The sequence below is a fragment of the Tamandua tetradactyla genome, chromosome 22 (genome assembly GCF_023851605.1).
Source record: "Tamandua tetradactyla isolate mTamTet1 chromosome 22, mTamTet1.pri, whole genome shotgun sequence".
NCBI lineage: Eukaryota > Metazoa > Chordata > Mammalia > Pilosa > Myrmecophagidae > Tamandua > Tamandua tetradactyla.
Window position 1 is genome coordinate 4,979,196 of NC_135348.1, and position 1,153,433 is coordinate 6,132,628.

Genomic DNA, 1,153,433 nt, shown 5'->3' on the forward strand with positions numbered 1-1,153,433 from the left:
TGCAGTTTGATTTGGCATTGTTCTAGTTTGCTAGTGGCCTGAATGCCATATACTAGAAATGGAGTGGCTTTTTAAAAAAAGGAAGATTTAATAAGCTGCTAGTGTACAGTTCTAAGGCCGAAAAAAGTCCCAATTACACAAGTCTATAGAAATGTCCAGTCTAAGGCATCCAGAAAGGAATACCTTGGTTCAAGAAGGCGATGAAGTTCAGGGTTTCTCTCTCAAGTGAAAAGGCACATGGCGAACACAGTCAGGATTTCTCTCTCATGGTTGCAAGGGCACATGACAAACATGGCATCATCTGCTAGCTTTCTCTCCTGGCTTCCTTTCATGAAGCTCCCCAGGAGGCATTTTCCTTCTTCATCTCCAAAGGTCGCTGGCTGGCGGACTCTGCTTCGTGGTGCTGTGGTGTTCTCTGCTCTTTTGGAATCTCCAACTTTCTCCAAAATATTTCCTCTTTTATAGGATCCCAGTAAACTAATCAAGACCCATCTCCACTTAATGCAGTTTAACAACCACTCTTGATTGAGTCACATCTCCAGGGAGATGTTCTAATTACAGTTTCAAACATGCAGTACTGAATAGGGATTAGAAGAAATGGCTGCCTTTACAAAATGGGATTAGGATTAAAACATGGCTTTTCTAAGGTACATACATCCTTCACACCAGCACATTTCACTCTCTGGACCCTAAAAAAAGACATGTTTTTCCCATACATAAAATACATGAATTCCATCACAATATAAGAAATTCTTAAACCGTTTTAGTAGCATTACAAATACAATACAAGGTTAAAACCCGTACAAAATCTCAAAGTTAGTTACAGGCATGGTCTGTCCTAAAGCAAAGTTCTCCTCTGACTCGGGGCTTGTGAAACTCAGGAAGGAACACAGGGGCCACTGGACCCATACATTTTCAAAAACCTGCAGGGCAAAGTCCGTTAGATTTTGAAGTCTGAGAGTCATTTATCTTTGGGGCTTTAGAAAGTGGCAGTCCCACCCTTTCCAAAGACCTACGCAAAGGCCTGCCTCTCTCTGAATGCAAACTTGGGGGATATTGGGGAGACCACTTTTTTCTCAGCTCCACCCTCTCCAAGCATCAGGGCTGCACCCGGGCTCTCTGCCATCTCCAGGGCACATGCTCAACCCCTCCATATGAAGGCAGTCAGGCTCTCCCCAAACCTCAAGGAATGTGCTTCACCCTCTCCAAGGCCTGAGGCCGCATGACACTTCCACTGCAACCAGGTGGAAGGCCCATCTTCTGCCTTTGGGGCAAACTCACCCTCTCCACGGGCTTGGGTGGGTGATGCTCTCCTGGCCCAAGGCATCTTGCCTTCAGACCTTCGTCTCCATGGTTTTGCCCCTGAAGTTATTTTTCCTCCAATGCATCCCTTCCCTGAACCCCCTAGTCCAGACTGGCAGTGCCTCTGTTTATACAGGTCCCACAACATTTCGTTGGCTTTCTATGCAGGAGCCTGGGATCATGCCCATCAGACATAAGGAGTTTCCACAAATCCTTCCTGGATAACTCCATGTCCGAGCCTGGCTTTCTCTGAAATGGCTGGCTGGTTCCATATTTGACCAAATCCTCACATGGGACACCACTCTTTTCAGTCTTCCCACCTGGAAGGCCAGAATTTTCCAGAACATCAGTTTCTGCTTTCTTAGTACCCAAAAGTTCAGTTCTCAGCTTATCTCTGTCACATTTCACTATGAGCTGTGAGGAGAAACCAGGCTTTGCTTTCCACATTTAATTTGGAGATCTCTTCTGCTAAATATCCAAGTTTATGGCTTTTAAACTTACCTTCCAGCAAAGCCACTAGTCATGTATGTAGCACATACATTCTTTCAAACCAGCACAGTTATTAAGAGAAAAAGTTCTCCTATAAGATAATGAGAAATGTTTAAGAATTATAACACATGATGTAATTTAAATTAATGTTATATTGAGAAGGAGTGCTGCTAAATTGACTCTTCTGGGGAAAAACTGACTGATTTTGTGGCATTTGTCAATTTTTGCATTGTAATGCTTCCATTTTGGCCAATATCAGGCTAACATGCCATCACTGAAGTCACACTTGCAGAGAGAAGCAAATACTTGATTCTCACAAGTCAGAATTAACCAGTTTCAGTTCACCAGTCATTTATGATATATAATTCTACCTCAGTGTTTCCTAAAAAGTAAGTCTTATCACTTCTATACATTGATACACTGTTGGAGGTAAGGATGATTGGAAAAATTTGTGAAAATTTGTGAAATTTTTGATTGAATTTATCTTTATTTACAGTCTCTCTTTAGTTTATTCCCAGGATTGATTTTTCTTCCTTCACACTGGGGATACATTTTACATCACAAACTCATTTCACAAATCAAATCAGAAAAAAAAAATGAAATCAGTAAATATTATATTATCAATGAATTTTAGTCTATCTGTAGCCTTTCTTTACTTTTTCTCTATTTCTAATCTTCTAAATAATTTAAGGGTCTTCAACAGATTATAAATATCTTGAGTGTAAAACTTTGTTCTTTATTCAGATGCATTGGACACTGATGTTGAAAGGAGAAAAGCCAGAAACAACTACAACTCACATACTCATAGACACACTCACACAAACATGTACATTTCAGAAATTTTATTCTGTTTGGAACAAGCATTTAGCAATCAATTATCTTATTCTAGGTCCTGGAAACTTGATTTGATAAATTTTCAACCATTCTCTTCCATCGTTGGTTGTTATAGTTGCAAATGGCAAAACTGCTACTCAAACTAGCTTAAGGAAAAAGAGAATTATTCATTTATGTTAGACTTTGCTTTTTCTCTAAATGATGGTATGTCAATTCTGGAGACATGTAAGTGAAGAAGAGTATAATCATAATTCATCATGTTTAGAATTCACAAGCTCTTCTAATATATTATATTCTCCCTTTCATTACTCAACTTTTATCTTTATCCTTTTTTTCTGCTCCATTATTTTATGTATGTCATTAATTTAATCATTTTAACGCTATTTCATATCTAGTTTACATAAAATACACTTTTCTGATGTATTGGGATGCATTTGCACACTTTGTGTTTATATCTACTTCTGCTTTAAGAAAAGTTATTTATTTGAAAGCAAGTGTAATTTAGAATTTAGTTTCATCAAGAAAGCTCTTTCCAATATTTTGAATAAATATCTTCATAGAATATAAACAAACTATCAAGTTTAATTTGTTATTGGAGATCAGAATGAATTTATCAATATAACTGATCTATCTGCTACTGAATCAAAATTGCTCTCTTTCAATTCAATGTCTCAGTTTGGTATTTGATGTAAAGGATTCCAATGATAATTAGGCATCAAAATGATTATTTAATTAAAATGAGACTCTTTCAGTAAGTTTCAGTGTAATGTTCAACATCACATTGGCTGCGACAATAGACTTTCAGTTCCTATCTGCAAGGTTTGGATTCATTTAACTTATCTCAGCCTCAGTTTCCTTGTTTGCAAAATGGAAACAATAAGACTTCCTTCAAAGAGTTGCTGTAAAAATAGAATGAAATGCTGCATGTAAATGACTTGGAACATGTTGACACATATTTCAGCTTAATAAAGGTTAGCCATTATTGCTTTCATGGAGATCTCCAAAAAGGAAATGTGTAAGTATTAAAGCAAGGATTACAGATTTTAAGTAACGTGAGCAAAACTTACTTTTCTATTAAAAAATGGAAATTGCAGGAAAGTACTTTCTTCTAGGAGGGAACAAGAGGGCTATTACCAAGCAGGGGCACCTGGGACTTCTATAGTGCAGGTAATACTCTATTCTTTACTGGGGGGATTCAATTTGTAATTATTTGCTAAACTATACACATAAGATGCAGCATAAGATGCATGGCTCTTTCTACATGTGTATTTCACTGCAAAATGAATACATATACATATTCATCTTAGTGATGCATTGGAAAATATGCACTATTTACAGAATTATATTATACCATTAGTTTAAAATACAATTCCTTGAGAATATTTGCCTGACGTTTGAAAATCCCAGATGTACAACTAAAGTATATTAACTGATTTGCAGAAATTTCAGGCATTGATATTAGGAAGTCTGAGTTATTTTCACTTTAATCAGATGACATTGATGCTCCAGGGACTTTTGCCAATAGGAGAATAAAAGAAAGCACAGTCCATTAAAAAGAAATAAAGTCAATGTGGAATTTTAAAAGTATAAGTGGCCATTTGCAGCAGCACGACAATGCTGAGAAGAGAAAAATGAATTTCAAAAAATTATATGGAATATCATCCTAGTAATATTTAATAACTGGCAGTGCTATTGCTTACCCTTTTAAGCTTCAGAGATTTAAAATTGGCAATGTGGAGTTCAAGCGACAATCTAATTGTCTAGCCTACTTAGCAAATCATTCTGGTGAAGGTCTGTATTTGCCAAAATACTGTATATAATTTTAGCTCCATTCCATTTGTTTTGATCCCTTTAAGTAATTAAACTCAATTTTAGATGACATTAGTGTTAAATTATGTTGGTAATTATAGCAATGATAAAACTCCAAGCTATTGATCTTAAGGATATTTGTACTTATCTTTTATTCAGTGTACTGTTTGAAAAGAATTTATTGCTGCCTGAGGCCAAAGTTGGTTAAATGAAAATTTTGAAGTTGGAATATCTGTCAATACCCTTTCAGAATCAGAAAAAGCTACTTTCAGTCTATAGTTAGACTGAAGCTCTTCGATGTTTTAATTTCCAAACTGTCAAACAAATACCATTCAAAGGGTTGTTTTAAACAATGGACATTTACTGGCTCACACTTTTGAGTCTAGAATTACAAAATCAAGGTGTCAGCAGGGTAATGTTTTCTCCACGAAGACCATGGCATGCTGAGGTTGGCTACTGGGGAACCTTGTCCCTGGTTTTTCTGACCCTGGCAATGCATGTGTTTGTCTTCCCCTCTCTTTTCTGGGTTCCCTTGACTTCCAGGTTCTGGCTGCTCGCCATGACTTCTCTCTCTGTGGCCTTCTCTATAAGGCCTCTATTAAAAGGACGAAGACTCATCCTAATTCAAATGGGTCACATCTCAACTGAGCTTACTTTCAAAATGTTTCGTTCGTAATGAGCCCACATCCACAGAAATGGATTAAGACTAAGAACATATTTTTTTCCGGGGTACATAACTTCAAAGCACCCCAATATTATGCATGCTAATGAGAAAGAATGGATACTCTTTTCATGTATATCCAAATGTAAATGTTTTTCATATAAATTAAAATAACTACTAGTGGAAAAAGGAGGAGCAGAGAAAAGAAGAGGAAAAGTAAATGAAGGAATGGAAAAGAAGGAGAAAGAAAATGAAGAAGGAAAAAAGGGGAAGTTAAGAAAGAGGAAGAAGAGTATAAATTGAAGAAACCAATGAAATAAAAGCAAAAACAGGAAAATAAGGAGAAGGAGAATGAGAAAGCAGGAAGGGGGTGGGAAGAAGGGAAAGAGAAAGAGAAGGAAGAGAGAGAAGAAAAGGTAAAAGGAGAATTTGAACTTTTTATTGAAGACAAAAATTCAGTTTAAAAGGATTTTGGAATTTATTAAAACTATTCAGAGGAATAATTTATTGAAAAAATATGATTTACCTAGCCATGTAAATGGCCATTTAAATAGAGAAATTTTAAATATCTATTTTCAAGTGGCATGCACATTTTCAATAAAGTTTGACTATTAAAAACTCCCACTCTTTCTGATTATATTGAAAGTAGAGCCATATATTATATTGCTCTAATTATTCACATACTAGTCAAACTCAAGTCTATTTTCAAGCTTGTTTTAATTCATCTGTTTTATTGGCTGATGCCGACTATTTGGATGAATGCAACTTGTTTTACAAAATGTATCAAAACATGTATTTCTGTAAACATACCCACAAATCTTTAAATTATTGGTTCGGTTCTGCAAACCTCTACTGGATCCAATCACTAGAATCCAAGTTTATCCTACAATATGAGCCCACAATTCCTAGGGCCTTGAATACACAAATGCTTGAATACTGACACATAGTAGTAACTCAGTTAACATTTGTTGAAGAAATGAATCAAAGGGAAAAAGAAAAAAAGGAAGGAATATGAAATCTGTGTTCTTTTAAATGTAGGGTATAATACATTGGTTATATATTAATTTAGGATAGATATATCAACTGTATGGAGTCATTGTTATCTGTATGCATATTGATTTTATAACCTTTACTAAAATAAGGTTTAATGTATTAAAACTGAAGGTAGAGAAAATTAGAACTGTAGAATCTGAATATCATCCAATTCCTATATTTTTCTGATGTGAGATAACTTAGAATCCGGGATCACATATTTCTCATGATTAATAATTAGTTATAGATAATGAATAAGTTGGAAGAACATAGAAATTGAATTGCTCAGTTGATAAATCAAAATGTTGCTTAATCTGTACAAACTCACAAGGTCAGTAGACTATGAAGCAGAATTCGAATCATTATGCAATATATTGCCACTGACACAATTTCCACTAAAAATTCAGTTTTGGCCTACATGTAAAATGCAAAATTATGTTTTAAATCATTAGAATGTTTTAAGGATAAAAGCTTTTATATAAAGTATTTGTTTTTCTCTGCAACAGACTATTTCTTTAAAATTTTGAACCAAATAAACATTTTTTGGTTTAGTCTCGCACGGAAGTTGAAGTTTTAAAATATGAATGACCATCTATTTTCAACACCCCCTGCAGTATTGACCTTCCTTTGTGCAACAGACTATTTAACTGAAGATGCCAGTAGATGATATTTTATTCAGCCCAATATCCTTGCAAACCACTGAATTTAACCTCAGTAATTTTCTTCTCATTACAAAGTTATGGAGTGCATTAAATGCCACTTTTAATCAATGTCTTTTCTAACTGGCAAAATTGGCAGATAATGGCATCTAACATAGAAATCACAGGCAACTATTGCAAGGATCAATTTTGAATTCTCTCATTAACACATTTATGTCATGTAACATATGCACCCATGCTTTAATTTAATGAAATAAACATATATGAGAAAATAAAGCACTAAGATTTTTTTGTTGTTTTGTTTTGTTTTGTTCTGTTTCGTTTTAACCAATACAAGGACAAAGCAACAAGGTAATTCAATGCATCTGCATTACACAGGAGTCCCACTCAGGTATATTCTAAGTTCTTTCCACATGAATTCTTCTTCTAAATATCTTTATGCAAATCATCCATTACCAATTACTAAAGACCATCCAGAAAAAACCACGGATGCCATCTTTTCTGAAAATCACCCTTGCTCCCAACACGTCTGCTACCAATACTCTCAGTTTTTCCAGCTGGAATATTACCTTGCAGGGGAGGGAATTAAAAACAATGATCTGTCACTCAAAAGAGTAGCTCTCAGAGTGATACATAATTATGATTTCTCTGCCTTGGGAGTCCTTAGATGTCCTCATTGAAGGACAGGCTCTTCTATGGGTGAGACCTGAGACAGTTGACATTTGTTTCTAGAAATGATTCCTGTCACTATTTCTCAACGTTTCAAAGCTGGAGGAAGAAGATGCCTGGTTCTCAGAGAGGAACCCTCTCCCCTAAATTGGTGTCCCCTCATTTCCCTGAAGAGGTAAATCAGAATAAACTGTACCACAAGGTTTACTGAAGTGGGCATGATTTATTTGAAAAAAGGTAAAACCAGGTGGGAAAAAAAATAGCCCCACATTATTTATGAAATTTTACACCAGAAAGGGATGAGATTGTGATTATAAGCTAAAAAGAATGGGATGAGACACAGTAGTTTTTAATCCCCTTTTAAATAGCATTAATCCATGTGGGAGACCCAGGACTGATTTTAGACCCATGCACCTACCCCCTCCCCCACCCAAAAAATGGTGTGATCAAAATTCTATGATATATATATCACATATATGCCTCTGTGTAAGTATACATATAGAAATACATATATGCAGAGAGACACATTAAAAAAAGAACATTAATAAAAATTATCAGAAAAGAGACAACCATGCATTGTGTAGGAAAAAACGATGTGAAAGAAGGTATGAGTTAAATTTCTCAATATATAATTTTTATTTCTGTTTGCTGTTGAACCAGGTGAGTGCATTATATGGTAAAGGTAACTCTAAATTTAAATGAACAAAAAGTTACATTAAATTGGTCCTATACTGAAAAGACATAGATGGTCCCCACCTGAAGGCATGCTTATTTAATTATGCTATAATTCATTTATTTTACTACTCTTAGGAAGTATTTCTTGGGAGACTTGATTCATGGTTTGCTTTATTCAGAAAGCAATCCAAACGTGATATTTCCTGTAATGATGGTACTTTTTTATTTTTTGCAGTACTAAATTTATATTTTACTTGTTGTAGTAAAAATTTTACATGCATACCTTATATTTTCCTAAAATAAACTGGGATTGACAACAGTGTGTTCTGAATGTGGAGTGACCAGAATTTTTTAAATAGTGAATGTATGATATATGTATGACAGGTGGCTCAGAGAAATTGAAGGGATAGCCAATTGGCATTGATTTGGACACTAAAGAGAACCCAAGATCCAAGTGTCAGGGACTAAATCATGCACCTACAAAAGGCATATTTGGATCCCAACCCCTAACCCTGTAGGTGTGATTCCTTCCCAGTCTGCAAATAGGACCTTTGAAGATGTTATTTGTTGCAGTCTACCCAAACTGAAAGAAAATGAGCCTCAATCTAATATCATTGAAGTCCTAATTATTGCAAAAGGAATTGCACACAGAAAGAGAAGGCACAAGGAGCGGCCAAAAGCTGAAAGTCAAAGGAACGCAGAAAAGGACGGAAAAGACACTGCCATGTGCATTACCTATGATGAAAAAGCCAGGGAACCCCAAAGATTGCTGGCCAGCTAGAAGATACCAACCCCCAGAGGAAACAAGCCTTGTAACCTGAAACACTGAGCCAATAAATGCCTGTTGTTAAGCCAACGCACTGTATATAATTGTTTTAGCAGTCTGGAAACTAAAATGTCAAGTAATGCCTGGTGCAACACCTTCTCGTTTTGTTTCCTGCTATTTGCCTTTTTCACAAATTTCTCAAAAATTGGTTCACATAATTATTGTCTCAGTAGCGTGTTTTCCTCAATCTCATGTATGCTTACAAAATAGCTTTCTATCAATGAGATCACTGTAAAATACCTCTCCAAAGTGCTGGAGAGGTAGCGGTTGCTAACTATAAACAGAATACTCTGTAGAAAGCGTCTTCAGGCATTTACATGATTCCCCCCTTTCGTTTGGATAATTTGCTAAGTACTATATTCCACTTTTTAAGTTATATGTCCTTTTGCCTTTTTACAAAGGCCAAGCCTGGTTTCAAACTACCAGCGATATTACAACCCTGCTGAGCAAGAGACACTAAAATAGAGAAGACCTCTCAGAGACATGTTCAATATTGTTCCATGAAAATCCAGAAGAATTCAGTTCACCGTAAAGAAACATGTTTCTTCAGCTCATTGACCAATGCATTGAGATTAAATTAATATTTAATTGTAGTGATATTAAAAATGAATATTGTGATATTTTCTTCCCACATTATTTTTCTCCAATGTTGAATGTGACTTAAGCAAACACAAAATATTTAACAGATACTACCAACTGGAGACACTTTGTGCAGCAGTAGCCTTAGCATTAAATTTTTATTTTGGACTGAATTTGATGACATATTTTAGCAACAAGTGAGATGATACATTTTAACGGTTCTTTCTGAGTCTGATATGACTATGAGTAGAACCAAATACATCCAGAATTTGTAAGGAAGTCTGATAGGAACAATGTATTACTATGGTTCTGATTCACTGTTCCTAAAGCAGTTCTCAGGCTTATATTATTCTATGCATAGAAAATGACAATTAATTATTTCCTGCAGTGGTGATGTCATAGCTTGTCCTATATGTTAGCTCACATGAGTAATAAAAAGCATATTATTTTTGTTCACATTAAATAAAAAAGGATATTTTCAGATCACGGAAATTATTTTTCAAAATCCTTCCAAAATTAGTTGATGTTATTCTCAGTCCTTCTTTAACCGATCGTTTTATTTATTTTTGGAGAGCATAAAAATCTAAGAGATTTCTGAATATCAATCTCCCAAATTGTTAAAAAGCAATTGAAAACCATACTTTGACTTTAGTAAGAATGTGGAGTGACAGAAATGTGCCACTAAGAAGATTTAATAAATAAGAAAAAGACAAATACAGGTTTATACACATATATATTCACATGATTCTATGTCAATGTATCACTTAAAAGAGAATTAAGGATTAGAATAATTCTGTTACCTTTAAAGGTCTTTGCTCATCTAGCTATTCTTTCATAATTGAATATTTATTGAGAAATGTAAAAATTGGTGGTAAGAAAGAGATGAATAAAGGAATGCAAAAGGCTCAACTGACAAGAGGATATAAAATATATATACCAAGTTATCTGTAATACAAGTTTAAACAGAGGTGTGCTATAAAAGGCAGAAAAAAAAATGCATACCACGAAGTGAGAGACCAGGGTGTAATTTTCTGCGCAATACAAGAAGTAATTATTTTCTTGTATCCATACTGCTTTTATTGACATCTTGCCCTCTGTTTTGATTAGTGCCTAAACTTTGGATTTTAAGCTTTGATTTGGATAACTGTGATTACAAATTTCTTTTTCCTTTTTTTTTTTTTTTACCTATTTTGTCACTGTTCATTATTTTATCTATTGTCTTGGAGCAATAGACATTGTGAAATGTTGAAAAAATATAGTTCAAAGAAAATATTATGATAATTATATAATCAACAGGCTTCATTTGCGTTAAAATAATAGCATCTCTACATAAAACATATTTTATAAATGCCCAATATGCAATGCACTATAGGAAATCATATGTATGTTTTCTAATAGGGGAGTAGAGAAATAAGTGCAAATTATTACAATGATTTAACTGAGAATACAATAAGCAGACTTTTAAAAAAGGCATAGAAGAAGTTTATTGAGCTAAAGTAGCATGCATGCAGAGCAGCACCAAAGGAGATTTCTGCTCAAAAGGTGGGGCAGGTGAAGCAGCTTATATGGCTGTTTAAAGGAAAAGGGGAGTGAGGGAAGGGAGGAGTGAAGGAAAAAGGAGAGTGAGGATGTGTATGGGTTAACTTGTTTGGAAAGTCCTTGAGGAAAGGTCAGTTAATCAGCATCTTGCTGGAGCAGAATGTTTGTGTAAACTTGGGGACATCTGGTGAAGATCAGCAGACCCTCTGGTGCCAGCTTGGCTTATTCATCACAATTCCTCTTTCTTACCAGGGCAGATGCCTCTGTCAACACCTCAAAGGATCACTGGGATGTCAGCCTGGCTCAGTTAGCCTCTGTTCCTTCTTTGTAGGTCTATGGCTAAAATGGAAGCTCAAGCAGATCAAGAGAGTAAAATTATTTATGAGTCCAATTTCACACAATGCAGCATATGTGTTCTGCTTTCTGTTCTTGAATTTTTTAGAATTTCTAATCATGGTATTTGGGTCTTCCATAAAGAGAATGAAAATTCAAAATGCTTTGAGGTTGTGTAACATAATGATAAAATATATTTAGATCATGTAGATTGTTCAGATAAATTGCAATTAGTACTCTTGAATAAACTTATAAGAATTTGATTATTCGATATAACTGCTCTAGGTGTTGCTTTCAACATTTTTAAACTGGGGATAATTCTTCAGAGAACTGAAGTTAAGGGTGGATGGGATAATGAATGTGGAGTTAATGATCCTATAGTAAGCACCTTTAAATATATGTGTGAAAAATTTTAGTTTAGAGAAAGGAGATATTAAAACAGAAGTCTATACCAAATCACTATGATTTATAAATTTAAATAAATAAAAATTTGGAGAAATATTAATATCCATGGATTAATTGACTTGACAAGGTATATACACAAACCCAAATAATTTAACATTCACTTTTTTTCTTTTTTTGTCATGGGCAGGGACCAGGAATCGAACCCAGGTCTCCAGTATGGCAGGCAAGAATTCTACCACTGAGCCACCTTCACACCGCCCGACCCCAAATTATTTAGTATAGTACATGAAATTAATAAAGCTGCCAATTGATGAAAGTCTACATTATCTGCGCTTTTTAGGGCATTTTCAGCATTCATTAGAACAGTAGTTTTTTCTGTGTGTGTGCCTCTGTTGACCCATAATTGGAATCTTTGCTAAAACTGCAATGCTCGTGACTCACCCCACACTTGTAGAAGCATATTTTCGAGGTAGAGCCCGGAAATTTGCATTTTTAACTGACATCTCAGTAAATTCTTATGCACAGTAATGGTTGAAAACTATTTTTTAAATGCTATCTTTAAGAACTGTAACAGAACCACTTAAAGCAGATATTTAAAAAAATAAAATGCATGTATTCTTGATTACATCTCTAAGATTATTAAAAAATTAGATTCAGTGGGTACTACTAGATTTTGAACATCTCCATATCCATTCGTACTTTCTAAAGCACCATGCTATCCTTTAAAAGATATCTTTTATTCTCCTTTGAATTCAGGCTACTGTATTTATAAATGTGACCAAAGTGAGAACTATCATGTTTCCTTGTTAATTTAAATCTTGAGCAGAACGAAACAGCAAGAAAACTGAAAATGCTTAAGACATTTTGCCCTGTTGGTGGTGGAATTTTGACAGGATGAGTCCTGCTGTGAGACTATTGTTGCAGTTCCTATTTCTCAGCCTCTGGAGCTAAAGTGAGTGTACATTATTTTCAAACCTGCTCTTCAGTTATATATAAAGTCTGTAAGTCTTCGATATATAGACAGCATTGATTTCTGCCAAAAACAAATGAATGAGTAAGAACAACACAACAATGTTGAACAACAAAATGAATTCCTGTAAGAAGTGCGTGCACACAGGGATGTATGGAGTAAATTTCAATGATAGGGCTGAATGTGGTACAGCTATTTTCAAATTCAGAAAAAGGTTTCCTGGCAATTGTGGTATCCTGTAGCAAAATAGCTGATGAAATTATTGCTTAAGGTTACCTGCTAAGCAAGGAGGGTAAAGATCTGGGGCATTACACTTTCAAGAGAAAGTGTTCCAGGGGGACCACTGGGAAAAGAGTTCTACTGCTCAATCTTTATGACTTCCCAGTGGGCATTAGAATGCCTGTGGGGTTCTGCATAGTCCACAGGAATCCACAATAGAGTAATCATAATGGCAACCTCTCGGTTTTTGGAGTAATGCCATTTCTTTTCAACAATGAAGAAGACTCATTCTGAGAAAAAGCTTGTGATGGCTGCATTCACATGTCAACTTGGCTCATTATGGCGCTCTCTTGTTTGGCGGAGCACTCCTGGTCTGATTTTTACTGTAAGGGTACTTGATTAGGTGGATTTAAACCATTAGTGGGCTGATTCTTTCTATGGTTGATCACATCAACAATCAAGAAAGGAGGTAGGAGATTGGCTTCAGCAAGACGAGTATTCTCCTCTTTCAACCAAGAATTTCTGTATTGACTTAAAACAGCCTGCTTCTCCTGCAGAATTCAACATTACTTTCATTATAGTTTCTAATGGCTTCCCCTGGGGAATTTAACTTCATCTTCACTGGGCTTCTAACTTGTGGTGTTCCCTATGGAATTCAGGCTTGCCTGTCCCCATGATAGTGTGAGTCAATTCCTAAAATAAATTCCTTGAAATTTATATACAAATACATATATTCATATATTTATATACACAAATACATATAAATATATTTACAAATGTGTACATATGCAAATACACATATAGATCCTGTTATTTTTGTTTTCTGACTAATGCAGATTTTCATACCAGAAAATGGGGTGCTTGTTATTGGAAATATCTAAAACAAAAAATGTAGACATGTTTTGGAATTGGGTAATAGAAAGGGGCCAGAAGAATTGTGAGTTTCTTGGTAGAAAAAGCCTAGATTACTTTGAAGAGATCATCAATAGAAATATGGGTGTTAAAGATAATTCTGATGAGGAATTAGAAGGAAATGGTAAACATACTATTAGAAACTGGGGGAAAGGTGATCCTTGTTATAAAGCAGCATAGAACTTGACTGAATTATGTCCTATTGTATGGCTGAAACTGGAACTTGTAAGTAATGAACTTAGATATCCAATTTAGGAGATTTCCAAGCTAAATGTGGTTTTTCTTTGCAGCTTGTAGTAAAATGTGAGAATAAATGGATAAACTTAAAATTAAATCTTAAGCACAAAGTAATCAGAAATGGATGATTTGGAAAATTCTCTGCCAATCCAGATAGGATGCTCTGAGACTCAGACCAGAGACACCTCTATCAGAGCACTCCCTGACCACTGGAGAAGGGATTCCCCCAGGAACAGGGTTCCAAATGAGAGTCTAGCTGAACAACCCTTTGCTTATGAGGTGTGGCTGAACATGGAGCCAGTCGGCCATTTCAGTGGAAGTGAGGACTGGAATTGCAGTTAGGCACGAAATATCTGTAGAAAGTCTTTATCTAATGGTTTGGACTCCCCTGAACTGGAATCAGAGCCCATGAGATATTGCAAAATTTTGTGATCACAAGCACTGCCAGCCTGACTGAAAGGGACAGAAAAGGGATGAATTGAAGGAAGAACAAATTCAAGGGCAGAACTATGGAAACTGATATCTGGACCAAAGAGAACCCCTTGGCCAAGTGAGCCAGGTTCACTCCTGTGCTTGAAGGGGGCAGACCATCTGTACTGGTGCTTGGAGAAAGTAGGACTTCTGCCCTGATGATCCATGCTCAATATTGGGAAAAGGCCCCTCACCCCTCAATGTTCAGAAATGGTGGGGGCCTCCACTCCAGTTTTTGGACAGAGTCCCGCAGCCACTTTAGTGCTGAGAGAAGGTGAAGGCTAGACACCCAGATTCAAGGAGAACATGGCTACTGTGCCTCCCTTGAAAAGCCTGTAATTGCTGCTCCAGCAGGCCCAGGAGGCAAAGCTTTAATCCAGAGCTGACTCCAAGACCTTGGAATCTAATGGAGCTTGCCTGCTAAGGTTTGGACTTGTTTGGGTTATGTGACCTCTGTTTTTCTTCTAATTTATCCCTTCTGAAATAGGAATGCCTATCCTATGCTTGTCCTACCATTATAATTGAGAAGCATATAAGCTGTTTTCTATGTTTGACAGGTCCTCAGGCACAGAGGAATTTTGCTCGGGGACAGAACACAGGTATAAGTGATTTTTGTTTTAAATTAATAAATTACCAGCTTTTTTTATGGGTAGAAGCAAGAGATTCAAAAGGTTGTGGTGAGGAACAATATCTGAAGTTCCCACATTTCAACTGATTCAAAATTATAGATTCCGATATCTTTTCTTTTAACTCAGGATTACACAGATAACAAATACAAATTGAAATCTCTCTTGTAATATATTTCCTTCTTTACGGTATTCAGTAAATCTTATCTTCTGATTGTTCATCAAAGACCTGAGTTTAAATCTAAGGTGGTAGTTAAATTATAATTTAGTGAAAACATTTTATTAAACAATTATTTATCCACTCAGTTTAAGAGCATTTTTTATCCTCTTTTCTGACATTAGTTTATAAATTATGAAGTAGGTGCAGCCATGTTATATCATAGCAGAGAGAAAAATTTACAGATATTATCAATACAATGAGAGAATGTGTATGTTTGACAGATTTTTGTTTGCTTTAGAGATGCACATTTTTCTGCCAGTGTATTGGCTCCAATCATATGATAATACCCAGATTAATGTTCACACATCTCAACCTCATGCATTATTGAGATGCACATCTCAATAATTAATCTGAGAAGGATCTATAAGATAATTTTTAAGGTGTTCATTCTGAACCGGTTTTCTTTTGTCTTATAAGCATATGTAAATTTTTATCCCACTTGACTTTGGATTTAGAGGTGTTCTAAAATGACTTGCATCTTTTGGAATGCTGTAATGGAATGAATGCATTTTGCATGTCAGAAGAACATGTGTTTTTGTGATGCAGAGAGTGAACTATAGTATATTGACTTTGTATCCTAGAAAATACCGTTCTCTTGGTCTTATTTCCATTCTTGTTGATACGAACTCACTGTAAATAGGACTTTGGAAAATATTATTTATGGTAAGGTGCAGCCAATTGTATTAGTGAGGATTCTCTATGGAAAAAGAATCAGCAGGAAATATCTGTAAATAATATGAGATTTTATAAAGGTTGTCTTATGCAACATGGGGATGCATGAGTACAAATTATATAGAGCAGGCTCGAGCTGGAACTCTGATGAAAGTCTTTTATGAATTCCCCAGGAGAGGCTGGCTAGTGAAGTAAAGGCAAAAGTTCTCTCTTCTGACTGCTGAAGTTGTCCCTTAAAAGCCTTCAACTGATTGGATTATTCATCTCTCATTGTAGAAGACACTTTTAGCTGATTGGAGATACAATCAGCCATAGATGCTATCAATGACTGATTATTTAAGTCCATGAAATTTCCTCACAGTAACACATAGGCCAGTGCTTGGTTGACCAGACAACTGGGAACCATCATCTGGTCAATTTGACATATGAACTTAACCATCACAGTCCAGCCCTTGACAACTTGACAGCTATACACTTTACTCTAAACCATGCTTAATCTCTAAATAAAAAATAATAACACCTATTTTTCACTTAACAATATTAAGTTATCCTGTGTACAACTGGAAATGCAATAAATCTCTCCAGAATAGAGTGCAAGTCCTTGGGTAATATTTATGCTTAAATTTGATATCTTATAACTTGAATCCTATAACATGTACACTACAAAATATGTCAAATGATAAGGAGATAAGATAGAGAGCGAAACAAACATATTTTCTTTATGTACAAATACCAACATACCCATAATGAAACAAGGAAGAAATATTCATGCCATTACAGTACTCATTTCTGTAACTGGTCACATGGTTATAGTTCATATTTATCACTACCTTCTTCTGGTACTCATTCCATTTTCCCTTTACCCTCAGTGAGTACCTCAGCTGGCCATGGTTGTTTGCCTGGTGGGGTGACCCAGACCTTCATTCCTGAAGTTTCTGGGCCAATGGTAGTCTTGGATGGATTGGGTTGTTGCAACTTTTCCTTGACTTTAGTGACAGGACATGGTAGTACTAAGAGAGGCACTAGAGGATCTCTTGTATTCCAGGAAAACTCATATGTACCTCCATCATGTAGTTGCAGTACTAGTTCCCCCTTGGTGGTCAGAATCAATCACCCCAGCCTGTAGAGTATCCCTTTCTTGCCTGTTGATTCAGTAGCATAAGAAACCCAAAGTGACCAGGTGGCAATCTTAACTTCTAGTTCAAGGGAATTACTGTTGGGTCTCCTGATAAGAGCCCTCCTTCTTTTGGAACTAAGATCTGTAGACCAGCAGAGCTTAAGGTGGCAGAGACAGGAAGCAAGAAATTTTCTAGTGGATCATATGGGTAACAGTGAGTAGTGTCACTTCCATTTCCACCCCATGATTCCTGGACCCATGAATCCTGGCTATGGGAGAAACAGTACCATAGAGTGGACACTGATTCAGAGCATACACAGACTCCTATAGAACACTTTCCCCTCCTGCAAAATATTGCCACCTGTTGGCATCATAACTAAGTACAAAAGAACATTCTACTATTCTATCAACCCAGCTGCATCTGGATGAAGAGGAACATGGAAAGACCAGAGAATTACATGAACATGTGCCCATTCTCACACTTCATTTTTAATGCAATTTTATTGAAATATGTTCATAAACCATATAATAATTCAAAGTGTAAAATCAGTGTTTAACAGCATCAACATATAGTTGTGCATTTATCACATCGATTTTTGAACATTTTCATTTCTCCAAAAATAAATAAATAAATAAAAATGAAAATATATAAGAATACCTGAAGCATCCAATACCCTTTATCACATCCTTTTATATTTATTTATTTTTGTTCTTAAAAACATAAGGTTTTTCACAATCACATGGTTACACTGTGAAAGCTATATAGCTATGTGCTAATGTTCAAGAATCAGGGCTACCAGATTACAGTTCAACAATTTCAGGTATTTCCTTATAGCTATTTTAATATACTAAAAATTAAAGAGGGCTATCTGTATAATGTGTAAGAAAAACTTCCAGAATGACATCTCAAGTATTTTTGAAATCTCTTAGGCACTGAAACTTTATTTTGACTCATTTCTCTTCCTCCTTTTGGTCAATAAGGCTTACTCACTCCCACAATGCCAGGACCAGGCTCATCCCTAGGAGTCATGTCTCACATTGCCACAGAGATTTACATCCCTGAGAGTAATGTCCCACATAGTGGGAAGGGCAGTGAATTTATCTGCTGAGTTGGCTAGAGAAAGAGGTCACATATGAGCAAAAAAAGAGGTTCTCTGAGAGTGACTCTTAGGCATAATTATAATTAAGCTTGGCTTCTCCTTTGCAGGAATAAGTTTCATAAGGCAAGCCCTAGACTGAGGGCTCAGCCTATTAAACTGGTAGTCCTCAATACATGTAAGAATAACAGGAATTCACCAGGTGAGGAAATTTAATATTTCCAAATTTTCCCAGTCCTTCAAATAAGTTAAAAGAAATGGCTGCTCCCACAAGATTGGATCAGGATTAAAACATACCCTTTCTAAGGAATGTAATCTTTCAAACTGGTACATGGGCTTTGCAAATACTTTTTATTCTCTGCTCAAATTTCTCTGGGATGTATCAGGGCATCACACTAATCTATACAAATGAACAAGAACTCACTCGCTATTCAAGGTTCCATGCAGTTATGGTGTTTAAATAAACTGACCATAAAATTTAAATTAGATAGTGTCCTACACTTCATTTGCTGTGAAGTTGGTTATTTTCTCAGAAACAATGCTGTGTGGAATACCATGAACATGGATAAAGCATTTCAAAAGCACATGGATGGTAATTTTGGCAGAAACATTTCTTGCAGGGAAGGCAAAACTATATTTAGAATACCTGTCTATACCAGTTAGAACAAATTGTGGCCTCTTCCATGATGGAAGGGATCCAATGTAATCAATCTGCCACCAGGTAGCAGGATGATCACCTCAGGGAATGGTGCTATATAGCTGAGTGCGTATAGGTCTCTTCTGCTGGTAGACTAGGCACTCAGCAGTGACTATAGCCATGTTGGCCTTGGTGAGTGGAAGTCCACATTTATGAGCCCCTGCATAGCCCTTAGTCCTACCACCATGCCCACTTTCTTCAAGAACCACTGAGCAATGCCAAGAATGGCTGGGGAAGGAGGCTGACTGGTAGCAATGGAACAGGTCATCTTATCCACTTGATTATTTAAAACCTTCCCGTGCTGAAGTCACTCTCTGGTAAGGATTCACTTGGGACACAAATAACTATATATTTTTTTGCCCACTCAGGAAGGTCTACCCACATACATCTTCTCCAGACTTCTTCGTCACAAATTTGCTAATCATGCTCCTTCAAAATCCTTGACCACTCCAGCCAAAGCATCAGCCACAGGCCATGAGTCAGTATACAAACACACCTCTGGTCAGTTCTCCTTCCAAGAAAAAAGAATAACCAGGTGCATTGTTAGAAGTTCATCCACTGGGAGGATTTCTCCTTACCATTGTCATTCAGGGGCTTCCCAGTAAGGGGCTGCTGTTCTGCAGCTGTCCACTTTTGGGTGGTACCTGCATATTGTGCAGAACTATCTGTAAACCACACCCGTGTTTTCTCTTCTTCAGTCAACTGATTATAAGGAACCCTCCAAGAAACCATACCTCTGGGATGGGAACGAGAAAGTAATGTGGCAGGAGTGGGCACCATGGGCATTTGGGCCACTTACCTGTGCCTTCAAGAGCCCCTCAAGCCCTATCTTGAATATACCATTTCCATTTTATGATGCAGTGCTGCTGTACATGCTCAACTTCATGGTATGGCAGGTCAGGCAACACCCAGCTCATTGTAGGCAATTCAGGTCTCATGGTCACTTGGTGGCCATGGTTAAGCATTTCATCTCTACAAAGGCCCAGTAGCAGACCAAAAGCTGTTTCTCAAGAGGAGAATAGTTATATGCAGAGAATGGCAAGGCATTACTCTCAAGTCCTAAGGGCCTGACTTTCCTAAGATGGCCTGCAAAAGGCTCCAGACAGCATCACTATTTGACTCTGACACTTGCAGCACCATTCTATCTGCTGGATCATAAGTGATCAAGAAGCTTGCCCAGCAGCCTGGATTTGTCACAGAGCCTCCTCCTATTTCAGTTCCCACTCAAAACTAGCAACTCTTCTCGTCCCTTGGTAAATGGAATGTAGTAGCACACATAAATGAGGAATATATTGCCTCCAAAGAGTTGAGCTAGTCATTGCATCTCTTTTTTGATCATTGGAGGGTCAGATGCAGCAGTTTATCCTTCACCTTAGAAGGGATACCTCAACATGTCCCACATCACTAGATCCCTGAAAATTTCACAGAGGTGGAAGGCTCCTGTATTTTTGTTGGATTTATTTCCTATCCTTGGACTCACAAATGCCTTACCAATAAGTCTAGTTGCTATTTCTTGCTTATCAGGTCCAATCAACATGATATCATCAAAATAATGGACCCAATATGATGCCTTGTGGGAGAGATATGATCCATTTCTCTGCAAACAAGATTATTACATAGTGCTAGAGTGTTGATCTGCCCCTGAGTTGAGGCAGTGAAAGTATATTGCTGGCCTTGCCAGTGAAAGCTAACTGTTTCTGGTGGTCCTTACTAACATCTATTGAAAAAGAAGTATTTTGCCAGATCAATAGCTGCATACCAGGTACCAGGCAAAGTGTGGAATCACCACCCCTGCATCCTTTAAGTCCTTAAGACTAGCATTAATCTCTGCAATCCCTCCAAGAATCTGGCATTGCTTCTGATTTATGATTTTGCAAGGTAGGGGCAGTTGTAGTGGCTTCCACTTGGCCTTTCCTACCATAACAGCCCTCACTCCATGAGTTGTGGATTCAATGTGGTGATTATGCAAGTTCCTGAGTATGTCTATTCAAATTATGCACTCTGTAACTGGTAAAATAATCCAACTGTGAGATGGACCTGAGCTAAAATTCCATTGATATATAAGTGCCCACTCTGACTGGTGGACCAGAGTGATGTTTTGGGTCTCCTGGATTTAGTGTCACTTCAGAGCCAGTGTCAAATCCCAGAAATTCCTGATCATTTCCTTTACCCCAATGCATAGTTACCATGGTAAATGGCCATAGTTCTCCTTGGGGAAGGCTGGGAGGGAAATTAACAGTATAAATTTTTGGCAATATAACAGGGTCCTTCCCCAAGTGTATTTGGTCTTCCCTCATTCAAAGGGCACTGTGTCTGTAAATTATCTCAAGTCTGGGAACTTATTAAGGGCTATGACTCCTTGTTTTTATAATTCAAGTTAGACTTTTGCTCACTTGACCTAGAACTCTTCTGTTTATGCAAATCAAACAAGAATTTTGGATATTGCTCATCTATTTTACTTCTAGGTACCCCAAGATCTACTAGCCAATGCCATAAGTCTCTGGGAGTCAGATTATTTTGACTGCTTTGAGTCTGTTGTCCATTATGATAGTCACATGCAGCTTGTCTTTGGTGATTAAGTGCTGCCACATGGCTTCTGACCACCCATCATTTCCATCGCATTCAAGGATTCCTGGTCAGTGATGGCAGTTCTTACAGTGCTTTTATCTTAGAGATTTCTTTTCAGCCATCCCAAGAATTTCGTAAATAATTTGAAGTATTAAAATAAACCCCTTTTTGTTCAAGTTGTCTACATTGGAACCTAGTCTCTTCAAGAGAACATTGACCAATACAAGATCCCAAAAGGGAATATAAAAAACACACAAAGGATGTGATTTTAAAGGTTGAGACTTTTGTAGTAAATCAGGTGTCATATTGAATAATAACTGACTGTGATAATGTATCTCCGATTGTGTTTCTTGTGCACTGAGTTATTTTCTGCCCCATTTTACCTATTTATAACCCATTGGGAAAGTAAGATAGCTACAACACCTGTGATAAAGTTTCTTTTGAAATGCAATGTTGTATTTTCGATTTTCTTTGTTTGATTCTCCCTCAGTTGGCTGCAGAGATTTTAATTCAAACCAAACTCAGCCGTCACCTGATCCTCCTGTGCACAATATATTACTTTCCTCTGCCTCCTTTTCTTCATTCCTCTCCTCCTCCTCTTTATCTTCCTCCTCCTCTTTTTTCTTCTTCATCTTAGTCTTATTCTTTTCTTCTTTTAAATTTTCTTACCCCTCAACGTTCTTCCTGTTTCCCTTTATTTCCTTGTTCTTTCCCTCTGACAGATTACATTCTTCATATTAAGCACTTTGTTATTGTCAAATCTAATGCTAAGGTCCCATTTTTGTTGTTTTCTTTATTTTTATAAGAAAATGAAATATGTAAAAGAGTTTAAAACATTTTTCTGAGCTATCTTGCTTATAAAAGATCTTGTCTGCTTATTACTTTTCAATGCATCATACAAATCATACTTTTAGCTTATTGAAACATTTTCCTTGTAACTGAATTTATAGAGCTGAATTTACTTCAGTATATACATCTAAATGTTTTATTTAAAAAATCAAGACTCATTTGGTTTAACTATGCTAATCATTAATATATAAACCATGATTTCTATCAGAAAACTGGGTAAATACCTTATTAAGAGTCAAAATCTTGGTCAAAACTCTGGAGGCAATACTTATCTTCTCTCTACCTCAGTTTTATCCTCTCTAAAGTGAATCAATAATTGTATCTACTTCACAGAATTTCTGTGATTTAAATGAATACATATACAAACACAGGTGCACACACGAAGGTTCCTGTCACACAGCATATGCTATTCCTACAGTAGTGTATTAATATAAGCAGTATTATATTTACACACTTACTACTAATTATATCACATTATATGTTATACTATGTTATATGATATGATATTACTACTGCTACTGTGATTTTGGGGGACTTTCTTTGAATGAATTTAAAAGATAATTACTAACTGGAAAAATGCATAGTTTAGTAGCACTAAATAATCAATAAACATATGCAAGCATGATTTATGATGCCTGGAGCTCTATCTTTATCACATCCTTTTTTCTTTCCCTTTAAATTCAAAGATTATAATAAATTTAGAGCATGTGCTTGGGCTGTGTCACCAACATCATTGCTTGAGAGGGAGGCTGTTAACTCCAGAGAAAGATGAGCTGACCCGTGATGATAACTGCCATAATATAAAGACAAGAGGTGAAAAAGAGCATCAAACAAAACATAATTGTTGGAGCAGACATAAAGAGATTATTTTTCATAAAGCAAAAAAAATAACTGAAGAAATAAGGGAGGATCTGACAATATAAGAATGGATTTTCAAAAAAATATGAGCTGTATAGGAGAATTTGGAGAAGTATACAAATCATAAATTATATGATAATAGAACGAATGTATTGGAAGATATGTTAGTCAGCTAAGAGTTAAATTGATGAACTCTCACAAAGCACGTTAAAAGTTTTTTTAAATAAAAGAAATTTTTTAAGAAAAGGAGAAGAAACGTGGAGATTTTAAGTACCAATAACAATATTTGGAGAATAGGAATCCCAGAGGTAAAGGGAAACAAAGAGAAGGGAAAAATATCAGTGATGGTACATTTTACATAATAAAGCTAGATAACATGATGATTGACAGGACTCACAGTTTGCCAAGCAGGTAGAAACATCCACACTTATACTTTATTGAGAAATCGGAAATAACTATGGAAAAAATCATATTGGGAAAAATAAAATGCAAAGCAGAAAATGAAAGAAGAAAAATAACTTTTTAACAGCAACATCGGATAAAAGAGAAAAATGGAGATATAGTATATTAATACTTTACTCTGTATTCAAATTATTATTTAATGGAAGATATAATGAAGATATTATTAGTTAAGTTCTCCTGTATTTTTACCAAAAAAAATCTATTTGAAGAAAATTTTAAAATTAGAAAAAGAAGATTGTAAACAATGCTGAAGGAAATATGTGAATTAAACATTGTCAAAGAAGCAAAAAATATCGTGTGTATGTGTGATCATATATAAAAACTGTGTGTGTGTGTGTGTGTGTATGTGTATCATATATAAAACCTGATATAAAATTGTAGGAAATAACAGTATGGTATTGGAGGGATAAAACAGAAGAAAATAAGGTGATATCATGCTAAATTTATTTTCTTCAGTTGAAAAGTTTTATATTTTGAAAAAGTATCATTAATCAACAGGGATAATAATAACTTAAATATAGGCTTTAACATTAAACTAATCACACAAGAATTGCAAAATATATAACTTTATATTAGCAGGAATAAAGTAACATATACTATTGAATGCAAGTAAGAAAAATACAGAAAAAAATACCATTACCAGTAAATGTTAAATGGAAATATGAAATAGCATTCTAGAAACAAGTCCTAAAATCACCATAATTATTATGAATGTAACTGCTCAAGCATATCCATTAAAGGAAAGAAACTTTCAAATTAAAAAAAACAATTAGTGCCACCAATTTGTTCTTTACAAGAGAGGCATTTAAAAGAGATGCATACACCAAATATGAAAAAAAAAAACTTGGAAAAGTATAAATATGGAAAAAATAATTTTTAAACAGGATATGAAAAAACAAGTAGGAGAGTACTGGACTGATTTTCCTTCTTCCCTAAACACAATGGGACTTGACCAGAGCCTCAGACTTCACCAACTGCCTCAACATCTAAGGTCACCAGGATCCCTTCCTCCAACACACTAAGGCCTGCCTTTTATTTGGCCTCTGCCAGAACTGCTACAGCTGTCTTTTCAGTTGCTCTGGCACCCAGTTCTTATCAACTGGACCCCCTGAGTGTCTGCATTCTCTATCCATTCCTGATACTTACAAGCACCACATGATGAGAATGAGATATGGCTACTCCAGAAGCTCTTGTTTGTGTGTTACACACAATGAGTCTCCAACATGTGGAAGTGCTAACACACTAGGGTAGATGAATTATGTGCACCAATGAGAGAAAGGCTCTTAATCTTAATCTTCATTTCTATTGGTGCGAGCCCATATATATATATAAAGGACTTTTGAGGATTTTATTTTTAGTTAAGGGGTAGTCTAACTGAATCAGAGAAGACCTTTACTTGTATTACTGGGGTCTTTCATAAGTAGAAGAAATTGGGGATTAGTTAGAGAAAGCCACAGGAGGACCAGGAGTAAGGAGCCAGAAGCTGGAAGTCAGTAGAAACCAGAAGAGAAGCACAGAAGTTCTAGGATATCATAATATGATGGGAGTCAGTAATAAAAGCCGAGGACTCCAGCAAGCCTGTGCCCGAACACTGCATGCTTCAGGGAAAAAACTAAGATCTTAATTTTGGACTTCTCGTCTTCCAAACTGTGAGCCAGTATATTCCTGTTGCTGAGCCAATCCTTTTGTGGTATTTGTCATAGTAGCCTGGCAGACTAAGATGCACCTTATGGCAAAATTGGAATATGAGAGGCAGGAGAAATGGAAGAAGAAACCAGATAAACGCTTCTCATTTCCCTTACTAATGGACTGCTTCAATCCATTGGTTCACTTACTTTGTGTTTCCTTGTGATGCTCCAGTCAGCTCACTAAGGTGACATCTTGTAGTTGCTTCTCTTACTTCTCTGTCTCATTTCATTTTCTTCTGATCTAGGATTGTACCTCCAAATTAAACTTTAGTAAACATCTTCCGTTTCAGCTCTCTTTTCTGAGAATTCTTAGCTATAACTCGATAGCAGAAATAACAGGAATATCAAGATTACATTTTGGAGCTAGATTTACCACTTGTCAGAAAGAAATGCAAGCCACCAATTCTGGTCGTAATTAGTGTGGGCATAACCTTTGATTACATAGCCTAACTATCACCTGTTGGTCAATTGAAGTAATGCTCATGTAAATATACTGGGTGGAAAATGGTTACTGCACTTGAATGAGAGAGTGTAGAGAGGATGCTTTTGATGGAAACTGGAGCTCTTCAAAAAGAAGATGCTAGATTCAGAAGTGCCAATTTGCAATTTGTCATGCTATGAAAAATAAAAATGTCTTTATTTTCCTTCAATGGAAACTCTTATCTTCTACAGATAATGGGTAAACCCCACTGAACATAAGCTCCAGGAACTAATTCTAACTGATGGGGAGGTAATCATCAGTCATCTAAATCACATTACATCAAATTCAGATCCATGATATGATAAGGGAGGGACCTTTGGTTTTGCGATAAGAGCTTCTGTGTGGAGAAATCTAAGAAACTTGAATATCCAAATCCCCTTCTCTTGGCTAGCAGCATCATCCTGCCTCCCTTTGCAGAAGAAAATAAATTTCCTTATTTGCAGACTATATAGAAACCTCAGCTGAAGAAGAGGCCTCACATGAAAAAGTTTGCTTTCCACAAAACCTGTCAGACCAGCACTCATTTGTTTTTTTCCTGATAACCAAGATGAGGACTCAGAACGACCCAAATTGGGAAATATAGGCCCCATCTAGAAATGAGAGTCTCTCTATCTTCTCACCATAAATGGAAAAAAAAAGAGAATGATAAGTTGTTTAATATATCTTAGAAGAATCCTAGATAATATGTACTTAGGAAGGTATTTTTAGGGAATTAGACCAGTGTAGGAATAATAGAAGGCAAAATAAGGGAGAATGCATTGCCTGGCTGATGCCCAAGCTTTGGACTTCTCCTAGCCTTAAAACTGTGAGCCAGTAAATGCCAGTTGTTAAGTCAACCCATTGTATGGTATTTGTTTTAGCAACTGGAGAATTAGTGGGTTTTGTTCTTATGGGCAGCAAGGCTAGAGGGCTATCAGTCTGCTTTGACTCATATGACAACAGGTTGACTTCTAATAGTTCACGGTGTTTGCCATAGAGGTCTAATTGTTAGATAGCTAACTAGGAAATTGCTTGATCAGTATAAACAAAATACATTTGATAGCCAATAAAGGCCAGCCACCGACTGGGTGGTGGCTATGTAGCCAGCAAAATGGAAAATAACGATTCTTCAACCAGTTCCGACCAGCAAACTAATTCACAAAACCAGAGCCCAATGATTGAAGGGTAGGTAAGATTATCTTGAAGAAGGACATTGCTTCTAATTATTGCACTGTAATTACATGGAGAAAATATTTGTCTGACATTATGATAAAGGGAGCCATGGCTATTTCCCATGGTCACAGAGATTTCACATGTAACCTGATAATGACAGTTGAACCACAGAAGCTACAAGAAATAATGCAAATCCACAGCTTTTAAAACTATATGGATTCCAGAAAAACAGAAAAATAGAGCCAAATCTGAGTTTATACTCAAAATATTTATCTAGATAGAGACTTGGAATTTAGGTGTTATATGAGGGGAAGAAAAAGTAAGGCTTTGGAGCTCATGCGAGGTGGGGAGCTGGGAATCAGTTGAAGAAGCAACACCCACACACCCTCACATAAGGTCAAGACATCTGAAGACATAAAGCTCTGGTAACAAAAATAGGCCAAAAAATTATATATGTACATATTTCCAGCAAAACAGGAAACATGCATAGACAAACATGTCTGCTGAGTTTCGAGATTAGGATTTTCTTTGCCTATAAGAATGTGTGAACAAAATCTTGCCCTTGTAATCATGTGGGTTCCAAAATTATCCACTGGTAAAGGCCATCAGAGTTAGATAGACCAAATAGAACAGAAAAAAAAAAAGGCAGTCTTAACCTATGACCATGGATGTATTAGCTTGTAAAATGCTTCCAGAAAGCAATATTCCAGAAATGGTGTGGCTCTTCAACAAGGAATTTATAAACTACAGGTTTACAGTTCTAAAGCTATAAAAATGTCCAAACTAAAGCATCCAGATAAAGATACCTTAATTCAAGAAAGGCCGGTGGGTCTGGAGCACCTCTGTCAGCTAGGAAAGCATTGGCTGGTATCTCCTGGGGTCTTGGACTTCTTGTTCCAAACAGTTTTCCCAGGGACATTTTCTTTCTTCATCTTAGAAGCTCTCTGGCCGTGTGAGCTCTGTCAGCACTGAAGCAACTGAACCAAGCATCTACATCTACTCTGACCTTTCTCAAACTGTTTCCTCTTTTAGAGGACTCCAATAAAAGATTCCAGTTCAGACTCATGCTCAATGGGCAAGTCACATCTGCATCTAACCAAAAAACCACACCCACAATTGGTACTGCCATCTCCACATCTATAAACTGGAAACACTACATCTCCTTGGAGACAATCTAATTAAAATGGTTTCCACCCTGCTCTATTGAATCAGGATTAAAAGACCAGCTTTTCTGGGGTACACAACACATTCAAACAGTGCAGATTTATTTAAAGACAAATATAAATTAATTAACTCTATCAATGTCATACTACAGAAAAGATAAAGCATTTAAAATGAATTATCTTCTTATTTTTATTTTTAAAATTTATTTTATTATTTATTGTTTTGTATGCTGCATGGGGAGGGTCACATTTCATTTTATTTCTATGTGACTATCTTTTTATTGCAGCAGCACTTGTTGAATTTTTGGGGAGTTGAGGGAAATGGATGGGCAGGGAATTGAACTTGGGTCTTGTGCATGGCAGGTAAGAATTCTACCAATGAACTACACTTGCACCCCCTAAAATGAATTATCTTAATTAATAAAAGAGCCTTCTGCTCTAGTTTTCTAGCTGCCAGAATGCAATATACCAGAAACAGAATGGCTTTTAAAAAGGGGAATTTAATAAGTTGCTAGTTTACAGCTCTAAGGCCAAGAAAATGTCCCAATTGAAGCAAGTCTATAGAAATGTCCAATCTAAGGCATCCAGGGAAAGAGACCTTGGTTCAAGAAGGCCAATGGAATTCAAGGTTTCTTTCTCAAGCTGAAGGGCACATGGTGAACACAGTCAGAGTTTCTCTCATGTGGAAATGCACATGGTGAATGCGGTAGTTAGATTCAGTTGTCAATTTGGCCAGGTGAAGACACCTGGTTCTGTTGCTGTGGACATAAGCCAATGGTACGTGAACCTCATCTGTTGCTCGTTACATCCACAGTCAGCTAGGAGGTGTGCCTGCTGCAATGACTGATGTTTGACTTAATTGGCTGGTGCTTAAGTGAGAGAGCACAGTGTAGCACAGCTACACTCAGCATACCTCATCTCAGCACTTGCAGCTCAGCCCAGGCCTTTGGAGATGCAGAAAGAAATCACCCTGGGGAAAGTTGTTGGAACCCAGAGGCCTGGAGAGAATGCCAGCAGAGACCATCTTGTGCTTTACCATGTAAGAAAGAACCTCAGTTGAAAGTTAGCTAACTTTCCTCTGAAGAGCTAGCAAAATAAATCCCCTTTTATTAAAAGCTAATCCATTTCTGGTGTGCTGCATTCTGGCAGCTAGCAAACTAGAACAGTGAACATGATCAAGGTTCCTCTCTCATCTGGAAGGGCACATGGTGAACACAGGATCATCTGCTAACTTCTTCTCCTGGCTTCCTATTTCATGAAGCTCCCAGGAGGTATCTTCCTTCTTCATCTCCAAAGGTCGCTGACTGGTGGCCTCTACTTCTCATGGCAATGTCATTCTGCTTTGCTCTCTCTGAATATCTCTCATTTTCCAAAATGTTTCCTCTTTTACAGGACTTCAGAAACTAATCAAAACTCACCCAAATGGGTGGAGACATGCCTCTACCTAATCCAGTTAACAACGGCTATTGATGAAATCACCCTCCAGGGAGATGATCTAATTGCGCTTTCAAACATACAATGCAGAATAGGGATTAGAAGGAGCAGCTGCATTTACAAAATGGGATTAGGATTAAAACATGGCTTTTCTAGGGGATGTACATCCTTTCAAACCAGCACACCTTCATAATGTCATCTCCTAATCAGAAATAAAGGGTCTTAATAGGATTCACCTACTGAAAGGCGGCTATCAAAATCTTACAACAACCATCTCTTCTGAGGCTGAAATATTAGAACATTTTCTTTAAATTATAAAGTAGACAAGTCCTTGAACTTAATTAAGCACATTACTTTTCAAAAATTTTGAGAATTCAGTTGAGTGAAGAAAGTGATATATACTAAAGAGCACATTTTTAAACAATATTCTTTATGCACCCATGTAAACATATTTGCCACATATTTCAGCTATCAAATTACATAAAATTCAGCTTTCAGAATTTGTTCCAAACAGCAAATATTTCAAAAACACTTTGGATTTTATGTAACTGCTAAGCCTAACTTTGTCCTTGTTCACCATAAATCTAAATAATTCTCAATAATTATGGTCACATGATACATCATGATTTGCTTAATTAATTCCAGGCCCCATCTTGGAAATGCTTTGTTATTTAAAGTAGCACCTGACTACCTATTTTACCAATGGTAGTTCAAGAAATGTGTACACAGAAGAATAATACAAAATATGTATAACTAAGCACAGGAATATTATCTCATTATCATAGTCTCTTGCAATCTGGTTTGGTTTTTTTCTGCAATGCATTTTACATTATATTAATCATTATTTCTTTGGGGAGTTGTATAAACTAGTTGCTAGAGCAATAAATAACTACATTTTCCCACTTAGTTTTAATCACTGAGATATAATCTCCTTAATATAGCAACAGATACATATTTTAGAAAATCTATTTCTTCTCTGCTTTCTGGTAAAATAATACATAATTTCTTTGCTATTACAAATCAATTTCAAAAGTATAATATATGGGTTTATAGTTTCAATGAAACTATTTTTACAGGAGCAGGACCAGAAAAAAATCTGTAAATCTGATTCACACATGGATTTAATCCACTTATTTTTAAGTTTCACTGATTCATGCTCAGAAAAATTTTCCTTAAACTAATGGTTGAGGTAAAGCTAGCCCATAAAATCAATCCTTCATATGATGGTTTCTAAACATTGTGCCTTCTCAATGGATACATAGAAAAACATTTTAATAATTTAAAAATATGAGTTGTTTAATAAAACAGAAATGTTTACATTGAATAGTGAGACATTTCGAATTTTATCCTGAATATTGTTTCTTAAGGGAAAGCAGTTGCTGAGTAGAATAATTGAAACTAAAAATTTTCACAAACCACCCAGATCATTCGAGAGTTTTGTCGGTTGATGATACTTGTTGTGCCAGTTTCAAGCTGTTATGTAACCTGGAAAAGCCAGATACTTTTTCTGATGCAATCTTATGGGGGCAGCCATGTTTCTTTTAATACGATCCAACATTATGGTGTGGAAACTTTAACTGGATTTTGTTGATGGAGACACACAACACACAATTGTGGATATGACCTTTTGATTAGATGGAGTGGTTGGTAACTTCACTCATTCAAGGTAAGTCTTGATTCATTTATTGGAATCCTTTAATAGCAGAAACATTGTGTTGTTGCTTAAGAGCTGAGAGACATGCAGACATTTGGAGATGCCTGGAGTGCTGACAGATAGAGAAGATGCCTAGATGTGAGTGCAGAGTGCAGCAGACATTTTCATGCCCCTTCCTATGACATATTAGCAAACCAGAACCAGGGCTGTGGCCTGGAGGAGTTAAGTGAAGGTCCACAGAAGCTTAAGAGAGGAAACCATTGGCATTAGAAGCTGGAAGCAATGGAACTGGGAACCAGGACCAGCAGCCACGTCCTTTCCCATGTGACAGACACTGGCCTTTATTGAGTCTAGGTATCTATCTCTGGATACCTTAGTTTGGACATTTTTATGTCCTTATAACTTAATAAATTCCCTTTATAAAAGACGTTCCTTTTCTGGTATATTGCATTCTGGCAGCGTTTAACAAACTAAACACTTGTTTTATAGCATGCCTAATTTTTTTCTTAACAATTGTCATTTAATAGAAAAACTCATTGTTTAGGTTGTAGATTGTTATGTAAATATTTCATTGGGTTAGTAATGAAATAAAGTTAGAACTAAAAGCAAAGTTTTTTCCTTAAGTAATTGAGGAAAAATATGGAAAGACTGGGTAGAGGACTAAAATGATTAAATAAAGTATTTATAAACATTTGAAAAACAAATAAACTGAAACTAAATTAGCTGACTCAGGAATAACAAAGAAAAGGGGAAACCTTTTTATGTGTTAATTGAAAATGTAATTTCCCTTTATTTATGAATAATAATAAGGTTAAAAACAGGAGAATAAAAATTGAAAGAATTTATTACCTTCCTTACCCTGATCCTGCCTCCTTCACCACAGATAACCACTTGTAAACATTTCCAATTTTTAGTCATTTGATGATTAATTGCTTAACTTTGAATCATGTACACTTCCTCTCTATTACTTGATTTAAAAATTCTATAGATAAATGCATTGACTTATCACCAAAAAAAATAACAAAGAATGCAATACATTCTCCTACCTTCCTTGTCTGTACTCCATTCCTGGTTTGAGTTAATTTAATTTTATTATATTTTTACATTTTACAACATTCACACTCTTTTTTCTTATACTTATGATCATGTCTTCTGTGCTTTTATTACAGGTTCATACTGAAAACTTAACTCCCTATGGCAATACTTTAACTATTATAAAAATATAGTCAATATTGTAGCAAGTATTGTGAATCATCCACTAAGGAAGGAGAAGAAAATCTATTCCTTAAACCTCTGCTGCACAGAGGGGAGTGTTCTCTTTTTCTAGTCAAATGGATTTGCTTTTAATTTTTTTCAACTATTATCTTCTTTTAGGTCATTTTCACACCAATTCCTTATTTTCAAATTTTATATTCTTTCTTACATGATTTTTCATTTTGCTGAAGTAGCTCCTTGAATAATTTTTTCATATGCATTATTTAATTGTTAGTGTTCATAATTATGGCCCATTGAAGTATTCCAATTAATTTTATGTGAAAATTTGATAATGTGCCTATTTGCAGAATAATGAATTCCAATTGCTATTTTGATAAAGCTTGGAGGCAGTGATTTGCTATTTTTATCCTCCAGTGTTGTTGATTAGAGGATGATGTTAGTCTAATTCTCTTCACTTTTTAATTCTGTTGTTTTTTTCTCCCTGGTATCTTAGAAGATTCTCTTTTCATTTTTGGGTCTCTGATATTTTCCCATTATCTATCTAACCATGATCTTTTATCACACGTCTTGTTCCTCAGTTAGTGGATCTCATCAATCTGGTTATTTGTGTCCTCTCCCGTTCATGAAGAGACCTTTATAAAGTACTTCATCAAATTTGATGAAACTGTGACATGTCCGTGATTTGAAGATGCATGTCAACTTCAGAGATGCTAAAATGTGAAATAAAAGCATGTTATAGAATCAATAAAAAATAGTATCACTTCTTCACGTTTGTCCCTGTTCATGTCCTCTCTACCTTCAATTACATAGACACTAGACTTCATTCCCCACTCTAAACTTTTCTTGACCCAACTCACCTATCCTTACACTTAGTTTTGAGAATACTTTATCATTATAATATAACATTCTTATGCCTTTTCTGTATTGACATTTTATTAAGTTCTTTACATGTTACACTCACAACAATCCATGGACAAAATAAATTCTTGGTATATTTAAGGCCTAAGTGTGCAAAGTGAAGCAAAACAATTTTAGAAAAGCATTCAAAAAGACTGTACTAATTAATCTCAGTATAATTTATTTAAAAAGTTATAGGAAATAGAAATAAGAAAGAAAAAGTGGCAAATAAAACTTCCTTAAAGTCGACAAATAAGTAAACAAAAGATATTTTGGATTAATACGTATATCAAAAATTGAATTAAAATACAAGGATCAGTATGGAATTATTATATCCAAAAAAACCCAATTAAGATTTAATATTCAGAATATATAAAATAACTTTTTTAATGGGAAAAAAGAAACTTACACACCAATCAAATACTGGGCATAGTATATGATCAAAAAATTCACGTGTAAATTGGGATTAAATATGTATAAATCTGATCATCTTATGTAATATTAGAAGACATAAAAGCAAAAGCAACTTCTATAGATTTTTGACACTGTCATGTTGGTAAAAACTAAAAGGTCAGACAATATGGATTTTTGCCCAGAATGTAGGAGTATGAGAAATCTCTAGCATTGCTGTTGGCAAGATTAAATGGTAAAAGTAATTAGGAAAGTGATTTGAAAATACTTATAAAATTTGACTATGAATCATTTTACCAGTCATCAATTCGAGTTGTAGGGAAATAAAACCTATATTAACACAAGGAGATTAAATATAAGGACATTCATTCCAGCATTCTTATGCTAAATACTATTTTCTTCCTATTATTGAGACTAGATTATATTTGCTCGTTGTGTTTTCCACTGTTCTTTTCTCCCGTATCATTACCCATTGAACACTGTTATTTAAGTTTATCATTTCATTTCCCCACATTAGTAAGTCATGGTCAAGCAAACTTTCACAAATCTTTAACAATATTTTAGTAATCATCAAATACAATTGTCATAATTCAATCTTGATTCAATACTGCATTAATTCATTGTCAAATTTTAATTACATATGACACATGCTATCTCCTCTCCACTGGGTTGCATAAAGACATGCACAGATTTCAAAATGTATTAACACAGCTTTACTTAGAGAGTCTGGTATGGTTCATTTAGGCTTTCTGAAAGACAGTGTGGGTAATTTCTTTTTTCTTAAATACTACTAGTGAACTTCAGTTAACATTGGCTCCTGCTACAAACTGAACCAGTTAAAATTAAATCTTAACAACCAGTGGATGAAAGAGTAAATAATTTCATGGCTAACACACTCTGGAAACATTTTTCACACCCATTTTTGTAGTTTATGAGAAAACAATTTTTTTTATCATACTATACTATGGAACTAATCTAAAACTTATGTCTAAACCCATCACTAATTTTAGGTTTAAACAAATTGTGCTGTAAATGCATATTTATTTAGGTAAGAATGGATATTGTTACTAATAAATAGCTTTATCTAAAATCTCTCCCAACTATGCCTGAAATTGAAAAATATAACTACGATTGACAAATCTCTAATTCCTTTAATTATCACATCCTGGTTTTATTTGATCATAATTATTCCTCAAAGGAGTCTGCATTCATTGACTGCAAATCAGTAGTTTCAATTTTGATGAAGTCCAAATTATCTTTTTTTTTAATTGATCATGCATTTGTTGTTGTACCTAAAAAAATTTTGCCTAAATCATGGTCATTATTTTTTCCTATGTTTTCTTCTGGAAATTTTGTAGTACTAGGTTTACATTTAGGTGTAGGGTCCATTTTGAGCTAATTTTTCTATGTGGTGTGAGGTACAGATCAAAGTTTTTTTTTTGTCATATGGATAGCTAATATTTTCTGCAGTATTTACTGAAAAAACTTACCTTTCTCCCCTGAGTCGCCTCCGTTCTTTTTCAAAAAACAAGTTTACTATATTTTATGCCTCTATTTCTATACTCTGTATGATATTCTGTTGATCCATGCATCTATTTTGATTCCAGTTTCTAAATTCCTCTAGCGCTATAATAATCTTAAGAGCAGATGCAACAACTCTGTTGCTCTTTTCAAAGTTGTTTTGGCTCTTTTAAGTCCTTTGCATTTCTCTATAAAGCTTAGAATTTAGAATCAGCTTGACAATTTCTACAAAAAGGGCCTACTGAACTTTTGATCTAGATTGCTTTAATCTGTTGATTGATTTGCAGAAAGCTGCCATGTTACCAATTCTGTAGCTCTCTTCTCTTCATTTTTCTGTACTTTGAACTGTAACACCATTAGCCTTTTTGATACTTCCAGCTCATCTCCTCAATTCAGAGAGGCGATGAGTTCTAGTTGGATTTGTCCTAAGCATTCCATTGACTGGAAACTCTCTGGTTGTAAATGAAGGCAATTTTGGACTGGCTTTCTTTTTATCTCTCTCAAGATACACAATCCTTTTTTTTGTCTGATGTTTTGAGCATATTTGTTTTGCATGTTTTGTTTGCTTTGTGGTTGTTGCTTCAGGTGATAGGCAAAATTTGATACTCTATATTGATCCATCATACATACTTTTCTTTCAAACATTTATTATTGTGATTTTATATTTCTGTAATATGACATCTATTGCACCTATTTCTAGGAGCTCTCGATATCTTTTATTCACTAAGCATTCATATTCTATTGCTTCAGAAAAGTTATATAAATCTAAATATATATATTTCTTGTTAATATCATACATTTCACTTGGAAAGGGAGAACAGAGCTGTATTCTCACCCTACCAGGTCAAAATAACATTTCACATGTATTTTATTACTCAGAATTACAGAGGTAAAATAAAGGCCTGCAAATCTAAGCGTTTCATGCAAGATTCAAGGCCAGAATTCCATTCAGGCTTTTTCAGATATCATAACTCAAGGCATGAAAATGTGAATTATATTTCACAGCATTCTGCCTTTGTGAGTTCATTATGTCTTATTGCTGTCATTTGCTTGGGAAAAAATTGAATAAAGTGCATGACTTTTTACCGTTGTTAGAAAGTACCTGAAATAGAGCAAACACTCATCTAGTTGTGGAGAAGAAAATAATTTATTCATGAACTTGCAAGAATGGGTGCACAACTAAAAAATGATGGCTGGCTGGCACCCCAAATAATCAAAAGAAGTAGTATTTATACCCTCAGCCTAGCATGCCGGTTCCTCCTCCATTTCTCCACTGATTGGATGCTCCAGAGGTTACAGCCTAGCTGAGCAGCTTAACTATTTCAATTTTTCCACAGAGAGTCCCTGCTTTTGTTAACACTTTACATTCCAGCGACCCTGATCGTCATTTATTTAAACTTGTCTTTACCTATATAAGGATTCAGCACCAATTCTAGGCTTGTGTCTGAGGCCCTCTCCTTTCCCTTCCTGAAAGACCTGTTTGAGATGTCTTGTTGCCTTTTGTTTAGTGAGTTCTGTTTATTTTGTCCTGCACCATCTTGTGTGAAAGTTAAACTTAATTTTATTCTTACGCTAGATAACACAAAATCAAATTTTTATAAAGATTATTAGTCAGAATGTTGATATTTTAATTTGATATGTGGTATTAATTATTAAAGGAATTTAAATAAAAGTGAGAGAAAAAAAGAGTTGCTTTGGAATGAGAGCATCTTCACAGAGACCAGTGAAATCAGGTAATACAAACAAGTATCACTTTACTAATGAACACTGTGGTTGTTTTCCATTATTAATGCAGAAATTAGTGCTTGCATTACAATATTATACTATAAAGTGATAACTACCAGTCATAAATATTAAGCAAATCAATAGAGAGTAGAAATCTAGAGAGGAACTTGATGATATCAAAAGTAGCACCTCAGGAAACAGAAAAACCAACATACTTTAAGTTTATAAATTGGAAAAGTGAGAAATCTGGATTCACCAGGAGTTACTTAAACTGTAGCAGAAAATGAAGCTCTGCTCTGGCATGTAAAAGTGTCTGGAAGAGTCACTCCCATTCTTACAACAAAAAAGTAGGTAAACTAAAAAATCAATGACTTTTCTTGGATCTATCAGACAAATGATGGTTTAGGGAAAATGGACAATTCAAAATGTGGAAAAATAAGAGCATCCAGAGAAATAGAAGTCTGTGGAGGCTTGAACAGTGGGAACATTTAAATGGTAGTTGTGATGAAATGCAGGCGACTGTGTGGAATACAATGACCGTGAAAAACTTCTGGGGACCATAATTCTAGGGGACCTCTTTTTATCTCTGCGATCCCAACAAGATTCTTATAATTGAACGCCTTTGAATGATTCCATCTTGGCTCTGGCAGGGGAATGGGAAAAGTAACCATGGTGAAATATATCAAGACCCTTCTCCATAAACGTAGGCCTGTACCCCAGGAAAATGACTATCAAAGCTTTATCCAAGCTGGAGGAAGAAAATACTATGTACTTCCATCCTTGCTGTGTTAACTAATGGTGAAAAAGCATAGTAAGCAGGAGGAAGGTTTTGAACAAAGAGATTGGGAGTGCTGCAATCATGGAACAGAATAAGGGATGGGGAATCAAAGCTCTAATAGAAAAAAAAATACTTGTGAACATCTAAGCCCTAAGACACTGGGCCATTAAAACACTCAGACATTAATTGGAAGATTATAGAAGATTATACCTTCTCTAGCACACCTAACAATACACCAACAGAGCGTCATTACAGTAAAAGTGGGTTACAGCAGAAAGGACTGCAAAACACAGACTTTCTGTCCAAGAATACTTGGGGAAGACAAAAGGCAAAAGCATAAAACAAAAATGAGGCCACTAGAGGAACTTTCAGCTTTTAGCAATTTAGATACTGGAAACATTAACTACAACCCAACTATTAACCAGGTTAACAAAAATCCTCTCATTACAGTCCTATTTGTCTCAGTTTCTATTACCCAAAATAACATATAAGATTTAAACAAAAATGACAATATGCTAAAAAGCATGACATATGCTCGGAAGAGGAAAAGAAATAATCAGTACTAATGTTAGATATGAAACAAATGTAGGAATTACGAGACAGAGAAATTAAAATAACTATGATTAGTATGATAAAAGCTCTAATGGGAAAAGTAGATGACACTTCTACAAGAAATAAGAAAACATACTGTAATAGAATGAAGAGTGCCTGGGATAGACCCACCAACAGAATTTATATGGCCAAGGAAAGAATCAGTGAACTTGAAGAAAGGTCAATAGAAACACGTCAAACGTAAATCCAAAGAGGAAAAAAAAATAAAAGTAAAGAATAATGAAAGTGAACAGCCAGGAACTATAGAGCAATATCACATAGCATACTGTACACATAACTGGAATGCAAGAAGGAGAAGAAAGAGAAAATGGAGCAAAAGAAATAAACCATGACAACACCAAACTGCAGATCTGGGAAGCATAGAGAGTATGGAGTGGAATAAATACTAATAGAAACAAAAAAATGACAAAAACAACTTGTGCATAGTATATTCAACCGAATTAAACCAAGGGCAAAGAGAAAAGTTGAAAGAAGTCAGAGTAAAACAACTATGGCAGAAGGGGGATAGGCATTAGAGTAGGCGTCTCATCAGAAACCATGCAAGCATGAAAACAGTGAACTGAAACATTTAAAGTGTTGCAAGAAAAAAATCGTCCTCCTAGAACTCTCTATCCAGCAAAATCATCCTTGAAATTGGAGGGGAAGTAAGTCTTTCTCAGAACAACAAAAATGGAGCACACATTTCCTGAAAAAAATGTTAACAATCCTTGAGTCAGAAAGAATTGATTTGGATGTACATATAAAAATGGAAGTGCATTGGGGAAAGCATAAATTAAAGTAAATAAAATATTTTATTTCCTTATTATTATTTGATCTAAATAATAACTCTGCTTAAAGGAATAGTAGTAGCAATGGATTTTGTGATTATAGAATGTGGATACATGAAATGAATGACAACAATGTTATCAGGGATGGAAGGAAGTAATTGGGATTACTTTGTTGAAATGTAGCTGCACTACATATGAAGCAATATAGATGCATTATCAGTATTAAAGAGGGCCATTAAATAATGACAAAGAAGTAGAGTCTCTGAATTGACATAAGAATCTTAAAAATTTATACACGTAACAGAGCAACAAAATGCATGAGGCAAAAATTAATAACTGAAATATACAAATTCACTATACAATATAGAGACTTCAATTCTCCTCTGTCAGACAGTATCAAGTAGTCAGAAAATCAGTGAACATATAGATGATCTGAACAGCACTATTGTATTAAATTCCTAGGGCTGTTTTGACAAATTACACAAACCTGCTAGCTTAAAACAATAGAAATGTATTGTCTCACAGTTCTGGAGACTACAAGTCTGAAATCAAGGTATCAGCAGGGCTGTTCTCCCTTTGTGCACCCATGGACCTTCTCCTTTTATTATAAGAACACCAGTCCTACTTGATTAAGTGCCTATCCTAGTCCAATATGAACTCATCTTAACTTAACTAATTTAATTCTATTTGTGTTTGGACTGTTATGTGGAAATTCTTCAGGTGATAAAATGCAAACATAGCTAACCAATCAGTACAGAATTTATGAAAGGGCAGCTTTGTTTGCTCAAAGGACATGGAGGGTGTTAAGGGAAAATGGGGATACCTGATGGGGTATGGTGGTTTGCAGCCATATTCACCCCAGGAATCAAACATGTTCCTAAACCTAATCTAATCCTGTGGGTGTGAACCCATTGTACAGTAGGACCTTTCGATGAAGTGGCTTCAGTTAAGGTGTGACCTACCTCAGTCAGGATGGGCCTTACTCCTATTTTCAGGCATAGAGAGAGAAAGCCACAGGTAGAAGGAAACTGAGCATCAGTGGAACCTGTAAGAGAAGGGAGAGACTAGGAGACGCTGACATGTGCCTTGCCACGTGATAAGTTATGGACTAAGGGCTGCAAGCACTCAAACCCCATAATGTCAGTCTTTTGGAGAAAGCCTTGCCTTTATGACACCTTTATGTGGACTTTCTTTCAGCCTCAAAAGAGTGAGCAAATAAATTCCAATTGTTTAAGCTAAACTATTGCACTGGTATTTGCTTGAGCAATGAGGGAAACTAAAGTGGGTGGGGAGGGGCTGGAAGCATGCCTAGGTGCTGGATTCTTGCCTTAATTTTGACCCAGATGGGAGGGGTAGGGCTTTCCCAGCAATACCATGGGTTGGCAATTTTAAACCATGTGGCACAAAAGACAGAAGTGGCAAGGGCCATTTGGAAACCCAAACTAACAATACTTCCACGAGAAAAGTTGATGAATTGAATTGGTCTATATGAAGTAATTGAATCAATATTTAATAATTTTATAGAAAAGAAAGCACTAGGTCCAGTTGGTTTCATTCAGCCATTTAAATCCTTTCAGACATTAAAAAAAGAAATAATGCCAATTTTCAACAATCTCTTCCAGAAAGTAGATGAAATGAAACACTGTCTAACTCATTCTGTGATGTCAACATTACCTTAATACCCACACTAGATGAAGACATTACAAAATAAGAAAACTGTAGTCCAACATGTCTCATAAACAGACATGAAAATCTTAAATAAAATAATAGGAAATTGAATTGAACAAAGCACAAAAACAAGTAGGATTTATTACAGGAATACAAGATTCAATATTTGGAAATCAATAATGTAATATATAATATCAACAGGCTAAATAAGAAAAACCCACATGATTATATCAATTGATACAAGAGAAACATTTGGCATATCTAAGACCCATTTGAGGAAAAAGATCTCAGTAAAGAAGGAACAGAGGAGAAATTTCCAACATGATAAAGAATATCTAAATAAAACCTATGGCTAACATCATAATTAATGGTGAGAAACTAAATGTTTTCCCACTAAGATCAGGAAGAAGGTAAAGACAGCTTCTCTTACAATTCTTATTCAGCCTCATAGGAGGATTCCTTGCTAGTGTAATGAGAGAATAAAAGGGAATAAAATGTATACTGTTTGTGAGGGAAGAAAGTAAACTGCCTTTGCCATTGATAGAATCATTGTTTATATAGTAAATCTCAATATTAAAAAAAACAACTTCTGGAAATAATAAATGCCTATAGAAAAATGACAGAATACAAGATTAATGTAAAAAAGTCAATTGTTCTTGTATCTAAGCAATGAAAAATTGGAATTTGGAAATACAAAAACAACACCATTTATAATTACATCAAAAATATTCAGATATATTGTGAAAACCTTGTGTCTGATGCTTTTTTAATTTATGGTATGGACAAATGAGTAAAAAATATGGATAAAATAAACAAATAATGGGAGAAGAAAGGTTAAAATAAATTGAGTAGAATGAAATGCCAGTGGTCAATGAGACAGAGGGTTAAGGGGTATGGTATGTATGAGTTTTCTTTTTTTTTTTTTATTTCTTTTGCTGGAGAGATGCAAATGTTAAAAAAAAATGATCATGGTGATGAATACACAACCATGTGATGATATTTTGAGCCACTGATTGTACACCATGTAGAAATGTTTGTAATCAAGAATGTTTGCATGTTTGTTAAGCTTTACAATAAAAAATGTATATTTTAAAATATCCAAGGATAAATATCATAAAGCATACAGGATCTATATGCAGAAATCTATGAAAAATGACAGCAGAAATCAAAGATGATCTAAATAAATGGATAAATAGTCCATGTTCATGAACTGGAATATTTAATATTCTTAAGATGTCAATTCTTTCCAATTTGATTTATATATTTAACATAATTATGGTCAATTTTCAAGCAGGTTATTTTGCAGACAATTAAATGATTCACAATTTTTTATGAAAAGGTAAAAGATATTGAGTAGCCAAAACAATACTGCAAAAGAAAGATGAAGAACTCATAAGATTGTGAGATTAAATGTAAAGTTACTTTAATTAATACAGCATGGAATGAATGAAAGAATAGATACATGATTCAAAGGAACAGAATACAGACCCCCAAAATTGACCTATATAATGATTCAACTAGTTTTTGACTAAGGTGCAAAGGAAATTCAATGTAGGAAGAATAATCTTTTCAACCTAAACCTAAATATTACACCTTGCACAAACATTAATTCAAATGGATCACGGTCTACATGCAAAACGTAAAACTATGCAGTAGATGAAAACATAGAAGAAAAGCTTCATGACCTTGGCTTTGTTGATTCGTTTTTATATAATACCAACAGCACAAGCTATGAAAGAAATCATTGCTAATTTAGACTGCATTGAAATAAAAATTGTCTGTTCTTTGAAAGATTCTACTGAATAAAGGTAAAAATAAACAATCCACAGTCTAGGAGAAAATATTTCCAAAATTAATTTCTGAAAATAGATTTTTATCTAAATATACAAACCATTCTTTTTTGTGCTTTTATTTTTTATAGTTGTTTATTTATTAATTGAAAAAACTTAACAACAAACGAACAAAAACATTCCTAACATGTGATCATTCCGTTCTACATATATAATCAATAATTCCAATATCATCACTCCATAGTTGCAAATTCATCCTCATGATCATTTCTTAGAACATTTGCACCAATTCAGAAAAAGAAATAAAAAGACAACAGAAAAGGAAATAAAACAAAAATAGAAAAAAAAGATTATACGTACCATACCCCTTACCCCTTACAAAGTATTCTTAAGCACATCTATAGTTAAATAAACAGAAAAATTCAAAAACAAGCAAAAGATCTGAAGAGACACTGCCCCAAAAAGATATCCTGACAGTAAACACATAAAAAGTGGTTCAACTGCATTTGTTATTTGAAAAAGGCAAATTAAAACAATGAGATGTTAATAACCACCTAATAGATTGGCCAAATGCTGACAAAGACAATACCAGTTGCTGGCAAAGTAGTGGAGCAAGAGGGTCTCTATTTCACTGCTGATAGGAATGCAAATGGTACAGCCACTGTGTAACACAGTTTGACAGTTTTTATCAAATCATTCTTACTGTCTCATCCAGCAGTGACTCTCCTAGGTAATTATCCACATGTTCTGAATCTCATATCTTAGACACATTTACTAAAACTGGATGCAATCAAGATGTTCTTCAGTCAGTGAATGCATAAACAAAACTGTGCAGTGGAATACTATCCCGTGAAAAAAAAGAACACACTATCAAACCATACAAAGCTGTGAATGAAATTTAAACGCATATTGCTAATTGAAAGAAGCCATTCTCCAAAGGCTACATACTCTGTTACTCCATATGTATAACATTCTAGAAAATGCAAAACTATAAATTTGGTAAGCAGATCTGTGGTTGCCAGGAATTAAGGGAGAAAATCATTGATTTGGTACAGCACAAATTATATTTCTAATAAGCTTTTAGTTTTAGAACATTTTCATATTTACAAAAATTGGATGAAGTCATTAGTAATAGTTCCCATATACTTAACACCCCGATTCCTAATGTTATTTAGAGTTTACACTAGTATGGGAAATTTTTTTACTATTAATGAACAAATATTGGTGCATTATTAATTAAAGTCCATATTTAGTGACGTTTTCTTATTTTTTACCTAACGTCCTCTTTATATTCTAGGAATCAATCCTGGTGACCGTAATAAATTTTATTGTCATGTTTCATTAGATTTCTCTTGGCAGTTGTAGTTTTACAGAATTTTTTTCTTTCTCATGACCTTGCAATTACCTGGTCAGGTATTTTGTAGAATGCTGCTCAGTTGGGACTTTTCTAATGTTTTTCTCATGATTAGACTGGACTTGGGGGTTTTGCGCTATTTTCATCACACTTTATCAAGACTATATATGAACAAAATGTCCTGTCATTACTGGTGTTGACCTTGATAACTTGGTTGAGGTAAGGTTTGTCAGGTTTCCATACCATAAATTTACTCTTTTTTACCCCCTTTCCATATTGTACTTTTTGAAAGGAAATCACTACATGCAATCCACACTTAGGCAATGAGTTATGTTCTACCTCCGTAAGGATGGAGTATCTATATAGGTTATTTGGAATCTTCTGCATGGGAGATTCATTTCTTTTTTCTCTACTTGTATATTTATTCAATAATTTATTTATATCAACATGGACTCAAGTATATTCATTTTATACTGTGGGACATAATCCAATACCATGTTATGTATTTAGATGCTCAAATTGTTTCAGCTTTGACATTGGGAACTCTTTTGATTGGTTCCTGTGTCCCTTTGATATGACCCCATCATATTGTATTTTTCTTGAGCACTTACTTATTTTCTGGCATTGCAAAAGGCTCCATGCTCAACTTAAATATTTACTTCTCCAATCCTAGAGTCAGCCATTTTTCCAAAGAGCCTTGATTCTTTTATTGGTGAATAATATGAACACATGATCTGATTTTTTTCTTTGCTTATTGCTTGGGTATTGTTGTTTTTAGGATCTCCAGGCTAACAAAGTAAGGAAATATATATGTGCATATAATAACCTGATTATATATTTATATATAAAATATATATATATATATATATATATATATATATATATATATATATATATGTACATGTGTTAGTTTTCCAACTGCCAGAATGTGATATACCAGAACCGGAAAGGCATTTGTAAAGGGGAATTTAATACATTAAAAGTTTACAGTTCTAAAGAAGTGAAAATGTCCACCAACAAGAGGTTACCTTCACTTAAGAAAGGTCAATGAGTCAGAAAAAAACTCTGTTAGGTGGGTAGTTATGTGGCTGACATCTGCTGGTCCCTGCTCCTGGGTTCCATTGCTTTCACCTCTGTTCCTGTAGGGATTTCTTACTTTAGTTCTCCAGTGCTGGCTTTTATCTCTTGGCTTCCTTCGGCTCACTCCAGATTGTGGCTTGCTTAACATTTTATGGCAATGTGTGCCAGGCATCAAGCATCTCCAAACATCCATGTCTCTATTCTCCACGTGACTGCATCTGTGTTAGCTCTGCTATAAAGTTTCTGTCAGCTCTGATGCTTCTGTCTTTTCTCCAAAATGTTTCCTCCTTTAAAGGACTCCAGTAAACTAATCAAGACCCATAAGGAATGGGTGAAGTCAAGTCATCTAATGAAAAGTTCATGCCCACAATTGGACATGCCACATCTCTGCAGATAATCTAATCAAATGTTTCTACCTATAGCATTGAACCAGGTTTAAAAGAAACGGCTGCTCCCATAAGATTGTATGAGGATTAAAACATGGCTTTTCTGGGATACACAATACCTTCAAACTGACACACTGTATATGTTTATTAAGCTAATATGAATTCATAGTGATTTCTACAACTCTAATTCATTTCCACATGGAGCATTCTTTGTTCCTTTCTTGCTTTAACGTACACTCCCACTCAAACATTGAGAAACCTGGCTCCCACTATCCACCATCTGTATCGGTAAAGGTTCTGCTAAGAAACTGAACCAGCAGGAGCATATATCTATATTAAAACATTTATTTTAAAGATTTGGCTCATGAGATTGTGGGAGATGACAAATCTGAAACTTGTAGGATGAAACAGCAGACTGGAGATTACTGTAAGCGTTGACATTTCAGTCTTGAGTCTGAAATCCAGAGGACAGCCCACCTGCTGGAAACTCAAAGAAGAATTTTGCCTGAAGCAAATTACTTCTTCATCTGGAAACCTCAGTTCTTCATTCTTAAGGCCTTACCTGATTGGGTGAAGTCCATAGACAATTTTGCGGGTGATCTTTACGTAATGACAACTGATTGTAGATGCCAATCACATTGACATCTAGGTTAGTGTTTGACCACACTACTGAACACCATAGCCTAGTCAAGTTGACAGTTAAAATTAACTATCCTGACATCCACTTACTTGATATTTTTACTCCCAGTATTCATGTTTGTAGGACCAGAATTGTTAACCTTTCAATCTTTTAAAATTTAATCAGCATCTTTACCATGTAGGGAACATTGCTATTTACAGATTTTTTTCTTTAGTTTTACAATCTCTGTTCATTTTCAAAGTTATTTAATCAGGATCTTTTTCTGCCATCCCCTTTGGTTGGAGAGTTTCATAAATCTGAAATATGCTTTAATTGTTTTGTAATTTTCTGTATGCTATCCTGGGATCCACTGATTTTACAAATGAATATTAAAAAAAACAAACATTAGAGTTTACTTTGTATAATACAAAGTTCTATGAGTTTTGATAAATGTATAGTGTCATGTGTCCTCCATTAGATTATTATGCAGCATCAGATTTTTAGGGTTATGCTCTCATAGGGGAATCTTACTGGGGGAAAATTGGGAACTTTCTGTTGTACTTTCTCAGCTTTTCTACAAATTGAAAACTCTCCTATAATAAAACATATTTAAGAAAAGAACATAGGATGATTATGGATTTTTTATTCTTGTTTTTATATTTATCAATTTAAACATATTCCAAGTGTGATGGCTAATTTAACGCATCAACTTGTCTACGTTAGGGTGTCCAATTGTTTGGTGCAGCAAGCATCGTCCTGATTGTTTCTGTGAAGCTGTCTCACTGATGAATTAGCTTCTGAAGCCAGTTGATTGCATCTGTGGCTGATTGCATCAGCAATGAGGTTAGTGTCCGTATCCAACCAGTTACAGGTCTTAAAGCCAGACAAACTGATGATTTCAGAAATCAGAAAGAAGAATTTCTATCTCTACTTCAACCAGGCTACTTCTGCTGGGGAATTTAATGTCGACTTCATTGGAGATAACAATTTGCAGTTTCTCCTGGGAATTCAACTTCAGTGTTTTGGTTTCCAACTTGCAGGCACCCTGTAGATCATATTCACCAATTCTTGTGGTTATATGATCCAATTCCTATAAAAAATTTCTTAATATTTACAAATGTAAATATATCTCTGCAGAACACTAATCCACCAAGTTTTGTTACATATCTTTAGAAAGTTGTTCTTGGATGGAAGTATAACATGTTGTTTGAAAACTATGATATAATTTATTTCACCATTCCCACATTAAAAATATTTGGTTGTTAAATATGTTTGGATTATGAAGTTTTGTATACATACATCTTTGAACGTATCTCATTATTTTATTTCATTTAACTAAATTTCTGGGGATTGCAATGACTGGAACAAATATTTGAGCATTATAAATATGTTATTATATTTATTATTTTTAAAGAAGTTTGGGCTTATTTAAAGTTTTTTCTGACTTTAGTGAAAATTTATATCTGTTCTGTTCTGAAAAAGACTACATAGCCTCCTTCGTAAGTGTTTGTATATTCATAGTCCAAAAGCAATGTATTTATGTATATAAATATCCATTTATTTGATTATATTGACAAAGTTGACCAAGTTTTTATCTACATTCATCAGTCATTTCTAGTCATATCATTGTGTCATTTAAATCATTTTTTGTACTCTATAAGTCTTTTTAATGGAAATTGCTTTATTGCTTCTTTAAAAATTTCCCAGGGCTCTTATTTTATGAATATTTTATTTTTTGTTCTAATTTTCTCAAGATTTTCAAATTGACTGACATTGTTAAACATAAACTCTTTTCAAAAATAAGAAAGAAAAGGAAAGTTAATCTAATACATCTTATTGTCAAATTGCAATAGTTTAACAACATACTATTAAGTATAATGTTTTATATTTGTTATATTTTACAACTTAAAAAGGGTTTTCAAATCTTTTGTATGCAAAGGATAGCATGATATTTTAAGCCAGATCAAATTCCCAAACTAAACTTTACCAAAAATTAACCATGAAACCTTCAGCAATTTCCTTACATTAGGGGACACAATTTGCTCAGATTAAAAAAAAAAAAGGGATATTGCCAATACCTTTCCCATAGGTGTATTGAAGAGATTAAATTTAAAACACTTCTTCCCATATATAAAAACTCAATAAATGATATTTTTGTCACTGATGTTAACAATGATGATAATGATGACACCAAAAATAAGAGTTGAGGCTATTGGGTGAGAATGCACATGCCATGCCAATAATATGTTTGTAAGACAGTTATTGTATAATTTCTCTTAGAGTTTGAGTGGTTGCCTCCTCTCACAGCTTGCAAGCATCAGATTGAAAGGGAAAACACTCTTAATGTCTATTCAGTAACCACTTCCTCCACCACAGTTCCATCTAATATATGTCTGAGAAAGTATTATGTTTGAAGATAGTGAGCGCATTGGATATTCACATCATTGCTTGAATAGGAAGATCTGAAAAATGGGCATATCTTCACTTCTGGGTCATAGTATTATGACAAGATTGAAGACTTGGAGGTCTAGATTGAAACCGTAAATGTGAATTGCAGCAAAGGTATAGAAATAATCTGCAAAATTATAAAGTATATTAGTAAGTAAATGAAAATGAGGTAGAGAGAGATCAGTAGTGACAACCGATGGTAGGACAAAAACAGCCTCAAGTTCATATATTAAATCTATCATGATTCAGACTGACAGAACTGCATGAAGTGCTGCTAAAACTCAAGGCAAAATTACTGGCTATATACTTTTAAAAGTTGTATAAAATCTATGTCAAAGAAAGTAGTAGAGCTGAAGGTGATCATAGCACTTGTAAAATAGATTTTTTATTCTTACGCACTAATAGTTAGGGTTCTCTAGAGAAACAGAATCGACAGGAAATATTTATAAATATAAAATTTATAAAAGTGTCTCATAAATATTCGGTTGTTTTGGATTATTGTTTTAAATATGTTTGGATTATGAAGTTTTGTATACATACATCTTAGAACATATCTCATTATTTTATTTCATTTAACTAAATTTCTGGAGATAGAAATGATGGGAACAAATATTTGAGCATTATAAATACGTTATTATATTTATTATTTTTAAAGAAGATTGGGCTTATTTAAAGTTTTTTTCTGACTTTAGTGAAAATTTATGTCTGTTCTGTTCTGAAAGTGTAGAGTCCAAAATCTGTAGGACAGGCTGTGAAGCTGACGATTCCAATAGGGGGTCTGGATGAACTCTATAGGAGAGGCTCTTCGGCTGAAGCAGGAAGAGAGCCTATCTCTTCTGAATCTTCCTTAACAGGCTCCCGGTGACTAGATTAAGCATCACTCATTGAAACAGACACTCCCCTTGGCTGACTATAAATCAAATCAGCTGTGGATGTAGCTGACGTGATCATGACTTAATTCTATAAAATGTCCTCATAGCAAAAAACAGGCCAGCACTTGCCCAACCAGACAAACAGGTACCACCACCTGGCCAAATTGACACATGAACCTGACCATGACAGTCCACCCCTTGTCAACTTGGCAGCTGCACCCATCACCTTAAACCATACCTAATTTCTAAATAGAAAACAATAAAAGACACATTTTTTTTTTTACCTAACAATATTCAAGTGTCCTGCATATAACTAGAAACACATTAAATCTCTCCAGAATAGGGTGCAAGTCCTTGGGTAATATTCATTCTTAAACTTGATATCTTGCAACTTAAATAGTACAACATGAAAAAAACAGCATTACAGCCCTTGTTTCTGTAACTGATCATGTGGTCATAGTTCATATTTATCATGACCTTCTTTCACTACCCATTCTATGTTCCCTTTACCCTCAGCAAGCACTTCAGCTGGTCGTGGTTCTTTGCCTGGTGGAGTGACCCAAACCTTCATTCCTGAAGTCTCAGAGCCATTGGTAGCCCTGCCTGGATTGGGTTGTTGCAGTTTTCCATTGATTTTAATCACAGGGCATGGTTGTACTAAAAGACACTTTAGGGGATCTCCTATACTCCAGGAAAACTCTTCTTTACCTCCATTGTTTGGTTGCAGTCCTATTTCCCCCTGAAAGTCAGGGTCAATCACCCCAGCCAGTAATCACCCCAGTCCCTTCTTGGCTTGTGGATTCAGGGGCCTGAGTAGCCCAAAGTGACCAGGTGGCAGTCTTAGGTTCCAGTTCAATGGAAACATTGCTATTTCTCCTGGTAGAAGCACTCTCACTTTTGGAACTAAAACCTACAGACCAGTAGAGCTCAGAGTCACAGGGATAGGAAGCAAAAATTTTCCTAGTGGATCACTGGGGGTTATAGTGAGTGGTACCACTCCCATTTCCACCCCTTGGTTACTGTACCCGTGTATCCTGGCTATGGGAGAAACAGTACCATACAGTGGATGCTGATTCAGAGCATACACAGCTTCCTCAAGAACATCGCACCAGCCCTTTAAGGTACAGCCACCTAGTTAGCACTGTAATTGAGTTTTCAAAAGGCCATTCCACCATTCTATCAATCTAGCTGCTTCAGGATGATGAAGAACATGGTAAGAAGAGAGAATTCCATGAGCATGTGCCCATTCCTGCACTTCATTTGCTGTGAAGTGTGTTCCCTGATCAGAAGCAATGCTGTGTGGAGTACCATGACAATGGAAAATGCATTCTGTAAGCCCACAGATGGTAGTTTTGGCAGAAGCATTGCATGCAGGGAGAACAAACTCATATCCAGAGTACGTGTTTATTCCAGTAGGAACAAATCACTGCCTCTTTCATGAAGGGAGTGGTCTAATATAATCAAACCGCCATCATGAAGCCAGTTGGTCATCTTGGGGAATGATGACCTATCAGGGACTGAGTGTGGGTCTTTGCTGCTGACAGATTGGGCACTCAGCAGTGGTTGTAGCCAGGTCAGCCTTGGTGAGTGGAAGTCCATATTGTTGAGCCCATGCATAACCTACATCCCTACCACAATGGTCACTTTGTTCATGAGCCCATTGTGCAATGACAAGAGTTGCTAAGGAAAGACGCTGACTGGTATCCACAGAATGGGTCATCTTATCCACTTGATTATTAAAACCTTCCTCTGCTGAAGTCACCCTCTGGTGCGCATTCACATCGGACACAAATATCTTCATGTTTTTAGCCCACTTAGGAAGATCTATCCACATACTTCTTCCCCAGACCTCTTTGCCACTAATTTTCCAATTATGGTCTTCCCAAGTCCCTGACCATCCATCCACACCATTAGCACCAGCCCGTGAGTCAGTACACAAACAAACCTCTGGCCAGTTCTCCTTCCAAGCAAAATGAACAACCAGGTGCACTGCTCAAAGTTCTGCCCACTGGGAGGATTTCCCCTTACCACTATCCTCCATGGACACTCCAGAAAGGGACTATAGTGCTGCAGATGTCCACTTTCAGGTGGTATCTGCATATTCTGCTGAACTGTCTGTAAACCAGACCCAAGTTTTCTCTTCCTGAGTCAACTTACTTTCAGGAACTCCCCAATAGGCCATAGCTCTGGTCTGGGAAAGAAAAAGTAATGTGGCAGGAGTGGAGATCATGGGCATTTGGGCCACTTCTTCTTGTAACTTACTTGTGTTTTCAGGACCTGCTTTGGCCCTATCTCATGCATACCATTTCCATTTTATGATGGAATGCTGCTGTACATGCCCAAGTTTATGGCATGGTGGGACAGACAATACCCACTCGTGATAGGCAACTCAGGTCTCCTGGTAACTTGGTGGCCCAAGGTTAAGTGTTCAGTCTCTACTAAGGCCCAGTAGCAGGCCAACAGCTGTTTCTGAAAAGAAGAGTAGTTATCTGCAGCAGATGGTAAGGTTTTGCTCCAAAATCCTAAGGATCTGCATTGTGATGCTCCTATGGGGCCTGCCAGAGGTTCCAAACAGCATCTCCATTTGCCATTGACACTATCAGCACCAGTGGATCTGCTGCATCATATGGTCCCAGTGGCAGAGCAGCTTGTACAGCAGCCTGGACCTGTCACAGAGCCTCCTCTTGGTCAGGTCCCCACTCAAAATTAGCAGCTTTTCTGGTCACTCGATAAATAGGCTGGAGTAGCACACCCAAATGAGGAATATGTTGTCACCAAAATACAAAAAGACCAACTAGGCATTGTGCCTCTTTTTCGGTTGTAGGAGGGGCCAGATGCAGCAACTTATCCTTCACCTTAGGGATATCATGACATGCCCTACACCACTGGACACGTAGAAATTTCACTGAGGTAGAAGGCCCCTAGTTCTAGTTTGCTAGCTGCCAGAATGCAACACACCAGAGATGGATTGGCTTTTAATAAAAGGGGATTTATTTTGTTACTTCTTCAGAGGAAAGGCAGCTAACTTTCCACTGAGGTTCTTTCATACATGGGAAGTCACAGGATGGTCTCTGCTGGCCTTCTCTCCAGGTCTCTGGGTTCTAACAACTTTCCCCAGGGTGATTCCTTTTTGTACCTCCAAAGGCCTGGGCTGAGCTGTGAGTGCTGAGATGAGGTATGCTGAGCTGCTTTGGCTGTGCTATGTTGTGCTCTCTCATTTAAGCACCAGCCAATTAAATCAAATGTCATTCATTGCAGCAGGCACACCTCCTAGCTGACTGCAGAGGTGATTAGCAACAGATGAGGATCACATAACATTGGCTCATGTCCACAGCAACAGAACTAGGCACACTCTCCTGGCCAAGTTGACAACTGGATCTAACTACCACACCCCTGTATTTTTGTTGAATTTATCTTGCATTCTCTGACATGCGAATGCCTTACCAGTAAGTCTAGAGTAGTTGCTACTTCTTGATCACTAGGTTCAATCAACATGATATCATCAATATAATGGACCAGTGTGATGTCTTGTGGGAGGGAGAAATGATCAAGGTCCCTGTGGACAAAATTATGACATAGGTCTGGAGAGTTGATATGCCCCTGAGGTAGGACAGTGAAAGTATATTGCTGACCTTGCCAGCTGAAAACAAACTGTTTCTGGCGGTCCTTACTAACAGCTATTGAGAAAAAAATCATTTGCCAGATCAATAGGTACATCCCAGGTAGCAGGGGATGTATTGATTTACTCAAGCAATGATACCACATCTGGAACAGCAGCTGCAATTTGAGTTACCACCTGATTGAGCTTACAATAATCCACCGACATCTTGCAAGACCCATTTGTTTTCTGCACAGGCCAAATAGGAAAGTTGAATGGGAATGTGGTGGGAATTACCACCCCTGCATCCTTCAAGTCTTTAAGAGTGGCAGTAATCTCTGCAATCCCTCCAGGAATCCAGTGTTGCTTCTGATTTACTATTTTGCTAGGCAGGGGCAGTTCTAGTGGTTTCCACTTGGCTTTTCCCACCATAATAGCCCTCATTGCACAAGTTAGAGAGCCAATGTGGGGATTCTGCCAGTTGCTCAGTATGTCTATTCCAATTACGCATTCTGGAGCTGGGGAAATAACTACAGAATGCATCTGGGAGCCCGCTGGATCCACTGTGAGATGGAACTGAGGTAAAACTCCATCAATCACCTGACCTCCATCAGTCCCCACTCTGGCGGACCAGAGTGACATTTTGTGTGCCCTGGAATTAAAGTAGTTTCTGAACCAGTTTTTGCCTGATAATCCCCAAAATATCTGATCATTTCCTTTTCCCCAATTCACAGTTACCCTGGTAAAAGACCATCAGTCTCCCTGGGGAAGGCTTGGAGGAAGATTAAAAGTATAGATTTGTGGCAGTGTAACAGGGTTCTCCCCAAAAAAGACCAGACCTGCCCTTCATTCTAGGGGCACTGGGTCTGTAAACTGTTTCAAGTCTGGAAATTGATTAAGGGGCCGTGACTCTGTGTTTTTGTAATTCAAGTTAGACTTCTGTTTACTTGACTTAGAACTCTTGTTTATACAGCTCCAACAAGAATTTAGTAGACTGCCCATCTATTGTGTTTTTAGGTATCCCATGATTTACTAGCCAATACCACAAATCTCTGTGAGTCAGATTATTTTGACTCCTGCTTTGTGCTTGCTGTCTATTATAAACCATGTCCATCCTGTCTTTGGTGATTAAGTGCTGCCACCTGACTTCTGCTAACTTGGGATCCTGTCATCCCCATTGTGTTTAAGGATTCCAGCTCAGTGACAGCAGTTTCCACTATAATATCTGACCTACAGAGAAGTGCAAACACAGAGATCTTCAGGGATGATGGTGGTAGTCTCACAACTTTATTTCTCACTGTTCTGGTAAAATGTGCATCCCCAGACATTCCTGGGCTATAAGAGCAGACTTTGTATGATAAATCCACTCTAACATTCCAATGTCTCTAAGCCTCTGGATCCCCTCATCTACATTATACCAGGGCAATTCTGTCATTTCAACCTCAGGTGATGTAGGCCACCTTTTGCTCTATGTTTCAACCAATCATCCAAACAAACTGTTAATACCTTTTCTAACCCCTCAAACTATACCATTAACTGCAGAATCTCTGCTTAGTGGGCTCATATCAATAAATCCAGCCTGATCCAGCCTTATATTCCTCCCACCATTATCCCACACCCTTAAAATCCACTGCCACACATTCTCCTGATTTCTGTCTCTATAAATTGGAAAACTCACACAGTTCTTTTTGTCATATAATGTGCCTCCTCAGGTCTGAAACTTTGTACCTCACTTTTAGGGGCCTATTGGGACTTTAGTCCAGTAAAATTCTGGAAGAAATTAGGGGTGGTGGGGGTGGGTCATGAAAATAATTAGAAGCATCTTCCAAACCATTTGCTTCAGGGCCTTCATTTGCAGTTTCATCTGGTGAAACAGGATTAATCACTCTAGGGCTAATTCCTTCAAGTGGAGGTTGGGTGGTCAACTCCTCAAGGCAGACTGGAGGTGGGGTGGCTATGTCCTCAGGGCAGACTATTACAGGGTTATCTAGAGAAGACTCAGCATGGCTTAGGGTTTCAACCTCACCCCAACATCATTATCAATCCATATGTCACCATCCCATTTTTCAGGGTCCCACTCCTTTCCAATCAATGCCCTTATTTTAATGGCAGACACCATGCAAGATTGAGATATCAGTCTATGTTGTAAAGTTGTCACTCTAACAATAAGATTCTGAGTCTGATTTTCAGAGTTCTCAAGTCTATGGCTATAGGAAATAAGATTTTCCTTCAGGATACTCATAGAAACTACTACATCTGTCAGACGGTGCTTAAGCTTCTTGTTTGAAGACTTAAACCCACCCCTTTCACTCATTAATGTATACAGTGTATCTAACAATAACCAGACAATATCTCTATATTTCCTATTTCCACAAAACTCTGTAAGGGTGTCAAAACATTATCCCCCAGAGCCTGGCTTCATACAAGCAAATCAAATGGTGATATTTTGACTATCTCCTTTGCCAACTCACTCCACGGGTTGGCTATGTCATTCTGATTATGGGAATCAGGTCCTTAGTGCCTTTGAGTCCAGTCAGTTTAGAAAACCATTTATAAAAACCCATTTTTAAGATTCTTTTTCTTAAGAACCACTTTTGGTACCAAGTTGTATTAGTTAGGGTTCTCTAGAGAAACAAAATCAACAGGAAATATTTGTAAATATAAAATTTATAAAAGTGCCTCACATAACCGTGGGAAGGTAGGGTCCAAAATCTGTAGGGCAGGCTGTGAAGCTATCAATTCCAATGGAGGGTTTGGAAAAACTCCACCAGAGAGGCTCGCCAGCTGAAGGAGGTAGAGAGCCTGTCTCTTCTGAATCCTTAAAAGGCTTCCAGTGATTCAATTAAGCATCACTCACTGCAGAAGACACTTTCCTTGGCAGATTACAAATGGAATCAGCTGTGGATAAAGCTGTCTTGATCATGATTTAATTCTATGAAATGTCCTCATTGCAACAGATAGGCAAGCACTTGCCCAGCCAGATAAACACTTGGGCAAGTTGACACACGAACCTGATCATGAGAGACACTATGAAATAGTGTGAAATTCATAAAGTAGAATGAAATTGAGATTGCATATGATCTAAAAACCTTTTCGTATATGTACACTAGAAAATAAACTAGGTGTTTTCAATATAAATATTCTGCTTATTATGGTATACCAGACATATTAACATACAAATATGATTAAATAAGAATAATTGTCCCTTAAAGTGATTATAATTTGGAAGGTTAAGAGAAAAGTAAGTCTGGGTAAGAGTCACAGATTCTGGGCCACACATTCTAGGTTTGAATACATATCATCTACTTACTAACAATCCCACAACTGGTGAGTTATACTTTTAGAAATTGGGAGTGGCCTAAAGTCAAATAAAGAAGAGATTCATTACATTTTTGAGAGGGCTATAATCTTTAAAGATTCTCAAGAAAATGTAACAATTTAAGTACTAAAGCAACCCCTGTATCATCAGATATCTATGTGAAGATATGAGATAAAAATTTAGAACACCGTGAGTGGTTATTACACAACTCCCTTTCAGATAGAGCAAAGTAAGATAAAAGGAAGAGCCTCTGGGATGCCAGAGCAAGAAGCTTTGGAGAGCAATGGATAAGTTACTCCCAGGGAGAAGAAACAAAGCCCTATAAAGGAAAGTTCTCTACTTCCATCCTCATTCAATTGTCTGCTAAGAGGCATTCAATTGTCTGCTGGGAGAATTGTTCTCAGCATTCAATTGTCTGCTGAGAGAATTGCTATAGACCACAATTACTCTGTTTCCTCCTACTCAGTTTTCTGAAAGAAGGTACTTATTGTAGTTATTTTGTGCCTGTTCCACCAATGCCAATTGAATATAAGAGGACCAATTAAACCCATTCTTACATTTCAGAAGTTTCTGGATAAGGGGTTATCCACCTGGACCTAATGAAAACACAACTACATTTCCAGAAGTTTGTGATCTTTCAATTTGATGCCATGGTTTTGTTATTGGAATTGGATTTTAAGTTATCTTCTTTGGGGGTGGGGAAGATATATTTTGTCTATGAAACGGAGAGTACCTGAATATTTGGTAATGAAAGGATGGATTTTTGTACTAATTAGTACAGTTTACCAGATATTTTTAACTGCTTTTTGGACATATGAATGCACTTTCTGGCTTCCTTAACCTGGAGTTGTGCCCAAGACATGATATGTGCATTAAGATATGTATATCATTTCTGGGCTCAAACATTGATTTCTGGTGTGAGATCTTCCAGAAATCTCTGTTGCTCTGGCCCAAGCACCAGCAACATTCAAGAAGGTGGATGCTTCATCAGCCTGAAAGACTTCAATGAGTGTCAACCCCTAACAACTTTTAGCAGGCACTCAATGTGTGCTCCCCAAAAGAGAATTTCTTGTTGTAAGTCACTCAATGAGATTTTGACATTCTCTTTACCACATCATAACTTAGTTATTCTTACTAGGATGCAGGAAAGATTGTTCAACTGATGAACCAGTAGATAGAAATACATACATACATACATATACATATATACATACACATACATACATATATATATATAATATACATATATACATATATACATACATGCATATATATATATATGGGAGAGAGAGAAAGAGAGAGAGATTTAGATATTATATATGGCTATTTAAATATATATGTCTATATCTATATTTATATATATATCATGTCTTTTGAAAAAGTGATATACATCTAAGTGATGTATATCTAAGAAGGAGAATGCAAAATATTTGTAAACTAGTCAGAATTATCTATCAAAAAAAAGAACAGCAAACTGTACAGGAGAAAGTCCATAACATTGCTAGAGTTATGCCTTTGTGTAGGAGAGAGGGAAAAGAATTTAAAATGCAAGTGTAGATGCACTGTATAGAAGTTTGGCCATTTTATTTACATAACAGAATGAAATTGCAGGGAAAGATACATGTAATGCATATTCAGCAAGATGACAATTACAGAGAACGTATGTTGGTCTTAATAAGAACAGTGAATAGAGAATGTAAAAAAAATTGTTCAAGTAAAACTATATTAAAGAAAACTGTCTTAGAAGTTTCAGAATTTTTCTTTTTTTTAGAAACTGATCCTATGTTGAGTTTATAAATGCTCAAAAATGTCTCTAAATTTCTTGTATAAGTGACTGAGAAGTTATAACATTACCAATTTGATAAAACCTGAAGGAGAAAAAAGGCAAGGTGGGAGACAGTGAAGATAAATAGGTATATGGACATTGTAATTAGCAGTATGAGATGCTCCTGGTTGAGTAAAACAAAATAATCAGGATATTATGAAGGTGAACTAAATTACTAACATGATTCATTATCAGTAAAGGAATTAAAATAATTTCCCATGATATAGTCAATTGAATGAATACTTTTTTCTTTTCTCAGTTTTGCTTCTTTAAATTCATTGTATGATCATTCAAATGGTAAAATAGATTTGCCTTTTACCAACTATTTAATTTAAATGATAGAAGGATTTATTTAAATGATAAAAGGATTTTATTTAAATGATAAAACAGCAATGTTTTGTCTTTAAATTGTGATTTTAAAATACTATTCAAAGTATTATTATGTCCTATTTCTATGAACTCTTTAAAGCTATTGTAACAATTTGCATTCTAACCTGAAATGAGTGGGAGTTATGAGTTATAAGTACTTTAAATTTAAGCCATACTGATTATAGCAAGCAGCCCCTGTTTGCCCAAGCCATTTCTTCTCACAGCAGGCAGTCCCTGTTTACTCAGGTCATTTTCCCTTTGAGTGTTGGGGCAGCCCCTGCTTGTTAAAGCCACTTCCTGTTGCAGCAGGCAGGCCCCCATTTACTCAGGCCATTTCCTCCTTAAAAAGTCTCCCAGGCCCCAAGAACAGTCAAAACTGCATGAAGGCAGGATAAGAAAAGTCCCCGTGAAGCCCCCTCCCTCATAACCACTCATCTGCTTCTGTAAACTCAGCTTTGCAATCCTTCCAGGTCTGATCACTGGCATGTTGCTGAGAACTTCTCTTAAAACCCTGTAACAACCTGTGTTCAGGGCTCAGACTTTCAGAGGCTACTTGGCTGAGTCCTATGGCTATAGATGAATAAAATCTACTTCCTGAAACTTTGGAGCCTCGATCCCAGTTTGTTCTGCTTCCATGTAATGTTCCTGGAAGCTTGCAGCCTTGTTCTTGGTTTCATGCAACATGAGAAGTCTCCCTCAGCTCAGGAATCATTGAAACTGCACATAGGCAGGATAAGAAAATTCCTGTAAAGACCCCTCCCCTTCTGTACATCAGCACATAGCCAAGCACTTCCCTTAAAACCCTGCGACAACACTTTTTGGGGGCTCAGACTTTCAGAAGTTACTCAACTGAGCCCTGCAGCCATAGACAATAAAACCTACTTCCTGAAACTTTGGAGCCTTGACCGTGGTTTGTCCTGTTTCTGCGTAAGACTCCTGGAGGCTTGCAGCTGTGTTCCTGGTTTCATGAAACATTTCTGGGGACTCTTCCAGGATCGAGAGGCCACTAATATTCTCACCTCCCCCATCTCACCTCCAGATGCTTCAGTGTGGCCTGGACTGGAGACTGGACAGAATCCAGTGCCAGCAATGGGGTTTTTCCCCATCTTTCAGATTCCTGACCTCCCCAGCTTGGGCACTCATTACTGCCAGAGCAGTGATGGCTCCAGGACAGTTTCTGGAACCAGGTTTCTGGGAGTAGGTAAGTGCCCAAGTGCATTAGTTTCAGCCCACTCGTAAAAGGCTAGAGGAACTTGACTGGAAGGGGAGCCCAATCCTCTCCCAGAGACTTTCTGACTGGTCTCCAGTTGGAGGACCAGGGGAAATGGAAGTCTTCAGGTCTGATTTCAGGAAGGGCAGTGCACTGGGTGTGTTGGGTGTGTGCATGTGCTTGTGCAAGTGAAAGGAAGTCCTGGGCCACAGGATCCTTGCACCAGGCCATGATTGAGTTCAGACCCTGTGGTTCCTGCAACCCTAAGGGCCAGGCCAGACTGAATGAAGTGACTGGTTTTCAAAACCCTTTGCTGTCTGTCTGTAAGCCTTCTCCCTAAACATTGGCACCACTGATATGGGAGTGGAAGTCAGTAAGGCACCATTGTGGTGCATGATGCCCAACTTTAAGAAAGCTTTTACTGATGACTGGAGCATCAAGCTGACCCCCAGCTGACTTAGGAAAATGTGTGAATTATGGTGGACCACTTTTGGGAAGGGTAAAAAGAAATTCTCTTGTAGCATGGCTTATCATTGCTCTATCTCATAAATTAAAATTTTAACATTTCAGAGTAAGAGAATATCTGTGTAGGGATTTAAAATTTATCTCATTAAGAAAACAGGACTGTAACAGTGTTGACACAAGATTTTGTTACACACAGTAACAATTGCATAGTCTACCAAGGAAGTGTTAAGACTACCCTGTTACACAACCATTAAAAGTATGAGGCATTACATATATGCATCATTTCACTCATGTATGCATTTAGAAAACTGTGTACCTACTATATGCAAGGTACTGCTTAAACACTAGTAAGAAAACAAAGATTAATAAGCCATCATTCCTGCCCTAAGGAAATTATAGCCTAGTAAGGAAAAGAAATTCCTAGAATCTGTTCTGTTGCCATTGCATGGCCTTGGTAAGAAACAGTAAAAATGTGTGCTCTAGCTGGGAGTTCTGGCTATCCCCCCAGAAGGAGGTGTACTTTGATAAAGATATCTAGGTCCCAGGAAACTCCTCTTGGTCCCTAGCCAGTTCCCAGATGACTCAACTGGGGCCAGTCACATAAGCTAATTAGAATTTGGCCACTATTGTGTGAAAATATTATTAAAAAACTGTATGCAAGTAGTTAGAGAAAGAAAAAGTCTTACAAGAGAGGGAGCACCTCATCAGAATCTTATGCTCTGCCATTATATGTTAACTAAGGAATGCTGTCTCCAAGATTGCTGTGGGGTTTTGCTAATGAGAGTAGGAATGCCACTTCTGAAACTCTCCAGCACTTCTCTTCAGGTGTTGGTGCCATCTTATCTGGTGATTAACTATGCTTTATTTTTGAAGACTCTTTTAATTGCTAACTTTTAATTATTTTCTTTAATTACTTTCCAAATAAAATCTGTTTCTATATCACTGAAGTACATGTTTTCCATGAGTCTGAACCTATAAATTAAGTGGCCACAAATATCACATTGCCATTCATGTGACAAAATAGTAGCTGTGAGCAAGATTCACATTTCAGCATAGCTTCAGAGTGGTGAAAGACAGTAAGACATGCTTTAGAAAATTTGTGCTGAAAATATGGACTGTTCTTCTGAATATCAAAATGCTTTATTAGGACCATTCTTGATAAATTTGAAGTTGCCAGGTTCTTATCCTTTTTGTATGCAAAATGTTTGGGATGTGAATGTTTTGTCTCCCTGGTTTGTACTTTCTAATGCTATAAGACATTTGGGAATTTTTAAGTCAATAACCCCTCTTCAACATTTATTTGAGATAAATTAATAGTGGACCATAAGCTTTGGACATAGATTAGGAGATAATGTCATTTTTGAAAAAATCCTCTGAGCTCAAAGAAAAAAACCAAGAAATCCCAGAATGGGATGATTTACCTTACTCCTCACTTGCAAAAGAATGGGCAAAATGCACAGAACCCTATAAAAATTGGGGAATAGAATTAAATAGGGAGAACCTATTCAGGTTACTCTGTGTCTAGAAAACATCCCATTAAAAAGAAAAATGAAAGAAATGATTGGAGTGTGTAAAGAGGATGGGCTTTGTTAAGGGGATACAAAAAAAGTGTAAACAAAGAGATTAAGCAATCTCTGAAAAAATGAATTATGAAAAGGAATTGGCAGAATTACAGGAAAAACTGTCCACGCTGCAGAATCAAAATTTTGTTTTGGAAAATCAAATTTGAAATTATCAGTCATTCACTCAGAGGGCTGCAATCCATGTGGGCCAATATAAATACAAAAAGAGATGAGGGAAAATGAGCAAAGGCAAAGTACAGAAAAAAGAAAAGTACATAAAACACATGGTACTAGTCACTGCCACTGCTGATTGGGACCCTGAGAAGTGGGGCAGTAATATGGGGAACGAGGCAGATGATGAAAAAGATGGTACTATTTTAGATGAGAAAGTCTGTCAAAAAGGAAAGAGTAAATATCCTCCGGAAATAGGAGCTCACCTAATACAAAGGCAAAAAGAAGAGAAACAGGGCAATCAGGTTACTTTCAAAACTACTACAAAAGAACAAAAAATAACTGACATTCTTCGACATTTTACTTAGAAAACTTGTGAGCCATTAATTGCCTGGATGGTCAGAATTGCTGATGTAGGGGCTGGAGGAGCGGTGCTGGACTATGCTGATTGCATAAAGCTTGTAGGAATCAGCACCAATCCCTTTGTACAGACTGTCGTTCAGGAGTTTAAGTCGGCAAACTGGGAAAAGTTCTAACTTGCTGGCATTGGCTGCACAAAGGTGTCATGAGCAATGTCCCACTGACACTGTGTGGCCATGAAATGACTGACTCTGGTACACTTTGCAGGATGCTACACAGTGATTGAAAAAGGAAGTTCTAAAGTCAACAATTGTATTAAGAGAAGCTGACACATACCACCTCCTCCCTGTCATTACTTCACAAAAAAATCCTGTCATTAAGGCAGCACCTCTAGCATACAAGCACTTGATAATGACATTATTCTTAGGAGAAACAGGAAATCCACTTAATGTCTTAAATAAAATGACAAAGCTGGGAGATATGGGAGACTGAAATACAAGGGAAAGAAAAACCAAGAGGTGTAACTGGAGATGGTCCCCTAATACCAGTAACAAAGTTTCCCACAGGGACATGTTCCAAGACCTGCTGGAAGCTGGGGTCAACTGAAAAAGTATTAACGTTTTGTCAAATAATGAAATAAAAAAAGAACATAAGAAAAAAATGTAAACCAAGTTATAATCATAAAGTAAATAGTGCTCTTGCTTCTGGCAAGGCAGAAGACCTGTGTTCAGCTCCCTTGGTACCTCTGTACCCTCATTTAGTCCTTTTCTTCCAGACAAAGGGATTAGGCCAAACTCATTATCTTTGATTCCAAATTTGTGGCTCCCCTTTGATTTTATGCTTCACATTTTTGAATTGGGGAAGCTGTTTAATATTAAGAAACTCCTTGCTTGCAAGTTTTAACCTTACAGTTTTTTTTTTTTAAGTCTTGATATGGGCCATTCATTCTTATTAAAAAATGTATGCTAATGTTTCAAATATGCATTGACTAAGGCATTTTAAGCATTTAACATCATTCTAACAAATTTGATTTTGATAGTAATTGTATGTGGTGAAATGTTTGCTGGAAGTAATGACTCAAGTATGAAAGATAGTAAGGATGTGCTTTTACTAAAAGGAAAAAGAAAGTAGTTTAGGTCCTAAGATAAAATAAATGGCTGTTACAGGATGAGGAAAATGTAAGACAAAGCCTGAACAGATATTGCAAGTTGCTAAAGGTTTGTGAAAAAGGAAATTATGTTCAAAGTTGGGAAAAATTTTAGGTGAACTAAAAAGGGAAGGTGCTGGAAGCAGAATCTGAACCTTTTAGCATCTATCCTCCCTTACATGAATTTGAGCCAGGGAACTTAGTGTGGATAAAAGACTGAAAAAAAAAAAGGCTCCCTCCAGCCTCAATGGAGAGGTTCTTACCATGCTGTTTTAGTAACCCCAACAGCTGTCAGAGTCTCAGAGATCATCCCGTGGATTCACTACTCTTGGGTGAAAAGAGCCACCAAAGATGACCCCAGGGAGTGCACCTCTGTTCCTGAACACCCGATGTACATCATTCGCCAGAAGCCACTTGCCCTTCTCCATCGCAGCCAAGATCAGCTGACCAGCCCACGACTGAGGCCTGAATGACCGTGGTTGCCCTGCTCTAAGCACACTGGAAGCAGCTAGTCAATGCACAGCGGAAGCCTGAGGAGACCTCCAGGCCCTGCTTCAGTCACCCCAGAAGCTGACTGATCTATACATGGCCAAAGATTGAGGAATCAATGCATGGACATCCTGGCCTGCCAGGTCTGTGCACTAATTGTCTTTTCTTGCTCTTTGCATTTGTCTTTTGTTTAGGAGTTTTAGCCCTCCTGGAAATAGGTCACCTGGAGTTCTTCCTGAAAACCAACTTTAATTTGGTAACTTCCCCCTCCTAGCCACTGCCCAGAGTGTGTGTCTCCACTCCTTCCCTGAGGCTAATCGTACGTTCATGTGGTGGCACTCCCCATAGCCAGCACCATGCACCTCACTCCTCTGTTTCTGCTCGGCATGGTCATAAACACTTCCACGGGGAATGACGCATGCCAGGCATGCCTCAAGACCACCTATATTGGGAAAAAGGTAGAACCTACCATAGCTTTCTATAACCAGTATTCATGTCAAGGCAGTTCTCAGACCTGCATTCCATACACACCCTAAAGGAAGGTCCCCGAGTATGCTGTAATCCCACCTCACCAGAGTCAGTAGTGCTGTTTTTGCTACTCTAGGGCAGCAAGGCTATCACCATACCCCCTAGAAAGGGAGACGGTTCACAAGTCCACCTGACCTTCCACACATGTACATTTTACCCCCCACCGAATCTGACACTTTCCTGGTGCAGTCCTCCTGGTAATGCAATGTGTATGAGATTAGTGGGGAGCTCTTAGCTGTGCTGGAGGTAGAGGCCTCCTGGGAGCTGGTGCCATGCAGTTTGTCTGTTGCCCAAAGCTATGAACTGGGCCCTCACTGGAGGTAAAAAAAAACCTGGGTTCCCCAAAACATGTGGCCAGAGCTGCGGAATCCCAAGGCAGGTGCTGGGCATGGAGGCCAAGGGGCATAGGCTGTTGAGGAGACAGATTGGACCCTCTTGGGGGACATTGCCCCTCCCTCACTTGCACATCTCACATCACCCTACTTGGCCCTGGAGGATAGCTGGTTAGCCAAAGACGGGTAAGATTCCTCAGGGAAGGAACAACCTAAGGCAGACACATTCACAAAGGGGCCATCAGGAGAAAACTTGAGGCCAACAGTGGTGGGGCACAGACCCTTCCCCTCAACTTTGGAGGGGCCTAAATCCTGCATGGCTACTTTGTTTCCCATGCCCAGCTCAGATCGGGTCATAACAACACCTGCAGCAAGAAGATGAGATGTAGGTGACGCTATTGCCCACTGGCATTGCGTGAGCATCAAAGGGTGGAATGTAGCAGGCAACCCCTGTTTGCCCAAGCCATTTCCTCTTACAGCAGGTAGGTTCCTGTTTACTCAGGCCATTTCCTCTTACAGCAGGTAGGCTCCTGTTTACTCAGGCCATTTCCTCTTACAGCAGGTAGGCTCCTGTTTACTCAGGCCATTTCCTCTTACAGCAGGTAGGCTCCTGTTTACTCAGGCCATTTCCTCTTACAGCAGGTAGGCTCCTGTTTACTCAGGCCATTTCCTCTTACAGCAGGTAGGCTCCTGTTTACTCAGGCCATTTCCTCTTACAGCAGGTAGGCTCCTGTTTACTCAGGTCATTTCCTCTTACAGCAGGTAGGCTCCTGTTTACTCAGGCCACTTCCTCTTACAGCAGGTAGGCTCCTGTTTACTCAGGCCACTTCCTCTTACAGCAGGTAGGCTCCTGTTTACTCAGGCCACTTCCTCTTACAGCAGGTAGGCTCCTGTTTACTCAGGCCATTTCCTCTTACAGCAGGTAGGCTCCTGTTTACTCAGGCCACTTCCTCTTACAGCAGGTAGGCTCCTGTTTACTCAGGCCATTTCCTCTTACAGCAGGTAGGCTCCTGTTTACTCAAGCCACTTCCTCTTACAGCAGGTAGGCTCCTGTTTACTCAGGCCATTTCCTCTTTGAGAAGTCTCCCTTGCCCCAGGAACAGTTGAAACTGCACATAGGCAGGATAAGAAAAATTCCTGTAAAGACCCCTCACCTTCTGTACTTCGGCACGTAGCCAAGTGCTTCCCTTAAAACCCTGTGACAACCCCTGTTGGGAACCTAGACTTACAGAGGCTGCTCAGCTGAGCCCTATGGCCATGAACTAATAAAACCTATTTCCTAAAACTTCAGAGGCACAACCCCGGTTTGTTTTGTTTCCACTTAACATTCCTGGAGGCTTGCAGCCTTGTTCCTGGTTTCATGCAACATAATAGGTAAATGTCTTCCTAGTACATAATTCACATTCACCTGATGATTAAAAAGAGTGAGCATCTTTTCATATGCTCATTGGCCATCTGGATACTCTTCTTTGTCATATGTAAACTCAACTCCTTTACCCAATTTTTAAATTGATTTGTTTGTCTTTTTCTTATTGACATGCAGGAGGGCTCTAGAAGATCTGAATGAGTCATTTGCTTGATATATATAGTGTAAAAATTATCATTCTATTTATTCATTCATTTTTTATTCTCTCAATTGTCTCTATTGAAGAAAAATATTTTTAATATTAGTGAAATCTAACTTATCAACTTTTTCATTTTATGGTAATGCTTTATGCATCTTAAAATCGGACTACCCCAAAGTGGTATGTGTGTGTGTTTTCTAGAAGCTTTATGTGATTGTATTACTTTTATGTTTATAATTCATAACAAAACAATTTTTCTATTAACATGAGGTAGAGGTCAGATATTATTTGTTTTCTCAATAGATTGGTTCAACACCACTATAGCATAGATCATTTTTTTTTCTATCTGAAATTTTTTATTTCTGCACTATCTATTCTTACATAGGTCTATTTGTTGATTTGTGAAATAATAACATATGATTGTGATTATTGTAGCTTCATAGTGCATCTTGAACTCTAGTAGTAAAAGACACCAATTTTGTTTTCATCCCAATTGTCTTAGGTATGCCAGGTCTTTTGTGTTTTATTGGAATTTTAAAAACAGCTTGTCCATTTCTTTATAAAATTGAATTTTTATTTGGATTGTTGTGATTCAATATATCAATTTGGAAAGCAAACATCTTCAAAATACTGATTGCTCAAACCACTGTGGTATAGCTCTCCATTTATTCATGTTATTTCTGTTATCACAGAAATGTTTCATTTTAAATTTAGAGGTAATACACACATTAAATACATGTTTGCCTAAATAATTTATGTTTATTAATGCTATTTATACATTTTAGAAATTATTTTCAATTGATTTGCTTAGATATTTGGAATGTTAGGTATAAATAATTTCATCAAATACTATGTATATCATTTGCCAATGTTCTTGCACTGTCAGTTAAACTTTTTTCCTACCAAATAATGGGATATATTTTGAAGAAAATGAGGTATTTAATATAGAAATATGAGTATATTTAAAATGAATTCAAAATCTTTGTATATTTTGTAGATTTTCTACCTGAGCAGTAAAACCTTCCAGCATAGTATGGCTATATATCAAGGCTAATATCCTTTAGCCACCATAAATCTTTTCAGTTTCCAGATATATATGAATACATTTTGCTAAACATGTATTTAGAATCCCTAGTGAATATGTTTCAATGAAAAAAAAAGGTAATGGAACATTCTTTAAAAAGTTTTTAGGACTCCTTTAAGGTTGCTTATGGTCTTACATGTTTACCTGCTTGCTTGCTTGCTTGCTTACTGGTTTGCTGGTATGCTTCCTCCCTCTTTATTTTATTTCAGTTTCTTAGAATGGAGTTTTGACACTAATCTATTACAAGAAACACTTATTCATTATAAAGACATTAAACCACCCACTCATACCTTCATGTCAAATTATGGAAACGATGAAAGGTTCTTATTAATATTAACATGATAATAATAATAATACTATAAGTCAATGTCTTAGTTAACTCAGGCTGTGTTAGGAAACTAATATAGTTTTTGGTACCAGGAAGTAGGGTGCTGCAGTAACAATACCTGAAAAATGAGGAAGTGACTTTAGAATTGTGTAATGTATAGAAGCTGCAAGAATTTTAAAGCACCTGATATTGTAAAAACCTGGATTACCTTGAAGAAACTGTTGGTACAAATATGGAAGTTATATGTGATTATGTAAATGGCTCTGAAGAAGTGAGGAGAGCTGTTAGAGAACCTTCTATTTCCTTAGATAACCTATGTCATCATGTATAGAATATTGCTAGAAATATGAATGACTGTATTACTTCTACAGAAGCCTTAGAAAAATATAGTGAATATTATTGGAAACTGGAAAAAGGGTGTTCCTTGATATAAAATAACAAAAAACTTGGCTGAATTAAGTCCTGGTGTTGGATGGAAAGTAGAACTTCTAAAAGAGGTACTGGGATATTTAGTTGGGGAGACTTCCAAACAAAGTTAGGAAGGTTCAGCCTGATTCCTACTTGTGGCTGATAGTAAAATGTGAGAGGAAAAGATAAATTGATGAATGAACTAATAAACAGAAAGGAAAAAACAATTAATGATTTGGAAGATTTTCTGCCTATAGGAGAGTGTGGTCTGGACTCAGTATGGCTGGACAACCCTTTGTTAAAGAAATGAACGTGTAACCCATAGATCCGATCAACCACCAGCCGGATCCGGGAATGGAGATACGGTTTATCCAGGAAGACCTGCAGGGGACCCACTTGTCTGACGGCTTGGACCTCCATGAACTGTTTGGAAAACCAACAAAGTTTAAGAGAATTTTCTATCAGTCAATTACTACCAGTCTGGAATGAAAGGGGCAAAGACTGAATGAACTGTGGAAAGAATGATACCAAGGCTGGAGCTATGGAGACAAGCATCTGAGCTAAAAGGACCTCCTCCAGCCAAGATGGTACAGTCTCTGCCTCAATGTTCGCAGTGGGCAGGGCCTCTGCCCTGGTGTTCAGTGAGAGTATGCATGCTTCCCCAGAAGGCCCAGAAAACAAAGCATCATGCAAGTAATCAAGAAGATTATTCTCAGGTCTTACAATCTAATGGAATTTGCCTTGTTGGGTTTCAGACTTTCTTAGGACCTGTAACCTCTTTTTCATGGCCAAATTTTTTCTTTTGGAATTAGGATGTCTATCTTATTCCAGTATCATAGATCCACAGATGGAGAGGAATTTTGCACCTGGATAGACCTTAAACATAACTGATTTAGATGACATTTTGGCCTTAGAATTGGTATGGGATGGCTTAAGGCTTTAGAAATGTTGGGACCAGGTGAAAGAATTTTGCATATGGGAAGGACATGAATTTTATGGGACAAGTGGGTAAATCGATATCGGCAAATTATGCTCCCTGCTCTAAGAGATATATCCTAATCCCCAGTACCTCCCAACAAGGATTTATTTGGACACTGAATTGTTACAAATGGAATTAGGCTAGTAAAAATGAGGTGACACTGACATATGTTGAGCCTGTAATCCAGTATGACTATTTCCTAATAAGAAGAGGAAATTTGAGGAAAGAGACAAAGAGACCAAGGGGAGAATACGATGTTCTAACTGAAGCAGAAAACTGCATGGATTGCCAGAAAACCAGCAGAAGCAAAAGAATAATGGAGAATCTTCTTCCCTACAGACTTCAAAGGAAGCATGGCCCTGCCAACATTTGACTTCAGACTTCTTCCTTCCAGAATTGTGAGATCATTCATTTCTGTGGTTTTAAGCCTCCTGGTTTGAATATTTTCTTATGTTAGCCCTAGGGAACTAAAACAGTTTTTTGTTTTTGTTTTACCTAAAATTGGGAAGACTCTTATTTTTATATATTTTTAAATTCACTAGGTTATGTAAGTGTTAACTTAAGTCTTCGGTGGGAGCTACCTTCTGTCTGTAACAGTGGACATTTTAGTAGTTACAATATTATCCCCTTGATAAGCTGTTAAATCTTCAAAGGCAAAAGTGCCTTTTCTTTTAGAATATAGTTATTATTTTCTGATACTATTGTCAGGATCAGAATAAATCTGTCAGAAATGAAGAAATCATACTTGCTACAAATCAAATTGAAAGTCTTATTTGAAATAAGTTGTAAAATAGACAGTGGGGAGGAGTTTGATTTCCCCATCAAGGAGGTGATACACTTTAAATCACATTTTATTCTTAGACAAAAGTCAAAAAACCATTCTAAGCAATACTTAGAAAACCTTTTTCTGTTATTTTGGTGGAGAGCGTTATGCAGCTTATAAATCATATATAAACTTAGTGCACTAAGGCAGGCCATATACCCTTTTTGTGTATCCAGTGTGCTGTACAAGGTGAACAAAATGCCATCAATCTTCAAAATCTACAGTACAGTAAAGTAAATTGCCAGTACTTCATTCCCTGGTTTAGATTTTTCAACTTGGTTGCAAGAAGAGTAAAGTCTATAAAGAAAACCTTAATCAAAGTCTCTTGTTCCTATTTTTTGTCAGTCCTTGATAACTTTTATTCAAAATTTCACTACCGTTTTCCTCCCAGTGTCTACAGCTATATTCGTTATCTCTGCTTACCAAGTAAGGGACAAAAAAATCTATAGTTAAGAACAGCGAATGGAGCTCTCAGAAATATCTGAGACAGGAGACAGCAAATATAGAACTAAGGCAACTGTGAGTCCCAGTTTGCTAGAGAAAATTCTGTTTCATGCCTCATGTCCCAGTGTCTCATCTGGTTACTATTGCTTCCACTATTTTTTAAGTGTAATTTTATTGATAGAGATTATATTACCGCACAGCATATTATCATCCAAAGTATACAATCAGTGGTTCACAGTATCTTCATATAGCTGTTAATTCATCATCACAATCAATTTTTGAACATTTTCATTATTCAAAAGAAAGAATAAAATTAAAAATAAAAGAGAACACCCAAAACATCTCATCCTTCCAATCCCCCACATTATTTTTTTCTTTATTTTCTTACTCATCTGTCAATACACTAGATAAAGGGAGAGTCAGTCACAAGATTTTCATAGTCACATGGTCATGCCTTAAAAGCTATATAGTTATGTAGTTATACAGTCATTTTCAAGAATCAAAGCTATTGGTTTATAGTTCAACAGTATCAGGTATTACCCTCTAACTATTCTAATACACCAAAAACTGCAAAGGCATATCAATATACTTCATAAGAATAACCTCCACAATGACTTCTCAGCTCTATTTAAAATCTCTCAGTCACCAAAATTTTATTTTGTTTCATTACCCTTCCTCCTTTTGGTCAAGAAGCCATTCTCAACCTCACAATGCCAGGGCTAGGCTCATCTCCAGGAGTTCTGTCCCACATTGCCAGGGAAATTGATACTCCTGGGAGTCACGTCCCACATAGGGAAGAGGGCGGTGAGTTCGCCTGCTGAGTCAGCACAGAGAGAGAGAGAGCAGCCACATCCCAGCAACAGAAGAGTTTCTCTGGGGTGAGTCGTAGGTATAATCACGAGTAGGCTTAACTTCTCCTTTGCCCTCACTACTTCTGAGTCTGAAAAGTGTTGTGGTTTGGGTGAGGGATTATTTAGACACCCCAGCTATCCTAACCTGCAATCCAAACTCTTACAAAAGGAATAGATACCATGTTTCAGGACAATTTCTGAGTGTAACATAGAACTTAATAACTGCTTAATGAAAGCAGGATATGACCAACAATTTTTCATATAAAAAACAAATAATTAGTTTTAATTAAATCCTTTTATTTCCAACTGTTTCTGTTTCCATTGAAAGAAAAATGAGAAATGGAGAAAGTTTTCCTTTGTATTATATATACAGTTGGTATAATTTTGAAATTAAAAAAAACCCTTTAAACTTCATAGGGACTCATTTCTAGTAAATTTTGATTATTTTACATTCTTATATAATACATTCTTATATTCAGAAGTTTAAATAATATCATAAAATAGCATATATCTCATTTCATATTATATTATATTGCATTTTATTATATTGTATTATGTTATGTTATAGTATATTAATGATTTAAACCATCTAAGATGTTGAAAAATATTAAAATTATGAAGAATTTTGGATAAGTACATTTGAACTTTAGGTTTGAAATACTGATATTCCAAAAAATGGCCATCATTTTCTTAAATTAATGATGATTCATTTTCATTTTCAAAATTGATTATCATTTTATTTCAAATTTATATGTTTTTTAATTTACATAATTGGTTGTGTGTGAATTCGTATATACACATATAAACTGCATAGTGCCATATAAATGATACATCTATGGCATGGTGTTAAATGAGAAAAACTATAGTCAACTCTATCTATATAAAAATATTTAAACAAAAACACCACAAAATAAGACTAAAATTCCCCAGATCGGATAGTTTTCCTATGGGTCTTTAATAAAATACATTTTTCATGGCCTTAGGAATCAAATGATATATATAAGATAAGAATGTTATTGGTGAAAAGTTTCACCATCAATATTCAATTACATTGAATTGAATATCTTTTGTAGCCATCCCTAAAACATATTTTTAATATCATTGAGTTTTTGTTGAATAATACATTTTTCTTGTCCCCTACAATGTTTTTTATTTGATTACTTATATTCACTGTCAAAATCTGAGTAACCAATGAGGCCTGAAGGCATGAGAGCATGAAAGGGCCGTTTGCTAAGTGACAGTCAAAGAGTTAGTGGAGTTGCCAAGCTGAAGATGGGCTTAATTGGCCAAATCTTGCCCTCAATTAAAATCATGCTGAAGTCAATGGAAATTGCTTGTAGCTTAGGTCAACGTTAAATACAGTGTATATTGATGGACTTGTTCAATGCCGTGATTCTGACTTTAGTCCCTGAAAGTACAAGGGAACATTTCCCCACACTGCATGTACACACTAAACTTCAGAAATCAAAGCTGTTTTGATATATGAGTCAGGGGCCTAAAAACTTACCTCTGAATATATAAGATCTTCCAATTCCCAAAACACATTTTTCTGAATATTATAAATGCTCTCCTCATTAATCTACAATTCTCTATCAGCTGTGTGTGTATGTGTGGGCATACTCAGCTTTTACTTATCTTATTGAACATATTAGTGTTTTTCCTGAATTTCCTTAAAGTCATTCCTCTTTTCTACCTAACTGCTTACACCTTACCACATTTCTTTTTTGGCCATTTTTGGCATTCAAATCTTTTGGATTTTGCTTTTACCAATTAAGAGTGCTCCTGAACACAGGAAGTCATTTTTAACTTAATGTCTTTGCAGTGAGGTTTTACCCTCACTTTCAGAAAATGCTCAGGTGCTTAGTGTGGAATAATGGATAATCAAAGTCCTTACTGAATATTATTTTTCATATTATATATGTTTTTATTCAAGAGGTGTACTCACCAATCAATTATTCAGATATATACTAAAATGTTTAATTAATAAAATATATTGTAAAAGGAATAAAGAAATATAAAAATGCTTTTGAGGTATTTAGCACATAATAGAGACATTTCAAAAAGACTTATCTTATGCTTTCGAGGAGTTCACAGCTAAAAAATCCCTGTAAAAACTAAGCAATCAACAATGTTTGTTGAATTTAAATGGTAGTATTATTGGAAAAGTAAAACACTATGTGATTTACATTTTAATAGTTATGAGATTGATATAAAGGCCTAACTAAAATTTCTAGAGTAATATGGAAGACAGAGGAATACAACACCTTGAGTAAGTTTTTAAATTAGGATTTCTGAGAGTTAAGAAGTGAAGTAGGAGAAATGGACATTCTAGGTAGGGGGATCTGAAAGGAAAAAGGCTGACTAGGGCTATGATAGAATATGTAGAGTTTGTGGAAAAGCAAGGAGCTAGGGGTGGACAGAAAATAAGTGAACAGAGAAAAGAGGGTTAATAATGGGAACTGAGTCCTGAGCTCAGGCTGCTGCTAGCCTGAGGAGCTTTGATGATATCTGCAGAACCAGATATTTTTTTACATGGGCATTTGAGAAAAAGATACTACTGGCATAATTAATAATAAAATTTAGTAGCAAATCTCTCTGTAAAGAGTGAGTGATTCACTCTTGGATGTCATGAATTGATATATGTGCTGGTTTTAAAGGATTTATTTACCCTAGAAAAGCCATATTTTAATCCCTATCAATCTTGTGGAAGCAATTGCTTCTTCTAATCCTTATTCAGTACTATAGTTTGGAAACTTGATTAGGTTATCCCATGGAGATGTGACTCAAACAATTGTGAGATTATATGGAGAGTGTCTTCACCCATTCTACGTAGTCTTGATTAGTTTACTGGAATCCTATAAAAGAAGACGTATTTTGGAGAAAGCTTCAGAATGATGCAGAATCATGAAGCAGAGAATCCACCTGCCAGTGACCTTTGGAGATGAAGAAGGAAAGCACCTCCTGGGTTATTTCTGGAAGCAAGGGGCCTAGAGAGAAAGCTAGCAGATGTCGCCATGTTCACCATATGCCCTTCCGGCTGAGAGAGAAACACTGAACAGCATTGGCCTTCTTGAACCAAGTTACCTTTCCCTAGATGCCTTAGATCAGACATTTCTATAGATTTGCCTTAATTGGGATGTTTCCATGGCTTTAAAACTGCAAACTTACAACTTATTAATTTTCTCTTTTTAAAAGCCATTCCATTTCTGGTTTATGGCATTCTGACAACTAGCAAACTAGAACATATGGTTATTATAGAATTACATAGTCCCATTTGAAAAGTAAAAAGAAGGAAAATGAAGAAGAAAAAAGAAAATAAGAGTGGCAGAAAATGAGGAAGGAAGGATTCTGGGAAGGAGGAAGGCAGGCAGTTTAACCTCATTTATCCCCACATTACCCAATTTTCATAACTGCTTCTATAGGAAGATTATAGTATTTATCAGAAACTTGCTACAAAATAAAGAACCTCGAGCTGTCACAGAATTCTCCTTTGGCAAGTAAAGCAATAAATGTTCATACATCCCAAATTTTAAGAAATATCTCTATTCTATATTTCTAAAAAAGAAAGTCTGCCTCATAATCTGCCTGTCACAATATGTAAAGAAACAAACAGGTACACGCACATATTCCCCTATCCTAAAGGAAATATTGATTCTCTTTGAGGAGAAAAGACATGTAGACAAGATCATAATTTTGTCCTTAATATATTTGACATTCATGCTGAAGGATGCATAGATAGAAAACAAGTGTCCTATATTTAGCGGTTATTACTGTGCCTCATATCTTCACCAAGAAATCCACAATTTCAAGTATTTAAAAAAATGTCAACAAGTAGAGTAATCCCACATACAGCCATTTTCCCAGTTCAACTGTTGGATCTGGGACAAAAAAATCAATGATCTGTAAAGTATCACCATCCTCGCCCCATTTGCCTTCCTTTAATATCTTTGTTTTCTTCTGTGTTGTTGGGAAGTGGTGTGTGTGATGAACCACTTAGATGTGGAGAGAGTCACCTATACGGGGAAGTTGTGCACATGGCAAAGACTCCCCCTGTGATCATTTGTGGCATTCCAGAGCTGCATTAGCCTTTGTTCACATTACCCATGGGAGTGGATCCAATTTTCTCCCTCTTCATTTTTGGTGAAGGCCAAGCAGAGTGAGGAAGTCTCAGATACCACATTTCCCATCAAAGACTCACACTGGTTTTCGGCACACACACACCTTCTCCGCATATATACACACACATAAAAAAAAATAACAAGAAAGCCTGGATTTTAAAGACATCAGCTTTGGGGCCTGGGCACTTACAAGAATTTTCAAGGCAGACACATATTAGTGTTCTCTGTTGATGTCATTTGTATCCTAGTTTTGGGTGTCCTGTTGCATCAGGATAGTGAAACCATTCATTTCCCTGGAGAGCTGTAGCAATAGATTTGCCTGCCACAAAGTGGATGCACTTCCATTTTGCGATATAGCCTTGGAGAGGCCGGCCTACTTACTGCCTGTTGGGTTTCTTTTTAAGAGTTTGCAGTCTCTGCATAGGAATAATTTCAGTATTCTCTTTACTGATGTGGATCTTGCCATTTTTGGGTGGCTCCAAACCATGAAAGATGCCACAGGTACTTACAACAAGGCAACTTTTTCCATCTTGTAGAGACGTAAGAAACCAACTTTTGAACACTGACTTACAAAAAACAACCTGATGCCTGAAAAGATAAAGTCATATCTTTTGTGTAAGTTCATTTGCTTCCTAAGTAGACCAGAATATTTATATGTGAAATCAAAACTCCCTCTACTTTGTAAAACACTGCATCACACTGACCTCTTGTTTTTTGTAATTCAGTACTCTTGACTTCATGTTGTGTTTTTCTTTTTATCACCACAGCTTAGCTTTCTTTTATGTATTCTCTGTGAAGGTATTTTAAAGAATGCAGATTTCAGTCAGATTTCACTTTAATCTGGTCCTGGCATTTACTTGCTAAATTATCTTTAAAGTTGATTTATTTCTCTTATCACCTTACATCAACAGTATAAATATATGGATTATGATGCTTATCTTGCAGGATTGTTAGGACTTGCCTAAATATGTTCATAATGTCTAGTATATTGACTGGTAATTGATAGCCGCTCACATACTTATAGTAATATACAGCTATAGATTCCTGTTATGAATATTGATTAAGCTAGCCAATGAGTCATTGATGAGATTTTACATAGCTCTTTCTGTGTTCATGACATACACATACCTATTTGATCTTATTTTAAATGAGGATTTTTCTTGGGTGCTAATTTCATCTTACATAAGAAGATTTCATTTTGAAAAATACACTGACACCAATGCTTATAAAGCCCCCAGTGTACTCCCTACAGGAATAACTGTAAAATAAGGAACATAAGATATAATTGTGACAACTTTCATGTACCATAATAAATGTACATCTAACATTGGCCATCATTAGATCCACATATTTCTAAAGATTCTGGATTTATAGCCCAAGCACTATGCTAGGGGGACCTCATTGCCCTTATCTCTTTCCCGTATCTTGTATTACAGAGCTCTGATTTCTGTAGGTTACACTTACCAAGCTCTCTTATCAGAGGGATTCTTGCTTAAATTCTCCTGCTGTGTATCACTGTTAGGATACTGGAGGATGAGTTGGTAGAGTGGCCAGAATATATTTTCTTACTCCTATACCTTAGCCAAGGTTTCCAAGCAGCAGTAAAATATCCCTTACATTCCAGCTCCACAAATAAGCACACCAGGTCTTCATCTTCTCGCAGGTGAACCCAACTCTGAGGATGTGGTAATATCATCTCCTTGCTTTGTCCCTCCAACCTGATTTCTGGCTAGTTTCTCATATTCTAATTCCTTCTATTAAATCCCTTCTGCTTTAAGTACTACAATTGCTACAACTAATTATTTGGTGTGACTTTAATGCCTCTGTCATTCAGCTTCATCATTTATAAAACAGACAATTTTGCAATATTGTAAAACACCAAGACTAGTCCCTGAATATAGTAAGTATCCAATAAGTGCTTGCTATTATTGTTGATGATGAAATTGAACTAATGAACTAAAAACATACACACATACTTTCTGTATCTCGACTAAACTTACATTGACTTTAAGTAAATTGAGACAAAAATTGGTTCAGGCAAGTGAACAATGCAAAAATGATCATGTAATATTTATTAAAATTATAATTGAATACTTACATATTAGTGCATACATAACTACAAATATAACATTGCATGTTTTAGCAACATCCACACCCCAGCAGTGAATGTGAGAGGAAATTGCAATGTGGCAGGTGGGTAGTTACAAATGATAAGATTGAGTCTGATAATGTTTTACTTATATCAATTATCTACTCTCCTCACATATGGAATCTTAAAATCCTCTAGGCATAAGGATTGCTGATTTATCATTTTGTAGTTCTTACCTTGCCCTACATGATGCTTTATACATAGTAGGAATCCAATACACATCTGCTTAATTTTCCATAGTAATAACTACATATAGGTAAAACAAAAGAGTGTAGAAGATAAAATGTACATGAGAGGAAGAAACTGTAAGAATAACTTCTGGTTAAGTATTGAGGTAAAATAACCCCCAAGTTGTTCATTAATCACAAGTCAGTATTTTCTTAAAGATTGTATTAATCCTTTAATACGTCCTTTCAAACTACTCCCTTATGGTTTGATCAACACAAAGTGCTGCATTATGCTTCAATCAGATGCTGGCTTTTGACACAGTTAACATTGCAGGTCTTCAGAAGTACAGAATGAAAAATTTAAGACTGCCCCACGTAATAACCTCAGTGTGGTAAAGTGGGGAACTAAAAATTTTAGTGAGGAATACTTTAATGAAGGATAATACTTTTCTTTCATTCACTGAACTAGACAAGATATTTGAAATAGTGATGCCTCTGTGAAAGTTCTGATATTATATAGATTAATTCAGTATTGTTGAAATAGACATGACAGCATTCAATTCATTTTATGAAGACTGGATAAAGGGCACAGTTGTTTTTTTGCCATGCAACATATTTCTCAGCTGTTTTCAGAGTTACAACATTCATTGGATATATTCTGAATTCATGTGTGTGATACACATAGCGATGATGAAATCATGCCACCCAGAGTTATATAGTGACTATCTTACAGAAACTTTTGTTCTGATCCTAGATTTTTAGTACTTATTTTCAATATGGTCAAGTATTGGTTAAATTCCAATATGAGCTGTTTGATTCTCAAATTCTCTCATTTATAATGCAAGTTATACTTCTGTGTGTGGGGTGGGGGGGCTTGGTGGTGGAAAGCGTGTAAGAAAAGTTATCAAATTTATGAAAAATTAACCAATATGCTTGTTCTCTTGTGGGAATCATGTTCATATGTTATGGATAGTTGAAAACGACAATAGATTTTTGGGAGATCATGATCTTACTGTTTGTGCTGGTTTGAAATGGTGTATATACCCTAGAAAAGCCATGTTTTAATCCTAATCCCATTTTGTAAAGGCAGTCGTTTCTTCTAATCCCTATTCAATACTGAATGTTTGAAGCAATAATCAGATCATCTCCCTGGAGATGTGATTTAATCTAGAGTGGTTGTTAAACTGGATCAGGTGATGACATGTCTCCACCCATTCGGGTGGGTCTTGATTAGTTACTGAAGCCCTATAAAAGAAGAAACACTTTGGAGAATGCAAGAGATTTCTGAGAGAGCAGAGAATGTCATAGCCATGAGAAGCAGAGAGTCCATCAGCTAGTGACCTTTGGAGATGAAGAAGGAAAACACCTCCCAGGGAGCTTCATGAAAGGAAGCCAGGAGAGAAAGCTAGCAGATGATGCTGTGCTCGCCACAAGCCTTTCCAGACAAGAGAGAAACCCTGACCATGTTCCCATGTGCCTTTCCACTTGAGAGAGAAACCCTGAACTTCATCAGCATTCTTGAACCAAGGTATCTTTCCCTGGATGCCTGTGATTGGACATTTCTATAGACTTGTTTAATTGGGATATTTTCTCGGTCTTAGAACTGTACACTAGCAACTTATTAAATTCCCCTTTTTAAAGGCCAGTCATTTCTGGTATATTGCATTCTGGCAGCTAGCAAAGTAGAACACCGTTAAAATGTCCATACTTGTCATTAAAAAGAATATTATAATTGTTAATATAGGTTTGAGAAACTATAATTACTTGCAGAATATTAAAGAAAGTTAGGATATTTTTTCATATGTACATACAGTTTAATGAAAAGCCTTCCATAGTTCTTTCCTTTGTTCCTCTGTGTAATGTGTCTTTTTTCTTGGCAGCCTTCAAGATTTGATCTTTCATGGTTGTGTTCAGCAGCTGGAATAAAATATATCGTGTTTGTCCATTTGTTTGTTTTTGTACTTATCCTGCTTGGCACTCTGATCTCGGTTCTGTGGTTTCATGTCTGCCATGAGTTTTGGAAAAGTCCTTGCTTCTCATTTTCCAAATAATTATTTGTTTTGCTTTCACTCCTTTCTTCTTCTTCTGGGATTCAAATAGCATCTCTGTCCATCCATTTGATATTGTCCCACAATTCTCAGATACTCTTCTTTGTTAATCACATTTCTTTCTCTCTTTCGTTTCAGTGTGAGAAATCACTGTCAACCTATATTAAAGTTCACTGTTTGTTTTTTCCCTCCTTGGCTGTGTTAAGTTTACTGATGAGCCCACTCTTAATCTTGGTTACTGGGGTTTTCACTGTGATAAATGGGTTGATTTATTTCCTAGTCATTACCTTTCTGATGGAATTACCCAATCTTATCTTTCATATTGCTCATATTTTTCATTGGACCTTTAACATATGAATCATATTTTAAGTTCCTTGATGGATAATTCCAAAAACTGTGTTATATTTGAGTTTCACTCTTCATGATTGCTTCGTCTCTCCAGAGTTGTTTCGTCTGACTTTCTAGAGGTTTTGGTTTTTTTTTCCCTAAAGTCTGTGCTACCCTCAATTTTAGGTCTTCCATTTGTGTGGTGCATTTTCAAAGGTCTTTTTTGATATTCTTGCCATGCTCCTGTCCCTCTTCAAGCAGTATTCTGCTCTTACTTGATACTTGGTGTTTTTTAAGCCTGGATATGAATGCCAGTGGGGAGAAACTTTTCTGTTATTCTCTACAGCAAACAGAGATTTTCTTCTCACTCACCAATGCACATTTGCTCTCCTTGAATTCGTCTACCTCTGCAGTGAACTTCTCTGAGTTCATTTGTGTCTACACCAGAAAAACCAGTGCTCGCCTCCCTTAGAAGCTCCTGTCTACTTAGGCTTGGGTTAGTTGCTTGACCTGTGACAACAGTTTTATGATTTGTTCAAGAAAACTCATGAATTTGAAATTCGGTTGGGATGTGATTTTTTTCTTAATTTTTAAACGTTTTATTCTAAATGTAAGAGTGATGCTGTTTCCAGCTTTGTGTATTTCCTCAGTAGATCCAGAAGTCTAGATATGGCTTGTAATGTGAGTAGTTGTGCTTAAAAATTGAAGGAATTAACTCTAGCTTTGCATCCCAAATTAGAAATTCTGTTCACATTTGAAATGAAGGCACCAATTAGTGACCCATCAAAGACAGTCATCAAATAAGTAGAGGACTAATATTAGTACTGTGTCAAGATAAAGAATCCAAAAGCATTATTTAATTGAAAGATAATGGATTTATTTTCTCAGAACACTCTATTAAAAAATTATTATGAGGAATCAGAAAATATGACTTGTAGGCTAAAATAGGTTACGTGCTTTGAGAACTTAATTATATGGAAAGTAAAACAGTGATAACAATGCTAAGCCTTCTGTCATTTATCAAAAACATGTTTTTATAAATAAAATATTTAATTTTTCTGTATGAAATAGGCTCATTAACCGACATGTATAGAACACTTCACCCAACAGCAGCAAAATACACTGTTTTTTCTGCATAAAGGTCATTCATCATGATACACCATATGCTATGCCACAAATTTCTAAATAAACTTAAAAAGCATGAAATCATATGAAGTAGCTTCTCTGACCACATGGGATCAAACTACGAATCAATAACAAAGGGAGAACTGGAAAATGCACAAATATGTGGAAATTAAAATACATTCCCTTCAATAGCAAATTGGTTAGAGAAGAATTCACAAGGGGAATTAGAAGACATTTTAGAACATTGAAAACAAAGACACAACATACCAAACCTTAAAGGACGCAGCAAAAGTAGTCTTCAAGGAGGAAAGTATAGCTGATAATGCTTACATTAAGAAAGAAACAATCTCAAATCAGTACCCTATTTTCACACCAAGAAGAACTAAAAAGAAGAATAGCAAACTAAAATGAAAGTCAGCAGAAGGAACAAAATAATAAAGATTTAATAGAGATACAAGAATGAGAGAGAAAAAACAAACCAGGGAATTAACAAACAATCTTTAAAAAGATCTGATCTTTAGGATATTTAAAAATCTCTTAAAGATATTTAAAAAGATCAGTAAAATCAATGAACTTTTAGCTATACTGAGAAGGAAAAAAAGGAAAAGGCAAAAATAACACAAATAAAAAATTATGGGGTGGTCATTACCACCAACTTTAGAGAAATATAAAGGATTACAAAGGGATGCCAGTTGTATACCAACAAACTAGGTAAACTACAAGAAATGGACAAATTCTTGGAAACAGAAATCTACTATAATGATGTGAAAATAATTAAAAGGACTCAAGAGACCAATAACAAATAAGGAAATTGAGTTGATAATCAAAAACCTGCAAACAAAAATCATAACAAGGCCAGATGATTTCACTGGTGAATTTTACCAAACACGCAAAGAAGAATTATCACCTCTTCCAAAAGCTTGAAGAGGAAGAAGCACTTCTTGTTTCATTCTGTGAGACCAGCAGACCATAATGCAAAAGCCAGAAAAAGATATCACAAAGAAATAAAATTACAGAACAATATCCCTTATTGATATAGATGCAAAAATCCTAAACAATATACTAGCAAACCAAATCTGACAGTACTTTTGAGGGATTACATCCAAGTAAGATTTATCCAACCCAGGATTGCAAGAGTTGATCAACAGAAGAAAATCAATCAATGTAACATACCACATTAATAAAATGAAGGGATAAAACCATATGTACATGGAAGGTGTGCCAGTTTGAAAATATCGTATACCCCAGAAAAGCTATGCTTTAATCCTGATTCTATCTCGTGGGACAGCCATTTCTTTTAATCTTGATTCATCAAAGGTGTGAAATTTTGATTGGATTTTGTCCACGGAGAGGTGACATTCACAATTGTGGGTATGACTTTTGGTTAGATGGAGATGTGACTCCACCCATTCCAGGTAGATCTTGATTAGTTTACTGGAATCCTTTAAGGGAGGAAACATTTTGGAGAAACTACAGAAAACTTGGAACCTACAAAGAGAGCAGATGTATATGCTTGGAGAACAGTTGCTTGAGAGAACATAGACACAGATGGTTGGAGATACTTGACCCCAGCAGACATTGCCATGAGTTGTTAAGCAAGCCAGAACCTGGAGAGAGCCAAGGGAAGCCAAGAGAAAAAAGCCAGCCCTGGAGAAGCAAAGTGAGGAACTCCCACAGGAACAGAGGCTGAAAGCAACGGAGCCCAGGAGCAAGGGACCAACAGATGTCAGTCATGTCACTAGTCAATAGGGGTGTTCCTGACACACAGACCTTTCTTGAGTGAAGGTAACCTCTTGCTGGTGCCTTAATTTGGACACTTTCACTTCCTTAGAAATGTAAACTTGTAACTTTTTAAATTCCCTTTTTAAAAGCTGTTACTTTTCTGATATATCGCATTCTAGCACCTTACAAACTAATACAGAAGGGTAGTGGATTCCAAATATCTAAAGTGAGCTTGGAAAAGAAAAATGAAGTTGGAGGGCTCATACTTATCAATTTTAAAGCTTATGACAAAGCCACAGTAATCAAAAAATGATGGTACTGGCACAAAGACAGGCATGTAAACCAATGAAACAGAATTGCGAGCTCAGAAATCAACCCTCAGTTTTAGCTAAAGGCATAAAAAGGGGGCAGAGACAATTCAATTCTGGAAAAAATAGTCTCTTCAATAAATGGTGCTGGAAATTCTGGATCTCCATTTGCCAAAAAAGAAAGAGAAAAAAAAAGAGAGAATGAAAGAGGACCCCTACCTCACACTTTACACAAAAGTGAAATCAAATAGGATCAATCACCTATTAAATTCCCAGAAGAAACCGTAGAGAAGCATCTTCAGGACACTGCATTGGTCAATGCTTTCTTAGATTTTATACCCAAAACACAAGCAGCAAAAATAAAAGTAGACAAATCAGACCTCAACAAAACTAAAATCGTTTGCACCTCAAAGGACTTTATCATGAAAGTAAAATAAACTACACAACAAAAGAAAATATTTGCAAACCCAATATCCGGTAGTGTTTTAATATTCAAAATATACAAAGGAAGGCTTCAACTTAACAACAAGAAGACAAACAAACCAATAAAAAATGGGCAAAAGACTTGAACAGGGTGCATGGGTGGTTCAGTGGTAGAATGCCTGCCTTCCATATGGGAAACTGGGTTTGATTCCTGGAGGACCATTGCACCCCCTCCCCCCAAAAAGAGTTGAACAGACTCTCTCCAAAGAATATATAAGAATGTCCAGAAAACATGAAAAGATGTTCAACATGGTTAGCCATTAGGAAGATGCAACTGAAAACCACAGTGATTTATCATTTCAAACTAATTAGAATGGCTGTTATTTAACAAAGAGAAAATCACAAGTGTTGGGGAAGATGCAAAGAACTGGGAACACTCATTCCTTGCTGGAGGGAATGTACAGCTGTGGAAAACAGATTGGTCATTTCTCAGAAAACTAATTATTTTTTTACCACTTGGCCCAGCAATCCTACTACTCAATATATGCTCAAAAGAACTGAAAGCAGGAACTTGAACAGATGTTTGCACACTGATGTTCATGACAGCATTATTCATAACTGCCAAAAGGTGGAAGCAACCCACTTGTTCACCAACCAATGACTAGATAAATAAAATGTGGCACATACATACAAGGGGATATTATTCAGCTGCAAAAAAGAAATGAAATCTTGATACATACAACAACCTAGATGAATCTTGAAGATATCATTTTGAGTGAAATAAGGCAGACACACACAAAAATGATATCACTGATTTGAAGCAATTAGAATAAGCAAAATCATGAGTCAGAATCTATAGGTCAGAATATAGGCAACCAGGGGACAGGATGGGGACAGTGAGTGGGAAGCTAAGGCTTAAAATATGCAGGGTTCTTAATTGGAATGATCAAAATGGCTTGGTAATGGATGGTGGTAGTGATGGCACAACATTGTGACTGTAATTGACAGCACTGAAATGTATATTTGAATATGCTTAAAAGGGGAAATGTTAGATTGTATACGTTGTAATAGAATAAATATTATAAAAAAAATCCATGGAACTGCATTCTGCAAACAGTGAACCCTAAATTAAATCATGGACTGTGGTTAATAGTATAATTATTAAAACGTGCTATCACCAGTTGGAGCAATTGTCCACACCAATGTAAGATGCTGATGGTGGAGAGGTATAAAGGAATTCTGTATTTTATGCATGATTGTTTTGTGAACCCACAATTCCTCTAATAAAGAAAAACATATGATCATTCCAATTGACAACCAAAGGGCATTTGATGAAATCCAAAAACTTTTGATGAAAACACACAGAAAACTAAGAGCAAAAGGGAACATACTCAACATGATATGGGTGATGTGTGAAAAATACACAGCTAACATCAAACCCAAATGTGAAAGACTGAAACTTCCCCCTAAGATCAGAAACAAGAAAAGGATGCCCACTTTCATGATTGATACTAAAAATTGGAAGTTCTAGCCAAATAAATTATGAAAGAAAAAGAAATAAAAGCCCTCCAAACTGGGAAGGAAGAATTACTCTATCTCTATTCATTGATGATATGGTCCTACATAGACAAAATCCAGAAGAACCTGCAAGAAAGCAGGTTAATAAATGAATTAAGCAATGTCCTGAGTACAAGGTCAACATGCAAAAATCAATGTTTTGATATGCCAGTAATAAACAATACAAAATGATAATCAAGGAAACATTTCCATTTACAATGTCAACTAAAAGAATAAAATATCTAGGAAAAAATTCTGACCAGGGTGTAAATGAATTGTACATGGAAAACTACAGCTCACTACTGAAAGAAATTAAAGATGTAAGTAAATGGAAAGATATTCCATGTAAATAGATTGGAAGACAATATCATTTAGATAACATACTATCCAAAGTGATTTACAGATTCAATATAATCCCAATCAATATTCCAGTAGCATTCTTTGCAAAAATGGCAAAATAATCACAAACTCACATGAACTGGTGTGTAGACTCAAACAGCCAAAACTATTTTGAAAAAGTAGAACAAAGTTGGAAGGCTTACATTTCCCAATTCCAAAATTTATTACAAAGTTAAAAAAAAAGCTATTTAGTACTGTAGCAAGGGGAAATACATAATCAATAGAATAGAATTGAGGGTTGAAAAATAAACCTACATATCTATTGCTAATTTTTGACAGGGTTACCAAACCCATTCAATGGTAAAAGACTAGCCTCTTCCATAACTGGAGCTTGGACAGTTGAATTTACACATGCAAAAGAATGATGTCATACCTCAAACTCACACCATTTACAAAAATTAACTCAAAATGAAGCAATGTCCTAAATAGAATAGGTAAAACCATAAAATTCTCAGGATACAACATAGAAGCAAACCTTCATAACCTTTGATTTGGCAAGGGATTCTTTGATATGACACCAAAAGGATGATCAACAAAAGGAAAAATATCAATATAATTAACTTGAGCAATATTAAAAACTGTTGTGATTCAACGGACATTATCAAGAATGTAAAAATACAACCCACAACCTACATAATGGGAGAAAATATTTGCAAATCATATCTCTGATAAGGGTATAATATCAAGAATATATAAAGAACTTTATAACATCAAAGAGAAAAGAACCCAATTAAAATGCGGGCAAAGTACTTTAATAGACATTTACCTAAAGAAGATATACAAATGCCTAGTGGGCACATGAAAAGATACTTAGCATCATTAGTCAACACAGAAATGCAAATCAAATCCACAATGAGGTACAATTTCACACCCAATAGAATGGCTATTATTTTTTTTTTAAAGGAGAACAAATGCTGGTGAAGATGCAGAAAATATGAATTCTCATACACTGTTTGGAAATATAAAATTGTGCTGCTGCCATGGAATGCAGTTTGACAGTTCCTCACATAGTTACCTATAGAAATATCATATGACCTGGCAATCCTACCTCTAGGTATATACCCAAAGATTAAAAACAGGGGTCTCAAACAGATATTTGCAAACCAGTGTTCATATTAGCATTATTCACATAGTCATAAGGTGAAAATTAACCCAAGTCTTCACCAATATATGAATGAAGGAACAAAATGCAGTATATATATGCAATCGAATATAACTCAGCCTTTAAAAGTAAAAGAGTTCTGATATATGTTACTACATATGTGGATATTGAACAGAACTTGTTGAGTGAAATGTCAGACACAAAATACAAACATTTATGATTGCAGTTATATGAAATATCTAGAACATATATATATACACAAATTCATAGAAACAGACAGTAGGGTACAGGTTACTAGTGGTGCATGGAGAGGGAAAGGGGAGTTAATACAATACATAATGGGTACAGGGGCTCAGTTTGGGTTGATGGAAAAGTTTTGGTATTAGACAGTAGTAATGGTGGACAAAATTGTGAACATGATGTATAGCACTGTATTTTATGCTTCAGAGTTGTTGAGAAATTTTATATTGCATATATTTTACCACAATTAAAAAACGAACAACTACATGCACTTTCCAAAAAAAAAAACAACAAATAAAAATTCAATAAATTGTGCTACTCACATGGAAAAATAATGAAATGTGATCCCGCCATACAGTATACAAAAAATGCAAAAACAAACAACAACAGAGAGACTAAAGAGACAATGGCAGCTAAATGTAATACATGAGTGTGGACCAGTCTAATAATGGAGGAGAAGATGCCAAAGGGACATTATGAGGAAAAATTTAAAAATTGGAATATAGGCTATATGTTTCATATCAATGGTAAATTTCCTGAACTTAATATTATACTTAATATGGTTACATATGTGAATATCTTTGTTCTTAGGGAATATTCAGTGTCCAAGGAACATGGTGTATGCAAACTGCTATCAAAAGTTTAGAAATTAGGCATATAGATAGATGATAGATTTGATAAGTTATTAGACAGATAGATAAATAGATAGGTAGATAGATAGATTGACAGACAGACAGACAGACAATTTGGTAGTATGGAGCTGTAAATAACACCAGAAAATCAAATTCTTAAAGCTAATCCATTTCTAGGTATAAATTTTTTGTAAGTAGGACTTCTTGATGAGGTTATTTCAGTTGAGGTATGAACCATTTAAATCAGGATGAATCACAATTCTATTACTGTACTCCTTTATAAGCAGAATGAAATTCAGATACACATAGAGAAAGACTTAGGGAACAAAAAGCTAAGAATCAAATGGGACCTGGAAGAGAAGTTAGAGACCAGGAGCTGCCACCACCTGCTTTGCCATCTGACAAACTAAGGACCAAAGATCACCAGCAGCCAACTGAAGAACACCAGTATTTGGGAAGAAAGAATTGTCTTGATGATGTTTTTATTTGAATATTCTCATATCTTCAAATTGTAAGCTAATAAATTCCCACTGGTAAAAGACAACCCATTTCATGGTATTTGCTTTGAGTGGCCTAGCAAAATAAGAGGGAAGGAAGGGAGGGAGGGGAGGAAGGGAGGGAGGGAGGGAGGGAGGGAGGGAGGGAAGGAAGGAAGGAAGGAAGGAAGGAAGGAAGGAAGGAAGGAAGGAAGGAAGGAAGGAAGGAAGGAAGGAAGGAAGGAAGAAAGGAAGAAAGGAAGGAAGGAAGGAAGGGAAAAAAGTAAGAAAGGGAAAGAAAAAAAAGAGGGAAAGAATAATGTCAAATGTGGCAAATGTTAAAATTTGGCAAGTCTGGGTATCATGGTAGGGTGTATATTGGAGTTTTTAACATTTTTTTATTATTTGTGCAATGTTTCTTAAAGTTTAAAATTGCTACAAATTAAAATGATTTTTTTAAGCAAGAGAAATTTTATTAAGAAAAAAAATATTGAGGCATGCTTTTACCATATTCAATAATGAGGGGTTGATAAGGCTATGGCCAAGGGGAGATAGAAAAGACAAGTTCAAAAAACTCAGGCAGTGAAAGAATCTACAGGTCTTACATATATTTTAAACTACATTTCAAGGTAAGGTGGGGAACAAAAGCTGATGTGTATGTTTCCATGTTAGGCACAGAAAAGAAAAATAATTTGAAAGTCTCAACCTGATTATTTTTTTCATCCTTTCACACGCTGTTTTAATCCAAGAGTTTGGCTCCCTGGCTGTATTACTTTCTAAAACTACCAAATATAAATATCCTTTGCATTAATCATATTACCTTAGAAAAGTTAATGTAGAGATCTAATGAAATGTCTTTGTAGTGGCAATAAGAAGATAAAACATAATACATTAACAAAGGAATTTTTATTACATTTTTCTAAAACTATTTATAGTTAGTAGTTGTTTTAGTTTCCTAGGTTGCTTAAAGCAGATACCATGAAATATGCTGGCTTAAAAAATGGGCACTTATCAGATTACAGTTTGAGTCTATGAAAATATCCAAATCAAGGTATCATTAAGGCAATGCTTTCTTCCTGAAGACCAGCTACCAGAAATTCTTGGCTCCTCCAGAAATCCTTGGCTCCAAAGCAAATGGTGGCATCTACTGGACTCTCCCTTCTTTTCCAGGTTTTATTGATTTCGGCTTCTTGTTTCCATGGCTTCCTCCCTCTCTCTCTCTCTCTCCCTCTCTCTCTCTCTCTCTCTCTCTCTCTCTCTCTCTCTCTCTCTCTCTCTCTCTCTCTCTCTCTCTCTCTCTCCCTCCCTCCCTCCCTCCCTCCCTCCCTCTCTCTCTCTCTCTCTCTCTCTCTCTCTCTCTCTCTCTTTCTCTCTGTATTCATTCTGTTTATAAAGGATTCCAGTAGTAGAATTAAGACCCATCCTGACTGAGGTGGGTTATACCTTATCCAAAGTAGCCTCATCAAAATATTCTACTTACAGTGGGTTTACAGGGAATGGATTAAATATAAGAATGTGTTTTTCTGGGGTCCATACAGCTCCAAAACATCACAGTAGGCAGCAGTTATTGGGGGCTTGCTAAAAGTAAGATGAGGGTTGGCTTTGCTGAGCTTATCTGTGCTTTATCTCACGCTGATGTGAATGTGGGGACTGGTTCTCCTCCATCTAGTCTCTCAGCTTCCAGGAGGCTTAGTCTGATCTTGTTTGTTTCGAGGTTTTAGTGGTCTAAGAAAATGAGCAAAAATGTGAAAGGACCCTTGTGTCTTAGGGTAGGAAGTAACACAGCATCACTTCTGCCACACTCTGTTTGCTAAAGCAGGTCACCAGAGCAGCTGAGATTCACCTCTTCAGGAAAGGAGCTGCAAAGTCATTCTGCAAAGAACATGGATATAGTGAAGCATGAATCATTTCAGCCGCTTGTCCAATCTGCTGTGAGTAGTCTTGCATATTTATAGAGAAATATGCATCAGCAACTCACCCAGGCAACTTGCAGCTGCTCTGAGATTTCCTTAAAGTATCAAGGGCCTTTTATTTAAATCATTATATTGGAAACATTTCATTACTTGAAGCTTCAAATCGCTTACATATAATTTTACTCTTTTCTTTCTGTTATCTCTGTGACATCCTTAACAACTTATACCTTTGGGCCTTATCTACTTTGGATGTTACCAACCTGCAATAAAGAGTGTTCATTACTACCTTAATAAAGCAGTTAATTGAATTTCAGTACTAGTCAACGTCAACCAAGGTCATTTTAAGTCTGCTTCTATTTTGACAGGAATCTATTAGCATCAGGAAACACCAAGCAGTTAATAGCTATATTTTAACAAGTTCATTATTTTCATTTTTTTCTCCCATGACATCTTAATAAATGGAGGCACATATCAAACCTTACAGTTATGAATCAGAATGTCTTTCCTAATTAACGACTTATTGATGCTAAAGTGATTAACCTTTCATTAAAACTTGATATAAATTCTCCCTTCTATATATCTATGTTTATTACTCAAGCCCCAAAGGAAAATACATCAAATATAGGAAAGCTTCGTTTTTTTAAAGCACTCTTGTAACTCATAAAATCTAGGATTTTCTAATTTCTCCTCCACACTATCTACTTCATGATAAAAGGGTGCAGGCTACACAAATGAACACACATGTTTCTGAAATGTATACTATTATGTGACTTCAGAGTTGTTACATGAAATTAACTAACGTGCTGGTGCATCATTTCCATGTAACAACTGAATAGGAAGGTGTTAATAAAGCTTACATTTTTTAAAAGATTATTTTTTCTTTCTGTTCAATGTGGCACATAGCTTTATGTTCTTCTTCAAAACAGCTCTGTGACAGTTGACATACATTATATAAGGAACCCAGTTTTTGTGTTTTTTTTAAGGACACAGCAGTCTACACAGAAATCTAGTGTCATGAGTTCTGTAACCAAGAAGAGTTATCTGCCTCTACCCAGAGCACCCTATCAAAGCATCTATCCTATTTATTCCTGCAAATCCACAGGGGTCATGATTGTAGGATCACAACACAGCTGTCAGCTAATACAGAGATATCACCTTTTACCTTGTCTTCTGTTTGATTCTGCTACTCTGATAGAATTCACTTTCCCAGGCCTCTAAAGGCCAACCAGTTCTTGAACTAAAATAACAGTGTACTAAACCTGCTCAGAGTTGCCTGCCAATCCCTCTACACTGCTACTATATCTATTGCCATTGCAGGGCCAGAGATACCTGACAATGACCAACAAAGTGCTATTGGGTCAACATCAGGTCTTCGGAAGTTGCTTCAGGAATAGGTATAGAATTCCCTTTTCTGTGCCACAATCTGTTATGTTAATAAAAACAAACTTGTCTTTTGTTCACCAGTCTTCAGAGGGTTGCCAAATGATATCAAATAAAAACACACAAAAAAGACAATTGCAACTGTTGTCATCCCCCATTACTAGACCCCTATCTTAATAGGAATAAGGTAGGGCCTGGGAACAATCTGAGTTTCAGACATTCTGTTCTACTCAAAGTCTGATGACTGATGATCACTGTTAAATGAAGAAATTTACTAAATTTATTAAAAGCAGGTGCACCTTTCTCTTTCCTGGGTGATTTACTAGACTTTGTCAGTTGTAAAATTTAAATGACTTGAGACAATTCACATGCACTTTGGGAACACATTAACTTTTTCTTTTTTTCTTTGGCATGGGCAGTGTTCTAGTTGGCTAGCTGCTGGAATGCAACACAGCAAAGATAGATTGGCTTTTGATAAAATGAGATTTATTTCATTAGTTCTTCAGAGGAAAGGCAGCTAACTTTCAACTGAGGTTCTCTCTTACACAAGAAGGCACAGGGCGATCTCTGCTGGCCTTCTCTTCAGGTCCTTGGGTTCCAACAACTGTCCCCAGGGTGATTTCTTTCTGCATCTCCACAGACCTGGGTTGAGCTGCGAGTGCTGAGATGAGGTATGCTGAGATGCTTGGGCTGTGCTACATTGAGCTCTCTCATCTAAGCACCAGCCAATTAAATCAAACATCATTTATTACAGCAGGCACGTCTCCTAGCTGACTGCAGATGTAATCAGCGACAGATGAGGTTCATGTACCATTGGCTTATGTACACAACAACAGAAGTACGCATGTTCACCTGGCCAGGTTGACAACTGAATCTAACTACCACAGACAGACTCCGGGAATCGAACCTGGGTCTCCAGTATGGTAGGCGAGAATTCTGCCACTGAGCCACTGTTGCAATGAGCCCTACATTAACTTTTTATTGGTAATGAAAATTAGTTTAAATATTATATTAACTCTTGATTAAAAAAAACCCATTAGAAATTTTTTGAGTTGCTGCCACCTGTACCAGAAATTCCCTCTAACCAGTAAAGTAAAGAATGAGGCTACAAGTATTCATCTCTCATTATTTGAAAAGAGCAGAAATAGTATAAGAGTAGTTGAGCAAGTTGCCATTCCTGGTTAGGGAATGCATTTGATAATATATAACACCATTTGGATTCTGATTTTTCAGTATGTACTAAATAAGGAAAGACATAATTCACTCTCAATAGTTAAGGACCAGTTACAAGCCCAGCAATGTACCAGGTAATGAGGGCATAATAAGGAACAAAACTAATGAGGTATCTGTTGCTTTGTGTACCTACAAATTAATAACAAAGACAGATATTAATGAAGATAGAATGAAATACTTATTATAAATAAAAACACAGTTACATTTAATAGGAATTAAATGTAGTCTGTGGAGTCAGGGAAGATGTAGTGGGAATCTGTTATTGGTGTTTGTTCAGTACTACTTTCTGGGAACAGGTCTTATTTCCAAAACACAGTGAATACTTAAGTATTTGGACATGTGACCTGAAGAGGGCTTCTCAGAAACTTTTCTGAAATTTTTCAAATAGTACTAAAGTGTAATTAAAATTTTTTATCTTTGATAGTGAATTTCTGAGTGTATAAACCAAGAAAATCAGTGTTGTGGTCCCTTGAAATACAGAAAACAATAATATATATAAGAATAGAAAGAAATTGACATGAAGAGACAGGTCGGGATAGAAGGCTGGAATAATGGAATCTTACTGGTTCTGAATCCCTTCTTTCAAAGTAAGAGTCAATAATTTCATGAGTCAATACCTTCCCTCATTACAGTTCAAATTGGCTTTCTGTCACTGTGTATCAAAAAGTTCTACATAAGAACGACTGGTAACTACAGGTATTGCAGGTGATATTATGAAATGTGAGAGTGATGGCGGAAAGTGGGGTTGAGACAATAAATGCTTCTTTAACGTGACTATGCAAAGCTGCTAGTGTTTGCTATGCTATAGTGAAGACTATAAACACAATATATTGGCCTCAAATCATTTACCTATTGATAAATGCACTTGACAATAATTAATAGAAGTATATTAGTGAATGATTTTGTTTGTTAATTCTTCAGATGTTGTTAAGGTAAAATGAAAGAGAAACAAAAATTCGCCCAAAGCATTTGGTCTGAATACCAATTTGGAAGAGCATCTCTTTCTCTTCTAACTCTTCAGTTTATTCATTCTTCTTCAGGGAAGAAGGATTTACTTCTTTGATGAAATGGGAAAAGGAAGCATTGCACAAGAAGAACTTCAGTTGTCCTCTCTTACAGTTCTGTTTTTGCATCTATTTATAGGTCACAGACTTCAATTTATTTATAGTTCTATTTGCTTACATTATCTATTTATTCTTCTATTTACTGGTCACAGACATCCATCTGATGAACCTGAAGTTTAGCTTTTTAAAGACACGGAGAATTTTATACCCTCCTTCCAAGCAATTGAGCTTCAATTCTTGGACAATGTGATGAAAGTAATTATTAACGCATGTAGGATATGGCAGACCATGGGTACTCTTAAAAGCCTTTTTTAGGGAAGGCAATGGTGGCTCAGTGGCAGAGTTCTCTCTGCGATGCCGGAGAGCTGGATTTGATTCCTGGTGCCTGCCTATCTTAAAAAAAAAAAAGCATTAGCTCATTTAACACTCACAAAATACTGATAAAGTAAATATTATTATTATTTCTACTTTTCAGGTGAGTAAACCAAGTTCAAACAGGTTAAATCAGCTGCACAAAGGTAGAACCAATATGTGAAGGTGCCAGGATTTATGCCAGGTAGTTGTCAAAACTCCATGCCTATATCCTCTACCTCACATAACAATTCAACACATAAGTGTAAGTGATAAAGTCTAAAATTTCCAATGAATCACCCCTATTCCTTCCAATTTCTGAGTCAACTGAGAATAAACACAGCCATTAACTAAAAACCTGAATATACATTCTGTTCTTCAGAAAGTACTGGAGTACTTCAACTTGATGCCTGCAAATACAAATGGTCTGCATGTTTTGTTCTCCCTTAAATTGAACCTACTTACCCAGACAAAGAGTAGGTGGAAAATTGAAGGCTTTTCTGAGCAGAGAGCAGAGTTGGTAAGCCACTTGTTTTATTACTGTTAATTATTATTTTTATGGATATTTTCTTTTTTCATTGTTGTTAAAACCATGAGGATATATTAATTGTACTTCCCCTTCATTGATTATTCTGGGCACTCAATGGACCTATTCAAAATGAAGATCGATTTTCTCCTTTTTTCATTATTAATGTATGCGTTTTTTTCAGGTATAGCTTTCTAAGACTTTTAATTAGATATTTAACCTTCTCAATTTATCCTCTAGGTGGCTTATCTTTTCTCTCCTGTGTGTTATCCTTTATATTCTAGAAAAGCTCCTAGGTAATATAATACAATTTTTCTTGGATTTTTTCCTTTTATTATTATTTCATTGTTAAACAAGCATACTTTAATCTCTGAGTATTTAGGGATCCTCTTTGCTTTAGAAGCTTAACATTTAGGCTAGCTAAAAAGAGTGTGGTGCATCCATAACAAGACCTGAAATCTGTGGTACTGATTTAGTGTCAAAAAATGAGAGCCAAAGAAAGATATTGCAGTCTAGAATTCTCTTGTCCTTTTCAATGTTATGGTAAAATGTTTGGCAATTTGCCACATGTGATAACTTTACAGAACATTCACATACCTATAGGTTGGCAGCTTTCTGGTAAGCTTTTGCAATGACCCAGAATATTGATGTATATAAATCATTCTTAGCTGCTTTTAACAAATTATTACAAGAAAAAGATGATCTCAAACAAAATTTGGAAAGTCTAAAAGTTGAGAATAAAAGACGTGAAAACACTGCTACCCATGGCCATTCTCAAAGGCCTCACACTGAGAGTTCTCACTTCAAATAGGAGTCCCAGGATTTTCAGGAAGATGGTCAAATAGAGTAAGCTCGAAATTAGCCCTGCTCCATGGAAAAGTATGAAAAGGGCAGGAGGGCAACTGAGGCAGAGATTCAGGAATGCGTCTGACCTGGGAGAGCCTTCTCACCACCTGGGGCAGCCTTGGTTGCAGAGGTCAAGGAACTGAGAGACAAAAAGCTGGAGCTTGGTGTGGAGGCACAGAGCCACAGAGTCTGCAGGAGTGCACGGACAGGAGTGCGGGACTAGGAAGTAAGCCAGGTCGTGTTCCTTGGGCATGCTACCCTCACCAGTGCAGCCCCATGATCGGGAACTCACCCCACATCCCATGCACCTGAACCCCCTCAGCCACTTCCATTCCCCACATTCCAGGCAACCTCACCCCACCAGCCTCCAGTGCACATTCCTGCCTCCCACCCCCACCCCGAGTGCAACTCAACCCACCTCTCCTGCATCCCTCCCAAGCACTACCTCCCCTTCTTTGTTCGCTGTTGCCAGCAAATAAAGACTGCGGGCACTGATCTCCACACCTAGGCTACCACTACCCCCCACCCATAGTGTCACACAGTCTCACCCCACCTCTCTGAATCATGTCATTCAGCTCTGGGAACTGCACTTTACAGTTCAGTTCAGGCCCAGCTCATGTGCAGGGCCCTCAGCCACACATCCCAGCTCTGAGAAAGTGCTGACCTGTGCAGCTGGATCACATCCGCTTTCAAGACACAAAGGCATAATGCCAACCTGCTGCCACAGATCTATGCATGCACACAAGTGTCCCATGCCTTAGACCAGCACACATCAGGGTTATGCCCCCAGACTGGTGCACTCACACAGCCACATCCTCTCTGGCCACTGGATGCCCATGTTCACAAGCATCAGTGTAACATTTCCAACCTGTGCCTATATCTACCCTGAAACAAATCATTGCACTGAGTGCTCCACCCCATGCCCTGCTCCCTGCTGTACATCCCATAAACACAAGGCCTTAACTACTGAAAGAAATCAACTCCCCAAGTAAATCAATCAAGATATTTACATACCATGAAGACAGCAGTAGATCACTAAGCATATCACAATGCAGACAGGTATAGTCCTGCCTAATGACCAAACTAAAACACCAGAGGAGACACAGATGTTGGAACAACTGATCAAATATGCTCATACAACTCTACTTAATAAAATAAGTGACAAATGATGTAAAGGAGATCAAGAAGACAGTGGACGAGCATAAAGAGGAATTTGAAAGAATAAATAGAAAAATAGCAGCTATCACAGAGATTAAAGACTCTGTTGCCAAATAAAAAACATACTAGAGTCATACAACACCAGAGCTGAAGAGACAGAAGAAAGAATAAGTGATATAGAGGACAGGAAAACTGTCTTTGAAGACTCAAAATGCAAATGGCAAAAACCATAGAAAAATTGAATTAGATTTCAGGGAATGATAGACAAAACAAAATGCACAAATAAAAGAATCATTGGTGTCCCAGGAGAAGAGAGGAGTAAAGGTCTAGGAAGAGTAGTTGAGGATGTAATCCAGGAAAACTTCCCAACCTGTATAAAAGACATACATATACAAGTCAAAGAAGTTCAATGAACACCAAACAGAATAAATCCAAATAGGCCTACTCCAACACACATCCTAATGAGTCTATCAAATTTTGAAGAGAAGCAGAAAATCCTGAAAGTGGCAAGAGAAAAACATTCTACTACATACAAGGGAAACCAAATAAGACTGAATTCAGACTACTCAACTAGCACCCTGGAGGTGAGAAGGCAATAGTATGATATGTGCAAGATCCTGAAAGAGAAAGACTTCCAGTCAAGAATTCTGCATCCAGGGCAGGCCACAGTGGCTCAACAGGCAAGAATGCTTGCCTGCCATGCCAGAGGACCTGGGTTGGATTCCCAGTGCCTGCCCATGTATAAAAAAAAAAAAAGAATTCTGTATCCAGCCAAATTGTCCTTCAAAATTGAGGGAGAGATTAAAGTTTTCACAGACAAAGTAGTCCAGAAAAAATTTGTCAACAGGAGACTGGCCCTACAAGAAATACTAAAAGGATTTCTGCCAGCTGAAAAAAAATGGCAGGAGAAGGTCTGGAGGAGGGCACAGAATTGAAGAGTACTACAAAGGGTAATTTAAAGAATACAAAGAGAAATAAGGAAAAGAATATATAAATCTGCCAAATAAAATAAAAAAGATAAGATGGTGGATTCAAGAAATGCCTTTTCAGTAATAACTTTGAATGTTAATGGACTAAACCTATCAATTGACAGAACGGATTAAAAACATAATCCAGCTATATGGCACTTACAAGAGACTCATTTTAGACACAAGGATACAATAAATTGAAAGGATGGAAAAAAATTTTCCACACAAGTTGTAACCAAAAGAAAATAGGAGTAGCAATACCAATATCAGACAAAATAGACTCTAAATGTAAAGACATTATAAGAGACAAAGAAGGACACAATGTACTAATCAAAGGGTCAATTCACCAAGAAGCTATAACAGTCATAAATGTTTATGCTCCCAATCAAGGAACTCCAAAGTACATGAGACAGACATTGACAAAACTGAAAAGAGTGATAGATGTTTCAACAATAATAGTAGGAAACTTCAATACACCACTCTTCTCTATAGATAGAACAATCAGACAGAAGCTCAACAAGAGAAGTTAAATAACTCAATAAATGAATTAGCCCTAACAGACATATAAGTCATTGCACCCCAAAACACAAGGATATACATTCTTCTCTAGTGCTCATGGAACATCCTCCAGTATAGATGTGCTGGGGCACAAAACAGGTCTTTATAAACTTAAAAACATTGAAATTATTCAAAGCACTTTCTCAGATCATAATGGGATGAAGCTGGATCTCAATAACCACCAAAGAATGAGAATATTCACAAATATGTGGAGATTAAATAGCACTCTTAAACAACAAGTGAATCAAAGAAGAAATTGCTAGAGAAATCAGTAGCTATCTGGAGATGAACAAAAATGAGTATACAACTTATCAGAACCTATGGGAGGTGGCAAAGTCTGTGCTGAGAGGGGAATTTATTGCCCTAAATGCCTATATTAAAAAAACAAGAAAGAGCAAAAATCAAGGACTTAACAGCACACCTGGAGGAACTTAAGAAAGAACAGCAAACTAACCCCAAAGCAAATAGGAGAAGAGAAATAACAAATATTAAAGCAGAGATAAATGAATGGGAGAACGAAAGAATAGGAAGAATCAATAATACCAAAAATTAGGGTGGGCCATGATGCCTCAGCAGGCAGAGGTCTTGTCTGCCATGCCAGAGAACCAGGTTCAATTCCTGTTGCCTGTCTATGCAAAAACCAAACCAAACAAACAAAAAACAACAAAAAAGTTGTTTCTTTGATAAAATTCAATAGAATTGATGAGCCACCAGCAAGACTGACAAGGAAATAGAGAGGATGCAAATTAATAAAATCAGAAATGAGAAGGGGTGCATTACCACAGACCTTGAAGAAATAAAATAAATCATAAGAGGATACTATGCGCAACTATACACCAACAAACGAGACAACTTAGATGAAATGGACAAATTCTTGGAGACACATAAATAAGCTACACTGACTCAGGAAGAAATAGAAGATCTTTACAAACCAATCACAAGTAAAGAGATTCAATCAGTCATCAAAAATCTTCCTACAAAGTAAAGCCTAGGGTCAGACGGCTTCACAGGGAAATTTTCTCATACATTCCAGAGAGAACTAACACCAATCCTGCTCAAACTTTTCCAAAAAATTGAGGGAAAAGAAACTCTACTTAACTCATTTTATGAAGCTAATATCATTTTAATACCAAAAATGGGTAAAGATGCTATAAGAAAGGAAACTACAGGCCAATCTCCTCAATGAGCATAGATGCAAAAATCCTCAATAAAATATTAGCAAATTGAATCCAACAACACATTAAAAGAATTATACACCATGACCAAGTGGGGTTTACATCGGGAATGCAAGGATGGTTCAACACAAGGAAAGCAATTAATGTAATACAGCACATTAACAAATTGAAATTTTCTGTAGTGCAAAATCTAACTCAACCTATTTGTATAGCTCATTTGAACAACTGAAACACAGGGAGCACAGAATAAGAAAGAGGCCCTTTAATACTGTATAGATTATTTTAATGCCTGGATACATTCTAGAATATATCAAGCAGATAATCAAAAAGTATTGGCAGGGTGGGCCACGGTGGCTCAGTGCAGAGTTCTCGCCTGCCATGCCAGAGACCCAGTTTCATTTTTCAGTGCTTGCCCTTGTATATAAAAAAAGTATTGGCAAAGTTCCCTGAGGGATGGGAGAAAGACTATGGAACTATTAAACCTTACCATCAGAGAATCCCCTGATAGTGTGTCAAACTTTAGGGTCACCCAAATCAATAGGCAATGCCTTCAATCGTGAGTCTTACTCTTGTGAAGCTTATGTAGGTTGTGTAGAAGCTTAGACTACTTATAGGCAAGCCTAAGAATTACTTCTGGAGGACCTCTTTTGTTGCTCAGGTGTGGCCTCAGTCTCTCTAAGCTCATCTCTGCAAGTGAAATCATTGCCCTCCCCCTTATGTGGGATTTGACATCCAGGGGTAAAAGTCTCCCTGGCAACATGGGAGATGACTCTCAAGGATGAATCCAGACTTGGCACCGTGGGATCAACAATTCCATCCTGATTGAAAGGGGGGAAAATTAGAGTAATTAATAAACTATTAATGGCAGAGAGAGTTCAAATAGAGTCAAGAGGCTACTCTGAAGGCTCTTACGCAAACTTCAGTTAGACTTTGCTACTTATCATGACCTGCCAACCCCCAGCCAGGACCATTCCAGCCAATCCTAAAGAACACCTAGGGCAATATATAAGATTTCACAAGGGTTCCATGCACTAGAGTAACTTTCCAGAAACCTACAACCTCCAGATGGGTCCCTGGTCCAGATAAGTCCTGAAACCTAGACCAGCCCCTCTGGAACATCAGATAGTTCCATCTCCCTACCCCATATTAGTGACAGACCCTTCAATATCAAAACTTTAGAATTGCCATAGCCCAAACACCCCTGAAGAGAGGGATATAAAGATCAAAGGTGTTGGTGGAGTTATACAGAGAAGATAGATTTAACAAATGAATATGAATGCTGAATCATTAAATTGAGCTCTTTTAGTCTCCAGTACTTCAGAGTAGCTAGAAGTAAAGCATAAAGGTGTGAAATTGTAACCCATGTCAAATTCTGAAATATGTTCTACAACTAATTGTGGTGCTGTGCTTTGAAATTTATAGCTTTTTTGTATATATGTTATTTTTCACAAAAAAGATGGAAAAAAAAGTCAATTGTGATGATAAAAAATATCTAAGCCCTCTATCCTCATATTCTGGAGCAGCTAGAAGAAAAAATACAAGAGAATCATATGGTACTTTATGACTAGACTCTGGGTTCTGTCCTGTAACTATTTGTTGAAGAGTGTTTTGAAAACTATTGCCTTTTTATTACTCTGCTTTGTGTATATGTTATACTATACAATAAAAAAGTGAAAAAAAATGAGTCCCAGTTCTACAGCAATGATCATATTAAACAAAAGTACCACTTTATGACCCAAGCCTATTATTTCAGACGTTTTCCTTGTACCTACGAATATAATAAGAGAAAAATGCTGGAACGTAGGGCAATTAATAAGGGAGGCTTAAGAATTCTGTCCAGAAAACAACATAGTACTTAATTACTGGTCCATAGTATTAGACCCTATTACAATTTTTAGAGAATGTTAAGGTTAATGCCAATAAGCCTTATCTATAAAAAAGGATGCAAGATCCCAAACATGCATCAAAAGTACAGCCTATGAAAAGAGCAGCCGAAAGAAGAGTTCCCAAATACTAAGGCCATGGAAGAAAATGTACAAGGAAGAAAGTCTAAGAGGACATATATGACAACGGGGAAGGGAAGGTTCCCAGAGAACACAAGTAGCATCTTATTAAGTGTAGTAGGCTGAATAGTGTCACTCCAACGAAGCACTCATCTTAATCTCCAGTACCTGTGAATATGTCACCTTACATGATAAAAGAGATTTTTGAGGCTTTGTTTAAGGAGAGATTATCCTGCATTATCTAGGTAGGCCCCATGCAGACACAAGGACCTTTATAAGAAGCAGGCAGGATGATAAGATACTGTGATCGGGGATTTGTTGAAGGAAACTGTGGTGGTTAGGGTCATGTATCAGTTTGAACAGGGGTAGTATCTGATTGTTTGGTTAAGTAAGCATTGGCCGACTGTTATGTGAGTATATTTCATCAACTTATATCATCAGTAAGTTAATTGCATTTATTTCTAATTGCATCTACAATCAACTGAGGAGAATACCTTCAACAATGAGAGAAGGGCCGTCCAGACATTTGAGGGCTTTCAAAGGAAAAATGATGATTTCAGCAGTCAAAAGGAAGAATTTCCATCTCTACTGCAGTGAGCAAACTTCTCCTGCGGAGTTCATTGAAAACCTTGAGTGGAGTTGCCATGTGCAATCTGCCCTATGGAACTTGGACTTGTGTATTCTTACAGTCACATGAGACAATTCTTATAAAATATCCCAATATTTACAGACATCCCCTGTCAGTTCTGTTTCCCTAGAGAACACTGACTAATATAGAAAAAGAAGGAGAAAATGCTATTTGAGAGCCTGCCACAGGCCAACGAATGAGGACAGTCATAAGAAGTAGGAAAAGCCAAATAAATGAATCTTTCCCTAGTGCCGCAGAAAGAACCAGACATGCTGACACCTGGGTTTCAGCCCCAGAAGACTGAAAAGATTTTGATTTCCAGAACTGTAATAGAATCAATCTGTGCCATTTTAAACTGCTGTTTAGGGTAATTTTTTTTTTACAGCAATAGTAAAGTAATACATAAAGGAACTCATCCTATGCTAGGTTGAGGAAGCTTTCAAAATCCTACCCAGATAGATTTTAACATTCCTATGGACTAAGAGGTGGTACGTGATTTCAATTCTTCCTTTTGTCAATGTTTTTGTAACCTCTCTTGAGTCCACCATTTCATATTTGATGTCATGGGAACAATTACCTTGTCTTTCTGTCTGGATATCTCAAGACAATAAGTGATAGTGTGGAGGAGAGCACATCATGCAGAGATTCCAAACTTTTGCTGGATAAAGTAAATTATGGGACTTCTGGAAACAGAGAAGTTGGTTTAATGTGTGAAAAGATTATATTCCCATTAATTTCTGCATATGTAGCAGAGTACTATCCTCCCCTCTTTACAGGGCATATAAATTCCAAGCAGGAGATTCTACCTTAACCAACCCACCCTATCTCTGTTTGGAATGCCTTTAATTGGATATTTAAACCATGAGAGTAAGCTGCCTAAAGTTCCATTCTTTCTGGACTACAGGACTAAGTTTTTCCACTGAAACATTTATAGCATGATTTTAAAATAACATATAATGAGTAGAGTGCTTCTGAAGTGCTGGACTACTTGATAAATACATCAAAATTTTAAAGATGTATGAAGTTAGATTTTCCTAACTACACTGTGTGTATAGTTAGGGAAATCTAACCACACAGCCACTGTCAGTATCTCCACTGAATGATCTACTTTGCACAAATGCTGTGAGGAACACACTTTACAGAATTTGTTGACACATTTGCATAAACATATTTACTTTGTTTTATTTAAACAGTTTGTCAGCCACCTGAGAATCTACTTAGAATGAGGAAAGGTAGAAATAAACACCCATATTAATTATATATTTATATAATCTTCATTCCAATCTAGGACTTGCCACTTTGCAGGCAAGACATAAATTTGGCACAACTGATTATTTCCTGTGGTAAGCATTAACCAAACCTTTGGAGACTATGATTAAATATACATTAGATACAGGGTGTTTTTTTTTAATAAGGAACATTCTATTTTCTGAAGTTATAAAGAATATCAGAATCAAATAAAGAAAAGAGCCCTACGTTTGACATCAGCAAAATTGATACTTACTTCCAAGACAACAATCTCTAATGATTATCTAACTATATTACAAAAGTTGTAAAGTTTTTACATATCCCAACATCTCCATTTGTTAATCTATGCCAAGTACAAATATGGAAATCCAACGAAGAAATGCATGGCCTTTAAATTGAAAATACTGAAAATATAGCTCCACAGCTCTCTCTCTATATATAAAATAAAAGAAAGAATATATAAAAATGTGTTACATATTTTTAAATGTTTGGCATATAATTAGATCCTGTTTTATCAAGCATAATAAAGTTAATGTTTAAGTAAAATATTTTGAAATTAAATTCACATTGCAACATATAATGATATAACAATACATAAACCATTAGAACAATTTCTTATCTTCTATATCATCATCTACTTTTGAAAATAATTTAATCAGATTTACTAATAAAATGACGGTTTTAGTTTAAATGACTCAAATATCAATCAGTAAATATAACATAATATGGTATGGAATAGTGATTTATAATTTCTTCACGTTTTTTAATAAAAGTCTTGCTGATACGTTGTGGGGATCTTTAAAATTTTTCTACAAATGTTACAAGATGATTTATAGGTACAAATATTAGTTGGAATATTTAGAAGTATTTTTAAAAAGGGATAATCTTTAGGTTTTATATTTTCTTCACTTAATCGGACTCTATGTATTTGAAATAAAATCAAGCATTTTATTACAGAAAGGGAAGAGTTCTAATAGGGTTGCTAGTGTCATTTACAGGAAAAAAAATTTTAAAAATTCTTTATTCATAAAATAATTTTAAAACATGATGAATTGTTTTGATTATAGATTTAAAATAGCTTGTCCCATTTAGATTCTTTATATTGGAAGCTGAAATTTCAGATGGTTGCATAGTACTCCATGTACAGCTGTGATTTTAATCCGTGGTTGATGGGCATTGGTGATGACTTCATATTGTAGCGATTACGAATAAACCTGCTAAACACATTTGCATCTTGATTTTTGTGCAATTGTATGGGTTCATTCCTTTCATACAAATCCTCATAATGGGGTTGATGAGTCTTTTTTATGAAAGTTTTAAGTTTATATAAAACTGAAAACTGTTTTCCAAAGTGCTTGTATGATCTTGCATTTCCACCAACAACAAATGAGAGTACCAGTTACTTTGTCTCCTTATCAATATTTGGCATTATTAGTCTTTTTAATTTTAACTATTCTGTCAAATATGCAGTGGTATCTCAATGCATAATTTCAATGTGTATTTTTTTAGGGACTAATGATCTTGAGCATTTTTTTTCATAATCTTATGAAAACTCTGGCTATCCATAACTTTTATTGTATCTGTTCAAACATTTGACCATTTTCTTTTGACTTGTTTTTCCTTTTATTTTGAATAAAAATAATTTTTTTAGATTGTATACTCAAATCCTTTGTGAAATATATGATGTACAAACATTCAGTTTCATACAGTGAATTAAAAAAACAGGTTATTTTAATTTTGATGAAGTCCAATTTGTCTTTTTTTCTTTTTGTATTGTACTTTTTTAATCCTATCTAAGAGTTCTTTACCTAATCTTTCTTACTAAAAGTTTGAAATTTTTAGCTCTTATATTTTGCTATAAAACCCAGTTTGATACAAGTGCAGGAGAAGATGCGGAGAGATATTCCTATTCACTGATGGTAGGAAAGTAGATTGGTGCACCCACTTTTTGTATCTTTTTGTTTAATCATTTCTTGTTTAAGTAACACGCAATTGAATTTCTTTTTAATATCCAGTTGAATCTTCTTTTTCTTTGGTTGTAGAATTTACTCTACATACATTTTAAATATTTGCATATATGTTTGGACATGTAATCTTATTTTTTTCCTATATGAGGGAATTTGTGAGTTAACAGAACAATCACAGAAGGAGCAGTGGGTTGAGGTTTTAATTGTGCTAGTAATAGAATTAATTAGAAGGAATTAGGTGAAGTAAATAGGATAAAATACTAACATTTGAGGGTCGATGTAGAGTGTTTCTGTTATAATATTTAATGCACTTTTCTGGATGAGTCAAATGTTTTAAAATATTAACCTTATGAAAAGCAAATCAACTGATAAATTGAAAACACAAGTTTCACTGTAAGAAGTGACAATTTGCTTAAAAGAACTAAGATCTGAAAGAATATGGTGAATGTGCATAAAAAGGGCTAGGGCATATATTTATTACTGTTTTCCAATATGGAACTGGAAAAAAATTGGAGGCACAGGGATTGGAGGGTAGGTGGGGAGGTATAAATGGCTCCAAAATATCTCAGAGGATATGCTGGAATGATTTTTTGAGACACTTTTCTAAAAAGGAAACTATTATGTGTGCTTTTATCTTATAGGCGGTCGATAATATAGGCTGTTGGTATTTTCCTCATCAACCACTTTGTCCGTCTTTTCCCATATTTGAGCAATATTTACTGGTTCTCACAAATCAGGTCAGAAATACTGGGAGAAGACTGAAATTTCCAACATAAAAATAATTCACATGTTATTAGGAGGGCTGCAAATCTAAACACTTGATGTAGGTGGCAAAGCCAGTAATATCTGTACCCTGAGGGAAATTTATGGATTTAGAAATATAAGGCATGTCTTCATGAAGATGAAACATACTTTGGGGAAGGAAGGCAGAACAACAATAGATTGATTCTATGCAAGGGAGAGATATTAATAGAGAAATGATAGTTCTTGAGTGGAACTATCCAACTTGGGAGGAGAAGATAGAAAATATTTATTTGAAAAATGGATGTTTTTATCAAAACCAGAATTTGTACAATCCATGAGTCTGCCTCACTGTGAGACATGCCTGATAAAAAGTACTGAAAAATGATGCTAGCAAAAACCAATGTCTGTGCCTGCATTCAGAGGGATAGAAAAATGAAAGAAGACCCACAAATTTAGAAAACAAAAGGAGAACTCTTAAGGAAGATTTGAAAGTTTAATAACTTGAAGGGCTTTCCATAAAGAAATTGGTGAAAAATAAAATGGGAAATGAAAAATAAGTAGTGCATTCCACTTCTGAACAGAAATCAATGCCTCTTCTGTGCCTCTAGATACCCAAGTTGCTTGAAGTCTGGAAGTTTCAAAGTTTAGAAAGGCAATGTCTGCAGATAACACTTGGGAAGGAATTGGACACCTGGGCACACCACTGAGTGTGTCAAGAGCACTTTCAGTTCAAAAGTAGCTAATATGTTGTGAGTCTGATAATCCAGCTTGATTACCTAACAGATGATTCACTAAACTAATTTCACTTTATGTATCTCTTCTTCGAGTTGGTTGTTATTTGTATCATTTCACCATAATAAAACTATAATCATTAAGTATGGCACATTTGCAGTTAATATCATGGATCATCCCAGCAAATTACTGAACCCTGATGGAGTGGGAGAGAAAACCCACATTTGTAGACAGCTGGTCAGCAGTGGGCTGTGCAGCCCATCTCTCAAGGGCAGTTTAATAAAGAATGGCCCTTAACCTGTAGAGTCTGATCTAACTCTGGTAGTTAAGTCTGAGTTACTGTTGGAAGTGATTGAACAGATTGCATAAGTTTTCTTGTAGTTTACTTAAGGAATCTCAAAAAGGTACAAATGATAAAGAAAGATAATTGAAGCTGGCAATTATGGTTAGAGAGAAAGGGCTATTATAGACATTAACAGACATAAAATTCCAGGAGTGAAATACAAATGGTGAGAAGACAGCTAATGAGAGAACTTGCAAGTTGTATGCTGTGGTTTGCAAAATATCCAAATGGGTAAGAGAATGTTTCCCCTGGATATGAGCTGTACAGCAATTATTCTGATACCCAGTGATTCATATTCCTAGGAATATACTTTTGTTATAAACCAGAGGTTGCCAATTCACTTCATTCACGAAAGCTCTTCTTATCACTAAGGGCTGTTTCATGGTGCCCCTTATCCAAAATAAATACCAATTGGTTTCATTTATTAAGCAGTAAACACAAACTTAGAATAAGCATTTGAAAAATAATCCACATAAATTATAAGGAAAACAAAACCTGTTTTTACTTCATTCTTAGCCATAGTTTCTTTCCAAATGGATGCTTTAGTTTCATAGGCTGCTTAAGCAAATACCACGAAATGAGTTAGGTTCAACAGTGGGAATTTATTTGGTCACGGTTTTGAGGCTAGGAAAATGCCTAAAACAAAGCATCCTCAAGGCGATGCCTTCTCCCTAAAGACAGCGGCATTCTGGGTCTAACCAGTGATCATTGGTTCCTCTATCATATGGCAAGGGATATGGGTGGTGTCTCCCAGTCTCTTATTCTTTTCTGGGTGCCATTTAAGCTTCTTAGTTCCTGTGGCTCTCTCTCTCATGTCTGAATTCATTCCAGTTATAAAAGACAGCTGGAATGATAGTAAGTCGGTACCTGACTGGGCTGGACCACACACACATATGAACCGAAGTCTTACTTAAAATTGGTTCATACCCGCAGAAGTGGATTTAGATTTAAGAAGATGTTTTCTGGGGTACATACAGTTTCAAACCACTGCAGTGGGTATGTGCATCTTTTGTTCAATGCAGAACTTCTCAAATCTTGGATTAAATTCAACACTATGGCCCTCAATATCTGCCCCATGCGTGATTTTCACACGGTACCTCTGTCTTGCCTACAATAGATATGTTACATGTAACTATGAAGTTGAAAGACAGAATCATTTCTTAATTCTTAATTAATTATTATAATGAATTTAATTGTTCAGTTTAACCTTATAGAAGTAATTCATGTCAGTAGTTAACATGTTTTAAAAAAATTGCTTGAATTATATTTATTTGTAGACATATCCCCTTTTAAATTATCTCATACAGTTTTATAGTTCTGAATCACATACATACACACATACATATATATTTGGTCAAATAGCTAAGCATTTTGCAACCTAACAATCTACAGTATGATTAATGCATGATGGTTTATTATTTTATTTAATAAACACATATAATGCTTGCTCTGTGCCAGACAGTGTTTTATGTACTTCACAAATATTAACTTTTCTCTCATAAGATATATTATTAAGTACACTTAAAACAGTTGAGTACACAAGGATAAATTACAGCCATTTCTTTCTAGAAGAGGCAAAGATCCAGAGCATGAAAAATAAAACTATTATTGTTGTTTTGCTGTATGTGAGACACTGTCTTAAAGGTTTAAATGCGTCAAATAATTTAATCCTTATAAAATCCATGTAAGGAAACTGAGACAGAGAAAATAATTGTTTCCTAAGACTATAAAACCAGGTAGATCAAGAAAACAAAAACAAAAACAAAGACAAGTAGATCTAAGAGAAGAGAAAAGAGAAAGAAATATATATATATACATATACATATATATATGTATATATATGTATATATATAAGAGTCTCCTATAAGAATGCATCTAATTACAAATGTTTGAGGGAAAATTCAAGGTCACATATCATGACAAGAAAATGAGAAAACTTAATGTTTTGATTATTCAATTTTACACTGGATCAGTTTTCTTTACATAGGATGTACTTGCCAAACTTTACCATGTTTTGGGGATTGAATCACGGTTCCCACAAGTCACATGCAGTTCATAATTCACATTACTTGAGTGTGAACCATTTTGTAAATAAGAATGTTGAAGATCTTAATTAAGGGGTGCATTAATTTGTTAATAAGATCTTCAAAGATGCAATTTCATGGAGGCAAAATTTAACCTGGATGGGCCTTAATCCAGATGACTTGATTCCATAAAAGGAGAAGAAAACTAGACAGAGACACAGGTGATGAAGCAGAAGTAGGAGCCAAAAGGAGAAGCCCTGTAGCAGAGGCAGAAATGCAAGCCAAGGAGTTCCAAGGATTATAACAAGCCAGCACCAGAATGTTACACACTTCAGAAAAAAACCGTGGTCTGTCAAGACCTTGATTTTGGACTTTTCAAGCCTCCAAAACCATGAGACAATAAATTTGTACTATTTAAGTTAACCCATCATGTGATATTTGTCATAGCAGCCATGGCAAACTCAGACACCATGGATTATCCAGTCTTACTTCTCTCTTGCTTTTATTTGTTTTTACAGTTCAGAAATTTGATTAAGAGAAATGTATATTTATTGAGGAAAAATACATCAATGGCATGGTGATAATTTCATTCATACCAGTTTATTAAATTCTTAGCTCAAGAATGAGAACAGCGAAGTACTGGAAGTTTAATTAAATAATGTCGGAATGTAATGAGCAGCATTACCTTGAAACAAAGCAATTTCTTAAAATACCAAAGCTCATATTTTCTATGATTTGTTAGTAAAACTCAAATTACTGTATAAGAAAAAACTTTTTTTCTTTGTCTGAGCGGGGAAGGAGAGGAAACAATTGGGATGTATTAGTTGAAGCCATTTTGCTCTTGGAATTCAGATATAATTTTGTGGCCTAGAAAATTAGAATTAAAGGATTGAAAGAATGCTCAAGAAGTCAACTAATCTTTCTTCTATCTTCTATAATGTCCCTAAACTATCTCAATATATGCCTATCCATCATGTTTTAATACTGTATCAGAAAGGAACAAGCACAACTTTCCCTAATTTGATATTTTATTTTTAACACCACATACACTCAGAAAACTTTTCTACAGGGCCAATCCAAATCTTTTCCACTTAAAATTAGCTCATGACCTCTTGTTTCTCTCTCAAAAAGCAAGCATGAAGAGTAACTCTCTGAATTGTACTTCTTCACATGTGGCAGCATCATTGTATCACCTGTTTAAAATAATTCCATTTCATTATTTTCTCTTGTGTCTGCTTAAAGCTGCTGTGTTCCCCTGAAAAGGCCGTATTTTTTAATACACTCCTGTGGGTGTAGACCTATTGCAGGTTGGGACCGGGTTATTTCATTAGTTTGCAAAAGCTGCCAGAATGCAATATACCAGAAATGTAATGGCTTTTATAAAAGGAATTTATTATGCTACAAGTTTATAGATCTAAAGCCAGAAAAATGTCCAACCTAAAGTATCCAGGAAATGACACCTTGACTCAAGAAGGGCTGATGTCTGTCACACAGAAAGGCACATAGCTGGTATCTGCCGGTCCTTGTTCCTGGTTCATTTGCTTCCCGCTTCTGATGCCAGTGATTTCCTCACTAAGTGTCTGTGGGAATTCACTTGGCTTTCCCAGGACACAATTCTGGGTTCTGGCGTGCTTAACATCTAATGGGAAGGTACTTGGCGATGTCTGCTGGGCACTACCCATGTCTGGACATCTGCTCTCTCTACTGGCATTCCAAGCATCTCCAAATATCCATGTCTCTGTCAGCTCTGAAGCAACTGTTCCTCAAGCATCTGTGTCAGAGGTTCCTCCAAAATGTTTCCCCATTTAAAGGACTCCAGTAAACTAACTTAGACCCACCTTGAATATGTAGTCACATCTCCATCTAATCAAAATGTTACACCCACAATTGGGTGTGTCACATTGTTGTGGAGATAGCGTAATAAAAAATCACAACCACAAACATCATAGAAATACCAATCACATGAAGTAAAGAAAAATCATAACAGAAATTGAAAAATATTTGTATTAAAATATGATGAAAATACCATCTCTTAGCTTCTTGTTTTTTCTGTGTTGGCTACTTTATCAGTCAGACTGATAAAACTGAAGAATTCCGAGGTGGGAAATTAAAAAAGAAATTAAAAATTCTGAATAATACAAACAGCAATCTGTTTACAGGGTGTAGCTGAAGAAAGTTTCCACAAGCAAGGGCAGAGTTACATTGTGAACCTCTGCCTGGAGATTGCCTGAAGTTCTGAAGACACCAACACTTTAATAGCAAACACTAACAGTAAAATTCGAAGAAAAGACAAATATAGATGCTTCTGCCTCACAGATTGACAAGCCCTTTCTGTTTAAGGCAATGCAGGTGTGATGGTTAGATTCTGGTGTCAACTTGGCCAAGTGATGATACCCAGTTGTCTGGTCAGGCAAGCACTGGCCTGACCAGTGCAACAAGGATATTTCATGGCTGGTGGATAAACTGGAAGGCTGATGTATTAAATCATCAATCAGTTGATTGCATCTGTGGCTAATTACATCTGTGATCAACTAAGGCATGTCTCCTACCAATGAGGTAGTCCAATCAGGTGAAGGTTTTGAAGAAGAAGAGAGATTCTTTCACAGCTTCTTCAGCCAGCGAGCCTCTCTTGTGAATTTCATCCAGACCATTCCTCAGAGTCGCCAGCTTCACATCCTGCCCTATGGATTTCAGACTGTTCCATTCCCATGGTTGCATGAGACACCTTTATAAGTCTCATATTTACAGATCTCTTCTGTTGGTTCTGTTTCTCTAATGAACCCTGACTATTAGAGCAGGCATGTGGTCCCAGTTGCAATAATTCATCTCTGCTGCTGAATCACGAAAGTAGCCAAGACAACACATAAGCAAATGAGTGTGGCTGCATTTCGATATAGCTCTATTTACAAAAACAGACAGCATGTTGAATTAGGCTCATGAGGTGAATTAAGACCACAGGCTGCTGAATGGTGAGATTTTGACTAAAAGAGATTGGTCATCAATGAAGAAGGGGAAGATTTTAGAAGATTAAGCTTATTAGGAATTCAGTTTTTGACATGCTGAACAAAATACAGCTATTCAAAATCTTAATAGAGATATTCAGTAGGCTCTTGAATAAAGGATTATGTAATTCTGGAGAGAGATCTAGCTGGATATATAAATTTGTGAACATTAGTTAAAAAAAATGCAATATAATGCCAGGAAAAAAGTAGTTAAACAACCGATCTGCACTCCATTCAGTTCCTTTACCAGAGAAAATAAAGAAGACAAATCCTTCAGTTAAATCTCCTTATAAATATACTAATAGCAATCTACTGACAGATAAATAAATTGTATTTACTAGCAGAATATTCCTTATCTTTGCAATGGTTTAAAAATATGTACCTGTTCCAGAATTGCTTCTGGTAAACTTATAATCTATGAATTTATGTAAGTGGTCCATGGAATATCTTATAGAAGTCATTTAATTTTCTGAGTATAAAATGCTTCTTTTTTTTAGCAAAATTACTCCTCAGTATTAATATGAACCACACGTATAACTTAGAACCACAAATGGTAATATGGGCTCAGAGCAGATCCAATGTGGAAAAAAAGAACCAAAAAACCAGAATTAAGTCTTAGCCCCATCCCCCAACTTCAGTGCCACAAGATATATTTGTAAAGCTTGATGCTTTACTACTTTGAGTCTAATTTTACAATGTGATCATTGGTATTATATCTAATGCCATTTCATATATTGCAGACTAAGAGGCATTGATCAGAAAGTGTTATTCTTGAAATTGGCATTATATAAAGGGGTTGTATTTATTGGTAATGACAATATCTCAGAGGTGACTCTGTTGGTGAGTAGGGGAATTCACAGAATTGAGTTCTAGTTGTTGAAGAGAGTATCTACATGTATACTGAAACAGACAAATAATGGAATGTAGTTAGAGGTGGTACATTGAGAAAAGTCAAAATATAGAAATTCCAGGGAATGACAATTGGTGTGGTTGATAACTTATTTATGTATAGCAGAGATTTATGTAATATGATGTTATGAGAACCAAAGGTGGTTTTTATTTTTAAGGTGGGCAGAAGAAAAGTTATCAGAAAAAGGTAATCAGAAGGAAAGAAAATGACTATCTCCAGGCCTAGAGGCAGAAAAAAGATTTGTAGGCAAAGAAAAAGCAAGCATTCTAGAACTTGGAAGGTGTCTTATGTTTCAGGAGAAAGGAATGTTCTGAGAGGATACTGAGAATATGGAAGATGGATGGTGAATGCCAAAGGACACAGAGTAAGATTTCTACATGGTGGAAAATGGTAAGAAAAAGGAGGCAATTATACACCAGGGAACCAAAATTAAAATATCAAGTACTGCTATTTTTGGTGAGAATGTTAAGGGATAAGTATTATCAAATACTGCTAATGGGAATCTAAATTGGTAAAGCCACTCTGGAAAATAGTTAGATGTTATTGTTAATCTAGTAAGGTTAGAGATATGCATAACCAATGTGCAAGCAATCCCACTCCTAAACATATGCCCTAGAGAAATGCATGCACAGCTGTTCAGAAATATACATGTCAGCATTATCATAATCATGCCCAACTAGAAATTAGACACATGTCTATCAAGAGTAGAAAGAACTAAAAGTTTTGGACATAGTATAACATAATAATATGCAGCAAACAAAAAGCACAAACTACAGCTAGAAGCAAAAACAGGAAGGCACTGGCAATCAAAATACCAAATGAAAGAATTTAGATACTGATGATTACATAATGTATTAGATTTCTATTCGTATATAATCAGATACCAGCTATTCGTATATAATCACATACCAGATAAACTAAGCTGCATTGTTTGGGAGACATGGACACTTGGTGTTTTAATTTCCCAGGGCTGTTATAATAAATACCATATTGTTTAGGATACATGGATATGTGGTTGGCTTACACAATGGGAATTTATTGGCTTTCAGTTTGGAGGCTAGAAAACCAGCATCAAGTTACTGCTAGGGCTTCCTTTCTTCCAGTCCTTAACATTTCAAACCTTGGTTCCATAGCGCTCTCTCTGGCTCCTACTGGTATTCACTTAGGATTAAGGATTAAGGAACACCAGATTCACTTGGTCACCATCTAAATAGGACCTCCAAAGATCTTATTCACAAATGACTTCACACCATGACTAATAATGTCTACACAGGTGCTGTTTAAAAATTCGGCTATGTTCTAGTTTGCTCGCTGCCGGAATGCAACACACCAGAGATGGATTGGCTTTTAATAAAAGGGGATTTATTTCATTAGTTCCTCAGAGGAAAGGCAGCTAACTTTCAATTGAGGTTCTTTCTTACATGGGAAAGCACAGGGTGATCTCTGCTGGCCTTCTCTCCAGGCCTCTGGGTTCCAACAACTTCCCCCAGAGTGAGTCCTTTCTGCATCTCCAAAGGCCTGGGCTGAGATGAGGTATGCTGAGCTGCTTGGGCTGTGCTGTGTTGCACTCTCTCATTTAAGCACCAGCCAATTAAATCAAACATCATTCACTGCAGCAGGCACGCCTCCTAGCCAAGTACAGATGTAATCAGCAACAGATGAGGTTCATGTACCATTGGCTCATGTCTACCTCAACAGAACTAGGCATGTTCTCCTGGACAAGTTGACAACTGAATCTAACTACCACAGGTCACTACCGCAGGATCATATCTCTTGTTGGGGTATGATCTAGGACTGGTAGTCTATTTAACACACATATCTCTTGTTGGGGTACGATCTAGGACTGGTAGTCTATTTAACACACATATCTCTTGTTGGGGTACGATCTAGGACTGGTAGTCTATTTAACACACATATAGACACACATCAATGGTGTATTTGTCCTGTATATTAAGTTGTTCTATCTTACTCAAAATTTTTCATACTGAAAAGTTGTTTTGCTAAGTAAACACTTAGATGAAGATTTTATGGAATTAGTCCCATTCTTAATTTATTCTATTTTTCCATGGATAAAAGGAGGAATATTGAAACAATTCTAGTCTCAATACTTTCACGTATACTAAGGTAAGAACTTCTAACAAAGATGCCTGCTTTGCTATTTTAAGAACAAACTCACTGAGCAAGGAGGCTTAGTAAAGAGTTAACAGTTTAGTTCAAGTTTGATAAAATCTTATTTTTCAACCAGAACAGGGGCATCCTACCTCTCTTGGCTAGGTGTCTCAGGCAAGTCAAGTTCAGTTTCTGAGTATGTATTCCATGAAAAGTTGCTTTCATACTTGATGATATCCATATATTTTTGTCTCCTTTAGCATGACTCTGTGTGTGTGTGTGTGTGTGTGTGTGTGAAACAGAGAGAGGGAGAGAGAGAGAGAAGACAGTGGTAGTTACTGGACATATGGAAAGAACCTAGACACTGAGGTATTTATTTCCAAGTAATTTTAAGTTTTCAATAGTACAACAAATCACAGAATAAGGTTAGGTAGATCTGAAATGAAATTCAAAAACCTCACTCCATTTCACAGATGAGTAAACTAAGCCACAGGGATATTATATAATATGTTCAAATTTTAACAGCTATTTCTCAATAGTACCAGGGGTGGGAGGAAATAAGAATTATGAACTTGTTTCATCATTTTGTAAACATTTTAGCAGAGTTCATTTGCATACAAACCATGTGATAATTGCATCGTTCATATTTATTTATTACAGGTCCAGGAGGAATTATACTTGGCACCAATTTCCCAACCTAATTTTGAGACTGACAAGAAAAAGAGCTTTTCCTTTCCACTACTTAAAGTAATGAGTGTTTACTCTAAGTTTACAACTAAATTTCAAAATAAATTTATGAACAGCCTTCCTTTAAGAATAACTTTCATTTTTTATGTCCTTTAGATAAAATTACACCTTAAAATCATTCAAAGACCAATAACTTAATTATCTCCTTTATTTCACTGTAGGTGACTAATACTCACTGATACACAATGTTGATTTGCAGAAAAGTGGATGAGTTACAAGAGTCACTAAAGTTCAATTAAATACCATCTCGCTAGGCATGTATCCACGTCACAGAGCATCTGACTGCTCCTCCTCTACCCCGCCTTCTCATCGTCACCATCATCACCATCAGTCCCAGTGAAATAAACACAGGTAATTATCTTTTGGTGTTATATATACAATGTTTTTCAAATTGCTGAAAAAAATGAGTATTTTTTTCTGTCTTTTTTGTGGGGGAGGGGGCAGTTGGGGGGATTGACTTCAAAATTCAAAACTGAAACTAAACCCTAAGAAATGGACAGTGAATATACTTTCAACAAAAACTGTTAGAATACTTGAGTAAAAGTAACCTGCCCGATAAGAATTATTATTATTATTTTTTAGCCATGAACGAGCTATCTGAGATAGATGGCTTGGGACTGGGTAATTCAGCAGCTTGATGATGAGCATTCTCTGTGCAGTTTCTCTGAGATTCCCTTGGCTTTTCCTTCGAGGTCTAGTGCTCGAAGACCTTTTGCTGCCAAAAGCTTTGTGTTCTTCCACGATCATACCTTAGGCAGAGTGGAAAGAGGTAGCACCTCTTTTTAAATTCTGTTCACTTCTAGCAGAAATTATCAGGCACCATCATTGCAAATTTCCACTCAGGACTGCCTAGTAAAGATGAGGTCAATTACAGGATTCTAGCCATGAAGTAGAATGAGCAAGCAAGAGTGACTGTCACAATGCCTTTAAGAAATTTCATACATGAGCCTGGATTCAGGGCACAGTAAAAGAATCTGCACCCCAGAAAATGTTAACTTAAATTCTTTATCCTTAAATCTATGTAAATGTTTTATTATCTATTACTAAACAAATGCCATATATTCATTTTATAAGCAACTTTTCTAAGTATACTGTGGTGTTGCAGGTAAGATAGTAGCAACTTTTTTTTTTTTTTGGCAGGCACCAGAAATTGAACCCAGGTCTCTGGCATGGCAGGCAAGAACTCTGCCTCTGAGCCACCATTGCCTGCCCACTAGCAATCATTTTTATGCTGATGTTGGCGCTAACAACAGGAAAAAGAAACAGCAGAAAATGACTTTCATTTGGGACACATTTATGTCTTTAAAATTAATGTGTTGCTAATGATTGAATAGATTATAGTCATTAAATATTTATAAGTGCTTTAGCTTTATCAGTGAATTACTCTTTACCACAACCCAATGATACAGGGACAGTTCTTATCCTCATTTTACAGGCATTCAAACTGGGTCTCACAGAAAGTAGACACTTGCTCAAGATCCTAGCATTAGCAAAAATTGGAGACTACTCTTCCACGAGTTATAAGAAACAAGGCAAATGCACACAGATAGGCTAGTTCTAATCTTGTCACTACATTGTGAGATGTAAATGTAATATGTCTATGCATATATGTAGGGATTTATTGCCAACAAGATAGCATATATTTGCAATAGTAATAATGGCAATGTGGTAGTTTGGAGATTATGTACCCCAGAAAAGGCCATGTTTTTAATGCAATCTTGTGGGTGCAGACCTACTGTGGGTGGGACCTTTTGATTAGGTTATTTAAATTGAGAAGTGACCCACCCTAGGTCTTAATCTTTTATTGGAGTCCTTTATGAGAGGATTAAAGACAGAAAAGCTGGGAAAGCACAGAGGGAGGCAATGTGGATATGCTAACAGTGGGCCCAGAGAGGTTCAGAGAGAAAGTCACTAGAATCAGAAACTGAAAACAGTGAGACCTAGGAGTAAAGGACCAGCAGATACATGTCACCACGGATGCCAGCAGCCTTTTCTCAGAGAAGGTATCTTCCTCTTGATGCCTTAATGTGGACATTTTCATGGTCCTAGGACTGTAAATTTTAAGTCAATAAATACCCATTGTAAAAAGCCAATCATTTCTACGATATTAGATTCCAGCAAATTTAGCAAATTGAAACATTGTTCCAGTATAGGAATAGATGGTACTATTTTTCTCTATATATTCTGGGATCTTGTAAGAGATGAAATATTTAACAAACTGCTTTATTTAACAAGTATAAATAGTTTAATTATGTCCCAGGCATAATATATGTACTAAATGCTCTATGTAGTCTGCCCATTTAAACATTCTAAAGACACACTAAGAGGGTATTACAGTTTTCCTCATTTCTTTTTACAGCCTGGAAGATATCTAAGCAACTTGACTAAATAAGGTGACTGGGAATCCTAACCACACAATCAGGCTACAGTTTCTGTATCTTTACCAACATATTATAATGATTTTACTTTGCTAACATGCTTTAAAAAGCATTACCTTCCCAGACATCGACTAATAACTAGCTGGTGCATTCTGTTTCTCCCTGATTTTGGACTCACACTGGATGTCAGCTTCATAAATGTGAGCTTTATATACAGTTCTAAGTGATTCTTTATATTTACATTATTCCACTATTGTTGTTGGGGATTGTTCTATTTTGCAAGCTGCCAGAATGCGATATACCAGAACTGGAACGGCTTTTAAAAACAGGAATTTAGTAAGTTACAAGTTAATAGTTCTAAGGAAGTGAAAGTTCCCAAATTAAGGCACCAACAAGAGGTTACCTTCACCCAAGAAAGGCTGATTGGTCAGGTGTTCCTGAAGTCACATGGCTGGCATCTGCTGGTCCCTTGCTTCTGGGCTCTGTTGCTTTCAGCCTCTGTTCCTGTGGGGGTTTCTCACTTTGCTTCTCTGGGGCTGGCTTTCATCTCTTGACTTCCCTTGGTTCGATCCAGGTTCTGGCTTGCTTAACAACTCATGATGGCTCCTGCTGGGCTCCAATCATCTCCAAACATCCGTGTCTCTGTTCTATGAGATAACTGTTCTCCAAGCTTCTACATCTGCTCTGTTGGCTCTGCAGCTTCTGTCATTTCTGACTCTCTCCAAAGTGTGTCCTTTTAAAGGATTTGAGTAAACTAATCCAACCCCACTTGGAATGGGTGGAGTCACATCTCCATCTAATCAAAAGATAACACCCACAATTGAGTGAGATGTGAATGAAGCTGATCTGCATCTGACTGGGGTAGATCAGAATACAGGGGAAAGGATAATATCATCCATATTTAAAAACTTCAACTACTGTGTGAGACCAAAGGGAGAGATATTTAGTTGGTGCACAATTTATATTTTGGGTATCACATTGCCTATTTTAACTTATATGGTCAGTTTAGTTGAACACCATTAAGTACATGGAATCTTGAATAGGGTGTGAGATTGTGCTAGTTTGTCCAGATTAGTGTGATGCTTGGATATGTCTCAGAGTAATTTGGGCAGTGAATAAAAGAGTATTTGCAAAATCTCCTTGAGGGACTGGGGAGAAAGGAGGAAATATTCAACTTCCCTGTTTGGAGAATTCCTGATATTCTCACAAGCGGTACGGACAACCAAATCAACAGACCAACCCCCTGATCTTGAAACTCATTCCTGTAAAGGCTAAGGCTATTTAAAGTTATGCTTAAGAGTCACCTCCAGAGAACCTCTTTTGTTGCTTAGATGTGACCTCTCTCTCTAAGTCAACTCAGCCAGTGAACTCACTGCCGTCTCCACTACATGGGACCTGTCTCCTAGGGGTATAAATCCCCCTGGCAATGTGGAATCTGACTCCCAGGATGAGCTGGGACCCAGCATCAAGGAATTGAGAAAGCCTTCTTGACCAAAAAGGGAAGGAGGGAAGTGAGACAAAATAAAGTTTCAGGAGCTGAGAGATTTCAGAGTCTTGAGGTTATCCTGAAGGTTACTCTTATGCACTATATAGATATCCCTTTTCAATTTTGGCATATTGGAGTGGCTGGAGGGAAGTACCTGCTGAGCTGTGTTCCAGTAGCCTTGGTTCTTGCAGATGACTATATAAAGATGAAAGTTTTACAATGTGACTGTGTGATTCTGAAAACCTTGTGCTGATGCACGTTTTATCCAGATGGACAGATGAGTAAAAGATAAAAAACAAATAAATAATAGGAGGGCCAAATGGTAAAATAAATTAGGTAGATGAAATACTAGTGTTCAATGAGAGGAAGGGGTAAGGGATATGGTATGGATGAGTTTTTTTTTTTCCTTTTTACTTCTTTTTCTGAAATGATACAAATGTTCTAAAAAATTATCATAGTGATGAACACACAACTATGTGTTGATATTGTGAGTTATTGGTTTTACACCACATATGGAACGCACGTCTGTGAGGATTTATCAATAAAAATATTAAAAATAAATAATACCCACAATTGGGTGTTTCACATCTCCATGGAGATAATCTAATCAAAATATTCCACCCTATATTATTGAATCAGGATTAAAAGAAACGGCTGCCTCCACGAGATTGAATCAGGATTAAAACATGGCTTTTCTAGTGTACATAATATTTTCAAACTGGCACAGAGATTGAATTAGGTGCCCCATAAAATTCATGTTCAGGCCTCAACCTCAACCTTATAAATGTTGTGAAACCATTTATAAGATCTTTGATGTTGCCATTTGTTAAGGTGTGCCCACACTGAATAACGATGAGCCTTAGTCCAATATGGTTGAAATTCTCATCAACAAAAGAAATTGGATATGGAAGGAGAGAGCATGAACAGCAGCCAGAAGCTGGAAGTCAGGAAAACCAGAGGAGAAAAGAGATGACCTTGTCATGTGAACTCCATGTGACAAAAGGCCAAGGACCAAGGAATATTGGCAGCCAATATTCCTTAAAACCACTCGTTTAAGGAGAAATCATCACTGTAGGTTGAACTTCTCCTAACCTCAAAACCATAAGACAATAAATTACCATTGTTTAAGCCAACCCATTGTATACTGTATTTGTTTTCACAGCTGGGAAATTGAAAATCTTTCGCAGCACAGCATTTTTACTGAAAGCAAGTTTTAATAAAACAAATGCAAGAATAAGCGGTAAATATCTGGCATTTTGTTTTGCATGTGAGAAAAACTTTTGGCAGTTTAATTGCCATCCATGCTCAGTCCAGTTTGTTTTTTTGAATTTCTTAAAAATTTTGAAGGGTTACTTAACGTACATCATTTTGGGTATTATAGTATATATGATGATTGTTGATTACTGGTGTAGAGAACAACAGAGCCATGCAGATTAGAACCACCAAATAAAACTGTGCTCTTCATTCCCAACTGAATCAATGTACTTTTTTCATCCGTTTATTTTCTCATTTCTCCCTGAGGCTATTTCAAATTTATTCCATTCTTGCAAATCCAAGGAAAGCCCCCTTGTTTCTATGTCTATTGTTTTAGTTCTCCCGGCTGAGTAAAGGCTATAATCTACATTTTGGGCCCATGTTTTTGCTTAACCAGCAAAACAAAAAAAAAGCAAAAGCAGAAAAAAAAAAGACTGACCATGTTTTAGAATAATAATTGTTTCTCATATCACAATGGAAATGTTGAAGTCTGCATATTCACGTTCCTTCTCCCTTTTAAAATACGGAGGAGTCTAGAAGAACTCTATTGGGAATTTTAGAGTCCATAATTGCAAATTACTCTGGGAAATACAAAATTTCAGGGAACTGTAGAGTGCATCATAGAAATTCTTTAAAAGGATGACTGTTATTCTCTCTGTATACCCGTAATCCATACCCTCCATTTCTATAAACGCTTCATGAGCAGCTCGTCTGGACTTGCACATGGAATTATGACATTTCACTTTTTTCCATGCCCCTTAAGAATGTGTTAGGTATCACTGAGTTTAAACTCTTGCACCACAAACCTAAAGTGAAGAGAGTTTAATGCTATTTGTTTCATGATTACTACACTGGAAACTCAATTGTAGCTGGCTTGCTCACAGATTTCTGCTACATTTGCAAGCAGCATTCCTAGTAATAGAACTCACATCATGTTCCTTCATTCTATCCTATTTCCATATACGTTTTTTACGCCTTAATCTATAGACCAGTAGCTTATTCAAATAAGTCTCTCCAATATGTTGCCCCTAGAACTGTTCATCTTACTAAAGTATCTTGAAAATCCATGCTGTAAACAAAGGTACTGATTTTAGTTCTAGAGGCCTTTTTGTGCATGTAGAAATAGATATTTATTATATGAGAAGACAGACCTGAATAAACAACAGGAAAGGAAACATTTTATAATAAATACGGTGGAAGCAAATAGAAAGTAACATGAGAAACCACTACAGCAATCCGTAGGAATTAAGAAGCCATTACAAAAAATAATAGGCAAAAACGGTAAACTTCAGAAAAAAATTTTCTGAAAACATTATAGAATATTTATCCCAAATGCAGAGAATACTTTCTAAGGACCGAAGGGAATGAACACGTTATAAGATGAAAGTTTAACAAGTTGGGAAAATTAAGTTTCTGGATAATACCAAATAACAGCAAGGAATACTAGCTCAGGCAAATCTCTGCCACAAACCCAAACCTCTGGGATTTACTCAGGTGAGCCCACACGGGTTTTCCCGGGAGAAGCAGCGGGAAAGGTCGCACCAGGAAAGAGGGAGAAAGACAAAGAGGAGCGACTCCCGGGTAGGAAGCCAGAGACCCGCAGTTAGGACCTGAGGGAGCAGGGGACACTCCCCCGGGCCAGAAGCGGGGTGGCTGCGGGGGTCTGGCACCTGGGACGGCCATCCTGGGGTCCAGGCCTGACCCGGCTGTGCTGGCTCCCTGCGCGGGGAGGGGGAGCCTCGGCCTCGGACCCTGGCTCAGCGGGTCTTGGCGCCCTGAGCTCGGGTCTGGACTTCAGGGGTATCCGCGTCCAGGAGCGCACGCTCTGTTCCCTGAACAGGAGGCTGTTCGGAGCCTGCCTTGGCCTCGCCCCACCCCTCTGCGCCCCTGGGTACCTCGCAGACACCACTGTTACCCCTTTCCCTGTTCTCCTGGGTCACGATGTCCTCGAGGCTCCCGGCACCTGGGGCTCTCCAGCAGGCCACGCGAAGTGTATTTGTGCGGGTGGGGGCTGGTGAGGGGTGTGGTGGTAGGGAAAAGGCAGGCAGGCCCTCAGGATGCAATTCCCCTTCCCCATTCCTGTCCTTCCTTTGCAGCATGTCTTCCTGTCTCAGCTCAAGTGAGAGGCAACAAGTGATCACAGCTCGGAGCCACAGCTTTGGGGACTCATGCAGACAGACGCAGAGGTCACTAGAAAGAGAAAACAGGGATCCCCAGCGGCTGGGAAGCCTTGGGATGCCTCGGGGGATCACAGTTTACCGGGAAGTGCAGTCAGAACTAAGGGAGGGTAAACGGGACTCCAGTCTCTGGCCCAGCCCCACACCTAACTGTCCCTCTGGATGAGTTATTTTGCTGGACGAGGGGAAACAGCCCTGACACGGCCGTGTCTGACCCAGCAGAGCCTGCGGGAACGTGTTTGGCAGCTTGACTCCAATCTGCCGCTCGTCCGCACCAGGCACCTCTCCTGCAGGGCTGTTCTCGGGGTGACAGGCGTTTAGACGCTCACCTGGTACTGCACGTCCGGCAGCATCCAGGTAACCGAAAGGCGGCCCACCCTGCCCCGGGGTCTTGAGCCCACAGTTCTGTAGACAGGAAATGCCTTTTGCCACACTTGGGTGTCCCCATATTAGCAGGGTTGATGCTCCTGGCATCGCTGGGGGGTGGGGGGGGGGGGGTGGTGGTGGTGAATGAGGACCAGGCCCCCGGCAAAAGCTTTGGGATGAGAACCCCGTGGGCACAAACCGGTGCTGGTTAATGCTTGACTCTTGACCCACGGCTTTCCCACCCGCAGTGCTGCTTCCGTGCTGGTGTTTGCCACGACGGATGAGGTGTGAACTGCAGGCGAAGGGTCCCCCACCCTCCTGCCATTCATGAAGCTTCTCCCGGGTGTGAATTGTCTGATCTCTTAAGAGATTGGATCCGCAGTTGAAGGCTGTCCCGCATCCATCACGTGTCAAGGGCTTTTCTCCAGTGTGGATTCCTGATGTTTGCTGACATCTGAGCTGTGCCCGAATGCTTTCCCGCACTGAGCGCACTTACAGGGCTGCTCTCCGGGGTGAACTTGCCCACGTGGAATATGGTCTGTCTTGTGTTTAAAGATTCACCTGCATTTGTGGCATTGGCAGGTTTCTTTTTCTCAAAAGGAATGAACTCCAGAACCCCCTGCGAAGTCATCTTTGAGTGAAGCACTGAAGGCATCGAATAGATGTCCCTCGGGTTCCAGACTCAGGCCTGGCCCTTTACTATGCTTTCCGGCCAAAGTGGACCTTTTATTTGGCTTCATTTCTGACACATTTTCTTCTGGCAGAGTGTCCTTCTGCACATCTACTTCTTCCTCTGAAGTCTGTCTTTTCTTTTTCTTGTCTGGAGTCTTTTCCAACATGTTCTGTCTCTAGGAAGGAGGAAGGGACACGTGGAATCCAGTAAGGACTGAGCGTCCCCCGCCGCTCTCTGCAGAGGGAGGCCAGAGACAAGGCTCTCGAATCTTACCAACCCATTTCTTCAGAAATGTCTCCCTTATGGCACAATGGTGGGCGACGTGGAGCTGAGGCCAGGACATTCAGTGCCCTCTACTCACCCAGCGCACCGCTCTAGAGGGCTTTTAGTGCACATTTCATAATAGTCTCATATAGCTTCTGTAGTTAGGTCCACTTGAACTTGAGGCTCACCTCTGTTTTCACAGTGCAGGTGCATATATGAGTAGAGTAATAGCGTCCATGGGTGTGTCACTGTATTGAATTTGGAAGACACTTTTATGATAAGCTCTTGTTTATTCAGGCTGCACTGCTTGCTTTTGAGAAGATTTTATTAAACAAGTTAGTTATAAAGAGGTGTAGGTACAAAAGGGTATATATCAAAGCTTATGGGATACATCATGCTGAATACAAATGTGCTGTTGGAAATGCATGCTATCACAAAATAATAAGATGCAGGGAGAATTTGCTGGCAAATATTCACTAGCAAATAGTAGAGTCCAGGTTTGGACTGAATCAATTAACCCCATGTGTGACCAGACGGTGAACAATTTGCAAACACAAAGATCGTTTTTTGTTATTTGCATTGAGTTTTTCATTATATTTAGTAGAAATCTATTTGTGCCCTTTGCTTAAAATGGAACGGTTGCACAGTAAGCACAGCAGTGATTAAGGGGAAATGAGATTAACTATTACTACTAGGGTTTTTATCTTTGAGAATGTAATCATATTTGCATTCAGATAGAAAAACGGAGAATAATAACTAAATGTTTAATGCTATTATAAGTTGATAGACTCTCTTAGCATAAACATTTTATAAGCATGAAAATGCTGTGCCATTTTTGTGTTCCTTCATATATTTATGCTGAAGGGCATATGTGTGTATATATATATATATATATATATATATATATATATATATATATACACACACGTAATTGTTTCTTTTTTTCTGTATTTGTGCTGAATAGTGTTCTAATGTTCAGAGACAATCTGAACTATTTGACCCTACAGGAGACAAATCAGATGCACTTATTCAGTCAACTAAAAGTCTGAACTTTTGTGCATCTTTTAAATAAAACCATAAGAGTCTGGTACTGTTTTTCCATGGTGAGTATATGCAGTTGGTGTAGTGTGAATAGAGACACACTCTGCTTCCCACAGCATGCAAGCAGCAGTTGGCTTCAGGCAAGGCCTCCTCTAAAGTCACTTATAAATCTGAAAGAAAGAACAAAGAAATGAAGCAGAAGTTCCTCTCATTCAAGTCTTTAGTGCATTTGGGCATTTGGGGAAAGAAACGCCTTTACTGAAGTTTAACATCTCAGTCTGATTTAAAAAGACCAGAAATATAGAGGCTGAGCTTTTATTATATAAACACAAAATATTTCTTCGAATACACATTCCTTCTAAGCCAAGTCTATGTCTACTTTCTTTGTTTCTAAATCCCTAAAAGTACATAGATAAAGCGCTACAGCATAAAATGATTTTTGATTAGGAATAAAGAGGCATTTAGTTTGTCGTGATAATTGGAGAACAATAAAAAAGAAAGAAGACTCCCAGGAATAATTCCAAATTATATAACCATAATGTACTATAAAACAAAAACAGTATTTCCAACATTCTAATATTTCTGATAGTTAACTCTGTAAGAATAATTGTTTCCAGAATCATGACTTTCAAATCAAATATTTGAAGCTTGCTGTTCACTTCAAAACCTATTTCTTGATTTGTGATGTGCCCCGTCTGCAATGTAAGAACACTGTTCTGTCCATTCCCGCTTTTGTCTGCAGAGGCATATGTAACACCTGCAGACTCACCAGACAAGACGCTCTGTGGATGTTCTTTAACGGTAGACACTTGCATTTAGAATTGAAATTTGTATAGAACATTGGATTAAAATGTCTTAATGTAGCTAATGTTGGTTCAAAAATCTAAACTTGGTCCTCCTTTTAAAAATCAAGTATATATAACGGTGACATTACATTAAACATGATACTCTTTAGAAGTGAATTCTTGAAAAGGAACAGGTTCATCTAATTTGTATGCATAAGCACCAGATTTTATTTTATATTTTAATCCCTTAGCCATATATTTGCTGTTTTAGTTGGAAAAGTATGTTTCGAGAGCATGGAATTCTTCCTACTGATAGATCTATCAAAATTGATCTTGATCACAGTTTGGTTTTTGCCATCAATGATGAAATCTAATACACCAAACAATATTTATGAAAACAATGCATTTGACCAAGCATGAGTGAAAACATGGTTTATAATATGGTGTCAATATTAGGAAAGAAATGGTGCCATACTAATAACAGTTCACAGCTCGGCTATTATTAAGCCTATTGCAAACAGTAATCTATCTTGACTGTGTATTAAGCAATTTTATTTTTATACTGCAATTTTCTTGTCTTATAAAGTGGCTGTAGCTTTTATATGTGTATTTTATATGTATATTGTATCTTTATATGATACCCGATACATACTGATTTGAAATTCTTTACAAGTCATGTCTATTAATTTTTTAACAAATGTACTCCATTCTAAGCTTTCAGTAGTTAACCATAGTCCTGAAATAACTGTTCCTTATTTTATTATTTTTTCAGGGTGAGGGAGTAGATACAACTACATTTCAGGGACTTATCATTGCAAAACTGTTTTCTTGGTTTATGACAGGCATTTTGGGGAATGGTAAGGTGCTTTCCTTTTAAATAATCATGTGAATTGAAAGTGGTAGCTCTCATTCTGGAAATTTGAATGTGAGAAGTTGCCTGGAGAAGCCATTCCTGACAAATACTTGAAATAACAAAGTTAGATAGACAAAAAAGGGTGGGAAGTAAAATAATTTAATTAACTATTTGTCATGTTCAGGTTCATGTGTCAACTTGGCCAGGTGGTGTTGCCCCATTGTCTGGCCAGGCAAGCACTGGCCTGTCTGATGCTATGAGGACATTTCATGGACTTAAATCATGATCACATTGGCTGCATCCACAGCTGATTGCATTTGTAAACAGCTAAGAGGGGTGTCTTCTGCAGTGAGTGGTGTTTAATCTAATCACCAGAAGGCTTTTAAGGAAGATTCAAAAGAGATAGTCACTCTTCCTGCTTCAGCCAGCGAGCCTCATGAGAGTTTGTCCAGATCCTTTATCACACTTGCCAGCTTCACAGCCTGACCTGTGGATTTTGTACTTTTCCATCCCTATGGTTGTCCAGCCAGCTTCTCTTGAGAGTTTGTTGAGGAACTTCATCGGAGTTGCTAGCTTGCATCCTGAGTCTTGTTTGTTATCAGAATTAACCAGACAAATCACTCCACCAACTAAGAACAGCCATGTACCACCCTGAATGTGCCAGATTTCATCTGATCTCAGAAGCTAAGCAGGGTCAGGTCTGGTTAGTACTTGTATGAGAGCCCACCTGGGAATACCAGGTGCTATAGGGCAGGCCAACCAGACCCCACCACCTGTCCAAGTTGACACAAGAACCTGACCATGACACTTTTCAACTCATTTCATCCTCAAGTTTTGTATAAATTGCCCATTCTTCACAATACAAATAACCTAAGCATTATAATTTTGAAAGTTGTAGCATGTCAGAAAACATATTTTGAAATTTAAAATAAGAAATCTCTCAATGAAATAATTTAAAATTTCTACACAATGTCAAAGCAGCCAGTTGGGAAACGAATGCAAAACATTTTAGAAATACTTCTTTCAACTGGTTTTTCTGCCAAGAACAGAATATCCTTGGTGGTTTAGGAGTAACATTTGTTTGGTTACCACATGTATCTTTGCCTTGTCCAGGGAATCAGAATCATTTAGTGGAGTTTATCAATATACAGGTTCCAAGTTAGGGCTGGAGTAGAAGTATTTTTAAGAACTCCCCAGGGATTCTTACTTGGGAGATGTGATAACCAGTGGAGATGGAATGCCAATTATGAGTGTTCAAACTCAAGAAGTCCCACTAATGGTTTAAATAGTGGGACGTTATTGGATGATATTAGGTCTAAGGATGGAAATGGACTGAATAATCCCAGAAGTCAATAAGCAGAAATGGGTTAAAATATACCCAATTTTTTCAATAAATTTAAAGATTTAGTCTAAAGTAGGACTCAAAACTATGGAGAGATCAACATGGGAAGACATAGGATTGACCAAAGATTGTGACTGTAATATAGTGCAGGCTTCGATCGAATAATATGAACATGGTATATCTGCCAAGATATATCTTTTAAGCGTATCTCTGCATTTACAGGTGGAGATGGGGAGCCATTACAAGCACTAATGCAGAAATTGAATAATGAACTTTCTAATTTACCTTTAGGAAATTATCTAGTCTCATTTAATTCTCTAGACTATCTAGTTAGAAACCTCTAACTAGAGGTTTCTTTAATGTAGAATAATTTAAAGTGAGCACTGTGAACTGTTTTTAATATCAACAAAAATAAGAGCTTCAGTGTAAATTGTATTTATCTACCATAAATCTGCACAGTTTGAATAAAATTTCACTTAATTTTTTATACACATATATAAAATATAAAAATTATATATATAATTTTAAAAATTATATAAATGCTTTTATTTATACATTATACATTTTTTGTTTTTTATTATACATTATACATCATCCTACATTATACATATAAAAATTAAAAAAAAATTTAATTCCATTTTATGTGAATTTTTATCCATTCAATCTGGTAATGATAGAATTTTTGCTGTTCAAAAATTCTGACAGGCAGACTTTCAGAATGTGAACTATATTGTGAAGAGGGGGCAAGAAAAAATACAAATCTATTCACAAATAAAAGAGATATCTACAAAAATGTGAGTTTTATTACAGAAGAAAAATGGATTAAACATGAGAACACTAACTTGAAGGAAGAATAATGTGTCAGTGGGTCACCTATTAGAACCAACAGCATTTGTGTTAAGTTCTAGAAAGAGCAATGATGGAGCAAAGAAAGCTGTGTCACTAATAGGAGTTGCTTTCTTTTCCTCCTTGAGATCATTCCCAGGTGAACACTAACATGTAGTTTCGAGTTAACATAATTAGATTTAGAACTATCAAAATGAAGTCAAGAATAATAGTATGTGGAAGTGAAATGCATAGTACACGAGGGCATCTCATTTACTAAAGCCCTTACTGTTTCTGTGTAGCCCATCCTTTATCCCATCTTTTTATCAGCTCCCTAAATTCATTTGGAGAAACCCAACAACTCTGTAGGTTGAGAGGAATGCTGAATTAAGTTGCCTGCCCTTCCTCTGTGGAAGTCAGGGGGTTTCCTGGAGACTACTTCTGTGATGTTTCCTCTCCCTCCTGGTACACTCAAAGGGAAGGCAAATACACTGGTTCCTGGACACTATTCTTGAAAGGAACACAAATATATATTTTCCCGGCAACAATTCTTGTTAGAAAGGACGATCTAACTTCATGAGGTGGCTCAATTCCTTCTAGTTTCCAAGTCTCATTGCTCAGCCTTATCGTTGACTTTTAGGTTTTTAAATAGCTTTACAATAAAATTCATTTTATTAAGATAGAAGCATTTTTTTCCTTGCTTGTAAACACATCATCATCATTGATACACCTGTCTTACACACTCTCCATGTACTATGAGAAATGCCACTTGAATGCTACCTGAAAATTTACTGATTTACAGAAAAAAGGAGAGTGTCTTTTGTATGTAATACTGAAAAATGAAATTATTGGATCAAACTTGGGGTTGGGGAAATGCTAATTTTTATTTAATATAGCAAAGGAGTCGTTCCTAGATAGATGACTAGATAATCAACTCTAGATTGTCTAAGAGAGCAGATATACTCCAAAAGGCATTGCCGGAGTTAACATTTAAAATATAAATATTCATTTTGTCCTAGGGTGTTAATAGGGTATCAAGTTTTCCAATAATAAAAGTAAAAAAGAGTTTCTAATAAACACTGTCAACCAGTATTTACTGTTGAATTTAATTTGCATATAAATCATATTTAAAGCAGTGAGGTACACACAAACTATAGTCCATCTTGGCAAGAATAGTAATGGTCAGTCAGGGAAATAACTTTATAATATTATAATCTTGTAAAAAGTGTTTTATGATTTAATAGAAGAAACAAGTCCTTTCCTTCTTTTTTCACTGCTGTCTCATTTGTCCTTTCTTCTTTCATCATTATTATTTACAATATTTGTTATGTCTTAGCTCTCTGGAAAGTTCTTGTGGGAGGATTTTCCCTATATTATTATCCTACATTATTGCTTTATTACATTTAAAAATAAAAACATAAAATGTTAAGTGTGGAACATGAAATTAAAACATCTGCAAATCATGTAGAAAAAAAGACATTTTAGGAGCATTAAAAAAAGTTTTCTTTTGGTATTAAGTGGTCAGAGAGGTTACAGCCTTACACTTTAAAAGCATTTAATTCAAAGCTGAAGTGAAATGGTATTAGTGAAAGGATTAACACCAAAATGGCAAAGCTTACTTCTACGTGCTGCCTGTCCTGGGAATGTTTTCAGATAAAAATGATAGATGACAATCAGATTGTGGAAAGTTTGAGCACTAGGCAAAGTGACTTTGATTTTATAATGTAAGCAAGGGAAACTCATTTAATCATTTTCTTCCTTTTCTACTTTTTTTTTTGGCCATATGGGTAATACCAACTAAATCCAAATATCTTTAATTTTCTCACTGAAAACCAGAAGAGAGATGAGAAGAAGAGATCTTCCAGTCTGAAGGGAGTTTGACTTCTCCTTGGTTCCATTCTGACGTGACGCTCTGGAAAAGCCAATCTAAATACTTCTTGTATTTGTCATAGTATAGCATGCAACTTTTTTTTACCTATATATCTGGACAACACTGCATGCAAATAATTTCATCATTAAAATAACAGGCCAGGAATGGATATGTGTGTGTGTGCAAAATGTCAATCAACTAGTTTTAGCTGCTACCTGCACAATTGATTTTTCTGTCCTATTGGATGACATCCATAAAGAAAATAAATATATTTTAATAGTATTAAGCTACATGCCTGATCCTATTTCCATAAATCACTTTCATCAATATTTATAGCTCTGCATTTAAATGAATTGGCCATGTTCTAGTAAAAGAAAATGTAGAACATTGCTACCTAATAAGGTGCTTTAATTTTATAATTGGGTCCCTTTTTTTAAAGATTTTTACCATAAAGTATTCAATTTTATTATGTGCTTTTTTAAAAAATAAATTAGGCTACTTAGAATGGGATAGCCAGATAATGGCTTCTATATACTCATTTGTTTATTCATGAGGTATTTTAGACCTATTATATGTAAAATACTGCCTAAGAGCTGTGAATGCATGCTGCATAGAACAAGCTCAGTTTCTATCCTCATGGATTCCTTTTATTCTATAAACTGCTCTCTTATACTTCTATTGTTCTGAATATGTATGTATTGAATTATTATATTTTTCAGGAAAAATAACTTGGGTTTCAATGTGATTTTTCTTCTTTTCACTTAGAGATTGTTAAAAATTCTGCTGTTAGCTATAATGTAAATCAAAAATAGAAAAAATCTTTTAAATAATCACTTCTCAATCAATATATCTCTACATTAAGAGTTCTGGGTAGTAGTTTATATCTTTAATTTTCTTCTTTTATGCCTATTAGTTCCCTGGATTTCCATGTATTGTAGTTCTACTATAAAATTATAAAATATTTTCTGTGTCAGCTTTTTTCCTACTTTTCTCCTCCTACAAAGTAACACAACAATTACAATAAATATCCTGCTATTACTACTATTAAATTCCCTAATCTTTTCCATCAAAGTCTCTAGTTTGTTAAATTGAAAGAGTATTTTCCAACAACTTATGGAGTGATCATAAACTGTTTGACAGAAATTACTTATTCTAGGTTTTAAAGAAGCTGCCAACCTTAACCAGTGATTCCCTAATTCTATCCAGGATGCTCTTGTACAGAAATCCAATCTTACTTGGGCATGAATGAATGTGATAAGTCATTGAGGATTAGGGCAACAAAGTGACTCATCTGTCAAGTGAACTCTCTTATGGTTCCTCTTCATTTCTTCATATAATGTGACATTACTTTTCTAACTATGTGTCCAAATATTTACATCATAGACCAAAGGGCTTTTTGTTTTAATTCACAGAATTTTTGCTTAACCTACTTCTACTCTGTCAACTCTATGGATTTCATTGTTGAATCTCTATTTGGACTAATATGATTTTATAATGATTTTCTCCCAATTATATATTCTTTGGTATCAAAGAAGAGGTGAAGTCCTCATCTGGGAAATTAGTGATCCCATGAGCTTCTTCATACCTCTCATTGCTCAACTCGTAACTGTGGATGATATATGTAATTTATGCCCCAACTCAGTAGTTCTCAAAACACATCTAGTTCCTCAGATCTTCCACAGATCATGGAATCCTTTGCAATGCCCCATGAATGGTATAAAATCTCAAAATAATGCTCCTTGAGTTAATACTAATTTGAATGGGTTAGCATTTGTTGATAACAACCCTTCTCTGTGGGCTGGATCCCATCAGATCTAAATATCGAATCTACTTTATGGGGAGGGAGATGGTGAGGAAGGGAAGACTGAGCCAAATTTGGCAGGGAAATCCCTCTTAGGAGTATAGAAGTGGAAGATGAATTTTTGCATCAACATTATTCTTCTCAGTTTCCCTAGATCCAAATAACTAGGTGATTCCTATAACTACTGACTTAATGTTACAGAGTAATTCCTGAAATGATAGCTGCTGTTTTGGAAATCTCAGCTAGTCATAGGACCAGAATCTTCTACATGAATATTTTTGCACTACAGACCACCTGACTTTGGGAGCAGACAAGATTTGGATTAGTGAGCCTGATTCAATAATCACACAGCTTAGAGAGAGCCACCTAAAATCATGGGAATATCTGAAAACTTGCAGAGCAAGAAATATTTCTTTTATTTCTGAATATACTGGAAGGTGGAGGAGAATAAGCTTGAAGATCTGAGAGCAGACTATAAGTGGGATGCCTTTATACATTCTGCAATTTAGAGAAAAGGCAGTCTTCCAAGACAAACTACATCAGAATTTATTAACTCCATAAAGTGAAAATGGAAGCAAAAGAAGTCCAGTATCTAAATAAAATCTGAGACAGGCCTTTGTGGCTACAGAGAAATTCTGAGATGGGAGTATAATGGCAAAAAAGTAATTATATTTGGTGCCTCATGATTTTGCCTGGTCTTAAATTCCCTTCTGAGTGAACAAATCAGCTTTGACCTGAGCATAACCACCAGTATGCATCTCCACATAGCTTGGTTGATAAGAGTTGACCCCATCATGTCCAAAGAGCCTTTGCCATTTCTCTCGTTTTTATAGCATAATTTACTGGCAAGCTGTGTGTCGCCATACAACTTGGATATAAGAGCTGCCCTCAGTTTTGCTAAACAGCCCTTGCTGCTTCTTTTTTTACTCCATATTGTTTAAAACTGTTAATCTCCACTATTTCTGAGAAAGCCTTATGCTTTCCTTCCTAGTCACAATAAAGGCAAGAGCTAGGACCCACATATACTCTTCTCCATCCTCCACCTCAGACCCTTGCTGGAGCATGGTTTAGATAAGCTCAGGGCCCCTGGGCTGCCCTCATTCTCTTCTCTTTCCCTCCAGGGCCTCTGATGTAACAGAGTTGTCTTTTCATGCATTACTGGCTTGCAGACTATGTGGTTGGACTGGATTACCTGAAGAAATTCCACATAGCATCCAAACACAGGGAGATGATTCAGAGATTTTTGTGCTTCATATTTTCATTACCCACTTCAAAATGCTGGTTTAATATTGGCTATTCTTTCTTAGGTTCAGATGAGCTGGATACCCAACAAATGGAAGCCAAAGTGGGACTACAAGCCCAAATCTAGGTGAAAGGGAAACAGATGGCAATATCCTAAAGATAAAGCCCAGGCAGGGGAGCCATGAAGGTTGGAATATAAGCTCCTAGGAAATTAAATAACACAGAATGTCAAGATTAGAGTGAGGAGAAGAAGACAGTAATCTTGAACTCACCAGACATTTATGCCATACAGATATATTAAACTCAATTGAATTTTTTAAAAAAAATCTTCATAATTGGAGTGAGGAAGCACATACAAATCAGTACATTAAATTATCTTGCTGGTGAACATGAGTTCTCTTATAGAACTATGAAAAAAATACATCCTTTTTTTGCACACCTGAGTTTTGACTGTGGATTGTACACCATGTTTTCCACAATTTGGCCTGGGGTAAGTATTTTCTTTTGAATTTTCCCTCCAATTGCTTTTCATTTAATTTCCATAGAAACTCAGCATCTTCAGGTCTCATGTTATGTTGGCTATAGCACTGCAGCTTGGCCCGGTTCCTCTCAAAAAAAAAATAAGCAAATATATTCTAGACCTGTCTCGTCCTTTATAATGATTACATTCAATTATGTGGCTCTTGAGAATTTTAAAGGTCTCTAATAAGGACAAGGAGCCAAAGTAATTTTATTTAATATCTCACATTTCCAATTTCATTTAAAAATTGAGGCAGCTTAAAATAATTTCATTACTCACAAATTAATTCTTTGGATAGGACTACATTTTCTTTTCACAGTTGCATTTTTCATGACAATGATTGTTGTATTGTGGCGTGAGCCTGTGGTACTGTGTGTAGTAAGTATCAATGGGTTGATTCCATTCAAATATTGATGTCTATGCACTAATGTTTGCATCATTACAAAAGGTATTGTGATATGTTTATTTTAATCTTTTATGTACACAGTATGAGTTGCTATGGAACTTTTTAAATTGTAATTTTAAATGGAATCAAAATATCAAAATTCTAGTTATAGATGAGGGGCACATTAATTTTTAAATGAGGGCATACTACTGTTTCAGAATGAACTGAAGATGCAGAAGCTATTACTATGATGAGAACAGTATAGAAAAAAGATATCAAGATATATATACTATTAATTTCACAATGAGTAGCAAATGTAATATATTAGGCAGGGTAAAATGAAACAGCTGCTTGCTTACTGCCTAAAGTAACTTTACAGATAATGAAGTAGACACTGTTGAGACATTTCTTGTAAATAAATATTAATTTGAAAAATATTTCCTTCCAAAAGTAAAAAATAATTGACCAAATTAGACACCTGCAATCAGAATTAAATTTTAAACAAAGATTTTTAAATGATATTTAACAAGAGTTGACTGTGTAACTTCAGCTAATTACTAAGTGGTTTGATCCTTACATAAAATAAAACTATTTTTGGTGGAAGGTGATAAAATAAATTATTATTTTATTATTTTAGTTTATGTATTTTACAATAGGGAAAAAAATCTTCAATTAAGCTGCAGACAATTGTCCATATAATAAAAGATCTTTCCAACAACATCTGTGACCAATTGATTCAAAAGATTTGCAACTACTTTTATTTAGCTTCAGATTAATTATCGAAGAGGCATTGCTCAATTAATTCTTTGCATACACATTGTCTCAAATTTCATCCAAAAATGAAAAAACGTCAGCTTTCAGCCTGAAAATTGAGTTCATGGCATAGATATTTTAGTTATCTATTACAGTTTTCAAATAAAACTCATGCGGATAAGAAAAAAGTGTTTTTTATATTATGATAGGTGGGACTTCAGCTATCCTATATTTTAAATATCTGGATTATTGTGATTTTAGTACAAACAAGTGTCTAGGATACAAACTGAAATTTTTCCTGTGCAGTTTTCTGAAGCAGATTCTCTGGAAAGTGTCATGGGTACAGTTTTCAAAAGCAGTTACAAATGCAGTACATATTCATGTATACTGTAAATCACCACTAGTTTATGGAACTGTTGAAAGCAATTGAACGTAATGATGTTCTTTGCCAAATCTCTTTGGTTTACTTATAGAAGAGTATTACAATGATATACTGTAGTGTTAACTATGATTCTAGATTTTCTTGGGGAAAAAAAAAGATGCTTACTAAATATTTAGCAATCATGGATAAAATTAAGTATTTATATTTTCTCATAATATCTTTTAGCTTGGATTATAAACAAGCTAAGTTTAAAGTTCCAAAGAAAAGCAAAAATTATTTATTAGCATCTAAAATAATTCCACTATGTAATTTACAAAGTCCAGTGCAAAATTAAAATGTGCGCTTACTTGCTAAAAAATTATGAAGAATTTCAACATTAACAACAGACAATTAAACCAGGTAGGCCATTGCCCTCGGGCAACTGCACAGGTCCCACACCTACAAAGTTGGATCTCCTGGGGAGGAATAAGAAGTTATGTTGGAATTTTCACAATATAAATCAATAATAATGATTTTTCCCATTTTTCTAACACGAATTGATCAGCAGATGATACTCACTGTCATCAATATTATGTACATTATACACAATGTTATGTAGCTGCAAAAACTACAAAAAAATTTGTATCATACTTTTTTGATGTTGATAATTCATAATTGTTTTGCATTTTATCCAATATTCTTATATATGATGTTAATCATACTGAGTTGACACATGACAATGCATTTCCTTACTCTGTGTAGAAGACATTTTGAAACTTATATTCTTTTGCTTCAAAGTTAAACGAGTTTTTTCAAAAAAGATGAACCAGTTTTTCAAACAGAGATCATTGAAGGAAAATGATATTTCTACACTTAATTTAATTATTGGAGAATATCTTGGTATATAAATGAGACTGTGTATCTACTTTTTAAACTATGACCCCTGTACTAGATAACATATAGTATTTTCAAGTATCTCAGGTGAAAAGTGTATGTGCTTATGGAAATGTGGCATAAATGTAAAAAGTTCACCAGATTTCAAATATGTATGAAAAAACCAATGAATATAAATTATCTCATCAATAAGTTTATAGTGATTATAATTTGAAAAGACATTTAAAATTTATTGAATTAAATAATCATAACATTAAATTTAGTCAAACTTGTTCTTCTTACTTTTTTAAATGGAGCTTTCTTGAAAAGTTAAATTTGCATATCCAGCCCACATTATATTTCTTTTGTGCAACACTGCTGTAATGTTTTCATTTTTGTAGCAGTCACATAATGATTATTTATGATAACTGTATTATATTTCCTTTTTTTCCTCAAATTAAGTGTTGGAAAACTATGGTCCATGAAACATCCATTCCACCACCTCTTTTTGTAAGTAAGGTTTCATTAGAACACCATTACATCATCCATTTGCTTATGCATTGTCAATGGCTCCTTTTGCAATAAAATGACATAGTTAACTCATTGCCATGGGGATCTATGGCACACAAAGCAAATATTCACGTGTGACTTTTTAAAGAAAAAGGGTTTCTTGACTTCTGATCTAGATGATATATAGTACTTTTCTTTAGGGTATTTTGTCATTGATAGCGAACTTAGAGGAAGAACATAGGCATGGAAGCATTCAATAGCATAAGATCTTGAAAGTTCATAAAGAACATGAGATTGTACCAAAAACCTTTTGTATTAACAGAAATCCTTGTGAATATAGCAGTGACAAGATGGTAACACAACTTTCCAAAACTCCGCTAATTAACACAGAATCAGAGAATGCTACGATTGAAGGAAAAAATGTGATTTCTGAAAAGAAAAAGGGCAGTGCATCCTTTTCTCTATGTAAGTTTTATTCAGAATGTCCATTTCAAAACTGAATTTGAGATAGTAGTAATCTTAATTAGTCCCACGATGTTACAGCTAAGTGTCACAATATCAATAAAAGTTTTCTAACAGTCAAAAAACAAACTGGTCTAAATAAGATCCCAGAAGTCCTGGTTATAGAAAAGGGCATCCTGAAATAATAATATTATAATTGACTTTCTGTGTGACCCTAAAAGTGAGTTAGAAACCAATAGTCACAAAGTGTAGCAATTTAGAATATGACTCAACAAAGCACTAAAACTCTTTTAATTGCCTTTAAAAAATGGGTTATTAGAAGGGTTAGTAAAGTCCTGAAAGCAATTGCCAATATGTTGTTAATGGCTTGAAATATCTGCTAACAATTTTATATCATGACATCTTAAAATCACTTAGCAACTAGACATTTAAAAAAATTCTGACCTATTACTTCAAAAAGTTGTTTTTTATTTTTACCCATTTAGTGTGCTAAATATGATGGCTACCCAATTTTGAGACTATTAAATGATGTATGGGAAAGTACTTTGTTGAAATGATTATGTTAATATACACAATCAATAATTTACTGTTATGGGTAAGGTATTGTCAAAGGTTATTGCTTAAAAGTAGCAGTTTATTTCTGGAGAATTTACTGGCTTTAATTCAACTAAATAGTTGGTAATTATGCCCAGGTGGTTGACTGCTCATGGTATCATTTATTAGTTAGTTTCTGATGTGTATGGAACAAATAACTTTTATTGTAGATTTTGTGATATGTGTGGAATTGTTTTTTCTTAAAAAAGAGCATTAAATTCCTGAGTTAATGTTTGGAAAAAGTGGGGATGGTTAAGATGGATAAAGGAGATATTTAAGAATTTCACAAGAATATTTTGCTGGTGTCTTTGCATTAGGGACCGGGAACTGGGGAAAATCAGTTCAAGTTATTTCCAACATGGGCCGAGAATGTGTAATGAATTCTCAATAAGAAGCCTGGTTAAAACTTAAAAGAAAATATTTCCAGTTGTTGCTGAAAAATATGAATTCAGAATTCTCAAAAATTCCTGTTTAGCTTCATCTTAATATCATTAATAATTATGATGATAATGATGATTCAACTTGCTAGAATGTGAACTGAATAATAAAAATTATCTGTGCTAGTTTGAAAGGATGTATGTCCCTTAGAAAAGCCATGTTTTAATCTAAATCCCATTTCATATAGGCAGAATAACTCCTATTCAATACTGCATGTTTGAAACTGTAATCAGATCATCTCCCTGAAGATATGATTTAATCAAGAGTGGTTGTTAAACTGAATTAGGTGACGACATGTCTCCACCCATTTGGGTGGGTCTTGATAAGTTTCTGGAGTCCTATAAAAAAGGAAACATTTTGGAGAATGAAGGAAATTTGGAGAGAGCAGAGAATGCTGCAGCACCACCAAGCAGAGAGTCCATGAGACAGTGACCTATGTAGATGAAGAAGGAGCTTCATGAAACTGGAAGCCAGGAGAGAAAGCTAACAAATGATGCCATATTTGCCATGTGCCCTTCCAGATGACAGAGGAACCCTGACCATGTTCACCATGTGCCCTTCCAGATGAGAAGCCCTGACTATGTTCGCCATGTGCCTTCTCACTTGAGAGAGAAACCCTGAACTTGATCAGCCTTCTTGAACCAAGGTATCTTTCCCTGGATGGATGCCTTTAATTGGGCATGTCTATAGACTTGTTTTAATTGGGACGTTTTCTTGGCCTTAGAACTGTAAACTAGCAACTTATTAAATTCCCCCTTTTAGAAGCCATTTTGTTTCTGGTGTATTGCATTCCAGCAGCTAACAAACTAGAACAATATCTATAGTTATAGCCATTTAAAAGTAGCTATGCTGGATGGAACCTATTAAATATCACAATTAAGATTATGTGTCCATTGGGATACTCAGATTTCTATGAAGATTTCTTATTGCACAATCCAGATCTTTTGAGCAAAGGACCTGACAATCTTCTCAAGGATACTTGAATAGCAAATGTGCTATTTCCTTACTAAACTATACTGAAGTTAAGAAACAGGTTTAATTTGTCTTTGGGACTCATAACATTGCTGGGCATAGCAAATACATCAAAAATATCTTTGGACGAGAACAACAGCACCTCTCTTTATGGCAGAGGGCAGATATATTTGTAGCACAGATAGAGAACTTCTCCATTCTGAAAACATTATATGATTGTAAAATCATGCACCTTTCTGGAGAAGATGTTCTCATATTCCAGAGTAACTCTCTCTCTCTTTCTCCCATCTTCCCCCTTAACTTTCCAATAATGTCTCAGTTCTATGGCATCTTTATATAATTCAAAGAGTAGAAAACAATCAATGAACAAAGGGGATCCTTTCATTACCTGGGCTCAAAGTGGGGAATTCAGATTTTAAGACAGCCTGAAGACCTGAAGAGTGATGAGACAAGCTAAAATTATCCCAAAACCTAGCTATTATGGGAGAAAGTATGGAAAATGTGCAACCCTTTCAGTGAACCTGATAGTACATTTGGAAGCTACTTAAGTATTTGCTGATTTTCAGGGATGATTCAATATAAACCATCAGCTCAAAAAATGATAAAAGTTAGAAAAAATGCACTTTGTCATTCATTTTTGTCTCTTCAGTGTTTGCTACCCTTATTGAGTGTGTTTTTTTAATTCTTTATATATATATATATATATATATATATATATATATATATATATATATTGCATGAAGGGCAATGTCTATATAAAGTACTAATTGTGGAAATAAAGATTTTAGTTAAGATTTTTTGTTGAATGATACAATTTTAAATCAATATAATTTTTCTTTCATCTTCTGTTTTTTTTGCACTTAAATGAAAGTAGTTATCACAATATTTTTAACTTACAGAAAGCTCTTACACTCTGAAGACAAAATTGAAAAGTAAACTGTCTTGGAAACTAAAGAATTTCATAGTATTCTGAACATATTAATACATTTTTCATAAGCACTAATATAAAAAATTTGATTTCATTATAGTATTATTTGCTATGCAGGTTTATATTAAGCATATTAATTTAACTCTACTTATCCTTTGAAACACATGTAAAAATTTTTTATACACTATTAGAAGTTACTTATTCTTCTATGTAAAAATATGTAAAAGGTTGTTAGATATTTTTATTTACATTATTTTGTAAGTGTGCACATTAAGTTATAATTATTTTGCAGGAAACTATTTGCACCTCCTTTTAAAGTTATTTTTAAAATTTTCCTGAAATGAAATGCACTTCACTGCTGATCATAATTGGTTGATTTACCCTTCCCAGTACTTCTGTGATTCAACAGATGGTTAATATGGATACAAATCATTGTACCCTGAAACCTATGCGTCATCTCTATTAGTGGGGATTAATTTCAGAAGTTAGTAGCATAAATATTTCAAATTAAAGTTGCTTAAAAATATATTTATTTTCTCTTAACTACAAGAAATCCTCTTACAGTATATCTACAAATGGCATGACGTTTTCTGGAGTTAGAGCACAAAGGTATGTTCATTTCATGCTCCATGACTTTTACTCATGACTTCCATTGCCCAAGTCACCTCATGAACAAAGATGGTGATGGAACTACAGGTATGAAGTCTACATTTTAATAAGGAGGAAAGAAGATAGGAGAAGGAAGGAAATCACTTTTTAAAAGACATTGCTGAAAGTTTTACACAATACTGTACTTATAAACTATCAGCCTAAATATATAAATATGGCTTAGCTAGCTGTATGGAGGATTTGGAAAGTACATGATTTCTTTCAGGCAGTAGTGTGTCCTGATAAATCTCAGATGCTTGAAGGAGAGTTACAGAGAGGTAATAGAGATAGAAAAATAAACACTGTGAGGAAAAAAAGAAGATTCTAGAACAGTAAACTTTTTTGGCCACTTCATGTCCATATGCAACTTTCTTTCCTATAATAGTACACACTAAAAACATAATTCAAAAGAACTATCTCACCAAAAACATAATTCAAAAGAATTATCCAATTACTTTATATATCACAAAGTTTATTCCCTTTGGTGACATACAGACCTCTCTATCAGCTCCAGATATAACTGATTATTCATGGTCCTGCACTATCTGACAAAAGATTCACTCAAGTAACAGTAATTAATATGATGTAATATCAACCAGAGACAGACAAATAGAAAAGCAAAGACATGTTAAAAGACCTTAGTATGTTGTTTTGGTTTACTAAGCTGCTCAAAGCAAATGCCATGAAATGGATTTGCTTAAACAATGGGAATTTCTTGGGATATAAATTTTAGGTTAGGAAAAATATCAAAATTAAGGCATCATCAGGGTGATGTTTTCTTCCCAAAGTCTGGCTGCTAGTATTCTTTGGCTCCTCTGCCACCGGGCAAGGCACGTGGCAGGGTCTTCTAATCTCTCCTTTCTCTTCCAGGATTTAAAAAATTTCAACTTCTTGCTGGTATCGTTTTTTCTCTCTCTGAATTCATTCTGTTTATGAACGACTCCAGTAATAGGATTAAGACCCATCCTGAATGAGGTCAGTTCTTTATTGAAGTAACCTTATAAAAAGGTCCTACTTACCTTTACAATGGGTTCACACCCATAAGGAAGAATTAGATTTAAAAAGATGTTTTTTCTGGTGTGCATACAACTTCAAAGCACCACAGATATGAACCCTCAATGTTTGACAGTGGTATCAAAAGATATCTATTGGGGAAATCACAATTATTTTTAAATTAATTTTGCTAGGTTATTTTTGTATCCATGCAGAAAAGGTGTGGCATTGCAGCTTTGTATCATATGATACACAGAAATAAATCTTCAATTAATGTAGATCTAAGTGTGAAAGATCTAACATTATATTTATACAAATGCCAATCTTCTGACTAACCAAGTTTGATTGATCAAAAGGAGGGTCAGAGAACTGTAGTGGATCAAAATTCTGCCATAGCCAGCATATAATGGATGTCTTACACCACTAATGTAGATGATTCTTTTTTAGAATACTATAACTTCAGACATTTGGTAAATTCTAAGCAAAAGTTCAAGAATTCCTTAGCTCCAAATCCAAACATTAACACTGCTGCCAGATTTAACTATTTCAGAAAAGGTGGGTCACTTTCCTCCCAAGTTGTACTTTTTTATTGCTTTGGCTTTGCAACAGAAAAATCTGTCTCTCTATGGTGACATTATAAATTGAAAGTTTAGGAAGCAGAATATTTTTGATACTATGGTAATTTAAAATTGAAGTATTATGTGGTCAGTATTTGGGAAAAAAATCTCTTTTTTCCAAATAATTTAATAATTGCCAGCAAGTGATTATTAACTACAGATTTTCCAGTATTGCTTTTAATCTTACTTCTTTAGATTATTTGATAGTCTCAATAATAAATTGATTTTGATTCAAGTTCCTTTCACATTTTGTTTGTGCTACCTTTATTATTACTGTTGCTACTTTGAAGTTATTTAATAATCTAAAAATATATGCTAAAATGACATTTTTTATGCTCATTTATTTCAAGTGAATTGTATACCCTTCGTATTATTAACTAACAGCACAATTAGATTGATAAGAAAACCATTATTGAGATTAGCTTCCAGCAGAACAGCATAAAGAAATCTGATGAACCACTTCTCATTGAAGCAGGTAAAAATTGTTTTTGAAACAACCATTGACCGTCTCAGGAAATGAACAACTTCCACCACCGCCTTTTCCAGCTTAGCAAGGCAGGCACTCCACTCCAGAGTGCTGCAGCCAAGAACCTGGGGATTCCTCTCTCCACCAGTCCACAGTTGGAGAGCTTTCTTCTTCAGAAGAGCCAGACAGCAGTGGTCCCATTCTGCTCCCAGAAACCTGTCAATTCCAGTCACGTGTAGTTGAACAGTGAAGATTTTTTTCTTCCGCCCAGCTCCCTCTCATGTAAGGGGCTCTACTTGTGTGCATCATATTGGGGATACTGATACCCCAGGCTCTTGTCCCCAGACTCCTGTGGTAATACTAGTTCTATGCCAGGATAAACAAGCCAGGAGATTCTCTTGATGCAGCTTTTCCCTCCATTGAGTGATCAGCAACTAGAACAGGGTTTTCTCAGAGAGATATTTGCCATTGTCTCCACTCCCAGTTCTAAGCCTTGGCTGAAAGATTTAGCCTGCAGGGAGAAGCAGGTTGCAATTCAGATCTTAATCTCTTGCTAAAGCAACCAAGTTCATTTGCAACAGACCAAGGAAACATTCCGAACTCAAGGCGCTCTCAAGAAGAGTGGAGATTGTAATGAAAAGTAATTCAAAAGAGTTAGTGGAATTAATGTAGCCTATATGGAACAGTTACTTTGCAAGAGAAAACTGGGGTATAAGAAATCTTGGAGGAGCCCTCTGGAGTTAGAGCAAACACTGTCCTCAGAAACCATTCCTTCAAAGGAGCCATGGTTTAATTTAATTAGTTTGTAGAGTAGTTTTGCCCCCTGACATCATTGAAAATATTAGAACAACCAGTAAACAACAGATGTAGTTTAAAAGCTGGTTTTGTCAGGGAAAGAGAGGAAGAGAGCCCAACAATATCCTGCCATTGCTAGATGACTACGGGTGTACTCCAGCTACACCACAACAAGGAGCAACATTAAAGGAATGATGCTGGGTGGGGAGGACCTCACTAAAATAAACCAGTCACTAAGCAAGTAAACAGGCAAATAGCAGCAACACGCCCCACAATGGGGCATTATCCAGAAGTTCTGCAGTATATTATGAAGCATGCAAAGAAAAAGGAAAGTATGATGTATACACCAGGAAAAAACAACAAGAAGACAATAGAAACCACATGTTAAAGTAGCTGGGTGTCAGATTTAATAGCAAAAGACTTCAAGACAGACATTATAAATACACTCAAATAACTAATAGAAAGTACATTTTAAAAAGTAAAGAAAATATGATGACAACGTCACATCAAATAGAGAATATCAATAAAAAGAAAGACATCAGAAAATGACACAAAATGGAAATTTGAGAATTGAAAAATTACAATAACTGAAATGAAAAATTTACCAGAAGAGCACAGAAATAGATTTGAGTTGGTAGAAGAAATTATGAACAAAAACTTAAAGATAGATCAATTGAAATTATTCAAGCCAAACAATAGAAAGCAGTATGAAGATTGAAAATTAAAAGTGTACAAGCCTCAGTAAAATATAGAGTATCATGAAATGCACCAACAAATGCACAATAGGAGAAGAGGAGAGGAGAGAGAAAAAGGAGAAAAATTTTTGAAGAAATAATGTCTGAAAACTTCCAAAATTTATTGAAAAACTGACATAACCAGAAAGGTCAGCAAACTCCAAATAGGATAAACCAAAGAGATTAACAAAAAAATACATCATAGTAAAAATGCTGCAAGTCAAAGACAAGGTCAAAAGCTTTAAAGTGGTAAGAGAAAAATGACTCGTAACTTGAAAGGGAACTTCAATAAGATTAACAGCTAACTTCTCAAACAGAAATAATGGAATCTAGAAGGCAATGGGTTAATATATCCAAAATGCTCAAAGAAAACAACTGCCAACCAAGAATCCTATATAAAGCAAAGTTATCATATAAACATGAAATTGAAATACTTTCTCAGAAAAGCAAAAACAGAAACAATTTGTTGCTAGCAGACCTAACTTGAAAAAAAATACTAAAGGAAGTTCCTCAGGCTGAAAGAAAGTCAGCACAGATGCTAAATCAAATTTAGAGCTAAAAAACAAAAAGCAGTGGTAATGGGAGCTGGCCAATTATAAAAGATAATATCAATGCATACTTTTCTCTTTCCTTCTTTTAACTGATTTAAAAACAAATTTCAGAAACTTGTATATAGATACAGATATAGATGATATTGATATTTATAGATAGAGATACAAACATAAATTGTTGGGCCAATAACATATACAAATTAATGCATATGTCATATTTTTGCAAATAACAGTACAGAGGATATGAGTAGAATCAAGTTGTATTTTCCCAGGAAGATGACTAAAAATGGCAAAATAATCATTACAGCATGTTTTGTTTGGTTTGTAACATAAATAGATCTTAAAAAATACCACAAAAGGGGAGAAGGGCATAGAGTTATATGGGAGCAGTACTTCTACATAACACTGGAATTATACTGGTATAAGTATAAAGCTGATTCTGATGAGATAACATGTATAGGGTAAGCCCTACAGCAAACCATTGAAAATCATCATTAAAGAATTTAAAAATATACATTAGAAAATATTCACTCAAACAAAATAAAGCAATAAAGGAAGAAGAAAACAATAAAAACATGAGACACATAAAAACAAAAAGTAAAATTGCAGCTGAAAATCCAGTTCTATCAATAAAAACATTAAATATGAATGGATGAAAAAACAAATCAAAAGGTAAAGATTCTCAAACTGGTTCAGGGGTCCCAAATAATTCACAAATACACAGGGTAAACCCCAATTGATTTCAAGATCCCGGAGTCATCTATAGATTGGTTGGGTTAAACAATGTGAATTTATCTGCTCACAGTTTTGAGTTTAAAAAAGGTCCAAATCAAGACATCATCAAGGCAATATTTTATTTCTGAAGACCAGCATTCTGAGGCTGGCTGCCAATGAAGCTTGGTTCCTCTGTCAGCTGGCAAGGCACATGGTCATGACCCCTAGTATCTCTCTCCTCTGTGGTATTCCACTGTTTGAATTTCATTCTGCTAATAAAGATCTCCAATAATAAGATTAAGATCCATCCTGACTGATTTGGGCCACATTTTAGCTGAAGCAACCTCAGCAAAAGGTCTTACATACAATAGCTCCCACTTACAGGAATGGATTAAAGAAAAGAATGTTTTTCTGAGATGCATACAGCTTCACACCACCACAAAGACTTAAAGACCAACTTTCAATAACAGATAGAACCAGGTAGATGATCAAAAAGAAAATAAAGGACTTGAAAAACACTATGATCCAACTAGACATAACATCTCTAGAACATTCTACCCCAAAATAACAGAATATATTTTCTTCTCAAGTGTACATGGAACATTTTCCAGACAATATGCTAGGCAATAAAACAAAACTTGTTATATTTGAAATAATGAAAATAATACAAAATATGTTCTCCAACTGTAGTGGGAAAAATGAAAAATCAACAGCAGGAAATAATTTGGGAAACTCACAAAAAGTGGAAATTAAACACAGACTCCTAAATAACGAATAGGTCAAAGAAAAAATCAAAAGATAAATTACAAAATGCCTTGAGATGAATGAAAATGAAGACACAACACGCCAAAACTTATGAATTAAGCTAATGCAATGCTTACTTGTGAAATTTATTATTGTAATTGCCTATACTAAGAAAGAATAAAGATCTCAAATCAATAATCTAACTTTATACCTTAAGACACTGATAAAAAAGAGAACGCTGAAACTAAGGTACACAAAAGGAAAGAAATAAAGAAAACTCCAGGAGAAATTAATGAAATAGAAAACAGAAAACAATAGAGAAAAATCAATGAAACCATGAGATGGTTCTTTGAATTGATCAAGAAAATTGACAAACATTTGGCTAGATTAATCAAGAAAAAAAGACAAAAGACTCAAATTTATAGAGTTAGAAGAAAAAGGGGATATTACCACTGACCTTTCAGAAATTAAAAAGAATTATAAGGGAATAATATGAACAATTGTGTGCCAATTAATTAAATAACTTAGATGAAATGGACAAATCCTTAGAAAGATAAATTACTGAAACTGACTCAAGAAGAAATAGACAGTCTGAATAGACCTATAATAAGTGAAATGATTGATGCAATGATAAAGAAACTACTGCTTAAGAAACCTAGGCTCTGGTGACTTCACATCTGAATTCTTGCAAACCTTTAAAGAAGAAATAATGCCAACTTTCAAATATTTGAATGACCAATAAGCACAAGAAAAGATGCTCAACACCATCAGTCACAAGGGAAATACAAATAAAAAACACAAAGTTATGCAATTTCATGTCTAGTAAGATGTTCAATCTAGAATTTAAAATACTAAATTTGAAAAGAATGTGAAGAACCCTTGTACCCTGATGTGAAATGATACAACCACCTTGGAAAATATTTTGATAGTTCCTCAAACATTAACCACAAAGATGGGATGGGCCATGGTGGCCCAGCAGGCAGAGTTCTCACCTGCCATGCCAGAGACCTGGGTTCAATTCCCAGTGCCTGCCCATGTTTAAAAAAAAAATTGAAAAAGCATTTTCCTTAAATTTGAACATTTCTAGTTTTTAATGTCATTTTGCTTATTAAATATTGCTTGCCCAAATGACTTCCAAATTGCATGAAAGTGTCTGCATGTTTCTTTTTTAAAAGTTCTTTATTAAAAGTGGTTAAGCACAAAAAAAATGCACAGAGATGCCATATAATGCAGCTATCCCATCTCTAGGTATATATCTTATGGATATATTATATCAAGAAAAATGAAAATATGTGTCCATGCAGAAACTTTTACATGAATGTTTAGCAGCATTAGTTATAATAGCCAAAAGATGGAAATAACCAAAACACCCAACAATGGACAGATGAAAAAAGAAAATGGGGCATATCCATTCAATGGAATATTATTTAACCATAATACCAAATGCAATACTGATTCAAGCTATAATTTGGATGAACCTTAAAAACATTATGATGACTAAAGGCAGCCAGTCACATAATAACATATATTCTATTATTCCCTTTATATAAACGTCCAGAATAGGGAAATATAGAGAAATAAAAAACATGCTTGGGTTGAGTATGAGGTATATGGGATTATGGAAGCAATAGGTAAAGGGTATGAGGTTTATTTTGAGGTGATTGAAATGTTCTAAAATTGTAAATTATCTAAAATTGATTGTGGTGTTGCTTGCACATATCTATGTACAGACTAATCAATGATGAATTATATAATTGAAATCAGTGTATTGAATGCTATGTGAAATTATATCCCAATAAAGATGATAAAAATAAGTGATTATTTTCCTGATTTTTCTCTGGAAGGTGTCAAAACAGTGTGCTAAGTTGCAACAGATGCTTCTTTGGAGTAGAGACCTACAACCAAATGACCCTGATGCTGGATTTAGGGTATTTGTACTTAAAAGTGGTGATTTTAAATATATGATTTATAATTGAAATATATTCAAATTACTAATGAAAAATAATATCATGAATTAAAGGAAACCACAGATTATGTTAAGAATAAAAGCAAGGTATAAAATAGCACATACTATATTATTCAACATATAACAAGTTTTAGAACTGGCAATACTAATTTATAAGGTCAGTGGTTGCCTGGTACAAGTGGGGAGTGATCAACACTACTAATGGGCACATAGAGACTTTATTAAGTGATTGAAGAAAATATTCTTTATCTTTGTTGGGGTGGTTGTTACATTGGCATATTTATTTTTAAATTTAAAAGCTTCAATAAAAGTTAGAAAAATACACTTGTCAAAGTGATTTTCTAACTTTATATTTTGTGGTTAACAATTCTGGTGAAATGCTTTTTGTCTATAATCAATAATGTGGAAAATCTTAAGAAAGGCACATCTCATGTTTCGATCCAGACAGTGGAGCACACAAACTTTAAAGAACCAGCACTACTGATCCCCAGGAAGAAATTTTGTGTCACAGCAGGTATCTGAAAACAGTCATCTTCCTCTGCTGTGAGCTACTGTTTAAAATGCGCAGGGGTGTGTTTGCAGAGTTTCAACAAGTCTAAGAATCACAAAATATGGCTATGTTAACACTTAGAAAAATGCCCCTAGCCAGCAAAAGATCTCATCTCCATATAGACATTACTCAAAATATGCCAAAATACCTATATGCACTTAATGTTTTCTGAAAGTGATAGAAAAGAAAGTACTTTTTATTTTAACAATATTTGAATATTTCAGTTGTAATGACTAAGCAACAAAAATAAAATATTAATTAAAGACTCCATGTTGAAAGATTGGCTACACTATTTGAAGGATGATTTTTTTTTAAGATGCTGACTCACTCTGTAAATATGTTTGTTTGGGTTCTTAATTTATTTTTCTACAGATAAGAAATAGATTTCTTTATAAGTTCTCTTCAAATTTTTATGTTATGAAATCCAGCCAGTCAATATTTTACTATTTCATATTGATTCCCTTCTAGGGACTTAATGATACTAACTTTGTGACAGAAGACAAACAGTAAAAAGAAGCATTTTACCCTATGATTTTTCAAGTCATTATTATGTTATCTCCAAATGAAAGTATTGTGATACTCATGTCAGATATGTATATTTCCAGGTAATAGAGACTGGTTAACACAAGTGACTTTGGATAAAATGAATGTAAATTCATATTTTCTTTCTTAGGACTGTGAGTAAAAATGGTTTCTTGTTTATGTTGTAAAGTTTACGTCAGTCTTTTTTTTTTTTTTTTTTTTTTAAAGTGAGAGGGAGGAAGGGAAGGAAAGACAGAGAGAAGGAAGGAAGGATGGAAGAAAGGGAAACATCTTTAAACATTTTCTTGTTTTATTATATTTTGTTTGTTTGTTTGTTTTTTACATGGGCTGGGGCCGGGAATCGAACCGAGGTCCTCCGGCATGGCAGGCAAGCACTCTTGCCCGCTGAGCCACCGCGGCCCGCCCACGTCAGTCTTTTTTTTACTGACATATTTTTCAGCGTCTTTCTCTCCAGGGGTAACAGTATTCCCTGTCATCAGTGAATATCATTGAAACCCATTAAAATATCTCTTCTCCTACAACTTTCAACATTTGCAGAAGATAGCCATCAGGATAAGTTGTTCTGTGGCCTGCAATGAAACGGAGTCAGCTTCTGTCTTCCTGAACTATAAAAGGACCTTACAAAGACATTATCAACAAAGAACTAAGTCTTCTTGCTTACAAGTTTGTGCAAAATAGTGTCATAGACATAAATTCAACATATCATTTTGACTATATTTATTTTTAAGAGATATAACACATTTTCAAAGAACCACACCAAATATCAAAAGTATAATATTTATTTACATGTAAACTAATATATATATATATACACATACATATACACACATATATATATACATTTATGTTAGGATGTAATGGAGGGGCATTCCATGATTTTTTTCTATCTATCTGTGTATTAATAGCTAGCTCTATCAACCTATTTATCTACCTATCTAGTGTTTAATTTAATGCTGTTGATATTTATCCTATATCTCACCTCCTCATAGTTTCCTTTTCAAAGAAGCAAATATTTCAAATTCGTTCAGTAGTTTATTCTATTTCCTTACATATTTTAAGGCAACATCTTTATATTGCCATTTCTTTTTTGTTTATTTTTAATTCTAGATATTATCCATTGATTTTCTATCACACAACTTGAAAATTTAGCTTTTTACAGTGCCCCTCCATTACATCCTAACATAAATGTATCCTTCCACAATTTGCCCATTGCTATCTTGTAATTTTATGTTCAATCAGTATTGTGGTATTTAGAAAGATTGGCTTTTTTTTTTTTGAAAACTGAAGTGTGTAATGCACTATAGTTCTCTCTTTCTTTTATAGCAAGATTTTTTGCTGGCGTCATAATTTTCTGTTTCTTAGATTTCCATAAATGTCTTAATTTCAACCTCAAATTTTAAAATAAAATTGAAATTATATCCCCTAAAATTAACAAACATAGGATAATTTATCAATTTAATTTTTGTTTCCAACTGTTACCTAGATCACTTCTAGTTTTGAAATTTGACAGCCCTTTCCTTGATCTTAGAACTTTCTTTTTTCTTCTGAGATTAAACTTCCCTGTGTTTACTCCCTTGTCTTCTTCTAAATTTGCTTACCCCATATTTTAGTTGATGCTATTTCCAGTAATTGGAATATTAATATTTTGAGAGGGCCTGTGATATTTAATTTCATGTGTCAGTTTGACTAGGTTAATAGTGCCCAATTGTTTAATCATGAAACACTACTGTAAGGACATTTCATACATCATTTTCATCTACAATTGAATGAATCTACATTTAACACAGGAGGTTGCCCTCAGCAATGAAGTGAGTCTTCTTATCCAATCAGTTGGAGATCTTAAAGCCAGAACTGATTATTTCAGCAGCAGTTAGAAGCTTTTCTGTCTCTATTTCAACCAGCCACCATCTTCTGAAGACTTCAATTTCAATTTCAGTGGAGTTTCCAACTAATGACCTTTCCTACAGAATTTGAATTCATAATCCCAATTGTTGTATGTGTCAATTCTTATTATAAATTTCTTCATATAAATTTCTCTCTCTCTCCAGATATATATGCATAATATTATCTATAATATAATATTATTAATTAATACAAAATGTTATTTATTATATATATATTTATATAATCAGTATTGTTTCTCTGAATAACTGCAATACAGGGCTCTTCTGAAAATGTCTTTGGTTTACTTTCACCCTTGGACAATAGATTGTTGGATACAGTTATCTAGATTAAATACATTTTCCCTGAGAATTATGAAAGCCTTAATCATTTATCTTCTAGATCCCTGCTGCTATTGTTGAGAGGTACGATGCCACTTCTTATCCTTTTCATGAGATCTCTTTCCTTTCACACCAGTCCTCAAAAGCCTTTGGAATCTTTCATTTATCTGTGTCTTTTAAAAAATTTTGTAATATTATGTATCCACATAAACCTTCATTTTATCTGTTTTTCAGGTGTTTCTCTCTGCAAACATATATTCTTTGTTTCTGGGAAATATGCTTGCATTAATTCTATGATTAACTTCTCTCCTCAAATGAATGCTCTGAAATTTTTATTGTCCATTTTACATTCTAGCTGTATTTCCTCTGTCTTCTACCTTCTGAAGGGTCTTGGAACTCTTCTATGTTCTCTGAATTTTTTATTTTTATGTGATATTGTTTTTTTTTTCATGAAAGTAATATCTTTGACTTATCTTTCTTAAGGTGTCATTATCCGATTTTTTCCTTTTGTGTTTTTTCCTATTCCACACATCACTCATTTAATCTTTCATTTTCTTAGTTAAATCTTTGGCTTTAGTAATTTATTTTGCTTGTTAGTTATTGGATGGGTAGATGTTTTGGTCTCTTTCTCATATTAGAGGATATCCTCAAATGTACAGTTATACTTGACTTTTTTATATACATATATATATATATTTAAGAGAGAGGCACTGAAACATTATTGGGAAGCTGTGAACATATTGACTAGAGGACATAAGTATAAGATTATAAACAGGTATTCAGCCATTGTAAGATTCTCAAAATTTGTATTCTTTTTGGACTATTCAGTTATACCAGAGAGAAATCTTCATCTTCTTAACGGTTGGTTAGTAGTGAAGGTGAGGGCAGAGTGTGAGGTAAGCTAAAAGAATGATTGTGCATATTCTGGCAGCCAAGTGAGAGAAATGGAGGCAATTCAGAAATATATCAAGGGACATAAATCTCATAAGACAGGTTATATGGAAGTGTGGATGGTAAATTCCTAATTTTGTTTATACAGCTCTTTTGCATTTATGTCTTCCATGCTTACACTGGCTCTCTCCCAGCCTTTATTCTTGCAAGTTCATGCATTTTTTTTTTTTTCTTTTGCATGGGCAGGCACCAGAGGTCAAACTTGGGTCTCCAGCATGGCAATGGAGAATTCTACCACTGAGCCACCATTGCACCACCCTTTTTCTTGTTTTTTAATATAGACATTCAGGGCAATAAATTTTCCTCTCAGCACAGCCTTTGCTGCATCCCATTAGTTCTGATATGTTATATTCTCATTTTCATTCATCTCCAGATAGCTACTGATTTCTCTAGTAAATTTTTTATTTGACCCACTGATTGTTTAAGCGTGTGTTATTTAATCTACATATATTTGTGAAAGTTCTCATTCTTTGGTGGTTATTGAGATCCAGCTTGATTCCATTGTGATCAAATATTTTGAATAATGTCAATGTTTTTAAATTTATAAACCCTGTTTTGTGCCTCAGCATATGATCTATCCTGGAGACTGTTTCATGAGCACTACAGAAGAATGAATATGCTGGTGTTTTGGGGTATAATGACCTATATATGTCTGTTGGGTCTAATTTATTTATCAAGATGTTTCACTTCTATATTTCCTTGTTGATCCTCTGGTTGTCCTGTCTATAGAGGAGAGAAGTATATTGAAGTCTCCTGTTATTATTGTTGAAACATCTATCACTCCCTTCAGTTTTGCCAATATCTGTCCCATGTACTTTGCAGCTCCTTAATTGGGAGCATAAACATTTATTATTGTTCTTTCTTCTTAGTGAATTGATCTTTTTGTTAATATATAGTGTCCTTCTTTGTCTCTTATGATGTGTTTACATTTTATGTCTATTTTGTCTGATATTAGTATAGTTACTCCTGCTTTCTTTTCATTACCTCTTGTATAGAACATCTTTTTCCATCCTATTACTTTCAATCTTTTTGTATCCTTGTCTCTTATAAGCAGCATATAACTGGATTATATTTCTTAATCTATTCTGCCACTCTGTGTCTTTTAATTGGTAAGTTTAGTCCATTAACACGCAAACTTATTACTGAAAAGGAGTTTCTTAATTCACCATCTTATCCTTTGGATTTTGCTTGTCAGATCGATACATTCTTTTCCCTCCATCTCTTTTTATCCTGTAAACTATCTTTACTGGTACTCTTCAATTCTGTGCTCTCCTCCAGACCTCCCTCTCCTGTCTTTTTCTCAACTAGCAGATCTCCAGTTAGTATTTCTTGTAGAGCTGGTCTCTTGTTGACAATTCTTACAGGATTTGTTCATCTGTGAATATTTTTATTTCTCCCTCAGTTTTGAAGGACAATTTGCCTTGGTACAGAATTCTTGGCTGGGAGTCTTTCTCTTTCAGGATCTTAAATATGTCATACCACTGCCTTCTCACCTCCATTGTTCCTGTTGAGTAGTCTGAACTTAGTGGTTACGTGTTTTCCCTTGTGTGCTGTAGATTGTTTCTCTCTTGCCACTTTAAGGATTTTCTGCTTCTCTTCAACATTTGACAGATTAATATGTGCTTGGGGAAGGCCTATTTGCATTTATTCTATTTGGGGTTTGATGGGGTCATTTTATTTGCATATTTATGTCCTTTATAAAGGCTAGGTAGTTTTCCCCCATTATATCCTCAACTGATCTTCCCAGCCCTTTACTCTTCTGTTCTCTTGGAATACCAGTGATTCTTATATTTGAGTGCTTTATTTTGTCCATCATTTCCCTGAGATTCAATTCAAAATTTTCCATCTTTTTGGCCATTTGCTGTTTTGACTGTTCTAAGTCAGTTGTCCTGTCCTCTAGTTCACTTATTCTTTCTTCTGCCTCTTCAAATCTGCTGTTATGTGTCTCCAGTATATTTTTTATTTGGTCTATAGCATCTTTAATATCTGTGATATCTGCTTTTTCTCTCTTTATTCTTTCAAATTCCTCTTTATGCTCTTACAATGTCTTCTTGATCTGCCTTATGTTATTAGCCATCCCATTTATTTTATTTAATAGAGTTATATGAACATCTTTGATTAGTTGTTCCAATGTCTGTGTCTCCTCGGGTGGTTTAATTTGGTCATTAGGCAGGGTTATATGTGTCTGCATGTTGATATGCTTAGTGATCTTCTGTTTTGTTGTTTTTTTTTTGCAGCATATAAATATCTTGGTAGGTTTGCTTTGGATGTTGATTTCCTTCAGTTGTCTAAAGGTTTGTATTTTGGGGATGGATGTGGGCCAGGAAGTAGGATGTGGGGTGGGACACAACAGTGTAGTGTGATACATTGTGGTGCAAGGTATAAACACAGGTTGGGGGTGCTACGTTGGTGCTTGTGAGCATGGGGTGTGGGTTGCAGGGTGCAGATGTGCTGCGTGAGGCCCACGGGTATTTGGTGCAGCTAAAGCAGACCTTGGAGTGCAAATGCAGGGAGCATCATGGCAGGCACAGAGGGAGAGTGCTCTGAGAGGTAGATAGGGAGATTGTGTGAATGCATGGGGGCTGGTGTGCCTCAGCATATGATGTATCCTGGAGAATGTTCCATGAGCACTACAGAAGAATGAATATGGTGGTGTTTTGGGGTGTAATGACCTATATATGTCTGTTGGGTCTAATTCATTTAGATGGGATGTGGGTGGATGCATGGAGCATGGGGGTTGTGGTATCAGGGTGTAGGGTAGGTGCTTCAGAGGTTAGAGCATGGGGGAGACTGGGCTTGGGTGTGTCCCTGTGCAGGGGGTTCCAGAGGGCCCTGAATTCATATGTTGTAGTGTGTAGGGATGGGCACATGTCACAGGGTTTGAGGGACATGGCTGGGTGGGTGGTGTCAGGTGGGCAGTGCCTGGTGTGGATATGCAGGTGTGGAGGGAGTTGGAGCAGGTGTGTACATGTGTGAAGGGCAGGAGCTATATAGCACAGATGTTCAAGGGAGCATCTGCCAGGTGTAGCAACAGGATGCTTGTCCTGGAGGGGTGGGATAAGTGTGCATGTTTGTAGAGAAGGGTGCCAAGAAGTTAGTGCATGAATGTGTGGGTGCCCGGAGATAGAGAGGATATGGCTGTGCTGGTGTACAGATCTGGGAAGTAGGGCCCTGGTGTGTGCTGATCTAGGGAATGGGGCCTTTGTGTGCACGTGCACAGAGCTCAGTGACAATGAGCTGGAGTTGTGCCTGCAGGTATGGCCCAGATGCGCAGGTCAACACTTGCCCAGAGCTGGGGGCATGGCTGGGGTCATGCATTTGTGTGAATCTAAGAGGGTCATAAACTGATGTACATGTGCCCAGAGCTCAGGGTGGGCAGAGTGAGGTTGCACTACTGTGTGGGCTGGGGGCAGGTGTAGCCTGGGTATGGAGTTAAGGGCCTGTAGTCTTTATTCACTGGTGACCACCTGCAGGCAGCCAGGATGGGGAGGTTCGTCTCAGGAGGGGTGCAGCGAAACTGCACTTACACAAGAGAGATGGGTTGGGCTGGAGCAGGTGTGCATGCATTTTGGGTGGGGGTGTGGGATGGATACGTGTGAGGCGGGTGGCAGGGCAGGGACGCTCGGAGTGCAGTGAAGCGGGGGCAGGTGACGGGGTTCAGGTGTGTGTGGTGTGGAGTGAGTTGCAGGTCTTAGGGCTGCACAGTTGAGGGTAGTGCATTCAAGGAATGCAGCTGGGCTTACTTTCTAGTCCCTATATCTGCCCATCCTCCACTCCTGAGGGTTCCAGGCTGCCATTTGGAAAGGGGCACATAGGGCTGCTTGCACCAGCCAGACAGTCTCTGGTCCTCTGCATCCCAATTCTTCAGCTTTTGTAACCAGAGTCTCCTTACGTGGTGTAGGCGACCCTCCCAGGTCACTTACTCCCTGGAATCGCCATGTCTCAGTCGCCTTTCTCCCTTCTCTAGCTGTTCCTTGGAGCAGGGGGAACTCGACCTATCATCTTGTAGAAACTCTCATGGTAAAGATCTTTTCATGCAAAAACATTTCAAGCAACTATTCTTCAGCACAAATCTGGCAACTGAGTAAAAGCATATACTTGCAAGTAAAAGCAAATCCTTGAAAGGTGTTGAACATAAAATCTCTTCACTTTTGTAGCTTTTCTATAGAAAGCTTATATTAGTATATTAATTTTCTCTATCTCATGGAATATACATGTCTTTAAAATTATTCTAAGCTAAACCTTATTTTTACCTTTAACAAAACATTAGCTTTGATTATAGTATTTTAGGTTGGTAATTTAAATGGAATAGTCTCTACTTAAAGATTGTAAATAATCAATCAATATTTTCAAAAATCATTTACTCCAGAAGTTTTGTGCAGAAAACTCAGTACTTGGAGTTCTTATTAAGACTTAGGAAGACATTTTTCAATGTAGATGTACATCATTTTCACGTTTGCTTTCAGTACATGATGGTGATATTAAAAATAATTTGCTAAAATGAAATTGTTCAATGGTATCATTTTTATCTGGAAATATTATTACAAGTGAGAGAATTTATAAAGATTTTACTTTAAGGTCTCCATGTATTATGGATGTTTTATACTAACTATAAATTATGCAAATATAATATAAAAGTTATACACTTTACAAAGGCCTGACACAAGTTCTTCTATCAACTACTACAGAGTTGTTTCAGACAAGATTTCCTAGTGTAAAAACAGATCATTATCGGAGTTTATGCATTATAGGTGTGGTCAATGTGAAAGTGTTACTAAGAGACATATATCATATTCTTTTGTTTAAAGAAGATGCTGATATGAAAACTTGATAGAAGTTTTCTCTTGGCAGAACCCTTTTTTAGTTCTATCTAATTGCCAATGAAGTTGTTGAAATTCTTTAAATTGTGGGAAATTTTCACAAATAATTTCTCTCATAAGATCTCCATCTAAACCTTCTCTATTCTCTGTTCTGCATCTCCTTTTATTTATTCTGACATTGGATCTTTTGGATGATCTATTTTTAAAAATTATTTTTCTCTTACTTTATATCTTTTTATTGTGTTTTTCTACATTCTGAGATAAGCTTGTTAAATTTATCCTTTTCCTTTTTTGGCATAGGCAGGCTCCAGGAATTAAATGTATCTTTTAATTCTTCTACTGAGTTTTTTGTTGTTGTTGTTCCTGAAGGTATGTTATTTTAATATGTAAGAGTCTTTTTTTTTTTTTTTTGGTTAGTTTAGTTAGTTTTCTAACTAATCCTTTCATGTAAATTTCTGGACACAATTTATCCTCTTTCTCAAATGATATTAATACCAGTATTTTACGCCACCATATCGCTATATAACTTAATTTCCTTCCTATTTTGTTTCATTTGTGTATTTCTTGTCAACTAATTATTTACTTCAGATATCTCATAACCCCTTGTTGCCTGATCATATTTATGAATGAATATTGATTGGATGCTTAAGTATGAATGAGGCATGCCGACTGTGGGCTTCGTTTATGGAAAGATAAAAGGACTGTTTTGTTGAGAACACTTCAAAACAATGTTTTTAGATCTTTATGCTCAGGCCAGTCAGAAATCCTAGGAAATGTATTCTAATATTCTGTCTATAGATTATTCTAGTAATAAGTTGGCTGGAAGTATCAACATTCACCAACACACTCTTATTTAATTTCCTACTTTCTGTAAGCTTTCATATCCCTCAACTCTACCACTCTACTGACACTCTCTTATACCCTTTGTAAAGAATAAATATGCATTCTCCCTGGGTAAGATGGATATTATATTCTTTTGTTGTTGTTGAAACTGCTTATATTAATCAAGAACATTTTGACTCTCAAATGCATCCATAATGATTTATGTGTTTTGGAAAATGATGGAAGAAAAATCTATATTATAATATAAAGAATTTTTTCTGTTTTCAATCTTGTAATCAATTGTCCATGAACTTACTTTTTAGATTTCTTAGAATTAAAAAATTAGATTAAATTGGAAAGGGAAAGGATATTGCCATGTAACTAGTTAATCCCATTTAACTACTTTGTGTGTTTCTGAAGTAAAAAATATTTATATTAACATTTTAGTGATATAATAAAGTGCAAGTAAATATGCAACCAGGGAAATTATTATTGATTTTTATACATGACTCAATTTATATCTTCTCAGTATAATTTTTAGTTAAACTGAACTCAATTTTATCAAAGTTGTTCAAAATCGGAAGATATATTAAGTGCACATGGCTCTTGAAACAAATACATGTCTGTTCTGGGAGAGAGGAAAAATAAGTAATATTGAATCTATTCAACTTATGAAATGTACTCAATTCTTGGGCATTTAACAGAAGCTCTGTTATCTGGACATTGGCCATGGCACTAGTTTATATAATTTCAAAGAGAAATTTTTATCTAAATTTTCTGTACGACATCATCCTGAATATAATTCAGTGGATTTAGAGCTACTTTAATCTATTAGGTATCACTGAAAATTCCTTCTTCCATTTGATGATATTCCCGGTCGTATTTTTCTCCTTTGTAGCTATGCCGTCATGTTCAGCTTTCTTACTGCCTATACAGTTAGTTTGCATATAATATGGTGATTAACATCTGTGCGCCCTGATCATGACATGAATAGGAGATTTATAACTCATGTTATGAAATGGAAAGGAGCTTCTTTGATGCTCTGCTTTGGTGTTATAAATCCTTATCTATAGATGAAAGTATTAAATTAGGTACAATTTGGAGCATTTGGATTGCTTATAAAGTAGGTTAAGTTTAAAGCCAATGAATGCAATCTGTTGTCATATAGACATAGTTTAGAGAAAGTCCATAAGTTTTATACTACTCAGCCATTTATTGTTTGAAGAGTGTCAAATTAATCTTCCTTTCTTACTCTTTTCTCACTCTCTCTACATTTACAGGATATCATCAATTTAAAAATGATTGTATGCATGTATGATAAGCAATCATGGCTGGATTTCAACCATGGCCCACATTTCTAAGTAAAAATAAATAAATAAAATTTATCAGAATGAACTATGGTTTTTGTGTTTATATACTAAAATATGATGAATGATGTGTTTTCTGTGTGTACTGACTCCTGTTATTTTCTTCTTGCAGTTAGGTAAAGTGTTTTCTGTTTTATTTATTTTTTTGTTTTTTTAAGTTTCTTAGAACTTCCTTATCACTGCAATTTGATGCATTCTTTAATCTTAGAATGCTTTAATAGTTTCTTCGGTGAGTTCATTTCTCCAGTCAATATCTTTTGTGTATCACTTTTCCCCAAACTTCACCAATCGAACTTATCTAATATTATCTGGACAGTGTTGTCTAATTTAAACTGAATAAGAGATAGTTAGTAGGATCTTTCAAGAGGGAGAAAAACAGCCAAGATCGAGTGCTGGATAGCATAACTGAAAGTAAACATAATAACTCAAAGATGAGATTTTTCAAATACTCATTTGATGTTATTTTATTTGCTTCAAGCAATGACTTTTTATTCCAGTTGGAAACAGAACAAAGTCAAGAAAGATTTTTGTTTTCTCTAAAAGAAATGTTTAGTTTCTCTGTATTAGCTAGAAGGCATGCTAATCTCATAAAATATGCTAGACAGTTACTGAACACAATCAATTTTTAAAGCCATTGAGACATAGAAAGAGTGCTAAATTTTAAGTCTTCGTATCCATTGACTGTCAACTGAAGAGGTTACTAGATAAAAATTCAAGTTTATGAAGGACATGAGTTGAACACAGGCACGTGTCTACTCCCTCTCCTAACACCACTAAGATAGGTATAAAGTTGTTTTTCAAAGAAGGCATAAATCTGTAAGTTTAAAGAGAGCAGATTATTAAAATAGTAGAACCTGGGAAACAGAATGAATACTCTGGACTGATATTCAGGTTCTAAGAAAACTAATTCTTAACCCAGGATTAGGAAACTCCTAGATGCAACTAGATTTAACCCCCCTAATTTCAACAGATACCAGGGACTTCTTAAATCGAAAGTGAAGATCAGAATTAAAACTGAATAATTGGATAAAAGTCTGTCTAAATAAATATTTAGAACATTTCTACTCAAACCTAAACAGTCAGTAAACAATCCATCTTAGCCAGGGAGAATGTATATTTATTCTTTGCAAAGGTATAAGAGAGTGTCTGTAGAGTGGTAGAGTTGAGGGATATGAAAGCTCACAGAAAGTAGGAAATTAAATAAGTGTCATGGTGAATGTTGAGACTTCTAGCCAACTTATTACTAGAATAATCTATAGAAAGACAATTAGAGTGCATTTCTCTGGCCTGACAGAAAAAATTTAAAAACATTGTTTTGAAGTGTTCTCAACAAACAGTCCTGATATCTTTCCATAAATGAAGCCCACAGTCAACAAACCTCATTTATACATAAGCATCCAAACAATATTGAGAACCTCACTCATAAATACGATCAGGCAACAAAGGATTGCTAGGTATCTGAGGTAAATAATTAATGGATAGAAAATACACAAGTTAAACAAAATAGGAAGGAAACTGAATTATATAGAGTATGGTAGCTTAAAATACTGCTATTAACATCATTTGAGAAAGAGGATATATTGGGTCCAGGAAACTAAAAGCAGAAAATTATATGAAAGGAATAGTCAGAAAGCAAAAAAAAAAAGACTCAAACAATTAAAAAAAAATTACTAAAAACTAAAAAAACAAAAATCAGTAGAACAATTCAAAGAAAATAGGTCACTGAAGAGATCCGATGTCAGAATAAAAGGAGATGCAGAACAGTGAACAGAGAAGGTTTAGAGGGAGAGCTTATGATTCTTTCAGCCAATTTGGGAAATTTTCCCACAATATAAAGAAATTCCACACTAAAATTTTTATTGGTCCCATTGACTACCCAGCAGAATAAATTGATATATATCCATAACAAATGTTGTGGCTTAAGTTCACGCAGAAACATGTCCTGAAAAAGAGATGAATGCAAGAAGTCTATTTAGCAAGGGCTCTCAGGAAAGGTTTGTTGGGAACTAGAAAAGTGAAGTAGGGATGGGAAGGGTACCAGTAAGAGTACACTAATTAGTAGGTTACTGCTTTGGAAAATTTGGCTAAGGAATTCTGGGAGCTGATGAAAAACCTAAGAGTTATTTCTACTGAGTTGTGAGGTAGCTGGATTCTGACATCCAGGGGAAAAAACAAAAACAAAAACAAAAACCACGGGCAGAGAGATGCAGGTATTCATATTATAAGCAGTCTTCAACCTGTGTAAAACGATATGGGCAAGGGCTCTACTGTGTCAGCAAGTGTGCCACATGCAATACTCATTCTCTTATGCCCCAGATTAAGCCTACCACAGTTATGAATAATTCTTCAACTTGGTGGCTGGACATAGTTTCTGAAAAAATAATCATAATTTGAAAAAACACCTAGAAGAGGGGCGGGCCTTGGTGGCTCAGCAGGCAGAGTTCTGACCTGCCATACCTGAGACCCGGGTTCAATTGCCAGTGCCTGTATATGTTAAAAAAAAAAAAAAAAAAAAAAAAACCTGGAAGAGGGTTTTTGAGGCAGAAGTTTATGCAGTAGGTTCCAGGATCATAATTCATATCCACTATGTCTTTTTTCAACCAATTCTATATTTTTCTGATCCTTAGTCAGCACTTCTGCTCATGTAGTTTGCTTGCTTGGCCAATACGGTGACGCAGACATTCAAACCTCGGGGGCAAGGGAGGGGGTCTCTGTGACCTAATCAGAGAGTGGGTGCTGCAATGCCTCATTCACATATATCAGAGGGCATGAAAGCACCAAAATTGATTTTTGCTCAGTAAATCTCTTGTATTCCTGACATGCTTCTCCCAGACTCCACCATTTAGTAGCATTCATCTCTCTCCTCACAATATGCAGAGTGAATTACCCCTAATGATAGGGTAACTCCTTTATCTGCCAGCTGGTTTATTTTCAAGAAGACTCAAGAGGACCAAACTGCTGTAGCTGTGGGTTTATTGTAACTCTGACCGTGTCCTTTGCTACAAGTAAATACTGCCATGTTAGCTGGACTCAAAACCAATAGAGGCTAAAATTGTAGGTTTAGGAAGCAGACATTTCCCAAGTGAGCCCTTGGAAATAGTGGTAAGAAGAACCACTTCTACTGACATCACTTGCTCTCTGGAGATCCATATATTTCAGAACTAAGGAATACAGACCTACATATAGTCCTCTGATTAAAAATATACAGCACATCTTGAAAGAGGTCACCTAAGTCTTACAGAATGTTGTTCACAAGCCAGCATATTAACTTCACCTTGAAAAGTCATTCCAATATTCTAATGAACTGGAAGCATTCAGAAATATATGCTAGGATCAAGGGATCCGATGGTCATGTGCCAATTATTATTCCTCTTTTATGATTAAATAAATTTTTGATCCATACCAATGCCATGCATGATCCCATAAAATTATATCACATACTCTATGAGTTTCAGATGTTAATGCTGGCTGAGGTATTATAGGTAGGGAAGCCAAAGTCATACCCTGAATAAAGATGAATTCTAGTGGGATGGATTATGCCTCCTCCATGAAGTAAGAAGCCTAAAATGATTAACCTGCTACCAGTGACTGGATAGTATTGCATTTGAGGCACAATATTGGTCTTGACTGCTTGTTGATTGGGCATTTCCCAATGGCAGTAGCTAAAACAGACTTGTAAAGAGGTATAACAATGTGTTGGGCTCATGCAAACTTTCCAGGTATGTCATATGGCTGCTTTTTACAAAAGTAACAAGGTATTGGGTGACTTAACGACAGCACCTAGATGACCTTCATATTATGTGGTTAAAAATAAGTATGGATTGCTTAGCAATTAAAAAGTAACAAAAATCGTAAAATTATGACACAAATATTCAGACTGCAATATTTTAGATCCTCTAGAATATCTATAACAGAGTTCACAAATATTACTGTACATGTGAACCAGACAAAAGGAAATTGTGAAGCAGCAATTTTTACTGCAAATGCATTCCTTATTTTTTGTATTTTAGGACCTATAATGGATTGAAGGAATTTAAGACCTGTGTTTCCAGATCTGCTGGATTTTCAAGATAAATTAGAAGTCGGTAACTTGGACATATTTTAAAAATAATATGCTAGATAAAACAAGATATAATAATAGACATGGAACATAGCTCTCAGACCATTGCAACTTCATAAAACCATGTAGCATTTAAATATACTGGCATCTCCTAGCAAAAGGAAATTAGGTTTCCTCAAGGTAGAGACACTTCCTAATGACTATTTGGGTGGGTTTTTGCTATCGATAATGGGAGTCCAGAGTTTTAGGGTTATTCATCTCCTTAATATGACTTTTATCTTAAGTGAAATAAAAGATGATTTGGCTAACAAACTCATTTCAAGCTTGCAAGGGACTCATGTGAAAGGACCTTTACTTCAAGTTCTGTTCTAATTTCTTGGTACACATGATTGATTTGTTTTCATCTTTCCTGTTACCACATCACTTGTTCTGTGTTTGAACATGCATAGTTCTATTTTGTGATTGTTAAAATGTTTATCTATGTCCTTTCAGTTTCATTCATTGATCCTTGGATACCTGGATGCTAGAAACAGTGGAAAGTTCATAAGGGTTCTACTTGGAGCTATTGTAGAAATGAGATTCCTCTTAGTAATTCTGAATAGGACAAGGTAAATTCTGAAAAGCATGATAAATTTGTTGGAAACAGTAACTTTCTTTCTACTCTGGAGACTAGCCTAATACATTGCAAATAGTTATCCTTAACACTGATAAATAACAGAAAATATAATCTGAACTATGTACAGAAGAATAGTTTCATTTTTTTTTTTTTAATATTCGGTAAAGCTGTCTCAGAGCTCAGCAGCATAAAACCATTGAACTGACAAAATTAATCACCTGAAAAATTAACATGGACAAAGGAGCCCTTAAATGGTCTTAGTATCCTGTTGATATTTTAATATCACTTAAAGCATCACCTCAGGTCCCACAAGGGAAACATTTATATAATTACCATCTGTATTAGTTTGTATTTGTGCATAATCAATTGCCACAAAATTAGTGACTTAAAACAAAACACACTTACGATCTCACAGATTCTGAGACTCTGAAATCTGGGCATGGCTTCTGCTTCAGGGTCTCTCATAGGACTTTAAACAGGTTGTCAGCCAGTTCTGGGGTTTTATCCTAAGTTTGGTGGAGAAGAAATGTTTTAGCCTGCCAAAGCTGTCATAATGCAACACACCAGAGATGGATTGGCTTTTAATAAAAGGGGATTTATTTAGTTAAAAACATATAGTTCTTCAGAGGAAATGCAGCTAACTTTCATCTGAGGTCCTCTGTTACATGAGAAGGCACAGGGCTATCTCTGATGGCCTTCTCTCCAGGCCTCTGGGCTCCAACAGCTTTCCTAGGAGCAATTTCTTTCTACATCTCCAAAAGTCTGGGCTGAGCAGCCAGTGCTGAGATAAGGTATGCTGAGCTGCTCAGGTTGTGCTGTGTTCTCTTCTGACCTCTCTTCTGCCCTCTCTCTTTAAACCTCCAGCTAATTAAATTAAACATTACTCTTTGTGGAAGGCACTCCCTTAGCTGACTGCAGATGTAATCAGCCATAGATGAGTTTTACATGCTAATGTTTCAAGTCCACAGCAACAGAACTCAACACCATCCCCTGCCCAGGTTGACACCTGAACCTAACTACTATAGGAAAACTTCTTCCAAGCTCACTTATATGGTTTTTGGTGGGATCCAATTACATTTTACTCAATTGTACTGAGGAACTGCCAATAGCCAGTCCTCCTAAAGCAAAAGAGGAAAACCTGTGGTTTCTAGCACTCCCCTGAACAGGAACAAGTGGTGATGGGTGACACCCATGCTGAGCAACACTGACACATAAAGAGGTCTTCTTGGGTTCCCATAGGAGGAGCTGCAAGTGGGAGAAGAGCACCCCTTGACTCAAGCTGTGACTCTCAAGTGAGAAGGCTACAGGTAAATGCATGTGGGCCAAGAGCACTCGACCTCTCAGTGCCTGGAACACTTCAGCTGGGACATCACTGGGAGAGACCCAACCCCTGTGTCTGTAGATCATATGCCTGCATCTTAAACCTGCCGCTGGCTTCATCCATGGGAAGCTTAGTGGCACCCAGCAAGCAGCAGTGCTACCAGGGTCTGCAATCCTTATTTTGCTGCTGTCTCACTACTGTTTGTGATTCTTTGTCCTCAACCTCATGGGGTATAGAAGATCTAGTTCATGGTATGAGGTGGCCAAGGCAAAAAAAAAAAAGAAGAAAAAACCAAGATAAAGGGTGTGAGCAGAATGTGCCAGCATCCCATGAGACACCAGGAGTTTCTAAGTTGCTTAATAAGCATCATAGTCATGTGTAATATGCATGGGCCTCACATAGTGTGGTTGCTTATAAGCATGCCTAATGATCTCGCCACTATCATGCTAAGTGAAAACAAACCCCAACCCCCATAAATTTGATTGGCGCACCCTAGAAAGACAAACAATTGCCTATAAATCTGGTCAATAGGAACTACAAATCTTCCCTATCACCACACAAAAGTCAAGCAGGGCCCCAAAGGGGAACCCAAATAAAAAATAAGACAAAACATTTTATGTAATTAAAGAATCAAACCATACTTTAAAAATTCAGTCAAGGGAACAAGAAGAAAGGATAAGATTAGTTGCTGAGAGTCTTCAATATGTGGTCTGAGTTGCTACTCTCATTCAAACAATAATGGATCAGTTGGCTTGTATCACTATTTCCTATTGACTTTTTTTTTTTTTTTAAGGGTCACAAAGACATGCTATTCTTAGAAGGAATACAGCTTCTGGCAAACAATGAGGCTCCATCATTACTAAAAAAGCTTAAGACAATGCAATGGATATACAAGATCACATGAACATCTGCTGCTTTTTACTGGAGGAATCCTGACGTTGTGCCTTAGAATTGGTCAGTTGGTCATTCTCCATGCCCTGCCTCTTGGTTCACTAGGAGTGGATTTTAAATGGGAGGTTTTGTTCACCTCTTTTTGCCATCCTTGCAATAAGCATGGCAAAGCTGGGCTGCTTATTGGACTCTTCGAAAAATGGAGGTGCTTCCAGAGCCACAATTCTGCAGTCTGCACTCTCAGGCTCTCATAATGCCATTGGTGAGAGATCATTTCCAACAGGATCTCAGTCTGGCCATTGAAGCGTCACTGAAAAAAATGGATGTATGAGTTTTTGTTGATGTTTCTTTTTCTGAAGTGATGCAGATGTTCTAAAAACAATCATGATGATGAATACACAACTATGTGATGACATTGTGAGCCATTGATTATATACTGTGTAGGGACTATATGTATGTGAAGATTTATTAATAAAAATATTTTACAAAATAATGCGTGGCTAGCATTATTCACCCTAGCCCACCGAACATACTATTCTAAGACAACAGGTTAGATTGCAAAGAAGGCTACAAAAAATTAACATCCAATTGGCGTTTAATGAGTAAAACATATTCTTCCTGAGAAAGGACATGCAGGCACCATGTGGAAACATGCAGCCAAAGCCTTTGGTAGGTGAGTCTGAGAGGATACCCTAAAAGTTGCAGAGTTCTGTGACAGTAACAATTTTACAGAAACCTACAGAGATATCATGACTAGAACTGCTCAGTGGTATTTAAAAGCCCATGACAAAATTTCCCATCCTTTGTGAGTTACTACTTGGGATCCCCACCTGGTACGGTTTTGCCCCCAGAAATCATCAGGTAGCATCAGATGACATGGCTTTTGCTCACAAGTTCGCCATTGGAGATGACCTTGTCTCAGATGATATCACCCAGCCCACGACTTTGCTAATGGAGAAGAAACCACCCAAGTTCACCCCAAGGATTGCCCACACTGCTTCTGTCACTCCAATAAGCCAGAGCCTTCCCTACATTTGAGCCATCTGATTAACCCAGATGCTACCTTGAGAAGTGGAAACAAATTAGATCACTATCTGGCTTAAATGACAGAGTGACTAACCATGGACCCCTCTTCCTTATGTGATGTTTATCATGCCCCCACAATTATAAAACCATCTTGCACATTGCTACCAAATTGCTGGCATGCTAAACATTATATCTGCAATCACACAGCTGGGACCACCTTCCAACATCTAGAGGGACATATTTGACATTTACCCTCAGTTCCTTTGCTAAGCATTGGTCCCTCTATATGCTAAGGACTAACACAGCAACAGATTCCCTAGCCCAGGTAGTCATGGAAAACTACCTAGCTTTAACTCCAAAAAGGGGAGATGTGTCAGCACCATAAGAAACACCTCATGCTGTATGTGTTTTAATAAACTAGGACATGTCAAAACCAGCTTACAAAAGCTAGCTCCGGAAATCGACATGTTTCACAATATAATCAAAGTTTTTATTTTTTTAAACTTCAGACCCTAAAACCTACCATTTCCTCTTAGCTATCCCCTGAAGGGTGGGAAGAATGGCTATGCAAAGGTTTCCAGCTACGGTTTTGCTATTTATTGGCATTTTGATAATAACCAGCATCCTCAAATGCCTAATGTGCTGGCGTGATAATACTTGCCCCTGGCAGTACATTTATTAACCACCCAGTTGCCACTACCCTCCAAATAAATGATGCCAAGGTATTAAGGGATGGATTATCGAAAATATCACATTTTTTGTATGCTGTTTTCACATCCATCTTACTTTGGCTGAGCCTCTTGCCACAACACTGAACAACAAGCCCAGTTAATAAACAGATTTTGAGCCGTGGGGTTTAAACTCCCCTAGAACCCAAATCTGCATCCTTGGCTTCTACTCCCACTACCTGCACACCTCACCCAAAATCCAAAGCAGGTCCCAAGAGACTGTAAACATCTCCATCACCTTTGGAACTCCATTCCTTTTCCCTTTTTGCATGTTTGTTTTAAACTGGTAAATCCTTGAATCCCACAGGAAATCGACTATATATTTATATGGATTTTATTTATTTTGCCTTGGCTTGTTACATGAGATGGAATTTCCCATAAAATATTAGATAAGAATAACTGTGAGTTGACCTATATACCTTATAACCCATCATGGTGGGGGTGGGCGGGAAATTGTACGATGTTATCTTAAGGTTTTTATTTTTATTTTTTATTTTGTTGGTTTGATTTGCTTTTGAGTAGATGCCTTGTATTAAGTTAAGGAAGTTCCAATCTATACCTAGTATTCTGAGAGTCTTTGCCAAGCAAGGATACTGAATTTTGTCACATCTATTTCTGAATCAGCTGAGATGATCATATTTTTTCTCATTTTATCTGTTACTATGGTGATTGCAGATTTTGTTTTCAAATTTTGAAGCTCACATGGTTGTGATATAGTGCCATTTTTATATATTGTTGGAGTCGATACACTAAAATTGTATTCAGGATTTTTGCTTTCATTTTCATGATAGGTATTGGGCTGTATATATCCTTCGTTTTAAAATTTAGTCTGTTTTTCAGTATTGGGTAATGGTTCTTCCATATTATGAGCTGAGAAAAGTCCGATCTTCTTTGGTTTTGTGGATGTGATTGCATAGAATTGGTATTTCTTCCTTAAATATTTTGCAGAATTTTTTCGTTAAAATAATCTGGGCTGGAATTTCCTGTTATGAATTATTTATTTTTGTAACTATAAATTCAGGTTTTTTTTGTTTTAATTATGAAGGCTTATTCAGTCAATCTATTTCTACTTTAGTAAGTTCTGGTAATTTGTGTCTTTGAAAGATTTGGCTGATTTACCTAAGATCTTGAATTTATTTTTGCCTTTAATGTCTACTGTTTCAACAGCAATATCTCTGGTTTTGTTTTCAATCTGGGACTTTTTGTTACCCCTACTCTTTTCTATCCGGTAAGAAGTTTATATTTTTTATTGATCTCAAAGATTCAGGCTTTTGTTTAATTGGTTTTAACTATTGTGTCTTTTATTTTTATATGCTAATAACTTCGGTAATTTTGTTGCATATGGGTCAAATTGTTTTAGCAGCATTTGCTGAAAGATATTTTTCTCTAATGAACTGCTTTTACACCATTGTTGAAATTCAGTCGTGCATATATGTCTTTGCTCTTTTTCTAGACTGTATATACCCTTTCACTTATATATTTGAATTTCGTATTGCCAATACAACACTGCCTTGACTGAAGCTCTATGAAAATACTTGAAATCAGATAGTGTAGTTTTTCAAAGTCATTCTTCTTTTTCAATTTTATGTTTGGTGTGGTTCTTTAAGATTCTTTGCATTTAAATTTGAATTCTAGAAGCAGTTTGCCAGGTTTTAAAATAAAACCAGATCAGATTTTGATAGGGATTGAGATGAACCTCTAGATTACTTAGGATGAATTGGCACATCTATATTGTAATTTAGCTGTTTTATATTTCATATGCTTAGTGTACAGTTCTTACTGTATTTATATTTTTACTCTATTGGAAATGGTATTTTATATTTTTTGTTCGACTTTTACATATAGAAATATAATAAATTTTATATATTGGTTTTATATCCTGAAACTTTTATGAGCTCATGTTTGAATTCTGATAGTGTTTTAGAGATTATACTGTGTGTCTACATGGATAATGAAATATTCTGCTAGTAAAAACCATGATTTTTTTTCTTTTCATTTGGATGATTTTTTTTCTTTCTTTTTCCTTTACTGCTTTGCCTTCATTCTCCTACCCTCCTCATCCTCCTCCTCCTTCTTCTTCTTTTGATTTATTGCACAGGCTACAACTTCCAGGACAAAGCTACATAGAAGTGGTGATAATGTGCATACTATTTTTTCTTTTGAAGTCACAGGAAAAAAACTGAAAAATACACAATGTAATAAATAATTTGGTAATTAGACCATTTATCCTTAATGATTTTTCATGTGATTGCCATTTGTTTTCTATTCATCCCATTTGTTAACCTCCCTTGCCTATTTTCTAAATTCTTTTCATAAATTAAATTTTATTAATAATATATCCTTGAGTCTTTTTTACTTAAGGCTTATTAGCTATAACTATTTATTTGGTAACTTAGTGTTGACTTTATAGCTTATAATATGTGCTTAACTTATCAAAGTCAAACTTTAAGTGATAGTATAACAAGTATATACTAGCATAAAAATATACTAGTATATATATATATACATATATATACATATATATATACATATATATATATATATAAGTAGCATAAAAATAGTTCTCTTCCATTTCTCTACTCCTGAATTCTGCCCTATTGTTGTCATGTATTTAGTGATCATTAGTTAAATAATAATCTCAATGCTATTAGTTTTGTTTAGACAATCAATTATCTTTTAAAGAAATGTGTCCATGTAGTTACGCCTTCCTGTGTTTTCTTTATGGAGATCCATTTATTCATCTGAGTTTTTTCAATCTGAAACATGTCTTGTTCATGTGTCTGCAGGTGAATTCTTTCAGCTTTTGCATCTGAAAAGTCTTTAGTCACCTTCATTTTGAGATATTATTTTGTTTACTGTGGAATTGTACCTGCAGTTTTGTACTTTTTACTTTCGTGATATTGCTTCACTGTCTTCTCACTTGTTTTTGTTTTAAAAGAAATGTACATCATCACTACCTTTACTCCTCTGTTATTATCATGACTTCTCCCATATTCTGGCTTTTGCTTTTTAAAATAATTTATTGCAGTACATTTCAGAAAATGCAAAATTAAGCATTTCAGAATGAAAAATCCAGTAGCTTTTAGCACACCTAAAATGCTATGCAACCACTACTTCCATTTAGTTCCAAAATATATCTATCCTTCTGAAGTAAAACCCCACAAATTAAGCAATTTCTCCCCATTCTGCTTCCTCACCACTTCTGCAGATCACCTATTTACATTCTGTCCCCATGGATTCATCCATTCTGAACATCTGAAACAAATGGTATCGTAAAATATGTGACCTTTTGCATCTGACTTCTTTTACATCGTATAGATTTGTGTAATTTTCTCCACTTTATAGCATGCATTATCATGGCCTTCCCTTTATGGCTGAGTAATATTACATTATATGGGTATAGCACAATTTTTTTTTTTTTTTGCATTTTTATTGACGGATATTTCAGCTGTTTCCATCTTTTGGCAATTGTGAATAGTACTGCAGTGAACTTGTGCATACATGTACTTTTTTCAATGTCTACTTTAACCCTTTGGGGTATATACCTGGAGGCAGAATTAGTAGGTCATGTGGTGATTTTATGTTTAATTATTTCAGGACCATCAAATTGCTTTCCACATGGCTGAACCATTTTGCATTCCTACAAGCAATGTATAAATGTTCCAGTTTCTCCACATCCGTACCAACACTTTGTTGTATTCTGCTGTGTTTTTTTTTCCTTAATAGCCAACTGAGTGCATGTGAAGTGACATCTCATAGAGGTTTGGACATTAATTTTCCTAATGATGAATAATGTTGCATATGTTTTCAGGAGTTGTTGGCCATTGGCATATCTTCTTTGGAGAAATGTTTATTCAATTCCTTTGCCCATTTTTAAATTGGTCTTTGTTTTTATTTTTTGATTGTGTTTATTTTTAAACATATATATTCTGGATATTAAACCTTTATCAGATCTAGGATTTGCAAATATTTCCTACCATCCCATAATCGTCTTTTTAACTTGTTGATACTGCACTTTGGTGCACAAACACCTAAAATTTGATGAAATTCAAAGTACTGATTTTTTTGTTTTGTTGCTTATGCTTGTTACCATATCACTGCTCTCTACTAATTAATTTATGATGTTCTTTGATGTAATTTTCTTCATATTTCCTGTGCACAGATGTTTGGTTGAGATTTTTGTGTATTAAAACTTATAGTTTTCACTAATATTTGCCATTATTTCTCAAAACATTTTCAGTCCTTCTTAATATTGTTTCATAATTCTAGACTTAGAATTTAGATATATGTAGAACTCTATATTTAGATATACAGAATATATTTCATAAATTCTAATAACTTTTTCTATATTCTTATTTGTTTCTATGTGTTCTAGTCTGTATTAGTTAGAGAACCAGAATTAACAAGAAATATTAGAAAATATAAAATTTATAAAAGTATCTCATGTAACTGTGGGAACATAGAGTCCAAAATCCATAGGGCAGGCTGTGAAGCTAACAATTCCAATGGAAGGTCTGGACAAACTCCACAGGAGAGGCTCGCCGGCTGAATTCTTAAAAGGCTTTCAGTGACTAAATTAAACATCACTTATTAAAGAAGACACTCCCCTTGGCTGATTACAAATGGAATCAGCTGTGGATGTAACCGAAGTGATCATGACTTAATTCTATGAAATATCCTCATCGCAAAAGACAGGTCAGCAGTTGCCCAACCAGACAAACAGGTACCACCACTTGGCCAAGTAGACACATGTACCTGACCATGATAGTCCACCCCTTGTCAACTCGGCAGCTATACTCATCACCTTAAACCATACCTAATTTCTAAATAGAAAACAATAAGGCATATTTTTTCTCTCCTAACAATACTCAACTATCTTGCATATAACTGAAAATGCATTAAATCTCTCCAGAATATGGTGCAAGTCCTTGGGTAATATTCATTCTTAAACCTGATATCTTACAACTTAAATAGTGTAACAGGAACAAAACAGCATCACAGTCTTTGTTTCTGTGACTGATCACATGGTCGTAGTTCATATCTATCACTACCTTCATCCACTACCCATTCCATGTTTCCTGTACCCTCAGCAAGCACTTCAGCTGGCCGTGGTTCTTTGCTGGGTGGGGTCACCCAAACCTTCATTTCTGAAGTTTCAGAGCCATTGGTAGTCCTGCAGTTTTCCACTGATTTTAATCACAAGGCATGGTAGTACTAAAGACGTCCTAGGGGATCCCTATATCCCAGGAAAACTCTTCTTTACCTCCATTGTGTAGTTGCAGTTCTACATCCCCCTGATAGTCAGGGTCAATCACCCCAACCAGTAATGTAATCCCCTTCTTGGCTTGTTCATCTAGGGGCATGAGTAGCCCAAAATGACCAGGTGGTAGTCTTGGATTCCAGTTCAATGGAATCATTGTTTCTTTTGGTGGAAGCACTCCCCCTTTTGGAACTAAAACCTGTAAACCAGCAGAGTTCAGGGTCACAGGGATAGGAAGCAAAAATTTTCTTAGTGGATCACTAGGGGTAATAGTGAGTGGTGCCACTCCCATTTCTGCCCGTTGGTTCTTGGACCCATGGACCCACAGATGATGGGGAACATGGTAAGACCAGAGAACACCATGAGCATGTGCCCATTCTGGCACTTCATTTGCTGTGAAGTGTGTTCCCTGATCAGAAGCAATGCTGTATGGAATACCATGATGATGGATAAGGCATTCTTTAAGCCCGCGGATGGTAGTTTTGGAAGAAGCATTGCGTGTAGGGAAAGCAAACCCATATCCAGAGTATGTGTCTATTCCAGTTAGAACAAATCGCTGACCCTTCCATGAAGGGAGTGGTCCAATGTAATCAACCTGCCACCATGTAGCCGGCTAGTCACCTCAGGGAATGGGGCCATATTGGGAGTAGAGTGTGGGTCTTTACTGCTGGCATATTGGGTACTCAGCAGTGGTTGTAAGCAGGTCAGCCTTGGTGAGTGGAAGTCCATGTTGCTGAGCCCATGCATAATCTCCATCCCCACCACCATGAGCTCTTTGTTCATGAGCCCATTGGGCAAGGACAGGAGTTGCTGGGGAAAGAGGCTGACTGGTATCTGCAGAATGGGTCATCTTACCCACTTGATTATTAAAACCTTCCTCTACTGAAGTTACCCTCTGGTGCGCATTCACATGGAACACAATTATCTTCATTTTTTGCCCATTCAGAAAGGTCTATTCACATACCTATTCCCCAGACCACTTTGTCACCAATTTTCCAATTATGGTCTTTCCAAGTCCCTAAACATCCAGCTGAACCATTGGCAACAGCCCATGGGTCAGTATACAAACTAATCTCTGGCTAGTTCTTCCAAGCAAAATGATTAACCAGGTGTGCTGCTTAAAGTTCTGCCTACTGGGTGACTTCCCCTCACCACTGTCCTTCAAGGACACCAAGAAAGGGGCTGTAGTGCTGCAGCTTTCCACTTTAGGGTACTACCTGTATATTGTGCTGAACCTTCAGTAAACCAGGCCCAAGTTTTCTCTTTCTCAATCAGTTCACTTTAAGGAACTCCCCAGAGGCCATAGCTCTGGTCTGGGAAGGAGAATATAATGTGGCAGGAGTGGGTATTTGGGTCACTTCCTCATGTAGCTTACTTGTGCCTTCAGGACCTGCTCTGGTCCTATCTTGTATATACCATTTCCATTTTACAATAGAGTGCTGCTGCATGTGCCCAACTTTATGGCTTGGTGGGTCAGACAACACCCAGGTCATGATAGGCAACTCAGGTCTCATAGTAACTTGGTGGCCCAAGGTTAAGCGTTCAGTCTCCACTAAGGCCCAGTAGCAGGCCAAAAGCTGTTTCTCAAAAGGAGAGTAGTTATCTGCAGCAGATGGTAAGGCTTTGCTCCAAAATCCTAAGGGTCTGCGTTGTGATTCTCCTATAGGGGCCTGTCAGAGGCTCCAAATAGCATCTCTATTTGCCACTGACACTTCCAGCACCATTGGATCTGCTGGATCACATGGTCCAAGTGTCAGAGCAGCTTGCATAGCAGACTGGATCTGTTGCAGAGATACCTCTTGTTCAGGTCCCCACACAAAATTAGCAACCTTTTTGGTCACTCAATAAATGGGCCAGAATAGCACTCCCTAATGAGGAATATGTTGTCATCAGCATCCAAAGTGAGCAACTATGCATTGTGCCTCTTTTTTGGTTGTAGGAGGGGCCAGATGCAGCAACTTATCCTTCACCTTAGAAGGGATATCTTGACATGCTTCACACCACTGGACACCTAGAAATTTCACTGAGGTGGAAGTTTCCTGAATTTTTGTTGGATTTATAACCCATCCTCTGACACGCAAATGCCTTATGAGTAAGTCCAGAGTAGTTACTTCTTCTTGATCACTAGGTCCAATCAACATGATATCATCAATACAATGGACCAGTATAATGTCTTGTGGGAAGGAAAAAAGATCAAGAACCCTGAGGACAAAATTATGACACAGGGCTGGAGAATTGATATACCCCTGAGGTAAGATAGTGAAAGTATATTGCTGACCTTGCCAGCTGAAAGCAAACTGTTTCTGGTAGTCCTTACTAATAGCTATTGAGAAAAAAGCATTTGCCAGATTAATAGCTGCATACCAGGTACCAGGGGATGTACTGATTTGCTCAAACAATGATACCACATCTGGAACAGCAGGTACAGTTGGAGTTACCACCTGGTTGAGCTTACAGTAATCTACTGTCATCCTCCAAGACCCATCTGTTTTCTGCACAGGCCAAATAGAAGAGTTGAATGGGGATGTGGTGGGAATCACCGCCCATGCATCCTTCAAGTCCTTAAGAGTGGCAGTAATCTCTGCAATTTCTCCAGGAATCTGGTATTGCTTCTGATTTACTATGTCACTAAGTAGCAGCAGTTCTAGTGGCCTCCATTTGGCTTTTCTCACCATAATAGCCCTCACTACACAAGTTAGACAGCTAATGTGGGAATTCTGCCATTGCTCAGTATATCTATTCCACTTATACATTCTAGAACTGGATAAATAACTAAAGAATGGGCCTAGGGTCCCACAGGACCCACTGTGAGACAGACCTGAGGTAAAACTCCATCAATCACCTGATGTCCATAAGCACCCACTCTGACTGGTGGGCCAGAGTGATGTTTTGCATCCCCTGGAATTAATGTCCCTTCTAGACCAGTGTCTAATAATCCCCAAAATATCTGATCATTTCCTTTTTCCCAGTGCACAGCCATCCTGGTAAAAGGCTGTCTGTCTCCTTTGGGAAGGCTTGGAGGAAGATTAACAGTATAGATTTGTGGGAGTGTAACAGGGTTCTCCCCCAAAGGGACCTGAACTTCCTTTCATTCAAGGGGCTCTGGGTCTGTGAGCTGTCTCAAGTCTGGAAATTGATTAAGGGACTGTGACTCTGTGTTTTTGTAATTCAAATTAGGCTTCTGTTCACTTGACCTAGAACTCTTTTCTTTATATAGCTCAAGCAAGAATTTAGTAGACTGCCCATCTATTGCATTTCTACATACCCCATGATTTACTAGCCAACATCACAAATCTCTGTGAGTCAGATTATTTTGACTCATGCTTTGAATTTTACTGTCTATTATAATAGCCACGTCCACCCTCTCTTTGTTGATTAAGTGCTGCCACCTGACTTCTGCCAACTTGGGATCCAATCATCCCCATTGTGTTTACAGATTCCAGCTTAGTGACAGCAGTTCCCACAGTAATATCTGACGTACAGAGAAGTGCAATTACAGAGCTCTTCAGGAAAGATGGTGATAGTCTCACAAATTTATTTCTCACTGTTCTGGCAGAGGGTGCATTCTCCAGACATTCCCGGAGTGAAAGAGCAGGCTTTGCATGATAAATCCACTCTAACATTCCAAACTCTCTAAGCCTCTGGATCCCCTCATCTACATTATACCAGGGCACTTCTGGCATTTCAATCCCAGGTAATGTCTGCCACCTTTTGATCCATGTTTCAACCAACCATCCAAACAAACTGTTAATGCCTTTTCTAACCCCTTGAGCTATAACACTGAATGCAGAATCTCTTCTTAGTGGGCCCATATCAACAAATTCAGCCTGATCCAGCCTTCTATTTCTCCCACAATTTTCCCAGATCCTTAAAATCCATTGCCCCATATATTCTCCTGATTTTTGTCTATATAAATTGGAAAATTCACATAGTTTTTTTGGACTATAATGTACTTCCTCATGTGTGGTACTTTGTGCCTCACCTTTAGGGGCCTGTTGGGACTTTCTAGTTATAGGTCTGGAAGAAATGAGGGGTGGTGAGGATGGGTCATCAAAAGAATTAAAAGTCTTTTGCAAACCATTTGCCTCAGGGCATTCATTTGCATTTTCATCTGATGAAATAAGATTAATCACTCTAGGGCTAATACCTTCAGGTGGAGTTTGAGTGGCCAACTCCCCAAGACAAGCTGGAGGTGGGGCAGCTATGTCTTCAGGGCAGACTATTACAGGGCTATTTAAAGAAGACCCAGCATGACCTGGGGTTTCAACCTCACCACCGACATCATTATCCAAGCATATGTCATCATCCCATTTTTCAGGGTCCCTCTCCCTCCCGATCAATGCCTTCACTTTAATGTCAGACACCAACCAAGATTGAGATTTCAATTTATATTGTAAAGTTGCTTCTCTAACAATAAGATTCTAAGTCTGATTTTTGGAGATTTCAAGTCTGCAGCTGCAGGAAATAAGATTTTCCTTTAGGACACTCGCAGAAACATCTGCATCTGTCAGATGGCACTTAAGCTTCTTGTTTGAAGCCTTAAGCTCATCTCTTCACTCCTTAATGTATCCAGTGTATCTAACAACAACCAGCCAACATCTCTACACCTCTTCTTTCCACAAAACTCCATAAAGGTTTCAAAAACATTATCCCCCAGAGCCTGGCTTCATACAAGCGAAGCATTAGAAGAATTGAATGGTGATATTTTGACTATTTTTTTTGCCAACTCATTCCATGGATTGGCAATGCCATTCTTATTATGGGAATCAGAGTCCTTAGTGCCTTTGAGTCCAATCAGAGAAGAAAACCATTCATAAAAACCCATTTTTAAGATTCTGTTTCTTAAGAACCACTCCTGGTACCAAGTTGTATTAGTTAGGGTTCTCTAGAGAAACAGAATCAACAGGAAATATTAGTAAATATAAAATTTATAAAATAAAATAAAAATAAAATGATAAAATAAATAAATAAATAAATAAATAAATAATTTATAAAAGTGTCTCATGTAACTGTGGGAACATAGAGTCCAAAATTCACAGGGTAGGCTGTGAAGCCAACGATTCTGATGGAAGGTCTGGACAAACTCCCCAGGAGAGGCTTGCCAGCTGAAGCAGGAAGAGAGTTTGTCTCTTCTGAATCCTCCTTTAAAGACTTCCAGTGACTAAATTAAGTATCATTTATTAAAGAAGACAGTCCCATTGGCTGATTACAAATGGAATCAGCTGAGGATGTAGCCCTCATGCTCATGACTTAATTCTATGAGATGTCCTCATAGCAAAAGACAAGCCACACTTGTCCAACCAGACAAACAGGTACCACCACTTGGCCAAGTTGACACATGAGCCTGTCCATGACATAGTCCATTAGTCATCTTTTTCTACAATGTCCATTCTGTCTTTAATGTTTTCAAATGTATTTTTCATTGTCCATGTTTTTACTTCATGGTCTAAACAAATAGATAAAAGTAGTTAAATAAACTGCTTAAATGCCTTTTCTCATAATTTTACATTAGCATGAGGTTGATACAAATTGGAATTAATGATTATTAATGTTTATTTGCAAGTGTTAATTTTTTCATTAATGCATTTTATAAAATGTATTCCCAGCAAATACAATGTTCCTTATTTTATGGGTTGATTATTATTCTAATATGCTCTGAAAAGAATTCTCCTTTGTCTGAAAGTAACTTAAGAAAAAACTACCCTCTATCTGGTGCAAATTAAGCCCACATTCCTACACTTCTGTCTTATATCCTCATTTGAAAAGGAGAGACATGTTTAACTCAATAGAAGACAAGACTTAGGAGATACTTAGTTAAATGCCCACATTTTTGGAGATGGGGAGGAGAAACACAGTGGTTTTTTAAAACATAATTTGGATGTAAAAGAAAACTTTTTGTTAAATCAATAATTTTAAAGCAGGCTGTTTTAGTTTTCTAAGGCTGCTGAAATGCAATATACCATAAATGGGCTGGCTTTTAACAATGGATTTATTTGCTTACAACTTTACAGTTCTGAAGCCATGAAAATCTCCAAATCAAAGCATCATCAAGCAGATACTTGGACTCTACTCTATTAGGTGGCAAGGCACATAGTGGCATCTTCTGGCTTCTCCCTTTTTTCCAAGCTCCACTGTGTTCATCTTCTTGCTGCTGTGTCTCTCTGTATGCTTCAGTGGCTTTTTTTTTCTGTCTTTCTCTGAATTTCATCCTCTTATAAAGGAGTGTACCTCAACTGAAATAGTCTAATCAAAAGGCCCCATCCATAATAGGTTTACACCTACGGGAATAGATTAGCCTTATGAACATAATTTTCTGGAGCCCATATAGCATCAAACTATTTGCACCCTCAAAAGATGTTATCTCCATATTGAAAATACATTCATTCCATCACAATATCCCAAGAAGCTTAAATAATTCCAGTAACAGTATTAAGTGCAAAATCTCATCAAAATCAGTCATAGGTGTGATCTGTCCAGGGGCACAATTTTCCTCTGGCAGTGGACCTGTGGAACTTAGAACAGGATAGATGTTTCCAATATACAAAAGAGGGACAGTTATAGAGTAAACATTCCCATTGATATAGAGAGAAATTAGAAGGAAAGTATGGGTTACCAGTTTCAAACAGCTCCCAAACCCTGCAGGGCATACTTCTCTAGATTTGTATAGAATAATTCATTGTCCTTTGAGTTTGATGGAGCAGTCTTCCCCGCACCCCCATTTTGTAAGTGCTTGCACCATGACCATGCTCTTCCCAAACACTGGGGTGAAGACTCCAATATCTCTAAGCATTGGGGTGATGGTTAAACTCTCAGCTTCATCCACCTCAAGCATCAGGGAGGCAGATGGACAATCTCTATGGCACAGGCTCAACCCTCTCAGAACAGTGGAGTAGTGGCCAGAGTCTCCTTTTTCCCTGAGGAATGTGTCCTCCCTTTGTGGAGACAGAGATGGAAGCACTCTTCCTGAACAAAAGGGCAAAATGCACCACCTCTGTAAGCTCCAGGGCAAATTCATCCTTTCCATATAAGTAGGTGGGTCTGCATGCCTACCCAAGAAGATGTCTTTGCTCCAGATTTCAGCTCCCATGATTCACCTTAAAAGTCAGTTTTCCTTTAATCTGTCCATTTTTATGTCCCTTTTGATATGGGCTGTCAGTGGTTATGTTTATACAGAGATCTTAAAATATTTGTTGGTTTTCATGCAATACATAAGGGTCCAAACCATTAGACAATGGTACCTTCTCCAGATAATTTCTGGATAACTGCATTTCCAATTCTGACTTGTCTTGAAATGGCTAAGTGGGTTCTGTATTCAGTTAATTCCTCACATAGAACAGTATTCTCTGGGGACTTGTTTGTTTTGTTTTGTTTTTTTATAAGCCTAGTAGTTTAGTTCTCAGATTATCCCTTTCCCCTCACATTTTAATCAAGCTGCAGGGTGAAGCCAGGTTGCACTTCCCATGTTTATTTTGTAAATCTTCTCAGCTAAATATCCAAACTCATTATTTTCAAGTTCCACCTTCCATCTGACATCAGGACTCAAATTTGCCCAATTCTTTTCCATTTTAACAAAAGTATCACATTTCTTCCAGTTGACAATGACACATTCATCATTTCTGCCTAAGACCTCTTCAGAAGTAACTTTGGCATCCATATATCTACCAATAGTCTCTTGGATCAATTTAAACCTTTTCTATAAAGGACCTCATAATTCTTTTAGGCTCTTCCCTTAACCCATTTATAAAGCCATTCCAGCATTATCGGTATTCATGATACCATAACTGTATTATTTCTCATACCAAAATCTATTGTAGCCTGTTAGCCTGCTGTAAACAATATACCAGAATTGGGCTGGCTTTTAACAATGGGGATTTATTACGTTGCAAGCTTACAGTTCTTAGGCCACAAAAATGAACAAATCAAGGTAACATCAGGCTTGAGGACAGGCTTCTGGTGATTCTGGACTGTCAACATGCCATCTGCTCATCTCTCCCTTCTCTTCTGTGTTTCATTGTTTTCAGCGTCTGTGATGATTTTTTTGGCATGTATCTGAATTCCAGTCTCTTACAAAGGATGCCAACTAGAGAATTAAGACCCACTGTAGATGAGATGGGCCACATCTTAAGATCCCACTCACCAAGAGCTCCTCCTTACAATGGGTCCATGCATGCAGGATTTAACTTCAAGAATTTGTCTTCCTGGTTTACATACAGCCTCAAACTATCACGCATGCATGGTCTGCTCCGTACTTATCTGAACACACTGGGGGTACTCTTTCAAGATCACCAGCATTTTCTCTGCTCAGCTATCTCTTCTCTGGTATGCTGCTGGAGATCTCTTACTCTCTTAGGTTCCCCACACTTTCAACTCTGTGTTCTCAGCTTAGGTAGTGTAATGAATTCCATCTGCATCCCCCTTCTTCTACTATGGCTTAGAAAAATCTCTCAAATAGCTGAAACAAGCATTGATATTAAGCTATTTGTTTCTCATCTCTCAGAGATCATTTTCCATCATTGTCTTCTGTCCAGTGTCTTTATAAACATCTTTTTCTTTTCTTTGTTTTTACTGTTTCTTAAAGGAGAGCGAATACATTATTTTTACTTCATCTTGGTTAGTACATCTAATTTTTAAGAGATAGAGAAAAAAATTGCCAATTGCGGCTTGCCAACATGCCATAGAAAGCACCATGAAAATAAATGAAACATTGTTTAGCAAATATTTTTGATCTATTGATGTTGATTTAGATTAAAAGTTATTTTGAGTCAAGAAGACTAAAAAAAATGTGTGTTTGTATGTGAGTGCATGATGATGGGATCTGGTAAGCAGAAATTACCTATTAAACACATGCCTTGTAAGACATATGCATGCCAGTGATAATGAGAAGTCTTTGTCCTGTAAGATTATCAAAGTTTCTAGAGGTCCAACAGTTTTGATCATGTTGTGCTATCCCCTCTAAAGTGAGAGATACATTGTTGCATTTTGCACTGGCTAACACAAAAGAAGTGATCCAATTCATCTGGGGTTTCTTCAGATTTTAGAGGCAAAGTAAAATTCATTTGATCTCTGGTTACAACCCATTATTAATTACTTAATTAGATTGCAAGTTTTTTAATAGGGTCCAGGTAAAAATATTGCTCTGCAGTACATTCAGAGGCAGAAGTAAAAGCCTCTCTGAAATTAGGTCTTAGAAACCAGCAGATACGATGGTGCTCGATGTGTCAGTGATAAATAAGGGATGCTTTATGAGTCTTCTGGTTAGCCTGAATACAAAAATTATAGCATAGATTTTTAAGATTTTGTGGCAGGGTTTTGCCCTACTCTAGTGATAAGTATTCTCTTTTTGAAAAGTAGTTCTTGTCATCCTACTGGGCCCTGACAGATACTGAGCATTTAACCATTTCATACCCAATGACTAAGAGACCTGACTTGCTAACATGAATTGAATTGTATTGGAGCCACTGAACCATAAAGTTGATTTACAGTTCTAGTTTTCTGCTACAAGATAAGATCAGGGAAAACTATATTTGTAACCTGGAGTATTCACTGGATTACCTCACTACTTCCATGAGCAAGTTTAATAGAAATAAACAGCAGTCTAATAAATTAAGGACCACTAAAGATTCAGATCCTTCAAGAATGAATATTCGGATCACCTTGCCAGGTCAATAAACCCAACCAGTTTAAGTCCTGTCTCTGTGTAAGATAACATGCAATGACTCATGGAAGAAAATCTAATAAATGCTAACTACAGTTTCATAGCCATCACTCAACTAAGAACTATAGCAGCTAGCTATAATTTTGTGACACATATATTAATTAATATTTTACTTTTGGTCTTCCACTTCCTTGAAATGTGTTAATAGTATTCAATTATATAATTTAATTAATAGGTCATAAGCCCTTGAAGACCCATATCCAAACCTGTTGGGGAAAGTTGCTCCCTAACATTTGTTTGGATGTAATAACATATCAGAGTTTAAGTTTAGTCTTCTTTGAGAAAAAAATTAGATTATCTCTTGTATGTTAGGTATTTGCTTAAAGATAAATACAGATAAAACTTTTTTTTTTAACACAGTCACACATTTCCTGAGTTTCATTTCATTTTTGAGTCTCAAACTTGGCTAAGAGATTGTCTAAAGCTTACAAGTCACATTTGTTGATTCTTCATAGTAAGTTTCGTGGAAACAGAAATTCTGTCTTCATTGTTTTAGGTGTCTCAGTGTACCCTAGAATGATTTCAGATTTTAAATCCCCTTTCTTCTGTTAACGTGTTGAGAAAGTAACAGGACTTTTACTACAAATATTTTAGAGTTTCATATTTTTAAATTGTACATACCCTGGATTATTCATAAACATTACTGGTATATGAAACTGTCAAGCCATATAAAATACAGAACAAATCAGCTTCACACATATTTTAAGACTATAAACAATATTTTAATTGCTAGGACCCTGAAGTAGGATTCCATCAAGCATCATGAATTATATAGACAAAATCATATATTAGAATTTTAAAGAACTAGTTAATACTAAGAGGCTTTCATTCAAACTTTTCAGTAAATCAGATTAAAATTACCATGATAAAACTAACAAGGAATTTTCTATAAATTTTAGGTGATACTCTTTAGCTTCTTTTGAGGTTCTTGATTAAACCCTGTGAAAAGAGGTTTGTTTGTGTATGGATAGTGCTGAGTAGGGAGTGTTGAGTTGAAAAGGAAAGTTATGGCTTTGTCATATAAATAATCTGTGGCATATTCAGAAATGTTTTCTCCTCTCCTTTGTCCATGACAATTTGTTTCCAAATAGGATACTACATAAGATGTCTTACTGATGATTTGCACACCACAAATTAAAACATGGCCATAATTTCTTTGTTCTATGGTAGAGCCTAAGATGATAGGTAACCTCGGGTTTACTTAAATTGAAAAATTGATCCAACAAATAGAGTGAACATGTCATTTAAATAATCTAAAGGTATTCTGACAATGTTTGGTACAAAGGTTGAAATTTACCACTACTGGCTGGAGAAATTCACATTTTTTTTAAAATGAGAGATTTTCAGATATCAGAGCCGCAGCAGCATCCGTGAGAACCAATCTTATTATCAACAGGAATATCTTCATTCAGAATCACTTTCTGCCTTGTCACTTCTCCTGACAGTGTTGTTGAAGCTAACCACAGCAACAAGCTGCAGAGCTGACATTTATGCTTTTGTCATGATGACTAGCCCTTCTAAAGAAAGTTGTCAAACTACTAGAAAAGAATAAAATAATCTTAATGTCAACTGTGATGGTTTGAAGCTGGATCTATCCTAGAAAAGTATGTTCTTTCTGTGAGTGTGGACCATTGTAAGAAGGATCTTTTGGTGAGCAACATCTTAACATAGGATATAACCCACTTCATTCAGGGTACGTCTTAATCCTCTTACTAGAATCCTTTATAAAAGAATGAAATTCAGACAAAGAGAGAAAAAACAATGGAAGAAGAAAGCAGAAATTAATGAAACCCAGAAAATAAGGACAAAAGAGACAAAAAGAAGCCACTATGTGCTTTGCCATGTGACAGATAAGACCAGGATCACTGGCAGCCAGTCTTCAAGAAGAAAGTATCGTCTTGATGATGATGCCTTGATTTGGACATTTTTACAACTTCTTCAGAACTGTAAGCTTGTGAACTAATAAATCTCTACAGCTAAATGCCAACTAGGGTTACACAAGAGAAGAAGGGTTGCAATGTCACTTTGACAGAAATCCATGCAAGTTGAGATTTTAAATCTTAAAATAGTTTAAGGAATAATGTAAGTCTGCTTGTTATATGATTTGATTTCATTGATATTTTGCAATTACTTAACAGGGAACTACAGTAAAGTGAATTATTCTCCCAGGAAAAATAAGCTGTATTTATGGGTGATTTTTTCCCTTTCTTCTTTCAATCAAAGGTAGTTACTCATATATGCATCTTTGATGTCATTAAATATTCATCCTGAAAATAAATGGGAAAATATGTATTTAATGAATGAATGAATGATGAAAATGACATGAAAATTAGAATATCTGTGTCTTATTTATTTATCATCTATCTATGATGTATTATGCACTCTTTTCAAACTCTACACATACTAGAGGAAGTAAAAACTTTGTCTGATATCTCCTAGGAATAAAAAGAGCTCTAATTAACCATAAGATCATTTATGCAGTATGGAGAGGTATGAGGTAATTACCACAATCCCCGTTACGAATGTTGCTCTATGTAATACGTATCTTCATAATACAGAAGTACATTTGCTGAGTGAAGTTTAATTGCATATTATTTTCCTGGCTTAAATTATGGGAAATAAGCTATTCCCCACTTTAAACTAGGATTCTCCCATTTTTCCATATATCAAGCAAAATTTAACCTACTGCGCTATCCTTATCCAAACACATTTTACAATACTAGTAGATACCTCTTAACTCCCAATTACCCACCTTCAAAGGTGGAAATTTTGGTGGATATCATGTTACCTGGATATAATAGGTACATTTGGTTCTGGTGTTATTTCCAAATAGTCATCTAATCATTTCACATTGACAGGTTCTACTTTAGAGAAATGCTTAACCTACTTCTCTATATACTCAAAAAATAATAAATAAGACACTGATGCTATTATAATTTTTCATGAGCTTTTCTAGGAGACAGATGGTATAAAATGACTATTTTGGTTAAGAGTAGAATTTCTATCAAAAAATATAGAGAACTCATCCTTTCTACTTGACAAGTACAAAGCAGTTCTATGGGCAAGAGATACTTAAGTTTCTTGCTTGGTAAACATTACCTCTTTGCTAGGATAGAATAATTTTGCATTACTTTAACTATCAATGCATTAATATAAAAACATCCAAATATACAAAATCTCAGCCTAACAAAATCATCCTTGATAAGTTTCGAAAACATGATTGAGCATTGAAAAACTATGTTTTAAGCATGATATTTATGAATGTAGTTATACTTGCCAATCTAACACACTGAAAATATTTATATAGCATTTCACTTGATACATTTTAAGTGGTGTCTTCCAATTCAGTGCCTGGAGTTGAGAAGCAATATTAAAGAAGAAATGATTACTGAAAGTTTACAATATGTCAGCCATCGTGTTAGTGTTTGAGTTCATTATCCCACCGACTGTTAATAAATATACCATTTGCAATGTAATATTTTTTTGATTCTGCTAATAGAGATAGTGAATAGAAGCTTATTTATTAGCATAGGTTTTAAAGTTAGTAAGTGTTAACACTGAGATTTAACCCATATCAGTCTGACTACACTGTGTCAGTCTTTCTAGTGTAAAAACCACTTATACATATTCACATTAAATTTCCTAGCATGTCCTTATACTTCAGTATAGGTGTTGTTGTTGTTGTTTTGATGAAAAATAATTCAATATGCATTTGTCTAATTCTCAGAATTATAAGCCTTAGAAGAATGGGAAAAAAAATCAAACTATTTGTACATCCTAATTTTGCTATTGTGTAAAAAAAGTCAAAAGAAATTATACCAGCCAAATGTGACAAGAGACAGCTGTTTCCAAATTCAAATTTGTATAAATGCTATTTTTACTTTATCTGTTCATAGCTTGACAGTGAGCTTTATGTGTGTCACGAAGCATCTGACGTGCATCCGTGAAACGACTTAGCTGCAGAATTTGGCCTCCGTGTCACTGACTCTGAATACTGTGAACTACTGGGACTGGGATTGAATGATGAAAGTAATTATGCACCTGAAATTTAGTACTTTATCCTGCTCAGATACCTTGGGAAGAGATATTTTGGAAGAGCTCTTGCTTTTGTTTAAAATTGTCGAAGACACACTGCTCATTATAACAAATACTCATGCAAGAAACCCTACTGAGAAATGGTTTGCTGTGGAGCAATATGTCCTGAATGATCTGCAGTCTCTTCCTCTGCTCTGTTAATAAGATCTCATGGGTAGTTTTTTGAGTTGACAGCCACAAAGTTCGCATTTGAATTAGATGGACAGTCATCCCAATGATCTCAGCTGTTATTTATTATTCATTTCAAGGAAATGAAAGCCTACTATGGGCCAGCCACTTCTTGAGCATGAGAATACAGCAGTAAATAAAAACTGGCCTAAATACTGGCTTCTGGAAACTTACATTCTAGTGGAAAGACCTACAAGAAAAAATAGGAAAAGGAGAAAAAAACAATGAGCTCAAAAGGGTGAATAGGAAGTTTCAAAGAGTAGGGGTTGGGAAAGTGAATTATCAGATAGGATAGCTATAGTGATGAATTTTCTTCTTTTTTTCTTTTTTTGTATGGGCTTGCACCAGGAATCCAAACCCGGTGTCCGGCATGGCAGGCGAGAATTCTGCCACTGAGCCACCATCGCCCGCCCTACAGTGATAAATGTTGATGAGAAGGTATCTTTTGAGTAATGCTATGGGGGCCCATAATATACTATTTGTTTAATCTAATTATAACTTGCCTTTAAACATTTACAAAATGACACACTAGAATGGGTATTGCATTTTTAAATGTATGAGTTTTGCAAAAACCTTACTAAGCTCTTCAAATCATCTCTTACTCCACTGTGCCTTGCTCACTACCCTCCTCAATAACTGATATTTTTTCAGCTCCTCAATGCCAAGATATTTTCTATATAAGGATCTCTACATATACTGCTTCTGTGGCATGAAATACTTATTCCCATAACTAATTTGTTTTCCTTATATTTTCTTCTTTGCCCATTAGCTAGTTGAGTGTGTTAATTTACAAATATTTGGGAGTTTGCTAGAAACTACTTTGTTATTGGTTTGTAATATAATCCTTTTTGTCTAAGAGAATACTCACTGGTATTTCAATCATTTTGCATTTATTAAGGCTTGCTTTATAAACAAATATTTGTTCTTTTAGTGAATGTCATGTGTGCAATTGAAAGAAATATTTATCCTGTGCTCTCAATAGGTGCAATGTTCTGTATATGTCAGGTAGATCAGGTTGATGTCTTTAATAGCTTATGTTCTCTCTATTTTTTGTTCTATTACTGAGAGAATTGTTGATTCTCTGAACAAATTGTGAATTATTCTATTTCTTTTTTGGTAATGACAATTGTTGCTTCTGGCATTTTAAAGCTTTTCTTTTTTAAAGGAGCATAAACATTTAATATTTTAATTACATTTTGATTAATTGAATGGACTCCTTTGTTTATTATTAAATATCCCTTTATGTTCATGGTAACAGACTTTATCCCGAATTCTGCTTTGAATTATATTAATATAATCACTCTAGCTTCCATTTGATTATTGTTTACATGGTATCACTTTTTCCATCCTTTTATATGTAGCATATAGAAGAATCTTATATTTTATCTAGTCTGCTAGCCTATGCACTCTGGTGTATTTTGTCCACTTATATTTAAATTAATAAATGATAGATTTCTGTCCACCACTGTGCTGTTTTGAAACTGCTCTATATCCCAGAAAAGTCATGTTCTTTTAATCCGATCTTGTGGGAGCAAACCTGTTGTTAGGTAGGAACTTTTGATTAGATTGTTTCCATGGAGACATGACATGCCCTTTCAATGTGGATCTTAATCTGCTGACTGGAGACCTTTAAGAGGAAAACATTTTGGAGAAAGGACAGATGCTTGGAAATAGACAGAAATGCCCAGGAGATGCTAAAGATAGACCCACAGAAACTGAAAGCACCAGCACCTAGAGGGAGCCAAGAGAAGCTAAGAGATGAAATCCAGTTTTTATCCTGGAGAAGCTAAAAGAAAACACACAAAGAGAAAGCCACTGGAATCAGAAGCTGAAAGCAATGGTACCAGGAGCAAGAACCAGCAGATGCCAGCTACGTGCCTTCCCAGCTGGCAGAAGTGTCACAGATACCAGTGGCCTTTCTTCAGAGTCCAGGTGGCATCTGGATGATGCCTCAATTTGAACATTTTCACAGCCTAAGAAGTATAAATTTGTAACCTAATAAATCACCTTTGTGATACCAATCAATTTCTGGTATATTGCATTCTGGTAGCTTTTAAAGTGGAAACAACCAAAACAGATTTTGTAGTCTTTTTGAGTTAAACCAAAGTAACTAAGTCTCAATCTGCAATTAGAGGTGAACCAAAATTTTACAGAGCATCTTGCAATATTTACTTTTCTAGTTTCATGATTTCTTTCTGGAATTGTAATTAATTTGCTTTTTACAAAATACAAGAAAAATTCTTGTCATATTCTCCACAATATTTTGAGAATACAAAGAACTCAAAGATGTCCATGAAAGAGCTGTGCTTGAATGGATAAACTTAAGACTTCAAGGAAGAATGACTTTCTTAGTCTACCTGATGGGGTGTTTACTTAAAGTCTATCGCTTATATTAAGTTTGATTGCATGGTTGATAATGTTATTGCATATTACAGAGTAACAATGTCCTTCTGACTAAAACAGATTTTTTATAATTAGTCTTTGACATGGTTTAGACCTGGAGGACACTAGAAATACTTTATGTTTAAATCTTTATTTAATATATGTGATTTGTTGCCATCTATTCAAATGTTTTTTTTTCAACTAAAAACACTTTTATTAGAGAAGTTATGGCTTTACAGAACAACTGTGCATAAAAAATACTAACCCACCACCACTTGCACTAGTGTGAAAAATTGTTACAATTGATGCTAAAATGCTTTTTGTAATGTTACATTTTTTTTTTTTTTGCTAGCTAATAGAATTTATTTACTCTGATAAAAGTTCTGGTTCCAGGGAACTCAAGGCTCAGGCTCAAAGAACCTCAGAACATCCTAATAGTCATGCAGACTTGGAGAGTCTCAGATAGGTTGTCCTGCAGATAACTTGTCTGAGACATATGTGGGTGATTTCAAGATGGGCAGACATGTTAGAGTTGGCTTTAGCCATGTGTAGATAAATTTGCCTTTGTTTTAGACACTAGGGCCTCCAGGCCCTCACCAATTCACATCACACTCTCCTCCAACCAAACCCGTTCTTACTCTTAGTAAATAGCCCCACCTCCACTCATTTTCTTGAGCCACAAACTTTGGAATTATCTTTGATTCTTTTCTTTCCTTCATTGTCTCACAATGCAACCTACCCTCAATTCCTGTTGGAATTGAAAATATGTTCCAAATCCTCTTTTGTCTCTCTGCCTTCAAACCAGTAGGTTGGTTCAAACACCATTTTTCTTCTACATGAAAACAATAATCTGCACTACATCTTTGTGATAATTATTGAAAATAATTTGCAGGGATGCTGTCAATAGGATACATGAACAAGGATAGTTTCAGGTTTTATTATTATTGTAAATCTGTCTGTATTCATAGGCTGTGATGGGACTTTGGTAATTAAGATTGCAGATGCTAACAAAAAGGAAATGCACAGACTGCTCTTCAGATGCTCCTTAGTCTGGTGATAACCACCACAATATTAAGAAACAACACTCATACTGAAAAACTCATAGTAAGTGTTGATGTGGAACTCTCTTGGCAGGTATAAAGACTATGTATGAAGAGCCTTCAGTCTTTGATGCAATAATTCCATTTATGTGAATTTATCCCAAAGAAACTTGATAGAAGAAGAATATACTACATACATAAAATGTAGGGCATTTCTTATGCAGAGTAAAAATTGGAAGCAGTATAATGTGGGCAATAAATAAGTTGTTAAATAAATTTTAATGCAATAGTTTGTTGGGATATCTTGTGTATGTGTGTGTGTGTGTGTGTGTGTGTGTGTTTAAAGGAGATAGAGAGACAGAAAGACAGAGAAACAGAAATAAAGACAGAAAGACAGGCCTGGAAGGCTGCCACAAGTATTAATATTGGGTATCCTTAGTTGTGGGTTATCTTTATTTTCTTCCTGATTTTTCAATACTTTCAGAAGTTTTTGCAAAGATCATATATTACTTAATTTTTCCATCAATATAAGGCATTCATCTGATAAATCAAATTAATAAGAGAAGTTTTGGATAAAAGGAACAGTATCCTACCTAACTACTCTTGAACCCTAGTTATAACACTCCGAGGAAACATCTTTTATTCTTTTCACAATCACAGAGTCACATTACAAAAGCTGTATAATTATACATTCATCTTCAAGAAACATTGCTAATGGAACACAGCTCTACAGTTTCCAGGACTTCCCTCTAGCTCCTCTAACGCACCTTAAACTAAAGAAGGGATATTGATAAAATACGTAAGAATAACCTCCAGGATAGCCTCTTGACTCTGTTTGAAATCTCTTAGTCACTGACACTTTATTTGGTCTCATTTCTCTCCTCCCCCTTTTGGTCGAGAAGATTTTCTCAATCCCCTGGTGCTGAGTCCCAGCTCATTCTTGGATTTCTGCCCCACATTTCCAGGGAGGTTTACATCCCTGGGAGACATGTTCCGTGTAGAGAGGGGGAGGGCAATGAGTTAACTTGCTGGTTGGCTGAGAGAGAGAGGCCACATCTGAGCACAAAAGAGGCTTTTTGGGGGTGACACTTTAAGTAAGCTTAGTCTATCCCTTGTGGGGATATGTTTCATATGAACAAACTCCAAGTTTGAGGGCTTGGCCTATTGATTTTGTTGTCCACACAGCTTATGAGAATATCAGAAATTCTCCAAATGGGGAAGTCAAATTTTCCTCTTCTTGCCATTCTCCCAAGGGGCTTTGCAAATACCTTTTCTTCACTGTTCAAATCACTCTGGGATTTACTGGGGCACCACTCTGGACAAACCTATAAAATCTCATGACTTATTCAAGGTTCCATGTACTTAAGATGTTCAATTAAACTTTCCATATAAGTTATATTAGGAAATGCACTAGTCAAAATATAAATTTTGTACCAAATAAACACTTTGCTTTAGTCCCACACATAAGTTAGTTTTAAAATATGAATTACCACCTATTTTCATCACTCTGCAATATTGACATTTCTTTGTTCTTCCTCATGTAAAAACATTTTTTAAATTATACATTTAGTCACTCTCATTGTACACTCTAGACATTTCTAGACTATACCATCTCATTCTTTATTGTCTATCTTTCCTTCTGGTTTCATTTGTGCCCCCCAGCCCTCCTCCTCACATTTAGCTTCTATCATTCTCACATTTAGCTTCATTCAATGTACTGACATTATTGCACTACAATTAAGTAGTACAGTGCTAACCATTTCTGAATTTTTACAATGAGTTCTGTTGCATAATCTGTATCCCTTTAGTTCCAATTACCCCGAATCTACACTGTTTCTATCTCTTGATGGCTTCTGTTCTTAACTGAAATTCTCCAAGTTCATTCATTTTTGTTAGTTCATATCAGTGAGACCATACAATATTGTCCTTTTCTTTCTGGCTAATCTCACACAGTATAATGCCCTCTGTTGTTATATGCTTTATAATTTTATTCTTTTACAACTGTGTAAGAGAATAAAGTCATAAAGCACACAATCCATGTTGTTATATGCTTTATGGGTTTATTCTCTTACAGTTGTGTAATCTTCTATTGTATGTATATACCACAGCTGCTCAGCCACTCATCTGTTGATGGACATTTGGACTGTTTCCATCTCTTGGCAATTATAGATAATGCTGCTATAAATATTGGTGTGCAAATGTCCATTTGTGTACTTTCCCTTATGTTCTCTGAATAGTACCTAGTAATAGTATTACCAAATTGTATGGCAATTCTATATGCAGCTTCCTGAGGAAACATCAAACTGCCTTCCACAGTGGTTGTACCATTTTACATTCCCATCAACAGTGGGTAAGTGTGAGTCATTCTCCACATCCTCTCCAGCACTTGTTGTTTTCTGAGTTATTGATAATGACCATTCTGGTGGGTATGAGATGATATCTCATTGTGGTTTTTATTTGCATTTCCCTAATAGCCTGGGAAGTTGAACATCTTTTCATGTGCCTTTTAGCCATTATATTTTTTCTTCTGAGAAGTGTCTGTGCATGTCTTTTGCCTATTTAAAATTGGGTTGTCTTTTTGTTGTTGAGTTGAACAATCTCTTTACATATTCTGGATACTAGACCATTATCTGATGTATAGCTTCCAAATGCTGTCTCCCATTGTGTAGGCTTTTTACTTTTTTGACAGAGTTCTTTGATGCAAAAAAGTGTTTAATCTTGAGGGCTTCCCATTTATCTATTTCTTTTTTAAATCCTCATGCTTTGGGTGTAAGATCTAGGAAACCACCTCCTATTATAAGATTTATAAGATATTTTCCTACATTTTCTTCTAAAAGTTTTATGGTCTTAGATCTAATGTTTAGGTCTCTGATCCATTTTGAGTTAATTTTTGTAAAGGGTGTGAGATATGGATCCTCTTTCATTCTTTTGCATGTGGATGTCCAGTTCCATTTATTGAATAGACTGTTTACTGAAGAGACTGCTCTGTCCCAGGTGAGTTGGCTTGACTACCTTATCAAAGATCTGTTGTCCATAGATGAGAGGGCCCATATCTGAACACTCTATTTGATTCCATTGGTCAGTATATCTATCTTTATGCCAGTCATGCTGTTTTGACCACTATAACTTCATAATATGCCTTAAAGTCAGGTAGTATGAGAACTCTGACTTCATTTTTCTTTCTCAGGATATTTTTAGCTATCCAGGGCACCCTTCCTTTCCAGATAAATTTGGTTATTGGTTTTTATATTTCTGTGAAGTAAGTTTTTAGGATTTTAAGTGGTATTGCCTTGAATCTATAAATAGATTTAGGTAGAATTGACATCTTAATTATATTTAGTCTTCCAGTCCATGAATACATATGCCCTTCCATTTATTTAGGTCTTCTGTGATTTCTTTTAGCAATTTCTTATAGTTTTCTTTGTATAGGTCTTTCTTATCCTTAGTTTAATTTATTCCTAAATATTTTATTCTTTTGATTGCAATTGTAAATGGGATTTTTTTCTTGATTTTCCCCTCAGAGTGCTCATTACTATTGTATAGAAACACTACAAATTTTTGAGTGTTGATCTTGTAAACTGCCACTTTGCTGTTCTCATTTACTAGCTCTAGTAGTTGCTGTGGATTCTGGGGGGGTTTCAACATATAGTATATCATCTGAAAACAATGAGAGATTTACTTCTTTTCCAATTTTGATGTTTTGCATTTATTTTTCTTGTCTAATTGCTCTGGCTAGAACTTCCAACACAGTGTTGAATAATAATGGTGACAGTGGAGATCTTGTCTTGTTCTTGACCTTAGGCAGAAAGTTTTCAGTTTTTCCCAATTGAAGATGATGTTAGCTGTGGGTTTTTCATATACTCCCTTTATCATGTTGAGGACGTTCCCTTCTATTCCTATCCTTCGAAGTGTTTTCAACAAGAAAGGATGTTGAATTTTGTCAGATGCCTTTTCTGTATCAATCCAGATGATCATGTGTTTTTTCTGCTTTGATTTGTTGATATGGTGTATTACATTAATAGATTTTCTTATGTTGAACCATTCTTGCCTATCTGGGGTGAATCCTACTTGGTCATGGTGTATAATTCTTTTAATGTGCTGCTGGATTCTATTTGTGAGAATTTTCTTCAGGACTTTTGCATCTATATTCATTAAGGGAATGGTCTGTAATTTTCTTTTCTTATAGTATCTTTGCCTGGCTTTGGTATTAGTGTGATGTTGGCTTCATAGAATGAGTTAGGTATTCTTCCTTCCTCTTCAATTTTTTTGAAGGGTTTGAGCAGGATTGGTACTAATTCTTTCTTGAATGTTTTGTAGAATTCACAAGTGAAGCCATCTAGTCCTGGACTTTTCTTTTTTGAGATCTTTTTAATGATTAACTCAATTTCTTTACTTGTGATTGGTTCCTCTCTAGTCAACATTGGTTGTACATGCCTTTCTAGGAAGTTGTGTATTTCATCTACATTGTCTAGTTTATTAACATAAAATTATTCATAATATCCCCTCATTTCTTCTTTTATTTCTGTGGGGTCAGTTTTTATGTCTCCTTTTCCAGTTTTTATTTAATTTATTTGCATCCTCTCTCTTTTTCTTTTCATCAACCTTGCTAAGGGCCTATCAATCTTATTGATTTTCTCATAGAACCAGCTTCTGATTTTATTGATTTTCTCAATTGTTTTCATGTTCTCAATTTCATTTATTTTTGCTGTAATCTTTGTTATTTCTTTCCTTTTGCTTAGTTTGGGGTTAGTTTGCAGTTCTTTCCCTAGTTCTTCCAAGTGAACAGTTAATTCCTCGATTTTTGCTCTTTATTCCTTTTTTGATATAGGCATTCAGGGCAATAAATTTCCCTCTTAGCACGCCTTTGCTGCATCCCATAAATTTAGATATGTTGTGCTTTCATTTTCATTTGCCTCAAGATATTTACTGATTTCTTCCTTGACCCACTAGTTTTTAAGAGTGTGTTGTTGAACCTCCATACATTTGTGAATTTTCTGGCCCTCTTTCTATTATCAATTTCTGACCACATTCTTTTATGATTTGAGAAAGTGTTTTGTATGATTTCAATGTTTTAAAATTTATTGAGTTTGCTTTGTGATCCAGCATATGATCTATCCTTGATAATGATCCATGAGCACTTGAGATAAAGGTGTATCCTGCTGTTGTGGGGTGTAATGTTCTATAAATATCTGTTAAGTCTAGGTTGTTTATTGTATTATTCAACTTCTCTGTCTCTTTATTGATTCTCTGTCTAGATGTTCTGTCCATTGATGAGAGCAGGGAATTGAAGTCTCCAAATACTATGGTAGATATGTCTTTCTCTTTTCAGTATTTGCCTCACGTATTTTGAAGCACTCTGGCTCAGTGCATAAATATTTATGATTGTTATGTCTTTTTGTTGAAAGGTTCCTTTTACTAATACATAGTATTCTTCATTGTCTCTTTTGTTTCACATTTCAAGTCTAATTTGTTGGATATTAGTATAGCTACTCCTGCTCTCTTCTGATTGGTGTTTGCATGAAATATATATTTTTCAACCTTTCACTTTCAACCTATGTTTATTCTTGGGTCTAAAATACATCTCCTGTAGAAATCATATAATGGGTCCTGTTTTTTAATCCATTCTTCTAGTCTATGACTTTTGATTGGGCAGTTTAATACATTAATATTTAGTGTTATTACTGTAAGGGCAGTACTTTCTTCTACCATTTTGCCTTTTGGATTTTATATGTCATATCTAATTTTTCTTCTTTTTACCTTTACTGATAGTCTTCATTTCTGCATTCTTCTCCACACCTCTCTCTGTTGTCTTTTCCTATCTGTGTCTATTGCTCCCTTTAGTACATCTTGTAGAGCCAGTCTCTTGGTCACAGATTCTCCCAGTGATTTTTTTGTCTGAAATGTTTGAATTTCCCCTCTCATTTTTTTTTTTTTTTTTTTTGCCATGGGTTGCCACCAGGAATCGAACCTGGGTCTCTGGCATGGTAGGCAAGAACTCTGCCACTGTGCCACCATTGCCCACTGCCCCCCCCCATTTTTTCTGCATGGTTGGTCTGGGAATTGAACCCAGGTCTCCCACATAAAAGGTGAGCATTCTACCACTGTACCACCTGTGCACCCCAACCTCCCCCTCCTCATTTTTGAGGGGTAGTTTTGCTGGATATAGAATTCTTGCTTAGCAGTTTTTCTCTTTTAGTATCTTCAATATATCATACCACTGTCTTCTTGCCTCCATGGTTTCTGCTGAGAATAGTCTTATTGTACTTCCTTCATTTGTGATGGATTGCTTTTCTCTTGTTGCTTTCAAGATTCTCTCTTTCTCCCTGACATCTGACATTCTGATTAGTAAGTGTTTTGGAGTGTGTCTATTTGAATCTATCCTGTTTGGGGTACACCACACTTCTTGGATCTGTAATTTTAAGTCTTTCATAAGAGTTGGGAAACTTTCAGTGATAATTTCCTCCATTAGTTTTTTCTTCCTTTTCTCTTCTCTTCTCCTTCTGGGACACTCACAACACATATATTTTTGCACTTCTTGTTGTCACTCAATTCCCTGAGTCCCTGCTTGTATTTCTCCATTTTTTCCCTATATTTTCTTTTGCTTATCAGATTTCAGATGTCCTGTCCTCCAGTTCACTAATCCTGTCTTCTGCCTCTTGAAATCTGACATTGTAGGTTTCTATTGTTTTTTTTTTTTTATCTCTTCTACTGTGCCTTTCATTTCCATAAGTTCTGTGATTTGTTTTTCAGACACTCAATTTCTTCTTTTTGCTTGTCCCTTGCCTTCTTTATATCCCCCCTCAATTCATTGATTTGATTTTTGATGAGATTTTGCATATCTGTTTGAAGATTCTGAATTAATTGTTTCAACTCCTGTATCTCATTTGATTTGTTGGTTTGTTCCTTTGACTAGGCCACATCTTCAGTTTTCCTAGTATGATTCATTATTTTTTGGTGGTGTCTATACATTTAATTTCCTTAATTAGTTTATTCTTGAGATTGTTTTCACTTTTTTATGTAGGATTTTCTTGCTGGATTACTTTGTTGTCTATCTATTCTTTGACATTCAGTTCAGCTTATTCTAGGCCACTAGCTTAGGTTTTGTTTGACAGATAAGAATTTTTCAGCTCTTGATTTCTTGTTTCTTACCCAGGTACCTAAAGTTCCATATACCTGAACTACCAGGTTATACGCAAAGAGCACAGCATCTCAGAATTTAGAAATAACAGTTAAAACTCAAGAATAAATGTGACTTCTATAAGGGCTAACAATCTGGAAACCTTTACAATGAGCCTTAAAATTCTGTACTTCTTAATCAACAATTTCCCAATTTCTGCCTACGTTTTATCCCCTGATACTCTGTGTTCTCAAATTCAATTCTCAGAGTTTGTTCATTATATTTACTTTATATTAGTAAAACTGTATAATATTTGTTCTTTCATTTATGGCTTATTTCACTCAATGTAATGTCCTCAATATTCATTCACCTTGTTACATGCCTCATGATTTCATGCATGCCTCACAACTTCTTAACAGTGTTTTAAAATGATTTCTTCATCCTTCATTAATTTTTTGTCCTTCTCTTCTGATTAAGAGAATAGATATGTCTTCAGTATGCAATATAGAGTATACATCACTGAAAACAAAATTCATTTTCTGCCTAGACTTCTAAAATTTTATATTAAATGCTTACTTCTAAGGCATTCTGTGTGGTGTCATTATGCATTCATGTCTTATCTCTATTTTATTTCCTCCTAAAACTTTATTGAAGTATATATTTTTCCTTTTTTAAAACTTACTCATTTTTCTTTAGCTTCTTAGAAAGATAATTTTAACATAGTTTCCTAATTATAATTTTTGGGTCTTTCATTTTCCATTAAAAATTTCAAAAACTTTCTTTCAGAGTAGTAAATCTATCTATATACAAACATAACTATGTAATATTTGGTAGATAGTTTCATTTCCAACATGTGCTGACAGGGGCATTAAATAATAATATCTTTTATAAATCAATGGTCTTTGCTGGTTCTGACCATTGGAAAATTTTTATTGATTCTCAGAAGCTTTTTTTTTTGTAATATATTTGAATGTAATCAAGCTATTTGGCTAATAGAACTTGAGAATTTAATGATCAAATCGTTTTTGCCATACTATGGAAGTAAGGCCACATTAGTCTCTGGGTTTATGTAAAGGTATATATTATAAGATTTTGTAAATCCTGTTTTTAAGTACCTATTTCTTCATTTTTTTTCACAATTCATTCTACACTGTAATCACAATGTTGTTATCCACATCCTATTATCCATATTAATATATGATATGATATATCCATTAGAGTTCCTTGCACTAATTAAACCAGGATACCTATACTCTCATATGGAGTGACATGATGTAAAATAGCTAAATTATTTTTTTAAAGAAAAGGAAAAACAATAATAATAAAACAGAAAAATGAATATGCTTTAAACAGATGACTTCAAGGCTGCATTGACTTGAGAACATAATGTTAGACCTATATTTCAGAAAGAAGTATTTGAAATATTCATACTTTCTGAACTATTGTTTTCATTACATTTTTTGAAGATTAGTCATTTGTATTAAAAATAAAAGGTGAACTTCCCTGAAGAGGTAGGGAAGGGAGGACTGGGCCTACCTGCCCAGGCCACCATGCCAAACTACTGCATAGCCTCTGCTCTAGTTTGCTAGCTGCCAGAATGCAATATACCAGAAACAGAATGACTTTTTAAAAGGGGAAATTAATAAGTTGCTAGTTTACAGTTCTAAGGCTGAGAAAATGTCCCAATTAAAACAGGTCTATGAAAATGTCCCATCAAAGGCATCCAGGGAAAGATACCTTGCTTCAAGAAGGCAGATGAAGTTCAGGGTTTCTCTCTCAAGTGAGAAGGCACATGGTGAACACAGTCAGGGCTTCTCTCTCAGATGGAAGGGCGCATGGTAAACATGGCATCAAGGGCTAGCTTTATCTCCTGGCTTCCTGTTTCATGAAGCTACCCAGGAGGCGTGTTCCTTCTTCATTTCCAAAGGTTGCTGGCTCATGGACTCTCTGCTTCATGGTGCTGCAGCATTCTCTGCTCTCTTCAAATCTCTTTCTTTCTCCAAAATGTTTCCTCTTTAATAGGACTCCAGAAACTAATCAGGACCCACCCACATGGGTGGAGACATGTCATCACCGAATCCAGCTTAGCAACCATTCTTCATTGGGTTACATCTCCAGGGAGATGATCTAATTACAGATTCAAACATACAGTATTGAATAGGGATGATTCTGCCTTTATGAAATGGGATTTAGATGAAAGCATGGCTTTTCTAGGGGACAAGCATCCTTTCAAACCAGCACAGCCCCCAGTAGCACACGGAGGAGCACACAGTCTGACCTAGCCTTCTGCATGTTCCCTGGAACCAGCCAGATGCCAGAAGTGGGTGCATAATTGCAGGAGAGTAGACTTGGAAGATAAAACTTCTGATCAGCTAAATAAACATCACTGGTTATCAGCCAACACTTTGAGACCTCTATGATAATTAGAACTAGTCCTTATAGGACAGTTCTTTAAGATAAGCCTATACCAACAGTATTTGGTCTTACCAGTCATTTGGACAATCCAGATAGTAAACTCAGAAAACAAATAAAATAATTTAGTGAAAATGAACTCAGGGCAGTGAAAGAGAAAAAAAAATGATGAAACTTCTGAACAGAAACAGAAATATAATCAAATGAACAACAGCAATGTCAGAACCCAGATGCAGAAAAAGGAGATGAAGAACAAGATGAAGATATTTTACCTTTAAGCCTTGAAGAGAAGGAAAAAAGAGAACACCTAAAATCTTTCCTTGGAATTTTGATTCTTATGAAAAACAAAAGATACCTGTGGACAGATATGAGGCTGACGAACTCCCCAAACGTGTCTGAACTCCTGATGACTTTCAAGCACTGCTGGAGTGCCAAATGAATTCTGATGAAGAGGTTCTGAGAAAGTGCTTTGAGACGACAGCAGTTAACCCATTGCTCTGTTTCAAAGCACAGCAGAAACACAAGCTGGAGATAGGTGAGGACTGCATTCACATTCAAGAAGAAACTCTCAGGGAAGTAAGAGACACACAATTCTTTTTCATTGTCCCTGATGATGTGGTGGGCATAGCAGAGGGAGAGCACGTGCCTGTGTTAGTGAAGTTTGTGGATGAATATCATAACCTGAGAGAGACATTTGTGGGGTTCCTGCCTTATGAAGCTGATGCAGAAATTTGGGCTTTGAAATTTCACACTACAATAACTGAGAAATGGGGACGAAACATGGAATACTGTCATGGGCAAGCTTACATTGTGTCCAGTGGATATTCTTCCAAAATGAAATGCTGCTTCTAGACTTCTAGAGAAATATCCCCAAACTATCTATGTACTCTTCTCTTCCTGTGCCTTAAATTTGTGGTTAGGAAAATCAGTGCATGCTATGGGAGTATCTTTTGTATTGGGAATGATTGCAGAAGTTCTCCTTTTTTCCATCGATCACCACAACTGCTTTTAGAATTAAAAAATGTAATTTCTATCCTTTTTCAGAGCAATGAAGGGGTGATGAAGTGAAGGAACTTTGCCATTCCCAATGAACAGGCAGGTATGATGCTTTTGGAATTTTGGTGTAACTTCTGCAAGCACTTGTTTTATGTTTAGATGTATAAACTGTGATACAATTATTAGATGGAATAACTGTATAGCTCACCCAGCATTTGTACTCTGCAATGCAGTAACAGATTTTGATTTCATTATTATCACTGTTGTTCTTAAGAATGTCCTACCTTTTATAGGAACCCTTGGGGAAAATCTCCAGTAGCAAACCTCTGATATCTCTTTGCAGCCAGCTGCTTGACTGCAGTGCTGCATTCGCTAAATGTAATGATGGAAAATGTTGAAGTTTATCATCAATTTTGATTTGAGAAAGCCAAAATTTGACAATCAAACTTGATATTCACATGAAACTCCCTGGCAAATTTTACAGAGCTCAGCAAGCTAATCTGGAATCTTTATTAACCATTCAAAGTTACTATGAAGAAATCCTAAGTGTTCCAAGAGTGAAACACATTATTTAGGAATTTAAAGATATATTCTCAGAACAGTACCTCAAAGCTCTTAAATACTTATCTCTGGTACTCTCTGTCATAGGACATCTCAAATTCAATACACCGAAGGAACACTATGCTGACATGTGCAGAAGTGACTTACCTGGTCCTGACACACTCTCAGTCAAGCTTCATTGTTGGAGAATCAAGTGGAAACCCAGAGGGAAAGTATTAGAGCATCAATCTGCCATTTATGAAGTTCTTCACTTGTCTGACATCAAGTTTTTCCTAATGTTTATGCTTTGTTGAAGGTCTTATGTATTCTGCCTGTGATGAACACTGAGAATGAACAGCATGAAAATAGATGAAAGAATTTCAAAGCATACCTGAGGACCTGATAGACCAAAGTTGAAGTAATTTGACTTTACTTAATGTGACTATTGATATAAAACATGTTCTGGATTTAATGGTGGACACAAATATCAAACTCTATACAACTAAGTCAGAACTTCTGATAGGTAATTCAGAAACCACTGAAAATACTTAAGAAAATTTAAAAATATGTTTTCTTCTCACATTTGGAGAAGCTGGAAGTGTATGTAAGTTGTTTAATCACTAATTATTTTTGCCTATAGTTCTTCCATAGAATCCATTAGTCATTAACAATCTGCCTCTTTAAAGGGCCACATTTTTAATTCTCATTCCTTGAAGACCCATCTATTCTTCCAAAAGATAGCATCGAATGTGCCATGTTTCATTGCTATTAGTGGTATTCTAGAATTACTTTAATTAAGTCATTGTAGACATAACATTAATCATCACTGTGGATCCAATTGTCATGTTATCAGTGCAGTTTCAGTACTTTACAGAAATAAGTTTTGAGGAGGGATGAAAGGAAAGAATGCATTCTGTGTAAAACAATAAAATGTCTTATAACTGACCTTTATTTAATAGGACTTTTAAGTATGTTCTTAAAAATTTGCATTGGACAGTTGAGGGAATTACCAGAGAGTGAAAGAAACTGAGCTTTCCAAGCAAGGATTTCAATTGGACTAAAAGGAACAAGTTACGCTTAAAGTTCAAATGCCTTTTTGCACATCTGGTTATTGCCGTATACATTCCTTTGTTGAGCCTACACCTTCATAAGCTTTTTAGAGGTATGTGTTGAATACTTTTGTTTTATGATCAAGATAGAATCAGAAAGCATGGATACTGACAGCTGACTTCTCTGTTTTCTTCTGTCTATTTCCATTATTATACCTACTGCCTCACCTTGGTTCATAAGCAAACCTGGAACGCCCATAAAACTGTTTTGTGGTTTCCCTAAGAATAATACAGAAAATATTGCTGTTATTTTTTGTAAAGAAAATCTATTTTGTATAGTTTATTTCAATCTAAATAAAATGTGAATTTTGTTAAAAAGTTAAAGGACTCAGTTTAATAATGATCTGTAAAGAATATTTTTTATACAATAGCACAGGTTGTTCTTTTTCTTTTCCCCTCAATGTCAGAGTAACCTAGGAAATGATTATTCCACCATTCATCAAGTGAAATTTAACAGAAAAAAAATTCTCAATTACCCTTTGATATTTCTTTTTCTTAACTTCATTTTTCCCTATGAGATGAACCAACAGAGAGAACAGTTGGTTAAAAAACACTTGGGTTCTCTAGGTCTCCATGTAACCTTATTTAATTCTTCTAAATAAAACATTAATAAAATGATTGGTATAAGAGTTCCTGTTTGCAAAGGTTCTAGGAGGATGTACATATATTTTAATCTCTTTATGAAATACATGTTACAACATTGATAAGCTTCAAAGACATATGGTCATTGTAAGAAGCCAGACACCAGTGATCACATATGGTATGATGTCAATGAAATGAACTGTCAGGAAAAAGAAAATCTATAGTGATGAAAAGTAGGTTAGAGGTTGACTGGGGTAGACTGGGGTGTGGGTAGGGCGAAGTATGGAATTGACAGTAAATATCCATGAAGGACCTGAGGGTGATGAAAATATCCTTGAACAGATTTATGGTACTGATCATATGATTTGGATAATTTACTAAAGAGTTATTTGAACACTTGTAGTGGGCGAATTATTTTATATAGAAAAGTATGCCTCAATAAAGTTATTTCAGAAAAGTAAGTCAAAACAATGCAACTACATAACAGATTCCAAACTTTTAAGTTTTGATTGAATAAAAATAAACCTTATTAGGCCCATATAAGCCTCCTAACTAAATATATATATATATATATATATATATATATATATATATATATATATATATATATATATATCTTCTTCACTCATTAATGAATCTCAGATTTTAAAGGGCCCTTACTACACTGATGTTCAAATATGATCTACGGTTCTTAGTAAAGTAGTATTGATATTTTCAAGATCTAAGGAAAATTAGAAACAAATATATAATGTGTGTGTGTGTGTGTATGTGTGTGTACATGCCAAAGTACTTTCTGCCTGTATTCATTGATATATATAGTGAAAGATCTTGGAAAATAGAAATATTATCTCTTCATAAAGCAAAAGACAGTTTCATTAACAGCCTTTGAATGTTAATGTCTCTTTCTGGAGCAAAGGACAACCTTGTTTACTGTGCAGTTTAATGTATTTGGTTTTTCACGATTCCTCTCCTGAAACACAACCCATGTCTGACTAGGTATCACCTGGCCTGCTTTGTGTCACCATGTGAGAAATGGGTCTCAGAGAATTGGTTCAAGAAAGCAATGTACTTTAGCTAATGATATTTCTGAGTAAGAAACTGTGGTAGCTAGTTTCAGGTGTCAACTTGGCAAGGTGATAGTGCCCAGTTCTGTTGCTATGGACTTAAATCTTCAGCATGTGAAATTCGCCTGTGGCTGATTACATCTGTGGTAGGCTAAAGGGCATCAATGAGTGATGTTTAATTTAATTAGCTGAAGTCTTAAAAGGATAGGTCAGAAGAGAGCTCAGTAGCTCATACTCAGACATTTGGAGATGTGGAAAGAACCCATCCTTGGGAAAGCTCTTTGGACCCAGAAGCCAAGAGAGAGAGCCAGAAGGTGCCATGTGTGCCTTCCCATGTGACAGAGAAGCCCAGATGAAAATTAGTAACTTTTCCTCTGAGTAACTGTTAATTTGTAACTAAGTAAATCTCCTTTATAAAAGCCAGTCCATCTCTGGTGTATTGCATTCTGGCAGCCTTAACAAACTGAAACAGAAACTATCCTTGGTCTCTGACCTAGGAGCTGTGTTTGGCAACATCTGTAAAACTACAACAGGTTTATCTCTGAGCATGTTAGTAGGTAAAATTTTCTGAGATTTCACATGTCTTGACATTTGTAGATGAGGATGGGATGGTGATAGAGATAATGATATCTGAAAAAGGAAGAAAGAAGACCACATGAGAAAACTAACAGGATTAGAAGGAAATGCATGTGAATTGGTAGTGAACATGTTGACATATTACATGGTCATTTGGGCAGTAAATGGTTCTCTACTTTATTGCCTGGCCATATGGAGGAACTACGTAGGTGAATGAATACTGGGAACTGAGACGTAGATTTAAATCAACTTCCCAAATTTTGTCTTTCATTTTGCTAACTCTCTTCCAGTGAGAGGAGAGCATTTCCGGCCTGTTTAGTGGTTATCTCACATCTGCCTTATTGTAACATCCAGTACTAAAATTCATTCTGGATGGGCATAAATTTCTTGTCTTTCAGAAATAGTCACAGAGATGCACACCTATGCTGAGTATGAAAGGAGGAAAATACATGCTAGCTATGGATAGAATCCATCAATATCATTAGAAAGATGGCTGGGATAGGATGTGCAATATTCCTTAAAGAAGAATGACAACTGCTGGATCATATTATGGCTCAATCATTGCTATAGTTTTTCATTCCAAACTTAGATCCATTCAGAGTAAATAATAAAATGGGAGTTTTGTTATCTTAATGAGATTTCTCTGAGACAGATGAATTTCATAGATAGATACAGATGAGGTGCCAGTTGGTATTAAGGATTTCACTGACCTGGATTTCTTTTAAAATTGTCCTGAAGGTGATTAGCTGGGTGAATGATAAACAGAGCCAATAAAATTATAGATAAATGCTTGTTGTTAGATCACAGACCTGGAAAACTCCCCTAGTTTTATGGTGAAACCTGATGAGAAATTAAGAGATAGTGTCTTGTCAATAGGGTAACACATGCTCTGGATTATGGTAGACCCTGTATATAAAAAAAGTTGCTGTTGTGCAATCAAGCCAGTGTGCACCTATTGTGTCACAAAGCATGAATCTCACAATCTCAGCCAGAAAGAAGCATGGCTGTGGTTGTGGCCGCAAAGTCAAAGAGTACTGAAGACTGAAATTGAATGGAGTCAAAAAAGAGTATCTCATCACCTGAGATAGAGCACTGAGTGGGTCAAAAATAGTGGGAATCTCTTTGGTTATGTCACAAAACACAATCATGCCACTAAAACCTGAAAGCCAGGCTTCCTGGATGTCTCAGTTTCCTACAGTTGATGTAAAAAGGCACCAAAAACTTGGTAGTTAAAAACAACAGAAATTTATTTTCACATAGTTCTATAGGCTAGAATTCCAAAATCAAGGTGTCAGTAGGGCCATGCTCCCTCTGAAGTCTGTAAGGAAGAATCTGTCCCATGCCTTTCTCCTGGCTTCTAGTGGTATTCAACAACCCTTGGCTTTCCTTAGTTTGTGGCATAACTCAGTCTCTGCCTCTGTCAGTCCATCGCTGTCTCTTCTCTCTGTCTTTCTTTTTGTCTGCATCTCCATTCCCCTTTTTATAAGTCATGTTGGGTTAAAGGTCCACCCTACTCCAGTATTTACTTAGGCAAATCTCTGTCATTTTTCTGTCCTTGCAAGCTATTTTCAATCCCCTAAGTCCCCTCTGGTAAAGCTTCTTGAAAATCATTCACCTTGGCCTAAAGACATGTGAAAGAGAATTATTATATGCCCATACAATCCAAGCATATAATGATTGGACAGTGTTGTGGATCCAATCATGCCCTCTCATTTATTACCTGATCCTGTGAGCCCCCCCCAAAATCTAATTACAGAAATTTATTTTCACTAGAGAACAGTTGGAGAAATACTTAGCTAAGGCAGGTCATTGTGAAGCAAGATTTTATGGTCATAGACTTCACTGCCAGAGTAGCTACCTCCAGTTTCCACTGAATAGTATCTTCTTTTGGCACCTTAAGAAAAATAAAATAATTAAATAGAGCAACAAAAGGGCAGTAAAGGATGAAACCAAAATTGGATGAACTGAAACAAAGGATAAAGAAAAATGGATAAATTCCCCCAATAATGGAGATGGATTCTGGAAATAATTGCCACTTTATTATTAGTAGCATAGAAATCCAAGATTTTGATAAATGTAGACCACTTCATATTTCAAAATGATGATCACTATTCTCTTGAAGATTTGAACTATAAACCATTGGTTTATCCATTCTCTTATATACACATCATATTATCCAACTCCTCATTTTATCACGAACACATTTTTCATTTATCATTTTCTGCTTATGTGTTAATTATCTATTCCCCTGTTTTAGTTTGCTAATGCTGTCAGAATACAATGTGGCAGAAATGGATTGGTTTTATAAAGGGGATTTATTAAGTCACAGGCTTACAGTTCTAAGACCTTAACAATTTCTAAACTAAGGCATCCAGAGGAAGATACCTTGATTCCAAAGAAAACCTGAATGGGGTCCAGGATTTCTTTGTTGGCTGGAAGGCACATGGGTGGTGTCTTAGGTCCTTGCCCCAAGTTTGTTGCTTTGTGTTTTTGATTCCAGTGACTCCCTCTCTAAACATCTATGTCTGTGCTCACTTAGCTTCTCTGGGACAAAACTCTGGGTTCTGGTTTGCTTAGCATCTCATGGAAAGGCCATGGCAATGTCTGCTGGGCTCCTCTCCCAATCCTTGGTTTCAAATGGCTCTCAGATTCTGCGGGTCCTTCTGGCATTTTCCTCTTCATCTCCAAATGTCTGTGTCTGTGTTGGCTCTGAGCTTTGTCCAAATGTCTGTCCATATTGGCTCTTAGTTGTTTCCAAAACATTTCTTCTTTGAAGGACTGGAATTAACGGACTCTAGTAAACTAATCAAGACCCATCTGGAATGAATGGAGCTACATCTCCATCTAACCAAAAGGTCGCGCCTACAATTGAGTGTGCCACGTCTCCATGGAAATAATCTAATTAAAATGTCACACCCACAGTTGGGAGTGTGACATCTCCATGGAAACAACCTAATCAAGAGGTGCCACGCTAAACAATATGCCTGGCCCCACAAAATTGGATCGGGATTGAAGAAAATGGCTTTTCTTGGGTACATAACAGTTTCAAACTAGCACATCCCCAATTAGATTTTAAGGGCTATTAGAGCTGGGTGATGTCTTGGCTTTTACTGCTCTGTCATAAGAACTTAGGACAATACTTGAAACAAAGCAGAATCTAAGAAAATGTGTAATACCTATGTTAAGTATGTTTACTGAAAACTTTGTTTCTCTACCACTGTATTAGTCTAAAACCGAGAAGGCTTACCACTCAAAATGCATGAAAATTTTATAAAACAGGAATATCCTTTCAAATTTAAGGATGAGTTTTCAAGACAGTAGCAAAATCCCAGTCTTCAATGTCTAGATGTAAAGAGGTTGCAAAGACTCAAAAGTTTTACACTGGAGCTCACTAATACATGTCCTGGAATGTTTTCTTCATTTATAAATTCTCTTTATTGTTACCGAGTATTTCAAATACACACAAAAGTAAACAACAACTTAAAATAAACCCCCCTATACCATCATATAACTCCTTGCAGCATTTTAGTCACAGGAACTGAGGTCTTTGGCTTCTGGTATTCATGTGAGGTGGGATATCACAATGCTAATATCATGGATGAAAGTTGTAACTGATTACTAGTGCATGAAAGAAGACTCTTCAGGGCAATTGATAAACAGGTGAATCCATCCACCCGTCAGCAAGAGGACACAAATTAAAAATTGTCTGTCCAGACTATGGAAAAAATGCATTTATATTCTTCCCTGAAAACTTATGACTCCTGGGTTACCTGCATTATCTACCTAGCTCAGGGAAGACAAAAGCCAAGAGATCATCTGAAAAATGATTCATAGCTGCTGGCACTATTGGTATCCTAAGAGAAGCAACAAATAACCTCCCAGCAGAGACAACCTCTTCATGAATAATCAGAGGATTAAACAGTATAGAAAATAGTTTCAATAGGTGCATAGCAGAGCCTTAAATTAAAGAGATTTTTTCTACAGCGAAGAGACTGCACTGAGAACAACCGCTGCTCATTTCGATCATCATTGGGTTAAATAGACTTTCATACATGAAAATTTTCTAAGACCCCAACTGTCATCTGCAAAGGCTAAATAGGCAATTTAAATGGAGTTCTGATAAGAATCTTTCACATTGTTAATGGTGGTACCAAGCTTTGACACGTACTCAGGGAAGCAGGATTATTTTGGTTTTAAATGTTAGTACAGGGTTGGGACTCCCTGCCAATTGGCCCACACATTTTCCCTCTTCTTCCATTATATACCTCATTCAATGTTTTAAGGATAAAATTGGAGGATTCCGCCAGTTCCTGAGAATATTTAGTCTAATCATGCATGCATTTCCTGGGTTTGTATAAAGTGGGTTCACTGTAAATCAGTCTGAGGATAAATCCTGTTTATTATAATGATTCCTGTAAGCCCAAAACCTAACATGTAGACCTCAGTAGGATTCCGTATTCTGAGGAAATATCATTAATTTAAAAGTATCAAAAATATTCTAAAACTTTCTGAACATTTTTCTCTCCCTACATATCTGCTAGCCTCATAAAGAGGCTTTAGTTCTCTGGGGAAAGGATAAGATTGAGATTTACACTCCGCACATGCCTGTGGTGTGATTGGAGAATTCTTTCTCGAGATTGCATTGCCTTCCTTTCATTTAAGAGATGCTGCGTCTCTGAACTAATACATGTTCAGGAGTTGGAGGAGGGACAATTAATTTTCAGGGCAGCCAAAGTATCTCTCTATTTCAAAATAGCTTTAGTTTCTGCTATATAAATCAACTGGTCAGTTAATGAGCTGACCATTTATTATCCTATAGGCACACCAATATCAGTTAACCACAGTCCCAAATTCCTGCTGTTTTAACCTGATTCATATTATTGTTATAATACCTAATTTACCTCTGGAAATTAAACACTATTATTTGGCTTCCCCTGATCTGATAGCACCTCATATGAAATAAAATAAAGGAGTACGTATCAATGGTAGTACGCATTTTCCAGGGATGCTATAGCAAATATCATAGATGGATTGGCATGAACAGCTGGAATTCAATTGTTTCACAGTTTTGGAGGCTAGAAATAAATAAGGGTGTTGTAGGATCCTGCTTTCTTTGAACTCTGGCATGTTCTGGTGGTGGCTTCCTGTCAATCCATAACTTAATCTCAGCTGAGTTTTGTAGTTGTTTCTCTCCGTATCTGTCTCCCACTCACTGTTTCCAGATTGTCCCTGTTTCTAAAGACTTCACACATAATGGATGGAGGTCCATCCTGATTTAGTTTGACCTTGTGTTAACTAATAACATCTTCAAAGATCTTATTTACAAATCACTTTACATCCACAGGTATGGGGTTTATTTAGCCTTGATCATGTGTATATGGGGAGCACGATTCAAACCCTACCAGGTAGGTAGTGGTTTCTTCCTTAATCGTAGCCTCCACTGGATAAAAATTTCAATGCTTTTGAAGTATACTAGTGCTTACATCATGAATTTTCTCAATACCATGGTCCATATCATATTTATGGATGTATTTAAGAGGTGTTTGAGAGGCTCACATGATAGATCTCCTCCAAACATTCCTATTTCTGGAATCATTTTATTAATTTATCTATATTATATTAAGTAACATTTGATATTTCATTTTAATTAGGGAAGGCCATTCTAGAGCCCTTGTTCTAGTCAAACAATCAGTGGTAGAGCTGGTAGAAATTATGTATTAATTTGCATTTCTGACAAGTGGATGCATGTTGATAAAGCAGGTACATCTACAAAGATATCCCTCCCCTCCAATTTCTACATCCTGTCTCCAGAAAATTAAGTGTGATATTAGTACATATATCTCAAGGTTGTTATGAGAATAAACTGAATTAATATTTATGCATCTCTGAAAAAAGTGTCTAGCATAATGCTGTTGTGTAGCAGTTTGTTAAAAAAAAATTCATGGAGCATATAAGAGGCTTTGAGCAGTTGACTTTCAATTGTACTTTGTCTTTTTAATTCATACCTTTTCTAGATGCTTTTCTAAGCCTTATTTTTTCAATTAAACATAAACATGACTAATAGAAATTTAACCCAATGCTATTCCTGGTAAACAAATTGTGGAAGTGCCATTCTTTTATTCATTTAATATTTTCTTACAAATAACTACCTATGAGCCTGCTACTAAGTTATATGCTGAATTGAGCAAAATAAGTACTATATATTGTCTTTTAGGAACTCAGAAGAACTGTAATATGATAAGCAGTAAAGTAAACATATGGTGAACCACTGAAACAAACAAAAATATGTGTTCTGTCTTTGGGGAAGATATCAAGGAAAGATTTATATTGAACATGACATCCATCCTAGCATTTAAATGTGAAATAAGATGGTAAATGACAAGAATGATGTAATTAAATGTGACTTGTACCTATGCTGTATAGGCATATTTAACAATTGGAAAGCTGGAGCCAATTTGAATATCTTTGAATACATACATGGTTCCCATATATTATATGCCATAAACCAAGCTTTTGGTTACATACAAGAATATAATCAGTCACAAGAAAGAGAATCCAACTTGGTGAAATAGGGATTTATTTTATCTATCTCTACAAAATAAAGGTATGTGGTTGCAGGAATTGGTCACTGTCAAATTTCCTTTTGTAAACCAGTTTCATTTTTTCTTTCCAATCCACTAATCTTAGCATACTGGCATTAATCCTTAATTTTTATTGTCTTGTATTGCACTGAATGCTATGGAATCTATAGATTCTAAAACTACAGGAAAGGTGAGAAAAGAGCATCAGAACAGTATTAGATACCTCTACAATCTTCTGCAACACGTAATTTTCAGTAAAATATGCCTTTTGTTTCTCCCCTACCTCTGATTTAGAATGGTCAGCACTGTCCCATTTCTAAGTTATCTGATAAATGCTTTCCAGAAGTACTCAGAAATATAATATTTAAATCTCATTGGTTAGGACATAATAGTCATCCATCGCAATAAGGAGCCCAGGTAAGTCATTATTTAGCTGGGCACATTGTGGCCCCAAAAAGAACAACAAGGAAGGACAACAGGTATTTGATAATAATTGTCATACCATACTTTAATTTTGCTAACAAATCTAAGAACTTTCTAAAAATTCTAAATAATTTTCTCTCATAAAAATATTATTCTTGTCTTTTAGGTATCATTTTATTTGACTTCATAAACTATATTCTCAATTATAGCTTACATTAGTTTGCTTAACATCTGACATTCATTGTTTTGTAATCCAGAAGAGGCACCTTGAAACTCTTATTAAAGATGGAAAGAAGACTAGTAGATTCTCAATATTTCAGCTCAATGTACATTACAAAGGATTGGCTATAAATTTGGGCCAATAGGCATTAAATTTTGATATACAAAATTCCAGAATATGCCATAAAGTGCCCATTATTTATTTATATATGTTTTGCTAATTATGTCTGTGTTATGTGTAACTATGGTACTTATTAGCTCCCATCTGTTTCAACAATAAAGAACATGTTCATATCGTTATTGATCTTCTCATCTGTTGTCTTTGTACTTTTCAACAAATTTTGTATATCTGTCAAATAAGAAATATATTTAGTTAGGGAAATTATGTCCAAAAAGTTATATCTCCCAATTATCATTAAAATTTTTTGAGCATTGCAAACATTTATGAAAATATGTAAATCATAAGCCTGAATTATCATGTATAAAAATAAAATGAAAAATATTTTCATACTATATTTAAATAATACCTCAACACAATATACATTAATAAAAAGATTTGTCACTATTAATAAGAATGCAAAATGTAATAGTCTTCTTTCTCATGTTAAATTTTTGATTGTCTCATTGTGAAATATATCATCCCTATTTTCATCTTGCATGGGCTGTCAGAGAATACATTGCATGTAGTAAAAGCCAATCACTTCATTTGCTTGTTGCTTGGTGTTTCAGCTGAAGCTATGGATATGCAATCTACAAGAAATGGACTGGCTTTTAACAACGGGGATTTATCAGCTTACAAGCTACAATTCTAAGGCCATGGAAATGTCCAAATTACAGAATCAACAAGACGCCTTTTCTGAAGAAAGGCTGCTGGCATCTGAGACACCTCTGTCACATGGGAAGGTACATAGCTGGGGTCTGCTGATTCTTTTCTCCCAGGTTTGGATGCTTTCAGCTTCTAGCTTCAGTGGCTCTATCTCTCAGCACCTCCAGGGGCTACTTCTCTCTAAGGAATCTCAGCTTTTTCTCTCCTTTCTCATCTCATAAAGGACTCCAGTAAACTGATTGAGACTCATCCTGAATGGGGTGGGTCACATCTCAAATTGAAATAGCCTAATGGAAAGTTCCCGCCAACAATAGGTCGACACCCCCAGGAATAGGTTAAAAGACCACGGTTTTTTCTGGAATCCATAACAGCTTCAAACAAGCACAGTCAGTATGTTTTTATTTTTAGTGTAATTTCATTGAAATAACCTTGCTGAGTATGTGCAGAAAACAACTTGATCTCATTTATGTATCTATGTGGCCCATCACAGATAAATTTCAATTCATCAGAGAATATCATCCAAATAAATAAGGATGACTCTAAAAACTGTCATATGTTGGAAAACTATGGTTATTTCTAGATTGACAGATGTAGGTAGGTAGATAGGTAGCTAGATAGGTAGATACCAGGTACAGATATGTATATCTATTAAAGATCTTAAATTGCAAATTGATAATTGATCTGGGTATATTTCCCTTTTTAATTTCTAGAAAGAAAAATTAGAAATTCTAATTTTTCCTGCTTCTCTAATGGATTGATTGTCTTCTTCACCCCAATGACACACAGCTACATCTAGGAATCTCCCAGCTGGCTGGCATACCTAGAAATTCATATAATGTGTCTGCACTATCTTATAAGACTCCATTTTTAACCTATTTGGCATGTAATCAATACATTTACACATTTTTAATAACTACTTGTTTATTTCTTAGGTCCTCTGTTAACACAGTTGAGGTAAACATTTGGCTATATCTAACCATCTCTAAGTATCTTCTGGATTAGTTTAAATCCATACATTAGCCTCTTTATTAAATTTCACTCTTTTGATCATTCTCCTTCCTTGTATTATGATGTTGCGATTTCTTTCAAACAATGAATATTTAATCTTGACTTCCATAACTTTTTGTTCTGTCTGTATAACTAAGAGAAATCACTTAAGACCCAGTCCATAGTGATTTACAAATTTATACATATAGTTAATGATTCAAAATGCAATGTTTGAGGATTTATAACTGCAAGTATAGTTTCTCATTTAGAAGCACCATTTTAAGGTAAATGCTATTTTTCATAATATGTCCATCTTTTATCATAGCTCCAATATCTAGATCCATATTCATGAGTGACATCCCACTTTTCTGTTTTTTTTTTTTTTTTTCACATTGCCTTGAGATATGGAAGGTAGGGAAAATTAAGAAATAAATGAGTACTCTGAGAAAGTTAATTTCAGCAATTTAGTCAGTCAGAAGCTAAAATGTAATGAGTTGGTAGTTGGAAAAGAGACAAGAAATAAAAGTGAAAATGTGGAGAATTATATTCTAAGTAGTTTTATAATGAACTAAAAGAGTTATTTTTGAGTTTAGAAGAACAGAAGAACAAAGGAAAAACTGGATCAGAGATCATTTTAGGTACATCATGAAGTCACTAAGTATGGGGTGGTGGGGACCATCAGGTCTTTCAAAGTGGTGGTTACAGACTGAAATGCCTAATTAGAAATTCTGAGAATATTGTATTTTAAAGTAGAAACAGTCTATGTGAAGGTTAATTCAATGGAAGAGAGGCAAAAATTGTTGCAGTCTGCTCTAGTTTGCTAGCCGTAGGAATGCAATATACCAGAAATGGAATGTCTTTTAAAAGGGGGAATTTAATAAGTTGCTAGTTTACAGTTCTAAGGCTGAGAAAATGTTCTAGTTAAAGCAAGTCTATAGAAATGTCTAATCAAAGGTATCCAGGGAAAGATACCTTGGTTCAAGAAGTTTGGTGAAGTTCAGGGTTTCTCTCTCATCTAAGAAGGCACATGGTGAAAACAGTCATGGTTTCTCTCTCATCTGGAAAGACACATGGTGAGCACAGTGCCATCTGTTAGCTTTCTCTCCTGGCTTCCTGTTTCATGAAGCTCCCCAGGAGGCATCTTCCTTCTTCATCTCCAAAGATCACTGGCTTGTAGACTCCCTGCTTCTCATGGCTATGTTGTTCTTCTCTGTTCTCTCTGACTCTCCTTCATTCTCCAAAATGTTTCCTCTTGTATAGGACTCCAGAAACTTAACAGGACCCACCCAAATGGATGGAGACATGCCGTCACCTAATCCAGTTTATCAACCACTCTTGATTAAAATCACATCTTCAGGGAGATGATCTGATTACAGTCTCAAACATACAGTATTGAATAGGGATTATTCTGCCTTTATGGAATGGGGTTTAGATTAAAACATGGTTTATCTAGGGGACATACATCCTTTCAAAACCAGCAAACCATTTAATTTGTATAGTAACTGCAGGTCTGTCATAAATGGAACAGTGTGTGAAAGGAGATTTCTCCCAAAATGTTGGTATAATGTCATTTAGAAAGGTTCATGAGTCAAACAGTGAATGTAGTACTTATAACAATACATATTCATTGGAAAATGCTTTTGATCCATTTTTGATGTTCTTTGGTAAGGTACTTATCAATGCTAATTTTTCAGAAGAAGGTTTCATGATTCAGTTTAAGTACAACTCAAACAAATTAATGGGCATAAGATAATTAGAATTTGTGTCATATGTATTTTTGTTGTAATAGAGATGTGTTCTTGTTAAAATATTAGAGATTTAAACATTTTAATGTGCCTAAATGTTAGGAATCATCCTTTTTTCAAATTATAGACACAAAAAACTTGACCCTTATCTAACTGAAATAGCAAAATTGTTTAATAAAAAGTAGATTCAAACTCAGACCAGATTTTGCCATTTGTCCTTAGGAATTGCATATATGTTACACTTTAATTTCCTTAAATTTAAACTAGCAATGACAGTATATAATAAAATATATAGAATGCTTGTGCAACATGAGTTAATATACCTAAATGTGTGTATGAGAGAAGATCCTGGAAAGCAGGCAAAGTTTTATTTTTTCTTGGGCTGGCACTAGGAACTGAACCCGGCTGTCCTGTGTGGCATGCTAAAACTCTGCCATGGAGTCACCGTTGCACTGCCCAGAAGGCAAGGTTTTGTGGCAGGGTTTTGTTTCAGGGGCTCTCTTAGGTCTCTTGCTTTTTGTTTGACCTTGTTTCTGAGTCCATAGTCAAGGCCCATTGGAAAGAGTTTCACAGCGAGTATGAACATTGTATGATTGTTATTCCCACGTATTCTACACTGTCATGGTAGCTTACACTAAATCTTTAAGAATTTGTAAAATAAAAATTTTTTAGTTGACCTTTTCATTCTTTTCTTCCATGGCAAATTGGGTAATACACTTGTAAAAATGAAGCATTTTTTTTGGTCTCATGGTTCCTTGGAAGAGCTTGACACACATTGAAATTTAGTTCAAAGTGTTCCATTTTAACCATGATTGAAAGACAAGGCTACTCTTTTCTACATTATCTGAAGTGTAAGCAAATTTCATACGTTTTTACATTTGCAGTTATTTTTTTCTTGTCTTATGTTCAATAGTTATAGTCTACTTTTATCATGCCATTTATTGGCATACAGTATCATAGTGGGGTTAATTACACATGAATTTAATTATGTGGAGAAATTGAAGGCAAGAGATATCAATTTATAGGTGTGGTTACTTTTTCATGGATATGAGATGGAACATTTGAATCTTCTTTACCCTCAGTTGATTGTCATTCCCTTTGACCTTCAATTTTGGAATAAACCACATTGAGCAGGATTATAGTGTTTATGATCAGCATTTTTTCAGAGTTCTTGAAAAAAATTATATCTTTTTTTCATCTGGAACTCAAAAAAGGGAGAAGAATATTTTCTAATATTGAAAACTAACTGACAATGTTGAATTCCTCAGAGAACTTATACAGATCTCCTTACTGGCACCACCCAAATGGCATTGTTCAAAGGTAATTTGTGACATTTTCATAAGTTGTTGACCTTATATTTTGCTACTTATTGAAGTGGCACATGCACTATATAAGATGAAGGTTGTTTTCGGCGTTATCCTGGATCTCTTTCAAATACACAAACACATTCCACATTGTGCTCACATGGGTTCACACAACAATAATGATATTATGAGAATTTTTTCTAAGTAGAACATTAGGAATGAAAACCAAATTTTAAGACTAATTTGAGAACTTAATTTGTTTTCTGACCTTGAAGAAGTAATTTAATCCCAATTTTCTTTTCATGTAAATATTGGGGTGCTCTATCGCTCTTTAAAAATTCATGTCAATTAAGTAGGCAATGGTTTGGATCCTTCCAGGTGTAAAACTACTCCCTGAGTGTAAATTACCTTGTACCAACTGCATTAAGCCACCAGTGCCTGAAATTCAGTAAATTACTGCTCTACTGCACTAAATGTTCCCCTAATGACTTGAAAGAGTCGATGTACTTTTAAAAATATCCGGCTGAAATGCAAGCCGGGTTTGCAATGTTCTTTACAAAACTTGAAGAGAGGCACATTACCTATATGTGGCATGTTTTCCTCAATATGGGAAGAAAAACAAAACTGACAGGAAGCTTGAAAACTAATTAGACTTCACAATGTACCCACAGCTTTTAATTTATGAGTTGTACTTTAGAGAGAATAAAAAATATACAAGTTAAGGGTACTATTTAAATTCATTATGCTAAACAGAATTTCTGAAGCATGAAGCAAAGGGGCTCCCAAAACACTTGATAGCATAATTCTTGTCAAAACACTTGCTAATTAGTAAAATCAGAAGAGTAGCTCATAGCGAATGTAGTTATAAACTTACTTTCAAATTGAGTATGTTTTTAAGGCCTTGACAAATCACTCCATATTATCATTGAACAGCCTTTCCTTGAGAGCTTTATTGTGTACTGAATATATGTTACATTTTTAGAGAGCTAAGCCTACATGATTAGCTTTTCAATAGCATTTTTCAATTTGATCTTAGCAGTTTGTTTTGTTTTTAGTTGTTTCCATCTTAATTAATTTCCAAACCCACTGATGTAATCATGGATATTATCTGACTTGAATGTACTTTAGGATGTCAATGGTTCTTCACCTGAGCTATGACTACAACAAAATTTGTAGTGATTTTTGAAGTGTCATCTCATTTTTAAATCCCATGAACATGCTGTTTTGGCTTCACTTTTCTCCTAATGTAAGTGCACCTAGAGATTGTGTCCTTAAATCTTTTTTCTACCTTATGTCATCAGACTTCATTCTGATCAACTGATTTACAAACCTGTTATCTCTTCTACAACCCCTTATTTTCAAATACCCAAGAGAAATTTACATCTTCATTCAGAGTTGTCCCATAATCAAGTGTTAGAAATAAAATAAATCTTTATTGCTAAGTCAGTTTGCTCTCAGTATTTCTAGTGAATGTTCTATCATCTTGTCATTTTTTACTTTTCCAAATATTATCCACCCTATGTATATTATCTGGAATTTCTCATTTCCAAGAGGCACAGTTAGCATGGGCTTCTGACTCCCTTCACAGAATGAACCCTGGAAGTCGTTCTAAGAAAATACAAGGACACAAAATAAATAGCAGAGAAAATTATGAAAACACGAATGCATGAAGAGCTGTTTTCCTTTGGTGTTTGAGGGGTAAGTGCAGCAGGATGGAATAAAAGAGTGGCCATTTGCTATAGAAGGAGAAAACAAGACAATTTGAATCCAGACCTTGTTTCTCCCCTGCCTTTGAAATAGTGTGGTCAGTATTGCCCCATGCTCAGCATTAGCTCTTCCTGTCACTGTGGATGTTCACAGGATAACCAGGGAAAATAGATAAACAGAAACAAAAAACATTGCCCTGGATTTCTGAGCAATCAAACAGCCCTGGAAAAAGCTTTTCTTTGATGACAAATTATAGATGATAGCTGTGTGAAAGGAACAATAGAGATAGAAAAGGAACCATCTGTGACTTCTAATAAAATAATTAACTTAGACAATGCTCATTAATGGTTGCAAACCATGATCTGATTACAATTTCAAACATACAGTATTGAATAGGGATTATTTTGCCTTTATAAAATGGGATTTAGATTAAAGCATGGCTTTTCTAGGGAACATATATCCTTTCAAACCAGCACACTTTTATTTATTTTTCTTACCTAACTGCTCTAGCTAGCATTTCTAGCACAATATTGAATAACATTGGTAACAGTGGGCATCCTTGTCTTGTTACAGTTCTTAGAGGGAAAATTTTCAGTATTTCAACATTGAGTACAAAGTTAGCTGTGGGTTTTCATATATGCCTTTTTTCATTTTGACATAGTTTCCTTCAATTCCTATCTTTTTTATCAAGAGAAGATGTTAACTTTGTTAACAGTAAGTATGAGAGATATAGAAACAGTTAAAAAATACTGCAATGAAGCCAAGAGACAAACTCAGATTGTGTGAATTTCAAAGGGACAAATGATCTAATTTGTGTAAAAAACAAAAACAGGGGAATTTAGGAAATAGAATTGTTGTACATTAAATGAGATATAGGCAACCTACTTGTGGGGAGGTTAAATTGCCCTGAATGTTTAATTATTTTTGTAAAAGCCTAGCCTTTTGAGAGTCTTTACATATCATCAGAAATAGATCTATAGTCTTGTGTCTAGTTAATTGCTCTGATCCTAAAAGATAATAAAACTTCTCTTATCTCCCTTAATAACAGGCTGAATGGCTGGAGCTCTGGATTAGATCCCTAAGGTAAGCCCTGCTAGGTGTCAAGAAAACTGGACCTTTATCTACCTAGGTATTCACATCTCAAAAAATGTAAGTCCAGACCTTGGAGATTCAACTAGACCCGAAAAGCAAAGAAACAAGTGACTACTTGTCTCTTGAAGAGATTTTATTGGCATTTTATTCCATTCTAAGCAGAGAAAAATAATTTTTCCTTACCCTTCATGTATGGAGTATCTTACTTGTGTAAGATAATCAGCATGGCTCTCACTGCGTCTCCCTAGGGCTAAGAATTAGGAGGAGGGAGGTTACACACTAATTTACTGTGAAGCATTTAGTAAGAAATCTGTCTGTGATCCACAACTCCTCTTGTGAGTTCTTTAACTATTATTAAAGAGCAACAGCACAAAAATGATAATAATTGATGCATGGCCCTTTTCTGTTGACTCTGTTTAAGAAATGGATATACCACAGGCACAGTCTGGCCTGAGATTCAGTTTTTACCTTCTTACGATAGTATCACTGAACAAACAATTTCTCCCCAATCATTGTGTGGTGTGTGTGGACGTGTGTGCATGTGTACTTGAGAGGGAGAGAGAAGGAGAGATTTTTGCAACTCAATTTTTTGCATGCCCAAAGCACATTGATCTTTTAATGTTTTCGTGACAGCCTTTACCAAACATTGCTTGTTCACACAGACTCAGAATCATAGCCCCCTGTATGAACTCAGGTTTTGACACAGTTTTCTTGGCCTAGTAAGATAGAACTAAAAAAAAAAAAAAGAAATGAAAAAAAAAAGACAGGTAGAAGAGAATTGAGAGATGAATGCTTAAATTTAGGATTAGGCTATTTTTCATGCTAAATCAGAATCATGGTTTATTGATACAAATGCGTGTGTAAAATTATTCACTAAGTACACTTAAATGGAAACATGATAGTGGTTTAACACATACTTATTTCACGCAAAAAATCATGCATCTATCAGGACCACTGATAAATATTTTGTGCTAATCAGTTAAACTTAACCACGTAATAGAAGTATTGAGATAAATCAAAATAAAATTATAGAAAGTCATGGCTTACCTTGTGATTTTAAATTTAAAATTCAGTTATAGTCTAAGTCACAAATGGAGAAATGTGAAGATATTCATCTTTCAAATTAATTTTCTGATTATAAACATAATAATTACCCTTAGCAATTATACAGCATAAAGGAAATATAAATAAGGAAATTATACGCAACTGTTTTCCTCCATTCAGAAAAAAACACTGTTATATTTTGGTGTATTCCTTTAGAGATTTTTTTTGCAATTGTGCCTGTTCACATATGTCCATTTATAATTTTGAGCATACTATATTATTTTCACTTATTGAAGCAATCATTCATGTTAAATACTATAGTAATTAAATACTGTTCATAAATAACACTTGAAGTTTGTGCATCATATTTTCTTATTAATGTCATAAGATATTTTTGTACTTACTTTTTATTTATTTATGGCATAATTTATCTTTAAGGATGGGCATTCATGTTGTTTCCATTATTATTTATTAAAGTAACCAAAGGTGTCATTTGCATCTATAGTTATAAATCATTGGAATATAATTTAAGAAATTAAATTTATTATAAATGTTGTGTTTCACCTCCAAGACCATCTTTTAGTCTGTGTGATGCTGAAGCTGGAACTCGGCTAACCATTTCCCCAAATCACTGCCTGCTGGATTTTTTTTTTTTTATTAATTAACGTAAAAAAAAAAGAAATTAACCCAACATTTAGAAATCATACCATTCTACATATGCAATCAGTAATTCTTAACATCATCACATAGATGCATGATCATTGTTTCTTAGTACATTTGCATCGGTTTAGAACTAGCGACACACCAGACAAAGATATAGAATGTTAATATAGAGAAAAGAAATAAAAGTAGTAATAATAGTAAAAAAAAAAACAAGCAAAAAAAACAAAAACAAAAACAAAAACAAACAAACAAACAAAACCTATAGCTCAGATGCAGCTTCGTTCATATCTCACACCCTATACAAAAGTTAACTCAAAATGGATCAAAGATCTAAACATTAGGTCTAAGACCATAAAACAGTTAGAGGAAAATGTAGGGAGATATCTTACGAAACTTACAATTGGAGGCGGTTTTATGGATCTTAAACCTAAAGCAAGAGCACTGAAGACGGAAATAAATAAATGGGAGCTCCTCAAAATTAAACACTTTTGTGCCTGCTGGATTTTTATTGAATTTATCCAATAGAAGACACTAGAGGAAATCTGGAAGGCAGGGGGAAAAGAATTTGACTCCCATTCTTTCTTTTTTTAAGTGGCTTTATTGTGATATTTTCACATACCATAATGTGTGTAATCAGTGGCTTTTATTGTAATAATTATTATTGATCACCACAATCAATTTTAGAACATTTTCATTACTTTGAAAAGAAAAACCCCATGCCCTTAGCAGACACTTCTCAATCCCTCTATTCTTCCCTAGCCCTACATAACCACCAACTAAAACTCTCTCTGTAAATGTACATATATTTACATTTTACATCAAATGGAATAATACCATATGTAGGACTTTATGTATGGTTTCTTTCAGGTAACGTTGTTTCTTTTTTAAAGTATTATTCTATATTTTTAAATTAGAGAACGTGTAGGTTTACAGAAAACACGTCAAAAAAGACAGTGTTCCTGTATAGCCTCTATTGTTGACACTTTGAATTAGTGTGGTACATTTGTTATAACTGATGAAAGAATATTAAGGATGTATAGGTGTTTCAGTGGTAGAATGCTTGCCTTCTATGCCAGAGACCCGGGTTTGATTCCTGGACCCTCCCCCCAAAAAAGAAGTTATTGTTAACCACAGTCCAGAGTTTACATCAAATGTATTTTCCCATATGTCACCCCATTATTAATACCTTGTAATAGTGTCATCATTTGTTATAATTCATGAAAGAACATTTTTATATCTGTGCTGTTTACCACAAACATTGCATACCACAGGATTCACTATGTCAAAAATCTCATGTTCGGTGGGTCACAGTGGCTCTCGCCTGCCATGCCAGAGACCCAGGTTCGGTTCCTAATGCCTGCCCTACCCCCCAAAAAAATCTCATGTTTTATCTTCTAACTTTCCCTCTAATAACATTCATGACCCAAAATTTCCCCTTTCAACCATATTCACAAACACAATAAAAATGCGCTATTAATTACACTCCTAATAATGAGCCATTATCACCACTCTCCATTTCCAAGCATTTGCAAAAAAACCTCAATAGAAATTCTACACAAATTAAGCATCAGCTTCCCATTCTGTACTCTCATTCTGTTCACTGGAAACCGATATGATAGATTTTAACTATGTGAATTTGCTGATTATAATTAGTTCTTATCAGCATGACTATACAATATTTGTCCTTTTGTGTATGGCTTATTTCATTCAACATAATGTCCTAAATGTTCACCTATGTTGTTACACGCATCAGGATTTCATTCCTTCTTACAGCTAAATAATATTCCATTGCATGTATATAGCACATTTTGTTTATCCATTTATCACTTTACGGACACTAGGGTTGCTTCTGTCTCCTCAATTATGAATAAGTCTGCTGTGAATATCTGTGTGCAAATGTCTGCTAAGTCCCTGCTTTCAGTTTCTCTGGGTATATATATCTACTAGGAAGAGTACCAGATCATATGACAATTTTCTGCTTAGCTTCCTAAGGAAGCTTCAGACTGTCTTCCACAGTGTCTGCACCATTTCACATCCCCACCAGCAGTGACAGTGTTCCTGTTTTTTCCACATCTTCTTCAATACTAGTAGTTTTCTGTTTTTATAATAGTGGTCATTCTAGTAGGTATGAAATGTTATATTATTGTGGTTTGGATTTGCATTTTCCTAATACCTAATTGAACATCCTATCTTGTACTTTGTAGCTATTTGTATTTCCTCTTTGGATAAAGGTCTATTTAATCTTTTGTCCATTGTTAAATTGGGTAATTTGTATTTTTATTGCTAAATTGTAGGATTTCTTTATATATTCTGGATTTTAAACCCTTATTGGATATGTAGTTTTCAAACATACTCCCCCATTGAGGAGGGAGCCTCTTCACTTTCTTGGCAAAGTCTTTTGCAGCGCCAAAGTTTTTAATGTTGAGGACGTTCCATTTATAGTTTTCTTTCATTATAGTTTTCATTATAGTATGGTGTTTTCTTTCGTTACTAATGTTTTGGGTGTAAAAGTCAAGAAACCATGGCCAGTATACCACAAGATCACTGTTTCCCTAGATTTTCTTCTAGGAGTTTTTATGATCCTAATTCTTATATTTAAGTCCTTGATCCATTTTAAGTTAATTTTTGTATATAATGTGAGATAGGGGTCCTCTTTCATTCTTTTGCATACGGATATCCAATTTTACAAGCACCATTTGTTAAAGAGAATATTTGGTCCCAGTTTTGCAGTCTTGTCAAAAATCAATTGGCCATAGATGTGAAGGTCTTTTTCTGAGCTCTTAATTTGAGTACTTTGGTCAATATATCTATCTATCTTTATGCCAGCACCATGCTGTGTTGACCACTGTAGCAGTGCAAAAATCTGTAAAGTCAGGAATGTGAGTTGTCCAACTTGACTCTTCATTTTTCTGGCTATTCTGAGTCCCCTAGACTTCCAAATAAATTTGATAGTTGGGTTTTCATTCTGAAAAGTAAGCTGCTGGAATTTCCATTGAATATATAAATCAATATGGCATCCAGGGAAAGATACCTTGATTCAAGAAGGTCAATGAAGTTCAAAGTTTCTCTCTCATCTGGAAAGGCAAATGGTGAACATGGTCAGGGTTCCTCTCTCATCTGGAAGGGCACATGGCAAACATGGCATCATCTGCTAGCTCCTTCTCCTGGCTTCCTGTTTCATGAAGCACCCTGGGAGACATTTTCCTTCTTCATCTCCAAAGGTCATTGGTTGATGGACTCTGCTTCTTGTGGCTCTGTCATTCTGCTCTGCTTTCTCTGAATTTCCTTCCATTCTCCAAAATGTTTCCTCTTTTATAGGACTCCAGAAACTTATCAAGACCCACCCAAATAGGTGGAGACATGTTGTCACCTAATCCAACTTACCAACCACTCTTGACTAAATCATATCTCCAGGGAGATGATCTGATTACAGTTTCAGACATACATATTGAATAGGGATTATTCTGCCTCTATGAAATGGTATTTAGATTAAAACATGGCTTTTCTAGGGGACATACATCCTTTCAAAGCAGCACACTTTTATTTATTTTTCTTACCTGACTTCTAAAGTCAGCATTTCCAGCCAATATTAAATAACATTGGTAACAGTGGGCATCCTTGTCTTGTTATAGCTCTTAGAGGCAAAGCTTTCAGTATTCCAACATTGAGTATAAATTTAGCTGCGGGTTTTACATATATGCCTTTTTTCATTTTGACATAGTTTCCTTCAATTCCTATCTTTCTTATCAAGAAAGGATGCTGGATTTTGTTAAGTGCCTTTTCTGAATCATCCAAGATAATTATGTCTTTTCCCTTTGATTTATTAATATGGTGTATTGCCTAAATTAATTTTCTTGTGTTAAGCCACCCTTCCATATCTAAGATAAACTCACATTACTTTTATCTTGATTTTTTTTTTTTTGGAGGGGTGCATGGTCTGGGAATCAAACCTGGGTCTCCTGCATGCAAGGTGAGCATTCTACCACTGAACCACTTGTGTACCCTCCCACTTGTTTGGTGTGTAATTATTTTCATGTGCTGTTGGATCCCCTTCCCCTTTTTATTTTTTCCATAAGTAGGCACCAAGAATTGAACCCAGGTCTCCGTCATGGCAGGCAAGAACTCTGCCTGCTGAGCCACCATGGCCCACAAGTATTTTGATGAGAATTTTTGCATCTGTATTCATTAGAGAAATTGGTCTGGTGTGCATGTGTGTGTGTGTGTGTTTGTGTGTGTGTGGTATCTTTATCTGCCTTTGGTATTAGGGCTATGATTTCATGGAATTAGTTAGGTAGTGTCCCTCCTTTTCAATTACTTTGTAAGAGTTTGAGCTGGATTGGTATTAATTCTTCTTGGAATGTTTGGTAGAATTCACATATGAAGTCATCTGGTCCTGGGCTTTGATTTGTTGGGAAGTTTCTGAAGATTGATTCAATCAATCAATTGGCCAATTGGTCTGTTGAGGTCTTCTATTTCTTGCAGAAACAGTGTTGGCTGAGTTTGTGTTTCTAGCAATTTGTCCATTTCATCTAAGTTATCTAATTTGTTGGCATTCAGTTGTTTGATAGTATCCTTTGATAATCATAATTATTTCTGTGGAGTCAGCAGTAATGTCCTCCCTTTTATTCCTGATTTTATTTGCATCTTCTCTTTTTTTATGTCTAGCTAAGGATTTGTCAATTTAATTGATCTTCTCAAAGAAGCTTTTGGTCTGTTAAATCTTTCTAGTGAGTTTTGAATTCTCCATTTCATTGATTTCTGCTCTAATCTTTGTTATTTAATTCTGCTGCCTTTGGATTAGTTTGCTGTTCTTTTTCTACTTCCTCCAAGTGTACAGTCAGGTATTTGATTGTAGTTTTCTTATTGAATGTAGGTGTTTAGGGCTAAAATTTTCTTTCTCTACACTGTCTTCACTGCATTTCATAATTTTGATATATCATCTCATTGTCATTCATCTAAAAATATTTGCTGATTTCCCTTGCAATTTACTCTTTGACCTACTGATAGTTTAATAGTGTTGTTTAACTTCCATATATTTGTGAAGTCTATAGTTTTTGCTTGTTATTGACTTCCAGCTTTATTCCATTATCATTGGAGAAATTGTTTTGTATAATTTCAATATTTTAAAATTTATTGATACTTGTTTTGAGACACATCACGTGGTCTATCCTGGAGATTGTTCCATATGCCCTCGAGAACAAAGTATGTCCTGCTGTTTTGGAGTGCAATGTTCTTTATAGGTCTGTTAGACCTACTTCGTTGATCCTATTATTCACATTTTCTGTCTCCTTATTGATCCTCTGTCTACTTGGTCTATCAATGATAATTGTGTGTTCAAAAATTATAGTAAAGATGTCTATCTCTTTCTTAAGTTTTTGCAGTGTTTGCATCTGTATTTTGTTGGGACCGTGGTTAGGTGCATAAATATTTAAATTATTTATCTATTTTTGGTTGATTGCTACTTTTATTCATGTGTTATGTCCTTCTTTGTCTATTATACTAGTTTTGCATTTAAAGTGTATTCTGTCTGATATTAGTATCCTACACTTGCTCTTTATTGGCTATTGTTTGCATGGGATATCTTTATCCAATCTTTCATTTTCTAGATATTTATTTCATTGGGACTAACATGACTCTCTTGTTGACAGCATATAGATGGATCATACTTTTTATCATCCATTCTGCCAATCTGCATCTTTTGATTGGAGGGATCAATCCATTAACCTTCAACATTATTAAAATATACACAGTACTTACTTTAACCATTTTATCCTTTCACTTTGTATTTTATATCTTATTTTACCTCTTTTTTTACCCTTTTAGTTGCCTTCAGTGTATTCATCATGATGATCATTTTTAGAACATTACGTAGAACATTGCGTCACTCCAGAAAAAGAAATAAAAACAAAAAGCAAAAATAACTCATGTATACTACCACTTACCCCTTCCTCTCATTGGCCACCAGTATTTCAATCTATCCAATTTTTACCCTATATCCCTTTACCATTATTTTTTTTTGTTTCTGTCATTTTTTTACTCATCTTTACATACCTTGGATAAAAGGAGTATCAGACACAAGGTTTTCATAATCACATGGTGAAATTATAAAAACTATATTGTTATACAATTGTCTTCAAAAATCAAGGCTACTGGAACACAGCTCAACAGTTTCAGATACTTCCCTCCAGCCACCCCAATACTGCAGAAACAAAAAAGTGGATATCTACATAATGTATAAGAACAACCTCCAAGATAACCTCTCGACTCTATTTGAAATGTCTCTGCCACTGAAATTTTATTTTGTCTCATTTCTCTGTTCCCCCCTTTTGGCCAAGAGGGCCTTCTGAATCTTATGATTCCAGGTCCTGGCAAATCCTAATAGTTCTGTCCTGCATTGATTAACACCCCATGATGTCATGACATGAGCTTCAGAGCTCAGGCGTCACATAAATACCCTAAGTTTCTGGGAAGGATCAGGTTATGTACAAATAGGTCAATATCTCAGAATTTACAAATAACAGTTCCAGCTCCTGAATGCCTGTGACTACTGTGAGGATTGCAATCTAGGACCCTTTACAGTAGGCCCCAACATTGTAACCCATGCTCTTGACTTCAATTCTCTGAGTTTGTACATGAAAGTTAGTCCAAATGAGTGAGGCATGATAATATTTGTCTTTTTGTTTCTGCCACTTTATTCAACATACAGTTCTTAAAGCTCATTCATCTAGTTGCATGACTCATAACTTCATTCCTTCTTGTGGCTGCTCAATAGTCCATTATATGTATATACCGTAGAATAAATGATAAATATCTTTAGCATTTCTTGTAAGTCAACTCTCTTGGTGATGAGCTTTTCAGTTTTTGTTTATCTGTGAATATTTTAAACTCTCCTTCATTTTTGAAGGACATTTTTCCAGGTAAAGATTTGTTGGCTGACAGTTTTTCTCTTTCAATAACTTAAATGTGTCATACCACTGGCTTTTTATTTACATGTTCTTCTAGTTTGCTAGCTGCTGGAATGCAACACACCAGAGATGGATTGGCTTTTAATAAAAGGGGATTTATTTCGTTAGTTTTTCAGAGAAAAGGCAGCTAACTTTCACTTGAGGTTCTTTCTTACATGGGAAGGCTCAGGGTAATCTCTGCTGGCCTTCTCTCCAGTCCTCTGGGTTCCAACAACCTTCCCTGGGGTGATTTCTTTCTGCATCTCCAAAGGCCTGGGTTGAGCTGCGAGTGCTGAGATGAGATATGCTGAGCTGCTTGGGCTTTCCTACATTGAGCTCTCTCATTTAAGCACCAGCCAATTAAGTCAACATCGTTCATTGCAGCAGGCCCGCCTCCTAGCTAACTGCAGATGTAATTAGCAACAGATGAGGTTCACGTACCATTGGCTCATGTCCACAGCAACAAAACTAGGTACCTTCACCTGGCCAAGTTGACAGTGGAATCTAACTACCACTCATGTTTTCTAATGAGAAATCAGGGCTTAGTGTTATTGTGTATCCCTTGATGTGATGAATTGTTTTTCTCTTGCTGCTTTCAGAATTCTTTACTTCTGGAAATTGATGTTCGGATTAGTATGTGTCTCAGGTAGCTCTAGTAGGATTTATTCTGTTTGGAGTTTGTTACACTTCTTCTTTTTTTTTTTTTAACATGGGCATGCACCAGGAATCGAACCCGGGTCCTCTAGCATGGCAGGCGAGCATTCTTGCCTGCTGAGCCTCCATGGCCCGCCCATATGTTACACTTCTTACACATGCACATTTATGTCTGTCATAAGAGTCTGTCATTTTCAGCCATTATTTCCTCAAATGGTTTTTCTTCCCATTTTACCTTCCCTTATTTTTCTGGGCCACCCCTGGGTGCATTTGTTCACTTCATGCTGTCATTTCAAATCCCTGAGACCCTGATCAATTGCTGTCTATTCTTTTTTCTTTCTGTTCTTTTGCCTGTAAGATTTTGGTTTTCTTATCTTCCAGTTCCTGGATTCTTTCTTCTGTTTCAAATCTGCTATTATATGCCTGGAGTGCGTTTTTAATCTCTTCTATTGTGTCTTTCATTCCCAGAATTTTTGTTATTTCTTTTCATTATTTCAAATTCTTCTTTTTGCTCACAAGTTGTCTTTTTAATACCCTTTATCTCTTAAAAGTATTTTCACTCATTTCCTATTATTCATTTAAGAGATTTGTTTGAATGCCATTGATTAGTTTTTCCAAATATTGTGACACCTACAAAGATTTAATGTGTTCCTTTTGTCTGGGTCATATCTTCCTGTTTCTTATTGTGGCTTATAATTTTTTGATTGTCTAGTTATCTGATTATCTTCATGAATTTACTCTGAAGGTCAGTTTTTCTTTCTTGCCTAGGGTCTTATTGTTGATTTGCTTTGTGTTAAGGCTACTGAAGATGTTGAGTATTTCCCATGTTTCACTCGACAGATTTTTCAGTTCTTGATATGTAGTACAAATTTTAAAATTGCACTATTTGTGCAGTTGTTTCAGTTCTAGGAGAAAGCTTCTTATCCCCTGTTTCGTCTCTGGAAATCTTGATCTGTTCTGCTTTTATTTTGCCTCTAGTTTGTTTTTGATTCTTTGTTTCTATACTCCTTTTGTTGCCTCTAACTGCTTTTGCCTGGATGGCAAATTCTGGGAAGAAGATCACTCTGGAGAGGACTCTCCCAAGCAAGTATTTCCTTGCTGTATCAGGGCCAAGGACCCACAAAAGGAGTGCCCACCAGCTCAAATGACTATGACCTTCCATGGAAGGAGTGGGCTGAAACAGTATGTCAGAGCCAGCACCCAGGGATCTGAATTTGCCAATGAAAAGCCATGATCAGTCATTAAACCTCCCCAGTACTTGGGGAGGAGACTTCCCCACCCATTTCTGTTCACAGTACTACTTAGGGGGGCAACCTACCTCAAGAGTTGGGAGTGAGCTCCAGCAACCTCAGTGAACCAAGCTACTCACAGTCCAAAGAGTTTCTCAGCCTCTTTATCCTGCTCATTCTGGATGGTGTACAGAGCTCCCCTGGCCTCTGGAGCACAGAACAGTCCTTTCAGAGAGCTCCTGCTTGCCTACTCATTGGTTTGGAAAGGGAGTGATTTCTGCAGTTCCCTACTCTGCCATTTTTACTGGAAATTCCCCCTTTCTTTTTCATGTTTTGCCAGCATCATTCTGCATTGAAAGTTCTTCCCAGCACTGGCAGTTTCCCTAGCTTCTTTGAGCAGTCCCAGGACCAGCTCTGCTGATGTCCTTCAGAAGTACCCTTTCTCAGTATCTGACCCACATCTCTTCAAAGCCTGTCCTCTGAGCTCCTGAGATATCATTAGAATTGGTGACCCACTCCTCAGATATCCACATATAACTTCAAAGGGTCTCTTAATCTTCTGGGTTCTGGACACCCCAGCCTCTTTGCATTTACTTACCTTTAGAGTGATAATGCTTCCTGCATTTATATTCTCTGACTTCTCTAAATGTCATCTTTCTTTCTCTGTTTTGTCCTTCTGGCCTCCCTAACATACCCCCTTAAAGCAGTCATTTTCAATAGCTAGATAAAATTAACTTTTATCTGACTGATACAAAGGTCCTCAATATGACCTGGACATTTAATTTCCAAATATCTTCAGCAATTTATGTTAAGGAATCAATGCATGGGAATACATTCTTTAATTTTTCACCCGTTTCTTTTTTTTTTTTTTTTTTTTTAGTTTAAAAATATTTACTAACATCTGGAGTACCAAAGAGAGCTTATTTTAAACTAATGGACATTTCTGTTACAATGATTTTTTAAAATATGCTATTTGCAGGTTTGGGGCACTTTTAGAGGACTTTGTAGTCTTTGGAATTGATATTTTGCTCAAAATATTTAAATTAATATTTTTGAACTGGGGATTTCACAAACAACAAGGATTTCTTCTTCTTCTTCTTCTTCTTCTTCTTCTTCTTCTTCTTTTTTTTTTTTTTGGATAGCTTTTGGAGGGTAATAAGAGGGGATTGTGCTAGTTTAAAGCTGTCATGTACCCCAGAAAAACCGTGTCCATTTAATCCAATCCAGTATTTGGGCAGACCTATTGTAGGGCAGGGTCATTTTTTTTTTTTTTTGCATGTACAGGCCCTAGGAATCAAACCCTGGTCTCCAGCATGGGAGGCAAGAACTTTGCCTGCCAAGCCACGGTGGTCCACCCTAGGGTAAGATTTTTTGATTAGGTTATTTCCATGGAGATGTGACACTCCCAGTTGTGGGTAGGACCTTTTTATTTGCTGAAAATGTGGCTCCACCCATTCAAAGTGTGTCTTAATTAGTTTATTGGAACCCGTAAAAGAGCTAGTTCAGGGAAACATTTTAAAGAAATTTCATACAGACATTTGGAGACATGTGGAGAGCTGAAATAGAGAGCCACTGGAATGAGAAGTAGGAAGCAGTACAACTTGGGAACAAAGAACCAGGAGATAAGCACCCACATGCCTTCCCATGTGACAGACATTGGCCTTTCTTCAAAGTCAAGGCATCTTTCTCTGCATGCTTAGTTTGTATATTTTTGTAGCCTGAGAGCCATAAACTGGTAACTTGATAAATCTCCTTTATAAAAGCCAATCCATTTCTGGCATATTGCATCACAGCAGTGTTAGCAAACTGAAACAAGGATGTACTACAATTTTATGTTTTGCATTCTAGAAACTGAAGATGCAGGTGATTGTCATAATTTATTTAATTCTTCTATTAAATATATTTTGAAAGCATTCCATGTACCTACCGGTACCAATTACAATTTATTTGTAGTGATTTAAAGAATAGAACATTTTTAGAGCATTTCCACTTGCTATACCAATACCTGCCAACAGAGATATCAAGGCTTCATGTGCATAATATTATTCTCAGGCATGAAAAGTAAATTTTGTATCATCTGCATCTTTTGGCCTTCAGATTCCATTCTTCTTCTACCATCTTTAATGCTTTAGTAATTTTTTCTAAACCATCCTAAAGGGAAAAACTTTAATCATATTTTGATCACTATACCCAAAGATATTTTTAAGAAAACTGTTTTTTAGTTTGGAATAATTTTAGATTTACAGAATAGTTGCACAGACAGCACACAGAATTCTCATAAATCCTATACTCAGTTTTCTGTGTTATTAATATCTTGCATAATAATCCTACCTTCATCACAGTTAATATACTGGAGCTGATGCATTATTATAAAGTCCACTGTTTATCCATATTTCCTTTGTTTGTTTGTTAGTTTCCTCATGTTCTTTTTCTATTCCAGAATCTATGACATTAATGTGCCACATATCTTTAGGCCCTTCTTGGTTGTGACAGTTTCCCAGACTTTCTTTGTTTTGAATTGCCTCAACAATTTTGAGAAGTTTTGGTCAAGTGGTTTGCAGAATGCCACTCTATTGGGATTTGTCTGATGTTTTTCTCATGATTAACTTAGTTTGGGGATATGTCGGAAGAAAACATGAAGTGCCATTGTCATCATATCATTTCAAAGAGTAAATACTATCTGCTTGATTTATCACTGTTGATGTTAAACATGAGGTAATATTTGACAGGTTTCTCCACTGTAAAGCTATTCTTTTCTCTCACTTTCCATATTGTACTCTTTGGAAGGAAGTCATTATGCATATCCCACACATAAGTAGTAGGGGTTTATGGTCTCTATTTTTGTGAGTATAAAATCTACATAAATTATTTGTAATTCTTCAGCATGGGAGGTTTATGTATCCTCCCTTATTATTTTATTTATTCAATAATTTATTTATTTCAGCATGGACTCATGAATATTTAGTATTTGCTTTGGGTTTTAATCCAATACCACTTTATTTCAATGCTCAAATCATTCCAGTTTTGGCCACTGGGAAACCTTTCAGTTAGTTTCTGTGTCCCTTTGACATATCAGCACCATTGTCCTATTTATTATTTATTTACATTCTGGACAACTAGATACACCAGACTCATTGTGTATATTCTCTGCTCCAGCTCTAGGGTCATTCTTTTTACCAAGGAGACTGGGTTCCTTTTATTGGGTGGATAATGACATAAGAAACAAGATCTGAGCATTAAGTATGTTCATCACCTCTGGGGTGACCTTCCTTCGAGGCATTGAAGCCAGCAAAGAAAGGAAATACATAAGTCCGTACTAAGCAGTGTGTATATACAACTGTAAGTACTATGCATGTATCCTTCTATATCTATATTAAGATAAATATAAGTTCCTATTGATGTCTCCAACTCTAATCCGTTGCCATATATATCATTTAAACATTTCCCTTGCATATATATAAACTTCCACTCAACAGTAAAACCTATACCCCCCACCATGTCCTCCTTCCATTACTGAATCAATTCTGCTATACATCGTAATATACACATGCAATGGTTTTAGAATGGTTAATCTGTGACCCTGTAAAAAAAACATTATCATTTGGCACACAGTACTCAGGCACATCACCTTTTGATTTGGACATACAATCACTACTCTTTTCAAAGTTTACTTAGATCTTCACTTTCCCCCTACCCATTTCAGTAAGGTTATTTCACACATTTTCATTAAGTTAAATTCTATTGGTGTAGTCTGTATTCCATCCTGGAAACCCCAACCCCTTAAAATGTATATATATTTTAAGTTAGTGTATATTAAGGATAACTCTATCTTGTAAAGTTTTTATGAATTTTTTTGGCAAATGCAGAGTGTAATGAATGAATCCACCATTACATATCACACAGAATAAATTCACTACCCTAAAACTTCCCCCATGCTTCACTTATTTGACTCTTTTCCTCTTCTCAAACTCCTGGCACACATTGATACATTAACTCTCTGTTGTTTTACTTTTCCTGAATGTCATATAAAAGGAATAATACTGTGTGTTGTATTATAGACTGGCATCTTTCACTTAGCAATATGCAGTTACAGTTTAACCATGCTATATTTTTTCATGGATTGATGGATCATTTCTTTGTATTGTTGAATAGCATTCCATCATATAAGTGTACAACACTGTATTCACTTATTAACCTGTTGAATGACATCTTTGTTGCTTGCAGTTTGGGGCAATTATGAATGAAAGTGCTATAAGCATTGTGTGCAGGTTTTGGTGTGAATGTAATTTTCAAATCAATTGGATAAATAACTTGGAATTTAACTGCAGGATCATAAGGTAAGACCATATTTAGGTTTGTAAAAACCTACTAAACTGACTTCCAAAGTGGCTGTACTAATTTGCATTTCATCAGCAATGAATGAGGAACCCTCTTTCTCACAAGCAATGGTGTATTCAGGTGTTCATTTTTGTTGTTAAATTTGACCCATTCTGATGCATGTGAAGTGGCATCTCATTGTTCTTATAATTTGAACTTCTTTAGTAGCAACTGATATTCTTCTTCTTTTCATATGCCTGTTTGCCATCTGTATAACTTATCTGCTCATATATTTTGCCCATTTTTATATTAGATCATTTGTTTTCTATTTTTAGATTTGAGTATTTTGTATATTTTGACCAAAATTATTTATCCACATATGTATTTGCCTATATATTCTCCCAGTTTGTAGCTTGTCTTTTAATTCTCCTAATGATGTCTTTAGCAGATAGGATTTTATTAATTTTAATAAATATTAATTTAACAATTGCTTATTTTCATTTCATTGGTGTGCTTTTTCTTTTATTAGAGAAGTTGTGGGTTCAAAGAAAAATCATGTATAAAATAAAAGATTTCTATGTATCACTCCACCACCAACACCTTGCAGCAATGTGGAGGATTTGTTACAATTGATGAAAGCACATTTTTATAAGTGTACTATTAATTAAATATGGCGGTTTAACTAAGGGTTCACTGTGTAGTGTTGTTCTATGGATTTAAAAAATCATTCTGTCACCACATATAAAACTGAGCATTCCCCCATTTAGTCATATTCAGATATTATTTCAGAGCTGTTAATTATATTCATAATGTTGTGTTACTATGTCGCTGTCCATTACCAAAACATTTTCATCATTCCAAATGGGAACATGGCATATTTAATCCTAAATTCCTATCCCTATCTCTACCCTATTCAGCGATAACTGATGTTCTAGATACTGACTCTATAAATTCGCTTATTCTAGTTGTTTCAAATGGAGAGATCATGCAATATTTGTCCTTTTGTGTCTAGTTTATTTCACTTCGTGTAGTATCTCCAAGGTTGCATGCATCAGGACTTCATTCTTTTCTGCAGCTGAATAATATTACATTAAATGTCACATACTATTTCTCCATACATCAGTTGATGAACTCTTGGATTGCTTTCATATTTTGGCAATTATGAATAATATTGCTATTAAAATTGGCTTGTGAATATCTGAGTTCCTGTTTTCAACACTTTTGGGTATATAATGTAGTGGGATTGTTGGGTCATATGGTAATTCTATAGATAGCTTTCTAAGGAACCTCCAAATTGTCTTTGACAGCAGCTATACCGTTTTACATTCCCTTCAGCAATGAATGAGCATGACTTTTTCTCTTCATCCTCTCCAATTTTTTATTATTCTTTTTTTAATAGTTGCCATTCTATTGGATATGAAATGTTATCTCATTGTGGCTTTTGTTTGTATTTCCCTGATGACTAATGATGGTAAGTATTTTTTCATGTGCTTCCTGGCCATTTGTATATCTTATTTGGAGAGATATCTGTTCAAGACTTCTGTCCATTTTTTAATTGGGCTGTTTTCTTGTTAAGCTGAAGGATTTCTTTATATATTATATATATTAACCATTAGCAAATATGTGGTTTCCAAATATTTTCTCCCACTCTGTAAGTTTTCATTTTACTTTTATGATAAGTCCTTTGAGGAGCAAATTAATATTTTTAATTTTGATAAGGTCTCACTTATCTTATTATCTCATTTGTTGCCTGTACTTTGAGGTAAAATCTATGAAACCATTCAACATCCTTAAGATGCTTCCTGACATTTTCTTCTATGAATTTGAGATTTCCAGCTCCAATATTAAGGTCTTTGATCCATTTTGAGTTGATATTTGTATATGATGTGAGTAGGGCACATCTTTTTTGTGCAAACAGAGAATCAGTTTTCTCAGCAACATTTGTTGAAAAGCATATTATTTCCTAATTCTGTGGTCTTTGCCACCTTGTCAAAAATCATTTTTTTCTGCAAATAACCCAATTTTTCTCTCTATGTGGGACATGATTTCCTGGGATGTAAGTCTCCCTAGCAATGTGAAACATGACTCCCAAGGATGAGCTTGACCCATACATTGTAGGATACCAAAACCCAAACAACATGTTTCTAAAAGCTCTAAAAAGTACCCTCAGTTCCATTTTGCTCCTGCTTCTGTTCAGACTGCGCATATGATTTCTCACCCAGTTTGTTTCTTCCAGATTAGAAGCCTTTCACAACAAAATTCTCTTCAACAGAATCAAAGCTACTGTTTGTCACACTCAATCAGCCACCCTCAGAAGCATAGCCAGAGATTTCTATGCTCCCACAAGTAGGGCCTGCAACCCACTAACAGCTTGAAACAGTTCCAGGAGATGGACCATCACTACAAATTCCTTTAAGATTAAGGGGAGTTAGAAGTCTGCAAGGGGAAAATGAGATAGGGTTAGACATAGGGCCATGGCTAGGCTGAGAAAAGGGCAAATTCTTAGAAGCAGTCATGCCTCAAGAAGAAAGCTCTGTCTGAGAAGATAGCAAAAGCAGAACATAAGGCCAAACAACCCCTACCTGAGTAAGTCATCTAGGGAGAAGGGTGGAGCCAACTGCCTCACCCAAATGCACTATCTACCACCAGGTACCAACCTGGAGAGAAGGGAGGGTAGGGGGAAGAGACCTGAACAAGTAAGAAGGAGAATGAGTAAAGAAAGCTAAGCAATTAAAGCAGGGCCTCTCACTCCTCTCACCTGTGTGTTTTCAGAGAGCCCACATGTCTTCTCATATGTGTTCTCCATAAATTTTCTGCCTGCTTATTCTAAGATAATAATCCATTGGCCATAAATGTGAGAGTTTATTTCTGAGCTATAAATTATTTTCTGTTGGTCTAGATGTCTATCCTTGTGCCACTACCATGTTGTTTTGATTACTGTGCCTTTGTAACATGTTTTATGATTGGGAAGCGTGGGTTCTCCTTCCTGTTCTTTTTAAATGTGGCTTTGGCTATTTGAAACCTATTGCCCTTCCATACAAATTTGAATATTTGTTTTTCCATTTCTGCAAAGAAGGTTGTTGGAATCATTTTTGGATTTGCATTGAATTTATAAAATCTTTTGAAAGTGTTTTGATTTACTAATGCTACAAGAATGTTATATATCAGAAATGGATTGGCTTTTATAAAGGGGATTTATTAAGTTACAAATTTATACTTCTAAGACCATAAAAACATCCAAACTAAGGCTCCCAGGGAGTGATACCTTGACTTAAGAAAGCTCTGAGACATTCAGGGTTTCTCTGTCAGCTGATAAGGCACATGGTAATATCTGCTAGATTTCTCTATTGGCTTCTCATTTCAATCAGCTTCCCCAAGAGTGTTTTCTCTCTCTCATCTCCAAATATCTCTGTGTCAGCTCTGGAGCTTTTTCCCAAATGGTTCCCTGCTAGAGGACTCCAGTAAGAACCCACTTTGAATGGGCAGAGACACATCTCCATGCAAAACACCTGATCAGAAGGTCCCACCCACAATTGGGTGGGTCACATCTCCATGGAAACAACTTAATCAAGAAGATCCTATCCAACAATATTGAATCAGGATTAAATAATATAGCTTTTCCTGGGTACACAACAGTTTCAAACCTGCCCAGGCAGTATTCAGATCTTAGTGATATTTAGTCTTCAATCCATGAACATGGAATATCCTTCCATTTATATAGGTCTTTTGTAATTTGTTTGAAAATATTTTGTAATTTCCATGGGGAAGTCCTTTATATACTTGGTTAGATCTATCCCTAGATATTTGATTCTTTTAGTTGCTATTATGAATGTAATTTTTTCTTGATTCTTCATCCAATTGTAAATTGTTTTTGCGTAGAAACACTACTGACTTTGGGGTGTTGATTGCTAAATGCATTTATTAGTTCTAGGAAATTTGCTCTGGATTTCTCAAGATTTTCTGATATAGGATCATGTCATCTTCAAATGGGAAATTTTTACTTCTTCTTTTCCAAATTTGAATGCCCTAATGTTTTCTTTCTTTTTTTTTTTTTTTGCTTATTTGCTTTGGCAAGAACCTCCAGTACAATGTTGAATGACAGTGATAATAGCTGTCATCCTTGTCTTGTTCCTGTCAAAGAGAAAACCTTCAGTCTTCACCACTGAGTACAAAGTCAGGTGTGGATTTTTCATATATGTTGAGGATGTTTCCTTCTCTTCCTACGTTTCAAAGAATTTTTATCACAAAATGGTTCTAAATTTTGTCAAATAATATTTGTGCATCAATAGAAATGAACATGCTTTTTTTTTCCTTTCATTCTACTAATGTGATGTATTACATTAATTGATTTTCTTATGTTGAACCAACCTGGCATATCAGGGATAAACACATTCAATCATGGTGTAGAGTGCTTCTAATGTGCTGTTGCATTCTGTTTGCAAATATTTTGCTGAGTATTTTGGCATTTGAATTCATAATAAATATTGGTCTGTCATTTTCATTTCTAGTGGCATCTGTATCTATCTTTGGGTTGAGGGTAATGTTGGTGTCATAGAATGAGTTAAGGTGTGTTTCCTCCTCTACAATTTTTTTGTAAGTGTTTGAGAAGAATTGGAGTTAAGTCTTCCTGGAATGTTTGATAGATTTCACCTGTGAATCCATCTTGGTTTGGGCTTTCTTGTTGAGAGATTTTGGGTAATTAATCCAAGCTCTTCACTAGTTATTGGGTTGTTGAGATCTCTATAGCTTCTTGAGTTAATATAGGTAGTTTTATGTTTCTAGTAATTTATTTACTTCATCTAGGTTACCTAATTTATTGGCTATACTCTTGCTCGCAGAATATTCTTACAGTCCTTTTGTTTCCAGCAGTGTCAATATTAATGTCCCTATTTATGTTTGTGATTTTTGTTATGTGTATCTTCCTTCATTTTCCTTGTCAGTCTAGCTAAAGGTTTGTCAATTTTCTTGATTTTTCCAAAAACCAACTTTTGCTTTTGTTGATTCTCTGTTCGGGTTTTTTGTTTTTGTTTTTGTTTTTAATTTCATTTGTTTCCACTCTAATCATTGTTATTTCTTTCTTTCTGTTCACTTATATGCATGTGTGTGTATATTACATCCTTTCACCCTTAACTTACTTGTATCTCTGACTTTAAGGTAGGTCTTACTCTTCTTTTCCTGGTTCTTCTGGTTTTGAGGGTAAGCATCTAATTTAAAGTCTTTCTTCTTTTTATATGTATTCATATTATAAATTTCCATCTTAGCACTGCTTTTGTTTCATAAGTTTTGTTGTGTTGCATTTTCATTTCCATTCATCTCAAGATATTTCTTAATTTTGCTTCTGATTTCCCATTTAACCCATTGTTTGTTTAAGAGAATGTTGTTTAATTTCCACATATTTGTGAATTTTCCATTTGTCCCCCTGTTGTTGATTTCTAGTTTCATTCTGTTTGGTCAGAGAAGATGAATTGTTTGATTTAAAAATTTTTGTACTTATTGAGATGTTTTGTGACCCAACATACGGTCTGTCTTGAATTTGTGTTGTTTACATTTGGTGCAGTATTCTATATATGTCTGTTAGGCCCAGGTGGTTTAGTGTAACATTAAATTCCTGTTCTTCCTTATTGATCTTCTAACTATATGTTCTTTCCCTTATTGAGAATGGTATGTTAAACTTTTCTACTGTTCATGTAGAACCATCAATTTTTTCCTTCAAATCTCTCAAGATTCACTTCCTATATTTGGAGGCTCTACTGTTAAATGTGTGTGTGTGTATATATATATATATATATATATATATATATATATATATATATATATATATATATATATATATATAATTCTTATGTCTTCCTGCTGAATTGTCCCCTTTATCTGTATATAATGACTATCATTGTCAATTGCAACTGTTCTTTACTTAAAGTCTACTTTATCTGATATTAGTATAACCACCAAAACTCTCTTTTGGTTTCTACTTGCACAATATATATATATACACCTTTTCATTATCAGTCTACTAGTATCTTTGACTTTAAGATGAGTCTCTTGCAGACAGCATGTTGTTGGGTCATGCTTTTTTATCCATTCTTCCATTCTGCCTTTGCACTGGAGGTTTTAACTATTTACATTTAAAGTCACAACTAATAATATGCTTTATTCCACCAAGCCTTAACTTTGTAAGTCTTACACCTTTTAGTCCCTCACTTTTTATTTATTTGCTTCTTTGTTTTTTTACTGTATTGAATTCTGTATCACTTCTGCCTGGATATATTTTTTATCTATTTTCCTCATGGTTACCATGGAGTTAAAATTTAACATTCTAAATATATAACGGTTATACTTAGCTTGATGCCAACTTTAGTAGCATGCACATATATTTTTCCTCTACCTCTCTGTCCCTTCACCATTTTTTGGACTTGTTACCATTTTTATCACCGTGCATTTTATGTTGAAAAATCTAGACATCAATTTTTTATGCTTTTGCATTTTCATACCTATAGGAAGTAAAAAGTGCTGTTACATTCCAAACAATGCATTACAATAATGCTTGCATTTATAATTGCCCAAATGATTGCGTTTTTACCGCAGGTCTGTCTTTCTTTGTGCTGCTTTGATGCACTTTCTGATGCCCCTTCCTTTCAGTCTGAAGAGCTGCCTAAAGGATTACAGGGCCAGTCTAGTGGTGATGAACTCTCTCAGCTTTTGTTTATTTAAGAATGTATCATTCTCTCCCTCATTTTTGAAAAAGTCCTGCCAGATATAAAATTCTTGGCTGGCAATTGCTTTACTACAGCCCTTTAACTATTTCAACCCACTGCCTTCTGGCTTCTGTGGTTGCTCATGGGAATTCTGATTCAATTTAATTGAGACTCCCTTGTACATAATATGTTGCTTTTCTCTTGCACCTTTCATAATTCTACCCTTGTCCTTTGCATTAAACAGTGTGATCAATATATGATGGGCTGTAATTTTCTTCACTGTCATCCAGTTTGGTGTTCTTTGAGCTTCTTGGATGTGCTAAGTTTTGGAAGTTCTTTGTGATTTGACTCTTCCTTTTTCCCCTTTCTTGGTTTCTTCTCCTTCTGGGACTCCCATAATGTGATTATTTGTGCAAGAGGTGATGTCACATGACTGTCTTGGGTTCTTTTCACTTTTGTTATTTCTTTTGTCTTTCTGCTCCTCAGCTTGACTTATTTCAAATGTCTTGCCTTCAGGTTCAGTGATTTTGCTTGCTCCAACCAGCTCTTGAAACCCTCTCATGAATTTTTCATTCCAGTTATCGTGGTCTTCAATTCCAGTAGTTTGGTTTGGTTCCTTTTTGAAATTTCTGTCTCTTTACTTAGACTTTCATATTGTTCATTCATTTTGTACCTGACATCCTTTAGTTCTGTCTTTGTACTTTTCATCATCTCCTTGAACACTTTTAAGATCATTTTAAAGGTTTTTTTTTTCAGTACATCCACATTCTCATCTTCTTTATTGGTGTCTATAATTTTATCTTTGTCCTTTTGATGGACAATCATTTCCTGTCTCTTTGTTCATCTTGCATTCTTGTTGCACACTGTCCATTTCAGTATTTTAAAATGTTGATGTTGGGATTCAGTCCCTGGAATGTTTCTTGGTTTTGTATCCAGCTGCTGGTAAGATAGGGATTTTCTTGAACTTCAATCTTTCAGTAGGAATGTCTGCCCAAGGAGAATGCAATGTACATTTATTTCCACTGTCTTTCTGTGCCTCTGTCTTGTCCTGGACTTTTGCTTGTTAGTTGTTTTGGAGTTCCCCTGTTTACAGCAGTTTGGTTGGCCCTGTGTTTCCCAGGGGCAGACCTCCCTCTCTAGGTATTTGACACTAGTAGGCCTGTCTGCCTCTGGAGTTTTTTCATTCCTTTCATTGTCTCACAATATTTTGTCTGGAGGGCAAATTCTGGGAGTAGGGTCATCTTGGAGAAGATTGCTCAAATTAGTCTTTCCCAGCCACAACAAGGTCAGGGGCCCAGAGTGGGGTGCAGACCAGCTCCAAAGTCCCATGGGGAGGGTACAGGAACGGTGCCAATGAGCTTTCCTGGTCTGCATAGTAAACAGAACCCTTCAGCTAACTGTTCCCTGTAGCCTCATGGAAGTGCTGCATCTTTAAATCTGCATTCCCTCCATCCCTATCCAGGAAGGGTTGAAACAATTGCAGGTGCCCCCTTTGTCAAGGGCAAATTGAAACAATTGCTGTCCTCAGAGCCAGACCCGATGACTCAATGACTCAAATTTGTTAATCAAAAGCCATGATCAGCAGTCAGTCAAGTGCACCCCTGTTCTTGGAGAAGAGGATTTGCTTGTCTCTTTCTGTTACCAGAAGCAAGCCAGAATTTGGACCCTGTGGTGGCCTGCCACAAGAGTGGAGGATGGGTGCTGTTAGCTGCCATGTGGAGAGCAATTTATAGTTCTTCAGAGCAATTTATCTGCCTCTTCGTCACACTCTTCCCTGGATGCTGTACAGTGTTCTTCTGGCCTCTGGAATTTCAAAATTGTTATTTCAGACAGTTCCTGCCTATTTAATCATTGTTTTGGTTGGAGGACTGAGTCTTGAAGCTTCTTACTCTGTAACTTTACCTAAAGTCTTTGGAGTATGCTCTTTCTTTTCTTTTTTTGGCATGGGCAGGATCCAGGAATTGAACCTGGGTCTCTGGCACAGCAGGTGGGAATTCTGCCACTGAGCCACCATTGCACCACCCTGGAGTATGCTTTTTTGATTATACCTAAAAACTCATTACCAAACCCAAGGCCACCTAGATTTCCTCCTATATATTTTTTTCTAAAGGTTTCATAGTTTTGTATTATATGCTTAGATTCATGATCCATTTGAAGTAATTTTATGAAATATGTAAGGACTACATCTAGGTTCATATTTTTGTACATGGACATCCAATTGTTACAAGGCCATATATTGAAAAGACTATCTTCTCTTCATGAAACTGCAACTACACCTTCATCAAAAATCACTTAGATATATTATGGACTCTAGTCATTTTCACTTATCTATCTGTTCATTCACTAATACCATGTGTTGTGGGGTGCACCAAAAGAGAGACCACACAATTCAAAGAAATCTGCAAGCCAATTTGGAGTCTTTATTCGCCAGCCAGGGACTGCCTCAGAAACTCCCAGGAAGGAGCGTTCAGAGAGCGGCCCCGAAAGGTTCTCAAAGGAGGCTTATAAATGCAAAAACTACAAACTTGTCCACAGAAGCAGGAAAGGGCCATTATCTTTTTAGAACCACATCTTGATTTGCAGCTGTAAGCAAGCAAGCTTATCTATGGAAGCAGGAAAATGCTGTTAGCTCTTGCACAATACATCCCATTCTTTCAGTTTCTTAACAACTATTATTGTTCAATTTTTAACTCTTAGGAACTTTCTGTCCTGGATCTTGTGACTCCAGATACCTTCTTCTTACTCGGGCCTGATTTATTGCCTCTGACCCCCCACACCATGCTGTCTTGATTGTAGTAGCTTTAGAATAAATCTTCAAATTGGGTTTTGTGAGACTTATTTTTCTTCTTCCTCATTATCATGTTAACTCTTCTGGGGCTTTTGCCTTTCCAAATGTATTTTAGTATCAGTTTGTGGATATCTGCAAAATTAGCTTCTGGGATTTTTATTATGATTGGGTTGAATACAAAGATCAAAATGGGAAGATTGACAATATGTCGAATCTTCCAATTTATGAAAGTGGAATATCTCTCCATTTGGTTGCATACTTTTAAATTAACTTCATTATACTCTTTAGTTTTCCACATACAGAAACTGTACATGTTTTCTTGTATTTATAGATAAATACTTCATACTCTTGGTACTACTACAAATGGCATTTTAAAAAATTCAGATTCAAATTGTTCAATACTGCATATAGGAAATAAATTTCTTTTTAAAATTCACTTTGCTCTACTAGCTTATTATTTTCATGTAAACTTTATTTCCATTTTTCTGTTTTCTCTGGTTTTAATTGAGTATTTTATGGTATTCTGGTTATCTCCTTTAATAGTGTATCAGTTATACAACTTGTAAGGAAAACACTTGCTTTTGTTTGTTTCTTTTATTTTGGTGTTTACATTTCTTTTTTTTTTTTTTTTCACATGGGCAGGCACCAGGAATCGAACCCGGGTCCTCTGGCATGGCAGGTGTGAATTCTTGCCTTTGGCGTTTGCATTTCTTGATGTTTTGTGAACTTCCTGCATTTTCTCTGAATATCTGGTTTACTACGTGTCATTATTTCTGGAAAATTCTTGGCCATTATTACTTCCAATATATTTTCTCCTTTGTTCTGCATTCTTCTGCTGGTATTCCAATTAAATATGTGCTACACCTTTTACATTTGTCTACGGGTAAGTTCTGAGTATTTTCATTCATTTCTTTTTCTTTTCATTTCAGTTTTGGAAGCTTTTATGGATCTATCATAAAGTGCATGATTCTTTTCTCAGTTGTGTAGTTTACTGACAAGCACTTTGAAATAGTCTTCCTTTCTGTTAGTGTGATTTCAATATTTGGCATTTCCTTTTCATAAGTTCTTACAGTTTCCATCTTTCTGCTTTATATTTCTAATCTCTTCTTAAATGTCATTTACTTTTTCACCAACAACCCCTCATACATTAATCATCTCGTTTTAAATTCCCTATCTGATAATTCTAACATCAATGTCACAACTGAGTCAAGTTTTTTTTGACGCTTCACTCTTTCTTACTGTATTTGTTTCTTGACTTTTGTCATGCCTTGAATTTTGTTTTTTTGACATCCAAACATATACTATCACGTTATAAGAACTCAGATAGATATACCTTCAGCCTGGAACTTTGTAGAAGTTGCTCCCTGTTTAATGCTTGCGTTAGCTGTATCTACAGAAGCTTCAAATTCCTCTAATGTCTTTTTTCTTTGGTCTCCTTTCTTAGACTTTTCTATGTACTGCACCTCAAAAAGTGCCTGTGTCTTGCAGTATTTTCAAATGTAATTCACATCTATTACAGAAGAGACCTGTATATGCGATGGTGATTTTTGGGAAGAAGGGAGCAGCTATAATCTTCTGATGAAAACTTGAACTTTGACCATGCTTGTGTCTTGGGTTGAGCCATTCACAAGTGCTCTTCCAGGGGTACAGCTCCCCAACCCTCTTATATTCCATTCCTTGGCTGCAATGTTCCCCATTCCCTAACTATTTCCTTAAAGCTCCGACTGCCTTTAGGTGATGCAGGAAAGTTAAAGGAGGCTAAAGTGGGAGGAAATGCCCTTCCTCCAGTTGGCATATGATTCTAGAAGTCCTTACCCTGGAGAGTAGGCCTTTTTTTGTGGAGAAGGATCTAAGCATGTTTCACAAAGATTCTTTTTCCCTTTCCCTACAAAAGCCAGGAGGGTATAATAGTCAGATTCTCACCATGAGACCTTGTTGGGAAAACTTATGCAAGCGTAGGGACCTCTACGATTGTATCAGGGATTTCTCACTCACAGTAACCCACATTACTTCCAGTATTCACTAAAATTTTCATTTAACATTTTCTATCAGTTTATCACTCCAACAGTCTTTTGCCAAATATGAGTTTTCTAAGTTGTTCTATCTCTCTTGATGTATATTTCTTCCTTGACTTTAAAGTATCAGTTTTCTCTCTGACCTCAATTCTATTGTGGATGAAGAAAAGTTGATTTTTAGCTTGTGCAGTTTGTTCTTGTTGTAAGCATTGAGTTACTAACTTCCAGGTTCGTTACATGTTGGTGCTGAAACCAAAATTTCTACATCATCATACTTGTAAATATTAGAAACCAATAATATTCTTTATGACAACACACAAATTAAAATTGTAAATGGAAGCCAAGATAAATAGCAACCAAATATCATAAGCATAATATATTTTTTATCAGCATTATCCAGAGGAAACACTAAGCAAATCTAATTTTCATCTATGTTCAATTATCCCTACCATTAGAAATATACTAATAAATAACAAACTCAAATATCATCAGGATTTTGTTTAATGAAATTTAATATTGTTCATAAATAATAAAAATGTCATGCTTTGTCTCAGAATTGCTCAATTAATAAAATAAACACCAAAACAAAAATATAATGTTCATAATAAAAGAGTGTGCTCTGATTTTAAAATTAGTTGATGTTGTTAAAGCAATTAAATGATACTTGAACAAGATAAAATGTATCAAAGATATCACAAAAATTCCTTATCCAGGATATAAGAACATAATCTCAATTATAGATAGCTGGATACTTGGAAAGATGATGAGTATAATCCTTTAGCTGGAAATGCTTAGTTTAACCTTTGCTAGCTAGAAAATGCTTATAATCTCTTTATGCCAGCAGCTTTGATTCATCTAAAGCCTAAAGTCCTTGCTAGAATAGCTAGCTGTTGATCTAATCTCAAAAATGTACTCTTTGTTGTTAGTTACATTAATCAGACGTACTCAGCTTTACTTGTAGGAATGAGATAACATCGCAATGCAGGATGGTACAGCACCAGAAACACCACATGGACTAGTAAATCAGCACCTTCCTGCCCTGAAAAAACAAAGACCGGACACCTGTTTGGTTAGCAAAGAGAGGAGCATTTATAAGATAACAAGATATACTGACCAAACAAGAATGAAACAGGTGACCGATATTCAATTTTAATGAATCTTGTGACTTAGTTATTTTTTTCTTCCTTATTTTTCATTTTCCTCCTTGAGCTATAAAAACCTACGTCCCCTTTTTCACTTCAAACTGGTCTCTGAAAGATTTTTTCCAGTTCTTTATATGCATATTAGCAATAAAACTCACCTTCTCACCGAGAGACTTATTTCTCAGTTTGGTGTGGGATCAGACAGGCCCAACTGTTGGAAAACATACTGTTGTTTTATACTATCATTATGAAAAACATTTTTCTTGTCCTTTTAATAAGCTCTTCTCATTCCATTAAGGCAGCATTGGCAAATATAAAAGTTTAACAGCCCATAAAAAAAGAACTAATTTTGTTTGCATATCTACTAGTCACTCAAAGTCTGATAATGGTCAAATCTTCAACATTTAAGAAAATTTCCCTACATATTTAAGAAGAGTAAATCATAATACATTCCTTTTATATAGTTGGTATTGTGGTCAGGTTTATATTGGACAATATTTGGAATTCTTAAGCACAATACTTGGTACATAATAGGTTTTTCAAGATATAAGTTCACTTACATTCTCAATGCTCAAAGGGCAATAGCTATATCTTATCTGAAAGGCATGTGAAACATTGCCATGTAAGTGTATATACTGTTGTTTCAGGGAACAGAACTTGACTTGAAAATGAAATTCCAATTAAATAATTTCAGGGCTTCATAAAGTTCATAGACATATTTTAAAACAGTCTTGGGAAATAGATAGGAAAATGGAATAAGTTGGAATACAAATTCTGACAAGGAATGAATGCTGGAAATAGACTATTATTGGTACTGCTGATTTCTGGTCACTCTTGCTATTCTTGGAAAGTAGAGGTCCGTGTTGTTGCCAAGACCACTGCCTTCCCTGCTAGGGAAGTCACAGGTCTACTTAGTTGCTACCTCCCAGATCCTTCTCCATTGTGTGCAGATGCTTCACTGTTTACATTCCACAACCTGGGGGAAAGTTAGTGCTGAGGAGTAGACTTGAGCAAATCTTAAACCCAGAATAAGGAAGGAGCAGCCCCAGCTGCTTCTCAGAGAATGACCATTTAATGGCAAGGTCCCCATCCCTTGAGTTATATAAATACCCTATCATCAGATAGTGTGGTGTCTCTCCTCTGGGTCCAAAGTAGAGTGTGTGGAACCATCATCTATTGACCATAGACAGGAATTTCCTTTGGAGAACTTTAGGAAAAGTATAAACTAGAAAGAGGGTCCTTAGCTCAACAGGGACAGTCTGCCCTTGCCCTACCCCAACCCACAATCTTCTGATATGAACAGTAGAGGAGGAGGCAGGGAAGGAGGAGGGGTCTACAGTTCTCTCACCTCTCTTTTTGGTCCCAACTGAGGTGTCTGGCCTCCAGGAAGGATCTCTACACCCAGTTTTGACTAAATTAAAAATGGCCTCATGGCGGCAGCAGGTTCACCAGTCACCCTCTGGGGACTGAAGGCCATATACTTAAGTGTATGTACAATTTGTGGGCAGTGAACAAGTTTTTATAGTGGTTTTGAATACTGGCTCTCAGGTCACTATTTTTCCAGAAGACCCAGAAGAGAGGGGTTGACAAAAAGTGTTGGTAGGTTTCAGGAATTCCACATAAGTATGGCTTAGAGAGGTTACCACTACCCTATGGATTAGATCATATGGCCCTCTATCCACACTTGTGGTTAGTGTTTCCCTCCAGGTAATGCATTCCAGGAACGGATTCCTGTACCACTGCACCTCCCTTGGCAACTGCAATGATTTTCTTTTCCATCTTCCAAGATTCTGGCTCTCATTGTCGGTCAGGAGACAAATCAGGCAAATCCAGTTCCCCATCTCCTCACCATATTGTCTAAGGGCAACAACATTGCCTCCCTAGTGAGAAATGAGACATTACTGACCTCATAATGGTCATTCTATTTGTGGGCATCTTCTCTTCCATCCTCTTTGCCTATAGTAGCTTGGTGTAGCTAGTAGAAGAGGCAAGTGGAACATGGTGGCTGACTCAATTTCCTTGGCTGCTCAAGCACACTCCATGCAATGGGTCAGCTTAAAAAATGGAATTTATTATCTCATGATTTTGAGGCTGAAAGAGTCCATATCAAAACATCATCAAGACAGTGTTTTCTCCCTAGAGATTGATGTTTTAGGGCTAGATGCCACTGATCCTTTGTCCTTGGTTCCTCTGCCACATGGCTGTGCACAGGGCAACCTCTCCTGGCCTCAATGGTATCTTTTAGGTTTTGTTGAATTTCAGCTTCTCGCCTTTCTAGCTTTCTCTTTTTCTGTCAGAATTTCATTCTCTTTGTAAAAACCTCTATTATTACTATTAGGACCCATCCTGATTAAGGTGATCCCCAACTTAACTGAATAACCTCATAGAAGTTCCTTCCTTACAATGTTAGTACCCATGCAGATGGATTAAAGGTTAAGTACATGTTTTTCTGGGGTAGGTACAGCTACAAGACAATACACTATTGGGGATCGAATACAGATGTGCCCACTTATGTGCTGTGATCGATGTCAACTGGTCCCTCTGGTAGAAGGCAGAAGCACTAGAAATTTGCAGACTTCCTGGCCTCTAGATCTAGAAGTTCTCAGATGTATCTGAGTATTATTCCCTTTGAGAGGTAACTGCCAGCATGTTATTGCACCCTGATAGAAGCAAAAAGAATCACCAAGAGCATTCAGGTCTTCCTGAGGCTGGAAATTCCCATCATGTCCTGGCTCCTGGGTAATCAGAACTCTCACTCAGCTAATGCCAAACAACAAGGCATTATCAAATGAAAGCAGTATATTAAGTATCATGCCCAACTGGGCCCTTAGGGAGTGGCACTTGAATGAGAAGTGATCCTGTTGCAAACCTGATGAGGGCCCTTCCCTCCTTGTATTGGCATCTTGGGGACCCTGACCCTAGGATGTGCCTCCAGATGCTCAGTGCTGGTTCATTGATAGACCAGCCAAGCTGAAGCCATCTAACCTTCATTGGGTATCAGTACTATTTCCCTTGCCTCAGGCATACAATATACTTGCTACCTCTGGCATTGGGCAAAGTGCCCAATGGCTGAACTGTGAACAGTTCTCTTATCCCTGGAACACTCAGAACTAATGACTCCATGTACCAGTTTACTGACTCATGGACTAGGGCCAATGGCTTGGCAGTCTGGTTAGTTTCATGTATGGAATACAGCTGGAGAATCAAAGTTCCCCCAGTGTGGGAAACAATTGGCAGTGTGGAAAGTTACCATCTATGTTACCCATATTGATGCACATGGTAAGGTCTCATAGCACAATGGGTCATTGGAATGACCCAACTGACAAAGGATGTACTGAGCTGCTTTTCACACCTGATGAGGTAGAAGATCATCCTGGAGGAGAGGTTGAGGTTGAGCTCTGCCCACAGGATGAGGACAATGAACTTACTCTCAGGGACATACATGGTCAATTTTCCATGACTGCTTCCCTTGCTGGTTGGATTCACCATTGAACTGGACATGGAAATTCTAACACCAGGAAATGATGGGCCCGAAACATGGAGTGCCTCTTTAATTAAAGAGTCCTAGTCTGCCTTTTACTTAGGTGAGAAATGTCAACCACCAGCCAGAGCCCAAAAAGGGCATTTAGGGGCTATTCCCAGAAGAACCACACAGGGTTGCTCCTGCCAAGGGGGGCTACATCAGCCTCTCCCACCAGTCCAAGCAAAATCTATGCAGACTATGGCCTTGCCATTCCTATTTGCCATGCAGATGGTATACATACATGGGATACCTTGGAAACGTGGTTTTCCCACACTTCAGTGTACCCAGATGATATTTCCTCTGACCAACGACACCACCTTACTGCACAATTCACTTTATGATTGGCCCAGACTCATGGAATTAGACGGACTTTCCATATGACCTACCACTCACAGACAGCTGCATTGTGGAAAAACTTACAGGCCATCTGAAATTAAGCTTTGACATCTATACCCTGACCACTCTCTTACTGGATGGACTGTCTGCCTTACTCAGACCCTCTAGAAGCTGATATCAATAGTTCTCTGGAAGGGAAACATGACCTTATTCTATTTCCTAACGCTGGGAAGAGCAGAGGGTAGAGGAGGTATCCAGACTTTACTACACTTTTGTCCTTACACCCATCAAGTTTAGGACTGGCCGTAAAGGGGGACAAAAGACATACCACTAGGGACTCTCTTATTCAGCCATCGTCAAGGGTTCATCCTGCTTTTTACCCCTTTATACCTTCCACATGATTCCTAGAATTGTGGGAATTTAGGGTCACCAAGAAGAGGAGTGGGATATTGGAAGTTGGCCTAAAAGTACTTAATAGAAATGCAGTGACAAATTAGTGATTGGACCCAGTTGGCCTGACACACACCTATGGAGGTTAGTGGATGACACCTGTTTGGGCTTCCCTTTGGGTCAGTCATTGGTTACCTTCTGAACGGCCTTAGGGGGGAAAATAGTTACTGCAAACAGGCTTAGAGAAGTGTTCCCAATGGTGGGTCATCCTGTCATGACGAATTCCTTTCACCCTCTCCCGTTTCCTACAGATTTGACCTAGCAGCAACCTGGAAGAAAAACACCTTTGTCCAGCGCTGTGTCAGGGGGGCTGATTGCTGGATCCAACCTCTGATCCCTTGCTCCCTCTCTCCTCTTGTCAGGTCTGGAACAGTATTTCAGGAGCTAATCTTCCCTTCCTCACGTTTGAACAAACAACAGGAAGTCTTTCTATTTTACCCTGTGGCAAATATAACCCACGGCCTAGGTTGGTGCTGCACACCCCTGGATGACCTGTTACGGTGCAACAACTGCAAGTACAATGAAACTGGCCAATGGCTCAGTCATCTTTCCCATTTGTCATCTTGAGCAAAGCATTATTTCCACAGGGGTTACTCATGAATTAACACATGGACACAATCTGTAGGTCACCTTGGCAGACAATACTGAGTTCACAGCATGAGCTCTTTAGGCTCATCAAAAATCATTGAACACTAGCCAAAGTAGTATTTGATAATTGCATTGTCCTAGACTTCCTCTTAGTTCCTGCTGTATGTGGGTTAATATCTCAGAGGGGGTGGAACAAGAAGTGATTTAAATCTAGCAGCAAGCGCACTGTCTGCAAAATGTACACCAGATTGTATGTGGAACCTCTTCACCTGTCTTAGGAGAGTAGGGGAACTTGGATGCAATCATTTCTTCAGTAAGCTCTGATCACTCTTCTTGGGGTAATGGTATGCATAGCTGAAGCCCTCCATATGTGCTGCAGCCTTGATTGTTACTAGACCTTTACTGTGAATGTTGTTGATGGTTATGGGCCAGTTGGCCCAACCATCTCAGCCTTTATGCCTGTGGTAGGAGGGTGGATTTATGAAAACTAATGAAGGGTTGTAGGCTAGACCTGGTCCAGAGCCAAGAGGAGGCCTGCTGGGAAGTCAGGGCACACCTAACAACCTTCCCCCAGTTCCTGCCTGCCCCCACCTCCTTTCCTATTGTTTGCAGATATTTCTCTATGTTTCCATCCCACCACCTGGGGAGATGTCAGGTGTCCCCCAGGTCTCCCCAGGTTGGTCATACATGTATGTTGGCCATACATTAAACCCAGAAATCAGGAACAGGCAGCCCTAGTTGCCTCAGTGGGACTCTCAGTGGCAGGACTCTCCCTGCTGTCATATAAATACCCTACCCTCAGAGAGTACATGTGTCTCTTCCATGTGACATAAAATGGGGCATGTGGAGCCACCATTCAGTGACCCTGACTCAAGCAGTTTGGCCTCCCTGGAAGAGCAGTCATGATGTGCTCTCCTTCTCAGCTCCTTTGGACCCTTTATGCTATGTAAGCAATAAAGCAATCATTTGCTGAATGTTTCTGTTGTTCTAAGCCCGTGTGCCCTTAACTCACTCCATAGTACCCATGTTTCTTTTGGACACTAATTCTCAAAGTGTATCTAAGTGCAAAGAATCTGTATTTGTTTTCTGTGGCTGCTGGATCACATTACTACATACTTGGTAGCTTAAAACAATAGACTCTTACTCTTTCACAGTTCTTGAAACCAGAAATCCAAAATCAAAATGGTTGGGCTGAAATCAAAGTGTTGGCATGTCTATTCTCATTCTGTATGTTATAGGGAACAATATGTTCTGTGCCTCTTCTAGCTTCTCATGGTTGCCAGCATTCTCGGTTTGTGGCCCCATAATTCCAATCTTTGCCTCCATGATCACATTGTCACCTCCTCTTCTGTCTGTGTCAAAGCTCTCTCTATCTTGTGATGGCAGTTAGCACCAACTCACAGAATCCAATATTCTCATTTTAAAACCCATCTGCAAAATCTTTGTCATCCAAGGTAACATTTACAAGTCCTGGAATCAAGATCTGGTTTCTTTGGGGACTTTTTTTCAGCCTACCACAGCATCTGACACTTTGAACATAGGTTTTAACTATAGAACACATTCCCCATATAAAGAACTATAGTTCATGTTGAAGACGATTTTAGAAAATGAAATAAAGTTGCCACTTAGCAACTGTAATCTGTGGTCTCAGATGATCATTTCTGTTTACCTAGATATTATAGAACTACTGAATGCAATTAAATAACAATATGAAATTTCATACTTAAGAAACATTATGAAAGCTATATCATTGTACAATCATCTTCAAGAAACATGGCTGCTGGAACACAACTCTACATTTTCAGTCACTTTTGCAATGTGGTTGTGTGATTGTGAAAACCTGTGTCTGATGTTCCTTTTAGCTATGGTACAGACAATTGAGTAAAACAAATGGATTGAAAAAAAAAGAAAACATTGAATAAGATGCCATGAAATTAAACTTAATTAAGTTGAGAAAAACAAAGTCAAATTCACCTCTGTTCATTATACATGAATATTGATAACAATTAGTATGTTAGCCATGCATTTATCATCACCACTAAGATGAAAACAAGATTTTTCAAACAACAAACTATCTATATTAGAACAAAAGAGCAATTACTTGAGGCATTAAAATCATGTCCAGACTATAGGATTTCTACACTAACACACTCAAGAAACTGATACTTTTGCAAAACCCACAAACTTTTCTGAAACTGTTTAGTTTTAGAACTCATTGGCTATTAAAAATAATAGAATATCATCCATAAATTGCATGCTTGTACTACATATAAAAATAAGTACTTGGCATATTGCAGATATGTTGAGAATATTACCATGACTAATAGTTTTTAAAAATTAAAAAGAAAAATTAATGTTAAAAAAGACTATTCTTCAATCATATTTTGAAATGCATATTAAATCAGAACCAATGGTTCACAAATATGGTTATATATAATTATTTTATGAACATATTCAAATTAATGAAAAATCAGAGTATACTACCTCATCAGATTGAAGGAGAAGAAAATATATTTGATGGCAATTATCATTCAGTTTTGAACCTTCATTTGTACTTTGAATTTTTTTCATAGTGTTTAGATGAGTTTCTCTTGCTTAAACATGATGCCGGAAACATATATGTTTGGAAAATTTCATCCAAAGAATTTTGAGAAAGTGAAACTTCTTTTTTGGTGCTGAAAAGTATAACTCACCTTTGATATATATGCATGCCCCTACAGATATACGTAAATATATGTATATGTGTGTATACATTTGAGTTTGCATGCTCATGCATTTGAAAGAATGATCCATGTTTGTTGTACTTAATATACTAACATATTGGTTCTTTGAATGTCACTGAAAACTGGGAATTAAAAGCAGAAACTTGCAACACCAAATTAATCAGATTATTGCACAAATCCTTAAATATCCCATAAATTAAGATAAACTCTAAATGTTAGTAACACAGATAAGAAAATAAATTTCTCTTTAGCTATTTTAATCAGGTATGTATGAGCCTGGCTTTTTTTGCATCTCTTTGAAATTCTGCATTTATCCATGTTGATGGCTTGAAATCAGCAATGATAGTAGTATTGCCACCCAGAAAACGATCATATGTCATGTTTCTTTTTTCAGAGAAACAATATCAAACAAATAAGAACACTACTGATTTTAACTTGATTATTCAATCTCAGGAGTACATCTTGAAAACTCTAAGGAGATCAAATGTGAAATATCAGAAGCTAACGAGAGTCAAATATTCAACTGTGATTACAAATAATTCCAATTTCCTGTGAATGAAGAATCTATCTCAGAATTTAAAGACATCCTTCTATTAAAAACTAGAAGATACAATTTAATTACATTTAGGGCATTGTGTGGTTCATTTATTATAAATGCACCTTGATTAATTATTTTTATTATGTTATTTGATATACATTATTATAACATTGACAAAGCCATGAAAAGAATTTATGGATAAATTAGTTATTAAATTATAGTTATCAAAATATTTTCTTTTCATTTTTTACAATTTATTCCCTAGTATGTTCAGATGCATGAAATAGGCTGTACTTTGTAATTAGAATATTGCACTAAATTCATAGTTTTCTGCTTGTTCTTAGTAAAAAACTATATATATATATTGATTATATATTTTATTAAAAATCAAAAAGAAAAATTATTACTGATTTCAAAAATAATTTTTAGGCCTCCGTGAAGTCATAGCAGAAAGATATTTATTAGACTTATTCTGACTCTCCCATCAAAAGTAACTCTAAAATTGGAAAAATATGGAAGCTACTCTTCCACACATTAGACAACAAAAAGTGCCAAATTTGTATTGAGAACAGGGGAACAGATGAGGTAAATTGTGCATTTAATTCTTTCTTTCTGGAGGAATGATCCAAACACCAAAACAGGGAAGAAAATTTCAAAATACAGTAATCTCACTGAGTTGAAAAAACAGATAGGAGGTGAAGACTGTTGATACAGCTGCAATTTATGGGTCAAGGACAACTAGAGCTAGAAGTGGAGTTGAGATCACAGAAATGTGAGTGGACATCTCCTTGAAGTTTTGCCCTAATACTGAGAAGTGCCCCGAACAGAGATTTTGCAGGTCACACGGATTTCTGATAAATTAGATAGAAAAAAGTATACACCAAACAATTTTGACACTCACTTGAGACCACAATAGAGTCAACAATTAGAAGTTAAAGTCGGCCATAGAATCAAATGTACCCTCTGTGAACAAACCACAAATCAATGTTTGATAGGATCAAGTTGAAAAGCTTGCCAATTAATTGCTTGCTAGAAGATAACTCAGCATTTTAAATGAAACAACATAATCCATATGGTCAAAATATTATCCAAACACTCAACCCTCTGGCATCCTAAATGGTAAGTAAACAATAAAAAGTTACTAGTCATATAAAAAGCAAGAAAATGAATTCATAAATAAGATGATATGAAGAAGCCAATAAAAATATATCTAAATATGACATATATGTAGGATTAGTGGGCAAGAAATTAGGAATATGTTATAGATTAGGAACTATTGTGTGTTCTGTATTAGGAACTATTGTAAGTTTGTCCAGGGATTTAAAAGAAAATGTACCATAGTGAATAAACGGATGGAAATATTTATTTAAAAGAAACAACTTTAAAATATCAAATGTTCAGCACCCCCTGCCATCTGCTTTATAGATTTCTCGCTTTTTGTTGAGTTGTCAGTAATTTGTTTATGGCATGTTAAGATGAATTTTGATTGATCTTTATCCAATTTGTCTTCTTTAACTGTATTTCTTGAATCTGCAGCTTATTTTTTTTTTCATTTTGGAAAATGATGCTCATTTTCTTGAAGTATATTTTTATGCATCCATCACTGTTTCCTAATCTTCTCCTATGCAATTTTAAAGTGAACATGACTGCTCTGCCTTGGACAATTTACATAGTTGTGTCCATTTTTTCCCATTCTCTCCCCCTCTGTGCTTCAGTAAATAAAGTTCCTTTAACCTGCTTTCGATTTCACTGATCTTTCCTTCTGTAGTGCCCAGTCTGGGCATATGCATGGATTATTTTATTTCAGATAGTCTATTACTTATTTAAAATGATTGAAATCATACAGCGCATGTTCTCAGAAGAGTGCAGAAACAACAAATTGGAAAGGACTATGGAATTGGATAGCTCTTTGGGGGACCATTTGATGGATTCAGGGTAATCAATAATCACAGAGAATGATTACTCAGCAATTTAAGGCTAAAAATGAAAGCCTGAGGTTTCCCTTCAAAATGTATAAAGACATTCCCTTCTCTAATAGCAGTGGGTAAACCAGTTGAAAATCAGAGACCAGAATTAGTCAAAGGTATGTGAGCTTCAAGAAACTTTTAAGGTTTAATTCAAATCTCTGTAAGCTTTCAACAGTAAGGTCAGGACCGTGATTCAGAAAGAATTGGATCTTAATATCTGAGGATCATCTGAGTTAGTGGACTCAATGACTTTGAAAATTTAGATTACCCTGAATCATCTGTTGATATGCAATTTTTTTTAAAAAAATGCACCCTCTCCCCTATCAAAAGCTAGTGTGCTTCTTTACTTGAAAGAATTGCAACAATCTATGCCTTGCCAGATAACACGTCCTCCCTCTCCTCTTATACATTTCTCTTGCTTTGGTGTAATCCTTGCCTTGTTCCATTCATTAATATAAATAACACATTCCACACTTTTCAATACTTCTCTGATCCATTTACCAAGTTACAAAAGTGATGAAAAAGTATCCTACAGAAGATTCAGTTTTCAGGGTATGTGTCCCTGGAACTATAGGGCCATAAAGCCCACAGTTTTTAGTGGGTTAACAGTTTCTTGGCAGTAAAATGTCCAATGAAGAGTTAAGACAAACTTCAAAATAGGATTCAAAATGTAGACCCCTATGGAACAGGGGAAAGGGAAAGGCCTCACCTTCTACAACAGAAAATTATATATCATGTGAAAGCCAGATTTGCTGGTGTTATTGGGTCTTGGTACAAATGAAGCATCTGATCTTAAGCTAGCACGTGGCTGAAACAGTCCACCAAGAGTTGAATTGTCTCTGAGCCACCAAGTCTTAATGTCAGGCATGCGTAATAACAATCCATTATAATTCGGAATTGGTGTATCCAGGTTCACACGCAATCAGGACCATAGGCTAACAGAAAAACTGGGCTAGAAAGAAGCCCAAACCCTATATAAGCTATAACTGCTTCACTGCTACCTTTCCTTCAACTTTCCCTATCATGACATAGGGTGCACATTTTAACTAGTTGAAAGAGGGAGAAAAAAGCCAGAGGGTGGTGCACAGATGGACCAGCTTGGTGTGTTGGAATAAATAAAAAATATACCCTTATTCTAAAGCCAAGGGCAGCTTCAAAAGGCAGTGATTAAGGTTATTTCCTCATACCATGCAGATATGTGGGCAGTGAATTTAGCTGTACAGTATGTATGGGTATAAAAAATGCCCAAGGTTGGAATATATTCAGACCTCTGAGCTCTGAATATACTCAGAAAATGTTATTCCTGGTTGGTCAGGGAGTTTGAAGAATGAGGATAATAAACTCGGTGTATATAAAGTGCATATATAATTATTAAATTATAATTCAAATATAAAAATGTCTATGCTCAAGAGCATGAAAAGGTAACAAAATGCAAAGTAGTAAGTGTAGTTTAAGCCACTTAATTGAGCTTATAGGTTGGAAAAAAGGAATAGAGGGCCTCAGTTCAGCTTCAGTGGCGTAGTAGGAATTAAACTTTTCTATTCACCTTTGGGAATCGGAGGCAGTCTCAATGCTGAAACTGGGAAGTAGGGGAAGGAGTGTCTGACCAAAAGGTGACAGAGAAAAGATGCTGTTTGTGCTGACTGGAAGTATAGTTTAGAGAAATTTACTATCTAAGGTATTGAAAACATAAATTCATTGATTAATGACTAAGAATGGAATAAAGTCAAAAGAGAAGGCGCAAGAGAGATAAGTGGCAGACTTGTGGCCTACCCAATTGGTTGCATAAGACATTAAAAGGATTTGTTGTCCCACAGAATCTTTGAATAACTAGCAAAAGCTGGCAAACCACCTTCTCCAAAACTCCAGAAGAGACTAAAGGGCTGCAGTAATTGCATGACTGCCTAAACCAAGAAAATACAGCTTATGAAATAATAGAAGTAGCCCATTAAACCCTTGATACTTCCCCATCCCACAAGCACCCATGCATGATGTTGATGGTCCCTGGCCCTATTCTGGAAGGAGTAGAGAATCTTATGCAATCTCTATTGGCATACTGGGGTACCTGTCAGTGCCAATTTATTCTGTGATAGCTTGAGAGACTGAACCAAGAAACCCTTCTCTGGCTTCCCTCCGAGAACTTGTCCTTCTGGCAGAAGCAGCTTGCAGACAGCTAACAGGAGTATAAGAAAAAATAAATGAAAGCAGCCTAAAGCAAAGGATTAATAACTTTGAGACCTACAATAAATCATCTAGGAAGAAGGGAAGTCTTCCCAAGGAGTAGAGGAGGCATTTGGATTCATGTAAATGGGCGGATCAGTACTAAAGCCACAGGAAGTACAATCCCAGGTCGTGTCTCAATAAATTTAAAAAATATTGAAATCAATGTATCTTCTCCAAGAAAGCAGAAGTTGTGGTGCTTATATCAGGAGAAATAAAATATTGACAAAAGGATATTTTTTAATGCTAACGCCACAATTCATGAGACTGGCAAAACCCGTGATGAGGCCAGTGGCCCCTCCCACACCCAAACAAACAAGGTTGAAGTCTCCTTATCCACCCAGCCAAAGACGATGGTAAAACAAGTCAAAAACAACTGCAGCACCTGGGAGCCATGGTCAGGGTATCCTGATCAAGAACTATAGCTGCAAGACCAATTCAAACCAGACTGCAGAGCAAGCACAGAAGGCACTAACCTGTCCTAAGATAAACCTTGACTCAATATAACAGCAAATTTCCCATCTCTAGGATGAGTTTAGATGCCACTCTTTGAACATGCTTATGCATATGCATAAAAGGTAGAGTAATACCAAATGTGCGGTGAGCTGGGGAGGAGGCAAGTGACCGGGGTGTAAGAGGGGGAGTAGAAGTAAGCTTGGGGAATCAATGGGTTGCAGCTTTAGGCTCAGCCCCTGCCCCTTGCCTCTGCAGACACAAGTAATGAAGCTGCTTACTTCACCTCCGTTGTTAACTCCCTTTGTCACAACAATGAGGTTCCTCTGCTCAGGTCTGGATCTTCTCCATAACACAATAACAGTATTATGGATATTGATGCAAAAACTAAGGCAACAGTCACCATTATAGAACACAAAGTATATAGTGGATGCAAACAGGAAATGATAAATGTTCACTGTTAACTGAAGAATTTATCATATCACTGTCAGCACAAGGCATATGAAAGGGACAAAAATAAGTAATAAATATAAAAGACCTAAATAACACAAACAATAATGTAGGTCTTTGATTTATTCATTGAATTTTATGTCTTATTAATAGAAATTACAACTTTATTCTCAGATGTCAGGTGGACTTCACAAAAATTTTACCATATATCAGGTGACAAAGAGCAGGAGGATAGAAATATTGCAAATAATAATGTCTGATAAAAACTAGGTAAATTAGAAACTAATAATCAAATAAAACTTCTCTTCCACCTAGACATTAAATAGCCTTCTCTTTGAAGTAAAACAAACAAACAAACCAACTCTTGGGTAAAAGGAAACAGTGAAAAGTTACAGAAGTTCTATGAAATAATGTATAAATGTCAAAAAAAAAAAACCCAAAAGCATTGCATGTACATTTCTTTGCAACTTGGTCATTAGGAAATATTTTGAAATAGAACTCAAAACCCAGGCACAGCTAAAATTGTTAAAAACTGAGATTAAGTTTGACCACATTATTTTGCCTTGCTTGGCTTAAAATATGATAAGAAAAGTCAAGAAACATCTGAAGACCTGGAAAACAATAGTTGCAAATTGTGTCACAGATGAAAGACTAATAGTTCTAATATATGAAGCAATTTTTTAAATAGAAAATGGGCAAAAATTCCAATAGAAAAAAATGAGTAAACATTTTGATCTACAATAAAATATAGTAAAACTTTGCTTAAACACATGAATAAATGTTCAATTTCATGCAAAAAAATGCAAGCATAGATTATAGTGTGAAAGAAAAATGGAGTACTTTAGGCTAACATATGTAAAATCTAGTCGGAGAGCTGGGCATATAGAAAGGCTGTTAACGCCACTCCTGAAACCCCTCAAAATTTGCTGTTAGGAGTGAAACCTAGACAGCTAAAAAAACACTCTCCTTCTGAAGAAACACAAAACCTATTTTTAAGACCCTTACCTTAGCCAACTTCTTTTTTTTTGTCTGCTTTTTGCCTTTAAAAACCCTTGCACGACAACCCCAACTTAGGACACAGTTCAAGTTGCTACCTGAATCTGTGTTGCATGACTTGCCTATCTAAGTCCCTAAATAAATTTGAAATAATTTATGATTAAATAAATAAATTTGAAAAAATTTAGTATTTGAAAAAAATAAATCTGAGGACTTCACAGCTTTACAGCTCAGTTTGTAATTTCTATGTCAGTAATAGATAATTTCTAATAGATTGGCAAAATTAAAACATTTGATAACATATTCTTTTGCTAAAGTAGTGTGGCTTTCTCATACTTTTTACAAGGAAAAGCAATTTTGTACAACACTCAAGTAACAAAACAATTAGTGCTTATGTATGAACTTTGTTTTTACTTTTTTAAGCTTACCAGGAAGATGTACCACTTACAAATTAAAAAAATATATACACACATTTACTCATTGAGGCATTGTTTAAATTGGCCAGGTGTTTAAAATGGCCAAGTGTTTAAAAGAATCTAAATGTCCATGCATAAAAATCAGCTAAATAAATTATTAGACCACTATACGATGAAACTTTATGCGACTGTTGACGCTATGCAATGAATAAAATTTCAATTAGGCAACATCGAATGAGTTCCAGGATATATTCGTTGTTAAGAGAAGAAAACAAATGCCAAAAGATTATATAAATATAAAATTTTGGGTAAGAGAAATACAAAAAATAAGGACATATATTGAATGTATGTGAAAAATAAACACTGTGATGGTTAACTCACAGTTCTTAATAGACATACAGATGATAAAGGATGTAGTAGATGATTAGATAGAAGATAGATACATAGATAGATGACAGATATATAGTATAGATAAATATAAACATGCCAATATATGCATGTAAATTTACAGTATCCAAAAATAAGTTTTGGTTTTTAAATACTAGGACTTAATGAAACTAACCAGAAACGATTAGCAAAGGGGCTGATTGCAAGACTGGAACCAGGAAAGTGCAGGATAAGCCTGAATCAGAAACGATGAATGTTCCCCGGGTGATGGAGACAAACTAAGAGGGAACAGGGCCGGACTGAAGGAGCTATCGCCAGCAGAATTTGGGGGAAATGAAATGGAGCATTAAGAGATATAATAATGGGAGCATATTTTAACTTGTTGTTCAGTAGATGTTAATATAAACAAATTAATTAAAAGAGTGTAGCAGTCCAGGTTTCCTAGGGAAACTGAACCAGCAGGAGATATCTGGAAATAGTAGAGCTTTTATAAAAGTGTCTCATGCAACTGTAGGTATGCACAAGACCAAATTCTGCAACATTGGCTGTAAACTCACAAATCCAAAGGCTTTCAATGAGTGCTCTAGGAAAGGCAGACTTGCTGAAGTAGAGATGACAGTTATCTCCGCTGAGCGCTTAAGCCATGACCTCTCCCTTAAAAGCCTTCAACTGATTGGATGAAACATCTTGCATTGCAACAGACACTCCACTTAGTTGATTGGAATTGTAATTAGCCTTAGATGCAATCAATTGACTGATTATTTAAGTCCATGAAATGTCGTTGCAGTAACTGTTAGGTCAGTGCTTACTTGACCAGATAACTGGGAACGATCTTCTGGCCAAGTTGACACATGAACCTAACTATAGTCCACCCCTTGTCAACTTGGCAGCTTATACATATCACTTTGACCATGCTTAATCTCTAAATAAAGAACAATAACAAACATTTTTTTCACTTAACGATACTCAACTGTTCTGTGTGCAACCAGAAACACACTAAATCTCTCCAGAATATGGTACAACTTCTTGGGTAATCATCACTCTTAAACTTGACATCCTATAACTTAAATACTTTAACAGGAACAATACAAATTGTGTCATGGGATAAGGGGATAAGATCCAGAGGAATACAAAGATATTTGCTTCATGTACAAATACAGACATACTCATAACAAAACAAGGAAAATATTCATAGCTTTACAGTCCTTATTTCTGTAACAGGTGACATAGCCATAGTTAATATTTAACACTACCTTCTTCCACCACCCATTCAATGTTCCTTTTACCCTCAGCAAGCACCTCAGCTTGTCATATTTCTTTGCCTGGTGGGGTGAACCAAACCATTATTTCTGAAGCTTCTGGGTCATTGATAATCCTGCTTAGATGAAGTTCTTGCAGTTTTTCATTGAATTTAATCACAGGGCATAGTAGTATTAAGAGATGCGCTAGTGGATTCCTCGTGTTCCAGGCAAACTCTTCTTTACCTCCATTGTGTAGCTGCAGTCCTTGGTAGTCAGGATGAGTCACCCCAGCCAGTACAGTAATCCCCTTCATTGCCTATTGATTCATTGGCATGAGAAGCCCAAAGTGGCCAGGTAGCAGTTTTCATTTCCAGTTCAATGGAATGGTTGTTCTGCCACTTAGTGGAAGCACTAACTCCTTCTGTAACTAAGACTTGAAGACCAGCAGAGGTCAAAGTTGCAGGTCCAGGAAGCAAAAACTTTCCTAGCAGATCTCTAGGGTTAATGGTGAGTGTTGCCACTTCCATTTCACCCTTTGATTCCTGGACCCATGATCTCTGGTGTTTTAGTCTGTTAAAGTGATGGAATGCAGTATACAGAAATGGAAGGCTGTGAAAATGTCCAAATTAAGTTACCAACAAGAGGTTACTTTCACTCAATAAAGGCAAATACTTCCCAGAACACCTCTCTCAACTGGGAAAGCACGTGGCAACATTTCCTACATTTCTCTCTTCATTTCATAAAGCTTCCCTGGGAGCATTTTCCTTCTGCATCTTCAAAAATCCTTGTCTGTGTGGGCTCTGTCAGTATTTGCATTATACAGCTTTTCCAAAAGCTCCAGTAAGCAATCCCACCTTGAATGGGTAGACACACATTTCCATGGAAACCATCTAATCCAAAAGTACCACCCACAACTGAGCGGGTCATATCTCCATGGAAACAATAAAAAAGATCCCACCCAGCAATATTGAATAAAGATTAAAGAACATGGTTTTTCAGGAGTACATGACAGTATCAAACCAGCACATTCCACCCCCTGGACCTCCAAAATACATGCTATTTCCAAATACAAAATTTATTCCATTACAATATTAGAAAGTCTTGAAACATTTCAGTAACAATACAAATACAATACAAAGTCAGAAACAGTACAAATGTCATCAAAATCACCTACAGGCATGGTCTGTCCTAAGGTAAAATTCTCTCTCTGGCTCTACACCTGTAAAACTCAGAACATATTATCTGTTGCCAATATACAAAGGAGAGACAGTCAGAGGATGTATGTTTACGTTTCTATAGGGAGAAATTGGAAGAAAGACAGGGGGGTCACCAGACCCAAAGAGTTCCAAAAACCTTTACAGAAAACTGTATTAGATTTCAAAGTCTGAGAGTGAGTTATTCTTGGAGCTTTGGAAAGCAGCAGTTCCACCCTTTCCAAGAGCTTATGCATCAGCCCTGTTGTCACAAACACAACCTTGCAGGGCAGCATCCAGACCCTCTGCCATCTCCAGGACACATGCTCAACCCCCTCAGAATAACCTGCTGGAAGCAAGGCTCTCTCCAATCCCCAAGTAATGTGCTTCACCATCTCCAAGGCCTGAGGTGGCATAACTGTTTCAGAGCATTGAGGTGGAAGGCCCACCTTCTACCTTAAGGGCAAATTCACCCTATCCAAGTGTTTGGATGGGTCTGGTCTCCTGTCCCAAGGTGTCTTGACTTCAGACCTTAACTTCCATGGATCTGCCTCTGAAGTTATTTTTCCTTCTGTTGTCCCTTTTCAGTCTTATTTAGTCCATACTGGTAGTGACCCCATTTATACAGATCCCACAACACTCTTGTTGGTTTTCTATGTAGTATGCGGAAATCATAATCATCAGACATTAGAATTTTCCACCAATCCTTCCTGGATAACTCCATCTACAATCCTGTCTTTTCCTGTAAAGGCTGACTGCTCCGCTGAATGGTTAAATCCTCACATGGTGCACTATTCTATGGGTTCCCACTTTCTGGAAGTCCAGAATTTTGAAGACCATCAGTTTCTGCTCTCTTTGTACCCAAGAGTTCAGTTCAAAGCTTATCTTTTTTTGTTGCATTTTACTATAAGCTGTAAGGAGAAACCAGGCTGCACTTTCTGCATTTAATTTGGAAATCTCTTCTGCTGAATGTCCAAGTTCATGACTTTTAAGATTTCTCTTCAACCCAAAACTAGTAGTCAATTTTACTAAATTTTCTAACACTTTAAAGCAAGGATCACCTTCCTTCCAGTTTGCAAGAACACATGCATCATTTCTGTCTAAAGACTTATCAGAAGTATCTTTAGAGAGTCCACACTTCTACCAACAGTCTCTTCAAAGCATTTTAGGCCTTCTCTATCAAGTGCCCTGCAATTCCTCCAAAATCTTCCCGTTATCCATTTAAAAAGCCCTTCCAACGTGTTTGGTATTTGCAAACTGCAGCAGCACCCCACTCCTGGTACTAAAATCTGCTTCCGTTTGTTAAAGCTACTGTAATACAATACACCAGAAATGGAAAAGCTTTTTAAAAAGTAATTAAGTTGCAAGTTTATAGTTTGAAGGCCATGAAAATGTCTAAATTAAGGCAACAACAAAATGAAAGGCTGGCGCCCTCTGGAACACCCCTGTCAGCTGGGAAGGCACATGGCCAGTATCTATTGGGATTTTGGCTTCTGAATACCTCTCTCAGCTGGGAAAGAACATGATGACATCAGATAGCTCTCTCTCTTCATTTTATAAGGCTTCACTGGAGACATTTCCTTCTGCATCTCCAAAGGTCTCTGTCTGTGTGGGTTCTGTCAGCACTTGTGCTTTAAAGCTTTCTCCAAAATAGTTCCCTCTTAAAGGACATCAGTAAGCAACCTCACCTTGAATGGGTGGAGACACATCAAAAACAACAAAAGAGATCTCACCCAGCAATATTGAATGAATATTAAAGAGTAAGGCTTTTCTGGGGTACACAACAGCTTCAAACCAGCACATCTGGCCATAGAACCATAGTGTAGATGCTGATTCAGAGCATTCATAGCCTCCTGGAGAATATTGCACCAACCTTCAAGGTATCGCCACTGGGTTGTCACCATAATTGAGTCTTCAAAAGGCCATTCCACCATTCTAACTATCCAGCTGCTTGAGAATGATGGGAAACATGGTATGACCAGAGAATTCCATGAGCATGTGCCTATTTTCACACTTCATTTGCTGTTAAGCGTGCTTCTTGATTAGAAGCAATTCTTTGGGGAATACCATGATGGTGGATAAGACATTATGTAAGTCCATGGATGGTAGTTTGGCAGAAATATTGCATGCAGGGAAGGCAAAACTATAGCCAGAATATGTATCTATTCCAGGTAGAACAAACACTGCCCCTTCCATGATGGAAGTGGTCCAGTGTAACCAATCTGCTGCCACATATCAGATGGATCACCTCAAGGAATGTTGCCATATCTGGGGTTGAGTGTGGCTCTTTGATGCTGGCAGATTGGGCTGTCAACAGTGACTGTAGCCAGGTTGATCTTGGTGAGTGGAAGCCCTTTCTGCTGAGCCCATGCATAACCTCCATTCCTGGCACCATTACAATTTTGTTCATGAACTATTGAGCAATGACAGGATGGGCTGGGGAAAGAGGCTAAAGGGTATCCTCAGAATGTGTCATCTTATCCACTTTATTATTAAAACTTTTTCTACTGAAGTCACCCTTTAGTGAGCATTCACAAAGAAACAGAGACATGGGACACAAATGTTTATTGTTCACTTAGAAAGGTGTATACACATACACCTTCCATGGACCACTTTGTCGACAGTATCCCAATCATGCTCCTTCCAAGTCCCTGACCATTCAGGCAAACCATTAGCACAAGCCCATGTATCAGTATACAAATGCACTTCCCACCATTTCTCTTTCCAAGAAAAATAATCTCTTGCACTGCTCAAAGTTTCACTCAATGGGAGGATTTCTCCTCACCACTGTACTTCAGGGACATTCCAGTAAAAAGCTGTAGTAGTGTAGCTGTCCACTATTGGGTGGTATTGGCATATCATGCAGAACCTTCTGTAAACAAGGTCCAAGCTTTTCTTCCTCATTCAACTGACGGTAAGCAACTTCCCAAGAGGCCATAGTTCTGGGTTGGGAAAGAAAAAATAATACAGTAGGAGTGGGGGCCATGGGCATTTGGGCCACCTTCTCATGTAAATGTACTTTTGTCATCAGGACCTGCTCAAACCCTATCTTGTAAATGCCATTTCCACTTTATGATGGAATGCCACTGTAATTGCCCAACTTTATTGCTTGGTGGGTCAGACAACACCTAGGCCATGATAGGCAACTCATGTCCCATGGTAATTTAGTGGCTTATGGTTAAGCACTTGGTCTCTGCTAAGGCCTAGTAGCAGGCCAAAAGCTGTTTCTCAGAAAGGATTGTAGGGGCATTGAAATGATGGTTCAGTGATAGAATTCTTGCCTGCCATGATGGAGACCCAGGTTTGATTTCCAGAAACTGTCCATGCCAAAAAAAAAAAAAAAAGGATAGTATTATCTGCAGAGGATGGCAAGGCCTTACTCCAAAATGCTAAAGGCCTGCATTATGATTCTCCTATTGGAACCTGCACCAAAAGCTCCATACAGCATCTGTATTTGCCATTGACATTTCCAGCACCATTGGATCTTCTGGATCATATATCCAAGTGGCAAAGCACCTTGTACAGCAGCCTGAACCTATTGCAGGGCCCCCTCTTTTTCCAGTCCCCACTCACAAACAACAACTTTTCTGGTCACTAAGTAAATGGGCCAGATAAGCACACCCAAATGAGGAATGCTGTCTCCAAAATCCAAAGAGGCCGACGAGGCATTGTGACCCTTTTTGGTCAAAAGAGGGGCCATATTCAACAGGTTATCCTTCACTTTAGAAGGACTATCTTTATATGACCCCCACCACTGGACACCTGGAAATTTCACTGAGGTGAATGGCTCCTATATCTAACATGCAAAAGCTTTACCCAAAAATCTAGAGTGGATACTAGTTCTTGCTCACTAAGTCTACTTAACATGATACCCTCAATATAATGGACCAGTGTGATGTCTTGTGGGAGGGAGAAACGATCAATGTCCCTGTAGACAATATTATGACATAGGGCTGGAGAGTTGAGGTAGGACAGTGAAGGTACACTCTGGGCCTTGTCTGATGAAACAAATGTTTCTAGTGATCTTTACTAAAAGCTACTGAGAAAAAAGCACTTGGTAGATCAATAACTGCATACCAGGTACAAAGTGATGTGGTGATTTGTTCAAGCAATGATACCATATCTGGAATAGCATATTCCCTTTTCCCTAATAACAGTTACCTGGTAAAGGCTATAGGTCTGTTTGGGGAAGATTGGGAGAAGATTAATATTATAAATTTTTGGCAGTGTAACAGGGTCCTTTACCAAGGGGACCTGACCTTCCCTTCATTCAGGGAGCTTTTGGTCTGTAAACTCTCTCAGTCTGACAATTCTTTAAGGGGCATGAGTCTCTGTCTTTGTAATTCAAGTTAGATTTTCATTCATTTGACCTAGAATGCTTCTGCTTATACAGCTCAGATCAAACAGTAATTTAGTAGACTGTCCCTATTTTACTTCTAGGTACTCCAAGATTATCTGCCCAATGCCATGGGTCTCTGCAAGTCAGAGTATTTTCACTTCTTCTTTGAGCCTGCTATCCATTATGTTAGCCATGCCCACCTTTGGTGATTAAGTGTTGCTATATGGCTTCTGGCAGCTCAGGGTCTGATCAGCTCCATTGTGTTTAAGGATTCCAGCTCAGTAACAGCAATTAATACCTAACCCAAATAGAAAGGAGGCTAGAGAGCTCTTCACAGACGACAGAGCTAGTCTCACAAATCTATTCCTCACAGACCCGATAAAATGTGTGGCACACTCACCAGGCCAAGTTGACAAATGGACCTAACCCTCACATAGAAAAATAACTCTCTCTCTCTCTCTTTCTTTTACAGTAGAATGTCAACTATTAAATGTAGATAAAGAATGTAGAGTGATTTTGTTATGTCTGCACTATAAATTGATTCAGATAAAGGTATTATAGAATCTCAAAATACTTCCTAATATTATTTATTAATTACAAAAAGAAATACAGCAACTTACAGTCAATAAAACTGGTGCATATTACCTAATTCAAGGGGCCATTGTCAATAACACATAGAGTCAAATAAATACCTTCAGTGTGCCTCTTCAGCACTCATAAAAAGATCACAGATCAAAAAACAAAATCTGAATCTGTTTATGAGGAAATATCAGACAAATCCATGGGTTTCAAGTTAGATAAGAGAGTGAGAGTCAGAGTAGGAGGGAATTGATAAGCTGGGAGAAATAATAATTGGTAAATGGGATATCACTGTGTTATCATGAATTGGATATTTCTAAAAGATCATAAATTAGATATGAAAAGGATGACATACCTGGAAGACTAGGAAGTTCATGATGATATAGCTTTTTTAAAACTTTTTTTTTAATTATATAATGTATATAAAAGGCAAAGAAAGAAAAAAGCAAGTTTTCAAAGCACTCTTCAACAGGTTGTTATAGGACAGATCCCAGAGTTTGTCATGGGCTACCATACCATCATCTCAGATTTTTTCTTCTAGCTGCTCTAGAACATTGGAGGATAGAAGGAGTAAATACTTTTTTTTTTAAATCAATGATGACATAGTTGTCTGAAATTTTTCAGATGTAAGATTCTGAGTGTTAAGTATGGAAGTGAAGGTCATTTGATTGAAGAAATCAAACAATTTTGAGAATTGGGCATTGGAACTGAGAGGGATCTATACATTGATTCTCCTAGGATGATACAGACATTGGGATGGAAACAGAAATTATTAACCAAACAGTCACTCAAAGAATAAAGACAAATGATGGTAAAAAGCAGAATAAAGGACATTAAGGAAGTGAAATAAGCCATAAAGAACTTTTCTTCCAGGAGTATAAATACAAAGTTTAAGCGTGGCAGTGAAGAGACAGGGTAATGTCATTATTCCCAGTTCCCATAGCACATAAAATATAAAAATGAGGTATGGACTCATGTAGAGTTTAAATTCATGTAGGATAAAGAATATGAATTAATTCTTTTAAAAATGTGTGGTTATAGCGGAGGCATATTCTGAGAGCCAGGCATGAGAATGCAAGGAACATTAGAAGGACAAATACAGGAGAGTAGTTATAAAATTAGCTTGGATATTTTATAAAATTATTTATTTAGAAAAACATTTTTAAATGTACTATATAAAAGGTAGATGGGATTAAATACTATCTTTGATTGAAAATGTCTCAAACCATGGAACTGAACTCAATATGGTTCTCTATAGTTTTTTCAAGTCATTTTACCTAATGACAAAATTTCATTATAAAATAGATTTATTGGAAATCATTCAAATAAAATATTCGTGAATTATTTGTCTTGGGAATTGTCTGCTTATTTTCTTATGAGTTAGGGTTTAAGCTAAATATGAATGTGAAAAATTAATTTTAATATACAAGTCAATGGTGTATCTGGTGAAAATTTTTCATTAGTCTTCATAATCATAATGACGATTAAAGTTACTTCAGTTCCATTTCCCAATTCTACTTCAGATGACAATAAAATTATTTATTATCCTTAGTAAAGCAATGTTCTGTCATTCTTGAAAATGTGGAAGTAAAATACCAAAAGCAAAGATTCTGGAAAAAATCATATTTCTCTTAAAAAATAATTAAGCAAGATGCAATAACATAAAACTGCTGCTGACTTCTTTCATTACAACGATATACACATACGATGGAATATTATTTAGCTGTAAGAAGAAATGAAGCCCTAACGCATGAGACAGCATGGATGAACCTTGAGGACATTATGTTGAACGAAATAAGCCATACACAAAAGGACAAATATTGTATGCTTTCACTGATATGATCTAATTATGATAAGCAAAGTTTTGAAGTTCAAGTCTAGACTATGGATTACTAGAAGAGAGAATGAGGGTAGAAAATGGGGAGCTAGCTGATGCTTATTTTGTGCGGAATTTTAAATAAGGTTGAGTGTAAATATTCGGAAACGGATAGAGGTGGTGGTAGTACATTAGTGTGAGTGTAATTTACAGGGTTGAATTGCATATATGGTTAGGGTTGAAAAGTTTAGGTCATGTATATCACTACAAGAAAAGCTAAAGGATGAAACATGGGACTGTGTAACATAGTGAACCTTGCGGGGACAATGAATGTGCTTCATAGAACAAATATAAGAATATTCTTCCATGAACTTGAACAAATGTACATCATTATTACAAGGTGTTAATAATAGGCTGATATATGGGGAAAATACATTGAATGCAAACTACAGACTATGGTTATCAGTAATATTTTAATATTCTTTCATCAATTGCAACAAAGGTACCACACCACTGCTAAGTGTCAAAAAAAGGAGGGTGTAAGGTATTTTTTCTTTTTGGAGGAATGAAAATATTCTAAAATTGATTGTGGTGACAAATGGATGACTCTGAATATACTGATAGCCACTGATTGTACACTTCGGATGGATGTATAGCAGGTGAAAAAAAAAGCTGCTTTTTAAAAAAAAAGTTGTATTGATTTTCATATGCTATAAATACTTGTGGTGGCAACTTGCATTAACTACAAAATGACAATAAATGTGCATTGTTATTTTCAGAATCATTGAAAAAGAAATAAGTTTTATGTTATTATGAGCAAAAAGTTTTCTGAGGGACAAACAAAAGTTTAAAACTCAAACAATCTCCTCTTCTTGATAATGCATGCATACATATATATACAAACATAGCCGAAGGCTTGGATTTCTAGTCAAGTAAACACGATCTCCATAAAAATTTGAAGAAATGTTTAAAAATTTTAAATCTCTTTTTGCTAGCAGAATGCTAAGAAATTTGCAAGCTTTGATAATACCCATTGGCATTATGGAAACATTTATTGAAATATCACAAACTCTAGGAGCCATCAATCAAATTTTAGGAAGTCCTAAAAAACTTCCTGTGGACTTCCTGGAAGATGGCGGCTTAGTAAGACGCGCGGATCTTAGTTTCTTCGCCAGGACACCTACTAGGGGAGTAGAAACGATACAGAAAGCGCCCAAAGCCACAACAGAGATAAAAAAGACAGCGTACCCCATCCTGGAACGGTGGGCTGGCTGAGAGAAGCAGCTCGGGTGAGATCACCGAGGCGCGCGGGCCTTACCGGGCGGGGCGGGAAGCGGCCAGAGTTACTCCCTTCCCCCTTCCCGGGCCGGCTGGGAGAATTGGAGAGGCGGTCCCCTGAAACCAAGGCGACTGGCGCCCACACCACGCGCAGCCCCCGGACCAACTGAGAGAATTGGATCGGAAATCCCCAGCCCACGGAGAACGGTGACGGGTGGGGGAGGCCCCTTCCAAACCCGTGACTCCCGGGGAACGTGCACTCTCTCGGGCGGGCCACTGCCGCTGGCGCCCTCCCGCCACGCTTGTTGCCCAGGGCCGACTAGGAAATTCGGACGGGCTCTTTCCCTGGCTGCAGCGACCAGCAACCCTCCCTGCGTTCGGACCGAGGGCCGGCTCAAGCCGCTTCGGCTAGCGAACCCCCAGGACGGCGAGAGTTTTCCAAAGTTTAAGGTCCCACAGCACCTTTTACTGGTGGGACCCGCAGACAAACGTGTGCCACGAGCGCCACCTACTGGGCAGGATGAGAAAAACAGAACCAAGAGATTTCACAGAAAAATATTACAACCTTGCTGGGTCCAACACCAAGAGAAATCTGAATAAATGCCCAGACGCCAGCAGCAGAAGATAACTGTCCACGCTCAAAAGATTGAGAATATGGCTCAGTCAAAGGAACAAACCAATAGCTCAAATGAGACACAAGAGCTGAGACAACTAATGCTGAATATACGAACAGAAATGGAAAACCTCTTCAAAAATGAAATCGATAAATTGAGGGAGGACATGAAGAGGACATGGGCTGAACATAAAGAAGAAATAGAAAAACTGAAAAAACAAATCGCAGAACTTATGGAAGTGAAGGATAAAGTAGCAAACATAGAAAAAATAATGGATAGTTACAATGATAGATTTAAAGAGACAGAAGATAGAATTAGTGATTTGGAGGATGGAACATCTGAATTCCAAAAAGAAACAGAAACTATAGGGAAAAGAATGGAGAAATTTGAACAGGGTATCAGGGAACTCAAGGACAATATGAACCGCACAAATATACGTGTAGTGGGTATCCCAGAAGGAGAAGAGAAGGGAAAAGGAGGAGAAAAACTAATGGAAGAAATTTTCACTGAAAATTTCCCAACTCTTATGAAAGACCTAAAATTACAGATCCAAGAAGTGCAGCGCACCCCAAAGAGATTAGACCCAAATAGGCGTTCTCCAAGACACTTACTAGTTAGAATGTCAGAGGTCAAAGAGAAAGAGAAGATCTTGAAAGCAGCAAGAGAAAAACAATCCATTACATACAAGGGAAACCCAATAAGACTTTGTGTAGATTTCTCAGCAGAAACCATGGAAGCTAGAAGACAGTGGGATGATATATTTAAAATACTAAAAGAGAAAAACTGCCAACCAAGACTCCTATATCCAGCAAAATTATCCTTCAAAAATGAGGGAGAAATTAAAACATTCTCAGACAAAAAGTCACTGAAAGAATTTGTGACCAAGCGACCAGCTCTGCAAGAAATACTAAAGGGAGCACTAGAGTCAGATACAAAAAGACAGAAGAGAGAGATATGGAAAAGAGTGTAGAAAGAAGGAAAATCAGATATGATATATATAATACAAAAGGCAAAATGTTAGAGGAAAATATTATCCAAACAGTAATAACACTAAATGTCAATGGACTGAATTCCCCAATCAAAAGACATAGATTGGCAGAATGGATTAAAAAACAGGATCCTTCTATATGCTGTCTACAGGAAACACATCTTAGACCCAAAGATAAACATAGGTTGAAAGTGAAAGGTTGGGAAAAGATATTTCATGCAAATAACAACCAGAAAAGAGCAGGAGTGGCTATACTAATATCCAACAAATTAGACTTCAAATGTAAAACAGTTAAAAGAGACAAAGAAGGACACTATATACTAATAAAAGGAACAATTAAACAAGAAGACATAACAATCATAAATATTTACGCACCGAATCAGAATGCCCCAAAATACGTGAGGAATATACTGCAAACACTGAAAAGGGAAATAGACTCATATACCATAATAGTTGGAGACTTCAACTCACCACTCTCATCAAGGGACAGAACATCTAGACAGAGGATCAACAAAGAAATAGAGAATCTGAATATTACTATAAATGAACTAGACTTAATAGACATTTATAGGACATTACATCCCACAACAGCAGGATACACCTTTTTCTCAAGTGCTCATGGATCATTCTCAAAGATAGACCATATGCTGGGTCACAAAGCAAGTCTTAACAAATTTAAAAAGATTGAAATCTTACACAACACTTTCTCGGACCATAAAGGAATGATGTTGGAAATCAATAATAGGCAGAGTGCCAGAAAATTCACAAATATGTGGAGGCTCAACAACACACTCCTAAACAACGACTGGGTCAAAGAAGAAATTGCAAGAGAAATTAGCAAATACCTTGAGGCGAATGAAAATGAAAACACAACATATCAAAACTTATGGGACGCAGCAAAGGCAGTGCTAAGAGGGAAATTTATTGCTCTAAATGCCTATATCAGAAAAGAAGAAAAGGCAAAAATTCAGGAATTAACTATCCATTTGGAAGAACTGGAGAAAGAACAGCAAGCTAACCCCAAAGCAAGCAAAAGGAAAGAAATAACAAAGATTAGAGCACAAATAAATGAAATTGAAAACATGAAAACAATAGAGAAAATCAATAAGGCCAGAAGTTGGTTCTATGAGAAAATCAATAAGATTGATGGGCCCTTAGCAAGATTGACAAAAAGAAGAAGAGAGAGGATGCAAATAAATAAGATCAGAAATGGAAGAGGAGACATAACTACTGACCTCACAGAAATAAAGGAGGTAATAACAGGATACTATGAACAACTTTACGCTAATAAATACAACAATTTAGAGGAAATGGACGGGTTCCTGGAAAGACATGAACAACCAACTTTGACTCAAGAAGACATAGATGACCTCAACAAACCAATCACAAGTAAAGAAATTGAATTAGTCATTCAAAAGCTTCCTAAAAAGAAAAGTCCAGGACCAGATGGCTTCACATGTGAATTCTACCAAACGTTCCAGAAAGAATTAGTACCAATTCTCTTCAAACTCTTCAAAAAAATCGAAGTGGAGGGAAAACTACCTAATTCATTCTATGAAGCCAACATCACCCTCATACCAAAACCAGGCAAAGATATTACAAAAAAAGAAAACTACAGACCAATCTCTCTAATGAATACAGATGCAAAAATCCTCAATAAAATTCTAGCAAATCGTATCCAACAACACATTAAAAGAATTATACATCATGACCAAGTAGGATTCATCCCAGGTATGCAAGGATGGTTCAACATAAGAAAATCAATTAATGTAATACACCATATCAACAAATCAAAGCAGAAAAATCACATGATCATCTCAATTGATGCAGAGAAGGCATTCGACAAGATTCAACATCCTTTCCTGTTGAAAACACTTCAAAAGATAGGAATACAAGGGAACTTCCTTAAAATGATAGAGGGAATATATGAAAAACCCACAGCTAATATCATCCTCAATGGGGAAAAATTGAAAACTTTCCCCCTAAGATCAGGAACAAGACAAGGATGTCCACTATCACCACTATTATTCAACATTGTGTTGGAGGTTCTAGCCAGAGCAATTAGACAAGAAAAAGAAATACAAGGCATCAAAATTGGAAAGGAAGAAGTAAAACTATCACTGTTTGCAGACGATATGATACTATACGTCGAAAACCCGGAAAAATCCACAACAAAACTACTAGAGCTAATAAATGAGTACAGCAAAGTAGCAGGTTACAAGATCAACATTCAAAAATCTGTAGCATTTCTATACACTAGTAATGAACAAGCTGAGGGGGAAATCAAGAAACGAATCCCATTTACAATTGCAACTAAAAGAATAAAATACCTAGGAATAAATTTAACTAAAGAGACAAAAAACCTATATAAAGAAAACTACAAAAAACTGCTAAAAGAAATCACAGAAGACCTAAATAGATGGAAGGGCATACCGTGTTCATGGATTGGAAGACTAAATATAGTTAAGATGTCAATCCTACCTAAACTGATTTACAGATTCAATGCAATACCAATCAAAATCCCAACAACTTATTTTTCAGAAATAGAAAAACCAATAAGCAAATTTATCTGGAAGGGCAGGGTGCCCCGAATTGCTAAAAACATCTTGAGGAAAAAAAACGAAGCTGGAGGTCTCGCGCTGCCTGACTTTAAGGCATATTATGAAGCCACAGTGGTCAAAACAGCATGGTATTGGCATAAAGATAGATATATCGACCAATGGAATCGAATAGAGTGCTCAGATATAGACCCTCTCATCTATGGACATTTGATCTTTGATAAGGCAGTCAAACCAACTCACCTGGGACAGAGCAGTCTCTTCAATAAATGGTGCCTAGAGAACTGGATATCCATATGCAAAAGAATGAAAGAAGACCCATCTCTCACACCCTATACAAAAGTTAACTCAAAATGGATCAAAGATCTAAACATTAGGTCTAAGACCATAAAACAGTTAGAGGAAAATGTAGGGAGATATCTTATGGATCTTACAACTGGAGGCGGTTTTATGGACCTTAAACCTAAAGCAAGAGCACTGAAGAAGGAAATAAATAAATGGGAACTCCTCAAAATTAAACACTTTTGTGCATCAAAGAACTTCATCAAGAAAGTAGAAAGACAGCCTTCACAATGGGAGACTATATTTGGAAATGACATATCAGATAAAGGTCTAGTATCCAGAATTTATAAAGAGATTGTTCATCTCAACAACAAAAAGACAGCCAACCCAATTACAAAATGGGAAAAAGACTTGAACAGACACCTCTCAGAAGAGGAAATACGGATGGCCAAGAGGCACATGAAGAGATGCTCAATGTCCCTTTTAGAGAAATGCAAATCAAAACCACAATGAGATATCATCTCACACCCACCAGAATGGCCATTATCAACAAAACAGAAAATGACAAGTGCTGGAGAGGATGCGGAGAAAGAGGCACACTTATCCACTGTTGGTGGGAATGTCAAAGGGTGCAACCACTGTGGAAGGCAGTTTGGCGGTTCCTCAAAAAGCTGAATATAGAATTGCCATACGACCCAGCAATACCATTGCTAGGTATCTACTCAAAGGACTTAAGGGCAAAGACACAAACGGACATTTGCACACCAATGTTTATAGCAGCATTATTTACAATTGCAAAGAGATGGAAACAGCCAAAATCTCCATCAACAGAAGAGTGGCTAAACAAACTGTGGTATATACATACGATGGAATATTATGCAGCTTTAAGACAAGATAAACTTATGAACCATGTAATAACATGGATGGACCTAGAGAATATTATGCTGAGTGAATCCAGCCAAAAACTAAAGGACAAATACTGTATGGTCCCACTGATGTGAACGGACATTCGAGAATAAACTTGAAATATGTCATTGGTAATAGAGTTCAGCAGGAGTTAGAAACAGGGTAAGACAATGGGTAATTGAAGCTGAAGGGATACAGACTGTGCAACAGGACTAGATACAAAAACTCAAAAATGGACAGCACAATAATACCTAATTGTAAAGTAATCATGTTAAAACACTGAATGAAGCTGCATCTGAGCTATAGGTTTTTGTTTTGTTTTGTGTTGTTTTGTTTTGATTTTACTATTATTACTTTTATTTTTTTCTCTATATTAACATTCTATATCTTTTTCGGTTATGTTGCTAGTTCTTCTAAACCAATGCAAATGTACTAAGAAATGATGATCATGCAGCTATGTGACGATGTTAAGAATTAATGATTGCATGTGTAGAATGGTATGATCTCTAAATGTTGGGTTAATTTCTTTTTTTCCGTTAATTAAAAAAAAAAAAAAAAAAAGAGAAGGGATAATTGGAGATGAAGGGATACAGACTGTACAACGGGACTGGATATAAAAACTCAGAAATGGACAGCACAATACTACCCAATTGTAATGCAATTATGTTAAAACACTGAATGAAGCTGCATGTGAGGTATAGGTTTTTTGTTTTTGTTTTTTTTGTTTTTTTTTCTTTCTATTATTGTTTTAATTCTTATTCTGTTGTCTTTTTATTTCTTTTTCTAAATCGATGCAAATGTACTAAGAAATGATGAATATGCAACTATGTGATGTTATTAAGAATTACTGATTGTACATGTAGATTGGAATGATTTCTAATTGTTTTGTTAATTCTTTTTTTAATTAATAAAAAAAAAATCAAAAAAAAAAAAAACAAACTTCCTGTGCGTGTTTGAGGTGACATGTACCCTAGAAAAGCCATGTTTTAATCCTAATCCCATTTAGTAAAGGCAGCTGTTTCTTCTAATTCCTATTCAGTGTTGCATGTTTGAAACTGTAATTAGATCACCTCCCTGGAGATGTGATCTAATCAAGAGTGGTTGTTAAACTGGATTAGGTGGAGGTGTGTCTCCACCCATTTGGGTGGGTCTTGATTAGTTTACTGGAATCTCATAAAAGAGGAAACATTTTTGAGATGTGAGAGATTCAGAGAGAGCAGAGAATGCTGCAGCACCACGAAGCAGAGTTCACCAGCCAGCGACCTTTGGAGATGAAGAAAGAAAACACCTCCCGGGGATCTTCATGAAACAGGAAGCCAGGAGAGAAAGCTAGCAGATGACACCATGTTCGCCATGTGTCCTTCCAGCCAAGAGAGAAACCGTGACTGTGTTCACCATGTGCCTTCTCACTTGAGAGAGAAACCCTGAACTTCATTGGCCTTCTTGAACCAAAGTATCTTTCCCTGGATGCCTTTGATTGGACATTTCTATAGACTTGTTTTAATTGCGACATTCTCTCAGCCTTAGAACTGTAAACTAGCAACTTATTAAACTCCCCTTTTTAAAAGCTGTTCTGTTTCTGGTATATTGCATTTCAGCAGCTAGCAAACAAGAATGCTTTCCAACACCATAAAACTAAGTATCTCATGAAAGGCATTGTTTCTAACTTTGACATATTTTCCTTGGAGTTGTCGTTGTCATTGTGTGATATAAAAGACCTGCCTAGGGATCCTAGAAAATTTCTCACATGGATTTGTTATATCTTGAAATAGGATTACTTAGATAATTGTTTTCTTAATAAATTCCTAGCATCACTAAATAAAACAAAAATAAAGTTATATAAATTTGTTATATATTGATTGCTAAAAGATGAAAGACTATTGCTTTAATAATACCAGTATTCTATTACCAAAGGGAATGTATTTAAATAGTCACTCTTTGACATAATTAAGAAAAATGCAGTGTGTTAGAAAAATAATGAAGCAGTATACAGGAAGACAGCACATATGCTTTTGGAGTTTAGGACATCACTGGGCATTACTGCTTAGATGTGTGTCAGTTCATCTTTATTTCCCAGGAAATATAAACCGTGTTCCTTATTAAGGCAGTTAATTGATGAATATTCTCAGGAAATAATCTTCAACAAAAATAACAAAGATTATTTCTTATAAGGAAAATGATTGTGAAATGACACTCATGATTATTTTTAGTGCAAATCTTATGCACATGTTCTCATCTTGGATTTTATAATCACTTTGACTGAAAGCAAAAGTATCCTACTGAACAAGGATGAAAGATGCTCCCATCTTCTCCTTTATTCCTAAAGATGATTAGATACTGAATAAGGATCCTAAGTACAGACTTGTAGCATTGGACAGAAGGTTGAACTATGCAATTTGGAGAATATTCTGAGCTGGAGATGTGCATGCTGACTGAGTGAAGAGTTATCAGCCAGGGATTTGTAAATCAAAATGCTCTCTCATACTGAATTTGAATTGGACATATTAGTATACATTTATGATATAGTTTATCATTACTAAAAATTTCACATTTTCTAGTTCCCTCAACTGAAAAGGCATAGGGACAAATAATATAATATAGTAACAAGTGTGACCATATTGCCTCAACTGTGGTTTCTGAATACCTCCACTAAAATATACCCGGAAAAATGGCTCAATGTAGGTATGGGAAGGAAATGCACGAGCGTGATATTGGAATAACTTGTCTTACCACAAAACAAGAAAAATATCAACCGTTACCTGCATCATGTCAAAAGGACCCAGGAGTGAATTTTAAGAAATGATTTGCTTACCAACAGGTATAGACTTAATGAACCAAAACCATTAAATATGTTAAAATAGATGACTTAATGCTAATAATAATTTTAAAAACATTTTGCTCACTTTTGGAGGACATTAGAGAGCAAACTTATTCTGAAGATTGGTATAATAAAGGGAAATAATAAGGAAGTTTCTTGCCTTTTTAGGAAAATGTGTCAGAGTAAAAATCAATAATAGAGAGAGGGAAATTTCTTTATAGAAGTATCCCAGCTAATGGGTAAAGAAAGAATAAAATATTATGTGCAAATTCTTGATGAAGTAACGTATCCATGGAATCATCATTGATAATGGTTAACTTCTCATAAAAAGACAACTGTATATTATGTGCCATTTTATGTAAGTACTGCCTACACCTAGAAAGTAAATCTTGCCAAAATAAATCTGAATTTACTCTTACTAAGCCTTTAAACATAAATATCAATTTTTAAAAAAGTACAAGTGCTTTTTTAAATGACAAAAAAGGAAGTTATTAGTAAGTTACAGATTGTGGGACACTACAGAACAAATGACATTTTCTTCAACAATGAAATTGCAAGAAGGAAAAAGCAGTCGAGGGTTAACCACCAGAATAAGAGAATATTAAAAATGCAATTTTTTGAATTTGTTTGATTCTTAATTCAAACATAGAGCTAGAAATAGAAATCAGGAGCAATCAGAGAACTTCAAGAAATGACATGCATTTAATGACCTTAAGGTGTTATTGCTGCAGATATTTTTGAATTAATAAAAGTACAATGCTTATGTTTTAAGAAAAAGAGCACATATTTTAGGAATACATTTTGAATTATTTATGGGTAAAATAATATGATTCTGGGATATGCTTCAAAATAATCCAGGAAAAGGAGTACGTATGGTTGAAGAGGGAAGTAATATTGATGCTAAATTGATCATTGTTGAATATTGGGGGTGCAATTGTTCCCTGAAAATAGTCATCAAGAAGTTTGTCATACTATTTTTTCTCTTTATATATTTTTCATAATCAAGAGTTAAAAATTGAGTAGAATGTGGCAATACTTCTAGCTCACTGAATAAGCAACCGTGCCTATATTAACCTATAATTGAAATTTATTCTTTGTATAAAAATAGAGATAAAGTTTTCTAAGACTATTGAGATAAATCAAGCTTGTTAGTTCTTTAGACATTTATTTTCCCAAAGGTTTATACTATCATTTTTATATTCTTTCAGAATGTATGTAGTTTTTTAAAATCTCTGTTGTCTCAGCTTACAAGACTATTAAATTACCTGTACCTTTCCTTTCATATATCAAATTATGATTTCCTATAAAGAGTATAAATAAAAGTGCAGGAGGAGATGTGGAGTCTGGGTGACATCAAAAGCTGATGCTGTTCTCTGGTAGTAAGGAAAACGTACCACTGAATAAAAGAGTTTATTTTTTTTTTATCATCACATAGTTGTATATTCATCATCATGATGAAAAAGAGTTTTTAAGTGAAAATTTTTGAACTGTATAATGTAAAGCCTGTCCTTTTTTGTATATTAAGATTCCTAGAAGTTGCAAACAATGCTAAATAAACCTGCAATTATTGGATCAAAATAAATGAATATTATCATCTTACTCTTAATCTGTGTTTACCTTTTATTTCCATCCCCCATAGCATATTATTATTTTGTTCTAATTGTTTAGTGCATGTTTAAATCTTTCTTCTCCATCAAGTAAACGATCACGTTGAGAAGCACACAGTTTCGATACTATTTAGAGTTTCAATATATATTTTCTGAATTAAACTGTTTTCATTTGCTACGATTGCAATCTGCAATTTTAAATAAGCATGCCATTCAATCACTGTGTTTCAAGGAAGAAGTTGTTGGATCCTAATAGAATTGTGAATATCTGACTTTATTGAGCGTCACTGATTTAGAGCCAACACTGAAAATGAAGCACACAGTACGAGTTTAAAGGCAAAGCTGGCAAATGTACTCTTCTCACTATCCTTTAGAAATCTAACTGTGAGAATTTACATTCTAAGTAAATCCGGGAATTACATAAAAGAAATTTAAAAGTAACAAAACAATTCAATTAAAGGAGTCATCCTTTGAACCTAGTTTTCAAGTCTTCAACGTGCAATTCCCATAAAGGAAGAACAGTATCATCGAGCACATGTGGTTCTTTTCGCAGAAAATCAATTCAATTCTTAAATATTTGGCAAGGAGAAAATATTTAGGCCATGTGGAAATTTATTATTTAACATTTGCTTTCAGTTGAATTAAACAAGCTTCTTTCTACCCTCCCTTAAATGAATGTTTACATATAAAATGATATTTTTTAACTGGCTGTGACTTAAATTCCCACGCTGTCTTATCAGCAATAAGTTTATTTAAGGATACTAAAACAAATTAATTTTACTAACATCATTTTGAAATTGTCTTAGAATTTCATTGCTTCCAGTGAACAAATACAAGCATGGGGACATGGTTGTTTTATGCTTGGAAACACACGTGCAATTGTAAACATCTGACTCATCATATGCATGGCATCGTATGCTGTCCTTGCAACTTGAATTTCTTTTTTAGTGTATTAAACTTTCTAAAATAATTGATTTGAACTACTTTTGCATTCTTTTAGATTTGTGTCCTTACTTTCACTCTTAATTGTGAACTGTTCGAACTCATTTTGTTCAGTTTCAATGGCCAGTTTTCTTGTGTATGTGAAAAGTAAAATGATAACTCTAGTGCTTGGCTCCAATAGTTAGATTATCCACATTGTATGTCAGTGTCAAATAGAAAATTAGATTCATTCTATTATGGCTCTATTTTTTCATCTAACTGAAACAGTTAAACACAGTCTTTATAGTTTCATTCTTTCAAAGTGAAATGTTACAATGTTACTGTAAAATTAAAATAAAAAATCACTAAAGATTTACCGTACTGGCATTATTTGCATTTTTAATAACAATATGAAGATAAATAGCAGCATAGCATAGTATCATGATGTAAACAATACTCTTACAAACTTAAAAAAAATCCACAGAGAATAATTACTCTTGGAATTATTTGTGATACACACATAATTTATAATAACATAAACTGCGATATTCTAACGAAAAAATAGAAGCTATTACGGACAATGCTTACAGATATTTTCATTTAGAGTCACTGTTAGAATATCAAAATTATTAGAATAAAGCTGTTATTGAATAAATACATATTTTCAAATATTTTAACAGACAGTACTTGATTTCTTTCTTGCATTATATCAATTAGATTAAGAAATGCTAACATCTTTGAGGAGCATTACTTAATCAATCCAAGGATCTTACAAAATTGTTAAATGAATTCATGAACTAGCTCTCTAAAATCTTACAAAGATGCTAAATAATTTTGTAAATTTTACTGCATTAACTAAATCAATTGGAAATTTTTTGTCAAAATAGTCTGCAGAGCCAAAACTTCATCTGAATTTTTTAACAGGCTGCAGCTACTGAAAACAAGACTTGCTAAACATTGAAACTGAATTATGTTCTTTCAAAAGCAAGGGAGATATTGAAAAAAATTAAAGATAACTTCAATTTATTTTCAAGATTTACATTTGAACTCTAATTTTTCTTTGAAGCATCTTAATTTGTAGGAAGAATCTATTAATGGAGATTCTATTTTTACCTGAACAAATTTGTATGTTTATGGGATGGAATTTAAAAAGCCTACATTTTTCCTTTATTTTAATTCAAAGATACTCAAATTATTTTATGCTTATATCTTTGGGGGAGAAAGACAGTATTTATGAAAATATTTGGCCTGAACTATCTACACAATATAATTATGAAGTATAATTAGCAATCTTTGGTTTATTTAAAATTGTTCTGCACTTACTTGGGCCTCAAAGCATGTAACTAGTATGCTCTCAATTTAAAAGTATAAAGGTCTAGGGAGAAAAGTTAAATTAATGTATGAGCCTGAAAATGATACTTTAAGTAAGATTCCAGGTAACTTTTATTAAAAATAAAATGAACAATTTAAAAAAATATATTCCTTGGGAAATACCAGTGAACTAGTGTTAGTGATAGGTATGTGATAATAAATGTGAAAAAATTACTGTTTAAAATATCATTTAAAAATGTTTATATACTCAAAATAAAAGATTATTTTCAACTAAGATAAATTTATGCTATTTTACTTTTAGAAGAATTACATTTTTAAAATAATTCTTGAAAACAATAATAACTACCAATACAGTAGAAACCATTTTTTGTCCAAAAATACTTCAAAAATAAATTAAATCTTTTGGCATGTCTTTCCACACTTAAAATTACCCTCGGTTCCCTTACTTAATAGGAAACTCTGAATTTAATTACTTTCCAAAAAGGAATGCTCACTCATTAGCTTCTTTTATTCTCTCTCTGAAATCCCAATTTTATAGTTGCTCAATTCTAAGATTTTTGAACTATTTTTGCTTTTCATATCTTTAAGATTTGGAAAATTAGAATTACACAAGAGTGTAAGATTGAAGTTGACTACTGTTTCTGCTTCTTCTATTATTGGAATAATTTAGCTGGATTATAGATGAGGAAATACCATGCTAGAAGTCAAAATGCCAGTACCATTATTTAAACAATACCTTTTCACATCGTTTTCCTTTTTCATATATATATAACTGAACCTATGGATCATTAACCTATTTTTTATTTCTCTAGAGGATGAGGAAATGTCATGTTAGTTGTCAAAATGTGCAGTTATGTTTTCTTCAAGCTTATTAATTCTCTCACACTTTTAAGTGTTTCATGTTAAATAATTCAATTTTACCTAGATATTCAAATTCAAAAATTAAATAAATCTATTTTTTTAAAATCTCAGATATTAAAAGTTTTTAAAATAAGTGTAAGAAGGCATGAGGTTATCCATAGAGATAAAAAGTAATCTTTTATAAAGAGTTTTCTTATACTTATATTATTCTACTTTCATGAGAAATCCTTTACCTTTAACTGTGATGGTTCTTCATTTTAATTTATAGTTCTAAAAGTTTCTCCGGTTGTGTGTGTTCATTAATGCTGTTAATGTCCCTTGCTATTTTGCTGCTTTAATTTTTATTATCTTGTTCACATCAGGTTCTCACAGCTTGGAGTTTACCTTGAGTCGTAAAAGTTTGAGATTGTGACCTAAAATCTAATGATGCAGAACACTGCATAGTTCTATGGGGCACTGGGAGATAAATAGGGCTCTGTGTAATTTCAACCAAGTACCGTCATGAGCATATACCCAATTTTGCGTAATGGCCACAAGATAAACAGGCCTGTTAGGAGGGAAAAGATGCTGTGCTGAATCACATAAATAAAATGATCAGGAGAGAAACTCCTACAGAGCTATACTTCAATACAAGGATCCTGCTGAGCAGTCTCACTGCGTTCAGAGTTAATGGCCATAAATAAACACATATTCTATGCATAATAGTCAAGTTTTTTTTGTTTTGTTTTGTTTTGTGTTTTCAAACCTTGGTCTCCTGCATGGCAGGGGAGAAGTCTGCCTGCTGAGCCACCATGACCTTCCCAGAACAGCTGTTTTGTATCTTTAAGGTAGGGTAGTACAGGAAAGACCTGAAATGATTCAGGAATAACAAAACACACAGATGGCATAAGAACATCTCTTCCAATGTTAAAAACCAGACATTCTTCCCATTGAAATAATAATAATAGGGAAATAGAATTAAGATGTGAATTTAAGTTCTGCCCCAATTTATTGTTTTGAGGCTTATCATATCAGTTTGAGGCAACACTTTTAGTGTCATTTTAAGCCAGAGAAGTTAAATGATATGAAATCTGTAGAGTTTGATCCTCTACCTGAAGCCTCGTTAGAAATTCTGGGCTAACTCTGGATTCAGCAGGAAAGAGCACTGTGGGAGAGGGAAATAACCATAATGGTCTGTGAGTGAGTGATTCTGGTGGCATGATTCCTGAGCATTTCTATCCCAAACTTACATTTTCAAACAAAGAGCTCAATATCCATTGGTGTATGTCCATATATCTTAAAGCCAAGAGTTTTTTCCTTTTAAAATTACTTCAATTATACTTAATTTTACATGAAATCACATAAATACGTGACTCTATATAACTGTATAAATATGACTGTATTCACTACTTCTTAAACAGTTACTATTTTCATTCTTTAATAATTTGTTTGTTTCTTTCTTTTTTCTCCAGCCCCAGTTCTCTTCTTCTCTTGGACCTTCTTTATCCAGTCTGACTCACCACCTTAACATGGCATCTGTCTAACAGAGCGACGACTTCAAAGTTTGCTTTCATGTTCAGATACCCTCTGACATACACACCCATAAATAGGTATGTGGGCATAAGTGTACATATAATATATTTTTCTTGTGATTTGCTTTAAAAAATATATTGTACACATTTTAGATCATCTTTTTTTTTCCTTACCCAACTACATAAAATGGGAATTTCTGTATGTTATACCCTACAGCCGTTAATCATACTTTTTTAATGTTTAGTAAATTCTATGTGCTTTAGATGTACTATAATTTATTTAACCATTTTTCTACCTACTTTACTTCCATTGCTGCCAATTATAAGAGAGTTTTGGACATTATGAGTAACATTTTGAATAGTAAATATCAACTATTTTAGTAATTTTATGTATTATTCTTGTGGTATACATGATACCTATTCATATATATGTATGTATTTTTTTTCTTTTCTTTTAGAATTCTGGGTAAGTGGCAAGCTTTGATGGAGTAATGCTCTCTGCTTCTAGAATAAACATGTAATTTTTCTGCATGTTTTTCAATATATTTGTTTTTATGTTTTTTAAGATAAGCATTGCATGCATTTTATTTTTCAAATGGTGTAAGACAAGGGTCTTTTCCTTTTTTTTCTTTTAAACTTGAATGGATATCAAGTTATGCCAGTGCCAATAATTAACTAGTATATTTTCACATCGCTTTGTTTCTTCATATACATAAAACTGAATCTCCTGAATCATTAATGTGTTTCTATTTCTATTCTAGTACTATATTGGTTTACTTACAGCGGATCTATAGTATTTTCTTCTCATGAGATACTCACCCAAAATTGACTTTTACTTTAGTATCCTTTTTCCCCAGATTTAGTTCTTTCAGATAAAATTTGTTTATCTTATAAAATTCAGGAAACTAAAAATAACAGTAACAATGTTCGGGGAAATTTTATTTGGATTTTCTTTTAAGGGATATATTTTTTCTGCAAACATATATTTTTATAATACTGTCTCCCAACCAAGGGCATGTTATACTTTTTCTGTTTATTCAGTTTTTACTAAAAGGCATTGATTTAGTTTTCTCTATAGCTCTCATCTTATGAGTTTCTTCTGATGTATTTTATGGTTTCAGTTGAGATATTTCATAGTGTGTTAGATCCTAGGTCTTAAATCATGTCATTTTTAAAGTATATTTGCCTCTTCTTTTCAATGTTTATAACAGTTATTTCTTTGCCAAAAATAAAACTCATGTAGGACCAATCTAGTTCATGGTTTTATTATTAGGCTTATAGAATGCTGTGTGCAGAATATGTGCTTTTATATATATGTGTGTGTGAGTTCTGTTAAACATTGAATTCACTTATTTTCTTTATGCTTTTACTTAGGTTTTATGTTGGAAAGTAGCTTTTGAATTTTATTGAGAACTAAATTTGTTGATGCAATGGATAATGTTATTATATCTTCAGATACTTAAAAGTTAAAAAAAAATAAAATCTCCAGATATTGTAGCATTTATGGATTTTGGCATTCTTTTTGTTTTGATCATATCATTAATGGGCTGTTTGGGTTCTGCTGGCTAAAATGTGTTTAGAATAATCGTATTTGTATTAATGGATGTGATTTATGCAATTAATTTGTACTAATTTTTTATTTACGAATTTTGCTATTATGTGAAACATTTTCTTGGTTTTAATATTAAATATAGACTAGATTCAATATTGTAAAAATGAACACATTATTAAATGCTTTGGATAATTCTTTTCTCTCCTGTTTCTCTTATTATTATTTTTAGATCATTATAGTCTTGAGAGATATATTACGATCTCCTACAACATCTGAAAAAAGTATTTTATCAAGATATCCTAATATTTTAAATTATTTTTCCTTTAAATACTTATTTCAAATTTATTATGTGCAGCCAGAATTATTTCCATTATATTGTCACCATATATTTTTCTTTTGTCATTTTATATATATATGTATTATTTTCATTGCTTTGATTCAAACTTCCATTTGTCTGAAATTAATATTCCCATTTTTACATTCTTTTTGCTTCCATTTTTTTGATATATTTACCCCATTTTCCCAATAAATTTAATATAAAAGCTTTTGGAATTCTTAGTGTATTTTTTTGTAAGGACTATATTGCTGAATTTAAACTTCAAGATAGAAAAGGTTAAACTGATGGTAACAAATAACTCTAAAGTTACAGTGGGTTAGAGCAATAAAGCTTAACTTTTCACCAGAAGTTAATAGCTGATTCTGGTTGTGGCTGGAATTTGCTCTGTCCTGACATCAAAGAAGCACTTAGCCATGGGTAGCGCGATTATATTTGATGATGATATTACTTTAAAATTATCTGTCTTCCATTTCCTCTGACTGTACATGTTACACTTTTATTCCATAATCTTTGTAAGAAAAAAACTACCAATACTAAATCTTAGCTGAAATATGAATAATGTAAGCAACGTTGAGAAAAAATTTGCAGGTAAAACTATTTTAATCTATAAACTTGGCCATGAAGCCCTACAAAATATACAGTCCTATATAAACACTACATTGAACATTTTACAAATCTGCATATATGTATATTTGACAGATAAATACAGAAATAAGATCTAGTTTAAGGAAAATTCATATATAATGCTACTTAGCTGATTTCTTAGCATTCAGAATCTTAAAATCCAATTGAAATCTACCTGTATAAAGACACCAGATAATTATATTTAAGGGAATGGTTGGTTACAAAGCATTTGTGCGAACTTTGAATACAAACCTTTTACTAAATGACATGCAATGGGAACGCAATGGCTTCCTTCTCAATAAATAACGTGGAAGAGTTTTTAACTAGCAAGTCAAGAAAATAATGCTCTTCATTGTCCAGCCTGGGATATCTTCTTATTTGTGTAATTCTTATTTTTGCCTTTCTTTACTTGGTCTATTTACGAATTACTTAAAGTCATTGAAATTGTCTTATGAACCCATGCAGAGTCTGTGGGTTAAAAATTTTTATATTTTAGTCTCTGTAGGAATATTTGTTTCTCTCCAGCATGCACTCTGATACGCTGGCTGTCAATGTTACCTGTTAATGATGCTACTGCTGCCTGGTTCTCTCTGACCTGACTGTGCTACACTGTTATGTTCACTATGTCCGACAATAAGAAAAGCATTAAAAATCTCTTTAGTGGAAAGAAAAGTCACTTCCTACTGGTAGTCATATTTGGGGGGAGGGGGCGGGGAGAAGCATCCCATTGTGCAGCGTCATTAAACAATCTCCTGAGGCGTTACTCTTTAAAGCATTCATGTTCCATAGTTAACAAACATTTTTTGAAAACCTAAATCTGGTAAGAAACATTTTATGGACATTTCTTCTATTTAAATACATCTATTGAAGGAAAATACGGTTTTTTGTTTTTACTAGGAACATTTCAACTGACATATTTTGATACTTCCTTTCTAATCAGGTAAGAATAAATGTATCAATATCCAATCTTTTACAAAAATTGAAAGAGTGCTACAAATTTACCTTTTCATGGGCAAATGAAAAAGCCTCAAATTTTTTTAAGTGTAACTGTTGTTACCTTTTCTATGCTGTAGTAATAGTCTAAAACAATAGTATGTCTTTATAGATCCTGTCACCTAGTATCACATAAAGCAGGACACTATAGTATACAAAGTAACTTTATATACAATGTTATTCATAATATTTTCATATTTTCTCATAATTTAGACATAATTTTCAATGACAATTATATTTCAATAATTTTCAGAATTACATCTTTTCTCAAAAATTATATAATAGCAAGCCAGAGATTCAATCACATATTTTAAAAACATTAAGGCTGTCAGAGCTTAGAGATTCTATGTCAATAGCAGATGGGAAGAAATGCAGTTGGAATTCTAGATTTTTGAAACTGTTGTGGATATATGTTCTTTCAAACATTTTTTTCCTAACGTTTGAGCAGATAGTTGATACATTTTGGAACTTAAAGCCTTCATTTCCACTCTTCTGCTCTATGCTACATATTTTGAGGGTACTATGACCCCACGACTTTCATTTCCCAAACTTTTTTGCTAGCTGACTTCTGGTTAGCTCTCACAATTAGAGGTACATTCACTTGCACTGGAAAGTAAGAAGGAGGTTGAGATGATACAGTTCTTGCTTCCAATTTATTTATTTATGTTTTGACATCATCTCCCCAGCAGCAGCAGCAAATAGCAACAGGATGTAGGAGAGTCTTGCCATTTCTAGTTCTCCCAGACCAGAACTTCTTGCCAATGCCAGGCCTTGGCTCGTCCCTGCTGGGCCCAGCCCCCCATGTTAAGTTTTCCCTGAGGTTACAGCACAGTTCTAGGAAGCCCATCTTTGGATGTCCAGCTACAGCCAAGTGGTCCCACCTTAATCTTTAGAGCAACTCACATTGTGTTCCTAGGACAGAAACAAGTGAAATGCCAAGCTCTGGTAATTACACCTCCTTCCCCATTCCCCACCTCCCCAGGACTGAAGGGAGCAGGTGTTTCCTGTATTACTAATCTCTGGCTTACTTTAGCTTCTTTTTTGCTCCATTCCAGTTATCTCAACACATTTTCTACTGGTTCCTTGTATTCAATATTCCACTTTTGAAATGTATCGATTCACTCCTCTTTTGTTGACTGGAGACTCACTAGCTAACAGATGCCATATGCAATACAATAAAAGGACTCTAGGTTATCAAAGTAGATTGTTTCTGAAATCATTTGATTAAAAAAAAAACTAGTATCACAGAGCAGCAGATTTGATCTGTTGCCATGCCTGTGATTGTTAATATGTCCAGTGATTGCATTGTAGTGTCATATAGATATGACTTCCAAACTGGTCTTTAAGACCCAGGATCTTTTTAAAAATACAATTCATTGATTGGAAATTTAGAATTCATTTTAACTGTTTTCTTTAACAAAAATTCACCCTATGAATAATTATGAACTGAGATATAAATTCATGTTAAATGTCAAATCTCTAACAAATTGTATATACACTGCATCTTAGCAGTAGCAATGTTGAACTTTGAATATTTTAAGATTTTATTTACTATCAAAATAGGATATGATCATTGTAATTTTAACATAATATAAATAAATTTAAACAGTGCAAAAACATCCAAAAGCATTAATGTCTATGCCTAGTCCACATTTCCAAAATAACCATTAAGAATTTTAAGACATATTAGTTGTATAGTTAAGTATAAAATATCAGGATTAAGGAGACAATAAAATCTGAAATTCAAAAATGTAAAACTGACAATAACCAATGTAGAACAAACAGATATGTTTAATAATTCTAGTGAACAAAAAGAGAAAAGGAGTAGCTGCACAGACATATTACCCTCCTTTTCCCCGAGATTTATTCTTAAGAGACAATGCACTGTTCGTGTTTATTCCATCATGAGATGGCATTTATTAGCTCATTTAGACTATGACATGTTTACTGACACCTGAACCTTTCATGAAGGTGGTGGTAGGTTGTGGACTTGAGCTTTGCTTGAGTCTCATTATAAAGACTGTTTTCTTTTTCCTTTAAGATGTGTTCTGAGACTTGATTTTTCTTATAACCTGGCAAGGAGAAAACAAGGTAGCTTATAAAGATATACGTCACTAGCAACCATTTCAAATAACTTGATAGGTCATTATATTCTACTCAAATGCCTCAGTTAACTATTATTTCTTAAATAATAAAAGCTCTGAATTGTGCATATGGTTCTGTTCCATCTACAAGAAAATAGTAGAAAATCACTTGATATTTTACCATTCTCATCATTGGAGTAGTTATATGGGTATGTCCTTGATTTTGAGATATTAAATGAAGCTTTAATCCCTGCATTAAACAAATTTGCTTTACTCATTTGATTGGATCTTCATGACCCATTCTATCTATCTCTCTATCCATCTTTCTCTCTCTCTCTCTCTCTCTCTCTCTCTCTCTCTATCCACCTATTTCTCTATCCATCCATCTATCTATCTATATCTATCTATACCTATCTATCTACCTATCTATCTATCTATCTATCTATCTATCTATCTATCTATCTATCTAAAGAAAGAGAAGGACTTCAAAATGAAAACACTTTCTTTTCTGAAAATATTTATGATAATAAAATGTTTCTATTGTACTCAAGAATGTTAAAGAAATTTTAAAATACCAAAATTTTAATTCTAAGGATTATGGAAACATAATTTTACTGCAATAGCACATTATCAGCAATAGCACATTTTTGCACATTTAAACTTTAAATGTTGAAAGTGTATTCCTCTGATTTTTAATGAATTAGGTATTGCTAGAACTTTATCTAAATAAAAATGGCATAAAATAATAAAATCTAGCTTGATTACTAATTTGATACTGAACTTTTAATGTGAGAGATTTCTGTTATAGGCATAATTTCTCGAATCAGATTCTTACCATTTCTTTTTTCAGAAACACTATTTTTTTCCTGGTAGAGTCCTTTTTAGTTTCTAGATAAATTATTTTGATTCATAACACCTTTGGACATTGTGATGTTTGATTGGATCTTATAGGCTGATCACTGAATATCACCTGTCCTGCTCAAGAGGACATTTGTTGATAAAACTAATAGGAAGTTCCTTTTTCTCAATGAAGCGTTCTGGATTTTACCTCCCATAAAATATCTGTGATATCACTAGGACTATCAGGCATTCAAGCATGTATGTCGATATAGATACATAGATATAGATGTATATATAGACATAGAATCAATAGATAGAGGTATATAATTGATAGATGTAGATATAGATTAGTTACAGATATAGATTAAATATAAAGTGTGTGTGTGCCATAAAATATGAGCTAAGTAAAAGCCAAAGAGCAAAATTCCTCTCAGCACCAAGAAGATGATTTCTAGTCACAGACATTGACATGGAACAAAATTTTAGTAGATTTTTAAAAAATTAAAATGAAATTCACATCACATAAATTTAAATATTTTAAAGGGAATAATTCAGTGGCAATATATTCACAGTGTTGTGTAACCATTACCTCTGTTCAGTTCTATAATCTTTTCATTGCCCCCAAAATAAAACTAACATCCATTGAGCAGTCACTCTCTCGCCTTCCTTCCCCAAACTACTGGCAACCACTCATTTGTTTTCTGTCCCTGGGGTTTGCCTAATATGGTTATTTCCTTTAAACAGAATCATTCAATATGAAACCTTTTGTGTCTTGTACCATTCACTTAGGGTAATATTTTAAAGTTCATGTTCATCCTAATATGGATCAATATCTCATTCATTTCTATAAGTAAATAGTGTCCCATTGTTTATACATGCCACAATTTGTTTATTCATTCATCCATTGATGGATGTTTCGGTTATCAACACCTTTTGGCTATTGTAAATTGTGCTGCCATAAACGTGTGTGCACATGAATTGTCTGGGCACATACTATCTTTCTGTCAGGTATTTTGGCTTTTCACAGCAGCTGAAATATTTTATATTCCCACCAGAAATAAACGAGTGTTCCAGGTTCTGCACACCCTCACCAACACTCACTATTGTCAGCCTTTTTTCAAAAAAAAATTATATCCATCCCAATGGATGTAAAATGATACTTCATTGTGGTGATTTATTAAGAATTCTTTATATATTCTGGATACTAGATTCTGCTCAGATACAATGTTTGCAAACATTTTCTCTCACTTAACAGTTGTTTTCTCACTTTCTTGATAATGGGCTTTGATTAACAAAAGTTTTTAGTTTTGGTGAAGTCCAATTTATATACTTTTCTTATGTTATTTGTGCTTTTGGTGGTGTATACAAGTATCTATTGTCAAATCCAAATTTATAGACTTTTCTCTGGGTTTCCTCTTAAGAGTTCTAACAATTTAGCTCTTATATTTTGGTCATTAATTCACTTTTTGTAATTTGTAGATTATGTGAGATAAGGGCACAACTTCATTGTCTTATATGTGGATATCCACTTGTCCCAGAAAAATTTATTGCAAACAGTATTATTTCCCATTGAATGATCTTAACACTTTGTAGAAAAATATCCTGACCTTAGATGTACGGATTTATTTCTGGAGTCTGAATTTTGTTCTATTGGTCTAATTATCTATCCTTATGCTAATACCGGTCTTTTTTGATTACTGTACTTTTATAGTAAGTTTTAAAATTGAGAAGTGTGAATCTTTCTATTTTGTTCTTTATAGTGGTTAAGTTCCTGTGTCAAGCTGGCTAGGTTATGGTGTCCAGTTTCTGGGTTAAAAAAGTCCTGGTCTGATTTTTAGCATGTAAACATTTTGCAGCCTTAAGCCTTCAGTAAGTTGATTGTATCTATGGCTGATTGCATCTACAATCAACTACAAATCAATTTGAGATATCTCATCCAATCAGCTGATGGCTTTAAAAGAAGCATTGATTTCAGCAGTCAGAAAAAACAATTTCCATCTTTGCTTCAGCCAGTCATTTTCTCCTGAAGAGGTCATCAAGGACCCTCATTGGAATTCCCAGCTCGCAGCCTGCACTATGGAATTTGTGCTTGCGCAGCCCCTCTAGTGAGGTAATTCTTATAAAAGTCTCATCATATCTACAGATATATCCTGTTGGTTCTGTTTCCCTAGAGAATCTTGACTACATTTTTATTTTCCAATGTTGTTTTCCATATTCAAGGCCCCTTGCAATTCCGAATGAATTTGAAGAATGGCTTTTTGATTTTTTTTAAAAAGACCTCTGAAGTTTGTGAAGGTTTGTAATACATTAGGGGATTTTTCACTACAGTCTTCAATTAGTACACTTTTTATTTTCTTTGACACTACACTCTGAAGATTCATCCTCTCTGCACTATTTTCTTTTCTACACATTTAAGTTTTTCTAATACAATCCATTCTCAACCCGGAAGCCATTTAGATTTTTTTTTTTTTTGTAACTAATTGGATAGACTGTTTATTTCATATACTGTCTAACTGGACTTTATGAATCTTCATGTTTCCTAAAGACAATGTATCTTTTGTGAGAAAATAGTAGAGCTTTATGGATTATCAAGAATTTTTAGTGTTCTATAATATTGGGTGTGGACAATGACATAGATGCTTTCAGGGTATAGCCCCATAAATTTCATTTTCATTACAATGAGAAAATAATTTTTCCATGTGTGTGTAGAAGTTCATCCAGTTATCAAGTTGTCATCACTAGGGTTGGAGTAGGTGGATTTCAGATCCTTTTGGATGGGACGAACTGAGGAGAGGACAGCATCAGTCTGGGGTTTGCTGTTGGAATTCAGGCCTTGTCAGTTCAGGAGGAAGCATGGGGTGGGAGGCCAACACACTCCAAGCTGTGAAAAAGACACACCCTTTCTACAGATATTGGTGGATCCACCTTCTTACCTCAGATGTCTTTGGTCCAGACCTCAGCTTCAATGGTTCTGACCTTGAAATGATTTTTCCTGCAATCTGTCCCTTTTCATCAAGGCTACCAGTGGTTGTTCAGGAAGATTTTGCAAATGATTTGTCAGCCACTGAGAGCAGGTGACTGATATTCTCCAGCATCAAATCTCTGACCAGCTTTCTCTGGGATGAATCCAGCATGACACACTCGGCCTGAGTAAATTCTATAAATACATCTTTCAATTTTACTAACTCCAGTGGCTGCATGGCCAACAGCTCAGCTGACAATTGTCTTCCTCTCAGTTTACACTCACAACAACATAAGCGCTGGGTAAGCAAAATGATGATGCTTTCATCAAATTGCACACTCAGAGGTTCTTTATCAGTCTAGAAAAGGTAACATTTTCATGGAGGACTCTCCTTTAATGAAGTTGGCAGTGTGATCAGTCTGTACTTAGGGTGGGCATAGTGGCACAGTGGCAGAGTTTTCACCTGCCATGCTGGAGCCCTCAGTTCAATTCTTGGTGTCTGCCCATGCAAAAAAAATTGCACGTGGCCCAAGTACTCCACAAGTTATGGGTGCCTCCTCTGTGGGTCCCACAGGAAGAAATTACCCGCCATTCAGATTTTTAATCATAATAATACATTGCTTCCAGCTCTTGTGACATCTCCTCTCACCAGTTCCAAATTGTACCTCTATTCCTTCAGTTTTTACACCCCAGTCATAAATATACCATCAGTAATATAAATATAAAGGAAATTATTTCAAAGTAGTAAGTCACTTATAAAATAATTTGGGTGCTGCTAAACATTTCAAATTTCTAGGAAGAATGCCCAAAGATACAGTATAAGTCTAGACATTGCTAAGGAAGTGACAGACACACCTAATGGCCATCTTTTAGCACTCACCCGTCTCTCTGTTTCTTTTCTATTTTTTTTTTGCGTGTGAAACATGTCATAGCTTTATTGGATATACCAAAAAAAAAACAAAACACATTTTTTTCATCAAAAGAAAATAACTTAACCATTTGAATGCCAACTGGTGGAGAGTCATGCCAGTATCATGATGGGACTCTGACCTGCCAAACATTTTAGAATTCCCCACATATAGGAGAAAGAATTCTCAAGTGAGAATTTTTGGAGAGGGAGTGATACCTGGGCCATGTCTTACTTATAAACAAGTGACATAAGCATTGCCTGGAAGCTGGAAGCCCCACCATAGGTTTACTTACTGTTACTTGATTAAAAAAAAATCAATGTAATACCTATGCAAGTCTTATTGAAATTAAATACAGGTAGTCTTCACTTTTCACAGTAGTATGAAAAGTAATGTGACACATGTTTCAAAATGTTTCCATTTAACTGCCTGGTAGAGACATTGGGTCTAATAAAACTGTTTGACCACAGCTTAAACCTCAAACTGGAAACAAGCAACCCTGGCTGCTTATCAGGGAGGGAATTTTCAGTGGCAGTAGTTCCTGGGTTGTATAAATGCATCACCTTCAGGCAGCACAGAATTGCTTCTCCTCTTCCACGTGAGATGGAGTACACAGAGCTGCCATCCACCAACCCTTACGCGATCAATTGGCCTCCCCAGGAGACCTACCATGATGGGATCTCTTCTCTGTGAGTAATAAAACACTCATTTGCTCTAAGTTTCTGTTATGCCTGAGCCTGTGTTTCCCACAACACACCTTATAGCAACTTGGTCCGCAGATGTCAAGAAGGGATTCTTCTCATGGTACATTAGAGAGTTAAGAGTAAAGGGATTAAAACAAATCGAAGAACAATTGCATTCAAGCGTCTGCAGGGCAATGTAAAAGGGTCTAATATATATGTAATCAGAGTTTCAAAAAGAGAAGAGGGTAGAGTTGAAATATTTTTTGAAAATAAGTGGTCAAAAGTTTTGCACACTTGTTGAAAACCATCAATTCATGTAGGCAAGAAGCTGATTAGAACCCAAGAAGGTAACACAGGCACAACATGGTCCAACTGTTGAAAACTAAATATAAAGAAAAAAATCTTGAAAATATTCAGGGGAGCAGGTGGGATGGCAGAGAGGGATACATTGCTTATTAAAAATGAAGATAAGAATTATTATTAATTTTTTGCTAGAAATAAATTGGAGGCTAGGATTTTAAAAATAGCTACAAAATATTACTAAGGAGAAAATAATATCAGTGAATTCACAATTCTATATCCCTCAAAATACATTTCATAAACAAGGGTGGTTATTTAAAAATATCCAGATAAATGATAAGCTGAGAGACAATTTCATTAACAAACATAATGCAAGGATGAAGGAAAATGATACCAGATAGAATCTCAGAGAGACAGATAGACATAAAGATCATCACAAGTGGTAAATAAGAGGGACATATACAATTTCATATATTATTTATTCTCAAAGTTGTTGAGAAGATAATGAGTTATTCAAGGTACAAATAATAACACTTTAATGTGGGGTTTATAGCACATGAAGAAATAAAACATGTGACAACAATCACAAAGGAAGATGCAGATCTGTACATAAAATTATACTGCTGTAAATTTATTATATTTGTGCAGTGAAAGCATGAATCATGAAAGATGAATTGTGAAATGCCAGGTGTGATGTGAGAAAGGAATGTGGAAAGCAGTAAGTTTGAAGTGTCATATCAGAATTCTGAAGAGTGAAGGAGTATGGTCTAGAATCTCAATAAACTTTGACAAGTTGGTGATTCATATTGTTAGCCTTAGAACAGTAATTTAAAAAGTTAATACAATAGGTATAACTAAAAAGTTAAAGCACACCAAAAAATCACACCCCCCCAAAAAGGAACAACAACAAAAAGGGATAAACAAAAAACAAATTATTATGATAATAACAATGAATAAATCACTTAGAATAAATAATAAGCCCAGATAGGTATATACATAACAACAACATCAAGATTCAGATAACAGCAGGTGACAGAAATAAAGGGAGGAACTGCCGGGAACCTGGTAGAATAGGATAGGCTGAGTTCATCCCTGCTCCAAGGAAGAACTTGAGAAGTGACAGAAATGCAATGGGGACAGTAGACGCTATCTATATACAATTTGTTAGAGATTTAACATTTAACATAATCTGAGAGGGTCATCTAAACTATATAGGGAGGTCATGGGTAAAAAGGCTGTGGAATTGGAATGCAGAGAATGGGATGTGTGGGCTTGTTGGGACTCCACTAAGAACAAGAGCCTACACCCAGGAAAGCGCTTGTCTCTGCACCTAGCTTGGGAGATCAGCCCCCTCAGCTCCTCAGCCTGAAGCTCCCTTGGGAAACCTGGAAGCCAGTAAACTCATTTTCCCTACTCATAGAGACATTCAGCTTGTGCATAAAGCTTACTGCTCCCCTTTCCATGTGGAGTCCTGGAGTCCTGAGATTGCACAGACAGGGAGGTCAGGATAAGGAAGAAAGCCATGCCATGCCCTGTGTCCCCATGCCCGTGCTCACCATGTCCCAGACCATGCCCCATGTTGGCGCCCAGGTGCCACTGCTTCCCATATCCCCCATGCTCCTGCGTCCTGCATCCCACCCTGTGCCCTACCCCAAGCTGTACCTGGCTGGAATTGCACTGGGTTTCCAACCAGCTCACCCCACTGCTGCCATCAGGGAGAGGCAGACCTGAATGGAAGAGGAGGCCAACAAAGTGGCATCTCCAGGGAAGGAACAGAAAGTGCAGTCTGGCAAACTGCCTACCTAGCTTCAAACAGTTCCTCATGGAGAGTTCCATCCCCTGCATGAAGTCCAGTCCTTGGTTTGGTAGGGAATTATTGACAAACCAAGTGAAAAGGGTACCTTCAACTCAAATCCAAGCAAATACTAAACCTTAGATGACTGAAGGATAGCGACTCCCAAAATAATCCTATCAAGAATCAAATGCCTCAAAGTCAATCAAAAATCACAAAGCACATGAAGAAGCAGGCAGGTATAGTCCAGACAAATGGCCAAATTAAAACATGGGAAGAGACAGATTCTGGAACAACTAATCCAAGATGTTCATACAACTCTCATAAATAAATTTGGTGGGCTGTTTAATGATGCAATGGATATCCAGAAGACACTAGCAGAGCATAAAGAAAAACCTAAATATAAGAGGCAGTACCATAAAAGTCCTAGAAGAAAATATAGGAAAACATTTCAATACCCAGTAATAGGAGGTAGCTTCCTAAACTTTACACCCAAAGCACAAGCAACAAAAGTAAAAATAGACAAATGGGAATTCCTCAAAATCAAAAGCTTCTGTGCCTCAAAGGACTTTGTCAAAAAGTTGAAGAGGCAACCAATCTAATCGGAGAAGATGTTTCGAAATCAGGTATCAGATAAAGGTTTGATATCCTCTAACCTAAAGAAATCATACAATTCAACAATAAAGGAACACAACCCCGTCATAAAAGGGGCCAAAGATATGAATAAATATTTTTCTGAAGAGCAAATACAGATGCCTAAAAGGCACCCAAAGAGGTGCTCATTTTCATTATTTATAAGGGAAATGCAGATCAAGACTACAATGAGATAACACCTCACACCTATAAGGAAACTACCAATGTAGGAAAAGATGTGGAGAAATTGCAACAGTTATGTACTGTTTGTGGAAATGTATAATAATGGTATAGTCACTATGGAACTCAACTTAAACATTCCTTGGAAAACTAAGCATCAAGTTGCCCTACAACCTGGTAATACCACTATTGAGTGTATCCCAAGAAGAGGTGAAATCAGTGACGCAAACACATTTGCACACTGATGTTCATAGCAGCATTATTCACAATTGTCAAAAGCTGGAGACAATCCAAGTGTCCATCAACAGATGAGTGGATTAGCAAACTGTGGTATATACGTACATTGAAATATTATGCAGCAGTAAGATGAAATGACATCCTATACCACATGACAAGATGAATGAACTTTGAGGACATAATACTGAGAGGATAAGCCAGAAACAAAGGGATAGATTACTGTAAAATTTCATTATTATGATCTTGGTAAAGGTAAACTTGAGACTTATAATAAAGAATATAGGTGACCTAGAGATACACAGAAGCTGGAGATGGGTGAACTTGAACTTAAATGTAAGGGAATGGTTAGAAGTGAAGGCAGTTCATTAGTGGGTCTATAAGTAATATTGCCTTATTGAAGGTGAACATGATTGAAAGGGGTTGTATAGAGCCAGTTAACACTACAAATATAAATCAGTTATTGCATGAACTTTTTCAAAGTTCTGATTATTGTACAGAGTCAGTAATAGAAGGGCATGGGGGAAAATTACTATTGCACACTATGTTCTATATTTAACAAGAAGACATCAACAGTACCACCACAACTCCAGGTATAAATAATTGGTCAGGGGGGAGGATATGAGTTATAGTGATGTTTGGATTTTTTATTTGGTGCATGTGTGTTCATTGATTACTTTCCTCTTTGGAGCAGTGAAAATTGTCTAAAATTGAGAGTGTTGATAATTTTGCAACTAAGTGGGGACAATGTGAGACATGGACTGTTGACTGTGGACATTACACATGATGCCCAATGGATGGAGGTGTCTGAGGGTACATTGACTGAGAAGCTGTATATACATATGATGGATTATTGTACGGTTACAGAAAGGAACGAAGCCATGAGGCATGCAATGAAGTGAATGACCCTGGGGGATATCATCTGATACAAAACAAGCCAGAAACAAAAGAACAGATATTGTGTGATCTCATTTAGAAAACACTTATAAGAAAATTGGGGCCTAGATTGTAAGCTTTTATAGCAGTCACATTTAGTCCAGAGTGGTAAATGATATTTCTAGATTTTGAGATGCTGTGATAAATATGTACAATCTGGTATCTCCCTGGAACTTTGGCTACCTGTGTGAAACCTAAGACTCAGAGTTGGAGTTCTGCAGCTCTGAAAGTCAGAATTGCTACCTATAACAACTGTTTAAGAAACTGAAAAATAGATCAGACTTCAATTAAAGATAAGAACAAAGCTTATTGGGTCGGGACTAAGGTAAATAAGAATGAAGCTGTGTTTTAGTTTGTAAGCTGCCAGAATGTGATATACCAGAAACAGATTTCCTTGGTAGCATTTTTCTTCTGCTCCAAAGGTCACTGGCTAAATGGGTTCTATTGGTTCTGGTGGCTCTAAAGCTTTTTTTCCAAAATGCTTTCCACTTAAAGGCTCCAATAAGCAACCCCACCTTGAATGGATGGGGACACATTCCATAGAAACCAACTAACCAAAAGTTACCACCCACAATTGAGTGGGTCACATCTCCATGGAAACACTCAAAAAGGTTCCACCCAGCAATATTGAATGAGGATTAAAGGACATGGATTCTCTGGAATACATAATAACTTCAAACCAGCCCAAGGGGTAAAGATAATATTGTCTGTATTTTAGATTTTTACCTACTGTATGAGACCAATGAAAGAGAGTTTTATTTTGTCCAAACCCTAAGTTTTCTAATAATCTAACTCAACCTGTCTAGACAGCTCATTTAAGCATCCCAAACACGTGGAAACCAGAATGGGAATGGGGGCTTATAATACAATATAGTTTAATTTAATACACAGGTATACCCTAGAGTATGTTGGACAGATAATTCAAAAGGGTTGGCAAAGTTCCTTGAGCGACGGGAGAAAAAATAAGAAACTATTAAGCTTTACCACTGAGGAAAACCCTGATGCTGTGTCAAACAGGAGGGACACCCAAACCAATAGGCCAAGCCAGCCCTTAATCTAGATGCTTGCTCTTGTGAAGCTTATTTCTGAAGTGGAGAAGCTGTACTCCAGAATTATAGCCTACCTATAACTATGCCTTTGTTACTTCCAGAAAACGTCTTTTGTTGATCAAATGTGACCTCTTTCTCTCTAATCCCAACTCTGCAGAAAAATCAATATCATCTCCCACTATATGGTACGTGATATCCAGGGGCGAGAGTCTCCCTAGTATTGCGGGACATGCCTCCCAGGAATGAGCCTGGCCCTCGCACGGTGGAATCGACAAGGCCTTCCTGGCCAAAAGGGGACAAAATTGTAACAAAATAAGGTACCAGTGGCTAAGAGAGTTCAAAGAGCTGAGAGACTGTTCTAGTGGCAACTCTTTCACAAGTTTCAACTAGATATTGCTAATTACCATATTTTGCCAATCCCCAAACTAAACATTCTTTCCAACCCTAAAAAACATCTAGGCCTTTATCTGAGATTCTGCAAAAGTTCCATGCACTAAGATTACTTCCAGAAACCTACAACCTCCAGATGGGTTCCTAAGTCAGGTAACTCCTAAAACCCAGAGAGACCAATCTTTCCAGAACATCAACTAGTTCCATCCCCCTATCCCATATTTGACATCCCTTTCCTATATGAAAACTTAGAATGGGCAGACACCAAACACCCTTTAAGATTGGGAGAAGGATCAAAGGGCAGAGAGATTTCATAACAGAGAAGGGAGGGCTTAGCAAATGAGCATGACTGCTGAATCATTATATTGATATTTCTTTTTTCTTTTCTCTATGCATGGTCATTTTTACAGATCCACTCTGATCTGAAATCAGAGGGTGCCCATTTAAGCTGTATGATGTCCATTATACCTTGTGCATGCACCTGTTGTGTACTAAGCTCTCTGGGAGTCCTAGGTTGGGGAGACAGGTTGGATAGACTTTCTTGTTCATCAAGGTGCTGGTTCTCAGACTGCCCTATTGTAACATCTTTAAGTAAACTGAAGAAGCCCTTTAAGAATTAAATGAATCCTACGTACCTTTTTCCAAGTAAAACAACTATGCTGAGAAGTATGTTGGGGGAGAGGCTTGGTGACAGGGCAAGACTGTGTATCTCCTAACTATTGTGTGGGAGGTAGAGATGCGTTACTGCAGTTTGGCTGGGGAGACTGACACTAGGCTTCTTTGATTGTGCTAATAATGTATTTTTAAGAGAAGGGGAGGCCCGTATGGGTTGAGCACCATACATACAGAATGACATATTATCTCATGTAACCCTCCTAATGCTTCATAGTTACTTATTAAACCCATTATGTGCCAGGAATTTTGAATTTTCTGTTTAAATCCTTGTAGCAACTCCTTGAGGTACATCTTATTATAATCACCATTTTTTTTTTCAGAAAACTGAGGCACAGAGGTCAAGTAAATTGCAGTTTTCCACCATGTAGGTAAGTACCTGAGCTGGAGTCTGAGTTCAACTGCAGAGTTTCTCAAGCACTTTTCTTTATTTCTCCTACGAAATAGGGATTGATATTTCCAGTTTATAGATTATTAAATTGAAACTCAAAGGGGTTAGTTAAGTAACTTGTCTGAGGTCATGTAAGTAGGAAGAGATCAAGGTGTGGATGCCCTATTTACCCTAACCTCCAGCCCACACTGTACATAGTAGTATGTACTATGCTTAGTTAGATAGCAGATAGGCTAATTTAAAAGTTACATAGCTCTATAAAGTTTATTTTTTAATAAGTCATCTTCTTCCTTTCTCCCTTTGCATTCCTGATTCCTGCTCCAACAGAGGCAACCATTTTCAACTTTTTCAGACTTTCCTTCTATAATGTACTTGCATATTTCTAAATAGAATGCTTATACTGCTCTAGATTTTTCAGTTTTCGATGTTTTTAAATTACTATCACTGAAGATGAGGATTTCACCTTCTTATTCCATGTCTTCCCTCATTTCTTCTTCCCTTACCTTCCCAATATAGTTATAATTTGGTGCTAGTTAATATTCTCTACTTACCTTATTATCACTATGTGAATGTTCACAGCTGAGCCATGTAATACACTTTAGTTACATTTCCTTTCTCTTCAGCATTTTTATTTCCCTGAAATTAATATATGTCATTAAAAACATTCTTACTTGGTTGTTCTCAAACTCTCTGACATATATGTTAATATTCTCTGTATTCAAGCATACCAAGTAAACCTTCATTTTCATGTATTTCTTAGAAATATTCCTCCTGAATCCCTTTGACTTCCTGCTCCACTCTGGACTGATTGCTAAGGCAGCTACATGGCTGTTATTTTGGAAGATTAACTGTCTCTCTGTCCATCTATCTAGATTTTTTAAAACCCTCCCCACCTTTTGGAATACTTATTTGAAAGGCAAGTGTTTCAGATGGGAGACAAAATGCACAGAAGGTTAAACGCCTGTTGAGGGTACACAGATATAAGTGGCAGAGCTGGGATGGAACTGGCATCTCCTGATTCTCAACTTTGGGCTCTCACAGGACGGAGTGCCCCCTGCAGCCTGGCATGAATGGTCATAGTTGCTGCACCTGGGATGCCCTCCAAAGTCCCAGACCCCACAGACGAATGCAGGGTGGCAGAGAGTTGATGCACACCTCCATTTGACTTCATTTATAAATGGGAGTGATGGTTGAGCATTTGGACTTTGAATCATACTTTCTGAGTCTGCTACTTAACAATGTTAGGCAATTTGGAGCTGGTCACTTAGCCTCTTTAAGCTACAATTTCCTCATTTGTAAAAGCAGAATAACAGTAGTGCCTCATAGGGTCTCTGTAAAGACTAAGTACCATAGTGTTTTAAAGGGTACATCAAAATGCTTAGTAAATGTTAAATGCTTTCATAGTTACGGTCTAGAACTTCCCAGAAGGTAGTGACCTACTTACTGCTGGATTCCTATTGTCTAGTATCTTTGAATTCTTGGGCCATGCAGGATGTTATATAAAAACGCTGTGTAGACTAGAATTTTCTAAATTGGTGATTTTTGAGTCTTGAGCTAATCTTGGCTAACAGGATACCACTGTCACACTTCAGCTCTCCTCCCTCCCCCAGTCTATCATTCAGGGATTACTCACAGGCCTTGGCCAGCCGAGCTCAACTGCCCAACACTAAAATGATTACTATCCACATGTCCCAATTCTCGTTTTTCTGCTGATTTTTGGCTTTTACATTTTTTTCCTTTATTGTTGATTGGTGCAAAGATTTTAAGTTTTTTGGGCAAGAGTTTTTTCCTTGGGAAGAAGGAGTATCGGTACTTCATCTACTTCTCCCACATACTTCATACTACTGTCCTTTCTTATACTATTTGCTATAACACCTTGCATTATAGAAAGACAACCTGAATAAATAAAGATGACCCAAGTTTTAGAGATGGATTTTTCAGGGAAGAGCCTCTAATGAAGTATATTTCAAACTGTAGGTCATGACTGAAGAGAGGTTGTGCAATCACTGTAGTGGTATACAACTAACACTTAAAGTATATGTATATAAAATAAAACAGAAAATATCAGCCTGCCTCACATCTTATAAAGAAAGTATTGTTTTCTGAAACTTGTTTTAATTATATGTACACACATATTCATGTTTGTATGTATGTATGTGCTGGCTTGCAATATAAAATGTGTTTCATACTAAGAGTTTCAGTCGAAAAAGTTTGAAAAACATGGGTCTTAATGGCTCTGACTAGGTTTGCTTGCCTTCTGGCATTTTCGTTCCTTCATCATGCTTCTCTTCTCTTATATTGATATTTCTTTTAGTTTGCAATGTCTTGGGGCAGCTAGAAGGCAAAACCTAAAATTGTGGAACTGTAACCCATACTAAACTCTGAAATCTCTTCTATAGCTACTTGATACAATGTACTTTGAAATATATTGCTTTTTTGTATACATGTTATATTTCACAATAAAATCTCTTTTAAAGAAAGGGAAGAAGAGATAAATCCACATCATGGTAGATTTTAACTATACACTCAGAAATCAATAGAACAAACACACACAAAAAATCAGAAAGTAAATAAAATACCTAGAGAATACTGCCAAACAACTTGACCTAATTGACATTTACAGAGCTTATATTCAGAAGTTTCAGAATAAACTTTCTTTTCAAGGACATTAATAAGAAGTTATGAAACAAGCAACACTAATCTGTAATGACAGCAAACAGATTAGAGGTTTCCTGGGTAGAGGAGAGATTAATTACAAAGACTACAAAAAGGTACTGACAAACTTTCTAGGGAGAGGTAAGTGTTCTGTGTGTTGAATTCATTGCATATAAATTCTATTGACAAAAGACCACTGAACTGCAGGATGAACCAGGGAGCCTCAGTTTCACAGGCTGTCTGAAAAAAAATTATTTGCTATGGCCAACACCAGCAACATAAGATGCCTTACACCCTGCCTCTTCCCCACCACCTAACTTTACTACACTCACGCCACATATATGTAGAAGTAACAAAACTAAATGAATGTAAATGAATAAAATAAGCACAATAAATCAGACCTGCATGAGAAATTCAATTTTTAGTTATATATTTACTGCCACACAAGAAGGCATATTAGAAGGACCTTATTAGAAGGACATGTACCTATGGTAACCTTCACAACTGAATGCCTCTTAATTGTTCAACTTCTCCTGGAATCCTTCAGGGACTCCTCACAAGCTCCTAATCTAATTCCTATGTGCCCTTCGGTTTTCAGCATAGATGTCATTTCACAGAGAATTGTTATGTCCAATAATGTTCATTTTCCCCATGATGTAAACTTTCATTGAACTCTGTTCTTCTCATTCGAACCATTAATTTCAATTACAGTCTAAAAGTTATGCAAGACCAGCTCCCTCACCAATGTGTTAACCCTTGGAGGGCAAAGCTCCATGTTTATCAGTATAACCATATATTACCCTGTGTCTGATAAGGGGTCAGCATAGATTTCTTGAGTGCATTATCAATGGTTATTGATTGTGGCAGGGTACGAAAATCACAGAGAGTAAAGTGCACTTGAATATTTTTCATCGTAAGTCAGGGAATGGAAAATTCACAAATTATACTTACAAACATATAGGGCACTTGAAGAGGTTTAATATATGTTTAAGGGAGAAAGAAAGTGAGGTAGTCAAAATATTTGAATATTTAATTGGCTAAGACTATAGCAAAATTGTTGAAGAACATGAAACCACAGATCAAAAAGGTCATCAAACTTTAAGCAAGAAAAATGCAAAGAAAATTATAGCTAGGTACATCTCAGTGAAACTGCTGAAAACATAATGCAAAATAGAAAAGCTTAAAAGGAAACAGAGAAAAATATATAATAATTTGCATGTAACAACAAAAACCATGAGAGATGAATTGCCAGAAGAAAGGATAAAAATCAAAAGAAAATGGAGAGAAAAGTGGAAAATTCTATTATTTGTAAAATTATATTTCAATAAATAATGATAAAATAAAGGCATTTTCAGGCAAAGTAAAACTGGGAGCACTGCAATGCTCTCCCAACAGAATTGAAGCAAAAGCTTAGACAAGACATTTGCCAGAAGGAAAATGATCGCAAGTGAACACATGGAAATGCAGAAATGAAAAGTAATGAAAGGAAGCAATAAATACGTTGATATGTATAAATGATTATTTACCATAATAGCAATAATATGATGACTTCTGGGAGAGCCATATTAAACCAAGCAAAAAGTCATTTTGTTGTGTTTTGTCTTTTAAATTCATAAGGTTGATAAACTCCTAGGAAGTTCAATCAGGTAAAAAAGACAGGAAACTAAATTACTAATAAGGTTTCATAATCTTCTAAACATTTTTCCATTAAATTTGGCAATGCTTGTAAAATGCACATATTTTTATAAAAACACAGTTCACCAAATGAGCTAGAAAATGTACTTTTCTTTTCTATTCTCTTGGAGAATTTGGGTAAAGAGTGGTATGATTTTCCTTTTAGTTATTAGAAACCATTTACCAGTGAAAAATCTGTATTTGAAGGTTTCTTTGTGGAAATACTTTTAATATCATTTATTTAAAAAGACATAGTACTATTACAATTTTCTAGTCCATTTTTTGTCAGATTTAGTAAGTTTCTTTTATGATAATAAAATAAGCACCTTACTATTACAGATAATTTGATAAACAATTCTAAAATTCTTCTAACCAAAAAAATAACATTTCAGTTCTGAAATATTATTGGAGCATATTTTTAAAATTCTAGGAATCAGGAAAGATGTTCAGGAATCCTCTTATCTCATTAACCTTCTTCACTTCAATCTATAACTTTCTTTGGTTCTTACTATCCATGCAATTCTCAAAATCAGTGCAACATGTAATTACCCTGGCCTCTGCATTATGGTGGCTCAGTTACGTTGTCATCATCCAGCACTTATTTCAATGTTCAGTGCTCACTGCTATTTGTGTCATCATTAGCCACCTTTGTCTTGTGTTCTTTTTGCCTCGTTTGCTTGACATATTGTTTAGGTGATTCTAAGCATTTTTCTTCCATCAGTTCTGTGAGTGTTTCCGACAATGTGCCTTATGAATCTGAAAATATTTTACACTGCTGCCAGTTTGAAAGGATGCATGCACCCTAGAAAAGCCATGTTTTAATCCCAATCCCATTTTGTAAAGGCAGTCATTTCTTCTAATCCCTATTCAATACTGTATGTTTGAAACTGTAATTAGATCATCTCTCTGGAGATGTGACTCAGTCAAGAGTGGTTGTTAAACCGGATTAGGTGGAGAAGGGTCTCCACCCATTTGGGTGGGTCTTGATTAGTTTACAGGAATCCTATAAAACAGAATGACAAAAGAGAAAGCCAGGAGATTCTGAGAGAACAGAAAGACACAGCCATGAGATGCAGAGAGCCCACCAGCCAGCAACGTTTGGAGATGAAAAAGGAAACATCTGCCAGGGAACTTCATGAAAGGAAGCCAGGAGAGAAAGCTAGCAGATGATACCGTGTTCACCCTGTGCCTTTTCAGATGAGAGAGAAGCCCTGAACTTCATCAGCCTTCTTGAACCAAGATATCTTTCCATGGATGCCTTTGATTGGACATTTCTATAGACTTGCTTTATTGGGACATTTTCTTGGCCTTAGAACTGTAAACTAGCAATTTATTAAGTTCCCCCTTTTTAAAAGCCATTTTGTTTCTGGTAGATTGTATTTCGGCAGCTAGCAAACTAGAACAACTACTAATCAAGTGGTGGTTTGTGTAGGACTTTTAGAATAGTCAACTACCCTCATACGTGAAGATTCAGGTTAAATGCATTGCCCAGCATCTGCCTGCATGCTCTCCACAGTTATTCAACATAGGGAGTTCTGAGCAAGAGAGAATCACAAATGTGTTTAGATTGACACCCTCACAGAATATCTGTTTATGTCCCTCAACTTCAGAGAGAATAGTCTTTACTTTTTTCATTTTCTTTTTGAAGTTATTTGGATCTTAATGATTTAAAAGTAGGCATTGATCTTTGGATACTATTTAACAAATCTTCAATTATATACTGCCTTTAAATTGAACTTTGCATGTTTTTGGTTTTCGGTTTGTTTTTGTTTTTTGGTGGGCAGCATGCAGCCTGAACAGGTAAAGTATACAAGGAACACACTTTTTGGCACAACTGAAGCAATGCAAATTCAAATTCCAGCCTTTTGTGCATTAGTATGGAGTACTCTTCATTTTTGTGAGTTAATAGGAGCATTTACACATGCACTGTTAGTGCTCTGACATTTTTCACTTTACCAACTTAACAACCTAAGTGGCAAAGTAGCATGTTTAGAAACTTTACAAAGACAGATCAAATGGTTGTAAGAATATCCTCTTATTAGAGAATAAGTCACATACTGGGACTGCTTGTGGTATTTCCTCAGTCAATGATAAAAGTCAAATGAGCTGGTAAAGCATGCAGAAAAATAATTTTAAAACACTGTTTTACACTTAGGTAAATTTCTAAAAGAGATTTGGATCCTAGAGATGAGCTGAAATCATATTAATTCATGAGAAAATTTAACTTTGGCTAACATTTGTTAGAGTATCATTTTCTCTCTACCATTTTTTCTGTATTAGAGAAGTTGTGGGTTTACATAATAATCATGAATAAAATACAGGATTTCTATATATCACCTCTTAATAACACCTTGCTTTGGTATGGAACATTTGTTATGATTGATGAAAGCACATTTTAATAATTTTAGTAATAAGTATAGCCTGAGGCTTAACTTTGGGTCCACTATTTGTGTGGTGCAGTTCTATAGATTTTTTAAAGAAATTTTATTGTTCCCTATACACAACTTAACATTTTCCCTTTTTAACCACTTTGAGATTTATACTTCAGTGCTGTTCAACATGTTCACAATGTTATGATACCAGCACCCACATACATCATCAAAATATTTCCATTTTGCAAACAGGAATCCTGTGTATTTTAAGCCTTAACTCTTACCCTTCCCTATTCCCACTCCCCTCTTCCAGTAACCCCTGTTCTTGATTCTGACTCCATGAGTTTGCTTTTTCTAATTATTTCATATCAGTGCAATCGTGCAATATTTGTGCTTTTGTGCCTGCCTAATTTTCTCAACATGCTGTCATTGAACATCATCCATATTGCCACATGATCAGAACATCATTCCTTCTTATGGATGAATAATATTCCATTGTTTGTATATATAGTATGTTGCTTATCCACTTATCAATTGATGGAGGTGTGGGTTGTTTCTGTCTTTTGGCAAATGTAAATAATGCCACTATAAACATTAGAGTGCAGATGAATTTTGGGTATCTTCTTTCCATTCTTTTATATAGAAAACTAGGAGAGGGATTGCCAAGTCATATGGTAATTCCATTAACTTTCGGAGAAGCCACCTAACTCTCTTCCTCAATGGCCTCACAATTTATGTTTCTGCCAGCAATGAATGAGAATTCTTAGTTATATACACCCTCTCCAACATTTGTAATTTTCACTTTTTTAAGTTTCCATATTTTCTCCCAGTGACTAGGTGGTTAGTTTGTTTACTTAGTAAAGTCTACTGAAATCTGTTTTTAATTTAATGAGTTTCCATTTATCTATTTTTTCCATTCAACTATCTTCAATATAAAAATAGATAAATGGAACGTCATTAAATGAAAATCTTTTGCGTCTCAAAGGACTTAATCAAGAAAATAAAATGTGATCTGGATGTAATAAAAAGAAACCATTTCCTGTATAAGGTCCTAAACATACTTTGTTATGTTTTCTTCTAGGAGTTTGATAGTTTTAGTCCATATGTTTAGGTCTTTGATCATTTTAGTTGGATTTTGAAGTCATATTATTTTTTAATGTGTAATGCAAATGTATACTATGTGTCGCAAAAGTGCCGTCAAATATAAAACAACTGGATATTTGTAGCTACAAGGAAAGACTGTTCTTTTTCTAAGCGATAGAATATAAGCATACATAAATATACGAATGAATTGTGACAAGCGGTCTCTACAATGACTCCCAGTGACCTTTGCCTTATGAGGTGGGCTGGATCTAACGTCTCCCTTCTATGGAATAGAATTTGGCAAAAGTGGTTTAACATGGCTTCTGAGATTAAATCATAAATAGCTGTGACTTCCATGTTTCTCTTCTTCCCTTCCCCTCTCCCTCTCTCTCTCTTATTCTATCTCTCACAGCCATATGACTGAGTTAAGAAGTAGATCTCCCACAACGCAAGACTTTAAATGACTGTTTCCCTATATTGTACCTTGAATACAACTTTTTGAGAGATACTGCATTGATTCTGGAGTATTTATGAGAAAATATAATTTAAAATTATCTGATAAAATATGTATTACAATTTAACTATAATTTTTCTCTTATCAATAACTCAGTTATTTCCATATTTGTTCGTTTATTATTTGATCCCCCAAATATTGAAATAATATTTTTATTGGTGTACAAATATATGTAATAACATTATCATGATATCCCAGCTTGGTGCTTGGAATCAATCTCAAAAACTTGCTTACAGGGGGTAGTAAAAGAGTACCTTTCACTTCCATTTATTTTAATGAGTCCCATGTGGAGATTTAATGTAAATGTGTTTTGATTAAGGATTTGCTTGTTTTTATTGTGGAGATGCAATAGAGATGTGAGGGATTATACATCTCATTAAAAGGTCCAAATTGTTTCATATCTAATTTGTTACTTTCCCTTTGTACTGCATATTTATAACTTAATTTGGTTATTTGACAAGTATGTTTTTGTAAAAATTGAAAGGTATAAATTTAAGTATCATAAAATATTACTGACATGTAAAATAAGTGGTAAGAATGATTTTACAGGACTTCCTGGAAGATGGCGGCTTAGTAAGACGCGCGGATCTTAGTTTCTTCTCCAGGACACCTACTAGGGGAGTAGAAACGATACAGAAAGCGCCCAAAGCCACAACAGAGATAAAAAAGACAGCGTACCCCATCCTGGAACGGCTGGCTGGCTGAGAGAAGCAGCTCGGGTGAGATCGCCGAGGCGTGCGGGCCTTACCGGGCGGGGTGGCAAGCGGCCGGAGTTACTCCCGTCCCCCTTCCCGGGCCGGCTGGGAGAATTGGAGAGGCGGTCCCCTGAAACAAAGACGGCTGGCGCCCACACCACGCGCAGCCCCCGGACCAACTGAGAGAATTGGATCGGAAACCCCCAGGCCGCGGAGAACGGTGACGGGTGGGGGAGGCCCCTACCAAACCCGTGACTCCCGGGGAACGTGCACTCTCTCGGGCGGGCCACTGCCGCTGGCGCCCTCCCGCCACGCTTGTTGCCCAGGGCCGACTAGGAAATTCGGACGGGCTCTTTCCCTGGCTGCAGCGACCAGCAACCCTCCCTGCGTTTGGACCCCGGGCCGGCTCAAGCCGTTTCGGCTAGCGAACCCCAAGGACGGCGAGAGTTTTCCAAAGTTTAAGGTCCCACAGCACCTTTTACTGGTGGGACCCGCAGACAAACGGGTGCCACGAGTGCCACCTACTGGGCAGGATAAGAAAAACAGAACCCAGAGATTTCACAGAAAAATATTACAACCTTGCTGGGTCCAACACCAAGAGAAATCTGAATAAATGCCCAGACGCCAGCAGCAGAAGATAACTGTCCACGCTCAAAAGATTGAGAATATGGCTCAGTCAAAGGAACAAACCAATAGCTCAAATGAGACACAAGAGCTGAGACAACTAATGCTGAATATACGAACAGAAATGGAAAACCTCTTCAAAAATGAAATCGATAAATTGAGGGAGGACATGAAGAGGACATGGGCTGAACATAAAGAAGAAATAGAAAAACTGAAAAAACAAATCGCAGAACTTATGGAAGTGAAGGATAAAGTAGCAAACATAGAAAAAATAATGGATAGCTACAATGATAGATTTAAAGAGACAGAAGATAGAATTAGTGATTTGGAGGATGGAACATCTGAATTCCAAAAAGAAACAGAAACTATCGGGAAAAGAATGGAAAAATTTGAACAGGGTATCAGGGAACTCAAGGACAATATGAACCGCACAAATATACGTGTTGTGGGTGTCCCAGAAGGAGAAGAGAAGGGAAAAGGAGGAGAAAAACTAATGGAAGAAATTATCACTGAAAATTTCCCAACTCTTATGAAAGACCTAAAATTATAGATCCAAGAAGTGCAGCGCACCCCAAAGAGATTAGACCCAAATAGGCGTTCTCCAAGACACTTACTAGTTAGAATGTCAGAGGTCAAAGAGAAAGAGAAGATCTTGAAAGCAGCAAGAGAAAAACAATCCATTACATACAAGGGAAACCCAATAAGATTTTGTGTAGATTTCTCAGCAGAAACCATGGAAGCTAGAAGACAGTGGGATGATATATTTAAAATACTAAAAGAGAAAAACTGCCAACCAAGACTCCTATATCCAGCAAAATTATCCTTCAAAAATGAGGGAGAAATTAAAACATTCTCAGACAAAAAGTCACTGAAAGAATTTGTGACCAAGAGACCAGCTCTGCAAGAAATACTAAAGGGAGCACTAGAGTCAGATACAAAAAGACAGAAGAGAGAGATATGGAAAAGAGTGTAGAAAGAAGGAAAATCAGATATGATATATATAATACAAAAGGCAAAATGTTAGAGGAAAATATTATCCAAACAGTAATAACACTAAATGTCAATGGACTGAATTCCCCAATCAAAAGACATAGATTGGCAGAATGGATTAAAAAACAGGATCCTTCTATATGCTGTCTACAGGAAACACATCTTAGACCCAAAGATAAACATAGGTTGAAAGTGAAAGGTTGGGAAAAGATATTTCATGCAAATAACAACCAGAAAAGAACAGGAGTGGCTATACTAATATCCAACAAATTAGACTTCAAATGTAAAACAGTTAAAAGAGACAAAGAAGGACACTATATACTAATAAAAGGAACAATTAAACAAGAAGACATAACAATCATAAATATTTACGCACCGAATCAGAATGCCCCAAAATACGTGAGGAATATACTGCAAACATTGAAAAGGGAAATAGACTCATATACCATAATAGTTGGAGACTTCAACTCACCACTCTCATCAAGGGACAGAACATCTAGACAGAGGATCAACAAAGAAATAGAGAATCTGAATATTACTATAAATGAACTAGACTTAATAGACATTTATAGGACATTACATCCCACAACAGCAGGATACACCTTTTTCTCAAGTGCTCATGGATCATTCTCAAAGATAGACCATATGCTGGGTCACAAAGCAAGTCTTAACAAATTTAAAAAGATTGAAATCTTACACAACACTTTCTCGGACCATAAAGGAATGATGTTGGAAATCAATAATAGGCAGAGTGCCAGAAAATTCACAAATACGTGGAGGCTCAACAACACACTCCTAAACAACGACTGGGTCAAAGAAGAAATTGCAAGGGAAATTAGCAAATACCTCGAGGCGAATGAAAATGAAAACACAACATATCAAAACTTATGGGACGCAGCAAAGGCAGTGCTAAGAGGGAAATTTATTGCTCTAAATGCCTATATCAGAAAAGAAGAAAAGGCAAAAATTCAGGAATTAACTATCCATTTGGAAGAACTGGAGAAAGAACAGCAAGCTAACCCCAAAGCAAGCAAAAGGAAAGAAATAACAAAGATTAGAGCACAAATAAATGAAATTGAAAACATGAAAACAATAGAGAAAATCAATAAGGCCAGAAGTTGGTTCTATGAGAAAATCAATAAGATTGATGGGCCCTTAGCAAGATTGACAAAAAGAAGAAGAGAGAGGATGCAAATAAATAAGATCAGAAATGGAAGAGGAGACATAACTACTGACCTCACAGAAATAAAGGAGGTAATAACAGGATACTATGAACAACTTTACGCTAATAAATACAACAATTTAGAGGAAATGGACGGGTTCCTGGAAAGACATGAACAACCAACTTTGACTCAAGAAGACATAGATGACCTCAACAAACCAATCACAAGTAAAGAAATTGAATTAGTCATTCAAAAGCTTCCTAAAAAGAAAAGTCCAGGACCAGATGGCTTCACATGTGAATTCTACCAAACGTTCCAGAAAGAATTAGTACCAATTCTCTTCAAACTCTTCAAAAAAATCGAAGTGGAGGGAAAACTACCTAATTCATTCTATGAAGCCAACATCACCCTCATACCAAAACCAGGCAAAGATATTACAAAAAAAGAAAACTACAGACCAATCTCTCTAATGAATACAGATGCAAAAATCCTCAATAAAATTCTAGCAAATCATATCCAACAGCACATTAAAAGAATTATACATCATGACCAAGTAGGATTCATCCCAGGTATGCAAGGATGGTTCAACATAAGAAAATCAATTAATGTAATACACCATATCAACAAATCAAAGCAGAAAAATCACATGATCATCTCAATTGATGCAGAGAAGGCATTCGACAAGATTCAACATCCTTTCCTGTTGAAAACACTTCAAAAGATAGGAATACAAGGGAACTTCCTTAAAATGATAGAGGGAATATATGAAAAACCCACAGCTAATATCATCCTCAATGGGGAAAAATTGAAAACTTTCCCCCTAAGATCAGGAACAAGACAAGGATGTCCACTATCACCACTATTATTCAACATTGTGTTGGAGGTTCTAGCCAGAGCAATTAGACAAGAAAAAAAAAATACAAGGCATCAAAATTGGAAAGGAAGAAGTAAAACTATCACTGTTTGCAGACGATATGATACTATATGTCGAAAACCCGGAAAAATCCACAACAAAACTACTAGAGCTAATCAATGAGTACAGCAAAGTAGCAGGTTACAAGATCAACATTCAAAAATCTGTAGCATTTCTATACACTAGTAATGAACAAGCTGAGGGGGAAATCAAGAAATGAATCCCATTTACAATTGCAACTAAAAGAATAAAATACCTAGGAATAAATTTAACTAAAGAGACAAAAAACCTATATAAAGAAAACTACAAAAAACTGTTAAAAGAAATCACAGAAGACCTAAATAGATGGAAGGGCATACCGTGTTCATGGATTGGAAGACTAAATATAGTTAAGATGTCAATCCTACCTAAATTGATTTACAGATTCAATGCAATACCAATCAAAATCCCAACAACTTATTTTTCAGAAATAGAAAAACCAATAAGCAAATTTATCTGGAAGGGCAGGGTGCCCCGAATTGCTAAAAACATCTTGAGGAAAAAAAACGAAGCTGGAGGTCTCGCGCTGCCTGACTTTAAGGCATATTATGAAGCCACAGTGGTCAAAACAGCATGGTATTGGCATAAAGATAGATATATCGACCAATGGAATCGAATAGAGTGCTCAGATATAGACCCTCTCATCTATGGACATTTGATCTTTGATAAGGCAGTCAAGCCAACTCACCTGGGACAGAGCAGTCTCTTCAATAAATGGTGCCTAGAGAACTGGATATCCATATGCAAAAGAATGAAAGAAGACCCATCTCTCACACCCTATACAAAAGTTAACTCAAAATGGATCAAAGATCTAAACATTAGGTCTAAGACCATAAAACAGTTAGAGGAAAATGTTGGGAGATATCTTATGGATCTTACAACTGGAGGCGGTTTTATGGACCTTAAACCTAAAGCAAGAGCACTGAAGAAGGAAATAAATAAATGGGAACTCCTCAAAATTAAACACTTTTGTGCATCAAAGAACTTCATCAAGAAAGTAGAAAGACAGCCTTCACAATGGGAGACAATATTTGGAAATGATATATCAGATAAAGTTCTAGTATCCAGAATTTATAAAGAGATTGTTCATCTCAACAACAAAAAGACAGCCAACCCAATTACAAAATGGGAAAAAGACTTGAACAGACACCTCTCAGAAGAGGAAATACGGATGGCCAAGAGGCACATGAAGAGATGCTCAATGTCCCTGGCCATTAGAGAAATGCAAATCAAAACCACAATGAGATATCATCTCACACCCACCAGAATGGCCATTATCAACAAAACAGAAAATGACAAGTGCTGGAGAGGATGCGGAGAAAGAGGCACACTTATCCACTGTTGGTGGGAATGTCAAAGGGTGCAACCACTGTGGAAGGCAGTTTGGCGGTTCCTCAAAAAGCTGAATATAGAACTGCCATACGACCCAGCAATACCATTGCTAGGTATCTACTCAAAGGACTTAAGGGCAAAGACACAAACGGACATTTGCACACCAATGTTTATAGCAGCGTTATTTACAATTGCAAAGAGATGGAAACAGCCAAAATCTCCATCAACAGAAGAGTGGCTAAACAAACTGTGGTATATACATACGATGGAATATTATGCAGCTTTAAGACAAGATAAACTTATGAACCATGTAATAACATGGATGGACCTAGAGAATATTATGCTGAGTGAATCCAGCCAAAAACTAAAGGACAAATACTGTATGGTCCCACTGATGTGAACGGACATTCGAGAATAAACTTGAAATATGTCATTGGTAGCAGAGTTCAGCAGGAGTTAGAAACAGGGTAAGACAATGGGTAATTGAAGCTGAAGGGATACAGACTGTGCAACAGGACTAGATACAAAAACTCAAAAATGGACAGCACAATAATACCTAATTGTAAAGTAATCATGTTAAAACACTGAATGAAGCTTCATCTGAGCTATAGGTTTTTGTTTTGTTTTGTGTTGTTTTGTTTTGATTTTACTATTATTACTTTTATTTTTTTCTCTATATTAACATTCTATATCTTTTTCGGTTATGTTGCTAGTTCTTCTAAACCAATGCAAATGTACTAAGAAATGATGATCATGCATCTATGTGATGATGTTAAGAATTAATGATTGCATGTGTAGAATGGTATGATCTCTAAATGTTGGGTTAATTTCTTTTTTTCCGTTAATTAAAAAAAAAAAAAAAAGAGAAAGGATAATTGGAGATGAAGGGATACAGACTGTACAACGGGACTGGATATAAAAACTCAGAAATGGACAGCACAATACTACCCAATTGTAATGCAATTATGTTAAAACACTGAATGAAGCTGCATGTGAGGTATAGGTTTTTTGTTTTTGTTTTTTTTCTTTCTATTATTGTTTTAATTCTTATTCTGTTGTCTTTTTATTTCTTTTTCTAAATCGATGCAAATGTACTAAGAAATGATGAATATGCAACTATGTGATGTTATTAAGAATTACTGATTGTACATGTAGATTGGAATGATTTCTAATTGTTTTGTTAATTCTTTTTTTAATTAATAAAAAAAAAAAAAAAAAAGAATGATTTTACAATCCATGCCTTGGTATTCGGTTGTTTGAAAACTAAATTGGAAACTATGAAAGTACTCTCTCATTTAATACTTGATATTTGTACAAAATAGCATTAATGCACAGAGTATGACAATGCAGACTATTAGTTATCTAGCTAACTCAAAATACAAACAAACACTGAATCTTTATAGTGGATATAAACATAAACAATTCCATTGTATTATGTTATAATTTGCTCTAAGAACTAGTTGCACAGTCTTCAAGAGAGCAACAGAAACAATGTAAGTGATGATTGACAGAGCTAAATATATACCCAGAGTTTGAATATGTTAGGGAAATGAGCAGGTGGGAGGATTGACGACTCATTTTGGGTGACAATAATATGAGATCAGTCAGTACGTTATGTCTGGTGTAATGATCTGCATTTGTGATTTAGGCTTATATAGCGTGGTTCTGCATCTATCCTTGTCCATCTTTACCAGTAAAAGCTGCTTTTACCTGTGAGGTCTAGAACAATGAATCAGAACATTTACCAGCTGGAATGGGAGAGGGTGCTAGCTCTAGTAGAGTGGATTGGCCTCAAAGGTGGGGAAACGAGCCACAGTGGCTCAGCAGGCAAGAATGCTTGCCTGCCATGTCAGAGGACTCCGGTTCGATTCCCTGTGTCTGCCCATGTTAAAAAAAAAGGTGGGGAAACCTTGATACATTTGATTAGAAGGGGTGATAAGATGTCTGTGGTATCTGCAATCGGTGACTGCCATAGCTGCTGATACTGAGAGTAGGTCATTGGGGTGAGGCGTCCAAAGGGCAGTGGCCACATGGCAGGTTTCAGATTAGACAATCTGCTAACACTTTCTTTAGAACTATCTTATATTTTCACCTCAATATTGTACAAACCATGCATAACACTGTTATAAACAAAGAATTTAACTGATACAAGAAAATATATTGACTATGGAAGAATTTTCCAGAATTAATTGTTCCTATTATTAATTACCTATCAAGTGTATAGAAAAGGGAATAAAGTAACTTTTCAGAGGAGAGGCATGAAAATTATGTATTAACATTTGGAGAAAAAGAAAGTGTCCCTTATTTGAAAAACAAGATTGTAGTGTTTTTAGTTCAAATCTGACAGTATCCATAGCTCTTTATCTACAATTCTTTACCCTGAAGCTAGTGAGAAGTTATTGCAATTTATTTGGGTCAATTCAGACATGCTTTACAAACAGCATTTTTCACTGAATTTAGTTGATAAACATTTCATTAGATTTTCTCTGAGCTTATTTATCTTGTTTTCATATTCTTTCAAGTTTGTGTTTTCACCGTACTTCAGAAGACTCTGGATCAGTTAAAGGATTACTTTTTCTCTTGCATTTCTTTACTAATTTCAATCGATAAATACATGAAAGAGGTGAAAGCAAAAGGAAATCTGAAAAAACATAAAGAGTACATGTGGCACAATGAAACTAAAATGACAATGCAAAGAAAAGCACCTAAGAGAAGGTGAACTACAACATACAAATCCAGGGCAAAAAAGACAACAGATACAGCTGAAAATATTAACTGAAAATATTACCAGGGCCAATATATGCAACTTCATCTATATAAATACGTTTTTGCCTCAAGCTTAAATTTTACTGAGAATAAAACCCTTATAATACCTCGTTTAATTATAGTGAAAATATGTATTCAGAACTATATTTTTCAAATAGAATCATCTTAGTTTTTAAATTCTCTGTGTTGCAATCTGTACCATTCCATAACTTCTATTTATGTCATCAAATATCTAATACATCTTTTCCGATTTTGTAAAAGAAAGCACACTGGTTGCTAGGATGATACAAATTGGGTTATATCACTTTTAAAATAAGTCGTATAACCCCTGCTTTCAAAATTCCAATGATTGCCATATAATGAGTAAATTATTTACCACAGAAACCATTTTACCTTGTTTATGTCTAGCTGCATGTTCATTTTTGCCTACTTTTTAAAAAAAAAGTTTAAATTTTAAATAAGCACACTTCACAAAGTTTGTCTCATATTATTTTCTATTTCTATGCTTTTAAAATACTTGAAAGCTTATCCCAAATATTAAGTTCTATTTTTGCTGTGATTTCTCCAGTTGGGTCTATGACCACATGCGATTTAAAGTATAGCTAAAACAGTAAAGCCCATGATTTCTTTTTGGAAAATCTTCCTTATGACACTCAGTCCAGAGCCAATTCCTTTGGAAAATAATTCATCTTTTATCATTTTGAACATGTTAAATTGAATTCAGTCTTCTGGTTCCAAGACAAGGCATTTCTAATAACTTCTGCTTCCCAGGCAACACTTTTCTCTCCTCTATATAAAATTAAATACATAAGAAATTATTCAGTGCAATCATAAAAAGTCAGGACGTTGGGAAAAAATAATGTAGATTGTGGAGGTTCTTAGTACTTGAAGACAACTCTTTCGTGAGTTCCAGCCTGGGTGATAACGCGGACTGCAACCAGAAACGGCAGCTAGCATAGATCCATCCGCCTCTCAAAAAAGAAAGAAACGTCTTCTTTGGTTAAGAGCCCAGGTAAGCCGTATCCCTTAATGTTGGACTTCTAACCTCCAAAATAGTGAGACAATAACTTCCAGTTTCTGTTATTTATTTTTCGTAGCAGCCTGGAAAGCAATGACAATGAGAGTTTTTGTACAACAACTAAATAAAAACTCGAAATAAATACCAGAGAAAAAGCAGGAATTTTTCAAACAGTTGAAAATTAAGCAGACTTCTAAACAATCCATATGTTAAACATGCAATTTTAAAGAAAATTTTAAAAAAAGTTGTAGACCTGAATGAAATGGAAATTATAACATATACAAAAACGTGTGAGGCAGATAAAGCAGGGTTAAGAGAGGTATTTACAAAATTAAAGGTGTGCATTGGAAAACTAGAAAGTTCTGATATTAATAATCTAAGTTGCTACATCAATATCTAGAAACAGAAGAGTAATACAAAACCAAAGCAAGCAGAAATAACATAGTAATAACGTTAAGAAAATAAATAAATGAAATTTAAAATGCAGAAGCAATAGAGAAAATCAAGGATATCAGAAGATGGTTCTTTTGAAAAGGCAATAAATTTGATATAACTTCAGCAGTACTGGCAGAGATAAAAAGAGGGCAGTCATAAATCAGAAATAAAACATGACATACTACAAATGCTGCCGCCAATAAAATCATAATAAGGTAATCTTATGAATACTTTTTATACTGAGAAATTTCTCAACTTTGAAGAAAAGAAGTAATTCCTGTAAGTCACTATCTACCAAAACTCAATTAAGATGAAATAAATGACCTAATTAGTCCTAAACACATTAACGAAATGAAAATTATATTATACAACTTCCTGAAAAGTAATCCTAAAGCCCATATGATAGCTTTTTCAACAAATGATTCCGGAGCAATTGGACATTCCTAAGTACACACACACACACACACACACACACACACACACACACACACACACACACAGAAACATGAAGTTTGACTTAAATGTCACTCATTATAGAAAAATATTCAAAATGATTATTAAAATATGTGGGAAATGTACAAATACAGAAAATTTTAAAATAGAAGAAGAAATTTGGGGAAGAGGGTCTAAACACTAAAAGTACGATCATAAAAAAGGTTCAAGTGAAGCTTGTTAGGATTAAAAATATTTGTTATGTAAAAGTTCGTAAGAGAAAACGGAAATAATGAGAGAAAATATTTGCACACCACGTACATTACAAAGATTATTATCTTCAACATATGAAGCAAACTCATAAATCAATGGTAATTTATAAAACCCAATTTGAAAATTGTCAAAAGAACAAGCAGACATTTCACTAAAGAAAATATACAAATAGTAAATAAGTGCATGCAAAAATGTTCAACATCACTAGGCATTAGAGAAATGCAAACTTAAACCACGATGAGATATCACTACACATATAACAGGATGGCTGAAAAAAAATAGTGGCAACATCAAATGCTGACAAGGATTCAGAGAACTTCTATCACTCATACATCGTTGGTGGAAATGTGGAGTGCATTGTTTTATATGCCCATACACCCTCACAGCACACACATTCAAATGACTCCATGTAAACTTAAGAAATCTGAAGATTTGTAGAGACTATATCAAAGTTAACATCCTGCTTGTGATCCTTCACTACAGATTTTCAAGATGGTATCCTTGAGAGAAATTGGGTATGAAAAAAAATTAAGAACAAAACGAAAACCACAACAAAAGAAAGAAATTGCATATGGATATGTGGGTGTCTCCATATTTATTCTTTTAACTACAGGTGAATCTTGAATTATTTAAAGTTAACAATGTTAATTAAAAATAAATGACTCCATAGATGTTCAGATGTACCTTATCATTCAGTACCATTGGGAATATTCTTTGACACAGCAATACAAAATGAATCTGGAAAGTAGTATTGAAGAAGAGAATCCAAATAAAAGCTAGGGCCATTAAACTTCCTAGAAAAGATAACACGTGAGGTGAATATTAAAAGAGAAGGTATTCTACCTGATAGTAGCACAATAATATAAGTACACTGAATGAAGCTGAATGTGAGTATAATTGAGGGAGGAGGGCCAAGGGCATGTATGAAACTAGGAGAAAAGATAGAGGATAAAGATTGAGGTGGTATAACATTGGAATGCCTAGAGTGGACAATGATGGTGATTAAATGACATGTAAAAAACAGCTTTGCATGAGAGAGAACAAATGAATGTCAACATTGCAAGGTGCTGAAAATGGATGGTATACAGGAAAAGTACAATCGGTGCAAGCAAGGGTCTGTAGTCAACGGTCACACTATAATATGCTTCCACTGAATATAACGAAGTCATTGTGTCAAAACTAAATGCCAGCTGACAGGGGATATGGGAAAGGTGCATGGATGCTTTGTAGAAGAAAAGAAAATGTCTTCATATAGATGATGGTGGTGAAGTCATGGCTATTTACTTAGGTTGCATTGTATAATGTGTGAATAAAATTGTTTAAAAATGAACAAAGAGAAACAAGTGGAAAAGAAAATGCAGAAAAGATATATACCTATTCACTGTTGGTAGGGAAACTGAGAGGTGCAGCCCCTTGGAGGGCAGTATGGTGGTCCCACAGGAGGCTACGGGTGGGGTTGCTATATGATCCTGCATCCCCTTTGTTCAGTAGACCTGGGAGGATTGAGTGTGGGGAAACAAATGGACATTTCACACTGGTATTTATGGTGACAGTGTGCATGGTTCCCAATGGATGGAGGTGGCCTAAGGGTACAGTAACTGAGGAATGGAAAGGAGAATTGTGGTGTATACATACAATGGACTACTGAATGACCACAAGGAAGAATGAAGTGTGGTCACTTCAGCAACTAGCTGAATGGACCTTAAGGACTCTATATTGAATGAAATGTCATAAAAACTCAAATATTAGCATGCTTCACTCATATGGACCAATTATAATATGAAATATTGAGGAACATAAGTTGAGGGCACGGGTTATCAGGCTGGGGCCTATTGTAAAGGGTCCTAGATTGTAAGCTCTTACAGCAGTCACACATATTCAGGTGTTGTAATTGTTATTTCTAAATTCTGAAGCTGAGCTGTTTGTATATGACGTGGTTATTCCTAGAAATTTCAGGCATTTATGTGACTCCTGAGACTCAGAGTTAGAAGCTATGCAAGTCAGCACTACCCCATACAGGAATAGTTTTAAAAGTTGGAAAAAGGATAAGATTTCAACTTGAGTTATGAATGAAACTGATCTGGATAGGACTGGGGTAGATCCGAATACAGGGTAAGGGACCATATTGTCCATATTTTAAAATTTCAGGTTCTGTATGAGACCAAAGGGAGGTCCAGGTTAGTGTGGTTTGTCCAGGTTAATGTGATGCCTTGATACATTGCAGAATAATTTAGGCAACAAATAAAGACCCTTTGAGGGGCCTGGGGAGGAAAGAGGAAATATTCAACTTCCCCATTTGGAGAATTCCTGGTATTCTTGCAAGCAATAGGGACAATCAAATCAATAGTTTGAATCCTCAATTTGAGATCCACTCCTTTGAAATTTATTCCTGCAAAGGACAGCCTAAGCCTACTTGTAATTATGCCTAAGAGACACCCTGGGAGAACCTCTTTTGTTGCTCATATGTGGCCTAAGCCAATTCAGTAAGTGAACTCACTGCACTCCTCACCACGGGGACATGACTCCCAAGGTGTAAATCTCTCTAGCGATGCAAGTCAGAACTCCTGGGATGAGCCAGGACCTGGAATCGTGGGACTGAGAAAAACTTCATCACCACAGGGAGAAGAGAGAAAGGAGACAAAATAAAATTTCAGTGGCTGATAAAGTTCAAACAGAGTCAAGAGCATATCCTGAAAGCTATTCCTATGCATTACAGAAATATCTCTTTTTAGTTTGTGGTGTTTTGAAGTGACTAGAAGGAAGTACCTGAAACTGTTGAGCTATGTTCCAATAGCCTTAATTCTTTTTTTTTTTTTCCTGTGGGCTTGAACCCCTCCTATGTCGGACTTTTAAAAAAAATTTATTTATTAATTAAAAATTTAAGAAACCAAATAAAACATCAACGTACATAATCAGTAATTCGCAATATCATCACTTAGTTGCATATTCATCATTTCTTAGAAAATTTGCATTAATTCAGAAAAAGAAATAAAAAGACAATAGAAAAAGAAATAAAATGAACACAGGAAATAAAATAAAAAAAAAGATTATACCTACCATACCCCTTACCCCTCGCTTTCATTGATCACTAGCATTTCCAACTAAATTTATTTTTGCATTTGTTCCCCCTACTGTTTATTTTTATTCCTTATGTTCTACTTCTTTGTTGACAAGGTAGATAAAAGGAGTATTAGACACAAGGTTTTCACAATCACACAGTAACATTGTGACAGCTGTATCATTATTCAATCATCCTCAAGAAACAACACTACTGGAACACAGCTCTACATTTTCAGGCAGTTCCCTCCAGCCTCTCCATTACATTTTGAATAACAAGATGATATCTACTTAATGCATAAGAATAACCTCCAGGATAACTTCTTGACTCTGTTTGGAATCCCAATAGCCTTAATTCTTGAAGATGATTTTAGGATGATATAGCCTTTACGAAACCTCGTGTCCGATGCTCCTTTTTTCCAGAGTATAGACAGATAAGGAAAAAATAAGGACAAAAATAAATAAATAAGGGGGATGGGGGTAAAATTAATTGGGTAGATGGAAATACTACTGGTCAATGAGAGGGAGGGTGAAGAGACATGAAATGTATGAATTTTTTTCAAGATACACAAGTGTGTGGTCATATTGTGAGTCATTACTTGTACATCACGTATGGACTGTAGGTATATGAAGATTTGCCAATGAAAATATTTCAAAAAATATTTTCTTTTAAAGAAGAGAAAGTATTCAAGCAAAAATGAAAACAAGATGACTGAAGCCATTCCAGGCATAAATAATAACATAAAGAAAACTATGCAAGCATAAAATTGCATTATTGGAAGAATTGTGAATAGTGTTACCCATAAGCATCAAGCAAAACAGGGTAAGATGAAGAAAGAAGAGCAAAATAGGAATACCTCATTTAGAATATTTAAATTAATTAAATACAAAATAAAAACATTTTGGCTGATATCCTGAAAGCCTTGAAGAGACATTGAAAAATGTTAATGAGAAAATCTGTGGCTAGATTTGCATTTTCAAAAAATAAATTGTTCAGGATGGTTTTTATTAGACTTACAGTGGAAACGGGAATATCAGAAAAGCTATCAAAGTAAATTGAATATCCTAAGACAGAAGCTCCTGGAAGAAGTGTGTACATGGGAAGCAACGTGGTGCTGCAGCATAAAGAGTGAAGACAATCTTTGAAAAGAGAAGCACAGAGGAGAAAGAGGCAAACATTAAAGAGCAGGAGGGAGCAACCAGCCACAGTCACTTTCAGAGACGACCACCGCATGTATGTACAAATAATTTATTGCATTTACTCGCTATGTAAATATATTATTCTCAAATGTTTGGTATTGATTCATTCTCAAGAAGCTGGTATTGCCAGCTGTAGAATTGTCTGAGTTCAGGTGGAACCCTTTCACTACATGATCTCTGGCTTAACTGCAAAGACATACAATCCCCCTCAATGATTTCATCCTCTTGGACATCATAAATTGGGTTAAGCAACTCTTCTGGGTGTTAATAGTTTTCTATTTGTCTTTCTAACTCTCATAAACTCACCACATTTTATTGAAAATATCTATTTCTCCTACTGTAATGCCTGTTTTTCTTCCCCAGAGCTCCTAAGGGATAGACATAAATTTAAATTTGTTGTAATAATCCCAGAAATCACATTAACCTTTGAAAGACAATCTTTTGAACCAAGCAGCATTACTTGATTAATAAAACATCTCATTTCTATAATATAATAGTAAATTGTTGCCAGCATGAAAGCGTTTTTTCCATATATTCTTCACAAATTACCACGCAGAAGGATGTGATGACGTGACACATAAGTTAATATATGTTTTCTTTTAGAGCAAAATTGATGTATTGGTATTTCACCTACTGTTAAACATATTCAAAGAACTTAGATATGCTTTTCCTGAGGACTTCTGAATAAAAATATTTAAAAGCAATTCCATAGTATGTGCAAAATATTAGAAGCCTTCACTGTACAACTTAACTATTCCAAATGTTATTTAATGATTCATTTACATATAAATAAAGATTATGGTGATTTAATAATGTACTTATAAAAGTACTTACAGGGAAAATTTGTTTCTTGCCCACCTCAAATTCAAACATATATTCAAACTAATAAAAATGTTTTCATATCTCATGGTTGATAAATATCAAATGTGTGATCCATTTTAAGACATGATTTTAAATCTTATATCTTTTCTATGTTGGTTTCCACCGTTGGGTTCAGGAACTTGGTTCTTGGTGTCCATTTGAATTCAGGTGCCTATTTTGCCAGTATAAGGGCTGTGCATTTGTCTAGGTATAACTTTTTCCTTGAATTATGCTATATGATATATATAGTTACTATACTAATAGTAACGCATATCATAAAAACTAGATGGAACGATAGCTCGGTGCATCATCTTGATAAAAATTAACCCATTGCATTAATTTATCTATTATTGTCATTATCCATGTTTCGTAATATACACAGAACTTCCCTGAAACTCCTTATGTATACTGTCAAGAAAACATTCAGGAATCTTAAATTCATTCATATGATAGCTATATTTATATCTACCATCAATGCCATATTTATCTTAAATATATTTGATATACAGGGAATCCTCAGTTTTATGTGGTATTGTAGCAACCAAGTCTCATGTATATTTGAACCCTGTCTTCATTTTACATGGTGTCATAATAAATGGGCCACTGTAGCTGATATATAGTAGGTAGTCATTAAATTTTTGCTAAACTGAATGGAATCATTATTGAGTTTAGAGCTAGGCAAAACTATAAAGGTTGTATGGCTTATCTCAACTATTTTTCAGAATGTTTAGATATATAATTATTAGAATTACTTACCTAAAATAAGTAAAGAAAACAAAAGTTTTCTTTTGTTTCTTCCAAGTTTCCTTCCATCCAAATGCCTCCAAACTCAGTAATTGAAGATGATTGTCTCCTATTACTAACTATATTTGAGCATGGGTAGGAAATATAATTTCTGTATTCTTCTGATCTCTATCATGTAGAATTTAATTAGTTAATGTATCTTCCATACTTATTTGTTGTGTCTCATTTCCAGAGCATATGTCTTAAAACCCAAATCATTATATAAACAGAAATTTATGTAAGAGATGGATCAGGCAGCTAATAATTCCCTTAAAGCATGCCTATGCTTAAATATAAAAGTCCCTTGATACTTTTGAAAGCTAGCTTCCAGTTAAATCTTAACTATAACATGATGTAAAAATTTCTGTCATTCCTGGAGACGTTGCCATAGACAAGGAGAGGAAGAAAAATAGAGAAAACTGCCTTGAAGTCAGCAAGGTCTGAGTGGCTCTGCCATTACCAATTAAACCACGTGAAACTCCATAAGTTAAAAAAAGAAGTTAGAAAATGGCAAATTTATATTATTTTACTTATAAATAACTTCTTTGAACTCAGTTCCTTAACTTATATGTTAGGATTAATATTTCTTTGCAGAACTGTTGTAAAGAGCTGATCTAAGGCAATGATAGCATAATGATTGGAATACATTAAGGGAGCAATAAACAATAGCTAAATTATTAAGTCAGGTACATCTCTATACTTATTTCATTGGGCCTTACATTTTGCCATCCCTGCAGGATTAATTTAAATGCAAATGCTGTGTTCAGATCTTAGCAGTTACATAGGAAGCATGCAAGAGAGTGTGACAAGAACATCACCACAGGCAAAGGTCTATTAGCCAACTAGACCAATAAAAATTATATCTTGTCAAAATTGGAAGGGCCAGTAATCATTAACAAGCCTAATAAAGAATTGCGATATTAATTAAAAAGTTTATTTTTATTCACATGTGAACCTTGGGCTAATTTCAGAAGTCACATGAAGGAAATGGAAATGCTTCCCATCTACTTTTCCTGCCTGTGTTATGCATAATAAATATAGGCTTGGTCTCCAGTCAATAATTCAATTATTAAGCATTGAAAACATTATTTTAATGTAGCAGAAACTTGCTTCTAAGAGTTTGAATGGTTGTTGTTAAATTGATCCTTTCCATCTCAGCAATTTTTACAGTCACAAATCCACCTCCCTTCTTTTCACCTCACTTGTATTTAGGTGAAGTTTGTACTTAGGAAGATTTTTCCAGTATATGACAAAATAGTTAGCTAGCACAACTTTCACAAATTTTAAATTATATGAGCCTATAATGGATTATTTTAGACTTATAATTACTTAGCTCAGGAAACTAATTTGGGATAAAATGAAAACCAGAATCCAAAAAAAAGCAAAAGTTCAAAGTATTCTTTCCTGGATGCATGGATGGCTCAGCGGTTGACTGCTCACCTGTCATGTGAAGAGACCCCAGGTTCAATACCCTGCCCATGCACCCCCTCAACCCCCCCCAAAAAGTATTGTTTGTTAGATGACACCAACTCTTCAATATTTGCTTTTGTGTAATGCTGAACAGTTTTTACCTGATGAATAAGTATGCAGAAAACTTCTCTTTCCGAACATTTTATGAAAACGAAATTGGGAGGAAACAGTAAACATTGGCATTAATATTATTTACCAATATTGTTCCAAAACTGTATCAAAAACATAAACTCAGCCCTGTTTCTGTTTTCAGAATGGCCTTGAGTTGAATCCACTCAAACAGTGAAATTTGGCATAGACTAAATTTCTTGCTATAATCTTCCCTCTCCCATTTTAAATCTTCTAGGTAAGGTACCATACCTATGAGCTAAATTATCTTTTTTTTTCCCCTCAGTCTTCCCTTACTATATATTTTCCCACTCTTGTTGGTTAATCTTTTTAGTGCCGAATTTTGAAGTCTTTAATGATATAATAAAGGTGACTAGGTTGAGAAGACGCTTGAAAGGACATGGTATTATTTCCAAAGCATCTGAAATCCTATTGTATAGATGACTGACCCTGCATAAAATGCTATATACCAGGTACATCTAGTTAAAGAATGTCCTCAAGAACTTATCAATGTGATAAGATTATTTAATGGCCAAAATATACACTATCTTGATCACATAAATTGCTAGTTTTTGCTGAACTCTATGTACTAAACATTAAACAGTGTCCAGCTTTTAAGGAGACCTCTTAAGCCCCATTTACTGTTGAAGAAAGCAATAGACACAAAGAATGTAAGTTGCCTACTATCATAGAATCAACAAGTGTTTGGATTTGATTCCTAGAAGTTTGTCTCCAGGTATATGCTCCTAATCTTCAATTTTCTCTTGCCATGAGACACATGTATCACACATTCTCCCTGTTATATTGGCAATAGATAAAGGCTTAAGAGCCAAACTAATCATGTGGTGTGGGTACCCATGGGTTGTGAAGGACAATATTCCATAAAAATTCAATCTGTTGTTGGAATGAAGAGAAACGATCATACCAATGTAAGATTTTCCTAGATATTACCCTTTGCCATTTAGATATGGAATAACATGAGGACTGCTTTTTAATGTTGTTAAAATAGTACATAAAATATTTTGCTAATTTATTTTTACAATTATGATAAATTATGGAAATGATTTAAAGTTTGAGTAAAATATAGCAACATACCTTTGGTTCTATAAACCATGACTTCAAAATACTTTTCCTCAAAAATGTTGACTGTCAGAATAGTCTTTTTAAAAAATATTTCAGATAACATTTTAAAGGATCAATTAGTTTCTAAAATGTTGAGAATGAATTACTCTCTACAGCACAATTCTCTTGGCTGGTAGTTGTCAGGTGAAGGGAATTAGGTCTATGCCAACCTTTGAAATTCTTCATTTTCTTTTTGAAAGAGCATAAGTCCCCTGTCAATTCATTTTATCTTAGCATAAAGTCTTTGCAATTTCCCTTCTAGAACAATAAATTACTGCAACGCTGCAAGTGAACTCTAAATCACTGTCTTTGGTGTTAGCAACCATGACTACAAGTTTACACTTCATTGGATTTTTTAGGGTTTGGCAGGAATTCATGAAGTTACATGTAATGGATGGATTTAATTTTGGCACATGTCCAAGGCAAACAAAACATATTTTCTGCTTGCTATTTACAATAATACAGAATAAAATCAGTCTCACAATATAATATCACAAAGCATTCACACACAAACTCAAGTAAGTGTATAGTAAACACACATGCGTATGACTATCACATAGAAAATATATATGAATCAATATTGTACTTTATTTTTATTTTTATTTGTTTGCTACACATGAGGCATTCTTAAAGGAATCTCTCAAAATGGAAATGGCAGGAGAAAGAAATAAAATACTTCCTTGTATTCCTCTTTTTGTTTCTTGATTTAAAAAAAAAAAACTCATAATGCATATTACTTGTCTCCGTAGAAACAAAGAAAATCACTGAACCCTCTGATCTAATGTTAATTTGATGATAAAAGAAAGGAACCCAAAGTCACTATCTTTCTTTAGTTGTAGGATAAAGAAATAAAATGTTATTTGAAGCGCAAATGAGATGAAAAAGTCTTGTCTCTCTTTTCTGGCTCAGAGATTGAAGTATCTTTCCATTGTTTCTAAGTGAAGCATAACTTGCAAACAAAGCAGGAAGAGCAAAGGTCCATCTGGGGTTTGAATTGTTCACCTCTTAAGACCCCTCTTTCATCAGGGGGCCGCACTCTTACTAAAAGCACAAGTAGAAAATTGAACCAATTCTACCAAAATTTCAAACGACTTTTGTGAGCAGAAAATGAAACAAACTATACAATTTAGAATCTGCTTAACAGATTTTCTTAGTGTAAAGTCCCTCATTCGAGGCGATTATAAAATTCCTTTTCCTGTAGGCATATTGATGACAGCACCCGGGCAGTTCTTAAACAAACAGCACTCCACGAGGTTGTGAAGGTAAATGTTTTCCTTGGAGTTATTTATCAGTGAAGCCCTGATAAAAATGTCAGCATACATTTCTACAATTTACCTGAGTGGATGAGTTCTTGGGAATGTGTCCATTTCTTATCTTACTTTGAGTAAAAGGTCCTGCTTCCACAGTTCTTGTCAATTTCAAAATCATGACAATAATGTTTAAATATTGGAAAAATTATATATTTTAAATAATGGTCACAATGTAAAATTTGTCTGAACTGAGAAAAATTTCAATTTGATGTTCCTTAATTTTCTGTCAAGCATAAATCATAACTTAATTGCTCACATTTCCAAAATATCAATTCCTGTAAATGAAGAGCCTTTCCCCACACCCTATTCAGCCACACGTTTAAATGATATATTTTTAAAATATTTGCAAGAAAAAAATGACCGCATAGCCACTGTCTTATTTTGGTTTGATTTTTAGCTGAGGCTTAGTGATCAAGAAGGAAATGAGCAGCGCTGAGTGTAATCATTTGAATTTGTAGAGTTAGTAACGAATTCCTAACATTGAAATAGTCTTGGCTCTTCCTTAGTTAACAGCAGATGGCACCATGGCAAGGACAATTCGTCAGGCTTTTCAGTAGAATCAAACTTGAAATAAGCTGTATTAATAAGTGAAAATAATGAATTAATCGGGTCTCTTCTGCCCTGCCACGTCATCTTATGCTGTTAACTAAAATACGTGAACTTGCGCTTACATTCCCGGGAGCAATCTGAACCTTTTCTGAGTATTAGTCAAAATGATAAGATATCATTTGTTGGAAGAGAGGCATCCAGAATCAGACTTTCTGAATCTCCCTAAATCTGTTTCTCTAAGACTGTAAGAGTCATCTGCCAAAATCAGTGAAATATTCCCTTCTCATGCTCCTAGGTTGAGTCTCCTATTTTCTACAGAACTATTTTTGTTATTCTTGGAGATAGCAAGTAAAGGCAAATAAAGGCTCCTTAGCACTAGTGATGTCATCTCGATGGAGGAAATAACCTGACCTCTATGAGTACTGATGAAGGATGATATTTTCTGACCACGTTTGTGTGTGTTTTCTGCAGAAAGGTATACTAGTAAATCAGCCTTGAGTTTCTGGGCATTTTAAATTTCAAGACCTTGATATAAACATAGAATTAAAAGCAGACAGTAGCTTCGCAGATGCTCTTTACAGCATCCAGAAAGAGGGAAAGAAACAGTTATTTTCTTTCTTTTTATTATCCATTTTGTGTCTGCATGTCTTATCATCTGCATCTGTCTTTAGATACCTCTCACAGTTCATGTGCAATCTACTTCAGTGTAGGGGAATGTGGAAGAATCGACCTTATTAGTTCTGATTTTCCAAATCAGTGAGTAATGATGTATCTTTCTTCCACGACTCTGGCCAAAGATGAAATGTTGCAAACTTTCAATAATATCAGTATTTGATTTTAACTGTTTCTCAACATACTACTAAGGGAGAAAAATAGATCCATAAGAGAACACATCAACAGATAAGAAGCTGCAGATGTCAGTGTACATAATTATGTATATCCCCGAAAGCCAAAAGTTAGTTGGCATCAAGCCAACACCATATTATTATTATTAATAAAATAACAATAATGATGAAGATATTGCAAATCATCTCAATTACCAGGGCCGTACCATCTGCCAAGCAAACATGTTAAGTAAGCTGCTTATATATTGTGCCTTTCAATCTGTTAGTAGATCACTATCTCCAGATATACAAATTGAAAGTATGATTCAGAGTGGATAAACCATTTGCCAAGTTAGTTGCTAATTTAGCAGAAATAGATTTCAAATACACATATGTCTGATAGTGTTTAAGTATCATTTGAGTAACATAGTCACTCAAATAATATTAACAAATAATGCACATTTCTCAGTCAATTAGTATAAACTTTAAATAGTAGAAATTCCCTCCAAGAAAATTTAGAAATGTGTATCATAATATTAAAAGTGAAAAATATTTTACATGTTAGATACAGTTACAGAACTTCAGCAATTCATATATTAAGGCTATCAAATGCAACCTTTTCAATAAGAAAAAATTTGAATTTTTTACAAAAATTTGAATTTCTTACAAATTGAGCTGTTAGTCAAATTATGATGCATTCATATAATGTGCTATGACAGTTATTTAAAGAATAGAGGGCAATGGTGGCGTAGGGAGTTTTAAGGTTTAGTTCATCCTCCAGAGTACCCAGTATGTAGCCAGAAGCTGTCTGAAGCAACAGTTTTGGGAACTTCAGAGGCCAGATGCATGTTTGGACTACTGAATACCAGCTGCAAGCACAGATACATTTACAATGCAGTCAACAAAGAAACTGAGAGTACTGCATCAACCCCACTCCCTGGAGAGGGATGAAAAAAATGGAGGCATCTGGAGCTGGCTGAGCTCTGAGTGGTGGAGGAGCACTGTGCCCCAAGAAAAAGGGGGCATGAAGCTCAGTACCGACTCCAGCTTTTGATTGGTGAACCCAGAGTGCACTCTGAGAACAGCAACTTTCTTTTCCCTTTTTTTACTCCCTTTTTTCCTCCTTCCTTCCTTCTTCTCCTTCTCCTCTCCCTCTCCCTTCCCCCTCCCCATCCCAGTCCTCCTCCTTCTCCTTCTTAATAGTAGCCTATTAAAGAAACTAGCCACAGTATCTGTTTTCACTCCTGCCCCAGGCCAGGCTGGAATTGAGAGGCAAAGTAACTAAACAGATGGAGAAGATAGCTACCTAAAGGGCAGATCTTCCCCAAGAAAATGGGGTGCAGGGCCTTGCACAAGTGGTGGCTCTCATTCAAAGAATTTAGACCCCAGGGCTGGAATAACTGGAAAGGTTTCAGTTTTCAAAGGCTGGAGCCAGTCTCTTTCTGATACACACTCTGGGAGAGGTGAGAGTGGGGCTGCTTGAGAATCAGGGCAGATTTTCCAGTCAACTGGGAGTGGGGGGCTGAGGAGTGGCTTCTCCCTAAGAAAAGAGGGGTCAGGGCCCCAAGCAGTTGGCAGCAGTTATTTGGGGAACTCAGACTCCAGGGGCTTGGAGAACAGCAGCAGTTCCAGAGTGCCCCCTTCCAATACCCACAACCACTGTCTCTACCAAGGCCCTGGGCAGGGCCAGGGTTGGCTGACAATTAAAGGCACAGTACCATCCAATGCCTGTGCGACCAGGTAGATGAAGAGTGCCATTCTGCTGCTCAGGATAGGAATAGCGCAGAACAAGGAGGCGACAAGATAGAATAGTACTCTGCTGGTCTCATCCCGTGGGAACCTAGATACTGATCTGTACCTCTTTCCAGAGCCCTGGACCTTTTCTTGTCTAAGGAACAAATGACTGGGGTAAACACTCTTTGGGGGACCCCTCCAGCCAGAATCAGCCTTCCAGGTAAAAGGTGCTAGAGGCAACAAAAGGAGTGTTAAAAACTTACAGAGGCAAAAACAAAACAACAAAGAGGATAACAGATCCACATTTCCTGAGGAGGAAGAGAGAAGAGAAAGGTTTTTCCTGAAGGTGAAACAACTGCACAAATAGTCAATCTCAAAAATCATTCCATGTATGTTGGGAAAGACTCAGAAAAATAAGAGCTGAAAAATATCTGATCAGCTAAATAGAAGCTATGCTAAAAGTCTAAAATAAGTTAAGCCAAATGTCAAAGAACAGTTAGAGCACAAAGCTAATCAAGGGTAAAACCTTAGGTAAGAGAAAAAATAACCTCCAGAATAAACTAATCAATAAAATTAGATGTGTAGAGGCCAGCAAAAAAATCATGACTCAAACTAGGAAACATGAACATTTGGCCCAATCGAAAGAACAAACTAAAATTTCTGAGTAGATATAGGAGATGAAACAACTAATAAAGGATATTCAAAAAACCTTCTAAATCAGTTCAATGAATTGAAGGAAAATGAAATGAAAGATATAAAGGAAACACTGGGTGACCATAAAGAGGATATCAGAAACTTAAAAAAACAAGACAGACTTATGGGAATTAAAAACACAATAGAAGAGATAAAAACACAATAGAGCCATACAGCAGCAGATTTGAAGAGGCAGAAGAAATAACTGGTGAATTAGAAGACAAGACATCTGAAATCTTTCACACACACACACACACACACACACACAGAACAGAAAGGGAAATGAATGGAAAAATTAGACAAGGGCCTCATATGGAACTGTAAGACAACATGAAGGCACAAATGTAGGTGTTATGGGTGTCTCAGAAGGAAAAGAGAAGGGAAAGGGGTCAGAAAGAATAATTGAAGACATAATCACTGTATATTTCCTAACTCCTATGAAAGACATAAAATTACAGGTCCATGAATTGCAACATTCAGCAAAAAAGAACAGATTCAAATAGACCTATTAGATGACATTTACTAATCATGTTCTCAAATGCCAAATACAAAGAGAATTCTAAAGGAAGCAATAGAAAAATGATGCCACACACACAAGGACACCTTGATAAATCCAACTATGGATTTTTCAGCAGACCATGGAGGTGAGAAGGCATTGGTATGATACATTAAGGATACTGAAGGAGAAAGACTGCCAGCCAAGAATTCTATATATCTGGCAAAAGAGCCCTTCGAAAACGAGGGAGAACTTAAATTATTTACAGATAAATAGACACTGAAGGTGTTCATGAGCAAGAGAACAATGCTACAAAAAATACTAAAGGGAATGCTACACACTGATAGGGAAAGATGAGAGGGAGGTCTGGAGGAGAGTATAGAAAGGAAGAGTATCAATAATAGTAACTAAAAAGGTACAAAGAAAAAATAAGATTACATATAAAATCCAAAGGCTAAAATGAAGAAAACGCAGCCTTTAGACTAATGTCATTGAATGTTAATGGATTAAGCTCCCCAATCAAAAGACATAGAGTAGTGGTGGAATGAGTTAAAAACCAAGATCCATCTATATGCCATCTAAAAGAGACTCATTTTAGACTGAAGGACAAAAATAAGTTGAAAGTGAAAAGTTGGAAAAAGATATTTCAAGCAAACGACACCACAAAATAGCAAGGGTATCTATACTATCATCAGACAATTAGACTTTTTCTTTTAATCTAAATTTAAAAAAATATATATGACAAGAAAGAAATATGAATATTCTTAACATATGATCATTCCGTTCTACATATATAATAAGTAATTCACAATTAGACTTTAAATGTAAAAGTCAAAAGAGACATAATGGACAGTATGTATTAATGAAAGGAATAGTTCATCAAGAAGAAATAATGATCATAAATATTATGTCCAAAGGCAGAGTGCCCCAAAATATAGGAGACAAACATCAGTAACACTGAACGGGGAATAGACACCTCTGTGATAACAGTTGGAGACTTCAGTACACCATTCTTGTCAATGGATAGAGCCTCTAGATGGAAGGCCAACAAGAAAACAGAGATACTGAATAATAAGAGAAATGAACTGTACTGAATGGAGAATTACAGAACACTGCAGGCAACACAACAGGATATGTATTATTTTCAAGTGCTTATGGATCATTCTCCAGGATAGACCACATGTTGGGGCACAAAGCAAGTCTCAACAAATTTTTAAAAATTTGAATGATACAAAATGTTTTCTCATATTATAATAGAATGAAGCTGGAAATCAATAACAGGTGGAAGGTTGGAAAATTCACAAATATATGTAGGATAAACAACATACTTTTAAAGAAGAAGTGAGTCAAGGAAAAAATTATGAAATAAATAGTAAAAGTCCTGAGGCAAATGAAAATGAGAGCACTACGTATCAAAATTCATGTGACTGAGCAAAAGCAGTACTGATAAGGGAAAGTATTGCCCTAAAAGCCTGTATTAAATGGAAGAAAGAGCAAAAATTAAGAAATTAACTGCATACCTGAAGGAACTAGAAAAAGAACAGCAAACTAACCCCAAAGCAAATAGAAGGAAAAAAATAACAAAGATTAGAGCAGAAACTATTGAAATTGAGAACACAAAAACAATAGAGAAAATCAACTAAACCAGAAGCTGTTTCTTTGAGAAAACCAACAAAATTGATCTACCCTTAGCTAGACTGACAAAGAAGAGAGCACATGCAAGTAAATACAATTGGAAATAGGAGGGGGATGTAGATATGGACCTTGCATAATTAAAGAGATAATGAGGGAATGCTATGAGCAACTATATGTTAACAAACTATACCACGTAGATTAAGTGGAAAACTTCTTAGAAAATCCTGGACAACCAATATTGACTCAAGAAGAAATAGAAGACCACCACAAACCAAACACAAGTAAAATGATTGAATCAGTCATCAAAAATGTCCCAAGAAAGAAAACCTCAGCACCAAATTGAATCACAAGCGCATTTTACCAAACATTCAAGAAAGAATTAATCCTGTTTAAACTCTTCAAAAGAATTGAAGAGCAGAGAGAGACCTAACTCATTCTATGAATCTGACATCATACTAATACCAAAGCCAGACACATATGTTACAAGAAAAGAAAAAATTACAATAAATTTAATGAATACAGATGTAAAAATCTTAAACAAAATAAATGCAAATCAAATCCTGCAGCATCTTAAAAAAATTATGCACTTTGACCCAGTGGGTTTAATTCCAGGTATGCAAGAGTGGTTCTATACTAGAAAATCAATTAATGTAATACACCACATCTATAAATCAAAGGGGAAATACCACATGATCATCTCAATTGATGCAGAAAAGGCATGTGACAACATTTAGAATCCTTTTTTTTTTTTTGATGAAAACTCCTTAAAGGACAGGAATAGAAGGATATTTCCTCAATATAATTGTCTGCACATATGAAAAACCCACACTTAACATCATACACAATGAAGAAGGGCTGAAAGATTTCCCCCTAAAATCAGGAAAAAGACAAGGATATCCAGCATCACCATTGTTACTCAACATTGTGCTGAAATTTCCAGCTAGAGCAATTGGACAAGAAAAATAAATTAAAGGGACAGGGCAGGGCAAGATGGTGGCATACCAATCTGTGGAATTTAGTTAGTTCTTCAGAGCAATGATTAAATAGCCAAGAATGGTAGAGAAAAACTGCTGGGGGAACATCAGTGGCCAGACACACAGCATAAACCAGTCTGAAGCAGGTGGAATTGTTAAGACCACACTCAGAACTCTAAGTCTCCCAAACCTTGGAAGCCAGGTCCCAACCTCCATGGGCATAACAGACTGGTTCCCTGAGGGGAAGGGAAACAAACTTTACTAGCAGCAAGGGCTTAGCTCAGCCAAGCTCCAATTGTGGAATTAATTGACTTTGAAAACAAGACCCCAACACAGAGAAACCTGAAAAAAAAAAAAAGCACTAAAGGAATTAGCGGCTTTTGCCCAGCAGAAGACAGGACTGATTGATAAAAAGAGGCTTTTTGAGTTAGACAGCACAAAATACTGGAAAAGGACTGGACCCCAAGAAAAGGAGGCACATAAGGCCTGGAGATACATAGAGCCACGTACCAACTCAAGCTGTTGATTGGCAAACCTAAAGAGTGGGGGTCAAGCTCTGAAAAGGTTTCTTTTTCTTTTCTTTTTTTTTTTTTTTAACTTCTTAAAGAGCTCATTAGATAGAACTGCAAGGAATCTTAGGCTCCAGCACTGCCCAGGCAAGAGGGGAACTAAGCCATGTCTGAGACACAAAGTAACTAGTAAGGTGAAAGGGGTTAACTCCCTAAAGAGCATATCTCCCCCAAGAAAAGGGTATGGGACCAGCTCAAGTGGAATCCCTCCTTCAAGGAATTCAGGCCCCATGGGCAGGAAAACAAGTAGTCAAAGCCACCCAACTACCTAACCTCTGTCTCAACCATGCTCGTGCCAGTGAGAGTCTGCAGAAATTAAAAGCGCTGCATCACTTTAAGATGATGGGAAGCCACGGGCAGACAAATGATGAAAACTGAGCAGGATAAGAAAAGGGCAGAGTCTAGAGGCTTCATAGGGAAACCTGACAACCTGCTGGGTCTCACACTCAGGGAAACAGGTGCTGAGTATGCTCCCCTCCTGAGACATGGGACTTCTGCTCTGGGAAAATCTGGCTGTGTTCTATAATATCTGAGGAGACTCTTCTCAGGAAAAAAAAAAGTCTCCATATAGGGAGGGCAAGAAATAGAAAACACAAGAACTGAAAAATTCTGATCAGTTAAACAGAACCTATGCTAGAGGTCTAGAAAAAGTTGAATTGAATGTCCAATAGTGAACAAAGGCATTCAGCAAGAAAACCCTAGGTAAAAGGGTGAAAACAATCTCCAAAATAAGCTAATTAAAGAAATCAAATGTCTAGATGCTAGCCAAAAATAATAAGTCAAAAAAGGAAAATCAAAGATTTTCCCAGTCAAAGAAACAAACACTTCAAAGGAGATAAAGGAGCTGAAATTATACAGAATATTTGAACAGATGTCCAAAATCTCCTCAAAAATTAAATCAACGAGTGGAGAGAGGATATAAAGAAGACAATGTGTGAAAATAAAGAAGAACATGAAAGTTTAGAAAAACAGATTTCAGAACTTATGAAAATGAAAAGCATAATGGAAGAGATGAAAAAGAAAATGGAAACCTACAGAAATAGATTTGAAGAGGAAGAAGTAAGGATTAACGAACTAGAGGACCAGACATCTGAAATCTGACACAAAAGAAAATATAAGGAAAAGAATGGAAAAATATGAGCAGGGTATCAGGGAACTAAATGACAACATGAAGTACATGAATATACATTTTGGGGTTGGCCAAGAAGTAGAAGGGAAGGGAAAAGAAGGAGAAATATTAATGGAGGATATAATCATTGAAAATTTCCCCTCTCTTATGAAAGGTACAAAATAGCAAATCCAAGAAGTGCAGTGCACGCCAAGCAGAATAGATCCAAATGGACATAATCCAAGATAATTATTAATCAGATTGTCAAAGACAAAGAGAATTTTGAAAGCAGCAAGAGAAAAGCAATCCATCACATACAAGGAAAGCTCAATAAAACTATGTGCAGATTTTTTAGCAGAAACTGTGGAGGCAAGAAGGAAGTAGCATAAAATATTTAAGATTCTGAAAGGCAAAAACTGCCAGCCAAGAGATCTATATGCAGCAAAACTGTCCTTCAAAAATGAGGGGGAGATGAAAATATTTTCAGATAAACAGTCATTGAGAGAAATTAAGAATTTGTGATTTAGTGTTTCTTCAAGAAACACTAAAGGAAACACTACAGGCAGATAAGGAAAGGCAGGAGAGAGAAGTCTGAAAGGAGTGTAGAAATGAAGACTATCAGTAAAGGTAAAAGAGAAAAACTAGATGTAACATATAAAATTCAAAAGAAATAATGGTAGAAGAAAATACTGCCTTTAAACTAACAGCATTAAATGTGAATGGATTAATAGCCCCTATCAAAAGATATAGACTGGAAGAAGGGTTTGAAAAACAGGACCTATATTCTGTCTACAGGAAACTCACATTAGACCCAAAGACAAAATTAAGTTGAAGGTGAAATGTTGGGAAAAGATATTTCATTCAAACAACAACCAGGAAAGAGCAAGGGTAGCTATACTAATATCCAACAAATTAAACTGCAAATGTAAAACAATTAAAAGAGACAAAGAAGGACACTATGTATTAATAAAAGGAACAATTCAACAAGAAGACACAACAATAGTAAATATTTTTATGCACCAAGCCAGAGTGCTCCAAAATGCATGAGGCAAACACTGACAACACTATAGGGAGATGCAAACATCTCTACCATAATATTTTCGAGACTTCAGTTCTACACTACCATCAATGTATAGAACGTCTAGAAAGAGGATCAATAAGAAAACAGAGACCTTGAATAACAAGAAAAATGAACTAGACTTAACAGACATAAAGAACATTGCAACCAATAAGAAGGGCATATATATTCTTCTCAAGTGCTCATGGATCATTCTTCAGGACAGACCACATGTTGGGTCACAAAGGAAGTCTCAATAATTTTTTTTTTAATTAAATGATGTAAAACCTTATCTTGGATCATAATAGAATACAGCTAGAAATCAATAGCAGGCAGAGGGCCAGAAAATTCACAAATATATGGAGACTAAACAATATATTCTTAAGCAATCAATCGTCAAAGAATAAATTACAAGAGAAATCAGTAAATATCTTGAGGGAAGTGAAAATGAAAACACATATCAAAATTTATGGGATGCAGCAAAAGCAGTGCTGTGAGAGGCAAATTTACTTCCTTAAATGCTTATATTAAAAAAGAAAAGAGCAAAAATCAAGGAATTAACTGTTCATTTGGAAGAACTAGAGAAACAACAGCAAACTAACTCCAAAGCAAACAAAATGTAAGGAATTATGAAGATTAGAGCAGAAGTAAATGAAATTGAGAGTATGAAAACAATCCAGAAAATCAAAAAAATCAGATGTCGGTTCTTTGAGAAAATTAATAACATCAATGGACCCTTACCTAGACTGACAAAAAAATAAAAGAAAAGAGGATGCAAATTAATACAATCTGGAATGGAAGAAGGGATGTAACCACTGATCCCACAGAAATAAGGGAGGTAATGAAAGGATACTATAAGCAGCTATATTCTAGGAAATTAGACAATATAGATGAATTGGACAATTTCCCAGAAAGGCATGTATAATGAACAATGACTCTAGAAGAAATAGATGACCTCAACAAAACAATCACAAGTAAAGAGATTGAATTGGTCATCAAAATTAAAATCTAGGATGACAGGCTTCACGTGTGAATTCTACCAAGCCATTCAAGAAAAAATTACTGCCAACCCTGCTCAAATTTTCAGAAAAATTGAAGAGGAGGGAAAGCTACCAAACACATCTTATGAAGCCAACATGACACTGATATCAAAGGCAGGTAAATATACTACAAGAAGAGAACATTAAAGACTATTCTCTTTAATGAATATCGATGCAAAACTCTTCAACAAAATACTTGCAAATCAAATCCAGCCACATGATAAAAGAATCACACACCATGACCAAGTGGAATTTATTCCAGGTATGTAAGGCTGATTCAACACAAGAAAATAAAGTAGTGCAATGCACCATATCAATAAGTCAAAGCAGAAAAAAACACATCAGCATCTCAATTGATGCAGAAAATGCATTTGACAAAATTCAACATCCTTTCTTGATGAAGACACTTAAAAGGATAGCAATAGAAGGGACCTCCCTCAACAGAATAAAAGAAATATATGAAAAACCAACAGCTACATCATTCTCAATGGGGAAAAACTGAAAGCTTTCTCTCTAAGATCAGGCACAAGACAAGGATGTCCACTGTCACCATTGCTATTCAACATTGTGTTGGAAGTTTTAGCCAGAGCAATTGGACAAGAAAAATAAATAAAAGGCATCCAAATTGGAAAGGAAGAAGTAAAACTCACACTGTTTGCAGATGACATGATTCTACATGTCAAAAATCCTGAAAAATCTACAGCAAAGCTACCAGAGCTGATGAATGAGAACAGCAAAGTGGCAATGTACACCCAAAAATCAGTAATGTTTCTATACACTAGTGATAAGCAATCTGAGAAGGAAATCAAGAAAAAAGTTCCATTTACAATAGCAACCAAATGAATCAAACATTTAGAAATAAATTTAACTAAGGATACAAAAGACCTGTACACAGAAAACTACAAGAAATTGCTAAAAGAAATAATGAAATACCTAAACAAATGGAAATGTATACCATGTTCATGGATTAGAAGGCTAAATATAGTAATGATGTCAATCCACCCAAATTGATTTATAGATTCAATGTGATACCAATTAAAATATTAACAACTTATTTTGCAGAAATGGAAAAACCAATAATCAAAGTAATTTGCAAGGACAGGGTGTCCTGAATAGCTAAAAATTCATTGAGAAATTGAAGTGGAAGGTTTCAAACTATCTGACTTTAAAGCAAATTTTGAAATTGTAGTGGTAAAAACAGCATGGTTCTGGCATAAAGATAGATATACTGATGAATGGAATCTAACTTAGTGCTCAGATACAGACCTTCACATTAATCTTTGAAAAGGTAATCAAGCCAACACATTTGGGACAGAGCAATTTTTTCAATAAGTGGTGTTTTGACACCTGGATATCCATATGCAAAAGAATGAAAGAGGATCCATAGCTCACATCTTAAACAAAAATGAACTCAAAATGCATCAAACACCTAAACATTAGAGGTAAGACCATAAAACTTTTAGAAGAAAATGTAGGGAACTATCTTATAAATATGTAATTGGAGTCAGTTTCCTAGACCTTGCACCCAAATCAGGAGCATTGTGAAATGAAATAGATGAATGGAATCTCATCAAATTTAAACACTTTTGCGCATCAAAGAACTTTGTCAGGAGAGTAAAAAGGCATGCTACACAATGGGAGACAATATTTGGAAACCATTTATCAAATAAGGGTTTACTATGCAGAATATATAAAGAGACTCTTCAACTCAACACCAAAAAAGACAAACAACCCAATTAAAAAATGAGCCAAATATATGAACAGATACTCCTCAGAAGAGGAAATACAAATGGCTAAAAGGCACTTGGAAAGATGCTCAATTTCACTGTCTAAAAGGGAAATGCAAGTCAAAACCACAATGAGATACCTCCCACAACTGCCAGAATGATCATTATATACATATACACATACAAAAACAAGTGCTGGAGAGGATGTGGAGAAAGAGGCACACTTATCCAATGTTGATGGGAATGTAAAATGGTACAATCATTCTGGAAGGTAATTTGGTGGTTCCTCAAGAAGCTACATACGGAATTGCTATATCCTGCAATCCTATTGCTATGTACATATTCAGAGGAACTAAAGGTAAGGACACAAATGGACGTTTTCACACCAATGTTTATAGCAGCACTATTTAGGATTGCAAGAGATGGAAACAGTCCAAATATCCACAAATGTCTAAAAAAGCTGTGGTAGACACATATGATGGGAATACTACACAGCTGTAAGAGAGAATAAATTCATGAAGCCTGCAACAATGTGGATGAAACTTGAGGACATTATACTGAGTGAAATTAGCCAGAAACAAAAGCACAAATGCTATATAATTTCACTGATATGAACTAACATTAATGAGTGAGTCTTGAGAGTTGAAGTTAAGAACACAGATTATTAGGAGATAAAAAAGAGTGTCAAGATTGGGCATTTGGTGCTGAAGGAATACAGATTGTGCAACAGGACTGATTGTAAAAATTCAGAAATAGATAGCACAATGCTATCTGATTGTGGCACAATCATATGGTGAAGTTGCATGTGAGTATGGTTGAGGGAGGAGGACTAGGGAATGTATGAAACCAGAAAGAAAGACAGACTATAAAGACTTGAGACAGCGTAACTTAGGAATGCCTAGAGTGGACAATGATGGTGATTAAATGTACAAATATAAAAATGTTTTTGCATGAGGGAGAACAAATGAATGTCAACATTGCAAGGGGTTGAAGATAGATGGTATACAGAAAAAAGTGCAATCAATGCAAACTAGGGTCTATGGTTGACAATAACATTGCAATATGCTGCCACAGAAGACAACAAAGGCATTTAGCCAAAACTAAATGTCAACAGGTGGAGAGCATGGAGGAGGGAGATGGATCGTTTGTGGAAGAAAAGGAAATGCCTTCATATAGATTATCATGGTGAAGACATGTCTATTTACTTAGGTTGGAGTGTATGATGTGCAATTTAAATTGTTTAAAAATGAACTGAAGGGTGCGAGGGTAGTTAAGTGATAGAATTCTTGCCTGCCATGCAGGAGACCCGAGTTTGATTCCCCGCCCATGCACTTCCCCAAAAACAAACACTCAAACGAACAAAAATTCAACAAATGGTGTTGCAGTAACAGGATACTCACAAGGAAAAAGAATGAAATGTAACCTATACCATATAGCATAATATAATACTAATAATAAAAAAAACTGAGAGAAACTAGTACTAGAGAAAATGTTGAGAAAGAGATGTACCAATTCACTGTTGCTAGTGAAGATGAGAGTTGCAGCCCCTCTGGAGGTCAGTGTGGTATTTCCACAGGGGGCTAGAGGTTGGGTTGCCATATGACCTTGCAACCCTGTTGCTAGGTATATACATGGAGGAACTGAGAGTGGGGAAATGAAATGGAGATTTGAGGTGTTTTTCGTGACAGTGTTAATGATTTGCAATGGATTGAAGTGGCCTAAGGGTGCAATGACTGAGGAATTGAACAAGGAATGTGGTGTTTACATGGACTGGACTACTGAGCAGCTGCAAGAAGAAATGAAGTCGTCAGGCATGCAACTAGGTGAATGAACCTTAAGGACAGTATGTTGAATTAAATGTCAGAAACAAAAAGACAGATATGCTTCACTCATATGGAATAAATGTAATATACAAACTCAGAAAATTGAAGTTGAGAGCATGGTTTATTAGATTGTGGCCTATTATAAATATCCCTAGATTGTAAGTGATACAATGATAGGCTTGGACCCCAAACAAGGGCAAAAATAACAGAAACCATCTGCCACCAATACCCAGGTGTTCTAGTTTGCTAGCTGCTGGAATGCAACACACCAGAGATGGATTGGCTTTTAATAAAAGGGGATTTATTTCATTAGTTCTTCAGAGGAAAGGTGGCTAACTTTCATCTGAGGTTCTTTCTTATGTGGGAAGGCACAGGAAGGTCTCTGCTGGCCTTCTCTCCAGGCCTCTGGGTTCCAACAACTTTCCCTGGGGTGATTTCTTTCTGCATCTCCAAAGGCCTGGGCTGAGCTACAAGTGCTGAGATGAGGTATGCTGAGCTTCTTGGGCTGTGCTATGTTGTGCTCTCTCATTTAAGCACCAACCAATTAAGTCAAATGTCATTCATTGCAGCAGGCACACCTCCTAGCCAACTGCAGATGTAATCAGCAACAGATGAGGTTCATGTACCATTGGCTCATGTCCACAGTAACAGAACTTGATGCCTTCACCTGGCCAAGTTGACAACTGAATCTAACTACCACACCAGGTGATATCAAAACAGACCTTTCCAGCCACATCCTAATCTACACTGTCTCCTTTTCTTGGTCAATAGTTCAAGGTCTTCTCCTATCAAAACAGGCACCCTCCTTCCCTGGACCAACAACTCAAGGTCCTTTCCTGTCCTGCACCCTCCAAAACCCTTGCAACACTTATCACCCCACCTAGTCCCTCAAATATAAAATATCCTCCATTATCCTCCCTGAGCAAGCTGAAGTCTGACTTCAGAGCCACACCATGCTAGTGCCTGAATAAATTTCTTTGCCTGTGATCAGTTTGTCTTTGGATTTTTCTCAAACCGAACATTTTGGTGCCAAAACCAGGGAGGCTTCATCAAGACAAACTGATAAGTAGTGAAGCTCCACCTTGCCATTGTCAACAAAGCAAGCAACACCAGGCACTAATTCTTTGGCCAGGTTCATTTTGGGACCTCTCTGGAGGCCTCTTCAGTGGGGAGCTGTCCCCTAGCCATTCCATTTCTTTAGGGGAACTGGTCCCTAGCCGTTCTGTTTCTGAAAATCCTAGCGCTAGATGTGTGATCCTCCCCAGCTGTGGGAAATTGTCCCCCCATTCTTGACCCCCCAACTCTGGAGATACCTGGTTCCAGAATTGATCATCCATTTTCCTTGGGTTGAGGACAAGGGACACAGGGACACCTGTCTCACCACCTTGACCCCGTGTCTGAGATTCCTAAATTTTTTTTTTTTTTTTTTTTGTTAAACTGCTCCACATTTATTGAGCTATGAACCATTGCTATCACCTGAGACACTCACTCAACCATTCATCCTGACCCTCCCCTTGGGAAGGGGCCCAAGTACCTGCCCCCAGCATGCTCCGGAGGGCAGAGAACTTGGGGTGGGGGGCAAAAGGAGACTCGGGGGGATTCACGGAGAGATGGCAAAAGTGGGGTATGGGAGGACAGCAGGTGTGAAAAACTAGATTTCCAGGGGACACAAACACATGACACACACACAGAGGCAGAGACCAGGGGCACCCACCCTGCCCACCCAGCAGCCGCGGAAGCATCAGGGGAGGACCAGGCATCCGCGAGACATTTCAGTCCTCCCCCTCATGGAGCGTCTGCCGAGCGTGGCTGGGCCAAGTCTCCTCCTGGACTCTACCTTCGGGGCCTCTACCCCTGAGCCAAGGCGGCTTTGATGGCAGCTACCAGCTTCAGAAACTTGCTCTCTGTGTCCACGAAGCCATCGCCTCTCTTCTTAGAGTGAACCAACTTCCCAGCTACCATCACTTCAAAGAACCCGGTGGTCTGGGGGGTCCCCTCGCCGCTGATGTCCAGGCATCCAGGGAACTCATCTTCTAACTTCTTCTTGAGCTGTAAATACTTGGGCTTGTAGCCTCAAGCGCCACAATAAACCACTCGGACGGCGAGAGCCATGATGCGCGAGGGCCACATGCGCCGCAGCGCGGACCCTCCGAGCGTCCCGGCCCTGCAAGCCCCACACTCCAGATTCCTAAATTTTCCCATTTCTCAGGTGAGTCTTGTTCCCTCTCCGGAGTGTCCAGCTGCCTCTTCACACCTGTCTCTTTCTCTTCTCTCCACTCTGCAGGTCTCTCGTGGGCAGCACTTTTTCTGTTCCCCCCAAGGTCGCCCCTTTAGTGTGTCTCCTCTGCAGTCTTAAAACACTCTATCCTGGTGAGAGATTAAAAAAAAAATTCATGTTTTACTCTACCTCAATTTGACCACAGTATAAATTAAGCAATAACAGCCAATGGCCTGAACATGGTATTTTTGATATGCAAGTCCTCTGAGAGTTCAAGGACTTTATACAGTGCAATGAATGGCAAATTGTCTGAGGTTCCTTACATTCAGGCTTTCTTTTGCCTCCATGACTGTTCTTTCCTCTGCCAATCCTGTACCACCTACTAAATCTTGCTCCTCCGTGAAGCCCTCCTCTCATCCCCCCTGCTGCCAAGAAATCAGAAAAATCCTGTGTGGAGAATCCCCTACGGAGTCCTCTATAGATTTTGACCCTGCTGATCATGCACACCCCTCCCCCATGCTCCATCAGCACCCTCGGAACCCCTATGGCTTATGCAGGGGTCCCCTTCCTCTGTCTGCCTAACTTGTTTCACTTATCAAATCCTTCTCCTTCCTTCCACCTCTTTCTTTAATCCTGCCAAAGACCTTGTCCTTAACTCCTCTCACCCGCCTCCCTACGCAGCCCCTCCAGGAAGAGCTGCAACTGTGACTAAAACACAGCCCAATACGCCCCCTTCTCCTCCTCCCCCCATCTCCAGATTCTGCCACAGAATCTCAGCCCTGTCCCCTATGCAACCAAGCCACAAGCCCTGCCATGTTCCCTTTTCCCTTTCTGTCCTTTCTCAAGTCGAACAGCTTTTAGATTCATACTCTACTAACCCTGCCTAATTAATTAATTTCTGTACCTTACTGTGTCTGTACCCTCTCCTAGTGTAATCTAAGAGTTTAACGCCTGTTTGTTAATTGGTGTGTTTGGTTTAGTTATTGCATGGTATGTTACTTAAATATAAGTCTTAAATGTTTGTTTGAATTTGTTAGTTGATACATGCCTGCATCTATAATAGTCAATGTTCCTAATTGATTGTAATTACGGAAGTTCTTTGAAAAAGGAACCTTTATCAGAAGTTGGAAAAATTATAATTTTAAGTCTATAAAGAAAGAGGTTATTGCTGTTACATAATCTGGCTTCAAAATGATTTAAGAACATTACAATTAAAATTTTTCTGCCAAAAGGTAGAAATGGAATAAGGTAATATGTTCAATCCTTTAGTTGTCCCTCTCAGAAGTATTTCTGTGTTTCTGTTCCTTGTGTAACTAACTTTCTACTTGTGTCTGTTTACCTGCTCAATGTATATTTTCATACCTTTGGAAATCAATAGCAAATTAATTTTAAAAATCTTAAAAGTCTCTATCTAAACTGCTTAAAAATTATTATCTTATATAAATATATAAATTAATACTTTCTAAATAAAAAATAAAAAGAGAGAGTGGGCCATGGTGGCTCAGAAGGTAGAGTTCTTTTCTGCCATGCCAGAGATCCAGGTTCTGTTCCCAGTGCCTGCACATGTAAAAAATAAAATTAATTAAAAATAAATAAAATAAAAAGAGAAGAAACCCTCTGAAAGGCAAAATTTAGAAATCTTAGTTTTGTAATTACTGTAAACCTGTACTTAAGAAACTGCCCCTTGAATTTCCCTAAAGTAGCAGAAAACTGCTAAAGGGCTGCCTTTGGAAAAAGCAAAAACCTTTTCCAATGATCTTGGTCACAGCTTTTCATAAAATAAATCTAATAATTGGAAAACCTCCAAATTATTCTGATACCAGAAAACCCTGAAAACCCAGAGATGCCAGACTCTTCAAGAATAACCACCAGTTTCATCATAGCACCCCTTTGCCCCTCAATAACAGCACTACTTTTCAGCTTTAAAGCAGGTATCACTACCAGCCACTACCCTGTCATAAACTGTAGGTACAGATCTATACTCCCCACCCCACCAGCCAAAAGCAGATACATAACAGATATTAGCCCTTCAGCATCCCAAGAAATTAAAGGAAAGATGTTACTTTTATGTCAATCAGTCTGGCCTTGTCAGAGATGCAGCAAAAAACCTAGCAGATTGGGCATCAAAAATCCATCAATGGATTTTTGAATCTTGGGATAGATGGTTACAAAAATTCTCCTGGTTCTCATGGCTTATCCTAATCCTCACCCCACTAATAACTTTTCTCTTAATATCAGCAGGATCCTACATCATGCAGTCTCTAGTGCATTTTATTTGGTCTGCAGTCCACAGTATTACTCAAAGCCATATAAAAAGCATTTTTCTATTACAAGAAGTTCAGTATCAGCCTCTCTCCCAAAGAAATTCCTCCCCTCACCTCAATGCCAGAGAGGAAGAAAATCACAACCCCCATGTCTACCCCTAACAGCAGAGAGCAGCCAGAACACTTTGCCCAATTTCCTTTCTTTCCCTCCCTGGCCTAACACAATATCCCTCCCTACACATTAGTTTCTTTTTTATATGTAACCAAAGCTGAAATGTTACAATGATAGGCTTGGACCCTGAAAAAGGGGCAAAAATAACAGAAGCCATCCCCCACTGACACCTGGCTGATTTTGAAACAGACTCTTTTGTCCACACCCCAAATCTGTACTCCCTCCCTCCCCTAGGCCAGTGGCCCAGGGTCCTTTCCTCTCCTACATCTGCCAAAACCCTTGCGTCTCTTATTACCCCACCTAGTCCTTCAAATATAAAATATCGTCCCAGGACAGGTTAAAGTCTGACTTTAGCCCCTCACCATGCTATTGCCTGAATAAATCCCTTCACTTGTGATGTTTGTCTTCAGCCTTCTTCAAGACGAACAGTAAGCTCTTAAAGAAGCCACATATATTTGGGAATTGTAACTTATATTTCTCAATTCTGAGATGCTGAGCTACTGGTATATTACCTGGCCATTCCCTGAAATTTTAGGTATTTATGTGGCACCTGGACTCAGAGTTAGAGCAGTGAAACTATGAAAGTCAGCATTACCCCATTCAGCAACTGTTAAAAATGCTGAAAAAGTGATCAGATTTCATCTAGAGATATGAATGAAGCTGACTGGATCGGACCAAAGTAAATCAGAATACTGGGTAAAGCACATATGACTGATATTTTCAAACTTCAACTTCCATTCATAACCAAAAGGAGAGCTATGTACTTGAGCAAAATTTATATTTTGAGTAGCAATTATCTAATTTACCTTGCATCATCAGATTACTTGAACATCATAATTACATGGTATCTTGAAAAGGGTGTGAGATCTTGTTGGTTTGTACAGATATGTGTGACGCCCCCATATTTCTCAGAGTAATTTGGGCAGAAAATTTAAAAAAATATTTGCAAAGTCCCTTTGGGAGATTAGGAGGAAAGGAGGAAATATTAAACCTCCCCATCTGGGGAATTCCTGATATTCTTCCAAGCAGTAAGGACAACCAATTCAATAGGCTGAGCTCTCACACTTGAGGCTGGCCCCTATGAAGTTTATTCCTGCAAAGGAGAGACTAAGCCTCCTGATAATTATGCCTAACAGTCAACTCCAAATAGCCGCTTTTGTTGCTCATACGTGGCCTCTCTCTCTCTCTAAGCCAAATTGGCAGGTAAACTCACCGCCCTTCCAGATATCTCCCTGGCAACATGGAACCTGGCTCCCAGGAATGAGCCAGGACCCAGCATCATGGGATCACTTTTCTGCACATATGTTATATTTAACAATAGAAAATATTTTGAAAACTACATTAAAAATAGTAAAGCAGGGCTGGCCACGGTGGCTCAGTGGCAGAGTTCTCACCTGCCGTGCCTGAGACTCAGGTTCGATTCTGGTGCGTGCCCATGTAATAATAACAATAAAAAAAATTGTTAAAATAATAATAAAGGAAATGAGGTGGTATGAAATTTTTTATGTTTTATTTTATATTTTTAATTCTTCTTCTGGATTAATGAAAATGTTTTAAAATTGAATGTGTTGATAATTGCACAATTATGTGATGATACTGTGAGCCATTGATTTTACACTTTGGATGGATTATATAGTGTGTGAGTATATCTCAATTTAATTGCATTAAAAAAAGAATCAGGTGCTGTGCCTTGGCTGATTCAGAAAGATCTTACATATATATATATATAGAATGATATTTTAGAAAATGCATAGGAATGAAGAGTAAAGGGAGACATTTCAAAATCGGATGAGGATACTTTTATGGATAACAGATTAATTATCTTGATCTAAGATTTCATGGACCTATTCAGTTACCAAAAGTTAACTTTAAATACATGCAGCTTATTTTATTGAAGATATACATTAATAAAGCTGTTTAAAGAATACCAAGAGATTATCAGGCACAGGATAAAAAGCCTTCCTTTTGTGGGTGTGGGTGTGTCTGTGAATAGTTCCATTCCCAGTCAGTGGCACACTTCCTAGTCCATACACATTGGGTAGGGTACCGTATGTGTTTTTTCAGTTTTGAAGGAAACTAGCTTTAGATTGTTACTGTTACAAACAGTAACTTTCTAAAAAGACGCAGATGGATCAAACTCTTTTCAAGAAACCTAATGATATGCCAGATTTTTGTGCTACTTTGTGTTTGTTGTGTTACTTTGGAGTTTGCTGTGTTACTGCTCCATTTGTCTGTAGCTACATCTAAGCTACATACATAAACATTACTGGTTAATAGAGTTGTGGAGAAAAAACACACACAAAAAAGCAAGCAGAGAAGAAAGGAATCTGAAGAACTGGGTATAAAAAATCATTTTCTGAGAAAACTATTTAGATAATCCAAATGAGAATTTTTATGTTAGTGTGATCAGGACAGAGGATATGTGAGACACACCTTAAATATTTCTGATCATTATAGTACTGGCTACTATATAGTATATACAGCATATAGTTAAGTAATTTCTGAGTACTGAAGTAGACAGATTATGTTAATGGTAGTCCAAAGCCCCAAAATTATCACCCAAAAATTGTTTCTTAATGGAAATGAAACAGCTCACAGAGAGAGTTTGTACAAAAAATGGTTAAGGAGAACTATTGGCATTTAATGAGTGAATTCCAGAGATGCCAAATATCTTGCAAAACAAATGATGGTTATGCACTGTAAACAATTATCTTACTTCCAATATGACTTCCAAATGTCTTCATTTGTAATCATGTATATTGTAAAAACTTTCTGTGGCTAGATTTTAAATCTATTTTATATATAATTATATATATTCAATATCTAGATTTAATATACCCTGTGATTTTCATGAATTTATCTGCCATAAAATTTGAAGGAATATTTTACTTCATCTCGTTTAAAACTTACTGAGCATCACCTCCCATATAGCAGAAATCAAATTACCTATGCTAAAGCCACTTGTGGTATTTGAGTAGCAAGTATAGCATAGTTATATTTCATACAACTGTGTAGCTGTAGCATTCACACTAAGCTAGTAAATGTTTATTATTTATAACTTATTTCAAAGTGTAAAATCTTGAGTAAACGTGACAATAATCTTTATTGAAGCACTTGGAATTTAGTTTTGTAACGCCATATTCAAGTAAAAGAAGTTAAGGTACTAATGTGTCAACTCTGCCAACATATATTCATTACTATTGTTACAATGAATCCATGAAGATTAAAACAACATTTTACAAATAAAAATGACAGTAACATTATACAAGCATAATATTTTTAGTATTTGTAAGAAATATTACAACCAGATTATTTTTTCTACTATAATTAAATAGTCTTTTAAACATAATAGTGGTCTCATTGTTTTATGTTATTTTTTGGTGAGTAAAATGAATGATTAGAAAATGCTGTGAGCTGCACAATATCAGAGAATAATTCATTTTACTTGTTGCACAAGTAATTATTAGTACAGTGATGGAAGGAAATCCAAACAAACTAATTTCTTCTGTTTCATTTGTCAATGATATAGTTTCATGAAGAATCAGTGGGATGGCAAAAAGAGTTCAAAATCAGCTGTGTAACGAACTGCAGTGAAGCAAATATTCAGCATAAGTAGATGAAATCACACTGCATGATAATGAAGATTGACTACTTGCAATTTTAATATTCCTGGGAAAGAAAAGTTGTGGAGAAAATGATCATTCTAATATTTATGACTGACTAAAACAGGTTTTACAGTCCATGAAATCCCTAAGTGTTATTTATTGGAAATGTATTTGATTTTCTAATGTCACTGATAGGGCATTAAATGAAATACCAATTCCCATGGTCAGCAGCCCAAATGTATAGCCATCATCAAAACATATGCCAGCTATTTTAATAATTCATTATGTTATTCATCAGCAAACTTTGGATGCTTAGAATCACAGAGAAAAAACTTCAAATCAAATAATAACTATCATTATTAGAAACATTTTTCTAATAAATTATGAAACAAGATTAAAGAAAAAGTTTAGCATTTTAGCCTGTAAACAGAAGCACTATGTCTCTCAAAGTGTTTCCAGTGGCCCCCTTTCCAGTCTTTAGGAAAGGATATATTTAAAGATGATTTCAAATATATATTGCTATTTTTGATATTATTTAAATGCATAATTACTAAATTTAAAGATTTGAATGAATTTATACTGCAGGTTGGGTGATAATTCATTTGAAGCAGACTTAGGACATGTTAGCCAAAATACTCAGGGAGAATCAATTACATCATTTTTAATAATAAAAGGATTTGGATCTAGCTGAAACTTATATACATACTTCTTTAGAAAGAAGCTATATGTACATTTTTTAACATTTTTTTCTTTATTAGAGAAGGTGTAGGTTTACAGAAAAATCCTACATAAAATACAGGATTCCCACATACCACTCTGACAACAGTACTTTGCATTGGTGTGGAATATTTGTTACAATTGATAATAGCATATTTTTATAATTGTACTACTAATTAAAGTCCATGGTTTATCTCAGGGTTCACTATTTGTATTGTGTAATTACATGGATTATTCTCTTTAATTTTTATTCTGTGTGCATATACATATATATATATATTCTAACATTTCCCCTTTTAATCACATCCAGACATATGTCTTAGTGCTGGTAATCGCATTCACAGTATTATGGTACCATCACCACCATCCATTTCCAAAGTATTTCCATCATTGCAAATTGGAACCTCATATAAGTTTTAACTTCCCATTACCTATCCTCACCCCATCCTATTCTGACTTTATTTACTTTAATTTCATTTCTAAATATGCTTATTTGGAAATGGTTCTATTGTTGAGTGCAATTGAAACAAAAGCAATAAAATAGGTAGCAATAATGACACAGAAAATTTAAGTCTGCTTTTAGAAGACAGATTTACAAACAGTAAATCAGCAGAAAGATGAAATGCAATTATCCAAATGGTTCTTCTAAAAATTAGTTTTAAAATATTTTATTATTATAGCGTAGTGCTAAGAAATCTGCTTTGTGAAATTTCATAACAAAATATTTAGACAGATTGAATTATGCATCCCAATTTAGCTGCGTCCTTAATCTTAAACCACATTCCTGTGGGTGTGAACACATTGCAATAGGATCTCTTGAAAACACTAGTTTTAGGTAAGGTGTGGCTAACTGAAGCAGGATGGCACTTGATCTGGTTTAGTGGAGGCCTGATAAAGAGAAGAACCGGGAAACTAGAGTTAAAGAAGGCCATAAGGAGAAGCTGGAAATCTGCAGAAACCTGGAAGAGAAAGGGAGGCCATTGATAGGTGGCTACAAGAAGCAAAGATAAAAGCCAAAGAACCCCAAGAATTGCCAGCAGCCAGCACCAGTACATACAGACTTTGAGAAGAAGATATTGCCTGCTGACACCTCAATTTTAGACTGCTCCCAGTCTCAAAACCATGAGCCAATAAATTCCTGTTGTTTAAGTCAACCCCTTGTGTGGTATTTATCATATCACAGGATGGATGTCTTTGCTTTGCAAGCTTACTCTAATACTATACCCAGAGATCTATCATAAAAATTACATGTGGTCTCTAGGACTGCTATTTTACTTTCTAAACTATTGTGTATCATTTGTTCCCTACGTTGAAGAATATGATTTCTATGTATTTTCAAGTATTAGAGAGGAATTTATGTGACTTCATGTGAGATATGTTCTGTACTACTTCATTATCACCCAAAATAAGTTTTAATTTTTTTATTAAATAAGGGAAATTTATTCAAGAGGATACATCTACTGTAACTGTGAAAATTCCAAACCGCACCATTTTCTTCATATCTACAGTTCATAAATCACCTCAGTATTATCCTACTTCAATTATAGGCATTTATTTATTTTATTAAACACAAATTCCTTTGTTCTAATATGGTTTTATTTTTATGTCCACCTCCATTTCAACCATTTATTTTTTTCCTTTCTTTTCTTTGCTGTATTTGCTTTGCTGAATGACTTCTGATTTTCTTCTGCTAGATCTAAATTTACTAATTGCAATTTATACAAGCATCGTTTTACATCATATTTTTTAGCACAATAGTGCAAAGTATATCATATTTTAAATATTGTTTTCTCTAATTTCTCCTTAATATTGATATTTTTCACTGTGATTTGTATTTCAGAATAAAGATACATGAAAAATCATTTGTTATGGTAAAATGGATATGTTGAGCCTAGTTTTGAGAACTATTCAACCAAAAATTAAGTATTATGTACCATCTTATAGTTTTCAATGGAAAATAGAGTTATATTAGAATTACATTTAGTTTATACAGATAAGACTCTAATAACCTAAATTACAAAAATAGGTATACATATATATACTTTTTTTTGTATATATAAATATATACATATATATATATTTTTTCCACATGTGCAGGCTCTAGGAATTGAACCCAGGTCTCTGGCACAGCAGGCAAGAATTCCACCACTGAGCCACTGGTGCACCAAAAATACACGTCTTTGTATGTATGGTATAGAGAGTATATGTTACTTAGAAAAGAGAAAATAGTTTTGCCTTAAAACAAAATGACTAATTATTCCAGAATCATATAAGTATGCATGTAAAATTATTAAAAATTTACAATTTATTTAGTAATTGAAATTACTTTAAAATATTTAAAAATTATAAAAGTTTTACAAAGTAAATTTTGTTTTGGTAAATGCTAACTTAGATTTAAAAGGTTTGTAATGTTTTCAGAAACAGCCTTAATTTCCAATATTATACTGATGCAAACAAAGAAGTTGGTTTCCTCTGTTAAATAACAAAATTTGCTTGGATAATTGACCCACTTCTAATAAAAGATTATTGAAAGTTTATTTGTCTTTTTAGTAAATTGCATAAAAATCAACAATTCTGTCTTTTCAAAATAATTTCCTATACTGGATGTTGACTTCACCATGTCTTTAATTATTTAAAAATAAATAAACCAATCTTCTCATTTTAAAAGAACTAAGGTTCTTTACAATCACGTTATCTCCAATGTTTAATTTTAGTCTTTTTTCACTTTGCTTAACAAATTGAATAGGTAAGTATTGCTTTTCACTGATCTATGATCCTTTAAAACAACCTCCTGACAAAATTTGACACTTTCCCTTCTGAAAACCAAATCCTAAATAATACATTCCCACCTAACACTAGGTTTTGCTAAAGGACCCTGGGAAATTACAAAGATTTTTCTTTTAACTTGTAAAAAAAAATGTTGCTAAAAATAATTAGGTTTATTTCATGTATTATAAATTTCATAAAATATTGTCAAACCAGAATAGATGTTTATCTCATCCTAAGTTAAGTTTATAGGAATGAAATGTAATTAATAGGGTTATGTTTTAAATTATCTAAAGTGTCCAGAAATTTATCACTGTCCTTGATGTCCCTGATACACTTGTATCAATTAGAGTCCAGGTGCTGTTTTATATAATATTATTAGACAACAACAGTATATAGTTCCATTAGTCAATACATCAGTTATTTATTAAAATGCTGCGATTTCATGTCTTCAGTATAATGCAATATATTTTAGGCCAGTGATTTTCAATTGTGCATTCACATAATTACTTATAGAGCTTTATCAATATGTATTTTTTTTTATTTTTTTTTATTTTTTATTTTTTTTTTATTAATTAAAAAAAGAATTAACAAAACAATTAGAAATCATTCCAATCTACATGTACAATCAGTAATTCTTAATAACATCACATAGTTGCATATTCATCATTTCTTAGTACATTTGCATCAATTTAGAAAAAGAAATAAAAAGACAACAGAATAAGAATTAAAACAATAATAGAAAGAAAAAAAAACAAAAAAAACAAAAACAAAAAACCTATACCTCACATGCAGCTTCATTCAGTGTTTTAATATAATTGCATTACAATTGGGTAGTATTGTGCTGTCCATTTCTGAGTTTTTATATCCAGTTCCGTTGTACAGTCTGTATCCCTTCATCTCCAATTATCCCTTCTCTTTTTTTTTTTTTTTAATTAACGGAAAAAAAGAAATTAACCCAACATTTAGAGATCATACCATTCTACACATGCAATCATTAATTCTTAACATCATCACATAGATGCATGATCATCATTTCTTAGTACATTTGCATTGGTTTAGAAGAACTAGCAACATAACCGAAAAAGATATAGAATGTTAATATAGAGAAAAAAATAAAAGTAATAATAGTAAAATCAAAACAAAACAAAACAAAACAAAACAAAACCCTATAGCTCAGATGCAGCTTCATTCAGTGTTTTAACATGATTACTTTACAATTAGGTATTATTGTGCTGTCCATTTTTGAGTTTTTGTATCTAGTCCTGTTGCACAGTCTGTATCCCTTCAGCTTCAATTACCCATTGTCTTACCCTGTTTCTAACTCCTGCTGAACTCTGTTACCAATGACATATTTCAAGTTTATTCTCGAATGTCCGTTCACATCAGTGGGACCATACAGTATTTGTCCTTTAGTTTTTGGCTGGATTCACTCAGCATAATATTCTCTAGGTCCATCCATGTTATTACATGGTTCATAAGTTTATCTTGTCTTAAAGCTGAATCCATTCTGCCATTCTATGTCTTTTGATTGGGAAATTCAGTCCATTAACTTTTAGTGTTATTACTGTTTGGATAATATTTTCCTCTACCATTTTGGCTTTTGTATTATATATATCATATCTGATTTTCCTTCTTTCTACACTTTACTCCATACCTCTCTCTTCTGTCTTTTCGTGTCTGACTCTAGTGCTCCCTTTAGTATTCTTGCAGAGCTGGTCTCTTGGTCACAATTCTCTCATTGACATTTTGTCTATAAATGTTTTAATTTCTCCTTCATTTTTGAAGGACAATTTTGCTGGATATAGGAGTCTTGGTTGGCAGTTTTTCTCTTTTAGTGATTAAATATATCATCCCACTGTCTTCTAGCTTCCATGGTTTCTGCTGAGAAATCTACACATAGTCTTATTGGGTTTCCTTGTATGTGACAGATTGTTTTTCTCTTGCTGCTTTCAAGATCCTCTCTTTCTCTTTGACCTCTGACATTCTAACTATAAATGTCTTGGAGAACGCCTATTTGGGTCTATTCTCTTTGGGGTGCACTGCACTTCTTGGATCTGTATATTTAGGTCTTTCATAAGAGTTGGGAAATTTTCAGTGATAATTTCTTCCATTAGTTTTTCTCCTCCTTTTCCCTTCTCTTCTCCTTCTGGGACACCCACAACACGTATATTTGTGCGCTTCATATTGTCATTCAGTTCCCTGATTCCTGCTCAAGTTTTTCCATTCTTTTCCCTATAGTTTCTGTTTCTTTTTGGAATTCAGTTGTTCCATCCTCCAGTTCACTAATTGTAGCTTCTGTCTCTTTAGATCTACCATTGTAGGTATCCATTGTTTTTTCCATTTTTTCTTCTTTGTCCTTCACTCCCACAAGTTCTGTGATTTGTTTTTTCAGATTTTCTATTTCTTCTTTTTGTTCAGCCCATATCTTCTTCATGTCCTCCCTCAATTTATTGATTTGGTTTTTGAAGAATTTTTCCATTTCTGTTCGTATATTCAGCATTAGTTGTCTCAGCTCCTGTATCTCATTTGAATTATTGGTTTGTTCCTTTGATTGGGCCATATCTTCAATTTTCCGAGCGTCATCCATTATTTTCTGCTGGTGTCTGGGCATTTGATCAGATCTCCCTGGGTGTGGGACCCAGCTGGTTGAAAGGTTTTTCTGTGGAATCTCTGGACTCTGTTTTTCTTTTCCTGCCCAGTAGGTGGCGCTCGTGGCGGTCGTTTGTCTGCGGGGCAGTCGGCCCGGGAAACCGCGCGTGGAGGCGGGGGTCGCTGGCCGTGGCTTGGGGGAGTGCCGGTCCAAATTGCCCAGCTGGCCTGAGACGCCAAGCGTGACGGGAGGGCCCCGCTATCCAATGTTCCCAGTCAGACCGGGGAGCCACGTGCGTGGAGGGGACCCCAGACGCCAGCCACCCCAGCCGGGAAAACGTGCACCCCTCGGGTATCTCACAGCAGTGGATTCTCCCTACCCGTTCAGCCGTTCCAGAATGGGGTACGCTGTCTTTTTTGGTCTCTGTCGTGACTCCGGGAGCTGTTTTGTATTGTTTCTGTTTCTTTAGTTGCTTTTCTGGAGGAGGAACTAAGACCCGCGCGTCTTACTAAGCCGCCATCTTCTCCGGAAGTGTCAATATGTATTTTATACAGCCTTTTCTTCATTAGCAGTTAGTTATAAAATCTCATATTTAATGTGTTCTATCATATGCATGCTCTCTCACCGGCTTAATCTTTTCCTTACAAAAGGGCCACTGTCACTACTGATATTAAGCTTTTATTAAAACAAATATTCTTCCCTCACATATGGAATATCAGTGACTCTTTCAAATCCTGAGAGGTATGCATTTCACTGGTGATATCATCCAAAAAATATAATGAGTTCTCCCTTCACCCCCATATTAAACTGTCCTCAATCTAGTTATTTGGAATAATAGAGAAATCCAAAACCCCTAGTGGTCCAATATTAAATTCATGTCTCTCAACTACAATGGTTATTAATTAATTAATTAAAGATATGCTCATGAAAAGGCAGTAACAAAATAATTTCAGAGTTGATTTGATCATTTGATTATTAAGGTCATGGCTTCCTGACAACACAATTTTTTGTCTATCTAGTAAAAGTGATAATATATCATTTTAAAAGAAGCATTGAAGTAGGCATGTCCAACAACTCACTGCTCTCAGACTAAGGAAATTTTGGTTTTTTGTCATTGTTTTTTTAAAACTGCTAGAAATACTTTCTACTTTGAAATAATGCAAAGTTACAGGACAATTGCAAAAATAATACAAGCCCCATAAAGAGAATTCTGACATATACCCCTAATCCCCCTGGAAATCAAGATCCACAAATTTCAGCATTTCACCACTATGCTAGTTTGAAACTGTTATGCACCTCAGAAAACCATGTTTTCTTTCCTAATCTAATCTTGCTCAAGCAGCCATGTTTCTTTTCATTCCAATTCAACATTGTGGGGTGGAAACTTCTATTGGATTGTTTCCATGGAGATGTGACACACCCCATTTCAGGTGTGACCTTTTGATTAGATGGAAATATGACTCTGCCCATTCAAGGTGGGTCTTCATTAGTTTACTGGAGTCCTTTAAAAGAGGAAACATTTTGGAGAAAACACAGTTGTTTCAGAGCCAACATAGATACAGACATCTGGAGATACTTGGAGTGTTGACAGAAAGTATAGATGTGGGCTTTTGGAGATGCGGAACCCACCAGATGTTGCCATGCCTTCCCACGAGATGGGAAACAAGACAGAAGCCAGAGTCATATTCCAGAAGAGCTAATGAAGGCCCACAGACACCTAGAGAAGAATCACTGGCAACAGAAGTCAGAAGCAATGGGACCAGGAACAAGGACCAGCCGAAGCCAACTCCACGCCTTCCCATGTGACAGATGTCAGCGTTTCTTTAGTCCAAGTCTCTTCTCTAGATACCTTAGATTGGACATTTTATGGCCTTAGAACTATAAACTTGTAACTTAAATTCCCTTTTTGAACAGATGTTCCATTTCTGGTAATACTTCTGACCTCATTTAACAAACTAAAACAGCTACCTTTCAGTTTCTCTCTCTCTCTCTCTCTGTCTCTGTCTCTCTCTATCAATCTATCTACCTACCTACCTGTTATCTATCTTCTGAGCATTTGAGAACGGGTTACATGTATCATTTTTTTCTGAACAAATAATGTTTCCATGTGCATTTCCTATGAACAAGGGCAAACACTTATGTAATCACTTTAAAGTTCAAGAAATTTGACAGTAATATAAAGCTTGCAGTCTGCATTCCATTCTATTCTAATGCCCCAGTAATATCTATTGAAATTTCCCCTTCATTCTTAGATCCTATCCAGTATTTTGTATTGCATTTAATTGTCATGATCTCTTTAGTTTCTTTTTTTTTCTTTCCTTCTGTTCTAGTTTGCTAGCTGCCAGAATGCAACACACCAGAGACGGATTGGCTTTTAATAAAAGGGGATTTATTTTGTTGGTTCTTCAGAGGAAAAGCAGCTAACTTTCCACTGAGGTTCTTTCTTACGTGGAAGGCACAAGATGGTCTCTGCTGGTCTTCTCTCCAGGCCCCTGGGTTCCAACAACTTTCCCCGGGGTGACTTCTTTCTGCATCTCCAAAGGCCTGGGCTGAACTGCGAGTGCTGAGATGAGGAATGCCGAGCTGCTAGGCTGTGCTACCTTGTGTTCTCTCATTTAAGCACCAGCCACTTAAGTCAAATGTCACTCATTGCAGCAGACACGCCTCCTAGCCAACCGCAGATGTAATTAGCAACAGATGAGGTTCACGTACCATTGGCTTATGTCCGCAGCAACAAAACTAGGTATGCTCACCTAGCCAAGTTGACAACCAAATCTAACTAACACACTTTCCTTCCTCCCTCCCTCCTACCCTCTCTCCCTCCTTCCTTCCTTCCTTCCTTCCTTCCTTCCTTCCTTCCTTCCTTCCTTCCTTTCCTTTCCTTTCCTTCCTTCTTTCTTTCTTTCTTTTTTTTTTCTTCCTGTCTCTCACTCACTCACTCCCTCCCACCCTCCCTTCCTTCCCTCCTTTCTTGTTTTAATTGTGGAAACATATACAGGACATGCATTTTACCAGCAGAACACCTCCCAAGCATACCACTCACTGAGATTAGTCCCATGTGCAGTGCTGCAGTGCCTTCACCACCATCCATTACCAGAACACTCCTTTCACCACAAACAGAAACCCTTTTACTCGTTTTGAAACTCCCGTTGCTCCTATTCCTCATCTCTGGTTCCCTTTTTTCTGTTTTTCACCTCTATAAGTTTGCATACGCTATATTTTCTTTGTGATTACCATAGTTTCCTCAGTTTCTATTCACTTAAATGTTCTTTTTCTCCTCAAATTGGATGATTTCAGATATTTTATCTTCAAGTTGACTGATTTTTTTCTGCTAGCTTTGATTTGCTTTTACATCATTCTAGTTTTTTTCTTTTCTTTTTTAATTTGTAATCTGTATGGCAGTGTCACATTTCATTATTCTTCTGTGTGAGTATCCCTTTATTGCAACACCATTTGTTGAATTTTTGCTTTGCTTTTTGTTTGTTTGTTTTTGGGAAAGTGCATGGACCAGGAATCAAACCCAGGTCTCCCGCATGGCAGGCGAGAATTCCTCCACTAAACTATCCTTGGACCCCCTAGTAATTTTTAGTTTCTATTTCTATGGTCTTTAGTTCTGTTTCATTCATTTTCATAATTCCCATCTTTCCATTGATACCCTCTTTGTGTTCATCTATAGTTTGTTTGAGTTCCTTTAGATCTTTGTCCATGTTTTCCTTTAGTTCCTTGAGCATATTTAGAACAATTTTTAAAAGTTTTTGTCTGGAGCATCCCAGACCTAATTTTCTGCTTCGATGGTTTTCGATGCTTTAATGTTCTCCTCTGCCTGTGCCATTACTTCCTGTTTCTTTGAATATGTTGTAATTGTTTGTTGAATCCTGGTCATTTTGGTATTTTAGAATGTTATCACTGGAGTTTAAGCTCTGAGGCATCTATTTTTTAAGCTCACATCTGGCTAAGGTTGTGACAGAATTTTCCTTGAATATCAAGGGAAAAGAAAAGAAAAGAAAAAATAGGAAACACCTTTTCCAGTCTTTGCAGATTAACCTACATGAAATTCCTCCTTCAGAGCTAGTCCATACAATGAGTTTAGAGAATAGCTCCAGGCCAAACAGTACGGACCCGTATGATCCTTTCTACACATGTATTATACCTTGCACATGTGTATTTGTTTCTAGGAATTCCTCCTTTTATGCAAAAATGAAGGTCCTCTCTTTCCTAGGAAGCAATTTTCTCACAGCTCACAGCGCTACACTCTATAATTACAGCAAGCAGTCCCTTAACCCCAGGGAACCACTTTACTGTTCTTTTCTAGAATTCTGTAGGAGATTTCTGTGAGCTGCCTTCAATATAGGGGAAAATTCTGTGACAGAAATGATAGAAAGATAAGAGCATTTATTGTTTTGTTACTCCTATAAAACTTTGTCCTAGATAGTTTTAAATAACCTGATAAGGTAAAGCTTTAGAATCAGAAGTATTCTCTTACTCCCTATGATAGTAAAAATATATTTTAATGAATCTTGTAAATATCATCGATAAGTGTATTAACCTTTTTACATTATTAATTATATGTAGTATTAAATGTGAGCAAAGGTTTCTGTTGTGGATCTCTCACGTGAGCCTAATTGTGATTTTCTTCATGTACTATTTGCAATCCCAATATCTGCAAATATCTTAGTACTTTAAACATTAAAAAAAAATTACTAATAAAATAGTGGAAATAAAGAGTATTTCCATGATAATGGAGGTTTTCTATATAAACAGAATGTTTTATTGACAAATCAATAATATAACTATATTCTAAATGGTATAAAATAAATATTTCTGAATAACATTGAATTCACTTTTCTTCCCCAAAAGAAATTATTTAAATATTAATATTTTTGACTCAGTGCAAATATTACTTCTCTAAATTTAAGTGAAATCACTGAAAAATCATCTCATCAAATTATATTCCATTAATAATTACAATTTTTCACATATAGTAAAGCTTGTGAAACCATTCTTGACAATCTCCACATGAAAATCTCTAAATGGTATCAGACTTTCCATTATTCCCGCTTAGATTGTTTGTGTTGCTTCAGTGGAGTGAAGCTGGATTTCTGTCTACAAAATGAGTGCCATTTATAGCTTTGCATGCAATACTTGCTTTCCTGTTATTATTTGTACTGCTAAGACATATTTCTGTTTTTATTTTTTTAATTTAAAAAGTATTGAAATATGGCACAGAAACATATTGATAGAGCTACCATTTCTCTCTAGACATTTTTTTAACTCATGGGAAATTAATTAACATTAATTTAAAAAACATGATTTTCCTACCTTCTAATAAAAATCTTAGTGCTCTAAGCAATTTGCCACTTTCTTGGTGAGGAGATCACCAAAATATTTGTATTTGTCTGATATATTTTGTGGCTGTGTTAATCAGCAGTTTTTTTAGTTAAAGAGATCAGTTTATTTAAATCCCTTTTGTATCATCTAAGATACTGTATTTTAATAATAATATATACACAGTTATACAAAGAGTAACATTTTAAATGGCCTGAGAAAATGGTGAGTCTAAATCAATATGCAGGACAATGAAGATCTGTGTAAATTCACTGGGATAATTTGCAAATGCTGCATTATTAATTTAATATAATTAGAGTTTTATTGATCTGCACAGGCCATAAGCAGGGCAGTTTAGCTGGCATTTCTATATGAAACCATTCCTTCTAGACCATTATTCCCCTTTACAAGTTATTAAATTCAGTTGATCTAGAGAGAAAAACATGACTTTTGATGTTAAAATTCTCATGTATCTTTTTCCACACACCTAAATTGTTTTTCTAGTAATGCATATGATGGTTAATATAAAGCATTCTATAAGCCAGAACATGCAGTTAGCATATGACAATGAGAAATGTGCTTCATCTATTCTTTTCTGTTTATAAGAGGTAGCAATTTTTCTCCTAGCATTCCTGCCATTATTAATATCTGATAAAGGCTATAGCTTTTTAAGTTTTACCCCATTTAATTTCCCATCAATTCTAAGAATTGAAACAGTAAAATAATTTACCCTTTAAAAATTATATTTAGCACTTCTGATAATTGAAAGAAGTAATCTTCATTAAAGACTAACAACGAAGCAGACATTGTTTTTAAGGCTAATTTTCTTTAACTTGCAATTCCTTACGATAATAAATGGAAAGTACGCTCCTCTTCTTCCACAAGTTACAGACAAAAAACTGAGTTTTATAAATTTTCAGTAACTCATCAGAGTAGTTAAGAATGATTTGTGAGTGGCAACTGTCACAGTTTTTTTTTTTAAATTTGAAAATGTCATGCCTCTCTGTACCCCAGTCTTGAACTCTTAAATGATGGTTATTTTTTCCTCATAATTGAAAATCATTATTCCTTTTCTTCTAGTGTTCAGTGTTGAAGAGAACTGAAGTATCCTTTTTTTTCTCTGCATTTAGCTAGATAAATCCTAGGATGGAGCCAGTATTTCTTCTGCAATTTAAAGTTATTCTAATTTTTTAGATATTTTTGCTGATTAAAGCTCAGCTGTCAGTCCAATATTCATTTTTCATAAATAATTTACACTGTGTTTGTCTTTAAGGCTTTTTATTCTTTCTCTCATGCTTGGCAGTTTTACTATAATTTTCCTGATATTCAGCTCAGTAACTGATGTTTACTTAATATAAAGTATTTTGTGTCTTCAAATCATGAAAAATCACTAGTCGTTATGGCTCTCGAGAAAGCCTTTCCCTTAATCTATCAATGCTCTCCTATTAGAACTTTATGTAGACTTTGTTGGAACTTCTCATTTTATTCTACATTCCACTTGCATGCTTTGTTTGTTTCGATGGTATTGATCTCTCTTATTGTTGCATACTTGGTTGTTACCTTCTATTAATGTCCAGTATTTAATTTATCTTAATTTACATAGATATTATTAATTTTAGAGTAAAGAGTACGTGCAAGTAATGGATTTAGGAGTGATGAACTGGATAACTGAAAATCTACTAATCCAAGAAAGAGAAATTTAACAAGGCTCTAGTATCTAATTGTGGGATTCTTCTCTATCCCATCCCTTGCCTAAACTATGATTTTCCTATTTAAACTGTATGGAGTTTTCTGTTTATTATTTCCTTATCTTGTTGAAATATTTTTCTCACATATTTCTATATCCATAAAATGTATGTTACATTTTTTTATTTGGCAGTTTAACACACATGATTCATTATCCTCTTAAAACTTATTTTTTTCACTCCATATTTTGACTATGATTTACATCTATTATTCCATGTAAAACAGATCACTTACCTATCATTGACTACTTTGATAAATTCTTATTTTACCTGGTGACATGATTAAGTCCTCTATTTTCTGTATATGAGTTTTTACAGGTTGTTTATATAAACAATCATAACTTTGCAAACAAAGAGAATTTTTTTTTTCAGATTTCCATTCTTTGGACTTTCTTTTACTTGGCTCACTTAGCTGGAACAAGATCTCAAGTATAGAAATGAATAATAAGAGGGATAATGGGCATCTATTTTCCTTGAATTTCCATGGAAGAGGTGTCTTATTTTTAACTTTAAGAGATACCTTGCATTTTTTTTTTATGTTCCAAATGTGATGGATTTATTTTACTCTGATGCAAAATCAAAGATTCCACCACAGCACAAAGATCAATACGTATATCAAAAAGGCCACGAAAAAGTGGTGTGGACATGCATGACATAATGTACAAATTGGAGTTTTGGGTCATTTCCTTTGTAAAATGACATTCACTGTTCCTGAGGAAGATATTTAAAATAACGGTGAGGAACAGAACTGAACTGTTACACAAACTTGACAACTTCCATGCATGTCTTCAAGTACCTCCATTAGGATGGACTTGCAATCTCTAGACTTCAATGTAGGGAGGATTACAATTCTTTGGAAGAATAGAAAGTTCACACTTTTGAAATTTCACAGAAGAATTTTAAAGCCCAAACAGTAAGTTCATGTCTCTTCATCTCCACTGAAAAATCTGATATTCTACTCAGAACCATATTAGCCCTCTAGTTCAAATCCCAACCCAACCTTGTGACTTCCTGCATTGAAATTCTTTCCGTCGATTAAAGCTGCTAAGGTCAGTTTGACTACTGATCAAAGGGAATGAGTATAACCAAGTCCAATCAGGCTGGCATTATTTACTTCAGCAGATAGAGAATTTCTACAATCCAGCTTGCATTTAGCAGATATGCCACAATGGGTGATGTTATTGCCAGCTGTCCAAGAAAGATTTATTGAAGTTTCAATCTTCTCATTAACCTTCTGGTAGACAGAACCCCCAGATTCAGTGCCATCACTCAAATGAGTGTGCAGCTGGAAGTCTGCAGCTTTGCAACCAACGGCAAAATTATTCTATGACAGTTTGGATTTGGCTGTTAAAAATCTCATCTGATAGCCAGCAAGCCAACCTTTAAGAACTGGTTTTTCTGGTTAGTCCAGAAAAAATCTTTATCAACCTTACTGCCTAAACTGAAACAATTCATTTTTAGGAGGCCTTTAGTTTCCCCCTCTCCTTTCCTGTGTTTGGTGTAAATATGGTATCAAGCATTACTTTCAACTCTTCAGCCAACTTATTCTCCGAAGAGATTTCTGTCCAAGAGTATTGTCTGTGTTCCCTTTTTTGGTGAGGGTAAGAACATAGTTACAGATCTTATATTTGGTCTCTAGGTTGCTGGATGCTTTCCTTCTATCAGTGTAAGCATGACCAGAAGTAGAAAATTCCACTCCATTACAGAACTTACTTTATAGGCCTATTTTTAGCCATGCCAAACTCATATTCTTTGTTGAAAATAAATCTTTGGCAGCCTTTCTGTATCACAGTAAGTCGGTGTGTTACATATATCTCCAACCAGAGGGCCTGTCTCTGTATTGCATGTTTTAAAGAAATACTATGCTATTTCCAATTTATTTTACAAATCTTTAATAGGTTTCTAATTGTATGATGATTGGTGTACATTCTCTGTGACTAAAGTCCTTTGCAATTTCTTCCTACTTGAAATCGTAAATATTTGTAAATATTTTGTATATTGTTGGAAAGAATACATGTTTTGCAAGTCATAGATAGCAGTGGTCTATGTATGTGTATTGGATCAGTTTTGTTAATGTGTATTAAAATCTCTTGTATCCTCCCTGATATCTTCTGCTTGCTTTTCATCTACTGTTGTTTATAATTTTCAGGCCATTTTATTAAATTTATGCAGTTAAACTAGTTACATATCCCTGGTGAATTGAAAGATCTGTCCTTTAAAGTGATCTATTTATCTGTACACATCTTTTTGTTTTAATTTCCACTTTTACTTACAGTAATGTAACTACCTAAGCTTTTCTTTATGTTATCTTTATCTCTTGGAAGTATAATATTTTTTTCCTCATTTGTTTGTTTCCATTAAACCTCTTTTTATCCATTTAGATAACAAGAGCCTATATCCTTGGATAATTATTGCTATTGCTGATATAGTATAATTTTAACATACTATCTTCCTGATTTCTTTTTTATGGCCCATTCTGTCATCCTTTGCTCTGTGTTCTTTCAACTTTAAGACTAATTAATTCAACACTTGCTATTGCACATTTCCTTCTATTAGTTTAGAAACTATATATATTTTGACATCCTTGTAAAAGTTAGCTAAAAAAATATAGCATACCTTCTGTATTTATCAAAATCTATCCAGTCACTCTTCTCACAGATGATGGAAAAAACCAAGAGCGTGTAACTTCATTTATCTCCATCCCAAATATTTTTTGTAACTTTTGGTATGCAATTGAATTTATTATATCTAAAGTGTTTGACCCCAAAGAATAATATTGTTATTACTTGGAAGAATCAATATTCACGTAGATTGCCCTACATTTTTATTATATTGACTGTTCTTTGTTTCTTTGGGCATCGCTAGTCTTTCATTTGTAAACATTTTCTTACTGCTTATATTTGGAAATCATCTTTATTTTATTTTTTTTTATTTTTTTTTATTAACGGAAAGAAAGAAAAAAAAAAAATAAAAAAAAGAAATTAACACAACATTTAGAAATCATACCGTTCTACATATGCACTCAGTAATTCTTAACATCATCACATAGATGCATGATCATCGTTTCTTAGTACATTTGCATTGGTTTAGAGGAACTAGCAACACAACAGAAAAAGATATAAAATGTTAATATAGAGAAAAGAAATAAAAGTAGTAATGATAGTAAAAAACAACAACAAAAAAACCCTATAGCTCAGATGCAGCTTCATTCAGTGTTTTAACATGATTACTTTACAATTAGGTATTATTGTGCTGTCCATTTCTGAGTTTTTGTATCTAGTCCTGTTGCACAGTCTGTATCCCTTCCGCTCCAATTACCCATTATCTTACCCTGTTTCTAACTCCTGCTGGACTCTGTTACCAATGACATATTTCAAGTTTATTCTCGAATGTCCGTTCACATCAGTGGGACCATACAGTATTTGTCCTTTAGTTTTTGGCTGGACTCACTCAGCATAATATTCTGTAGGTCCATCCATGTTATTACATGCCTCATAAGTTTATCTTGTCTTAAAGCTGCATAATATTCCATCGTACGTATATACCACAGTTTATTTAGCCATTCTTCTGTTGATGGACATTTTGACTGTTTCCATCTCTTTGCAATTGTAAATAACGCTGCTATAAACATTGGTGTGCAAATGTCCGTTTGTATCTTTGCCCTTAAGTCCTTTGAGTAAATACCTAGCAATGGTATTGCTGGGTCGTATGGCAATTCTATATTCAGCTTTTTGAGGAACCGCCAAACTGCCTTCCACAGTGGTTGCACCATTTGACATTCCCACCAACAGTGGATAAGTGTGCCTCTTTCTCCGTATCCTCTCCAGCACTTGTCATTTTCTGTTTTGTTGATAATGGCCATTCTGGTGGGTGTGAGATGATATCTCATTGTGGTTTTGATTTGCATTTCTCTAATGGCCAGGGACATTGAGCATTTCTTCATGTGCCTCTTGGCCATCTGTATTTCCTCTTCTGGTAGGTGGGGGAAGTACATGGGCTAAGAATCAACCCCAGCACTCCTGCATGGCAGGTGAAGCATGCATTACTACTTGGCATACACAGAGGGTGTAATCTGCATAGCATCACATCAGAACACTTTACAGCAAATCATATGTAGGGTTTATCCTATGGCCATAGAATCTAGTGTCATATTGCATACTATCCATAAACAGCCATCTTGATACAGCACTTGCATAATATTCTGAAGATGCAGTTGAAATACCAGTTCAGGGGCAATAATCTGCAAGAAAGAGACACCATCTTCCAGTATTCAATATATACATTGAATCAAGGACCACCATATAGTATTGTGTCCCCAATAAGAATAAATATGTTTAGGAATTAAGCATGAAAGCAGGACTTACCCCACTTACCATAAGTCTAATAACTCCCTTAGGAATTTTAACTTTCTATTCCCCACAAATCCATGTTCTGAAAACTTTTTAAATGTGTTCTTCAAAGAGGGCATACTTTCACTATGGAGTCTAACCTCCGTGTCAGCCTGAACTATACATTATGGCTGCCACCTAGAGCTAGAGGTTACTTATGTCCAGGAATTAGTAGATAAGGACAGGAGATAACATTTCGGCAGGAGCAATTGATTCTGATCATCTCATAAGGAGGTAGGACTCTGTAACACAATGGAGGATACACAATGGAGGATACACAATGGAGGCAAGGAAGAATATAGCATCCAGATGATTCACTTTGGTGCTTAATGGTACTCACCATGCCAGTAGTGACTATAGAGGACATTTGTAGAGACCTGAACCTAAATAGGGCATGATGATGATTAACTTAAAACTTAAGGTTTGGGGGTGGAGTGGGATGGGTATGGTGCAAGGGTAGTTCAGTAGTAGAATTCTCACCCCCCCATGCCAGAGACCTGGGTTTGATTCCCAGATTCCCAGCCCATGCACTACCCCCCCTCCAAAAGAAGAAATTTCAACAAATGGTGTTGCAATAACAGGATAGTCACTTGGAAAGAGAATGAATTGTGACCCTTACCATACAGCATGCAAAAACAAAAACAACAACAACAAAAAATACTCAGGGATGTGGGTCTAGATCACAGTACCAGATAGGTTATTGATTTTGGAAAAGGTAGAAGCTAAAGTTGGGAAATTTAGAACAATATGTAGTGGAGAAAGATGACAAGTTGCCCACAAGTTAGATGTTGATTGTTAAACAGATGTGCTAATCAAATCCCCCTTCAAAGAAGGACTTGTACTTGCTATCAGCAGACAGCCTGAAGCTGCTAGCTCTTTCACGGATGGCGTGTTTGTGCTTCCAGGGCAGTCCACACTGAATGGCTACTCATGGAACAGGTTAAAAGATGGCTATTTCTGTCCAGCAGCATCATCCATGATGGGCCGTTTTACTCCTAAACTTTCTGTTGGGTTGCCTGAGATGTTTATCAAGCTGATATTACAAATGGACTTCTACTTTTGCCTAAATTTACTTCTTCCTCCTTCCTTCCACAGGTATTAATGCCTGATGAATATTGTGGATTTGCTTCTGGAAACCTAGACAACAGAAGCATTTGTTCATAATGAAATGAAGGCCCAATGACACAAACCTCTGCTGCCATTTTCCCAGCAGTTTTCCATATCATCCTATTAATAGTATATGTAATACAAACACAGAAAAAATCTCAGGCCCCCCTGAGGCATACCTATGTTATAACAGAATTCACTGAACACAAAGTTTAAAGGTTAATTAATCTACCTCTCCCATGAAAAACATATATCCTACCATTAAAGTGTTATTTCTCCACAAATAATAAGAAGACATAGTCAAGAAGTTTGAAATCACTCCCAAGAGTTTGAAAGTACATAAAGAGAACAAAAATGTATTGACCATTGTCTCCTAAAGCAACCATCAGTATTCAGGAAAAGGAAAGCATTGATTTTTTTGTGCTTATCTCTAAAAATATAATATGACTGCATAATATATACTAATACATGCAAAATATTAAAGAAAATGATTTATTTCTTTTCTAAGATGTATATTTTTATATGCAATTTCAAGGGTTTTTTTTTTTTTTTTTTTTTTAATTTTCACCCATCCCTCCCCCAAAAATACATAAAATATATTATTTGGGAGAACTACAGCAAGTATCACAACCACTATAGCTGTTATTTTTAATCTTGCCAACCAGTAAGATAAATTATAAAACACATTGTGTATAAAATGGCCTATGGACACTGCTTGTTGAACACCAGTGTGAACCTTTTACGCTAAGGTTAATTGTGGAATCTCATGCTTAAATGAATATTTGAGGATGAAGTGTGAGGAAATTGATTAGAAATTTTTGTTTTAATTCTTGTGACTTGAACGCATTTTCTTTTCTCTTGTCAACACTTATTTTGAAAAGCACAGGTCATACTGGCAGATCTTATTCAATTTTCAGTTTGGCAGAATATAGCATGATAAAGTGACCATTTTGGAAATGACGCTTTTGTTGTAAATTCAAAAAGAATGCACCTAGGGGTAAAGGATCCATTTGTAAATCAAACATCCTGGAGAGTTGTCTAGGCAATGAAGATATAAAGTCCTAAAATTTATGTTTTCAAGTCAAAAAGTAAAAATAACATTTACTTTGTGATTGTTTAGTACCACTGACAATATCCAAGAATGAAAGTCTAACTTTACTCTCTGAAGGTCTGTAAAGAACTACCTTGCCTCCACACCTCCTGCAATCTCTGTATTTTTCTGAAAGCAACTGTATTTAGTCCTTCAATGAGTAACAAGAATGCTCATTTACTGTAAGTAACAGCACCTTTATTACAGGAAAATAAACCTTTGTCACTTATCCTAAATAATATATCTGCAGCAATTTTAATAACCAAGTGAAATAAGTGTTTATCTTTCCTGTCATATCTCTCTCTCAGAATATCTTGCAACTCTATTACTCATAATATCAGGTATGCTATAAAAATGCATGTAATAATTTAATTTGAAGGTAGAAATATTAGCTATTTATATTTTTAATGAGAAGGGAATCTGTTTCTGTTATTAGTAATATGCCATTTGAAAATTCAAGTATAACTATAGACAGTACAAAATGTACATATTCATAAACAACATTTTTCACAGGTCTTAGAAAATTGTTGATATTCTAACAAGAGAGAAAAATAAATTTAAAAAATTTCTTCAGAGCCTATCCATAAAATGTCTAGGGGTATAAGAATGGTTATTGAAAACTACCTGAATTATATTATAAAAAATAATTAATTGGCATCTGTTATACATTTATATACTATTCAATTAAAAGTAACTTGCTTTAATTAAATTTCTTTACAATCAATACTGATCCTAACTGGCATTCAGTTTGGCAATAAGAATAATGATAAATACTATTAATTCTCGAAGTTATGAAATCTTATTGAGCATTTATTAGATTACTATGCACTGCATCAAACATTTTGTTCTCACATATCTATGTTCCAAAACTACCTTAAGAAAAATTTGTTAGTATTTGTGCCAGTTTAAACTCCAAAAAAGCCAAGTTCTTTAATCCTCCTTCAATATTGCTGGGTGGGATCTTTTTTATTGTTTCCATGGAGATGTGACCCACCCAATTGTAGGTGGTGGCTTTTGATTAGATGGTTTCCATGGAAATGTGTCTCCACCAATTCAAAGCAGGATCGCTTGCTGGAACCTTTAAGGGGGAACCATTTTGGAAAAACCTTGAGCACCAGAAGAGCTCACACAGACGGAGACCTTTGCAGATGAAAGAAAATGACCCCAGGAAACCATTGAAGAAACTGGGAGAGAAAGTTAGCCAGAGTCGTCACCACATGCCTTTCCAGCTGACAGAGGTGTTCCGGACAGCATCAGCTTTTCTTGAGTGAAGAAAACTTCTTATTGATGCCTTAGTTTGGATATGTTCATGGTCTTAGAACTGCAAACTTGCAAATTAATAGATTGTCTTTTTAAAGGTTATTCCATTTCTGGTATATTGCAACCTAGCAGCTTTTACAAACTAAAACCTTATCCTCATTTTTATATGAGTAAGAGAGATTTAGCAACATTAGGTGCTACAAGGTCAGGGTTTTAAGAAAGCAGTGAGAAACCAACTTTCAGATTCTACCAAAACCCTTTACCTTAATAACTAATTATGTACTATGAGAAAGCAAGAAATTCAAGATTAATCTTCATGAGAAAAAATTAATGCAAGCTAGTATGTTGATTGATTTTTAATTTTTATTTTTTGCACCCTATTCTCTTTGCAATTGTAGTGACTGTTAGGTGATTAACAATATCATTTTTGCATAAATTGCAAATCTATATTACTAACCTGAATTCTTTTGAGTTTGATGATTTTATAATATAAAATATTTAACACATATTGGGCTTATATAATGTGTATATACAATTGATATGAACATGCTTATATTCAACATACTTCTTGAGAATGATAATTTTGACTAATAATTATGTTTCTTCTTTACTTCTCTATCGTTATCCTCCCTTCTTACATGAAGGTAAATATAATTGTAAGTTATATGAATATCATAGTCAAGATTACTTATAGTAAATATTGAATAATCTAGTTTTAGTTTTCCCTTTTGCTTTTTGCTTTTTAAATACATAGGATGCAGGGCAGGCAATGGTGGCTCGGTGGCAGAGTTCTTGCCTGCCATATTGGAGATGTGGGTTTGATTCCCAATGCCTGTCCATGCCAAAAAAAAGAATATGTATGTATGAATCATATTCACTGAAATATTCTGTGATGTTTTTCTCTCATCATTGTTTGACAGCGTTTTATATGCATCAATGTATGAATGTGCATGTTTATGGATCATTTATTTTTATACTAGTATAATTTTCCATTGCATGAACTTACCAATTCATCTATACAATTTTTTGATGGACATTTGTTTTTTCTTATGAACAAGGTTTCTACGAAAACTCAATTACATATCTCCTTGTGCACATGCAAAGAATTTTGCTATGTAATATAATCAGTAATGGAATTGCTGGGTCATAGATGTGGACATTTTCAGGTTTAATAAATACCACCTTTCTCCCATTGTGGTTATATCAATTAATGCTTCCATCTCTCAAATCTATAGCTGCAGGGAACATAATTAACTGAGGGCCCTTAGCGCCTGCATGCTCGTATCCGTCACCTCAATTACACTGAACTTAAATTTCCTGTGGTCTTCTTTCAAACAGTTACTGAGTACAGCAGACATACTAAGGCAGGCCTATTTCTGGTAGATAGGGAAATCATTAGATGCATAATTTGTGGGTGGTTACTTTTGATTAGATGGTTTCCATGGAGCTGTGTCTCCACCCATTCAAGGTAGCATTGAGTTCAGGGTGCCTTTACAGTTTTGTTGAAAATTCCTTAGAATCATACTGCAGTTTATTTCTACCCGTTTTTTTGTATTCTTCTTTTTTTTCTCTTGTTCACTCTGACTTGTCTGATAACTCTCAGGATCCCCTCCCAATTTCCTCTTCCAGGCATTTTCACTGATAAATTTCTTGTTCGAATAATCCTGACTTGGTGTTTGCCTCTCAGAAGACTCAGAATAACATGCATTCTTAATTAGAATATAATAGAAGTTGTTACTTTTAATTAATTTTAATTAATCTTTGTTCTTCTTTTAGGATTAATACTTCTTTATATCTTATTTAAGACATTTTTGCTTAGAGGTATATTTTCCTATGTTTTCTTCTAGAAGTGGATTATATTGGCCTACAGATACAGATGTATGACTCAATATATTTATTATTGTGGGATTGGTGAGGACATGAATTATTTTGTTCTGCATGCTTATCTAATTGCTCTAGTACCATTCATTGAAAAAAAAAACCCACATCATTTCCGTATTAAATTTCATTACTAAATTTCATTGATACTTTTGTTGTAAATTAAATTGTTGAATGTATATATGGATCTATTTCTGAACTTATTTATTGATTGCTTTATTTTTATAAGCTTTTATTACTACACAGTCTCTTAATTATTCTTGTTATAAAAAGACTTCAAATCTGATACTTTTTCTTTATATGTTGTTCTTCTTCTTTAAGATTGTCTTGACTTCCATAGATATTTTGCATTATGATAGAAAATTTAGAACCAGCTCATCAAAACACATGTGTGTGCAGACATATTGACTCTTTGAACTCATTTGGAAAGGTTTGATATTTTAACAAAGATTTAATGTCTTAATTTTTAATTTTGCAGTATTACTTGTCTCCATTATTATCTCTCAACAAATTTGTAGACTTCAGGCAAATGTCATCTTTTTGTGTGATTAATTCTTAGTATTTGATATTTGATGGTCTTCTAAATAGTATTTTTTTACTTTTATTTTTCAGTCATTTTTGATAAACTAGACAAACAATTTTTATATTGTTTTTATTCAATGGCTTACTAAAATCACTTTTTCCCCATCAATTTGGATATTTTTATGTTTATAATGCATACAATTACTTCATTTCTAAATAATGATATTTTTATCTATTTTTTGAATGTCCCCTTAATGCTAGAAAAGTACTCAAGAAATTTGTAAATGAAGAAGAGTGTCAATATCCCTAGCCTTGGAATCAGCTATTCTTTCAAGGAACCCTTATTATGCTAGTGGGAAATGTTATAGGAAACCAAGATCAGGCGGTAGCTTTGATCATTGATATTACCTACTTTTACATCAGGGTCTTTTCAGAAGGCAGGGTTTATGAAAAATACAGAACTATATTTGTGAAAAGATGTGTTACTGATGTTTTGATTTACAGTTCTCTGTTGGCTAACGATGTAGAGCATCTTTCATGCACCTGTTGCCCATTTATATATCTTATTGGAAAAACATCTCCTCAGACCATTTGTCCGTTTTTAAAATTGAGTTGTTTGTCTTTCTGGTATTGAATTGTAAGTGGCCTATATACAGATATATATGCCATATACAACTCCTTATCAGAGATATGATTTGCGAATATTTCCCCCCATTTTGTAGGTTGTATTTTCACTTTCTGATGGTGTCCTTTGAAGCAAAGCTGTTTTGATTTTGATGAAGTCTAATTTGTCTCTTTCATTTTGTTGCTTATGCTTTTGATCTCTTGTCTACAAATACTTGGTTACATTCAAGGTCATAACTATTTATCCCTATGTTTTCTTCTAACAGTTTTGTAGATTTAGTCTTTCATTTAAGCATTTGATATATTTGAGTTAATTTTTGTATATGATGTGAGGTAAGAAATGATTTTATTTGTTGGAGAATATTCTTTCTCCATTTAATGTACTTGGCCACATAGTTAAAAAGTGATTGGCCGTAAATATGTGGGCTCATTTCTGGGTTCTCCATTCTATTTTGTTCATCTACATGTCTACTCTTATGGCAGTACACTACTGTATTGATTACTGTAGCATGGTCATAAATTTTAAAATTGGTAAGTGTAAGTCCTCCAATTTTGCTCTTCTCTTTCAAAATGCTTTTGCAATTTGGGGTTGCTTGCCCTACTGTATGAATTCGATTACTGGCTTTTCCATTTCTACAAAAAAGGCTATTGAAATTTTGAATAGAATTACATTGACTTTGTAAATCAGGTTGGGTCATATTGACATCTTCATGGTATTATTTCTTATGATCCCTTCACATGGCCTATCTTTCTACTTATTTATATCTTTACGTTTTAACGATGACATGCAATTTTCTGCGTACAAGCCCTTTACATCCTTGTTTACTTTAGTTTTTTAGTTGCCATTTTAATTAGATTTTTTAATTTCCTTTACAGACAATTCATCATTGATGAATAGAAACTCCAATGATTTTTGCCTATAGGTCTTGTATGCCACCACTTTGCTGGAATCATTTATCAGCTCTAGTAGCTTATTTGTAAATTATTTGGGATTTTCTATGTATGGGATCATGCCATCTCTGAATAGGGATCATTTTACATTTCCAATCATTTCTCTTGCTTAATTGCTCTGGCCAGGACATCCAGTACAGTGTTGAGTAGCAGTTATGGAAGTGGGCATCTTGTCTTCCTCCTGATCATAGGGGAAAAGCTTTTAGTGTTTCACAATTATGTTCGATGTTAGCTGCGGGTTTTCATACATGCCCTTTATCATGTATGTATGGAAGTTTCCTTATAGTCCTAGTTTTCTGAATGTTTTTATCAAGAAAGGATGCTGGATTTTGTCAAATCCCTTTCTGCACATACTGAGATGATCATGTACTTTCTCCTTCATTTTACTTATACAGTGTACTGCATTGATTGATTTTCTTACGTTGGACTACCTTTACATATCTGGAATAAATCCCACTTGGTCATGTTGTATAATCATTTTAATGTGCTCTTAGATTGGTTTATTAGTATTTTGTTGATGATTTTGGCATCTGTATTCATGAGAGATATCTGTCTGTATTATCCTTTTCTTGTGATATCTTTATCTGGATATTAAGTTGATGTTGATCACATAGAATTAGTTAGGATGTGTTCCGTCCTCTTCAAATTTTGGAAGAATGTGAGAAGTATTTGTCATTAATTCTTCTTTGAATACTTTGGAAAATTCAGCAGGGAAGCCATTTAGCATTGGATTTTTCTTTGTTGAGAAGTTTTTGATTACTATTTCAATGTATTTCCTTGTTATCTTTCTGTTCAGATCTCTTACTTCTTCTTGCATAAGTTTAGGTAATTTGCATGCAACTTCACTCTTATGCATTTGGCTATCCAGTTACCCTAGCACTATTTATTGAAGAGACTATACTTTCCCTGAGTAATGTACTTGGTCACTTTGTTGAAAATGAAATGGCCATAGATGAGTGTATTTCTAGACTCTCAATTCTCTTTTATTTATTGATATGCCTATGCTTTTGGCAGCACCACATTGCTTTGATTAAAATAGCACTGAAATAAGTTTAGAAATCAGGAAGTGTGAGTCTTACTACCTAGTCTACTCTGTCTAGATTGTTTTAGATATTCTATGTATCTGGTAACTCCATATGATTTTAGTGTCAGCTTGGATTACAATAGGAAATGTATTGAACCTATAGATCAGTTTTGGGACCATTACCATCTTAAAAATATTCCGCATTTGAACATAGGAACTTAATGCATTTTTCAATTATTTAGGACTTGTTTAATTCTTTTGACAATGTTTTGTAATCTTTAAAGAATAAGTTTGGCACTTGTTTTATTAAAATTATTATATATCATTATTTTTGCTGCTACAGTAAATGGAATAATTTTCTTAAAATCATTTTCACATGGTTCATTGCAAGTGTGTACAAATAAAATTGAAGTTATATACTGATCTGTGTTTTTCAAACTTGCTGAACTCCTTTATTTTTCTAATTTTTGTTGTTTATTCCTTAGGATTGTCTATATCCAAGATCATATCTTCTCTGAGTAGAGAGAGTATGACTTTTATCCTTTACAATCTGACTGCCTTTTATTTCTTTTTCTTGCTTAGTTACCATGGCTATAAACTCCAGTACAGTGCTAAATAGAAATGGTGGGAGCAGATGTTTCTAATTTTAGGGAGAAGGCATCCATTCTTTTGCCATTAAATATGATGCTAACTGTGAATTTTGCTCGATTGTCTTTTATCAGTTTGAAGAAATTTCCTTTCATTCCTAGTTTGTTGAGTATTTTTATTATGAAGGGCTAATGAAATTTGTCAAATACTTTTGTTGTGTTTATTGAGATAATCAAGCAATTTCTGTTTATTTTATTTTATTGACATGTATTACATTAATTGGCTTTGAGGTGTTAAACCAACCTGGCATTTCTGGAATAAATCTCACTTGAACATGGTGTATAATTGCCTTTATATTTTGCTGAATTTGGTTTGCTCTTACTTTATTGAGGAATTTGCATCTATATTCATAATTGTTACTAGTCAGTAATTTTTATTTATTGTGATTTTTTTTGTCTAGTTTTGTTATCAATTTAATTCTGGCCTCATAAAATGAGTTGTTAATTCTTCTCTCCTCTTCTAGTCTTTGCACAATTTTGTGAATATTTGTCATTAATTCTTCTTTAAGTGTTTTTTCTACAATTCAACACTGAAGACTCTGCACTTGGGCTTTACTGATGGGTAGTTATTTTATTACTGATTCAGTCTCTTAATTTCACATAGGTCAATTCAGATGGTCTTTTTCTAACACGAAGTCACTTTTAGTGGTTTCAATGCCTTTCTAAGAATTTGTCCATTTCATCTACATGTTCTAACTTGGTGTACAATTGTTTTCCTTTATAATCTTTTTTATTTCTATAAGGAAATCTGTAATGTCCATTCTTTCATTATTGATTCTAGTAATTTATATCTTCTTTCTTTGCAGTGCACTCAATTTAGCTCATTTTATCATTTCCATTAGTCTTTTCATAGAACCAGCTTTTTTTTTCACTGATTTTCTTCATTTTCTATTGTCTGTTTCATTTTAATTTCCAGTCTTACTTTCTGTACTCCTGTCCTACTGGTTGCTTTAGGTTTAGTTTGCTCGTATGGTTACAGTGTTTTAAGGTAAAGATTAGGTTATTTTTGTCATTATTTCTTGTTAATATATACATATAAAGGTACAGATATTCCCTAAACACTACTTTAGACAAATCCTGTAAATTTTAGTATTTTCATTATCATTTTCATTCATCTCCAATTAGTTTCTGATTTCATTTTGATCCAGCATAGAAATATGTCATTTAATTTTCATATATTTAAGGATCTCAAATATTTTCTTCCTATATTATTACTAAATGCATTCCATATTGGTTAAAGAACATACTTTATATTGTTTCTAACATTTGAAATTTATTAGTGTTTGCTTTATGGTCTAGTATATGGTCTATCTTAGGGAATATTCCATGTGTACTTGAGAAGAATGTGTACTACGTTGTTAGGTCTTGTTTGTATATAATATTGATCTACTATTCTGTTTCCCGGTTACTCCTCTATCTAGTTGTTTTATTTATCATTGAAAATGAGATGTTGAAGTCCCATTTATTATTCTTGGATTTTCTATTCCTTCCTTCATTTCCGTCAGTTTTTTGCCTGTTATATATTGGTTCATTATATTTAGGTGCAGCTATGTTTATCAATGCTATATCTTCCTGAGGAAGTTAAACTTTTTATCATAATAAAATTCCCTCCTTATCTATAGCAATATTATTTCTTGTTTTAAAGTCCAGTTTCTTTGACATTGTAGGAAACTTTCTTGTAGTTGCTCCTTTTCTAATATATCTTGTTCTACCCTTTAACTTTCAATCTGTGTCTTTGAATCTAAAGTGTGTCTTCTTGGACAAAATATAGTTAGATCGTATTTTAAATCCAATCTGGAACTGTCTACTTTTTTATTGGATTGCTTGAGCCTTTCAGATTTAATGTTATTATCATTATTATTGGATTTAGGCCTGACATTTAATTTTGATTTTTATGTCTCTTGTCTTTTTTTGGTCTAGTCCTCCTTTACTGGTTTGTCTTCCGTCAAGTGCATATTGTTTGATTGTGCTGGTTTGAACCTGGGGTGGACCGCAGAAAAGCCATGTCCTTTCATCTTTATTCAATATTGCTGGCTGGGTGCTTTCTGATTGTTCCCATGGAGATGTGGCCCACCCAATTGTGGATGGTAACCTCTGATCGGATAGCTTCCATGGAGTTGTGATTCCACTCATTAATCCTTTAAAAGAGGAAATATTTTGGAGAGCGTCCCTTTTTAGAGCCACGAGAAAGCCAGCAGATGCTGCCATGTTCACCATGTGCCCTTCCAGCTGAGAGAGAAATGTTGAGTGTCATCGGCCTTCTTGAACCAAGGTATCTTTGCCTGGATGCCTTAGATTGGACATTTCTAAAGACTTGCTTTAATTGGGACATTTTCTCAACCTTAGAACTGTAAACTAGCAACTTATCAAATTTCCCTTTTTAAAAGCCATCTGTTTCTGGTATATTGCATTCTGGCAGCTAGCAAACTAAAACACTGATGTACCATTTTAATTTCTATGTTTTTTCACTATGTACTTGAACTATGTTTTAGAAGTTGCTCTTAGGTTTAAGATATACATCTTAACTTATAAATACAATTTTTGAATAATCACTATCATTATCTAGTGATTATTCCCATTTTCACTTCTACAATTATTGTTATACATATTACATCTATTTCAATGATTCCTCTGCTAAGCATATTCTAATAGCACACTCTTACATTACAGAGGCTGTGTGCAATGAGTTTTAAGACTCGTTGATAATAGATCTTCCATTTCAATATTTATCTTACCATTGTGACATGTTTATTTCCTCCGTATGTCTTTTCATATACGACCTTCTTAATTGGGGTTTTATTTATTCATCTATTTTAAAACTGAATGGGCACTTCCTGTCTCTTTTTTTAAATATTTTGTAACAGACATCCATGCACCTCAAGTCCAACAATGGCCCGCAATATCATCACATAGTTTCAGATTCTTCAACTTGATCTTTTTTAGAACATTTGTGTCACTCCAGGAAAAGAAGAAAAAAGAACTCATACATACCATATCCCTCCCTTTCATTGCCCACAGTAGCTCGATCTACCCAATTTTTACCCTTTATCTCCCCTATTATTTGTTTATTTATTATCCTTTTTTATTTTTATTCATCTGATCATACCGTGGTTAAAAGGAGCATCAGATATAAGGTTTTCACAATTACGCAGTCACATTGTAAAAACTATACAGTTATACAGACTTCTTCAAGAATCAGGGCTACTGGAACATAGTCCAACAGTTTCAGTTACTTCCCTCTAGTATTCCAATACACAATAATTAAAAGGGATATTTATATAATGCATAAGAATAAACTCCAGGATAACTTCTTGACACTGAAATTTCTCAGCCATGGAGACTTTAGTCTTATTTCTCTCTCCCCTGGCTCATCCCCATGAGTCAGGTCCCACGTTTCCAGGGAGATTTACACCTCTGGGACTCATGTCCCATGTAGGGGAGAGGGCAGTGAGTTCACCTGCCAAGTTGGCTTAGAGACAAATGCCACATTTGAACAACAAAAGATGTTCTTTGGAGGTGATTCTTAAGCATAATTATAAGTAGGCTTGGCTTCTCCTTTGCAGGAATAATCTTCATACGGGTGAGCCCCCAAAATGAGGACTCAGACTATTGAATTAGTTGTCCCCACTGCTGACTAGACTATCAGGAATTCCCCAGATAAGCAAGTTAAATATTTCCTCATTTCTCCTGAGTCCCCCAAGGGGACTTTGCAAATACTTTTTTATTTTCTGCCCAAATTACTCTTGGATATATTGGGGCATCACAATAACTTGTATAAACCAGCAAGATCTCACATTCTATTCAAGATTCCATGATATTATTTGTTCAAGTAAACTGACCATACAAATTAAATTAGATAATGAGGTAACCAAAATATAAATTTTACCTCAAATAAACATCTCTCCCTTTGGCCTTACACAGAAGTTGAAGTTTGAAAATATGGGCCATATCATTCCTTACCCACTATTCTGATATACCTTAGTCCTCTCCAAATCAGCTTCATTCATATATCTAGATGAAGACTGATCATTTACTCAGCTCTTTGACAGTTGCTGAACAGGGTAATGCTGATTTTCCTAACTTCAGCACTCTATGTGACACTGAGTCTGATGTGTCACATAAATACCTGTATTTTCAGGGAATGACCAGGTTATATACAAATAGCTCAGTATCTCAGAATTTAGAAATATAAGTTACAATTCCTAAATATAGATGACTGCTGTAAGAACTTACAATCTAGGAAGCCTTACAATAGGCCCCGACTTGATAACCCAATCTCTTGACTTCAATTCTCTGTTTGTATATTATAGTTAATTCATATGAGTGAGACATGATAATATCTGTCCTTTTTGTTTCTGACATTTTAGTCAACGTACTATCCTTAAAGTTCATCCATGTAGTTGCATGCCTCACAACTTCATTCCTCCTTGTGGCCACTCAGTAGTCCATCGTATGTATACACCACAGTTCCCCTTCCATTCCTCAGTCGTTGTACCCTCAGGCTACCTCCATTCATTGTGGATCATGAATACTGCTGCCAGAAACACCAGTGTGCAAATATCCATTCCTGTCCCCACACTTAGCTCCTCCAGGTATATACTGAGCAACAGGATTTCAGAATATTAACTTCTGTTCTTAACTTTAACTGTCAAAGTTCACTCAATAATACTAGTTGGTATTAATGAGACCATACAATATTTGTCCTTTTGTTTCCAGTCAGTTTCACTCAGCATAATGTCCTCAAAGTTCATCCATGTTGTTATATGCTTCATGACTTTATTCTGTCTTACAGCCATGTAGTATTCTGTCATATCTATATACCACAGATTGTTTAGCCACTCATCCATTGATGGACATTTGGGCTGTTTCCATCTCTTGGCAAATATAAATAATACTGCTATAAACATCAGTGTGCAAATGTCCAGTTGTGTCCTTATCTTCAGTTCCTCTGAATATATACCTAGGAAGGGATTGATGCATCATATGGCAATTCTATATTTAGCCTCCTGAGGAACTGCCAGACTGCTTCCCAGAGTGGTTGTATCATTTTACATTCCCACCAACAGTGGATAAGTGTGCCTCTTTTTCCACATCTTCTCCAGCACTTGTTGTTTTCTGTTATATTGATCATGACCATTTTATCAGGTGTCAGATGATATCTCATTGTGGTTTTGATCTGCATTTCCCTAATAGCCAATGCAGTTGAGCACTTTTTTGTGCATTTTAGCCATTTGTATTTCCTCTTCTGAAAAAGATCTGCTCATGTCTTTTGCCCATTTTTTAATTGGGTTGTTCAGTTTTTTCTTGTTGAGTTCAAGAATCTCTTTATGTATTCTGGATACTAAACCCTTATGAGTTATGCAGTTTCCAAACACAGTTTTCCATTGCTTAGACTGCTGTTTTACTTTCCTGCAAAGTCCTTTGATACACAAAAGTGTTTGATTTTGAGAAGATCCCATTTATCTATATCTGTTTTCAAAGCTTGTCCTTTGGATGTAAGGTCTAGGAAATCACTTCCTAGTACAAGATTTGTAAAATATTTTCTTACATTTTCTTCTAATAGTTTTATGGTCTTAACTCTTGTGTTAAGTCTGATAAATTTTGAGTTAATTTTTATATGAGTGTGAGATATGTATCCTCTTTCATTCTTTTACATATGAATATCCAGTTTTACAAACACCATTTATTGAAGAGGGTCTTAACTGTGTAATCAATGTTCAATTGTCCATAGAAGAGAAGACCTAGTTCTGATCACTCAATTCAATTCCATTGGTCAGTTTATTGATCTATATCACAGCACCATGCTGTTCTGTCCTTTGTAACTTCATAACATGCTTGAAAGTCAGGTAGTGTGAAATATCCCACTTCATTTATCTTTCTGAAAATATTTTTATCTATTCCAGGCAAATGTTCTCTCAGTGATTGTTTGTCTGAAAATATTTTAATCTCCCCATCATTTTTGAAGAACAGTTTTGTTGGGAATAGAATTCTTGGTTGACAGTTTTTATCTTTCAGAATCTTAAATATTTCATATCACTACCTTCTTGCCCACCCTAGTTTCTGATGAGAAATCTACACATAGTATTATCAAGCTTCCCTTGTATGTCATGGATTGCTTTTCTCTTGCTGCTTTCAAAATTCTCTCTTTGTCTTTGGCATTTGACTGTCTGATTAGTAAATGACTTAGAGTATGTATATGTGGATCTATTCTATTGAGCTATGCTGCACTTCTTGGATCTGTAATTTTGCATCTTTCATAAGAGATGGGAAATTTCCAGTGATTATTTCCTTCACTACTCTTTCTTCTCTTTTACCCTTCCATTCTCCTTCTGGGACACCCACAACACGTATATTCATGCACTTCATGTTGTCATTCAATTCACTGAGATGCTGCTCATATTCTTCCATTCTTTTCCCTATATTTTCTTTTTTGTGTCAGATTTCAAATGTCCAGTCCTCTGGTTCACTAAACCTTTCTTCTTCCTCATCAAATCTATTTTTGTAGGTTTCCATTATTTTTTCATCTCTTCTATCATGCCTTTCATTCCCATAGCTTCTGTGTTGTTTTTTTCTCTAACTTTTCCTTATTTTTGTTCACCTAATGTCTTTTTTATATCCTCCTTCAACTCATTGATTTGATTTTTGATGAAATTTTCCATGTCTACTAGAGCATCCTAGAATTAGTTGTTTCAACTCCTCTATCTCATTTGAGGTGTTGGTTTGTTCCTTTGCCTGTGTTACAGCATTGATTTTCATTTTTTTTTTTTTTTTTGCTGGCATTTAAGCCTTTGATTTCCTTAGTAAGTTTATTCTGGATGTTCTTTCACACTTTTATCTAGGGCACTCTTGCTGGATGGCTTTGTTCTCTATCTGTTCTTTGATATTCAGTTCAACTTATTCTAGACCTCTGGTATAGGTTCTGCTTAACTGATCAAAATTTTTCAGTTCTTTTTTTTCTGTTTCCTGCCCTGCCTATTCGGAGACTTTTTTTTCAGGAGGGTCTCCCCAGATATTATAGACCCCAGCCAGATTTCCTCAGACCAGACAGCCCAAGTCTCAGGAGGAGCATGTAGCCAGCATCTTCTACCCCTGAAGGTGAGACCCAGCGGGTGGTGAGACTTTCCTATGAAGGCTCTAGACCCTGCGCTTTTACTATCTTGCCCAGTGTGTGGCACTTGCCAGGCCAGAGCTTCCCACCAGCTTCAAGTTATAGGATGCCTGTAATTTCAGAAGATTCTCCCTGCCAGAGGAATGGTTGGGACAAAAGTGAGGTAGTAGAATGGCTTTGTTTCTGTTTTCCAGTCCCTGGGATCTCAGTTCCTAAAAGGAGGGATTCCACTTGAACTGGGCCTCACCCCTTTTCTTGTGGAAAATAGGCCCTTTAAGAAAATAACCCCTTTCACCTGACAAGTTATTTTGTGTCTCAGACAAGCCTTAGTTCCGCCCTTGCCTGGGGCGGTGCTATAACCTGAGAGTGCTTGCACTATTTTCTAACAAACTGTTAAGAAGTTAAAAAAAAAAAAAAAATCAGAAAAGCCTCCTCACAGCCTAACTCCTGCTTCTCCAGTTTGTCAAAAGGAGCTTATGTTCTTGCACAGCTCTCTTCCTCTCCAGGCTCTACTGTACCACCTCTTTAGGGGGTCCAGCCCTTTCGCAGTATTTTGTGCTGTCCAACTGAAAAAAGACCTCTGTTTTTTGCTTGTTTGGTTGGTTTGGTTTTTTATTTCTTCAGCCCAGCCCCCTTTTTGCTGTGGTGAAAGCTCCTTGTTCCTTTAGTCTTTATTCCAGGTTGATCAGTGTTGGGGACCTATTTTCAGCAGTCAGAATTTGTTAAGTAAGCCCACAGTTGGAGCTTGGATAGCGTGAGCAATTGCTTCTAGTAAAGTCTGTTTCCTTTTCCCTTGGGGATCCAGCCTGCAGTGCCTGTGGGGTGGGTGCTGGCCTCTGTGGCTTGGGAGACCTACAGTACTGAGTGTGATCTGAGCCATCCCACCTGGTGTAAGCTGTCTCCGGTCTCTGATGTTCCCCATAGTTGTTCTGTACCATTCTTGGCTCTTTACTAGCTGCTCTGCAGGATAAGAACTAAATTCCACACGTCACTATGTCACTATCTTGCCCCAACTCTCTTCCATATGTCTTTTGCATTAATTTGTTTAATCCCCCCTACCCCAAATAAGCCTGTATGTAGTTCTTATTGAATCACAATCAATATAAATTCACATAAGGTGAACTGCTATCTTCTTGATGTGGAGATATCCAACAAGAAGCAGGGATGCCTTTCCATTTTTTCAAGGCTTCTTTTATTTCATTGAAGATTGTTTAACTTTTTTGTACATTATAAGCTTTGAAGGTTTCATCTGAATTTTTTTTTTTTACTATTTTGTATTTTCATTCTTGTTCCTTGAATGTTTTTGTTGTTGATTTATTTTAAATTTATTTATACTGGTGAATTTAAATTCCTTTATTGTTTGTGTTACATTTATCACTGATTCTTATTTGCAAAGAGAGATGTGTTTATTTGATGCTTCTTTTTTCCTATCTAATTTACATACACTTAGATAATAGATTTTAAACATTTCTTCATTTCTAATATATTCAATAAAACAGAATTGTGTTGACTATAAGTGCTGCTAGTTGAACTCCTCACTTTGAATGTTATATATATTTATATTATTGTACATTTCAACATATTTGTTTAATATAAAATGTACAATTCAGGGTGGTGCGATGGTGGCTCAGTGGCAGAATTCTTGCCTGCCATGCCAGAGACCCGGGTTCGATTCTCAGAACATGACCACACCAAAAAGAAAAAATGCGCTATTCAATTTCCAAACATTTGGGTTGTTTTAGCTTTCTTTCCACATTTATTTCAAGTTTATTCCTACTGTTGTCAAAGAACACTTGTATGAATTGAATTATTTCATTTCTGTATTGATTACTTTACTCCTTAGCATATAGTCTCTTTTATGCTATTCCATCTGATCATAAAAGTTTGTTTTCTATGTTTGCCAAAAGTGGAATATTATATAAGTTAATTAGGTAAAACTGATTAATTAGGGCATTTGAATTTTCTTTTCATACATTGATTTTTAACTGCTTGTATATGAATTACTAAGAGATGTGTGTTAATATTTTCCTCTATAATTATAGCTTGTCTACTTCTTCAACTTGTTCTGTCAGAAATTTCTTAGTATATATTACTTAGTATTTGCATTAAGTGCAGATAACTAGCATTATTTTGTATTCCAACTGAAGTCAACCTTTTCTATTATTAAATATTTCACTTTAAAATCCAATGATAATCTCTGGCATTGTATTGTTCTTTTTCTTTTTTGATTAATATAGTCACCCCAACTTTCCTTGTATTAATGATTACATATTATATTTAATTACACATTTATTTACTTTCAACATTAACAGGATATGGTTAGGCATGTATTTTTGTTTATTTTTCTGTGTAGAACAATCTATTCTTTTAATTGGAGTTCTCACACCATTTACAGTTAATGAATTGTTCATATATTTGCATTTAAGTCTACCACTTTACTTGTTTTTGAATTTTGTCCAATTGTCCTTCATGCATTTATTTCTCCTTTTCCATCTTTAAAATATCATTGGAGTATTTTTCTGATAATAGTGTTACCTTACAATGTAATTAATTATAATTTTCATGATTATTCTGGAGATTTTCAGCTGCAATATTGAGTCATTATTGTATATTAAATTATTACTTCTCTAGTTTGCCTAAGTGTGCATGGACATTATAACAATTTAATTCTATTTAACCCCCAAACCTCTTTGTGGTTGTGTCAATATGAAATATAAAACAGTAACAACATGTACATAAATACATGTATACAAGGTACTGTTAGAACTGTTATTGCTTTATACAAATAATATTCGTTCATTCAATAACATTTCCTTTTCTCCGTTTTCCTAATTTCTGCAATTTGTGTTTCCAACTTGTATCACTGTTCCTTTTAAGCCTGAATATAGCTTCTCTCTGTATTTCATCTTCTTATATAGGACTCCAGTAGGAGAATAAGGTCCATCTTGAATAAGGCAGGCCACATCTTAAAATCACATTTACCAAAAGATCCTACTTACAGTGAGTTTACACCCACAAGAATGGGTTAGCTTTAAAAACATGATTTTCTGGGGTTACATATCAGATTCAAGCTATCACCAAACACCAGACACACTTCCCATAGACTTAAAAACTTAAAAGCCACAGATTTTAAAAAAAAGTGTTATTCTTTGTTGCCTCGCTTCCACAGTTTCTACTGAAATGTGGGCAGTCAGCCTTGTTGCTCCTATAAGGTATTTTTTTTTCTACTTCCTTTCTGGCTACTATTTTCATAATAGGTTTTGTTCTTCATCTGTTAATGAAGATATTTCTATATTTTATTTTGTTTTGTATTGATCCTACCAAGAACACTTGAGATTCTTGGATCTTTGTGTTCAAACTTTTAATCAGTTTTGGAAACATTTCAATCAGTGTCTCTTTCAATTTTCATTTTCCCATATTCATCTTCTCTCTTTCTTTCCTTTCCTATATCTTACCATCCCTTTTTTTCTGTTTCTCATTTTTTACTTTTTATTTATTCTTTATTTTTTACATGGGCAGACACTGGGAATTGAACCCATGTCTCTGGCATGCAGTCTGTCTCTTATTTTTAAACTTTTCACTTTTAAATTTCCATTCAATCTATTTTAGACCTTTCAACTATATGCAACATATGTCATACTATTTTCCTCCATCCTTTCCTTCTTTCTTTCTTTTTCCTTTTTATTCTTAATTATTTTTAATATTTTGAATTTCCCAAGTCATTAATTTTGTCTTTCAATGTGACGAATCTGCTATTAAACCCATCTAAAGAATACATAATTTCAGATGTATTTGTACGTGTTTTAGATTATCCAAATCATTTTTATATCTATTTTACAACTTTTCTCAAATTTTTTAATGTTTCTATATACTTTCTTCATCTTTTTCTCCATTTTGTCATAACTCTTTTAGCTGAATCATACACCTCTCTGCATGCATTTTGTCCCTTTCCTCCATTGGCTCTTTTCCTTGAGTTTTTGTATTTTTTTGTAATTTATGATAAGATACTGTATCTTATCACTGAGAAATTTAAGTCCCTGAAATGATATACTTCTTCAAAGTGGTCTATTTTCCCCCTGGCATACAGATAGTTGATCACTGCATCACTCCAGTCCCATCCAGGCTAGTTTTAGCATTTTGAGAGAACAACAGTTTTTCCCTTAAATTTAGTGACTGGACCTTGTTGCATCTCAAGAAAATATAGGGGTCATTTACTAAATCTCTTTTCTTGCCATGAGTTGATTTCCAGCCTTTATTCCCGTTGCTGTATGTGTATTAAAATTTCTAAAACTTCCATGCTGAGTTTACCTAGGTTTCTTAGATTCTCCCTGTATATATGCCTTACTCCTATGTTGTGTTCAAGTAAAACTGCTGCTTTTTGCTTGGGTTCTATTACCTCAAATTACAACAAAATGTAACATGGAAGTAATGATAGTACCAATTTAGGTTCGTTGTGAGAGTGAAATATTAATGAAACTTGGTTATATATGGAACACAACTCAGTTATGCATTTCCCTTCTCTTGAAGAACTGAGCTTCTGGGGACATTGTATGCATCAGGATGAGCCCTCTGATAACTCCAGAAGATATTTTATTTATTTGTAATCTTTTTATTTATTTGTGAGAAATTTAGTCAGATGAAATATAGAACAAGACATCACAAGAGATTCAACTTTTATTAAAATATTTGCATTTCCAATTTTGCATGAATAATAAAAAAAATGCTACATCAAGTTTTGGAGAATTATATTATATGAAATAATTGAAATTAATGGTTGTTCTTGCATTCATTTGGGTTTTATTACTAATTTTATAACAAAAAAATCATTTTTTATTAGAGTTGAGAACATTTTATACATCTTTAGGTTGTCATAAGAACAATTTTTAATACACTAATGAATATAAAATTCTTGGAAAATTTACTACTGAAATGGAAATGCATTATTATTTTATGTATTTCCCTGTTTGAATATATTCATAACTCTGAATTTTATATTCAATTATCAATTAATAATAGCATATTGTTTTTTACATCATATTAGCCTTTCTTTTGATAAACATATAGTAATAGGAAATATATATATAGTACTAGAAAATTATATTTGTAATAATCATATTTCTGAAATAGATTTAAAAATATATACGTGTTATATTTGAACAAAAAAAAACTCTCTATGGTATGATAGTGTATGCAAATGAAATGCTGATTCCCACAATATGGGCAGGAAATTTTGTAAACCCCATGACAAAAGAAATTCAGAACAAATCTATATCTTTCTAAGTGTATGAATGATGATTTGTATTAATGGATGGATACATACATAAGTTTGCTAATAGGTTCTGTAGGGAATAAGAGCTATTTTTTTTTTTTCAGTGACTTGCAAGACTTCATACAACTTAGGGCTGTGAATAAAAAGTTTTCCTCATTAAAAAACAGAAAATATTTCACAGAAAACAGTTAATTACAGTATTGCAATTTTAACTCTAAAATAAGAAACTATCTTCTATGCATTGTGTGAATAATCACCACAGCAAAATGTTCTTACACCCATTATAAGAGAAATGAGGTTTTATATTAAACCTATTAAAATTAAAATATAATTTTAAGTGATAATCCATCAAATTTCAGATTGAGAATTTCTTTTTATTTCCTTTTCAGAAGATTTATATATGTGTACGATTAGAGAAAGAATAGGCACCTCTTTATTATGTCTTAACATGCATTTATAATGCTCTACTTTTTAGTATATATGAAATGTGGTATTTCCATAAATATAATGTATATGGAATATAGATATTACTTTGGGGAGTGAATAAAAGACACTCAGTTTTCTCTTTCTTGTAGTTTGATGGACTTGAATGAATATTTCCATCAAAGTTCAACAATATCATATATACAGTTTAAAAAGAAAACACATGATAATTTATTTCTGTAATCATTAAAATATAAGGATGATTTAAAAAGTATAAAATATTAAAATAAAAAGAACAGGAAGGCTAAATTTAAACAAGGAATACAGAAGGTAAAGTGGGTCACTTTAACAAAATAGCTCCAGTGAACATCAAGATTCTGACATCAGTCATAGGCTGACAAGTTAAAAGGAGCTAACGCTGAGCTTCCCTCAGTAATTCAAATTTCTCAAAATGGGCCAGAGTCCAACATATTTTAATTAATGCCTATCCTTCACAACTCAAGCAGAAGCAAGCATAATTGTCTTGAAGAAAACATCAATACTGTGACACTTAATACATCTTCAAAATTAAGTTTATTAAAATGTGTAGTGAACTATCAATAAAAGTGACAACACATGAAATTTATACCAAAAAGACACCGCAAAAACAATAAACTGCATGACCCCAAGATTTCTCTTTGTACATGCAGGTATACCTAATTTTATTGTGCTTTACTTTATTGCAGCTTTGCAAGTATTGTATTTTGTTTTTTGTTTGTTTTATAAATTGAAGTTTTGTGGTAATCCTGCATCGAAAAAGTCCATAGGTGCCTTTTTTCCAAAAGCATGTGCTCTCATTGTGTCACTGTCACATTTTGGTAATTCTCACAATATTTCAACTAACTTTTTCATTATAATATCTGTTATAATGATTGCTGATCATTGATCTTTGTTGCTTTGGGGCACCACAAATTACACCCATAAAAGTTGGCAAACAATTGATGAATGTGTGTGTTCTGACTTCCACCGACCTGACTTTACCCATCTCTCTCCCTCTACAAGGGTCTCCCTTACTGTGAGACAAACAATATTGAAATTAGGCCAATTAATAACCCTACATTGGCCTCTTAAGTGTTTAAGTGAGTGGAAGAATCAGCTGTCTCTCACTTTAAATAAGAAACTAGAAATGCTTAAACTTAGTGAGGAAGGCACAGTGAAATTCAAGATAGGTTAAAAGCTTGCCAGTTAGCCAAGTTGTGAATGGAAAATAACAGTTCTTGATGGAAATTAAAAGTGCTTATCCAGTGAACACATGAATGACAAGAAAACAAAAGTCTCATTGTGGACATGGAGAGAGTTTTACTGAAATGGATAGAAGATCAAACAATGCCACAACATTCCCTTTAGCCAAAACCTAATCCATACCAAGGCCCTAATTCTCTACAATTCTATGAAGGTTGAGAGAGGTGAGAGAGATGCAGAGGAAAAGTCTGAAGGCAGAAGAGGTTGGTTCACAAAGTTTAGGGAAAGAAGCCATCCCCAGAGCATAAAAGAATAAGGTGAAGTAGCAAGTGCTGATGTAAATACTGCAGCATGTTGTCCAGGAGATCAAGGTAAGATAATTAATGAAGATGGTTACACCAAACAACAGATCTTTCAATGTAGACAAAACAGTTTTATTTTGAAGGAAGATGCCATCTAGGACTTTATTAGCCAGAGAAGAGAAGTCAGTGCCTGACTTCAAAGCTTCAAGAAATAAGATGACTCTCTTGTTAGGGGCTGACACAGTTGATGACTTCAAGTTGAAGCCAGTGCTTATGTGCCATTCTTAAAATTCTAGGGCCCTTAAGAATGATGCTGAATCTACTCTGCCTGTACTGCATAAATGGAACAACAAACCCTGGATGACAGAATGTCATGGTTAGGGACAGGTGTCAACTTGGCCAAGTTGTGGTACCTGTTCATCTGATTGGGCAAGCACTGGCCTGTCTGTTGCAATGAGGACATTTCATAGGATTAGGTCATGATCACGTCAGCTACATCCACAGCTGATTCCATTTGTAATCAGCCAAAGTGGAGTGTCTTCTGCAATTAGTGATGCTAAATGCAATCATGGGAAGCCTTTTAAGGAGGACTCAGAGGAGACAGGTTGCATTCCTGCTTTGGCTGGTGAGCCTCTCCTGTGGAGTTCATCCAGGCCATCCATTGGAGTCATCGGCTTTGCAGCCTGTCCTGTGGATTTTGGACTCTGCGTTCCTACGGTCACGTGAGACACTTTCATAAATTTTATATTTGCAAGTGTTCCCTGTTGATTCTGTTTCTCTAGAGAACCCTTACTAATACATCTTGGTACCAGGAGTGGTTCTTAAGAAACAGAATCTTAAAAATGGATTTTTATGAATGATTTTCTACTCTGTCTGGGCTCAGAGACACTAAGGACTCTGATTCCCGTAATCAGAATGACACTCCCAATCCATGGACTGAGTTGGCAAAGGAGATAGTCAAAATATCATCATTCGATTCTCCTAATGCTTCGCTTGTACGAAGCCAGACTCTGGGGGATAATGTTTTTGACACCTTTACAGAGTTTTGTAGAAATAAGAGTTATAGAGATGTTGGTTGGTTGTTGTTAGATACACTGTCTACATTAAAGGGTGAAAGGGATGGGCTTAAGGCTTCAAAAAAGAAGCTTAAGTGCCGTCTGAAAGATGTAGAGGTTTCTATGAGTATCCTGAAGGAAAATTTTATTTCCTATAGCCGTAGACTTGAGATCTCTGAAAATCAGACTCAGAATCTTATTGTTAGAGTAGCAACTTTACAACATAAACTGAAATCTCAGTCTTGCATGGTGTCTGCCGTTAAAGTGAGGGCATTGATTGGAAAGGAGTGGGACCCTGAAAAATGGGATGGTGACATATGGATTGATAATGATGTTGGGGGTGAGGTTGAAACCCTAGACCATGCTGAGCCTTCTTTAGATAACCCTGTAATAGTCTGCCCTGAGGACATAGCCACCCCACCTCCAGCCTGCCTTGAGGAATTGGCCACCCAACCTCCTCCTGAAGGGATTAGCCCTAGAGTTATTAATCCTGTTTCACCAGATGAAACTGCAAATGAAAGCCCTGAAGCAAATGGCTTGGAAGATATTTCTAATTCTTTTCATGACCCACCCCCACCACCCCTCATTTCTTCTAGACCTATAACTAGACTAAAGTCCCAACAGGCCCCTAAAGGTGAGGTACAAAGTATCACACATGAGGAGGTACGTTATACTCCAAAAGAACTGTGTGAGTTTTCCAATTTATATAGACAGAAATCAGGGGAATATGTGTGGCAATGGATTTTAAGAGTGTGGGATAATGGTGGGAGGAATATAAGGCTGGATCAGGCTGAATTTATTGATATGGGCCCACTAAGCAGAGATTCTGCATTCAATGTTATAGCTAGAGCAGTTAGAAAAGGTGTTAACAGCTTGTTTGGGTGGTTGGTTGAAACATGGATCAAAAGGTGGCCAACATTACCTGAGGTTGAAATGCCAGAACTGCCCTGGTATAATGTAGATGAGGGGATCCAGAGGCTTAGAGAGATTGGGATGTTAGAGTGGATTTATCATGCAAAGCCTGCTCTTACACCCCAGGAATGTCCAGAGGATGCACCTTTTACCAGAACAGTGAGAAATAAGTTTGTGAGACTAGCACCATCATCCCTCAAGAGTTCTGTGGTTGCACTTCTCTGTAGGTCAGATATTACTGTAGGAACTGCTGTCACTGAGCTGGAATCCTTAAACACAATGGGGATGACAGGATCCCGAGTTAGCAGAAGCCAGGTGGCAGCACTTAATCACCAAAGACAGGGTAGACGCGGGTATTATAATAGACAACAAACTCAAAGGAGGCATCAAAATTATATGACATGCAGAGATTTGTGGCATTGGCTTGTAAATCATGGGGTGCCTAGAAATACAATAGAAGGGAAGTCTACTAAATTCTTGTTGGAGCTGTATAAACAAAAGAGTTCTAGGTCAAGGAAACAGAAGTCTAACCTGAATTACAAAAACACAGAGTCACGGCCCCTTAATCAATTTCCAGACTTGAAACAGTTTACAGACCCTGAGCCCCTTGAATGAGGGGGAGGCCAGGTCCCTATGGGGGAGAAACCTGTTACACTGCCACAAATTTATACTGTTAACCTTCCTCTAAGTCTTCCCCAAGGAGACTGACGGCCTTTTACCAGGGTAACTGTGCATTGGGGAAAAGGAAATGATCAGATATTTCGGGGATTATTAGACACTGGTTCAGAAGTGACATTAATTCCAGGGAACCCAAAACGTCACTCTGGACCACCAGTCAGAGTGGGGGCTTATGGAGGCCAGGTGATCAATGGAGTCAAGGTCCATCTCACAGTGGGTCCAGTGGGCCCCCAGACCCATCCTGTAGTTATTTCCCCAGTTCTGGAATGTATAATTGGCATAGACATACTGAGCAGCTGGCAGAATCCCCACGTTGGTTCTCTAACTCATGCAGTGAGGGCTATTATGGTGGGAAAGGCCAAGTGGAAGCCACTAGAACTGCCCCTACCAAGCAAAATAGTAAATCAAAAGCAATACCATATTCCTGGAGGGATTGCAGAGATTACTGCCACTCTTAAGGACTTGAAAGATGCAGGGGTGGTGATTTCCACCACATCCCCGTTCAACTCTCCTATTTGGCCTGTGCAGAAAACAGATGGGTCTTGGAGAATGACAGTGGATTATCGTAAACTCAACCAGGTGGTAATTCCAATTGCAGCTGCTGTTCCAGATGTAGTATCATTGCTTGAGCAAATCAATACATCCCCTGGTACCTGGTATGCAGCTATTGATCTGGCAAATGCTTTTTTCTCAATAGCTATTAGTAAGGACCAACAGAAACAGTTTGCTTTCAGCTGGCAAGGTCAGCAATATACTTTCACTGTCCTACCTCAGGGGTATATCAACTCTCCAGCCCTATGTCATAATCTTGTTCGCAGAGACCTTGATCGTTTCTCCCTCCCACAAGACATCACACTGGTCCATTATATTGATGATATCATGTTGATTGGACCTAGTGAGCAAGAAGTAGCAACTACTCTAGATTTACTGGTAAGGCATTTGCATGTCAGAGGATGGGAGATAAATCCAACAAAAATACAGGGGCCTTCCACCTCAGTAAAATTTCTAGGTGTCCAGTGGTGTGGGGCATGTCGAGATATCCCTTCTAAGGTGAAGGATAAATTGCTGCATCTGGCCCCTCCCACATCCAAAAAAGAGGCACAATGCCTAGTTGGCCTTTTTGGATTTTGGCGACAACATATTCCTCATTTGGGTGTGCTACTCTGGCCCATTTATCGAGTGACCAGAAAAGCTGCTAATTTTGAGTGGGGACCTGAACAAGAGGAGACCCTGTGACAGGTCCAGGCTGCTGTACAAGCTGCTCTGCCACTTGGGCCATATGATCCAGCAGATCCAATGGTGCTGGAAGTGTCAGTGGCAAATAGAGATGCTGTCTGGAGCCTTTGGCAGGCCCCTATAGGAGAGAATCACAATGCAGACCCTTAGAATTTTGGAGCAAAGCCTTACCATCTGCTGCAGATAACTACTCTCCTTTTGAGAAACAGCTTTTGGCCTGCTACTGGGCCTTAGTAGAGACTGAACGCTTAACCATGGGCCACCAAGTTTCCATGAGACCTCAGTTGCCTATCATGAATTGGGTGTTGTCTGACCCACAAAGCCATAAAGTTTGGCATGCACAGCAGCACTCTATTGTAAAGTGGAAATGGTATATATGAGATAGAGCCAGAGCAGGTCCTGAAGGCACAAGTAAGTTACATGAAGAAGTGGCACAAATGCCCATGGTCTCCACACCTGCCACATTACCTTCTCTTTCCCAGACCAGAGCTATGGCCTCTTGGGGAGTTCCTTACAGTGAATTGACTGAGGAAGAGAAAACTTGGTCCTGGTTTACAGATGGTTCAGCACGATATGCAGGTACCACCCGAAAGTGGACAGCTGCAGCATTACAACCCCTTTCTGGGGTGTCCTTGAAGGACAGTGGTGAGGGGAAATCCTCCCAGTGGGCAGAACTTCGAGCAGTGCACCTGGTTGTTCATTTTGCTTGGAAGGAAAACTGGCCAGAGGTGCGTTTGTATACTGACTCATGGGCTGTTGCTAATGGTTTGGCTGGATGGTCAGGCACTTGGAAAGACCATAATTGGAAAATTGGTGACAAAGAGGTCTGGGGAAGAAGTATGTGGATAGACCTTTCTGAGTGGGCTAAAAACATAAAGATATTTGTGTCCCATGTGAATGCACACCAGAGGGTGACTTCAGCAGAGGAAGATTTTAATAATCAAGTGGATAAGATGACCCGTTCTATGGATACCAGTCAGCCTCTTTCCCCAGCAACTCATGTTATTGCCCAATGGGCTCATGAACAAAGTGGTCATGGTGGTAGGGATGGAGGTTATGCATGGGCTCAGCAACATGGACTTCCACTCACCAAGGCTGACCTGGCTAGAGCCACTGCTGAGTGTCCAATCTGCCAGCAGCAGAGACCCACACTCAGCCCCCAATATGGCACCATTCCCTGAGGTGACCAGCCAGCTACATGGTGGCAGGTTGATTACATTGGACCACTCCCTTCATGGAAGGGGCAACGATTTGTTCTAACTGGAATAGACACATACTCTGGATATGGGTTTGCTTTCCCTGCACGCAATGCTTCTGCCAAAACTACTATCCGTGGGCTTACAGAATGCCTTATCCATCATCATGGTATTCCACATAGCATTGCTTCGGATCAAGGAACACACTTCACAGCAAATGAAGTGTGGGAATGGGCACATGCTCATGGAATTATCTGGTCTTACCATGTTCCCCATCATCCAGAAGCAGCTGGATTGATAGAACGGTGGAATGGCCTTTTGAAAACTCAATTAAGGTGCCAACTAGGTGGCAAAAACTTGAAAAGCTGGGGTAATGTTCTCCAGGAAGCTGTGTATGCTCTGAATCAGCGTCCGCTGTATGGTGCTGTTTCTCCCATAGCCAGGATCCATGGGTCCAGGAACCAAGGGGTGGAAATGGGTGTGGTGCCACTCACTATTACTCCTAGTGATCCACTAGGAAAATTTTTGCTTCCTGTCCCTGCTACCCTGAGTTCTGCGGGTCTACAGGTTTTAGTTCCAAAACGGGGTGTGCTTTCTCCAGGAGAAACAACAGTGATACCACTGAACTGGAAGTTAAGATTGCCACCTGGCCACTTTGGGCTACTTATGCCTCTGGATCAACAAGTCAAGAAGGGGATTACATTATTGTCTGGGGTAATTGACCCTGACTATCAGAAGGAAGTAGGACTGCAACTACATAATGGAGGTAAAGAAGAGTTTTCTTGGAATATAGGAGATCCCCTGGGGCGTCTATTAGTACTACCATGCCCTGTGATTAAAATCAATGGAAAACTGCAACAACACAATCCAGGCAGGACCACTAATGGCTCTGAGACTTCAGGAATGAAGGTTTGGGTCACCCCACCAGGCAAAGAACCACGACCAGCTGAAGTGCTTGCTGAGGGGAAAGGGAACATGGAATGGGTAGTGGAAGAAGGTAGTGATAAATATGAACTTCGACCACGTGATCAGTTACAGAAACGAGGACTGTAATGCTGTTTTGTTTGTGTTATACTATTTAAGTTGTAAGTTATCAAGTTTAAGAATGAATGTTGCCCAAGGATTTGCACCCTATTCTGGAGAGATTTACTGTGTTTCCAGTTATATGCAGGACAGTTGAGTATTGTCAGGTAAAAGAAAAAATGTGTGCTTATTTGTTTTCATTTGGAAATTAAGTATGGTCTATATATATATAGGTGCCAAGTTGACAAGGGGTGGACTGTAATGGTTAGGGACAGGTTTCAACTTGGCCAAGTTGTGGTACCTGTTCATCTGATTGGGCAAGCACTGGCCTGTCTGTTGCAATGAGGACATTTCATAGGATTAGGTCATGATCACGTCAGCTACATCCACAGCTGATTCCATTTGTAATCAGCCAAAGGGGAGTGTCTTCTGTAATTAGTGATGCTAAATGCAATCATGGGAAGCCTTTTAAGAAGGACTCAGAGGAGACAGGTTGCATTCCTGCTTTGGCTGGTGAGCCTCTCCTGTGGAGTTCATTCAGGCCATCCATTGGAGTCATCGGCTTCGCAGCCTGCCCTGTGGATTTTGGACTCTGCGTTCCTACGGTCATGTGAGACACTTTCATAAATTTTATATTTGCAAGTGTTCCCTGTTGATTCTGTTTCTCTAGAGAACCCTAACTAATACACAGCACATATATGTACAACATGGTTGAATGAATATTTTAAGCCCACTTTCTGTCCTACCACTCAGAAAAATCTCTTTTCAAAAAATTACTGCCAATTGACAATGTGCCTGGTCACCTGTTCTAGTTTGCTTAGCTGTCAGAATGCAATATACCAGAAACAGAATGGCTTTTTAAAAGGGGAATCTAATAAGTTGCTAGTTTATAGTTCTAAGGCTGAGAAAATGTCCCAATTAAAACAAGTCTATAGAAATGTCCAACCTAAGGCATCCAGAGAAAGATACCTTGGTTCAAGAAGGCTGATGAAGTTCAGGGTTTCTCTCTCATCTGGAAAGAAACATGGTGAACACAGCATCATCTGCTAACTTTCTCTCCTGGCTTCCTGTTTCATGAAGCTCCCCAGGAGGCATTTTCCTTCTTCATCTCTCAAGGTCACTGGCTGGTGGACTCTGCTTCTTGTGGCTATGTTGTTCTGCTCTGCTCTCTCTGAATCTCTCATTCTCCAAAATCTTTCCTCTTTTATAGGACTTCAGAAACTAATCAAGACCCACCCAAATGGGTGGAGACATGTTGTCACCTAATCCAGCTTAACAACCAATCTTGATTAAATCACATCTCCAGGGAGATGATCTAATTACAGTTTCAAACGTACAGTATTGAATAGGGGTTAGAAGAAATGACTGCCTTTACAAAGTGGATTAGGATTAAAACATGGCTTTTCTAGGGTACATACATCATTTCAAACCAGCACATCACCATAGAACTCTAAAGATGTACAATGAAAGTAATGTTTTCAAGGCTGCTAACACAACATCCATTTTGCAGTCCATGGATCAAGGAGTTTCAAGTATCATTATTTAAAAAGTTTATTTCATAAGGCTATAGATGCTGGAGAAAGTGATGCTTCTAAAGGGCCTGGGCAAAGTAAATTGAAAACCTTCTGGGAATGATTCACCATTCTAGATACCATTATGAGTACCTGTGATTCATGGGGGGAAGTAAAAATATCAACATTAAAAGGAGTTTGGAAGAAATTAATATCAACTCTCATGAATGACTTTGAGGGGTTCAAAACAGCAGTCAAGGAATAGCTACAGATGTGTTGAAATACAGCAAGAGAACAAGTATTATAAGTGGAGCCTGAAGATATGATTTAATTGCAGTCATCTTGTAATACTTTAAAGGATGCCAAGTTTTTAGTTGCTTCTTATGGGTGTGCAAAGAAAGTAGTCTCTTATGATGGAATCTACTGGTGAAGATGCTGTAGAAATTATTGAAATGACAGCAAAGGATTTAGAATGTAACATAAACTTAGTTGATACAGTGTCAGCAGGGTTTGAGAGTGTTGATTCCAGTTATAACAGAAATTCTTCTATGGGTGAAATGCTATCAAACAGCGTCAAATGCTACAGAGAAAATTTTGTAAAAAGAAGACCAATTTGATGCTGCAAACTTCATTATTGTCTTATTTTAAGAAATTGCCACAGCTACCCCAACCTTCAGCAACGACCACCCTGACCCATCAAAAGCGATGAACATCGAGGCTAGACCCTCTACCAGCACAAAAATTGCAATTCACTGAAGACTCAGAGGATGTTTAGCATGTTTTTAGCAATAAAGTGTTTTAATTAAGGTATGTACATTATTTTTTTTTAGATATAATGCCATTGCATACTTGATAGACTACAGTATAATGAAAGCATAGCTTTTATATGCACTGGGAGACCAAAAAAATATTGTATGACTTGCTTTATTGCAATATTCAGTTTGTTGCAGTGTTCTGGAAGCAAACTTACAATATCTCCAAAGTATGCCTACACACACACACACACACACACACACATGCTGCATCTGCAAACAACAAAAGAGTTCTATACCTTTGTATAAAAATTTGTTGAATATTCAAATGTGGTAATATCAATATTGAACTATGAACTGTAAAAGAGGCCATGTTAGGCAAAGTATGTAGTTTTGAGAAGAAAGTCATCTAAAGTGTAGTTTTCATTCAAATTTTTAACAATTACTCAAGGAGCCATTTTACTGCTCCCTATACATTTTAGAGAGCACCTGAAATAATCTCTGACAGTTCAGTTTGAAAAACTCACAGCAATCTGCGTCTTACTTCCATCTCTCTTCTTCCTCTTAGACTTGCCCTGACTGTCTTTTACTGGAACTTTTCTCATTGTTACTATCCCTGGATTTACTTTGGCTACTTGTCTCACTTCAAATACTCTCCTTTAATTTGTATACTCTCTCCTTAACTAGAGAGAGTTAACACTAACTCAAGTGCCTACATTTACTGTAGAAGAAGGTGATAAAGGTTGTTTTTTGGTGAGTAGATTTAGTTAATTAGGAATGTCTATGCTTTTGAAGTGTACTATGGGAAGGTAGAAAATGAGTAGAAATGGGAGAATCAAAGCTAGAGAATCATGGGGCAACTATTTCATAACCATGTTGAGAGTTGATGAGTGTCAACTGGCATGCAATACCATCTTCGAAATGGACATTAGGACAAGAAATGTATACTATTCTGAAAAGAACAACAGAAATTATGACATTTTTCTTGTAATGAAGTGGATAGCACATCTGTTTTAGCACAAAATATAAAAAACTGATAGACATTATTCATTACGAAATAGTGATAACTTGAAGGAAGTATTTGTCATTGGAGATTTAGATTGCTATGGGATAATCAACGTTTTCATAAAGATTATTTTAGCTTTAAACTATAGCAAAATGATTAGCCAATATCATACTTAATAGTGAAAAACTGTTTTATCCCCCCCCCAAATGAGAACAAGGCAGGATTTTCTTCCTCCCCATTCCTATTCAACATTGTACTGGAAGTCCTAGCTAATGTGACAATACAAGAAATGAAAACAAAACTTACAGAAATAAGTAAGGAATAAATAAAACTGTCTTTCTTCACAGATGATATGACTATCTATGTAGGCGATCTCAAAGAACTGACAAAAAAACCTCCTGTAACTAATAAATGACTATAGCAAATTTTCAGGATAAAATGTTAATATAAAACATATCACTTTCCTTTGTACCAACAGTCAAATATTGGAATTTTTAATAAAATATGCAACATCATTTAAATTAACACCAAAAAGAAATTCTTAGGTATAAATGTAAAAAAAAAAAATGCATTAGAGCTATAGGTAAACTATAAAATTATGATGAAAGAATCCAAAGGAAATCTAAATAGGTGGTGTGATATTCCATGTTCATGGATAGGAAGATTCAATATTATTCAATATTGCCCATTGTTGAAATTAATTTAGAAGAATCTTGGTTGACATGTTTTTTTTTTTTTAGCATTTTGATATTGCCATCCCACTGTCTTGTGGCCCATTGTGTTTCTGATTTTAAGTCAGCTTTTAGTCTTTTTAAAGATCCCTTGTATGTTGAGTAGTTTTTCTATTGTTGCTTTAAATATTCCCCTTTTCTTTTGACTGTGATGTCTCTAGGTGTATACCTCAGCTTTGTCATACTTTGATTTTGTTGAAATTTATTGATATATAGAAAAATGTTTTTCAATATACTTTTAAATTTTTGACCACTCTATCTTCAAATATTTTTCTGTCATTTATCTCTTTCTTCTCCTTTGGAACTACCTATTTGCATATGTTGGTATGACTGATGGTGTCCCACGGATCTCTGAGACTTTGTTTATTTTTGTTCATTCTTTTTCTTTTCTGTTCCTCAGACTTGGTCATTGCAATAGCATGATTTTAAGTTTGTGGATTATTTTCATGTGCCAGCTCAGACCTGCTGTGCAACCTTTCTTGTGCATTTTTATTTCAGTTATTTAAATTTTTTCCAAAAATGCTCTTTTGGTTATACTTCCTCTATGTTCTCTATTTAGTAAGATATTTCCATACTTTGTTGTAATTGTTCAGCTAGGTTTTCTTTAGTTCTTGAAATATTTTTATAGTAGCTAATTTAAAATATTTAGTAAGTTTGACATCTGAGATTGTTCATGGACAATTTCTGGTGACTGATTCCCCCCAAAAAATATTTGGGCTATAATTTCCTCTTTTCTTTAATGTCTTGTTATTTTTTTGTTGAAAACAAGGCTTTTAGATAATATGATGTGGGAAATATGGAAATCATACCCTCTCTACCCCACCAGTCCCTAGGACCTATTGATGTATCTATTTGATTCATCTTGTTTTTACTGTTTGCTTTTTAAGCAGTTTTCAAAGGCTAATTCTTTAAATTCTGTACCTTCTGTAATGTGCTGCTACTGAAGTTTTTGTTATTTAGATTAGTGAGTAGTGGTCTGAGATTTCCTTGAATGTCTTGAGCCAATATGTCTTTCACCCTTGCCAAGTAGTTCTGTGAATGTGTTATGTAACAATTTCAACATTCAAAAAATTTAGAACTCCCTTAACTTTCACTTCCTGTTTGTGTAAAACCTCAAGGTAAACTAAAGGTGAAAGTTAGTGTCTTCTAATATCTTTCCAATGTGTAGGAGCCAAGCATGAACAGAAAACCTGCAGAATTTATTGGGAGTGAATGGCTTCAAAGTGGCCATTTTATCTGCTTACTTGAAGGACAGTCTGAGAGGGACAGAATGTTTGTTTTTTCTTAAGCCCCAAGGTCTTTTTAGCTATCTCTTGTATGTAACAAGTAATATACTGAAAAGCAGGCTTGGTCAGCAAAAGAACTGTGAGAAAGGATATAAAATAAAGCAGCTGAAGCTCTTCGGGGCTGCAGTCATCTTGTACGTCTTGTGTGTCTGCGTGACTCATTCTTCAGGAAGTGTCCGTGTCTGTGTGTCTCATTTCACAGGGTTACAACACAATGTATGTGTGTAGCCGTGATCTTGCCCATGACTTTCTAGTTCAATTCAGGTCATCGTTTCCAAAGATATTTCTTAGTACAGTTTAGGACAAATTCTACTTTGCATGAAAGTTATTTAAGCCTCACATGTCTGTAATGTTGAAAAAATTATTGCTGGGTTGATGCAAAAAAAAACAAAAAACAAAAAAACAAATTCCCTGTAGATAGAGTTTTTCCCACAGGGTGAGCTCTGAGTGAGGCCACATAATGACACAACCTTGGGTTTACTTGCCTGGCTACATTTTTAAACATACTGTTAAGTAATACTAAAATATGTCTTGTTTTTGAAGGTGGAATATATTGCTATGCAAGAAAATCTTCTGGGTACAGAATAAAAATTGAGCGTGCAAAGATGAAAAAAAAAGTAAAAAGAAGGGTTCAGACAAAAGTATGAAAAAAATTAAGAGATCCAGAAAATCTTAATAACAAACCATTTATATTTTCTCAATACAGAAAGAAAATAAGTAATCAGTGACATTAGTGATTGTAAAATAGGAATCTAAAAAAGCACTCAACTGAAAGTTCTGGAAAATGAATATAATAATGAATGACTAAAGTGTTGAAGCCAAATTTTGTATATAGTTACGATTTCTAAAAAGCACCGAAGCAGATTAAAATTGCCACAGACACACACAGGAAAACATGCCTAAAACATGTGCTAAAACAACAATAAAGTATCAAAAGCATAACTCAATATCTCTAAACAGTCTAAAATAAATGCATTAAAAATAAAACATCATGTAAGAATATCATAAATCAGAATGAGAATTAATGAGAGATGATGTGGATTAACATGAAAGAAATAATTTTGGTAAATAAAGACTAACTTAGGTTTCTTGGAACCTGCCCATGCAAGAAAAAAAAGACTAAATTGGAAGGAAAATCAGAGCAAATTAACAGGTCAAGTAATTCCTTAATATAAACACAGTGTGAGAATGCAAAAAATTTTAGAAATAAGAAGTTATGATGAGAAAAATGGAAAGTAACAAATACTAAATAAAGCAGATAAACTCCAACATACAGATAGTAGGTTTTCCTTGAAGAAGAAAATGAACACAACCAGCAAAACAAACAAACAAACAAACAAAAAACAGAATACATAATAAAAATTACAAGTCAAAAAAAATTCTCAAAATCAATTTTAGAAATTTAACCAACATACTGAAAGGCCACATCATGTAACTGAGAATATCGACCAAAAGTTCCAACACAATGGTTTTTGCAAAATTAGTGAATTTGAAGGAAAAGAAAAACCTTATGTATATAAGGAAAAAAAGAGCATGTGACACTTAAGACAAAGAAACTTTTATTATCAACAGACATTTGAATATCAATGATTTAATGCCAGAAGAAAATGGATTACCATATTTACTATGCAATGAAAGAAGAAATAAACCAAGGGTTTTTTTTTATTAGCTTTAAAGTGTAAAGGGGATAGATAATCTGTTTTCAATGTGCATGAACTAAGGGAATATTCTTCCCATATGACTTTTTTATTGTGAAAAATAACATATATGCAAAAAAAAGCAATAAATTTCAAAGTTATAACAATTAGTCATAGAACAGATTTCAGAATTTGGAATGGGTTACAGTTCCACAACTGTAACACAATTTTAGGTTTATCCTAAAACCTATATTGATACAGATTTTATCATTAATAGTTCCAATTTTAAGTTTTCCCCAAAACCTATATTAATATTTCTTTTAGTCTCCAGTGTCTTGCAGCAGCCAGAAGGAAAAACCCATGTGTTCTTTTAAAGGAATGCACTAGAGAATGATATTCAGACAACCAAAGTTATTGGAAAGATGTTGACTTTGGAATCCACACAACATCATTTAAGAAATTCCAATGAATTAATGGATCTACACATGGGGGAGAAATAGGGAGTTAAAAACATATTTTATGCCTCCTGATGACAGAACGCAGCACCACCTTTAGTTTTATAAAAAAAATAAACTTGTTTGATTGACTCTCTGGATCCAGCTGTGAGTTTGCAGGAAATTTAGACAGGGCAACATGGTAAAATACTCTACCTACATTCAATTAGTAAAACCCAGATTGTGAGAAATCTAATGATCAAATATAGCTAGTTTTGTCAAAATACAAAATGTAAAGAATCAAAGCAGTTGGAGGGGGAACCTCAACTTCAAAACAAAAATAAAAGGAAAATAAGTTTAAAAATATGAGACTGGGTGGATCACAGTGCTTCAGTGCCAGAGTTCTCACCTGCCATGCTGGAGACTCGGGTTCGATTCCTGGTGCCTGCCCATTTCATATATATATGTATATGAAGCAGATTAAACTAGAGTCTAGGGATGCACACTTAGGCAGAAAATTATGATAGTAGTTCTCTTTAAAGAGAGGGAGTAAGGGAGGACTTTAACTTAGATGGACCACATTGAGAAACATTTTTTTCTTATAAATAATAATTTAAGCTATACTTTTGTTCCTGGGTGTGTGGTTTCCTGGATCTGTTTTCTGTCCAAAATGAAAATGTTACATATTTTAAATAATGTATTAAATTGATCAAACTGTGTAAGAAGATGTGTGTACATTATTTGTGCATTTTGATATATTAAAGTTGTTGGAAAAAATAAAAACTCGGTGATTAAGTTGATAATAGCTCATGGTGATATATCTATTACTGCTTTTCAGCACATAAGTTGATCAATTTGCCAGATTTCATACTGTGAGTAGATATCTCTTATTCTTGTCAGAATTTGGATTCAGAGACTGCTAAATAGAAATTTATTTAAATTCCATACAGAATGCAACCTTTCTTAGGGTGGACATTAAACTAACATCTATTAATTGTGTAGGTAAGTAGTAGCAATGTACCTGAATATATATTTTCTTTTATGTATAAATTTCTATATCTTCCTCACTCTGCTCCAAAAAAAAAAAGAAAAAAAAACCCACTAAGTTTTTAATCCATTATCCTCTCCATTTCTCCCTTATTCTGTTTCAGTTTGTACAAGCTGCCAGAATGCAATATACCAGAAACAGAATGACTTTTAAAAAGGGGAATTTATTAAGTTGCAAGTTTGCAGTTTTAAGGCCATGAAAAAGTTCAGATTTAGGCAAAGCTATAAAAATGTCAAAACTAAGGTGTCCAGGAACAAATACATTGTCTCGAGAAGGCTGATGATACTCAGGGTTTCTGTCTCAGTTGGAAAGGCACATGGTGGTGACTGCTAGCTTTTGCTCCAGGCTTCTTCAACGCCATGCCCAGGGGACATTTTCTTTATGCATCTTCAAAGGCCTCTGGTTGTGTGGGCTCTGAAGCTTTTTCCAAAATGATTCCCTCTTAAAAGACTCCAGTAAGCAACCCCGCCTCGAATGGGTGAAGACACATCTCCATGGAAACCATCTAATCAAAAGTTACCACTCACAACTGGGTGGGCCACATCTCCATGGAAACACTCCATGGGTGATCCCACCCAGAAATATTGAATGAGGATTAAAAGGCATGGCGTTGCTGGTGTACCTAATAGCTTCAAACCAGCACAATGCTGTATCATCCCAGCATCTGCTCAGATATTATTGCTTCCTGGAATGTTTCCCCCCTCATATTTGAATGGTTGTAAACATTTCATCACGTGGATCTTGGCTTGACTATCATATGTTCACAGATGCTGTGACTGACGATTATACCTCTGAGAATTATATAACTGTTTGCACTGTTCAACTTTCAGATATACTATGAGACAGGCTATACTATTTGTCCACCAAGCACACAGTAATGCAGTTTTGTATTTACCATATCTATTGCCAGGAAAGTAGTTTCTATCATATCTGAGATATTTCAAAGATATTTGAATTCCTCAGAGGCCCAGGGAAAATCATTAACCTATTGTTCTTTGAAAATACTGATACTAAGAGCAACATGATTTTCTTTTCTAGTTCTCTTTAGATTTGCTTTGTCTTTTAGCTCATTGCTATTAATTAATTGGCAAATTCCTGCAACTCTTCTGTCCATGTATGTTCATCAGTAAACAAAATATGAATACTCTAATTTCTCCAGGTGGCAATGAAAATGCTAATCAGAAAGTTCTAAGACCCATATATACTTCAATAGTTATAGATTTTTACTTCAGTAGATTTTCATGTTTGACCTATTCAACAAATGATTCTTAACAAATCAGCCAGTATTGCCGTAACTAACTCCACAATCACTTTTCCTCCTTTCCATATCATAATACAAACTCTGTTATTTAAAAAAGTAAAACAAAATAAATAAATAAAAGAACAAAGTATTGCAAATTACATAGTTAATTCACAAGCAATGCTTGATGGGTTAGGTTTAGAATCAATGTTTGATTTGATTAGTATTTATAACTGCAAACACAATAACGTAATATAAACATAAAAACAGCTCAAATGCATAGTAAGAATTGTCCCCTAAGTATATTCTGAAGTATTTTAGTCTGATTTTAGTATATGGGTGTTCATTAAAACTGGATTTGTATACACATTTAGTTTTTCATATATAGCCTGTAGCTAACAAAGATATATAATGAGATTTAAATATTATTTGAACATGGTTTTCTCCATAATACTTTATACATTATTTATCAGTTCTTATATGGAAAGGTATTTACTTATTTATGATAACATGTAAACAATTATATAGTACATTAATTGCCACAGTGAAGCCTAAGAATAAGGATGCACATGGTTAAAAATGTGAACATTTTGTGCCTTTGGTGTATGAAATCAACCTTCGAATTTTATTCCGATAAATGATGTCCTCATTATTATAATTTTGAATCATTAAAAAAAGCCCCAAGTACATGAAAACCAAACTGTCGGTGGCAGGTTAAAGAATCCTACGACAATGTTTGCTAAATTTGCTATGCATCAGTCTCTGGATTCCAGCCCAGGTATACTGGTATTATGTGTATGGGGTATTTTCATCAGGGCCTATAAAGTTCTCTGGTCATTCTAATGTGTAGTAAAGCCATAGCTACTGATTTAAAATAATTCATTTTAATTTCTACATTATTTTTGGTGGGTGATTTTAAATTCTTTTTGATTTTGTTTTCTGGAAGGAGGAGTGTTCTATACACATCAATACCTTTTACCTGCCACCTAATTTTACGTTCAGTTTGTAAACATGTTTTAAACATAAAGATGATACAGTCTATATGATTTAATGCACTTTTTACAAATAGCAATTTAATTTCTAGTTTGTTAGAATGTCATGCCATTTTTATTGCTTTTTTCTTCATCTATTATATAATATCCATTATCTTGCATCTATCACAATTTTGTTCAACATATAGTTTTGTTTATTATGTGAAGAACATTCAGGGTAAATTTGGAACCCAACTTAAGCACTTTTATTATCTGTTTTTTCATTTGCAAGGCAATGAATAAAATTGTGTGTTAAAGTATTTTGAGTCTAGTGGGAGAGGGTAAGAGGTTGAGGAGCCAAAGGAACATGAAATCATTATCAGGTATCTGTGATGTTAGGAGGAAAATGTAGCTGCTGAAAATTTTAACTAATTAGTGGTAAATACTATGAACAGATTAAAAAACAAAACAAAACAAAGGAAAAATAGGAAATACAGAAGAAAGCGTTCTAGCCAACATAAATCTGACACAAAAAATGCTCCTCAAAAAATAAACTCAGGAAACAGGAGCATGAAATAAAATGATAAAAATAAATACTATCAACATGGCAATTGTATTCATATGAATAGTTTAAACCTATGAATTAAAAGGCACAGGTGAATTTGTATTTATATTAAAGTGTCTGTATTACAGACACTTTATCAGGAACCTGATTCTCACAGAAGTGTCTGTATTACAAAGTTAAAAGAAAGGATACACCAGTGTTAAAGTATAGAAAAGTAGCGTGCAAACATAAGTCAAATAATGCTCATGTAGCAACATTATTGTCTCAAATATGTAATTTAAGTAAAAAAGATCAAATAGAACAAACAACATCACATATTGGTAAAGAAATAATGAAGACAAGAGAACAGAAAAGAATGAATATATAGACAGCACAATGAAATGATAAGAAGAAAACAAGATTATAACTGGCCTCAAAAGTTTCTGGGAGAGATAAGTAATAAACTTTCAGTTTAATTTAAAACTTTTATCACCGGGAACGGATTTCTTCTTTTGTTATGGTAAAGCAATGGATTTTTTGACAGTTATAAATAAAACATACACTTTGGATAAAAAGTATTTTGAAAATAACTTCATTTCTTACAAAGACGAAATATTGGAAATGCCTATTTAGCAAATATTTTAATATTTAAATTTCCACTTTGTTTATTACTCCATCATACTCTATTTTTTCCCCATGATGATTAATCTGCTCTGGAAAAGCATCTTTATTATAGTTAAATCTGAGTTTGATTTCAGTGTTTAATGCATAATAATAAAGTAAATGCACTCAATCTAACTGGGCCCCATGTTCTATGTTGCCTCATTTGTAAAACAGTTTAAATGAAAATTACTTAGCACTGGTTTTGGAGCATACCATTAATTAACAAGTATTAACAAGTATTAAATAATTTAAGAAGATTTCAATATAAAGAGCATTTAAATATTTAGACAAATTAATTGCTAATTATTTATGTTCTACTATGAAAACTGATGTCCAAATCCTGTGACAGTATTAATATAGCTATCAATAAAATATGTGCACCAGAGAGACAAGATGATACTGTAAGTAATAAAGATACTCTAGATTGTCACTTTACTGACTGGTCACAACAACATGTTTGCATGTATTTGATATTTAAATGAGTTTAAGTTCCAAATTGAGTTTGAAAGCTGCATGTGTTTACTGTAGCACCTTCAAATATGACAGCTTAGAAAGTATTGGAAATATGATATTTTGCAAGGAAAATCACATTATCTTCTTTTATATTAGGCATGCCCTGTAAAGGAACCTGATTCTCACCAAATTTAAACAACAGATTTACTGCAACTTATATTTGCCTTATGGCACTATTCATCCTAATGAACGAAAGTGGTGGAGAATATCTCCTATAGTAACAATTTCATTTACAGTAGAGGACATCAAGAACCAGGTTGAAGTAACTAACATATAGGCTCACGCAGAAAAAGAATATATCATTTGAATTCAGACCAGTATATTACTTCCTTTAAATGATAAACATTCTTCTTACTTCTAGTACCTGAACAAGATTATAATATAAGTACAAATTCACTCTCTTCCTTTGGCCCCCTCCTTGCTTTCCTCCTTACCTCTTTCTCCTCCTTCTTCTTTGCTCTCTTCCTCCTCATTCTCCTCCTCCTCCTCCTCCTTCTTTGGGAGTTAGAAGGTGTGGAAAATGGAAGAGTGGTGCCCTCAATTTATAATGAAAGTGTCAGCACGAATAATAGTCAAGAGTTCCATTTGCAGTCACTTATAACTACCTCAAAACCTGATAGAGTGGCTTAGACAAGTCAAGTTGACTTTTCTATCTTATTTCTTTGGATAGAATACAAAATATCAACATTATGTTTGATTAAAAGACTTGGTGAAGATTCGGGAAATGCATACAAGTGAAAGATTCTAAATAATAGACTAGAATTTGAATAGTCAATGTAGAATACCTACGGAAGATGTAGTTGTTACACTAAAATTAGACTGTTTACAATTTGAGAATAATAAAATCACATTTAATAATAGAGATTTAGATTGGTGAGTAAGGTATCTTATGTACTATTTATGGAAATATCTTGGTGGGACAGAACTCTGAGCTACTAATTTCATCTGGCCTTATTTTTTTTAATATCCATCAGCATTTATATTGAAGTACATGCAGCCTGCTGCTAAGGTGATTTTATAAGTAGAGTGCATGTTAATGAACTCATAATGGCTATTTATCTTTATATTTATAGTGTGTAGTTAGCTAGGATCACAATTTTGTTTCTAGTAATGTTCCATATTTCTGCTAAAATTTAATTATTTCTCAAGAGCTATAACACTTTTGTTCCTATTAATTTTTAAATTCTGCTTTACATTTACGTGTCTTAGTGAGCAGAAGCAGAAGGGATCAATTTTGTCCTTATGCAATATGGTTCTAATGTTTTGTTTTTAAAATTCCTGAGATAAAAACGTGAATACTTCATGAATACAAAGTACTATGCAAAATAACAATATCCATCTGAGCCAAACTTCTATCTTCATCGTGATTTCATTCTTACTGTTCAAAGATGGACACAAAGCTCATACTTAGTTTTTCAATACAAGGTTGACTAAAACTGATATGCAAATATAAAACCTAGGAATATTTTTAAGAAAACTCCTTACATTATAAAATAAAGAAAATCTTTTATCTTTTCACTGGGTGTTTTATGAGTAGTTCTTTTTTAAAAAAAAGTGGGGAAAAAAGAGATTATCATAATTACTTTTATTCATCACTATCTGTATCTACAAGGCTTTTCGAAGAATTGCATGAGAAGAAAATGAAATAGAAACTGAAATGATTGTGAAAATGATCTCAGAATTATTTCTGCAACTCTAATAGATAAACAAAATATCAGAATCACATTGCATAGAAACAAAATTGACCACTCCTGCTTCTGCTCACGAAGAAAATTTAAATTTTAGCAAAAATATGGAACATTACATTTAAAAAAAAACCTGCAGAATATTTCTCACTCCCTTTGCAACTCTATCTTCTCTGCACCCCAGGACCTCTTACTATTTTGATTCAGAGCCCAACACTCTATTTACTTGCTCTTAAAATTCTGCCCTTTGGATTATTTATTACTTAGCTTTTAGCTTCCTTCCTTTTCGGGTTTTAATATCTTGAAAATATCTTTAGAAGGAAACAACTTGTATTTATTGTTAGTGATTTCTACTAGCTTCACATATGTGAATCAAGAGACTTTGGGAGATTGCACCCTACTATTTCAGAAGAGCCCTTTCAATACTTAAACTGCACTACCCCTCCCTTCCAGAAATAGCAATTGCCCCATAGAGTGCCCTTGTGTTGAAGCTGTTTTGGATTCTATTCCGTCACAGCAGCTCCTGTGGGTCAGAAAAGCTCCACTGATATTTTTTTCCCTCTCTGGTGTATTTGCTCTGCCTGTGGCTAATCTCTTCCTTTGCCACAGGGAATGAAATAGTCTTTAATATCAGTTCACCTTGTAAGGGTTCTTCCTTCTCTGGAATTTTGGTTCATATAATGCTCTTCTTTCTATGGCTCTCTGATTTCTTTAAAAATATCAGTTTTATAATTTAAATTTCTGCTTGCAAAGGAATATCTTATAGTTTCTTAGCATATACTGCCCAAGAGAGGAAATCAAAATAGTTTTCCATTTTAGAAGTTTCTATTTTTTTAACAAATATTATTGATAACACACAAACATCCATATGCATAAACAGATATTGTTTTTTTTTCTCTATTTTAGGGCTGTACTTAGAATATTACTAGTAGAAAAAATAGCAGGCTAAAGAGTTTTGAAATATTAAAGCTATACACATGTACTTAAATACTTCTGAAACTGGCTGTTTCTAATGATCATAGTCAATATAATTTTTCATAGCTGAGGCTTGAGATAAGACCCCAAAGTTTTTACAGTCACAGGGTCAGAAGATAAAAGCTATGCAGTCATCAGAGATCAAGGCAGCTGGACTACAATTTAGAGATTTCAAGTATTTCCCTCTAACTTTTCGAATGTACCAGAAAGCAAAAGAATATCTATACAACAATTTAGCAATCAAAATCATCCTTTAAATCCTGATCTCTTAGTTACAAGGACAGAGAGAGAGAGATGCTGAAACTCATTTTTGCACATGTGACACAGAGAAGTAATTTATTAAAGGATCCTAAAATAAAAAGGAGGCAAATACTAATTTGGGCAACCTGAAGAAATCTTTCTATAGGGAAAGCATGGGGTTTCCATTGAAAGACATAGAAATAGGCATGTGTACTCAAAAGACATAGAGACATTCTATAACAAAAATAATATTTTAGCCATGATATACTCACTATTGCAGAAGAATAAATCTTTCTACTGCAGATGACTTTCACACATGTGCTTTGGATAAATTTGCCATTTTGTGGACATATGAGCAACTCTGGAATTTTGGCACCTGCAAATACAGCATAATGTTCCAATGTCTTTATAGACTAGAAAATAAAATGGAAATTTCTAAAGACTGGAATAGAATGAGGAAAAAAGATTACATTTAATTAGAAATGAATTTACTTCTGTGAGTCTCCACCCCTGGCAAATGTTACTGTGAACTTACATATTTGGACATAGTATTTGCAGGTGAAGGGAAAAATGACAAATAATGACACCAATAACATATTCCTCACAATTCCTCAATTCCTTCTGCTTTTCCTCCTCTGAAAACTCTTTAAAATGTATGAATTTTATGTGTATAACAATTTATTGTGTATAAATGAAATGCAAAATAAAATCATCTAAAGGATCATTAGCATTCCCTTTGACCATATAACCTGATAACATTATGTGTTTGTCTGTATGTGCCCAGATATTCTTTCCAAAGGAAAAGTGATTGCAAAAGTGGTGAGTAATGAAAATAAATAATATTTGAAGAGGTAACTGAATGTTTGAAAATGAAAAAAATAAAACTGTGATTGCTCAAAAAATGCCAATCAGGTAAAGACAAGATAGTACTCAAGTAAAATATACTTTCTGAGATTTGAATGCCCTTAAAACCATTGGCCTATCAGATTTACCATATGTATTTTTAATATCAGAATTTAATAATTATGATGTCACCTTTACTGTTCATTATTTTAAGAAGCATGTTCTTACAACAGACATAAAGCTGGGATAAGGTATTCAAAAGGACAGCACTTTATATATATATGTATATATATATATGTGTGTGTATATGAATATAGATATTTAATTACTTTGGACAATTAATGAACATGGGATACCTTAGTAAAATTAGCAGTTAAATAATTAAATCCCAGATAAAATATAAATGTGCAGTAACCACCTTCTTTTGCCCATGCTTATAGAAAGGATGCAAGAGTAAAGCAGAAAAGAAGACCAAACATAAAAGGAAGAGAGAAGGTGAGGAAAGTAGAGTGAGGTATGTGGAACAGGAGAAGGGAGGGAATGGGGGACAAAAGAACTGGACAGGAAATGGGCAAGGGAAGAGGAGAGCTGAAGGGAGAATAGTTTTATTAGCTGAAATTTGGTAAAAAAAATTGCATTCACAGCTAAAGAACCCATAAATTTGACCAGATTTATCAAAATTTCAGAGAAACAGTGTTCGCAAGAATGTAATATAGACCCCCCAAATACCTATATTAAATTATAATGACCTCCCCTGTATCAGTTATCTTACATCTCAAATTACAAGAGCATATTTATTAATCTTTCCTACACATTTTGGTGGTTTTGCCAAAAAAAGAGAAAAACAACAACAACAAGAAAAGAAACTAACTGGGCTATGCACTTATCTTCAGCAAATTTTGGTAGACTTTGGTAACCACCATTTTCACTCAAATTTTACCATACTTAGAAACATTTATTGTAATAAACAAGTTTCTATATAGTTAGTTACTTCAGCTCTTTCTTCAATTCTCTACCCTAAAACGTCCTGTGTAAAAGCTGCATACCGAGGGTGAGTGGTACAAGGGTAGTTCAGTGGTAGAATTCTCACCTGCCCTGTGGGAGACCCAGGTTCAATTCCTGGTCCCAGCACTTCCCAAAAAAACAAACAAACAAGCAAAACAAACAAAAATCCAACAAAATGGTGCTGCAATGACAGGATACTCACATGGAAAGATAATGAAATGTGACCCCACCATATAGCATAAAAAAAAAAAAGAAAGAAAGAAAGGTACATGTGAGGAAATGTGTCAGAATTTCTGAGGCAAGATTTAAACTCATTTGGATTAAGGTTAGCAAGAAACCTCTGACCGTACAAACATTCAAGAATCAATTCCACACACAGCTCTGAAAGTTTCAACTGATATGGGTGCCTAGATTCTTACCACGTGTTTCGTTAAGAAACATACCCTGGTTAATTTCATCAGATTTCTTTTTCCACAACTAATTTGCTAGTTAAAAAGCTCCTAAACTTCCAAATGAAAATCCAAATGAACAAAGCATCCAATATATTTTATAGCAGGGAGAACCAGGTAGGTCTATGACAACCAACATATATTTTTTTACTCTACAGAAATGTATGAAAACCAAACTACTTTCCTTAAAATACTGACACATTCTTGGGACCATGTAGATTTGGATATATTTACATATTTATCCATGAAATTCACTAATTTAATTTGAAATACCTCCATCCTTATAATAGAATTTAAGACATCTTCAATTTGATTCAAAATGATAGATGAATCTAAGTTTAATTGAATGTCAAATGGCTAATCAGGTGAATGAACTTTCTCAATAATCTCTATGAACCAAAATTATAAAGGAAAATCATCTCAGTATCACGGATTGTATGTGTAGCAGTGGGAAGCATGAACGTCAAATTACAGTCCAAAGAGAGAATGAAAGCAAGCTAAATAGTAATAAAACCTGAAAGAGTGCTTCAGGCGTTCTTAGAAACACAAGTGACCAAACTTGAAATATTTCTGTCAACAATTTGTATTGAACAAACAAATTTAAATTAAACCAAAAGGCATTTACTAGCACTATTAAAACAGGGCAAAGTTTTCCAAGCAGCAAACAAATTCTAAAGAAACTGCCTACTATTATCTGTTCAGTGACAAAATTTTCACTACCCTCTTAATGGCAACAAGATATCTGTATTTTATAAACATTGTCAGGTTCAAAACATTATCAGGTATGAACCTGGAAAAAGACCTCACTAATCTCTTAGAGAAACAATAGCTCCAAGTGTTTGACTCCTGGGGTCACAATGAAGTCAGCTCTTTTTACAAAATAAAGATACTTGGTTTCAGAAAATATATTTTCTTGATTATTTCTCATATGGTGGACTTACGTAGAACAATTATTTTTTATTTCAATATATTGTTTTGCTTTGTTGTTGTTATTGGTGATGGTTACTTCCAGATTAGGAGCTACTTTTGAAAACCTTATGTAGAATATTAATGGCATTATTATATAACAAGAATGCCTATATATAATTTATGTATATTATGCATAAACACAAACTTATATACTTAAATACACACATGCACACACATATACATGTACTTAGCAGCTATGGAACTGGGTGGAAAAACTAATCTATGAGGATTTGGTTTTGAGCATTTTAATTGAGCTTTATGATATTTGAGATATATGAGATTTATTGAGAACTTCCAACTCACAATAAAATATTAATAGTGATGGCAATTTAACCTTGTTACATGACCATTTATTATGATTTTCATAATTACAAAAGCATTTCTTCTTTTGAAATTTCAAAGAAATCAGTTCATTCTGGTTTAATTATTTGCAGTAGAGAATACCCCTTTATTTACATTCTAAGTTAAGCACATCTGTTGCAATAAGCTCAATTTTAATTCCCTATCTACTGAAACTAATTTTATTTCTTAGATATAAATGGAACACATTGGGGAGTTACAGAAATACCTAGTGCTAAAAATATCCATAAACATACAACTCTTCAGCCATTAACATGAAAATTATATTTTTTTTGTCAAATTCCATCTATGTTTGAGTTAAAATCCTAAGGGCAATGTTCATATAATATGAGATTTTCCATGATACCAAATAAAAGATAGAAGAAAAACATCATTGTTATATAACTATAAATTTTTACATTTGAGGAAAGATAAATCATTACTTATATTGATTCATCTATGAAGTTGGGCATGCACAAAAACATTCCATTATCAATTGGAACTAGTGTATGGAAAATCAGCTTTGAGCAAATCCTCACTCAGGTCAAAAGAACATGAATCTATGTCCTCATAGACTATTTTACACTTTTTTCCCCCAATACTTGATTGGTTTTGCAGAAATAATGTTTTTTTGTTTATTTGCTTTTGTTTTTGTCTTTTCTTTTTAATAAAATAGGAAATGAGGTGCTGAATGAAGAAGAAAATATTTGTGGTTAGCTTACAAATGCCGTCACCCCATCGAAGTCAGTTTTAGTGGCATTGTCACACTTAAGAATGACTCTGAAGAAAAAAAATATTGTCAATGGGAAGAACTTGTCATTCTGTTTTAGTTTTTGTGGAGAAGGAATTAGACAGACATATAGATTCAGGGGCACTGAATGATTGGCTAGTTTTTGTGGTCAGGGATTTGGAAAAAAAAAACACTAAGGAAATTTCTATGTAAGGATATCTAAAAAATATTTGCAGGCATAGGTATCATCAAATGGGCAAAATGTGTGACAATTTCTGTGATTGATGTGGATATTCACCAAAAAGAAACTTTAGCAAAGGGCGATGTTAATAATCAAATGGACAAGAGGACTTGTTCTTGAGATGTCAGCCATCTCTGTTCTTAGCCAATGTACTCATGAACAAAATGGCCATGATGGCAAGAATGTAATACCAATGTGGACTTAGACACATGGGTTTTATTCATCAAGGCAATGTGGTTACAATCACTGCTGAATGACAAGCCTAACATCAGCAGATAAAAATGTTAAGCATGTGTTTAGTGCACACATCTAAGGGAGTAGTCATCCAATCATTGTAGAAGTGACAACCATTTTTTATCACTGGACTAGACCTCTTGGATATAGATTTATTTTCTTTACCCTCTATTTTTCTGCCAAAACTACCCTCCAAGGACTTACAGAATATCTTATTCACCATTATGTTGTTCCACAAGAGAATTAACTGAGCAAACAAATGCTGCAATTGGTGTATGTTTATTGAATTCACTCACTGTTCCTGCCCTTCACTATAAGATATGTAAAGAAGTCAAGTTGACATGTAATAGGTTGCGATGATTTTGGATTGCAAATTCTCAGGTTTTGGTTAAGCTGGGACTCAAAATCCCCAAAAATCCTCTACCTAAATGGAGTTAGCCAAATAAGGATTTGCAGAAGATCAAGAAGTGGAAGCAAAGCAATAAATATAACTTCTGAAAGCTGACATAGTTAGATGTGGTGAAAGAGTTGGAGAAATGCAAGTGGGTCCTGGGTCCCACATTATTCTAACTCTCCTCCATTCCATGTTTACATCTTCTTTCCAGCTTAGAGTCATGTTGAGTGGCAGCTCTCAGGGCCCATTGTGAATATTAGATGGTGGAACTACAAGGGGCAACAGTTTTCAGTAAATACTATCCACTCTCTCTTCTTTGCCTTACTTTAGCAGTTGGCTATTCTTGGCTTCTCAGATTCACTGATTTGATTATTCCTCTGATCTTACATTCTCCTTTTCTTATCTTCACCTCATCAGTTCATCCTTATTCCATGACTCATGCTGGTTGTGTGATGGAAATAAGCACAACTGTAATGATTGGCTCAGGGAAGAATTATGAATGGGTGCTAAATCATTAGGTGATGGGGACCCTTACTCCCTCATCCACTTTCCATCCCCTGAACCATTCCATGAGGTAAAGTGCCTTGTCACATTTTTTTGTTCGTTTGTTTTTTCTGGCCACCACAAGAACATTTGGCTTGCCTTGTGAAGTTGATCTAAGTTTAGTATGTTAATATTTGAAAGCCATATTTGTTATGCTATATGATGTAATGTAAAACATATTACTTCTTATTAAGAATTTTGCCAATACTGTTCAATCCAAATTTAATTAAGACTTAATTTAACCTGCAATTTAAACAACATGGAGTATAAATGAAGCATTAGCTGACATCATTTAAGACAAAACAAAAGAAAAACCTCTCAGAGAAATCCAGAGGTAAATTTTTCAGTACCACTGACCCAGCTATTTCAAGAAGACAATCTCATGGCAAACAAATGGTGTGGTTGATAATTTTGGAATGAAAGACAAAGAGCCTTGACAGTCAAATACAAAACATGGTCCTTAAGTTGATGTTGATCTGAATAATATTTTTTTGAATTTTTCAATAACTTTCAAAATTTAGAAGAGAAATAAATATATTTTGAAGAAAGAAAAAAATGCTTGCAATATCTATGTTTCCATCTAATCGAGAATCAAGTGTCTACTTAAGTTTGTGTGTCTACACATGTGCATGGTGACATACTAATGCTTTTGTTTGTTTGTTTGTTTCTTGGATGGTAAGGTTCCCAGCAAATTGCCTTGTATTCAGGTGAACTTCTGAAACGCTTATGAGTGCAGGACCTCTAGGAAGAAACTGACTTTGCTGGTTTCTCCATAAGACTCTTCCCCCAGTATACACTGGCTGCCATTCTTTGAGTTCTTCAAATGTAGCTCAGATTTTAACATTTCTGAGACTTCATTGTCTAGAAATTTAGAATAAATGCAGGTCAATTAGAATTCCCAGTTCTATGTGTGAAAGAAATAGTTAGAATTGAACATTTTTCTAGTTCACTTCTTTTGAGAAAGAAAATGCTTGACCATATCATTCAGACATATGTAAAAATGCTTCTAAACAGAAGAAATTCACAGCAGAAATGGGTATGAATGGGATAATGCTTTACTAACAATGAGGTCTTTACTTGAAAGATGTTCAAAATTAAAGTCTAACAAAGTTCTGTGAAAGTTTTTAAAGCTTTAAATTCTGTTTTCAGAAAGTCTAATAAATATATCAAATATATAATATTCTGTGTTTTTGACACCTAATTGTGAAGAATCTGTAAATCATATGAGATTATCTCATCTTTCTGTGCACCAGCATATCACATAAAAATATTTAGTAGGAGTCAATTTCCTTGATAGACACGTGTGGAAATATATTTGGAAAAACAAGCTGGAAGCTTTTTCTTCTTCAATATTTCACATATTTTTATGTAAAAGAAAAAGTGAGGCTTATGTTAGGTTCCAGAAACATTGTGTTGTGCCTTTGTTAAAATGGGTTATTTGGGCCATATGAAATCATCAATCAAAGGAAGAGTCTTATGAAGTTTTTAGTAAATAGTGTAAATAGTAAGCAGTGGTGGTTGATATGTTCTGAAGATATGAATTTCATTCTTAAAAGGCTACTGTTGCCATAGGGAAACAAATGTGTATGTCAGCATGTGTTTTTTTACTGCCAGGAAACATTACAAATACCTCCAGCATACGTACTTTACTATTTTGCACAGATTGTTGTTTCTCTACTCTAATGTTGAGGTGTCTTTTAAAATATGGCTGCTGAGAATTCTATTTCTTTTCTCCTTCTTTTTAAGGATTTCAGGGTTGCTTTTCCATTCTGTCTGCCAATGAACTGATGTAGATGTCAGAATTTAGATTTTGGTGAAGACAAATTAAAGAATGATAGAGGGTGATGTGATAGGGAAGCAGGAGATTGGCAAAGACTTCCAAAGAGAATATAAGCTATTTAACACATTAAAGATCTGGAAAAGAGTAGGGTTGAGGAGAGAGGGTAAAACAACAAAAGTCTAAAGGCAGGGGTTGACTAGAAAGTTTAGTTACTTGGAGAGGGGAAAATTTGAGAGCAGCAGTAGATGCACGAGAACTGTTAGTATCAAGATGGATGTTTGAGAAGTATTACTAGACATTAAGACATAGATTGCTCTAGCTGTTCTAAAGAAAGGCAGTAAAGCTTTGAAATAAATTGTGACTATTTTTTTTTCCTTTTGCTGTTAGACTTTGCTTCATTATATGCAAATTCTCAAACAGACTGATCCATGGGAGTTTCCATAATTTACTGGACACATGGAACAAAATGTAGTAAGACCAAAGCCTGCAATATATGGGATTTATATAACTCGACTTTAGCTTTGAAACTGGGGTAGACTAAAATCAATACCATTGATTTTTTTTTTTCTGGGGTGGGGGGATGAATGGTCCCAGAATCAAACCTGGACCTCCCGGATGGAAAGCAGGCATTCTACCACTAAACCATCCATGCATGCAATATCATTGATTTTAATCACTTATTTAGTACTTAAATATGATGAGAGAAAAGCTACTGATTGAAGTATTTCTGTTTAATTTCATTTTGCAAAGTCATCTGAAGAGGATGCAGCCATTATGAAATTGGAAAATGATGTTGAGATATTCCAGTTTTGAATATTATGATGGCCTTTGAAAGAATATGCTCTTAGGCAATATTCATGCACATCTATTTTCTCCCTTGAGAAAGTTAAACTCACAAGATAGCCTTTAGGATATTTTTCTAAGTACTGCTTAGAAATCAAAATTCCCCTTAAGCAAAAAAAAAACAGCAAAGTTATAACTATCTTTTGTAAAGTTTTTTTCTTGAGTGGGTTTAATATATCTGAGGCAAGTTCTGACATAGTAATATTTTCTCTTGCAAATTACTGCAAAATTTAAAATTATTTCTTATTTCTCGTGAACTGTAGCTGCCAATAAACTATTTGCTAGGATTCACATTAACTAAAAATATATTTATTAAAACATTACTGGGATGGTATTGCAAGTAGAATATTTCTCATCTCAGAAACATTATAAGATGTTCATTTTAAAATGAAACTGCATTTGGTAAATAAATATGCTTGCTTCATTTTATTTTTATTTTTGATATAAAAATACACACTTTGACAATGTAGTATGATATTGCAGTGTTTGAAAAGTCTAATAGCACAAACTTTTTTGATCATTATTACAGATTATAGGGCAATCTATAGTGTGTTGAACTGTGAAGAGTTGGTAGCTTAAACCAATGACAAAAGGCAAAATCAGAGTGAAAAACAGTATGTCACAAAATGCAACAGACTCTTATAACAAAGTAACGTATACTTACATCCAAGAATTAAATGCTAATTTGGAATTTAACTCCAGTGAATGCCTCTTTCAGGGCAATGGGGTAGTGTCCACCAAAATAGCCAGAATGTGCACTTGAAAGACGTTTAGAAAACAAAATATTAGTAATTCAGTGTTGAACAAATTAAAATTATTTATACTTAAAAAATGTAAGTGGCAACTACTACTCAGCGGGTCTCCTAAAGTTGCTTGAAAAATAAAATAAAGTGGCTGTTTGAGTGTGTTTTTTAACTGTTGTATACACAGTTATTGCTGATAAGATCAAATAAGTTTTCCTATGAATGAGCAGATTTCAGAAGGAACAACATGACCCACCCTACTTTTGAGCTAGAAAATGTAGTGGAGGCCATGGCCCAGTAAAAGCAGAAAGACAGATGGAAAGTACAGTGAGATCATAAGGTGAGCTAAATCCACAAAGAAAGTGGTGGAGAGGGAAAAAAATGCAAATGAAATATAGTCAATATGTTCAATAAAGACATTCTGTTTTTAAAATCCTTACTTTGTTCAATAGTATTGTGAAAAAGTGAAAATTGGGAGACACATTGCTGGAGTAACGGGGAAAAATTGGGAAAATAGAAATAAGAATTTCAGGATTGACTTCTCAACTTTTTAGACTATGAAGTCTATAAAAGACTGAAGAAAAAGACTAAATATTAATACAAAATAATGTGTAGTTTCTTTGGGAAGAAAATCAGAATAACTCTGAGATATTAGAGTTCTAAAGATATATTTTACAGAGAAGAACAGGATCCATCAGAAATAGACTGATAAATTCAAGTATGGTGAGTTCAATGATTATATTTGCAGTTATTAAAATCCCTAGAGTTAAGGAATTTGGTTACCTAAAAGTCCTACATATTTCGAATTGATCCAAATGTTCTAAAACCCTCTGCCCACACTCCTTCCTCTTTCTATGTTCATTGCAGCCCCATTGGCTTCTCGTCATCCCTTAAAAAGGCCAGGACTCCACTTCCTAACATGTGAGACATTCTTCCTGTCTCAAGTGCTATTTCCTTGCTGTTAACATACACTTTCTTCAAATTTTTGCTTCCAAAGTCACTATTTATGACTCCAAAGTGATTACTGACTCTTTATCCAACTACCCCATGTAAAGTAGCATTCCCATTCAACTCTATTCTTTCACCCATTCTACTCCATACTTCATATGATTGACACATTTGACCCAAATTCTATATTTTATATACTTAGAATATATGCTCCAAGAGATCAAGGATTTCTTCTGCTACCTTGATTTATTTATCACCTGTGCCTAGTAAAATGTCTGTGACTAAATAAATACTTCTTGGGTAAACAGACAAATGAGTTTGATCTGGTTTAAAGAAATAAGATAATAGATTTATTTTTGGAAACTATAATATCTGAATACAGAAATAGAATGAATACTATGGTTATAGAGAAATTGTATTCTAACACATTTTGTAAGCAATGCATTGCTACTTTTTAAAAAGTCTCTTTATAAATTAGTTCAGAAGTTATTAAGACATGACAAATGTTTCTAAAAAAATGTATCAGAAGTACTTGTGATATGAACCAAGAAATGCATGAAGTAAAAGCAGTGGAATGAGGATATATGGCTGTGACTCAAGAAAATGTTTGAATGCGTTGTTCAGTCAAGCAAATATATTATACAGAGACAAAACTGGCAAGACCATACCACCTATGAATTATGTGTGATTTCATGGTGAAAAATAGCATAACCAGGTAGTTAAATGACCTGTAGAAAAATTTTATAAGCAAAACAAGCAACAACAACACAAGAAAAAACTAATAAAGAGCAGTATAATTAAGCTCCACAAAAATAATGAAGTGAAATATGAGGTGTTATTAGAAACCTAAAAAAATTGATATAATGATGAAAAATAGTTGAGGTGCGATGAGAAAATAGCAAATGCTATTTAGAAAACAAACAGAAAACCCTATTAAGAAAACAGCAGAGGAGGTGTGTTTCTACCCATTAAAGGTGGTGTTGCTCACTGAGCCCTTTAAGAGGGAACCATTTTGGAAAGAGCTACAGAGCCCACACAGCCAGAGACCTTTAGAGATGAAGAAGGAAAATGCCCCTGGGGGAACTTCATGAAGCAGGAAGAGAAAGCTAGCAGATGTTGCCCTGTTTGCCATGTGCCTTTCCAGTTGAGAGAGAAACCCTGAATGTCATCAGCCTTCTTGAACCAAGGTATCTTTCCCTAGATGCCTTAGATTGGAAGTTTCTACAGTTGCTTTAGTTGGGGCATTTTCATGGCCTTAGAACTGTGGACTTGCAACTTAGTAAATTCCCTCTTTAAAAACCATCCTGTTTCTGGTATATTGCATTCTGGCAGCAAACAAAAACACTTATATATAAGTATATATATATATATACCTATATATGTTTACATTTATACTTTTTTTAAGCATTGCGGTCATTTATTGAGAGTGGATCTCATGTACCAAAGGGGTTCCAAGACTTTTAACTGTCTCTGGCAGGTGGCATGGCAGAAGTTCCTTTCATAGCCATTGTTTGGCGGACCAAACCACAATGACCATGATGGTCCCAATCAGCAGTAACATCACCGTGATCACCCCACATGGTGTCTACTTTCTGTCTACCATATTCACATGTCGAGTTTTCAGTGTGAAGTTTTTCATCTGTATTCTCCACCAGGTTGGCAAGGTCATCAATTATCTCATTTTGTTCATCCAATTAATTCCCAATTTCCTGACCCATTTGTTTTCAGTGACTCGTAATGGAGGAGAGGGCCCCCAGACCTGCATCTTATACTTGGATAATTCTGATGCTATTATGGGATTTCATCTACACCCAAGCCTTTTGTCTGCTCTGGCTCCTCCAAAAGCCAAGGGTTGGGCATTCCTCACTTAGCCTGCCCCCCCCCAGGCATCTGACTGGACCTGGGTTGTGTTTTCACCGTTACCTTCATGCTGATTTTGTTGTTGGATTTTCTTAGCAATCCCTTGGGCAATGTGAAAGGTAGAATGGTATATGGAGAACCTGGATCTCACCAGGGGTCCGGGGCCAAGGTGCAGTCTCCTACATATATATATTTTAATGAATATATTTACATATACACATGTGGCTGGATCTCTGCTCATAATCTCATAAGAACAAATCAAGATGCCAGCATGTGTGAGTTCTTTTTTGGAAGCTCTAAGGGAAAGACTGTTTTCTTGCTCATTCAGATCCCTGCAGCTGTATGACTGATGTCCCCGATTCCTTGTTAGTGAAGGGCCATTTTTAGTTTCTAAAATTGCTACATTTCTTGACTTATGGTCCCCTTCTTCCATCTACAAAGCTAGCAATGATTGGTGGAGTCCTACATATACATGCCTTGGAGCCAGTCTTCTGCTTCCCTCTTCTGCAGCATCTCTTTCTTTTTCTTCTGCCAGTTTTAAGGACGTGGGATAATATCATTATTTTAAAAGTCCATAACTTTAATTGCATCTGCAAAATCCCTTTTGCCATGTAGCAAATTATATTGACAAATTTTAGGAACTAGGGCCTGGATACCTTTGGGAAACATTATTCTTTGGAGGAAACGTTATTCTACTTACTAGAACGATCCTATACTTAACCACTATTTTGGAAAAAACAACTGCAGCATATTTGGTTATATGCAGAATATCTCTATAAGACTTCATCCAGGTCTGGAAAGAGGAAATGAATACTTTTCTATATTTACCTGGTGTGCATCCTCTGTATATTTTGAGTACATCTATACTATATATATATATTGGTATATATATATATATATATATATATATATATATACCAATATATATATATAGTAATATATATATATATATATATATATATATATATATATATACCAATCAGGGTTCTCCAGAAAAACAGAACCAACAGGATGCCCATGAATTTCTTGTTTCTTTGTGTCTAGGAGTTTGGTTCTTAGTTTATTTCTTTTTCCTTACATTTCCCTATAAGGTACAAGATGAAGTGAGGCTGTCCTTTCAAATTTAGTTTGGAAATCTCCTCAGCTAAATATTCAAGTGTGTCACTTTCAAATTCTGCCTTCCATCCAATATCAGGGCTCAATTTTGCCAAGTTCTCTTTCATTTAAAAACAAGTATTGTTTTTCTTACAGTTGGCAATGACACATTCATCATTCCAATTTAAAGCTTCCTGCAAAGTACTTTTTGCATCCACATTTCTACCAAAAGTCTCTTTGAAGCAATCTAGGCCTTTTGTATTGAGTACTGCACAATTCTTGCATAATCTTTCCCTAACTCATTAATAAAACCATTCCATTTTCGTCTTTTTTTAGTATTTTCAATTCAGTACCCCACTTTCCTTGTGTGAAAGTTTGTTTTAGTTTGCTAGGCAGCTGAAAGCAATATACCAGAAATGAGTTGGCTTTTAACAATGGAAATTTATTAGTCTACAAGCTTACAGTTCTGAAGCTGTGAACATGTCCAAACCAAGGCATCATCAAGATGAAACCTTTTTCCTTAAGACAAGCTTCCAGTGCTCCTGGACTCCTCTGTCAGAAGACAAAGTACATGGCAGCTTCTACTGGTCTCCCCATCTCTTACAGAGTTCCTTTTATTCAGCTCCCTGCATTTGTGGCTTTCTCTCTCAGCTTCTGTGTCTTTTTCTCTGTGCTTCTGTGGCTTTCTCTCTTTTGAAAGACTACAGTAAGAGAACTAAGATCCACTTTGAATAAGGTGGATCACATCTTAACTTAAAATCCTACTCACCAAAAGATCTTACATGTGATGGATCCTCACCCAATGGAACTGAGTATCTTAAAGGTTATCCTTTCCTGGGGTCCATAGAGCCTCCAAACCATCACCTTACTATGAAGATTAACAATGGAGACTGCATGAGAGAAGGTCCAGTTTTGTGATATAATAGTACCAAGAATAGAAGAATAATGAGCTATAAAGAGAGAACAGAGTATCCTAAAACATGGCAGGGTGAACAGACTGCTTTTTTTTAACCAAGAATATCTTTAAATAGGAATAAAACTTGACTTTTATGCTTTTGCAAATAAATACTGTCAGTGAAACAGCCTTGTCATTTGGCAGCAATGATAAATGAATTGTAACTTACTGTAACTTATTATCCATGAGTAAAGGCAACAATCAATTAGAATTAAAGAAATTAATTGACTCATTTTCTTTCCTGTGTACAGGTAGTTTTTAAATACTGTAAAGAGAAAACATAAAATTTAAGCTGTCAAAAATAGAGGGTGCAAAGAATTATAAGTGTAGAGATTATGCAGATTAAATAGTTTAATAACTTAAAAAATAAAGTTTATAGCAATCAATTAGAATTAAAGAAATTAATTGACTCATTTTCTTTCCTGTGTACAGGTAGTTTTTAAATACTGTAAAGAGAAAACATAAAATTTAAGCTGTCAAAAATAGAGGGTGCAAAGAATTATAAGTGTAGAGATTATGCAGATTAAATAGTTTAATAACTTAAAAAATAAAGTTTATAGCAGCATATTTGAATATATTGTAGCAAGACAACAAATCAATGAAACAATTTAGATATACAGAGAAATTATGTGCTATCAAATTAGAATACATAGAACAAAGAGAATGGGACTAGGAAAAAAAAGGCTATTCATTTTAAAGGAGTAATATCTGGCCCCTTAAAAATAAGTATGTGAGTGAAGTCCTTTTATAAAGATTACTAGATTTTAAGTTCTTTCAGCAGTCACGTCTATTCCAGAGTTGTAACTGTTATTTTTAAATTCTGAGATGCTGCGCTCTTTGTTTATAACTTTGTTTATAACACCCTGGAATTTCAAGGAGTTGTGTCACACCTGAGACTCACAGCTAGAGTTTTGCAGCTATGAAAGTCAGCATCACCCCATACAGCAACTGGTAAAATGCATTCAAAAAGTGATTAGACTTCAGTTACAGCCGTGGATCAGTAGATCTTGGTAGGACTAAGGTGAAGCAGTCTAAAAGGTAAAGGATGCTATTGACTGTATTTTTAAACTTCAACTTCTGTATGAACCAAAGGAATGGAAATTTTTCAGTACAAAATTTATATTTTCAGTAGTACAATATCTAACTTGCATGGCCATCTTACTCAAGCACCATAATCACTAGGAACCTTGAATAGGGAGAGAGATATTGTTAGTTTGTACAGATTAGTGGGATGCCCTGATGCATCCCAGGGCAATCAGGATAGAAGATTATAAAGTACTTGCTAAGTCCCCTTGAGAAAACTAGGGAAAAAGGTGGAAATATTAAACTTCCCCGCATGGAGAATACTTGATATTCTTGTAATTATTGGGGACTGCCAATTTCACAGGCCAGGCCCTCGATTTGGGGACTTACCCTTATGAAATTTATTTCTGACAGGGAAAAGTTAAGCCTACTTATGATTATGTCTAAGAGTCACGACCAGAGAACCTCTTTTGTTACACTGATGTGGCCTCTCTCTCTAAGCCAATTGTGCAGGTGAGCTCACTGCTGTCTTCCCAACGTGGGACATGATTCCCAGGGATGGGAATCTCCTTGGCAACATGGACACGACTTGTGGGCATTAACCTGGTCCTGGCAATGTGGGACTGAGAAACACGTCTTGACCAAAAAGGGGAAGGGAAATAAAGTTTCAGTGTCCGAGAGATCTCACATAGACCTTGGAGGCCATTCTGGAGGTTATTTTTATGCACTGTTCAGAGATCCCCTTTCAGTTTTTGGTATATTGGAATAGCTAGAGGAAAATATCTGAAATTGTTGAACTGTGATCCAATAGCCTTGACTCTTGAAGATCATTGAATAATATACAGCTTTTAGGGAGTGACTGTGTGATTGCGAAAACCTGACCACTACCTTTATCCAGAGTATGGCAGATGAGTTAAAAAAAAAAAAAGGTAAAAAAATAAATAAATAATAGGGGAAGGGTGGTTATGAGATGTTTGGGGTGTTCTTTTGCGCATTTTACTTTTATTCTTATTTTTATGCTTTTGGAGTAAAGAAAATGTTCAAAAATTGATTGAGATGATAAATGCACAGCTCTATGGTGATACTGTGAACCACTTATTGTGCAATTTGGCTAATTATATGGCATGTGATAATAATAAGGAGATTAGTATTTGATGTACAGAAAGAGGCAAAAGGTAGGGAAACTGAAGAAGGTAAAAATGCAAAGGAAAAATTAGGAAAGCTTATAGGGATTGCTATATAAAACTAGGAAAGATGTTAGTATGCCAAACAGAGGAATGTCCCACTCATTCTTGAAGTTTCCATTTATTCTTAAGTTTGCCATTTTTCATGTGAGTTTTATATGCTTCTTGCCCTTTTAAGCTCTTTTAAGGTCTCAAAAGTCCATGGCCCCACAGCGTGCCAAGATCAATTTTTTGTAATATCTTTAAACAGCCCCTATTTCAAGGCTTTCAGAAAGGCTGGTCCTCTGAAGTTGAGGACAGAACTATATTAATAGTTGGGTAGATACCCTTGGAAAAGAGGACTCTAATTAAGTAGGTTCTAAGGTAAATTTTCTATTGTGTTGGTGGTGGTACACAATTCTTCAGTCATTGGAAACCCTGTGTTTGGAGGAAATAGAGTGATACACTTAGAGGGCAGCTTACATTTGACACAAGGATACGAAAAAAGCTGGGAATGGGGACAGAAAAATTATAGTGACATTTAATATTTATATGGTCATGTTTTGAAAAGCATAAAATACCCATAATTGGTGTGACAGTTGTTCCTAAGTTTTTGATTATATTGAATTTCCAGTTTGAAAGGAGTATTCAAATTTTAAAAAATGACTGAATAAACATAAAATAAATTAAAAGGCATTAAGATAATGTCTGAGAAAAGATGAAAGGGCATTTTTTAAAAAGCCTATTAGAAATATATTGAATGAAGGCCTATGAAAAGAATTATATAGCTTAAAATAATATAAATGAGAATGAAGACATTAAAAGTCTTTAAATATGATGGATAAAGAAGGAGTAAGACTAAAAACAGTCACGTACATATTCTCAAATGTTTTTTCTCATTTTGAAGTTTCTGCCTATCTCAACTCCTTTTCTCATCCCTTCCCTGCTGTGTTCTATGTTGCAAGGATGATGACCTCAGCAGGTTTCAATCCAGATATTCATCTCTATAAGCTTCTGGGTGGATTTGATCTAGAGGGAATACTTGCAGAAGATTATGAGGAGACAGAGGCTTCCTGCTGTTGCTACTGTCTGGTTACCACACTTTCCACTTGCATTACTTGTGCATCCTTACTGATCAGCCGTTATAAAGCCCAGGAATGGAATCATTTACCTCTAGGAGTCTTTCAGAAAGATAAGGACATTTTCAATGTAATAATTTCATTTTGATGGTCATAAAAAATGCATTAGAAATTTGAGATTGAAGATGCAATCTATCTGAAGGTAAAACACTATAGAACCAGTACGGGCATGTGATTACCATACAAATATTTCAACATTTATTTATATTATTTTGGGTGACAAATGTGCTGCGATTTTCCTGGATAGTGAGGGGAAAGAGAAAGCAGAAAATATGTAAGTGTTGTTTTAGCATCAAGTGAAAGCCAAATGGTATAACGACAAATTAAAATTCTCCAATAAAAAGAAAACAACAAAAGATAAATGATAACAACAACAACAAAAAAAAACCTAAAAAGGATAACCTTCTTTAAAGCAATAGTTAAGAGTGGAAGTAAAAGTTTTATTTCTTGTTTTGTTTTTTTTTAAATATTCTAAGAACTTTAATATTTTGCATAGTAATCTTTGAAAAGACTATAGGGAGGCAGGGCAAGAGTGCAGGATAATAAGGTTTAGAATTTAATTCATCCCTTATAACAGCAAGTAATTAGCTGGAAACAGTACAAAACAACTGTTGGGGAAACATCAGAGGCTGGAAAAACAGTACACACTAGTCTAAACCAGGTGGAATGGCTAAGATCCCACACAGAATTTTAAGTCCCCCAAACTGCAGAGGCTGGCACCCCTCCACCATGGACACAGCAGGCTGGTTCCCTGAGGGGAAAGAAAAAGACTTACCAGCAGCAAGGGCTCAGCTCAACCAAGCCCCATGTGTGGAACTGACAAATTCTGACTACTGAAAGTAGGCCCCCAGCATGCATTAACCTGGAAAAAGCACCAAAGGAACTAGGAGGTTTTGCCCTATAGGGATGGGGTGGGGCTGACAAAAAAATGGAGACTTTTTGAGTTGAACAGCACAAAATACTGGACAAGGTCTGGGCCCCAAGAAATGGGGGCAGATAGAACCTGGAGATACATAGAGCCACATACCAACTCTGGATTGACAAACCTGAGGAGAAGGGGTTGGCTCTGTTTGCTTACTATTCACTCCTCAAATATTTCATTAGATAAACTGGAAGTACTCTCTTGGACTCCAGCACTGCCCCAGGCAAGGGCAAAATAAACATGTCTGAGAGACAAAGTAAATAGTCATGTGAAAGGGGTCAATTCCCTAAAGAGTGTATCTTCCTCAAGAAAAGGGGGCAGGGCCCTGCTGAACTGGAAACCCTCCTTCAAAGAATTCAGGCTCCAGGGACTGGAAAACAAACAATTAAGTCCATCCTACTACCTCATCTCTGTCTCAACCATGCCCTTGGCAGGGAGAGTCTGCTGAAATTAAAGATATCTCATCACTTTATGCCTTTGAGAAGCCATAAGAAGACAAACGCCACATACTGGGCAGGATAGGAAGAGCACAGAGTCTAGAGGCTTCCTAGGAAAGTCTGACAACCTGATGAGTTTTACTCTCAAGGAAAATTGATGCTGCCTACTTTTTCCTCCTGAGCCATGTGCCCGTCTAATCCAGGAAAATCTGGCAGGGGTCTATAATACCTGAGGAGGTCCTCCTGAAAAAAACAAGGCCCCATATAGGCAGGTAAGAAATAGAAAAACAAGAAGTGAAAAATTCTAATCAGTTAAATAGAACCTATGCTAGATACCTAGAATAATTTGAACTGAATGTCAAAGAACACATAGAGAACAAAACTATCTAGTAAGGAAACTCTAGGTTAAATGGTGAAAACAACTTCCAGAATAAACCTATTAAGGAAATCAAATGCTGAGACACCAGCAAAAAAAGAACAAGTCATACTAGGAAAATCAAAGATATGGTGAAAAGAAATGAGCCAACATTTCAAATAAGAATCAGGAGTTGAAGCAGCTAATTCAGGATATTCGAACAGACATCCAAAATCCTGTCAAAAATGAGTTGAGGGAGGATGTAAAGGAGACATTGGGCAAACAAAAGAAGAGCTCAAAAGTTTGAAAAAACAAATCACAAAAGCTCATGGGAAGTAAGGCTGAAAGCCATAGTAGAAGAAAAGAAAAAAAAAAGGTTATTGTAACTTACAATAATAGACTTGGAAAGGCAGGAGAAAGTAGTGACCTAGAGGACTGGGCATCTGAAATCTGACACACAAAAAAATATATAGGGAAAAAGAATGGTAAAAATATGAGCAGGTCTCAATGTATTCACATAGTAAAATTTCTACTTTTTCTGAGGGATAGCGCAGGAGGAGAGGCTGGTGTACAAGAGCAAGTTTTCAGTTAATGTCTGAGCCTACACCAGTATCTGAATTTCAACTTGGATTTTTTGCATTTACCTTTGGTATTTACTATGATACTTATGGGTTTAGGAATTTAAAAATATCTTCAAATAGATCTTTTGAGAAATTAAAAAAAAAAAATCACAGTTCCCTAACTGAATATGTAAGACATTTCCTACCAGCAACTCTAAATTTATAAATCTTAGCAGCAAAGATTGAAACTTTACACAGGACTTAGTAAAGCAGTTTGGAAAAGAAGCTGGTTTTGTATCTCCTGTTTTGACTTTGTAAAATAAATCATCAGTTATTGTATACATGCACACTTGGGTAAGAAAGACTGAGGGTGGCAATGATAGTATCAGAAACTGTCCATGGTTGATAGCACAGCACATAGAGGTTTACATAATTTAATTTAATTTGCAAAGCAGTTTAAAACAGTGTACAGTCTTCCTCTTCCATATGCTCATATCAATAGGCAACGATTGTCATCTAGAAAGGGAATGGTGTGAACCTGCAGCTGTTCTTTCTGTTATAATAAAATTTTAATTATTGTGATGCTTCCCAGGTGCAACTTTACATTGATTAAAAATATTATTAAAGATAAACAATTAAATAGCCATGTTGTTAGGGAATGTTTATAATAATTTCAATTAGGTAAATAAAGGAAAGATTTGTATCTAACACCGACTTCTGCAGAAGCATAGGATAGAGGGACAAAGCAGGATAAGATAGGTAACGATCTCTAAAACAGTACAGAAAACTAAATTACTAATGTGAAAAAAATTCCATAAACATAATCATAATTTAATAGTGCATGCAGATAAATCCTTCTGTGAGCTATTTTAAGAAATATCAATCCCATAATAATTGAATAACCATCTAATTTAAATGTAAGGGTTTGCATTTTAATAGGACAACAATCAATATTTTTCCATAACAACTTATACGTTTATGGTTATGGAAAATACATCATTTAAATATTTGATTATTAAAATTAGCATGAATGCAAAATAATACAGACTTGTAAGTGCTAACATATATTTTAATATATGTATGATAAGATAAATAGCCCAGTATAATGACTTACAAGATGTTGCTTGCTTGGTAGTAGATTTATGTCCGCTACATTTCCCATTGTAAAAATAGACCTGAATTTCAGTAATAAAAAAGAAAATAATTTAGTTTTCTAATGTACATTTATATTTCAAAATATGAAATGCTTTATTTCTCATGCAGTGCTGTTTTCTTTTATTAAAAATGCACTGGTTTGCTTTAATTTAAATTTGAAACTTGATGGTTATGTTAATAATTTTGTTTCAAATATTTTTTGAAAGAAAATGTTTTGCCAATGAAAGAATAAAAAGAAATCTTAGCCCATTTATCAAAATAACCAATAATTAGTAAGAATAAATGAAACTGAATACAGAAACCACTACATCAAAAATATTCATAATTTAACATTAAAATTCCCTATTAATAGACTAATATCTTCATATTTGATTTGAAAAAAAAAAACAAAACATGAGCAGGGTCTGAGGCAACTGAATGACAATATGAAGCACATGAATATATACAGGTGTCCCAGAGGGAGAAGAGAAGGAAAAAGGAGGGAAAAGACTAATAAAGGAAATTATCACTGAAATTTTCCTATCTTTTATGGAAGTCACAAAATTACTGATCCAAAAAGTGCAGCAAGCCTCAAAGAAAGTAGACCCAAATAAATATACTCCAAGACACTTACTAATCAGGTTGTTAAATGTCAAAGACAGACAGAATTTTGAAAGCAGCAGGAGAAAAGCAATCCGTCACATACAAAGATAGCTCAATAAGACTGTGGGAATTTCTCAGCAGAAACCATGGAGGCAAGAAGGCACTGATATGATATATTTAAGATTATAAAAGAGAAGAACTGCCAACCAAGAATTCTACAACCAGCAAAATTGTCCTTCAAAGATGAAGGGGAAGGGGGTACAAGTGTAGTTCAGGGCTTGAACTCTCACCTGCCATGTGGGAGACCCAAGTTCAATTCCTGGCACATGCACCTACCAAAAAAAAAAATAAAATAAAATTTAACATATGGTGCTGCAATAATGTGATAGTCACATCAAAAAAGAATGAAATGTGACCCCACCATACCACATACCAAAAAAATAGGGGGTATTAAAATATTTTCAATCAAAAAATAACAGACAATGTGTGATTAAGAGACAGACTCTGCAAAAAATATGAAAGGGAGCACTACAGGCATATATGAAAAGGCAGGAGAGAGAGGTCTAGAGAAGAGTGTAGAAAAGAAGATTATCAGTAAAGGTAAAAAGAGAAAAAAAATTAGATATGACATATAAAATCCAAAAGACACAAAGGCAGAAGAAAGTATTGCCTTTACAGTAATAATATTACATGCTAATGGATTAAACTCCCCAACCAAAAGACATAGACTGGCAGGAAGTATTAAAAAGTAGGACCCATCTATATGTTGCCTAAAGGAGACTCATTTTAGACCCAAAGACAAAGATAGGTTGAAAATGAAAGGTTGGGAAAAACTATTTCATGCAAACAATGAGAAAAGAGAAATAACAGTTATACTAATTTCAAATCTAAAACAATTAAAAGACACAAAGATAGACACTATGTGCTAATAAAAGGAATACTTCAACAAGAAGATGTGATAATCATGATGATTTATGCACCAAGCCAGAGTGCTCCAAAATACATGAGATAAACACTGACAACACTGAAGAGAGAAGTAAACACCTCTTCCATAATATTTGGAGACTTCAATTCCCCACTTACATCAATGGATAGAACACCTAGATGAGAAAATCAATAAGGAAACAGATATTTTGACTAATATGATAAATGAACTGAACAGACATTTATGGATCATTATAACCCAAAACAGCAGGATACAGATTTTTCCCTAGTGTTCAAGGATCATTCTCAAGGATAGACCATACACTGAGTCACAAAGCAAGTTTCAATAAATTTAAAAAGATTGAAGTTATGCAAAATCAGTAAATACCTCAAAGTAATGAAAATAAAAAGACAATCTATCAAAATTTCTGGAATGCAGTAAAGGCAGTGCTGGAAAGGGAAATGCATTGTCCAAAATGCTTATGTTAAAAGCATTTTGTATATTCATGTACTTCATGTTGTCATTCAGTTCCCTTATGTTAAAAAAGAGAAAGAGCAGAAATTGAGAAATTAACTGTTCACTTGGAATAACTAGAGAAAAAACAGCAAAATAAACCAAAAGAAAGCAAAAAGAAAGAGATAAAGATTAGAGCATAAACAAATGAAATCGAGGATATGAATACAATTGAGAAAATCAACAAAACCAGAAGCCAGTTCTTAGACAAAATCAATAAAATCGATGGATCCTTAGCTAGGTTGACACACACAAAAAAAGACAGAGGATTAAATAAATAAAATCAGAAATGGAAGAGGAGACAGAACCACTGACTTTTCAGAAATAAAGGAGATAATGAGAGAATCCTATGAACAACCATATGCTAATAAACTAGAAAATGTAGATGAAATGCTTAACTTCCCCGAAAGTCGTGAACAACCATTTACTTGCGAATAGATGACCTCAATAACCAACCACAAGTATAGAGGTAGAAATCAGCTATCAAGAATCTCCCCCACAGAAAGTCCAGCATCAGATGGCTTCACATGTGAATTCTACCAGGCATTCGAAAAACAATTAGAAGAAATATTTCTCAAACTCTTAAAAAAAATTGAAGAGGAGGAAAAGCTACAATAACTCATTCTATGAAGCCCAGATCACCCTAATACCAAAGTCAGACAAAGATACTATAAGAAAAGAAAATTACAGAATATCTTAAACCAATACAGAGGTGAAAATCCTGAATACTTGCAAATTGAAAAAAAAAACAAATACTTGCAAATTGAATCCAGCAGCACATTAAAAGAATTATGCACCATGACAAAGTGGGATTAATTCCAGGTATGCAGGGATGGTTCGATAGAAGAAAATCAAGTAATGTAATGCACCATATCAACAAATAAAAGTGGAGAAATCACATGATCATATCGACTAATGCAGAAAAACCTTTTGACAAAATTTAACATCCTTTCTTGATGAAAACACTTCAAGGAATAGGAATAGAAGGGAACTTCCTCAACATGATAAAGGGGATATCTGAAAAACTCACAGCTAACATCATCATTAATGGGGAAAGACTGAAAGCTTTTCCTCTAAGATTAGGAACACCATATGGGAAGTTCTAGCCAGAGCAATTAGACAAGAAAAAGAAATAAAAGGCATTCAAACTAGAAAGGAAGAAGTAAAATTCTCACTGTTTACCGATCGTGTGATACTATTTGTTGAAAATACCCCAAAAGTCTATGCAAATCTATGAGAGCTAATAAATGAGTACAACAAAGTGACAGGGTACAAGAATAACCCCCCCCCAAATCAGCAGTGTTTCTATATACTAGTGGTGAGCAATTTAAGAAAAGAATCAAGAAAAAAATTCCATTTACAATAACAAACAAAGGAATCAAATATTAGGAATAACTTTAATTAAGGATACAAAAGACCTACACAGAGAAAACTATAAGAAATTTCTAAAAATAAATCATGGAAGAACAAAACAAATGGAAGGGGATACTGTGTTCATGGATTACAAGACTAAATGAGGTTAAGATGTCAATTCTACTCAAATTGATTTATAGATTCAATGCAATATCAATTAAAATCCCAATAACTTACTTGGCAAAAGTACAAAAACCAAAACTCACATTTATTTGGAAGGGCAGCATGCCCCAAGTAGTTAAAAATGTATTGAGAAAGAAAAATGAAGTGGGAGGTCTCAAATACCTGACTTTAAAGTATATTATGAAGCTACAGTGCTCAAAACAGCATGATAATGGCGTAAAGATAGAAATTCTGACCAGTGGAATCAAATTGAGTGTTCAAAAATAGACCCCCTCATTTATGAGCATTGATCTTTGATAAGGTGTTCAAACCCCACCTGGGACAGAACAGTCTCTTCAATAATTGGTGTTTGAAGAACTGGATATCCATATGCAAAAGAATGAAAAAGGATCCATATTTCACATTCTATACAAAAATTAACTTAAAATGGATCAAAAACCAAAACAGAGCTAACATTATAAAATTTTTAGAGGAAAATATCTTATATTTCTTGTTACAGGAGGCAATTTCCTTGACCTTATAACCAAAGCATGAGCATTGAAGAAAGAGACAAATGGAATCTCCTCAAAATTAAGTATTTTGTGTTCAAAGAACTTCATCAGGAGGTAAAATGGCAGCCTATGGAATAGGAGACCATATTTGGAAACCACATATCAGGTAAGTGTTTAGTATCCAGAATATATAAAGAGATTCTTCATCTCAACAACAAAAAGACAAGCAAACCAGTTAAAAATGGGCAAAGTACATGAACAGACACTTCTCAGAAGAGGAAATGCAAATGGCTAAAAGACACATGAAAAAATGCTGAACTTCACTGGCTATTAGGGAAATGCAAATCAAAATCACAAAGAGATATCATCTGCCACTCACTAGAATGGCCATTATGAAAAAAATAAATAAATGTCAAGGGCTGGAAGGATGTGGAAAAAGAGGCACACTCACCCACTGTTGGTGGGAATGTGAAATAGTACAACCACTCTGAAAAGTAGTTTGGTGGTTCCTCAGGAAGCTAAATATAGAATTGCCATATCATCCCAGCAATCTCATTACTAGGTATATATTCAGAGGTACAGAAGGCAAGGACACAAATGGACATTTGCACATTTCCGTTTATAGCAGCATTACTTATGATTGCCAAGAGATGGAAAGAGCCCAAATATCCATCCACGGTCAGGGCTAAACAACCTGTGGTATATACATACAATGGAATATTATACAGCTGTAAGACAGAATAATGTCATGAAGCATGTAACAACGTGAGTGAACCTTAAAGACATTATGCTGAGTAAAATTAACTAGAAACAAGAGGACAAATACAGTATGGTCTAACTAATATTAACTAACATTAATGAGTGAACTTTGAGACTTGAATTTAAGAACACAGATTATCTGGAGATAGAAATATGATAGAGATTTGGTCATTTAGTGCTGAAAGAACACAGATTGTGTATCAGGACTGATTGTATAAATTCAGAAATGGATAACTCAATACCATCTGAATGAAGCTGAACGTATGATTGAGTATAAAGACTGAAACAGTATGTAGGAATGCTTGGAGTGGACAATGATGGTGATTAAATGTGCAAATTAAAACAAGGTTTTGCATAAGGAAGAACAAATGAATGTCAACATTGTAAGGTGTTGAAAATGGGTGGTGTTCAGGAAAAAGTACAATCAATGCAAGCTAAGGTGTATAGTCAATAGTATGATTGTAATATGTTTCCACTGAATGTAGCAAAGGCATTACACCAAAACTAAATGTCAAGAGGTGGGGGAATATGGGGGAGAGGTATGGATTCTCTTTGGGAGAAATGGAAATGTCTTCCTATGGACTATGGTAGCAAGGCATGTCTATCCACCTAGGTTGGACTGTATGATGTGAAATAAAACTGTTTAAAATGTACAGGAAGAAACAAGTGCAGAGAAAATACAGAGAAAGAGATGTACCTATTCTGAATGTATCCACTTCAGTAGGGAAACTGAGAGGTGCAACCCCTTGGAGGGCAATGTGGTGCCACAAGAAACTAGGGGTGGGGTTGCCATAGGATCCTGCAACCCGCTGCTCAGTATATACCTGGAAAAGCTGAGTGTGGGAAAACAAATGGGTATTTGCACACTGGTGTTTATAGTAAGTGTACCTGATTCAAAATGGATGGAGTTGCCCTGACCCTATGTAGGGACCTGACTCCCAGGGGTGTAAATCTCCCTGGCAAAGTGAGACAGAACTTTTGGGATTCACTAGGACCCAACAGCATCAAGGGACTGAGAAAGTCTTCTTGATCAAATGGGAGAAGAGAGAAATGAGGCAAAATAAAATTTCAGTGGCTCAGAGATTACAGAGTCAAGAGGTTATCCTGGAGGTTATTCATATGCATTATATCGATATCCCTTAGTTTATGGTGTATTGCAGTGGTTGGAGAGAAGTACCTCAAACTCTTGAGATGGGTTCCAATAATCTTGATTCTTGAAGATGATTGGATAATGATAGAGCTTTAACAGTGTTGACTGTGTGATTGTGAAAACCTTATGACTGAAGCTCCTTTTATGCAGGGTATGGACAGATGAGTAAAAAAAATATGGATAAAAATAAATAAATAGTAGGGGGTTAAGGGGTAAAATAAATTGTGTGGATTGAAATACTAATGGTCAGTGAGAGGAAGTGGTAAGGGGTATGGGATGGGGAAGGTTTTTCTTTTTACTTCTGCTTCCGGAGTGATGCAAATGTTCTAAAAATGATCATGCTGATGATACACAGCTATATGATGACACTGTGAGCCACTGATTGTACACCAGGCATGGATTGTACATGTGTGGCAATTTGTCAATAAACAATATTTTAATAAAAGGCCATAGGAACTCTTTTCAATAATAAGTTAATGTACTTTTCTTTAGCATTTTCTGTTTTACAAAAATATAAATCAGTGTCCTACCTCATTATACTATTTCCTGTCTCCTATCTACAGCTTTAACAGCCAGGCAAGCAAATTGGAGATAAAGCAGTTAATAATAAGAAGAGAATAATATACATTGGCCATATGGGACATAAATATCAGCTTTTGGAGCTGAAGTTGGTGAACCTATATGAAATAAAATATTCTATAGATAATATTGCATATTTTTAGTGAGCAGAATATGTTAAACAGTTCAAGACACTATATCCTGCATTGCATTAAGAAATTTGATGTATTATAGATATTATAGATAAAGAAACCCTACTTAATAATTTTACTTTTCTGAAAATTATAGTATGTAAATGAACCAAATGTTTGACAATAAATAAGCACAATTTAGACAATAGTTGTTAAACATAAAAACTACAGACCCACTATCCAAGCCAAACACTAAAAGCCCTTCATGATCCAGAAGCTCTATGCATATTCCTCTTGATTTTGCTCTCCCTCGGTTCCTTCCTGAATAAGTCCAGGTAGGTTACCTGCTATCCCCAACAACCCCGTGTCCGTCCCACGCCACACAGTCTTTCAGAAACCAAGCCTCCTTTCATATGACTTCACCCTCCAGTAAATACCCTGCATCTGACTGTTAGACAAGGGAAGTGAGAGTACATGAAGCATAGTGCAATGGGTTTTATGGGCAAAACCATATTTCATTAAACAGAAACCTAAAGAATATCAAAGAACTGTCTATGAGCATTAGAATTGTAATATAGCCTCCTCCAGGAAAAAGAGCGAAAATGTTTGGCCGCTGACTATTGCAAATGCTTCATTTCGCCTCTGTGTAGAAAATAACCTGTAACAGAGCAGGAGGAGAAAGATGGAATCATTTAGGAATACGGTGTTTTTATTCAAGTGAGAGATGATGGTGGCTCACTGAAGCTGGACTCCATGTGGGTAAGTTCTGTATATATTTTTAAGTTAGAAACAAGACATTCTGGCCAATATTATACAGGGAGCTAGAGTAAGAACAAGAAAGGTTCAAGACAACTTTGAATAATGTTGACCTCAGAAACTAAAAGAATACTGTTTACATCAGTTGAGAGGGGAACAGTCCAGGAAACTCCTGGTGAAACAGAAATGTGTTGCCACAAAGCTGCTTGGCTATTTATAAAAGAAGTTAGACTTGTATAAATATAAATTTCAAGGATATTCTCTCATCAAAGGACACTCTTTATATTTGAAGTGATACATTAAAAAAAAAAAGAGCTCCTGCTATGGTACACATAAGGAATTTAAAGCTAAAACTAAATATGTTATATTTGTTGCAAGAGTTTAAAAGGTGAAGGGATTAACTTTCAGAGATTTTGGTTCTTCATAGACTGTATTTAGTCATTTATTTATGTAAGTATAAATGATGACATGCAAAAAAATGCTTGTATTTAAGGCTATTTATATCTTGTAAAAAACTTAATTCTGTCCTCCGTCAGTCCAGATTGAGAAATAAAATCATTGCTTTAAGTTTAAATTTAAACGTACTTGTATAACACAATTCCATATGAATACAAATGATAGCTTCCTCTAATTTGGAGACATTTTTTTTTCCTGATTTGGTTTAACAGCAAATTCTCTCATTAAAAAAAAAATAGTGGAATGTTATGGAGATGCATTCTAGTTCTCTAACACTTCTGTGAGCTAAATTGTCCATTTGCAACAGGACAGAATCCTCTTCTGGGTCATCAACCAATTATCTGTCCCTTTGCATCAAGTCCCAAATGAAGCCTTGGAGCTTCTAAAATTATTACTATAATTTTCAAAGACATACACATAATTAAAAGCAATACAACACTGATAACAGTAAGAGAACTTCTGTAATGAGAAAAACCTTCTATTCAGTGATAGCATCAACATTTTACTCCCTGCTGTTTTCATTTTCTGCTAAGTATCCTTTCAAGTAAAAAAAAAAGTAAGTTAGAGAAGATAAATAAAAAGTAGAATTTTTTATAAATGAAAGAGATGCGTAATTATATAATTGTTACTGTTCCTGCATAGCTTTAATAAAACTGTCTTCTAAAATTGGAAAAATTCTATCACACATACATATGCATTAGAGTGAATGATATTTTGCTTGTACTTTCACAAACTGTCCTAAATTCTTCTTTGTTGAAATGTAGGTTAAAATATTGTTTCTTAAGCTGAAATTATTCCTTACTTATAGCCCAAATGTTTCATTTTTTAATAAATTGCATGATAAGGACAGGATGAAAAACTGAGATAAAATATTAGATTGTGGTTTATAGCTTGAACTTCCAACCAAAAGATAAATCTGTTACAAATTATTTCATCCAAATAATTTCTCTAACATCAGCCTTTATTTTAAAGTGGGATGACAAGCAGATATAAATGTAACAAAAATAAAATCATAAACTTTTCTGCGAGAGTGAGAGAAATATTCAAGTCTACAGCACAAAGGGATATATTTTAATATATGTATACAGTCTTCTTATTTTACATAGAAAGTGTTATTTATGAAAATCTATTTGATAAATTAAATAAATATTAAGTTAATATCCCAGCATACACTAATGTTAAAGAGAAAATAGAATAATAGACTTAAATTTCAATTGCATTTTGAGTTAGCAAAAAAGATTCCCTTATTTTTCTATATACATGACTAAGATAAAAATTAATGTTAAATAATATGCTGGCAAGAAATACAAGTACATGCGTGTTTGTGTGTGTGTATGGGTGTATGCTGGTTTGAATCTGTGGTGTACCCCAGAAAAGACATGTCCTTTAATCCTCATTCAATATTGCAAGGTGGGAGCTTTTTGATTGTTTCCATGGAGATGTGACCCACCTGTGAGTGGTAACATGTGATCAGATGGTTTCCATGGGGTGTGTCTCCATCCATTCAAGGTGAGGTTGCTTACTGGAACTTCTTAAGAGGGAACCATATTGGAAAGTGCCACGAGAGCACACACAGCCAGAGACCTTTGGAGATTAAGAAGGAAAATGCCCCAAGGGGAGCTTCAGGAAACAAGAAGCCTGGAGATAAAGCGAGCAGATGTCACCATGGTCACCATGTGCCTCTCCAGTTGAGAGAGAAACCCTGTATGTCTTTGGTTTTCTTGAACCAAGGTATCTTTCCCTGGATGCTTTAGATTGAACATTTCTATAGTCTTGCTTTACTTTGGACATTTTAACAGCCTTAGAACTGTAAAATGAAACTTAAGTTCCACTTTTTAAAAGCTGTTCTGTTTCTGGCATATCACATTCTGGCAGTTTGCAAACCAGAACAGAATGCTTCAGGATTTTTCTTGTTTGCATTTCTAAGCAAGAAATAAATGAACAAATGAAATATGGTGGTTTTTCTTTACTGTTCTTTGGGGGTTTCAAAATTTTTACAAGTAGAGTAGAATAAAAAATACAAGACAAAATTTTAACATGGCATTTGATGTTGTGTTATTTTTTTAGCCAAAGATCATACTATATCTCTTCCAACACCTTAAAATAGACTAGCTTTATTATGTCTTTTATCATACCTCAATATTTCCTCTGCATAGATACGGCTTAGCTTTAACAACCTTTCATCCATGAAGTTTCCATATGTAAATAATTGTTCTTTCTACATATCATTAACTTATCTGTGGTATCATACTCATTCCTGGCATGAAATTTGCATACCCCTGGTGTAGTGTGACCTCTTGCCTGGGTTCCAGAAGACATGACAGATGTGTAGTCACAGAATGAAAGATGCCTTAAAATCAGCATTATCGTGAGTTCATGGCTCTGTTTCAGCAGCATTGGTGATATATCAAGGGTAACCCATGCCACAAGAAAAGAAAATAGTGTTTCAGCGATAAAGCAGCTTCATAAAAGCCTGATTGGAAATTGTGCTCTGCAAATTGTAAGGAAGTTACAAGTGTTTTCAGATATAGTAGGAAACAGAGGCAACATTTATTCACATTGACATCTTGCCGTGAAACATTGAGACCGGAGTGTGTTAATTCAGAACTTGTAGCCAATTTCTATTGAGGAGAAAGAGTTATGGAGGCATTGAGGCATGTGCATGTCACATGAGAATTCTGTAAACATGGAACCTACAATCCATACATACTGAAAATAATCCTGATGTGCTCTGGAGGCTCAAAACAGCATAGTTTTAGCTCTTTGCCAGAAAACATATAATCTATTTGGTTATGTTTCCCTTTTCATGGAAGTAGATCTCAGGGAACATCTGGTATATTTACATTCCTCAAGAACCTCAAGCAGAAATTCCCATATAGCAGATACTTAATAAACATTTGCTTAACTAAATGTTTAAAACTCCTTATTTTGTTTCAAACCATGGATGTTTTTACCCTTTTTAAAGATGGCACTAAGTCATTACAAATGCTTCCCTTTTATGCTAAAATGGAATCTGTATAAAAATATTTCTGTTACTTCTGTCCAATAAGAAGGACCCTTCCCATCTTCAGTGATCCATAGGAATCTGCTGTGACATTTTTGGATTGCTTATACTTTGAGCCTTTTCCAGGTGTGTCTAGTCCATCTGATTTTTTTTATTGATAGGTGAAAATAAATTCCTGAATCCTTTCCATTCTGCCCCAGATCTACACTAGTCCATTACTGTTCTCAGGATATCTAAATTCCTTCACCATGGGTTCTGTGCATCAGCATCACCTTTCTGGTTACCTCCGTTTGATGATACCTTTTCGTCACTTTGCCCATATTGAATGTTACCATGTGAATAGCTTCTCCTGGGATGTGCAGTCCTTCCCTTACCATACTAAGGGACTTAAATCAAGAATTTCAATGCCATCTGGGTCTCTACACTACTTCCTGTAGTTTTCTAATATCTCCTCTTTCCCCAACGACTGGGGGGAATGTGTAAGAAGTAAACCAAAACTATAGCAACTGGCTATTCACCTTTTCATTGTTTCCTTGCTTTGTAGATTCAGATGGGCCTCATTTCAGGAGCTGTGCATTCTTTAAACCATATGCCCTCCTGTTTTAGACAGAGAAACAAATGGCTTAGCCACCATGGATGGAGCAGATGTTTTCCACACACGACAGAGAAAATCTGAGTCCTCTGGACTTTTTCTTTCTAAGATAAAAGATTTAATAAAATACTCCTTCTTGGAAAACTAGCTTTAAATCCCATTGTATTGAAAGACAATCCTGCTTTGAATTACAGCATCATAATTTCAAATACATCTCTTTTTATGCATTTTTGCTATATAAATCCTAATCGTCTACTCCATAAACCCAGTAGCAGATGAATTTCTCATTCTCCCTTGAATAAAATAATGTAAAAGAAAGTGGAAAAAAGAACAATATATGCATACATAGAAACTTTTAAAAATAGGGTCACTGTTGTGTGCTCATTTGCTTATACTATTACTTTGATTCTGAATTTGAAGAAATGTTTATTCTGTTGAGTTTTATTAATTTTGATGAAATATGTAATTTTGAAAATTCTTTCAGAAAATAAATAACAGTAATCCAAATCTACATATATATTTTATTGTAAACATTGGATGGAAGAAATGATTCATAAAATAAGGGGAAAATAGCTGAGAAATCATAATTTTTTATTATTCTCTCACTTTCTCAACACATATATTTCTTTGCTCATTCTATGCACACATACACGTGAACATTCACACACAACTAATATACTGAGAAATGAACACTCAGAGGACATGAGACTTTATTGAATATATTTGTAAAAGCAAATCTGAAGAATTATTGTGTATGTATATGTGTTCATCTTTTAAAAATTATCATTTTTATTTTCATTAATACTATATGATTCCACAAGTTCTATTAAGAAACATATTTAATAAAATAAAATCATATTTCAAGATTACAATATTCAAATAAATAAATATAAGATCAAAGTTTGAGAAAATTAAAATAGATTAAAATAGATTAAATTATGTTCATAACTATTATCTTCAACAATGGATCATTGAATGCTAATTAAAAGAGTAAGTCATGAATCAGTTAAACAAAAATAATACGGGACTATGGACATATCTTCAGAGGAAGTATAAGAAATATTACAGGAGAGATCCAAGATGGCGTCTTAGTAAGGTACATGCGTCTTAGTTCCTCCAACTCCAAATCAACTAATAGGTGAACAGAAACAGTACAAAACAGCTCCCGGGGCTACAGCAGGGAATGGACACACAGCGTAACCAAGTCTGGGCTGGCTAGTCTGACTGCGAAACTCAGCTGCGGTGAGTGAGATCCCCGAGCGGTGGGCGATTTCCCGAGCAGCCGCAGCTGCGGCGGTCCGAGCCAATCCCTCCCTCCTTCCGGGGCTGACTGAGAGACTCGGAGAGACAAGCTTCCCAGCCAAGGCGGCCGGCGCCACACTTTTGTGGGCGGCTTCGAGTCCGCGACTACAAGTCTCGGATCAGAGGGCTATCCAAAGTCTGGGCTGGCAAGTCTGATTGCGAGACTTGGCTGCGGCGAGACCCCCGAGCGGCCGCAGCTGCGGCGGTCCGAGCTAATCCCTCCCTCCTTCCCGGGCCGGCTGAGAGTATCGGAGAAGTAAGTTCCCCAAGCCGAGGCAGGCGGCGCACTTCTTTTGCGGGCGGCTTCGAGTCTCGGCTTTAAGTCCACGGCTACGAGTCCCGGATCAGAGGGCTATCCAAAGTCTGGGCTGGCTAGACTGACTGCGAGACTCGGCTGCAGTGAGACCCCCGAGCGGCGTGCGATTTCCCGATCAGCGGCAGCTGCGGTGGTCCAAGCTACTCCCTCCCCCCTTTCCGGGCCGGCTGAGAGTATTGGAGACGCAAGTTTCCCAAGCCGAGGCAGGTGGCACCCCTCTTTTGCGGGCGGCTTCGAGTCTCTGCTTCGAGTCCGCGGATACGAGTCTCAGATAGGAGGGCTATCCAAGCCGCGGAAGTCCCCCCCCACGGGAGGCTTCCTGGTCCGGTGGGGAATCCCCCAGGCCCGCTGCGGCCCGCAACCAGCCACAGGGTCCCCTCAAGCCGCGGCAGCTGACGCCCCCACCACGCGCGGCCCCTGAACCAACGGAGAGATTTGGATCCGAAATCCCCAGGCCATGGAGATTGGTGACTGGGGGAGACCCATTCCAAACACTTGAGACAAACGTGTGCCACGTGCGCCACGTACTGGGCAAGATAAGAAAAACAGATCCCAGAGATTTCACAGAAAAATCTTACAACCTTGCTGGGTCCAACACCCAGAGAAATCTGAATAAATGCCCAGACGCCAGCAGCAGAAGATAACTGTCCACGCTCAAAAGATTGAGAATATGGCCCAGTCAAAGGAACAAACCAATAGCTCAAATGAGACACAAGAGCTGAGACAACTAATCCTGAATATATGAACAGAAATGGAAAACCTCTTCAAAAATGAAATCGATAAATTGAGGGAGGACATGAAGAGGACATGAGCTGAACATAAAGAAGAAATAGAAAAACTGAAAAAACAAAACGCAGAACTTATGGAAGTGAAGGATAAAGTAGCAAACATAGAAAAAATAATGGATAGTTACAATGATAGATTTAAAGAGACAGAAGATAGAATTAGTGATTTGGAGGATGGAAAATCTGAATTCCAAAAAGAAACAGAAACTATAGGGAAAAGAATGGAGAAATTTGAACAGGGTATCAGGGAACTCAAGGACAATATGAACCGCACAAATATACGTGTTGTGGGTGTCCCAGAAGGAGAAGAGAAGGGAAAAGGAGGAGAAAAACTAATGGAAGAAATTTTCACTGAAAATTTCCCAACTCTTATGAAAGACCTAAAATTACAGATCCAAGAAGTGCAGCGCACCCCAAAGAGATTAGACCCAAATAGGCGTTCTCAAGACACTTACTAGTTAGAATGTCAGAGGTCAATGAGAAAGAGAGGATCTTGAAAGCAGCAAGAGAAAAACAATCCATCACATACAAGGGAAACCCAATAAGACTATGTGTAGATTTCTCAGCAGAAACCATGGAAGCTAGAATACAGTGGGATGATATATTTAAAATACTAAAAGAGAAAAACTGCCAACCAAGACTCCTATATCCAGCAAAATTATCCTTCAAAAATGAGGGAGAAATTAAAACATTCTCAGACAAAAAGTCACTGAAAGAATTCGTGACCAAGAGACCAGCTCTGCAAGAAATACTAAAGGGAGCATTAGAGTCAGATACAAAAAGACAGAAGAGAGAGATATGGAAAAGAGTGTAGAAAGAAGGAAAATCAGATATGATATATATAATACAAAAGGCAAAATGTTAGAGGAAAATATTATCCAAACAGTAATAACACTAAATGTCAATGGACTGAATTCCCCAATCAAAAAACATAGATTGGCAGAATGGATTAAAAAACAGGATCCTTCTATATGCTGTCTACAGGAAACACATCTTAGACCCAAAGATAAACATAGGTTGAAAGTGAAAGGTTGGGAAAAGATATTTCATGCAAATAACAACCAGAAAAGAGCAGGAGTGGCTATACTAATATCCAACAAATTAGACTTCAAATGTAAAGCAGTTAAAAGAGACAAAGAAGGACACTATATACTAATAAAAGGAACAATTAAACAAGAAGACATAACAATCATAAATATTTACGCACCAAACCAGAATGCCCCAAAATACGTGAGGAATACACTGCAAACACTGAAAAGGGAAACAGACTCATATACTATAATAGTTGGAGACTTCAACTCACCACTCTCATCAAGGGACAGAACATCTAGACAGAAGATCAACAAAGAAATAGAGAATCTGAATATTACTATAAATGAACTAGACTTAATAGACATTTATAGGACATTACATCCCACAACAGCAGGATACACCTTTTTCTCAAGTGCTCATGGATCATTCTCAAAAATAGACCATATGCTGGGTCACAAAGCAAGTCTTAACAAATTTAAAAAGATTGAAATCTTACACAACACTTTCTCGGACCATAAAGGAAATCAATAATAGGCAGAGTGCCAGAAAAATCACAAATACGTGGAGGCTCAACAACACACTCCTAAACAACGAGTGGGTCAAAGAAGAAATTGCTAGAGAAATTAGCAAATACCTCGAGGCGAATGAAAATGAAAACACAACATATCAAAACTTATGGGATGCAGCAAAGGCAGTGCTAAGAGGGAAATTGATTGCTCTAAATGCCTATATCAGAAAAGAAGAAAAGGCAAAAATTCAGGAATTAACTATCCATTTGGAAGAACTGGAGAAAGAACAGCAAGCTAACCCCAAAGCAAGCAAAAGGAAAGAAATAACAAAGATTAGAGCACAAATAAATGAAATTGAAAACATGAAAACAATAGAGAAAATCAATAAGGCCAGAAGTTGGTTCTATGAGAAAATCAATAAGATTGATGGGCCCTTAGCAAGATTGACAAAAAGAAGAAGAGAGAGGATGCAAATAAATAAGATCAGAAATGGAAGAGGAGACATAACTACTGACCTCACAGAAATAAAGGAGGTAATAACAGGATACTATGAACAACTTTATGCTAATAAATACAACAATTTAGAGGAAATGGACGGGTTCCTGGAAAGACATGAACAACCAACTTTGACTCAAGAAGAGATAGATGATCTCAACAAACCAATCACAAGTAAAGAAATCGAAGCAGTCATTCAAAAGCTTCCTAAAAAGAAAAGTCCAGGACCAGACGGCTTCCCATGTGAATTCTATCAAACATTCCAGAAAGAATTAGTACCAACTCTCCTCAAACTCTTCAAAAAAATCGAAGTGGAGGGAAAACTACCTAACTCATTCTATGAAGCCAACATTACCCTCATACCAAAACCAGGCAAAGATATTACAAGAAAAGAAAACTACAGGCCGATCTCTCTAATGAATATTGATGCAAAAATCCTCAATAAAATTCTAGCAAATCGTATCCAACAACACATTAAAAGAATTATTCATCATGACCAAGTAGGATTCATCCCAGGTATGCAAGGATGGTTCAACATAAGAAAATCAATTAATGTAATACACCATATCAACAAATTAAAGCAGAAAAATCACATGATCATCTCAATTGATGCAGAGAAAGCATTTGACAAGATTCAACATCCTTTCCTGTTGAAAACACTTCAAAGGATAGGAATACAAGGGAACTTCCTTAAAATGATAGAGGGAATATATGAAAAACCCACAGCTAATATCATCCTTAATGGGGAAAAATTGAAAACGTTCCCCCTAAGATCAGGAACAAGACAAGGATGTCCACTATCACCACTATTATTAAACATTGTGTTGGAGGTTCTAGCCAGAGCAATTAGACAAGAAAAAGAAATACAAGGCATCAAAATTGGAAAGGAAGAAGTAAAACTATCACTGTTTGCAGACGATATGATACTATACGTCGAAAACCCGGAAAAATCCACAACAAAACTACTAGAGCTAATAAATGAGTACAGCAAAGTAGCAGGTTACAAGATCAACATTCAAAAATCTGTAGCATTTCTATACACTAGCAATGAACAAGCGGAGGGGGAAATCAAGAAATGAATCCCATTTACAATTGCAACTAAAAGAATAAAATACCTAGGAATAAATTTAACTAAAGAGACAAAAGACCTATACAAAGAAAACTACAAAAAACTGCTAAAAGAAATCACAGAAGACCTAAACAGATGGAAGGGCATACCGTGTTCATGGATTGGAAGACTAAATATATTAAGATGTCAATCCTACCTAAATTGATTTACAGATTCAATGCAATACCAATCAAAATCCCAACAACTTATTTTTCAGAAATAGAAAAACCAATAAGCAAATTTATCTGGAAGGGCAGGGTGCCCCGAATTGCTAAAAACATCTTGAGGAAAGAAAACTAAGCTGGAGGTCTTGCGCTGCCAGACTTTAAGGCATATTATGAAGCCACAGTGGTCAAAACAGCATGGTATTGGCATAAAGATAGATATATCGACCAATGGAATCGAATAGAGTGCTCAGATATAGACCCTCTCATCTATGGTCATTTGATCTTTGATAAGGGAGTCAAGCCAACTCACCTGGGACAGAACAGTCTCTTCAATAAATGGTGCCTAGAGAACTGGATATCCATATGCAAAAGAATGAAAGAAGACCCATATCTCACACCCTATACAAAAGTTAACTCAAAATGGATCAAAGATCTAAACATTAGGTCTAAGACCATAGAACAGTTAGAGGAAAATGTAGGGAGATATCTTATGAATCTTACAATTGGAGGCAGTTTTATGGACCTTACACCTAAAGCAAGAGCACTGAAGAAGGAAATAAATAAATGGGAACTCCTCAAAATTAAACACTTTTGTGCATCAAAGAACTTCATCAAGAAAGTAGAAAGACAGCCTACACAATGGGAATCAATATTTGGAAACGACATATCAGATAAAGGTCTAGTATCCAGAATTTATAATGAGATTGTTCAACTCAACAACAAAAAGATAGCCAACCCAATTACAAAATGGGAAAAAGACTTGAATAGACACCTCTCAGAGGAGGAAATACAAATGGCCAAAAGACACATGAAGAGATGCTCAATGTCCCTGGCCATTAGAGAAATGCAAATCAAAACCACAATGAGATATCATCTCACACCCACCAGAATGGCCATTATCAACAAAACAGAAAATGACAAGTGCTGGAGAGGATGCGGTGAAAGAGGCACACTTATCCACTGTTGGTGGGAATGTCAAATGGTGCAACCACTGTGGAAAGCAGTTTGGCGGTTCCTCAAAAAGCTGAATATAGAATTGCCATACGACCCAGCAATACCTTGCTGGGAATCTACTCAAAGGAATTAAGGGCAAAAACTCAAACAGACATTTGCACACCAATGTTTATAGCAGTGTTATTTACAATTGCAAAGAGATGGAAACAGCCAAAATGTCCATCAACAGATGAGTGGCTAAACAAACTGTGGTATATACATACGATGGAATATTATGCAGCGTTAAGACAGGATAAACTTATGAAGCATGTAATAACATGGATGGACCTAGAAAACATTATGCTGAGTGAGTCTAGCCAAAAGCTAAAAGACAAATACTGTATGGTCCCAATGATGTGAATCAACACTCGAGAATAAACTTGGAATATGTCATTGGTAACAGAGTTCAGCAGGAGTTAGAAACAGGGTAAGATAATGGGTAATCGGAGCTGATGGAATACAGACTGTGCAATAGGACTAGATACAAAAACTCAAAAATGGACAGCACAATAATACCTAATTGTAAAGTAATCATGTTAAAATACTGAACGAAGCTGCATCCGAGCTATAGGTTTTTGTTTTGTTTTGTTTTGTTTGTTTTGTTCTTATTATTATTACTTTTATTTTTTTTCTCTATATTAACATTCTATATCTTTTTCTGTTATACTGCTAGTTCTTCTAAACCGATGCAAATGTACTAAGAAACGATGATCATGCATCTATGTGATGATGTTAAGAATTACTGATTGCATATGTAGAATGGTATGATGTCTAAAAAAAAAAAAATGGTCAGCACAATACTGCCTAATTGTAATGTAATTATCTTGGAACGCTGAATGAAGCTGCATCTGATCTATAGTTTTTTGTTTGTTTGTTTTGTTTTTTTTTCTCTTATATATTTTTGTACTTTTTATTTTTATTTGTGTTTTCTCTATGTGTTATCACTTTATTTCTTTTTCTGTTGTAGTGCTATTTCTTTCTCTAAATCGATGCATATGTACTGAGAAATGATGACCATACACCTATGTGATGATATTAAGAATTACTGATTGCATATGTAGAATGGATTGATTTCTATTGTTGTGTTAGTTAATTTTTTTAATTAATAAAAAAAAAAAGAAATATTACAAAGGAGGACTAAGTGTTCAACTTATATTTTGCAAGTGAGTTAAGAATATTTTTCTCTATAAGGGAACAAAATCTGGAATTTGAGTTGGAATAACAGATTGCAATATTAATAAAATTTGTTATTATCCTCATTTTAAAAGGAACAGTAAAAAAAGTTTAGAATGGGAAATACAAAGACTATAAGTGAGTCACTGCTTCTCTCTGTTAATTTTCCAGACTACCATAACTAACTTCTAGTGAAGTTAGACACCGGTTTTATAAAGGAAAAGGTAAGCAAAGTCAAAGCCAAAGAAAACAAATGTCACAGATAAATAATAAATCTTATATACTTCCCTAAAAAAATGTTAAACTAGAAAAGCAATAAGAGAATTTGAAAGCATGTCTGTTTTAATAAACAGAAAGACACTTAAAAGTAGAATGATAGTTAAAAGTCGATGTGATTAAAGAATAGATAAGGCTGAGTTTGTAAGGCATTTCTTGTATGCCCAATGATGTATAATGAACTACAAGCAGAAATAAAATTATTTTTAAAAGAAAATTTCAAGTTAAAATACCTAACAATTATTTAGAAGATGAATAAATACAAGTAAATAAAAAAGCCTCAACATTTAATATGGGGTATAAAATGAATAACCAAATAATAAAAATGGGAAATATTTTATTTCATCTGATTAGCATTTAAGAGTCTGTTGAACTATACAATTGAGTCATTGTTTGTATAATTATAGTTCAATGAGAAAGGCAAGGAGTAGAATAGAATATGGTGGCTAAACTGGAATACTGAGCTATGTGGAATAACATAGCAAAAATATAAACACACTGGAATATTTATTTATCAACTGAAATATTTTAAATTAACTGCTGCTATAAGGCATACACTTTACAAGATATACCAAGATATATATCACATAATGAAGAGTCATATGTAAAACAGAAATAGAAAAGAAAAGATTAAGAAGATTGAAAAAAAAGAAAACTGGAAATTATTTTTGCCCATATTATTGTTGTAGAAATATAGTGATTTAAATCACTCGGAAACAGTGACTATCATAAAATTAGAGGATGGAATTCTGCTGAAAACAGACACAGAACACATCATGGGAAAGCACATGGAAGTCCCAAGTGTTAGATGCTCAATTGTCTGTGAGCACCAAACTGGGATTGACATTAATTTTCATCGGGAGGTAACCCAGTGGATTGAAATTATTTTCATGAGTGTTCGTGATTCAGTTCCTTTACAGGAAGCAAAGACGTCTTTATCAGAGGTAGGAAAATTGGCCAACATAGAAAATGTTGCTTAACAGCTGTGTTGGATGCCCACCGCTTGGATCAGGGATGGTGATGGCAGATCCACACATCCCACTTCATGTCAGAGAGGAGAGACAAGGCTGTCTGCCCAAGGGGAGAGTATTTCTAGACCCCAGGGAGAAGCGGCCCTATCACTGAGCAAAACGCAATTTTAAGCAAATTTTTTGCAGAGCTCCCGCCCTGGCAAGCAGCTGCTTATTCACGGTTCATTGAAAGTGTTACACTATACCTAAGATCTGCCCTGGCCCTGAAATGGAAAAGTCCTTAAACATCTGTAAACAAAAGGAAGAGGGAGCCAAGTGTGGACAGAGAGATGGTTACTGAGCTTGTCCTTGACTTCTGCCAGGTACTTATCATTATAAATAAATGGGTGAGGATGATAGACAGATATAGTTATAGATATGAGCATGGATATGGATATAGAAATAGTTATAGGTACAGGCATATAAAGATATATAGGTGATGATAGATATAGATAGATAGAGGAGATATAGATATAGATTGATTTAGATAGATCTTGATTAAGTGATTTGTCCTGATTAGAAGATATCATTTTGTGGAGCAAGGGATTGGGGACTGTTCATAATATATGCATTTCATTATAAGGAGTAATAATTATTATTATAATTATTCTTCCATAATCAATACATTATAATCATAACATAATTGAAAAGGAAAAGGAATAAAAATACATGGGAGAAAATAAATGGACTTCATTTTGCATGGATACAGAAATATCAAGAGCTACTCATAAAGCAAGAGGAAACTTTTAATGCAAAGAATTAAAACCCAATTAAATTATTGCATAGGTGATAAGGAAAGTCATTCAGTTAGCTACTGAAAGCAGTAATATATATATATATTATATATTGCATATATATATATATGCAATTTTAAGAGCAGGATCATTGACTGATAGTCAAATTAAGCTGATTAATAAAATTAGTAAGAAAGAAATTCAAACAATTATAAATATTCTACAAAATATAAGAAAAGATGGGTATAATGTGTGAAGGAATGATATTTTTGAGAGTGAAATATAAACTCTAAAGAAGAGTCAAAATACATTTTATAATTGAAAAGCACAATTCTTGATACAAACATTCATTGAATAATACTAACTACAGATTCAGCAGAAAAAAAAGGAATTTGAAAACAGTCAAATTGTAAGTATCCAGCTGAACCTTCAAAAGTTAAAAGGTTAGAAAATAAATGAAGAGACTTGTTATCTTGTAGGATAAGATCAAGAGGTGTAACATACATATAATTAGTGTCCCAGGAAGAGAAAGAAGGAAAAGTGAACATGATCTAAAAATATATATGCAGAAATAATCATTTTTTTCTTTTAACAAATAAAATAAATCAACCCACAAATCTAAGAATGCTTACAAACTCACAGCCAAATAAATGAGAAAAGACCATATCTAGTATACTGTATTTCAGTAAAAAAAACAAATGTCTCCAAAATTAAAAGCAGTAAAATAAAAATAATTCATGCAGAAGTGTAGTATACTTGACTACTCAGTGAATGCAAGGCACACCAGAAAACAATGTAACAACACTTACAAATTGCATAAAGAAAAATAAACATCAATAAAGAAACTGATGTTTGTTTTGTTTAAGGTTAATGTTTCCTTTTGTTGTTCTTGAATCCAGCATTGGATGGTGCTCTAGTTTGTTAGCTGCCAGAATGTGATATGTGAGAACTGGAGCCAATTTTTTAAAGGGTAATTTAATAAGTTACAAGTGTACAGTTCTAAGGAAATGAAAGTGTCCAAATTAAGGAACCAACAAGAGATTACCTTCACTCAAGAAAGGCCGATGGGTCAGGAACCCCTCTGTCAGCTGGGTAGTCATGCAGCTGGCATCTTCTGGTCCCTTGCTCCTGGGTGCTGTTGCATTCAGTGTCTGTTCCCATGGGGTTCCTTACTTTGCTTCTACAGGACTGGCTTTCATCTCTTGGCTTCCCTTGGTTCTCTCCAGGTTCTGGCTTGCTTAACAGCTCATCACAACACCTGCTGAGTGCAGAGCATCTCCAAAATGTGTGTCTCTGTTCTCCACATGTCAGCATTTGTGTCAGCTATTCTCTGAAGTTTCTGTAGGTTCTTAGGCTTATGTTGTTTCTCTAGGCTATGTCTTATCTATCATTTCTGACTCTCTCAAAAATGTTCTCTCCTTCAAAGGATTCCAGTAATCTAATCAAGACCCACCTGGAATGGGAGGAGTCACATCTCCATGTAATCAAAGGTCGCTCCCACAATTGGGTGTGTCACATCTCCATGGAGATAAACTAATCAGAAGCTTCCAAATTACAATGTTGAAACAGGATTAAAAATGGCTGCCCTCACAAGACTGAATCAGGATTAAAACATGGCTATTTTGGGGGTAAATAATATTTTCTAACCAGCACAAATGGCCTCCCAATTGCGACCTCTAATTGGATCTCTCCAACAGGCATAGTCTCTTTAGCTGCTCAAAAGCATGGTGCCATAAACTGATCAATTGGATCATTTGGGTGTGTCTGCCATGTAGTGCACCCAGGCTCAAAACATTTTCAGTGGTGCTCCAATTGTAAGCATAAGAAATTAGCCAAAAAAGGCAGCATAAGCTAGCCATGAAAAAATAAGAACTTGTGGGAAACACAGATTATGTTATTTTGCACTTCAGAATATCCAAGACTAGTTTTGGTTACTCCTTCCTCAATGACCACTGCCACTGAAGGATCTTGACCTGGTTTACCATATCATATCTTTCATACTACCGCAGGAGAGGCCACCATCTCTTTGTTACTAGTGCTAACACTAATCCATTGCACCACTACCACAGTCAGTCTCTTTGAGATTTGACACTGGCTTGCCTATTGTCAGCATGGGTCTCTGGGCCCTGTCTCTTCCAGGAATGTCGGCGTTAGGTCTAAGGTGGCAAAGGGCCTCTTGCCTTACAGGCAAGAGGAGCCTGAGCTATCCCTTGGGCACTACACACAACAGACCCCAAGGTATTATTCTGGTACCAGCAGTGGTAAAGAAGGAGTTCACACTGTTATCTCATTTTGCGTGGCATTTAACTCAGGATTCTAAGCCTCCTTTGTCTATTTCCACACTCACACAGGCTTCTGCAAGGGTTGGAGCTGCAAGGATCCAATCAAAGTCTGGCTTACCTAGATTGGTAGGTGCTTCATTAAGGTCACTGAGGGCCTTTCCTAAGGCTATTGCCTATCCTTTCAGGATGCTTACCCAGGGAGGAGTTTGATCTGTTTCATTAGTAAGCTATTTTTCCTTTTATTAGGCCAGCTCCTTGAAGATTTAAAGGCAAATGAAGCTATTATGTTATCTCTTCCTTTTGTGCCCAAATTTGTATTAGGATGCTGGTGGAGTCAGACCGTTGCTCAGTAGAAATGACAGTGGGTTTGCCATGCCTTGTTTATAGACACTGCAGCTCTTTATTAATGGATGTTGGTCAGCACATCTGCAGGAGAATGTTCGTAGGAGACACTAATGGTATCTGTACAGGTAAGCACATGGCAACACCCTGAGCAACCCACATACGGCCCTGTATAATCCATGTACCAGACTTCCAAAGCTTCGGTTCTTCTGGTTGTATGGCTAGATAGCCTAGTCGGAAATTTGAATCTCAGTTAGCTATAAGTAGGGCAGTTCTCAGAGACTCTCTCTCAATGTCTTCTTTTGAGACATTGTGCTGTCTCCAGGTGTGTGAATACACCTGTTCACCTCTTCTGTATATCCAGTGAGCTAGTCCTGTCTTTCAGTTGGTTCCACTGTTAGGTCTTTGTTAAGACATCTACTCTGCTTTCATATTTCCTGGAAGGGTGGTTGGCTGGTAGGCAGTCACTCAGGAGACCATAATGTCTGTCCCCAAGTATGGATATAGTCCCACCTATTTTGCCATCGTTCAATCCCCACAAAGGACACCCATTTATAAGCCATTTGTTGACTTTCCATTGGGTAATCAACATTGCTATTCTTTTCATAGTAATGCGTGAATCATTGCAAGCAGTTACAGGTTGTGGCTCTTTGATAGGAACCAACCCAGTGACTTTTAGCTTGGTCAGTTGACAGTGTCTCTTTCCTGTGCCCATCCACAGAGTTTCTGTTGCTGGTTGTATGGCCACCACTGTCCGAAGAGGAGGTTAGCCTTAGCAGGAGCCACCTGTACAGCAACAATTCTGTTGGAGTGTCCTTTCTCCTTTCCTTATACATCAGGGCTTTTCTACTGACAACTCAGGACTTGTTTCCAATCCTGTATTGTATTTTATGGGCCCCAGAAGGGTGTAAAATCCCAGTGAGAGAACACTGGATGTTGTGTCCCTTCTGCTGTAGATATGCCGTGTTCACACTGATGTGCCATTCAGGGTTACCCACAGGGGAAGGCCTCATAAGCAGCCGCTCTACCCATCCCTTAATGGGATATGTGTTTTTTATTTTCCCACCATACCTTCTGTGATGGCCTCTATTTTAAATGCAATTTTACTGAGATATATTCATATACCCTATAATTATCTATACTATCCAATCATCATGCAGGTGTACTTTTATTACCATGATCAATTTTTGAATGTTTTCATTACTCCAAAACCGACATATAAGAATAAAAATAAAAAGAATACCCAAAATATCCCATACCCCTTATCCCCCCTATTATTTATTTATTTTTATCCATATTTTTTACTCATCTGTCCATACTTTGGATAGAAGTCGCATCAGACACCAGGTTTTCACAATCTCAGTCATGTTGTAAGCACTATATCCTTTACACAATCGTCTTCAAGAATCTAGGCTACTAGAACACAACTTAATAGTTTCAGGAACTTCCCTCCAGCCACTCTAATACACCATAAAGTAAAACGGGAAACTATATAATACATAAGAATACCTCCAAGATAACCTCTTGACTCTGTTTGAACTCTTTCAGCCAGTGACACTTTATTTTGTCTTATTTCTCTCTTCCCCCTTTTGGTCAAGAAGGCTTTCTCAATCCCATGATGCCAGATCAGGCTCATCCCTGGGAGTTCTGTCCCACGTTGCCAGGGAGATTTAAACCCCTGGGAGTCATGTCTCACGTTGTGGGGGAGGGTAGTGGATTCATCTGCTGAGTTGTCATCAAAAGAAATTGTTCTAGTTTGCTAGTTGCTGGAATGCAATATACCAGAAATGGAATGGCTTTTAAAAAGGGGAATTTAATAAGTCGCTAGTTTACAGTTCTAAGGCTGAGAAAATGTCCCAATTAAAGCAAGTCTATAGAAATGTCCAATCAAAGGCATCTAGGAAAAGATACCTTGGTTCAAGAAGGCTGATGAAGTTCAGGGTTTCTCCCTCATCCGAGAAGGCACATGGTGAACACAGTCATCGTTTCTCTCTCAGCTGGAAGGGCACATGGTAAGCACAGCATCATCTGCTAGCTTTCTCTCCTGACTTCCTGTCTCATGAAGCTCCCTGGGAGGTATTTTCCTTCTTCATTTCCAAAGTGCTGGCTGATGGACTCTCTGCTTCATGGTGCTACGACATTGTCTGCTCTCTCCCAATCTCCTTCATTCTCCAAAATGTTTCCTCTTTTACAGGACTCCAGAAACTTATCAAGATCCACCCAAATGGGTGGAGACATGTTGTCACCTAATCCAGTTTGACAACTACTCTTGATTAAATTACATCTCCAGGGAGTTTATCTGATTACAATTTCAAACATACAGTATTCAGTAGGGATTATTCTGCCTTTATGGAATGGGATTTAGATTAAAACATGACTTTTCTAGGGGACATACATCCTTTCAAACTCACACAGAGACCATGATGGACTCTTTTTGTGGTAAATCCTTGTATATAGTTAGGAATTCCTTTTCTAGGATGGTATAAATTTGCTCAGCTCCATTGAAGAATTGAAACTAAAACCTTATGGTGCTGTGTGCCTTCCTAGATGACCCTTTGCTATATTTACCATCCCATTCCTTCCTCTGACAGGGACATCTAGCTCAAATGGGCATGCTGGAGTTACAGTTTGCAGAGACTGTGCTTACTTGGGCTACTACAATTTTTGCTTTTGCAAATTCCTCCCCTCTTTTGTACACTCTCAATCCCATGTTTTCTCTCTCTTATTAGCATATATCAGGGTCACACGCATTGTAACAAATGAAGAATGAATGTCCTCCAATAGCCCAATAACCCCTTAAATGTCTGCACCTCTTTAACTGTAGGTCAGGGAAAGTTTGGGTCTTATTTGTCATAGTTGATGGTAAAATGCAAATCTTACCTGACCATACCACCTCCAGGAACTTGACATATTTCCTGGTCCCTATTTTATGGGAAGTAGTCCATCATCCTCTTTTCTAGAGGTGTTGTCAGACCCTCTCTGCATCTCTTTGCAAAATGCTTGAGTCTAGAGAGTTTAGCAAAATGTTATCCACATAGTGTTTCACATGTATTCCTGGAAGTGAATCCATGGCAGCCAGGTCCCTGGCTACTAATCCATAACAGATAGTATGGCTTTATATATATCCTTGGGGAAGGAGCTGGAAGGCCCATTGTCATTCCTTACATGAAACAAAACATGTCATAGGAACATTTGTCTATTGATGTATTAAAGAAATTGGCTAAATTTCTTTATTGGCTAAATCCGAAACAGCATGCTAGGCCCCTAGACAGGTTGCTAATCTCTCTAATATTTGGGCTATATTGGGTATGGCAGAATGCATAGCAGGAGTCACTTTGTTCAGTTCCCAATAATCTGGTCATTCTCCATGTGTCATCTGGCTTTCATACAAGCCAAATTGGGATATTGAAAGGACTCTGTGCTGCCTGTATAATTTGTTCCTTTTTCCAATTCCAAGATAGTTACAAATATTTCTTTGTATGCCCAGGCAGGCAATACTATTTAATAGTCACCTCCATGGTTGTGGTAAGAGATTGGGTTTCCACCAGGCGATCCCTTGCAGCAGCATCTTCACGACTGTCACCCATGGGTGGAATTCTCCTATAATGTTATCAAAGGTGGCCCACTAAGGAAGTGTTTCCTTCTAGCATATTCTGGTGTAGGATGTATATATACCCCAAGGTGTAGGGGATATGTACACTCAGCTCTGGGATGGAGGAGCTTGCCTTATCTGAAAGAGATGAGCTTTTTTCACCAGGATGAATGCATCCACATCCTCATCAATGTGTGTCAATGATACAGAAAACCAATGGTTATTTCTATGTATGCAGCTGTATTCTGCTCCTGGTCTACCAGGGCTAAAACCTTTTATTGTTTGTTTTGTAGAAGCCTATGTTTAAGTACTTCTACATGTGGCCTCTGGTCCACCAGTATGACACTCCATCTCAGGAGAAGTTGGTCTATCCATTGGAAGGGATGGGGGATGCCATTGTCTTTGTCTCTTCTCTCTGGGTGGTGGGAGGAGTTTCTAAACTTTATTTGTTGGGCTCTTTAGTTTATTGTTGTTCTGAGGTTTGGACCCCTTTCAATACTTTCAGCAGGAATGCTTTCTCCCCATGCAACCCCAGCTTTCTGCAGATCCTGACAATTCTGGGTATGAGAAATCTTCTTTACACAGCATTTTGGGGGAGGAAGTTTCCGTTTTCTCTGTATTTCACTGTCCTATTTGGCATTCTGTTTTCTGGATGTCCCAAAATCTATCTCTGTCTCTCCTATCTCAGCAAGGGATTGTCCTGAATTTTACCCAAGGATATGAGCCAACAAAATGGCCTAAAATAGAAAGGAGGGTCCCCTTCCAACCAGAACACTTTTAATAATTATTTCTTATGCCTGCCATACAATTGGTGCTGTCATGGACCTAGAAGAGCAGGACATAAATGGTCATGTGCATCACTAATTCTCAGAGTGCTTGAGCATCTCCAATAATTTCTGAGGGTGGGGAAGCTGTGCCTCCTGATATTTTCCCCTCTGCCAGCCATGCATCTCAGGAGGTATCAGTGATCCAATCAATTAAAGTATGATTGCTCAGCACTGCACTAACGTCCCATATAAGCACTGTGTGATGGATGGGTGGATGGTGACATTACTTATCTTTTCAGCCCAAATTTCCTAACAAGCCCACCTCAATCAGTTCCACTATCTTTACTAGCAATGCTTTCAGAGTCTTCTTAGGATTTTGACAGAATGTCTCACAATATCAATCCACTCTTCCAGGGTATATTCCTGGATGGAATATGTTTGATTTGCTGGCAGAAGATCTTTGAGCTTGTGCTGGTCTAGTCTGTTTTACGATATTCTATATAAGGGGATGAGCTCACAGAGATGCCTCCTCTCCTTGTCCTTCAAGCTGATGACCTCAACCAACTCATCAAAGACAGTCTCATTTTTTAAAAGATTCCATGTCTTTGCATCCCAATCATGTGTCTTCATTATACCCAATGCCTGAACTTTAGGAAGCTTTTGCCTACACATTTTTGCATACTGGCAGGCTAAGGTGTTTAGCCTAGACTCCTCTTCTTCTACCTTTCTCACCATATCAGTTACGAGCAAAGCCAAAGTGAACTCATGTCTTATGCCAACTGTACCTCTTCCTCTAGCTTACATACTGTAGCCTCAGCTGCTAGCTGTGTTTCAGTAGCCATTCTTATTGCCCACAACATGGGCCAGGTTACTCTATCCATCATCTGTTTGTCTTCTTGCCAGCTGAGTGCAACTTTACGCTTCCAGTAGGGAGGAGAGAACTGCCAGGGTTTTTGGAAAATCACTGACTTCTGGGGAGCCTGCAGACGCATGAGAGACATGACATAGAGCGCCACATAGACAATTGTGGCCAATACAGGATTTCCCGGATGGGTCCCTTTTTTCCCCAGCCCATTTATCCAAGTATTGTTGATTATGTCAGATTGTGTTCGGCTGAACCAGCATGACTCATGCTAAAAGAAGAAATAAAAAGAGACCCAGCCTGGACACTCCAGACAGCTCTAAAACAGGGCCAGTTGAAATTCTGCATAAAAAGGCACAAAATACTGTTTGACCAATTCACAAGCATTTATTAGGGAAACTGACTTACAGAGAGGGTTAACTAATTTGCAAGGACATTGAGGTAGCAAGAAGTTCAATTGACTATGTCTGTGCCTATGGCCACAGCTTCACAGACTATTTATGGTGGAGGAAAAAAGGTGGTTAAGTGCCAAGCGTTGCATGTAAGTTTTGGGAAAATATCTTTTCTCAAAGCAAAATGTGTTCAGGTCAGACTGTGTTCAAATCTATAGCAACCAAAACTTTGCATGCTTCTTGGGTATTTTGAGAAGGGATGTCTGAGATGTTACATATAACATCTCCTACATAAAATATGTTTATGTAGGAGATGTTATATGTATCACATAACCGTTGTCTAGTTGGTCCTAGAAGTCACGGCAAAATTTAGGAAAGTGTCACTAATTTATCCTCACGCTGTTTCACATCCAGTATTATAGGCACCATGGCAACAATGAAGCTTCTTGGACAGGTTAATATAGCCAGTTTGCCAGCTTCCTGGACTGATTGCTGCAGGTAGTAGGCCAGAGTTTCTTGGTCAATGTCCATTTCTATTTTCAGTCTCTCAGAGGTTTTTGCTATTCATCTTTGAATGCCTAATATATGTGCTGGCACATAGTAATTTCTAAATAAACATTATATTGACTGTGAATAAATTTGTCAATGAATGAAATTATTGAGTTAAGAAAATATAACACAACATAGAGTTATTTAGGGCAGAAGAATACTTAAAACCAGTTTGGTGTCTCTGGAGCAGTGCTATGCAAAGTATAGTGAGAGGACCAGCTTCATCAAAATTACCTGGGGATATGTTATACATGCAAATTTTCAGGCTGCACTAACAATTAATGAACCATAATTTGTGAGGTAAGAATGAGGAATTTGATCACAGTGGATTTGCAGTAAGTTTTAAGATTGAGATATGTGGGCCATCCAAATTTTTCTTCTTTTTCAAGGTGGCTTTGTCTATTCAGAACCCCTACCTTTCCAGAAATATAAAGGTGATTATTGACTTTTCCATTTTTCAAAGAATGGAATTTTGTTCAGATTATATTGAATCTGTAAATCACTTTGGGTAGAATTGAATTACAACTATCTAACAATATTTAGTCTCTCAATCCCTGAACACAGAACATTATTCCATTTGTTTAGGTTTTCTTTGCTTTATTTAGTAATGTTGTGTAGTTTTCTGTGCAGAAGGCTTTTATATCTTTGGTCAGATTTGGTTTGCCAGTTATTTGTTGAAAATTTTTGCATCCATATTCATAAGGAATATCGGTCTACAATTCTCATTCATTGTGATATCTTTTCCTGGCTTTGATATTAGGGTGTTAGCCTCATAATATGAGTTAGGGAACATTCTTCCCTCTTCAATTTTTGGAGGAGTTTGAGCAGGATTGATGTTAATTTTTTGAATGTTTGCTAAAATTCACTTATGAAGCCATCTGGTCCTGGGCTTTTCTATGTTGGGAGGTTTTTTATTACTAATTTAACATTCTTACTGGCAAATTTTATGTATCCTTGAGTCAGTGTAGGTAGTTTGTGTGTGTCCATTTCATACAGGTTAACCAATTGGCTGGAGTATAGGTCTTCAGAGTTCCTCCTTATAATCCTTTTTATTTCTGTGGGATTAGTAGAGAGGTTCTCCTTCTTGTGATTTTATTTATTTGTGTCTCCTTTTCTTTGTTGGTCTACTGAAAGTTTTGCAAATTTTATCTATCTTTTCAAAGAATCAAATTTTAATTTTGTTGATTATCTTTACGGTTCTTTTGTTCTCTATTTCAATTATCTCTTCTCCAATCTTTGTTGTTTCCTTCCTTCAGCTTCATTTTTGTTTAGTTTGCTTTTCTTTTTTAAGATCCTTTACTTGTGAGGTAAGTTTTCTGAGTTTAGATCTTTCTTCCTTTTGAATGTAAACATTTAGAGCTGTACATTTCCTGTCTTTGTAGCATTCCAAACATTTTTGTTGGTTGTGTTTTTTATTTTCAAGATATTTCCTAATTTCTCTTGTGATTTCTTTTTTGAGATACTTGTTCTTTAGAGTGTGCTATTTAATTTCCATATATATATATATATATATATATATATATATATATATATGAAATTTTCCATTTCATTCCATTATTCTGTGACCTAATATATGGCCTATACTGAAAATGATCTATATACACTTGAGAAGAATGCAGATACTTCTGCTTTTGGGTGAAGTAGTATATATGTATATATATATATATATAATGTATAATATTAACATAATATATACATATATATTAGGTCAATTAATTTAGACTATCATCCAAGTCTTCTATTTCTTTATCATTCTGTTATCTAGTTGTTCTATTCACTATTGAAAGTGTCATTTTGACATCTCTTACTATTTACTGTAGAACTGTTTATTTTTCCTTTTCATATCTCTCAATACTCGCTTCATATATTTTGGGGCTTTGGCATTAGAGTAATACATATTTATAATTGTTATGTATTCTTGTTGAATTGACCACTTTATTAGTTTATATAGTGACCTCTTGTCCCTCATAATTGTTCTTTACCTAAATTCTGTTTTATTTGATATTAGTGTAGCTAACTCAGCTCTCTTTGATTACTATTTGAAAACTCCCTTTAGTATTGCTAGAGAGCCAGGTCTAGTGGTAATGAACTCTCTCACATCTTATTTATCTTGAAATATCTTAATCTCAGTCTCTCATTTTTTGAAAGAAAATCGCACCAGATATAAATTCTTGGTTGGCAATTATTTTTTTCCAGCACTTTAAGTATTTCATACATTTGCCTTCTGGCCTCCACTTTTTTCTGATAAGATATCAGAATTCAATTTCATTGAGATTTGCTTTACATGATTTTTTCTATTGCAGCTTTCTGAACTTTCTCTTTATCCTTGGCATTGGAGTGTTGGATGACTGTGTGTCTGGATGTGATTCTCTGAGTTTATCCTGTTTGTGGTGCACTGGACTTCTTGAATTTGCATAATCACATATTTTATTAAATTGGGGGAGTTTTCTGCTATTATTTCTTTGAATATTACTTCAGCTCTTTCTCTCCTTTTTCTCCTTCTGGGGATCCCTTAATGCACGTACTGCTATGTTTTCGTGGTGTCACACAGTACTATTAAGCTCTGTTTACTCTTTTCCTTTCATTCTTTTTTCTTTTTGCTCTTCAGCATGAATCATTTCCATTATCTTATGTTCAACATAATTTAATCTTTCATCTGCCAGGTCCAATCTGCTGTTGAAAATTTCTAGGGCATTTTCCATTTAGTTATTTTAGTGTCAAAACCAATATTTCTCTGTGGTTCCTATTGATAATCTCAGAGAGACTTCCATATTGTTAATTCCTTCCTTTTGTCATATTCTTTATCTCTTTCTTAGTATTTCCTTTATTTCCTTGAGCATACTGAGGATCATTTTTAAGTCATTGCCTTGTATTTCCAAGCATGTTTCTGTTCATTGATAGTTTTTGAATTTTACCTTGTTCTTTAGGGTATGCCTTCATTTACTATTTATTTGTTTGCCTCACTATCCTTTCCTGCACTCTACATTTTAGTATTTCAAGGTGTCAAGTCTGGGAAATGGTCTCTGAGCTAGCTGTTCCTTATGTGTGCACCCTGCTAGTGATATGACAGAGATTATCTTGAATGTCAGGAACTAACCAAAGCAAATATTACCTTTCACTGTCTTCAAAAATTAGCTCTGCTTTAGCTGGTGGCCTCCTTCAGAGCTTAGCCCTCCTATAAAGAAGATGAGCAGGAGATGAATGTGACATGCAATGTCCTTTGTATCTTATTCCTGCCTTCATGGAGCTATGGAGCCTGCTTCAATTTAGGCCTGTGGTTGCTCATGGCCCCAGAAATTTTCCTATTTACAGTTTACTGGAATTTGTTTTTGCTCTCTTTATCCCCTTTGAAATTGATATTCACCTCTGCCTGAGTGTTCCATTGTGACTCAAAGATAGTCCTTTGCCCAGGCCATTTTGAATCAGTTATTTCTTATTCTGCTTTAGCTACATCAAGCTGCTTCTCTGCCTTCAGAAAAACTGTAGAAGAGGAAATTTGAGACAAATGTCCTGGTTCAGTGTTTCAGCCTTCTGCTGGATAGATTAGCTCTGTGTGCTGGTTTGAATTTATGTACTCTAGAAAAGCTTATGTTCTTTAAATCCATCCCTGTAGGTACAGACCTATTGTCTGTGGGATCTTTTGCTTAGGTTGTTTCCATGGAGATGTGACCCAGTCCATTCAAGGTGAGTCTTAATCTCCTTGCTGGAGTCCTTTATATGAGGATAAAGGCAGAGACATTTTGGAAGAGTGTTTAGAAAAAAAAATGTCTGGGAGAAGCAAGAAGAACCCACAGGAGATGAGAGAGTTATTTTGAAACCAGAATCCAGGTGAGAAGGACCAGCAAATATCACTATGTGCCTTCTCATGTGACAAAGGAACTCTGGATGCCAGAAGCCTTTCCTCAGAGAAGGTATTTTCCTCTTGATGCCTTAATTTGTACATTTCCATGGCCTTAGAGCTGTAAATTTGTAACCTAATAAATCACCTTTGTAAAAGCCAATCCACTTCTGGTATATTGCATTCCGACAATAACAAATTGAAATACACTGACATTCAGATACTCCAGGATGTGCATAGCATTTGCTTCCTTTGGAACAAGGCCAGGACCCAAAATGAGAGTGTAGGCTGACTTCATTCCCCATTGGGAAGGGAGTGGGGAGGTGGGGTACCAGTAAGAGTGCCAGAAGCTTCCCTTATGGATTTTGAAGCCACATTTCCTTGATTCAGCATTCACCCAGTTACTGCAGCCTTTTAACTATTTTCCATAGTTTTGATGAAGCATGCTGTTAATATTTCTCCACTTTATTTTACCTGAGAGGGGTTGTAGCAATGGCCATCCTCAGAGACAATCCTCAGTGATCTGAAGTAGCTGATCAAAAGCAATGTTCGGTGACTAGACCACCCTTCCCAAGTATTGGGAGCGCTAGGTCTTTATAACACACCTTGGCACCAGAATTCCAGGTTATAGTGCCCACTGCTGCCTCCACAATTGTGGGGGATGGGAGATGACCACTGCTGCAGAGAAGGTGATATTCATTGGTATTTATTACAATTTACTAGCCTTTCCCTCTACTTCTTCCTTGGATGCTACACAGTGTTCCAGGAGACTCTGAGTTACAAATAAGTTGATTCAGACAGTTCCTGCCTGTTCAATAGTTGTTTTGCTGGAAGGACTGATTCTTGATGCTTCCTACTCTGCCATCTCCATTCATTTAATTCTTGCCAATGGCTGTGTTCATTCTACAGTAGTAGAGTTCAATAGTTGTGCCAGAGATAAATGTGCTGAAAGCATAAAATATTTACTCTGTGACCCTTTATGGGGAAACTTTACAAAACCCTGTTATAGAACATAGATTTTTGAAAAGTTTAATTTCATGTTGAATTGCCTTATTTGAGAAGAGTTTTAAATAAAAGGGCAAAGCATCAAATCAATTGAATTAATTGCAATTTAGCAAAGAAATTTTCATGACATTTATCTGTTGGCACAAACTCTTTTGCAGCAATAGTCCATGAAATATCAGAGGATTAGCACAGCGCGATTGAATCTGCACACCCTCTTAACTTAATCTTTAAATTAATAAAATCCATATTAAAAGAGGAACAGCATATGTCATAGTAGAGTTTCAAGAACGATGTTTTTTTAAAGTTTACTGAAAGTAAAGTTAAATGTTGTAAATATATCGCAGAGCTTTAAAATGTAAAACAATATTACAATGGAACACTATTAAATGAACAACTCTGGAATTAATAGGACAGTTTAAAAGATGTATATTTTCACGTTCATAACCAGAGAGAAACAAATTTCAAATTCATCCCCAAAATTTAACAACTAAACTCTTTAATGATCACATTTTAAGTAATAAGTTATGAAATATACTCATCTGAACCATAGCACTATATTAAAATAATAAACCCGTTAAGGTGGCATTTCTCTGAAACTGAATAAAAATGCATTAACTTCTGCATTTACAAATGATACTATAGGGAGAATATTTCTTTAGTGGAAGTACATTATGAGAGGTTACCAAAGTATGCTTAAATAAATAAATGTTTCAAGGAAATACAAATAAAATACTTAGTTTCATTTTGTATTAAATATGAAACACTTGCCTGAAAAAAAAGATCTTGTTTATCACTGAAATTGTCTTATAATTCTATTAAACACAGATAATTGAAAACATAGTAGGAGTTTGAACACAAAATAATTCAATTGCCATCATTTTCTCTATTCATATGTATACAATGAATGATTACTATGAGAAATGTCTGGCTTAAAATACCATTATTATAAATATGCTACTAGTATGCTACAGTGAAGTTATATTTATTTGAACATATAGAAAATTTACTAAAGATTACTCCTGAGTTTTTTTCTCAGTATCAAATCAGCAACACATCAATGGAGGTGATGTGTATATATATATCATAACTTTTGTAACTATACTGTAGTTTCATTACAAAAAAAATAATCACTTGAGTAACATTTAAAGGCATGTGATTCCACTCTTAATATAGACATTTATTTTTAGGAATATCCTCCGCGTTCTGTTTGAGTATCCTTGCTAGATGTGGAGAGAGAGACAGGCTGGAGCCACAGTTTAAAGAGCTCTCTGATTCCAATGTGCTTGGTTTCAATAAAAGAAACCCTTAAAAAAATAAAAATCCCTGTTCCAAATAGTGATACGTATATTATATGTACATGCATATTATATATTATAATATATATGTATATATCTTTAAATAGATTCAGATATGGATACAGATAAATACACATATACAGGCATACAAACATATATTCTCTTAAAAGCAAAAAATTAGAATAACAAATACAGAGCCAAATTAAATAAGTGCTATAAAATACATTTTTAAATGTTTTACTATTAAATAAGAAGTAGTATTCTTTCCTAAATAATAATATTGCTATTTTTCAATACTGCCTTATGTATTCCATAGAAATAATATGGTATTTGAATATATATTTGCCCCTAAAATGCAAATAAATGTTTAATTTCATTATACATTAAATAATTAAAGTTTATTTGAAAAATTATTATTTTTAAATTGGAAAAAAATAAAATGAACATTGCAGTGTCCAAGTGGTATTTCCATTTAAAGTTTTAGTAGTTACTGTTTTCCTGCACTTTCCAGAGCTAATAAAACAAATGCCAAAAACTGATTGCCTTATAAAACAGGAATTTATTCTCTCATAGTTAGAAATCCAGAATCCAGCTCTCAGCAGGCCCTGCTTTTTCAGAACTCTGTTAGATTCTGGTGGTGGCTTGCTGGGAATAAACTTCTGCCTCCATCACATGACAAATTCCTTTATCCTTCTTGTGTGCCTTTGTTCTAGTTTCCTAGCTGCTAGAATGCAATATACCAGAAATGGAACGGCTTTAAAAAGGGGAATGTATTAAGTTGCAAATTTACAGTTCTCAGGCTGAAATTGTTCTAGTTAAAGCAAGTCTGTAGAAATTCCAAATTAAATCACCAACAAGAGGTTACTTTCACCCAAGAAAGGCCAATAAAGTTCAGAGTTTCTCTCTCAACTGGAAAGACACGTGGCAAACATGGTGTCATCTGTTTGCTTCCTCTTCAGGCTTCTTATTTCATGCAGCTTCCCCAGGGGTGTTCTCCTTCTTCATCTCCAAAGGTTGCTGACTGGTGGACTCTGTAGTTCTTGTGTCTCTGTTGCTTTCATCATTCTCTTGGCTATGTCATTCTCAGAAATGGGTGGAGTCTCATCTCCCTCTGATGAAAGGTTAATACCCACAAGTGGGCAAATCACATCTCCTTGGAGATAATCTAATCTAGTTTCCAATCTATATTATCGAATAGGGATTAAAAGAAACAGTTGCTCCCATGAGATTGACTAGAATTAAAACATGGTTTTTCTAGGGTACATACATCTTTTCAAATCAGATAGGCTTCTATTCCTACTCTGTCCAATTTTCTCTGTTCATAAACCTCCAGTCATATCGGATTAACTCATTACAAATGAGTTCACACATATAGGATAGGGGTAGGACTTGAACATGTGTTTGTGGAAGACATGATTCAGTCTACCACCATTCACACTTTGGATCCCCCAAAAGACATATTCTTCTCACATGGAAGATATCTTAACCTCATCCCAACATCCCCCAAAACCATAAGCCATTTAGGTAACAACTCTAGGTCCAAAATATCAAAATCATCTATGTATGTGGTCTATCCTTGAGTAAAATGTGTCTCCATCAGTGGAAATGTAAAACCTAGAGAACAAGTTATCTGATTCCAAAATAAAAAGAGGAATCGGCACAAGAGAGACATTTCCATTACAGAACAGAGAGACTGTCACGGAAACAGCAAAGACATGCCCCAAACAAGTCTGAAACTCAGAAGAGCAAACGCCATTAGATTTCAATATCTCCAAGCACTGGATTAGTAGCCATGCTTTTCTCAAACTGGAATTTAGGCACCACTCTCTCCAAACACTGGAGAGGTGGGTGGCCTTGTCCAGTCCAAATGCCAGGGTAGCAGCCCCATACTTTCTAAATGCCAGGGCAGCAGCCCCTACATCTTTGCCCTGGGATATCTCTTCTCAAACCTCTAGTTTTTCTTCCAGAGGGTTCCCTTCTTTCTAGGCCCTAACCAGAATCACTGTTAATGTCCACATCTTTATTAACAGTCTCTTCAATGCAATGTAGACTTTTTCTATATAATGTCTCAAAATTCTTCCAGTTCTCTATTCATTACCCAATTCCAAAGCCACTACCACATTTTTATGTATGTATTTGTCTCAGAAGTACCCCACCTTTCATTAGTATTGTTTGTATTATTTAGGGTTCTCCAGAGAAACAGAACTAATAGGATCAAAGGGTGAGAGAAAGAGAGAGAGAGAAGGAGAAAGAGAGAGAAAGGGAAAGGAAGATGAAGAGGTGAAGAGGAAGAGCACATTACTATTTAATAACTGAATAATGCTAGAAGGAGTGGGACAGAGAGAGAGAGAGAGAGACTCTTATAAGGAACTGAGACTGTAAGTTGGACACATCAACAAAGGTCATCACCTTTAGTTAAAATTCCCAGGAAAAGCTGGCTGGCTGAAATTCTGTAACGAGCCAATGTTGAAGCTGAGTCTGAATTCCTTCTCTTACTCTGAAATCCTCAGTTCTGACTTAAAGACCTTGGAATGATTCGATGAGCACACCCCTCACATTGTTGAATATAATCTCTTTTGGTATTGTAAATGCAATCAATTGAGTATGGATGCAAATCCCACCTAGAAAATACTCTCCCGGTAGCAAACAGGTCAGTACTTGACCAAACTAGATAGCATTACCTAGCCAAGTCAACACATGAGATTAACATCATACCAATAGGGTTATTATATTCTACTGATTGGGAAAAACGAATTGTTTAATTTTACTTTCATTTAATTATGTGAGTTAAAATATAATAATGTTTTTCATTCATTTCTTCTATGTTATACCATCCATTTTCATTAAATGTATTTTACCTTTGTTTCCTTTGTATGAGCCCTATAAGACATAATTTAATTATAATTATAAAGATATATAATCAATCAAAACATTTTAATTGTTATATTCTAACTTTGATTACATTATCCTTCACATACAGAAATTTAAAATTTTATTTCTATACACACTTTATTGAAATTTATAGCAATTTTAGCAATTTACTTAAACTTTTGTTTCTTCTGTTCTCATGTAGAATTACTGTTGATTTACCCTTCCAAGATTTCCAGACATTTTCTTCCCTTCAAAGCTATCTTTGCTGTGCCCGATTGATAACTTATAATATAAGAAAAGCGTGGAATAGACAGCAATCCTGTAAATTATCTTACTATATATTTTCACAAAATTAGTAAATCTATTTGAAAGTAACAGGGTAGATATTTTGTGGGGAATTTCCAAGACGAAGCTTAAAAAGTCCTAGATGTCCCCTTGGAGAGTTTATCTAAAATTTGGCAGCTGATGTGGTATCAAGCTTTGCATTTAAACTTCCTCTCTGGCATTGACTATTGGACACCAAGATGATAATCTTGACCTTGAACTTTCCACAGGGCTTCAAATGTGGACATCACCTGAAAAGGCTCAGAGGTTGGACCCTGTGCTATTTTGAAATCACTTGCTAACTGTGCTGGTTTGAAATAGTTATGTGCCCCAGAAAAGCCATGTTTTCTTCCCTGGTCTGATCTTATGAGACAGACCTATTGTTTAGGGTATAAATTTTGATTGGATTACTTCCACAGAAATGTGGCACACCCAATTTGGGGTGTGCTGTTTTTATCAGATGGAAATGTGACCCTGCCCATTCAAGTGGGTATTGATTAGCTTACTGGAGTCTTTTAAAAGAGGAAGCATTTTGGAGGAAGCTGAAATGCTTGGAGAACAGAAGGGATGGAGCCAGCAAGAGACTCAGATGTTTGATGATGTAGAAAGAAAATGCCTCAAGGGAAGCTCTTTGAAGGCAGATGCCAAAAACTCCAGCAGATGTCAGCCATGTGTCTTCCCTGTTGACAGCTGTGTTCTGGACACATTGGCCTTTCTTGAGTCAAGTTATCTACCTCTGGATGACTCAATTTGGACATTTTAATGGTCTTAGAACTTTAATGAGCTTCCTTTTTGAAAGCCATTCCATTTCTGGTATATTGCATTCTGGCAGCTTTAACAAACCAATACACTAACTGAATGGCAGCTACTTTCTCGATTGCTTTTTCCCCTGTTAGTCAGTATTTTCTCTTCTGACTTCCTTGAAGTACCTCTTCTCAATCAATTGCAGACCTTCTCTATGACTATGGTTAAGCACAGCCTAATTATACCTCGGGAACACTCGATTTGAAGTATTCCTCTTGTGACTGCTTTTTGATTATAATTTTGCAAATCTTTAAAGCCTGTTCACCAACATAAAAACTGCGTGGGTAGCAATTCAGATACTATGATTTTTATAGTATTTTTCTTTCAAATAACAAATTCTACTATACTTTGGTTTATATTTATGAATCAAAACATTTCAAATCTCTGTTTTATAAGCTATTAGCATATTATTATTAACCATTGTCATGTTTTTATCCTTTATTCAATCTTGAAAAGTTATTAGATTATGAAATCATAAATTTAAAGTATTTGAAAAAATGCATTTTTATACAACATACCATATGTGTGTATGCATAACAGAAATAATCAGTTTTCTAAATAAGACTGATTTTTACTATACCTATTGCACTCTGATATATTTATTATTTTCTAATCTATTCTTTCATACCCTTCAGTATTATTTGCTGCAAACAACTTCAATGATCATAGAATAAAATGTCAAGATCATGAGGTAGATTGAATTATGTACCCCAATTTAGACATGGTCTTTGTTTTTATCACAGGACCGCATTCCTGGGTGCATGCATTTGTGCTGGTTTGATGCTGTTATATACACCATCAGTAAAAAAAAAATGCCATGTCCTTTTTACTGATTCAATCTTGTGGGGAAAGCCATGTTTCTTTTAATCCTGATTCAATACGGTGAGGTGTAAGTTTTGACTGGATTGTTTGCATGAAGATGTGAAACACCCAATTGCGGGTGTGAAATTTTGACTAGATGGAGAGGTGACTATGCCCATTCCAGGCGGGTTGTTACTAGTTTACTAGAGTCCTTTAAAAGTGGAAACATTCTAGAGAAACCTCAGATGCAGATGCAGATGCAGACATTTGGAAATGAAGAAGCTCCAGGGGACACAGTTGCTTCAGAGCCCACAGAGATGTAAACATTTGGAGATGCTTGGAGTGTCAACAAAGAGAGCAGACTCCTAGACCCGGACATGTGGAGAGGCCGAGGCCAGAAGACATTGTCATGTGCCTACACATGAGATGCTAAGCAAGCCAGAACCCACAGCTGTGTCCTGGAGGAGGTAAGTGAAGGCCCAGGGACCCTTAGAGAGGAAACCACTGGCATCAGAAGCTGAAAGTAATGGAACTGGGAACAAGGATCAGCAGATACCAGCCATGTGCCTTCCCTTGTGACTGGCATCAACATTCCTTGAGTCAAGGTGTCTTTCTCTGGATGCCTTAGTTTGGACATTTTTATGGCCTCAAAACTATAAACTTGTAACAATAAATTCTTCCTTTTAAAAGCAATTGCTTTTCTAGTATATTATATTCCAGCAGCTTTAACAAACCAAAACACTGTTGTAAGTAGAAATTCATGAAGTTCTCATTTTAGTTATGGTGTGGCCTAACTGGATGAAAGTAGCCTTTATTTTAGATTACTAGAGGCCTCTATAAGCAGAAGAAATTCAGAAATAGTCAGAGAAAGGCCTGGGCGTGGGAGCTGAAAGTCAATGGAACCAGAGAAGGAAACCAGGAGAGGACATCACCATGTGACACAAGGAAGAGGCATAAGCCAAGGAACCCCAAGGATTGCTGGCAGCCAGCACCAGACTATGGGGAGAAAAAAATATTGCCTCACTAATGACTTGAGTTTGAACTTCTAGCTTCAAACCTATATGTCAATCATTTCCTATTTTTAAGCCAACCCATTGTCTGGTATTTGTCATAGCAACCTAGAAAACCAAGACAGTTGGGTATATTGTTTAGCATGTATGGGCTGCAAGTAACAGAATATAAAAGTGTTAAATATTTGGAAAATTACTGCATAAAGAAAATCCAGATTTATTATTTGATATAGCAAGCAACTTCAGAGTATGTTACTTCAGTAGCTGCATAATATATGTAATGTTGAAGAAATATTTTATGTTCTTTGCCATCTTCAGCATATTGGCTTTGGTGCACAGCCTTACAATCTCATGTTTGCAATATGACACTCATGGGTCCAGGGACTTACAGCCTCATAAAACTGTTTTGAGGAACAGTAAACTTAGTTTTCCTTCAGTGTATAATTTTACCAGGTAAGATACATTTTCTCAGGAACCTCCACCACCAGCACCGCCTCTATCAAATGCCCAAAGTTAAAATCATCACTAGCAAGGAGAATGGTATTTTCCTTGACACACCATAAAGTGGTCCACATTTTCTACAGTGTCTGAGGAGGGATCAAATTTCTTTAACACTTTACTACTTAGTACCTGAAAACACACAGTTTAATTAGCAAGTATGAAAGTCAGGTGTGGTTGCTGGATGGACAATACAGAGAACAGCGTTGATGCCCATCATATGTCCCCTTAATGCCATGTGTGGGCATCCTGGTTTAAAGTCCCAAGTGAGTCTTGCCTCCCAGACATCTCAGTTAAAGAACCAGACATGGACCCTCAAGACCAGCACATCTGCCAACTGAATGCCACCATTTTATATTTTTTTGGTGCCTCATGGAACAGAAGAATGAACTAGCTGAACCCAGGCTGAAATATCTGATGAAAAATTCATGAGATTCAATGAAATTGTTTTCTTAACCCACTGTGTTCTTCTGAGGCTGCATAGGAGGAGATAACTGAAACATCCCCCAATTTCTTCTTACCATTTGAGTGCACTTCTGGCTTGGACTTCTCTCCCTTCATTCAGAGAACAACTGAGGCTCTTTAAAGAGATCTGTCTTGGACTAATTAAATATTATCTGCTTACACAAAGGGAAAGCCTGTAATACCTGGGAATTTATATCACCTCCTGGAGGAAGTCCTTATCTAAATGCTGGTAGAGGTGAAAATTTGAAAGCTATAAAAATTTACTGGAAGCCTAACACACTAGAAATTGTGTCTGATGAATCAGGTTGAAATTAACCTCTAACTTCTGGGGTCCCTGTATTTGATTTACTTCCCTTTTCTGCTTCTTCCCAAACTTTCTTCCCAGCTTTAATATTTCACTTGCACTTTAATCCTTGTCTCAGAGTCCATTTCAGCCCTGACAAACTAAAACAGTGTGTTAGACTATTATACCCATTTTACAGAGGAAGCCTGATGAGACTACCCTTTGGGCATAAACTGGATCCTGTGCTGTGGCTCTTGCTGTGTGATTCTCTTGAGGAACCTGGCCCATTTCCCCATCATGGTTTTCTAGTGTCCTTGGAGTCTTTGGTAACAGTCCAAAAATTCCTCTTTGTAGATAATGTAAGCAGACTCTTTTGTGTTGTTGTTGTTTCCCAAAAACAAAAACTCTGAATAATATCCTTCTATCTTTATATGTGAACAGTAATCAGTCATTAATTATACGTATTTTTATTAGCAATCTCAAAAATTTCACTTCCATTACAAAGTGTGAATTTAAGTGCTAAAATTTGAAAACTAATCATTCAAATGTGTTGCTAGGGCCAACACTTCATTTGAAACAACCTGGATTTCTAGGTCTACTTTGATGAAGTAGAAAATGGCAATCTATTTATAAGGTATTCTATACTGTGTGTTTAGAAACTGAATAGTTGAAGAGTACATAAGGATTCTGGACCAGAGAACAAAAGGAATTCTGGGGTTTGTTGTAATACCAATATCAGCAGCCAGTGTATTAGCATTATCTTACACTGCCCCTCAAAGCCCCAAACCTATGCATGCAGACATCTTCCTAACAGGGGGATATTATTTTTTTTTATTTAGAACAGTGATCAGGCCTGCCTTTTGTTCCAGATGGAGACATGATTTCTATCTTCCAAGAATGCAAGCTGATCTATCCTTCTGTCTAGACAGAAACCCTAAGCTATATTCCAAGGCTCTTCCCTATACAAACATCCTTTAAAAAATAAACAGTCTGAAACAAAAATAATCAGTGGACTTCCGGAGAAGATGGCGGCTTAGTAAGATGCGCGGGTCTTAGTTCCTCCTCCAGAAAAGCAACTAAAGAAACAGAAACAATACGAAACAGCTCCTGGAGTCACGACAGAGACCAAAAAGACAGCGTACCCCATTCTGGAACAGCTGAACGGGCAGGGAGAATCTGCTGCGGTGAGATACCCAAGGGGCGCGCGTTTTCCCAGCCGGGGCGGCTGGCGACTGGGGTCCCCTCCATGCACGTGGCTCCCCAGTCTGACTGGGAACGTTGGATAGCGGGGCCCTCCCGTCACGCTTGGCGTTTCGGGCCAGCTGGGCAATTAGGACCGGCACTCCCCCAAGCCGCGGCCAGCGACCCCCGCCTCCATGCACGGTTTCCCGGGCCAACTGCCGTGCAGACAGACGAGCACCACGAGCGCCACCTACTGGGCAGGAAAAGAAAAACAGAGCCCAGAGATTTCACAGAAAAAGCTTTCAACCAGCTGGGTCCCACACCCAGGGAAATCTGATCAGATGCCCAGACACCAGCAGAAAATAATGGGTGACACTCGGAAAATTGAAGATATGGCCCAGTCAAAGGAACAAACCAATAGTTCAAATGAGATACAGGAGCTGAGACAACTAATGCTGAATATACGAACAGAAATAGAAAAACTCTTCAAAAACCAAATCAATAAATTGAGGGAGGACATGAAGAAGACATGGGCTGAACAAAAAGAAGAAATAGAAAATCTGAAAAAACAAATCACAGAACTTATGGGAGTGAAGGACAAAGAAGAAAAAATGGAAAAAACAATGGATACCTACAATGGTAGATCTAAAGAGACAGAAGCTACAATTAGTGAACTGGAGGATGGAACATCTGAATTCCAAAAAGAAACAGAAACTATAGGGAAAAGAATGGAAAAACTTGAGCAGGGAATCAGGGAACTGAATGACAATATGAAGCGCACAAATATATGTGTTGTGGGTGTCCCAGAAGGAGAAGAGAAGGGAAAAGGAGGAGAAAAACTAATGGAAGAAATTATCACTGAAAATTTCCCAATTCTTATGAAAGACCTAAATTTGCAGATCCAAGAAGTGCAGCGCACCCCAAAGAGAATAGACCCAAATAGGCGTTCTCCAAGACACTTACTAGTTAGAATGTCAGAGGTCAAAGAGAAAGAGAGGATCTTGAAAGCAGCAAGAGAAAAACAATCTGTCACATACAAGGGAAACCCAATAAGACTATGTGTAGATTTCTCAGCAGAAACCATGGAAGCTAGAAGACAGTGGGATGATATATTTAAATTACTAAAAGAGAAAAACTGCCAACCAAGACTCCTATATCCAGCAAAACTGTCCTTCAAAAATGGAGGAGAAATTAAAACATTTATAGACAAAAAGTCACTGAAAGAATTTGTGACCAAGAGACCAGCTCTGCAAGAAATACTAAAGGGAGCACTAGAGTCAGATACGAAAAGACAGAAGAGAGAGGTATGGAGTAAAGTGTAGAAAGAAGGAAAATCAGATATGATATATTTAATACAAAAGCCAAAATGGTAGAGGAAAATATTATCCAAACAGTAATAATACTAAAAGTTAATGGACTGAATTTCCCAATCAAAAGACATAGAATGGCAGAATGGATTACGACCCAGCAATACCACTGCTAGGTATCTACTCAAAGGACTTAAGGGCAAAGACACAGACGGACATTTGCACACCAGTGTTTATAGCAGCATTATCTACAATTGCAAAGAGATGGAAACAGCCAAAATGTTCATCAACAGACGAATGGCTAAACAAACTGTGGCGTATACCTATGATGGAATATTATGCAGCTTTAAGACAGACTAAACTTATGAAGCATGTAATAACATGGATGGACCTAGAGAACATTATGCTGAGTGAGTCTAGCCCAAAACTAAAGGACAAATACTGTAAGGTCCCACTGATGTGAAGCGACATTCGAGAATCAGCTTGGAATATATCATTGGTAACAGAGACCAGCAGGAGTTAGAAACAGGGTAAGATAATGGGTAATTGGAGCTGAAGGGATACAGACTGTGCAACAGGACTAGATACAAAAACTCAAAAATGGACAGCACAATAATACCTAAGTGTAATGTAACTAGGTTGGAACACTGAATGAAGCTGCACCTGAAATATGGTTTCTTTGTTTGTTTGTTTGTGTGTTTGTATCTTTTGTTTTTGTTTTTTTTCTTTTTCCTTTATATATATATATATTATTAGTATTATTATTTTAATTCTCTTCTCTATATTAACATTCTATATCTTTTTCTGCTGTTTTGCTAGTTCTTTTCCTAAATCGATGCAAATGTACTAAGAAATGATGATCATACATCTATGTGATGATACTAAGAATTACTGAGTGCATTTGTAGAATGGAATGATTTCTAAATGTTGTGTTAATTTCTTTTCTTTTTTTGATTAATAAAAAAAATTTAAAAAAAAATAATCAGTGACTCTGCTCTGAAGATGTACAAAAATGGGAGATATCCATAAAGAACTGACTACCAAAGTATCACCATCCATGGCTTCTGGCAAATTTTCCCATGTGTATATCACTCTGACAGCCACTCTGATTAAACTGACCAATGAAAGATGGAACCAAATCCATTCAATTTCTTTCACAGCACATAATTAAAACTACTGTCAACAGGACTATAAGAAGTAGAATGAGGGCAACCTATAGTTGTCACATCAACCATTCCTTTTGGATTCCCAGAACCAACCAGCTGAACAAATCACATAAACTCTCATGTCCATCCTCAAAGCCAGGTGGCTTTTCCCTTGTTTCTGTGTTGACATTTCTACTTGGCCCAAGTCATTAGTACAGGTCCAGAAATTACACAGACTTTCTACTGACCCTCGAGGGCAGAGCCTAGGGCAATTTTATCATCCACAATAACCCTGATGGGTTAATAAAGTCCAACATGAATATCTTCCAGGATTGAGCTGATGTCACTGATCACTTTATCTAAAGTCAGTGACACATTTTGTACCATCTTTTCTAATTGGGTGAATCCTATTTTCGAAATAAGTTCCTGTAGGTTGTGTATAATGAGTCAGTTATCCCTCCAGGAAACTGGCTCAAGAAACCAATTCATTTTGGAGGTAGGCTAATCCACAATAGAGTGAAGGTAACATGATTTACTAAGAGTGTTTCCTTAAATCTTTAAGGGTCTTTTATGAACACCCTTACATGCTCATACATAGACAAGATACATGTCTGTTTTCTCAGGAGGAAGACAAATTCACGTTCGACATCAACACAAGGGATATAACTCTGAGCACATGGTACCTGTGGATCGAGTGCTATTTGTAATTGTCCCTCATTCACATGGGGCCAATATCAGTGAGGTAACTCATGTTGACAGTGCTCCCAATCTGGCCTTTTGAACAGCTGGCAAGTATCACAATTTCCAGCTCTGTTTGAATAATTGAGTCGAATCCTTGATTTTTGAGGATTGGCCTGAGGGCAGTTAGCCCAGCATGTCCTGTTTTTCCTTACAACCAGCTGGGTGGCATTCATGCACCCCATGGAATGACTAAAAACCATGAGAATGAGTATCTAGAAGGCATCTGGAGGTATTAACATATGTTCTCTGTGGGTGGTGCTGGAACAGGAGCCATTATCCACCATTTCTGGTAGACTTCTCAGTAAGGTTAAAAATGGAGATCAAATCTTGATCACTGCTCCCTGGTGGAGGATAGAAGACCCAATTATCAGTTAAATTTAAGGTCTTTGCTACTGCTTAGGAGAGCCACAGCAGGTGGCTTAGTTCGTGAGGCAGGTTTCAGGATTGGTTCTGAAAAACAATGATCATTAATGTCCCTCCCTTTTCTCTACTTTCCTAGGCCAAGTGTTTTCTCCATACCTCCACAGGAAGAGGTTCTTGCACTAATAAGTATCAGTGTGTCTTCACATTTGCCAATTATCCTTTGCATATACCAAGATACTATGCTTGAAAAAGTCAGATGCCAGAAGGATCAGGGTGTTTTTATAAAACTAACAGAGATTCAATATGTTTCCCACTTCGGCCTTCATGACCACTGGAAGTGGTCTCAATGAGCAGCAGAATCAACCAAGTGGTTATTATGATCTAGGGCTAGAACAGTCAAACAAGGCAATCCAAGTGGCTGAAACATAATTAAATTTAAATCCCTTGGACTCCCTTTTAACCAGGCTGCCACTCAGGGCTGTTGTTATGGGAAATAAATAAAGCCGGGAATATGTACAGCAGAGTTTATCCTTCCCTCTTCCCAGTCTCCAGGCAATTACTGTTGTACTTTTAGTCGCTATAGATTAGTTTGCATTTTCTAGAATTTTATTTAAATAAAATTGAAAAGTGAGTCTTTTAGTCTCACTTTTACTCAGCACAAGTATTGTGAGATTCATCCAGTTTGTAGCTTGTATCAAATGTTTGTTCCTTTTGATTGATCAGTAGTATTTCATTTCATGACATACTACAGTTTTTTATCCATTCGTCTATTCGTGGATATTGTATTGACACTAGAGAATGAGAAAGTGATCCAAAGTAGTCTAGATAAACTCCAAGAATTTCTAACTTGAAAAACTCCTCTAGCTTTTATTTTAAATGGGAAGAATATTTAAAATGCACTATCATGAGAACAGTGTAGCAAATTCCCCAGATTTAATTGACCTCTTTAAAAGTAAACAAAAACTCAAGAACTGTTAAGACTAAGCTAGCCAAAGAGCACAAACCTAGGAGTCTCAGCAAGAAAACAATGAAGCTTTGACTAAGATTCAAGGGATTTTGTAGGCCGGAATAGATAGTATAAGTAAGGATGATCTTGCTGCCCCTATAGGGATTTGCATACCTCAAAGATACTTGAAGTTCACTGTTAAACCATGAGCAGCTAATGCACTGCTTAAAACCCAAAACCAATCCACCTTACTTATTGGCATGGAACTGCTCTCTCCCTGTCCATGCCTCCGATGCTTTCCTCCCTTTGTGCTCCTAACTTAGCTGATTTAAAAAGCAAAATGATTGGGTGAGGTCAAGGCATCCCTTTTTCCAGTGGGGACTAAAATACATGTACACTTGTGGGAAAATTCAGAAGGGAGAAACTCAAAATTTTATGGCAATGTTAGACAGAGGCACCAAAGTCACCATCCTACCATGTCCTTTGGTGATAACAGCCATTTGAATTCAACCGATAGATTTAGGGAAGGTTTGTAGGAAAGTAGAGGCAATAACATAATTGTGTGGAGCCCTCTGAGCCAATTTGCTATTCTATTGTTATGGCTTCACATGCTGAATGTATAATTGGCATTGCTGTTTTACATGTCTGCACTGTGAATGAAGACATTCTCCCTATCAGGAAGAATTGTATATAGAGAAGGCTATACATTTGAGGTTCCATAAACTTAATTACCCCATTAACTAAGTATCTATGATAGATGATTTTGCCAACTGGAACCTCTGGCAAAATCATACCTCCCCGACAAATGGAAATTGTGTATTCAACAATGCAGCTGGCCTTACCCCAAGGGCAACTCAGCATCACATGAAAAAGTATCAGTAATCATTTCAAGAGGAACTTGATCTCCCATAACGTCAACTGAAGCAAATTCAGTGGCTCATTTGGACCTTCATTCAGTAATGCTCTCTGAGACTCTGTTGTCATCGAAGGAACTCTCATATCCAGAATATATATTGGCCAGTCAAATTGAATTTCTGTTCCTTTCAGAGTGGAATGCTCCAATGTAATCAAATTGTCTTCAGACAATGTGCTCTTTTGCTTGTTAAGTTAGTTGTCTCTGGTGCATAGGAGATTATGCTGTTGCATTTACTTACAGATTTCATACTTGTTGCCATGGCTCCTCCATTCATGAGCCCAAGGTACCAGCATTGGTAATTGCCAATGAAATAAATTGGCTGTTATTAAATTGCCAACTCACTCTTTCTCCTTTTAAAAAATGCATTTTCTTTTTAATGCCTTCTTTGTCAGTTTCTAGTATGCAAAAAAAAAAAGACCTTCACAATTCATGTGCACACCTGTAAATCTGTACATGTGCTTCATCTGCAGAACTTCTCATCGTTCATTTTCTATTGTCTCCTCAAGAACATGAATACAGGGCTCAGCCACTCACCACTTCTCATGGATGCTTATATATTTCAACATCAGGCCATTATTTTTATAGTTTCTGCCTCCAAAAACTGGTAGTAACCTCCTCTCATCTCCAAAACATACAAAACACCATCTAACCATTAGAGCAATCTAAAGAACTTCTTTTTTTTTGTACTTAAAAAAAAAACACTGAGGAGTCATGTGGGATGCATTAATTTGATAATGTATTCCTTATTTTGGGAGAGAAATGTTCCAACATGTCCCATACTACTGTACTCATTGAAACATCCTTGATGCAGCGGGCCCTGAATTTTTTCAGGGTTTGTCACCTGTGCTGTGGAATACTTGTGCCTTACCAAGGACTTCAATATACTTGTCACTTTTTGCTCATATAGTTCAAATAATAGTATGTAATCAATAGAGTGAAATAATCTGATATTGATCCAAGTGTTCACATGTTATAGGTCCCTTTGTATTATATTAGCAGAGAGCAGGTGGTTTAATATAGCCCTTGGACAAGAATAAAATGTTCTTCTTCTACGTGGAAGTAAAGTTACCATATCTGGTATATGGTTGAGTTTTCAGTAGTCCACTATTATTGAATAAGGTCTATCTGGATTTTGTAATTACTGTGTTTGCGAATCAATGTGGATAAGTAGCTTTACATTCTTCAAATTCATAGAATAGTGCTAATTTCTACCATGTCCCTTGGAATGTGGTATTACTTTGTCATAGTTTCCTGGCAGGACTAGGGGCCATTTTCAACAGCTTCTACTTATTTGGATTTCCCAACTATAATAGTGCTGATCTCAAAGGCAAATTTTGGGTTTGGAAAAAACTGTGTGTCTATAAATATTATCTTTGGTGAGACCCAGGAAATCACTCCTGAGGGCTCCAAAGGGCCTACTACGAGCTAGACCTGGGACAGGACTCTGTGATTGCAAGGTCCACACTCAGAAGGGGCCTATGATGATGCCTTCCATTTCCAAGGACCATGTCAAATTGGATCTGGGTCTAGAAGCTTCTGAAATGTCTTGATATTCCCATTTACTCAGTGTACAGTTAGCAGAATACGTGACCACATGCCTCATTTGGAAAGAACTTTGATAATCATTACCATAGAAGGTTGCTGTAGTGTTTTAGGGTCCTTTCCCTTGAAAAATTGGCCTATCTTCCAATAAATGGGTTCTAGTCCTTAAATTGGCCTCTGTCTGGAAACTATGCAGGAAATTATGACTTTTGATTGTGTTGGCTGCCTTTGGCATCCTAATCATCTATACTTCATTTACTTTGATAAAGTGAGAAATACTCTTACAAGCTTCCTGTCTATTTAGCTCCTAGAGACCCTGTGTTCTATTAACAATCTACATAGCTCTCTGAATGCCAAAGTCCTGAATTCCACTCTAACTTTACTACTTACTTTAATAATTGCACCTATCTTTTTTTCCTAAGTCAAGTTTTATCACATGACCTCTATTATTCAGGGATCCTATTATCCCCATTGCTTTTGAGAAATTACCATCAGCCCTGGTGTACGTAGGTGAGCCACCATTGAGCCTTTCATTGATACTGATAATGTTCTCACAGTGCCATTCCATATCGCAGTAGATGGAAGGACCTCTAGACTCTGTTGGGGAAATTAGTCAGTTATCCATCATTATATAGTATATTCACTTTGACCTTCTCACTTTACTGAGTTATTTGACTTCTTCTTCTGCCATGTGCCATGATAGTTCTGGTATTTTCTTTCTGCTCTGTGTGGGTCATCACTTTCTCCTAGCCTCCAGAAGCTGTCCTAACATGGTGTCTCAGGACTTCCAGGATCTCTGTCACGGTATTAAATCCTTAATCAGAAAGAGTGTTCCCAAACTGTCTTTTGCCAATTTTATATTCAACTCCTCTTGCTCTAGTGTTCTAGGATTCTGTAAATGAATGTGCTCCTGACTCCTAAAAATACTTATTGGTGATGCCCTACAGCATCTTCAGAATATAGTTCTTTTCCTTGGTTAGTTTTACCCTTTTCTGGATGTTTTAATTGATGCTTATCCTTGAATATTGGTCTAGTGGCTATGAGGTAGGCTGGTATGCATTTAAAGGATCACAAGCCATCTTACAAGACAAAGATATTTGCATATCTTCAGGTAGCATAAAAGAACTAAGCCTTAAGAAGAAAGATTGGGTCATATTTTTAGATCAAGAATGTTCAGAAAGTCTGGGAACGCAGGAATTTTTATGCAGATATTCCCATTCAGTGTCTCATCGTACCTTTCCTTCCCAACCAACATCTTGGCATAGTATTCTGGATTGAGAATTTAAACTTCTTCTACTTCTGCTTTCCTAGGCTGACTGTTCACTTTTTCTGCCCTCCAGCTATGGGAGATGATTCCATTTATTTGCTGTGCTGCCTTAAATTAGTGATTAGTTACTCAGCCTTTCATTGTCTTTTATACCCCAATGTATCAATGTCCCTCACCAAAATCTTTCCCATTCTTTCATCCTTATAATTACTATTTCTCCTGAATTTCTCAAACAATGGAGGCATTTCACCAATCAAGGCTTTTTTTTCTTCCTAATAGTATACCATACTGGTTTATTGCCATTGAAATTTTAGTTATGGCAAGGTCACTCAATACCCCATGAGTGCCAGGGGGATTTCCATTGCCATCTCTTTGGTGGGAACTTCATTTCAAAAATTTCATTTCAGTGTCTGCTTTTTTTGGACCATAATTACCAACAACTAATAGATCAGGTTCCCAGTGAAACAGGCTCTGAGATACTTATTTGAATAAAAGTTGTCTACTGAGGTGAGCAATCTGCAACAAACATGTCCAAGTGTGAGAGAAGCATGATTGGGCAGAGAGATGCGGTATGGTCTTTCAGAGGGGTTATCAGATTTAGCGAACACAAAAATCCATAATAGTCAGGTGAATTTGAATTCTAGATAAACATTTCAGACTTTTATGTTAAAGTGAATTACAAATATTGCAAGTGACACGCTTTAGCTAAAGTTTTCATTCTTTTCCTGTAATTTAAATTTAATTGAACATCTACAATTTTATCTGGCAACTCTACCTTCAGAGTTGTTGGAAATTGAGACAATGGGATAAGCCTTTTGTTCCCAAATTGAACAGCCTTTATATATGCAGGCTGCCCTATGGTAAGAGGGTAAACTTATGTGAGGCAGCATCTTTCAGCCTAAGGTCAATAAAGCAATTCTTGGAAGTGAGGTTAACTGTGAATTGTTCACAACAATCATTCCTGTCGGCTAAGGGAATGAGTTTCCCAATTCTGAACAGTGTGTGTGTGTGTGCGTGTGTGTGTGTGTGTGTGTGTTTGTATGAGAGAGACAGAGACAAAGACAGGGAGGAAAGGAGGCAAGATAAATTTCAGCAATATCTCAGCATTTTAGAGCATACAGGAGTGCTATAAAGTAGAGTCTAGCAAAAGCAATCAGGCAAGAGCTGAAGCTTCATTCGGGCCCCTGCACCTTCCCAGATGCACTCAGGTCCCTACATTCGTGGACTTGGAGTCGTGTAACTTGAAGGAGATAAGTTACCTAGTCTTTTCTGGAACCCAGGCAAACAGGTTCATAGACCAGCCATACAGCCTATGTTATAGCTTTTGTAACTATAGCAGTCTTTATATATTCAAAACATTTATTTATGTACATGAATAAAATAATGTACTTGTGCTGGTTTGAAAGGATATATGTCCCCCAGAAAAGCCATGTTTTAACCAAAATTCCATTTCATAAAGGTAGAATAATCCCTACTCAATACTGTATGTTTGAAACTGTAATCAGATCATCTCCCTGGATGGTGTGATTTAGTCATGAGTGGTTGTTAAGCTGGATTAGGTGACAACATGTCTCCACCTACTTGTGTGGGTCTTGATTGGTTTACTGGAGTCCTATAAAAGAGGAAACATTTTGGAGAATGGGAGATTCAGAGAGAGTAGAGAATGCTGCAGTACCACGAAGCAGGGAGTACATGAGCAAGCGACCTTTGGAGATGAAGAAGGAAAATGCCTCCTGGGGAGCTTCATGAAACATGAAGCCAGGAGCAGAAGCTAGCAGATGATCCCTTGCTTGCCATGTGCCCCTCTCACTTGAAAAAGAAACTGTGACTGTGTTCACCATGTGCCTTCTCAGATGACAGAGAGTCACCTTGAACTTCATCAGCTTTCTTGAACCAAGGTATCTTTCCCTGGATGCCTTTGATTGGACATTTCTATAGACTTGTTGTAATTGGGATATTTTCTCAGCCTTAGAACTGCAAACTAGGAACTCATTAAAATCCCCTTTTCAAAGCCATTCCATTTCTGGTATATTGCATTTTGGCAGCTAGCAAACTAGAACATAAGACAGTCAATTTTCCTCTTGACACAGCCTCTGGTGCATCCCATAATCTCATTTTCATTTATCTCCAGATAGTTATTGATTTCTCTGGCAATTTCTTCTTTGATCCACTCTTTGTTTAAGAGTGTATTATTTAATCTCCATATATTTGTGAAAGTTCTGGTTCTTTGGTGGCTATTGATTTCCAGTTTCCATTGTGATCAGAGAACTTGCTTTGAATAATTTCAATCCTTACAATTTTTAAGACCTGTTTCTTGCCCCAGCATATCATCTATCCTGGAAAATGTTCCATGAGAGCCAGAGAAGAATGTACATCCTGGTGTTTTGGGGTATAACAATCTACATATGTCTGTTAGGTCTAATTCATTTATCAAGTTGTTTAAGTTCTCTATTTCCTTGTTGATTCTGGATATGGTCTATAAAGACATTTCTTGAATCTATCATCTTAGTCTTTGGATTTTATTTTTCAGATCTATGCATTCTTTCCCCTCTTTCTCTTTTTATCCTTTAAGTTACCCTCACTAGTATACTTCAGCTCTGTGCCCTCCTCCAGCCCTCCCTCTTCTGGCTTTGTTTTCAGCTGACAGAAGTCCCCTTTAGTATTTCTTATAGGACTGGTCTCTTATTGACAATTTCTCTCAGCATTTGTCTGTGAAAATCTTAATCCCTCCCTCACCTTTGAAGATAATTTTGTTGTGTTCAGAATTCTTGGCTGGAAGTGTTTCACTTTCAGGATATTCAATATACCATACTACTGCCTTCTTGCTTCTCTGATTGGGTAGCTTGAACACAGCCTTATGTGGTTTCCCTTATATGTAGTAGATTGCTTTACGCTTGCCACTTTCAGGAATTTCTTCTTCTCTTCAGTATCGGACAGACTGATTAATATGTGTCTTGGAGTAAGTCTATTTGAAATTATTCTATTTGAAGTTCATTGGGCTTCTTTGATTAACATATTCATGCATTTTTAAGGGTTCAGAAGTTTTCTTCAATTATCTCCTCAACTAAACTACCTAGCCCTTTACTCTTCTCTTCTCCCTCTGGGACACTGATGATTCTTATATTTGTGTACTTTGCTTTGTTCATCATTTCCCTGAGATCCAATTTAAATTTTTCTGTATTTCTTGCCATTTGTTCTTTTGTGCACTTAAAATCAATTGTCCTGTCTTTTAGCTTGCTTATTCTCTCTTACATCTCTTCAAACCTGCAGTTGTGTGTCTCTAGACTATTTTTTATTTGGTCTACAGCATCTCTATGGTATCTGCTATTTTTCTATTTATTCTTTCAAACTCTTCTTTATGTTCTTCTGGCATCTTCTTGATCTCCTTTATATCATTAGCCAACCCACTGAATAGTGGAGCTGTCTGAACATCTTTGATTAGTTGTTCCAAAGTCTGTTTCTCCTCTAGTGTTTTGGGCTATTTCTGTCTGCATCTTCATATGCTTTGTGATTTTCTGTTACCTTTGAGATAAGCAATTATCTTGATAAGGTTCCTTCGGAAGTTGATCTCTTCTTCCTACAGAAGGAAAGGTTGGTATTTGTGGGACAGGTATAGGGCAGGATGTGGAGCATGGGGCGGGAAACAGAAGCATGGCGGCAGGTTGTGGCGTAGGGCTAAATGCATGTGGTGATGCTATGCTGGTACCCAGGAGTGTGGGCTGTGGACATGTGTTTTCAGGGGGACGTTCAGGGCCATGGGGGCAAAATGCAGCTTGGAAAGACTTTAGAGCACAGAGGTAGGGCATGGTATGTGGGTCACAGATGAAGGATCAAGTGGGCTGTGCCTGGGCTGATGTGAATGGAGTGCAAAGACTGTGGGCATCGAGATGTGGGGTTCAGGGATTGGAGGTTGGGGTCGTAGCAGGAGTTAGGTGTAGAAATGCATGTGCATGCAAGGTGTGGATCAGGGATGCTGAGGTGGAGCAGGCGGAGTTCAGGTGTGGGGATGCAGAGTGCAGATGCAAGGCTTTTCACAGGGGGTGTCTCAGATGGACCATGACGCAGATGTACGTGTCACAGGGGCAGGGTAAAAGTGTGCAGTTTGCAAGGGTGCAGGGTGTGGGCCAGGGGTGTGGGGCAACCATGCATGGATTGTGGAGTTTGGGGCGGCCTGGTATGTGTGTACATGGTTCCTGGGGATGGCATAGCAAGGGGGTGGGGCCAAGAGGCACAGGTCATGAGCGGCTGGGGCAAGGGTGCTTCCAGCACCAGGGTGCAGGGCTTGGGTGCTTGGGGCACAGGTGGGTGGTTTGCAGGTGACGGTGGGGTTAGGGTAGGGCTTGGGTGTCCAGGGCGTGTGGTAATGGGCCACCTGGGGCTGTCAGTGTACGCTATGGTGGCACATTTAAGGAACGTGGTTTGGCTTCCTTCTTAGTCCCCGTCTCCTTGTCTGTGAACTCCTGAAGGACCCAGGCCTCTGTTTGGAAAGGGGCACATCAGGATCCTTGCACTGGATGGATTTTCTTCAGTTCTCTGCATCTCAGTTCCTCAGCGTTTCAACCAGAGCCTCCCTGTGTGGTGTAGAAGATCATCTCAGGGCACTTGCACCTGGAAATACTTTCCCAGTTAGCTTTCTGTCAGTTGTTAGCTGTTCCTTGGAGCAGGGGTGAACTCAGCCTATCCTATTTCATCATCTTCCCAGAAGTCACATATATTCTTATACTTAATCCATTCCTGTGGGTGTGAACTCATTGCTGGCAAGTAGGACTTTATGATGAAATGACTTCAGTTAGGGCGTGGCCCACCTCAGTCATCATGTTTCTTAATTCTGTTCCTGGAGTACTTTCTAAGTACTTGATGATAAAAAGTTAATTAGGAATCTATTATGGAGAGAGGTTGATTATACAATTTACCATGTGCTGCTGAGGTCATCTTTGGAGATAGAGAAAATTATCCAATAGGCATTATAAAATATATTTCTCAAAAATTTCCAAATGATAAAGTAAAAGAGTAGAATTTACAAGGAAAAAAAGGTGGAAGGAACCATGAATAATGAAGGAACCATGACTAATGACAAATAGGACATAAAATTGTAATTGCTGTACTAAAAGCAAATATAAATGGACCTGAATTCTGTCAGCAATAGACCTAGTTGCATTTGGTGAAAGGGCTAATTCAAAGGGCTATTTTGTAAGCAGTGATCCTAGATGCAGATCTTCATTAAGAAAGAATTAAGATTCTTCCAGGGAACCTAAATACGCGCAGCTCACTCTGTGTCATTATTCCAATATGCCAGCATGTATTTGGATGTGTCAAGAAAAAATTTCTACTAAATTATTCACCTACAAAGAAAAATTTCTTGTCTATTTTCTACCTGAATAAAAGTTCTAATTCGTCCAAATCATCCTGTTCTATCAGAAGAACGGTTCATTAAAAATTTATTAGATTTTCTTTCTAAGTCATATCTCTTTAAGTAGCTTCTGGAAAACAGAAAATGGCTATGATAAATTCTGAAATACCTATTGAACTATATTTGGGTTGTAATAATAGTAGTGCTTTTTTCCTAAAACATTTCAAAACTTGGATATGTGAAATCCAATATCTGCCCAAAAAACTGGGGAAGGAGGGTAGATAACAATAACATCTGGAAACAGAAACATAATTTTTTCTTTGTGGCAGTTTTCAGACAGCCTAAAACGAAGCACTGGGAAAGCTCAATGAACCACATTGTGCAAGGGTTCAGTGAAAGCTGGGGTACAACAGCGAAAATTCCTTTAAAGAAGTAAAATTTGTGTAATGCATCAGAATTGCCCTTGCCAAAATCTTATGAAGATTTAAATAATGAATGATTAAGTGCTTTAAGAACTTGAGGCATTGACCTGTTAATAAAAATGGTGTTATCAAAAGAGAGGGTTTTGTATCCAAATTGGCACATCATGAAAAAAGTTTTAAGCACTGTTTTATAAGAGAAAACAGATTTTGTTTTTCAATTTTATCCTAATTCCCAATTGGTTAAATGAAAGAAAACTTCAGTGAGGGTTTTCTCTTTCTGTTGGAGCTGTGCCATTAGCTTGAATAGCATGTAACAGTGTTTCTCAGTTTCAGTAATGTTGATACCTGGGGTTGGATATTCTCTCTTGTGAGGGAGTTACTGTGCATTGCAAATCATATAGCAACATTCCTTTTCTTCTACCCACTAGAAGACAGTAGCACCTCTCTTTTAGTTATAAAAACCAAAAATATCCCCAGTTATTGTCAAATACCCAGTTTTATCGAAACTTGTCAAATGGTAGGAATGTTGGATAAAATGTAAATGGATTCAAACAGCTGCATATTGTTGAGACAGAAGGCATTGAGGAAAATATCAATATTGCTTTACTAACTTGATATTTCATTTTGTTCATATGTTTGTATAGAAACAGAAAGAGTTCTGAGGAAGAGTATGTAAACGAAACGAAAGAGATGGTGGGATCACAAAAATGTTTTAAACTCTAACATTATTGCATTTGTTTACAATTAAAATTGTTACAAATAAGTGAAAATACTAAATACGGTGTGCTATTTAATTTTGGAACTATTAAAAAGTCCATTTGCCACAGCTTTATTGAAGCTGGAAGAAGAAGATGCCTTTCATTACAGTCCCTCTAGCATCCAGTTTCACATAAGTAGGAAAATAGTTGGTAGTTATCAAGGTTTCAATGAAATAGACTGGAAACGTTGTAGACTGGGAAGAAACTAGGGAGTGGTTTGAGGGAAAATTATACCACTGGAGAAAATCTTTGCCCACTAACAACAAGTTGGGTACAAGACAGATTTAATTGGAAGATGCCCTCTTTCCTCCAGCCTTACCTCCATCCTGACAGGGCAATACAAGCAGTGGATTCCAGCTGAGAAAGCTACAAGCACAGACTCTCTGACTAGGGAGAGTTTAGGGAAGAGCAAAGTCAAGAGGGGAGATGGGAACAGAGACGGCAATGTGAAAACCTTAGCACACACAGCTGCACAAAATATACTCGGCCCAATTCAGCCAGGTTATGTAAAACCTCACACTAAGGGCCTAGTTACTTCAGTTCCTATTATCTGATGAAACATGTTGGGCTTTCACCCAAAAATTACAGGAATACTAAATGATAGTAAAAAACACAGTCCGAAGAATTAAAGCAAACATTGGAACCAGACTCAGATATGACACAGACATTGGATTGGCAGAGCATTTAAAATAACTGTGATGAATATGTTAAGAATCAGTGAGCTTAAAAATATGTCAATATTTCGGTAGAATCTTCCAAAATTGAAAGCATGGTGAAAAATGAATGGAAAAAAAAAAGAAGAAAATAGAACATCCCTGAACTTCAGGAAAATTACAAAAATATGTAACATAGCATAAGTTGAATAAAAGGAGAACAAAGAGAAAATGTGTAGAAGAAATATTTGTAGTAATAATTTCTAACTTTCTAAATTAATGATTGAACCAAAACCACTGGTACAGGAAGCTCAGAAAACACCAAGCAGGGAAATCATCAACAACAAAACAAAGCAAGAAACTACCTAGGCGTATTATATTCAAACTGCAGAAATCAAAGAGAAATTTTTGAAAGGTGGGGGTTATACGCTTGAGTGTTTGAGGAACAATGCTAATAATTACATTGGTTTGTCATTAGGAACCATGCATGAAAGAAGAGAGTAAAATTACTAGTCTATGGTTGTAGATCCACTGAAATTGTCAAAAATCAAGGAGAAATAAATCATAGGAATAAGGATTTCACAGATTTTGAACAAGACAGTTATCTCTTTATATTTCTAATACTTTAATTGTATTCTTCAATTTACATATCTTAATTGAGCTCAAAGACATAAAATACACTTAGAGTATTACAATTAGACTCTGAATAAAAATCAGCAAAAATGTAAGACATCTGCAAATTTCAGATCTCTCTAAAAGTGAACTATGTTTGAAGTTAAAGAAGGATATGTAAAATCCTTTATCATCACATCATTTTTTTGTTTGTTTTAACATGGGCAGGCACCAGAAATCGAACCCGGGTCTCCAGCATGGCAGGCGAGAGCTCTGCTACTGAGCCTGCATCATCTAATTTTATTAATGAAAATAAAATATTTTTTGATAATCATGGATGTGCTGGTTAGAAAATGGGTGCAGCCCTGATGCTTGGAGAGTGTGGAGCCGAGAAAAAAGTGGTCCCTCCAATGTCCCTTGAGGTTGCAATCTTCACCCCAACATCTGGAGAGAACAGGTCCCTCCAATGTCCCTTGAGGTTGCAATCTTCACCCCAACATTTGGAGAGAACAGGGCCACTGCAAAGACCCATAGAGAGAATGGGATCGGTGCCTCCTGAAACCCAGATGATGAAACATCATTCCATACATGACTTTCAGATTTTGAAATCCCATGGTATTTGCCCTGCAGGTTTTTGAAACTGTTTGCATCCAGTGATCCCTGTGTTCCTTCCAATTCCTTCCTATGGAAATGGAAATATGTATCCTATGATTGTCCCTCCTTCGTGTATTGGAGTCAGAGAATTTGGTGCTAAGTTTCACAGGTCAACAGCCAGAAGAGAATTTTGCCTTAGAACAGACATTGCCTGTGGATGAATTTGATGAGATTTTGTACCATTTATAATTTGTCTTGCATTTGTATTGTTATTGTAATGGTTTAGTTTTTGTGATATTGTGATGGAATGTACATATTTTGTGTATCGAAAGTTCCTGCCTATGAGATGCTAAGCAAGTCATAAACAGAGCTGTGTCCTGGAGGAATGTGTTAGATTCAGTTATCAACTTGGCCAGGTGAGCATACCTAGTCTTGTTGCTGCGGACATGAGCCAATGGTACGTGAACCTCATCTGTTGCTAATTACATCTGCAGTCAGCTAGGAAGTGTGTCTGCTGCAATGAGTGACGTTTGACTTAATTGGCTGGTGCTTAAATGAGAGGGCACAATGTAGCACAGCCTAAGCAGCTTGGCATTCCTCATCTCGGCACTTGCAGCTCAGCCCAAGCCTTTGGAGATGCAGAAAGAAGTCACCCCGGGGAAAGTTGTTAGAACCCAGGGGCCTGGAGAGAAGACCAGCAGAGACCATCCTGTGCCTTCCACATAAGAAGGAACCTCAGTGGAAAGTTAGCTGCCTTTCTTCTGAAGAACTAACAAAATAAATCCCCTTTTATTAAAAGCCAATCTGTCTCTGGTGTGTTGCATTCCGGCAGCTAGCAAACTAGAACAAGGAACTAAGTCAAAGATCACAGATACTTACAGAAGAAACGACTGGCACCAGAAGCTGGAAGCAAAAGAACCAAGCACAAGTACCAGCAGATGCCAACCACTTGCCTTCTCATGTGACAGATAGTGGCATTTCTTGAGTCAAGGTATCTTTCCCCGGATGCCTTAGTTTGAACCTTTTTTTATGGCCTTAGAACTGGAAACTTGTAACTTCATAAATTTCCTTTATAAAAGCCATTCTATTTCTGGAATATTGTGTTCTTGCAGCATGAACAAACTAAAACAATGGATATAGGCAATAGTTTATAAATTGTGACAAAAATAGTGAGATAAATGACTTCCTTTAAATTTCTCTCAGCATGGTTTCCATATGGTTTTTAGAAACAGAAAGAAAAAATACACCTTGTATAATTTTTGTGCATTTTTCTAAGCAGAGAAACTCAACATTTGGGCTTCCTAAACTAAACCATAAATAATAAACACTCCCCAAAATAAATATTTTCAAAACTTAAAAAGAACCTAGTTTATTTTCATCAGTCATTACTCAGCAAACATTCACATGAGTAATTAATATTTAGCTGTTTATTGGTAAGAATTACTCTAAATTTAATTTAATATAGAAAATATAAGTTAAGAATTGTCATTGAAAGTGTTCATTTTTCAGATTTAATTGGTTATAAATAAACAAAAATTCATTCTTCACAGGTTTTTCTTTTGACTATTCCAGACATCATGTATCATAGTTTCTTAATTTTGAAAGTATATACTTGATTTATAATTTTGGCAGACAAATGTACTTAATGAGTATAATAAAAATAAAATACTGCAAGTAAGTTACCAATGTGATACATATATGAGATAAATTTATCAAATTAAATTATGTGTTGATGTGTGGGAGAAAAGTATTCTTTAGAATAAGTAATAGACAGTTTGGGCTGTTTGAAGAAAAAATGCACATATTGGCATTAGAAAAATTAGGCAAATTATTACTGGAGAAAAATACTGAATAAAAGTCTGTAACTATAGGTGTTGATTTTTAAAATATTGAGATTTCATTCTCATAGCTTTGAGCTACTTCAATATTAAATAATTATTAATTGTATACACAAAACTGGCTTTTCTTTGCAACAGGTAAGTATAAAGGACTGTTACTATTAATATAGATTATTAATGCATCTTGCATACTTTCAATCTCTTAATTAAATATACTCAGATATATAATGACTGAAGAATGAAAAATGTCCTTGGTTGAAAACAAATTCTTTCCTATTAACAAATTCCAGGGAAAATAAATAAGATCAAATGTTTAATCTACTCAGAATTTAATGTCTAAAGATACTAGAAATAAGAAACACCATAAGAGTGCTAGACAAGCTATCAAAGTAGTTTACAAATGATATCTTATTTAATATTCTAGAACAATGCTTAAAATTTTACCCTATTGATACTCTAATTTTGCAAAATGACTACACATCTTGTCCGATGCTACCCAGTGTGGTGGTTTGAAGCTGTGTGTACCACAGAAAAACACGTTCTTCAATCTAATCCATTCCTGTGAGTGTAAATCCATTGTAAGCAGAAACTTTAGATGAAGTTACTTCAGTCAAGATGTGGCCCACCTCAATCAAGATGGGTCTTAATGATTTTGCTGGAGTCCATTTCAAAGGGAGTGAAATAGAGAGAGAGAGAGAGAGAGAGAGAGAGAGAGAGAGAGAGAGAGAGAGACAGAGAGACAGAGAGAGAGAGAGAGAGAGAAAGCCACAGACAGAATAGACAGAAGCTGAAGTCAACAGAACCCAGGAAAGAAGGGAGAAACATGGAGCTGCCACCATGGGTTTTGCCATCTAACAAGCAGATGGCCATAAGCCCCAGAAGCTACAATCTGCTGGGAGGAAGCATCACCCTGATGACAACCTTATTTGGACTTTTTCCGACCTTAAAACTGTAATCTAGTAAATTCCCATCGTTGAGGCTGAGCCAATTCATGGTAACTGCTTAAGTAGTCTAGGAAACTAAAACACCAGAAGTAGGTGATGGGTCTTACATTTGAATCCAGGCAATGGATCCTGAGTTCATTTCTTACTTAACATACTATACTGCCTCTCAAAAGGAACTATGCTATCCTGTCTCTCAGAAGGTTTTAAAGCCCAAAATTAAATGATCTTGCCTTTTGGGATAAAAGCTCCAATTCTGAAATTCTTAAGTTACATCAAATTCCAAATAACATCGCACCAATTCTATTTTCTACTCAGGATATTGGTGACAAGGAAGGAGTTTATGAATATATGAATATATTCCTTCAACAGTTGAATTGGTTAAATGCCAAATCTCCAATACACTTCAACTTAAAGAGTCCCAAAATAAGAAAAGACAAATCACCATTATGCATTCCCCATACCTGTAACAATCAGAAAAGTAGCCTATTACCCATTCCAAAGGAACTATAATGTCCCGGTAAAACAACGTTTCCAGAATTAAGTTACAAATATTGCAAAAGGCTGTAGCAGAAATTTAGTGGTATCTAAGAGAAAGAGAAATTTTTATCTCAAGCTTTTCATGTGACAATCAGTTGACAGATTCGTCAGGAATATGAAACCTCTGAATTTGAATTTATTTTGATAAATCTCTCAAGAATATGCTAATTTTGTACTATGTACAATATCTGTGACTGCTTGCTTGCAAAGTTTAAAAGTGGTTACCGAAGCCCAGTTGCCAGAAATAATAATTCAAGGTGACTTATTTTATATCTTGTATATTAAAAACTTCTTAGTTTCCATTTCCTCTTGCGTCCTATTTTTCTGGCACCTCATGTTTCTTTAAGAGTGGGTTCTATCTAGTATCCTGGTCTCCAACCCCCAGTGAGATTTTTATTTTTGTCCTGAGACACAACGGATATTTCCACTGCCATTTGCTATGGAATTATTTTGACTCTTGAAAACTGCCTTCTATGGAAGATTTTGTCCTTATCCATACGTTTGATCAAAGGATAATTTCCCTCAACTCCCGCTAACTGAATTTACTACTGTTGTTTCTATAGGGCACAAATCACCATCCAAATGACTGCCAGGGACATCTCAAAATTTTGTTATTCCTCCACCTTGAATGTTTCAGGATTGCTTTCTTTTTTGAACTATGCCATTTCTGAACTAATGGGATAAGCCCCTGCAGTTACATTTTTCTCTGCTGTATCTAGTGTCTTTTTTGAAAAGGTCAGCTAAATTATGTTTGCCCTTCAGCTTAAGTCAGTCTCTTCTCTTCTCTAAGAAAGTAAGGCTAGTACCGTTTGCTGGAATTTGGTTCTGTATTCATTCTGCTTTTCTTTGCTTTCTGGCTAACATATTTATAACACACTCTCAGATATTTTCACTTGTTGGCTCACCTTCATCATCCTGAGTTATATATAACCCCTGGAAGGAGATGGTCTTACATTAGACTCCTTATCCTACAGAGGCACAAGGACGCAACCTACTTATCTTGACTGGTTTTATTTCAATATGTCTCACTACTTTCACCTTCCCTTAGGGTCCTGAATCCACAGCTTTCTGGGTATGTTCCTTTGAGGCACAAGCCATAACTATCCCCACTTACAATGACTGTGTGGGATGAAAACTCACAGAAAAATACATGCTCTCTCAAACTTTCCTACGTATTATGTCTTAATAATGATTCATAGTCTTCAAGGGATATTTCCCCAGGGACTGTTACTATGGAGTCTCTTCACTGATAAAAACAGTCTCCCAACAACATTCCTTGTTTCTGAACTCTGGTCTCCTGGCTCCTGGTTTTAGTGCTGGGCTCCAGGGTGTTATTTCACACTGCTCTCTGAAATCTGCTTATTTTTGTTGGACTTCGGTCATTTATCTTTTATCTAATAAGAAGAATGCTTTCTGCTTTCTTAATGCTTTCTTTAAACTTAGATGTTCACTATTTCCTTTTAATATCTGTTTATCATTGCTTGCAAGTTCTAATTTCCCTTTAGATATGTTTAGTTTGTTTCCTAAGAATGCAAACCTTTTTTCCTCTCACTTAATTGGCCAAATGTTTTGTTCTAATTTCTTTTAATGTATTGTTTAAACCAATCGAATTTGTCTTTGATTTTGGGTATATCTGATTCTTAGTGACAAGGATGTCCCTTTTCAACCTTTAAGGCTACCAAATTGTTTATCTGAATCCAAAAATTCAATGTTTCCTTTAAAATAAGGGTTGCCATTTTTTAAAAATTTGTTCACCGATAAAATATGTCATATTTTATAGGTTAAATGTATATTTGGAATCACAAATCAGAGGTGATTTAATAAGAGCACATATAGTTTAAAAATCCAGAGCCATATTGAGAGTTCTTGGTAAACTGTGTCTTTTAGCCTGCATAGAGTCAGATCAACAAAGGTTAGCTAAAGGCTCCTCAATAATCTTAGGACTGAAGCCAGCTCAAAATGTAAATAAGATACAGAATTTTCATCAGGGGATCAATGCCACCTAACTTAGTTAGAAGTGACAACCTTAGAACTAAAAACTCAGAAATGCCTTCTGAATTCAGTGCCTTTCGTTTAGAACCTGCAAATACGATTCAATTTATCAAGGCCTAAAAGAAGACAAAGACTTTAATTTTCAAATGATTAGATTTTTTTCTGAATTACCATATTTAGGAAAAGTGCAGCCTGTACCCGGGGACTGTCCGCCCTTGTACAAGACCAGACCATTTAATGGCCCCACTGAGGCTTGAGGTCTGCTTGCTAGGACCACACCTACTCTTGTAGGTCCATCTCTACTTGCTTCGTAAGCAGCTTTCCTCTCCCTGAGGCCACTCAAAGACATCCCTAGCCCAAACCCTCCTCTCTCACATAGCAGAAAGTTGGGTGAGGTGAGATATTCACTGAAATCCCATAACCCACATCTCAGAAGGAAATGGGTAAAGGGCTGAGAATTATCTGGAATCTATTTAAAAGAATTTCAGAAGGAGGGTGTTCTCCTCTATTATTATTTATGTTTTTACATTTAATTCTGTTTTCATTATTTCAGATGATGATGTTTGAGCGGTTTATTCAGATGATCCATTGAATATGGACTTCTTTAGACAGTGGATTTTACCTCTTCATTTCACTTTTAAATATCTCCTCATATTTTTTAGTAAGAAGTTTGTGAATTTATCTTGATGGGGACATACCTGAGAGCCATATATAACATTTTGGATCATTTCCTTTTCTTCTAATGAACGCATAGCAACCACCTCATGTGAATAACAGTATCCTCTCTCTTTGAGACTTCAGATCCCCTTACCCAGCTCTTTTCTTTTTTCTTTCTTAAAATCCCCTGGCACTAATACACTTGTTTCATGACATTTAATGTTTACTTTCTGTTCTTTGCCAGGATAGGCATCTTATTCTTTTTCTGATGTAACCCAAATGATACATCTTTCCCTGGCACAGAGATGTGCTAAAAAAAAAAGTTGAATGAATAAACAATTTCTCATTAATGGCTACAGTTTTTGCTGTATCAACTGTGTATCATAATTCATTGGCCATATTTTTAGAATTCCTCCTAATTTTGGTCACTAATATGAAGATCATTGAAATTAGTAAAAAGAAAATAGTGATTATCTTTAGACAGTTTTCCATAGTTAAACTGCAACATACAAGAGTATTTGCACTTCTGTTTGGTAGATGCTAAAAATTTCCCTTCAAACAGTTTATACCACTGTATAGTTCCCATAACAGTTGCCTTTTCCTCAAAATTCTATCATCAATGGAAATCATATTTTTATTTACAATCTGATAGGCAAAACATTTTCCGTCACTCATTCATTTAAAATTTTTCCATTTATTCTTTCCATAAGTATTTGTTCAACATTAAGCATCCTATTAGGTACCAGGTGATATTATTCATGCTAGTGAATAATATTAGACCCATCAAATAACACCTGCACACTCATGAATCCTAATAGTGGAGGAAGTTAAAAAAAGTTAAACAATACAAGGTTAGAGAGTGATAAGAAGAAATAAATCAGTATGTGATGGAATTGATTGGACATGTATTTCTTTTTCTTAGGTGACCAAGAACATCCTTTTTAAGAAATAATATATAAATTGAAAAAAGGTTAACAAGTAGGACCCTATGCAGAGATGGGCACAGCTAAAACAGTGGCAACAGGTGACAAAAATCATGTATTGAGGAAGCTAAAGAATGATGGTATGAAGGAAGCAAAATAAGCTAGTAAGAAGTTGGCTAAGAGGAGGCTTGGGACAAATATGAAATTTGGAATACATATGCTTTCTGTAAAGTAAGAAATAAGTGAGCAGGAAAGAAGGAAAGAAACAAGCAATATTTCTTGGACACATTTTCAATCTTAAAGAGTTAGCTAAGTGATTAATCTAAGCATTGAAATAATTTAGGGTCATTCAAATCATCTATCCAGGATTAAGTTTAGCAAATAAATAATGTTATATCAATTTTGGAACTAGTTCTATTACTTTGTTCAAGCTTTACAAAAGATCACAGCTTTCAAGCCTGGTATCAGTATGCTTTAGCTTATTGTTTTGTTTATTATAGTGATCCCAAGTCAGAGGTAACTAGATATTAGCAACAAAACAAACTCTTATAAATCTTGTTGAGTCTTCCATTAGCTGTGATTGATACTAAATGATTCATTTACTTATGTAGAATTTACTAAGAGGTATATAGAGCCATTTCAATATCTTCTATATTGTGAAAATTCTGCATTACTGTGCTTCTGTAGAAACATAGTCTTAAACCTAATAATTTTTTTGTATATTTTACTATAAGAATAATAATTCTATCTATTCCTAAGAAAAATTTGCCTTTCTGAAAAAAATGCTATATAGGTTCAAAATATTTCCCTTTTGCTTGTTTGTAGCACACATTTACATTCAGAGTTATACCACCTAGGAAGGTGTAGAATCAGTAAACAAAAAAGCTGGGAACATTAGTGTAGTAAACATTTATTTAAAAATTTTCCTTCTAGTCTTCAAATGCTTTGAGTTATGGAGAGAAACATTTTGTGCTTGGTAGAAATGTAGGGGACAGAATCTGCAGTAGCTAAGATCTCAAAAAATCAACAGAGAGGTATACTTACGCTCTTAGAAGATATTAAAAAATGAATTGGGTATGAAAGAAAAGTATGTCAGCTAGAAGTTGATAAACTAAGATTTCAGATATATTCACATACAAATTCCTATGACAAAAAGTCATTAGTATGTGTGAATTTAAAATATATTTTATGAAATAAAAAATTGTGAGCAAGAAAATATTAGGAGATATTAGAAGACATTATTTTAGAGGGGAAATCCTAACTATAATGTTCAATCAAAATTTTTTCAGTATTTTGGAAAGATGAGACACACCAACCTAGAATTTGCTGTGAAAGAGATATATTGTTGTATAAACAAACATGGGGATTTTTTTGATAATTCTACCTTAGTATGTACAATTTGTAGTGAAAAGTGCTTTTACTAAAATAATGATGTAACCCTCTGGAATGAAAGATAATGATGCTGTCATTTTTTATTAGAGGATCTTATTATGATTTATGAAATTTTATGCTTCATCGTGTTAATTTAGTCAGTAACTTTCATGTAAAAGTCTATGCAACTTTTATGTAAGCAAGTTCTATATGATGTTTTAACTAAAAGTTAAATTACGCATTCAGAAAATGTTTCAAATTTTATTGTTGTTATATACAACTCAGTAACAGTTTTCTGTTGCTGTATTTCCTTTCCATTTTTCAAAGAGTACCCCCCATCCAAATAATAAGTATAATTAGATAAATAGTATTAAGCTTGCCATGCTATTTAACTCATATACATACAATAAATAACCAGAATAATACTTGTTCATCCTGTTGAAGGGGTTATACAACCTGCTAAAATAATGAGAGGGATAAATGCAGCACACTCAAAAGTGTTTTTTCAAGGTGCTTTAATAATACCAAGAGTATTATTAAATGGTAATAATATCAAGATATTTTTTAAAGCGTACATTGGACAGAAATTCAGAAGGAGATTGATGTTCTAGAACTGTTTTTCACTTCATTCACTCACTGTGGATTTGTAAACAATTTATAGACCCTTCACACTCTCCTACTGTGTATTGGTTTGTACTAAATGTGTGAAACTTTCATCACTGAGGATAAAAGGTATTACCTAATCTAAGGTGCGGCATGCTATATTATTACTAAACTTTATATACTTGTACTCCCATAGCTACAATGACAGAGAAAGTTTGGCTTGCATAATAAGACCTAGTCCAAGTTCCTTGCTAGTATTTTACAGATTCCTCTACTTTCCATACTATATGTCAATAGGGTAAACATTTGTCCAGAGATATACCATTACCCAACATTCCTTACCTTTATTGACAGGGATCAAAATTCAGCCCCAAACACTAGACTTTTTTAAATAAATAGACTAAGATTGGGGATGTTGTGCAATTTACCCAGGGTCTCTTAGCCAGCACATAGATGAGCAAATATTGGAACCTCAGGGCCTTGCTCCTAAGAGTGAAACAGATAATGAAAAATAGATGCACAGATATATTGTGACTATGAACATGGTCTCATTAGTTTAATAATTTAGTTAATAACTGTAGATAATGTTTAACAATATTTTTAAACAAAAATATGGAGGGGACTGGGTTTTCTACATTTCAAGATATTTTTTTCTTTCATTATGATTTTATAAACTATTGCATATTCCTGGTGATAGCTTGAAGCTGTATGTATCCCCCGAAATCCATTCTTGTGCATGTGAACCCACTGTAAGTAGGACCTTTTGATGATGTTACTTCAGATAAGGTGTGGCCAACCTCAATCAGGATGGAGCTTAATTCTACTAGTGGGGTCTTTTATAAGGGAAATGAAATTGAGACAGAGAGAGAGGAAAAAACACCGAGGGAGCAGCCAGCAGCTGAACATCATGGAACCCAGAAGAGAAGGGAGAGACGAGGAGAAACAGCCATGTGCATGGCCAAGTGACAAGCTAAGGACCAAGGATCACCAGCAGCCGGCCCCAGAACATCAGTCTTCAGGGAGAAAGCATTGTCTTGATGATGTCTTGATTCTACTTTCTTTCAGCATCAAAACTGTAAGCAAATGAATTCCCATTGTTTAACCCAACCCATTTCATGGTATTTGTTTGAGCAGCCCAAGGAACTAAAACATTCCTTAAGCAATTAATAAGTATAATGTGGTCATTTGCAAATTACTCTGTATAATACAACTACACTAATGAAATCAGATTTTAATAGTTACTTTTCAGTGAAACTCATAGTACATTTTTTAAAAAAGACAAAGTTGCATGATATAACAAATTAATTAAAAATTATTTGCTTCTTTTTTGATATGTACATTTCAAATTATAGCTATCTGTCTTTAAAATGCAATTATTTAATGGCATTCAGGAAAATAGTTCCACATTAAGATTTCATTCCAGAGAACACAATCAGTTAATATGCACAATAATGGTTAGGAAACCTATTAAATAGTTCCACAAATTTTTCGTTTGAAAATCCAGGTTTATATGATTTGACCTAACTGAGTCTGGTGAAAAAAGAACTATATATTTTAGTTTGGAATGTAGGTCCTGTGGAAGCGAGAATTCGTAACTTATATCAAAGGCAAGTAAATGCCTTTAAACTCATAAAATAGCACTTTTAGTTATATAGTTTATTATGTGTTGACTCTAGGACCACTTGGAACTTCAAGGCTGAAATGTCTTATGTCTGAGTTCTAAGTTTATGAAGACTAAAATGGAAGACAAATGTCTTTCACTTCAGGTTCTAAAAACGACAGTTCAAAGATAAAAGCGACTGCTACCAGTGATGTGGAAGAAGGATGTGCTTATAGAGAATTTATGGTATATGCCACAAATGTTGAATATGGTGACTTCTCAGTTTAGACCATTGTGGAGTTCCTGCCCAAATGATTCACTTTTAAGACTTCTGTCCTTTATGATATACAGAACAACTTTGAAAGCAAATTGTAAATGTGCCTTCTTTTTCCTTCATATAAAATACCTTTTTTATTTATTAAGAATTGTTATAAATAACAGTACACTTTTTTTTAATTCATCCATATTTCATGTCATCTTTTTCATTCTGTGTTTTCATTCTACTTCAGTAATAAAATGTATAAATTTTCCATGACAAATAATTTGTTGGAAAAAATTTCCGACATAGGTATTCCACCAGAGTCACTAAAGGAAGGCAAACAAACAAAACAGCCTTAACCCTCAAGTTATAGCACTGGAAATTTGGCTTGCTTACAGCACCAAGTTTTCTTAGAACATTCTAATTTTAAAGTCCAAGTATAAGCAAAAATTGTCTAAGGAATTTTATTTTATTGGTTAGGAGTCTTTGCATGTAAAGTAAAACAATTGTCTTCTTTTTTTAGATCTCAGAAAATCAGCACGAAACGAAGAAAAACAAGTTTGTAAGTGGGAAGAAACAAAGCTTTGGAAAGGTAGGGCTAAAAATACTGGCTAATATTTATTATGTGTCTTTATGTGCCAGTTATTCATTTTGGCAATTATGCACTATCACAAATATATATTTAATCTTTCATTAAGCTCACTGAGGAAGTAAATTATTTTAAACCCATTTCTTCCATAGTTGCCTTTTCTTCATGGGTAAGAGAAGAAAATATTTGGATTCTCTCATTTGGCCTAAATGGGATAAACATTAGATGGATTTAGGGTCCTACTATACTTAACATGAAGCGTTCAATCGTGTTACCTCAAATATTTTGAAAAATATTTTTTGATAATTAGCAGAGTCAGCAAACTTTTCCTGGTAGAGGAACTTTTATGGTAGAGTCCATAAACACCCTCTACCCTTTAACTTCTTTGCTCCACTCCTTCTTCCTCTTTTTCTTTTATTGTTTTCACAATCCTTTAAAAATGTAACCACTCTCAACTTGCAGACTCTACAAAAGCAGGCCAAGGGTGAGACTTGGTACATAGCCCACAATTTGCAGATCCCTGAAAAAATGAATGAGTTGTTGACTTACAAAGTAATTCCAATGTGGCCCCACTCTGTTGGACCGCAATGCTGCTCTGGGTATTATTTCAGATTCAGTGCTCAATCTCTCCCCAAAGTTTGGGTCTTAGGTTTTTAGGATATTGGGTAATTAGAGGATGCTAGAAGCAAGGTTCAGAGGTGGCCCTCTGGTGTTACACAAAGCCTTTCCTGAACCAAAACCCCTCCATTCAGAGACCGCTAAGCCTGTCAATTCACTGGGCATTGGACGAACATAGTGACGACACATTGACTGAGTCATCACACATTGTGATGACTCAGCTTCAGCTATTCCCACCAGGCGTAGAAAGATGGTCACTGTTGCCATTATCAGTTAAATAGTATCGCTTTAGTTTGGCTTCATTGTCTTGGCCATTAGTGTATCATAGTTCCCATATTCTTCCTAGGTCAAAAGGAAATCTGACTACCCCACTGACCCCAAAGCTTGCTACAGTATTATAGTCAATTTAACTGATGATTATTCAAGACCATTTCCTGTTTTTCTATACCACTTCAAATGGTGTGATTTTTCATGAAGTTTGCCATCCTTGAAAGAACAGAGAGCAAAGCCTCTTTTATAAAATATCTTATTATTATTCCCACTCAAGATATCCAAAGTGAATAAAGGTTTTTCTGGGCCTACCCAGACTAGAAGGAAGGAATTCCAAAACTTTTCAAGAATGTGCATTTCACTGGATCTATTATTTATGTGATTTGCAATGTTTTCTATAGATTTTATGTTAGAACCAATGATTCCTATCTTATGGTCTTTAACTTATATCCTATATATCAAGTGTTCCTTAGTCCGTGATTCACATTTGAGTAATACTTTTTAAATGCAAATTCACTCCTTCCTTCTTCCCTCTCTTCCCTTTACCTTACTCACTGCCCAATTCTTCTTTCCCTACTAACTTCTTAAATATTGCTTTGTATAGACAAAAAGCCACTAGTATCCTTCCTCCTTCTACCTGCCCCCTGCTAATCCCATTCTGCAGGCTTCAAGCCCAGCACAGCTGCAGTCTAGCAGGAATCAGGGACAGGTGATGATACAGTCAGGCAGTGGCTTGGTGTGGTTGTAAAGTTTATTACATGGAGAGGAATTGAACAAACATCTAAATATGCAAAGGACAATAGATACCACTTTTCTACTACAGAAGAAAGGGTTTAAAGTTATGAGGAAAACAGAATAAAACCTGTGATAGTGGACTGTAATTGAAGATATCACTATGAACTCAGGTTTATGTAAAGATAGGCTAGATAGGTAGAGGTAGACATACAGAATATAGAAATAATTGTGGATGTAAGTATTGTGAGGTTGTATATACATATCAAAACATTCGCCCTCTCTCTTTATATTTCTGTGTATCTCTCTATATGTATCTATTTATTTCTATCTATTTATATTCATTACCTGGAAGCTAATACTTCTCACTGAGATGGCCAGGGGGTAGCCAGACCACAATAGCATGAGAACACCTAGTGGCTACATATTGGTTTCTAAATATGATTTTCCTCTAAAGGAAAGCAGGGCTCCTCAGAGAAATAAATGGTTCATCCATGGCTGAGGATGACATCATGATCCTGGAACTTCTTATTGCTCAGAAAGAAAGGAAACCCTCAAAGAATGAAAAGGACATCTCAAAAGAATCTGGAGAGCAAATGGAAAGAACTCCACTAGCCAGATATTGGACAATTGAGCATAATAGGTTATATATCACTAAATAAAACAAAATCAGTCAAGAATCAATGATAGATGCTACAAGTTGCAGTTTGCACAGTGTGATGAGGCATGAAATATTTTCATTATCTTGAAGGATTGTCCATATAACAATTGCTAGTTACAAAAGAAAAGCAAGTAAATTTACAGCAAAGAAAATGAACAGCCACCCTTTAGTATGATCAACAAAATCTATATTATCAATATCTTAGTAAGACCCAGTGAAATTATATACCACTTGATAGGATACAATGAGAAAAATGAATAAGTGCACTAGTATCATCTCTTTTGTTCACACATGCAAAAAACTGGATACCCTGGATTTATTCATAAGAAAACATCAGACAAATCTAAACTGAAAACCATATTGCAATTTTTCTGCAACATTTCTTGCAATTTTTCTATGAAATATTTTCAAACTACAAAAAGGAAGAAAGAAAAGCAAATTCCTGGAATTCACAACAAAACAAATAAATCAGAATTTCTGGAACGAGGACCCAGAAAATAATGGTTTTAAAACTCCTCTCAGGTGATGCTAATTTGCAGCCAGATTTAAGAATTCTAGTCTACATAAGGTCAGGGAATATCCACCAGCAGGATCAAGGGTTATGTTTTGGGTCACATAACCAATACAAAAAAAAAAAAAGACGGTTGGTTCAAAAATACCCAGTTGCAGGGCCAATTCTGTTAAATGCAGAATCTCATGAAGTGTATCCATACTGAGGCATTCATTTGAAACTAAATTCATGCTTTCCTTCTCAGTCGTGTTTCCTGATGCATCATTGCCAGAACTAGTTCCCAGTTATATGCTGACAGAAATTTAGGAATTAAGATTTTTGTTTGCTTCCTTGGGATGTGTTAGTATTTGATTTTAGTAACCTATCTTGTAAGGGAAGCTTCTTAAAGGAAGTTAATAAATTTGTTTTTTTAGGGGAATGAGTCAAAGCTTCTCAACTTACAGAGAAACAGATTCAAACACATAGCATGTTCATTGAGTACTATTATTCAGGCCTTAACTTTTGGGAAACTTTCAGATTCTTGCAAATAGTACTATTCTAATGAGAAAGAGGCTGCATCTTTCCCAAACAATGACATAATATTCCTGTAAGTGAACAATTGAGGTTATAGATCCCAACATTCACAGTCCCTAAAATCAAATTTGTAATTTTGTTTTCAGTACTCAGCCATGAGCTACAAGAGTAAGATATATTCAGGATTCATAGAATATTTGAGACTTTAAACATCTGCATTGACCAGAAAATATATAAATACAATTTTTAGGTAAAGGCTTTGTCAAAAGATGATAGATATAGAATCTAAAGCAGAATAGGATTTCATGAGCAACTAGACCAGCAACCTCTGTTTTCAGGGGCTTTATGATGTTTCTGAACTCTTACTTTCTCACCTTCTCAATAAGACTGGTTTCCACAGGTTGGTCATACTTTAACATGGCCAGCAGAGCACATTTCCATGATTTCAAAGTCTCAATAGTTCAACATCTAACCATATTTATTGTTATTCCTTCCAAATATGGAGGGAATAATTTACTAGCTAATTCTCCAATCTTGCTTCAAGTGTGCCTATTTGGTCCAATTAGTTATAATCCATGCATGAATTATTTGAAATGAGAAATCATTTCAATGATTTCAGTTATGTCAATTATTGAGCCAATTATTAAATTCAATTATTAAATTATTTCAATTATTTGAAATGGGAAATCAAACAGAAATCCTTCCGTTTGGCTAATTCATGACAAGATATCAGAAGTAGCCATTTTAACATGAATGTACATACAATATTTTAATTGCTATTTCCATTGCCAAAAGACCACTGTTTTCCAAGTGTCAATAAGTGCTAACTACTATTGTTATTTCACTACATCTTTCGCTGGGCCTCATACTGCAATAAAAATACTTCTCTCTCCATCTTGACTGAGTAACAGATCCCAAATACTGTATTTGGAGGGTTCAATACCAGTAAGCCATTCTCAGAAGCAATTTCTTCATCTGTTAGTAATCTTAATAGCAAAGAAAAATAAACCTGGTTATTGCTGGCAAAATATAATATATTATCAGAGTATTAGGAGCTTATAGAAATGACAGGATGACAAGATGGAAAATATATCAGAATAGAGATACTGGAGAGCTACTCAAGGTGAACACTAGGGAAGTTCTTAACAGCAGCAACCATGGGTATTTTTGTTGGATGATTTTGTAATAAATGCATCTTCTTGTCTGGAACAGTTTGCTCAAAATCCAAAGTATGGAGGTAGGTCATTTTTGAAAGGGTTTAAAATATATACCTATCCCATGGCTGTTTGACATGTTCTGTCAAAGCAAAAGAGCTTTCTGGATGCCTATATGCTTCCAAAGAAGAGTGACCACCATGGGTCTGTAATGTCTCAATGAAAAATAGATGACCAACAGGGTTATTTCACAAAAAGGAAATCAGAGTGCTGGTAGGAAAGGCAGAGGAATGCTTGAAGATGAAAAGAAGGCAAATCACTAAGTGGTTCATAAAAATGTTAGGAGACATAGTAAAGATGACATGGCCACTGTGCAGGTTAGAACCTGTTGTGAACCCCAGAAAAACCATGTCCTTTCATTCTCATCCAATATTGCTGTGTGGGAGCTTTTTTGATTGTTTCCATGGAGATGTGACCCAGCCAACTGTGGGTGGTTTCGATTAAATGGTTTCCATGGAGGTGTGTCTCCATCCATTCAAGGTGGGGTTGCTTACTGGAGTCCCTTAAGAGGGAGCCATGAAAACACAGGGGAAACGAAGGCTAAAATATATGAGGTAGATGGAAATACTAGCAGTCAATGAGAGGGAGGAGTAAGGGATATGTCATGTATGCATTTTTTTAGTTTTTCTTTTTATTTCTTTTTCTGAATTGATACAAATGTTCTAAGAGATGATCATGGTAATGAATATACAACTCTGTGATGATATTGTGAGTTATTGATTATATACCAAGAGTGAAATGATCATATGGTAAGTATGTTCATGTTTGTGTGTTGTTATGTTTAAAAAAAAATTTTAAAATAGAGGGAGCCATGAGCAACCACACAGCTAGAGACCTTTGGAGATGAAGAAGAAAATGCCCCCAGAGGACTTCATGAAACAAAAGTCTGGAGAGAAAGCTAGAAGGTGTTGCCACCATGTGCCTTTCCAGTTGAGAGAAAAACCCTGAACATCATCGGCCTTCTTGAACCAAGGTATCTTTACCTGGATGCCTTAGATTGGACATTTCTATAACTTTGCTTTAAGTTGGACATTTTCACAGCCTTAGGATATGTAAACTTGCAACTTAATAAATTCCCCTATTGGAAAGCTGTTCCATTTCTGATATAGTACATTCCGGTAGCTTGCAAATAGTCACTTTGAAAATAATTTAAAATAATGACTCCCTAAATTATTGTAAATGAAGAAAATTTTATTATTTGGTAATGAGGAGTTAAAAGAATTGATTTTTCTTAGTATTCTTTATTGATATGCTATTTAACATTGTTTTCAAATATTGTTTATGCAAAACTCATCTATAGCCAAGGACTTTTCTATTTAACTCAGGAATTCTTAGATCAGTGTCTTTTAATATCAGTTATGTCACACTGCTTTAAGGGCAAGATTACATTTATGAACTCTCACAAGCCAGAAAATGATAAACATAAGTATTTAAATACAGAAATAGTATGTCATTTTTTAAAGTTTGTGAGTTGTCATCAAAAGCCACTAATTAAAAACTAGGTAATCCAAAGTTTTCATTTTAACCTTTTTAAAAGATTGATCCATGCTTATAATTCAAATTAAAGGTAAGTTTCCCACATTATGATCTTGGCATTTTCAGCCTATGAAGATTTTTTATGATTTTGCAATTATATTTATTAGATGAGAGATAGCATATCTTGAAACTGCAAGGAAAAAAGAAGCCATACTCCCACCACCAAGAGCTAACAGATATTAATAATTAACATTATTATTATTATACTTGCATTTTTCTATCTCTATCTCTGTATATTTTAATATTTAATGCATTCTAAGAGGATTATCTGTTAACATTTTGTCATACACATTTATCTTTACCTTTTTTTTAATTTTTATTTTTTGACATGGACCAACTTCAGGAATCAACCCCGAGTCTCTGGCTCAGCAGATGAGAACTCTGCCACTGAGCCACTTATTTAACTATTTCCCTTACTTTTTCATTTGAAACAGATAAACAAAGCATCAGCAGAACAAATTGCTGATAGACATTAAAATGCACTGTGCTTTTCTTATTAGAGAGCGAAGTGAATATGAGGTGGATAGAATAGCACCTTAGTCATTTGGAATAAACTCTACACTTTCTGTTAAACTCCACATGGTTGGAGTATTTTAATTTGTGACTGTGTTTGGACATAATTCTGCATGGGAAGTCAAGTTCATCTAAGACATGGTAGAGCATGTATGACTACAGGATTAAAATAAAGTGAAGTAGTTTCCAAATGCTTAGGAGGTTATGCCATCTAAATAAGGTTATAGTCATTATTTAGAGAACTAATCCAGGAAAAAAAAATCCTGCTACAAAAAACATTCACTCTTTTTCATCTTCTTCCTGACTCTCAAATACGTGAAAACAGCAGGGAGACATACATACTACTATGTTTTTTCTTTTAAATTCTTTCTAGACCAAAGATTAAACAAAATGATTATAAACAAATTTGAAGCAGGCAAGTATGTAAATTTCAAATATCTCATTTCTAGCTCCTTTACTAAAACCTATATAAAAGTCTTGCTAGAAGTTTCAGTATATTTGATTCCGTATATAAATCAATTGGGAGAGTTAGATTGAAGTAGAATTCCCCTATCTCTCTACTTACCATATTGTATAATAACGGTGTATCATCACAGCTTGCTGTAAGTTCCAGTGATGCACAGTATATGAAATGCAGATATTATTTTTAAAATGCTCATTGGGGTCCTGGATTTCAAGAGACCTGAACACCCTACCAGTTTGAATGAGTCATTTTAACAACTATTTGTTGGAATAATTTGTATTCATTCATGTATTTCATACATATTTTTCCATCACTATGTCACAGATGCCACATCAGCTCTGACATACAGAGATGGGGAGAATGATTAATACTTTCAGAGCTCCCACAGTCTAAAGAGGGAGAAAGAGGTGTTGACAATTATACGTAATGCAATGAATGCTGCGGCATTCAATATAGTAGAGATGAGCAGTGTTGTGCGGGAACATCTTTCATAATCGAAGGATGCTCAGAGCTATCTGACCTGACCCTTATGGTATCATGAATCAGTAGGAATAAGACAAAGAATTGGGTTTGAGGGGTCCTCTCTTGGCAGGGGACAAAGTTTCCAGAAGAGCATGAAAAGAAGAGATTTCCTAAAGTATATTAACAATTGCAATAGTTTAGTAAGTTTTGTAATGGGGTAGAACGGTGTAAGAGGCTAAGTAAGAACTACCCTGTATGCAGTCACATGGAGTCAGACTTGGATTCCATAAGACATAGGAAGCTCAAGATGGGTTAGAAGAACAAGCTGATGTTTTAAGTTTGACTGCTTAAATGCTTTCATTTTAATTTTAACTTATAATTTTTGATAGCAGTGTGGAGGTGGACTAAAATGTGCAGAGTCAGAATCATTATGAGGACCAAAGCTATATAAATTAGATAAGAAGAGAAAGATTTGAAAAAGACTTAAAATTACAATCTATGTGATTATATTATCAGAGAATATATGGGGAAAGAATTCTCTTTCTAACAAGTCCAGTTAAATGATTCAATAAGTCAAGTATGAATATTATTGAATATTATATTCTTTGCTTTTGGAGGGTCAATTATACAAGTTCTATATAGAAATTTATTAATTTTCTCTCCTAAAATTAGATAGCTTTGCCACTACATACACTGAAGCATCAAATAAAAAGAGTGCAAATGTTTATGAATAAAATACTGGCCCCATTCATGATAGAGAACTACGTATTACACATACCCTTATACTATAAACAAGTTTTTCTCTACAACTTGAGAAACTGTATGTGAAACCACTGTTTTCAGGCTTTGAAACAGAGACAGCATAGGACAGTCATCCTTAACAGAAAGAAAATTACAAAGGTGAGAGCAACACCACTCTGCGTTTATGCCTGGAGTGGGGTGGGGGGCAGGGGACATTCTCCTGACCTAAGCACAGTGAAATGAAGTTCAAAAAGAGTAGTGGGATATGTGATCCAGGATATTCCCAGTCACTGGCCTGGGAATTATAAATGGGTCAATCTTGCTAGATGTTGGGTTCCAGAAATGGATAGAGTTTCCCCGTCCCCCTTACCAAGAGTCTCAGAGCTATACTGTAGACTGAGGCTACTTCTTCCCTCCCTTCTCAGGTATTAGATACACATTATCATAATCTGGGGGTTCTACTTGCTTACTCCTGTTCTCTTCTTGTTATTATCTACAGGCATGTTCCCTAAGAAATCTATTGCACATATAATCCCATTTTAATATCTTCTCTGAGAACTCGAACATACATTGATGGTACCAGATATAGTCCAAGAAAACAGGTGCTATGCTAGGGTTTGGGGCCAGGCCATTCAACAACAGTAAGTAGTATCTGAATGGTTGTTCTAGTTTGCTAGCTGCGAGAATGCAATGAACCAGAAACAGAATGACTTTAAAAAGGGGAATTTAATAAGTTGCTAGTTTACAGTTCTAAGGCCAAGAAAATGTCCCAATTAAAGCAAGTCTATGAAAATGTCCAGTCTAAGGCATCCAGGAAAGGATATCTTGGTTCAAGAAGGTCAATGAAGTTCAGGGTTTCTCTCTCTACTGGAAAGGCATGTGGAAAACATGGTGACATCTACCAGCTTTCTCTTTAGGCTTCTTGCTTCATGAAGCTCCCAGCAACATTCTGCTACTTCATCACCAAAGGTTGCTGACTGGTGGACTCTGTGCTTCTCTCATCATCTCTCTCCTTGTTTTCAAAAAAGGAACTCTCTCCAAAATGTCTCTTCTTGTATAGGATTCCAGTAAATTAATCAAGACCCATGTAGAATGGGTGAAGACACATCTTCATCTACTCAAGTTTAATACTCACAATTGATTGAATCACATCTCCGTGGAGATAACCTAATCAATTTTCCGGCCTATACTACTGAATAGGGATTAGAAGAAACTGTTGGTCCCACAAGATTGATTAGGATTAAAACATGGCTTTTCTAGGGTACGTAAATCCTTTCAAACCAGCACATTCTACTTTCTGGACCTTATAAAAGGTATGTTTTTCCCATATGCAAAATACATTCATTCCATCACAATGAATGAATGTATTCAAGAAATCCTTAAATCATTTCAATAAAACAATACAAAGTTAGAAAGAGTACAAAATCTCATCAAAGTTATTTACAGGCATGGTCTGTCCTAAGGAAACGTTCTTCTCTGGCTGTGGACCTGTAAGACTCAGAACAAGTTATTTGCTGCCGACGTACAAAAGAGGAACAGTCATAGGATACAGGTTTCCATTTCCACAGGGAAGAATTGGAAGGGACACAGGGGTCACAGGACCTAAGCAGTTTCGAAAGCTGCAGGGCAAAGTCCATTAGATTTCAAAGCCTGAAAGTCATTTATCTTCAGGGCATTAGAAAGCAGCAGTCCCACCCTTTCCGAGCACCTATGCAATGGCCTGCCTCTCTCTGAAAACAACCTTGGGGAACACTGGGAGACCACCTTTTTCTCAGCTCCACCTTCTCCAAGCATCAGGGTAGCATCTGGACTCTCTGCCACCTCCGGGGCACATGTTCAACTCCTCCATGTGGTGCCAGCCAGGCTCTCCCCAAACCCCAAGGAATGTGCTCCATCTTCCATAAAGCCTGAAGCAACACAACTCTTTCACTGCAGTGAGGTGGAAGGCCCATCCTCTGCCTTTGGGCCAAACTTACCCTCTCCAGGTGCTTGCATGGATCTGTTTTCCTAGCTTGAAGTTACTTGACTCTGGACTTTAGTTTCCATGGTTCTGCCTCTGAAGTTAATTTTCCTTCAATGTGCTCCTTCTCTATCCCTCTCAGTCCTGACTGGCAGTGGTTCTCTTTATACAGATCCTGCAACACTCTCATTGACTTTCTATGTAGTAGCTTCAGATCATGCCCATCAGACATAAGGACTGTATTAGTCAGGGTTGTCTAGAGAAACAGAATCAACAGGAAATATTTGTAAATATAAAATCTATAAAAGTGCCCCATGTAACCATGGGAATGTAGAGTCTAAAACCTGTAGGGCAGGCTGTGAAGCTGATGACTCCGATCGGGATCGGACGATCGGGATCAACTCCTAGGAGATTGGCTTACCAGCCAAAGCAGGAAGAGAAACTGTCTCTTCTGAATCTTCCTTAAAAGGCTTCCAGTGATTAGATTAAGTATCACTCTTTAAAAAAGACATTCCCCTTGGCTGATTACAAATGGAATCAGCTGTGGATGTAGCTGACATGATCATGATTTAATTCTATGAAATGTCCTCATAGCAAAAGACAGACCAGCACTTGTCCAACCAAACAGGTACCATCACCTGGCCAAGTTGACATGTGAACCTGACCATGACAGTCCACCCCTTGTCAACTTGGCAACTATACTCATCACCTTAACCATACCTAATTTCTAAATACAGAACAATAAAAGACACATTTTTTTTCTCACCTAACAATACTCAACTGTCCTGCATGTAACCAGAAATACATTAAATCTCTCCAGAATAGGGTGCAAGTCCTTGGGTAATATTCATTCTTAAACTTGATATCTTACAACTTAAATAGTATAACATGAACAAAACAACATTACGCTCCTCTTTTCTGTAACTGATCTTGTGGTTGTGGTTCATATTTATCACTACCTTCTTCCACTACCCATTCCATGTTCCCTTTACCCTCAGCAAGCACTTAAGCTGGCCATCATTCTTTGCCTGGTGGGGTGACCCAAACCTTCATTCCTGAAGTTTCAGAGCTGTTAGTACCCCTGCCTGGATTGGGTTGCTGCAATTTTCCATTGATTTTAATCACAGGTCATGGTAGCACTAAAAGATGCCCTAAGGGATCTTCTATATTCCAGGAAAACTCTTCTTTACCTCCATTGTGTAATTGCAGTCCTATTTCCTCCTGATAGTGAGGTTCAATCACCCCAGCCAGTAATGTAATCCCTTTCTTGGCTTGTTGATCCAGGGTCATGAATAGGCCAAAGTGACCAGGTGACAATCTTAGATTCCAGTTCAATGGAATCATTGTTGTTTCTCCTGGTGGAAGCATTCCCCCTTCTGAAACTAAAACCTGTAGATCAGCAGAATTCAGGGTTACAGGGACAGGATGCAAAACTTTTCATAGTGGATTTGCCCCAAAGGCAGAGGGTGGGCCTTCCACCTCTTTGCAGTGGAAGAGTCATGCCACCTCAGGCCTTAGAAAGGGTGAAGCATATTCCTTGGGGTTTGGGGAAAGCCTGGCTGCCACCATATGGAGTGGTTGAGCATGTGTCCCAGAGATGGCAAAGAGCCTGGGTGCAGCCCTGATCCTTGGAGAGGGTGGAGCCAAGAAAAATGTGGTCTCCCCAATGTCCCCCAAGGTTGTGTTTGGAGAGAGGCAGGCCTCTGCATAAGGGCGGGACTGCCTCTTTCAGAAGCTTTGATGATAAATGACTCTCAGACTTTGAATTCTAATGGATTTTGCCTTGCAGGTTTTCAAAACTGTATGGGTTTGGTGATCTCTGTGTTCCTTCCTCCCTATGGAAATGGGTATATGTTTCCTATGAATGTTCCTCCTTTATATGTTTGCAGCAAATAACTTGTTTTGAGTTTCTATAGGTCCAGAGCCAGAGGAGAATTTTGCCTTAGGACAGACCATGCTTGTAACTAATTTTGAGATTTTGTACTGGTTTTCACCTTGAATTGCATTTGATTGTTAATGAAATGCTTTAAAGTTTTCTGATATTGTTATGGAATTAATGTATTTTGTATATGGGAAAAATATGTCTTTTTAGGGCCCTAGAGTGGAATGTGCTGGTTTGAAATGTTGTATGTACCCGAGAAAAGCCATGTTTTAATGGAAATCCTGTTTTGTAAAGGCAGCCATTTCCTCTAATTCCTATTCAGTACTGTCTGTTTGAAACTGTAATTAGGTCATCTCCCTGGAGATGCGATTTAATCAAGAGTGGATTTCAAGCTGGATTATTAGGTGGAGGCGTGTCTCCACCCATTTGGGTTGATCTTGATTAGTTTCTGAAGTCCTATAAAAGAGGAAGTATTTCGGAGAATGAGAGAGATTCTGAGTGAGAACAACATAGCCACAAGAAGCAGAGAGCCTGCCAGCCAGTGACCTTTGGAAATAAAGAAGGAAAATGCCTCCCGGGGAGCTTCATGAAAGGAGGCCAAGAGAGAAAACTAGCAGATGACGCCATGTTCACCACTTACCTTTCCAGATGAAAGAGAAATCCTGACCCTGTTCACTATGTGCCTTCTCACTTGAGAGAGAAACCCTGAACTTCATCGGCTTTCTTGAACCAAGGTATCTTTCTATGGATGCCTTAGAATGGACATTTCTATAGGCTTGTTTTAATTGGGACATTATCTTGTCCTTAGAACTGTAAACTAGCAACTTATTAAATTCCCCTTTTTAGAAGCTCTTCTGCTTCTGGTATATTGCATTCCAGCAGCTAGCAAACTAGAACAAGGAATTTCCACAAACCCTTTCTGGATAACTCCATGTCCAATCCTGGCTTTCTCTGAAATGTCTGACTGGTTGCATATTTGGTTAAATCATCACGTGGGGCACTGTTCTCTGGGGTCTCCCTTCCTGGAAGCCCAGAATTTTCCAGAACATCAATTTCTAGTTTCTTCATAGACTAGAGTTCAGATCTCAGCTTATTTTATACCTGTCACATTTCACTATAAGCTGCAAGGAGAAATTAGACTGCACTTGCCAAATTTAAGTTGGGAATCTCTTCTGCTAAATATCCTTTTAAACCAACACAGTCATATATGGGGTTTAGATGGAAACTGGAATCAAATGGCATCCCACTTACTGAAGCATTCACCTGCAATGACCTGGGCAAATGTTCCTGTAGAGGAGGACATATTTGACAGTAAGAAGATCAGGTATTTGAGAAATATGAGAAGAGCGGTGCTTTTGATGACAATAGTGTTGGCTTAATGGATTAGTTAAGTTAAGTTAGTTAAGTTAGTTAACTTAATGGGTTAGTTGGGTTAATGCTCTACAGGGGGACAAAGTGAAACTGAGGGTGGTAAAGCAGGTAGTTTTATCCCCTTCAGTGAGAGAGGGGAGTTAGCTGAAGAGTAAACTCGGTCTGAAAGGTCTATAGAGTTCCAAAGACATTTAAATGCTTAGCTTAGGCTGGTCTGCCGTGCTATTTTGTGAGTCCTGGTTGGGAAAGACCTGGTTCTCTTAAAAAATGTAATGAAGACATCAGAAGACACACACACTAATGATTTTGAGTCTGCACACCTGCATAAACTCTTAGTGCTTTCAGAAGAGTCCCACTGCTACAAAGTAAAAGCTACCACTTCCTCAGGGCAGGAAGTTAATGGAGATAAAAAGGGAACAAGTGTCCACATCCAGACACGCTCTCAGCTCTCATCAAGATGCTAGGTTAAAAACATAGGTAAATTTCAGTATAAACAAACTTTGAACCTGTTGGGCCTAGTGAGGGAAAATGTTATACCTCCAAGAAGCTGAAGAATTAGCTACTATGTACAGGCAGGAGCCAAGAGGTGTTCCTGGAATTGATTTTGAGGGTGCATTATCAAGTGATTCAGAACATAAGACCAGATCATCAAGAATGTATTGACCTGTGTCACTTTATTGGGACATGCAATTTAACACCTGTCAACATTCACAAAGGATGTGGCAAACTTGATGCTAGAGTGGCTCTTAAAAGCATAGAGAAAGTAATGGTTCATACCAATGAAAGTACAAATGCCTGGAAGCTAGTATAAGAGGGAACAAATGGGGAATAGGCATGCCAGAATGAATACATATTTAAATCCAGCAGACTCACCAGAAGTTTATGTTTCTTGGAAAGGCCCAGTATGAACATTGATCATCAAAATCACTAGTGAGTAGAATACCAGCATCACTAAGACATTCAGTGCAGGAAGGACTGAGCTGCTTCCATTAATAATCATGGTGATAATGGGACCCTGAAGTAATGGAGGTCATTTGGCGGTGCTTAAATGCTACAAGTCAGAGGCCTGCAATCATCATAATGACTGCCAAGGTTGGAAGGACAGCCTAGGGACCATGACACATAGAGAATTGTAGCTATGTTTAATAGAGTATCGTTCATGGTTCCTGTAGGGGAAATGAGATGGTGGCCAATTAGTGTGCTGTTTAATATCTAGAGTCCAAAGAGCACCAGAATAGAAGAGCAGGAGTCTGAAAGTGGTTGTTCCTATAAATACTCAGAATCCCTTGCTCAGGTCTAGGACCTGAGCCAATTTTCAGATCCAGATCTCATTAAGTAAATAATTACATCCCCCACTGGGAAGAAGGACTCTGCAACAATGTGGCAAGTATATTCCTGTTTCAGTATCTTAGGCTGCTCAAAGCAGAGGCCATGAAATGGGTTGACCTCAAAGAATAGGAATTTGTTACTTTACATTTAAGGTTGTGAGAATGTCCAAATCAAGGCATCATCTAGGGAATGTTTTCTTCCTAAAGACCACCTGCTGACTTTCCTTGGATCCTCTGCCACATGGTAGCCTCTGCTAGTGCATCCCTTCTCTTCTGGGTTTATTGGTTTCAGCTTCCTGCCTCTAAATTTCTCTGCATCTCTCTGTATTCATCCCATTTATTAAGGACTCCAGTAGGAGGATTAACACCCATCCTGAATAGGGCTGGTTTCATCTTAATTAAAGTAGCCTTAACCAAAGATCCTACTTACAATGCGTCCACACCCACAGAAATGGATGAAGTTTAAGAACATGCTTTTCTGGGGAGCATACAGTTTCAAACCACCATAATTTCATGATGATTTCTCCAGTCTTTCCCCAAAAGGACTATTCATGTTACTTTAGACTGAAAAAAATTACATACTCAGATATTTTGAGGATTGTTGAACAAATTATTTGAGTTGATATTGTCTTCAGCGACACAAAACATTATCATGGCCACTTATTGGAATGGGTTGCTTATGAGATGCAGCTAATAATTGGACTGCTGACTTACTATGGTTCCCCTGGGTCCATGAATCTACCCAGCAATCTTTTCTCCATACCTTACGAATACAATTAGAATTGACACATTTGGTAATTAATGTAACCTCCACGCTAGATTCCTGACCTTTGTTATAAAAGCTAACTCAGTATCAAGGCCAAATGGAGACCTCTGAAATTTCCTCCGTACCTGGCTAATAGAGTAAATTATATTCTTTATTGGCTACAAGGGTGGGGATCGGATGTGTGGCAAACAGTGTTCCTTTATAGGGCTAAATTCTTGCCTGTGGCCCCTGACATGTGTTCATTTAATTCTCACATTTGGCATCTCCAGTAACGAATACCTCCTGGGAAACTTGTGTAGATTAATGCCAGCTCAACCGGCATTAACCTCGGTTACAGCTGCTATTCTGAATTTGATATCATTCATCGAGATGATTAAGGCTTTAAGTACATGGTATGGAGGTACTGATTTGTAAAATGCATTGTTTTCTATATAATCAGAAATTGTTCATGTGGAAGAGTATTCACTTAGAGTTTTGGCCCAAGGCTAAGTTTATTTCCAGCCCTTTGTGGTACCATCGTCTAAAAAGAACTTTGCACATTTTATAGAGCATCTCATTAAATCATGGCATCCTATAACCAGGCAGAAAAAAACAAATGATGGCTAGCATGAGTTTATAAGTATTGTAGTATAGACTTATATAAATGATTATGCCATAATATAGGCCTTTGGAACAGCATATAAATTCTAGAGGGTAGGATGTAAACTCTGGGAAGATGCAGAAAAATGCCATTCTCCCAATAAATCTCTTGCACTTTTAATAACCTACACATCCAATACTATCTTCACTTCAGCTTCCTAGAGGCCCTAAATTAACCAGACATCTATCAAAACTATAGCACCATACTGATTAGTGAATGCTTTCCTTCATATTTGGAAAAACAACAATGATGCCCATTCTTATCAAAATAATTCAGCGTGCAATTGGAGGTTTTAGCCAGTGAAATAATACAAGATAATATAAATACAAAGCATAAGGACTGGAAAGGATAAAAAGTGCACTTTTTTGGGGGGGCAGGCAATGGTGGCTCAGTGCAGAGTTCTAGCTTGCTGTGCCAGAGACCTGGGATCGATTCCCACTGTCTGTCCACGCAAAAACGAAAAAAAAAAAGTGCTTTTTTTTTTGCCCTCAACTTAACATATTATATGAAATCCTGTTCCACTAAAAATTTACTAGAATTAGTAAGTGAATTTAGCACTTGAAGATTACTACATAAAATTAAACTGTTTTTATATATACTAGCTCTGAATAACAGGAAACTATAACTTAAACATGTGATTTACAATAGTAGTGTAAGCCATAAAATTCTTAATGATTGATTTAACAAAAGACATGCAAGTCTTCTTCAATCAATATTAAAAAAAACTTTACTGAGATAAAATAACTGGATCAACAACAGGAACTACAAATACAAATAAATTGAGAGAATTAGGCCCTAATTAATTAGAAGACTCAATATTGTTTTTTGTTGTTTGTTTATATTTTCTTTATTAGAGAAGATATGGGTTTACTGAAAAATCATGCATAAAATACAGGATTCCCATTTAACACCCCACCACCAACACCTTGCATTGTTGTGGATTATTTGTTACAATTGTGGATAAAATATTTGTAATTGTACTATTGACTAAAGTCCATGGTTAAGTTAGGGTTCAGTGTTTGTGTAGTGATTTCTAGGGACTTTAAAAACTTTAATTCTGCTGCCATATATACATACAATCTAATATTTCCCCTTCTAATCATTTTCATACATATTTCAGTGCTGTTAATTATGTTCACAATGTTGTGCTCTCATCACCACCATCCCTTCCTGCTATAGTTTGATAAAGCTGCCAGAATGCGATACACCAAAAATGGATTGGTTTTTATATGGGGGTTTACTCAGTTGCAAATTTACATTTCCTTGGAGGAAAGGCAGTTGGCTTCTATCTGGATTTCTCTATAAGATGAGAAGGCACTCAGCAATGTCTGCTGGCCTTCTCTCCAGGTTTCTGGGTTCAAATCGACTTTCCCTGGGGCCATTTTCCTTTTGCATCTCCAAATGCCTGGGTCTGTGTTGGCTCTGAGTGATGAGCTGAGCTGTGCTGAGCTATACTGATCTGCTTCTCTGTCTTCTGACTTCTCCCTTTAAGCTTCCAGCTAATCCAATTAAATCATCACTCATTGCAGAAGGCACTCCCCTTAACTGACTGCAGATATAATTAGCCATAGATAAATTTCACATGCTAATGATTTAAGCCCACAGCAACAGAACAACTGGGCACCATCACCTGGCCAAGTTGACAACTGAGTCTAACCATTACACTTACCAAAACATTTCCATCATTCTAAATCGGAACCTATACATTGTAAGCCTCAGCTTCCCATTCCCTATCTCCACCCTGTCCCCTGGTAATCTGTATTCTAGATTCTGACTCTATGAGTTTGCTTATTCTAATTGTTTCAAATCGGCGACATCATACAATATTTGTCCTTTTGTGGCTGGCTGATTTCACTCTTTATGATGTCTTCTAGTTCCATCATGTTGTTTCATATACTGGAACATCATTCCTTCTTAGCGCTGTCATTGCATAGATCATGACTTCATTCGTTCTTACAATTGTTGCATACATTGGGACTTCATTCCTTCTTACAAGTGTCCATTCACCAGTTGATGGACATTTGGACTGTTACATCATTTGACATTTGTGAATAATGATGTTATGAACATCAGTGTGCAGATATCTGTTTCAGTCCTTGCTTAAAATTCTTTTGGATATATACCTAGTAGTGGAATTGCTGAGTCATAATATAATTCTTAGCTTTCTGAGAATCATCAAACTGTCTTCCACATGACTGCATGATATTACACTGCTACCAGCAATGAATGGGTGTTTCCATTTCTCTGCATCCTTTCCAACACTTATTTTCCATCATTTTTATAGCAGCCATTCTAGTAGGTGTTACACAGTATTTCATTGTGGTTTTGAGTTGCATTTTTCTAATAGTTAATAATGTTACATATTTTTTTACATGCTTTCTGGCCATTCACATATCTTTGGAGAGCAGTGTTCAAGTCCATTGTCCATTTGTTAATTGGATTAAGAAATAATATTATTAACATGCCAATCCTTGCGCTAATTTTCTGTAGATTTAATATCAGCCCTCTCAAGATTCCTCAAGACTTCTTGGCATAGATTAATAAGTTCATTCTAAAATGGATATACAAAGAGCCTAGAATACCAAGAACAATATTTAAAATGATGGAAAAAGTTGGAGGACTATTGTAAAGTTAGAATAACCCAAACATTGTAGTATTGGCATAAGGATAGACATATAGGTCAATGAAAAAGAATAAAGAATCCAGAAGTATGTATTCACATATATGGTTCACAGATTTTGACCAAAAATCAGAAGAGTTTAATGAAGAAAGGAAAGCATTAAACAATTGTGCTACAAAGAACAGTAACCCATGTGGTGAGGGATGGGGTTGCACCTTGGTTTTACCTCACATCGTTTATGAAATGATTTCTAGGTAGTTGTAAAACTAAACCTAATATTTATAGTTTTAAAGTTTACAGAAGAAAATTTAAGAGAGTGGCTTTGTCACTTTGGAGTAAGTACAGATATCATCCAAAACCTTATCTCAGCATGGCTACACAGATTACTTGCATTTGTCAAATGCCTTAATTCTCCCTAATTGTTGTTTACTTTCTCACAGTATTAGCTTGGCTGGGACAATCCAATCAACATAAATCTCTGCCCAGCTAAATTTTGTGATTGGATCATCATGATGATCATTTGAAAGAAAGTGGCTATGCAGAAGAATTTACCACTCTCAACAGAATGCAAAGAATCAGTATCATAGCCATCACAATGAAGAGAAAACAAATAATATTCCATTTAAGATGTTTTAGAATTTGGAACTACAATTGGGCCAACCCAACCAACCTTGACAGCTTTTATCACATTATGTTGTTGTCAGTAACACATGTTCTGAAAATTTCCTCAATTCTCATTTTTAAGATTCCTGACCAATGTTGATTTAAGGGAGTAATCAATTCATCCATGTCATGTATAGTTTCATTGAGTAATTCAGCTACTATGTATTGGAAATTATCTGATGCTTGCAAGTGCCCGAGTAGTAGCTTTGCAAGTGTTAGAAATTATCTGAGGGAAGGGCACAGGCAGAATTTTTCCATTTTTCTTTTTCAGAATGATGGATTATTTTATAATGATTTCTTTGAATCCTTCTAGAGAGCAATCTTTCAAGGGTTTAGTTAGAATTATAACCTTGGATATTTGGCATATGTCTGCAATATCGAGTTGAACCTAGAATTTCTCTTAATTGTCATTTCATGAAGGTTTTAAAATAAGTTTGGATAGTCTGTACTTTATCTATATAAAGTCCCTCTTTATATAAAGGAATATGTTTCAGCAAAACCATAATTTAACTTATAAAACTTTATGTCCCAATTCTGAAGAGGCTGAGCAAGTAAATGGAATCCTTTATATAGATTTACTCTCTGAATAAAGTAAGAAATCATCTACATATTGCAGCAGAAATGAACCACAAGGGAAATTTAGATCTTTTACATCTTGTTTGAGGAGCTGAGAAAACTACAAGGATCTTTCATCTAACATTTCAGACATGACTATCCAGGTATGTTGTTGTCACTCCACAGATGTAGCCAATATAAGGCATCAGTGGACCTGATCTAGAGGCACATGAGAAAAAACAAATTAAAGATCACTACAGGGAATAATGATATAGTTTATTGTTGCTTAAGTTTTTCAAATTGCTCATCAGTATGGATAAAGATTCTCTTAGTGGAACAAATTTTTATTCAGACTTTTATTTGGAGGCTTCCCAATAAAAGTGTTGCCTGTTAGTCCTGAGAAATGCCATTTTATTTCATTTCTATGGCACTTCTAAAATTGGCAAGTTTTTTTTTTCAAGTCAACTATTTCCCAGAGTGCTCTCTGAAGTTCTAAGTCATCTTGTTGAAATTAGGCTATTCATTGAGGTTGTACCAAGAAGGCAATAGGGAAGATGGTAACAAGAGTTCACAGAAAAAGCAAGAGTGTTTCCAAGAGGATGAGAGGGTTAGAATTAAATAACCTAATGGGAGCTGGAGATGGTGAGCAGAAAATGAGGCATGGGTAATTCAGTCACCTAACTCTTGACATCTCCTCCAAATGCAGACCTGATAATGTGCATCCAGCAGCAAGCAGAGAACCATAGAGAATGCTCTGTATGAATCAAAGTCAAGCTCTCAATACAAAAAATCAAGCTCTCATGTTTGGATTTGTTTGTAACTAACAGAAACATTTTCCAAATTGGATGTAGGGCTGGTTGGAACCACAAACTCACTTGTCTATAAGGCCAGCTCAAACAACAGGTATTTGTAAGGTCTCCGTCTATGTCCTCCCCTGAAATTCACCATTGTATAACAAACAACACTTTAAAAAGCACAACACAAATTGAAGCACAAAATAAATAAAAAGGAATGAGAAGGAATGATTCCACCAAAAATTTCAAACAAAGGAGACAAATAACAGAACACAGGAACAATTTGAGAATAAACAGTCAAACAACTCAGTGCAAAAAAGAGAAAAGTTTAGACCCACCGTGTCCTTAGCACATCAGTGAGGATTGCACAGAATGAGAATTAAGTCAAATGATGCTTTCATGTGTATCACACCTGGTTGAGAAGATGGGTCCACAGCAAAGGGTGCAGATAGAATCTTGTGCTCTCCAGAAAAACTTTGGAAATAAGCAAAAAATATCCAAATGAGAAAAAAGAAAACAATTTAGAGAGAGTTTGCTGTATCAAGAGAGCTACTGTCTCTTCTTTTTGACAGGGATTTAAAGGCAGGCAAAGGAGTGGAAAAACTTTTATACTGAATGATAGGGACAGATTCAAGTTTTCTCATATTGAACATTGTTGGCAGAAGAAGCTGTTGGTGGGCAAAGCAAAAGCAGATCATCCTATGTGGTTGGTTAGGGCAGCATGTGTGACTCCATCTGTTTGGTCTTCAGTTGGAAGCAGGGGCAAAATTAGAGAAGCTAGCAGTCACTGATCCAATCCTGACAGTCATGTAAGAATTGCTGCAGAAGTCCTGGTTTGGCTTCATGGCCTAATTCTTGCAGAGGCTGTGGTTCAAAAGTTTTGTTGCCACGTATGGCCTATCTAGTGCTGTTGTTATATTCACTCACTCACATACCAACATATATTCATGTATATATGCATTCCCTATATAGACATATAATTCCATATATATGAATATTTCCAGCTGCACACACACATAGGAGATACACACGCACATATACGCATGTGTATGTATGTGTATATATATATGTATATGTGTGTGTGTGTATTTTTTTCTCTAGCCTTCTATCTTTTGGAGCTCCAACTGTATGGGATAGATGGATACATGAAGAGAGAAACATAATATATAAAAGTAAATTGTAAAGAATATGCAAGAAGAATTATGAGAGTATTCTTGGAAAATACATTTTGAGCTACATTTATGCGTGGGTATTGAGGCGAGATTCAAGTAAATCTTTTCTTAATTAAAAAAATATATATGTGAATCTAGTTAAAGATATTAAGGGAGAGGATATTTCCTGGTAGAGATGGATGCATGATCAAGGACATCCGGATGGTAAAATAGCACAGTGTATAAGGAAATAAAATCAGTGCAGTTTGTTAAATGTAAAAAGATAGAAAAGAATGTTGGGCAATTGGGCAGCAGCCTCACTGTGGATTACCTGGCTAAAGAGCTTATACTTTGAATTGCATAGGATGGAATACTTTTTATAGGAAATATTTACTTAATTAGCACTTTTTAAAAGTAAATGACCTTAAAGACGTTGGAAGATGGATTTCACTAGATCAAGTCTGTGTTGTCGGGGAAAGCAATTTTTAGGCTAACATAAGAGTGTTCAAGTGATAAGTGCCTGAAACAATGCAATAGAAGGTAGTAGAAATGTGAGTAAAAAGCAGAATCAAAAATTAATTGAAAATAAACATTTTTAATCAGTACTCTGTGATTCGGAATGGAAGTGGAGCAGCTCTGAAATGAAGTTATGCTTAATGCGTGGTGACCTGCAAGGTGAAGTCACTAACGTGGATGGGAAATATTGGACTTTACATTTATTTAGGATCAAAAGTGAAATTTAAACATCATGTATGTTGAGTTTGCATCTCCTGCAAGAGAGCCAGGAGAATATATCCAATAAATCTTAAGATGCAAATTTCAGTTTAAAGGAAGATGCAAAGTAAGATGTTAAGAGTTTGCAGGAGGAAGCTGGCAACATTAGATTGTTAATGGGAGTATGTAAACTGGAAAAATGACAGTAGACACACATTTATATGTTAATACTGGAATACTTTCTTTCTTGAAAATAGCACTTATCACAACACTACATTTTAAGGGGTTAACTGCTACATTTACATATTCCTATTGCCACGCTACCAGGAGGGAATTTAATATAATGTTTTCTTTTATAATTTCAGTGTTTAGCACAGGCTTAGAATATTTTAATAGCTTAATATTCTAAAATAAATCCATGAATAAAGAAAATGAATGAAAACAATCTTGAAGCAAACACATATTCATAGGATATAGGAAGAAAGAGGGACACATAAAAATTATAGTGGAAGAATGGATGATAAAACGAGGAAAATCATGCAAGTGTGATGTCAAGAAAATTTGGGGTAGAGAGTTTGGAGAGGTAAGTAATAAACTCTTAGGTTCCAATGGAATAGAAAAGCTTAGTAAATGAAATGAAAAACAATTGGTTTTGGCCACCGGATCATTGCACTTCTTAGTTAAAATTATTTCTATGGAGTGGAGAAGGCAACAGTGGAATACAGCGAATTAGGATAGAGAGAAAATTGGAGAAGAGAAAATTAAGAAAGAAACTGTAATCTACTCTTTTGAGAGTGGGAGTCGGGAATCGCAAAAAATATAGGATTGTTTTAGAGGGACTTTATTTATTTATTTATTTTTGGTTTGTTAAAGCTGTTGGAATACAATATACCAGAAATGGGTTGTCTTTTACAATGGGGATTTATTAATTTACAAGTTAGAGTTCTAAGGTCATGAAAATGTCCCAATTAAGGCATCAATAGGGTGTTGGAGACAGGCAGCTGGCATCTGGGGCTCCTCTGTCAGATAGAAAGGCACACAGTCGGCATCTGCTGGACCTTCACTCCTTGGTTTCATTGCTTACAGCTTCTGGTTCCAGTAGCCTTCCCTCTGAGCTTCTGTGGGTCCTCTTAGTTTCTCTAGGGCTTTTCCCCTGTAAATTCCTCTCTCAGCAACTCTGGGGGCTTTTCCTCTTTAAGCTTTCTGCACTTTTTCTGTCCTTTATCCTCTCATAAAGACTTCAGCAAAAGGATTAAGACCCACCTTTACTGGGGTGGGTCACATCTCAATTGCGATAAACTAACCAACAGGTCCCATCCATAGTAGGTTTGGATTCACAGGGATGGATTAAAAGCATATGGCCTTTCCTGGGGTGCGTAACAGCTTCAAACCAGCACAGACATTAATGCTGCTTTTTTTTACATTCTTAATCTGGGAAATTTGCATATGATTTTTATTGAAGGGGAATATGCTAGTTGATAGGTTAATGATGTAGGAGATAAAAGGATTGACTGGTAGGGCTAATCCCCCTAAGCGTTGATGGGAAATGTCTGTAGTAAAGAGGCTGGTGAGGAGAAACTATAAATTCTTAGGAATGGTACTGAGGAAGGGAAGCAGAAGTTAAGGGAAATCATTTCTGATCATTTCCATTAATTTTATGGGCCAAGATCTGATCTTGCATAATCAGGTTTCAAAGTTCATATCAATAGTCTTGGGACACAACTGAATTTACACAGAAATTTAGCGATTGGACCAGAATTATAAAATAAGAGGTTGTTTTTCACACATATATCAAGTTGTAGTTTCTATGATGACCACTAAAAGTTCTCCCATTTTTTATGCTCTCATTGCAATTTGACTTTGGTATTCCTTCCATTGATAAATGTGATCTAAGCTTTCTTTTCTTGAATCTGGATGGAAACATGAATATAGTTGAAGTGGCTTCTGAGGTTAATTCAGAAAAAAATAAAATGATACAGCTACTACATGGTTCTCCTGGGACACTTATCCTTGAATCCCAATCATATTTGGAGATAGTCCAGGCCATATGAAGAGGCCATGGATAGGTATTCTGGCTGTAAATTCCAGATGTGCTCGACATCAATTTGTGAGCTGTGTGAGGAACCATCTTGTAATTGGAACCTCCAGTCCAGTCAAATTGCCCCAGATGGTGCTACATGGAGCACAGGTGAACCTTCTTCTCTAAGCCTGACTTACGTTGCAAATTCATGAGCTAGGTAAATGGTGGTTGTTGTTTCAAGCCACTACAAGTTGGATGGGTTGTTATGTAGCAATAATTACCTAGAACAATAGCATTAAATACCCATACACATACACAGACACACACAAATATCATTATGAAAGGCAAGGAAAGGCAAAATGCTCAAGACGTAGGCAGAACTGGAAACAGATCCTTGACTATTCGCTTTCAGAAAATAATTAATGCACCTTTTCTGACCTAACATAGGTTACTAAAAAACATTATTTTAAAGAATAATCTGCCTAAAAGTTATTGATTTATATAATTTTCACTAATAACTTTGCTTCATGACATATTTTAGCAAACATAACCACTTAACTGAAATTGCTTAGCTGAATGAGCATAAGTAATGTATACAATTGGTAATCAATCAAATATTCCATTTATTCTGTTATTTGCTTTTCTCTTCTATGTAGACAATTTTGCATAATGTCCTTGAAATGCAATAATTGAGTAATTTTAAGCATATTAGGATGAATAACATATTTCTTAAAAGTGTCTTATTGCTTTAACAACTATTTATATCTTCATTGATATCATCAGGGTTGCTTGAAAATGAAGATTTTATACTTCACATTGATAAGGTGACATTTTTGAGTGTTGCTTAGAGTCATATTAAATTTAGAGGATTTTTTTTTGGCGATACAATATTAAAGGAGTGGAGAATTAATCGCATGGAAAAGGCACACGAAATAAAAATAATTTGCTTAAAATAACTGAAGGTCAAAAGAGAAAATAATGAAATTAGTAGGTGGTACCATCCTTTACAATAAGAACTTCTCAGACCTTTGGACATTTTATTCTCTGACACAGTTTCTCACTTGCTGCTCCTGATAATTCATAAAATATTTTTGAACAGAAAAAAGATAAAATATATTTCTAGGATTAGTATGAGTGCAGGAAAAGCAGTTTTGTGATGTCAATGTTAGTCTAGGTTTAGAAATTAAAAGAGAATATCAATGTGGATTTTCAAGCTTTATTTTAAAAAGACCTTAGAAATTTTCAAAAGTAAAATATTTTCTACCTTTCTTTATCCTGTGAATAGGATGGAATTTAAACCTGAAACATGTTACATAAGGGTTTTTTTTGTGCTTATACTTATTAGACTTGAGAAAATAACTCCCAGAGGACACGAGATAAAAGTTGTTTTATTTTTCTAAGAAAAGAAAGGTAACGAGCAGAAAGATTATGACTTACCAAGTTCACTGAAAGGCAGGTGGAGTTATTAGTGGAGGATGAAAAATAAAAGATAAGAAATATTTAAGAGACAAAGTTACTAGGGTTAACAATCTGGGGAAACATCAAAGCATTAAGACTAAAAAGATGTGTCTATTCAAGAAATAAATCTATTACGGTGAGTATTTTGAAATAAAAGTACTTTCATTTGAACACATAAAAATGAAAAGAAACCTTGTGGAATAATGTGCATCCCTGAGTTGAATAGAAATACCGAATTGATATGCCAAATAGTTATATATTTAAACAAAGTTATACCAAATAAATTTAACACACTCTAAAAAGATCATATAAACCACTTTAAATATAAGTTATAGACTTGAACTCTGACCTTTTATTCTGATTTCCTTGAGCTAATGATTAATTGTAAAAGTATAAGAGAAAAGAATGAATTTCATTTATATATTATATAGAAAGAATATTTTCAGTTAAATGATACATATGCATACAAAAAGTAAGGGAAGCATTTTTATAGTGTAATCTAATATAAAAAAAACAGAATGAGTAAGTTTAGAGGCAATCTTAATTTAATATAGTAATATATTAAAATAATAAACAAAAATGTGACAAATTAATCTATTAATTTAATTAGTATTCAGTGCATGTTTGAGATCATCCTCCAAATATTTTAACATTGATTAAAAACATTTAAAATGCATGGAAATTAGCTCACTGAAACAAATTTCAAATGTTAAATATTTAATTAAATAGGAAACAATAGCAAGTGTCCCAAACCATGAGACTTCACAGGGATTTTTATTACTGAAAATATCGTGTATTTTCAATAAGTATAATAGTGACTTGGAGGCTCAGTTACAAATTGAGAGATAGAAAATAAATCAATGGATTTGGATTTAATAACTGATATTTCATGAAATAATTTCTTGAATTATTTCATGAAATAATTGACTACTGAATGCAATGGAGAGCAAAAGTTTGATAGATGGTTATATTAAATTCATATATAAGCTTTCTTAAAAAATAAGAAAGTTGCTAAAAAATTGTTCTTACAATAAAAATATTATAAGTGAATAACCCCCAAATGTAAACTTTTGTTTTTCTTGTCTCCAATTATATATATATCAACTTAAATCTCTGCTAGAGGGTTAGAAATAAAATACATAGATAGATAGATGATAGATCGATTGATAGATGATAGGAAAAAATCTTCAATAGTAGTCTAATAAGTACAGTGCACCAGTTTGAAGCTGCTATGTACCCCAGAAAAGCCATGTCCTTTATTCCCGATTTAATATTATAGGGAGGAAACATTTGATCAGATTGTTTCCATGGAGAGTGACCCATTCAATTGTGGATGTGACCTTTCGGTTAGATTACTTGCATGGAGTTGTGACAGTTGCAGGTTTGACCTTTTGATTATATGGAGATGTGATTCCAACCAATTAAGGTAGGTCTTGATTAGTTTACTAGAGTCCTTCAAGAGGAGAAACATTTTGGAGAAACCTCAGAAGCCAACACTTGGAGAACAGTTGCTTCAGGGCTTAAAGAGACTCAAAAACTTGTAGAGGCTTGGAGTGCCATCAGAGAGAACAGATGCCTAGCATGGACTTTTGGAGATGTGCCTTCCCATGAGATGCTCAGCAAGCCAGAACCCAGAATTGTGGCCTGGAGGAACGAAGTGAAGACCCACAGGTACTTAGAGAGGAAACCTTCAGCATCAGAAGCTGGAAACAATGGAACTGGGAGCAAGGACCAGGAAATACCAGCCACATGCCTTCCCATGAGACAGACATTGACCTTCCTTGAGTTAAGGTACTTCTCTCTGAATGCTTTAGTTTGGGCATTTTTTTGGTCTTAGCACTGGAAACTTGTAATTTAATAAATTCCCTTCTTAAAGGCCATTCCATTTCTGGTATATTGCATTCAGGCAGCTTTAATAAACCAAAAAATGCAATGAATTAAAACACACACAGTGCATTTATCATATGATACCATGGACAGGAAAAACAAACCAATGTCCACATTATATAGATTACCTTGATCTAAAATTATTTGATTTTGCAACAATCTCTTTACATTATTTAAAGCCATCGACACTATGAGTTACCAAATCATGGTCAATTGCTTTTCTATCAAAACTGACTATTTAAGAACAAAAACATTTTGTACTTTAATACTCATTGTTCATATTTGCATGACTCTGTGTAAATGCCCCTTTTGGTTCCCTGATTTCTGAGAGTAACAAGTTTCCTTGGTTATAGCATCATCAGAGTATTTGTGGATGTTTTTAAAGCATTTGACATTTATTTCCTAAAATATTATCACCCATAAATGACTGTCTCAAGCTAAGAAAAAACAACACAGACCAAAGAAAAGAAAAAAACCAGGCCAGCCCAACACCATTACACACAAATGCTAAGACAGTCAATTTATTTTTAGGAAGTTGATATTATTTGTAAACTATCGAGTTTTTATAAACTTTTATATATAAATCTCTAGTAATCTAAAGAAAAGAGTAATCATTTCATCAAAAACAATCATTTTCAATACAGTCTCTTAAATGTTCAGAGAAATTTTACTTTTCGTTAATTTAAACATTCATCTGATCTTCTCAAGTGATGTAAGATTTGGTGGGAGGAAAACTGGCTTTTAATGAGTTTTTACTGTATTCCAGGTGCCCAGAATATACCTAATTAAGATAAAGGATCCTAAAGAGTTAGACTCAGGCGGGCCACGGTGGCTCAGCAGGTAAGAATGCTTGCCTGCCATGTCCAAGGACCCGGGTTCGAAAGAGTTAGACTCTTCTAGGTGCTGGTCTTCCATTTTTATTGACTAAAAAAATTGATAATCATAAAAATTAAGTTAACCACCAGGCTCACATAGCTTATATATACTGAACTCAGGCTATGATCTAGAATCCATTTGATTATAAAGTCATGTGTCAACTGCCACAAAAGGAGGCAGAAGAAAGAATAACACATGATAAAAGCAATGCTTAATACATTTAAGAAAGGAAAATTTGTAGAGTTCATAAAAAAGCTGACCATTAAAAAAAATCAAACTGGATATACTATGCTATCTTACTCAACAAAAAAAGGAAAATGTCAGAATCAACCAAAGAAGATATCATAAGTGGAAAGAAACAGCACTACAGAGAAATGTAAATGTCATAATTTAAAGATAAATTCTTCAATGCCATAAACTTGTAAATGTTCATAATGTATAAAATTCGGTAGAAAAATATGATTTATCAAATCAAGAGAGATTGAAAATATTTTATATGTATTTCTTAGGAAAAGTGAAAGTAATGTCAGAGAAATACTTTCCCTCAAAAAGAACCAAATTTAGAAAGTTTTGCAGTGAATGCTATCAAATATTTAAAAGTGCCAATCTTTTATAAATATTTCCAAAGCACAATAAAAGAAGGAAAGTTAAAAAATTATTTTTTATGAATGAGGCATATCTAAAACCTGATAAAGATTGAGGAAAACACAATCAAAAGGAAGCAAAGAAAGAGAGAGGTCAGAAAGTGAGAGAAAAGAGAGAGGGCGCAAGAGCAGATATTAAAACATTCTAGCCAAACTCACTCGGATTTAATGATAAAACATCCCAATAACATATTAGTTTATATAATTCCCAGCAGCTGACTGAAAGAATAATATATCATGAGTGGTGGAGTTTATTCCTGGAATGCAAGCACTGTCCAATAGTGGAAATCAATTCATTCATTTCATCATTTTTAATAGACCCATGGAGAAAATTAAAATTATCCTGCCACAATGACTAAAAGATATCAAAAATTAAATATCTATGATTGAATAAAAAGATACTAAATAAGTTAAGGAAAAAATGAATATATATTTAACATTCTATTATATACCTATCTCAATCCAAAACAAGCCACATAATTGTAAGAAAAATTATAAGCATTCCAACAAAGTCAGTTAAAAGATTAGGATACCCATTTTCCCACAACTATTTAACTGTGTAGTGAAGGTTCAAACAAATTAAATTAGAAAATAGCATTAAAAGTATAAAATTGGGAAGATAAAGATAAAAGAGTGACATATGACATTTGTATGTCGTATAGTTGTATACCTCAAAATCCCAAATATAAACACAAAAAAACAGAAAAATTCAGCAATGAAACTAGACATGAAATAAATATACGTAAATCTATAGTGCTATATATAAATAGCCAGATAAAGGGAATAAAGCAGTGGTTCTCACTAGGGAAAGATTGTGCCCCCCTGGTGACATTGGGCAATGTCAGAAGAAAATTCTCACTGTCACAATAGGTAGAGCAGAGGGAAGAGATGCTGCCAAACAGCCTCAATTCATAGAACAGTCCCCTTTCGCCAGTAGAGAATTGACTGGTTCAATGTATCAATAGTTCTAAGGTTGAAAAACTCTGCTATAAAGGAAGAAAAATCTATGCTGATTTACAGTAGCATTATAAATGATAAAACATCTAGGGAAAAAACTAAAAAGAGACGTACAGGAGCTGTACAATAATAATAAACAAAACAATCAAGGATAAAACAAAAGAGGATTTGAACTGAAGGAAATGCACATCTTCATGGATAGATGAAATTTCATAAAATGTTGCTCCCTTTAGTGTTTTATTTATTTAATATTATTCCAATCAAAATTCTGCAAAATCTCTTTTTCAACTAGATGTATTGATTCCAAAGTTCATTTAGAATTGCGGACAACCAGGACTATATAGGGATACTTTGAACAAAATAAACAAAGGTGGATACTGACTAGATATTAAAGCACAATGGCAAATCTTAGGAGTTAAATATATGTAGTTGATGCATTATCATACAGATTAATGCATAGAATAGAAAGTCCAGAGGTAGGCCTGAATTCATACAGGGCATTGATCTATGGGAAATGCAGTGTATCAAATATATTTAGGAGAAAATGTATTATAGAATTAATGGTGTTAGGAAAATTGGACAGTTGTTTGGGTAAAAGGAAGTTGGCTACATACCTTATGCCATAAATCAGGATATATTCCAAACAGATCAGCTGTTTAAAGAAAATATGAAATTAATATTATAAAAGTAAACATAACTTTGTTATGGGAAACCCTTTCTATCTATAATCGAAATAAAAACTCCCATGACAAACAAACAAAAAATAATATATATGGCAAAAAGCCAAACAAACAAAAAATACTGAAGCATCTCAGCAGAAGCAAACATCAAATAATAAACTGAGGCAATCTCAGAAAATTTATTCACTTACAGAAAACCCTAAAAATTTTCGATAAGTAAATGATCCTCAGCCCATAAAATTGTGTCTATAGGATATGCAGAGCTGGTCTCTTGGTCACAAATTCTCTTAGTGACTTTTTGTCTGAGAATGTTTTAATTTCTCCCTCATTTTTGAAGGACAATTTTGCTGGATATAGGAGTCTTGGCTGGCAGTTTTTCTCTTTTAGTAACTTAAATATATCATCCCACTGTCTTCTAGCTTCCATGGTTTCTGCTGAGAAATCTACACATAGTCTTATTGGGTTTCCCTTGTATGTGACGGATTGTTTTTCTCTCGCTGCCTTCAAGATCCTCTCTTTCTCTTTGACCTCTGACATTCTAACTAGTAAGTGTCTTGGAGAATGCCTATTTGTGTCTAATCTCTTTGGGGTGCGCTGCACTTCTTGGATCTGTAATTTTAGGTCTTTCATAAGAGTTGGGAAATTTTCAGTGATAATTTCTTCCATTAGTTTTTCTCCTCCTTTTCCCTTCTCTTCTCCTTCTGGGATACCCACTACACGTATATTTGTACGGTTCACATTGTCCTTGAGTTCCCTGATACCTTGTTCAAATTTTTCCATTCTTTTCTGGATAGTTTCTGTTTCTTTTTGGAATTCAGATGTTTCATCCTCCAAATCACTAATTCTATCTTCTATTTCTTTAAATCTGTCATTGTAGGTATCCATTGTTTTTTCCATCTTTTCTACTTTATCTTTCACTTCCATAAGTTCTGTGATTTGTTTTTTCAGTTTTTCTATTTCTTCTTTATGTTCAGCTCATGTCTTCTTCATGTCCTCCCTCAATTTATCGATTTCGTTTTTGAAGAGGTTTTCCATTTCTGTTCGTATATTCAGCATTAGTTGTTTCAGCTCCTGTATCTCATTTGAACTATTGGTTTCTTCGTTTGACTGGGCCATATGTTCAATTTTTTGAGCGTGATCCGTTATCTTCTGCTGGCGTCTGGGCATTTAGTCAGATTTCCCCGGGTGTTCGACCCCACAGGTTGAAAGATTTTTCTGTGCAATCTCTGGGTTCTGTTTTCTTATCCTGCCCAGTAGGTGGCGCTCATGGCACACGCCTGTCTGTGGGTTCCACCAGTGAAAGTTGCTGTGGGTCCCTCAACTCTGGAAAACTCTCGCCGTAGGGTAGGTTCGGCAGCCGAAGCGTCTTGGAAGAATGCCAGCCAGCCTGGGGTTCCGAATGCGGGGAGGGTCACCGGCCGTCGCAGCACAGGAGAGCGTCCGGCCAAATTAGCTAGTCGGCCTGGGGCACCAAGTGTGGCGGGAGGGCACCAAGCGTGGCGGGAGGGCGCCAGCTGTCACAGCCCGGGAGAGTGCACTATTCCCAGCTGACGGGGGAGTCACGTGTTTGGAAGGGATCCCCCGGTCACTGTTCTCCGCAGTCTGGGGATTTCCGACCCAACTATCTCAGTTGGTCCGGGGGGCCTCGTGTGGTGGGGGCACCAGCTGCCGTGGCCTAAGGGGACCGCCTGTCCAATTCTACCAGCTGGCCTGGGAAGGTGGAAGGGAGGGACTCCGGTCGCTTGCCGTCCCACCCAGGAAAGCCCGTGCCCCTTGGTGATCTCACCGGAGCTGGTTCTCCCAGATAGTCAGCCATTCCAGGATGGGGTACGCTGTCCCTTTGATCTCCCTCGTGGCTCCGGGAGCTGCTCTGTATTATCTCCACTCCCCCAGTAGCTGTTCTGGAGGAGGAAAGGTGAGGGCGGCAAGGCTGTCGAGGCTGGTGGCGGAGGAGCACGGTGAAGGCGGGGGAAGAGGGCACCGTGGTGGTTGGAGAGCGGCCAGAGCAGGAGGGGGAGGAGGGGGGAGAAGGAGGGCGGGCGGCTCGGCTGCTGCGGGGCGTGGGCGCCGCGCGGCGGGCCGGCGGAGAAAGAGAGGGGAGAAGGAGGGCGGGCAGCTCGGCTGCTGCGGGGCGTGGGCGCCGCGCGGCGGGCCGGCGGAGAAAGAGGGGAGAAGGAGGGCGGGCGGCTCGGCTGCTGCGGGGCATGGGCGCCGCGCGGCGGGCCGGCGGAGAAAGAGAGGGGAGAAGGAGGGCTGTCTATAGGATATGGATTAGAGTTCACAAAGAAAAAGAATAATTTATTTTTAGAATATTGAAAGTTTATTTAGCTTAGTAAAAACAAGAAAAACGCAACTTAAACCACAATAAAATACTTTATTTTTATTTGCTTATATTTATCTATTTATTACCTATAAAATGGTGAAAATCCAAAATATTGAGAGCACAATCTGCTGGCACACAGATATGCATTGTACATGGAGCATAATTTGATCCAACTTCTATGGGGGCCCACTTAATAGCATCTATAAAAATTTAAGATGTATTATTTGATGCAACATTTCCCTTGTAAGAACATATACATCAGATGTTTGAATTTGTCTGAAATGATATTCCACATGGTTATTTACTTTATAATTCAAACAATTGAAAACAACATACATTTTCATCAAATTGGAAATAGTTAAGCAAATAATGGTAAGTCCATAAAGTAAAATATTACATAGCTATAAAAAATATTGGGTAATCTCATTAATTATTAATATTGTGAGTTATCAAAGGAGCATTGTTTAATGGAAAAATCCATATTGATATGCAGCAAATACATCATATACTTATGAAAATGAATTGTTTGAAAAAGAGATATACTTTCACATGAGAGAGTTATATATTGATCAATATCTCTGGATCAATAATATTAAAAACTAAATAAGTTGTTACTTCTTTGTGAGATTAGAAACACACAAATGGCGTACCAAAAGAAAGAAATATTTTTTGCTATATGCTATTTTACATTTCATATATATTTATTAGATGAATATATTTATTATACAAAGATTAAAATAATGTTTTAATGAAGATGAGATTAGCAAACATTATAAATTTCCTTACAAACCTGTTTCCTTAACTCTCTAACTTGCACCATTATTAATAAATGAAAGAAAGCACAAAAGTGTTTATGAGTTTGAACAAGTGGCAAAAGGTGGTTCAAAAAGCATAATGTATAAAGAAGGTGGGAGAGAATAAATATGTTCTGATGATCAAATCTACCCGCCTGGCAATGATTTTTTTTCCAGTCAATGAGGTAATTAGGATAATGTTTAGGAAATTTTCCAAAATTCATTCAGTGGTTATTTAGGCAACTGATTAAAAAATAATCATCAAAAGAGATGAGAAAATTCCCTCTGAACTGGGCCAGTTTCTATTATGACATGAGAAATTTGTCATAATAGAAAATGGGTACCAGGTAAATCATAAAAAAAAGTTTTGTTTTAAATATCTTCAAAGTTAGAGGATGCAAGCAAAACTCAGTCAGACTTGGATTAATTCTGAATTGGAAAAATTAAAGACTCTATAGGTGGCAAATAGAAGAGACAAGGACCTAGAATCAAATTTGGGTTATAAAATATAGCCCTGAGAAGTTAAAAGTACTGATAGTGTTTGGTTATTATTTTTATCTATTCTGAGTTACCAAATAAGCTGAGTTACTTTACTACTTCTGTTATGAGTTAACCTGCCACCAACAAGAATTATAAACAGGGCAGGCCACGGTGGCTCAGCAGGCAAGAATGCTCGCCTGTCATGCCAGAGGACCCGGGTTCAATTCCCGGTGCCTGACCATGTGAAAAAAAAAAGAAAAAGAATTATAAACAAATTCTTCTTTTGATGGGTTTATTGGTGGTGGTGGTATTTAGAGTTTAGCAAGTATCAATACCACCCTACATTTATATATTAATTAATAGAGCTAAAGTTTGTTTTCATTAGTATTTGCTTAAATAACAGCACTTCAATGATATTTAAAAACTGTCACTTCCACTCATCAGTATTACTAGTATTACTTCTTTCCTTCTCCTTCATGTCTCATCCATGTTCAAAAAGTTTCCAATTTAGCTGGAAGTCATTATAAAAAATTTAACCAAATTTCAAAGAATGTGTATCCAGGGAGATAAAGATACAGTGTGTATAAAATATATTTCAAATCTATTATATAGAAACGTTGGGTCAAATGCAATAACATTAGAAAATACAAATTGCTTTCCTTTTAGAGATAGCAAAGTCCCTAGTTTCATACATCTGTTAAGCAGTGATAGTCCTTAGTTAACTAATTAACTAAATATTATGCTAGGCCTCTTGAGATCAAACTTTATAAAAATAACTAAGAATCTCTGTATCTCACAACAATAGTACAAAATTCTCCAATTTAAGAATATTTCCATTTTATCTTTCACTCAATATTTTATTCTGTAAGTGAGACAGGAAGGTAAGGGAGGGCTGGAGAATTGCTCTTAACCCAGGTAGAAAAGTCTCTAATAGTTTCCCCTGGAGAGCTACTCTTTTCTGTGGGCCATGGTCTGGGAATATTTTAATTGTGGTTACTTCTCCCCTTCCATAGCCCAAACTACTAGGGATTTTTCTCAGATCTCCACGTGACAATACGGTGTGTTTCCTGAAGGTAATACTAACAAAGCGGTGGAGTCTCCCCTTAATACTGGGATAAGTTTCTCACGCTGAAGTTAATCTACATTCAGTCTCCAACAATACAACAAAATCATCATTTAAATATTCCTACCAGTTTATGGCTCCAGAGACTTCTGCTCCAGACAAGGTAAACATGTCTGTGACTCTCTCTGTTCACCTGTCTCCCCATATTTTGGCAGTTTGTGGTGATTCACTCTGATGTATCTAATAAAAGTCACTGATTTTTCAGCTTCTTCAACTTTCTTGTTGTGAGGGCAGGAGTGATGATTTCCAAGCTCTTTATACTTTGCCATTGAAAGTAGAAGTCTTCATGCTGAATTTTAAATTCATTTTTTTAAAATAGTACAATATAGATAGACATGCATAGACAAACAAAAAATATTTTAAATTTCATGCTTCTATGTTTTTTTGTAGCACACTATTTAATTTAACTTGTATGGTCAGTTTATTCAAACACCATTACATGGAATATTAAACAAGGAGTGAGTACCTGTTGGTTTGTAAGGGTTAGTGTGGTGCTCCATACATCCCAGCGTAAGTTGGGCATAAAAGAAAAAAAAAGTATTTGGAAAGTCCTCCTGAATGACTGAGGAGAAAGGAGGAAATAGTAAACTGCCCCACCTGGGGAATTCCCAATATTCTCACAAGCAGTGGAAACAACCAATTCAACAGTCAGACCCTTGACCACAGGGTCCACCAGTGTTCTCCTTTGCTAGCTTCTGGAATGCAACACACCAGAGATGAATTGGCTTTTTAAAAAGTGGGATTTATTTTGTTAGTTCTTCAGAGGAAAGGCAGTTAACTTTCATCTGAGGTTCTTAGCGGGGAAAGCACAGGGTGATCTCTGCTGGCCTTCTCTCCAGGCCTCTGGGTTCCAGTGACTTTCCCTGGGGTGATTTCTTTCTGCACCTCCAAAGACCTTGGCTGAGCTGCAAGTGCTGAGATGTGGTATGCTGAGCTGCGAGTGCTGAGATGAGGTATGCTGAGCTGCTTGGGCTGTGCTACATTGCACTCTCTCATTTAAGCACCAGCCAATTAAGTCAAACGTCATCATTGCAGCAGGCATGCCTCCTAGTCGACTGCAGATGTAATCAGCAATAGATGAGGTTCACATACAATTGGCTCATGTCCATAACAACAGAACTAGGTGCTTTCACCTGGTCAAGTTGACAACTGAAACTAACTGCCACATGTCCACCCCTTGTCAACTTGGCAACTACATGCATCACCTTAAACAATATTAAGGATGAAAAAAAAAATTCTCTTCTGGCTGTGGACCTGTGACTCTCAAAACAAGTTGTCTGGTACCAGTATGCAAAGGAGGGATAGTCACAGGATCCATAGGGAGAAATTGGAAAGAAAACTTGCAGGGCAAACACCATTGGATTTCAAAGTCTGACAGTCATTTATCCTTCAACTTTAGAAAGTGGCAGTCCCACCCTTTCCAAGGGCCTATGCAGTGTCCCGCCTCTTTCCAAATCAACCCTGGGGAACATGGAGGAGACCACCTTTTTCTCAGCTCCACTCTCTCCAGGCATCAGGGCCACCCCTGGGCTCTCTGCCATTTCCGGGGCACACGCTCAACCCCTTCATGTGGTGGCAGCCAGGCTTTCCCCAGTCCCCCAAGGAGCATGCTGTACCTTCTCCAAGGCCTGAGGCTGCACAACTGTTCCACTGCAAAGAGAGGGGAGACTCATCCTCACCCTTCAGGGTAAACTCACCCTCTCCATGTATATGGGTGGGCCCACTCTCCTGGCTGAGGTTTCTTGGCTTCAGACCTGAGCTTCCATGGTTCTCACTCTGCAAACTCCAATCTCTCCCTTTTGTGTCCACCTTTGTCCAGGTTGGCAGTGGTTTCATTTACACCAACATTCTCTTCAAACACTCCAGGACTTCTCCATCATTCTCTTCATAGTTCCTCCAAAATCTTAACCTTAACCATCCAAAAAACCATTCCAATATATCTGGTATTTGCAAACCGCAGCAGCACCCCACTCCTGGTACCAAATCTGTTCTAGTTTGCTAGCTGCTGGAATGCAACACACCAAAGACAGACTGGCTTTAAATAAAAGGGGATTTATTTCATTAGTTCTTCAGAGGAAAGGCAGCTAACTTTCATCTGAGGTTCCTTCTTACAGGGGAAGGCTCAGAGTAATCTCTGCTGGCCTACTCTCCAGACCTCTGGGTTCCAACAACTTTCCTCGCGGTGATTCTTTTCTGCATCTCCAAAGGCCTGGGCTGAGCTGCGAGTGCTGAGATGAGGTATGCTGAGCTGCTTGGGCTGTGCTACATTGCACTCTCTCATTTAGGCACCAGCCAATTAAGTCAAACATCATTCATTGCAGCAGGCACGCCTCCTAGTCGACTGCAGATGTAATCAGCAACAGATGAGGTTCACGAACCATTGGCTCATGGCCACAGCAACAGAACTAGTACCTTCACCTGGCCAAGGTGACAATGGAATCTAACTACCACAACCCCCATGAAACATTCCTGCAAAGGATAAGCTAAGCCTAGTTATAATGATTAAGAGACACCCCCAGAAAATTCCTTTTGTTTCTCAGCTGTGTGCTCTATTGCTTAGCTACCTCTACAGGTGAACTTACTACCCTTTCTGCCCTACATGGAACATGACACAGGGGTGTAAATCTCCCAGGCAAAGTGGGACATGAATCCTAGGGTTGAGCTGTGATTCAGCATCATGGGATTGAGAAAGCCTTCTTGACCAAAAGGGAATAGAAAAATTAGACAAAATAACGTTTTAGTGGCTAAGACATTTCAAATACAGTTGAGAGGCTATTCTTATCCATTATATAGATATGCCTTCTTAGTTTTTAGTGTATTAGAATCACTAGAAGGAAATATATTAAACTGTTGAGCTGTGTTCCAGTAGCCTTGATTCTTGAAGATGACTGTATAACTATATAGCTTTTACAGTGTGACCATATGATGGTGAAAACTTGTGGCTGTTGCTCCCTTTATCCAGTGTCTGGGTAGATGAATAATAAAAAAAGGATAAAAAATGAATAATAATGGGGGTGATGAGGGTAAAAACAAATTGGTAAATTGCAATAGTACAGGTCAGTGAAAAGGAGGGGTAAGGGGAATATGATGTATGGTTTTTTTTTCATTTTATTTATTTTTGTGGAGTGATGCAAATCATCCAAAAATGATCATGATAATGATACACAGCTATGTGAAGATATTGTGAGCCATTGTTTGTATACTTTGGATAGACTGTATGGCATGTGAAGATATCTCAATAAAAATATTTTAAAAATTCATGCTTCTAAACTACCTTTCAGTTTTGTCATAATAACATAAATATCAGTTTGCTTTTACTCAAAGACCTTGACATCATGCTTCTCTCTTCCCAGTTATGCAAGTATATTTTGCATTAAGGCCTTTAAGTGCTCTTAGGTCTCAACAAACACCACTTTCAGTTTATTTATTTCTGCCATTTGTCTAAGATGCTCTTATTTTACTATGTTTATTTACTGAGTAAACACTCTTTTATGGTCATTCCCATGACTTATGGATTTACCATTATATCAGGGATGATGTTTTTTAATTCCAAGAACTATTATACTTTTTCTAAGGCAGATATAATATTTTTCCCACCTCCCTCCTCCAATATCTATCTCCATAGGATAACAGCGTTTCTAACACAAATATGTTATTTTTCTGATTAATTGTGTCCATGTAGGAATAACAGATCTCTACCTACTAAAGTTTCCTGTGACGATAGCCTATAATTTTACAGAAAGCATTTAAAGATGAGACCGATGAAAGCACAATCATCATATAAAGCACAATCATTTCTGCAAAGCTCAATTGTATGATGACTTAAAACAGCTCTCATATAGTGTCTTTAGTTCCCAAGGATGAGAGTATAAAATGTAACATAAGAAAGGCTGTCATAAGACATGGGATAGTTCACAGTGCCTTCCTTATGCCAATGTCTTCGCACACTTCTGGAAGCCATCACTTAGCTTCCATAGTAAGAAGGAAGAGGTAGAGAATTGTGAGGGATATAGGAGTATATTTCTAATTCAATAAAAGTTTTCAACTTCCTAAATAAAATAAGATGTACTTATACCCATTGTTTTAAATTTATGTAACTTTAAGTGTAACAATACTACAAATCAATAATAATAATTGAAATATAGCTCGATTAATATATACCATCAGGGGACCTCTTCATTTAAAAAAAATCTGATTTTGTGCAAATAAATCGAACATTTAATCTCTTTCAAATTCATTCCCCTTGCCTACAAACTGTGGGAAACAATATGTATTTCATACAGTTTGAGTTTTAAATGACTTGAATTGTATAAAGCATTCAAGACAATGTTTGAAGCATAATAAGTAATCAAAATTTGATAACTTCTTTGTTATGATAATCATTTTATCATCATGTTCTTGGCTTTTCACTATCATCATATATGACTTTACTAGCAGTGTTCTTTTTTTTTCTTTACTGCTGCTCCTTTTACACTTTCAAAGATTTTATTTTTTTTTGATTCTGTCATTTCCTTTGCAATATAATATCAACTATCCATCATTTCCCATTGCCCTGATTTATGTATCACAAAATAGTTCATCACCACTTGCATATCAGCCAATGAGGAGAGAAGAACATGAGAGTAGATAATCTTTCCTTTAAAGGCCCTTTCCTAGAAATTGACACTTCCTTTAAGTCTTCAAGCAATGACTTAAAAGGAATATTATAACTATCCTCAAAGAAGTAAACCAGAATATTTTTCAATGAATGAAAGATAAAATTTTTCAGAAGACAAGTAGAAATGAACAAGATAATCAAATATAAACTCATGAAATGAAAAACCCCATGTTTAAAATTTCAAGAAAAGAATCACTAGATTGATTGAATTGCTATATAGATAGGGCAGAGTAAAGAATCGTGTATTTGAAGATAGATAATACCTTCAGTGACCTGTTAAAAATATCAAGTGGTCCAAAATAACTCAAATAGTGTCCAAGAAGTGTAGAGAGTAAGTGTAGCAGAAAGAAATTTAAAAAAAAGAGTGACGCTTTCTCAAATGTAAAGAAAGAAAAATTTTCATACACAAGATACTCAACAAACCCCAGTCAGCTTAGACATGGAGAATCTAATGCTGAGGCAGATAATAATGAGATTGTTGAAAGCCAAAGATGAAGAGCAATTCTTAAAAACAGTAATAGAGAAATGCTGCATTAAATACATGGGATCTTAAATTGAAATACTATTTGAAGTAACGTCAAAAACTCTGGATTTAACAAAAGAATGAAACAAAATTCTAATTAAAGACAGAAAAGAACCCATAATTCTATGTCTTCTGAAAATATACTTCAGAAGAAGGTGAAATGAAAACATCTTCCAAAAAATGAAATCTACGACAATTTATTGCAAACTAGCAATAAAAGTAATGTTTAAAGAAGTTTTTCAGGCTGAGGAAAATTATTAGGGATGGAAGCATGGATCCTCAGTAAAGAATACTTATCCACAGATGTAGTAAGTATCTGTGTAAATAGATGACTTTTGTTGTTTTTTAATTTTTTTGTTAAAAAATTTTATGGCAGTTTAAATACAAAAATGCCTAAATTTGTGCATACTTTACAAACAATGTAAATGTTATGCATGTAAAAATTATCGAATGGAGAATAGTAGCAGAAGATACAGACATATATGTTTGTAATGAAGTGATGTGATATTAACTGCAAAGTGATTGTGGAAAAAACTTTATTTTATTCTCTAATGTAATCACTACATATAATCCAAAAAAGTATAGCTGTGAAGCGAAATTGAAGAGTAATTTGAGAATATTAGGAAAACTGATAGGTATTTTGGATCAGGAAAAGAAGAGATGAAAACTCAACCTGGTCAAAGTAGCTTTATTGTGTGGCCAAGTGCAGGTGAGCTGAAGCCTAAGATGGTGACAGCCATGATAAGCAGGGGAAGGGGCTTAGCTCACATAGGTTGGTTGTTGGGAAATAGGGAAAGAGAAGTGGTGAATTTTCATATTCTAACTTGGGAGCAGGAAATTGGCAGGGTTAAAAAAAATCAACTTTTATTTATTTAGTTTTTGAGTGCATAGTCCAGGAATCAAACCCAACCTGGGTCTCCCATATGAAAGGCAGGCATTTTAACCACTGAACTCCTGTCTACCCTATGTGGCAGATTTTTATTGGTTTAGAAGTAGGGGGCTGAGCAGGGATATGGCAGCTCTTCATTGGTAGGGTTTAAAATTTAAACATCACTGTAGTCATGCAGGTTTGTAACTGCCAGAGGGCCGATGTTTGATAAGAGATGCTTGTCACAAGTTTACAGTTGCCAGAGGGCAAGAGGAGTCATATGAGTGTAGCGTGGGATAGAGTGAGCTCCGTGGGTTTCCTGGAAATCATGGCTGGGGGAAGGTAGGGGTTGGTCACATCTACACAGCTGCATCCTCCCTGGCCACTAGGTGCCCATGTTCACAGGCACTAGTGTATCACCCCCAACCTGTGCCTATACTTGCACTGCAATGCATCATCACACTGTTGTGCCCTGCCCCATGCCCTGCATCCTGCTGCAAAATCCACTCCACAAACACAAGGCTTTAGACTACTGAAGGAAATCAACTTCCAAAGTAAATCAATCAAGATATTTACATGTGATGAAAACAACAAAAGATCACTAAGCATATCATAATGTAGACAGATACAACCCAGCCTAATGACCAAATTAACACATCAGAGGGGACAAAGACATTAGAACAACTAATCAAAGATGTTCATATAATTATACTAAATAAAATAAGTGGGATAGCTAATGACATAAAGGAGATCAAGAAGGCAGTAGAAGAACATAAAGAGAAATTTGAAAGAATAAACAGAAAAAATAGCAAATATCACAGAGATTGAGAATTCTGTTGACCAAATAAAAAACATACTAGAGACATACAACAGCAGATTTGAAGAGGCAGAAGAAAGAATGAGTGAACTTGAGGACAGGATAACTGATTTCAAACATTCAAAAGAACAAATGGCAAAAAATAGTGAGAAATTTGGATTAGATCTCAGGAAAATGATGGACAAGACAATGTACACAAATATAAAAAAAATATATATATATATATAAAGTCATTTGGTGGCACAGAAGGAGAATAGAGGAGTAAAGGGCTAGGAAGAGTAGTTGAGTATGTAATGGAGAAAAACATCCCAACCCTTATAAATGACATAAATATACAAATAAAAGAAGCTCAACAAATGCCAAACAGAATAAATCCAAATAGGCCTTTTCCCAGACACATTCTAATCAGTCTGTCAAGAGTCAAAGAGAAGCAGAAAATTCTGAAAGCAACAAGAGAAAAAAAATCTACTATAACAAGGGAAACCACATAAGACTGAGTTCAGACTATGCAGGATGGAGGTGAGAAGGGAGTGGTATGATATATTTAACATCCAGAAAGAGAAAGACTTCCAGCCAAGAATACTGTACCCAGCCAAATTTTCTTTCAAAACAGAGGAGGAGATTAAAATTTTCACAGCAAACAAACCCTGAAAAAAATTGTCAACAAAAGACTGGCCCTACAAGAAATACTAAAGGGAATTCTGCCAGTTGAAAAAAAAAATAGGAGAGGGAGGTCTGGAGGAGGGTACAGGATTAGAGAATACTAGTAAGAATAACTTAAAGGACAAAAAGAGAAAAAGAGAAAAGAATATATCGATCTGAGAAATAAAATCCAAAAGATAAGATGATGAATTCAAGAACATCTTTTCAATACTAACTTTGAAATGTCAATGGACTAAATTTAGCAATTAAAAAAAATAGAGATTGGCAGAATGGATTAAGAAATATAATCCAGCTATGTGCTTCTGATAAGAGAATCATCTTAGACAGAAGAATTCAAATAGACTGAAAGTGAAAAGATGGAAAAAGATTTTCCATGCAAGTTGTAACCAAAAGAGAGCAGAAGTAGGTATATTAATATCAAGCAAAATAAACTTTAAATGTAAAGACATCATAAGAGACTGTGGTAGTTAGATTCAGTTGTCAACTTGGCCAGGTGAAGGCACCTATTTCTGTTGCTGTGAACATGAGCCAATGGTACGTGAACCTCATTTGTTTCTGATTACATCTGCAGTCGACTAGGAGGCGTGCCTGTGCAGTGAATGATGTTTGACTTAATTGGCTGGTGCTTAAATGAGAGAGTGCAATGTAGCACAGCCCAAGCAGCTCAGCATATCTCATCTCAGCACTCACAGCTCAGCCCAGGCCCTTGGAGATGCAGAAAGGAATCACCCCAAGGAAAGTTGCTGGAACCCAGAGGCCTGGAAAGAAGGCCAGCAGAGATTACCCTGAGCCTCCCCATGAAAGAAAGAACCTCAGATGAAAGTTAGCTGCCTTTCCTTTGAATAACTAACAAAATTAATCCTCGGTTATTAAAAGCCAATCTGTCTCTGGTGTGTTGCATTCTGGCAGCTAGCAAACTAGAACAGAGACAAAGAAGGACACTGTAATCAATAAAAGGGACAATTCACCAAGAAGAAATGGCAATCATAAATTTTTAGGCTTCCAATCAAAGAGCTTCAAAGGACATGAGACAGAAATTGGTAAAACTGAAGGAAGAATATGTTCCAACAATAATAGTAGGAGACTTCAATATGCCACTCTTCTTTATAGCTAGAAAACCCAGGCAGAATATTGACAAGGGAATAGAGAAGTTGCACAACTTGATAAATGGATTAGATCTAACAAATATATATATAGGTCATTGCACCCAAAAACACCAGGTTATACATTCTTCTCTAATGCTCATGAAACATTCTCCAGGATAGATCATAAGCTGTGGCACAAAACAGGTCTTTATAAATTTAAAAACATTGAAATTATTCAAAGCACTTACTCTGATCACAATAGAATGAAGCTGGATCTCCATAACCAGCAAAGAATGAGAACATTCACAATTATATGGAGATTAAATAACACACTCTTAAACAACCAGTGGGTCAAAGAAGAAATTGCTAGAGAAATCAGTAGCTATCTGCAAATGAATGAAATGAGAATATAACTTCTCAGAACTTATGGGATGCAGCAAAGGCTGTGCTGAGAGGGAAATTTATTGTCATAAATGCCTATATTGAAAAACAAGAAAGAGCAAAAATTAAGGACAAAACTGCTCACCTGGAGGAACTTGAGAAAGAACAGCAAACTAACCCCGAAGCAAGTAGCAGAAGATAAATAACAAGGGCTAAACAGATTTAAGGGAAAAAAAGAACAATAGAAAGAGTCAATAAAACCAAAAATTAGTTCTTTGAGAAAATCAATAAAATTGATGGGTCGCTAGCAAGACTAACAAAAAGCAAAAGAGAGAGAATGCAAATAAAATCAGAAATGAGAAGGTGTGCATTACCTCAGACCCTGAAGAAATAAAACAAATCATAAGAAGATACCGTAAACAACTATATGTCAACAAACTAGACTACTTAGATGAAATGGAAAAATTCCTGGAAACACACAAGCAAGCTACACTGACTCAGGAAGAAATAGAAGATCTCAACAAACCAATCACAAGTCAAGAAATTCAATCACTCATCAAAAATCTTCCTGCAAATAAAAGCCCAGGGAAGAGATGGCTTCACAGAGGAATTTTATCAAACATTCCAAAAAGAACTAATACCAATCCTACTCAAACTTTTCTAAAAAATTGAGGAAAGTAGAGCTCTACCTAACTCATTTTATGAAGTTATTATCATTTTAATACCAAAACTGGGTAAAGACACTATAAGAAAGGGAAACTGTAGGCCAATGTCCCTAATGAACATATATGCCAAAATTCTCAACAAAATATTAGCAAATAGAATCCAACAACACATTAAAGGAATTATACACCATGATCAAGTGGGGTTTATGCCAGTAATGCAAGGATGGTTCAACTCAAGAAAATTAATTAATGTAATACAGCAAATTAACAAATCAAAAAGGAAAAAATCACATGATCATTTATATTGATGCTGAAAAAGCATTTGACAAAATTCAACATTATTTTATGATAAGAACACTTCAAAAGATAGGAATCAAAGGTAACTACCTCAATATTATAAAGGGACTATATGAAAAACTTATAGCTAACATCATACTTAATGGAGAAAGACTGAAAGATTTCCCTCTAAGATTAGGATGCCCTCTGTCACCACTATTATTCAACATTGTACCAGAATTTCTAGCTAGAGCAATCAGCTCAAAGAAATAAAAGGCATCCAGATTGGAAAGGAAGATGCAAAACTTTCATTATTTGCAGATGACATGGTACTATATTTGGAAAATCCTAGGAAAACTACAGCAAAGTTACTTGAGCTAATAAACAAATCCAGCAAGATGATGGGATATAAAATTAATGTGCAAAAATAAGTGATGTTTCTATACACAACCAAAGACATAAAGGGAGTTGGTCAAGGAAAAAAGTTCATTTAAAATAGCAACTTAAAGAATCAAGTTCTTAGGAGTGAACTCAACTAGGCATATAAAGGACCTGTAAACAGAAAACCATATAACATTACTAAAAGAAATTTAAAAGATTTAAATAGCTGAAAAGACATTCCCTGCTCATGGATAAGAAGGCTAAATATAGTTAAGACATCAATTCTCCCCAAATTGATCTACAGATTCAGCACAATCAAAATTCTGACAACCTACATTGAAGACTGGAAAAGCTAGTTGCCAAATCCACCTAGAAGGGAAAGAGACCCTGAATAGCTAAAAGCATCTTAAAAAAAGAAAAACAACATGGGAAGACTAATATTTCCTGACTTTAAAACCTACCATAAAGCCACAGTGGTCAAAGCAGCACGGTATTTGCACAAAGATAGAAGTATTGACCAATCAAATTAGTAGTGCAGAGATAGACCAAAAGTCTATGGTCAACTGATTTTTGACAAGGCCTCCAAATCCTCTAAACTGGGACAAATGTTCATTTAAATAAACGGGCATGGGAGAACTGGATATCAATAGCCAAAAGAATGAAAGAGGACTCCTAGCTTATAACCTACAAAAAAATTAATGCAAAGTGGATCAAACACCTAAATATAAGAACTAGCACCATAAAACTTCTAAAAGAAAATCTAGGAAAACATCTTCCAGACCAATAATAGAAGGTAGCTTCCTAAACTTTATACCCAAAGTACTAGCAACAAAAGAAAAAATACATAAATGGGAACTCCTCAAAATCAAATACTTCTTCACCTCAAAAGACTCTCAAAGGGGTGAGGAGGCAGCCAAATCAATGGGAAAAAATATTTGGAAATCACCTATCAGACAAAAGTTTGATATTCTGTATACATAAAGAAATCGTATAACTCAACAATGAAAGAACAAACAATCCAATTATAAAATGGGCTAAAGATATGAATGGGCATTTTCCTGACAAACAAATACAGATGCCTTAAAAGCACATGAAGAGGTGCTCATTTTCGTTGGCTATTTGGGAAATGCAGATCAAAACTACAATGAGATATCACCTCACACCCCATAAGAATGGCTGCTATTAAACAAAGAGGAAACTGTAAATGTTGGAGAGATGCAGAGAAATTGGGACACTTACGCACTGCTGGTGGAAATGTATGCTGTTGCAGCCACCATGAAGTTTGACAGTTCCTTAGGAAACTAAGCATCGAGTTGCCCTATGATCCAGCAATAGCACTACTTGGTATATACCAAGAAGACCTGAAAGCAATGACACAAACAGACATTTGCACACCGATATTCATAGCAGCATTATTCACAATTGCCAAAACATGGAAACAAATCAAATGCCCATCAACAGATGAGTGATTTAACAAAATGTGATATATACATATGATGGAATATTATGCAGCAGTAAGATGAAATGACATCTTGAAGCACATGACAAGATGGATGAGCATTGAGGACCTAATGCTAAGTGAAATAAGCCAGGTACAAAAGGATAGATACTGTATGACTCCACTTTTATGACCATGGTAGAAGGTAAAATCAGGGACTTATAATATAGAACATGGGATTTAGAGATACATAGAAGCCAGAGATGTGTGAAGGGGTAGCTAATGAGGTTGAACTCAAATGTAAGGAATAGGTAGAAGTGAAGGTGGTTCTCTAGTGAGTCTATAAGTAATATTACCATATTGAAGGTGAACAAGATTGAAAGGGGTTGTATAGACCTATGTGTCCCACTAGAAGTATAAACTAGTTCTTGCAAGAACTATTTCAAAGGTATGATTCATGTACAAAGAGTGTTTAAGTCCAGGGTCCAGGGGGAAAACTGCAATTTCATGCTATGGGCTATGTTTAACAGGAAAACATCAGCACTACCACAGCAACAGTAGAAGTGAATAATGGGGGAAGGGACAAGTATTAAGAGGAGGTTTGGATTTCCTACTAGGTGAGGGTGTGTTTATTGGCTCTCTTTCTCTTGGGGACAACGAAATTGTTCTCTAAAATTGAGCATGTTGATAGACTGTGGACTTTGGGCATTATACGTGATGCCTAATGAATGTAGGTGGCTGAACAATGCACTGACTGAGAAATAGATTGGCAAATGATGGTGTATACATGTGATCAAATGTTGTGCTGTTACAAAAAGGAACAAAGTTGTGAGGCATGCAATGAGTGAATGAACATGTGGGACATTTGGTGAGGCAAAATAAGCCAGAAACAAAAGAACAATTATTATATGGTGTCCTTTAGAAAATGCTTATAAGAAAACGAGGGCTTAGATTGTAAGCTTTTATAGCAGACACATTTAGTCCATATTGGCAATTATTATTTCTGGGTTTTGATAGGCTGATATATATATGTAAAACCTGATATTTAGAGACAAGAATGAAGTCAATCAGGTTGGAGTTAAAGTAATTCTGAACACAGGGACAAGGAAGACATTGTCTATACTTTAAAACTACATACTCTTTGAGAGCAAAGGAAAAAAAAGTTTATTTGATCTGAAACCTAAATTTTGTCTAACGCGCAATCTACCTTAACCCATCTGAACGATTGAGACACTGGGAGCCCAGAATAAGAGAGAGGTCCTTTAATCCTGTATACCTTAATGTAATACCTGGATACATCCTAGAGTATATTAAGCAAATTATCAGAAAGTATTGGCGAAGCCCTTTAAAGAATGGGAGAAAAAATATGGAACCATTAAACTTTACCTAAGGAAATCCCCTGATATGTCAAACTTTAGGAACACCCAAATCAATAGGATAAGTCCTTGACCTTGAGGCTTATTCTTGTGAAGCTTATGTAGGTAATGAACAAGCTTAGCTGAACTATAGGTATATCTAAGAATTACTTCTGGAAGACCTCTTTTGTTGCTCAGATGTGGCCTCACTCTCTCTAAACCCAACTCTGAAAGTGAAATCATTGACCTCCCCCCTATGTGAGACATGACATTCAGGTGTGAAAATCTCCCTGGCAGCATGGGAGATGACTCCCAGGGATGCGTCTGGCCCTGGCACCCATGGGATCAACAATTCCTTACTGACAGAAAGGGGGAAAAGAAGTGTAACTAATAAAATATCAGTGGCAGAGTGAGTTCAAATATAATCAAGAGGCTACTCTGGAGATTGCTCTTATGCAAGCTTTAGTTAGAAATTGCTACCCATTTTAAGTTGCCAAACTCCAAGCAGAACCATTCCAGCCAATCCCAAAGAACACCTAGGGCAATATATAATATTCCACAAGGGTTCCATGCACTAGAGTAACTTTGCAGAAAACTACAACTTCCAGATGGATCCCTGGACCAGATAAGTCCTGAAACCTAGAGGGCCCAGCCTCTCCTGAACATCAGATATTTCCATTTCCCTACCCCACATTATTGACAGACCCTTCCAACATGAAAAAGTTAGAATGGCCATAGCCCAAATACCCCTAAGGAGAGGGATAGAAAGATCAAAGGTGATGGTGGAGTTATATATAGAAGATAGGATTTAATAAATTAATATGATAGCCGAATCATTAAATTGGTATCTCTTTTAGTTTCCAGTATCTTAGAGCAGTTAGAAGTAAAAACCAAAATTGTGGAATTATAATCCATGCCAAACTCTGAAATATATTCTACAACTATTTGTGGTGCTGTGCTTTGAAATTTAATGCTTTTTGTACATATATGTTATTTTTCACACAAAAAAGTCAATTATGATGATTAAAAAAATATGCCTTCTAGCCTCCTATATTCTGGAGTAGCTAGAAGGAAAAATCTGATAGGATCATATGGTAGCCCATGACAAACTCTGGGATCTGTCCTGTAACTAGTTGTTGAAGAATGTTTTTGTCAACTATTGCTTTTTTCTTTTTTAGTTTTGCGTATGTGTTACATTATACAACAAAAAAAGTTAAAAAAAAGAATTCTATGAATAGAGACATCTAGTGTCATATGCCAAAATAAGTAAAATCAAATAGAAATTCCTAAAAGGTTTTTATGAATTGTATTTTAAAATTGTAATTGCTGCCCTTATTTTAGCAAAATATCTATCTATCTATCTATCTATCTATCTATCTATCTATCTATAGGCTAAATTTAGATAAATACAAGTATAAACACTTCTATTAAAGTACTTTAAAGTCTTAAAAAAAAAAGTAAATGCCACTTTAGTCTTGCATTTTTGTAACTGCCAGAAGACAGATGTTGCATAAGGGGGACTATTGCAAAATTACAGCTGCTGGAGGCAAGAGGAGTCATGCAAGTGTTGCATGGGTTGGAGTGGGCTCAGTGGGTTTCCTGGAAATTGTGGGTGGGGGAAGCTAGGTGCTGGTCCCATCATGTGGTAAGGGGCTCTGCCAAAGAAAAGCAAAGAGATTTTATTTGATCTTCAATAGCAGGAATAAAAATGCAAATACAGCTGTGAATTTTGCAGTGGAAATGTCTAGTTTGATTCCTCTTTAATGATGAATTTTTGAATTAAACAAATGCAATTTTATTCTACTTAGGTGTGTTCTCCATAAACATATGCAAGCTTACTGATAAAGCAAAATTCCTCTTAAAAATGGCCTAAGTAGAGAGGTTGCATAAACTGAGGAATGTACTTGGTAATAATACTTATATAACTAAATGAGAGTATGCTAATACTTCAAATATATCCTATTTACTAAATCAGTTAAGTTTACAAAGAAATATAATAAGATACTTTTTGTCACCTTGATTACTTGGATTTCAAAGAATCTGTCTTTTTCTTTACTTCACCATTTGTTACCTCTGGATGTGGAAGAAGTTGAATTTATAGTGGCTTTGTTAATGTTAACCACTGTAATTTTGCTCGTAAGTGCTGTCATGAATAAGGAAGATACAATTGTTAGCTTCAAAGAGTTTATATTCTAGTTAAAATGTACTTGTAACAGGGTATAATATAAGACAGTAATAATAAAGGAATAAAAATGTTGGAAGAATTTAAAAAGCAGGTAAAGAATAATCTAAGAAGACTTCATAGAAGAAATGAAACTTATAAGACCTTCAAATGAAGAGTATCATTTGAATAAACAGAGCACTGTAGTAACTTTACTCTTTTTTTGAAGTCATAACTTAATTTTTTGAACAAGCATATTCCTGGTACACTTAGCACTTGGGAATATATTGAGAAAAATTTGAGTTCTTCTAGATATAAATCCTTTAATTATTGAAAAGCTGCTTTCATATTTCAAAATTGAGACCTTATAACCTTTGAAGATAGAGCTGGATTGGACTGAAAAATTTTAAGCATATTTTAAAGTTATAATTGGTGTGTTGTGAGTGTAAAATATATAAATGCCTGGCTGTGTTTCAAGCTAAAGCATAAATTTTTTCCTTATTCCATTATTTTCTGGCTTCTCTGTCTATTCTCTCCTTCATGAATACTCTTTTTGGAAGGAAGTGTGCATGTTCAAAGAGTTTTGTGAATTTGTTATCAAATTTATATCTTATTGTATGCAGTCTGGATAAACAAAAATTACAGGTGGGATGGATAACAATTTTATTATTTTGCATACAAAGATGACCATATTTTCTAATTATAGTGAATTTTGTTTGTATTCTGAATACAAGCTCTGAATGGATATGGAAAGTTGTAGAAGGTACATTCTCATGTATTGCACTGCCTTATCTGATATCCTATTGTTAAACAGTATAAAATAAACTTGCTCAGGCTTCTTAGAGTCAGTTGCCATCAGTCACGTAACGAACCATCTAGTCCCTGCTTTCTCTTAAACTCTTTGTTGTCTTTTTCATAAATTTCCCACTGCCCTATCTGACCCTGCTGACTTGGCAAGGTTGCTTTCTTTGGAAGCACTTCCAGACAGCAGTCTCCAATTTCATCTCTCTGTTGCATAATGTTAATGCCCCTTTTCCAAAATGAAGTTAGAAGAGTCATTGCCCAGATAACCCTCAAGATTGAGAGATAATTATCAAATGAGAGGGAAGAGCTGTAACCAAGAAGTTAAGATTTAAGGGATGATTATGATCACTGAATCATTACATTGATATTTCTTTTTGCTTTCTGGTATACTAGAGTAGGGAAATACCTAAAATCTTTGAACTGTAATCCAATGTCCATGATCTCTAATAATGATTACATAATGTTCATTTTGTGAACTTTGATTATAAAAACCATGTAACTGACCCCCCCATCCCTCGCTTGTACCCAACTTATCTGGTTTTTCAACTTTAGAGTCTTGTGATCACTAAAGTCAGCCCCTAATGTTTATTCATGAAGGGTCTTAGGTCAGCTCAGAACTATCCCACCCCATGTTCAAAGTTATCTTGATAACTGAAGCTGAATCTAACTAAAATGGGAATGCCTGACATGCATTAGCTTAGACTTTAACCTATAAGTGACACATACCTCCTTATAATACTAAAAACAATACCCATCATCATTTCAAGCCCAACACTTTCTTAAATACACTCTGTCACTAGGCATGTAATCAATCTGTGCATATTCAATAATCAGATCACCTCCAACTATATCATCTAGAACCATTGTGCTCATTTTCCTAAAACTTGTTCATCTTTTCATACCATAAAGCAATCAGAATTACTGCAGTTGAGGGAGACAGATTTTTTGGCTTATGGACGATTTGCTCTCCTGCTTCAAAACCCAGCAATAAGCTCTTTCTGTCTTTGAAACCCCCAGTGTCTCAGGAATTGGTCATTGAGTGAATCAGGTAAAGAATCCACTGACTTTGTCAGATAACAAGACTCTAAAGAGAGATTCCACATTAACATCAAAACTCAGACCCTGCAAAGAAATGTATCTTAACCCAGTCTTATGCCATTAATTCACTCCTTTACTCAACAAACACTTATTGAGCACTTTGATTTTTTTCTAAGGGCTAAAAACAAAACAACACAAAACAAAAAAAGTAAGTTCTCTGATCTTTAGAATGTAAGGTCTAATGATAAAGACTGAGGAGAGAAATGAACTCTTTTGTTTAAAATGGACATCAGCAATTCGTGCCCTTCCTTTTCCACAAATTTTGTAGGGAGAGGGTTCAGCTAGACTGCTGCCACTCTGGGGACAAGTAGCAAAGCCTCACCTTCTATCACCACATTTGAACATAAACTCCTTAGCAAATCTTTACAGGTTTCTTAAGAGCTGCTTGTCAACTGCCTTCTTGTTTGAGGAGCCATCAAACTTATATATCCAACTAAATGGCACCCTACCTATGTATCTGAAGAAGGTCAAAGGGTTGGAATTGCAGTCCACACTTTTTGAGCACTTTGAACAACTTTTTTGTGGGCTAAATTTGCCAGTCTGTAAACAGAAGAACTTGGGAGAACCTGCATACTTTTCCACTTCTCTGCCTTTGAATTTCCACACTCAATCCTGTTTTCCTTACATGAAGTAATGTTAATGTTTATGTCAATGAGTGCTTATCTTCTTAACCTACACCTTCCATCTTATCAGTCCATGCTTTCAGAACCTTTTGCATTTGTTTTACTTTTTCTTCCTAATACCAAAGGCCTTTAATCACTTAATTCCACCTAAACACACACGTGTATACATATTCACACAGTCTTTTGCTTGTTATTGGAAAACAACCTTGTGTTATAGTCAGATTAAACTCTACATCGTTCACACTACACTTACCAGACTACTTCATCTTCCTTTGAAAATCACTTTCTCTCTGAAAATTTAATATTAGTTCCTACAAGTCACATCTTCTAAATCAGTTTTCCTTGAAGATTTATATGTTTAATATTGCTACAAATTGATCTTTCATATCTTGTATCTTATAAATTGCTAACATATTTATGGCCTTACCTCTTACACTGCTTTTTAACTAATTTAGGATAAGTATGTTAATGAATTAGCTTCTTGGTCAGCAAGCTATTTCTTTTATATTTGATTACACAGCTATCCTGCAACTGGAAAACTGAGAATATAATTAAAATATGCTTATCATAGGAATGAATGAATGATTAAGGGAGTCAGTGGGCATTTTAGGATATATGATTTGTATTTTAGAATAATTGATCTTTGGGAAATCTGAATATGTATAATAAGTAGTTGTATTCTAATAGATATGGGAAAAATTGCTATATTGAATAAGAATATGTTTTATTCTTATTCTATCATTTATTAGTTTTGTGTGGCTATACAGTTTGCTTATCTTGACTTTTAATTTCATGAACTATAAAATAAGATTATCAACGTCTTCATTTTAATAGTTAATATAATGAATTAAAATGAGTTCCTTATCAAATACTAAGTGTTGTATTTACTTGGTAGTTCAATTTTGCCATTTGTTCTTAATTTTATAAATGATTTTCCTAGCAGTCTTTGTCTATAAATACATTTTAAATTCATGATAGATTAAAATAAATTGAGTTATACTTATTCCCTTGTGTTTTGTAATTTCTCATTTCATTCACTCTATGCCTTGCAAGTTTGAAATTTATACTGCTTAATGTCAAAATTATGCTATTCTCTCTCTTATGACAAAAGCTTTAACCTAGTACATTGCATGTAATAGAAATAAAGGGAGCATATTTGGTTAATAATGCATTAAATGTGTTGTAGTGGACGTCTTCTAAGGAATAGAAAAAACAGATTAGTTAGAAGTTAGAGGATATTAGTAAATATGTGCTTAGTTGCTAAATTCAGTTATTTCTCTCAAGCATTTCTCTACTTTCACTTTATTTTCTCTGAAGAAATTCACTGGATGCTCTAGTGCATGAAAAAGCATGTAAATGTCAGGATGCAGTGTTGTACTAGAAAATACTTACTTAGAATAGAGATTTAGTACATTGAACAACGCAAAATCAACACTCCTTTAGATCACTTAAAATAGTGACATTTCCTAAACTAATAATAAAACTAACTACATGAAATGCAATGTATAAATCTTCTGGATAACTGTGTTTTTCTCTCAGTAGTATAACCAAAAAGTTAGGATTTAATAAATGATGATGATTATTTGAATCATTATATAAGAATTTATTTTTATGTTCTAGTGTATTAGAATAGCCTGAAGGAAATACCTGAAAATGCTGAACTATAATCCAGTTGCCTTGATCTTTGATATTGATTATATAATTATATAGCTTTTGTCTTGTGATTATAAAAACTTGTGACTGACCCTCACTTGTACCCCTTTATCCAGTTTTCAGCCTTAGGTCTTATGATCAGTAAAGACAGTCCCTAATGTTTATTAATGAAGGGTTTTGAGTCAGGCCAAAACTAACCCACCTCAATTCTGAAGCTGTCTTGATAAACAAAGCTATCAAACCAAAATGGGCCTGACTGATAACATGCAGTAGCTTAAACTTTAAACTAGAAGTGACAGATACCTCATTATAATACATACATCTGTAACCACTAAGCATGTAATCAATAGGTATATGCCTAATAATTAGATCATCTCTAGTCTCATTATCTCTCACCATAGTGCTCATTATCCTATAACCTGCCCATCTTTTGATACTTTAAGACTATCAGAGTTATTGCAGTAAAGAGAGCCAGATTTTTAGGCCCATTGGCCATCTGATCCTCCACTCAGGCCTAGTGATAAAATACTTCTCTCTTTGAAGCTCTGTTGTCTCATTAATTGTTCATTTGAGCATATCAGGCAGAGAACCTACCACTTTTGCTTGGTATTATGGTATTAGTAGCAAATATTTAAGATCATCACTCCTAGTTCATTATTAGACACCGCATTTCAGACAACAAAAAATGTGTGTGTTCATGTGTCTAAGAGTGACATTATTACCTGTGGCCTGAATTAATATTTAAATGAATGGCAATGACTCTGAGAAGCCATTAAAGACGACATCTCTTGTTGAAATGTGTAGGAAATTTGATTCACAATTGCATGATGGTTGTACTTCCTCAAGAGCTGAAATATGAGTTATTGTAATAACTGAATAAGAAAACAATGGTTGGTAGTAAATGTAATATGTATTGAGGGCTTAGCTCTGTGGACATGTAATAAATAATAGAATATTTTTATCAGATCTTTTTTCTTTTTTCAAATCAAAATGTTTCTTGCATTTTATGTTTCAATTTCCAGACTCAGTTACATGTTGCTGGGGGTGAGAGCAGTTACAAATTACAGCCTTTGGAAATTTGAAAGGCAGTATCACAACTTAACATTTTCACCTGAAATGTCACATATTACAAGAACATTATCATCTTATCATATAGGTAAGGAGAGGGAGAAAACAATGCTCTTTAATCTGACAGTAAAAGAAAGATGAACACTTCCTAACTACAGGTACATACGTTAGTCTTGCTTTCAAAAAAATGATAAAACATTACACTGAACAATTCATATCATGACAATAAACACCATGACCTTCAGGGTCTATCATTTAAGAAGTAATTATTATCTCACAGCATAAACCCCCAAAATTCATAAACTCTTAAATAAATCTTTTTAAACATTGATTTCCAAAAGTTTTCTTCCAACAGAAAAATAAAAATCTGATGCCATTTATAACTTAGTTAATTGCCTATTTTGTGATTTATTGCATTGTCAAATTTTAAATGTAGTTTATTGCTTTCTTATTAACAATATTGGACATTTCATAAAAATCATAATCTTCCTTTTTTTTTGCTGCCTACCAAGTAATTTTTTTCAACAATGGTTTTAGTTCAAGTCGTTCCTAAATTTAAATTTTGCCTGATTCCCAATCTCTATATCTTTTTTCTTTTCACATGTCAACCTGTTTCAGCTGTTCAGGACCATTTCAGTTTCTAAGCTAGAGTTTTCAAAAAGTGTTAGTTATTCTGCCCACTGAGCAGTTCAACTGTGTAAACAGAGCACATTTATTGCGATTTCTGAATCTTTGCCCTAAACTCCAAACAGTGCAGCTGCTGTCTCCTGCTGAGTGTCCGAGCCGCCTCTCTGAAAATCTAGTCATGGAAGTCTCATAACCATAGGGCGTCCATAAGCGATGCTTTCCATGATCTTTGGCCAGATCATCCATCATGTTTTGGTTTGAGAAGTTACAGTTTAAGGTAATGATATAATCAGAATTTCTGAAAATTTGGCATAATGAGACATTATAAAGTTATAGCTGTATTTAGATTCAATTAAAGGTCATATGTTAGGAGCTATTAAAATGACTCATATGACTCCCGGGTCATATGTTGGAGCTATTAAAATTATCCTGATGTGGTTGTCCTCATAGATTTGATGTATTTTTGTCTTCTATGTTCCTATTCCCATAAGAGTCGAAGTCATTTTTTTCCACCATTATTTAGGTTTGTATCTGTATCTGAAATTTATTGACTACACATCCAATGTGGAGGTTTAAAAATAAAATTGCTTTCATACTGCTTATACTCAGATACATATTAATGGTTCTACTATTCTAATATAGGAAGTTCTTTTAAACTTAAATATATTGGGTTGGAACAAAGGAGATTAATTATACTACAAAATATTAGCATTTAAGGACTTGCAAACACCAACTTTTTATCATCGCTGAATGTTTTCCTGTGTTCAACCACATTAACATCTGATTTCTGATTATTTCCATTTCGACACCCTAGTTTCTCCCAAAATCCCACACAAATGAAGCTCAACTTATCTTTCCATTCAATAGTCTGCATACTTCTAATCCCTTCTAAAATTCTCTGTGTGGCATTAGTATATTGAAGTAAAATTATGTGTAACCCAATTTACCTTTTGCTTCCCCTGTTCAGGCAGTATTTTCAAAAAAATCAAAATAAGTCATAATAAACAAAAGCAAATTTAAATTAAAAATACCTGTCATTCATTTCTCCTTTGAGTAGTTCCTTCAACAATATATTTTGAGTGACTGCACAGTACTAGGTACTTTTCTAAATACTGTGATTCATAGTAAACGGAGTAGATAAGTTGCTAGCTTAGTGTTGTTGTAGCAAGATAGTCAATTAGAAATTGTAAATACATCACATCAGCCTGCAATAAGGGCCCTGGGTTGACCTTTGGTGTTACCAAAAGCATCTACCTTCCAGGCACAAGGATTTAATTCTGCCATTGGCCCCCATAATGAGACAAGAAACTGTAAATGTCTGAAGATAGTGTGTTTGAATTATATAGCTTAATTAACAGGAAGAGTGGGATAAAATAGTCTAGATTGAGGCTGCCACAATCTCAGTTAGTTCTTTTTCACTTCCTTTACAAATAAGATTAAAGATAAATAAATGAATCCACATGAATGGACTTGTAATGGGGTCTTTACACTAGCTGCACAAATTACAAGAAAAAAGTGAACAAATACAAAGCAGAGAAATTCATCATCACTTGCCAAGAATATGTATACTTCTCTAAATTTATGCTAAGTGAAGATATTAGTTTTTAATAAAAACTGCTCTGAAAAGCTTTTTATAATTGTCAGAAATAGACAGCTTCTGCTATCAGTGGTTTTCTCAAATGTTTATATATTGGATAATATCATTTCTAGGTTTTTGCATAAATATTGTCTATATGGTTGTGACTGAAGAATAAATCAAAAACAAACTCCTTGAAGGGAAAACTAATACAAAATTTGTAGTAGTTGTATTTTCTAGGTTTTCGCTTTATCAAAGTCTTAAAGAAAATTCCAGAATCGAGGCTCACCCAAGGTAAGTTTATTATATATTTAAAATATGTACTACCAAGACCAGTACATTGTGAGTCATCAAGAAATTTGCTTCCATTCTCTCAGTTTCTCTATTACAACTGGTACGTAGTTGAATAATGCTATTGTCGGGTAAATAATGTCTTGATCAGTGTTTACTATTTCAAATGGGGTGCAAAATTGTTTTTATGAAAATATCACCTTTATCATCATACACATTCATAACTCAGATATTCTTAGAGACATATATGCTGCTCAGCAATTGTTTTGTATCATTTTAATTTTGATTTTTGGCTCTGTAACTCTTTTGTTGCACCAATATCAAGACTTGGGCAAATTAGATACAATGTAGGTACTCAGTATAATCTTATTAATGCATTGCATAATGAAACCAGACATCATTCTAAAATAAAATGCTACATTATGTATAATTCTACCAACCGTATTCGAGATCTTTTTTGAACTCTTGGATGAAAGCTCCTGTCAAAATATATCACACTTACACACTCAAAAAAAACAGAGATTTGACTTTAAAATATATATAGATTACAAAGAGAAGTCCCTGGATGAATTTAAGGGGAGATATGATCAGATATGAATGACAGGAAAAGAAGAGTTTTTTAGCAGCATAATTTTCAGAAGACAGGAAAGTGGAAGAGATGATTATAATACTAGAAATTGAGTGACAAGAGTTTTCCAAATGGCAGTAAATAGGCAACTCAAAAACCAAACAAGATATTCCTTTGGAAGTAGAGTAGGAGAATTTTGTGAGAAATAGTATGATAAAAACCCATGTAGATAAATCAGCATCATGTAAAGGAATAATATAATATATGGGAATACATGTTTGAGTTTTTAAACAATATGAACAGTGTACTTTAAAAAGTTAAAGAAAGTAATTGACCTTTCACACAACTAGCTTCAATTGTATTTGTAATTTCAAAATAAATCACTTGGTACACATAAAGTGGGAAAGACACAACATTTTTATGGACTTATTCTCATTCACATTGGGATAACCTCCCCTGAGAAGATAAGAAATCCTCTCCACTTCAAGGCAGTATAATACCCAATGACTAACTGTCCAGGTGGGAAAAATCTATGGTGAGATTTTCCTGTGAGATGAAAGTGATGTTACTCTCCCAAAAGGACACATCTTTTCTTAGCTTTGTTCCCCTGCCCTAGTGTGTCCTTCACTCCACTTTCTCCAGAACAGCCTAGCTCAATACATCGCTTTCATGATAATCCCCAGTTAAAGCTTTACTCCTAGGGAATCAGATCTGAGACAATTAATACCTGAGATGTTCTTAGGAATCAAACACTAAGTATGAGATTTGTATAGAGGTCAATCAGTCTCTCGCTAGATTTCAAAGAGGATCACATTACTGAGCATAGGAGGAAGAGTGATTGTCCTATTACAGGTAGCTGTGTGATTTTTGCCTGCAGAACTGGGATGGAATATAGGTGGAAGGAGATACTCTAGTTTATGCATTATCCTTGGCATTTGAGGGGTATGGGAGAAATAGTAACTATGATTGTGGGATTGGGAGGATTTTGATAAGTGCCATTGATGCATTTAGGAGAAGAAATGGCCCCTTATATGCCCCTACTCATCTCCTGTGGCTGGAGAACCAACCAAGATGAAAGCCATGCATAAGATTTACTTATAAAAGTGGCAGAATTTTTAAAAATGTCTCAGACATTGATGTCAAAACCAGGGCTCAGATAGCGAAATAATGGAAGGCTGAAATTTGAGAAGAGGATACCTAGATATATATTCTCAAGAAAATTGTATCCCCAGATTCTCCTGAATCTCACAAGAACTGGTTGCTCTTTGTTGAAATATAGAAACATGCTTTATTTGAAGACAATGAAGAGAAATCAAATGAAGCTGGTGTATTAAAAGATGAGGATGGTCCTCCTCAGGTTTCAGCCCATTTGCTGTCCTGGTCACCGATCCTGTAACTAGGGGACAAATCTCAGCATCACATTACTTGAGAATTGCTGGAAATGCAAAACTTAAGGGAGGGACGATACGCCATGTTCCTGAAGGGCTCAGTTAATATGTCCCAGAACACTTTACCTAGAGAGGATCCTGAAGGTTCAGGTTCAATATAAAGATATAAAGATTGTAAAACTGAATAAGGAAGAGGTTTTTTATTTAGATTACTGTTCACAAGACTTAACTCCTTAACAAGAGCTCAGGGAAATGGGTCTAAGATATTGCTGAAATGCTGACTGAAAGCTTGACAGATAATTTCGCCCAAAGATTGGTGTGGCAGACTGTTCTGAAAGAGAAAAAAGACTCAGAGAAGTGGGTATTTCATTAATATTCAAATTTAGTTAACGTATGAAAATGTAAGAAAAATGGTAAAATATTTAATAAATGAATTGGCTGTTAAATGGATGGAGATTTGTGAATATGTCTATTAAAGAGTAGTCTTTGTTTAATATTAAATTTTCATACTGTTTTATCAATTGATCTTATAAATAACATTATTTAATGAAATGGCCTGAGTATCAAATTCATTAAAATACTGTTTTTTTCCTATGAGTTTAGAAACATAACTAGATAAATGTAAATGATATCACTGGATAACTCTGTTTCCGGATTGATTAAAGTATCATTCATAATAATGTTTTTTTTTTTTTTGGTGTATGGTCAGGGATTGAACCAGGGTCTCCCACATGAAAGGAAAGCATTCTACCACTGAACCCTAACAATGGTTCTTAATGGTTCTTTGTTACTATTTCAGCACCAAAGACAGTTGTGTTTTTTTATCATTTAAAACTTCATATTATAGAACATATTGCACATTTCTCTATACAAAAACATTCAGTTTGAGATGTAGATTAATAAAGTCTTATGTGTTTAATAATTATTAAGAAAACAGTGATTAGGAGTATTTGCTTGTTTTGTTTTCTTAATCATTAGTTTTGTAAATCAGGCACAAGGATGCTAAAAGAAAGAAATTACAAGGTGTAGAATAAATGAGAAATGGAGTTCATATCATTTACTTAACCCTCCATGTAACAAATAAATTCAGATTTCTGTCTTTATAGTTTAATGCCCACATGCTAATGTACATATATATGTGTGTGTGTGTGTGTGTATGTGTATATACACATATATATACAATGTTGGTAGCATATTCAACAATGAGCCACTTTCTCCCATTTAATTTCTAATAAGGAAATTGGAATAACCCTATTTCAATGAAAGTGTTTGTAGCCATAATGGGAAGCCACACACTTAATTTACTTTGGGAAGGATTTTATTTTTTAAAAAAAATATCAGTCACCACGAGAATGCATTTCCTTACATATATGTTTAATAAGTCTGATAATCATCAGAAAGAATATCTTTATTAAAAGAAATGTAAAGAACTCAAATTGCTTTTCTTTCTGAATCAGCGTAACGCAAATGGAACTTACAAGTAATTGTTGCATTTCCACTTTCACCTTTTTTTTCTGTTTTAGAATGTCCAGACAGTTTATCTGGTGAGACAGGTTTTCTTCAGTGAAATTTTATTGGGATATTTTTAAAAAATATTTTCTGAAGACTGTAATCTTATTGCAAAGTATTAAAAAAATCTAACCTTTGCAAACTTGGAGAGCAAATACCATGTAAACAAAGCCCAAAGAGCGATGGCAGCAGTGCATTATTCTGCCAACGGCCTTTAGTGGTGCTGAATTGATGCTCCAAGTCTTGGAGAGTCACAGCTGCCTGACATTTAATTCACCCTAATAGTGTGAGAGGTCAATTGAAATACAGTAGCTGTCCCCATACCTACTTTAAACCATTATTTTTATTTTATAAGTATTTTTCTTGGCACCAACATCACAGAGCAGACTCATGTTGAATATTTGAAGCTAGCACTTTTTTTTTCATCCAGACCATGAATTGACAAACTACAGCCAAATCTGCTCACCATCTGCTTTTGAAAATAAAGTTTTATTGGAACACAGCCACACTCATTTGGTTACTATTTTTAGTGGTTTCTTTCACACTCTAACAACAAAGTTGAGTGTTGTGAGAGATTCCATATGGCTCACAAAGTCTAAAATATTTGTTACCTGGTCCTTTAAGAAAAGTCCCCTAACCAGGTTAGACTGCCAATAGACATAATCACTGTTGAAAATCAAAAGTGTATACATGACTAAAAGTGTATGCAAACTATATATAACTAACTAACAAAAACAAAAACCTATTATTTCAACACTTCTCACAGTTCCAGGAAAAAAAGTAAAATCTTTTAACTGGTTTGTTGATTTATTTTAAATATTTTTGTGATTTTTGAAAGCTGAGGAGCTTAAAAAAATATTTTTTGAAGCGTTCCAATGATGTCAGAATTTGTTGTGATATGTTATTTATTTTACTCTCATTATAAGATGACTTCCACTTGAAAAACATCCCCCTAAAAATTTCATCTATAACATCCATGAGCCTAAATTTTAGGACATAGATAGAAGTCATCCCACTCATTCCGATTGGAATGCAATATATGAGTAAAACTAAACTTTGTATATGAATAAAGGTGATTACCTGATTAAGAGTGTGTTAAACTGGAATGAACATATGACTAATATGGAAATTGCTAATTTGACCCATGTTATTCTTCTTGGAATTATCATGAGATAACTCATTGTGCGGTGCTGAAGTGGCTATGGGCAGGTCTGGACAGAAATATGGTGACAATAGTTGACATTATGCCATTTACAGTATTGCTTATTACTTAATACTACACATTTAAGACATATCTTCTATTCCTAATAAGCAATACTGCCAGAGAAAAAATGAATAGAAAATACTATGCTTCCACATTCTATTTCTTTCCTTTGCCCTAATTTCATAATTTAGCCTGCATAATAAATATATTAATTTCTTTAGTTAATATGTGTTCTAAAGAATCATTATCTTAAGTATGTTTGGAATGACATATAAGAAAAATCAATTCTATTCACCATCACTAATGCAAATTTCTCATGCCCAAAGATGATTTTTTTCTTTGCTGCATCATTTAAAATTACTACTCTGAGACATAGATTAACTTTTAAATATATAGCATGACAAATATCATATTCTACTTGAAATTTTGGAAATGTTCCAATATGGCTAAAAACATATGGGGCCATAATAACTAAAAAACAGTGACTATCTCTAAAATTATAAGTAAAAGGACAGAAGTCAGAGGTGAGTGGATGGGAATGATGGCATACTTTTTTTTTTTCCCTACAGCTCATTTCAATAAACTAATGTGGATAGAGATCCTACTAATGCCAAACATTGCATTAAGTGAAAGAGATATAGTGATGAATAAATCACGGCACTTGACTCCCAGGAGCTTTCACTGTATTTTAAATATGAGAAATTGGCTTGCATTGTATCTATCTGTGGAACTGTGACAAATCTATATATAATAATATATTCTGGAATTTATGACAGCTAGGTCTAGAGAACTCAACAAAAATCTTGCCAACCCCAATTCATATATCCGTCAATTCCCCCTTAAATTTTTCTTTCTCCTTCCATCTAAAAACACATTTGATTCCTGTGTTTTTTATTTCTACCTACAAGAACTTAGATATTAACTTGTTAGCTGGACTGCTGTCAACAATCTAAACCTAAGAAGTATTTCTAAAGAGAATTTCTCCTCCTAAAAGCTATTCTGATATCAATCATTAAGTTCATAAAGTTTCCATTCCTATAATTTCTAGATGTACAAATGGATGGCAATTAGATTTTAATCACATTTGGCGCAACGACAAACTAATTTTGACATACAAAAACCCTTATGAATACTTAATATGTATACAAGTAATTACTAGCAAAGAACAAATGCACTGATCCCAGGGAAACAAGGTTCATTTAGAGTAAGGATGGATATTAAGGTTAAGAGATAGTTTGCCTTGTTAGATTATTTTTGCTGGTGATTAATTATAAGACTTTAGCTAAAAAGAAAACTTCAGGAGTGGAGCAAAGGGAAAGGTTGGGAAAGGAAACTCCTAGGTATAAGGTGATTAGACGGAAGCAAACAAGGAGAATTTGGTTCTTGAGCAGATGTAAGAAGAAGATTGTGGATAGTCAAGGCAGATGATAGCAGCAAGGCTGTGAGTTTTGGGGTGGAGTGCTGGACGGTTTCTTTGGTGTCCTCTTAAACTTATGGATGGAAGCATAGAGACTGAAGATGTGACAATATTACACTGGAACTTTCACTTGAGCCCCCCTGCAGGGAAGTCTTCTTCTGAAGGCCAAAGTTCTGGGAGATATTTTGAGGCCCTGGGGGCAGATGAAGGGATGGCTTTATTATTGATGTCCCCAAAATAATATTACATTATTGCATAAAATTTATCTAGAAATTCTAGGCAATGAAAACCAACAAAACTTATATAAATAACTTTTAAAAAACAAATATTATTTTATTTTCTTTGTAGATGATAACTTCATTAATCTAAAATTATAATACAACATATTTAAATATTATGTAGATATTGAAATATCATATAGCAAATTAAAGTAAATTATAAGATGGATGGAAACAAACATACTATATAAATCCGTGGACTTTTATACATGTAAAATAGAAAAAAAATTTAATGTAAAAGCTGCCTTAATATCAAAAGCCCCAAATCCCAACCTTTATCCAGCCATGCTCAGTGGATAAAATAGGGTTGTATTTGTTATAAGAAAGAACACAATTCCATAAGAGATTTGTAAGTGCTGAAGAGAAAAGGAAAATGAAGAAGCACAATGGGAAAGAGTTCAAAACAAAATTATAGGTGAAAAAGAAACAAAATAAAGAATGCTTTTTGAAAAAATTAGGACAGATTTATACGAGAAAGATGTTGAAAAAGAAAAGTGTAAGGGAAAGATTAAAGAGAGCAAACGAGGGAGAGACAGAGGAAAGCATTGCTCGAGCAACGCAAGGAAGAGAAGCATTTTATCTACCATGGAATAACATGGTATGAATATTTATTTTGAATAAAATCTTGTAATCTCGAACACTATATCAGGAAATCAAGATTCTTGCATAGTGCTTCAAAACCATGTTTCTTTCTGATGTGCATTAAATTAGAGAAACTCCCATCTGCTGTGCATTTTCTAAAGTAGATTTGTTTCCATTCAGAAGACCTTTATTTTTAGCATTTTGCATTCGTCTATTGTTAGCATTATTCTACTCTTGTCTCCCCTCTTTTATCTTTTTCTGTCTTTTAAACTGGATTGTATTCGATATTCTGTTCTCAGGGATCATCTGAGAGATTTGGTACATTCCAATTTTGATCACAACTCTTTCATTAAAAAGCATCTTTAGCTGATAGTGATAGTTAATGACTTTAATATACTTTATATCATCTTGTAAGAAGAATTTGTAACCTATTCTATTTATATTATCTTTGTAGTTATCATTATTACCTGATAAGCCTTTAGGACATTAATGGAATATATGTAATACTCAGTGGAAACACTGATATCATCACATTGTGATTTAGCATCTAAACATGAGGCTATTTTTAGTTGTATGCCTGCATTTTCTAGAAACAGTCTATATTGATACCACTTGGATGGCAAATTAGATTTTGTAATTTATAACTACAATAGAAACCACATGAATTTAGACATTTTCATCAGCATAAATCAAATGAACAAAACTTATAATAAAGGGAAAAAGGGTAAAATAAAGTATACAAACAACAGTTTGGAAATTTATTTGTAAAGCACATGCAGGCTAAAGACTGATACTTAAAATATTTTTTGAAATAAGGATAAAGCCGGTAGTGGTAAAACAAAACTACATCTTAATGCAGTTTATAATATTAATTAACTGTGATCATGAATCAAATTTGTATTCGAAATTTGCTACAAGTAGAGAAGAATCTTATAATAGCTCATTAAAAACTATTATAGGATATTAGAAATATTTATTTATAATGCTGGTAAAAAAAGGCTTTACCTAATCATTTGTTAGGCTATATTTGAAATAAATAAAAGCCTGTCTGGTTAAAGATTCCTGGCAAGTCTGGTTAAAGGTTTTTAAAGGCAATTCCTAAGACGGACGTTTTGTTGGATGGATTTCCAAGAAGTCCTCTTAAACTCATTAAAGTCCATCAGAAAATTGCTCAAGCATTATTTCTGACATGTTAATTTAGTTCCCAGAGGATCAGCTAATTGCATTAGACTACAAAATTATGCCCTATTTCTAGATTAGAACAATTTTAATGCCCACATTTAATGCAGATAACCTTTAAAGATCTGCCTTTGTAAAATATCTATCACTACATTTTGTGCTAGTGTCATTAACTGAATTTAGGTCAGAGTTCATCTGTTTTTACATTTCCCATTTATGCAGAAATTAGATTTAGGTTTATACAGTATGCACACAACCAAGAAACTAGTGATATTTGTTCATGAATTGAAATTATTATTTAATGTGTTTGCTTTATTATAAGATTTTCCAGGTCAATTCTCATCACTATGAGAATTACTCAGTTCCAATGGAATTTTTATTTAAATGTGGGTTTTTCTAGCCTGCATATTCTGTTATATATGCCATTTTTTATTTATATAGAATTTATATAGATGTTGTGAGTGATTAATTAACACAATCTTCCTTATTGCATGGTCAAAAAGTACATAGGGCCATACATAACTGTTAAACATTTTAAGGCCAAAGAATGAACTTTTTTATTTTGATATATTATAAAATACCTTAGGGCTTCAGTTTGTATTTCTTCTGCTATCTCAGCATTCTTTTTCTTTTTAGTGGCCCATACCTTATCTACTCTGAGGCCAGAAGCCAAGTATCCACTCACTTTTTTCCTTCAGGTTTTACTTATAGTGTTTATGGATTTGGAATGACCCTCTCTTTTCAAGATCCAAATTTTGCAAGGGTACCTGGCCTTCAAAAGCCATGAAATTTTTGTCACCTGTAGGTCAGGTAATCTTAACGTCCATAACAGGTACACATGAGTTTTGGTGGAGGCTAAAGCAGACATCGTTGCCACGTATGAAATGCAGCCATATTTCCTTAACAGAAGCCTTGCAATACTGAATTAAATGAGATTTATCTTTGTGCTGTTTCTGTCATCTTAAGGTTTACATACTTGGTTTATGTAGTGCCTTTTTTTGGGTTTAAAGTTATTTTGTATCGACCTATGCAAGGAATTGCATGACCATGGACATAAAGTAAGTGTGAAAAACTGAGAACCTTTTATGTAGTTTCACAGAAAAAGACCATCAAAATATGTATGCCATGTTTTCCAACAGAATCATTACAAACTATACCAGTAACACTATCTGCAAACGCAATTTGATTTTTCACAAATGTGTTGTAGTTAGAATTAGGAAAATTTAACCCAGCGTCTTTTAGCAAATGACAGTAGAGATTCTCCTAAGCTTAACCCATTGTAAAAGCATACCTCTGGATTCTGATTGTTGAACATATAATCCTGTAGTTTCCTGGAGTATTTGTTTGCTTGCATTTACAATATTAGGGTTTGACTTGATATTTAACTTCTTATATTAATATAGTGAAAGAATTATTTGTTTACTTGGTTTCTGATGGGATGTACCCATCTGAAGAATTAGAAATGTGGTCCTTCATTCCATAAAAGTGGATTATTTGATTTTTGCTATATTTTATTTCTGGAATATTGATTAGCTAGAAATATATTCTATTATATACTAATGAGAAAGAACTCAAAAAGCCAAAAGTCAGAGAGGTTTAATTTTGTAGTTTTAGAATCATGGATTTTTAAGAGAGGATTCTAGTTCAATCTTAAAACCTGTGAATTTCAGGCTGACAGACTAAGAAAGACAGGAAAATGACCTTTATCATATGTTTGTAAGAAAACAAAATAGTCAAATCTATACCAAAATATACCAAGACAAATATCCAGAAATAGATTTCCTAATTCTAGTCCCATAGAATCAATTCTTGCTTTGATGCTCTTGGCTCAACAGTATGACCTATTTCTTAAGACTCTGTTTCTGCAGTGACATGATACTCAAAATCCTAACTCTTAGAACTCTGATAGTGCAGGTGTTTAATCTGTCTGATCATGGTGGTTATAGCAATTTACTGTGGGAAATATGTATTTGTGAGTCTCTAACCTGTGCTATTTCCACTGAAGATCTATATCTTATTCTTATTGGTTATATTAAATATCTGATCTGTGGCTTCTAACTTACAGTAAAGATATTCAAGCTAGTTTTGAAGAACTCTACCAGATGAGTCAAGATCGAGTGGTTTAGTTCGTTTATCCCAGTAACTAATAATATCAAAATGTAGACGAATGGAGTCCTTTATTGAGGATATGGTACATATGATGTTTCAAATGTTTTAATGATAGTGAATGCATAAAGGACTACATAAGCCATTGTGTACAGTCAAATAAGAGCACAGATATTAGAGAATCTTAGTTTCTCTTTAGATGTGGGGAACACATTGTTCCTTGTGCTCGAATTTTTAATAATTATTTATACTTAAGCAGTGCAAAAAAGAAGACAAACGTTAAAAGCCCCTCTGAAGAGTACAAATTTGAGTTGAGGGAGGTGCATATTTTGTCAACTAAGTAAAACATAATCGTTTTAGTTTGTAAAGCTGCTGGAATACAGTATACTAAAATTGGAATGAGTTTTAAAAAGGGGAATTTATTAAATTGTGAGTTTACAGTTCTAAGGCTATGAAAATGTCCAAATTAAGACAAGGTTATAAAAATGTCCAAGCTAAGGCATTCAAGGAAGGATACCTTGCTTCAAGAAGACCAGTGACATTCAGGGTTTCTCTCTCAGCTGGGCAGGCACATGATGACATCTGCTGGCTTTCTCTCCAAGCTTCTTCAATAACATCCCCATGGACATTTTCTTTATGCATCTCCTAAGTTCTCTGGCTGCGTAGGCTCTGTTACTTCTGGTAGCTGTAAAGCTTTTTCCAAAATGATTCCCTCTTAAAGGACTCCAATGAGCAAACCCACCTTCAATGGGTGGACATACAGCTCCCTAGAAACCATCTAATCAAACGTCACCACCCACACTTTGGTGGGCCACATCTCCATGGAAACAATAAAAAAGGATCTCACCCAACAATACTGAATGTGGACTAAAGGACATGGCTTTTCTGGGGTACAAAATAGCTTCAAACTGGCACAATAATGAAAACAAAATTTAACTTTTCTGTTTCTCTTCAAGAGCAAATTGTCTACCTTAATCACATATTGCAATGAGCTACCAATATTCTTCACTCTACTACATATAAGCTTCTCTTTTTAAAATAAGCTATCATATTCCTTAATATATATGTATTTCAATTATACATGCATATTTAATTCAAGTAAATAATATTAGATAACATCCAAAGTTTTAAATTTTAGTATTCTTAATATAATCTTTTAAAAATATTTTTATTGAAAACCTTCACACAATACAGTCCATACATGGTATACAATCCATGGCTCACAATATCATCACATAGTTGTGTATTCATCACCATGATCATTTTTAGAATATTTGCATCACTCTAAAAAAAGAAATACAAAGAAAAAAACTCCTACATCTCATACCTCTTATGCCCCCCTCTCGTTAAGCAACAGTATTCTAGTCTACCCATTTTTTAACCCTTTATCTACCCATTACTTATTTATTTTTTATCCTTATTTTTTTTTACTCATATGTCCATATCCTGGATAAAAGGAACATCAGAACACAAGGTTTTCACAATCACGTAGTCACATTGTAAAAGCTGTGGAGTTATACAGTCTTCTTCAAGAATCAAGGCTATTGGAGCACAGTTCAGCAGTTTCAGGTACTTTCCTCCAGCCACTCCAGTATACCATAAGGTAAAAATGGATGTTTATATAATGTGTTAAGAATAACCTCCAGGATAACCTCTCAACTCTGAAATCTTTCAGCACTTTATTTTGTCTCATTTTTCTCTTCCCCCATTTGGTCAAGAAGGTTTCCTCAATCCCATAATGCTGAGTCCCAGCTCATCCCAGGAGTCCTATCCCAAGTTGCCAGGGAGATTTACAGCCTTGGGGGTCATGTTCCATGTAGCTGAGAGGGCAATGAGTTCATCTACTGAGTTGGCTTAGAAAGAGAGGCCACATCTAAGCAACAAAAGAGGTTCTCTGGGGGAGACTCTTTGGCATATTTAGAAGTAGGCCTAGTTTCTCCTTTGCAGTAATTAGTTTCATATGGGCTAACCCTAAGACTGAGAAATCAGCCTATTGAATTGGCTGTCCCCACTGCTTGCAAGAATAACAGGATTTCCCCAAATAGGAACATTAAATATTTCTTCCTTTCTCCCCAGTCCCCAAAGGTGACTTTGCAAATACTGTTTTATTCTCTGTCCAGATTACTCTGGGATATATTGGGGCATCACACTAAACTGGGCAAACCAACAAGATCTCACCCCCTATTTGAGATTCCATGTGATTATGGTGTTCAAAGAAACTGAACATTCAAGTTAAATTAGATAATATGCTACCCAAAATATAAATTTTGTATCAAATAAACATCTCTCTCTTTGGTCTTGCACAGAAGTTGAAGATTGAAAATATGAACCATATCATCCTTTACTGTGTATTCTGATTTACCTTAGTCCTATCAAAATCAGCTTCATTCATAACTCTAGTCATTTTTAGCAGTTGCTCTATGGAATACTGCTGACTTTCACAGCTTCAGTGCTCTCAGAGTCTCAGCTGTCACATACATACTCGAAGTTTCAAGGAATGATCAGGTTATACAAAAACAGTTCAGTGTCTCAGAATTTAGAAATAACAGTTACAACTCCTTAATATATGCCATTGCTGTAAGAGCTTACAATCAAGAACCCTTTACAATAGGCCCCAGTCTGATAACCCATGCTCTCAACTTCAGTTCTCTGAGTTTGTATATTATAGTTAGTCCATAAGAGTGAGGCATGATAATATTTGTCTTTTTGTTTCTAACATTTCATTCAGCATACTGTCCTTAAAATTCATTTACCTAGTTGCATGCCTCACAATTTCATTCCTTCTTGCAGCTGCTCGGTAGTCTGTTGTATGTATACACCACTTTCCCTTCCTTTCCTCAGTCATCGTTCTCTCAGGCCACCTCCATCCATTGCAAATCATGAACACTGCCTCCATAAACACCAGTGGGCAAATGTCCATTCATATCCCCAATCTCAGTTCCTCCAGGTATATATTGAGCAACAGTGGTGCAGGATCATATGGCAACCGCATCCTTAGCTGGAACCAACACATTGCCCTCCAAAGGGCTACACCTCTCAGCTTCCCTACCAACCATGAATAGGTACACCTTTTCACCCACATTTTCTCTAGCCCTTGTTTCCATCAGTCTAAATATAATCCAGCTAGGGGTATTTATGACATGTCTCTACAATAAGTTTATTTTGTCTTCTAATTTGAATGTTATGTAGAACTAGCACATTTTCATGTAGACGAGGTTCATAGGTAAAAATTACTTTCTGTTACCTAAGTACCTTTATTCACTCTTCTCATTTCAATTTCTCTAAAAACATTGCTCATTAATTACCTCAGTATAATATTAGTTAAAATACCTAGAGTTAAGCAAATATTATCACAGAACTAACATACTGTTATTTAAATACCTAGGTTAAATGAGAATTTCAGGATAATTTGATTTTTTAAAACAACAAAATTCTGTTGATAATAAATTTATTAGTCAATAATGTCAAGCAAAATTTCATTAGATTAAGTAGCCATGAGTCTATATTGATTGAAATAAATGACTGAATAGTTTAATAAATTAGGGAGAAGAGGTAAATCTCCAGTTCAAAAGAATTCTGAATAATTTATGTAGATACTCTGAAATAAAAGGAGTATAAATCCCCATTCCTAAAGTATGGGCTGTGCAAGGTGACTTTCTTCAAGAAAGAAGGGTGTGGAAAGAGGGGAAAAGAGTAAGTTTACAATGGACAATGTGACAGATACTACTTCAGCTGCATGATCAAGTTCTGCACTAACAATTATAAATCATAAGTATGGATCCTTGACATATGGTGATGAAAATGGTTGTTATCCTTCGATCTTCCTCCCCAAATGCATATCCTCAATATAATCAGTAGAAAAATTCATGCAAATTCCAATAGAATGCCCTCCTACTATATACTTGGCCAGAATTGTCCAGGTCATCAAACACAAGGAAAGTCTGAGAAGAAATCATAGCCAAGGAGAGCCTAAGGATACATGGTGTCATGGTCAGCTTCATGTGTCAACTTGGCCAAGTGGTGGTACCTGTTTGTCTGATTGGGCAACTGCTGGCCTGTCTGTTGCAATGAGGACATTTCATAGAATTAGATCATGACCACATCAGCTGTATTCACAGCTGATTCCATTTGTAATCAGTCAAGGGGAGTGTCCTCTGCAATGAGTGATGCTCAGTTTAATCACTGGAAGACTTTTAAGGAGGATTCAGAAGAGTCAGGCTCTTCCTGCTTCAGCCAGTGAGCCTCTCCTGTAGAGTTCATCCAGACCCTCCATCGGAATCATCGGCTTCACAGCCTGCCCTGCAGATTTTGAACTCTGCAACTCTGCATTCCCACTGTCATGTGAGGCACTTTTATACATTTTATATTTGCAAGTGTTCCCTGTTGATTCTGTTTCTCTAGAGAGCCCTAACTCATATATATAGTAACTAAATATAATGTGGTTTTCTGGATGTGATAGCAGAGAGGTTCAGGAACCTGTTAGTGTATAGTGGAATCCAAGGAGATCCAGACCAGTGGGTTATATTTGGGAGCTCTGATGAATTTCCAGAGAGGTTGGTAAATTCATTAATGGTGTAAGAAAATTGCTCTACCATGATTTCAAGAATCTTTGTTCATTCCCAGGAGGAGCAGTTAATTCTAAGAAAAAGTTCTGCTTCAATTAAATTTGAGACATATTTTCCTTATGAATAAAATTGACAATGATATATCATTTTGATAGTGACTAAGGAAGATGAACAAAGCACAGATTTGGCCATGCTATTGGGGAACATGAATTTTTCAACATTGTTAGGGGAAGAATAAATTGGTGTTATCTTTACAGAGGACAATACCTTATATGTCTCAAGAATAACGAGTGGGTTAAATTTAATCCAGTTATCTACAATCTAGTAGGTAACTACAACTGATAATTGCATGAAAGTGAAAAGTCACATAGAAGGCTGTTTGTGATTACAATGTTTGAAAAAAAAAGTAATACTATGCCAAACTCTGTTGATGGTTTTAATAATTTATATGTTGACTCTTTTGCTCAGGGTAATCAAACTAGGGCCAGTGGGCTGCGAACCTATTTCTGTATATAATCATCATTTTGGAATATAGTTATGTTCATTCATTTGCATATTTCATACACTCATTTTGTGATATAAGAGTTGAGATGAGTAGCTTTGATAGAGACCATCTGGCATGCAATCCAAAAATATTTGCTCTTTGTTCCTTTAATAAAATTATTGCTGAGCTCTGCTCTTGAGTATTGCATATAAACTATTTAATTGTATTATCTATTTGCAATGACAATTTGGTGATTCATTTTCAGTTCTTCTATATATTATTTTCAACTCCAATATAATGTACCAAATAGAAATAGTAATAGCAGGATACTTAATAGTACCATGGTAAATAACAAATTAAAAAATTAGAAAAATCCTCACAACTTTCAGCCATTAATAATGATACAATTGTATATTTATTGTGATATAAAAATACAGATAACAAGAAAGAAAATACATAACTACCTCTTTTTTTGTCTACTGTCCTGATTTGCAAGGACTTCCATGATATAAATGTGTGTGCATGTGCATATGTGTATGATTCTTCAGTGCTGGGAATTTAAACTACACTCACAATCTACACATGGTATCATTCATACATGTAGACATTCAGGAGAAGCTATTTTCAAATAAAAGACATGGCATCTTTATAGGCTAGCAGTGGCATATTTTAAGGGATTTAAAATGTTTCAAATATAAAGCAGCCATGTTGATTATTACTATATAATGAAATATTAAAATGATTTTAATTTTACCTTAAGTTACCTATAATGTTTCATTTTTCATAAATTATTTTCCATTTTCATTAGGAAGCAACACCTCTTTATAAAAATATCTTAGGAAATTTACATTTTATAAATATTTTATGAATAATCAACCTGATCATCAAAGTTAAAGCTATTCGGACAGTGCAATGGTGGCTCAGTGGTAGAGTTCTCACCTGCCATGCCAGAGATCCAGGTTGGAGGCGAAGCCTGCCCATGCCAAAAAAAAAAAAAAAAAAAAAAAAAAAGTTAATTGACAATCAAGGTTAGTAATGTTTCCTCAAGATACAGGGGAAGATATTGCACAGTCTGATTCACTGATAAAGCTTTGAGATATAACAGAACAATAAGAGACAATTCTATAGCAAAGAACGAGAGAGATAAGTTTAGTGAAACTTGAAAGACTAGGCACATTTACCATTGCTGTAATGGTAAGGAAAGATTATATTCTGTGGAGGCTATATTAAAAAGTTTAAGAGCTAATATTCATGAGAATATATGAAACCATTATGAATACTTTAAGTTCACTTGTGTTTATTTGCTTTTCAATTAGTAAACGTTAAAATTATTGATAGATGCATTAGTTAGGGTTCTCTGGAGAAACAGAATCAACAGGGAACACTCACAAATATAACATTTATAAAAGCGTCTCACGTGACCACAGGGGTGCAGAATCCAAAATCTGCAGGGCAGGCTGTGAAGCCCACAATTCTGATGGAGGGTCTGGATGAACTCCACAGGAGAGGCTCGTCAGCCAAAGCAGGAAGAGCCTGATTCTTCTGAATCCTCCTTAAAAGGCTTCCCCTGATTAGATTAAGCATCACTCATTTCAGAAGACACTCCCCTTTGGCTGATTATAAATGGAATCAGCTGTGGATACAGCTGATGAGATCATGATCTAATTCTATGAAATGTCCTCATTGCAACAGACAGGCCAGCACTTGCCCATCCAGACAAACAGGTAACACCACTTGGCCAAATTCACACATGAACCTGACCATGAAGATATAAATAAAAGAATGTGTAAACAAGTTGGGTAAGTAAGATTTAAAAATTAGAAAAAGCATTGGATATTTTAAGTAAGAATATGAATCTTTATCTCTGGTAACATTCAGTTCCAAATTGAATAACCTGAAGGAGAACAACTGACATCTTGAGTTACAGAGGTGATACCCATTATATTGTAATTACTAGCAACGAATTTTGTTTGACAGAACCACTTACTTTGTTATATCAAAATATAGTTGCAGTCTTGGTAACTATATTGACAAGATAGACTGAGGTTGCTTCATATTATCTGTTGGGAACTCTGTTCTGGGAATTAAAACTGAACTTACAATCTGTAAGTAGTATAATTCATATATGGATAAGGAAAATCCATTTTTAATGAAAAAAAATAGTACCTGTAGAGTGTAGCAGAGAAACATTTTAAGAAAGTGAATAGAAAGCGTGTGGGCTTTCTTTCAGAAAAGTGGATTTTGAAGTTTCATAGACTCAAAGTATATCAATGTAACTTATTCTCACACTTATTTTTAGTAATTTGATTCAGCTGCATAAATCATATTCTATTTGTCTACTCCAGCAACAAATAATAATAGCTTTATAGCAAAAGGTAGAGTAGATTGTTGTTTGTCTGTTTGTTTTACATTTCCTTGCTCATAGAGTTGCAATATAGCCCTCAGCAAACAACGAAGAAAGTGCAATTTCTCCTTCATCTCTTTTCCCCTTCTATTTGAATGACTTTCTTAATTTCTTTTCCTTAGCTCTTTTCCTTCAGGGCTATTGTTTTTCATTCTTGATTTGTTGATAAAGACACATTTTATGTAATAATGCTTTAAGTTGTTCCCTTCCTTAAGTTTATGGTAGTTTCTCAGGTAGTTCTTAATATTTTTCAAAATATTTAAGGACAAGTTGAGTTCTTCCAGAGGTGATTCCAATCTACTGTCATTCTTTTCTGGGCATAAAAAACGAATATTATACCTGATGCATGTCATTATAGCATACACATTAGCTGTATTTTAGATAATCAAGGAAAAACTAATTTTAACTATTATTTAATATTACTTTTTTAGTTTTCTTAATGACTGCTTGTGTCTCCTTTTCTTCCCATTAAGTAGAAGAGAAGAACACTTGGAGGGCCATCTTTTGGTGCAAAGGAAAGAGACTAAGTAAGACAGTGAACAATATTTTTTTCGCGAAATAGACTCTCTTTATTAAAAAAAAGTTCCAAGTTGGGCTTTGACCCAATTCAGGCATTGATCTCAACAAAAATTGTTACTTATCATATGTCATACATTAAAATAAGACACAAGTATGGAGAAAAGATCGAGATAAATCCCTTCCATAACTGAGTTTATTTTGTAATTGTAAGCAACATTTAATCACATATACAAGCAAATAGATAAAAATAAAGACATTCTAAATGCAGTGAAGAAAATAAAATAATATAATAAGATAGAACGGGCAAAGAAGCAAAGATCTTTGGAAAGAGTGATTAGGATATATGCCTCAGAAGTGACCATTGAAACTTGAAAGATAATGTAAAGACAACGTTATGAAGATCCTTGAGTTCTGAAACAGGGAATACTTTATTTACGTGAGTGTTCTGATTGAAGTATCTATTATGATTGATACACAATTTAAAACATATTTATTTGCATATTCACATGTTTTAAAATGCATTGTATATTATACAATATATAATATTTTGAAGATACATAGCTAATATTTATATTTATATATTTTAATGAATCACTAAGCTGGCACCAAAGTAGAAACACACAGGAAATCCTAGGAGATATGCCAGCTTCAATGATTGCTCTGTCATGAACAGTTTCTGTTGAAAACTTGGTACAAATACTTTGATCTTCACATGGGAGGCAGGGAAATGAGTGATAATGAATGGGGACTAACCTAGATGGGAAGCTAACATCAAAACTTTCCTAAGTCTGAGTCCACGAAGGGCTATGCTTTCATTTTGAGAGAAACTGAGGAAATAGCCTGATGGCATAGGATGCAACTTGAAGGAAACTGCTTGCTTCAAGCTTGGTGTTGGAAACAGGGAAAACATAAGGCAGTCTTCACTCTCATTGCAGCTCACAGTCATAAACTAGCCCTCACTGAGTTTTGAGAATATATCCATGATCTCTGTGTGAACTGAGAAATGACAGGAAAATAATCTAGTTAAAAGTGGCTTCAGTTTGGTTGCAACTAAATGACTGGAAGAAGCAAACCAATCCATCCTGATGGAACTCAACTTCAAAATGAGTCTTAAAGGGTTCCCGGAGAGAAACTTAAAACAAAAAAAGGAGAAGATAGTAGTCAGAAAGAATAAACCATGAAAAACAAACAAACAAAAAAAGGAAAAGTCACCATACTTTAGGGTATATAGAAACCGTGGTCAATAGGAATTGACCTAAAATTGCTTTAGGTAGTTGAATTTCAAATGTTCAAATGATCTAAATACAATAAAAATTACATTTAAAATAAAAACAAATTTTGAAATAAACGTTTTTGGAAAAAAAATTAAACTCATCAGAATGAATGTGTAGAGCACCCCCCAAAAGAGAGTATTTCAAAAGCAACTGAGTAGTGAAGATAAATGAATACCATCAGATAAATGGAGTCCTGAAAGCAGTAGAAGATATATTTGTGTATTTGAAATAGTTGGGATTCTGTAGGGAGACAGAACTGATAGAACTGATAGATAGGTAAATAGATGATAGACAGACAGATAGCTAGATAGATAGATAGATAGATAGATAGATAGATAGATAGATAGATAGATAGATAGATAATGTGTAGTTATCATGAGATTTACTATAGGAATTGCTTCATGTGTCTCTGGGGATTGGCAAATCTTAACTCCCAGGGCAAGCTGCAAGTTGGGAATTCTGATGAAAGTTTCAGTGAATTCCCTGGGAGAAGCTGACTGGCTGAATCACAGACAGATTTTTCTTTCTGACTACTGAAATCATCAGTTTTCTCCATAAGACATTCCAAAGATTGGATGAGAATTCTTTGTTGTTGCTGAAGGGAAGCTCCTTTGCTGAATGTGTAGGTAATTAGCCAAAGATACAATCAAATCTCTAGTGATTTAAATCCACAAAGTATCCTCATAGTAACAATCAGGCTGGTGCTTGCATGGCCAACAGGACACCATAACCTAGCCAAGTAGACACATGGACTTAGTCATCACTTTCATCCCTTGTCAACTTGGTACCCATACACATCTCCTTAAAACAAGCTTAATATCTAAATAAAAGCAATAACAGTCATACTTTCACCCAACGTAATTCAGTTATCCTGTGTGCAGCTAGAAAACGATGCAAGTCCTTGGGTAATAGTCACTCTCAAATCTGATACTCTGTAACATAAACACTATGACATAAAGTTAATACAATCTATGTTATATGATAAAGGATAAGATAGGGGAGAACAAAGTATTTGTCTTATATATAAGAATGCAAACATATTTATAGAAAATAAGGAAAAAATTCTCATAACCATAATAGTCCTCATTTCTACAGCTGGTCACATGAACAGATCTCATATTTATAACTTCTTCCACTATGCATAGCATAGCCCCTTTACCCTCAGCAAGCACCTAGGCTGGCTGTGGTTCTTTGTCTGGTGGAGCGACCCAAACCTTCATCTCTGAAGGCTTTGGCCATTAGTAGTCCCATCTGGATTGGATTGTTGCAGTTTTCCATTGACTTTAATCCAGGACATAGTAGTACCAAGAGACACTGAAACAGATCTTCTGCATTCTAGGCAAACTTCTTTATCTCTATTATATTTTAACAGTACTGCTCCCCTTAATAATTAAGATCAATCACCCAGCAACTGCAAAGCTCTTCTCTGTTTGTTGGTTCAGACATGAAGAGCCATAAGGTGCTGGGTAGTACTATTAATTTCAGTTCAAGGGAATCGTTGTTTCTCTAGCAGAAGCAACCTTTGCTTTGGAAATATGGTCTGTAGACAAGTAGAGCTTAAGGTCATAAGGAAAGGAGGCAAAATGTATTCTAGTGGATCACTAGGGATAATATTGAGTAATGCTATCACATTCCCAGCCCTTGATTACTACATGCATGCATCCTGGCTGTAGGACAAACAGTACCACAGAATTGATGCCATTTTAGAGCATATACAGCTTCCTGGAAAACAATTCCCAGCCCTGCAAACTATTACCACCAATTGGCACTCTAATTACATCTTCAAATGACCATTCCACTGTTCTATCAATCCAGCTGCTTTAAGATGTTGGTAGGATGCTCCATGGACATGTGTCCCTTCCCACACTTCATTTGCTGTGAAGTGGGTTCCTTGATCAGAGGTAATGTTGTGTAGAATACCATGATGATGGTAAGTCCACAGGTGATAGTTTTAGCAGAAAAATTCAGCAAAGGGAATGCAAGTAAGTAATCAATCTGCCACCAGGAATTACAGTGATCTCCTTGCAAAATTATGTCATGTTGGGTACTGAGTATTGATCTCTGTTATTGGCATACTGTGCACAAAGCAGTGTCTGCTCTTAGGTTGAACTCGATGAGTGGATGTCCATGTTGCTGAGCCCATGCATAACCTCCATTCTTGCCCCATGACCATTTTGTTCATGAGCCCATTTAGCAATGACTGGGAAAAGTGCTTAACTTGCATCTACAGAATGGATCATTGTATTCACTTGATTATTAAAATCCTACTCTCCTAAATATTTGGTGAATAGTCACATGGAACACAAGTAGCTTGTGTTTTATTTTCTCCATTCAGAAAGGTTGACCCACATACCTCTCCACCCAGACCTTTCTGCCACTAATTTTTACCACCCAGACAAACCAGTAACTTCTACCCATGAGTATACAAAAACACATCTGGACATTTCTCCTTCCAGATAAAATAAATAGTCAGGTGCACTACTCAAGTTCTGCTCAGTTTGATGGTTCACTTTACCACTTCAGGGATGACAAAGAAAGGGGCTGTGGTGATGCAGCTGTCCACTTTCAGGTGATAATTTTATATCATGCAGAACTACCTTTAAAGTAGACCTGAATGTTCTCTTCCTCAGTAAACTAATTACAGGGAATTCCCCATGAGGCCATAGCTATGGCTGGTAAAGAGAAGGTAATGTTGCAGTAGTGGGGACTCTAGACTTCTGGGCTACTTCCATGTGTAACTTACTTATGCCTTCAGGACCTGCTCAAACCCAATCTCATATCTACAATTCCCATTTATATGGTGCAGGTCTGCTGTGAACCCCCAACTTTATAGCTTGGTGGGTCAAACAGCACCCACTTCATGATGGGAAACTCAAGTCCTATCTTAACTTGATTGCCTGTAGTTAAACACTTGTTCTCTGCTAAGGCCCACTCACTGGCTGAAAGCTGTTTCTATGAAGAAGAGTCATTATCTGAAGAATGGCAGATCTTTGCTCCAAATGCCCAAGCAACCTGATAAAAGCTCCAAACAGCATCTCTATTTGCCACTGAAATCTCCATCATATGAGATTTCATATGAAATATGGATCATATGTCCCAAGTGGAAGAGCACCTAACATGACAGACTATACCTATTGCAGAACCTCTTCTTGCTCTAGTCTGTACTCAATACTTGCAGCTTTCCAGGTCACTCAGTAAATAGACTGATGTAGAACAGTTACATGAAGAATATGTTGCCTCCAATATCTAAAATGACCAACTAAGGATTATGGTTCTTTTTTGGTTGTCAGAGGGGTCATATGCAATATCTTATTCTTCATCTTAGAAGGGACATCTTGATATGCAGCACACCAGTGGATGTTTAGAAATTTCACTGAGCTGAGAAGACCCTGAAACTTTGTTGAATTTATCTCCCATCCTCTGACATGCAAATGCCTTCCCAATAAGTCTGGAGTAGTTGCTACTTCTTGCTTACTATGTCCAATTAGGATAATGCCATCAAATTGATGAAATAGTGCAGGAAAGGGTGATCAAGGTCCCTGAGTATGAGATTAAGAAACTATTACTGAGGATTTTATTTTGTTAAGGGGTATTTAGGAAAAAAGCACTTAACCCGCCATGTGTTGATTTCCTGTGAAGCAATGATACACAGAAGGAAAAGCAGTTGCAATTGGAATCACCACTTGTTAAGTTTATGATAGTCCACTGTTATCGTCCAACATTTGTCTGTTTTTGCACAGGTCAAATAGGAGAGTTGAATAGGGATGTGGTGGGAGTCACCCCTGCATCTTTCAAATCCTTTACCATGGCAATAATCCCTACAGCCCCTCCAGGAATGTGATCTTGTTTTTGATTTACGTTTTTGTTAGGTTGAGCCAGTTTGATTGGATTTTAGTTGGCATTTTCTACCATAATAAAAAATTCAGAGAACCAGTGTGGGAATTCTGACAGTTGCTGATTGTTTGTATTCCATCTATGCATTCTGAAACTGGGGAATTAACCACAGAATAGGTTCAGGGACTCACTGGATCCATTGTGAGATTAACCTGAGCTAAAACTCCATTGATCTCCTGACCTCCATAAGCTCTTATTCCATCAGTTCTGAACCAGTGTGTAATATTTCTTGCATTTCTTTGTCCCCGATATATTGTCACCCTGATAAAAGGCCATAAATCCTTTTGTGGAAGGCTGGAAGCAAGTTTACCAGTATAAATTTTGAGTGGTACAGTTGGGTCCTTCCCCAAAGATAATCAGCTTTCCCTTCATTCTGGGAATTCTGGGTCTCTAAACTGCCTGAAATCTGATAGTTGATTGAGGACCATTATCCTATCTTTTTGTGATTCAAGTTATACTTTTGTTCATTTAACTTAGAACTCTTCTGCTTATACAGATCAAGTAAGAGTTTAGTAAATTGCCTATCTATTTGAGCTCCAAGTACCCCATGGTCAACTAGCCAATACCAAAAGTATCTGCAAGTCAAACCAAACTGCTTTGACTCTGCTGTTCATTATAATAGCCATGCCCACCTCCTCTTTGGTTGATTAAGCACTGCCACTTGGATCCTGCCAACACAAGATCTGGTCACATCCTTTGCATTTAAGGATCTAAGTTCAATGGCAGCAGTTCTCATAGTAATATTTGACCTATAGAGGAGAGCAATCACAGACCCCTTCATGGGTGATGGAGCTGTGCTCACAAATTCATTCCTCACAGTCCTGGTGAAAAGTTGTCCTCTGGATTCCTGCAGTGAATGAGCAGGTCTTACATGATAAATTGATTCTAACATTCCAATCACTCTACACCTTTGGATCTCTTCATCTAGCATTTATACCCGGGCAGTTCTAGCATTTCAATTTCAGGTGATATGGGCCAACTTTTGGTCATCAGTTTTATGCACAAAATTTTTATTTTAGGTTCAGTTTTGGAGATCCTAACAATCAGTATCTTTTTCCTGTGTTTCTAGAAAAGTATACAATATCTTCCGTGCAAAAAAGGGAAAGTCAGGCTTCTCAAGTGTTTTGGCTTGCTAAAACTGCTGGAATGCAATATACCAGACACAGAATGGCTTTTATAAAGGGAATTAAGTTACAACCTTACAGTTCTAGGGCCATGAAACCTTCTAAATTAAGGCACCAACAAAAGGTTACTGTCACTCAAGAAAGGCTGATGCCATCTGGAGATCTCTTTCAGCAGGGTAGGCACATGGCTGAGCATCTGCTGGCCCCTTGCTCCTGGGCTCCATTGCTTTCAGCCCCTGTTCCCTATAGGGGTTTCTCACTTGGCTTTTCTGGGGCTAGATTCATCTCTTGACTTCCCTTGGCTCTCTGCAGTTCTGGCTTGCTTAGCATCTCATGGAAGTCTCATGGCATTATCTGCTGGGCTCTGCCCATGTTGAGGCATTTGCCCTCTCTTTTGGCATGCTAAGCATCTTCAAACATCCATGTCTTTGTCAGCTCTGAAGAAACTGTTCTCCACGTGTTTGCATCTGAGGTTTCTCCCAAATGTTTCCCTTTTAAAGGACTCTGGTAGAGCCGGCAATGGTGGCGCAGGGCCAAGTTCTCGCCTGCCATGACAGAGACCTGGTTCGATTCCCAGTGCCTGCCCATGCAAAAAAAAAGGATTTTGGTGAAAAATCAAGACTAATGTTGAATGGGTGGAGTCAAAACTCCCTCTAATAATAGGGCTACAGGCACAAGTGGATGTGTCACATCTCTATGGAAGTAATTTAACCAAAAGGTCACACTCACAATTGGGTGTGTCACACATCCATGAAAACAATCCAATCTAAGTTTCCAACCTTAAACCTTAAAGGTCTGGCCTCACAAGGTTGGATTAGTATTAAAAGACAGCTCATTTGGGATACAAAATATTTTAAACCAATACACCAAGTATGAAGAAAATAGTACGTTAATGTTAATTGCTAAGAGACAAATATTTGAATGTAAAATAAGGTCATATAGAATTACATTGACTAGGAGTTAAATAAATTTTTAAAATCCCAGTAAGACATGAAAAGATTTCAAAGTATGAAAATGTTTTCATTTAATTTGAATAGATATTTTATAGAGATTTTTTATTTTTGTTATAGACTTAACAATAATAACTTATTCTGAATATTACATATGATCTATTTTAAAATAAGCAAGTTCATGAACTGGCATCATTTCATCTATGAAAAAATTTGGAGATGTAGTAGGTAGTTGCATCTTTTATTCTTTTTTTTTACTTTTAGGAAAACTAGTATAAAAACTAAAATGACTGAGACGAATGTCAATCTTTTTTCCTTTCTTCCTTGTCTAAGCTATAGTGTATAATCTGTTTCAAAATATTATTTTAGAAGCTTAGTCACTAAGAAAGCTTTATAAAATACAACACATTTACTGTTGCATCCTACCTGTATTATCATTTTAATGCAAACATCTTCTTCATTTTTTTATTTAAAGCTGGTGACATAAATAAATGGGTCAGAGAAAAATAGGTGTATTTTTATTTATTCTATTATGGAAGAGAAGTGTGCCTTGTTGATTTGGCTTGATCTTTTCCTCTCAATACTAGTCCTTAGAAGTATTAATAGACTACACTTTTATTAGTATATTATATGAAAGGAAGAATTTTTACATAGTGTTACAGCTCACTAAAATTAACAGTGCAACTAATCTGCCAGATTCTTCAATTTCATATTGGAAATCACTCAAAGTATAATTTCAGAAAAGGAGCAAGCATTATATAATAAAATTCAAATTTTTAAATAGGAAGAATGAAGATTTTATATGCAACATTTTTCTCTCTTAATAATTGCCACGAAAGTGGAATTGTCATGTTCAATTTTCTTTTCTATTATCTCTTTCATGAGAAAGCTATAGCAAGAAACTTGGTTCCATACTATTAAAAAGAATAATTGAACTGGATTGATCTTCTATTTTGAGTTGCTAATTGTCCCACATTCTCTCTTATTGCAATTTTATTTTTTAGAGGAAGAGGTATAGGAGAAAAGCATTGAATGAAAATTAACTTTCACAGTCCATCAAACTTCAATGTTGCAAAGTGATGACATGAATTTTCCATGAACAGAGGTTTTTTTCGTTATGTTGAAGATTACAAAAGACAACAATGTGGCAGGAGGCTGTCAGTATATAAAATGAATATTGTGTCTGGAGACGTGCTCTCATCTGGAGCAAAAGTTTATGACTGACTCAACTATGATATTATGATTATTTTTAATTTTCACATATAATCATCAAAACATTTTATGGGTATGCTTATATTTCAGATATCTAGATCCTAAAGCAAGAGTTGTTTTCAGCTGAACAATTTGACAAGGTTAGATTTACCCATGCTGAAGCTACTCCTATTTATACACTTTCAGGTCTTTGTCAGATACATCAAGTGTTCACTATATATTAGACATTTATTTGGCATTGATGATACATAGCAGGCAAAGAATTATGGAACTCCTATTCTAGTGGTCTAGATGCCCATTACTCACACAAGCTAATGAACCATCACACTTTAACATGACTTATTAATTATTATTGGTGGAAAAAATATTTTTATTTTGTAACAGTCAGACATATTCTACTATTCTTCATGCTATAGAGATTACTGTGATTGTCCTTGCTACAATGTAAGCTGAATTAGGAGCTTTTCTCAGCAGTCAACTCATGCCTAGATGGAGTATTTGGCAGGAGGACTCTTTATGTCTTTATTGGAGGCTCTCTCCTGCTTTCCCAAGAGCCCCATAAAAAGCTCTTCTTAATGTAAGTCACAGTACCTGGGATACAAGACACAGACACTAAAGTCATGACACATTTTCCTTGAGAAATTCAGGAATCATGCTAGTTCCACAAATTCAGTAAATACCAATATGTATTTCTATTTTACTTTCCAATCTTCTGCCCATTTTGTCACCATAAATTAAAATAACTAGTATTAAATTTATCTTCCAGTCATCATGTAACAAAGAATGGACTTAATCTTTCACCATAAGCAATTGCAAAACTGTACCAAATATGTGAAGCAATTGTTTTCATACCTTGGAAAACAGGCAGTGTAAGGCTGTGTTCCAGGGAAAAGAGAAACAACTAGGAGATTCCTACAACAACACCCACTTCCTGGCAGAAGGCAATTTTTAGAACAAATATTCAAAGAGAGGAAACCAAAATGTTGCACGGGAGATGTGGTGGGGAGAGGAAGCAGGGGAAGGGGTTCACTGAATTCCAGGAAATGGAAATAAGAGTTCAGAGATATTGAAATCCTGGAAGGTCTGAATCACAGTTTAAGAAAGGAGAGTATTGAATGGAAAAAAAAAAAAAAAGAAACAAAAGTCTAGAAATCAACACAAAGGATAATTAATTAAAGCAAAACCGAACAGCAAAAACAACAATTTACTGTACAGTTTATAAAATGTCAGATTTAACTTGCATGACAACAATAGCACAAAGGAAAGGTAAGCATATAGAAGTAAATTGATATAAGAATTCTTTACCAGAGGTGAAGTGTTATAATATTATTTGAAGGAAAACTATGATAAGTTAAATATTGTATGCACAAAATTAAGAAAGAGTACAGTTAATAAACCAATAGTAGAGATGAAGTGGAATTTGAAAAACCATTGAATTAATAAAAATGATTAAAATATTAAAAGAAATATATATGGGACACATAGAAAACAAAGAGTGGGATGATCCATTTAAGCAAAGTTGTAAGCTTATCACATGAAATGTCAGTTGCCCAAACAGACAGAATTAGTCAGACTAGATAAAAGAGCAATCATCCACTTCATGCTGTATATAAGAAACCCACTCTAAATATAAAACTAGAAGATTAAAAAGAAAATGTAGAAAAATATTTATCATGGTAAGCCTAAACTCAAGAATGCTGAAGTGACTATGGTGATATCAGATAATGTGGACTTTAGAAAAAGAAATATTAATGGAGGTAAAGAAGAAAATTTTATAATGAAGTGGTGTCAATTCATCAAGAAGAAATGCCAATTCTAAATGTATGGAACTCAATGACACAGCTCAAAATACATGAAGCAAAGCCAAAGGATCTGTAAAAAGAAATAAACAAATTGTCAATTCAAGTTGGAAATTTCAACATCTCTCAATAGTTGATAGAGCAAGTACACAGAAAATCAGTAGATATATGGAAGATTTAAACAACATAACCAATTAACTTGAAGTAACAGACATTTAGTAATTTCATTCACAAAAAATAAGCACAGATTCTTTTTTTTTTTAATTTTGACACCTTTATTTGTACACTGAAAGCAAAACTTTCAGTTACATCTCAAATCAAACTGAAGTTTCCATCACAATGTCTGTCCTGACAATGGAGCAGACAATAAACATTTTTCTAGCAAATTATTCCTAACAGGTATCATCATAGTTCCTCTAGAATTAGAATTCCCATCAAAATTTTTACAGTTTGAGGTAACTAATTTTTTTCCTGTCCCAGTTAGTTGTTTCTATCCTATGTCTTCCGAATTTGACCTTTTAAACTATGAGCTAACTGGTATATTTCATGTCGAAATCTGATGGTTTCTATAGAGGTTCACAGCTTTTCTTCCTTCCTCATAGTATTTGTGAATATTCAATATATGTTTATTCAAATGTTTGCTGATCACATTCTTTACATTGCACATCATACATTCTTGCCCATAGACCATGTGGTGGGTCATAAAAAGGATGTCAATAAAACAAAAGCATGAGCATGCTTAAAAGTATGCTCTCTGATCACAGTGAAATTAGATTAGTAAATGATAAGACGAAGTACCTGGAAAATTCTTGTTTACTTGGGCTTAAAGCAACCAAATGCATTTTGTGCAAACAGTATTAAATACTTTTTGCATAAAATGCAATTGGTTCTATTTCCGAGCTTGAGATAGTGAAGCATTTTCTATATAAGACAAAAAAATTGACATTTATTGCAGAAAGGATTGACAAATGGGACTACATTATAATGGAAAAGGCTATAAATCAAAAGACATTTCATAGAAATTGAAAATACAAGTTAAAAACTGTAGACAGATATTTGCAACTCATATAAGCAATAAAGAAATATAAAGAACTCCTACAAATCAGTATGAAAACGAGAAAAAATCTAATATAAAAAGTGAAAAATGCATGATAAAGCACTTTTCAAAAGGGTAACACATATGGTCAATGAAGCTATGAAGAGGTAGTCAACCATATTTATGATCAGATAAATGCAAATTGAAACCAGAATGAGACACAATTTTATACAATTTCAATAGCAAAAATAAAAAATTATGAGAATACCATGTCCTTGAACGTGATTCATCAAAATCTCTGATATGCTGTTGGTAGGTCTGAATAGATATTGCATATGGCAGGTCTGAACAGCGATGTGAAAAAATAATTTGACACCTACAAACATTTACACCCTTTACCATAAATTGATTTTACTCATCAGCATATACAAATGAATAATTTAATATAAATGTGTTCTACGAGTAATATAATAGGAGTACTGTTCAGAATTGTAAAACTTTCCCATCAGCGGAAAGAATGGACAAATCTAGTGTTAGATATTCAAAGGATGGACACAGTGGTAAAAGAAAATGAGCTATAGCTATTCATCAAAATATAGACCAATCCTTTCAATAAAATATTTGCTAAAATGCACTACTGCATAAAGTATGATATGACTTTCATAATGTCAAAAACATCTGGTATGAAACCATATGATTCATAGGAATGTTTGGAAAGATGACCAAACTATAGATTTAACAAAGAGAAGGCTAAAAACAGGATTCAAGACATGTACTATCTTGAGTGATGGGAGGTAAGGGAATGGAGTGAGATGGAATCATGAGGAAATGAATTATTACTCACTATTTTATTTTCCTTTCAGTGTAAGAGGTATATGGATATTTATATTCTCAAAAGCAAATAAAATCTATACATATTCATATACAGGCATTGGCCAATGATAAAATTTTTTCATGAATTAAATGATGAATATTCTTATTCTATAATAATGAAGCCTGGAAACTTAAAACTAACAAGAGCAACCACAAATCCACAAAACAGACATTCAAAAAAGGCCAAATTGTTTAGAATAACATCGACGCCTTTCTTTATGTGGTCACAGCTCTCCTATGCAGCCTCATTTTTGTCATTCTCTGCCTAATATTCTATATTCTTCCAGTACCAAGCCATTTTTATTTTTCAGAGCAGGGTCTTTTTCAGTACTTAGATATTAATCCCTATCTCCTTCAGACTCATTTTCTGAAGTTTCTGTTTTTTAAAGCCTTCTGTGACTTGACTTTTCCCATGTTCATGCAAGATACCCAACTCTGTGCTTCTATAAAAAAAGAAAAAAAAACCTTAGCTGCTTTGATGGGGGGAATGGAGTCTCCTTCACAAGACCATGAGAAATTTAAAAGCTGGTAGTGCATTTCATTAATCTGTACGTTCTCAAGTGAGGTGCTGTGCCTGGAACATGAGCAAGTAGTCAATAAATATCGAATTAACTCAAGAGTAGGCATCACAAATGAACCTGCTAATTGAAAACTGTCAGACTAAATCCATTTTAACTACTGCTCATTATAAAGGTTACCAGCTCTGACCACCTGTAAAGTGTTCGGCAGTTTAGTAGACTAGCACTCCAGAAATTTTATGCCACAGGCATAACCCCACAACCACCCTTATAGATGAAGAGAAAACCTTAAGATCAACCTACCGCTTCAAACTTTATCATTCTTAACTTATATATTTTTTGGTTCTCTATTTCTGGTTATCTCCTTCCTTACTACCTGCTTCCTTTGTTTTCTTTTCTGCACTTTATTCACTTTCTGGTTAAAGTACTGTCACAAATTTGCCACACTTTTATTGTCATCCATACCTACTAATCTTTTTTTTTGTTCCCCCTATTATTTATTTTTATTCCATATGTTCTACTCTTCTGTTGATATAGTAGATAAAAGGAGCATCAGACACAAGGTTTTCACAATCCCATAGTCACATTGCAAAAGCTATATCATTATACATTCATCTTCAAGAAACAAGCTACTGGAATATAGCTCTACAGTTTCAGGCACTTCCCTCTAACCTTGTGAATACACCTAAACTAAAAAGGGGATATCTATGAAATGCATAACAATAGCCTCCAGGATAACCTCTAGACTCTGTTTGGAATCTCTCAGCCACTGACACTTTATTTTGTCTCATTTCTCTCTTCCTTCTTTTGGTTGAGAAGGTTTTCTCAATCCCTTGATGCTGAGTCCCAGCTCATTCTAGAATTTCTGTCCCATGCTGCCAGAGAGGTTTATACCCTTGGGAGTCATGTCCCATGTAAAGAGGGGGAGGGCAGTGACTTTGCCTGCCATTTTGGCTGAGAGAGAGATCATACTTACTAATCTTGATGCAACACAAACATTCTTTCTTTTACTGCTTAGGGAAAAATTTGGAACTATAACTTAATTTCTTACCTACAAAATAGAGAAAGAGTGAGTCCATAGTAACTATTATTAAATCCATGAAACTACTTCTAGACTTATTTATTTAACAAAAGGGAAAAAAAACTTAATTGGGGGTACGTAACATTTCTTAAACCTTTCCCAGATAATTTCCTCCAAAATTTGACTGGCTGGCTTATTAAAAAGTCAATTCAAACATATGTGTACTTTTCTTTTCGTTACCTGTAAAAATTACTATTTCTGGAAATAGTGTCAAGCATCAAGGCATTCCTAAGATTCCAAGGATACATTTCTTTGTCCATAGACAAAAGATTCCATTAACTCATTTAAGAATCTTTTTTCATATTTGATACTGTTTCTACAATAGGATGTCCATTGTTTAGAGACTGATTATTAGTGTGAACTAATCATTTCCCAATGTATATTAATTAATACTACTAACTGGATCTTTCAAATCACATGGCCAAGAGAAGCAGTAGTCTGGCAAAAAATAAAAATAACTAGAAACAATTCAAAAGTGGACTTAGTCTCAACATAAAACCAAAGTCATAATTACACTGATGGTATTTATCAAAACATCATCATAAACACCCCTCCATATAGCCACTGATTTTCTATAGTTGTTCTATCAACTGTTGAAAGATGTTGAAATTTCCAACTTGAATTGACAATTTGTCTATTGCTTTTTACAGATCTTTTGGCTTTGCTTCATGTATTTAGAGCTTCTTAAAAATGAATCAATGAGGAAGATACTGTGAACATATCTTTTACCCAATGATTTTAAGACCTGTTATTGATCTTTGCCGGTTTCTCATTCTATTATTCCTTATGCATTCATTAGTTGACATTTCTCTATAGATAAATTTCCTTCCTCTCCCATATACTTTGTGTGTGTGTGTGTCTACATAAACACATACAATACCTTATGTTTAGCCCTATTTTGAGATAAATATTTTACTCTTGAAGACTTTATGAATTTTGGGGGGGGGTGCCTTTTTACCAAAACTCTATCCACTGTGGTCAAAAGTGAGATAAGTTCTTTTAATGATTTTAAGAAATACAAACTGCAAACAATTTGAGCCTGTGTCCATTGGCTTTTATCAGCAACTAACAGAGTATCTACATGACGTACCATACACTTAATCCATTTTGACAATGAAATACCAATATTATCTCTTAAAGTCTCTAATGGCCTGTTGGAAAAATATAATGATTTGTTTTATTTTCAAGATCACAGAATTGTATATATAAAATGATTGTCTTTCTTGGCAATGTCAAGTTTTATCCCTTATATTCATTTTGTTGCTTTAGTCTTAAAGATCTGTATTGATTTGGAAAAGCAGCAGGTGAAAGGCTGAAACATGAAAAATACTTCTCGTTTTTCAATAAATAATAAAAGCAATGGTTCACTATCAGGACAGCAGTTTGGGCTGGAATATTCACTTAGTTTGAATTTGTTGAATTTCCTCTTTGCCCCCTCCATTTCCTGAGAAAGATTATTTTTCAGATGTGGTTGCCTATAGATTACTCAGAAATAAAAAATTTTATAGTAAGTTAACTTGAAATATTTCTTTAAAGTTTTGAAAGTTATTTAAAAACATGATAATATGGCTCAAATACACATGAACACTACCCTCATTACATTACCTTTCCCTCCCAGCCCATACCTCTGACTTCATGCTGGCCTTCCCAAGCGTAAGTTGACTGAGGAAATGCTGCAGCAATGCTGTGCCTTTCTGGGACATCTCTAAAGGAGATTAGTTAAGGGAAATTCTCCCAGAGGACAGAAATTTTGGTGGTTCACCTGGTTTTGCATTTTTTCTGGAAAGAGAGATAACCAGTTATATGACTCTATATTGGTCCATGGGCTGAGGTAATTCTTTGGCTAGATGGACAGGAACTTGAAAGGATCACAATTAGAAAACTGGTCGCGAGAGAAATACACAGATATAAGTCTCTGAATGGGAAGACAGTAAAGATATTTATTTCCTATGTGACTTTTCATTAAAGCATGTCTTTGGAAGAAGAGGATCTTAATAATAAAATAGATTGACTGTGCATTAATTTGTAACCTGCAAGAATGCTGGCGGACTGGAACAACTTTTAAAAGAAAATTTAATTAGTTACAAAGTTTACAATTCTAAGCCTATGAAAATGTCCAAACTAAAGCATTCAAGGCATGATATCTTAATTCAAGAAATGCCAATGTGTCTGGACCGCTTCTGTCAGTTGGTGTCACGTGGCTGGCATCTGCTGGTCCCTTGCTCCTGGGCACCATTGTTTCAGCCTCTGATCTTGTGGGGGTTCCTCACTTTGCTTATCTGGAGCTGGCTTTCATGTGTTGTCTTCCCTTGGCTCTCTCCAGGTTCTGGCTTGCTTAACATCTCATGACCACATTTGCTGGGCTCCAAGCATCTCCAAACATCTGTGTCTCCATTTTTCCAAGTGTCAGCATCTCTGTCAGCTCTGCTCTAAAGTTTCTCTTGGTTCTGTAATTTCTAACTTTCTCCAAAATGTTTCCCGTTTTAAAGACTTTAGTAAACTTTTCAAGAGCCACCTCAAATGGGTGGAGTCTCATCACTATCTAATCAAAAATTCACACCAACAATTGGGTCTGTCACATCTCCATGGAGGTAATGTAATCAAAAGTTTCCAACCTACAGTATTGAACCAGGATTAAAAGAAATGGTGGTCCCACAGATTGGATCAGGATAAAATATGGGTTTTCTGGGGTATGTAATACTTTCAGACTGGCATAGGATGATACATCTTGTCCTAACTAGCAGCCTCTTTCCTCAGCCCCTTATATCATTGCCCGATGGTCTCAAGAACAAAGTGACCATGGTGGCAGGGATTGAAGTTACACATGAGCTCAGCAACATGGATTTCCACTTATCAAGGAAAACCTATTTATAGCCACTACAGAGTAACCAATCTTCCAGCAACAAAGACCAATACTGTGTCCTTGATGTGGCACAATTTCCTGGTAACAAGTGGACTATTTCCTTCAAGGAAGTAGTAAAGTCTTGTTCTGATTGGTTTAGACACCTAATATGGGTATGGATTTGCTTTCCCCAAATGCATTGCTTCTCTCAAAACTACAGTCTCTAAAATTAAAGAATACTTTATTTGCCATCATTTTATTCTTCACAGCATTTCTTCCATTAAAGCAATTCATTATATTGCAAATGTGAGATGGGTACATCTCAAGGAACTTACTCATTTTACCATATCCTCCATAATCCTGAAATACCTGAATTGATAGAAAGGTGGAATGTTTTTTAAATACTCAGCTGTACTGCCAGCTATGTGGCAATGCTTTGCAATACTAAAGTAATGCTTTCAGTATGCCAAGTATGCTGTCACTTAGCTACAATATACAATATTATTTTTCATGGGCAGGAATCAAGAGGTAGAAACTGAATTGATTTCTCTCATTATTTCCCATAGTGACACATTATCAAAATGTTTACTTTCTACCCTCATGATCTTAGGTTCTGCTTATCTTATGGTCTTAGTACAAAGGAAGGGACATTTATACCATGTGGAATAGCAATGATCCTAGTAAATGGGAAGTTGAGATTCCACTCAGCTTCTTTGGGCTCCTGATGATTCTGAATCACCAGGCCAAAAAAACTGAAAAACAATTAATGGAATTACTGGGTGATTGATTTGGGTTACCAAGGGGAAATTGGTTGGCTACTACACAACTGATGAAGGAAGAGTGAGTCTGGAATAAAATAAATCCCTTATTAAGGTATTTCATAGTACTGCCAAGTTTTGTAATTAAAGTCAATGAAAAACTACAACAATCCAATTGAAGTAGAACTGCTAGTGGTCCATAACCTTCACGAACAAAAGGTGGTAGCACCGCATCAGGCAAAGGACAGCAACCAACTGAGATATTTTCTAACTGCAAAGGGGACATGAAATGGGTAATGGGAGAAGGTAATTTTAAATAGGAGCTACTACCACATGGTCAGTCACAGAAATGAAGACTTTAATAGTCACATATTCAACATTACACCAAAAAACACCCTGCGCTTCACCTGCTCAGACCATTCCTCCTGTGGGCAAAACCCTGGCTGCCATTTATCATATTGGTATCTCAATAGTTTTGCATTTTTCAATATGTCATTTAGTTGAAATCATACAGAAAGTAGCCTTTAAGGTTTGGCTTCTTTAACTTAACTGTATGTATTTATGTTAACTCCATGTCTTTTTATGACTTGACAGCTCACCTTTTTATCACTGAATAATATTCCTTTTTATGGATGTATCCCTGTTTTTTTATCCATTAATCTATTTAAGAACATCTTGGTTGCTTCAAGTTTTGGATGTATATGAATAAAGCTGCTGTAAAAGTTCTTTTGAAGGTGTGTGTGTGGAAAGTTTACATTTCAATTGGATAAATACCTAGGAGCACAATTGCTGAATCTTAGACTATAACTGTGTTTAGCTTTGTAATAAACTACCAAACCATCTTATAAAGTTATTGTACTATTATGAATTCCTACCAGCAACAAATTAGAGTCCCTGCTGTTTTGCATCCTTGCCAGAATTTGCATTTTTAGATTTTGCCATTCTTATAAATGCGTAGTTCAGTCTCACTGTTGTTTACTTTGAAATTCCCTAAAGATACATGATACTGAGAATCACTTCATGTTTTTTTGCCATTGGTATAACGTCTTTGGTGAGAAGCATGTTTAGATCTGTTTCCTACTTTTAAAATTGGATTGCTTGCTCCCTTATTGCTTATTTTTAAAACATTTTTGCATAGGTTTTTCAAATATTTTCTCCAAGTCTGTGCCTTGTTTTGTCATTCTATTAACAACATCTTTCAAAGAGCAGAAGATTTTTCCTTTCTTTCATTGCACTATTGTTGAATCTAAAACTCATCACCAAACCATGAGATCACCTTTATTTTCTCTTATGTTATGTTCTAGAAGTTTTATAGCTATGTGCTTTGCATTCAAGTCTAAGACCCATTTTGATCGTAATTACTGTGAAAGGAGTAAAGTCTATGTCTAAATTGAATTACTTGTTTATGGATGTATTTTTTGAAAAGACTATCTTTTCACCATTGAATTGCCTTTGCTCCTTTGTAAATGTAACTGGATATGTGCGGGCTATGTTTGGGCTCTCCATTCTGTCTGATGGAACAGTTTGTCTATTTTTCATCAATATCATTCTGTCTTGATTACTATAGCATTAAAGCAGGTCTTAAAGTCAGTTAGTGCAGTTTCCATTGATATTTTTTCTCCTTTATTGTGTAGGCTATTCTGGGTATTTTGCCTTGCCACATGAAATTTAATATCTGATCCTTGATCTTATTTTGTTTCTCCATAGGTAAGGTATTTTATTCTTCTCTGAATTCCTTCCAAATTTTCTGTTTGCCTTTGGTACTCTGCAAAGTTTATGACATGCCTATATATATATATATTCTTGATCTTTATTCTGCTTTGTTTTCTCTGAGCTTCCTGGAGCTGTGGTTTTGTTTTTGTCATTAGATTTGGAAAATTTTCAGCCATTATTGCCTCAAATATTTCTCTTGAATAGGAAATATTTCTTGCTCTTCCTGGTATTATAGTTATGCTTATCACACCTCTGTCATCGCCCCATGGTTCTTGGATATCTTGATGCATTTTATTCATTCATTTTCTCTCTAAACTGCAATTTGTGAAATTTTACTAACATGGCTTCAAGCTGAGTGATTCTTTGCCTAGCTGTGTTCAATCTATTGATAAGCCCATCAAACACAGTCTTCATTTCTGTTAGTTAATTTTTTATTTCTAGGATTTCTTTCTGATTCTTTCTTAGAGTTTCCATCTCTTTTTGCATTTTGTCCTCTTTTTTTTATCAGAGGCCTGTGCTGGTTTTAAACTGTTATGTACCCCAGAAAAGCCATACTTCTCTAATCCAAACTTGTGGGTGCAGACTTTTTGTGGGTGGGATCTTTTTATTTCCATGGAGATCTGACCCACATAATTGTGGGTGGGACCTTTTGATTAGGTTGTTTCCATGGAGATGTGACAGCACCTATTCAAGGTGGGTCTTAATCCACTTAGTGGAGTCCTTTTTAATAGAGGGACATTTTGTAGAGGACATTTTGTAGAGGATTTCTTCCCATGTGAAAGAGGAACCTAAAGGCTGGCTACCTTTCCTCTGAGATGGTATCCTCTTCTTGGTGCCTTAATTTAGACATTTTCATGGCCTTAGAATTGCAACTTGTAACTTAACAAATCCTCTTTAAAAATCCCAATCTGTTTCTGGTACATTGCATTCTGGCAGCTTTAGCAAACTGGAACAAGGCCTTAGCATATGAATCCCTATCATTTTAAGTTCTCTATGTGAAAATTCCAACAGTTCTACCATCTTCGAGTGCGGTTAATACTCCTGCTTTTTTGCTTCAGACTATACTTTTTTCTTGTCTTTTAGCATGATTTGTAATTTTTTTTATTGTTGGAAGCTACACATAATGTATCAAATAACAGGAACCGAGGTGAATATGCCTTTACTATAAGGCTTTATGTTTTCCTATGGAAGAGTTAGGCTGTGTTTAAGCTTTGCTATATTAGTAGGTGAAAGAAGTGTTAAATTCCTCTAGTTTTTGTCTCCACTCTTGTCTTTTTTTTTCTCTATAAACTCCTTGTTGACCAGAATCTGAGCTTTGCAGTTTATTTAACTGTAATCCCCTGTTAATATACAGGAGACCAGGACTTTCAGAACCAGCCTGCCCACTGCTTGGTAATAACTCCATCCACCTCATCTGTTACACCCAGGCCAACAGTGAATGCAAGGATGATGGGAACAGAGTCAGCACAGATGGCGAGGGCTACAGGATGGCGGTGGGTCCACCCAGACATAGACAAGGCACCCTCGGTGTCAACCCTGGCCGGTCTGCTTTACTGCCCTTTGGATTTTAGACTTCCCTAACTAGCACCCACAATCATTTACACCAAATCTATGCCATCAAACTGTTATCCTCCACTGTTTCTGCTTGTATGGTTGAACCATAACTATATAATATATATATACAATCAAGATTTTAAAAATTAGGACTTGAATGTGTACCCTAGCAACATAACTTCAAGAAAAGTTTATTAGTGTGATATTTTAGCTCAAAAATTTCATATGTGCATGTAGGTCAATATATGTGAGAAAGATTATTTACTCCAATTTACTAATGAGAAATCTAAAGTCATAAAAATTGACGCCTATAGCTAAGTAGAACCCAGATCCATCTCTCACCCTCTTTTTGTAACAGTTTTATTGAGGTATAGCTTATATGTTATCACGATGATCCTGTTTTAGAACATTTCCAAAATCTGCTACAGTTCCTTCATACCATTTCCTGTCAATTCTACTCCAACCTCCAGCCTTTACCACCCACATTTGTTTTTTCCAGAAATTTCATATGAATGGAACATACAAAGTGTAGTCATGCTTCTAATTTCTTTCACTTAACATAAGATTTTGAGGTGCATAAGATCCACCTTATTGCATGTATCAGCAGTTCATTCCATTCTATTGCTGAGTCATGTTTCATTAAATGGATTTGCTACAATTTGTTTATCAATTGATCAGTCAATGGACATTTGGATGTAACCAGTTTTGGTTTATCCTAAACAATGCTACTATGAATTTTCACTTGCAATTTTGGTTTTGGCATGTGTTTTCATTTTCCTTGGGTAAATACCAAGGAGTTGATTTACTGAATAGTAGGCATAAGTTTTTATAAACCTGTTAAATAATTTTGAAAGTGCCTATACTACTTACTCTCGTACCATCAATACAATAGCATTCTACTCTCTCCATGTTCTCATCTATTTGGATGTCAGTCTTTATAACTTTAGCCATTGCCATGGGAGTAAAGGAATTTCTTTGTGTCAGACTAAATTTTAATTCCCCTAATAACTATTGATGCTGAGTATCTTTTCAAGTGCTTATCAGCACTTTCTTTCTTTGCTGCTAAAGAAAAGACCATGCAATGGGTTGACTTAAACAATGGAATATTTTCACTCATGTTTCGAGGCTGGATGAAATCCGAAATCAAAGCGTCATCAAGGTGATCCTATCTCCAAGAAGAATGTGGTATTCTGGGGCTGATTGCCAGTGATTCTTGGTCCTTGTTTTTCTGTCAAATGACAACGCACATGGTGGCCTCTCCTGGTTTCACCATTCTTTTCTAAGTTCTGTTGACCATCAGATCATCGTTCCAAGACTTTTTCTTTGTGTACCAGAATTTCATTCTCTGTAAAAAGGACTCCAGTAATAGATTAAGACCATCCTCATTCAGCTGGGCCACAAATTAGCTGAAGTAACCTCATCAAAAGTATCTATTTGCAATGGATTCACATCTATAGAAAAGGATGAAGATTAAGAGCAAGCTTTTCTGGGGTACATAACTCTAAGCCACCACACATGCATTATATCTTGTGTCTTATTTAAAATTTTGTCCATTTTTAATTGGAATTTTTCTTTTTATTTTGAATTTTAAATATTCTTAATTCTGGATACAAGTGCATTACCAAATATATGGTTTGCAAATACCTTCTCCCAGTCTGCAGCTTGTCAAACCATTCCCCTGGCTATTCACATATGCATTAATAAGATTTATAGAATGAAATATCTGATAAGTGAAAATCGATTTGAAATCAGGTCAAAAATAATCTTTTATTCCTGCTAGCTTATCTGTAGAAATATTTTAAATTGCTATTTTGTCTAAGACACAACCTCTATCAACTGTTTGCCTGTGTTATATGTTAAGTGAATTAAAGATTTTTTATTTTCCATTTTCCATGTGTGCAGGCATGTATATGAATGTATGGATTATGTATGCATACATATGTATACAATTGGAACTTACATGATGCAAAAATAATTTTATCTTTGCATTAATAAGAAACATGGATTTTTTATACATTAAATGAAAATTTCTGAATTATTACATTACTTATTAGCAATCTGCTCAAGTTTGACATATACTAATGTTGACAGACTATTGATTATTTGATACATATTTGTGTGTATAATCCACTGCTATTTAAAACTATTTATTGAACATTTTATATCTTCTAAGATTCTGCTAGGCATTTGGTCTGGATAGAAAAACAACAAACAAAGCTTTGTTTTTAAGGAGCTTAGAATTTACTTGAAGCAATATGTTTTGCAATTATGTTTCAATCAAATAGCACATTATGTTTTCTGCCTCACAGACAAGGCTAAACCTCTAACAAAACTATAACCTCCAACAACACCATTCTAATGTGGTAAGAAAAAGTAGAATATTCTAATATTAATATGCTAATAATGTAAAAATAACTTGAAAAGAAAATTAAAGAAATGAGGAGAATAGCTGATTCCAAAATAAGTGTGCATTTTTCTTTATCCTTTTAATTAATAGCAATTTTGAATTATCAAGCTTACCACCCAATCACTAATTTTGATATTTCAGAATCATTATGTACAAATATTAAAAATTTAACTTTTAATAAACCAACACTGTGTCATTCCCCTCTTTGCTTTGCTTCATGTTTCAGTAAGCTTAAGATTTTATCTAAATAGTAAAATAATGGGCTTCCTGATATATATAGGTTTATAGAACTTGAAGATTTTCACAAAGACCAATACAAAAGAATTTTTTATTTTTCATATCAACTTTGCAAGGAAGATACAGCTCGACTTAAAAAAAATGCATTCAAGGAACCATAGAAAAATGTTATTTTCAAATGTGCAATTCTCTTTCAGTAATTCCATAACCACCTTCAAGTTAGATGAATCTCTACAATGACTCACACGAGTAACACTGTGGTTATATTCACAGTCAAAGCTTATTACAGCAAGAGATTCAGTGTAAAAGGGAAACAATATGCACTGTGAGAGGTCCAGAAGCTCAGGTGAAGCATTCTGAGTCTATCTTTACCCTGCCTGCATGAGATGTGCTCTCTCTCCTGCAGCCAACTACAGAAACACATATGAATGCCTTTTTATCTTCTATCCTGCTGTTTCATTTAGGAATTTAAATACCTCTATGAATAGTATATATGAGCAATCTGATTATAGCACAGTATTGTAAAGTCACCGAACGAAGCTGAGTCTGGGTATGGTTGAAGGAGGAAATCTGGGGCATGTATGCTGTTAGAAGGAAAGATAGAGGATAAAGACTGGGACAGTAGAACTTAGCAGTGCCCAGAGTGAACAGTGGTGGTGATTAAATGTAAAAATAAAGAAATGTTTTTGCATGAGAGAGGGCAAATGAATGTCAATATTGAAAGTTGTTGAAAATGAGATGGTATATGGGAAAAAAATGCAATCAATGCTCACTATTAACAGTAATATTGTAATATGCTTCCACTGAATGAAACAAAGGCAATATGCCAAAGCTAGCTGAAAATGAGTGAGAGATAAGAGGGAGTGGTATGGGAGTCTATGTAGAAGAAATGGAAATGTCCTCACATAGATGGTGGTGGTGAAGGCAAGGCTATGGGATTATACTGGGGATCATTGATTTTTCACTTAGGTTGGATTGTGTGGTAATTAAATTCAGTTGTCAACTTGGCCTGGTGAAGGCACCTAGTTTTGTTGCTGTGGACATGAGCCAATAGTACATGAACCTCATCTGTTGCTCATTACATCCACAGTCGTCTAGGAGGCATGCCTGATGCAATGAATGCCATTTGACTTAATTGACTGGTGCTTAAATGAGAGAGCTCAATGTAGCACAGCCCAAGCAGCTCAGCATACCTCATCTCAGCAGTCGCAGCTCAGCCTAGGCCTTTGGAGATGCAGAAAGAAATCACCCAGGGGAAAGTTGTTGGAACCCAGAGGCCTGGAGAGAAGGCCAGCAGAGATCATCCCGTGCCTTCCCATGTAAGAAAAAACCTCAGTTGAAAGTTAGCTGCCTTTCCTCTGAAGAACTAATGAAATAAATCCTCATTTATTAAAAGCCAATTTGTCTCTGGTGTGTTGCATTCCAGCAGCTAGCAAACTAGAACAGATTGTATGATATGTAAATAAACTGCTTAAAATGAACAGAGAAGTGAAAGTGCTGGAGAAAATGTGGAAAAAGCTGTACCTATTCACTGCTGTTAGGGAGGTAGAATGTTCAGCCCCTCTGGACCGCAGTGTGGTGGTTCCACAGGAGGCTGGGGGTGGGGTTGCCATATGATTTAGCAAACCCAGAGTTAGGTGCATATTTGGAGGAATTGAGAGCAGGGACACAAATGGTCATTTGCACACTGGTGTTTATGGTGACAGTGTTCACAGATTGCAATGGATGGAGGTGAATCATGGGCATATCAATGCAGAGATGGAAGAGGGAACTGTGTTGTACATATACAATGGTCTATGGAGCAGATGCAAGAAGGAATGAATGTGTGAGTCATCCAACTGGGTTAATGAAACTTGAGGACAATAAGTTGATTGAAATAAGCCAGAAACAAAAAGACACATATTACAATGCCTCACTAATATACAGTAATTATAATGTGAAAATTCTGAGAATTGCAGGGGCATAAGCTACCAGCTGAAGTGCTATTGTAAAGGCTCCTAGATTGTAAGATCTTACAGGAGACACATCTGTTCCAGAGTTGTAATTGTTATTTCTAAATTCTGAGATGCTGAGCTCTTTATGTATAATCTGGTCATTACGTGGAACTCTGGGGATTTGTGTGACGCCCAAGACACAGAGCTTTAATTCTCTAGCTATAAAAGTCAGCATTACCCCATACAGCAATTGTTTAAAACACTGAAATAGTTATCCAACTTTAATTAAAGCTATGAATGCAGCTGATCTGGCTAGCACTGTGGTGAATCAGACTAAAGGGTAAAGAGTGTATTTTAAAATGTCAACTGTTTTGTGAGACCAAAGGAAAGGATGCTTACATGTTGTAAAAGCTATATTTTTATATATGCCTATATTTAACACATTATCTAATTTAATTTGTGAAATTTATTCAAATACCATAATTACATTGAACCACAAATAGGGAGTGAGATCTTATTGGTTTGTACAGGTTGGTGTGATGCTGTGATACATCCAAGAGTACTCTAGGAAGAAGTTTAAAAAGTATCTGCAAACTCCCCTTGAGGACTATGTAAATAGGTGAAAATTAAAGCTCCCCACCTACGGAAGATCTGATATTCTCACAAGCATTGGGGACTGCCAATTTTTGGATGGGACAGGTCATCAATCTTGGGGCTTGCCCTGATGGAAGTTATTCCAACAACAGAGAAGCTAAGCCTATATATGATTATGCCTAAGAGTCACCCGAGAGAAACTCTTTCGTTACTCAGATGTGGCCTCTCTCTCTAAGCCAATGGCAGAGGTGCACTCATTGTCCTTGTCCACTATGAGGGACATGACCTCCAGGGGTATAAATCCCCCTGGCAATGTGGTACATGTCCTTGGAATGAGTGTGTCCCTGGCATTGTGAGAATGAGGAAGACTTCTTGACCAAAAGGGGAGAGATAAATGAAACAAAGTTTCAGTGACTGAGAGATCTCAAATAAAGTTGAGAGGTCTTTCTGGAAGTTATTTTTATGCATTACATAGCTACCCCTTTTCAGGTTTTCATGTATTAGAGTAGCTAGAGTGAAATACCTGAAATTATTGAACTTTAATCCAATAGCCTTGATTCTAGAAGGTGACTGAATAACTATAGAGCTTTTAAGGGTGATCATGTAAGGGTGAAAACATCATGACTGATGCTCCTTTTATCCAGTGTATGGACAGATGAGCAAGAAAAAATGTCAAAAAATAATTTTAAAATAGTGGTATGTATGGGAGTTATAGGATGTCTTGGATGTTCTTTTTCCCTTTCATTTTTAATTTTATTCTGATTTTAATGGATATGAATAATCAAGTTACTGGGTATATCACCTATAATCCATACACATCTCTTTATAATCACTTAGTTTAATGATTGATTGATGTGAAATATTAAATAGCCACTACAAAAATAAGGATTTTATCAAAATGATAAATGTTAATTACTGAACTCAAATATTCTAAATATCTAATATTGTTTAAGTTTTTTTGGCTGCTTAAAGCAGATACCAAAAGATGGTTCAAAATATATGGAGGCTAAAAGACACAACCTTAAGCAACCAGTGGGTCAATGAAAAAAATTACAAGAGAAATCAGTAAATATCTTGAGGCAAATGAAAATGAAAACAGCATATCAAAATTTATGGGATTCAGCAAAGGCATTGCTGAGAAAGAAATTGATTACCTAAATGCCTATATTAAAAACAAGAAAGCACAAAAATCAAGGAATTTCAACTGTTCACCTGGAAGAAGTAAAGAAAGAACCACAAAGTAACCCCAAAGCAAACAAAAGGAAAGAAATAACAAAGATTAGAGCAGAAATAAATGAAATTGAGAACACGAAAACAATTGAGAAAATCAACAAACTAGAAGTTGGTTCTTAGAGAAAACCAATCAAATCCATGACCTTTAGCCAGGCTGACAAAAGGAGAGAGAGAGAGAGAGAGAAAGAGAAAGGGAGCGAGAAAATGGATGCAAATAAAATCCGAAATGGGAAAGGGACATAACTACTGACCCTGTGGAAATAAAGGAGGTAAGGAGAAGTTACCATGAGAAACTATATACTAATAAACTAGGAAATGTAGACGAATTGGACAACTTCCTGGAAAATCATGAACCACCAACACTTACTTGAGAAGAAATAAATAAACCAATCACAAAAGTTGAGACAATTATCAAGAAGCTCCCAGAAAAGAAAAGTCCAGGAACAGACAGCTTCACATGTGAATTCTACCAAGCATTCAAAGAAAAAATTAGTACGAGTCTTGCTCAAATTCTTCAGAGAGAGGAGGAAAAGCTATCTAACTCATTCTATGAAGCCAAGGTCACCCTAACACCAAAGCCTGACAAAAACAGATAAAGATATTTCAAGAAAAGAAAACTAAAGTCAAAATTCTTTAATGAATATAGATACAAAGTCCTCAAAATACATTTGAAAATAAAATCCAGCAGCACACTGAAATCCTCATAACTAAGTGGGATGTATTCCAGGTATGCAAGGCTGGTTCAACATAGGAAAATCAATGAATGTACTACATCACATCAATAAATCAAAGCAGGAAAAACACATGGTCCTCTCAATTGATGTAGAAAAAGCATTTGACAAAATTCAAAATCCTTTCTTGATGAAAACACTTCAAATGATAGAAACAAGGGAACTTTTTCAATATGACAAAGGAAGTTGAAAAACCCAAAGACTAATATCATCCTCAATGGGGAAAGACTGAAATCTTTCCCTCTAAGATCAGGAATAAGACAAGGAATTCTACCGTCAGCACTGTTATTCAACATTGTGCAGGAAGTTCTAAACAGAACAATTAGACAAGAAAAAGAAATAAAAGGCATCTAAATAGGAAAGGAAGAAGTAAAACTCTCACTGTCTGCAACTGACAAGATATCATATTTTGAAAATCCTGAAAAATCTACAGCAACGCTCCTACAGCTAATAAATGAGTACAGTAAAGTGGTAGGGTACAAGCTCAACACCCAAAATTCAGTAATGAACTAGTAATGAGCAATCTGAGCAGGAGGAAATAAAAAAAGAAACATTTAAAATAGCAATCAAAAGAGTCAGATATTTAGGAGTAAATTTAACTAAGGACACAAAAGACCTATACAATAAAATGTCATGAAATTTCTAACAGAAACCATGACAACCCTAAATAAATGGAAGGGCATTCAGTGTTCATGGATTGGAAGATTAAATATAGTTAAGATGTCAATTCTACCCAAACTGGTTTATAGATTCAAGGCAATACCAATTAAAATCCCAATGGCTTACTTTGCAGAATGGGAAAAAACTGTAACCATATTTATTTAGAATGGCATGGCACCCTGAATAGCTAAAACTATATTGGGAAGAGAAAATGAAGTGGGAGGTCTCACAGTACCTGACTTGAAAGAATATTATGAAATTACAGTAGTTCAAATGACATGGTACTGGCATAAAAATAGATATACTATTTTTATGGAATAAAACTGTGTGTTCAGAAATAGATTCTTACATCTATGGTCAATTGATCTTGATAAATAGTCAAGTCAACCCAACTTAAAGAAAGCAGCCTCTTCATTAAATGGTATTTGATGAACTGGATATCTATAAAAAAAAGAATGAAAGAGGAACCATATCTCATACCCTATACAAAAATTAACTCAAAATGAATCAAAGACCTAAACATTAGAGCAAAGACCATACAACTTTTAAAAGAAAACATAGAGAAATGTCTTATAAATCATATGATAGGAAGTAGTTTCCTAGACCCAAAACATGAGCAATGAAAAAAGTAATACATAAATGGGATCTCCTTAAAGTTAAACAGTTTTGTACATCAAAGAATTTTGTCAGAAAAGTAAAAAAAGACAGCTTATGCAATGAGAAACAACATTTGAAAACAACATATCAGATAAGAGTTTAGTATCCTGAATATACAAAGAGATTCTAAAGCTCAACAAAAAAAAGAAAAACAGCCCAACTGAAAAATGGAGAAAAGACATGAGCAGGAACTTTTTAAAAGAGGAAATACAAATGGTTAAAAGGCACATGAAAAGATGCTCAACTTCACTGGCTATTAGTTAAATATAAATCACAACCACAATGAGATATCATCTCACATTCACTAGAATGGCCATTATCAAAAAAACAAGCAAACAGAAAATGACAAGTGCTGGAGAGGATGTGGAGAAAGACACACTTATCCACTCTTTGTGGGAATGTAAAGTGGTGCAACCACTCTGGAAGACAGTCTGGCAGTTCCTCAAGAAGGTAATTACATAATTGTCAAATGATCCAACAATCCCATTACTAGGTATACATTCAGAATAACTGAAGGCAAGCACACAAATGGGCTTTTGCACATCAATGTTTAGAGCAGCATTATTTTATGATTGTCGAGAGATGGAAAGAGCCAAATGTCCATCAACAGATTTGTGTCTAAACAAACTGTGGTATATACATACAATTGAATATTACATAGCTGTAAGACAGAATAAAGTCATGAAGCATATAACATCATAGATGAACCTTGAAGACATTATGCTGAGTGAAATTAGTCAGAAACCAAAAGACGAATACTGTATATTCTCACTAATATAAACTAACATTAATGTCTGTATTTTAAGAGTTAAAGTTAAGATTAGAAGGTGATCAGAAAATAGAAAGAGGGTCAAGCTTGAGCATTGTATGCTGAAGGATAAAGACTGTGCACAGAAATGATTGTAAAAATTCAGAAATGGATAACACAATATTACCTGATTGTAGCACAATAATGTAAGTACACTGAATGAAACTGAATGTGAGTATGGTTGAGGGAAGATGACTGGAAGCATGTATGAAATCAGAAGAAAAGATGGAGGATAAAGACTGAGATGGTATAAGTTAGCAATGCTTAGAGTAGACAATGCTGATTATTAGATTTACATATATAAAACTGTTTTTGAATGAAGGACAACAAATGAATGTCAATATTGCAAGGTGTTGAAAATGGGATGGTATACAGCAAAAAAACACAACCAATGCATGCTAGGGTCTACAGTCAACAGTAGCAGTGCAATATGCTTCCATTGAATGTAACCAAGGTAATGTGCCAAAACTAAGTGGCAATAAGTGGGAGATATGGGGGAGGGGTATGGGATTCTTTGCAGAAGAAATGGAAATGCCTTTATATAGATTGTGGTGGTGAAGGCATGTGATTATACCAGGAACCATTGATTTTTACTTAGGTTGCATTGTTTGACGTGTGAATAAAATTGTTTAAAATGAACAGAGAGACACAAGTACTGGAGAAAATGTGGAGGAAAACATGAAGCTGTTCATTGTTGATAGGGAAGCTAGCTAGAGGTGCAGCCCCCTGGAGGGCAGTGTGGTGGATCAACAAGAGGCTAGGGGTGGGGTTGCCATATGATATTGCAACCCCGTTGCAAGGTTTATACCTGGAGGAAATGAGAGTGGGGGCACAAATAGACATTTGCACACTGGTGTTTATGGTGGCAGTGTTCCTGATTCACAATGGATGGAGGTGGCCTCAGGGGACAGTGACTGAGGAATGGAAGGAGGAATTATGGTGTATACATACAATGGACTATTGAGTGTCTGCAAGAAGGAATGAAGTTGTGAGGCATGCAACTAGGTGAATGAACCTTAAGGTCTGTATGTTGAATGAAAATGTTAGAAACAAATATTATCATGCCTCACTCATATGGAATAACTATAATACACAAACTTGGAGAATTAAAGTCAGAAGCATGGGTTATCTGGTTGCAGTCTGTTGTAAAGGTTCTTAGATTGTAAACTCCTACAGCAGTCACATCTATTCTGGAGTTGTAACTGTTAATTTCTAAATTGTGAGATAGGTGTTTGTGTATAATTTGGTCATTCCCTGAAACTTCAGGTATTTGTGTGACACCTGAGACTCAGAGTTAGAGCTCTGAAGCTATGAAAGTCATCATTACCCCATACAACAACTGTTTCAAATGTTGAAAACGTGATCAGACTTCAACTACAGATATGAACGAAGCTGACTTGGATAGCACTAAAGTAGATCAGAATACAGGGTAAAGGATGATATGGTCCATATTATAAAACTTCCACTTCTCTGCGAGACCAAAGGGAGAGATGTTCATTTGGTGCAAAATTTATATTTTGGTTAGCACATTATCTAATTTAACTTGTATGGTCAGTTTATTCAAAAATCATAGTTATACTGAATTTTGAATGAGGTATGAGACCTTGTTGATTTCTCCAGGTTAGTGTGATGCCCTAATCATCCCAGAGTAATTTGGGCAGAGAATAAAAAAGTATTTGCAAATTCCCCTTGGGGCACTAGGGAGAAAGAAAGAAATATTAAACTTCCCCACCTGGGGAATTTCTAACAAGCAGTGGAGACAACCAATTCAATAGGCTGAACCCTAAGACTTATTCCTGCAAAGGAGAGACTAAGCTTACTTATAATAATTGCTAAGAGTAACCCCTCAGAAACCTCTTTTGTTACTCAGATGTGGCCTCTCACTCTAAACCACTCTGGCAGATAAACTCACCGCCCTCCCCCTACATGGACATGACTCCCAAGGATATAAATCTCCCTGGCAATGTGGGACCTGACTCCCAATGATGAGCTGGAACCTGGCATCATGGGGTTGAGAAAACCTTCTTGACCCAAAGGGGGAAGAGAGAAATGAGACAAAATAAAGTTTCAGTAGCTGAGAGATTTTAAACAGATTCTAGAGGTTATCCTGAATGTTATTCTTACACATTATATAGATATTCCTTTTTAGTTGGTGGTATATTTGAGTGGCTAAGTGTAAGTACCTGAAGCTGTTGCACTGTACTTCAGTAGCCTTGATTCTTGAAGATGATTGTATATATAACTTTTATAATGTGACCATGTGGTTATGAAAACTTTGTGGCTGATGTTCCCTTTATCCAGGATATGAATAGATGAACAAAAAAAAAAGGATAAAAAGCAAATAAATAATAGAAATGGTTCAGCTTAAACAGTGGGAATTATTGGTTCACAGTTTTGAGGCTGTGAAAATATCCAAATCCAGGCATCATCAAGGTGATGCTTTCTTTCTGAAGACCAGCTGCTGATGATCCTTGCTTCCTCCTCTGCCATATGGCAAGGCACATGGTAGCATTTGAGGGTCTCTCCCTTCTTTTCTGGTTCTCACTGCTTTCTGCGATTTGCTCCATGACTTTCTCTCATTCTCTCTCTATAAATTCATTCCATTTAAAAAGTACTCCAGAAAGCAGATTAAGAACCCTCCTCTGAGAGGTCTGTTGCGTGGTTGACTGATAAGTCTGTTGCAAGGTTGAAAACAAATGGCTTAAGTCCTGCAGGCCAAAGACTAAAACCCAAATTTACCATATTCCTTGAGGAAGAATGCAGATACTTTCACTATTATTACTGTATCTTAATCCTTAGTGAGGTATATGTTTTCTAGAAAAATAAAAAGGAAATATGATGCAGAGAAAACGTTTAAACAAAGAGGGGAAATAAGAATATTCGAATCACCCTGAAATTCAATAATGGTAAATTGTAATAGCTTCCAACAATGACTTAGTCCTTAGGAAAAATATTCAGAATGACAATAACACAATCAAATGTCTCTTGTATGAGTTCTGAGCCCTACACATAAAAAAGAAGCAAGAGAAAATTTATTTCCTGGACCTATTTAAGTCTGCAGGCAATGGGGGGGAGGGGAGAAGTAATAAGATAGCACAAATATGTTGCAGGTGCATCAGGCTGTTCTAGTTTGCTAGCTGCCAGAATGCAATATACCAGAAACAGAATGGTTTTTAAAAAGGAGAGTTTAATAAATTGTTAGTTTACAGTTCTAAGGCTGAGAAAATGTCCCAATTAAAGCAAGTCTGTAGAAATGTCCAATCAAAGGCATCCATGGAAAGATACCTTGGTTCAAGAAGGCTGCTGAAGTTCAGGGTTTCTCTCTCAAGTGAGAAGGCACATGTGAACAGGGTCATGGTTTCTCTCTCATCTGGAAAGGCATGTGGTAAACACAGCGTCATCTGCTAGCTTTCATTCCTGGCTTCTGCTCATGAAGCTCCCGGGGAGGCATTTTCCTTCTTCATCTCTGAAGGTTGCTGGCTGGTGGACTCTCTGCTTCTCATGGCTAGGTCGTTCTGCTCTCTCAGAATCTCCTGGTTTTCTCTCTTGTCATTCTCTTTTATAGAATTTCTATAAACTAATCAAGACCCACCTGAATGGGTGGAGATATGTCTCTACCTAATCCAGTTTTAACAATGACTCTTGATTGAGTCACATCTCCATGGAGATGATCTAATTAGTTTCAAATATACCGTACCGAATAGATATTAAAAGAAACCGCTGTCTTTACAAAGTGGGATTAGGATTAAAACATGGCTTTTCTAGGGTACATACATCCTTTCAAACCAGCACACATGCTTTCCTCTTTATATGGAACTTCATATGAACTATTTTGTAGAGGCCCTTATGATAGTGAGATAAGTTTAATTATCTTGATCTCCTACCTGACATTGCAGAGAGGACTGTCAGACAATTTAATTATAAATTGGAAGTCTTCAGCAAATGGTGTGGAAAAGGGGTCTCTCCTTTCTTGGGACTGTTGAAGTAGTGTTAAATTCTTGAAGTTTCTTCCATAGCACAATGTTTCCAGGCATGCTAGAGCAGGAACCTGAGAGGGGACAGAAGATATCAGCAAGAATGTTAGTCAAGTTCAGGAGGGCCTATCCTGCACAGACAATATGATGCCTGGGGCTACCCACACTACGGAACTAGAATTCTCTGAGGTGGAAGTTGAGACAGGATTAGAATTAAGGCAGTGGCTGGTTGTTGAGAAAAGAGCACATTCCAAGAAATGGTTTGGCCCCAAGGAGAAATATATCTCTGCAAATGGCAGTAAACTATAAACAGCACCTGGACCCTGCCTAAGTGAGTTATCTAAGATCGAACATCTACAAAGGAGGAAGAAGGGAAGAGTAGTCAAATAGTTAAGAAAAAAAGTACAAAAGGAAAAAAATCTATAAAAATAAACTCTTCCCACTGGGTCATGTCCACTTGCCTCTTTCCTCTTGCAAGAGCACCTGTAGGCTCTTTCTCTACATGTGTACTTAACAGATTCTCTCCTGCTTTCTTGAAAAAAAAAAAAGAAACATTCTGATTGAGAAGGATCACATCTTAACTGGAGTTGCCTCCTCAAAATATTCTAATTAAATGGATGCACACTTACAGGAATGGGTTAAATTTAAAATGTCTTTGGGTACAGACAACTCCAAACCACCAAAATATTAATAAATAAAGGAAAGTCTTTGTCTGAGATATGTTGAACAGAATTTGTTTCCCTAATAACAATGGCATTTTCATGATGATTAATAAAGTTAGAACTTGAATAGAATGAGAATTGGAAAATAATTCAAGAAAGGAAGGCTGAGCAGTGTGTCATCATTGGGCATTGATACAGACTGAGTAGCCATAAATGTAGGTACACTTAGATATGTTAACATTCCTGCGGTTTCCTATGCCTTAAGAAACAGTGCTATCTTAAATTTTTATTTCTGTTTTTTCAGTCTCACAATGAAGAATGTTTTAGTTAATAGAATGGACATGATGAGCATTTAAAATATTTAAGTTTCATTTTCAATAACTATTATTTAAAATTTAAATCATCTTCAAATTGCATCAAACCTAGAGTCCAATTAAGTTCTCTTACCTCTAAAAACATAACTGATGGATGGAAGATGCAAACTAATTCACATAATTTTATTTTGGCTTTTAAAATTGATCCTTTCAGTAACTGCTTTCTGTTGATTCATTCCTGCTATTTTCTTTATAATGTTCAAGCAGTCCCTGAGACAAAATATACTATGGTTTGAGGTAAGTAAGAATTTTCCATATAATACTGATCATCTGTTAATTGAGGACTTTGCAATATAAAATAAAGACACCATAAGAGTTGAATTCATTCATCCACAAAAATTGTTTTGTGTATATTATATATCTATTCATTAAAACTATTTTGAAATTCTACATACTTCAAGAATTTCTATATAGTATAAAGACAGCAAAGCATGGGTAAAGAAAGTACCTGGTTATATACTAAAGAAACATATAAAACATGACATGCTGCATATGTTTGTTTAAACTTTACATCAGTTAAGCCATCAGCTGTATAAAAATAACAAGCATTCTCATTTATATAAATTGATTTTCCTTTTCAATCTTATATGCCTCTCTGAATAATTCTACTTCTTGTGTCTTTTTGATCATCATCTTCCTAGGCCCTAACCTCAGCATTAGCAGGGTTCGTCTTATGCCTTCTCCAAACTATCCCTCCCTTGAGTTATATAGTACTTCATTTGCTGAGGATGCTGAAACAAAGTACAATGAACTGGGAAGTTTTAAAAAATTATTGTCTCACAGTTCTGGAGGGCAGAAGTCTGAAATTAAAGTTTTGACAAGATTGGTTCCTGTTGGAGGTTCTAAGGAAGAATCTTCTGAGTCTCTCCCAGCTTCTGGTAGCTGTCAGGAATCATTGACATCCCTTGGCTTGTATTTGCCTCATTTCCTATCTCTGTACCTGTCATCACATGGTGTCTCCTTCTGTGTCTCTGTACCCGAATTTCCTCTTCTTGTATGGATGCCAGTTATTGGATTAGGACCCACCACAGTATTGTATGGTCTCATCTTGATGTGATTATATTCACCAAGATCCTTTCTCTAAATAAGGTCATGTCAATAGTCTTGGGGGATTAGAATTTGAATGCATCTTTTGTGGAGACAAAACTCAACCCATAGCAGTCATCTAAACTTTCTTCCATGAACCTAATATAGTATACTACAACAAGTTCCATCTACTCAGCTGTTATATGACTTAAGTTTTCTCATTTTTGGGAGTCCCAGTACCCATGCTATTGAAAATGGGGTCTGTGTAAATTGAATTATATAAAGTAACCCAGGTGGGCCTTAATACATATTACTGGACACCTTATGAAGAGAAATCAGAGTAGGGGACAAGATCTGGGAGCAAGAAATCAGCACAAATCTGACAGATACAAGGAAAGAAATCTCCATGTGTCAGGTGGCAGAGATGAAAGCTAAGGAATCCTGAGACTTACAGATAGCAAACACCAGAATGCCACAGACTTTTGGGGAGAAAGGATTGCTTTGCAAAAGACTTGACTTTGGACTTCTACCCTCTGAAACCATGAGCCAATAAATTCTTGCTTAAACCAGCCCACTGTATGGTATTTATCTTGACAGCTTGGCAAATGAGAGATGACCTCTGAATCATTTCAAAGATGTTGGTCCCCAGTATTGTGTTGGTAAATATTCAACAGGGTCCCTGGGAAAGCAAAATGTATGCATGTATTTAGTTTTAATATAAAGTTTATTGATGTAAAAGATGGATATGTCCCACCATTTGCAAATGATTTTTCAGTATGCAATACTCTTCATTGTTCCTTCCATATTACAAATTTATTGTCACGTGGTTTCATAAATTTCTGCTGATCTTTCTATCCATAGTCAAAATATGGTTGCAATTGACTAAGTATGGTAGTTGATATTTTCCGTCTGTAAATGAGTAAGGAGAAACTGAAACAATGAAATAAGACATATGTTGGAACTTCATCATTGATTCAAATGACTCCTTTAATGTATCATAGAATAGATTTTAGATAATGGAAGGAATTTTTCTCATTAAATAATTTATTTGAATAACATATTGTTTTGTGTTATTCACAATATCATGACTATAGACATGAAATAATTTAATATAATTTATTTAACTAATTTATATAGCTTAAATTTTAATAATGTCTGTGTTTAACAACCGGTTCACATAAAGAGCTGGTTCATGAAAATTTAACAATTGGCTCATGAGTTGGTATAAGCCAATTCCAACACAGCACTTTTTCTTGTCCTGTGTAGCCTATTGTAGATTATTTTCTTGATCCAGGCTTTTTATTTTAATTTTCTGAAGTTCACATAGCATGGTTTTTCTCTTGGTTTCTGTGTCTGAGTTCCTAGTCGTCAATATTCATGGTACTCAGGTTCTTTGTAGATGGAGACTTAGCTTGCTATTACTAAACAAAGTGCTTATTTACATAGTCTTTTGAGCATCAGCCTTCAGGAAACTCAACCTGTGATAACTGCATGCTAATTCCTAGAGCTATAGTGATTTTCATTTCCTTAGCCTCTGAATAGAAATTCTCATGCCCTTGGGTGCTTTGTTTTACCTTTTTACCTAAGTCTTTACTCTTAGAGTTGGGCCCTCCTTTTTTGCCCCATTCCATTCAGCATTCAAAAATTTGGTTCAAATCAATTCATGCAAACCAGCCATTGAATGCAGGTTGTTTTCTCACATGTAGGTATTTCTTATGATGATGAGAAATAGACATTGAACATATTTCTTCAAAGCTAGGAATATGTAACAAACCTTTTAAATTATCATTTTCCTTTTGCATGTGAATATCTTGACTTTTTATGAAATAAATACTTTCTATGTTTTTTATCACTTCAAAACAAGGCATTTTAAATTTTGTTTTCTGATTTCTTCTGTCAGTTTCCGTTATGATTTGCATACCTATTTCAGATAAATAGCTCCAATCCCTCTTCCATGTAATATTTTGTGTTATTCACAATGTCACGACTATAGACATGAAACAATTTAATATAATTTATTTAACTCTAATTTACATAACTTAAATTTTAATAATGGCTGTGTTTAACAATTGATTCACATAAAGAATTGGTTCATGAAAATTTAACAATTGGCTCATGAGTTGGTATAAACTAAACCCAGAACAACACTTTTTCCCGCCGCATCTACTTAATTCTGTAGATATTAAAAACTGCATTCTAGTGTTTTAATAATTTAAGGTTTAGTATGAGAGTGAATCACTTTCAACAATCAATAGTACTTTTTAGGCCATTACAGTAAAGCTAACCAAATTTATCAAGGATGCATATTGTGGTGTTAATTATTACTCTGCACCCAGAGAATTAGTTTTATTCTTCTAACAAGGCACAATCAAAATGTTATTTAAAAATCTTAAACAAATTTTAAAAATGAAGCCTAGTCTGTATCCCTTCAGCTCCAATTATCCATTATCTTACCCATCAGGACTAGATACAAAAACTCAAAAACGGACAGCACAATAATACCTAATTGTAAAGTAATCATGTTAAAACACTGAATGAAGCTGCATCTGAGCTATAGGGGTTTTTTTTACTATTATTACTACTTTTATTTCTTTTCTCTATATTAACATTTTATATCTTTTTCTGTTGTGTTGCTAGTTCCTCTAAACCGATGCAAATGTACTAAGAAACGATGATCATGCATCTATGTGATGATGTAAGAATTACTGAGTGCATATATAGAACAGTATGATTTCTAAATGTTGTGTTAATTTCTTTCTTTTTTTTCTTTCTTTCTGTTAATAAAAAAATTAAAAAAATTTAAAAAACCAAAAAAAAGAAAAAAATGAAGCCTAGCAAATTAATATACTGTAGAGAATAACAGTTTAAAGAAGCATGTAATGCCTAATATTGTAAAATAATAAATGGGCCCAGGTAGCAGTATATTTGGAAACAATTACTAGACAATACACTTGAAGGAATCTTATTATGACTAGTTGGGAAAAAAAGATATCCGGAAGAAGTAATGGAATTGATTTATGAAATCCAGTCTTACAGTACAATGACTACACTTCAACTTTCTATTATAAGTATGGGTGTTTTATTCATTTATTCAGCTAGCATAATTCAGAGATCTACTGCATTCCATGGGTCAGGCATTCATATCTGGCATAGGTATAATTGGGCTGAAACCATGGGGGAAGAAAAGCAAAATAAGGCACTCTTCAAATGATGTTTTTAAACTGAGATATTTTCCCACAATCTTATGTCAGTGTTTTCATGACAAAATATTGTGATTGAGAAAGATCTAATGAACCAACATCACCGTAACTTCTAGGCATGTTACCTAACGACACTGATCTTTAGATTGCATCTTTTAAAAAATTTGGGATTCCTGGATAACCTCGTAATGACTGATTCCTAAAACAGACTCAGTGAAAAAGTTACCACTCCTGCCATGTGGTTTAGATTGCAAGGGCTTCTTTAGTAAATGCCACAGACTGGTTGGTTTAAACAACATGAAATTATTTCTTGATTTGGAGGCTAGATGTCCAAACCAAGGTATTGGCAAGAACATGTTTTCTCCAAAGTCCATAGCATTCTGGTGGTGGCTTGCTAGCATTGCATAACTCTACCTCTGCTTCTGTCACATGGTTCTCTCTCTCCTTCTGTTTCCTCTCCTCTGACTTCAATGTTCATGGTATATGAACATCTGCTTATAAACTGTGCAGCTATATTGGATTAGGACCCACTTTGACTCATTGTGGTCTCAGTTTAACTACTAACATCTTCAAAGATTCTGTTTACAAGTGGACTTGCATCCAAAGGACTGTGGTTTAAAATCTGAACATCTTTTGTAGGAAACATGATTCATTTCACAATATTGGCTATTGAATTGCAACCATAAATCAAAGGAAGGGCTGTCTGGTAAATATTCTACAAATAACTACCCCTTAGAATGGCGATAGGTGCCCTATGAAGAAAATTGAAAGAAAAGAGCAGCAGTATTTAGATATTAGAGTAGATAACTGCTCTCTGTCCTTTGTCGCATACTTTGGAACTCTAGAATAAAAAGCCCCATTGAAACATCACATTAAGAGAAGAGAGTCCTATATGGTAAAAGGGTGGTGCAGGGCAGGCCACAGTGGCTCAGCAGGCAAGAACGCTTGCCTGCCATGCCAGAGGACTCGGGTTCGATTCCCGGTGCCTGCCCATGATAAAAAAAAAAAAAAAGGGTGGTGCAGGTGTTTACAAAAAGAGGGCCTAAGAAGTCATTGGCAAGCATGATTTCATCCTCTGGTTCTCTTGCTTGGTGCACATCCATTAAATGTCTTCATACCTGTATGGGACACTGACCGTATATGATCTTGAGAATCAGTATTCTTGGTAGAACACACTATGAAAAAGCTTAGGAGGACCTCATAGAAGAGGATGTGAGATACACAACATGCACTTAATTCTGATAGAGAAATTCTCTTTGGAAATAATGATTTAGAAAGAGATCCAATTAAATTCAAAATTCCTCAACCTAGGACTGGATTCATGAATATATATATATGGTTAGTAATGTAGATTCAAATCCCATGACAAGAAATATGATATATACATACACCAAATCAAATTTCTTTGTATGACCACAATCAAGGAAGTACTGTTGACTGAGAGTCAGAAAAAAATGATCAGAAAAGTAGGGAAAAATGATCAGAGAAGTGCAAGGGTAGGAATAAGTGAGAATACATTTCCTTCTTGGCCCAGATGTGTTGTTGAAATCCGGAAAATGAGAATTCTACCTTAAGTGCTACAAAGAAAATGATGTCACATTTGGGAAACACTATGCTTTAACTAAGTTGATATATTAAAAGAAATGTTTTCATGAGTTTTCTGGAAATTTCTGAACAACCAATAAGATTTACAAATACTATGTATTATAAAAAGGAATTCAGAAAATGTAGCGATGGTTTTTTTTTTTTTTTTGTAGTGATGGATTTAAAAGGAAGTACAAGTATAAAATATTTTTGGAGTTGTGGACAATGAAATACCCAGAAATTTTGGATTTAGACAAAAGAATGCTAGATTGAACTTGCCAAATTTCTCTGTTGCAGTTTGAAATTTGAAAATATGGTGAGTCTTTCAAAAATCTTCCATTCAAGAATTCTTGGTGCTATTATTGGATCACATCTACTTTGTGGTAATAGGTTGTGAGCAGGCAACAACCAGGTAAGAAATCTTTCCAGCATGTCTGCAAGGAAAGAAATGGATTTAAAACACATTAGGATTGGGCTTCATTTTACATTTCTGTTTTTAATTAAATGTCTTCCAGAATTCTGAATCCATGATTGGCTATTCTTAATAGTATATATTACATATTATATTAATCTAATAATAAAATAATTAATCATTAAAGATAATCGATTCAATATACTAGTATCTATCGCTCACTAAAGGACAATCTGAACCCACTCCCCAGCTTCTTCTACATCAGAGAGAAGACAGATTTGTTAAGATTAAAAATCAGCAGGACTGGTAAATTTGGTCTGTTACCATAAATTGGGTCTCTGTTATCTACACAACCACACCCTGGGGCCAGAATGGGTGATGCCTCTTTCCTAAAAGGAAGCTCAGCCATCATCCTTTTGGACACCCTTTGCCTGCAGTAAGTCTGAGAAGAGAAAAGCATGAAAAGTCCTCATATTGATTCAAGAGAATCTTAGTTCATCTAAATATTTTCTCTAGCCAGACCTGTTCTTTTCATGCATTTGACATAAAGAAACTTGACCCTGGAGTCAGTACACATATTCTACTTTTGCCCTGTTCTCCCTATTGCCATAGACAACACAATATTCTCCACATACCTGATGGAATAACTTAGGAGTTATAATAAACTTAATAAACAAAGACCAATTCTTTTATTTTTTATCTTCTCTGAACATATATTTTTCTCCAGCACACATGGTTATCAGGTGGAGGTGATATTAAATGTGAGCATCCTATGTCCTTTCTTCCTCAAACATCTGTATGTACCCCTCTTCACATAGTACATGCATCTACGTATTATGAAGATTTTTTTGAAAGGAAATCTAAGGTAGGCTGCAAGAAAATACATATTCTCAAAATGCAGTGCAATTTATTATAGACAACTTTTATTTTTAAAAAATTTATTGGAAGAGCTTTAACACTCGAGCCACTACTACATAACTCCTATGTCATTTATAAGAATATAAGAGCCATGTATTTGCTTTTGCTACAAATCCTGGCTCTGTGGAAATGTTAGATGCTGTAACTCGAAATATGAGAGAGTGTCCAAGTTTGATTCCTTGTAAGGCTAACCATAAAACTATTTTCTTATAAACATAAAATGGAGCATATCTAGCCTGACTTGAAATAATCATCAGCTCCACAGGATGCTTATTTGTTCCAATCTTACCATTATTCATCACTCTTCTGGCTCCACAATCCTGCAAAAATTCAGAGGTCTGCAAATGTGTCATGATTTAGATAATAACTACAGCGAGGGCAAAGCATGAGCTGAATGGAATAATTTTGTCTAAACTCCCCAAATTTTCATGAGTGATATGTAGCTATTATACATGGTTTTATGCAAATACAAGAAACTGGCTCAATAATTATTGCTAAAAGTACATCCAAAGTGCTGGATATCTTGCTGAGCTATTCTGATAATATTGCACTTGCAGTTTTCCAAACCATTTTTTACAGACTGAGACTTAAAATATTGTTATAGTCTGCCTTTATTCCTCTGAAATGACACCTTGAAAATGATACCTTGTGTGTTATAGAAGATGGACTAAAAGTAGATTCAATAACCTGTCTGTATAATTTATACCACACACAACATCATCTGGGGATGCGGCGCAATAAGGCAAAACGGGAAGAAATAAATAGTGCCTTTGGCCTTTTAGAAAGTGTAAAAGGATTTAAGCCCTAGGACAGTGTTTTCTTTGCTGTATGTACCTCAATCCCAAAACTTGTTGAATTTTAAGTCCCTTACCCACTACAATTTTCACTACATCACAAAGTTCGCTGAAATATTTGCTATCCAAATTGTTTGATTTCTTCCCAATTTTTCAAAGATAGAGATATCTTTAAATATGATATGAATTTGGAAACTAACATAACATTTGTCTTCTAACAAAAGTACTGCCCTAATGAGACTTGATTTTGTATTTTGTTTCCCAAGTACAAGACATTCACCGGGATTGTTGTTGGCTTTCAAGAATATGTGCATGATTCTAAGTCAAGGAAGAAAAGGTCAGGAGACATTGATGCATCAAGGTATCTTATAATATAAGTGATAAAGAGCCATAGATGTGTCATAAAAATAATGTATGCCAGGGCAGGCTGCCATGGCTCAGCAGGCAGAGCTCTTACCTGCCATACTGGAGGTCTGGAGTTCGATTCCTGGTGCCTCCTGCCCATATGCAAAGAAAAAAGAAAAAAAAATTATTAAAAAAAATAATGCATGCCAAACATTCATTGGAAAGCAATTATAGATATTTTATTGGTCAATTAAGATGAACAATTTAAGATCAGTGTCTCATTCAACTTTTATAATACTCACAATCTCTTACAATACATTGCCTCTCTGTATGCTCAATGTTTATTACATGGCAGTGGAACTTAATTTCTCTCTTCAAAATAATCCCTAAATAGATTCATAATATTTGGAGAAATCACTGAACATTATTTTGTTAGCTTCACAGCTGCTAAAATAAGTACCATACAGTGGGTTGGCTTAAACAATGGGAATTTATTGGCCCCTGGTTTTAAGGCTGCAAGTCTAACATCTAGCTGTCAGCAAGGCAATGCTTCCTTACAGAAGGCTGTGGCATTCTGGGGCCGGCTGCTGATGGTCCTTGGTCTTTGGCTTTTTTGTGACATGGAAATGCACATGGTGATTTCTTTTCCTTTCTCCTTCAGGTTCCACTGACATTGGTTTCTTGCTCTTCCTATGGTTTCTCTTTCTGGATCCAGTATACTTTTTTATAAAGACTTCAGGCATATTGGATTAAGATGCACCCTTATTTGGTTTGCACGCAGTTTAACTGATAACATCTTCAAAGGTCTTATTTAAAAATGGGCTAGGTGGGCCATGGTGGCTCAACAGGCAGAGCTCTCACCTGAGAAGCTGGAGGGCCCGGGTTTGGATTCCTGGTGCCTGCCCACGCAAAAAAAAAAAAAAAAAAAAATAGGCTCACAAGACTAGGAGCTAGGACCAAAACATGCCTTTTATGGGGCCATCATTCAATCCCCAATAATTATCTTGATACATTACACATTTGATTAAAGGAGGCAATAAAATAAAGCAGTTTAATATTTCAATCACTTGAAACCTTAAACAACATTCACAATAAAATAATTAGGAAAATAAAATGAACTGATTCCAAGAATACCTGTTATTGGTCCTATGTTTTCTTTACCAAAATCATGTTATTTTTAAAACACACATAATCTCAACAAGTGTTTTTGATCTTTGGCTGTACTGCTATGATCTTATTTTCTACATAGGTTTAAAAAAAAGTCCTAGGTCTAAGGACTGTATTGCATTTCCAATTGATTGAGGATTTATACTAGATCATAAATTTGGTCATCCTTTTTGGGTGAGAAATGCTTTATGATTCTCATATTCACCTTTGGACACCTAAGCTGTAGTCATAAAATGGGAATAAAACCATTGCCCTCAGATAAAAGTCCTATTCTGAAAACCATATTTTCAGATTAAAATAAAGAGTCTGCAGCAGAACAATGCCAAAAGATACTTATTTATAGAATCAAATTAAATAATGGCTCAATACCGTATTTTTGTAATTGAGATAACAAATGAACCTAAACATGAAACTCATAGTTTATTCATATCAAAAGCATAAAAATATTTTAAATATTGACACATCTTTACAGAGGAAAAATACTGTTCTTAAAATTTCAATTATGCCTCATATTTTTTTAAATGGTGAAAAGTTAAGAACTCATTACCTTAAATAATTAATGTTAACTCCTAATGTATTTTTTCTAAACTACTCATGTTGGAGGAAAGATTAATTTCTACAACTGCTTAAAATACTCCTTCTTACTAAAAAAAGACATTGTTCTATATAAGAAAAAATCTGAGCAAATGCTTATGTGCATTCTGGGAAATCTGGAAGCTGAGAATATCTGCCTAAAGCAGGTTATTGCCGCGGGAGCTGGGACAGAAGCCTATGGAAAGCTTTTGGCTTTTCACTGTCATTGTTATTTTGTGTTCTCTGTCTCTCACTGCTGCTAATTAATGATGTCCTCTAAAGCATAATTGTTCTTGCTTTACTCATCCTCTTAAATCTTGCTCAATCACTTTTAGTGACTTCTAACCCAGAACTGTATGGGGAAGGTAATTCTGGGATATGCACTCCCAGAATAAATCAAATTCAAATAGAAGAATCCAATGCAAATGTTTTAGATACAGACTATGGTGGACATTTGTGATTATGAAACTTATTATTTACCACCCTCTCCCATCTTCCTTTTATTCATTTATAATAAAATCATCAAACTGTACAATCAATGGCTTTTAGTATAACCACAGAGTTGTGCTTTCATCACCACAATCAATTTTATAACATTTCCACTACTCCAAAAAGAAAAACCCCATTCCCCTTAGTAGTCACTTCTCAATTCCTCTATTCTTTTTAGCTTTATAAAAACACTAATCTATTTCTCTCTATATAGATTTATTTATATTTACATTTTATATAAAGAGAATCATACAATCTGTAGTGCTTTAGAGAAATCACTAAACATTATTGTTTTTCAAATATTGTTATTATTTTTATTCTTTTTTAATTAGAGAAGATTTAAGTTTACTGAGAAGTCATGTATAAGCATGACATCCCCATATACTCCCCTACTGTTGACATTTTGCATTACTGTGGTACCATTGTTACAACTGATGAAAGAATATTAAAATATTACTGTTAGTTATAGTCTATGGTTTACATTAGGTATATTTTTCCCATATTCCATCCTATTATTAATGATGTCATACATTTGTTACAATCCACAAAAGAACTTCTTATATATGTAATATTAATCACAGTCCATCATCCACAACAGCATTCACTATGTTATTCAGTCTTATGTTTTATCTACTAACTTTCCTTCTAGTAATATATATGACCCAAAACTTCCCCTTTCAACCAAATTGACAAGCATAATTCAAGACTGTTAATTACACCCTCAATAAAGTGCTGCTATCCATTTCCAAATGTTTACAATCAACCTAAATGGAAGTTCTTCACAAATTAAGCATCAGCTCCTCATTCTCTACCATCATTTCCTCCCCACCTCCGTTATTCTAGATTCTAGATTCTAACTCTGTGAGTTTGTTTACTATAATTAATTCATATCAGAGACCTCATACAACATTTGTTCTTTTGTGTCAGGCTTATTTCACTAAATATAATGTCCTCAAGGTTAATCCATGTTGTTTCATGAATCAGGACTTCGTTTCTTCTTACAGCTATATAATGTCTCATCATATGTATATGCCACATTTTGTTTATCCATTCATCAGTTGATGTACACTTGGGTTGCTTCCATCTTTTGACAGTTGTGAATAATGTCACTATGAACATCAGTGTGCAAAAACTGTTCAATCCCTGCTATCAGTTCTTCTGAATATATAGTTGATAATAGCATTGCCATATCATATAGCACATCTATACTTAGCTTCCTGAAGAACCACCAAAATGTTTTCCACAACAGCTAGGTCTTATTTCCGTCAGCAATGAATGAGTGTTCCTATTTCTACACACCCTCTCCAATACTTGAATTTTTTTTTAATTGTGGCCATTCTAGTAGAGTATGAAGTGACATCTCACTGTGGTTTTGATTTGCATTTCCCTAATAATTAGTGTTGTTGAGCATCTTTTCATGTGTTGTTTAGCCATTTGTATTTCTTCCTTGGAAAACTGTTTATTCAAGTCTTTTGCCAATTTTTAATTAGTTTGTTTGTCTTTTAATTTTTGAGTTATAAGATTTCTTTATATATATATATTAAACACATCAAATATATGTTTGCCAATATTTTCACCCATTGAGTAGGCTGCCTTTTCACTTTCTTGATAAAATCTTTTGAATCACAAAAGTTTTTAATTTTGAGGAAGTCCCACTTGCAGCTTGGACTTTGAGTGTAAATTCTAAGAAGCCATTTCTTACCGCTAGAGCTAGAAAATGTTTCCCTAAACTACTCATGTTTGAGGAAAGATTAATTTCTACAACTGCTTAAAATACTCCTTCTTACTAAAAAAAGATATTGCTGTATATAAGAAAAAATCTGTTTTCTTCTAGGAGATTTTTGGCATTGGTTCTAATATTTAAGTCTTTGATTCATTTTGAGTTAATTTTTGTATAAGGTACAATATAGGGGTCTTTTTTCATTGTTTTGTGTATTGCTATCCAGTTCTTCCAATACCATTTGCTAAAGAGACTATTCTATCCCAGTTGAGTGGATTTGGCCACCATGTTAAAAATCAATTGGCCATAGATGTGTGGATGAACTTCTGAACTCTCCATTTGACTCCATTAGTCAATATCTTTCTCTCTATGCCAGTGCCATGCTATGTTGATGAAAGTAGGTCTATAATATGCTTTAAAGTAAGGAAGTGTGAATCTTTCAATTTTGTTTTTCTTTTTCAAGATATTTTTGGCTATTTGAAGCTCCTTGCCCTTTAAAGTAATTGTGATAATTGGCTTTTCCATTTATGCAAAGTAGGCCATTGGTATTTTGATTGGGATTGTGTTGAATTTGTAAAGCAATTTGAGTAGAATTGACATCTTAACAATACTTAGTTTTTCAGGCCATGAAAACAGAATTTATTTAGGCCTCCTTTGATTTCTTTAAGCAATATTTATTATTTCTGAGTTTAAGTCCTTTACATCCTTGGTTAAATTTATTCCTAGATACTTGATTCTTTTCATTGCTACTGTAAATGAAATTTGTTTGTTGATATACTCCTCAGAATTTTCATTCCTAATATATAGAAACAGTACTGATTTTGGAGTATTGAACTTGTATCCTGTCACTTTGTTGATGTTATCAGCTCTAATTGCTTTGTTGTATATCTTTCATGACTTTTTATATATGTCATTTACAATAGGGAAAGTTTTACATCTTCTTTTCCAATTTGGATGTTTTTTCATTTTACTTTTTCTTTGACTAAGTACTCTAGCTAGAACTTTCAGCACAATGTCGAATAACAATGCTGATACCTAGTCTTTTTCAAGATCTTAGGGGTAAAGCTTTCAGTTTTCACCATTGAGGATGATGTTACCTGTGGGTTATTCATATATGTCCTTTTTCATGTTGAGGATATTTCTTTTATTCCTATGTTTTGAAGTGTTTTATCAAGGTAGGATGCTGGATTTTGTCAAATGTCTTTTCTGCATCAATTGAAATCATCATGTGCTTCTCCCATTTGATTTGTTAATGTAATATATTACATTAATTTATTTTCTTGTGTTGAACCATCCTTGCCTGCCTGAAATAAAACCCACTTGACATTGGCGTACACTTCTTTTAATGTGCTGTTGAATTCAGTTTTCAAGTATTTGTTGAGGATTTTTGCATCTGTATTCATAAGAATAATTGGTTTGCAATTTTCTTTTCTTGCAGTTACTTTAGCTCTGATATAAGGGTAATGTTGGCTTCATAGAATGAGTTAGGTAGTGTTCCCCCCATAATGTTTTGGAAGACTTTGTGCAGGATCTGTATTAATTCTTCTTGAAGTGATTGGCAGAATTCACCTGGAAGCCATCTGCTCTGGGGCTTCTCTTTGTTGGGAGACCTTTGATGACTGATTCAATCCTTTTACTTGTAATTTATCTGTTGAATTTTTTGTTTCTGCTATTATCTCTGTAAGCTATTTGTGTGTTTCTAAGAATCTGCTCATTTCACTTAAGCTGTCTAATTGGTTGGCATACAGTTGTTCGTAATATCTTCTTATGATCTTTATACATTTGTTTGGCCGGAAGTAATGTCTCCCTTTCCTTTCTAAATTTATTATTTGCATCTTCTCTCTTTTTTCTTGTCAGTCTAGCTAAGGGTTTGCTAATTTTTTAAAATCTTTTCAAGGAGCCAATTTCTGATTTTGTTAATGCTCTCTATTGTTTTTTTATCTGCAGTTTAATTTATTTATGCATAATCATTGTTATGCATAAATAAATGCATAACATTTTCCTATTGTTTGCCTTGGGATTAGTTTGCTCTTCTTTTTCTAGTTCCTCTAGGTATTATCATTAGGTCTTTGATTTTAGCCCTTTCTTTTTTTAATGTAGTTTTAATGGTTATAGATTTACCTCTCAGCCTATTCTTTGCTGCTTCCCATTTTGTGTTCTCATTTTCATTCATTTCAGATATTTACTGATTTTTCTTGCAATTTCTTTTGATGTACTGATTGTTTAAGAGTGTGCTGGTTAACTTCCATACATTTGTGAATTTTCCAGTACTCTGCCTGTTGTTGATTTCCAGCTTCCATTATGGTTGGAGAAAGTGATTTGTATGATTTCAGTCTTTTCAAATTTATTGATGTTTGTTTTGTGATCCAGCATGTACTGTATTCTGGAGAATGACACTTCAGCACTTGAGAGGAATGTATATCATGCTGTGGGGTGGGGGGGTGCAATGTTCTGTATATGACTGTTAGGTCTAGTTCTCTCTTCCTGGTTGATTTTTTGTTTAGATGCTCTATCTATTAATGAAAGTGGTGTATTGAAGTCTCCAATTCTTATCGGAGAGACATCTATTTCTCCCTTCAGTTTTGCCAGTTTTTCTTTCATATATTTTAAGTGGCAGTGGGTTAGGTACATAAATGTTTATGATTGTTACTGTTTTCACTGGACTGTCCCTTTTATAAATATACAGCGTTCCTCTTTGTCTTCTATTACAGTTTTGTATTTAAAATCTATTTTATTCAATATTGGTATACCTACCCCAGTTCTTTTTTTGATTACTTTTTGCATGAAATATCTTTTTCCAATCTTCCACTTTCAAGCTATGTGCATCTTTGCATCTAAGGTGAGCCTCTTGTAGGCAGCATACTGTAGGGCATGCTTTTTAATCTATTCTGGCAATCTGCGTCTTTTGATCAGGGATTATCGTCCATTAACATTTCATGTTGTTACTGTTAAAGAAGTACTTACTTCAACAATTTTATCCTTTGTTTTTATATGTGACATCTCACTTCTATCTCTCTTTTTTACCTTTTCATTTTCCCTTACTTTTAATCTTCATTTCTGCACTCTACTCCACCCTCTTTCCCTTATTTTTTCCACTCAGCATGCAGGTCTCCTTTTAGTCTTTCTTGTAGTGTAAGTTTCTTGTTGATGAAGTTTCTCAGTTTCTTTTTATCTGTGACTATTTTAAATTTTCCCTCATTTTTGAAGGGCAATTTTGCTGGACAAAGAATTCTTAGCTAGCAGTTTTTCTCTTTTAGTGCCTTAAATATATCATTCTACTGCCTTTTCACTTCTGTGGTTTCTGAAAGAAATTGGCATTTAGTCTTATTGTGGTTCTCTTGCAGGTGATGAATCATTCTTCTCTTACTGCTTTCAGTATTCTCTTTTTATCTCTAGCATTTGAAATTCTGATTGGCATGTGTCCCAGAGTAGGTCCATTTGGATTTATTCTGATTGTAGTATGTTATGTATCCTGGATCATGTATATTTATGGCTTTCATGAGAATCAGTACATTTTTTACCATTATTTCCTTCAATATCCTTTTTCCCATTTCCCCTTCTCTTCTCTGGGACACCACTGATGCATATGTTTGTATGCTTCATGCTGTCGTTCAAATTCTAAGACTCTGTTCATTTTTTTTCCCTTTCTTTTCATTATCTCCTCTTCTCTCTGTAGGATTTTTGACTATCTTGACTTCTAGCCTTTTTCAACCTGTTAAAATCTGCTACTTTATGCCGTTAGTCTATTTTAATCTCTTCTGTGGTGCCTTTCATTCACATAATTTCCATGTTTTCTTTTTATGTATTCAAATTCTTTATGCCTACCCATGGTATCTTTATATCTTTTATCTCTTTAACCATATATTCTTCTGCCTCCTTGAATTGATTTAGATTTGTTTGAATATCTTTGATTAGTTGTTCCAAATTCTGTGTCTCATTTGACGTTTTAATTTGCTCCTTTCACTGGGCCATGTCCTCTAGTTTCTTAGTATGGCTTGTAAATTTTGCTGATGTCTGGAAAACTGATTTTCTTGTTGAGTTATTCCGAAGACCAGTTTCTCTTTCTTGCCTAGGGTTTTATTATTTGGCATTGTGCCCAACTTATTCTAGACTTTCAGAATTGCCCATTTTTAGTTGATCAGAATTTTCCCCCTGGTTCTCGTCCTGGATATGTGGTCAACCCCACCCCCCACCCCCTCCCCGAAGCCTATGTCCATGGTCAGGTTGAAACTGGCCAAGAGTGGTCTCTCTTTGGGGCAGGCTGAAACAACTCAGAGCTGGAACTCAGGAATCTGAATTTGCCAATCAAAAACCATGGTCAGTCCCTGGTTGTGCCCTGCCCCTGTTCTTGTGGAAGTGCACATTCACATCTCTCTCTGCAGCAACCAGCCGGGGACCAGACCCTGAGGTGGCCAGCCATGAGAGTGGGGCATGGGCATTGGCAGCTGCCATGGAGTGAGCTGCTCACAGTTCTTTACTGCAGCTTCTCAGCCTCTTCCTCCCATTGCTTCTTAGAGGTTCTACAGTGCTGGCCTCCAAAGTCCTAGCAAAGTTGTTTCAGATAAGTCCTGCTTGTCCATTAATTGTTTTGCAGGAGGAATGTGTACTGGAGCTTTCTCTCCATCATCTTCTTTGCTAGTCCTTACTACTAATTTTTGATCTCCATATCAATGAAAGCATACAGTATATATGCCTCAGTCTCTGGCTTCTTTTGCTCAATATTATGTGTGTAACATTTATCGAAACTGTTGAGAGGCTTATTTTCTCTACTAACTAATAATGCTAGGCAAGTAATCTTTTATCCATTCTGATCATGATAAGCATTGGGTAGTTTCCTGAATTTGCTGTGTTGAATTTTTACAAATATTCAAGTGTATGACTTTTGTGAATAATTGCATGTATGTGCAGAATAGATTCCTATGAGTGCAATTACTAGTTAGGTCTTAGTTTATGCACATGTGGAGCTATCACTATTATTGGCAAACCGTTTCAAAATTGTAATAATTTATATTCCCATTAGCAGCGGATCTGATTTCCAGTTGTACTTGCTAATCTCTGTCATTTCTTTATTTCAGTCAGTCTGATATATAGAGACAAACAGATATAACACATTCTGGTTTTAATTCGAAACTCATTAATATCTATAACAAAATTGAGCAATTTTTCAGAGGCATATTGGTGATACAAATTCATCTGTGGTGAGGAAACTTTGTCCTAATATAGGCATTCTTTATATGTTATAAGTGCAGTTCACTGCTTAGATATTTGTATGGCAAATGCTGCCTCTTACTCTGTTTTCCCACTGCACTCTCACAATGCTGTTATTTTATAAAGAAACATTGTAAATTATAATGTATTTTCATTTAATTTCCCATAATGGTTATCCTCTTTAGATCTCATTTAAGAAATACTTTCCCACTCTAAGATGTTCCTACCGAATTTCCTTTAAAAGTTTAGTTACTTAAACTTTGACATTTATATCTGTTATCTATCTGGTATTGATTTTTGTGACAAATGGATTAAATTCCTGTTTGACACAGATTTCAAACTGGTCTATCTGATATGGTACAGACATGCTACCATGTCAAAAATAATTGATCATATATGTTTGGAAGTGTTCCTGAAATCAATTTTCTCTCTCCTTGTTCTATTTGTCTATCCTTGCAATGATACCACACTATTTTCATTAGTACAGTTGTAATAACATCAAGTTTGGTAATGTAGATTTTTAAATTTTATTACTTTTTAATAGTCTTTTTGTACTTATTCCTTGTATTTTCATATAAATTATTGGATTAACTTTTGAATTTAGATAAATATTTGAATTTTTTCCTAGTGGGTTATATTTATGTGAGTTACATAAATTTAGTTAATTGTGTTTTTAAAATGTTCTTTATCCTATTGATGCTTTGTCTGTTATATTAGCTACTGAAAATGATATTTAGAAGGCTGGCAGTGTCTTTTATGTTCTTTCAGTTCTTCTTTCAGAATTTGAGCCTGCTTCTAAATTTAGAAATGTGATTTCTTCAAGATTGATTCTTATACCATTGCAATATTCCTTCATTATCTATCCTAATACCTCTTTCCTTAATTTCTATTTTCTGAACTAATATATTTCTACAAAGTTTGTTTGTTGGTTTTTTTTGGGGGGGGAGAGGATTTTATATTTGCATGATATCTTTTTACTTCTGTTTACTTTAAACTTCCTTCAACATATTTAAAGTGCGTCTCCCCTGGAAAGGAAGATGTAAGCTTCTAAAATTCAATCTGATATTTTCAGACTATTATTGGCATTATTTAGTTCAATTGTATTTAATGAAATTGCTAATATATATAGGCTTAATCTATCATCTTGCTATTTTCTATTTTACATTTATTTTACGCTTTCTTTCGTGACTGCCTACCTCTGGATTAACCAATGGTCCATTTTTACTCTCTGTTAAATTGTAGGTTATTCAGTATGTTTTCTTCTTTTAGAAATTGCCCTAGAGATTACAGTATGCATCATGGATATATTACAATCTAGAGCAATTATGACTTTCACCATGTCCCTATTAATACAAAAACTTCAGAATATTTTAACTGAACTTACGCCCCATGATAGTTAATTTTAGCATCAACTTGTATAGGTTATGGTGTCCAGTTTTTTGGCTAAATACTGTCTGAGAGGTTGCTATGGAGATAATTTATTAATGAAATTAGCGTCTGCAATCATTTGGCATTAAGTAAAGGAGATTTCTCTCCATAATGTGGGCAGGCCTAATTCAATCACTTAGAGTCCTTAAAAGCAAAGAACTGAGGGTTGCAGGAAGAAAGAAATTCTGCCTCAAGGCTACATCGTCTACTTCTGCCTGCCATCCTGCCCCACAAATTTCAGACTCAAGACTACAAATCAAATCTTACTTTGATTTTCAGCTTGCTAACCAGCAATATAAATATCAGACATGACAGCCCTCACAATTTTGTGAGCCAACTCCTTAATATAAATCTTTTAACATATACATATCCACACGTGCATGCGCATACATACACATCCCACTGCTTCTGTTTCTGGAGAATGCTTTCCGATATATCCCCTTCACTATTCGCTTTGCTTTTCACAGTCATTTCACTTCTATGTGTTTAAAACACCATAAGGTTTTTTATGTTGTTCAGTCAATATTAAACTAACATTTGACTACATATTTTACTCTTTTTAGTATTCTTAGTGTTTTATGTTCCTGCAAGTTCATACTGCTCTCTTGGTTCCTGTTCCTTCTGCCTGTGGGGGGTGGGGTGGGGCTGGGGGGGGAGAGAGAGAGAGATTAATAGTTATTTTAAATGTTCGAGAAAGCATTCCAACTTTTTAAGGCTCCCAATCTTATCAGAAGTCTGCCATCAGATTTACTATTATTTTTGTTATTTCATCCCTTAAAAGAAATGTATCTTTCTTACCTTAATGCTTTCATTTTTTCCTTTTCTTCAGAACTTAGCACTTCTCTATCATACCTAGGTTTTGTTTTATTTTGTTTTGCACTTATTCTGTTAGTTACTTTTTGTGCTTCTTCAATCTGTTTATAGTACACTTATTTTTAAAAACCGGTCCGTTTTGCTTCAAAGATTGCTTCTTCACTATTTGTGCTCTCTCCCTCAGCTGCCCTTATTACAAGAATGTTTGACCTTTGCGCTTTGTTACACACTTCCTCCTTCTCACTTTTTGTGCACATAGTGTTCCGTCCCACTCCCACCATCAGTTTACATTTTCTATTGACCTGTCCTTCAGTTCAATTATGTATCTTCTGTTGCATCTAAAATGTTTTGAAACTGTTTCAATGGAACCTAATTAATTAGATTTTGTAATTCTAATTACTAGAACTGATTGATGTTTTTGTAGAATCTAAAGCTGCGGTGATTTTCTTCAACATTTTTCCACTTTTTTCACCCATTTGTGTCATTTTTGAATATTACTCATTGGAGAGTCCTAAGTAGCTAACATCAATGTGTGTATCACTTGTGAATCTCTTGATATGGTCAATTTGCAGTCTTGATTTTTTTAAAATCATATTGCACTGTCTGTTAGTATGTTTTGGAGATTTTAGTAAGTGGAAATCACTGTATATAAAATACACAGAGGTTCAGATGATGGAATCTTCCACTAGAATGGGTTTATTTTTTCCTCTGCTTGGTAGCTGGTATGGTTTCTAAATATATTAATTAAATCAGGGATTTTTCTAGATCAGGTCTGTGTTGCATTTCTTGCCAGAATTCAGCAAATGTCCTGAGGGAAAACTAGCTGTATTTCTGAGATTCCCAAAGTTTTTGTTAAAAGTTCTATAGGTTTTCTGCCCCAAATATTTCCTACCCATGATTTTTTTTTTTCTTAGACTCTGCCTTCTGCCCACAACCAAATCATCAAATACCCCAGGATAAAATGGCTTAAAATTCAGGTTACTCAGATAATTCCTATTGAAATAGTGCTCTCTGATGACTTTGAGCCAGCATGGTCTCTATGTTGTTTTTCTTTATTCTATTTATGTTTGCTATTGGCAGAAATATTGGAAAGCTACAAATAATTTCATTCCACATGGAAATTAATTTCTTCACCTAGGGAAATTTTTGATGTCAACTTTTGAGGCCTGTCCCCTATCTCATAAACCAGTATTTAGATATACCACTATTTAGATATCCAGTTATTGGAGAAATACTCAAGATACTGCATTTAAAAAATAATAATTCCTTTGCTTTTCATCAAAGGTTCAGTTTGTTCATATATCAAATTTTGACTAACACTAAAATCTATGTAATCTTTGAGGCAAATGTTAATTTAGAGATCTTAAGAAAGTCCTTCAGTAAACAGTGAGACAAGATAAAGCAGAATGTAACTATAGAGTTGCAAATCATTTTTGCACTCTCTTGGCTCCATATTCACAGTGTCATGATTAAACAGCCAAAAATGAAGCTCAAAATTTGTGATTGATAAGGGAATCTCTTATAGAAGATAATAGTTAATCTTGTGTTTTACTTTCAAGCAACAGCAACATGAATTTTAGAATTTTAACTTCCAGGAAAGTTTCTTGACTTATAAAAGGATCTTTTCTTACCCAACAATTTTTCTATTATTATTTCAATTTACATTGTTGATATATTTACTGCATTTATTAACATATTTCTATTTATGTAAACTTTTAAAATTTTGTGTTTCAGCCTGAAAACTGCAAATCAAATTTATAGTGATTATCATAATGGTAAAATACAACAGTTGCCCCTAACTACAGATTCAATGCATATCTTTAATCTGTAGACTTTTCCTTGCCAAATTATTGAACTATGCCTGATTAAGGAACTTCATGCTCTGATCTATTAGTTACATATTCATTTTTTCTAAGTTCAATTTGTGACATTATTTGGAAAACATGATATGCTCGTTCCCATACATAAAATCATTCATTCATGGCCTATTTATAGGGTCTCAATCTGCCCTTCAAATATTCTCCAGAACTAAAACCTGTCAAATTCTCAACTTCATGGCTTAGATGCTAGAAATAATCTTCTTTGCTTTTCAGAACACACTCTCTGTTTCCGTCTCTCTCTTATCCTATTCAGCTTCTCTTTTTCACATAGCTATCTAGACTCGATGTCTTTTCCTTCAAATCAAATTAGTGACCAAATATACATACGCAAAGTCTGAGTCAAGAATAGCCATTAATATAATCTCTTTCATCTATTTTTACATTCCTGTCAATTATTATAGGACAAGGTTCAAGTTGGAAACAAGTTGAATTAAGTCTTTCATTAAAGGCCAGCCCAATAACAATGTTATATTCTTAGTTTTTCTCCCAATTTACACCTCTTACCCACTGGAATGAAATTGTGCTTCTTTCATGACTTATGGCAGAAAAACTCAGTGATAGAAATGAAAGAGAATATAGGAAGTTGTACAGGAAATGTCATCATTAATTTGTATCTATTTAAGACAGCATCCCAATATGATTATCTAGCCTATTAACTTTTTAACACCGATATCATTTATAATCTGGCAAATTTCTCATTCAAGTGTCAATCACTAGATGAAAGGTGCAAGATTTCTCCAATTCAAAGAAGTCAGTACATCACTACAAAGAAAGACTCAGTAAAAAGTGAGTTACCTATGAGTTCATGGATTGGATGGTGATTGGATGTGCTAAAACTGCTGAGATACAATATACCATGAATGGGTTGGTTTTTATAAAAGGTATTATTAGGTTACAAACTTAAATTTCTAAAGGCATAAAAATATCCATACTTAAGGCATCAACAAGATATTACCTGGACTCTGAAGAAAGACTGCCAGCATCTGGAACACCTCTGTCAGCTGGGAAGGCACATGGCTGGTGTTGGCTGGTCCTTGCTCCTGGTTCATTGCTTTCAGCTTCTGATTCCAGTGGCTTTCTCCCTGTGTCCTGTAGGTCTTCTTTTAGGATCTCTCAGGGCATTTCTGTCTGTCTTCCTCTTAAAGAAAGAACTCTTAAAGGACTCCAGTAAGCAGCTTAACACCCATGTTGAATGGCAGGGTTGCATCTCCAAAAGTCCAATCCAACAAGAAGTCTGTCCACAGGATTGGATTAAAATAATGGCTTTCCTGGGGTACATAACATATTCAAACCAATACAGATAACATCCAACCAATGCAGTGAAGAACATGTCTGTGTATGCTGTTAGTCTGATAACTTGTTAACTTTATATAGGAACATATTCTAAAGAGCCCTATAAGAAGAAATTCCAGAATGAGAGTGAATTGGGTCTTATGATACCACCTTTACCCCTGTCTTAAGATTATTTCTATTGACCATCTGTTTTAATTTCTTTGGCTGTTCAAACAAGTGCTTTGAAAATGAATTGAGTTAAACAGTGGGAATTTATTTGCTCATAGGTGTGAAACCAAAAGAAAATCCAAATCAAGGTGCCATCAATAAGAAGCTTTCTCCCCAAGGGCTCTGGAATTCTGGGCCTGGTTGCTGGTAATCCTTGGTCCTTAATTTGTCACATGGTGTTCTAGTTTGAAAGCTGCTGGAATGAGATATACCAGAAATGGTGTGTCTTTTTAAAAGGAGAATTTATTAATTTGCAAATGTACATGTTCTAAGGCCATGAAAACACCAAATTTAGGCAAGGTTATGAAATGTTCAATCTAAGGCACCCAGGGAAAGGTACCTTGGTTCAAGAAGGCTGATGACATTCAGGGTTTCTCTCTCAAATGGAAAAGCACATGGAGAACATGGCGATGCCTGCTAGCTTCCTCTCCAAGCTTCTTCTTTCATGAGGCTCCCCTGAAATCATATTCCTTCTTCATCTCCAAAGGTCTCTGGTTACATGGGCTCTTGTGGCTTTCATGACTCTGAAGCTTTTTCCAAAATGTTTCTTCATTTAAAAGATTCCAGTAAACTAATCAAGCCCCACCCGGAATAGGTGGAGTTACATCTCCCCCTAATCAAAGATCAATACCCACAATTGGGTGGAGATAATCTAATCAAGTTTTGACCATATAGTGCTGAATAGGGACTAAAAGAAATGGCTGCCTTCACAAGATGGATCAAGATTAAAACATGGCTTTTCTAGGGTGCATTATCCTTTCAAACCAGCACATGTGGGAAGATACAAGCCAGTTTCTCAATTATTTTATAGATTCCATTGAATTTCATCTTCTGGTTTCTCCCTATGGCTTTCTATCTCTCTCTCTCTCTGAGTTTTCTTTTGCTTATATAGGACTCTAGTTAATAGAATTAAGACCCATCCTTATTGGACTAGGCAGTGACTTAAATGAAATAAACTCATCAAAAGATCTTACTTACAATGGATTCAGACCTATAAGAATAGAATAAATTTACAAATATGTTTTTTTCTGGGGTACATACATCTTTAAGCTACCACATTCCCTGAAGACTGTGGCATTCTGAAGTTGGCTGCTGGTGATCCTCGGCAAGGCAGGTGGCAACATCTCCTGGTCTCTCCATTCTCTTTCTGGTTCAGTTGATTTTTCAGCTCAGTCTGATCCCTCTGGGGCTTTCTTTCTGTGTCTGCCTGAATATGGTTGTACTTTAAAGAACTCTAGTAGTAGGATTAAGAACCATCCTTATTGTGATGGGCCACACCCTAACTGAACTAACGTCAATAAAATGTCCTACTTAGAGAGGGTTCACACTCACAGTAATGGAATAAGTTTGGAAACTTTTTTGGGGTTATGTAATTCCAAACCAGCACCCATATAATTTAAAAGTTTATAACTTGTAAATTCCAATTTCTACCTCTGTATCTTTAAGATTCAATTCTTACTAAAACTTCTTTTAACCATTCATGTGGCAAATTTCTTTTTTAATATTATTTTAGACAACTAGAAGACAAATGATATATTCTACTACACATATCCTAGCACATGCTTGAAATTTAGAAAAAAACCTATAAATTTGTTTAACACTATGTTTGCTATAATCAGAAAATTTCTGTTGAATGTGTAATTTCATTCTAGTAATTTAAAATACTTTAAAAGATAGTATTGGGCAGGACATACCAAAAGACCCGGGTTTGATTTCAGGAGCCTGCCCATGCAAATAAAGATAGTATTGGTAGGAAAAATGTATGTGTGTGTGTATCTGATACACCAACTGGTCATTTGTAATGTATGTACCCCATGAAATATGTTATGAAAATTCATTTACCCAATCTTACCTGGGATGGGAACTATGTAATTCTGTTTCATAGAAAGTATAATGTGTTTGTGTTTTATTGTAATGAAAAGACTTTTTGATCCTATATTCCAGAAGTAAATGGACTAATCTATGCAGAATATATTTAAAGTGAAAATAACAGTCTTAGCATTAAATATAAGCTGATTAGAAAAGAAAAATACACAGAATTCAAATAAAGTGTTTTCTCCTCATGAAAATGGTCAGTAAATAATTAGGACCAATAAAGCTAATCTACCATTTCAATTTATTGTTTAGAGTCACTTGTATAGCTTCCACGTTTTTGTTCTCATGAATACTAGTTTTGTGTAAATTTGTACTTTATTTTATACTTGTCTATATTTGTTTTGTTGCACATTTACGCATTATGTGCATACAAATTTCAATGTTAGTGGATGATGCCAAACAGATTTCTATAGTTTTAACAGTATACATGTTCACTTGCAATATATAATATTTCAGTTTCCATTTTTGACAAGACTTTACAGACAATGTAATAGTATAAACAGAGGCTTTCTTTTAAAATGATAAAAAAAGAAAGTGCTTTCTGAAAGGAGGAAAAAAAGAACTTGGTTTACCAGTGAACCCCATTAAAAATTTTTCCAATGAATGCATTTTGAAAAGACGGAAATTGATTCTAGAAATAAGACTGAAATTCAAAGAATATTAAGGAAAGTTAATGCCAGCTTTGTAGTAAATATGGACAAGCAAAAACATTATAAAACAACATTCATAATATCTAATTCATAGTAACAAAGAAATGAGTGAAAATTAAAGTACTGAAAAATATGTCAGGTAGAGATAATAGAAATTACATTACTCTTAATATCCTTTTGTTGTTTTTGAGCACTATAAATTATTGATTATATGTCAACTGTATTATGTTAATATTCACATTAAAATTTCTATGACAACTATTAAAATGATATGAACCAAAGGAATGGTTACAGATATAGAAGATAAAAGATATAAAGAAGAAATATTCATATATATATATATATATATATATATATATATATATATATGAAAGTAAGAAAGCAAAAACACTAAGTTTGTGGTGAATTTTACAGAAATACGTAACAATTTCAGTCAGTAAGAGGTAGGAACTTTCTGTACTATCTTCGCAGCCTTTTTGTAAATCTAAAATTATTTCAACAGATTTATGTATAGGTATAAGTCAATAAATTGCACAGTTTTGTAGATGTCTATGAAATGCATCACTACAATCAAGACAATAAATGTACTCATCACTCTTACAGGTTTCGATTTTAGAAGTTTTTAACTATAAATTCAAGTGTTTAATAATTGTAGGATTAATCAGTTTTTCTACTTTTGCAGTAAACTTTTAGAGTTTTTATATTTCATGGAGTTTTTCCATTTCCTTTAGGTTGTGAAATTTTGGGCAAAATCTGGTTCATAATATAATATTTACTTATACTTTGGTAGTGATGTCACCTCTTTCACCATTAATGTCAATTGTGTCCTCTCTCTTTTTTTCCTGATCAGTCTTTTAGAAGTTGGTCAATTTATATCTATCTTCAAGAACCAGTTTTCGGTCTCATTTATATTTTAAATTTTAAATCTTTTCTTCTAATTATGTAATTTGCTTTCCTTTTCTATTTTTTTTTTTAAGATGAAGCTGGTCTCATTGAGAACTTTTTTTTTCTTTTCTACTAAACAGTTTGGTGCTATTAGTTTTTTTTTTAAGTTATTTATGCATACTGTTTGCATATTCATTCAGTTCAAGTTACCTTCCAATTTCCATTTATTTATTGACTTTATTAAATTCAGACTATGGAACTTGGATATATTTATTCTTATTGTCTTTCTTGATCCACTCTCCATTCTTCATAGTTCCTTCTTCCCTAAGACACCAACCTCATCTGCTCCAGTGCTTTAGGATACAGATTTGGTGTAGTCAATATGCAACCAGAGAATAGAATAAAATGGATGGGGAGGTCAAAGAAAATTATTTTCCTGATTCTCTATGGGCTCCTCTTGCACGGCTCTGTTCCTCAACAGAAGGCCATTGCTCCTCTCTTATGTTAGGCTTACCCTTGATGATTTAGGAGTAGTATAATTTTGTTTCTACTAACTTCATGCTACTGCACTATAATTGGTATTTCCCTACGCTGCCCCATACCTTTGTGAATAGTAATGCTCCAAATCAAACTTCCTTGAGTCATCCTAGCTGCATGGGTGATCTGTCTGTTGGGACCTTGACTGATATAAAGAGCTCATTTATGTTGCTAAGGACAAGGTCTTAGGAACACAGGGGAAAAAGGGTAAGATCTTTGGGGCTTAAGAGTTCTAGGAACTAAGTAACCAGGATATAGGGAAACATCTATGTAGTCACTGAGACAATAAGAAATGTTCCAGCAATAAGATATAAAGTATTTCTGGGGGAAGGATTGGGTGTCTATGGTGGTGAGTAGCAAGAAAACATAATTGGTGTTATCAACCACAAAAGTAAAAATGTCTGGAACTCACAATAAGAATCAAGGATGGCATCTACTCTGCCCTGCTATAGGCCAGTGTGAGAAAAAAGAACCAGACTTTAAAGGGAAGCTGAGGAATTTATTTCCACAGGGCAAAGCCAGGTTCAGAAAAGTTTTAAAAGGACACAGGGAAGATTTTGCAACTCGGTTGAAGTATTTCAAGAATTAGGAATGGTGAGATGTCACTTTAGAAAATGTACAGCTTTAGCTTATATTTGTTAACACTTTTCAGGAAGATTTAGCAAACTACTGAAAATATCTAGTACAGTACTTCACACGTACTAGGCAAAAGATAAGTAATTGCTTAAATTTGAATAAATTGCAAAAATGTCAACAAAACAGTAACAACAAAATACCTAGGAATAAGATAAATAAAAATGTGCCAGAACCATCAGAAGAGAGCACATTTTTTGTAACAATAATAGAGAAGGATTGAGCAAATATTTTGAATAATTTTGAATAAATATACTACCCTTAAATGGAAAGACTGGATATTGTGTGGATATAACTTGAAATTGTTTATATATGTAATGCAATTCATATCAAAACTTCAAATAATTCTTTTGAAATAGAAGAAATGTTTTTTTTGTTTGATTTTTCAAGAGTTTGTCTTTGAAATGAAAGAAGAAAAGGAATAATGAGAGCAAATAAGACCAAATAATTTTTAACTAAATAAAAACAGGTCATACCTTAAATGTATAATATTTCCTACCTACTTTAAATAAGAAAATGCAATTACATGCTTGTTACAAAAATGACAAAAATAAATTAATAAGAGAATGTACAAACACATAAGGCAATAACAGAAAGAAAGCAAGGGCCATCACATCAGTGGGGACAAATAAGCTCAGTAGCTCTATAATTTTTTTTTTTTTGACATGGGCAGGCTCTGGGAAATGGATCTGGGTCTCTGGCATAGAGGGTGGGAATTCTGCCACTGAGCCACCTTCACACTGCCCTAAATTTTTTGAGTGACCAAAAAATATTCAGTAAATATTTTATAAAAGTTGGCATATAGTTGTATATAACAATATATACTGTATACTAAGTAAAACCACCGAATATGCACAATAAAATATTTCATAGAGATTTATTCTGTATCATATGCTTGCACTTCAAGTAGTTTCAAGATGTCAGAAGCAACTTATTAAGAATAATATATCTGTTTGCTATTAAAATTTTCACGTATTAAAAATAAGTGTTGTAAAAAAAAAAAGTGTTGTCAGAGTCGCGAGGTTATCCTGGAGGTTATTCTTACGCATTATATAGAAACCGCCTTTCTAATTAAGGTATATTGGAGAGGCTGGAGGGAAGAGCCTGAAAATGCAGAGCTGTGTTCCAGTAGCCATGTTTCTTGAAGTTGATTGTATAATGATATAGCTTTCACAAAGTGACTGTGTGATTATGAAAACCTTGTGTCTGATGCTCCTTTCACCTACATATGGACAGATGAGTAAAACATACAGATTAAAAATAAGTAAATAATAGGGGGAACAAATGTTAAAATAAATATAGTAGATTGAAATGCTAATGATCAATGAAAGGGAGTGGTAAGGGGTATAGAAAAAAACTGGGGAAGCAAAGGCTAAAATAGATTGGGTAGATGGAAATACTAGCAGTCAATGAGAGGGAGGGGTAAGGGCTATGGTATATATGATTTTTTTTCTGTTTTCTTTTTGTTTCTTTTTCTGAATTGACACAAATATTCTAAGAAGTGATCATGGTGATGAATATACAGCTTCGTGATGATATTGTGAGTTACTGATTATAGACCAATAATGGAGCGATCATTTGGTAAGAATGTTTGCGTTTGTTATGTTGTTACGTTTAAAAAAATTTTTAATTAAAAACAGTGTTGTCAATATAAAATTCTAAAAAGTGCACATCATTGATGAAGCACTGTGTATTATATAAAGACCATTGCTGAACAAAATAATTTGCCTCTCATTTTTTTCTAGAATATTTGAGATTTTCCATGACCAATCCAGAATATTTTTCCACCCAATGATTTTTACACAATATTTGTTGGTGATTGCTCTGCCGCACTGCCATTTTTGCCACAGTACTGTTTGCATCCCCTCAGAAGGTATTTGCGTGTGATGTAAGTATTTATATTCCTCAAGGCATGTAGGTTAGGAGGGCAACCCTGCTTCAGGCAGCAGCAGCTGCTTCAAGGCGCTCTAAAGGCCAGGTGGAGGCTCAATTACTCTCTACTCATGGGACTCTGGGGTGGAGGCTGGAGGCACAGCAACTCCTTAGAGAATGGCCTTCCCTTGATGGAAGGCTGAAGCTGCGAGATGGGCATACACGTTTTTTTAAGTGGAGAAATTGTGGGTTTACAAAAAATCATATAGAAAGTAGTTGCCATCCCTCCCACCTTACACACCTACTTTTCTCTGTTATTAATATTTTGCCCCAGCGTTCCACAATTGATGAGACAATATAATATAATGAAATACACTATTAACTAGAGTGATTAATCTACACTAGGGTTCACCGTGTTGTGCAATGCTATGTTTGTGTGTGCTTTATGAATTTTTATTCTAGTAATACACATAAAAACTAAAATTCCCACTTTAACCACACACAAATGTATAATTTAGTGGTGTTGATTGTGTTCATAATGTTGTGCTACCATCACCACCATCCCTTAACAAAACTTTTCCATCAGAAACTTTTCTGGGTTTGTTTCTTTTATTTTAATGCAATTTTATTGAGAGATATTTATACACCCTATAATCCAAATAATGTATATGATCAAAGGCTCACATTATCATATTCGTTCATCACCACAATCAATTTTAGAACATTTTCATTACTCCAAAAAAATATTAAAATAAAATAAAAATAAAAAAGAACACCCAAGGGAGTGCAAAGGTAGTTCAGCAGTAGAATTCTTGCCTGCCATGCTGGAGACCCAAGTTTGAATTCCAGCTCATGCACTTCCCCAAAAAACGAACAAAATAAAACCAACAAAAACAAACAAAAAATTCAACAAATGATACTGCAATAACAAGCTACTCACATGGAAAAAGTATGAAATGTGACCCTGCTATACAGCATACAAAAACAAAACAAACAAAACAACCTATACCTTTATCCCTATATATGTATGTATGTATGTATGTATTTATCTTTATTTTATTACTCATCTGCCCATACACTGAATAAAGGGAGTGTCAGTCACAGTTTTCACAATCACATGGCCATACAGTAAAAGCTACATAGTTATAAATCATCATCAAGAGTCAAATCAACTGGGTTACAGATCAACTGTTTCAGGTATATCCTTCTTGCTATACTAAAACACTAGAAACTAGAAAGGAATATCTATATTATGAATAAGAATAAAACTCCAGAATGATCTCTCAACTCCTTTTGAAATCTCTTAGCTACTGGCACTTTGTTTCCCCCTTTTTGGTCAAGAAGGCATTCTGAATCCCATGAAGCCAGGGCCCAGCTCATTTTTGGGACCAATAGCCTGATAGCCTACTCCACCCCTGAGGGTCATCTACGAGGTAAGAGGGGAGTGAGTTCACCTGCAGAGTTGGCTTAGAGAGAGAGGCCACAACTGAGCAACAAAAGAGGTTCTCTGTGGGTGACTCTTAGGCATAATACTAAGGAGACTTAGCTTCTCCTTTTCAGAAATAACTATCGTAAGGGCAAGCCCCAAGATGAAGGGCTTGACTTACTAAATTGGGGGTCCCCAATGCTTGTTGGAGAATATCAGGAATTCCCCAAGTGGGAATGTTGAATATTTCTACATTTTTCCCAAGTTCCTCAAGGGGACTTTATAAATACTTTTTTATTTTCTTCCAAATATATTCTAGAATTAAACTGTACAGACTAACAATATCTGAACCTGTATGTCAACTGACCATACAGATTAATTAGATGGTGTGCTATGAAAATATAAATTTTGCACCAAATGATTATTTCCTCCTTGATCTCACACAGATGTTGAAGTTTTAAACTATAGCCCATATCATCCTTTACCCCTTTACCTTACTTACCTGATTTATCTTAGTTCTAACCAAGTCTATTTCATTCTTATCTCTAATTGGTGTATGATCTCATTTTCAGCTTCTTTTTAACAGTTGTTGTATGCACTAATGCTGACTTTCAGAGCTGCAGAACTCTACCTCTAAGTCTCAGGTGTCACACAGATACCCACAGTTCCAGGGAGCTACCAGGTTATACACAAAGAGCACAACATCTTGGAATTTAGAAATCATAGTTACAACCCAGGAATAGATGTGACTGCTGTAAGAGCTTACGATCTGGGAACCTTTACAATGAGGCTTATTGAATATTCAGTACTCTTTAATCTTCAATTGTCCAATCTCTGCTTATATTCTATCCTCTGATAACTTATGCTTTCAAATTCAATTCTCAGAGTTTGCTCATTATAGTTAGTTTATACTAGTGAGGCCTTAGAATATGTGTCCTTTTGTTTCTTGTTTATGTCACTCAAAATAACGCCCTCAAAGTTCATTCACTTAGTTTCATGTCTCTCACCTTCTTTCCTTCTTATAGCCATAGATATTCCTTTGTATGTAAATACCACAGCTTGTCCTTCCATTCATCAGTCCCTGTACCCTTAGGCCAGCAAAGAAAGAAAAGGGAAAAAATTAAAAAGAATAAAAAATAAAAAGGGGAAATAACAACCCGAATATCATACCCCTCCTTTTTATCCCCCTCATATTGACATTTAGCTTTGGTATATTGCCATTGTTACAATTAATGGACGAACATCACAATGTTATCATTAATCATAGACCCTAGTTTGCATTGATTGTATTTTTCCATATATCTTTCCATTTTCGACACTTGTAAAGGTGACCTCCATTTGTTCTCCCACATGTAAAAACTTTCTTCAATCTGTCTATTTATCACAATTATACCCCACTGTAGATTTCACTAAGTTATACAGATGCGATGTTTATCCTCTCTCTTTCCTTTTGGTGGCATACATGCCCATAGCCTTCCTCTTTCAATGATATTCACATTCAGCTTTGTTCATTATGCTTAAAATATTGTGCTACCATCAGTATTGTGCTATCCACTTCTGGGACTTTACAATCAATCCTGTTGAACACTCTCTACTTCTTTAACATCAAATGTCCATCCTCTAGCCTCTTTCTATCTCTGGAGAACCTGTGTTCTTAATTTTAACTCTCAGAGTTTGCTCACTATAGTTAGTTCATATTAGTGAGACCCTATAGTATTTGTTTATTTGTTTCTGGCTAAGTTTGCTTAACATAATATCCTCAAGGTTCACTCAAATTGTTGCATACATCATGACTTGATTCCATCTTACAGCTGCATAATATTCCATCATATGTATATACACTGTTTGCCCATTCATGAATTGATGGATGTTTGGGCTGCTTTCATATCATGGCAGTTTTGAATAATGTCACTATAAACATCAATATCCCTACTATCTTCAGTTTCTCAAATGTGTACCTAAGAATGGGACTTTTGGATCATATGGCAATTCCATACTTTTCTTCCTAAGGAGCTGACAAACCACTTTTCAGAGCAATTGTTCCATTCTACATTCCCACCAACAGTGAATAAGTGTCTCTCTCCAGATCCTCTCTAGCACTTGCAGTTTTTTGTTGTTGTTGTTTTTGATAATGGCCATTCTAGTAGGTGTGAACTAATATCTCATTGTGGCTTTCATTTGCATTTCCATAATGGCTAGTGAAGTTGATCATTTTTCATGTTTTTGAGCCATTTGTATTCCTTCTTTGGAAAAGTATCTTTCTATTTTTTTGCCCATATTTGAATTGGGTTGTTTGTCTGATTGTTGTTGCATTGTAGGATCTCTTTATACATTCTGGTGACTAAATCCTTATCTGATATGTGATTTCCGAATATCTTCTCCCTTGCATAAGCTGCCTTTTTACTTTTCTGACAAAATCCTTTGATGTGCAAAACTATTCAATTTTAAGGATGTGCTTGTTTGAATCTGTTATGCACCTACCAGAAAAGGTCATGTTCCTTTAATCCATCCTTGTGGGTGCAGACCTACTGTGGGTGGGCCCTTCTGCATAGGTGGTTTCCATGGAGATGTATCAAGGAAGTAAGTATAAGAGAAATCGGCAAGTATCCCAAGGCAAATGAAAATGAAAACAAAAACTATCAAAACTTATGGGATGCAGCAAAGGCAGTGTTGAAAGAGAAATTTATTCCCCTAAATGCCTACATTAAAAAAAAAGAAAGAGCAAAAACTGGAGAATTAACTGCTCACCTGGAGGAAATAGGGAAAGACCAGCCAACAAATCCCAAAGCAAAAAGAAAGAAAGAATGTGTTGTTTAGCCTCCATGTATTTGTGAGTTTTCCAGCCTTCCATCGTTGTTGATTCACTGTCTTCATTATTCCATCTTCATTATTCCATCTTCATTATTCCATCTTCATTCCATTATACTCTGAGAAATTGTGTTGTATAATTTCAATATTTTTAAATTTATTAAAACTTGCTTTGTGACACAACACATAGTCTATCTTGGAGGATGATCCATGAGCACATGAGAAAAATGTCTATCTTACTGTTGTGGGGTATGATGTTCTGTAAATATCTGTTGTGTCTAGTTCACATATTGTCGTGTTCAAAATCTCTGTTTCTGTGATGATTCTCTGTCAAAATATTCTGCCCATTGATGAGAGTGGTGTATTGAAGTCTCCAACTATTATTTAGAAGTGCATACTTCTCCCTTCAGTCTTGTCGGTGTGTGCCTCATGTATTTTGGGGCACTCTGACTAGGTGCATGAATATTTATGAGTCTCTAGTAGACAGCATATAGATGCATGATGTTTTGATTGAGGAGTTTAATCCGTAAACATTTAATGCTATTGCTATAAGGGCAGTACTTTCTTCTACCATTTTTTCTTTTGGATTTTATGTGCCATATGTTATTCTCTCTTTTAACCCTTATTGATAGTCTTTATTCTGCACTCTTCTCCAAATCACTCTCTCCTCTCCTTTCCTGTTACCTGTATTATTCCCTTAAGCATTTCTTGTAGAGCAGATCTCTTGTTTACAAACTCTTTCAGTGACGTGTGACAGTGAAAGTATTTTAAACTCTCCCTTGTGTTTTTGAAGGATAGTTTTGTTGGGTATAGAATTCTTGGTTGCCAGTTTTTCTTTTTCAGCATCTTAAATAGATCATACCACTACTTTCTCACCTCATGGTTTCTGCTGAGACATATGCATATAATCTTGTCAAGCTTCCTTGTATGTGATGTTTCACTTTTCTCTTGCTGCTTTCAGAATTCTCCCTTTGTCTTTGAAATTTGATAATCTGACTATTAGTTGTCTTTGAATATTTGATTTATTCTGTTTGGGGCCTGCTGTGCTTCTAGCATCAATAATTTTTTTTTTTATAAGAGTTGGGATAGTTTCAATAATTACTTCTTCCATTGTTCTTTTTAACTCTTTTCCCTTCTCTTCTCCTCTGGGACACCCATATTATGTGTATTCAGGCACTGCCTGTTGTCATTCAGTTCCCTGAGACCCTGCTCATATTTTTCCATTCTTTTCCCTATCTGTTCTTTTGGGTGTAGGATTTCAAATTTTCTGTCCTCTCGTTCACTGATATTTTCTTCTGACTCTTCAAATCTGTTGTTGTATGCCTCCATTTTGTTTTTCATCTCTTCTATTGTGACTTTCATTCCCAAAACTTCTTCAGTTTGCTTTTATAAGCTTCAAGGTTCTTCTGTGTGGTCACCCAGTGTCTTCTTTTATATCCTTCAATTCTTTTGCCACATTTTCTTTCAACTCATTGACTAAATTTAGAAGATTTATATGAATCGATAATTAGTCATTTTATCTCCTTTATCTTATTTGAAGTGTTAGATTTTTCTTTGATTGAACCATGTCTTCATGCTTCCTAGTATGACTCAAGATTTTTTTGCTGGTCTCTAGGCATCTGATTTCTTTGATTAGTTTATTCAGGAGGTTGTTTACTTCCTTTTACCTAGGGTTTTATCATTGATTGGCTTTGTTCTCCAAAGAAGATAGAGAACTTATTCTAGACCTCTAGCATAGCTTCTGCTTAATGGATTCGAATTTTTCAGCTCTTTTTTTTTTTTTTTTTGAGAGTTCTTTCCCTGCCAGATACAATCAACCCCAATTAGACTTTCCCAGACTAGACAGGCCTCGGACTCAGGCAGAGGATCTAATCAGTATCAAATTTCCCTGGGGAGAGACCCAGCAGGGTGCCAATCTTTCCCATAAAGGCTCTTAATTCTGTACTTTTCCTATCCTGTCCAGCAGGGGGCACTTACCAGCCCACAGATCCACACCAATGTAAAGTGGCATGGTGATTTTAATTCTCAGCAGACCCTGTCCCTGCCAGGATTGTGGTTGAGACAGAGGCTGAGGCAGAAGGTGGGTTTAAACTGTTTGTTTCCCAGCACTCTGGGTCTGAATTCTCTCAATGAGAACTGCTGCTTGTGCTTGGCCTCAGCCCTAGCCCTTATTTTCTTGGGGAAGATATCTCCTTCACTGACTAATTACTTTGCCTCTCAGACATACATTAACTCTGCCATCACCTAGAGCAGTGCTGACAAATGAAAATCCCTGAGGCTTTCTTTAATGTGCTGCTAAAGAGCATATTTTTATAAAAAAGTAAAAAAAAAAATCCTTTTCAGAGCTGATCCCTAGGCCCCAGGTTTACCAATCAAGAGCCAGAGTTGATACCTGGCCCTGTGTGCCCCTTTCCTTGGGATACAGCCCTTTTTCAGTATTCTGAGCTTAGTCAACTTCAAAATCTCTGTTGTTGTTTTCATCAACCTTGCATCCTCTCTCTGCTGGGAGAGACCTCCAGGTTCATTTCATGCTTGTTGTAGGTTTATCTATACTCAGAGCTTGTATTCAACAATCTGAATTTGTTAATTAAATCCACATTTAGAGTTTGATTGAGCTGCCTTCCCTTGCTCCTAATAGTGACTGCTCCTTTTTCCCACAATGAAGTGACTCCAAAAGAGCCTGCCAAACCAATAGGGGAAGGATGCGAGTCTCCACAGTTTGAGAGACTTTATTTACACTTCTGTGCTGTGATCTCAGCCCTTCCATCATTCTAGACTGGTGTATGATGTGTGTATGGTCACAGATGTGCCCAAAACAGTCGTTCTGTTAGGTACTCGCTGTCCTAGAGGATGAACTAAATTCTAGACCTCCTTATGCCACTATTTTGCCCTATCCCTGAGCCATTATAATCTTTTAATGGCTCTTTATGACTAACCTTGTAACCAGAACACTGTCACATCTGTCCACATTCCACTGGCCAAAGCAAGTCATATGTCAAAGCCCGAAATCAATGAATTAGGGAAGTAGTCTCCCTAGAGTGGATAAGGAAAGCAAATGAAAATTTGATTAAAAAAATAATGTTATCTCACGGTATAGAACAGCCAGGAAGAAGATTCTTGGCAGACTCTGGGGCATTTGCTCTGTGCCTCCACCAATCTTTACCAAGGTTCTGCAGGCCCAACCTGTCCTTGTGTTTAAGCTGACCGCCAACTTTTGGGAAGATCCAGATCCTCCCAAGATCAGTCTGGGGTGGGCGCTGATTGCACAGATGATTGCCAGCCCTGGGCTTTGCCGGTCGTGAGGAAGTTAGAGCAGAAGACTGTTAATGGCAGTAACCTCAACCAAGAGTACCCACTGATGCTCGGCCTCCCTGAACACTGGACCTGGGCTTCTCACCTGACCCTTGGGGATGACAGCCCTGTTCTCAAGGACAACCAGGCAGGGGCTGTGCAGTTTTTGAGCAGAACAGGTGCTGTTCGAATTGTAGCCAAGCTCTTAGCTCGATGGCAGACGGGAACAAACAACAAAGACACACCCATCTATGTGCCCTTGCCAACCTGAGAGAATAATAATGGTGTATTTTCTGCTGCTGGCTTTAAAGACACTCAGACCTATTGTTTCTCGGATGCAGTGAAAAGAGGACTTGACCTCCAGGGTCTCCTGAATAATCTGGAGAATGCTCCCAAGTCCTCCATCTTTATCCTCCATGCTTGTGCACACAATCCAATAGGGACCAACCCAACTCGGAACAGTGGAAGCAAGTTGCCTATGCCATGAAGTGCCAGTTTCTGCTCCCCTTCTTTGACTCAGCCTTTTAGAACTTTGCATCTGGAAGCCTAGTGAAAGATACCTAGGTCATTCACTACTTTGTATCTGAAGACTTTGAGCTATTCTGTGCATAGTCCTTCTCCAAGAACTTGGGTTCCTACAATGAGAAAGTGGGGAATCTGACGGTGGTTGGAAAAGAACCTGGTGGCATCCTATGCATCCTTTCTCAGTTGGGGAAGACTGAGTGAATTACTTGGTTCAGTTCTCCTGCTCAGGGAGCTTGGATCATGGCATGTACTCTTTCTAACCCTGAGACCTTTAAGGAATGGACAGACAATATGAAGAAAAAAACTGATTGGAGTCTGACCATGAAATCTGAACTCAGAGCATGTTTAGAAGCCCTCAAGACCCCTGGAACCTGGAATCATATCACTGAGCAAATAGAAATGTTCAGTTTTATTAGGTTAAATCTTAAGCAGGTTGAATATATGGTCAATGAAAAGCACATCTATCAGCTGCCAAGTGGTTGAATCAACATGTGTGGCTTAACCACCAAAAATCTAGATCACGTGGTCAATTCCATCCATGAAGCAGTCACCAAAATCCAGTGAAGAAACATTCTCCAAACCAGCACCACCAAAGCAGTACTACATCACATGTGTTTTCCTGCCTGCACAAATCTAGTTGTCTGTATAGATGTCTGCCTATCATGTATTAGAGAATCCTGAAGGACTGAAATGGCTGATCTGGTGAGGCTGCCTGTTTTCACTTGGCCCTACTGAAAGCAGACATCCCTTGAAAAGAAATGGGAGCCAATAGTAGAGCTTTTGAGGACCTTACAGCAAATTAAGATTTCTGTATTTAAGAAGAATAAATAGTACTTTTATCATGAGATGCACAGTTCTTGCCTTTCTCAGTAGAAGCAGGAGAGTTGCCCAAGAGACTCATGTGCTTCTGCCTATTGCTGGGTTCCGTATAAAGTCTAGTCTCAAGGATCTAGTGATTAGATCGTTGGGGCCAAGTGATTATGGCTGTTGGCTGTGTCATTGTGCTGTTTGAAAAGCCTGTGGAGAGGGGAAGTTTGCCCCGAAGGCAGAGGATGGGCCTGCTACCTCTTTGCAGTGGAAAAGTCATGCTGCCTCAGGCCTTGGAGAGGGTGAAGCACATTGCTAGGGGTTTGGGGAGAGCCTGGCTGCCACCACATGGAGGCATTGAGTGTGTGCCCCAGAGATGGCAGAGAGCCCAGGTGCAGCCCCAATGCTTAGAGAGGATGGAGCCGAGGAAAAGGTGGTCTCCCCAATGTCTTCCAAGGTTGTATTCAGAAAGAGGCATGCCTCTGTGTAGACCCTTGGAAAGGGTGGGACTGCTGCTTTCTAAAGCCCTGAGGATAAATGACTCTTAGACTTTGAAATCTAATGGACTTTGCCTTGCAGGTTTTCGAAACTGTATGGGTCCAGTGACCCCTGTGTTCCTTCCTCCTTATGGAAATGTGTATATGTATCCTATAAAGGTTCCTCTTTTGTATATTGGCAACAAATAATTTATATGAGTTTCCAAAGGTCCAGAGCAAATGGAGAAAACTTTACCTTAGGACTGTCCATGCCTTTAATTAACTTTGATGAGACTTTGTACTGATTTTAATCTTATATTAATCTTGTATTTGAAATGTTACTAGAATGGTTTAAGGTTCTCTGATATTCTTATGGAATGAATATGGGGAAAACATGTTTTTTTTAGGGGCCAGAGGGTGGAATACGCTGGTTTGAAAGGAAGCATGCTCCCTAGAAAATCCATATTTTAATCAAAATCCCATTTCATAAAGGTAGAATAATCCCTATTCAATATTGTATGTTTGAAACTGTAATCAGATTATCTGCCTGAATGATGTGATTTAGTCAAGAGTGGTTGTTAAATTGTATTAGGAAATGACATGTCTCCACTCGTTTGGGTGGGTCTTGATTGGTTTATTGGAGTCCTATAAAAGAGGAAATATTATGGAGAATGAGAGATTCAGAGAGAGCAGAACAATGAAGCGATGAGATGCAGAGAATCCACGAGCCCGCAACTTTTGGAGATGAAGAAGGAAAATGCCTCCAGGGGAGCTTCATGAAACTGGAAGCCAGGAGAGAAAACTAGCAGATGATGCCGTGTTCACCATGTGCCCTTCCAGCTGAGAGAGAAGCCCTGACTGTGTTCGCCCACGTGCCTTCTCACTTGAGAGAGAAACCCTGAACTTCTTGAACCTTCTTGAACCAAGGTATCTTTCCCTGGATGCTCTTGACTGGACATTTCTATAGACTTGTTTTAATTGGGTCATTTCCTCGGCCTTAGAACTGTAAACTAGCAATTTATTAAATTCCTCCTTTTAAAAGCCATCCAGTTTCTGGTATATTGCATTCTGGCAGCTAGCAAACTAGAACAGTCATGAAGACTTGACATCTCACAAAAAATAAAAAATAATGTTATCTGTTGTTAAGTCGGAATGGCAAATAGCCTTATTAAACATCTTGATTTTCTTGAACTTCCATTTTACCCAGAAAACTCAGAGAAGAAATGGTGGCTAACTGAGGCAGATTCACATAACCGTGATCCTTCTGTGGTGCTGACAGAGACCTCTGCTGCCATGAGAAAGAGGAAGTGTGATCAATAAGTCAAACTGGCACCAGAGGGTCTGCTGGTCTTCATCAGGTGGCCTCAAGTTTCCACAAATATTCTGCTCCAGCAAGACGCTGATGAACTGAACTTGATTCAAGGCCACTCCACCCAAGTTAACCCATATACTCCCTCACTCCCCCCTTTCATTCACTCATCCCTTTTGTCACTCCCCCTTTCCCTTCAATCACCATAAAAGCTGCTTCACCAACCCTAACTTTTGAGCAGAACCCTCCTTTTGTGCTGCATCTCGTGCATGCTACTTTAGCTCAATAAACTTCTTTTACACCTTGTTTTAAAATCTGTTTATTCTGTTCTTGGTTGAACACTGTCACAGTTATACATAAATCAAAATAACTTGAGTTTAATTAAGAAATAAAGTAATTTAGAGAAAAATTAACTTGATCTCACTGCACATTGGGAAGGATTTAATAATCAAGCTAATCATACCTAATTATTAATCAAAAAAGCAGCTCCCACTGTAACACATCATGAACAGGTCCTATAACAACTATATATATGTCTTTTGAAATTATGTTTTGTTTTTTTTAACTGTCTAAAGAAATGTAAAGATGAACAATCAAGTATTTTAATGTGGTCACCTGACCTCTAACACATCAGTTATGTAACATTTATTGCAGCATCTTTTGTTTAATGCCATTCTATATTTTAGTCTTCAAATGCACTTTTATTTTGCTACTTGTGTTGTAGTACAAATGTTACAAAGATATTTACAAGCTCTATCGACTAAAAATAAAAATAATTACAATTTCAGAGTTAAATTATTTATCAAATCATCACCTACAGATAAAGAATTAAAAATTTAATGGTGAGACTTAAGTGTTCCTTTCTCCATTCTTAAGTCTTAGACCATCATAAATGATCTAAATGCAGATCTTTCCAGCAAAATTATATTGAGAATTCCATTATGTTATTATCAGAAGTCGATAGAATGAACTCTTTAAAAGAGGTTACTTTCATTTTCATGAAGAAAATCTTAGAAGCCTAAGAAATGCAGTAACTACAAAATTATTTTACTGTTAGTTTTTCTATCAGGACTTTAGATTCTGCTAGTGTTTTGCATACAGATAATGCCTATTTGTTACTGACAACACTTAGAAACCTCACAAAATTTGACCATTATTTTATGACCTCACTTTACAAAAATGTAAGCAAAATTCAAGTAATTTTCATGTTTTTAATGCAATTAATAATTAACAAGAAAAACAATAAGATACAATCACTTGGGGATAAAATAATTATTCTAAATAAATATTCAGAGAAAGATTCATTAAAACTATACTGCAAACTATTTAAACATGTAAAGAAAATTATTTGTAAAAATACCTCTCCGTACTCCCCTCAACATCATTATTACAAATCCTATAGGAGCAATTATTCAAAGTTCCACTTTTTGTCATATTTTACACTCCATGATAGTATTTTCTTTCAGGTTTTCCCAAAGGCTGTTGGAATTGTTTTCTTTCGTTCCTCTCCAAAGTTTTGGAGAAACCAAAAATGTTTTATGCTGTTCATTTTTAGAAAAGTTTCCTTTTTCAGAAAATCACACAGAAATTAAAACATAAGCTGCCTAAGTGTTTCTGCACTCTATCATTTTCATGCAGTATTTTTAAAAAAGAACTTTCCAAGAGGAAAAAAAAAGAAACATCCAAATGTGGAGGTAGAAGATGTATCTACTTTGGTAAGTAGTTTAGATTCTAGACAGAAAGTCATGAATAAGATATATCCTCTGACATCAGGTTACTGAAATAACAATGTAAAAAATCCAAACAAGAAGAAGCAGATAAATTACAAATCTTAAGTGATAAAGTGAAAAGAGTGGCAAAAGCAGAGCACTAGATAAAAGCACTTAAGGAACTCACTGGTGTTTGAGGACAAAGGAAGAATTCTCATCCAAAGGGGATGCAGCCTGTAAGAGGGAAGATACAATGGCAGAAATAAGAATATGTTCACATCATACAGGTAACTTGAACATGATATATTCACAAAATTGATAATACATCAATATAATTTAGATCTAATATATTTTAGAGTAAAAATCAAGAATTGAGATAGGAATTCAGCATTGTTCTGATGTTCTTTCTCTCAAGATTGATCTATAGATTTGACACAATTCCAATAACAACTTCAGCTGGTTATTCTTATAAATATTATTTTTAAATTTAGTGTTTCTGTGTGAAGGATGTGTGTGCAGGCACACATGATTACTAGTGTGTGTAAATTGACATGCTGAGCTTAAATTATATGGAGATGTAAAGAAGTCTAGTAGCAGCCAATTACAGGATTCACACCACTAGATATCAATATTTACTGCAAAGCTGCAGGAATCGAGGCAATGTAGTACTGGCCAATTTATTTTCCCTCAGCCAATACCACAAAGTATAGAAATCAACTGGCATATAGCATATACCTAAATATGAAAGCTGAAAAAAATTCCAGGAGGAGCCATAGGAAAATGTCTTCACGATCCTGGGCAAAGGATTAATATTATACATAATACAAAGTGCACAGACTATTACAAATGGTTAAATGTGTGATTGTGAACACCTTGTGTCTGATGCTCCTTTTATCTACCTTGTCAACAGAGGAGTAGAATATACGGAATAAAAATGAATAATAGGGGGAACTAAGGTTAAAATAAATTTAGTTGGAAATGCTAGTGATCAATGAAAGGGAGGGGTAAAGGGTATGGTATGTATATATAATCTTTTTTCTCTCTGTTTTCGTTTTATTTCTTTTTCTGTTGTCCTTTTATTTCTTTTTCTGAATTGATGCAAATGTTCTAAGAAATGACGAATATGCAGCTAAATGAAGGTATTGTGAATTACTGATTATATATGTAGAATGGAATGATCACATGTTAATGTTTTAGTTCGTTTGTTGTTAAATTTTTTAATTAATGAATAAATAAATTTGAAAAATGGTTAAATGGATTGGGCTTTTCAAAATTAAGAACTTCTGTTTGTTAGACAGCAGTAAGCGACTGAAAAATGTAAAAACATACTAGAAGGAGATATTTACCAGAAATATGTATAGTAATGGTCTTAATAACCTGCATATAAAGAATCTCTAAAAGCCAACAACAAAAAAATAGGCAAATGATTGCAAAGGGAATCTCAAATATACACAAAAGAAGATACAGCAGTGTCCAATCAACAGAAAAGATGCTCAGTATCATTGGCCATTAAGTAACTACAAATTAAAATGACATTGAATCACCAGTCAAAAATGGGCATAAGAGCTCATATTAAAAAGTCTCACGTTGCAATTTTTATTGAGAATGTGACAAAACCGGACTTTTGCAAATTATGGTGGCGTTGTAAATTTTGGAAGTTCAAACAAACATGAACAAGAATGTTCCTATTAACATTATTAATAAATATTATTCTAAAACCTAGAAACATGACTAAATTCTTACCAATAATAGAGGGATTATAATAACAGTGGTCTATTCATGCAATGAAACACTATAGAACGATTTAAAAGATTGAACTTGTGGAAAAGTATAGGTGTCTCACACAGTCTAAGAAGGAAGCAATAGACAAAGGTGTATTTATTATATGATCCCTTCATATGAAATTGAAAATCTGATCAGTAATGATACTGACTAGAATAGTTGTTGTATTTGCAGGGGCACAAATTGAGGGTGTGTTTGCTGATGCATGGGTGAGGTTCTATACCTTGAATTGCGTATTAGTTACCAAAGTGTATACATATGCAAAATTTTAACAAGCACTAAATATTCACGCACTTTATGTGTTATACTTCAAAAAAAAATCAATGATGGGTGCTGATGATATTGTGAGTCATGATAAAAAAGTTGGGTGCTTTGATACGTTGAATTTTCAATTTCATTCATATCAATTTTTTTTCTAATCCCCCATTTAAATTTTAAAATGTTTTCGTAAAGTTTATAAATTAGTTATAAGTGACTGTTTTAGTTTCTAAACATTTGACTTTTCCAAGTGTATATCTGCTATTGATTTCTAATTTAATCCTATTGTAGAGAAAATACACTTTCTAAGATTTGAAGCCGTTTCCATTTATTGAGATTTATTTTGTTCCTTAGATTATGGTCTGATTTAGTAAATGTTGTGGTTTACCTTGAAAGGTTTCATAGTCTGCCTATTTTTCTATCAGTTATTCATAGAGCAGTACGGGTATATTTGACAGTAACTATAGATTTGTTTTCTTTTTTAGTTCTGTTAGTTTTTGTTGAATGTACCTTGGAGTTCTGGATGAACAGACACAAAAACTTGGTGAACTGAACCTTTTATCACTATGGAATGATGATTGTTGACCCCTGGTAATATTTTCCCTTTGATTTCTCCTTTGTCTGATGTTATTATACCAACTCCAGCATTCTTTTGGTTGTTGTTAGCACGGCTTTGCTCTTTTCTACCTTTTTACCTTTAACCTATTTACATTTTATATTTAAGGTGAATTACCTGGTAATTGGAGTATAGTTGGGGCTTTTTTTTTATCCAAACTGAAATATTTGGGCTGTTTATATTTAACATAATTATTGATATGATCAGGCAGAATTCTACCATATTGCAATTAGTTTTTTTCTTTGTCCCACCTGTTTTATGACCCCCACCTCTTTTTCGTTTTCTCTACCCTCTTTAGAACTGATTATCTATGTTCAGGGCTCTTATTTTATCCTATTATTTAACTTGTTACTTATAATTCTGTTTTTTTAATTTCTTCATGGGTTGCAACATACATTATTAAATCACTAAAACCTTTCTTTTTTGTTATTTTATATAACAATATGCATTATTTAAACCTATTAAACCAATGATTTAATAGGTTTCCCCTTTTCCCTTTCTCTTTCCCCTTTCCTATCCTTCCTGCTGTAGTGCCATATTATTGCAGAAGTACGTATTGCATAAATTCCACATGCGCTTCTAATAATTTTTTTGTTTTGAACTGTCAGTTTTATTCTAAAGGGATTTTAAAATAAGAATAATAATTAACATTTTGCATTAATCCAACATTTCAGAAATTTTTATCCGTTTAAATAACTCCATGCTTTCATCTGGTATCATTTTCCTTCTGAATAAAGGGTTTTCTTTAACATTTCTTGTAATACTGGTCTACTGCTGTTGAATATTTCAGCTTCTCTATGTCTGAAAAATTTTGATTTTGCTGGAATTTTTTTAAGGATATTTTTCTGATGAGAGAATTTTAAATCAGTTTTCTTGTTGTGTGTGTGTGTTTGTAGTTGTTTTATTTTCATAACTTGAAAGACATCCCTCTATTGTCTTGTAACGTTATTTCTAATGAGTAGTCATTCATATTTTTGCTCCTTTGAAGCAATGTAGCTTTTCAATCTGGCTGCCATTAGAGGTTTTCTCTTTATCACTATTTTTTAAACAATTCAGTTATTCTTTGCCTTGGTTTGGTTTTTTTCTGTTTCCTTTATCTTAAAATTTGTTAAGCTTGTTGCATATATGAGTTTATAATTTTCATCAGTTTTGTAAATTGTTAGCCATTTTTTGTTCAGATTTTTTCTTCTTCCCTCCCTTTGCAGACTCTAATTACACATATATAGGCATGGCCCACTGATGCTCTGTTCATTTTCTTTTTTAGTATTCTTTTTTTCTCTCTTTTATTTGGGGTAATTTCGCTCTCCATGTTTCTCATTCACTAATTTCCTGGAATCGATAATCTACCATTAATTGCATCTAGTGTATTTTTGTTTCAGACGTATTTTTATCTTCTAACATTTCAATTGGGATGTTTTATTATTTTTCCATGACTCTCTTTAACATGTGCATGCTTTCTACTGCATTCTTAAGTATATGACATGCAGTTATTATAACTGCTTTTGTGCCATACTTTACTAATTCTATCATCCATTTAATTTCTAAGATTACATAGGTCTCCTCCTTACAGTTCATATTTTTTATGGTTCTCCACATTTCCAGTGATTTTGATGTTAGATAGATATCAATTATTTTTCCTTTGATATATCAGGGGATGTCTCAGGTGATATTCTAAAATCCAGTTCACAGCTGACTTTTAAAAAGAATGCTTAGTGGCTTAGAAAAACAAACAGTAGAGAAACTCTGGATGCTCCAAACTAATAAATGGTTCTATATTGATATGACAACTCTTGGGTGACAAAAAAAAAAAGCACATACCCTATTCAATAGAAGAAGAAATGTCTGTATATACACATATAGCTGTGATCTATTTTCTTCTTGCTTGGACAAATAAATTATACTATTTTTATGCTAAACTTCATCATGACTTTTTCTTCTTCAAAGTATGGATCCTAGAAATACGCTCTCAATACTGCTGGAGATTTTCTCAAAGGAACCTGGCCAATGTGGGTTTAAGATAGATTAACGTGCACTTATTTTTTACCCTCTACAGTCTTAGGACCAAGGTTTGTTCATTATACTTAAAGTTTATTGGTTAAGTGCACGAAATTGGGAGCTGTTTTTTAATCCACTTTTTGCACTTATATCTTATGTACCCATAAGCGATTTATGAAACTTCTTTTCTTCTCTGTTTCCCAACATCTAAGTGTTCATAATGTTGTTCCTCCCCTCCCAGGGTTGTTTCAGTATTAAATGAGTTAATACCTAGTGTTTTCACAATGCTAATCCTTAGCAAGGTTCTCAATAAATGTTAGCTATTATTATTTTCAAATCATAAAGTTTGAAAATAAAATATAATACACTCATCATAAAATTTGAGTCACATTTTCTCCCCACCTCCTACATACACCATTTCTCCTCAGGCCATATCTCCTCCCTCCAACTTGCTCTCTCCATCCCAGCTCCTTCAGCCTGCTTTCTGTTCTTGTTTCACATCAAGCTTGATCCAAATCGATATACTCAGCATAATGGTCTTCTTCAAGTATTCATGTGCGTGTCTCCTCTCCATGACATTTTAATCAACTGTCAACTCTGTAGGAGGCATTTTCTGCACTATCTACTTGAATTTGCAAATAGTCTCAGCCCTTCCTGTTCTACTTCTCAGCTCTATGTTTCTCGTTAGCACCCATAGCTTCCCATAATTTGTTATTTATTGTGCCAGCGTCTGTCTTGCTGCACTAGAACATGAGCACTATGGAGGCAGCGGTTATCTATTTTATTTATTAATGCATTCCCTTCATTGTTGACTATACCTCGCACCAAGCAGCTGCTTAATAAAATTCATTGCATGAATGGTTTATAATACATCTTCACTGTAATGTATGTTCACATGTAATACAAATACAAACATGCATTGTGCACTCAAAATAATTTCATAGATATTCTAAGACCAATAACATAAATTTATTTTAAAATTACTTTGGAGACGTTTTCCCTCAGTTCACTGAGTAATAGCATAAAAATATCTTAATAAAGCACATACACATATGAATTAACTCATTATTTTTAATTTAATCTCCAAAGTGCATGTTCAAAGAAATCTTCAAAATTAATTGCAAGTATGAAATAAAAACTAGCAATATTTTAACTTTTATAACTAAGCAAAAAAGTCAACAAAAATATTGCAAAGACCAATACAGGTCCACATAAGTATCAACTTTATGGTATAAAAGATATGAATTCTCTGAAGCATTTATGTTTTCATGACAGCAGAGAAACTGTAAAATAGAAGAGGACTCTTCAGACTGGTTTAGGGGTAAACCAATTCATGAAAATGTTATATTCATATCTCTAATGAAGAAGAAAGATAAAGATTGGAATAATAGATGAGGACTTGGGAAGTCCCATTCTTTTTGTATTAGCTTATAAACAGTTTTAACTTTCTCATACCAATTTTCATTGACTAATGACATGCTATCTTAGGTAATCCAAGTGGACTGTTTCTTAAAACTCTTTTAAAACCAGAAAGTCCTTCTTAAAGGTTAAATTAATCATCAATAAAACTAACACAGAAAAAGGTCAATACTCGTGATCCGTTTACCACTTTTATGTACCACTTTTACACAAACATTATTTTACCACTTGTAGTTTTTAATCAAGCATGTCTTTCTCAATACTGTTGAACAACAAGCAAAACCTTAAACATCCAATTTAATGAGGCATTTCAGGAAAACCATGGATGTATATTTGAAAGTGACCAGTATGATTTTTCTCTGAAGATTTTGAATGATTGGCACACAATTCTCCTGCATACTTTTAACATTTTAATTTGTAGTCACATCATTAACTTTTTGGCCCATAATTAGTTGCTAATGACTTTTCATGATTAAGGAAGAATTAATTTTTCTTTTAAGAGCAAAGAAAGAATATATTTTTATTTTATTGTTCTAAAACTTTGGGAAATTCTTTTTTTAAATCAGTGATCCTTAAATTTAATGTATTTGAATCCTGTTATTCCCCTTGATTTTCACCTATAGGTAATTATATTTATTTATGGACTCAAGATATGACATACTTCTTTTCTATGACCTGTTCTCACTAAACCTAAAGCACTAATCTTTGTGTCTTGTTGGAGAGGAAATGACTCAGACAATTGAAGCTGCAATGACAGGAAAAATGAAGATCTTGATATAAATATGATTATTCCTGTTTGTAATTTAAAACTAAAATCAAAATGTAATGTCTATGGATACACATGATCTAATCCAGAATAAGGCAAAATGCTGGTAATCCTCAGGCCTATGCAGATATTTGATCAGAAGTAGCTGTTTGTAATTGGAATAAACTTAATATCAAACTTCCTATAACTGCTTATTCTCTCAAACATAGGTAGTATGCTTTCCCTAAGCTAATTATTTCCCCCTCTCCAAAAGGAATTTTCTATAGTATTTAACTAATTCTTATCAGCTTGTTTTCTGAAGTGTTGACATGTTTGATGTTATCCAGAGTAGTATTTGAATATTTCCTTATGTATGTTTATTTTTATAGTTCTGAAGTTGCCACATATATTGAATATCCTTTGGACGGATGTGAAAATGAAGGGAATTATGTGCTTACCAAACACACTAGACCTGCTAGTTTGCTCCCTGACCTGCATCAAAGAAAAACTAGACAAAAGGAAGAACGAATAGAAACTTCCAGGCATTGAATCAAAACAATCACCAAATAAACAATTTAGAGGTTCTTATCACCTCTCAGTGCATGTTCTTATGTCATCTCCATTAATAGTTCAAACTCATTTTGTAGTTTCTCTGACTATGTATCAAAGTTTCAAATTTAATATCTTCTTTCTTTTTTAAAAATATTAGACTATGGATAAATCCGTTGGACATAAACCAAACTGCAGCTTTTTGAATTTGAAATACAGAGGTTTTATCAGGCCTGCACATCTCTCATACACGTCCATAAAGTGGTGTCTTACAGAGTTGCAAAATGAATCGTTTTTCCAAAATTCAGTGATATCAGATTCAATGACTATGTAAAACTTCATATAATTCTTGGAATTAGTTCACCAACTTTCCCTTCAAGTCAGGTATATTTTACATAGAACAACTGGTGGGAGTAAGGTGGGAAGGCAGTTAGGATAGCATTTTTATTTTTTCCTGTTTATTTTGTTCATGAATTTCTAGTTGGTCTCTTTATCTTATCTGATGACCACTCCTATTTTCTTGAATTTTGTTGTGAATTTTTTTAATTTTCATTTTAATAGGTTCTTTCTCTTTTCAGTTTTTTTTTTTTTCTTACATGGGCAGGCACTGGGAATCGAACCCAGGTCCTCTGGCATGGCAGGCGAGCATTCTTGCCTACTGAGCCACCGTGGCCCACCCTCTTTTCAGTTTTATCTGCCCATTTTAATCAGTCTTACCAGCCTAAAATGTTTTCATTAAAATAATCAGGAAAAATATACACTTGTTCAGATTATTAACATTCACATGTGTTTAAATACATTTAAAATGCTTTTAATAATCAAAGCTAACTAACCTTTTGGGTTCATGCTCTTCCAATCTTTTATAGTCACCCTTTCTTCCTAAATACAAACAAAACGGCTCCAGTTTCCATCACATCTGCTAGTGAAACTCTGCCACCATCACCTCCAGTATTTCAATGATTAACCCTCAGGAATGGGTTATGTTCTAAGACCTCTCACGCCAGTTTTCCAGTTTTATCAGGGCTACTAGTTCTACTCTCAATTATTACCTGCCAGAACCATCTTTTTTCCCCTTTTGTTTTATTCATGTAGTTTTCCATCATCTTACAATTCCTCAGGTGAAAGCCAATGAAAGTCTTTTGTGAGTGACACTCTACCTGAAGGTATAAGAAAGTAGAGGTGTGGTGAGAAAGTAGAGATTAGAAGCCAATTCAGAACAGGTAAAAATTAAATGCCAGCTATTTATATTCCAATTTCTGCTTTCTTTCTTGTCAAGTTGTGTTTCTTACCATTCATAATTCACCCTAAAACCAAGTTATCTACCATTTTCTGGACATATCCTCCTCTTATGGGTCATTTCCAAATTTCCAATTTGTCAATTCTCTAAAGTTTTGTGAAGCTGATTTCTGTAATAGTGACTTTATTATATAAATGATTCACTCTTAAGTTGCTTTACATCTTTAATTTCAGTATTCCTCAATGTGAAAAACAATAGAACTGAACATACAAATAAAAGTCATAAACAGTGTTCATCTAAATTAGTACCTCCAAAAGTGGGTTTACCGATCGTACTTATAAGAATAATTAAAGGCTTAAAATGTAGGTACCTGGACCTTACCCCAGAGTTATTTATTTGAAATTTTTGCAATGCATTACTTTCAATAAGCTTGGAAGGTAATGCTCAAAATCACTTAAAATTTGACAGTCACCTATGTGAAAACAGGAACATTTCATTCTCAGGATTGCACCATCCTCCTGCAGTCTCTTGTTCAAACTTTAGATAGATCTATTTCTCATTTTTCACAGTTTTTGAAACATACAGCATTGAGTCAATGCTTCTTTTAAAATTTCATAGGAAAATAAAAACATATACTAAATGATGTCAAATGTTTTATAATCACGTTTATGCAAGTGAAATTTTGCACTAAAAGTGATAATAAAATAAAGACATCTCAACAATGAGTAATTTGCTACAACATGTATGTTTATCATTTATTCCAAAATATTTAAAGTGTATACTCTGTGCAAATCATTGTGCTAGTCTTAATAAGAGAGAAAATCTTACACTCTCAGGGGAAACTCAGATATGCATACAAACTGATATCAAACCAGATATACCTTCATAGAAATTATAGGTAGAGCCTAGTATGACAATTTTAAATAGAGAAAAATCATTTTATTTGTATACCTTTGCATGTTTTATAAAGTTAGTTTTTTGAGCTTCCATTAAGTTGAAAGTGTTTGTATATTTGTAAATAATGAAGAAAAACAAAGGATAGAGGCAGCAAAGGATAGAATAGGTTTGTGGATGAATTAGGAAGGAAACATTATTGCTGGAAGAGTAACTGAGAATGTAGTTTCATAAATAAAAGGCTTCCAAAGCAAAAATCATTTTCATAATATTGCATTAAACAATATTTTAATGATAATGGAAAGGAAGATATATCCAAACAAGTGAGTTAGTAAATGTTGTTTCATTACAAGTAAACCTTTAACAAATATAGCTTCTACCTGATAAATAGTTTGACCAGGGCGCTTTACCAAATGCTGAGCTTATAAAAATGCTGGCATGGAAATTATTGAGATGTTCACTCTATTCAATAATTTCAAGGATTATTGGTTTGGGTTTTGAGGAAATATTTAAAAGTTAGATAAAAGATATTTTGTAAGAAATGTGAGGTTTCTTTACAGACTTTAAACAATTCTGTGAAGTCTAAGTACTAATTTCAGTCTATTTTTGTAAGAAGAAATGCCTCAGAATGATAGTTGCAATAGATAAACATCTTTCAACAAACTATTTTAATCAGATTTTTAACAAATGACCAATGTACAATTGAGTAAATGCTTTTGTCAGAGTAGTACTGTCATCTATGCTTCTGTACTTGCTTGCAATTATTTAGGATTTATAACAAACTATAATCAAATGGACTTTCCTGGAAGACTTTGGAATGCCATTTATCACTGTATGATTTTGGGGATAAGGTACAACGCTATTGGCTGCATTCCTCCACAGAGATGAAAAACTGGAAGTTAAAAAGACGTAAAATGATTTCCAACATTTCAGATGGTCTTTTAAGAACATCAGTAAAATTGATTTCTAAGCACTGCCACCAAATGCAGCATTCAGGAAGATGGAACTAAGGAACTCACTGTCAATTAGAAGCTCAAGGACACAATGAAATGATTCATCTGCTGATTATAAAAGAGCTGAACACCAATGCAGAATAGGAAGCTGCCATCAAAATGTGATGGGAAGACAGTGTTAAGGAAATATCAAAGAAAAATCTCCTCAAGGGATGCTACAAGGAAAAGAAATTTTCCATTCAATCTTCTATTAAATCAACACAGTCAGAAGGAAAGACATGAGGGATTCTTTAAAGCATAGACCCCATAGAACATATGCTAGTTACATAATTGTATGCAGGCTACAGAATACCCAGCACCTTTAACTGTCTCAGACTTACTTACACAAAATAAATTCAACCTATCATTTTGCTTTTCTTGAAACATTATATATACTAGCTTTCAATTGAGTTGCATATAGTGATCTATGAAAAAATAAAGAGTGAATCTTACTAAAACAACTTGTAGGAAATACAGTGAAAACTTTGTGTAGAAGAAAGTCCAGGTGATAGTTTAACTATAATATAAAAAGCAAAAAATAGTAGCTTAATATTTCAAAAAAGCCTTTAAAAAATCTAATGGGAGATATCATTGTGTCAATGATCATGTATATGCTTACTATAGCACAATTAATATGTTATTTAATGTATTGTTACAGAGAATGATATGAGATGGCACTTGAAGAGCAGGTGAATGACAGCCAATCATACATTGGAATTACACTTAGGGAATGCTAGGCAGAGGAAACAACATAAAAACATGGAGATATGGAATAAATGGGGCTATTTCGGAGTAGTTGAAATGTAAGTTGTGAGAATAGATGGGGATCAAATTAAAGTAGAAATATAGGCTTTATCACCTAAGATCTGATCATACTAGATTTTGTATACATGACTCAAGGTACAAAATGATTTTCATCAAAAATTATCAAAAAACAAAACAATCTTCATGATTTATTTTACATACCAATATTTTCACTTTATGAATATATTCCTAGAAGATTTGGATTGAAGGGGGGGGTCCTTGTAGATGAAAAAAGCAGTTAAACAGTAATTATATTTATTTGGATTATAGTTTAAGATGTACTGAGTGAAAGCAGTTTTATTGTAAATAAGGAAAAAAAATGAAACCTTTGTGAGACACTTGAGATGATTCACTATTCAATTGGTAGTGTTTTAAGGAAAAGGTATAAAATAATCTTTTTGCAAATGTTTATTATTTTTAGTGAAATTATAAAAAAAATATTAAAAAATAATCATTCAGAAAAGGAATAATGATTTGGATGTAGGGAGGGGAAGAATAATGGGCAGCTTTCAACTTATCATACCTCTCTACTGGATGAAGTCTCAGAGAAAAGTCCAATTCAATATTTTAAAAAGGCATCAAAAAGAAAATATTCAATGTTAGGTAGAAACATTATAGGAAAGTGAAACAGTGATGGACTCTGGCTAAAAGCAAGATTTCAAAATCATAATGTGAGAACTGGGACATCAAATAAGTGCAAATCAAATAGAAAATCTAATATAATCTTGCAAAATCTTATTTCAATAATTAGTTTTCTCCCATTATCTTTGTATTAATGGCTAGGAGAAGTAAAATTTGTTGAACAAATATAAACATGCATTTATTGAAGATACTCTATGAGCTAGAATTTACTTGTGTAATCTCCTACTTATTCATGTTGCTTATCTCTATTGTTTAATTGAAAAAAGTGCTATGACAATACACCTTTCAAATTTAACATGTAACAATTGCCTGACATTTATTAGTTATTTTGGTTTCTAATTTTATAAATTTTATATTAATATTTTTCCTTTTATAAATTGAGATGTTCATTTTCCAATCATTTAAAATATCTGTATATACATGAAAGTTATTAAAACAAAGCATGCATTTGAAATGTAGCATCCCACTTCTAATAGTAATTCTTGCAAATTCATTTTCAGAACATGATCTGCCTTTAGTTTTGTTTATAAAAGGTTTTGCTTATGGAAATGAACAGATTTATATGAATATTTTTAATGTATCTTAGGAAGTTAATCTATTCATTTGTGACTACTACTTTTAATATAGAAAACATCTTCCTCATTCACAATATCAACCACCAGAATGTAAAGGTGGTTCATATCATTCGTATCATTTTTTAATACTTATGATTTAAATTTTTAATGCACATCTAAATCTTAAGTATTCCTGGAATTTAATTTCCTGTAAGATGCAACATAAAGGTCAATATTTACATTTTGCTTCACATGTCAGTGAGTTATATCAATTACATTTATTGAAAAATGAGTCTTTCTTGATGTGATCAGAGACCTAAGAACTATATCAAATTGCCTACCTCAGTGTTTTAATTGCTTGGAAAGGTCCAGATAAGCTGGAAAATACCCTAAGTATCAAAACAAAAAGGAAAACCAATTGTCTATTACCCATTTCATTAAAAGAAAACTGAAAATCACCAAGTCATATGAAAAGAAGTTCAAATTCTCTGAAAATTAAATGTGTATATTCAAACAGCAGTAACACTTTAACCTATAAGCTTCTCAAAGTTTTAAAACATCTGTGATATAGAATTTTTTGGCTACAGTAGAAAGAATACTCTCATCCAGTTACAAATTTTCTGAAGGCAATCTGGTAATATATATCAGATTCTTTATTAGACAGATTTTCATTCCTAGTAATTTAAACCAACAAAATAATAAAATAGTCAGAGAACTGTCAAATGTTAACATAAAGTTTTTTTGAAAAAACACCATTTCAAAAGCAAATAGAAGCAAACTACAACCCATCAAAATCAACTTGCTATACAAATTATTAGGCTAGAGTAATTTTGAATTATTTTTATTTCCTTGTATCTTAAATGTTTCAGTGTTCTTAATCACTTATTATCACTTATTATATAATTACTTATTATTATATTATCATTATTATCACATTATATAATCACTTATTATCATACAGATAATAATATGATGAACTAGACCTACAATAATAATTTTAAAATAATATGTAATAAGTAATGAAATAAAGGATATAAGGTGAGTTATAGGAGCATTTAATAAAGACATTTAATTCAGTCTTTGCTTAGTCAGGATGACTTTCTTGGGATAACAATTGCTAAACTGAAATGTAAAGAATGAGCAGTTAATTGGGTAGATAGAGAAGATAGGTGAAAAAGTGTTTCAAAGAGCACAGTGTATAGAAATGACATTTCGTAAGAAACAAATTAACATTCAGAAACTTTAAAAATTGTGTAATTAGAGTGTAGAACGAAAGAGTAGTGATAGTGAAAGGGGTGGAAAAGCTATGCAGGGACCAGGTGATAAAGGTCACACTGAGAAATCTGAACTTTACACTAAAACAATGGGAAACTTTGAAAACTAGTAGCTAGTAGATGTAGAATAGCAACAATTGGATAAACAGAGAGAGCAGGAGAGTCTGGGAATCTTATGAGTACACACTTTGTGGATTTGAGGAATGTGTTTCTAGGTAGGAGAACATCAAATGTATTCCACTTACGGAATATATAAACTTGGCCTGTTGGAAGAATTTAAAGAAAATCAGTGAGGCTGGATTGAGGTGAATGAAGAAGCAAGTGGTAGGATCTGAAGACTAGACTGGAGCCAAATTATGGCTTCCAGCAAAGGTAAGAAGTCTAGATTGTATAGAAAGTAGAACGTGCTAGCCACTAAAGGATTTTAAGCTGATGCATTACATGAAATACATTTTGAAATATTATTCTTGCTTCTACTCACACAACAGACACCTCAGAGAATAAGACTGGAATAAGGAAAATTGGATAGGAAATTATTGCAGTACTTTAGGATGGTAGACATGGAGGTGGAGGAGTAGATGGTTTCAAATATATTTGGAGAGTAACATTGAAAGGGCTTGATTATTAAGTTGTAAGATTGGGCTTAAATCTCCAGAAATAAAAAGAAAATAAGATAAATATTATTTCTAGGTATTTGGCTTGAGCTATTGAATAGTTTAGGGACTGTTGCTGGAGAAAAAAAGACTCAGGGGGAAGAGGAGGTGGAAAGTAGTATGTCAAGCATGGCTTCTTCCTCGCGTTCTCTGATCAGTCCAGGAATACGCCTGTCATGTCAGGTTCATGTGTCAACTTGGCCAGGTGGTGGTGCTTGTTTGTCTGGTTGGACACATGCTGGTCTGTCTGTTGCTATTGAGGACATTTCATGGACTTAAATCCGGATGTCAGCTGCATCCACAGCTGATTGCATTTGTAATTAGCTAAGGGGAGTGTCTTCTGCAATGAGTGATGCTTAATCAAATCACTGGAAGTCTTAAGGAGGTTCAGAAAAGACAGTCGCTCTTTCTACTTCAGCTGGCGAGCCTCTCTTGTGGAATTTGTCCAGACCCTTCATTGGAGTCATCAGCTTCACAGACTGTACTACAGATTTTGGATTCGCCCATTCTTACCGTTTTCTAGCCAGCCTCTCCTGAGAAATTCCTTGAAGGACTTCATTGGAGTTACCAGCTTGCAGCCTGCCTTACAGACCTTGGAAACTTACACTTCCATGGTTGCTCAGCCAACTTCTGAGAGTTTGTGGTGGACCTTTAGCTGAGTTACTAGCTTGCAGCCTGGCCTACAGACTTTGAATTCTACATTTCCATGGTTACATGAAATGCTTTTTATAAATTTTATATCTATAGATATTTCCTGCTGATTCTGTTCCTCTAGAGAACCCTAGCTAATACAATGCCCTTCCCTCTGAGTTATAATTGTTGGTGAGAAGGAAGCCTTGAAATCTTGGAGGTCAGAGCTTGCACAGTTTATTCCCATTGCCCAAAGTAGGCATTATGGATTATTGATATGAAAAGCAATTAATGAATATGTTATTAATAGTGTGATAGGGGACTGTCCAAGTGCAGTCTGCCACCTTTCCCTGTGACCCACAAATAAACCCTTTGCTTGGGATTATGTGAGCCCAGCACCCAGCAAGTGTGGGCTGACTTCTTTTTCAGGATTATAAATCACATCCCCCACAAGACAGTGGCCTACTGGCACATCCCTTCCCCTTTTTCTCTGAGCATAGAAAACATCCACTGGAGACTGGTTTAAGTATGTGTGACTCAGGGCACCTTGCTTAACCTCTCTGTTATATATTCCTGGCAGGAAGGAAGCAGAGTCTTCCACTAAGGCACAAGCCCAAGATGGGTGGGCACAGAATGTCCAATTGCATCAACAGTGGATAGAGACCCAATGGTGACAACTGGACAACACCCAATAGTGAAGCTGGCCTTGCTTTGTCTGTTCTCTATATAAGTATATGCTTTCCCAGTGCCTGAGTCATACCTTTGCTGGTGGCCACAACACCTGCAAACCCAGGCTAGGTTTGAACTCTAGGAGTGTTGTTCCTGGGGGCAGAAATTGCCAGGCTCTCTGCAGCCCTCCATGTAGTAGGACCCCTCCCCTGGAGATGCTAATAAGTGTCTCTCTTTCTGACTAAAAAACCATGGGAGTAATTTTTGCATATTATTAAGGGCACATAATCTGGAGCCAAATAGCTTGGGTTCTAATTCCAGTACTGCCACTTACTTGTATAACCTTGAATAAAATCACCTAACTACTCTTTGTTTCAGTTATTCTTCATCAAAATTAGTTAATTATGTTGTTTTTCTCATTAATTGTCAGGTGGATTAAATTTGTTAGTTTTGAAGCAGAGTGTATGACTAGCAAGGACAATAGAAATGTTTACTATAACTATTAAAACTATAAAGCTCTCTAAATAGAATATGCCCTAAAATTTAACTGAACTTCTGATACTCCAATACTTTTAACTGAACTTTCAATTTCCTAAAAATTAAATAGAGGTCATTATATGAACACTGAAATGTACCTTCAATAAAACAGTAATCTAACTGAAATTCACCATACGTCTGAGAATATTTCTAACTTAAAAACACTAAACAAGGGTGATCTAAAATCATGTGAAACCTCACACACACACACACACACACACAAACACACAAGTTTCCAATTGCTGTAAAAATTAACACATATTTAATGGCTCCAAGCCAACAAAACTGCTATCTTACAGTTCTAGAGGGATCAGTTTCATTGGGTTAAAATCTAGGTGTTGGCACAATTACGTGACATCTTGAGGCTCCAGTGCAGAGTCAATTTCCTTGTTTTCCAAATTCCTGCTACTGCCTACCTTCCTTGATTCCTGATATCTTCCCCCATCTTCAAAATCAGCAACAGCTGTCAACACTCTCAGACAACATCACTCTGACACTCTCCTTCAGATGTCAAATCTCCCTCTGTCTACCTCCTATCAGGACTCTTGAGATTACATTGAGCACATAGGGATAATCAAGGGTTATGCCCCCATCTCAAGATCCTTAAGTCAATCACATCTGCAAAGTCTTTCTACTATGTAAGGTAAGATATTCATGTAGTTTAGGGATTCCCATGAATTTGGGGGGTGGGGCTATTATCCTGCCTACACCATTTGTATGTGTGAGTGTGTTCATGCGTGTTTGCTAAAGACTGTGAAAGTTACAAGAAAAGGAGAGAAAGGGCTTCAAATATAAAAGAAACTCAATTTCTCATGTCTTTTGAGAAATGGTAACTTTTCTATTCCTGCTACCTCACTCACTTGACCTTTCTCTTTATAGTCAGAACAAGCAAGCCTCAGTTTCAGGATTAAGGGTAAATTAACTTTATGTGTACTTCAGCAGTCCTCTTAATAGCATCTGGAAAATAATAACATATTTCATAGAACATTTTCAAAATTCTTACAGTATTCATTAACTTATTAAATCCCTCCAATTACATTCTTACAGTTAATATAGCGACTATTCTCATTTGAAGTAAAGAAACTGATTTAGAGAGTATAAAGGGCTATATCTGAAATCATATGACTAATAAGGGTCTGAGTCAAACCTATAGTCTCAAGATTTCGGTAACCCCCAAAATGTTTCCCAGTACTAAGTGCAGTGTTTCCCAATTTAATCTCTGCATGAGGGCAACTTGGTCATTTCCAGCTTAAGTTTCCCCCTTTTTGATTATTTGTCACTGTCATACAGAAGGTAAATCGGGTTGTCCTAGAAAAATCGTCTCTATAAAATGAAATTTGGTCAAAATCATACTGGGTATGTCTAGCTATTTAATACTATAATCATGTAACAATTTCTCTTTTTCTGGCTAAAATGGATTTATGGAGAGACAATAGTCAAGAACATTGTCTGAAACCCAGTAATCAGTGTGTTTTCCCAGACTTAATATTTTCTGGTGGCATGTTTAACAGAATTCATAACAAAAAGAAGCATTCCTTCAAAAATAATATATTAAACTATGACTAAGGCATTGGCTATTCTACAAAGCTCATATGTTTCAGACAAATGTAACATTTATTAAATAGTTCAGACTTGATAGAACAGACCACAAGGTCTACACAATCTTAAATTTCTTCTTTGCTGCTTAGATGGAAACCCAGAAGGCATCTTAGCTTGTGCAATATCCTCAAATAGTATTAAATGCATTTTAGTCTCAGGAGTTACATAAATTCAGTCCATTCCAATGTAACACCAAATCTCAAAATATTTCTTCAATTAAAATTTCAACTCTACTTCATTTCAGGCATATGATGTAGAAGCTTGAAGCGCCTTGGGAACAGTTTGCTTCTTTCTTCTTTTACACTTCAACTTTTTGCTGGATTTTGGTTTATACCCCTTCAGGTCAAATGCATGTATAGGTAGAGGAATGAGGGGCCAGGAAAGTTCTTTCCTGACTGTTTCAGCTGTGGTCTTTCGTTGGTGTCCCCAGGTTTGGAAGATGTCCAAATTTGACCTGTTACATCATGGAACATTTTTGCAGATTCCTGGAATCTGCTGGACACCTCACAAAGAAAAAGATGACTCTTCTTCCTGGGCTGGTCACCTATGATTTTTCCTGTAGCCTCTAGGCTTTCAGTAGCCCACCTCCATTTTGGAGTCACATTGGCCTTCAGACATTCTACCTAGATGACTTCTTTTTAAATGGCACCTCCCTTGTCAACATCTTATTCACAATGCAGGTCTTACTCCCTTTGCTCAAAGAGCTATAGACCAGGTGGTAGATTGCTTTATTAGAAAAATATTTATCCCTTGTATCAATAGGTCCATAGCCATGGAGAGACTCTCCTTCCTACCCAAATGATGTTAGATTTAGCCAAATGATTTGTTTTGGTCCAAAAAATGCGAGTGGAAGTAATCTGTACAACCTCTAAAGAGATGTATTAAGATTCTTGTTATCAACACTTTTTCCATCTTCCTTTAGACTGAAGAGTCCCAGGGAGAAGCTCCTCCTTCACATGTCTTATCAGAATATAGGAAATCTGAGCCTAGCCCCAACCAACCCATGTTAGTAGTAATCTGAGTGATTCATCCATTAACATTTTGGAGTGATTTTAAATATAAAAAAAATAGAAAGCTAAAACAAACTAATACAGTTAGTTTCACCATAAATCTGCAGACATCTCCCAGAAAGAGACTAGCACTAGACACATTAAATCATCTGTCAACTCTCTGAATGGCTCTCTCAAAGACTGCTTTTTCACATGGCTTAAAGTGAAGGGACACATTCCCTCTTTTCATTCCTGGGGCTGTGTGAGTTTGGCCCACTAAAAATTAGAGCACACTATTTAAACACACTGTCAAACAGTCATAAAAAATATTTTTATGAAGACAGGCGTATATTAAGAAAACATCCTTACTCTCACATATGCTGCAAAGAATATAAATTTCATATGCATTTTGGTTTGTTCATTTGTTTCTACATTTTGGCTTTTTAATTGAAGTATAATGTACATTCAGTGAAGTGTATACATCTAAGTGTATACACAAAGTGTATAGCTCAATAAATTACTGCACATGTATGCACACATATAGGATCAATCAGATCTAAAAATAAAACATTTATAACATTACCTCCAACAGCTCCCTCAACGTTTTTCAAAATAATTATCCCCTTAGAGGTAACTACAAAATTTGTTTCTATCTCATATAACAGTTTTGTCTGTTAATGCCCTATAAATTCAGGTTTTTATGTTTGTTTGCTTTGTTTTATACACCCACTTTTTATGCTATCATCTGACAGTATCTTGTTGGGGGGAAAAAGGGTGTCTGTTTTTCAGTTTTAAAGGGGAGGTACTTTGAGGCTATGTAAAATTCTGTTCCTTATCCTACTTTTACCCTCTGGTTTTAGCATCTTCCCTGAATTAATTATCTATGTCAATTGCCAAAAAACATATTTTCTAATCCCATCATTCATTTTGTATCTATTAGTACAGAAAGTAAAATTTCCCTTTATCCCCAAGCCCAGAGATGCCCATTATTAATATTAATTTTTGGTGGTCTGTTGATATTTTGTTCAGGTCTAAGAGTGAGAAGCCAGGTGGTTGGACTGATCAAGGGTAGATTCAGCCAATGACTTTCCAAAGGACAAGAAAGGTATTTGTTTTGGCAAGAGTGAGATTGAAGAGAGAGATTGTGAGATTTGGCTAGATAAGGAAGAAAGTGAAACCAAAAGCAGCTGACAGATTAGGAGCTAGAGAGACATAAGGACCTAGATTTTTTTAAATACCACAAAATACCAAACAAATGCAAACATTCCTATTTTGATCATTCCGTTCTACATATATAATCAGTAATTCACAATATCATCACACAGTTGCATATTCATCATCATGATCATTTCTTGGAACATTTGCATCTATTCAGAAAAAGAAATAAAATGAAAACAGAAAAAAATTTATACATTTATAAATTTATGCAACTTAGTTTTAATTTTTAATAGCGCTACACTAAAACAAAGAAACAAACAAATAAACAAAGCACCTTGCTTGTCCATTCAGATCTTAATGGGTAGTAAGTTGATTCCTGTTTGGGCTATGATGAATAAAGTTGCTATGAATATTTGCACACATATCTTCTAGTGGACACACACACTCACTTCTCTTAGATGCATGCCAAGCAATAAGAATAGTGAATATATGAATAGGTCTATTTCTGGACAGTCTAATCTGTTCTACTTGCTTGTTTTACTTTTTTTTGCATTGACACCATTCTATCCCAATTCTATAGCATTATAAAATTGTTACTATTTGGCAATATAAATTGCAAGTTTACTCTTTCTTTTCCATATTTCCTAGACTATGCTGTCAGTTGCATTTTCATGCATTTCTACAAAAATCCTGCTCAGATTTTATTTGGAAATTCACTGATTCTGAAATAATTATGACATTCTAACAATATTTGCATTCTAACAATATTTGCATTCTAACAATATCAAATCTACCAATCCATGAACACATCCTGAACTTCCTCATTAATGTAACAGCTTACAGAAATGCTTTGGAGCATCAGAGTAAGAGTTTACAAATCTTTGTTTAGGTATATTTGCAAATATTTGCATACATTGTGAACTATATTTCCAGTTCTCATCACTTGCACTTATAAATGCAACTGCTGTTTTATATCTGTCATATTGGCAGCACAGTGGTAAATTTAGGTAATTCTAACAGTTTATAAAATCTTTTGGATTTTTATGTAGACAAATAAATGTTGTACAATTTTATTTCTCATTCTTTCTTTATTCATTGAATGAAACATATACAATAATGTTGAATAGCAGTGGTGAAAATACACATCTTTGAGTTGTTTCCTATCTGAGAGGTATGAGTATGATATTAGTTAAAGATTTTTGTACCCATACTTTAACAAATAAAGGATATTCTCTTTAATTTAAATATTACATCTTTTGAAATTAAACAATCATTATTTTCTGCATCTATTTAAATGTATTTACCCATTTATTCTGGTATTTTGGTGAATCACAAACAAATTTGCATCCATGGAGAAAATTTCTTTTGATCGTGATACATTGTCATTTTAAATCTAGTTGGGCTCAGTTTCTTGCTGCTATCTTATCTTTATGTGTATGTGTGCATTTGTGTGCGTTGTATGTGTGCATGTGTGTTTATGTTTATGAGGTATATGGATGTGTAATGCTCTTCAGGTTTTGATCTCTCTTGTCATGTTTCGGTTTTAAGATTATACTGTCAATAAAAGATAAGTTTTTGAAAACGTTCTTACATTGTTTTCAGAAAAGGTGTGTAAGATTGATGCAGCTTTCCAAATTTGTTTCTAAGAATTCAGAATTGAATGAATCTGAGTTAGAGGGTCATTTTATGAGAGGGAAATATTTTTTATTACAATTTATTTTATTATCAATTATTTGATACAGATTTTTCTGATGCATGTTTGTTTAATTTTGTGGGGTTTTTTTGAGCAATTCAAAAAATTCATCAAAATAATTAAATTCATTAATGTAAAATTTCAAATATGACCATTTCATTATTCTCGTGCTTTCTGTAATGTCTTTAGAATTACCACCATATTTATTTCTGATGTTGATAATTTGTGTCTCTCTTATCTTATTCAGTCTTAATAATAGTGTGTAAACTTAATATTTTTAAAAATTCAGTACAAGTTTCATAGAGTTTATTTATTGTGGTATTGTTATCTAATTAACCTCATTGGGTTCCTATTTTCATTATTTCATTCACTTCACTTTCTTTGGTAATAATTTCCTCCTTTTAAATAGACTTTTAAAAATATACATGATTAAATTTCAATCCTCTTGTAGTCCAATAAGTGGATTTAAAACTATAGATTTTCATCTAATTCATGTGTTTGCACCATCCTAAAAGTTTTATTTATAAACTTAACTAAGTTATACATAATTAAATGCAAACTTTGTAATTGATTTATACATTAAAAGAAAAGAAGTTAGGATTTTGATTGGCATTTTGTTGAATCTACACACCCAATTAGGAAAACTGGCACATCAAAAAATTGAGGTTTCCAATTCTTGCATATAATATATGATTTCACTAATTAAATTCTTAACTTTAATGCAATCTTTTATAATTTTCATTGAAGGGAACTTCCACATTTTTCATTACATTTCTTCCCAAGTGACATTTTTGTTGATGTTATTAAACATATTTGACTTCATTTACCAATTAGCTTTTGCTAATTTTTATGTTGACTTTGTATTTTGCAAAGTTGATAAATGAATGTGTTGATTTTTGTAATTTTTTGGAGATTCCATAAAATAATCTGTCTACACAAAAGTCATTCCCATAAATAGAAATGATTTTATTTTTCTTTTCCAAATTTGATATGTTTTTGTATTCTTGCCTTATTGCACTTACTGAATGAAGTGGTGAAGGCAAATATTTTTCCTTTATTCTGTACTTAAAACTGAAGTTTGTCCACCAGTAATTCACTGTTACGGTTGGTAATAACAATTTCATAGATACTGTTTTTCATGTTGAAAAAGATCTCATCTTATTTTGCTTACAGTTTTTTTAATCTAAATTAAGACTGGATTTGTCTAATACATTTTCTCAATATATTGAGATACTCAAATGATTTTTCCTTTTATTCACTTAAAATGTGGTGAAGTTTTAGAAAAAAATCCAGCTATAACCTAAAATATTATCCTTGATGAATATCTGCTGAATTGAGTTAGCTAATATTTTGTTGGGTGTTTTGCACATAATTTTATGATGATAGTATTACGTATTTTTCCTATTCTAATGATTGAATAGGATTTGTTTTGTTGTCAGAGAATTTTTGCATTATTAAACAATTTGGAAAGCATTTCCTCCTTTACTTTCCTCCTTTTTATTTTCTGGAATATATTTTAACTTGTGTACTATCTCTTTTTAAATTATTTGGTACAATTCAGAGGTAAATGAACATCATCTGAGAGTTTTATTTGCATGGATTTTTAAATGATGAATTCAAATTTCCTGAATACACTTAAAGCAATTCATATTTTTCATTCCTTATTGCTCTATTTTTGGCAATATACCAAATATAGTGATGCCCTCTCTCTTAAAACCAAAATTTGTAATTACTGAGTTTTCTCGTATTTTCACGATCAAGTTTACTGATAATCTCAACCAATAGACATTTATTTTTTCTCATTTTTGTAATTTTATCTGCAATTTTTAGAAGGTTTTAAATTACAATTCTGATTTCTTTAATAGACTCGGGACTGATCAGATTTAAAATTCATTTGTTCTTCAATTCTAGGCATTATTATTGAACTGCTGCTTTGATATTCTCTCTTTCATCATGATATCGGTAATTTATGTTTTATAACATTATTTTTCTCATTGTTGCCAGGGCCTAATTAATTTTTGTAACATGTTCAAAGAGGTGATATTTTAAAATGTGGCTTATTGTTTGGATATCTTCTATTTCACTGATATTCATCCAGTTCTTTTTTCTTTTTTTTCATATTTACTTTATTTTAGTTATAACCCCTTCTCCCCACCACATACAGCTTTCTCTATTAATAAAATTTTGAATTCATATGAAGTTTTTATTAAAATTGGAGAAGCAAATTTATTATAATAATACAATTAACTATAGTCCATAGTTTATAGCAGGGTTTACTCCTTGAGCTGTGTAATTCTGTAATTTTTTTATCCTGATAACACATGCACCATGCAATATTTCCCATTTACTCTACTTTCAATGACAAAATTCAGTTGTGTCAAGTACAATCTCAATGTTATTTCACCATTACCACCATGCATTACCAAAATGTTTCCATTACTCCAAACAGAAATTCTGTACCAGCTAGCTTTCATTCATATTTCCAACTCCTGCTGGGTTCCCAGTAACCTGTATTCTTTGTTTCAGACTTTATGAATTTGCATATTCTAATTATTTTTAAATAAATGAATTCATACAATATTTGTCCTTTAGTGCCTGAATTATTTCCCTCAACCTGATGAATTCACAATTCACACACATTTTAGCATGTATTAAAACTTCAATTTATGGCAGAATATTCCATTATATGTATGTACCACATTTCATTTGTCCATTCACCTGTGGATAGACTATTAATGTGATCCATTTTGATTTATGACAGTAATGTTTCTATAAACATCAGTGTGCAAATATTTGCTCACATCCCTGCTTTCAAATCCTTTGTGTGTTTGCATAAAAGTGGAATTGCCCAGTCATTGTGGTAAGAAATCTATACTTAACTTTCCGAAGAGCCATCAAACTGTTTCCACAACAGTTGCACCTTTTTATATTTCACCAACAATATGTAAGGATTCTTATTTCTCCCAGCCACTCCAACACTGGTACATTGTTTTTTTTAATAATAGCCTTTCAGTGGCTGTGAAGTGTTATTTAATTGTGGTTTTGATTTGTATTTCCCTAATTCCTAATGATGTTGAAAAACTTTTCATGTGCTTTTTCAGCTGTCTGTACATCTTTGGAGAAACAACTGTCCAAATGCTGCCCATTTTGAATTTCGTGGTCTGTCTTTTTGTAATTGAACTGTAACATTTATATATATATATATATATATAATGTTCAATACTATATATATATAAATACTATATATACATATATATAAAATATCCAATAACCCCTTAATAGACTTATGGTTTCAGATATTTTTCCCATTTTGTAGCCTACCTTTTATACTTTCAACTTTTACTTTTAACTTTTAATTTTGATGAGTTCCCATTTATCTACTTTTCTGTCCTTGCTCATGTGTTTGTGGTAAAGCCAAAGAAGCACTTGCCTAATACAAGGACTTGAAGATGCCGCCCTGTGTGTTTGTCTAGTAGTTTTCTAGTTTGGATTCTTATTTTTGGCCTCTCATCAATTTTGAGTTAATTTTTGTAGAAAGTGTGAGTTAGTGGCCCAATTTATTTTTTGCATATGGATATCAGGTTTTTCCAACATTATTTGTGGAAGAGACTATTCTTTCTCAATTGAGCGGACTTTGCATCATTGTCAAAAACCTACTGACCATAAATGGTGAGGGTTATTTCTGAAATCTCAATTTATTTCTATTGGTGCACGTATCTATACTTGTGGTAGTAACATGCTGTTTGATTACTGTAGCTATGTAATAAATACGAAAATCAGGAAATGTGAATCCTCCAAAACTGTTCTTTTTAATGTTGTCTCTCACTATTCAGATCCCCGTTACTCTTCCCTATGAATTTAATGACTGGCTTTTCTCTTTTTCCAAAGAAGGATGTTGGAATTTTTTTTAGAATTGCATTGAATCTGTAAATCACTTTGAGTAGAACTGACATCTTGACAATATTTAATCTTCCAATCTATATTAGCCAAGGTCCTTTAGAGAAACAGAACCAACAGAAGATATACGCGAATATGAGATTTATCAAGGAATCTCATGTAACCATGGGGATGGAAGGGCTCAAAATTCACAGGGCAGGCTGTGAAGCTGGCAACTCCAATGAAGGGTCAGGACAAACTCCTCAGGAGAGGCTTGCTGGCTGAACAAACAGTGAAAAGGTGTTTCTTCTTCTTCAACTGATTGGTTTATCTCATGGGTGGGAGACTTACCTTAGGTGATTACAGATGTAATCAGTCACAGATGCAATCAACTGACTGATGATTTTATACATCAGCCTTCTGGCTTATCAACCAGCACAAAATATCCTTACAATAATGGTCAAGCCAGTGCTTTCCTGACCAGACCACTGGGTATCATCATTTGGCCAAGTTGGCAGAGAACCTAACCATCAAACAATCCATGAGTATATGTTGTTTCATTTATTTAGGTCTTCTTTGATTTCTTTTTAGCAATGTTTTGCAGTTTTCTATGGATAAGTCCTATACATACATGGTTAAATTTATTCCTAAATATTTGATTCCTTTGATTGTTATCATAAATGGGTTTTTTCTTATTTTCCTCCTCAGATTTTTCATTACTCAAGTATAGAAATACTACTAATTTTTGCATGCTGATTTTGTGCTCTGCTATGTTGCTGAATTTTTTAGCCCTACTAGATTTGTTTTAGATTTGGGGGAGCTTTCTGTGTACAGAATCGTGTTACCTGCAAACAGGGAAAGTTTTCTGCTTCCTTTCCAATTGATACATCTTTTTCTTGCCTAAACATTCTGTCTAGAACTTACAGGACAATATTGAATAATAACGCTGGCAGTGGGCATCCTTGCCTTGTTCCAGATCTTTCAGGGAAAGCTTTCAATCTTTCAGTGTTAAGTATGATGTTAGCTACGGATTTTTCTTGTATATACTTTTTATCATGTTTAGGAAGTTTCCTTCTCTTCCTACTTTTGTAAGTACTTATTAAGGAGTTCTGGATTTTCTCGAATGCCTTTTGACATCTGTGTTTTTTCTCACTCCTTCTGTTAATGTGGTATATTGCATTAATTGATTGGCTTATGTTGAAGCAACCTCGCATAGGTGGGATAAAACCTACTTAATCATGGTGCGTAATTCTTTCAATATGTGGTTTGATTTGATTTGCTAGTATTTTGTTGAAACTTTTGCATATGTAATCATATGAAAAATTGGTCTGCAAATTTCTTGCTATATCTTTATCTGGGTATGGTATTAGGGTGATGCTGGCCTCACAGAATGAATTAGCAGTTTTCCCTGCTATTCAATTTTCTGAAATAATTTGAAGAGGATTGGTATAAATTCTTGGAATGTTTAATAGCATTCACTTGTTAAGCCATCTGGTCCTGGGTTTCTCTTTGTTGGGAGGTTTTTGACGAATGATTCAATCTCTTTACTTGTAATTGATCCACTGAGATCTTCTATTTCTTCTAAAGTCAGTGTTGGTTGCCCATGTTTTTCTAGGAGTTTGTCTATTTCATCTAGGTTGTTTATTTTGTTGGCATACTGTTGTTTATAACCTCCTTTTAATGAGGGGTCATTTGCTACCTCTTCCATTTCTCATTTTATTTATTTTTATCTTCTTTCTTGTTTGTTTTTTCAGTCTAGCTAAGGGTTTGTCAATTTTATTGAATTTTTCGAAGAAACAACTTTTGTTTTTGTTGACACTTTGTATTTCTTTAATTGTCTATTTAATTTGATTTATTTCTCCTTTACTCTTTATTGTTTCTTTCTTTATGTTTGCTGTAGGTTTAGTTTTCTGTTCTCTTTCTAGCTCCTTTAGGCATGGAGTGTGGTTTTTTTATTTTAGCTTCTTCCTTTCTTATTTATTTTTTATTTTTTTAGTGTAAACGCTTAGGGTATAAATTTACTGCATTCCATTGGTTTTTATATGTTGTGTTCTCAAAATATTTACTGATTCCCCATGCAGTTTATTCTTGTACTTGTTGTTTAAGGATGTTATATAACCACGATATATTTGTGATTTTCTAGTTCTCCTTGTTAGTGATTTCCAGTTTCATTCCACTATAGCCAGAGAAGAATGCTTGGTATAATTTCAGTATTTTAAAATTCACTGAGATTTATTTTGTGACCTAACGTGCAGTCTGTCCTGGAGAATGTTCCGCATGCACTAGAGAAGAATGTACATCCTGCTGTTTTGGGCTGCAAAGTTCTGTGTAAGTCTATATTACTCAGGGTGCTCTAGGGAACAGGACCGATGGGAGATAATTGTAAATATCATGAGATTTTATAAAGTTGTCCCCTGCAAATGTGGAGAAGCATAAGTCCAAATGCCTTAGGTTAGGCTGAAAGTTGAGAACTCCAATGAAGGTTCTCAATGCATTCCCCAGAAGAAGCTGGTAAGCTGAAGTAGAGATGAAAATTCTCTCTTCTGACTACTGAAGTTATCACTTCTCCTTTTAAAGTCATCAATTGATTGGATGAAATGTCTCTCAATGCTGAAGGCAATCTTCTCAGTTGAAGATGTGATCAACCATAGATGCAATCAACTTACTGAGGTTTAAGTCCATAAAATGTCCTCATAGTACTATTTAGGCCACTGCTTGCTTGACCAAACCACTGGGTACCATCACCTGGCTAAGTTGACACATGAGCCTAACCATCACAATATCTGTTAGGTCTGGTTCATTTACCTATTATTCAAATTCTTTGCATCCTTATGGATCATCTTGCTAGATGTTCTAGAAAGAGAACTTAGTGCCCCATTTCCTTACACTTTTCAGTTCTGGGACCTGTCTTGTCTTGCAGCAGTTCACCTTACCCCCATTCTCATTTCTGTGTAACTTTTTCTGCTTCTGTTTGTTCTCAGTTAGGGTATTGTGCTCTGGGTAGTCATACTGGGTTCATTCCCGGTGTTTGTTATGTAGCCCAGCAAACAGAAACTGGATTGAGAATGCACCTCTTTTGTATTTGGCACTCCTCAGCTTCTTGTTTTCTGCTGTTGGCCCCTGTGGAGTTAGGTCTCTGGGCTTGGATATGTATGGAGTTCTAAGTCACTGCTGTAATTGACTCTGCGAAACTTCTAAGTTGCACATTTTTGCCATGCTAACTCTGTGAAACTTCTAAGTTGCACATTTTTGCTCATTTTTTCTATTCTTTTCTCTATCTCTTCTTTTGACCGTGTGATTTTGATTGTCTCATCTTTTAGTTCACTAAATCTTTCTTCTGTCTGTTCAAATATACTGTTTTATGCCTCTTGTGTATTTTTAATCTCCACTTTGTGTTTTTCATTCCCATAAGTTCTGTTATGTCACTTTTTAAATGTACTAATTCTACTTTTCATTCACACATCGTCTTCTGAGATTTCTTTAGCTCTATATCTATATTGAGTTTATTTCTATCTTTAGCTGTCTTAGCTCTCCAAATTGGATTAGGAAATTTTATTGAACATTTTTTTGATTAGTTGTTCCAATATCTATGTTTCCTCTGAAGTTTTAACTTATTCCCTTGAATGGCCCATTTTATCCTGTTGCTTTGTATAGCTTGTGATCTTTTGTTGCTATCTGGGCATTTGACAAATTTTACATACCCACTCTGGGAGTCCATTTCTCCTTCTTGTAGATTGGCTTTGTATAAAGGCACTTCTTCAACACTTGATCTAGCTTATACTCAACTTTTCGAGCAGCCTATTTAACTATTAAGATTTTCTTAGATCTTTCTGAACCTGTCTCTGGCCCTGGGCATGCACAGCATCTTTTATGAATATCCTACTATGTGTAGCTGTTTCCCTTCTCTTTCTCTTCTGGGAGTTCTAGGCTATCAACTTTAGTTTTATGCCAAGTTTCTGCCCCAGAAGCTATGATTTGTTCAACTTCTCCACACTCAGGTGTCCTCTTCCCTGTACCTTTCAGTCTGGAGTTTCCCCTGCCTTATTGTCAGTGTTATGGTCAGTTCATATGCCAACATGGCCAGGTATTGGTGCCCAGTTGTCTGATCCGGTGAGCACTGACCTGTCTGTTGCCATGAGGACATTTCATGGGCTTAAATTGTGACCACACTGGCAGCATCCACAGCTGATTGCATTTGCAGTCAGTGAGTGTCTTCTGCAATGAGTGATGCTTAATCGAATCACTGGCTTTTAAGGAGGACTCTGAAGGGAAAAATCACTCTTCTTGCTTCAAGCAGCCCACCTCTCCTAAGAGTTCATGGAGGACCTTCATTGGGGATGCCGGCTCGTGGTCTGCTTTACAGACCTTTGACTCTAATTCTCCAGAGTTATTTGAGAACCTTTTATAAATTTTGTATTTCCAGATATCTCCTGCTGATTCTGTTTCTCTAGAGAACCCTAGCTAATACACTTAGTTTTCCACTTTTTTGTTTGATTTTTCTGCTTCTGGTAATCTCTATATTAAAGATTCTGCCCCATGGAGCTAGAAGGAGTCAGTGTTCAAAAACACCCATTTTTTAAAATTTGTGTGCACCATCCGTTAAGCACCTTGCTGGAAGTGTTTACAGCTTGCCAACAGTTCCACTGCAGATTGGTTTTGTCTCCTTGGCTTGCTTTGTCTGCTCATGCTCATGAATCAGAAGTCTTGAGCCTTAGTGCTGTGAGGCTCTGGATCACTATGCCTGAATGTTCATGGAACTCTAAGTTGCTGCTATGTGGTCAGTGACCACAGCAGGAGGCACCCAAGACCAGACTGACTCTTCAGACATTTGGGAAGAAGCATGAGGCTGTGGTGCAGACTGGCCCACCTCAGTCAAGGATCTCTTAATTTTGTTATGGATATATATGTTTTTTCTTTTGATTGTCCATTTGTGGAGTCTTTTTCCAGTCTCTATCATCCTTCACTGTTCCAAGTGAATGGAATCTGCCCTTTTATTAAATCTAACTCTCTTTAATGGGAAACTTTTCTGGGGATGTCTTATGCCACATCTTGATATCATCACTCTTCTAATGTCTCTGTGCATTGACTATTTTTGTTTTGTTTTGCATGGGCAGGCACTGGGAATTGAACTTGGGTTTATGGCATGACAGGCAAGAACACTGCCTGCTGAGCCTCCGTGGCCCACCCTACACTGATTTTTTATATCATACTTGTATTTTTCTGTATTATCCTACTAGCACTGTACAGAGTAAAAGACAAAATAAACATGAATTGAGTAAATAAATATGATATAATAATGATATTAAATATATTTGTTGATTTTAATGTAAGAGTAACTTATTCACATATTATAATTCTTAAACTGTGTGGTTTCTATCACTAAGTAGCTAAGATATACCAAATCAGTCATTAAACCTCACTGGACACAGTATAATGAACAATTTAGAAGACCCAGAGTTCCACAGAGTTATAGAGTTGAGTTTTCCAGAAGTCAAGGAGAGTAGTGTTAGGGAAATGCCCAAGCCATGTGCAAAATGAATATTTGGCCAATAAAGTGTTATAATAAGAAATTAGTAGGAATAATAGGATAAATTTAGTAATACTAAGATCAATAAATAAGATAAAATTAATAAGATGATAGGATGAGGAACCAGGTAGTTATCTACTGAATAAGAGGTGTTTGAGAAATTGAAAAGTTCCTCAAATTCTTTGGTAAAATTAAATTTGCATACCATGAAACTTCAACTTGAAGTGAAGAAAAATACATGATTTGATCATTTGAATAATTAGTAAATTGTTATCAAATCTAAACTTGGTTAAATATAAAATTAATTTTCTGTGGTTTTAATTTTATTTTTATAGATAAATTCCCATGGAAACTTTTACTATAAAACATGTGTTTTTAATGAGTGAATTCATTCTATATGGCCTTTTCATAGATATAGTTTTTGACAAGAAAATGTCCTCTATTTCTGTAAGTTTCCATCAAGTTTTTGTCAAGAAAATTATAAAATATTTATATCTAAGCATTAAATTGATAGCAATATAAGTTTATTTAAGATACTACCAAACTATTTAATATGAAAATTAATTCCTTAAAAAATTTTCATTTCATATATGTGTGTAAGATGCCACTTATAATAACTTTCATACATTTCTTTATATGAATATTATTTTTCTTATGTTAATTATTTTGGGAATCACAGAGACTAACTTTGCAGAAAGTTACTTACATCATAAATTTGAAGCCATCTTCAGGCACAGCAGTTTATGAAGCTTTATTGTAGGAACCCAAAAGAGTGATTCACAACTTTCACAATTTACATACCCATTTAATTATTTCTCTGCTCCCAGATACATGATGGCTTATTTCTGCCTGTAATATAATAATCTTCTCTAAAGGACAGGAAGCATAAAAATTTCAGATACAACCATTTTTAATTAAATTAAAAAAATTTTCGAGATACATAAAATAACTATAAAACACGAATTTTCAACAGCCTACAAAGGACAGTGTTCTTACTCTTGCTAATGTATTTATAATTTATACCACTTTTACTGCATAAAAGGATGCCATTGTTTCCAAAAATTAGCATTACCTTTTCTTTAAACTTTTTTATTGTATAGTATAACATACATACTAAGCAAAGAAATACAAAAGCAATAGTTTTCAAAGCACTCTTCAACAAGTGTTTACAGGACAGATCCCAGAGTTCATCATCGGCTACCATACGATCCTCTCAGATTTTTCCTTCTAACTGCTCCAGAATATAGGAGGCCAGAAGGCTTAAATTTTTTTATCACCACAATCAGCTATTTTTCTTTCTTTTTCATGAAAAATAATATATATACAAAAAAAGCAATACATTTCAAAACACAGCACCAGAATTAGTTGCAGAACATATTTCAGAGTTTGACATGGGTAACAATTCCACAAATTTAGGTTTTACTTCTAGCTACTCTAAGATACTGGAGACTAAAAGAGATGTCAATTTAATGATACAGCAATTATATTCATTTGTTAAATCCTATCTTCTTTGTATAACTCTCCCATCACCTTTTATCTTTCTATCCCTCTTTTAGGGGTGTTTGGGCTATGGCCGTGCTAACTTTTTCTTGAAAGCATCTGTTACTAATACAGAGCAGGGAGATGGAACTATCTGATATCCTGGAGAGGCTGGCTCTCTAGATTTCAGGACTTATCTGGTCCCCAGGGACACATCTGGAAGTTGTAGGTTTCTTGAAAATTACACTAGTGCATGGAACCCTTGTGGAATCTTATGTATTGCCCTCCGTGTTCTTTAGGATTGGCTGGAATGGTCCTGGTTGGGATTTGGCAGCTATGTTTAACTGAAGCTTGCATAAGAGCAACCTCCAGAGTAGCCTCTCAACTCTATTAGAACTTTCTCAGCCACTGATACTTTTATTAGTTACACTTCTTTTCCACCTTTTTGTCAGGATGGAATTGTTGATCCCATTGTGCCAGGGCTGGATTTATCCCTGGGAGTCATCTCCCACATTGCCAGGGAGACTTTCACCCCTGAATGTCATGTCCCACTTAGCAGGGAGAGCAATGATTTCACTTGCAGAGCTGGGCTTTGAGAGAGTGAAGATACATCTATGAAAGAGGTCCTTCAGAAGAAACTTTAAGGCATACTTATAGGTAGGCTAAGCTTCTCTGCTACCTACATAAGGTTCACAAGAGTCAGCCTTAAGTTCAAGGGCATCGCCTATTGATTTAAGTGTCCCTAAAATTTGAAACAATATCAGGGATTTCCTGATGGTAAAGTTTAATAGCTCCATATTTTTTCTCCCATCCCTCAAGGGACTTTGTCAATACTTTTTTATTATCTGCGTGATATACTCTAGGATGTATCCAGGCATTATATTAGGCTATACAGGATTAAAGGACCTCTTTTTTATTCTGGTCTCCCTGTGTCTCAGTTGTACAAATGAGCTATACAGATAGGTTGAGTTAGATTATATGCTTCAGAAAATTTCAGTTCCACACCAAATAAATCGTTCTTCCTTTGGTCTCAAAGAGTATGTGTGGTTCTAAAATATAGATATTGTCTTCCTTACCCTGTTGTCCTGAATTAATTTAACCCCAAACTAATCAGCTTCATTCTTACCTCTAAATATAATATATATATATGTATATGTATATATATATATGCATATGCATATGTATATATATATATATCAGACTTTCAAAATCCAGAGATAATAATTATCACTCTGTGCTAAATGTATCTGCTATAAAAGCTTACAGTCTAGGACCCTGTTTTCTTGTAAGCATTGTCTTAGGGAGACCACACCACTGTTGTTCTTCTGTTTGCGGCTTATTTTGCCTCACCAGATGTTCCACACATTCATTCACGTAGTCGCTTGCCTCAAGACTTTGTTCCTTTTTGGTAGCAGCGCAACATTCGTTCATAAGTATACACCGTTGTTCACCAATCTACTTCTCAGGCCGTTTAGCCTTCAGCCACCTGAATTCATCAGGGATTATATATAGTGGCCAAAGTCCTCAGTCCATCAACACTCTCAATTTTAGATAATGTCATACTTCCCAGGAGAAAGAAAACCAATAAACACACCCTTGCCAAATAGGAAATCTAAACCTACTCTTAACTCTTGTCCCTCCCCCCATCATTTACTTCTGCTATTGCTGTGGTAGTGCTGATGTTTTCCTTCTAAATATAGCCCATAGCATGCAATAGCATTTTCCCCCCTGTACCCTGGACTTAAACACTCTTTGTACATGATCATACCTTTGAAGTAGTTCTTGCAAGAATTAATTTATATTTCTAGGGCTAATCAATGGAACACATAGGTCTATACAACCCCTTTCAATCTTGTTCATCTTCAATATGGTAATATTACTTATACACCCAGTAGAGAACTGCCTTCACTTCTATCTATTCCCTTACACTGGAGTTCAACCTCATTAGCTAACCATTCACCCATCTCTAACTTCTCTAAGTCCCCTATATTCTGTATTATAAGCCTCTGATTTTACCTTTACCATGGTCAGAAGAGTGAAATCACACAATATCTTTCCTTTCGTGTCTGGTTTATTTCACTCAGCATTATGTCCTCAAGGCTCATCCATTTTTTATGTGCTTCAGGACTTCATTTATTACTGCTGCATAATATTCCATCGTATGTGTATACCACATTTTATTAATCCATTTGTCTGTTGATGGGCATTTGGTTTGTTTCCATTTCTGATGATTGTGAATAATGCTGCTATGAACATTGGTGTGCAAATGTGTTTATGTCAATGCTTTCAGCTCTTCTGAAAGCATTGACACGTAGTACTATTATTGCTGGGTCATAGGGCAACCCGATATTTAGTTTCCTAAGGAACTGCCAAACAGACTTCCATAGTGGCTACACCGTTATACAATCCCACCAGCAGTGCATTAGTGTCCCAGTTTCTCCACATCCTCTCCAACATTTATAGTTTCCTGTTTGTTTAATAGCAGCCATTCTTTTAGGTGTGAGGTGATATCTCATTATAGTCTTGATCTGCATTTCCCTTATAGTTAGTGAAAATGAGCATCTCTTCATATGCTTTCAAGCCCTCTGTATTTGCTCTTCTAGAAAAATGCCTATTCATATCTTTAGCCCATTTCATGATTGGGTTGGTTGTTCTCTTCTTGTTGAGTTGTATACTTTCTTTGTTTATACAGGATATCAAACTTCGTCTGATATGTGATTTCCAAATATTTTCTCCCATTGAGTTGATTGCCTCTTCACCTTTTTGACAAAGTTATTTAAGGTGCAGAAGCATTTGATTTAGAGGAGTTCCTATTTTTCTACTTTTCTTTTGTTGCTTGTGCTTTCACTGTAAAGTTTAGAAACTATTACTAGGTCCTAAAGGTGTTTCTCTACATTATCTTCTAGAAGTTTTCTGGTGCTAGTTCTTATACTTAATTGTTTGGTCCACTTTGAGTTAATTTTCATGTAGGGTGTAAGATGGGGGGTCCTCTTTCATTCTCTTGGCTATTGATATCCAGTTCTTCCATGACCATTTATTGAAAAGACTATTTTTCCCCATTCAGGGAATTTGGGTGCATTGTCAAAAATCAGTTGACCATAGATTTGGTGCTCTATTCCTGCATTCTCAATTTGATTCCATTGGTCAATTCTTCTATCTTTGTGCCATACCATACTCTTTTGACCACTGTGGCTTTATAACAGATTTTAAAGTCAGGGAGTGATAATACTCCCAATTTGTTCTCTTTTAGGATGCTTTTCAGGGTCTCTTTCCCTTCCAGATGAATTTGGTAAGTAGCTTTTCCAAGTCTTCAAAGTAGAGTGCTGGAATTTTGATTGGTGCTGTGTTGAATCAAGATCAGTTTGGGTACAGCTGACATGTTAACTATATTTAGTTTTTCTACCCATGAGTAGGGAATATCTTTCCACCTATTTAGAGCTTCTTGAATTTCTTTTAGCATTGTTATGTAGTCTTCTGTGTAAGTTCTTTACATCTCTAGTTAAGTTCATTTCTAAGTACTTGATTCTTTTAATTGCTAATTTGAATGGAATTTTTTCCTTAACTGTCTCCTCAGTTAGGTCATTGTTTTTGCATAGAAATGTCACTGATATTTGCACATTAATTTTATATCCCGCCACCTTGCTGAATTTGTTTATTAGCTCAAATAACTTTGCTTTAGATGTCTCAGGATCTTCCAAGTATATATCTTGTCATCTGCAAATAATGAAAGTTTTACTTCTTCTTTTCCAATCTGGATGCCTTTTATCTCTTTGTCCTGCCTGATTGCTCTAGCTAGAACTTCTAGCACAATGTTGAATAATAGTGGTGACAGTGGGCATCCTTGTCTCATTCCTAATCTTAGGGGGAAAGTTTTCAGTCTCCATTCATTGAGTACGATGCTGGCTATCAGTTTTCGTATATTCCCTTTACCATATTAGATAGCTACCTTTGTTTCATATCTTTTGGAGTCTTTTTATCAGAAAAGGATGTTGAATTTTGTTGAATGCTTTTTCAGCATCCATTGAGATGATTATGTGATTTTTCCCTTTCGATTTGTTAATGTGCTGTATTACATTACTTGATTTTCTAGTGTTGAGTCATCATTGCATTCCTGATAAAAACCCTTACTTGATCATGTTGTATAATTCTTTTAAAGTGTTTTTGGATTCTATTTGCTAATATTCTGTTGAGAATTTTTGCATCTGTGTTCATTAGGGAGATTGGCCTGTTAGTTTTCCTTTCTTGTAGCATCTTTACCCAGTTTTGGTATTAAAGTGATATTAACTTCGTAAAATGAGTTAGGCAGAGTTTCTTTTTTCTCAGTTTTTTAGAAAAGTTTGAGCAGGATTGGTGTTATCTCTTTTTGGAGTGTTTGATAAAATTCTCCTGTGAAGCCATCTGGCCTAGGCTTTTCTCTGTAGGAGGATTTTTGATGACTAATTGAATTTCTTAACTTGTGATTGGTTTATTCAGATCTTCTATTGCTTCCTGAGTCAGTTTAGCTTGTTTCCGTTTTTCCAGGAATTTGCCTATTTCATCTAAGTTGTCTAGTTTGTTGGTATATATTGTTCATAGTATCCTCTTATGATTTCTTTTATTTCTTCAGGGCTGTGGTAATGCACCCATTCTCATTTCTGATTTTGTTTATTTGCATCATCTCTCTTTTTAAATTTGTCGGTCTTGCTAGTTGCCCATCAATGTTTTTGATTTTCTCAAAGAACCAACTTTTGGTTTTATTGATTCTTTCTCTTGTTCTTTTGTTCTCCCATGCATTTAATACTGCTTTAATCTTTGTTATTTCTCTAATTTTATTTGCTTTGGGGTTAGTTTGCTGTTCTTAACTTCCTCCAGGCGAGCTGTTAAGACCTCAATTTTTTCTTTGCCTTGTTGTTGTTTTTTTTTTAACTTTTTTTATTAATTAAAAAAATTAACAAACAAAACATTAAGAGATCATTCCATTCTACATATACAATCGGTAATTCTTAATATCATCACATAGTTGCATAGTCATCATTTCTTAGAACATTTGCATCAATTTAGAAAAAGAAATAAGAAGACAACAGAAAAAGAAATAAAACGATAACAGAGAAAAACAAGGTATACATACCATACCCCTTACCCCTCGCTTTCATTTACCACTAGCATTTCAAACTAAATTTATTTTAACATTTGTTCCCCCTATTATTTGTTTTTATTCCATATGTTCTACTCTTCTGCTGATATAGTAGCTAAAAGGAGCATCAGACACAAGGTTTTCACATTCGCAGAGTCTCATTGTGAAAGCTATATCATTGTTCAATCATCATCAAGAAACATGGCTACTGGAACACAGCTCTACATTTTCAGGCAGTTCCCTCCAGCCTCTCCACTACATATTGAACAACAAGGTGATATCTACTTAATGCATAAGAATAACCTCCAGGATAACCTCTCAACTCTGTTTGGAATCTCTCAGCCATTGACACTTAGTCTCATTTCACTCTTTCCCCTTTGGTCGAGAAGGTTCTCTCAATCCCCTGATGTTAATTCTCAGCTCATTCTAGGGTTTTTCTCAGTCCCTTGAAGCTGAGTCTCAGCTCATTCCAGGATCCCTGTCCCACGTTGCCAGGAAGGTCCACACCCCTGGGAGTCATGTCCCACGCAGAGAGGGGAAGGGTGGTGAGACTGCTCGTTGTGTTGGCTGGAGAGAGAGGCCACATCTGAGCAACAAAAGGCTCTCTTGGGGGTGACTCTTAGGCCTAAATTTTAAGTAGACTTGACCTATCCTTTGTGGGGTTAAGTTTCATATGAACAAACCCCAAGACTGGGGGCTCAGCCTATAGCTTTGGTTGTCCATACTGCTTGTGAGAATAGCAAGAATTCAACTTGGGGAAGTTGAATTTCTCCCCACTCTCACCATTTCCCGAAGGGGGCTTGCAAACACTTTTCCAGTCACTGATCAAATCATTCTGGGATTCATCGGGGCATCACTCTGGACAAACCAACAAAATCTCATGTGCTACCTGAGATTCCAAGTACTTATGACATTCAATCAAACTATCTACATGAGTTATATTAGGAAATGCTCTAGTCAAAATCTAAATTTTGTAACAAATAAACATTTTTTTGCTTTAGTCTCACACATAAGGTGACATTTTAAAGTATTAATTATCATCTATTTTCAACACCCTGCAATAATGACATTCCTTTGTTCTTCCTCAGGCAAAAACATTTCTTAAATTTGTACATTGAACATTTCAATATTATTATACACTCTAGGCATTCCTAGATTATACCATCTCGATCTTTACCATCTATCTTTCTTTCTGATTTCATTTATGTCCCCAGTCCTCCTCCCTCTATCATTCTCACATGCAGGTTCATTCAGTGTTTTAACATAATTACATTACTGTTAGGCAATATTGTGCTGTCCATATCTGAGATTTTATATTCAGTCCTGTTGCACAATCTGTATCCCTTCAGCTCCAATCACCCAATATCTCACCTTATTTCTATCTCCTGATGGTCTCTGTTACCAAGGAAATTTTCTAAGTTTATTCACTAACGTCAGTTCATGTCAGTGAGACCATGCAGTATTTGTCCTTTTGTTTCTGGCTAATCACACTCAGCATAATGTCCTTAATGTCCATTCATGTTGTTACATACTTCATAACTTTATTCTGTCTTACAGCTGCATAATATTCCATCTTATGTAAATGTCGCAGTTTGTTTAGTCAACTGTCTGTTGATGGACATTTTGGCTGTTTCCATCACTTGGTAATTGTTAATGATGCTGCTATAAACATGTAAATGTCCATTTGTGTCCTTGGCCTCGTGACCTTTGAGTAGAGACAGCATATACATGGGTCCTGTTTTTTAAGCCATTTTGCCAGACTATGTCTTTTGATTGGAGAGTTTAATCCATTAACATTCAGTGTTATTACTGTATGGGTAGTACTTTCTTCTACTATTTTGCCTTCTGGATTTTATATGTCATATCTAATTTTCCTTCCTTTTACCTTTACTCATAGTCTTCCTTTCTACACTCTTCTCCACACTTCTCTCTTCTGTCTTCGTATCTGTCTCTAGTGTTCCCTTTAGTATTTCTTGCAGAGCTGGTCTCTTGGTCACAAATTCTCTCAGTGATTTTTTGTCTGAAAATGTTTTCATTTCTCTCTCATTTTTGAAGGACAATTTTGCTGGATATAGAATTCTTGGTTGGCAGTTTTTCTCTTTTAATAATTTAAATATATTATCCCACTGTCTTCTCACCTCCATGGTTTCTGCTGAGAGATCTGCTCATAGTCTTATTGGGCTTCCCTTGTATGTGATGGATTGCTTTTCTCTTGCTGCTTTCAAGATCCTCTCTTTCTCTTTGACCTTGGACATTCTGATTATTAAATGTCTTGGAGTATGTCTATTTGGATCAGTTCTCTTTGGGGTACGCTGCACTTCTTGGATCTGTAATTTTAAGTCTTTCATAAGAGTTGGGAAATTTTCAGTGATAATTTCCTCCATTAGTTTTTCTCCTCCTTTTCCATTCTCTTCTCCTTCTGGGACACCCACAACACGTATATTCATGCGCTTCATATTGTCTTTCAATTCCCTGAGTCCCTGCTCATATTTTTCCATTTTTTTCCCTATAGTTTCTGTTTTTTGTTGGATTTCAGATGTTCTGTCCTCCGGTTCATTAATCCTATGTTCTGCCTCTCGAAATCTACCATTGTAGGTTTCCATTGTTTTTTTCATCTCTTCTACTGTGTCTTTCATTCCCATAAGTTCTGTGATTTGTTTTTTCAGACTTTCAGTTTCTTCTTTTTGTTCCTTCCTTGCCTTTTTTATATCCTCCCTCAATTCATTGATTTGGTTTTTGATGAGGTTTTCCATGTCTGTTCGTATATTCTGAATTAGTTGTTTCAGCTCCTGTATGTCATTTGAATTGTTGGTTTGTTCCTTTGACTGGACCATATCTTCAATTTCCTTAGTGTGATTTGTTATTTTTTGCTGGTGTCTAGGCATTTAATTACCTTAATTAGTTTATTCTGGAGATTGCTTTCACTTCTTTTATCTAGGGTTTTCTTGCTGGATGAATTTGTTATCTATCTGTTCTTTGACATTCTGTTCAACTTTATCTGAACCTTTAGCTTAAGTTTTGTTTAACAGAGGGGGATTTTTCAGTTCTTGTTTTCTTGTTTCTTGCCCTGCTTATGTGGTGCCTTTCCCCCACACACACTTAGGAGGGTCTGCTTAGATATTATAGACCCCAGCCAGATTTTCCCAGACCAAACTGGCCTCCTATCAGGAAGAAAGAGTCACCTGCGTCGGTTTTCCCTGAGCATGAGACCAAGCAGGTTGAAAGACTTTCCTGTGAAGTCTCTGGACTCTGTTTTTCTTACTCCTGCCCAGTGTGTGGCGCTTGTCTGACTGCAGGTCCCACCAGCATAAGATGATGCGGTACCTTTAACTTTGGCTGGGGGGTTGTTGGAGACAGAGGAGAGGTTGTAGGCTGGTTTTAATGGCTTCAAATTACCAAGCCCTGGTGTCTGAATTCCTTGATGGAGGAATTCCACCTGGGTGGGCCTTCACCCCTCCCTGGGGAAGGCACAGGCTCCAGATAAGCCCCCAAAAGAGCTCACTTCTGCCTATGCCTGGGGCAGTTGCAGCCTGAAAAGTCCTGCCGCTGTATCCAGAGGCAGTCAAGCCTTTATAGATACACAGCCACAAAAACCTGTTTCCTTCTTTTTTTTCCCCCATTTTCTGTCAGTCCTGCCCCCTTGGTGCCGGGGCAAAAATGAGCAACCTCTGCTTTGATCGGGTTCACCTAAGCTGGGGGCCTATTTTTAGTAGTCAGAATTTGTTAATTAGTTCCACAATTGGCGTTTGATTGTGCCTAGTCACTGCTGCTGGTAAAGTCCTTTCCTTTCCCCTCTGGGAAGCAGCCTGTGGGGGAGGGGCACTGGCCACCGCAGCTTTGGGAACTCACTGTTTTGGGGGGTGCTCGCAGCTGGTCCGGCTGGTCCAGACTGGAGTACGCTGTGTGTCTGGTCACTGACGTGGCCCCAGGAGCTGTTCTGCACTGTTTCTGGTTATTTAGCAGTTGTTCTGGAGGACGAACTAAAACGCACACGTTGTTAAGCCACCATCTTGACCCAGAACTCGCCTTGTTTTTTAATATAGGCATTTAGAGCAATAAATTTCCTTCTCAGCACAGCCTTTGCCACATCCCATGAGTACTGATATTGTGTATTTGCATTTTCATTCTTCTCCTATAGCTACTGATTTCTCTAGCAATTTCTTCTTTGACCCACTGTTTGGTCTAATTCATTTATCAAGTTGTTTAACATCTCTATTTCCTTGTTGATCTTCTGTCTGGTTGTTCTATCAATATAGGAGAGTGGTGTATTGAAGTCTCCTAATATTATTGTTGAAATATCTATTGCTCCTTCAGTTTTGCCCATGTCTATCTCATGTACTTTGGAGCTCCTTCATTTGGAGCACATACATTTATGATTATATCTTCTTGGCGAATTGTCCCTTTTATTAATATATAGTGTCCTTCTTTGTCTCTTATGATGTCTTTACATTTAAAGTCCATTTTGCCCACTATTAGTATAGCTGCTCCTACTTTCTTTTGGTTACAGCTTTCATGGAAAATGTTTTTTTCCATCCCTTCACTTTCAGTCTATTTGTATCCTTATGTCTTAGATAAGTTTCTTGGAAGCAACAAATAGCTGAGTTATATTTCTTAATCATTTTGCCATTCTGTATCTTTTAATTGGTAAGTTTAGTCCATTAACATTCCAAGTTATTACTGAAAAGGCATTTCTTGAATCCACTATCTTGTCTTTTTTATTTTATTTGTCATAAGTATATGTTCTTTTCCCTCTTTCTCTTTGTGTTCTTTAAGTTACCATTACTGCTACTCTTCAGTTCTGTGCCCTCCTCCAGACCTCCCTCTCCTGTCTTTTTATTTCAAATGGCAGAACTCCCTTTGTTTTCTTATAGAACCCGTCTCTTGTTGGCAAATTCTTTCAGGATTTGTCCATCTGTGAAAATTTTTATCTCTCCCTCAGTTTTGAAGGACAATTTGGGTGGGTTCAGAATTCTTGGCTAGAAGTCTTTCTCTTCCAGGATCTTAAATATGTCATATTGCTGCCTTCTTTCCCACATGGTGCCAGTTGAATAGTCTGACTTCAGTCGTATGTGGTTTTCCTTGTATATAGTAGATTGTTTCTCTCTTGCCACTTTCAGAATTTTCTGCTTCTTTTCAACATTTGACAGACTGATTAGTATGTGTCTTGGGGAAGGCCTATTTGGATTTATGCTGTTTGGAGTGTTTGTTGAGCTTCTTTGACTTATATGTGTGTGTCCTTTATAAGGGTTGGGAAGTTTTACCCCATTATATCCTCAACTACTCTTCTTAGCACTTTACTCTTCTCTTCTCCTTCTGGGGCACCAATAATTCTTATATTTGTGTGTTTGTTTTGTCTATCATTTCCTTGAGATCCAACTCAAATTTTCTATCAATTCGTGTTTTGAGTGTTCAAAATCGAATATCCTGTCATCTATATTGCTTTATTCCTTCTTCTGTCTCTTCAAATCTGCTGTTGTGTGCCTCTAGTATGTTTTACATTTGGTCAAGAGTCTTTAATCTCTCTGATATCTTCTATTCTTCTACTTATTTTTTCAAATTCCTCTTCATGATCTTCTACTGTCTTCTTGATGTCCTTTATGTCACTAGCCATCCCAACTATTTTATAAAGTAGAGTTATATGAACATCTTTGATTAGTTGTTCCAATGTCTGTTCTCTGGTGTTTTAATTTGGATGTTAGGCTGGGCTGTATCTGTCTGCATTGTGATATGTTTAGTGATCTTCTGTTGTTTTGTTGCATGCAAATATCTTAATTGCTTTACTTTAAGAATTGATTTCCTTCAGTAGTCTAAAGCCTTGTTTGCAGACTGGATATGTAGCAGGGTGCGGGGTATGGTGTGGGGCACACAGTGCAGTGATGCATTACAGCGCAGGTATAGGCACAGGTTGGAGATGTTGTGCTGGTGCTTGTGAACATGGGTGCCCAGCAGCCAGGGATGATGTAGCTGTGTGAGTGCACTGTCTGGGGCTGCAACCCTGGTGTGCACTGGTCTAAGGCATAGGGCCATTTGTATGCATGCATAGTGCTGTGGTAGCAAGTCGGTGTTATACCTATATGGACGCGGGATGGATGCGACCCAGCTGTGCAGGTCAGCTCTTTCTCAGAGCTTGGAAGTATGACTTAGGGATGTGCTCATGCGTGGGTCTAGGAGTGCTGCAAATGGATATTTCCAGAGCTGAGGGGCGTAAATGAGAGCTGAGCACATGTGTGCATCTAGAAGCACCATGAACTGATGCACAGAACTCATGGTGGGGTGGGATGAGACTGTGCAACTCTGTGGGTGGGGGCAGGTGTGACTTGGGTATGGAGGTATGTACCTGCAGCCTTTATGCACTTGAAACAACTTTCAGGGAGCAGGTTGTGCTCAGAAGTGCAGGTAAGGTGGGTTGGGCTACCCTTGTGATGGGTATGGGGTGGGTACGTGCCCTATGTGTGGGTGGGGTGGAGGAGTTTGGAAGGTGGGGAGTGGGGATGGGTGCTTGGGTTCAGGTATATGGGATGTGGGGTGAGTCACGGGTCCCGGGGCTGCACTGGTGAGAATAGCCTAGTCAAGGAACACGGCTTGATTTATTTCCTAGTCCCTGTCTCCCCGTCTGTGCACTCCCTCCAGCTCCATATCTCTGCATTAAGCTTCAATCCTCTGCTTCTCAGTTCCTCATCCTCTGCAATCAGGGCCACCCTGTGTGATGCAGAAGGTTCTCCCAGGTGCGCTGCACTCCTGAATTGCCATCTCAGTTGCCCTCCTGTCCCTTTTCTAACTTTTCCTTGGAGCATGACTGGTTCAGTCTACTCTATTTGGCCATCTTCCCAGAACTCAGGCACCATTACTTTTTTAAAAAATTTTTTAAATAAATCTTTAAAGCAGCCAAACAAATTGTAATATATTGCTAATTTTAAAAGTGTCCCTGGGTGCATGGGTGGTTCAGGGTAGAATGCTTACCTTGCATACAGGAAATCCAGGTTCCATTCCCAGAACATGTACCTAAAAAATAAAAATTTAAAAAAATACATTAAAAAAAGTCTCTGATTTTAGAGATGCTAAAATGTTAAGAACTGAGTCTTAAATTTGATAATGGTATGATTATTTTATTGTTTATTGAAATAGAAAATGAATATATGACAGAATATATATCCAGAAATTTAGAGAGAAGTTTATTTAATTTCTTTAAAGTTACGTTAGAATAATCTTGGTGAAATAATACAAATATCTTCACAATTACAAAGATAGAAATGATTCAAGGAAAACATAGTTGAGTTTAGATAATGTTCCCATCTTTATAAACAGTCTGTCCTTCTCATGGATAAAATATTTATTTAATACATGCTTCATATATCACTTAGGGTTTTAAAGAACATGGATTTGGTCATTTAAGAGTAATTATCTGTAATTATCATGCACACAATGGAAATCTAATATTCTCAAACAGTTTGACTTGAATAATTTTGACAACAGTTTTCAAAATTTTGTTCTATATCCTAGTTTTTCCAATCTGCTTCATTTCTAATTTAATGAAGTTAAATATTTCTCAAAAACAGAATGTCTTTAAAGGATATTTTTTATTCTAATTCTTATATGCATAAAATTATTTCAAAGTTGACAGCAAAACATTGTCATGTGATGTTCTTTTCAGTCTGGCACTTTCTAAACAATCACATAAATCTACTTATAACTATTTGTTGAGATTAAATGAAAATATAATGAGGAAACAGAACAAAAAGAGTATTTGGTCAACCATCTGCATGTCAGTAAGGCAATTGTTGATTGAAGAACTTTTGCTGGTTTGCTTCTAGTTTGTAGTTAATATCATTTAAGAGCCAAAACACATCTAAGCTTACATCTCAGCCAGACCCAGGGAAAAGATAAATCTGTTTCCTTGATAAAATCCATTTCCTAGTAATGTGGCCCAATTAAGTAATGTGACCCAGATGTAACAAGTCAACATACCTTTATCCTAAAGTTAAAGGCATAGCAGATGGAATGTGGAATATTCTTTAGAGCTATTTGTTTTTCTCCTAAACACAAGGTGCAAATATTATAAATGAATTAAAATTCTCCAAAATACATTCAATGAAACACAATTCTGAAATAGTAGGTTTCCAATATTTTGCATTTAGATCCTTCCAGCTAGCCTTTAATCCACAAGGAAAAGTTGTCTTCATATTACTCGGTGTTAGAAGCCATCTAGAGAATTCACTCTTAATATTGCCATTCAGGTCCCTAAAAACAATTAGTCTGCTGTGAAATAATGCATATTAAACAAACAAACAATTAAGCATAGAAAAGATCATAAAATGTAATGAAATATGCAAGAGGTTAACATGGATCTTAAACTCACTCTTCTAAACATTGGGTCAGGACCAGAAGGAAAAGGAGCAGTGTCTGACATATGAGCTGAAGAGTTCCATCATTGGCCCTGAGATACATACAGATCACAGTAAAAAGTCCACTCTTACCACAACTACTGAATTTTTCTGAGTTTTTGAATAGAAAGGACTTCTATAATACAACTCTCATGGTACATGTCTTAGTTAATCCAGAAATCCTCAAAGAGCTGCCATTGCAGAAACTCATTTTGGAAGACTGAAAATGTGAGCCTCAGATTATTTAATCATGGCAAGATTCTTGAGGAAGCACCTGCTCCCCAATTTCATCAATTCGGAGTAGCAATATGCTAGGATAATGATATATATATATATATATATATATATCACAGGACATAATGATATGATATACATATCATTATGTCCTGTGATAGATTGAACTGTGCCCTAAGAAGACACATTGAAGTCCTATCCCACAGTCCTGGGAATGTGACCTTATTTGGACATTGGGCCTTTGAAGAAATTATTAGTTAAGATGAGACTGAACAAGATTAGAATAAGCACTAACCAAACATGGCTGGTGCGCTTATAAGAAGGGGAGAGGAGACACTGACAGAGACAGAGAGAGAAAGCCACATGAAGATGGGGAAAGAAAGAAGTCCATGTGGCAATGGAAGCAGAGGTAAGAGTTATGCTGCCATAAACCAAGGAGTACTAGGGATTCCTGGCCACTGCTAGAAGCCATGAAAAAGACAGGGAATGGATTCTTCCCTCGATACTGTAGAGGAGCATGTACCTGCCAACCTGTTGATTTCAGACTTCTAGCCTCCAGAACTGAGACAGTAAGTTCTTGTGGTTTTTAAGTCACTCAGTTTGTGGCACTTTGTTATGGCAGCACTAGGATGTCCAATGTCCCCGAACCCCCAAGATAGATTTACAGTTTGTACAACTTGTTCATAGTGTTCTCTTTGATTTAAGAATACATTATTAATATTTATAGTTATACCCTCTATCTTCCTCACAGAAATTATCCACAATCTTTAGCTTTTTCCTTCATCATTCTTGCTGAAGATTATTTACTTTATTAGTATTTGTGACAAATAATTTTTGAGTTTTAAAGTCTAATCTGGTAGATTAGATTTATCTTTTGCAAATTTTTGCTTGCATGCTTATTTCCTTTGCTGCACATTGTTTACTGGTATTCATTTTCTCATATCTTAAATTATATAACTTTTCAATGTTTAACCTTCTAAAATGCATGTATTATAACACAATTGCCACTATGAAATATTTTAGGAGTATCCCATAAATTTTACATGAGATGCTTTCATTTTCAGTAAGTTCTCAGTTGTCATTTCCAATTGTGGTTTTCTTATTAACCATGTAGTTATTTATTTAGAGCTCTTAATCAGTGTGCCATGGTACACTAATGTGCTCCAAATGGGTTAATGGTGCAAAGAGACACTGATCCTCTCAGACCTGGTGGGGTGGATGGAGTGAAAACTAAATCCAGTTCATTTATACGTGTAGCTCTTCACTGAGAATCTGATGAAAACAAAATACATATATACCCACGTATTACATATGAGGCATAAAATACTAGGAAGAATAAATATTTAGATTGCATACAGATTATTTCTGGAGATGTGTTTTTTGTTTTTTTTTAATTTATGCTATCTCTATCTATTTTTCCATAATGGTCATGCATATTTATTTCTAATAAAGAAATGTATCTTTCCTTGCTTAAAATAATAAACAAGCCCAAAATGCATGCATAAATTTTCATATAAAGGAGTTTAGAAATAGGGAGAAGTAGAAGATAGAAAACTTGAATAGTCAACCAATGTAATATTAAAACAATGAGCCTAAACTATAGGTGCTCCAAGGATTTACTTTAAGCACAAAAACACCTCTTCAATCGGAGCAGAATAAATGAGAAAATATTGTGTATAGATGAATTAAGTTTTAATCAGGGTAACAGAAAGTTTTTTGTGGAGTTTCTCATCATTTCTATATAACTTATTTGAGTCATTTTTTTAAATTTATGGCCATTTTTTTTAATTGAGAAATCTTCACACACGTACAATCCATACATGGTTTACAATCAATGGCTTTCAAAATCATCACATAGTTGTGTATTCATCACCACGATCATTTTTAGAGCATTTCCATCGCTCCAGAAAAGAAAATAAGAGAAAAGAAAAACTCATACACACCATACACCTCACCCCTCCCTTTCATTTACCACTAGTGTTCCCATCTACCCAATTTATTTTACTCTTTGTCACCTCTATTATTTATTTATTTATTTGCCATATTTTTTGCTCATCTGTCCATACCCTGGATATAAGGAGCATCAGACATAAGGTTTTCACAATCACACAGTCACATTGTAAATGTTCTATCTTTATACAATTTTCTCCAAGAATCTACGCTACTGGAGCACAGCTCAACAGTTTCAGGTACTTTCTTATAGCCACCCCAATAAATCATAAACTAAAAAAGGATATCTATATAATGCATGAGAATAACCTCCAGGATAACCTTTCGACTGTGTTTGAAATCTCTCAGTCACTGAAACTTTATCTAATTTCTCATCTCCTCCTTTTGGTCAAGAATTCTTTCTCAATCTCTTGATGCTGGTCCTGGCTTATCCTGGACTTTCTCTCCCATGTTGCCGGGGAGATTTACATCTCTGGCAATCATGTCCCACATTGGAGGAGGGCAGTGAGTTCACCTGCTGAGTTGGCTTAGAAAGAGAGGCCACTTATGAGCAGAAAAGAGGTTCTCTGGGGTGATTCTTAGGCTTAATTTGAAGTAGGCTTAGCTTATCCTTTGCAGGAATGTTTCATAGGTACGAACCTCAAGATTGAGGGCTCAGCCTGTTGCTTTGTTGTCCCCACGGCTTGTGAGAATATCAGAAATTCTCCAAACAGGGGGGATGGGGAGAAAGGAGGCAGTATTAGATTCTTAATGCTCCATTCCTTCCAGTTCTTCTTCTCAATTTCTGTAAGATAAATTTTGAGGGAAGTGGCCAGCAGTCGGAGCTACTGTGACATTTTACCAGGAAGCAGAGTGCTTTCCAGGTAGGACTGAGGATCTTGTTACTGAAGTAATCACAATGAGATGCTACTGGCTACCCAACAAAATACTGCGAACACCAAATGTGGAATATTTCTTACGTACATCTATTGGTGATGTAAAATGCTACAATCTCTTTCTAAAATAAATGAAAATTTCTTGTAACATGACAAATATTTTCACCCATCACCCAGAAATTCTATTCCTAGTTATTTATCCAACAACAATTCAAACATATACACATCTCACATGTATGCACAGACTGTCCATGGGAACTTTGTTCATCATAGTCCAATACTGGAGTGAAAGGACTGTGGGGAAGGGGGGGTTAGAGCAAGTAGTACAGCAATGCCTGTACATCTGAGAACTGCCCCTGCCAATCCAAGCAGGGTTAGATGCTCCCTCAGCATTGGGCAATTCTTCACTCCTTACGCTTACCATATTTACTTAACATGACGTTACATTTTATACCTTTTGGGGCCTAGGAGGAAAAGAACAAACTTTTTCCCTGCAGGGTTTTGTACTAGTGCTTTCCTCTCTCTGAAAGATGATATTTTCATGCTGGGTCATTCATCTCCCAGCTTAAATGTCACCAACACAGAAAAGCCTTTCCTGCCAAGGCTATCTAAAATAGACAGCTGATCAATCTTTCGCATTATAACCTGTTTTAACTAATTGTACAGAAAGTATCACTCGGACAAATTTTGAGTTTAATTTGTTTTTTAAATCAATCTATTTCCTCATACCATAATTGAAGTGAACAGGAGCCTTGGTCATCTTGGTTCCATCTGTGCTCTCAGGTACCACAGCAGGGGCTGGCACAGGGATGCACTCAAGAAATACTTGTTCAATGAAACATGACGTCTGTTTGGGCATCGTTGTGTGCCTACCACCTAGCACAGAACCTGCCATCCAGTGGGTGTTCAGTAGTTTTGAATATATTAATAAATTAGATGAATTGCCAAATGAGCCTTTTGCAGCACTTACCACAGATAACACTGATTGAGAGACATGATGAAATTTTCCAGCTGAATGTTCTCAGAATGAATTAATTCCATTGAAATGCTGGTGGATGCAGCAGGTATAGAATGCTGAAGAACGATGCCCCAGAGGTATCCAAGCCTTAATCCCTGGAATCTGTGAATATGTTACCTTGTGATAAAGCAGACCCTGCATGCGTGATTATGTTACGGATCTTAGGTTGGGGTAAAACCCTGCAGTATCTGACGGCACCGATGTAATGACCAGGTTCCTTATTAGAGGGAAGCAGGAGCATCAGGCAGACAGAAGGCAGTGTGGTTACAGAAGCAGAATCAGAGACTGGAAGGGGTTATACTGCTGGCTTTGGAGATGGAGGAAGGGGCCACAGGCCAAGGAATGTAGGTAGCCTCTGGAAGCTGGAAAATCAAGAAAGTGAATTCTCGCCTTAAGTTTCCATCAGGAATGTGGTCTTGGGGACCCATTTTAGATTCATGGCTTACAGAAATGTAAGAAGATACATTTGTGTGGCTTTAAGTCACTAAAATTGTGGTAATTGGGGCAGAAATGGAAAGGTTGAATTTATTGATCATTTGAAGGAATCCTTGGATGTTAAATTTGGTCTACAGTATTCTATGTAAAATCAGTTCCTCTACTGCAACATATAACCGAATATCTATGGGTATGTATATATAGATAGATAAGCATATATTTTGTCTAGCTTTCTTACATGATACTCACTCATAGATTAAAATTAAGTTACCTAATTACTATGCATTACGTGTGTGTATACAGATATTCTAATTTGATTTTCTTCCTTACCTTTTTCAAAACTTCAATGACCCTCTTTATTCACTATCTTTTAAAATAATTCTATCTCTTACAAAACCAAGATTCCTGTAAGGAGAAAGCTTAATTTTGGCCTTACTGTGGAGTAAATCTAAGTCATCAAATTATAAGAGAAAAGTGGATTTTTAAAACTCAGAGAAATAGTTTATATACTTGATAATCAAGTTGTGATCTATGGACACAATATCATGGTCTTGACCTGGGTACTTATTGGAAATGCCAACTCTGCCGAATCAAAATTTGCATTTTGATAAAGCCATCAGATAGTTTGCATGCATATTAAAATTTGAAAAACACTAGTTTCTCCCATCCAATCAAATTTTGCTTCATAAATAAACTTGGTTTCAAAGAAATTAAAAATCTGGCTTAAGACAAGAATTCAAATCCCACTTTTCAACTAGGAGCTCTTTCTGCTAAGGAACTTTTTCACTGCAATTTTGATAATATATTTAATAGTTCCTTTTTATCTCTTACAGAGAACAATTAACACACACCTTTGCTGAAAATCTAAAGATATACAGAAGTCATCACTTAAGCTTAGAAGTTAAACTCAATGATAAAGTTGCCAAGGCAATTTTATCAAATATTCTGCTACCGTATTTAAAATGTTTAAGCCTTAGTATTGAAACCACAAAATACTAATTTGGACTTCAATTTTTAGCTTTAATTATAACAACAACTTTAGAGTTAGAGAGTGAATTGTTGTTCTCTGTTTCGGTACTCTATGTATCTTCTTTCTAGTGGACCAGAGACCTTAGTTATTCCCTGGTATTTGAGTACAAATGTTTTAAGGATCCACAAAAGGCCTGTTCTCTTTATTTCGAAATGCTGGTTGAAATGTCCATAATAGAAAATAGATCTAAAAAATTCCCACAAGTAAAAAGTGGGAAAACTTGATGGAAAGCACTGATTCATTAGCATGTTGAAATGCAGATTAAATTGCACATATGTTACAAACAATTCTGTGGAATTGATTTTAATATTATAGAGGCACTCAAACAATATTAGATAACCCCCGCATAATCATTTTCAAAAGAATGTCATATTCAGAAGAGAAAGATAATAAATAAAGCTACTTAGGAGATCACTTAAATATAAATGATAAAAACATCAATCTCGGTAGTTGCATGTGCAATACCAATTAGAATAAACCACTTGTGACACAGACAACCCAAATTTTTAAATCACAAAAGAGCAGAGAAGAATAATAAGGTAATTTAAAAGATTAAACAATAGACTGTAGAAGGGAATTCTTTTTTATTATAATCATTCTGTTTGTTTTTTAATATATTGCTAAACTACGTGCTTTAAATTTTTTTCTGTGAAATAATTTATTTATATTAAACTGTGAATTAAATTATTAAATTGTAACAAATATGGTTAAAAATGTAATCATATTTATGGTATTATAATCCACTAATATTGACAGTTCCTTGGTGAACTTAGAAGAATGCTCTGTCATTTGTTACTTTTTGAAAAGTTTTATGTTGACCACAATTATTTGTCACACTACAGTTTCTCTCCTAACCTGCCAATCTTTCACATATATATATATACACCACATAGAATTTCACTCCTTAAAAGTCAAAATCAAAATTTGAAGACATGAACATAAACAGGATATTTCATTATTGTCTTTATTTTTAAAGATATTGGTTGAAAAACATTATATGTCAATTGAAATAATTGTTGCCTGATATGACATCAAGTGTGTTTTCTTTCATTAAATAAGAGTAAAAGTGACTAGATTGATTAATAGAGCTTGGTTTTTCTGCATTTTAATGTGAGAAATTAAAACACTGATTTATAAAAATATAAAGATTATTATTATGTAGGAGTAGATCCATATCTTAAGCAATATAAATATAGATAGGAAATAGATTGATGATTTAGATGCTTATAAATCATCTAATATAAAGGTAAGATAAATGGAAATGATTGATAGTCATATTAAAGTCAGAAAATGAATGACTACTTTGAATACACTCTTCGGATAGATTATAAAACATAAGTTATTCCACTAGCCAGATTTTGAATATTCTTTCGCTTTGAAATTTCATTCTGACCTCCATCTTTTTCTGTGGAATCCTTCTGTATTTTTTCCTAAGTAGTTACTTCAAAACATTAAAATGAACTGTTTTTTTCTAATGAAAAAGAAGAAACATGAGTTAAGAGTATTGATAAGCCCTGTATATTTGGGTATAAAGTGATACCCACTTAGACCATGTCAGGAAAAGGGGCCAGACTCAACTACAAAGTAGCTATGTAAATAAACTTAAGTCATTGAACTTCCAAAAATTTTTGTCTCCTTCGTTGTGAAAAGGTACAGTTACATAACTTCACATTCCAGAGATAGAATTGAATGAATCTATAAATATTTTAGCAATGATTGTGTGGAACTAAGTGTAGGCATCATGCAAAAATAATGTGAGAATGAATTTGAACGGTCTTAATTTCTCAAATTATACCTCCATTAATTTAACAAGGTTATCAGTATCACATGTATGCATACATGTACATTTAATTTAGATAATGCCACCAAAGCATCAATTTCTCATTAAAAAATCAATGAGTCTATAAGGATATTTTTGTATCCCATTTTTAATTCCGGTATAGACTCCTTCATTTCTTCTCAAGGACAACTAATATATTTAGAACGAGAGAAATCATCTCCAGTTCAATATTATAATGTAAATAATTCCTCTAATGATATAATCTGTTAAAATGCAAAGGACTGTGTGTATACCCATAATGATTATGTGAAAATGGCAAATTAGAATTCCCCGGCTTGATAATGATTTATCTTTTAATAATTCTCCTAGAGAAAAAGATTTCTTAAAACCTTATCTGGAAAGGCAAACCTAAGCTATCCCTTCCATTTTTCATGGTCTGTGGTCCTTAATAATTAAGGATTACCTTATGATGTGTCTGCTAAATTGTCACAATAGAGACAATTTAGGGAGGCCTATTTGTGATAGGGAGGGACTTGGGAGAGGGCAAAAGATATATTTCTGAAGGAACATTGATGAACTACATCAGAATGAGCCATGCATCCAGATAGAACTTCTCCAGGCAATCTAAGAGACTTGGGGCAATAGGTGTGGGCATACCAGTAAATTAATGTGTGGGAGTTGAGGGGTACCAGTGTGGGTGTATCTGGGTAAACTGAAAGATCATTTCCCATAAGAAATTTTAGATTATTGGGTACCGGTCCACTTTGTTGTAGGTCCTCTCTACCCTAGACTAGAATAGAGAGATCAACTTTCAAATTGTTCATGGTCAGAACCACTGTTTCCTGAACAAGTTTAAGGGGTTTAGGATGAGACCCACAGCTGTGGAAAGCTCCAGAGGAGCAAACGCTGTGCAAGTGATCCACAGATGACACTCAAAGGTGATGTTTATACATAAATATATAGCTAGAGATGGAGATCTTTTCATTAGAAGAGTAGCTTTACCAAAAAATTCATGCGGAATCTTTGCAGTAGTATGACCACTTTGCTATAATTCATGAAAGAATATTATTATAAATGTATTAAATATAATCCACAGATTGTATTAGAGTTCACTGTTTGTGGCACAAAGTCCTGTTTTTTTTTTTTAATTCTAGTAACATATATATAACTGAAATTTTTTTCCTTTTAACCATAATCAGATATGGAATTCAGTGGTGTGAATTACATTCTCAAATTTGTGCCACCTTCACCAGCATCCATTACCAAAACTATTTCATCACACTGAGCAGTCATTCTATACAAATTAAGGCTTAAGTCCTCATTCACTACCCCCACCCTGCCCTCTAGTAAATTGAACTCTAGAATCTAATTCTATGAATGTCCTTATAATTATTTCATATTATGAGACCGTGTCATATTTGTCATTTTTATCTGGATTATTTCATTCAGTATAATGTCTCCAAAGTTTATCCATGTTGCTGCTTGTATCAGAAACCTCGTTCATTTTTACTGCTGAACACATTTGGTTTGTTCATGTGTGACTGGGCACTTGGTTTGCTCCATCTTTTGGCAGTTGTGGATAATGCTGCTGTGAAAGACAGTGTGCAAAATCTTTACAAGTCCCTGCTTTCAATTTTCAGGGTATGTACTAGAAGAGACTGCATTATAAATAAGGTAATTTATATTCAGCTTTATGAAGAGCCCCCCAAACTCTTTTCCAATGCAACTGCTATTGCTACCACCAACAATGAAGGAGTGTTTCTATTTCTCCACATATCTCCTGCACTTGTTATTTCCCATTTTATTAATAGTAGCCGTTCCAATATGTGTGAAATAGCATCTCATTGTGGCTCTGATTTGCATTTTCCTGATGGCTAATAATGTTGAACATCTTGGTATGTATATGTTGGCCATTTGTGTATCTTCCGTTGAGAAATGTTTATTTGATCCATTTTGAGTGAAATTTTCTGTACAGTGTGTGGTAAGGGTTGACTATCATTCTTTTACATATTTATATCCAATATCCTGGAAGCATTTGGCGAAGATACTGTTCTTTCCCAATTGAGTGGTCATTGCCACCTTGTCAAAAAACAATTGACTATAAATGTGAGGCTTGATTTCTGAGCCCTCATTTTAATTCCATTGGCCTATATGTCTGTCCTTGTGTCAATGCCATACTGTTTCATTAACTGGCTTTGTAGTATGTTTTTTTTTATTATTAATAAACGGAAAAAAAGAAATTAACCCAACATTTAGAAATCACACCACTCTACACATGCAATCAGCAATTCTCAACATCATCACATAGATGCATGATCATCGTTTCTCAGTACATCTGCATCAGTCCAGAAGAACCAGCAACACAACAGAAAAAGATATAGAATGTTAATATAGAGAAAAGAAATAAAAGTAATAATAATAGTAAAAAAAAAAAAAACCTATAGCTCAGATGCAGCTTCATTCAGTGTTTTAACATGATTACTTTACAATTAGGTATTATTGTGCTGTCCATTTTTGAGTTTTTGTATCTAGTCCTGTTGCACAGTCTGTATCCCTTCAGCTCCAATTACCCATTATCTTACCCTGTTTCTAACTCCTGCTGGACCCTGTTACCAATGACATATTCCAAGTTTATTCTCGAATGTCCGTTCACATCAGTGGGACCATACAGTATTTGTTCTTTAGTTTTTGGCTGGACTCACTCAGCATAATCTTCTCTAGGTCCATCCATGTTATTACATGCTTCATAAGTTTATCCTGTCTTAAAGCTGCATAATATTCCATCGTATGTATATAACACAGTTTGTTTAGCCATTCTTCTGTTGATGGACATTTTGGCTGTTTCCATCTCTTTGCAATTGTAAATAACGCTGCTATAAACATTGGTGTGCAAATGTCCGTTTGTGTCTTTGCCCTTAAGTCCTTTGCGTAGATACCCAGCAATGGTATTGCTGGGTCGTATGGCAATTCTATATTCAGCTTTTTGAGGAACCGCCAAACTGCCTTCCACAGTGGTTGCACCATTTGACATTCCCACCAACAGTGGATAAGTGTGCCTCTTTCTCCACATCCTCTCCAGCACTTGCCATTTTTTGCTTTGTTGATAATGGCCATTCTGGTGGGTGTGAGATGATATCTCATTGTGGTTTTGATTTGCATTTCTCTAATGGCCAGGGACATTGAGCATCTCTTCATGTGCCTTTTGGCCATTTGTATTTCCTCTTCTGGTAGGTATCTGTTCAAGTCTTTTTCCCATTTTGTAATTGGGTTGGCTGTCTTTTTGTTGTTGAGTTGAACAATCTCTTTATAAATTCTGGATACTAGACCTTTATCTTATATGTCATTTCCAAATATTATCTCCCATTGTGTAGGCTGTCTTTCTACTTTCTTGATGAAGTTCTTTGATGCACAAAAGTGTTTAATTTTGAGGAGCTCTCATTTATTTATTTCCTTCTTCAGTGCTCTTGCTTTATGTTTTAATATTAAGAAGTGTGAGTCCACCAACTTCATTCTTCATTTTCAAATCAGATACTGAACCCCACAACTGGGACACATAAAAGAACAGCAGACTACAAGCGAGCAAGAGGAAAAAAAATAACAAATATTATAGCAGGAATAAATGAAAAAGAGAATAAAAATACAATATGAAAGCTTAGCAAAACCAAAGTTTAGTTCTTTGAAAGGTCAATAATTTTCAAAGTGGCTATGGCCATTTAGGGTTCCTTAAATGTTCCATATAAATTCATGATGGGTTTTTCCATTACCACAAAGAAGGCTGTTGGAATTTTGATTGGCATTCCATTTGTGAATCACTTGGCGTGTTAATAATATCTAGTCTTTCCTTCCATGAACACAGTGCATCCTTCCATTTATTTAGGTTTTCTTTAATTTCTTGTAGCAATGTTTTATAATTTTCGCTGTTTTGTTCCTTTACATCATTGATTACCTTTATTCCTAGATATTTGATTCTTTTAGTTGTTATTGTTAATGCATATTTTCTTATTTTTTCTTCATATTGTTTATTTCTAGTGTATAGAAACACCACTTATTTTTTTTATGTTGATATTGTACCCCACCACTTTGCTGATTTAATTTATTAACATGAATAGTTTTGTTGTGGGTTTTTCAGGATTTTCTTTATATAATATCCTGTCATCTGCAAACAGGGAAAATTTATTACCTCCTTTCCAATTCAGATACCTGGTTTTTTTTTCGTGCCTAATTCCCTATCTAATACTTTCAGTACAATGTTGAATATTAGTGGTGACAATCGACTTCCTTATCTTATTTCTGATCTTTCACATGATGCTAGATGTGGATTTTCATCTATGTTGTATAGCAGGGTGAGGAAATATCCCTCTAATCCTAGAGTTTGTATCAAAAAAGGGTCTGGGATTTTGTCAAATCCCTATTCTGTGTCAACTGAGATGATTGTGGTTTGTTTTTATTTTCTTTCCTTCACTCTATTAATGCGGTACATTATATTAATTGATTTACTTATGTGGAATCACCTTACACACCTGGGATAAATCTCACTTAATCACGGTGTAGAATTCTTCTAATGTGCTATTGGACTCAGTCTGCCAGAATTATATTAAGGATACTTGCTTCATATGGTTTATTGGTCAGTAATTTTCTTTTTTGCATAGTATCATTATCTGGTTTTTGTTAGGCCTTCATTGAATGATTTAGGAAGTATTCCCTTCTCTTAAATTTTTTGGAAGACTTTGAGCAGGATTAGTATTATTTCTTCTGAGGAATGTTTCATAAAATTCCACTATAAAGCCATCTGGTCTGGTCTTTCCTTTCTCAGGAGATTTTAGATTGCTAAATCAATCTTTTTATTTGTTATTGGTCTATTGAGATTTTTCTCTTTTTGACAAGTGAGGGCAGTTTATGTGTTGCTAACAATTGTCCATTTCATGAGGTTATCCAATATATTGGCATACAATTGCTCATAATATCCTCTTATGTTCCTTTTTATTTCTGTGGAGTTGATAGTAATGCTCCCCCTTTCATTTTGATTTTAGTTAATGTGGATCCTCTCTCTTTTTTTGTTATACCAGTTGAGCTAAATTTCTGATGATTTTATTGACCATTCAAAGAACTAAACTTTGGTTTTGTTGAGACTTCATATTGTATTTTTATCCTCTTTTTCATTTATTCCTGCTATAATATTTGTTATTTTTTTTCCTCTTGCTCGTTTTTAGTCTGCTCTTCTTTTATATGTCCCAGTTGTGGGGTTCAATATCTGATTGGAGATTATCTTCTTTTTTAATATAGGTATTTAGAGTTATAAATTCCCCTCTCAGCATTGCCTTTGCTGCACACCCTACATTTTGTTATATGTTTTCATTTTTACTTCTCACAATATTTCCTAATTTCCCTCGTGGTTTCTTCTTTCACCTATGGGTAAAAGAGTACACTGTTTGAGGTGGAGCAAGATGTTGGCATAGTAAGTTGTAGAATTTAGTTCATCCTCCAGAGCAGCTAGTAAATAGCCAGGAATGGTACAGAACACCTGCGGGGAACATCAGTGGCCAGACACACAGCATGCACCAGTCTGGACCAGGTGAAATGGCTGAAATCCCATAGAGATCTGCGAATCCCCAAGCTGTGGACACCGTTGCTCCTCCCGCAAGTGCACAGCAGCCTGGTTTCCCTGGGGGAAAGGAAACAGACTTTAAGACAGCAAGGGCTAAGCGCAACCAAGCTCCAATTGCAGAATTAATCAACAAATTCTGACTATAGAAAGGGGGCAAGGTTGGTGGGAAAAATAAAAATAAAAAAACAGAGGCTTTGTGAGGTGGACAGTACAAAATACTGGAAAAGGGCTGGACCTCAAGAAAAGGAGGCACAGAGAGCCTGGAGATACATAGAACCATGTACCAATTCAAGCTCTTGATTGACAAATCTGAGCAGCAGGGGTCTGCCTCTGAAAAGGCTGTTTTGCTTTTTTTTTCACTCCTTAAACCAGCTCATTAGATAGAGCTGGAAGCACTCTCAGGTTCCAGCACTGTCCAAGGCCAGGGGGAAATTAAGCTTGTCTGAGAGACATAGTAACTAAACCAGTGAAAGGAGTTAATTCCCTAAGGGTGTATCATCCCCAAGAAAAAATGAGGTGGACCCCAGCTGAAGTGGTATCCCTCCATCAAGGAATTCAGGCCCTGGGAACTGGAAACAGAAGTCATAAAATCCCTACTACTTCATCTCTGTCTAAACCACACCTCTGGTAGAGAGAGTCTGCTTAAATCAAGGGACCCACATCACTTTAAGCTGGAGGAAAGCCATAAGCAGACAAGTGCCACATGTTGGGCAAGATGGGAAAATCACACAGTCTAGAGGCTTCATGGGAAAGTCTGACAACTGTTGGGTCTCACCCTCAGGGAAAATTGAAGCTGGCAACCCTTTCTTCCTGCGATGTGGCCCTTTCTGTTCTGGGTGAATCTGACTAGGGTCTACAATACCTGAGAAGACTCTCCTCAAAAAAAGGGCTCCACAGAAGCAGGGCAAGAAACAGCAAAACAAGAACTGAAAATTTCTGAATCAGTTAAACAGAACCTGTGCTAGAGGTCTAGAAAAAATGTCAAAGAACAGACAGAGAACAAAGCAATCCAGCGAGAAAACCTTAGATGAAGAAGTGAAACCAATGTTCAGAACAGCTAATTAAGGAAATCAAATGCAAAAAATAATGAATCATACTAGGAAAATCAAAGATATGGCCCAGTGAAAGGAACAAACCAACCCTTCAAATGACTTTAGAGAAATTGATACAACTAATTAGGATGTTCAAATAGGCCTGGAAAAATCTCATCAAAATCAAATCACTGAGTTGAGGGCGGATATAAAGAAGACACTGGACAAACAAAAAGAAAAACTTGGAAGTTTGATAACACAAATCATAGAACTTATGGGAATGAAAAGCAAAACAGAAGAGATGAAACAAATGGAAACACAGCTATGTTGTTGGAGAGACAAAAGAAAGGATTAGAGAAACAGAACAGATCCAAATAGACATCCTCAAAGACACTTAGTAATCAGACTGTCAAGTGTCAGAGACAAAGAGAGACTTTAGAAGGAAGCAAGAGAAAAGCAATCCATTATATACAATAGGAAGCTCGATAAGACTATTCGTGGATTTCTCAGCAGAAACCATGGAGGCAAGAAGGCACTGGTATGATATATATAAGATTCTATAAAACTGCCAACCAAGAATTCATAGCTAGCAAAATTTTCCTTCAAGAAATGAGGGGGGTGGTTAAAATATTTTCAGACAAACAATCACTGAGAAAATTTGTGATTAAGAGACTAGCTATGCAAAAAATATAAAGGGAGCACTCTAGGCAAATAGGAAAAGACAGGAGAGAGAGGTCTGGAGAAGAGTATCGAAATGAATACTATCAGTAAAGGAAGAAAGAGTAAAAAAAAACAAATATGAAGCATAAAATCCAAAAGACAAGAAGGTAGAAGAAAGTACTGTCTTTTCAGTAATAACATTAAATGTTATTAGATTAAACTCCGTAATCAAAAGATATACATTGGCAGAATAGATTTGTGAAGCATACAACTAGGTGAATGAATCTTAAAGACTGTATAAAGAATGAAATATCTGAAACAAAAACCAAATAGTATCATGCCTCACTCATATCAACTGTATGATATATTAACTATAATATAAAAACTCAGTGAACTGAAGCTGAGAGCATTGGTTATCAGGTTGGGGCTATTGTAAATGGTCTTAGATTATAAGCGTTTACAGCAGTCACATATAGTCAGAAGTTGTAACTGTTATTTCTAAATTCTAATATACTGAGCTATTTGTATATAAGATGATCTTTTCTAGAATCTTCAGGTATTTATGTGACACTGGAGACTCAAGCTCTGAAGGTATGAAAGTCAGCAGTACCCCATTCAAAAACTGTTTAAAAAGTGGAAAAGTGGATCAAACTTCAACTATGGATATAAATGAAGCTAATCTGAATAGGACTGGGGAGGATCAGAATATAAGGTAAAGGATGATATCATCCATATTTTAAAGCTTCAACTTTTGTGTGAGACCAAAGGTCAGATGTTTATTTGGTGCAAAATTTGTATTTTAGTCAGTGAATTACCTAATTTAACTTGTATGGTCAGTTTATTTGAACACCATAAGTATACAGAAACTTGAATAGGGCGTGAGATTTTGGTTTGTCTGGGTTGGTATGATGCCCTGGTATATTGCAGGGTAATTTGGACAGTGAATAAAGAAGTATTTGCAAATTCCCCTTGGAGGACTGGGGAAAAAGGAGGAAATATTCAACTTCCTCATTTGGAGAATTTCTGATATTCTTACACCATTTGGTACAAATGAATCAATAGGCTAAGCCCTCAGTCTTGGGGTTTGCCACCATGAAACTTATTCCTGCAAAGGATAGGCTAAGCCTGCTAAAAATTATGTATCAGTGTCACCCCCAGAAGACCTCTTTTGTTGCTCAGATGTGGCCTCTCTCCAAACCAAGTTGGGAGATGAACTAATTGTGCCTGCCCACTCCACCCCCAACGTGGGACATGACTCTCAGGAGTGTTAATCTCCGTGGTAGCATGGGACAGAAGTCCCAGGATTCACCAGGACCAAGCATCATGGGATTGAGAAAGCCTTCTTGATGAAAATGGGAAAGAGAGAATTGAGTCAAAATAAAGTTTCAGGGGCTGAAAGATTTTTCAGAGTCAAGAAGTTATCCTGGAGGTTATTCTTATGTATTATATAAATATCCCTTTTTAGTTCATGGTTTATTGGAGCGACTGGAAGGAAGTACCTAGAAATTGTTGAGCTGTGTTCCAGTATCCTTAATTCTTGAAGATGATTGTATAATGATACAGCTTTTACAATGTGACTGTGTAATTGTAAAATCCTTATCTGATGCTCCTTCTTTCCAGGGTATGAAAAGGTGAGTAAAAAAATATGGATAAAAATAAATAAATAAATATAAGGGGTAAAATAAATTGGGTAGATTGAAATACTAGTCAGCAATGAGAGGGAGGGAAAAGCGGTATGGGATGTATGGATTTTTTCTTTTTATTTCTTTTTCTGGAGTAATGCAAATGTTCTAAAAGCAATCATGGTGAAGAATTCACAACTATGTGATCATATTGTGAGCCATTGATTGTACATGTGCAAAGGTTTTCAATAAAAGTATTTTTTAAAAAAGCGTACATTGTTTAATTTCCACATATTTGGGGATTTTTTTACTTCTTAATATCTTATTGATTTCTATCTTCATTCCATCATATTCAGAAAAGAAATAGTGTATGATTCCAATACTTTTGAGACTGGTTTTGTGATCTAACTTATAGTCCATACTAGAGAATGATCCAAGTGCACTAGAGAATAATGTGTATTCTGCTAGAGTTTTGGGAAGTGTTTTATATATGTTAGGTCTAGTTAATTTATATTATTATATAAGACTTCTATATCCTTATTTACCTTCCATAGGTTGTTGTGCCTATGTGGTTGCTGATAATCTAGATTAATATTTTCATATATCAAGTGAGAAAGCTGAGAGCCAGAAAGATCAACTTTTTCACCAATGCTTAATCTAATTAGTAGCTTTAATGAGACCATAATAAATGCATATTTATTTCATTGTCTATTAATTCCCTATGGACACTTTTGTGATATTTGTCCTCTGTTATTACTCTGGAATCCTGAAATTCAAGGACCATTGTATGCATTATGAAAATATCAAATAACCTCTAACAATATTGTGCATTACATTTTCCCAATAAAAAATCATTGAAAAGAAAGGAATAATTCATCCAACAAATTAATGATTTAACATAATACATAAAATGAACATAAAAGTCTCATTCAAATTATTAACTTTATTTGTGCTACAGCAAAGAAAGTAAAATAATAAAGTAGAACTTTCAAATTTAAAGAGTACAAGGGTAGCTTTTTAAAATAAGTTCAGACAAACTCAATGTATAAAAATGCTTCTCTCTGAAATGTATTTTCTTGAAATATTTGGATTTCTGAAAATGCATTTATAGTAAGGCATTCATAGCACAGCTTGCTGTAGCTTGATGTTGGATGCCAGTTCTTCGTGGTTAATTCCTTGGTTGAAAGGTTCACAAGTTTTCCAAATAAAATAATAATAATAACAATAATAAATACCAGACATGGCAAAATATCTACATCAATAAGTACTAGTCTAAAAGAAAACAAGACTGCAAAACACTGTGAGGTTTGCATCTACCTCTGAATTTTGGCAACAGTTGTGTTTTCCTTTTTTATAGGAAAATGTTTTCTTTATTTTCTAGTACTCTTTATTTATTCCCCAGAGGCTGCTTGGCCATAGTGATTTAGTAATGCACTTTTAACAAAGGCAAACATAAGGTTCTCACAATTTGTTATATTGCATTATATTTCCAAAAATAATTCAATCTCAGTGATTGCACCTAAGGAAATCTCAAGCATGATTTCATCAATCCCTTAAATAATGTCACCAAGGAAACTGAGGGAAAAGGAAAACATACTTATGTAATTCTGTGTTTTATGCAAGTATATCATGGGGAAAAATGAATTCATTGCCACATATCTGAAGATCACAAAGTATAGACATACTGATGTGTTCCATCCCAGCTGTTATCCATTTTGATAATGATGACTCATAAGGAATGCAATTATATACAAATATATCATTTAACTGAGTAATAACTACATGAATTGTATCTATCTAAAAATGCAAAAACCGTTTTTTTATAATTTCAATGAAAATGACTTGAATGCCTACTTAGATTCAGGCACTGTACTAGGCATTGGAATACAGGAATAACATGCTCTTTCTTGCACATTTCATTTTTACTTACAGTAATATTAAATAAAGAAGCTTAAATCTGACTTCTAGAAGTGATAGTTCCCAGAAATTCTATTAAAACTCTGATACTAATGAACAATTATTTTAAAAACAAACAAGAAAGCAGCTTTCTATGACTGATTAGTGAGAAAGAAAAATAGTTAAGCAAATTTTAAACACCATAGAAAAGTGCCCTGGATACAAAATGTTCACTGATAAAAGATTTCTAGACCATTACCATTTTTTTCTAAAGCTCATTTTATGAGAGTAGGTAAATACAGCAAATGTTTGCAAAATCCTACTGGGAGGATAGAGGAGGTTGGAGAGTCAACCGTAGATCTGATCATGAACCATGCTGAGGAGCTCACTGAAGAATTTCAAGTCTAGACATCATAGCTATATTCCAGAATGGGAACTTTGACTGGAAAGGAAACCTCTAGAATCTCAGTTCTTACAAGAACTGAGTCTCAAGGAAGAAAGAAATAATTAGAGGATGTTTGTGGTAATATGTATCAATAAAGAAAGACAGAGTGCAGTCAGAAAAGAGTAGATTTGACAGACAACTGACTGCTTGTGGTGACTTGTTGGTTATGGAGCAGAAGACAGAGGGTGATGTAGAGGATGAGACTCAGGTTTCCGCGTAAGAGAACATATTTTTGCATTCTTGCATACAATGGGATAAGGAACTACTATTTGGGAAAAAATGTGACCAGTTTAATTTGGACTGAATTAAGTCAATGCATATGAAGAATTCAGTATTAGTTGATTATTGAGCAGTTGGATATATGTGTCTGGAGTTAAGAAGAATTCAAAGAATTAAATTGTGTTTTCATTGGAATAAAGGAAATTATTTGAGCCACAGAAGTGGGAAATTCTTCTCAGGAAATATTAGAGTGTAAATAATAAAAGATAAAGAAGAGAATAATAGAAGAAGAAAGAGATGGCTTTAAAAGAAATTGAGAGGGAGATTTCATAATTCTCATTATGTTTCCACTCCAATCATTTAATATAATTTGTTCGCAATGTCTTCTCAATCATCACAGAACTCCCAGTCTTCTGGCTAACTCTTATTCATCCTTCTAATTTCAGCTTTATTGTCACATCCTCAGAGAGGCCTTCTGCTATCTCCTGATCTATATTATTTCTCTTCATTAGTTGGATATATTCTTCTTTCAATGAATGTTACAATTCACAACCATTACTTCTGCATTTGCAAATACACATTGCAATCTTCAGTCAAGTATATGAGCTAAGAGGATGAGAAACACATTTATGTTTTAACCATTCTATTTCTAGCAATTAGCACAAAGCTTAGTAGATGAATAAATATGAAGGAAAGGATTAATACAAATTATCCATAATACAGGTAAATTCTGCTATTCCATACACCTTATCTCTTATCCATTTGAGCTCTCCTTTCTAGTTTTTCTGATTTGCTCACTCTTATACTGTGCTATTCCTTATACTTCTATCTCCTTTTTCTTCCTACCCAGTTATCCAAATCATAACCATATTTAAAGATTATGTTTTAAAGTTTCTTCATGTATATATGGGGAAGAGTGAGAAAAATTCAGTTAAAGCAACCCAGTTTCAAGTTCACCCACATGTGAAGAGTCAGGAATAATCTAATAGGGCTTTAATCTCCATGAATTCTGGGGAAAAGGTTAAGACAATTTCTGAGAAGACCAGTTGGTAAAGTCAGAGATTTATCCCCATGCTAACATGAGCATAGATCATAGAACTCTGAAACCAGGGCCATGGTTATGAAAACTAGAGTAATAAAATTTGATGCAGCAACTTCTTCTTCCATTCAAAATGGAGGGTCTGATACTAGGCCTAGCATACCTGTAAACAAGTTGAAAAAACAGACAAAATAAATGAAACAATTATTTTCAGATAGTGAAAATTAGGCAGCATAGGACTAAAACCCCTGAGAGAAGAAAAGCACACACATGTTCGCTACAACAGCCCTAATTTTCTGCTTGAATTTATTTCTGATCTGAGGTATGAGGAGGGGCAACCCAGAAAGAGCCTTATGTGCTCAGGAAATTGGGGGAAAAAATTTGGAGTTTGAAGAAGCCAAAAGAGCCAGATATGCAGGACAGAAAGAAGAAAATTATACTTTGGCAAGGTACTTCTCTGTGTATGGATACATGAAATTCCAAACGGCCAGGAACAGGATGACTGCCAAGGAAAGTGGCATTATCAGGGATCTGTAAATGGAACATTTTCCAGAATTCACACAGGATTGAAGTTCTTACTGATCAAAGTGGAGGGATTTCAATCAATTCAGAGGACATTGAGTAGAGACACTGGAAACATGATGCCTTAGTATAAGTACTAAATCAGCTCAAGAAGAAGGCTACTCTAGTTTCACTTTAAACAAGTTTAAAGACAAATCTCAAGAGAAGTAAGATGGGAAGCAACTCATCTACTGCTCAAAATATACTTTCATAAAAGAAACACAAAGAAAATTTAGAAAAAATTAATAACCATTAATTTACTATGTGTGGCAAACAATTGCAAATTACTAGACATGCAAAGAAGCAGCAAAATGTAAACCATAACCAGCATAAAAGATAGTCAACAGCAGCAGAACTAAAAAATACAGAGCTGATAGAATTTGTAAATGAGGACTTTGAAACAGCTGTTATATAATATGTTCAAGAATTTAAAGTAAAACATGAAAATGATGAGGAATATATGTAAGACAAAAAATGAAAAGCACATGGACATTTTAGAACATTTAGAACTTGAATCTACTGTATTTAAAATGAAACACTGGCTAGACTTAAACTGCAGAAGAAAAAAATGAATGAGCCTGAGGACGTAGCCACAGAAAGATCTAAACAGAAGTACAGAGAGAAAAATAAACAGAGCCCCATTATAAGGGAAATCACAGACAACTCTTAAGGGAACATCCCTCAGGCCTCACCTGTTCCCACCTCCTCTGGAAAAGTCTCAAACACAGGCTAAGCAGCCATTCTCTGGCCTTCCACTTCTCCCACCTCCTTATCTATTGTGTGCCTTTCCATAACCTGAGGGAGATGCTAAGTCTAATGAAAAGTCCCTGCCTGACCTTAAACCAGGAACCAGGAATAAGCAGCCCCCAAAGCGTAACAGACCAGGAATTCCAAGTGGCAAGACCCTCTCCCTGAGGTGGGTACAAATGGCACTCAAACAGCCTAGACTGATCTTCTCTGGACCAAATGGGGCATGCAGAGCTGCCATTTATGGACCTGCCCCAGAGCAGTTTTTTTCCTTCCTGGGAGACTGGCCATGATGGGATCTCTTCCCCTGCTCTTCTGGAATTTTTATACTAACTCGTGAGGAGATTTGCCGTTTCTGGCCTCTCTTCTGTACAATAAAGGGATAATTTACTGACAGTTTTTGTTAAGCACTGTCATGGTCAGGTTCATGTGTCAACTTGGCCAAGTGGTGGTACCTGTTTATCTGGTTAGGCAAGTGCTGGCCTGTCTGTTGCAATGAGGACATTTCATAGAATTAAATCATGATCACGTCAGCTGCATCCACAGCTGATTCCATTTGTAATCAATCAAAGGGGAGTGTCTTCTGTGATGAGTGGTGCTTAATCTAATCACTGGAAGCCTTTTAAGGGGGATTCAGAAGAGACAGGCTCTCTTCTTTCTATGGCTGGAGAGCCTCTCCTGTGGAGTTCATCCAGACCCTCCATCAGAATCTTCGGCTTCACAGCCTGCCCTGCGGATTTTTGGACTCTGCATTCCCGTGGTCACGTGAGACACTTTTGTAAATTTTGTATTTGCAAGTGTTCCCTGTTGATTCTATTTCTCTAGAGAACCCTAACTAATACATGCACTAACCCATGTTCCCACAATTCACTGTTGTAGTAACTCACTCCATACTCATGAACTCGTAGAATATTATGAATTGCTCTAGCATGTGAGTATTAGAGTTTCAGAAGATCAAGAGAGAGAGAAAAAAAGGCATAAAATTATAAGAGAACTAATAAAAGTCAACGTACATAGTCCAGGCCATGAGCGGGGCAGGCTATGTAGGAAGGTAGGCAGTTCTTAGGTTAATGCGTGCAGTAATAACATGAGTGAAATTGGTGCATATTTATCCTGTGAACCCATTGGAAATGGATCTCTATTTATTCATGAAGAAGCTATTTAGTAAACAGCAGGCTTGTTGTTGTTTGTAAGTTTTTTTAACATGAGCTGTTCTAGATACTGGAACATGACTATGTTGAATTGCATTCCAGGTCAATTTTGTAGAATGGGTTGTATTAGAGGAAGAATGAGCAAGGGTCGGGAAATCCTTTAGGGGGATAGCTAGCTGTAGAAGAATATCATGGCCTGAACTTGTAGTATTGACAGGCAATGGGTTTAAATGGCTTTATTGAGGTAGAATAGAATTTAGGAACTGACTGAAAGAGAGTGAGGCATTTATATTAGATTCGCATTAGATCCTAAAGTTTTGAAGCCTTGGGAAAGGAATAATTTTATAGAGAAAGAAGACACATTTTGATTTATGCATAGTTAATTCAGACTACTGACTGGCCAATAGATTAGAATTGTCAACAAAGTACACTGTTGGGCTAAATTTTGTGAGGTCCATATTGTAAATTTAGATTTGGGAGTTATTTTAAATATCTTTATTATCTCTATCATGCCTAAAACCATGCCAGGTACTTAAGTTTTCAACAAGGAGGTCTTCATTTAATTAGCTGATTAATACGATTTGTGTATAAGTGCTTATAGAGCACTGTAATATTTTTCATGGTGAGTGATAAATGAGACAAAGCCTTAGATACTGGGAAAGATTTACAGCATTTAGAATGCTGAAGCTGTAATTCTAAATAGTAATGAGAATGCATTGCAAGAGTGTGTATGGAAAAGACTTTTTATAGAAGACACTTAGCATATTTTTTTAAATACTAAAAAAAGAGAAATGAACATGGGGGGAGCTTTCGTTTAGGAATTTGGATGTGTGGAATTGAATCAATCAAGATAAGACAAACTGGTTGTGTATTGAGGAAAAAGTGAGATGCTGTATAGTTAAGTAGTACACAAAAGAGTGAGAATAAAACTGATGTGAGGTAATTTCTCATCATAAACTTAAAATACAGTCAACATGAATATTTCCAAATATTAGTGCCTTCAGTGCATTATATAGCAGTATGTGGCTATAAAGTATGCTGTACTGGAAACAACCTAATCTTCTAATATTAAAAGCATTGATTAGGAGGAAGTAAGCAATTGTGGAAAAGTCTATGGAACCATTAACATTTCAAAGTACTGTCCCTGCAGTATTTTTAATATGTTGCTTCAGGCAGCATTTCATTACAAAATGTTGCATGGTGCATGTGATCTGTGGCAGTGCTACTATATTCTATCAAGGTTAATCCATTCTGATCAATCTTGGGTATCTAGAAGTTGTCTCGACTCAGTTTCTAAACACAGTATAATCAAAATGAGCAGTGTTTTATATCTGCTACATTGAAGACATTTATTTTATATTTGTATGTATGGCAAATTCAGATTTCATATTTTTTGCTTTGTTTTGTCTCAGTATCAAAAAACAGTAAGCATTTCAAAATATTTAAGGTTGTTTTACTTAAAAGGCTCCTTTCTCATTCTTTGCTTGCTTTCTATAATTCTATAGAGTTCTATAATTCCATAGCAATCGTATTAATGATGAAAGTACCTTATTCCAGTTAATTTCCCTCACTTTTTAAACAAATCACTACTGATTAACTGAAAAGAAGTGCAAAGTCAGAAATAAGGTTTTACAGGGCCTGAAAATAAATTGAATCTTTTGAAAAATGTTTTCTTATGTAGGTTTATTATTACCTACTCCTTTTGGTAATATATTATATATTATCTCTTACAATTATAAAATCATAAGAGAGCTGATAAAAGTCAGTGTACATTGTCCAGGCCGTGAACAGGGGAGGCTATGTGGAAAGGCAGGCAAATTACTATTGGTAATTTGGTAATGGTAAGCAAATTACCAGAGATTTTTCACACAAAAATTTGACATATATTTTGCGTTTTGTATATATTAGAAGATCTGACTCTATTTCTGAATTAATTTAATGTATTTTTTAACATAGTTTTGATACTAGCTTTCTTAAACTTTACGAATTTCAACTGGTCGCTAAACTGAGGTGGTCGCAGTCACCATGTCCAAGAACATCATGAACGTTCCTCTCTGACAGCCCTTCATTCTATACAAGGAAAATGTCATAGAATCTACTTGTAAGTATCTACAATTAATATTTTCATTTCTATTTTATACGCTTAACATGGATATATTAGTGCCAATATGCACATTTATGATTTACAAATATATGCATATGTATACTTTTATGTATACCCCCACATTACAGCTTAATTATTTTTCAAGTTCAAGAAACCACTCTTCTAATTCATGAGAATAACCATTATAGCTTAACGTATAGTTTAATATTAATATATAGTAGACACATACTGGACCATATTCAATCATACATGTATATATGCATATATATGTATGTGTGTGTATATATATATATTTCTGTTCATATATTGTACAGAAAAAAAGCAACAACTAACCCCTCATGATCAGCACCAACAATGTGCTGCTACTGTAGAAGAGACGTTCCTTAGTTCCTACTGAAGGAGAGATTGTGTACCCCAAAACAATATGGTAGACAAACGGGTCCTCAGAAGAATTGGCCACCTGAGAAAGCCGTCCCTGAGCAGGCTGTCAGTCGAGTTCACTACGATGGCTACCCCTCCCCCTGAACTGAAAGGAAAATTACTCAGAGACCCCAAGCCATCCACCCCGAGCCAGTTTCTTATCTTCCCCTCAAGAGACTATCACTATGCACTGAACGGGTTTCACATACCTATTGACTCAAGTCACCATTAGCAACCCAAGTTCCCAGGTTCACTTCATTCTATATATCTATTAATCTTGCATAATACCTTACACTTACATAATCTCCAAAATTCATCACAACATATGTTTTGAGACCCAAGATCTATCACCAGCCTATTTCCCATATTTTTAAACGTGACTACTTTATCTCTTCGTGAGAAACCTGACTATACTGATAACACTGGATATCAGTGCAGCCCTTTTCTCAAAGGCAAGTTTTATTGTTTTTAAATCCCCACTTAAATTAGGACTCAAATATAAGATAATAATAATAATTAAAAAAACAAAATAAAACACCTACTGACTGATCATGGTTTACTAATGTTCTAATCGTTCTTTGATATCAACATTTTTACTTCCCTGGAAACTTCAATTCATTTTTCTCCTGTGAGCCATTTTTCCTTTAACCCATGTGTTCCTTTCATTTTCTATTCAACTTAGATTTTATGCTCCATGTTGATAACACCCTTGCAAACATTTTTATATCCTTTGTCCTTTTCCATCTGTTTTATTTCACTGATACAGTATGATAGACACCAAATTAAACCCAATTTTCTGCCTTCTCTATAGCAACATGCATCAAATTGACTTGTCTCACCTTAAGTTCAAAACTACAAATTTTCAAATGATCACTCCACACTGCCCAGAAATCCAGCAATATGTCTCTATTTTCTCTAATTTTCCTCTACCCAAAATCTCTATTGCTCATTTTCTAAATTCCCCTAAATTTATTCTCCCATCTTCTTTCCTCGTTCTTAGCTGATTGCTCAGGCTTATGATGCATTGGGAAAAGAGAGTCAATCTGAAAGCTTGTTTCATTTTATCAGGATCATGTGCGTGCATTTGCATCCATACTCTCTGCTTTACCTTTTGTTGCCATGTACCAAAATATCACTGGGAAAATCCTCCATTTATCCTCTGAATCTTCTTCCTTCTCCTTTTCTCAGGAAGTTATTCCTGCTTTCTTCTACATTCACTACACCATTTCAACTGACCTGTCAATATGGACATACAAAAATGCTAACCTCTGGGCATCCTTAAATTTACATTTGATTTCTCTGAATCTCAGTCTTTTTACTCAACAACCTCATGCAGTTGTTTATGATGAGCACAAATGTATCACATCAAAAATCTTTCCATTCTCACTTTCTGAGTTTACCTCAGCTTAGTAAAAATCACCACTTCCACTCAGTCATTGAAGTTCAAAATGAAGAAATTAACTTGAGAATTACTTTCCCCTTGCCTTTCAGTATATCCAATACATCAGTACATCAGTGGCTTTTAGTTATCTATACCTTCAAAATATACCCTCATCTCTCCACTTTGCATGTGCTCTACTCACTGCTTGCTTCGAGCAAGCATCATTTCTTGGATTATTTAAATAACCTCCAATGTGTGCTCTCTGGTTTCACATTTAACCTCTACAATCCACACAGATGTTTAAAGCTCTACATAGTATCTTCCCTAGCACTTGCAATAAACTCTAAACTCTTTCTTCTGGCTAAAGGAACTCCACATGTTCTCCTTTCTGCAATGACTTCACCCTCTAACTTTCTTTCCATTAATTCTCTGGTCCAGTCAACTGCCTTTTTTGGTTTCTTGACCACATGGTGCATACATATTCTTTTCTTAAAGACTTCGCTTGCAATACTATTTCCTCTATCTTCCCATGAATACTTCTACCTGTTTTACAGCATGACCTGTCAGACAGGTATTTCTAACTTCCCAAGTTAATGAAGCCATATTTTGATCTTAATTTATACTTTGTATATGACTTGGACACCTACTATAATTTCTTGTGTAGGTATTCATTTACTGATTTAATTACTTAATCATGGGGGGGTCTCCCCCAATAATATGAAATGACTTGGTTCATTGCTGTGCTCCTGAAGACCAGAACAGTGCTTCACACATTGAAAGCTTAATAAACATTTGTGGAAAGAATGATTTTCAGATGCACATTTCCTCTCTTACTGTCTAGATGAATCACCCACTCTCAGTCAGAGTCCCAGAGTTGTCTGCTTCCCATTTATGATGAGAGACTGAGGAACATAAGTATAAATCTTGCTTTGGAATCTCAAGGCCTCTGAGAACTTAAAGTTACTTTGTCACCTCAGAATGAAGAGAACACTTTAGATATGTGTTTGACATTTTGGCAGAGATGGATTAGGCTACATTCAGCAATATTCTTAAGAATAAATGAATGTTCAATGGTAAGTAGTTTTTGTACTTCCATCATTGTGCTACATTACAAAAGATAATGAACATTATACATAAGGTCCAAAGGGAAAATAAGTTATCTATAACCTGAATTTCCCACAATTTTCTCTCTATTTTATTTTATGAATTAGCATGACTGCTATGAATGCACAAAAAGGACAAATTGAAATCAAAGCTGGTAAAATAATGAACTATCATGCCCCTAACCACATGAATCTTTGCACTTCTTTCTCCAGATTTTTTCTATAATTTTAGAAATTTGGGAATAATGAAAACAGTGGAAAACTGAATGATGAATGATAACATAGCTAAATAGTATGATAGCAAGGAAAGAATTTAATTTTACATGCACAACATTTACCAGCATCCTCTCAATATCTTAGACAACTATTTAAATAATTTTCTCGTTTAGTATGTGATAATGGTGATTTTACAGTTGACTCATAGTCTATTCAAGTCCAGGTTTTTTATCTTGTATGTGTGCTTGTAAAATGGACCATTACACTGAGTTTTTGTTTCATTTTGTTTTAAATAACAGATTAAAGAGAGAAACATCAGGCCATATTCCTGTACCTATTTTCCATTCATAGATATTTTGGAATATCCTTTTAACATATCACATATGGACATGATGTTTTATGCAATTTGATGATTTATGCAAGGTACATAACCAGAGGGCAACGTGGTGAAACAATAAAGGGGTTCCACTAGTTATATCAAAAAGGCTGTCAGTTGTTCTCTGATCAGCCCCTAGTAGTTTTACTTAGGCATATATTTTCAGATATAATGGGAAAGAGAAGATCAAGGAATAAATGAGCTAAGGAAGAGAGAAATGGACTTCTAGGCATCTGTGATATATGGGAAAAGGTACAGGCAGCCATGAGGAGATAAAAATAAATATTCTAAAAGATGCAGGAGCAACTATGCGTATGCAATATACACATAACCAAATAACCAACCTGGGACTCTGAACACAAAATCAATATCTTATAAATCATAGAGTTCAGAGAGTGAAAATATTGAGGGCTCAAAACTTTCAGAATTTCTATGTGATATTTTGTTTGCTGTATTCAGGCCACTGTTACATAATGAAAGTCTCCTACAGAAAAATGGGGGGAGAGGATGCAGGCAAGGTCAGTGGATAAGAAAAGGCAGGGAATTTTCAACTTGCCTATCAGGTAATACATTGCCTTTTCATTCATCTTGTTTTAACAATTTTAAAAAGTTTCATTCAAGGAATATGTGAAGATACAAGTGATGAAAAAGTCTCAACAGGGTCTAAAGACAACAGTGGGAGGTTAAGTCTACTCTTCTTCCTGGAAGGGTGCACCACAATTTTCTTCCTTATGCAAGTTGAAAATTTGTGATGCTTTTAATAAGCTTGGCACCAGCTTGGAAGAAATCATTATGCATCACTGAGCACTCTGTATAGATATCCATTTCTATTTTCCTTTCCTTATCTCTTTCATATGCTGTTTTTTTCTGAGTATATAATCTTGACTTTAAAGGTGCTATTCATTTTGTCCACTGTTTCATTTTATGCCTGCTGACTCCAGCAATACGGATCTTTTGGAATCGGCAAAGCCACTCTGTAATAAACGACTACTCCAACAGAAATTGTCAGTTTACACCATGGAAATCTAAACTATAAAGGACTATGAGGCACAATCCTCTCAATATAATTCAAGATGTGATTTTTTTTAAATGAAATAATAAATTCCCCTGTTTTGAGAAAAAAGCATATTTTATTGTTCAACTCATTTTCTGCATTTACAAGCAGATAGACTCACCAAGTCCAAGTCATATCACATAAGCAAAATAAGTCTAGACTATTGTAATAAATCAAATTGCTTGGATTTAACATACTCTCCCCAAATTCATTAGTCCATATTTTTAATTAGAAATTAGAGGTTAGGTAACAATCATCATAATAATAACACAAACTTATGAGCTTTTTTTAAGTGAAATGATTCCTTTTGAGATTTTTATGAATAGTTCCTTACCTTTTCTAAATCAGACACAGGCACCAAAACGTGATAGTAGCTTCAAATTTACAGAGTGATCATTCATATATTAGAATATGATTTTTTTTATCTTAAAAAATGCTTTCTTGGAGGGCTTTAAAAGTATTTAACTTAAAGCTAAATACTAACCAAATAATTGGTATTACGTAGAATGTTAGAATAACTGTATGAAGTGCACCGGGAATTATAAAAGATTATTGGTTTCTGATCTTTGGTTTAGGATACACTTCAACAACTACTGTTCTTAGCCCTAGATCTATAAGTAACCCAATTTTTCTTTCAAAATCAAATGTATTCAAGAACCATCTGATTTGGTTTTGTACCATTTTTTCAATTTATTTGTTTTAGTTTAGATTTCCATGGTGTAAACTGACAATTTTTGCTGGAATAGTCGTTTATTATATCCCTAGATCAATTTGTAGTCTCTCAATGTCAGTTTTCTCATTCACAGAAGAAAGATCTTGCTGCCTTACTGCAAAGTGGGTCAGGAAATAGACTACGTGGTAAGGCAAGAAATAAATATACAATCCAGAAATTGCTGGCTAGATATGATACATTGCAAGCATTATCATTCTAATTTATGGGACTGGAGCAGCAAGAAATTATAAACCACAGAATTTAAACCAGGATTAGTTGAGCTGCGATATGTCCCTCACCCCAACCAAGCAATAAATGGGGGAGAAAAGGACAGCAGGTGGGATTTGGGGCTCTTCTGTTCCAGCAAGCATCTCCCTTCATGTCAGCTAAGGTACTGAATTGCTGCTTCTACTTCCACCGCAGTGTGGCTTTGGTCTCCTATACGTCTTTTTCATTGCTTCCTACCTGAGGCAATGGTAAAATCAAGTCAAAGCAATAGCCAAGTTATAAATGTAAACATATCTGCTTATATTAAACTTTTATAAATAACCCAATTTTTCTTTCAAAATCAAATGTATTCAAGAACCATCTGATTTGGTTTTTTACCATTTTTTCAATTTAGTTGTTTTAAGTTTAATTTTCTGTGACTGAAAAAAATATGAGAATGACAGTCTTAAGTACCATTTACTAAACATTATGGAGATCATTTTCACACCAAGCATAGTCTTAAATATAACTTGCAAAAATGTAAATATCCAATTCACTCTTTTTGATGATGTGTAAACTGAAATCAAATTCTACATCCTTAAAACATTGATTTCCCTGGCACTGATTTAGTGCTATCTTTATTTTAAAAATATAGCATTTAATGGCACTGACATTTTGGATCATATGAGGTAAATATCTAGCAGTACACTGGATGAGAAAATGCTGGTCAATTTTTTTTTAATAACATAAAACTAAAATGAAGACATATGAGGAATACATTGGATTTGTGGATCATACACATTTAAGTGTATTCAGAATTTAAATAGGCAAGGAAGGTAACTCAGAACCAACACAAATAAATATATCAGGATGAAATGAAAAACCCTTCAAGTTAAGTTGGAATAGCTGCAAATTTCAGTAACAGAAGACACACTCAAAAAGAGAATTCTAAAGATTACCATCGTTAGACTTCGCATTAAAAAGGAGTGATTAAAAAAAAGCAGTGACAGAATTGTTTCAAGCTATAAGTGCGCTCAAAATATATGTGATGTGACAATAAAAGAAAAATCCTCCACAGAGATTCAAACTTAAGTTGCCTTTACCCAAGTATACTACCCAGGAGAAAGAAGCATGAAGACTATGGTTAGCCAGCTTGAGAATTCTACTTTTGACATAAAGAAGAAACAGATCACAGGCTTTATATTTTACTCAGAAAACTATTTTTTTTAAAGTGAAAATGAAGCATATCTACAACTGTGATCCAAATGGATAGGAATCTGTAAAATACAATTGAGCTAAAACTCTCCCTGTGGTAAACTTATTTAGTCTTAGCCCAGAGACCTATAGTGAATGAGCATGATATTATTTGGATGTATTCGAACTGCTGTCTTGAAGTAGAGGATTTGCTTTTACCTTGTATAACTCTATAGGTATAGACTTGAATAAATGGGGCTTGTATTATCAACTCCTAGAAGGCAAACAACATTTATGCTGCTCTCTTCAGAGCCTAGCACAGTGCCTGGTACAAAACAGGTAATGTAAGAAATACAGGTTCAGTGAGAATATAAAGTTAGAGGAAGACAGGTTTATTTCTGCATAGTTCTTACTTTGAATAGATTGCAAAATATTCACTATAATAGGAAAATAAACGTGAGATTTTTCTGGTTCAAGAAAAACTTACTGGTTTTCTCCTTATAATTTCAAAGAAATTATGATCAAATGCAGATTATTTTACATGTTTTCATTCTTTGAAGACTTATGTGATTTTGGTCACTTTCAAATAAAAATAATAGACCATGCTATAAGTACTTTGCAGGTGACTTTCTCATTTAACATGCTGTTAAAGATATCCAGTCAAGATGTGTATATACACTCAAGCATGCATATATACATATATAGTTACACGGATATAAGTGTGTAAGCATGTATTTGAATAGTTATATAACACCTCATAGCTTCAATCATCTATACAATTTTAAACCATTTCTCTCTTTCTGGACACTCAAGCAGTTTCCTTGTCTTTAACTACAATAAATCAAATAGCAAATGATATCCTTGTACATACATTCTCATTACAGGTTTTTTCATTTTCCTGGCTAGGATTATAAAGTGCAGTTGCTTGGTCATTCAGTGTGCATAGGCTTGATTTTAATAGGTAATGTTAGTCTATTTTCCATACTATTTGAAGCAATATACTCAGTAATGGAGCATCTTTCACACAGAATCCTCACTAATAAGAGAGGCTACCATGTTTTCCTTTCCAAATTTTTGGCTTATGTTTGCACATCCCTTTATATGTTTAAGTGACCATCATTTCACATGTTTATTGGCCATTAAAATAAAATATTGCATGCATTGCTTACTTTTATTCTGTGATGATTTTTCTATTTGTTAAGGTAAGAATGTAAAACTATTTGTATTGAATGTGTTATAGATATGTTTTAATTCTTTATTTTTAAATGATATAAACTGTTCAAATATACATATCTGTTTGAATACATTTTAATCAAGTCCCATAAATGCGAACAATCTTTTCCCCCATCTTATTGTTCAGTCAGCCTTTATAATTTTTTTGTAGAATAATTGGCATTAGAGAAGATATAAAGCTGCTTAATTATTAGGAAAACAATCCACACGTAATCAACATGGAAAGGATTTTATGATTGCAACAATACTCCAGTCCAACTTCTGCTTCTCTTGAAAACTTTTCTCCTGCAGATAAACATATATGCTGTGAATATATGCTATGGCATTTATGTAATTACTGTTATGGTTGTAAGGCCAGATGTGTCAACCATGAAAATTCTACATAAACCTATCTCTTATTTAGTAAGGAAAGATGGCTTGATCAACCAATTATTCATAAATTATTTATAAAGGGAGGACCCAAGCATCTAGAGAAGGGTGTGCAGGGACAATCAACTGTCCTTAATGTGTGGTTTCCTCCTGAGATAATAAACTGCTGTTGTTAGTACTTTTCATTGATGGCAGTTTTCCTCCTTTGGGAAGATCTGTAGAGGCTAAGCTTTATTTTTAATTTGTTGTCTCATTGCTTCATTAATGCACAATGTGGGGTGCACAATTTTTATCTTTAGTAACTTATTGAGTTTATGCATATGTGTGCATTGCATAATACATGATTAATTTTTGCAAATGAACCATGGAACATTGAATGAAACATTTTCACCCTTTCTGTGGGTCAGCAAGTTCTATCTTTTATTATAACTTCACATACAATACCAATTAGAATAGCCACACACATACATATATGCACAGAATAAAGTTCATAGTCCCATAATTTAACTGCTGATTTTGATTTCTTATATGTTTAATAATTTTGCTTCTTTTTGATGTTGCATTATTTTATTCCTGTTTACATTCCATTTAGTTACCACTGCAGGACTTCTGCAAGCGCTGTTTCTCCTAGCTTAAAGCCCCTTTCCTTTCCCTTTTTGCTTCATTAAACGTTTAGTGCTTAGTTTAATCATCATTGCAGATGATGAACCAGATCAAATCCACATATTCCATACCATCAGATCGCCATGTACTCCCCTGTCCACAACTATTAACACTTTCCAATTCACTCTTTTTTTATCATTAGCTAATTAAAGTTATCTCTCCCTTTAAATTTTGCAAGGAATCATATCTTTCTTTTCTTCTCAAAATATTTAACACTTACTTCATGCCTTTTCATAAAGCAAGTCCTCAATAAATATGCATTAAATGACTGAGTGATTAAATGAAGGAAAATAAACACTTCATTTAATACCATATTATTCTGTTCTCTGGTTTTTGCAGTCTGTTCACTCTTTGCTCTCAAGATTTATCTTTATTTTAATGTTCTGTATTAGCTTAAAGTGGAAATCTTGTTTCTATCTCAAACTTTTTTCTCATTGTGGACACGTGTATTTATTTCATGGAAGCCATTCAATCTTGCATCTTTTTTTTTGCATGGGCAGGCACCGGGAATCAAACCTGGGTTTGCGGCATGGCAGGCAAGAACTCTGCCTGCTAAGTCACCATGGCCTGCCTTTACACCTTTTTTTAATACACTGGACTATAACTTTTATATACGAGCTGCCTCATTTTATTATACTTGGTTTTATTGCCTTTAGCATCTGCTAAGAGATTTTTACAAATTGAAGTTTTGTGGTAACCCTGTGTCAAGAAAGTCCATCATTTTTCCAACAGCATATGCTTACTTCTGTGTCTTTGTGTCAATTTTGGTAATTCTCACAGTATTTCAAACTTTCTCATTATTATTATATTTGTTATGGTGATCTAGGATCAGTGATCTTTGGTTTTACTGTTGTAATTGTCGTGGGGTGCCACAAATGGCACGCACATAATTCTAGTAACTTAATCAACAAATGTGAGTGTTCTGACTGCTCCACCATTTAGCCATTCCTATTTCTCTCCCTCTCCTCAGGTGTCCCTTTTCCCTGAAACACAACAATATTGAAGTTAGGCTGATTAATAATACTACAATGTCTTCTAAATGTTCTAGTTAAAAGAGGAGTCGCATGTCTTTCACTTTAAATCAAAAGCTAGGAATGATTAAGCTCAGTGAAGAAGGCATATTGAAAGCCTAGATAAGCTGAAAGCCAAACAATTGTGCCAAACAATTAACCAAGCTGTGAATGCCAAGGACAAGTTCTCAAAGGAACTTAAAAGTACTACTCCAGAAGAGGCTGGAGGGAAGTGCCTGAAAATGTAGAGCTGTGTTCCAGTAGCCATTTTCTTGAAGATGATTGTATAATGATATAGCTTTCACAATGTGCTTCTGTGACTGTGAAAATCTTATGTCTGATGCTCCTTTTATCTATGGTATGGACAGATGAATGAAACATATGGATTAAAAATAAATAAATGATAGGCAGAACAAATATTAAAATAAATTTATTAGGTTGAAATGTTAGTGATCAATGAAAGGGAATGAAAAAGGGTATAGAAAAAAATAGGGGAAACAAAGGCTGAAACATGTTGGATAGATGGAAATACTAGCAACCAATGGGAGGGAGGAGTAAGGGGTATAATATGTATGAGTTTTTTCTTTTCTCTTTTTATTTCTTCTTCTGAATTGATGCAACTATTCTAAGAAATGATCATGGTGATGAACAACTATGTGATGATATTGTGAACTATTGATTATATGCCAAGAATGGAATGATCATATGGCAAGAATGTTTGTATTTGTATGAAGTTATGTTTAAAAAAAATTAAAAAATTTAAAAAAGGTGCTATTCCAGAAAACACACAGATGATAAAAAATTGAAATAACTGTTTTGCTGATAAGTATAAACTTTGAGTGGCCTGGCAGAATATCAAACCAACCACAATGCTCCGTGGAGTCAAAGTCTTTTCCAAAGCCAAGGCCCAACTTTCTTCACTTCTATGAAAGATGAGAGAGGTTAAGAAGCAGCAGAGGGAAAGTTTGAAGCTAGCAGAGGTTGCATCATGAGGTTTAAGGGAAAAAAACATCTCCATAACATCAAAGTGCAAGATGAAGCAGCAAGTACTGATGCAGAAGCTATAACAAGTTATCCAGAAGATCTAGCTAAGATGATTGATGAAGAAGGCTAACTGAACAACGGATTTTTATTGTAGACAAAACAACCTTAAATAGGAAGATGATGCTAACCAAAATTCTCCTAGCTAGAGAGAAGTCAATGCTTGGTTTCAAAACCACAAAAGACAGATGGACTCTTCTATCAGGGTCTAATGCAACTGGCGACTTTGACCATTTTGAAAATCCTTAGGCCCTTAAAAATTATGCTGCATCTAATCTGCTTGTGTTCTATAAATGGAACAACAAAACCTGGATGACAGCAACCTGTTATAACATGGTTGCACGAATATTTTAAAACCCACTGCATGACCTATTGCTCAGAAAAGTAGATTCCTTTAAAAACATTACTCCTTGTTGATGATGCACTTAGTCACACAAGAGCTCTGATGGAGATGTACAATGAGATTTATGATGTTTTCATGCCTGATAAACCAACATCCATTCTACAGTTCATGGGTTAAGGAGTAATTTTGATTTTTAAGACTTATTATTTGAGAAATGTATTTCTTAAGCCTGTAGTTGCCATAAATAGTGGCTCCTTTGATGGATCTGTGCAAAGTCAATTGAAAACTTTCTGGAAATGATTAACCATTCTAGATGACATTTAGAACATTTGTGGTTCACGGAAGGAGGTAAAGATATCACATTAACAGGAGTTCGGAGGAAGTTGATTCCAACTTTCATATGCCTCTGAGAGTTCAAGTCTTTAGTAGACAAAATAACTGCAGATGAAGGTGAAATTGTAAAAGTACTAGAATTAAGATTGGAACGCAAAGTGACTGAATTGCTGCAATCTCATGACCCAACCTTTATAGGTGAGGAGTTGTTTCTTACGAAAGCGCAAAGAAAGTGGTTTCTTGAATGGAGTCTATGCTGTGACTATTGTCATGCTGTGAACATTGTTGAAATGAAAACAAAGGATTTAGAATAATACATAAACTTAATCCATAACACAATGGCAGGGTTTGAGAGGATGGACTCTCGTTTGGAAAGCAGTACTCTTGTGAATAAAATACTGCCTCACAGCATTGCATGGCTTTTGGTTTGCTAATACTACTGGAATGCAACATACCAGAAATAGATCAGCTTTTACAAAGGAGAGTTATCAGGTTGCATATTTACAGTTCTAAGGCCTTAAAAATGTCCATACCAGGGCATCCAGATAAAGATACCTTGACTCCAAAGAAAAGCTGATGCCCGTCACATGGGATGGCATACGGCTAGCATTTGCTGGTCATTGTTCTCAGTTCTGTTGCTTCTAGCTTCTGATTCCAGTGGCTTCCTCTTTAAGTGTCTTTGGGCCCTCACTCACCTGCTTTGAGGCAAAAGGCTGGATTTCATCTACTGGCTTAGCATCTCCTGGGACCAGAGATTTCTTCTGGCTATTTCTGTGAGTCCTTGTTGGCACTCAGGCTTTCTCTGTCTCTATTTCCAAATGGCTGTGTCTTTGTCAGCTCTGGACAGTTAGTTTCTCTTGCTGTGAGCTTCAGTAAACTAATTAAGCCTCATCTTACATGGGCAAAGTCATAAATCCATCTAATTAAAAGGTTGCACCCACAATTGGACGTTTCACATCTTCATGGAAACAACCTTATCAAAAGCTTCCATGCTAAACATTAGGTCTGCCCCCTCATGATTGGTTTAGGACTAAAAGATCATGTTTTTTCTGGAGTACATAACAGTTTGAAACCAGCACAGCATGCTATAGACATAACTTTTTGTGAAAGGAAGAGTCATCAATGCAGCAAATTCCACTGTTGTCTTTTAAGAAATTGTCACCTCCACTCCAACCTTCAGTAAATGCTGCTCTGATCAGTCAACTGCCATCAACACCAAGGAAAAATGCTCCAACAGCAAAAAGGATTACTGAAGACTCAGATGATGGTTATTATTTTTAGCAATAAAATATTTTAATTAACATATGCACATTTTTAGACCTAATGCTATTGCACACTTGATAGACTACAGTATAATGTAAACATAACTTTTATATGCTCAGGGAAATCAAAAGAACCACGTGATTTGTTTTATTGTGATACTTGCTTTATTATGGGATTCTGGAACTCAAAGGACAATATCTTCAGTATGCCTGTATTTTTTGGTTTATTACAGGAAATCTCAATTTAGAGAATGTTCTTCCTTTGAATTTTCAGGAAACACAGCTTTTTCTCTTATGACATGGCATCATCTTATTAAGCTCATTATGTTTATTTTTATTTGCTTTTTCTTCTATTATTTACCATTGAATATAAAGGCATATATTCAATGCCTCTTTATTTCCTATGAGAATGCAAATATTCTGCCTCCTGAACTTTACCATCAAAATTATGTAAGTGTTTCACTAAGCAAGAGTATTGCCACAAAGATATTCAAACTTTGTGGAGTGGAAGTTGTCTTCTAGTGAATTGGTTTTCAAGCATTTTATGCCTATTTGGTTTGCTAAAGCTACTGGAATGTAATATACCAGAAATGGGTTGGTTTTTAACAATGGGGATGTATTAGCTTACAAGATCTAATTCTAAGGCCATGGAAATGTCCAAATTAAGGCATCAACAAGAGGAAACCTTCTCTAAAGAAAGGCTACTGGCATCTGGGACACCTCCATCGCATGGGAAGGCATATGGCCAGTATCTGCTGGAACTTCTTCCCAAAGTTTCATTGCTTTCATCTCCTGGTTCCAGTCACTTCCACTCTATACTTCTGTGGGTCCTGTTTTAGCATCTGGACTCTTCTTTCTAGGCTCCCTCAGCTTTTTCTGCTTTTATCTTCTCATAAAGTACTCCAGAAAAGGATTAAGATATACCTTAATGGGTTGTGTCACATCTGAATTGAAACCATCTAATCAAAAGGGTTTGCCCATAATAGATCTGCCCACATAGGAATGGATTAAAAGAAATATGGCATTTTCTGGGGTAATAACAGCTTTAAGCCAGCACAATGCCTTTCATGTCTGCTAAAATAATTTTTAATAAATACTGTCTCTCATTTTTTGATTTTTTTAAATTTATAGTCAAATTTATAATCATATATCTGTCTAAGGAAAATATGTACCTGAATTTAAATGTACTTTTCTTCCATTAGAACCTAGGGCTTTGACTTTTTTTTCTGAATGAACCAATATCCCAAATATTATTATTACACAACTGATTAAAAGCATGAAGCTTTAATAAAATATTAAACTTCAAGGAATTTTTTTTTGGAAATAAATTTCTTATTGAGATTATTTTAGCTGTTTCCTTGGATAGATATTGTTACTGTTTCAATGAAAACAAAATTCAGCATCAATTCTCTTTTTATGTTACATTTTTATGGATGATCATTGTGAGAAACTTCACTTTGTTATAAAAATGTCATTCAATTCTTTGAGCTCCTTAGATATGTGCCCCAAATCACAAAGTGGACTTACAGAACTGATGATTTTTAATGATCTTTAGGCTAACATTTGATAGTATTTTGCCTTCAGTTTTTTGAAAACAAAGATTACAAACCACTGTATTTTTTTTTTAACCCAATCATTAGGACCATTTTCCAACTGTCCGGAAAAATTAAACAAAGACTTTATGAAAACTTGTAAATTAACAATTAATTATACATGAAACTCTTTCACATACAGGAATTCAGAAAAGTTTTGGAAATGATTTTCTCTAATTTGAGCACACTTCTGCCGATAAATATATTTGAAAAATGCTTTTATTTTTAGTTGTGCTTAGAGTTGCATTCACTTGATATGCAAAAAACATGCACCATATAACCTAATTAGAAAAAGCAGCCTGCATTTTCAAACCAACCAACCAGAAAAAAGTACTTTCTGTGAAAATACAAATCTCAATGCTTTTCTGCAAAAAAAATGAGCATATTGATCAATTTTAAGCATATAATTAAAGAAAATGAGGGTAATAAAAAGGCAGCTTTATAGAATGCTTTATGTGTGATGGATTAACAAGGACATTTAAGTCCAGATTAGGTTACTTATTTATTATCATAATTTCTTACAAACCAATTAAATTTATGCCATTTCTTATTCATTTTTAATGATGAAATATATAGCTAAACTAGTAAGATCCTAATAAAGCTTCATGATAAATAATTATTTTTCAGTAATTGTGAGTGAGTACACTTATTGATCATGTGCTTAGTCTTTGAAAGTATGTTTTAAAATTCACAAGTAAATATTTAGAGTTATTTAATTAATTTCATTAAATATCACAATCAACTTTTCCTAAACACTAACATCTTTAGGACATATGTAATTTCTGTATATCTCCAGGTTTATATTTACCCTAGCTTAGAGACTATTGCTGTAGCAAAATTCTGCCCAGGCTTCCATGGTAAGTATATTTTATTTATATGTAATGATTTCTCTTGTATTCAACGTCTATACTATGGCTAGGATATTTTTTAAAATTATATGTGCAAGTAGGTAATATTGTGTTTGGATAAAATTGCATGTAATGAAAGGGACATTGTAAAATATCTTCTTTGTGTCTTATAAGGATAAAAATCATGGGATAAGATTGATGAGGTGCCATCTGGCTCAATTTACAATGCTGAGCATGCACTTATTTTTTTTGCTGACCTTAGAAACTGAGATCAGTGATCTCATTCTGATGATGAGATCATCGCATATGCTTCAGATGCAGCTTGAGTACTTTTTTGTTAATTACTAGCTCTGCCCAGAGTGTAAGTATTTTTTTTCCATAATTTAGGAACTTAGGATGCTTTCCACATTTCCACTGGCCTTCTACTTCCTCCTGGGTTGTGTGCCTTAATTATAGGAGCCAAATGAAAATAAAAATGAGAAAACTGAAGCCAATGGAGTATTGGATAAGATATGTCTTTGGATTAGGAAAGCTTAGTGAATTGGAATTGGCCAATGGTCCACAGTTTACTTAGATCGTTTTCTGCTCAGGGCACTCTCTTTGTCCTTAGGTGAAAGGGATATAATGAAGTTAAACTGAAAAAGTTCCTACTTTGGGGTGGGTTGGGGATGAAAATCAAGCCACTCCTAGTTCAACATACAAAGCATGCTTAGACCAAAACAGCGGCTCTATTCCACCTACAGGGGTTGCACAATTAGTAGAAAATCTCTCTACAGTTTGGTTCATGATCTTTTATTAATTAAAATTTGAGGGTGCACAGATGATTCAGTGGTAGAATGCTTGCCTTTCATATGGGAGACCCGGGTTCAATTCCTGGACCATGCATGCCAAAAAAAAAAAAAAAAAAAAAAAAAAAAAAAATTGAGCTCTGAGGTCAGCTCTGATAGCTCTGCTTTTCTCTACCAGGGTATTTTCATGGAGAATGGTAAAAAACATTTTTACTGAGGCATGCGGTTTGACTTGGATATTATTTCTGCTCTTAAGGTGACCAAAATTACTTTTGTTTTAAAAACGCTGTTAAGTGTGGATGCGATTTTATTCATTTATCAAGTGTTTCTTCTTTTAGCGAAATTTTCACGTATTTTATCTCATCTTTATTCTAATTTCACCCCCCCCCCCCTTGTCCAAGTCCTTAACCATTGAGGACTGATTTACTACAAGGGCAGTCGTGTTATTTAATTCCCCCTTAGTTTCATTGTAAGACAAGCATTTTTAAATGCTAGTTTCATTTTACATCTCTCCGTTTTAATAAATATGGTACAAACTGGGTATGAAAATTAATGTTTCTATCCTCTGCTAATATTTTCTAAATTATCCACTATTCCCCATCATGTGATTTCCACTCATTTGGAATTTTGAAAAGATGAACTAACTTGGTTTACTTCCTTTTTGTTCTGAACCCTTACTTGCTTATTTTGATTTTCATATCTTTTTCATTTTGAATCAATGTTGAAATGTCAGAATGGTCGATAGTAAGGTTATAAGAAAATTCTAGGTACACCTTGTTTACAATGTAAATTTACTATCCTTTCACTTAAATATCTATAATTTATTTTCTGTTACATTATAAAAAATGTCTCTTATTTGTATTGTAATTTAGATTTAATATTCCTCTGTGACTTTGAGTGATGATGTTTCATTGATTTCACAATGGAATTACTATATTATTTTTATGTCATCACATCTGAAATCCAAAAATTGTGGGGATCAATGACATACTTAGACATGATAAAAATAAATAAGATTTAATTACATACATTTTTATGTTAAAAAATTCAAAGATATCAGATTGATTTAAATGAATCTTTCACATTTCAAATAATTAGACTGCCTTCTCTTGGACTCTGGGTTGGTCTTTGTCACAAGCTAAAGGATATACCTCTTGAATTTCAGAGATACCATAGTGAAGGTGTTTATTTTTCTAAACTCAAAACATTTCTAAGCCACATGATAAACTTTATGTTTTATTTGTATTTGATTTCCAAATTTAAAACCAATCTAGATATTATAAACAAATTTTAGGTATGTTTATTTTACATTATTTTTCTTGTTTCTTATGTACTGTAACTCTCATCCCCAAACTAAAGATTTTAATAATTGTCAAATAACTTATAGCTTTTTGATTTTCTACATCTTGATGAAAATGTGAAAAGTAATATATCAATTATTATGGTTTTGGAGGTATTTGAGAAACTAGTAGTTAAGCAGCAGTAGTACTAAAGGAAAGAAATCTTTCATTATTACTCTCATCCTCTCGGTCATTCTCAAGATGACTTTAAGGCTCATGCAATTTTGATTCCTGTTGTTCTTCTCTGTTTCTTTTTTCTTTTAGTTCCTTGGCTTCAATTCAGTGCTTTGAAATGAGAAAAAGGAAGGAAGATGTATTTCAAAATATTTAGAGTACAATGGCTAAATTATCTTTAAGTGCTGTGATACTGTATCATCAAAGGGGAAAATATTAGGCCTCCCTCCAAAAGCTAGCATCAGAGATTTTACCTTCAGTCTCCACTGCTCTGTGAGTTGCTGTGATACTGGCAGGAGATGGAACTAAGAAGTAGACCACAGGGCCTAGCAAAATATTAGACATTTAAAAAATTTCAGCATAATTTCCAAGAATTGATTTTGGAGAGGAATATTCCCTAAATTCTATAATAAAATGCCTACATCTTAGAAGTCTAAAGTATCCAAACATCTAAAATGTGTGTATAGAGGAGGGAGGAGGAAGGGTCGATCGCAAGGATAATTGTCTACCTTACTTTGTTAATACTCCATTTTTCCAAGGCATTTTCAGGGGTTGACTCCTTAACTTTGGATTCTGGACAGTGGATCTTCAACTCCCCTGAGAAGAATAATCCATGCAAGTGGTGGTCGAGTGGGGTGGGGTTGTCAGCAGGGCTTGTTCTGAAATCAGTAGGAGCCAGTCATGTCAAACCATGACTGACCAGGGCTATGAGTGTAGCTCATGGTTTGATCCTCCTTGAGGTAGGAAGACCAACTTCATGGGTGTTTGACACTAGCTCAGATATTTCTTATGTCACACCTCTCAATTTTCTGGTCTGGGCCTCAGAGAATCACCAGTGTCTTTGATTTTGGATTAAACGTAGACTGAAAAATATTTGGCTAAGCCATTCTTTTCATGTGTGTTACCTAAACTAAGGAATTTTACAGTAAGCCTGTGCACCGGATGTCACCAGGAAATAATAGACAGAATACTAGCCTATGTGTCACAATAGCAGACCAGCAAGAATGTAGAAATAGGCAAGAGAGTCTGACAAAAAAAGGCTTTCTGCAATCCAACTAGATAATATTTATGTAAAATCCGAGCATATTTATGTAAAATTAGAGAATAGATTTCGAACTCAGAAATGATCTTCTAGAATCTGTTCTAAATGCATTCATCTTCAAAAGAAACCTCTCCAAAACAATAGCTTTGAAACACTCACACTATTTTATATGACCATCAGCAACTATTCTGACCAAAAGTACTTTGTTGAATGTGACTACATCTGAAACTTTAAGTTAAATGCATTAAAAGAAACATTTTACATGAAATATACGACTGGACTATTAAGTCATTGCTGCTCATGATTGCATGGACCAATTTTTTTTTTTCCTGCCAAAGTAATCGTGATTATGCAGCTTTGACTTCTGTCTGGACAGGATACTTATCTTTCTTTGCTTCAAATTGTCCTGATTGCTTTTGTTTCTTTACCACCATCATTCAGAAAGAACTTAATTGTTTTCTTCGAGATGCCAAACCTACTTGAAATCACCAATCTGCTTTGTCACTGAGGGAAAAGCTGAGCATCTGTTACCAAATCATCACCTCTTCTTCTCATGAAAGAGCAGCTACAGCTACTTTTAGTGAGATTCCTCATTTCACGCTCAGGGCTATGGAAAGGTTGATGTCTTCTTTTCTAGGAGATAATCTATTGAAGGAAGGACAGGGTTTTAAGGAGCTTTCCCAGTATTCAAGCAATGTTGCATCCTATGTTTTCTGTCGAGGAAACACCCAGGTGATTTCATTCTAACTTTCCATTAAGTGATAAGCATCTATTGTTGACTATTTCTAAATCAGTTATACTGACTTATTTATATTACCTTGTGCCATTGCTAGTCCAAACTGTAAGCATAGATGTAGCAGCTAATCCTTTCCCAGAACTTTATCTCAATTTTAAGGGAGCATTATCCTTTTCTTTGACAAGTCATGAGCCGGAAGAATTTCTCTGTTTTCTATGGATATAAAGGTTCATCGTAAAAAGGTGCATGCCTAGGTAATTAATTCAGATTGCATTAAAAAATAAACAGATTTTGGGCGGGCCGCGGTGGCTCAGCGGGCAAAGTGCTTGCCTGCTATGCCGGAGGACCTCGGTTCGATTCCCGGCCCCAGCCCATGTAACAAAAACGGAGAAACAGAATACAATAAAAACAAGAAAATGTTTAAAAGATGTTTCCCTTTCTTCCTTCCTTCCTTCCTTCTATCCTTCCTTCCTTCTCTCTGTCTTTCCTTTAAAAAAAAAAAAAAAAAAAAAAAATAGATTTTGTGAGGGAAGATTCATTATCACCACAAAGTGCTAAGTCATGACTTTATAGTTGCATCATCTATCTCTCTTTGCATGCCCTTATCAATATGGTAAAAATTGAGTAAAAAAAAAAAAATACTTGCAAAAACACAGGTGACTCATCTCCTACCAATGTCCTACTCATATAAGCAGTGGCAGACAGCATACATATTAGGAGACCCTGGAGGCCAAGGTCTTTTACTTGCACTTCCAGTAACTTTGATCATAGGTTTGAAGCTAAATCTTTACCTTTTTATTTGTCCCCACCAGGAAAAGAAGACTGCTCCCTGCAACTGTTTGATGCAGATAAAAACATTTTTAAAATATTGGCCCCCTTTGGCTTCTATTATGTTGACCAAGGAAACACACAGAATCCTTGTAATAAGCATATGCTGATATAACTGTGCATAACCATAGTTGGGATTACAGAATTGCCTCCTCCTTCACTGATCTCATATGGGACATGCCAGAAATTAAAAGACAGACCAAAGAATGAAGAAATAATTGTAAGCCCCTTATTGCTGATAGGCAGAGTTTTTACTTTTCCTTTACATAATCCTTATGAATTCCACCCAATGATGATGTTTCTATAAATTTACAACTGGATTAAAGTCTATGACCCCAACAGAGATGGTCTTCTTTTTTTTTTCTTCAGTTTTACTGATCAAATTGTGATCATCACCTATAAACTCTCATCCTCCCATCTTCAAACTTTTATTAATTATCAATTCTGTCTGTGTCAAAGTCTTAACTCACTAACCTAGCTCTTCTTTCTTTTCCTTTTTGTATAAGATCTTGAAAGACTGCACATTTGTTATCTCTGCTTTCAGTCCTTATCTAAATTTAACCTCTAGTAAGACTGCTTGGCATGGAGGTTGTCCTTTTCTAAGTCCTCTAAGTATATTCATCAAATGCTTATGCAATAATGATTATGTACAAGATATTATTCTAAGAAATTCACATTATTGAGTAAGGAACATAGACAAGAAATCAGGTTTGTGGAAAATATCATTGGCAAATATTTTTAGCTTATACAACTTAATTCATTGCTGTATTTGACATTATCATACCACCCTCCTTTTTAAAAGTTCACCTCTCTTGACTTCCATTCAAAAAACTCTGATTTCCCTAACTCAGTATCACTCTTCTTAGTCCCTTTCTTGAACTCCTTTTCAAATCTTGGTGCTTTGTCTGTATTGGTTAGGGTTCTCTAGAGAAACAGAATCAACAGGAAATATCCATAAATATAAAATTTATTAAAAGTGTCCCACATAACCATGGGAATGCAGAGTTCAAAATCCATGAGGGAGGCTGTGAAGCTGATGACTCCGATGGAGGGTCTGGACAGAGTTCACAGGAGAAGCTCGCTGGCCAAAGCAGGAAGAGAAGAGAAGCTGTCTCTTCTGAATCCTCCTTAAAAGCCTTCCGTTGATTAGATCAAACATCACTCATTACAGAAGACACTCCCCTTGGCTGATTACAAATGGAATCAGCTGTGGATGCAGCTGACATGATCATGATTTAATTCTATGAAATGTCCTCATTGCAACAGACAGGCCAGCACTTGCCCAACCAGACAACAGTTACCACCATCTGGCCAAGTTGACGCATGAACCTGACCATGACACTTGTCCCTCTACTCTTTTCCAATACATGCATTACCTTGATCCAAACACTCTAAGGTTGCAACACAGCTCAAGTGTAGTTTACGCTCCTTGGTTTCAACTTCATGTTTTTATTTGTTTACTGACTATTTCCAGTTGTCCACAGTGTAAAACTAAAAACTACAAACTAAAATAGTGATTTTTACTGATCTCTCTCAAATTTCCTTATTTTTTATAAACAATTCACAAATCTCATTGCAAAAGCCAAATAGAAATCTCCCCAATTAGCCCATTGGTACTTTGATTCTATATCATTAATATCTCTGAAACTGGTTGGATTTGGAGCACTGCATAGTATAAGAATGATTGCTCACTTATTTCTCTCATTCATAAAGAAAAACAAATAAATAATAGTTATATATTACCCTGCTATGTTTTTCACAATTTGAATTATTAAGCTGTCTTTTAGTGCTTGCAAAATATCCATTCCTCATTATATGTAACAGATTTCAATTTAAAGCTGCTATGTTGAACCTGATCAATAAATAATATCGTTCCACTATTTGATACTTGAAGACTTATAATCACAGGAACAAATAAGAAAACTAAAACTCAACTAACAAGGGGAAATTCATTCAAGTGAACAGTGGTCATTTTAATTATATCTCCATTTGGTTAAATATTGGATCTAAAACATAAATACTTTCCTTTATATCATTATATGTGCAGCATTCTATTGCATAGATCATCAAAATGGCTATTAAATTTGAAACAATATCAAGCTAAATAATTTAGAATTGAAACTCCTTTGTAGGTAATCATTAAAAAACCATTATACATGTTTTCTAAGAGAGATTTATTTTGAATGTATTATCATTATCATATACAGATTAATTTTTTTTTTTTTTTTTTTTTTTTTAAAGGAAAGACAGAGAGAAGGAAGGAAGGATAGAAGGAAGGAAGGAAGGAAGAAAGGGAAACATTTTTAAACATTTTCTTGTTTTATTGTATTCTGTTTCTCCGTTTTTGTTACATGGGCTGGGGCCGGGAATCGAACCGAGGTCCTCCGGCATAGCAGGCAAGCACTTTGCCCGCTGAGCCACCGCGGCCCGCCCGATATACAGATTAATTTAAAATAAGAATGGTAACTGCCTTCTGATGAAATTAGTTTCTCAATCAGGTAGAATTTAATGCAAAAACTTGCTTACAAAATAATATGTTTGTTATCAAAAGAACATAAAGAATCACTTGATAATTACCTGTGATATTTCTCAAAGAGTGTTTTGGATTTGTTGAATGACCAAAGCTATATGATGCCAGAGATTTTGAAAGTTGTATTTGAAGAGTCATCTTAAAATAAAAAAAAAAAGGAAAAAACAGCTTTATTTTTAAAACATGATACTTATCATGGTAACATTTTCAAACTTTAAAAAAATCAAAGATTTCTAAATGTTGTGTTAGTTAATTTTTTTTAATTAATAAAAAAAATCAAAGAGCATAAAGGAAATATTAGAAGGCCCCTCCCTATGTGAATTCTTAATTGTTTGTTCCCAGAGGAAATCAGTTTCTGGCTTTTTCTTCCAAAGTTGATATTTAAATTTGCCATGATTAATTTTGCAATTTATTTGTTATTTGAGTGCAAACTGTATCATACCAGGCACCCAGTTCTGCAACATGCATAAATCATGACAAGTTTTTATGTCAATTGCTTATGGATTGCCTTCCTTATTGTGATGGCTTGGAGGTATTCACTCCAGATAAACATGTTCCTTAACAATCCATTCTTGTGGGTATGAACCCATTGTAAATTGAGTTTATTCAGTTAAGATGTGCCCCAACTCAATCAGGATGGGTCTTAATTCTATCCCTGGAGTCCTTTATAAGCACAATGACATTCGGACACAGAGAGAGAGAGCCACAGAAAGAAGCTGGAAGTAGACAATGTCCTGAAAAGAAAGGAGAAAATGCCACCGTGTGCTTTGCTATGTGATGGAAAAGCCAAGGACTAAGGAATGTGGGTAAAAAACACCCGATTGCCACAATCTTCAGGAAGAAAGCATTTCGTTCCTGATGCCTGACTTTCAACTTATTCAAGCTTAGGTCTGTGAGCCAATATAATTTTGATTGTTTAAGCCAACCCATTACATGGTATTTGTTTTAGCACCAAGGAAACTAAAACAGTCATTTTTAAGGATTATATATTAATCCATGTTATGGATGTCCCATAATTTATTTAGCAATTTCTTATTTATAGTTATTTGATTTTCAGTTATGTTTTTCTTTCGATTACCAAGAACACTATAATGAATGCTTGTATGTGTATATCTTTCTGTAATATGTATTATATTACAAGGCAAAGGTGCCTTTTTGACTCTATTTCAGTATTGCTTGTTCTATGTTAATCCCATAACCACTTTATGTCTTGAAATGATTTTCCCAGTGTTTTTTGCATATATTAGGAGCAATAACAGAGTCTAAAGATACACTAAACCTAGCTCACTCACAAAGTTCTCTCCCAGAAGCCTGCTACATTTCATCTTATCCTTCCAAACTATTTCTATACTTCTATTTAGTGACAGTATCTCATAACTGAAGTTCGTGACAACTACAAAGAATGTTCTATGCAGAACAGTTGTCATGTTTATTACTTGTTCTCTTTGTCTATTTTTTTAAAATTCTGGGACATAATGTGCAGTGCATATTTATTTTGAGATTTATGTACTAAATAATTAGTTGTCCATCCACCTCTGAGTAAATATAAAATAAAGCATGTTTTCTTTTGATATAAGCTGCATTTAAGCCAGATATCTTTCTCATTTAATGGAAATCACCTGACAGAATACACTGAGGATTTTTATTAAAAATATAGCTATGTTGTATGTCACAGTTATATATAGTTTACTTTTTATGATGGGTGGTACATCCTTTCTGTGATACTGTTTTAGCTCTGTAGTCTTATACTCTTAAAGGACAATGTAATGACAAAGCACTGGTGTATGGCAATGCTCTCGCCATCTGTTTCAGCTCTGGCCAGATTTGGTACTTTAAGTTTGCATGAATGGTTACTAGAAATCTTCAAATAAATTAAGTTTATAGACCTACTCCCATGAACAGGTGTGGAAAAACAAAGGTGAAGGTCATACCAGCTCCCTTCTTTCCTCAAGCCCTTTAAAAAATAACATGGATTTTCCTTTTTCTGTGCCAATCTTTTATTTCTCTCAATTTATGCTCATTCTCACTCTTTCACACGCAGCTGAATTCTGATGAAGGCGCAATGTCCAATCTAATCTTATCAGCCTTCAGGTAATTACTTTGTGTACTTAAACTCTCATTCTGTCGGAACTAGTTGAATAAAGAGCCAAGATGCACAGTGACCATTTGTGTAGCTACCAGAGGTAACTGTCAGACTTAACCTTTGCCGGTCCAATTGATGTTGTTTGATAACGTTGTTGTCAAGGGCATTTCTGCAATGGCATTCTTGCTTGGTTATGCATTATATTTTTAAAGCTGCAAGTTCTATATTTATAATACTCCTTCTTATAATTAATTCAAATTTGTACAGTTTCTCAATTGGAGAGATCTGAATGATTAGGGAGATAAGAAAACATTTAAATCAGATGGAAATTAATAAAATACTCAAATGATGTTTCAAAACAGTAATTCAGTATAAGTATTCTGCATTAAAAATAATTAAAATAAGCAGGAAATTAAATATTTTGTAAATGGATGTCCAGATAGAAAGGATGAGATTACAGAAATACTTTGCAACTCAATTTTACTAACACTCAAACTCAGTAAGTATGCACAGAGCCTCCAAGACACACTTTTTTGTTTTTGTGGGTTTTTTTTTTTCCTGACAGCTAAGGCAATGTAGAAAATCAATTGTTTCTAATTGCTTTCTTGTAAAATAAAACATGGAGATGATCCAGAAAAATTTTTCAAAATGTAAATTAAACAAATCTGGCTGTCAGTTTAACTAATACTGCCCCCATCCTATAATGTGTAACTCAAAGTTGAGACAATTTAATCATCCCCATGTTGTAATAAGATCAATTTCCTTCAACCACTAAAGAAAACAAAAATGCTGTCTTCATCTTTTCTGTTAGAAGTGTGTCTCTCCATTTCTACTGTTCATCCATGGAAATAATATCCACGGCATAATCACACATTACATTTATGTTAAAAAGTACATTCACATACATTTAAAATTCAGATACTGAGGATAAAAACCAGACTTGCCTGGTGTCAAATCAATAACTTTCAGAACTAGACTTGAACCTAGAGTTTTACTCTGCACAGATGATATTTTTGAAACTTTTTTTTTTTTTTTTTGGTGTGGGCAGGCACCGGGAATTGAACCCAGATCTCCAGTATGGCAGGCAAGAATTCTGCCACTGAGCCACCATTGCACCACCCCACAGATGATATGCACAGACCCATCGCTGACATCACATCAGGCACTCTTTTAAACCACTGAGAAATAATACATAAATCACCTGCTGCAGGCAAAAATGGTTGTTCTTTGTGTAAATATACTATAGTGCTTTTTCCATCTTCTCCCCTTTTCAGATACAGAATTCTACCTTTAGCTGGAGAATAGACAATGGAATTGACCCTGTACCTAAGAGTCTGATACTTACATGTAAACTACGAGCTATTTTCTAATAATTTGTCATCCAGAACTAGTCCTCTGAGAGCTTTAACCTTCATATGGTAACACTGTCTTTGCAGGAAATCAAGTAAAATTTTAAAAAAATAATAAATAGTAGGTCTTCATTCAATTTTCCCAATAGTGCCCTTGAGAAATTTATCCTATTTCTTTCATATCTTAAAAAAAATGCAGACGCAAGCATTCTTTTTTTATTATTTTTCAATAAATCCTTTCTATTGGATATCCTTTTTGACTTCCTATTTTGTGCGTGGCAATATTATTAGCGCATTATAATGTGATATAATTGAAAACTCAATTATCTTTCATCTTTGATATCTTTCTCCTCTGTGCAACTTAATTAGCTACACAATACCCCATTACCTATGGAGAAAATTCACACAAATTTGAGGCTTACCACCCACATGACCTTGGACACATAAAACTCTTTACTTCAATTTCATCAATGGTAAAATGGAGATAACAAAAAAATCCATATTGTAGAGCTGCTGTAAGTACATAGTGTGTTGTTGTTTCTCATGTAGTCTTTCAAATAGTGCCTGGCATATATTGAGCAATATATAAGACTGAACAATTTTAGCTACATGCACAAAATCCTCTAAAAACCTCATCCTTACCTTCTTCCAGCTTCCACGCCATTCACCATGTCCCAACTGCCAAACCAATCATGTCACTCTTTTCACAATGATGTCATAAAACATCTGTTGCCACATCATTTCCAAAACTGTGTTGTTTATTTAGAATGTATGTCTTTGTTTGTCAGAGCTGCTATTGCAAATACCACAAATAGGTTTGGGCTTAAACAGCATTTATTAACTCATCGTTTTGAAGCTAGAAAGAGTCCAAAACCTGGATTTGGGGGAGGCTTGCTTTCTACCTGCAGCAAAAAAAACTTTTTGTTTTGTTTTGTTTTGTTTTGCTAACAAGAATAACTTTAATAACTGTGCCCTATTTTAAATATTTAAAATTCCCTCAATTTTGTTTATTATTATTTTAAATATATCTTGATATTTATTTCCAAGGCAAGAACCACAGAGTTTGGACCAGTGAAATAGTCTTCATGATAAGCACAAATGAGAAAATCTGAGATAGCTAAATCTCAAAATTCTTTTGCAAAGGAAACAGTCTGGGACACATTATTAAAAATGCAATTTTAGGTACATTTGATTTGTGAATGGCTTATTAAATACAACTTGAAGACACTTAAAGAAGAAATACAAACTCAAACACAAACATTTCTATAATCTACTCAAAAGAGACTAATTCAAGCAAGTTTAAATAGTATTTTAAATAGTATTTTAAATTCAAGCAAGTTTAAATAGTATTTAATTTAAAAATAATTAAAACAATTTAGATGAAAAAAGTCACAAAAAGAGGCATTAGTCATCAAATGTAATTTTTTTCCCTTGAAACACTGCAATTTTAGATTGCTGTTCTTTTCGTTTCCTGCTTGCTTCCCATGAAGGATGAAGAGGCAGCTGCAACTGCTGTTTTGTACTTCTAAGTCCTCTTTGTCACTGTTAGAGAATTGATTCTTGATCTGAGGTTCACTTCGTTGAAAACCTGTTTGGAGCCTGTTCTCTTCTAGAGCTTTTAGATCCAGATAAAGAATGGAAAAATACTGATTCCAACTTTCTGGTTTCTGCAGAGAGAAAGCGAGTGCTGACTGTTGGTAATCCTTGGTGTACCTTGGCTTGTTTTTCTGCCTCCTGTTGCATAGCAGTGTGCTTTCCTTTCTGGCTCTGTGACTCCTAGGTTCTCTCCATAAAATCTCCAGTAATCACATTAAGACCCACCCTCATTCAGGTGCCCCTCCCCTTGACTAGAAATAATATTTTCAAGAGGATTTATATGCACATGATTCTCACCCACAGGAATAAAGATTAAGAGTAAGAACACATCTATGTGGGGCTACATAGTTCAATTTACCACACTGCCCTTATCTCTACTTTCGAAGGAGACCGATTTCAGGTCCTGGTAACCACATATTAAAGAGGCAGTTCAAAATTTTCCCTTGTTTCCAAAAGTATTTTCAAGCCCTTTATCACACAGAAATCTCTCCAAACCATGGACTCATAGGACTAATTCCATTGCTTATAAGGTTTTTGTAAGAATAAAATAACATGAAGAGCTTAGTCTAGGGCCTGGCAAAAAAATAGGTATTAAGTAAATGCTAAAAATAGCATAGACATATGTCAGATAAAAAAAGAATATAGATTTTCATCCAGCTAAATTATGTGAACTACCACTCTGGCAAGCAGTGTCTTTTGATACATTCTGTTCTGTAACGTATTTGAACAAATGTGTTAGCATGTCTATTTTATAAAAGTACATCTTATTTTCCCAATTCAACAGTAGATCATTCTGGTTAGATAAATATTATTATTTTTTTCAGACTTCAGCATGTATATGCCAAATTACAATAAAATGTCATAATTAAAGCAACTCTATCTACAGAATGCATTTCAGAGTATGAAATGCATCTCATGTCTTAAATATAACTTGTAGTTTCTAATAGAAAATTAAAGGCATGAAATTTTAAAAGAGAATCTTTTGCCAGAGAAAATGAGCAGCTTTTGGGTTTTTGAAACAAAAATAGAGGAATTGTCTTCAACACATATTAGCCATGTGTTCATTATTCCCTGTCCATGATTTGTAACAACTGTGTGATTAGAGTTAACAGTTGCTGGAACCCGACCAGGCTTCTACTGGCAGCCTGGGGACCATGAATTCTGGAGTAATTGCATGCTTGGCCTCAGTTCTCCTTTCAATCAGATAGGTTTAGGTGGGAAAGAGCAAGGCTCAATCTAAAATCATCAGTAAAATACTTGGGGAGGGAATATATTAAATGAAGCCATAACTACATAAATTTGGGTGTGCATGTATGTGTGTTTGTGTGTGTGTGTATGTCTTTCCTAATTCACAGATTTGGATAGGCATAGAAAAGTTTGTCTTCCGGAGATAAGGTCATTAGCTAAGAAAAGGGACTTCATCCTCACAAATCCCTTTTAAATATTAAACTTATGTGAATTCCAAAATTGGTAAAATTTCTCTAACTTTTTGTTTTATTCCCTTGGTGTTTAGAATGTTTTTCTTTATAACAGAATCTGTAGAAAGAGGAAATATTTTATTTTTGAGGTCTTCCCTCTCCCATGAATTCTGGCTGATGGTTTTTACCCCTGGTTCTCATTGACATGCCTGGCCACTTGCTGAGAAAGTCACTCCTTTTATTTGACAGCTTTGATTATAAAAACTATTAACAAGTCTGTTCTAGTTTGCTAGCTGCTTGAATGCAATATACCAGAAGTGGAATGGCTTTTAAAAAGGGGAATTTAATGAGTTGCAAGTTTACAGTGCTAAGGCCGAGAAAATGTCCTAATTAAAACAAGTCTATAGAAATGTCCAATCTAAGGCATCCAGGGAAAGAAACCTTGGTTCAAGAAGGCCGATGAAGTTCAGGGTCTCTCTCTCAAGTGAGAAGGCACATGGTGAAAACAGTCACGGTTTCTGTCTCAGCTGGAAGGGCACATGGCAAACATGGCGTCATCTGCTAGCTTCTTTTCCTGGCTTCCTGTTTCATGAAGCTCCCTGGGAGGCATTTTCCTTCTTCATCTCCAAAGGTCGCTGGCTGGGGGACTCTGCTTTTCATGGCTGTGTCATTCTCTGCTCTCTCAGAATCTCTTCTGTTCTTCAAAATGTTTCCTCTTTTTATAGGATTCCAATAAACTAATCAAGACCCTCCCAAATGGGTGGAGATACATCTCCACCTAATCCATTTGAACAACCATTCTTGATCACTTAAAATCACAAGATCGCATCAACAAGTCATTTCCTGAGTCACATCTCCAGGGAGATGATCTAATTACAGTTTCAAACATACAGTACTGAATAGGGATTAGATGAAACAGCTGCCTTTACAAAATGGGATTAGGATTAAAACATGGCTTTTCTAGGGTACATAATTCTTTCAAACCAGCACAAAGTAGCAGGCCTATGCTATAGCCGTTTGATACATCCTTGCATAGAAGATAGTATTAATGTGCATTTGTTTTCTAGTCAATCTTTGGACTATAAACAAGAAACGGGTTTTAAAATCTGATGCTTGTTCATATTTTTTCAGAATCAGAAGCAATTTAAGAGGAAAAGTAGCAAAAAAAGGAAAGGAAAAAAAACACTGTAAGAAAGCATCAGATGTGCATTAAGATCATTTACTTATGTTCTGTATGGTATTGTGCTGTTAAAACCCCCATCAAACTTGAAGGTTATAGAAATAACAAACTTTAAGCACAAATGAAAGAAAAGGGAACTATAATTAAATAGTGATAAAAAAAGCACAGGCTTGAATACATTTTTAAAGTAAATAATAATAAAGCAATAGCATCTGTTTGGTTTGCTCTCTGCTATGATGAGTAGCACCCTAAGTGTTGGTTCAAATAGTAAGCATTTATTGTCTCATAGCTTCAGAGGCTAGAATTCCAAACTCAAAACATTGGCAAGGCAATGCTTTCTCCCTTAAGTCTGTTGCATTCTGGAGCTGACTTGCCTCAACCCTTGGGATTGACTGGCTCTGCCTCCCTTTGTTCCCAGACAAAGGCGGTGGATACCGAGGTTTCAAAGAGAGAGTTTATTACTACACAAGTAACAGGAGAGCAGACAGCCTCACAGCCCAAAATCTGTCTCCTGGAGTTTAGGGGGTTCAAGGGTTTTAAGGATTTTAGGAAGGCGAGATGAAGTCATTTCAGACAGTAAGTTCAAAGCAGAAAAGGAGACAAGTGTTATTATTATCATTTCAATAGGAGAATAGCAATTGAAAGGAGGGGGGGCAGAGCTATCACTTTAGTAGTAAAGGTGTGAACCAAAAGGAAGAAGTAGCTAATGGCCAACTTCCTCTACAGAGAATGAACAGCTCTGACAATCTCAAAGGCACAGGATAAGGGCTTTTTACATTCATTTGAGATATCGAGGCTGCTGGACCACAATTCTGAGATTTCAGGTTTTTCCCTGTCTACTCCAACATTCCAGAAGTCAAAAAGGATTTTTTCTGTAACGATTCACTAATCAAAATCATCCCCTAAATCCTGATTTCTCAGTTACACCATCACATGCCAATCTCTCTCTCTCTCTCTGCTGGTGTCTCCTCCTTCAGAAAGCTTTCATAGACTTCCAGCTTCTGACGCCCCCCATCCTTTCTTCTCTATTGGTTTATGGTTTCTTCTCTTTTTAAGACCTATCCTGGTGGATTTGGCCATGCATTAACTAAAAATAGCATCTTCAAATGGTGCTATTTACAATGGTTTCACACTCACAGGAATGCAGATTAAGAACATGCCTTTTGTGAGTTCAAGTGACTTCATATTCCCTAATCACTTTAATTTTAATTCAAAGTACAAAGAAGGATTTTATGTATATACATATATTAATTATTAATGTATCAGTGATTTATAGTAAAGTAGAATTACAATGGTTAGGAGAAACAGAAAATAAAATATGCTACATATTACACTGTGTCTACAGATGACTCAGCATGGCTGTACTGCATAATTTAAGCAAAAATGAAAACTTTTACTTTATTTGAAGCACGTGGCCCAACAACAAGGTATTTTATACACTTGAAGGCGATCAGCTAAGAATTTAATTTGGGGAAATGAAAAAAATGAGATCAATGATGTCTGAAAGTAACATTTTCTAGTAAGTTGTATAATAACGGGTGCCTAAGTAAACAAATTTCCCTCTCTGTGACTGGGTCTATCCTCTTAGGAACAGGAATTACAATGAAACCTACAACAGAGAAACTCCAAATTTATCACCAGGTTTCCTACATTAGTCAGGATCCAATTTGGTCTTCTGAGGAGCTTCATTCTAAAGTAAAGTACACCTGGTCATTAGAAGATAAGAACAGCATTAGCCTTTGTGTTCATATATTAAATTCCAGTTATTCAGAATATGTATCACCAAGCGTGAACATGACACCAATTTTTCTTCCACTTAGGGAAGAGTGACTTCTCTATAGTGAGACAGCAAACTTGAGCATAGAATATTTTGTTAAATTCAGGGAGTCTCACACTCTTCTAGAACTATTTGTTAATAGGGCTTTCAGTGTGAAAGGCAGACTTTCATTGTTCTTTCTGTATTCACCAATCCCTGTAGGTACCCAGATGCATGCGGAACATTTTCTAAGCGTTTATTGAATAAACCTCTTAGCCTATTCTTTCCATTACTGAAGTTAAGTATTTCCCTTTTTCTCCATGCAGTATAACATTCTAGCTCAATACAAATCAAGTTCAAATTGTGACTTTGTATAAAATCAGAACTGCATATTTACAGCCCAAATGTTACATCTATTACTTTACCCCATCCTCCTTTCTAAATTAAGAGTGTATTAAATTACAGTGTACTCTAGAGAAAGTGCTTAGCCCAACGGTTATTTAATGTTGAGGCCTCTATATTCTTAAAACTGGAACTTGCCTTGGGTAAAGGGTGAGCAGATGTTTATGAGAATTCTAGAATAAGACAGATACTTAAAGATATTGAGTGATTCAGTTGAACTGATTCTGCAAGCTGCTGTCAGAAAACTGAGAGGCTCTATGCCCTTTCTATGTATTGCTGTTTTCAGCAATAAAATTTGCATTTTAATCTGTAGGGATGTTCCTATCTTTCTGCCAGCTAGTATCAGCATCCTGTCCAGAATCATCAAACCAGTAGCGTGATGGCATTGACAAATATTTTCATTTCACTTAACAAATATTTCTTCCAGCCCTGAAAAGTTAACACCTCCATAACCAGGACTTATATTACTTTGGAGGGGTCTAAACATCATTTAAACAAACAAAAGTGATTTTATAAGGAATTATATTGCCATAACAAATGAACACTTTGAATAAGGGAATAGACAGCAGTCTCCACAGCATCTGGAGTGCACAGAATTCAAAGTGCTCAAAGGAGAAAACATTGCCCTTAGTTATGCCTGCTCACTTTGTTGGAAATTACACATGCATAGCAGAATAGAAACAGTTCCCATCCAACTTACTGAAAATTCTAATTAGAGCGGTCCACACAGTGTTTATACAGTTGTACCTACGGACTTGCTAGAGCAACTTATATAAACAGGAATATAAATTAACATGGCTCATCTAGTGAATTCTGAAGAATCCAAAATACATCACAATATCGAATTTAGAAGAAAGACCAGCTAATAAATCTCAAATACTGTCAGTTGCTGGAGGGATTTTTCAAATGAGATAAAAAGAACAAAATAGGCTCTTTGCTTCACTTTCACACAGGAAAAAAAAGCCATTTAGTAAATGTTTTCCAGACAATATTCCCCATGATGGTTGGCAAAATGTCCCCAAGGAAGTACCTGAAATGCCATAAATTTGTTGAGGGTATCCTTTTACTTTCTGCTATTTAGAGGAAAAAACATTTTATGAACAAAATGCACTAAATGCAAACACTTTATATTACATGAATAAAATGTCCTCGCTTTAACTCCCATATTACAGTCCTGCTTTTTTTCTTTTCCTATAATTCTGAAATTCTCCACTTAATTCCTACTTTTCCTCTTCTGATTCCATCACATGTACATTTTTATAATAGTAGGTTATAGCAAGAGACAGAATGACACGTTAATCTAGAGTCCAAATTTGGAGCTTAGAATGGCTATTAATCTTCACACTATCTATAATATTAGAAATATTTTTAAACATTCTGTGTCTCAGCTTTCTTTTCTGTAAAATTGGTACAATAACTAGCATTTATCTTTTTAGGCTCTTTAGCTCAGAGTGTTAAATGGTGAATATTAGCAAATAGGTGTACTTTGGTGTACTTTCTATCCACAGGTCTTTCTTAGCATAAGTTTTTCTAGCCACAGGTTATTTCTTAGCAGGATTATTTGCCTCAATAGACTCCCTCACATTCATTTCCACTCTTCACTTTTTCCTTAACATGTAAACACGCTCTACTCTCACTTCACCTAAAAAAGCCACAAAAATCTCAAACTCAATTTTCCAAACCAAAGTCAGCACTATCCATTCTATACGTAAAGCTGCTCCCTTGTTTATAAAGACCATCAGGGTCTCCCCATTTCCCAGAAGAATCTGAAAGCAGGAGAAGAGATGAGAAGCTTCAGACTTGTACCACCATCAATTTGTAAATGAAAAAACTGAAGCCCAGAGAATTTAAGCAGCCCTGTGAGAGAGATCTAAAATAAAAAAGAAATGATTTAGCTTTTTACTGTATTTATTTTACTTCAGTCAAACATATTTTCCCAATGTTCTGTGAACCTGCCATGCCTATTTACATCATATTTGCTCATATTGTTTTCAGCTGCTCCCCAATTTTTTCATTAGCCAATTTCTATTTAATTATTTCAAGATAAAATGTTAGTTAATGAAACTCTTATTTTCTTCTTTAAACCATACTGATGCCTTTTTCTGCATTCACTTTTTAAGATAAGTTTTAAATCTAAATTGTCCAAGTATATTGTTTGTTTTCAAAAACAGGTATTTCCTTCATTATATTTATTGCCTGCTCTATATATTACGGACACAGAAGTCACCTAGTGGATTATTTTACATTATTTTTACATAAAGGATCTAAAAAAAAGCTACTAGAAATTTATTTTTTAATAGAATATTACGTTTGTTCATTGACCACAAAGAAAACTATTTAGATAGTGAGTTGAATCATATCTCTCCAGGCAGTGCGTTATTTTACACACTGAAGAGGAGCTGAAAAATTGTCTTCATGCTATCAATATTTAACACATCAGTTTTGGAAGCACATTTGTTTATCCAAAGGGTAGAAACCTTAGGAACATCTTAGAACAGGTCAGCTAACATCAAGCTTTCATATCTTACTTTGTACTTTTACCTACCATTATTTTCAAAAGTGTTTATTTCATTTTTTTTTTTTACTTTCTGCCAATGCTTATTATTTTGGCTTTCAAGACTCTCAAGTCTTCATCACTTTACTTCCTCTATCTTGGTTCCCTAAAAGAAAAATCACGTTGCTCAAATTTGCAACACTTTTATGATACTCACAAAACCTCAATTTCCAGAGCTGTCCATTTGTATTGACTCCCAGACGTTTACAGCTCTCATCTTCTAACTTTCCATTTTTTTCTATTTACCAGACTACATTAGCCCTGTTTAGTACATGAGCAGCTTAGTGCAAGGGCTTCTACATCTTGGCCTTTGATTCACAGATTTGTCCTATTCCAACCAGCCTATAAGAAAACAAGTCTTATTTGGGAATAAGCTTGTTTATTCCCAGACATGTCTTTTAATGACAATATGTATTAGTTAGGGTTCTCTAGAGGAACAGAATCAACAGGGAACACTCACAAATATAAAATTTATAAAAGGGTCTCATGTAACTATGGGAACGCAGAGTCCAAAATCCACAGGGCAGGTTGTGAAACCGATGATTCTGATGGAGGGTCGGGATGAACTCCACAGGAGAGGCTCGCCAGCCGAAGCAGGAAGAGAGCCTGTCTCTTCTGAATCTTCCTTAAAAGGCTCCCAGTGATTAGACTGAGCATCATTCATTGCAGAAGACACTCCCCTTTGGCTAATTACAAATGGAATCAGCTGTGGATGCAGCTGACGTGATCATGATTTAATTCTATGAAATGTCCTCATCACAACAGACAGGACAGCACTTGCCCAACCAGACAAATAGGTCCCACTACTTGGCCAAATTGACACATGAACCTGACCATGACACAATAGAAATAGAATTTTCAGTATTTCTCAGTAACCCCAAGCACAATTCACTTATTTCAATTCCTTAACAAAGTGCTCCTGCAATAATCCTTTTATTTATTTATTATTTATTTACTTATTTATTTATTATTTTTTTGGCATGGGCAGAGACCAGGAATTGAACCTGGGTCTCCGGCATGACAGGCAAGAATTCTGCCATCGAGCCACCATCACACCGCCCCCAACAATCCTTTTTATGCCTTTATTTATTTATTTCCAGGGCTAACAATTCAGTCTTCCTGTGCCCATGGAGCAGAATTCTTTCTTATCAAGACTGGAACCAACCTCATAATCCTTAATGCTCCAGAAAGTCAGTACGAATGAATTTGTGCTGGTTGACATGAAACCAAGACAGTATTTGCCATCCTAGCTTTGACTGCTCTTCTCCCAGCCTTGCAGCTCCAGAGTATTGGCAGAAAACACCGTTATCAATATTCATTGCCTTCCCTCATCGTACCTAGCCAGGCTGGTGATACGGAATGCTCTGCATGTTTTGCTCTGCTATGATTTATATAAAAGTTCCATGTCCTATATTTTCATTGCTTTTGTGTCCAGTTTATTTTATGAAAATATTCATACGATATATTTATTACCATGCTGCCTTATAGTTGAGACTAGAATCATGCATTCATTTTTGTGCTCCCCACAAAATTTAGCACAGAGCTATAGAAGCAGGAAGCGCTCATTGCATTTTCATTGAATTAAAGAAAACACATGTAATTAGTTCACTACATTTCCTACTGCATTATTTCCATATGAAGAGAAAGATTTATGCCATACATTGTACACACACTTTTGTATTATTAAATATGATGTGTGTAGACACTCAAGAGACTTGGTATCAATACAGGAATAGACTTCTGATATTCTTTCTATAGGCAAATATTAAAACTAGTCATTTTTAATTTATAAATAACTGCTCAGGATACAATAAACTGCATTTAAGGGTGTCTATATGTGTCTATATGTGTTCGTTTATCATCAGTTGAAGATAACAGTACAGTAGCCACATTTTTCAAATATTTTTGTTCAGAGTTTATACTGAAAATTATTCTTAAAGGATTTTTTTTCATAGCTATTATTTCTATATGATGCTTGTCTGCTGATCCTGTCTGCTGATCCAGGATCCTGGCTTAATTAATGCTGTTTCTGAAATTTTCCTGTAACTCATACTTTCTCAAAATCTTGTTTAAAATTTGTCTTCACATACAAATACAGTACCAGGTTATAATGTCTACCACTGATTTTTGCCAACAAACCAGAGCTTGCCTGTCTAACAAAAGGATTTCATATGCTTTAATTCATTTATTCTGCTTCTTTTTGTGGTCACACTATTTTAAATTTTCACACTGATTGCTCTTGCACATTCCACCTTTGTCACATTATATTTGCCACGATGTTTGCTCCAACCCAGCTCTTAAAGGGCTTGGGTAGGGGTAGCCCAAAGACAAAAGGATATGTCAGGCATAGAGTTAGATATACATTTTAATTAGGACTTCTGAACAGGGGATGATCTGCCACAGTGGGGACTGGCCTTGGAAAATGGAAGTTACTGCTCTGCAAAGGTGAATTGAGGAGTTCTAGGACTCATATGGGTTTAGGACAAGAGTGTGAGTTTCAGCTGGGTCTCATGATGCAGGGGGTTAGAGTTTTGTTATCAACAGTGATCAAGGGAGTTTCAGTGCCTTGTTTATGAAACCATTTGCATGTTCTTCCATGCCCTCCCACCCCTCAGGAGATCTGATGACCTTTATTGTCTGTAATCGGCCACATGGAATGACCAGCTCTCAGTCTGGAGGAAACTCTTGGGCCCTGGATCCCCACAATGCTTTTCAGCATTGATTTCTGGTTATTATTAATTTGCATATAAATTTTTACAATGCATACTAGCAAATTATCTTCTAGGAAAGATAGAATATCAACATAACATTAATGATAAAAATTTAGCTACATGAGTTTCAGTACCTGAAACAGAACTGAGCACTGTTTTATTTTTACTAAACAAGCAATACATTAAAAGTTTGCCATTTAATTTCAAATATACAATATAAATATAATGTATGGCATATATATAATATAATGCATACATAAAATGTATTTATTTAATTCCAAAAACATAAATATGAATTTATTTTATATTCTTCATGATCTCAATAACAGGATTTCTGTCTTCCACCATCCTGCCCAAAAACAGTTTAATTTTTCCACTGGAAGTCTCAAAATATTTCTTACCAATATGTTTCCAAACCAATCTGTCAGTTATAGTTTCTACTAGGTGTGCTCTCCTGTTTGGCCTTTTCTGCTCCAGGTCCCGTTTTTTTTTATATTTGCTTTGTTGGGATTGACCCTCAGGAAGAGAATGTTCTTTTCTCAACTGTGATGATATCATTGAAGCTCCCACAACTTCATATCCTCAAGGCCCTAGAGAGTTGTGGGTTCCATGCACGCTAGAGAGGCAGGGGTCCTTCATACTTCTATGTGAGTTCTTTTTTTTTTTGTATGCTTATGGCAGGGTTACATTTCATTATTTTCCCGTGTGAGTATACCATTATTGCCGGCTGAATTTTTGTTTGTTTCGGTGGGCTGTTTGTTTTTTTGGAAAGTTCATGGGCCAGAAATCAAACCAGTTCTGCATGGCGGGCAAGAATTCGACCACTGAACTTCCCTTGCACCCTCTGTGTTAAGTCTTAATATTGAACCCAGATTCTCACCTAGATTTTCCATAAGTTTCTGCTGTTAACGATCTCTTAGCAGGGATTTATATCAGAATCGCTGGCTGGAAAAGAGGACATTCCTTTTCCTTGATCCTCCTCACCCCCTTCCATGTTATTTTTTTTTTTGTCTCAGAATTATTCTTCTTTCCTCCAGAAATTTCATAACAAAATATTCTACATATATGAACAGGGATAAATGTGTGTAATTACGGGAATGTTCCTGCGTTAGCCAGTTTTATTTCCCAAAACCGCAACCCCAGGCCACCTACTACCAGTTGAGGTGCAAGTGTAAAATAAGCAAAGGCTTATTATGAAAAAAGTAATGTGAAATACTTAAAATTGTTTACATACTTAACTGAATAAGCTATAATTTTTTCTATAACATAGTAGTGATAATTTTTAGCCACATTAATGTTGTCACATGTTAATTATATTACAGTAAAAATTATAACATGTCTTTGTAAGACATAAACATTTGGAATGAATGTCATTCCTAAGGATGAGTTAAATCTCCCTGAAAGTGATGTGGCCAAATTCTCATGTCATTTTATTCAAGTGTTTTTTTTCAGGGAATTTAGTGATAATTTAGTAACCTAAAATTCGCATGCATCTGAACTGCATACACATAGAGTTCTTGAGTTGGTTACTCAGGCAGGTATATCTTTAGTACAGGAAAAATTCATGAAAAATAAATGTATTCTACAAACTAAGATTACATTCAATTTTAATAGAGACTGAAGTAGAAAGTTAAGTTTTATAATAGATAAATATAATTTGTATATGTTATAGAAAAAAGCTTTCATAAGAGGTAATTACTTAAGCAGATAAAATAACAGTAAAATTATTTAGAATTATTCTTCTTTCCACCAAGAATTTCATAACAACAGCAATATAATGTGTTAATGAACATAGCTTAGATACTAGTTAGTAAATAGGACTAAATGAACTTAATTATCCACATAAATATGAATCTTTTTAGCAACTATTAATTCACAGAATTTCTGGGAAAGTGGTCTCAGAAACTAAGTAATTTGAAGCAATATCTCATAATACAGTGGGAATACTCTTTAAAATTCTGCTGCTGTCATTTATAAGAGTTAACATCGCTGGTTCTAGTGACTTAATTCCTAGATTCCATTAGAGCGTTCCCTAAAGAATTAGATATCTCTACTGTCATGTCTATAAAGAAACACCTTACCTGCAAGAGAGTCATGATAAAATCATTTTCTAGCTTTTACTTTGGGAAAATGAGACACACAATGTGGATTTTACCAAAGAGAAGGGTAGGTAGTCGAAAGCATTTCATGACCACAAATAAAACAACCATCATTCTGTCAGTTATCTGCCAAAGTCTATTTTTCATTTTTTTAATCACTTGTTCTTCTCTCCGGTTGGGGTTTATATTTCAGACTTCTCCAGTTTCTTTCATTCTGATTCCACTAGTTTATAATAGAAAACCTAAGCTAGTACCTGTGTGGCACCTAGTCTTGACATTCAATACCAACAAGCCGTGTCTACTCTGTTAAATAATTCTCTATTAAGGGAGAGCATTTCTATACTCCTTGCTTACATTGGAAATATTAAAAGTATACATAAAAATAAATACATTGTGCTTGGCATCTCTTTAATTCATAAGGTAAACTTTAGAATAAAAAATGATATGTATAAAATGTATAAAAATGTCAGAAATTGTGGATTCTTTTGAATATGTTTATATAAATTATTTATCCAAAAGTGGCTTTTATAACCAGTGTTTATGTTTGTTTCTGATTGCTCCTCTGGTGTCACAGTATTTTGAGCAGCTTTTATAGCATTATGGACAGATGGTAAGTACAAAGCAAATCAAAGTTGGGTTTAAGACATATTATGAAGCTCTAATAGTGAGTTTCAGATTATTGCTTTCAATTGAAGCAGTAGCAGTGGTAATCATACAGCTCACATCTTACAAGCACATACAGGGACAGAGATACCTGCTCTTTCATAAAACACCCAATAGAATTTTTCATTAATATGGCGTTAATCTATAGGGTACAATTTTGTGGGGTTTTTAAAATATTTTAAATGTCTGAGAATCATTACAGATTATTGAACCAGAGTCTCCGTAGTTTGTACTGATATGTAGTTACTTAACTTAGTTTATTTTCACACATATTACCATTGTTAACGTCTTATTTGGTAAAGGCATAAATATATATTTAATTAAACATGAAGATGAAAACTATTACAGGATTTTAATACTTAAATAAAAATTATCCTGTTACAAAACATATTTTATTTATTGGCTAGTACAGCTGTAAATACTGTATTAAACAATCTCAACTTAACTATAGATTGTAATTACTATTCAATCACTTGTATGAGCAACAAACTCTTGGCACTGGATTACATAAAAATATAGGGAATTATTTTGAAAACAATTTTATTCAGCATACAGTTGAATAATTAGACTGGTATTCCTGTTAAAATTATAGCAATTATTAATGAATCTCTCATGAAAGTTACGTGGTATTTCAAAAGAAGAATATAGAAACTCTTCAATCAAACTCACAAATTGGATTATTCAGTATATTCATTATTGAAAAAATAAATAGTAATTAAAGACGATTCACCTATAAATTTTAGTTCATTAAATGTAAGAGAATAGATAGATGTGAAGGGAGTTCACTAGTGGACCTATCAGTAAATTTGCCATATTGAAGGTGAGCATGATTGAAAGGGGTTGTGTAGACCTTTGTGTCCTACTGATTAAAACTACAAATAGAAATAAATTCTTGCATGAACTACTTCAAAAGTATGATTCTTGTGCAAAGTGTGTTTAAGTTCAGGGTATAGGGGAAAAACTACTATTACATGCATGCTATGAGCTACGTTTAATAGGAAAACGTCAGCAGTCCTACAGCAATACCAGGGGTAAATAATAGGGACAGGGACAACAGTTTAGGGGAGTTGCAGGTGAAATCTAATAGGAAATTAGATTTCCTATTCGGTGAGCGTGTGGTTATTGTTTTTCTTTCTCTTGGGAAAGATTAAGTTATCTAAAATTGAGAGTTTTGATAGACTGTGGACTTTTGGTCATTATACCTAATGCCTAATGAATGCAGGTGGCTGAAGGATACACTAACTGAGAAGCAGATTGGCAAATGATGGTGTATACATATGATTGAATATTGTGCTGCTGCGGAAGGAACAAAGTTGTGAGGCATGCAACATTGTGAATGCACCCGTGGGACATTTGGTGAGGCAAAACAAACCAGAAATAAAAGAGCAATTATTGTTCCTGCCCATGCTAAAAAAAAAAGAGCAATTATTGTGTGGTCTCTTTTAGAAAATGCTTATAAAAAAACAGGGGCTTAGATTGTAAGCTCTTATAGCAGTCACATTCAGTCTGGAGTGGTAATTATTATTTCTGGATTTTGAGAGACTGTTTTATACATGTATAACCTGGTATTTAGAGATAAGAACAAAACTGATTAGGTAAGGCTTAAGGTTAATTCAGAAAACAGGGGTAAGGAATATATTGTCTACATTTTAAAATCTCACCTACTCTTTGAGACCAAAGGAAGAAAGGTTAATTTCATCTGGAACCTAAATTTTCTGTAGCACATAATCTAACTCAACCTGTCTGGATAGCTCATTAAACAATCGAAACACATGGAGCTCAGAATAAGAATGAGGGCTTTAATCCCATATAGTTTAATGTAATGCCTGGATACATCCTAGAATGTATTAAGCAGATAATTAAAAAGTAATGGCAAAGTCCTTTGAGGGATGGGAGAAAAAATATGGAACTATTAAACTTTACCATCAGGGAATCCCCTGATACTGTATCTAATTTTAGGGACACCCAAATCAATAGATCATGCCTTCTTATGAAGTTTGAGCATATAGTAGAGAAGCTTAGCCTACCTATAGGTATGCCTAAGAGTTACTTCCGGACGACCTCTTTTGTTGCTCAGATGTGGCCTCACTCTCTCTAAACCCAAGTTTGCAGGTGAAATCATTGCCCTCTCCACTGTGTGGGCATGACAACCAGGGGTGAAATTCTCCCTGGTGGGTAGGAGATGACTCCCAGGGATGATTCTGGCCCTGGCACTGTGGAATCAACAATGCCATCCTGACCAAAAGGGGAAAAAATATATAACAAATAAGGTATCAGTGGCTGAGAGGGTACAAATAGAGTCAAGAGGCTTCTATGGAGGTCACTCTTATGCAAGCTTCTGTTAGACATTGCTACCTATCATAACTTGCCAAACTCCAACCAAGACCGTTCCAGCCAATACTAAGGAATTATCTAGGGCAATATGTAAGATTCTACAAGGGTTTCATGTACTAGGGTAACTTTCCAGAAACCTACAACCTTCAGATGGGTCCCTGGACCAGATAAGTCCTGAAACCTAGAGGGCCCAGCCTCTCCAGAACATCAGGTAATTCCATCTGCCTACCCCATATTATTAACAGCCCCTTCCAAAATAAAAATGTTAGAATGGGCATAGCCCAAATACCACTAAAAAGTGGTACAGAACGATCAGAGGTAATGGTGGAGTTATACAGAGAAGGTAGGGTTTAACAAATGAGTACAATTGCTGAATCATTATATTAATATTTCTTTTAGTTTTCAGTGTCTCAGAGCACCTAGAAGCAAAAACTTGGAATTGTAACCCATATCAATAAATCTGTTCTACAACTAATTGTTGCACTGTGTTTTGAAATTTATTGGGTTTTTGTATGTGTGTGCATGTTATTTTTCACAAAAAAGAAAAAATATCTATTGTGGTAATAAAAAATAATTATTCCTTGTAGACTCCAATGTTCTGGAGCAGCTAAAAAGGAAAATCTGAGATGATGGGTTGGTAGTCGATGATAAACTCTGGGAGCTGTACTGTAACTACTTGTTGAAGAGTGCTTTGAAAATGATTGCTTTTTTCTTTCTTTGGTTTGTACATTTGCTGTATTATATAATAAAAAAGTTTTAAAAAAGTTTAGTTCAGAATTATTTTCTTAATAACGCTTTTCAAAGCAATATTATGTGAGCCATAAATGAGAAATGGGAAAATACTTTAAATTTCCTGGTAGTCACATTAAAAAGAAAGTTAAAGAAATAGGTGAACTTAATTTTAGTGATATATTTTATTTTAACACAATATATATATATATAAATCATCTTAATATTTGTTCTATTTTGCAAGCAGCCAGAATGAGATATACCAGAAACAGAACAGCTCTTAAAAAGGAGAATTTATGGGCAGTGCAACAGTGGTTCAGTGGCAGAACTCTTGCATACCATGCTGGGGACCCAGGTTTGATTCCTGATGCCTGACCATGCAAAAACAAAAAGGGGGGATGGGGAGCAGGATTTATTAGATTGCATGTTTAGAGTTCTAAGGCCATGGAAATGTTCAAATTAAGGCAAGACTGTGAAAATGTCCAAATTAAGGAACCAAAAAGAGGGTACCTTCAAAGACTCAAGAAAGGCCAATTTCTCAATTAGAAAGGCATGTGGCAAGCATGGCAACCTCTGCTAGTTTTCTCTCCTTCTTGTTTTATGAAGCTTCCCCAGGGGTGGTTTTCCATCTTTGTCTCCAAAGTTGTCTGGCTTGTTCTGTTGGTTCTGAAGCTTTCTCCAAAGTGGTTCTTTCTTAAAGGGTTCTAGTAAACAACCCCACCTTGAATGAGTGGAGACGCGTCTCCATGAAAGCAATCAAAAAGCTTCCCCAGCAATATTGAATGAGGATTAAAGAACTTGGCTTTTCTGGCGGTACCAACAGATTCTAACTGGCACAATATTTAATCAATATAAAAATATTAAATGCATATTTAACACTGTTTTTTTTTTCTTAAAATTATTTCATCAGATTTGTATTTTACTCTTAAGCACATCTGGATTTGGGCTGGCAGCATTTCAACTGCTCGGTGGCATTCTGTAGCTACTGACTAACATGCTGGACAGAACAGCTTTATCATTTATATACCACAGTGAATAAGGCATCTAGTATTCAGCATGCACTTGCTTCCAGGGTGATCTATCATATTTACTCCAGATTTTCCCTTTGCAACCTAGCAGAGTGTATGAGAATATTCCTCTACAGAAACAATCCTGATGAAATCTCAGAGATATTTTCTCTCAGGTTGTTACATATTTACTCATTATCATTTTTTAGAGAGGTTGTGGGTTACAAAACTATCATGCATAAAATAAAGGTTTCCCATATACCATCTTATTATCATCTGCATTGGAATGAAACGTTTGCTACAATTGATGAAAGCACATTTTTATAATGGTAGTATTAAGTCAATAATTATTATTTTACTCAACAGTAAGCACATAACTCAAGGTTATGCATGGTATATTGGGACTACAAATAGGAACAATGGATTATTTAGCATTTGAGATAGACATAAAGAAATATATAAAGAAATCTGTCTAATGCATTTTGAAAAGTGCTGTGGTATTAAGTACAGAGTGTAAAGCAAATGAAAGAAGAAGCGAACAATTTGAGTGGGGTGAAGACTTGGATCAGAGAATTTCTTATGAAGAATATCACATTTGAACTGGTTTTCCAAAGGTAAAGAAAATCTCAATAGCTTTTCATCTAATTCACTGTGTTTTTATCCAAACTGGTCTACAAAGTGCAATTGCAGAAAATCGTATGGCATTTAATATGATGTCAGCTTAATGTCAAAATTTGTAATTTCAAATAGGTTCTCAATAATATAGAGAAATTTATCTATATTTCTGCAATTGGCGAACTACTTCACAAAAATCTAGAAATATTCCTGCAATCCATGATACCTATTTTACTGTTTTATCCTTTTACTGGATTCCATGTTGGCAATTAAATTTTAACATATTCCAGTCATAACTTATAATCTTTTCCTTAAATGCTTATCCTCCTATATTGTCTATTTTATTTCCCGGAATTGCTATTTAACCAATAATTTAAAATCAGGAAACATTTTTGCCTTTTGATTTTCTCTATCTTGATCCACAAACCTCATCTAATTAGTAACTGTATGTTTTTGTTTCTACTTCTTAAATATACACCATTACTTTCCATTTCATTTTATTCACAGTATCACATTTCTGGTTAAGGATAAGAGAATCAGATTAGTAACTTTAAAATAGCTTTGGTATTGTAACCGAGAAGTCAGGATTCAACAAATGATTGTGATTACTGAATCATTATAAACATACTTCCTTTTTGCTTTCTAGTGTATTAGAATAACCAGAGAGAAATACCCTGAAATGACTGAACTGTAACCCAGCTACCTTGATCTTTGATAATGATTACATAACTATACAACATTTACCTTGTGATTTTAGAAATTTTGTGAGTGTCCCTCCATTTGTACCCATGAATGATGATAGACAGACAAACAGATAGACAGAAAGACAGACAGACATAGTTACAGTACAATGTCTATTTTAGGAAAGACCAATTCTGTCTACTTTTATTATCCTCTTCCTAATTAAATTATTGACCACTTTACTTTCTTCCAAAAAGGTTCCACATCTCACTCATTATTTTTTCCAATCTGTTTTTAGACAACATTCTTCAGAAGAGTAACATAAAAATGTTATGTTAATGAAATAGTGATAATTAATGATTATATTAGATAATAGTTACAATTAATAATGTTAATAAAATTAAAATAGTGATTGCAATATCAGATCTGTTTTATACCTATGTTCTAATATGCACTGCAAGGTATAAAGTACTGATAACTTAGCATTACATTTTCTTATTTCTAAATATTCAAAGATTTATGCAATCAAAAATTTACCAATTGGTATATACACATGAACATTGCATATCAAACAAATGTACATTATTTCATAATTCCAGAAAATTTTAAAGGAAGTATAAAATGATAAACAAAGTTTGCATTACAGGAATATTCCTTGTTCTATTTTAAAGACTTTCCTAACAAGTGAAAAATTAGCATGACAGAATTAAAACAGATATGATTAATTCTACTTTGAAATATCTGTCTATGCATAATGAATCTGGAGCTCTCAAAGGTATCAACCCAAATATGTGATTGTTTGACGGTGAAGGAGTCAAGGGGACAGTATTTCAAAATAGATTATAAATAATGCTTCATCATTACTCATGTAATAGAGATAATAAAAGTATTTTCACGCACTTGGAAAATCAGTGTAAGATATGTTCCAGATCTGGTTATGATACAAATGACAAATTTCTATCCTAGGCTCACAATGAAATTATTGCATGGTCTTGAAAATAGGATGGTATATGGAAAAAAATGCAATCAATGCAAACAAAGATCTATAGTTAACAGTAACATTGTAACATGCTTTCATTAAATATAACAGAGGCAAAATACCAAAGTTAATTGTCAATAAGGGGGGATATAGGGAAGGATATAGGATTCCTGGTGCAGTTGTTTCTTCTTTTTATATTTTATTATTCATTTTTTCTTCTCTTTATTCTTTGTGGAAGAAATGGAAATGTTCTCATATAGATTGTGGTGGTGAATGCATAAGTATGTGATTATACCAGAAGCCATCGATTGTTTACTTAGGATGCATTGCATGCTGTGTGAATAGAACTGTTTAAAAAATAAACAGAAAGATACAAGTGCTGGAGAAAATGTGGAAAGAGAGATGTACCTATTCACTATTGGTAGAGAAGTAGAACGGGGCAGCCCGTCTGGAGGGCAGTGTGGCGGTTCCACAGGGGGCTAAGTTTAGGGTTGCCATATGATCTTGCAGCCCCATTATTAGGGAAATACTTGGAAGAACTGAAAGCAGCGACACAGATGGACATTTGCACACTGGAGGTTATCACGGCAGTATAAACAATCTGCAATGGATGGAGTGCATGAAAGGATGAACTGTGGTGGATACATACAATACAATATTGAGTGGCTGCAAGAAGGAATGAAGTTGTGAGGTATGAAACTAGGTGAATGAACCTTGAGAATATTATGGTGAGTGGAATAAGCCAGAAATAAAAAGATAAATATTGCAAGCCCTTACTAATATGCACTAACTATATTGTGCAAACTCTGAGAACTGAATTCAAATGCATAGATTATCAGATGATATGATGTGGGCAGAGATTGGGCAATCCATGATTAATGAAAATAGAACATTCAGTAAGACTTAAGATAAAGGTGCTTAGATTGTAAACTCTTACAGCAGTCACTTCTATTCCTGGTTTGTAATTGTTATATCTAAATTCTGAGATGCTATGCTTTTCATGTATAACCTGTCTTTTCCCTGGAACTTTGGGTCTCAGTGTGACACCTGAGATGTAGAGTTAGAGTTTTGCAGCTCTTAAAGTCAGCATTAGTCCATACAGCAACTGTTAAAGAAGTTGTAAAAGAGATCAGACTTCAAGTAGAGTAAGGAATGAAGCTGATCTGGTTAGGACTAAAGGAAATCAGAATACAGGGCAAAGGATGATATTGTTTGCATTTTAAAACTTTGACATCTATGTGAGACCAAAGGAATAGATGTTTATTTGGTATAAAATTGTATTTTCAGTAGCACTTTATCTCATTTAACCTGTATGGTCAGTTTATCCAAAAAACATATTTGCATAGAACCTTGAATAGGAAATGAGATCTTGTTATTTTGTATAGGCTAATGTAGAACCCAATATATCCCAGAGTAATTTGGGCATAAAAAAAATAAAAAAAGTATTTGCAAAGGCCCTTTGAGAGACATGGAAAAATGTGGAACTATTAAACTTTCTCACCTGGGGAATTCCTAATAGTCTCTCAGTCATTCGGGACTCCCATTTTATTAAGTCAAGCCCTCAATCTTATGAAACTTATTCCTGCAAAGGAGAAACTAAGCCTATTTATAATTATGCCTAAAAGTCATCCTCAGAGAACCTCTTTGTTGCTCTGATGTGGCCTCTCTCTCTAAGCCAATAAACTCACTATCTGCAAATAAATTGCAAATAAACTCACTATCCTCACCCCTCCATGGGTCATGACACCCCAGGGGTGTAAAACTTCCTGGCAACATGGGACATGAACCCAAGGATTAGCCTGACCCTGAACTTGTGGGATTCAGAAAGCCTTCTTGACCAGAAGGGAGAAAAGTGAGCAAAGTAAAGTTTCATTGGCTAAGAGATTTCAAATAGAGTTGAAAATCCATTATGGGGGTTATTCTCATGCATTGTACAGATATTCCTTTTTAGTTTCTTGTATATTAGAATAGCAAGAAGGAAATACCTACAACTATTGAACTGTGTTCCGGTTTTTTGATGGTGATTGTGTAACTATATAGCTTTTACAGTGTGACCATGTGATTGTGAAAACCTGTGACTGACACTCTATCCAGTGTATGGGCAGGTGAGTAAGAAAATAAAGATGGTTTATGAGGGGGATAAGGGATATTGGATGTTTTGGGTTTTATTTTTATTTTTATTTTTTGTAGATAATGAAAATGTTCTAAAACGTATTGTGGTGATGAATGCACAACTATATGATGATAATGTGAGCCGTTGCTTGTACACTGTGGATTATTATGTGGTATGTGAATATATCTTAATAAAATGCATTAAAATTGAATCTTTTATTTTATACTTGTCTAGAATGTCACCAAAGATCACTACGTCTCTTTCTGCAGTTTAATCTGAATATGTAATATATATATATAATGATATAATTTTAGCTTTCTTTCATTTTCTATTTGTTTCCCATTAATCCAAAATTTAAAATGAATCTGGTTCTTTTTCACTCCCTAAGAAAATTTGACTTCTAGAAAAAGATTATTTGGGGAACAATGTTTTGAAATGTATTTCTTGTACTTTGGGCTTCGATTACTTTACTGTATCATTTTCCTATTTCAATCCCCCAAGTGATCTATTTCTAAAATAATAAAAATCCATTAACCTGTGTAATCAATGCTTTAAACTACCCTCAGAGCAAAGCTTCATTGTATTCCATAATGTATGATCAATTGTATTTTTAATTTCATTCAGTTCAAAATATTTTCTAAAAATTTGTCTGGAGGGTTGTCTTTGACTCTTGTTATTTAGTAGTGTGCTGTTTAATCTCCAAGTATTTTTGGATTTTCCAGCTAACTTTCTGTGACTGGCTTCTATTTTAATTCCATTGTGGTCTGTATGATCTTTATGCTTTTTCTATTTTGTTGAAGGGCCTTTTTGTGGCACCGAATGTGTTCTCTCTTGGTGAATGTTCCCGGTGAATGTGAGAAGAATGTTTATTCCGCGGCTGTTGGATGAAATCTTTTATAAATATCAGTGCAATCAAGGTGATTGGTGCTGTGGTTCAGGTCGAATCTATCCTGCTTTTCTACCCTCTTACTCTATCAACTGCTGAAAGGCAGGTATTGAATTTTCCAACTCTAATAGTGGATTTGTGTATTTCTGTTCCCTAAGTTTATCCCCAGCATGTGTTATTACAGAGATTTATTTGAAAGCCAGGAACTAACAAAAAAAAAAAGAAAACTGATTTCTCTTTTTTGTGGTACTTGCAGATTGGCCTGCCTAAGTGCTGTCCTTTAAAGTTCAGCTGTTATGATCATGAGTTTAGATAATAGTCCAAAGGCAAAAGTATAAGGTCTTCCCTCATCTTATGGGAAGACCCATATGATGAGTCTTTCTATGCCTCTTGTCCTGGTAATGCCTGCGTGGTCCCAAGAATTCCCATTCTCATGTGATATGAATGTTCTCATTTCCCCAGGACATAGTGTTTTCTCATGGCCCTGGGTGTTTCAGTGTATGTCTCCCAGCTGGCACTTCTTTGCCCCAGGTAGCTGCAATTTGAGCTTTCTACAGCTCTCTTTGCAAGAGCTCTGTGAGCCACCTCTGGATATAAAGAAAGTACTAGGACAACAAGCCTGTGAGTGATAGATCCTTCATACTGTTGCCAGACAGATTGGCACAAACGTACATGCTCCTTGTACATGCACAAGGGTTACTCTGCTTCTTCTGGAACCAATTCCAGGGACTCACACTGTGAGCCTGGGCTGCTACTCACAAAGTTGAAGGGTTGGGAGAGGCATCGCCATGGCACATGAGTAGGATCCTTACATAGTCTTTTCTCTATTTGGTGCTTGCCCCATTACTTCCACCCTTTAACTATTTTTAGGCAATTTGAGAAATATGTTTCTGCAAGTTCTTGATGGTTATTAAAAGTTTCTGTCCCTCTTTCACTTTTGAAAGTTAATTTGGTGACTATATAATGCCAGGTTGGTGGGTTTTTTCTTTCAACACTTTAAATATTTCACTCCACCCTCTTCTTGCTTGCACAGTTTATAAAGATAAGTACAATGTAATTCTTCTCTAGCTAGCCACCACACTCCCCTCAATTATCCTCAAGGGTTTTTCCTTTTGTTTTCTGATTCGAATGTGGTAGGACTAGGTATAGAGTTTTTGGTATTAATCTTGCTTGGTTTAGTCTCTGAATTTCTTGGATCTGTGGTATAATGTCTATAATCAACTTTGAAAAAATTCTCAGCCATTATTTTTTCAAACATTGCCACTGCTTTTTTTATCTCTTTCATCTCTCCCTGGTATTCCCATGATGTGTATGTTCAGCCTTTTACTTGTAAGAATGGGAGTAACAACTTCTAAGATTTTTACATATCAGAGCTCAATTAAACCAAAAACCATAAAATCCACTTGTTTTTCCTTTTTGAATAACTCATGACACCACAGTAATTGAAATATCAGTCTTAAACTCCAAAATTCAAACTTATGGTCATATCTTATAGCATTAACAGGACAAATTTGATTTGAGAGCTCATAGTTATATCTTAATACATGCTCATCAGAAATCATATGAATGCACGTATTTAGTTATTTCAGATTTTTCTCAATTATGAATCAGCAGATCAAAACAAGATGAAGAAAGAACTAGATGTTGTACGTGTAAACAAAATTGAATTCTATCATTACAACTCTTGAAAAAAAATATTAACTCTGAAAAAGCTTGAGAACCTCTATGTCCTCTACTTTAACCAAGGACTGCATCTCCAGATTTACCTTTGGATGCAAAGCTTTTCAAAAAGTCTTTGTCAATTGCATCACCATCTTTTGTAATTACATTTTATTATATTATTTGCAGTGTTTGTGCTGGGTATGAAGCGTGATGATGAGAAAAGCTGAATAATATGCTTGTAGTTCTCATTTTAATATATGCAATAAAGCAGAAGCCACATGGCTTCAGAAAGACAATAAAATATTAAGACAAATAAATGTCCAAAGAATTACTTCTCATGAAATTCATATTTTAGAAGGTTTATAAAGGTTATATATTTCTTTGAACACATATTTTGGGTTATTTGATAAATGTTATTTTCTACTTTGTTCCAATATGCACATATATAGTAACAACTATATGTAGAAGAAACACATCAAAGAAGATTTTCTTTAAAATTAGCTCACACTGTATTTTGCGTATTAATTCACTCAAAGTATTTGTAGATTTGACACTGTTTTATTCCCTTTGATAGTAATAATAATAACAACGATGGTTAGGATCACATCCTTATTATCCATGACAGGCTGGATGCATTGTATGTATTAAATTATTTACTCTCTCTGCAACTTTTGAAAATAGTCTTTATTAACCCCATTTTGCAGATTAGAAAACTGGCTTAGAATAGCTCTTTAAGTCTAAAGCCTCACTCATCAACTAAATGTCAGAATTAGGCTTTAATTCAGATGTCTATGAATTCAAGATACTGGAGGATAAGCACCATTATAGTTTATCTGTTTCTAAATCTAATGAAATTGGTACAATTTAAATATTTTAAATGTCAAAACTTTTCTTACATTAAAATAAAATACAACAGAAGAATTTGTCTGCTTTTTATGTTTTACTTGGATAAACTTAAATATATACATACATATCTGTAAGACAGAATATATTTTCAGTAGTAGAAAATCAAATTTATCAGATACTAAATATCATTTTTCTTAAAATGCTAGATCACAACAATTTCACCTTAGAGTTTCTGTTTGTTTCATGAGAGTATTTTAATACCTAAGCCAATATAGTTTAAAATTCTGAAACTTTGGAGCCAGATAATAGTACAATTTTGTAGTTGATGTCTCTTACTCTATAGCTAGAGAATCTGGGTATATTGCTTATTCTCTAGATGGCTAACCTTTTTTTTCCTAATACTAGGGTTACCAACTGCTTTACATAATGACTATGAGGTTTAAATGACATACTATAGTAAGACCCTCTATGAATACTTATTATATTTATTTCAAAAGGCACAAATGATGCATATTTTGTTTTTCATCTCTTGCCTTTGCGTTGATGAAGATATTTTGATACATGCACAGTAGATCATCTTGCTCTATTTTCCTTCTTTAAGGAAAATCATAATAAAAATGGGTAATGAATCAATTTTCTTATGAAAATCTTATGATGTTTATTTTTTATGAAAAAAAAACACAAATCATGGTTAAGTCTAGTCTGTGATATGACACACCAAATGTCACACATGTATGTGCTAAGGTGAATAAGTTATTGCATAGATAGTATTTAAATTTGTTTCCATTTTAATTCTCTCTCTCTCTCTATATATATATATATATATACATAGTATGGAACAGAGAGTGCTTGTGTGTGAATTACATTTTCAAAATAAAACTGAAATTTCCATTCATTTTGCTGTACAGCATGCAGAATAAAAAGGTGCATTAGGACAATTATGGTTTGAATAATACCACATGACTGACTACAATTGAGCCTGCAGACATGACTCCAGAGAGTGGTACTCTAATAACAACCACTCCAGCATGCTTTAAAATAATCTGCTATTATAGACTGAGTGACCTTGAGAACACACAAGAAGTGGAATGACCATGAATTATATTGTCAGGAATGTTTCGTTACCCTCAAGGAGTGAAATTTTTAATGAATGCAAACCCCAGAGCTTTGCATGTTCCTCTCTATCAGTAATATAAATGAGACAAGATGAACAGCAAATCTATCCTAGAAATACCAGGTCACTAAAACTGTTTGTTGGACATCATGCAAGTAAATGTTTGATCCTTTTGATTTACCAACTTGTAACATTTAGTAGTTATTAACTGACTATTATGATGTGTTTTCTATTTATTTTTTTTCTAGTAACATACACAACCTCATTTAGTTTTGGTTTCCATTTCTTACTACTTAAGGTAAACTAAAGGATAAATGGTCTCATTTAATAATACCTAATTAGTATTTGATTCCTTATTTAACAAACACAAAGGAAATAAAGTAACATTCAAGGGCACAAAACTAGTTAAAGTCAAATCAGGATTAGAATGTCTGCCTTCAACAGTCAATTGAGAGATCTTGTACTAGTCCACTTTCAGTGGAAGGAAACATCACCACTAAGGAGTCTCTCATTATTAGAAGAATGGTAATTGTAAAGTAACCTGGCTGACTACATAAAATCCACACCCAAATGACAATATGATACTCAAATATATTAACAAAGGACGATAACTAAAAGCTTTTGGGGAAATGGCAAAATGAAAATATTTCATTCATCTATAAGCAATGAGTATCTGAAATTAAACATTCAAATCACAGCAATACAGGCCTTGTCATTAGAAATAAAATGATTCTCTCCAGTTGTAGACTTTGCCTAAAATTTAGATTAGAATTTGGAGTTTCTAATAATATGAGCTTTCGGAAACAGTTTAGACAATGAATTGGATCCTTGATGCCCACCTGACATGATATTTATAGGTTTCTTGAGAAATATTATGTATCGAACAGGATTAGATGCTAAATAACTATCGACTAAATTGAAGGTTTATTTAAAAAGAATCTCTAATTGAACTCATTATACCAAAAGATGTTGATATTTTATCGAGATATTTCTTTTAATGTAAATACTTATATTTTGTATGGTAGCAGTTTTGGAACAAAGAAATAACAAAAAGGTGAGCTTTCAATAACAGCATGAACTGGCAAGATCATTTGACAAAGTGTCATTCATTAAGTTGTTTCTTAACTTTGGTTTTACTTTCCTTAAATGTAAAAGGTTAATTTACAATGATTGATCAGTGCTCTGTGGCATTAAGTTGTATGAATTCAGAAATGTTTTTTCTACTCTAATGAAATAGTCACATCATCACAGTATCATAAGTGAAGAGATATTGTGGACTAATATAAATTAGGAATAATGTTAAATATTTGTGTGACTATGTAACAGTTACAACTTGAAGTGATCCCTGAGGATAAATTTGATGGCTTTATCTTTCACAAACAGGGTTAATTAACAGAATCAAGTCTACACAACAGATATCTATTGAGTAAATACAGAATATTTTTAAAACTCATCAGACATAATTTAAGTAGTTGAAAACAATACATGTATCAATTATATAAAGAAAAAATGTCACTTAAATAGATGTAATTATTTTATAACTCAACTGCATTCAAGTCATATCCTGTTCAGAGAACAGTCCAGAGAATTTAGAAACTAAAGGTCTATAATAGAAACATGAAATATTTCTGGTCTACAATGTTGAACAAAGAACTATAAGATTAAGGTAAATATTTGGAGAAGGTAAAACTAATCCTCTATCAAGAGGGAAACAGATATTGCCTCACTTTCTTCCCTTCACCCTTAGGTGCAAAATACATAAATCTAGCAAATAATTCATTAGCTTTATGTAGCAAGTACTTGTATATAGTAAATACTGAAGATCAGTGTGGGTTTGTGGGGATGGGAGGAAAATATTAGCTAGAGTCAGCTTTTGGGTAAGGTTTAACTTGTATGTCTGTAGTTTATAACAGAGATTGACTCATTCAACACCCATTCCCATCATTTTCAGGCTTCTTCCTTTTACTATAGAAAGCTGAACACCACTAGAGATGGAATGATAGAAGCTCCTTGTTTTTCCTCCCTGAAGAGGCTGTTGAATGGGCAGTTTTAGCATCTGGAAGTTGTCACTGATCCTTTGTAAGCTTGCTTAATACATGGATAAACTTGATATCAAAGAGATGTTTTGGGTTTTAATCATGATAGTTTTAAACTCTAAGGCAGGATGGCGATTCACAATGGTGGACCCAACTTGTAACAGCAGACTCCCAGGACACTAATTGATCCAGGTTACGTAAGAAGGCTGGTTCCCCTCTTACTGCCTTGTTCTTCAGTGAACTAAGCAGAAGGGGTGTGTGTGTGTGTGTTTGTGTGTGTGTGGGGGGGGATGTTCCGGAGTAAGGATTCATAGTAAGGGAATCCTATAAGGAAAGAAGAGAAAAATGCTGCAGAAACAAATTAGGAGCATTTTTATCAAAACCACTTAGCTAAAATCACAATGTCTGGTTAAGTATCATTGGCAAGATTATGAAATAGGATTCAAGTATAAGATTAGAACAACTGAAACATAATGTTTACCTACTTTCTACCAGTAGTAATGAGTTTGAAAGTTTGCAATTCTAATTTTGAATTATGCGTGTCATTAGTGTACTCAATTCCTTGTTTTAGTGATATTAACCTAAATTACTTATTATCTCCAAATCCTTGTAATTTTCAAGGTATTTAGAGAAATTGGTCCTGGGGAAAATCAATGCCATTTGAAGACTTTTTCACAAGGAAAATGGAAATATATGGATTGATTACTTGATATTTTATTGTTTGCTGTGTTTTGTATGTGTGGCACCCATAAAATGCAAAGTAAAGCAATTCACAAAAGGTGAGCCTGTGAGATTTCAAGCTTGGCTGTATAGAGAAAATCTTTGGTTTAATTTTATGGCAGATATGCTAAGAAACACATTAGAAGTGAATAAAAGCAGCTTGGCAGATGTAGTAATGGGTCACTAGAGGTTGGAAACCATGAAAATGTAGCAGTATTGTGAATTGCTTCAGAAGCTCTCAGCAGTTCAGAAGTCAATGGAGAAAGCAGAATGAGGAGCTCAGTTCAGAATCAATAAGGCAGGAGGGCAAGGAGGGAAAAAGGAATCACTGATTCCTGGCAAAGCTGAAACCGAAATTTTCTCCAACTACATTCCTTCCAACAAGAAACATTTACTTCATAAATCCACTTCTCTCTCTCTCTGACATCTGGAAAAACCTAATATGATTCCAGGCTTTATGAACAAAATTTGGATTGGGGTAACTTTTCTAAAAACCTGTGGATTTGTTGAGTTTCCAATTTTTCAGCTGTGACAACATTATTGGGACATTCTCGCCAGTTTATTAACTTTTTTGACTTTAAGGAAAAAGATAGAACCCGGAAGACTTACTAAAGAACCAAGTCAATGTCTGCTGTCTTGAAGGAACCATATTAAATAAATAAATAAAAGGGCAGACCACGGTGGCTCAGCAGGCAGAGTTCTCACCTGCCATGCCAGAAACCCGGGCTCTATTCCCAGTGCCTGTCCATGCAAAAAACAAAGTAAAAGAGCCCAAACTGTAGCTGTTGGAACAACTTCACTTCCTTGGAGGAATCTCTGTGAGATGTCTGTACTGAGACCAAGCAGAATTAGAAATGTAGACGATTGATTTGTGGGCTTCATTTTTTTCAGTTTTAGGTCAAAGAGGGCACATGTTTTGATTTAGAGATTTAATTATTTTGGGTTCCAAGTAGTCAAATGAATTTTATTTTATTGAATTCCAAATTACAACCCCAAATTTTTAATTTATCTCTGAGAGCTTTAGAAAGTAGAAGTTCATATCCAAATGATTCAATCATTTATGTTATATACTCTAACATCATGGTTTTTCTTTAACTTATAAATTAAATAGATTCTTTGTTGGGAATATTGATTTTCACTCATGCACTTTGTCACATTAGAACATGAGCACTTTTTAACTGCTAAGTTAATGCACAGGTTTTGTGCAGCTTTGGTAGAGGGTTTGTCTCTGAAGAGTGTCTCTGCATTTGCTTTTCTGAGCACTCAATACTCAGGAATTAATTTTTCATTCGGGCTCCCAATACCAATAAGTAGAGCATAAATTCCAACTCCAAACCCATGTATGGCATAGTCCATGGTTACATAGGCTCTAAAGAGATTTTTTCTTTTAACTTAGAGACTGAGTAGAGACAGAAAGATTTTCTTGTCATCTTCCTTTGTTTGCAGTTGAGTTCCTAATTTGTTTGTTTTTTCTTGTCCACCTTTTTACTAATTATGGAGCCCCTTGTGGATCCCCACCTTTCAAGGAGATTTAAATTGAAGTTCCATTTCTCCTGCATGTGGTTTTTTTTATCCTTCTCCCATGTAAGTGTTAAACCTCAGAACTTTGGTTATTAGAGCAGTTTCCCTCTATTCTGAAGAAGCTGATGCATTCCCTTAATGAGGTGCTAACTCTTATGGTTTATATTCTTTAGTATTTCTGACATTATGAGTTTTAATTTGTGTTCATTTATTTGCAACTCCAACATTTCTAGGCATTTACAGTAGGAAGAATTTCTGGTAATCTAGTTGTGTTACATTGCTAGAGCTGGTATTACAAAAACAACACAGCAGGTTGGCTTAAACAACAAGCATTAATTGGCTCATGGCTCATGGCTTCAGAGGTGGGAAGTCCAAGCAAGGTTTTCTTTTTTTTACCAAACTGCAGTATTCTGATGCCAGCTTCTGATGACAGTCCTTGGCAATTCTTGACCTCCCTTGCCAAGTCACATGGCAATGTCCTCTCTTTCCTTCTTTGCACCAGGTTTTCTGCTGATTTCCAGTCTCTGGTTCTTTGTAAGTCCCCCAATAATCAGAATTAAGATCTACTCTCATTCAATAGAACCACATCTTTTTTTTTATAATTTTTTTTAAAGCATAACAACAGACAAGCATGAACATTCTTGCCATATGATTATTCCATTCTTGGTATATAATCAATAACTCACAATATCATCCCATAGTTGTATACTCATTACCATGATCATTTCTTAGAACATTTGCATCAATTCAGAAAAAGAAATAGAAAGAAAAAAGAAAAAAATTTGTATATACCATACCTCTTATCCCTCCCTCTCATTGATTGCTCATATTTCCATCTACCCAATGTATTTTAGTCTTTGTTTCCCCTATTTTTTTCCATACCCTTTACCACTCAATTGGGCGGCAACTTAAATAAAGATAGCATCTTCAAGAGGCCCTATATGCAATGGGTTTACACCCACAGGAATGTGGAATAAGATTAAGAACAGAACATGTCTAAATTGGTTTATATAATTCACTCCACCACATTAAGTGGTTAGAACTAGGAGATTTTATTTGGATATTTATAAACAGCTAAAATTGTTTTTAGTTTATTCTATGTAATTAGAAGAATTTCTTGGGCTTAATTTTGGTAATTTATACGTATAAGAATCTTCCATTTATTTTAGGTTTTCAAATTTCTTGCCATAGAGTTGTAACACATTATCCAATATTAAGATATATGCAACAGAGTTAGAACAATAAGCCAAAAAGATGACTTCTTTGTCCTCATTCAGTTTCCATTCTAGTAGAGAATTCATAATATGAACAAATAGAACAAATACAGAACGCATTTTTGGTCATCCTTGGACTGGAACAGTAGTGCTATAATGAAGAAGCATATAAAGTGAAGCATATAAAGTTCTTTCATACAAAACATGGGAGTACAAAGGCTAGTGCAGGGACTCAGCTATGAACTCAAAGTCCAGACACTATTTTTTTTTCAATCTACCATCTTCTTAGTTGTCATTGAAGCTGGCGATGACTGTTTCGCTCATGCCTGTTGCCTTGTTCTGGCACATGACTGCACAGTTAGGGGAAATTCAGGAAGGGAAGGAGGGGTGAAACGTGAGGCTGCTCATTCTTGTCTTACTTCAGTCTCTTGTCTTCAAAAGCAAGATCTCCTTTCTTCTAGACCTTCAACAGAATTTGCTTATGCCTTATTTGCCAACCACTCACATCTATAGTTTTAGTTCAAAGCAGGCATTGAAACTGAGGGTTAAGCAGAAAGGAACAGAATTACCAAGAACAGTTTAAAGCAGCAATTGGCAGACTTTTCTGTAAAAGTTCAGGAGAGTAATTTAGACTTTGCCAGCTGAGCCTTAAGGTGTCTGTTGTAGCTACTCACCTCTGCCAGTGTAGCCTGAAAACAGCCATAGCCATACGTAAATGAATAGTCATGTAAGCTAACAAGTCTCCTCGTTTTTGACTGATTGTGATTCTTTCCTCAGGCAGTACAAAACTACTGCTGCTAGGTGATGGAGAAGGGGTGGGATCTCTGTTGTCTGGAAAAATAAGGAGTGTGTGGATGGGGGGAGATACAAGCTCCCATATTTTCCTACTAAATTCACTAATTAAAATAGATTGTTAGGTTGAGTTTTGCTTTGTTTTTTCATTCTTTTGTTTTAATTTTTTTAAAACACAACAACATACAAACATGAACATTCTTAACATATGAGCATCCCATTCTTCGTATATAATCAATAGCTCACAATATCATCATATAGTTGTATACTCATCACCATGATCATTTCTTAGAACATTTGTATCAATTCAGAAAAAGAAATAAAAAGACAAAAGAAAAAAGCTCATTCATACCATACCCCTTAGCCCTCCCTCTCGTTGACTGCTAGTATTTCTATCTACCCAATCTATTTTAGCCTTTGTTTCCCCTATTTTTTTCTATACCCCTGTATTAGTTAGGGTTCTCTAGAGAAGCAGAATCAACAGGGAACACTTGCAAGTATAAAATTTATAAAAGTATCTCACATGACTGCAGGAAAGCAAAGTCAAAAATCCACAGGGCAGGCTGTGAAGCCGATGACTCCGATGGAGGGTCTGGATGAACTCCACAGGAGAGGCTCACCAGCTGAAGCAGGAATGGAATCTGTCTCCTCTGAATCCTCCTTAAAAGGCTTCCCGTGATCAGATTAAGCATCACTCATTGCAGAAGACACTCTCCTTTGGCTGATTACAAATGGAATCAGCTGTGGATGCAGCTGACATGATCATGATCTAATTCTATGAAACGTCCTCATTGCAATAGACAGGACAGCACTTGCCCAACCAGATAAACAGGTACCACAACTTGGACAAGTTGACACATGTCCCTAACCATGACAACCCCATACCACTCCCTTTCATTGATCACTAGCATTTCAATCTACTAAATTTATTTTAACATTTGTTTCCCCTATTATTTATTTTTAATCCATACGTTTTACTCATCTGTCCATACCATAGATAAAAGGAGCATCAGACACAAGGTTTTCACAATTGCACAGTCACTTTGTGAAAGCTTTATCATTATACAATCATCTTCAAGAAACATGGCTACTGGAACACAGCTCTACATTTTCAGGTACTTTCCTCTAGCTTCTCCAATGTACCTTAACTAAAAAGGTGATATCTATATAATGTGTAAGAATAAACTCCAGGATAACCTCTCAACTCTGTTTGTAATCTCTCAGCCATTGACACTTTATTTTGTCTCATTTCTCTCTTTCCATTTTTGGTCGAAAGGTTTTCTCAATCCCTTGATGTTGAGTCCCAGCACATTCTAGGATTTCTGTTCCACATTGTCAGGAAAGTTTACACCCCTGGGAGTCATGTCTCACATAGAGAGGGTAAGGGCAGTGAATTTGCTTGTCATGTTGGCTGAGAGGAAGAGGCCACATCTGAGCAACAAAAGAGATCATTCTCTGAGGATGATTCTTAAGCTTAATATTAAGTAGGCTTAGCCTATCCTTTGCGGGGATATGTTTCATACAAAAAAACTCCAAGGTTTAGGGCTTGGCCTATTGATTTTGTTCTCCTCACTACTTGAGAGACTATCAGGTCTGCTCCATATGGGGGAGTTGAATTTTCCCTCTCTCTCACCATTCCTATTAAGGGGACTTTGCAAATACTTTTTTATTCACTGTTCAAATCACTCTGGGATGTATCAGGACATCACTCTGGACGAACCTACAAAATCTCATGCCCTTCTCAAGGTTCCATGCACTTATGGTATTCAATTAAATTGTCCATGTAAGTTATATTAGGAGATGCACTAGTCAAAATATAGATTTTGTATCAAATAAACATTTTTTTTGCTTTAGTCTACACATAAGCTAAAGTTTTAAAATATGAATTAACATCTATTTTCATAGGTTGAGTTTTTAAAAAATACCTCTAACTGTGTGATATTTATGAGAAGCATCTTAAAATCATGTGATAAAAAAATCATTGAATAGAAGGAATGTATGTGTGTTGTTTATTTCATTTGCACTCAGTCTTGTTCATTTTTATTCTCCCATGGTTTGGCAGTGATAGGAAGGACAAAAATGCACTTCCCATCCTCTCTTGTGGGTAGGAATGGCTCTGTGAATTAGGTACAGTGACACCTAATTTGAAAGTGGGCTGGTGCTATGTTCTTGCATTCTCGCCTTATATAATATTTTTATTTGTATAACAGTATATTATGCCATTGTGTAACTGTACTCTATCTTAGTGGTCCTTCATTTCTTGCTTTCTTTTCACTTGCATTTTTCTGGTCTCTCTCTGCCTGTCTGTATCAGTCATAGTTCAATATGGAAAACACTGTAGGCAATTCGAAGGCATGAGGCAGTTTAACCTGAATGGAAGTGCTGGGTGAAGAAGTTAGGAAAAGCTAGAGGATTAGGTAAGAGGAAGTCAGGAGATCACCACCAGACTATTGTTTCAAAGGTCTTACTGCTTTAGAAGCAATCTGAAATCTAGGGAAGTGCTGCTACTTCTGCTACCACCCGTGCTAATTCACACCCATGTTCCTGATGTACGATCACTGGAAGTGAAGCCCAGTAACTACTACTTAGAGGGATTAAATTTTTCTTGCCGGACACCACTACTCTAGAAAGACAGTACCTGTTTCATTTCTAAATTCTGTGGCATTGCACCTCATTCACAGGCTCTATACAACAGCAGTGTTGTAGCTGGCACAGAGGATGGGAAACGTGCTTTTACTCTTCCAGTTGCTGCTATATAGGAGAGAATAGATTGGATGAGATTGAGTTTTAGCACAATAAGTAAATTCTAAAGCATATATTCCTTATGTTCATCTACAGTTTATCATTGCATTGACGATATTTATAAATATTGTAGTTGAAGTTTATTTCAAAATTCAATCTGGCATCTTTAATCTTCAAATAGGAAAATTCAGTCCTTTCATTTTTTGGAACAATATGATGAACAGACATTATTCATTCCATGTACATTATACATTCCATGTGTTTGAAATGTCTCTTCTCTCCCGCCTTGTCTTATTTTAGTTGTTATAATCCTATTGGTATTTATTCTCAATTTTGACTCAGATACCTTTGATTTGAAACAAGGAATGAGCTAATTCTCTCCTTAATGTTCTGTAGCACCTCCTCACAAGATTAATCCTTAAAGTATGCCTTCTCTCCAGATGAGATTTCAGACAGTTTTGAATTATCCTTCCTCTTCTCTTTCATTTTCATCTTTCACTTTTTCTTCTCCTTTTCTTTCTCTTTCTGTTCCTTCCTCTTTCCTCACCTTCATTTACTTAACCACCAACTCCTGTGCTTTGCTGAGATAATGAAGCACTTTTAACTCCAGAATCAGTGTTTATCTCTTATATTACGTACCTCTAGACACTCTATCACTGATCATTTAGATGAAATAATACAGAGGCTCCACTTCAGGAATCCCATTTGATAATTATGTTATCCATCCTTAGCAGGCATATTCCTGTGTATTTGAAACTCATAATAGTTGAATAGATTGATAGCAGCATTCAGTGCTTATCACTGCTTCCTCTTCTCTACATCAAATTATTAAAATGGTTGTCCATTAATATAGAAGCCAGTGAAGAACAAGTATTTGTTCTAGCTACTTTCTTTAGATAAATACCAAGAACCAGAAATAAGAATACTATAAATAAGCATTTGGGTTAGAAATGAAGAAATAAGAGTTGGACTGGAAAAAATTACAAACCTGATGAGAAATTCAGAACTTGAGGTCTTTGAATAAATGCTGCTTCCAAGGTTTATAAAGGGATTAATTCATGACTCTGGTAAAGTTGCTGAGATGGATTGGACATTAAATAATTTGTTTTTGAAGTCATCGAGAAAAATATTTTGAAAGTGTTTGTAAATTGTAAAATATTATAAAATGTAGGCATTTAAATTAATGTTCTACTTCTTTGTTTGCTTGTCCATCTTCTCTGTTTTCTGATCTTACTATGATTATTATTATCATTATTACTTAATTATTTCATTGCAAAATAGCAATCTCAAAATTAATTTCAGTAAAATATTAGTGTGCAAACCAAATATTAAATGCTTTTCAAATATAATTTTAAACACACCATAGAACGTGGAGTAGAAGTGAAATTGTCTTTTCTTTCCTGTCTTTTCCTATCTGCTTGTAGTGCTCCCTTTATCATTTCTTGAAGAGCACATCTCTTGTTCACAAACTCTGTGGCTTTTTGTCTGAAAATATTTTAAACTCTCCCTCTTTTTTTTTTTTTTTTTTGGCATGGGCAGGCACCAGGAATTGAACCCAAGTCTCTAGGACGGCAAGTGAGAATTCTGCCACTGCATCACCACTGCACCACCCACTTTTCCTCTTTTGAAGGACAGTTTTGTCAGATACATAATTCGTGGTTGGAAGTTTTTCTATTTCAGTATATTAAATATATCTTACCACTGCCTTCTCACCTCCATGGTTTCTGCTGAGAAGTCTGCACATAGCATAAGATTGGATTTTTTTCACTATTTTTCTCTGTAAAACTTTTTATTGTATAGTATAACAAGGCAAAGAAATAAAAAAGAAGCAATAGTTTTCAAAACACTATTCAAAAAGTGGTTACAGGATAGATCCCAGAGTTTGTCATGGGCTACCATACAATCCTCTCAGATTTTTCCTTCTAGCTGCTGCAGAATATAGAAGGCTAGAGGGCTTAAATGCTCTTTTATCATCATAATCAACTTTTTTTCCTTCTTTTTTTTTGTGAACAGTAACATATATACAAAAATAGATTGGACTTTGACAGTCATTTCAGGTACGAGAAAGATAAAACTGTAAATGAAGAAAGTAGTTTACACTAAATTAATCAAAGAGAACAACTGGAACCCAAAGGTATCTACCCAAAGGAAGGAAAATCACTGTGAAGAATAACCTGTAACCGTTTTTCCGGAGCTTAGATTCTAATAATGAAGTACTTTTAGCTCCAGAATCAGTGTTTATCTCTTATATATCTCTTGAGGAGATCTTAAATCAACAGATGAAGAGTTCATATTAAGAGTAAAATGAAAATCACCATTTCAAGTTTTTGGAAATTTGGTTATACTTGAGAAGGATGAACAGACATTTGGCAGAAAATACTTAATCATTATTGATTAAACTTTAAAAATGCATTATTTTAAGTTATAATGTAGATAGACATGCCTATGAAATTTAAGACCAGAATTGCCTGGTTTGTCAGATTCAAGCATATATTCAATCCACAATTGGTGAAAATAATTACTTATAACAATTCATGAGGCAATACAAATCTAAGTACAACTATTACATTTTGAGATTACTCATTTTGAAGTTTCTTCTTAATATGAAAAAGAAAACAGAAAATCTATTGCTTCAAGATATGCTTTACAAAACTTAAAGAAGTTTTCATGGATCTTGACATTTTCATCTTGAACATCCAACCAAATAATACAATATATATTATGCTAAGATTTAACTAGCTTTACTTAATTCCTTATCACTTATATTTTTTTATGAAAACATATATACAAAAAAGCAATAGATTTCAAAGATTTTGTTTTTTTGGTATAAAAATTATTCATAATAGAAAAAATAACATAATCCAGAAATCATTTTAGTTAGGAAAATGTTTTTTAATGATTAGGAATTTACATAAACTCTTGAAGAAAATACGCAAACTATTACATTTCTCTTCAAACAACTAAGCAGGAAATTGTATATTTAAACATGTTATAGGCATATGAAATTTCCATTGTAAATTTATAATGAAATAAATATTAAACTCTAATACTGTTACAAAAGTCCTGTTTCTCATACTGAGCTTCAGCGACTATAATTTGTGTATTATAGGAAAAAAAAGTCGATTATGATGATTAATAAATATTTAAATCTCAATAGAAATGCTCTATACAAGGGAAGATTGATTATAGTGAATCAAATTATTGAGAAGGAAATTCTTCATAAGAATTTTAGGATTTTTACAAGAATTAATATTTACAGTAACTTGGACTAATTTATTAGAAAATAAAATATGGGGAATGTACGAACTCAAAATATTAAATCAGATTAAAAAATGAAAAATTTTCATTTAGTTCTTCAAAAATGTATTATTTATAAAGTATTTAATACAAATCAATTATCTTAAATATATTAAGTTTATAGGGTTATTATTAAATAGTATTAAAATTATAATGAATTGAGTACAAATGTTAAGACATTTTACTGAAGTTACTATAGATTTTCCCATATTATAGAAAACAATATTTATTAACTCCATAGTGGGGGAAGCCCTCAATATGAACTCTAGTTCCAATTGAATTAGTTAATAGTATGTGACACTGGACATGTCATGTTTTATACACAAAGTTTTCTAAGTTACTTTTAGCAAATTTAGGAGTTGGAAATTATAAATGGTTAACACTATTTTTATTTATTCAATTTGAAATCTTTGAAGACTACAAAATATATCAGAAATGCTTCAATTACAATACAAATTTATTATTAATATTGACCCAAGCAAAATTCCAAATATATTAATAAGGGTGTATATCACCTCCACATTATCAGTGTTTCCATTTATAGCTCATTTAGAGACTGTAATAATTGAATAAAGATATTTGAATTATTTTTTAATCAGATTATGCCTTCTTTTGGAAATTTTATGTGGAAATAGTTAGAAAAATTACCATTAAAAGGGATTGCCAAATATTTACATGGGATATACTAAAATGTCATCTGTCATTTACCTGAAATTCAAATTTAACTGGACTTTTTGTATTTTTGACATTTTATTTAATAAAATGTCATTGTAATATTTGAGGCAAATAACGAAAGAGCTATAGAGAAAATGGAGAAAAGCACAAGCAAAATGGGAGATTCTACACAGTTTTCTTGAATATTAACTATCATTGGATGAAAGAAATAAGAAAAGACAAAGGAAATTCGAAAAATAAAAATAATTAATTGTACTACTGGGTCATATTTGTTTTCTGCAAGCAATGATTAAAAGGCACACATTTGTAGAGAGGCTGGGGGGAATTGACTGAAAATGTAGAGCTGTGTTCCAGTAGCCATGTTTCTTGATGAGGATTGAACAATGAGATAGCTTTCACAATGAGACTCTGTGAATGTGAAAACCTTGTGTCTGATGCTCCTTTTATCTACCTTATCAACAGACGAGTAGAACATATGGAATAAAAATAAATAATAAGGGAAAAATGTTAAAATAAGTTTAGTTTTAAATGCTAGTGATCAACGAAAGCAAGGGGTAAGGGGTATGGTATGTATAATCTTTTTTTTCTGTTTTCGTTTTATTTCTTTTTCTGCTGTCTTTTTCTTTTTTCTGAATTGATGCAAACGTTCTAAGAAATGTTGAATATGCAACTAAGTGATGATATTGTGAATTACTGATTATATATGTAGAATGAAATGACCACATGTTAATGTTTTAGTTCATTTGTTAATTTTTTTTAAATTAATGAATAAATAAATTTTGAAAAAGCAAACATTTATTTCCAATTTAAAAAGACTACTTACAAAAATTATCATAAATGGTAAAAGTAATCTCAACAAATATGAAAAAAGTATTATATTGAATATTATCTCAGATTAAAATACAGTGAAGTTGCACAATAAAAGCCAAAAATTCCAAATTTTAGAAAATCAAAAACTTTCAAATTAGCTCATCAGTCAAAGAGTAAATCATCATGGATAGTTTACAAATAATTAGAACTGAAGTGTAATAAAATACTACATATCAAAACTTCCCTTAGTGCACTGAGAGAAATCTCTCACCTTAAATAGTTCTATTAGGAAAGGAATAAAAGTTTACATTTAATTTTCTGTGTTAAGCCTGAGGAAAATAAAAACAAAAGAACTAGTGCAAACAAGTCAAAGAAAAAGAAAAGAAAATGATAAAGGAAAAAATGCAAATTACTGATTATTTGAAAAAAACTGACAATATACAAATGTCTGACAACACTTATCAAGATAAAGAGAAGTCATAAATAATGATATAGATGTTAAATTAACTTCTACAGGTAAAGTAGGAATTAGATATATAATATTTGTGACAACTATTTACCAATAAATTGGAGAACAAGACTGAAGAAGAAATGAAAGCTGTTTTATACCTACTATATTAAGGAAATTGCATTAATTTGTCAATGCTATTCCTCAAAGAAAACATCAGGCCCAGATTTTCTATAAGGTGGCTTAGGTGATCCTGATTTTATAGAAATTCTTAGAGAATGGAGGGTATTTTCCCATCCCTTTCCACAGGAAGGATACCAAATCAAGACAACAACTTTGTCTGAAGGAAATACCACGTGGACATTTTACTCATGAGTTTATACATTCAAAATGCAAATAAAATGAAAGTAAATTGAATGTGTTAAAAAAGATAGTAGTCAAAGATGAAGTTGATTTATCCAAATTATATAGATGTAGAATAATATTAAGAACTATTTTAAAATAAATACTATGAATCATATAATTATCTCAATTGATGCAGAAAATGTATTTTAGATAATTTGCCTACAATGTATGACTAAAAATATTCTTTAACTAAATCATTGTTGTACCCTGAATTGGGCAAAAAAAAAAAAAGACATTAGTGGAAAAATTGATGAAATCCAAAGAAAGATGAAGTTTAGCTAATAACAATATGCTGATGATAATTTATTGGTTTTGACAAATGTATCATGCTAATAGAAAAATTCTCATATTAGGTGAAACTATGCTATATTTAATACTTTTATGTGAATCTAAAATACTACCAAATCAAAATTTTAATTAAAAATTATTAACCAGTGGATCTAATCTTAAAAAAAAAAAGGTTTGGATTTACACAAGAAAACTGACATATGAATGCATGCTTAAACGTTTAAATTTAAAATCGTAGTCTAAAGTAAAACAAAATATTTAATCAAAAAACTATTTGCAGACTAGCCAAAAACTGAAGGACAAATACTGTATTGTCCCACTGATGTGAACCGACATTAGAGAATAAACTTGGTATATGTCATGGGTAACAGAGACCATCAGGAGATAGAAATAGGGTAAGATAATGGGTAATTGGAGTTGAAGGGATACAGCCTGTACAACAGGACTGGATACAAAAACTCAGAAATGGACAGCACAATACTACCTAATTGTAATGTAATTATGTTAAAACACTGAATTAAGCTGCATCTGAGGTATAGTTTTTTTCTATTTTTATTTCTTTCTCTCTATTATCGTTTTATTTCTTTTTCTGTTGTCTTTATTTCTTTTTCTAAATTGATGCAAATGTACTAAGAAATGATGAATATGCATCTATGTGATGATATTGGGAATTACTGATTGTATATGTAGAATGGAATGATTTCTAAATGTTGTGTTAGTTAATTTTTTAATTAATAAAAAAAAACTATTTGCCAAACTATTCTTCGTAACTTAAGAATAAAAAAAAAAGGAAAAACTAGTAATACACAAGAACAAACACTATCATAATGGGGAAAATTATGAAATACATAATGTTTGTAGAATTAACATTTAAAGTCAGAAATAGGGAAAGATTTACCAATTTACTAATTTTATTCAATATTTAATTGAATAAAAGAGGTTTTAGGAAGCACATTGAAAAAAAATGAGAATACAGGCACTAGGACAACATAAAAGAGGAAAGGAAGGCAGGACACAGTAGTCAGTGGCAGAGTTCTCACCTGTCATGCTGGAGAGCCAGGTTCATTTCCCCGTGCCTACCCATGTGAAAAAAAAAATGAGGAAAGGAAACAGTTATTTGTAGATTTTATGATGGTTGCCATAAAAATACAAAATAAGCTAGTAATAGTATATCAGAACTAACGAGAACATTACAAGGTGTCTGGTGTTAAGATTAATATAAAAAAATTGTTGGTTCATTTCTATAAACTTGCAGCAGCTATTAAAAATGTAATATAATAAAAGTCATAATTTAATTTAGAAGAAATCTAATCTAACCCATATCTGCATTTTTGGGTTGAGGTTTCCTCAGGTACCTTCCTCTGTTTAACAGGGGAAGATACTTTTCTCAGCTCTCACTCAATTCTTGGCACATTTCTACTCCTATCCCACCTCTCCCACCCTCCAGCCTCTGGGTCCATAAGACTCCAAGAGTCTTTTGTTTGGAACTCTCTTAGCGGTAAGACATCCCCATATCGATGCTTATCCATGTAACCCTTGTCCAGTGCTGTTTCATGGTAAACTGGAACTGAGGGAGAGCCCCACTCTCTGCAGCCTCTCCTTTATTCCAACACAGTAAGTAATTAAAGACTTCACTATTATTTTCATTTTGACTGGTCTTATTCAGCTACATTCAACAGCTGGAAGTTCAGGTAATCTCTTAATAGAACTGAGAGAGAATAAATTTCTCTTGTTTTAAGCCCACTATTTTGGCAAGACAAATAAAATGCTTAATTAACTCAATAAAAGTAACCCATGTGTGGTGGCTTGGAGCTATGTACCCCAGGAAGACATTTTCTCAATCATAATCTATTTCTATGAGTGTGAACCCATTGTAAATAGGACCTTTTGATGAGGTTACTTCAGTTAAACTGTGGCCGGACTGAAACAGAATGGGACTTAATCCTATTAGAAGTGGCTTACAGAGAAGGTCTCAGGAAAAGAAGCCATGAAAAAGTCAGAAGCTGGAAGTCATCAGAACCTGGAAAAGAATCACCTCCATATACATTGCCATGTAACAGAAAACCCAAGGAAACCCAAAGATCACCAGTCAGTTAAAAGAGACCAATCCCAGGAGGAAGCAAGTCTTTTAGCCTCTCAGATGGTGACTAACCAATTGCATGGTATTTGTCTCAGCAGCCAGGAAACTAAAACATTATGCAAGGACGAGAAAACACAAATAGCAGACAAATCCCCTCTAAAAGTTATGCCAGCAAATGAGGTTCTATATAATCTCCAATGAATTCAGAACTATATGAATAAGTTTTAATTATGAATCAACAACACAAAATAGACGTCAGAGTATAGAAAGATGGCACTAAGATTAAAGAATTGAGAAAAACAAAATGAAGGCGTTAAACCCCAGCTAGCACAGCGCAGGAGAGGTAGGTAGCAAAAATTAAATCTTCACAGAATGAAAGCGAAAACTGAAATAGCACGATCAAGAGAAGACTCTACCAGAAATAAAGTAAGGACAAGAAATCTAAAATGCCAAAGAGAGAGAAAACTTAAACCAACAAACAAAAAATAAATGAAGAGATTCCTCCACCAATAATAATTAAGTTCTTCCTATCAGAAATACTCTCCCAAAGTTTACAACTAAAAACTCTGGAGAAAGAACAACAGGAAAAAATATGTTGATGTTTTTCATGTGCTAGCTTGGCTAAGCTAACGTACCTAGTAATTCAATAAAAAAATAAAACACTAATGTAGTAAAGTATAGACACTTTGTTTAGGTGTTATTTTGAATGTATGATGCTGATGTAATCAAAGTCCCCAGTTACACAACTACCTTACTTTAAAGTAAGGTAGATTATACTGGGTAGTCTGGGAAGACAATATTCAATGCATTGAAAGGATTTACAATAAGGGGCTTCTTTAAGAAAAAGGAGAAATTCTGCCTGAAAAGAGTTTTGGAACATGCCTGTGAGTTCCAGTCTGAGCTTCCATGCTTGACAACTTGCCCCACAGATTTTGGAGTTGCTTAGTCATCTTTTACCATTGCACAAACCAAGTTTTGCTGTAAATCTATTATTGCCTACTTGTTCTACTTCTTTGGTGAAATCTGCTGCAAACAACAACAACAAAAAGTATATCCAACAATCTGAAGGTGCTGGAGAGTGATCAAGTGTGGATTGTTGCCATGTCATCAAAACTAGAAAGAAAATAATGGCAAAAGAACACATGATGATCCAGATTTTGGAATTAGCAAAAAATAATTTTAAATCAGCTATAAAATGATGCTGATGGACACATAGGAAAATAAGGAATGAAAAAATAAGAGAGCCCAGGATCACACTGAAAAACTGGAAGTGAAAAATGCAATCTTTGAAATATAAAATTCATTGACTATGTTTTAAAGGAAGAATAAGTCAGTGAACTAGAAGATAGACTAAAAAAATCATCCAAACTAATGAACAGAAATCAAAACAAGAATAACATGTGACCAAAGATTCAGGGACATCTAGAAAATGTCAAAAGATTTCACATATAACTCGAGTCTCAAAAAGAGAAAAAGAACAGATTAGAGGAAATTATTTGAGGAAGTAATGGCCAAAAAATTTCTGAAATTTGGTCAAAACTGTAAATTCATAAATTCAAGAAATTTGCAATTCTGATACACAGAATATTTTTAAAAAAGAAGAGAGAAAAATCTTATATAAGCATACAATAATTAAACTGCCACAAACCAAACATAATCAAAAATTTTACAGCAGCCAGAAAAGAAGAATATTAATTTGAATTTCTATTGATTTCTCTTCAGAAATTATAGGCAGTAGAAGATGGTGTACTGACAGCTTTGTTGGAGTAGAGGGATGGGAATCAGGAAACGTTGTCAATTCCAAAGTCTGTATCCACTGAATGTTCTACAATTGTGATGGCAAATAAAAAGATTTTCACAATAAAAGAAAACTACAGTAATTAATTTTAAGCAGACCTCTTGCAGTACAATAACTGCTAAAGAAAGGCCTTTCATACTAAAGGAAAATGTTAATTGATATTTTGTCAGAATTCCAGGAGCTCTATAGAAAAATATGGGAAATGGAAGATAGGAAATCTGTGGTAGAGATAAAAGATGCATTTTTCTCTTCAATTCTTTATAATATTGACTGCTTATAAAATTTAACTAAAGCATCATATTGTGGAAATAAAAATACATAAAATAAGATAAATATGGCGTTGCATGAAGGATGGGAGAGAGGGAAATGGATCTATATTGTGAAAAATTCATAATTTTTATGTAAAGTGGTACCATAGTAACTCTAAGGATTCTGTGACAAGTTAAACACATATATAGGAATCTCTAGAATACATACTAAAAAAATTTCCAAGCTAAGTGCTACATGTAAAAATGCAATGAATAAATTAAAAACAATTCTAAAAGTACATAATTAATTCAAAAGGCAGGAGTAAAGAAGACAGGAATGAAATCTGGAAGCTTCATACAGAAAATGCATAGTAGAGTGGGAAATCTAAATCTAGTATCTCAAAAATCACATTATGTATTATTGGAAAGACAACACCCATTAAAAAATAGGAGAGGTTAGAATGAATAAAGGAACAAGACACAACTGTATGCTAGCTGAAAGATATTCACTTAAATTATAAAATACAGAATGGGTGCAACTACATAGTTTGAATCAATTATACCCTGCAATCACTGGATTGCCCATATTAATGATTGAAAAATTAGATTTCAAAAAAAGAAAAGAGGGTGGGCCACGGTGGCTCAGCAGGCAAAGTTCTCACCTGCCCTACCGGAGACTGGGGTTCGATTCCTCAGTGCCTGCCTGTGCAAAAGAAAAAAGAAAAGTACAGAGATATGAAAGGCGTTTCATAAAAATATAAGGTCAATTCATTATGAAGACTTAAACACGAATGTATATGTATCTAATAATAGAAGTTCAAATACTAAATAAATAAATAAAATTGAAGGGAGAAAGAGGCAATTCTTAAAACATAGTTGGAGATTCTACCCACCCCTTATCTTAGCAATTGTTAGAAACTAGATAAAATAGAAAAGACCAAATTGGTAGGTAAGGAATAATACACTCAACAACTGTAGAAGTTCCATTTTTTCTAAACACATGGGATGTTCACAAGAGAAACAACATCTCAAGCCATAATTGGCCTAAATTAATTTAAAAGATTGAAATAATGCAGAGTGGTCCACTTCCAACTAAAATATAGTAAGCTTGAAAGAGCACCCATCCCACAATGTGAACTACAGATTTGTAAATCTCCTTGAACCCATTAGGGAAATGATATTGTAAGACAACTTATCAACCTGTGATGAGACCCTGCAAAGATTATGCTGAGGAAGTCTTTAAATGCTTGTATTAGGACACAAATGTCTAAAATGAACCAGCCAAGTTTCCAACTTAAAAACCAGGTTAACTTAAAGAAAGTAGAATGAAGGAAATAAAGATTGCAAACAAAGTGAAATAGCAGATAATAAAAAAAATTAAAAAGCTAAAAGTTGACTATTGGAAAGCTTAAGTAAATTGATATATTCTTAAATATATTGATTAACTTTTTTTATTAATTAAAAAAATTAACTAACACAACATTTAGAAATCATTCCATTCTACATATACAATCAGTAATTCTTAATATGATCACATAGATGCATATTCATCGTTTCTTAGTATATTTGCATCAATTTAGAAAAAGAAATAGAAAGACAACAGAAAAAGAAATAAAATGATAACACAGAAAAAAATAAAAAAAGAGAAAAGGAAAAAGAAGAAAAAAAACTATACCTCAGATGCAGCTTCATTCAGTGTTTTAACCTAATTACATTATAATTAGGTATTATTGTGCTGTCCATTTCTGAGTTTTTGTATCCAGTCTTGTTGCACAGTCTGTATCCCTTCAGCTCCAATTACCCATTATCTTACCCTATTTCTATCTCCTGATGGTCTCTGTTACCAATGACATATTCCAAGTTTATTCACTAATGTCGGTTCACATCAGTGGGACCATACAGTATTTGTCCTTTAGTTTTTGGCTAGTCTCACTCAGCATAATGTTCTCTAGGTCCATCCGTTTTATTACATGCGTCATAAGTTTATCCTGTCTTAAAGCTGCATAATATTCCATCGTATGTATATACCACAGTTTGTTTAGCCACTCTTCTGTTGATGGACATTTTGGGTGTTTCCATCTCTTTGCAATTGTAAATAACGCTGTATAAACATTGGTGTGCAAATGTCCGTTTGTGTCTTTGCCCTTAAGTACTTTGAGTAGATACCCACAATGGTATTGCTGGGTCATATGGCAATTCTACATTCAGCTTTTTGAGGAACCGCCAAACTGCCTTCCACAGTGGTTGCACCATTTGACATTCCCACCAACAGTGGATAAGTGTGCCTCTTTCTCCACATCCTCTCCAGCACTTGTCATTTTCTGTTTTGTTGATAATGGCCATTCTGGTGGGTGTGAGATGATATCTCATTGTGGTTTTGATTTGTATTTCTCTAATGGCCAGGGACATTGAGCATCTCTTCATGTGCTTTTTGGCCATTTGTATTTCCTCTTCTGAGAGGTGTCTGTTCAAGTCTTTTTCCCATTTTGCAATTGGATTGGCTGTCTTTTTGTTGTTGAGTTGAACAATCTCTTTATAAATTCTGGATACTAGACCTTTATCTGATATGTCATCTCCAAATATTGATTCCCATTGTGTAGGCTGTCTTTCCACTTTCTTGGTGAAGTTCTTTGATGCACAAAAGTGTTTAATTTTGAGGAGCTCCCATTTATTTCTTTCTTTCTTCAGTGCTCTTGCTTTAGGTGTAAGGTCCATAAAACCGCCTCCAATTGTAAAATTCATAAGATATTTCCCTACATTTTCCTCTAACTGTTTTATGGTCTTAGACCTGATGTTTAGATCTTTGATCCATTTTGAGTTAACTTTTGTATAGGGTGTGAGATACGGGTCCTCTTTCATTCTTTTGCATATGGATACCCAGTTCTCTAGGCACCATTTATTGAAGAGACTGTTCTGTCCCAGGTGAGTTGGCTTGACTGCCTTATCAAAGATCAAATGTCCATAGATGAGAGGGTCTATATCTGAGCACTCTATTCGATTCCATTGGTCGATATATCTATCTTTATGCCAGTACCATGCTGTTTTGACCACTGTGGCTTCATAATATGCCTTAAAGTCAGGCAGCGTGAGACCTCCAGCTTTGTTTTTTTCCCTCAAGATACTTTTAGCAATTCGGGGCACCCTGCCCTTCCAGATAAATTTGCTTATTGGTTTTTCTATTTCTGCAAAATAAGTTGTCGGGATTTTGATTGGTATTGCATTGAATCTGTAAATCAATTTAGGTAGAATTGACATCTTAACTATATTTAGTCTTCCAATCCATGAACACGGTATGCCCTTCCATCTATTTAGGTCTTCTGTGATTTCTTTTAACAGTTTTTTGTAGTTTTTTTGTATAGGTCTTTTGTGTCTTTAGTTAAATCTATTCCTAAATATTTTATTCTTTTAGTTGCAATTGTAAATGGAATTCATTTCTTTTTTTTTTTTTACATGGGCAGGCACCGGGAATTGAACCTGGGTCCTCGGGAATGGCAGGCAAGCATTCTTACCTGCTGAGCCACCATGGCCCGCCCTGGAATTTGTTTCTTGATTTCCCCCTAAGCTTGTTCATTGCTAGTGTATAGAAACACTACAGATTTTGTGAATGTTGATTTTGTAACCTGCTACTTTGCTGTACTCATTTATTAGCTCTAGTAGGTTTGCTGTGGATTTTTCAGGGTTTTCAATGTATAGTATCATATCATCTGCAAACAGTGAGAGTTTTACTTCTTCCTTTCCAATTTTGATGCTTTGTATTTCTTTTTCTTGTCTAATTGCTCTGGCTAGAACCTCCAACACGATGTTGAATAATAGTGGTGATAATGGACATCCTTGTCTTGTTCCTGATCTTAGGGGGAAAGTTTTCAATTTTTCCCCATTGAGGATGATATTAGCTGTGGGTTTTTCATATATTCCCTCTATCATTTTAAGGAAGTTCCCTTGTATTCCTATCCTTTGAAGTGTTTTCAACAGGAAAGGATGCTGAATCTTGTCAGATGCCTTCTCTGCAACAATTGAGATGATCATGTGATTTTTCTGCTTTGATTTGTTGATATGGTGTGTTACATTAATTGATTTTCTTATGTTGAACCATCCTTGCATACCTGGGATGAATCCTACTTGGTCATGATGTATAATTCTTTTAATGTGTTGCTGGATTCGATTTGTTAGAATTTTGTTGAGGATTTTTGCATCTATATTCATTAGAGAGATTGGTCTGTAGTTTTCTTTTTTTGTAATATCTTTGCCTGGTTTTGGTATAAGGATGATGTTGGCTTCATAGAATGAATTAGGTAGCTTTCCCTCCACTTCAATTTTTTTGAAGAGTTTGAGCAGGGTTGGTACCAATTCTTTCTGGAATGTTTGGTAGAATTCACATGTGAAGCCGTCTGGTCCTGGACTTTTCTTTTTGGGAAGCTTTTGAATGACTGATTCAATTTCTTTACTTGTGATTTGTTTGTTGAGGTCATCTATTTCTTCTTGAGTCAAAGTTGGTTGTTCATGCCTTTCTAGGAACTTGTCCATTTCATCTACATTGTTGTATTTATTAGCATAGAGTTGTTCATAGTATCCTGTTATTACTTCCTTTATTTCTGTGAGGTCAGTGGTTATGTCTCCTCTTTCATTTCTGATCCTATTTATTTGCGCCCTCTCTCTTCTTCTTTTTGTCAATCTTGCTAAGGGCCCATCAATTTGTTGATTTTCTCATAGAACCAACTTCTGGTCTTATTGATTTTCTCTATTGTTTTCCTGTTCTCAATCTCATTTATTTCTGCTCTAATCTTTGTTATTTCTTTCCTTTTGCTTGCTTTGGGGTTAATTTGCTGTTCTTTCTCCAGTTCTTCCAAGTGGACAGTTATTTCCCAAATTTTAGCCCTTTCTTCTTTTCTGATATAGGCATTTAGGGCAATAAATTTCCCTCTTAGCACGGCCTTTGCTGCATCCCATAGGTTTTGATATGTTGTGTTTTCATTTTCATTCGCCTTGAGATATTTACTAATTTCTCTTGTAATTTCTTCCTTGACCCACTGGTTGTTTAAGAGTGTGTTGTTCAGCCTCCACGTATTTGTGAATTTTCTGGCACTCTGCCTATTGTTGATTTCCAACTTCATTCTTTTATGATCTGAGAAAGTGTTGTGTATGATTTCAATCTTTTAAAATTTGTTGAGACTTGCTTTGTGACCCAGCATATGGTCTATCTTTGAGAATGATCCATGAGCACTTGAGAAAAAGGTGTATCCTGCTGTTGTGGGGTGTAATGTCCTATAAATGTCTGTTAAGTCTAGCTCATTTATTGTAATATTCAAGTTCTCTGTTTCTTTATTGATCCTCTGTCTAGATGTTCTGTCCATTGATGAGAGTGGGGAATTGAAGTCTCCAACTATTAAGGTAGATGTGTCTATTTCCCTTTTCAGTATTTGTAGTGTATTCCTCACGTATTTTGGGGCATTCTGATTTGGTGGGTAAATATTTATGATTGTTATGTTCTCTTGTTTAATTGTTCCTTTTATTAGTTGATAGTATCCTTCTCTGTCTCTTTTAACTGTTTTACATTTGAAGTCTAATTTATTGGATATTAGTATACCACTCCTGCTTTTTTCTGGTTGTTATTTGCATGAAATATCTTTTCCCAACCTTTCACTTTCAACCTATGTTTGTCTTTGGGTCTAAGATGTGTTTCCTGTAGACAGCATATAGAAGGATCCTGTTTTTTAATCCATTCTGCCAGTCTATGTCTTTTGATTGGGGAATTCAGTCCATTAACATGTAGTGTTATTCCTGTTTGGGTAATGCTTTCCTCTACCATTTTGCCTTTTGTATTACATATATCATATCTGATTTTCCTTCTTTCTACACTCTTCTCCATACCTGTCTCTTCTGTCTTTTCGTATCTGACTCTAGTGCTCTCTTTAGTATTTCTTGCAGAGCTGGTCTCTTGGTCACAAATTCTCTCAGTGACTTTTTGTCTGAAAATGTTTTAATTTTTCCCTCATTTTTGAAGGACAATTTTGCTGGATATAGAAGTCTTGGTTGGCATTTTTTCTCTTTTAGTAATTTAAATATATCATCCCACTGTCTTCTTGCCTCCATGGTTTCTGCTGAGAAATCTACACATAGTCTTATTGGGTTTCCCTTGTATGTGATGGATTGCTTTTCTCTTGCTGCTTTCAAGATCCTCTCTTTCTCTTTGACCTCTGACATTCTAACTAGTAAGTGTCTTGGAGAACGCCTATTTGGATCTATTCTCTTTGGGGTGCGCTGCACTTCTTGGATCTCTAATTTTAGGTCTTTCATAAGAGTTGGGAAATTTTCAGTGATAATTTCTTCCATTAGTTTTTCTCCTCCTTTTTCCTTCTCTTCTGCTTCTGGGACACCCACAACATGTATATTTGTGTGCTTCATATTATCATTCAATTCCCTGAGCCCCTGCTCAAATTTTTCCATTCTTTTCATTATAGTTTCTGTTTCTTTTTGGATTTCAGATGTTCCATCCTCCAGTTCACTAATTCTAACCTCTGTCTTTTGAAATCTACCATTGTAGGTTTCCATTGTTTTTTTCATCTCTTCTACTGTATCTTTCATTCCCATAAGTTCTGTGATTTGTTTTTTCAGACTTTCCATTTCTTCTTTTTGTTCATCCCTTGCCTTCTTCATGTCCTCCCTCAATTTATTGATTTGGTTTTTGAAGAGTTTTTCCATTTCTGTTCATATATTCAGAATTAGTTGTCTCAGCTCCTGTATCTCATTTGAAATATTGGTTTGTTCCTTTGACTGGGCCATATCTTCAATTTTCCTGGTGTAATTTGTTATTTTTTGCTAGCATCTGGACATTTAATCAGATTTCCCTGAGTGTGAGACCCAGTAGGTTGAAAGATTTTCCTGTGAAGTCTCTGGACTCTGTTTTTTTTTATCTGCCCAGTAGGTGGCACTTGTCTGTCTGCGGGTCCCACCAGCAAAAGATGTTGTGGCTCCTTTATTAATGCCACTATTGGTGTTTGGTTGGACCCAGTCCTGCCACTGTCGGAAACTCCTTCCTCTCACTCTGGGCAGCCGCCTGTGGGGGAGGGGTGCTGGTCACCGGCTGCCGCAGCCCGGGGAACTCGCCACCAGACCGGGAAGTCACCTGTTGGGGAGGGGCACCGGTCGCCGGCCACCGCGGCTTGGTGAGCCCACTGATCCGAGACTCGTAGCCTGTCGGGGAAGCCGCCCGCGAAAGAGGGGCACCGGCCCCCATGGCTTGGGAAACTTGCCTCTTCGAGACTCTCAGCCAGTCCAGGAAGGAGGGAGGGAGGGGCGCCGGTTGCCAGCCGCCGCAGCCCGGGGAAGCACGCGCCACTTGGGGAGCTCACCGCAGCGGAGTCTTGCAGACGGTCCAGCCAGTCCAGACTGGGGTATGCTGTGTGTATGTTCCCTGCCGTGGCCTCGGGAGCTGTTCTGCACTCTTTCTGGTCACCTAGTAGTTGTTCTGGAGGAGGAACTTTCAGATGTACTGCTTTCATGGATAAATTTCTTCTATACTTGTGGAATCCATTCTATCTTTAATATTACTGAATGTGCTGGTTTAAAAGGATGCATGCCCCATTGCATGTGGCTCAAGTACTCCACGAGTTATGGGTGCCTCTCCTCCATGGAACCCATCGATTAACATTTTTTAAAGAGAGAAAACACAATTAAAACATCGAGTTAGAGGAGTTATCGTTACACACCAGAATGCCAGAAACGATAAAGAAGAAATACAAAATATTTATATGAACAAATTTGCTAACTTTGAAAAATAAAACTTACCAAAACAGACACAAATGAGACAGAATTCTGAATAGCCATAAATTTGTTCTAGAAATGGAATTTGTTCTCATAAGCCTTCCCACAGTTTATTCCTGACCATATTGTAGTGACAAGGATCAAATTTCCCCTTCTGCCTTAAACAACTAGAAAGTCAAGCAAATTATGTAGAACGATGACGTCCAGACCTAGGATGAGAGTAGGGAAACAGACAAGGGAAAGTCTACAAATGCCTCAGTTTACTCTCTAGGAGCAGTTTCCAGGACCCAAAAGGAATCTTAAAAGGGCCACTGAGCTGGAGGGACAGAGATAACAGCTCAATGAGAAGAGAGTGGGGAAAGTTGCTAAAATCTGCAGGGTGGAGAGATGCAGAGGAGGAAGTTTCACAGAAAGAGAGAGAGAAATGGGGAGAGAGAGAGAGAGAGAAAGCACACAGGTGCAAGCATGTGCACGCCCTGCCAATCAGCACAAGCTTTTGACAGAGAAGTGATATATTTGTATCAGGAAAAGAGCCACTTGAAAGGATCTCTAAAATTCCTGGAGATCACAAAGAGTAGGATGAATTGCATGTTTCCACCAACCACAGTGGAAACACCTTCCTAGGAATATATGAGACATCAGATAGAGCCCTCAAGGGCCTTAGAGGTGGAGATAAATTAACTGTAAAATAGAGATTACTTTGAACTCCATTTACAAAGCTTACGAGCAACTCTAAACAATCTAACAGATTCCCAGGAACTGAACTGAGTACCTGAACACATTTCAAAATTGTTTCAAAACATATACAGAAATCCATAACCCAACAATGTAAAATCATGTCTGCATACAATTAAGAACTTTACTATCCAAATATGTAGATTTTTTTTCCTTGTTGCCTTAATTTTTAATTGGTTTATGAATCTTGTTGCACAAACACAGGCTTTTATTTATGGGTACTTTATGGGTGCTTTATTTAAATAGGCCTATGGCTAAACTAGCTAAGATAACCATTGTTGGTGGTTCTAAGCATGCTGTTTGTTTTCTTAAATAAAAAATATGAAATATTTAATTAAATTAAAAAGAAAAAAGAAAAAAATTTACTAGGTACTCAAAGAAGCAGGTATAAAGAACCCAAAATGAAAATAATCAATCAATAGAAGCAGAATCAATAATTGCAGAGATTACAAAATTAGAAAAAAGATATTGAGAAATCCATTATAAATATGCTCATAGGTCAAGAGGATGGAAGAAAATATGAACATATCAAAAAGGAAATGGAAGATACAATGATGAATGAAAACTAACTTCCAAAAATTAAAAATACAGTATTTGTGGTAGAAACTAAATAAGCTAGTGGGAATAAAAGTTAATTTGCAACTACAAAAAAATGCTGATGAAATTAGAGTAATAAAAATATTCACAATGATGCATAGAGAAAAAGAGACTAGAAGAAAACAACAGATTATCAATAACCTATAATGTATTATCAAGAAGTCTAGCATGCAGGCAACTAGAGCATAATGAGGGGATAGAAGAAATATTTGAAGTAAAAATGAATGAAATATTTTCTATTATTGATATAAACTACAAACTCATGATTCCAAGACCTTCAATAAACTCTGGTAGAAAGAACATAAAAAAAAAAAACACATCAAGGAATATCATAATCAAATCATTGAAGAGAAAATCCTAAAAGCTGAGAGTGGGAGCTTATGTACAGATTAAAAACAATTAGATAATTCACAGATTTCTTCTACAATGCTACAGAAGTCATTAGACAACAGACAGTTTAGTTCTGAGGGAACAGAACAAAAAACAGAATGAAAGAAATAAAACCCACAAACCTGTCATTCTATAACCCCTAATAAAATAAATCTTTCCAAAAGAATGATGATTTGCTTTTTCAGCAATATAAAAGTAGAGATAATGCATTGTCCTCAGACTCTACATTGAAAACAACAACAAGAAAAAGATTGTGAAATTGGAAAACAAAGCAAGAAACAAATGCATGAAACCTTGTATCCCCCCCAAAAAATACCTTTCATAAAGTTTATAAAAACTATTTCAAAGACAGATAATTTAAAAGTAAAACAGATGGAAAAAGTCAAATCACATGAAGACTAATCAAGAACTCAAATTAGTATATTCTTACCATACAATGTACCTGTCAAATAAAGAATAGTTCACATAAAGAATATTACCAGAGATAAAAAGGAACATTTCGTAATAATGCAAGGATCAATTCACCAGAATGACATAACAGTAACAGAACTTCAAAACACATGAAGCGAAAACTGATAGAACTGAAAAGAGAAATAGAAAGATCGACAATTATATTAGGAGATGTTGACATTCCTTTTTCTATATAAGATAGAACAACTACATTATAATTCAATGATTATATAAAAGACTTGGACAGTATTATCAACCGATTTGAACTAATCAATATTTTTAGGAAGCCATGCCAAACAAAAGCACAATATACACAAGTACACAAGTACAGTACACACTGAATATTAACCAACATAGAACATGTTCTAGACCATTAAATAGGTCTCTGTAAATTTAAATATATTGAAATCATACAAAGTATGATAGAAAGAAATAAAACGCATAACTTTTAGAATTAAACTACATACATCTAAATAATTCATGCAGGAAAGAAGAAATCAAATAAATCAACAGAGAATATAGAAAACATCTTTAACTGAAAGAAAATTAAAATAAGTGGTATATAGTTAAAGAACTCTCTAGTGGAAACTTTTAGATATTAATGTGTTTATTAGGAAAAAGTCTCAAATCAATTATCCAAGCTTATACCTTAAGGAACGATGGTGGAAGAAGGGGCAAGCGGGGATAGCAAAATAAATTCAAAGCAGGAATTTGAATAGTTAAGGTAAGCAATCAAAAGAAACATACAAAACAATAGGGAATATCAATAAATACACATGCTAGTTCTATGAAAGATAAAAATATGGTAAATTTATAGCCTGAATGTCCATGAATATGGAGAAGACAACCATTACCAATATCCGAAATGAAAAAGGGGATAATGATCCTATAAGCATTAAAAGAACAATAAGGGATTATTATTAAAAATTTCAAAAATATAAAGTTGAGGGGCGGGCCGCGGTGGCTCAGCGGGCAGGAGTGCTTGCCTGCCATGCCGGAGGACCCCGGTTCGATTCCCGGCCCCAGCCCATGTAAAAAAAAAAAACAAACAAACAAACAAAATATAATAAAAAACGAAAATGTTTAAAGATGTTTCCCTTTCTTCCTCCCTTCCTTCCTTCCATCCTTCCTTCCTTCTCTGTCTTTCTTTCTTTCCTTCCCTTCCTCCCTCTCTAAAAAAAAAAAAAAAAAAAATATAAAGTTGATAACTTACATAATATCATAATATGAATATGTATTACACTAGCTTCTTTTTTTTTTTTTTTGCATGGGTAGGCACCAGAAATAAACTACCTTTTAAAACCAGTTTAGGAAGCATTCATGGAAAACAGGCCCGTGTTTTTAAGGTTACCAGATTTAGCTAGTAAAACACAGGACATCCAATTAAATATTTTAAAAGTGGATGCTTTTTTGTTGTAATATAATGAAAAACTGGTGGCTACAGGATCTTTAGGGAGTCCTGACAAAGTCTATACAGTAGTCAACACAAAAGTATTAAATACAGAACATGTTCTGTCTATACAGGGTGACTGCAAGCCCACCTACCCACTTTTTAGTTGTGCTCTAGACATTCCAATCCCAAAGAAAATGCTTAGGATTAATTTTAGAAATAGAAAAAGCCTATCAGATGCACCATATCCTTTAACTGGACAAGTATTTCAAGGTTTAAAACATTTTGTTGAATTTCAACTGCAATACCTGTGTGAAAGATGTAGGAGTAAACTACAGCACACAGAAATAAAACATTTGGAAAACTTCAGGGATTCATGAAGTTTACCTGTAACCAATTAATTTTTCTGAATTTTTTTTATTGTGTTTTAGAGTTGAATTGGATAAATGGAAGGAGTATGGCTGAGAGAAAGGGTGAAGAAGATTGGCATAGCCCAAGCATTCTGATTACTTGAATTATAAAACCAAAAATAATTGGTTGTGAGCAGGTGAGGTGGTATGACAAAAAAAATCTGATGTTATTTGTTTTAAAAGCCATCTTACATGTTAAAATTCCTGTGGTGGAAGCACAAAAGCTGAAGTGGACTTGGGACCTCAGAAGAAAATAAAATGTGCCTTTGGCACTTACAATAAGTGAAAAGCAGTCATTGAACCTACCCTTTGTTCCACACTTGGGAAATAAAGCTGAAGGCCCTTTCTACAAGGGTTGGTATGAGAGTATTCCCCATGGCAAGGTCTCTTTTATAATTACTTAAAATATCTGGGCCTTACCAGGTGTCTTAAAGTTCAAGCTAACATTGGTCATTAAGGTTAAAAAACCAGCTTTCCTGGAAGTGGGAGAACAGAGGAAAAATATTTTCCATTAGGGAAAGTGAAACTTTGAAACAAAAATAACAATAATACACAATCAAGTTAAAGAGTACTTAAGAGAAAGAAAAAAAAAAGGGGCCATGCAAGACCATATAAAATAGCCTAATAGAATATGGGCGGTCATTTTACATTTCAGTCACTTTCTGTAAATTAAGAAAGGGCAGTTCAGTTGAAATATCATTGAGTTAAGAGCCAGAAGGCACATTCTGTGAACTAATTTCATCATTTCATCTGCATTTACAAAAGTAGTGGCACAGTTATCTGTAATTGATATGTTTCTAAATTAATACATATTAACAGTAGAAAAGTTTGAAAACAAAGGGAAGTATAAGAGTGGAATAAATGTCATATTTAAAAGAGTTTCATTGGTTGCACAGTATTTTAGCATATTTCATCAATCCCTTGATTTTTTGAACTTTTATTATAAATTGTACTGTAATTGCTGTACTTTAATTAAACATTAGTATTGTTTAGTGCTTACTATGTAGTACTAACAATAACCCTTTGAAGTAGTACTGTTATCAGTATCTCCATTTTAGAGGAAGAAACTGATATTGAGAGTTCATATTCAAACCCAAGAAGTCTGATTTCTTAGCCCTACCCTTCTTTTTTCTCATGAGGATCCCTAAAACTTTATTATAAATAACTCAAAGAAAATCAGAGACCAATTCGCGAATATTCTGTTGGTTTCTCTGGTGTTTGAAAGAAGTCTTGAGTAACTAACTAGGACGCATCAAAATGCCAGAAACCTACAAGGCTGAACACCTCCTAAACCTGGTATTTTCTACAATTATTTTTAAATCATTGATCTGAGATTAAATTTTGATGAGATGGGGCGGGCCGCGGTGGCTCAGCGGGCAAGAGTGCTTGCCTGCTATGCCGGAGGACCCCGGTTCGATTCCCGGCCCCAGCCCATGTAAAAAACAAACAAACAAACAAAATATAATAAAAACAAGAAAATGTTTAAAGATGTTTCCCTTTCTTCCTTCCTTCTATCCTTCCTTCCTTCTCTGTCTTTAAAAAAAAAAAAAAAAATTTTGATGAGATGGATATTAAGATTTTAGGAATTAACTGGAGAGTAAAAACACCAAGTAGAGCTCCCAGGGGCAAAATTTGGAACTGTTTGATCAACAAAGTAAAAAACATAGAAATGGACTATAATCCAAAGTAAAAAATAAACATCGCAGTCTATTATGATATAAATGATTGATTAAATAAATAGCTAGGAGAAAAATAGACAACTATTCTGTAGAGGAGAGTTCAAAATAATATAGATGCATATCCCTCTCAAGGAGGTGGACCCCTCCTTAAGTGTGGGCTGTTCATAGTACCCAAAGAGTACAGTACAAAAAGGGGTGGGGGAGTAACTTTACAATGAAGAAATATAGCAATCATTTCCCCAGCAGGTGATTGGGTTTAACATTATTGGTGAGCGACATGCTGATAACATGTACCCTTGAGATGGTGTGATGAAAATGGCACTTTGCATCTCTGCTCTTCTTCCCCAAGCACCATCACACCAGCCTCAGTAGGAGAAAAACATCAGACAAGCCCAAATTAAGGGGCTTTTATAAAATATCTTACAATACTTCTCAAACTGACAAGATTGTCAGGAACAAGGAAACTGAGAAACTGTCACAATACAGAGAAGCTAGGGGAGATGTGATTGCTAACCGACGTATCCTCGATGGGTATTCTGAAACACAAAAGGCTATTAGGTAAAACTAAGGACATCTGATTAAAGTATGGACTTCAGTTAATAACAATATATTAATAACACATCATTAATTGTGATTAATATGACACACTAAGATGTCAATAGTAGAAGGAACTGGGTGAAGCATATACTGGAACTCTCTATACTATCTTTTCAACTTTCCTGTAAATGGAAAACTATTAAACAATACAGAGTATATTAGGAAAACAAAGCAGTTCATCATTTGTCATCATATTCAAAGCCTTAGCCTTTGAACAGGGCCACCTGATACTTCACTGAAGAAGATCAAACAAATATAGCAGTGGTTTCTGTATAACTGAGCCAGGACTATAAAAAATAATAGAGAGCAGAGTAAGATTTTCTAAGACCTCAGTCAAGGGACTTACAGTTCCTCTGAAAACTGAGCATGAATCCACCAAGCTGAATATATGGAAATAAAACCACAAAATAGCATATTGTTAAAATATTTGCTTGAAGATGATAATGTACTGTTTTAAAATGTTTTTTTATCCAATCCAATTTAAACAGTCAATAAATATTTGGTTACTTCAAGTTAATTTAAATAACTTGTACATTATCCAGTGGTACTTATCTCTTCTCCCCTTATTACATTCATATTTTGGCTAGACAGTTGTACATTACATATTTTGGCTAGACAGTTGTCCATTAACAAATCCATTTGAACAGCAGTATGCAAGAGAGTAAAAGAAAACTAAATCAGTTATAGTTATTGGCTGTGGTAGTTAGGTTCAGTTGTCAACTTGGCCAGGTGAAGGCACCTAGTTCTGTTGCTGTGGACATGAGCCAATGGTATGTGAACCTCATCTATTGCAGATTACATCTGCAGTTGGCTAGGAGGCATGCCTGCTGTAATGAATGATGTTTGATTTAATTGACGGGTGCTTAAATGAGAGAGCGCAATGTAGCACAGCCCAAGCAGCTCAGCATACCTCATCTCAGCATTTGCAGCTCAGCCCAGGCCTTTGGAGATGCAGAAAGGAATCACTCCAGGGAAAGTTGTTGGAACCCAGAGGGCTGGAGAGAAGGCCAGCAGAAATCACCCTGTACCTTCCTACATAAGAAAGAACTTCAGTTGAATGTTAGCTGCCTTTCCTCTGAAGAACTAACATAAATCCCCTTTTATTAAAAGCCAATCCATCTCTGGTGTGTTGCATTCTGGCAGCTAGCAAACTAGAACATTGGCTAAACCTGCTCTGGGTAAAAATGGCAGAAATGGGTGGAAGCTATCAGTGAAAAATAAATTAAGATAAATATTTAATTTTGTGTCTTTAAAATTCACTTAGAATAGAAAAAATTGAGGGTAGACTCTTTAAAAAAAGATAACTTTCCTAATTTTTCTCAACTACCATGATAATAATCTTTTTAATACATCTTAATATCTATCAAATTTGAAATCTTGATTCTCATTTCTGTGGTTATTTTTACAGTAAGAAGGAAAACACTAAATATTAAATGTGCAAATTGAATACTACTAAGAATTGGATTAATTAGAAGGTTTTCCTTTATAAGCACATGTTTTCTAGATAGGTACCTAACTGGATTTCTTGTTATTCATAAGACAGGAGAAGAATGATCAAATCAAAGTGAACTTTTCTGAAGTAAGAAATTTAGTTGAGTTTCTATTCATCTAATAACAGTAAAAAAAAAAAAAAAACACCAAGAATAATCTCTTATCAAAAGGGAAGGATTTATATTGTGACATACATTGCTCAGCAGGAATCTAGCTACTGCTGTTTAAAATGGGGTTGCCTTGATTATTTGAAACAGGAAACTGGACATAACTATGTCATAATCATTGCAATTTTAAATGTAGCATAAAAAGTGGTTAAAAAGTATTAGTTCCACTTCCATTACTTCTCCAAAAATTGCTAGCTGCGCTCAGTCAATGGAAGAAGGATATTAATAATTAAATTAATAGCTCTCAGTGAAAATGGAGTTCAACAGGATTGGCAGCTTAAAGGGCTTTAATTTAGGCTTGAGTCAATTACCACAGAGTAGAGAAAGTGCATATTTTTGACATAGAAAAAAAGACTAAGTGTCATTATCCAGTAATAGCTGAAAAGTGCACCAGAAGGGAATTTTTATTATACTTTCTGTAATAAGCCAGGACTACTGTACCTTCTTTTTATCTTGTGACATATTGGTATACTAAATGGGATATTCACACAGTTGTTCACGACTCAAGAAAACTTTATTCAATATTATATATGATTAACTACATGTAACAAAAGTTTGGTTGATTTATGCATTCAGTCATAATCCAGACATTTTGTAATTTTTCATAAATGTATTCCTTATAATTATCACTAAATATTTGCTTTATCTGTCCCTTTAGGCAGTATTGACAATGAATTTACTCATCTCTTTCTTAAGAACTGAGAACTCTCTGGTTGGTGGAAGACTATCACAGGACAGCTAGAAAGACACCTATATTTTCAAGATTTTATGTTAAAAGTGAAAAAAGTTAGTAGGTGGTACAGTTGCTTCTGAATAGACACATATCAAGCAGTAATGTAATCCTTTTACTTTGGAAGAAACCCCTGACAGAAATAACACTTAGTAGTAATATCTACTGACATGAATCAAGTGTTTCATAGAACTGTGTAAGATCAGGGTTCTAAGGGAAGAATATTTCAGTCTGTTTCTGCATGTCTTCCAAAACATCAATAAAATAGCAAAGGCACAGGGCAGTGCGGCAGTGACTCAGTGGCAGAGTTCTCGCCTGCCATGCCAGAGACCCGGGTTCAATTCCCGGTGCCTGCCTATGCAAAAAAAAAAAAAAAAAAAAAAATCCAAAAATAGCAAAGGTAATTGCTGAAATCCATCTCTAATTTTAAAATCCAATCTCTGTTCAATAAGTGTACAAGACAGGCCCAATCGGATTTGACAACATCTGTACTAAAGCTGAAAACAATTAGCAGAATCAGTAGGGGTCAGCTTTGGATATGGGAAAGCGCTGCATGCTACATTGCATTCCTTTCAGATGCTTGCAAATCTGGGCTTCTATAAGGTACTATACGCGTCACCTTATTGTTTTGTATTAACTACCAGCTACTTGGGCAACCTGGCTGTGTGAGCAAGGGGTAGCCACCAGTGGACACATTGGGTTAACAGCTGATTGACAATTTTCTTCCTATTGACAGAATTATGATTATAACTATTATATATGTTCTATTCTATATGGTTTAGAGGTAATTTAGTTAATTAATTTTTAACTTGGGAAGTATCATTTTTACATCAGGTTATGACACCATCTGTCCTCTTTCAATATTTGTGAGTTAATTCTCTTTTCTTTCTCTTTCGTTTCAGGCAGTATGTCACTCTATAAATACAAATTTATATCTATTCCTTGATAGCTTCCTCCTTCAAAGTAAAATAATCAGAATAATACTGCCCAATTTTATCAACTAAAGAGAAAGCAATATGTAGGAAGTCCAAACCTAGCTTGAAATGAGAAGGAAAAAAATATTTTTTCAATTTGCTTCTCCATCATGCCATATTAAAAAGCTTTTGTTGGCTTAATTTCTGAGGTTAGGCCTGATTCCATTACCCCAAAACAGTCACGGTTAATGTCTTCATGTATTTCATTGAGCCTTTCATCCATGTGTATGCTTTGCTTTAATAAACTGGAAGCTTACTGTAAAAAAATATTCCATATATATATATATATACATACATATATATAGACACCTCACTTCATATATATATATATATATATATATAAAGTGAGGTGTCAAGTTTACTTAGAAGATATAAAATGATTTAACTTGGTGACTAAAAGGAAGACTGCTTGGCAAGGAAGTCTAGAGAAAGAACTAAAAGAAAAACAAGATGAAGAGACTGTCAGTCTCTAGGTGGTTTTATATTCTTGCTGCAGAAACAGAGACATAAGCCAAGAGAATAATCATAGCAAAGTGGAGATTCAAGCTAAAAAATATATTGAAGTAGGAGATGGTATATCTAAGAGACTAAGAGCACACGTACTCTGGAAACACATGCTACCAGAATCTGAAATGTCATTCTGCCACTTACTGATGTGTCATTTGGGGTTTCATTTACCTTCTTGTGCTTTGGCTTCCTCATCTGTAAATGAAGGTAACTCTAGCACTTCCATAGCATTATTATGATGAATAAAAAAGCCAATAAATGTTATATGCTAGAAAGACTGCTTAGCATATCACAAGCCCTCAAAATAGTTAGCTGTCATTATCTTTCATGATTTTTCAATTTTCTTGTCAAGAACTTCCTTATGGTTAATCATATTATGATGTAAAGCATGTGGAGGAAAGGTAAACGGTAATTTGAGATAAAGTAACTTTTGGGGGAAGGTATTTCACCTTCCTGTGTGGACAGGTTGCTAAGCAAAAACTGCAGTTTCAAGACTTTTTGCAACTTCAGTTCTAGAACAGAATTAGGTTACATCCATTAGATGCAATGACATCAGACTTGAAGCGCAGAATGGAGGCAGAGACTACTGCATTTGAGAATGTGCAATAGATAGAATATGCATTTTCTTATCTAGTCACTAGTTTTATGGTGTCAGAGGTCGTTTTATCAGTGAGCACTGTACACATAGCAACAGGGACAGTAGTACTTTACTGACCTTTCTATTACAGACCCATGGATGTGAACATGAGGCCAGCAGTACAGAGGAGGTTCCCTCACTTCCAATTCTTCAGTCTTTCTAATGGCTTTCTATGTGTCTAATTACTTTTATTAAATTGCTTTCTGCTTGAAATACTTAGAGAAGCTTCTGTTTCCTGTTCTCAACCTTGAATGGTACTGCTTGAGATAATCAGTAATAACAGCATGGAACTGCCATAGGCAGAACGGACCTAATGGGTAGCAGGTCCAGCCCAATAATTAGGAAAGTTTGAACTGTGCGGTCTTGGTAGAAGCTAACTGATCTTGGTGCATGCAATACAGTAAATAAAAGTAATACTGTTCAGGGTGGTGCACTGGTGACTCAGTGGCAGAATTCTTGCCTGCTGTGCTGGAGACCTGCGTTCGATTCCCGGAGCCTACCCATGCCAAAAAAAAGAGAGAGAATATTGTTCAAATCTTATTCTGAAATATATATGATTATGAAGAATTGATTTTTTTTATTTTAGCGCTAGAATTATTTTAAAACAACATTTAGAGACCTAAAAAGTAATGGAATACAGAGTCTTTAACGAAAGGAGGCAAAAATAAATTTGCTATCCTAGGGAAAGCAAGTAACTTGCTCTGTTTTGGTATCTTGGAAATGTCTGAAATCATTGAAATAGTTAAGAATTTTTCTAAAAAAAACATATATTATGATTTGACATGTCTGACATTAATGTTATTTTCAATGATTCACTACATAATAATTGCAAATTATACCAAAAATTAATGAGAATGTCTTAGATAAGAAATGCCTCCTGTTACCAGAGGGTCCAGATGTTTTGCAGAAATGTCTTGCACCTCTTTCAGAAGGGGTGGTGGGAGAAAGATGTTTCTGCAAATAAATTAATGAAGAATCTTTTCTGCAATACCACAACAGATGTGGATTTGAGTTTTGATGGGTATGCTACCAGCTGTGCGTCTTCCTTTCCATCAGCAATCACTCACATGGCATTTGGGATAATAGAGAGTGGAAGGAACCAGTAAAAGGCCTCTATGGTTGTTATTATTACTATATTATCATTTATTTATTTTTCTTGGAACAAGCCAGACCTCGCTGAACTATATGATTTTCTTTGCATAAGCAAACATTATTATAATGGTCTTGAGTCTATTGTATAAATTCAAAGCTTATACCTATTTCTGTAAAGTTATGTTTCCATAGTTAATCCAGTTTTCCCCAATTAATTCATTACCTTGAAAAAAAGCTGAACAATTTTTCATCTTTCTTGAAAATTGGTTTTGAGATGACAGATCTAAAACTTTTACTATATGGCATATTTGAATTCACTTTGGGAATCTTCAGTACATATTCATGAAAGTGGCAGTCTAGACATCTAAAACAGACTAGTGAGAACCTCAGCAACACATCACAATAGTAAGATATTTGGACAGAGGAAACAAACACTGACCTGAAATATGAGCCCCAAACTGAGAGTCACGAAGGAAAGCATTCCAAATTGCAAGTTGAGTTACAGGTGTTCTACTTCTTACGTGGGCAACTCCAATAAATGCCAGCAGGAATTTATTTTTAAAGCAAAGATGGAGGATTTACATGGTTTTTAAACTAGCTACCACAAGAGTATTTTATACAGATATAGACCTTACGGTAAAACAAGGCACCCGAACTTAAAGGGACTTAACTACATTGTCTGAGCCTAAAAGCAAGTTGATGTTTTCCAAGAAATTACTGTCAAAAATTTACTTAGAGTCAATTAATATGAAAATATTTAAATCAAGGAACCCTTTTCTGTCAGTGCATTGAGAGAATGCCCATAGGAGCTCATATATAGAATGCCTGTCTGGATTTATGTTCAAAAAATCATAAAAATGTCTCCTAAGTAGATTCTTTTCACAAAGTGACCAAGATTTGATTCATGTAGAGAGCTTCTACTTTATAATGCTAAAAATAATAAAAAAACAAATAATATAATAGATTTTGAAATAAGAACCAATACAAGATACAAATAAACATTTGCATTATATTTTATTATACTCTGTAAAATGCCAAAAGCATACATCTCTTATTTAAAATAGTTTTGTATATCTTTATGCCCTGCTCAATATTTGGAACGGTTGTTCATAAGGAATTTATTTCCATACTGCACCAAGTCTACACCCCTATTTTGCTTTGTTAGAAGCAATAAATTCTATTTCCATAAGTATATGGTAGCAATTGGAAAATAATTTTATTACATATTTGCAACATTTGAAAAATGTTAAACTAATATAAAGACCATTTTAAAAATACTTGTGAATTACTCCATGCTTTTTAAGAAATGAATGCAAAAAAAGTTTTCATCTATAATTTAAAATAGTCTGGTTTATTTATTAGCTTCAAACATAATTCGAAAGCAAAATCATTTAGCGTTTGATAGAACTTTCTTTATCTTACCTAGAACCACTAGGTAAGTTGCATTGAATAAACTTCTTATGGAATCATGGAATCATTTCCTCCCAAACGTGAAAATTATAGTCATATCCTCCCAAACATGAAAATTATAACCCAAGATAGATAATATGGCAAATGATTTTCAAAGCGATTGTTTTTTTTTTCAATCAATGAGCATTTAGTAATCTTTTTGTGACTTTTGGTAAAGTTTTCAAAAGATCTAGCTTTAAGTATTAGACATTTCTTATTGAGTTTAAAATGAGAAACTTTTGAGTTTTATTTGCTATTGTGCATGGGATAATTGTTACAGTAATTTCTAATGGGTATTACTTTACATATTTAGGAAAGTTTTTAGAATGCTGAATTCTATTATTCCTAATGATTTTCAGCTGACTTGGGGGATCTTGCCAGCTATATAATCATTCAGTCTGATTAGCTCATTTGAAATTAATAAGTGTTTGCTTTCTTTAAAAACATAGAATACTATATACATTTACATTACATATGTATAAATACACACACACACACACACACACAATTTTCAGTGATTGCATTTGCTTGTTTATCTAGAATAATGTTATATGAACATGGCCAGCCCCTTGTCTGATGACCTTTAATGAGATTACTTCCAGTGTTTCACCATTAAGGAAAGATTATGTTTGATTTTGCTTTTTCCTTGTGATATTCTCTCCCTCCCTCCCTCTCTTGCTCTCTCCCCCCCCCCCCCCCCACCCTTCCTTCCGTCCCATTTCTCTCTTTCTCTGTCTCTTTCTCACACTGTCTCTATCTAGGCTACTTTCTATCACGTAAGAAAGGATACATCTATTTTAATTAGGATTGAATTCCAACATTTGTCAAGTGCTTTTAGAATTTACAGAAACAAAATGAGATTATTCTCCTTTATATTAAGAAAAACGAGGGATTTTATCTGATTAAAATATTTAATCAGACAAAATAAAACAGCTTTAATTTTAAAAATGATAATGTAATTCACTTAAATATTAAAATCCATTGCTCAAACTCTGCTTTTTAAAGTCACTTCCTTCAGTAGTGCAGAGAAGCTAAGAATAAGAAAACGTACAAAGTTAGAGAAAAAAATAAACACTAGTATTTGCCTGCTGTCTAATACGGCTAAGACAAACAGTTAATGCCAAAACTGACCGTGGTTAATTGCAAGCATTAGTGTCTGGACTGTATTTTCTTCTTATACAACTTAAAAGATAAGAATGATATTTCTTCCAAATTATTTAAAAGAATTATATTTCTTCCAAATTATTTTATTACTGAGACTGTCATTACTCATATGAAAATATACCTTAACATTGGGTTTCATAACTCCAAAGACTTTTAATTGTGATAACGTATGTACATAATATAAAAATCATTTAAACTGTGCTAAGTGGACAATTCTTTGACACTAAGTAGTTTGACAATACCATGTAACTGTCACTCTTATTTCCATGTTATTTTTATCTTCCTAAACCAAAACTCAAAGTCATTTAGCAATAACTCCCTATACCCCTGATCTCCTACCCCTGATAACCACTATTTTGCTTTTTGACTTTATGAATTTGCCTATTCTAAGTATTTCATATAAGATGAATTATACAGTATCTGCCATTTTGTGTCTGGCTTATTTCATTCAACGTGATGGCTTCAATTTGTCCATGTCATAGCATGTACCATGTACCATGTAAAAACTTCTTTTTACAGTTGAATGATATTCCATTGTATGGCTGGATTACATTGTGTTTATTCACTCATGTATTAATGAGAACTTGGGTTATTCCCACCTTGACTATTGTGAATAATATTGCTATGGACTCAGACAGACGTCATTGCCTGCCCTGCTGCCCACTCTTTTGGTTAAATACCTAAGAGAGGGATTGTTGGGTCATATGGGTAAATTCTATATTTTACTTTCCAAGGAACTGCCAAAATATTTTCAACAGTGGTTGCACCATTTTACATTCCCACCAACAGTGTACAAGAGTTGCAATTTCTATGCAACTTCATCAACAGCTGTTTTCCGTTTCTTTTATTACAGCCATCTTAGTGGGTAGGAAGTGATATATCATAATTTTAGCTTGCATTTCTTTAATGGCTAATGATGTTGAGCATCTTTTCATATACTTATTGGCCATTTAAATATTCTTTTGGAGAAATGTCTGTTCAATCCTTCATCCACTTTTAAATTAAATTGCTTTTTTGTTGAGTTGTAGGAGTTCTTTATATATTATGGATATTAAACCCTTATCAGATACATGGTTTCCAAATATTTTCTCCCATTCTGTTGATCATATTTTCACTGTCTTGATAATATTCTTTGAAATGCCAAAGTTTTTAATTTTTATGAAGTCCATTATTTTTGTTGCTTGGGTTTTTGTGTAAAATCTAAAAATCTATTGCAGCTACTCCATTACTGTCTCTTTCTTTTGTATGTAGTTGCTGTTTTATAATCTACCGTTTTGAATTCCTTCTTTTCTTTTCTCTATATATGTTAGTTAATTTCTTAATGATTGCCTTTACAATTGACACTTTAAACACTGAGTTTGACTGGTGCAAACCTAGTTTCCGTAGATACAAGCTCTCTCCTATCTCCATCCCTCCCTCATTACACTGATATTGTCTCAGTCCATGTCCTCATTCATTGACTGCCCATTAACATAGATTTAAAATGTTATTTTACACATTTGCCATTTAAGTCATATGGGGAGACAATTACAAACTGAAAGTACGATAACACAGGGTTTTATATTTACCTAAATATTCAGCTTTACAAATGTTCTTTATTTCTTTTGATGACTTTGATTGACTGTCTAGCATCCTTTTATTTCAGTCTAATGGACCCACTTTGGTAAATCTTGTAGGCATGTCTTCTGGTAATGAAATCTTTCAGTTTTTGTTATCTATAAATGTCTTAATTTCCCCCTTTTTTTTTTGGCTTTTAAAAGGGGGAATTTAATAAGTTGCAAGTTAACAGTTTTCAGGTCATGGAAATGTCTCAATTAAAGCATATTTATAAAAAGTCCAATCTAAGGCCTTTAGGGAAAGATACCATGATTCAAGAAAGCCAATGAAGTTCAGGGTTTTCTCTCAAGTAGAAATGCACATGGCGAGCACAGTCAAGGTTTCTCTCTTAACTGGCAAGGCACATGCTGAGCATGACATCATCTGCTAACTTCCTCTCAAGCTCCCTGGGAGGCGTTTTCCTGTTCATCTCCAAAAGTCACTGGCTGATTGACTCTCTGCTCCGTGGTTCTGTGGTGTTCTGTCCTCCTTCTCTGCTCTCTCTGAATCTCCCACTTTCTCCAAAATGCTTCTCATCATGGTTTTGATTTGCATTTCCCTAATGGCAAATGACATTGAACATCTTTTCATATGCTTATAGGCCAGTTGTATATCTTCTTAGAAGAATCATCTATTCAAGATTTTTATTCATTTTTCAATTGGGTTATTTGTCTTTCTTTTGTTGTTGAGTTGTAGAATTACTTTATATATTCTAGACATTAAAAACTTCTCAGATACATGGTTTCCAATTATTTCCCCCATTCACTAGGTCTTCTTTTTACTTTCATTGTAAAGATCCTTGATGCCTAAAAGTTTTTAATTTTAATGAAGTCCCATTTGTCTATTTTTTGTTGTTCTTGATCATACTTTTGGTGTGAACTCTAAGAAACTGAAAATGCCTCTATATATTTTCTTCTAGGACTTTAATGATTTTCATACTTACAATTAGGTCTTTGATCCATTGTGAGTTAAAGTACTTGTGCTTTTAATTTAAGTTGAATCTCTTGTAAATAGCATATAGTCAGGTTATAGTTTGCTTTCCATTCTGCCAATTCTGGCATTTTAAGTGGAAAGTTTAACATATTTTCACTTGAAGTATCTACTGATAATACTGAACTTTTACTACCACTTTGAAATTTGGTTTTGATATGTCCTATTTATTATTTAATCCCTCAATTCTTCCATTAATGCCTACTTTTATATTTATTTGATCTTATTTTTAGTGTGCCATTTTAAGTACTTTCTCATTTCCCTTTTTATGCATTTTTCAGCTATTTAATTGTGTGGTTAACATAGAGCTTTAATTTTACATGCTAAATCTATTACAATCACATTCGATTTAATATCAACTTAACTTCAATAGCATATGCATACAATGTTCCTGTACACCTCTGTTAACCCACCTTTTTGTTGTAGTTGTAACACATTGTCTTTTTATACATTATCTGTTGAAAATCACAGATTTATTATTATTTTTATGCATTTGCATTTTAGAACACTAAGAAGTAAAAAGTGGAATAACAAACCAAAAATACAAATGCAATAGGTCTGATGCTTTTCATAATAACCCATGTGATTGCATTCATCAGATATCTTTATTTCTTTACATTGCTTCTATTCACTGTCTAGTGTCCTGTCCTTTCAGTCTAAAAGGAAGAACTCCTTTTAGCATTTATAGAGCAGGTTTAGTGGTAACAAACTTCCTCAGCTCTTTTTAAATTTGGTAATGTCTTAATCATTGCTTCATTTTTAAAAACTAATCTATGGAACATAGAATTCATGATCAGCAATTATTTTATATCAGTTCTTTAAGTATTTTGTCAAAATGTCTTCTTGCCTCAATGATCTCTGATGAGAAATTGGCATTTAATCTTATTGGGAGTCTCTTGTACATACCTTTTGCTTTTCTGTTACAGCTTTCAGGACTCACTACTAGTTCTTGGCATTCAGCAGTTTGACTGATATGTGCCTGGAGGTGGTTCTCTTTGAGTTTGCTCCTGTTTAGAGTTCATTGGAGTTTTTGGATATTTCTATTTATGTCTTTCATTGAACTTAGGAAGTTTTTCACCATTAGTTATTTGAATATTTTTTCTGCCACTTTCTCTCTTTCTTCTCCTTTTACGACTCCCATAATGTATATATATATAATGTTTGGTGGTTTCCTACAAGTGTCTTAGCCTCTGCTCAACTTTTTTCATTATTCTTTCTTCTACCCAACTTGAATCACTTCAATCACCTTAGTTTGGAGTTCACTAGTTCTTTCCTCTGTCAGTTGTAACCTGTTGCTGAAACCAACTGGGGAATTTTTGCTTCTGTTATATTGGTCTTCTACTCTAGTATCATTTTGGATCCTTTCAAAAATCTCTATCTCTTTATGAAGAATCTTCTGTAGTTTATTCATCATTTTATTTATGTCCTTTAGTATTTTTCTTTTTTTTGTTTCCTTAAGCATATTGAAGGCCACGTTTTCTTTTAAGCATGTTTATCTATCTATCTATTTGTTTGTTTGTTTAGCTTTGTTTTGAAATCAATAAAAGAAACTGGGTCTTAGAAGCTGCAGTGATCCAAGCAGCAGCAAGTTTGTGGATTCATCTTTGCTTGTTTAAGTACATTTAAATGATCACACTGCTGGCACACCTCATATGCATGGAATTCTGCATCAAAGGTCATAATTGCAGTAATGTTATCCCCCATTCCAGGGAAAAAATAATTTTCACAGAAATCAAAGCAAACTTCATTAAGTGTACTACGACAAGATTATAGATGATATGAAACATAGCATTTTATCATTTGACAATCAGTGTAAGGAAATGGCTTCCTATACAAATTGTATTAACTTCTGTAATTTCAAAAGGTAATATATTCTACCCTCATAGGGTCCTCAGAATTAAAGCATAATGAACAGAAAAAAAAAAAAGATGGGAACTGAGTGCTAAGGTAGACCATTCCAGAAGTAATGAAGGTAGAATAGACTATAAACACTGAGTGCAGAATTTCATAGAGCCAACAAGATAACAGTCTATATTTTTCAGTTACACAGGTGAAGTGGATTTTGCAATTACCGGTTGCACTAAATGCACCAAATAAGGCTCCTAAAACTGAAACTCTAAGGCACTAACCTAAGTTTACCAAGCTGCAACTGAGCATAATTTAAAATACTTCTCTTAAATTTCTTTATTTATTTTTAAACATAGCATAAAGGAAGTTGTTAAAACTAGTGTAATAGCTCAAAAGAATAAATGTTTCAGACTTGGGGGGGTGAAGAAGAGGGAGCTATTCAGAACCCTTCATCAGAATCCTCCCAACTTGATCATCGTGGATTAACAATGTGCTTTGTGGATGTAGTTAGTCGATGACACCAGCTTGACAGAGCTTTCTGTGCCAAATCCCACTGAGTTATCTGGTCCCCTTGGCTGATGAAGAACCATTAGGCAGGGAGCACTGGCATCCTCCAGGGTAATAGTCTTCAAGCGATCAACCAATCAGGTCTTAGAGCTACAATAGCCTTCAGACCCTCGCAGATTCGCCAAACGTGCAGGCGCTGCACTTGATTAAGAATCTCTGAGAACTGCGCCTCATCTCCTGCCTGTTGGTCAGTGCCATCCTGAACTTCTTTCACATGGAGAAAGAGCTTCTAGCTACCTCCTAGTTCATGAAGAAACTGATCTTTCACACACCGGGGAGTGATGTTGTAGGCCGTATGCTGTGCATCATGGCCCAGGACACACAAATGGAATTTGACATGCTCCTCTTTCTGCAGCAATTCCCTTTGTGGCCATCGCAGCTATGCCAGATGGATAGACCTCACTGTTCCTATCCCCCCAATTACACGATCTCAATCATTCCTCAGTACTCAGTGTGTGTTGGGTCAATGCCCCTGAGGCGGTGAATGACTATACCAGAGAAGATAATGGGATCAGCTTCCTCAGTAATGACTTTCACTGAGTGTGTGTTTTTTTCCTCACTTTTTCTGCACCGACTTTGTGCCTTTGCCTTTGGATGAGCTGAATTCTACCATATCCCCCAGTTTCAGGCTATCTACGTCACCTGAGATCTCAGTGTAAAGAACATATTTCCTAATCCGGATTGGCCACTTCAATAAGTCCAAAATTATCCTTCAGAGTTGCCACATAATCCAAGGGCCTAGGTTGAAACTGCAGCTTAAAAATTACACACCAGTTGCAATCTGCTGCCAGGCTCCATTGTCATTAACACTAAATTCAACCCTATTTTCTATCTGAGAATAAGTAGATCCTTCTACATCCTTGACTGGAAAGGCAACAGTCAGCTTTACTCCACAATCACCGTAAACAGTAATGCCATCTGCAGCCTTCTGTTTGCCTTTGTTTGGCCTGGTAGTTTGGGGATTGGAAAAAGTATCTTATTTTTCTACAGTACCCTAAATAATAATATGAATGGGAATGGAGTGAAACCATGCTCTTGGGAGGTTTTTTAACCTTAATAGAATGACTTCTTTAGGCCGAGAGCATATCAGAAATCACAGTAAGCCTTACTTCATTTGCAATATGGGGCTGGTTCCCATTGAGCATTTCACTGAAGTGGAAGAACATATAAGCATTGCAATCCACATGCCTGATGAAACCAAAACTATCTCTCAAGGAAGCAATCACATCCATTCCTCTGGCTTCAACTGTGAACTGAAATGTGTTCAATAGAACTTCTACGTTGGTTGCTCATTCTAGTTTGTCACATCGGTCTGTAGAATTATTAAACCTAATGTAGTCATCTTTCATCAGGGTTACCTTGGATTTTGTGACTTTGTTTCCAAAGGGAAGTTCTTTAGAAATCACAAAGTCACATTTAATGCATCTAGGATATGGTTCATTCTGGTTTGTAGTGGGTACACCTTGGTAATAGTTCCTTCAAAATGTTTAACGGTGATAGCTTCAAAAATGCTCCTTCAGGCAACAATCTGACATCTGTGGCAACTTCTTTACCGTTTCTGTCCTTGATTGTGAACTCTGCATCATTTCCAGGCTGTAAGGTTTCTAGGTCACCCTTAAATTCCCTATAGTGAAAGAATATCTCTTTTATAACATCACTTCATTCAAAAAAGCCAAACACTTCCTTCATGGCAGAAACTACTCACTGACAGTGAGCTTGCTTCTTTTTCAAAAGCATAATGTTCTGAGCACTTACAGCACCAGTACGTTTATTGTTATCAGTTGCAAAATTAATATCTCTAGTTTCCATTGAATGTTCTCTTCGACATCTTTGTGGCTGTAAGTCAGATGAAATACTTTTTATCCATTAATTTGTTCTTCAGGGAGTATTTCTGATTTTATGCTCATGAGTTTAACAGCAATAGGTTTCTGCCTGTCAGACAATACTTTAAATTCAACATCATCTACTTTTAAGCCCTATAGATTATCAGTATAGTGTGAAACAGCGGAAAAAAAGTTTAATTTGATGCTCTAAAACTGGATAAATCCAAAAGAGATTAGCAGTTTTTCAATAACGCTGGTTTATCACCATGCTACAGAAGTGCCATCGGCATACCCATTGTGTCCATTGTTGTGGAGAGGGTTTACAGTGATAGTCAAATAGTATTGCACTTTCAGTAGTACTTGCTGATTCCTCTGTTTAGCACACATTTCAAAGGATGACATTTGCTAGTATTTAAAAAAAAGAGCAAAAGAAAATAATCTATTAAACTAATAAAGAATACAACTACTGCTGCTTTGGGCAATCTCACAGTATAGCCCTGAAGAAAACAGAGTAGGCACAAACTTCTTATCTCAGGTTAAGTAGTATGTTTTCAATTTAAGTGTACTCTTCTTTGGTCTAGTTGGCGGTTGGGATATTTGTTCCTTGCCTGATCTGAAACTGAAACATCACATTGAGGTGGTAACATCTGTTCTGTTACATGTCATACCGAACAGCTCAGCGATGCCCTTCCAGTGCTGTCGAAAACACCATGGCCCAGGATGTAGCTGAAGGTCACTTTCAAGGATCTTTGGTATCTCCCAAATCTGGCATTCATTGATGGTTTCTGAAATTTTATTTTGTTCCTTTGGATGGCCCCTCCTTTCTGGTTTCTTTATTTGTCTTGTAATCTTTTGTTGTAAACTGTACGATGTAACATTTTAATGTGTTAACTGTGAGATTTAGTCTCAGAGCTCTCTGTTTCTTATGTTTGAATCCAGACAGGGATATGACAGATTTTCTTGCATGCCAGGAGCTAAGAAAAGCAGAAAAAAAAGCAAAACTCACCTTTGACAGTTTTGCAAATATGTTTTGTGTGGCTGGTACTCTCCTTCAGAGTTAGCCTTCTAACAAGAGCCTATTTGCCTTATTCCAAGGCAAATCGAAGTACAGGGCCCTTTCTGTCTTTTCTGAGTTTATGTCTTTACTTGGGCTTGTGCTTGATTGTTACCTTAGGAATTCCCTTTTTACAGGAGTTAGGATGTGCCCCCTATTCCCAATGAAATAGACTCCCACTGCCCTACGCCGGTTGCTCTATGGTATGTCTTAAAGGCAGCAATGCTTTGCTTCAATTGTTTCTTACCATTCTCAAGATGCTTTTGATCGTAGGCAAGTTCTGTGAGTGCAAACCAGAGCCAGGTCTCTTGGTTTTGTCTTTCAGACTGCCATCCACTGGATTTGTACCACATACAGGCACACCTGAATGAGCACAGGGGTCACTTTGGAACAGGGACAAGTACTCACAATGGAGGCACAGGCTGTATCTACACAGCATAGGGCATGGTGCGGGGGAGTGCCAGCAAAGGTGCCACAAGCTTCTCCTGCCTTTTTTATTTTTATTTTTTGCATGGGCAGGCACCAGGAAATGAGCCTGGGTCTCCGGCACGGCAAGCAAAAACTCTACCACTGATCCACGGTTTCCCGCCCTTCTCCTGCCATTTTAAAGCTGTGTTTTCTTGATGCAGCACTCACACAGTTACTGCTGCTCTTTAACTGTTTTCCAGAATTTTGAATAAGATGGTTCTGCCAAGCTTTTGCTAGTTAATCAAAGATTCTGTGGGGAAACAGAATTCTGCAGCATTTTATGCTGCCATCTTGGGTGAACAGAAGTCCATGCAGAGGCATTTTAAAGATAGTGTCTTCACATTTAGAATTTTGCTCTCTAATTTGTTTATAGGCCTATCTCATTATAACATGCTAACTTCCTTACAAAACTGTGTGCTTTGCAGACCCAGGGCATGCACATATGTATGATTATAGTATATATTTCACAAAAGCTTGTTTTTAAAAGGAATGTAATGCTGAGATTTAAAAGAGAGTTATACCTCCGTAATTTCATATATTTTGAAATTAAATCTGCACCCATAAAACGAATAGAATTTATATTAAATAAAGGCGAGGGTTTAACTGTGCTTAATAGAAACATCAATTATTTGCAATTTATATATCAGCTCTGAGAAGGAAATTGGCAGCTTAATTGACACAAACAAGGCTGATTTTGCCAGAAAAGCTCATGCTGTATACAGCAGTCAAACAGGAGATCCCATCAAAGTAGAAAAATGACAGAAGAAGCAACAGGACAAATGTTACATTCACAGCTACGTAAGATTTTTCTGAGTGTCTTGCTGAGGATAAATGGATAGTCAATAATTGAGTTCACTATTGTCACCCTTATGCAATATTTGTAGATGTTATATAAACATTTAATATTTACTTATCTGCATGGATTCTGCTATTTCTAATTAATATGTTTATAGAATTTATAAGGCCTGTAGTCTCTTTTTGGATGTCTCCCCTTAAAGCCTTGTAAATAAGTGAGCTTTATAAATGCTATAAAACGCTCTTATTTGTGGACCCAAAATCAAAATTGATGTGAGTGGAATGGATGGGCTCCAGCTGGCCCTGGGAAATGTCCATGTGCCTTCTGGGATGCATTTAGCCTTAGGGCAACCCTGTGTGGAAGATGCTGGGTTACTGAACTCTAACAGTTAGTGTCAAGTACTCCCATCTCCCATTCCCAGGATACGAGCAAAAATAAATGTACTGTTTTTGAGCCATTATGTATTTGGGGTCTGTTTTATTTTCCTGTATATTTCAACAAATAGTGTTCCTACACTGGTGGAATCAGTAAAACCTTTGGGTTGCCACCTTGTTATTTTTTTTAAAAATCTGAATTATACTTTTTCTTGTTTGTCAACGTACACAGAAAGCCCATTCCGATATTATAAATATAGGAGTGCATGCTAATGTCTACACATTCAAATATTTCACCAAGCCATTACTTCAATGGTTAAATATAATACTTCCAAAAGTATAGAGAAAGAATAGTACAGAAGGGAAAGCTTTTCTGTCCTCTGTGTGTTGTACTAATAGAAGAAACTAGGAAACTAGTCATTTCTTTTTACTTTAAATTTTTTTCTTATTAGAGCAATGTAAGTTTACAGAAAGATCATGCAAAAAGTGCAGTTCCCATATACACAGGATTCCCTATTATTAACATTTTGCATGAGACTGGTACAATTGTTACAATTAATAAAACAGCACTATTATAATTATACTATTAACTATACTCCATAATTTACATTAGGGTTCACTTCTCATTCTTTTTTTCCTTAATTTTTATTCTGGTAGCATAGATTTAACTGAAAATTTCCCATGTGTGTCATTATTTCTTAGGCATGCCCATTGACATCTACATGGAATATGCTGCAGAAAATTAAAAAAAAAATAGATTACGTCCTTTTAAATATTTTCTTTGTGCAAAATACATCTTATCCGATATTAAGACTTATCACGAGTTTTCTTCAAATTGACTCGTTGGTTAAACTCCAAGGGAAATTACTTCTGCTCCAGGTGAGGGACAGAATCAGTTTCTTTGTAGTTGTTCCAAATCTTTATGCAATAAAAATGTGTCAAAAACTCAGACAGTAGAAAATCAAGAGTGTAACAATAGGCACTGCCACTAAACAGTTTTGATACATCAGTGAACTGTGCTTCCTGTGGGATGACAACAAGAAATTCAGCAAGAAATTGTATCATTATTAAGGTATTATGGATATGGTCATTAAAGGCAGCTGAGGATTCGTGTTCGGTGGGAGGGTGCTATCCAAGGTGCTAACAGCAGTTCTCATTTTACTTTTTAAAAAAGAACACGCAAAATGACATGTGTACACCTTGACAACTTGCCCACAGAGGCTTCATTAAAAGCATTTACCATGAAAAATCTTGATAACAGCCTTTTCTTGGAAAAGGTAGCTGAAAGCTGTCAAATCCTGGTTTTTGGCGGTGCATAATGATCTACTGCCGCTGCTATATTGTCCTGACTAGAGCTGAGTTGTAAATGATTCTTTGGGACTAAACTCCTACATTTGTCATTTGTGCACAATGTGGAAATTTTTATGAATGTTTATTATATCTCTCTCCTAAGCTCTGTGTGCCATTTGTATTTAGCTTGTATCCACTGAAGAAGAAAAAGACAATACAAAAGAAGGCAAAGAAGCTCTTCCAAAAATACACCAGGTTCTCAGCTGTAGTTTTCATTTGAGTTAATGATTTGCTCCATGTGTCTAGCTCCTATTTCTATTGAATTTGTGTTAAAATTGTTCAGTTTTCTTTCGAATTACCAGTTTCCTCATTCCATTTGTTCTTATATATATATATATTCACCACTAACTCCTCGTCTTCCCAGATACGAAGTACTTTTATCCTTTCAAATGGAAATATAAACAATCAATTTTAATTCTTATGCTATGGTGATCAGTATTACTTAAAATGGAATATGGAGTTGGAAACACTTTGTACGTTCTCAGAGCCCTCTTTTAACATGCCTTGCTTAGTGTAACTAACTGCTTCAAATATATATGCATTCTAGTGTAGTTTAGTTTTGTAAAACCCAAGTTGTATGTTTTCCATGCTAAGGTGGAACCAAGCAGGAATTATTTCTTTATACTGTAAATATACCTTACACTCCCACTGCTTTATTGTTTTTTCTTGGTCATTTCCATAAACTAGGCTTTATTCACTGTCATTGGAATCCTTGGGGACATCTAGTCAGAGTCCATCCATTCGTGATTGTGCTTTGAGTCTAATATTATTTGTCACCACAGTGACTGACAATACCAGGACCATCCACATATTTTCCAGTATTTATCCCTGTCCTATTCTCTCTTCCCTCCAAACTCAGATTAAGGTCTATGCCTTCTCATTATCAGCACTCCCTGATACATTCTCAATAGCCCATGTGATCTATTTTTCCTATAGCATTGCCTAAAGAAACCAAAATCTGGAAGTCCTGCATGAATTCTGTACTTGGAAAAAAGTACTCAACCTTGCCAACTGGACACAATTTAAATCATGACCACCAACATCAGGCAGATCCACAATGTTGCTTGACAGTCTTTTTACAACTCCCTAGTCTAGTAACTGTCCCACTCTTTTTAAGAAGTAGATTGTCATCTTTTTATTCAAAATGCAACACTAGTAGAATGCTCGCCTTTCTTGCAGGAGACCTAGGTTTGATTCCCGGACCATGCAGCCCACCCCCCCCCCCCAAATGCAACACTAACGCACCTAATATACTCATTCTTAGTTTACTTCCATTTCACTAATAAAATAACTACAGTAAAGAAATTCTTGATGCACACAGCATCCCATTTCCCAATGCATGCAGACTTGCACCCATATATTCTGTCCTTAATCCGTTAATAACAATCGATTGCTCCATTTGTTCACTACGTCCCATTCCCTTTTCTGTACTTGAGGACATAATTCCAGGACTTGTTTTCTCCCACATTATTTTGTTCCTTTCTATTTCTATTATTTCCATCAGCACATAAATATTTGATAATACTTCCCATTAAAATCATTTTTATACCATATCTGTCCCAGCCTACCATACCACTTTTAGTAGAGCTATTTACAATCTTCATGTCTTCTTCTCCCAGTCTTTCTTTTATGTTTTTTAAATTTTTATTAGAGAAGTTGTGAGTTTACAGAACAATCATGCATAAAATACGGGATTCCCATAAGCCACCGTATTACCTACATTTGCATTAGTGTGGGAAATCTGTTATAATTGATTAACATTTTTTTTGTAATTTTACTTTTTTTTAAGAGTAGTTACATTTGTTACAATTGATGAAGGATTATTAAAAGAGTACTATTAAATGTCATTTATAGTTTATGTAGGGATAGTCTTCCCCACATTCCCAACCTATTTTTTTTATGCGTGTCTTTATTTTATTACTCATCTACCGATAAACTGAATAAAGGGCATGTCAGCCCCAATGTTTTCATAATCACATGGTCACATGGTAAAAGCTAGTTATATAATTATTATCAAAGATCAAGGCTTCTGGATTGCAGTTCAACAATTTTAGGTATTTCCTTTTGGCTATTCTAATACTCTAGAAACTACAATGAAATACTTATATCATGAGTCAATAATCATAATCATTTGTTAAATCCTAATTTCACAGTGACACCTCCTCTTTCTCATTTGATCATTCTCTCAATCTTCAGGAATATCTCTGGGCAATGACCACTTTAATGTATCTGTGCTGGAAAAGGGTGTTGACTTTATGGGTTACAGGAATGAGACTGGTTGATGTTCTTGGAGAGACAGTTACCTCTGGGTGTCAGGGCTTATCTGGCAAAGGAAAAAGCTGAAGGCTTGAGTTCCTAAAAAATAAACTTATTGAATAAAACTTTTATAGAATCTTAGTTAAAGCCCAGGGTATTTTTTATGGTCTTCAGGATTTTGGTTGGTTGGGGCTTAGTATACTATGGCAATTTGCAACATCTATCTGAAACTTGTATAAGAATAGCCCACAGAAAGATCTCTCAACTCAATTTAAAATCTCTTAGCCACTGAAACTTTATTTTGTTGCATTTCTTTTCTCCCTTTTGGTCAGGAAAGCATTGTCAATTCCACAATGCCAAGGCCAGATTCATCCCTGTGAGTCACGTCCCACATTGCCAGGGAGACTTACTGCCCTGGAAGTCATGTCTCATGTAGGACGGAGGTTAGTGATTTTATTTACAGAATTTGGCTTAGAGAGAGAGGCTACATCAAAGCAACAAAAGAGATTCTCTTGGGGTGACCCTTGGGTATAATTAAAAGTAGACTTAGCTTCTCCATTGCAGAAATATTTTCATAAGGGCAGGTCTCAAGATCAAGGGCTTGGCTTACTAAATTGAGAGTCTTTAGTGCTTGGGAGAATATCAGGAATTCCCCAGGTAGGAATTTCGTCCTTAAGGGAACTTAGCAAAAACTATTTTTTTTAAATTTTCTACCCCAAATACTCTGGAATGTATCCAAGTATTATATTAACCTGTACAGACTATCAAGATTTCATTTGCTATCCAAAGTTTTAAGTAATTAGATTGTTTGAACAAACTGACCATACATGTTAAATCAGATAATATGCTACAGAAAATAAAAATTGTGGACAAAATAAATGTCTTTCTCTTTGGTCTCACACCAAAATTGAAGTTTTAAAATACAAGCAATATCATCCTTTACCCTGTTATCATGGTTAGGGATATGTGTCAACTTGGCCAAGTTGTGGTACCTGTTTATCTGATTGGGCAAGCGCTGGCCTGTCTGTTGCAATGATGACATTTCATAGGATTAGGTCATGATCACGTCAGCTGCATCCGCAGCCGATTCCATTTGTAATCAGCCAAAGGGGAGTGTCTTCTGCAATTAGTGATGCTAAATCTAATCACGGGAAGCCTTTTAGGAGGACTCAGAGGAGACAGGTCCCATTCCTGCTTTGGCTGGTGAGCCTCTCCTGTGGAGTTCATCCAGACCCTCCATTGGAGTCGTCGGCTTTGCAGGCTGCCCTGTGGATTTTGGACTCTGCATTCCTGCAGTCATGTGAGACACTTTTATAAATTTTATATTTGCAAGTGTTCCCTGTTGATTCTGTCTCTCTAGAGAACCCTAACTAATACACCTGTATTCTGATTTACCTTATTTCAAATGATATCCTTTTCATTAATATCTCTATTTGAAGTCTGATCTCTTCTTCAGCCTCTTTAGTAATCGCTGTGTAGGGCAATACTGGCTTTCAGAGCTGCAGAACTCTAACTGAGTCTCAGGTGTCCCACAGATGCTGAAAGTTCCAGGGAACTGTCAGGTTATATGCAAAGGGCCCAAAATCTTAGAGTTTAGAAATAACAGTGAAAGCTCAGGAATAAATGTGACTGCTGTGAGAGTTTACAATCAAAGAACCTTAACAATGAGCCTTATTGAAAGTTCTGTACTCCTTAATCATCGATTGCCCAATCCCTGCTCATTTCTTATCTCCTGATGACCCAAGCTCATTCAATTCTCGGAGTTTGCTCATTATAGTTACTGTATATCAGTGAGACCATACAATACTTGTCCTTTTGCTTCTGGCTTATTTCAGTCAACATAGTGGTTTTAAGGACTTCTTTCTTTTCTGCTATTGTGCAATATCCTATCTTCTATACACCACAGTTTGCCTTTTCGTTCATCAGTCCCTATACCCTCACACCCCCTCCATACATTGCAAATCATGAATTATGCTGCCATTAACACAAGTGTGCAAATGTCTAATCATACTCCTGTTTTCAATTCTTCCAAGTATGTACCTAATAATGGGGTTGCAGGATCACTTGGCAACCCTATATTGAGCCTCCTGTGAAACCACCTCCCTCCAATCTACTTCCTTACAAATTGTGCGTAGTTACAGCTTTCTCACATCTTCTCCAGCACTTGTATATTTCTGTTTATTTTTAAGCAGTTTTATTTCCTCACGATGAAATTCTTCCTAAGTGAGCAATCAATGGCTTCTGGTATAATTACACAGCTGTGCATTCACCACTACAATCTATGCAAGAACATTTCCATTTCCTCCACAAAGAAGGAGGAAGAAGAAAAGGGAAAGGAAGAAAAAAAAAAGGAGAAACAACAACAAAAACCCCACACCCCTGCCTTTTATCCCCCTCTTATTGACATTTATCATTGCTATACTGCCTTTATCACAATTAGTGAAAGAATATTACACACTGTTACTCTTAACTATAGACCTTAGTTGACATTAATTGCATTTTGCCCATATACCATCCTATTTTTATCACCTTGCAATATTGACATTCACTGTTCTCCCACATGTAAAAATTTTCTTATATTTGTACATTTAATCACCATCATTGTCCACTCTAGGTTTTGCTAAGTTATACAGTCCCATTTTTTTTATCCTCTGTCTTTACTACCAGTATTCATACATGCCCCTAACCTTCCTCTTTGAATCATACTCACATCCAGCTTTGTTCATTCTACTTACAATATGGTGCTATCACCACACAGTCTTGTGCAGTCCATTCCTGAATCTTTGAAATCTCCCAGTCTTTTTGAACTCACTTCAAAAATATACATATTTTATTGACATATCTTAACATACAAACATGCAAACACTCTTAACATACAAATATTCCATACATGGTGTACAATGATTGGCTCATAATATCATCACATAGTTGTATATTCATCACCATGATCATGTTTCAGAATATCTGCATCACTGTAGAAAAAGAAATACAAAAGAAAAAAGAAAGAGCTCATACATACCATATGCCTTACCCCACCCTCTCACTGACCACTAGTATTTCCATCTATCCAATATATTTTAATCTTTGCCCCCTTATTATTTGTTTATTTTTTATTCATGGATTTTACTCATCTGTCCCTACCCAAGATAAAAAGGAGCATCAGACTCAAGGTTCTCAGAATCGCACAGTAACGTTGTAAAAACTGTATCACTATACAACCATATTCAAGAAACACAGCTACTGGACCACAGCTCTACAGTTTCAGGTACTTCCCTCCAGCCACTCCAATACACCATAAACTATAAAGGGGATATCTATATAATGCGTAAGAATAACCTCCAGGATAAGCTTTCCACTCTGTTAGAAATCTCTCAGCCACTGACACTATTTTTTTTTTTTTCATTTCTCTCTTACCCCTTTTGGTCAAGAAGTTTCTCTCAATCCCTTGATGCTGGGTCCTGGCTCATCCTGGGATTTCTGTCCCATGTTGCCAGGGAATTTTACACCCCTGGGAGTCATGTCCCACTTAGAGGGGAACGGCAGTGAGTTTACTTGTGGCATTGGCTTAGAGAGAGGGGCCACATCTGAAGAACAAAAGAGGTTCTCTGGGGGTGACTCTTACACCTAATTTTAAGTAGGCTTAGCCTGTCCTTTGCAGGAATAAGTTTCATAGGGGCAAACCCAAGATGAAGAGTTCAGCCTATTGACTTGTTTGTCTTCACTGCTTGTGAGAATATCAGAAATTCTCCAAATGGGAAAGCTGAATATTACTTCTTTTCTCACCAATGCCCCAAGGGAACTTTGCAAATACCCCCTTATTCACTGCCCAGATTACTCTGGGATATATCAGGGAAACATCCTAACCTGGACAAATCACCAAAGTCTCAAGCCCTATTCAAGATTCCATGTACTTATGGTGTCTTGAACTCACTCCTACAACTCAGTAAAAAGGTCTTCTGTGTATGTACTTTGCTAAATTCAATTTCAACTTTCTGTTCACAAAAATGAATATATGCATAGGGGAGACGGGGCTTGCTTGTTTGAGTGTGTAATTTCTATTCTGATTGTTTTGATTGTCTGAGTAAATTAGACATAATGCCATGAACTAAGCATGAAGAAGGGACGGGTGTAAGGGAAGATTGAGGAGAAATAAGGAAATATGGACCAGTTTTCTAAGAGAAGATGAGAGTGAAGGTGTTAGAATAATGTAGAATGATTGTCGGGCAGATTTTAGAGTCTATTTGATATATGTTGTCAAGGATTTGAAGTGAGACCAGTCAGCACAGGGACTCACTTGTACTAGCTACTTGGCTGATAACAAGGGATAGATGCACTTCTTTTTGTATCCTGTATGGCAGGGGTCAGATTTCATTCCTTTATGATAAGTATGCCATTATTGCAGCTCCATTTGTTGAATTTGAGTTTGTTTGTTTTTGAGAAGTGCATGAGCCAGGAATCGAAGCTGGGTCCCTGCATGGCAGGTGAGGATTCCACCAGTGAACTATCCTTGCACTCCCTGGGAGGATACATCTATATCCATGGAGAAGTGCTCATTCATTGATGTGACTGTATCATAATTTTCAGCAGATTGAATCAAGCCAGCTGCTCAGCACAGAGTTAAAATTGCTAGGTCTATCAAATAACACTCAAATGTTATGAAAAGATCCCAACAAGGATCCAGTTGTCACCACAATGTTATTTTTTCTTTCTTTACAGTTTATTCAGTGAACGTTTATTAAACACTCACTGTTTACTGACCCTAAGGGAGAGGGGAGGTTCAGTTATTGTGCATACTTGGAGAGGAAATGTGATCATGGTCAAGAGAGCCTCAACAGTACTTGGCCAAATGCTTCTGTGTGTCTCCTTTAGCCTAGACATTTTCGTACGTATAAATTTTTAATTTCTTAGAGTCTAAACTTACATTAAAGATACTTGTGTATCTTCTACTTGTGTATCTTTCTGTCAATCACTGTCATTCTTCTGACAATTATTACATCCCGATGTAAATATCCATGTTTATTTTGCTCAGTTGTGTTAGAATTATAATTCCCACAGTGGTTTCGCCTTTATTCTATATTTAAACTGATTCACTATCTACCACCTGTACCCTTATTCTATGATTTTTCCATTCCACAGAATAGAAAATGTTGTGAAATATATGCGACAAATAAAAGCTAGAAACACCAGTACAGTGAACCAATGTGTACTCATCACACACCTAAAGAAATAAAATATTAATACAGTTTATACTTTCCTTATACAAACCTCTGCTCACATTTCCTTCCTTCCTTCCATGAAAGGTGGTTATTAATATTCAAGATGTAGTGGTTATAACATCTATGCATTTCTTTATACTTTAACAACATATGCTGAACTTTATATACAAGATACCTTAATCACAAAAATTAGAGCAATTTATGAAGGATGAATACAAAATGCTATCAATCTATGCATCATTTAATAGAATTTCAAACATTAAATGAATGATAGCACAGTAGATATCTAGAATGACATTTTATTGCGTGTCTCCTCCTGTCTATGTAAAAGAATGAATTTACTAAGTCAGAGGACATGAATAATTTCAACATGATTAAATTTTGCTAGGCTATTTGCCTAACCCTCTAACCCTGCAGTTCTGGAATTAACTTGAGCTATTTTACTGAAGTTCCTGCACATTACTGCCCCTGGTTTAAGGCATGAAACATGGCAATTAGTTGTGTTTCCTTGCACTCATGTGTCCAAAGAATGTCAGAATGGTTTGAACTAGCTCGTCAGGACTGTTTGCTGATACCATTGAGATGAATAATGGTAAACCAGAAGCTTCTCCCATTAAGGCTGGTTATGTGACAAGAATATGTCGATATGACCATTAGTGAAGGAATGTCCGAGGATATACCATTTGGCTTCCTTGCTTCAAGGTATTTCAAGCACACATAGGTAACTTCAGAACTAAGAGAGAAATGCAGAAATATATTTCCGCAATTCCTCCTTATTGATAGAGGAAAATAGGAGCTGGAGTTTGGCATCCCCAGCTGCCCTGCGCTGAGACAGCCTTTGGCTATAAAGTGAACCCTTTTCTAATGCTGTTGCAATATTGTATGCTTTCGCTGCAATAAACAGCGTATTTAGAAGCATAATTATTTGAGGCCCTGTTAATCTACTTAGCAATTGAATCCTGGTGACAACCACTGGCTGCACTTTATTTGTGAAACTAATTTACATTGATAGATGCAGCGCTGATTACTTCACACTTTCTGCTGTATCTTTCCATGGCAAAAAAATACTGCAGTTTATTTTTCCATTATCTTATTGATAGATAATTGAAGTTGTATTTTATATTGAAAACAAAGTGTCCATCAGCATTCTAGCACATGTGTACTGGAAAAATCAGGGACATTCCTAGCGGTTATCTGCCAGCCTGACACCCCCTCATCCACTTCATTTTCTTTGTATGCAGATATTCAATATGTTTCCATCTTGTAGCCCAGGGGAGCCATTAGGTCTAATGAAAACATCTGTCCATACCTTGAACCTAGAATCAGGAAACAAACAGTCACAGCTGCTTATCAGAGATGGAACTGTCAGTGACAGGCCCCCTCCCACTATGGATGCAGCACAGGTTTGTCTCTCATCTCTGTAAAGTAGAGTGAGCAAAACTGCTGTCCACTCATCTGACCGGAGCAGCTGGCCTTCCCAGGGGAACAGCCAGGGTGGAGTCTCTTCCCCTGCTCTTTTGGACCCTTTGTGCTATGTGAGTAATAAAGTGCCATTTGCTGAAATTCTCTGCTGTGCCTGAACCTGTGTTCCCAAGATACACCACATAGCAACTCACTCCACATTGTCTCTTGGATATGGGTGTGAGTGAAGTTACTGAGTTACTAGTCATCAGATGACATGAATAACTTCAACTTCATTAAATGTTGCAAGGATGCTTGCCATATATATCAATTTACTTATCCAGAAAGAATATGTAAGCTTTTCCTTCCTCATGTACTAGGAAAAAAAAATCGTACTTTTAGACCTTTTCACATTGGCCAATCTGTGAAATGATAACTGGCTTATTAATTTGAATTTGCAATTTACTAGGGAGCATCTTTTCAAACATTTATTAGCTGTATTCCCTCATCTGTGAACTTCGTTTTCCTATCTTTTGCTTATTTTTCATAATTGGGTTATTCAAGAAAACACAAACCTAATTGACTCCAGCAAAAGGAGAATGCTCTGCCTCCCGAAAACATACAAAGGATATTTGAAAATTAGCTTTCCTTAGTGCTTCCATGATAGTCTCAGAGTTTATCTTTTGGCTTTGCAATTTTAGACAAGCTCTATTTTAAGGCTTCCCTAGATAGGTTCATATCTCAACCATATCCCATTCAGTATAAGAATTTGCATTTAAAATAGTTCAACAAGAAGTCTGAAACTTAAATCTCATTGGCCCTGATTGGTCTTGTTTAGATCAAGGACTTATTCCAAAATGAAAATCACTAAATTCATTGGCATACCAGTTGCTGATTATTTTACCTTAGGTTGAACCTCAAAATTTACTAGGCTTGGTAAAACACCAACTGCGGGGCCCCAACTCAAAGTTTATGACTCAGTAGGTTTGTGATAGGGTACAAGAATTTGCATTTCTAACAAGTTCCCAAAAAACACACTTTAAGAACCACTGGCCTCGTTCTTAACTATACATCTGGAGCCAGGAAATAGATGCAATCTCTCCTAAAACATGTGCTTTCCTGGCTCACCTGCTTTGTACTTTTGCTTAAATACAGATCAGTAGTTAATTTTGACTTTTCTATTTTCCTATTTCAAATTGCCACACACTTCCCACCATTCACACTGATCTCTTCCTTTCTGATGACTTTTTCTTCTGACATAGAACGTGTGATATTCAAATAAGCCAGGAACTCAATGTCCATAATATGTCTGTTGTTTACTGTCTCTTTTGTGCTTAGGGCACCAGCTTACACGATAGTTTACTATTTATTAAATGGATGAATGGATGAGCTGTTTATTGATGAATGCTGATCACACCAAAGCAAAACAGATTGTTATCTCCGTAGGTCCTTACTTAGTAGGTATACTACAGCATTACATTAAATCCCGTGATTTCCTTTCTCTCATCTTAGGAAAGGATAGTGAAAGCTTCATCGTCTTCTGGTGGCTAGTGTTGTTAATTTAAAATTTAAATAGGCAATATTTATATTCCACATCAGAGAACATAAATAGAATTTAGATAGAATATATCTGAGTATTTTAGAATGTCATATATATATTTTAAATGAGCAACATCCATAAGACATCTCTCTAAGCACATGTATGTGATCTTTTCCTTCTTTGGGTGATATTTTCCACAAACTGTACTCCAAGTTGTAGGCTTGCATTTCATAAGCACTCATTTTATTTCTTATCGCTTCTTATTTTTTCCTTTCCTGCAAAGATTTTTGGTTTATTTATTTTCCTTTCATATCTCCACTTACGATTTTTGGTTATCCTATGACTATTTTTTCTGGGTATCTCATATTGTACTATATTTAGTCAATTCTTTAATGTACTTTAAAATTCATATAGTTTAAGGATGTTAAACAGATTTTTTTCTATTTCTCAGAATAAAGATTCCATACATGTGCCTTTCAATGTGCAAATATAGAGCACAATAGAGAGTAGAGAATTTAGATTAGAGACTAAGCAATGACATTGCCATAAATATATATATATATGTATTTTTGGAACTAAAAGTAGAAAAAAGGAGGTCCATCTGGTTTGAGCATAATGTGCCAGGCAGAGAAGGCCTGGGATTTGGCTCTTAAGTAGGCAGTGGAGAGAAAATACACGTTCTGGGAGAGCATTTCAAGTCCTATATTGTTAAACAGGGAAGTTCTCCCTCAGGCCGTGATTTATTAAAGTATATTTGGGTTATTGAAAGTGATCTAGAACACCAAACATCTTGTATCTGTGTATTTTCTCTTCTGACCTATCTGATATTGTACTCTATTAAAGGCAGTTGTACACCCTCAACCGTCTCATAGTTTGGTAGATTTGTGCCTATTTTTCTATTGTCTGTTTCCCTTCAATTCTCCCACATTAAGTCACTGACTTGTTATTTTTTAAATTTTTTTGGTGAGAGGAAAAATATATAACATGAAATTCACGACCCTGTGTTTTTCTTTTCTTGAAAGAGTTGCCATGCCTTTGGCTGAAAGGTAGATTTTAAACTTCTAGGCCTTTGGAAAGAAACATGGGTAGTCTGCACTCTGGAAGTTCTTGCATCGATGTTTTATGACTCTGACTGTCCTCAAACACTAAATCTTTGCTCTTCCAAACAAAGGCCCTTGGCAGAATTCTTAGGCATTATCATTTATTGAAGAGAAATCTAACCCACTCATAATTGGAGATGTATCTATTGACATTCAGTGACTTTTCTAAAACTCAATTTTATTAGACATTTTCCATATTTGATTTGGTGTCGCAATCTCCTATTTTATTAAAGATGCAGTCTTTTCTACTTCTTATCTTTTTTGTTGATTTAATTAGTTCTAAAGAAAGGAGGGCAATAAATTTATCATTATTTGTGAGGTTTATACCACAAAGCTGAATTTAACATATTTCCTGTGGGCCTATTAACTAGCATACCTAAATTAAGTATGCCTTATGCTTATGGTTGTCAACATACGTTGCTCCCAACAGAAAAAGAATATTTCATTATACACAGTTAAGATTTATTTAAGTAATTGGTCTAGACACTTGGTGTGATAGATGTATATTTTATACATTTATAAATAAATGCATTATTTATTAAGTATTTGTTGTATTTTTATATTTATATCCTACTTCTTTAAAAAACCAAGTGCATTATAAAGTAAATTCAACTTGAGAGGGGAAGAGATAATAACTTTTGGGCAAAGGGAAAATGCAAAAAGTTAAACAAAATAGACTTAGTGGCCCCTCATGAAAATACTTTTAGTTCTTTATTTTCAGAATAATATCTAGCTTTAAGCATTCATAAAGAAATACTCTTTTCAAATTCTGTATTTCTCTTAGATGTAAGAGGCATATGAAATATGCTTTTTAAAATTATGTATGAACTATATTTCTTAGAATCTTATATGCTCTACCATTTCTGCTGATAATTGTTGTTTTATACATGTCATGTTTACCTTTGAATGCTATTACCTTATATAAATTGATATTTATATTTTATCAGCAACTTTAAATATGTATGTTTATATTCCACAAAAAACTTTAAATATGTATGTTTATATTCCACAAAACAGTGACTTTTACTTTAAAGAATTTACCAGTGTCTTATATTATATTATTACCAACACCAAACATTCAAATATACTTTTTTTTTTTAATACATGGGCAGGCACCAGGAAATGAACCCAGGTCCTCTGGCATGGCGGGTAAGCGTTCTTGCCTGCTGAGCCACTGTGGCCTGCCCTCAAATATACTTTTAATCCCATCTGTTTTCAAGAATTCATGTCAAAAAATCATTAGCTAATTTTTTTTTGTTAATGGAGGTGATATTAACATAATACCAGCACCTCCATCTAGTTCCAAAATATTTTCATCACCTCAACAGAAACACTGTACCCATTAAGGAATATGCATCCTATTCCCTTCTCTCCACAACTGCTGATAACCTGCATTCTGAGTTCTTTCTCTATGAATTTACGTATTCTTTATATTTCATATAAATGAATTCTTTAATACATGACCATTTATTCCTGACTTCTTTCTCTTAGCATAGTATTTTCAAGGTTTCTCTGTATTGTAGCATATATAGTAATTCATTCCTTTTTATGACTGATGTGTTGGTTGGATTCAGTTGTCAACTTGGTCAGGTGAGCATACCTAGTTCTGTTGCTGTGGACACAAGCCAATGGTATGTGAACCTCATCTATTGCTAATTACATCAGCAGTTGGCTAGGAGGCGTGTCTGCTGCAATGAGTGACATTTGACTTAATTGGCTGGTGCTTAAATGAGAGACTGCAATGTAGCACAGCCTAAGCAGCTCGGCATTCCTCATCTCAGCACTTGCAGCTCAGCCCAGGCCTTTGGAGATGCGGAAAGAAGTCACCCCGGGGGAAATTGTTGGAACCCAGGGGCCTGGAGAGAAGACCAGCAGAGACCATCCTGTGCCTTGCACGTAAGAAAGAACCTCAGTGAAAAGTTAGCTGCCTTTCCTCTGAAGAACCAACAAAATAAATCCCCTTTTATTAAAAGCCAATCCGTCTCTGGTGTGTTGCATTCCGGCAGCTAGCAAACTAGAACAACTGAATAATTTTTCGTTGTATATGTATATACTACAATTTATTTATCACTTTATCAGTTGATGGACATCTGGGCTGTTTCCACCTTTTCGCTATTTTAAATACTGCTGCTATGAACATGAGTGCAACTGTATCAGTTCCTGTTTTAAATTCTTTTCAAACTTTACTAGAACTGCAATTCCTGGATCACATGATAATTCCAAATTTAATTTTTTTGAGGAACCATCGATCTGCTTTTCATAGCAGCTGAACAATTGAAGTAATTGGTCTAGACACTGGGTGTGATATATGTGTGTTTATGTATATATATATGTATAAATACACTTTACACTCCCACCAGCAATGTACAAGGGTTCCAATTTGTCCTACCATCCTTGCCTACAGTACTATTTTCCATTTTTTAAACGATTTATGCATCAGTCAGATACTCAAGAGAACAATATCAATGGAATATGTGGATATACAGAGAATGGATGTATGTTTGAACAGAATACTGTCAGTTCTTTTTGAAATGTTTGATAAAACTCCCCTGTGAAGCCCTATGGCCCTGAGCTTTTCTTTGTAGGAAGATTTTTGACAATTAATTAAATCTCTTTATTTGTAATTGACTTATTAAGATCATCTATTTCGTCTCAAGTCAGTTTCTGTAGTTCATATGTTCCTAGAAATTTGTCCATTTTGTCTAAGTTGTCTAGTTCACTAACATGTAGTTGTTCATAGTATTCTTTTATTTTTTATTTTTTTAATTTCCTCAAGATCCATGGTAACAACCTCTTTCTCATTTCAGGTTTTGCTCATTTCCACCCATTTTTTTTTCTTTGTCAGTCTAGCTAGGGGTCCACCAATTTTGTTGAGTCTCACAAGGAACCAACTTTTGGTTTTGTTTATTCCTTCTATGGCTTATTGTTGTTGTTGTTATTATGGGTTTTTTTATTTTTTTCTGATTTAATCTTAGTTATTTCTCTTCTTTTATTTGTCTTGGGGTTAGCTTTCTGTTCTTTCTCTAGTTCTTCAAAGTGAGTAGTTAGGTCATAAATTTTGCTTATTCTTCTTTTTAATATAGGCATTTAGGGTAATAAACTTCCAACTCAAACATTGCCTTTGCTGCATCCCGTATATTCTGATATGTTATATTTTAATTTTCGTTTTGTCTCCAGGTATTAACCAATTTCCCTAGCATTTTCTTCTTTGGCCCACTGATTTTTTTAAGAGTGTATTGTTTAGTTTCCATATATTTGTGAAAACTCTGGTTTTCTGGTGATTATTAATTTTTATATTATGAATATATATTTATATAAATTATTGTATATTATTTACATATACACACACATACATGTATGTATATGTAAATAATACACACACACACATATATATATAAACTCTGCTTTTAGTCTTCAAAAAAATTAAGACACCAGAAATACCACCTAGCTCATTTTATGAAATTAACATCACTTTAATATCAAAACTGGATGAAGATGCTACAAGAAAGGAAAATTATAGACCAACCTCTCTAATGAGTAAAGATGCAAAAAATCTCAACAGAATTTTAGCAACTCAAATCCAATGATATAATAAAAGAATTATGCATCACTACAAAGTGGGGTTTATACCAGAAATGCAAGGATGGTTCAATATAAGGAAATCAACAGTGTAGTACAGCACATTTACAAATTAAAAGTGAGAAATCCTATGATCATATTGATTGAAGCTGAAAAACATTCAACAAAATTCAGCATCCTTTTCTCATAATAACATATCAAAGGGTAAGAATGGAAGGAAACTTCCTCAATATCACAAAGGGCATATGTGAAAAAACCATAGTCACCATTATTCTCAATAATGGGAGATTGAAAGCATTCCCCCTAAGATCAGGAATGACACAAGGATTCCCATTGTCTCCACTATTATTCAACATTGTACTAGAAGTTTTAACTAGAGCAATAAGGAAGAAGAAAGGAATAAAAGATGTCCAAATAGAAAAGGAAGAACTAAAACTTTCATTATTTGCAAATGATTTTGATCCTATACTTGGAAAAGCCTGATACGTATATGACAAAGCTACATGAGCTAATAAACAAATTCAGCAAAATGGCAGGATATAAAATTAATGTCTAAAATTCAATAATGTTTCTATACACAAATAGGACCTCACTAAGGAAGCAAAAAGCTCAATCAAAATAACCATTAAAAAGAACTAAGTATTTAGAAATAAACTATTTTTTATAGAAATAAAGTATTTAGAAATATACAGGGATATAAAGGACCTGTACACAGAAAACTACAAAGCATTCCTAAAAGCAATTAAAGATTTTAATGGATGGAAAGATATTCCGGGTTCATGGATAGGAAGGTTGAATGTCATTAAGGTGTTAATTTTACCCAATTTTATCTACAGAGTCAATGCAATATGAATTAAAATTCCAACAACCTATTTTGAAGACTTGGAAAAGATAGTTATCAAATTTATTTGGAAATGAAAGAAACCTCAAATAGATGAAGATGCACTAAAAGAGAAGAGCAAAATGGAAGGATTAACAGCTCCAGACTTTAAAGCTTACTATAAAGCCACAGTGGTCAAAACAGCATGGTACTGGCACAAAGATAGAAGTATTGACCAATGGAACAGAGATTGACTATCAAATCTGTATTCAACTAATCTTTGACAAGGCCCCTAAATCCACTGAGTTAGGACAGAATGGCTTCAATTAGTCTTTCAATCAATGGGCATGGGAGAACTGGATATCAATAGCCAAAGAATGAAAGAGGACCTCTATCTTACACCCAATGCAAAAATTAACTCAAAATGGATCAAAGACCTAAATATAAAAGCCAATATCATAAAACTCCTAGAAAAATATAGGGAAACATCTTTTAGACCTAGGGATAAGAGGTAGTTTCTACAAAATAAAAAATAGATAAATGGGAACTCTTCAGAATCAAAAAATTCTGTGCCTCAAATTAGTGTGTCAAAAAGTTGAAAAGGCAGCCAACTCAGTAGGAGAAAATATCTGGAAACCATGTATTGGATGTATAATGGTACAGCTGCTATGGAAGACAGTTGGTCGTTCCTTAGGAAACTAAATATCGAGCTGCCTATGACCTGGCAATACCAATTCTAGGTATATGCCCAGAAGAATTGAAGGCTGTGACACAGACAGACACTTGCATACCAATGTTCAGAGCAGCACTATTCATAATTACCAAAAGATGGGAACAATCCAAGTGCCCATCAACTGATGAGTAGATAAGCAAAATGTGGTATGTACACACAATGGAATATTATGCAGCAGTAAGGCAAAATGAGGTCCTGAAGCATATAGCAGCATGGATCAACCTAGAGGATATAAAGCTGAGTGCAATAAACCAGACACAAAAGGATAGATTTAGTTTGATTTCACTATTATGACCTTGGGAAAGAGAGCAAACTCCAAATCATATAGGCCAGGAAGAAAGTCTGTACTTATATATAAGCAATGAATTAGATTTGCATCTCTATAGCTAAAGTATGCAAATGGCTTCATAAGCAATAGCTTCCATATGTCTCACATTTTTAAAATTGACCATTCATAATATTCTATAAAAGAGAAAAAAATTTTAAAAGAATGCATACGTGTATATCTATGTACCTGTAATGTACGATGTATGCATTTATGTGGGCATGTGTATAAATAAAGAAATTTATTTTATGGAAAGGGTCACAGGAGCTTACAGCCCAACAAGTCAAGAATTTACAGGCCAGGATGGCATTCTGGAAACTAAGGCAGAAGAGGTTGCTGCAGCCTTGAGGCAGAATTTCTTCACTGGGAAACCGGAATTTTTACTTTTAAGTCCTCTCAACTGATTGGATAGGAATAGCCACATTATCAAGGGTACTCTCCTTTACTTGAAGTCACATGACTTTAGACTTGCCACATTTACAAAATACCTACACAGCAACACCTAGATTAGCATTTGATTAAATAACCAGGTACTATAGCTTAGGCAAAATGACCCATGAAACTAATCACCACGCCAACCTAGCATGTGAAGTGGTATCTCGTTTAGTCTGAATTAACATTTCCCTTATGGCTGATGATGTTAACAATACGTATAACTTCACGTGCTTGTTCGAGATCTGCATATGTTTACAGGAGAAGCATATATTCAAGTCATTTGTCCACTTAAATGGGTTTGTTTGTCTTTTTGTTGTTCTGTTGTAAAAGTTCCTTATATATTCTGGATACCAGACCTTTATCAGATACATGATTTGAAAATATATTCTCCTGTTCATTAGATTTTCTTTTCACCTCCCTGATTGTCTTTAGTTTACTGGGGCTGCCATAACAAACTGGGTGGCTTAAATAACAGGAATTTATTGTCTCACAGTTTTAGAGACTATGAGTCTGAATGAAGAGTTTGGCAGGGATATGATTTCTCTGAAGTGTGAAAGGTTTTTGGCAGTGGCTGGCAATACATGATGTTCCTTGACTTGTGATAACATCGCTCAATCTTTGCTCCACCACATGGCTGGATCACTCTCTACCCGAGTGCAATTTTTCCCTTTTAATAATACAACCAGTCATATTGATTTATGGCCCAACCTAATCAAGTTTGCTCTTTTCTTAATTAATAATGTCTTCAAAGTTCCTATTTCCAAATAAGATCACATTCATGGAAGATAAGACTTGAAAATGCCTTTTTGGGGGACACAATTCAATCCATCATAGTAGTTAAACAACTAAACAACCTATTAAAAGTTTCTCATAACAGAATGGAAATTTTATCTCAGGTATTTGAGTAAAGATCTTTTTAAGACAATGCAAGAGCAATAGAAAAAAAAAATTTAAATGCTAGAAAGAAAATGGGCCAGAAATAGGTTTAAATTAAGCAAGGGCTGAAAATAATCCTTTCAGTAGAGGCTATAGAATTAGAAATGAGATAATAATAATAATTCAAATTGAAACACCCCAACTTACTTAACAGAATAATTGTTAAAGGGAAACCACAAAAAGAGAACCACAAAGATTCTGAACTTCATTAAAAGACAAAATGTATATGTATGTTTAAAATAATATATGTCAATTCCAGGTGCCTGCCCATGCAAAAAAAATAATTATTATTATATATGCTATGTAAAAATGGTATGTAAATAGATGAACAAACAAATGAATACATACAGTTTCTACTGACCCTGTATTATGATTTGGCAGGAATGACACTGAGCAGTTCTTTACATGTCCCAGGGTCTATATTTTCTTGAAAAAACGATTAGATTCTTGAAAGAAAAGGCAGCCTTTTTTCCATACAGGAGAAGTTTAAAGCTGGATTTCAGTTCTCCTCAGGGGCAATCATGTCATCACATAATTCTTCCAAGGAATATGTACCAGATGTCAAGTTGAATTAAGAAAGAAAGCCACATTTCAATACAGTAACCTCATCTCATGGTCCCTTCAGTTCTCTCTTTGTCCTAGGGTAGAGTAGTAATTTATTGTCCCTCCTTAGTGAACCATGAAATATTACACTTCCTAAGCAAACCTGCGCTACTTGTTGCAGATTCAGATCAACATTGCCTCTGGATGTTTGTGTAATCCTTGTAGTAAGAAAGAAAATAAATTTTTGTCTCCCCATGCTCACCGATTATGGTTTGTACAATTTTCAGATGATTTCCAAGCAACAAGGCAGGGTTTCTCTGAATACCAAAAAGACTTAAATGCACTTGAGGAATGGGAAGTTCTTTCCATTCAAATAATTCTTTTCATTTCAATTTCTTTTCAGTTTTAATATAAAAGTAATTTCATGCAGAAAATGTTTGCAGAAAAAAAGACACCAAGAAACATTTGTTCATTCAACAAAAATCTAGTGGCAACTCACCATACGAAAGCCATTGCCCCACAGAACTGAATAAAACAGGCAGAATTTCTGCCTTAAGGAAATAACAAAATTTTGTGATTAGAAAGGATATGTAGCTTTGGGGGATTGCAAAGAAAAAGTGGTAACACCAGACATATTGCGGAGTTAAAGTAGCATTATCTAAGAAGAAGACAAGCTGGACTGTGAGAAGCTGTAGGTGAAGAACTTTGTTTTATGACACTTCGTATTTTCACAGTTAGGCATAACACACAGTGCGTATTAGACACTGTTTGTGGAATAAAAATATGAAAAATTTCTGGAAGAACATCAGACATTTCTGGAAGAAGATACTTTTATTTTGCCTAAAGTAATTCTGAAGATAAAATAATATAAAATGGCTACTTTAATGAATTTCCATTTATTATATGAAGTAATTTTATGAAGAGATATAAATGTAAATGAATATTTAAGGAAAAAATTCATCTTCCAGCTCTACTCTTCAAAATATTCTTGAGCATCTGCTGCTTTGAAAAACTGCATTAAATTATTTGAAAACCCAGCTATTTTGATTATACGCTAGGACAATATGAAATGCCAAATTAGTTTTCCATTGAACATGGACAACAACTGTTCTAGTAAGTGATATTTATATTCTCATGGCATTATAAATTGTAGAGTAAACCAGTAAAAAATCAAGCATATGCAAACTCTCTCTATTTCTTTCTCTCTGCAAATTAAATTTCAGAGTTAACCTCTGTGAAAAATAATGGCAGGCTGAGAACACTTTCAATCTATATGCTCCTTGTTTTGCTACTTTTTTAGAATGTCTAACAGACCTTCTGCCCTTATAATAGAGACGTAATGATCCAACTCTAACTGTATTTCTTCTTTTTACAATTATCATGGAGAAATCATCACACACATACATTGCATACATGGTGTACAATCAGTGGCTCACAATATCATCACACAGTTGTGTATTCATCAATCTTGTTGCACAATCTGTATTCCTTCAGCACCAATTGCCCAATCTCTATCCATTTCTATCTCCTGATAACCTGTGTTCTTAACTTCAATTTTCCAAGCTCACTCATTAATTTTAGTTCATATTAGTGAGATCATTTGTCCTTTTGTTTCTGGCTAATTTCACTCAACAGAATTTCCTCAAGGTCTATCCACATTGTTACAAGTTTCATCACTTTATTTTGTCTTACAGCTGCATATTATTCCACCATAGGTATATACCACAACTTCTTTAGCCACTCATCTGTTGATGGATGCCTGATATTGATATAGCTATGCATTTATTTCCTTGATGATGCATGATATATATTTCAATCATTTGACTCTTTATCTACCTATATAATTATATTTGAAGGTAGTTTCTTGTACACAATATTTAATTTGATCATTTCTTTTAGTCAATTTTGACAATATCTAGGTTTTAATAGGTCCAGGTTAATGAACATTAAATACTAAATGTATACATAAAGACGTTAAATACTAAACATATATGTAAATATGTATTTAATGTCTTTTCCTATCTGCCTATAGTGCTCCCTTTAGTATTTCTTGTGGAGCTGGTCTCTTGGTCACAAATTCTCTCAGTGATTGTCTGAAACTATTTTAACCCCTCCCTCATTTTTGAAGGAGAGTTTTGCTTGGGAATTCTTGGTGGCAGTTTTTCTCTTTTAGAATCTTACATATATCATACCACTGCCTGTTGCCTCCTTGGTTTCTGCTGAGAAACCCACACACAGCCTTATTGCACTTCCCTTGTGTATGATGGGTTACCTTTTTCTCTTGCTGCTTTTAAAATTCTCTCTTTCTCTTTAACATCTGATGATCTGATTAGTAAGTGTCTTGGAGTATGTCTAGTTGGATCTACTCTGTCTGAGATATGCTGCATTTCTCAGACCTGTCATTTTTTGTCTTTCATAAGAGATGGGAGTTTTTAGTGAATATTTCCTCCATTAGTCTTTCTCCTCCTTTTGCCTTCTCTTCTCCTTTTGGTTCACCTACAACACACAGATTCATGCACTTCATGTTGTCATTCATCTCCTGAGACCCTGCTTATATTTTTCCATTCTTTTCCCTATATTTTCTTCTGTGTGTTGGATTTCAGATGCTTAATCCTCTAGCTTACTAATCCTTTCTTCTGTCTCTTCAAATCTATTGTTGTGAGTTTCCATTGTTTTTTTTTTTTCATGTCTTCTATTGTACCTTTCATTCCCATAAATTCTGTGATTTGATTTTTCAAACTTTTGTTTCTTCTTTTCTTTACCCAATGCCTTCTGTATGTCCTCCCTCAACTAATTGATTTCATTTTTTATGAGATTTTCTATGTCTGTTTGAACATCCTGAATTAGTTTTTAACTATTGTATCTCATTTGAATTGTTGGTTTGTTCCATCGATTGCGCCAAATCTTCTATTTTCCTAGTATGACTCATTATTTGATGCTGGCATTTAGGCATTTGATTTCCTTGATTATAGCTTATCTGGAGGTTATTTTCACTCTTTTACCTAGGATTTTCTTGCTTGATAGCTTTGTTCTTTGATATCCAGTTCAACTCATTCTAGATCTCTAGCATAGGTTCTGTTTAACCGATCAGAATTTTTCAATTCTTTTTCAATTTCTTGCCTTGCTTTTATGGACCCTTCTTTTGAGGAGGGTTTCCTCAGATATTATAGACCCAAGTCAGATTTTCTTAGACCAGACTGGCCCACATCTCCTGAGGAAACAGTTGCCAGCATCAGTTTTCCCTGAGGGGAAGACCCAGCAGGTTTTCAGACTTTCCTATGAAGACTCTAGATTTTGTGCTTTTCTTATTCCACCCAGCATGTGACACTTATCTGCCCATGGCTTTCCACCAGCTTAAATGATGTAGTGCCTTCAATTCCAGCAGACTCTCCCTGAAAGGTGCATAGTTAAGACAAAGATGATGGTGTAGGTTGGCATTAATTGCTTCAGTTTTTTAGTCCCTGGGATCTGAATTCTTTGAAGGAGGGATTTCACTTGAGCTGGGCCCTATCTTTCTCTTGGGGAATTAACTCCTTTCACCTTTTAGTTTAATTCTGCCCTTGCCTGGGGCAGTGCTGGAGCCTCAGAAAGTTTCCAGTTCTATCTAATGAGCTGTTAAGGAGTAGAAAAAAGGAGGGGGGAAGCCTTTTGAGAGCAGGACCCCACAGTTTGGGTTTCTCAATCCAGAGCTTAAGTTGGGACATGGCTTTACATATCCCCAGGCTCTCTGCACCCCCTCTTCTTGAGGTCCAGGCCTTTCCCAGCATTTTGTCTTGTATGACTCAAAAAATCTCTGGTTTTTTGTTTGAGTGTGTGTTTTCTCCATCAGCCCTGGCTCCTCTGTGCCAGAAAAAAACTAGTACCTTTAGTGCTTTTCCAGGTTTATCTGAGCTGGGGGCCTATTTTCAGTAGTCAGAATCTGCTAATTAATTCCACAATTGGAGTTTGGTTGAGCTAACCCCTTGCTGCTAATAAAGTTTGTTTCCTTTCCCCTCAGGGATCCAGGCTGCTGTGCCTGTGATCTCCATGGCTTGGAGGACTCACAGTTCTGTGTGGGTCTCAGCCAGTCCCGCTTGTTCAGGCTGGTGTTCATTGTGTGTCCAGTCACTGATGTGGCCTCAACAGTAGTTCTGTACTGTTCCTGGCTATTTACTAGCTGTTCTGGAGGATAGACTGAATTCCACACCTCACTAAGTTGCCATCTTCAAGTGTTTCTTAAAAGATTCCACATTTCTCTCCTATAAGTTGTTTCTGGCAATGCCATATTAACATTCATTCAGTATTTCCACAGATACTTATAAATTGCCCACTCTTTATCAGGAACTCTTCTGAGTTTTAGAATATAGCAGTGTACAAAACATCACTCTAACGGAGCTTATTTCCTTCTTGGGATGGGTGAGAGCCAAAATAAACAATAAGTTGCATGATATGCCAGATGATGATAAAGTCTAACGAGAAAATTAATTCAGAGAAAGTTTCAAGTGATGCCAAAGAGGTGCTATTTTAAATGGGTTGGAAAGGATGAGATAGATCTAAGGAGGAAAAAACAGGAATATTTTAGAACATCTAGAAAAAGATTATTTCAACCAGAAAAAGAGAGGGGCAAAGAATCTGAGGAAGAAAGAACACTTTGGCATGCATGTGGTTTGAGCAAAGTTAAAGAGGATATAGGAGTAAGAGCTGTGGTGAGCGTGAACTTAAAAGCTGTGTCAATCTAAGTGAGGAGAATGAGGATGATTTGGTATCTTGAAAGGATTTGAAAATGTTTTTATTAGAATGGAAGGGAAATAGGAAGGTGTTGGTGGATTTTGAACAAAATAATTCTAAATATTTTCCACCCACCTCAGAAAATTAAATTAAGTAATGATGATTTTGTGTATCTTCTTAGTCTTTTAATAACCATATTAAAATATTCCTATTTCATGTACAGGTAGTACCTATATAAAAAAGACAAGGGTGGTTTGTAGGAAAAAGAAATATTTATCAATCACCAAATATGTGCCCAATGTGAAATTAGATACTGAAATGCTATATCAATCTGAAACAAGACTGTAGTCAACATATTGTCTCCAAAAGGTCTGAACAAAAAACCTTACTAAATAACATATACAGATGGCAAATAAGCATATGAAAAGGTATTCAGCATTATATACCATTTATACTTGCAAATTAAAACAATTATCTACCACTACATATCTATTAGAATGGCTGACATTCAAAACCAGGAAATGTTGTTCATTACTAGAGCAAATTAAAAATAGTATGACCACTTTGGAAGACAGTTGGGCAGTTTCTTACAATGCTGAATATAGTCTTACCATATGATTCAGTAACACACTCCTGAGTATTTACAGAAATGAGTTGAAAACACATCCACAAAAAAATCTCTACATGAATGTATACAGCATAATTGCTCAAAAGTAGAAGCCCCAAGATGTCCTTCATCAGATGAAGGTACTATAAACTGTAGTACACCCTTACAATGAAATAGTATTCAGCTATAAAAAGAAATGAGCCACCAAGCCATGAAAAAGCATGGAATAACTTTAAGTGCATATGGCTAAGTGAGAGAAGCAAGTCTGGAAAGGTCATATACTGTATGATTATATTATATAAATTCTGGAAAAGGGAAAATTATTGAGATGGCAAAAAGATCTGTGGTCGCAAGGGGTTATTGGTTAGTAAAAGGAGATGAATAGTTGAAGCATGGGGATTTTCAGGGCAGTGAAACTATTTTGTGTAACACTGTGATGGTGAATACATGATATTATTGTCAAGATCAATAAAACTCTAATTTTATTTTTCTTAGTACTTTTAATTAAGAAAGTAAGTCGAGTCTGTCAGTGAAATAAAGTTATAAAAACTAAGGACAAGACCAAAAACTTAAACTAAGTAGTGATATTTTGTTATCATGGAATTATTTATATAGTATAATTATATTTATATGATTATATAATTATAATAATATAATATATATAAAACTTCTTCTGTGCTATAGAAACACATTTGCTTGGCAATATATTTATGTTGGTAGTTTCTAAACTTTTGTCATGTTCATGTTAAAGCCCTCTGAATCTAATTTCCCATATCACTCTTTTACTAATGAAGAACCCATATTTTGTAGCACTTGACACCATTCTAAGATGGCAGGAAAAGGGAAGTAGAAACAGAAGAATGCGTGCATGCCATTTAGGAATTATAGTAGAAACTGAGCCCAAAGGAAGAAGAAATAGCTCTAAATCAGAAGAGGAGAGTGCTAAAGAAAGTACGTGACTGTAGGAGGCGGCCGCTTTCTGTTAGGACAGTGGGTCTCAAAGAGTGGTTCCCAGGATTCATTCTGTCGACTTCCCCACACGTACTGAATCAAGACCCTGAGGTTAGATCCCAGCAGTCTGAGTTCTGGCATGTCCCAGGTGAAGCTAATGCTCTTTACAATATTTTTGTTTTTTTCTGGGGGCGGTACATGGTCCAGAATCGAACCCTGCCTGAAAGGCCAGCATTCTACCACTGAACCACCCATGTACCCAAAGCTAACGCCTTTTAAAATGTGAGAAACCCAACATTATGATATGAGATGAACAGGACTTTGCCATAACCCACAAACAGGGCCTCAGTACTCTTCTTGCTGTGTCCTCCTAGAGTTACATAATATTAGAAGCAAAGCAATTTCTTCGGAATCTTAAAATACATGTTCTGAAAAGTACATTAACAGGCTAATTTCCTTTGGAGGCTCCAAATTAATGGAGCAGAACTTCAAATGATGCACTCATATATGACATACAAAACAGCTTTCTTGTACTGAAATGTGTGAGACAAAAATATTAAAAACATTTTGAAATCAACTCCAGTTATCCATACTGAATAACTGGGTTGTAAGCTCCCATTAATAATCAAACACTTTCCAATTGCCACAGAGACAGTTGATGGAAACAGTTCCCATTATGAAGGAAAGATGCACACCTAAATAACAGCAAACATGAGAAATGATTCTTTATGCACCATGAAGTGTTTTTCTTCACATATAGTTGCAGTCTTTACTCTCTCCTAAATCAAAATAGGTTTGGATTATTTTGAACAAGAAATAGCTGGCTTTAAAACTAAAATGTTGAAGAATATTGCTATGTATAACAAGATAAAGGAAATAAAATATGATCTGAAATAAAATTGAAATTCAGTTTGTTTACCCAAACTCAGTCTTTGGTTTCTGTTAGAAGTCGTTTAGAACATAGAATGCATTTAGAAGTGTATCTTTAGCATAAATTAATAAATATATATTTTTCTTTCAACTGTCAATGCAGTTCTGGAGATTTATTAAATAATATCATAAGTTCTTAAATGTCTATGATATATCTTGATAGTAAGTCATGTTCTGTAGGGGTTTAAAAATATCATCAGGAACTTTTGTTTAAAAGATATGAAAAGCCTCGCTGATAAGAAATTTTCATTGGGAAACCCAGGTTTAAAATTATTGATAGCTGAATATTAGGTTTCTGGACTTCACACAGTGCTGTGGATTTTTGTTCTGTTTTGTTCTGTTTTGCTTTTTGGTTTATTTGATGTCCAATGCCCATTTGCAAACACCTAGTTAATTCTATTGTCTGTCACAAATTAATTGTCCAATATAGAATGTAAAAGAATCCTTTAATGGATTATATTGAATCAGCTGCACTGAAGTATTCTCCTAATGAATTTCATACCATATGTAAATCCCTGGTTATTTATTTAGCCAAAAAACCCACAAATCTATATTAGGATCAATGGCAGTAGAATAAAATTCTCACTGTTAAACGCTCAAGGATTACTGGCTTTATTAATCTGGGTCAGAAACACAATAGAAGATATTTCTTCCAGTAAGTCAAGAACTATTCTAAAAATCAAAACCTGTTCGGCCAGGGTGAATAGCCAATTTTTACTCCTAAAAGTGATAGGATTGAAATGTGGTCATAGTATTTATAATGATCCTAATTGCCACCATCTGTGTCTATCTTTTGTGTATCAGACAATGACTAGGGTTGATTATATATTTTCTTCAAAACCTTTCTGCAAGGGATGCATAACTGGTACCAACTTGAACAAACTTGAAATTCAACAATTTTAATCACGGACTTCGCTAGCAGCCATGCTCACACAACAGTGATTTAAAGCCAGACCAGGTTTACCATGCCCTTTTGAATACATATGGGAGCTGAGAGAAAAATATAAAAATCCTTTCGATTTTAGGATGCCATGTACTGTGTTGTACTCACGTTGCATCTTAGTTAATGTGGACCTACCAGGTCCCAGCACTTTGCTCTTTTAATCACCCAACTTGTGCTTACTTTCTGTATTCTACCTATAAGAGATGGTCTCAACCTCATTTTGGTTTCTGCTATTATTGATCTGACTGACTCTGAACCAGTATACAATTTGGTATAAAATAGTTCATCTTTTAAAACTATTTTGGGAATTCATGTAAGATGTAATGCAACATCAATTATGAAATACTTTTAAATTTTAAAACTCATAGAAAAGAATTCCCAGCAAATGAAGAAAAGCTAATAAGAAGTTGAGCATCATGTAAATTATCACAATATACTTATAATCCAATCTACCTTATTTCAAGCTAAATTGAGTAACTATGTAGTTACTATGTAAATTATAATATGAAACTTAATATTTGTTTAAATTTTCTTTACAGATATTTCTTACTTCCTGAAAAAGAGTTTAGCACAGGCTCTTGGAAATTTATGCTTAAGATGCAATAATCACCTATTCCAGCAAAAGATTAAACACAACCCCCTTTTGAAAACAAACCAGCCAACAAATTATGACAGAAAATACTAGACTCATTTCTCTCATGGTATTCCCCACTGTGGAAATATATCCCAAATTGAAGAACACAATATTTTGTGTAGCTGAATTTGCAGGGAGAGGATGTAGAAGTACCTAAACCACAATTTGTAATAGCATACTAAAAAAATATTCATCAAACACAAATGGGGCTCAAATTATCTGCAGAACAAAATTAGAAATCTTTGTAACTGAGTTAGTTCAGAAAGTAATGAAGGCAGTTGGCAGATTCTTCACCAAATGTTCTTTGAGGAGTGCCTGTCAGCTCTCTTCAAAGAAAATGTCATCCTGTTGCCAGATTTGACATGCTAATTTGTAGTGAAAGAATATCTTTTAATGGAATTCCTTGTATTGGTGGGAATGTACATGTGATCAGACTTTTTCTAGAGCAATGTAGCTCTGCTTATACTGCCATTAACTCCAATGCAGATTTTCATTTTTCTCTGAGCTACAGATGAATAAGTGTCCATGGGAAAATATTGTGTTAATTTTTACATTGTTTGATTTGAAGAAGTTCTATTTTGAAAATATTTAAAACCCATTTATAGTTTTTAGAAAAAATAATTTAAACCTTTAACAATTGCTTTGAAGATTTATAATTATTGTATCATCATTTGTGTAATTATTATTTTTTTTAATCATGAAAAGTAGTCTACTAAACAAAGTTCTAACCAGGAAAGACTGGTAAAAATGACAGGGGGAACTATTTTTTTCCCTATCATTTTATGATTATGTGTATAGGTTATGCATTCCTTTTCAATCCTTTTGCAAATATATTGAAGTATATTTACTAGATTAATATAAATATGCATGTAAAGAAGTGACAATGAGTAAATTAATGAAATTCAGAGAGATGTTCTCAGAGAATGATAGCAAAAGATGGGGAAGTGGGTCTGAGATTGGGTAAATAACATAGCCCTAAGGACTACCTTAAGAAAGTGGGTTTTAAAAATGCAAATTCTCTGGTCCCTCCCCACACACACTGTGGATTGAGTCATTGCATGGGATGTGTGGGGGCACAGGCTCAGACCCAATAGAAACTTGCAGCAAATGACCACTTTATTACTTACACAGCGTAAATGGTCCAAAAGAGTGGAGGAAGTGAGTCCCTAATGGCCAGTCTCCCAGGGAGGCCAGCTGCTTGGTTCAGGGTCAGTGGATAGCAGCTCTGTATGCCTCACTTTGTGTTGGAAGAGAAAGATCAATCTGTGGCCCTGCCACTGAGAGTACCTGCCCTGTAAACTGCTGAAGCTGCTTGTTCCTGGTTTCCAGGTTTAAGGCAGGATTAAAAGTCTCCCCCTGGCTGCAGAATACAACCATTTTGAAACATCTGCACACAGTTAAGAAGGAAGCAGAGGTCAAAGATGGCCAAGAGATGGCATGGAAGTATGTCCATGACTTCCCAGCACCCACTTATCCAGACTTTTAAGAATGTGGGCCTGCAATCTTTGCTACAAAATTGTCTCCAGGTGATTCTAAAGTATGTTGAAGTTTGAAAACCACTGTTCTAGGATCGCTCTCTTCAAGTCCTTACATCCCTTATACAAATTAGAATTTACTGCTCCTCATTTAAATCACATCTTGCGTAAATCCTCAATCTCCTTGCTCCTCTGTCACTTCATTTTACCTCTCTGACAAAACACCAATCCTGATTAAATCCAACACTTTGCACGGTTGAATGTGAGTAAGGAAATAGCAATAAAAATGCTGACTTCTCTCATTTTAAATCTACAGCCACTAGTCTTGAGTGGGTCTTTGGTGCATCCTGCTGCACAATCTCAAATTCTTATGCTCATCTCTTATTCTTCTTTCTCTGGTTTACTCTTGCTGTAGTTACACGGTTTTCTTTGTTGTTCCTTCAGCACTCCAGGCGTGCTCCAAACTAAGGATATTTGCTCTTAGCTGTCCCTCTGTCTGGAGCTCTCTTTCCACAGATAATTCTGTGGCTTACTTCTTCATCTTCTTCAAAGCAAATTTTTGGTCTGACTTTATCAGTAAGTCCTCCTTGGATAGCTCTACTTAATACTTCACCATTCCCCCAAGCCTTGGTATTACTATGTCGTACTTAACACTTCTTTTCCTTACTTCTACAGTATTTAAAAAATTGTATTATCTATCAATTAATTTCTTTATTATTTCATTATTTTCTTTGATTTCCTGATTGAATATAAGGTCTAGAATGACAGTGATATCTATGTTATGTATTTATCCTGCATCTAGAATGTGAACTGAATTCTAACATGCTTAATAAATATTTATTGAATAAATTAATGCAAATAAATGAAATCTATTAATATCAATGTCCTGTTTAACACTTAATAACAGAAAATCAAGTAATTACAGAAGTTTGAATTGAAATTTCCATATTCCATATTCCTTTTACCCCCTGCCAGCACCCCACCTGTTCATGACTCCTTATGTTATGAGGTGCCCAAAGCTTTATTTTGAAGGGATGGGGCATAGCAGTCCTGCCTATTCTGAGTTGCTCTACTTTTCCATTAACTTTTTTCAGATGGCATGAGAGTCCCTGAGAGGTATCTCCTAGAATATACATCATTCCAGGCACACAGTCCTTAATTCCATTGTTTAGTAGCAACTAACTTGTTCTTTTTTTTTTTTTTCAAAGAGAGAAAAAGTTGATTTCTACACATGCAGTAGGAGAGCAGTCAGCTTAACAGCCCAAAAATCTGTCTCCCCGAGTTTAGGGGGTTCAAGGTTTTTAAGGATTTTAGCAAGGGGAGATGAGGTCATGTTGGATAGAAAGTTCAAAGCAGACAAGAAAACATTGTTAACATAAGTTGAAAGGAAGGGAGGCAGAGCTATCTTTCAATAGCAGAGCCTGGTGGATAGGATTTACAATTGTGAGAGGCTGAGGCTTGGCAATGATTGGCTTCATTATCATTAGGACCTGCAATAAAATGACCAGATAAACAGCAGTCACACAGACACAAGACAAGGGCTTTTACAATCCTTTCAGATATCCAGACAGCTTAATTATAGTTGAGGGCTTCCAGGTATTCCCATCTGGCTACTCCAATATCCTCCAAAACAAAAGGAACATCTATATAATGATTCAGTCATCAAAACCATGCCTTAAATCCTGATTTCTAGGTTACAATTCTTCCCTCTCATTTGATAATTATCTCTCAGTCTTGAGAGACAGCTGGGCGATGACTCTTGTAACTGCTTCAAGGCTGAAAGGGGACATTGTTAAGGGACAAAGGGATGAATGATGCATCATTGTTATTCTCGGAGAGTCCAGTAACTTTGGGTTTCAGAGCTTCTCTGGCATTGGAACAATCTGGAGGTTTCAAGTCTCTGAAAAACAAATTTAATAAATAAAATTTTATAGAGCATTGGATATCTTTCAGGGCAACCCACTGTTCTTTAAGAGTCAAGAGCAATCTTCCCATCCCAATACAGTAACTCACTCCTCTGCCTGTTGGTTTACATTAATGAAGAGTTCAAAGATGCCATATGATTGTCTCAACTTTTCGTTTCATGGAATCATTGACAAATCCACTACTATAATAATTTCTCCCTTTGAAACTAAGATCTGGAAACATCCAGACAACAACTTGTGGATACAGAAAAGAAAACTGTTTGCTGTTGAAACACCAGCTGTCCTAATCAGAGAATCTACTTGATTTCCTCCTCCTAAGTCCTAGACCTGTGAAAATTAGTTATGGAATAAAAAGCATCATATTTTCATTGTTGATTTAGGCCATATACATATTTGGATTGCATTATCCAGCCATGCAAGGTATTGTTAACTGGTTTGCGATATGAATCTACAAAAGGCCATTTCACTATTCTATTGAATTGGGGTGGTTCTGGAAGACACCAGTAAAGGGAAATCTTCTCAGTGAACAGAATTCTGAGCAGTGCCCCATTTTTCCTGAAAGAAGAGACTGAAATATATACACACACATTGGATTAGCCTCTACTCCATTAGCTTCTATTCTAAACCATATGGCATCTTGAATCACTAGGAATTAGTGTCAGTTCAGAGCTAATGTCCAGTTATCTCCCAAAAGTTTGATTATATGCATTCACCCAATATTCAGTTACCCTCGTAAGTGACTGTGGCTATCTTTGTAAAGGGCTAGAATAAATATTTCATGGTATAAATATTTTGCACCTCTCTCAAGGGGGTTCAGGTATGTATATTAGCTCAGTATGAGAATTGCTCGTTGTGCCATGATTCTCTGTTGTGGTTTTTTTTTTCTGCTTATACAACTCAATCAAGACTTTTGAAGTCACCCATCTATTTCAGTTCTAGGGATACCATGGCCAACTAGCTAACAGCATCAGTATGTACTGGTCAGATTATTTGGTCTCTACTCTGCTGCCCATGCTGACAACCACACCCACCTTGTCCCTGTCTATTAAATGTCACACTTTAGAATGCTACCACCCCCACTGAATTAAGGGGACCTGGGATGCTGGTAGTCATTCCCGTTGTTAACCCTGCCCTACAGAGAATACCCAGAGTGTTTCAAGAATGCCGGGTTCCCCTTGCAAATATTTCTTACAGTGGTGAAGGGAGCATCCTCTGGCTGCTCTCAAAGGACTAACTGAGGAGTGAGTGAGCAGTTTTTACATGCTAAATCCTCTCTAGCATTTCAGCCAACCTGAGACTTTGAATACTTTTTCTTTTTCTTTTGTTTTGTATAATAAACTAAGGAAGTTTAATCATTTCTACCCTATTCAGTATAGGTCACCTTTGAGTCCCTGTTTCATTTAAACAAATTTTGCTATTATAGCAGATTCAGAGTATCTGCTAACAAATACGACTTACGTCACCTTAATTTTTTTCCACCTTGATGCAATACCTTTAAGAAGCATTAATACAGATTGAAAAAACATTATATTCATTTCGTCCTTCTCATGGAAGAGGATATCATTTATAATGTACCCCCTGCGGCCTTCAGACTTGAGTCTGAAGCAATAAGAAAGAGCAGTAGGATAAATCTTGGAAAGATCAGCAGTTTCCTTCATGGTGATACTCTCAAGGAAGTCTATTATGGGTTCTTCAAGAAAGGGGAGGAAAAACTGCTGTGCTGGCAGAAGAGGCTTGACAAAGTTTAGGAAATCGAGATCCATAGCGTCATCAGAATATCATTCTGCTTTTTTAGGATCCAAGTCTTACTTAATTAAAGCCCTAATTTAAGCATAAGAAATTTTGTGAGATTATGAATTTAATTTGCATTGCAACTCAACCATTCACAAGCTTCCACTGTGGGTTTAGTCCTGTGTCTACAGAAGGTAAGGATTTTTTTTAGGGCCATCAAAGACATTTTTTGCTCATTTTTCCAGACCTCTAGCTATGGATTTAAAATCCCACACACCTTTTTTTCTCCCCAACTTCTGCAGCATAATTAGAAACAAATAACCAATTGTATTATACTTCTTATTGTCACTAAAGTATTTTTGTGAAAAATTTTGCAAATTACATTATCACCCCAAGTCTTGCGCCTACAGTCATATGATTATAGGGTTTTATAGTTGTTAAATTGCATGGTTGTTTTGCCACAGCATGTTATAGCCCTTTACCATGGACAAAAGTGACATTAAGGCCCTTATAATATATCATATAAGAAAAACATCTGATATGGCTGTGCCAGTTTGAATCTGTGGTGGACCCCAGAATAGCCATGCCCTTTGATCTTCATTCAATATTGCTGGATGGGGGCATTTTGATTGCTTCTATGAAGATGTGACCCACCCAATTGTGGGTGGTAACTTTTGATTAGATGACTTCCAGGAAGATGTGTCTCCACCCACTGAAGGTGGAGTTGCTTGCTGGAATCCTTTCAAAGAGGAAACATTTTGGAGAGACTCCTTTTTGTTAGAGCCACGTGAAAGCCAGCAGACGCTGCCATGTTCGCCATGTGCCCTTCCAGCTGAGAGAGAAACATTGAACCTCGTCAGCCTTCTTGAGCCAAGGTATCTTTCCCCAGATGCCTTAAATTGGACATTTCTATAGACTTGTATTAATTGGGATATTTTCTCGGCCTTAGAACTGTAAAGTAGCAACTTATTAAATTCCCCTTGTTAAAAGCCATTCTGTTTCTGGTATATGCATTCCAGCAGCTAGCAAACAAGAACATGGCCCATTCTGAAGTTGCCATTCTTGGAACCATTTTTGGCAACAATTTCTGAATCAGTTAGTGGTTGAACAAGAAACGAAAAAACAAATGTGAGCAATACATGAGCAGGGAGAGATTACTAGGATTCATGTTTACACAATTGTTGGCACATATGACAAAGGATATGGAAGATTCTTGCCTCTGCACCTAGTCATGGTTCTGAAGTTGCTGCAGGGTAAGCAGTTGACAAAAAATGTTGGACATAAAGTGAGAGACAGCAAGGACAACAGAGGACCCATAAGAACAAATCAGTTACGAGGTCGTTGCCTAAAAAGAAGCTATACCCTTTAGAACGGCGCTGTACACATGCTGGCCCAGAATTGAAGTATATGAAAGAGAAGATCTGGAAGGAGCTGAGAACCTGTGGGCATGGATGCAGCTCCATGCCAACACAGAGAGCCAGAAGATAAGTGAAAATGTTCAGAAAATTCAGTAGCTACAGACCACCAATATTCACCTTCAGAGCATAATGGGTACAGCTTTAATATCTCCTACCAAATTCTGCATCAAATTTCTCTCGTCAAATTTCCAGGTAATTGCACAGGAAAGTGATTGCACAGGAAAGTGATTACTGGGAAATGTAGTTCCAGTTTAGCTAAATTTACAGAGGACAACTTCTATCAGATATTTTTACTGCAACTTCACACTAATGCTCATGTCCCCTGTTATAAAATAATACCTTTAAAAACAAAGACAATGTATTATTTATTACTTTATCTCTAGCAACTAGCTGGATGATTAACATTTAGTAGATCTTGAAAAATACTTGCTGCATGAGTACATGTACACCAGATCTTGGAAAATGAATACAACTGGGTTAGCCTGAAAAAAGAAAAAAAAGGTTTAGCATAGATAAGAGGGGCATGTAAGAACAGGAACAATGAAAAACACAAGTGCATTTAGCAACCAGGGAACATATAACACCAAATATGGAGAAGGTTGACATCGAGAAGAAGGGAAAATGATTTTGGAGATACACTTTAAAAAATGCATTGTGAAGGACATTTAATGAGAAACTATGAAATGTTGAACCTTTTTATATGCTGAGGTTTAATGCCAATGTAAGGTCTTTCAAAGAAAATTTAATTTAAACGTTTCTGCATTCATAAATAAATATGCTTTTTCAGTCAAAAGATGCTGGAAGTTCCTGTTCTAGTGTTAATTAAGCCTGGGGATTAATTAACATGTATCTCATAAATGGCAACATGATTTATGGTCCTTCTATGTTTGTTCTGAGCTGGGCCTTACACAGAAAAGAGTTGAGAGTTAAAGAGTTGCTAGATTCATCTTTTTTTTCTAGTCCTAGTTGAATAAGATACCCTTTAATTTCAGGTACTAAATATCAATTCGCAAGATATTTTTATCTAGGGAGTCCTCTGTATTTGTATCTAGTGGGTTTATTTCTTAATTGTTGTTCTGATGTGTCAAGTAAGAGTGATAAACCAGCAAATAATATATTTTAAATCTGAGTACAAAAGCATTTTACTAATAGAAATAAACTTCTTTTAAGGTCCCTTTAGCTTTTTCTCAAGGTTTTCTAGTAATTTTTTCATGAATACTTAAGGACAGTCAACTGATATTCTTCAGTTTTGGCCTTTTTTGAAGATGATTTTTGAATCAGGAAGTATTTTAGTTACATAGAAAAATCATGTAGAAAATACAGACTTCTTATATACCCCACCTAACATGCATGACTTTCCCTATTATTAATGATTTGCATTAGTATGGTAGCTTTGTTACAATTAATGAAACACTATGAATATAATTATACTATTGACTATAGCCCGTAGTTTACGTTAGGGTTCACTTTGTTACACAGCATTGTTTGTTGTTGTTTTTCTTGAAGTTTATTTAGTAACATATATACTATCTAAAATGTCCTGTTTTAACCACATTCAAATATATAATTCAGTGACATTAAATATGTTCACAGTGTTGTCTACAATCACTACTGTTTTAATTTCCTGGCTGCTGATACAAATACCATGCAATGGGTTGGCTTAAATAAGAGTTTATGGAATCATGGTTTTCAGGCAAAGGGAAGCCCTAAATCAAGACATTAAGGTGATGATTTTTCCCAGAAAACTGTGGCATTCCCAGCCTCGCAGTCAGTGATGCTTGTTCTTTGACTCTTTTGTCAATGCACATGGTAGCCTCTCTTGGTTTCTCTGGGTTCTGTTGCCTTCTAATTTCTTCCTGTGGGTTTTTCTCACTGTGTTGGAATTTTATTCTGCTTACAAAGAACTCTATTTATAGGATTAAGACCCATCCCAATTCATTTGGGCCTCTCTTTAAAGGAAATAACTTCATCCAAAGGTCCTTTTCATAAGGGTCACATCCACAAGAATGGGTAAGTTTAGGGACACGTTTTGTTGGAGTATACAGTACCAAGTCACTGCAGTTACTCTCTGGATGGCAAAAAGATATGTTCTTCCAACACACAGAAAGTACATTAATTCCATCACAACATCTCAAAAGTCTTAAATTATTTCAAAAATAATGATAAATACAAAGTCTTATTCAAATCAGGTATGAGGAAGACGTAAAACTCTCATTGTTGGCAGATGATATGATACTATATTTCAAAAATCCTGAAAAATCTACAATAAAACTACTAAAGCTAGTAAATAAGTAGAGCAAAGTGGCAGGGTACAAGATCAACACCATCAGATCAGTATGCTTCTACACACTAGTAATGAGGAGGAAATCAAGAAAACATTTCATTCATAATGGTACCAAAATAATAAAACATATAGGAATAAATTTAACTGAGAACACAAAAGACCTGTACACAGAAAATGACAAGAAATCATTAAAAGAAATTAAGAAAGATCTAAGTAAATGGAATGACATAGCATGTTCATGGGTTGGAAGACTAAACATAGTTAAAACCAAATTGATCTATAGATTCATTGCAATACCAATTAAAATCTCAAAAACTTACCTAGAACAAAGTAGAAAAACCACGAAAATTTTTGGAAGGACCAGGTTCCCAGAATAGTTAAAAATATCTTAAGAAAGAAAAATGAAATGGGAAGTCTCACACCACCTGAATTTAAAGCATATTACAAAGCTACAGTAGTCAAAACAACATGGTACCAACATAAAGGTAGATATAGTGACCAGTGGAATCAAACTGAGTGTTCAGAAATAGACTCTCTCATCTATGGGCAATTAATCTTTGATAGGGTGTCAAACCAACCCAACTGGAGCAGAGCAGCCTCTTCAATAAATGGTGATTGGAAAACTGGACATCTATATGTAAAAGAATAAAAGAGGATCCACATCTCATATCTTATACAAAAACTAACTCAAAATGTATCAAAGATCTAAACAGTAGAGCTAAGACTATAAAATTTTAGAAGAAAATTTATGTATATATCCTATAAATCTTATGATAGAAGGTGATTTCCTAGATTTCACATGCAAAGCATAAGCAATGAAAAAGGAATTTGATAAATGGGATCTCCTAAAAATTAAACATTTTTATGCATAAAAGAACTTTGTCAGGAAAGTTAAAATGCAGTCTATGCAATGAGAGACAATATTTGTAAACCACATATCAGAGAAGGTTATATATAATATATAAGGAAATTATAGAACTCAACAGTAAAAAGACAAACAACCAAATTAAAAGATGGGAAAAAACATGAATAGGCACTTTTCAGAAGAAGAAATACAAACGGTGAAAAGGCATATGAAAAGATGCTCAACTTCACTGGCTACTAGGGAAATAGAATTCAAAACCACAACATATCATCTCCCTCCCACAAAAAAATGACCATTATCAAAATATGAGAAAGCCACAAGTGCTGAAGAGGATGTGGAAAAAGAGGCATATTTACACACTCTTGCTGGGAATGTAAAATGGTACAACCACTCTAGAAGGCAGTTTGTCAGTTCCTCAGGAAGCTAAATATAGAATTGCCATTTGATTCAGCAAACCCATTACTAAATATATATTCAGAGAACAGAAGGCAAGGACACAAATGGACATTTGCACATCAATATTTATAGCAGCATTATTTTTGATTGTCAGGAGATGGAAACAGCTCAAATGCCCATTAATGGATGAGTGGCTGAACAAGCTATGATATATACATACAATGGAATATTACACAGCTGTAAGATAGAATAAAGTCATGAAGTCTGTTAACAATGTGGATGAACCTTGAAGACATTATGCTGAGTGAGATTAGCCAGAAACAAAAGGAAAAATACGTATGGTCTCACTGATATGAGCTAACATTGAGTGAATTTGAGAGTTAAAGTTAAGAACGCAGTTATCAGGAGATAGAAATAGGGTACAGATTGGGCATTTGGTGCTGAAGTAGTACAGAATGTGCAACAAGACTTATTGAAAAATTCAGAAATGTAGAGCACAATATTTTCTGATGGTAGCACATTAATATAAGTACACTGAATGAAGCTGAATGTGAGAATGGTTGGGGGATAAGGAGTAGGGGCATGTAGGATTTAGGAATGCCTAGAGTGGACAGTGATGTTGATTAAATGTACAAATATAAGAATGTTTTTTCATGAGGAAGAACAAATGAGTGTCAATGTTGCAAGGTGTTGAAAATGGGATGGTATACAGGAAAAAACACAATCAATGTAAGCTAGGGTCTATAGTCAATAATAACATTGTAATATACTTCCACTGAATTTTACAAAGGTATTATGCCAACACTAAGTATCAATAAGCAGGGGATATGGGGAAAGGGTATGGGATACTTTGCAGAAGAAATGGAAATGTCCTTATAGAAATGTGTGGTGCCAAAGGCATGGCTGTGAGATTATACGAGGAACCAGTGATTTTTTATGTAGGCTGGATTGTATGATGTGTGACTAAAACAGTTTTAAAATGAACAGAGGGAGAGAAGTGCTGGAGAAAATGTGGAGAAGGGAATATATCTATTTGTGTTGGTAGGGAAGCTGAGAGTTGCAGCCCCTCTGGAGGGCAGTGTGCAGGAGCCTAGGGGTAGAGTTGCCATATGATCCTGCACCTTCGTTGTTAGGTATATGCTTGGAGGTATTGACAGTGTGGGTAGGAGTGGACATTCATACAGTGGCATTTATGGCCACATTGCACAGTGATTCACAATGGATGGAGGTGGTCTAAGGGTACAACTACCAAGAAATGGAAGGGACAACTGTGGCATATACATGCAATGGATTATTGAGAGGCTGCAAGAAGGAATGAAGTTGTGAGGCATGCTTCACAACTTAGAAGAATGAAAGTTGAGGACAGTGTGTTGAATAGAATGTCAGAAACAAAAAGACAAATATTATCATACCTCACTCAGACGGACTAACTACAATATATAAACTTGAAGAATTGAAGTAAAAAAGCATAGGTTATCAGATTGGAGCCTACTGTGAAGGGTCCTAGATTGTGAGCTCTTACAGCAGTCGTATCTATTCTGGAGTCGTAACTGTTATTTCTAAATTCTGAGATACTGAGTTATTTGTGTTTATCTTGGCAGTTCTCTGAAAATACAGGTATTGATATAACACCAGAGATGCAGAGTTAGAGTTCTGAATCTATGAAAGTCAGCATTACATCATACAGCAGCTGTTTAAAAAGTTGAAAAAATGGTAAGACTTCAAGTAGAGATATGAATGAAGCTGATCTGGATGGGACTAAGGTAGATCAGAATACAGGGTAAAGGATGATATTGTCTATATTTTAAAACTTCAACCTCTGTGTGAGACCAAAGGAATAAATGTTTGCTTGTTCAAAGTTTATATTTGGGGTAACTCATTATCTCATTTCACTTGTATGGCCAATTTCCTTCACACCATAATTACATGAAACCTTGAATGGCTGTGAGATCTTGTTGGTATGTATCACTTAGTGTGATGTCCCAATACATCCCAGAATATTTGCACAGAGAAAAAAAAATTAGTTGCAAAGCCCCCTTGGGGGCCCGAGGAGAAGGGAAGAAATATTAAACTTCCCCATCCTGGGAATTCCTGATATTCTCAGAAGCAGTGGGGGCAACCAACTTAATAGGTTGAGCCCTCGATCTTGGGCTTGCCCCTGTGATTCTTGTTCCTGCAAAGGAGATGCTAAGCCTGCTGATAATTATGCTTAAGGAATACCCCCAGAAAACCTCTTTTGTTGCTCAGATGTGGCCTCGCTCTCTAAGGGAACTTGACAGGTGAACTCATTGCCCTCCCTTCTTATGTGGGACACTGACTCCCAGGGAGGTAAATCTTCCTGGGAATGTGGGACATGACTTCCAGGGATGATGTGGGACCTAGCATCATGGGAGTGAGAAAGCTTTCTTGACCAAAAGAGGGAAAAGATAAATGAGACAAAAAGTTTCAGTGGTGAGAGATTTCAAACAGAGTCAAGAAGTTATCATGGGCATTATTTTTATGCAGTTTATAGATAGCACTTTTTAGTTTATGGTGTAAATAAGTAACTAGAGGGAAGTACCTGAAACTGTTGAACTATATTCCAGTCACCTTGAGTCTCAAAGAAAGTGTATAACTATATAACTGTGACCATATAATCATGAAAGCATTGTGACTGATACTCCCTTTATCCAGGATATGGACAGATGAGTAAAAACATGAAGAACCTGAAATAAATGAATAATATGAGGGGGGTAAGGAATAAAATAAATTGGTTACATTGACATACTAGTGGTCAATGAGAGGCAGGGTAAGGAGTGTGGGAATGTATGTTTTTTTTTTCTTTTTATTTCTTTCTCTGGAATTATGCAAATGTTCTAGAAATAATCATGGTGATGAGCATACAGCTAGGAGATGAGATTGTGAGCCACTGATTGTATACTTTGGATGAACTGGGTTTTTTGTGCATGAAAATATCTCAATAAAATATATATATATACATATCTGTTACCGATGTGATTTGTCCTGGGGAACAATTCCCCTCTCCAGGGACCTGTGAAAACTTAAAAGTTACTTACTTCCAAAATACAATGGAGGACAAGCCTAAAAGAAAGAGTCCCTTTCCAAAGGAAGACATTGAAAGAAAAACATGACTCACTTGTCCCAAACAATTCTGAAATCCAGCATCTCAAACTGCATTAGGTTTCAAGGTCTGAGAATCAATTATGCATCAGTGTCTTGTTGTGCCCGAGGGAGGAGTGGCCCCACCCTCTCCAAACTCTGGAGTGAAGGACCCACCCTTTTTCAAGCATTAAGATGGCAGCAAGTCTCTCCATGGATACTGCATCATCTCTGAACATTGGAGTAGCAACACTCTTCCTAAGTAACAGTGTGCAAAGTCTGACCCTCCTAGTACCAGGGCAGATGGCCTGCCCAGTCCAAAAGTAGGTTGAACTATACTTTCTGCATAGAATAGTGGGCCCATGACCTTAGACTGAGAAGATTTCTTCTATCTCAACCCCAGCTTCCGTGGTTTTGCTATTGAATTAAGAGTTCCTTCCCTTTGTTCCTTTTCTGTTCCTTTCGGCGGAGGCTGGTAGTGGTTCTGCAACATTTTATATATTTCCAAAACTTTGTCAGTTTTGTATGCAGTTCACAAGGGTCTATGTCAATCGACAACGGATTCTTCCATGTATCCTTGCTGCATAACTGCATTTCCAAACATGACTTCTGCTGAAATGGCTAACTTTTTCCATGTTCAGCTCAACCTTAAAATGTAGTCTTGTCCTCTGGTGAGCCCTTTCTGAAATATCAGAGGTCCCTGTTTGAGACACTTCTGCCCTAGTCTAACTAGATAGGATCAGAATATTCAAAATCATCCATTTCTGGTTCTATTGGGTTTAAGAATTTATTTCTCAGCTTATCCTTTTTCTCTTGCATTTTATTAAATCTGCGAGGAAAAGCCAGGCCACACTTTCCACATTTAAATTGAAAATTTCCTTAGCTATGTAACCAAGTTAATTGCTCTCAAGTTCAGCCTTCCCTCTAATATCACAACTCAATTTTTCTGAATTCTCTACCATTTTAAAAGAAGAATAAATGCTCCTCCAATTTCCAATAATACATTCATTGCTGGAAGAAACATTAATGCCCATATTTCTACCAGAATTCTGTTCATGATGAATTATGTATTCTCTAAGATGATACACATTTCCCCACAGAGCCCACTAACAATTCTTCCAACCTTTTCCCATCACTCAATTCCAAAGCCATTCTAGATTTTAGGCATTTGTACCCAAAACTGTTGTAGTTTCCTGGCTGCTAAAACAAATACAATTCAATGGGTTAGAATAAATCATGAGAATTTATTGGATCCTGCTTTTGAGGATAAAGAAAAATGCAAAATCAAGGTGTCATCAGGGCAATGCTTTCTCCCAGAACTGTGGTATGCTGAGACTGTTCAATAGTGATCCATAGTCCTTGGCTTTTCTGCTAATGGCAACGCACATGGCAGCTTCCCATTTTTCATTCTCATTGACTTTCATCTTTTGGCTGCTCCCTGTGGTTTTCTCTCCACATGTTTGAATTTCATGCTTATAAAGGAGTCCAGTAATGGTATTAAGATCCATTCTGATGGAGTTGAGCCACATCTTGACTGAAGTAACATCTTCAAAAGATCCTATGTACAAAGGTTCACATGCACAGAGATGGATTAAGTATCCTTATCAGAACATGTTTTTCTAGGGTACCCAGTTTCAAGCCACCAAAAACATTACCCTTTACCAAAACTTTTCCCTCACCCCAAAAAGAACGTTTGTGCAATTTAAGCATTAATTCCCCATTCCCTACAACCACCCAATGCCTGGTAACCTCTACTCTGCTTTCTGACTCTATGAATTTGTTTCCTCTATCATTTCATATTAATAAGATCATTTAAGATTTGCCTTTTGCCTTTGGCTTATTTAACTCAACATGAAACCCTCAAGGTTCAACCATGTTTTGCATGTAACATGACTTAATTCATTTTAACAGCTGAATGTACATATATACCACATTTACTTTTTTGTGCTTCTTAGATTGTTTCCATCTTTTGGTAACTTTGAAAAATTTTATATGAACATAGGTATGAAAATATCTATTTGAATATTTGCATTCAATTCTTTTGCTTGGTAGCATAGTAATTCTACATGTAGTTTTCTAAAGAACAATCAAATTGCTTCATACAGCAGATGCACCATTTTACTTTCACAGCAATAACAAATGAATGTTCTTATTTTTCTACATCTTCTCCAGAACTTGCTATGCTATGTTTATCTCACTAGTGGATGTGAAATGGTATTTCATTGTGGTTTTGATTTGCATATAGCTAATGGCTAAAGATATTGAGTAGCTTTCCATAAGCTTTTGGTCCGGTGTAATCTTCTTTGGAGAAATGTCTATTCAAAACTTTTTCCCATAATTGTGTTTGCTTTTTCTTGTAGAGTTGTATGATTTCTTTATGGATTCTACCTTGTCAGATACGTGGTTTCCAAATCTATTCTTCCAAACTGTGATTTTCTTTTTACCTTTGTGAAGAAGTCATTTGATATACAAAACTTTTAATTTTGATGAAGTCAAATTTATCTATTTTATCTTTTGTTGCCTGTGCTTTGGTAAAGGTCTAAGAAATCATTGCTTTGCATAAGTTCTGGATGATGATTCCCTAGGTTTTCTTCTAGGAATTTTATATTTTGTGTCTTTGATCCATCTTGAGTAAATTTTTAAATATGATGTGAGGAAGGGCGTCACCTTCATTCTTTTGCATAGAATATAGTTTTCACTGCACCATTTGTTAAAGACACCATTATTTCCCCCTTTGAGTGGATTTGGGACCCTCCTTTGTCAAGTGTCAATTAGAAATACTTGTGCTTATTTACAAACTGTCTATTGGATATCATTGGTCTATGTATCTGTCCTTGGACCAGTACCATACTGTTTTGGTTTCTATAGCTTTATGATAGTGTTCAAAATGGGGAAGAATGAGTCCTCCAACTTTGTTCTTATTTTTCAAGATGGTTTTGTCTATCTGGGGCCCATTACCCTTCCAAATTAATTTCATAATTGGTTTTTCCAATTCTGCAAAGAAGGGTGTTGTAATTTTGATTGGAACTGTGTTGAATCACTTTGGGTAGAATTGACATCTTAACAATATCTATTCTTCCAATTCATGAAGACAGAATGTTGTTACTTCCTTTTAAGTTTTAGTTGATTTCTTCCAGCAGTTATTTGTAAATTTCCATGTACCAGTCTTTACATCCTTGGTTAAATTTATACCTTGTTATTTAGTTCTCTTATTTGCTATTGTGAATGGATTTTTTCTTCATTCTGTCAGCAGATTATGAGTTACAAGTGTACAGAAACACTACTGGTTCTTAAGTGTTGCTCTTTTACTCTACAACTTTGCTGAATTAGTTTATTGCTTTGCTGTTGATTTTTCAGGGTTTTCTCTATAAAGGATTATATCATATGCAAAGAAGGAAAGTTTAACTTCTATATTTCCAATTAGAATGCCTTTTATTTCTTTTCTTGTTTCCTTGCTCTGGTGAGAACTTACAACATAATGTTGAATAACTCATGACAGCAGACATCCTTGTCTTGTTCCTGATCTTTGAAGGAACGTTTTCAGTTTTTCCCACAGAATACGATGTTAGTTGTGGACTTACATAAATAAGCTTTTTTACATAGAAGAAATTTCTTTCTATTCATAATTTTCTAAGATATTTTGCCAATAAAGTGTTCTAGATTTTTTAAATGCCTTTTCTGTATAAATTGAGATGATTATGTGTTTTATTTCCTTCATTCTATTGATGCAGCATGTCACATTAATTGATTTTATTTAACTACATATGCATAACTGGGATAAATCCTGCTTGATCATGGTGTATAATTCTTTTAATGTCCAATTGGATTTGGTTTGCTAGTACTTTCATAAGTATTTCTTTAGCATAGATATTCATAAGGGATTTTCATCTGTAATTTTCTATTCCCATCTTACTTTTCTCTGGGTTTGGTATTAGGGTCTTGGATGGTAGGTTTATTGAATAAATTAGGAGGTGTTTCTTCCTCTTCTACATTTTTTCAGATTTTGAGCAAGAAGGTATTTTTCTTATTTAATGTTTAGTAAAATTCACCAGTGAAGCCATCTACTTTTGGGCTCTTGTTTCTTGGGAGATTTTTGATTTACTGATTCTATCTTTATCTTGCTATTCATCTCAAGAGATTTTTCTATTTCTTTTTAAATAAGTGTAACTAGGTTGTGGGTTTCTAGAAAATTTTGCCTTTCTCCTAGGTTTTCTAATTTGTTGGTGTTCAGTTGTTCACCTTGTCCTCGTATCCTTTTTAATTTTGTGTGGTTGGTAGTAATGTGTCCCCATTATTTTCTGACATTTACTACTTGCATCCTCTCTTTCTTCTATTTTTGTCAGACTCTAAAAAGTTTTATCAATTTTTTTTGTTTGTTTTGTTTTGTTTTTCACATGGGCAGGCAGTAAGAATCAAACTCAGGTCTTTGGCATAGAAGGTGAGACTCTGTCACTGAGCTGCCGTTGTCCACCCTAAATGGTTTCCTCTTTTTTTGTTGCATAGGCAGGCACTGGGAATTGAACCCAAATTACTGGCATGGCAGGCAAGAATTCTGCCTGCTGAGCCACCATGACCCACCCAATTTTGTCAATATTATTGCTAGTTTTATTTATTTATTAATTTATTTTTTGCATGGGCAGGCACTGGAAGCAAAGCTATTTTTCATTTTTAGTGTAACCAGTTAGAACTATAAATTTCCATCTCACAGCTGCCTTTGCTGCATCCCATAAGTTTTGTTATGTTGTGGGTTCATTTTCATTTGCCTGTAGGTATTTCTTCATTTTATTGTGACTTTGGCCTTGATCCATTGGTTGTTTGAGAGTGCCTTTTTAAATTTTCACTTATTTGTTCATTTTCTGGTTATTCATCTATTATCTATTTCTAGCTCCTTACCATTGTGGTCAGAGAAGATAACTGTATGATTTCAATATTTTTGGTTCTTGTGATAACTTCCTTTGTGATCTAACCTATGGTCCATCCTGGAGAAAAGCCCATTTGCATTATAAGAGACTGTGTATTCTGCTGATGTTGCAGTGCTGCATACATCTATTAGGTCTCATTTTTTATAGTATCTTTCAAATCTTCTAGCTCATTATTGATCTTCTATCCAATGTTCTATTCATTATTGAGAGTGGTATATTGAAGTCTCCTACAATTACTGCATAGCTGTCTATTTCTCCTTCTAATATTCCAATATTCATTTCATATGTCTTTGGGTTCATTTATTGTATTTCTATATAATTATTATATCCTTTGGTAGAATTGACTTGTTTTTTCAATATATAGTGACCTTCCTTGTCTCTCTAACAGTTTTTGATTTAAGGTCTATTTTATCCGGTATTAATATAATTACCCCAGCTTTCTTTTTGTTATTATCTACATGGTTTATGTCTTACTTTTCACATTCAACTTACCTGTGACTTTGAATTAAAGGGAGCCTTTGGTAAACACTACATAGCTAATTCATGCTTTTAAAATCTATTCTGGAGATCTTGGCCTTTAAACTGGAGAGTTTAATCCATTTATACTTAAAGTAACTACAGATAATGCAGACCTTTTTTTCTGCCATTTTGCTGTTTTGTCTTTGTACATCTTTTACATTTTTGACCCCCAATTCCTCCATTAATTCATATTCACTTGATTTTTTGTGTTGCATCATTTTAAGTCCTGTCTTATTTCTTTCAGTAAATATTTTACATATATTTTCTCTGTGATTATATATGGAGCTTAAATTTTCCATCATAAAAATCAGGTTTGATTTGATACTGACTTGAATTCAATAGTGCACAAATGCACAGTTCCTAAATGCCTCCATCCCCCCACCTTTTTGTTCTACTTGTTACAAATTATATCTCATACATTTGATGTTGGAAACTAGAGATTTAGCATTACTTGGTATATATATCTACATTTTGGATATTGTAAGAAATGAAAATTCATGTTGCATACCAAACAGTACAATATAATATCACCGGTATTTATAACAACCCATATTGTCACCTTTACCAGAGCTTTTTATTTCCTTATGCTCCCCAATGCATTTTGTAATGTTCTTTTCTTTCAGTCTGAAGAACTACCTTTAGCAGTGTTGTAGGATAGGTCTAAGTAGTGACAAACTCCTTCATCATTTGTTTATTTGAGAATGATTAATCTTGCCTTCATGTGTGAAAGATAGTCTTGCTGGAATACAGTTCTTTGCTGGCAATTGCTTCCTGTCAGCACTTTAAATATTTCATCTCTCTGCTTTCTTGCCTGCCTAGTTTCTGATGAAAATTCAGCTTTTAGTCTTATTGGGATTACTCTCCACAAAATCCATTGCTTTTCTCCTGCAGCTTTCAAAAGACTTTCCTTATCCTTAATGGAAACACTATTATATGTCTAGGCATGGTTCCCTTCAAATTTATCATATATGGGGGTCCATTGACCTTAGAGACTAGTCCTATCTTTCATTAAATTTGGGTGGTTTTCTGCCTCTGTTTCTTTTAATATTCTTGCTGCTCCTTTCTCCTTTCTTTTCCTTGTGGATCCTCTGTAATGCCTGCATTTGTATGCTTGGTGGTTTCCCACAGATCTCTTGGGCTTTGTTCACTCTCTTTCCTTCTTTTTTTCTTTCTATTTCTCTGCCTGAATCATGTCAATTGTCTTGTCTTTTATTTCATTGATTCTTTCTTCTACCAGATCCAATCTGCTGTTGAATCCCTCAAGGGTATTTTTAATTTCAGTTATCGTCGTCTTCATGCCAGTACTTCTGTTTGGTCCGTTCAAAATATTTTGATCTCTTTGTTGAGATTCTCATATTGTTCCCTCATTGATTCTTTTCTCTCTTTAGTTATCTTTCTGTGTTTTCCTTTAACTCCTTTAGCTTATTGAAGACCATTTAAAAACATAAAAACTCTGGTATATTCGACATCTGTTCTTTTGTTTTCATGGTTTCTGAATTTTTAACTTTTTCCTTTTAATAAGCCATCATTTCTTGCTTTTTGTTTCTTTTTTAGCACACTATACATTTTAATATTTTAAAGTGTTGACCATGGGATTTAGTCTCTGATCTATCTGTTTCTTAAGTGTATATACAGCTCATGCTACAACAGGAATTTCCTATGGCACACACACAAAAAAAAAATGCAAAGACACCTTCACTGCCATTGCATATTGGCGCCGGTTTTGTGGGTGTTCTGCTTCAGAGTTTAGTTCTCCTATCATAAACACCAGCCAGAGATGAATGTGAAATGCAGAGTCCTCTCCCCATCTTTTCTAAGACCCTGTTTTGTACTGAGTATGTGCTTGCTCATGGAATTCCCCCATTTACAGGAATTTGAATGTCCCCATTACTCCCTATGAAATAAGCTTTCTCCCCTTTGTGGCTCTTTTGTGTGACTGAATGCAAATACTCTTTTGCCACAATCCTCTTTGACTTAATGGCTTCTTACCAGGCACTGTCTGCAAGCTGATTCTACCTGCAGGGCATGTGCTGGGAGAGAAAACAGAGAAGAGTTTCCTGGCTCTACCTTTCAGGCTGACACCCTATAGATGGCACCAGCATACAGGCAGCTGAGTATGTTCATAAGGTCTACTCTACTCCCCTGGTCCAGGGCATGGACCCACAGTGAGAGTGCATGCTGTCTCCACTCTACAATGGGAAGGGCAGAGGGGAGAGGTGAGCGAGGGTGCTATGACCTTCTCTTACCATTTTTAAAACTGTATTTTCTTGGATTCAGCAGTCATTGATTACTACAACTCTTCAACTGTTTTCTGGAAGTCGATGAAGATAGCTTTGCCAGTTTTTTACTAATTGTTCAAACATTCTGCGAGAGAATGGAACCTTGGAATATTTTATGCTGTCGTATTGTGCAGAGGGATTTTGGCCTACTATGTAAGTCACTTTGCAATTCATATCCTTAATGGAGAGTCACTCTCCAATTAAAACCACCGCTAGTACCATCACCCCAACCTCAGCAAGTGCCTGCAGTTCTTCACTTTGCTCATCTTAGCATAGGAGGTCTTTCTTGATTATCCTGAGAACATTCAAGTGATGATTGTATTTTTGAGGATGGTTTTGTAATTGCTTATCATTTACCTATTTACTTCCAGACCATTTCTTTACCTTCTTTTGCAAACTACATTTCCCAACTTCCTTTTTCCTCTTGGCTTCCTGGTAGATTTGGCAAATTGCAGACAATTGTTGAAGAGTTGAGGGAAGGAAAGAAGGAAGAGGGCAAAAGAGGAATGAAGAAAAGCCAAGCTATTTCTCTTTATTTCTCTCTACCTCTAGTGATATATCTTGCAGTAGCTTCATTTCCCTGTGGTTTGTTGCCATCAGCCTGACCATGACATGGTGACATTGGCTCCCACAGGACATCCCTACTTTGGCTCAAACTCAATTCAGAGTGCTGAGCTTTCTGAATTCCTCGCTACCTCCTACCCTTAGAATGGTGGCATATTTTTTCTACTATTAATTTCTAAGTTTTTTAACTCTCTCTTGCCATAATCTTCAGTCTTTCCTTCAATTTTTTAAAAAACAATTTATTGAATTAAATTCCCTAGACTTGAAACTTCTTGTCTCTTAAGTAGATACTGGCTCATATATTTTCTTATATGATAACAATCAGAATATATAAATATAACAGTTTTATCTGAGCTAGCAAGAGCTTAAATAAAAATATTCTGCATCTTCTGTAAACCATCTGCATCTTCTGTAAGCCATTATTTGATAACAACAAATACTATTCAGCAAGGAACAATCATTATATTAAAGGTATAATTTAGTCCAAGTACAGATGTACAAAATAGACATTTCTCTAATTGGTATCATCATTTGAAGAGATATAGATTATATACCAAACAGACTAGTCATCTTACTTTTTTTTGTAGCAGGGATGGTGGGGTGTGCATGGTCCAGAGACCAAACCCGTCATCTCATCTTAAGTATCTGTTTTTGTGTTACTTTCTTTCATTCAAGTCTTCCAATGGACAGCACTTTTCCTACATGGGTATAATTTAGGGTTCACTTTAAGTGTCCCCTGGGTCACACCAGCCTTTAAAAGGAAATAACTGCCCCCCCCCCCGCAAATTATGTTTCTATCCATAAAAGAAGACACTTTTAACAATTTGTGTTATTACACCTTTTATCTTTCTTCTTATACAAAGCAATACACAAAAACCTAATCTTTATACACATAACTGTGAGCAAAATTTATAACATTTATATATAAATACAAATATACAGATTAGCTGTATATATATGAATTTTTTCCATTTATCATCTAGTTCCATCAAGATAAAAATTATAAACTGGAAACAGCTATAATTAACTGTGGCAAAGGCACTATACCAAAGCTAAATGTCAGCAATATGGGAGGATAAGTATTATGGGATTTTTTTTCAGTAGAAAGAATATTCTCATATTGATTGTAGTGTGAATTCATAACTATGTGATTATACCAAAAGCCAATGATTGCACATTAAGGATGGATTAAATGGTGTGTGAACAAAATTTTTTTTAAAAAAATAGGATAGAGGAGAAAAAGTCGTTTGATGTTTAAATGGGGATTTAAGTTATGGACTAATGAATATCTACTACTAAAAAAATTACTGCACTCCAAAATGACAGCCTTGATGAATTCTTAGACATGGGCCAAGAATGAACCTGATGGAATAGCACATGTTGAAATTCATACCACATGCAGAATAAAGAAGCAAAACATTCAGTATTCACTATTTACAGTGTTAAATGTGCTGAAGTATAAAGGTGAATAAAAGACATAATTTAGAGTCACCATTATTTTAGAAACTAAAAGAACATGCAAAATAAGATGTCTTAATAAATACGATTCTTCATTTTGTTCTCTATCAGTACATGATCTCATCCTCAAAGCTATCAAACTGCATTACTCAGATCTTCTGCATTCACATTCTCTGCTTCATTTATTTCACACACTTTTTTCTTACAAGCAATATTCACAATAATATATAAGTTCTCAACTGTTTGATACCTTATTTAATTACTTAAGCACTTGTTTGTGATATATATGATGACTTTTTTTCATATCCTGCATCTAATCTTTGTTGATAAAATATAAAAACTATTTTTTTTCTTTAGTTCACCATCCATGGGCCATTTTATCATTGTTACCCCTATAAATAGAAAATAAAATTACCTTAACAGTTTTGCTGTTTGAGAATGACTACAGTTGCTAAATAAGAAAAATTGGAACAATTTAATGTGCAGGCAAAAAAATACTTCTGTGCAAATAGACAGAATAATCAGAATACAGCTCTTTCCTTTATAACTACATTGTTATTATAGAATACTATAATTATCTATAATATTTCTCCTGGCTTTCAAAACATAATGTTTTTACAAAGATAAAAGTAAAATTTGTCACGTATGCATCCCTTCATGCATTAATTACATGTAATGGAATGAAAAACGATGGCTTGCATAGGTGACAACCAAGTTCATTTAGACGAGGTAATACCTTGTTTTAAAAAAGCAAGAAACAATGAAAATTTTAATATAATAAGCCTTTATAGCAAATGCTGTGGAAATTGAGATACTTTGATCACAGGATTAATGGTGAAAAAATACCATGCTACTGTTCTGTGGAAAAACCTAATTCTGTAGAAGAAATTAACACAGCTCCCTCACTTCTTATTCTTGTTATTTTAGGTAAGTTATTTAACCTCTCTGGGTCATATTTATCATTTGTAAAATATGTATGATTCTTTACCTCACTCATAGTTACGTGTGAGTAAAAATGAGAAAGTTAAGGAGCAGCACAGGGAATAATGTTTGGCACAGTCTATGTGCTCCATAAATGTTAGCTATTATTATTGAATACTGAACAATCTGCCTTTCTCCCTCACTCAACTCCCACAACACCAAATGTCAGGTTGACATCTCTTGGCACACTGGAAACATCTTCTGTGGGATAAATGTATTGCCCTAGAGAAAAGACCTAAATAAACTTTCATTTTGGTTTGCTGTATTAGTCAACATTCCCCACAGACACAGAACCAACGGGATATATGTATGTATGTATGTATGCATGTGTGCATGCATGAATTATATTCATATAATATATTCATATATTAAGATATTTATTATGAGGAATTCGCTCCTATAACTATGGCAGCCAGCTGGTCAGTCTGAACTCTGCAGGGCATGCTGCAGGCTGGAAACTCCGATAAAGGTGATGTTGAAGTCATCAGTCTGAGTTCCTTACAAGAAGCTGCTGGCTAGAAATTCTGGAAAGAATCCTTGTTGAAGTTAAGCAGAAATTCTCCTTCTGACCACTGAAATTCTCTGTTGGTTCATAAGACCACCAAGGGATAGTATGAGGGGATTAACCACACTGTTGAGGACAATGTTCTTTTTTTATTTTTGCTGCAATCAACTGATTTTAGATGGAATCTACTGACCATAGATTCAAATCCCATCTGCAAAATGCCCTCCTTGTAACAGGTAGCTAGAGTTTGAGTAATAGACTGGAAACCATTAGTTAGCTGAGTTGACACATGAAATTAGCCATAGCACAAGCCATATTATCCTCCAATAAAATTCAAAATTGATAAGGCACAATTGCACACACACAGTGATTTCAAATATTGTTTTGATGCATACTTCTTAAATCCATTTAAACAGGCATATAATACCAAGTACTTTAAAGAAAAGAGTGTACTACTAAGACAGAAAATAAAAGAAACAAATCAAAAATAGTCACTGAGAAAATATAGAAATGCAAGAAAAATAATCTTCTAAGGCATTTTCATGAATATAACCTTTAAGAGGTGAGACAACATTACATCTATGAAACATGAATGGACTACTGCTACAAAGAAAAAACTTTCGTAGAAAATGAAATAGTATTTGAAATAAAAAATATTAGCACAAATAAATATCCAATTAAAAGTTTGAGAGATAAATTTGAAGAACATTCTTAGAAGTAAAGCAAAAATATCAAAAAATTATAAAAGTGAATGGTAAAAATTTAGGAAAATAATCTAAGAAATTATTTAAAAATTTCTAAAAATTAAAAGTACTATTTCATGATGGCAAGGACCCATCAAATAACTAGGACATTAAATTTAAATGGACCCACATAAAGCTATATTGTTGTGGGGTGCAAGGGTAGTTCAATGGTAGAATTCTCACCTGCCATGTGGGAGACCTGGGTTCAATTCCTGGCCCATGCACCTCCCAAAACAAACAAACAAACAAACCAAAAAAAACACAAAAATTCACCAGATAGTGCTGCAATAATGGGATACTCACATGGAAAAAGAAAGAAATGTGACCCCTGCCATACAGTCTACAAAAAAATAATAATAATAAAAGACATATCATTGTGAAAGCATAAGACATTCAGAATGAAAAAGAAACATTAACAATATAGAGGGGATAGATAATTTAAATGAAAGGACAAAAGATCAATAAGATATCCAAATTTTCAACTGTGACATAGGACACTAGAAAACACTGAATCAATGCTTCGAGCTTTCTTGAAATGGAATTTTACATCCAGTCAGAAATTTCATTGAAACGTAAGAGCAGATCAAGTACCTTTTCACAAAACAAATGCCTCATAAAATGCAGCTTCCACAAATATTTCTCAAAGAGTCACAGCCATATATGCTCCACCAGAACCACTGTGTGTACCAAGACAGAGAAAATAGGAGATGCAGGAAATAGGAAAATCCTCATGAGAAGAGTGTAAGAGAGATCCTAGGGATGATAGCAAAAGGAGATCCCAAGATCTTTAGCAGTCAAGAAGACAACAAATTTATACTGGGAAAGATTCAGTTTGATTACTGATAAACAAAAATTACAAGATAATTATGAACTGCATAGCAATGTAAATATATTGCATGAAAGGGAAATAATAGCATACTACATGTCTAATCTGTCAATTATAAATATATATATTCATTCATGCATATATATATATATATAGTCATAATATTACAACATCAAATTGTCACTTATTCCGAATTATAAAAGGTTTGGGTACTAGAAAGTTATACAATGGAAAAATAATGGATGCTAGCTAGTAAATTATCATCTTGTTATGATAAAACAAAACCACAAAAGTGTTTAATATAGAAAAATAAATAAATAACATTATAAAGATATTATTTTTAAAATGAAAGTAAAAGTCTTTATCATCTGCTAAAAGATTTTTTTAATATTTGTTTCTTGGGAGTTAGAAATAGCAAGTTGGGAAGGAGTGGATAAGAACTATTGCTTGTTTGTTTTATTTGTAAAAGTCCTTATGAATTATTTCACTCTTTGAGATGAATATATACAACATTGATAAAAACAAAACAAGTTTAAGAAAGGAATAAGGTACAAATATTGTGGACAAATTCATCGTATTAAACAAGCCTTCTGAATGTATCATTGAGTAGTGATTAACTTTCATATTTTGAGACCAATCTACTTGAATTCATCTTCCATCCTATAAATTTGAATTAGTATCAGCAGTAGATAGTGCCCTTAACTCTTGACAAAAAATTGTCTCTTATAAATGTACAATTTTGACAGCCCTCAGACCATGTCACTATTCTCTGCAAGGCAACAGGGATTATAAAAATGAAAACAGAACAACTTATTTTCTGTCCTCACTATCTTAAAATCTAGTGCTTAAATACGATAATTCAAATACTTTGCCTATTATTTAATTGGAGTGTTTCTCCTTTTATTGTTTGTTGTTTGGTTGCTCTTTATATATTCTGGATATGATTTTTATCAGATATATGATTTACTAGTAATGTCTCCCATTCAGTGAGACTTTACATTATCTACTCACTACTCAAAAGAAGATGTTTGAATGGCCACAAAGCATAGGAAAATGTGCTCAAAATCATTAACCATTATAGAAATCAAAACCCAAACCCCAATAAGATACCACTTCACATGCACTAGATTATCAATTAAAAACAAACAAACAAAATAACAAGGGTTGACGAGGATGTGGAGACATTGGAATTCATATACACTGCTGGTAAGAATATGAAATATGATCTGGCAATTCCAATTTTAGATACATATTTGTGGTGGCTTGTGGCTATGTCCCTAAGAATAATCTGTTTTTCTGTTGTTGTGAACCCATCATAAACAGGAACTTTCTATGGGAATGCTTCAATTAATGTGCGACTGAACTCAATCAGGATGGGTCTTAACCCTATCACTGAAGTCATTTATATATACAGTGACACACATAGAGAAAGCCAGAGAAAGCATCCAGAAAGTGGAAGTCAATGGAACCAAGAAGCCAGAAGAGGCTGCCATATGCATTGGCATGTGACAGAAAATCCAAGAACCAAGGAAAATGGCAGCCAGCCTGGGAGAAAGATTGCCAATAAACTTGCCTTGTTTAAACCCACCCATTGCATGACAGTTGCTTTAGCATCCAAGAAACTAAAACCATTTTTGCTTCTGGAAATTGAAATGTTGCTGTAATAAATACTTAAAAATGTGGAAATGGTTTTGGAACTGTGTACTGGGTAAAGCTGGAAGAATTGGCAGGTGCTTAATAGAAAAAGCCTAGATCACTTTGAAGAGACTTTTTATTGAAATATGAATGCTAATAGTTCTTCCGAAAAGGCCCTAGAAATACAAAATTAATGTGCTATTGGAAATGGCAAGAAAGGTGATCCTTGCTGTATAGTGGTAGATAATTTGGCACAATCAAGTCCTGATGTTGTATGGAAGGCTGAACTTGAAAGGAAAGAACTTGGATATTAGCTGAGGGGCTCTCCAAACTAAGTGTGGAAGATGAATCCTGGTTTCTCCTTGAAGCTTAAAGTAAAATGTGAGAGGAAACATGTGCCAGTTTGAAAGGATTATGTACCCAGAAAAGCAATGTTTTAATCCTGATCTATCTTATGAAGGCAGCCATTTGTTTTAGTCCTTATTCAGTACTGTAGGTTGTGAAATTGTGTTGATTATCTCCATGGAGATGTGATACACCCAATTGCGGGTATTAAGCATTGATTAGAGGGACATGTGACTCCACTCATTCCAGTTGGGTCTTGATTAGTTTACTGGAATCCTTTAAAAAAGGAAACATTTTGAAAAATCTCCAGAGCCATGAGAACCGTGAAAGTTCAAGCAGCCAGAGACATTTGGAGATGAAGAAGGAAAACATCTTGGGGGTTTCACGAAACAAGAAGTGTGGAGAGAAAGCCAGCAGACCTCATCATATTCACCATGTGCCTTCACAGTTGAAAGAGAAACCCTGAACATCACTGGCTGTCTTGAACCAAAGTATCTTTCCTGGATACCTTGGATGGACACTTCTATAGCCTGGCTTTAATTTGGACATTTTCATGGATTTAGAACTGTAAACTTGCAACTTAATAAATTCCCTTTTAAAAGTTGTTCTGTTTCTAGTGTATCACATTCCAGCAGCTAGCAAACTAGAATAAATAAGATTATGGAAAATGAGCTGTTAAGCACTGTCATGGTCAGATTCATGTGTCAACTTGGCCAGGTGGTGGTACTGTTTGTCTGGTTGGGCAAGTGCTGGCCTGTCTGTTGCGATGAGGACATTTCATAGAATTAAATCATGATCACATCAGCTGCATCCACAGCTGATTCCATCTGTAATCAGCCAAGAGGGGCGTCTTCTTTAATGACTAATGTTTAATCTAAATACTGGAAGCCTTTTAAGGAGGATTCAGAAGAGACAGACTCTCTTCCTGCTTCGGCTGGTGAGCCTCTCCTGTGGAGTTTCTCCAGGCCCTCCATCAGAATCATCAGTTTCACAGCCTGCCCTACAGATTTTGGCCTCTACATTCCCATGGTTATGTGAGACACTTTTTAAAATTTTATATTTATGAATATTTCCTGTTGATTCTGTTTCTCTAGAGAACCCTAACTAATACAAGCACCAATAAGCCAAGCTGCATGGTTTACAAAATTCTGATCCTATCTAGATAGTGTGCTCTGAGACTAAGGCCAGAAGTGGCTCTATTAGGGACCTTTGTCACCTTTGGGGTTGTGAGTTCCCAGAGGATAGGGCTATATATGCAGGTTTAGCTGAAAAACTCTTTGTTATAAAAGGTGTGATGGAACATGGATCACATCAATCTTTTCTATGGAAGGCAAATTGGAAGTGAAGTTATTCAGGGAAGGATGTGTGGAGAGTCCTTCTGTCCGATAATTTGGACCCTGATGAACTGCACACAAAGCCAACAGGGTTTTTGCAAAATTTGTATAAGCAGAAACACTGCCAGCTTGGACTGAAAGGGGCAGCGTAAGAATGAATTGAAGGATAAATGACTTCAATGGCAGAACCAAGGAAGCCAACATCTGCAACAAAGAAATCTCCTTAGACCAGTGAAGTAGGTCCACCCATGTGTGTGGAGTGGGGCAGATCATCTTCCTGGAACTTTGAAGGGGCACTCTTTGTGCCTCATTGTTCAGGGACAGCACTACTACCTGAATGTTCAGAAAACCTGATGTCTGTTCTCCAGCATTTGGAGAGCCTAGTCACACCCAGTGATCAGAGAGTGGTGCATTTGTGGCCACCATCCCTATGCTTGGAAAGGTGGGGCCTTCACTCCAGTGTTTGAGAAGAGCATGGCCACTGCAGAAGTTCTTAGAAAAGGTGAGACTGCCATAACAACAGGGCTAGAAGACAAAATTTCAATCCATAGATCACCTTAAGACATTGAAATCTAATGGAGGTTGCCCTACTGGGTTCCAGAATTGTTTGGGACACATGGTCCCTGTTTTTTTTCCAAATTCTCCCTTCTGATATGGGAGTGCTTGTCCAATGCCTGTCTTATCATTGTATATTGACTCAATAAATTCTTGTTGTTAAGCCAACCCATTGTATACCATTTGTTTTCACAGCAAGTTAACTAAGACACCAGTGTTATACATAATCCCAAGGAAACAGTTGCCATCTGCTTTCTTTTCTTGCTCCACATCTTATTGTTGCTTGTTTCCCACACATTCCATTTAAGGACACTAATTTATTCTGGGAATGTAGTTGTATTCATATAGAATAATCAGTCTTGAGATTTCCAATCGATTAACTGTCAGAGATGGCCTAGGTTAAAGCTAGAGATGGAGAAGATCGTCTTCTCCCCTCCACAGAGGTAGGTTCTAGCACCTCAGAACTAAATGGTTATAAATGGTCTCATGAAAGAATCAGTTCAACTTTCTTCCCTCCTCAGTTTTTCATAGGTCTCATTCCAATGGTGAAATTAGGTGAGAGAAGGCATAGGTCTCCTGCTATTTCTGTTGTGCCTATCACGCCCTGGCAACTGTCACTCAAAACTTATTTCCTTCTTAGGAAATCTCACATTTCCTTCCATACTAATTGAGCAATGCAAAAGGGTTTCCCAGACTTTGATATGCAATGGATCAACAAAATTAGAAACAAAGAATAGCCAGCATTAGAATAATCAACTTTTAATTTTGCCTAATAAAACAATCATTTCATAAAAGTTTATTTTAATAAAAAATGGTAAAAGATATCTTCAAAAAAATTACATTATTTTAGTGTTAAAAAAAGAAAATGTTCTAATGTGTCTGTATTTTCCTAATGTGTCTGCATATGAAGTACTGTGAAGCCCCTGGTGACAGTACTTAAGAGCAGTGCTTGAAATCCATTCAGTAAAAGATGGGAAAGTCACCTGCCCAACAGTCCTAAAAGTATCCAAACTAATTCTTCCAGTTTAGCTTAATTATAGCACCCCAATATTTAATAATGTTATCACTTATCTCACTCATAAATCAAGAGATTATTCTTAATGACTTAAACTTCGTATGCAGCTTTGTTTAATTATTTGCTACTCAAATTAGATTACTAAGACCTTATATTCCTGGAGTATATGATCTCCCCGATAAGATTACTAAATCTTTCTTGAAGATGACTACATTATGTAGTGTGGACCTGGATGGAAAAGTGGAGAAATTATGATTGGGAGGAAGAGGTGAGTTTACTCAAGTTGTGACTGCACAAGATAATCAAATGCTGAGAAATGAACAAAAACTACTAAGAATAAGAAGATGCAAGAAAATATGATCAAGGCAAATGGCCAAACTAAAAAGCCAGATGAGACACAAAATTTGGAACAACTAATCAAGATGTTCTTACAAATCTCCTAAATAACTTCAGTGGGTTGGTTATCACATAAAGGATATCAAGAAGACACTAGAAAAGCCTAAAGAAGAATTTAAAAGAATAAATAGTAAAACAGCAGATCTTATGGAAATGAAAGATACTATATATCAAATTAATATCAGAGAAACACAACAGCAGATTTAAAGAGGCTGAAGAAAGAATAGCAAACTTGAGGACAGGGCAACTGAATTCAAAGGCACAAAAGACCAAATGATGAAATATTTTAATTGGAACTCAGGGAAATGATGGACAATAGGAAGCACATAAATATAAGAATCATTGGTGTCCCAAAAGGAGAAAAGAAGAGTAAAGGTGCAGAAAAATTATTTGAGGACATAATTAGGGAAAATTCTGAGTTCTTATAAAAGATATAACTAGAATAAACCCAAACAAGCTCACTCCAAGACACACACTAATCAGGTTGCCAACTGCTGAAGAGAAGCAGAAAGTCCTGAAAGCAGCAAGATAAAAGTGATTCACCACAGACAAGGGAAGCTACATAAAGCTAAGTTCTGATTACTGCACAGGCATTGCAGAAGTGAGAAGGCAGTGGTATGATATATTCACTTTTTTTGTTGTTGTTGTTAGAGCAGGCACTGGGAATTGACCCAGGTCTCTGGCATAGCAAGCAAGAACTCTGCCTGCTGAGCCACTGAGGTCTGCCCTGTATGATATATTGAAGATCCTGAAACAGAAAAAGTTGCCAGCCAAGAATTCTTTATCCAGCAGAATTGTCCTTCAAAAGTAAAGGAGAGATGGATGGGCCACCGTGGCTCAGTGGCAGGTTTCTTGCCTGCCATGCCAGAGACACAGGCTTGATTCCCAAAGCCTGTCCACGCAAAAATAAAAAAAAAAAAAAAAGGGAGAGATAAAGATTTTCACAGACAAGTGCTGAGAGAATTTGTTAATATGAGACCTGCCCTGAACAAACTTCTAAAGGAAGTTCTGTTGGCTGAAAAAAAAAAAAAAAAACACACACAAAACAGACAGAAGAGAAAGGTCTGCATTAGGACCCATAATTGAAGTGTATTACTAAGAATAACTTAAAGGATAAGAGAGAGAGAGAGAGAGAGAGAGAGAGAAATAGATCTGACAAATAAAAACCTTAGGATAAGATGGTAGATTCAAGTATTGCCTTAACAGTAATAACTTAGAACATTAATGGAATAAACTCCCCAATTAAAAGATTCATACTGGCAGAATGAATTTAAAAATATGATCCTTCTATACGTTGTTTAAAAGACACTCATCTTAGACCCAAGGATAAAAGTAGATTGAAAAATAAAAGACATTTCATGCAGACTTTAACCACAAGAAAACAGGCTAAGTTTTACTAATATCAGAAAAATAGACTTTAAATGCAAAGATGTCACCAGAGAAATGTAATGGCACTACATATTAATAACGAGGACAATTCACCAAGAAAAAATAACAATCATGAATGTTTATGCACCCAATCAAGGAACTTCAAAGTACATGAGGCAAACATTCGCAAAACAGAAAGGAGCAATAGATGTTTCTACGATAATAGTGAGATACTTCTATACACCACTCTCTTCTATAGATAGGACAACCAGAGGATCAATAAGGAAATAGAGAAACTAAATAATATGATAAATCAATTAGACCTAATAGACACGCATAGATTATTACCCCCCAGAACACCAGGATATACATTCTTCTCTGGTGCTCATGGTACATTCTCCAGGATAGATAATAATCTGTAGCACAAAGCAGGTCTTAATAAATTTAAAAATATAGAAATTATTCACAACATTTTCTCTGACCCCAATGAATGAATCCGGAAATCAATAACTACCAAAGAATCAGAATTGTTACAAATAAATGGAGGTTAAATAACACATTCTTAAACAATCATTGGGTCAAAGAATAAATTGCAAGAGATAGCTGTAAATATCTGGAGATGAATGAAAAGAAGAATACAACATATCAAAATTATGAAATGTGACAAAGGAAGTACTGTCAGAGATATTTATTGCCCTAAATGCCTAAATTAAAACAGAAGAAAGAGCTTAACTGCTCACCTTGAGGAACTAGAAAAAGAACAGCAAATAACTTCTATGCAAATAGAACAGAAATAATAAAGATCAAAGCAGAAATAAATAAATTGGAAAAAAAATAGAGAGAATAGAGAAATAAAACCAAAGGTAGGTTCCTTGAGAAAATCAATAAAATCAAAGGACTCTTAGCTAGTCTGATAAAGAAAATAGGAGAGAAAACATAAATAAATAAATTTTTATTTATATATATATATATAAATATATATATGCCCTAAGAGAATATTATCAAAGACTATATGCCAACAAACTAGACAACTTGGATGAAATTGACAATTTCTTAGAAATACACAATGTATACTGATAAAAAATAAATGAAAGGCCTCAGCAAACTAATCACAAGTAAAAATATTCAATCAACCAACAAAACCTTCTTACAAAGAAAAGCCCGGGATCCGATGGGTTCACAAGGGAATTTTATCAAACATTCCAAAAAGAACACCAATCCAGCTCAAAGTCTTCCAAAAAATTGAGGAGAAAGGAGTATCACTTGACTCATGACGTTAACAACAGTCTAATACTAAAACTGGATACTACAAGTAGATAAAGATACTACAAGAAAGAAAAACTAGAGGCAAATCTATCTAATGAATAAAGATGCAAAAATTCTCAACAAAATACTTGAAAATGGAATCCAGTGGCACATTAAAAGAATTATATAACATGACCAAGTAAGGTTTATTCCAAGCACGGAAAGGTGGCTTGACACAAGGAAATCAATCAATGTAAAAAGGAAAAAATCATATGATCATTTCAATTAACACTGAGAAAGCATTCAACAAAATCCACATCTTTTTCTGATAAAAACATTTCAAAAGTTAAGAATTGAAGGAAACTTCCTCAGTATTATAAAGGGAATATATGAAAAACCCATAGCCAGAATCATCCTCAGCAGCAAGAGAGAAAGTCCCCCTCCCATGATTGGGAACAAGACAAAGATACCCACTGTCACCAGTGTTGTTTTGACCACTGTGGCTTTATAATAATCTTTAAAGTCAGGAAGTGATAGCCCTCCCACTTCACTCTTCTTTTTTTTAAGATATCTTTTTTGGGGTCTCTTTTCCTTCCATATAAATATGATAAGCAGCTCTTCCAAAGTCTTCAAAGTAGGTTGTTGGGATTTTTATTGGTGTTGCATTGAATCTGTAGATCAATTTGGGTAGAATTAACATCTTAATGATATTCAACCTTCATCCATGAGCATGGAATATCTTTCTATCTGTTTAGGTCATTTTTATTTCTTTAGGTAATTTTTTTGTAATTTTCTGCATATGAGTCCTTGACATCCCAGGTTAGGCTTATTCCTAGATACTTGATTCTTCTGGGCTCTATTCAGAAAGAAAGTTTTTCCTTAGTTCTCATCTCAGATAGGTCATTCAGAATATTCTCTTAAATAAATAGGGCTGGATAACCATAGTCAAAGTAATGAAAGAGGATCCTAAACTAGAATTAACTCAAAGTGGATTAAATACTTAAATGAAAGTGCAAGTATCATAAAACTTCTAGAAGAAAATATAGGGAAACATCTTCAAGGCCTACTAATTGGAGATAGTTTCTTAGACCTCATACCCAAAGCACAAGCAACAAAAAATAAAATAGATAAATGGGAATTTCTCAAGATTGAAAACTTTCATGCTTCAAAGGATTTTGTCAAAAAAGTGAAGAGACAGCAAATACAATGGGAAATCAAATATTTGATGAGGGTTTTATATCCAGTATATTTTATATCATATATATATATTTCTTATATATAAAATACAAACTATATATTTGTTATAAATATTTATCATACATATATATGAAATCCTGCAATTCAACAACAAAAACACAAACAACCCAATTGTAAAATGGGCAAAAGATATGAATAGATATTTTTCTGAAGAGGAAATACAAATGGCTAAGGAGCACATGAAAAGATGTTCATCTTCATTAGTTATTAAGGAAATGCAAATCACAACCACGATGAGATATCATCTCACATCTATAAGACCAACCATTGTTAAACAATCGGGGAAACACAAATGTTGGAGAGGATGTGGAGAAATTGGAATACATATTCACTGCTGATGGGAATGTACAATGGTATAGCCGCTGTGCAAGACAGTTTGACAATTCCTCAGAAAACTAAATATCAAATTGTCCCATGACCCAGCAATTCTACTGCTCAGTATATATCCAGAAGATTTGAAAACAGTGACATGAACAGACATTTGCACACCAATGCTCATAGTGGCATTATTCACAATTGCAAAAAGCAAAATGTGATACATACGTATGATGGATATTATGCAGCAGTAAGAAAGAAAGAGGTCTTAAATCACGTGACAACATGAGTAAACCTTGGAGACATAATGTTGAGAGAAATAAGAAGAGACACAAAAGGATGCATATTACATAATTTCACTAATGCAAACCCCTAGATAATGTAAACTCAGTCTTAAAATGTAGAATATAGGGGATCTAAAGATAGACAGAAATTAGAGAAAGGGGATCAGTTCCCTGATGTGTACAGATTTTTTAATGTGGTTGATCTTAAATGTTTAAGAATGGATAGAGGTGATGGTAGTTCATTATCTGGATTATAGATAATAGTGCCTATTGAAGGCAAATATAATTGAAAGAGGTTGTCTCTAAAGTCACGTCTCTTACCAATTAACACTACAAATATAAATTAATTCTTGTATGAACTATTTCAAAGGGATGACACTTGTCCAAAGAGTTAATAATAGAGTGGTATATGAAAAAAATTACCTATTGCATGCTATGGACCATATCAAAAAGCAATACCTTGCTAGTTTCACACCAATACTAGGGGCAAATAATTGGGGGGGTGGTATATAAGGGATATGGGGTATCTTGGGTTCTCTTTTATGTGTGGTTGTGCATATCTGTTATTTTTCTCTTTGGAGTAATGAAAATTGCCTAAAATTAAGAGCAAGGATCATTGTTCAATGAAGTGAGGATGCTTGTGAGACATTGATTATATACTTTGGAAAGAATATATGGTATGCGAATATTTCTACATAAAAACTGCAGAGTAAAAATAAAATAAATGAATAGATTTAAAAAAGAATAAATGAATAAACAGAGAGAGAGAAAAGTGCTGGAGAAGACATGGGAAGGGATGTTTATCTATTCAAAGTGGAGAGGTAAATAGAATGGTGCAACCCCCTGCCCCGTCCCACCAGAAGTTAATGTAGCAGATGCACAGGAGGTTAAATATAATGTTGCCATAGAATTAGGCAATCCCACTGCTAGCACTATTTTTAGAAGAACTGAAAGCAGGGAAAAGAACAGACATTTGCACTCTGGTGTATATCGCAGTATTATAAATGATAGCCAATAGATGGAGGTGGCCAAAATGTCAATTGACTGAGGAGCAGAAGGGTGAGCTGTGATGTGTACATATGATGGAATATTGTGTGGCTACAGAAAGGAATGAATTTGTGAGTCATGCAGTGACATGAATGGGCCTTGAGGACATTATGTTGAGCAAAATAAACCAGAAACTAAAGGACAAATATTTTATGGCTTCATTTAGAATATGCTTATAAGAAAACTAGGGCCTAGATTCTAAGTTTTACAGTAGTCACATTTATTCCTGACTTTTAAGTTTTATTTCTAAATTCTGAAAAACTGTGCTTTTTGTGTATAATTTTATAGTTACCTGGATCTATAGGTACCTGTGTGACACATGAGACTCAAAGTTAGAGATCTATAGCTTTGAAAGTCAGCAGACACTCAAAGTTAGAAATCTACAGCTTTGAAAGTCAGCATTACTCCATATAGCAACTGTTAAAGAAAATGAGAAAGAGATTAGATGTCAACTAGACATATAAATGAAACTTATCTGGTTGATACTGAGGTAAATCAGAGTAAAGGATGGTATTCTCTGCGTTTTAAAATTTCAACATCTGTGTAAGACCAAAGGAAAAGATGTTTATTTTGTCCAAAATTATCTGTGGCATGATATCTAACTTAATCTGTCTGATCAAAAGTTATATAAGAGCCTACAGTAGGTAATGAGATCTGTTGATTTTGTATAGCTTAATGTAATATCATGATACAGTCCAGAGTATTTTAGGTAGATAATAAAAATACGTATATTTGCAAAGTCTCTTGAGGAACTGAAGAAAAAAATTGGAGAAAAAATTTCCCATCTGAGGAATATCTAATGTTCTCTCAAGCACTGAGGACTCCTAATTTAATAAGTCAAGTTCTCAATCTTGAGGCTAACCCTTATGAAACTTATTTCTGTAATGGTGAGATAACCCTACTTATAAACATTCCTAAGAATCACCCCTAGAGAACCTCTTTTGCTACTCAGATGTGGCCTTTCTGTAAAACCAAATTCTGCAAATAAACTCATTACCCTCCACTCTGAAGAGAGTTAATCAAATGAGACAGAGGGGTTGTAACAGAGTAGTTAGGATTTAACAATCATTATGAATACTGAACCATTATATGGATTTTTTTTTCAGTTTCTAGCTTATTAGAACAGCCAGAAGGAAATACCTGAAATTGCGGAAGTGTAACCCATACTATACTTTGAAATTTTCTCTATAGCTACTTGTTAAACTGTACTTTTAAATGTATCACTTTTCTGTATATATTTCACATTTCATAACAATAAATGCTTAAAAACCTGAAGGGAGAAATAGACATCTCTACAATAATATCTGGAAATTTCAATACTCAACTCTCATTAACAGGTAGAACATCTAGACAGAGAATCAATAAGAAACAGAGAAATGAATAATGAAGTCATTTCCTGACTTCAAAGCTACTGTGGTCAAAGCAGCATGATGCTGGCATAAATTTAATAGACAGTTCAGAATCAGACCTCCACATCTTTGGCTAATTGATATTTGACAAAGCTGCTAAGTCCATTCAACAGGAACATAACATCCTCTTCAACAAATGGTGCTGTGAGAATTGGATATCCCAACCTAAAAGAATGAAAGTATACCCTTTTGCAAAAATTAGCTCAAAATGGATTAAAGATCCCACTATAAGAACCAGCACCATAAAACTCCTAGAAGAAAATGTATGGAAACATCTCCAAATTCTTGTTGCAGGCAATGAGTTCTTAGATTTTATACTCAAAGCACAAGCAATGAAAGAAAAACATAGATGAATGAGACTTCCTCAAAATTAAAAAAAAAACAAAAACACATTTTGTGCTTCAAAGGATTTTGTGAAGAAAGTGAAAAGGCAGCCTACTCAATGGGAGAAAATATTTGGTAATCACATACCAATAAGGGTTTAATATGTAGAATATATAAATAACTCCTACAAATCAACAATAAAAATACAAGCAAATTTTTAAAAATGGGTAAAAGACCTGACTAGACATTTTTCTAAAGAACATGCAAATATATATATAAACCACGGGAAAGATGCTCATGTCACTAGCTATTAGAAAAATGTAAATTAAAACCACAATGAGATAGCATTTCATACCTGCTAGAATGACCAGTATTTATATAACTAAACTGCAAGTGCTGAAGAGGATGTGGAGAAATAGGAACACTCATTCGTTGCTAGCTGGAATGTAAAATGGTGCAGCCTCTGTGGAAGGAAGTTGGTGATCCCTCAGGAAGATAAGTGTAGACTTGCCATATGATCCAGCGATTCCCCTACTAGGTGTATGCACAGAAGAACTGAAAGAATGGAACAGACATTTTCACACTGTTGTCCATAGTAGTAATATTTGCAATTGCCACAGACGGAAGTGACCAAAGTTCCCATGAATAAACAAAATGTGGTATACACGTATGGTGGAATATTATTCAGTCATGGAAAATACTGAAGTTCTGGTACATATGACAACATAGATGAACTTTGAAGACATCATTCAAAGTGAAATGAACCAGACACAAAAGGACCAATATTTTTATTAACTAGCTAATATGATTTAATTATAATAAATAAACTCTTGGAGTTAAAAATCTAGAGTATAGTTTATCAGGAGATGGAATGAGGTTAGAGAATGGGAATTGGGGATGCTTAATTTGTGCAGAATTTTTAAGTAGGTTAATTGTAAATGCTTGGAGGTGGATAGAGGTGTTGGTAGCACATTAATACGAGTATAATTAATAGCACTGAATTATGCATGTGAATATAGATGATGGGAAGTTTAGTCACTAGAAGGAAAGCTAGAGGATAAAACATGGGGCTGTATTTCATAGTGTACCTTGCTGTGGATGATAATGTGATTAATAGTACAAATGCAAGAATGTTCTTTCATGAATAGAACAAATATATGTCACTATTACAAGGTCTTACCAATAGAGTGGTGTGTCAGTTTGAAAGTTATGTGTACCCCAGAAAACTATGCCTCAATCCTAATCCAATCTCGTGGGAGCAGTCATTTCTTTTAATCTTGATTTAATGCTATGGGTTGGAAATTTTTATTAGAGTATCTCCATGGTGATGTGTCACACCCAATTGTGAGCCATGGATTGGATAATTTGATTGTTTTCTATGCTGTGTGCATCTATTCTTAATAAAATTGTTTTGTTAAAAAAATAATTTATTTTGTCATTAAACATACAAATTGATACACAAGCAAAAACCCTAAGTTCTATAGTTCAAACATAATGCAACAAATTAGAGCAAATTTCAGTTGGGTTTTCTTGCATTAAATATATACTTTATTTATTTTTTTTTATTAATTAAAAAAAATTAACTAAAACAACATTTAGAAATCATTCCATTCTACATATGCAATCAGTAATTCTTAAAATCATCACATAGATGTATGATCATCATTTCTTAGTACATTTGCATCAATTTATAAAAAGAAATAGCAAGACAACAGAAAAAGAAATAAAATGATAATATAGAGAAAAAATAAAAATAAAAAATACAAAAAATATATATATAAAACAAACAAACAAAAAAAACTGTAGCACAGATGCAGCTTCATTCAGTATTTTAACATAATTACATTACAATTAGGTAGTATTGTGCTGTCCATTTTTGAGTTTTTGTATCTAGTCCTGTTGCACAGTCTGTATCCCTTCAGCTCCAATTACCCATTATCTTACCCTGTTTCTAACTCCTGCTGGAGTCTGTTACCAATGACATATTCCAAGTTTATTCTCGAATGTTGGTTCACATCAGTGGGACCATACGTATTTGTCTTTTAGTTTTTGGCTAGACTCACTCAGCATAATGTTCTCTAGGTCCATCCATGTTATTACATGCTTCATAAGTTTATTTTGTCTTAAAGCTGCATAATATTCCATCGTATGTATATACCACAGTTTGTTTAGCCACTCGTCTGTTGATGGACATTTTGGCTGTTTCCATCTCTTTGCAATTGTAAATAATGCTGCTATAAACATTGGTGTGCAAATGTCCGTTTGTGTCTTTGCCCTTAAGTCCTCTGAGTAGATACCTAGCAATGGTATTGCTGGGTCGTATGGCAATTCTATATTCAGTTTTTTGAGGAACCGCCAAACTGCCTTCCACAGTGGTTGCACCATTTGACATTCCCACCAACAGTGGATAAGTGTGCCTCTTTCTCCGCATCCTCTCCAGCACTTGTCATTTTTTGTTTTGTTGATAATGGCCATTCTGGTGGGTGTAAGATGATATCTCATTGTGGTTTTGATTTGCATTTCTCTAATGGCCAGGGACATTGAGCATCTCTTCCTGTGCCTTTTGGCCATTTGTATTTCCTCTTCTGAGAGGTGTCTGTTCAAGTCTTTTTCCCATTTTGTCATTGGGTTTGCTGTCTTTTTGTTGTTGAGTTGAACAGTCTCTTTATAAATTCTGGATCCTAGACCTTTATCTGATATGTCATTTCCAAATATTGTCTCCCATTGTGTAGGCTGTCTTTCTACTTTCTTGATGAAGTTCTTTGATGCACAAAAGTGTTTAATTTTCAGGAGCACCCATTTATTTCTTTCTTTCTTCAGTGCTCTTGCTTTAGGTTTAAGGTCCATAAATCTGCCTCCAATTGTAAGTTTCATAAGATATCTCCCTACATTTTCCTCTAACTGTTTTATGGTCTTAGACCTAATGTTTAGATGTTTGATCCATTTTGAGTTAACTTTTGTATAGGGTGTGAGATACGGGTTCTCTTTCATTCTTTTGCACATGGATATCCAGTTCTCTAGGCACCATTTATTGAAGAGACTGTTCTGTCCCAGGTGAATTAGCTTGACTGCCTTATCAAAGATCAAATGTCCATAGATGAGAGGGTCTATATCTGAGCACTCTATTTGATTCCATTGGTCGATATATCTATCTTTATGCCAATACCATGCTGTTTTGACCACTGTGGCTTCATAATATGCCTTAAAGTCCAGCAATGTGAGACTTCCAGCCTCGTTTTTTTTCCTCAAGATACTTTTAGCAATTCGGGGCACCCTGCCCTTCCAGATAAATTTGCTTATTGGTTTTTCTATTTCTGAAAAATAAGTTGTTGGGATTTTGATTGGTATTGCATTGAATCTGTAAATCAATTTAGGTAGGATTGACATCTTAACTATATTTAGTCTTCCAATCCATGAACACGCTATGCCCTTCCATCTATTTAGGTCTTCTGTGATTTCTTTTAAGAGTTTTTTGTAGTTTTCTTTGTATAGATCTTTTGTCTCTTTAGTTAAATTTATTCCTAAGTACTTTATTCTTTTAGTTGCAATTGTAAATGGAATTCGTTTCTTGATTTCCCCCTCAACTTGTTCATTGCTAGTGTATAGAAACACTACAGATTTTTTTTTTTTTTTTTTTAGTTTTAGAAATAATTTAATAGTCAATGTATAATATTGGCTCAATGGTATCATTTGTTAAAGAAAATTATAAAAGTCTGAAATATTATATATAGGAATAGAGAATTGTCAGATATCAGTATTTAGTGAAAGTTCAATTTTAAAAATATTACTATAAGAACTTAAAGCATTTTCATATAGATGCTTAGTTATATTCATTTACCTAACAGGTTCATAAGGTTGATCACATATAAAAAATCTTCTTCTCTGGAGTTGTATAATATCTGCTTTTTTCAAATCCTTAAGGCAGGGATCTCCCAGCATTAGTTCTTCAGGCTGTAAAGATGATTTAAGACCAAAATATACTGTTTCAAAATCAGAGCACTAAAATTCTAAATTGTAAGCAGTTGTTCCAGTAGCTAACATAGTCCCATTTTAAACAGATACATTAAATTATTTACTATTTAAACACACACAACAAAAAGGTGAAGGCTAAAACATTTCAACTGTGTTTATTGTATTTTTAAAAGTTAATATTTGAGTATATTTTCAGGACTTCTCTTTTTATCTTTATATTACTGACTGTCAATAATGTTCTTTGTTCATTTTTTTTTCAAATTTTTTTTTTATTTAAGAAAACAATTGTCATGGTCAGGTTCATGTGTCAACTTGGCCAAGTGGTGGTACTTGTTTGTCTGGTTGGGCTAGTGCTGGCCCTCTATGAACTGAGGGCATTTCATAGAATTAAATCATGATCATGTCAGCTGCATCCACAGCTGATTCCATTTGTAACAGCCTAGGGTAGTGTCTTCTGCAATGAGTGATGCTTAACCTAATCACTGGAAGCCTTTTAAGGAGGATTCAGAAGAGACAGGCTCTTCCTGTTTCAGCTGGTGAGCCTCTCCTGTGGAGTTCCTCCAGACCCTCCATCGGAATCGTCGGCTTCACAGCCTGCCTTGTGGATTTTCGACTCTGCATTCCCACAGTCATGTGAGACACTTTTATAAATTTTATATTTGTGAGTGTTCCCTGTTGATTCGGTTTCTCTAGAGAACCCTAACTAATACAACAATACACATAGAACCACCAAAAGTGGATATCTTAGTTAGCTTAGCCTAGGCATAAATTAAGTATTCATTCTCTATTTGTTCTTATAGCCTCAATTATCACGTCTAGCCAACCTCTAAACTTCAGTTTCACATTTTTAACATCTAGAAATTTCTACAAACATATCCCTGTGAAGCCTAAATATAACACTTCCTGAACTGAATTCATCATCAGCGTCCCTCAAATCAACTTGAATTCCTGCCTGGGCTAGGAATTCTTTTCTCCTAAACCCTGGAATCATTTTACTCCATTCTCTCTGCTAAAAGACACAGTTTCCCATTTGAATCCATATTTTCTAGATTTTCTAAAATGGATACAAGATTTTTTAAAAAATGAATGTTTTTGTGCATGTTTTATCTAGGCACCGATGCATATTCAGATGTGTAAGATTAATTTTTAAACTCCTAAAGTAAACGAGCTGGACGAGGCAGTCCCATTCAGAAGGTCACCTTGCTGCTCCTGCTGATGCGTGGCTTAAAGTCCTCGTCCTTCCCCAGCACCGGTTTTGTGATCAAGTGCTCGTAAGTGACACAAACTGCCGGGACGGGAAGTGCATGTGCGGTCTCTGCCAGCCAGGTGATCTCAGTGGTTTTCTCGTAGTCTTCGTTCTCCAAATTCAGTTTCGCATCCAGAGATATAATCTTTCCAGCTGCATTTCTGTGCATTTTAGTAATGCTGATGTTGCCCCAGTTTATAAATGTAACCATCTCACTCTCTGACAATGTCTCTGCGTCCGCACCTTCAATGAAAACTCTGGGGCTATACCATACCAGCTTCAAGCCAACATCAGGATTTTGCTCGGAACAGGGAGCCTGACCTTGGAGTAGAAATCATGAATTTGAATCCCAGCTCTGTGACATTAGGTCAGCCACTTGATGACTAACAGTGTCAGATTAGGTGGCCTACCCTTGAGATTACTTCCAGCCACCACCGGGCCTAGGACCAGTTCAGCCAGTGCGAGCCGTGCCCAGATTTTTGAATATTGATCTTGTAACCTGCTACTTTGCTCTACACATTTATTAGCTCTAGTACTTTTGTTGTGGATTTTTCTGGGTTTTCGACATATAGTATCATATCGTCTGCAAACAGTGATAGTTTTACTTCTTCCTTTCCAATTTTGATGCCTTGTATTTCTTTTTCTTGTCTAAATGCTCTGGCTAGAACCTCCAATATGATGTTGAATAATAGTGGTGATAATGGACATCCTTGTCTTGTTCCTGATTTTAGGGGGAAAGTTTTCAATTTTTCCCCATTGAGGATGATATTAGCTGTGGGTTTTTCATATATTCCCTCTATCATTTTAAGGAAGTTCCCTTGTATTCTTATCCTTTGAAGTGTTTTCAACAGGAAAGTATGTTGAAGCTTGTCAAATGCCTTCTCTGCATCAGTTGAGATGATCATGTGATTTTTCTGCTTTGATTTGTTGATATGGTGCATTACATTAATTGATTTTCTTATGTTGAACCATCCTTGCATACCTGGGATGAATCCTACTTGGTCATGATGTGTAATTCTTTTAATGTGCTGTTGGATTCGATTTGCTAGAATTTTATTGAGGATTTTTGCATCTGTATGCATTAGAGAGATTGGTCTGTAGTTTTCTTTTTAGTAATGTCTTTGCCTGGTTTTGGTATGAGGGTGATGTTGGCTTCATAGAATGAATTAGGTAGCTTTCCCTCCACTTCAATTTTTTTGAAGAGTTTGAGGAGAGTTGATACTAATTCTTTCTGGAATGTTTGGTAGAATTCACATGTGAAGCCGTCTCATCCTGGACTTTTCTTTTTGGGAAGCTTTTGAATGACTGATTCAATTTCTTTACTTGTGATTGGTTTGTTGATGTCATCTATTTCTTCTTGAGTCAAAGTTGGTTGTTCATGCATTTCCAGGAACCCGTCCATTTCATCTAAATTGTTGTATTTATTAGCATAAAGTTGTTCATAGTATCCTGTTATTACCTCCTTTATTTCTGTGAGGTCAGTGGTTATGTCTCCTCTTCCATTTCTGATCTTATTTATTTGCATCCTCTCTCTTCTTCTTTTTGTCAATCTTGCTAAGGGCCCATCAGTCTTATTGATTTTCTCATAGAACCAACTTCTGGTCTTATTGATTTTCTCTATTGTTTTCATGTTCTCAATTTCATTTATTTCTGCTCTAATCTTTGTTATTTCTTTCCTTTTGCTTGCTTTGGGGTTAGTTTGCTGTTCTTTCTCCAGTTCTACCAAGTGGACAGTTAATTCCTGAATTTTTGCCTTTTCTTCTTTTCTGATATAGGCATTTAGGGCAATAAATTTCCCTCTTAGCACTGCCTTTGCTGTGTTGCATAGGTTTTGATATGTTGTGTTTTCATTTTCATTCACCTCGAGGTATTTGCTAATTTCTCTTGCAATTTCTTCCTTCACCCACTCGTTGTTTAAGAGTGTGTTATGGAGCCTCCACGTATCTGTGAATTTTCTGGCACTCTGCCTATTATTGATTTCCAACTTCATTCCTTTATGATCCGAGAAAGTGTTGTGTATGATTTCAATCTTTTTAAATTTGTCACACTTGCTTTGTGACCCAGCATATGGTCTATCTTTGAGAATGATCCATGAGCACTTGAGAAAAAGGTGTATCCTGCTGTTGTGGGATTTAATGTCCTATAAATGTCTGTTAAGTCTAGCTCCTTTATAGTAATATTCAGATTCTCTATTTCTTTATTGATCCTCTGTCTAGATGTTCTGTCCATTGATGAGAGTGGTGAATTGAAGTCTCCAACTATTATGGTATTTGTGTCTATTTCCTTTTTCAGTGTTTGCAGTGTATTCCTCACGTATTTTGGGGCATTCTGGTTCTGTGCGTAAATATTTATGATTGTTATGTCTTCTTGTTTAATTGTTCCTTTTATTAGTAGATAGTGTCCTTCTTTGTCTCTTTTAGCTGTTTTACATTTGAAGTCTAATTTGTTGGATATTAGTATAGCCACTCCTGCTCTTTCCTGGTTGTTATTTGCATGAAATATCTTTTCCCAACCTTTCACTTTCAACCTATGTTTATCTTTGGGTCTAAGATGTGTTTCCTGTAGACAGCATATAGAAGGATCCTGTTTTTTAATCCATTCTGCCAGTCTATGTCTTTTGATTGGGGAATTCAGTCCATTAACATTTAGAGTTAGTACTGTTTGGGTAATACTTTCCTCTATCATTTTGCCTTTTGTATTATATATATCATATCTGATTTTCCTACTTTCTACACTCTTCTCCATACCTCTCTCTTCTGTCTTTTCATATCTGACTCTAGTGCTCCCTTCAGTATTTCTTGCAGAGCTGGTCTCTTGGTCACAAATTCTCTCAGTGACTTTTTGTCTGAAAATGTTTTAATTTCTCCCTCATTTTTGAAGGACAATTTTGTTGGATATAGAAGTCTTGGTTGGCAGTTTTTCTCTTTTAGTAATTTAAATATATCATCCCACTGTCTTCTAGCTTCCATGGTTTCTGTTGAGAAATCTACACATTGTCTTATTGGGTTTCCCTTGTATGTGATGGATTGCTTTTCTCTTGCTGCTTTCAAGATCCTCTCTTTCTTTTTGACCTCTGACTTTCTAACTGGTAAGTGTCTTGGAGAATGCCTATTTGGGTCTGTTTTCTTTGGAGTGTGTTGCACTTCTTGGTCTGTAATTTTAGGTCTTTCATAAGAGTTGGGAAATTTTCAGTGATAATTTCTTCCATTAGTTTTTCTCCTCCTTTTCCCTTCTCTTCTTCTTCTGGGACACCCACAACACATATATTTGTGTGCTTCATATTATCATTCAATTCCCTGAGCCCCTGCTCAAATTTTTCCATTCTTTTCCCTATAGTTTCTGTTTCTTTTTGGATTTCAGATGTTCCATCCTCCAGTTCACTAATTCTAGCCTCTGTCTCTTTAAATCTACCATTTTAGGTTTCCATTGTTTTTTTCATCTCTTCTACTGTGTTTTTCAATCCCATAAGTTCTGTGATTTGTTTTTTCAGACTTTCCATTTCTTCTTTTTGTTGATCCCATGCCTTCTTCATGTCCTCCTTCAATTTATCGATTTGGTTTTTGAAGAGGTTTTCCATTTCTGTTCATTTATTCAAAATTAGTTGTCTCAGTTCCTGTATCTCATTTGAGCTATTGGTTTGTTCCTTTGACTTGGCCATATCTTCAGTTTCCCTGGTGTGATTCGTTATTTTTTGCTGGCGTCTGGGCATTTAATCAGATTTCTCTGAGTGTGGGACCCAGCAGGTTGAAAGACTTTCCTGTGAAGTCTCTGGGCTCTGTTTTTCTTATCCTGCCCAATATGTGGTACTTGTCTGTCTGTGGGTCCCACCAGCAAAAGATGTTGTGGCTCCTTTAACTTTGGAAGACTCTCACTGCTGGGTGTGTGGTGGAGACAGAGGAAAGGTTGTAGGTTCGTTTTAATGGCTTCAAATTGTGAAGTCCTGGGATCTGAATTCCTTGAGAGAGGGATTCCACCTGAGTTGCATTTCACCCCTCCTGCGGGGAAGGTTCAGGTGGTAGAGAGCCCTAAAAGCAGCCTGTTTCTGCGTTTGGGGCAGTTGTAACCTATGTAATCCCAGCACTGAGCCCAGAGGCAACGAAGCCTCCATAGAAACAGCTGCAGAAGGCTCTGTTTCACCCCCTTTCCTCTTTTTCAGTTAGCCCATTCGGTGACTTCTGCCTTGATCAGTTTCACCTGAGCTGAGGGCCTATTTTTAGTAGTCAGAAGTTGTTCCTTAATGCCACTATTGGTGTTAGGTTGGGCTCAGTCTCTACTACTGTTGGAGACTCTTTCCTTTCCCTCCGGGAAGTCGCCTGTGGGGGAGGGTCGCCAGCCACCGCGGCTTGGGGGACCGCTGTTCCGAGGCTATCAGCCGGCCCGGGAAGCCGCACATGGGGGAGGGTCACTGGGCGCCGCGGCTGGGGGAACCACCGATCCAAAACTCCCAGCCAGCCCAGGAAGCTGCATGTAGGAGGGCTGCTGCGGCTTGGGGAACCGACAATCCAAGGTTCCCAGCCGGCTCGGGAAGCTGCTTGTGTGGAAGGGGCTCCGGTTGCTGCGGCTTGGGGAACCCGATCCAAAGCTCCCAGCCGGCCCAAGAAGGAGGGAGGGAGGGGCTCCGGCCACCAGCTGCCGTGGCCCGGGGAAGCGCGCGCCTCTCGGGGACCTCACCGCAGCGGAGTCTCTTAGCCGGTCCAGCCATTCCGGAATGGGGTACGCTGTGTGTCTGGTCTCTGTCATGGCTCCAGGAGCTGTTCTGTACTGTTTCTAGTCCTTTAGTAGTTGTTCTGGAGGAGGAACTAAGACCCGCACGCCTTACTAAGCTGCCATCTTCTCAGGAAGTCCTTAAATATATTCTAATGTGACTTTTTGCATAATACATTAAAAATAATTCTATGTTGTTGAGACTTTAATTTTATTGCTACCTTATAAACTCTATTACTTTTGGAAAGTTTGTCAGTTTACTTATTTTATTTTTCTTTTCATTAAATATCTCTCAAAACTTTTAACACTTTATTTTAATTCAAAACAGGACAGTGATTGGTAATTTGTTAATAATCAATAAAAATGCATTGTTTGAATAAAAAAGTTAATACATTACTCCACAATCTTAATTGTCAGTTGCTTTTCTGAACCTCAATTTTCCTATCTTTCTTATGTAAGTCTTCCCCTGATAATATAAATTGTATCCATGTCTACATAATGTTAATTATGCTAATAACTGAGGTCAGTTCAGGTAAATTGAAGTCTTGGAACTACACAACCTCTAGTGATTTAAAAATACATATATTTGAAATTCTTATTATTTAAGAAAAAAACATGAAAAGGGATTCCAATTTGGCTATGCTATAAGCTCATCACAACCCATCCTGTAAACTCTGGATAGTAAACAAAAGCAGGCAGATTGTGGGGGGGCTGTCAAAATTTAGATAGGACCTACACAAGTGTTAATTTACTGTTGCTATTGTTAGTAATATTTTCCTTCTCATGTCTCTACCCCAAGGGTGGGAACTAATTGCAGTTGATGTGCAGCAGGGTGGAGAGAGTCTGTAGTAGAACCACGAAACTTCTGTCCAGAGGAACTGGGGAAAGGATTCTTTGTAGGCAGAAGACAGAAAAACTCCAGGAGAGCTGGAGGATATTCCCTAGTTCTCTATATAAACTCACCCATATGTTCACCTAATTTCTAAGCTACACAGCATGAGATAAACCCAAACAACAAAGTGGACCCTTTGAACATTGAATTGAGATCTGAGCTAACCAAACAAATCTCAGACTAAACCCTGAATAACACATGAGTACGAAAGATCAAAATCAATATAGCAAAGACTGAGAAACGTAAAGAAACGGAAAAAAAAAGAGAGAGAAGACAGCAATGAATTATCATTATTAAAAAAGAACCTATGAAAAAGAACCTAATTAGAGTTGTTAGAACTGAATAATACAGTATGTTGGGGGAGGGGAGCGGAATCTCACTGAATGGGGTCAGTAATAAAATGCAGATTTCAGAAAAAACACCAGTTTACTTGCACATAGACAAGAAGACTATTTGCGATTTGAAGAGCAGAGAGAAAAAATTGAAAATCAAAGAACAGAGCTTAAGCCACCTGTGAAGAACCATCAAAATGGCTCATTATAGTCCCAAAATGAGAGGAGAAAAGGATTGAGGTAAAAAATAATGTGTGCATTTATATTTATACATGCATACAAACACATACACAAACATGAACACACATATGTGTGTATGAAATAATGGTGGAAAACTTCATTACTGCTGCTATTTCCATCATTTAGGATATTGCCTGGCTCAAAGTATGTGATTAATAAGTGTTAAATAAATGATAGATAAACTTTATTTCAGGCTAAATGAAATGCATACTCTTCAAATTCCATACGTTATCCATATTTTATCACTTATATAATGGCATTTTAAGTTTTCATAACTTTAATACCTATTAAAACTTTCTAAAGTATTATTTTTCAAAGAAGACATTAAAGGTGAACTTTTAGACAACCTAGAAATTAACAGTAATTTTAATGTTTAATATTAAAAATTCACAGAAGAAAGCTAAAGCTGTGATCCCAGAGAAATGTTGACTTAAACACTTATATAAGTAAATGTAATTTGAAAAATTCATACGTTAAGTCTGTAACTCAAAAACTTAGCAATATAAGAAAAAGGACTAAATCAATATGAGCAAAGGAATTCAAAAATTAAAATATATTGAGGAGGGTGGTGTGACGGTGGCTCAGTGGCAGATTTCCCACCTGCCATGGCAGAGACCCGGGTTCGATAAAGCGTTTGCCCATGCAGAAAAAAAATAGAGAAAGAGAGAAGGGGATAGAGAGAGAGAGAGAGGAAACAAGAACACAGAGGTAAAAGAAAAGTAATAAATAAATAAAAAGCTACTCTCCTCCAGCTGTACAAAATGCGATATATATATTAAAGAACGATGAGAGAGCAATTCCCAAACTATATGCAACTTAATTCTAGAATAAAGATGACATTTTAAGAATGGTCAATTACACTAAAATAAATTGAGCCAATTTTCAGATTCTGCCCCATAAAGGTGCCAGATCATTATTTCAAATTATCAAGAAAAGAATAATATTGATATTATCAAAATTGTTCTAAAGTAGAAAGCAAAAAAGAAAACAGCAAATTATTTACATGAAATTTTCACATAATCAAAGAAAACTTATCAACAAGTAAGATTTTAAGACAATCTCACTGATAACCATAAACTGATACAAAAAATCTTAATTAAAACATAAAATATACAAGCTGAGAAATTAGGAAGAAATGTAATTATAATTTTTTAATTATAAAAGAATTCTATAAAAAATTTTTAAAACAGGAGAAAATCAAATTCTACAAAAATATATCACAAATTCTATAATAATATAAATTTTTGTCTTAAACACATACAAATAAATTTCTAAAAAGTTTCTAAAAAACCGAAAACATGGATTTACAGAAAGATTTTTCATCTATATCTAGTGAAAATGTATATTAGTTCAACAAATTTGTAGAACAAATTGGTGACATCTAAGGAATTTAGAAATGTAGAAGACAGAGACTGTATTTAACAGTAGCTGTATATGCTAGTGAAATCTCACAAAACTGCATTTGGAAATTTACTCAAAGTTGTTCATTGCTGCAATTTTTGTAATGCTGTAAAATTGGAAATAATCTAAATGACTAACAATTGGTAATGAATTCAGGGTCTTTCTTTAGGCTGGAATATAGCTGTTGGAGTCAAGAAATATATGTGGGAAAAAGTAATATACGTAATATATGTGGGAAAAGTAAGTTGTAGTGTAAAAAATACACACAAAGAAATGTATTTGTAAATTTAAAAACAATTGCCAAAGCCATACTTCATGATGTATTTGTAGTAGAACTATAGAAATGCAGACCAGAAGTATGCAAGTTTATGCAATCAATTTCATAATAAGAATAGAAATGGGATGGAAACACATAAAGCATCAATTTGTTTATGTACTTATTTATTTAAGCAGCCATCAAAGGTACAAAGATAACTTATAAATTTAATCAAAAGTTGTTTATTCAGATCTTACTATGGGATTCAGCAACTGGCTCTGGTTCTAATAGCAACTAGAAGGAGAGTGAGTTTCATAAAGTAGACAAGCAACCTTTAGACAGTCTACAAATGACGTGTTCTCTAATTGTGGGATTTTCTACTAGGGCCCAACTTTAGTTAGAGAGGATGCTTCTAAGTTCATTTAGCAGTCTTTGACCGGATCAATAGCTATTGATACATACCTGCACGCTTTCCAGGCTGGATAGGATCACATAGGCTTTCCTGTTTCAACAGGAATAATGTTTGATCCTTGGCTTTCAGGTCTGAATCTTGGATAAACAATTCCTCAGTCCCTGCTTTTGGTCATTCTCTCAACTGGATTTGAAAGGTCAACCATTATTTGGGTTCTTGTGTTGTCCTGAGATCATTACTTCTAAGTCTGATAACTGAAATGAAATTTGGGAAAACTGGGTTCTCATATTGGTTTTCTAGTATTGCTTTTTGTTACTGTTGGTAGTTTGGGTAACTGTATGGGGCTCATTTCCTCATTTAGGAAAAGAAGTTAGATATAACTGGTCTCTGTTTGACCTCCTGGATTTAAAAGTCAAAGGATCCATCACTTAATAAAGTTAGACCAATGAAATTTTGCTCTCAATTTCCACCATCATTTTGGTGTGCAAAATTAATTTATTAAAGATGCTGCTAAATATAAAATTGAGTTTGTACTGCAGTATTTTCAAGCAGATATAATTTGAGCATTCTAGGCTATGTAGCCAACTAATCTCTCCTCTAAAATTTTCCACTTTGTTCAATGATTCAACATTTTAACTCTAACTTCATTTATGAAAGGGTAACAAATCATCCTAATTAGCATGTAAGTCAAGATGGTTGTGTTCTTTTTATTATTTTTGTTTATTGCTTTGCAACACAGACATCTTTTATATGCTTTCTTATTTTCACTCATTACATACTTCCAACATGAGCAAAGATGTTCTAAAGACTTATTTTTCATGCTAATGAGCAGCTCTGATGAGTGAATGAGTATAAGAAATGTTGCCAATTTGAAATCTATTTCAGTGATTCCAAATTTTATTTTATTGAGCCTCACCACACATTTTTTTTTCCTTTTTAAAAAGCCCCTAGTGAATCCATTTTAATGTATTTCATATATCTGCTTGCATATGATTTTTTTTAAACATCAAGCACTTTTTTTATTATTGTGAAATATATCATATATGCAAATAAGTGTTAAATTTCAAAGTACATTATAACAAGTAGTTTGAAAACAGATTTCAAACTATGGTATGGATTACAGTTCCACAATTCCAGGTATTTCCTTCTAGCTGCTCCAAGATGCTGGAGACTAACAAGAAATATTAATATAATAGTTCAGTGATCAGACCCATTTGTTAAATCCTATCTTCTCTATTACAATTCCTACTCCTCCTTTGATCCTTCTCCCAATACTTAGGGCAATGACCATTCCAACTCCTTCATGTTGCAAAGGGGTAGAGAGATGCAATGGTTGATGCTCTTGGAGAGAATGGTAACTCTGGGTTTCAGGACTTATCTGACCTAGGAACTATCTGGAGGTTTAGGTTTCTAAGAAATAAACTTAGTGAGCGAACCTTTTATAGAGTCTTAGATAGAGCCCTTGTTTTTCTTTAGAGTTTACAGAAATATAGTTGGTTGGGTTTTGGCATACCATGGCAATTAGCAATATCTAGCTGAAGCTTTCATAAGAGTAACCTTCACAATAGCCTCTTGACTCTATTTGAAATTCCTTAGCCATGGAAACCTTATTTTGTTGCATTTCTTTTCCCCCTTTTGGTCAGGTAGGCTTTGTCAAGACTGCACTGCCAGGGTCAGGCTCATTCCTGGGAGTCATGTCCCACTTGCAAGGAAAATTTACCCCCCTAGACACCATGTTCCATGGGGGAGGATAATTATTTGGTTTGTAGAATTGGTCTTAGAGAGAGAAAGACCAAGTCTGAGCAAAAAAAAGAGGTTCTCTGAAATTAACTTTTGGGTATAATTATAGGTCAGCTTAGCTTCTCCATTATAGAAATGTTTGAAAACAGCAAATCTCAAGGTCGAGTATTTGGCCTATTAATTTAGGAGTCTCTAATGTTTTAGAAAGTTTCAGGGATTTCCCAGGTGGGAAAATTTAATAGTTCCATTAGTTTTTCTCCAGTTCTTCAAGGGACTTTGACAATACTTTTTAATTATCCAGACATTTTTATAGATTGTTCTACTTATATGCTGTGCTGGTTTGAAAGGATTTATGTACCCTACAAAAAACATGTTTTAATCCTAATCCCACGTTGCAAAGACAGCTGTTTCTTCTAATCCCTATTAGGTTCTGTATGCTGGAAATGTTAATTAGACGATCTCCATGGAGATTTGACTCAATCATGTGTGTGTATTAAACTTGATTAGGCGGAGATGTGCCTCTACCCATTCCAGGTGGGTCTTGATAAGTTTACTGGAATCCTATAAAAGAAGTATTTTTGAGAAAGCTTCAGAAGGCCACAAAGAATCTGAACCTAGGTATCCTTCCCTGGATACCTTAGATTGGGCATTTCTATAGATTTTTTTTTTTCCATCAGCAGGCACTGGGAATCGAACATGGAACTCCAGCATGGCAGGTGAGAATTCTGCCACTGAGACACCATCGCACCACACTAAACTTGTTTTAATTGGGGCAGTTTCTCAGCCATAGAGCTTTAAACTAGCAACTTATTAAATTTCCCTTTTAAGAGCCATTATGTTTCTGGTATATCACATTCGGACAGCTAACAAACTAGAACATATGCAATATATGAAAACTTACCCTCTTTAATAGCAAACCAGCACGGTCATCACAGATGAAAATATTCATGCGGGTATTAAGAATATTTATATTTTTCCAGTGAAAAAGTAAGGAGATGTATTTCATTTTTAAAATTTTTCTAACGTTTCCTCACAGCAAAAACTAAAATATGCAAAAAAATATAAAACTTGGACTTTTCTAGCTACAATTCATTTTTGATAATACATGTATCCCTGATTCTTATAATTGTAGATTTAGATACAATCAATTAATTTTTACTCAAAGAAAAGTGCATCCAAAGAGAACATCAATCCATGTCAATTTAGGGATTTTTTTTTCTTCTCAGCCTAAAGATCAATTATTAATATCAAATGCAGAAATTCATCAAAGGCTTGTCAAACTGACAACTTGGTATATTCCACAGAATGGAATTCATTTGTTGCATTTGATTTCTAACTTCACTGCACATTTAAGTTACATTTTTCTCCTTTAAAATATAAACATGAAATGTATTGTCTTTGAAGAGAGGAAAATAAACAGAATAGTCTTTATCAACTTTTATACTTAAGTATATAACCTTGTATCACACTGAGGTTATTCACTTGAGAAAAGGAAAGCTATATTTAAATATCTGGTCATAGATTTTCAATGTTTGTAATGAGTGCTAACCTCACACTCTTTCAGTATCTTTTATCTCTTATTTTCTCAAGTCCTTCTTTTTATTATTAAGAGATACAGTGAAGTAAACTTTGTAGGTACAATTCGAGGATGAAAGATGTTTGGTAAAAGAATATAATTCAAAGTGTCATGAAATGGGAAAAAGTACTTCATATTTATATGATGAGATGAAGCCTGTGATGGTTGGATTCAGAAGTCAACTTGGTCTGGTGATGGTACCCAGTTGACTGGTCAGGCAAGCACTGGCCTAACTATTACTGCAAGGATATTTTGTGGCTGTTTGATAAACCAAGAAGGCTTGGTTGTTAAGCCATGAATCAGTTGATTGCATCTGTGACTGATTGAATATACCATCAGTTTAAGGGTGTGCTTCCACAAATGAGAAAATGCAATCAGCTGGATTTGGTCCAATCAGTTGAAGACTTTTAAGGGAGAAAAATTTTCACTGCTTCTTCAGCTAGCCTGTCCAGTGGAATTCAAATCAACACATCCCCTGGTACTTGAACTTTTCATCAGACTTTCCAACCTCGCAGCCTGTCCTGTGGATTTTGGATTCAGCCTCCTCATGATTGTATGAGACATTTTTATACAACCTCATATTTATAGATATCTCTTGTTGGCTCTGTTTCTCTAGAGAATCCCGACTAATATAGCTTGGTATGGAAGTGGTTCTTGAGAGCCAGAATCTTAAAAATGGGTTTTTGCAATTGGTTTTCTACTCTGATCAGACTCAAGGCACTAATGTCTCTGTTTCCAATAATCAAGATGATACTGATAGTCCATGGCAAGAGATGGCAATAGAGTATGCAAAGTATCACCATTCGATTCTGCTAACTGTATGATTACATAAAGCAAGGCTCTGGGTGAGGGGGTTTTGACACCTTAATGGAGTTTTGTGGAATTAAGAGGTATGATGATGTTGGCTGTTGTTCTTAGATATCCTGGATACAATTACGAGGTAAAGGCATAAGCTGAAAACTTCAAATTTGCAACTTAAGTACCTTATGAAATATGTAAAAGTTTCTATGACTGCCCTGAAATAAAATCTTTTTTCTTGTGGTCACAGACTTGAAATATCTGAATACCTTAGCAGAGTCTCATTGTATGAATAGCAGATCTATAATGTAAACTAAACTCTCAACCTTGCAAGATGGCTGCTGTTAAAGCAAAGGCTTTGATTGGAACAGAATGGGATTCTGAAATTTGGGATGGGAGATATGGGTTGATAATGATGGCAGTAGGGACATGCAAAGTCTGGATTCTGCTGAGGCTTACCTGTAATGATCTACCCTGAGGAGAAAGCTACCGGACCTCCAGACTGCCCTCAGGAGACAGATATCTGACCTCCAGCCTGCTTTGAGGCGACAGGTTTCCAGCCTCCACTCTACCCTGAGGGGTCTGCCATCCATCCTCCACCTAAAGAGATTAACATTTCATTGCCTACTAAAGCTGTAACCACTTCCCCTAGGGAACCAGCCCTCATTCCTCTGTCTGAGATATTAATTTTGTTTCACCAGATGAAACTGCAGTGGAATGCGTTGAGGTAATTGGCTTGAGAGACATTTCTAATTTTTTTCGTGAATCACCCCCACCATCCCTCTTTACTTCAAGACTTATAACTAGACTAAAGTTCCAACAGGCCTGGAAATGTGGGATACAACATATGACTCTTGAGGAGGTAAACACTATACTCCAAAAGAACTGCATGAGTTTTCCAGTTTATATAGATAGAAATCAGGGAAATATGCCTGGAAATGGATATGAAGGGTGTGGAATAATGATGGATTTAAAGTTGGATTAGGCTGAATTTATTGATATGGGCCACTAAGCAGAGATTCTGCATTCAGTGTTGTAGCTTGAGAGGTTAGAAAGGGCAATAACAGCTTGGATGGTTGGCCAAAACATGGATCAAAAGGTGGCTGATATTACTTGAGGTCAAAATACCATAACTGCCCTGGTATAATGTAGATGAGGAGATCCAGAGGCTGAGAGAGATCGTAATGTTAGAGCAGATTTATCATGGAAGACCTTGCACACCCCTGGTATGTCCAAAGGACATGTATTTCACCAAGACTTTGAGGAATAAATTTGTGAGACTGGCTTCACCATTCCTGTGCTGGTTTGAAAGGATGTATGCCCCCTAGAAAAGCCATGTTTTAATCTAAATCCCATTTCATAAAGGCAGAATAATCCCTATTCAATACTGTATGTTTGAAGCTGTAATTAGACCATCTCCCTTGAGATGTGATTTAATCAAGAGTAGTTGTTAAGCTGGATTAGGTGATGACACGTCTCCACCCAATTGGGTGGGTCTTGGTAAATTTCTGGAGTCCTATAAAAGAGGAAGCATTTTGAAGAAAGAAGGAGACTCAGAGAGAGCACAGAATGCTGCAGCACCATGAAGCAGAGAGTCCATGAGCCAGTGACCTTTGGAGATGAAGAAGGAAAATGCTTCCTGGGATGCTTCATGAAACAGGAAGCCAGGAGAGAAAGCTAACAGATGATGCCATGTTCGCCATGTGCCCTTCCAGCTGAGAAAGAAACCCTGAGCTTCATCAGCCTTCTTGAACCAAGGTATCTTTCCCTTGATGGATGCCTTTGATTGGACATTTCTATAGACTTGATTTAATTGGGACATTTTCTCAGCCTCAGACTATAAACTAGCAACTTATTAAATTCCCCTTTCTAAAAGTCATTCTGTTTCTGGTATATTGCATTCTGGCAGCTAGCAAACTAGAACAATCCCTGAAGAGCTCTGTAGCTGCTTTTCTCTGCAGAACAAATAATACTGTGGGGAAGAATGTCACTGAGCTGCAGTCCTTAAACACAATGGGAATGATTGGATTCCAAACTGGCAGAAGCCACGTGGTGACAGTCAATCACCATAGACAAGGTGGCCTTGGCCACCATAATGGACAGCAGACTCAAAACAGCAGTCACAATAATCTGACTCAGATTTATGAGTATTGGCTAGTAGATCATGGTGTACCCAGAAGTAAAATAGATGGGCAGTCTACTAAATTCTTGCTTGAACTGTATAAGCAGAAGAATTCAAGGTCAAGTGAATATAAGTCTAACTTAAACTACAAAAACAGAGTTGTGGCCCCTTAATGAATTCTCAGACTTGAGACAGTTTACAGACCCAGTGTGGAGAGCCGCCTCCCGGGTCTGGCCTAGTGGACACGCTGCGGCCTGCTCTAGAGTTCCCCCCGCCCATCGAGTGAGCAAAGATGGCGCCCGCATCCTGCTTCCGCGTATGACGCACGCGCCCACCAACCCTGTCTTCCAATCACCTCTGTATACGTGGCACTAACCTATTGGGTTTGGGCACAGTATATAAGAGGTTACCCGGACAGGGTGGGTGGAGACGACCCACAGGGAGCCGTACCTGACGGCCGCATAGAGGTTGTTCCCCCGCGGGGTATCTTGTCCCGCGTGGAACCTGTAACAGAGAATGCAAGCTTAACTCCAGTAAAGGTCTGTGCTCACAACCGTTGCGTGCCTCGAACCCGTGTCTGTCACTTGGGTCGGTTTGTCTGCGTCTGCCTCTCTCTCCCTCCTGTTCCCTCCGCCGGCCGGGGATCAGAAGCTGAGCGAGACGGCGCCGGACAAGTGGTGGCCCGTACGGGAACCCTCCTCTCTCGACACCTCTTCTGCAAGGAGAGTCGTACTGTCTCTTCTTGAACTGAGAAGGACGTGCATCCTGAGCTCGCAGCGGACTTCCCGCGCCTGATCACCGCGAGAAGGTGAGTGCTTCCTATTACGTGAGAGTTAAGGGCTGTGGGCGTTCAGGTAGCCCCAGTGAATCGGGAGAGCTCCCCGATTAGTTAAGGTCCAGTGCCGACTGCAAGCATGGGGCAGTCAGGAAGTTCACCTTTATTACCCCCTTTAAAAACCCTTTTGAAGCAGCGGGGCATCTCGGTTAGGAAGAGTTCCCTCCTGCGGTTCTTAGATGATGTTCATGCTTTTGCACCTTGGTTCGCCCACTCCAGGAGCCTTAGTCTGCCTTCTTGGTTAAAACTTGGTAATGACATAGAACGGGCGCGCCGGACGGGCCTTTGTATGGACCCGATCCTGGTCCCTATATGGGAGACCGTTCGTGCTTGTCTTGAGGCAGAAACTACTACAGGCCTGAGTCCGTCTTCCGCCCTGCTACAGGCACGGCATGCGCTCCAAGAAACTCAGTCAGTTTCGTCTGCGGACGGCTCCCGTAAAGGCAAGCCGCCAGAGTCAAGCGCTAGTTCAGACAGCTCTGACTCAGAGTCAGATAGCGATGAAGACGAGGGGGCGGAAGCGCCTCCGCTGATCGATTGGGAGGGGCTTCCTATCTCACCCACGCGGCCTTCCGCCCCGCCAGCGTCTGCTGCTGCGCCCCTAGGGACGCAGCAGCTTCCGGTGGACGGTTTGGGTGATTCCACCAAAGGCCCCCGCCGAGGGCTCCCTCTGGTGGCCATACCGAGTAGATACAATGATCCTCTTTTGCGAGACCCGGAACCCCCAGCAGGCTGGTCGGGGGAGGGGCAGTTACTGCCGTGCCCCCCGCCCGAGTACACAGGCCCTCAGAACTCTTCGTCAGAGTACCTTACTCTTCCCAGCAACTTGAGATACTCACTGGGTGCATAGATCAATGGGCCATCCTCCGGTGTACATTTCTAGGAAGCATTAACAATCAATTCCCAAAAGCCCCCCTTTTGCAGTTTGTTACTCGACACCCAGTAATTTTTCCTAAAGTAACTTCGCCTAAGCCACTAGTGGGCGCCCCCACCGTATACACGGACGGCTCCGGCTCCGGTTCAGGAGCATATTATATGGAAGGGGATACTCCCAAAACAGTATTATTCCAATCGAAAAGACCTCAGTGGGTTGAATTGCAAGTCATTATTACAGTCCTGAAAGAGTTTCCTGGCCCCCTGAATATTATCTCTGATTCCATTTATGTCGTAAATTCTCTACAAATTTTAGAAACTGTGGGCATTATAAAATGTTCCTCCACAGTGAGCACATTCTTTCTCGAGCTTCAAGAGACAATACGTGCTAGACAACATCCCTTTTACATAACTCATATTAGGGCCCATACAGGCCTGCCTGGCCCCATGACACAGGGAAATCACATAGTAGATGTAGCCTCTCGAGAGCCACACATCTTCCCTGTGCAGACGCCGTATCAGCAAGCCCGAGAGTTCCATGCCAAATTTCATATCAATGCAGGTACCCTAGCTAAGCGGTTTAGTATTCCGCGTGCAGCGGCTAGAGATATAGTCCGAGCCTGCAGGGATTGTGCAGAACAAAGAGCAGTCCCTTCGGTTGGAGTTAACCCTAAGGGCCTCATCCCAGGAGACATTTGGCAAATGGATGTCACTCATCATTCAGAGTATGGTAAAATTAAATACCTGCATGTGTCAGTGGATACTTGTTCTCAAGTTTTATTTGCCTCTGCCGAATCAGGAGAAAGAGTCCACCAAGTAATTGCACACTGCCTTGCCGCTTGGGCAGCGTGGGGTAAGCCAAAAATATTAAAGACAGATAATGGACCTGCTTACACCAGTAGAACCTTCCAAAAATTTTGTGATAATATGGAAGTACAATTAAAACATGGCATCCCTTACAACCCTCAAGGACAAGGAGTCATTGAGAGAGCTCACAGGTCTCTCAAAGACTTACTAAAGAAACAGAAAGGGGGAATAGGTCACGGCCTGTCCCCAAAGGCTCAACTGTCTATAGCCTTGTTTACGTACAATTTTTTAAATGAAAATTCACAGGGAATGACACCTGCCCTTCAACACACCACTCCGAGTCCTCCACATAGAGGTCTAGTCCGTTGGAAGGATGTCCTGTCAGGACAATGGCAAGGCCCTGACCCAGTGCTCAGCTGGGCCAGAGGCTCTGTTTGTGTTTTTCCCCAGGAACCAGGACGTCAACCTGTGTGGGTTCCGGAAAGACTGGTGAGAACCGTGACATCGCCCGAGGACGCCAAGGAACTGTTGCCCAGAAAATTGATAAGCCTCCAACCAGAGCCACCAGATCCGGTCTCCAACTCTGCTGATGATGGTGACGAACAACAAGATGACAACAGGAGCGCTAGTCACCCTTCTATCGTATAGAAAGGGGACCAGTTTTAAAACCTCCCTACCTTTACTAACCTCTCCCAACAGGTGGATTCAGACCTTCGAGTGCTTGGGGATATCAAGTTGACCCCCGTTGACTTCGACCTTTCCAAACTGGGCGAGACTGTACAAAGTCTGTGGAACCGAGTCACCTCATGGTTCTCTTGGCCCAATTTGACTACTTGGATCCTCGTGGCAGTGGGACTATTAGTGGGTTTAGTCACTGTTAAATGTTTGTTAGAACGCTTGCTCCAGACACAGCAGCAATTACGTGTCACTACCATGTTGGCTATGTCACTCGCCCCTGATGCTCCTGGCAACGAACCAGCTCCCCCCTCACCGTATGACCCATCCCGGCCACTCAGGGCGGGACGCTCGAAAGCAAGACCCGCTGCAAAGCCCATGGCTGTGTCCCGGGTATAAAAGGCGGCACCAGAAGTTATAATTTTAGCCATGAGTTGGTCTCTAGGCAAAGTCGCGGTCCTGGCCAGACTAGACTTAAGCCATTGCACAGAGACACCAGTGGCACCCCCGACTCTGGTTGCCGCTCTCCTGCCCCCCTACATAACCCAGTTGCGAGGCGAAGCACTGCAGGGAGAGTCACGTGGTTTCCAGCTCACGGGCTCTCCGGTCTCTATATGAGGTGGCATTCTGGTTGGTGCCTAGCAAGCCTAGTCCAGACTCCCCAAAGCACCAAAACATGTAGTGGGCCACTCAGGCCTACGGGAGCACACTCATCAATGGAGACACTGGGTCAAAATAAATAAAAAAAGGGGAGATGTGGAGAGCCGCCTCCCGGGTCTGGCCTAGTGGACACGCTGCGGCCTGCTCTAGAGTTCCCCCCGCCCATCGAGTGAGCAAAGATGGCGCCCGCATCCTGCTTCCGCGTATGACGCACGCGCCCACCAACCCTGTCTTCCAATCACCTCTGTATACGTGGCACTAACCTATTGGGTTTGGGCACAGTATATAAGAGGTTACCCGGACAGGGTGGGTGGAGACGACCCACAGGGAGCCGTACCTGACGGCCGCATAGAGGTTGTTCCCCCGCGGGGTATCTTGTCCCGCGTGGAACCTGTAACAGAGAATGCAAGCTTAACTCCAGTAAAGGTCTGTGCTCACAACCGTTGCGTGCCTCGAACCCGTGTCTGTCACTTGGGTCGGTTTGTCTGCGTCTGCCTCTCTCTCCCTCCTGTTCCCTCCGCCGGCCGGGGATCAGAAGCTGAGCGAGAAGTCGCGGACAACCCAGAGCCCCTTAAATGAGGGAAATGCCAGGTTGCATTGGAGAAGGACCTTTGTACACTGGCCAAAATTTACAGTTAGCCTTCCCCAAGGAGACCTATGGCCTTTTGCTAGGGAAATTTTGCTTTGGAGAAAAAGAAATGATCAGATATCTTGTGGATTACTAGACAATGGCTCAGAAGTGAATTTAATTCCAGGAGATGCAAATGTCACTCTGGAACCAGTCAGAGTAGGGGCTTATGGAGGTCAGGTGATCATTGGCATTTTAGCTCAGGTTCATCTCACTGTGGGTCCAGTGGGTCCCAAGACCTACTCTGTAGTTATTTACCCAGTTCCAAAATGCATAATTGAAATTGATGTACTCAGTAACTGGTAGAATCCCCAAACTAGTTCCCTGACTCATGGAGTGAGGGTTACTCTGGTAAGAAAGGCCAGGTGGAAGCCCTATAACTGCTCCTAACTAGCAAAATAGTAAATCAGAAGCAACACTGGATTCCTGGAGGGATTGCAGAGATTAGTTCCCTTCTTAAGGACCTGAAGGATGCAGGGGTGGTGACTTATCGGGTTAACATTTAATTCTTCAGTCAATAGTATGAATTCTGGGCATGTCAGTGGTAATGATGAGCATGCTTTTTTGACTAGACTTATCTACTATATCAGGTAAATCTGTAGGGAAGCTAGTATTATAATTATCCTGTTAAAATATCACCATCTCCCCTTAATCCATAACATTTCTGATTATTCCTTGACCAGAATTCACAGTGATCCTAGTAGAAAATCCTGGGTCCCTTTGAGGAAGGCTGGAGAATGATTAACAATGTAAAATTTTCTGGCAGTATAGCAAAGGATTAAATCAAGTTGACCAGCATCCTCTTCAAATAAGAGTTTGCGGGTCTGTAAACTGTCTCAAGTCTGGGAATCGATTGAGAGGCCATGGGTCTCTCTTTTTGTGATTCAACCTAGACTTCTGTTCACTTGACCAGAACTCTTTTGTTTATGCAGATCGTGAATGAGTTTTGTCTACTGGCCATATCTTTCACTTCTAGGTACCCCATGGTCAACTAACTAGTGGCATAGGCCTCCATGTATAATCAGACTATTCTAATAACTGCATTGACTCTGTGGTTCAATATAGTAGCTACATCCAATCTTGTCTTTGGTAGTTAAGTTCTGTCACTTAGCCCTTGCCATCCTGGGACCCAATTATCCCCCTGCAGTTAAGGATCTCAGTTCAGCGGCAGCAGTTCCCACTGTGGTATCTGATATACAGAAATGAGTGCCCCCCGAGCTCTCAGGTATTATGGAGTTCATCACACAAATTTATTTCTCACATTCTCCATGAAAGGTGAGTTCTCAGGGCACTCCCTGGGCAGGTGAACAGGTCTTATATGATAAATCCACTCTACCATTCCAATATCTCAAAATTTGTGGGTACCTTACTCTCCAGTGTATCAAGACATTTCTAGCATGTCCATTACATTTAGTATAGGCCACTTTTTGCTTCATGTGTCCTCAAAATAAACGAAGAATCACTTATAGACCTTTCTATGCTCTTAAACCTCAACACTGGATCTAGAATCTCTGTTTAGTGGGTTTATAACTGAAAATTCAACCTGATCCAACTTTATTTTCCTTCCACCATCACATAAGTTTAAGGCTCCAACCATGTAAAACCAAACATGCAACTGAAAAACAGCCACATGACATAATATAGGCCACTGTGGATATAGGGAAAGCAGAAACCATTGTTATCTAACCTATGATTCCAAATCCTCACTGCCTTTCTTAATTCAATGCCACCAATTCTTAAACTCCCTTTTCTGCCAGTACCAGAACTTCTATCATGCCAAAGAATTTCAGTCCATCCAATTCTATCCCTATGTCTCAAAATTCCTTGATCAGTGCACAAGCTGCTAATACTTCCCTTTTGATTTGAACTGATTTTCCCCACTGTAGCCTCTCTTGCTGGGCAGTTTTCTCCAGAAAATCTAAAGCATTAAAGAAACTAACAAAAGTGAGGTCAAAAGGGTGGGCAATCATGGTGCAGTGGCAGAGCTCTCACCTGCCATGCCAGAGACCTTGGTTCAATTCCCAGCTCCTGCCCATGCCAAAAAAAAAAAGAAAAACTGAGGTCAAAATAACAGCTTTGATACTGGCTTGCTATGTGACAACAATGTGCTTTTATTAGAGAACACTGAATTAGACCAAAAACATACCCACATGCAGCCTGGCTGAGAACTTCAGATATCTCCCAATTACACAGAACCTTGACAAGTGAAGATACTCTAGTCAAAATTTAGACTTTAGAATTCTAGCTCCAGAACCGTGAGAGAATAAATTTATGTCATTTTAAGCCATCCAGTTTGTGTTACTTTATTACAGCACCCAACAAATTAAGACAAATACCAAGACAGGAATTCAAGCCCAGGGAAGATGGTTAGTTTATTTACATCAAGAAAGCAAATGACAATTTAAAATGTAATATAATAAAGCAAAAGTATATTCAATCATAGAAAAAAATTCTTCATACCTTTACTATGAAGATTGCAGGTTTAACATATAAATTGATTGATGCTGTAATATCTTATAACATATTGCTCTGTTTTTCCATCCCAGGAAAGACATTTGCAAACATTACCAGGGTGACAAAGTAATGTACATCTTTGTAGTCCCTGTGTAGTAATCTCTTAGATGGGTTGTCAGCCTCATTCTATAGTTCAACATCTAAAGGTTATTGTTGCTTCACATCTAAGAATATCATCCATCTTACTCAGTAATGAAGACAAAGAACCTGAAATATAAAACTTTAAAATTCTAAGAAACAGAAAATAATAAAGGTAATTTTGGAAATTTTCTGTAGTATATTCAAGACCAGAAAATATGATAATTTGATATAGATGATACTGTTTTCATTTGTATATAAGCAAAGAGGCGTGGCACTAAAATCATGCAGTCATTGTGCTATTATATATTTTTGTCAATGTATGATTATATAAGGTAGTTGTTAATACATCATATCTTCCACGGTGTGGACTTCTATGATTCTCAGTAACTCTTTTGTTAACCTTATATGACAGTAAAAAAAACATCAAAAAGTTCTTCAACAATGCTAAGTAGAATTTATATTAGAAAATCACCCTTTACAGCATTGTCAAACTAGTTCTTCTTATGGCTAACAGCATGAGAAAATCTATGAAATCTTTTAATAGAAGTTTTATATATAGAAATAGAAATTTTTACATGTGGGAAAATCAGAGGCTATTTCAAGAAAAATCGGAAGAGTCAAATGCTATCTGTGAATCTATGTTCCATCATTCTGAAAGAAACTTGACAGTTTCTACTCTTCACATAAATTGATTTTCCCTTTATTTCTGCAGTCAGGGCATCTTAGAGTTACAAGAGAAATCAATATTGACATCAATCATTTAACAAATGTTTACTGAAAACTATTTAAAGAAATGGAGGAGGGAGAAGCCATAAAGAATAGGGTACAAAAAAAGTAAACGACAACTTCCTTGCACCCAAGATTCATTAACCACATAATGTAGCTGGAGAAGAGAGAGTAAAGCTGCTGTAAAATCACCTGCCTTTGTAATGCAGACAGATTACATGAAAGAATGAAGCAGTTGGATGTCACATGACAAGGAATAGCAGAAAATGTGATAAATTTTAGAATGCGTGCCTGTCCTAAATTATTAAGTTTTTAGCACTTGCATTAGCTGAGCAAACCTTTCTTGGGAATACTGCTGTATTCATTACTGGTTAGACATCAGAACTTATCTTACATTAACAGATAGGATAGACCAGCCAAGGCTCTGTTGCACAAGGGATTTCGAAAACTCTAGGAAAGAGCCCATCTTAAGGACATTTATAACCTAATAAAAATGTCTAAGTTATAGCCAAAAAGAAACAAGCTGAAGAGTTTGATGTGCCGAAATGCCTCATTAGATCTATCCCTTTTCTAGCCTCAGTACTGTCCAAATGGTTCATCCCATGTTCAAATCAGCTAAGCAATGAAGTTTAATTTTTACAACATTAGTCTCTAAATCCTAATTACAGAGGACTGAGAAATAAACCGATGATAATTGGCCATTTTATCCACAGTAATAAGACTTATTGTGAATAGAACCAGAAGGCCTTACAATTTAATTAGATATGTGAGAAAAACATTTTTTATCATATGACTTTATTTCTGGAGCTCAATTTCAAGAATCCAGACCAAAGAAAAGACTTGAAGAGAATGCTACTCCAACGGGTGTTTGAATTAGTTGAAATTGGGAACTATTTTATCACCTCCATTCCACTCAGAATGGAATATGTGAATAAGTCATCAAATTCCAACCTTTGTCATATTGGGTAGCATTGAAACCATAGTACAAATTAGCATAGATGATAAGTCATATGCTAATGTACCTGATATCTATTCCCAATAAAACTGATATCATCTGACTAGAAAAAACTTTTTTTAATATTTGAGCATTATTTCTTCTGCTTTATTACTTTTGTTTTGAAACAACCTTTTGGAGCAAAGAAAGTAGACACTATACTCAAAATGTTATAAAAACAAAAGATGGTTTCTGAGAAGCTTAATAACCAGCTTTCAATAAAATTAAATATGTTCTATGGTTTCAAGTAGAACAAGAAGAGTGTATTTTATTACTTTACAAATTGGGAACTCAATTCTTAACTTTATTAGGTCCATATTGCTGTTGTAACAAATTACCAGAAATGTTGTGGCTTAGAAAAACACAAATTTATTCTTTCATGTGTTTGGTGGTCAGAAGTCTAAAATCAAGGTGCCAAGAGGGCTGTATCCTTTCTGGAAGTTTAAGGGGAGAATCTATTAATTTGGTTTTTTCATCTTCTAGAAGCTGCCTGGCTCGTTTGGCTCATTGTCTGGTCCTCCATCTTCAAGGTGAACCTCTCCATCACTCCAACCTTCACAAGGTGCACCAGTCCAACCTGTAGAGTCTTGGGGACCCATTATTCAGTCTACTACTCTAACACAGCAGGTGGCCGCCTTTTTCTTCTAGGGCATTGAGGATTGAGTCATGCTTAGGCCCCAACCACTGGTCCGGTGTGGGTGGATCCATTGTAAAGACCCATTCTAAAGAAGATCTCTTGAACATGTTGGGTCAGTGAATGTGTGGTCTGAATCAGATTGCTCTTTTATCTGGATTACTGCAGTCATTCATAAACAGAGTGAAATTTAGAGGGAAAGGGGAGGGAGAGAGAAGGAGAGGGGAGGAGGGGGGAAGAGACAGAGAGAGCAGCCAGAAGCTGGAAATCAATGGAACCTGGAATAGAAAGAAGATGCTGCCATGTGCATTGTCATATGATAGAAAAGCCAAGGAACCCTAAAGATTGCTGGCCAACTGAAAGATACTGACCCCATAAGGTAGCAAATCTTGCTGGGAAACTAAGACAGTTTTTGGTACCTGAAAGTGGAGCTCTGTTATTGAAAATGTCCAAAAATGTAGGAACAGCTTTGGAATTGGTTAATAGATAAAGGCTGGAAGAATGATGAGGTGCATGATAGAGAAAGCCTAGATTGCTTTGAAGAAATATGGACACTAATGGTACTTCCGCTAAGTACTGAGTAGAGAATGATGAAGGCAATATTGGAAATGGGAAGAAAGATAAAGAGAGAGAGAGAACTTGACGAAATTGAGTTCTGATGTTGTATAGAAGGCCAAACTTGAAAGCCATGAATTTGGATATTTAGCTGTGAAGATTTCCAAGCTAAATTGAAAAGTGTGGCCTGGTTTCTCCTTATAGCTTATGGTATAATGCAAGAGGAAAGGGATAAATTGAGAATTTAATTCTTAAGTACAAAGGAACCAAGAATTGATGATTTTGAAAGTGCTCAGCCTACCCATGATCTGAGACCAGAGCCAGAAGTTGACTTTAACAAGGACCTCCCTGATTTATTAGGAAGTGAGTCCTCAGAGGACAGGACTCCAAGTAAGGGTTTAAATGATCAACTCTTTGCTAAAGAAGGCATGGCTAAATATGGACCAAGTCAGTCATTTCACATTTCAGTGAAAGTCAGGATTGGAAATTCTGTTGCCATGAAAGGAAACTAAAACTAAAACAAGAGGCTTATAAGGTGGCTGGCTAATTGTAGGTGTTCAATAGGTATTTGTTGAGTGAATGAAGTTGGCCCTGTCACTGACGGTGCAATGCTTAGCATGATCACTTGTCAAGATCCAAGCAGAGGAAGGAATTGAACCAGTAAGAGTCTGTTATTAAGAAATGCTGGTACATGTAGAATTGGATCAAGCCTATATCTCAGCATCTCAACCAGCTGGCACTCCCCTGTAGAGAAGATGTAGGATATGTATTATGCAGCTTGCCTCAGGGCTATTGAAAATAATAATGAACATAATAAAACTGTGTGGATGAAGAGAGACCATACATGCAGTCAATTTTAACTTGGTTTCTTCATTTACATTTCTCTATTTCTTATTATTTGAAATTTCTCTATTTCTTATTAGAGATGCTTGTAATTGCTGGAATTTCAGAAAACAGAGCCACATCTATTGATCCCCCCAAAAACCATGTTTCAAAGTATTGGAGTGTATTTCCCTTTTTTTCTTATTTTCTATCTTTATTTTTTCTTCTTATATTTTCTTCTCAATATGAATATAAGTGATGTTCACATAAATGGCAAATAGTAGAGAAATGTATGAAGTAAAAATATTAAAGTAACTTATTTTCCTTTTGTCCTTTTCCAATTGCCTAGAGAAAAATCACTCTTAATTATTGGATGGATATGTTATAATATGTTTTCTATGTATTTATGCAGAGATTTTGCAATTTATTTTACTTTAAGAAATAGGATAATACAATAGATTATATTTCAATCTTTTATTTTGCAATAGTCAATTCATCCTGAATACACACCCACCCCAAAATACTTAGAACTACTTTATTTTGTTTAATGGACACCTACAATTGCATTATATGAATAGAGAATGACATACTTTATTATTTTATGATTTTTATTTACCTTTGCCATATTCCCACTAACACTGGATATAATTATGTTAAAATAATTCATTATAGTATACATTACAACTTGTCCTTCTTTCATTATCAGATGGCTTAAACTTTATATGTCTGTGTGTGTTTGCTTTCAGGATTAAATAAGTAAAACAGATTTGAGGCACTGATCATTTTTATTAAGTGACGACTGCGATTATGGGAGCAAAGCTGGCTTGTTGGAAGAGAAAGGGTTTAACACAGGCTGAGGGGATGGAAATTGGCAGTGAATATGTTGACCAAACTGTTTCTTCACTTTGTTGCCCATTCACAAGGAAATGGAAAGATGGTTGTTGAACAGGTAATGAGAAGCAGGGTTACAATAAGCACCTCAGTTTGTGCTTTTGGTTGTTGGTCTGTCCTCTAAGAAGGAGGGAAAGGAGTACACTCCTGAAGCTGAATAAGGCTATGGGAGAGTCAAGAGCACAAAACTGTGTTGCTTTCTGCTCCAGAGGGGTGAGGGATGGTGGGAAGAATGGGTCCCCAAGTCCCCAAAGTTGGACTTTGGGTGGGCCAACAATGTTGGACATATGCGTTGCTCTCTCTTACAGGGGAGAGGAAAAAGATTTTATTAGTTCTCAAAGCTGAACAAGGCTTTTGGGTAAAGCAGTCTCCATGCTTTCAAACCTGAAAACAGATATGCCATATATCGTGTGTAGTGGCACAAAATCACTTTCTTTGGTTCCTTCGCTTTGTCACTCCCTTTATGTCCCAACCCCAACTCTCTTACAGGTCAAGGAGATGGTCCAGGTCACCCTTTTTCCAAGGGAACAGCAGTGAAACACACAACGTGAACATGCTAGGGAAGAACGGAGAGGTATGTAATTTGAACTCTTACTGCTTTGTTGGATATAGACATCCTAGTCTCTAATCACAACAAGAAAGGAATATTGGGTGCTGCACCCTCGGCTACACCCTACTTCCTGTCCCCTCCATCTCATATTCCCAGAGACTTAGAGGGAGATGATTGGCAGCTATGCTTTTAATCTTTGAAATGCTAATTTCAAAGCTAGGGGTTAGAGAGAAAAGATGAAGAAAAATTGAGGTTAAAAAAGATTTTGTATTGCTTTGTTTCTTCTATATATGAATGTATGGTAGTGATTAATGCAACGTGTCACATGCTTTCAATTCTCCAGTTCATAATGCCAAAAGAAGATCATCCCAATGGAGAAAAACTACAGATCAAAAACTGTGTTATTGGGACAAATTTCCCCTTTGACAATAATGGGTTGTGTGAAGATTTGGCACAAATACCTCTAACCTTTGAGATTGTGGCACTCAGAGAAAAACTGCATTTTTTTTGTTTTAGAGAATTTGTAGATTTACAGAAAAAAATCATGCATAAAATATAGAGTTCTTATATTCCACCCTATTATTAACCCCTTGCATTAGTGTGGCATATTTGTTACAATTCATGAAAGAGCATTTTTTAGTTATACTAATAACATCATTTACAATAGGCTTCACTTTTTGTGTTGTGTCGTCCTATGTGCTTTTATTTATTTATTTTTATTTTAATATAATTTTATCAGGATATATTCACACACCATGCAATCCATCCAAAGTATGCAATCAGGGGTTCACAGTATCATCATGTGGTTGTGCATTCATCACCATGATCATTTTTACATTTGCATTACTCCAGAAAAAGAAATAAAAAGGAAAAAGAAAACTCCTAACATCCTATACCACTTACCCTTCCTTCTTATTGACCACTAGCATTGCTACTACTTTTAAGACTTACAATAGAGGTAGGTTAACTAAGACAATGCAGTATTGACAGATACATGTCAGTGGAACCAGACAAAATATCTGAAAGTAATGCACATAAACGTGGGCAAATAACTTTTTTTTTTTTGCAATATAGTTATATGATCGTTATTGAAGATCAGGGCTACTTGATTACTATTCAGCAACTTCAGGTATTTCCTTATTTATTCTAACAAACTAGACACTAGAAAGATATATCTATATAATGAGTCAGCAGTCACAGCCATTTACTAGATCCTGATTTCTCAGGTACACATTCTCCCTCTCATTTAATCTTTCTCTCAATCTTCATGGAAATCTAAGCACTAACCATTTTAACTTCTTCATGTCGACCTTATGGGGTAGAAGGATGAAACTGGTTGATGTTCTTGGAGAGACAGTTACCTCTGGGTTTCAGGAGCCTTCTGGAACAGGAACTATCTGGAGGCCTTGAGTCCATGAAAAAATAAACTAAGAAAACATCTTATAGAGACTTAGACCTCAGTGCACGCCCTAGGGAATACTGTTGATTTAGGGCGTGGTGGTTTGAAATATCTGGCTAAAGCTTGCATAAGAGTAACCTCTACAATGACCACTCAACTGTTAGCCACTGAACCTTTATTTTGCCCCATTTTCTTCCCACTTTTGTTCAAGAAGGCGTTTTCAATCCCATGATGCCCAGGGCCAGGCTCATCCCTGAGTGTCAGGTCCCACATTGCCAAGGGAATTTACACCCCTGGGAGTCATGTCCCATTTGTGGAGGAGGGTAATGAATTTCTTTTCAGAGTTAGTGTAAAAAGAGAGGCCACATTTGAGCAACGAAAGAGGCTCTCTGAGGGATAATTACATGCGGGCTAGTTCTGTGTGTTTCTGTTCTTAAATTTTTATTCTAGTAGCATGTTTACAACCTAAAATGAAACCAGTATGTAAAGGAAGACAACAATAGAGGAAAGTAAGCCCTCACTAGACATAACTTTTTGGAATGCTGGATGAGGAGTTTTGACAGGACTTCTAGATACACTCTTTAGAAAATCTTGTGGCTGAACATTTTTTGAAATTAAGTACCTGACTTCAAAATGCCTGGTGACCCTCCAGCCTGAATAGTCATTTTTGATTGGACTCTATAATTGACAGGGTGGAAAAAGATTAAAAACAATAGCAACAACAAACAAACAAAAACGGCTCTTACTTTTTAAATGGACTTGATATATTGAAAAACACATCTCTTCTAACGTACCAGTTATCTTGGTTTTGAAAAAGTGGTAGCTATCTCTGCAGAGGAAAGCTTTATCTTTCACTTCTCTGCAAGAAGCAAAACCAAAGCCATTATTGGGGGGTCCTTCAGTTTACAGAGATTCCCCTAAATTCAGGGGCCTGTCTCAGAAATGTTTAGCTAAGCTGAAGCCTTATAATATTTGCTGTAGCTGCTCTAGCTTGCAGAGCTAGCTAGATGGACCTGAAGACCTTATGGTCATTCCCCACAGTGGTCAGAATTCAGACACTCTCAGGCTGCTGCAGATGAAGGACACCCACCTGTGGAGTTGAGAACCACCGTGGTGGTTGTCAATTGGAATGTCTGGGACACTCATGAAGAAGCCCAAGATAAGGACTCATTCTCTGATAAGAGATTTGGTGCCAGACATTTTAAAGATCCTGCACCAGCCAGAGTCCATGATCCCTGTAAGAGTTCATCACCATACTGGATTTGGTAACCCACCCACCACAAAAGAAAGAACTGTATATTTCTGATGCAGAAGCCATAGCTGCATGAGAGAATTGTGATTCCTGCTGAAAGCAGAAAGATGGCACAGATGCCATCAAATGGAGAGCAGCCCTTTATGTTTCCTGGCAGATTGGATATACCAGACCTTTAGCCTCTCCTTGACTATCTGTGAATCTCATCATTGTTGACCTTTTCAGGTTATTGATCAGCCAATTATTGTGGGCTTTGAAACAAATTTGCTTCATTTATTTGGCTTTCCAGATTATCTGAAATCTGACAATGATGTGCCTTTTATGGCAGAAGCCACTTGACAATGAGCTAACAGTCTATATCTTTCACTTTTTCCTGGTACATACATTTCAGTAAGCCAGATTTGTTATTAAATGCATTTGTCTCTAGAAAGCAATTACCTCCTTCAGGCTGTTTACATGGTTATAATTGGCACAAAAGTGATTGGTTATTATGTACATCTGTTTAGAAATTTTTGGATTAAGGATTTTACACTGAATTTCACTGAGTATAATGCATTAATCTTTCTCCCAACAGCAACCCCAGACCAGGCTGATTGACATACCCTGCAAGTAGCAGCCTGGTCAAAAGGATTTGAAGGACTCAGACTTAATATTGACTAAGTTTTATGAAAATGCTTGTTGTAACTCTGTAACTTTGACACCCTCCCCCCACCCTCCCACTTTGGATGAAGTGTCTGGATGAGAGTTGGGACACACAGATTTTGTAACAATGAAGTGAGCAAAAAATTCCAAGAGGGAAAGCCATAGGTGAGATGAAGCCAAGTTGGAAGGGGAATGGAGAGGGATATTGATTGCTCTTGTTTTTGACAACTCTTTTATTAGACATCTTCTTCCAAAGGAAAAGCCCTGTTGCTATTCTCCTGAACTTCTGTGGGCACTTTGAACTTGACTGACCATTGAGTCTACCATTCCCTGCCAGACAGCTCTGAACATGAGGCAGCAGGGGATTGCTGCAGCTCCTGCACCTTCCATGCAAAGCACCACCAGGTGACCTCCATACCTCAATCTGTGGGCAGATGAATTGGTGGACATAAAAAGAAAGATTGAATTGACTGCTCTCTGACATTTCCTCCATCTTAAAATACTTCTGAGTTCTTAATAAGTGGTCTTACAGAATACCCTAGATTTGCTATTTACCCCAAAGCCTTTCTTACTTTGGAAAGTGAAGTTGGAAATGAGGAAAGGTTTTATTTTCTTACTCATCAAGTTAATGAAAAACTTACAAATGAAGGAGCTAATTTTTCAGCTCATGTTTATCTTGTAATATTATTTATCACTAAAAATATTAGACTGAATTATTGAGAATGAACTGGGGAACCTTGAGATAGAAGGCCCCATGGGAGGACACTAAAGGAGTCTGGTAAACATGTATTGTTAATATAGCCCTGGCTGGGGGGCAGCAGATAACAATTGTAAACTCTTTGTTTCTATGGGCACTCTCTGGGATTAAACTTCTTAGGTGTGTAAGGTAAGCATTAACTTGACTCTCTTGTAAAAGCACTGGAATTTGTATCTAGGAGTGTTCCTCAGAAACATTGAAATATGTAATGAAACACCACAGAGAAATCAAGTAGTCTTCAGCCACATACTTTGTATGAGTTTTTCCTATAAAGTGAGCTATTTCATTAGAACGGGTGGTGTTTCAGTTTGCTAAATTACCAGAGTGCAATATACCAGAAATGGGACGGTTTTTAGAATGGGGATTTATTAGCTTACAAATTTACAGTTCTAAAGTCATGAAAATGTTCCAATTAAGACATTAACAGGATGATACCTTCTCTGAAGGCAGGCTGCTGGCATCTGGGGTTCTTCTGTCAGATAACAATGCACATGGCCGGCATCTGCTGGTCCTTCACTTCCAGATTTTGTTGCTTTCAGCTTCTGGTTCCAGTGGCCTCCTCTCTGAGCTTCTGTAGGTCCTTGCTTGCTTCTCTGGGGCATTTCTATAAACACTCTGAGTTTTCTCTTTCTTTTATCCTCCCATAAAGGACTCCAGTAAAATGATTAAGTCCCACCTTGAATGGGCTGGGTCACATCTCGGTTGACATAACCTAGCCAAAAGTTTCCATCCACAATAGGTCTATACCCACAGGAATGGATTAAAAGAACATGGCCCTTTCAGGGGTATATAACAGTTCAAACCAACACAGGTGGAATGAAATCTGTCCCTGAATTTAGGTGAAATGATCAATAACTCTATCATGGCCCTGCAAGACATACAGATTAGCTTCAACTCACAGATTCATTATGGATGATAGTATTGTCCTAGACTTCTTCTCTGCAGGCCAAGGTGAACCCTTTGCAAATTACTGCTATATTCTGCAGTACCTGGATTAATATTTCCAGGTATTAATTTTACATTGACATAACTATGTCAATTATGTCAATGTAAAATCTTAGGAAGGAAATATCTGGCTTTCTAAAGTAGACTCTCATGGTTAATGGAATTTGTTTAGTAGGGTTAATATGGGGCCTACAGAAAGCATGTCTGAGATCAACAGTGCAGGTTGGTCTCAACCTGCTACCATGCATTTTGTTAATGAAAGCCTAGACAAGTGCCAAATAAAACAAACCAGATTTAGTCCTAGACCCTGTTCGTAAGGGTAATCAGAATGGCCAATGGAGTGGCATATACATGAAAAATGTGTCAGAAGCCATACTATGAGAAGAAAGGGAGGGGAGTGTAGGGAAATTGTTTTCATGGTTTTGCACGGCCAGGGTTTTCTGAGCAAAATTTGTTAGTATCTGAGTTAAAGGATGCCTGAATGATAAGCAGGCTTGGGAAGCTGGAGACCTCTAGAGAGATTTATAGGTTGGACTCCCCTAGAGCCACTTGCATTCCAAAGTGTTGTCAACATCTAGGGACCTTTCATAGAGAAAATATTCCCAGAGAGGATTTGTTTACATCCAGGGCCTTTCTTTCTTCCCTCTCTCAAGAGGAGAGAAGGAATTGCTGTGCTGCAGTTCTCATACGAATGCTGAAAGTCATAACTGCAGAGTTTTTCAGTAGTAAGGGTGCCTTCTGTACAATTGGGTCTGTCTGCTTTCATCATACCACACCAAGGTGCAGAATAAGGTAGAGGGAACTACTGGTTATTGCTATAAGTAATAATAAGTCTGATCTTTGATACACAGAACTCATATTTCCTTTCAGGATAAATAAATAAATACAAATATTAAAAATGTTTCGTTCAGCTCTCCCTTCCTGCACTTAGTAATCTACGGCTGAATAGGTCTGTGAGACACCATTGTGAAATATTTCTGAGATCTGAACCTAGGGTCCTATATCACACCTTAGATTTTATTTTTGCCGTAAGTTCTTTCTTACTTTGAGAAATATTTGCTGCTAGAAAAGTGTAAAATAAAAAATAACTCATTTACCAACCCAGAAAAATCTTGAAAATCTTCCTGAAAATGAAAGAATTCATTCTTTAGCTCATGTTTCTCTCTTCATATCTTATCATTTACCATGAAGAGAAGCTGATTGGCATTTTAGCAGTCTTCCTGAAAATTTCCTTAGTCAGATCCACAATTTTATCAATTAGGTCTTGTCTTCCATGTTGCTACAAGATGCATTCTTGCAATTGTTCAACCAATATATAAAATAACTCTCTTTTCTAGTCTGCAATGGTAATTTCCTCATTGGACTTCCAGTTTTTTCCAACATTTAGTTCTCAAAATAATGCCATATATTTTGAGGCTTTAGTTTGGCAGAATTCCAATTCCAGGTGCTAATTTCTGCTGCAGTTATCTATTGTTATTTAATAGATCACCTCAAAGCATAACAGCTTAAAATCACAATGATTTATTATTTCTCATTTTCCTGTGGGTCAACTTGACTGAGCTGAGCTCCAGATTGTGTAAACTGGGGCTGTATGTGGGGTTGCACATGGATCTGGGAGCTCAGTCAAGGTTAGAACCTAAAACATGACCTGACATTCTTCAATCTCTTTCTTCTCATGGCTTTTCATTATTCCGAAGAGTGGTTTGAACTTCTTTCTAGGAAGACGACAACTTCTTAGAGAGTGAACCCAGAAATTGCCATATTTCTTCAGTTCTAGGCCCGCGGTATCAGTTATTCTGCATTCTTTGGGTCAAAGCAAATCACAAAGCTAGACTAGATTCAAATAAAGGGAAACAAAGTCCAACATCTTAAGGGAAATGCCATGCATAGAAAGCCATAGAGGAACTTTCGGTGTCATATATGAAGACTTTAACATACTATGAAAATTGTTCTGCATTTTATTTAGTATTTTTTAAGAAGTATTTTGGATTTTTCATATTATTATTACCTCTAAAGTTGACTTAGTCTTTTTAATGGCTGCATATTATTTCTTTAGGCAGTTATGCTATAATTTATTTAATCTGGGCTGCACTGATGGACATTTAGGCTATTACAATGGTATTTAATATCTTTGCATGTGCATTCACTTTTAAAAAGAGGAATTAAAATGAGGAACTGCTTTATCAAAAGATGAAAGCTTTTTAACATTTTTTCAATGCTGATTAATACTGTCATATCACTCCGCTCTGAAAATGCATGAATAAATTCATTTCTCTATACCTTTAGCAGCACATTATAGACATTATGCATTCATGATAGAAAAATAGTACAGTTTTGACATTTCATGCTAAAAAAATAGTACAGTTTTGATTTTTATTCCCCCTTTTGTAAGTGGGACTGGACAGTTTCTTCACACGCTTTAGATAAGTTTGATTTCCGCTCATTTTTTTTCCTTTTTGAATACTTTGTTCTTATCCTACACCTGGTTTTCTATTGAGTTCTTCATCATTGTTTTCCTTTTGATTTATAGTAGCTACATTTCCCTTTAAATATATTCATTCTAAATGTTGTTCAGAACACAATGAAATCATATAATACCCATAGACTCAGTAGCAAAATCTACCATATTGATGATTTCCTTAATTGGGAAGTTAACTTTTGAATAATAATATTAACATCCAGGATTCCTATGAACATAAAAGTAAGCTTGGTTTCATTAAATAGCTATAACTTTTAAAAAATGTATAAACCAAGTAAGTTAGTATGTTCAGTTAGCTAATGTTTACATTTAAAAATTCAGATTTTCTTATGTGTATATGTACTATATCAGAAAATATGCATTAAATTCCTCTGGAACTCAGGAATATGGATGTATACTATAAGGCACCTGTCCTCAAGGGATAAAATTATACAGAGTTTTAATTTGAAATGATGAAAAAGATTTGGTAATGTATAGTAGTGATGGTAACACAATATTGTACATGTAAATAATAACACTGATTTATATTTTGTAAAAAAAAGATGCAAACTTTCCAGTTTATGAGACCAAATTAACGTATCTGTAGCAAATACTCCAATGATGAAAGTGAAAGTTCAACATGAAAGATCATCTGAAAATAGTCAATTAATTTAAATTCATAGAGTCATTCTAAGAGAAAGGTATTATAAGAGGTGCTGAATGTTGCAGTGAGTTCTAATGCACAAATTCAGGAGTACTCTATGTAATAGTAAAAGTACTGCTTTTCTCTTAGCAAAACATATCAGCCTTGTCTTCAATCAAGACATACCTTCATTTCTTTTAATCCTGAATCAATCTGTGGGGGCAGATCCATGGTTTGGATGGAAGCTTTTGATAAGGTGGAGATCAATCTTCCATGGAGATATGACCCAATTGTGGGTGAGACCTTTTGATTAGATGGGGATGTGGCCCCGCCCATTCAAGGTGGGCCTTAATCATTTTACTGGAGCCCTGTACGAAGAGGATAAAAAGCAGAAAACATAGAGAAAGATCAGAGCTGGCACAGAGAGCAGAGAGATGAAACCAAGACACAGACCTTTGGAGAAACCAAGCTGAGAGATGAAACCCAGGTCTGTTTGGAGAAGCTAAGTGAGGACCCACACATGCTTAGAGAGAAAGCCACTGGAAACAGGAACTGAAAGAGCCATTTGACAGCAGATGTTGCCATATGCCTTCCCTGGTGACAATGTGCCATCCCGGATTCAGTCAGCCTTTCTTGAGAGGAGGTATCCTCTTTTTGGTACCTTAATTTGGACATTTTCATGACCTTAGAATTGTAACTTGTAATCAAGTAGATCCCCATTATAAAAGCCAATCCATTTCTGGTATATTGCATTCTGGCAGGATTAGCAAACTGAAACATTCCCCTAAAAGGCATGTTCAACTCTTTACACCCAGTCTTTGAATGTGACATAACTTAGAAAAAGAGACTTTGAAGATGTTAGTAGTCAATATGAAACCAAACTGGATTAAGGTTGGCCCTAATCCAAAATGACTGGTGACTTTTAAAGAAAGGGAGGATTGGACAAAGACAGACAGATGCACTTAAGATTGAAAATCCTAAACTAGTGAAAAACAGGAATTTCCTGGTATTATCTATTCCTGCATAACAAATTTCTCCATAACTTAGCAGCTTAAAGCAATAAACATTCATTATTTCGCACAGTTTCTAAGGATTAGGAATTCAGGAGCAATTTTTCAGGGTGGTTTTGGCACAGAGTCAAATGTTACCAAGCTGTTGGCCAACACAGCAGTCATCTCAATCCTTAACTGAGGCTGGAGGGCTCTCTTCCAAGCTCACTCTCATGGGTTTGGCAGGCCCCTGCTTCTTACCCTATAGATGCCCTCACAGAATACCTCACAATGCAGCCCCTAGTCTCCCCCAGAGCAAGTCATCCAAGAAAGGGCCAAAGAGACAGTACACTGTCCTTTATGAGTATTCTAGTTTGCTAGCTGCTGGAATGCAATATACCAGAAATGGAATGGCTTTTAAAGAGAGGAACTTAATAAGTTGCTAGTTTTAAGTTCTAAGGCCAAGAAAATGTCCCAATTAAAACGAGTCTATAGAAATGTCCAATCTAAGGCATCCAGGGAAAGATACCTTGATTCAAGAAGGCCAATGAAGTTCAAGGTTTTTCTCTTAAGTGGAAGGACACATGGTGAGCACAGTCAGTTTCTCTCTCATCTGGAAAGGCACATGGTGAACAAGGTCAGGGTTCCTCTCTCATCTGGAAGGGCACATGGTGAACACAGTGTCATCTGCTAGCTTCTTGTCTCCTGGCTTCTGGTTTCATGAAGTTCCCCAGGAGGCCTTTTCCTTCTTCATCTCCAAAGGTCGTTGGCTTGTGGACTCTCTGCTTTGTGGTGCTGCAGCATTCTCTGCTCTCTCTGAATCTCTCTCATTCTCCAAAGTGTTTCCTCTTTTATAGGACTCCAGAAACTTATCAAGATCCACCAAAATGAGTGGAGACATGTCATTACCTAATCCAGTTTAACACGCACTCTTAATTAAATCACATCTCCAGGGAGATGATCTGATTACAGTTTCAAACACACAATATTGAATAGGGATTATTCTGCCTTTATGAAATGGGATTTAGATTAAAACATGGCTTTTCTAGGGGACATACATCCTTTCAAACCAGCACAATGACCTATTCTCTAAGTCACACTTGTTCACTTTTTCTTACTCTGTTCATTATAAGTGAGTCATTAATCCCAGCCCATAGTCAAAAGAAGGGAATTACACAATGACATGAACACCAGGAAGTGGGGATTATTGGAAGCCATCCCCAAGGCAGGTAAAACATTTCTTAATTGAACAAAAATATCTACAAAATCATAGAGCAAAAATATTATTAAAAGATGAATTATTTGTTGTTTCCCTCCTGACATTAGAAATGCAACAGTGATATCCGCAATCTATCCAATATTGTACTGGAGGTCTCAGCATAAATACAAATAAAAGGCACACAGATTAAAAAGAATGAAATAAAACTGCCAATATTTGCTGGTGACAAGAAGAGGTCATTTAAAATAACTAAATACAAAAAAAAAAAAACTAGAATGTTAAAAAACATTCATGATCCCTATTCCAAGACCTATAACATATTATTTGATAAAGTTAAAGACCTAAGTAAATGGAAGAATATGCTATGTCTATGAGTTGGAAAACGCAATATTGTAAAGGTATCAATTCTTTACAAATCTATCTACCAATGCAATGCAATTCCAGCTGAACACCGACAGAATTTCATTTCTTTAGAAACTGACAAGCTGATACACATATTTAATATACGGAAATGCAAGTAATTTTGAAGAAGAATGTGCTGGAAGATTTACATGATCAAATATCAGGACTTATAAACTATATAAATTAGTGTAGTATTTCAAAAAAAGAAAAATATATCAAAGTTCCAAAATAAAGTCCAGAAACATATTTATACATATATTTCACCTGATTTATTGCAAAGTGACATTGCAGTGCAGAGCAGTGGTGCTGGTTCAATTGGATATCTGTTTGATAACAAAACAAAGCAAACAAAAAAACCCATCTCATAATGAAAGACATGTAAAAGCTGATCATAGTTGCACTATTTTTAATAAACAAAAACAAAGAAAGAACAAATATCCACGAATAAATTTCTTGTATTATATTGATGAAGCAAAATATTATACCCAGCAATACAAATGAAAACATCACAACTTTATGCAACAATGACTCTCATAAGCATACACTGAGTGAAAGAATCCAGAAACGATGTGTACATAACTGCTTAATTCCACTTGGATATGCTTCTAAAATAGATAAAATTAATCTGTGGTGTTAGAAATCAGGATCCTTGGCTAAAGGGTAATGAAGAAGGAGCTTAAAGTGATTCCTGGATTCAAGAATTTTTGTTGTTGTTGTTTGCTTTGGTTTAGCAAAAATCCTTGGAGCTTATTATAAAGCATCTTCACTCTACACCTTTGAATTTACGTGTGTTTCTTCATCTTCAACAAAATTCACAAAATGAATTCTTTTGTAAAGGCCAGAAAAGGAAAAAGTTATTAATGCTAAGAGTTTTGAAGGGTCAATCCTTTGATTTCGAAGTTCCTATTTTCAGTTAAAATTTTACCTAAAAATTCTTGCTGATAATTACTATTTAAGAAATGGGTGTTTGTGGGTTATGACATCAATTGAAATTATAAATATAATTAATTATGAAGTAAATATGTTCTTATCAGCTTTGAATAAGAAAATAAGCAATCTTGAAATAATTAAAAGAAATAAAGAGTTAACCTGAAGCACTCTCATGGTTCTTCTAGGCTTTTTATTGATTTCTTTAATCTTATAAAATCTACACCTCTTTATAAACTGATTGCTGTATTATATAAGGTATTTAGCTGGGGGTTAGGCTGTTGGAAAATGGGTTCAAATAGCATGAGGACAAGCTCAACTTAAGAGGCACCATGAAGTATATAAAAACAACCCTCAAATCTACTAACCATAACAGAAGAAAGTATAGTAGATTCTCATTATGGTCATGTTCTGTATTTGCAAGTTTGCCTACTCATGAAATTCATTTATATCTAAATAATCCATATTCACAATACTTTTGTGGTCATTCACGGACATATATAGAACAGTGAAAAATTTCAGTTGCTTGCCGTGCATGTTCTAGGCTGAGATCGAATGATACTCTGCATTCTTGTTTCACTTCTCATACCAAAAATCAGCTCCTTTTCATGGTATATTTAGTGCCACATTTTTCACATTTTGGTACTTTTCTGGGTGATTTTGCTACTTAGCGTGAACCCCAGGTGTGGTGGTGAAGTGCTGTCCAGTATCACTAAGCACAAGAATGGTGCGATGTGCCTTGCAGAGAAAATCCGTGTTAGGAAAGTCTCGTTCACGCTGAGTTAGTGAGAGACCTCTTGGTTGTGAGTTCAATGTTAGTGAATCAGCACATTATTTAATAAGCTCCACTTATCTGTCCCCCAATGCAATGTATGATTAAACCTGCAAAAATGTATGTCAGAAATCCTAGAATGAGCTGAGACTCAGCATCAAGGGATTTAGAAAACCTTCTCAACCAAAAGGGGAAAGAGTGAAATGAGGCAAAGTGTCAATGGCTGAGAGATTCCAAACAGAGTCGAGAGGTTATCCTGGAGGTTATTCTTACACATTAAATAGATATCACCTTGTTAGTCAAGATGTAATGGAGAGGCTGGAGGGAACTGCTTGAAAATCTAGAGCTGTGTTCCAGTAGCCATGTTTCTTGAAGATGATTGTATAGTGATATAGATTTCACAATGTGACTGTGTGATTGTGAAAACCTTGTGTCTGATGCTCCTTTTACCTACCTTGACAACAGATGAGTAGAACATACGGAATAAAAATAAATAATAAGGGAAACAAATGTTAAAATAAATTTAGTTTGAAATGCTAGTGATAAATGAAAGGGAGGGGTAAGTGGTATGGTATGTATAATTTTTTTTCTCTGTTTTCGTTTTATTTCTTTTTCTGTTGTCTTTTCATTTCTTTTTCTGAATTGGTGCAAATGTTCCAAGAAACGATCATCATGATGAATATGCAACTATGTGATGATATTGTGAATTACTGATTATATATGTGAACAGAATGATCATATGTTTAAAAAAAATGTATGTCAAAAAACTTTGTTTAAATTTTGCTCTAATGTGTTCCGAAGGCAACTATTAATTTTGCCTTCTAAATAGTAACTATATAATAGATACTATTTCTAAGTAGGGTTAAAAGGGACAGTCTGTAAAGGGTGATGAAACAAAGAACTTCCTAGAAAATCACTGTAAATGAATTTAATGAGGAAGCAAAAGATGTAAGATATATTTAAGAAAAACATACATGAAACAAGACTACATATTGATTAGTTAAAGAAATGCAACCAAAGGCTCCCAGGGACCTAACCTTGTATTTCCTTTGGGGACAATGGTTCAATATTTGCAAATGCAGTGCCTGTAGACACATTTTTAGAACCTAATGGCCACAAAGAACAAGAACCTATTGCATTACTTGGAAATTGCAGCGACGGTTTCTGCTTTTATTCAACATTATGGAGGGCTAACAAAGACAGTGTGAGGGGCTAATGATAGTTGGTGGAACAAAGCAGAAAAGGGGCAAAAAATTCAGGCAAATAGTTCAATGTTTGGGTCTGGCTAACATCTCCAAATCTCAAGAGAAGGGGTAACAGTACAGCAAAAAACGCTCACATAAGTGAGTTTAGGTTGGAGAATTTTTTGAAAACTAACAATGACAGAATAATAGCAAAGTTCACGTGAAACTAAATTTAGAGAGCTTACAAAGACCTCAATTTTTTCTTAAACAAGAATTATTTTAGTACCATATCCTGAGTATTAGAGGTGTGCATGCTTGGAGATGGGGTTGGGTATGTAGATTTAGGTAGATCATTATATATCCTTGGGCTCACCCCTTAACCCGTTGCATTACTCACCTGCTCTCCTTCACCCAGAGGAGATTTGCCTGTTGCAGGGATTTGTCAATTTGCTTTGTAATCTTTCTCAGTGGCCCTGTTTTTGTTTGTTGAGTTTTGTTTTGTTTTGTTTTGTTTTGTTTAGCATGGGCAGGCACCAGGAATTGATCCCAGGTCCCCAGCATGGTAGGCAAGAACTCTGCCTGCTGAGCCACCGTGGCCTGCCCCCTCTTTGTTTATATTTCTTATATTTTAGGTCAGAGATGTCTTCATTTACTACCAGTTTATTAGGAGTTATTGAAAGTCTACCTTTAAGTGTTTTTTGAAGTTATCAGATATCATACAGTATTAGTACTATATTAGTGATGTTCAAGAAATTGCTGATGTTAAAAAAAAAGCTCAGCATCTGATGAGAGAAACTATGCATTAAATGTTTATTGTATTCAAAGAAATGGAATGAATATCTAGCTTTCTGTTGAGTTAATAATTTTGATCTTTGTCTAGAGGACAATGTCAAAATTCTGGGGCCAACTTATATGACAATAATTTCAACTGAAAATTTAATTTTTTATTCCATTATATTTACAAAGAAGCACAGAGAGATAAAGGTTAATAAATACTGTAAATCTGAATATTTTCTTCAATGAGCTTGACTTCAAATGCACTAGGAAAGCAAGATGCCATTCCTTATCCCATAGCCCAAAGCAAAACTACAGTCACCTGAATGATTTTAAGATTAAATCAGTATATCTACTTACAAGCAACACTGCCAGAACATTGATCTGATAATAAATAATGTAGCTTGTACTTCAGAATCATGGAGGTTTCTTTTTGTAACATCTTACAAGTACAATTTTCTCAGTTCCCTAGGGAATGTGATGGACAAATTTCTCAAAGGAAAAAAAAATAGTGAGTTAAAATGGAGCAGGTATTTCATATTTTTAAATGTTTCTTCTTTAATTCAAGACATGATAATACTTTATAAGTTCTCTGTAATCAGTAATTTTTCTAAATGACTATTTCCAAAAAGTATGAACAAAGTGTACAAACTACTCTTAAAAGTTTGAACACATTGTGTATTTGTAAGTTGAAAGAAGGAAAATAATAACAGAGCTCCCTTATTCAGCAACTACAACAAAAAAGTCATGGGGAAACAGTTCAAGCATAATAACTTTTAATCCTTGCATGGTAGGCAGAATTCTAAGATAAAGCTCAGCAATACCTGCCCTTGTATAATCCCCTCCCTTTGAGATTGAATGGAACCTGTGAATATGGTGGGTATCTCTCCCATGATTATGTCATATTATATGGCAAATGGAATTTTGCAGTTGTGTTTAAGTTCCCTAGTCAATTGACTTTGAGTTCGTCAAAAAGGAGATTATCCTGGACGGGCTTGACCTAATCAGATGGTTCCTTGAAAGAAACAAGAATTGGTAACAAACACTCTCCTGCTGGTTTAGGAGAAAGCAAACAGCCATGAGGTAAACTACCTAGAGGCAAGGACCTGAGAGTAACTTCTAGAAGTTGAAAGTGACTTCCAACTCACAGCCCGAAAGAAAAGAGCACCTCATTCTACAACTGCAAGGAATTAGATTCTTCTAACAACCCGAATGAGCTTGGATAAGGGCTGTGAGCTTCAGATGAGAACTGCAGGTCCAATTGAAACCTAGGTTTTAATTTAGTGAGACAAGAGCAGAGAACCCAATTATACCATGCCTGGACTGCTGACCCACAGAAACTAAATAAATAAATTCACAAGATTTAAAGGCACTGAATGCAGCAATAGAAAATTAAAACACCTCACAACAGCTTGCAAGGCAGGACTTATTATCCTCATTTTCAGATTATTAGGAAATTTTGAGTCTTAGGGATAAGTGGGTGAACTGAGTTTTTCTGACCAATCAACCAATCACTAGCTCAATTTCTTTGCTCTCTCACAATTGTCGTTAATTAGCACACAAAATTTTCTTTCACTTTTAAAATTTGAATTTTCATGATACTATAATCTTATTAGAGAAAGAAGGATAAAAAAGACAGCAAAGAGATCCCCTTTCCTTCAATGGATATTGCCAACCCTAGGAAGAATTTTGAAATGTAAAAGAATTTGAGACATGATAATTTTTATGGTTTGAATACTTTTATATGGTGCTATACATTTCTATGTGATTTGATTTATGATTTATTTTATTATTTTGTTTTTCAGCTACCATTTAGTGATCACTTACTATGTGCCAATATGTTGTTACACACGTTCAAGCATTATTGCATTTAAACTTTATAGCACTATAAGATAGGTGTTAGCTCTAGGTTAGCAATTTGTGGAACTTGGCACACATAATTTGAATTACAGTCTCAAGGTCATATACCTATTAGTGACAAAGTTGTGATTTGAAATTAAGTTTTATGATTCTAAAAGTAAACTTGCATTTAATCACTATACTTTAAAAATTCCTGGTAAATCTTTGGCATCCTCTCACTTCCCCCTTCCCCATTCTTTTGTGTACTCCATTTCTTTTTCCTGCTTTTTCATTTCACAATACTATATATCATAATCCTGACTTAATACATCATGCATTCATAGAACAATGACTTATTGCATATTACATGTGCCATGATTTTTTTAGAGCAATGGTGATTTAACAATGAATAAAACAAAGTTTATGCCTTCATTGAGCTTACATCTGGGACAAGGAGGTGTTGTGAAGACAAATAAGTAAACATATGGCATGTCAATTAGTATTAAAGCATTGTGCATAAATAAAATTAAGAGTGTGGATAAGGAATATAGAGTCACTATCTTATATGGATTTTAAAAGGACACTTTCAATGATGAAGTGACATTTGAACAGAGACATGAAGAACTAGAGAAGAGTGGGACAGAAGTAGCATTTCTGGTAAAGTGCAAATGCAAAAGTAGTAGGAACATGCTTGGCATGGTCACAGAACTTCTAGGAATTCAGTGTGGCTTGAATCAAATTAGCAACAGTCGGGGAAATATAAATTAAGGTCTGGGAAATAGTAAGGGTTTATATAAGATAAGATTTTAGGGCATTTTAAGACATTTATGTTGAATGAAATGGAATGTGATTAAGGAGATTTTGCACAAAAGTGACATAATTTGCTTAGATTTTTCAGGGTTTTGTAGCAAAGGGAGGAAAGAGCATAGTGGGACAATTAGAAAGTTATTGTAGTGATCTAAACAAGAAATGATGGTGGCTTGGACCAAGGTGATAGAGGAGGGTGACGAGGCTTCAGGCTCTTGGGATATTTGAAAGGCAGCAGCAACATTGGATAGGCTGAATGTGGAATTCGAGAGAAAGTTGAATCACGGGTGACTCCCAGTTGCTTGTCTTGAGCAAGGTGAAGGATGAAGTGTCCTTTGCTGAGGTGTGTAAGAGTGGGAGAAGCATATTTTGAGGTAGGAAATAAAAAATTAGTTTTGAGTTACCTACTGAACATCAAAGTAAAGATGCCAAGTTGGCAGATACTTATATATTTGAAGGTTGGGGAGTGGTTCTAACTGTAGATATAATTTGTGTGTTATCAGCACAAACACGATACTTAAAGCCAAGGAAATGGATAAATCTCTGAAGGTGTGAGTGAAGAGAGGAGAGAGAACGTCTGCGTTCTCAATTCTGAAATGTCAGAGAAATTAAGTAAAGCCAGCAAAGCAAATTGAAAAAGAGCAGCCATTGTAGTAGGGGAACCAAGAGGCAATGGTTTCCCAAAAGCCACAGTGGGGGAGTGTTTTGAGAAGGAAGCACTGTTCAATATTGTCAATGAGTGCTGATAAATCAAGATGAAGACTAGTAATTGACCACTGGATTTAGCACTATGCCTGTCCTTGATAACAGCAAGAAAGCAATTGGAGAGAAAGCCAACTTGAATCAGGAAGAAATAATGGGAGAGGAGCTGCAGACAATGAGCTCAGATCACTGTTAAGGCAGCAAAATGCTAGATTAATATTTGGGAGGGATGCAAAGTCTAGAATGGGCTTTGTGTTTTTTTTTTTTCACTAAAGGAGATATCTGAACATTTATATGCTGATGGAAACGATCAGTTGAGAAAGAAGAGTAGATGAGGTATGAGGGAGAAGGAATTATTGTTCATTATTGTTGAGATAACATCCTTAAATAGGCAAGAAGTAATAAGACTAGTACACAGGTGGAGAATTTCACCCTAGATAGAAGAGTTAGCTACTTCTTCATTGTTACAGATAGTATGACAGTATATTTAACAAGGGTTTATTGTTTGGATTATCAGTTGTCAAAGTGTGAAGTTTTCTTCTGATTGTTTCTCTTTTTATGGAAGAGAAATAAATTCATCAGCAGAGATTGAGGGTATGGAAAAGGATGTTGACATTTGAAAGAAGTGTTTAGTTTTGACAGCACCAAATCTATTATGACTAAGAAAATAATGGATTGAAGAATGTGGTCAGAATAACAGGAAGCATTAGAGCCCAAGAATGCAAGTTATTAATTTAAATTGAGACCAGTCAGTGTGGTCGTGTGTGTGCGTGTGTGTGTATGTGCATGTGTGTGTTTCAAACACGTAGAGGCAGTGGTACAGGTGCAGGATAGGTGAAGCTTAGATTTACTCGGGGTTGGGGATTTGCCAGTCAAGGACATAGATTGACAGGTTAGTAAAGGATTAAGAATTGTGTGCTATTTTGCTTATGATAGTTGTGAATTACAGCTAACAAATTCAGAACAATTTTGAGAGGTAGAAAGGGGCAATCAATACGGTCATCATAGGGAATGCACAGAGACCTATAGAGATGAGTCGGGAGTCAGGATATCCTGGGCTTCTTGTGGAGACTGGTGGAAATGGGAGCAGCACATGATAGGATAGGCTGATGGTGCCCCACTCAATTTTCGATGATGATTCTGGGAGTGTTATGGGGGAGATGGGGAGGGGTCATACAGGGAGCATGCAGAATTCTGTAGTACCTCCTTTTCTCCTAAAAATGGAAGCAGAGTATAGGTGAGCTCTGACACCTTTATTCTTGGATACAGAGATGTGCAGGTTGAAGAAAAGTGCAGAGCTTTACATGAAATTTTAAAGAAAAGCAGTTATAGAATTGTCAGTTTTGACTGGAAATTAATCCTCTTATCTGGTATTTTCCAGGTTTGCTTGATTCAAAAGCATCCTTCATTCGGCCACATCCAAACACGAAAGAGTATCTAAAAGTTACAAATATGTTAACATTGCCTATCACGCTATTGGAGTGGGACCTTTGGAAGTGCTGGGTGGAAAGTGAGAATAAAGTGAGGGGTGAGCACAAGTAAAAATACTGAGTTAGATATTAGAAAAGTGAAATAACTTCTGTGCTGCATTTCGGCTGTGTCTTGACATTTACCAACATCATTATTGTCATCTTTTTTTAATTAAAAAGATACCTTTGTATTTTCTACTATTTATAAATGAATTCTGAAGACTGTATGTACAAATATTGTTGACTAACCTCTGGCATAATATAGTAATTCGGCTATCTTATCTGACCTCCTTGTGTTATGACCTTAAGGCCTAACATTATTTTCAATTCAATATGATAACCAACTTTGAATGAAAAGATAAGGAAATCTGCACAGTTTATTTTAATGGATTATATGAGGAAGGACTGAAGTTTGTCTCCAAATCTGAATAATGAGCTTTTTTCTATCATACATTTCTCATTTAACCACTTATCCTTTCAAAATAAACTAAAATAATAATAATAATAATAAATATGCAGCTATGCAAAACACCTGGCTTACACTATAGAAGATTTAATTACATTTATATTATATTCAAATACATATTTATATGACTTTTCAAGAAAATATGTAAACTCTTAAAATATTAAAATGCTTGTCTGAATTCATGAAGGGTAATATTTCTAAAGTAATACCTGTATGCCCTTATATGAGGCCTGATATTGACTTTTCAAAATATAGTTGTTAGATTCTACTATGGAAAAATGAAAATGCAATTTAGTAGAGAATTGATCTGGGAATAAAAAATCCAGGCTTTACATATGTAGCAAATTTATGCTACAATACTGAATAAAGCCCTTCACCTATAATTTTAAAAAGAATTGAGCAGAAGCAGAGACCTTAAGTTACCTGGTCATCAATGCCAGAATATATTGTAGTGCAAAAACTAGGAACGAGGCCTCAGACCTCCAGAAACATTCGCGAAATGAGAACAGGCTGAGACTAAGGGTCCGTAGTTTCGGGAAGCAAGTGATTTATTAACTCGTGTGCACAAGGCTCAGCTGAGTCACCTCGAAAGTCTGGGCTCCAAACAAAAGGCAGCCTTAGCCTTTATAGACTGTATTACATATCAGAGATAAGGTGAGCTTAATATGGTGACCAGCAACATTAAAGGAAAAACAGTCGGTCAGTTTAAGGTGCGAGTGTGTTACAGAAGCAGATGAGCTGTGAGGGGAGGGCTCCCCATTCTGGAAATGTGTCTTAGTTCGCTTGCCTGTACTTTCACCCATTCCTGGAGGTCAGGAGAGGGGATCTGGGGATTTTTTACAGAGAAGCCAGCCGAATTAGAAAAAGAAGGTGGGGAGAGAGGCCTGCCTGCTGCAAAAATCTGTTTGCTGCATTTTCCCCCTTTGATGTTTACCCTGGCTTATAGGGAGGGATTATAGCATCATTCTGAGTGTAACGGTTTGTACATTTTCATTAGGAGTGTTCATGCCGTGGCTTGACAGGTTACGGTATCTTCGATGAATTTGATGAGGCCACTGATTACACAGGGACTTAAGGTGATTAGAATTAATACAGTAAATAGAAGACTGGCTAGTGGCAGGATCCATTTGGTCCAGTTTTGGGTCCCAATTCCACCAGGTTTCTAACTCTTCATCCCAGTTTCAGAGCCACTCTTTAAGTTCCCAAACCTTAGTAGCAACTATGCCAGATTGGTTTACAGAATAACAGCACTCCCCTAAGGAAACACATGTCCCTCCCTTCTTTTTGGTGAGCAGATCTAAGGCTCTTTGATTCTGCAAGGTCACTGCTGCCAGGGAGTTAACTGGTCTTGGAGGGAGACTAGGGAATCTGCCACTTGCTCTAAATCTTCATTCAGTTCTCGAGACAGCTTGTAATAGAAGCTTACAGAGGAGCCCAGTCCTGCTACCTCTGCTCCTACTCCTGTGGCAGTGTCAGCTCCAATTAAAACCAAAGCAAGCACGGCCCTCTTTGGTCGTCTACGTTTTCCTTGCTTCCTGGGTCTTAGGGCTTGCTTAAATTCTCTTTCAGTGTAAATGGATACTCCTGGAGTTAAGTAAGCTGGGATGCAACTTCCTGTCCAGTTGGCTTCTAGACACCTATAAGCAGAGCTTCCGCATAAATAGAACACCCGGGGAGACTGCGGTGTATTTTGTCAACTGGGAGGATCCGGCTTCTGACACACAGGTGGGCAAGGATGGTCCCCAGTGACATGCTCTCTGATGAAGGGCACCCCTGGGGACAGGTTAAATTATTCCCCGAGACTGCTAACCCAACACCCAGGGCAACTGGACCGATAAGTACAGTTTGGCCCTCAGCTAGCGGTTGCGTATGGTTCTGGGTGGATTGAGAAGGGACGCCTATAAAAGCGTTCCTTGCAAGGGGAAGGCAGAGCCAGCATGCATTAAGTTGTGTCCTGGCATTATGGAGGAGTGCAAAGGTTGCATTTAGCATGTGGGTTATTTGGCGTGCAGGATTTATGGACTGGCTGAGATGGTCAAGCCCTGTGAGGTCTGTTCGCTTATACTTAGGACATTGCACTAGCAACACAAGTTGCACTTTAACCTTTTTGACCTTTTGTTCCCAGGCTCGATCCTGAACTCCCCGGCCCATCACTCAGGCTTACATGTGTATAGTAGGTCCAGCAGGCAGGTTGCGCAGCCCTCCCGTAGGTCCTGCAGTTTCCCCCGTACTTACTGTTACCTGTCCGATATTTGTTTTTGTCTGGACTTATGCAAAGTTTGACTGCAGAAACAGTGTAACAGGATGCCAGCATGCAGGTTGGGGCAGAGATATACTCTGATTTCCTTGTCCCTCTATAACAGCTGTTGCAGGGTGGGAGGCTACTGCTACTGAGAGACACTAGGAGGGCACGCAGGACAAGATACAGATACATCCTATACAACACAGTCACATTAAGGCAATCAAGATTCTTTCTAGCAGATTCCAGTCTTGGGGAGCTACTGCTGCTAACCGAATACTAAATAATAGAGCAAGAAGCCCACTTGGGAGCAGGAGCCAGCAATTCATGTAGCAATATGAGGACTTCTAGGAACTGTGACTAGGAAAGCACTGGGGAGTTTAGGGGGTGCATTCAAGATGCAGGAGCACTTATGGGGAGAGGGAAGGGATACTCAGGCTGGTTTGCAGCTCCTCAACCTTCAGCAATGCATAAATCAGTCACTTCCGCGGGTGACTGAAGCAGGGCTTGACAATCTCCTCAAGCTTCGGGCGCGCGTAAGTCAGCTGGTACCAGTTGTGCAAGAGGTGGACGTGATGGCTTCCTGAGAATGATGCGGGTCAGGTGTCCAGGGATAGGGATACACTCCCAGGGGCCATCTGCTGCAGCTCTCTTGACCCAGGAGTGATGGATCCTCAGAATGATTTCTGCAATTTTGTCAGCTGTAGGGGTGGCTAAGACAACATAATAAGGGCCTCTCCATTGAGAGTGGAGGAAGCTTTTTTTCCAGTCTTTGATCCACACTAAATTCCCTGGCTCGAATTCATGTATGAAGGTGGGTAGATGCTGAGGGGTTCAGGCACTGCCTCCTATGCTTTCCCTTTTAACTCATTCAGGACCCGCCCCAGCTGCACTAGATGTTGGTTTAGACTTAGATTTCCAATTTTTCTGAGGTATCCCTGTAGACCCCTAGTAAGGGGTGGCGGCCTTCCATATATTAATTCAAAGGAGAGAATCCCATTTTTGTAATGGGGGCAGACCTGATTCTAAATAAAGCTATAGGGAGCACCTGTACCCAGGTCAGTTTTGCTTCTTGGCAGATCTTCCATAATTGTCCCTTTAGAGTTAGATTCTTTCACTCCACTTTCCCACTGCTTTGTGGCCAGTAAGCCACAAAGTTATCTGTAAAGCTTTTGCCAGTTTTTGAAGGGCTTTGGCCACAAAAGCGGGGCCAATGTCAGAGCCAATGGTAAGTGGCATTCCATATTGAGGAATGATGTCCTTCAGGAGGGCTCTTGCCACTTCCTGAGTAGTTTCTGCATGGGTGGGATATGCTTCTACCCATCCTGAGTAGGTATAAACAAATATCAAGAGGTATCGATATCTCTGGGCCCACGGCAGCTCTGTGAAGTCCACCTGTAGGTTTTCAAATGGGCTGAGGCCCGCCAGCTGGTTGCTCAGACCCCCTAGTTTTGCACTGGGCTACTTGGCATTGTTGTTGGTTTTTTTTGACAGGTAGTACACTTTTTGCACTCTAGTTTTACCCAGGAGGGAAGCCTAGGTATGTAGAAGTGAGCACTCAGGCTGGAGGTGAGGGCTTTTTCCCCAAAGTGAGTTCAGTGATGGTCATGCTGTACCAAGGGCCAAGCTAAGTTTTCAGGAATACAATACATCCACCATCCCTCATGGCACATTTTCCCTTCCTTGCACAGCCAGTTGCTTTCCAGCTTTGAGTAGGTTGGTGTTTTCTTCCACCACTGTAATGGATGGGGGATGAGAGGCGCGACAAGCAATTTGTCTTTTGGGGGAAGCGTTAGGTGCCCTAGTGCTGCCTGCTTGGTAGCTGAATGTGCTTTTCAGTTGCCTATCACCATTGCCTTGACTTTTTGATGACCATGGCAATGAATAACCACTACGGTGGTTTTCTAACAGAGCTAGAATTTCTGGCCCATATTTGACATGCTTTCCTCCTGCTGTCATTAGCCCCTGCTCTCTGTATAATTATCCATGTACATGTAGGGTTGTGTACTTTGAGTCAGTATAAATGTTAGCTTCCTGTCCTGCTGGTAACTGCAGACCCTGGGTGAGTGCTATAAGCTCAGCTTTCTGAGCTAATGTTCCTGAAGGCAGGGCTTCTGCCTCTAAAATGTCTGCTAAAGTAACGACAGCATATTCAGCATAAACACGCTCCATCTTTTATCATACTGCTTCCATCAGTGAACAGTTCAAGGTCAGGATGCTTTAATGGTTGGTCGTTAAGGTCAGGTCAGCTGGAGGAGACTTCATCTATGCATTCCATGCAGCCATGTTCTGGGGCTCCCAGCCCCACAGGTGCCAGGTTCTGGCAGACCCCAAGGTGTAAGTTTGGCGTACCACATAAAGTTGCGTGGTACTTGGTGTGCTGGGTTAAAAGGAAGTATGCCCCCTAAGAAAAGCTATGTTTTAATATAAATCCCATTTCATAAAGGTAGAATAATCTCTATTCAATACTGTATATTTGCAACTGTAATGAGGTCATCTCCCTGGATGATGTGATTTAGTCAAGAGTGGTTGTTAAACGGGATTAGGTGATGACATGTCTCCACCCATTTGGGTGGGTCTTGATTAGTTTATTGGAGTCCTATAAAAGAGGAAACATTTTGGAGAGAGAGATTCAGAGAGAGCAACACTACGAAGCAAAGAGTCCACCAGCCAGTGACCTTTGGAGCTGAAGAAGGAAAACAGCTCCTGGGGAGCTTCATGAAACCAGAAGCCAGGAGAGAAAGTTAGCAGATGACGTCGTACTCACCATGTGCCCTTCCAGCCAAGAGAGAAGCCCTGACTGTGTTGGCCATGCGCCTTCTCACTTGAGAGAGAAACCTTGAACTTCGTCGGCCTTCTTGAACCAAGGTATCTTTCCCTGGATGCCTTTGATTGGACATTTCTATAGACTTGTTGTAATTGGGACATTTTCCTGGCCTTAGAACTGTAAACTAGCAACTCATTAAATTACCCCTTTTAAAAGCCATTCCGTTTCTGGTATATTGCATTCCGGCAGCTAGCAAACTAGAACACTTGGTGAGCCTCGAATTTGATAACCAGAGATGCCCTTTTTGTTCCATGAGGCTGGTGACAGAGTGGGGACCAGCACAGTTAGCTTCTGCCTGAATGTGAGCTTCCTGGCTTCATGGACCAGGAGGGCAGTGGCTTCAACAGCTCTCAGGCAAGAAGGCCACCCCAGTGCAACATTGTTCAGCTGTCTGGAGAGATAGGTGACAGGCCTTTTCCATGATCCAAGGGTTTGGGTTAAAACCCCAACGGCCTTTCCTTCCCACTCATGGACAAACAGGGTGAAAGGTTTTTGTAAATCCAGGAGGCCTAAATTTGGGGCTTGTGTGAGCCACGTTTTTAGATGCTGGAAAGCATGCTCCTGTTTAGTTCCCCATTGAAATGGGTCCCAATTGCCCCACTTCGTGGCTTCGTAGAGGGGCTTGGCTAAGAATGCATAGTTCAGAATCCAGACTCTGCAGAATACAGTTGCTCCTAAAAGTTCTCTGATTTGCTTCCGGGAGATTGGTGTGGGGATTGCACAAACTACCCACTTGTGCTCTGGCCCCAGGCTGCGGGTTCCCTGTTGCAGGTAAAAATCTAGGTATTTAACCTGCTGTTGGCAGAGTTGGGTCTTTTTATGAGACATGTGGTAACCCGCCTGATCTAGGTGGCAGAGAAGACATTCTGTCCCTTACAGTCATTGAGAAACTCGGCAGCGAGCAGGTGGTCATCTACATATTGAAGGGCAGTACAATTGTAATTTTTGGCTTGGAATGATTGTAAGTCTTTCCCCAGTGCTTGCCCAAAAATAGTGGGAGAATTTTTAAACCCTTGAGGCAGCTGGGTCCAGGTGTATTGTCTTTTGTTTCCCCGAGAGAGGGCCTTTCCCATTGGAAGGCAAATATCTCCTGGCTAACTGGGGCTATTCATATGCAGAAGAAGGCATCTTTAAAATCCAAACAAGAGAACTATTTAGCTTTTCCCAGGACCAGGTTGAGGAGGGTGAATGGAATTAGAACCACAGGACGGATGGTTTCTGCAGCTGCATTAACTGCTCGCAGGTCCTGGATGGGGCAGAATTCCCTGGTTTGAACCTTTTTCACAGGCAGCAGTGAAGTGTTCCATGGAGAGTTGCATGGCTGGATGATTCAGTGGGACTCTAGCTGCACCAAATGGCTTTGAATCCCTTCGAAGGCCTTTTGAGGGATTGGATACTGTTGCACTGCCACAGGATGTGTCATGGGTTTCAAAGTAGTTATTACCGGACGGCAGTTTTTAGCTAAGCCTGGCTGGTTACACTCTGCCCAGACACTTGGTATGTCTGGGAATGGCAGGTGTCATGGTCAGGTTCATGTGTCAACTTGTCCAAGTGGTGGTACCTGTTTGTCTGGTTGGGCAAGTGCTGGCCTGTCTGTTGCAATGAGGACCTTTCATAGAATTAGATCATAATCACATCAGCAGCATCCGCAGCTGATTCCATTTGTAATCAGCCAAAGGGGAGCGTCTTCTTCAATGAGTGATGCTTAATCTGATCGCTAGAAGCCTTTTAAGAAGGATTCAGAAGAGACAGGCTCTTCTTCCTGCTTTGGCTGGTGAGCCTCTCCTGTGGAGTTCATCCAGACCCTCCATCGGAATCTTCGGCTTCACAGCCTTCCCTGCGGACTTTGGACTCTGCTTTCCTGCAGTCACGCGAGACACTTTTATAAATTTTATATTTGCAAGTGTTCCCTGTTGATTCTGTTTCTCTAGAGAACCCTAACTAATACAGCAGGTTAGGGGAAATTTCCCCTCCTGTTTTGGGCTTCTTCTGTAGCCACCACTCTTCTCTTGTTGGTGTAGTTAAAGACAGGATTTTCTGCAGGCCATTAATTTTTAGTGAGGCTTTTCTTCCAGGGCCAAAGGTAATCTGGGCATGCAACTGCCTGAGGAGGTCTCGCCCCAACAATGGCAGTGGGCATTCAGGCATATATAGAAACTGGTGTGACACAGAGTGGCCCCCAATGCTGCACTCTCTGGCTTTCAGGAACAGCCTCCTTTGTACTATACCTGTGATGTCCACAATGTCTATCATTCAGCCAGAAGATGGGCAAGTATTCCCCAGGGGCTGAGTCACTACAGAGTGCTCAGCACCAGTATCCACCATGAAGTTCATTGTTTGGTCCCTTACTTTCACTTTGACATTGGTTCCTGGGGGCCTAAAAATATGGAACTCGGTCTGTCCTAGTCGGAGAGTTCATCAGCAACCATGGCAATGATGTCGGGGTCCAGACGAGGTCTGGGGCTAATGTTCTGTCTCCTTCTACCTGCTAGTGAGGTGGTTTTATTGAGACACTCGTTCTTCCAGTGCCCCTCTTCTTTGCAATAAGCAAAGAATAAGATTCCAACCTAAGGATACTTTGGCTCGCCACGTTGTTCTTGATCAGGGTCCTTAGTCCCGCTTCTCAAAGGCAGCAACAATTATCTGAGCTTTCTCCCTGAATTCTAACTTCCTTTCTTCAGCTTCTCCCTGGTCCCGATTGGCAAATACCTTTGTGGCCACCTCTATCAGTTGACTTGTGTTCATACCTGCAAACCCATCTAGCTTCCGGAGCTTACATCGAATGTCAGAGGCTGCCTGTCCTACAAAAGTGGCATAGATTAGCATCTGGCTCTCTGAAGCCTCAGGGTCAAATGGTGTGTATTAGCAGAAGGATTCCATCAATCACTCAAGAAATTCGTTTGGAGGCTCATCTGGCTTCTGCAAGACTCTTTGATCTTGGTCATGCTGGTGGCCTTTCGGCTGCCTTTCCAGCTGTCCTGGAGTAGGGCCTCACGGAACTGTTGGAGGGACTGCAACTCCACATCAGTGTTTGGGTCCCACTCTGGGTTCTCTCCCGGAAAACTGCAGGCAGCGTATTGGGCTGGGTCTAGGGTGCCATCAGGGGCACTTTCCTCCAGGTGCTTCTGTGCCACCACTACCATGTGCTGACGTTCCTCAGTGCTTAGGAGAGTTACAAGTCGCTGGTTGCAGCCCGGCCAGGTGGGCTCGCTCCATTCCTGGAGACTAGGAGAGGGGGTCTCTATCCTAGGAATGTGTCATCTCACTTGCCTGCAGTTTCAGCAATTCCTGGAGGTCAGGAGAGGGGGTCTGGGGATTTTCCACAGAGAAAGAAGACAACTGGATAAGAAAAAGAAGGGGGAAGAGGCCTGCCTGCTGCAAAAACCTATTTGCTACAGTATTATCTAAGTGAGATTTCCTTTATCCAACTGTTGAAACTTGCTTATAATTTTCTATCCTAAATAAGGAAGCCCCTAATTCACTAGCATGGGTTACACATTCTCAGCCAAAAAGAATGGATTCTGGGTGGTGCAATGGTGGCTCAGTGGCAGAATTCCTGCCTGCTATGCTGGAGACCAGGGTTCCATTCTTGGAGTCTGCCCATGCCAAAAAAAAGAACTGATCTGCCATGCTCCTTTCTGTTGCAGAGACCTCCATGGTGTCTCACCATTACCACCATCCTTGGTTATGAAGCTCTTCTTAAAAATTTTCATTATGGGAACTTTCTACCATACACAAAGTCAAAAATATATAGTAAAATCTCATGTAACCATCATCTAGCTTCAACAACTGTCAATATGCTGTGATTTTTTATTCATCAATGCCTATACCAACAACTAGCTCCCTTACTAACTACTACTGTTCTGTAGTTTTTTGTGTGGTAAAATAAGTGCACATTGAACTTTACGCATATTAGCTATAAAATTTTGACCATTATTTAACCCAAAGACCCAGCAAGCATCTCCATCACTCCACACAGCTCCCTTGTGACCCTAACCAGTCCACCCCTCTCAACAAAGACAACTACTTTTTAAATTACTTTCAAACATGGTTTTGTTTTGCAAGTACAAGAACTTATATAAATTGAATTATACAAAATTTCCTCTTTTGTAACTGGCTCCTTTCATTAAACATAATTTCTATGAGATGCACTGAGATTCATCCTTGCTGCAAGTGGGAATAGTTTGTTCATTTTCCTGCTGAATAACATTTCATTGTAGGTATATGCAACCTATTGATGGGCATTGGGCTGTTTGCAATTTTGGTGGTAGTGCACTAGGATAAAATAATTGCAGTGAATATTATTTACTAGTGAATATTATTTACTGAAGCCCAGAGACCTACCTTTCCTAACAATATAACGGCTAATAGTCTATCTCTAGTATCTAATCTGTTCTCAGTCAAGAGCTTACAGTAGTTCATTAAAACCACAAATACCCATGTGTTTACAATTGGATATGCATTTGCTCTGGCATAAACAAAGCACCCAGATTATTTGTTTCACTTTTTAAGCTAGATATTTTATGATTTATGTGATGGTTAATTTCTAGTGTTGACTTGGCTAGGTTATGGTGTCCAGCTGTTTGGTCAAGAAAAAACTGGCCTGATTGTTTCCTGTGAGGGTATTTCATGGGTTTAAATCATTCTAATACCATTATAATTAACAAAGAAATGGCCATTAGCAATGAAAGAAGTCTCCTCATCACATCAGTTGAAGGTCTGAAAGGAAGAGCTGATGATTTCAGCAGTGAGAAAGAAGTGTGTCTTTACTCACAACCAGCTTCTCCGGGAGAATTCATTATCACCTTCATTAGAATTTTCAATTTACAGCTTCTCCTGGGGCATTCGACATCACCTTTACTGAGCTTCCAATTTGTGGCCTGCCCGATGGAATTTCTACTTGCCAACCCCCATAGTTACAGTACATGAGCCAATTCCTATAATAAATCTCTTAATATATACCTATATATATATTTCTGGAGAAAGCTGACTAATACACCATACACACATCCTGGATGCATTAGAAGAATAAAATGCATCTGCCTCATTGTAAGCTCAAGAACTCAAGTTATGCCCATGTAATGTATATTTCATGCCGCCTATCACATTATGAGAATTAATTAAACATTAATTTAAAATACTACAGTCTCCATGGATATGTAAGTCAGGTAAAATGGTGAAAGAATGATTTAATACATAATTAAATTATTTTCCTTTTTTTTATAAGAGATTAAACAATTTTTTGAGCTCTCCAGTATATCTAACATTATTCCAAAGAGTGCCTTAGAACCTGAGATTTATATTTAATGATCTGAGCCTGAGTTTTAAGGTAAAAAAAAAATCCATTGTTAGACTTAATATGTTTATTACAGTACTTAAGTTATCCTTTAAGGAAATACTGGGATAACTTGTTGTCAGGAGGTATTATTGTTTATCAGTTATACAGTGAAAGATTTTTATTAACATTATTTGATTGTAAAATATTCATGGAAGAATGAATAGAACCATATTTATTTCATTTTAAGTTTAATTTTTTTCTTTTTCTATTTTTTCATAATACATGGTTTCTGTTTGCCTATGAGCATTAATTAGATATTTTAGATTAAGATTTTATGTATATATATATATATATATATATATATATATATATATGCTTGTTTTATTAAAGCACATATGCAATGCATGGTACAAGTAGGAGATTATACTTTCATTTTTATCATAATGAAGTTTTGAAGCAAGCATGATGGATACTCCAACAATATAATTCCCTGCAAAGGGTACCAAACACTCTTTGATCAAAATGAGAAATGATCAAAGTCTAAACCTATTTTAAAAACCCGTAAAAATATTAGATTCAGGTGCTTTTCATTTATCCTTCAGTCAGCCCTTTGATGATACATTTTGTTAAAAGAAAAAGAAAGGCAACTAATATTGCAACAAAGAGTATGAAGCTACAGAAGCACCATGTGGATGATATTTCACCATAGGTAGATTTATCGTGACACTGAAAAAAATCAGAATTCTGAAGTGAAAGTCATCGGTGATTTAAGGGCATGTATTCCCTTCAGATGTGACAGTCAGTCAGGCAACTCATAGTTTTATGGTTGAATTTTATTGCTGCCTAGGTGCCTGTTTGATTTCAGAACATCTTAAATTTAAATGAACATATCAGTGCTAAAGGGAGACAGAGAAGATTGAGTTTATTACTACATGGTAAGGCAAAATAGCATATCAAAGTGCATACCACAGCTTTCAGCCGCTCTCTATCAACTCACAAAAGTACCAGAAACAAGAATAAGCCCCCAAATGCCTTTGCTAATGTTACGTCACACTTGCATGTCATCAGCAAACCAAACGCTCTTAGTAGGTAGCATTCACTGGCGCAGGATAAACAAGTCCATCCACACTGGACTCATAAGACACTTTATTCAAGTCAAGTGTTTTCCTTGCTGTCAAAATAACAACTTGTCATGCCCCTTTAAGGAGAAATATACATCTTTAATTGTAAGGTATATATGACCGGTGAGAACAATCCTTGCAACTAAAATATAGATAAGGGAACTTTTTGTAGCATCTTTAAAGATAGGGTGCTTAAAGATAAATATTTGCAATCCCATATTTGACTTATGTTTTCCTAAATGATAGAAGCAATGTATATAGGTCTATTATTTGGGGGAGTAAGAGAATCACAGCTCTTGTCTACATGGTTTCTTAGAACAAATAAGGAAAATATTAACCAGTTATACAGGTGATGGTTTCCTACGAAATAATATATTCCTTTGTCTTTCCATTTATCACGTTCTTCCTTTTCTGTAGCCTAAGCTAGTGTTCATTATCAAATCATTTCTATTACTGGACTGATTTTTGTGTGTAGGCACAGTGCCTGCTATGGATTTATAAAATCCTTCTATCAGTGTTGTAAAGTAGGCCTGACTATTTTAATTTTTTAAATAGGAAGACTCAAGCTTAGAGAATCTAACTAATTTGCCCAAGGCAATGGTTCAGAATTTAATTTGAAATTGTTTGATTCCAAAGCCTTGGATTTTTCAACTGCAAATACCGAAAAACAGCGATTTGGCCAATTCACATCACAAATATTTAATTTTAGAATATACTAATGACTTTAAATCAGCACCTTTGCCGTCTTCATGTAGTTGTTCACGGTGTAAACATTTTTTAAGAACATACAGGTCAGTGGTGAGGACAACGATGGAGATAGAGCTGACACGACTGGAGGAAGTTTATTTACTAAGAATCTTTGGTGGATGAAGCTATTTATTATACTTGAATCATTATCATGAATCAACAGTACATGAAGTAATTTTCTTTCTCATCCTCAAACTCATTATGATTCAAATGTATTATATTCATGTATATTGTTTCTCTTTTTTTCAGTGAAATTGTACTAAAATTGTGTGCCGAGGAATGAAGATTTTGTGAAGGTTCTGACATAAATATTAAGAAAAAAGAACATAAAATTTAAAACGATTATTTCAGTTGTTACTCTATATAAGCAAATTAAACACGCACATGTTTTTTGGGAAATTTATTTAGTATTGCATTTGTAGACATTAATTCAAAACCTGGAAGAGTGGAATAAAATTAAAATAGTCTTGGGAAGTACTCACTCCTTAGTTTTTCAATGTTTTAATATTTATTGGTGGTCTCTATTGGTTTCTATGTGTATTGGGCTTTGAGCAATCAGAATATTTGTAAAATGATAACCTAGTATTACATATGCCTGTCCTGGAATGCCTGGTCATATAGATGAATGGGACAAGGACAAAGGCAAAGCAAATATTCTCATCTGGTAAACACAATGTGCACTATGCAACCTCTGCTAGGTAAAACTATCTAAAGACCCCACACTAAGTAGATGTTCATCCAAAAACCCTTTATCCAAAACTCATGAAACTCACATTTCAGAATCCTAAAGTTTCCTTAGTTTTATAAAAGTAAAACAGTATATGTCTACATCTTATATAACTCTGTTAGTGTTAGATGACACCTTCAAACTCAAATATATTAATATATTAGCCAGGATATATAATGATATGCACACTAAGGAAAGGATAAATAAGGACCCAAAATGAGCTCATTCAGTTCAGGTCACATTTTTCTGGGGAGAAAACACACGTATACACATATATATACACATCTATTATTTCCAGGAATTTGCATTTTGTATCTTAATGATGAAGGAATAAATCATATGAATAAATGTTCTTGTATTGAGCAAATGTGAGAGGATGGAGACAGGAAGGAATGATCTCCCCAAATTCCCTTAAGATCAATAATGTGATAACATGGAATTCCCAAGGAAACTGTAAGGGAATTTTAATGGCCACATTTGAGAACTAACCCATACCTGATTGCCTACCATGTTTGCAATTTTCTCAGACATGAAGTTGACAAGGGATTGAGCTGTGATTTGTCCTGCAGTTAATAAACAGCCTACCTAAAGCACAAATAGCCCATTCAGCTGTCCATTCAGGATAGCATTACTGTGTGTTTCTTTTCACTCCCAACAGCTTCTGTATCACATGAGTGACAATAGAGGCCAATGAAGAGCAATTACAAACTTGTGGCAGATGTCTGTCCTTTCATAATGTTGGTTTCTTGCATCAAAGAGACTTAGGTACATAATGATTCATCCATAAGGAGGCTCTTATCACAAGGAGGAAGTATAAGGGCTTGAACATTTTTTTTAATTTGTTTTTTATTGCATGAGATAGCAAAATTATTTGATTATATTGATCTTGTGTACATTGTGGAGGACACAAGAACAAGTGTTAAAATCCATATTTTTTAACATGGGTCTCAGGAATAATTATCCAGTCATTAATTACATCAGTTTGGATTCATGGGTATTTATTTGTACCTTGCCTTACAACCCAATACTACTTTTTTCTGCTTAAATTGTTTCAGCTTTGGATAAAGGGCTCTATCAATTGACTCCTGTGTCTTGCTGACATATCTCTGTCTATGAGGGGGAGTGAGTGGGATGAGGGTGGTGGTGGTGGTTGCTTTTTTATTGTCTACAATCTTTCTTACTTCCTTGCACTGTATGATGCTGCAGACTGGTCTTGCCAGTTTCCTGCCCCGTTCCTAGAATCAGCTAGGAACCCCGGCTCCTTTTACTGATGAATGGCATGGTATTAGTAACCGAGTTCTGGTTGCTAGGTGTGCTTATTGCTACTGAAGCTCTCCATCTAAATTTAACAGAAAAACCAATTACCATTGTTAATGTAAAAGTTACCATCAGTGTTCTGCATGAACTTAGTAAAATTAGTGCATTTCTCTCTTTTCCTCTCTCCCTCTCTCCCTCTGTCTCTCACGTGACCACTGAGTAAGATACCCAGTTATGTTACACCTGCCCTCATTGCAACATAACTTATGGGCTCCAACATGATCCAACTGACAAAGTTTTCTCCATCCTCTATCTTTCCTAAAAATTTCAAATCTATTCCTACTGAGCCATGTTTCTGCCTAGGTTTCAATTAGTATTACAAGAGCAAAAATTGATTGATGTGAAAATTATGTTAATGTATCATATATAATGTATTATAGAGATACCAATTCTCATTATATTTTAGATAAAACAAAAGGGAAAAATGATTTAAAAGGAAATAAAGCCAACTTATTTAGGTTCATTTAACTTATTTAGGTTATTCATTTAATAACTAAAAGCACATTTATTTTTCTTCAAATATCAGACAAAAATCATTAAAAACAGCTTTAGCATGAGTTCTGAAATTTACTTTTGTAAATTTCAGTCCTGTTAAAATGAACTATTTCTGTTTTCTATTTCTTGTATATTCACTTTTTTCTTGGTAAACTAATATTCCAATAATTTCTGTTCTTCTCTCACTACTTTTTGACATAACTTTTAAATTCATTATATGCCATTCTTAGAAAACCCTTAGGTTCTCTATAAAGCAAACTTTGAAGGGAAAAGAATGAAATCTCTGTTTCAGTTCACAAGCTCTTTAGAACTTGTTATTAAACTTTAATCACTTGTGGTCTCAAATCTTTCTTCATCCTTTCCTTCACATTCTTGGCTAAAGAAAAATTGTCTAAAAACCTGGCAGATGAATGAGCTCTTTATTTATCAAAATAGCTTTAATAAATGGATTGTTACAGGTGGATAACTTTTTGCCTTGTTTCCAGGAATTCCAACAGTTTGAAGGATTTAAACATGCATTGCTCCTTTCCTTCACATATAAGCAGTTAAAATAACTGCTCCCAAACCCAGTGGCTTAAAACAGTTAGTATTCATTACTGTTTTCATGTCTATAGGATCAACTGGGCCATTTTGTTGATCCAGACAAGGCTCAGTTGATCCTGGAAGTGCTTATTCATTTCTCTGAGCTCAAATATCAGGTCAGTTGGGGACTGGCTCTACTAAATTGGCCTCTTTCAAACATCTGGTGATTTTTTGACACTCAGCTGAGATTTATATGACACATCATGCCATTTTCTTCCTACAGAAAGCTAAATCAGCCTTGTTAACATGATGATCATAGAATTCCCAAAGACAAAGTGATCTAGACTCAGAAATGGCTGCACGTTATCTTTGTATAATTCTTTTAAAAACAACCAATTTAAAAAGTGTCAAGAAATAGGCTCCACTCCTGGTAACGTGGGACAGAAATCCTAGAATGAGCTGAGACTCAGCATCAAGGGATTGAGAAAACCTTCTCGACCAGAAGGGGGAAGAGTGAAATGAGACAAAGTGGCATTGGCTGAGAGATTCCAAACAGAGTCAAGAGGTTATCCTGGAGGTTATTCTTACGCATTAAGTAGGTATCACCTTGTTATCCAAGATGCAATGGAGAGGCTGGAGGGAACTGCCTGAAAATGTAGAGCTGTGTTCCAGTAGCCATGTTTCTTGAGGGTGATTGAAAATGTATAGCTTTCACAATGTGACTGTGTGATTGTGAAAACCTTGTGTCTGATGCTCCTTTTATCTACCTTGTCAACAGATGAGTAGAACATATGGAATAAAAACAAATAATGGGGGAACAAATGTTAAAATAAATTTAATATGAAATGCTAATGAAAGGGAGTGATAAGGGGTATGGTATGTATAATCTTTTTTCTGTTTTCATCTTATTTCTTTTTATGTTGTCTTTTTATTTCTTTTTCTGAATTGATGCAAATGTTCTAAGAAATGATGAATATGCAACTAAATGATGATATTGTGAATTACTGATTATATATGCTGATGTTTTAGTTTATTTGTTAAATTTTTTTTAATTAATAAACAAATTTTTAAAAAAAGAAATAAGCTCTACCTTTTGATGGCAGAATTCCCAGTGTTACCTTTCAAAGGCATGGTTTGTGGTTTGGAATAAATGGAGGGTATCTTTGCAATCAATCTACTGTATTACTTAAACAGGTAAACAAAGGAGTCTAATCTTACTACACACCAATATTTAACTGTCAGAGAGAAAGGTAGGAAATAGCAAAAGAAATTGTAAAACAGAAGCCTATGGAATAGAAGAAACAGAATGATAATGGTCTCCTTAATGAAAAGAAGAAAATGGGTTTCAAAAAGGAGACGTGATCAGCCTTCTCAAATGGTTTTGAAAGGTCCAATGAGATGTGCCTTAAGAAGTCTTCATTGAATATAGCAAGTTAGAATCAATGCTCAAACAGTGTGAGGGACAAACCCTGGCTGGACTAAGTTTAAGAAAGAATGAGAGTAGATGAATTGAAGCCTATTGTTCTCTCACAATTACTAATATTATCTTTATTCTGACTGTGACAAGATAGACTGCAAATTCTTACAATTGGCACTCACTTGGAGATAAATGGAATGGTCCCAGGCAAACATCTTTATAATGTATAGGTGGAGCAATTGAGTCATTCATTCACCTTTACAGGAGAGAAAACACTGTGTATGGATGCAAATGAAGGTGCGTTAAGAGCTGTATGTTGGCATGCTAGCATTCTTTCCTGACTGATTTTAGTTTCTGGGGAAAAAAATGTAAAATCATTGGAGTAAGGATGCAGAGATATAGCAAGATTAATGACATTATAAAATAGTCTATGTAGGTGTACAAGAGAATGAACTAGAGATTAGCATTGGTATGATGAACTGCACTAAGAACCTCAGAGAGGCAAGAGGCGGCAAATTTAAAGCTATTCTACTAAGTTGTTATTTGTTTGTATTTCTCCTCTGATATTCAGCTAGGCTAGCACACATTAGCCAGAGCTGTGTTTATTTAAGTTTGGCATTTCTGCAAGTGAGTACAATGAAATGAGAGAGATGGAGGAAGTTTGAGGATACTAGGGAAGTGATTATGTAAAGGATCATGGAATTTAATATGCATAATTAGAGAAATGAGGATTTGGGGTGGGTGGGGACAGTTAGGTAAGGTCAGTAGATTATAGCAATGTGGCCAAAGAATTATCAGAATAATGGATATGAGCTGAAAAGTTAAGATGTGGATACAGAAGAGTGAAGCATAATGATAGTATGGCTTCAGTTAATCCTAGTGACAAGGAGATGGACTGGTAGAAGACAGGTCATTGGATGAGACCAAGTGAAGGAATTAAGTACTGAGGTATTAGAATGATCATCTACGTGATGTTAAAATCACTATCTACAATGACTAGGCTAGTACTTCAGTGAATGGCAGTGACACAATTGTTAAAATTACAGAGAACAAGAGTGAGTCATGGGTAGCAGACAGTGCCAAGGAAGAACAGTATGGAATGTTAGGCTTGAATGTGTTAAGAAAGTAGTAAGGAGAATGACTTGGAAATGCAATAAACAGCCAGGAGAATTTGGGGTACTCTTATAACAACTGTTGGACACAATTATAGGGCCCATAGGGGAAGCAGGTTTCAGTTTGAACAACAAAGTGAAGGAACAAATAGTGGAGATAAGGCAGGCTTTGCTGATGATGGATGTCAAAATTTCAGGGGACGTCAGAATATTTTAGCAGTTTAAGAGAAATGCTAGATGAGGCCAGATTAGAAAAACGTAGAGTGTATGGGGATGAGAATCTAAAAAATGAAGGGTGATCTGGGACTTGTGGGCTTCTTTGGGGGGTTGATATAAACAAGGATAATGGACATAATATGACTATTACTAATAGTCCAAGGAACTAATGGTGGGAAGGTTATGGGAAGGATGGGAAGGAGGGGTGTCCACTACTACAAAGCATGATTTCTAAAAATCAGAATATACAGAACGATATGAAATGAAATGAAAAAAATTGATTATCCTTACCACTCAGATATAACCACTAAAACGTTTCCTGTGTATCCATTCCGCAATTCTATGCATATGTAAAATATATCAAGCTAGAAATTAGCTATAATACATGTGCATAGAAATGTATGCTTCTAAACTCATTTATATAGAAATAAAGATGTAAACTGTCACCTAATAATTTACCTTGAGAATCTTTCAACAATAATCATATATGGATCTATCTTATTTTTTTAAATTCCTGCATTATTCACCTTTGTATTGATTTGATTACCTCTTTTTTAACTATTTACAGTTTTCTCGTATTTAAACAATGTTGTTGTAGACATATTGATCCATATTTTGTTTCACAAGGTATATGAGTATATCTTTAGCATGTAATATAAAAATATTGAAATAAATATGCATGCCCAAGAAGTAGAATGAACTCCAGGTAAGGTAGACCCTAGTAGACCTACTCCAAGACATATGATAATAATAATTCAAATGCTAAAGACAAAGAGAGAATTCTGAAAGGAGTAAGAGAATGTGATTCTTCACATACAAGAGATCCCCAATAAGACTAAGTGTCAATTTCTCATCTGGCAAGAGGGCAATAGGATGATATAGGAAAGTTACTAAAAGAAAAACTGCCAGGCAGAAATTCTTTATTTAGCAAAATTGTCCATCAAAAGTGAGAAAGCATTTAATACATTCACAGATAAATGACAAAATAGGAATAATAGCATGGTTCAAAACAATGGCACAAATAGATTGAAAGAAAAGGATGCAATCAGTAAGTGAAAGAGAGCTGGCATAGCTATATATAAGACAAAATAGACTTTAAGCAGAAAGAAATGTCACAAAGGACAAAGAGAGAGACTATAATAATAATAAGGGCAATCCACCAAGAAGAAATAACAATTACAAGCATGTATGCACTTAACTACAGTGCCCCAAAGTGCATCAGGTAAACCTTGTAAAAACTGAAAGGAGAAATAGACATCTCCACAAAAATAGTTGGAGACTTCAAAACACCACTTTCATCAATGGATAGATAATTTAGAGTGAAGATTGATATTGAAAGGAAATGGAGAACTCGAATGACATTTTAAGTGACCAAGACCTACCAGATATACAGAGAACATGCACCCACAAACAGCATTATTCTCACATGCAGGTGGATCAATCTCCTGGATAGAATACATGTTAGCTCACGAAACGAGTCTCATCCTTTTAAGCATCTTCTCTGACCACAATGGAATGAAGCTAGAAATCAATAACAGAGGGAAAACTGGATAAATCCACAAATATACTCAAGTAAACAATACACTTTTAAATGATCAGTGGGCCAAAGAAGAATTCACAAGGGAAATCCAGACAATTGAGACAGAAGAAAATGAAAACACACATATTAAATCTTATGGCACACAGTGAAGGTAGTTCTCACAGGGAAAAATTATAGCTCTGAACGTTCACATTAAAAAAGAAGAGCTCAAATCCATAATCAAAAACCTGTCAACAGAAAACACTCTCAGGATGACTTCTGTGGTGAATTCTATGAAACAACTCAAAGAATTAACAATACTGCTCAAGCTCTTGTAAAAATTTGAAGGGCAGGGAACACTTCACAACTCATTCTATGAGTCTTCTTGACTCATTTATTGGTGATCTAACACCAAAGTCAGATAAAGACATCACAAGAAAAGAAATGTAAAGTCAATATCCCTCATGATTGAAGATGCAAAAGCCTCAACAAACAGATACATACTACAAGCAAACCACGTCCAAGTGACAGAATTATGTATCGTTATCAGGTGGGGTTTAACCCAGTTATTCAAGATTGGTTCTACATAAGGAAATAAGTTAATGTAATACACAACATTGAAAGAACAAAGAAAAAACACAGGATCATCTCAATTGATGCACAAGAGGCATCTGACAAAATTCAGCACCCCTTCCTATTAAAAACATTTAGAAAACTAGACATAGAAGAAAATTTCTCAAAATTTATGAAAAATCCACAATTAATATCATACACAATGGTGAAAACCTAAAATATTTCCCGCTAAAATTAGGAAAAAGACAAGAATGCCCACTGCCACCACTTTTATTCAACATTGTACTGGCAGTTCTAGCCAAAGAAAAATAAAGGAAAGACACACAAATAGAAAAGGAAGAAGTAAAACTCTGTGTTTGCAGAAGACATGATTCAATATACAAGAAATCCTGAAAAATCCACAAGAAGCTTCTGGAACTAATAAAGAGATTCAGCAAAGTGTCAAAGTACAAGAACAACATGTAAATATCAGCCATGTTTCTGTATGATAGTAATGAACAATCTAAAGTGGAAATCAAGAAAAAAAAATTCCACTTACAATTAGAACTTAAAGAATCAAATTTCTAGAATAAATTTAACCAAGCATATAAAGTACTTTTACACTGAAAAACATGAAACATTGCTGAAAGAAATCAAAGAAGACCTAAAGAAATGGAAGGACTTTCTTTGTTCATGGACAGGAAGACTAAATATTGTTAAGATGTCAATTCTACCCATGGTAATTTACAGATTCAACTCAATTCCAATCAAAATCTTAAGAGTCTTTCTTGCAGAAATGGAAGTCAATCATCAAAATCATATGGAAGGGTAAGTGGACCCAAATAGCCAAAACTATCTTGAATAAAAAAGAACAAAGTTGTAGTACTCACACTTCCTGATTTTAAAACTTATTACAAAGCTACTGTAATCAAAACACAATGACAGACTTAATAGACTCTTCAACAAATGATGCTGGGAGAAGTAAATGCCCATATTTAAAAGAATGAAGATGGAAACTTATACTATATAAAAAAATAACTCTAAATGGATTAAAGGCCTAAATATAGGACCTAAAACTATAAAACTTCTAGAAGAAAACATAAGGAAACATTTTTAAGACCTATATCTATTTAAGCAGTAGGTTCTTCGACTTTACACCAAGCCCTGAATGTTGCTTCATTAAAAGTTCAAATTCCATCTTTTCAGTGATCCCCTGAATATGTACTGATGACATCACCTTCCTTTTATTAATGGAAGTTTTGTATTTTTACATTTCATTTTTCTGTAAGTAATTGATTTTCTTTATTTATCCTCTTTTTTGATCTTTATTTTATGTTTAAGATGGGGCAGTAAACAAATGTTGTCTGATACAAACATAGGTTTAAACAAAAAAGTCATTTAATACAATCATAAAACAAAAAATTTTTAAATACATAAATTCAGACTTTATTTTTAATTTTTAATTTAATTCATGTAAATATAAATTTTTCTCCAAACTGTTTGTGTGAAGCCGAAGATTCTTCTTTGACTTTGATTCCTCTGATATAAATTTCAGATCTCTTTCTTATATAAATCACATTTTTAATATATGACAGGGAATTTCAATATCTGATTTTAAATTGGAACATAAATGCAAATTCCATCAGAAATAATACAACATTTTGGAATAATACAATATTTTCCCATCTTTATCAAGTGCCTCATCTACACATAATTTGACAAATTTAAGTGGCTCACATTTCCTAAGTCATTCTAAAATATTCAATTTAACTTTCACCTAAATTTCTATCAATTACTATTTATATTACATAAGTTACTATTATTTTCATTCAATTTTCATGAGATTTAATTAAGCTACTTAGTTCTAATAACAAGAACAACATTTTGGAAGCAAGCACAGTGGTATTCTGATAATCATTTAGCTCTCCTGCAGAGAGCAGCAGTGTTTGGAGATACTAGAAAAGAGCTTCCTAGTCAACTTATTTATTGAATTACTTTTTGTTTTACTTGTATTTTGTTGTTTTCTTTTTTACAGAAGTGAAAGATATGCATAGTTTATTCTGGCAATTCATGTGCGAGGAGTGTAGCTAAAATAAAATATTTTCTGCTACTCTGAAACATAGTCTAGCTAAATTTTTAAAAAATCAGCCTCAATACCTAAACTATAATTTTTGTTCTGAATTGGGACTATCCCAACATGGGCCAGGAACTATGAATTAGAGAGAGAACACTGAAAGTAGTATGACATTGAAATCATTTAATTAATTGATTAAAGGAGGAAGCTTATCGATTGATACCAATGTCACACTTTGAAATACCCCTTTGTTGGGAGATTTTACACTCTTGGGAGGTACCACAGTGAAATAGAGGATGAGCGTGGGATTTGACTTCTGTGCTAGATCATATTATTGTTTCCAAGAGAGGATTATGCTTCCCTGCATATTTCCATATTATGTACAGCCCTTCCTATGGAAGAAGTATAAATTCTTTGCCTCATTTTCCAGCCTGGACATGTGTCATCTTTGGTTAGTGAAATATCAACAAGTTCTAGGTCCTAGCAGAAGCTTTGGGAAGATTATGAATTTCCAGTAACTTAATTTTGCCCTCTGCCATGTCCCAAAGAGATGCTGCTCTTTCACTCTGGATCCCCAGAATGAGGAAGACACTTTAAAAAGCTGAACTTTTAGCCTGGAGTCGATCTAAAGCTAATCTGCAGCTAACATACAACGTGAATACCAAACAAACCTTTGTTGTGAGTCAGTAAAATTTGAGAGCTGTTTGTTGCTGTAGCATGTAAGAAAAAGCTGGCTAATATTCCTGATTTTATGTAAGAGAAGGGCTATTTTGAACTCAGGAAAATTCTGAGGCAGTTTCAGAAAAAAAAGTATATATGGAAGTTGAGCATGTGGTATTTAATTCTCTTAAAACTGGCTAATGCCCTTAGCCCTCCAAGAAATATATAACCAATTTTAAAGATGATTGGACCGTACAACACGAACTAAAGAGAAACATGAATCCCTCAACTGCACCATATCTTCCCTATCCCCAAAAGACTACATCTCCCTAATTAAGCCCTATCATATCTAAAATTATATTGTTCAGACAACAGGTATTTCATTATTTATATAATAAAACATAAATAAAGCAAACTAATAACATAGCTACGGATTAACTAAACTATCAACCAACAGACTGTTTAAGAAATGTAAACTTTGGTTGTAATAAGGATGTCCCGATAATAATATCCCATTGTATCCTTATTTTTTTTAGCTTTTGTTTTGAAATACAAATTTACAGGATGATGACAAAAATAATACAAATTCATAAAGAATACCATACCCTAATCACCACCCCCAGATAACCAGTTCCATCAGTTTTAACATTTTGCCATATTTGCCAGATAGTACTGTCTCAATCTATTTTCTGAACACTTGACTGGAGATTGTATACATCATGCTGCTTGAATATTTATCATGCCATTTGCATTTCCTACAAACAGTGATATTAATTTATGTAACCAGCTCAAGTGCCTGGAGTTGATCTAAAGCTAATCTGCGGCTAACCTACAATGTGAATACCAAACAAACCTTTGTTGTGAGTCAGTAAAATTTCAAGTTCAAGTCTACATTCCAATTTCCTTGATGTCCTGATAATGTCCCTTTGAAACCTTTTTCCTCCCTAACTAAATCCCATCCAGGATCATGTATTGCATTTCATTTCATTTTCTCTTTACTGACTTTGCTTTTTATAATTAAAATTGTGGAAAGACAATAATAAACTTTCCCATCTCAACCACTGCATTCTTGAAGTTGAGAAATGTTACACAACTGGGGAGTTGGTATTTCAAGGAAAACTGATCTTTTCCACATTTTTGCCCAGGAAAAATTCTGAATCCTCCTACAGAAATAACACAGTTTATATGTCACTATGTCATTCTATATTATGAAGGAGCAATTTTAAATATGGAGATTATTCAAAATATTTCCTCAAATAAGCTCTAATTTCTATTGATCTTTTGTTCTGTTAAAGTCTACTAGCAGCTATTGGGCATATGCTTTTTCCAGCACAACATTTTCAAGGAAAGTTGAAACAGGTGCTCACTTAATCTTTTTCCACCTTTTATATAACTCGATTAGCTGATCACCCTCCTTTCAACTATATTGTGTTCACAGTATACGTGGAAGTGAAATATTCACACAGATTTAATTTTGAAACATTTTGCCGATGTTGCTTGAAAAAATAACTGTAGAGAATTCCCTCCCACAGTGAGGCCACTCTATGAATTATTGTTCTTACCTAAAAATGGTACTAATTATTTCAGACCAGCACATCATAAATAGAAATTTCCTTGAAAGTTAAGGCTTGATGCAGAATTGTTTCTATTCTAGAAGATTTTCATTGATCCCTGTAGCAATATTTATTTTTATCTTGTTCTCATTACATTTTCCTCATCCAGCCTCCTACTGCATATACCATTTTCTAATCGTATCACAGAGCTTTTAGAAGGCAACAGCTGTATCTTATTCATCTTCGTATAAACCTGTTTTTAATACTGCTCTTACAGATTGTGATAAATTACAAAGATGTCCATAGATTGTTCCATCTCTATAACTGCCCTCTTCTGAAATAAGAATTTACAGCTCTTCTCATTAAGATGTAGCAACAAATGCTCTATATTTGTCTTGTGCAATGACTTTTTTGCACAATAGAATATGGTAGAAATGACATTGTGTCAGTAGCAATCTAAGTCTCAAAAATCATAGCGATCTTACATTTGCCACTGCCTTGTAAATAAACCCAGGACAGACTGCTGAAGAATAGGAGACTATATGAAGTAAATACAAGCTATCCCATCTTTACACCAGCCAGCCCTCAGAAGCACTGCAGTAAACTCTCTGTGCATGAATGAGCTGTAAACAGAAGAACCACAATCTCAGACCCACACAAATTTCTGACACACAGAATTGTAATCTAAATAAATGATTGTAGTTGCAAGCCACAAAGTCTTGGGACAATTTGATAGACAACAAAAACGAATAGCTACATGGAGTAAAAGAAATGGAAACCCAATGGCATGAGAATTTACCTTTCCTTTTATGTACCATGCTTAGGATCCTACATCTTTTTTAAATACTGATTTTGTTTTGCTGCTCTAGTCCTCTGATCCATACAATTTAACTGATTCAATATAACTCCAGTTAACATGTTATTTATCAATATTTGAATTCTACCTTCTTTTTTCACAGCTTATTTTCCACTGAATATTTCTAAATCATCTTGAATACCCAAGAATTATTGTAGAAACCATTCAGTCTCCTAATTTGTGCTATGGGTGATATTATCTGTGTCCTGTGTAAATAAAATTATACAATGTTTTAGCTATACACATGACTGAAATTTGGAGGGAAATATTAACCACCATTTTTCCCCATACCTTGGAAAATAATTGTGTAAACATTTCATTCTGGAGCATCAGATGAAAGACAAGCCTCTCTGTGCTGGTTGCAAGAACACTGAAAAGTGTGTATTAATCCATAGGCTGTTGTGTGCATGCATGAAAAATGGCACAGGGGTTCCTTGAGACAACAAAATGGGGCTTTTTTTAATGAAAATCACGTTAACTTCACTTTTAAAGCGCATATTGCTCTATGTCCATATACAGCTATAGAAATATTGAGATCTATACATTATTGAGAATCAGTCCATCAGTATTCAAAGGGTAAAATAAAAATTGTATTTGGTGATGCTATGGACCCACAATTTCATAAAAATAAAAGAAAATTCGGTTAAGCCATTCCTTCCTGGCCATACTCCACCCCTCCTGTGACCACATCGTGTTCCCAGATGCTCGGTGCAGGTTGGAAATATCCTCCTAGGAGGTTTGTGTGCATAGTTGGGTTGATCTGAGCTAGTCCAAGGGCCTGACATCCTCATCTTGGCTTGAGAATCACACCTTCATATTGAGCAACCAGGAACAATGCTGACAATATCAAATGCTGTAGCTGAAAGGAAGTAAACTGGAGTTTAAAAAACATAACTGAACTATGTCTCCTCCATTTCACACTATCTATTATATTATAACCTCAAATATTGTCTCATTCAGGAGAAACAATGAGAAGGCGTTATTATTTTTTTAAAAATTTGTGAGACTCAGAGTTTGCTTGCTTTTAGTTTATAAATGTATGTTTCCAACCTTTAAAAGAAGAGATCATTTTTTTCCAGGGCCACAACAGAGAAAGATGTATATTAAAAATGCCGAGTTTAAATTTTCCAATTTTCTGTTGAAATATGGCTGTTTACATAAGGGAGTATTTGAGGTATCATGGTAAAGTGAGTGAAAAACCAAGGGCATTTGAAATTCAATGTATATTTCTGTCCTGACTTTTTCTATGAACTAGGTATCCTAAAATTCAGTATTTTTTTCATTTGCTAGATATGCATTTTGGATATAAGAAACTCATATTCTATCACATTAAAATGCAATTCACTGGGAATGCCCATTTTATGAATGTATTTTTTGAGGAATAAGAACAGAAACATAAGCTCTTTCTTTATAAGTTGCATCTTATGTAGAGTATCTAAAGTGATAAATGAATATGACTGCTCTTTTTCTTTCAAAACATCTTGAAATTCATCTTAATTATTTTACGGAAAACGTTATAGGAATCTTTTTTATTCACTACTTCCCTTTATAAATTCTACATTACAAGACTAAAAAGCATATTACAGTCTATTGTGTTAGTTAGATTCAGTTGTCAACTTGGCCAGGTGAGCATACTTAGTCTTGTTGCTGCAGACATGAGCCAATGGTACGTGAACCTCATCTGTTGCTAATTACATCTGCAGTCGGCTAGGAGGCGTGTCTGCTGCAATGAGTGATGTTTGACTTAATTGGCTGGTGCTTAAATGAGAGAGAACGCCATGTAGCACAGCCTAAGGAGCTCGGCATTCCTCATCTCAGCACTTGCAGCTCAGCCCAGGCCTTTGGAGATGCAGAAAGAAGTCACCCCGGGAAAAGTTGTTGGAACCCAGGGGCCTGGAGAGAAGACCAGCAGAGACCATCCTGTGCCTTCCACGTAAGAAAGAACCTCAGTGGAAAGTTAGCTGCCTTTCCTCTGAAGAACCAACAAAATAAATCCCCTTTTATTAAAAGCCAATCCGTCTCTGGTGTGTTGCATTCCGGCAGCTAGCAAACGAGAACATCTATACTTTATAAAATTATTCAATTAATTATTATTTACACAAACACTGTGAGGGGTAAAATCAAGTTTGCCCAGAAAGCCCAGTTTGGGGACACTGGCAGGAGTTAGGAATGGGCCTCCTAATGCAGCATTTCTGCCACTTATTTATGAAACTTTTGATCGGTATATTCTTAGTGCAAAGCACTCTCCTAACATTCAAACCGCAAATTCGGATGTAGATGTCAAGAGGATGAATGCAGAGAGCATTCACACTAGAAGGGGAATAGGTTTCTTCTATCATGTTCTATTCTCAATAAATTTATTAAAAACTTTATTCATTTAGTAAACATCTGAATTTCTTGTAATACTGAGTATAGAATTAAGTAATGAACAAAACAGACTCTGTTCCTGGCCTCTTTTATTTTGCAATTTAACTAGAAAGACAATCGCGAATTACAATTCTCCCAATTAACAGTGAAGATCATGATAAGTGCAGTAAAGAAGCATCATAGTATGTTCTAAAGTATTATGACAATCATATTTTAATATCTTCACATCTATTAATATATAATATGAATTTTATTCTGTAATATACAATATAATTGTTGTACAATCTATCACATTAATAAATTTTATATTATGCCATATATAAAGTATAATTATGTAAATAAGTGTACACAGTTTAATTAAAACAGTACTATGAGTAGTTAGGGAAGACATCTTGAAGATTAAGTTTAAAATAAGCTCCCCAAAATGTAAAATAATGGTGAATGGGACCAGAAGAGCAGAACGATAGAACATTCCAGAGAGGGGATTTGCTCAAGGCTGCTAAAACCATACAAAGCTTATTGAAGTCCCTAGATTAGAAAATCTAGAGAATTTAGGAGACAGTGATAATGAAAACAGAAAAGAATTCAGAAATCATGATGAGAATTTTCAACTTTCCTTAAGAGTAGTGGGAATTGAGGGGCTTTAAGAGAAATGCAGATCATGTTTCTATTTTTAAAAACACACTCTACGGTTTGTATGACATGTTGATAAAACTGTGTATACATGATTTGGTAAACAAGCTAGAGAGGGACAAAATTAGATATAGAGAAGCCAGTAGTCCTCACGGGATGTCTTGGACTAAGGAGATGGTAATGAAAATGGTGACAAATTTTTAAGAATATTTAAGAAGTAGTGGAGAATAATGGGCAAGTAGGACAGACACTGAGGATGACTCTCAAGTTTCTGGTTTAAGCAATTGGTGCTGGTAATTCTTACTGAAAAGGCATATAGTAGAGAAGTGAACAGGTTTGAATGGAATGAACATTAGGCTACTTTTGAATGGGAGAAAGAAGAGTCTACTACAATGGAGAAACACGCCCACATGCCACATTCCATGAAAGCAGTGAATTTCCATTTTCATAGTACAGGAATATAATACTCTATTTCCCTAGCAGACATAGAATTTGAAAGCATTTTTACTGGATTAACCAAAACTAAACAGTAAGATAAGATGATATGAGCAATTGCTCTGAAAATTTCGTATACAGCGATTTTTGGTTTTATCTTCCCTAATTTGTACTCACCAATTATCTTCTTAAGGTACAAAGAATTCTTGGTATTAAAAAAGTAATAATTGAAAACTGTCATTCTACAATAAGTATGGATGTCTTTGCTGACAAATGGACTTCATATTGCAAAAACTAAACTAATACTGGGGATGATAATGTTTAGCATTCGGTAATAAAGGATTAGTAGAAAAAAATTGGATGCAAACTTTCTATTCAATTAAATTTTGAACCACCTACTGATTCAGCTTACTTGCATGCAGCATTATTTTACCCTTTTGGAGTATATGGGGCTCAAAATTAAATGGAAAACAATCTTTGTAAAGAAAAAATCATATGTAGAAAAAACTCTAGTAGAATCTATAAATTATGTAATATTATAATATAACGATGAAAGAAGATGACAAAGTACATTATGTGAAATTGTAATATATATAAATATATTAAAAAACTAAATAGAATAAAATAAAAGAAATTTAGTTAACATTAAATCTATATTTATTTTGAAGAGCTATTAGTTACATAGATACCTGCAAAATATACCTCTCTATTAATCTAAAAATAAGCATTTATTGATAAAAAGGAACCTTTTGGAATATACAAAAATACCATTTTTATCCTTAGTTTGAAAAATGTTAATTAAGTACGACAACATTTTATTTATCTCCAAATAAGGCCTATTTTCTCTAAATCATGTAACATTTTAAAATAGCTGTGCTTCTTACACCTTAATCTTATAAACACCAAATCAGTGAGATCGTATTCATAAAGTTTTACTTTATCCTCAGCACAAATGGAAAGGGCAGGAGAAGGTTGTCAAGTGCAGAGAATAGGGCTATCTATTTAAGGATTTTGTTGCATTTCAATGTCTTATAATTAGACAGGTGTCATGTCTACTCCAAAGAGATACTTCAAAATATGTTGCTTTTTTCCTGTGATTTTTTTTCTTCTCTGCTCAGTTTGACAGAATTGACTGAAAAGAAATTGCATAAAGGGACATGTTTAAATTCTTCTTGGGTTACTGCCAAGATTTTAAAAAAAGCAAAAAAGGGAAACAAGGGCTTGAGTGGTTGGCAAGTAATCACATAATGCATAATATTAAAACTGCATATGCATGATGGTCCAGCATGGGACACAAAAAAAGTCTTGGTCTTGATTCTATTGCCATTATATGTAGATTAATGTTTTTTTGAACTCAACTGACCATCTCAAAGGCCTGTCATATTAGCTTTAGGAAATAGTGACATAAGACAAACCTTACAGAGTCTATGTGGGATAAGTAGATAGTCAAAATGAATATGTAAGAATTTAATGAAAGGCTTTTGCATTTTTCTTCTCCTGAAATCCTTTAAATCAAGCCCTTGCTCTGTAGTGAAATAGTCACTACAGAGAAATAAAATGCGCGTAGTATATGTACAGAAAAGACATATTCTCCTCCTGAGAAGTAGCCATGAACAAGAGTTTGCCTTTGATAGATTTTCTCTAGTGAAAATTTCACTTAAGTGATCATGTAATAGAAATAATCTAAGTGAAATGAGCAATCACGCATCAAAACTAAAGAAAGTGCTGTTTTCCTATTCAGTGGTAGTATGTGTAAAAAAAAATAAAATTAAAAAATAGCCATGCATAACTCGCTTCCACGTATCTTCCTGACTTTTGGATTCTTCTAGAAGCAGTTTACTTTTTCCCCTTGTTTATGTTCCTCAGCCAGAAAAGACAGGGGAGGCCTGATTTATTCCATTCTGTTAATATCTATCTCTTCCACAGTGTACCAGTTCAGATTCTGTGGAGTGAGGCATGTAATGTCAGATGCCATATTGTATTTATCAATGCAATAATCGAAATGCATCTTTCTTTGTGATATTTTAAAAGATGGCCTGACGCTTCCACCCAACAAGTAAAAAAAAAAATTTCTTAAAAATTGCAATGCTTGAAGGATGATTATTTTTAATGCTGATGCATAATTATAATATTGGGTCATCAATTGAAACAAAGGTAACACTAAAGCATGTGAAAATAAAGAAAATTTTGTGTGTGTGTGTGTGTGTGTGTGTGTGACAGATGGTATTTGGAAATTCTGTACTTTGTGCCTGATTTTTAAAAAAATCTACAACTGCTGTAATAAAAAGCTAAAGCAATTCTGAATGCTGTAAAAGTTGGAATTGATTTGAAAAAATGAATTATATGATACTTAATCAGTGGATGCATATTTATAGAAAACCTGTTTTTTTACTCATTCTTTCAAAAAGTCAGTGTACTAATTTTTTTTCTTTCTTTCTTACTCTTCCTCTTTTCCTTTCCTCTTCTTTTCCCTTCTTTCTCTTTTTCCACTATTTCTCCCTCTTCCTCTCCTTCTTTTAATAGAAATATGAAGGTAGAGCCAGTACCTGGTATGCTAATGGGAATAAATTTGTAAGAAAATGCATAATTTCAATTAATGTTATTAATTGGGCGAGGTATCAGGGATTTCTAGAATTTCCAAAAAAATAAATATTTTAACTCTCTAAAATGCAATATTTAGTAAATGTTATAATATAATATATAGGTATGCATAGGTTAATAAATGTGTGTGTGTGTGTGTATATATATATATATCTGAAATGCTATCTCAGCTCAGAATAGTCATCCCATCGCAAATCAAATATGCAAAAAGCCCAACTCATTATTTTTCACCCCATCTGCCCTCCTCATAATTCAGCAATTGATCCTCATTTCAAATTTTTATGTTTTATATTGCTAATCCTCTAAACAAGGAGCCATAAAAAGTCCTTTGAAAATTCTATTTCATTCATTTCATATATAGCCCTAGAACTAACTTCTACCATTTTTTTCTTCCAAATGCCTCTATTATTATTTTTCCCCAACGGTGTATTTGCGTATTTTGACACCTGAAGCAGATTATTTTCTCATACCTGACTTTTCTATACCAGAAAATTGTTTTCAATTTTCATACGATAGTCATACAATAATAGAGATGAGAAACAATGAAAATTTCTTATTAAACCTCATATAATCATGTTTTTTGAAAATAAACAATGAAAATTTCTTATTGAACCTCATATACTCATGTTTTTTGAAAATAAACAAATTAATAACATTTAAATAATACAGAAATGAAAGAAGCCAAGGTTCTGTTTCTTCATAATTAAAATCACCGTGCCCTTTTCGCTTATTTCAATCTGCTGCTTTTCAGGGCAGAAATATCTATTCCCATAGGGGTTGAAATGCAGATATGTTTGAAGCGAGCATAGAGCTTCTTGCACTCTGAAGTGTCTGGAAATGGACTGGTGCAGCTGAAGCCACGTGTAATGGGAAATGATTATGTAATTTGGAATTCTTTGACATCACATCCCTGCAGACTAAAATGTTTATTAAAGAAAAAGTAATTAAAATATGCTAATGTAAAGTGTATATATACATACATGATTAAACTTATCAGTGAGGGGAGTAATTGTTTAGTACTTAGACCAACAACAGTTTGCAGAAAAAGCGAGTTTATCACTGACATTGTTTAGAAGCGGATCAACCTGTTTTGTCATTTGAGAAGCTGTAGGTTTACAAAAACATCATGCAGGAAATACAGAGTTCCCATATACTCCATTTCATCCAGACAGTTTTTCCCTCTTATTAACACTTGCTATTAGTGTGGTATCTATCTGTTTACATTAGTGGTAACTGTGATGTACAGTCCTATGGTTTCTTTTTAAAATTTCTATTCCAGTAACATATATACAACCTAAAATTTCCCATTAACCATATTCAAATATATAATTAAGTGATGTTAATTACGTTCACGATGTTGTGCTTAACATCATCACCATTCAATACCAAAACTGCATTCAGCTTTATTATTATTTTTTAATTCTCTACAGTCAATGCGCCTCCCTAAGGCTCCTAATGCACCCCAGACTTGCCACCACCCATCATTGTTATGCCCCTCCTTTATCTCTGCTTCACCTGTACATAAACCAGCTGCTCATAATAGTGCATTAGAATTGCTAAAATGGTTTTCAATAACTTCTGAGGATAGTTTCTCTCTTCTCGGAGTCAGCCCGAATATTATTGTATGATTCATCTTCCCTAAATAAAAATCGATATCAAATCCCAACCAAATCTTGAAAAGTAAACATAAAACACATTGACTTTCTATTTTCTTCTATATTAAGCCTAAACAATTTTACTTCTCTCTTAAAATTTGCGGGAGTCTGTCCCTCTTTTGCCACTAATCGATTGTATGTAAATCCTTGTCTCACAATTCATGCCTAAGCTTATGTCCAACTATGTAGGCATCAGGGCTCTCCTTTCAGAGTGCAGCATTCACTTTTCATTAATTCTTTTCCTGTAAAGAGAGTTTAACTCTTTTCTCCATTAACTTTCCTCCAACTATAACCCCTGCCCTGGTAATTTAATACTCTAACTCTCCCTTGGCCTACTATAATCAACTTATATTTTATTTCTACTCTAAATAATATCTACGGAAAAAGTATAGACATCACTAGCACAAAAAAATATGAGAATTTCAAAAAAGATATTCCTTAGAAACCTAATATTTTTTGAGAAACCTAATAATTTTTAAATAAAGTTTATTTATTTAAAAAAACACATTGAATAGAGTGTATGTGTTTCAAGAAAAGTTTATTGTACAATCAAAAAATTAACAGCTTTGAAATACTATGTAAGAATGCAGTATTATTTTTGAGAGTTTTCTCACATTTAATAAAATGTTATGTGTGTCAGCTATAAATATCTTGCATGTAGATGTAGTGGTTCTTTAAGATATTAGTGACAATTTACTATAAATGTAATATTTCTGCATGTTTGCTTTTCTTTTATAAGAATATGTTTCTAATTCAATGAGATTAGCTCAGTTTTAAAAACTCACTGTCTCAGATGATACCAGGTGTAGATTACAGTTTCGTAGATTAAAAAATGTATGTCTTCAACCAGTGAAGCATTTTCTGACAAACTTCATTATCCAGAAATCAGCTCCAAACCAGGAAGTCAGAGCTGTCAACCATCAAAAGGATTCCATAGCTCATACCCCAAAGTTTAAAATTTATGGATTCAAATTAATTTCACCTACGAGGAAAGCTAATTCTTAACAATGCCAGTTAAATGAGGTGTTACTCTATTGAGTAGTCCCCTGGCATAATACAGTGGCACCCAAAAGCTTTGAAAGAGCTAATGTCTTTTCAAAATCTTCAAGATATTATCTGGAAGGTCACAGATTCAGAGAAAAAGATGATTACTAAAGAATAACTACAAGTTATGCTCAATCTTTACTTCACAAGGTTAGCTAGACTTGGCCATTTTCTTATTCTGAGAGAAGATATTGCAAGAATAACTGATAGTCCTTAAGAAACAAAAAGAATGTCACAGATGGAAAATTCCGTATGGCTTATTTAACACAAATTCTTTATTTTTTATCTGCAAGAACTGAGGGTCAGGTAAATTAATTGATTGTCCCAGCCAGAATCTTTATTTTCTAACTCCCAATTCAGGATTACTTCATCATCATAAGTAATTCTTAGCCTTTTGTGGAAGGCTTAGTTCTAAAACTAAGGACCTTTTCATAGGGAAAATATACATATGCCTATTAATTTCTAAAAATTAAAGTATCTGAATTTCCTTTCTTTATAATGCCATGATTAGAAGTACCTTTTAAAGTAATTTCCAGGCCCTGTCAAACTTTAGACACCCAAATCAATAGGCCATGCCCTTGATCTTGAGACATACTCTCATGAAGCTTATGTAGGTAGTGGAGAAGCTTAGCCTACCTATAGGTATGACTAAATTAGTTCTGGAGGACCTCTTTTGTTGCTCAGATGTGGTCATACTCTCTTTAAGTCCAACCTTGCAAGTGAAATCAGACCTATTTATTATTTATATTGTATGTGACATCATCAAATCAAGAAAGTTTTCCTCTTACCATAGCTATATGAAGCTCTTGAGTAAATGCCCTTTTATGGTTTTGATAATAGTCATATGGTAACTTGTCTAAGATTAGAGGAGATTTATTTGAGAACAATAGGGATGGGATTTGTCTGAATTTATTTTACTATTTATTTACTTCTGAAGACGTCTGTGAATTTTAAGTTTCAGTGTTTGGAATCTAGCCAGAAGGTCCAACTATTATCATGTAACTGAAAGTTGAAATCATATTAATTTTTAATATTAATCAAATCAGTCTGGATTCCAGCTTTACTATTTGTATCCACCAACACATACAGACACGTATCACACAAAGTAGCTCTTTTCCAAAAAATCCCCCCGTTATTTCTGGGAATCTTCAGAAATGTGCATGTATATGTTTGGACTTCTGTCAGCACACAATGTCTGCTGGGCTTCTCTTTGTTCATTTTTAAGAATTCAGGTGCCACAAGGCAATAGCCTCTTTCATAAAAGGTGACTGGTGAAGTCTAACCTCTGACAAATAGATATCCACTGTTGACTGTCCATGTTCACACTATGGGTGCTTGATCCCTCAGGTTCCAGAATGTTGTTGGTGTTTTTACAGAGACAGTAAGACCAGTCCTCTAATCTATGCCATATGTATTGCCTCCCAGAGCAGATACAGATGCAATCAGCCTCTCACAGGATTATCAATATCAATAACAGGTGCTAATCCACTTCCTTCATGCAGAAATGCAGACGTACTCTCAGGAAAGCAGATTATTTGTTTTATTCTCATCTCTTCTATGGAGAGATTCAAGGGTGGCATGTTGGACTAAAGTCCATGGGGTTACCCCATCTCTGGGATTTTTATCAATTCCAGCCACATTGGCAACTCCAAATATCAAACCCTGCATTTTTAAGCCAGCTTTTCTTTTTTATTTTAAGACTCTATTCCTCACCCCTCTGTGAATTGACAAATGTTCTCAAGGAAAAACAAAAAAGGATATTCTGTAGCTCACCTCTAAGGGCTTCCTTCTTCTCAGGAACTTTATCTTTTCTGATCCTGGCTGCGTTGGCTCTTTTCCAGTACCTTTAAATAGTGCTTTTATATATTTAGTCCAGTTTTGATGGCGCTTTTCTGTAAGCAGTTGAGTCTGTTACAGTCGATGCTGTCATTTATGCAGGACCTGTAGTCCCGACTTAGTAGATTTTTATTGTCCCAATAGACTTTCCAATCAGTTTTATTTCTTACAAACTACTCATTTTGTCCCACCTGTGAAAGATGCCTGTTCCAGTTACTCCTTGGATAAAAATATTATCTATCCTTGTATGATAGACATCGTTGTGTGATTTTTTTTTCCTTTACCAAATAGCATTGAATAAATCATAGAATAAAACTATTTTCGTTTGGCAGCCATGGCAACAAATACTATACAATGAGTTGGCTTAAATGACAGGAATTTATTGGCACATGGTTTTCAGGGTTGAAGTGCAAAATCAAGACATCAGTGATGCTTTCTCCCCCAAAGACTGTGGTGTCCGTGCCTGGCTGCTGTTAATCCTTGATCCATCGCTTTTATGTCACATGGCAGTGCACATGGCTGTCTTCTCCTTACTTCTTCAGGTGTCCTTAGCTTCTGGTTTCTTGCCCTTTCTATGGCTTCTGGCTCTATATCCAACTTCATTTGCTTATAAGGATTTCAACCATATTGGAATAAGGTCACCCTCATGTAGTTTGAGCACACCCGAACCCATGACATCTTCAAAGTTCCTCTTTAGAAGTGGGTTTCCACAGAAGGCCAGGGGTTGGGACCCAAACATGCCTTTTGTGTGGGACGTAATTCAGTCCCCAACACTAAGGATCGATTTGTGCCTGATTTCTTGGTATTTGCCCTTAACTAATGAATCAGGCTACATAGTCCATAATTACCACAACACAAGAAAAAATGATTTTCTATTCTAATGCTTAATTCAGACTAGTAAGACCTATCAAATTGCAGTGATGTTAACAAGACAATTATTATAAAGTAATAAAACCACTAAGCCACAAAAGCAAAAGATTGCTCTTTTCTGGCGACAAAGTATTTTCAAATACTGCTCCAAATATCTGAAATTTCTTCCTTTAACATGATAGCTTCAGTAAAAGGTACTCATTTGTCTTTACCATTTGATTTTCTTCGTCTTTAATTTCATTTTCAAATTAGCCGAATGGCTATTTTAAAAATGAGTCCCATTTGTTTAATGTTTCTTGCCTTTCCTTATTCACATATCAACCAAAGTAAATTTGGCGAAGCAGATAATACTATTTTCTTTAACTTTTCTGTGTCCAGTTCTTATCTACCTAGTATATAAAATAATAATTTATACCCTGTCTAGGATATAATTTCTAAGCTGATCACAATTTCTAGGCTGATATTGGTATATATTAAAATATATATCACTTTTAATAATGCATAGGGCCACCCATCAGACATTTCCATAATGAAATCACCATCTGTAATTACCATTACAGCATTTATAACCTGATTTTAAATTTTAGAGAACTTGAATACAAACAATTCTATTGGTTTGTTAAAATATAATTCATCAGAATTACGGAGTTTCCATATATATTTATTTCAATATGAAAAGAGTATATCTGTTCAAACTATTTATCTTCTCAGATAAACATGTCTTGATAGAAAACGATGTTACAGGAATACTTGAATAATTACTTTTACATTTCTAATCAGGGATTTTCTGATTCTTTCTTAGCTTACCTATACTTCCATGATGAATATTTTAGAACAAGTTGGGGAATGAAAATTTATCTTGCTTTCAATATCGCTGTTCTCCTGGGGACTATATGCAGGAAAACATGGCAATTGGAATAACAAAAGGAGAAAAAATATTCTTTTCAATTAGTAAGGGCTTTCTGTGGTGTAAGAAGGTACATTATTTATTTTAAAAGCCATTTTTAAAAGACAACTATTTTTTCTCAAGCAATAGGATAACAAAAGGCTTAAATAAATAGCTCTTATATTTACTTATAGGTTTGTGTATCTTTAAGGCAATTTGCATTTATTGCATAATCAAAAAACACATGTCCTATCCTGAATCATATACCTGGGACCAAAAAAGTGGTATAAATATCAAGAATGCCATTCCTTATGGGAGGACAGGAGGCAAGAAAGATGCCAAAGACTGAATATGCAAGGCCTCTTATCCATTGCTAGAAAGTTAAAGGAAGAACCATGACAGGACTTTAAGGAAGTGGGGAAATGACCTGATTTAAATTTTTCGTTAGTCTTCTGTCCCATCAGTATGGGACACGAGTGTAAACAATGAGGCAGCTTAAAAAGGCGTTGTGGGTATACCACTGGAAATAGAATGATAGCAGGGGAAATGGACGGAATATATCATAAGTATGGTATGTATATTGCATTTAGAGCCAAGAAGAATGCGTTATAAATTGGATGGGGGTAGTGGTGAGGGAAATAGTAGATCAAAGTTGAAATCCAGAATTTTAGTCTGAGCAAATGGGGGTGAGAAGAGCTTGTATTCTGGATGGTGGTCTTTAAGTCAATTGGAAGATATCTCGGCACTTCCCAGGCAGTCCCTCTGGAACTGAATATCTACATGGAGAAGCATCATAGTAGATTTTCCACTTCATTAAAATAGTTATGAGCTTCCATATTATTAAAACATCTTGATTTTAGAAAAGGAACATAAGCTGCATTCAGTCTTTCTTAGAGGGGCCTGGTGGGAATGTCCCATATTTCCCACATTTCACAAATTAAATTCCTTTCCAACTGACTCAGAGCCGTCTCAGACTTGCAGTATTTGAGCTGTCACACTTCCCCACCCCAGATTCTTTTGGGGAAGATCATTCTTTCAATGCTCTTCCTTTTTGCCTAGTGAGTTTACAATATTCATATTTCATGTACTTATTTACAATAATTGCATATAATGATTTGCATTTTTTAAAATGTTTTTCTATTTCAAATAGATTTGGGAATGAAGAAAGGGAAATGTGTAAATTCACGCAGAGATTTCACAGTCTGTAAGTGTACTCATCATTCAGCATTTTGATCAGTATATTCGGGAAATCTCTGTTCAGGTAACATTAAAATTTGATTTGGAGTTTCATTGTGATTGTTGTTTTTTGTTGTTCATTTTATAATTAAAGAGCCTCTTATAGATGTATGTCAATAAATTATGTAAACTCCACGAGCAGTTTTCCTGACGAAACCTCAAAAACCAGGAGAGTTCTACAAACATACATATGCCCAGAGCCTTCTCAGCTATGCTACATTAGAATTCTAAAGATTTAAATTAGTTATCTGTATATTTTTTAATTCCGCAAGTGACTATGATGAACAGCCTTATTGAAGAAGCATTGCCTTGGGGTTATGTGTTCTCCTACTCCTTCACCAGTTAGAAATATTTTATATGCCTGATGTCACTCATGAGACAACATTGTATATATGATCTGTGTGACACAGAAAATAAGTTGGATCACTACAAATTTGGTTAATTTAGATGCATGTCCTCCTAACACCATAAATTAGAAGATAATCATCTCTTTCTGTGCAGGTGACAAGGTTTCATTATGAAGAAGCCTTAAGCAATTGAACCTTTGACTAATAATGGTCAGAATAATAACTTAGCATCAGTTGAGCTAAAATAAAACTTGGACGTTTGGCAAATAGTTCCTAAGATTTCACTGGATAATATCACACAACCTCATTTATAGACTAAATCATTAGCACTTCTACAGGGACCACAATCCGTTTTTATTAGGGTCAAATTGGCCAACAGATCACTTTTCTCTTTTTAATAGACTATCATCTGGTAAGAATCCCAGAACCACACTCGTATTGTCATACATGCCATGTGGTCTATGTGCTAGCATATAATATGGAAATTATATTTCATACCTAATTAAAATTAATTAATTCTTCATTTTGTACTTTGTCATTGCTAGTGATTTTTTTTTATTTTCTGAGTATAAAAACCACAGTTTTGCTATCTAAATATATTAGATGAGCAGAAAAATAACTATGAAAGAAATGATTGAGAACAGTAACTTTCGAAACAACGTGTGCTATGTTTGAATCATACCCCAAGTACCTAGTGTGATGCTGGATAACTAAATGTGCCCTCTCGTCTCTAAAAGAGAATACGGATATTTTTGTGACTACAAAATGAAATAATCTTATAAATGGCAAGTAATGTTACTGACATATAATCACAGCCAATATATGGTAACTACTATTGACAATCTGTTCAGGCTAAAAGCAAAATTGTAACATCTACAGATCAATGTTTCCTTTTCTATTTTTCTTGATGCACTCACTTATTTTCCTAATGCCTACTTTCTTTCTTTAAATCTATTCTTCACTTTCTGAGGTTCCTTTCAGAACCCACACAGACTTATTACTGCAAAAACTAACACCTAGACACATCTCCCTTCTCTTCCTTTTTTCTCATTAGTACTCTAATCTGGTAGTTCTATTTGACTCTGTTTATTAATGTTGACATTCTAACTTATCAAGGTCTCCCTTCTTCATGAATTCGATTTATAGAGTTCCAATAGGTTTGTTCAGCCAACTTTATCTCTAGGAAAACATTCTGCTTTATTTTGTAGGAATTCTAGTTCTGACATTTAGTGACATTTTCCCTTACTGTTGACAGTCTCGGTGTGTGTGTTTTTTTTTTTTTTTTTTTTGAGTCAACCAGCCTGGCAAGGTGTTTCATTCCTTTTATCCAGTCTGCTTTATACCTCATACAACTCTACATAAAGTTCTCACCTCATAGTCCATCCTTGCTTTAGTTTTTATTGCCACTGTTTTTTGCTTTACCTTGATTCATTCTGTTGTTTACTAGGATAAGGGAAGTTGATTCCCTGTCTTGCACTCTGAGGCATTAGGCAAAAACATCTTTACCCATTATATAAGAAATTGTCCGCCTACAACATTCAGTATTTACCAAAAGTTATTGGGTTTTTTTGAAACACTATAGAATACAACTTATTAATTCAACTCAAACGAAGTTTTGTCATCATTTTGAAACCTGGTGTATCTTTATATTTGATGATGTGTTAGGCAGTCAGAAAAGAATCATACAATTCTCTTGCCTCTCTTAGCACATTTTCTATCTTTATTCAACCTTTGCAGTAAGAATTACTATCCAAAATTACTGAGAGAAAAAAATGGCTGCATTTCCATAGCCCAATATATGTATTTTTATCACTGTTACAATGGACATGATTAAGGTGATGCTTTCTGGCCAGTGGTGGGAATTACTGAGAGTAACTGCCCTGCCTCACAGGTAGGTATTCACACAGCATCTGATAAATCAAGGGGAATATTTCTTCCTTGTTGCAAAGGTCATAAATGCTTGAAAATTTCAAGTACTTCATTATCCCTTTATTCACATGTCACTCATGCCCTATTGTGGTCCTATTAAAGTTTGGGTGCCTTCAGCTATTTAATCTACAACCATCAAACTTATGTTACTACTGGGCTTGCACACTGCTAGATTAAGGACATAAGGCATCTATGTGAATTCACATAAATAACCACCCTACTCACACACACTTTACCCTACTGAATTGGATCATTTTATTGATGCATTTTTAATTCCAACATTTTATTTTTAAAAGAGTTTATACAATTTTGATAAATGTTGGGGTCTGTTCTAGCTTGCTAGCTGCCAGAATGCAATACACCAGAACCAGAATGGCTTTTAAAAAGGGGAATTTAACAAGTTGCTAGTTTACATTTCTAAGGCTGAGAAAATGTCCCAATTAAAGCAAGTTTTGTAGAAATGTCCAATCTAAGGCATTCAGAGAAAGATACCTTGGTTCAAGAAAGCCAGTGAAGTTCACGGTTTCTCTCTCATCTGGAAGGACACATGGTGAACACGTGTCATCTGCTAGCTCCTTCTCCAGGTTTCCTGTTTCATGAAGCTCCCCGGGAGGCATTTTCCTTCTCCAAAGGTTGCTGTCTGGTGGACTCTGCTTCTCGTGGCAATGTCATTCTGCTCTCTCTGAATCTCTTTCATTCTCCAAAATGTTTCCTCTTTTATAGGACTCCAGAAACTTATCAAGACCCACCCAAATGGGTGGAGACATGTCATCACCTAATACAGTTTAACAACCATTCTTGACTAAATCACATCTCCAGGGAGATGGTCTGATTAGGTTTCAAACATGCAGTATTGAATAGGGGTTATTCTGCCTTTATGAAATGGGATTTTGATTAAAACATGGCTTTTCTAGGGAACATACATGATTTCAAACCAGCACAGGGTCAAAATTTTCTGTTGTGACCTGGAGATAAAGTCTTCCTTTGTATTTCATATATATTTAAAGGATATGCAAGAAGGTAGAAGAATCTAAATATTTTTACAGTTGATCTGTTTCTATACAGACCATATTCAAGTGTAAGACCAGAGATATAAAGAAGAGATGGATTAATTAAAGCACTATATTCATAGCTCCCTATTTAAAGTCCCTCTCAAAGGAAAGGTTAGAACATATTATACAAGATGAACCATCCTCCCGTGAATATTAACTAGCCACAGGCACCCTTCAAGAGCAAGAAAACACCCTGAGTCTCCTGAGGGGGTTTCTGAACATTTTGGCTGAATTCGTTCATGCATAGATAGCATTAAATAGATTATCTTTCCCCTTCTCCTGTGGTTTTTAATTCTTTCAATTTGCCAAATCCTTTTAATTATCATTTTTGTCATAAATTATCATTTGCTGATTTAAGGAAATGATTGTTGAAAGTCCTTGTGGGGTCCAGAGTAAATCTTATCTCCCCACTCACTCCCCTTCACATGACTGTCAATATTCTCTTGATGAAGTTCTCAATCCCTTCCCCATCTCATTTTCCTGCCCTGCAGGGTTTGACTTGGTTAAAACCCAGTGTCTGTTTTTGCCTGTTTAAGGTAGCTGAATCCCCCCAGAGGTTGTCACATTGCCCAGTGAAAAGACACCACTGGGAATTCCTGGCTGTCACCCAGAACTAGGCACTTGGTTCTGTCCACCATTATTTCTTGTCCTCTTGATCAGCATCATTACTAGTTTCCTTGCCAGCTCACTCTCTCATACCCCTCAATCACTACTTTCAGCCTTTTGGCGTTCTTTCAAATTCCTCAGCAGATGAACTCTGCTGTCATCTGCTAGTTTCTTCTCCTGGTTTCTGGTTTCATGAAGCTCCCTGGAAGGCATTTTCCTTCTTCATCTCCAAAGGTCGCTGGGTGGTGGACTCTGCTTCTTGTGGCTATGTCATTCTGCTCACTCTCTCTGAATCTCTTTTATCCTCAAATATGTTTCCTCTTTTATAGGACTCCAGAAATCAAAACCCACTTGAATAGGTGGAGACACATTTCCCCCAATCCAGCTTAACAACTACTCTTGATTGGGTTACATCACCAAGGAGATGATCTAATTACAGATTCAAACACACAGTATTGAATAGGGATTATTCTGCCTTTACAAAATGGGATTTAGATTAAAACGTGGCTTTTGTAGTTTACATACATCTTTTCAAACCAGCACAATCATAAAAAATGAAAACGTAATAGATGGTTATTTAATAAACCTCAAGATTGTAGTATATTTTCTTAATATATAATAAATCATTCACAAAAAACATATGCTAAAAATTTTATTATAGAGTTAAAATAACTATGAGGCAAAATAATTCTAAATTAAAAAGCAAATCAGATATTGTGAGAATATTCACAACCAACTGGTTCTTCCAAAAGGTCCTGATGAAAGAATTTAGCCATTCATTAGGACTGTGTGTATGTACGTGGTACAATCTGGGAGATATTCATTAGGACTGTGTGTATGCACGTGGTACAATCTGGGAGATATTCATTAGGACTGTGTGTATGTACGTGGTACAATCTGGGAGATATTCATTAGGACTGTGTGTATGTACGTGGTACAATCTGGGAGATATTCATTAGGACTGTGTGTATGTACGTGGTACAATCTGGGAGATATTCATTAGGACTGTGTGTATGTACGTGGTACAATCTGGGAGATATTCATTAGGACTGTGTGTATGCACGTGGTACAATCTGGGAGATATTCATTAGGACTGTGTGTATGTACGTGGTACAATCTGGGAGATATTCATTAGGACTGTGTGTATGTACGTGGTACAATCTGGGAGATATTCATTAGGACTGTGTGTATGTACGTGGTACAATCTGGGAGATATTCCAGGAAGACCTAACCTGGCCTCACCACAGGATTCAGGAAATTTTCTTCATATTTATCAAATATTTGTATTTTCCAACCCATTTGCATGGTGGAAATACATTGGAGTCTTTGGTAAAAAAGGAGAAGACAGCCCTTTTGGGTTCCCTGAGGGAAAATTAATGGAGAACTTTGCAAGTCATAGTCAACCAAGACCAATTCCTGGGAACACTGGGAGAATAATCAAGAGCTGCCTTTAGGAGGGGAGTCTGTGAAATTGGGAAAGAGAGGGCATGACTTTAGTGGCAGCTGAAAATATGCCAAACAAAGTGCTCAAAGAAATCAAAGGTGGCCTAATGTATGGGAAAATATTCTGTGTTCATAGATTGGAAGACTAAATATAGTTAAGATGACAATTCTACCAAAATCGACTTGCAGATTCAAAACAATCCCAATCAAAATACCAACAGCCTATTTGCAGAAATGGAAAAGCTAATTATCAAATTTATTTGGAATAATAAAGGGGTGTGAATAGCCAAAAATGTCTTGAAAAAGAAGAATGGAGTTGGAGGACTCACACACACACTGAAGACTTTAAAGCAAATGACAAAGCTACAGTAGTCAGAACAGCATGGTACGACTGTAAGGATAATTATATTGATCAACGGGATTGAACTGAGAGGAAAGAAATAGACTGTCATATACATGGTCAATTGATTTTTGACAAGGTTGCCAAGTCCACACAAATGGGACAGAACAGTCTCCTCAACAAATAATGCTGGGAAAACTGGATATCCATAGCCAAAAGAACTAAAGAGGACTGACAGCTCTCACTTTACAAAAAAAAAAAAAATCAAAAAGGATCATATAACTAAATATAAGAGCCAGGACTAAAACTCCTACGAGAAAATATAGGGAAGCATCTTCCAGATATTGTGGTAGGGAGTGGTTTCTTAGATATGACATCCAAAACACAAACAACCAAAGAAAAAATAGAAAAATGAGACTTCTTCAAAATTGAATATTTTTTAACCTTAAAGAACTTTGTCGAGAAGGTGAAAAGGCAGTCTATTCAATGGGTAAAACTATTTGGAAACCACCCATTCAATAAGGGTTTAAACATCCAGAATATATAAATAGATCATATAATTAAATAATAAAAAGACAAATGATGCAATAAAAAAAGACTTGAGTAAAACATTTATTAAAAGAGGATGTAAATGGCTAAAAAAATCATATTTAAAGAGGCTTAATATCACTAACTGTTAAGGAAATGCAAATCAAACCACAATGAGATATCATTTGACAATAACTAGGATTGCCACTATTGTAAAACCACAAAACAATGAGTGTTGGAGAGAATGTGGAGAAATATGAGAATAATCACTCTGTAATCAAATATAATGTGCCAAAAAAGTAATGCAATGTGTAGGATATATGTTCTATGCTTTAGTTTCCCAGCCATAGAGTACATTGGCTGAATAACAGGAATTTAATGGCTCTGTGTCTCAGAACTAGAAGGCTTCCTTCTGGTTGCTGCTATCTTCTTGCATAGTGGCAACCTCTGGGTTTCCTTGGCTTTACCGTCACACGGCAACTCATGTGGCAGTGTCTTCTCCTATCTCTGCCAGGCTAAGTTAAATTCCAGCTTCTGGCTGTGTTTTGCCAGGCTCTCAAAATCCCTGAGCTCACAGCTCAATTAAGTCACTCACCAAAATATACTCTAATAACTATTCTATTGTGAGCAAATATAATTAATGAAAGCAATTACAAATATAAAATCATACCCGTGTGATTAGAATTACTAGATATTCTTAAGCACACATAAATAAGAAAACAGAATCAGAAAGAAACAGAGCGAAAGAACAGCTCACCAAAACGGGGGAAACCACAACATCTGAGCTCACAGACTTGGAAGTCTGGGCTCTCGGCTGGTCAGAGTCCCAATTGGTCATACAGTCCCAGGGAGGGGATCCTCTCCTGTGAGACTTCCAATCAACCTGCAGCCAAGTTCCTCTTTTATAGTGCTTGGTAAATCAGGCTACGTGTGCATACATATGATTTCAAAATACCAGGTGTTTTACTTCAGCTCTTGGGAAAGGGGCCAGTTCTCCCAAGAAGTGAACAAACAGGGCATTCCAAGGGTGCTGTGCAGATCCCCCCAGGGGAGGGGCCACCTCCCCAGAGGAGTTAAGGGGGAGACCCAGTGAACTCCTGTTCCTGTTAACATTTCACTCTATCTTATTTCCAAGGTCTTTTGGAACCAGGTGGACTCTCCCCAGTGATTTACTATAGGTTTGAAGTTGTTCTATGGGGCTTCTTATACTAATGAAGGGAAACAAGATGGAGTCTCTTAGCAATACGCTAAGCAGACAATTCTCACTAAAAACATCCCACATCAGGCTGCTCCCAGGGGGTTCTGAGTTTCACTCTGCTTATAAAGGATTCTAAAAATCCAGATTAAAACCCAACCGAGTCAGTTGGCCACACCTTAATGAAAGTAATGTCATCAGAAGGTCCTATTTGCAATGGCCTCACACCCACAGGAATGGATTAAGATTATGATTTTCTCGGGTACATAAGTCTTAAGACATCACAATAAAATATAAGTACCATGATAACATACACACGTCACTTCTTTCTTGAAAGCTATAAGCATATTTAAAGATTTAGAGAGGAATTATAGTTATTCAAAGTACAAAGGTAAGTGTGGGGATAAATCAACTGAAAGAGAATAACATGACAAGATATTTTGATTAAAATAATTCATTTTCCCCATAATTAATCTATGTTAAAGTTTAATTTCATTGTTATCTATCTTCTAAAAAGCCATATTATGTTCATCAGCCTATAATAATATACCTCTAAACATATATGTGAATATATATGCACATACACATGTGGATATATATATGTATACATATGTGCGCACCCACACACACACACATATATTTTTAGTTCCAGAGGTTTATACATTGACCTGTTGCTATTTGAAGTTAAACCTATTAGAATCCTGCTTTTGATGAAAAAGATTAAAAATCTACAATACTTTGTGTGACAATTTGAATACCATAAAGTGTAAAAGAAACCAATAACACAGCTTTGATGTTGAAGCATTTACTCTGTCTTACTGATACCTGAAAAAGGAATTAGACCCATGTAATGATGTGTTATTTTGTTATATTACCAATTTTGAGTGGGTTTTTAAAAAATGGGTGAAGTTTATACACATTGCTAATATGTGACTTTTGTAACTAGGTTCTTACTTCCTATAGAATCCCATAAACTCTTTGCCACCTGTTTGAGTTACCTAACTTTTAGGAATGAGTAGTGTTAATTTACTGAAAGGCCAAAAAAAAGCTACTTAATTAGAATCAGATATGTAATTGAGAATGCTTATCTTCCCAAATATACTGATAGCTCCAATAATAGTTGGCATCATTTTAAAACTGAAATTTACAAGTTTTATCTGAGCACTTACAGAAGTATGTGCAAGGCAATTGGCAATTTCTTAATTATCTCTTAAATCTATGCTTATTCAATGCTTATTCAAAAAAGAATGTTCTAGTGTGAACAGAGGGATTAAAAATTAAAACCACATATCTATTACCATTGCTTTAATATAAGAGCAATAAAGCAGTGCAATATTAATGATGTGTTCTTTAAGTACTAATTAGAATGTAAAAATTCCATCCCTTGAACAATCCTCTAAATTAAACAAATAAAACTCAAAGGTTAATCTGTATTTTCTAATAGTAATCAGGAAATTCCCAACTGAATTCTGAAATTGAGAGCTCCCAATTTGCCACTAAATATATCCTGGTAGAGCCACTCTGGCTCCATTCTGCATGGAGCATCAGAAATATAGCATCCATTACTTATAACAAGAGCTGTGTGCCTCTAAGAACTAGAGATGTTTTCTCAAAGGACTTCTTAAATGATGCTATTTAATAGCATGAATCATATGAAATTAGAAATTGAAAAACTTGCTGGCATTTACAAATGTGTGTATATCAAACAAAGATACTGAATGCCGTCGGTGTTTTTAATAGCTTCCTCATACTTTTTTCCCCTGGTAACTTGTTATATATAGAAAATGAACATGAAAAGACAGCTGCATAAAAATTATCTGCATTTTGTTAAAGCAACCGTCAATTAAAAAATCAGGATTTCATTTTTAAGGTCATCTTCTCTGATTTCATTTTTTTGGAAATGCTTCTTAATGAAGCTTTATGGTGTCCATTTTATGCTAATTAAACTCTATAATCCTTTTCTTTGTACAGATTTGTGAAGGTCCCTTGTGTTCCTCTCTTTTATTAAGCATAGGATCTAATGAAGCTCAAGCAGTGTTTCTGGGCAATTATTACTTACAGTCTGAAGTGAACTTCAGTTCCAAGCCATTTGCATTTATGTTCTAAAACTAAATGATTAATGTGGATTTTTACACATTTTTAGGTTTAATTTTTCAGAATAATGAAACCATAATTTCAAGCTCTTGGAATCTTCTTATCTCTTATTTAATTCCGTATGTAATTGAGAACAAGTTTTTAATATAGACAGGAGGAATTTCCAAATATAAATCGATTATCCTTGAAGCCACAGTAATACAATTAAAGCAAAATATTTGACTGGTTTAAAAGATACTAATAAAGGAAATTTACAACATTAACTTTCCCAAGATAGTATTACAATGTCTTACCAGTTTGGTGTGCTTATATGTTTCAATCTAAGCAACACAACTAAGAAAAATAGTTTCATTCAATGCCTATGAATTGAACTATATTTTAAACACCAATCAGTAGCTTTACAAATTTTACACATTGCATTCAGTTGGCTAAAGAGAACTGTGTTAAAATTCTTGAACTTTAATATATGATTTCAAGTATGATTTCATATTTAAAAGTATGATTTTTTTCTTTATTAGAGAAGTTGCAGGTATATAGAACAGTCATGTTTCAGAATGTGGTAGTAAGATTCAGGTGTCAACTTGGCCAGGTGAATGCACCTAGTTCTATTGCTGTGGACATGAGCCAATGGCATGTGAAGCTCACCTGTTGCTCATTACATCTGCAGTTGGCTAGGAGGGGTGCCTGCTGCAATGAATGATGTTTGATTTAATTGACTGGTGCGTCAATGAGAGAACTCAATGTAGCACAGCCCAAGCAGCTTAGCATGCCTCATCTCAGCACTCGCAGCTCAGCCTGGGCCTTTGGAGATGCAGAAAGGAATCACCCTGGGGAAAGTTGTAGGAACCCAGAGGTCTGGAGAGAAGGCCAGCAGAGACCATCCTGTGCCTTCCCACGTAAAAAAGAACCTCAGTTGAAAGTTAGCTGCCTTTCCTCTGAAGAACTATGTTAACTAAATAAATCCCCTTTTATTGAAAGCCAGTCCATCTCTGGTGTGTTGCATTCTGGCAGCTAGCAAACTAGAACACAGAACAATTGGGATTCCCATATACCACCTCACCACCACTTAGCATTGGTGTGAAACATTTGTTACAATTGATGATAGCACATTTTTATATTTGTAGTATTAATTAAAATCCATGGTTTAACTTAAGGTTCACTGTTTGCTCAGTGTACTTCCATGGATTTTTTTCATTGTATTCTGTTACCATATACACAATCTAACATTTCCCTTTTAATTATATTCATATATCTATTTCAGTACTGTCAGCTGCATTCAGATGTTGTGCTACCATCACCACCATCCATTACCAAGACATTTCCATCACTCTAAAAAAGAACCCTGTACATTTTAAGCTTTAACTTCCCTTTCTCTATCTTCATCCTGTCCCTTGGTAAACTATATTCTAGATTCTGACTATGAGTTTGCTTAGTCTAATTGTTTCAAAGCAGTGAGACCCTACAGTATTTGCCCTTTTTTGTCTGTCTTATTTCACTCAACATGATGTCTTCATGTTTCATTCTTGGTTTGCAAAGTGCATCTTTTATGTCTTATATAACATCATGCATAATGTTGTAAGAAACTTTTAGTAGTGTACTTTAATTGCTCTTCTTTCATGATTTGCCCATTTATTGGGTGGCTTTTTTTTTTCTACATATATAAACACCATAATATAATACTATTTTTTCTTCTAAGTGGGAGCTTAGCCATCTAACCTTTAAATGGGAAAAAAATCATTTAAATTAACTTTTCATGTATTGACCTGATATAATATTCCCACATGGAAATATGTAAAGTTGAAAGGAATAGTGAGCACTCCAATGGGTAAATATTTAAATAAAGACAATACTGACAGTGCACAAAAATTTGTAATAATGTTCCTATTTTAAAAGATGCATGCAGCTGAAATGCATGACAACAAAAACACAAGACAGAAAGGAGTTAAATAATATTTACAGTTCCTACAACTCTGGTTGTATTTGGTTAGTTATAAAATACTTTCATTTGGACTGTAATAAGTAAATTCTAAAAGAATAGGCAAAATGTACAACTAACAAGTTAACAATAAGGAATAAATATGTAAAAATAATTTAAAGATAAGACAAGCAAGGAGAAAATGGTCCATACAATATGTTTCAAATAGAAAATACAGAGCAATATAGAAGGCATAAAGTATAATAATAATTGCACTAGTTATAACAGTACTAAATACCCCATATATTCTGCTCACAGTATACATATTTTAAATATAAATGTACTAAATATTTTTACGTAAAAGAAAGAGAAAAGAACTCAATAAAAAATGAACCAAAGAGAGCTGTAATAGTTAAAATATAAAATTAAGTCAACTGTAAGACAAGAACTATTACTAAGGATAATTCACAATGATCAAAGTGTCAATCCATTAGGAAGATATCACCATGTTAAATCTGTATGCAACCAGTAAAGGGCATCAAAATATGTGAAGAGAAAAGTGGCAAAACTGAAGCAAAAAAATATCGATTAACTACAAATCATAATGGAAGAGTGTAATAAGCATTGCTTCTAGCTGACAGAAGAAGCAGAAAAAAAATTAATAAGATTATAAATGTCAACTAACAAAAGTGACTGAATAGCCATAGCAGCACATAGCTCCAAACACAAGCAGCATTTACCTATTTTTAAGTGCACATAATATATTTACTAAAATACACAATATAGTGGGCTACAAATAAAGCCTCAACAACTTTTAATTTTTTTAAATTTCACAAAAAAAGTGTGTGCTGCCTGACCAGAATAGAATTATACTGTAAATTAATAAAAACATTTCACTAGAAACTCTCAGCTTTTCCTGGATATTGACCAATACACCTCTAATTCCAACAGCAGGGTAAACTCTAATTCTGATTCTACTGGCTATGTTTTCTCCTAATTTTATCACACTTCCCTTTCTTCTGGCACATATCCTGATTTTCGTTGTCCTCCAGATACTGTACATATAACACAACAGTAAAATCGCTAGTCTGATTTTTTTTCCTCAAAGAATAGAAGTCCTTACTAGTGTCTGCAATTAGGGTGAAAAGCTGGTTATTCACATTTCTCCTAAAGTTAAGTTGAGTCATGCTAGCCCACAATGTTAATTAGATTAAGTTCAGTTGTAACTAGTCCAAACCCTGACTTCCTGCGCACTGCCACCTTCTCTGTCCTGTATGTATTTAAGCCCAGAAGCCATTGAGCTGCAGTTACAGATACATTTAGATCACCATTTGATTCATTTCCAGTGGGGCCCCAGAATCCAAATGCGAACACTGCCAGAATGCCTAAGACTGCCCCTCTTTTATTGATATTTTCATGGAGAAATTAGCACTGGTGGAGGCAGGCCAAGAGATTCACATTTACCTTTGGCATTATCCAAAGCAAAAAAATTCCCCATACCCATATATTTCTAAACGCCCAATGATTTTTCCTTGTCTCTTCACGGTCTCCCCTTCCATGGGTGGTTGCGCCCACCTCTACCTGTGCCTGGACAAAGATGGAAAGTGTGATGGTTCACATCTCACTGTTAAAAAGCTCATTTCCCTCTAGATATAGACTCATTGGGATCTCCCTACAGTCACCACTCTTTGCCAGCCAATATTCGAGATATGGTTTTTATTTTGTGTGGGTTTTGGTATTGTTTCATAGCTCCTCTCCACATAGGAGCAAACATCTGTCATTTTCTTTTATAGGTTATATGGAGTAAGGAATAGTCTCCAACTGACTGATTAATCAAAGAAGAAATCAGAACAGATATTAGAATATACACTGAAATAAAAAATAACAAATGACATATCAAAATCTGTGGGATGCCACCTCAATTATATATGTTAGGAAAGGAGGCACTGAGAGTCAATGATATTAGCTTCCACTTGAAACATCTAGATAAAGAACAGAGCAAACCTAAAGAAAGAAGAAGGAAAATAAACAATAAAAAGTAAGAGCAGAAATCTACAAAATATATATACACTAAAAAAAAAAGCTAAAACTTAGTTGTATGAAGGATTTGAAGGCTTTAATAAACTGGATCATCACAAAATAGAGAAAACACCTATCAGTCACATTAGGTAGGGAAATGGGGTAAAATAAAAGAGAAGATTAGAAATAGATTATGAAATTATATGTTGATAAATTTGAAAATATGGGAAAATGTACAATTTTTAAAATATAACAATAAAACTGGTTTTAAAAAAGAAACAAAATTGGAAAATGTTATCTTTTAAGAGTTTCACTAGTTTAAGTTCAAAACAGGATGTATGTTGTTCCACATCTTGATGAGAGAAGCTGCAAACTATTGTGGTCCATTTTGTTTTCTCCTACCGAAGGTGAGCTTCCCACTTCAGGCAGGTTTATCGCTAAGTAAATATCTGTTGAAGTAATTGGCTTTCTACTTTAGAATAATTATTTCTCTCCTGCCAGAAGAATTTTTAAAATCTTTTTCTCAAGACTTTTTAGATGTCTCCTTTACCCCTATTCAAAATGAATGTCTAACTTTATCTAGATTTTCTAACATCTTCCACTCAATTTTTATTAACAACCAATAATCTTTTGGTACTAATTTATCAGTTCATATAATATTTAATTTGTGTCCAGGATTGCTGTAACAATAATCTGATTTCCATTGTAGCTATATTTTTTGCAACATCCAAATTCAGTTGAACTGGTTATTGCAGAATTGTATGGACAAATGAAAAGTATGCAAGATTAATGTAGAAGTAGAGTATGGGGGGTATCTGATCAGTATGTTTAATAGAGAGTAAAGTTTCATTTCCTGTGGATGTAAACCCATTGTAAACAACCTTTTTGCTTGTTTTTTAGGTGCATGGTCCAGGAATTGAACCCAGGTCCCCCACCTGGCAGGGGAGAATTTTACCACTGAGCTACCCTTGCACCTTTAAGTAATGGCATTTGAGAGAACTTCTTCAGCTAAAGTGCGACCCACCTCAATCAGGATGGGTTTTACTCTTGTTACTGGATCCTTTATAAATGAAATGGATTCAAACAGTGAGAGAAAGACACACAAGCAGCTGAAATCAAGGAAACCGTAAAGGGGAGGGAGAGACCAGCGGATGCCAAGAGTGCCTTGCCAGGTAACAAACTGAGGACCTAGAAGTGTCACCAGCAGCCAGCCCCAGGATGCCAACAGATAGTATCCCCTTGATTTAGACATTTTCATGCCTCAAAACTCTAAGCTAATAAATTGCCATTTTTTTCAGGCAACTCATTTCATGGTTTTGCTTTGAGCAACCTAAGAATCTAAAACAGGAATGGAGACTGTCAGTCAATCCCCAAGACTGGCCTAAAGACCGAGAAAGATAAAACTGTATTTACTGGCATGGTGTAGAATGAGAGTGAAATAGGTTTGGAGGAGAATAATCAGGGGTTCTATTCTTTACAAGCTAAATTATTAAATATAAAGTGGAGATGTCAAGTAAGAAATTGAATGTTTGAATTTGGGTTTCAGAGGGAATATTTGAGCTTCAGATAAAATTTGGAGATGATACTTTATAGATATTGTTTACAACAATGACATTTGATTAGATCACTAGCAGAATAGGTGAAGTCAGATAATATAAACAGATTAAAGGAAGAGCCTATGGCTTCTCAAATAGTCATTGATCATAGGGAAAAAGAAAACCAGCAAAGGAAACTATGGAAAAGCAGCCAGTGATATAGATGGAAAGCCAACAGTGTAAGTTAAATGAAGAAAACATTTCAAGAAAAAGGCAGTAAACAATTATTTCACATGTCCTGATATTCAAGCAGAATATGCTACCTTTAAAATGCCATACATTTTGACACAAGAGTTATCAAATGATTGAACCAATGTTTAAGATTTTGCATTATGAGCTTTAACACGTTTAACTGTTATTTATAGTTTATCAACAATAGCATTACTAAGGTTCTGTGTTACTCTTTCTAAAACATATCAGAAAATATTAACTAAAAAGACGAATAGCTTTGTTGACTCAGGTTACTATCACAGAAAGAAAATATATCTATGGCCCTGAATATTCTGAATCACTATTTTCAGGTAAGCCCATTAAGGGCAAGGGAGTAGAATTTTCTATTCCTTTTCACTGAAATGAAGCCAACTTATGGCAGAATTGTCAATAAAAAATAAAAATAAAAATAAAACTTTTGGAAAGAATTTAATTTTCATAAAAATTACTATTAATTTTAAATAATACCATTTTTCATTTTATTTGTATCAAAGGGGAATTACAATTATGCTTTTTGAAAGCCCTTTTCTTTTCAAGTGCTTGATGGAACCACTAAAAGTGGTTTTTATAATAACTAGTGTTAATTAAAATAGCATTCTTTATGTAGGTTTTCTGGAGATTTTTCTACTTAGAATGTATGTTATATTAATTACATATCATTTCCATACATATATACTAATAATAAACATATATTTTATGCAAACCCTAACATGTAGAAAGGAGCCTAGAGAGAAAGAGATAAGAGAAAGGAAGAAAGGGAAGCAATGCAAGTGATAAAGAATATGAGAGCAAGAATAAAATCAAGAAAAAGAAAGAAAAAATATGCTGCATTAAAAGTTGAACTGAAATTTATAGAACTACATGTTAAATTCTGAACCAATAATGACATAAATTTACAAGTCACAATTTACCTGAAGGGTTTTTAAGCTAATAAGATTTTACATAATCTTTACTTTTATGGCATATTAATTTGACAAATTTAATTTAACAGCCCAGTGAAAGAATCAAGTTTATATCCTCAGCTTTATTACAGAGTTTAGCTAAATTGGACATTAAATATGTGTTCTCAATTCTTTTAAACACAACAAAATCAGAAAATATCAGTGCTGAATAAAACAAAATAGGTTTAGACTTTTGATTATTTGTCTTCTTTTGCCTCCCTTTTTTCCATTTCAAAGGATGTTCTGCTTTAGAGAGTCCAGTGATGTCTTGGGCTGTAGGAACTGACATTGTAAAGATATTTGAATTCATCCCATTTTAGTTTTCCCAGGCCCTGCAACTAAAGTAGTAGTTCAAAGATGAGTACCACTGAAGTTTGTGGAGAAGTCACAATTCAAAGACGTCCCATTGGTGTACTCAATAAATTAACTCAGCTGGAATGCCATACTTGCTTCTAATTGTACCTCAAGAATAATCATGTACTCACTCTTCCTTGTACTGCTTCATAAGATTAAATTCAAATGTCTGAACAGAAGAAAACCAAACTGTCCCATCTCAGAGAACATCGGTGGAGAATGAGAAGAACTTTCTCAACAAAAGCAAGTCCCATGCATTCAGATGTTCTCTGACTTTGTTTCTTTAAACTTGACATTTTGTTAACTTTTTTTTTCCCCTAGAGCACAATGAACTCAGCTAAAAAGAAGGGCACTGCTGGGAATGTCTGCAAGGCTCACTTTTCCTTTTCACTGGAAGATCTTTCCAAACAAAAGCTTTTATCCCACAGTTGACACAGTGGGAGTCAGAAAAATATTTCCTTTGCTCCATCTGTTTTATTTGTATTTAAGTTTACTAAGGATAGATTTTATATCATTATAAGCAAAGTGAACGCTACGGTATATAATTCTGTGGTAATTTTACTTCTATTAGATTTCATGTAAAAGGATTTAGTAAGAACTAGATTATGAATTTTAGAGGTCTATTCAGCATACGAATAAATATGTGTCAAAGCAAATAGTAAGTGGTATATAGATTAATAGTGTTTAAACTAATAAGACTTTGGGGAAAATATTATCATGATGAGGAAAGAATAAAAAATGAGAAGAAAAAAAGACATGAATTCACATTTTGGCTCTCCTACACATGGCACTTGGTCATGTGATTTAGTTCTTCCAACTATTCAATTATATTATCAATATTTAGGTAACTTACTTTTCCTTATTATAAAACAATGTACATTCATGGCAAAAATATATATAAGCACAGATAAGCACAATGGCCTTAAAAACTCATTACCCCTAGTTTACCAATGACATGTTTTTCTTTATATCCTTTTCAGTCTTTTTCCTAGGCATGTTTATGCATGTTTGTTTGCTTTACAAATAAGGGGTCTTTCTTTGCATATTGTTTTATACACCTTTTCATTCAAAATATGAGTTATAAGTATTGACAGCTGTATATTCATTTACAATGATGGGCAGAATATTCTATTCTAGCATAGCCTAATTTAATAAATCCCTTATTGCTGAACATTTAAATTGTTCACACATTTTAACTATTGTAGAAAAACTTCAACTAAAGTCATTTTATCTAGATCTGATCAAACATATATTTCAAGCAAATAAATAAAAGCATTTCGTGGTCAACGATAATGTAATTATTATTGCATCTTGATATGTATTTAGAGTCTGTTAATAAGAATTGTGGTTTTCATTTTGTACTTTTCCCTTAAGTAGTAAGGTTCAGGAGTCACTCAGTCATTTGATTCATATTTCTTTCCTTAATTCTGTAACATTAGCTTCCACAATCACACAAGGGATGAGTTATTTAGAAATGTTCACTCTCACATTTTCCTTAGGTAATCTGTAAGTATTAAATAATTTTCATTAGGTTAGACTACTGTAAGGAAATCTGATGATTCACAAATCTTTGGTGCTAAATTGTGAATGAATTCAGAGTCATCTGGAAAACTCTAATCTTCATGGAAGAACGTTTGCCTCTGAATCTGGAAATTCACAAAAGTTAGACTCTGAAATCAAACATCTCTGAATTTGAGTTAAAGGCAGTACTGAAGGATACTGTCTTAGTTTCCCAACTGCTATGCCAAATACTATGAAATGAGGTGGCTTAACACAGGAATTTATTTGCTCACCGTTTCAGAGGCCAGGGTTATTAGCATTCTGGCTAGCTGGAAATCCTTGAATACCTTCTTTTCCCATCACATGGTGTCATGGTCAGGGACATGTATCAACTAGGCCAAGTTGTAGTACCTGTCTATCTGGTTGGGCAAGTGCTGGCCTGTCTGTTGCAAAGAGGACATTTCATAGAATTAGATCATGATCACGTCAGCTGCATCCACAGCTGATTCCATTTGTAATCAGCCAAAGGGGAGTGTTTCCTACAATGAGAATGTTTAATCTAATCACGGGAAGCCTTTTAAGGAGGTCTCAGAGGAGACAGGTTCCATTCCTGCTTCAGCTGGTGAACCTCTCCTGTGGAGTTCATCCAGACCCTCCATTGGAGTCGTCGACTTCACAGCCTGCCCTGTGGATTTTGGACTCTGTGTTCCTGTGGAACACAGAGACACTTTTATAAATAGTATATTTGCAAGTGCTCCCTGTTGATTCTGTTTCTCTAGAGAATCCTAACTAACACACATGGTAATGCCCTCTTTTCTCTTCCAGGTTCCATTGACTGCAAACTTGAGCTCATCCACATGACTTTCTCTACATAAAACCTTCAGTAATGGCATTAAGACCCACCCTTACTCAGGTGGGCCACACCTTAGCTAAAAATCACATCTTTGAAAGGTCCTATTTACAATGGGTTCACAACTACAGGGATGTATTGAGATTAAAAACATGCCCCCACACTCTCCAGGCACATAATTCAACCTGTCACTGATATAAAGGAAAATTAAGTGCTACTGCAATATGAGAAGGGATGTTTGTGTAGACAGAGAACATTTTTAGCCATAGTCCCATTCTTCTATTATGACATAATTTAAATTGCATAAGAAAATGTCAGCAAGTCACACCAGTCTCTGTCTTTCCTACATTATTTGTGTATACAAATATTCTGATAATAATATATGAGCCACGGTAACAGTATCTCTCCCCAGATTACTCTCCCAAAAGCTCTAAAACTTATATTCCTATCAGCAGTGCATGGGAATGTTCTGTCCCCAAAACTTTTACCAGCACCAGATGTTGTCATATTTTCAAAATTCTGTCATATTAGAGCGTACATTTTTATATTTCTAATAATCCATAATAAATATCAGGACAATGTACTGCATAAATGAATGCAGTCTTCTTGGGCATGGAGCAAATGTTGCTATGTAGTTGGTCTATAGTGAAATCTTCTTCCTTGTCTGTTATTGAAATGTAAATGGTGACATAGATCAAGTAGAATCAATAAGCTCTGTCTCTTAACAATGCCTTATTTTATTCTTGGGCACCTCTTTGTAGAAAACTTCCCATTAAGTTATGAAAAGAAGCAAAGACATAGGTACCCAATAAGGAATGCACTAATAAGAGAATTCAGAAGATAGTAGCATTAGAAATATATATTCAGGTATATAGAATATGCATCCTTCTAGTTTATTATCATTTCAGATATTACATAATTTGCTTATAATTATTATGTAATTAGAAGCCAACATAGTAAATATCCCTTAGAATACAATAAATGAAAGGACAGAAAATAGATTGCTTTATTAACAACAGAAAAACAATAATTTCTGAAAATCTATAACAATGTAACAAAATACATAAAAAGTACAATATTATCCATATAGGGGCAGGCCACAGTGGCTCAGCAGTCAGAGTCCTCTCCTGAGAAGCCGGAGACCCGGATTCGATTCCCAGTGCCTGCTCATGCAAAAAAATAAAAAAAGAAAAGAAGAAAAAGCTATCTTGCAAATTATTAAGAAAAAGTCAAACAATCAAAAGAAAAACAAACTACATACGTACATCATAAGTACATATGATGAAAAAAGACAAAGAAAAGCATAATCTCTGTTTTAAAAATTTAAAAATAACAATACAATATTTTTCTAAAAAGTGATCTTTAAAAAATGATCCAAGGGGTATAGGACAATGGATCATCTGGAACATCTTTTCTGGCAACTTTAAGGTAAAGTTTCACCAGTGGCTCAGTGGCATAGTTCTCACCTGCCATGCCAGAGACCCAGGTTTGATTCCCAGTGCCTGCCCATTCTAGAAAAAAGAAATTTGTCCAGAGACTCCATGACCTGCGATATAGTTTAATGGTCACAAAAAGATGTTCCAAAAGATTTGTGTTTAATGTAATATCATCTGTAGTACCAAAAAATGAGTAATATAAATTAAAATATCCAAATACTAGATGTGTATGCACACATTCATTTAATACAACTCTTTAAACTATTAAAACAAATTTTTATTAATGTACAGAATTTTTTAATGATCAGTTTGTATTAAGTGAAAACTGGATACCAAACCAGAATATGATGCAATCCAACCATAAAATATTTAAACTTATAAACAGGTAGCTTTATAGAAGACTAGAACCTACTCCAAAATGTTAAGAATAAATGTTGCATATTAAAGTTATGGGTATGTCTCTTATTATTTGCAGTTTTTTTAATTGTCAAAATTTTAAATAATAAGGAAAGCTGTTCACAGGTATGCCTGAAATTGGATCAAGTTGATGTCATTAACTTGGCATACAATAGACATATCTATTGTATGTCATTAAACACTGTTACATGTATCTGCAATACTTCCTTACATACTAGTTATCTAAAATCATTTAAATATGGTTTTCTATTACAGAAACTACTATTTTCCAATAGAAATTCCCTTCATTTGCAATTTTCAACCGGTTCATTTCTAATATAATATGATGCTTCATCTTTTGCTTTATAATTTTTTTTTTTTTTTTGCATGGACAGGCACCAGGATAGAACCCAGGTCTCTGGCATGGCAGACAAGAATTCTCCCACTAAGCCACCATCATACTACCCCATCTTTTGCTTTAAAATGTGTTTCTTAAGGTAGGGAAAAAATTCAAAGGGAAAAGGAATAGTTAGAACAAAGGACAACAAAAGTTTCTGGAACAAGAAGAAATGTAGGAATTGCTCAAGTGTCCCCCTTTTTAGTTTGAAAACTTCATACTTTCCTTAGTCAAATTAATTATGTCACCCAATTGAATTTGAAATATACCATTAACTTTATTAATGGTATATTTAAATTACCATTATATTATTTAATTTTTAAAGTATCATTATATACAAATAACTATTAATGGTAATGGTTAAAGTTAAAAACCTTAACATTTTGCAACAATGGTATCATTTATATGAAGCTGATAAATTGATGAGGAATGTGGTTTTCAATCTTTGAACACATAAAACTCACTTAAGGAGCTCATGAACATGCACATTCCCAAGATCTACCCCAGAAATACAGATCCGATAAGTCTGGGATGGGCTATAATTTAAAATTTTTAAAAACTCCCTAAACTGTACCACTGAAATTTGAACTTTATTTTTAGAAAGATTAACTTAGAAATGTATTGACATTTTCTTAATAGTTTTGCAAGATTATTGGAAATAAATGTTGAACTTAAATAAAAGTGACTATATTGTCTTAGCAGCCTTCACATTTATTGAACAAAATATCCAATAATGCAGTTACTTTTTATAGTTTTTGATAATCATAATTTTCTGCCTCTCTCCAAAAACACAAATGCAGTTTTCTTAATTACCATGATTTGCATCTAAGGTACCCAATAAAAAGTGTTTCCTTCAACTAAAACGGTGTGGGAGCTGGGAGTTATATACCCCAAGAAACATCTTTTTAGTGTTTCTTTACCTATGTAAGAACATGTAATGTAATGTCCATACCTATGGGTGTGAACCTGTATAAATAGGACTTTTTGATGAGATTATTTTAACCCAGGGGTATCTCAGCTGAATCAGGATAGGTCTTAACCCTTTTGCTGACAGCCTTAAAGGGAGGGTCACACAGAGAGAAAGACCTGCAGAGAGAAAGTCCTGCAGAGAGAAAGTAGCCAGAAGCTGGAAGTCAATGGAACCCTGAAGAGAAAGAAGAAATCAGGGGAAGCCATCATGTGCATTGCCATGTGGCAAAGGAACCAAGGAATAAGGATCACCAGCAGCCAGTCCCAGAATGTTGCAGCCTTCTGGGAAAAGGTATTATGATACCTTCATTTTGTACTTCTCCTGGTCTCAAAACCATGAGCCAATACATTACCCTTGTTTAATCCAACCTATCGCATGGTAATTGTTTTGGCTGCTAGGGAACTAAAACAGATGCGAGAGCGTAAGTGTTCTCCCGGGTTTTCTTCTGTTTATTTGGAATTAGAACAAAAAGAAGTGCAGAACTAAGAATGAAACTTCCAAAAAGTCACCATACTTTGGGGAATCATATCTGTGTAATTTATTCTAAGGTCAACTCTTCTGTGACATTTTTCCTTACATTCCAGCCTTTAGATTTTGCCAAACTAGTGGACTCTGCTTCTTACCGCACTTGTGCCATCTGTCAGATAATTTGTATCCAGCAAGACACCTGGTCAGTGTTCTCCTGCCTCCTCTCACGCCAGCGTGAAATAGATAAAGGAAACATTTTCACCTGATTTCCTCCTTGTCAAAACCATGACAACGAATCTATGCATTCTGTGATACACCTAAAATCTATTTAAAATAAAATTGCAAGAAATGATATAGCTAATTTAATAAATAATACATCTATGAGTAATTAAAAGTACATTCTAAAAAAGTCCAAACTCAATCATTATCTCTTATTATGCAGGAATGATGAGATTTCAGTAAAGAAAAAAAAAAATTCTTGAGGTAAGCACTAGAGGCATCGTTTCATATAATAATTCTCTCGTCCACAACTTCCCTTTTCAGATGAAAAAGAGAAAACATCGATTACTTTGGAATAATTCAGGTTTAGATTGAAAGTGCTTACATTCTCTCTGATATTCATTGTGACCAATATCTGCATCTCAATGGGTTTCACACAGCTCACTGAGGAGGATGTGGCAAATGACAGGAGAAAGTTTGCACTGTCACCCACTTATCCAAATCTTTTTGTCAGCCACTTGATCCAAGGTTTTAATCTCTTTTTTTCTCATATAGTGATTTCCTGGTAGATATATTGAAAGATGAGCTCTTCTACTAAATTTTAGAAAACTTTTCTCTAATTAACCAAAATCTAAATCAGACTTTATCCATGCCTACAGTGATTATTTTTCATTAACTATGCTTATTGCCAATTTATAAAAGTTGTTAGAGAGTATAGTTTGACCTACAGTTGCATTTGGACTTAGCTGACTTCACCAAATATATGCAGTAATATAAAATATGAGCACTCTTTTGCTTGTTATCAGTGAAAATTAAAGTTAGTGATGTGTCTCTTCCCACTTCTTTAAAATGCTAAAGCTATTTCAACACTAACTTATATGTCTTTTCCCATTTTCTATTAAATTCTAAATATTAAAATCCAGAAATATTAATGCATCGCTGGTTAAGACTGGTAGAAGCTACAAGTTTTCATCTTATGTTATTTCTGTTTTCCCAGTTTCCATGCTACCATTTTACTCCTCGCTTTCTACTTTCATGACTACGGATTATCCATGAGTTTGAAATATAAATAAAGCTAAAATGGTAGTCATTACAGTCACAAGAGTTGGCAATGGAGAGCTGATGCAATGGGAATTATTAAAATGTACTAAAAAGAGAAAGCTCTTGACATAAAGTACGATTGTTTTTAAAACTATTTGGGAGTTCATGTAAAATAGCTTTTTGAATTTCACAATGAAATTTTCCCAAATGTGGCATTGAAAGAATGCATATTAAAAAAATAAGTGCTTGGCCAGTATTTAAAAATTGGTAAATAACAAGTGTTGGAGAGAATGTACAGAAATTGGAACTCTAGCGTGTTGTTGGTAGGGACATAAAATGCTACAGCCACTGAGGAAAGCAATATCGTGGTTCCTGAAAATGGACCGACACTTCTACTTCTTGGTATACAGCCAAAAAAAGGAAAACAGTGTGTCAACCAGATACTTGTACGTTAAGATTTGTAGTAGCCTTACTCACAATAGCCGTCAACAAATGATGGAATAAACAAAAGGGGGCCCACGGACGCAATGGATATGATTTGGACATGAGAAAAGATAAAGTGGTTAAACATGCTGCAATATGGAAGAGCCTTGTAACTTTTAGGTGCAGTGAAATAAGCTACTCGCATATTGTAGGATGTTACTTATAAGGAAACACCAAGTTCACAGAGACAGAAGAATAAGGGTTACCAAGGGGTGGCAGGAGGAGTATAGACACTGTGTACTTTTGGTGTGGATGTGGAGTGTGTGTAAATAAATTTAATTTAAAAGTTAAAATAAAAATTAGTTACTTTTCCAAATTAAAAGAATAAAGCCACAATGTTTCATGAGGTTTGGAAGTGCTTGGCTAACTGGGTTTCAAGTTTTATATGGGCAGTCAAGGGATAGCAGTTCTCAAACTCTGTCTTTGAGGGGAAAAGTAGGACACAAGAGCCAGGGACAGGGTCTTAAAAACTGGGCCTGCCCCAGAAATTAGGTTAAAAATGTGAGCATTTTCCTAGGCTCACATAGAGCTGTATAATTGCTAGTGGATGACAGTAAAAAAATTCAAGCATATAGAACTGAGCAATTTATCTCCAGGAACCCTCAGGAAATAATCCCAGACCTAACAGTATAATCTGGCCAGTCATGCGTGGTATCTTAAAGTAGAAAGCTAAGGTGACTGCAAAACAAATTGCCAGACAAGAAAGAATAAGTACAGAGATAAAGAAAATTAAAACACAATAATGAGCATGAAGATGAAAACGAAAAGCACACGAAAAAAATTTATATTACAGAAAAGCTACTGAATAATCAGATGACTTCACTAACCATAATATGTAAATGACTGAATAATCAGATGACTTCACTAACCATAATATGTAAATGACAGCACATTCTCAGAAGATGTTAAAAATAAGTACAGTGAAGACTCTCAAAGAGATGAAAGAAGCATAATATCCATTAACAGAAGAAAATATAAAGCAAAATAGACTATAGAATCAAAACCAGTTAGCTATCCAAAAGAACGAACTGAAAGTACTAAAGAAATACAAAAAAAAAATTCAATCAATGTTATAAAATCTAGAATAAGCACAAAATAAAAATTAAATGATTAGTGAGAGAGTGCTGGAGAATTCACTCAGAATAAACCAAAGAGAAATAGACTACATGTGGAAGATTTAAAAGATCTGAATCTTCTTTTTTTTTTTTAACGTGGGCAGGCACCGGGAATCGAACCCGGGTCCTTAGGTAGGCAGGCAAGCATTCTTACCTGCTGAGCCACTGTGGTCTGCCCAAAAGATCTGAATCTTGATTGAGGGGCTCCAAAATATGTCACATAGTAATTCCAGAAGGAAGGACAAGAGCAAATGACAGAGGAGAATTAATAGTCAAGAATGTTCCACAACTGAACTAACATGTAAGAATTCAGATGAAAAAGGCACACAAATTGTGAAGCAGTATACTTAAAAATTTAACCATATTATAGTGAACCTACGGAACATCAAGGATAAAGAAACCCTTAAAAAGCAGTACCACAATAATTTCTGAAATACTAACTAGAAGAGCTATATTTAGTCAATGCTAACTTTATAAATATTTTGCAAGTTATCTCCCTTGCAAATAATAAAATTTCAGAAAAGAATAAAAAAGGAAAGTCTAGATTTTGATGTAATGAAACAAAAAAATTCTCCAAAAAGAATATACACATTAAAAGATACCAGAAAAATGCTAATACAAAGTGAAGGGAAATTAAACTGGAGTTAGACACAGACAGAGGTAATTATCAATGTTAGGATGGGGATATTTTTTTCTTGATATATCAGCATTGTCCCACGTGAGAATTTTTCTGAAGATAATGCAAAATCTTAAATATTATTCAAAAGAAAAAACCCTAAGAATGTTAAGAACACATTTTAAATTGTTTAAGAATAAGGAGGCACTTTAAAATATATATATATATAAAATGAATCTATAATAATACAATTATGTTAATGGTGTGAAACAATAACTCAATCTGTATAACAATTAGATAACCTAGAAATGGAGCCTCACATATGTAACACATCTTAATTTTTTAAACTTTACTTTTTTAATAAAAAAGTAAACATGAGGTTTTTTACATTGAAAACCTCATGTTTAAAAAATATAAAATAACATTTGATAGTCCCATACACTATTACCTGAAATAAATTTTAATAATATATAAAAATCATGAAGCTATCTGAATAATGACACATTTTTGAAAATTGTATTAGTGACTAGTTATTCTCCTCCATATGGCTCAGACTTTAAGCAAATGCTTTTGCCAATTTAACTGTAAGACCCTGTCAGTGTGTGTTTTCTCTATATCAGTATCTCAGTCTTTGAAATCTCTGCTTAATACTTATCCAGTTGAAATAGGTAAGATGATTAGAAAAAGTTTTCCATATTCTTTATCATCAGCAATGGAATCCTGTATCATTTGATCAAAAGATATTTGGCCTTCATACATTTTTAAGAATGTCATGAAATACGTAAGATACAGAGACACCAAAAATATCTATTATACAAGTTGTATTTTTACCATCTAATGCCAGATTAATTGCTCAAAGGTCAGCTAAAGAGTTTGTTAAAATGGTTTTACCCATTTGGCCAGCTTTTTAATGTGCTTATAGCATAACATGCATCTTTGCAAGTTAGCTTACACAGAATGATGAAGGCAACCTGATAGGAGAATATTAAAGACAAACTTCTGTTTGTGAAATACTTTATAAATTTTTAGTTAAATATTTTCTGGAGCTGTGCAATTTTATTTTCAACAAACACTATGATTAGACTTCCAAATAAACATATAGTCAGGTAAGCAATATATTGAGTATTTAAGTTTTATTAAAAACATTATTTTTAGAAGTTATTTTTTTCTATTGAAACTCAATTCATGTGGGTTATAAACTATTCCAGGTCAGGATTTATGTGATTCTAACTTATACACACCAAGAAAGCTAATAATCTCCTATAATAATCCTTATTGTGACACAATAATTTTAAACATTCTTTTTCTCATAGCAGATTCCTAAGACGCTTGCATTATTTATTTCTAAATGGCATCAGTACGTTGGCAAAATGTATTGCAAATAAAAACTATTTCAGCACTGTTTAAATTATCTTTATGATCAGTCTTGTATTTAAATTAGCTTGAAGGACCAATTCTTCAAACATAAAAAATTCACACTCATAAAACCCTTCTCCATTTTAATAATGTTTTTGTAAGATTCATTTTGGTTTTAAGGTAAAAAAAGAAAAAACTAAAGTTTCTCTGGCTAATGTTTTATGACTGCAAAATACAAAGGGAAGGGTGGGCCACGATGGCACAACAGACAGAGTTCTTTCCTGCCATGCCTGAGACCCAGGTTCAATCCCCAGTGCCTGCCCATGCAAAAAATAAAATAAGATAAAATACACAGGGAAACAAGGGATATAGGGAATAATTTTAACAGTCACACGGCCAGGCCTAAGGAGTAGGGAAAAGCTCATCACTCAGCTATGAATGCCCCATCAGGGTGAGTATCTCACAGCAGGTTTAACAATCTGTCCTCCAGGTCATCCTGTAATTCTAGCTTAGTCTTATTTCTACCTTATTACTAGAAGACTCTACTTTCTGTCTTCCTCATAGTTTCAGCTATAATGAATACTGCATCATGAATTTTGCCAGCTCTCTTCTTTCTTTTCTCGATGTCTCTCCTTCTGCATGATACTCTTAATTGATGAAAGGTTTTGGACTCAAGGTCCCCAAGAGCAATCATCTAATTGGGTCAAACTTTCAGTAAGCAGCAGTCTTTCAGGACAGAGCTGGGCCAAGCGTCTTGTAAGAGGCTGCTGATGGGTGAAATGCTTACACCTGGTCCAGTCAGCATGGTCTTCCCCATGGGGTCAGCAGGGACACCTCAGAAAGAGGCTCTAGGTGGAGCAGAAAATCATACGCTTCTCTGAAGGACCAGTATAAATGTACCCTGAAGGGCTTTTCTAATACAAATATGATGTTCTAGATTTGACAGTGCCTAATCTATTGGATATAAATTGGTAGAACTTCTCTTTTGTACCCACCCCTTTTGGATCCAGGGAAAGAAAGGCTTTTGCCAAAAATATACTTGGAGGTGATAAAATTCACAAGACTACCACAAGAAACTGGCTGAATTTGGAATGTCATGGGAGAAGTGGGTCAGAGAAAATGGGGCAAGGAGAAATCTAGGAAGGAGGATTTCTTTTAAAGAATGGACAGTAGTGACAAGGCCGAGATGACATGAGCTAGGGGCTGCAGACATAATCTGAAAAGTGACTGTGGGGTCCTGTCCTTTCCTATGGCAATTACATCATTTTGCAATTTCCCTTGACTCTGTGGTTTGAACCTGGAATCTAAAATCTTAATAAATGTGGGCCTAAATCTTAATGTTCCCGAATGTGAATGATTGCATATTGGGTGGACATTGAGAAACATTTTCTTTTTTGTTCCTAGTTGTGGTAGGAAATAAAGATAAATTCTGTTTTGGCTAATATACTCTCAGATATATAAATATATAAATAAATATGACTGGGAAAGGGAGAGAATGATACAACCAATTCATCTTTCCCATAAATGAGGACCCAATAGAAATGTACATGATCCACTCTGATGTAACCTAATCAAACATCTGAAGAAATCGGTCATTTGGTGAGCTACATCTACTGATCATGTCACTCCTGAACCTTAGATTATAGTCAATGTCTGTAGTGGCTAAAAATAAGCAACGATTGTAGCTTTATATTCCTTCTTTTGTTCAGGTCTTTAACTGAACTCTTAAAACCAATTTGCTTCAGTCAGGGTTTAAATATTATAATTTGTTCATCGAGTATATGTCTTTGAAAGCTAAAAGGAGCCCAGCTATCTTGGATTGAAAATTGTGATACAAAGTGGGGCCACAGGACATAAATTCTATGCTCATCTACCTGCTAGAAAGCACAAAAAAGGAAGGAATATTTTCACACTATGACTGATAGACTCCTCTTCATGTGTATTAATCTATGAGGATACCACAGACTTTAAAAACAAAATGCTCAAACATATTTTTTGGAAGAAAAAGTTTTAAAATATGAAATATGGAAAACTTTGATATTGAGATATAAAGGGGAAGTGTACCAGTGTTTTTCTTCTGGTGTATTAAAATATATCAAACTCATATATATCCTCTATGTATAGTTTATGTTGTATTAGCTAATGCTTGAACATTTTGAAATAGGAGAGAAGGAAAGGGCATTCATGGGACGTTTGCAAACATTATTAATGGTGACATAATTTAGAAGTTTAAATGTTATCCTTGGTCCTTTTCTTTCCTGGATTTCCAGGCTTCAATGAGTTAAGAGAGCTTACATAGTGATCCAGGGGACTAAACCTGGGGCCAAATTAAAAATTGAACCCTAAATTTTGGCTGGTTTTCAACTGGGGCACTGTTCTTTGATCATACTGTTTACTCTATGGGGAAAATAGCAGAAAAATGTGTCTTTTAGGGCATAAATGTCAGACATAATAGTCAAAACATTTCAGAGTTTCTCCACACTTAACAATGTTTATTACTACCAGAGCAACCTAATACACATATATGAAATAAGAATATACTTCTCCATTACAGCAGTTAGTTTTGATGACTGCTCCCTAGCATAGTTTATGCTAGTTTTCTTCCCCTCTAATAAAATTTCTTTTGTGTACCGTAGATAGAGTATAAACAGAGAGTTAAGTTGCATTCTTTTCAACTACACAATCTTTGCATGTAAAAATATTGATTTAAAGAGAGATTTGTCCATTAAATATGTATTCCGCTAAGATTAAGCTGAGCTACAAACATGTTTTTTTAGAGTTATAAGCATTGGATGAAGCTGATTTTAAGTATAGCCCTTTTAGTTTAGTGAGTTTGAAATAACAGCTTTTGCCTTTAGAACCATATATCTGCATAATATTAAATATGAAGCACCCAACCTATTCACAGACTTGTTTGCACAGAAATTATTTATCTGCACAGAGTCTGGAAACAGAATAAAAAAAAGCTTTCCAGGGCAATAGCAATATCACATATCACACTCCTAGGAGAGCAAAAAAAAAGGAAGTGGTAAACACAGCCAGATAAAGACTGTGTCTACCCATGTAATTTGAAGTAAAAATCTGAGCCATCTGGACAACTAAAAGTTCTTCTTTCACTTGAAATATCAGGTACCTGAGGCAAGAGTATAATTTTGCTTGAATTAAAAGCATACCTGTTTCATTTTGCTCTTGCACACATAGCATGAATGGTCCTTAGAAAACATATTTCTAGGCTTTTCTAAATACTGTTCTCCTTTCTTTAAAAAAATAACATTTTTTGTATTTGAAATAATTTATCTCCATTTCTGGTGGGTACGTTTCTTAATAACCACTGAAGCATTACATAAAAGGGACAAATGGTGACAACCATGCAAGACATTTAAGGTCCACTTTGCTGCTTCTTGGCAACACATAGTTTGGGCTAGGAAAGATTTATGAAACTTAGAGACTTTTTACTCTTATGTAGGAAATCATGATCTAATTCTTGAATTTCCCAGCATGTTCAATAACAATGCTTATGTGTTGTGATGAAACTCTAACCAACAAGAAGTTAAATATGAAATTGCCTCGACCAAAAAATATAACTTGGTAGGTATATTGTCTGCATGGAAAAGCATGTTGTAGAAATGCTAAATCTTTTGTTGTTTCCTAACACTAGAGGTAAAAATGTTTAAAATACTGTGATGTAAAGAAAAGAAAATAGTATCTTAAGTCGCAGATTTATAACAGAGAATTTATGTTTCCAAGAAACAGCTGGCCTCATTACGAAACATTCATTTGACTGAAAAGAAATAGAAAGTTTGGCAACGAGGAGTGTCTACTCATTGCAACTCAAAATTATCCAACCTCAGGTTGTTTTTGCTTTCCTCCAACCAAAGTTAAACTGAATGTGATATTTAATCTTGGAAGTCAGAGGTGAAAAGATAAGGAACCTCTCACTCAATGTGCAGATTTTCTCTCTTTGCCACACTTACATGGCTAAGCTACAGTACATCTATTATGGGTCTCTTTTACATGAAGGAAATGGAACTTTCCCTTAAAATAAACCGCTCTTAGGTGTAAAATTCTATTTTGTTTCCTTCTACCTGTCTTAGCAAAAGAGCATGAAAAAACCTATAACCTCAGACATATAACTGGGACCTATAGAATAATTTGCTCAAATAATTGAGGGATGATCTCAAAACTCTTCTCAATGGTAGATAGAATTTTGAGATTTGTAAGCAGTATGTAATCATGTTACTTTCTTTTTAGAGTCATCTATGCCAATATTGTATGTAGTTTCTCTTTCTAATTAAGGAAAATAAAATTGTCCATCTGTTGCAACCAAGCACCTCCCTCAGACAGACAACATATGACTATGATCCCAGGATGAATTGTGATGCCTGAGTGTGTGAATCCACAATGGGGACAATACCGAAAAAAGCCATGACCATTGATGCTGCCAACTGGAAAGGAGGAGAAGCTGGGGAAACAGAAGTTTTGGGAAATGACTCAGAAAATTAAAAGAAATGACATTGACCTATGACATTTTTGGAAAGGCCTTAGAGTATGAATTGTGTGGAGTATGAATTGATCACCAAGTCTGCTTTAATTATGCTTCCTAAACTACAAACCAGTAACATAAACTTATTTTTTTAATAAATAGAAGCATAAAAAAACAAATTCACCAACATGATATAGTAAATATGAGCCAAGATATAAAAGAGAAGTTAATATAGATTCAAAAATTATTTTACTAAGGACTTCCTATATACAGCTCAAGAAGCAAGGCATTATGGTAAGCATAGGACATCATAACTGCCCTAAGGAAATTCAATATCTGTTCCTGGGGCAGCCAATCCCCCATTCATTCACTAAAGATAATTAGTTCTTAGAATGTTCCAGGCATTCCTCCAGGCACTGAGAATATCACAGTATATCATAGTCAAGGAAAAAAATAAGGGAATCCCTTTCTTCCACTATGAAGTCTATATTGCTGTGGGGGTGAGTAAATACTATACAAAATACATAAATAATTCATTCAATCAGTTTTAGATAACTGTTATGAATAAATTTTAGAAAATGAGGATAAGGAGTTTTGGGGGGGTATTTCAATCTGAAAAAGGGTATTGTGTATAAACATTGCTGAGGAGGTAAAATGTGAGCAAACAATTAAAAAGAATTAGCAAGTAGGCCATGCAGATGTCTGTGGATAGAGGAGAAAAGAGCATTCCAAGTACTGGAAAACATCCAAGTGCAAAGGACCTGAGGTAGGTATCTTGAGTCCTTGGGAACAGCAGGAAGACTAGAATAAATAAATCAGAGAGCTCAAACCTAGAGTTAATAAAATTGTTGATGAGATGTGGGGAATTATAACAGATTATCTGCAGGCATGCAGTTCCTGTTTGAGAAGCACTGGTAGATTTTAAACAAAATAATGGCATGATTTGTTTTAAACCTGAAAAATCTCACTCTGTTTTCTGTAATGAAAATGGAAAACAGAAATGAAAATCTATAAAGAAAGAAGCTAGTTCAAATGTTGTTGCAAAAATCCATCAAAAGATAACAGCCATTAGATAAATATGGAATGGTAAAGAGCCCTGAAATAGCCAAAGCCATCTTGCAAAAGAAAAATGAAGTTGAAGGACATACATATTCCAATCTTTAAAAAAAAAAAAAAAATCATGATTCCAGCAAGAAGACAGACATATGGGCCAATGGAATTGAACTGGGAGCTCAAAAAATCAACCCACAGAGTGATGGCCGACTGATTTTTGACAAGGGGGCAAAAACACTCAATTGAGAATGAAGAGTCTCAATAACAATGGTGTGGGAAAAATTAACATTTTCAAAAATAAGAAGTAAGACTTATAATTCACATCTTATACAAAAATAAACTCAGAATAGCCCAAGACCAAGAAATAAGAGCCAGAACTGTCAAACTCCTAGAAGAAAATGTAGAGAAGTATCTTCAGGACCTTGTGTGAGGCAATGTTTACTTAGATGTTACACCTAAAGTACAAATAGCAAAAGACAATAGACGAATAGGACCTCATCAAAATTTAAAGCTTTTGGGTCTCAAAGGATTTTATCATGAAACTAAAATTACAACCTATGAAATTGGAGAAAATATTTGGTTGCCACATATCTGATAAATGGCTAATATCCAGAATATAACAAAATCCTTCAACTTAAAAACAAAAAGACAAACAACTCAATTAAAAAAAAATGAGCAAAACACTTGAATAGACAACTTTCCAAAGAAGACATACAAATGGGCAGAAAGCACATGAAAAGATGCTCAACAATTATCCATCAAGGAAATGCAAATCAAAATCACAACGAGATGCCATTTCACATCCATGTGAATGACTACTACAAAAAAAAAAAAAAAACAGAAATTATAAGTATTGGAAAAGGTACTGAGAAGTTGGAAAACTTATTCATTGGTTGTGTCAATGTTAAATGGCGCAGCCATTGTAGAAGACACTTTGGTGGATCCTCAGAAAGTTTAGCATGGAATTACCATATGACTTGGCAATCCCACTACAAGGAATGCATCCAAAGGGTTTGAAAGCAAGGACTGTAACAGATATATGCACACTGATGTTCATAACAGCATTACTCACAATTGCCAAAAGACGGAAACAACCCCAGTGCCCATAAATTAATGAATGAATAAATAAAATATGGTGTATACATACAATAGAATATTACTCAGCTGTAAAAAGGAATGAAGTCCTGATACACATGACAGCATTCATGAAACTTGAGGACATCAAGTTGAAGGAAATAAGCCAGATACAAAAAGGCAAATATTGTATGATCTCACTGATTTGAAACAATTGGAATTAGCAAACTTAAAGACTCAGAATTTAGAATATAAGCTTTGAGGGTCCAGGTTGGAGATAAGGAATGGCAAGTTAAGGCTTGAAACGTATAGAGATCTTATTGGAAATGAAGGAAATGTTTTGTTAATGGATCATAGTGATGGTAGCACAGCATTATGAATGTAATTAACAACATTGAAATATGTATCTGATTAAAAAGAAATATTAGGTAGTATGTATGTAACAGGACAAATTCTTTTTTAAATCCATGGAATTAACCACATAGTGAACAATTAAGTTACTATGGAGTATAGTTAATAGTATAATTACTAAAATATTATTTCATCAATTGTAACAAATATTCCACACCAATGCAGGGTGTTAATAATAGGGTAATATCTTAACTTGCAGGCTGTTGGAATGCGATATACCAGAAATGAGCTTTTAAAATGAGGAATTTATTAAGTTACAAGGTTCCAATGCTGTGAAAATGTCCACACTTAAGGCAATGCTATGAAAATGTCCAAATTAAGTCACCAACAAGAGGTTACCTTCACTCAAAAAAGGCTGATGAAGTTCAGGATTTTTCTCTCAACTGGAAAGGTACATGGAAAACATGGGGGAAAAAGTCTGTTAGCTTTCTCTGCAGGTTTCTCATTTCATTGTAGGAGATAGGATTAACATAAGACCTTTGGAACTACTTGGGAGTAGATGGCATTAGGGTGGTGGCGGCAGTAAGCTGCTTTATGTTATCTGATTTATGTAAGACAGTCTAGGAGGAAGAGAATGTTTGTTTACCCCAAATGGTTATTTTAAGTACGAAGGAAGAACACTGAAAGATAAGAACTTTGTTTTCTCAGGAAATGCATGCATGCCTATTGTCATCCTGTGGTATATAACCAGGATCTGGTTAAGAATAAAATTGTCTGAAGTCTGTCTGAAGTAAACTCAAGCTTCAGACCCCCTGAGCCTGTCTGTGTCTTTCTTTCTCTCCTTCTTCCTTTCTTTCTCATCATTCCTTAATATCCTTCAAGCTCTGTTCAAACAGGAAGCAACATTTCATGAAGGTCCTCTGGGAGCATTTTCTTTCTTCATCTCCAAAGGTCTCTGATTCAGGGGCTTTGTAGCGTTTTCCAAGACGGTTTCCTCTTAAAGGGCTCCAGTAAGCAACCCCACCTTGAATGGATGGAAACACATCTCCATGGAAACCATCTAATCAAAAGTTACCACACACAATTGTGTGGGTCACATCTCCATGGGAATAATCAAAAACCTCCCAGCCAGCAATATTGACATTTGTGTGTGTCAGGGAGGGGAGGTGGGTTCTGACACACAAGTATGTGCACAAGTAAATTAAGGAGCAAGGGGTATCTGCTCTCACAGCACCCTTCCTCTCTTCTCCAAACAGTTCAACCTGATGAAATGTGGGTTTACCCTGATATGAGTGAATCACTCAGCCATTTTCTCATTTGTAAACTTCCCAGTAGATAAGATGCCTTGTTGTCAAAGGGAATTAATTCACTTTTGTCCACAGAATATTATAGAAGCCAGCTTGGGTAGTCATGGATCCTTGACTTTTATCTGGTTGTTGATGTAAGAACGGTGGTTGTAGTTGCTGAAAATAAGAGAAGAACCTGTAATTCCAGTATGAATCATTGGTAAAGAATTTTTCCTAGACTTGAACTTTTCTGCATTCTATGGGCATAAAGTGCATTAAACCATAACAGAAATTGAGGCAAATCTGTTTTTTGGGGGTAGATAAAAATATGGAGTACCTTAAAAAGTCTCCCCCATAAATGTAATATAACTAGTGATTATATTTGAAAGTTTGGTGATTGGATAGCTCATGTATAAGGGATGGTCAACTGATACAATATATGACATTAATTGCTAGAGATTGGTGGGTGATTAGAGTGGAGAAAATATGGGCTGTAAGTTTGATGTGCACATCTATTGTGATCAGAGTGGGATCTTATCACAATTTACTATTTATATATGTTCAAAGAGCCTCATTTACATATTGGAGTTACATGAAATTTTGGCCTACATTTCTAATGAACAGGGGCAGTGTTATGGTGGCTCAGTGGCAGAGTTCTCTCCTGCCATGCCCAAGACCTGGGTTTGATTCCTGGTGCTTGCCCATGCAAAAAAAAAAAAAGACAATCATTCCTAATGAACAGACAGAGAAAATCTGGTGGCAGACCTTCTACTTTCTGGTCTGGAAAAGCCCTACTATTAATTAAATCAGATAATTAGCTAGCTCAAAAATTGCCTGGCAATAGCAAATGCTATATAAGTATTGTTCTTCTTATATAATTAATTGGAGGTTCTAGCAAAGTAAGGGCTGGACAGAGCAAACACTTACAGGAGATTTAGACTATGACAAATGGCTCTTCCAGAAACAAGATGATCTCTTGAAGAAAGCCACAGGCACCAGAAGGGAGCGTTCTCTTGGTGTGGTCCTTTACACCTACTGGATGGAAAAATGTTGTAAGCCATTAATCAAATCCCAGTTTAGAGGCCCCTTGTTGGTGCTTGTTTACATGCTAGTAGACTTTATTAGGGTGGTGTGCCACAAAGCTAACCGATATTTTCAAATTTATTCTAACCTGTACAGAGACGCATTGAACAAAAATTAATGAAACACACAAAAACCAAGCCAAAAAACAATGTTCAAAGAATGCAGCAGCATAAGAAATGGGACTTGAAAATATAAAAGAAGCTAGAAAAATCAAGCTAGGATAAAAGTCCATTTGGAGGAAAGCAGGTGATGGCAAGATGCTAAGCTTAGCAAATAAGTGGGAAGCAAATAACAGGCATAGTCCCTGTCATTATTAGATCAAAATAAAGAAAAAGAAAAAATGTTCTTCAGTATGACATGCAAATGGTCCAGATTTAATAACATAGCCCTGGAAGAAAAAGAAAGGAGACATTATATTTTAGAAAAGCAGTATAAATATTACCATGTGAATTTATGATGCCATTAATTCCATCTTTGATTTAGGAAAAAGCCTCTTGAATTCCTTGTTCTTTTGTGTCCATATTTGTGGGTTGAGACAATTTTTAAAATATGGCCATTAAAGTTCCCTGAGAGACAGTACGTCCTTGATGTCTGATGTGAATGAAATCTATTTGGCTTTTCACCTATGTCACTGGTCAGGAATCTTGGAACCAACAATTAGGACAAAGAGTATAAATATCCTTACAACAATAACAAATCTCTGAAGGGAGAGGAACATCGCACTCCTTAGCATTCTGCTTGCAAAGAAATGGTCTGAGGTAGTAAATGACCTTGAGGTCAGAATTGAGTGAGTTCAATTTGTGTATTGGATAAAAGGACAATCATTTATATCTTGCAAAACATAATGAAAATATGGATCCCAAGAGTGAATGAAATTGAAAACATAAAAGTTCTAATATTCAACAATTGACAAATGTTTCTACATTTCTCAGTCAATCAAATATTTTAAAATCTCAGAAAAAATAGTTGCCATATATTTAACATTTACTTGCTATGTAAGACTGATTGTCCATTTCACTTGTGTCTCTAATTTTCACTCTTTAAGGAATTAATAGTTACAAAATAATGATGGAATATGTTGGAAGTACCTAATGAAAGATATCACATAAATGCAAAGTGATATCAGTCATACTAAAATATTATTGCATATCACTAAAACCTTCCAAGCTGCATGTTTTTCAATTTCTTGTTACAACCCACATATATTGCCATGAAAGAAAATACACCAAATGAAAATTCAAGAGATTTGGAAAACTATTCAGAACTCTGCAAAACTGTCATTATTTAGGTAGTTTAGAGAAAACTGCGCTTTAAAAAAAAATGCCAATGCTCATAAAAAAAGAATTAAGTTGGTGCACAACACCTCATCTGAATGCAGAGAGAGGGAGGATACTAAACAAGTCAGATTAATATAGAGAAATGGGTTGTTTTCTCAGTATCATTTTGTAATCAGGTAATGCATCACATTATCCAATCATCCCTGACAAGAAAGTTGCTTTATCCTGCTTTGACTAGAAGAGCAGTACAAACTGTATCACCTGAAATTATAGCTTTTAAAATTGAATTATATTATTTTACATCATCCATGTCAAGGCTTCTGCAAATTCTTAATCTCCTGCTAAACATTCCCACATCTAAGATACAATTATTATTTACAAGCAATGTGAATGTGTTAGGAAAATGTAACAGATAGTTATTACGCATAAATTGCCTCCTGTCCTTTGGGACTGGAAAATGAGATACTGCATCTCTTGAGGCCATCCTAAAAGGAATACTGATAAGTAAAGAGAAGAACTAAACATTTGGTAAATTGCCATTTCAATGAATCATGACCTTCTTAAATTCAGGAGGAATCACCTTTCAGGAAAATTGGAAAAGAAATATGAAAGCATTCTAGAAATTAATTATGGAAATATTGACCTTTAATATTAAGGGTTCAGATTTAGAAATGGGAAAAAAATCTTTTTTTCTCATATATAGCAAACTGTATTCGTATTAGATGGAATTCTACAAAACACAGCTTTTCCCCTAATTTCTCCTTGACCAAATGTAGACATATAAATACAGAACAGTTATTCTTAGCCAGGACTAGAAACTAGAAAAACAAGCAGAAGCCAACCCAGTTGTGATTTTTACATAAACATGTATGTTAATAAACTAAAGAGCCAAACACCATCTGTGTTTGGAAGTAAATAGAATATATTTAGAGTGCCTTCAATCACAGTTGTTTGACATGGTTTCTTTTCTTTTTTTTTTTTGAAATTTAATTGTCATGGTTTCATGTATCAAAAATGTGTTGGCTTTCTTATTTCCAATTATATGTAATTTATGTTTTATATATTCAATTAACATTCAAAAATCTTATGCCACTGATTCAGGCCTTCTATTGGTTTATGTCACCTATACAGATAAATATTACATTCTAAATCAAAACGTTCCTCAGAAAATATATTTGACATGAACCCTATTGTGACGGAAATGCTTAACCATCTAGATACAGAGTTTATTCTTTTTTATTAATAAATTAATCCACTCATTCAAGAATTTTAGCATTCTGTGAAGCACAAAACTAGACACTATAGTCAAGAGACAAAGATTGTCTTATTTTCAAAAAATTCACAAGAATTTTCTGTGTCTAATAGTTTCAGACTTTGGCAAGCCATGAAATATAGAAAGATTTTACTGCAATCATCCCCTTCTTTAATTTTTTTCATTCCTTCTCATCATGGCAGATAAATTATCATGCCAATTCTTTTAGATCCCTGCTTTTTCCACTTCCCTGCTTCTCTGCAGCTTCATTGAATCTTCTAAAATTTGGGAAGTTAAACTGATCTTCAGCTAACTCTATATTAATGTAGTCATGCAGCACAAAGCAGGAGCATAAGAATCACTGCTTTGGAAATCATCTTTCATAGCTTTACCACTAGTAAACAACTGGTGTTGCACCAAAGCAACTCAGCATAGTAACAATGAATGTGATGAGCCAATACACAGCAAATGAGGAAGTATCTTCCATCTGCAAAGCTTAAGGAATTACTCTAGGGCTTTGGGACAGGTGACAGGTCCCCCCTCAGTGAAGGGATACCATCTAAATATGAATCATTGAATGATTACAATATGTGTTATTCATCTATCATCTCCCAGAGCCTATTATTGGGTTTAATATGTAGCTAGTACATTCCTATTTCATTATTTTGAAGGCCATTTGGAAATTATAACATTCAACTCTTACAGAAGATCACTACAACATAATAAAATACCATTCTTTGACCCCAAAAAGCCTATTCTCAAATTTTGTTTCCTTGAAGATTTGCAATTCGACAGGTCACATGCTTTATCCTTTTTATGGGAACTACCGATAATATTATTTTGAAGCTTTATTCATAAAATAGAACAGAGCTTCAACTAATATACTACTTCTGGTTGTAAAATTCAAGGAATACAACAAAAAGCAGACTCCAAATCAAAAGTCTTCAAGATAAACATTTCCGTGTAAACAGAGCTATTCCTTCAGGGAGAGTTCTATAACCAGGAGTGTAAGAAACCCTGAGGATAATGAAACTATTTCATTTTCCATTTGTTTAGGAAGGACCAAAAGGCTATTTATGTACTAATGGGTTTATTAATAAAACTGAAAAAGCAATAACCTCACCTGTATAGTGATCAGTGAAGCCTGAGATAATGGAAAACCAACATTATATCAAAGGAAATTTTATGGAGCTCATGAGTATCTTTGATTTTTTTTTTTAATAGCATTGACTTCATTTGAGAGCCTTTTTCCTGTATACATATGTCTCTCTACATTTTATTTTAAACTAAATGAAAAAAATTTTAAGGATTTTCTTTGTATGAATATTATCAAACTCAAATAAACCTCTTATAAATTAATAAAATTCCTGCACATTAATGCCGCTCATTATAATCCTCTTGTAAAGCTATTAATTTGGCGACTTTGCTAAGTTATGTCCTCATCAGCATATGTCCTTAGCCAAGTTTGCAATGACCATTATAATCAATCCTTTCAAAGTAAGTTATGCATTTTAATGAAAAGTCTACAAGAAAGATGAACTGGCTATTTCCAGCACTTATAACTCTGCAGAACAGCTATAAAAGGAAGAAAATTAAGGATGGAAGAATTTTGAAAATCAATTATTCTATGTATACTATAATGAAATTATGGATTCAACAGTAATATTTATATGTATGAGACTGACTAAAGTTTTTTTGTTTAAACAATCTATTAATAATATTTCATATCTTCTCAGTAGAAATGTTGTGCCATGCATTAAAAAATACTTGTCGTGGGCGGGCCACGGTGGCTCAGCAGGTAACGATGCTTGCCTGCCATGCCCCAGGACCCGGGTTCGTTTCCTGGTGCCTGCCCACGTAAAAAAAAAAAAAAAAAAAAAAAAAATACTTGTCGTGTTTATTCTCTTAAATGACAAGTATAGTAAATGGTTTATGTTTGCCTTTTAAAATCAAATATGGGTAGTAACCATCAGGTCTAGTACTCAGACTGTCCAGTTTTAGGCCAAACAAGTATAAATAAATCTTCACCGCCAAAAATTTAATTTGATTGTTTTTTTAACTTGTAAGTATGGGCAACTTGATTATATATTCAAAATACCTGCAGTGATCGGGAGATGTGGTGATTCTTTTACATACAAATAATCTAGACAATAATAATGGTTAAAAATCGATATAATGCTGGATGTCTACATTTGTTTCAATCAGCATAAGAAGAAGATTACAGATATATTGCATCCAGGAAAGCTAGCAGGCAGAACTAAGCAGAACAATTCAAAGGGAGGTGGATAATGGTGTTGGTTTAGCAAAAGGATGTTAAAGACACAAGAGAATGGATTCTGTAAGAATAAACATAGAAATGAAGCTGATGAAGCATAAATTACCATGAGATACTTTTGAAAAATTTTAGAGTTAGAACATGAACCGTGAAGGTATCATAAGATCTAAAATTAGCCTCCACCTTCAAAGAAGTAATTTTTAAAAATAAATAGCAAATCTGGTTCTTTAAAAATTTGTCATTAAATGCAGTTTCTGTGCAAATAGTTTCCTACAATTAGATCTAATAGCCAGAGTATCTCATACTTTAACAAGTGTCAAAGGACTGCAATGTGTATAATCAAATGTAAGGTGAAACTATTACGAAGAGAGGGAAAATGCATAACTTTATATTCTACAGAGAGTGGATGTTTTCCAGCAGACTAAGTGATTCTTAACCACAGGAAATGTGAGAGAAAAAAATTTTCAAACTAAATAAGGAATTTTCAAACTAAATATCACTCTAAAGAAAAATTCTAACTGATGTTGAGAGATACTTAGTTACTTTATAAAGACAGATGTTTCAATTTCATTTCCAAAATTTGAATGGAAAAAAAAATGATGACCATTCATTTTTAGGACTGTTTGATTCGTTTTACTTAATGTGTATTCCAGATCCATGATTGCAGGATTTCATGAACAAAGAACCTCAAAAATACCGTAAGCACAAAGTGCTCTTAAATTCATGAAGCAAAAGTTTTCTTTTCCCATTTTTAAAATGGTTTTCCTTTAGTTCTCAGTAGTTCTCCACCCTTTTTAGAGGGTCATGGATGCTACTTATTAATCTGATAAATATATCCACCCAATCCCACAGAGAATCCTCATGTTCATTTCTCAGGATATTTTGCATAAGAGTTCGTGAATCCTCTGAACTCATTAATAGTCACTGATGCAACCTATATGTTCCTAGGAACAGGATTATGAACAAATGCTAGCTTTACAGAGCCCCAAAGCTTTCACACTATTCTTTCCTTCTGTGGCACAAAGAGCCCAGGAGTCTGCTTTGGATTTAGTTCTATACAGCAAAGAAAACGGAGGACATGGCAACTGACCAGTGATTTAGGATTGTTTGCAGCTACTGTAACCTAGAAATTAGGATTTAAGGGATGATTTTGATCACTGAATCATATTCTTTTTTGATTTCTAGGCTATTGTAGTAGACAGAGGGGAATACCTCAAAGCCCTACACTATAATTCAGGTGCCCTGATATCTGAAATGATTGCAAAAGTCTTTATTTATTGCCTCTCTGACAGTAAGGGTTGTTACTCCTTTTATTTTGTCATTTTCTTGCAGGGCAAAGACCCTAAGGCTAGTGAAGAATTTGAAGTCAGCCATTAACTAGCTTCAGCCCTGGACATTTGTAAATTCTATCAGCTAGACTCTGCTATTGAAAGATACCTTGTCTCCCTTCCTTTTGGCTCACACCTTAGTATTGAAGTGATAGCTCTGACTCCCCTCCTTTCAACTTATGTTCTCCTATTGAAGTGATAATGGTAACACTGTCTCCTTTTCTCCTTTGAAATGACCTCCTCTCCCCTTGCTAAAATCCTTAAAAATCTCGAGCCTCCTAAACTCAGGGGGACAGATTTTGGGCCGCTAGGTCATCTGCTCTCCTCCTACACACCTAGTAATAAACTCTTTCTCTCTTTGAAACACACCAGTGTCTCAGGAATTGGTTATTGTATGCATCAGGCAAATGAATCTGTGGCCTTTATCTGGTAACACTACAATCCTATATAATCCAATTGAAGGTATCTACCTGCACTTCCCCCAGTCTTTCAATATATTTCCTCAAAATTGCTGCAATTATTCGGATCACAAAATAATCACAGATGTGTTTTCCATATTCTTCAGCGTACACATTAGTAATCTAGACAATGGCAGCTGGACTATTTTTTAAAACCTCTTATTTGGAGGAATAAATTAAAATGGTATTGTATAGCAAGGTATCAAATCTGAAAAATCAGATTTGCCAACTGTAGTGGAAATTCAAGTATATTCCTGGATGAAGGTTTTACCTAAATCTGGAATTTTCTTTAGCTATATTTAATTTTATGCCCCTTAGGTAATGACCATATTGTATGCAAAATAACTATATACAATTCTGGTCAATGCAGAAATCATTAAAGAACACTATTTAAAAACTAAATCTCTGTAATTCATGGAATTTATTTATTTTCTTAACTTTGCAATTCTCTTTTGAACTGTACGGTGCATAATGTGTTTTTGATTGTATTTATAATAAGCATTTGACCAATTTCTTATTATTTCAGTTCAATCTAGTGTATGTTTTAAGTATAACAATGTAACACTTAACATTTCTAGTGGTCAAATAATTGAACATTTTCAGTATTTTAAGACTTGAGGTCTATATGAGCTCTACTCAAGGTTGAGAAGTCTACTCTTGAATTCATATGCTGCATTTCTTCGAAGTCTAAAAGCATCCGTTCAACTACACTTTTTCATACAAACCTTTTCAAACAATTAAAAGATGCTTGGACAAATTGCATTTGATGTAATTAGCTTCAGTGTCAGATTAACAACATAGTAAAGCTACTTCACTTAGTTAGCATCCTTTCTCATTTTGCAACTTTTATGGTATAGCAATATACCATATTGCTATTATGGTAGCAATGCCTTTAAGAAGGCAGGCCACTCCTCTCTTTCTTCTTCTGGGTCAGCTGCCTTCTCTGTGGAAAATCCCCAAACCCCCTCTCCTGACCTTTAGGAATGGGTAAAATTGCAGGCAAGTGAGATAAGACACCTGGGATGGGAACCCTCCCCTAACAGCTCATCTGCTTCTGTAAACTGACCAACTGTTTGTCTTTTAACGTTGCCAGTCACCATATTAAGTTTACTTTATCTCTAGCATGTAATACAGTCTATAAAAACTAAGGTTGCCTTTTGTTCGGGGTTCAGGCTTTCAGAGGCTACTCAGCTGAGCCCCATGGCCATAGAAAATAAAACCTACTTCCTGAAACTTCACAGCCTCAGCCTGGTTTATTCTGTCTCTATATAATACTACACGAGGTTTAAAGCCTTGTCCCTCTTTTCCTGCAACGATGGTACTAGCCTTAGTATTACACATAAAAATGCTGATAATATTTTGGATACTTTGGTCTTTTAAAACATTAAATGCAACTAAACTTGAACAAAGAGATCACTCTTTAAACATGTGGCAACCTTTTTAGAAAATGCACAAGTAGGTACTTAGGAAAACTTCCCCCAACAACTTTGTGGGAAGACTGAGAAACGAAACACTTCACTGAATATTCACTGACTATTTCCTCACACACAAATCAGAGCATTCTTTGCTTTTCTTACTAAAAATATTCCGTAACAAAGTTCTTTTTAAAGTCCCATAAACTTTACGTTTTTTATGACAAACTTTACATGATGGAAAAAAATTTCCTTTCCAAAGAAAGAAAAAAATATTTTATTCACACTTGTGTATCAAAGATATGATACATCATAATGTTAACTGTCATGGGTGAAATCTGTTTTCTGTGACAAACCTGTAATATTCATGGAGGGATTTTTCTGAACTGGGCTTCCTAAACTTCAGTTTTATGCTAAGCGGACAATGATTATGGAGCAACTCAACCAAATGGGGACCCTATGAAATTCCTGAGAATTTTCATTTCCTCCAGTATTTGAGTATTTATTCACACTGTAACATACATTCTTAGAACATCAACCTAAAATATTTTAACTCTGAGACACAATGTAACTGAGAAATCAGGATTTAAGGGGTGATTTGGTTACTGAATCATTATACAGATAGTCCTTTTTGCTTCCTGGTATATTGGAGGAGACAAAGGGAATTCCTGAAATCTCTAAATTGTAATCCAGCTACCTTGATCTCTATTAATTATTGTATAGCCCTTATCTTCTGCCCCTGTGATTGTAAAAACCTTGTCACAACTTCATTTGTATGCAGTTATCCAGTTTTTCAATTTTAGAGTCTTGTAATCACTAAAGACAGCCCCTACTGTTTATTAATGAACAGTCTTGGGTCCACCCAGGACTAACCCACGTCAAGCATGTAATCAGTCTGCACATACTCATTAATTAGATCAACCTCCAATTATATCGTCTGGAGCCACTGTGCTCATTATCCTAAACCCTGCCCATCTTTTTTAGCTAATGCAATTATTTGAATTACTGTGGTTTAGGGAGACAGATTTTGGGCCACTAGGTCATCTACTCTCCTGCTATGCTCCTAGCATCTCAGAAATTGGTCATTGAGTGCATTGGGCAAAAAAATCTGCCACCGTTGTCTGATAACATTAATATATGATTAATAAAGCCTGAAACAATCAGACTTTTTCTGAAGTACAGAATTGAAATTCAGTGGTGTGCTGTACTTGCATGTCTCACTCTGTTGATGATTGATAAATGTGTGTTCGCTTCTTTTTGAACTACCCAGAAATAACAGTTTTGTAACAAGGATAACAGACTAAAAGTGTCCCTTTTTAAATTGTATGATTTGCTTTAACAGAATTTATTTGTCCTCATTCAGTTGACTATAAGGTATTTGAGGAATATATGTAGGCTATAGACCTAGCATAAGGAAATAATTACACAATCACAATTACTTTGCAAAGGAGAATTATTTGCATATATAAGTTAGAGATAGAACTTACATACTAACGGAAAGGACACATAATAAATGAATAAAAAGGGTAGTAAATAAATGTTTGTATCTTTTAGGTGGCCAACAACATGGCATCGTTTCAGCAAAGAGTGGGAATAAAATTACCTATTTTAGCTAGGAAGGTAGAGAAAGGCCTATCTAAAGAAGTAATTTTTAGACTGATTCCTTTAGGTGAGAAGGTCCTAGTCATGCAGAAAGATGAAAAACATTTCTCTGCAGAAGCAATCATCCAAAAGAGCATGTAGTACCTACAACATACTGCTGTACTGGACAGTCTATAAGGGTGATGTAGAATTGCTTTTCACTACACTTTCCTGATATTTTTATTATCTTACATAGCAAGTCAAAACTGCAACATTAGATTTAAGTGATTCCATCTTCAGAGATTTGTAGAGAATATTTTCTCCCATCCAAGCCACAAATCCTCTCTTCTCAGCATCCTAGACTATCAATTAAAACTAGGTCAGCAACTATAGAGGTTTAAAAAAGCCACATTTAATATCCGTGACATTTATGCTGATGTTAGTTGTACATCTTTTTGCTCTGATGTAGTGGCGAATGCATTTTGGAGTATCAAATTATTAGTGACTCTGTTCTGAAATTAGCAAACCAAGTAAGTGGAAACAGATATTAGAATCTACATTTTATGCACTGTAAAGAACTATTTTTCACACGAATATATATTTTGTTACATTGAAATCACTTCCTATGCAATACAGAAACATATTCTATATTTCCACAATAAAATGGGGATATAATTCAGGATTAGAAAGCGTGTTGTCTATTCTAACACTTAAGTTAGTTATTTCTTGGATAGTATAGTGATAGGATAAGAATGTGAAATGATTATTGGGCCGTCAGCCCAAAATAAAATCTGATACAATTTCCTTTGTTGAGTTTTCTTACATACACATGATGTGTTAAACTTCATCAACTTACATAAAATGTTTCTGAGCAAGAAAAAATAACTGTATGTTCCCAAAGGCAATATGTACTCATTGCCCTGAATTTGGTCATGGTTATCTTGACATCAAATTCATCCAAGGGGGATGAGCAAGGACCCTGAAAACCTTGAGCTCTTCTGCTAAGAAGACAATGTTTTGTATCCTGCCTTGCCATTAACCATCTGTGATCCCAGGTGGGCTGTTTAACATTCCTCAGTCTGTTCACAAATCTGTAAAATGGAAGTAATGAAATTTGATTTGTAAGATTGTTAACATAGGTAAGTAACATAACATATTTGAAGCATTTAGCAGTTTTATGGTACATGGGAAACATTAAAAGAAAGAAGAAGTGAAAGTTATCCAAGTCCTACCTATTACTTAGGTTTGAGATAAAATTGTAAACTTTGATTGATAGCCTATCTTGCTGTATTTCAACTTAATGGGTAGAGGCGTATTGGAATCAATGAGTAAGAAGAAATTAATAATCAAAGTGTTCACACCAAACTAAGAATAAATTAAAACAAAAAACTTAGCAATGCACTAACATTTTTTTCAAAGGAGGTGTTAGAAAAAAAATATTGTTCTAAAAAGATCCAAGTCACTCCTTTTCATTGGCTTTTTAGATGCTGGAGAGACCTCTTTCATAGAAAATTCTTATATAACAAAGTACAGCATTTATTCAAGAAAGCAAATGAGGGGCACGTAGGAAATACTTCTTGAAGAAGGGTGACTGAGTTATGTTTTGTACGTTGTTGAATGTGCCTTTACAAACTGCTTAAAATAATTTTAGCACATGCAATATATCCCTATAGAGAACTGCAAAATTTTACTCACCCTTATTATCTAAAGCTTGTTTTCACCACAGTGGCAAACCTTCTGTCATTCTACTCAGGGCTTTTCCACATTCACTTTCCTTGAGTCTGTTTCACCCTTCATTGTCTTTTCAGGGAAGCCTCCTAAGCACAACGTATCAAAAATAGCTGGACCAAGAGATATGTTCTATCCTTGCAACTTGTTAGTTTGCTTCATCCCACTTATAAAAAGCTATGACATATTTATTTTTATTTGTTTACATTTATGATTTAACAATACAGGTTGCTTAATGCGGACAGAGACCACAACAACCTCTTCCACTGATTTTTCCTACTGTCTACAAGCGCGGTAGCAAGTACGCAATAAAAATTTTAAATTAATGAATGGAGAAAGAAGTAATTTTTGTTTACTTTGTTTGATTGGGGAAAGCCACAGAGAAGAAAATAATGAGTTAAGTTGGAAGGAAGGAAAGTTTGAGATAACTGCAAAACATCCAAGGGGAAACTATCCCATACCAACTTGTATATGCAGTTCTATAGCAAAGAAAGCAGTCAGGTTCAGACATATTATACATGTGGGAATCATTATCCGATAAATAAGCTCTGAGTGGGGATGGTGTGCTCTTGACATCAGAAAGTAGAATAAGAGAGTGATATGTAATGAGGAACACCACTCATGAGGAGGTAAGTAAAGGAGAAGTTGTTTAATAGACTGAGAAACAACCAGAGTGATAAAAGTAAATCAAGGAATGGTATCATGGAGTCCTAGAGAAAGAGCATTTCAGGAAGAAAGGGTGATAACTGAGTCAAATGTTTCTCACAGATCAAGGAAGGAAAGAAATGAGAACCGTCATTTGAATGGCATTGGATTATCAACAGGAAAATTACTCATTACCTTAGCAGGAATAGCTCCAGTAGGGAAGGCTGGAATGAGTTGAATGGTGAAATGAAGGCAATAAGTGGAGATAGTGTGTGACATTAACTATTTTTGAGAAACCCTGACCAAGCAGGCTAGTTAATATTCTGAATACAGCTCATTTTTAAAAGGTGTGCTAGCACAAAATAAATTATATTTGGCACCTCATATCCTGCCTGACCTTATTGTAAGTTCTCTGCTTGAGGTGAACACCCCAGCTAGCTCTGCCTTGGATTTAACAGCAACTAGTAAGGATGATAAAAACCCACCCCATCCCCTCAGCTTCTCCGAATGGCCTCTGCCACTTCCCTGAAGGGTTCCTGCTGTTTCTCTTCCTAAAGGTCCCTTGTCCCTTCTGCCCTTTTGCACCACATAATTTACTAGCAAGGATACTCCCATATAACTTGGATGATAAGAAGCTGCCCTCAGCTTTTCCGAATGTCCCTTGCCACTTGTGCTTTTCCTGTCCATACAGTTAGAAACTTCTAATCTCTTGTATCCATGGGAAAGTCCTATTCCTCCGGCTCCCCTCTTTGCAGTGGGCCCTCCTCTCCTTCCTTCCCCCTCCAGGGACTTTGATTTAGCAATGCTGTCCTTTCATACATTCTTGGCTGGAAAGCTGGCTTTGTTTGTGTCTCATTACCAAAATAATGTTCAGGTAACGCAAAAGGCAATGATACAATCATTGTGTAGTAAGTGACACCCCAGCGACTTCTTTTTTTCTTACTTATTTTGTCAAATGCCTTTTCTGCAACAATTGAGATGATCATTCTCTTTTTTTTTGATGACTATTCTTTTTTTAAAACTTTTTATTGTAGTACCATATATAAAACTCAACATTTCCAATTTTAAGCCTTTGCAAGTGTTCAATTTAGAAGTATTAATTACATTCAACATACTGTGCTACCATCACCAATATCTATTATCCTAACTTTTTGATCACTTCAAACAGAACTCTGTGCCCATTAAATAATAATCCTTTTTTCCCACATCTACCTCTGTTCAGTGACTTCTTGACACCACCCCAAAATCAAACATTACATTGAAACTTGTATGTAACTGTGAATATTCACACTAAGTTATATAAGACTATAAGTAGTCTTTGGTCAGTTAAGATCTGTATGGTGGCTTGGAGTTGTGTACTCCAGAAAAACATATTCTTAACCTTAATCCATTCCTGTGGGTGTGAGCTCATTGTAAATAGGACTTTTTGATGAGGGTTTTTTGTTAAGATGTGGCCACCTGAATTAGGATGTGTCTAACTGGAGACCATATAGAGAAGGCTCCTGAGAGAAGCCAGAGGAGAAGGAAGGAGCTGGAAGTCAACAGAATCCAAAAGAGAAAGAAGAGGATGCTTTCCTGTGCATTGTCCTGTGGCAGAAAAACTGAGGAACCCCAAGGATCACCAGCAGCCAACCCCAGAATGCAACAGTATTCAAGGAGAAGCCATAACCTTCAGGATGCCTTGATTTGGGGATTCTCCTAGCCTCAGAACTGTGAGGTAATAAATTCTTGTTGTTTAAGCAAACCCATTGCATGGTATTTCATTCAGTAGAAACTAAAATGATCTGACAAGGTTTTGACCAGCCAAATTTAATAACAAGAACCTTTTGATTGTCAACATTTTTGGATATCTGAATTGTGGCTGAAGAATTAAGTAGAAAGACAAAGTGCCAGCTAGAGAGAAATTTACCTGTATAAGAGTTTTTTGTTTTGTTTGTGTTTTGTTGTTTTTTTCATAACTGAAATTACCAGAGAATATCTGAAAATAATGCTGGGGGTTTTGATAAAATAGGGGCTGAAGAGCAAGGAGAGATAGGAGATCACAAAGGGAATTAAGGGCTTTGAGAAGTCAATTTCTAAGAGAAAAGGACACAGAGAGGGGCTGGCATATCATAGGGAGTTGTTATACCCTTTAATTATACACAGAGGTGAGGAAAGGATGAGTACAGATGCAGGGGATTTATTTATTTGGTAGTGAAAAGATAATGGGATTCGTTTTTAATAGTTTCTATTTTTGATGTGAAATGTGATGAAAAGTCATCACTGGAAAGTTAGGGCAGAAGGGAAATCTACTATTTGTGGTAAAACTGTATGAAATAGTATTTGAGGAGTGTATGAGAGCAAATTCTCCGGGAAATTGCTATAAAGCATGTTATTTTTATCAACATAGTTAAACTTGCTAAACTAGATTAATTCTATCTTTATTTACAGTGGTCTATGACATTACATATTTGTTCTAGACATTAAGACTACAGGAAGAGGACCATGGTGGCTCGCCAGAGGACCCGGGTTTGATTCCTGGTACCTGCCCATGTGAAAAAATAAAAATAAGACTACAGGAAGAGCTAAGAAAAGGTTGCTTCTGTAATGTAAATTGAATCCTAGTGGGAGAGAAATTTCAATTTACACTAAATATGTTCAGAAATTAAATCTTCAAAAATAAACTGGGCAGATTTATCAATTTGTTTAAATTATTCTATAGACGCATAAGGAAATAGAACTGGCCTCAAATATGATTTATTATAGTCAAATTAGAAAGGAAAGTTGGTAAAATCATATAAAAATACATTTTTCCCTGACATAGTCACATGACAAAAATGTCTATACAATTATACATTATTTGTTTGTGTATGAAAATATCAATTTAATGAGTAGTTTTTTTTCATCAATATATTTTAAAAGTTGCTATACAACCTTCCATTGCCACATGCTGCTCTGAAAAGTATGTTCAAACCATGTGTTATAGAAAAAACTGGTTTTATTTCTCAAATTCATCTGGGGCAGGCACCTGAATCAGATTAGCAATTGCAAATCATGTAAAACGCATTTCCTTCACTAGCCATGCCATTTTCTCTGTGAGAAACATCTTTTCTTCTCCTCCTGAGGGAACCATATAATATAAAAGAATCTCACTGAAAATGTGATATCAAGAATTGTTTCTTGATTACAGTGGCATGCATCATGGTGCTATGGTTTAAAACCTTCGTGCTTCCCTTCAAAACACTGAGTTTTGCGCTCTCATATATCAGCAGCTCAAAATGTAATGTCCTGAAACCTGGCACCTGAATTGTAAACTGAGATGAATATTTCTTTTTTAAGAATTAGTGCAAGTCAGTCAAGCTATTACATTTTTTAAATGTAATTTCTGGGACTTTTCTAGTCATCCACAAATAACTCATGTTCTCTGTACTTTTAAGGATTAATATTAATTCAGCAATATGTCATGAAATAGCAAGATAACAATTAAATAAAGACTCCTGGCCCATGCACTTCCCAAACAAACAAATGAAAAACTAAACAGAAATTCAACAAGTGGTGCTGCAATAAAGGGATGCTCACATGGAAAAAGAATGAAATGTGACCCCCACCATACAGCCTACAAAGAAAAAAAATTAAATAAAGGCTGATTCCATGAAAACTTACTGTTTTTACCTTGGGATATAAAGAAGCAAAAAGAATGAATATTGGGCTCATGTGCATTTCAACTAACAATGGAATGGCAACTATTCTCAACATACTAAATACAAATCAAATCTATAATCTCTATTTCACACCCTCACATTATTTAGGTTTCATTACACTGAGTGTACTAACGCCTATGCACACACACATGACAAAAGCAGATCTGCCACGAGGATTTAAGACATCTGCAGTAGGGTCAGTACAACCCCGTATGAGAGTAGTGCTTTAGGTTCTCCAGCGCTCCCATAGCTATCAGCAGAGAAAAAACACAGACATCTGGAAAATTTTGGATTATCATCATATGCACGTAATGCTTAACTGGGTTATTTTCAAATAAAGGTAGAGAAATTTCAACAACTAAGTCAGCATGCAATCTTTTTCTTTCTTTGAGATAACTTCAACATCAAATGGCACTTCTTTGCTTCTGTTGTTTTGTGTCACCTCCTGACGGAGCAATATGCTTCCAATGAGGAGGTCATCTAGACATCACTTTTAAGCTTACACATGGCATGTCAACTCTATTGGGACATAAAAACCGGCATAAGGAAGATGCATGGTGTTCAGTGAATTGTCTTCCTTAGAGATTGTATATCTGAGAAGGATAGGTAGTCTCAAAGGATCATTAAACACATCAAACACATTTCGTATCTACTTTCCTGGCTTTTATTCGTTTCACTTGATTGGACTTCTAAATGCATACCACATGATGGGCTTTAATCAATATAATGATGGTCTTAGTCCGCTTTCTTCTACATCAGAATAGCAGTGTCCATTGGAGTTCTCAAAGAAAGAAACACAAATTAAGTAAGCACGTATTCTGAAAAAAAAAAAAGCTACAACTGTTAAACATATCTCTCATGGTTAAAAAAAAAAAAATGCCAAAAATATCTGAGGGGGAATTATTCATTATATTTATATATTTTTAAAATATATCTAGGAAAAGCTGATTCGCTTATTCTTGCTGGCCTTTACCCATGATTGCAAGCCCTTTAATGTTTAATAATAAAAACACACAACACTTAATCTAGCCTGATAACTCACAGAGCTGGGATTGGAACACATGTTAATAAATTCCCCCACACATATTTTTAAGAATTTCATTAACATCTACTGCAATTTAATCCATAACAACTTTATTGAGCAATAACAATAAAGCACCTGGACTCAGTACTCTAAAGTCTTCAACAAAAATGACATTCTTCCTGGCCTCCAGAAGTTCACAATCTAGTGTAAGGCAAAGCTGTGATGGAATGCAAACTCTAAGTAGCAGAAATTAGAGTCTTATATCTGGGCATTAAAAATAATTCGCTCTGGAGGATCAAAAAAACGTCCCCAGTGTGAGTAATGCATACCTCTTTCATTTGCCGGCTGATTGTCTAATTCCTGAATTCAAAATAGCTTCCTTCAGATGAACCATCTTGGTTTGCCTAAGGACTGCCCTGCTTTTAGTACGGATATTCCTGTATCCTGGGAAACTCTCACTACCTTGTAAACCAGGATGGTTGATCATCCTAGCAATATACTAGACTGCAAATTGAACAATTTTAGACACATAGTACCCCACACAAAATTAAAGAGTTAATCTTACAGGGAGCATGTTTATTATTAACTTGAAAAATCTATCAGAGTTAAAGATCAAATGGTATCAATTCTTTACTATAGATACACCAGCTTTGTTCTTTTAATTTTGATATGTCACTGTGGGAAAGGACAAAGCAACATTTTCTTGGAACTTATCTTGAGAGAGGCTGATATGATATCTACAAGTAGAGGTGAATTAAAGTAATCATTGGTCTTTAAGTGTCGCCCATTTGTTTTACAACTGTCAGTTATGAACTGTTGACAGTATTATGAAAAGTGAGTCAAAAAGGTCAGCGGCACACTTGCTCAGGTATCAACAAAGCTATAGCCTTTGACCAAAACTGACTGTCTTGCTAAAAGCCATGTGATAATAATCTTCTAGTTAATTTCCCTTAGGGAAACAGTTTTACTCTTATTTTTGGAATTTAGCAAGGAAAAGAAGGTGCAGCAATATAATTTATGTTGACTGAAGCATTAAATTTCAGATTTCCATATTCATGGGAGCATATGAAATCAGATGCAATATCCCTACCAAAGAACAATTCTTACTGTTATTTAAAGATTCTTATTCACTTAGCCAGAGGGAAAACTGAGAATTAGCCTTAGAACTTAATCTTCCTTACCATAATTCTTGCCTTCCAGGTTATGACCTTCTTTTTTCCAGTAGAAATGCTGTTTCCAAATGCACCATTGATTTTTCTTACAACATATCAAATCATTTATACATAGACTAATGGGCAAATGAAATTCTAGCACTAAAATTAAATTAGGTACTCTGAGTTTAGTTGCTACTGTCCCATTAGCAATAATTTCCTGCCAACACACATTACTTCAAAACTAGAGCACATAATGATTAGAAACTGTTACATCAAAATGCATGTCTCTTTATTTGGGGATACTTTTGTTCTTGTAATTGTTAAATACAATTTTTTTTTTACAGGATATGCAATTACTTTTCTGATAGTATTTCTTTCTGACCCTTAGTTTGCACTGTTCCATCCTCTCTACCTGAATAAAGTATAAATATTAATCAGAGCACTGACAATATAAGAGAGAGCACATTATGGTATGAAATATTGATTGGTATCCAAGGATTTGTAAGATGTAAAATTGTGATGATCATTCTATCCACAAGTGAATAAGCAAGATAAAGTACAAAGTGACAAAATTTTAATCTAATATACTTTTTCATATTTAATTAAACATTTTTGGTCACTTTTGTTTTTCTGTGACTTTTTAATTATACGCATAAGTGTCCATGGACCACTAGATAAAAGTGCATAAAAAATGAATTAGAAAGTATTACTGATGCCAGGTGCTTCAGATTAAAAGAAGTTAATAAAATCAATTAAAAAAATATGTGGTGTGACATTATATACATTATACACTACAGAAATTCTGAGAAAATGAAGAGTGACTTTCAGTTGATGCGTTAAGGGCACTTTTCGTGAGGAATGTGAGACGGTATAAACAAAATTATGAAATTAGGAAAACTTAAATTATATTTGCATGGAAGAAAAGAACCAGAAACACAAACTGAAAGGAAGGATTACAAAATAAATTTAATTATAAATAAATGAAATAAGGTCAAAAGGGTGAGTTGGAGGTCCTATGACAATATTTTTGAATGCCAGAGATAAGAGAAGTTGAAATGTAATATGCAGGCAATAAGAAATCTTTGAAAAATTTTCACCCTCAACCCAACCCCAGCCCCCAATAATCTGTTTTAAAAAGAAAAAGCAAGTATGAGACAGTGTAGGCAAGATCCATTAGGTTGGGGAGAGTATTTAGTTACTCTAAATAGATAGTTTAGAGGCTATGTTTATATTCTGAATTCAAGGTAAGGAAGCCCTAATAGGGTGGAGGCAATGCATTAAGGAAAATAAAAAGGTATACGCCTTGCAAAAAAAGCAAATAACTGTACATGAAGAATTAAATATCCCTGCTGACCATAATTGTGCTGTAATTAGGAGCAGTTTAGATCTGAGAAGACAGACTGATTTGGGAGGTGCAAGGATGAATTTGAGCTAGGATGGCCATATGTCCAGTTTTCTTGGGTCAGTTCCAGTTTATATATGTTGTCCAGGTACAATTTAATAATAAGACTCAATTTAAAGTATTTTCACTCTCAAAAATATGATGACTTGAATGATGAATTGTATAGGAATGCTAATTTTGCATGATAAACATTCAAAGCAAAATGTAGAGTAGGCAGTTAGAAAGATGAAGACTTAAAATAAAGATTAAGGTTAGAAAAAAATATTTGAGATTTGGATGAGGAGCTTCATTCATGAGATGAGGGCCTTCATTCACTGAACGAAGATGAACTGAACTAGAGCTAAGAACTTAACCTGTTTTACCAATAAAAAAATTTTCCCCCATTCCCTCCTTCCCAGATGGTGTTATATTATGCATCACTGGCAAAAAGCAGCAACACATACACAACTGCAAAAATGTTTCCCATCTTAAAGATAGTTTGCTAGAATGAGTGTTGTCTTTATAGAAGCATTTGATGATACTTGTTGAAAGTATCGTATCTCTTGTTTAAGTGTGGTGAGGACTGAATCCAGATTTTAAGCTACAATTGAGTGCACAGCTAGTGGCAAGTTAGAAGCAGCAATTTTATGCTACCCACTCACAATGTTTGGATTTGTCAAGGTTAAGAAGGAAATATACATGAGAGGATAAGTCTACAATTAAAAGAGACAGACGGGCCCCGCTGAATTCCGGAGGAAGGGAGGTCCAGTGGAAGCAGGAGGGAATGAGGTCAAGAATTGGGATGGAGAGTCAACGGTGGTAAGGAACGTGCAAACTCTTTTGCCTTAACAGGAGGAGAGAAACTGATGATGCATAAAGAGATAGCAGAGAAAAAAGTGAGTTGAAGGTGAGAAAAATTATAACTAATGATTTTTCAATGAAATTGGACAGACTCTTTGAGAATAAAAAGCAACAATGGGCGGGACTGTGTGGCTCAGCAGGCAGAGTTCTCACCTGCCATGCTGGAGACCCGGGTTCGATTCCTGATGCCTGCCCATGCGAAAAAAAAAGCTCTATATTACCTAAAATAAAGCAGCATATACGATTTCTGTTTACTGATAATAATTTTACATATCCCCAAACACAGTGAACATGCCTTCCATGTGTAGTGTGAAGCATCTCCATACTCCTTCATCTAGTCATGTATCGATTATTCTTGAATACTTATCTCAAGTCTTGTGCCCTTCACAAAATGTGTCTTGAATCTGCTCATACTCACCGATATCGCCCTCCTTGGAACACTCATAGCATTTGCTAGTGCCTCACACACTGGACACTTCACCATCTATGGCTTTTCATTGCTCTTTCAAATTGTAAACATGTCTAGCTTATGTTTCCAAAATGATTGCGATCTCATATTTTTTGTTTGTTCGTTTTATCCCATAGTGATTCCCCTTACTCCTTTTCTGTGGATTCGATTAAAAATCAAGACACACACATAACTGAATGACTGGGAAAATGTGAAAGCTGGGATGTTTTTCAAATGGGATTGTATCAATATTGTTAACCAACATGAAATAAAATAGAAGGTGCATCTGCATCATTTCAAAAGCAATAAATAATTTTAAAGCCATCCATAAAAATTACAGCTGCTTTGTTCACATTCTAAGGATTTGCAAAGCATTCGATCATGATATTGTATTCTATGTAGGCATTAGAAAACCTTTTGCAAAAGAACATTTAATCATATGGGATAACATTTAAGATGTTGTTATTAAAATAATGTTAATATCTTGCTTTGTGATTTCTTTTGGTTGGAAAAATAAAACTATACATAGAAATGAAACTGGAAAATATACAATGCAGGCATAAATATTTTGTATATGTGTATAGCAGAATTATAGTTTCCTTTTGGGCCCCTTTACATACCTTCATTATTTTCTGAAATGAATATATATTACTTATATAATAAAAATAATGATACATATATATTTAAAGTCTTTGGAATTTTCCTTATAGAAAAATTATAAAGTTGATGAAATTAATGAGATCTATGATGACAGCACAAATAAATTGTACTAAAGAAGAAGTAGATGGTAATTGTTTGGAAATACTAGATTGTGCTCAACATATAATGAGTCTATAATGAGTCTATAAAACTAGTCTGTATTATAATAATATAATTTATCAATGTCTCATGCATATCACTGTTTCCAAATAGTTCAAAATAAGAATTATGACAGGCTTTGATACACCATTCAGTCATTCATAGGGTTACTTTTATTTGTCAGGCATTGTGGTAATTATTGAAAATGTATCAGAAGATTTTTTGACCAGAAGAGTTTAAAAGATGAAACAATAAAATAATTGTTCATTATAGTGCAAATAAATGCCCTGGTCACACTATAAGGGATGAACAGATGCAGAGCATTTACAAAAAGTGTTAGAGAAAAGACATTATATTCTCTAATAGTTTGTTAAGAGCTCTGGTTATAAAACCCTCCTGTTTCATCATAACGATGTTTCTTTTCTAATGCTGCAAATTCTGTAGAGGTGCAGAGGTCAATTCTATCCAAATATGACTTTGTCACTCCATGTTGGTACAGGATGACATGAATTAAGTCAGGGGCTTAGGTGAGTTTGGAAAACGTGGAAGCATCCACATTTTAAAGGGCAGTTAATGGAAGAATAAGTACTTTGTATTATGTCTTGTAGGAACAGGAATCAATGGGAAAAATTTAAGCAGAATAGTAGTGGCCTGACAATATTTGAACTTTGGAATGATTACTCGTCCAGTGGTATGAAAGATGCATGTGGGGTCCTGAAGGTAATGTAAGAAAGAGCAGTTTAGGTACTCTCGCATGTGGGAGTGGATAAAAACAACAAAGGGGAATGAATGAAATGAGAAGAAAAAGTCAAATTTGGAATCCGAGGGAATAACCAGGTAAAGGACACTAGTAGAGGGACTCTGTGGTGAGATGGGTAATGGTGACGCTGAAAAGGAATAGCCAAAGAAGTAAAAAAGATTCCATTCTAAATTCATTTATTTAAAAACTCTTTATTGAGCATCAGCCATGCACCAGGTACTTTTTTGGGCTCTGGGGATATTAAATAGCATAATATGCTAAGGCTATATCTGGGGAACAAGTAGAATCTAAGGAGATGGTATATAATTCAATTACAGTGTAATCATTGAGGAAATGTGAAGGAAATGCATTCATTAAGTGGAAGATACAGGATGAGGGGAAAGAATCAAGTTGTGAAACCATCAAAGCCAGGAGCATAAAGTGATGAGAAAGGCTATGGGGTTCATAGAAATTTCCAAACAGATCCTTGGTAATAAGAGAACGGAATATGTTCTTCCAGCCAATGCCAGTGGTAGGCAAAATAATGGCCTCCCAAAGTGCCCATACCCTAGTTACTTAGATGACCAAAGGGACTTTACAGAAGCCCATCAAAGGTCTGTAGGTCCTGTGCCATGTCAGGTAGGTGAGAACATTGCGATTGGTATTTATTCCTGGCACCAGGTACACAGGATTCAAAGGACCCCAGTTTGTAGGGCCTTCTTAAGACAAGTTGCTAGATGATAAGACATCGTGATGTTATGATATACATCTTCCAATGTACCTCTGTCTGTTTTAGAGGGACCTACCATGGATATCTAGCCCTGTGTTTTAGAACTTGAGTAGCTCCATGTAGTTAAAACTTAAGAGGAGGGGCATAGAGGATGAAAGATGAGGCTACAGATATGTGGAAAGACCACTCCATGGTGGTTAGGCATAGCAAGCTAATGAGTTTACAGGTTATGCTTACACAGTGGGGAGTCAGAAGAGAACTGAAAACAAGGAAGCGCTGTGATCAGTTATATAGGAGGGTAAACAGATAGTGAGGTGAAGAGTTCAGCTTTGCATATATCAATACCCAGACTGTTCTAGTTTGTTAGCTGCCAGAATGCAATATACCAGAAACAGAATGGCTTTTAAAAAGGGAAATTTAATAAGTTTACAGTTCCAAGGCTGAAAAAATGTCCCAGCTGAAACAAGTCTATAGAAATGTCCAATCAAAGTCATCCAGTAAAGATATCGTGGTTCAATAAGGCCAATGAAGTTCAGGGTCTCTCTCTCTCTCAAGTGAGAAGGCACATGGTGAACACAGTCAGGGTTTCTCTCTCAGCTGGGAGGGCACATGGCGAGTATGGCGTTAAGTGCTAGTTTTCTCTCCTGGCTTCCTGTTTCATGAAGCTACCCGGAAGCCATTTTCATTCTTCATCTCCAAAAGTCGCTGGCTCATGGACTCTCTGCTTCAAGGTGCTGTAGCATTCTCTGCCCTCTCCAAATCTCCCATTCCCCAAAATGTTTCCTCTTTTATAGGACTCCAGCAAGCCAATCAAGACCCACCCAAATGGGTGGAGACACATCTCCCCTAATCCAGTTTAACAACCATTCTTGATTGGGTTACATCTCCAGGGAGATGATGTGATTACAGATTCAAACATACAGTATTGAATAGGGATTATTCTGCCTTTATGAAGTAGGATTTAGATTAAAAAATGGCTTTTCTAGCACACAGACCCACAGAAAATATCGATAGGGTTGCTCCAAAAACAAGTCATTTTTGAACACAATAAAATGCTGCAGGCTTGATGAAGACAGAAAATGGAAAGTTCACACCTGGGGAGAGCATAGAGTGACAACAGGAAGAGCCTAAGACAGAATACCAAAGAACACAGACGTTTAAGGACTATTAGAGAAGTTAAGAGCAACCTGAGACAGAAAATTGCAGCTAGGAGAAGCAGTATCTCATAGAAGTTAAGAGTTTAGAGAAGAAAGCATGGTGTACTGTGACCAAAAAAGAGGGATGTGCTTTTATATGCTGAATAGCTGACTGGGGTGGGGAGAGCCCTGTTTTGTAGTGTTTGATGATTTCTGTGTATTAATACTCCCACTATGTTTGATTTCCAGCTACCAACGTGACGTCAACTGGCTCTCAAAATGCCTGAAGTTTCAACAATCAGCTCTTTTCTTAGAGGGTAAAAGCCCTTGCTGTATACCACTGCATGATGTTTAACTAAAATGGGTTGGGAAGAATTCATTAGATTATAACCAGGGGTCTTTGGGGCTCTTTTCTATGCATACATGAGGGAGAAGAGAGGGACAGAGAGAAAAATGATGTGGGTTTAAAGTAAGTTGATGACCTATACCAAACTCAGGACCTTTAGATTCTTGTGAGATTCCTTTCCTGACCATTGACTAAGAGTTAGACAAGCTTTTTTTTTTCAATCCCATTGTTACATAGAGACACAAACTCTCCAACAGTTGTTTTAGAAATGAGAAAACAAAAAATGGTATCACATTTCAAAATTTGATAATATTACACTACACAATTACTACTTAAAAATAACTTAACAATAAAATAAAGGCCTGGAGTTTTGATTGCTTTTCTTTGGGGGTGGGGGGCAGTGTGCATGGTTCAGGAATCGAACCCGGATCTCCAGCATGGATGGTGGCTTTTTATCTTAATCTTTTTTCATAATTTGGACCAAGTCATTTGCCTATGAGAATCTAAATGGAAGTATATATATATATATATATATTCAGGACCACACTTAAACTATAAACTCTTTTTTCAGGGGGAAGATGACATCCTCAACATTTTGAACCCCATCTCACCACTAACCAGTGGTATATGCTATGGAGATTTTTGCATATCAATTAAATCATGTTCTCCAATTAATTCTATTTGGTATTCAACAAGTATTTTACCAGGTTTTCTACTAAGTCAAGACACTCAATACTGCTGACTACATGATGGTGACTGATCGAGGGGAAGGAAAGAAAATAATGATTGGAGGACAAAATTCTTCCCCAGGAAAATTTCAGTAGTTCTGACTCTTTGTGAAGGATGTCTCATATACATTATTAAAACCAAACTGTCCCACGTTTTCAGGTTATTTTCGTTCCATTCATTGAACGCATTTAAACAAAACCAATCACCTGAGTTTTGCATCGCAGTCAATCCTACAATGTTGTGAGAATTTATCACATGGAAGAGTGGCTGGTTTGACACTGAGACTTAATAGATTCATCATCAACTTGTCTCATTTACTTGGTCCTTGCTTACAAGGCCTCTTGTCACCTACTTTATCTTTACATACTTTATCTTTTACTAGGGTACATTTTTCTTCTGCTTGGAAAGATGCACAAAATATGGTTCACCTAAGCTAGAGTTTCAAGTGTGTGATTTTCTTCTTTCAAAGCACAGAATTATTTCTGGCTACTGTAGTGAGTTTGATTAGAGCTTCCTAGCCATCAGCCACAAAGGCAGTGGTAATTCAGTTGTATCTCTCCATATATTAAAGCCTGTCCAGTAGCCACTGCCAGACATCATTCCATTAATTCTGATATTACTCTTAGGGATTTCCCATCAGAGGCCCCTAATATGCCAATTAAAATATTAAAAGTTCATTTCGTCTTGAAATAAGTTTTGCTTGAATTATATCAGTTGGCCCATTGAAAAATTCTTTTTCACCTTGATTTAATGCAATTGACTGGCTGGCTTTACTCTGTTGCTTCATAGATCTTCATTAATCTCTGCTAAATAAGTACGTTCTTATCACTATTCAGCCGGGAGCACCCTCCACTAGAGTTGTCTATATGAAGTGCAGTTTGATCACGTGTAAATATCTGCAATTCAGAATTTGACCTCACGATTTTTTTTTGGCTCAACTTTGAGGATGGTTTATTTTCCCAGCTTATGGATTCTTATCCGTGTAAAATGTCTGTCATGGTTGACAGTCTCATAAGTGATTATTGTTACTTATTTCAGTGGCTTTAGAGAATTGCTCTTTGCTCCCGAAAGTGAATTTCATAAGCCTCTCTTAAGCTCTACTTTCAGATAAGTATGGCTCTCTGCATTTATTGAAAATTTGTTTTCATGTGGTACAATAATAGACAAACAGTCCAAAACTTCTTTTCATTAATTTAGATTAATCTTGCTAATGCATGACTTATAGAGACTAACATAGATTAGCGCAAAGCAACAGTTACATGTTGTCAGTTTACTTGCTGCAATGTTTTCTCTGCCATTTTAATTATAGAATAAGTTTTGCATAACTTTTCTCTGAAAATAATTTGTACCATCAATACGTTGTCTCTGACATTGTCCATAATAGCATATTCCATTTAAAGGCAAGTGAATTTTCCAGATTTATTTGATTCCATCCATCTCTCAAGCATATATCTACCACTATACCAGCCTTCTCTGTGCTCTGCACCACTAAAGTGTGTTCAGTTGAAAGAATTGCAAAACCAAAGAGTATATGCTATAAGATTCCATTTATATAAAGCTCTGGAACAGGTAAAACGAAGGTATAATAATAGAAATTTCTATTAGATTAGTGTTTCTCTTGTGTGGTAATTGGCGTTAACTTGGAACATTTAGGATACTGGAAATATAGATTTTTGCAGTGGTAGTTACATTGGAATGCATATTAAACAGAACTCATGGAACCCTACACTTAAAATCTGCATTTTCTTCTATTAAATTATACTTCAGTAAAGTTGGCCAAAAAAAGTAATTTGTGAGATCAAGCTGGCAGGACAGTAAGAATGGCATAAAAATTTACTAAAATGGAGCAGTAGGGAGCTGAATTGACTTTGGACAGATTTCTTGTAATCTCATGACCCAGACAGTAACAACTAAGAATACAGTCCAATGAAATGAACAATATGCATTTCTTCCCTCAAAACTCAGCCTGCAACTCAGTGCCCTATATGTTACTGTTAACTCAATAAATATCAGCCTTAATTTATTAAAAATATTTTTCTCAGTAAATAATTGTGTGCTTTGTTTTCACTTTTCAGAAAATAAAAAAGAAATATTTTGCCTTTTTAATCTTATACCCTAAAAACTCATGCAAATAAGTGGCACACATATTGGAATATACATTACTCAAGTACAACAAACATCTTCTACTTCAGCTTCTCTGGGTTGAACACGGTATTTTTAATTTAAAGGATGCTTTGATTGCCATCCAAAAAAGCAAAATACATACCTTAGTGGTAAACACATCAAAACAACGTTCATTCCAACGCATTGTTAAATTTCAGTGTAAAAACATACTTGAAGACTCTATAATAACTTGCTTAAGCAGCTCTTCTCTGGTGCATTCAAGTGGTACGTTGCAAATAAGGTGGGAAAAGCACTCTTTAAAGAGGTGTACACTGATGCTCTGTTATAGTTGTATGATAAGTTAATTATAGTGGCTACACTAGCCTGATAGAAAGAACTGAAGGGACATAAATGCCACCCATTTGATTTTAGATAGAAAACAATTGTAAAGAGCCACATCTGAAAACACACCAGGTGCTGCTCATGCCAACTGCAGCCTCAAGTCAAAGACCATGTAGCAAAACTGCAGAGTCACTACTGGTGGTCAGTTAGAATCCTCAGCACCCACCTTACAGGTGGATAAGGAGCATTGCGAGTAGCATCAGCTTTAGAAAAGAATTGCAAAATATAGAGACCAAAGCTCCCCGGGAAATCTTTTTTGTCCTCATTACTTAGACGCCTGGATTAAAAATCATTTAGAATGAGAAAAAAAATGTGGAGCTGGCAAATAGGTTGGCTTACCCGGAATTTGAGTTAATGTGAACGTGCTTGAAAAAGCTAAAGGTGTTTTATACATATATATATACAATGTCATATATATATATATATATGATACTGATATTAGTGTTGATATATGTCATTGATATTACTGTTTGGTTGTATCTCTTATAAACAGGTCAAGTGAGTGAAAAGCCTCATTCCGCCTCAATCAATTAGTATTTGATTTTTCCATTAAAGGGCACATTAGGGTCTATAACAAGGGCTGAGCCTGTGAATTTTGTAAAATTGCCTTCATATTTCTGTGAGGAAGAGCTATAATGCTAAAAAGCTTTAATACTCCTCCTGTCTCTGGATTCTGTTGGAATAATTCACTAATAAACCCTCACGTTTGAGGTCCTCTACTGGAAATCCTTGTCTCTTCTAAACAATATTCAATTTTTCTACAGAGATGAGTGTGTTTCAATCTCAATATTGATTTCTAAATTATGGGCTCCCTACATAAACCTAAAGACAGTGAGTCTCCAGAATGGTTTCTTTCTCTGAGAAGTAGGGTGATCAATAGTGTGTCACATATTATTCGACTTTTACTAGGTTGAAAATTGAAACAAGTATCGTATCTTACCGATAAGCAACCTTTCTCAAATAATGAATTTTCTCCTGTCATCTTCTGTATGAACCAAGGGTGAGAGGAAAATATTTCCACCCAAATAGCTTCACAAACCTAAGGCGAAGTGCACACTAATCTTCATTACATGGCAGAAGTTATTTAAGCTACTTAGCTCTTAGGGTAACAATGATTGGAATTTGACTTTAATGTAGAAAACAACTATACTACGTTTACCATTTAGAATGAATATAGTATAAATGAGGTTTAATTTTGGAACATACTTATGAGGCACCTTCTGTTAAGAAATGCTGCTGTTAGGATTGTGATTTTATTTCAGAAAATCTGCAGTTGCAAATTCCATTTTCTTCAGAATACTGCCGTGTGAATGAGGCTTTTGAGCACAACGCTTGCTGTTACCAGCTACCTTCCATTCACAAGCCTGCCTTCTGAATGTGCTTTCAATTAGAAAATCTCAATAAGCTCATTTTAAAACCCCCAAAACCCGATTCCACACTACAGCTTTGAATTATCAGGCCATTTTGAAACTCACACCCTCCTGTTCATGATATTGGGAAGCATCCAAATAAAAAAAAAAAAAGTAAAAATCCCATGCTGGGAGAAAAGTTTTCTTCCTTTAAATTATCCTTTTTGTGTGTTGGGAGGTGGCAAAAGGACAGATGGTACAGCCAACACACACAGGGTTATGCATCTTTGCAATCTAATCACAATATCCATCTCCTATCATAAATAATTGTTATCTGTAAGCACTTGTAACATCACTGAAAGAAGAAATGAAGCGAGTAAGTATAAATCTGTATTTCAATCACTCAGAATGCAGAAAAGGTAGCCTGAAAAGTTAGCAAATGTAAAACAAAGAAGAAGAAAGGGCAATAAAAAAGTGTCAGAAGAATATCATTCTCCCATTCTGGCAATTGAAAAGCACAAAGATTTACAACACAAAAATATGCCACTTCCAATTTGTTGTAATTCCTTCTTCATCTGGTTCAAATAAGCCCCGTTTCAGAAAAATCTCTAGTAATCATCATATTGACAGTTCATCTAGACTGAGTGCTAATGAGCCAGGATCCTTCTGCCATAATTTTTGCCCAAGAGCTCACGCTGTCACAGCCCATCAATGAAAGAGTGTCAGGCACATTTTCAATCTAAAAATGGTTTCTTCTTTCAGAAACTTCTGTTTTCAAGTCTAGGGGGTTATTTGCTCCTGAATATCTTTTCCCCTACTCTATTTCAATTGCTTACATGACTTGTAATGAAATGAAGCAGGAATAAAAATGTTCCCTTCACTGTCAGTTTGTGTCTTGCTTTATCCTTTCCAAAATCTGATTATGTTCATTTAGACTAAGGCTTCAGAAGGATTTCTCTAATAGCAGAGCCGTGTGTATTGCTGATCTGAAAATAAATCACAACAACTCTCTGGAGTAGGGGTAAGAAAAATGCTATGAGGAAAATGAGGCAAATACAGGCTTCTATCATGAAAAAAATGTATGTATCCAAAATGTCTAGAAGCTTCTGAGCAAACCTATTTCATATTAATCATAGCTTTTAAATTATATTTTCTTGATTTTTTTCTCTTTTCCCTGATATTATTAGATTCACTCTGTCATACAATTTCTTTCTATTTCTCTGCTAGTCTCTTTAGAGTCTTGAAGCACACTTATCCTAGTGGAGGCAGCCAAGCCTTTCTTTGAAAAAGGACTCCTGTTCTCTATTTAATGTGTTTTCATTGTTTACATTATAGAAATCCAAACAGAGAGTCATCACTTCCCACCACTCCAAGAAAAAATAAACATACCCATCAACACTCACATTTTATTTTACCCCGAATTGCACTGCCAGTTAAGATGGCACTCTCTAGGGAACAGATCACATTTTCCTCAGTCTGCAGCTCTCTTGTCACTTCCCTATCTTTCTGGGTCACCCCCTTTACCCCCAGCTATTCTGAACATTCTGAGTGATTTTTCCCCTGAGTCACATTACATAGGATTAGAGTAGAAAAAGATGTTTCACCCACTGAAGTCTTTGCCAGTCAGAAGAATTGAGCTGGAGCTCAGTTATGAAATCTGAACTCTAGGAATAGAATTGTTTCATTATTTTTTGTAATTTTATGTTGCTGTCCTTTTACTACATAGTAAATTTACTGTCAAAGGTTTCAAAGTTGAATGGTATAGAAATGAGACTGCTATCTATCCATAGTCTGGAAAACTAAGGGAAGTCAGTCTGGAAAACTAAGGGAAGCCAGAGATCTGTAGAGGCTCCAAAAACAAATGCCAAACCCTCCAAATCAGAAAAGTCATATGATAACTCTAAAGCAAGTAGAAATAGGAGGTGGGGAGGTGTTCTAGTTTGCAAGCTGCCAGAATGCAATATACCAGAAACCAAATGGATTTTTAAAAGGAGAATTATTAAGTTGCAAATTTACATGTTCAAAGGCTATGAGAATGTCCAAATTAAAGCAAGGCTAAAGAAATGCTAAAGAAATCTAAGGCATCCAGGGAAAGATACCTTGTTTCAGAAGGCTGATGACATTCAGGGTTTCTCTATCAATAGGAAAGGCACATGGCGAACCAGGGTTACATCTGTTATCTTTCTCTCTTGGCTTCTTATTTCATAAAGCTCCCCTGGGGGCATTTCCTTCTTCATCCCTCCAAAAGTCTCTGGCTGCATGACCTCTTGCAGCACTAAAGCTTTTTCCAAAATGGTTCCCTCTTAAAGGGCCCAAGTAAGCAACTCCACCTTGAATGGGTGGAGACACAACTCCATGGAAACCATTTAATCAAAAGTTACCACCCACAATTGGGTGAGTCACATCTCCATGGAAAATCAAAAAGCTCCTACCCAGCAATACTAAATGAGGATTAAATGACATGGCTTTTCTGGGATACATAACAGATTCAAACTCTGAAAGGCACAAGAGTTAATAATAAATAAAGATGTAGATTCTTTCTTGTCTTTATTTTTTCTCTTGAATTCTCTTGTCATGATATTGCTAAATAATATATCATTAATATTTTAGGGTCAGTCCATTATAGTGACATCAGGTATATCAATATATATTTTCTAAGTATTTTAGACATTGATTATAGAACTTGCCATTTTAAGAGATTGCAGTGCCCTTTATTACATACGAGTTCTCAAAAGACTTGCTATATCTGCTACTTCCATTTCACATCTGCCCATTCTTTTAAACTTACTCTCAATTGTCGTCTGACTCACTGCTCCATAAAACTCATATTAAGCTCACTTTTCAGACAGAGTCAATCATCACTTCTCAGAATGTACCTTACTCCACTAGCAGCAGTGATACAACTGGTTACTCTCTCAGCCTCAAAATACTTTCTTCACTTAGCATCAGGGAAACAGCTTACTCTGTTCTTTCTCCTCCCCACTTAGTGAGATTTCCTTTCAGTCTTCATTGTAGTTTCTCTTCACCTCTCAACCTAGAAACACTAAAATGACCCAGGGTTCGTGACTTGGATGTCTTCCCTTTATCATCTACACCCAATCCCTAGTAAACCTGAATCCACCTGGTGGCTTTAAGTCCATCTGTTCAATGAAGATTCCCTACCTTACTTCTTCAACTATTGTAGTTTGCTAAGGCTGCCAGGATGCAATTCACCAGAGATGGACTGGCTTTTATAAAGGGGACTTATTTAGTTACAAATTCACAGTTACTCAGAGGAAAGGCAGCTAGCTTTCATCTGAGTTTATCCATCACATGGGAAGGCACACTGCAACACTTGCTGGCTTTCTCTCCCATCTTCTGGGTTCAAACAGCTTTCCCTTGTGTATTTCCCTTCTGCATCTCCAAATATCTGGGTCTGTGTTGGCTCAGCTCTGAACTGAATTGTGCTGGCCTGTGTTGAGCTGCTGAGCCCTCTCTCATCTCTCTCTTTTAAGCCTCCAGCTAATTAAATTAAATGTCACACAATGCAATAGGCACTTCCCTTAGCTGACTGTAGATGTGATCAGCCATGGATGAATTTCACATGCTGTTGATTTAAATCCACAGCAACAGAACAACTGGGCACCATCACCTGGCCAAGTTGACATCTAAACATAGCTACTAAAGTGTACACCTCTTACCAGCTTGGCAACTACACACATCACCTTAAACCATATTTAATCTCTAAACAGAAAACAATCACAGACATATATTTTGTCTAACAATGCTCATGTGTCCTGCACAAAATGCACTAAATCTTTCTGTGTATATTTCATCACAACATCAAAAAGCCTTAAATCATTTCACTGGCAATACAAATAACAATACCAAATCAAAAATAGTACTTAGTCTCATCAAAGTCAGTTATAGGCATGATCTGTCCTAAAACAAAAGCATTCTTTAGCTATGGACCTGTGAACTTAGAACAAGTTATCTGCTTCCAATATACAAAGAAGGAACAATCATAAGATAAAAAAAAATCCCATTGCCATAGAGAGAAATTGGAAAGAAAACAGGGGTCACCTGACATTATACAGTTCTGAAAACCTGCAGGGCAAACTCCATTATATTTCAAAGTCTGAGAGCCATTCATCCTAGGGCTTAAGAAGGTGGTGGTTACATATTTTCCAAGGGCATATGCAGAAGCCTTGTTCTCTCCAAACACAGGGATCAGGATTTCAACACTGGGAAATACTGGGAGATCACCTTTTCCTCAGCCCCACCTCCTCAAACATCTGGATGGCACCCAGACTCTCTGCCACCTGTATGAGGCCTGGAGAACCAGAATTCTTTAGGAACATCCAGGTGGAAGGTCCCCTCTGCCTCCAGGCAAACTCACCTCCTCTAAGCCTACACATGAATTCGCTCTCCTGGCCTGAAGTTTCTTGGCTTCAGACCTTACTTTACATGGTTCTGCCTCTGATGTTATTTTTCCTTCACTCTGTTTCTTTTCTGTCCATTTTAGTGCAGACCAGTAGTGGTTCCGTTTGTACAGATCCTGCAAAAAAAATTTTTGACTTGGCATGTAGCATACAGGGAACAAAAGTCATCAGACAATAGGACTTTCCACAAATCCTTTCTGAATAATACCATCTTCAATCCTGGGTTGTTCTGAAATGACTGGCTGGTTCCATGTTTGGTTAAATCCTCATACAGGGCACTGCTCTCTGGGGTCTCATTATCTGGAAACCCAGAATTTTCCAGACCATCAATTTCTGGTTTATTTGTACCCAAATGTTCAGTTCTTGGCTTATCCCTTTCTGTAAGCTGCAAGGAGAAACCAGGCTGCACCTTCCACAATCCCCAACTAAGTGCTCAGATCATCACATTCAAATTCTCCCTTCCATCCAGCACCAGGACCCAATTCTGCCAAATTCTCCACCATGTCAGAACAAGGATCACCTTCTGTCCAATCTGCAATGACACATTCCTCATTTCTGTCCAAGCCTCAATGGAAGTATCTTTAGAGTTCATATTTCTACCAACAGTCTCTTCAAAGCAAACTAGGCTTTCTCTATCAAGCTTGTCATAAATCTTCCACAATCTTCCCTTTATCTACTTAAAAACCTGTTTCAACATGTTTGGTATTTGCAAATGCAGCAGTAGCCCACTCCTCTGGTAACAAATGACATTGATTATTAAATGAGATGGCCTTGCACAGTTGTTCCAAGTTGAGACAGAAAGACCAAAGTTTTATACTCTCACTCAAATAGTAATTGTTACAGACTGCCTATGAAATGGATCAAACTTTGGACAACACAACAGTCTTCAATCAAAGCAATTCTAGAAGAGGTCTGGTGGCCAAGGACCTCCGGATGGCAACTTTCCCATAACCTGATGCAGTGAGACATTCAGTCCTGAATGGGGTTCTGGAGGACATTTCAAAATGTCCATTATATCTAATCATGTGATTTCTCAGACGAAAATCTCTCCATTTCTTCCCAAATTACTCAGGCTAAAGACCAAAGTCCTTTCCAGGGCAGTCAAGACCCCAGGTGATCTGTCTACTTTGTTGATATCTCTCAATATTGCCCCCCTCTTCCATTTTGCTTCACCCTCTTTAGGCCATTTCTCCCTTGGATGTATTAATCACAGCTCCATATTAGGTCTTTACCACTTGCTTGTTCCCTCTGCTTAGAATGTACATTTTCCATATCTCACATGGTTTGGTCTTTTAATTTAGTCCAGGCATTTACAGTCTTTTCCTGTTAAGGGCAAGATAGTGAATATTTAAGGTCGTGGCCATACAGCCTTTGTCAAAACTACTCAACTCTGCTACTGTAACACAAAACCAGTCATAGTTAGTGGAAAATAGCTAATTATTTTAAAAGCTGGGTGGTGGGCCAGATTTGGACTGTGAGTAAAGTTTACTGACCCCTACTCTAATCAAATCTTGCCTCAAATGTGGCCTCCACTGAACACAATGTAGCAAGTTAAGAAGCTAGTTTTGAAATCTACTTGTTTGGCTGCTGCTTTCGGCTCTTACAATTATGACCTGTATAATCTTAAATTTCTTTTTCCTAAAATGGGAATTATAATGACATCTTCTACATATGCTCATGTTGATGATTTAATGGTATAGTAAATATAAAAAATCGAACACAGAAAAAAAAAAATCGAGCACAGAAACAGCTCAATAAAAAGTACCTGCCCATCACTCTGTTTCCCTTCATCTCTTATCATCTAAACTTTCTTTCTTTCTTCCTTTCCTCCTTCTTGCCTTCTCTTCCTTCCCTCACTCCGTCCTCCCTCCACCCTCCCAAACCCCCTTCCTCCTTCCTTCTTTCCTTCCTCCCTCTCTTCCTTCTTTTCTTCCATTCTTTCTATTTTTCATTCATTAACGAGCTCTTGTTCAGTTACTCCCTCTTACCATTACCCCACTAGAATATAAGCTCCGTGAAAGCAGGGATTATTTTCTTGATTCGCTGATGAATTTCCTTATTCTATCTAAGTGTCTTATGTACTATGAATAAATATTTATTGAATGAATAAATGCATGAAGGGAGTTTTTTTACTTGGAATTATCCAAATTAGGATCTAAGAGATATGATGAGTTCTTGTCCCAAATATACTAGTAGTTCTGATGTTGGCCAAGTGACTTTTCTGAACCATACTGTCCTTATTTGAACAATGGGACAGGAGACTGAATGATGAACAACTTAAACGTCAAACCTATGCCTCAGAACTATCTGTATCTCCTTTCATCTTAAGCTCATACTTAAATGTGTAGTCATATATTTAAATAATGAGACTCTGTAGGCAGCTGTATTGCTATGCATGTAGTCCCTTACCTTTGGGTTTTGGTTATTCAGCATGGGAACCCCTGAACTAGCACAATTTTGATTATTTCCTGGACATACAGGAGCCTCCCTAACCCTCCCATTGTCCAACTGATCTGCCATCACCTAAGAAATGTGTTTTGTTAAATTCAACACATTTCTCCTTAATCTTGTTTGTAAATCATGAGCCCTACTACAAGTAACAGATCCATAAAAATTTTATTTGGCAATCTGTTTTATTAAAGTCTCAAGGGAACAAAGTAGAATGATTCTTACTTATAATACTCCCTAGTGCCCATATTTTTAAAAGCCCTATCTCCTCTATCTGCATATCAAATCCATTCCAGCTTCAGTTCTACTGCTTCCTCTGCATTACTGATGAAGCCTATATAACAAACTCCATCCTCTAACTACAGAATAGCTGCATACATCATCTGTCTCTACCCTGACCAAAATATTTAAATTGTAATCTTCCTCTTAGGATTCTCATATTTTTTTGTTCCCCTTCTTTATATTTTTCCCTGAAGGGCTTAAGCACATGCTGTAACAACATAGTCTTTTTATATTTTTATTGCTTAGTGCCTCTCTTCCTAGAATACAAGCTCTCCAAAGGCAGAGATTTGTTTGTGTAACTGATATTTCTCCAACACTTAGGACAGCATTTTTGGCATATAGTAGATGCTCAATAAATATTTGTTGAGCATATTGCCACTAACACCTTGTTATCCTGTTCATTTTAATGTACTCGTACAATACCCAAAACTGTTTAAAAAATACTTACATTAATTAGATGTTTATGTGCTTATTTTCTTTCAAAAATTAGATCATGAGATTGAGAATGATGACTCTCTTCTTAACAGTCCTCACAAGTGCAAAGAGCAATATTATCAAATATTAGAAACTAGATAAATGTTTGTTGAATGACTAAGTAAATGGATAAATGAATGGTGGCTTAAGGAGGTTATATAGTTTCTCACAATAGCCACCTGCTTAAATCCACAGGTTTTTGTTGTTGTTGTTTGGTTGGTTTTATATTTTACCATAGGATGGACATAATTTTTATCTGTATATGTTATACTACTTTGTTAGAAAAAAAAAAAACACATATAGGCAGGAACAACTACTCAGTCTAAATCTAATTCTTAACACAAATAGGTATTTTCAGTAGCCCCAAGGCATTAGCACTGCTGGGTCAAACGAAAGACTTTGGAGAGAGAAATCATTACTCCAGAACATGGTGTTTTCCACCCCTTCCAGGAGTCATTCAGTAGGATAGAATTATATTTACTACATTCACCTTTGTAAGAGGCTAACTTTTATTTTCCTTGTCTTTCTCTTCAGGAGTAAAATAAAAGGTAAACTGTTTAATTGTCGTTCTGAAATAGTACAGAAAGGAAGCTTAGAGTAACACATGCACATTAGTTAAAAGATTTCATCAGTTAAAAGATTTTGAGTCAGTGCATCTGATATGATTTTCATTCTGGAAATGAGAAAATTCCAGGGTTTCTAAGTCTAGCTTCCTATTTTGTTTTGGAATAATACCTAAATGATTCCAAGTAGTAATTGGTAATCCTTCTAATGAATATCTCTAAAAACAAAGATTTCACAATGTTTCTTGGTTTATCTTCAGATTGTGAAGCATCTGGAATATTTCATTTAAGCCCATATAAACACTCTTGCTTCATTTATGTAGTGTTGACCTCCGAGGAAGAAAGAGACCCAGCAGCCTAAAGCTAAATCAATGGCATAACTTTGGACTTCCTATAGTTTCAAAATAATGTAGCCAAGTCGGTAAGTAGTGACAGAAACAAATTGCAAATATATTGAACTTCAAATGATAGATTAATTCTAATAATTCTATGAGAGTTAGCAGACCACTGCAAATCTATTTACAGAATGTTAACATTTTCCCTACAAAACTGTTAAGAGTGGTTTAGATGATCTATTTTTAAATAAACTTTAAAATCATTGAAAAACTGTAATCTGCACTTTTAAACTAAAAACACTATATCTCTAAATTAAGAAATGGCCTCTTTTTTTCTAGGAAAAAAAGAATTTTTTGCCAGTCATTTCAACTCTGAGTCTCAGTTCTCTCATATTTAAAATGGGGATAAAAATAAAAACCTGTCTCAGGTTTGTTGTGAGTTAAATGACCTCTGACTTGTAAATTCCTTAATATGAGGCAGCCACAGGCCAAGCACACACTGGTATTGTTAGCTTCAAACCAAACTTACAAGAATTTTAAAGAAGGAATGAAAATTAGGAGTGGCTAAACTTGTGGACACGATGGACAAACAGACCCACTGCAACTTCAAAAAACTGCATCTAAGCATTTGATAAGTGGAGTGGTCTTCTTTCCTGGGCAAATGTCATAATCAGCTTCTCTGACCAGTTCGTCTGTTTCAAACCTGTTCTATCTTATTGTCAACATCTTAACCGATATCTGGAGATTCTGATGAGGCAGTGGTATGGTTTCCCCAAACATTCCACCCTAGGTTATCAGCTTTTATTCATGTTCTTTGGCCTAAAGCTCTCTTTTTTACTACAGGACCCAGGTCCCACTATTGTACCTTCTACTAATTCTCCTCAAATTCACATTAACAGATGTTTAATGAATCATTTGTCAGAGACACGACCCCATTGTAAATCTGTGAGAAAGTATATTTTTCTTCACAACATTTAACTCCTCCTTTCACTATCTCTTATGAGAGTTAAAGTAAAAACTATGTTCACAGGAATTTTATCAAGTATAAGCAATATTTAGACTTATATGACTAAGTTTTTAATATTACCTCTATATGAACTCAGTTAACTCAAGTAAACTTCAAATGAGAATGTAATTTATAAAGCTTTTGGGAATCAACCAGAATAAACGCTTTAATATTGAATATTATACTAAATTTGAAAAATATGTCAAGACCTCATCTGACATAATAAGAAATGTACAAATATTTTGGAAAATTATGTTTTACTTCCCATGGTTCTGCAAGATCGTTTCAATACAGGCTAAGAAATTATTAATCATAACTCATAAAAATTAAAATATGCACTGCTTAATATCACACATTCTGTTATGTAAAACAGATTCATGGCAGGATTTAAAGATTGACAACATAATATTGTTTGCATTATTTTAATTTTTTTTGATTGTTAGATTTTTTATTCTGAATATTTGATAGACATCTATTAGTCTAAAAGGACATCCATTTCTGTTTGTTCTCCAATTTCATTCCTAGTAAATAACACCGCTCTTGTTTGTTTTTGGTAAAATTTGTGTAAACGTAGTGTTTAGTAAAAAAGACAATTGTCCATGTTTTTATAAGTATTGATGAATCAGTGAACCCCAATTATTTGTATGCTGCACACGAATAAAAGTGAATAGCAGTTCAACAAATACATAAAATAAATGCAAAATGTGCCTTTCCAGATTTTGATTCCGCTAATTAGAAACACTGTATCAGAAGAGTTATTAAGCAATCAAGGAAAAGGCCTGGTTTCAGATGCCAAACTATCTTGATATTCAGAAAAGCAGTAGAGTAGTAATTCCACTGCTGTCTCTGTGAGTGTCTTGCTTAAATTGGGTATTGATGTGTTCCGTCCCCATTGCTAAATGGAAAAAGAAATCTTTGCTCAGAGCAATTAAAAGGACTGAAGGGATGATAAATAATGAGGAGTCTATGTAAAAGAGCAAGTGGTGTCTAACAGGCATGCCAAGGAATGCTACTCCACAGCAGCAGCTCCAGCCGGAAGATTTGATTATGTTGTTATTCAACAAGGGCAGTCTCTGAGGATTGCGCTGCATACCTGCTTTGTATTGCTAGGTAGGCATTTCATCCCTGTTGAAGTTTTGTGCCCCAACAGTTCCTGGAAACCTGCTTCGATCACCACAGGAGCTCAAGACATTCCTAAACCATTTGTGTTTCTATTAGTACCTACTTTGTTTACATTTAAATTGGTGAAATCAGTTTAGCAGTATTTAGAAAATTATGGGTTTATGTAGTGTTTCCAATGTCCCTGTCAATAGAGTGGTCAGTCTAGTTACCAAGTTCAGAAAAGTAGATGTGATCTGGTTTCCCTATAAAGCTGCATGGATGAATAATGTGATAATCAAGGCCAGGAGTCTCCTCCTGCACAAAGATTATGGCTTCTATGTTGCAATGCACCCATCAGAGCCGTCAATGATACACATCCCTTGCTACAGTATTTGTCCACAAGGACGCACTTTATATTACCCTCCCACGTCTTCCCTAGGAGAATGCTCTGCTGCTATCCAATCTGTCTTTTCAACTCCCTGAGAACAAATTACGGACCTGCAAATTGAGTCAACCTTTCTACAGCAGTGGCTCAGAGCCAAGCTGTTAGTTACAGAAAAACCATTTCCCAGTTTTGTTGTAGAGGAGGGTGTTTTTCCCAAAAAGAAGGCAACAGGGTTGTACCTTTTTTTTGTCTTTGATTAACTTCGTCTGGATGATATGCACCAGCCCACCTCTCTTAAATTCACCTAAAATAGTTTGTTTAACTGACTATTATCCATTCTCCTGAAAATTGGAATATTAAGACCAAACCTTTCCCTGCAAAGACATGATTATATTCTAGGCTACAGTTTCTGAGATCATTGCCTTCATTAACCTTTCAGTATAAAGCACGTTATCTAAGTAAGTTGCTTGTTATTTGTTGAGTAAATCAACATAAAGGCAGGTTTGTGAAGGGAATTGGATTGGCTAAGAAATTCAGGGCCTAAGGCAACGTCATATCCACCGTGGAAGGGAGAAAAGCATTCTCAAAGGTCCTTCAATGTTTTCTTGTTGATCCAGACAAAGATGAATTCAGGGAGAAATCTTAAAAGACAAGAAGTAAACTGAGTTACAAAACAGTGAAGTCTCTTAGGGAACAAAAAGGAGTTGACAAGTATAGCTCCTGGCATCATTATAAAGCACATTTGGGTTTATGAGAGACGTCCCACAGAGCTTGTGTGAGGGAGGCAAAAACTGTCACTGTCCTCAAACCTGGCCCCAAAGTCACCTGCTAGCCATGATACTAACAGATGACATTGACATTCCTTGGATTAGTAAATCTTGGAATATTCTCTCAGATTAATATATTCTTGATTATTTTAAAATGCCTAGAATAGTGTCCAAAATATATGAATTATGGTAAATATTGTAAATAATAAAATACCATTCACTACACAGACTTTTGATAGGAACTGCAGACGTAATTATCTATAAAACATCTTATCAAGACGCTTATTGTCCCGTAGATGAAGAGAAACAAGGGAAGGTGCTTGCAAGTCTAACAATATATGCTAACTACTGTTATTTTTCAAAGCTGTACACTAACATTTGTCAAGAGACTGCCATATGCCAGGCACCGTTTTATGTGAGTTATACATATAAACTCATTTCAACTCACCAACCTGGAAGAAATGTTATATTATCTCTAAGGTAAAACCAAAGCACAATGAAGTTAAATAGCATAGTTTGTCTGCTTACCCCATCTAGTGTGTGGTGAAAACAGGATTTGAACCCAGCTACTCTGAAACCTGAGCCATAATAATAACTACAGAATGTGCTCAACTAAAGATTGGCTAATAATATGCTGGGAGCAATAAAAAATGGACCTATTTGGAGATGCTTTAGAGGAGGTGACATTTCAGAAGAATTCAAAATATATAATATATTTAACAAAATGTTCTACCCCTTCTTTCCTTACAGTACATTGTCATAAGATATCCAAGTAAGCACATCCTCTCTTCCATACTCCTCCACCTAATTCATCTTATCTTTAAGTCTGAGGCTTTCAATCTATTCAGCCCACTTTTACTGGATTTTATCATAATTCCTTTTCTTTGCTGGATTTAAAAATAAGAACTTGGGCCAAGGTGGCTCAGCAGGCAGAGTTCTCGCCTGCCATACTGGAGACCCGGGTTCGATTCCCAGTGCCTGCCCATGCAAAATAAGTAAATTAATAAATAAGAACTTGACTTGAGAATGACTACGCTGGGGATTTGAGATCCTAATCCTTGTCTCCTGCAAAGATATCCTTCAAGTGAAGCGAGCATATCTCCTTCTATATCAGAGTAGGAAAGTGATCTTTGCACACAAATATGCCATGTGGATGAGATTAAAGTTTACAAGACCACCTGATATATTCTGCTTTAGTTTTCTAGGCTGGTGGAAGCCACATACCATGAAATGGTTGGCTTTTAACAGTGAGAATTGTTAACTTACAGGTTTACTGACTTGAGACCCTGCAAATGTCCGAATCAAGGCATCATCAAACCCATACTTTTTTTCCTCAAGACTGGCTGCCCGTGATCTTGCTCTCCCTTGTCACATGATAAGGAACATAGAGGTGCTGACTGGTCACTCCCTTCTCTTCCAGGTTTCCTTGCTTTCAGCTTCTTGCTTCTGTGGCTCTTTCTTTTCTTTTCTTTCTTTCTTTCTTTCTTTCTTTCTTTCTTTCTTTCTTTCTTTCTTTCTTTCTTTCTTTCTTTCTTTCTTTCTTTCTTTCTTTCTTTCTCTCTTTCTCTCTCTCTCTCTCTCTCTCTCTCTCTCTCTCTCTCTCTCTCTCTCTCTCTCTCTCTCTCTCTCTTTCTCTCTCTCTCCTTTCTTTCTTTCTTTCTTTCTCTCTTTCTTTCTCTCTTTCTCTCTCTCTCTCCCTCCCTCCTTCCTTCCCTCCCTCCCTCCCCCACCTCTCTCTCTCCATTCCATTTATAAAGGACTCCAGTAAAAGGATTAAGACCCATTCTAAATGAGGCTGGTCACACCCTAACTAAAATAATCTCATCAAAAGGCCCTACTTCCAATAGATCCACACCTGTAGGAATAGAGTAATATTAAGACCGTGATTTTCTGGGGTACATGCAGTTCCAAACCATCACGCCCTCATATCACATGGCATCAGCTGATGATTTCCAAACCAGGGAGAAAAAAATATATTAAGGTTATTCCTATTCATGGAATAGATTTCCTTCTAATTCTGATGTTCAAATAATCAACATGCAAACTTTCTAGCTTTATAAATCCACACTCATTTTCTAATAAGAGTTTTAGTAGCACTGAAAATATATTTATTTGGCTATACTTTGAATTTAATAACTCTACCAGCTCCAGCATCACATCAAATTTCCTCCTTATAGGAAATTTCCTTGAGGATTCTAAGTACTTTTTCTGCTAGACTTTTAAAATATTATTTTATGCAACATAGTCTTTTCCAGGCAGAGAACTGGAAATTCAGAGTGCATCCACTTGATAGCTATAGTTCAGACAGTAATATCAGTGCATGCATTTTCTTCTCTGAATTTTATGTTTATGGCAATTGCTATTCAAGGGAGGAAATGTACCAAAAATTAGAGATCACAAGATAGTTGTAGGGAAGTGCAAGCAAGTCATATTAGGTTGCTTGAAAGTCAAAATCTTTCTGATCTTCTTCATCCATAAAGGAAGAATTAAATCAAACATGAAAGTTCCATTGATTAGTATCATTGTACAATCATAGACATATTCATGTAGTACTATAGAGAGGTTTGTTTCTCAACTAAGAAGTAGAGAATATACTTTAAATTTGAACAAAACAAGGCATTGAGCTCTAACCATACAGGCTATTAAAAATCAAGAACTGTGTTTCTTTGTATATGTGTTTGTTGGTGTGCTGGTTTGAAAGGATTTTGCACCCTGGAAAAGCCATGTTGTAATCCTGATCCAATCTTGTGAGAGCAACCTTTTATTTTAATCTATTCAATGATGCAGGCTGAAATCTTTTGATTAGACTATCCCCATGGAGATGTGGCTCTGCCCATTTCAGGTGGGTCTTGATTAGTTTACTAGAATCCTTTAAAAGGCGAAATATTTTGGAGAGAGCAACAGAGCCAGGAGACCACGAGCACTTCAGAGCCCACGCAGCCAGCGACCTTTGGAGATGAACAAGGAAAACACCCCTGGGGAAGCTTCACCAAACAAGAAGCCTGGAGAGAAAGCTAGCAGATGTCGCCATTTGTTCATCATGTGCCTTTCCAGTTGAAAGAAAAACCCTGAACTTCATCTGCCTTTCTTGAGTGAAGGTAACCTGTTGTTGGTGCCCTCATTTGGACACTTTAATAGACTTGCTTTAATCTGGACATTTTCATGGCCTTAGAAGTGTAAACTTGCAACTTAATAACTTCCCCCTTATAAAAGCCATTCTATTTCTGGAATATCGCCTTCTGGCAGCTAGCAAACTAGAACAGTTGGCAATTTGGAATATAGCTTCTGAAATAATTATCTTCTCAGAATATCATGACACGGTCATTCCAGAGAATCAGAATGGACGCCATCCAAAAGTTGGTCCATATGTTGAAACTATCAACACCACACACATGCTTTCAGAGTCTATGAAAAGCTCTATGAGGATTTCTGCGGGGAAAAGTATAGCTCTGAAGAAAATCCAAAAACCATATGAGAGAGCAGGGAAAGTGGGTTAACTTTGTTTTTTTTTATGTTGGTTGGGGTGAGTGAAATGAGGACTCCCCCCACCCCCGAGCCTGGCCAGGGGTATGTGCTGTTTGACCCTACCTGGAGTTCTAAAGTTGGACCACATGGACATGACAATCAGCCTTCCCAGAAGTGAGGCAGAAGGGAAGCAGGACAGGTGGGGCTCAAAATCTGGGAAGTCAAGAATCAAAAAAATGGGGTCAGACTCTTTATTGTACAAACACAAACATCTTGGGAAGTGTAGGAAACGGCATCAGCACAGCTCAGCCATGGAAAAGGTTTGGAATTGCCTATAAGTGGAATGAAAAGACGAAAAGACATACAATAACGTTAAGCATGAGATGATGTGATTTATATTTTTTAAAAAGATGCCTGGCTGTTTGGTAGTGCGTGAGCTCTGCAGAGAAAATGGTGAAATGGGAGGGTGGGGCACCACAGGCAGAGAGAAAATCAGTGAGGCATGTTTGTAGTTAGAAACTAGAGGAATGAGGAAGCTTGGATGTGGGAGGTGAGGGAGAGGGAGGAATGTGAAGGAAACAAGTTTTACACTAGAGCACTTCAGTTTGGAATGTTACAATTATGAAGATTAAGATTTCAAAGGAGTACCTGTTCTAGGAAGAAAAAAAAATCAAGAGTTTTGCGTAAATCAATATTCATTGAAATGAAAAGGGAAATTAAATATTTGTACAAAAAGAAATTCTCTAGATGCCACCGTTGATAAAACAAATTCATAAATGTGCCACTTAAAGAGATTTTAGGTATATTTAATTGTTTATTGCTTCATAAAGTATAAACCAAGTCATTTCTTGTAGAACCCCAATTTCCTCATCTCTAAAAATGGAAGGATTGTAATAAATGCCCTTTAGAGTCCCCTTTTACTAAAACGGTATATCACTTCGATTCTAAGGGTGCAACAAATGGTCGAGGTATGACATATAAAACACAGGGGTTGCAAAGTTAGAAGAGAATCATCCTGTTCCAGAATGACGGATGAGTAAAAAATTCTTTCATGATCCTTGATTATAAAGGTCTTTGATGTTTCTGCATTGTCAGCTAAAAATAAATTCTGTCTTTTACAAACAGTCTCTAATGATAACAAATGGTCAAATTCCACTTGGCAAAAACCCTTTTTTTAAGAGTGTTCTCTCTGGAGATTGATGATACTTAATAGCCTCCTGTGCCTCCCCATTCCACAAAAGATATAACAACACTTAAAATGATAGTTAAAATGAACAGGCTTGCCATAACTTAAGCCAATTTCTTTTCGTTTAGTTTACCCACTTTCTAAAGGTCATGACATTCTAATTTTACATTACTTTCCCTCTATTGGAATTTAAAAGGAAATCCAATAAATATTATCAAAGGGACCTCGGCAACCAAATAGCTCGACCTTAAAAGATGTGATGACCTCTGAACCAGCGTATCTACTATTTGTTCCTGAAAATTGCATGAATAATAAATAAATCTATACCAACAGAGGTCTACACAGGTGCTGTGTAAGCCAAAGAATGTAACAGCACAGCAGAGCTTGGGTTTGGAAACTAATAAATCACGAAATAGTCTATGTAGTAAAACTGCCACAGTAGCATGGCCAGTTGATAACCATGACAGCCACAATGAATTAAATCAGAAAAAAAAAAAGAAGAAGCAATCGTGTCCCTTTGTTTTATTCCTTTTAAATCGAATAGAAGCAGAAGTACAAGTGTTTACCATTCTTTTAGCAAGCCAGATTTTTCGAAAGATGGACGTATCCACCTGTGTTATACATAAAACATATATCATGTCAGCACGTGCTGGATTTCTCTCATGGTTTAGAAGTTACATGATTTAAAACTTCTTCCCTAAATTCAGCAGTTAAGGTAGGTGAATCATTTCTCTGCCAAAACATGAGAAATAGAAGTTGTTTTCTTGAGGCATTCATTCAGCAAGCCCATGATACCTCATTAACTAAAAGAGCCATAAAAAAACTGCAACAATCTGCAAACTATCAGGTCAGATTCATTAGGGATTAAGTACAAGTATTGCAAGCCCCTTCATGAGGATTGCTAAAAGGTAATCAGATGAAAACCTGTGGTGTAATATTAACAAACAATGCGTTTATGTAAAACTGATGTTTGCTTGGGAGCCTCTTCTCATTCCACAGTTCATTGAAAATCTGAAAACTGTAACTGATCCAGATTTCTAATTGATGGGGGAAATTTTTATAAGAGAATGTGAATCAAAATATATTGCAGTACAAATTTGTTGAGTCCTCAAAGTAAACTCTAAATAAATTCCACTGCAAAATATAAGTAAACAAAATATATTATTTTTATACTTTGCATTTAAGGAGCTGCATATCGATATACAAATAACATGCCTATAATAATTTTTCTAGCCTCCTTCAAAATCCATGATCATTTCTCAATTTTTGATTGGCTCTTAAAAGTAGCTGTTACATCTAGAGACATCAAAGTACGAAGACATAAGTCTCTGAAGCTAGCATATAATTTATGGCTGTGTGACTCTCAACAAGCTATTTAACCTCTCTATGATTCATTCATCTTTTAAATGAAAGCAAACAATGATACTTACTTCCTAGGATTTGGGGGAGAATTTAATAAATGCGTACATGTAAGGTTGTTAAACTAGTTCCTAGCACATGGTAAGCAACGGAATATGCTATCTACTGTCACAATTTCCAATCAGGAAATGTGCGTGGACTCCTTTGGCAATCTGATGAAACTCTTCTCATGATTCTTTTTAATACCGCATATTGAAATAAATATAATTAAAAAGGAAGACAACTATGCTGAATACAGTTCTATCCACACATATCTGAAGGTCCACGATAAAAGGGCAAATCCCCATGAGCTACATTACGTCAAATAGATCCAGCTGTTGCTGTTTCTTCTCTTGGCCTACATTTTCTGTAATCTATTCTAGCTGTGCTACCTCATTACCTGTGATCGTGCTTGGTGTGCAATTTTGTTATTCACTTGGACATGTGGACGTTTTTTATTCCTTTGTAGTAATTCTATTCTGAAACTGCAGGTTATACCACACATACATGTCTGTGCATGTCCAAGCATTTTCCAGTATCTGTGCATTTTGTAAGATACATCCAAATTACATTAATTTCCCTTGAAATAGACCATGTCCTAATCAAATTATACAGAACCCTCTGAAAACCTATATTTTAAAATAATCAAATAAGTTGTTTAGTGATACTGCCCAAAATCTTTGGAACAAAATTTTTGAATAAAGAGTAACATTCAATACACATCAAGAAAGAAATATTTTTCAGAGATCATATAAATTGAAAGAGAATTGCTTATTCAAGTGCAATGCAAGTTGGATAAAAGTGTCCTAAATTCCTATAACTAGGTATTATAACAGACATTTACAAAGATGCCAATAATGGGTCAGATACAAAGTGGAAGGAAATAAAACATGCAAACGGATGGAAGTTTATGAAACATTTTTAAAAGAAAACGAAGTAAATCATACTAATGTTACACTGCTCAGCACTGAAAAATCAGTAAATAGTATTTCAGTACAATTTCACTATAAAACAAAAACAGTACAAATTTAGTCAATACTTGGATTTACATTTTGCCTAATAATTGTTTAAACATTCTAGCAGTAGAATTGCCTTACCAATTATAAAACCTAAAAAGTAAATTAGACAGTAAAATTTTCATTTTATAATAAATAGATTAAGAAATAAGTGAGAGATATAATTTTAACTAAGACTTTGAGATCTTTAATAAAGAAATCAACATGATTTTAAAATTAGTTGCAAAATACTTTTGGATGGGGATTAACATGACTTATAAAAAGGAGTAATTTAGTAGTTTTGGCACTATTTTCATCACATCCCCCAAATACCGAAATTATCTAAAAGACAATGAAAAAAACTCTGTGATGATAACATTTCATCCAAATGATGTTGAACACATTCTCTGAAGAAAACCTTGAGCAAGAAAATAAAAATTAAAATAAATCGCTGCTATGAAGAATAGATGTGTAACTGATAGCTAATGTCTGCTTAAAGGAAAACCTCATTTTAAACAAAAGTTCAATTTATGTGTTTATGTCTTTTATTTTAACTTTAAACCAAATAATTTATGATTAAATAAACACAAAATGTTTACCTTTGCTTTAGAGGATTTTTCCAATGAAAAGTGAGATGAGATTAGCTTAACATTTTTAGTTTTAGCCCCTATCCCCCATATTAAATTTAATTACCAATATTAAAAACTTTATGTTTAAGAAACAAATGAGGACATTGTGAGTAGATAGATGATAACAGTAGCCAATCACTCTTCAAATGTCTATTTGGAACCAGTGCAACAAAATGCCAAGATATGTATTTTACATAGGGAGAACAGTTTCAAACTCCTTCAAATTTTACCATCAAGAATAAACTAGAGAGAGCAGAATATTTCTGAAGGCACAAAAACATTCAATAACAATGTCTACTTCCACCTATAATGCTGTGGATCAAAATTTTAAGCAGTCAGGATATGCCAAAGGTACATATTATACACAGACACACACTTTACCTAAACATACATATTTTAATTCATTCATCTTGGGTTGAGAACAGTCTCTGTAGTCAAATTGCCAGAACTGGCACTTTGGCGCCACTTCCAACTGGCTGTGTGTCATTGGGCAAGTTACTTAATTTGTCCATGCCACAGTTTATTTATCTCTAAAATAATGATCGGTAATAATAATATCCACGTTATAGGATTGTGTCGAAGCTTCAGTAAGTTCATGTAAGTAAAAGTGCATGGAGTAGCAGCTGTCTCCCCCAAAAAGTGCTTTGTAAATTTTAGATCTTATTATGACTATTCATTTATTCGTAAGTCAAGGCACAGAGTAAATGAAATTTATATAGCTCCAGTTCAGAGCACACCAAAATGAGCTCTGAGAAACACTGAGCCTCCAGGATGATACCTGATAAAAATGTTGGGGTAACAGACTATTTCAGCTCTCAGAGAGTCACAAAGCACATCGGCATAGTAAAGGTTTTGTTTATTTAAACCCAAGTTTTCCCAAACTCTGTTTTGTCTCTTAGTTTATAAGAAAAACTGTTGACATTCCAGAGAATCCAAGGAATGGGAGCAAAAGAGCCATTAAAAAAAGACTGTAACGTTCAATAAGAATTTCCATCCTGTCTGTGTGGCAGCATCAGGAAATAAGCCTTTCTAGAAACAGCAGCAAAATCAATAGCATTATAAAAACCCTCTTCTGTGAAAATAAATAGATAAATAAAAAGAGTAGAAGGCTAATCTATGAATACAGCAAAGCAGTATATTTTTTTGAGATAAAGTGGTTTGATGATAAGGAAAGAATTAAGGAGCTCCTGCTTTGAATCTCCTTTTGCCAAATGATATATAAACATAGTCATCGCAGTTATCTATAGAAATCCAAGCCAAACTCTCTCATACCTTGATGATTTTATTTTCAGAATTGATGAAATTCTCAACAACTTTACTCTTTTTATTACTCTTAGTGATTTCAGTATGCACCTGCATGATCTCTTTTCTGCCGTTGTCTGTTAGTACACGGATCTCCTCTCTTTCAATGACCTTGTCTCCATATATAACCTCACCTTGGCCCTACCACAGACTTATGACTGACCTACTCATTGTAAATGACTGTTAACCTTACAGTCTCAGTATCAAGCATCTCATTCTCCATTCACCACCTCTTCTTTCTAAAGCTCATTCTCTTTGAAACGATTGCACCAAAATGCTTTATTTACACTGTGGTTCACTGAATGAATCATTTATTCACTACCGTTCAACTGATCCTTATGTCCTCAATTCCCTCCTTACACAGCTTAGATTACACGGTCCTTCCCTAAAACCACTCTCTTGATTAGCGCCTCCATTCTCTGACCCCCTTTGTTGTTAAATCCAGCCCATTTCATATTATGGTGACTCATCCACTCAGAGGAATGAGAATAAGGAGAAACACACAACCATGCAAAAAGAAGTCCCATTTTAAATTCAAAGCCAGTAACTTTAATGGTTCCTAATTGCTGCTTGGTTAGTGCACTAATTTCCGAAGTTCATTCACTCTCCTACTCTACTAGACTATTTCACAACTTCTCTTTCTTCAAATCTCTAAAATTTCAATCTCACTTTCAGTAAATGTCTCCTTTTTCCCTAAAAGAAACAGAAGTAATTAAAAGAGAATTTTGACGACCAATACATCCATGCATTCACTAGCATCTCTACACATATATTGTTTCTGCTCATAGGTAAGCTAACCTTCCACTAGTTTCCTGAATCCTGAAGTTCCTAGCCTAAACTATCTGTCTCCTGCATCAATACTTTCCTCTCTACTGAGTTTTTTTTTGGGGGGGGGTTTGAGGAGTTGGGGGTGAAGTACATGGGCTGGTAATCGAACTCGGGTCTTCCACATGGCAGGTAAGCATTCTACCACTGAACCATCTATGCACCCTTCTATTGAGTTTCAATGTCATTGTACAAACATCATGTCTTTTGAAACATTCAAGAATCTGGCCTATTTCTGTTTCCTTTTCATGACAACACCCCCAAATAGTTGATAAATATAGACAGAGATATAGATACAAACATATATATTAATATATATATATATATGTTTTCCATATTTCTAACCTCATTTTTTCTTGAGCCCATGTAATCAGGCATTTCCGTTCACTATTCTGTTAAATCTATGCTTATAAAAGTCATCATTGACTTTCAGTAACTCTAATGATCAAACCTCTGTCGTCATCATGTTTTATTTATAGTTGATTGGGTTAAAACCACCTTTGTCTTTGAAATACTCTCTTTACTTTAATCTAGTCTTCCCCTGTTTCCTGAGTTATCTCCTATATTTTGTTGGTTACTTCTCTGGTCCTTTTCTGACTTGTTTTTATTGCCAAGTTCTTCCAATGTTGAAGTTCTCCAGACTAACCCCTTCTCTTCTCTATCCGTATTTACTCCCTTAATCAACATATCCATTTCCTGGATTAAATACCGCATATACACTGGCAGCCCTCACAGGAACTGCTCCAGCCAATACCTATCTCAAACTCAGCATAGCTGAACCACAAATCCTGAACTCACACCATCCACAAGTAACCTCTTCGGCAGTTTTCAGAGGACCAGTAAAGGGCAATTTATTCTTTCCAGTTTCAGGTTCAAAATTTTTGACTCATCCTTGACTATTCTCTTTTTTTTCCTCACCCTCCCTTATCCAATGTGTTAGGAAATACTAATGATCCTACCTCCAATATTCTCAAAATCTCACTGGCTCTTTCCATCTCCCCAATGACATTTGTAAGTCACCATTATTTCTCATCTGATTTAATGCAACAAACTTATCCATAGTTCATCTATCTGCTTCTATACTTGTCTCTCCTAAAATTGTTCAATGCAACAACCAGGAGACTGTGTGATTAATCCGTTCAAAACCCTTTATATTTCCTGACTCATACAGAACGAAATCCAGCATCCCTTTAAAACTACAAATACCTAAATAACCTAGTCCCTCTTCACCTCCTATTTCTTTCCCTTTTACTCTGCCTTCTTGATTTCCTTGAGCATACTGTCTCAGGATCTTTGCACATGCTTTCTCTCTACTTGAAAAGCTAGACATGCTACCCGTATGCCATTCTTCCTCATTTCCTTCAGGCTTTTGCTAAATCTTACCTATTGTTAACCCTTCCCTGATGATCCTATTTAAACAGGGCTAAGGATTCTTTTTTTTATCATCCTCGCTTGGCATACATTTTCCATACAATTTTGCCATTATTTGATATTAGGTTCATGAATATTACTTATTCCTATGTTCAATTAAAAATAAATAATAGACTCAGGGTCTCTGAAGTGCTGTTTAACCTGAAATCCTCTATGGTAGGTGTAGAAAAGCTGCACATATGGAAGTGAAAACCCAGGTATAAGTAAACGTAATAGATTATTCTAACCAATTCATTCCATATTCTGTGCTACAGTGGTGAATCCTTATCCCAGTCTCTCTGGAATGTCCCAAAGAAGATGTTAGTCAAGTGTTTCTCTCTACCCTCATATATCATTTCTTAATATGCAACTTTAGCAATTTACATGTGAGCTTTAACTTTCCTTTATATTCTGGTATGCTATCATATGGTATCCGTGCTCTTTTATTATTAGGTACTCATCACTATAAGCACATTTCTTTACAGGTATTAGAAATTATAAAGAAAAACCAATTCAATAGTTTTTATAAAGACATGCAAAGAAAATTAAATGCAATAATGTGTTGAAGTGTTTTACACAAATGCTTTGAGAAAAGTCTGAAGTCCATTTTAAAGCAAACACCTACTATGGAACATTAGAAGTAAACAATAACCAATAAATTCTGTAGAGCTTTTAAAAATAAATAGGTGTTGTCATTTCAAGGTCCAATCTTGTCAATTGAGTATCAGCAGGGGGAAGTGACTCGAACTTCAGCAAGCCTGCTAGGAAATTTGCTCGCATGATTCCAAAGAGAACACACATAAATCAACAGTGTAGACGAGACTTCTATCCATACATTCATCATGTGACGTCCATTCTAACACACCAGACATCATTCAATCAAACATTAAAGAAAATTGTAACCCAAGCCATGACAGTGGAAGATTCATGATAACATTGTAGATAATGGAAAAAACTGTAGAGAGAAAGAGCATGGGAGTAGTTTATTTGCTACAGTAATATGAGTAGCAATAATAATTGCCAATTATGGAATGTCTATTGCTTTGGGGTAGGACTTTATATACCCATTTTTAAATTCTCCAAACATGCAAACATGCATCATTATTCAATATCCGGGAAGACAAAACTGAGATTCAAAGACATTAAAGATGTCTGTAGACAAACAGCAAATAATTTGTAGTAGAGCTGAAATTATATGCTATGTCTGTCTTGTTTCAAAATGCTCTTACCGTAAACCATGCCAAGTACCCTCTCATTGTTGTCCCTCATAAAGCTTTTAAAAAGGGTCAATAAATAAATTTTAAATTTAAAACAAAGAAACTCTTAGTGACGATTATTAAGACAGAGTGAGACATGCAATTCAATGTAAAAATTATAAAGAGAAATGGATGTAAAATTTGTGCATGCCATGAACTATTTGAGAAAAATATTTATTTATATAAATAGGGTGGGAAAATTCTAATAAATAGAGCTTTATATCTTCATTACTATTAAAAAAAGTGGCAGAATACAAACATTCATGAGAACACATAAAGTTAGACAAAAGCTTACAACGGGCTTAATTCTAATTGCTTGTTAAAGTACCATTTTAATGATACCCCAAATTTACTAATCTTCAGCAAAGTATAAATTCAAAGATTAGAGAAAATGTATAAATTTCAGAAATCTGATGTGCAATATATAAGAAGCAATTTGGTCCCTTACCTTATGTTCATCATATTTGTATTTGCATTCAGGATTAAACCAGAAAACTCTGAGTACAGCAAACCTTTTTAAATGTCAAGGCAGAATATGACCATGTTTCAAAGCACTAAAAAACAAATGAGGTATATTGTAATAAATTCTTCAGAAAGGATAAATACAAAGAAATTTTGAGGGCCCTAAGGAAGGAGTCATGAATTCTTCCACGATGAAGAAATAGAAGTTGTTAACAGAAAGGCCTCACAGAAAAGATATAATTTGAATTATTCCTTGAAGGATAAGTGAATTGCACTGGGTTGGAAGGAAGGACAGAGAGAACAGTAGAAGCAAGGGTCCAGAACAACAAGAGAGTAAGGCACACTTAGAATTCTTTACAGTTACAATTCTCTAGGGGCGTGCACGGGTGTTTCGGTGGTAGAAGGCTTGCTTTCCATGCAGGAGACCTGGGTTCAATTCCCAGACCGTGCATTCCCCCTCCAAAAACAATTCTGTAAGGTATAGAATATAGGACCCCTGGAAGCGGATAAGGGTAGAGGGCGTACAAGAGGAAATGTTGGGACTTTGTTTTCATTAGGAGGTTAGATTTATTAAGTAAACAAGGGGAATCAATGAAGGTTTACATAAGATACAAGTAAGAATCTTTATTTTTATGGGGAATGGAAAAGCTTAATAAAGATATTTTTGTGGTTTCTAGCAAGAACAACTGAATGCATAATGCTGAGATTGAAAGAGTGGAGAACGTAATGATGCTATAGACATGCTCTCCTTGAAGAGTTAACTTTAACTTGGCCGCAGAATATTGAAAATGGAGATGCCTAATAAGCAGTTGGAATATGAGCCAAGAGATACTTGGGAATTGGAGAGATATTATCCAACATCATCAGAAAGTGTTATAAGGTACTGGTTAGAAGCTCAGGATCTATAGTAAGGTAACCTGTATTTGTAACCAGACCTCAATACAATTAATCACATGGCTGTAAGAATTTAACTTAATCCTTTATTTTCCTGGTTTGTGGCATAGAAACAATATAACCTATATCCTCGGTTTATGGTGAGAATTAAATAGAAGGATGTGAATAAATTTCCTAGAACCGTGTACATATTTCATAAATGTTGCTCATAATTATCATTGTTAGGGTATCGATGAGAATCTAAATAAAGGAAGCAGATAAGATTGGCCAGAGAAAATATACAGAAAGGAAACAGAAAAGGATGAAATTGAAACAATTGAGATGTCCAGGACTTAAAATATTCTCGGGGAGTAAGAAGAGAGCCTGGAAAGTGACATGGTCAAATCCAAGAGGAAAAAGAGTACCAAGAATACAAGCTTATTTAAAATTGTGAAGAAATGGAGAGAAGTGAAATAAAATGAGAACTGAAAAGCTGGTCTTAGCATTGGCAGTTGGCAATCCTTTATACTGAAGGATATAAAACCAGTATTAAACCTGACCTCTTTCTTTACAAAGCTTATAATTTATTTGGGGGCTTGCATATTTCTAAAATGGTTAAATTAATGCAATAAATAACTACTAAAACTCACTGTGTGCCAAAAGCTAAAAATACAAGACCAAAATGTAGATAAAAGTCGTTATAGTATTTCAAAGCAGTTCTAATGCATTGTGACAGTTCAGTTTTGGGGTCAACGTGGCCAAACGATTATGCCCAGTTGTCAGGTCAGGCAAGAACTGGCCTGCAAGAATATTTCGTGGCTGGTTGATTGAATCATCAGTCAGTTGATTACATCTGGGACCAAATAAGGTGTGCCTTCCACAATGAGATAATCTGATCAGTTGAAGGCTTTTAAAGGGGAGAAGAGACCTTCTCACTGGTTCTTCAGCCACCAAGCACTTCCCCTGGAGTTCATCCAGACCCTTCTCTGGAGCTGCCAGCCTCACAGCCTGCTCTATGGATTTTGGACTCTTCCATTCCCACCGTTGTGTGAGACACCTTTATAAGTTTCATGTTTACAGATCTCTTCTCTCGGTTCTGTTTCTCTAGAGAGCCCTGACTAGCACACCTACGCTGCAACAATGAGAGACTACACAGCATAGAAGAGGTGAGAATTAGAATTAGGAAGAAAAGAGTGGAGAAGACCTTCCTTCCATGAAGAAGGAATATTAGGAACAAATGTTCAAAATGGGAACTGTAATTGACCATTCCCTGGATATTAATGAAATGATTTAACTGGATTTCCTCTTTTGATGCTTATAAATAGAGAAGCAAAAAGAAAAGTAAGATGAAGCAGTTACCCAAAGAAAGAACACTGAATCAGCTTTAGTCGTTTCTTTGGAAGCAATCCTCTCTAGCTTATTGTAATAGAATCATATCAAGGATTTATTCAAAGACCACAGTGGTTGGTAAAATATGGAATGAGTTCACCCTACTTTTAATACTTCAGTTCTTTTAATACAAATTGTATGTTATTAGTAAAAGTAATCAAGTCTATTCATCAAATGTGTTATACACATATAAGTAATTGGGACAGATAAGTTCCTTGTGGTGTCCCTCATTTGGTACATTCATTGCCTTGTGTACCTCATTTAGGCATGCTGATCTTGGTCCAGTTTTTGGGAGGTGTGGACCCACTGTAAATAAAATCTCTTCAAAATATTGCTGCAGTTAAGGTGTGCTTCAACTGGATCAAGTTAGGTTTTATCCAGATTATTGGAGCAGAGTGAAATTCGGATGGAGGAAGAAGCCATAGGGAACAGTGGGATAAGAAGATGCCACCATGTGTGTCGTCATATGAGGTTAAAAGCCAAGGAACCCAAGAGATTGCCATCTGTCAGCAGATAAAGACCCCAGAAGGAAGCAAGTCTTCTGGCATCTGGAATGATGAGTCCATAAATTCCTGTTATTAAGCCCACTCATTTTCTAAAATTAGGACTTCTTCGGCAATACTGTGCATGTGAAAGTCACCTGGAAATTGAATTGTGTGATTATATTGCCATGTTAAATGTAAACTGTGCAGTCATGTAATAAATCATAGTAATAAATACCATAAATAATACAGATTATCCTCACAATGGGAAAATAAAAGTGTCCCTGCAATTACATGATTCATTTTTCTATATTATCACTGAAGCCACATAACACTTATCTTTGGATACTAAACCCCAAAAGAAAAATTTTCTTCAGTGTTTAGGCAGTTGACTGTCAATCTCTATCTTTTCTCTTTCTTATACAAGACTTTAAACATGCACAATTGCACAAATATTTGGTGCAAAGTATTCAGGTGACACTTACCTATTAATTACTTTATATTGTCAGGGAATCCCACAAATATTCATAATAATTAATATCAAAAGTATCTAACTAGAATGTTGAGATTTAATGCTGTTCAAAATAGATCAGGTACTAAGTAGCAAGTTTAAAGTGATTTATATGACTGATGTTTAAGTGCGCTGAGAATTTATATTTAATGTCACTTCATGGGAATTACAATTTAAAAAGATCTATACTGATTAGAAAATTTAATTCATCACTGCAATACCTAAAGCTGTCAAAATATATCTGACATAATTGATTGCAATAAGCAGGAAACTTCTCTTATTGTTAAATACAGAATCTCTTACATATCTTTTTAAAATGTAATTTAAAACTATTGTTTTCTAGCCAGAAATTTTGTGATTGTTTTTTAGAGATGATTATAGAGAATTGAGGGTAAATTACATAGATCTAATGGTCTCAAAGTCTACAGTTATTCTAAAAGAATTTGTTTACATGCAAAGTTTGTTCTTTAAAAACACAACTGTGGGGCAGGGCAATGGTGGCTCAGTGGCAAGAGTTCTCGCCTGCCATGCTGGAAACCCAGGTTCGAATTCCGTTGTCTGTCCATGCAGAAGAAATGAATCCCAGAGAGATTCGATCAGTGGATGGAAAAGTATTTGCAAAATCCCCTTTGGAGAATGAGGAGAAATTCAACTTCCCCAAGTTGAATTCTTGATGCTATCACAAGCAGTGTGGACAACCAAAGCCACAGGCTGAGCCCCCAGTCTTGGGGTTTGTTCATATGAAACTTAACCCCACAAAGGATAGGTCAAGCCTACTTAAAATTTAGGCCTAAGAGTCACCCCCAAAAGAGCCTCTTTTGTTGCTCAGCTGTGGCCTCTCTCTCCAGCCAACGCAACAAGCAAACTCACCACCCTACCCCTGTCTACGTGGGACATGACTCCCAGGGGTGTGGACCTTCCTGGCAACATGGGACAGAAATCCTAGAATCAGCTGAGACTCAGCATCAAGGGACTGAGAAAACCTTCTCGACCAAAAGGGGGAAGAGTGAAATATGATTAAGTGTCAATGGCTGAGAGAGTCCAAACAGAGTCGAGAGGTTATCCTGGAGGTTATTCTTATGCATTAAGTAGATATCACCTTGGTATTCAAGATGTAATGGAGAGGCTGGAGGGAACTGCCTGAAAATGTAGAGCTGTGTTCCAGTAGCCATGTTTCTTGATGATGATTGAATAATGATATAGCTTTCACAATGTGACTGTGTGATTGTGAAAACCTTGTGTCTGATGCTCCTTTTATCTACCTTGTCAACAAACGATTGGAACATATGGAATAAAAATAAATAATAGGGGGAACAAACTTTAAAATAAATTTAGCTTGAAATACTAATGATCAATGAAAGCGAGGGGTAAGGGGTATGGTATGTATAATCTTTTTTTTCTGTTTTTGTTTTATTTCTTTTTCCGTTGTCTTTTTATTTCTTTTTCTGAATTGATGCAAATGTTCTAAGAAATGATGAATATGAAACTATGTGATGATACTGTGAATTACTGATTATATATATGTAGAATGGAATGATCATATGTTAATATTGTTTGTTCATTTTTTAAATTATTAATTAATTAAATTTTTAAAAATTTAAAAAATAAAATAAATTTTAAAAAAGTAGAAACAAAAAAACACAACTGCAAATACTGTGTTATTAAACATGATAATGCAGCAATGATCAAGTTCTGAACCACTGTATTCAGGTCACGAAATACTACTTGGAAATAATAGCAAAAAATAATTTATAACAAAGTAATTGCCTTCTAATAAATAGAGGCAATTACTGGTTCTTCTCAATGTTTTTACTGCTGCCCACATTTTGATTTGTTATCTTTAAAAACAAAACACAAAACTTAGTAAAGCATGCCTTTAGATTTAACATGATTTTAGCAAACTTCCAAAATAATTTCTATCATCATGCAAGCAATTTTTTTCTTTATCTCAAAATGCTCTGCTGAAATGAGCAATACATGATATCCGGGGAAACACATCACAAGAGGTTTTTAATTATTTGGTTTTAAAGACAGGGATTAAGTAGAAAACTAATTGCAGAAATGTTACAAGTCCATTTTTTTAAGGGACTCAAGCTTAATCGTGCAAAGTTTTTGTTAGCTGCAACCTGTACACAATTGGTAAATACTAAAAAAAAAGCATAGAGATAAAAAGCCTAATGACAATTGACAAGGAGAAGTTATTCATGAAAAGAAATATTTATTAAGAAAAATGAGCTCACTAAATGATGGATATTAAGAAACCTCAAAATACTTAAAAAATAAATGTATTTTTTAATTTGAGTCAGACAATTGCAAATATTTTACTCTACATATGGACATGATTTAACCAACCAGTGAAATAGAAAGCAAAATGATAAACAATCCTGAATAATGTGCATTTATGAAAATAATGATTTTATTTGTTCAGTGACTAAGTACAAAGCACAAAGCCATGCATATTGGGTTTCTTCTGTAAATATATATTGGTTGAATCATGTTTGACAGAGAAAAATGAGGCTAGCCTAAAATTTAGATTAAATAAACTTTAACATATATTCTGTAAAATTGATAAGCAAATTCTATCACAGTATTTGAATAGAAAGCCTATAATTTTTCATTGCATTTTCTAAGTTTTTGTAAATAATTGTATTAATTTCACAAAATTCAGTGACGAGGACTATGACAATGTTATACAAAGTCTGACTTTATATATCAGGAATCTTCTCTTCCCTGTCCCCAATAGGAACTTTCGATCTAGATAATTTACCCTCAATTTTGTATAATCATTTCCAAGAAAAAAAATGACAAAATGTCACAGTGTTCTGAAAAATCATTTCCTGTAATTCTTATCCTCTTTCTCTAAAACAAAGGTTTGCAAACTAGGGCATACAGCCTGCAGTTGAAATTGAAGTTTTATTGGAACCTGACTCCACTCATTTGTTTGCATATCATCTATGGCCATTTTCCCAGTTATCATGGAGGCACTGGTGGTCGGGACAGGTTATATGGTCCAAAGAGCAAATGTACTTACTACCTGGCTTTTTTTTGTTTTTTGGGTGCATTGACCTGGAATTGAACCTGGGTCTCCTGTGTAGAAGTCAAGCATTGTACCACTGAGCCACCCGTGCCCGCCCTACCTGACCTTTCAAAGAAAAAGCTTAACAACCCCTTCACTACAAGATGAGAAGATTATAATGAATAATATAAATTACCAAAGTGTGCCAATGAGAACATTTTACCTTAATACTATATAGTCAGTTTTTAGGAAATCAAGACATTTAAAGCTAGTGCTTCATTTTAGAGGTCAAAATAATTGAGGTTCATTAATAGGTTAAATACTGTCCTGACCTCACCATGAAGTGTCAGAGAGAGCCAGGATTGGGAGTGCAGTCAACCGTCTCACAATACGTAGTCCTTCCCTGATACCAGCTGAACTGGAGGGAAAAGGAAACAGAAAAAGCCAATTTCCATGATATACTGCAATTCAAAATAAGTAATATAAATGAATGCGCTTCATAAATAGTAAAGCACTTTAAAGTGCACCTTATTGTTATAACCTTCGCCGATATATTTTTTAGCTATTTTGTTATCATTGATTATCATGTTGTACAGCAGTTTTGGTTAAACACTTATTGGATAACAATTCATTGAATAATTTTGTTAAAGAAACGTAATTTTTCTCTTTTCTTTTTTCCTTTCTGCTAATGTACTATCCTACCAAGTGAAACACTAGTGGATAAATTTATTGCATATTTCCAAGGCTTTCAGCACAAACCCATTTAAGAAAGTCTGCTAAATACACATTTGCATGTAGCTTTTATTTATAATAATTCCAAAACACCCATTGTAGTGCGTTAGACCTAAGAAATGAATTTTATGCCATTCAACCTATAAAAATTAATATTAATTTTTCCACATGTAAAAACTAGCTGTCTTTAACTTAATGTGGAGAAAAAGATAACTACACAAGAAGCAAAAGAGAAGGCCAAACTATTTTTTTCTCAAAAGTCACAAGTATATTTTAGGAGTTGTGCTTGTGTTTAATTCAAGTTTCAAAACTACCAACTGAGAAGATTTCATTATATAAAAATCTCATATAATGAGATCTTAGTTATTTAAGATCTCAGTCAGCTCTTACACATTTTAATTTTAATAATAAAAATTTAATCCTACCAATATAACTTAAAATAAGAACATGCAAGAAGATATAGATACAAATTAAAACTTGGGTCTACTGTGATTTAGAATTTGTTCCTGAAAGCAAAAATACTCAAACATGCTTAATGGCATTCAACTGATTCAAACTACTTCTCATCACATATCTTCAATTTATATTCAAATTTTCTAGATCTGTGTCCACCAAATGACAATAAACTAAAATGATACTTACAATACAATGAAGCTTGAATAGAGTGCACCGGTGGCTCAGAGGTAGAATGCCTGCCTTTCATGCAGGAGACCCGGGTTGGATTTCGGGACCATGCACTAAAGAAAAACATAATGAAGGTGAATTAAAATTTAGATAGAATGGAAATGAATTGGCGAATTAAATACTAAGAAAAAATTAGCACTGAATTCTTATGTTCGAGTTTCAAAACTGTTTGCTTTCTATGATAGCAGCATTCAAATTAACAAAAGAAATAATTAAACAGAGAAAGGGTTTAGAGAAAAAAGAGAGAGGAAATTACGTTGGGCATCATTTCCATCACTTCATATGCATAAAATGCTTAACCTTAGGGGATAGGTGGTAAATGTCCTTGTCCATAAGCAATGAAACTGATTCAAGTTGCTTTGTTGTAAACTATGCTATTCAAAACAAACCGTTAGGTCCATCCCTCTGGCAATGTGAGTTAGAGATTGGGGAGGAGGATATTGAACCGCTCTCTTCAGAGAATGATAGAATAGCTTTGGAAGTTGCTCTTTGTACACTACTGTTAGCTTTTTATGGCTTTATTCAGAAGACATTTTATCAGTGTTACTCTACTTTGGAAACATCTTTGATATGCTTCAATGATATAAAATAACCATTTAGTACACGTCTATTTTCATAAGTGAAAGCGTATTCTCGCCAAACAAGTAATTGTTTAATGTTTCAATTAGGTTAGCTGGAAATTCATGGCTTGAAATTTTTATCTTTGTTTAATGGTTTTTTTATAGATGTTTGCATTGTAAATTGTGTGAACTTTCAGTTTGCTACTGATCTTTGTTGAAAATTATTACTGTGTCCCTACCCCCAAGGCTTTATTGCCTATTATTGCTTAGCTAACACCGCACTTTAAGAATCCCTCCTTCTCTTTTCATATGACGTCGCAGTCTAATCTCGTCTTCATAATGTGGCAGGTAAGTTCATACCTTGCCTTTACTAATTCTATATAAAGTAGAATCTTAGGAAGTAATTTAAAAAAAAAATTATATAACATACTGATTTACGCTTTTTTAAAAAAATTTGACAATATATTTTGGAGATAATCCACCGTACATAGAGAATTTTCTCACTTTTTGTTATAACTCTGTTTATTATAGAGTTTTATTGTAATTTAATTGGTAAAGTGAGTAATTTTAAGTCTTTTTAAATTCTAGATATATTTCAATGGGGAAAACATTAAAACATATTATATAGTAAGTACATAAGATGTACATTATATCCATGTGACATAATATTCAATATGAATACGTATATATGCATATCCTTCACACATATTCCTCATTGTCAGGAAGGCAAGCCCCTGTCTTGACGTATTATTTTTGTATAACATACTCTCAGAAAACAACATTAATTATTTATGGTCATTGGTTCTAGCATATTAATTTTGGTTTATGTTGCATGAAAAAACTCTCTAGACAGAAACACATACAATTACTAAAACTGAATATTAAGTGTAGGTAATGAAGATATTAAGTTCCAAGTGTGACATCAACAATAAACAACCATTTAGAAGACATGCTGGGAGGTGCACATAAAGTGAGTGAAAAAAAGAAAAAAATCTATTTGATATATATATGTATATTCAAACAACAACAACCTTAGCAGCCGCTGGCATATCCAGAGAGAGACAAGGGAGGCACATGTGGAGCTCTTTTCTCCTGGATGTGGGCGATAGGGGGTGCAATGTCTTTAACTGCAATAAGATTCCCTAGTAGTTGGTCAGCTTATTGTTATTATCATGTGCAGAAATATTAAAAAATATCCCCTGATGAAATAATCCTTCCAGAATGGACCCCACCTACTACCCCCCTCCCTCCCATTTGCCACCACCAACAAACTAAATTCCTATCCAATCAGAAGTTTGGATAAGTCAGTTACAACAATCATTTCAAATAACTAAATGAGTAAACACAGTAAATAGAATATTTTCACAATTATCCGCTTGAGTAACAAGGCATATCCGCCAAAATAATGATTTTGATTTTGACTTGAACAACTCCTCTTAATAGAAATTGGCAAACAATTTCATTTGCCTTCTAGGGTGCTCTTGGGATGTGATAGTAACAAATCATCAGGGCAGAGAATAGTGCTTGTCTTCCTGCTTACTGTGATACAAATGTTTTCATGTCATTTATCTAAAACCTGTTTGGAAATAAACTATAAAAAAAGAGAAGTAGAGTTTGTTTTAGGTTATGTAAGCAGAAATTTGATGAGGTTTAAAGCCATTTCTAACAACATATTTCTTGAAATTGTATTATTAATATCTAAAGAAAAGTTACTATTCTTGAACTTATATTTAAACCATACATTGATTTATTTTCAGTTACTAAAAGTGCCATCACACTCATGAGAAGATGTAGAGACTTGGTAAAAGATAACTCCTTGGTTTGTTCATTTATTTGTTCATTTCTTTATCCAACAAAGTTTTATTAAGTTCTATTAGTGATGTAATTTGCTACACATTGAGGATTCAGCAATAAACATGATGAATGACATCTCTGTCCCCAAAATGCATAAATTTTGGTGGTGACAAGATAGAGTAAACAACTAACCTAATAAATATACAAGATAATTACATGTTCTGCCAAGTACAAGGAAACAATAAGGGGATGGAGGTGGGAAGTTGTTATCTAGGTAAGATGGGGAAAAAAAGACCTTATTAAAGCAGAATAATTTGAGCTATGCCAAGACCCAAGAGAAAAATTTCCATAAAGGGGCAAACAAGTTAAGGTCTTAAAGCAAGAAAGACTTGCATGTATTCAAACACAGAAATGAAAATAATGTAGCTGAATGCAGAAGGGTGGTATTAGAAGAAGTTTTAGAGTTACCCAGGACCCTGATAATAAAATGCCTTTTAGAACATAGTTAAGAGGTTTGGTTTTTATTCTAAGTGCAATAATAATGTGTTTTAATCAGGGGATTCATGTGACATGATTATTGCTTTCGAAATATAGTCTCACCTTTGTGGAGAAGGACTTGGAGAAATTAAGTAACTTTTGCAAATGTCCAAGTGAAAAAAGATGAAGGAAACAAATCCTTCACATTTCAGGGCTAAAATCAACTTGTCTTGAATATTGTGTGCATGGTGGGAGGAGAGAGATGAACGAAAGGAAAGAAATAATTGAGTCAGTGTTTTTCATGGGGGAAGTTTTTTTTTTCAGGGCCTTGAACCAATGGTTCCAACACCTACTGCCATATAGAAGACTAAGAAAGATACAAGTTTGGAAAGAAGCAAACTATATCCTAGACATTAAGCTGAGATGACTAATTGGCGTGCAAATAGAAATATAAAACACAGACGTGGTGATAAAGATCTGGCGGTCAGAGAGGGAGTCAGATCTTCACGTACAATTTGGTTAGAAGTCAGTTTGTGGTCACTATGTTCAGTCACTGAACCCAAGGAGATCACCTAGGAAGAAAGTGTAGATAATGAAAATAGTAAGTCCCAAATGTGACTTCAACACTGAACAACCAGGTGGAAGACATGGCTGGGAGGTGCACACAAAGTGAGTGAAACTCATGTGTCTGGTCCATAGACAGCTTAGCTATCCATGGATCTTATTATCCCTTCCACAATCCCCATCCCCTATACCCAACAAAGAAATCTCACTCCGTCAGTCATAAATGGTAATAAATGTTTTGTTGAAGACCACATGGAGGAGATGACGTGGAGGGTTTATCACACAATGCATAGCAATATTAATTCAGAATTACATGTTTCTCAATTTCTCACCTCAGCTACTAACAGGGTGCCTCACTCTTGCACATGAAGTCTAGATGTCCAGATTATGGTCTCAAGATTACTGGATCTTTCATCTCACTCTTTATTTGTATCTCTTTCATAGGCACAGAATTTAACTTCATCTGAACTACTCCTACTCAACTGTTGCATTCTTGTAGGCATCCAGTATTATTGTGTTTAAGTTTGTGAAGGCAGAGCCAAATAGTATTATGGTATTTGTAAATATTCCAGGTATTCTTCCAGCTGGTAGCAAAGAATTGTAAATATTTCTCCTGTCATAAATATATAATGTGAATATGAATGAGATATAATGAATGATACCTTAAGCATAATGGGTAATGGAAAAAGTTGGCTACAGTTTGTGAAGTGAGAAATTCATTCAAGAACAAGACAAAGGGCAAATCTGTGCAATGGATGTTGGTCCCAACACAGAGCAGCTCAAACACTGTCTGTATCCTGCTAACAGGTCTTTAATTTCATGACCAATTTCCAGGACAGATCTTTCTTGTTCCTTTGTAATAAACAAATGTTGGGGCAAATCCTGCACATGGTACCTTAAATCTTAGTAATTGGGCCCCAAGGTCATATAGAAAAAAGATGAGAAACACTGTTCTTCAGCACAGAATTGCCAATTAAGAAGTAAAAGGCAGAACTTTAGTGAACCCAAAGTGAAACACAGGGGTTGATGAGATGAAGATGTCACCAGAAATTGGTTTTAAGTTTCATTTATCAATTTAAATTAGGAACTGGGCTGTGAGAAGACCATCTCTGGCATTTTGACTAATTGAAAGTACATACTCAACTAGAAAAAGGCAGTACAGTTTTAGAACTACTTTTTGAAGTGGAAGAAGTTAGAGCTTTCTTTGTTCACCATGCAATATTGTTAGTTGTATGAATATTTCCGGCAATACATGTCTGCATAATGTATAACAGTAAAAACAAATATTAAGAAAAATCAAGCAGATACTTGAGCATATGGTATCAATTTTAAATACTCTTATGAATTAACATCCCCCAAATCTGTAGTTATAAGTGCAGAAGAGGCCCTACACCTGGTATACAGGACCTTAAAGCAAAGCTTCAGGGACCTTTCAAAACGGTGGGCATATGATCACCCCTCTTCCCTTCTCAGCTACTCCAACACCAGACTCAGCAGAAGCTTAATGAAATGGCTCAGAACCAGTTAGTAACATCTCTGCTTATCTGTAACTTATATAATGTTTTCCTTTTTTTTCTTGAGCTTGTTTTTCAGTAACCCAACTGAAAGTTACATTTCCCACCTACTCATGTTTACTGAAAAGAAACTTGCCAGGCTACAAAAAAAGTTACTGTTTCTTCCTTCTTTGCAGCACCTGTTAAAACCAGTTTTGGCCAACTCTATCCACTGGGGCATACACAGTCAGGAGAAGCCCTGATCTAAAGTTATTTTGGTAATCATAATAGTAAAAATCTCACCATCTCATGCAGTAGCATGATTTGTACTATGCGTGTTCTACTTAAGCCTGCCACTTAACACATCTTACTTCACTTTATCCTAAACCACTGCCCTAGACCCACCTAACTGGACCTGCACAGATATCTTGGGGGCTCAGAAAGACTTTTCTGACTGTTGCTTCTGGTCACCTTCCTGGTCAAATGTGCAATAAACCCTGTCTCTTCTCAAAATCCTACGGTCACAACATTGACTTCTTTGCACATCAGGCAAACAAAGCCATTTTGGGCAAAAACTCTTTGGGTAAAATGAAAACACTTCATAATTTTTCATCCTTGAGTTCAAGAAAGGATGGACCAAGCTGTGTTATCCTAAATATATATAAGAAAGGTGCACGGGTAGTTCAGTGGTAGAATTCTTGCCTGCCATGCAAGAGACCTGGGTTTGATTCCCAGGCCATGCCCTCAAATAAAAAAAAAAGTTGTGAGCAAAATTCCCTATGATATACATATCACATATCTGTGTATGTACAGATGCAGAAATATGTGGATATAGGGAGACATAAAAATAAAATAATATGAGAAAGAAAAAGGAACACTGTTCATGACTGGGTTTGCTGTTATCTTCTTCGTGGTTGTAGTAGGTGTTATATAGCCTTGAGTTATTGATAAACTAAACAACCCAAATAAGAATGCTCCTAGCATCCCATCTCTATTTAGGACTACTCTGGCCTTGGAGTTTGGAGTTCAGAGGGGCCAGTTCATATTCTAGAAGTTCTAAAAAGAAACTCATTTGATCAAATGCTTCCATCTGGAGCTGTGTTCACCAGTGAAGAGTGGGGTCAAGAATTCCTCCAACTAGTCTTTGGATAAGGATATAAACTCTCTGCTGGGTATCTAATGCTTTGACTTTTTTCAATACCAATACAGAAAATATATAAAAAATCATTGATCTTGTTTTATTTGCCTGAAAGACTCTGTGTCTGGTCTTTCCATTGAACAGAATCTGTTTTTGCCATGTGTCCCTATTAGGATTAGAGTTAAGAACTTCTCATATGACTTTAGAACTTACAGTGTGGTTTCACATTGATCATTTCATTCAGCCACAGAATTACCAGGTATGTTTCTCTATGGAGAAGCAAAGGCAGGGACTTCCAGGGAAGATAGGGGAGCATGAAGTCCCAAAACTCACTCCTCCTCCAAAATAGGCTAATGGACAGCCAAGAACTATTTGAAACAACGTTATGGGGATTCGGATGCCAGGGAACCACTATACAGCGTCCAAGGAAGAGGGGAATGAAAAGGCAGAGAAACTGCGGTGAAGAACTGTGAGTAAGTTTTTCCACAGTGGCCACCAACACTCATCCCCAGTCTCAAAGTGGGCCACCTTGGGGCACATTTTTTGGCTAACTGCAGCAGACAGAGAGGGTTGTGGAAGTCCTCTTTCCTAAGAACAGGCGTGGGGTGGAGAGAGAATACCTAAGCGCTGATCATAGCTTTTGATCAGCGAATTTGAATCTCTGGGTCCCAGCACTGAGCTGTGGTTTTACCCAGCACCAAACAGGGACCACCACATTTATTGTTTCAACCCTGCACGCAACAGCGGAGCTGGTGGAGGTTTAAAGAAACAATATCTCCATATGGCCATGGGGAACAATTTGTTGAAGCGTACCATCTGCTGTGCAGCCCAGGAAAGCGCAGTTTTGGGGTGTCATCATAAAAGCTTCTGGTGTCTTTACTGACCCTCTCCTCAGGTATTCTTGGAGCTCTTCTGTGCCCCCATTGTGGGTCCCTGGCCCTGTTTCACCTGAGAAATACTTATTTGTGAGTGTCCTCTCCTGGGAAAACCTCCACCCAGAATTTGTCCTACAGGCAAAAGCAGCTAGAAGCAATAAAAAGGATGTAAAAAAAAAAAAAAAAAAAAACCTAGAGCGGCAAAAACAAAAACAAATCAAGATTCCTGGACAACTGCACAAATAGTGAAACCTTAAAAATTGTACCACAAATCCAGACCAAGAATCAGATGAAGAAGAGGTGAAAAAATCTGATAATTTAAACACAGGCAATTCTAAAGATTGAAAATAAGTTGAACTAAGTGCCAAAGAAGAAACTTAATACAAGGCCAATCAACAATAAAGCCCTGGGCAAGAGAGAGAAAATAACCTTCAGAGTGAACTCATCAACGTTATCAGATGCCCAGGCATCGGCAAAAAAAATTACAAGCCCTACTAAGAAACTGTAAGATATAGCTCAGTGAACAAGTTAAAAATTCAGAGGAGACACAGAATCTGGAACAACTAATCAAAAATCCTAAATCAAATCAAGGAGATGAAGGAAAATGTGGCTAAAAGGATAAAAGATATTAAGAAGCATTGGGTGAGCATCAAGAATACTTTGAAAGTATGGAAAGAAAAATAATATTAATTGCAAGAGATTAAAATTCACTACAGTCATACCTCAAGGAATTTGAAAAGGCAGAAGAAAGAATCAGAAAGCTAGAAAATAGGAGAAAGTCTTACAGACAGAAGACGGATTGAGAAAAAAATGGAAAAATATTGAGCAGTCTATCAAGGATTTCAATGACATTATGAAATCCACAAACACATATGTCATGGGTGTTCCAGAAGGTGAAGAGAAGGGAACAGGGACAGAAAGAATATTTTAGGAAATAATGGCCCAAAACTTCACAATTCTTATGAAAAACATACATATATGTGTCCAAGAAGCACAACTTACTGCAAACAGAAAAAAATCCCAATAGACCTACACTAAAATACCTACTAATAAAATGTCAAATACCAAATATAAATAGAGAAATTGAAAGCATAAAAGAAAAAAAGCAATTGTTCATAGAAAAGGGAATGGCAATAAGACTAAGTTCAGATTTCTCAACAAAAACCATGCAGGCGAGAAGGCAATGACATGATATATTAAAAGAACTGATAGAGAAAAACTGGTAGCAAAGAATTCTCTATCCAGTAAAACTTTCATTCTAAAATGAGGGAGAGTTTAAAATATTCACAGATAAACAGAAATGGAGAGAGTTCATGAAAAAGAGACTTTCCCTACAAGAAATACTAAAGGGAGTTCTACAGGCTAAAAGGAAAATAGTAGAGTATACAAATGAAGATTACCATTAAGCATCACTAAAAGGGTAAAAAAAGACAAATAAAGATATGACACATTAAAAAAAGGTTAAAATGGCTGAAGTACTGTTTTACAGTGATAACAATAGATTTTAATGGATTAAACTTCCCAATCAAAAGGCACTGGTTGGCAGAATGGATAAAGTGTGATCCATCTCTACGCTGTCTATAAGAAACTCACCTCAGACCCAAAGACACAAATAAGTTGAAAGTGAAAAGTTGGAAGAAGATATTCCACAAGACCAGTAACTAAAAAAGAGCTGGGGGAAGCATACTCATATCAGACAAAAGAAATATCATGTGGAAAACTGTTACAAGAGATAAAGGACACCATATATAAATAAAAATGCCAATCCATCAAGATGAAATAACAAGGATAAATATTTATGAACATAACCAAGGTTCCCCAAATTCACAAATATATGAAAGTTAAACAACACACTCTTAAATAATTAGTGAGTCAAAGAAGAAATTGCAAGATAAATCAGTAAATATCTCGAGATGAATAAAAATGATAATACAAATATCAAAACTTTTAGGATGCAGTGAAGGAAGTGTTGTAAGGAAAATTTGTTGCTCTAAATACATCGAAAAAGGAGAAAAGCTGAAATCAAAGACTTAATTTCACATCTTTGAGAAAGCAGAAAAATAATGGCAAACTGACCCTAAAGCAAGCAGAAGGAAAGTAGCAACAAAGATTAAAACATAAATAAATAAAACTGATAATAAAAAAAAAACATAGGAAAAAATAGCGAGAGTTAGCTTAAGCGAAAATTGTTTCTTTAAGATGATCAATATAATTGACAAACAGCTAGAGTGACAGAGAAAAAAAGAGTAAAGATGCAAATAAATAAAATCAGAAATGAAAGGGGGGACTTTTTATTGCACAGAAATAAAAAGGATCATAAGAGGATACTATGAAAAATTGTATGTCAATAAATTATACAACCTAGATGAAATGGAGAAATTCCTAGAAACATATAAACAATCTATTACTGGCTCTAGAAGAAAGAGAAGACCTCAAAAGACCAATTACGATTAGAGAGATTGAATCTGCCGTCAAAAACCTCCCAAGAAAGGAAACCCCAGGAACAGATGCCTTCACAGATTAATTCTACCAGTCATTCCCAGAAATATTAATACCTATCCTATTCAATCTCTTCCAAAAAACTGAAGGGGAGGGAAGATTCCTAACTCATTCTACAAGGTCAACATCACCATAATATTAAACCCAAATAAAGATACTGTTAGAAAAGAAAATTATAAACAAAATTCTTTAATGAATATAGATACAAAAATCCCCAACAAAATACTTGCATACTGAATCCAACAGCATATTAAAAAATTATACATTCTGCTGGTTTGAAGCTGTTATACACCTCAGAAAAGCCATGTCTCTATTCCAATCCGTGGGGCAAACATATTGTTGGTTGAGACCTTTTGATTAAATTGTTTCCATGGAGTTGTGACCCACCCAATTCAATTTGGGTCTTAGTCCTTTATCTGAAGCACTATATGAAGAGAACAAAAGCAGAAAATATAAAGAGATCTCACTTTCCCTCTAATATCTGAAAGAAGATAAGGATGCCCACTCTCATCACTCTTATTCAGCATTTTGCTAGAAGATGTAGCTAGAGCAGTTACACAAGAAAAAGAAATAAAAGGCATCCAAATTGGAAAAGACGTAAAACTGCCACTATTTGTTGATAAAGAAATGCTATCCATAGAAAGTCCTAAAAAATCTACAGCAAAACTACAAGAGCTAATAAATAAGTATAAAAAAAGTGGTTGGATATAAAATCAACATGCAAAACTTAGTACTCTTATTATGTCCTAGCAATGAGCAATCTGAGAAGGAAGTCAAGAAAAAAGTTCCATTTATAATAGCAATAAAAAAATCAAATATCTAAGAATAAATTTAACTAAGCATTTAAAGCTTTTGTACACAGAAAACTACCAAACATTGTTAAGAGGTATCAAAGAAGATTGAAATAAATGGAAGGACATTCCATGTTCATGGATTGGAAGACTAGATATCATTAAGAGGTTAATTCTACCCAAACTGATTTATAGCTTCAATACAATCCCAATCAAAATTCCAACAGCCTACTTTGCAGAAATGGAAAAGTCAATATTTAATGTATTTGGAAGAATAAGGGGCCCCCAATAACTAAAAATTTCTTGAAAAATAAGAATGAAGTTGGAGACACACTTACTGACTTTAAAGTATATTACAAAGCTACGGTTGGTCAAAACAGCATGGTATTGACATAAAGATAGATATACAAATTGCCAAGTCCACTCAACTGAGACAGAATATTCTCTTTAACAAATGGTGCTTGGAGAACTAGTTATCCATATGCAAAAGAATGAAAGAGGACCCCTATCTCACACTTCTACAAAAATTAACTCAAAATGAATCAAAGATCTAAATCTAAGAGCCAAGACCATAAAACTCCACAAGGAAATTTAGGGAATCATCTTCAACATCTTGGATACATGTTGGTTTCTTAGGTTTTGTACCCAAAGCCCAAGCAACAAAAGAAAAAGTACATAAATGAAACACTTTTACACTTCAAAGGACTTTGTTAAGAAAGTGAAAAGGCAACTTATTAAATGGGAGAAAATATTTGGAAACCACATATCTGGTAAAGGCTTAATATCCAGGTTATATAAAATACTACAACTCGATAATAAAAAATACAAACAATCCGATTAAAAACGGGCAAAAGACTTGAATAGACATTTCTCCAAGCAGGAAATTCAAATGGCTAAAATGTAAATGAAAAGATGCTCAGCATCACAATCGATTAGGAAAATACAAATCAAAACCACAATGAGTTATTATTTCACAATATAGAATAACCAATATTTAAAAAAAAACAAAATAAAAATATTGGGGAAGATGTAGGGAAATAGGAGTGCTTATTTGCTGCTGGTGGAATGTAAAATGGTGCAGGCACTGTGGAGGACAGTGTGGCAGCTTCTCAGGAAGCTAAGTACAGAATTGCCTTAGATGAGGAAATCCTGCTACTCAGTATATACCTGAAGATACAAAAGCAGGGGCACAAGCAGACACTTGTACACAGGTGTTCATAGCGTCGTTATCCACAATTGCTGAAAGACAGAAGCAACCTACATGTGTTTCAATGCTTGAATGGATAAACAAAATCTAATATATAAATACAACACAATATAAGGGTAGTTTAGTGGTTAGAATGCCTGCCTTCCATGCAGGAGACCTGGGATCAATTCCCGGACCATTCAATGGATCCAGTCAATGGATACTGACTTTGTATGAACTTCAAATTTATGTTTTTCAGAAAATACTGTTTATGCTATGAACTTGGTATGGATCCACTTTATAAAATAGTTACCTGCTGTATTACATTTGTGCAAATGCCTAAATAACTTGCAGCATTACTGACAAACAGTTCAATTGTAAAGCAATAAAGTTTTAAAACCTTAAATTCAAACTTTGCTTACTGCCACAACTTGCAAATACTCAAAATACTGAATTACTTGCAAATGACCCAAAATGCTGAATCACTTCAATGTATAGGCAATCTATTATTAAGATACTTAGGTCATTTCTGCCCTTCTTCAATGGCTACATTTATGTGACTCTGCCTTTCATAGGATAAATATAAAGAAGAAAAGCCAAAACCTAGCAGGAACTGCCCTGCTCCCTCACCAACATACTGAGCCTACAGCCCAGGAATGTAGTTTTTTGGCTCATGCTTCACTTTAGATGTATTTCCCTCTGATCTTTGCTTATTTCCTTCTCTCTTGTTGGCTATTTTCATAGTTCTTTTTTTTTTTTTAAGTATGTGTTAGTTTCCTTTAAATCCTTTCTGGCAAGAATATTTTAAGTGCAATGAAATTATCAAATGAGTCTGTATTAGGCTCAGGGTGAACCATTTATATATTTAATCATAATTATCCTGAAAAGTAGCTAACCTATTACTTTAGTATACCCAAGTTTAGAAAAGTAAGAGTATCGATTTATAATACTCTTTTTTTTTTTTTTTGGCATGGGCAAGCTCCAGAAATTGAACCCAGGTTTCTGGTGTGGCAGGTGAGAATTCTGACACTGAGCCACCTTTGTACCACCCAGATTTATAATGCTTTTTAGATCAGATCTACATCCCCACATAATATGTCTATTTTAAGGGATAAAAATATTATTCAATATTACTGACTAGTTTAACTGCTAGACACAAGTAGATTTTTAGGAAACTTTGTCATATTTAGCCTGAAATAGGTCCTTTTGAGAAGCCTTGTTATTTCAATGTGCTTATAAGTGAAAGCCAACCTGTCAATCAATTCTATTTCTTAGAAGTACCATGGAATTGATGGATGTGTCTATTTAAAACCAAGTGATATTAATTATTTAATAAAAGTATAATGCATATTTACCCTCTGACAATCTAGTGATGTGAGAAAGACATTAAATAACCAAATAAAAATATACTTTGGAAGTATGATAAAAGGCAGGAAGGAAAATTATAATGTAGTCCCTATGCACCTAACAGGAAAACTGACCTGGTCTTGGGGGACTGGGGGGACAAACAAGAGTTAACTAGGAAAGAAAATACTTCTGGGCAAAAGGAACAGTATATAATGGCTCTAAGGACAATCAAAATCCCTTGTGACTGCAGTACAGCAAGCAGAAAGGGGACGTGGCATGAGGTCAGAATGGAGAAGGCAAAGAGAGGCCAAGTCATCCAACGCCTTGTAGATCCTGATGAATCATGAATATTCTGGTCTTGTCCTAACAGCAAATGAGAAGCGCTTGAGCCTTCTAAGGATATGGAAATGATGCAAGGGTAAGAAGGAAGCTGGGAATTTAGCAAAAGATTAAATAAAGAGCTTTTTAAAATGAATGACTTCTCGTACTACAGTGCAGGCAATGAAATGGAAGAAAGCCAGAGTAGATACAAGGGGTAACTGTAAGTGAATGTAACAAGCTGCTTTACTTTTGGGAATTATCTTCTGAATATGTAATTAAATAATGGAAAAAACCCAGGCTTTCTGCCCCTAACTTTCATCAATCCTTAAGAAAAACACATATAGTTAGTCTAATTAATTAGAATCACTCATGCCTTATATAAACCAGATGATAGGGATCTTTCAGCTATATCTTCAAGGCAGAATTCTAGTCTTAGATAGATCTAGATCACTTACTCAAATGTCTTATTAATGTTTTCCAGGGAGATGATACCATTGGAAATTATATGTGAGCATACCAGTCTATCTTTTGATATTGCATAAGTTTAAACATGAAAAATGTTACCCCAAACTGCCTTTCACCCCTTTATATTCTTTAAAATATAAAGAAGCAGCTAGAAAGGGAAAAACTAAAAATGTATATTATGTTTCTCTTCTTATTTGCTTTGTGCAATATCTATGCCCTACCACAGTGACATCTCCTCCCTGCCTGGAAAAAAGGAAAAGGGTATTTAGATTCTTCTTTCTAGCTGATGAAGAGATTGTCTCAAAGATGGACTAAATTCAGTACTCACTAGAGAGATTTGCATGATAAGATTTGACTCAGACAGGAAAAAAACCGCAGTACTCAGCTCAAAATACAAGTGAAAATTAGCTCAAAATATAAGTAGACTTCAATCCACTACTGTCCCAATACTACAAGAATTAATGTCACTTCAAATGTTAAAAAATCAAGGAAATCCTGACTGAGAGAACATGAAAACTCCAAAGTACAAGGTTTGAGACAAAGTTCAAATTAAAATGAATTAGGCAACTTCCATTTACTAAACTTTAGCATTTCTCCAACTTTTAGTTACTGATTAAAATATTCACAGTTCTTTTTTTTTGTTTTACCTTAAATCGTTTTTAGTTATAAGTTTCCCACTTGAGTAACTTAAGGAAAATTTCATGCGCACTTCCCCACAAAGTAAAACTGATCTCAGCTTTTCCTATTACCAATCATTAGTCCTTTGAGGTTCCCTGCCCCTCTCCTCAAATGTGAGCCTAAAACCCATGACATAACAACCTTTTCTGAAAGGGCAAATTTTAAGAGGCACATTTGCAGTGCCACCAGCTGGGAGCCTCCCCCTCCTCCTTAAATCCCAGATTCCTCCATGGAAAGTCTAGTTTCCCTACCTGCTTTTCTTCAGTCCAAGCCTCAGCTATATCAGGGTTCCTGTAATGTCACCAAGGCATTGGCACTTGAAAGGAAGTACAGGAGGAAGTAATAAAACCACTCTACTCAACTCGTTCCCAGTATCTCTCCGCTGTCTCCTCTTTGCTTTCTGTACTGCTTTTGCCCTGAATTCCTGTCATGCTTTACACTATTTTGTCTCCCCATAAGCTCAGGCATCTTTGCTACCAACAAGTCAGCTAGCCAGCAACACATTGTAGAATCTCTTAATTCCAGAGTGGCATCCTGATGACATCCTCTAAAGTGAGATAATTGTTTTTCAAAATTAATATGGAAAAATTTATGTAAAGGACCAGACAGATTCACTGCAAGCAAGCCCTCAAGAAGTGTGTGTTATTTTTCTTCTAATTATGTAGTGGAACAAATCTGAAAGGAGAATTGATGAGAAATTCAACCATAAATCAGTTTAACTCCATCCTTCCATACACCAGAGAGCTTTTGTTACAGTAATATTAAAATGTACAAACATAGAGAAACTATTTCTTCTATATTCCTTTAAAATATTTTTTTTACCAGAATTAGTATTCTCTTCCACCTTTTAAACGTTACCAAACCTATATTTTGGCACCTGTTATATGCCCATATATGTAGATATATAAGTATATTTAAGAAATTATGCCTCTCCTTAATGATAATAATGACTATAATTATGGTAATGATAGAGTTGCATGCATATATATATATATATATATATATATATATATATAAAACTATATGTAACCATATATGATGATTAGCTCTGATACAGAAAACATACAGAAATAGTAACTGTTTTTTTTCTAAATCTTTTCATGGACAGATGTAGGACATTCCATAGAGGTGTTCCTGTGGATCTGAATAAACAAACAAAGAAAATATTTTTAAAAGTCTTGTGAGGATTGACTTTTGGGGATAGTTATAGTATTTCATCAACAAAATATTACAGGAAGGTAGGATATTGATATATGCCTTGAAGAGTGTCTGAAGAAAAGAATAGATGATTTTTCTATTATTTTTTAAAGGTGTAGAGAGGTTTGAAGCCCAATGGAGGAAATTTCAGCTTAAATGTTAAAAGATAAATTGTAGATAATGGCAATTTACTTATAATCTTTTATTACTTATCTGAATTTTAAAAGTGCAAGGCAGAGAAGCATATGTCTCTATTTAGTGTTGTTCTAGTTTGCTAGCTGCCGGAATGCAGCACACCAGAGGCAGATTGGCTTTTAATAAAAGGGGATTTATTTCATTAGTTCTTCAGAGAAAAGGCAGCTAATTTTATGTGGGAAGGCTCAGGGTTATCTCTACTAGCCTTCTCTCCAGGTCTCTGGGTTCCAACAACTTTCCCCAGGGTGATTCCTTTCTGCATCTCCAAAAGCCTGGGCTGAGCTGCGAGTGCTGAGATGAGGTATGCTGAGCTGCTTGGGCTGTGCTAAGTTGTGCCCTCTCATTTAAGCACCAGCCAATTAAGTCAAAGGTCATTCATTGCAGCAGGCATGCCTCTTAGCCGACTGCAGATGTAATCAGCAACAGATGAGAGTCACGTACCATTGCCTCATGTCTGCAGCAACAGAACTAGGTGCCTTAACCTGGCCAGGTTGACAACTGAATCTAACTACCAGAGGTGTGAAGTTGTTTTTTTTTTAATTTCTGATTTTGATTCTACTTTTCAGCAACATGTGCTTTTAGTTCATCTCTTGCTTGCCAATATATTCCAAACTGTCAATTCAGTTGTACTATATATCATATATATTGTCCCCAATATAACTATTTCTGATATAATGAAAATGGAAATATATAAATCTTCTAATTGGGTCCTTTCTCAAAATACAAAAAGAGTGACAACAATGTAACGAGGCAGAGTTTTGTTGTGGTGTGGAACATTTCTTAACTTTCAGCAAGTCCCCATCTGATATTTACATTACAGAAATGATAAAGGAATTTGGAAAGCTCACTTTAAATTAATTAAAAAGTTATTAATATAAATACATATAAACATACTTAACTTGTTTTGTTACCTTGCTGGTAAAGAACCTCACTTACGGATCTTTGTTCTGCCTCTTATTTTTTCCTTGTCCATGTATCTGAAACCACCTTTATTTTCCACCTTATAATTTACTTAAGTTCCATCTTTCAACATTTTTCTTAGATTCTCTTCTCTCACACAATGCCTGAAGTTGATATAAGTTGAGAGCGTAAAAGATTAATTTTCATGGCTTGTTTCCCTAAAGCAACAGTCATACTTAAAGGCGTAAGGCAATCATTTGTCAGTGAACAATGTTTTGTTTTTGCTGTTGTTTTAATATCACCTCCAAGTTCAGCACTGAATCCCATCCTTTTATCTTCTTTCAGGCATGTTATATACAGAACAATAGATTTAAGAGTGATTTTGAATTGCCTGGTATGGAAAATGTTCTTTAGTTACCATACACAACTGTTCTAAATAGCAGGCTAATTCAAAATACCTCTGGAACCATGAAGTAGGAGATGAAGAGAAGCAATAAAATGCATGGTCAACACTACTGGAAAAAATATTTTATTATGTAGGAATATATTCCATTTGTGTCAAGTGATAAGAACTTTTGACAAGCTAATTGTTCATTTCCCTTATGTAAGTCCTTTAGCCAACTCAATGCTCCCAGCACACGGAAGCATTATATCCAGCTACAGCCTTCAACATTCTTGGTTTGCAAGATATAAGCATCTTTCATTTCTAAGATACAGATTGAGATGTGGAGCAGGGCCTTCCCGAGGTTTGACTGAGTGTTGGTCATGAAAATATGCAGGACCCTTGAGTGCAGGTCCCAGGACAGAGGGTCTTATTGTCTGGTTATAGGGGTATAGATAACTGCCTGAGCAAAGGAATCTTATGAAGTCAAGTAGTCCAGAGGAGACCGAGGTCATGTGAGTCCCTTTGAAACAGGGACAATGGTAGAGGCCAGAGATCAAAAGCAGATGCTGATGTTCAAAGCCAAAAGGCCAGGCGGGACACGTTTCACTACTGTGGAAACTGCAAAGACCAGGAACCAAACTCTAAACCAGGGATTCTTGATCTCGGTTCATTAAAATCTCCACAGTGGAGTATGCTTTTAAAAATATCTGTGCTCAGGTTCAACCAACCCTCCTTTCTCAGTCTCATTCAACTTCTCTTGCACAGATTGAGAAGTAGTATATTAGCTAAACACCATTCCTCATGACAAATTGATCTTAAGAAAATTGAGGAGTTTTGCGAATTCCTGAAAATAAGGAAAGAGGAAAAATCTGGAATCAAATGACGGAAACCCATTTAACATGATAGAATAGAGGATTTCCTTTCTTTCATTTTATTATTTAGTAAAAACTGGGGTGGTAATTTCTAGGTTTTACTCACTTTTACAAAAAAAAATTATTTCTGCACATTTCAAAAAAAAAAAAGAGACTCTGGGGTGGGCTACGGTGGCTCAGCAGGCAGAGTTCTCGCCTGCCATGCCAGAGACCCAGGTTCAATTCCAGCTGCTGCCCATGCAAAAAAACAAAAAAAAAACAATAAAATTCCGTATGGTTTAAATACACCATGTATATTGTTTAACCCAAGGTAAGATTATTTTCTATACACGTATATTATGCTTGCTTTTTCAGTTAGGGCTCGTTATAGATTTATTGTTTGAATTGTTTATGAAAATCATGACTGACATAGAAAAACAAAGACAGTACAGACAGGGGAAAGAGTAAATGTTAAAAAGCACTTAAAAACAATTTTTAATCTCCATATAGGAGGGAGAAAAGGACTGAAAAAAATCTACACTAGCTCTTAAACCTGGTAAAACTTGATTTAAAATTATACATTAAGCTTATTAAAAACAACTTTCACATGTACAAGTCTGATTGGCTAAACATTCTGACCCCCACAATGAAAATATTTAGCTACATTCCAGGTTAATGCAAACTATAGATACTAAACTAAACAAGATAAAGTACGTATGTTTGAGACTATGTTATAGTTTCTTTGGGAAAATGAAAAACAAAATATTTCAATAAATGCAATCTAATTTAAATCCTAAGTGAATTAGCATGTAAGGATTCTTATTTAAATTAATACTTCTCACTCAACACCACACATACACATACACAGAGGCAACCAATATTTTGACATTTCTGGCCATCAATTGGTTTGGCTATTCATGACCTCCTTTTAGATGGAATGATGCAAAATGTATTTATTTGTATCTGAATTCCTTCAAAATAATTTTTGCAATAATTATTCATGTTGATATAATATCATAGTGTTTTCTGTTTCATTGCTATGTAGCATGGAATTGTATAATTATATCAGTTAATTATTCCATTCTCTCATAAATAAACATTTGGGCTATTTCCAGATTGAGGGAATTATAAATAAAGCTTCTATGAATATTCTTGTCTTCTGGTGGAATTATGCATTCATTTCTCTAGGAGTTAGATCCTTAAGCCATAAAGTAGATACAGGTTTAGCAGTAATAGAGACTGCCAGTTGTCCAAAGGGGTTTTACTAATTTAAACCTTGGTATTGTCAGTTTGTAACTTTTGCCTTTCTGGTGGGTATATGTATATGATATCTCATCAAGGATTTAATTTACATTTTCCTGTAGGGTAATCATATTCTCTTTGACCTTTGACTACTCTTTTGTGAAGGATCTGATATTTTAGAATGAACTTTATTGGATCATTTATCTTTTCTTATTAATATTTAGCTGCTCATTATATATTATGGACAAAGATTCCCTTCTCAGTTATGCATATTAAGAGTATTATTTCCTTATGTCACTCATACGTTTCCTCTCTTAAAGGTGATTTCGATAAACATAAATTCTTAATTTTAATGAATTCCATTTTTCAATTTAATGATTCATGCTTCTTTCCTTCATTTTAAGAACTCTTTGCTTAACCCAAGGACAAGGAGTTATTCTTAAATCTTTCTTCTAGAAGATTCATTTTGTAAATTTCCACATTTCAGACTCTGATCCATCTTTTACTATTTTTTTTTTTTTTTGTAAATGATTTGGGGAAACACTAGTAATTTGGGTTTCCACCCAAATACCCAATCCATTACCATTTATTGAAAAGACCGAATTTCTCTGATACCTTTGTTTCAAATGAAGTGACTATTTATATCTGTCTGGATCATTCCTGGACTCTTCCTTTGGTTTCATCAGCCATTTTGTCAACCTTTTCAACAATAAAAACCTCTCTTGATTACTGTACGTCTTTAAATATGGTTGTTATCCTACAACTTCACTCTTCTTCAACATTCTCTCAGCTACCTACTGTTCTCATTATTGTCAAGCAAATTTTAAAATCAGTTTGTCAATTTTCAAATGCACAAAAATGCCAAGATTTCAACTCAGATTACTATATTTGATATAATATTAATACATCATGTGAGAACTGATATCTTCACTTGTTATCTTCCAATCCATGCACCTAATATTCCTATTTATTCAGGTTTTAAAAAATTTTCTCTACAGTGCTTTATCATTTTCAGTGTATGAAGTCCTGCATATCTTTCATCAGATGTGAAAAATCTGAAACTCCTAGAGCTAATAAATGAATTCAGCCAAGTGGTAAGGGACAAGACCAACACATTCAAATCAGTAGTGGCTCTATATACTAGTAATGAAAAGTTGAAAGAATATATCAAGGAAAAATTCACTTAAAATAGGAACTAAGAAAAATCAAATATCTAGTAATAAATCTAACCAAGAATGTAAATGTTATGTACACAGACAACTACAAACTGTTAAAAGAAATCAGTGAAAACCTAAATAAATGGAAACAGATTCTATGTTTGTGGATTGGAAAAATCAATATTAAAATGTCAGTTTTACCTATGGCAATTTACAGATTCATTACAATCCCAACCAAATTCAAGCAATTTTCTTTGTAAAAGAGAAAAAGCTAATCATCAAATTTATATGGAAGGGTAAGTAGCTCTGAATAGCTGAAGCTATCATGAACAAGAATCAACTTATTATTACAAAGCTAAAGTAATCAAAACAGCATGGTGCTGGCATAATGACGAAACTGGGAGATTAGAAATCAGCCCTCACATTTGTGGCCAACTGATTTTTTGATAAGGGGCTGTTCTAGTTTGCTAGCTGTCAGAATGCAATATACCAGAAACAGAATGGCTTTTTAAAAGGGGAATTTAATAAGTTGCTAGTTTACAGTTCTAAAGCCAAGAAAATGGCCCAGTTACAACAAGTCTATAGAAATGTCCAATCAAAGGCATCCAAGGAAAGATATTTTGGTTCAAGAAGGCCGATGAAGTTCAGGGTTTCTCTCTCAAATGGAAGGGCACATGGCGAGCACAGTCAGAGTTTCTCTCTCATCTGGAAAGGCACATCAAGGTTCCTTACTCATCTGGAAGGGCACATGGCAAACACAGCATCATCTGCCAGCTTCTTCTCCTGGCTTCCTGTTTCATGAAGCTCCCCAGGAGGCATTTTCCTTCTTCATCTTCAAAGGTCACTGGCTGGTGAACTCTGCTTCTCATGGCTATGTCGTTCTGCTCTGCTGTCTCTGAATCTCCTTCATTCTCCAAAATGTTCCCTCTTTTATAGGACTCCAGAAGCTAATCAAGACCCATCTGAATGGGTGGAGACATGTCATCATCTAATTCAGCTTAACAACCACTCTTGATTAAATCACATCTCCCAAGGAGATGATCTGATTACAGTTTCAAACATACAGTATTGAATAAGGATTATTCTGCCTTTATGAAATGGGATTTAGATTAAAACATGGATTTTCTAGGGGACATACATCCTTTCAAACCAGCACAGGGGCCAAAGACTACTCAGTCGGACAGTATAGTGGTGCATGGAAAACTGGTTCTTCACATTTAAAAGACTGGAGGTGAACCCCTACATCATACCTTACAAAAAAATCAACTCAAAATGGATCAAAGACCTAAGTTTAAAATCAGGAACTATGAAACTCCTAGAAGAAAAATGTAAGGAAGCATGTGTTAGGACTTGTGTTAGACAATCTTTCTTCTGCTTTACACCCAAAGCACAATCAACAAAAGAAAAGGTAGATAAATTTCTGAGGATCAAATGACTTTTATCATGAAAGTAAAACAACAACCTACATAATGGCAGGAAATATTTGGAAACCACATGTACAATAAAGGTTAATATCTATAACACAAAGAACTCCTTCAAATCCACAACAAAAAGACATGCAAGCCAAGTTAAAAATGGACTAAAAATTGAGTGGACATTTCTCCAAAGAACATATACAAATGGTCAAAAAACACTGTGAAAGATACTCAGAATAATCTGTTGTTAGGTAAAGGCAAATAAAAACCATAGTGAGGTACCATTCCACACCCACTAAAATGGTTATTATGTTAAAAATGAAAAATTACAAGTTTTAGAGAGCATGTGGAAGAATAAAGAATAATAATTTTTTGCTGGTGGCAATGCAAAATGGTGCAGTCCCTGTGGAAGACAGTCTAGCAGTTCCTCAGAAAGGTAAGAATAGAATTACAGTATGACTGAGAAATACCACATATACCCCAAATTTCTGAAAGCAGGGACTTAAGCAGATAGTGACAAACCAATATTCATAGCATCATTGATGGAGAAGTCATAATATCTTGCCAACATGGCTGCCGTGGCTGATGCAAGGCAACACAAAATGGCCTGACCCGCGACAGGCTTTCTTCCCGGAACTGGTGGTGGTTTGCACCAAAAGCGCTAACCTTAAATCTGCCCTCCACCCTAGCAACAATGGTGACCAATCCCAGAGATCTGCCCTCCACCCTAGCAACAACAGTGACCAATCCCAGAGATCTGCCCTCCACCCTAGCAACAACGGTGACCAATCCCAGAAATCTGCCCTCCACCCTAGAAACAACGGTGACCAACCCCAGAGATCTGCCCTCCACCCTAGCAACAACGGCCACTAATCCCTGTCCCATATGTGTCCCTGCATGCTCCCAGCCTATATAATCTTGGGCACTTCCTCAATAAAGCAGAAGCCTTCATTCCCCGCTGATGGCAGTCTCCTGAGTCTTTTGTCTGTGACTGTGTGCTGTGTGCTGTGTGGCTGGCTCAGAACAGTCGCTTACCAACACATCATTATTTGCTATTGCCAAGAGATGGAAGCAACTCAGATGTCCATCAACTGATAAATAGATAAACTAGAATGTGGTATATACATACAATGGAATACTGCTCCACTGTAAAAATTAATAAAGTTCTGATACATGTGACAGCATGGAAAAACCTTGAAGACATCATGTTGCATGAAATAATCCAGCCACAAAAGGACAAACAATGTATGATGTCACTGATAAGAAATAATTAGAATAAGCAAACTCATAGAATCAGAATCCCAAAGTTAGGTTCATATTGGGATGGGGTGGGTGTAGGGAACAGGAGGATAATTCTTCAAATGTACAGAGTTTCTGTTTGGGATGATGGAAGAATTTTGGTACCGGGTGCTGGTGATGTTAGCACAACATTGTGAAAGCAATTAGTTACCACTAAATTGTACATTTGAGTGTAATTAAAGGGGATATTTCAGGTTGCATATATGCTATTAGAATGAAAATTTGTAAAAATATGAAATTATGAAACACAATGAACCCTAACATAAACCATGGACTATATAGTTCATAATATAATTACAATATTCCTTCTTCAATTGTAACAAAGTTACCATACTCATGCAAGGTGTTAATAATGAAGTGCTTTTCTATAAACTTATAACTTCTATAATAAAAAATTAAATTACAAATATAGCACATGTAGAATAAGTAATACATATGTGCATAATGTAATACTTAGAGCTTCTGCTAAATAAGCTATACAAAGAGATACACTCAAAAACACTAGAGGGCGGGTCACAGTGGCTCAGTAGGCAGAGTTCTCACCTGCCATGCCAGGGACCGGGGTTCAATTCCTGGTGCCTGCTCACTGAAAATACAAAAACAAAAACAAAAACACTAGAGAAAAATTAAAGTGGAATTCTTACAAAAAGTTTATGCAATGCACAGGAAGGCCAGAAAAAGAAAACAGAAAATTGAAAAGTAGAGAAAACAAACAGAAAACGAAATATAAAATGCCAGACTTGAGCGCTAACATATACATAATTACATTAAATATAAATTGAATAAATCAATTAAAAGACAGATTCGCAAAATGGACTAATACACATGACCCTACTAAATGCTACTTAATCCAAATATAATGGTATACTTTGATATAGGCAAATTGAAACTAAAATTATGTAAAATGAAATATCATGCAAATGTCAATCAAAAGAAAGTAGGAATGGTCACATTAATTTCAGATTTATTAAGAACAAAGAAAATTACCTGAGACAGAGGGTTATTATGTTATAATAAAATAGACAACCTACCATAGCAATGTGTTTGCACCAAGGGATAGAACCAAAATATGTGAAGCAAAAACTGTTAGAACTAAATGAGAACTAAACTAATCCACAACTACCACTGAGCATTTCAATGTCCCTCTCTAAACCACTGACGGAATAACTAATGGGAAAATCAGCAAGGATATAGAAGAATTCAACAATGTCATCAACAAACAAGAACTAATTGACATTTATAGAAAACTCTGTCAACACAGCAAAATATACATTTATTTCAAGTACCCACAGTACACATTTTAAAATCCAACATATTCTTGTTCATCAAATAAACCTCACAAGTTTAAAAGAAGTGAAACTATATAAAGAGTGTGTTCTCTTACCACCTTGGATTCAAACTAGAAATCAATCAGATTGTTTGAAATCAACTAGAAAGACAAGAGGAAAATCTTGAGAGTTGGAAACTAAACAACACATTTCTAAATAATCCATGGCCCAAGGAAGAAGTCTTCAAGGAAATAAAAAATATATTGAACTGAATGAAAATGAGAATTCAACCTATTTAAATACATGTGACACAGTTAAATCAGTGCTGAGAGGGAAATGTATAGCACTAATTGGTTTCATTAGAAAAGACTGTCTCAAAACAATCATTTAAATTCCCTTCTCAAGAACCTAGCAGAGGGTGGTGCCATGGTGGCTCAGTGGCAGAGTTCTCACCTGCCATGCAGGAGAAACAGGTTCGATTCCTGGAGCCTGCCATGCAAAAAAAAAAAAAAAAAAAAACAACCTAATAGAAAAGCAAAAGAAACCCAAAGCAAACAGAAGAAAGGGAAAAAATGAAAACAACACTTGAAATTTGAAGTCAGAAAAACTTTAGAAGAAATCAATGAAACAATGAGTTTGTTCTTTGAAAAGATCAACCGATTGATGAATTTCTAACGTGACTGACAAAGGAAAAAAGAGATGGCAAAAGTTACCAATGTCAGGAATAAAATGAAATATCATTGTATACCTTGTAGAGTTCAAAGAGCTAAAAACGGAACGCTATGACCAACTCTACAAACATGTTTAACAACTTTGATGTAAAAAAGCACAACACCTCACTCAATACGACATAAGCAATTTGAATATTTCTGTAACTATTAAGGGCATTGACTTCATAAGTTTAAAAGTCTCCCCCCAAAATCTTCAAGCCTAGCTGTTTCCACCAGAGAATTGTATTAAATTTTGAGAGAACGATTAGCACCAATGATACACAAATCCTTCCAGAAAATAGATGGAGAAATGTCAGGAGCTGAGCTGAGAGCTGAGCTGAGTTGCCAGGTATTGAAAGTAGCTGATTAAGACAATAAAGCCAAATAAAAATAATAATAAAGATAAGACCAGAAATCAATGAGTCCATCCAAACACAATCTCTACCTTGACTTTGAAACAAAACTTACAGTAGACTTTGCAATTTTGCACACAACTGAAACTATTCTGTGCTGTATGTCACACGTACCCCAATTTTTCATGTCTGTAGTAATGCTTATAGCTTGTCCTTAAAAACCCTTTACCCACCCTCTATTTATAAAAATTCTATCTAGTCTTCAAAGTCTACCTCAAGAATGATTTATTTCATGAAGCTTTCTAATAGCGTAAAAAGCAAACAATATTTTTTCTCAGCTTTCAAATTTTATTTGTTCCATTCATATCATAGTAAACCTATCAAACAGTGTAAGGTAGTCATTAGCATAATTTTTTTCCTTCCCTGGTAGACTAAAATCTTATTAAAAGCAAAGTCCCTGACAAATTAATTTTTTTTATCCTGGACACAAAGTAATACAACCTATGCCATAGTCTCAATAAATGCTTGATGAATTGAAAAACTTAAAAAAAAATACTTCTTGTGACTCCCTTTTTATTTGAACAACACAATATTTCATTGATTTTCATCTATCAAGAATATATAAAAATGTAAAAGATTATTTAAAATATTTCTAAAAATTTTAGTGGCACCATGGAGTTTAATTTAATTAAATAAAAATGAACACTGGTATACATTTCTTTTTGTCATCATCTGCTAATGTGCATGGGTTCTAGTTTGCTAGCTGCCAGAATGCAACACTCCAGAAATGGACTGGCTTTTAATAAAAGGGGATTTATTTCATTAGTTCTTCAGAGGAAAGGCAGCTTTCATCTGAAGTTCTTTCTTATGTGGGAAGGCACAGGGTGATTTCTGCTGGCCTCCTCTCTAGGCCTCTGGGTTCCAACAACTTTCCCCAGGGTGATTCCTTTCTGCATCTCCAAAGGCCTGGGCTGAGCTGCGAGTGCTGAGATGAGGTGTGCTGAGCTGCTTGGGCTATGCTACATTCCACTCTCTCATTTAAGCACCAGCCAATTACGTCAAACATCATTCATTGCAGCAGGCACGCCTCCTAGCCAACTGCATATGTAATCAGCAACAGATGAGGTTCACGTTTGGCTCATGTCCACAGCAACAGAACTAGGTGCCATCACCTGGCCAAGTTGACAACTGAATCTAACCCCCACAGCAAATAAATTTCAAATGGATGTATCTTCTTCTACATTCATATCCATGGAAATGTCGGCAAGCCATAAAGTTGAGTTATAATAGGAATTCTGTCTCCAGAAATTTTCAAAACATTACAGTGTTCAAAATACTTAAATAGAAATGTAGAGTATTAGTACCGGCCCAAAGTGTATATTATCCAATGAAATATTAGTAGACACTTCCTAATGTACATCTTTTAGATTATTTATTATGAAGTAAAACTATGTACATACACAACAATTATAAAAATTCATTTAACAAAAAAACTGATTTTTTTCCTCTAATAACCACAGTCACTAATTTTATTGTCTTAGGACTGAGATAACAAAAGTCCCAGTTTTAGTATCATCCCAAATCTACTATGACCTTCAATGAAAAGACATAGGGCAAAAGCTCCAGCTTATTTATTCTGATTCAGACTTTGGCTAAAAAAAACCAATAATATGTTTTCTAAATTTGCGGAGAGGAGTTAAATCTGACAGGGGAAGCAAGGATGATCTGTTAGCCTTCAAAAATCTTCAAACATTTCCCAAATTTCTGTGCATTGAAAACTATACTAAAAGTGATAAAGATAAGCATAGGAGTACTAATTCACAACGTAGTAAGCATTTGAGGACTTTATGTGCAGCATTTCGTAATCCAGGAAATAGACCATTCGAGTATTTAAATGCAGTCCACTTTTATACATGCATGATAGGGCAAAGTAGCAAGTATTAAATATTATTAGAAAGTTAATATTTGATTGCTTTAATAGGAAATATGTAAAAAAAACTATAAGGAATAAAAAAATACCTACGATATGGTTCCTGTCATCAAGGGACATAAAATCTACCTGGAGAGGGATGTAATAGCCATAAAAAATACTTGCAGATAGATTAATGTTAAATTCCAAATTGTATGGTGTAAGAACAGTATATGACAGCAGGCAAGGTTCCTGGATGGGTGCAGGTATTAAGATTTTCTTGCAAGAGAATATTATAATGCTGTCTTTTTAGAATAAATTCTAAGATTTGAATGAGGAAGCACGGAAGAATTCTCAAGGCATATCAGGGCAGTTAATTAGAACCAAATGATGCTTTGCTGTGAATGAGGCTGATACCTTTCCTCCTTAACCTTTCAGTCAATGGCTTATTTCTTTCATTCTTCTAAAGCATGTACATGAGGAAACTACCAGAGACTGGGGAAAGAGTAATTGAAAGAATTAGAGAGATCAGTCTCTACCCACAGAGGGCCAGAAGTAATTCTGGTTCCCACTGTCAGAGTGGAAAAGCTCATAGTTCAGAAGCTATTGGATAGAAGGCACTGAAGACATTTATCTCATTTGTGAATGACTACACTAAAACCTGTTCTGACGACCAAACTTCAAAAGCAAAACCCAAAGAAACAAACTGTTTTGAAATAATTTGCACTCCAGAACAAAATTTACAAATGTTTATAAGAATGAAAATTATTTGTAATGCAACAAGGTAAAGTTATGTCTGACATCCAATAAAAAATTACCATGTATGTAGAGAAGCAGGAAAGTATGATGCATAATTGGGAGAAAAATTAGACGATCAAAACCTACCCAGAAACATATTTATACTTTCTAGCTTCCTATGTTCTGGAGCAACTAGAAAGAAAAACCTAAGAGGATGGTATGGTAGCCCATGACAAACTCTGGGATCTGCCCTATAACTACTTGTTGAAGGGTGCTTTGGAAACTATTGCTTTTTTCTTTCTTTGCTTTGTATATATGTTATATGATACAATAAAAAAGTTAAAAAAAAAAACTACCCAGAAATTGTACAATAGATATTATAAGAATTAAAGGAATTAGTAGACAATGACTTTAAAATATTCATTACAAATTCATATCATATGTACAAGAAGATAGTAAAGATTGGGAGTAATAGAGACGGAACATATGTGAATAAAATGCAAATCAAACATTTAGGATAAAATTTTAAATGATTAAGATGAAAATAATCTGTATATAATAATCACCAGATTAGCCACGGAGAGAAAGCATGTTAGTGAACTTGAAAACACAGAAATAGAAACTCTTCATAATGAAATACAGAGAGAGAACAAAAAAACAGCATTGATGATTTGTTAAATAACATCGAGCAACTTGATATATGTGTAATTGATGATACTGAAGGAAAGGGAAGGCAGAAAGAAATGAGTTAATCCAGAATTTTTTACACAGTGAACATATTTTCAGAAATGAAGATTAAATAAAGGCTTTTCCAGACATATAAAAGCGGAAATAATTTATTACCAGAAGTCCTGTAGTAGAGGAAATATTACTGGAATATTTCTTCAGGCATATAGAAAATAGACAATGAAATGCAGATTTACAAAACAAATGACAAACCCCAGAAATATTAGCTATGTGGTTAAAATTATTTTTCTATTGTTTAAATCTCTTTTAAAAGATAAACAACTTTAAATCAAAATAATGAAAATAACAAATTGTGAGGGTTATAACACATATAGGAGAAAAATGCATGACAATGTTGTACAAACACCATGGATAGTGAAATGGAAGTATACTAGCATAAGACTTTTATACTACACATAAAATAATATAAAATAACTTGAAAGTTGAACAAAATAATTTAAAGATTATATAAAATTCTATAAAGTAATCATGAAAAATATGTTCTATGAACCAAAAGGAAGTAAATTAAAAATCAGTAACAAAAAGATCTCCGGTCAATCCTCAAATATTTGCAAACTGATGAAATTATTTCTAAATTATCAATGAGTATAAGAAGGAAACAGAATGAAAATTAGATGAAATGAAAAAGAACTTATGAGGATATTTATAACACAAAATATTTACAGTAAAAAAAGAAAATAGGTCTCAAATCGATGTCTTTAGCTTTCATTTTAAGAAACTAAGAAGAGAAGAAAACCAAAAGTAATCTGACAAAAGGAAATAATGAAGATCAGAGGGGAAACCGATTAGATAGAAAATAGAAAAACAATATCTAAGAGGCAATGAATCAAAAAGCCAGTTCTTTGAGAAGATACATAAAATGAATGAAACTTTAACCTAATTGATCATAGAAAAGTGAGAAGGAAAAAATGATTATATTAAAAGTGAGAAAGGTAATATAATTATAAATTCAATAGATATTGAAAGGATAATAAAAGAATATTATGAACAATAACATGCCAATAATTTGAACAATTCAGGTGAAATGAACACAATCTTTCCAAGTCACAAATTACCAAAGGTTACTCTAGAATTAATAGACAATCTGTATAGACCTATTTTTTATTATATAACTTTAATCTGTAAAAAAGTTTTTGTGTTTAAACCCTAGATTTAGATTTCTGTACTAATGAATTCTACTAAACTTTTGAGGAAGAAATAATAAAAATTATATTTAAATTCTTCTGGAAAATTGAATATGAGGGAACCCTTTACAACTCATTATATGAGACCACTTCACCTGACAATAAAACTAAATATGGTTTATTCCAGAAATACAAGATTGTTATAAGAAGTCAAGAAATGTACTTTATCATTAGGGTATTTAGATTCTGAGTAGGTACCAACACATAAAACCCATATTATTATTTCCATGGATGCAGAAAATCTTTTGACAAAATCTGTTAACGACTTTTTTTTAGAGAACCGTGGATTTACAGAAACATCATGCATAAAATTCAGGGTTCCCATGTACCAACCTATTATAAACACCTTGAATTAGTGTGGTACATTTGTTACAATTATGAAAGCAAGTTTTGATAATTGTACTCTTAACTGCAGCAAATGGTTTACCTTATAGTTGATGGTTTGGACATACAGTTTCATGGATTTTTTTTTTTTAATTTTTATTCTGCTTCTGCCTTTCCTCCAAGAAAAGCTTGTTGGGCCCTTAATTTGGTATTTGTCCAAACCAAGATCCCAAAGATTTTTCTAGATTCAGCTTTTGTTTTTCAGTCTACAGCACATTTTTAGTTAATTTTTGTATATGATGCAAAGTAATCATTGAGATTTCATTTTTTACATATAAATAACCCATATTTTCTAGCACCATTGGTTGAAAACACAAGTTTTTGTTCACTGAATTACGTTTACAATTTGTTGAACATCAACTGAACATGCATATATATGTCTATTTCAGGATTCTTTATTCTGTTCTATTATTCTTTTGCTCATGTTTTTATGCTGTTACCGGAGTCTGATGACTCTGGCCTTATACATCTTGACATCAGGTAGTGTAAGCTTTTCAACTTTGCTCTTATTTCAAAGTTGTTGTTGTTTGTTTCTGTTATAAGTCTCTCGTTCTTAGAATCAGTTTGTACTTAGAAAAAATCTAAATTGCTGGGATTTGATTTGTCCCTGATACGTCCTGCTACAAGAAGGATAATTGTCCAATAACCCCATCTGCTGTCTCTCTGGATACACCCAATTCACACCAAGGCCAAACTTCCTTGAGGGCTGCTCTAGCCAATAACTAAGTAAAGTGAGGGTAGTTATGTCAGCCCATTCCATGAGATGTGAGGCTCTTGCAACAGGCAAATTTAGCTCAAGGACTCCCCCGTTGGCCTTGCCAAAAGTTTCTTGGCATTGCACTGAGACTCGTCTTACACAACACTCTTTCCTTCCTCCACTCATTCATAGATGTCAGATGTATTTTGCTCTTAAGGCCATTCCACCTTCTCTTATTCCTCCTTTTCCTGCCCATCTGGGCATCTACTTCTTAAAGGACTTTAACTAATACAGAGATATTTGATTTGAAGGGAGATCAACTCACAGGTGCACACACACACACAAACACACACACCCAACCACACCAAGGATACATCATCAACATGACGTATCATTGCTGATGTTGACCTTGATCACCTGGCTGAGGTAGTGTTTGCCAGGTTTCTCCACTGTAAAGTTATTCTTTTCCCCTTTCCCAAATGGTATGCTTTGGAAGGTAGCCACTATGAGCAGTTCACCCTTGATACTTGGGAAATTATGTTCATCATGTTCCTTGAGTGGGCAGAATTTGTTGTGCATAAATTATTTGGAATTCTTGTATATGAGATATACGTCTATTCTCAACCATTTATTTATTAGTTCAATCATTTATATTAGTATAGACCTGTGGTATTTATTTTGGTTATAATCCAATACTACATTGTTTACTTTGTTGCTATAAATTGTTCCAGTTTTGGCTATTGGAAGCTATTTCAGATTGGCTCCTATATCTCTTTGACATACCTTTTTTGTTTTTTAAACAGGTCCTTCTTTTCAGCCACTAGAAGATGTCCCTAGTTCATTTTATATATGCTCTGCTCCACACCTAGAATCAGCTATTTCTCCAAAGAGTCATGGTTTCTTGTATTGGAGAATAGGCTCTTTCAGTAGAAAGAGCTGTGAAATATAAGCATTGTATAAGCCATATATACTTACAAATCTGTGAGTATTTCTGAACTATCCAGCTATGTGTATACTAAGCTAAACATGAGTTAATACTGATGTCTTCAAAGATACTCTAATTCAGTATCTAGACTTTCTGGTTGATTTTAGACTTTCCCTTATTCCATTCCCATAGTGAGACAGCTGGCTCCACTATCTGCCAAAATTCATTTATTTTTTCCATTCTAACATACATGTATAACAGTTCCAAAATTGTTAACCCATTCACAATGAAAAACAACTTAACCAATTAGATTGCAGTGTTTACATCTTTAGTCTAACATCTTCTGGTCAAAATATGGTTTTCTAAAATTACTTAGATCCAAGTACCTTTAATCCATGTATTTCAGTGAGATTGTAGTACTGTTAGATTTTTTTGTCACAGCCTGCATTCTTTTCTGAGATTCCCCCTAACATCTGGTTGATTTCTTATTTATATATACTAAGATTCATCATACAGATTAGTTCCATCATCCTAAAATATCCCTCATGGTTTCATAAAAGATTTCCCCCTCCCCAAATCCTGGCAATTACTGACACATTTTGCGCTGTTTCCAGAATGTCATATGAATCAAATCACATGTTATGCAGCACTTCATTCAGGCTTTTTTCAATTAGCAAAATGCATCTAATGTGGGTGAGTTAATTAAGAGCTCATTCCATTTTTCTTGCTGAATAGTATTCAATTGCATGATTATATCACAGCTTATTTAACCATGAAGGGTATCTTGACTGTTTCCAGTTTGGGATGATTATGAATAAACTGCTATAAATGGTCATGTTCATGTTTTGTATAGACAATAGTTTTTCAATCAATTGGGAAAATACCTCCATTTTCAACTGATAGGTTGTTTGGTAAGTATATATTTAACTCTATGAGAAACTATGTTTAACTCTTTTTTGGGGAAGTCAAAAAGACTTCCAAAGTGGCTATACCATTTTGCATTTCCCATCGACAATGAAGAAAAGTTCCTGAGACTACACATTCTCCCTAACATTTGATATGTCGATATTTGTTTGTTTGTTTGTTTGTTTTTGGATCTTAGCCATTCTAGTAGTCATGAAGTAGTGCCCCATTGTTTTCATTTGCAATTCTCCAATGACAAATGATGTTGAACATATTTTCATATGCTGCTTTACCATCTATAGGTCACAAGTGTTCTGTATACAAGTCTTTGAACTTTTCTGTAGGTTTTAATAGTTTCATAAAGAAGTGCTGGGAAAAAATTATGAACGATTCTAGGAAACAGTACATCTTTGTCCATATTTCTATTGCTTTAGAGTTTGAAATTTTCCATTTACTTCTTAGCACATCCTCTAATTTGAACTTCGACCCAGAGAGTATTAACTAGAAATATGATCTCAATCTGAAAATGCTCATAGGAAAACAAAAGAGGTAAGAGGTAATAAGAAAGGTTTGACTGTTTTATGACTCTTCAACAGTTTACATATTTTCATATTGGCAAGGAAAAAATCTGTGCCTAAATGATTTCAAAGCAGTGCAACTTCATTCTTAAAATAGTTAATCATCTTGGTACAAAGCCTTAAAACAGATGCATGTCTAGAAATGTGTACAAAACTTTCAGAATATTTCCATGGGATAGTGCTGTCCATGGGAGATTGACAGTGGCATCTGTCTTCTCTGCTGATAAGCATTACAAATGGGTAACTTTATCACTGCTTTTTTGTGTGTGTGAAGTTCTCTTCTAATCACTTAATTTCACATTGTTCAATGTAATTTAAAAAAACTAACGTTGGGCAGTGCAATGGTGGCTCAGTGGCAGAATTCTCGCCTGTCGTGCCAGAGACCCAGGTTCGATTCCTGAAGCCTGCCCATGCCAAAAACAAAACAAAACAAAAAAATAATGCTTTAGTTTCCTAGGCTGCTTAAAGTAAATATCATAAAATGGTTCACCTTGAACGAGAAGAATTTATTTGCTTATCGGTAGAGCCAAGGAAAATGTCCAAATTAAGGCATCATGAAGGTAATGTTTTCTTCCCCAAGACTGGCTGTCATTGATTCTTGGTTCCTCTGCCAGAGGACAAAGCACAAGGTGGCATCTGCTGGTCTCTCCCATCTCTTCTGCATTTTGTTGCTTTCAAACTTCTTGCTTCTTTGGCTTTCTCTATACATCTACTCATCCCATTTATATAGGACTGTAGTAAAAGGACTAAGATCCATCCTGAATGAGTGGGGCACATCTTAATTTAAAGTAGCTTCCTCAAAAGGTATATCACATACAATGGGTTTACATCCACAAGAATGGATTACATTTACTAACATTTTTCTGGGAGTACACAGAGCTTCAAAACACCATGCTAAGGTACACGAGAACTAACCTAAAAGATCTTTAATCAGTTACTTTTGAAATAAGCCATTTCTGTCATAAAAAAGCCATTTATGTCATATTTCAAAAATATATTTTCCAAACATTTTATCAAGAAACGGGGGACATAAACAGACTTAGTTTACTACCATTATTGAATATGAAGCAAGTTTTCTTGTTTCTCAATGTAAAAAATAAGAAAAAGCCATGGTATTCAAGTCTGTAAACGGTCATTCAAATTAAAGATAATTTACATATCTCCTAGAAATTAACACATCCACAATGATTTTTGAGTTAGTATATTGGAGTGATTTTTAAAATAATTATCAGAAAGAAACAGATTCATTTCATTGTTCTTAAATTAGAAACTGACATAATCCAAACAGTCACCTAAAGTAGACTAATCAGCAAATAAGGTGCAATGTGAACCAGAGGGGGAGAGGATGGCTGGCAGTTCTCATTTAGAAAGATATGTGAGCAGTTCTGTGAGGTCCCAAGGTCCCTATTTATATCAGTGAGAATAAAATTGGAAAACAAAGCAAGCTACTAGAAACAGACTTGAACTTGATATCTAATTTGATATCAGAAGGAAGCAGAGAGCAATAGAGTGGATTAATCAAAGAAAGTTGAGACTATGTAACTGGAAGGACAACCGTAACTGATCAAGTGAACGCTGAAGGGGAAGACTTTATCAATGGGAAAACAACAAATTGAATTGCAAGATTTTGCAGTTGAAGCAGGGGCAGGATAAACGGTATGCAAATAGCTGGTAGTAATTAGTGATAAAGAACTAACAAAATAGGTTGATATTTTGCTTTCATAGCATTGCATCCCCTGTCTACTCCCACCGTTATTTCTCCTTATGGGTTTAAATTTTACTTTTTCTAAGTCTTTTCAGTGAATACTGTGATGACTCTCAAATCTGTATCTCCACTCCAGGCCTTTCTCTATATTTTATACTCCAGTTGAATGTTGAATATGTTAACTGAGCTTCCAGTTAACCCAAGTTCACAGAGTTTGAAACAGAAATCATTATCTTTAGTCAAAACTCGTTATGCCAGGGACGCTCCATCTTAACTGAGAGGACCAACCTCCCTCCAGGCAACAAGTGGGAAACCCACAAATCATGAATCAAAACTCCTCTACCTTCCCCCCCTCACTCTCTCTCTCACACACATGTATACATACACACACATACATCCAAGTAGCTGAATTTACATCTTAAATCATTCTCAATCTAAATCTCCCTCTCAAGGTCTTCTACAACTCCCTTCTTACAAGTTTCTGTCATTTCTCATGTGCAAAGACTCTTAACTGGCATCAATCTTTTCATCCCACTATTGAACCCACAATTGTGTTCAGAGTAACCCTTTCCATAAACACACATACCCCTTAACCACTTCAAATGTTACTATGGTTTATTTTCTCAAGTTACATTAAAGTATCTACATTGGGTGGTGCAATGGTAGCTCAGTGGCAGAGTTCTCGTCTGCCATGCCGGAGACCCAGGTTCAATTCCCAGAGCCTACCCATGGCAAAAAAAAAGTATCTAGATTGCTAACCTAGGTTTACTGCAGATCCGTGGGGCCTCTTATCATGCTCTGTTTCATACATATTTCTGCTCCCATTTGCCTCAGGATGGGATCTACGGTAGGATGTTATGTTAAAAAGAATAACTTTTATTTCACAATCATCCTTTTCCATTTGCCATTTAAAAACAATGCACATTTCTGGGAGAGAATCATATAAAAAAAAAAGCAAAGAGCATCAGATTTAACTACCCACACATCTGTCAATTATTTTGAACTATTCTGAATACGCCTCTGAAGAAAAAATGTTCAAATAGCTGAAAGAGTATAGATTATTGATGCTGATTCTTTTAATGTAACTGGAATGTATTACTGGAAAACAATGCGTTAAGATAGACTGAACAAGACCCAAGGATAAGCGTTCATGTGATTTATTTCAGATGTTTTTAAGAGGATAGCTAAAACCTATTCAATCATTTTAGCAAATAGTGTCATGAAATGAGTCACTTCTAATCATATTTAATGTTAAGAAATCAAATCTTATTCTATACTTTCTATCAATAAAAATTCAAATAATGGTTAGGCACAGAAATAATATTTTTGTGGATCCATAAATTTTTCTTCCATTAAATACATGGAAATTTCTGACCAGGATTCATCTCATTAAAAGTCCATCTCCAATAAAGTTTACCTTTTATAGGTAATAATTATTTGCCAAACTTTCAAAAGATTTCAAGTTGCTAGATTGTGTTTTTAATATAATTGTAATATCTTCTAAGTCTTGGAAAAAAAGATTTCACAGCCCTATAGTCAAAATAGATAAACTGAGTTTAAAATTGCATCATATATGCACATTAATATATGTACATATCTATATGTCTCTGGATATATGCACATAGTAATATAAACATGAGTTTTATATAATAATGAATTATAAGACTTTCAAATATGCCAAAATAATAGATTACGTATTTAACATTAAATATGTAGGGTTAAAATAATGATACTAATGTTTTAAAACTCATTGCTTTAGTATATAGCAGACTAGTTGAAAATTATTTAAGTTGTCAGGAAAAAATCTTTAGAGGAATAGAAATGAAAGTAAAATTTGAGGGGAGAAAGGAAAATATAAAATTTCTGAATACTAATAAAATGTTGTCGTTTGTTTTACCTAAATGGTGGCAGATATCAAATCAATACAGCATTTAGATTTCACGGGTAACAATTTTTTTTGGGGGGGAGGTGGGTCATGGGCAGAGACCGGGAATCGAACCCAGGTCAGGCATGACAGGCAAGAACTTTGTTTGCTGAGCCACTCCTGCACTTCTTTCAAGGTTAACATTTTTAAAAAGTAATGTAATGGGTGGGCCATGGTGGCTCGGTGGCAGAGTTCTCACCTGCCATGCCGGAGACCCGGGTTCGTATTGCTGGTGTCTGCCCCAATTTGTTAAAAAAATTAAAAAAAAAAAAAAAGTGATATAACAGCTTTATTTTTAAATGCCACCATTTACAATATGCCAGAAATTCCTGGAAACTATCTAAAGTTGAAATGGGAAATTTTAAATTAAAACTTACAAATGTATAAGAGAGAACAATAGATTATCAAATTCTCTTAATTGCAAAATAAAAATGATTGAAGAGCTTAAATGAATTCTGAGCATATAGATTTTTTTTTTCTATTTAGGCTTGAATCTATATAATGCCAAGCAAACTACTAATTTCTAGGGAAACCTATTTCACAGCCTTCCTCAGGAAATTATTTCCAATGTATTTAAATCTGTTAACAAATTACTTCCTGTGTCTAAATGAGTCATGCTAGAATTTAAATCACATTTTTCTACCTCCAGCAAAGATGTATAACTACTGTTTAAATTACTCTATTAAATAATCCAACATATATATTAAAATATTCATTCCTTGTACTTACTTTTTCAGCCTTTAAATTCATTTATATAGTTAAACTCTTCAAGCATCCCTTGGAAATCTATGCAGCAAAATTGAGAGTTCATGACTATCTATGTATAGGATTTTGAGCTTTTGTAATGCCAGACAAAGCTTAAATGAGGTTTGAAAACCAGATTACACTTTGTAGGTAAAATCCTGAACCTCCTTTGAACTAAGACTTAGTATCCTCCCCATCTACATGAAAGTATATTTAATTCACAAAAGAAAGCAGTGTGTATTTATTAATTAAAATGACTTATAAATTCCACATTCACAGTTAATTTACAGAAGAAAAGAAACATTTTCTGGGAATACTAAATACAAAGCATTGGTGACCTTCTAAGATACGAGCAAAGTGAAGCTAGGGATCTTAATTTGCAGAGATCAAACAATAAAAAAAAAAAACCAAAGAACTAATGAATCAAAAGAGTGAGGCAAGTTAAATAGTTTCTGAGAATTATTTCTTAGCTCATATACAGTTAAATGATGATACTGAGTATCATTTTTAAACTCTGTATGTTTTCTGCATCAAACATTCCAAGCAGAGAAACTGAAAATAATTAAAATTTTCTTGTGTAGTTTGACCTGACAGCACTAGTTAAATATCTTTGGAAAATTATTTCTTAGTTCACCTACAGTTAAAATGATGGTACTGGGTAACATTTTTAAACTCTCATTGTTTGGTACATCAAGAGATTCCAGGCTGAGAAATCGAAAATGATTAAAATTTTTCCGTGTAGTTTGACCTGGTAGCTTAAAAGAAATTTAATTGGCTAAAAGCAACCTCTCTTTCTATAAAAATGTTTCCTTCAAAGTACTTACTTTGGAAAGAACCACTAGTTACATGATCTTATTTTTCACCATGTAAGATGACAAATAAGGTACACCTGACCTGGGCTCCCAAATAAGATCAACAACTATGCCCAAGGCATTTTTATTGACTCCTGTAATTACCCAAGGTTCTATCATCAAAAACTGACTTGTATGGAGAATAATACTCTATGGAAGATACTATGAATTGTCAATAAATAGTAGCCAGCATGTGTTTCTATTAGGACTTATTTATATTGAGTTCAAGTTACATATACCATCTAATGTGCTAGCTACTATTGCTGCAAAACAAATTTAAAAATCAGTGGCTTAAAACACTGATGATCTTTTATGTATATATTTCTCGTGGTTCAGATGGTTAACAGGCTTTGTGAGTTAGGGTTCTCACAGAGCTGCAGGAAATGGTGTATAAAAATGGTGTCACTAAAGAGGCTTCCTCACTCCTTATCTGGAGGTTGATACAGAATATCAGCTGGGACCTCATTTATGGCCAACCTGCATGTGGCTACTTGACTTCCTTTCGGCATGGTGGGGAGGCTCCAAGAGAAACCGGAAAGAAACTGTACCAGCTTTGTAAGTCACACAGTATCAGCTCTTGTCATACTCACAATTCCACTCCGATTCAAAGGGAAAGAACAAAGATTCCAACTCTTGATGGGATGAGTGTTAGGGAAAATGAAGGCAATTTTATAAATCAGACAATTTATCCATGCCAACTAAGTATTCACATTCCTCCCACATAAAAATCTTGGGACTCGAGATAAGGTGAAATGCACGTGTCATCTTACATGATGCAGAATTGGTTCATGTTTTTGATGTTCCTTCCTTCCAAAGCAAGTATTTTGGAGAATAAAGGCTTCTGAGAAAAGGTAGGCTCTTAGCCCATTAAATTTATATAATGCAGACACACTGAATAATTGCATAAACCCTGAATAATTTTAATTTTTAATCTCTTACTAAGACTCCTCAAAATTTTGATCAGAATTAGGCTCAAGGCCCAAGGCCTTCTTATCTGATCAAATCCACCCTGAGATGAGGTTTGTGTTTTCTTAAGTATTGCTTCTCTGGTAAGATTCCTTTCAGATTAAAGGCCTGCAAACTAAAAAAGACAAATTATCTTTCCTTCATAAGCCAAATATACAATGGTATGAAAGCATGATAGCAACAGCCACTCTTGTTCAAAAATGAGGAATTGGAGGCATGCAACAGTCACGGGAATGCTGCAGTTCTGAAAATTATCTGGGCAGGTGCTTGTGTGGGGGTCTACTGTTGTCCCCTGGAAATGGTTCTCTTAGGTTGTTGGCTCCACTTTCTAAGCTGGTCCTTCAACCCTCTGAGCCATCCATCCTTTTATCAGAAAACAAGATTGCAACTAAGTAATCTTCTCAGCTACTCGCTTTCTAAAAATGTTGAGATCCAAAACCTTATTTTAAATTTATGCATTCCCTTTCCCCATTTAGTTTGGCAGTGCTTCCATTTAAAAACTGTGGGTTTTCAATAAATCTTATTGGAATTCACTCTCTTTTGAAAATGCATAGCCATAAATATCTACAACATAAGCCCCTTTTTACATTGAGCTCCAAATGAAACTGTTGTAGGATCAAACCCTTGAAATCCTTTAATGAATCCTTTAATGAATGAAAACCCTTGAATCCTTTAAGTGGATCTGCAAGAGTTGCCCTTAAGAACCTTAGAAGTCCTTTTATTTTTCTGGAAGTTTCTATGAGGAACCACCTTATATCTCTAAGGTCTTCACAAAAGACTGTATACTCCCATACTGGATATCATTTTCATATAGAAACTGTTTTTTTCTTTTACTTTTACTTTTTTTTTTTTTACCATCTGGAGGAGAATGAAATTTCTAATTGAGTGGGTCCTACCTCTTTTACAGATCCTTTCAGTTTCACTTGATAACTGAATAATTCTTTTTTTTTTGACTTATGTCTCTCTTCTCATGTTTTATTATATGCAGCTAGAAGAAACCACTTGTTACCTTCACTACTATACCTGGAAATCAGCTTAGACTTTAGAGTTCCTTAGTTCATTTCCTATTTCCCATATTACCACCCATGACGGTGTTGCCAAACTTTCTGCAACTAACAAATGAGGGTTCTCTTTCTTCTAGCTTCATAAATTTTTTTTTGCATTTTCCTTTAAGTCATCATTTATAGCCTCCTGATGTCCTTTAGGTTTCTATTTCCCCTCTGCTGAAGTCCTTTTTTAGGTTTCACCGACACACTCCTTGGCACATTTCTAGCTGTTATCGGATCCCTTAGCCGATTTTATACGCTGTATTATAGCAACAACTCATTTTAAGGTACAAAAATTGGTTCCAGATACTATTTCTACCTAACAAAATACCCCAAAAGTAGTGACATAAAAGAACAGCTACCATTTTATTGTGATTTCTCATGTTTCTCCGTGTTGACTAACCTCAGCCAGGTGGCTCTCATCCAAGGTCTCATATGCTTTTGTAGTCAGTTTGGCTGACATCACTAGAAGGGCTTCCTCCTTTACATCTTGCAGTTGATGTTGGCTGACCTGGAACTGCATCTGGGACTGGCAGCAGGGAAACCTACCCGTGGCCTCTTCCTCTGGCTACATGACTTTCTTAGAGTTTGGCGATTGGGTTCCTGTGTGAGCTTCTCAGTACCATCAGGCAGAAACTATCTGATTTAGCCTCAGCAAGCATCTGGCATCCCTTCCCCAACAGTTAAAGGTCTACCCAGGTTCAAGAGAAGAAACATAGATTCTACCTTTCAGTGGGAGCAGTATCAAAAAATTGGGGGATATTTCTTAGTAATAGCATAATAGGCAAATGATAAAGTAGAATTTATTAGAAAATGTTAGCATTTAATAAAGATATTTTTGTGTTTTTACTTTCCTAGCTGCTGAATGAAATACCATGCCATGAGCTAGCTTCAGCAAGAGACTTTGTTGGCTCATTGTTTTGAGGCTAGGAGTCTAAACCCAAGGTGTCATCAAGGTGATGCTCTCTCCCAGGGGCCATGAGGCTGGCTGCCAGGGATCCTTCGTCCCTTCTTTCCTATCACATGGCAGGGAGCATGGCAGCCAATCCTGGTCTCTGCATTCTCTTCTGGTTCCACTGACTTTCCACTTTCTGGGTATGCCTGTGGCTTTCTCTTTCTCTGTGGTTTTCCCTATAAGGCTTTCAGTAATAAGGCTAAGACCCATCCTGATTCATTTGGGGCCACACCTTAACTGAAGTAACCTCATCCAAAGGTCCTGTTTTTAATGGTTGACACCCACAGGAATGGATCAGGCTTAATTACTGTTTTTCTGGGGTTCGTCGTTCCAGGCCACCACACTGCATTTACTGGACAATTAAACTTCTGACATTTTGATTTTAAAATAATTTTCAAAAATAATGTACTTTCATTAGAAGTGGTTCTACTTCATGGTGTGCAGTTATGAAATTATTGAAAAGGTGCATGAGAAGAGCTTCTAAGGGTTAGTGATGTTCGGGTTTTTAATCTGGGTGCTGATTAAGCAGGTGCATTGCTTTATGGAAATGCATTAAAATCTACATTTAAGATTTGTTCACAAGATTTGTATGAATAGCATACTTCAATAATAGATAGCATTCAAAAAGTATAAAATATATGTTACATTCTTATGGACATTCATTACAATATTACACACATATACCTTTGAAAAGCAAAATCTTGAACTCTTAACAGAGTATAAGCTTAAAATGCTCAATGGTTTTCTTACAGTCTTGACCTAAGAATATTAATAGTTCTGTGCATTCTGGAAATCATAACACATATTCAAATATTTTTCAACATGATAGAGAATGATTTTCGAAACTTACCTCTGGTGATAGAAATGTGCAAGCACATAAAGCACATATATCATAATTAGTCAAATATATTTAGCTCATACTTGGTTGAAATTATTTAAAGTTAAATCACAAAATAAAAATGTACTATTATATATAATGCACTGTTAAAGAAGAGCTTTCAGAAAGTGAAAGTATTTATAGTTTCAGATTTCCCCACACTAGAATCAAAATTATAAAATGAACTAACTTTCACCTAATAAACGTAGCTCAGATATGTTTGGGTAGCCTTTTGCTTTTTCATTGGTACATGCGTTATGTACCTTATAGTGATTGTCACAATAATATCCCACATAAACCCACAAGTTAGTCATAAGGTGTGCCCCTAATAAATCTCCAAGGCAGATGGCAAGCATTGTTCTTCTGACTTTGATCACTTTAGTTCCCCTTTTATCATTCTTGGGGCTGCTTTATCTGTACTTCTCCTTCCAGTATTAATCAAGTATTAGATGTTGCTAGCACTTTTATTTTTAGTTCCGTAGAACCAGCTTTGGGACACACACATTCGTTATATATTACCCTGGATTATAGATTAAGACTTGGACCAGCTGCTATTCATGTAATTAGAGATGAAGATAAAGAAAAGTACAGATCTTAAAAATATCAACAAGTTATATTTCCAGGTGTCTGCAAGCAAATTTGAGGTTTTAAAAGTTTAAGGAAAAAAATTATCATAGTATGTGGATCACTAAGTTCCACCTGGCAGCTTCCTATTACAGTATGGCAATGGTTAATGTCCAGTGTAGCCAGGAGCTAATATATAAGACTAAAGGTGTCGTAACTTAAAGGAAGGGTAACAGAATCCAAAAATTTCAGGAGTATCAGGCAGTTAATAAAAATCCTATCTGGAAGTTAAAATATTTTAACTTTGAGATTTTGCAGGTCTCAAGGATCAAGGTAGAAAGGTATCCATGTGTAAAAAATCAGAGTAGAATCATTGGCATCCATGAGCAACATATGTTAAATGAACATGGACTGTTTTTTAACATTTCCTTTGGACTCAAGCATGGAGAAAGAATACTAGGTGATAACTAGTAAATTTTCTGATGCCTTAGAAATGTCTCCTTTATTCCGGATATGTCATCCCGTTCTAATTTCTTAAAGCACCATAATATTTTTGACTTTATCAATCAGCTACCATTGCAATTATACTTCATAACAAAAAAATCCCAACACTCATTGGTTTAAAACCCTGCAGCAACTATTCTCGTGGTCTGCTGGTTTGAAAAGATTATGTACCCTAGAAAAGCCATATTTTAATCCTGATCCATTTTATGGTATATCTTCTGATATATCGCATTCTGGCAGCTAGAAAACACATGGGCATATGGTGGTGTCTCTGTGCCAAACTTTGATGACTGCACACTGCACACCGAAGATATGAGAGTCTGGTTCTGTTCAATATGTCTCACTTCCTCCTTAGACCAATGGTAGAGGTAAGGCATGTACTTCTCCAGGTGATCACAGAGGTACTAAAGGAAGTACCTAATCATGAAAATGCTTTAAGTCCCTAGTTGTGTCCCATTCGGTAGCATGCTATTGAACCAAGAAAATTATATGGCAGAATCCCAAGTCAAAGGGTAGGGAATTACAATTCATTGGTGTAGGTTGAACTACAAGTTTACCTACCAATGTAAGTGGATTCAGAAAAGCATGAAGAATTAGGGACAATAATTCCACAACCATGACCATCTTACAAATTAGCACTTTTTTAGTTGCGAGTACCTTACTTTTAATGCCTTTGTGGATTTCATCAACTCAGGATGGTTCCAATTTTAAGATGGACTCTCTCGGGCATCATCAAAAGATAGAGGATAACTTCACATAAGGCCTACGGCCACATCCCACTTTGTGAAACAAGCTGTTCACAGAGTTCTGTAAAATATTATTCCTGCAAATGTGTCTCAATTTAGAGTGTATCACTCAATGTTGTAAGCACACCCAAGTGTTCAGGTGTTCATTTATTTATCTATACCTATGTAATACACACATTATAATATTGCAGGTATTGTTCTAGTTTGCTAACTGCCAGAATGCAACACACCAGAGACAGATTGGCTTTTAATCAAAAGGGGTTTATTTCATTAGTTCCTCAGAGGAAAGGCAGCTTACTTTCATCTGAGGTTCTTTCTTATGTGGGAAGGCTCAGGGTGATCTCTGCTGGCCTTTTCTCCAGGCCTCTGGGTTCCAACAACTTTCCCTGGGGTGGTTCCTTTCTGCATCTCCAAAGGCCTGGGCTGAGCTGTGAGTGCTGAGATGAGGTATGCTGAGCTGCTTGGGCTATGCAACCTTGCGCTTTCTCATTTAAGCACCAGCCAGTTAAATCAAACATCATACATTGCAGCAGGCACACCTCCTAGCCCACTGCAGATGTAATCAGCAACAGATTAGGTTCATGTACCATTGGATCATGTCCACAGCAACAGAACTAGGTGTCTTCACCTGGCCAAGTTGACAACTGAATCTAACTACCACATGTATATATACAAATATACTCATGAATCAAAATTCTATATTCCCAAGTCACTTTCCCTGTCATTTTCAACTGCAGGCAGTGCCATTCTTTAATTATATCTTCTATTCCTAGTGAAAAAACAATCAATAAAAAGTAAGGCTACCTGAGATGCCTGGCACCAAAAGACTCCAAAACCATTCAAGGAGCATGCATGCTTGGTAAATACACGACAAAGTGTTGCGAGTTATACTGTGCTAGAAATATTATAAAATTCTTAACTTTTAAAAAAGTAAATCTGTTATTTAGTTATTCTAACTTTATATCGAATAATCTACTTTGTCAGTGCTACATACCAAGTTGCCAAGACAAATTATAGCCAACATTTTTTGCCGAGTATAAAACTTACCAATTATTTTCTGATGTATCAAACTACTCCTTAATTATTACTTTTTTTAAACAATACAGAATGACAGTCAGTTATGAATATGAGAACTTTTCAAATAAGATCTATATTTCAGTAGGTTTAAGTACTTTAAAACAGACAGATAGAGTTCTCCTAGAGCCAATGACTGATTTTTTAATCACACTGCTAGTCCCCAGACATAATTTGATTAGCTGCAATACTTCCTTATGGTGTTGCTGATCTGTGACTATCCTTACTAATAGCATTTTGCCCAAGATAAAACAGCTCCACTTCCATCATTGACAGAATTCCACAGATAGAAATATCTTGTCAAGTGCACTTTGCTGAAATTAAAAAGGGAAAGAGAGAGGTTGGATAGAGCAGGCGGTCTCTAGTCAAGGAGAGAATTCTATTTTTTGCTTTTAATATACATTTGCTCCTCCTAAATGTGACAGTGCAGCTGCAGTAGAAGATGAAATAAATCATAAAATGGAATAAAAGCTATTCCATGCCAAATCATAGGTAACAGACGCCACATAGCATGTTTTCAATTTATTATAACTATTCCTCAGTTTGCAAAGTTATTTATTTGTATCTGGATTTAAGTCATAGATTTTATATATATGTTATATATATATTATTAAAACTATATATATATAATATATAGAAATAAACATATTTAAAACATATATATATATATATATATATATATATATATATACCTATTTGTTTTGACTCCAGTATTTGCTAAGATCTGGCCAATCCATTAGCACCTTTGCATTCTTGAATTAGTCAAGATAGAATAGACTTTTGCTTGAGTAGCCAACAATCCCACATTTCAGTGGCTTAACGCAGTCAAAGCTTATTTCTAACTCATCAAATCCCAAGAAAGCTGCCCACAAGCAGCAAGAATGCAAACTTCACCAATCTTTTGGTGAACAGGCAGGCATGTCCATGACACTCATGGCAAAGGATAAGAAAGATTGAATAATTTCATACAGACACCACTGCTTCAGGCAAGAAGTGACAAACGCCATTTATGCTTAAACTGGTTGGTCAAAATAATCATATAATCTAGCGAACAAGCAAGGAAATGTGGTTTTCCATGTTACCAAGCAAAGATCCAATGAGCAAACATCACTGTGTCTGACCTGCTACACAAAGCAATCCTCTTGTTATAAAGCCCAGTAGTATAGTAAAATCTGAAAACAGGATGTCTGGGTTTAGCTAGTAGCTTGATTCTATTTCAGTTTCCTCATATGCTAAATTAGAATGTTGGACTAAGTGATCTTTTCTACAATAAACCTTTTATAATTCCCTACTCCTGGGGAAAAAGTTATTTTATTTTACTTTGTACAATAATAGTTCGCTTTTAGAGAGCCTGACAAGTGCCATAGTCCGGCACGAATAGATTGCTCTAAGGTCATGGTCAGCAGTTTTTGAGGAATGAGCAAAACTCCTGGGCAGTAAGGATGGCAATAGTATGAGGATTGTTCAATCTTCTGTTCTCCCTTATAAGTGTCAAAAGAGATGGGGCATAAACACATGAACAGATGATCAGAGAAAATAATCTTTTCAACTCTTAAGCTTTTATAAGAGTGGCATAATTAACCAATAAATTTTGCATGAAATCTCCATCAACTGAGTCATCTTATTTGGGCCTCTTTCTTCTCTCACTCCTAACTTCTTCGTGGTCTATGTGTAGACACAGTAGATGTCTGTCAGAGACACAATAAGGCAGTAGGAAGAACATGGTATGTGAATAAGGCAAAGCTCTGCTTAAATCATTTCACAGTTGGGTCGTCTGCATTTCTTACAGAGATATTGAGATTGACGTGGTTAAAACTCATTGACTTTTACATATAACATTGCAACATGGTACATATATCAGCAAATTTCTACCCAATGAAGGAAATCATAATTTAGCTCACATTCCAATCCAGAGTTTACTCTTTAAACTCAGAGGAGTTAAAATTCCTGCCTTTTAGCACTGACCAGCACAATACAGAAACCTGTGTAAAAACCAAGGTTAGACAGTTGTGCTACAATGTTAAGAAAGCAAGATATTACCAGTTACAATGCAGATCAGACAGCCAGTGTCTAGTAGAGCACATTGGCGGAGAGAAAAATCTCTAGATTTTAAAGAGTCTGTAGATAAAGATATATGCTAACTGAGAGTAAGAGGTCCATGAGGGAGGAAAAAACAACTTCAGCAGAGAAAAATATAGAATAATTTCACTAGTTACTAATAAAAAGGAACTGAATGTTGATGCAAAACCCCATTGCACAATTGGCCAGAGAGACAGTTTCTGCGATCAGCTAACAAAACAGTATAATTCTATCATTCTCAACAAATGCCTTTTGGTTCTTATTCATATTCATAAGATCCAGATTTAAAGAACTCAATCAGGTACCGTTATAAACAGATGTCCCACCTGTGAGTCTTTATTTGTGTAATCAGAGTAGAAAAACAAGATGTACAGCATTCTTAGCAGAATATCATCTCAGCAAGGTTATTTTTTTTTTCACTAGGTTTATTTTATGCTTCTTTCCCTGATTTTCCTGTGACTATTCTTTTACGTCTCCTTTTGGATTTCTTCTCATATTATTGAACTTTGTACTTGGGAAGGAGCCTCTGGCTCAGTCATTGGCTATGTTTCTGTTTCCATCTGTTCGGTTTTCAGCCGGTACTTCCTCTTGGTTCAGGCTTTAAAAACCATCTCTATGACAACTCTCAAATTTATTTCTCCTTCTCTTAACCCTGGACATAAATGTCTAATGGATTAGTAATAAGCCCTTCAATAACTCAAATTTAATGTGTTCAAATTGCCCTTCTGCTTTCCACCTCATACCAAAATTGTTCTCCCAGTCTTCACTCTTCAGCAAATGGCATCCCAATCCTTCCAGCTTCTAATGCAAATGAGAACCTGGAGTCACATAGATTGTTTCTGTTTTTGACAGTCCACCTATAATCCAATTCCAACTTTCAAAATAGATTTAGAATCAGATCTCTTCTCATAATCACCAATATTACTACCCTGCTCTGAGCCACCCATATCACTATTCCAATCTAAATGATTGCAACTGCCCCTTAACCTGCACACCTTTCAACATGACTGATATAAACGAAGTGCAACTTTCATACCCTATAACTTCCTATTTTATTTTTTCTGTTTTTATTTTGATTTCGTCTGTGGAGCCTTGGATCTTTGAACTCTTTCACATTCCTATTCATAAACCACGGTCCTTTTAACTAGAACCAGGACGGGATGTTAGTTTTTTATATTGCCAATTTCATAGTAACACACTGATACTGAAAGAAGTGTGCTGACACTGCTAAAATTATCTTTTGCGCATCTGTCGCAGCTATAGATCACTTTGTATTTGTTTCCTGACAAAAGGTAATGTTAGAAAACACCCAACTGTGCATTTCATAGATTATAAACAAACCTGCTGGTGAATCATAGAAAAACAATTTGTTCTCTTCATGCACTAACAGTACCATCTGTAAAATGAATATTATTTTTTAAATTTTCCGGAAAAATCAATGAAGCTAACAGTAAAGAGTGCTACTTGTCACTTCATTACCTGGAAAGCTTGGCAAACTGACGTTTCAGGCATGTCCAGATAGAAATCAGACATCTTGGCCTATATTTCTTCCTCCTAAAATTAACAAGTATTTTTAAATTTGTCTCAGGGAAAAAAAATTAAGTCCATAGGTTTTATCTTTAATACATAAATTTACATTTCAGATTGCTTAATGTGTGCTTTATAGAATGCAGCTGTATTAATATTGGAGTCAAGCAGGGAATGCTCAATTAGTCTAAATGGGTAGGCGATCTTCCAGTGGTACAGCTGAGAAAGTTCATCCTTTGTAAGAGGAAAAGATGGGAAACAAAATTTCTGTACAAAAAGGTAAAGGGCCTAGAGAAATAGACAAAGAATACTAACAATGATATTTGCTACTGAACAGCAATTCTATATCAGCCGTTAATGTTTGACAAGTTTCAATATCATCCAATCCTCACAACAAGATACAAGCATACATCTCTTCACTGCCGATATTCTCAAGAACTGCCATATTCACTCCAAAAAGAATAATTTAATTTATGAGCACCTACATCATGACAATTTTCTCTCTTACACCATTTCATTTAACCCTCCAAATAGCTCTGCCAGATATTTAACCATATTGGAGAAAAGACACTGGGAATTAGAGGGAGTTAATGAGTATTTTAGTTTGCCAAAGTTGACAAAATGCAGCATACCAGAAATGAGTTGGCTTTTACAATGGGAATTTAGTAACTTGCAAATTTACAGTTCTGAGGCTGTGAAAAATGTTCAAATCAAGGCATCAACAGGATAATACCTTGCCCCTGAAGACCAGCTCCCAGCAAGCCTTTGCACATGGTTAGACACATGGGGATATCTGCTGGTCTTTTCCTTCTCTCTAAGGTTTTGCTGCTAACAGCTTCTGGCTTGGCTGGCTTCCTCCCAGTTTGTCTGGGGCTTTTTTCTGTGTCCTCTTTCTGTCTTTTATCTTCTTAAAAAGGATTAAAAGGATTAAGACCCACCCTGGGGTCCTCTGAAATAACCTAATCAAAAGGTTCCACCCATAGTAGATCTACCACTCCTGGAAATGATTAAAATAATATAATCTTTTCTGGGGTACATACAGCTTCAAACCATCACAGTGAGTGTTCCAAGTTCATACAGTAGGTGGTAGAGCTGGCCAATGTCACAGGCTGTACTTGGAGTCTATTTTATCATAATTTCAAGAAGAGGAGGTGTCTGAGATCATAATTCCAAAATTCTGGCGGGAAGAGCTAGAGCCAAATCTCATGCATAGTGTATCCTCATTTTTTAGAAGAAAGAATAGGAAAATAATAATAGTGATCTTTATTTGAGACAGAATGGCTCATGCCACAGACAGTAAAAGAGTGAGAGTATGAAGTATTCCTGAGAAAGGAACCATAGAATCACAGAAATTATCTCTTACAAATCACCTGATTTTACACACAAAAAAGTTAGACTGAATGACAATTATACTCAAAATAACCTCATTAAAAAGTTTGTCATCTTGTACATATGCACTATCCAAACTTCTAGCAGGTAACAGATAATAGATACTGCAACCCATTTTGGACAGACTCAGTAACCCCATTACTGAAACGGGTTCCTGGACCAGTAAGTACGATCTGCCTTCATGTTCAAGGAAGAGAGGAAGAAATGAAACAGGCATTGTTGATGCGGTAAAAAGTACTGGACAGTTGTTTCTTACTAAAACTGTTAAAATTGGACTCAAATGATTATTTTTTAAATTTTGCAATGCAGCCTATGATTTTTGGCCTGCTGTTTCTGGAGAGCTACCACTCAGAACTTAGAGATGAGTCTTCAACATGGCTGGTGCTTTAACAGCCTGGGGTAGGGAGGAGTGGAGATATGTAGCCTAGAAGTGTGAACCTGGAACCACCAATGGAGATCCAGCTGCCTGATATTGCTCCTCTTTAATGGGTAAAGCACAAATGCTGCAAGAAGAGCTGAAAGTGGAGCCTATCGGTGCAATTGTCTTCTCTTGTTGGAACAACAGCAGTACTGAAAATAAGAAGTCTCTTGTCCTCTTCTCCCACCCTTTCAGTTCCCTCTAACACTTCCCTTAGGCTTTCCTCCCTAATGCCTCCCTGACAAAAAAGTCTAAGAAATTATCTATGCAGACTCTTGCCCAGCAGCAAAGAACAGGATATTTGAGCATAGGCTTTCAGCTCAGTAAACAGCTATCATATCAATCCAGAGAAAACTACTAGGCAACAACAGAATGCTCACAAGAAAAAATTCCTTACTTCCAGGCCAGTGGTCTTTCCCCCATAACTTGGTGGCTAAGTTGGTGAGAAAAGAGTTGAGGCACATGGTGTAGTATGGACCACTAAATGAGAATAACCTACAGATGTTATTAAAAAGGACCTTTAAAATTAGAATCCCCTAATAAAATAAAAAATTCAGGCCAGGGTGACCATTGCAGGGTTGGCAGTATAAGATGATCCAGGGTGCTGTTACCCACAGAAACACTGAACAGTAGCAAAAGCAGGCAGATCCACTGCACCCGAGTCAAAAAAATGCAACTTCTAAAAGAATAGGTGAAGCTTGTGGTGCCTTTGCTGATTCCACCTCCAGCCCCTTTTCAGCAAGATGTGTTGCTAAACCATGATTTCTTTGTGATTATCTGGCCCAGTTCTGTAGGGAGAAGAGTAACACATATGCAACATACCAGGATGCTTGGATGCCTGTGACATAGTGAAAGGCTGAACCAGGAAATGCTTCTCTAGCTCAGCCTCCTAGAACCTGCCCTGCAAGCAGAAGTAGATTGCAGATAGTTAAGGGAGTGTAAGAAACGATTAAGACAAAGCTTCCTAGGTCAAAGGATTATTGACTCTAAAATACACTCTAAGCACCTTGGAAGGAGTGATAGGTAGAAAAGCAATGTGTTATGTATAAGGAAACCCTCATGCGTTGGTTAAGTTCATATGTCAATTGTTCAGCTCATGGTGTCCAATTTTTGGTCAAGCAAACACTGGCTGGATTGTAAATTGATTGTATCTATGTCTGATTATATCTACCATTAACTGAGAAGATTGGCACCACCAATGAGAGAAGTTTCATCCAATTATTTGAGGCTTAAAAGGAGACCTGATGGTTTCATCAGAAGGAATATTTTCCATTTCTATTTTAGCCAGCCAGCTTCTCTTGGGGAATTCATCAAAATCCTTCAATGGAGTTCCCAGGTTACGTCCTGCCCCACGAAATGTGGATGTACACATCCCCACAGACCCATGAACCAATTCTTATGAAAAAATCATAATATTTACATGATAGATAGATCTTTTTGGTTTATTTCCCTAGAGAATCCTGACTAATTTATGCAATCAGATTAAGTGCCAAGCTCTCACCACCCCAATAACAAAGCCAGATAAGGATAACACAAGATAATAAAATTACAGATCAATATTCTTTATGACTATAGATACAAAACCCCTCAACAAAATGCTAGCAAACCTAATCTGTGAGTACTGTTGATCATGAATGACAGTGATGGTAGTATAATATTGTGAATGTAATAAACACCACTGAATTGTCCATGTGAATGTGATTAAGAGTGGAAAATTTAGTTTGTATATGTATTACTAGAATCAAAATTTAATAAGACATAGAGCTGTCCAACAGAAACAGTGAACCATAGGGTATGATACAGACTATAGTTAATAGTATAATTATGATAGTATTCCATCGATTGTAATGAAGTTACCACACTAATGCGAAGTGTTAACAGTAGGGGAAACTAGATGTGTTAGAAAAAGTATATATTATTTTCTGCATGATTGCATGATTTTTCTGTAAACCTACAACATCCCTCATAAAAAATAAATTTTTGAAAAATAAAATTTTGAAAAATAAGTGTTTAGGTTTCCTTGGCTACCCAATCAAATACCATGAAATGGATCACGGTTAAACAATGGGAACTTACCTGCCCACTGTTTGAGGCTGGGAAAAGAGTCCAAATCAAGGAATTACCAAGGTAATGTGTTCTTTCCAAAGACTGGCATTCTTGGGCTCCCTGCCAGTGGCTCTTTGGTTCTTAGTTTGTCACAAAGCAAGGCAGCATGTCTGTGTTTGTGTCTTTAGATCTCTCCCTTCTCTTACAGATTTTTTTACAGAGGGTTACTCCCTCTGTAGTTTTCTCTCTCTGTCTCTGAATTTCATTCTGCTTACTAGGGACTTTAGGAATAGGATTAAGACTCATTCCCACTGGGCTGGGCCACACAGTAAAAAGATCCTACTTACAATGGGTTCACATCTATAGGAACCGATTAGCTTTTAAGAACGTGATTTTCTGGGGGCATATACAGCTTCAAACCACCACAACAAGTAATTAGAATCTTGGATCCTGATCAACTTTCTTTTGACCTCAGTTAAATTACAATTATTCCTGGGTTTTGTATCTTTATCTGTAAAATGAACAATAAGAAGTATGAGGTCATTGTCAAATTAAGACCTGAGGTACCCTATTTAAGCCTAGGAAACAAGCTGGTTGACTCAAACCCTACTTGCTAAATATGGCAATGCATTGACTGTACATTTTTTTAACTATGGCTTTGACTGACCAATTTTAATGTTCCCTTCATAAGAGCATTTTGAAGAAAATTCAATTAGCCTTTGCTCTGCAGGTGGAAACAAAGGCACAGAGAGAGCAGCAAATACCACCTGCTCAATCGAACTGATGAATGCTTTCTTTCCCTTAAGGTTAATGTCTTTAGGTGAAAAGAACATCTGTTGTTCTAACATGTCCATGGTCTGTCTATTTCATAAAGGGCAATATGACCACTAGCAACACATTTTAAACGGACATATGTCTCCAAATTCCTTCTTTATATTAGCTTTAAAATGCTATTTTCATCCATGCAAATCCTAAACTTAACTTCTTAAATTTTGGAGGCATATAGAACCATAGAGAGAGAAAGTTTCCATTCATTTTACCTATTTCTCACACAATGAAGTTAGAATAGCTGCAACATGTAGATTTAGTAAACACGCTAGATTGTCCTTACTCACCCCTAAAACTAAAAATTAAAATTCCAAGCATGTACTCTTTGCTTTCCATTCATATGTCTGTACATAATGAAAGGGTTTCAAATTCAAATTTCATTAAAATACAGTTTGCTAAATATTGTTGGACTCACTCCCTATAAAAGGAACTTGATACGATTTATTTCTCAATTAATTCTAAAGGCTAACCAATGATTTCTAATACAAATCCCAAGCTCCCTCTCAATAAGGAATGAATAATAACTCTACTCAAGTGGCTTAAAGAATGAACGATAACTCTTTACACATGTAGTTAAAAGAAAGTTCTCTGTTTTATTTCTAGACTCTTTGATTATGTGTCTCATCTTTGTGAGATCATGTGGAAGACTAGAGTGCTTGGCAGTGGTAAATTATTCCTGATGGAAAGAGTGACCCCTTGATCACCTTGAAAAAGTAAATGGATTCCACATTGCACAGGAATTTAGTGGCAATTCCTCTGTTGCATCAGCTACTCACCTAGCTCCTCCCCATTCTAGTTCTAACTTCAGTCCTCCTCGTTAAAGCCTCATTGTCTTAGTTTCCTTGGATTGCCTTAACAAAGCACCAGAAATCATTTGTCTCACAGTTTTGGAGGTAAGAAGTAAAGAGCCAGTGTCAACAGGGTCAACGTACCACCGCGTCTGTAGAGGAATCTCTTCCATGCCTTTCCTCTCTCCTGATTTCTGTTGGTGGTTTGCCATTGACCTATGTCATTCTCTGTTCAGTCTTTGCTGGGCATGCCCCTCTGTCGCTCTGTGTCCACATTTTCTTCTCTTGCATACTGGGTTAAGGACTCACCCTACTCTGGTCTGACGTCATTTTAACTTGCCTAATTCCATCTATAATGAACTCATTACATTCTGCAGTACTGGTGATGAGTACTCACTTTTTGGGGGATGCGATTGAATCTATGACACTGATATTGAATATGTTACATGTGCACAATTAATTCCTGCTGGCAAAGGGAATCAATTTGAAAAAATATTGTTTACTTCTGGCAAGGAAGCTTCTAGTCAATCATGTTTTATTTTTTTAAGTGGTTTAAAATACTATTCTTCCAATGGGCTTGTTTAAATTCTTGTCAATACAGTATTTTCAAGAAATTTTCCGAACTTAAAATGATTTGCATAGATTATTTTTATTTAAGTTTGCAAGTCATCTTATTAAAAAAAAAAAAAACGAATGGATTGTTTCCAAGCCACTTCAATATATCAATAACAATAATGGTTGTCATTTACTTATCAGATTTTGGAGTATATATGGAAACATGTTAAAAACGTCATTACATTCAATTATCAATTGCTTCCCTAAATTCAGCAAATTCAAATCAGGTTAGGACTTAATCGTCTTGGTCTTTTTCTCTTAGCTATTAGATAGATTAAACATGATTGGTAGATATTTGCCCTGGGCCGAATCTGTCTGCTTCAATTTTGGTTTGTAGTCCATCGTCTTCCTTAATGAGCTACAACACAACTTCAGTAGAGATTATATGTTTTTGAGGGTGGGCCACGATGGCTCAGCAGGCAGTCTTCTTGCCTGCCATGCTGAAGACCTGGGTTCAATTCCCGATGCCTGCCCATGCAAAAAAAAAAAAAAAAAAACTACATATATATATGTTTTTGAGAGAAGGATGATTTGCTTGTAGTTGTGAAGCTAGTCTGATTCTTCATTCTCCATGAGAAATACTTCCTGGACCTATTTACTCTGTAAGGAAGCATCCCTTTATAACACTGATGTAAAACTTCTTTGCAAGGTGTTTATGCCCCTAAACTGGCTCAACTCTCTCTCTGTCATTCAGGCTTTTCTTGTTTGTCATGAGCATTGTGACGTTCACTTCTTTCTAAAGAGCCTCTGAAGTGACAGTTTGCTATTAGATAAACATAACTTTCAGTTATAAATAAAATACAAAATTTAAATTATGCTCTCTTTGCCCATGACTTTTTTATATTCTTTCCATTTGACTTCTCCTTATTTTCCTCTCTTTTTCTTTATTGTATATCTTCGACATTTTCCCTTATCCCTAATCCTTTGAAAATTTTCATGCTTTAAAATGTCATAAACAGAGAAACATACAAACAAAAATGTTTCATGAAAAAAGAGCAATTTCATCTTAGTCTATAATTTTTCATCATACTCTATTTGGCTTTTTCTTTCTTTTTCAGTGTCCCCAGAACTACTGGTCTTTATTTTCCAAATGTCTTAATGATTCTTGATTATTTCTCTACTTGCTACCCTTCCAGGT

General features: G+C 35.6%; 3 long non-coding RNA genes and 5 pseudogenes across 6 annotated transcripts; 4 read left to right on the forward strand and 4 right to left on the reverse strand.

Moving 5' to 3' along the window:
* The first annotated feature begins 113,223 nt into the window (after positions 1-113,223).
* LOC143666023 (uncharacterized) lies at positions 113,224-801,316 on the forward strand. 4 transcript variants are annotated; one of them, XR_013167317.1, is made up of 3 exons: positions 113,224-113,315; positions 115,943-116,132; positions 801,299-801,316. It is a non-coding gene; the product is annotated as an uncharacterized LOC143666023 (long non-coding RNA). The 4 variants fall into 4 exon arrangements; XR_013167318.1 differs by lacking the exon at positions 801,299-801,316 and adding an exon at positions 131,062-131,151; XR_013167315.1 differs by lacking the exon at positions 801,299-801,316 and adding an exon at positions 118,141-118,377.
* Positions 155,850-203,356, forward strand: LOC143665913 (52 kDa repressor of the inhibitor of the protein kinase pseudogene; annotated as a pseudogene).
* LOC143666021 (selenoprotein W-like) lies at positions 350,501-351,258 on the reverse strand (annotated as a pseudogene).
* Positions 371,455-392,021, reverse strand: LOC143665914 (non-selective voltage-gated ion channel VDAC3-like; annotated as a pseudogene).
* Positions 532,250-533,622, forward strand: LOC143666022 (uncharacterized). The gene is made up of 3 exons (XR_013167314.1): positions 532,250-532,303; positions 532,884-532,986; positions 533,529-533,622. It is a non-coding gene; the product is annotated as an uncharacterized LOC143666022 (long non-coding RNA).
* LOC143665915 (aspartate aminotransferase, cytoplasmic pseudogene) lies at positions 607,587-662,958 on the forward strand (annotated as a pseudogene).
* On the reverse strand, positions 756,221-764,064 carry LOC143666024 (uncharacterized). Its single transcript, XR_013167319.1, has 5 exons — positions 764,032-764,064; positions 762,159-762,325; positions 760,005-760,095; positions 756,681-756,812; positions 756,221-756,508 (listed from the first exon to the last, which is right to left on the reverse strand). It is a non-coding gene; the product is annotated as an uncharacterized LOC143666024 (long non-coding RNA).
* A 35,653-nt stretch (positions 801,317-836,969) lies between the features above and the next one.
* Positions 836,970-839,254, reverse strand: LOC143665959 (cold shock domain-containing protein E1 pseudogene; annotated as a pseudogene).
* Between the last annotated feature and the right edge of the window lie 314,179 nt (positions 839,255-1,153,433).